The 1,153,433-nt window shown below is 44.0% G+C and overlaps 1 protein-coding gene, 1 long non-coding RNA gene and 1 other non-coding gene across 16 annotated transcripts; 1 reads left to right on the top strand and 2 right to left on the bottom strand.

Moving 5' to 3' along the window:
- The first annotated feature begins 72,208 nt into the window (after window positions 1-72,208).
- On the top strand, window positions 72,209-176,026 carry LOC126059527 (uncharacterized). The gene is made up of 3 exons (XR_007513442.1): window positions 72,209-72,357; window positions 73,165-73,282; window positions 175,919-176,026. It is a non-coding gene; the product is annotated as an uncharacterized LOC126059527 (long non-coding RNA).
- A 51,040-nt stretch (window positions 176,027-227,066) lies between these two features.
- On the bottom strand, window positions 227,067-1,143,408 carry KCNMA1 (potassium calcium-activated channel subfamily M alpha 1). 14 transcript variants are annotated; one of them, XM_049856148.1, is made up of 30 exons: window positions 1,142,818-1,143,402; window positions 875,898-876,059; window positions 707,016-707,077; window positions 622,025-622,118; window positions 621,092-621,203; window positions 560,057-560,132; window positions 550,933-551,008; window positions 548,311-548,481; window positions 546,500-546,591; window positions 526,513-526,623; window positions 523,420-523,525; window positions 521,209-521,291; window positions 516,586-516,655; window positions 509,698-509,853; window positions 468,122-468,231; window positions 451,391-451,459; window positions 437,691-437,777; window positions 429,826-429,902; window positions 419,005-419,175; window positions 381,626-381,719; window positions 365,347-365,470; window positions 360,209-360,433; window positions 356,235-356,427; window positions 289,718-289,831; window positions 284,453-284,583; window positions 247,966-248,160; window positions 245,647-245,765; window positions 237,198-237,422; window positions 234,873-234,901; window positions 227,067-227,457 (listed from the first exon to the last, which is right to left on the bottom strand). In XM_049856148.1, the coding sequence occupies exons 1-30, from the start codon at window positions 1,143,151-1,143,153 to the stop codon at window positions 227,306-227,308; spliced, it is 3,822 nt and encodes a 1,273-aa protein (XP_049712105.1). In that variant the 5' UTR covers window positions 1,143,154-1,143,402; the 3' UTR covers window positions 227,067-227,305. The 14 variants fall into 14 exon arrangements, with proteins under 14 accessions (XP_049712105.1, XP_049712096.1, XP_049712097.1 ...); XM_049856144.1 differs by lacking the exons at window positions 227,067-227,457; window positions 234,873-234,901 and adding exons at window positions 234,566-234,606; window positions 1,017,802-1,017,932 and having other exon boundaries at window positions 1,142,818-1,142,883; XM_049856139.1 differs by lacking the exon at window positions 234,873-234,901 and having other exon boundaries at window positions 227,069-227,460; window positions 1,142,818-1,143,401.
- Window positions 679,317-679,400, bottom strand: LOC126060077 (small nucleolar RNA SNORD86). Its single transcript, XR_007513540.1, has one exon. It is a non-coding gene; the product is annotated as a small nucleolar RNA SNORD86 (small nucleolar RNA).
- Window positions 1,143,409-1,153,433: the final 10,025 nt, after the last annotated feature.

Genomic DNA, 1,153,433 nt, shown 5'->3' with positions numbered 1-1,153,433 from the left:
TCCTCACAACTGGACAAATAAGCAAATATGACAAATGGAGAAAACACTGAAGTTGTCGAGAAATCCAATGATGCATTGCGTCGTGTGAATCTGCTGCAATAGACCTCTTTAGAGTGTTGAAAAGCAAGTGTGTGACTTTGAGAACTAAGGTGCACCTGACCCAAGCCATGACATTTTCAATTGCCTCGTATGCATGCAAAAGCTGGACAATGAATAAGGAAGACCAAAGAAGAATTGATGTGCTTGAACTAGGATGCTGGCAAAGAACACTGAATATACCATGGACTGCCATAAAGACGGACAAGTCTGCCTTGGAAAAAGTTCAGCCAGAATGCTCCTTAGAAGTGAGGATGGTGAGACTTTGCCTCACACACTTTGGACATGTTATCAGGAGGGGCCAGTCCCTGGAGAAGAGCATCATGCTTGGTAAGAGAGGTAGTCAGCAAAAAAGAGGAAGGCCTTTGATGAGATGGACTGACCCAGCGGCTGTAACAATGGGCTCAAGCATAGCAGCGATTGTGAGGATGGTGTAGGACTGGATAGAGTTTCATTCTGTTGTAAAAAGGGTCACTATGAGTCGGAATTGACTGGATGGAACCTAACAACAACAAATACCAGAACATAATAAGAGTTCAATAACGGTTAGTTATTGTTTTTATTATTACTGTGATCCCTATATTAAAAGTATTTCCTTGGCTGTTCCCTTCATTGGTGGGAGATTGTGTGGGGAGGGAAAGGGATAAGGTCTTTGGCACTAGCAGCACTTTTAGCAGGATGTTGGGATTATTATGGAAGCTGTTGAGGGAGATAGTGGAAAGGGCTGTGGGGGTTATGAAATTTAGATATTAAATTCTGTAAGTTATTGATTTGTTGTTTGATTTAGTGATGCTTCATTCATATGTAGTGATAGAATCACAGTGTTACAAGATTTTGAGCTCTTTTTTTTTTTGGCTGATAAAGAAACCAAGGTACAGAGAGGGAAATGTTTCTTTGGGTCACACGGTAGTGAGCAACAGATGTAAGATTAGAACCCAGGTCTTCTGGCTGTTGTTCTGAGCTCTTTTCGTAACTGTTTTGTAAGTTGTGCAGGCCTCAGAGGGCAGGCCCTAGGTGGCGACTTCACTTCAGGGCTCAGCACAGCCCTGAATCACAAACAGGCTAAGCCATAACTTGATTAGATATTTGACTGGGACCTTTGCAATATCATTCTCTCTACTTATTCCCAGGCTGCCCAAGATGCTGTCCCATTTCAATTATATGGCTTCACAATTACAGCAAAATCCTTGCCACCACAGCAGAACTGGTCTGCCTCTTCATGATTTCTTCCTCACAAGCTTTTTCACCCCACCTTCACTTCATTTCTGATTGTTGGACAGAATCGGGTTGTGGCTAAGAGCCTAAACTTTAGAACCAAGCAGACCTGGATTCAGATCCCACTCTCTAGCTCTGAGGCCTCAGGCAAGTTAGTCAACTGCTCTCAGTCTTGGCTTCTTCACTTGCAAAACGTGGATAATAATGACTTTGTGCTTGTTAAACCCAGTGCTGTGGAGTCGATTCCGACTCATAGCGACCCTATAGGACAGAGTAGAACTGCCGCATAGAGTTACCAAAGAGCACCTGGTGGATTCAACAAGTCAATTCCGACTCACAGCGACCCTATAGGACAGAGTAGAACTGCCGCATAGAGTTACCAAAGAGCACCTGGTGGATTCGACAAGTCGATTCCGACTCATAGCGACCCTATAGGACAGAGTAGAACTGCCGCATAGAGTTTCCAAAGAGCGCCTGGTGGATTCGAACTGCTGACCCTTTGGTTAGCAGCCGTAACACTTAACCACTATGCCACCAGGGTTTCCTAGTGCTTGTTAGTGGTGAGGATTAAATTGGATGAAGTATGAGGAATGCCTGGCACAAGGTAAGTGCTCAAAGTCTGACAGCTATTAATTATAATGTGCATCCATACCAGAGCTGGAAGCAGGAGCTAGCAGCTGGCAGGACTCAGTGCCAGAAGATGTCCCACTATTTTTCTAATCCTATTTCCTGACATTTAGTATTCCAGGTTTCCTTTCGTATTCCCTCAAGTTATTATGACCTCAGAGATGAAAATTCAGGACTGTCATTCATTCAATCCACGAGTACTGAGCACCTTCTGTGTCAATCGAGCTGACAGACACATACCCCCTGCCTCCAGCATTGTGTCCTTTACAAAGCTAGGTTCCTTGGATCGATTCTATGACCCAAGGGTTCTGGGGGTAAACTATGGTATTTGTCACTCGTTTGGGAGGTACAGCATTCAAGGATGGAGTATTTCTTGCCCCCTGAGGACTCCTGAAGATCCTTTTGTCTACCTCTGGAGCCAATCTCAGCCCAAACAACAATGTAATTATATCTCCATAAATTTAGAGACCCCCATGCTCATGGCAAGAGTAGAGTGGAGAGGGGAAGTTCACTTGCAAAAAGAGGAAAACACTACTGCTGGTTGACCCTGTGTTGCCGTGGCAACATCCTTATCTCTCCACGGGTCATCTAAGGCTTAAGCTCTTGGTAGTCACTCTCATTTTGTAGTAGGCCCTGGGGCTGGAGGCCGCCATTTGCTGAGGAGCCCAGGTAGTCATGGAAACCCCTAACCCGGATAATAAAGAAACATCAAGTGGAAGACATCTCCAAGCCCAGGAAATGAACCTATTCCAACCAATACTGACATTTGCCCTTTCTGCAATTTAGTATAAGCGCTAGAATAATCTGAGTTTCATGAGATTAGGGATCTGGCCTTAAGTTTGCTATGAGTTGGAATTTATTCGACAGCAATGGGTTTCATGTTGTATTACATCCATGGTACCTGGTATTAATATTGATCAATGAAAGACTCCCCATGTCAGAACTGATCTTCCAAAAATATCAGTCAACATTTGTAAGAAACTGAAGCAGACCCATACCTCACACCACACACAAAAGCTAATTCAAAATGGACAAAAGACCTGAATATAAAACCAAAAACTATAAAGACCACGGAAGACTTTAGGGCCAATACTTGTTTTTAGGCGCCTTCGAGACAGTTCTGACCCACAGCAACCCTAGAGGCCCCAACATATGGCGTAAACAGCATGTTCTTGTTGTTAATAGGTGCAGTCAAGTCAGTTCCAACTCATAGTGGCCCTATGTACAACAGAACAAAACATGGCCCTGTCTAGCATGCAAACCATAATTAACAATACACAAGCACCAGAAGATAAGCTAGAAAAATGGGATCTTTTAAAAATTAAACACTTATGCTCATCAAAAGACTTCACCAAAAAAAGTAAAAAAAGAACCCACGGATTGGGAAAAAAATTTTGGCTATGACTATCTGACAAAGGACTAATCTCTAAAATCTACAGGAAAATCCAACACCTACACAAAAAGACAAGTAATCCAATTATAAAATGGGCAAAGGATATGAACAGACACTTCACCAAAGAAGACATTCATGTAGCTAACAGACACTTGAGGAAATGCTATTGATCACTAGCCATTAAGAGAAATGCAAATCAAAATCACAGTGAGATACCATTTCACCCTGACATTACCACACTAATCAAAAAATTAACAAATGTGGGAGAGGCTGCAGGGACATTGGAACTCTTATGCACTACTAGTGAGAAAGCAAAATGGTGCAACCATTTTTGAAAATGGTAAGGCACCTCCTTAAAAAGTCAAGAATAGATATCATATGATCCAACAATTCCACTCCTAGGAATATATCCTAGAGAAATAAGAGCCTTCTCACGAATAGACATATGCACACCCATGTTCATTGCAGCATTATTAACCATAGCAAAAAGATGGAAACAACCTAAATGTCCACCAACAGATGAATGGATAAACAAACCATGGTACATACACATGATAGAATATTATGCAACAATAAAGAACAATGATGAATCTGTGGAACATCTAACAACATGATGAATCTGGAGGGCATTATGCTGAGTGAAATAAGTCTATCACAAAAGGACAAATACTATATGAGACCACTATTATAAAAACTCAAGAAAAGATTTACACACAGAAAGAAACAATCTTTGATAGGTACAATGGAAAAGGGCTGGGGAGGGAAAAACACCAACTAGATAGTAGTCAAGTGGCAACTTCAGTGAAGGGTAAGAGAGTACACAATACTGGGGAAGTCAGCACAGCTTGACCAGGACTAAGTCATAGAAGCTTCACAGACACATTCAAATGCCCTAACAGACTGAGCTAATTGGCTGAGGCCTGGGGACCATGGTCTTGGGAAACATCTAACTCAAGTGGCATAACATAGTCTATATTGAAAATGTTCTACATCCAGCCATGGAGAGTAGTGACTAGAGCCTTAAAAGCCTTCAAGTGGCCATCTAAGATATATCTACTAGTCCCATCCTGGGTGGGTCAAAGTAGAATGAAGAAGACCAAAGTCCATGTGTTATATAGTAAAACTAAACACCATAGTGTTTTCTTGACTGTAATCTTTACAGAAGCAGATTGCTAGACCTGCTGGTTGGGTTTGAATTGCCAACATTTTGGTTAGTAGTCGAGCACAAACTGTTTGTGCCACCCAGGGACCTTAACAAGGCTATAAACCCATAACCCATTGCCACTGAGTTGATTCCAACTCATAGCGACCCTACAGGACAGAGTAGAACCACCCTATAGGATTTCCAAGGAGCAGCTGGTGGATTTGAATTGCCGACCTTTTGGTTAGCAGCCAAGCTCTTAACTACTGGAGGGCCATCTTAATAATGAAGTGGGTTCAGGGCCAATTCCCCTTCTAGGTGCCCAAGTCTCCCAATACCTACACGGTTTGTGTCCAGATGAAATAAGATTAAAATGACTATTTTGAGAAGCTTAATGGAGAAAAAAAATATGCACCAAATTACAAGCTTTGGGGAAAAAGATGGCGCTCAACTCTGTTCTGTGGCAGCCCTGTGGGCAACTGTATGGACTCGAGGTACTCCAAGGCTCCTTAGTACCTCTTCTCCCAAGTATGCCTTTATTACCCTAACACAGATATAGGGCTGTGCAAGTTGTCAGCTAGACCGTGAGCTCCATGAAGACAGGGACTAAGCCTATTTCATTTATCCCGTAGTTTCACTGTTGAATAAGTGAATGAATAGATACTGTGTGATGGGTGGGGATTTTTAAATAGAAAGAGCACTTGAGTGTAATTGTTCAGGGTACAGGGAGAAAAAGCCAATAGACATAGTTTTCTTTCTCTGGGACTCAAGTTTTGACTCAAAGCCCAGAACTCAGATTCCAGAAGAGATGACAACAATAATTATCTTTAAATTTCACATTGTGTAGTGTGACTTTTCTTTGGAACTTTTCAGTACGTAATATTGAGGATGCCAGTTGGGAGGGAGGATTTTTTTTCTAATAAAACACTGCAGGCCACTTCAATTACCTCTGGGAAAATGATGTTTGCTCTTCTCTCCTCCAGTCTTTCACTGAGACTTGCCTGCCTCCCGACGAGCTATGGGAAAGAAAAGGGTTTGTCTGCTTCTCTGCTTTTCCCTAATAAAGTTTGTCATTTATTGAGAACTAAAATGCTGTCCTCTTCTCTGAATTATTAATGCCCAACCAACCTTTCTAATCTTTGAACCTCTGAGCCACCAGCGAGGAATGGAGACCCACAGCCCTTCTTCCCTCTGGGACCTGCCACACAGCAGATGTGCAGCAAGGCACGCTCTGCACATGTGTGCAAACACGCCCCCTCCCCCACACACACCAATCTGCTCTGTGCTGGTCCAGCTGGGCCAGTTGGGTTAGCTGAGGGGAAGGGTTTTTACTTCTTTGCCTCTTAAAGGGCTTTCAAGGTTGGTTTATTTTTTTCCCATTGCTATCAGCAAAGGGCTACTGCATGCTTTAAAGTCAGGAAAGTTGTGAGTCAGGGTTGAATCCTTTCACCATTCTTATCCAATCTGTACGCTCAGCAAATTATCCAAGAAGATGGACTATATGAAGAAGAATGGGGCACCAGGATTGGAGGAAGACTTATTAACAACCTGCAATATGCAGATGACACAGCCTTGCTTGCTGAAAGTGAAGAAGACTTGAAGCACTTACAGATGAAGATCAAAGACTATAGCCTTCAGTATGAATTACACCTCAACGTAAAACAAAAATCCTCACAACTGGACCAATAAGCAACATCATGATAAATGGAGAAAATATTGAAATTACCAAGGATTTCATTCAACTTGGATTCACAATCAACACCCATGGAAGCAGCAGTCAAAAAAATCAAAAGACGCATTGCATTGGACAAATCGGCTATAAAAGATCTCTTTAAAGTGTTGAAAGCAAAGATGTTACCCTGAGGACCAAGGTGAGCCTGACCCAAGCCATGGTGTTTTCAATCACCTCATATACATGCGAAAGCTGGACAATGAATAAGGAAGATGGAAGAAGAACTGATGCTTTAAAATTGTGGTGTTGGCCAAGAATAATGAATATACAATGGACTGCAAAAAGAACCAACAAATATGTCTTGGAAGAAGTACAACCAAAATGGTCCTTGGAAGCAAGGATGGTGAGACTGCGTCTCCCATACTTTGGACATGTTGTCAGGAGGGATCAGCCCCCAGACAAGGACACCATGCTTGGTGAAGTAGAGGGTCAGCAAAAAAGATGAAGACCCTCAATGAGATGTATTGGCACAGTGGCTGCCACAATGGGCTCAAGAATAGCAACGATTGTGAGGGTGGAGCAGGACTGGGCAGTGTTTCCTTCTGTTGTGCATAGGGTGCTATGAGTAGGATCCGACTTGACGGCACCTAACAACAATAAAAGCCACATCAGCAGGGAGCAATGGCTGAGATCAAAGTTGGCCTTTTTCTTGAAATACGGAAACCATTGGTGCTAGCTGTCCCAGGTGAGGGAGACATCCCAGCCTGCTTGAAAGGACACAAAAAAACAGCTGTTGAAACTTCACAGTGAAGCATGGGCAGCATCCCTTGTGCCATGCCAGCTCGTTGGCTCCCCAAGGGCAGGGATCATAGTCTGTTTGGTTCACTAGGTATCCTAAGTCACTAGAAGTGTGCCTGGCACATAGTAGGTGCTCAATGAATATATTTCAAAAGAGTGAATGAGTCTAGACAGTTTTTTAGAAAAATACCTCATCATACAAAAAAATACAGACTTCCTTGCACATGCTACCTGTACAATCCCTCTCTCTCTTATCCCTTCCCAAGGCAAAAGTGCTGTTTATGCTTTCAGGACCAGCTCAATGTCACTTCCTCCTCAGAGCTTTTTCATAGTCTCCACCCCAGGAGTTGGTAATTACTTCCACTCCCAAGCCCTCAAAGGCCTTTATACACCCAACTTGTCTTAGAGAAATGGGCACACAGAACTGCAAAAGGGCTTTGCTGGTAAAAAAAGGCTTTTCAAAAAGCAGGACCCCCCCTCCCCAATCATGTCCATTTCAGTGTCCCTAAGGGTCCCCGGGTGGTGCAAATGCTTTGTGCTCCATTACTAATCCAAAGGTTGGCAGTTCAAACTCACCCAGAGGCACTGCTGAAGAAAAGTCTGGCAACCTCCTTCCATAAAAATTACAGCCAAAAAAACCCTATGGAACTCAGTCCCCTTCTGTAACACATGGAGTTGCCACGAGTAGAAATTGACTTGGTGGCAATGGGTCCGTTTTTTTTAGTTTCAACACCTACTAAAGTGGATGGAGCAATGACACTAGCACAGTGGCCAAAATTCTGCCTCTGGAGCCAGACAGCCTTGCTTTGAACTCCAGCTCTTCTATCTGCTAGCCATGTGAACTTGGTCAATTTGCCTAAAGTCTGTGTTCATTTCCTTTTCCATAAAATGGAGATGCCAACAGTACCTACCACATAGTGCTTGTGAGAGGCTTAATGAATTCATAAGTGTGAAGCACTTACAGGCCTGCTTTGTGCATATTAAGTACTCAATAAATGTTCAGTTTTATTCTTTATTTACAGTGGGTGCCATAATGACATTTGTTTTTCATTTCTTTTGAAAAAAATTTGCTTGTACCTAGGCTGCTTTGTGTTTAAGGAATCTATTGTTATTGTTGTTAGGTGCCATCAAGTTGGTTCCAACTCACAGAAACGCCATGAAATGTTGCTCGGCCCTATGCCATCCTCACAATAGTAGGTATGTTTGCAGCCACTGTGTCAATCCAATCCATCTCTTTGAGAGTCTTCCTCTTTTTCGCTGACCCTGTACTTTACTAAGCTTGGTGTCCTTTTCTGGGGATTGGTCCTTCCTGATAATATGTCACAAGTAAATGTCCTCACTTCTAAAAAGCATTCTGGCTGTACTTCTTCTAAGAGAGATTTGTTTGTTCTTCTGGCAGTTCGTGGTATTCATTATTTTTCGTCAACACCATAATTCAATGCGTCAATTCTTCTTTGGTCTTTCTTTTTCAGTGTCCAGCTTTTGCATGCATGTTAGGTGATCAAAAAGACCGTGGCTTGGGTCAGCTGCACCTTAGTCCTCAAAGTGATATCTTTGCTTTTTAAGATTTTGAAGCGATCTTTTACAGCAAATTTGCCTGATGCGATATGTTGTTTGACTTCTTGATTGATGCTTCCTTGTGCGTTGATTGTTGATCCAAGTTAAGTGAAATCCTTGACAACTTCCATGTTTTCTCTGTTTATTAAGATGTTGCTTATTTGTCCAGTTGTGAAGATTTTTGTTTTCTTTATGTGAGGTGTAATCCCTACTGTGGTCTTTGATCTTCATCAGTAAGGGCTTCAGGTCCTCTTCACTTTCAGCAAGCAAGGTAGTATCATCTGCATATCACAGGTTGTTAATAAGCCTTCCTCCAATCCTGATGCCATGTTCATCTTCATATAGCCCAACTTCTTGAATTATTTACTTAGCATACAGATTAGATAAGTATGGTGAAAGAACAGAACCCTGGTGTACACCTTTTCCAATTTTAAACCATGCAGTCGCCCCTTGTTCTGTCTGGATAACTGCCTCTTGGTGTATGTACAGTTCCTCATGAGGACAATTAAGTGTTCTCACTTATGGATAGCGAAGAATCTACTATCAACAGTAATCTCTGATATTTGTTTGGAGAGTCACCCGGACTCTCAGTCCTGTGGTTTCCATGGAGCTGTACCACCTCTGATTTTAGAATGGGCTTGTGACTCAAATTTGGCCGTCCAGCACTGTGGCCTCATCACAGTCAGAGAGGCAGAGTGAAGCTTTTGTTGGGATTCCTGGAACAGAGGAGGATGCTCCTTCCTCACTGAGTGGAATCCGGAGTCACTGTGACAGCGGTCTTTCACCTCCAAGAAGTCAGAGCATATCTGGGAAGAGAATCATTATCAACAAAGAGAGCTGATCTCCGATGATATCCTTTGGGCCCTTGATCAAGCTACTCCAGAAATCAGCAATACTCCTGGATTTTTTCTTTTTTTGAGCCCTTTTCCAGTATCTATGGCTACATAACAACTACTCCTAAATTTAGTGGTTAAAAAAAAGGTTAAAACATGGCAAAAATAATTTTTCTTACTTATCTGTAATTTGGGTATGGTTCAGAAGGGATAGCTTGTATCTCTTCCACTAAGTGTCTATGGTGACCTGAGGGCTGGGGGCTGGGGTCATCTGAAGGCACACTCACGCACACAACTAATGGTTTGATGCTGGCAGTTATCTGGGGGCATCAGTTTCTGTCCACACGAGCCTCTTCATGTAGCCTCCCCTCATGGGCTAGCTTGGGCTTCCTCACATCATGGTGGCAGGGTTTTACTTGGTGAGCATCTCACTCTCACCCTCCAAAAAAGAGAGTGTCAGGCAGAGACTGCATCCTTTATATGACCCAGTCTTAAACCTCACGTGGACCTAATTCTGCCATCCTTTATTGGTTAGAATACTCACATGCCAGTTCAGGTTCAAGAGAAATAGAATGGCAATGGCTCCAGAAGAGCACGTAGGACTCAAAATGAACTGGTGGTCATTTTTGGAAAATACAATCTGCTACAAGGCCTTTTTGGTAAAGTCAGCCTGGGGTAGACTTTATCTCACTTGTCACAGAAAGAACCCTAACTATACAAAGTTGATCAAGATTTGTTGAATAGATGAATTAATTGTTGAAAACATGCCTTACCTGCTTTTAAGAGGTAAGCTCATGGACTTCATTACTTTTCCTTCAATCAAACTACCACTTTCATTATCTTTCATTGTATTCTACACTTTGTTCAGGAAAATATCTCACAGTGTAAGAGAGCTAACAAATGATGCCATGTTCTAAATATATTTGTTCAGTTAATTAGCCCTGCCAGCCAGGGCAGGCTCCCTTTTGTTTTTTAAATAACGTTTTATCGTGCTTTAGTTGAATGTTTACATAGAAAATTAATTTTCCATTCAATGATTCTCATACAAATTTTTATAATTTTTGTTGCAAACCCTGCAATGTGTCATCACTCTCCCCGTTCCCTCCCTTGGTCTCCTGTTTCCATTCGCCCAGTTTCCCTGTCCCTCTCTATCTTCTTATCTTTGGTTTTGGGCAAATGTTGCCCTTTTGGTCTTGTATAGTCGATTGTTCTAAGTAGCACATTCTTCAGGATGTTATTGTTTATGTTATAGCTTCATTTATTATTTGGCTGAAATATGCCTCCCAGAGTGTCTATAGTTTCAAGTTAGAAGGTTGTCTTAGGGCAATAGTCTCAGGGGTTAGGGCAGGCTTACTTTTGAGGACATTCAACAGCACGGTACCTGAGGTGTATTTATACAAACATTTTAAATCTTTCAAAACTCTTTCTCACCCAATGACCTTTGCTGGCTCTTTGAATCAGGAAGGGCATGCATTCTTACCTATGGATCATCTGACCCAGTTTAAAGATTGACAGATTTGATACCGAAAGAGGAAACAATTAATATTACTACTTATTAGACTGTAAGAGTTTAATAGCCAATAACCAGTTGCCTTCGAGTCAGTTCCAACTCACGATGACCCCATGTGTCAGAGTAGAACCGTGATCCACATGGTTTTCAACTTCTGACTTTTTGGAATTAGATCACCGGGCCCTTCTACCAAGGCATCTCTAGGTGGGCTCGAAACTCCAACATTTCAGTTAACAGACGAGCAACTAAACTGTTTATACCACCCAGGGACTCCAATGGTTTTACTAGAAGTTTCAAATAAAATGGCAATATGTTAATGTACACTTAGGGAAAGTTGCGATAAACCAAAATGAAGTGGGATAGTTTATTTAACTCTAGAATGTCTCAAAGTCCATAATGTGTCACTCTCACGATCTGTTAAGCACAGACTCTTCTGAGCTAATTAGACTCTAGAGCATTTTCCTCTAAGACTCGCTTGCTCAACTCTGGTATTCCAAGGAATACAGTTTGAGAAATAATGACTTGTTCTAAGACAGATGTTGGAGGCAACCATAAACCTTTTAACCTTTTTCCTACTTGTCTTTTTCTTAGGTTGGTTTTATTTTGCCCCATTTTCTCCAGCCTAAGTTAAATTTCATAGTTTTCACATAGACACTCCACAAATGGTGTCCATATGAGTGTGGCATCCTCTGATTCATTTTGGGGAACAACGGCTGTCTTCCTGGGTGGGATAATATCTTTCATCTGTAGAATGTGAGACTGTATGGTATGTGGTAAAACTGACATGCTATTGAGCAAGATAAGTCTTCCTGCCACAAAGAGAAGTGCCTTTTCCCAGTTCAGAGGGACTCTAATTCCTTCTGACAGTGTGGGTGCACTGTGTCTGGTATATATTTCCTAGCTCTGGAAACTGGATCCAATCCTTCGGTTGGAACTTCTTGGACTTCCTTTTAAAGGCAAACCAATGGGCAGAAACTAAACGACAGATTTTACTTTTCTTTGCTAACAATGTTGCTTTGCTAAGACTCATATCTTTTGTTTCTTTAGTTCTAGTTTGCTCAGAACTTGGCCATTTTGTGATTGGTTCATCTAACCAAAAAGGGGAGTGAAGCAGCTCTAGAAATGCTTATTTCTTCTCAGCTTTCTTCCTTTCCCAATTAACTGTCCTGATACTTGCTGCCCCCTAAGCATTCTCTCCAACCCGCTTCTCTATGATTTCACACAGTTTTCGGTGCCGATTATTGTGGAATATTCACTGGCTCCCAACACTCAATACGTAACACAGAGCAGCTGCACATTGGACTAAGCTTCAGCCTCGCAAATCACAGTTCTTTTGTTGTGGGTTTCTCTGGGAAGAATATCACAAACAGCAGGAGAGTATCTTATCTACCAGAGGGATGACACAAAGGTGTCATTCTGTTCCAGATATTTCTCTCCTCAAGAGAAAATTTAGTCCAATTGTATAAATGCCATTGGAAAAGAGACATTGTGATTATTGTTTATTTAGATCATGTAGCAAAGATAAGAAAAGGACAAGCTGGTAAACTATGGATACAGAAAGGTTTGATCCTTGGGTCAATACATTGCTCAAGGTATTTTTTAATTAATACGTGTTCTGCAGAATATTAATAGTTATTAATTGAAAGAAGATAAATCATCCCGTCAGATTAATTTAGAAAACCTGCAGTTAAACAAAGTTGAACTTTTTCATTAAAGGATTTTTCAGAGCCTTTTTAATGCACTAATGTGTTTTGTGCAACCCTGAAAGGGGATGGAGCGTGCATGGTTTGCTAGATATTTTGGCCAAAGAATGCTCTTTTCAAGGAGCACCTTTTAGGGCTGGTGATCTAAATCTTACATTTTAGAAGAGCATTTCACGAAGTGTCTACTGGGATCATGGCTGTCACCCTGGATATGATTAAATAGAAGGAAGGGCTAGAAGACAGCTTGGCAATGCTCTCAGGTTATAGGCTTATGAGGAAACCATACAATGATACGCATATCTGTTGCAAATGATACTTGGGCAACAGAAAGAGTTCAATGGTGTTTTTAATTCAGGAATATTTATTTTGAAATCACCCAGCCAGTCATGTCTGTCTCATTTTTTCTGTTCTGAAAACTTCTCAAGATTTGATCTACTGGTTACCCCTCATGTCTGTACTCACCATTCACCTTTGCTGCACAAGTCCACCCAACTCCTGAGCCAATTCGGATAAGAGTTAGAATTCGATCACTCCCTAGGCCTCTTGTGCCTGCCACAATTACAAGGTCCTCCACCCTGAATTCCCACTGCAATCAGCTTTAGGGTCTGATGACCTAAGAGTGAGCTCAGGTGGCCATGGAATCACCCAGGGTTCATCTCTCTACTTCCTTCTACAGGGTTGTGTAGCGGCTTCACTGTCCTTCTTCTCTAGGCCCTCTACGCAATCCTAGGCCCCATGGAGGGTTGCTCCCAGCCCTCCAGATACGAGTATCTGGCCTCTTTTTAGAAAATGTGTCCCTCTGATTCCTCTGGCAGAGAAGGATTTTCCCAAATTGAGGAATCATTTTCTTGTATTGGGCTATGATCCATTCCCCCAGGGATAGTTATCCAGCGAGGTCCTCAAATACCTCGCTCTTCTCTTTTTGTGCCTTTCCTGCTCCAATGCAGAATCCCTTCCCCTACTCCTTTATGTATCCAGACTCTTCCTGGGTTTAGCTCCCTCCTGTGTAAATATTGCCCTTCAGAAAGGATTTAAGATTTAAATGATGAAAATAAAAGCTCAGATTATTAAAGCTGTAAGGGGCTTTAGAAAACCCACAAACATAAAACAGAAGGTCAACCTGTAACCAACAAAAGAAAATTGACTTGACCTCATCTCAAAGTGAGAGAGTAGCAAAGTCAGTTCTGAGACCTGTGGTTGCTTCTCTCCTTAGTGAGTGCTTTCCCACGACACTGTGGGTAACCAAGACATGTTTGCATCCCAGGAAGGACGAAAATCTTAGAGAAAAGAACTAGAGCTATAATGGTGGCAATGTAGGCTATTGCTTAGCATCATTAGCTATATTGCTTGATGGAGGATTTTTTTGGAACCCCTGAAATTATGCCACAAAATCCATTACATTTTCCACTGTTAGAGACAAGCAGTATAGAGCTGAAGCTGTTTTGCAAACAGCAGGTTTACCATTTCCCTGAAAGTACCTCTAGTTCACAGCCTGAATGCCTTCAAATGTGCATTGCCTCTGAGCCCTCGTCCAGACCACTATCCCAAAGCTTGCCCTCATCCATTTCTTTTGCAAATGGCACATTTCCTTATCTCTGAGTCCCCAAGCCCACCAAGCCAAGACCTCTCTTTCAAAGCTTATTGAAGGTCTTCAAAAGTACTAAACACATACCTAGCTCCTGCTGGATTTATTAAAGTGAACTGAACAATCAGCGATATTTGCATTAATTTCTTGTGCATCTTAAACTTTTGTTATTTTTCAAGGTACTTGTAAGCTGGACTAACATACATATTCCATTTATTATGCAAATGGTGATGAATTTGTAGCTTCTGTCTGGAATGTTGTCAGGAAATATTCTGAGGCTTCCTCCAGGCTCAGCAAGAAGGACTACCAAGACCAATTAATGATATCTATGATAAAAAAAAAAATGATAAAAAATTTTTTTTTATCATTGTGGGGGTGGGGGAAAAGCAAAGGTACCAGGGTGCCAAATGCTTGACATCCTTGCTCTAAATCCTTTCCCCGCCCCCCCCCTCCAGTGATATCCAAATCATTAAGAATTCTCTATGTCTGGAGTCATTTGGAGGGTAAATCTGGTGAATTAGATTTACAGCCTGTATTGTAAACCTCATAAAACCTCATCTGAACTCATCTACCACTGTTAAACCCTAATAACAGATTGTTCTTAAATCAAGTTTTTTGGTGATTGTTTTAAAAGAGATTTTTTTAAGAAGGGACAGCAGATGAGGATTCACTATTTCACACATTTGAGGGCAAGGAAACCTGTTGCTTTCTTACAGATATCTTATGACCTGAACATTTGTTTTGTTTTGACCTTTTTATGATCATCTTATGACCTGAACTTTCTCAAGAGAGGCCATGTGAAAGCCCTTGGAGGAACTAAAAAGACCCAAAAGTTGACGTCATATCTTTCTCTTTAAGGACCTCCTGAGACCATGCAGGTCAAAGTCAGATGCAAGTGAATGCCTTCATCCTGCCTAAGAAGGGCATGTCCTTCCTGCCTGAGTCTCAGCTGCTATTCACCCATAAAAAAAAAAAAAATCCAAACCCAGTGCCGTTGAGTCGATTCCAACTCATAGCCACCCTACAGGACAGAGTAGAACTGCCCCATTGAGTTTCCAAGGAGAGCCTAGCGGATTTGAACTGCCAACCCTTTGGTTCATACCCGTAGCACTTAACCACTACGCCACCAGGGTTTCCATTCACCCGTAGGGTGACTTTATAAGATTTAAAAAAGTCACCTTTCCCTTAAGAACTTCACATCTGTCAGGCATTATCATAGAATTTTCCAAGAGCACATCACCTACTACCATTTGCAAAAAAAAATGGCGTAATATATGCACACATCTATGATGCTTACACTGTGAATAGAGCCCTCCTAGATGTGCTGTGAGACCTGTAAAACCATACAGGGAGGCCGTGCCTCTAATTGTTTAAAATATTTAAAAGTGATTCTCAGAACCATAAAATAGCAGATTTCTGATACCCTCTTATTAAATTTAAAAGCCAATGACACTTTATTGCTTCAAATTTACTCTTCCTATTTTTTTTTTATGCCCAGTTAGGAGTTCCTGGGTGATGCAAATGATTAACACGCTCGACTGCTAACTGAAAGATTGGAGGTTCGAGTGCACCCAGAGGTGCCTTGGAGGAAAAGCACAGTGATCTTCTTCCAAAAAATTAGCCATTGAAAACCTTACAGAGGACAGTTCTACTCTGACACACATGTGGTCACCATGAGTTGGAATCGACTCAACAACAACTATTTTGCTTTTCTTTTGATTTAGGAAATAGTATTGGAGTCTGTCTTGGTCATCTAGTACTGTTGTACAGAAATACCACAAGTAGATGGCTTTAACAATGAGAAATTAATTTTCTCACAGTAAAGTAGGCTAAAAGTCCAAATTCAGGGCGTCAGCTCCAGGAGAAGGCTTTCTCTCTCTGTTAGCTCTGGACGAAGGTCCTTGTCCTCAATCTTCCCCTGGTCAAGGAGCTTCTCAGGTGCAGGGATCCCGGGTCCAAAGGATGTGTTCTGCTCCCAGTGCTGCTTTCTTGGTGGTATGAGGTCCCCACTCTTGGCTCGCTCCCCTTTCCTTTTATCTCTTGTAAGATAAAAGGTGGTGCAGGCCTCACCCAGGAAACTCTGTTTACATTGGATTAGGGATGTGACCTTAGTAAAAAAAAGAAAAAAACTTATGATTATTTTTTTTTTTTACTAAGGTCCTTACAATTCCACTCTAATCCTCTTTGACATAAAATTACAATCACAAAAGGGAGGATAACCACCCAATACTGGGAATCATGACCGAACCAAGTTGACAGTATTTTGGAGGGACACAATTCAATCCATGAAGGAGTCATTATTCCCTATCCTGAAGCATAGAGGTTGTAACCCAGCTGGAGCTGGGCTCGCACAGACTCACAAGGACACATCAACTGAGCCCTGAGGTATAAAGACAATAGCTAGGATAATCTTGGAAAATGTTATTTAGGGAACCTTTCACATAAGCCAATGAACCAGAACGCAAAAGACTTGCAACTCTTATCTTTTTCTATTAGTAAACAGAAAATTTGTGGGACCAATGAAGAACTTCCTGACTGTTGTTACTGAAACCTGTACCAATGATTGTTAAGAAAGACAATTCAAAATGTAGGATTGCAGTTTCTAGCCAATCCGTGAAAAGGTGAAGCTTTCAACAGTTTTGCCCATTTTGTAATGTTAAGATATACTAGTCATTCTGTAATAGCTCCTTGGACTCAGACATACATGGCTCTTACAGCATGCTTGCCCACTTTCCCATTCTTACCTGTTCTGTAATGTTGCTTGGACTAGGACAGACATGGCTCGAGCAGCATGCTTGTCCATTTTCCCACTTTTGTCTATTCTGTAATATTTCCTTGGATTCGGGCAGACATTAGGTGGCAGCATGCTTGTCCACTTCCCACTTTTGCCTTTTTGAATATATGCCAAATAAAACTTTCTTTCTGCTTTAGTGAACTTTGTGATTTTTTTTCCTGCAACACTTTTATGTTCCATTAAATCTCCTCTCTGGCCACTTAACTCTTACCCATCCTTCAAAACCCAGCTTTCGTCTACTTTCTCCAAGACAATTTCAGTGACTCTTACAACCCTCACTGATCTCCCACATCTCTTAAATTCTGTACAACTGATCTTCTACCTCATGCAGTTCAATATCTATTGTCTTATTCACTGTCATCTCAGATGTGTTAATTTTTTCCAGCTAAGGTGGTTTAGACCTCCTGATGCAGAGACCACCCCTCTTCCTTTTCTTTGCCACCCATTGATCTTATTTGGAGCACTGAATAGTCTTGTTCTAAATACACCCTGGTTGGATGATGGCCCTAGTAGAAGGCAAATGGATTGTAGGTTCTCCTAACTTATATTGTCTTTGCCTTCAGAGAATCTCAGCTATAATCAATTCTCTCCATTTTTACTAATTTTAGACTTGGATAAAGGGCATAAAGCAGTTTAGAACAAAGACCACTAGCCTAGATTGGGAGTGTGAATGAAATTTCCACAAAAATTTAAAGATAAACAAAAAGGTTGTTCATAAACATTTTCAGTGAGTTTTGCTGGTTTTCTTGTCAAAACTGCTTCTCCTATCATCTGCCTTTCTAGACATCTGGAAAGTAGAGAGTCTGTGAAATATGTGCTTTGTGTTAATCAATCAGTTAGAATTATTGAGCACTACTGTACTTGGAAGGAGCCCTGGTGGCGCAGTGGTTAAAACACTCAGCCACTAACTGAAAGCTCAGTGATTCGAACCCATCAGCCACTCAGCCAGAGAAAGATGTGGCAGTCTGTTCCCATAAAGATTACAGCTTTAGAAGCCCTATGGAGCAGTTCTACTCTGTCCTATGGGGTCACTATGAGTCAGAATCAACTGGATGGCAATGAGATGGATTACTCTACTTAGCTGTGAGAGAAGCTATATGCAGGAGGTAGGATTGGGTTCTATGTGGTCTTGGCCCTCTGGGAGGTATACAGATTATGCTCGCTTCTACTGCTGAGAACACTGAGGCTTAGAGAGGTCAATGGAATTTCCAAGCATTTCAAACGTTGCCACTAAGTGAAGTGGCAGGGCTGGTATAAACCCAGGCTTGTCTGCCTCCAGACTCCGAGTTCACCACCTTGCACTGTCGTCGTATTTTCTTTGGCTCTTCGGCAGGGACCCCTCCTTTGCTTCATAAAGATCAGCACCGCCTTGAGCTTGGAAGGCCTGAGACTTGGGACACGGTTAAAATTGAAGGGTTTTGACCCTTTGCCAACAGTATACATGCTGGTTGTTGTTGTTAGGTCCTGTCAAGTTGGTTCCGACTCATAGCAACCCTATGTACAACAGGACAAATCACTGCCTGGTACTCATAATCATTACTGTGTTTGAGCCCATTGTTGCAGCCACTGTGTCAATCCATCTCATTGAGGGTATTCCTCTTTTTCACTGCCCTTCTCCATTACCAAGCATGATGTCCTGTTCCAGGGGCTGGTCCCTTCTGATAACATGTCCAAGGTACATGAGATGAAGTATCGCCATCCTTGCTTCTAATGAGCATTCTCGCCCATTTCTTGTATGCATATATTCATTGAATCATCCTTCTGTCAGCAAACAGCATTGAGAAGCTATTATGTTTTAGGTGCTGAGATATGTTATTGTTGGCTGCCGTTGAGCAGCCCTCCAACTCCTGGAGGCTCCATGGATGGGATTGGACTGTTGTGATCCATAGAGTTTTCATTGGCTGACTTTTGGGAGTAGATTGCCAGGAGGAACCTAGTCTCTCTTAGTCTGGAAGCTCCGCTAAAACCGGTTTAGCATGATAGCAACATGAAAGCCTGCACTGACGGATGGTGGTTCGTTTGAGGTGCGTTAGCCAGGAATCAAACCTGAGTCACCAGTCTCTCCTGCACAGAAACCAAAGAAAATTCTACTGCTGAACCACCGCTGTCCTCTATGGGGATATCGTTACTGTTACTGTTGGTAGGTGCCATTATCTACCTCAGTATTTTTTGTTTTTATCTTTATTATTTTCTTTCTTGTGCTTTCTTTTAGCTTGTTTTGTGTACCTCAGATTTTTGCTAAGATGAATAATTAATTTTCTTACATTCATTATTCATTCTTTCATTTTTATTTTTAAAAGTATATTTATGGCTGTGCAGTTCCCTCTGATCATTGCTTTAAATGTGTCCACAGATTTTGATATGAAGTGTTTTTAATATGAGTTTTTACAAATTCTGTATTTTCAATTTGCATTTTCCTTTTAATATACAGTTGTTTTTCAATTCTAGGTGGAACGAATTTTTAGAATTTTTTTTAATTTTAATGTTACATAGGTGTTTGCTTGTTTTTGCATAGTGATCAGAGAGTGTTGTTTAAAATACTTCTGTTTTATGAAACTTACTGCTGATTTCTTTGTGACCTAATGTAGGATAATTTTTTCGTGACAATCCCATGAGTGTTTGTATGTTTGAGAAGAAGGTATATTCTCAATTATTAGAGTGCAGTGATGGAAAATAAGTGATATCTTACATACATCCTTAAGATAAAAAAAAAAGATACACCATATTTATGTTTTTTAGGTCTTTTATATCCACCATTATTTTTTGTCCACTTGATCCATCTTTTACTGACAGTAACGTGCTAAAGCCTCTGATTATTAATATATTTGGCTTGAAATCTACTGTGATGTCACAGCCACTACTCCTGATTTCCTGTTGTTTCCATTTTCTAGTGTACATTTGTTTACCCTTTTAATCTTGTTGTTGTTATTGTTATGTGCCATCCAGTTGGTTCTGACTCTTAGCAACCCTATGTACAACAGAACGAAACACTGGTTCTGTGCCATCCTCACAATTGTTGTTATGCTTGAGCATAACAACATTGTTGCAGTCACTGTGTCAGTTCTTCTCATTGAAGGTCTTCTTTTTCGCTGAGCCTCTACTCTACCAAGCATGATGTCCTAGTCTTGGTCTCTCCTGATAACATGTCCAAAGCATGTAAGACAAAGTCTCATCATCCTTGCTCCTAACGAGCATTCTGGTTATACTTCTTCCAAGACAGATTTGTTCCTTCTTCTGAAAGTCCGTGGTATATTCAGTATTCTTTGCCAACACCATAATTCAAAGTCATTGATTTTTCTTCAATCTTCCTTATTCATTGTCCAGCTTTCTCTTGTGATTGGAAACATCATGGCTTCGGTCAGGTGCACCTTAGTTCTTAAAGTGACATCTCTGTTTTTCAACACTTTAAAGAGAACTTTTGTAGCAGATTTGCCCAATGCAATGCATTGTTTGATTTCTTCACTGTTGCTTCCGTGGGTATTGGTTGTGGACCCAAGTAAAATGGATCAGAAGTAGACTGCCAGGTCTTTCTTCCTAGTCTGTCTTAATCTGGAAGCTCAGCTGATATCTGCCCACCATGGGTGAACCTGCTGGTATTTGAATACTGGTGGCATATCTTCCAGCATCACAGCAACAGACAAGCTCCCAGAGTACAACAAACTGACAGATACATGGGGTTTTAATTTTAGCCTTTTAAAATCACTTTGTTTTAGTTGTGTCTCTTGTATATAGTTGATTCTTGCTTTGTGAGTCAAACTGAATTTTTTTTTCAAACAATAGGTGAAGTAAACTTTGAACTGATATATTTGGTCTCTTTACCATCATAATATTTTATAATTATGTATATTGTCGTTGTTGCTGTTAGGTGCCATCAAGTCAGTTCCGGCTCATAGCGACCCTACATGCAACAGAACAAAACACTGCCCAGTCCTGTGCCATCCTCACAATCGTTGTTATGCTTAAGCCCATTGTTGCTTCCACTGTGTCAATCCATGTCATTGAGGGTCTTCTACTTTTTCTTGACTCTACCAAGCATGATGTCCTTCTCTAGGGACTGGTTCCTCCTGATAACATGTGCAAAGTATTATATTATGTTATATTCATTATGTTAATTTCTTTACAGGATGTATATTCTTTGCTCTTTAATTTTAAAAAATTTTTTGTATGTAGAAACATTTTTAGTGTTGATCTAATGGTTATCTTTATACTTATATATTTTGTAATGTCTTTAATCCCTAGTTTTTTTTTTTTTACTTAACCTTTAAGCTATCTTTTTTTGGTAAATTTTAATAGTATTCTTCAATGGTATTAGAGCTATGCAAAAATTAATGTTTTATTTCTTCTTTCTCACTTGTCATTCCTTTCTTTAATTATTTATACTTTGTAACAATATGTAACATTTGTATATTCATCTTCTATAATCATTCCTACCCTTGTTGATGTCTTAGATCTACAATCTCTCTCATTTTCTCTCTCTCCCCTTATCTCTCTCTCTCTCTAGTTCTTTCTCTCTCACCATCAATCTTTTTCCACAAGTTTTCCCAGTCTTCTCTTGGTTGTGTGAAGATTATTCTGTAGTAGATTACTAAAAAAGGGTTCATGGTTATAGAATTCACTAAGTTCAGGCATGTTTAAAATTATTTTTCTAGACTATTTTTACTTGAAAGATAGCTTGGCTGGAAAGAAAATATTTGGTTCACAATGTCTTTCACTGAATTATTTGAAAATACTTCTCCATTGTTACACTGTTTTGTTTTGAGAAGCCTAATGCCAGTCTAATAGTTTTACAAGATATGTCTCAGTGCTGGGTAAATTTTACCAAGAACCTGGTGGGAACTTTCAATATAAAGATTCAATTTTTCTTTTATTTCTGGAAGATTGTCTTGAATAAGAATTTTAAACATTAGATATGCTCCATTATTTTGCTTTTCTTTTTCAGGACCTCCAGTTTTATGTACATTATTTCTTCTTTTTCTGTTTCCTTTTTCAATACTTTTTCTTGTTTTAAGCTTCTTTCTTTAACATATTTTCATTCTCTTGTCTTTGTCCTACCTTTATTCAATGACCCTTTTTTTCTTTTTTATTTTTTCTATTTCCCCCGAGCATCTTATAATTTAGTCTTCATTTCTGAGATGATTTTGATTATTATTTTTCATTTCTTTCCTCAGCTCAATCAGATCTCTTTTCATTTCTCCCTGCATTTTGGTTTTGTTTTTTAAATTTTTGATTCAAGGTGATTTTTTTACATCCCAAATACTTGTTTTAGTGTACAGTTAAGTTTGCAATATTGTCTTACAGTTTTGTTTTGGGTTTTTTTTTTTTTTTGCTTAATTTTATTAAAAAAAATTTTTTTTTAATTTTTATTTTTTGAGGGAGAATTTTCATCAGCTGAGACTTTTTAAAAATTTTTAATAAATTTTGAATAGACTTGTTAATTGTCTTTCCTTCAGTTTTTACATTTGTTGGTATCTAGAAGATATCTAATTCAAGACTGTCCTCTTCTGCCAGGGTAGCAAAGTCCAGTTTATTTAGTGGATTTGTGTGTGTGTGTGTGATGTGGGGGGGGGAGGGTGTTTTGTGTACTCTATTTTTTTGTTTGTTGCTTTGGAGGGACCTAATTTTCTTTTCTTTTGGTCCTTTTCCCCTTCAGCACTCAGTTTTCCGGGAACTGCCCCGCCCTTCTTCTTTGCCCTTTTCTCTCCCTGAAGTATCTTTCAAATACTGCCATTTCAAATCATGGGTACTTTTAAACACCTTTTCTGTCACCAGAAATCATAATTATTAATAGACTTTCTATATTATTTTCACACTTGAAGTGTACTGTCTTTTTCTGCCTATGGTTTTAGAAAATGTTGAGTCCATCTTTAGCTCCCATCTTCTCTCTTTGCTACAGTTTTTCTAGAACCACCCTTGCTCATCTTAAAAACTTTTGGTGGGAGCATAAGTGACAGATTACTTGGATTTGGTCATTTTTCTTTCTACATTTATTTCTTCTACTTATTCTGAAAGTGGATTTTGGATAGTTTTATTTGTTCTTGTTCTGTATTGTTTTTACAAGATATATGGAAAGATATAGACTTAGGTAGCTGATATTGTGTTCAGCTAACCAGAAAAAAAAAAAAAAGAAGTCCTCCATATATCATTTTAGAACAACATTTTCCCATTTTATAACCATAGATGAAAATTTTGAAGTTAAATAAGTTAAAGTAGTGTATTCAAAATCATATAGCTAGTCAGTGACAAAAGCTGAGAACAATGCAGTGTAGGGATTAAGAGCCCAAGCTTTAGGATAAGATAAATATGGTCTCATGTACTGGTTTTCTAGCTGTGTGATCATAAATGACTTATTTAACTACTCTATACTCTCAGTATCCTTACCCAACAAGTAAGGATTATAGTACTTAGCTCATGGTGCTTCCATGAAAATTAAATGATATAACCTACAAAACATCTATAGTACATTCTCCAAAATGATATGTTCTCAATAAATATAAATGAAATCCCTTCCTCCCCAAATAAGTCTTCTGACAACTTTTCCAGTGTTCCTCACTTAGTATCTTGCTGCCTATTTAGTCAGAAATAGCTTCGACCAGCCCTACCTTGGCTAACTCCAAAGAAGAGTTACGTTTGTCCTACCACGTAAGTGTTAAACTTAACCCTAATTTAATTAAAAAAAAAAAAAAACCACCACAAGTAATATCTCAGAGTCATAAGAGAAACTTGAAAGTCTAATCTTCCATTGGGTGCTTAATCTCTCCATAAGATCTCCAGTAACTGGTCATTCATCTCAGCTTGTTGGTTTTCCAATTGCAAACAAAAAGAAAATTATTATTTCCCAAGCTGCTTGTTTTTTCTTTGGTATCTGTGGCTGTACAAAATGCCTTTCCTTATGTTGACCTATCATCTCCCTCTCTTCAGCTTTCATCAAACAGATCCATTTCTGCCAGCTAAAAGTTATTACAATAGCTCTGCTTCACAATGCACTAAGGGCCTCAGAAATAGGTCTGGCACATTGATAGTTGTTATTTAAAGCCAACTGCTTCATGAAGTGTTTCTTACCAGACTCTGGAGCTTGATTGTTTTGTAGGTTTTCTACTATTTGCATAAATAACTAGGCTCCGGCTTATTGTCCCTTATATAGGATTTAAGATGTTTTTGCCTGACTGCTAAGTGTACCAAATCCCTCTCAGCAATGCCCCATTTTGGATCTTCTCTGGAATCCTACCCTTCCATACAGCAGAACATTGTGGCAGGGGTTCCTTTTTCTAGATGCTAGGGTACATTTTCCAGTTATAGAATACAGACATGTGCCCAGCAGGGCTCAGGACCAGTAAGGAAAGGTATTATTTCTGATTATCACTCATGCTTTCTCTTATTTAGATTTTTTGTGATGGATTCTCTCACTTTCACTCCCTCCCCTTTACCATTCCTGGAAACTCCTCTGTTCTATTTAATCAAGTAGGTCAGTGATATAAATTGATGGGCTGCATACAAACATGATGCATATATAAAGGCTCTTATCAAATAAGTTTAAGATGTCTCCAAGTTTTAAAAAATAACTATAAATAGATGTTTCATGGGACCCCAATTTAGCAGCAAACTTGACAACAAAATAGTCAAAACTTAGATTACCTGTGTATCTACCACACCCATCATGTCTGCTAGAATGCCCCTGATTTCAAATATAATACTTTTCACCACTTCAGGCCACATGTCATAAATTTTTCACTTAATCAATACAATTACCAAACTCAAAAAAATGATATTCCTGTTTCTTCATGCCAGTGAGCATCATCCATAAAATTGTAGCGTGGTTAGTAATAGTAATAATAATCATGATTGTCATGGATTGAATTGTGTCCACCCAAAATGTCTGTGAACTTAGCTGGGCCACGAGCCCCAGTATCATGTGATTGTCCAACATTTCATGTGATTTCCCTATGAGTTGTAAATCCTATCACTACGATGAAAGGAATTGGATTAGTGGCAGCTACATTGATGAGATATACAAGGCTAGATAGTGTCTTAAGCCAAACTCTTTGAGACATAAAAGAGAGTAGTGAGCAGAGAGACAGGGGGACCTCATACCACCAAGAAAGCAGTGCTGGGACCAGAGAGAGTCCTTTGGACCCGGGGTCCCTGTGCAGAGAAACTACTAGCCCAGGGGAAGATTGATGACAAAAACCTTCCCCCAGAGCCAACAGAGAAAGCCTTCCCCTAGAGCTGACACCCTGAATTGGGACTTCTAGCCTACTAGACTGTGAGAGAATAAATTTCTCTTTGTTAAAGCCATCCACCTGTGGTATTTCTGTTACAGCAGCAAGAGATGACAAAAACAAAGATAAATAACTTTTGTTGAATACTATGTGCCTACTTGGCTAAATGTCTCACAACAATTCTATGTGCCTTCCATAGGAAAAAAAAACTTTTTTTTTTAGGCCACATTTTTTTCCTAAATTTACCATTAAATATCTCTTTCTCTTCACCAAACTTCTTGAAAGAATCTCTGCTTCCTGACCTTCATTTACAGCCCATTGGAATTTGGTTTCTATCCTCACCACACTATTGATACTCATTACCAATAACCACCTTATTGACTAATTCAAGGCTTCTCTTTATTTCTCATCCTGTTAGACTTCTTCTGGAACCTTTGACATTGTGGGATATTCTCTTGTTCACGAAATTTTCTAGTAATCATTACTAACCCCATTTTGCAGAATAAGAAGTTGAATAGCTTGCCCAAGTTTACACAGCTAATAATTGAAAGAGTCAGGTTTGGCAAACTGGTTTCTATAAATACAGAGCTCAAGCTCTTAAACCAATAAGCAATTCTGCATCTCAAAACTCAAACTTCATTGTTCCTTAACTAATTTTATTCCAAAGATATTCACCTCCACTTTACCTTGGCAAGTCATCCCTGTGGCCATATCTTGTAGACTTGACGTTCCAAGATCATAAGCTGGAAATGCCACTTGCTAATCACTACAGACCCCATGTAATCATGCCTCCATCTTAAATGACCTTAGAGCAACTCTATCAAGTTCGTCCAGTTCTCTTCTCCTTGGTTACATTGCTGCATTTCCCCCACCAATCCCTGTACCAGATTCACTTATTTCTGAACAGCTATCTTCAGCTAAAAAAGGGTATTATCTTCAGTGCTCTTAAATCCCATATTCCTAGCTTCTTCTCTTGTCCGTCTCCCCAAGTGCACCACGGCATTTCTGCCTCTTCATTCCCAACAGATGATGGAGGCTTTTACTTCTCCAACATAACAGAGGACATGGAGGCACATAACAATCATATCTTTCCTCTCTTCTTCCTCCAAACTTATTTTCACTTGTCTTCGTCTTCCCACATCTACATCTCAACCTTGACTGCACATTAGAATCCCCTGAGGAAACTGTAAAAATTCTAGTGCCTAGTAAGAACCCAGACCAATTAAATCATTATCTTTGGGGGTGGAATACAGGCATCAATAATTTTTAAAGTTCCCCAGGTGATTCCAATAAGCGGTGGAGTTTGTGACCACTGTTTAAATATCAGATATTCCTAGAGCAACTTCTCAAACCAGCCTGATTACAAGAATCAACTAGGATGCTTATTAAAGTTTGGACTCTCAGGCCCCTCTGATGGAAGCACTAACTTAGCAGGCCTGGATTGGGGCTCAGGAGTATAGTCAACAAGTGTCCACAGGTAATTCTTGTTTTCAGGCTAATTTAGGAAATACTATCCTAGAGTTGGGGCCCTGGTGGCACAGTGCTTAAGAGCTACAGCATGCTACAGGCTGCTAACCAAAAGATTGGCAGTTCAAATCCACCAGCCACTTCTTGGAAACTCTATGGAGCAGTTCTACTCCGTCCTGTAGGGTCACTATGAGTCAGAATCAACTCAATGGCAATGGTCAGTGGGTCATCTTAGACTTAAGGAGCCCTGGTGGTGCAGCGGTTAAAACAATCAACTGCTAACTGAAAGGTCAGCAGTTTGAAACTAGCAGCAGCTCTGCCAGACAAAGATGTGGCAGTCTGCTTCCGTAAAGGTTTACAGCCTTGGAAAACCTATGGGGTTGCTATGAGTCAGAATAGATTTGACAGCAGTGGATAGGGATCCTAGACTTGGAGCCCTAGTGGAGTAGTGGTTAAGGGTTTGGCTGCTCACCAAAAGGTAGGCAGTTAGAATCCACCGGCACTCCTTGGAAACCTTATGGGGGCAGTTCTACTCTGTTTTATAGGGTTGCTATGAGTTGTAATCAATGCAATCACAATGATTTGGATTGGATTTGGTATCCTAGGCTTCTCTATATCTCCTCTCTCTAAAAACTTTACATTCCGTATAGGAATTTTTTTTTCTGATTGCAAATATCTTTAAATATATCTCATTTATAAATCATCTTCCTTTTACTGAATATTTTCTTAAAGTTACCACTATAACTCTCTCTCTTTTTTGTTTTTAATCATCAATTGTCTTCCGTTCAGTCCTCATCCCAGGATAATCTACTCTTCTAGTAGATTAAAGTCCTTTGTGTCCTGCTTGGTTTTTATCTGAATTTGCTTTTCTGTAGCATTTGATGTTAAACATCCCCTTATTCTTGAGATAATACCAAAACCAAACCCAGTGCCGTCGAGTCAATTCCGACTCATAGCGACCCTATAGGACAGAGTAGAACTGCCCCATAGAGTTTCCAAGGAGAGCGTGATGGATTTGAACTGCCGACCCTTTGGTTAGCAGCTGTAGCACTTAACCACTACACCACCAAGGTTTCCATTCTTGAGATAATAAAAAAAATAGTCTCCCTTAGTTTTCCTGCTACTTCTCTGGATAGTCTTTATCTCTTTTAGTGAGTCAGCTCTCTACACCCTCTATGAAGTCTTCTTCACAGGGTTCTATTTTCTCCCTGTTCTTCTCGAACACTTTCTCTTTGGTTGTTCTCATCTATTCTCGTGGCTTCAACCACAGCTACATATTGATTAGTCTCAAAATCGTATTTTCAACTCTAAGCACTACATTTTTACATTTGACAACCCACCTCTTAACCTGTTGGTGCTTCTAATTCATCATGTCCAAAAGCAAACTCCATCTCATCCTGCCTTTGTCATCGTCTGTCTTCACTACCTCTATTAACGTCACCCTCTTTGGAGTGCCTGGCTAGAATTCTTGGAGTACTTCCTAGTGCTATTGATTATATCTGAGTTTATAGGAACCCATATATCAAGATCTCCCTAATCCAGCACGACATAAAAGTGAGGGAACACCTCCTACTCACCTCAGTCCTGAGCAATTCAGCCCAACCATATTCCCAGCTCTGCATTCTGACCTCCACTGTGAGCTTCTTAGTGCCATGATCCATTACCTCACTCTTACCTTTGGATCATCTCCCATACTTGATGCTTAAAGACTGTTTCCATGACAATATTCTTAGATATCCTCTTAGACTACATTTCTCCCTTGGCTGTGCTGCCTTAGTTGGCCCTGAGCAAATTCTTCTCAAGGTTCTACACTCCCCCAAGACCAACTTTCTTTGAACAGATGTCATGATAACCCTAGAGCCATATTTGCTCTATCCCTAAGAGCAGGAGCTTGAGAGTTTCTATTTCTAAAACGTTTCTCACATCTTTATCCTTCTCTTTATTCCCTGACCAATGCTTATCTGGGATTTTATTGTTTTCCCCTGAACTATTATACTTGTCTCTGCCTAGACTCTTCTTGTCTCCAAATAGCAATCTGATCCCATTATTTCCCTGCTTAAACTCATTAATTGCTCTTTATTTCCTATAGACTAATAAATCTGTAATTCTTCAGCATACCATACAAACCCTTTCATCTGGTCCCAACATACCTTTCTAGCCTTTTCTCTAATGACTTTACCCACAGTCTTCTTTCCTACTCCTTGCTCCCATCATTCACTTGAATGTTTTTCTCTCTCTTTCATGCACATGTGTACTTATACATATACACACATACACAAACACACACACACTATAAACTCTGGCCACACTGAATCTGTAATGCTTTTACACACATAGAGATTCTGGAATGTCCAGTCCCAAGGTCTCCCGGTCTCTGTCATTTTCTCTTCTCTGATCTATTTTTCCCTAGGAAAAATGTATTACTTTCATATGTACTGTTTTGACTACAGCACCTAATGAATTATATTACAGTCATGCAGGCAAATAGCTTTCTTCTTCCTTACACTTGAAGCACTTCAAATGCAGGCTGTGTCTGTTTCATCTTTTTTCTAACATCTAGTTCTGTGCCTGGCAGATAGAAAACACTCCATGAATGTTAGTTGGTTAAATGGAATTGTGGTGTTCTTTTTCCTCCGGTGTCTTCAAACTACAGCCAGCTAGCCAAATCTGGTCCACCACCTGCTTTTGTAAATAAAGGTTTTCTAGGAACACAGCCACCCCCATTCATTTATGTATCATCCATAACTCTTTTCATGCTACAATGGCGAACTGACTAGTTTGAACACAGTCCATAAGGGCTATAAAGCCTAAGATATTTACTAACTAGTCCCTTACAGAAAAAATTGGCTTACCCCTATTTTTGGCCACTGAAATGTTCTTAAAACCAAAACCAAACCCATTGCCATTAAGTTGATCCCAATTCATGGCAACCCCACGTGTTTCAGAGTGGAACTGTACTCCTTAGTGTTTTCAATGGACATAACCTTACAGCCTTTCTTCCATTTTGCTGGGTAAATTCAAATCACCAACCTCACTTCCAGTGAACATGGCGCCATTGACAGGAGCACCATGCCGTCCCTCCACAGCAAAGATGTGAAAAACTAAGTAAAACAGAGACAAAAATCATTCCTGGAACCTGAAGTGTCAAATGAAGAGATAAAGAACTCAGCAAAGCACCGAGTGGAATAAGAAACTGACAGAGGACAGGCAGCGAGGAAAGACAGATCTGGAGGGTCCCATCAGCTAATGCAGCACAGATACGCCATCTTGGGTTCCTATCGGGGATCTGCAGACAGGGAGCAAGGGAAAGCATCTTCACGGAACTCCCAGCAGGAGCCAGAGCACCCGGTAAGGAGCGATATACCCTTTCCTAACCCTTCTCTTCTTCCCCTTGCCTCCTCTGCTTCCCGCCAGCTGCAGTCCCTTGGCTGGGAGCCAATTGCTTTGGCCTCAGGCTGCTTGAATTCACCCTGCCCACACTGGCCAGGTCCCTGAGCTGGTGTTGATTCTTTCCTTCTCTTTTGGTTTCTTCTGTATCTTCTACCACCTCCCCCTCCTTTCTCTTTGAACACCTGGCTCCGTGTGCCATCCTTGCTTCTTCTTGAAAGGCTACGAAGCCACAATCTACTGGGGAATCACTTCCCTGGCCTGAAACACCACACTAGTGGGATCCCTGAGGCTTTTTTGTTTTGTTCTCTTTTCTTTTGTTTTTGTTTGTTTTCTTTTTCTTTTCACAGCTTGGTAGCCCCTTCTAGCCAGACTGCAGTGTACAGCTTAGGAGCCACTCCCCCAATCTGCACAGCCATTTAGGTGGGATCCCTAGGGCGTTTCTTTTTTTCCTTCTCTCTCTCTTTTTCCCTTTCCATCTTTCTTCATTTCTCAGTTCTTGTCTCTCTACACTTATATTCCTTTCCCGTATTCCTGAATAACTGGTGCTAAGTGACATCTATGCCCACTGTAGCCAGGCTATACTGCACAGCCTGGGAGCCACTTCCCCAGTCTTAGCAGCCCCACTAGTGGGGTTCCAGGACTCCTGGGGACTTTTCTAGATTTTTATCTAGTTACTTTTTTCTTGCTTTTTCCTTTTTGCTTTTCTCCATTTCTCAGTTTCTCATCTCTCCACTCCAATGGCAAGCTCCCTTAGTACTCTCTTTTTTTTTTTTTCCTTCTTTGTTTGCTTGTTTTGGGCTCCTCTTTCTCTTTCTTCTCTCTGGTCTTTCCCATATCCCTATTAGCTCCACACATCACAACCTCCCCTCTCTTTCCTGCCTACCTTCACCATTCACTGAGCATCACACCCCCGAGCAGCACAGGCATGGCCTACTGAAATCTGCTTGGCACTAATTCCTGGCCCATCGTGTCAACCCTAGTATGTGCCAGAAACAACCCATCCCAGTTACTCCTCTTCAGCTGGACCTGCCCTGCTGCATCATAGCTGAATGACTGGTCCTTCCCATTAGACAAGGAGGTGAAAAGTATTGTGAGTACAGATGAGCAAACAGCAAATGCATGTCCTACCTGCTCAGACATAACCAAATAAAACAACAAATAAGGACAAAACAAACAAATCTACAATCAAGAAACAAAGAAAATAACTAGTGAATGTCCCAAAGACAGCAGAGGATATGAAAACATAAAAAAAAAAAAAAAAGGACATGATGGTTCCAGTAGATGTCCAAAATAAAACACCAGATGACTTTCCAGTAGAAGAAGAGGCACTAGAACTACTTGATGGGGAATTCAAATCTCTAACATTCAGAGCTATCCAAGAGTTGAAGCAAAAAGGAGACAAAAATAAGGAAAAAATAGGCAAATTTATGGAAAAGGCAGACAAATTCATGGAAAATGCAGACAAAAATGGAACAATTCAGGAAAGTAATACAGGAAAAAATGGCAAAAATAAATTCACACCTAAAAATCATACAAAAACAAAAATTAGAAATCCAAAAGATAAACAGGATTTCAGAAATGGACAGTGTCATAGAAGGGCTGAGGAGCAGGTTTGAAATGATGAAGGACGGAATCAACAAAATTGAAGATAAACACTTAGATACAACTCTGTTAGAGGAAAAATCAGAAAAAAGAACAAAGAAAAATGAAGTAACCCTGATAATTATGTGGGATACAATCAAAAGCAAAATTTGCAAGTGATTGGAGCTCCAGAACAGGGAGAGAAAATGGAAAACACAGAGAGGATCATTGAAGAATTGCTGACAGGAAACTTCCCCGGTATCATGAATGATGAAAAGCTGACCATCCAAGAAGCTCAATGAACTCCATATAGGATAGACCCCAAAAGAAAAATACCAAAGCATATCATAATCACACTCACTAAAACCAAAGACAAAGAAAAGATCCTGCGAGCAGCTCCAGAAAAACAAAAGGTCACATACAGAGGAGAAATAATAAGACTAAACTCTGATTATTCGGCAGGAACCATGCAGGCAAGAAGGCAATGGGATGACATATATAAAGCCTGGAAAGAAAAAAATTGCCAACCAAGAATCCTATATCTTGCAAAACTTTTGTTCGAAGATGGTGGTGAAATTAGGACATTTCCAGATAAACTCAAGGAATATGTAAAAAATCAAACCAAACTTTCAAAAATTATTAAAGGGAGCCGTTTGGTCTGAGAACAAACAACACCAGACCACAGCCTAAATGTAGGACACAAGATTGTCCCAGCCAGATACGAACAAAGGAAATGAACTCTAAAGGACTATCCAAAACCAAAACAATTGCAACAGGGAACCAGAGAGATTAATCTGTAAATGACAACAATGTCAGAACAATGAAAGAGGGAATAAATAGTATAGGTATAGGATTTTGTAATGGAGAGGAAGGCAAAGTGATACCAAGCAATAATAGACTGGTTCAAACCTAGGAAGATAAGGGTAAATTTCATGGTAACCACAAAGAAAGTTAACAAATCTCATCAAAATAAAGAACAAAAACATAAAGTCTCAGTAAAAAAAAAAATCTACAGAAACAAAAGAAATGAAAAAGAAATCCACAAACAAAAGGAACTCAGCACAGGATAGTAAGAGAAACAAAAAAAAATGATTTGTTGTTGTTGTTAGGTGTCCTCGAGTCGGTTCTGACTCATAGCGACCCTATGCACAACAGACCGAAACACTGCCCGGTCCTGTGCCATCCTTAAAATCGTTGTTACGCTTCAGCTCATTGTTGCAGCTGCTGTGTCAATCCACCTTGTTGAGGGTCTTCCTCTTTTCTGCTGACCCTGTACTCTGCCAAGCATGATGTCCTTCTCCAGGGACTGATCCCTCCTGACAACATGTCCAAAGTATGTAAGATGCAGTCTTGCCATCCTTGCCTCTAAGGAGCATTCTGGCCGCACTTCTTCCAAGACAGATTTGTTCATTCTTTTGGCAGTCCATGGTATATTCAATATTCTTCGCCAACACCACAATTCAAAAGCATCAATTCTTCTTCAGTCTTCCTTATTGACTGTCCAGCTTTCACACGCGTATGATGTGATTGAAAATACCATGGCTTGGGTGAGGCGCACCTTAGTCTTCAGGGTGATATCTTTGCTCTTCAACACTTTGAAGAGGTCCTTTGCAGCAGATTTGCCCAATGCAATGCGTCTTTTGATTTCTTGACTGCTGCTTCCATGGCTCTTGATTGTGGATCCAAGTAAAATGAAATCCTGGACAACTTGAATCTTTTCTCCATTTATCATGATCTTGCTCATTGGTCCAGTTATGAGGATTTTTGTTTTCTTTATGTTGAGGTGTACTCCATACTGAAGGCTGTGGTCTTTGATCTTCATTAGTAAGTGCTTCAAGTCCTCTTCACTTTCAGCAAGCAAGGTTGTGTCATCTGCATAACACAGGTTGTTAATGAGTCTTCCTCCAATCCTGAGGCCCCGTTCTTCTTCCTGTAGTCCAGCTTCTCGCATTATTTGCTCAGCATACAGATTAAATAGGTATGGTGAAAGAATACAACCCTGATGCACACCTTTCTTGACTTTAAACCGATCAGTATCCCCTTGATCCATCTGAACAACTGCCTCTTGATCTATGTAAAGGTTCCTCATGAGCACAGTTAAGTGTTCTGGAATTCCCATTCTTCACAGTGTTATCCATAGTGTGTTATGATCCACACAGTCAAATGCCTTTGCATAGTCAATAAAACATAGGTAAACATCCTTCCGGTATTTTCTGCTTTCACCCAGGATCCACCTGCCATCAGCAATGATATCCCTGGTTCCATGTCCTCTTCTGAAACCAGCCTGAATTTCTGGCAGTTCCCTGTCGATATACTGCTGCAGCCGTTTTTGAATGATCTTCAGCAAAATTTTGCTTGCGTGTGATATTAATGATATTCTATAATTTCCACATTCGGTTGGATCACCTTTCTTGGGAATAGGCATAAATATGGATCTCTTCCAGTCAGTTAGCCAGGAAGCTGTCTTCCATATTTCTTGGCATAGACGGGTGAGCACGTCCAGCGCTGCATCTGTTTGTTGAAACATCTCAATTGATATTCCATCAATTCCTGGAGCCTTGTTTTTCACCAATGCCTTCAGAGCAGCTTGGACTTCTTCCTTCAGTACCATCGGTTCCTGATCTTATGCCACCTCTTGAAATGGTTGAATATCAACTAATTCTTTTTGGTATAATGACTCTGTGTATTCCTTCCATCTTCTTTTGATGCTTCTTGCGCCATTTAATATTTTCCCCATGGAATCCTTCACTATTGCAACTCGAGGCTTGAATTATTCCTTCAGTTCTTTCAGCTTGAGAAATGCCGAGCGTGTTCTTCCCTTTTGGGTTTCCGTCTCCAGCTCTTTGCACATGTCATTATAACATTTTACTTTGTCTTCTCGAGAGGCCCTTTGAAATCTTCTGTTCAGTTCTTTTACTTCATCAATTCTTCCTTTTGCTTTAGCTGCTCGACGCTCAAGAGCAAGTTTCAGAGGCTCCTCTGATATCCATCTTGGTCTTTTCTTTCTTTCCTGCCTTTTCAATGACCTCTTGCTTTCTTCATGGATGATGTCCTTGGTGTCATTCCACAACTCGTCTGGTCTGCGGTCACTAGTGTTCAATGCATCAAATCTGTTCTTCAGATGGTCTCTAAATTCAGGTGGGATATACTCAAGGTCTTATTTTGGCTCTTGTGGACTTGCTCTGATTTTCTTCAGTTTCAGCTTGAACTTGCATATGAGCAATTGATGGTCTGTTCCACAGTCGGCCCCTGGCCTTGTTCTGACTGATGATATTGAGCTTTCCCGTCGTCTCTTTCCACAAATGCAGTCAATTTGATTTCTGTGCGTTCCATCTGGTGAGGTCCATGTGTATAGCTGCTGTTTATGTTGGTGAAAGAAGGTATTTGCAATGAAGAAGTCATTGGTCTTGCAAAATTCTATCATTCGATCTCCGGCATTGTTTCTATCACCAAGGCCATATTTTCCAACTACTGATCCTTCTTCTTTGTTTCCAACTTTCACGTTCCAATCGCCAGTAATTATCAATGCATCTTGATTGCGTGTTCGATCAATTTCAGACTGTAGCAGCTGATAAAAATCTTCTATTTCTTCATCTTTGGCCCTAGTGGTTGGTGCGTAAGTTTGAATAATAGTCATATTAACTGGTCTTCCTTGTAGGCGTATGGATATTATCCTATCACTGACAGCGTTGTACTTCAGGATAGATCTTGAAATGTTCTTTTTGACGATGAATGCAACGCCATTCCTCTTCAAATTGTCATTCCCAGCATATTAGACTATATGATTGTCCGATTCAAAATAGCCAATGCCAGTCCATTTCAGCTCACTAATGCCTAGGATATCAGTGTTTATGCATTTCATTTCATTTTTGATGATTTCCAATTTTCCTAGATTCATACTTTGTACATTCCAGGTTCTGATTATTAATGGATATTTGCAGTTGTTTCTTCTCATTTTGAGTCATGCCACATCAGCAAATGAAGGTCCCGAAAGCTTTACTCCATCCACGTCATTAAGGTCGACTCACTTTGAGGAGGCAGCTCTTTCTCAGTCATCTTTTGAGTGCCTTCCAACCTGGGGGCTCATCTTCCAGCACTATATCAGCCGATGTTCCACTGCTATTCATAAGGCTTTCACTGGCTAATGCTTTTCAGATGTAGACTTCCGGGTCCTTCTTCCTAGTCTGTCTTAGTCTGGAAGCTCAGCTGAAACCTATCCTCCATGGATGACCCTGCTGGTATCTGAATACCGGTGGCATAGCTTCCAGCATCACAGCAACACACAAGCCCCCACAGTATGACAAACTGACAGACACGTGGGGGAAGAAAATGATAGCGCCACAAAAAAAGCACTACAAAATGACAGCAATAAACTCACACCTATCAATAATTACACTGAATGTAAATGGCCTAAATGAACCCATTAAGAGACAGAAAATGACAGAATAGATTTTAAAAAAAGGATCCATCAATATGCTATTTACAAGAGACACACCTTAGAAACAAAGATGTAAATCTATTAAAAATCAAAGGATGGAAAAAATATATCAAACAACTACCAAAAAAGAGCAGGAGCGGCAATACTAACCTCAGATAAAATAGACTTTAAAACAAAATCCACCATAAAAGACAAAGAAGGGCACTATATAATGATTAAAGGGATGATCCACCATGAAGATTTAATCATAATAAATGTCGACGCATCCAATGACAGGGCTCCAAAATACATAAAACAAACTCTTAACAGCACTGAAAACAGAAATTGACAGTTCCACAATAATAGTAGGAGACTTTAACACACCACTCTCAGTAAAGGAAAGAACATCTAGAAAGAAACTCAACAAGATACAGAAGAGCTGAAGAGCACAATCAGTCAACTTGATCTCATAGACATATATAGAACACGCTACCCAACAGCTGCAAAGTACACATTCTTATCCAATGCACATGGAACATTCTCCGGAACAGAATAGACCATATCTTAGGCCACAGAGCATCCCTCAAGAAAATCAAAAAAATTAAGGTGATACAAAGTATCTTGTCTGACCACAATGCCAGCAAAGTAGAAATTAGTAACAGGAAGAGTAAGGAAAGAAAAAATCAATTATATGGAAACGGAATGACACCCTGCTTAAAAACCACTGGGTAATAGAAATAAAAGATAGGATCAAAAAGTTCCTAGAACAAACGAGAATGAAAACACATCATACCAAAACCTTTGGGACACAGCAAAGGCAGTCCTCAGAGGTCAATTTCTAGCAACAGATACACACATCAAAAAAGAGGAAAGGGACAAAATCAAAACTTTAGTTACACAGCCAAAACAAATAGAAAGAGAACAGCAAAAGAAACCCACAGCCACCAGAAGAAAGGAAATAATAAAGATCAGAGCAGAAATAAATGAAATAGAGAATAAAAAAAACAATAGAAAGAATCCATAACAAAATAGACAAACCACTGGCCAAAATTACAAAAGAAAAACAGGAGAGAATGCAAATAAACCAAATAAGAAATGAAATAGGGGACATTAAAACAGACCCAACTGAAATAAAAAGGATCATAACACAGGACTATGAAAAACTAAGGAAACCCTGGCATGAAAATCTATACACCAACAAATTTGAAAACCTAGAGGAAATGGACAAATTTGTAGAGACACATTACCTACCTGAAGCAACAGAAAATGACATTGAAAATCTGAACAGACCCATAAGAAGAGAAAAGACTGAAAAGGTAATAAAAAAAAAAAAAACTCCCAACCAAAAAAAGTCCTGGCCCAGATGGCTTCACTGGAGAATTCTACCAAACTTTTACAGAAGAGCTTACACCAGTGCTACTCAAACTATTTCAGGACATAGAAAAGGAAGGGATACTTCCAAATTCACTCTATGAAGCCAGCATAAACCTGATAGCAAAACCAGGAAAAGACACCACAAAAAAAGAAAATTACAGGCCAATATCTCTCATGAATATAGGTGCAAAAATTCTCAACAAAATTCTAGCCGATAGAATTCAGCATCATATCAAAAAAATAATACACCACGACCAAGTAAGATTCATACCAGGTATGCAAGGATGGTTCAACATTAGAAAATCAATCAACGTACTCCACCACATAAATAAAAGGAAAGAATCACATGATCATCTCAGTTGATGCAGAAAAGGCATTTGATAAAGTCCAGTGCCCATTCCTGATAGAAACTCTCAATAAAATACATATAGAAGGGAAATTTCTCAACATGATAAATGGCATCTATGCAAAACCAATGGCCAACATTGTTATCAATGCAGAGAAGCTAAAAACATTCCCCTTGAGAAGAGGAACAAGACAAGGATGTCCTTTATCACCACTCCTATTTAACATTGTGTTGGAAGTATTAGCTAGAGCAATAAGGCAAGCAAAAGAAATAAAGGGCATCCAAATTGTAATAAAGAAGTTAAACTCTCCCTATTTGCAGATGATATGATACTATACTTAGAAAATCCATGAGAAAACTACTGGAATTAATAGAAAGATTCAGCAGATTAGCAGGATAGAAGATAAACATACAAAAATCAGTTGGATTCCTATACTCCAATAAAAAGAATGATGAAAAGGAAATCAGGAAAACAATAGCATTTAAGACAGCCCCTAAAAAAATAAAATACTTGGAAATAAATCTAACCAGGGATGTAAAAGACCTATACAAAGAAAACTACAAAACACTACAGCAAGAAACCAAAAGAGATCTGCATAAATGGAAAAACATACCATCCTCATAGATAGGTAGACTTGACATTGTGAAAATAACAATTCTACCCAAAGCGATTTACAAATACAATGCAATGCCCATCCAAATACCACCAACATTCTTTAAAGGGGTGGAAAAACTTATCGTTAACTTTATATGGAAAGAGAAGGAGCCTGGAATAAGTAAAACACTATTGAAGAAGAAGAATAAAGTAGGAGGACTCTCTCTACCTGACCTCAGAGCCTACAGTACAGCTACAGTAGTCAAAACAGACTGGTACGGGTACAACAACAGACACGTTGACCAATGAAACAGAATTGAGAACCCAAATCTAAATCCATCCACCTATGGTCACCCGTTCTTTGACAAGGGCCCAAAGTCCATCAAATGGGTAAAAGACAGTCTTTTTAATAGATGGTGCTGGCACAACTGGCTGTCCATCTGCAAAAAAAAAAAAAATGAAACAGGACCCATGCCTCATGCCATATACAAAAATTAACCCAAACTGGATCAAAGACCTAAGTATAAAGCCAAAAACAATGAAGTTCATAGAAGAAAAAAAAAGGATCAATGCTAGAGGCCCTAATACACGGCATTAACAGGATACAAATCACAACCAACCGCACACAAGCTCCGGAAGATAAGCTAGATAACTGGTATCTTCTAAAAATTAAACACTTATGCTCATGAAAAGACTTCACAAAGAGAGTAAAAAGAGAACCTACAGACTGGGGAAAAAATTTGGCTATTACAAATCAGACAAAGGTCTAAAATGTACAAGAAAATCCAACACCGCTACAACAAAAAGACAATCCAATTAAAAAATGGGCAAAGGAGAGGTGGGGACAAGATGGCGGAATAGTCAGATACTTCCTTTGAACCCTCTTACAACAAAGACCCAAAATAACAGGTGAAACGATTGTATTTATGAAAACCTAGGAGCCCTCAACATCAAAGGCAAAGTTAGAAAACAGGCTGAGCGCGAGGGGGAGGAAAAGATGGTTCAGAAGCAGAGAGGAGTTGATGGACCTGAATCGCTGGGACCCCTCAGGCACCATTCCCAGGAGTGGCTGCGGTGGGCTGGTAGTAGTGTTTGGCCATGTTGCCACAGGAAGAAGCACCCAGCCACACAGCCTACTCACACCTCCAGACCCAGAGAAGAATGGCACTCTTGGCAAAAGCTAAGTACTTGTGTATATTTTACTGCACCTCCCCCCCACCCCCTAGCAAGCTTCAGTGGCTGTTGATTTTTCTGGCCTGAGATAGGCCCTGTTGAATGGCTGGAGCCATCCTCCTGGCCTTGGAGAAGGAATAAATTTGCAACTGGGGGAAAAGATAATTTGCCAGTTCCACTAACTTGGGGAGCTCAGGAGAGAAGTGGCTCCTGTCCAGGCATAAATGGCCCGTGGACTTTGAGTACCTTTCCCCACTGCATGGACCTGTGTGGGCCCATTTCAGGAGAATAAGCCCTTGTTGGCAGGCTACAACTCTTTCAGCTGTGTGGTGGAGAGGTGGGTGTTTGATGTTTGACACCACTTTGCCTATTAAAAAGGGTCCTCACCTACCCACATTAGGTGCCTAAGGACTGGTGGCTCCACTCAGGTCACCCAGCTACCCGCAACAGGGGTCCAAAGGTAACTGGTACCTCCCAGTACTTACAACCAAAAACACTGGGTGCCTGGGGTTCATCTGCAGAACCCACCCACCTGTATGCTCTAGGGAAGAGGGACTCACGTTCCCCAGAGACACTTGGGGGGATGATTCTCAGCCCCCTGTCTTGTTCAGACCATGACCCCCTGCTGCAACCAGATATCAGTACCTACACCAATCACCCCTGCCCTCTAAGACTGTAGGATAGAGCCTATACTACACACTCGATGATCAGCTACCTGGAACCTGAGCTGAATTTATACAAGAAAAGTGAACGGACTCCTAGACTGATATACCTAATAACAGCTCTAGCCATCTGGGGACAGGACATCAGAGCTCCACAGGTGAACATAATCAAGCTAGCTCACTCAAGTAACCCATTTGGGCATATCAAAACAAAACAAAGCAATAACCTAGGATACAGTAAAACCAAAAGCCAAACCCAGTGCCATCGAGTCGATCCCGCCTCACAGCAACCCTATAGGACAGAGTAGAACTGCCCCCATAGAGTTTCCAATGAGTACCTGGCAGATTCAATCTGCTGACCCTTTGGTTAGCAGCCATACTACTTAACCACTGCACCACCAGGGTTTCCAGGATACAGTAAGCAAACATAAAACAAATTAATCCAATAACTTATAGATGGCTCGGAGACAACAGTCAATATCAAGTCACATAAAGAAGCAGACCATGATCACCTCAACAAACTCTCAAAACAAAGAATCAACAAATCTTCTGGTTGAAGGTGCCTTGCTGGAATTACCGGATGCAGAATTCAAATGATTAATATGCAGAACTCTTCAAGACATCAGGAACGAGATTAGGAAGGAGATCAGGCAGTATGCAGAAAAAGCCAAGGAACACACAAATAAAGTAGTTGAAGAAATTAAAAAGGTTATTCAAAAACATAATGAAAAATTTAATAAGCAGCAAGAATCTAAAGAGGCAGCGTTCAGAAATTCAGTAGATTAACAAGAGAATGACAGAATTGGACAACTCAGTAGGGGTCGAAGGAGCAGACTCGCGCAAGTGGAAGACGAAACTGGAGACATCAAAGACAAAGCACTTGGAACCAATATATTTGAAGAAAAATCAGATAAAACAATTTAAAAAATTGAAGAAACCTTAAGAATCTTGTGGGGCCCTATCAAGAGAAATAACTTATGAGTAACTGGAGTGCCAGAACAGGGAGAGATAACAGAAAATACACAGAGAATTGTTAAAGATTTGTTGGTAGAAAACTTCCCTGACATCATGAAAGATGAGAAGATATCTATCCAAGATGGTCATTGATCTCCATATATGGTAGATTTTAAAAGAAAGTCACCAAGACATATTATAATCAAACTTGCAAAAACCAAAGATAGAGAGAATTTTAAGAGCAGGTAGGGATAAACGAAAAGTCACCTACAAAGGAGAGTCAATAAGAATAAGCTCCGACTACTCGGCAGAAACCATGCAGGCAAGAAAGCAATGGGGTGACTTATATAAAAAATTGAAGGAAAAAAGTGCCAGTCAAGAATCATATATCCAGCAAAACTGTCTCCCAAATATGAAGGTGAAATTAGGGCATTTCCAGATAAACAGAAGTTTAGGGAATTTGTAAAAACCAAGCCAAAACTACAATAAATACTAAAGAGAGTTAGTTGGTTAGAAAATCAATAATATCAGGTATCATCCCAAGACTAGAACACTGGGCAGAGCAACCAGAAGTCAACCCAGACAGAGAAATCACAAAAATATATTAAGATAAAAAAATGATCAAAACAGGGAAAGAGCGATGTTATTATGTAAAAAAAGAAAACATTAAAAGAATAAAGAGGGACTAAAGTGTAGTCATAGATCTTTCATATGGAGAGGAAGACAAGGCAATACAAAGAAATAAAAGTTAGGTTTAAATTTAGAAAAACGGGTAAATATTGAGGTAACCACAAAGGGGACAATCTATCCTACACATCAAAATAAAATACAAGAAAAAAATAGAGACTCAGCAGAAAAAAAATCAACAACAACGATTATGAGGAAAAGACAATATATAAAGATAATCTACTCAACACAAAAAATTAACTGGGAAAAAGAAACTGTCAACAACATACAAAAGAAGACATCAAAATGACAGCACTAAACTCATACATATCCATAATTACGCTGAATGTAAATGGACTAAATGCACCAATAAAGAGAGAGAGAGTGGCAGAATGGATTAAAAAACACCATCCATCTATATACTGCCTACAAGAGACGCACCTTAGACTTAGAGACAACAAACTAAAACTCAAAGGATGGAAAAAATATATACCAAGCAAACAACAATCAAAAAAGAGCAGGAGTGGCAGTGTTAATTTCTGACAAAATAGACTTTAAAGTTAAATCCATCAGAAAGGATAAGGAAGGACACTATATAATGATTAAAGGGACAATACACCAAGAAGATATAACCATATTAAATATTTATGCACCCAATGACAGGGCTGCAAGATACATAAAACAAACTCTAACAGCATTGAAAAGTGAGATAGACAGTTCCACAATTATAGTAGCAGACTTCAACACGCCACTTTTGGTGAAGGACAGGACATCCAGAAAGAAGCTCAATAAAGACACGGAAGATCTAAATGCCACAATCAACCAACTTGACCTCATAGACATATACAGAACACTCCACCCAAGAGCAGACAAGTATACTTTCTTTTCTAGTGCACATGGAACATTCTCTAGAATAGACCATATATTAGGTCATAAAGCAAGCCTCAGCAGAATCCAAAATACTGAAATATTACAAAGCATTTTCTCTGAGCCCAGTAAACCCAGCGCTGTCTCTGAGCATAAGGCCATAAAAGTAGAAATCAATAACAGAAAAAGCAGGGAAAAGAAATCAAACACTTGGAAACTGAATAATACCCTGCTCATAGAATCCAATGAGAATGAAAACACTTCCTATCAGAATCTTTGGGACACAGCGAAAGCAGTGCTCAGAGGTCAGTTTATATCAATAAATGCACACATCCAAGAAGAAAGGGCCAAAATCAAAGAATTATCTCTACATCTTGAACAAATAGAGAGTAACAAAAGAAATCCTCAGCCACCAGAAGAAAGCAAATAATAAAAATTAGAGCAGAATTAAATGAAATAGAAAACAGAAAAATAATTGAAAGAATTAACAAGACCAAAAGCTGGTTCTTTGAAAAAAATTAACAAAATTGATAAACCATTGGCCAAAATGACAAAAGAAAAACAGGAGAGGAAGCAAATAACCCGAATAAGAAATGAGATGGGCAAGATTAAAACAGATGCAACTGATATTAAAAGAATCATATCAGATTACTATGAAAAGTTGTACTCTAACAAATTTGAAAATCTAGGAGAAATGGATGAGTTCCTACAAACACATTACCTACCTAAACTAACACAAACAGAGGTAGAACTAAAAGGACCAATTACAAAAGAAGAGATTAAAAAGGTAATCAAAAAACTCCCCCTCCCCCAAAAAAGGGCCCTGGCCTGGACAGCTTCACTGCAGAGTTCTACCAAACTTTCAGAGAAGAGTTAACATCGCTGCTACTAAAGGTATTTCAGAGCATAGAAAAGGATGGAATACTCCCAAACTCATTCTATGAAGCCAGCATATCCCTGATACCAAAACCAGGATAAGACTCCACAAAAAAAGAAAATTACAGACCTATATCCCTCATGAACTTAGATGCAAAAATCCTCAACAAAATTCTAGCCAATAGAATTCAATGACATATCAAAAAAATAATTCACCATGACCAAGTGGGATTCATACCAGGTATGCAGGATATTTCAACATTAGAAAAACTATTAATGTAATCCATCATATGAATAAAACAAAAGACAAGAATCACATGATTTTATCAATTGATGCAGAAAAGGCATTTAACAAAGTTCAACACCTATTCATGATAAAAACTCTCAGCAAAATAGAAATAGAAGGAATATTCCTCAACATAATAAAGGGCATTTATACAAAGCCAATAACCAACATCATCCTAAATGGAGAGAGCCTGAAAGCATTCCCCTTGAGACCGGGAACCAGACAAGGATGCCCTTTATCACCACTCTTATTCAACATCCAGTTTGGCAAGGCAGAAGTAAAAATATCTCTGTTTACAAATGACTTGATCTTATACACAGAAAACCCTAAGAAATCCTCCAGAAAACTACTGAAACTAATAGAAGAGTTCAGCAGAGTATCGGGATACAAGAGAAACATACAAAAATCAGTTGGATTCCTCTACACCAACAAAAAGAACATCGAAGAGGAAACCATCAAATCAATACCATTTACAGTAGCCCCCAAGAAAATAAAATACTTAGTAATAAATCTCACTAGTGATGTAAAAGACTTATACAAAGAAAACTACAATACACTTCTGCAAGAAACCAAAAAAGAGCTACATAAGTGGAAAAACATACCTTGCTCATGGATAGGAAGACTTAACATTGTAAAAATATTCTACCGAAAGCCATCTATAGATGCAATGCAATTCCGATCCAAATTCCAATGACATTTTTTAACAATGGAGAAACAAATCACCAACTTCATATGGAAGGGAAAGAGGCTCCAGATAAGTAAGGCATTCCTGAAAAAGAAGAATGAAATGGGAGGCCTCACTCTACCTGATTTTAGAACCTGATATACTGCCACAGTAGTCAAAACAGCCTGGTACTGGTACAACAACAGGCACATAGACCAGTGGAACAAAATTGAAAATCCAGACATAAATCCATCCACATATGAGCAGTTGATATTTGACAAAGACCCAAAATCAGTTAAATGGGGAAAAGACAGTGTTTTTAACAAATGGTGCTGGCATAACTGGATAGCCGTCTGTAAAAAAAAATGAAACAAGACCCATACCTCACACCACGCACAAAAACTAACTCAAAATGGATCGAAGACCTAAATATAAAATCTAAAATGATGAAGATTAAGGAAGAAAAAATAATGACAGCGTTAGGAGCCCTAATACATGGCATGATCAGTGTATAAAACATTACTAACAATGCAGAAGAGGAACTAGATAGCTGGGAGCTCCTAAAAATCAAACACCTATGCTCATCCAAAGACTTCACCAAAAGAGTAAAAAGATTACCTACAGACTGGGAAAAGGTTTTTAATTATGGTATTTCTGATCAGTGCCTGATCTCTAAAATCTACATGACACTGCAAAAACTCAACTATAAAAAGACAAATAACCCGACTAAAAATTGGGCAAAAGATACGAAGAAGACATTCAGGTAGCTAACAGATACACGAGGAAATGCTCAAGATCATTAGCCATTAGAGAAATGCAGATCAAAACTACAATGAGATTTCATCTCACTCCAACAAGGCTGGTGTTAATCCAAAAAACACATGGTAATAAATGTTGGGGACATTGTGGAGAGACTGGAACATGTATACACTGCTGGTGGGAATGTAAAATGGTACAACCGCTTTGGAAATCGATTTGGCACTTCCCTAAAGAACTAGAAATAGAACTACCATATGATCCAGCAATCCCACTCCTTGGAATATATCCTGGAGAAATAAGAGCCTTTACACAAACAGATATATGCACACCCATGTTCACTGCAGCACTGTTTACAATAGCAAAAAGATGGAAGCAACCAAGGTGCCCATCAAAGGATGAATGGATAAATAAATTATGGTATAGTCACACAATGAAATACTACACATCAATAAAGAATGGTGATGAATCTGTGAAACGTTTCATAACATGGAAGAATCTGGAAGGCATTATGCTGAGTGAAATTAGTCAGTTGCGAAAGGACAAATATTGTATAAGACCACTATTATAAGAACCTGAGAAATAGTTTAAACAGAGGAGAATAAATTCTTTGATAGTTATGAGAGGTGGGAGAGAGAGGGGTATTCACTAATTAGGTAGTAGATAAAAACTACTTTAGGTGAAGGGAAAGACAACACACGATACAGGAGAGGTCAGCACAACTAGACTTAACCAAAAGCAAAGAAGTTTCCAGAATAAGCTGAATGCTTTGAAGGCGAGCATAGCAGGGGTGTGGGTTTGGGGACCATGGTTTCAGGGGGCATCTTACTCAATTGGCATAATAAAATCTATTAAGAAAACATTCCGCATCCCACTTTGGAGAGTTGCGTCTGGGGTCTTAAAAGCTAGCAAGTGGCCATCTAAGATGCATCAATTGTTCTCAACACACCTGGAGCAAAGGAGAATGAAGAATACCAAAGTCACAAGGTAATTATTAGCCCAAGAGACAGAAAGGGCCACGTAAACCAGAGACTACATCAGCCTGAGACCAGAAGAACTAGATGGTGCCTGGCTACAACTGATGACTGCCCTAACAGGGAACACAACAGAGAACCCCCCGGGGGCAGGAGAGCAGTGGGATGCAGAGCCCCAAATTCTTGTGAAAAGACCAGACTTAATGGTCTGACTGAGAATAGAAGGAACCCAGTGGTCATGGTCCCTAGACCTTCTGTTAGCCCAAGACAAGAACCATCCCCAAAGCCAACTCTTCAGACAGGGATTGGATTGGAATATGGGATGGAAAATAATACTAGTGAAGAACAAGCTTCTTGGATCAAGTAGACACATGAGACTGTGTTGGCATCTCCTGTCTGGAGGAGAGATAAGATGGCAGAGGAGGCCAGAAACTACCCAAATGGACATGAGGAGAGAGAGTGGAGGGAAGAACTGTACTGTCTCATTGAGGGGAGAGCAATTAGGAGTGTACATCAAGGTGTATGTAAATTTTTGTATGAGAGACTGACCTGATTTGTAAACTGTCATTTAAAACACAATAAAAATTTTTTTAAAAAAATGGGCAAAGGAAATGAACAGACAGTTCACCAAAGAAGACATTCAAGTGGCCAGCAGACACATGAGGAAATGCTCATGATCTCTCGCCATCAGAGAAATGGAAATCAAAACCACAATGAGATACCATCTCACCCTGGCATTACTGACAGGAATCAATAAAACAGAAAATAACAAATGTTGGAGAGGCTGTGGGGAGTTCGGAACTCATATGCACTGCTGGTGGAAATGCAAAATGATACAACCATTTTGGAAAATGATATGGCACTTCCTTAGAAAGCTAGAAATAAAAATACCATATGATCCAGCAATCCCACTCCTAGGAATATATCCTAGAGGAATAAGAGTCGTCACACAAATAGATATATGTACACCCATGTTAATTGCAGAATTGTTCACAACAGCGAAAAGATGGAAACAACCTAGATGCCCATCAACAGATGAATGCATAAGAAAACTCTGATACATACACACAATGGAGTATTACGCAACGATAAAGAACAACGATGAATCTGTTAAGCATCTCATAACATGGATGCATCTAGAGGACATTACACTGAGTGAAATAAGTCAGTCACAAAAGGACAAATGCTACATAAGACCACTACTGTAAAAACTCATGAAAAAGTTTATATACAAAAAAAAAACCCAACATTTAATGGTTATGGAGTAGGGGGGTGGGGATGGAAAAACACTTAATAGACAAAAGATAAATGGTAACTTTGGTGAAGGGAAAGACAGTATACAATACTGGGGAAGCCAGCAAAATCTGTACAAGGCAAGGCCGTGGTAGCTCTGTAGACACACACAAACTCCCTGAGGGATGGAATTGCTGGGCTGAGAGCTGTGAGGACCTTGGTCTCAGGGAACATCTAGCTCAATTGACATAACAGAGTTTATAAAGAATTTGTTCTACATTCTACTTTGGTGAGTGGCATCTGGGGTCTTAAAAGCCTGTGAGCGGCCATCTAGGATGCTCCACTGGCCTCACTCCTTCAGGAGTAAGGAAGAATGACGAAAACTAAGGCACAAGGGAAAGCTTAGTCCAAAGGACTAATGGACCACATCTATCACGGGCTCCACCTGACTGAGTCCAGTACAACTAGATGGTGCCCAGCTACCACCACTGACTGCTCTGATAGGGATCACAATAGAGGGTCCCGGATAGAGCTGGAGAAAAATGTAGAACAAAATTCTAACTCAAAAAGGAAGAGCAGACTTGCTGGTCTGACGGAGACTGGAGAAACCCTGAAAGCATGGCCCCCAGACACCCTTTCAGCTCAGTAATGAGGCCACTCCTGAGATTCACCCTTCAGCCAAAATTGAACAGGCCCACGGAATATAACAAGACTGAAGGGGTGCCCCAGCCCTGGGGCAGGGACTGGAAACCAGGAGAGAACAGGAAAACTGGTAATAGGGAACCCAGAGTTGAGAAGGGAAAGTATTGACATGCCGTGGGGTTGTTAACCAATGTCACAGAACAATGTGTGTACTAACTGTTTGATGAGAAACTAGTCTGTTCTGTAAACCTTCATCTAAAGTCCAATAAAAAATAAAAATAAAAAAATCACCAACCTTCTGGTTAGCAGCTGAGCTCAAACTATTTGTGCCACCCAGAGGCCTTGAAATGTCTTCAGTGAACGTTAAATGTAATCTTGTATATGGAAGCAAACGTTTCATCCTCGATATCGTTGTTGCAAATTTGTTCTTATAGAAAAGGACATGTTGTACCCTATGCCTCTAATTACATCAAAGATAGAAACGTTCCAGTAAGTGAGAAAAAAATCTTAATTTTCATCCAAGAATATCTCAAACTGCTCGTTTCCTTTCTAGGGAGTTCTGTCTGTTCTCCTGCCATGAGGCACTTCTCTTACTTTGCTGAACCATTGGTTGGTTTGGAAAAAAACAGCTGTGGAATCATGGGTTAGAAGATTTCAGAGAAGGCAAAATATTTCTCCAGGGAAATATATTAAAAACTCTGTGTATTTATGACTTTCCCCAGCCCAGATTCATAAGTCTAAAATAATCAGCCGGCACCCCTGGGAAGAGTAGGCTTCCTGGCTGACGTGGGAAGAGGAATATTCAGTGAATACCTTGCATCTGTACATGATGCTTTGGCGGGGTGTTAATGGGCTTACCCACGCTTCATTTGGAGACGGCTTGGCCCAGCATACAGAGCCGGATGGTACCTGAGGACCAAAAGAAAGCTTCTTACATCATAAACATCATTTAGCTCCTGCATAGAAGTTAAAACCTTGGGTGCCTTTGTTGTGGTCCTTAATTCTGTTAATCGCCCTAGGTAAAGATTAGCTGCTCTTGTCAATTTAATTCGGCTTCAAACAAAGCAACAAGGTCACTATTTTTTCTCTTCTCGCTCTCCCTCTCTCTCTTTGCCAGCAAACAGGATTGAGTTGTCATGTAGCTCTAATAGGCAGCGCGGGGAATCGTTAGTCCACCTCTACGCCCTGACGAATAGGCACTTCACTTCAATCATCTGACTGAGCAGTGGTGGCCCAGTACTATTGACACCGTGTCAGCTGCAAGAGAAGATGCCTTAATCGGCCCCGACACCCTCTGCATTGATTTGACAAGTTGCTGTAATGACCTTCTTGTTTTTCTGAAGGATTACTGTTTACTCCAGAGGTGCTGCTGACTAAATGCACTGCATCGTCATGGAAACAGTGAGGTAGAGGCTGCCTCCTCACCAGGCCTGGGTAGAGGGTGACATTGATAGGGACTCTGAATATTTCAATGAACTGGTCTGTCCCAATAGTGCTAATTACAGCTCATTAATCAAACCTACTCTGCGGAGCCAGCCAGAATTAGGAACTAACCTTGCAGGTCCCCTGTAAAAGGCTGTTTGCTATGAAACTCATTCCTTTTCCAAAATTCATGTTTGGGTTTTCCTTATAGTAAGAAAATGCTGTTCATGTGGCCACCTCCTGAGTGCACCTGGAACTTACTGCCTTTTGGTACTATTTAAGGAGGCTGAGTCTTCCTGTGTATATGTGTCCTAGCATTAAAAGGAGGAATCATAATGGAAGGAAAGAAAACAACACTTGAGCACCTCCCACGTCCTTGGGACTGTGTTAGGAACCATTATATATAGGAATAAGAATGAGAATTGCTATATAAATGTTAGCTACTATTATTGCCCTATTTCATTGATTCTAAAATAAAGAATTTTCTCATCCAAACACCTCTGAAATCAGGTGCATCTTATAAGTGACTCATAGTTTACATTTGTCATCAGCCAGGTGGCAGTTGTAACATAGTGGGGAGAAGATACTCCATGGATACTTCTGGTAAGGGCAAAAAACAACATCAAAGTTTCTGAGATCTAGTACTGCAGATTTTGCAACAAATGCTTTGTAGAGACGACTTCTTTGAATTCTTAAAAAAATCTTTTCTGATTACATATTGCATGTGGCTTCAAGTAACAAGAGACCTAACTACAGTGGATTGAACACACAGAGGCTGATTTTTTTCTCACACAACAGGAAACTCAGAGTTGCCAGCATTGCTTCATCAGCTTGAGGATGGCAGAGCCAAGGTCTCAGTAATTCACTTTTTCTACTCCTCATAGACCCAAGATGGCTGCTGAAGCGCAACACATCACAACGTAATTTCTGATGGGAAAAAGAAAGAAAGACAGAAGAATATGGCTCTTAGCTGCATCAGTCCCACTTTAAAAGCATTTCTGCAAATCACTCTTAACCCTTTCCAGTAACATCTCATTAGTTAGTTGGGTGCCGTTGAGTCAGTTTTGACTCATAGAAACCCTACGTAAAAGAGATGAAACATTGCCTTGTCCTGCGCTATCCTCGCAACTATTGCTATGTTTGAGCCCATTGTAATAGCCAATGTGTCAATCCATCTTGTTGAGAGTCTTCCTCTTTTTCAATGAACCTCTAGCTCACCAAGTATGATGTCCTTCTCTAGGGATTGGTCTCTCCTGGTAACGTGTCAAAAGTATGTGAGATGAAGTCTCACCATCCTCACTTACAAGGAGCACTCTGGCTGTGCTTCTTCCAAGACAGACTTGTTTATTCTTCTGGCAGTACGTGGTATATTCAATATTCTTCACCAACACCATAATTCAGAGGCATCAACTCTTCTTCAGTCTTCCTTATTCATTGTCCAGCTTTTGTATGCTATGAGGCAACTGAAGATGTCATGGCTTGGGTCAGGCATATCTTAGTCCTAGAAGTGACAACTTTGCTTTTCAACACTTTAAAGAGGTCTTTTGCAGGTCATATTACATTTGCCCAATGTAATATGTCATTTGATTTTTGTTGATTCTTTGACTGCTACTTCCATGGCCATTGATTGTGGATCTAAGTAAAATGAAATCCTTGGCAACTTCAATATTTTCTCCATTTATCATGATGTTGCTTATTGGTCCATACTGAAGGTTGTAGTCTTTGATCTTCCTCAAGTAAGTGCATCATGTCCTCTTTACCAGCAAGAAAGGTCGTGTCATCTGTATATTGCAGGTTGTTAATGAGTCTTCCTTCAATCCCGAAGCCGCATTCTTCCTCATATAGTCCAGCTTTTCGGATTATTTACTCAGCATAATAATTGAATAAATATGGTGAAAGGATACAGCCCTGACATACAGCTTTCCTGACTTTAAACCATGTGGTATCCCCTTGTTCTGTTTGAACAACTGACTCTTTGTCTATGTACAGGCTCCTCACAAGGACAAGTGCTCGGGAATTCCCATTCTTCACAATGTTATCCATAATTTGTTATGATTCACACACTCGAGTGCCTTTGCATAGTCAATAAAACACAGGTGAACATTTTTCCGGTATTCTCTGCTTTCAGCCAAGATCCACCTGACATCAGCAATGGTATCCCTCTTTCCACATCCTCTTCTGAATCAGACTTGAATTTCTAGCAGGTCTCTGTTGATGTACTGCTACAACATTTTTTAATTATCTTCAGCAACATTTTACTTGTGTGTGATATTAATAATATTGTTCGATAATTTTTGCATTCTCTTGGATCACTTTCTTTGGAATGGGCACAAATATGAATATTTTCCAGTCAGTTGGTCAGGTAGCTGTCTTCTAAATTTCTTGGCACAGACAATTTAACACCTCCAGTGCCGCATCTTTTGTTGAAACATCTCAATTGGTATTCTGTCAATTCTCCTGGAGCCTTGTTTTTTGCCAATGCCTTCAGCGCAGCTTGGACTTCTTCCTTCAGTACCATTGGTCCTTGATCAGACGCTACCTCCTGAAATGGTTGAACACTGACCAATTCTTTTTGGTACAGTGGCTGTGTGTATTCCTTCCATCTTCTTTTGATGCTCCCTGTGTCATTCAATATTTTGCCCATAGAATCCTTCAAAATTGCAACTTGAGGCTTGAATTTTTTTCTTCGGTTCTTTCAGTTTGAGAAATGCTGAGCATGTTCTTCCCTTTTGGTTGTCTAACTCCCCATCTTTGCACATTTCACTATGATACTTGACTTTGTCTTCTCGAGCTGCACATTAAAATCTTCTGTTCAGCCCTTTTATTTCCTCATTTCTTCCATTCACTTGATCTGCTCTACGTTCAAGAGCAATTTTCAGAGTCTCTTCTGACATCCATTTTGGTCTTTTCTTTCTTTCTTGTCTTTTTAATGACCTTTGGCTTTCTTCATCTACGATGTCCTAGGTGTCACTCCACAAGTCCTCTGGTCTTCGGTCACTAGTGTTTAACTAATTAGTGTCAAATCTATTCTTAAGATGGTCTCTAAATTCAGGTGGGACATACTTAAGGTCATATTTTGGCTCTTGTGGACTTGTTTAAATTTTCTTCAGGTTCAACTTCAACTTGCATATGAACAATTTATCATCTGTTCCACAGTAGGCTCTTGGCCTTGTTTTGACTGATGATGTTGGGATTTTCCATCGTCTCTTTCCACAGATGTAGTCAACTTAATTCCTGTGTTTTACATCCAGTGAGGTCCATGTGTATAGTCACTGTTTATGTTGTTGAAACAGGTATTTGCAATGAAGAAGCTGTTGGTCTTGCAAAATTCTATCATGTGGTCTCTGATATCGTTTTTGTCACCAAGACCCATATTTTCCAACGACCAATCCTTCTTCTTTGTTTCATCCTTATGCATTCCAATCACGAGTGATTATCAATGCACCTAGATTGTCCATTTGATCAATTTCAGACTGAAGAAGTTGGTAAAAATCTTCAACTTTTTCATCTGTGTCCTTAGTGGCTGGTACATAAATTTGAATAATAGTTGTATTAACTGGTCTTCCTTGAAGGCGTATGGATAGTATCCTATCATTGACGTCATTGTACTTCAGGATAGATCTTGAAATGTTCTTTTTGACAATAGTTGTAATGCCATTCCTCTTCAATTTGTCATTCCCAGCATAGTAGACCATATGATTGTCTGATTCAAAATAGCCAATACCACTCCATTTCAGCTCACTAATGCCTAGGATATCCATCTTTATGTGTTCTATTTAATTTTGGGTAACTCCTAATTTTCATAGATTCATACTTCATACATTCCATATTCTGATTATGTATGCATGTTTGCAGCTGTTTTGTCTCATTTTGAGTTGTGACGCATCAGCAAAGAAGGTCCTGAAAGCTTTACTCCATCCATGTCATTAAGGTCTGCTCTACTTTGAGGAGGCAGCTCTTCCCAGTTGTGTTTTTAGTGCCTTCCAACCTGAGGGGTTCATCTTCTGGCACTATACTGGACAATGTTCTCCTACTATTCATAAGGTTTTCACTGAAAGTGATTAAATTATTAAATCCTCAGGTTTCATTGCCCACCCATATTGGCATGGAAGGCTAGAAATTTTTTAAATCTTGGCACATTTTCACCCATACGAAAACAAGGATTATATTCCTAAGGAACAAGAGCAGAATGGATATTGAGTAGACAACCCCAGTTTTTCTCTTACCTTATGAGCAAGACACTACCATATACCCATTGTACAGATCATGGAATCAAAGCTGAAAGTGATTAAATTATTGAATTCTCAAAACTGTTCCATGAAATAAATATTCTTATCCATGTGACAGATAAAGGATAAGCCAAGCTTAAAGAGGTGAAATAGCTTGCCATCATCGTTACAAGTCTATCTTACCCTAGAATTCAAGCACTGTGTAAGTACACTGGACAAGGAAACACCATTGAGGGTGTTTTTTCTTCTTCCAGGGATCCAGCCAGTGGTCATGAGAAGAACTCATCTTCATAGATGTCAGTGATTTGTTTGACGTTTATTAGGCATTTGCAGAATGCTAGGCTGCTTTTCCAAGACTTTTCCATCTTTAACTGCCTATTGTAAGACTTGTTGGCCACCTGTGTGTTTTATGTCTTGGGCCCTTGTTGACTCCTGACTTTCCTGGGAAAGTCCTGAGAAATGTCGTTGCACAATTTAGAGGATACTAGAGAGAAAATAGCTGAGGCCTGGTTTGGCACAGTAAGGGATTGAAAGGTCACATGTGTGGTTAAAAAAAAGTGAGAGATGATTGTCTGACGTGATCTGGGTCAAGGCACCTGGATAGGTATGTGCTAGTACCCCTTTTCTAGGGGAGCTGCTAACTCACCACAGCATACGTGCCATTCCATGTGATCCTGATGGGGCTGTTAATCATGGTGTCCCATTTAACTCCCTGGTAGTAAGCTACTACTCAAGTGACCAGGATGGACTCAAAATGTAAGTAGGACCAGTGATTAGTTCAAGGGGAGTGTGCCACCCAAGTAGAGCCAGTCATAAGCCTCCCTTGAGGTTCTATATATGGGCAGTGAAAGAAAAATGTTTTAAATTATGAGTCACTAGGGTGAAGGCCTGGGGATGCCAGCAGCCATCTTTCCTACCACATTGAAAGAGCTTACTAATAATGACACGACTGTAGACTGGGAAGCAGAATCCAGAGATAGAGAGATAGCCAGAGCCCTCACAACGTACTCTGAACACCTGGATCCAGAACTGCCTATAGTTACATATCTTGAAACTCATTTCTAACCAGGTTAAACATGCAAACACCAACAAAGAAATTCAATGTCTAATATAAGTGGGAAGTTTCTATCACTTTCAATAAAAATGATCCTGATTAATACTCTATGAATAAAACATCATTGATAAATAAAGCCAAGACATAGGCAACCGAAAATTTAAAAGAAACAGAAGCAAAGTTGTTACTTAAGATAGTTTGAAGGCCACGTGTGAAATGGGTTGAGAAGAATGGTTCAGAATTAAGGTTGGGACATGGAGGATGAGAGTAGCTTCTTTCTACGTAGTATCCATCACACACACAGTGTGCATAGATGATCCTGGAGACATACACGTACACACACACACACACATGCACACATATAAATACTATCTGTTTTGTGTATTTATTTCACGTATGTGTGTGTATGTGTGTATTTGCGCTGTTATTTTTCAAATCTAAGTGCTGTTGCAATTGAATCCAGTAGTGCTTTTGGACAAATTTGAGTTTTCTCGAAGGTTCTTTTTGTCATTTTCTCAAGCAGCAAATAAGAAAAAACCCCACCCCCATCACAAAAAGGTCAGTGAAGTTCTTTTTTTTTTTTTTTTGCCATGGTCGGGTGGCTAACTTTAAGCTCTCCTCATCTTTTTCTCCCAGAAAAAGTCTCAGAAACACAGAAGCTAATGCAGTGTCTCTATTGCTTAAAGCTGCTTCTTGAAACTATGTCCTTTAATGTGTTTAAAATGCAATAGTAACTATGCATATTGGAGCAGGATCAGTTGTGTCATCCTCGTTTAATTCTCTGTCTATTAACATCATGTGTTTATAAATATTTTCATGAGAGGACACATGCATATTTCAGATGCTGTAGTAGATGCGCCTTTTACACAGGATGTCAGGAAGCAAAATGCAGGCATTCAGGCAATGATCCACGAGATCATGTGCGACTCAGTTACATAAATACTCAGACGACAGTTTCTAACAGCAAGTCACCGTAAAATTGCTAATAGACTGTACCTTGTCAGTTATGCCCACGTTGTGTTACCACTGAGTCAAATTAAAGGCCAAGGAAAGTTAGATTTGTGTGCCACTTTAAATTGAAACATGCTTCATTGTGCTACTTGAGCGTAATAGAAGAATACCTATGTACTGCAGTGTGTTGGCACAGTCACGTATTAAGCCAAGATAAATGGGGCAGTCAGTTGAAGCAGGAACTAATGATGGCCAAATCAGCAGTTAACAAGCTGGGGACCTGACATATATCAGGTTTTGAGAGCAAAAGAAAATATTAGCAGTCCCTCTGGTCAACATCCGAAGAGGGTAAGAAGAAGTTCATTGGGTCTTGCTAAATCATACCCAAGAACAGTCCCTTTTGTACTAGCAGTGGTTGCAGTGGTCGAAGGCATTAGAACTTCACCCTTCACTCCTTTTTACACCCTCCCCCCAAATATGTCACTCCAGGATAATTGCCAGATGTCTTAAGGTACTAGATGAAAGAGCTCTTTGCAGAAGAAAAGAAAAAGTCAAACTCTAATTCATGTTTCAGAGCTTAAAATATTTTTTGTTTTTGCTTAATAGATTTTCAGCTCCTATTTTGATGAAAGATGTGTGCTCCTACACCATTCTGGAACAGAACGTCATCCCATTTAGGGAACAGGCCAGTAATATCCTGTCTCTGCTGGGCCCACACCAACCTTGCTGATCTGGGTAATTCCGGCTCGCTCTTTTCCAGGCAGAATCTTGAGCCATTGACCTGGTAAAAACAGTTTTGCATTTGGCACCCAATGCTGCTCCATCTATTCTGTTCTCTAACTCTGTCTCCCATTCTATTTTGTGCTTATTCCGCCCTTCTCATTTTGCTCATTCTGAATTTTTACTTATTCCTACTGACCACCCACTTAGATACCTACTCTCACATTCTACCTCTAAGATATGGTTTCTAAAATGTTGTCGTCCATTTGTGACTGGGGCCATAAAAACAACTCTGGAGTGGATATATGTGTTACCTCTATGAGCCCCGGCCAACTACCACATGGTCTGAAATCAACTGATCAATGAATATCAAATCAAATGTGTATATAGATGATTCTGGACACAACACTCTGTGTTAGTCTGTCACGGTCAGGTGAACATAAAGGTGGTGGCCTTTATGCAGGTGGAGACATCCCTTAGGGAATACTCAGATAGACCCCTTTACTCCCCCTAGCCCCAGTTCAGGCCATGAATAACAACTAGCTATGGTTTTTGGTATCCTGATAAACTCTTAAAACTATATTCATGAGGATTATGTTGGAAATAAATTACCTATCCTGTGTACACATTTGCATATTAATAGGCATTATGTGGTGACCCAATAGCTTGACTCAAATGAATGCTACCAATAGTGGGAATTAGGGTCTCTTGGCTAGCTGGTGGAACTTTCCAGTTCCTTTCAAAACCATCTGCAGAATCAGTCACCTATTTAATCTCCATAAAGATCTGTCTTTTATCAGGGGCAAAGCCATACCATCAACTCGGGCATGTTTATTAATCTCATGCAGCAACAGGAGGCCAGGCCAGCCTAGGACAGTTTCTCCAGGAGAAGGTGGGGGAAGGACAGACAAATGATTAGAACTCTAACTTGCCTTTCTTGCCAAAAGTCAACCTCATGTTTTGGAAACAAACTGTGTAGTACCTTAGTGGGATTTTTTTATGGGGAGTAACACTCTCCTGCCTGAGTGAGAGCTCTGCTAACTTTATCTGCCCCCAGTTGCCTCTCCATTGGGTCCCTGGGTAGTGCAAACAGTTAAGTGCTCAACTGCTAGCTGAAAGGTTGGTGATTTGAACCCACCCAGAGGTGCTGCAGAGGACAGGCCTAGCAAGCAATCTTCTTCTGCATGATCACAGCCCTAAAAACCCTACAGAATGCAGCTCTACTGTGACACACATGGGGTCGTTATGAGTTGGAACTGACTTGACGGCAACTAACAACAACAACAGCTTTCTCTCCAGCATTGCCTTCTTTCCCTTGCTAGATTTACACTTTATGTTCCAACCACTCAGAAGTAGCTCCATTCCCCAAAGTGCTGTCTGTCTATTGTCTCCAGACCTGGAGACATTCTCTTCTCCTGCCCCTTCACCTGGAAGGCTCTCAATCATATTTTAGGGCTCAGTTTCAGTTTTTTCTGCTTAGAACAGTATCTCTAAATGAGTGGTTCTCACAGCATGGTCCTCAGACCAGCAACAATAAAACTATGTGGGAACTTGTTAGAAATGCAAATTCTTGGGTCCTTCCCCAGACCAAATCAATCAAAAATTCTGGGGTGAGGCCCAGGAATTACTACTTTAACAACTTCTCTAGGTGATGCTAATCCACACTACAGTTTGCAAACCACACTCTAACTCATTCTTCTCTTTGCTACCACCTATTTATTCTGTCTACCACCTGTCTGTCAGTTTGCCATACTGTGGTGGTGCATGTGTTCCTGTGATGCTGGAAGCTAAGCCACCGGTATTTCAAATACCAGCAGGGTCACCCACGGTGGACAGATTTCAGCAGAGCTTCCAGACTAAGACAATTTAGGAAGAAAGGACTAGCAATCTACTTTTGAAAAGTAGCCAATAAAAACCTCATGGATCCCAACAGGATATTGTCTGACTCACTTGCTTGGACACATCATTGGAGGGATCAAGCACTAGAAAAGGACATCATGTTTGGTGAAGTAGAGGGCCAGGGAGGGTGAGGGAGACCTTAGGTGAGATGGATTGGCACAATATCCCCAATGATGGACTCAACCATGCCGACAGTTGTGAGGATGACGCAGGACCAGACAGTATTTTGTTCTGTTGTACATAAGATCACCATGAGTCAGTATTAATACGACTGTAGCTATCTATCTCTATTATTTATCTTATATATTACCTTCTCCAGGAAGCTTCTCTTGGTCATATACCTCCCACCCCCAAGCCTGAGTTCTCTTATAAGGTTTTAGAGCCATTTGTACCTACCCCTCTCAGAGCACAGAGATAAATAACCAAGCAATTACCATTCATTGTGGGGTTTCATCCATCAAACCAGTTGATCTTGACAGAGAGAATTTGCCTCTCCTTTCTTATATCCCTTGTGCCTAGATAGTGTTATGGGGGAAAGTTTCAAGCCTGACTGACTGAAACAACATAGGGGCTCAGTCAATATCTGTTGAATAAATGAATGATTCCAAACTGAATGAGAGACAGAATCATGAGGTGATCAAGCGCCCAGGCTCTGGAGCCAGACTTTCTGGGATCCAATCTTGGCTCCTATGCTTCTGGTTGTGTGACCCTAGACAGTTACTCAGCCTCTCTGCTTCTTGGTTTCCTCATCTGTAAAACAGGAAAGGTAATGGTCCCTATTTCATAGGTGTGGTGTATGGACTCTCTACATTAATATCTGTAAAGCACTTAGAACAATGTATGTCACCTGGTAAGCACCTAATATTACTAGTATAGAAAAGGACTTTAATTCTGACGTATTTGTGTTGCCAGAGGGATTTCCCCAAAGGATACCTGAAATCAGAATCTGAGATTTTATACACACACACATACATAAGTGTCCTGGTTCTATTTCTTGGCACTTTTCAACACAGTATCTGGAGAAAAGCTTCTTTTGGTGATGTTGTTTCCCACCCAATTAACTGTGCTTGAAGTGTTTAAAGTTTTAAAGTGTTAAAAGGCAAAGACATCACTTTGAGGGCTAAGATGCGCCTGACCTAAGCCATGGTATTGTCAGTCACCTCAAATGCATGCAAAAGTTGGACAATGAATAAGGAAGACTGAAGAAGAATTGATGCCTTTGAATTATAGTGTTGGCAAAGAATATTAAATATACCATGGACTGCTGGAAGAATAAACTAATCTGTCTTGGAAAAAGTACAGCCAGAATGCTCCTTAGAAACAAGGATGGCAAGACTTTATCTCATGTACTTAGGACATGTTATCAGGAAGGACCAGTCCTTGGAGAAGGACATCATGCTTGCTAAAGTAGAGGGTCAGCAAAAAAGAGGAAGACCCTCAACGAGATGGATTAACACAGTGGCTGCAACAATGGGCTCAAACAAAGCAATGACTGTGAGGATGGTGCAGGACCAGGCAGTGTTTTGTTCTGTTGTACATAGGGTCGCTCTGAGTCAGAACTGACTCTATGGCACCTAACAACAACAACATGAATTTGAAGCAGCTGATGAGAGTAGGAATTTGCTGAGCAGTTTCTGTTTGTCTTCCCCTTCTCATCTTCCTTTTCTCCCAGCTGCCCTGTTCTCCTTTTTTCTCTCTCCTTATTCTCGTTTCCCTCTTCTCCCTCTTTCTTTTCCTGTTGCCTCTCTAGCCATCTCTCCCTCACTCCGGCTACCATTCTCTCCATCCCTACCCTGATGATTTTATTCTTTCTCTTCTTCTCTCTCCTCCAGATGTTTCTGGAACCATTACAACTGGTTTCTGCCAAAACTTTCAAATGCCACAAAATAGTCTGAAATATCCAAGATTTATAAATCACTCTTATCCACCCACAGTTTTTAGCCCAAAAGAACATGCTAGGAAAGTGTCAGCAGAAAAGGAAAATTAATTCAAGTGAAGCCCTCACAGTTATTTTGCTCACCAAACCCAAAACTGAGTTTCATTGCTGTACTTTGGGCTAGGGTGGGGCAGGAGGGAGTTGTCATCTTGTTACAAAGCTGCCCACAAAGCAAAGGCAGGAGAAGCCCCCCAGTACCCTCTTCAGTGTTCCTGATGTCCCAACTCAGCTAGCAAATCAAGTATCTCACAAAATAAATTCACTCCTCCCTCAGTGTCCTTGGGGGATTCATTCCAGAGCCCTCGCGGATATGAAAATCTGCAGCGGCCAAGTCCTTTATATAAAATGGAATAGTATTTGCATATAACCTACACACAATTCTTTAAATCATCTCTAGATTACTTTTAATACCTAATACAATGTAAATGCTATGTAAGTAGTTGCTAATGCTTATAGGTAACCTTAATGCTTTCTCAATCTTTGCAAGCTCAGACAATGAGTGCTGGAGAGAGACTGAGGATCTGTGAAATGGGGGAGGCTACAGCAGGGGATGCCGACACATCACTTCATTCACGTGGATTCAGCGTAGCCGTCGTGTGGGCAATTTGAGTTTTGCTTTTTGGAACTTTCTTTCTTCTTCTTCTTTTTTTTTTATTCTCAAATGGTTTCATTCAGTGCTTGGTTGAAGCCACAGTTTCTGCACCCCATGGATGCGGAACCCATGGATATGGAGGGCCTACTATAATGCAGACTGCAGTTGGCTGGGCTGCCTTGTGTCAAATGCTTTCTCACGACCCATGCAGCATGGAAGGAACCAGTAATGGAAAGAGCTCCAGCCCTGGGGCTGGCCCTGCCCCCCACACTCCCATCACAAGTGCCGAAGAGGCGATTCTAATGTTTGGTGGGAGGCTGGGCAACATGACATCAAAGATTTCTTCAAACTAGAAATTCTGTGTTGTGTTCATTATTGACCTCAAACTCTTATTGGAGAGAACTGGGCTTTTGCTGGGCATTAGATCACCCCAATAGCTCCTGCTGCACCCCAATAGCCATGGAGATCGTTCTTAATGGTTAGCATCCTCTCAATCACCTGGTGGACAGATAGGCCTCCTCTGGATTTTACCTTAGCCTTGGCCTCCTTCCAATGTATAGACAATAAGCCAAATACTATCCTTTGGAGTGACAAAGAAGTTGGCGGCGTTGCCCACCAGGGCTGGGTGATGGTGGCTTATAGGCTCAGGTGAGGTGTTGCTTGATAGAAGGGAGTCTTAGTGACAATGGACCATGCCCTTCCTTGCCCCCCACTCAGCAGGGGACCCCCTGTCTCTCCCAGGGATATATCCTTTCTCCTTAAAAGCCAAACCAAGTTTATGACCCCCACCCACCCCCAAACACCTGGCCAAGCAGGTTACTTCTGCCAGGGCAGGGAGGGAAAAAGGGCATTGTCTGCTTCTACTTCTGGCTCCCCTTCATTGCATTGAGCTCACGCTTCCCCTCTTCATGTCACTGCGAATGTTATTTATCGATCCTGCTGACAGCGGCAGTAAATAGAGCCCAGGCTGTTTTACATCGCTGATGAGAAGGCATGCTCCATAACTCATCAGGCCCAATCTGACTTCACATCAGTCCTCATCCCCTTTTTTCTCTTTTGTATCTCATTACAGAAACAGGAATTAATACACATGGACAGAAGAGAAATGAGCTCAGCTGCTCTTCCGGCGTTTGTGGGAAGGCAAGTATCCTCAGTTGCTCCTTAAGAAAAATTGACACGCAGGTCAGCCCAGCTCTCATCTGCAGGCACGCCCACACCCAGGCCCATTAGCTGTGCCCTGATGCTGATAGACTGGAGGTGGGGGTCATCACACACTCAGCATGAGCTGAGATTGGGGATTACCATAGAGAAAGAGAGCCCCAGCCTTTCTAGTCAATCTGGGTGCACAGCTGTGGCCCATCGATAGCCTGAGCCATAGGATAAATGTGGTGTATTTTCTTGGAATGTCTATTTCACTCTAAGATTTAAGGGTGAACATGTATATTAGAATGCACACATATGTACCTGGAATTGAATGTAAAATGCAAGTGAACTTTCATGGAAAACTTCAAATGTTGCCTATGCTTCCAGACCCTCAGCAATGGGCATTTATTTTGCTCAAGATTTGGGGCCTTCTCCAATGAAATACTTTCAGAAATGAACCAATCTATTAATCCTACTCCTTTGAAAGCACCATCCTCTAACAAGGAGAGAAGGGTGCAGCACGGGGTAGATGCTAGGATGGGAAATCTAAGACTGTTTTCCAGAACCAACCCTTCATTGCTTGACTTCAGGCATGTTACGCCATTTCCCTCAAAGCTGAGGCTCCTCCACTATTAAATTTGGATGGTGGTACCTGCCTGCCTGAATCTTTATGAGCATCACCTGAGATGGTGCTTGTCAACTGAGAAGTTACTTGTCAACATTTTTGCAAATGAGACTTTTTTGCTACATTAAAGCGCTGGTTTCTGATGGCAGATATGTCACAATTGATGGGGCATGTGAAAAGGCTGCACATTATAAACTGCTCCACTGTATAAAAAACAATTTATGTCATTATTGAGCACCTATTTTTCAAAATTCCAACTCATAGTGACCCTGTAGGACAGAGTAGAACTGGCCTATACCATTTCCAAGGAGCGCCTGGTAGATTCGAACTGCTGACCTTTTGGTTAGCAGTTGTAGTTCTTAACCACTACACCACTATAAGTTGGAATTGACTTGACGGCAATGGGTTTGGTTTTTTTGGGTTTATTTTTTTAAATTAGGGCCAGGCACTGGAGAATACAAAGTAGGACTAAAAGGTGGCTCTGATCTCAGGAACTCAGTCTCACTGAGGAAAATAGATGTCACCGGTATGCAACAACTAGCAAGCAATAGCAAGAATGTCCCGGTAGGCGGTAGATTTAGACTTTATAATAGAAACCAAGACCATCAGAGTCAACCTCAGTGGAGGTTTTTATGGAGATCTAGCCTATGCCAGGCAGTATTTTAAGCTTTACCTGTAGTTATATCCTTTAAATCTCGTAACAAACATATGAGATTTATCTTCATTTATAATGGAAGAATTGAGGCTTAATGAGGTAAAGGGTTCATCCCCTACCCTATAGTGCTTGTACCCAAGTTTGCTTGACTTCAAAGTATCTGAGTAAGAGATATGACCAGGGAGCTCCGGCTGTGTGTGGGGCAGGGGTAGGGTACACTTAGAAGTTACTGAGAAAGCCCAGTATTCTCTACCACTCATCCCTTGACACACTGGAGATTCCAGATCCCTCCTGGTGGCCTCAGTTTCTTCATTTGCAATATGAAGGGATTAATTTTGATCATCTCAATTCTGAGAATACAGACACACTTGTGGGGAGAAAACCAGGCAGAACTCAACTGCAAGTCTTTAGAAGCTACTGGTAGGCTTTGAAGTCTTTATTCTAAGTAGAATGAAGAAGGGTTAGATACAATCTAAACAACCTCACTTTCTAAGTTCAGAGGCAAGGTCTTTTATTTTGGAAAAATAGCGATAAGAAGAAAAACTCCACAACTCATACAGTGTTTGAAATAATTTTTTAGGAGATTTTACGTATATGTATATATAGAGAGAGAGAGAAAGAACATATGTGTATATATATATGTATCATACATAAGTATATATGTGTAAGTATATTATATGCATACATTTATCGGTATTATCATTGTTATTATTATTAACCTGTTTAAATTCCAGGCTGATTGGGTCCTCTACTGTATTCTCAGTATGGGCACATCTGAAAACTTGGGCTCTTACTCCTTTCTTCGCCCCCTTTAGAAGCTGCTGCTGTTTGTTTCTCAGCTATTTCATAGTTCCTAACTTTGCTTAAAAGCATTTCTAATTCCTCACATTGAAAAGTGTATTGTGAACGAAGTTTAATACAGAATGTTTTGTACCAAGAAAACTAATGCCCCATTTTCCCCCCTAATGAATGCCAAAATCATCACCCACTCAAGGCTTATGAATAATGTATGTGGTCCAATTAAATGAAAATGATGTTCAGTTCTTGGAACTGGGACGTGATAGCCAGCTCTGGCCTTGGGATGGGCAGAGGCTGGGGGTGGGAGAGAGCTTGAGAGGGTTGTGTGGTTGTGTGTATGTGTGTGTGTTTGACAGCTAAACCTCACAACCTGTATTGTAGCATGCTTGTTACGTTCTGAGCAGTGAACTTCTCATGTTCAAGTCCACAGAGAGATGTGAGAATTTTTCCAACCATAAAGAAACTCATCTTAAATTTCTAAATCCCCAAACCTGCTCCTTAATGGCCTAGGGGTTTTTGTATGGTCATGCTGTCCCCTGCTTGCAAAACCATCAACTCTTATTGCCCATCAGAACTCCCTAAGATGGAATGCTGCGGATGGACAGCCTTTCCAAGAAGGCAACAGCAGTGATTCCATGGGCACCTCATTTTATTCTTTTGGCTCCTGATCAAGATGCCCTTCTTAATTAAGAGATCCTGGCAGGCCTCTGGAGGCTACTGAATTGGGGGCAATTTTTGGCAAAAAATCACTAAGCCAGGAAGATCTGATAGCAAGATGAAGCCTGATATCACACTTTCAGCAAAAAACAAAAACCAGTTACTGTCGATTCCAAGTCACAGAAACCCCATGTGTGTCAGAGTAGAACTGTGCTCCATGAAGTTTTCAATGGCTGATTTTTCAGTAGATCACCAAGCCTTTCTTCTGAGGTATTTCTAGTTGGATTTGAACTTCCAGGCTTTCAGTTAGCAGCTAACCGTGTTAACCATTTGCAGCACCTAGGGGATCCACTTCTAGTAACAGTGGTCATTTCACATCTCTGAGCCTCTGTTTCCTTCTTGGAAATAAATTTTTAAAAAAAAAATTTTTTTTTTTTAAATAGCAAGTGGTAAATAACAATTGTTGGACCTCCAGGTGGGTGTCCCTACTAAAAGTGGGGGTTTCTGTAAATCATGAAGCCCCATGCAAATGTTAGTAATTACCATCTCCACTTTCAGTGTACAGGTAGTCCCTGGGTTACAAATGTCTGACTTTACGAACCAACCCCCACGAAGCCGATTATATTAAAAATTTGAGGTACATACAATGGTTCCTAATAACAAGCGGGTGTTACTTTGCCATGCACATCAAAACACTATTATTATTATTACTGTTGTATTATTTTTTTTTTATTATGTTAAAGATGTTTTAGTGTCTCTAGAAGTGTTTCTTTAATACTTTCTATGCATAGAATGGTGCACTATACACTAAGACAAACGTTTGGCTGATATTAGAGACGAACCGTACCTAACTATTCTGACTTATGTACAAATTCAACTTGAAGACAGATTCAGGAATGGCACTTGCTTGTAATCCAGGGACTGCGTGTACACACATCCTCACGTATAGCTTCACGACTGGACATGACGAATCCCCATGGGTTTGGGCTGGCCCGAGCCTGATTAATGTTGTTCATAAAAATATTCATCCATCAAGGTTTCCATTTGTAGCATTTAGTTGTGCCAAATAAAAGAGGGAACCAGTGGTTTCTTAGAATTATACCATCTAATAATGAATGCTAGAGACAGAATTTCTTTCAGCCTGAAATCTCTTCTTATAACTCAGGGCTGATGAGTGCTGCCCTACATTTCTCGATGGATTCAATTTAACACCAGACGAAGCAGTGACTCAGACTAACTTAAATATCTCAAGATGAGTTTCACCTTTTTCTTCTGAGGCCGTATCAGTTCAATTGCATAAGTGCAAATTTATTGAAAGTGGTTTGGTGCTTAGCTTTTCTCTATTGGCAGTAATGGAGTTTAAATTTATAGCAGGCTGATGAATTTCAGATAAGAGAACCATTACCTTACAACAACATTAAGGAAAAATATATAACTCCGATTGCTGAACCTCGAATGGGTATTGTTTGAATGAGGGGAGATGGATGAGGTAGGCTGACATTTGCAAATGCAATTCCTTTCCATCCTCATGGTGCTAGCCTAGGACTTTGAAAGCATGGCATATTCCAGAAAGGATTTGGGGTAGCTATGCATTACGAGTGCATTATAACAAAATGGCAGCAGTAGGATATGGTCTAGAGATGAGGGATTTTCCTCTAGTAATATCACTGGAGGTGTCTTTTGGCAATGTACCAAAGCTATTATAGGGCTTAGGTCATTCATGTGGCAGTTGCAATGTGCCTCCCCAGTATGTTAAAGTCTTTTTACTGCAAGTCTTTGTCTTCCCACCGGGTAGGACTGAGGCATGGTGGAGACTAAAATGAAGGACACACAGTACCACATGCAAGGCCTCAAAGAGATCGGGCATGGCCTGAGCTTCCTCCATTGTTTTGAGGCTCCTACTACATGAAAAAAATGAAGAAATACTGAAACAAAGTTATAAAATCAGCATTATATTTTACATGGTTATTCTGAGCAAATTCACTCTTTAGGTTAAAAAATTAAAATGCAGTATTATTATGCTACACATAAGATAATGACAGAATTGATAAAATAGGGTTTTATGGTCAGAAGTTTTCCACCGTGGAGCACAGGGTCCAGGTCTCTTTCTGCCCCCCAGTGCTGTCAGGCATTTCAGCGATTGTATTAGTAATAACCTCAGAGTCCCTTGATGGTGAAAATAGTTAATGTGCTCAGCTGCTAACTACAATATTAGTGGTTTAAGTCTACCCAGAGGAGCTCAGGAAGAAAAGCCTGATGATCTACTTCTGAAAAACCAGCCATTGAACACCCTGTGGAGCACAGTTTTACTCTGAAACACATGGGGTCATGATGGGTTGATGTCAACTCAGCGGCACCTACTATGAATAACTTCATTTGGAGGTAACGTTGGAATCTAAATGTGACCCCCAGACAACCTGCTAACTCAGAAATGAAGCCACTTCCAATGTCCACCTTTCAGCCAAAGATTAGACAGGCCAATAAAACAAATAGTAACACATGTGAGGAACGTGCTTCTTAGTTCAATCAAGTATACAAGACCAAATGGGCAACACTTGCCCAAGGCAAAGACAAGGCAGAAAGTGACAGGAAAACTGGACATAATGGCACACCAATAACCCTGGATGGAAAAGGAGAAAGTGCTGACACATTGTGGGGATTGCAACCAATGTCACAAAACAACTGGTGAATGAGACACTAATTTGCACTATAAACTTTCACCTAAAGCACAATAAAAAAAAAAAAAAAAATCTAAGTGTGAAGCTCTTTGCAAGCCTGTATTGCAAATAGCCTTTCTGTTTTTCTATTTTTTTTTTTTTTTTCCCTACAGGCTTTGCCTTGATGGATAAGATAACAAAAGCTTTGTTCTTGGCAAGTTACTTCTTTTTTTCTCCAGCCTTGTTCTCCTCATCTATAAAATATTTACGAATGTGTATATAATTTTTTTTTTTTAAATGAGGCAGGCTAGAAGTGGGGAGGATCTCAGTGGTGCAACCGTCCAAGGTGAGACCCCAAACCCAAAGGCCTACAGTCCCTTTTCTCAGATAAGAAGTGTTCTTACTGCTGTCAAAGAAGAGAGAGCAGCTTCCCCAGACCTCTGAGGAAACTGCTGGCAGGATTCTATCTCTGAGGTTCTATTAGCCCAAGGCCCCTTCCTGCTGTTGTGCTCTGCATTAGGGAACCAGCCACAACTCACTCTGAGGATGAGAAGAAATGGAAGGAAAGGACTTTTCATTCCTCTTAACCCCTTTGACCTTCCTGAGAAGGAGCAGCTGAGATGATGAAGCCATGAAAATGGCCTCTGTCATTTTAGACCCTGGCAGATTTCTCTAGGCATTGTGGGGAAGAGAACGCCAGAATTTACAAGGTCCTCTCTGGGACCGTTTCTATGTGGCTTGCACACTCTATAGCGCCAGAGGAAGACCAGCACTTAAAATGCAGTTAGCTTTACAAGAGAAATCTCCATTTACTGTAAACAATAACAGAGGGATTTGCGTTAAATGAGACATTCATTTTGTGGTAATGCACACAGCCAGTTGGGAAGAAAAAGAGCTGAATTCAGTTGGCTAGTCACTTATTTTGAAAAGAACTGGCTATTAACTGAACTCAGCAGAGGTTGCATGAAATTAACTAGGCAAACAACTTGTGTTTTGCCAGCAGTTTTCTCAGCCAAACAAACAGCTTTTGGTGTGGTCCGATCCTGGAACATCTGATGCTGTCATTCTGTGCTGAGGCAATCAACTGTGGTCGCTTGTTATAACAGCACAAAAGAAGAGACCAAGACCCATGCCTTTAATGGAAAACAGTATTTTAAAGACAAATTGCAGAACAGTGGTCAACATAGCTCTGAGAACACTGATTAGGACTTTAATCTGGAGTCTTGGAATCCCTATCAATAACTACTAGCCTTTTCTTTTTTTTAATGTAAATGGCTCACATGAAAAAAATAAAGGTAACAATCACCATCATACACGTTTTGTTTCATGGACTAAGGTAATTTTAAAGCTGAGAAGAAAAGGAGAGATTGCTTAGTTCAGTTCCCTTGTTTTTCAGACCAAGGTGTCCCGCCTAGGTTCATATCTTGGTTTACAGAAGTTGACATCATGGTGTTTCTGAGTTAGAAAGGACAGATTACTTTTTTTGGTCTCATTTTAATTTTTCCCCAAACGCATAAAATATCATTAGAGTGCTTTGAAATTTTTTTCTGAAAAGCAGGAAATCGTAAGATTGATAAATAGTTTAATGCGAACCTGATGGCTTGATTAATTAATCACCACGCTGAGGAACCACTACAATTCATATGTCAATTTAGACTATTTTCGGGAAATGATTTGAATCAATTGCTAATGAAATTGAGAAATTTAGGAGCCGCTTTCTGACTTCCAAATGACAGGGCTCATATTTAACTCAAGAGACTTGACAGTTAATGACAACATAAAAAGTACCATGAATTATTTTCCAGATCATGAGAAAATTACAGCATCTCCCCATTGAAAGAGCTCTCAGCTCATCAGCACGAAAATAAACAGCCTTAATCACATGCTAAGAAATCAACCGTGCTCTTTAAAACCTAGGTTCCTTTTGAAATAAACAAAGAACATAATCTTCAGAAATAATTGTAATATTTCATAACCTTTTCCTTAATACAGAGTGATGGATGAACTTAGCCTGACTAATATTACAGCTGAAATTCCATAGGAAAAAAATTGTGGATCACCATTCTTAGATCTAATTACTTAAACCCTTAAAATTTGCAGAGTTTAATTTTTAACTCTCTGCTTGAATTCACAGACTGAGTTCCCCAGCCCTGATTATGTTTCAAAGGGCTTGCTTTGTGTATCTTCCCATAGCTTTTCATTTCCAGCAAGAATTTAATAAACTTAAAGTTACATCTGGATATAAGAAGTTAGTTATTATGTGTTAATGGAATATCAATAGAAAGTGCACTGATCAATATTTAATCTAATTAAGGTGTACACAAGGCAATATTACTATGTAATTAACTCAAAACAGCATGCATGTTTAAATTTTTATTAATATATCTGTTAAGAATTTTGAGATCATGCTGTTTTACGGGTTTACTTGAGAGGTATAAAATTAAAATGTTTGTCAAGATGCTTCTGGAGCAGCTGTTAAATGTGGTGTTAATCATCTTAACAGTCCTTAAGGCTCCTGTGCAGTTTTAATAGCCTCACTAAGGATGAAAGATGATTTTGCCACAAACAGGAGTCTACCTTTCTGGAACGGTCTATGAATTTTTATTTTAAGTTCCCATGCCATTTCACCAGGATGACATATGACAGGGCTGGTACATGTAAGAAAATTTGAAATATTTTCAATATTTTTAAGAATATTCTTTGAAGAACTACATGTTGCTGAATATAGAAACATTAATCACTAAATGTTGAATTACTCTGCGTGTGTCTCTTGGACTTTCCATGCTGTAGCTTCAAATATTCATGTGGAATTGCAACCTGGGAGGTGAACTTTGCTGGGGCTGCTATTATCACAACCAAGGATCAGAGTCAGTTGGCATGATCTTCAGAGCCCCAAATATACAAAGTTACAATACAGAAAAAACATTTAAACAAAGGTCCTGAATTCAAACCCACAAACAGCCATGGGGTATGAACAATAATACAAATGGTGCTGGGGAATTACTTGTGCTAAGTTAAGCAGAAGAATGAGCCCAAGGTTCCAAAGTCCAAGCTCATTTTTACATACTAATGTCCCTGATGACTCAGTGGTTAAGTGTTTGGCTGCTAACCGAAAGGTCAGTAGTTCGAATCTACCAGCTGCTCCTTGGAAACCCTGTGGGGCAGCTCTACTCTGTCCTATAGGGTTGCTTTGAGTCAGAATTGACTCTATGGGGATAGGTTTTTTTTTTTTTTTAATGTCCCTGGTGGTACAGTGGTTAAGCACTCGGCCGCTAACTGAAAGGTCGGCAGTTTGAACCCACTAGCTGCTCCTCAGGAGAAAGATGTGGCAGTCTGTTTCCGTAAAGTTTACAGCCTTGGAAACCCTAGGGGCAGTTCTACTCTGTCCTATAGGGTCTCTATGAGTCAGAATGGACTCAACGGCAATGGGTTTGTTTTAGTTAATGTCGCTTAATTGTGCACTCAAAAATAGCTAAAATGGCTATATATATATATATATCCACAAAAAAAAAATTTAATTAATTTATAAAGCTCATTTTTAAGGTTGTTGCAGTGTATCACGGCTCCCTAAATAGCTCAGGCAGATCCAGCTCCTGAACCATCAAACCATGTACTTGAATCTGCCATTCCATGGGCAAGGAGACAAGCCTTCCCTTTGGCTCCTGTAGCTGCTGCAACACCCAAAACACCGGGGAACATTTTGTAACCAAACAAATATAAAGATTTAATTTGGTGGAATGGTAATTTTATTCCGCTGGCTTCCCTCCATCAAACCATTTTATGGCGGGAAAGAATATAGGAGGTACTGGGACAATTTATTGTTCTCCACCATTCTTAGTATGTATATCTTGCCTAAATGTTGGGATGACATTTCTATGTTTTTATCTCTGTGAGTGATAACTCATAGCTTATGAGTCCCCATCTCTCCTATGAGTGATGATAACAACAGGGTTCAGTCATCATATATTATACACACAACATATTTTTCTTCCTCTCTCTTGAGAAGGGCTGCAAATGCTTAAGATGACAGTTATGAAAGATGAAAAACCCATAAAAGTTGTGGGATAAAGATGTTCCAAACAGAAGTAAACTTTTAAATACCTCTGTGTGACCGTGTTGGTAATGAAGCCATTGGCATATGCGTGGCCAACTAACAAGAGTTGCCTAAATGATTATCCTCCACTCTGGTTTGTCACCTTGGTGTTATGATATGTAGCAATATTTTGAGTTTACAATTCCTGTTGTGTTTCAAATTCTTTATAGTTGGACAGTTTTTAGAGAAATATTCACGAAGTCCTTCATTTAGTAGGCTCATGTCTGAGGGTGAGAGCCGAGGGTTCTGGAATCATCCTAGGAGCCAACAGATAGCATCCACCTGCACATCTGTGGGTGGGGAGGGACTTCACCAGCTCTACCACAAATTTTCCCATAAAAACGGAGAAATGAGAATACTGGCATTTGTTTACCCTTTTCATATCAAATCTGAAACTTTAAAGGTCTTTAACTAGGTGGCACAAGAGGTTTTCAAGAGGCTACTAAACCAAAGGTGGGTGGTTCAAACGCACCCAGCAGCACTGCAGAAGAAAGGGCTGGCCATCTCCTTCCATAAAGATTACAGCCAAGAAGACCCTACAGAGCAATTCTACTCTGTAGCACATGGGGTCACCATAAATGGGGTCGCCATAAGTCAGGATTAACTCAGTGGCAATAGGCTCCCTTTCCTGTTTCACTTTCTTGCCAGTGTTTCCTGGAATCAACTCACAAATAAACTACTTGTTTACAATCTTGGTTTCAGAATCTGTGACAATGTTGTGACACCTTGAATGTCACAAGTTAACACCAGATATGTCATCAAGAATATTGGATAAAAGAAGACAGTGAAGTAATACCGTGAAAGTGCTGAAGGAAAACACTTGGATTCTAGAATTCTGTACTTATACAAATTGGCAGCTACAGGTGAGTTTGGACTGAGAAAGTATGTAACTTATAGACTATGTCTGAAAATAACTACTTATTAGAGGATGTACTAAATAAAGAAAGAAAATGGATCCAGAAGGAAGTAGGAGGATGTGTAAAAAAATAGCAATGAGAATCGTTGCTAGGTCTAAAGAATTTATTATGAAAAGAAAAGAATTTCCACAATGGTATGAACTAAAATTTCAGGCAGTTCCCACATCAGTATTGGTGGAGGCTAGGGGCAAAGCTGAGGAAATAAAAAGGCAGTAAGATTTTTGCATTGCTTTGAAGGAAATACAGTTACTAATTAACTGACTGCAGACTTTAAGACTAAGAAAAAAACAAAAAACTGTAACTAATTACCAAATTACCTCACAGTGGAACTTCTCAGTTGATAATGTTTTGCCATAACGGCTCTTGAAAAAGCACACATTTTTTTAGACACAACTTTTTTTTTTTTTTTTGGTATAATAGCTTTGTCACCTAAAAATACACTAAGCAAATACATTCTAAAATGTGGTATTTCAATATTCCAGTTTTAAGCAAAAGCACAATTCACAGATTTACTAAAACACCTTCTAGTCAGAGAATATCATATGAAACAAAACTAAACTGCAGTTCATATTTCGATGACTCGAAAACATTTTTATTTGCGAGCGTGTACCAAGTGAGAGAGATAAAAAGGTAACTTCTTCTACAACTCTTTAGCCTACCGAGTGTGTTTGCTTCTTCCATATATTTCAATATACTTTCATATGTTGCCTTTATTTTTTTAATATTTTTTTCTGCTATGATTTTATTTTTAAGAGTTTGGGTGCAAGATAAACTGTGAACTTCAAAATGTTGAATGTACCTCTCATAAAGTGACGTGCTCAGATACCTCCTCCACTAACCAGCGCCCATTCTGAAATCTCTTCATACTTTCGTGAGTATAATAAATCTGATTGTATTATGTACCTATTGGTTTTTAAAGTTTTGTTTCTATCTTATATAAAGTTGTTCAACTTATATATCTTTCTATTCATGCAAATTGTATGGGCCTCTACGATCGAAATAGAGCACATTTAATTTTTTTCCATTCAAATTGATAGATGGGTTTTCCCACCTCAGCTCTGATATAGAAGGAGCTTGGGAGTCATAGTAGTCCTTGGGTGGCACAATTGGTTGAGCGCTTGACTACTAACTGAAAGGTTGGCAGTTCGAACCCACACAAAAGGAACCTGGAAAGAAAGTCTTGGTGGTTTTCTTCCAAAAGCTCACAGCCATGAAAACCGTCTGGAGCACAGTTCTACTCTGCACACATCGGAATTGATTTCATGGTGACTTTGTTTTTTTTTTTAAGTCATCGCTCCTGTCATTAGAACAAGAAAAGCTGGACAAGCTGAACATCAGCAACGTTTCTGGGACCCATCAGAAAACTGAGGTCACAGGGCAAACCTCCAGCCCAAAACCTGGAGACACAGACACACACAGAGAGATATAGAATCTGAGATCTGCTTGCCTGGAGTAGAAGCCATTGGAAGCCATATGCTGTAGGGCTACTAACTTCATTAGTAATTTTGACAAATCACTGGAGGCTGAATGCTGACTCTCTTGAGAGTGAGAAATTCCTGCCTCCACCCACAGTCAAAGGAGGGCCCCCACACCATCTTGCATTTTCCTTCCAGGAATCCCACCTGCTTCTCCAAATGAGGAGCCAAGAAAAATCCCCTGTGGCCCTGACAAGGAGAGGGGAAAAAATGTCATTGTGTAACCCTCCTAGGTTCTTCTCTCTAACAAAGGCCTCGTCTCCAGGGAAAGACTTCTCCACATGGTAATATTAAAACCTTCTCCCACATGGGGGAAGAGATTTCCTCTCTTCTGCTGTCCCTTCTTAACTAATTAAAAAAAAAAAAAACAACAGACAAAACCAACAGGGGGCAGAGCTTCAAGGAAATGGATTGAGAATTCTGTTTCAATAAATGTAGAAAACATTTGACAAAATTCAACACCCATTTAGGATAAAAACTCTCGAAAAACTAGGAATAGAGAGAACTCCCTTAACCTAATAAAGGGAATTTTTTTTTTTTTAAATCTATAGCTAACATCATACTTATGGTGAGAGACAGAGTGCTTTCCCACTAAGACTGGGAACAAGGCAAGGACATCCTTTCTTACCACTTCTATTCAGCATTTTACTGGAAGTACTAGCTGGCGTAATAAGATGGAAAAATAATAATAAAGAAATACAGATTGGAAAGGAAGACGTAATAGTGTTTTTATTCATAAATGACATGATTGTCTCTGTAGAAAGCCCCAAATAATTTATAAAAACAAGCAAAAACACAAACCTCTTGGGACTGAGAAGAGACTATAGCAAGGTTGGAAAACCTGGTGGTGTAGTGGTTAAGAGCTACGGCTGCTAATCAAAAGGTGGGCAGTTTGAATCCACCAGGCGCTCCTTGGAAACCTTATGGAGCAGTTCTACTCTGTCCGATAGGATTGCTATGGGTCGGAATTGATTCAACGGCAATGGGTTAGGTTTGTTTTTTTTAATATAACAAGGTTGATTCCTTCCAAAGAGTACTGTATGAAAAGGAGGGGGACATATCCTTGATATGATGTAATAAGAATCGCACTTTACCCCTGTGATTTTCCTCCCAAGAATCCATAACCCCAGTCTAATCTTGAGTAAAACGTCAGACAAGCCCAAATTAAGAAACGTTCTGTAAAACACCTGACCCACATTCCTCTAACCTTTCAAGGTCATCAAGAACAAAGAATGTCTGAGAAGTTGTCACAGTCTAGAGGACTTTAAGGAGACGTGATGACTCAATGTAACGTGCTATCCCAAAAGGGATCCTGGAACAGAAAAAGGACATGAGGCACAAACTAAAGAAATCTGAATAAAGTTTGGGCTTTAATTAGTGATAATGAATTACTCTTGGTTTATTAGCTTTGGCAAATATACTAATATAAAATGCTAATAATAAGAGAAACTGGGTGCATCTTTCCAAATTTTCTGAAAATCTAAAACTAATCCCCAAATTTTAAATTTATTAAAAGAATAACGATGCCTACAAAACACACACACACAAAACCCTCATAAAACAAACAAAAAAAAAGCCTTTTTTTTTTTTTCCATTTAATGACTTTTAACTTCTTGCAAGATTATCAGGGTGGTTTAAGCAAGAATTAGGTGTATGTGTATGAAAAGTCTATCTTAATCACTAGAAAAATAGAATTTTAAGATATAACTCTCAGTAAAGAAAAAATTAACAATGAAGGGTAAAATAAAAAGAAGAAAGAGAAGAAAAAGTAAATAAAATGTACCAAATGGAAAGAAAATAAAACCAAGATGGCAGGAATAAATTCAAACATATCAGTAGTCATAATCAGTGCTGGGGCTTATGCTTATTAAAAGACCAAGACTTTCACAGTAAATTTTATAAAAATCCTTCCTTATACTGTTTATGAAAAATAAAGGTGACAACGGAAGTTTCAAAATGAATTAATGAATTATAAAAAACATATATGACAATAATAATAAAAAGAAAGCTTTTCAATGTTAACAATGGATGAAATATTAATATCTAAATAACTTACATGAGTTGAAATTGACTTGATGGCAATGGGATTGGTTTTTGGTTTGGTTTAAATAACTTTTGGACCAAAGAAAAATCAGAAAGTAACTGTTTAAAAAAGGAGATACTATATGTCATGGTCTACGAGATGCAGATAAAAATTATATTTAAATTTATAATCTTAAATGAATTGACTGAAAAAATATAAGCTACCAAAAAAAAAAAAAAAAAGAGTATGTCTTCAATTCAACAAACTATAAAATAGAATAAAAAATTAACCCAAACAATGTAAAAGGAAGGAATTACTAAAGACAAGAAGCAGGACCAAATAGGAAAAAAAATCAATGAAATCAAAGTTGAGTCTTTGAAAAGACCGATAAAGTAGGCAAACCCTTGACCAACTTGTCAGGACAAAATAAGAATGATGAGATGAGGGTGTCGTATGCTTGTTAATTCTACCCAAAATGATGTATAAATTCAATGAAATCTAAATCAAAATTACAATGTTCTTATAGAAATTGACAGGCTGATCCCACACTTACAAGCAATAGTAAATGAGCAAGAATAACCAATATTATTTTGAAAAAATCTTAAAAAGATGGATTTCTCTTATTAAATATAAAGATACATTACAATGATTTAGTAATGAAAACAGTGTGATGGCTGAGAGCCACTGATTCGGGAACAGGAGTTTCTTCCTGGTAGTACTGATGTGGAAAAATAAACTAAGCAGTTGTTAGTTGTGGGGACTTCTCTTTGGCAACAAACAGAGGAAAGGGGAATTTACTCATTTCCTTATGATTCATTCATATCATTTATATTACTTATTAAACATCTTACAACATACCAACCTTAGTAGCTATTCAATAATGTTAAAGTAAAATTAAACTGTTTTATGGCCCAACAAAAGAAATGTCAGTGCCGTTGTCACTGGTGACCTAAACCTTGCCAGTGAGTTAGTAATCCCACCCCTCACCATATACCTAATTTTCTACCAACCGAAGAGAACTTAGCTATGTATAACATACATCCTTTATTAAGATCTATAAAAAAGTGATATATTAAATATTGTTGTTGTTAGGTTCCATCGAGTCAGTTCCAACTCATAGTGATGCTATGTACAACAGAACAAAACACTGCCCGGGCCTGTGCCTTCCTCACAATTGTTGTTATGCTTGAGCCCATTGTTGCAGCCATGGTGTCAATCCATCTTGCTGAGGGTCTTCCTGTTTTTCACTGACCCTCTACTCTACCAAGCGTAATGTCCTTCTCTAGGGACTGATCCCTCCTGATAACATGTCCAAAGTAGTTTTGCCATCCTTGCTTCTAAGGAGCATTCTGGTTGTACTTCTTCCAAGACAGATTTATTCATTCTTTTGGCAGTCCATGGTATATTCACTATTCCTTGCCAACACCACAATTTAAAGGCATCAATTCTTCTTCCGTCTTCCTTATTCATTGTCCAGCTTTCCCATGCATATGAGGTGACTGAAAATACTATGGCTTGGGTCAGGCGCCCCTTAGTCTTCAAGGTGACATCTTTGCTTTTCAGCACTTTGAAGAGGACTTTTGCAGCAGATTTGTCCCATGTGATGGGTCTTCTGATTTCTTGATTGCTGCTTCCATGAGTGTTGATTATGGATCCAAGTAAAATGAAATCCTTGACAACTTCAATCTTTTCTCCGTTTATCATGATGTTGCTTATTGGTCCAGTTGTGAGTATTTTTGTTTTCTTTATGTTGAGGTGTAATCCATACTGAAGGCTGTGGTCTTTGATTTTTATCAGTAAGTGCTTCAAGTCCTCTTTACTTTCAGCAAGCAAGGTTGTGTCGTCTGCATAACACAGGTCGTTAATGAGTCTTCCTCCAATCTTGATGCCCACCCCCCCATTCTTCTTCATAGAGTCAAGCTTCTCGGCTTATTTCCTCGGCATACAGATTGAATAGGTATGGTGAAAGAATATAACCCTAATACACACTTTTCTTGACTTTAAACCATGCAGTATCTCCTAGTTCTGTTCGAAAGACTGCCTCTTGATCTACGTACACGTTCCTTGTGAGTGTAATTAAGCTTTCTGGAGTTCCATTCTTCACAGTGTTACCCATAATTTGTTATGATCCACACAGCCTAATGCCTTTGCATAGTCAATAAAACACAGGTAAACATTTTCTGGTATTCTCTGCTTTCAGCCATGATCCATCTGACTATATCAATGTTCTGCTGCTATTCATAAGGTTTTCACTGGCTAACTCTTTTCAGAAGCAAACAGCCGGGTCCTTCTTCCTAGTCTGTCTTAGTCTGGAAGCTCAGCTGAAACCTGTCCACCATGGGTGACCTTGCTTGTATTTGAATACTGGTGGCATAGCTTCTAGCATCACAGCAACACACAAGCCTCCACAGTATGACAAACTGAGAAACACATGGGGGTATTAAGTATAACATCACCATATTTAAGCCCTCTGAAGTTTAATAAATAAGTAAACTATTAAAAATGACCTCTTCCCTCTCTCATAGTACCGTCTCATTTCCTGTGGTCCATTTGTGAAAAACATGTGAACAGGGAGGGAAAATGACTGCAAGCAAAATGTACTTGAAGTTTCTTAAAGACAAACTCCATAAAAAGGGAAAGGAAAGCTCATTTCCAAGAGGCATTTGTATCATACAGTTTTCAACAAATACATTTCAGAAGGTATACAACCAGAATGCTCAATAGAAGTGAGGTTGGCAAGACGACTTTGACTTGCTTACGTTGGACATGCCATCAGGAAAGACCAGTCACTAAAAAAGGACATTATGGTTCTTAAAGCAGAGGGTCGGTGATAAACAAGGGAAACCCTCAATGAGATGGATTGACACAATAGCCAAAGCGATGGGCTCAAACATGGTGACAGTCATGAAGATGACACAGGACCCAGCAGCCTTTTGTTCTGTTATTCGTAGGTCTCTGTGAGTCAGAGCTGACTCAGTGGCACCTAACAACAACAATTTGTATCATAAGAAGGAGTCATAGATTATTGGAGTTGGAAAAAGGCATGGGTAAGATCCTTGGACAAGACGAGGAGATGAAGGCCCAGAGAAATCAAATGACTTGCCCAAGGTCATAGTTATTTAGTATCAGAGAAGAAATAATACATTTTTCTAAAACTGTTTCTCATGTTTTAGTCTTTTTCCTCCTTACCAAATTTAACGTTTTCTATACAGCTGTTGAGATAACCTACTGATCTCACAAGCTAAATCAACACAAGGGACATATCTCGGAAAATGCCCCCAAACTGCCTGCCTTTCATTATTGAAAACCACGGGATGAAAGTCTTTAATAACTCATTGCACAAGAGAACCATTACTGTCACCATATACCACTCAGCCATATATTATAGCTTTTTACTTCTCCACACAAAATTGCTTTGAAATTTACATTTGCTATAAAGGATTCAAGTCCATCACTATTAATTTTCTTCAACAAATTATCTTTAATTATCACCTCTTTCCACCTAGGAAGAAACCTCTCTTGTACTCCTGTCTCCATGTAGCTCTCAAGAGGAGTTTCCCCAACATGAATCTTTGATGGTGGTTTTATATTCCTTTTTGCCCTCCCTTGTCAGGCTCACACAGCCTACTTAGAGGTATGGAAATTCACGGTGTTCTTGGCTCCACATTTCCTACAGACATATGAAATCTGGTCTCTCTAAGCAGAAGAAAAATATGGACACTTTCCAGCTTTAGCCTATGGACAATTATCTAGAAACATTCCATTTTAAGAGATTCAAAGCAGCTTTGAAAGCCCATCCATGATTGATTGCCTAACATCTCCTATACTACATCTAAAGAAACTTCTTGAGATTCAGCTATCTTTCTGATGCATCAAGAATCATCTTTACTCTCTCCCTCATTTCTGGAGTCCTGGTTGGGGGGGAGGAACTAATTTAAAAGAGATAAGGGGAGAAATCCAAATATTGTATTTCATGATTTTTTTCATTTAATTTTTAATGCTTCTTTACTACATGGTCCTTGGAAGAAAGGCCTGGAGATCTACTTCTGAAAAATTAGCCACTGAAAATCCCATGGAGCACAGTTCTACCCTGACACAAATGGGGTCACCATGAGTCAGAATCTACTCAATGGCAAATGGTTTTTATAATAGAAATATCATGGTGTTTGGAGTAAGACATTCAAATCTTAACTCTACCAAAAACTTACACAACTTATTAACTCAACCTTAAATATAAAGCTATTGTAAGCTTAACTAAGTTTAATGGGTATAATATCTGACCTTATTCATGGCATCTTCAAGGAATTACATTTGAATTGGTTTCACCTTCCAGATTCAGTTAGGTAATGTTTTTGTCTGTACAGTAATCATTTGTTTGCAACTAACAAAAGCCCAAATCAAAGTAGCTTAAGCAAAAAAGGGAATTATTGACTTGCATAATTGGGAAGTCCATGCATGTCTCTGGCTTTAGACACAACTGGATTAAGTTTCTTAAACAATGTCATCACAGCTCTTGACTCTATTTATCTCTGCCTGGAATTGTTCTGAACGTAAGCACTGACTAAGTACCTGTCCAGATAGCCAGTGAAAGTTTCAGACCTTCAGCCCTCTCTCTTAATAATCCCTCAGTCAAGGGAACTCTCTCCTACTTTCCATATATCAAGCTCAGAGAAGATTCTAATTGGCTTACTTGAGTCATGTGCCCACCCCTAAGCCAGTAACGGCAATTGGGGGAGGAGCTCCTCAGTTTGGCCTGCCTGAGTCAAGGCCTACCCTTGTGGCAGAAAGCAGAGCACCATAATTTATATTCTAATCACAATCACATGGAGTAAGGGAGGAGTGCTCCCAAAGAAAGCACAAGAAGGGATATTGGAAGTAATAGTGAAGGGGAAAAATAAAACAAAATAAAAACTTTAGCTTCCACTGTATATTACAGTAAATCAACAAATAAGCATTTGGCTTCTTTTTTTCATAACCTGATTCCTCTACCCCCACCTCACCCCTTTGTCTTGTTTAAGGATCTTCAGTCTATGTTAAACTCGCTGCCATTAAGTCTATTCCAACTCATAGCAACCCTACAGAACAGAGTAGAACTGCCCCATAGAGATTCCAAGGAGTGCCTGGTGGATTTGAACTGCTGACCTTTTGGTTAGCAGCCATAGCACTTAACCATTACACCACCAGAGTTTCTATGTTAGGTATTAAAAAATTGCAGCCTGCAGGCCAAATCTGGCCCACTACCTGTTCTGTAAATAAAGTTTCATGGAGCACAGCCAGGCCCATTTGTTTACATATTGTCTATGGCTCTTTTTACACTACATTAGAGTTGAGCAGTTGCAACAGAGACCATATGGCTTGAAACGTCTATAAATTTACTATCTGGCCCTTTTCAGAAAAAGTTTGCCAACCTCTTATCTATGTTCCAAACGTAAAGATAATGAAAGATATAGAAAAAAGGCTTACCGAGAATATTTTCTTAGAATAAATAGAAATATTGATAACAATTTTTTATGTGATTTACATCCACAATTGTTCAGGAATAAAAAGCATTTTAGAAGTTAGAAAAATAATCTTATCAAAATAATGTAGATGGGTCAGTCTATGCATACTTTAATATATTTGTCAAATATGTTATATATATATTTGTCAATGGCACTACCATCCATGAAATTCACTCAAGCCCTTTAATTAGGAGTCATCTTTGATTTCTCCATTTCCCTCCCTCTTCACTTCATCCATTCAAGTCCTGTTAGCATTACCTTCAAAATATATCCTGAATGCCTCTAGTCTTCATCTCCAGCTTCTTCTCTAGGGCAAGCCAACATCATTTCTTCTGTAGACTGGTGCAACAGTTTTCTAATTGGCCTCCCAACTTCCATTCTTACTCATCTGCACTTCATACTTCCCTCAACAGCCAAGAGGAACCCTTTTTAAAATAGATCAGGGAATAGTTTTCGCTTCCCTAAAACCCTCAATGGCTTCTCATTTTGCTTAGACTGAAATTTAAACTCTTGACTTTGGACTACAAGTCCGTACTTGAACTGGCCCTTGCCCACCACCCAACCTCCACTAAATTCACTCTAACCTCTTTGCTCCACTCCAGTTAGCAAGGCTTATTTTGTTCCTAGAATATTCCATACTTATACCCACTTCAGGACTTTTGCCCTGCCTCCCTCTGCCTGAAACTTTCTGCCCCATCCTCACATGGCAGACAAATTTCAACTCTTGATTGAACTCCCCAAAATGAAGTGGCCCCATCCAATCTCTCTTTCATATATCATTCAGTTTTATTTGCTTTATTGAATGTATTGCTGCTCAAAATCCCCTTATTATTTAAGAATTTTATTCTCTACTATATCCCTGTGCCTAGAAGAATCCTTGGATCTTAAGAGAGAATACATAAATATTTCCTGAATGAATAACTATAAAATAATTTTCCCCTCCCCTTTTGTATGCTATATATAATTGTCTATAAAATAATATGAAAAGTAACACTATATTTTTATCTGGTTACCACCTGCATTATGAGATCTATATTATGTGTAAGTACAAAGTAATTCACACCCAAAACCTTATTATTTTTCAGTTATCATCTACTTGCTAAAGCTTGATTTCCTAACATGGCCCAGGTGATTGGAAGGTTATGAATACAAAGATATATACTAGATCAATGACTCATTTAATGAGATGCAGCAATACGATATTTATGTCTTTCTTATTATCATAGAATTTGAATAATCACTTCATAATTAGATCCAGCTCATCTACCTCCTTCAATTACTGAAGAGATTTTTAATCTTGAGTCTTTTTTTTCCATTGGTTGAAGTTAATGATTATCGGCTAAAGTAGATTTGCACAAATGAGTACTCTGAGGAGTAAGAAATGCCAACTCTGTTTATAAATCAAGGAAGCTGTACATTTTGACCCAGGAACTGTTGACTTCAGGCAATCCTAAAAAAAAAAAAAAAAAATTGTCATCATCAATATAATGTTCATCATGATTAAAATCACATGAATTTTGAAAATATTGTGAGACAGAAGACATTTACTGATTCTCTGTTACAGGACATACAGAATTTTAACTGATCCTAGACACAATGAAGGTCCATTAGGGCATCTGCGTTACTCTTGCCGTTAGTTGCTGTCGAGCTGGCTTCAACTCAGGGCAAGCCTTATTTATAACAGAAGGAGACATTGCCTAGTCCTGTGCCATCTTCATGATCTTTGGTGTGTTTGAGTCCATTGTGGTTATCGTGTCAATCCATCTCATTGAGGGTTTCCCTCATTTTTGTTGGCTCTCTATTAAACGTGATGTCCTTTTCTAGCAATTGGTCTTTCCGGGTGATGTGTCCAAAATTAGCCAGTTGAAGTCTACATAATTTAAGCATTTATGCACCATGACTGAGCCTTGCTGGTTCAGAGTTATTCTGAAGATTCATTAAGTAGAAATCGTCACGTAGCTTGAAATTGATGTACTAATCCACACTCTTGAGGGACAACATTTCAGTCAGGTACTAGCCACTTTTCTGAGCTAATATCCCTAGCTCATATTTGTCAACAAAGATATTTTGATTCAAATGCCGCAGTAAAATACAGGTACAATGCCTACCATGTATTTTTGACTTAAAAATAATACCAAAAAGCAAACAAGTTGATTTGTCTTTTTTTTTTTTATGACCTCCAACTTAGATTCTGGTGGGAATGGCTTTTTCCTCAGTACTCATAAATCAGCTTGTATTATTCCACACCATAAATTTTATCCAAAAAAAATCTCAGATTTGTTCATTGTTATCCTTTTCCTTTTACAAAACTAAATACTGCCTTTCCCTTTTGCTCTTATTCTCTGACACTTCTCCTAATCTTAGGGGTCTTATGTGGAAACTGTATTCATACTTTGGGGTATAAGTCTAGTCATTAAGGTGATAGGAACTGAATTAGAACAATGCACTCTCTGACAATCTTGCTAACCATCTTTTCTGTCTGTTCCCACACACTTGGTGCTATAGATTTCAGTACAAATAAAATTACCTTTGACCAAAATGACCAAAACCAATGTGAATTTATTTTGTACATTACATGCATTATTATGCTAAAGAAGAGCCAGAGAGTTCAGAAAGGTTCAGAAAGAATCTTAGCCTTGTCATCACATGGGATTTGTAGCATTTTCCCCACCATGGAGTCTCATCAGGCGACCGTTAGTCTCTTATGAACTAAGATCAACATGTCTACCACTCATTGACTGATTGTAGAATCAGAAGTTTAATCTTAGGCTTTCCTGGGTGTTTCTTAGAAATATGTGGCCAATGTTGCAGAGAGGAGAGGAGAGGAGAAAACTCTAGTAGGTATTGAATATGGTTTCCATAAGTGGATCAAAAGCAAAATTGAGAAATCCTTGGCGATTTTTCTGTCATACTTCTACAAACCTGCTCCTTAATCTGTGTTGTTGTTATTGTTAGATGCCAACCAATCAACTCATAGTGACCCTATAGGACAAAGTAGAAGTGCCCCATAGGGTTTCCAAGGAACAGCTGGTGGGTTTGAGCTACCGACCTTTTGGCTAACAGTCAAGCTCTTAACCACTACATCACCAGGGCTCTAGCCCTTATTTTCTCACAAGGGCTTGGTCGTCTTGCTTATTCATGGTTGACCCAATTTCTAACAGAGCCACTCCTGAACCCTGTACATAAAACTTTGTGCTCCTGATTATTTTCTTATGAGACTTAGTAAGAAATTGCTAGGTAATACTGTAAAAACATTTTTAAGGACCTTAATATATATTGCCAAAATGGTTTCCATTTATTCATCTGAGAACTGACACCCATCTGTCGGTGGAGGCTTGCATGATGCTATGATGCTGAACAGATTTCAGCAGAGCTCGTAAACTAAGATGAACTAGGAAGAAAGGCCTGGAGATCTATTGATATGATGGAGTCACTCCATAGTACAAACAGTTAATATGCTTGCTGCTAAGCTTGGAGGTTCGAGTCTGCCTAGAGGCCCCTTGGAAGAAAGACCTGGTCATCTACCGCTGAAAAATCAGCCATTGAAAACTCTGTGGAGCACAATTCTACTCTGACACACACGGGCTTCCATGATGGCAACTGGAGCTGGAAAAATTGATGTGATGGTAAGAAGGGGGCAGAAGGAAGAATTCCACGATCCTACAATTGTGTCTTTTAGTAAGCTTGTACACTTGGGCTGTGACCTTAACAAGTGCTTCTCACTTTTTCTTTCTTTTTTAATTCCCCTTAGGCGAGACAGGAATGGTAGAGGAGAGAGGGGTCTAAAGTTGGGTAAGATGGTTTCCCTTGAGGGCAAACCATTGTTACGGAGAACACAGTACACTGGAGCTATTGCAAAATGGTTAATTTATTTCTCCCCCTGCCAGACACTGGAGGGGACTTTTTCTCCAATTTTCATAATGAGAACCTGGTGGGGCTCCAGGAGGCTGGACCTCCAGGAGTTATAATCTACAGAGTTTGTCCAAACTTCAAACCCAAAAAATTAAACCCATTGCCGATGAGTCAATTCCAACTCATAGCGACCCTATAAGGCAGAGTAGAATTGCCCCATCAGGTTTCCAGGGCTATAAACCTTTACTGAAGCAGACTGCCACACGACTCTCCTGAAGAGTGGCTGGTGGGTTCAAACCGCAGACCTTTTGGTTAGCAGCTGAGCTCTTACCCACCAGGCCATCGTCTCCAGCAATTAGTCAATTAACTTTTAAGTGTTCCTACCAGATGCTAGCCTTTCTTCCTAGTCTTTGGAAGCTCCACTGAAACCTGTCCACCACAGGTGACCTTGCTGGTATTTGAAATACCTGTGACACAGCTGCCAGCATCATAGCACCAGGCAAGCCCCCACATTACGACAAACTGACACAGAGTAGGAAGATCTGTCAATCTACTTCCAAAAATTAGCCAGTGAAAACCTGGTAGATAACAGAATACTGTCCTAATCTTCGACTCTTACTTTGGATATCATTAAAAAAAAAAAAAAGGAAGGATGAATTGCTGGAGAAGGAAATCATGTTTGGTAAAGCGGAGGGTCAGTAAATGCAAGGGAAACCCTCAATGAGATGGATTGACACAATGGCCACAGCAACGGACTCAAACATACCAAGGATCATGAAGGTGGCACAGGGCCAAGCTACGTTCGATTCTGTTTTACGGGAGGTCGCCTTGAGTCAGAGCGGGCTCCACGGCAACCAGCCACCACCAGGTGCAGGGGTCCGAGGGGCTTTCTGGTCCCGAGGGGCTTTCTGCTCCTGGCAAGTTTGGTAAGTTGTGATTTTCTGGATCTGCCCATATCTCCGGTTTGGGGGCGGGGGTGGTTTGCCCTGTGACCTCAATTTTCTGATGGCTCTAAGAATTGTCAACTTCCAAATTTTCAGCTTTTTTCTTGTCGTGAGGGCGAGAGGGACTCTTTGCAAGCTCTTTACATAGCAGATCAGAAACCTTCCTTATCTGTTTGAATAAGATTTTGTGTATTTAGTGATATTAGCCCTTTGCCATAATTGTTGCAAATATTCTTCCTAGTTTGTTGTTAGTTTTTAATCTTTGTATTGTTTTGTAGATATACAGGACTTTATTTTTACGTGTTAAACTAGTATTTTCATTTGTGATGTTTCCTTTGCTTAGTCTTTCCTAATCCAAACACCTAAATAATCTCCTAAATGTTTTAAAGACTTTTATGTTTTGAATTTTGAAGTTAATGATCTAAATGCACTTTTTCTCCCTTAGTAACTATCCAATTGTTCCGGAGCCATCTGTTGACTAATCTTTCCCATTCCCTCTCTACAAGTTTTGGATGGTTTCTTTTTCATATATTGCTATTTTAAACAGTAGAGTCTGTTACTAACCTACCTATTCCATTTGTCTGTTCGTTTATCCCTGGGGCCGAACTGGTTTAGTTATTGGAGCTTTACACTGCGTTTTAATGTCTGGTTGTGTTGGTTGCAGCCTGTCTCTGCTCATACCTGTTTGTTCCCCCAGAAGCGTTTAGAACGTTATCAAGTTCTGAGGGGCGGGGGGAAACCTTCTGAAGTGTTGGTTTGGAGTGTGTTAACAGGTATGTCTTCAAATGCGGGAACTCTGTTCTGGACAATTCATGTATCACATATATTACTTGGTTTGCTAATTCAGGCTTCCAGGGCTGTAATCCCTGAGTTGGGGCTGATTTGATGACAGCTAGTAAAAAAAAACAGGAGATACTAAAATCTGAACACCTGCTTTTCAGGTCAGATTTCACCACCCCCAGCATCTACCTGAGGGAGCCGTTTAATTTCTGCTTTGTCACGTATGAAAATGCAGGCATTGTGTTGTCTCACTGTGAGCTATTGTGAGAGAACTTTTGTGGTCCAGAATGTATCGGACAAATGCCAGAGGTCCAGGCCTGGTGCCAGACTCTGGAGCTCTCTAAGCCTTCTAATGGCTGCCATACCTACTCCACAGTTGTACCAGCCCCCTCCAACTCTACTTTCATTGCTCTCTACAGGAATGTTTTTGTTGTGTTTTTAGTTGTGTTTTAGGTGAAAGCTTACAGCTCAAATTAGTTTTTCATTCAAGAATTTATACACAAATTGTTTTGTGACATTGGTTGCAATCCTTGCAATGTGTCAGTACTCTCCTCCTTTCCCTTTCCACCCTGCATGTCCATTCTCCAGTTTTCCTACCCCTTCTGCCTTTTCGTCTTTGCTTTTGGGCAACTGTTGCCCGTTTGGTCTCATACACTTGAATGAACTAAGAAGTATGTTCCTCGCATGTGTTACTGTTTGTTTTACAGGCCTGTCTAATCTTTGGCTGGAAACCCTGGTGGCAGTTCCAATCTACCAGGCTCTCCTTGGAAACTCCACGGGGCGGTTCTACTCTGCCTATCGGGTCGCTATGAGTCGGAATTGACTGGACAGCAACAGGTTTGGGTTTTCTTCTTTTTCTTTTTTCTAATCTTTGTTTGGCTGAAAGGTGGACTTTGGGGGAGCTTCAGTTCTGAGTTAGCAGGGTGTCTGGTGGCCCGAGTCTCAGGGGTTCCTCCAGTCTCTGTCAGACCACTCTGGTCTTTTTTTGTGAATTTGAATTTTGTTCTACATTTTCCTCCTGCTCTGTCCCAAACTCTCTATTGTGATCCTTGGTGGTAGCTAGCTACCATTTAGTTCTTCTGGGATCAAGCTTGTGAAGGCTATAGTCCATGTGGTCCATTAGTCCTTTGGACTAATATTTTCCTTGTGCCTTTGGTTTTCTTCATTCTCCTTTGCTCTGAATGTGATGGGACCAATAGATGTATGTTAGATGGCTGCTCTCAATCTCTTAAGACTCACCAAACTAGGATGTAGAGCATTTTTTTATGACCTGTGTTATGCCAATTGACCTAGATGGCCACTGAGACCATGATCCCCAGCTCTCAGCCCCAGTAACTTGGTCCCCCAAGGTGTTTGGATGTGTCTAGGAAGCTTCTATGACTTTGCCTTGGTCAAGATGCACTGACTTCCCCTGTATTGTGTGTAGTCATTCCTTTCTCCAAATTTAAATTGTCTACTATTTAGTGATTTCCCCTCCTCACCCCTCCCCACTTTTGTAATCATCAAAGATTGTTTTTTTCTGTATGTAAGTCTTGAGTTTTTACAGTAGTGGTCTCACACAATATTTGTAGTTTCGAATTTGACTTATTTCACTCAGCATAATGCCCTCCAGATTCATCCGTGTTGTGAGATGTTTCACAGATTCATCATTGTTCTTTATTGTTATGTAGTACTTCATTGTGTCTATGTATCATAATTTGTTTATCCATTCATATGATGGGCATGTAGGTTGTTTCCATCTTTTTGCTATTTCGAATTATGCTGCAATGAACATGAGTGTGCACATGTCTATTTGTGTGATGGTTCTTTCTCTAGGATAAATTTCTAGGAGTGGGATTGCTGGATCGTATGGTAGTTCTATTTCTAGCTTTTTAAAGAGGCACCACATTATTTTCCATAGTGGCTGTACCATTGTTCATTCCCACCAGCAGTGCATAAGAGTTCCAATCTCCCCACAACCTCTCCAACATTTGTTATTTTCTGTTTTTTTGATTTGTGCCAGTAATGTTGGGGTGAGATGGTATCTCATTGTAGTTTTGATTTGCATTTCTCTAATGGCTAATGATCGCAAGCATTTATTTCCTCATGTGTCTGTTAGATGCCCAAATATCTTCTTTGGTGAAGTGTCTTTTCATATCCTCTGCCCATTTTTAAATTGGATTACTCGTCTTTTTGTTTAGAGGTGTTGGATTTTTCTGTAGATTTTAGAGATTAGACCTTTGTCGGATATGTTATAGTCAAAAATCTTTTCCCAGTCTGCAGGTTCTCTTTTTACTCTTTTTGTGAAGTCTTTTGATGAGCCTAAGTGTTTAATTTTTAGGAGCTCCCAGCATTCTAGTTTATCTTCTGATGTTTGTGCGTTGTTAGTTATGGTTTTTATTGGTTTAAAAAAATGTTTTTTTCTTTTTACGGTATTTATGCCATCTATTCGGGCCCCTAGCATTGTCTCTATTTTTAGATCCATGAGCTTTATCGTCTTAGGTTTTGTATTTAGGTCTTTGATCCATTTTGAGTTAGCTTTTGTGTATGGTGTGGGGTATGGGTCTGTTTCATTTTTTTACAGATGGACATCCAGTTTTGCCAGCACCATTTGTTAAAAAAGACTGTCTTTTCCCTGTCTAATGGACTGTGATCCTTTGTCAAAGATCAGCTGACCACAGGTGGATGGATTTACTTCTGGATTCTCTATTCTGTTTCATTGGTCTATGCGTTTGTTGCTGTACAAGTACCAGGCTGTTTTGACTCCCGTGGCTGTATAATATGTTCTGAGATTAGGTAGTGTGAGGCCTCCTACTTTGTTCTTTTTCTTCCGTAATACTGGGCTTCCTCTTTCCTTTCCATATAAAGTTGGTGATTAGTTTTTCCATCTTGTCAAAGAGTGCTGTTGGTATTTGGATCCAGATTGCATTATATCTGTAGATTGCTTTGGGTAGGACTGACATTTTCACAATGTTGAGTATTCCTGTCTGCGAGCATATGTTTTTTCCATTTATGTAGGTCTCTTTTGGTTTGTTGCAGTAGTGTTTTGTGGGTTTTTTTTTTTTTCCGTATAGGTCTTTTATGTCCCTGGTTGGATTTATTCCTAAGTATTTTATTTTTTTAGGGGCTATGATAGATGGCATTGTCTTCCAGATTTCCTTTTTGAAGTTCTTTTTTTTTGATGTATAGGAATCCAACTGATTTTTGTATGGTTGAGCTTGTATCCTGCTAGTCTAATGAATCTATTAGTTCCAGTAGTTTTCTTGTGGAATCTTTGGGATTCTCTATGTATGGGATCATATCATCTGTGAATAGGGATAGTTTTACTTCTGCCTTTCTAATTTGGATGTCCTTTATTTCTTGCCTTATCAGGATCAAGTTTTGTAATTAATATTATAAAAGCAAATACTCCAGTGCTTAGCGGGTATCTCGATTTCATCCTGCTATAAAGTGTAGGGGTTCTCGGGTGGCTCAGATGGTTAAATACTGGACTGCTAGACAAAAGGTTGGCAGTTGGAAACCACCCGAAATGCCGTGGAAGACAGACCTAGTGATCGATCTGCTTCTGAAGGGTCACAGCCTTGAAAACCCCATGGAGCAGTTCTACTCTGCACACATGGGGTCCTCATGAGTTGGAATCGGCTCCATGTCAACTAACAACAACATAAAGTGAGTAGTCTTAAAGCAAAGCAAACAGTGATAACCCCCTTCATGCCAGAAGAGCTTGAATATGGGTATATGGAGTTCTCTGAAAAAGCAGAGGGAAGAGAAGCAGAGGTTGGTTTCCTATGTGTTCATCCTGCGTGAAGAAAGGAAGAGCGATAGGTCTGAGATGGGGTCAGGCAAATAGCTAAGACGAAAAAGAAAAGAGGCACTGAAGTGATCCCTTAACAACCAGCTGGTCCCTCATGTGAGGATGGTGAATTTCGATGAGGTTGAAAATCTCCCAAGCTCCTGGCAGCGCTGGTTCCTTCCTCAAGCCTCAGAGGAAAGGCAGATCCCAGAGAGGCCTCCCAGAAGGCACAGCTCCCTCCCCTCTGAGGCTGGGCCCCGCATTGTCACATACTCCAGCAAACCTGAACAAGCTAATTTGTAATCTTAGGTGGAAAATGATGGTCGCACAGTGTCTGTCATGGGCACTCTCCCTGCCAGTTTAAACAGCTGATTAGTTAGCACCACTGGAATCGATCTGCATCAGTTCCACCTGCTTGCACCCACCAGGAACCACTTTATTGTAAATCAGTCATTCTGAAAACATCTCACAAAGGGGCCAGGCTTTGCTAACAAGCCGTCAAGTCCTGCTGCCTGTTGCAGCACCCAGCAAATGAGGAGTGCAACCAACATTTATTCAGAAATTATCTCTTCAGATTCTTTGGAGCCTGGGCAGTGGGTGGAGATGCAGGGACAAATCGGGGCTTTCTAATGTGTACACGTACGCATGTTGAAGTTTGCCTATCGGTTTCCCTGGATAGGGAGCTAAGGTTTGACTAGGTTCGCCCTTAAAAAGAGAGAGAAAAAGAGGGGAGGAGGTAAAAGATCTGAACAGACACTTCACAAAAGGAGATATTTGGATGGCCATAAGCACATGAAAATGTTCTCAACATCACTAGGCATCTTTGAAAAGTAAATTAGCACCACAGCGAGGTTCCTACACCATCACCAGCAAGACTAAATTGAAAGACTGACAACACCCAATGTTGGTGAGGGTGTAGAGTAAGCTGAACTTTTGAACATGGTTGGAGGGAGTGTACAATACAATTACTTTGGAAAAAAGATCTAGCAATTTATTATAAAAGTAAACATCCACCTTCACGACAGATCGGTGATTCTGGGTAGTATAATCATATAAGAGAATAGTGTTTGGCAGTACAAAGGAATGAAATGCTGATATACACAGCAACATGGGGAAATCTCAAAATCATTTTATGACATTCGAGAGCAAGTAACACTTAATCTGTGATGGGGGAAAAATCAGTGTAGTGGTTCCCTCTGAGGAGGTGGGAGTGAGGATTGACTGGGATGGGGTGGGTGTAAGGGAACTTTCTGGATTGATGGTCATGTTCTCTATCTTGACAGAGGTTTCGATCACACAGGCATGTGCATATGCCAAAATTCTGTGAAAGATCCAACTAAGATTTTTTTTCTTTATGTGCAAATTTTACCTCAAAAGAGAAGTGTAAATAAATACTGAACTTAATGATACATTTGCTGGAGCATTGGAAGTAAAGCCCATCAGTGTTACTTTAAAATGCACTTAAAAATAAGATTGATTAGAAGGAAGGACGGACAGACGAATAGCTAGGGTATAAAGCAAATACAAGACAACCTTAGTGGTGGGAAGTTTACAGGTATTTACTATAAAATGCTTTCAGCTTGTCTGTATGTTGGAAATTTTTCTTAATACAATGTTTGGGGAGAGGTAAATGAGGTGGACGGTCTTCATTATCTGGTCAGCATTAGTTCCCTATCTGAATGTCCCATGGGTCTCTAAATTGATCTTTGTCCTTATGTATTGACTATCAAAAAAAACCAAACCAAACCCAGTGCTGTCGAGTCAACTCTGACTTGTAGTGACCCTACAGGACAGAGTAGAACTGCCGCATAGAGTTTCCAAGGAGCACCTGGAGGATTCAAACTGCCGACCCTTTGGTTAGCAGCCATAGTACTAAACCACTACGCCACTGTGTATTGCCTATAAAAAACCCAGTGCTGTCGAGTCAATTCTGACTCATAGAGACCCTAGAGGACAGAGTAGAACTGCCCCATAGAGTTTCCAAGGAGTGCCTGGCGGATTCGAACTGCCAACCTTTTAGTTAGCAACCGTAGCACTTATACAATGTTAAATTTCCCTCAGGGGAAAGATGTCCAGAGATTGTTTTCCAAAAGCCTTCAACAAAATGTATTCAAATCTTTTTAGTTAAAGAGTTGGGGCAAAGGCATTTTGTCTTGAAATATTTTCCCTCTCCCTTTGTGACTTGTGTCTGAATGTGGGCAGGAAAGCCAGAGACAACTGCGCTCCCATCCTGGGCAATTGAGAGGTCTATTGCTCGTGTTTGATTAGAAGACATGGTGGTAACAACCTGGCTTTGCCGAGTGTGGTCCAGATAGCCCCATGCAGTAGTCGCTAAGCTCATTTGCTGACAAATGATTACATGTCAGCACTGCATGGCTGAGAGGGTAATTGTGTGATTATGACTCTCTGGTAAACCTTGCATCAGAAGGCAAAACTCCGGAAGTAGTTTGAGCAGTGGGAAAGAGTAAAATTGGCCTGCAAGGGAAAGCAGCTGAATGCCTATGGCCCATCAACTTCAGTGGGGGCTCGTGGAAGCACAGATGGGAGAACCAGTTTAAAGTCACCGGGGAGACTGGCAATGAAATATAACGTGGTTAAAAGGAACTTGGACTTATAAGACTTGGCAACAGGATTTAAGGATGCTGTAGGCTGTGTTGAAACCATTGGTACTGATGTGGAAGCTAGGCACCCTCCTGATAAATTTAGCTTTGTCTGAGTGCAAGTCTCAGCTCATGGCTTACTAGCTCTGTGACCATGGGTAAGTTTCTCTGCTCTTCTAGACCTGTGTTGTATCTTATCTGAAAAGTGATTTAAATAATTGCTGTGCTCATATGGTGGTTGTGAGGATTGGGTGAGCTAGGTAAAAAGCCAAGAATAATGTGGGGCATGGGATCAGCATCATGTAAATGTTCAGTATGACTTTGGGCAAATTGCCCTTCCCCTCTGGGCCTTGGGCGGTCTCGGGTTACAGCAATACTGTGTTAGTCTCCAAATATTACTCTCTGTTGCTTGACTACTATCTGCCCTCCATTCAAGTTGAAATTTCTTGTTCTGGGCATAGGCTATAACTTATCACAGTAAGCAGAATGAAAACAAGACTTGAGCAAGCCTGTTTTAAACTGAATACGTACTTCTTGAAGATTCTTTTGGAGAATTAGGACATGGGGTCCCTCCACTTCTGAGTGGCTATCTAGCACCTCTAGGTCTTAGTTTCCTCTTTTGTAGAATGAGGATAATAAGGCCAGCTTTTTCGGGGTTACTGTGAAGATGAGAATAATGTATGTAAAGTGCCCGTCACTGTATCTGGCACATAGTTGATTAATAAATGATATATGCTAGTGTCTGTGTGTATGTGTATATATATATACACACACACACACACGCGTATATATATATACCTATATATGGAAACCCTGGTGGCATAGTGGTAAAGTGCTACAGCTACTAACCAAAATGTCGGCAGTTCAAGTCCACCAAGCACTCCTTGGAAACTCTATGGGGAGGTTCTACCCTGTCCTCTAGGGTTGCTATGAGTCGGAATCAACTCGAAGGCAACAGGTTTGGTTTTTTGGGTTTTTTAATACCCATATACATACATATGTACACATACATATAGTATTAGTAGTAGTATATTAGTGTTAATATTAACTATTATTCCAAAAACTGCAACTAGATGAATGAGAATTGCAGGTGAATATTTATTTAGGCATGTATGAATCCTGTTTTTCAGGTCTAGGCAATTTAGAAAGCAAAAATCCAGCAAATGTTCCATTTACCTGTGTTTTCTTCCTGATTCTATTTTATAAAATTTTATATATAATAACAACAAGTTATAAATTATTTAATACTCCAGATAGAGCAAGGGTTAAAAGATGTCCATGAAGCACTTATTTAGTAGTAATAGAATGGTAGTGGTAGTAGTGACATTTATGGTAACAAACTATACAAAGTGCTTTTCAGTTTAATGATTTCACTCAAATCCTCTTTCTTCTTATCACTGTAAAACCACTGAGTGAAAATAACACGTAATCCTAACTCTACATATCACGGATGAGCAAATTGAGAACACAGAAAACATGTAACTTTTCTCTTTCTTCCATTACACGTTTGATAACCTGCCAAGTGCTCATCATCGTGCTGTATGTTTTATACACAGAGGACTAAGTCCTCATAACTGTGTACAAGGGCTTAAAATCTAGGTAAAATGGTATTTTTCAAGGTCCCACCAGATGTGCCTCCCCAGAAAAGTTTCTGGTTGAAAGTATATGTGAACCTCTACATCCTGCCCATCACCCTGGTGATCTTCACAATCCATGTGGGCACAGGAAACACTCAGAAGTCCGAGGGAAACCTGTGCACTCTATTTCACCCGGCACTTCAAAAATTACTTGGCCACAGAATCTTTTTTTTTTTAATTGTGCTTTATGTGAAAGTTTACAATTCAAGTCAGTTTCTCATACAAAAACTTATACACACATTGACCCTAGTTGTTCTCCCTACAATGTGACAGCACACTCCCTTCTCTCCACCCTGTATTTCCTGTGTCCATTCAACCAGCTCTTGTCCCCCTCTGCCTTCTCATCTTGCCTCAGAACAGGAGCCGCCCACATAGTCTCACGTGTCTACTTGAGCTAAGAAGCACACTCCTCACCAGTATCATTTTATGTCTTACAGTCCAATCTAATCTCTGTCTAAGGTTTGGCTTCAGGAATGGTTTTAGTTTTGAGCTAACAGGGACTCCGGGGCCTACATCTTCTGGGGTCCCTCCAGTCTCAGTCAGACCACTACGTCTGATCTTTTACTAAAGAGTGACCCCACTTTTCTCCTGCTCCACCAGGGGTTCTCTGTTGTGCTCCCTGTCAGGGAAGTCATTGGCAGTAGCCACGCACCGTCTAATTCTTTCAGTCTCAGGCTGATGGAGTCTCTGGTTTATGTGGCCCTTTCTGTCTCTTGGGCTCTTATTTTCCTTGTATCTTTGGTGTTCTTCATTCTCCTTTGCTCCAGGTGGGTTGAGACCAATTGATGCACCTTAGATAGCTGCTTGCTAGCTTTTAAGACCCCAGACACCCCTCGCTGAAGTGGGATACAGAATGTTTTCTTAATAAACTTTGTTATGCCAATTGACTTAGATGTCCCCTGAAACCATTGTCCCCAGACCCCTGCCCCTGCTACTCTGTCTCTCGAACTGTTTGGTTGTATTCAGGAAATTTCTTAGCTTTTGGTTTAGTCCAGTTGTGATGACTTCCCCTCTGTTGTGTGTTGACCTTCCCGTCACCTAAAATAATTCTCGTCTACTATCTAATTAGTAAATACTCCTCCCCCTCCCTCCCCATGCTTGTAACCATCAAAGAATGTTTTCTTCTGTGTTTAAACCTTTTCTTGAGTTCTTATAATAGTGGTCTCATACTGTATTTGTCCTTTTGCAGCTGACTAATTTCACTCAGCATAACGCCTTCCAGATTCATCCATGTTATGTTTCTTGGATTCTTCGTTGTTCATTATTATTGGGTAGTATTCCATTGTGTGAATATACCATAATTTGATTACCCATTGATGGGCAATGGGTAATCAAATTATGGTTGTTTCCATCTTTTTGCATTTGTAAACAGTGCTGCAATGAACATGGGTGTGCATATATCTATTTGTGTGAGGGCTCTTCTCTAGGATATATTTCTAGGAGTGGAATTGCTGGGTCGTATGGTAGTTCTATTTCTAGCTTTTTAAGGAAGTGCCAAATCGATTTCCAAAGTGGTTGTACCATTTTACATTCCCACCAGCAGTGTGTAAGTGTTCTACTCTCTCCACAACCTCTCCAACATTCATTATTTTGTGTTTTTTGAATTAATGCTAGCCTTGTTGGGGTGAGATGGTATCTCATTGTAGTTTTGATTTGCATTTCTCTAATAGCTAAGGATCATGAGCATTTCCTCATGTATCTTTTGGCTGCTTGAATGTCTTCTTTGGTGAAGTGCCTGTTCATATCCTTTGCCCATTTTTAATTGGGGTATTTGTCTTTTTGTTCTTGAGGTTTTGCTGTATCTTGTCAATTTTAGAGATTATATGCTGATTGGATTTGCCATAGCCAAAAATTTTTTCGCAGTCTGTAGGTTGTCTTTTTACTCTTTTGGTGAAGTCTTAAGTTGGAATCAACTCAATGGCAGTAAGTTTGAGCTTTTTTTGGTTTAGTGAAGTCTTTGGATGAGCATAAGTGTTTGCTTTTTAGGAGCTCCCAGTTATCTAGTTTCTCTTCTGGTGTTAGTGCATTTTTAGTAATGTTTTGTTTACTGTTTATACCATGTATCAGGGCTCCTAGCATTGTCCTTAATTTTTCTTCAATGATCTTTATCATTTTAGATTTTATATTTAGGTCTTTGATCCACTTTGAGTTAGTTTTTGTGCATAGTGTGAGGTATGGGTCTTGTTTCATTTTTTTGCAGATGGATATCCAGTTACACTAGCCCCATTTGTTAAAGACACTCTTTTCCCCAATTAACAGACTTTGGGCCTTTGTTGAAGATAAGCTGCTTGTAAGTGATGAAGTTATATTTGGATTCTCAATTCTCTTCCATTGGTCTGTGTATCTATTGTTGTACCAGTACCAGGCTATTTTTACTATCATGGCAGTATAATAGGGTCTAAAGTCAGGTAGTGTGAGTCCTCCCACTTTGTTCTTCTTCTTCAGTAATGCTGTACTTATCCAGGGCCTCTTCCCTTTCCATATGAAGTTGGTGATTTGTTTCTCCATCTCATTAAAAACGCAATTGGAATTTGGATTGGAATTGCATTGTATCTATAGATCACTTTGGGTAGAATAGACATTTCACAATGTTGAGTCTTCTTATCCATGAGCAAGGTATGTTTTTCCACTTACGTAAGTCTCTTTTGGTTTCTTGCAGTAATGTCTTACAGTTTTCTTTGTATAGGTCTTTTATGTCTCTGGTTAGATTTATTCCTAAATATTTTATCTCCTTGGGTGCTATTGTAAATGTTATTGATTTGGTGATTTCCCCTTTGATGTTCTCTTCATTGGTGTAGATGAATCCAGCTGATTTTTGTATGTTTATCTTGTATCTGGATACTTTGCTGAAATCTTCTATTAGTTTTCTTATGGATTCTTTAGGGTTTTCTGTGTATAAGATCATATTGTCTACAAATAGAGATAGTTTTACTTCTTCCTTACCAATTTAGATGCCCTTTATTTCTTTTTCTAGACCAGTTATTGTGGCCAGGACCTCCAGCACAATGTTGAATAAGAGTGGTGATAAAGGGCATCCTTGTCTGGTTCCCATTCTCAAAGGGATTGCTTTCAGACTCTCTCCATTCAAGATGATGTTGGCTGTTGGCTTTGTATAAATGCCCTTTATTAGGCCACAGAATCTCTTTGCCTGTGAGACATTTATTCATATTTTTGGGAAATCCGTAGTGGAAGGGGATTGTCATGGATTTAATTTTGTCCCACCAAAAATATGCCTTACCTTTGGCTAGGCCATGATTCCCAGTAGTATGTAATTATCCTCATTTTTTTGTGATCTATGTAAGTATCCTCCATTTTGTGATATTATGTAACTATTCTACATTTTATGTGTTGTAAATCCTAAAGCCTCCATGAGGTAGGATTAGGGTGGTGTGTATCTTGAGTCTCACTGCCTTACTCAAGACACACCATTACTCAGGTCACATCCTTGCCTGAGTCACACCTTTTCTCTCATAAGACATAAAAGGAGAGAGAAGCAAGCAGAAGGAGAGATATCTCACTACCACCAAGAAAGAATAGCTGGGTGTGGAGTGCCTCCTTTGGACCCAGGGTCCCTGTGCTGGGAACCTCCTAGACCCAAAAACCAAACCCAAACCCACTGCCATGGAGTGGATTCCGACCCATAGCAACCCAGGGGAAGATTAATGCTAAGCCACATGGAGATCTCCAAGTAACCAGGAAGCAGAAGCTGAAGAGACAAGGACCTTCCTCCAAAGCCAACATAGAGAGAAAACCTTCCCCTAGAGCTGGCGCTCTGAATTCAGACTTCTAGCCTCCTAAACTGTGAGAAAATAAATTTCTGTTTGTTAAAGCCGCTCATTTGTGGTATTTCTGTTAGAGTAGCACTAGATAACTAAGACAGGAATGGACATGCAAATATATGCAACTGAGTTGTAAGAAGGGTTGGGATAGCTTTGTGGCCTAAGCAACCTGGGAGCAGAGAGAATGGAGTGGTCAGGTGTGCCTCTGTGTGAGCCAAAGATTCAATAAAGGCTCCCACATTTGAGCCAAGGTCACATAGCTAAGTGATGGCAGTGCTGGGATCACCCCAAAGCTCCTTGAACTAGACCACAGTGCTCCTAACAAGGTAATACAGGCTTTGCATATTTATTCTTCTCACTCAATAGAGATGCTCCAAGCAGCTTGATGTTCTGTTTGGGAAGTTCAGCATTGTTTTCATGACATGTAACACAAGAGGTTGAACTTGGTCATCTCTAATTGCATGCTGCTGTTTCATGTTTCTGTGCTTTAAAATACCAAGTGTGTGGTTCAATTAAGGGCCTGTTACTCGCAGGCCAGTACATAGGGGCATGTCTGTTGTATCCCAACTCCAATCCAGAGCCGAAAGGCAAAGCTCATTACAAAGAGGCTAATCTCATTAACAGTGAAATATATTGATGCGGGCTGGAAAAGATCACAGACTGCGTCATAACAAATGCTATGAGAAAGAAGCTTCCAGGTTAGTTTTGAGTGTAACACGCAATTGGAACTCAGAAAACCTTTGGGTAATTTCTGTGAAACCTCCATTTCTGAGGGACTTTATCATACCAGTGGATATACCCAGATTCTGTCTAACAGAAATACAGAGTTACATGTATGAGAACCTGGTAAGCCCTGCATCTATAAGCAGCCCTCCTATGCAACAACCCTCTCAGGCTGTCTTTTCAGCAAGTATAAGCATATATGTGATACCATGTTACTCAAACTAGGGTCTCTAACCCAGTAGGTCTGAATATATATTCTCAAGAGTCCATATGTTTGGGAGGAGAATTTTAAAACTGTGATTTTATCACACATACAAAAATATATGGAGTCATCGGGAGGCGGAGCCAAGATGGCGGACTAGGCAGACGCTACCTCGGATCCCTCTTACAACAAAGACACGGAAAAACAAGTGAATCGATCACATACATAACAATCTACGAACCCTGAACAACAAACACAGATTTAGAGACGGAGAACGAACTAATACGGGGAAGCAGCGATTGTTTCCAGAGCCTGGAGCCAGCATACCAGTCAGGTACGGCACAAGCACAGAGACCTGCTCCACCCCCCTGAACTAACCCCGGGAGGGGGACTAGCCGGTTCCACGGGCGGCGTGGGACGCAGCCGTTAGGAGAAGTCCTCGGGAGGCAGTGACTGATCTTGGAGCAGAAAGAGCAGCACCCGAGCCGGGGAACCGTCCCACAGGGATTTGGACTGCACGCAGGTACGCCATAAACACGGAGAGTTGCTCCACCCCCTGAACTAACCCCGGGAAGGTGACCATCCGGGTCGCGCGGGCGGCGTGGGACGCAGCCGGTAGGAGAAGTCCCCGGGAGGCAGCGACTGGTATTGGAGCGGGGAGAACAGCGTTCCAGCCGGGACACTCGGTCGCGGCACAAGCACGGGGAGCTACTCCACCCATCTGAACTAACCCCGGGAGGGGGCCCACCTGGTTCACGGGGACGGCACGGCCACGCGGCTGGAGGGACGAGAAGTCCCCGGGAGGCAGCGACTGATTTTGGAGTCGAGAGTGCACCGTCCCAGTAGGGGAGCCTTGACGCTGGGCGTGGGGCTGGAAGCGGAGGATCTGACCGTGACTCCAGCGGGCCAGACCCCCCGGGGGCAATCTCCACACAGACAGCACACATAGGCGACGCGCCCGCGGGAATCTCAGATATAATAGTCTTTCCAAGCAAGACAAGCAACTCTGGCTATATTTTGAAGTGCTACTCTCCTATCTCTCTGTTCCCTCCCCCACCCTCCCCAGGCGGCTTCATTAACATCTGAATAGCCTGAGCCAGAGGGAGAACTCTGATAGGGATCTGACTGCAGTTTTTTTTTTAGCGGATTTTCTGGAAAAACTAGTTTCCCAGTGATGGCTCGGAGACAACAATCCATATCAAACCACTTAAAGAAGCAGACCGTGACAGCTTCTCCAACTCCCCAAACAAAAGAATCAAAATCTTTCCCAAATGAAGATACAATTTTGGAATTATCAGATACAGAATATAAAAAACTAATTTACAGAATGCTTAATGATATCACAAATGAAATTAGGATATCTGCAGAAAAAGCCAAGGAACACACTGATAAAACTGTTGAAGAACTCAAAAAGATTATTCAAGAACATACTGGAAAAATTAATAAGTTGCAAGAATCCATAGAGAGACAACATGTAGAAATCCAAAAGATTAACAATAAAATAACAGAATTAGACAACACACTAGGAAGTCAGAGGAGCAGACTCGAGCAATTAGAATGCAGACTGGGACATCTGGAGGACCAGGGAATCAACACCAACATAGCTGAAAAAAAATCAGATAAAAGAATTAAAAAAAATGAAGAAACCCTAAGAATTATGTGGGACTCTATCAAGAAGGATAACCTGCGGGTGATTGGAGTCCCAGAACAGGGAGGGGGGACAGAAAACACAGAGAAAATAGTTGAAGAACTTCTGACAGAAAACTTCCCTGACATCATGAAAGATGAAAGGATATCTATCCAAGATGCTCATCGAACCCCATTTAAGATTGATCCAAAAAGAAAAACACCAAGACATATTATCATCAAACTCACCAAAACCAAAGATAAACAGAAAATTTTAAAAGCAGCCAGGGAGAAAAGAAAGGTTTCCTTCAAGGGAGAATCAATAAGAATATGTTCTGACTACTCAGCAGAAACCATGCAGGCAAGAAGGGAATGGGACGACATATACAGAACACTGAAGGAGAAGAACTGCCAACCAAGGATCATATATCCAGCAAAACTCTCTCTGAAATATGAAGGCGAAATTAAGATATTTACAGACAAACACAAGTTTAGAGAATTTGCAAAAACCAAACCAAAGCTACAAGAAATACTAAAGGATATTGTTTGGTCAGGGAACCAATAATATCAGATATCAGCACAACACAAGGTCACAAAACAGAACGTCCTGATATCAACTCAAATAGGGAAATCACAAAAACAAACAAATTAAGATTAATTAAAAAAAAATACACATAACAGGGAATCATGGAAGTCAATAGGTAAAAGATCACAATAATCAAAAAGAGGGACTAAATACAGGAGGCATTGAACTGCCATATGGAGAGTGATACAAGGCGATATAGAACAATACAAGTTAGGTTTTTACTTAGAAAAATAGGGGTATATAATGAGGTAACCACAAAAAGGTATAACAACTCTATAACTCAAGACAAAAACCAAGAAAAACGTAACGACTCAACTAACATAAAGTCAAACACTATGAAAGTGAGGATCTCACAATTTACTAAGAAAAACGCCTCAGCACAAAAAAGTATGTGGAAAAATGAAATTGTCAACAACACACATAAAAAGGCATCAAAATGACAGCACTAAAAACTTATTTATCTATAATTACCCTGAATGTAAATGGACTAAATGCACCAATAAAGAGACAGAGAGTCACAGACTGGATAAAGAAACACGATCCATCTATATGCTGCCTACAAGAGACACACCTTAGACTTAGAGACACAAACAAACTAAAACTCAAAGGATGGAAAAAAGTATATCAAGCAAACAATAAGCAAAAAAGAAGAGGAGTAGCAATATTAATTTCTGACAAAATAGACTTTAGACTTAAATCCACCACAAAGGATAAAGAAGGACACTATATAATGATAAAAGGGACAATTGATCAGGAAGACATAACCATATTAAATATTTACGCACCCAATGACAGGGCTGCAAGATATATAAATCAAATTTTAACAGAACTGAAAAGTGAGATAGATACCTCCACAATTATAGTAGGAGACTTCAACACACCCCTTTCGGAGAAGGACAGGACATCCAGTAAGAAGCTCAACAGAGACACGGAAGATCTAATTACAACAATCAACCAACTTGACCTCATTGACTTATACAGAACTCTCCACCCAACTGCTGCAAAATATACTTTTTTTTCTAGCGCACATGGAACATTCTCTAGAATAGACCACATATTAGGTCATAAAACAAACCTTTGCAGAGTCCAAAACATCGAAATATTACAAAGCATCTTCTCAGACCACAAGGCAATAAAACTAGAGATCAATAACAGAAGAACGAGGGAAAAGAAATCAAATACTTGGAAAATGAACAATACCCTCCTGAAAAAAGACTGGGTTATAGAAGACATCAAGGAGGGAATAAGGAAATTCATAGACAGCAACGAGAATGAAAATACTTCCTATCAAAACCTCTGGGACACAGCAAAAGCAGTGCTCAGAGGTCAATTTATATCAATAAATGCACACATACAAAAAGAAGAAAGAGCCAAAATCAGAGAACTGTCCCTACAACTTGAACAAATAGAAAGTGAGCAACAAAAGAATCCATCAGGCACCAGAAGAAAACAAATAATAAAAATTAGAGCTGAACTAAATGAATTAGAGAACAGAAAAACAATTGAAAGAATTAACAAAGCCAAAAGCTGGTTCTTTGAAAAAATTAACAAAATTGATAAACCATTGGCTAGACTGACTAAAGAAATACAGGAAAGGAAACAAATAACCCGAATAAGAAATGAGAAGGACCACATCACAACAGAACCAAATGAAATTAAAAGAATCATTTCAGATTATTATGAAAAATTGTACTCTAACAAATTTGAAAACCTAGAAGAAATGGATGAATTCCTTGAAAAACACTACCTACCTAAACTAACACATTCAGAAGCAGAACAACTAAATAGACCCATAACAAAAAAAGAGATTGAAACGGTAATCAAAAAACTCCCAACAAAAAAAAGTCCTGGCCCGGACGGCTTCACTGCAGAGTTCTACCAAATTTTCAGAGAAGAGTTAACACCACTACTACTAAAGGTATTCCAAAGCATAGAAAATGACGGAATACTACCCAACTCATTCTATGAAGCCACCATCTCCCTGATACCAAAACCAGGTAAAGACATTACAAAAAAAGAAAATTATAGACCTATATCCCTCATGAACATTGATGCAAAAATCCTCAACAAAATTCTAGCCAATAGAATCCAACAACACATCAAAAAAATAATTCACCCTGATCAAGTGGGATTTATACCAGGTATGCAAGGCTGGTTTAATATCAGAAAAACCATTAATGTAATCCATCACATAAATAAAACAAAAGACAAAAACCACATGATCTTATCAATTGATGCAGAAAAGGCATTTGACAAAGTCCAACACCCATTTATGATAAAAACTCTTACCAAAATAGGAATTGAAGGAAAATTCCTCAACATAATAAAGGGCATCTATGCAAAGCCAACAGCCAATATCACTCTAAATGGAGAGAACCTGAAAGCATTTCCCTTGAGAACGGGAACCAGACAAGGATGCCCTTTATCACCGCTCTTATTCAACATCGTGTTGGAAGTCTTAGCCAGGGCAATCAGGCTAGACAAAGAAATAAAAGGTATCCGGATTGGCAAGGAAGAAGTAAAGTTATCACTATTTGCAGATGACATGATTATATACACAGAAAACCCTAAGGAATCCTCCAGAAAACTACTGAAACTAATAGAAGAGTTTGGCAGAGTCTCAGGTTATAAAATAAACATACAAAAATCACTTGGATTCCTCTACATCAACAAAAAGAACACCGAAGAGGAAATAACCAAATCAATACCATTCACGGTAGCCCCCAAGAAGATAAGATACTTAGGAATAAATCTTACCAAGGATGTAAAAGACCTATACAAAGAAAACTACAAAGCTCTACTACAAGAAATTCAAAAGGACATACTTAAGTGGAAAAACATACCTTGCTCATGGATAGGAAGACTTAACATAGTAAAAATGTCTATACTACCAAAAGCCATCTATACATTTAACGCACTTCCGATCCAAATTCCAATGTCATATTTTAAGGGGATAGAGAAACAAATCACCAATTTCATATGGAAGGGAAAAAAGCCCCGGATAAGCAAAGCACTACTGAGAAAGAAGAAGAAAGTGGGAGGCCTCACCTTACCTGACTTCAGAACCTATTATACAGCCACAGTAGTCAAAACAGCCTGGTATTGGTACAACAACAGACACATAGACCAATGGAACAGAATTGAGAACCCAGACATAGATCCATCCACGTATGAGCAGCTGATATTTGACAAAGGACCAGTGTCAATTAACTGGGGAAAAGACAGCCTTTTTAACAAATGGTGCTGGCATAACTGGATATCCATTTGCAAAAAAATGAAACAGGACCCATACCTCACACCATGCACAAAAACTAACTCCAAGTGGATCAAAGACCTAAACATAAAGACTAAAACGATAAAGATCATGGAAGAAAAAATTGGGACAACCCTAGGAGCCCTAATACAAGGTATAAACAGAATACAAAACATTACCAAAAATGATGAAGAGAAACCCGATAACTGGGAGCTCCTAAAAATCAAACACCTATGCTCATCTAAAGACTTCACCAAAAGAGTAAAAAGACCACCTACAGATTGGGAAAGAATTTTCAGCTATGACATCTCCGACCAGCGCCTGATCTCTAAAATCTACATGATTCTGTCAAAACTCAACCACAAAAAGACAAACAACCCAATCAAGAAGTGGGCAAAGGATATGAACACACATTTCTCTAAAGAAGATATTCAGGCAGCCAACAGATACATGAGAAAATGCTCTCGATCATTAGCCATTAGAGAAATGCAAATTAAAACTACGATGAGATTCCATCTCACACCAGCAAGGCTGGCATTAATCCAAAAAACACAAAATAATAAATGTTGGAGAGGCTGCGGAGAGATTGGAACTCTCATACAGTGCTGGTGGGAATGTAAAATGGTACAACCACTTTGGAAATCTATCTGGCGTTATCTTAAACAGTTAGAAATAGAACTACCATACAACCCAGAAATCCCACTCCTCGGAATATACCCTAGAGATACAAGAGCCTTCATACAAACAGATATATGCACACCCATGTTTATTGCAGCTCTGTTTACAATAGCAAAAAGTTGGAAGCAACCAAGGTGTCCATCAACGGATGAATGGGTAAATAAATTGTGGTATATTCACACAATGGAATACTACGCATCGATAAAGAACAGTGACGAATCTCTGAAACATTTCATAACATGGAGGAACCTGGAAGGCATTATGCTGAGCGAAATGAGTCAGAGGCAAAAGGACAAATACTGTATAAGACCACTATTATAAGATCTTGAGAAATAGTAAACCTGAGAAGAACACATACTTTTGTGGTTACGAGGGGGGGAGGGAGGGAGGGTGGGAGAGGGTTTTTTTATTGATTAATCAGTAGATAAGAACTGCTTTAGGTGAAGGGAAAGACAACACTCAATACATGGAAGGTCAGCTCAATTGGACTGGACCAAAAGCAAAGAAGTTTCCGGGATAAAATGAATGCTTCAAAGCTCAGCGGAGCAAGCGCGGGGGTCTGGGGAACATGGTTTGCGGGGACTTCTAAGTCAATTGGCAAAATAATTCTATTATGAAATCATTCTGCATCCCACTTTGAAATGTGGCGTCTGGGGTCTTAAATGCTAACAAGCAGCCATCTAAGATGCAGCAATTGGTCTCAACCCACCTGGAGCAAAGGAAAATGAAGAACACCAAGTCCACATGACAACTAAGAGCCCAAGAGACAGAAAGGGCCACATGAACCAGAGACCTACATCATCCTGAGAGCAGAAGAACTAGTTGGTGCCCGGCCACAATCGATGACTGCCCTGACAGGGAGCTCAGCAGAGGACCCCTGAGGGAGCAGGAGAGCAGTGGGATGCAGACCCCAAATTCTCATAAGAAGACCAAACTTAATGGTCTGACTGAGACTGGAGGAATCCCGGCGGTCATGCTCTCCAGACCTCCTGTTGACACAGGACAGGAACCATCCCTGAAGACAACTCATCAGACATGAAAGGGACTGGTCAGCGGGTGGGAGAGAGACGCTGATGAAGAGTGAGCTAATTATATCAGGTGTACACTTGAGATTGTGTTGGCAACTCTTGTCTGGAGGGGGGATGGGAGGATAGAGAGAGAGGGAAGCCGGCAAAATTGTCAAGAAAGGAGAGACTGAAAGGGCTGACTCAAGACGGGGAGAGTAAGTGGGAGTAGGGAGTGAGATGTATGTAAACTTATATGTGACAGACTGATTGGATTTGTAAACGTTCACTTGAAGCTTAATAAAAGTTATTATAAAAAAAAAAAAAAAAAAAAATATATGGAGTCATCATGAGTCAAATTTGACTTGATGGCAACTGAAGATGTATACATGTTTCTATGTATACATTTATGTGTGTCATGTGGATGACCATCATATATTCAGGATAGCCATTTGCTTTTAGGGCCCATGTTATGCTTTGTGTTTATGATAAATTTCAAGATAATGAAGGATAAATTACATCATAGCATACCTTAGTACGGACGGTTATATAGTAGTTTAAATAGACAATAGTGCTGAGCCAGGTGAGTTCTCCCTGGAACCTGTGAATATTACTTACATGGTGTCTTAGTCATCTAGTGCTGCTGTAACAGAAATATCACAAGTGGATGGCTTTAACAAACAGAAATGTATTCTCTCACAGTCTAGGAGGCTAGAAGTCTGAATTACAGGGCACCAGCTCTCGGAAGGCTTTCTCTTTCTCTGTAGGTTCTGGGGGAAGGCCCTTGCCACCAATCTTCCCCTGGTCAAGGAGCTTCTCAGTGCAAGGACCCTGGGTTCAAAGGATGTGCTGCACTCCTGGCACTTCTTTCTTGGTGGCGTGAGGTCCCTCATCTCTCTGCTCACTTCTCTCTTTTGTCTCCTGTAAAATAAAAGGTGATACAGGCCACACCTCAGGAAGTTCCCCTTATATCTGATCAGAGCTATAACCTGAATATAGGTGTCACATCCCACTCTAATCCTCTTTAACATAACCTAATCTTGTCTCATAACCACAGGCAGAGATTAGATTTACAACACATAGGAAAATTACAACAGATCATAAAAAGGAAGACAACCACACAATACTGGGAATCCTGGCCTAGCCAAGTTGACATACATTTTGGGGAGGCACAATTCCATCCATAACACCTGGCAAATGGACTTTATAGATGTGATTAAAGTTAAAGACTTTGAGATGGGGAGATTATCCTGACGGGCCTAATCTAATCATATGAGTCCTCCGAAGTACAGGAGCTTTTTCAGTGGCGGCCTTTCATCTGAATAAGGGTAAGAAAGATGTAATGTGAGAAGAACTTGACTACCATTGCTGACTTTAAAGATGGAGGAAGGAGTCATGAGCTGAGGAATGCAGGAGGTCTTGAGAAGCTGGGAAGGGCAAGGAAATGGATTCTCCACTAGAGACTTTAGAAAGGAATTCAGCCCTGCCAACATCCTGGTGTTAGCCCAGTAAGACCCATATCATCTTATGACCTACAGGACTGTAGGGGAATAAATTTGTGGTTTTTTAAGCTGCTAAACATATGGACATTTTTGTAACAGCAGCAGTAGGAAACTAATACAGTGTGTCAAATACAAAAGAACTGGCAACATAGCTGCAGGTGCTGTATTCACATTTTCAAGAAAATTCATTACCTAGACTTGTCTTTCACTGGTACTGGTCCAACTCGCAGAAGTACATTTTGGAGTAAGCATAGTCATACGCTGAAGAATATTTTTATTTGAATTTCAGCAATCAATGAACTTTCAAATTTTGATTTAAAGTTTTTTATTTAAAAATGATTTCTTTTAAATGTTTATTTCATCATATGATTAAGTGCCTACTATGTGGTAGAAACCCTGGTGGCATAGTGGTTAAGTGCTACAGCTGCTAACCAAAAGGTCGGCAGTTCGAATCCACCAGGCACTCCTTGGAAACCCTATGGGGCAGTTCTTCTCTGTCCTATACGGTTGCTATGAGTGGGAATTGGCTCAACGGCAACAGTTTCGTTTTTTATTTACAAGGTACTGTGTGTAGGATGTCAGTCAGACCTGATCCCTGTCCTCAAGGAGCTAACAGTCTTGCATAGGAGGTAGAACCTATATAAGAAAAGATAAGTCTATAATTATAAATGTGACAAGCACTATGAAGGAAATGGGCAGTGTGGTGAGAGAGAGAATAATGAGCCTGGTGGGGAAGGGCAGTGCCATTAAGGTGCTTCACGAAGGCTTCTCTGAAGAGAAAACATTTAGGCAGATGTCCGAAGGATGGGAAGGGCCCAGCCTTGTGGAGAGAGAGAAGGAAGAGCAGGTTCAATGGCCCTGAGGCCTCCAAAGTCTTTGGCTTCATGTGTGCAAAAAAGTGAATGTAGGCCAATGTAGTGCAGGAGGCTGGGGGCAGGGAGTAGTATGTGAAGGTGGGATGACTCAAAGAGAGGTGGGAAAGATGAGATGTTTCCAACAATGGGCCTTTTAGGTGGTCAAAGTTGGATTTAGTCAGTGAAGTGACAGGGTTGTATTTTTTGCTGTTGTTGTTGTTTAGAATACACATACCAAAAAAGCATACATCAATTCGACAGTTTCTACATGTACAATTCAGTGACATTGACTACATTCTTCCAGTTGTGCAACCATTCTCACCCACCTTTTCTGAGTTGTTCATCCACCGTTAACATAAACTCACTGCCCCCTAAGATTCCTAACATTTTGAGTTGCTGTTTTCACTTTAATCCCAAATAGATAGTTCTTAAAAGAGCATAATGCTCAAGGCTGACCTTTTTTTACTGGTTACACTAGACTATTGTTTGGTTCTAAGAAGACTTTAGGGAATATTTTTGGTTTAAGGCTTAAAGATTATCTCTTTAATGTTTATTCCAACTTCCGTAAGGAGAAGAGTTGGAAGCAAGGGAGTGCAGGGGGGGAGGATAGTTTGGAGACTAGGCCAAATTTCAGGGGAGAAGAGTTGGTTACACAGCTTTGGGTGGCAATGTAGATAAAAATAAGAAGATACACTCAGGAAATATTTTAGAGGTATACTTGCTAGAACTTGCTCAGTTAAAGGATAAGAACAAAAAGGTATAAGTCACGAATGTCCTGAATTTCTAACTTGAGCAACATTGTGATTTAGAGAATAATTTCATGCTGACTTCACTAATAATGTAATGCTAATATTATCTTTAATTAAAATTGGCATTCTAGGACTGCTCGCTAGTAGAGTGTTGGTAAAGAATGAGGTCTGATTGTCCTGAACTAGCAGTCTTGATAGTGATGGTAGCATTCTGAAACAGTGACTTACACATGCAGATGTCCTCTGCATGAATGTTACTAAAGTCAAAATAGAGAAACAAATACACAGTATAGACCTAGATCTGAAATGACACCTTTCTATATTATTTAGTTTCAGTAAAAACAGCATTATCTTTCACATTAAATTATAAATCTGAATTTTAGTAGTTTTATAGCTTTATTATATCTTCATTTCCAAATTGTTTTGCTTTACATTTGAGTAAATTTCAGATCATTTGTTTTATAGTTTGTCGTTGTTAGGTGCCGTTGAGTCAGTTCCGACTCCTAGAGACCCTATATACCACAGAATGAAACACTGCCTAGTCCTGTGCCATCCTTATAATCATTGTTATGCTTGAGCCCATTATTGCAGCCACTATGTCAATCCATCTCGTTGAGGTTTGAGGGTCTTTCTCTTTTTCACTGACCCTCTACTTTACCAAGTTCCTTCTCTAGGGACTGATCCCTCCCGACAACATGTCCAAAGTATGTAAGATGCAGTCTTCGCCATCCTTGCTTCTAAGAAACATTCTGTTTGTACCTCTTCCAAGACAGGTTTATTCATTCTTTCGGCAGCCTATGGTATATCAATATTCTGCTCCAACACTGCAGTTCAAAGGCGTCATTTCTTCTTTGGTCTTCCTTATTCATTGTCCAGCTTTCACATGCATATGTTGCAACTGAAAATACCATGGCTTGGGTCAGGCGCACCCTAGTCTTCTTAGTTTAGTAAGAGCTATATGCAAAAAAGAGTTCATTCCTAATTTCATGCTTATACATTTTACAAAATTATATTTAATATTGTGTGCCTAATAGCTGCTTTAAGTGCTTTGTAAATATCAACTCTGTTAATTTTCTTTAAAAATTATGAATATTGGTGGTGTTCTTATCCCCATCTTACAGATAAGGAGATTGAGGCACCAGAAAGTTAACATAACTTTTAAGTAGCAGATCTGAGATTCGAATCCAGGAGGTGTGGCTCCTGAGTCTGTGCTCTTAGGTAACATGAATAATTTAAGCTAACACTGGGAAGATCTGTGAATTTTTTTCCTTTGAGAAATCGTCCAGAATTGAGAAATTCAGAGTCTATTTGATTCCTCGAGCAGAACTTAGAAAAGATTCGTTTTAACCTTCTTTTTATCCAGAGGGAAACATAGGCCCAGAAGGGAGGAAAGAGGTCATGATAGCATCTTTTGGACTTATCTGTTTAAATCGACTCAACAGCACTGGGTGGGTTTATTGCTTTGTAGCGTTATTCTAGTTATTTCAACTGCGTTTGATCTTCCTGTCTAGATAGTGAAGAGACAGAGTAACTGGAGTTAGCCAAATTGCAAGGTTTAAAGGCATAGTCCCCAAGACTTCCCTCACTTCTGACACCAACTGCAAGTTCAGGCGGTTCCTAAAACCACCCTGAAGTTCAGTAATTTGCCATGAGGATTCACAAAACTTGCTGGAAGCTATTATACTCACAGTTATGGGTTATTCAGGGAAAGGATAGCGATTAAAATCAGCCAAAGGAAGAGATGCATAGGACGGAGTTTCGGAGGCATCCAAATGAGACACGTCCTTTGTTTTCCCCCATAGACGTGTTACCCTTCTGGCAATCTGTCACAACATGCATGGAGTGTGGCCAACCAGGGAAGCACACCTGAGCCTCCGTGTCCAGAGGTTATTTTGGGGCTTCATTTTTACATAGGCATGTTTGAAGGATTGATTGCCCTCATGGTTTAACTCAGTCTCCAGGTTGACTGGTACTCTGTGACCCTAAGCCCCCATAATAAATCACATGGTTGGTCTTTATTATATGGCCAGCCCCCTCCCTGAGACTACTGGATATGGCTGGCCCCTTCCCTAAGCAACGCACCCAGAAGCCAGGGGGAAAAGACCAGGCCTTCTCTTTGGGCAAGGCTAAATTTTTTACTACTCAGAGGTAGTGTCTTTTCTATCCCCAGGTCTCCTAGGACAACATTCTACACACTACTAAAAAAAAAAACCCATTGCCTTCAAGTCGATTCCAACTCATAGTGACCCTATAAGATAGTAGAACTACACCATAGGGTTTCCAAGGAGTGGCTGGTGAATTTGAACCACCAACCTTTTGGTTAGCAGCCAAATGCTTAACCATTGTGTCACCAGGGCTCCACACACATAGACACACACACACACACACACACACACCAAACCCATTGCCATTGAGCCAATTCTGACTCATAGTGACCCTATAGATTTAGACCAGTTACAGTTAGAATTGGCTGAGGATGGCTGGGCTCTTTCCTCACCTCCCAAGGAGGCCCTTGCTATAAGACATCACTGACCTGTATGGGCCACTGGGTTAACCCTAAATAGCTACCTTTATCAAATGGCATTCTCCTTCCCGACCCTTCCCCCATTGGCATGGAGAACTCCTAGAAGGGCTGCAAGACCCAGCACAAATATTGGCCCCTCTTGATACTTTCTGTAACACTGTGAAGCTAACTTATTGATTTTTCTTCTGTCCCTTCACTCTATTTAGTGACTGCCTTTATTATTAGATTATCACACTATATAGTAATTACCTTTCATTTCTGTCTCAAAGACTGGATCCTTGAGGGGTAGGAACTACGCCCCCATTTGTTTTGTAGCTTTAACACTTAGTACAAAACATTTACATATGGTTGGTGCTAAAGATAGACATATGTTATTGTTGTTCCGTGTGCATGGAGTTGACTCCAATTCATGGTGACTCTACATCTTTAGATTTTAAAATAAAAGTGACTTGTCCAAGTCCACAGAACAAAGTGGTGAGAGACTATGATTAGAAAAATAGCCCTCTACTTATCTAGACCTCAACCCTGCTTTTGATGGCCAACTTTTGTGATTCAATCTTCAGTTTATATGACGTCCCTCTTTGAAGTAGAGTGCGTTGGCTTTGGCATCATAAACCACCTAACCATATTCTTAAACTTTAGTAAACTAGCTGACTGACTGGTTTGATTATATTAGGATCAGTTGAACTAAAGAATAAAACAACAAATTAAAGTGTGTGTGTGTATGCGAGCACACAATCACGCAAAATTATTACGTGTACCAGAATCCTCATGAGCTCTTACTGTGACCGTGATCTCATTCATACTTGACTATTTCCCCAAGTAAACCTCTACGCTTTAAGGAGCAACTGTAGATAGGAGTAGGCTCTGGTGGTGTGGTGGTGAAGAGCTTGGCTGCTAATCAAAAGATCGGCAGTTCAAATCCATCAACCGCTCCTTGGAAACCTTATGGGGCAGTTCTTCTCTGTCCTATAAAGTCTCTATGAGTTGGAACTAACTATACAGCAGCAGGTTTGTTTGTTTGTTTTGGTAGATAGGAGGTGGGGAAGGACAAATGCAGAGTAAACCAAACCAAACCAAAGCCATTGAGTCAATTCCGACTCAGAGCAACCCTATAGGACAGAGTTGAACTGCCCCATAGGGTTTCCAAGGAGCACCCGATGAATTCAAATTGTTGACCTTTTGGTTAGCAGCCATAGCTCTTAACCACTATGCCACCAGGGTTTAAAGGCAGAGTAATAGAAGAAAATTAGGAAAGACAGACATCTGGTTTCCTGGCTGGAGGCTAGGGCTAAGAAAAGCAAATACCAAAGATGGACTCATATGAGGCAGATGTAGAGAGAAATGTGTGAAGAGAGAATTGGTGACATTCGTCGAAATGTGTTAAGGGATCTTTTCTACTAGGTACCTGTCTTAGTCACTCAGTGCTGCTGTAATGGCTTTAACAAGGAGAAATTTATTTCTTCACGGTAATGTAGGCTAAAAGTCCAAATCAGGGCGTCAGCTCCAGGGGAAGACTTTCTCTCTCTGTTGCCCTTCTCATCAATGTTCCCCCGGACTAGGAGCTTCTCCATGCAGCGGCCCTGGGTCCGCTCTGGGCACTGCTTTCTTGGTGGTATGAGATACCCCCTCTCTGCTTGCTTCCCTTTCTGTTTTTATCTCTTGAGAGATAAAAAGTAGTGTAGGCCACATGGCAGAGAAACTCTGTTTACACTGGATCAGGGATGAGACCTGGGTAAGGGTGTTACAACCTCACCCTAATTCTCTTTAACATAAAATTAGAATCACAAAATGGAGGACAGCCACACAATACTGGGAATCTTGCCCTAATCAAGTTGAGACATATTTTGAGGGGTCACAATTCAGTCCACGACAGTGCCCATGGCAAGCGTGGTCCTTTATCTTCCATACTGATATGGTTAAATTCTGCACTGTCCTTTCTCAGAGTTCACATGAATTCTAAGTCCTGTTTTGCTAACAATTGAGGCACATTAAGTATTTGTTGAATGGATGAATGAATCAAAGAAGCTGATTTAACTGGGAACACACTTTAACGTTTATCATAGCTAAAGGAGGTGCATTTCCACATACTGGCCTGCAGTAGTGAAAGCAATTCAATTGCCCACAAACTCAAACTAAAACATGGCAATTTTATGAGACATTGGGCTGCAGCAACTTTGCCTTTCTTTTCTTGGTTTCTCTTCTTCTTTCCCACCCCCCACTTGCCTATTTCTAAGCACCACAGCATGATATCCCAGCTTTTTCAGTTTCTGTCCTAAATCCCCCAGTCACTGTGTGGGCTATGAGAAGCATATGCCGACCCTTTAATCATTTGTTTTTCTTTTGTCTTCCCATACAGTCGAATAACTCATATGAACTTTAAAGGCTGAGGAATTTGGCAGGGCAAACCCTGCACACACAATGAATGGGAACCTTATTTGCTTAGAACTGGGAAATAGAATTGGGGAGTGAGGTGGCTTATCACTCTGAAAGGGATGGAATTTTGTCCTGACTCCCTGGTGGTTGACTCCATCAGAGAATAAATGTGACCTTGAGATATCTAGGTCCCTGCAACAGGGGACAGTCTATTCAGACCAGGGGATTAGCTAGTCCATTCCTTAGCACAGGAAAATGCCTCACAGTTTTCCCTGCTGGAGACTGGATGAGGGGTAGGGAAGGGGGGATTAGCTGGGAGGGAGAAGAACCATGAGGAAAGAAGGGTGATGTCTTTTAAGAGCAAAGAGAGGACAAAGTCAGAGGCGATTGGATCCTGTCTCTTGGATGACTGAGGTTGGATAGAGGGTTGGATAGAGCGTTGATCTATTTTTAGTCCCCACGGCACAGAGCTGCACTGCAACCTTTGTTGATGTCAGAGAGACACTAGAACAAAAAGGGCACCATAAAAGTGGGAGAGAGGAATTACCCAAGAAAGAGGGCACACAGGAAAGGGCTGTGCATGCAGTAGGGAGAAGCGGAGCACTCTCTCTCCCTCCTTTGTGAATATACAGGCAAGTCTATCAAATCCTTGGCAGGCTGCAGTGATGAGAAAGATACATAATATGATAAAGCTTGGTAGCAGGCATGTGTGATTGAACAGACCAATGAAGAGATAACATTTGAAAGCTTTACTGCTTGGAAAGCTGTTAGCAAGCTGGTGTCCCCTTCATCATGTTTAATTTTACTTTTACTACCCTTCATTTGCTTTGACGGGTTGATGTTGCCATGGTGCGGTTGGAATTCTCATAAAAGTGCTGTTACCCTTTCAAGATGGCCATTTTTTTCTAGGGTTTATACCACATTTTATAGTTATGTCAGAAGGTTTACTTGGTTTATGAATTCTCCAAGCTCTGAGATTGCTCTCGAAAAGCTCCAAGTTGCCTTCGGTTCTTGCCACTTAATTTGTGGTCTTTTGACAACAGTCACATTGGTGGGAGATGTCCTGACATAATTAGAAACGCATCTTTCAGTTAATGTGAGTAAATAAAGGACACACAGAGAAACCAAGTCTACTTTTCCTAGGTTATCAGCTCCTGAATGTATGTGAGTGCTACAAGCTTTTTAATATTGCACTTTATGCATAAAACGGTAATAAATAAAGTAACTATGATCAAGTATGAAATCTGATGATTAATATGGAACCGTATAACTGGATGACTCTTTTATTTCCTCTCTAACAACTCAAGGCTGGTACACTCTATAAGAAGTAAACACACTTTATTAAGATTCTGCTGAGACTGCCCAGGCTATAGGTTATGAATAAGCATTTGGGTATCTTGCCAACTTCATCAATTATTATGTTCTATTCATTCATTCAAAGAGCTTTGCTTAAAATCCCTGTCTGTATCTAAGAATGTTTAAGAAACCAAAAAAATTCAAGGTACTACATGTCACCAAATTTGGGAGGTAACCCAAATGGAAACACCCACAAAGGAGCATAGAACTGTAAGATAATGTGCTAAAATCTGCTGTATAATTTCACTGGATTGAAATGTGGTTTTTGCCTTAAGATATGAGGAGAAACATAAGAAAAAATATTTCAAAATCTATCCTTTAGTTTTATTCTGGTCAATAAATATTCAGTCCACCCCTCCACAATGGAAAGTCCTACCAGTTCTGGACATGGTTTTGAAAAGCATGACCTACCCATTCGGATTAGCTTTCTATGGTGCTGTAACCAATTACCACAATCTTAGTAGCTTAAACAATATCTTAATACCTTACGGTCTGTAGGTTAGAAGTTCGACATGGGTCTCACTGGGCTGAAATAAAATTGTCAGTAGAAATGTATTCCGTTCTGGAGGCTCTAGAAGACAATGTTTCCTTGCCTTTTCTAGATTCTAGAGGCCATTTACATGGCTTAGGGACCCCTTCCTCCATCTTCAAAGCCAATAACATTGCATCCCTCTGATCATTTTTGTCACAGTCGCATCTTTTCTGTCCCCTCTTCCACTTTTAAGGACTCCTGTGACTACATTGGGCTCAACCAGATAATCCAGCAAAATCTCCGTATTTTAAGGAGAGCAGATTCACAGCTTTAATTCCATCTGCAAGCATAATTCCCTTTTGCCATGCAACCTGACATATTTCCAGGTTGTGGACGTCTTTGTTGTTGTTGTTGTTAGGTGCTGTCAAGTCAGTTCGGACTCATAGCGACCCTATGTACAACAGAATGAAACACTGCCCAGTCCTGAGCCATCCTCACAATCATTCCTATGCTTGAGCCCATTGTTGCAACCACTCTGTCAGTCCATCTTGTTGAGGGTCTTCCTCTTTTTCCTTCACCCTGTACTTTACCAAGCATGAAGTCCTTCCCCAGGGGACTGATCCCTCCTGATAACATGTCCAAAGTATGTGAGACATAGTGTTCTCATCCTTGCTTCTAAGGAGCATTCTGATTGTACTTCTTCTAAGACAGATTTGTTCATTCTTTTGGCACTACATGGTATATTCAATCTTCTCCAACACCACAATCAAAAAAGTGTCAATTCTTCTTTGGTCTTCCTTATTCATTGTCCAGCTTTCGCATGCATCTGAAGTGATTGAAAACACCATGGCTAGGGTCAGGTGCACCATAAGTCCACAAGGTGACATCTTTGCTTTTTAACTCTTTAAAGAGACCTCTTGCATTTGGTTTGCCCAATGCAATGTGTCTTTTGATTTCTTGACTGCTGCTTCAATGGGTGTTGATTGCGGATCCAAGTAAAATGAAATGAAATCCTTGACACCCTCAATCTCTGGAGGGCCATTGTTCTGCTATCACACCATCGACTGTAGGTAGCAATCATGCTGAATAGTATGGAGCTCGGAATAGTATGGAGAACCACTAAAAATCCACTGCCATCAAGTCAATTCCGACTCACAGTGACCCTATAGAACAGAGTAGAACTGCCCCATAGAGTTTCCGAGGAGCGCCTGGCGGATTCAAACTGCCAACCTCTTGGTTAACAGCCATAGCATTCAACCACTATGCCACCAGTATGGAGAAGACACGTTAAACTAGAGTTGAGCTAAGTGATGAAGGTTAACTTCCTAGCCTGTGGCTATATGACACTTTAACACTGTTCAAGGAATAAAACCTCCCTGACCTTTTTTTTTTTTTTTTTGACCTTAGCTTCCCAACTGGTACAATGGGGGTGGTAACATTTTACCACAAGATTTAAAATGCTACAAAACAGTTAATTACATATGCATAAAGTGCTTACTTAACCTTTCTTCAAATATTTGGCATTTTTATTGCTTTGAATTTTGCTATTGAAAAATAGCACCACAATATACATCCCTGTATAGCTCTAGTTATATTCCTATGATAACTTCCAAAGTGCAGCCATACTGAGTGAACACCATTAACATTTTTAGGGACCTTGATACTTTCCAAAAAGGCTGCTCCCTGGAGTTGCCCTCACTGGCATGAGTACCTGTCCTGTAGGAAGTACAAGATGGGGCAGATGAATCAGTCCATGCTCAGTCCTCAGTTCCTGGGGTATAAATTGTTTAATGATACACATTTTTATACATTGTGGTCACCGAATGCAAAGGAACTACTTTTTATGATACTCAACCAAAGAAGCTGCGGAAGAAAGAATCTTGTTGGAGTTATTATGTAGAAAAATGGTCTTATATATCAAAGTATAGTGTGGCCTACGATTTGCCACTTGATACTTATTGCGTGGTCATTTTTCTGACACATAGTTTTCCCCTACAAATTGACTTCAGAATCTAACCTCTGTGTGAGATAACGGTCCACTTCTGTCAATGTACATTTGTGCCAGCAAAGTATTTTTTCAACCAGTATTTTTTGAGGGCCAACTACATGTCAGATCCTGGCCTACACGCTTCTGACAAATCAACGAAACAAAGATTCCTGCCATCACAGAGCTTATATTCTAGTGGGATATTAAAAAAACAAACAAACAAACCTGTTGCCATCTGGTGGATTCTGACTCACGGCGACCACATGTGTTATAGAGTAGAAGTGAGTCCCAGTAGGGTTTTCTTGGGTATAATCTTTATGGAAGGAGATACCCAAGCTTTTCTTCCACAGTGCTGCTGGCTAGGATCAAACTGCCAACCATTCAGTTAGCAGTTGAATGCAAGTTGTGTGCGCCACCCAGGGACTCATATAAATGTGTAGTATTGAGTACTACTGACTAATGAAGACCTTCCTAGTTAGAAAAAAGCTGATTTGGCTAATCATGGTATTTTTCTGTGACCTGACTTGATCCTTTATAAATAAAGCCTAGAAAATCTGGGTGAATAGATAACTTATTCCTTAATTAACTATCTCAAGTGTCCATTGTCCTAGGCATCCATTTGGCTGAAACTAGTGATATAAATTGTCTTAATCTACTCAGTATCACCCTCTTTAGTGAAATGCTCTGCCCCACCAAGGTGGTTCTGGTGGGGCTGGCAATCATAAGAGTCTTTCCCCTTGACTACTAGGGTAGGTTGATGATCCAGGTGAAGCCAATCCGAATCTCTTTCCCATGAATTTAAATCTTGGTTTAATCAGAGGAGAAGAGGAAACACCCAGAAACATAACATATTTGAAGTTGTGCTATCAATATGACAGGCCCCAGAGAGATGAATCCACTGCTTCAAACCCTGGAGGGGCCTTGGTTCCTATCTTACAATGGCCTAGTTGTTCAGCTCTTCCTTTGAGTTTGGGAGCCCCCAGTATTCTTCCAATAAATCCCTCCTTCCTCAATTTTTTTTTTTTTTTTCCTCAAACCATTATTTGAGCTTGAGCCAGTCAGAGTTAGTTTTCTGTTGCTTGGAACATAGAACTGTAACAGAGACTAGAATATCATCAGCTACATGAACTGTAAGAAATCATCATCTTCCAGCTATAGAAGTCAGGTTTGTTTTTTGTTTTTTTAATAATTTTTATTGTGCTTTAAGTGAAAGTTTACAAATCAAGTCAGTCTCACACAAAAACCCATATACACCTTGCTACACACTCCCAATTACTCTCCGCCTAATGAGACAGCCCACTCCCTCCCTCCACTCTCTCTTTTTGTGTCCATTTCGCCAGCTTCTAACCCCCTACACCCTCTCAACTCCCCTCCAGGCAGGAGATACCAACATAGTCTCAAGTGTCCACCTGATCAAAGAAGCTCACTCCTCACCTGCATCCCTGTCCAACTCATTGTCCAGTCCAATTCATGTCTGAAGAGTTGGCTTTGGGAATGGTTCCTGTCCTGGGCCAACAGAAGGTCTGGGGGCCATGACCACTGGGGTCCTTCTAGTCTCAGTCAGACCATGAAATCTGGTGTTATGGGAATTTGGGGTCTGCATACCACTGCTCTCCTGCTCCCTCAGGGGTTCTCTGTTGTGTTCCCTGTCAGGGCAGTCATCAGTTGTAGCCGGGCATCATCTAGTTCTTCTGGTATCAGGATGATGTAGTCACTGGTTCATGTGGCCCTTTCTGTCTCGTGGGCTTGTAATCGCCTTGTGTCCTTGGTGTTCTTCATTCTCCTTTGCTCCAGGTGGGTTGAGACCAATTGATGCATCTTAGATGGCTGCTTGCTAGTGTTTAAGACCCCAGACACCACTCTTCAAAGTGGGGTGTGGAATGTTTTCTTAATAGATTTTATTATGCCAATTGACTTAGCTGTCCCCTGAAACCATGGTCCCCAGACCCCTGCCCCTGCTACCCTGGCCTTCGAAGCATTCAGTTTATTCAGGAAACTTCTTTGCTTTTGGTTTAGTCCAATTGTGCTGACCTCCCCTGTATTGTGTGCTGTCTTTCCCTTCACCTAAAGTAGTTCTTATCTACTGTCTAATTAGCGAATGCCCCTCTCCCAGCCTGCCTCCCTCCCACCTCTCATAACATCTCATTAAAGAATGTCCTTGGGATTTGGGTCAGAATTGCATTAAATGTATAGATTGCTTTTGGTAGAATAGACATTTTTGTAATGTTAAATCTTCCTATCCACGAGCAAGTTATGTTCTTCCAATTATGTAAGTCTCTTTCAGTTTCTTGCAGTAGTGTCTTGTAGTTTTCTTTGTATAAGTCTTTTACATCTCGGGTAAGATTTATTCCTAAGTATTTTATCTTCTTGGGGGCTGCTGTAAATGGCATTGATTTGGTACTTTCCTCTTTGATGTTTTCTTCTCAGTTTAAACTATTTCTCAAGTTCTTATAATAGTGGTCTTATACAATATTTGTCCTTTTGCAACTGACTATTTCACTCAGCATAATGCCTTCCAGTTTCCTCCATGTTATGAAATGTTTCACAGATTCCTCACTGTTCTCTATCGATGCATAGTATTCCATTGCATGAATATACCATAATTTATTTATCCATTCATCCGTTGATGGGCACCTTGGTTGCTTCCATCTTTTTGCTATTGTAAACAGTGCTGCAGTAAACATGGGTGTGCATATATCTGTTCATGTAAAGGCTCTTATTTCTCTAGGATATATTCCAAGGAGTGGGATTCCTGGATCGTATGGTAGTTCTATTTCCATCTTTTTAAGGAAGCGCCAAAGCAATTTCCAAAGTGGTTGTACCGTTTTACATTCCCACCAGCAGTGTAGAAGCGCTCCAGTCTCTCCACGGCCTCTCCAACATTTATTATTTTGTGTTTTTTGGATTAATGCCAGCCTTGTTGGAGTGAGATGAAATCTCATTGTAGTTTTGATCTGCATTTCTCTAATGGCTAATGATCGTGAACATTTCCTCATATATCTGTTAGCTACCTGAATGTCTTCTTTAGTGAAGTGTCTATTCATATCTTTTGCCCATTTTTTAATTGGGTTATTTGTCTTTTTGCAGTTGAGTCTTTGTAGTATCATGTAGATTTTAGAGATCAGGTGCTGATCAGAAATGTCATAGCTAAGACCTTTTTCCCATTCTGTAGGTAATCTTTTTACTCTTTTGGTGAAGTCTTTGGATGAGCATAGGTGTTTGATTTTTAGGAGCTCCCAGTTATCCAGTTTTTCTACTACATTCTTTATAATGTATTGTATACTGTTTATGCCATGTATTAGGGCTCCTAACGTTGTCCCTTTTTTTCTTCCATGATCTTTTTCGTTTTAGATTTTACATTTAGGTCTTTGATCCATTTTGAGTTAGCTTTTGTGCATGGAGTGAGGTATGGGTCTTGTTTCATTTTTTTGCAGATGGTTATCCAGCTATGCCAGCACCATTTGTTAAAAAAACTGTCTTTTCCCCATTTAACTGTTTTGGGGCCTTTGTCAAGTATCAACTGCTCATATGTGGATGGATTTATGTCTGGATTCTCAATTCTGTTCCATTGGTCCATGTGTCTGTTGTTGTGCCAGTACCAGGCTGTTTTGACTACTGTGGCGGTATAATAGGTTCTAAAATCAGAAAAAGTAAGGCCTCCCACTTTGTTCTTCTTTTTCAGTAATGCCTTGTTTATCGGGGGCCTTTTTTCTTTCCCTTCCACATGAAATTGGTGATTTGTTTCTCCATCTCATTAAAGAATGTCCTTGGGATTTGGGTCGGAATTGCATTAAATGCATAGATCACTTTTGGTAGAATAGACATTTTTATAATGTTAAATCTTCCTATCCACGAGCAAGTTATGTTCTTCCAATTATGTAAGTCTCTTTCAGTTTCTTGCAGAAGTGTACTGTAGTTTTCTCTGTAGAAGTCTTTTACATCTTTGGTAAGATTTATTCCGAAGTATTTTATCTTCTTGGGGGCTGCTGTAAATGGCATTGATTTGGTAATTTCCCCTTCGATGTTCTTTTTGTTGGTGTAGAGGAATCCAACTGATTTTGTATGTTTCTCTTGTGTCCCGATACTCTGCTGAACTCTTCTATTAGTTTCAGTAGTTTTCTTGAGGATTCTTAGGGTTTTCTGTATATAAGATCATGTCATCTGCAAATAGAGATACTTTTACTTCTTCCTTGCCAATGTGGATGACCTTTATTTGTTTATCTAGCCTAATTGCTCTGGCTAGGACTTCCACCACGATGTTGAAAAAGAGCAGTGATAAAGGGCATCCTTGTCTGGTTCCCGTTCTCAATGGGAATGTTTTCAGGCTCTTTCCATTTAGGGTGATGTTGGCTGTTGGCTTTGTATAAATGCCTTTTATTACGTTGAGGAACTTTCCTTCTATTCCTATTTTTCTGAGAGTTTTTTTTTTTATCATGAATGAGTGTTGAACTTTGTCAAATGCCTTTTCTGCATCAATTGATAAAATCATGTGATTCTTGTCTTTTGTTTTATTTATGTGGTGGATTACATTAATTGTTTTTCCAATGTTGAACCATCCCTGCATACCTGGTATGAATCCCACTTGGTCATGGTGAATTATTTTTTTGATATATTGTTGAATTCTATTGGCTAGAATTTTGTTGAGGATTTTTGCATCTACATTCATGAGGGATATAGGTCTATAATTTTCTTTTCCTGTGCTGTCTTTACCTGGTTTTGGTATCAGGGATGTGATGGCTTCATAGAATGAGTTTGGTAGTATTCCATCCTTTTCTATGCTCTGAAATACCTTTAGTAGTAGTGGTGGTAACTCTTCTCTGAATGTTTGGTAGAACTCTGCAGTGAAGCCATCCTGACCAGAGGGTTTTTTTTGTTGGGAGTTTTTTGATTACCTTTTCAATCTCTTCTTTTGTTATGAGTCTATTTAGTTGTTCTACCTCTGTTTGTGTTAGTTCAGGTAGGTAGTGTGTTTCTAGGAATTCATCCATTTCTTCTAGGTTTTCAAATTTGTTTGAGTACAGTTTTTCTTAGTAATCTGATATGATTCTTTTAATTTCAGTTGGGTCTGTTGTAATATCGGCCATCTCATTTCTTATTCGGGTTATTTGCTTCCTCTCCTGTTTTTCTTTGGTCAGTTTGGCCAGTGGTTTATCAATTTTGTTGAGTTTTTCAAAAAACCAGCTTTTGGTCTTGTTAATTCTTTCAATTGTTTTACTGTTTTCTATTTCATTTAGTTCAGCTCTAATTTTTATTATTTGTTTTCTTCTGGTGTTGTGGATTTCTTTTGTTGCTCTCTCTTTGTTCAAGTTGTAGGGATAATTCTTTGATTTTGACCCTTTCTTCTTTTTGGACGTGTGCATTTATTGATATAAATTGGCCTCTAAGCACCGCTTTTGCTGTGTCCCAAAGGTTCTGATAGGAAGTGTTTTCATTCTCATTGGATTCTATGAATTTCTTTATTCCATCCTTAATGTCTTCTCTAATCCAGTCTTTTTTGAGCAGGGTATTGTTCAGTTTCCAAGTGTTTGATTTCTTTTCCCTGCTTTTCCTGTTATTGATTGTCACTTTTTTGGCCTTATGGTCAGAGAAGATGCTTTGTAATATTTCAATGTTTTGGATTCTCCCAAGGCTTGCTTTATAACCTTATATGTGGGCCATTCTAGAGAAAGTTCCATGTGCATTAGAAAAGAAAGTATAGTTGGTTGCTGTTGGGTGGAGTGTTCTGTATATGTCTACGAGGTCGAGTTGGTTGATTGTGGCATTTAGATCTTCTGTGTCTTTATTGATCTTCTTTGTGGATGTCCTGTCCTTCACCGAAAGCAGTGTGTTGAAGTCTCCTACTATTATTGTGGAGCTGTCCATCTCACTTTTCAATGCTGATAGGGTTTATTTTATGTATCTTACGGCCCTGTCATTGGGTGCATAAATATTTAATATGGTTATATCTTCTTAGTGTATTGTGCCTTTAATCATTATATAGTATCCTTCCTTATTCTTTCTGATGGATTTAACATTAAAGTCTATTTTGTCAGAAATTGATATTGCCACTCCTGCCCTTTTTTGAACGTTGTTTGGTTGATATATTTTTTCCATCCTTTGAATTTTAGTTGTTTGTGTCTCTAAGTCCAAGGTGTGTCTCTTGTAGACAGCATATAGACAGATCTTGTTTTTTAATCCATTCTGCCACTCTCTTTCTCTTTATTGTTGCATTTAGTCCATTTACATTCAGGGTGATTATGGACAGGTGTGAATTTAGTGCTATCATTTTGATGCCTTTTTGTGTGTGTTGACAGTTTCTTTTTCCCACTTGATTTTATGTGCTGAATAGATTTTCTTTATATATTGTCCTTTCCTCATATTTGTTGTTGTTGATTTTGTTCCTGCTGCGTCTGTATTTTTCCCTTGTATTTTATTTTGATGAGTAGGATAGTTTGTCTCCTTTGTGGTTACCTTGTTATTTACCCCTGTTTTTCTAAATATAAAACTAACTTTTATGTCTTTGTATCACTGTATCTTCCTCTCCATATGGAGGGTGTATGATTATATTTCTTAGTTCCTCTTTATTATCTTAATGTTGTCTTCTTTTATATAATAACATAGCTGTTATCCTGTGTTGGGCTTTTTTTTTTTTTTTAATCTTTCTTTATTTTTTTGGATTTCCCTGTCTGGATTGACTTCTGGTTGCTCTGCCCAGTGTACTAGTCTTGGGTTGATACCTAATATTATTGATTTTCTAACCAAGGAACTCCCTTTAGTATTTCTTGTAGTTTGGGTTTGGTTTTTATGAATTCCCTCAACTTGTGTTTATATGGAAATGTCTTGAATTTCACCTTCATATTTAAGAGACAGTTTTGATGGATATATGATTCTTGGCAGGCAATTTTTTTCCTTCAGTTTTATAAATATGTTATCCCATTGCCTTCTTGCCCTCATGGTTTCTGCCGAGTAGTCCAAGCTTATTCTTATTGGCTTTCCTTTGTAGGTGACTTTTCGTTTATCCCTCGCTGCTCTTATAATTCTCTCTTTATCTTTGGTTTTGGCAAGCTTGATTATAATATGTCTTGGTGACTTTCTTTTAAGATCTACCTTATGTGGAGTTCGATGAGCATCTTGGATAGATATCTTCTCATCTTTCACAATACCAGAGAAGTTTTCTGCCAACAAATCTTCAACAATTTGCTCTGTATTTTCTGTTATCCTGCCCTGTTCTGGTACTCCAATCACTCGTAGGTTATTTCTCTTGATAGAGTCCCACATGATTCTTAAGGTTTCTTCATTTTTTAAAATTCTTCTATCTGATTTTTCTTCAAATATATTAGTGCCAAGTGATTTATCTTCAAGTTCAAAAATTCTCACTTCTACTTGCTCAATTCTGCTCCTCTGACTTTCTATTGAGTTATCTAATTCCGTAATTTTATTGTTAATCTTCTGGATTTCTGATTTCTGTCTGTCTATGGATTTTTCCAGCTTATTAAACTTTTCATTATGTTCCTGAGTAATCTTTCTAATTTCTTCAATTGCTTTATCTGTGCATTCCTTGGCTTGTTCTGCATATTGCCTCCTTTCCTTCCTGATGTCTTGAAGGGCTCTGTATATTAAACTTTTATATTCTGCATCTGGTAATTCCAGGAATGCACTTTCATCTAGAAGATTCCTGGATTCTTTGTTTTGAGAGCCTGTTGAGGTGATCATGGTCTGTTTCTTTATGTGACTTGATATTAACTGTTGTCTCCGAGCCATTTATAAGTTATTGTATTAGTTTATGCTCACTTACTGTGTTGTAGCTGCTTGCTTTGTTTTGTTTTGGTATACCCCTATGGGTTGCTTGAGTGAGCTAGCTTGATTATTTTCACCTTTAGAGCTCTGGTGTCCTGTCCCCAGCTGGCTAGAGCTGTTATCAGGTATATCAGTCTAGGAGTCCATTCAGTTTTCTTGTATGAATTCAGCTCAGGTTTCCAGGTAGCTGATATCAAGTGTGTGGTACAGGCTCTGTCCTAGAGTCTTAGGGGGCAGGGGTGATTGGCGTATATACCGGTATCTGATTGCAGCAGGGGGTCACACTCTGAACAAGGTGGGGAGCTGAGAACCAGCCCCAAAGTGTCTCTGAGGAAAATGCGTCTCTGTTGCCTAAAGTGTGCTGGTGGGTGGGTTCTGCAGAGGGACCATGGGCACCCAGAGTTTTTGGTTATAAGGACTGGGAGGTGCCAGTTATCTTTGGACCCCTGTCGTGGGTGGCTGAGTGACCTGAGTGGAGCTACCAGTCCTTAAGTCCCTGATGTGGGTAGGTGAGGACCTTGTTTAATAGGCAAAGCAATGTCAAAAGTCAAACACCCACCTCTCCACCACACCGCTGAAATGGTTGGAGTTTGCCAGCAAGGGCCTATTCTCCCAAAATAGGCCCACACAGGTCCATGCAGAAGGGAAGGGTGCTCAAGACCAATGGATGGTTTATGCCTGGACCGGAGCCACTTCTGTCCTGAGCTCCCCCAGTTAGTGGAGCTAGCAAATTATCTTTTCCCCCCAGTTGCAAATTTTTTCCTTCCCCAAGGCCGGGAGGATGGCTCTATGTGCTCACCAAGGTCTATCTCAGGCCCAGGGATTCAGCCACTGAAGCTGGCTTGGGGGTGGGGTGGGGAGTGCAGTAAAATATATACAAGTAATTAGCTTTTGCCGAGAGTAGGTTGTGTGGCTGGCTGCTTCTCCCTGAGGAAACTGTATCGAAATGCTAGTAGCAGCTTGTCACTGCCACCGCTTCAGGAATGGTGCCTGAGGGCTCCCCGCGATTCAGGTACCATAACTCATCTCCGCTTCTAAACGGCCTGCCCCCTGCCCCTCAGTTTGTTGTCTAAGCTTGCCTTTGATGCTTGGGGCTCCCAGCTTGTCACAAATATACTTGTTTCACTTGTTTTTTCAGGTCTTTGTTGTAAAGAGGGCTCGGTGGATGCATCTGCCTATTCTGCCATCTTGGCTCTGCCTAGAAGTCAGGCTTTATTACTACTTCAGATGGACCCAAAATAAAACCATGTAATGGCAAAACTGCAGCGATCTTAGCCACCATCTGATGTAAACTTCTTGTCTTTTCAGAGAAGAAAAATTTGGGCCCAAAGTGGGCAAAGGACTTGCCCAAGCTCCCACAGGGATTTAGTGGTAGATCTGGAATGGTTTTATACACTTGTATCAGATCGGTATCAACAGCAAATAAACTGTAAGAGTTACTATTGTAAATCCTGAGGTCACCATGAGTCAGAATCGACTGGATGGCAACAGGCTTCATTTGGTGTTTTATATCCCACTTGAATGTAAGCTCTGTGACAGCAGGAATTTTTGGTTCATTGATGCATCACAAGCATGTAGACAAGAAGAAAAAATACCACAACAGCCTAATTTTAGCTGCTATAAAGGAAAAGTTTCACTTTTTTTTTTAATAGTAGTTATGATGACTTCACAGGTATAGGTAGTAGTGAAAGTAGGGGGAACCTATAACTGATGATTGTATTCTTCCTAGAATGGTACTTTTGCTGTCAAAATTGAGAAAGAGGCTAATTGATTAGACTCTGGGTTTTTAATCAAGTCTGGGAGAACCATTTAACTTATGGTAAATGATTTCTACGATGACTCTCAATGGTCCCCACCTCCTGATATTCATGCCTTTGTGTAATCCCCTTCCTTTGAGTGTGGACTGACTGAGTGACTTAATTCTAACTGAAAGAATATAGCATAGGTCATGTAATATCAATTCTATGATTAGGTTATAAAAGTGTGACAGTCTGTCTTGCTGGCTTTGATGCCATAAACTACCAAGTTGGAGACGCTTCCTGGGAAAGGACTGAGGTGTCCTCCAGGCAATAGCCAGCCAGGAACTCAAGCAAACAGCCTTAATGCACTGAAGGACAGTAGCAACTGCTGAGTGAGCTCGAAAGCAGATCCTACTTCAGTTGGACTTGGATTGCAGCCTGTGAGAGGCCTTCAAGTACATGACCCAAATAATCATTCTCAGATTCCTAACCCACAGAAACTTTGAGATAATAAATATGTGTTTTTTAAAGATTCTATGGGAAAAATATTAAATGACACAGGAAGAATCAAAAGAAGATGGAAAGAATACACTGTCATTGTACCAAAAAGAATTGGTCGACGTTCAACTATTTCAGGAGGCAGCATATGATCAAGAACCCATGGTACAGAAGGAAGACACTCAAGCTGCACTGAAAGCATTGGTAAAAAACAAGGCTCCAGGAATTGACAGAATACTAACTGAGATGTTTCAACAAATGAATGCAACACCAGAAGTGCTCACTCCTCTATGCCAAGAAATTTGGAAGACAGCTACCTGGCCAACTGACTAAAAGAGATCCGTATTTGTGCCTTTCCAAAGAAACGTGAGCCAATGGAATGTGGAAATTATAGAACAATATCATTAATATCACACACTTGTTGAAGGTAATTAAAAAATGGTTGCAGCAGTATATTCACAGGAAACTGCCAGAAACTCAAGCCAGATTCAGAAAAGGACATGGAATGAGGGATATCATTGATGTCTGATGGATCTTAGCTGAAAGCAGAAAATACCAGAAAGATGTTTACCTGTTTTTTATTGACTATGCAAAAAAAAATTTTTATGCAAAGGCATTCAACTGTGTGGATCATAACAAATTATGGATAACATTGAGAAGAATGGGAATTCCAGAACACTTAATTGTGATCATGCAGAACCTGCGCATAAATGAAGAGGCAGTCATCCAAACAGAACAAAGGGATACTACATGGTTTAAAATCAGAAAAGGTGTGCATCAGGGTTGTATCCTTTCACCATGCTTATCAATCTGTATACTGAGCAAATAATCTGAGAAGCTGGACTATGTAAAGAAGAATGTGGCATCAGGATTGGAGGAAGACTCATTAACAATCTGTGATATGCAGATGACACAACCTTGCTTGCTGATAGTGAAGAGGACTTTAAGCACTTACTGATGAAGATCAAAGATCACAGCCTTCAGTATGGATTATACCTCAACATAAAGAAAACAGAAATCCTCACAACTGGACCAATGAGCATCATCATGATAAATGGAGAAAATATTCTAGTTGTCAAGGATTTCATTTTACTTGGATCCACAATCAGCGTCCATGGAAACAGCAATGAAGAGATCAAATGACATACTGTATTAAGCAAATCTGCTGCAAAAGACCTCTTTCAAGTGTTAGAAACCAAAGATGTCACTTTGAGGACTAAGGTGCACCTGACTCAAACCATGTGTTTTTCAATCACCTCATATGCATGTGAGAGCTGGACAATGAATAAGGAAGATAGAATAAGAATGGATGCCTTTGAATTACAGTGTTGGCAAAGAATATTGAATATACCATGAACTTTCAGAAGAAGGAACAAATTTGTCTTAGAAGTACAGCCAGAATGCTTCTTAGAAGCAAAAATGACGAGACTTTGTCTCACGTACTTTGCACATGTTAAAAGGAAGGACCAATCCCTGGAGAAGCACATTGTGCTTGGAAAAAGTAGAGGATCAGTGAAAAAGAGGAAGTTCTTCAATGAAATGGATTGGCCCAGCGGCTGCAACAATGGGCTTAAACATAGCAACGATTGTGAGGATGGCACAGGACTGGGCAGTGTTTTGTTCTGTTGTACATAGGGTCACTATGAGTTGGAACAAATTAGATGGCACCTAACAACAACAACAAAGTAGCAGCTAATATAGTAATGATCACAAACTTTTCATGATAGCTTGCTAAGAGTTAGGCCCTGTGCTAAGAGTTTTGCATGCAGTATTTGAAGCCATCTTTATCACGACCCTACAGGTTGGTCCTCTTGTTTTTCTGTTTACACATGAGGAAATTGAGAAATTAAGTGCCTTGTTCAAGGTCAGAGCTAGGGAGGGAGCGAGCCAGGCTATGAATCCAAAGGCCTGAAACCATAGTCTGTACATCTTTGACTCCTATTCCCTTTTTTTTCTTTTTTAACTGTACTTTAAGTGAAAGTTTACAGATCAAGTTAGTCTCTCATACAAAAATTTATATACACCTTGCTATATGCTCCTAGTTGCTCTCCCCCAATGAGATCTCACACTCATTCTCTCCACCCTGTATTCCCCGTGTCCATTCAGCAGGTTTCTGTACCCTGTGCCTTCTCATCTCCCCTCCAGACAAAAGCTGTCCACATAGTCTCATGTGTCTACTTGAGCCAAGAAGCTCACTCCTCACCAGTATCATTTTCTATCTTATAGTCCAGTCCAATCCCTATCTGAAGAGTTGGCTTTGGGAATGGTTCCAGTCTTGGGCTAACAGAAGGTCTGGGGACCATGACCTCCAGTGTCCTTCTAGTCTTAGACCATTAAGTCTGGTCTTTTTACGAGAATTTGAGGTCTGTGTTCCACTGCTCACCTGCTGCATCCGGGAGTCTCTGTTGTGTTCCCTGTCAGGGAAGTCATCAGTTATAGCCAGGCACCATCTAGTTCTTTTGGTCTCAAAATGATGTAGTCTCTGGTTTATGTGGCCTTTTCTGTCTCTTGGGCTCATAATTACCTTGTGTCTTTGGTGTTCTTCATTCTTCTTTGCTCCGGGTGGGTTGAGACCAGTTGATACATCTTAGATGATTGCTTGCTAGCATTTAAGACCCTCAATGCCACTCACCAAAGTGGGATGCAGAACGTTTTCTTAATAGATTTTATTATGCCAATTGACCTAGATGTTCCCTGAAACCATTGACCCCTACTCTTGTCCTACCTTCAAATAAGAAGAAAAAATAAGATAAGATGAAGTTCAAATTCCTAACCTACGTGCATGATTTCCCTGCTCTTTGTGAATCCTGTTCTAGCCCCTTTTGGATTGGGGCTCTAGGTATCGTTAAAAGCATCCTTTACAGACAGAATCTTTCAATAAATGGCCTTGGTGCCCTCCCTTGTAAAATGAGAGGGTTGGACCAGATAATCTCAGAGGCCCCTTCTGGTTCTTACAGTCTGTTATTCTATGATTCCAAACAAAGACTGCATCCTCAAAGACTGTAAATTTCAAACCCTTTCACAAACACTAAAGAGGAAGGAGAGGAAAGAAGAATTGATTGCATGCTTGTGCAAATTTAAGTAATAGAGAACAGAGATGCTACCCCTGTGAATTCTTGGGAGATATGCATGACTTGGAAAAAGAAGAAAAGTATTTCATGCAATACCATTGGGCACCCTTAGCTCAGCCTTTCTTCCCGAAATGAAAATACAACCGAGTTTTTCAAGTTAGTGGGTTGATGTATCACCCTGTTCCACCTCATCATTCTCGTATGATTCAACAAACATTACAGAGAAATTTTTCTGCTTAAATTCCTTCCTGCAACAGAAGTAAATATCTTACTTTTATAAAATGCATTTCTTAAAGATAAAATACAGTTCTACAATGCTGTTTCAGATAGATTTGCCATAAGTCAGATACCCTCGTTCAAATAATGGACTATGAACATAATCCATCTTGGGGAGTCAGGAAGTACAGAACTTGGTCTTATTAAGGTGCTCTGTTATGAGGCCCAGTGTCTGATACAATGAATTGTTTTTCAACAGGGCTGTGGCTGCCACCATCAGTCTTCAGCTTGAGTGAAAAGGCAATTAAGAAGGGAACTTAGAACAAGAAACCCAAACTAAATGCTCTTCTTTTTCCAGTTTTAACTTAATTAAAATGGTGTTTAACTGCCACTTGGTTAAAACTAAATAAAAATGTGCAGTTAAGGGACACCAGTAAGACCTACTATATCTCAAAACAAACAAACAAAAAAACCCTCTCTCTCCATCAGGGCCACTTGATTTTTACTTTTCTTTTTTGTTGAACAAGTTTCTTCTAAATTGCAATAAGCTGCAGGAAGGCAATGGAAAGGTCTCATACACCAATATCACTTTTCACAACCCTTGGCTGCTATATAAATTTAAGTGACTGACTCTGAAGGACACAATGTATTTCCTGTTGGTTTGAACAGGGGTCATTAGCCTGAGAGTGCTCAAAACCCATAGCCCAACTTACCTTCTTTTCTAACCGTGATAAGAATGGCCAAGTCTCTTAAGAAGACGAAATACCGTGCTCCCTCAAAGGCTGTGTTAGCAATGTATTGCTGCATGATAAAGCACCACAAAACTTAGAGGCTTTAAAAAACACGTATTTATTATCTCAAAGTTTCTGTGGGTTAGGAATCTGGTTTTAGGGGACATCTAAGTCAACTGGCATAATAAAACCTATCACGAAAACATTCTGCGTCCCACTTTGGAGAGTGGCATCTGGGGTCTTAAACGCTAGCAAGTGACCATCTAAGATGCATCAACTGTCTCGACCCACCTGGAGCAAAGAAGAATGAAGAACGCCAAAGACACAAGGTAATTATGAGCCCAAGAGACAGAAAGGGCCACATTAACCAGAGACCACATCAGCCTGAGACCAGAAGAACTAGATGGTGCCTGGCTATAACTGATGACTTCCCTGACAGGGAATACAACAGAGAACCCCTGAGGGAGCAGCAGAGCAGTGGATGCAGACCCCAAATTCATGTAAAAAGACCAGACTTAATGGTCTGACTGAGACTAGAAGGATCCTGGCGATCATGGTCCCCAGACCTTCTGTTAACCCAAGACTGGAACCATTCCCAAAGCCAACTCTTCAGACAGGGGTTGGACTGGACAAGGGAATAGAAAATGATCCTGGTGAAGAATGAGCTTCTTGGATCAAGTAGACACATGAGACTATGTTGGCATATCCTGTCTGGAGTGAAGATGAGAAGGCAGAGGGGGTCAGAAGCTGGCCGAATGGACACGAAAAGAGAGAGTGGAGGGGAGAAGTGTGCTGTCTTAGGGAGAAAGCAATTAGGGGTATATAGCAAGATGTATATAAATTTTTGTATGAGAGACTGACTTGATTTGTAAACTTTCACTTAAAGCACAATAAAAATAAAAAAATTGGGGATGATCCATAGACAGAACCAAACTTGCTGAGGGACCAAATTGCTGGGCTGAGGGTTGTGGGGACCATGGTCTCAGGGAACATCTAGCTCAATTGGCATGTCATAGCTTACACAGAAAATGTTTTTACATTCTATTTTGTTGAGCAGTATCTGGGGTCTTAAAAGGCTGTAAGTGGCCACTAGGATACTCCACTGGTCTCACCCCTTTGAGAGCAAGTAAGAATGAAAAAAACTAAAGATACAAGGGAAAGATTAGTCCAAAGGACTAATAGACCGCATCTACCATGGCCTCCACCAGACTGAGTCCAGTAAACCTAGATGGTGCCAGACTACCACCATTGACTGCTCTGATAGGGATCACAGTAGAGGGTCCCGGACAGAGTTGGAGAAAAATGTAGAAAATTCTAACTCAAAAAGAAAGACCAGACTTGCTGGCCTGACAGAGACTGGAGAAACCCTGAGAGTATGGCCCCTGGGCACCCTTTCAGCTCAGTAATGAGGTCACTCCTGAGGTTCGCCTTTCAGCCAAAGACTGAACAGGCTGATGGAACAGAACAAAACTAAAGGGGTGCACCAGCCCTGGGGCAGGGACTGGAAGGCAGAGGGGAACAGGAAAGATGGCAATAGGGAACCCAGGGTTGAGAAGGGAGAGTGTTGACATGTTGTGAGGTTGTTAACCAATGTCATAGAACAATGTGTATACTAACTGTTTGATGAGAAACTAGTTTGTTCTGTAAACCTTCATCTAAAGTAGAATTAAAAAAAAAATGTAGCCTTGGAAACTCTATGGGGCAGCTCTATGCTGTCCTAAAGGGTCTCTGTGATTTGGAATTGACTTGATAGCAACAGGTTTGTTTTGGTTTTATGATCCAAATAGCAAATATTTTGAATGAGTAGATTTTTTCCTTATGAATTTCATTTTAACAATTTATTTTGAAACAAAGAAGATAGAAGAAAATTCGTATTTATCCCAAAACTGCTTTAGATGACTATGTTTATGAAAATTTTATGTCTCTGCTTATTCAGGCAACTGTATGTACTTCTTGTTAGTTGCCATTGAGTGGATTCTGATACATACACTAGAAGTAACTTATTCAAGCGAAGTTAGTCAACAGGACCATCTAACAAAGAGCTGAACTGAAAGAAAAAGTTGGGGCTGAGTAGGGAGATCCCTTTTAATGGAGTCGGGAGCCTGTATTCGGAGGCTGGGTCTAGTGGTGGACAGTCACAAATGTTTTTTAGTTACTTTTAGTCACTTATCCCAGGGACAAAAAAATAAATGTTACCTTAACTGATCCTTAAAAAGTACTTGAATTGCAGTTCGAAGCATGAAACCCTTTAATTACCAAGTGCATAACACACTCTGAGTGGCACTTGTGTTATTTTTCACTCTTCTCCTTCACCTTCCACTGAGCTTCCATGACAGGCAAAGACTTTAGAGAAAACAAAATGCCATGCTTCTCTCACTCAAATGGACTGTCCCCTGTTGTCAGATCTTAAGTTCTAAATCATTCTGGTCGCTCAATGTGGAACCCAGCAGACTGATTGGCAGGAAAGGTTAGGCGCAGTTATTAACACGGAATGACAACTGTACTGCGGAAAACAATTGCCCTCCACTGTCCCCACAACCTTCACAGAAGACTTTCCTGACAATCTCTTCATTTTTATATATTGTCAACACGATATTTTAACAGCACCTTGTCGTCCATCTTGGCTCTGTCAGAAGCGTAGGCTTAGAAGTGCGGTATAACTTGGGGAGGAATAAAGGAGAGAAAGAACATTCGATTCCCTGGCCAGGTGAATTCAGTGCCACTTCAGTCGACATTTAACTTTTTTTGTGGCTTTAAAGATGGAGGAAACCTTGAGTCATGACCATGAAGTTTCAGAGCTGGGAAGAATCTTTTTCCCATATTGAGTTTATGGGTTCTTTGGCCCTGTGGCCCATAAGGTCCATTCTCCATCATTCAATCTGAGGCCTCAGCCCCTGAAAGCAGTTCTTGTTTTCTGGGGGCCTTAGTCCAGACCAGCCAATAAGCTTCTGTGATTTCTCAGCACTTAAAAAAAAAAAAAAAAGTTTTTTCTTTTTATTTTTTGTAACTGGGCATTTCTCTATCTTCTCCACCACTATGCCTTGTGTTTACATGGCCTGAGGAGATGAATGAATGTGTTTCCTTAGAAATATGTGTGATAGTGTAACTCTCTGGCAGGACTGAGTTAAAGCGAGCAAAGCTGAGAAGAGATTTGGTTTTACAGATGATTGAAGTGGCAGGGTTAACCTTCACTGAACAATCCAGATGTGGGAGAAAGGCAGGGAGTCAAAACTCTTGAAGCTTTCCATCCTCGTCATCGTTATGTATCCTGATCTACCTAAGCAGGTCAGCGCTTTCTCAAGAGTAGCAAACTACTTGACAACCTTCCTTCTAAATGTGTCCATGTGTGCATGTAAGTGTCCATGGAACACGTGCAAGAATGCACGCTCACACTTCCAAAACCTGTCCTAGTGATGCACGTGGAGGAATGAAGAAGGTGGCAAGCTGTGTGAGGTGGGATGATACGCTATGAGCATCCGGTATTGCTTGACCCAAGTATCCAAGGTAGGCAAAACAAAGTGCAGTGCTTTGCTCATTCAAATAGACTGTTCCCTGTTGTCCAGGCTTAAATTCTAAATCATTGTGACCATTCATTATCGAACCCACCAAAGACTGACTCAGGGTGACACCAAGTGCCTCAGAGAATAACTGTGCTCCATAGGATTTTCAATGGCCGATTATTTGGAAGTAGATCACTAGGCCTTTCTTCCAAGATGCCTCTGGGTGGACTTAAACCTCTAACCTTTTAGTTAGCAGCTGAGCAGATTAGCCATCTGTACCACTCCGTGATGCCTCCAAAGCAGGCAGTCAACACAAATTACCAATTGCTAGTCTAGATGCTGATGTGAGCCAAAGCCACCATCCTCAGTTAGGGCAAGTCTGTCTGTATCTCTCTATCCACCAGGCCAAATCTATCCTAGGTGGATTTGCTAGAGAGTCCTTTCTCCAGAATGGTGATCCTTATGGAGGGAAGGAAAGCTGCTCAGGAGAGCATGTCAAGGTCGAAAGAAGTTATGACGTGATAAAATGATGAGCTCTCCGGAGAAATCTCCATGGGCTCAGAGCTGGCTCTGTGATTAGTCCTTGTTCTCAATGGGCAAAGTGCAGTGCCTTTCCCCCTCTTTGGAAGGAATAATATATGATTTGGATATTATTTTGCTGTTGACATGCTGACAAGCTTGCTTTAACAATTTTTAAAGAAAGAAGTAGGAGTTTCCAGTGCTGAGTATTTAATCTTGGAAGACAGCTGAGGGTGGTTGGGTGAATGCATGTTATGTCTTTTCCCAGCCTTCCTTAGGTCCTTAGACATGTCCTAAGTACTGAGTGTAGGGATTTATACTCCACGCTCAAAAAAAAAAAATTATAAGCGATGTGGATTTTCAATAGGTGAGTTAGAAATTTCAAGTCATTTACCTTCCCCAACCCCATTTCCTCCTGACTTTTTCATTGCTGTAGTGCTGCAGGCAGAGCTCATCTGTTCCACAGTAGCTCAGTGTTGGAGACCATGATTTGGCCTTCATTTTCTCCAGGTACAGTAATAGTACCTGTACAATAAAAACACCTGTACAATAACAAGTCTTGCAACCAATGGGTTCACCTGTTTTATCCATTGGACTGTAGATGTAGACACTGCAGGCCTAGAGGATTTTTTTAAACCACTTTTTGGAGCTGGTGTTGGCCATCACCTCTGAAGTGTTCGTTCAGTAAAATGAGCCTATACCCCTCAGGTCACATGACATGCATTTGCTTTTCATTTCTGCTAGAAGGGAGGGAGTGCTGGAGACAACACTGAGTGAGGTAGAATAGAAAAGTTTGGAGGTAGACACAAAGTATTGTCTTGTTTTGAGAGGTTGTGATAGAATCATTTTCAATTTGACTTTTTTTTTCAAAAGGATGTGTTCATGTTTGTAAAGTTTTTTAAATTTGTACTTGCTGCGCACTCATGATCTTTTTGTTTGTTTTTGTTAGGCAGATATACTGCAGCAAAAATAAAATAAAAACTTATGAGCAGATCCACATAAGATAGAAAATTCGGACTGAACAGCCCATATGATCCACATTGTCTACACGTACATGTGGCATCACTGCTATCGGGGGGGGGGTAAGTCTAAGGTGGTATAAGTCATTGTTTCAAAGGAAGAATTCTGAGATTCCTGGAAGGTACCACCCAAAGGTGCCTCAGAAGAGAGTCCTGGCCATCCACTTCCAAAAAGATTAGCCATTGAAAACCCTATGGAGCACAATTCTATACTGACACACACGGGGTCACCACGAGTTGGAGAGGACTTGACGGCAACTGGCTAACCCGCTTATAGGACAGTGGTGTTTGGGTAATGGGTGGGGAAAGAAACAGGGTGCTCACAGGAGCTGCCCACATGTATATGATCTTAACTTCCTGAGAGAAAGAGATGGGACAAACCTAAGCTGATGATTTGCATCAGAGCTAGGACCCTAAACAGGAGATAGGAAGATAGGAGGAGAGAAGATGGAAAATATTACTCTATACATACACATACCTGCTGTCACATTTTTAACAGACTTTATTTTTTAGAGTAGTTTTACATAAAAATGCACAGAAAGTACATATGTTCCCTCTCCCCTCTGTACACTACCTCCCCTATTACTAACATCTTGCATTTGTGTTGTATGTTTGTTACAATTGACGAACCAACATTGATACACTATTATTAATGAAAGTCCATAGTCTACATGAGGGTTCACTCTGTGTCATACACATCGTGGAGTGGTGTAACGTCATGTCTCTTCCATTACAGTATCATACAATTCATTGCCCTAAAAATGCCCTGTGCTCCACCTTTTCATCCCTAACCCATCACCCTGAATCCTTGCAACCACTGATCTTTTAAATGTCTGTGTAGATTAGCTCTTTCCAGAATGTCATATAGTGGGAATCACACAATATATAGCTTCCTCAGACTGGCTTCTTTCACTTAGCAATATGAATTTAAGTTTCCTCTATGCTTTTTCATAGCTTCATAGCTCCATACGCCATTGCACAGATATACCACAGTTTGTTCATCCTTTCACCTACTGAAGGACATCATGGCTGCTCTCAATTTTTGGCAACTATGAATAAAGCTGCTATAAACTTTCATGTGCAAGTTTTTATATTAACATAGGTTTCCGACTCAGTTAAGTAAATACCTAGGGGCGTGGCTTTTGGGTCTGTCACATATTTTTTTTTTTTTTAATGAAAGTGGATCAGGATATAAAGTTCTATACTTTTCTTTTTCTTTATTTTTATTAAATATTTCAAAACTTCAGAAAAGTTGAAAGAATAATATAGTGAACAAGTATTTACCTAATCTTAACATTTTGCTTATATTTGCTTTAAACCTTTTTTTAAAGGAATAAAACATTACGAGGACAAGCAAAACCCTGTCTGTTCCCACCCTAATCCTAGTCCTTCATTCTTTCTCTGGTAACACTACCAGGAAGCTTGTATGCCTGTCCCGCGTATGTTTTTGAACTTGTACTACATACACACGCATCCATAGAATTCATGCTGTTGTTGGTACTGTCAAGTGGGCTCCGACTCATAGTGACCCTATGTACGACAGGCCAAAACACTGCCCCAGTCCTGGGCTGTCCACACAATTGTTGCTGTATTTGAGCCCACTGTTGCAGCCACTGTGTCAATCCATCTTGTTGAGGGTCTTCCTCATTTTTGCTGAGCCTTAGTTAACTTTGCCAAGCATGATGTCCTTCTCCAGGGACTGGTCCCTCCTAATAACATGTCCAAATACTTAAGATGAAGTCTTGCTATCCTTGCTTCTGAGGAGCATTGTGGCTGTACTTTTTCCAAGACGGATTTGTTCCTTCTTCTAGCAGTCCATAGAATACTCAATACTCTTTGTTAACACCATAATTCAAATGCATGAGTTCTTCTTTGGTCTTCCTTTTTCATTATTCAGCTTTCACATGCATATGAGGAGATTGAAAACACCATGGTTTGGGTCAGGCGGACCTTAGTCCTCAAAGTGGCGTCTTTGCTTTTGAACACTTTAAAGAGGTCTTCGGAGGCAGATTTGCCAAATACATTATGTCATTTGATTTCTTGACTACTCTTTCCATGGGCATTGATTGCGGATCCAAGTAAAATGAAATCCTTCACAGCCTCAATATTTTCTCTGTTTATCATAATGTTGCTTATTGGTCCAATTGTGAGAACTTTTGTTTTATTTATGCTGAGCTGCTGAAGACTGCATTCTTGGATCTTCATCAGTAAGTGCTTCAAGTCCTCTTCACTTTCAGCAAGCAAGGTTGTGTTACCTGCATATCGCAGGTTGTTAATGAGACTTCCTCCAACCCTGATGCCCTGTTCTACTTCATATAGTCCAGCTTTTCAGATTATTTGTTCAGCATACAGATTGAATAAATATGGTGAAAGATACAACCCTGATGCACACTTTTCTTGACTTTAAACCATCCAATGTCCCCTTGTTCTTTTTGAGCAACTTTCTCTTGGTCTATGTTCAGGTTCCTTATGAGCAAAATTAAGGGTTCGGGAATTCCCATTCTTCAAGATGTTATCCATAATTTGTTATGATTCTCACAGTCGAGTGCCTTTGCATATTCAAAAAACACCGGTAAACATCTTCTGGTATTCTCTGCTTTCAGCCAAGGTCCATCTGACATCAATAATGTTATTCCACATTACATGTCCTCTTCAAAATCCAGCTTGAATTTCTGGCAGTTCCCTGTTGATATACTACTGCAACCATTTTTGAATTATCTTCAGCAAAATTTTACTTGCATGTTATATTAATGATATTGTTCAATAATTTCCACAATCCATTGCATCATCTTTCTCTGTAAAAGACACACATATGGACCTCTCCAGGTGTTTCGCCAGGTAGCTGTCTTCCAAATTTCTTGTCATAGATGAGTGAGCACTTCTAGCATTACATCAGTTTGCTGAAACATCTCAGTGGATATTCCATCAATTCCTGGAGCCTTTTTTTTTTTTTTTTTAAATCAATGCTTTCAGTGTAGCTTGGACTTCTTCCTTCAGTACTATTGGTTCTTGATCATATGCTACCTCCTGAAATGGTTGAATGTAGACCAGTTCTTTTTGGTACAGTGACTCTGTGTATCCTTCTATATTGTTCTTCTTTTTTCTTCTTCTTGACTTTACTTATTTTGTCTTTGGTGGTGAGAATATACACAGCAAAACATATACCAATTCAACAGTTTCTACATGTACAAAAAAAAAAAAAAAAAAACCTGTTGCCATTGAGTCGATTCTGACTCATAGTGACCCTATAGGACGGGGTAGAAGTGCCCCATGGGGTTTCCAAGGAGCAACTGGAGGATTGGAACTGGCAACCTCTTGGTTAGCAACTGAACCATTAACCACTGCACCAGTAGGGCTTTAGCCAAACTTCAGAGGACATATATCAGCTTCTAAGTGATTCCCATAAGACCTTAAGTTAGGGGTAGCTCCCTCCTCTCCTTCCTCTTTGGGAAGGACTCATAGCTCAGCTTTTGCTAAATAAATCCTTCTCTCAAAATCTCTTCTTTCAAAATTCACTCTTGACTATTTTACATCTTTAATGTGGTTGAAGTATTTCAAGAGTTGTGAGATCAGCTCTTTAATTTGCTCTGAAAATTTTCATTTTCCTTTGAAATTTGTATCTATGGTATTACAGTAGGCTGAATAATAGCCCTGCAAAGATGGCCTCATAGTAATCCCTGGAACCAGTGAATGTGTGCTCTACATGGTAAGAGGGAATTTGCCAGTGTGTTTACATTAAGGACCTTGAGAAGGGAAGTTTAGATTGGATTATCCAGGTGAGTGCAACGTAATCACAGAGGGCAGCAGGAGGCTCAGAGTCCAGAGTAGGAGATGTGACAATGGAAGCAAGAGGCTAGAGTGAAATGAGGAAGGGACATAAAGCAAGGAATTCAGGCAGCCTCTAGGACCTGAAAAAGGCAAGGAAGCGGGATCTCCCCTGGGACTTCAGAAGGAGCCAACTCTGCCAAAACATTGACTTTATCCCAGTGAGACTGGTTTTGGACCTCTGGCCTCTAGAACTGTAAGGTAAAAAATTCATGTTGTTTTACGCCATTAAATATTTGTTAATTTAATACATCAGTAACAGGATACTAACGCAAATATCTTGGTCTTCCAGCAAAATTTCAAATTTTATATTCTATCGCCCAGGCACAAAATACCTTTGGGTAGCTAGGTTGAGTATCTTTTAACACTACATGTTGCCCCTAAATACAGGACATACTCAGATAAATACTTGAGCTATTTCTCAAATACTCCTAAATACTTGAGATACTTAGAAGGACTTCTAAATTCTAATCCCCCTTGAGTGGTGCAGGTATACACAACATGATTGAGCATCAATTTAGGGTCAAGCCTGACTATGAATATGGGCTCTCCCATTTGTGCTATGTGACTTCGGGGGAAATTGCTGTACCTATTTTTATTTTTTTCATCTGGAAAAAGACGTGTTATTGAACTTTTCAGATTGCTCTGAGAATTAAATTATTAGTTAATAGTACTAAAATTTGTGACATTTTAAATTCATGGTTAAGTTAACCTTAATGTGTTCATTAAGCATTTACTATATGCTCTCACAATGTTAGTTGTTGGGGTAGATTTTAAAAATATTTGCCCTTAAAGAAGTTATAGAGTAGCTTCCCTAAAGCTCCCACAGATAAGTGCCAGGCTGGTCAGTTCCAGCCTGATTCCAGAAGATAGAGAGTATCTTGGTGGAGGGTAGCTGTCTATGAAATGTCAGTTTCCCTGCCAGGTAAAAGTAAGTGCTTGCGTCATCTATAACACATTCAGTATTGATGGATAAATCATGAAAGACGCACACTTGAAATGTTATATCGACACCCTGTAAGACAGGACTTTACATGCAGCACCGCTATTGATCAAAGTGTGGTGATGGGCTGGAAAGTGCGAATCATTTACAGGAGTTGGGAGGCAGGGAAGCAGGCAAGTGCTCAGCAGAGCTCGGGCATTTGTAAAAATGAGGCTGCCTTTGAATACACATCAGAATTTCCCATCCACCTCATGAGCTCACGTTAGTTAGTCCTTTGCAACAACAACAATAACAAACAACAACAACAAAAAAAAAACCTTGCGTCCAAGAAGAAACATTACCAGTTGCCCAGATAAAGGGACCGACAGGAATTTTCCAGGTGCCTGAATATGCTTTTGAAAGGAGAGCATGCTTTCCTTCATCACCTTCAAAATATTAAGAGCATTTTGGTGATATTTTGTTTTTTAAATATGCTTTTGAAATGAAAGCATGCTTTCCTTCATCAACTTCAAAATATTAAGAGCATTTGGGTGATATCTTGAGTCCTTAGTGATTTCTTTCTGGCCAATGAATGAATGACAGTGAGTTTGCTAGTAAAAGAAGACTCTCCAGGAAAGAATATTATTTTATTAATAAGCTTGGGAAAAAACCCAACAGTGACTGGTTTATAATATCCTGGGTAGAAGGTAAAATTAGTAGCTATGAAGTCCAGATTGTACTTTTTATTATTTTTTTCTAACTGGTATTCACCAAGAAAACACTGAAGGAACCGATGACTAGGTCTGGCTGTTTCTTGCATAATTCCATAGTGAAAAAGAAAAAAAATTGCTGTTGTGTAGATCATTTAAACATAGATCACCAAAGAGAAATTAGACTGTGTTTCTTTCACTTTTCATTTTGAAATCATTTCTGACTTACAATATGTTGCAAAATCAGTGCAAAGAATTCCCGTACAGCCTTCACTCAGATCCTACAAGTAACAATATACTTACCCGTATCAGGGAATTAACATAGGTACAATACTATTACCTAAAAAAAAAAAAAAAAAAAGCTATTAAAAAAAAAAAATTGACTTTGAGTTGATTCCGACATACGGCAACCCCATTTGTGTAAGAGTAGAACTGTGCCCCATAAGGTTTTCAATGGCTGTAATCTTATGAAAGTAGATCGCCAGGCCATTCTTTTGTAGGGCTGCTGGGTGGATTCAAACCTCCAATTTTCTGGTAGTAGTTGAGTGAAAACTGGGCCACCCAGGGACCTTATCCAAGCTATATATCTTATTAAAATGTTACCATTTGGCCCACCAATGTACTTTTTCTGGCCTAGGGTCCAATCCAGGATCACGTAGAATTGAATTTAATTGTTGTCTCTTTATTAACCAGTAATCTGAACAATCCCTCACCCTTCAACTTTCATGACTTGATACTTTTAAAGAGCACAAGTACCAGTGGCTGTGAGTTGGCCCCAGCTCATGGCGACCCCATGAGTGTCAGAGTAGAACTCCGTACCATAGGGATTGCAACGGCTTTTTGGGGGGGACGTGGATGGTCAGGGCTTTCTTCTGAGGCACATCTGGGTGAACTAGAACCTCCAAACTTTCGGTTAGTAGACAAGTACATCAACCATCATCTATTTTAAAGAATGTCTCTCCATTTGTGTTTGTCTAATTAAGTCGAGGTTATGCATTTTGTCAAGACTATTACAGAAGTGCCCTTGTGTCCTTGTTAGTGCGTCATTCAGGAGGCGCATGAAGTCAATCTGTCCCAGTTACTGGTGCTGCTAACCTCAGTCGCTCGGCTAAGGTGATGTTGTCAGGTATCTCCACTGTTTTTTCCTTTGTATTTACAAGTAACTTAGCAGAGTTCCTTTGACACCACATGGAAATCCTGTTCCTCACCTCACTTTCGCACCCCCTCCTCCAGCATCACCCACAGATGGTACGTGTCTGCAACGATAATTATTGTGCCTTTCACAAATGGTGCTTTTCTATTTCCATCACTCCTCCGAGGTGTATTACTTGGAATTCAACTGTAAAGAACATTTTCTTTTGCTTCCCTCTCCCTGATTCGTTTACTTATTTATTTAACTAGTTATCTACAAGATTACAGACTCTTGATTTCTTACTTTATCCTCGAAGTTACAAACCAGTTTCTGGTTTGTCGATCCTGTGCTTCCTGTATATTTTGTTACGTTCCTTTTTTTTTTTTTTTTTCCCCATGAAAGGTAATATACTGTAGAAATTCTTTGGATCTAACTAAACTGTTTAAAGTTTATTCTTGTGTATGCCGTGAGGTATTGATCTACTTTTCTCCTTTTTTTAAATAGCTACACATTTGTCCAGCACTATTTATGTAAAAATGTTTATCTTTGCCCAATAATTTGAATTGACATCTTTATCAGCTACTAAATCCCCATACGTTCTTGGGTCTAGTTTGGGGCTTTATATTCTAATCCAATAGGCTGCTTATTCATGAGCCTATCTGGCATTTTATTAATGATACCAAAACCAAAAGCCAAACTTGTTGCTGTCGAGTCAACTCTGACTCATGGCAATCTTATGTGTTTCAGAGCAGAACTGCCCTCTATAGGGTTTTCAATGGCTGTGACCTTTTGGAAATAGATTGCCAGGCCTTTCTTCCAAGGTGCCTGTGGGTAGATTCAAACTGGCAACCTTTTTGTTAGTAGCCAAGTGTTTAAACATTTGTGCCACCGAGGGCTCCTTATTAATTATAGAGGGTGTATAATATGTTTTAAGGTCTGGTAGGGCTAATCTCCACTCCCCAACCCCAAATTTTTCTTTTTCCTTGTTTTCCTGATTGTTTTAGTATGTCTGACTTCCCACATTAATATAAACAAACCTAGCTCCATGCAAAACTTGGGGGCATTGTAATTGGGATTGTGTAAAATTATAAATTAATTTAGGGAATAACTGACATCTATATGAAGTTGAGTCTTTCCATTTGTTCAAGTTTACATTTGTCTTTCAGAAGTTTTTTTTTTTAATTTTTCTGTTAGAGATTTTTGCACATTTCTAAGTTTGTTCCTTAGACTAAATACTTTGCAGTGTTAAGTTTATTCCTAAGCATTTAATTTTCTTTGTTGTTGCTGTAAATGGCATTTTCTCAAATTTTGTGTCTTCTAACTGGTTATTGTTTGTGTATTAGAGCTATTGATTTCTACGTATTAATTTTAAATGCTGCTACCTTACTGAATTATTTTATTTTTCTAAGTTTTACCATTGATTTTCTGGGACTTTCCAAGTATGCTATCATATTATCCACAGATAGTTTTACTTTTTTACCAATTCTTATGCCTCTATTTTCTCTTGTGTCACTGTACTGGCTAATACATTAAATACAATGTTGAAATAGTGGAGATGGTGGGTTCCCGTGCCTCTAGAGTTTTCCAATAAGAAAGATACTAGATGAAGGTATACATAGGTGTTCATTATAAGAAAGTTTCAATTGGTTCCTATTTTCTTGAGGTTTAATCAGGAATGGGGGTTAAATTTTGTCATCAAATTAGTAAACATCTGTGGAGATAATCATGATATTTTTCCTCAGATTTATTAATATTTTGTATTAAATTAATAGATTCCCTAGTATTAAGCCAACCCTGCATTCCTGGAATAAATAACCCTCTTGCTCATGGTGTTTTATTAATGTAGTGTTGCATTCTACTTAGTAACAGTTAGTTCTTTAGTACCGATATTTGTAAGTGGCATTGGCTGTAGTTTTCTTTCTTTGCTCTGTATTTATCATTTTTGATATCAATGTTGCATTCACATCATAAAAATACAAAGTTCTCTTTCATTTTCAATGCTCTGGAACAATTAATTGACCATTGAGACTATATAGTCTTTGCGGGTTTTCTAGAATTTGTATCGTCCGACATCTATAATGTCATCTGGGTCTGCTGCTTTTTTGTGTAGTATTTCCTTGATAACTTTTTCTATTTTCTTATGTGGAAGTTGGTCTGTTTAAGCTTTCCAATCCTAATGGTGCCAAGGAACTTTTCATTTCAATTAGTTTTCCAAATTTGACATTTAGAGGTTGGGGCAGTTCTACTCGGTCCTATAGGGTCGCTATGAGTAGAATCAATTCAATGGCAATGGGTTTGGTTTTTCAGTTTTTTTTTTTTTTTTTTTAATCCTTGATTGAGTTAGCTAGTATTTTATAAACAGGACTTTATTCATTACAGCTACCATTTTTCTATTCTCAATGTCATTATTTTCTCCTTTCATCTTTATTATTTCCCTCATTGTAAATTATTTTTGTTTTTCGAGTTTTTTGAACTTTAATTCATGTCCAGTCTTTTATTTAGTTCTTTCAAACGAGAATTATTTAACTTAAAAAAATATTTATTTTTATCGTGCTTTAGGTGAAGGTTTACAGAGCAAATTAGTTTCTCATAAATCAATTAATACACATATTGTTTTGTGACATTGGTCGCCAAGCCCACAATGTGTCAACACTCTCCCCTTCTCAACTTAGGTTCCCCATTTCCATTCTTCTAGCTTTCCTGTCCCTTCCTGTCTTCTCATCCTTGCCTTTGGGCTAGTGTGTCCATTTAATCTCGTATACGTGCTTGTGCTTCGTGTATTATTATTTGTTTTATGGGCCTGTCTAATCTTTGACTGAAGGATGAACCTCAGGAATGACTTCAGTATTGAGTTAAAAGGGTGTCTGGGGGGTCATACTCTTAGATTTTCTCCAGCCTCCGTCAGACCAGTAAGTCTGGTCTTTTTTGTGAGTTTGAATTTTGTTTTACTTTTTTTCTTCAACTCTGTCCAAGACCCTTTATTGTGATCCCTGTCAGAGCAGTCAGTGGCGGTAGCCAGGCACAATCTAGTTTTGCTGGACTCTGTGTGGTGGAGGCTATGGTAGTTGTGTTCCATTACTCCATTGAACTAACCTTTCCCTTGTGTCTTTGGTTTTCTTCATTCTCCCTTGCTCCAGATTGGGCAGGACCAGTAGATGTATCTTAGATGGCTGCTCATAACCTTTTAAGAATCCAGACACTACTCACCAAAGTAGGATGTAGAATATTTTCCTTATAAACTATGTTATGCCACTTGAGCTAGATGTCCCCAACACAATGGTCCCTAACCCTCAGCCCAGTAAATTGATCTACATGGGAGTTTGGATATGTCTATGAAGCTTCTATGAATTTGACTTAGTCAAGTTGTGCTGGCTTACCCAGTATTGTGTATTGTCTTACCCTTCACCAAAGTTACTACTCATCTATTGTCTGTAGTTGTTGTTGTCAGGTATTGTCGAGTCACTTCCGACTCATAGCAACCATATGTACCACAGAAGAAGACACTGCCTGGTCTTGCACCATACTCACTATTGTTGTTATGCTGGAGCCTGTTGCTGTAGCCACGGTATCAATCCATCTCATTGAGGGTCTTCCTCTTTTTCACTGAACCCCTACTTTAGCAAGCATAAGGTCCTTCTCCGGGGACTGATCCTGACAACGTGTCCAAAGTATGTGAGATGCAGTGTCGCCATCCTGTCTTCTAAAGAGCAGTCTGGCTCTACTTCTTCCGAGACAGATTTGTTCGTCCTTTTGGTAGTCCATGGTATATTCATTATTCTTTGCCAACACCACAATTCAAAGGCATCAGTTCTTCTTCCATCTTCCTTATTCATTGTCCAGCTTTCGCATGCATATGAGGCGATTGAAAATACCATGGCTTGGGGCAGGCGCGTCTTAGTCTTTAAGGTGATATCTTTGCTTTTCAAAGCATTAAAGAGGTCTTTTGCAGCAGATTTGCCCAATGCAATGCATCTTTTGATTTCTTGACTACTGCTTCCATGGATGTTGATTGTGGATCCAAGTAAAATGAAATCCTTGACAATTTCAATTGTTTCCCCCATTTGCAGGATGTTGCTTGTTGGTCCAGTTATGGGAATTTTGTTTTCTTTATGTTGAGGTATATTGCAACCCAAGGCTATGGGCTCTGATCTTCATCTGTAAGCGCTTCAAGTCCTCTTCACTTTCAGCAAGCAAGGTCATGTCATCTGCATAACGCAGGTCGTTAATGAATCTTCCTCCAATCCTGATGCCCTGTTCTTCTTCATATAGTCCAGCTTCTCAGATTATTTGCTCAGAACACAGATTGAACAGATATGGTGAAAGGATATAACTCTGATGCATGCCTTTCCTGACTTTAAACCATGCAGTATCTCCTTATTCTGTCTGAACAACTGCCTTTTGATCTATGTACAGGTTCCTCATGAGCACAATTAAGTGTTTGGGAATTCCCATTCTTCGCAATGTTATCCATAATTTGTTATGATCCACACAGTCAAATGCCTTTGCATAGTCAATAAAGCACAGGTAAACATCTTTCTGGTATTCTCTGTTTTCAGCCAGGATCCATCTGAGAGCAGCAATGATATCCCTGGTTCCACATCCTTTTCTGAATCTGGCCTGAATTTCTGGCAGTTCCCTGATGATGATATACTGCTGCAGCCATTTTTGAATGATCTTCAGCAAAATTTTACTTCAGTGTGGTATTACTGATATTGCTTGATAATTTCCTCATTCGGCTGGATCACCTTTCTTGGGAATAGGCATAAATATGGATCTCTTCCAATCAGTTGGCCAGGTAGCTGTCTTCCAAGTTTCTTGGCATAGACGAATGAGTATTTCCAGCACTACATCCATTTGTTGAAGCATCTCAATTGATATTCCATCAGTTTCTGGAGCCTTGTGGTTTGCCAGTGCCTTCAGTGCAGTTTGGACGTCTTCCTTCAATACCATCAGTTCCTGATCATATGCTACCTCTTCAAAAGGTTGAAGATCGACCAATTCTTTTTGATATAATGACTGTGTACTCCTTCCATCTTCTTTTGATCCTTCCTGTGTCATTTAATATTTTCCCCATAGAATCTTCACTATTGCAAACCAAGGCTTGAATTTTTTCTTTAGTTCTTTCAGCTCGAGAAATGTCGAGCGTGTTCTTCCCTGTTGGTTTTCTATTTCCAACTCTTTGCACATGTCATTATAGAGCTTAACTTTGTCTTCTCTAGCTAATCTTTGAAATCTTCTGTTTAGTTCTTTTACTTCATCATTTCTTCTTTTTGCTTTAGCTGCTCAACATTCAAGAGCAAGTTTCAGAGTCTCTTCTGACATCTGTTTTGGTCTTTTCTTTCTTTCCTGTTTTTTTAATGACCTGTTGCTTTCTTCATGTATGATGTCCTTGATGTCATTTCACAACTCATCTGGTCTTTGGTCATTAGTGTTCAACGTGTCAAATCTATTCTTGAGATGATCTCTAAATTCAGGTGGGATATACTCAAGGTCATACTTTACTCTCAAGGGCTTGTTCTAATTTTCTTCAGCTTCAACTTGAACTTGCATATGAGCAATTGATGGTCTGTCCCACAGTCAGCCCCTGGCTTTGTTCTGACTGATGATATTGAGCTTTTCCATCGTCTCTTTCCACGGATGTAGTCGATTTGCTTCCTGTTTATTCTGTCTGGCAAGGTCCATGTGTATAGTCACCATTTATATTGGTGAAAAAAGGTATTTGCCATAAAGAAGCTGTTGGTCTTGCAAAATTCTATTATGTGATCTCTGGCATCGTTTCTATCACCAAAACCATATTTTCCAACTACCAATCCTTCTTTGTTTCCAACTTTCACATTCCAATCACCAGTAATTATCAGTGCATCCTGATTGCATGTTCGATCAATTTCAGACTGCAGAAGTTGGTAAAAATCTTCAATTTCTTCATCTTTGTCCTTAGTGGTTGCTGCATAAATTTCAATAATAGTCATATTAACTGGTCTTCCTTGTAGGGGTATGAATATTATCCTATCACTGACAGCATTGTACTTCAGGATAGATCTTGAAATGTTCTTTTTGACAACGAATGCAACGCCATTCCTCTTCAGTTATCATTCCTGGCATGGTAGACCATATGATTGTGCAATTCAAAATGGCCCACACCAGCCCATTTTAGCTCGCTAATGCCTAGGATACAGATGTTTATGCACTCCGTTTCATTTTTGAAAATTTCCAATTTTCCTAGATTCATACTTCATACATTCCATGTTCTGATTTATTAATGGATGTTTGTAGCTGCTTCTTCTCATGCCACATCAGCAGATGAAGGTCCTGAGTGCTTGACTTCATCCATGTCATTAAGGTCGACTTTACCTTGAGGAGGCAGCTCTTCCCCGATCATCTTTTGAGTGCCTTCCACCCTGGAGGGCTCATCTTCTGGTACCGTATCAGACAGTGTTCTGCTACTATTCATAAGGTTTTCACTGGCTAATTCTTTTCAGAAGTAGACTGCCGGGTCCTTCTTCCTAGACTATCTAGCCTGGAAGCTCAGCTGAAACCTGTCCGCCATGAGCGACCCTGCTGGTATCTGAATACTGGTGGCATAGCTTCCAGCATCACAGCAACATGTAAGCCCCTACAGTATAACCAAGTGACAGACACGTAGGGGATCTATGGTCTAGTTAGTGTTTTTCCCTCCATACCCTTCCCCTCCTTCATAGCCTTCAAAGGTTGTTTCTTTCTGTGTGTAAACCTTTTTGTGAGTTTTTATAATCATGATCTCATATAGTATTTGTCCTTTTGTGATTGACTTATTTCCCTCAGCATAATGCTCCCAGATTCATCCATGTTGTGAGATGTTTCCCAGATTCATCATTGTTCTTTATTGTTGCATAGTATTCCACCGTATACCATAGTTTATCCATTCATCTGTTGATGGACACTTTAACATTGTGCCATATTTTTGCTATTGTGAATAATGTCGCAGTGAACATGGATGTGCATATGTCCATTCGTGCGATGACTCTTATTTCTCTAGGATATATCCCTAGGTGTGGGATTGCTGGATTGCATAGTATTTCTACTTCTAGTTTTTTAAGGACGCACCATATCGTTTTCCAAAATGGTTGTATCATTTTGCATTCCCACCAGCAGTGCATAAGAGTTCCAATTTCCCCTCAGCCTCTCCAACATTTGTTATTGTCTGTTTCTTTTTGATTAGTGCCTGTAATGTTCAGGTGAAATGGTATCACATTGTAGTTTTGATTAGCATTTCTCTAATGGCTAATGATTGCAAGCATTTCCTCACGTGTCTGTTAGCCACCTGAATGTCTTCTTTAGTGAAGTGTCTGTTTTTAAATTGGATTGTTTGTCTTTTTGTTGTAGAGTTGTCGGGTTTTCTTATAGATTTTAGAGATTAGACCTTTGTCTGATTTATAATAGCCCAAAATTTTTTCCCAGTCTGTAGGTTCTGTTTTTACTCTTTTGGTGAAGTCTTTTGGTGAGCATAAGTGTTTAACTTTTAGGAGCTCCCTGTTATCTAGCTTACCTTCTGGAGTTTGTGAGTTAGTTATGGTTTGTTTACTGTTAATGGCATGTATTAGGGCCGCTAGCATTGACTGTATTTTTTTCTTCCATAATCTTTAGAGCTTTACGTTTTATATTTGGGTCTTTGATCCACTTTGAGTTAGTTTTTGTATATGGTGTGAGATACGGGTCCTGTTTCTTTTTTTTTTTTTACAGATGGACATCCAGTTTTGCCAGCGTTATTTGTTAAAAAGACCGTCTTTTCCCCATTTGATGGACTTTGGGCCTTTGTCGAATATCAGCTGATCATAGGTGGATGGATTTACATCTGAGTTCTTGATTCTGTTCCATTGGTCAAAGCCTATGTCATTGTATCAGTACCAGGCTGTTCTGACTACTGTTGATGTGTAGTAGTTTCTGAGATCAGGTTCTGTGAGGCATCTTTCTTTTTTCTTTTTCTTTAATAATGCTTTACTTATCCAGGGCCCCTTTTCTTTCCATATAAAGTTAATGATTAATTTTTCCATATCATTAAAAAAAAATGCTGTTGGTATTTGGGTCAAGACTGCATTGTATTTGTAGATTGTTTTTGGTAGAATTGATATTTTCACAATTTTGGGTCTACCAATCCATGAGCATAGTATGTTTTTCCATTTACATTTATCTCTTTTGGTTTCTTGCAATAGTGTTTTGTGGTTATCTTTCTGTAGGTCTTTCATGTCCCTGGTTAGATTTAAACCAAAGTATTTTTTAGGGGCTAATGGTATTGCTTTCCTGATTTCTTTTTCATAGTTTTCTTTATTGGTGTATAAGAATCCAACTGATTTTTGTATATTCATCTTGTACCCTGCCACTCCACTGAATCTAATAGTTCCAGGAGTTTTCTTGTGAAGTCTTTTGTGTTCTCTGTATATAGCCTCATATCATCCATGAATAGGGATACCTTTACTTCTTCCTTACTAATTGGATGCCCTTTATTTCTTTTTCTTGTGTTATTGCTCTAGATAGGACTTCCAGCACAATGTTAAATAGGCACGGTTATAAAGAGCATCTTTGTCTTGCTCCCGTTATCAGGTAGAATATTTTCATCTTCTCTCTGTGCAGAATTATGTTGGCTGTTGGTTTTGTATAGATGTCCTTTATTATGTTCAGAAATTTCCCCGCTATATCTATTTGATTGAGAGTTTTTATCAGGAATGGATGTTGGGCTTTATTGAATGCCTTTTCTGTGTCAATTGAGATGATGATGTGATTCTTTTCTTTTGTTGTATTTATGTGGCAGATTACTTTAATTGATTTTCTAATGTTGAACCATCCTTGCATACCTGGTATGAATCCCACTTAGTCATGGTGTATTATTTTTTTGTATATGATGCTGAATTCTATTAGTTAGAATTTTGTTGAGAATTTTTGCATCTGTATTCATTAGAGATATTGGTCTGTAATTTTCTTTTTTTGTGGTATCTTTGACTGTTTTTGACATTAGGGTTATGTTAGATCATAGAATGAATTTAGAAGTATCGCTTCCTTTTCTATGTTCTGAAATAGTTTGAGTAATACTGGTGTGAATTCTTGTCTGAATTTATGGTAGAATTTTCCAGTGAAGCTGTCTGAGCCAGGAATTTTTGTTGTTGTTGGAAATTTTTCTTTTCTTTTTTACCTTTTCAATCTCTTCTCTGGTTATGTATCTCTTCAGATTTTCTACCTTAGTTTTATTAGTTTAGGTAGATAGTATGTTTCTAGAAACTTGTCCATTTCCTCTAGGTTTTCAAATTTGTTGGAGTACATTTTTTCATAGTAGTCTATTATGATCCTTTTTATTTCAGTTAAGTCTGTTGTAATGTTTCCCATTTGATTCCTTATTTGAGTTATTTGCTTCCTCTCCTGTTTTTCTTTTGTCAGTTTGGTCAGTGGTTTGTCAATTTTGTTAATCCTTTCAAAGAACCAACTTTTGGATTTTTTAATTCTTTCTATTGTTTTTCTACTCTATGTTCCATTTGTTTCTGCTCTGATCTTGATTATTTCTTTTCTTCTGGTGGCTGTGGGCTCCTTTTGCTATTCCCTTTCTATTTGTTTGACTTGTACAGCTAATGTTTTGATTTTGTCCTTTTCTTCTTTTTTGATGTGTGCATCTATTGTTATAAATTCACCTCTGAGTACTGCCTTTGCTGTGTCCCAAAGGTTGTGGTACGATGTGTTTTCATTCTCATTTGATTCTATGAATTTTTTTATTCCGTCTTTGATTTATTTTGTTACCCAGTGGTTTTTAAGCAGGGTGTTATTCAGTTTCCATGTATTTGATTTTTGCATTGCTCTTCTTGTTATTAATTTGTATTTTGATGGCATTGTGATCAGAGAAGATGCTATGTATATCTCAATGTTTTGGATTTTGTTGAGGGTTGCTTTGTGGCCTAAGATTTGGCCTATTCTGGAGAATGTTCCATTGGAAAAGAATGTATACTGTGCTGTAGTTGGGTGCAGTGTTCTTTATATGTCTTCGAGGTCAGGTTGTTTGATTATGGGCTTAGATCTTCTGTATCTTTGTTGAGTTTCTTTCTAGATGTTTTGTCCTTTACCGAGAGTGGTGTGTTGAAGTCTCCTACTATTATTGTGGAACTGTTAATTTCTCTTTTCAGTGCTGTTAGAGTTTGTTTAATGTATTTTGGACTGCTGTTGTTGGGTGCATAGATACTTATTAGCCTATATCTTCTTGGTGGATTGTCCTTTAATCATTATATAATATCCTTCCTTGTGTTTTTTGTTTGATTTTGTCTTAAAGTCTATTTTACGTGAGATTAATATTGCCACTCCTCCTTTTTGGTTGCTTTTTGCTCGATATGTTTTTTCCATCCTTTGATTTTTAATAAATTTATCTTTGTTTCTAAGATGTGTCTTTTGTAGACTATATATCGATAGGTCTTTTTTTTTCAATCCATTTGATCACTCTCTGTCTCTTTATGGGTGCATTTAAGCCATTTACATTCAGTGTGATTATCAACAGGTATGTGTTTATTGCTGTCATTTCATTGTACTTTTTGTGTGTGTGTGTGGTGCTGACGTTTTATTTGTTGCTCTTACTCTCCTGTGCTGAGTTCCTTTTGTGTGTGGATTTTCTTTTCATTTCTTTCATTTTTGTAGATGTTGTGTGTATGGAGACATTATATATTTCTTCTTCATTTTGAAGAGTAGGTTTGTTAACTTTCTTTGTGGTTATGTTGAAATTTACCCCATCTTCCTAAGTTTGAACCTGTCTTTTATTTCTTGATATCACCTTGACTTTCTCCGTTTGAAAATTCTATAGCTACACCACTTATTGCCTCTTTTTGTTGTTCTGACATTGTTGTCATTTTCAGATTGAAGCCTGGGGTTTCTTGTTGTAAATCTTTTAGTGTTGTTTTATCATCAAGAGATCATTACCTAGGTTGGTATCTGGCTAATACTGTCCTGTGTCCTAGATTCAGGTTGTTGTCCAACACTGTTTGTTCTCTAACCAAAGGACTCCCTTTAATAATAATTTTTTTTAAATTAAACTTTAGATGAAGGTTTACAGAACAAACTAGTTTCTCATCAAAGAGTTAGTAATGCATTGTTGTATGTTATTGGTTAACAACCCACAACATATCAACACTCTCCCTTCTCAACCTTGAGTTCCCTATTACCAGCTTTCCTGTTCCCTCCTACCTTCTAGTCCCTGCCCCAGGGCTGGTATGCCCCTCTAGTCTTGTTTTGTTCCATCAGCCTGTTCAATCTTTGGCTGAAGGGTGATCGTCAGGAGTGGCCTCATTACTGACCTGAAGGGGTGTCTGGGGGCCATGCTCTCAGGGTTTCTCCAGTCTCTGTCAGGCCAGCAAGTCTGGTGTTTCTTTTTGAGTTAGAATTTTGTTCTACATTTTTGTCCAACTCTGTCCAGGACCCTCTGTTGTGATCCCTGTTTCTCTGACCCTTTTTCTTTCTTTCTTGATCTTGTTTTATTTTGTGATTGTTTTCATGAATCTCTAAATTTCCCTTATTAAGTTTTGATTTGGGACAATTCCTTTGAACATCTTATAATTTAGTCTTCATTTCTGAGATTTTTTTTTCCTTTTTCTTCTACTTTGGTGAATTCAATAAATTCATTTTTTATTTCTTCCTGTTTTTTGTCCATTACTGACCTTAGTTATTAAATTCTGATTCAGTGTGCTTTTTAGTATTCCAAATATTTCTGTAAGTTTATTTATGTACGTTTAGATGTGTTTTGTAATTTTTTCCTGCAGTGTTTGTTTTTAATTTACTATTTTCAGAGGGTGGCGTATGGATGGTTTTATCACCTAATGTGTAAGAATTCTCGTTTTTGTGTTGTTTTTGTATTAACTTCCTACAGACTTTTAAAAATTCTGTCCATTTTTTACATTTAGAAGATTTGCAAGATTCTTACTTCAACATCATCTTCAACTCTTTGTATAGTAAGGTTCAGAGGATATTTTACATGTGTGCAGTAGACTTGTGTGTCTTTTGATTTGTGTGTGTTTTTTTCTGTCCAGCCTTGTAGAGCCCTTTTCTTCTATGCCCCTTTACTACCCAGTTTCTAATGAGCACCTCTGCCTTCCTCTCTCTCTCTCTCTTTTTTCTTCCAGAAGCTGTATCTTTCCCAAAATCAGCCACATTTTTTTTTGTAAAAAAGATACGTAGCACAACATGTTCCAATTTGACATTATCCACATGTACAATTTAATGACATCAATTATATTTATCATGTTGCGCATCCGTCACCAACATCCATTGCAAAACTGGCCACTTTGCATCAAACATACTTCATCCTAGTTAGTGTTCTCATCTAATAAGACACTTTTTTTTTTTTTTTTTTTTAACATACTCACTGTAAGGGTGGACTTTCTCACTTTGGCGGTTATAAAAGGACAATTTTAGGCCTGTTGCTAACTTGCTTCTTCTCTCTTTCCTTCAGTGTTTTGAACTATCCTTGCTCGTTAACAGGTGACATTTAACATTTAATTATTGAGCACAAGGATAAAGCATGTTGAAATTCCAAAAAATCCCAGATACAGGCTGTTGCTGGTAAGGTTTAGACCAGGGGTCAGCAAATTTTTCCCACAAAGGGCAGATAATAAATATTTTTGGCTTTATATTATAACTATTCAGCTCACTGTTGTAGCACACAAGTGATCATAGACGGTACTTTATGAATGAGCTTGGCTGGATTTGGACCACAGCCATAATTTGCCAACCCCTGGTTTAGATAACAGAGTCTCTTTACAAACAAAAATCCTCGGCTTACACCGCCATTTATATATACCTGTATCTATTTTTATCTATATATTTTTATATATGTGGAAACCCTGGTGGTGCAGTGGTTAATAGCTATGGCTGCTAACCAAGAGGTCGTCAGCTCGAATCCACCAGGCAATCCTTGGAAACCCTATGGGGCAGCACTACTCTGTCCTATAGGGTTGCTATGAGCCAGAATCAACTAGACGGCAACGGGTTTTTGGTTTATTTATATCTATCCTATCCACTGAGAGGTAGCATTATCATACTGGTTGAGAGCATGGACTCTAGAGCTAGATAGCCCAGTTCAATCTATGGCAATCTATGGTCACTAGCTTTGTGACCAGAGACAAGTCACTATCCTTTCTGTGCTTCAGTTTTCTCATTCCTAAAATAGGGATAATAACAGTACCTGGGTCATAGGGGTAAAATGAGGATTAAATGAAATAATATTTGTAGAACACTTAGAGCAGAGCCAGACACATGGTAAGTGATAGATGTATTTATTAAATAAATGTTGACTTGGTCCTTGCTAAGCGCTTTACTGTACATTACCTCATTTTATTCTCACGGAAGTCCAGTGAGGTAGGTATTAGTATTATTTTCATTATAAAAATACATGGAAACTGGAACTCAGAAAAACCAGGTAAGTTTTCTATGGTTTCACAGTTAGTAAGTGATAGCATTGTTGTTGTTAGGTGCTGTCGAATCGGTTCTAACTCGTAGCAACCCTATGTACAATAGAATGAAACACTGCCTAGTCCTGTGCCATCCTCACAATCGTTATACCTGAGCGTATCATTGCAGCCACTGTGTCAATCCATCTGGTTGAGGGTCTTCCTCTATTTTACTGACCCTCCAATTTACCAAGCATGATGTCCTTCTCCAGGGACTGGTCCCTCCTGATAACATATCCAAAGTACGTGAGATAAAGTCTTATCATCCTGCCTTCCAAGGAGCATTCTGGCTCCACTTCTTCCAAGACAGATTTGTTCATTCTTCTGGCAGTCCATGGTATATTCAATATTCTTCACAACCATCATAATTCAAAGGCGTCAATTCTTCTTCAGCCTTCCTTATTCATTGTCCAGCTTTCACATGCATATGAGGCAATTGAAAATACCGTAGCTTGGGTCAGCACATGAGTCTTCAAAGTAACATTTTTTGCTTTTTAACACTTTAAAAATGTCTTTTGCAGCAGATTTGCCCAATGCAATACGTCGTTTGATTTCTTGACTGATACTTTCATGGGCATTGTTTGTGGATCCAAGTAAAATGAAGTCCTTGACAACTTCGATACTTTCTACATTTACCATGATGTTGCTTATTGGTCTAGTTGTGAGGATTTTTGTTTTCTTTATGTTGAAGTGTAATCCGTATTGAAATCTGTGGTCTTTGGTCTTCATCAGTGTTTCAAGTTCTCTTCGCTTTCTGCAAACAAGGTAGTAACATCTGCACATCCCAGGTTGTTAACGAGCCTTCCTCCAATCCTGATGCGGCATTCTTCTTCATATAGCCTAGCTTAGTGATTTTTTTTTTTAGTGATAGCATCAGGGCCATATAAATACATTTAGAGGTACAAAGCTCTGGAAAAAAGTGCAGTGCATTCTTCCTACCCCATACCAACTCAAAATGCAGGATATATGTATTGGTTTTTGCACTGGTTTAAAATATGATTACAAATTCTTTGATACCCCTGCATCAAGTGGAGTTCCTCCCGCTTGAAGCTGGGTGAAAGTTACACTGTGGAATTTCTAAGACTAGAATATAAAAGGCCATACAACTTCTGCCTTGCTCACTAGAGCATGCTCTCTAGGAGCCCTGAGGTACCATGTAAAAAGTCAAATTACGCTGAGGTTACAGTATTGTGAGAAAGCCCAAGTCATATGAAAAGACCATGCATAGGTTGCTCAAGTCAATAGCCCCAACTGAGTCAAGCTTTTGGGTCTTCCCAGCCCAGGAACCAGACATGTGAATGAAAAAGCCCCAGCTATACAGTAACTCACAGCCATTTAACTCTTTCTATCTTTGCACCCAGAAATCATGGAGCAGACTAGCCATCCCCACTGTGATTAGTCTGAGTTCCTGAACCACAGAATACATGAGCATACTAAAATAGTTGGCCTTTTTATCCACTACATTTTGGGGTTTATTGCCATAGCATAAATAAACAGGGCTATTTTTTTCCCAGATTTTTCTAAATGAAAATTATAGTTAAGTTATGATTTATCAAGGCTGACCTTCCCTCGTTTTTCAGTGCCATCGCTTTGCTGGTACACTCATGGTATTTGAGTCACTCAGCATTAGAAGGAGCTAAAATTTGAAAACTTAGAAAGTTTTCCTTAAGAGTAGTGTTGCTGACCCCCACACTTTACTAGGGACCCTGAACAAACACTTTCACTTCTTTTGCACAGTTTCCTCTTCTAAAATGGTGAGGAATGCCTGCTTCGCAGAGTTGTCCTGAAAATCATATGATCCCATGGGTGTAAAATTGTTTTAAAGGAGTTTAGACTACAAGCCTTTGGCAGGAGATCCAGGGGAAAGGGTAGTTTTAATCTTCCTGTAGTTCTAGTCCTGCAAAGAAGTATATTTGCCTAAAGAAATCAATGGTGTTGATGCCACAGCCACCAGAAGAACAAGCACACTTCTCACTGTACACTGGGGGCTCCTAAAGGGTCTCTGTGTGTGCACGTGTGTGTAATTCAGTAGCGGGCCAGCCTGGTGATTTGAAAACAACTCAAGTGTCTGACATGAAAGCGAGTGACAATACCTGGAATGAGGGCCATGAAATGCAAGTACGTTGCAAATCACCGGATCGTGCTGTTGGGGGAATCATAGTCACCACATATTTTTTCTTAAATGTAGTTTCCACCAAACCTTTCATAAAATTCATGACTGTGGCTGACCTCTGCTACATGCTTGCTGCCACGGCTCTCCCTCGCCCCTCAACTATAACCCAGGCTTGTAAGCCACTTGGGGCAAACACTGTTGATTGACTGCTGAACAGCCACTTTCACGCCCTTTCTCCCTTGCTGCCTCCTTCTATAGAGTCCAGAAAACCAATACTGGCATCCAGCTTCCCGTTCAATTAGAGGAGGCCAACATCCAGAAGGATAAGCAGAAATCTTCTGGGAGAGGTCTTTTGTAAAATAATTTCTCTTTTCTGATATGAGGACCCATATTGCTGGCACAACCCTTCCCATTTATTCTTCCTACTGCCTTGAATGCATATCAATGGAGCTGCAGCAGGCACGCTGTGACAATGAGGGAGATTCCAAGAATGACATTTACTCTGACATCTTCAAACCAACCACGTGTCTGTGAGAAAAAAAAAAAAAAAAAAAAAGCCTGTATGTGTAAGCCACTGCGATTATACTTTCTGTTACATGCAGATGCAAAAAATTCTAACTGATATAAAACTGCAGGAAAAAAAAAAGTGGTGTGCTGTGGTCTATTGAACCCTTCACCCAAGTGAACTGGTGAATTTTACTTCTCTGTCCCTTATGAGAATGGTACAAACCAAAACCTTTGAGTGCAAAATCCCTTAGAGGCCATGTATTCTCTCTCCCTTTAGTTTACCAGTCCATTACTTCATAGATCCTCCCTGTATGTCTCCTCATAGCATTGCCACTTCACAGATTCAGGGCCCAATCTCCTGCCTGGACCACTGCGACCTCCCTGATTATCTCTGGTCATCACTGTGACCCCCTCTCAGTCGTTCCCCAGGCTGTACCCATAGAGTTCTTTCTAAAAGCAAACTTTCTCCCACATTCCCCTGCTGAAAGTAGCTTTCCAGTGTTCCCTAATGAAAGTCTGAGTAGCTTCCCTCTGCTGAGAAGGCCTTCCATGACTTGGCCTCTGCTTCCCTTTCCAGCTTCTCCTTCAGCCAGTTCTTTTGTCCTACTGCCTTTCTGAAGTGTTCTTATACTCCTAAACTCTGCTTCAGTCACACTGAACTTAAAAATTTTCTCTCTCACTCCTCCAGTCATTCTGCCTGAGTAACTCCGTCTCACCCTGGATTTCTCTGATGGACACACACACACACCACTCTAGCTTTGTCTCTCCTGGCAAGTGCCCCCACAGTGTTCTGCCCCAGTACGTTGAAAAGCAAGCACGCAATGCAAGCAAATCTCTCTCTAACTACGTGGTAAACTACCTGAGTAGTGAGGCCTGAATAGGTCCTGTGCACTGTTGTGATGCCAGTGACTAGAGCAATGCCTAGCATGTAGTATTGATTACTATAGATGATTTGTTTTTAAAAAGTCCCTTTAAGCAAAAAAAGATGAAGGGAGGAAGGAATGAAAGCAGGGAGGTAAGGAGGGAAGAAAGGATATTTCTCTTTATATCCTGGCTTCATTCAACTCAGAGGTTACTGTGGTAGACTCTCTCACCATGGATCAAGCCCAGAAGTTAGACAAGGTAACTTTTCAGTTACCACCTGAGGTAGACATTTTGGTTGAATGACCCAATCTCCTTTCTCAACCACCTTTTCATTATCTACTCTCTAGCCAGGTTGTGGTTATTTGTCACTATTCTGGTCAATGAGATATAAGCAAAATCGTTCTGTGGGGTTTCTGGGAAAGGATTTGTTTTTCTGATTTAAGCAACATCTTTTCCTCCTTTTCATTTACCCTTTCTTTCTGCTAGAATGTAGACTTGGTTGGCAATGTGGAGTATGGTGCAACAGCGGAAGAGCCGGAAGCAAACTTTCATGGCTGTGATTCAGTCAACCGTGTTACCCTGCTCTGTGACAAATTCAGTGGCCATCCCAAAGAGTTTGCATATATAGAGTTCTCAGACAAGGAGTCAGTGAGGACGTCCTTGCCTTAGATGAGTCATTTTTTATAGGAGGACAAATCAAGGTGATCCCAAAATGAACCAAAGACCAGGCATCGGCAAAATAGACTGGGGTTTTCAATGAGTACCCTACCATGCCCTGACCTCCAACTCCAACCGTTCCGGCTCTTGATTCTACAGTGCTTTCAACAGCAGGCCCTGGTGTCACATCTACCGGTGCCAGGCTAAAGTGGCATCATGGTATTCCCCTTACAAAAAAAAAGTGTGTATTAGGAGGAGGGAGAAGAACAAAAGAGGGAAGAATGAAAAAAAAGAATTAGAAAACAAAAGAAATAAAAAAGAAAAACAGAAGATGACCTTCAAGGGACAAAAAAAACTTTTTTAAAGATATACTGTGGTTAGAACTTCAGCAGCCATCTTGTGACCAGGAGAGATAATCAAAAGAACCATAAAGATGACTGTTATTCACCATTTCTTGGGAAACTACTGTATAGTTGCATTCTCCATTTTTTGGGGGGGAGGGGAAGGGGGTAACTTGGATTTAACCATAAATATTTTTCCTGTGGTCAATATTTTTCATAAGTATCATTTGGATTTTCATTTTCCATTACACTGTGAAAATAAGTTTTTCATTTTCTATCTTATTCAGATTTGAGGGGTTGAGAGTTACAGGGAGCTGTACACTGTGATGGGCTGCAATTGTGAGTTGGTGTTAGAATGGACACTGATTTGGATGCCCTCTGGGGTTCAGAGGACAGTAGGAGTGGGTGTGTCATATACAGGGCTTATCTCTGCTGTGGTTGTGGTTTCTAAAAGCATGGCTGATATCCAAGTCTTGCTGAGAGGGCCAAGTGCTCAAGGGAGCCCCATGGAGATTGCAGCTGTGTGAGAAGGGTAAGGGCTGGATTGAATTGAAGAAAGCATTACCTAAGGAGCTCTGAGGCAGCATAGTTGGGGTGGAGAATCAGAATCATTCTTCTGAGCAAATCAGGCCAGGGCCAATTCGCAGTCCTCTTTGGTAAACTGATAAAATCTACCCACTCTTTCTTTAGGCAAAATGTCCATATGCCCAAATTCATAAAACTTCTATCACATTTTTAGAGAGTTAGAAACCCCATTTTATCAGCAGGAGCACTGAGATTCAAGAGCTATAACTCCATCTTTCTTATCCTCCTGGCTACTACCAATAGTCCATTCTTTAGAATTATGTTCTTGGATCCCGATCTTTGGCTGAACAGCCAGATGTGCCAAGGAGATCAAGAAGTACAGTGTCACTATGAGAGACTCTCTGCCCATCAATGAGACTCAAGTTGCTCAAAGCCACTGGGCTAAAGATTATAGAGGAAGAAATAGAGTAAACTTGACTGTTGATATCCCTCGTGACTGTTGATATCCCTCAATCCCAATAGTTGACCCGTAATTCATGTGGGCAACCTCCCGTTTCTTCTTCCAGGTGTTGTTGACCACTATCCTCCACACAACTCTACCCTACTAAATCCCTATACTCTGAGGAGGATTGCATTGTTTTTCCCTCAAAACTTGCTCTTCCTTTGTGAAGATGGGCTTTTTTGCTGCATTGTTCTTTATCTGGACTCAGTCCATGACCTGGATTCCTATGCTATTGAGCTTTCCCATGGGCAAAGTTAAAGGTGGGAATTCATGGAATAAGAGGCAAGGGAAGACTGTCAATTGCATAAAAAACTCAAGAATTACACTTGGTAGAAGAGATAGCAAGTACTAATTGAGCTCTGGGAAAGATAAAATTAACAGACTGTGTAAGCCAGCGTAGGGTTCACAGTGATGCTAGATTTAGCCAGGGCCTTGAGGCTACTGGAACCCTGGTTGCACAGTGGTTAAGCACTTGACTGCTAACCAAAAGGTTGATAGTTGGAATCCACCAACTGCTCCTTGGAAACCCTATGGGACAGTTCTACTCTGTCTTATAGGGTCACTATGAGTTGAAATCGACCTGATGACAATGGGTCGCTTTTGGTTTTTTGAAGGTCTACATTTATGGAGTTAACCACATACTAAGCTCTGTGCTGAATATTTCATCACACAAACTCTTTTAATCCTCACAGAAACCCAAGGAAAATATTATTACTGTGTTTGTTTTCCACATGAGGAAACTGAAGCTTAGAGACATTGAGAATCTCAATGTCACAGAGACAGGCTGATGCCAAATGGCTAATTCATTCAAACTGACAACGTTTTGGTTAGCAACCAAGCTCTTAACCTTTTGGTTAGCAACTAAGCTCTTAACCACAGCACCACCAGGGCTTCTTACCAGTCTCCAATCAAAAATAAAACCTGTTGCCATCTAGTCAATTCCAACTCATTGCAATCCTATGGGACAGAGTAGAACTGCCCCATAAGGTTTCTAAGGCTGTAAATCTTTTTGAAAGTAGACTGGTGTATCTTTCTCCCACAGAAAAGCTGGTGGTTTCAAACCACCAACCTTTCAGTTAGCAACCATGCACTTTAACCACTGCACCATCAAGGCTCCTCTTACCAGACTCCAGATGACTGAAATATGGGATTGATTGCCTAGCACATAGTAATTGCTCAATCAATAATTGTTAAATGATCAAATGAATGAATGAATCAGTAATATGAGGAGAAGGTGATATAGTTTGTAATGTGGATTATACATCTCCGGTGGAGAGGTGAAAGCTTAAATGGAGGCAGTGATTGTGCAGCTGCTGAATTGCTGTTATTTACTGAGTGCTTATTATGTGATAGACGATGTGCTAAGTGCTTTAACACTTCAGGAAAATCCTCTTGAAGTCAACAGAAATATATTGAGCTCTAGACACTTGGGCCGCCCGTGTATTGGGCCCTCAGGATGGCTAGCTATCCTCAAGTATTCACAGTTTGAATGAAAGAGAAAGGTGTGTAATGTACTTCACACCACGGATAGGGCTATCTGGGGGTTTAATTTACCCACTCTTTACTCTCCCCAATAACCATGGACAATTCATCAGGAGTTAGATTTCTTTGGCCCTGGGATTTTGGGAGTGATTGATAGGCTCTGAATATAGTAAGAATTCACAGCCTCTTCCCAGTTCTCATGAACTCCCAGTAATAGACTCCCATATAGTGTGAGCAATTTATGGTATAGTGAATTTGTTTTATTTTGGTTCAGTCTGGGCATCACTGCCCCTGCCTGCCTTCCTGTTGTTTTATTTACTCCTCAGCCATTCTCATTTCTGTAGCTATTCCCATTAGCTTTTCTTTTCTATAAGGTCATTCTAAGGACAGGATGTGGCGATGGCGTAGATGAGTTGTGAACAGGTACACACCAGCTATGTGTTGGTGATTCTCTCACTTCTCTTGGATTCCACGAAATCTGGCCCATGAAGAAAAATTTCACACGCTCAAGATTTAGAGCCCAAATTCCGATTTTGAGGTTGGTGTCATTCAGATGAATGCCCCTGAGCCAGACACAACAGAGCAGTTACTGGGAGAAACAAGGTGATTCAGTGTAATACCTCAGGGAGCTGTAACTCACCAGGGGTGGGGGAGACATTTTTGTAACCACTAAAATGTGTAAGGCCAGCCACAGCCCTATATATTGCTGTTTTCCACAATGGCTGTTTCCTGGAAAATTCATCTTTTTGGGTTCCAGGGGCATTGAAAATTAGTTTGCTATAGTGGCCTTGTTAACGCTTGTGGCAGGACATTAATACAGGATAATAGCAATCACATTGGTGTTAAATATTTGCAGTGTTGGGACTATAGCTTTGAATCTCAACCCACTACGTTTGATTAATGGCAATTCTAATGGTGGTACTAGGGAAGATGGACTCCCTAGTCTTCTTGCTCAGACAGTATAAACACTCCAGTTATAAATGCTTCATTTATATGTGAATACAATCAAGATTAGCTTTTAATTATTTCTGGCACATACTGTTTAATGCTGGAGGCTTCAAGTCACAGTGGTCAAAGGGTAATGCATCATAACCGGTTACAACATCTCCAAGGATTTGTTGATTGACATAAAAAAGCTTTTTTTTTTTTTCCCCCTCAAATTGATTGACACTGTGGCAGGTGTGAAGTGATGGCCAAACCTCTAAATGTCCATTAAAAGACCTTAAATCAAGGATGAAGTGACTTCAATAATTAGGATCTAAATTTGGGCTTTGGGATTAGCTGTAATGTGGAATGTGTTCTTTAGAGACTGTGGTCCCTGTAGGATGGTAAGATAACTTTTCAGTTGAGACCCTGTGTGAAAAGAATTTGGGAAATTGATTTTCAAAATTTCCAGAGTTCCTATTTTTTTCTGGAGAGACATAAATGAAAACGAAAGGTTATAATGAAGCAACAGGGCAAATTTAGCTAAAGCTAGGAAATTGCCAAAGGGGCATGTTTATCTTTGTCTTTGCTAAAAGCCCATACAAACTGGTTGGGAGATATGTTTATCATGAAAAATTGGACCATATATTTCAATAGTCTGTTGGCAAAAGGAATAGGTGTTGTGTCTTAAGATTTACAACACACCATAACCAAAAAGGGTGCTTTTGGAACGGGTTGCAGTATGGCGTTCTGTTCTAAAGCTCTGTGTGGCAGGCACTCTCCTTGCATGTTCATGACTCAATTACTCCTGCTACATCCTCTACTTCACTGCTTTGGTTTGGACACAGGGTCTTCAAATACATGTTTCTTCATTAGAGCGTTAGGAATTTTGTAGTCAGGAAATTCAAGGATTTGCCATCTGTTGTTCCCTGAGGAATTCGTGGGGGTCATTTTCCCTGTGCCTTAGATAAACAAACAGGAGGAAGTATTATTAAAGATAATTCTAACATCCTGAAAAAGTCCAACCATCACGTTCTTGCTTAAAAATAAAACTCAGACATTCTTGTTCCATGTGTGTGGTTGGGTTAACAGCTCTTATTCTTCTTGCCATCAAGTTCTCCACTCAACTAAAGTGAACAGCAATTCAGAGTTCTGGCTATAAATGCCAATGCTGGAATCAAAAGAAGACAGGCTTCTCAAGTAGTTCACTTTGTATTGGAAGAAGAAGATATAGCACGTACCCAAAATAAAGTATCCATAGTGCTAAAATACTCTAAAACTACATTCACTAAGTGATATGAAAGTACAAAGGAAGGAATTATTAGTATTCCTGGGAAGGAAGAAATTAAGACTTTACAGAGGAGTTGACACTTAAGCTGAGATTGAGATGTTTCAACAAAAAGATGCAGTGCTGGAAGTGCTCACTAATCTGTGCCAAGAAATTTGGAAGACAGCTACCTGGCCACCAACTGGAAAAGATCCATATTTTTATCCATTCCATAGAAAGGTGATCCAATATAATACGGAATTTATCGAACAATATCATTAATATCACACTCAAATAAAATTTTGCTGAAGATCATTCAATAGCAGTTGCATTGGTACATCAACCAGGAACTGCCAGAAATTCAAGCTGGATTCAGAAGAGGACATGGAACAAGGAATATCATTGCTGATGTCAGATGGATCATGGCTGAAAGCAGAGAATACCAGAAAGATGTTTACCTGTGTTTTATTGACTATGCAAAGGCATTCAACTGTGTGGATCATAACATATTATGGATAACATTGTGAAGAATGGGAATTCCAGAACACTTAATCGTGCTCATGCGGAACCTAAACATAGATCAAGAGGCAGTTGATGGAACAGAACAAGGGGATACTGCGTGATTTAAAGTCAAGAAGGCGCACAGAGGAGGTGGGGCCAAATTGGCAGAATAGTCAGATGCTTCCGGTGAGCCCTGTTACAACAAAGACGCAAAAAGCAAGTGAAACAATTATATATATGACAAACTAAGGAGCCCTGAACATCAAAGGCAAAGTTAGGAAATTGGACTGAGCTGCAGGGGAGGGAAAGACAGTTCAGAAGCAGCGAGGAGTTAGCGGACCTGACCCGGCAGGAACTGGTGCCCCTCAGGATGATCCCCTGCAGTGACTGCAGAGGGGCTGGTGGTAGCATTCGGGACACGGTTTCCTCAGGGGGAGACAGTGAGCCACACAGTCTACTTACACCTCTGGAACCAGAGAAGAACTGTGCTCTCAGCAAAAGCTAAGTACTTGCATTTATTTTACTGTACCCTCAGAACCCAAGCCGGCTTCAGTGGCTGTCGATTTCCCTCAGCCTGAGTTAGGTCCTGCTGCAAGAACTGAGACATTCTCCCAGCCTTGGAGAAGGAATAAATTAACAATTGGGGGAAAAGATAAGCTGCCAGTTCCACTAAGCTGGGAAGCTCAGGACAGAAGTGGCTCCTGTCTAGGCACAAATGGTCCGTGCACTTTGAATATTTTTCACCCCAGCATGGACCTATGTGGGCCCATTTTAGGAGATTAGGACCTTGTTGGCAGACTGCAACAATGTATGTGCTCAAGATCTGACTGTTTCAGCTGTGCAGTGGAAAGATGGGTTTTTGATGTTTGACATTTGACACCACTTTGCCTGTTAAACAGGGTCCTCACCCACATCAGGGGCATGAGGGCTTGTGGCTCCACCCATGTCACCTAGCCACCCATGACAGGGGTCCAAAGATAAGTGATGCCTCCCAGTCCTTACAACCAAAATCATTGGGTGCCCATGATCTGGCTGCAGAACCACCCACCTGTGCACTCTAGGGAACAGGGATGCCCTTTGCTCACAGACACTCAGGGGATGGTTGTCAGCCCCCTGCCTTGTTCAGAGCAGGATACCCTGCTGCAACCAGATACCTGTGCCTACACCAGTCACCCCTGCCCCTCTAAGACTGTGGGACAGAGCCTGTACCATACACTTGCTGACCAACTACCTGGACACCTGAGCTGAATCCATACAAGAAAATTGAATGGACTCCTAGGCTCATATATCTTGTAACAGCACTAGCCATGTGATGACAGGACGTTAGAGCTTCAAAGGTGCAAATAAGCTAGCTCACTCAAGCAGCCTATTTGGGCATAATTGGGATACAGTAAGCAAACATAAAATAAATTAGTACAATAACTCATAGATGGCTTGAAGACAACAGTCTATACCAAATCAAATAAAGAAGCAGACCATGATCGCTTCAACAAGCTCTCAAAACAAAGAATCAAGGAATATTTCAGATGAAGAGGTATTCGTGGAATTACCAGATGTAGAATACAAAAGATTAATATACAGAATTTTTCAAGAGATCAGGAAAGAGATCAGGCAAAATGCAGAACAAGCCAAGGAACACACAGATAAAGCAGTTGAAGAAATTAAAAAAGTTATTCAAGAACATAATAAAAAATTGAACAGGCTGCGAGAATGCACACAGAGATAGCAATCAGAACTTCAGAAGGTTAACAATAAAATTACAGAATTAGAGAACTCAATAGAAAGTCAGAGGAGCAGAACTGAGGAAATGGAAGGCAGAATTAGTGAGATTGAAGATAAAATACTTGGCACCAATATATTTGAAGAAAAATCAGATAAAAGAATTTAAAACAATGAAGAAATCCTAAGAATCATGTGGGACTCTATCAAGAGAAATAACCTACGAGTGACTGGAGTACCAAAACAGGAAAGGATAACAGAAAATACAGAGAATTGTTGAAAGTTTGTTGGCAGAAAACTTCCCTGATATCGTGAAAGATGAGAAGATACCTATCTAAGATGCTCATCAAACCCCATATAAGGTATATCTCAAAAGAAAGTCACCGAGGCATATTATAATCAAACTTGCCAAAACGAAAGATACACAGAGAATTTTAAGATCAGCCAGGAATAAGAGAAAAGTCACCTACAAAGGAGAATCAATAAGAATAAGTTCGGACCTCTTGGCAGAAACCATGCAGGCAGGAAGGCAATGGGATGACTTATATAAAGCATTGAAGGAAAAAAATTGCCAGCCAAGAATCATATATCCAGCAAAACTGTCTCTCAAATATGAAGGCGAAATTAGGACCTTTCCAGATAAACAGAAGTTTAGGGGATTTGTACAAACCAGACCAAAACTACAAGAAATACTGAAGGGAGTTCACTGGTTAGAAAACCAATGATATCAGCTATCAACCCAAGACTAGAGTGTGGGACAGAGCACCAGATATCAGCCCAGAGGGGAAAATCACAAAAATAAATCAAGATAAAGAAACATTCAAAACAAGGAAACAACAATGTCATTATGTAAATGATTTAAAACAATAAAGAGGGACTAAAAAAATGTAGTTATAGATCTTTCATATGGAGAGGAAGTCAAGGTGATATAAAAAAATAAAAGTTAGGTTTAAACTTAGAAAAATAAGGTAAATATTAAGGTAACCACAAAGCAGGCTAACAAACACATAAAAATGAAATACAAGAAATGAATAGAGACTCAGCAAACACAAAATCAACAACAATAAGAGGAAAAGACAATATACAAACTACTCAGCACACAAAATTAAGTGGAAAAAAGAAACTGTCAACAACACACAAAGAAAGACATCAAAATGACTGCATTAAACTCATACCTATCCATAATTATGCTAAATGGAAATGGACTAAATGCACCAATAAAGAGACAGAGTGGCAGAATGGATTAAAAAAAACATGATCCATCTATATGCTGCCTACACAAATAAACAAACTCAAAGGGTGAAAAAAAATATATTGTGCAAACAACAATCAAAAAAGAGCAGGAGTGGCAATATTAATTTCTGACAAAATAGACTTTAAAGTTAAATCCACCACAAAACATAAGGAAGGACACTATATAATGATTAAAGGGACAATATACCAGAAGGATATAACCATATTAAATACTTATGTACCCAGTGACAGGGCTGCAAGATAAATAAAACAAACTCCGACAGCATTGAGAAGTGAGATAGACAGCTCAACAATAATAGTAGGAGACTTCAACACACCACTTTCAGTGAAGAACAGAACATCCAGAAAGAAGCTCAGTAAAGACATGGAAGATCTCAATGCCACAATCAACCAACTTGACATCATAGACATATACAGAACACTCCACCCAACATGAGCCAAGTATACTTTCTTTTCCAATACACATGGACCATTCTCTGGAATAGACCATATATTAGGTCATAAAGCAAGCCTTAACAGAATCCAAAACATCGAAATATTACAAAGCATCTTCTCTGACCATAAGGCCATAAAAGTGGAAATCAATAACAGAAAAAGCAAGGAAAAGAAATCAAACACTTGGAAACTGAACAACACCCTGCTCAAAAATGACTGGGAAGTCAGGGCCAAGATGGCAAACTACTCAAAAGCTTCCTCTGAACCCTCTTGCAACAAAGACGCAAAAAAACAAGTGAATCAGTTACATATATGACAGTCTAGGAACCCTGAGCATCAAATGCAAAATTAAGGAATCGATCTGAGCCATGGGGGAGGGAAAGAAGGTGCAGAAGAGACAAGTTGCTGAGCCTGTTCAGGCCTCAGCTCCGATTCCTTGTCACTGTTCTTTGGTGTGAATGCGACAGGGCTGATAGTAGTTTCCTGAGACACCGCAGCTTCAGTGAAAGAAGGCAAGCAGAGTGGCGCACCCCTGACCCTGTGGCGTGTCTACAGTGGGGCTGGCCACAGTGTTTAGGAAGCAGCAGCTTCAGTGAAAGAAGGCAAACGAAGTGCTGGCACCCTGACCCCTTGGTGTGACAGCCGCGGGACTGGCTGTGGAGCTTAGGACAAAGCTGCTTTAGCGAAAGAAGGCAAGCGGGGGATGCAGCACTAACCCCCTGGGGCAATCTTGATGGGGACCCAGCCAGTGCACACAAGCTACACATGCCTCTGGAATCTGAGATAAAACAGCTCTCTTGATACAAGATAAGTGATTTTGTCTAATTTACTGCTTGGATCCAATAGCTCCTTCTTTTGAAAGTGCTCTCTCCTATCTATCTGATCCCTCCCCCCTCTGTCCCAGCCGGCTTCATTAACAGTTGATTTCCCTGGGCCTGAGATAGAACCTGCTGTGCTCTTGGAGCCATTCTCCTGGTCTGGGAGAAGGAACAAATTAACAAATGGGGGAAAAATACTTTTCCAGCTCCCCTAATCTGGAAACTCAGAGCAGAAATGGCTCCAGTCTGGGCATAAGCGAACCACAGACTTTGGCTTTCACCCCTATATGGATCCTGGTGGCTATTATATTGCAAGGGCAAGTCCGTTTGAGGTCTGACTTTAAGTGTTTCAGCTGTGAGGTAGAGAGACAGGTTTTGGAGATCTGATACCACTCTGACTATTAAGCAGGGACCTCACCTACCCACAGCAGGGACCTGAGGGCTGGAGGCTCCATCCAATGCCACCTAGCCACCCACAAAAGGGGTCTGAGGATAATGGTGCCTACCAGTCCTTACATGTATAAGCATTGGGTGCCTAAGGTACAGCTGCAGCTCTTACTCACCAAAGCGCTCTAGAGAACAGAGATGATCCTTCCTCACTGACACTTGGGGGAAGGCTATCAGCACCCAGCCTTACTCAGATTGTGACCACCTGCCGCTACCAGAAACCAGTGCATACAACCATCACCACTACTCTTCTAAGATAGTAGGTGAGAGCCTGCACAACACACTAGGTGACTGACTATCAGGACACCTGAGCTGAATCTATACAAGAATACTGAATGGACTCCTAGGCTTATATACCTGGAAACAGCTCTAGCCATCTGGTAACAGGACATTAGTGCTTCAAAGGCTCCAGTAATCAAGTTAGCTCACTCTAGTAGCCTATTTGGGTATATTGAAACAAAACAAAGCAAGAAGCTAGGGCGCAGTGAGCAAACATAAAACAAATTATTACAATAACTTATAGATGGCTTGGAGACAACAGTCAATATCAAATCACATAAAGAAGCCAACCATGATTGCTCCAACAAAATCCCAAAACAGCAAATCAAGGACTCTCCTGGATGAAGATATATTCCTGGAATTGCCAGATGTAGAATACAAAAGATTAACATACAGAACTCTTCAAGACATCAGGAACAGGATCAGGCAACAAACAAAAAAAGCTAAGGAACACACAGATAGAGCAGTTGAAGAAATTAAAAAGATTATTCAAGAACATAATGAAAAATTTAATAAGCTGCATGAATCCATAGACAGCATTTAGAAATTCAGAAGATGAGCAAGAAAATTACAGAATTAGAGAACTCAGTAGAAAGTCAAGGGAGCAGAATTGAGGAACTGGAATGCAGAATTGGGGAGATGGAGGATAAAGCACTTGGCACCGATATATTTGAAGAAAAATCAGATAAAAAAATTTTTTAAAATGAAGAAACCCTAAGAATCTTGCAGGACTCTATCAAGAAGAATAACCTGCAAGTAATTGGAATACCAGAACAGGGAGGGATAACAGAAAATACAGAGAATTGTTGAAGATTTGTTGGCAGAAAACTTCCCTGACATCGTGAAAGATGAAAGGATACCTATCCAAGATGCTCATCGAACCCCACACAAGGTAGATCCCAAAAGAAAGTCACCAAGACATATTATAATCAAACTTGCCAAAACGAAAGATAAAGGGAAAATTTTTAGAGCAACTAGGGATAAGTGAAGTCACCTACAAAGGAGAATCAATAAGAATAAGTTTGGACTACTTGGCAGAAACCATGCAGGCAAGAAGGCAAAGGGATGACATATACAGAGCATTGAAGGATAAAAATTGCCAGCCAAGAATCATATATCCAGCAAAACTGTCTCTCAAATATGAAGGCGAAATCAAGACATTTACAGATAAACAGAAGCTTAGGGAATTTGCAAAACTACAAGAAATTCTAAAGGGATTTATCTGGTTAGAAAATCAGTAATATCAGATATCAACACAACACTAGAACACAGAACAGAGCAACCAAATATCAACTCATACAGGGAAATCACAAAAATAAATTCAGATTAAAAAATGCTCAAAACAGGGAATCAGTGATACCATTATGCAAAAGATGACAATAATCAATAAAGAGGGACTAATTTTTAAATAGAGTAGGCACAGATCTTCCATATGGAGAGGAAATTGAGGCGATATAGGGAGATACAAGTTAGGAATAAATCTAAATAAATCACGAGGGATATAACCAAAACCACTGCCATCAAGTCGATTCCAACTCATAACGACACTATGGGGCAGAGTAGAACTGCCCCACTAGAGTTTCCAAGGAGATCCTGATGGATTCAAACTGCCAATCTTTTGGTTAGCAGCTGTAGTGCTTAACCACTACACCACCAGGGTTTCCAAGAAGGATATAGGTCTGCAATTTTCCTTTTTTTGTGTGTGTGTGGTATCTTTACCTTACTTTGGTGTCAAGGTTATGCTGATTCATAGAATGAGTTTGGGAGTATCCCTTCCTTTTCTATACTCTGAAATACCTTCAGTAGAAAATGAAAAACCATTGTAAATGCTTAAGTTGGAGGGATGACATAATCACATATATATTTTAGGAAGAGAATATTGTCAGTACCTTGGAAGATGGCCAGAAATAGGAAGGTAGGGTACCAGTTAAGAAGATAAGATAAAAGGTAAGATATGTAGAGAGACTTAGCTGTACCTGTGACTGTGAGAATAGATAGAAGGCATCAGATTAGAGAAATGTTAATTAACTGAGAACTGATTAGATGTGGGAGGTGACGGAGTGAGAGAAGGACACAAGATTAATGCTTAGGTTTCTCTCTTAAGCAAAATTGTGATTGTTGTGCCATCACTGATATAAGAAATCCTGAAAGAGGGAGAAATTTGGGGAGATAATCCTGGTGCAATTCTGGACATGATTAGTGTGAGGTGTCCATGCAGGTGTTCAGAAGAGTTATTAAAAGTAAGAAGTATTGAGAGCTTAATACACACCCTTGAGAAACAACTAGATTTTAAAAGAAAGCATAGGAAAATGGTAGGGGAAGAAACACCACTGAGGTAAAAGAAAGTGGTCAGAAAGGTAGGAGAAACTAAGAGAAAGAAACTAATATTTATCTCATGTTTATTATAAATCAGACACTGCTAGGAACTTACCTGTTTTATGGCATTTCATCCTGATAATAGGCCAAAAGAATTTTATCCCACTTTCTGTATGTGTTTAAGATATTTTGAAATAATTACTGAGGTACTCTGCAATTTCTTTGTATCTGTTTGCCTTCTTCCATGTGACATCCACTGATTCATTGAAGAATGAGTGTTACAAGAGAGAATAGGATTAAAGAAACTTTTGATTTGCAAGCATCTAGGCTTTTAATTTTCAAAAAAAAAAAAAAGTAACTTTGGACAATTTATAAGCAAGAGATTTGTGTCTCTGATTGGCAGCTAGAGAACCAAAAAGCAGAGGAAGGACCAGGGTAGAAATGGCACCATGGTGTATCCAGGTTGATGGGCCCCAGAAAGCTCAGAGTTCATCATATCCCATAAAGGACCAAGAACAGTAGAATTATTTAAGTTCACTGTAGTATGAAAGTGGGGAAGGGTCTCAAAGAGGTCAACTGAGTTTTATACAGGCCAACCAGTGAGGCCAGGGAACAGTGGAATGACTTCTGTGCACCCATAAAGGGCAGAGAATTAGTTCAGATAGAGGTGAACCAGTAGAGGAGTTGGAGTCAGAAATAAGGGATTACTCATGAGCAACCTGTATGAACTGACAACAAAAGACCAGATGGGAATGGGCTCCTAAGCAGATGTCAGTGTGGATGGATCCTCAACCCAAATCTTAGAACTGTATCAGTTTCCCAAAAAGAATGAGAAAAAAAGAATGAAGACTGTAAAATGATTGAGATTATTTTCCCACTAGTAGAAACATATTTAAATAAAAAAATAATAAAGGTATATTTCTTGCACTGCTAAGTTTGTGGTCAAATATTTCTACCTGTGCTAATAGGAAAACTGCATCTAAGAGAGGAGGGTCAGCTGATTTCCAAAGGTGGTGTAGTAGCTAGCAAATGATGGCTCCTTAGCCAGTTTAGTATTCCCTGGCTCCTGTAGCAGTATCTCTTGCTGCTGTCCCATTTAGGTTGCATACTCCCATTTTCCAGAAGAGAAAATGGTCCGTTGTGTAAGGCTCTTGAGTTTGGCCAGGAGGCAGTCATTAAGTTTTCTCCTGTTTCCCTGCAGTGCTGAGGGAAAACGGTGGAGTAAGCCAGCTGAAGACCAAACCAAGGACTTTTCTTGGTAAATCTCCCATTGCTCCCATCTACTGTTTCAAGAAGCTAGTAGTGAAGTGACTACTTCTTCTGACACATGAAGGAAAAAGGTAAGGATGGATAAAAACAGAAGTTGAGGGGCCCAATAAGGTAAGTTAAAAGCAGGGCTTTGAACCGGTTCTTCCCGGTTCAGTCATGGCCAAGGAAGTGTCACCAAAGCAGACCTAAATTTTTTTAATCTGGGTGAACTGGAATGGGAAAAATTATGGGTTGAAGGCTTGTGGAAACTTAATCTCCCTATTAGAACACAAGGGCAATGTATGTGTTTCATAGCAACCAAATTTCTTACCCGTCAGATTTTGAGCAGAGTTGAAAACAGCACAAAGATGGTGGTGCCCTGCTCAAGGATGGCACCTGACTACGTTGCTTTGCATGTGTGTCACTCTCCACCCAAAAAAACCCCACTGCTATCGATTTGATTCTGACTCATAGCAGCCCTATAGGACAGAGTAGAACTGCCCCATAGAGTTTCCAAGGAGCGGCTGGTGGATTTGCCGACCTCTTTGTCAGCAGCCATAGCACTTAACCACTATGCCACCAGTGTTTCCTCGCGCTCAACAGTCCAGCCAATAATCCAATCTCACACGTTAGGCTCCTGAAAGGGCTCATTATGCCCCTTCCAAGTCTCCCATTCCAGGACCTTGACCCTTAATTTTTCCTGTTCTTGGCACCATCCTGAATCACCCAAAGTTCCTAGGTTAGAAGTTCTTAAGCTAGAAGACAAAGGATCATAGAATCAGGGGACATCTATGTCAATTGGTACAACATAGTACATAAAGACAATGTTCTGTATCCTACTTCTGTGAGTAGTGTCTAGTGTATTAGAAGCTTACAAGTGGCCATCTAAGATAACAACTATTGGTCTCTTCCCATCTGGATCTAGGGAGATTGAAGGAGACCAAAGACTCCAGGGACCAATTAGTCCAAAAAACTAATGTACCACATAAACCGCAGCCTACATGACCCCGAGAGCAGAACTGGATGGTACCTGGCTACCACTACCAACTGCTCTGAGTGGGATCACAACAGAGGGTCCTGGATAGAGCAGGAGAGGATTGTAGAACAACAACAACAACAAAAAAAAAGCCAAATTCACAAAAAAAGATCAGGCTTGCTGATCTGACAGAAACTGAAGGAACCCCTGAAACTATGGTCCTAAGGGACCCTTCAGACCTGGAAATGAAGCTATTCCCGAAAACCACCTCCCAGCCAAACAACAGACAAGCACATAAGATAAACAGTAACACTCAAGAGGAATGTACTCCTTAGAACAATCAATTATATGAAATCAAAAGGGCATGATCTGCCCAAAATCAAAGATGAGAAGGCAGAAAGAATTAGAAAATCAGGATGAAAGAAAATAGGAAAACCAGGGGAGAAATGGGGAGAGTGCTGACACATTGTGGGGAATGGAACCAAGGTCATGAAACACTTCATTTACAAACTATCAAATGGGAAACTAGTTTGCTTTGTAAACTTTCACCTAAAACAAACAAACAAAAAAAAGCAAATGGTAAAAATTTGGTCTCTTCTGGTTTCGCTTAGTCAGCCATGACAGAACTCGCTTGAACCAGTTCAAAGCCCTGCTTAAAAGAATTAGTATTTTATAGTAATTTTTTTTTTTGCCAAGTAGACGAGGTCTGCTGAGGTGAGAAAAGATTGTAGTCTTTTGAAAACCATTATTTAATAAAAGCCTATTCTACGCTGGGTACTCCAAGGGCTTTACATTAGTGCTATTCAAAGTGTGGTACATAGCAACATCTTTAATATCACCTGGAAGTTTGTTAGAAATGCATATTATTAGGCTCTACCCAAGACCAAATGAATCAGAATTTTTTGAAACAGGGCACGAAATCTCTCTCTGTTTTAATAAGCTCGTCAATTGACTATTATATGTGTTAAACTTCATGGAATGCTGCTACTAAACATGAACGGCAATTGATCAGAGATGAGAAATAGATTATGGAGCAATATGGGTCCAGATGAGGTTGGAAATCATAAACATGTAGCCCATCATCATGGTTATTGGATTCTGAACACATACTCTTGGTTCCAGTTTGGTGTCAGATTCTCAGAGTAAAGGGAAAAGAGGGTGTGTTGATCCAGGAAACACGAAATTTGAAGGGCACATGAGCAAAAGATAAAACCGAGGAGTCTAAGAAAGTGTAGTTGATTTGTTTAAACCAAATTAATCATACAGGTAGGGTGGAAGCGATGCCACGATGGAGCTGATTGATGGGGAGCCTTATTGAAGGGTAAGGGACTTAAGCGTGCTATGACATCTACATGACAGTCTCCTGTAGTGAATGGCAGGTGAGGTAGAAGGAGATAGATAAAGGTGTGGTGCTACAAGTAGGTTGCTGAAGTGGAATGAGGGTAAAAGACATTGGAAGCCTTTTACTTTCTTATGCACAATTGATTTCCATGCTTTTTCTGATGGCACAAAAAGATTTGGTTACCACGATGGGGACAAATTCCTGGGAAAACCAAGGACATAATCCCCATTCTGTAATCTCAAGGCTTTACTCCTCTATGTTCCCTCTCCCTAGCCCACCTCGGATTATAATCTTTCCTGAAGGTGAATAAGTCTGCAAGCAGCTCTGTCTCCCCACCTGTGAATTAAGCAGAGGATTGGGATGTGCACAGCGCCTTGCTTCTTCAGGAGATTTTTCTTTCTTCTTTTTTTTTTTTTTTTTGCTTATCTTGAGAAACCACTTGACTTTTTTGTGTTGCACTAGACCACTGTCATTAATGACAGTGGTGTCATTTTGATGTGATTCATGAGGCACTGGGTGCTTTGAAGTTGAAAGATAGAACAGACGTGGATAACTGGTTCTCTGAGCAGCCTACTATTGCACTATTATTTCCAGCAATTATTTCAGCGAGTGACACATCTGATAAAGAATCAACTACCTTCTTCCAGGAAGCATCTCAGTTCCTACAACCAGGGACTTCTGGCTGATTCCTTTTTTTTTTTTTTTTTAATGGACAGAAGTATGTTAATTCTCTGACTGGAGCCTTCTGTTTTCCCCTCTGTGATTCTGTTTCTGTTTCTGTGACTGGGGGCTGAGGCTTCAGATGTTGTCCTTATGGCTTCATCCACTACTCGCATAAGACTGTTCCCTGGGATAGACTATATAGTGGTCCTTTGGTCCTTTACAGGATTCTATTTTATTCAATTTCTCCTCAGCTTGTCATTATCCTTGACATTTTCCCTTTTCTAGTGTTGAGAATCCAGGTGGGATATCCTCAAAGCTGAACAGAAATGTCTAAAGAAGACTGTCTTAGGACAGGTTCTCTAGAGAAACAAAACCATTAAGTAGCATGTGTGTGTGTGTGTGTGTGTGCATGTGTATATATGTATGTATGTATATATGGCATTGTTGTTAGGTGATGTTGAGTCATTTCTGACTCATAGAGACCCTGTGCAAAACAACAAAACTTTGCCCAGTCCTGTGCCATCCTCACAATCGTTAGGCTTGAGCCCATTGTTGTAGGCTCTGTGTCAGTCCATCCTATTGAAGGCCTATCATTTTTTCGATGACCTTCTACCAAGTATGATGCACTTCTCCAGGAACTGGTCCCCCCGATAACACATCCAAAGTATGTGACACAAAGTCCCACCATCCTTGCTTCCAAGGAGCACTCTGGCTGTATTTTTTCCAAGACAGAGTTGTTCATTCTTCTGGCAGTTCGTGGTACATTCAGTATCCTTCACAAACACCATGTATCAAGGCATCAATTCTTCAGTCTTCCCTATTAATTGTCCAGCTTTTACATGCATATGACGTGATTGAAACACTAGGCTTGGGTCGGGGACACCTTAGTCCTTAAAGTGACATCTTTGACTTTTAACACTTTAAAGAGGTCTTTTGCAGCAGATTTGCCCAATGCAATAGGTCTTTTGATTTCTTGATTGATGATTCCAAGGGCATTGATTGTGGATCTGAGTAAAATTAAATCCTTGACAACTTCAATATTTTGTCTGTTAATCATGGTGTTGCTTATGAGTTCAGTTGTGAGCATTTTTGTTTTCTTTATATTGAGGTGCAATCTGTACCGAAGGCTGTGGTCTTTGGTCTTCATCAGTCAGTACTTCAAGTCCTCATCACTTTCAGTAAGCAAGATTGTGTCATATGCGTAACACAGGTTGTTAATGAGTCTTCTTCCAATCCCAATGCTGCATTCTTCTTCATATAGCCCAGCTTCTTGGATTATTTGCTCAGCATACAGATTGGATAAGTATGGTGAAATGATACAACCCTGATGCCCATCTTTCTTGACTTCAAACCACACACTCTCCCTTTGTTCTGTTGGAACAACTGCCAGTTGGACTAAGTACAGGTTCCTCATGAGTACGATTGAGTGTTCTGGAATTCCTGTTCTTCATGATGTTATCCATAATTTGTTATGATCCACACAGCTGAATGCCTTTGCATAGTCAATAAAACACAGGTAAACATCTTTCTGGCATTCTCTGCTTCCAGCCATGGTCCATTTGACATCAGCAATGATATTCCTTGTTCCATGTCCTCTTCTGAATCCAGCTTGAATTTCTGGCAGTTCCTGGTTGATGTACCAATGCAACTGCTATTGAATGATCTTCAGCAAAATTTTATTTGAGTGTGATATTAATGATATTGTTCGATAAATTCCGTATTATATTGGATCACCTTTCTATGGAATGGGTAAAAATATGGATCTTTTCCAGTTGGTGGCCAGGTAGCTGTCTTCCAAATTTCTTGGCATAGATGAGTGAGCACTTCCAGCACTGTATCTGTTTGTTGAAACATCTCAATTGGTATTCCGACAATTCCTGGAGCCTTGTTTTTCGCCAACATCTTCAGTGCAGCTTGGAGTTCTTCCTTTAGTACCATCGGTTCTTGATCATATGCAACCCCCTGAAATGGTTGAACATTGACCAATTCTTTTTTGTACAGTAACTCTGTGTATTCCTTCCATCTTCTTTTGATGCTTCCTGCGTTGTTTAATATTTCTCACATAGAATCCTTCAATATTGTAACTGGAGTCTTGAATTTTTTCTTCAGTTCTTTCAGCTTGAAAAGTACCAAGTATGTTCTTCCCTTTTGGTTTTCTATCTCCAAGTCTTTGCACATTTCATTATAATACTTTGTCTTCTTGAGCAGCCCTTTGAAATCTTCTGTTCAACCCTTTTACTTCATTATTTCTTCGTTTTGCTTTAGCTACTCTGTTCGAGAGCAACTCAGAGTTCCTTCTGACATCCATTTTGGTCTTTTCTTCCTTTCCTGTCTTTTTAATGCCCTCTTGCTTTCTTCATGTCTGATGTCCTTGATGTCATCCCACAACTCATCTGGTCTTTAGCCATTAGTGTTCAATGCATCAAATCTATTTCTGAGGTGGTCTCTAAATTCAGGTGGGATATACTCAAGGTTGTACTTTGGCTCTTGAGGACTTCAGCTTGAATTTGCATATGAGCAATTGATGGTCTGTTCCGCAGTCAGCCCCCGGCCTTGTTCTGACTGATGGTATTGAGATTTTCCATTGTCTCTTTCCATAGATATAGTCTATTTGATTCCTGTTTCATCTGGCCAGGTCCACATGTATAGTCACTGATTATGTTGTTGAAAAAAAGGTATTTGCAATGAAGAAGTCATTGGTTTTGCAAAATTCTATAATGCAGTCTCCAGCGTTGTTTCTATCACCAAGGCCATATTTTCCAACTACCGATCCTTCTTTTCTTGTTTCCAACTTCCCCGTTCTATTCACCAGTGATTATCAGTGCATCTTGATTGCATGTTTGATCAATTTCAAACTGCAGAAGTTGGTAAAAATCTTCAATTTCTTCATCTTTGGCCTTAGCACTTGGTGGGTAAATTCAAATAATAGTAGTATTAACTGATCTTCATTGTAGGAGTGTGGATATTATCCTATCACTGACAGTTTTGTATTTTAGGATGGATCTTGAAATGTGCTTTTAGATGATGAATGTGACGCCATTTCTCTTCAGCTTGTCCTTCCCAGCATAGTAGGCCATATGATTGTCTGATTCAAAATGGTCAGTACCAGTCCACTTCTGCTCACTAATTCCTGGGATATCAATGTTTATGCATTCCATTTCATTTTGGACGACTTTTAATTTTCCTGGATTCATACTTTGTGCATTCCACGTTCCTATTATTAATTAATATTTTCAGCTGTTTCTTCTCATGCCAAATCAGAAATGAAGGTCACAAAAGCTTGACTCTATCCGCGTCATTAAGTTCAACTCTACTTTTGGGAGGCAGCTCCTCCACAGTCATATTTTGAGTGCCTTCCAACCTGAGGGGCTCATCTTCCAATACTATATCAGGCAGTGTTCCACCACTATTCATAAGGTTTTTACTGGCCAGTTTCTTCAGATGTAGACTGCCAAGTCCTTCTTCCTAGTCTGTCTTATTCTGGAAGCTTAGCTGAAACGTTTCCATCATGGGCAACTAACTCTGCTGGTATTTGAAATACCAGTGGCAAAGTTTTCAGTATCCCAGCAACATGCAAGCCACCACATTATGACAAACTGACAGATCTGTGGTGGATATGTGTATATACATATATGTGTTTGTATATATTTGTGTACTTCAGGAATTGATAGAATATCAATTGAGATGTTTCAACAAATGGATGCAGTGCTGAAAGTGCTCATTCGTCTATGCCAAGAAATTTGGAAGACAGCCACCTGGCCAACCGACTAGAAGAGATCCATATTTATGCCTATTCCCAAGAAAGGTGACCCAACTAAATGCAGAAATTATCAAACAATATCTTTAATAACACACGCAAGCAAAATTTTGCTGAAAATCATTCAAAAGTGGCTGCAGCAGTATATCGACAGGGAACTACCAGAAATTCAAGCTAGATTCAGAAGAGGGCATGGAACCAGGGATATCGTTGCTGATGTCAGATGGATCCTGGCTGGCTGAAAGCAGAGAATACTAGAAGGATGTTTACCTATGTTTTATTGTTGATACAAAGGCATTCGACTGAGTGGACCATAACAAATTATGGATAACATTGCAAAGAATAGGAATTCCAGAATGCTTCATTGTGCTCCTGAGGAAACTGTACATAGATCAAGAGGTGTTGTTCAGACAGAACAAGGGGATACTTAGTGTTTTAAAGTCAAGAAAGGTATGTGTCAGGGTTGTAGGCTTTCACCGTACCTATTCAATCTGTATGCTGAGCAATTAATCTGAGAAGCTGGACTATATGAAGAAGAATGGGGCATCAGGATTGGAGGAAGACTCATTAACGACTTGCTTTATGGAGATGACACAATATTGCTTGCTGAAAGTGAAGAGGACTTGAAGCACTTCCTAATGAAGATCAAAGACCACAGCCTTCAGTATGGATTACACCTCAATATAAAGAAAACAAAAATCCTCACAACTGGACCAATAAGCCACATCACAATAAATGGAGAAAAGATTGAAGTTGTCAAGGATTTCATTTTACTTGGATCCACAATCAATGCCCATGGAAGCAGCAGTCAAGAAATCAAAAGACGCCTTATACCATGCACAAAAAGCAACACAAAATGGATCAAGGAACTAAATTTAAAATAATAAAGATCATGGAAGAAAAAATAGCGACAATGCTAGGAGCCCTAATACATGGCATAAACAGTATACAAAACATTACTAACAGTGTACAAACACCAGAAGAGAAATTAGATAACTGGGAGCTCCTAAAAGTCAAACATCCATGTTCATCCAAAGACTTCTCCAAATGGGTAAAAAGATTACCTACAGATTGGAAAAAAAATTTTAGCTATGACATTTCCAGTCAATGTCTGATCTGTAAAATCTACATGATACTGCAAAAGCTAAATAACAAAAAGACAAATAATTGAATTTAAAAAATGGGCAAAGGATATGAACAGGCACTTTACCAAAGAAGACATTCAGGCTGCTAACAGATACATGAGGAAATACTCACGATCATTAGCTATTAGAGATGTGCAAATAAAAACTACAATGAGATTCCATTTCACTCCAGCAAGGCTGGCATTAATCCCCAAAACAGAAAATAATAAATGTTGGAGAGGTTGTGGAGAGACTGGAACACTTATACACTGCTGGAGGGAATGTCAAATGGTACAACCACTTTGGAAATTGATTTGGCACTTCCTTAAAAAGCTAGAAATAGAACTACCATAAGATCCAGCAATCCTACTCTTTGGAATATATCGTAGAGAAGTAAGAGCCATCACACGGACAGATATATGCACACCTATGTTCATTTCAGCACTGCTTACAATAGCAAAAAGATGAAAGCAACCAAGGTGCCTCTCAATGGATGAATGGATAAATAAATTAGCGTATATTCACACAGTGGAATACTATGCGTCGATAAAGAACAATGACGAATCTGTGAAGCATGGAGGAATCTAGAAGGTATTACGATGAGTGAAATTAGTTAATTGCAAAAGGACAAATATTGAATGATACTACTATTATAAGAACTCTAGATAAAGTTTAAACAGAGAAGAGAATATTCTTTCATAGTTATGAGGGTGGGGAGGGAGAGAAAGGGATATTCACTAACTAGATAGTAGACAAAAAATTTTTTTACATGAAGGGAAGGGCAACACAGAACACAGGGATAAGCAAAAGCAAAGACGTTTCCTGAATACAGCCAAATGCTTCGAAGACCAGAGTAGCAGGGATGGGAGTCTGGGGACCATGGTTTCAAGGTACATCTAGGTCAATTGGCATAACAAAATGTATTAAGAAAATGTTCTGCATTCCTCTTTGATGAGAGGCATCTGGGGTCTTAGACGGTAGCAAGAGGCCATCTAAGGTGCATAAATTGGTTTCAAACCACCTGGAGCAAAGGAAAATGAAGAACACCAAAGACATGAGGTAAGCATGAGCCCAAGAGACAGAAAGGGCCACATAAGCCAGAGACTCTATCAGCCTGAGACCGGAAGAACTAGATGGTGCCCGGCTACTACCACTGATCACTGCCCTGACAGGGAACACAACAAAGAATCCCTGATGGAGCAGGAGAACAGTGGGATGCGGACCTCAAATTCTCATAAAAAGACCAGGCTTAATGGTGTGACTGAGAGTGGAGGGACCTGACAATCATGGTCTCTGGATCCTTTGATAGTCCAAGGTTGGAACCATTCCTGAAACCAACTCTACAGAGACAGGGATTGGTCTGGACTATAAGATAGAAAATGATGCTGGTGAGGAGTGAACTTCGTGGCTCAAGTACACACATGAGACTATGTGAGCAACTCTTGTCTGGTAGCGAGATGAGAAGGAAGAGGGGGAGAGGAGCTGGTTGAATGGACACAGGGTGAAGAGGAGGAATGTGCTGTCTCGTTAAGAGGACAGCAGCTAGAAGTACACAGCAACATGTGTATAACTTTTTGTATGAGAGACTGACTTGATTTGTAAACTTTCACCTAAAGCACAATAAATAAATTTTAAAAAAGAAAAAGAAATCAAAAGACTCATTACATTGGGCAAATCTGCTGCAAAGGACCTCTTTAAATTGTAGAAAAGCAAAGATATCACCTTGAAGACCCAAACCATGATATTTTCAACTGTGTCATATGTGTGTGAAAACTGGACAATGAACAGGAAGACTGAAGAATCGATGCCTTTGAATAGTGGTGTTGGTGAAGAATACTGAATATACCATAGACTTCCAAAAGAACGAACAAATCTATCTTGGAGGAAGTACAACCAGAATGCTCCTTAGAAGCTAGGATGGTGAGACTGCTTCTTACATACACTGGACATGTTGTCAGGAGGGATCAGTCCCTGGAGAAGGACATCATACTTGGTAAAGGACAGGGTCAGCAAAAAAGAGGAAAACCTTCAGTGAGATGGATTGACACAGTAGCTGCAATAATAGGCTCAAACATAACAACGATTGTAAGGATGTTGTAGGACTGGGCACTGTTTCATTCTGTGGTACATTATGAGTCGGAATTGACTTGACGTCACCTAACAACAACGTATTTATGTACATAAAAATATTTACACACACACACGTATATATTTATAGAGAGAGAGGGTGAGAGATTGAGAGATTTATATAAGAAAACGGTGCACATGGTTGTAGTGGCTGGAAAGTTCCAAGTCTGTGGGTCAGGCATTAGGTTGGAGCCTTGTCCCGACTCCCGTATCTGCAGGGGCTGATGAACCCAAGATTGGCACGTCACACAGCAGGTTGCTGGCTCATGGGCTGTCGAGGCTTATGAATCCAAGATCTGCAAATAAGACATCAGGCTGCCGGCTCAAGTCCCAAGAACCAGAGGTCAGATGATGATAAGCCAGATTCAGGATCCAGAGCAAACAAAAAGCCAGAGGAGCTTTGCCAGAAAGTCCATATATAACCTAAAATGTGGTCTATTCTAGAGAATGTTCCATGTGCACTGGAAAAGAAACTATACTTGGTTGCTGTTGGGTAGAGTGTTCCGTACATGTCTATGAGGTGAGGTTGGTTGATTGTGGCATTTAGATCTTCCGTGTCTTTATTGAGCTTCTTTCTGGATGTCCTGGCTTTCACCGAAAGTGGTGTGTTGAAGCCTCCTACTATTATTGTGGAGACGTCTATCTCACTTTTCAATGCTGATAGAGTTTTTTTTAATGTATCTTGCAGCCCTGTCATTGGGTGCATAAATATTCAATACAGTTATATCCTCCTGGTGTATTGTCCCTTTAATCATTATATAGTGTCCTTCCTTACCCTTTATGATGGATTTAACTTTAAAGTCTATTTTGTCAAAAATTAATATTTCTACTTCTCTTTTTTGATTGTTGTTTACTTGATATTATTTTTTTCCATCTTTTGACTTTTAGTTTGTTGTGTCCCTAAGTCTAAGGTGTGTCTCTTGTAGGCAGCATATAGATGGATGGTGTTTTTTAATCCATTCTGCCACTCTCTGTTTCTTTATTGGTGCATTTAGTCCATTTACATTCAGCATAATTACGGATAGGTATGAATTTAGTGCTATCATTTTGATGTCTTTTTTTGTGTGTGTTGTTGACAGTTTCTTTTTCCCACTTAATTTTTTGTGCTGAGTAGTTTATCTTTATATATTGTCTTTTCCTCATATTCATTGTTGTTGATTTTGTTTCTGCTGAGTCTCTACTTTTTTCTTGTATTTTATTTTGATTTGTAGGATAGATTGTCTCCTTTGTGGTTACCTTATTATTTACCCCTATTTTTCTAAATTTAAACCTAACTTTTATTTCTTTGTATCATCTTGTCTTCCTCTCCATATGAAAAATCTATGACTACATTTCTTAGTTCCTCTTTATTGTTTTAATGTTGTCTTCTTTTACATAATAACATTGCTGTTTCCCTGTTTTGAGAGTGTTTTTATCTTGATTTGTTTTTGTGATTTCCTGTCTGGGTTGACATCTGATTGCTCTGCTCAGTGTTCTAGTCTTGGGTTGATACCTGATATTATTGATCTTCTAGCCAAAGATTAGTTTTTTTTTTTTAACCAAAGAACTCCCTTTAGTATTTCTTGTACTTTGGGTTTGGTTTTTATGAATTCCCTAAACTTCCGTTTATCTGGAAATGTCCTAATTTCACCTTCATATTTGAGAGACAGTTGTGCTGGGTATATGATTCTTGGTTGGCAATTTTTTTCCTTCAATTTTTTATATAAGTAATCCCATTGCTTTCTTGGTTGCATGGTTTCTGCCGAGTAGTCCAAGTTTATTCTTATTGACTTTCCTTTGTAGGTGAATTTCCGTTTATCCCTAGCTGCTCTTAAAATTCTCTCTTTATCTTTGGTTTTGGCAAGTTTGATTATAATATGTCTTGGTGATTTTCTTTTAACATCTACCTTATATGGAGTTCGATGAGCATCTTGGATAGATATCGTCTCATCTTTCATCATGTCAGGGAAGTTTTCTGCCAACAAATCTTCAACAATTCTCTCTGTATTTTCTGTTATCACTCCTTGTTCTGGAACTCCAAGCACTTGTAGGTTGTTTCCCTTGATAGAGTCCCACATGATTCATAAGATTTCTTCATTTTTAAAAATTCTTTTATCTGATCTTTCTTCAAATGTATTGGTGCCAAGTGCTTTATCTTCAAGTTCACAAATTCTGCCTTCCACTTTCTCAGTCTTGCTCCTCTGACTTTTTACTGAGTTGTTTAATTCTGTAATTTTGTTGTTAATCTTCTGATTTTCTGATTGCTGTCTGTTTATGGATTTTTCCAGCTTATTAAATTTTTCATTGTGTTCCTGAATAACCTTTTTAATTTTTTCAACTTCTTTATCTGTGTGTTCCTTGGCTTGTTCTGTGTATTGCTTGATTTCCTTCCCGATGTCTTAAAAGGTTCTGTATATTAATCTTTTGTATTCTGCCTCCGGTAATTCCAGGAAGGCACTTTCATCTAGAAGATCCCTTGATTCTTTGTTTTGAGAGCTTCTTGAGGTGATCATGGTCTGTTTCTTTATGTGACTTGATGTTGACTGTTGTCTCTGAGCCATCTTTAAGTTATCATATTAATTTATTTTATGTTTGCTTACTGTGTTGTAACTTCTTGCTTTGTTTTGTTTTGATATGCCCAGATGTGTTACTTGAGTGAGCTAGCTTGATTATTTTCACCTTTGGAGCTCTGATATCCTGTCCCCAGGTGGCTAGAGCTGTTATAAGGTGTATCAGTCTAGGAGTTCCATTCACTTTTCTCTTATGAATTCAGCTCAGATGTCCAGGTAGTTGGCCATCAGTGTGTGGTACAGGCTCTGTCCTCAGTCTTAGAAGGGCAGGGCTAAGTGGTGTAGGTATTGGTATCTGGTTGCAGCAGGGGGTTGTGCTGTGAACAAGACAGGGGGCTGAGAATCATCCCTCAAGTGTCTCTGAGGAAAATATGTCCCCGTTCCCTAGAGCATACAGGTGGGTGGTTTCTGCAGACGGACCATGGGCACCCAATGTTTTTGGTTGTAAGGACTGGGAGGTACCAGTTATCCTTGGACCCCTGTTGTGGGTGGCTGGGTGACCTGAGTGGAGCCACGAGTCCTTAGGCCCCTGACATGAGTAGGTGGGGACCGTGTCTAATAGCCAAAGTGGTGGCAAACATCAAACACCCACCTCTCCACTGTACAGCTGAAACAGTTGTAGTCTGCCAACAAGGGCCTATTTTCCTGAAACAGGCCCACCCAGGTCCATGCAGAGGGGAAAAGTACTCCAAGTCCACAGCCCATTTATGCCTGGACAGGAGCCACTTCTGACCTGAGCTCTCCTGGTTGGTGGAGCTGGCAAATTATCTTTTCCCCCAATTGTGAATTTATTCCTTCTCCAGGGCCTGGAGGCTGGCTCTAGGCACTCAATATGGTCTGTCTCAGGCCGAGGGAAATCAACAGCCTCTGAAGCTGGCTTGGGGATGGGGAGCATGGTAAAATATACGCAAGTACTTAGATTTTGCCTAGAGTGTAGTTCTTCTGTGATTCTAGGGGTGCGAGTAGGCTGTGTGATTGGCTGCTTTTCCCTGAGGCAACTGTGGCCAAATGCTAGTCCCAGCCCGCCGCAGCTGCTTCTGGGAATGGTGCGTGAGGGCTCCTGGCGATTCAGGTCTGGTGACTCCTCTCCACTTCTGAACCATCTCTTCCTCCCCCTGCCCCTTACTTCATTTTCTAACCTTGCTTTTGATGTTCAAGACTCCTAGCTTTTCATAAATATACTTGTTTCACTTGTTTTTTTTGGGTCTTTGTTGTAAGAGGGCTCACCGGAAGCATCTGTCTATTCTGCCATCTCGGTCCCGCCTCCTCCAGAAAGTCCATATATATTGGACGTAGGTCACACCCCCAGGGAAACTCCCCTTCAGTTGATTGGCTGTTCATAGTAAATGTCATCATCAAGGTAATTATGTTATATCAGATCTCATCATGAAGGTGATTATGTCATTACATAACTGCCAAACTATATCATAATTGCCAAACCACTGAAAATCATGGCCCAGCCAAGTTGACACACACCTTGACTATCATAGTCTACCGCTTGTGAAATTGACTCCTGTACACATCTCCTTAAACCATTCATAATTGCTAAAGACAATTATAAAGTTATGCTTGTACCCAGCACAACTAACACAAGTATGACCAAAAACACACTATCCCTGTTTACATCTTATATTTTATAAGTGAAGAAAACAAAAATATTTGATGTAACATACAAGGCAGAAATACTCATAAGAATTACAGCCCCTGTTTCTGCAACTGGTCATGTGGTCATAGCTGGTATTTAGAATTACCTTCTTCCAGCATCCATTCTGTATTCCCTTTATGCTCAGCAAGCACCCCAGCTGGTCATGTTTCATTGCTCTGAATGATCTGGGCCATTAGTAGTCATGTTAAAATTGGGTTGCTGTAGTTTTCCATTGACTTCAATCACAGGACATGGTAGTACTAAGAGACGTCCTAAGGGATCACCTGTATTCCAGGCATAGTCTTCTCTACCTCCTTTATGTAATACCAACCCAATTTCCTTTTGGTAATCAGGATAAATTATACCAACCGATGCAGTAAGTTCCTTCTTTGCCCATTGATCCAGAGGCATAAGGAGCTCAATGTAGCCAGGTGTCATTCTTAACTTCCAGTTCAGTGGAATCAGTGTTGTGTCTCCTGGTGGGAGGATTCCTCCATTTGGAACTAAGACCTCTAGATCTACATAGCATAGGGTCCCAGGGATAGGGAGAAAAGAATTTTTGAGTTGGTCACAAGGGTGATAGGGGTACCACTCCCATTTCCACCCCTTGATTTCTGGGCCCATGAATCCTGGCTATGGGAGAAATGGTACCATATATTTAACGCTTGTTTAGAGTAATGTTGGTCTAGAGCTTCCTGGAGAACATTGCCTCAGCCTTGCAACATATTGCCACCTAGCTAGCACAGCCACAGTTGTGTCTTTAGAAGGCCATCCCATCGTTCTATCAAGCCAGCTGCTTCAGGATGATGGGGAACATGTTAAGACCAGTGAATTCCGTGAGTATGAGCCCACCGTCATACTTTGTTTGCTGTAAAGTGAGTTCCTTGATCCCTGGTGATGCTGTGTATGATATCGTGATGGTAGAAAGGCATTCTGTATATCCACAGAGGGCAGTTTTCAAAGAAAGCTTGCATGCTAGGAAGGTAGATCTGTATCCAGAGTAAGTGCCCTTCCCATGATGAAGAGGTCCAGTATAATCAACCTCCCTCCAGGCTTCTGGCTGATCATCTTGTGGAATGGGTACCACATCTGGAACTTGGTGTTAGTCTCTGCTGCTGGCAGATTGGGCACTCACAAAAGGTCATAACCAAGTTGGCCTTGGTGAGTAGAAGTCCACATTGCTGAGCCCATGCATAACTTCCATCCCTGCCATCACGGCCACTTTATTCATGAGCCCATTGACCACAGTGGCTTGGGAAAGAAGATGACTGGTTTCTACAGAATGTGTCATCCTATCCACTTGATTGTTAAAATCCTTCTCTGCCAAGATCACTGTTGGTGATCATTCACATGAGACACAAATAAATATCTTCACTTCTTTGGCTCATTCATAGAGGTCTATCCACATACAACTTGCCCACATCTCCTTGTATCCAGTTTTCCAATCGTGTTTCTTCCACGTCCCTGACCATCTAGCCAAACCGTTGGCCACAGCCCATATACAATCACACATCTGGCCATTTCACCTTCCAAGCAAAGTGAACAACCAGGGGCACTGCTTTATGTTTTGCCCACGAGTAGCATTTCTCTTCACCACTGTGAAGGTCCCAGAAAAGGATTGCAGTGCTGCTGTTGTCCACTTTTGAGTAGTGCCAGCATATCACACAGAACTCACTCTAAACCAGTCTGAGTTTTCCTCTGTCAACTGATCATAAAGAACTCCCCACGAGGCCATAGGTGCAGACTGGGAGACAGAAGGTAATGTGGCAGGAGTGGAGACCATGGACATTTGGGCCATTTTCTCATGCAACTGACTTGTGCCTTCATGTCCTGCTCAAGACCAATTTTGTAATTACCACTTCTACTTAATGATGGAGTGCTGTTGTGCACCTCTGACTTCATGGCTCTGTGGGTCAGAAAACACTCAGTTCATGATGGGCAGATCAGGCTCCATTGTGATTTGGTGGCTCATGCTTAAGTGTTCAGTCTTTGCTAAGGCCCCATAACAAGCCAAAAGCTGTTTCTCAAAAAGAGAGTAGTTATCTGCAGAGAATGGCAGGACTTTGCTTAAAATCCTAAGGATTTGTGCTGTGATTCACCGATAGGGGCCAGGCAAAGACTCCAAATAGCATCTCTGTCTGCCATTCACACTCGAGCTGGATCATATGGCCCAAGTGGCAGAGCAGCTTGCATGGTAGCCTGAACCTATTGCACAGCCTTCTCTTGGTGTGGGCCCCACTCAAAATCAGCAGCTTTGCAAGTCACTTATTAAATAGGCTGAATTAGCGCACCCAAATGAGGGATATTGTGCATCCAAAATCCAATGAGGCGCACCAGGCATTCTGCCTCCTTTTTAGTTGTGGGAGGGGCCAGATGTAACAACTTATCCTACACTTTAGAAAGAACATCTCGACATGCCCTACACCACTGGACCCCTTGAAATTTCACTGAGGTGGAATGTGCACAAATTTCTGTTGGATTAATTTCCCACCCTCTAGCACTTATTTTACCAATAAGTCCAGAGTCATTGGTACTTCTTCCTTACAAGGTCCAATCAGCACATTGTCATCACTGTATTGGACCAGTGTGATGTCTTGTGGAAGGGGAAGGTGATCAACGCCCCTGTAGACTAAATTATGACATAGGACTGAACAGTTGATATACCTGTGAGGAAGGACAGTAAAGGTGTATTGCTGGCCTTGCCAGCTGAAGGCAAACTGCTTCTGTTGTTCCTTCAAAACTGGAATTGAGAAACAGGCATTGACCAGCTCAGTAGCTGCATACCAGGTACCAGGGGATGTATTAATTTCCTCAAGCAATGAAACAACTTCTGGAAGAGCAGCTGCAATTGGATGCACCACATGGTTTAGTTTTTGATAGTCTACTGTCATTCTCCAAGACCCATCTGTGTTTTGCACAAGCCAAATAGGCAAGTTGAATGGGGAGATGGTGGGAATCACCATGCCTTCATCCTTCAGGTCCTTGATGGTGGCAGTAATCTCTGCAATCCCTCCAGGATTGTGATGTTGCTTTTGGTTTACTATTTTCCTAGGTAGGGGCAGTTCTAATGGCTTCTACTTGGCTTTTCCTTTCATAGTAGGCCTTACTCCACTTGTCAGAGATCCAGTGTGCAAGTTCTGCCAGTTGCTGAGTGTATCTATTCTAATTTATGCATTCTGGAACTGTGGAACTCTCTAGGATGGGTTGGGGGATGCACTGGATCCATTGTGTGTGAAATGAACCTGAAGTAAGCCTCCATTAATAGCCTGACCTCTGTATGCCCTCACTGTAACTGGTGGGCCACAGTAATGTTTTGGGTCTCCTGGAATTAGTGTCAGTTCACAGCCAGTATCCAGTAATTCCCAGAATGTCTGATTATTTCCCCCAATGAATGGTCACTCTTAGAAAAGGCTGTAAATCCCTTTTGGGAAAGGCTGGAAGAAAGATTAACAGTATAAATTTTGGGCAGTGTAGTGGGGTCCTTCCTCAAGTGGGCCTAGCCTCCCTTTTGTTCAAGTGGTTGTGGGTCTGTAAACTGGTTCAAGTCTGGGAATTGATTGAGGGGCCATGATGCTTTTCTTCTGGTGATTCAAGTTAGACTAGCTTTCAGTTGTACAGATCAAGTTAATATTTAGTAGAATTCCCATCTCTTCACTCCTAGGACTAAGTAGCCAATGCTGTAAGTCCATATGAGTCAAATTATTCCGATTACTGTTTTGACTACACTTGCCCATATGGTAACCACAACCACCTTGTCTTTGTCAATTGAGTGCCACCACTTGGCACCTACACCATAGCGTCCAATCAGCCCCATTGTAGTTAGATGTCTTAATTCAGTTAGGGTAGTTTCCACTGTCAAACCTAACTTACATAAAATAGCAATCAAAGCAGTCTTCAAGGATTCTGGGGCTCTCTTCATAAATTTATTACTCATTATGATGAAAGGTGTGTCCTCTGGGCACTCCACGTGTGGGTCTGTGGTCTAACCTGATAAATCCACTCTAACTTGCCAGTTTCCCTAAGCCTTTTGATACCTTCTTCTACAGTATAACAAGGCAGGTCTGGTACTTCACCTTGATTTAGTGTTGGCTACCATGTGATCCATGCTTCAGCAAACCAGCCATATAAACTATTAGATTCTTTCCTAACCTCTCAAGCTGAAGCATTGAATGAAGACTCTGTGCTTAGTGGGCCCATATCAATAAACTCATACTGATCCATCCTTATGATCCTTGCACCTTTATTCTACACCCTTAATAGCCATTCCCACACATATTACCTAGGTTTCTGTTTATACATACTAGAAAAGTGAAGCAGTTCTTTTGGAGTGTAGCATACCTCCTCCTGGGTCACATTTGTCCTTCACCTTTTGAAGTTTTCTGGGACTTACATCTATTTATAGGTCTAGAAGCCAAAATGAGTGGTGGGGATGTGTTCTGAGAATATTCAACAATGTCTTGTAAGGCATCTGCCTCAGGCAATGCCCTAGGCAAGACTCCTATACCACTCCAGGCGATGATTCGGATGCTGCACCTGGTGATATCTCAGACAAAGTATTTTCAGACACAGCTGGGTTAACCTCATCAGGTAGGGGTAGAGGGGCTAATGGTTTTGTTGGCAGGAAAGAGTCAATGGGATATAGGGGCTCAGTGTCCCCAGCTTCCTGATTTATCTGCCCACATGCCGCATCCCAAGTTTCAGGATCTCATTTCTTCCCAATCAATGCCTCACTTTAACTTCAGACATCATTCGAGGTTGGGAATTCAGCTGACATTTTAATCCAGCCACTCTTAAAATAAGACTTTTTTTTATGGCAATATCAGCTCTGTTTCTATAAGAAATAAGGCTTTTGGGGGGCTCAAATGGAAACGTTGAGGTTGTTTATGTGGCGCTCGAGCCTTGACTCTGATGTACTGAGCTCATCTCTTTCTTTCACCACTTTGTCTAGTGAAAGTGGGACCAATCAACCAGCTTTCTTATGCTTCTCATATAACAAAATTGTAGAAATGTATCAAGCATGTGATTGCCCACAGTCTTGCCTTTCACCAATACCTGATGTATTGATATTTTGTGTATTTCTTTTGCCACCTCACATCATGGATTGCTGCTGGATACAGCGTCATCAGGATCTTTAAGATGAACCAGGCTTGAAAACCGATTTAGAAAACTCATCCTTACAATTTCGTTTCTCTAGAATCATTTTTGGTACCAAATGCCTTAGGCTGGGTTCTCTAGAGAAGCAAAACCAGTGATGTATATGTGTGTGTGTGTGGAGAGAGAGAGAGAGGACACCCCAGTGGCGTAGCGGTTACGTGTACGGCTGCTAACCAAAAAGTTGGCAGTTTGAATCCACCAGGCGCTCCTTGGAAACTCTGTGGGACAGTTCTACTCTGTCTTGTAGGGTCACTATGAGTTGGAATTGACTCAAAGGCAACAGGTTCAGGTTTATATATCTATAAAGAGAAAAAGAAAGAAGGGGGATGAGAGAGAAAGAGAAAGGAAGAGATTTATATCAAGGAGATGGCTCACTTGTTTGTAGAGGCTGGAAAGTTCCAAGTTCATGGGTCAGGCACCAGACTGGAGGCTTCTCCTGACTCATGTAGCTTCAGCGGCTCACAAACCCAAGATCACCAGGTCAGATGGCAGGATATTGGTTCAAGTCCCAAGACCCGGAGGTCAGATACTGAGACTGGATGCAGGATCCAGAGTGAGCAAAAAGCCAGCAAGCCTTGCCAAAAAGTCCATATATATTGGATACAGGCCACCCCCCAAGAAAACTCCCCTTCAACTGATTGGCTCCTCATGGTAGATCACATCATGGGGGGAGGGGAATTACATCATTATATAACTGCCAAACTACGTCATAACTGCCAAACCACAGAAAATCATGGCCCAGGCAAGTTGACACACAACCTTGACCATGACAAATACTTAATTTTCGACAACACATATGGAACTTACTGTGTGTCAGGCACTGCGTTAAGCATAGCTGCAAATATTAACTCGTTCAATCTTTAGAACCATTAGTATTGTTATCCCCAAATTCTAAACAGGGAAACTGAGGAACAGAGGTTTCACAGCTAATGATTAGCAGAGCCAGGATTCAAACCCAGGCTGCCTGGCTACAGAGACCATGATCTCACCCCCTCACCCTACACAGTTGCCTTGCTCCTTTTTCTTTGTCATGGGGCAAGATGTGGTAAATCATCAGTATTAGGAGAAAGTGGTGTGGTGCACACAGTGATGAGTTAGAGGGAATGGAGTTGGGCATTCTGAGGTTTTCACTGAGATTTGTCCCTTGGTGCATTTTTTGAAGGATAGTTGCTTCAAGTGGCTAACGTCAGGAACTTAACTGCTTGGAAAAGTCATTTCCAATAGTAAAGAAACCACTGTTTTGGGACCATTACAGCCAGAATTGGGGTACTATCATGGGTTTAGAAAATTACATTTGGTAGGGTCTAGGTGCACCCATGAAGGGGAGATGGTCCCGATGCCAGAGATGGAGGAATGGTCCATCTCTGAATGAGCCTGTGCAACTGAGAGATGCTCAGGGACATGTGTGATGTGGGACAGGGCTTGGGGGTGATTTGGGGACCATGTGAGGTCTGGAAAGAGCTGCTGGCAGGTAGTCTTTGGAGATGACCGGCTATGGTTGGTCCTGGATCCACGACTTTAGTCTGGCTTGGTTCAAAGGGGCAATTTTTCTGAAATCCCTGTGTCTCAGTCTGTAAAACTTGATGTAGTAGAACTTGTTTGGGTAGTCCACGTCTGTGTGCGTTTTCTCTTTTGCTCTCTAAAACTTATTATTTAAGTAGACTTCCTGCTTTAAGCCAGGTGTCAGGGACCAAAATGTTGCACACACTTGATTCCCGGGTTTGACTTTAAGACTGTGATTTAAATGAATGGCACATTGATGACAGTTACTAAGGCTGGAAACTCTACTTTGTTACCTAAAATTGTGGAAGTGTGTTTTTATCCAGCTTTTTATGATAAATGTGGCAGAGTATTCTTTCTTCCTCACCTTCTTCTTTCCTTTACCCATTTCTACTCCTATTTGGAAACTGGGCTTTGGTAAAACTGACTAAAGAGGCAGATTCCAATCTAAGCCATTTTAAGTATGTGGAAAACATGGTAATGAAAAGGTTTATTTGTCTTGTAGGTGTTCCAAATGACAGCTAATTGTCGGTTTTATGCATGTGCCGTGATTCCCTCTAATTTCTAATATGGGTAGAAAAAGAGATCTCTGAATAGAAAAATTTCCAAAAGTGTTATTCAGAAACCAAACTAAACCAAAACAGAACAAAGTCATTAAGATACAAGATGATAAATGTGAATTCAAATCTGTATGCTGTAGTCTAAATACTGATGCTCCCGAAAAGGTGTGCAGACTAAATAGGAAGTATAGCAAAACTGATTATACCCAAGAGTGGAAGAGACTCAGTTTGTCATCAGTTCTGGGATCTCAAGGCAGCAGTGGGAATAGAGGGGAGAGAGCTGTGGTATAAACAAAAAGTGTTCGCCACAGTGTTTATATGGGACATCTGAGGGTTTATGCCTATTCTGTATTCATTCTGTCATCTTTGGCAACAGCCCTGTGATTTCCCTCTAGGGAAACACCATTCCTACGCTTTTGGGCTATGTTTTTCAAAGAGGTGTAATACCCAACACCTGATTCAGGGGTGAGCACTTGATCCAAGCCAGGGTAAGGAATATATATACTGTAATTTTGCCTGGAATGGTTGGAAATTAGATATTGCATTGTTGCTCAGTTATAAACCTTGGGCTGCTTTCTACCACAGTATGAGAGCCTGCCCGAGAATAAATCTAATGCAAAAGGAAGTAGAGCTGAGTGCCACACAGATATCATTGTGTGTCTTATGATATCACTGGAGCACCTGGAAGGATCTGTGCCTAAAGCTATTACCCTGGACTTTTCAGATTCAAGCAAATAACTCACTCTTTTAGTTTAAGGTAGTTTTGGTTACATTTCTTTCCTTGGGGACATATATTTACTCCCTTGAGGACACAGAATGTTTTATGACTAAGAGTATTTTTGTTTCATCAGAAAGCTACACCAAGAATTACTAGAAAACAGACATTTAAATTTTTTATTGTTGTTGTGTGCCATCGAGTTGATTCTGGCTCATAGTGACCCTATGGGACAGAGTAGAACTGTCCCATAGGGCTTCCATAGAGCAGCTGGTGGATTCAAACTGCTGACCTTTTGGTCAGCGGCCAAGCTCTTAACCACTGCACCACCAGGGCTCCATAAAAATAAATACATGCTGTATAATTTATATGAAATTCTAGGGAAAAAAAATGTATTGGGACGGAAAGCAGAAGAAGATACATGGGGACAAGCATAAGAGAAGAAGATTGACTAGGATAAACAGATTGAGGGAAATTTGGAAGTAACAGAGATACTGATTTATAAACCTTTGAAAATGTTTATGATATTAATGAGACAACTGGAAATTGGCCATTAAGAAATTATATTTTAAGGTGGTGTAAAGTTTTGTAGTTTTTTTAAAAGACTTTTTACTATTTTAATATAATACATTGTTTACAGATTAAATGCTGGATGCCTATGCCTAAGGTTCACATAGAAATAATGTATGATACAGGAAGTGAGTAGAAGTACAAATGAAACACGATTGGCTATGAGTTGATAGTTCTTGAAAATGGGTGATGGATACATAGGGATCCATTATATTATTTATATGTTTGAAATTTTTCATAAGAAAGTTTAAATTTTATTATGTGTATGTATTTTTTCCTTATAAAATTCATACACACATAATATATACAGTTTTGAATTATGTAGAAATTGGACTTAAAGACAGACTTAAGAACAGAACTCATTCGTAATCTGTTTGTATATAAGGGACATGAGATACACATGTTGCATGAGGGAAGCTGTTGTGTTCACTATGTCCAGTTACTTCTGCTACATCCCATTCTCCAGTTAGAATTTCTGGACTCCATTATAACCTTTTTTTATCATAACCTTATGGGACCAGATATATACGGTATCCGACATTGCCAGAACAGGCGTTATGCAGCACATGATTATGTATGTCTTCCAGGCTAATGGATAAAAGATCCTTAGAGAGCATCTCCCTTCTTGGAAAAAGAGCTTCTGCCTTCATTTAAAAAAAAAAAAAAGGACTGTGCAAAATGGAATGAGACAGTGACCCAGACTTGTTGCCAATTCGAGGCCCGTGGAAGAATGCAGCCACAAACCTTGGAGCACAGTCTTGCAGTCTCCTCCTTTGGACATGTAAGAGGGTTGGGTTGGTGCTGGGTGTGCAATCACAGGAAGAGAAGAGCTTGTTGAATAAGACACGTGCTTAGTAGCTTAGCGGGTCCAGAGCCTACAGTTGTAGCAAATGCAGTGTGGTAGAGAAGCCAGTACTGTGTCATAGCTGTCAGCTGCACACAGGATGCTGGGAAACAGGCAGCTATGAGATGCAGAGCACTGGGACGGTCTAGGAGTCAGCAGAGCTGCCCTCCCCTCCTGGTGGAGCCACTGACAACCTGTGTAGCCTGGGGCCCTTATTTACTAATTATTCATAAAAAGAAATATCTTTAGCATTATTTCTATGATATAAATTAAGCATGTTTAATCTGCATAAACCTAGACAAAGCATATTTAAATTTACATAAACCTATTCAACACAAAGGAGCCCTGGTGGCACAGTGGTTAAGAGTGCCACTGCTAACCAGGTTTATGGTTCAAACCCACCAGCCATTCCATAGGAAAAAGATGTGGCAGTCTGCTTCCATGAAGATTACAGCCTTGGAAACCCTGTGGGGCAGTTCTACTCTGTCCTATAGGGTGGCTTTGAGTCAGGATAGACTCGATGGCAATGGGTAATCAATACAGAAGGTGTAAAGTGAAAACGTAGAAGTCCCTCATACTACTTTTAATTCTTCTGTTCTGCCTCCTGTCCTGCTGTGATAATCAGTGTTTGTGACTTGACTGTTTTTCCTCCCAAATTTTAATAAATATATATATTACTTAACAGAAATGGAACCCTACCATACAATTTCCCCTGTATGCTTTACTTAAAGTAATTTAAGGACATTTTTCTGTGACATTATAGACCAGGAGTCATCAAACATTTTTCTGTGAAGGGCCAGATAGTGAATATTTTTGAAAATTGTTTTATTGTGATAAGAATATGTATAACAAAACATTTGCCAGTTCAACATTTTTTACACATACAATTCAGTGACGCTGATGAAGTTAATCATGTATAACTGTCACCACTATTCATGTCTAAATTATTCAACATTAACAAAAACTCAGTGTCCCCTAAGCAGAGGCTTCCGTTTTCTCCCTCTATGCCGCCTTTGGTAGCCGCTAATAAACTTTGGTCATGATACATTTCCCATTTCATATCAGCGGGATCATATCACATTTTTCCTTGTGTGACTGACTTATTTCACTCAGAATAATGTTTTCAAGATCCATTCATGCTGTAGCATGTATGAGAACTCCGTTTGTCTTTGTGGCTGAATAGTGTTCAGTCGTAGGTATATACCACATTTTGTTTATCCACTCACCAGCTGATGGACATTTAGGTTGTTTCTACATTTTGGCAATTGTGAATAGTGCTGCAAAACATTGGTGTACAAGTTTGTATTTGCATTCCTACTTTCAATTATTTTTGATGTATAGCTAGGTTTGGGGTTTCTGGGTCATGTGGAAGTTGTTTAACTTTTTTTTTCTAAATTCTATTTATTTTGTTGAGAATATATATAGCAAAACATACAAATTCAACAGTTTTTACGTGTATCATTTAGTGACATTGATTACATTCTTTTGTTTTTTTTAATTTGTTGTGCTTCAGGCGAAATTTTACAGAGCAAATTCAGTCTCTCATTAAATAATACAGATATTGTTCTGTGAAATTGGCTGCCAACCCTGTGAAGTGTCAAAGCTCTTCCCTTCTCAACCGTAGCTTCCCCATTCCCATTCATCCAACTTTGCTGACCCCTCCTGCCTTCTTGTCCTTGCCTCTGGGTGGGTGTGCCCATTTATTTTCCTCTACATGGCTGAACTGCATGTATTATTGCTTGTTTTATGGGCCTGTCTCATCTTTGGCTGAAGGGTAAACCTCAGGAGTGACTTCAGTATCGAGTTAAAAGGGTGTGGGGGGCCATACTCTCAGGGTTTGTCTAGTCTCTGTCAGACCAGTAAGTCTGGTCTTTTTTTGTGAGTTTGAATTTTGTTCTACATTTTTTTCCAACTTTGTCCAGAACCCTCTGTTGTGATCCCTGCCATAGAAGTTGGTGGCGGTGCCCAGACACCATCTAGTTGTGCTGAACTCAGTCTGGTAGAGGCTGTGATAGTTGTGGTCCATTAGTCCTTTGGACATTAATCTTCCCCTTGTGTCTTTGGTTTTCTTCATTCTCCCTTCCTCCAGATAAGGTGGGACCAGTGGAGTGTCTTAGATGGCTGCTCACAAGCTTTTAAGACCCCAGACACTACTTGCAAAAGTAGGATGTAGAACATTTTCTTTATAAGCTATATTGTGACAATTGAGCTAGATGTTCCCTGAGGCCATGGTCTCCATCCCTCAGCAGAGTAACACAGTCCCTTAGGGAGTTTGGAAGTATCTATGAAGCTTCCATGACCTTGCCTTGGTCAAGCTGTGCTGGCTTCCGCAGTATTGTGTGCTGTCTTACCCTTCACCAAAGTTATCATTTATCTATTGTCCAGTTAGTGTTTTTCCTTCTCCACCCCTCCCCTCCCACTTAACCATCAAAATTGTTTCTTTCTGTGTATAAACCTTTTCTTGAGTTTTTCTATTAATGGCCTCATGCAGTATTTGTTCATTTGTGATTGACTTATTTCATTCAGCATAACGCCCTTCAGATACATCCCTATTGTGAGATGTTTCGCAAATTCATCATTATTCTTTATTGCTGTGTAATATTTCATCGTGTATATGTGCTATAGTTTGTTTATCCATTCATCTGTTGATGGGCACTTAGGATGTTTCCATCTTTTTGCTATTGTGAATAATACTGCAATGAACATGGGTGTGCATAAGTCTATTCATGAAATGGCTCTTATTTTTCTAGGATATATTCCTAGGAGTGGGATTGCTGGACAGTATCGTATTTCTGTTTCTAGCTTTTTAAGGAAGCATTATATTTTTTTCCTGAATGGTTGTACCATTTTGCATTCCCACCAGCAGTACCTAGGAGCTCCAATATGGCCGCAGCATCTCCAATATTTGTTACTTTCTGGATTTTTACTTTTTTTTAATTTTTGATTCATGCCAGTAATGTCAGAACGAGATGGTATGTCATAGTAGTTTTGATTTGCTTTTCTCTAATGGCAAAAGGGAGCAATGGCAGCACAGTGGTTAAGTTCTATGGTGAGCTATGGCTGTTAAACAAAAGGTTGGCAATTCAAATCCACCAACCACCCCTTGGAAACTCTATGGTGCAGTTCTACTCTGTCCTGTAGGATCCCTATGAGTCGGAATTAACTCAATGGCAAAGGGTTTTGTTTTTTCTTTTTTTTTTTCAGTAGCTAGAAATCAAGAGAATTTCTTCCTGTGTCTGATAGCCACCTGAATGTCTTTTTTGGTGAAGTGTCTGTTCATTTCCTTTGCCCATTTTTAACTGCATTATTTGTCTTTTTGTTGTAGAGGTGTTAGATTTTCCTATAGATTTTAGAGACTAGTCATTTGTCAGAAATGTCATAGCCAAATTTTTTTCCCCAGTCTATAGGTTCTCTTTTTATTCTTTTGGTGAAGTCTTTTGATGAGCGTGTTTAATTTTTAGAAGATCTCAGTTATCTAGCTTATCTTCTGGTGTTTGTGTATTATTAATTATGGTTTGTATCCCTATTTATGCCATACATTACGCCCCCTAGCGTCAACTTTATTTTTTCTTCCATGATCTTTATAGGTTTTGGTTTTATGTTTAGGTCTTTGATCCATTTTGAATTAGCTTTTGTGTATGGTGTGAGATATGGGTCCTGTTTCATTTTTTTACAGATGGACATCCAGTTTTGCCAGCACCATTTGTTAAAAAGACTGTCTTTCCCCCATTTAATGGACTTTGGGCCTTTCTCAAAGATCAGATGGCCATAGGTGAATGCATTTACATCTGGGTTTCCTATTCTGTTCCATTGGTCAAAATGTCAGTCATTGTACCAGTACCTGGCTGTTTTGACTACTGTAGCTGTATAGGAGGTTCTGAGATCAGGTAGCCTGAGGCCTCCTACTTTGTTATTCCTCTTCAATAATTCTTTATCTGGGGCCTCTTTCCTTTCCATATAAAGCTGGTGATTAGTTTTTCCATCTCTTTAAAGAATGTTGTTGGTCCTTGGATCAGGATTGCATTGTACTCGTAGGTTGCTTTGGGTAGAACTGACATTTTCACAATGTTGAGTCTACTTATTCATGAACATGGTATGTTTTTCCATTTATATAAGTCTCTTTTGGTTTCTTGGAGTAGCGTTTTGTGGTTTTCTTTGTATAAGTCTTTTACATCCTGGTCAGATTTATTCCTAAATATTTTATTTTTTAGGGGATATTATAAATAGCATTGCTTTGCTGGTTTCCTCTTCATAGTTCTCTTTATTGATATGTAGGAGTCCAACTGACTTTTGTAAGTTGATCTTGTATCCTGCTACTCTGCTGAATCTTTCTATTAGTTCCAGTAGTTTTCTTCTGGAGTCTTTTGGGTCCCCTATGTATAGTATCATATCTGCAAATAGAGATGGTTTTACTTCTTCCTTACCAATTTGGGTGCCCTTTATTTTTTTTCTTGCCTTATTGCTCTAGCTAGTACTTTCATCACAAGGTTAAATATAAGTGATGACAAAGGGCACCCATCCAACAACAACAAAAAAAGGCCCTGGCCCAGATGGCTTCATTACAGGGTTCTACCAAACTTTCAGAGAAGAGTTAACACCACTACTAAAGGTATTTCAGAGCAAAGAAAAGGACAGAATACTCCTGAACTCATTCTATGAAGCCACCATATCCCGATACCAAAACCTGGTAAAGACGCCACAAAAAAAGAAAATTACAGGCCAATATCCCTCATGAACTTAGATATAAAAATCCTCAACAAAATTCTAGTCAATTGAATTCAACAGCATATCAAAAAACAATAATTCAGAGGCGGGGCCAAGATGGCGGACTAGGTGGACGCTACCGCGGATCCCTCTTGCAACAAAGACTTGGAAAAACAAGTGAATCGATCACATACATAACAATCTACGAACACTGAACAACACACACAGATTTAGAGATGGAGAACGAACAAATACGGACAGGCAGCGATTGTTTTCAGAGCCTGGAGCCAGCATACCAGTCAGGTGACCTTCGGCGCCCGATTTGGGGCAAAGCCCAGGGGGGCAGATGGCACAAACAAGGGGCCTAGCCCTAGCCCCCGAACTCATTCTGGGAGGGGGCCCAGCCGGTTCGCGGGGGCGGCGTGGCGACGCAGACGGTGGGAGAAGTCCCCGGGAGGCAGTGACTGGTCTTGGAGCGGGGAGAGCAGTGTCCCAGCTAGGGAGCTGTCCCGCCGGGATTTAGGAGGGGAGCAGGCGCGGGGAGCTGCTCCACCCCCCCGAACTAACCCCGGGAGGGGGCCCAGCCAGTTCGTGTGGGTGGCGTGGTGATACGGCTGGTGGGAGAAGTCCCCGGGAGGCAGTGACTGGTCTTGGAGCGAGGAGAGCAGCGTCCCAGCCGGGGAGCCGTCCCGCCGGGATTTTGGCGGGGCGCGAGTGTGGGGAGCAGCTCCACCCCCCTAAACTGACCCTGGGGAGGGCCCAGCCAGTTCGCGTGGGCGGCGTGGCCACACGGCCGGTGGGAGAAGGCCCCGGGAGACAGTGACGGGTCTTGGAGCGGGGAGACTGGCATCCCAGCCGGGACGTGCGGTCATGGCGTAGGCGCGGGGAGCTGCTCCACTCGCCTGAGCTGACCCCGGGGGGGGAGCCCAGCCGGTTCGCGGGGGCGGCACGGCAACGCGGTAGGTGGGATGGGGAGTCCCCGTGAGGCAGCGACTGATTTTGGAGTCGGGAGTGCACCGCCCCAGGCTGGCAGCTGAGGATCTGACTGTGACTCCAGTGGGCCAGACCCCCCGGGGGAAATTGCCACACAGACAGCACACATAGGCGACGTGCCCCGCAGAAATCTCAGATATAATAGTCATTCCAAGGAAGACAAGCAACTCTGGCTATGTTCTGAGGTGCTATTCTCCTATCTCTCTGATCCCTCCCCCACCCTCCCCAGGTGGCTTCATTAACATCTGAATAGCCTGAGCCAGAGGGAGAACTCTGATAGGGATCTGACTGCATTTTTTTTCAGCGGATTTTCTGGAAAAACTAGTTTTCCAGTGATGGCTCGGAGACAGCAGTCCATATCAAACCACATAAAGAAGTAGACCATGACAGCTTCTCCAACCCCCCAAACAAAAGAATCAAAATCTTTCCCAAATGAAGATACAATCCTGGAATTATCAGATACAGAATATAAAAAACTAATTTACAGAATGCTTCAAGACATCACAAATGAAATAAGGCAAACTGCAGAAAAAGCCAAGGAACACACCGATAAAACTGTTGAAGAACTCAAAAAGATTATTCAAGAACATAGTGGAAAAATTAATAAGTTGCAAGAATCCATAGAGAGACAGCACGTAGAAATCCAAAAGATTAACAATAAAATTACAGAATTAGACAACGCAATAGGAAGTCAGAGGAGCAGACTCGAGCAATTAGAATGCAGACTGGGACATCTGGAGGACCAGGGAATCAACACCAACATAGCTGAAAAAAAATCAGATAAAAGAATTTAAAAAAATGAAGAAACCCTAAGAATCATGTGGGAGTCTATCAAGAAGGATAACTTGCGGGTGATTGGAGTCCCAGAACAGGGAGGGGGTACAGAAAACACAGAGAAAATAGTTGAAGAACTCCTGACAGAAAACTTCCCTGACATCATGAAAGACGAAAGGATATCTATCCAAGATGCTCATCGAACCCCATTTAAGATTGATCCAAAAAGAAAAACACCAAGACATATTATCATCAAACTCGCCAAAACCAAAGATAAACAGAAAAATTTTAAAAGCAGCCAGGGAGAAAAGAAAGGTTTCCTTCAAGGGAGAATCAATAAGAATAAGTTCAGACTACTTAACAAATGGTGCTGGCATAACTGGATATCCATTTGCAAAAGAATGAAACAGGACCCATACCTCACACCATGCACAAAAACTAACTCCAAGTGGATCAAAGACCTAAGCATAAAGACTAAAACGATAAAGATCATGGAAGAAAAAATAGGGACAACCCTAGGAGCCCTAATACAAGGAATAAACAGAATACAAAACATTACCAAAAATGATGAAGAGAAACCCGATAACTGGGAGCTTCTAAAAATCGAACATCTATGCTCATCCAAAGACTTCACCAAAAGAGTAAAAAGACCACCTACAGATTGGGAAAGAATTTTCAGCTATGACATCTCAGACCAGCGCCTGATCTCTAAAATCTACATGATTCTGTCAAAACTCAACCACAAAAAGACAAACAACCCAATCAAGAAGTGGGCAAAGGATATGAACACACATTTCACTAAAGAAGATATTCAGGCAGCCAACAGATACATGAGAAAAAGCTCTCGATCATTAGCCATTAGAGAAATGCAAATTAAAACTACGATGAGATTCCATCTCACACCAACAAGGCTGGCATTAATCCAAAAAACACAAAATAATAAATGTTGGAGAGACTGCGAAGAGATTGGAACTCTTACTCACTGCTGGTGGGAATGTAAAATGGTACAACCACTTTGGAAATCTATCTGGCATTATCTTAAACAGTTAGAAATAGAACTACCATACAACCCAGAAATCCCACTCCTCGGAATATACCCTAGAGATACAAGAGCCTTCACACACAAACAGATATATGCGCACCCATGTTTATTGCAGCTCTGTTTACAATAGCAAAAAGCTGGAAGCAACCAAGGTGTCCGTCAACGGATGAATGGGCAAATAAATTGTGGTATATTCACACAATGGAATACTATGCATCGATAAAGAACAGTGACGAATCTCTGAAACATTTCATAACATGGAGGAACCTGGAAGGCATTATGCTGAGCGAAATGAGTCAGAGGCAAAAGGACAAATATTGTATAAGACCACTATTATAAGATCTTGAGAAATAGTAAAAACTGAGAAGAACACATACTTTTGTGCTTACGAAGGGGGGAGGGAGGGAGGGAGGGAGAGGGCTTTTTATTGATTAATCAGTAGATAAGAACTCCTTTGGGTGAAGGGAAGACAACACTCAATACATGGAAAGTCAGCTCAATTGGACTGGACCAAATGCAAAGAAGTTTCCGGAATAAAATGAATGCTTCAAAGGTCAGCGGAGCAGGGGCGGGGGTCTGGGGAAAATGGTTTGAGGGGACTTCTATGTCAATTGGCAAAATAATTCTATTATGAAAACATTCTGCATCCCACTTTGAAATGTGGCATCTGGGGTCTTAAAGGCTAACAAGTGGCCATCTAAGATGCATCAATTGGTCTCAACCCACCTGGATCAAAGGAGAATGAAGAACACCAAGGTCACACAACAACTAAGAGCCCAAGAGACAGAAAGGGCCACATGAACCAGAGACCTACATCACCCTGAGACCAGAAGAACTAGTTGGTGCCCGGTCACAATCGATGACTGCCCTGACAGGGAGCACAACAGAGAACTCCTGAGGGAGCAGGAGATCAGTGGGATGCAGACCCCAAAATCTCATAAAAAGACCAGACTTAATGGTCTGACTGAGACTAGAGGAATCCCGGCGGCCATGCTCCCCAGACCTTCTGTTGGCACGGGACAGGAACCATCCCCGAAGACAACTCATCAGACATGAAAGGGACTGGTCAGTGGGTGGGAGAGAGATGCTGATGAAGAGTGAGCTAATTATATCAGGTGGACACTTGAGAGTGTGTTGGCAGCTCTTGTCTGGAGGGGGGATGGGAGGATAGAGAGAGAGGGAAGCTGGCAAAATTCTCACGAAAGGAGAGACTGAAAGGGCTGACTCAATAGGGGAAGAGCAGGTGGGAGTACGGAGTAAGATGTATGTAAACTTATATGTGACAGACTGATTGGATTTGTAAATGTTCACTTGAAGCTTAATAAAAGTTAATAATAAATAAATATAATTCACCATGACCAAGTGGGATTCATACCAGGTATGTAGGGATGGTTCAACATTAGAAAAATAATAAATGTAATCCATCATATAAATAAAACAAAAGACAAGAATCACATGATTTTATCAATTGATGCAGAAAAGGCATTTGACAAAGTTCAACACTCATTCATGATAAAAACTCTCAGCAAAATAGGAATAGAAGGAAAATTCCTCAACATAATAAAGGGCATTTATACAAAGCCAATAGCCAACATCATCCTCAATGGAGAGAGCCTGAAAGCATTCTGCTTGAGATCGGGAACCAGACAAGGATGCCCTTTATCACTGCTCTTATTCAACATTGTGCTGGGGGTCCTGGCCAGAACAATTAGGCAAGATAAAGAAATAAATGTCATCCAGATTGGCAAGGAAGAAGTAAAAGTATCTCTATTTGCAGATGACATGATCTTTATACAGAGAAAACCCTAAGAAATCCTCAAGAAAACTACTGAAACTAATAGAAGAGTTTAGCATAGGGTCAGGATATAAGATAAACATACAAAAATCAGTTGGATTCCTCTACACCAACAAAAAGAACATCGAAGAGGAAATCACCAAATCAACCCCATTTACAGTAGCCCCCAAGAAGATAAAGTACTTAGGAATAAATCTTACCAGAGATGTAAAAGACTTACACAAAGAAAACTACAAAACACTTCTACAAGAAACCAAAAGAGACCTACATAAGTGGAAAAACATACCTCGCTCATGGATAGGAAGACTTAACATTATAAAAATGTCTGTTCTACCAAAAGCAATCTATACATTTAATGCAATTCTGATCCAAATTCCAATGACATTTTTTATGAGATAGAGAGACAAATCACCAACTTCATATGGAAGGGAAAGAGGCCCCGGATAAGTAAAGCATTGCTGAAAAAGAAGAACAAAGTGAGAGGCCTTACTTTATCTGATTTTAGAACCTGTTATACCGCCACCGCCACAGTAGTCAAAACAGCCTGGTACTGGTACAACAACAGATACGCGGACCAGTGGAACAGAATTGAGAATCCAGACATAAATCCATCCACATATGAGCAGTTGATATTTGACAAAGGCCCCAAAATAGTTAAGTGGGGGAAAAGACAGTCTTTTTAACAAATGGTGCTGGCATAACTGGTATCCATCTGCAAAAAAAAAAAAATGAAACAAGACCCCATACCTCACTCCATGCACACAGACCAACTCAAAATGGATCAAAGATCTAAATATAAAATCTAAAACGATAAAGATAATGGAAGAAAAAATAGGGACAAAGTTAGAAGCCCTAATACATGGCATAAACAGTATAAAAAACATTACTAACAATGCAGAGGAAAAGCTAGATAACTGGGAGCTCCTAAAAATCAAACACCTATGCTCATCCAGAGACTTCACCAAAGGAGTAAAAAGATTACCTACAGACTGGGGAAAAAGTTTTTAGCTATGACATTTCTGATCAGTGCCTGATCTCTAAAATCTACGTGATACTGCAAAAACTCAACTATAAAAAGACCAATAACCCAATTAAAAAATGGGGGAAAGATATGAACAGATACTTCACTAAAAAAGACATTCAGGTAGCTAACAGATACATGAGGAAATGCTCACAGTCATTAGCCATTAGAGAAATGCAAATCAAAACTACAATGAGATTTTATCTCACTCCAACAAGGTTGGCGTTAATCCAAAAACACAAAACAATAAATGTTGGAGAGGCTGTGGAGAGACTGGAACACTTCTACACTGCTGGTGGGAATGTAAAATGGTACAACCACTTTGGAAATCGATTTGGCACTTCCTTAAAAAGCTAGAACTAGAACTACCATATGATCCAGCAATCCTATTCCTTGGAGTATATCCTAGAGAAATAAGAGCCTTTACACGAACAGATATATGCACACCCATGTTCACTGCAGCACTGTTTACAATAGCAAAAACATGGAATCAACCAAGGTGCCCATCAACGGATGAATGGATAAATAAATTATGGTATATTCACACAATGGAATACTACGCATCGGTAAAGAACAGTGAGGAATCTGTGAGACATTTCATAACATAGGGGAATCTGGAAGGCATTATGCTGAGTGAAATTAGTCAGTTGCAAAAGGAGAAATATTTTATAAGACCACTATTATAAGAACTTGAGAAATAGTTTAAACTGAGAAGAAAATATTCTTCGATGATTACTAGATGGGGGAGGGAGGGAAGGTGGGAGAAGGGTATTCACGAATTAGGTAGTAGATAAGAACTACTTTAGGCGAAGGGAAAGACAACTCACAGTACAGGGAAGGTCGGCACAATTGGACTAAACCAAAAGCAAAGAAGTTTACTGAATAAACTGAATGCTTCTAAGGCCAGTGTAGCAGGGGTAGGGGTTTGGGGACCATGGTTTAAGGGGACATCTAAGTCAATTGGCATAATAAAATCTATTAAGAAAACATTTTGCATCCCACTTTGGAGAGTGGTGTCTGGGGTCTTAAATGCTAGCAAGCAGCCATCTAAGATGCATCAATTGTTCTCAACCCACCTGGATCAAAGGAGAATGAAGAACACCAAGGTCACAAGGTAATTACTAACCCAAGAGACAGAAAGGGCCACGAAAACCAGAGACTACATCAGCCTGAGACCAGAAGAACTAGATGGTGCCCAGCTACAACTGGTGACTGCCCTGACAGGGAACACAACGGAGAACCCCTGAGGGAGCAGGAGAGCAGTGGGATGCAGACCCCAAATTCTCGTAAAAAGATCAGACTTAATGTTCTGACTGAGACTACAAAGACCCTGGTGGCCATGGCCCCCAGACCTTCTGTTGTCCCAGGACAGGAACCATTCCCAAAGCCAACTCTTCAGACATGGATTGGACTGGACAATGGGTTGGAGAAGGGTGCTGGCGAGGAGTGAGTTTCTTGGATCAGGTGGACCCTTGAGACTATGTTGGCATCTCTTGTCTGAAGGGGAGATGAGATGGTAGAGGGGGTTAGAAGCTGGAGAAATGGACACAAAAGGAGAGAGTGGAGGGAAGGAGAGGGCTGTCTCATTAGGCGGAGAGCAATTAGGAGTATGTAGCAAGGTGTATATATGTTTTTTTGTGAGAGACTAACTTGATTTGCAAACTTTCACTTAAAGCACAATAAAAATTAAAAAAATAAATAAAAAAAGGGCATCCTTGTCTTGTTTTTGTTCTCAGGGGGAATGTTTTCAGCCTCTCTCCATTGATAATGATGCTGGTTGTTGGTTTTGTATAGATGCTCTTTATCATTTTGAGAAAGTTCCATTGCATTCTATTTCTATATTGTTGAGCATTTTTATCAGGAACGATCGCTGAACTTTATTGAATGCCTCCTCTGTGTTGACTGAGATGATCATGTAATTCTTTTGTTTTATTGGTGTGGTAGATTACATTGTTTGATTTTCGTGTGTTGAACCATCCTTGCATACTTGGTATGAATCCCAGTTGGTTGTGGTGTATTTTTTTTTTTATATGATGCTGAATTCTATTGGCTTGAATTTTTTTGAGAATTTTTACATCTATATTCATGAGAGATATTGGTTTGTAATTTTCTTTTCTTTTTTTTTTGGTGTTGTAATGGATTGAATAGTGTCCCCCGAAACATGTGTCAACTTGGTTAGGCCATGATTCCCAGTATTGTGTGGTTGTTCTCCATGTTTTTATTATAATTTTATGTCAAACAGGATTAGGGTGGGATTGCAACACCCTTACTAAGGTCATATCTCTGATATGGGGTTTTCCTGGGTGTGGCCGGCACCACCTTTTATTTTACGTGAGAATAAAAGGAAAGGGAAGGGAGCGGGGGTGGGGGGCCACATACTACCAAGAAAGAAGCCCCGGGAGCAGAGTTTGTCCTTTGGACCTGGGGTTCCTGTCTGGAGAGGCTCCTAGTAAAGGGGAGGATTGATGAGAAAGACCTTCCTCCAGAGCCAACAGAGGGAGAAACCTTTCCCCCAGAGCTGATGCCCTGAATTTGGACTCTACTAGACTGTGAGAAAATTAATTTCTCTTTGTTAAAGCCATCCATTTCTGTTATAACAGCACTAGATGACTGAGACAGGTATCTGCCTGGTTTTGGTATCAGGGTTATGGTAGCTATATAGAATGATTTCAGAAGTATCTCTTCCCTTTCTATGTTCTGAAATAGTTTGAATACTACTGATCTGAGCTCTTCTCTGAATGTTTGGTAAAATTCTCCAATGAATCCATTTGGGCCAGAACTTATTTTTGTTTGGAGTTTTTTGTTTTTACTATTTTTAATCTCTTCTCTTGTTACGGGTCTATTCAGATTTTATACCTGAGTTTGTGTTAGTTTTGGTAGGTAGTGCGCTTCTAGAAATTCATCCATTTCCTCTTGGTTTTCACATTTGTTGGAATACGGTTTTTCATAGCACTTTTTATGATTCTTTTTATTTCAGTTGGGTTTGTTGTAATGTCACGCATTTCTTTTCTTATTTGGTTTATTTGCTCCTTCTCCTGTTTTTCTTTTGTCAGTTTGGCCAATGGTTTGTCAGTTTTATTGATCCTTTCAAAGAACCAACTTTTGGGTGTTTTGATTCTTTCTATTGTTTTTCTACTCTGTTTATTTCTGCTCTGCTCTTTAATATTTCATCTGGTGGCTGTGGGCTCCTTTTGCCGTTATCTTTCTTTTGGTTTGAGTTGTATAACTAACTTTTTTTTTTTTTATTATTGTGCTTTAAATGAAGGTTTACAGAGCAAATTAGTTTCTCACTAAAGAATACACATATTGTTTTTTGATGTTGGTTGCCAACCCCATGATGTGTCAACACTCTCACGTTCTTGAGCTTGGGTTCCCCATTACCAGCTTTCCTCTCCCCTCCTGCCCTCTCATCCTTGTCCCTGGATTGGAATGCCCATTTTGTTTTATGGGCCTGTCAAAACTTTGGCTGGAGAGTGAACCTCAGGAGTGACTTCAGTACTGAGTTACGAGGGTATCCAGGGGCCATACTCTCAGGAAGGGTCCGGGGGTCTCATGGCCTGTGCTGGTGCTACTTGGGGATGTCGTGGTCAGTGGGGGTGGAGGGGGGGAGGCAATGGCAGTGAAGGGTAGGACTCCAGGGGTCTTCACTGGTGCTGGTCAAGGGAGCAGCACTCAGCAGGGTGTGGCTGCAGGGCAGCACAGGGTACTGCAGAGAGGCAGGAGGGAAGAGAGAGTATGTGCTGTACAAAGCTAAGTGGGAAAGAGAAAGAAGGGAGAGAAACAGAAGCAAAAAAAAAAGCAGAAAAATATAAATGGTGGCACAGTGGGAGCTGGTGGGTGTGGGTGAGGTAGACCAAGGGAGGCTATAAGCTGATGGCTTTCTAGCAGAGCTGTGAGGTGTGGCCTGTCAAGTAGGGGTGGTGGTATCACACAGGGCTAGGTAAGCAGAAGAAAGGAAGGAAGAGAGAGAGAAGAAACAAGCAAACAAAAATAAAAACATAGAGCACTAAGGGAACAAATTTGTCTTAGAAGAAATCAGAATGCTCTTTAGAAGCAAGGATAGCAAGACTATGCCTTACGTACTTTGGACATGTTATCAAGAGGGATCAGTCCCTGGAGAAGGACACCACGCTTGGTAAAGTACAGGGTCAGTGAAAAAGAGGAAGACTCTCAACAAGATGGATTGACATAGTGGCTGCAACAATGGGCTCAAGCATAACAATGATTGTGAACATGGTACAGGACCAGGCAGCATTTTGTTCTGTAGTACATAGGTTCACTATGAGTCAGAACCAACACAATGGCACCCAACAACAACAACAAGGGAACTGGCCATTGGTGGCGGGGAGGAACTCGGGTGGCAGTAAGCTGGTGGTGTTTTGATGGGTGGTGTGGCACGGCCCATCAAGAAGGGCAGAGGCAGTGCAGAGCATAGGTAGGAGGCAGAAGGAAAAAGGAGAAAGGGAAAGATAAAGAAAAACAAAAAATATGGTGGCTGTGCTCCAAGATGACGAGTTTCGTGCCACCTTCTCTGGCAGGGGACCTCTAATCTGTAGCTCTCCTCATTCTCTATTCTTTGTCAGTTTCTTCTTCCATTTGGTGCTTGATCAAGTTCTTTATCCCTTCATTTGATGCTTAGGATTCCAGATTTGATGTTTGTATCTGTTGTACTTAGTTGTTCAGGTTTTTGCTGCAGAGGGATGGCATGGTGCTTCTGTCTATAGTGCCATATTGGCTCTGCCTCCCCTGATTACATTCTTTGAGTTGTACAACCATGTCCATACTCCTTTTATGAGTTGTTCCTTTCCCATTAACATAAACTCACTGCCCCTTATGGTTTCCATCCAATCTTTCGAGTTGCTCTTATCCATCTGATCCCACATAGATAGTTCTTAAACAGCATAATGCTCAAGGCAGACCTTTTTTTTTTTATTAGTTAAGCTGAACTATTGTTTGATTTGAAGAGGACTTCAGAGGATATTTTTGTTTCAAAGTTCAAAGATTATCTCAGGGCAATAGTTTCAGGACTTTATCTACCCTCCATGGCTCCAGAAAGTCTAGAGTCCATGAGAATTTGGAAATTCTGTTTTCCCCTTTTGATCAGGATTCTTCTATGGACTCTTTGATCAAAACGTTCAGTAGTGGTAGCTGGGCACCATCCAGTTCTCCTGGTCTCATGGCAAAGGAGGCAATTAGCCATGCATTCCATATCTTCCTCCTGTTCCTGACTCTCCTTCTTCCTGTTTTTCCAGGTGAGTAGAGACCAGTTGTTGTGCCTTGGATGGCTGCTTGCAAGATTTTAAGACCCCAGGCACAATGCCACAAACTAGGAAGTAAAACAGAAACACTAAATATGTTATTTGGCCAGTTAACTGGGATGTCCCATGAAACATAACCCTAAACCTCCAAACCAAGGAAGCAAATCTCATGAGGTATTTGATTGTACGTAAGCAGCCTCAGCAGCTACTTTCTTTTTCTCTCTTTTTTTTTGGTGTGTTTTTCACACAACTTTTGCCAATTCAACTTTCTAGAGGTATACAACTTATTACAATAATTGGCTGTGCAGGCCTAACCTTATAAATGCAATTTTTATATCACTGTTAACCCCTTTTTCCCCCTCCCTCCTATAACCACTAATAAACTTTATTCTCCATATATTTGCCTTTTCTTATCTTTTTATGTAAGTAAGATTGTATGGTACTAATCTTTTTGTGATTGGCTTATTTTGCTCAGCATAATGTCTTCAAGATCCACCCCTACTATAGTGTGTATCAAGATCTCATTTGTCCTACTGGCTCAGCATTATTCCATTGTATGTGCATACCACATTTTGTGTACCCATTCTGACGATGGACATTTAGCTTGTTTCCACCTTCTGGCTATTGTGAATAGTGCTGCAATGAACATCAGGGTACAATTCTGTTTTTAAGGCTCTGCTTTCAAGTGTTTTGCATATATACCTAGGATTCAAATTGCTGGGTCATATGGTAGTTCTAGTTTTGTTTTTTTGAGGAACCACCACCTGGTTTACACGGCTGTGTTGTATGTACAAATTAGGAGGAAGGCCAAATTTGCCCAAAAGCTGTCACTTACTGACCCATAAAATACGTGAATCTACCTCGGTGCCTAGTCTCCACTGAATGGCAGTTAACTAATCCCCATTGATTGATATCTACGTCATTCACATTAGAAGCTCTCTTAACCAAGCAGGACTTATCAACTAGCTGCTTTAGCTGCTGTTCATTCTCCCTTCCCCTGCCAACATGCTAACTGCTTTCTGGGGTGCACTGAAATCGAAGCCTAGCAAGCTGCTCCTTACCCCGCCTGAGCCCTGCTTTCCCGGTTGAGCTGTGTGCTTGCCAGCAGTAAAGAAGTCTTGGTCCCAAACTTGTTTATACATTCATACTCGTTATTATCGCATGCAATTTAGTTAAGTAGTATGCTCACTAAATATTCTGTTTGCTAAAGAAATAGCAGTACTCGAAAGAGATTGCTGATTTAACAAAAACTAAGCATATTATTTTGGGGAAGACCTGATCATGGTAAATTGCTTTAAAAAATCTGTCAAGTTAGATATGGATAACTACAAAACCCTGAAAAGAGAGGAGAATGGGATGGCTGGGGGGAGTGACCAGTACTAATATCAGTTGCCTTCCAGTTAACTCCGGCTCATGGCAACCCCAAGTATGTCAGTAGAACTGTGTTCCATAGGGTGAGTTTTTTGAAGTAGATCACCGGGCCTTTCTTCCAAGGTGCCTATGGGTGAACTCGAACCTCCAACCTTTTGGTTAGCAGCCAAGCGTGTTAACTATTTGCACCACATCCACATTATATGTCTCGAAAGAGCAGGCCAAACTCTCAGGGTCATCTGGGCTCAGGCACTGCCCTGCCTTCTCTGCATTTCACAGAAGCTGGACTTGGCAGCATAGATGCCCATGCCCAATGCTCCCACTTGCCCCATCTTCTGTTCCCAGTTTTGGGGGATCAAATATGTTTGAATTTTAGCCTATGTTTTCATACTCTCCACCTACGAGAGGTTAGTCAACTTAAGATTCTGTTTCTCCCCTCAAAGACCAGGTCCTTTAACATTTAAAATAGTGCCAAGTCCATATTTACATTTTTGATACCTTTCATGTTTATTTCCTTAGCATACTGTCTATTCTGCTGCCCCCAGTTCTTCTCCCAGGCAGAATCTGTCTTATCGGACATAGCAAAGCAGATAACATTAATTCTGGTGATGGTCTACTTTGATTTTTGCGACAGGGAGATTTGAGTACAAATTCACATATATTGTTTTCTCAACAAATAGAAAACTACGTTCCACATTCCTCGTATGTATGGGGTGCGCCAGGCCTGCTCTTCTGCAGCTCACTGTCGCATCTCTTTTGTTTGCTTTATCTGTCACTGTTGATCTCTTCCTCATACTTCATCCTTTATGCAGATTCCTTCCTTGGAGCTAGCTTTGGCAGTGGAGTTTGCCTAACTAATGGGGACCATATGCCTGCAATTACATTCCCCAACAACATCCAGATTTGTTAGCAAATATTGGAGGAGGCAAGTTGAGAAACTGGAGCGCAAAGGGCTGTCAGGAGTTGGCACATTCTGATAGGTAAACCTGCCTTTGTTGACCCCTGGGAACGAGTTCTGGTTTGGGCTAGGGTAGCAGCTCAGATGAAAGGGGGATTTGTTCTTGAAAGTATCAACCAATTGCTGGATTTTTGTTCAATGGCTAAGTACCCCTCTTGTGTGGTCACCATAGCACACAGTACGTACCTCTGGCCATCAATTTTCAATATATGACTATTACCTGTTTATTTGATGGCCCCCCTCCCTCTCCAGACTGGAGGACGAGTCATGATGTTGCTCACTGTTGTGTTCCCAGCAACCAGTAGAGGAACTTGAATGTAGTAGCTATTTGGTCAATATTTGGCTAATGAATAAATAAGACAATTTCTAGAGTATGGTAGATACAAATATTTATACATTAAATACTATATACAAGTAATGCTAGTTGCCAGTGGGTAGATTCTGAGTCATGACAACCCCACGTGTGTCAGAGTAGAGCTGTGCTTCATAGGGTTTTCAATGGCTTGTTTTTCAGAAGTAGATCACCAGCCCTTTCTTCAGGGGCACCTCTGGGTGGATTAGAACCTCTAAGCTGTTAGCAGCTGTGCGTGTCTACTGTTTATACCTCCCATGGTCGGTCTCCTGTCACTATATAAAAACCTGGGAGGCTCCTTCTTGCTCTCTGGCTCCTTTTCCTCTTACAGGTTAGATGAGCCCTGACCTTAGTGATTAGAATCCAGCCTCCCACAAAAAGAGCTCAAACTGACAAGATGCCGAATATGCCACCTAGTTTTTAAGACTCCTTTTTGCCTTGAGGCATAGCTTCATTCATCATCCTGCTGGAGGTGTGTGTGGGGCAGGATCAGTAAAATCTTTAGCGGGTTGCCCGGGGTTTGATAAGTTAATACAGGGGAAAACAACTTTGCTTCTCTGTGCAGATGGCAAGAAAGGGTAACTAGCTTGGGAGCAGGTGGCTGAGAAGAGAAGTGTACTAGCTTTTCAAGGGCCTGTCTGAACGGTGCTCTTTTCTTCATCGGCCTGCCTAATGGAGCAGGTCATGCCTTCTGCAGGAGCAGGCAGCCCTCTGGGGAATAGAACACACAGTGGCTGTGGCGTGCCCTAGAGGGATTCTTGGGCACCACTAGGGGCAGCAGTTCTTCCTTTCCCCCATCACCCTCTGTACTCTTGGGCTGGTACCTGCTGACCACCTATTCCTGAGGTCCGAGGTGTCTGCACCTGAAGCTGGAAAAGCAAGCCCAAGGCTCCTGTCTGTCCACAACTCTGCCTTCAGCAGAGAGGAGGCAGCTGGCCCCTTCCACACCCCACCTCCACACCCTGACCGCATGGCCACGAGGCTGCTACAAACACACAAGGACCACTCCTTGGTTTAGAACACAAATACATAAATCTTTAATCTGCGAAAAATACAAAATGAAACCATGTACAAGTTATGTACAAACCCTTTTTACAAGACAAGAGAGTATCACTGGTTGTTACAGATGAGAGAGTTGGGAGACCATTGCAGAGCACCGGCATTTATTCTCTTCACCAATTCCTGTTAGGTCATAGTGATGATGGTGATGGTGATGGTGATGACAGTGATAATGTCAACAAGCAGAAGTTTGAAAGACAGATGAATGCGCCACGCTCTTTTTCCTTAACAAACACGTAGGCTGAGCTCTGTGCAGGTATACTCTCCCTCCGCCCTTTGCCCCTGGAAGAAACTTTGAGTGCAGGTTTTGGTGTTGAGTGGAGAAGGTTTCTTTTCAGCATCTGGGTGGTGGGATGAGGGCCAGAAGTTTTAGGCAGGATGTGATGTGCCACCTGGGAATGGACTATTTTTAATTAGGGTCTCCAGGCAGATCTTGGTTTATGTTTGAAACGTTGCAGTTCTGGTCAAATGTGTCTCAAGTGGTCCTCAGCGGAAGGAAGGGGAGGGGAAGGGAGGGAATCTCATTGGGGTGGATGGCGGCTCTGGTTTTAGCGTCAACCTTGTTGGCCAGGCTCCCTTCTTGCTGACGCCCTTCCCACAGTGACCCCCAGTCCCACGTGAGGAAGGCTCTGGGCTGCTGGGGCAGACATATGTCAGGCTGTGTGTACATTCCATCTAATATCCTAAGTAATGGGGCCTGGTAATGCTTCCTAACGAGGCACACTGGGGAGCTTGGGTGTCACGTTCCTCCTTGCTCTGCTGAAGAGCATGGTTGAGGAGAAGAAGAAACACAGAAGTCCTCAAGGAGATGAACACACCAAAGGAAACCTTTTAAAATTCTCAATCTACCCAGAAATAAGATCAGCTTTTGCCTGGACTTATCCTCCTCCCCCCAAAAATCTCTCCTCATGCTCCTGTCCAGAAAAGCCAACGGAGTGAAGAAACTGGTGGCATTCGTTTTAAGAATTCTGAACCCAAAGCTGCCAGTATGTGTCCTGTTCAGGAAGGGGGCAAGCAACTATGGGGTGGCGTCAGCAGGACGGGAAAAGAAGATGCCTCCTTAAGAGCCCATTCTTTTGAGACCTCCAGAAAGGATGCTAGTGATATAGACCTTCTGTCCAACCTCTCATTTGCCACAGAATCCAAGGTAACAAGCAGAGACCGATTCTGTGACAAGCTTTGGAGATAAAGACAAATGAGCAAGGTTCCTAGCCCTTGTCAATGAGTCCTTTACTTCCAAGTCACCATCTACAACGACCTCATAGATGACTCATCCTTTCTCTCCTAAATTTCCTCTCTCTTCTTTTCTACTTTCCTGGCTCTGAAGAATTCTAGATCTCTTACCCTGAGAGTCACCCCTCATGTCTACTTCTTTAAAAAAAAACCACTGCCGTCAAGTCGATTCTTTTAGCCCCTATAAATATGGTTGTATATAATGAGTGAACTCTGATGTAGACTGGGCTTTAGTTAATGATAGTAACATTGGCCCATCAGTTGTGACAAGATGTTAATAATAGGAGAAAGAGTGTACAGAGAGGCAAGGGAGCATGTGGGAACTCCCTATATTTTCTGCATGGTGTTTTTGTAAGCCAACAACTGCTCTAGAAAATAATGGGTACTTACAAAATGGTTGTGCCCCTAAACAGTCTCTACCAGTGGATTTTCTATATTTACAATTTCTTCTTCAGAGAACTCATCCCTGACCCCTCTTTTATAAGTGCCTCTTTGGATCTGACCTCCAAATCCACAAAGCCCACTAGATCCCTTCTCCTCAGCCCCACTTTCCCTTCCTCTTGCCTGTGAGGCCTTCCTTATGGAGAACTCTCAGCTTCTTCCACTCTGGATGAATCCAATATAAAATCTCAGCTTCCCATACTCATTGGCTCCCCTTCCTGTCATTTCTCTTTTTTTTCTTTTCTATTCCTCCTCAAGCTTCTGCCCTCCAGGTCCAGTTTAAGCCTTACATTCACAAAGAACCTTTTCTCGACCTTCCTTCCTACAGCCATCACCCCAACGCCTAGCCGACATACCAGCCCCTGTAACCCCAACCAAGCTTCTACAACAAATACGATCCATAGCACTTATGGTCTACCTAGTACACACACATATTTTTAAAAATTGTTTATTGAACACCTATTTAGTGCAACACGATCTTTTTATGTGTGCAAGTCTTGTGTTCCTACTTAGGCAGCTGTGCTATCTTCCTCTAAATGTCTTACACAGGAACAAGCACACACAAGTTATTTAATAAATGTCCATTAGACATTACTGATTAGCTTTCCCTATCCTGCCCCAAACCATATACTCCCTGCCTTCACACCTGGAATTTTGTCCATCTCTTTATCTAACTCCTGCCTATCTTTCTTGGCCAAACCTAAATCTGCCTTTCTCTAAAAAGCCTGTCTTGCTGAACCACTTCAGATCATAGCATTTCTCCCTTCCGTTAGCTCCTGTCATAATGAAAGATGTTACTATGTCATTAGTGCCTACTCTTTCTCTAACGGCTTGTTGAGGTTGTTCGACTTTTTTTTTTTTTGTACTTTAGATGAAGATTTACAGAACAAAATAGCTTCTCATTAAACAGTTAGTACACATATTATTTTATGATATCGGTTAACAACCCCACGACATGTCAACACTCTCCCTTCTCAACCTTGGATTCCTTATTACCAGCTTTCCTGTCCCGTCCTGTCTTCCAGTTCTTGCCCCTGGCCTGGTGTGCCCCTTTAGTCTTGTTTTATATTATGGGCCTATCTAATCTTTGGCTGAAGGGTGAACTTCAAGAGCGACTTCATTACTGAGCTAAAAGGGCATCCAGGGAGGGTGTTTGACTTTTTAGTTGGAGAATAAACTTATTGATAGCAGGACCATGCTCCCTCTTTGTATTCCCTCCATTCCCTTTACAAACGCTTACTAAATGTTAACTGGTCACTAAGCAATGGCTACCTGATTATCTGACAGAATGTTTTATTGATGGGGATTTATATTAGGAGGTTTTGGACTATTGATTATGTTTTACAATTTGTTCATGGCTTTCCCCTTGTTCTTATTATGCTAATGTCTCAAAAATAGCACACTGTGTAGGTTTTAAAAAAAATCGGAATATCTATTCCTTCCTTTTAAACTGGTTGGTGAGTCTATTGCTGACATTGTAATAATTCAGGAGAATAGGGATGTCCTGTATCTGGAGTGCCCCACGACAGGGAGCACGGTGTATGAAGGAGGTTGGTGCTGTGGGTGCTCAGTTGTTGACTTGGCGTGTGCACCCTTTTAGAACTCCATGTTGCTGAGAGGATGTTCAGCTTTGTGTACCCTCTCACAATGACTTTCAAGAAAAATGGACATCTCATAACTTCCAACCGGAAAAATGCACAGGCAGTGAGTGACACCCACCACTGTTTCCTTAAAACTTACCATAGCTTCCTGTGATTTTCTAAATCAAGTCCCAACTTTGGAGCTTGGCCCTGAAGACTATTTTCTAGCCCCTTCCATAAAGTCTTCATCTTAGTTTTTCTTGGCTCCCCTACACAGACTTGTCCCTATATCCAAAATGGTATATGTGTTGAAATCACATTCGTACCTATTAAGCCCACTCTCCTGGGAATACCCTCATACCTTACATCTCCTCTCTAGTCATCCATTTACTATTGAAATACCTCCAAAGCCCATCAAGTGTAATAGTCCTCTGAATTCTTCCCAACCCTACAGTTCAATACAACCATTTCTCCTTTCCCAAACACTACCTTTTGACCCCACATACATGCCCCTGGGTGATGGTTATAATAATAATAAAATATATATATATATATATATATATATGGTTAAAATGCTGTTTATATCCTTTTGTTTTTATTCTTTCTTGTTTCTTGAAGTCTGTTCTAAATTTGGCCTGTCTCAAGCCCATTTTTATACTAAAAAATGAGGCAAAGAGGAAGGCCCAGTACAGGTAGTCAGACTCAAAATTCCTTCACCAGTCTCACCAAGTGGGGCTGTGATATCAAGGAACCTCAAACTGTTGTAAGGTTTAGGCACACAGGCTTCTTTCTCTCTTTATGTGTTTTGAGCAAGCTTAACATAGAACTAGCAACTTGGGCTCTATAGGTGCTCGGGAAATAAAATTAAAAATTAAGGTATTTTCTGAATTTTATCTTATTTTTATGGCAATATTAAAGCATCAGCAACTGAAATGGCCTAGACTACAACCATTAGGAACAGACTCCATGTACACAACCAACAAGGCCACGCTGGTACAAGCTGTAAATAAATCCAAAGGGCCTCATCTCCTCAAATGACCATGAGATTTAAATGTTAAATCATCTGGATGGGGGAAAAAATGCCCTTTAAATGCATAGTATAAGTGGGGAAGGGACAGAAATGTAATTTACCAGGTAGGTCGTAAGTGAATTCTCAGTCACTTTTGCTTGTTTAGAGGGTGAGTCAAGCCACGATTAATGAAGACCCTTTCAACAGTCAAAGTGATTGGTGATTCTACCACCATTCCAAAAGCAACAAAATAGGAACAGACTAAAAAATGGACAGATTCTGCACTGGAACTCAATATCCACACTGAAAGGGTTTACTTAGACTCCTACGAGTCAAGGTGGCTCATATCCCAGTCAACTGGTTGATATTCTTTCTTTCTCTCCTTCTGAACTTTTTCCTTTCTTTCTCTCTTCCTTTTCCTTTTTCTCCTTCTTTTACTGAAGTTCTTTTTGACCAACAAGAATGATAAATCAAAATTTACAAATATAAGGAACAAAGACATGATTAGAGTATTAATAAAAAAAAAATTAAAATCAAATAGAGGACTGGAAATGAGGTGAGAAGTAAGACTGGTTACTTTTTAAAGCCCAGATTCTTGTGGGGAAACATAAATGAGGAAAACTACAGGAACTTAGAGGTTGTGATCTGCTGACTACATACTGGTAACTAGACATACAGGTCAGAGATGGCAGGATTCACTGAAGCTGGTCCTTTTACCCAGAAAAAGGCCAACCAGGGATGAAATTGAGTAGAAAAATCTAAGAACACACAGACAAAAGAGCCTAAGGAGACTCCAACGTGAAAAGCACAGGAATTAACCTAACTACTATGTGTTGGGAGCATGTACACTACCTTAAGGCCATGGATATTGCTTGGGTGATACAGCAAGAAGAACAGCTATTCCAACACAGGACAAGATTATCTTTAAGGACTTGGACATGGAGAGACAGCTGCTCTCACGCTCCCTCTCCCAATCAAGACCTTGGACTCTGAGATCTGAAAGGGATCTTAGAGTTATCTAAATGAATCATCTCATTTATAAATGAGGTCACTGAGACTCGAAGACCTAAAAAAAATTCAAAGTTCATAGCTAGTTATTTGCAGATGTGGCTTTTGAACCTTCATATTAAACCATAAGTAGGAACCTTAGGCTTTCTCTTTTAACATGAGAATATCCCCAAATTTCTTATGCTTTCTAACTTTGCCTCTTTCCAACCCTAACCAAACTGCTCAACTTCCCTACTCATTTAAAGTCTTCAATTAAATTTTGTACAAAGTATATCATTAGATGCCCGAACTTTTGGAAGGAATGAGCTCCTGAGTGTTCCCCAAGGTGCTATTTGCAAATATAGCTTTGCTTAGACAAAAATAAATGTTTTCTTAATGTAAAAGGTGATGATGGTGGTGATGCATTTATAAGTAGGCGCTTTCTATTTGGTAAACAGCCTGCTGGTAAGTCTTAGAATCATTAGTTTGGAAAATGGCTTTTCTGGAACCCTCATGCTGGATGGGATATCACAGCCTCATAACATGGACTGTATGGGAGAAGACCATCATTTGTCTATGCTGGATTTAGGTAGAAAGATGGGTCTTTGCGAATGTGCACGGGATGAGGAGTCCCTCAGGGCCAGAGAGTTCTACAAATAGAAACAAATCAGGAAACTCTAACATTCCCTCGAGCTCTTCAGCAGTATTACAAATCTTGTTTCCATTTCACTTTCAACTTCCCAGGCACAAGTGTTTGTAAAAGGGGCCACCAACCAGTCATTCTGTAAGCCCCCTAAAAAAAAAAAAATCCTGATTTTATTATCTGGCCCAGAATAATTCATTATTACAAAGATAGAACAATATGAATTTGCTATTCTACCTTAAAAGAAAATAAATGAATTCCTATCAATTTGTTTTTTGGGGGCTTTATGAACCCTTGGTGAGAGGAAACCATATTAGCCAGTATGGTAAAGGGGGGGAAAAATGTGTAGATTGAAAGCTTTAGCCATACTGCCTTGGTATGGAGAGACAGAGGAAAAAAGGGCAGTGGGCATGGGGCACTGGGCTCTGCTTTCCGCAAATGGAAGATCATTTAAGTGGCCACCGTTTCCTGCCAGAGGAAACCAAATAGATATGACAGATTCAGAGAGACGGCTTATCAAGAATGAGAGTGCAGAAGAACCCACCATAGTTCATGAAGGAAAGAAGAGCGTGGACTTACATGGATGTAACAGGTGACTCTAATGCAAAACCATTATGGAAAAGAAGGTCTAGATTTCAGGAAAACTGTAAAAATCTTAGCAACGGATTCACCCTGCAAACCCATTTTGCTTCTATTTGAAAACATGAAATGTTTAAAAGCCTGAATATAGACGGTTGGCGTCATTTTAGTCTGCTGAGTAGCTTAGTGATTATAAGTAGTTGTTCAACAATCCAATTGGACATACATTATATTCACGATACTTTTATAGAACTAATTCTACATGATGTGACGACAAAGTAACCACGGTCCAACGAGTCACTGCAGGACAATGCTCACAAGGTGAAGCACAGCTACACTGGCTCTGCAGGGAGTGGACAGAGGTGGAAGCTCACTTTGCCTGCATTGGTAATTGGAGTACTTAGTGGACGGTGTTTTCATTGCTTTGTGCTGATCGGTTTCACTAATATGACTAGGGCCTTGGGGCCTAAAGAGTTGATGGAACAGATATCATGGGACTGTGCAAGATACTTTAGTTTGTTTGGTTTCTCTAAGTGTGCACCGTGTACATTTTAAGAAAATAAAAATCACTGTCACATTCATGCTTCTCCAGAGACCCTGATGACTGTATCAGACATTGATAATTTTGAAGTTGAAAGACTTACTAATTGTTTGGAATGCAACAGTCGCTGGGTTCACTATACATTGAGCATGCAAGGAACGGCAGAGTTCTGAGACATCGTAATTGCATCTGATGACTAGAAAAATCTTTCGACCCCAGTTTGAAGTGGCCAATTCATTGGATTTCATTGCTGGCGATTTTCAAAGGCCTTTTCTAACGGTCTATATGAAACACATTTGTTACTTTCCTTTCATTATTATTAATTTTTAGATTGTTGTACTGTGTTTTTTCCCAGCAACTGAAGGAAAGCCTGCAAATGGACATCTGGGGAAAAGTTGTCTCCTTAATCTTAGAAATGTTCTGGCTTTTAAACAAAGACTCAGTTACAAGGATGAATGAGTTATTACGCCTATTGTTAAGTAAAACTATTTGTTGGTGTTTACAAACTTTCAGGCTGAAAGCTGGAGTCTTGGGGAGTGGGGAGAAAGTCCACCAGACCCATCCGAAGTGTAAATGACTTGCTTGAGTGGTTTGAAAATATGAAATGAGAAGCATAGCAGCAAGTAGGAGTTCCCGCCTTAGAACAACAAACCGAGAAATGTCTTGTGTGCTTCTTGTCCTCAACCTCCATGTCCCAGGCACGTTCACAACCCTCCTGGTATAGTTAGTTGGCCTGGTAAACCCGATCTGGCCATTGTAGAAAAGCTACCTTTAAATATATGAACAAAGGGATGAGAAATACAGAATGAAAACTAAAACTACAAAAATATGACTTTCAACTGTGAAAATAAATAAGTTTCCATTTATTAAGAGCTGGTGTCAATGCAGATCAAAATACATACCTGTCCTGGACAGGAGCAGGTATTCAATTCACCTGCCTTCCCCCCACCCCCTTTATCTTCTCTTTTGGATTTACCAAAATACATGTATACATTGTTGGACCATTTAAAAATGTTTTTAATAATCCATTCCCTTAATTACAATAAATTGTTATGGTGACCATCATTCTCCTCAAAGAAAAAGAGAGAAAGAAGAGAAATACATATGAAGGAGTCTGGCCACTTCTTCATTTTGATTTTGCATTGTTTGGATAGAGGGAAGATATTTGACAATGAAAAAAAAAAAAAGAAAAATATATTTTCTTTCTAATAAATAAAAATAATTTAAAATGCTAGAGGCTATACATGACTATTTTAGTATGTTCATTTATAAATGAAATCATTTCCTTCTCCAAAATACATGGAAGCAATATTCAAGGCAGACAAAGAGAAAGATCTGTCTACTTTATTTTTCTTGCAATTCTTGCTCATCCTAACATTTCCACCAGTGATTCAGCATGTAAGAGGAAAAAAAGTCACGTCACCATTTATGAAGTTTGTCAGGCTTTAAAAAAATAGTTCTGGTCTCCTGGGAGTCAACATTCATCTTCAACTTCTCTGATTGGTGGAATCAAGCTGCTTGTGGATTTGTATTGGTTGATCTGGTTAGCCATGTGGGTACTCATGGGCTTGATTTGAATGTTTCTGGGATAGGCATTATCCGATTCATCTGTAAACCATTTCTTTTCTGCTAAAGGGCAAAATGGATAGAGAACAAGAAGGAAAATGAGAAGCTTAATTAGTCCTAGGGTAAAGCCATTGGAAAGTTCATTGAAATAATGCAAAAAGGTAATTGATAGAAGCTGCCAGTGAGTAATTGCTAAGAGAGACAGTGCATTTTAGGGAGAACCCCAGTCCCTTAAGCATACCTCTGCTGCCTGTAACAAGTGATAAACCAAGTGTGCCATTGGAATTTGGAGACTCCATGGATGGACCTCAGAGGGGTTGGTTCCTCAACTCTGGAGTTACTTTAATGGCCTGAAAAGCTTGAGTGGGGAGAAGATGCTGAATATATTAGATACAGGGTGTGGCCATCACACCAGATGACTGATTTGAGTGGAACACGTAAAGACAGCATCCCAGCTGCAGAGTGAGTGATCTAGAATCATATACAGGATTGCTTCCTCCCAGCCTTGATTTGGCTTTTCTTGTCACCTTGTCACAAACGTACTTAAAGCTTTCCTCAACTATACCACCATTATGTTTCTTTTGCAGCCAGTTTTGGGGTCTTAAAGTAAGTACACAGAATGTGTTGGCTCACGAGAGTGAAAATCAGAATAGTGACCACTGTTTTAAGAGGATTTTGAGATGGCTTTTCTTTCAAGAAGGAAAACTGTGTTGGTGTAAGGTTTTGGAAAGGATTCCTAGGGACAGTATCTTAACCGACCAACTTGTCAGAAATGGCTTGGAGGGAAAGCTGAGTCAGGGTGTTCGGGGGCTGGGCTGGGCTGAGAATGACCACTGTCCAGCAGCCTCTTAGCAGTGTGGTGCTATTCCATAGGACTCAGCCTTCATCCTCCCCTCTTTCTAAGATGGAAATTTTCTGGGAAATCGGTTGTGTATATAGGTACGGAGAGACAAGATTCTAAAGTCGGACATCCTAAGGTGGAATCATATGCCTCATTTTAGTGGCTGAGGCAAAGCAAAGGGAAAGAAAACAAGGAACAAGCTACCCTCCTCTGCTTTCAAACACACCCACTGCAATAGAGACAATGACCTGTCCATTGTCCTTTTCTGCTGATCAGAACAATTCTTAACTGCCTTGTCGGCGGTCCTGGACCCATTTGTTAATAAAATTTCTCACCTGACTTGTTGGGTATGTGTGTGTGTGTCCTTTTGACTAAATCTAAATTAAACATTTATGATCAGCTCATCGCCCCTCTGCTTCTTCCTCCTTGGTCCATTTTTTTCTCTGTTTCAAGTGCCCTGAGCCCTCCATGAAAATGCTGTCTCTGGAACTAGGGTGTACCTGGGAGAAAGCCTTGCTACCCTTTGTTCGGCAGCTCAGTTTTCCCCCCAGTTAACTTGCTCCCTCCTTCCTGGCTCTTCCTCCTCCTCTCTCCTGCTCCGGCTCGCTCACCTATTATAATTAAGTTCACTTTGATTTGAACAGATTGGACGATAGGAATTCATAATGCTACATCCTCACAGTGAAGCTAACTGATTAAGTGCTTTAAATTATTCCCCCTGACAGAATGATAAAGTTACAATCTGTTCAGAGATGATCTACAGCTTGCCAGGCTCCTACAGCTTCTTTCTACATTCATTTATCTTTTTGTCAAGCAGAGTTTTTTTTTTTCCTCCTAAGCTTCAATTCCATAGATCTTTTAAAGTCATCAGCACATCTGAATTATTAATGAGGCTTTAGAGGCAAGGCTCCTGATGGGCTGGTTAAAAAAGGTTGTATAGAAATCTGGGACTGTGTACACATCAAAATAATTTCAGCTCCATTTAAAAAACCATTTAGTTCAAGTGTGACATAGATGAACCATTATGCATTTGCGGAAACCAATTTTTTGTGATCTACGATTAAACTAACCTTTCAGAGAGGAGTAAAGTGTGATGGTTATCATGTTTTAAAAGCATTGCCAGACCGCTGAAACAATTTCAAAGTATGACTTTTCCAAATGCTTTATGTGTAAAGATGATTTTCAGGGGAGTGGAGCCTCGTGTTTGTGCTCTGTTTGCCTGAGCTGCCCTTGGCTTTGGCCGTGCCATTATGCAGACTGATTGTGCAAAGGGATTTAGTGCCAGGTTGGACCTGCCAGGTTGGAAGGGAGAGTGAACACTGCTGATGGAAACAAGTAGGTCTTTTGGGTGAAAGACCCAAGACAGCTGCAATTTGCTGAAATTTTACAACTGATGCAGAGAATAATTGTTCAGAATTTAGTCTTTCTTTACAGTTCAATTCAAAGTTGGCATTTTGACCTTTCACGGCACAGCAAATATCCATTTCCTTCCACTGTTTGTAAGAAAGAGAACATTATTTCCCCATTTAACCTTCTCTCTTTCCTTTCAAATTTCTGGCAATAAAAAAACCTAAGCGTAGTAGCTTCTGTTTTGGCCATGCAGCTTCAACTCAGGAAAGAGTTGGGCTGAGGCACATCTTAGTGAGAAGCTGGGGTTTTATTATGCCCGAGGAATAGCTGTTTAATTCTGGTGTCTTGTAAGATATAAATGTATGTGTTGCTGAAGCCTTGGTTAAATAGGTTGTTGGGGGAAATGGAAATATATTACTGCTCTCAGCATTTCACTGAAGTGTCTGGTAGCAAAGGTATTTTATGAAAAGGTTCTCACAAATTGTTCCAAAAGAGCACATACTTTAATGATTGCCAGTCACTCTGCTTCCATGGCTAGTGCTCCAAAGATGGCAATGGCAACTTGGTTTATTGAATCTTGCCTTCCAGAGAAGAAACTGAGACAATGGGAGGCTACAAAATTGACCACAAGAAAGAGCTCTCAGAGAAGGAATTCAAATGATTGGCAAAGTGGTTAAGAGTAAATCCAAAAACCAGAATGAATTCCAGGAACTTTATTTTCGCCCCTAATATTAGAAGGCCAATCTGTATGGCTGTGTGTGCCTCCTCACTGCCCGAGAAAAATAGCCCCATTTGTTGATAAGCTTCTAGAGGGTGGGATGCACATGACTTGCTGACAACAATGCATGACCTGCCCGAAGTTTCTGTCACATGGCAGTTACTGGGGCTAGGGAAAGAGTAGCATTTCACAGACTGTGGCAACTGGGCTAATAGTGCAGGATAAAGCTATGGAAAAGAGCTGCTAAGAGATGCTGGTAAAAGAATGACACTGCCATTGGGAGGTGCCATCTACCGGCCATGCCATGAGCTATTCCCCATGGGCAAGCAATGAGGTGTAGGCTAAGGAAATGGTCTGGGATAGGTTTAAAGTCAAACGGACCTGGTTTGCTCACATCCTAGTTGCACAGCCCTTATTTATGTTAGCTTCAGTTTCTCCTGTGAAAAGTGGGGTTAAATTGATAGGACCTTCTTTAGTATTGTTGCTGGGAAAAAGGGAGCTAGTGCACAGGAGGCACTTACCACAGGTCCAGATGCATGCTAAGTCAAGGTGAGCTGTTAGGTCATCAGTAGTATTAGTAATAGTAGCAGACATTGTATCATAGTGGTCAAATTCATAGACTCTACTTTTAAATCCCACTTGGTCACTTCCTGGCTATGGGACTTTGAACATATCCGTACTTTACATTCTTCCTCTTATACAGGGAGATATAACAGCAGCTACCTCTAGTCCTCATGAGGATTAAATGAGTTAATATATGTAAAGTGCATAGAAGAGTGTCTATCTAGCCCATTGTAAGTGCGCAGGTGTTAACTTCTAGTGTTGTTGTTGTTAGTTACCGTTGAGTCAGTCCCTGAGTCGTGGCGACCCTATGCACAATGAAATGATGTCTGGTCAGGGACCATCCCCGTGATCGACAGTGGATCGAGCTTTTGGGATCCATTGGATTTGCACTGGCTGATTCTTGGAAGTAGGTCATCAGACCTTTCTTCCTATCCCATCGTAACCTTTTAGTATACCAAAGAACCAAATCCACTGCTGTCGAGTCGATTCTGATTCATAGCAACCCTGTAGGACAGGGTAGAACTGCCTCACAGGGTTTCCAAGACTGTAATCTTTACAGAAGCCAACCATCACATCTTTCTCTCACAGAGCAGCTGGTGGGTTGGAGCCACTGACCTTTCGGTTAGCAGCTGAGCGCTTTAACCACTAGGCCACCAGGGCTCCATCTAACATTTTAGTATAGGTTAGCATTCATGTGAGCACTATCGACACTGAATGACCTGGTAAGGATGGGCGGTGCTTTTCAGGTATGATTGCAAATGATGCCTTTCAGCAGAGGAGCTGGGGCTGGAGAACCGGAGTATATTAGTTGGAGTATTGGCTTGGGTCGTACAGTAGAGATGACAGAGGAGGATTTGATTGGGTAGTCTTCACTTGGGGGCTAAGGAGAGGAAGAGGTGGCCTGATGTTAGGTCTGGAGAGTTCAGGGGTTCTGGAGAGTTCTCTGAAATATTGGCTGTTCATGTGACAGGCAGCCAACCCCACCTGAGAGGCATGAGCAGTATCCATTGGTAGCTTCATCACTGAGATTGTGGGACTCAGTATACGGGTCAGGGCTTCCTCCAGCCAATGGCCATGGGGCTGCAGGGATCCTGAAGGGGTGGGCTGTGGTGGGGAAGGGCCCAAGCTCTGTAGGGGCTGCCTGAGCTGTCCGGAGTCCCCACAGCAGAGGGAGAAGCAGGCGCTGTGCTGTGAAAATCTGTGCTGGCTCTGTGGGCTGTCAGTGCTGTGGGGTTTAGCCTTTTCACAGAACTACTCCCCGGAGATGAGTGCAGACAAGGGGGCAAAGGCATTTGGAATAATTGGCCCTCTTCTTGCCACACTGCAAGCTGAGGCTCAGAGAGAAAAGGCTTGAAAGAGAAAGACTCCAGTTGGATAGAGATAGCAGTTGAGAACACTGGGGGTGAACAAGGAGCTCAACTTTTCAGAGGTAACGCTGCTGGTGTCCCACTTCCTGTTTCTGGCAGGCAGTCTTATGCTCTTCCTCTGCCCACCAAACCCCAGTGCTCCCACCCACGCACACTGCCTCCTCTTCTCTGCATGGGCAAAATGTGGCTAATTTAGAGAGATGACGATCATTTGTACCTGAGCTGGAGCACTTTCTGTTCATGAAAACTGGCTCACTCCTTCGCAATCTTTCTCCATGCTCTGTCTCTTTTCACTCAAAGTCTAATGCTATGGTTCACTGGGCAGAGAAAAATGCTCCTCCAAATCTTCCTCTGTGGCCCTCAGTCCAGCCAGCCGACAGCCAGAGGGCAGGCTCTTTACTCTTTCCTTCTGTGTGACAGAGGATAAGCAACCTCCAAATGTACAACCAGTTCAGTGACAGGTGCCCACAGCTACTTTTTCATCATGCTGTGACAAAGCAGGGATGGGCTGAATGGAGCTGCTTGAGACATGGATTTGTACCCTGTCTTGACTTCCACAGACTCTGAACTTTCTGTCCTGTCCTATTTCTCCTTCAGGGAGCCTGTTGCTATAGGAACCTGGCGGGCTGATTTAATTGCCTCTATTTTTTATTGGGATGTAGGATGTAGGTACCTTTAGGCTTTTCCCATGCTGAAGAAGAGCCAGCGAAAGGTTTTTCTGGTCATCTGGAATCTTGACAACCAGCAAGAGGCACAGTCAGTCTCTTTGCTTACTGACCTGCTTGGTTGTTCCTTTCTCAGGAGCTGCATACCCAGCTCAAGAAAGTGCCAACACCATGGCAGCATCGTGAAGCACCTAGAGGTGTTCGTTGTTCGTGTTTGATAAGCCAAGGAGGGCAAGGATAATTTATAAAATGATTGTATAAGGTATGGGAATGTTTAAGGTAAATTAATTTATTTCAAATATTCATTGAGAGCTATGGGGAAGAAAGTTCTGGGTCATAATCTTTAATATTCATAGCAGAATTTAAAACCTCTCCCAATTGTGGTAGAAATTTAACTATACAAATCTCCAGTTTCTCTTTATCCACTTGAGCTGGCTTCAGACACAACCCTGTGTAGCACTTGTTAGGCATGCTGATGATTTCATGATCATCTGAGTGCCGAGTAAGTTTCATCGGGCTTTCTGGTCTACCAAAGTACTGACTACTTGCCCGTTTCAAACCTTAATGCAAATTGGACTAAATGGATTAGAAATTGCTTCTCTTCTAGAATGGTGCAGATAACTGAGTTTCTAACTGTATTACTTTTAAAATGCATATACTTTATCTTCAAAATAACTCTTTCACTTTCTACCCCTACCGCTACCCACTTACTTTGTTTATTGGTGGAAAGAGGAGTAAGAGACATAATATGAGAAACTTGTATTCTTCCTCTCTAAGTGATGAGCTCCTGAAAGAGGAATGGGCAGTCTGGGGTCTAAGGAAAGCAATGGAATAGACTCCTCTCTGTTGAGCAAAGCGTAATACACCAGTTTTGGCTAACAAGATAGAAGAAATAATGATACCTTTTCTGTCATTAAATATATCATTACCCAAGTACAGTCAATTCTCATTACCAGTAGGCATTGATTAATTAAATCATTAGGTAAATCCAGGGAAGATCTCAAAACTCCATCTCATGTCATAGTCTGTTCCCACTCCATTCTAGTCAGTTCTCATCAGAGCTACTAAAAATTTGTCTATAAAACACGTTTTGAATTTACTTCTCTCTATCTGCCCAATCTCTGGCTGGGATTTGACAAATATCTGAAAGGCAGGTGGCAGGGGGGACCTGGGTACTACGCACACTAAATCGTCAGCCCCCAGAAAACTGGGCTTGGATTATTTAGTTCATGCCTACAGCTGAATAGTTTTAACTTTGGGGCATACTGATCCAACACAGAGGAGACCCATGCTTTTGCCATTAATAATCCTCCCAGTTTAAAGCAAAAGGAGGATAAGAGATGAACAGAGAAGCAGGCTTGCCAAATGAAATAGCTGCAGATGTCTTCCAGAAAAGTATATCAACTGGCATCATCCCTTGATTTAGTAGGACTTGCTAAGAGAAACACAGAGATGTGGACAGACCAATGGAGGGGCTGGGTTGTGGGGGTGGTAATGAGGGGGAATGAAGGGAGCGTGGTTTCTCGATGGGAAAATGCTTTTGGATTTGGAGCAAGGTACTAAGGTGGGCAGGGAGGCCACGTGCAGATTGAAAGGCAAGCCAGATGGAAAGAAGTTCCCCCCAAATTACCCAAACCCCAAACCCAAGAACACCAAAACAAACTCTAGAGGATCTAGCAATAGCAGCAACACAGCCTCATTGCGCTGAGCAGTTTAGAAAGTGGAGGAAGGAAGAGGAGAGGGGGAAAGGTGTGGGAAAGGGGAGGAAAAAAAAAAAAAAGGCAAAACAAATCAAATAAAACCACAAACAGAACAATCTAAAGAAAAATAAACCAAGAACAGAATAAAATTTATAACTCCTTTTTTTTTTTTTTTTTTTTTTAATTTCACAAAAGTTTTCACAAGGACAACGTTATAGAAGAAAAACCCCCAGCAGTGGCTAGGTCATGCAGAACCATTAATTGTCATACCTTGGCCCATTCTATTCATCCTTGTTGCACTTTAGAGAGAGAAGTAAGCTATGTGAGTTTTACAATGTTTTTAAACTGTCATATTTCCTGTTGAGCACTTTAACTGGCACATTCTTATAGTTATAAATGGTCTCAGGGCATACCTTTCTAACCTCCTTTGCAAAGGATACATGAACAGCTCTTCATGATCCCAAACTAGGGGATATATATATATATATATATATATATATATATATATAAATATATACATATTTATATATAGTTATATATATAGAAATAGTAGTTATAAGTAATCTATAAATCAGTATATAGGGACAAAAATAATTTGAAAAAAAAAATCTACTCATAGGGCTCTTTAATATACATGTATGCAATTACTCACCACCCCATGACTGGTTTGGATACTGCATTGCCGCTGTCTTTGGTGCAGGGGGTGGGTGGAGGTTCCAACTGAGCCTCACCATTTTGTCAGTAAAAGTGCTTGTCCATTCACACAGCAAGCAAATCTCCAAAACTACCATGCTTGGGGGCGGGGACAAGGGAGCCAAAATCTAAACCCAAAACATTCACCATAAAAGCACCTTTGTAGAGAAGGTATCGCTGTGACATCTTTCTCCAACCCTCTACCCCTATTCTATGCAATAAAAATTTTTGAACATTTCAAATATGTATATATAGATTATATATATTCCAGCCCTGGGCTAGCCCATCCATATGACTGCCAGAATTTGGTGATGGAGGAGTTGACCAATTTTTCAAAATTACTGCACTGCCTAAAGCATAATTCCCATGCATGAAACATCTGACAACTGTATATTGAAAAAAAAAAAGGGCATTTTCCCACCTTTCCTTCATGCTTACTAACTTACAAAAAGAAAGAAAAGAAAAAATAATCATTATACCAAAATGCGTTTGGCTCACTATCGCACTGGTCTTCTAGTTCCCCATCTCATGACGAGGAACAGCTCTCTATGGTTTTCGTTCACCTGCCTAGGTGAGTTGGCCTGTGCAGGCAACTGGTAATGAGGAGTTTCTCCCACCAGCTTTCTGCTTTGGGACAGCCAGCCTCAGGCAGCTGGGCCAACAGTTTACTCTGGTAGCTGGCTTTTGTCTTTGTGGAGTCAACTGTGGCTTGATCCTCCTGTGTTCTGATTTACTTAGGATGTCGGCTTTTAGGGAAACGTGATCTGCTGCTGGGTTTATCATCCATCCTCTCTCAGTACCACTGTCCCAGCCCCTGCTTCTAACTGGCGTTGGGGCCCTGGCAAATCAGACAGAGGGGAGTAGAAAGGTCCCCTGAGAATGCGCGCAAAAACGCTTGCTCTTTCCTGAGCGTTATTTATTCCGTACATAAGGTAAGTAATTCACCTTTTAAGAGATGTCAAAGTCCCAGGAAGGCAGTTTTTAATGACTTACATCTGATATTTATGATACATATGGCTTTTCATCCCAAATGTCAAAAGTGAAAGAAAAAAACAATAGCTCTTCATATGGCAGCATAAGGAGACCGAATAACAATTTAATATGCAACCAAACCTCTTTCCACTTAAATTAAATCATGAGAATTTGAGACTTCCATGAATCGAATCCTATTCTTTTCCTCCACACTCAGGTTAGAAATGTTCACATAAATGCCCAAAGGAAGATCACTTTGGGACAAAAGGCCTTGGTGAGTAACTGCAAACTCTGATGGTCTCTTACAAAAAGCAGGCGTTTAACAATCATTTACACTGTCACATTGCGACAGTTCGGCCCAGAGAGTGGAACCAATTGATACGTTTGCATTGCTTTTTGGTTGCTTGCTCCAAATAAAGGTGTGCTAACTTACTGTGTGTGTATAAAAACAACAACAACAATAACAACAAAAAGGAAAACAACAAGAAAATCAAAACCCCAAGCGCCCTAATGATCCTGGTCAATCAGCATGAAGTTTTCTTCCTCTACATTAAATAAACTCGCTTTTCGGAACTGACATCGATCACAAGCGCTCCCTGCTAATCCGCGAACTCCTTCCTGCAGTGAGCTATTCATGTCTGGAGCGTGCCTATGGGTGATTTCTTCCCCTAGAATCATAAATAATTTTTGGTCCGTCTGCTTATTTGCTGTTGTGCTCAAGGGTTTTATGGTGGTGAAATAAAAATGACAACCACATGCACACTATCATACATATGCAAAATGTGTAAAAAAAAAAGGGGGGGTAGAGAAACTACAGGGGGAACAGGGAAAGTTATCGTTGGGACACCAACTGGGGAAATGAGTGGCAGATAGAGTTTCACACATGGTGGCAGTGGGGACACATATCAAAGCCGCTCTTCCTGCACGTACTTCTGTTTGTCCCGGGCCTCCCTGGACTTGGGGCGGTTCGCTCGGTTGGCTGTGGACGGGATGGAGTGAACGGAGGAACTCTTCTTGCTAGAGGACTGGGACGAGTGGGAGGAATGGGACAGGCTGGCTCGGGACTGGCCGGCGTTGTGGTCAAACTGCATCAAGCAGAAGATCAGGTCCGTGGGCACAAGCTCAAATTCGTATGGGGGGTTGGTGATGACATACCTAGACGGAAAAGCAAAGACGTTACAGTGTGACGATAACGGGGGAAGAATTCAGCTCTCCCTGTGAACCAGAAGGAGCTGGCAGAGCCTATCAGAGGGCCTGGAACATGGACTTGTAGCTGGTCCAAGGCCTCAACAGTGATCTTCCAAGTTTAACTACGTCTTAATGGAGGAGCTCAGCCACGGGCTTGCAGAGGTTCTGAATTAGTGCTGGTAACGGGAGGGCCAAACTGTGCTTCCTGTAATCTATGTGCACCTCTCAATGCCACATCAAGTTCACTTCTGAACTTGAGGGGCCCAACACATGCGGTTGCATAGACTGAGCTGCAACTTTCACCCTAGAATTTTGGAGAATCCCAGACACACACAGGGATTTCATCCACCATCGCCCAGTATCTTGTTTCACCTTCCTCACTTTTTATCTTTTAAGAATCAATTTTGGTGAGAGCTTAACTGAGTGAAAGAAGAAAAAATACCTCCTTCTGAGCCCTGCTTTATTGCTCTCTTCAACCTGCTGACCAGACTTTTACACCAGATATGATGGAAAGGAAAAAAAAAAATCATTACGTTCCATCTACAGCAGTCGTTCTCAAAGTGTGGTTCTAAGACCAGATGCATCAGCATCACCTGGGAACTTCTTAAAAATGTCAATTCTCAGGCCCCCTCCCAAACCTACCGAGTCAGAAACTCTGCTGGTGGGGCCCAGCAATCTGTATTTTAACAACCTCGGCAGGTGCTTCTCACGCAAGCTAAATTTTTAGAACCTGCTGATCTACACCAGTTCTTCTCCACTCTGGCTATTCACTGTAATCGCTGGAAAAGAAATAGCTCCATAATACTTAATATATTTCTATATTAAATACAAGCACACATACTCCAGACCACTTAAATCAAGGTATTTTAGACAGCTCCTCAGGTGATTCTTAAATGCAGGGCGCAAGCAGGGCTGAGAAACACTCACCTACAGCATTGTTTCCTGGGGTGTTTTATGCAAACTCACTGATTTCGGTAATTCTGTGAAGTACTTTTAATTATTTCCTGCTATGAATTAATTTTAATGAATATGAGAAAAACACAAATGCCACACTTAAACTATTATTACATAATTTCCGTAAAAACATAGAGTTCTAGGATATGGTCAAGAAACTTATCTTTACACTGTCATTGCCATCAAGTCAGTTCCATTTCATAGCAACCCCATGTACAACAAAACAAAACACTGCCCAGGCCTGCGCCATCCTCAGAATCTTTGCTATGTTTGAGCCCATTGTTGCAACCACTGTGTCATTCCATCTCATTGAGGGTCTTCCTCTTTTTCGCTGACCCTCTACTTTACCAAGCATGATGTCCTTCTCCAGGGACTGATCCCTCCTGACAACGTGTCCAAAGTACATGAGACATACTTCTAAGACAGGTTTGTTCATTCTTCTGGTGGTTCATGGTATATTCAATATTCTTTGCCAAAACCATAATTCAAATACATCAAATCTTCAGTCTTCCTTATTCATTGTCCGGTTTTCATCTGCATATGAGGTGACAGCAAATATCATGGCTTGGGTCAGACCTACCTTAGTCCTCAAAGTGACATCTTTGCTTTTTTAACACTTCAAAGAGGTCTTTTACAGCAAAGCTGCCTAATTGCAATGTGTGTCCTTTGATTTCTTGACTGCTGCTTCCATGGGCTTTGATTGTGGATCCAAGTAATATGAATCCTTGACAACTTCAGTATTTTCTCTGTTTATCATGATGTTTATTGGTCTAGTTGTGAGGATTTTTGTTTTCTTTATGCTGAGGTATAATCCACACTGATCCAGTCTTTGATCTTCCTCAGTAAGTGCTTCAAGTCCTCTTTACTTTCGACAAGCAAGGTTGTGTTGTCTGCATATCACAGATTGTTAGTCTTCCTCCAATCTTGATGCCACGTTCTTCTTCATATAGTCCAGCTTCTCGGATTACTTGCTTAGCATATAGATTCAATAAGTGTGGTGAAAGAATACGACCCTGACATCCACCTTTTCTGGCTTTAAACCACGCAGTATCCCCTTGTTCTGTTTGTATGACTGCCTCCTGGTCTACGTACAGGTTCCTCATGAGCACAATTAAGTGTTCTTGAATTCCCATTCTTCGCAATGTTACCCATATTTTGTTATGATCCATGCAGTTGAATGCCTTTGGATAGTCAACACAACACAGGTAAATACCTTTCTGATATTCTCTGCTTTCAGCCAAGACCCATCTAACATCAGCAACGATAGCCCTCCTTCCACATTGTCTTCTAAACCCAGCTTGAACTTCCAGCAGTTTCCAGTTGATGCATTGCTCCAACTGTTTTTGAATTATCTTAAGCAAAATTTTACTTGCATGTGATAATTAATGATATTGTTCAATAATTTCCATATTCTATTGAATCACCTTTCTTTGGAATGGGCACAAACACAGATTTTTTCCAGTTGGGTGGCCAGGTAGTGCCTGTCTTTCAAATTTCTTGACATAGACGAGTGAACACTTTCAGCACTGCATCCATTTGTTGAAACATGTCAACTAGTATACCTACGATTCTTGATGTCTTGTTTTCCACTAATGCCTTCAGTGCAGCTTGGACTTCTTCCTTCAATACCATTATTTCTTGACCATATGTTACCTCCTGAAATGGTTGAAGGTCGACCAATTTTTTTTGGTACAGTGACTGTATATTCCTTCCATCTTCTTTTGATGCTTCCTGTGTCATTCAATATTTTCTCATAGAATCTTTCACTTTGCAACGTGAAGCTTAAATTTTTTGTTCAGTTCTTTCACCTTGAGAAATGCCGAGCGTGTTCCTCCTTTTTGGTTTTCTAACTCCAGGTTTTTGCACATTTTGGTATAATCATTTACTTTGCCTTCTTGAGCCGCCTTTTGAAATCTTCAGCTAAGCTCTTTTACTTCATCATTTCTTCCATTTGTTTTAGCTACTCTACGTTCAAGAGCAAATTTCAGAGTCTATTCTCACATCCATTTTTGTCCTTTTTTTCCCCATCTTTTTAATCACCTCTTGCTTTCTTCATGTATGATGTCCTTCTACAACTCCAACTTCAATCATTAGTGTTCAATGCATCCAATGTATTTTTGAGATGTTCTGTAAATTCAGGTGGGATGTACTCAAGGTCATACTTTGGCTCACGTGAACATGTTACAATTTGCTTCAACTTGAAGTTGCAAATGAGGAGTAATCTGTGGTCTGTTCTGCAGTCAGCCCCGGCCTTGTTCTGACTGATGATATTGAGCTTCTCCATTGTCTTTTTCTACAGATGTAGTTGATTTGATAGCTGTGTATTTCATCTAGCAATGTCCACGTGTATAGTCACTGTTCATGTTGTTAAACAGTATTTGCGATGAATAAGTTGTCCTGCAAAACTCTATCATGTGTTCTTCAGCATTGTTTCTATCACCAAGGCCATATTTTGCAACCACTGATCCTTCTTCATTGTTTCCAACTTTTGCATTGCAATGACCAGTAATTATCAGTGCATCTGGGTTGTTTGATCAATTTCAGACTGCAGAAGTTGTGTAAAAATCTTTAGTTTCTTCATCTTTGGCCTCAGTGGTTGGCTCCTAAATTTGAATAATAGTCATATTAACTGGTCTTCTTTGTAGGTATATATTATCCTATCACTGATAGCATTGTACTTCAGGATAGATCTTGAAATGTTCTTTTTGACAATGAACGTGATGCCGTTTCTCTTTAACTTGTCATTCCTGGCATAATAGACCATAAGATTGCCCAATTCAAAATGTCCAATACCAGTCCATTTCAGCTCACAAATGCCTAGGATATCAATCTTTATGTGTTCGTTTTTGATGACTTCCAATTTTCCTAGATTCATACTTCATAATTCTACATTTTGATTAATAATGGACGTTTGTAGCTGTTTCTCATTTTGAGCTGTGCCACATCAACAAATGAAGGTCCTGAAAGCTTTACTCTATCCATGTTATTAAGGTCGACTCTACTTTGAGGAGGCAGGTTTCCCCCAGTCCCATTTTGAGTGCTTTCTAAGCCAAGGAGCTCATCTTCTGGCACTGCGTCAGATAGTGCTCCCCTGCTGCTATTCATAAGGTTTTCACTGCCAATTTTTTTCAGAAATTGACCACCAGGTCCTTCTACCTAGTCTTAGTCTGGAAACTCCATTGAAACCTGTCCACCATCGGTGACCCTGATGGTATTTGAAATACTGCTGGCATAGCTTCCAGCATGACAGCAACATGCAAGCCACCATAGTATGACAAACTGACAGATGCATACTTACACGAGTGATGTAAAATATCCTACAGAGGTTGTGTCAGTAGCTGTTGTCTGAGGGAGATGCTTATATTCTGAATTTTGTTATTAGTGATGGCATGACTAGTATAAAAGATGAATTCTTTTCACATTGTATATTCATTTGTTGTTAGGTGCCGTCGAGTTGGTTCTGACTCATAGCGACTCTATGCACAACAGAACGAAACATTGCCCAGTCCTGTGCCATCCTTACAATCGTTGTTATGCTTGTGCTCACTGTTGCAGCCACTGTGTCAATCTACCTCGTTGAGCGTCTTCCTCTTTTCTGCTGACCCTGTACTCTGCCAAGCATGATGTCCTTCTCCAGGGACTGATCCCTCCTGACAACATGTCCAAAGTATGTAAGATGCAGTCTTGCCATCCTTGCTTCTAAGGAGCATTCTGGCTGTTAAGGAGCATTCTGGCTGTACTTATTCTAAGACAGATTTGTTTGTTCTTTTGGCAGTCCATGGTATATTCAATATTCTTCACCAACACCACAATTCAAAGGCATCAACTCTTCTTCGGTCTTCCTTATTCATTGTCTGGCTTTCACATGCATATGATGCGATTGAAAATACCATGGGTCAGGCGCACCTTAGTCTTCAGGGTGACATCTTAGCTCTTCAACACTTTGAAGAGGTCCTTTGCAGCAGATTTGCCCAATGCAATGCGTCTTTTGATTTCTTGACTGCTGGTTCCATGGCTCTTGATTGTGGATCCAAGTAAAATGAAATCCTTGACAACTTGAATATTTTCTCTGTTTATCATGATGTTGCTCATTGGACCAGTCGTGAGGATTTTTGTTTTCTTTATGTTGAGGTGTAATCCATACTGAAGGCTGTGGTCTTTGAACTTCATTAGTAAGTGCTTCAAGTCCTCTTCACTTTCAGCAAGCAAGGTTGTGTCATCTGCATAATGCAGGTTGTTAATGAGTCTTCCTCCAATCTTGATGCCCCGTTCTTCTTCATATAGTCCAGCTTCTCAGATTATTTGTTCAGCATACAGACTAAATAGGTATGGTGAAAGAATACAACCCTGGCACAAACCTTTCCTGACTTCAAACCACACAGTATCCCCTTGTTCTGTCTGAAAGACTGCCTTTTGATCTATGTACAGGTTCCTCATGAGCACAATTAAGTGTTCTGGAATTCCCATTCTTTGCAGTGTTATCCATAGTTTGCTATGATCCACACAGTCAAATGCCTTTGCATAATCCATAAAACACAGGTAAACATCCTTCTGGTATTCTCTGCTTTCAGCCAGGATCCATCTGACATCAGCAATGATATCCCTGGTTCCATGTCCTCTTCTGAAACCGGCCTGAATTTCTGGCAGTTCCCTGTTGATATACTGCTGCAGCCATTTTTGAATGATCTTCAGCAGAATTTTGCTTGCGTGTGATATTAATGATATTGTTCTATAATTTCCACATTCAGTTGGATCACCTTTCTTGGGAATAGGCATAAATATGGATCTCTTCCAGTCAGTTAGCCAGGAAGGTGTCTTCCATATTTCTTGGTATAGACGAGTGAGCACCTCCAGTGCTGCATCTGTTTGTTGAAACATCTCAATTGATATTCCAACAATTCCTGGAGCCTTGTTTTTCACCAATGCCTTCAGAGCAGCTTGGACTTCTTCCTTCAGTACCATTGGTTCCTGATCACGTGCCACCTCTTGAAATGGTTGAACATCAACTAATTCTTTTTGGTATAATGACTCTGTGTATTTCTTCCATCTTCTTTTGATGCTTTCTGCATCATTTAATATTTTCCCCATGGAATCCTTCACTATTGCAACTCGAGGCTTGAATTTTTTCTTCAGTTCCTTCAGCTTGAGAAATGCCGAGCGTGTTCTTCCCTTTTGGTTTTCCATCTCCAGCTCTTTGCACCTGTCATTATAATACTTTATTTTGTCTTCTCGAGAGGCCCTTTGAAATCTGTTCAGTTCTTTTACTTCATCAGTTCTTCCTTTTGCTTTAGCTGCTCGATGCTCAAGAGCAAGTTTCAGAGTCTCCTCTGACATCCACCTTGGTCTTTTCTTTCTTTCTTTCCTGTCTTTTCAGTGACCTCTTGCTTTCTTCATGGATGATGTCCTTGATGTCATTCCACAATTCATCTGGTCTTCGGTCACTAGTTTTCAATGAGTCAAATCTGTTCTTCAGATGGTCTCTAAATTCAGGCGGGATATACTCAAGGTCATATTTTGGCTCTCGTGGACTTGGTCTGATTTTCTTCAGTTTCAGCTTGAACTTGCATATGAGCAATCGATGGTCTGTTCCACAGTCGGCCCCTGGCCTTGTTCTGACTGATGATATTGAGCTTTTCCATCGTCTCTTTCCACAGATGCAGTCAATTTGATTTCTGTGTGTTCCATCTGGCGAGGTCCATGTGTATAGTCACCATTTATGTTGGTGAAAGAAAGTATTTGCCATGAAGAAGTCGTTGGTCTTTCAAAATTCTATCATTCGATCTCTGGCATTGTTTCTATCACCAAGGCCATATTTTCCAACTACTAATCCTTCTTCGTTTCCAACTTTCGCATTCCAATTGCCAGTAATTATCAATGCATCTTGATTGCATGTTCGATCAATTTCCAACTGCAGCAGCTGATAAAAATCTTCTATTTCGTCATCTTTGGCCCGAGTAGTTGGTGCGTAAACTTGAATAATAGTCGTATTAACTGGTCTTCCTTGTAGGCATATGGATATTATCCTATCACTGACAGCGTTGTACTTCAGGATAGATCTTGAAACATTCTTTTTGACAATGAATGCAACAGCATTCCTCTTCAAGTTGTCATTCCCAGCATAGTAGACTATATGATTGTCTGATTCAAAATGGCCAATACCAGTCCATTTCAGCTCACTAATGCCTAGGATATCGATGTTTATGCGTTCCATTTCATTTTTGACGATTTCCAATTTTCCTAGACTCATACTTCGTACATTCTAGGTTCCAATTATTAACGGATGTTTGCAGCTGTTTCTTCTCATTTTGAGTTGTACCACATCAGCAAATGAAGGTCCCGGAAGCTTTACTCCATCCACGTGATTAAGGTTGACTCTACTTTGAGGAGGCAGCTCTTCCCCAGTTATCTTTTGGTGCCTTCCAACCTGGGGGGCTTATCTTCCAGCACTATATCAGACAATGTTCCGCTGCTATTCATAAGGTTTTCACTGGCTAATTCTTTCCAGAAGTAGACTTCCGGGTCCTTCTTCCTAGTCTGTCTTAGTCTGGAAGCTCAGCTGAAACCTGTCCTCCATGGGTGACCCTGCTGGTATCTGAACACCAGTGGCATAGTTTCCAGCATCACAGCAACACACAAGCCCCCACAGTTCGACAAACTGACAGCTATTAGTAATTACACAGCCCTGGTGGTGCTGTGGCTAAGAGCTTGTCTGGTAATCAAAGGACTGGCAGTTTAAATCCACCAGCTGGCTTCTTGGAAACCCTATGGGGAAGGTCTACTCTATCCTATAGGGTCATTATGAGTCGGAATCTATTTGATGGCAACAGGGTTTTTTGTTTTTTTATTAGTAATTACAGAGACGTGCATCCCACAACCTCTGACCTCAGTGCCATATTTAATGCCATAATCTGTATGTTGAGAGCATGTGTACTGACCGTTGCCTTTACAGTAGGGGACCAGGCCTGTTGCTGTCCAGCTGATGCCGACTCATGGCAGCCCCATGTGTTACAGAGTAGAGCTGCTCCACCGGGTTTTTTTGACTGTAATCTTTATGAAAGCATATTACCTGGCCTTTCTTCCATAACACCACTGAGTGGGTTTGAACTGCCAATCTTTAGATCAGAAAGTCAAGTGCAAACCATTTGCGCCACACCGAGGGCCCTTATACTAGGCACTGGAGAGGGCATTTATGTCCCTGAAGTAGAGGTGGGACAGCAGAGTGGCGACAGGCACCCACCTCTTCGTGCACTGGCTGGGGGTGCTGAGGTGTGCATCTCTCAGCCGGTAAATCCCAAAACAAAGCATATTATAGGTTTTCAGAGCTTTGCAGAAGAGATCACCATAACAACCGCCATCCTGGGAAACAACAAAAGAACAAAGAAAGATCATTTTTATTTGCCTGAAAGTAGAGATTCAGTGGGCCAAGGGCTTTTATCGAAAAGCTTATTTTGGAGTCTCCTAAGCTGGAGGGTCTGGGATTGTGGCTGAAAAAGTCAACATGGTTAATGCCTACATCCAATATTGGCAATTTTAGGGGTCAGGTGACAATGGAGTTTTCCTCTGCCATCTCTCCAAGCTTTCTACCTGTAGCATCGAGAGTTCTGGTGAGACTATGCATCTCCCTCACTTCAAATGAGGATGTAAGGCTTGAAGGTCACAGATGTACATTCAGTTGAGAAGAACCAACTCTGCAAATGGTGACTATATTTTGCCCGAGCTCAGCTGTATCCTGACTGTGTTGTCAAAACTGCCTGAGTGATAATTAAAATCACTGCAAGGAGAAAAGACCCCACCAGGTATGATGTTGACAGACTCTCTGAGGCAAGGACTGTGTGAAAAGCACAATTTACAGACCTCAGAGACAGCAAGGGTGGAAGAGAATGTGTTTCCTCAGGAGCTGGAGGTCTGTGGGCTGAATAACTGGGATTCACAGCTCTAATCACTTCACAACCACTTTCCCAGGGCCCGATGCAGAGCGTGAAAGCAAACGCCTTCACTTGGAAACATTGGTTTCACGCTGCCAGGTGGCTTCATGTAGGTATTATTAGAGGAAGGGCACTGCAGAATGACTTCCCTGGCAAAGAAGTGATTGTATTTTTTCTTCCTATACTTGGCATTTCCATACGGGCACCATTAAATGGGGCCAAATCTTGCCATGACTAAAGTACTTTCTTTATCTAAAGTAAGTAAACGATAGATAAGAGCTGCTAGTATAGAAGCTGTCTTTTGAAACAGCTCAGTGTGACCTAGGTCCCTGCCCATAACCAAACTAAAACATGGGGCAAGTCAACATCAGTGTTTCAGAGGAAATGCAGAAGCTGACCTTTGCCTTAAATTCCTTTTTCACTATTTGGACTTTCTGTGTGACACTACTGCTTGTGCATATTCCCTGGCCTGGGAATATGGGTCAAAGCTACATACTTCTGCCAAAGAACCTGGAATCAGGTTTGTGCACAAAGCCCAGACAGAAGCGCTGGTCCGCTTTGTCGCAGGGAGGACCAGGGGTGGGTGCCTGGGACCGGTTTCAGAAATTAGAAGATCTAGGTTTCGAATCAGGGACATGCACGGACCCACCTGAGACCTGGTTTGTTTGACCATTGGTTCTGGAAGTACATGATTACCTGTGGTTTTTTGAAAAACACCACTGCCTAAGTCATGCCCAGATCCCCAAAAAATCTGAATCCTGGGGACTAGGGCTAGGCATCAGTGGGTTTTTAAAAATTCCACACATGCTATTAATATACAGCCAGGATTGAAGACCCCTTAGCAGTTGAGTCAAACCTGATTCATGGTATCCCCGTGGATGTCACGGTAAAACTGTGCTCCATAGGGTTTTCAGTGGCTGATTTTTTTTCAGAAGTAGATTGTTGGCTCTTTCTTCTGAGGTGCCTGTGGGTGGACTCCAACCTTTCAGTTGGAATGCTTTAACGGTTTATACTGTTGAGTACCCTTAAAAAAAACCCCACTGCCGTCGAGTTGATTCCGACTCACAGCGACCCTATAGGACAGGGTAGAACTGCCCCATAGGGTTTCCAAGGAGCGCCTGGAGGATTTGAACTGCTGACCTCTTGGTTAGCAGCTGTAGCACTTAACCACTACACCATCAGGATTTCCTGAGTACCCTTAGCTATGCCAAAACCTGTGGAAATGGTTCTCAACCTTGGCTGTACCTTGGGATCATCTGTTGTGTCCCATTTCATGATGGAAAGCATCAGAGGAGAGCACCAAAGAGTGATTTAAGCACACAGGCTCTGAAGCCAGGGTACAAATTCCAGATAGGGCCAGTTCTTAGTCTCTCTGGGTGTCAGTTTCCTCTGAGTGCCAAGTAATGGGACCTATGTCAAAGGGTTGCCATGAGGATTAAAATGAAAAACTACACATAAAGCATAGTGCCTGATACATAGTAAACAAACCATAAATAACAATTCTTATAACGTTATTTACTGTCTAAGGTAGAAAAAACAGATGCCCAACTTGTCACCATCTGACAGGAAGCTGATTTGGATCAAGCTTTTCCCAGTCAGTGCGTTCAAGTGACCTTGGGCCATGAACTCACCCCTAAGTCAGCAAAGGGACCATCCAGCAGGGCTAACTGGGCCACACGGCAGCGGTCCCTGTTGGCCAGCGTCTGGGGGGTGCTGTAGCCCCCTCGAAGTGCATTCTCCTCAGCAATCAGAGCTTCGAGCTCTGGTGTGGCTCCTCCAGTCACCAGGGTCCGTATCAGGGTAAGGATATTGTCATTGAAATAGGTCTAGGGAGAGAAAGAAAGAAATGGGGCGGGGGGGGGGGTTAAACAAACATCCTCAAAGTCACAACAGTCGACATCCAAATTACAACTTTTCTTGGTTTCTCCTGCTTAAAGTTGTGGCCTGTCTCTTCAAATAATTTTATGTGGGAAGTGAAAAGACAGCAACCTCCAATTATTTCATTCTTTTCTCTCCTGTTTGGCTCTGCCACAAGAGCCTTCCTTTTAAACACCAATTCAGAGGGTTTTTATTAAAGTTTTAAGTCTGAATGATCGGTGTTTACCATAATTATTGTTAGGAAGCAAGGAGGAGAGGCTAAAGGACTTCGGGCATGTAGGATAAGATGCAGTCCACACCGGAGCCTGTCCCAAGCAGAATGTCTGAGGTCCTGTTGCCCGTGTGCTAGGAAGCTGTGTCTCCCCACAATGGCAAAACTTCCTTCTGTGTTGGGATGAGATACCGTCAGAAACTGTGAGGTCACACACCGAACAGTGTATCACGTGCTTAGCTAACAGTCTAATCCAGAAGTCTCTTATTAAACATACTAGAAAAATCTATGATGAGGTGGGTGTCTTGGTGTATTTTTTGTTTCTGAGTTTCAATAGTTTGGGGCACACATAGTCGATTAGTAAGCTTCCCTCTAGGTGTACCTTTGTTTCACATCTGAAACATAGCAGGTTTGTCAGGAACAAAACAGTGGGAGTTACGGATTGAATTGTGTTCCTCAAAAAGATATGTTGATGGTCTAGCCTTCCGCTACCCCCATACCTTTGGACATGATCTTGTTTGGCAAGAGGTTCTTTGAAGATGTTATCAGCAGGTTAAGGAGTCCCTGGGTGGCCTGGCTGATTAAGTGCTTGACTGTTAGCTGAAAGAATAGTGGGCGAATCCACAACCCAGAAGTGCCTGGGAAGACAGCCCTGGTGACCTGCTTCTGAAAGGTCATAGCCTTAAAAATCTTATGGGGCAGTTCTACTCCGTACAGCTGGGGTCAACACAAGTCAGAACTGGCTCCACAGCAACCACTGGCAGTGGCTGAACGTGAGGTCCTGTCAGTAGGGTGGGTCCTCACATGATTGGTGTCCTTAGGAGATGAACAGAGGCAGGGAGAGGAAGGAGGCCAAGGCAGCTCCGAGGAATACCTGGAGCTACCAGGAGCGAGGAGGCAGGTGTGGAGCAGCTTCGCTCTCGGAAGGGATGAACACAGCTGATACACTGATTCGGACTCTCAGCTTCCAGAACTGTGAGACGATAAACCCTGTGGTTTAAAGCCATCCAGTCTGTGGTGTTTTGTTATGGCAGCCCTACGAAGCTAATACGGACGTCAAATGACCAAGCTCAAATAGACATTTTTCACCCAGCCTAATTTGAGAAAATCTCAGTTAAGGTCTGCATTCTATTTTCCAGAGGAAAAAGAAATCAAACAGGCTAAATAAAATCAGACTGACTCTTGCCCTGTGGCTTTTCAGGATGTATGTGTCTTTGGCAGCAGGTTAGGAAAGACAGATGAAATTTTATTTCAGCAGTTCTTTAGTAGGCTTACCTGCAAAAATGTGGTAGGGAACAAACCGGGTAAACGCGAGTTCTCCTTCCTGCTCTGCCATTACTAGTTCTGTGTTCTGGGAGAGGTTGCCTAATCATCCTTGGCTTTGATTTTCTCAGCCGTAAAATGAATACGGTCATTAAGATCAAGTTTATATGCAGAGAATTCCAGGAGGACCTCTGAGTTAAGAGGATAGTTGCTTGGAGGGCCAGACTTACTTTCCTCATTGAAATACTTGCAAAAACACCAACTTGATACACAATTCCAGTGGCAAAGGAAACTAGGAATATTAGTCAGAACCTGCCAGATGCCAAGGAGAATTTACACTGTACTGGAGCTCAATGTGCCCTGGAGCAGAGAAGCAGAACAGGGATAAATAAAGTAGGAAATATCACTGCAGTGGTTAGGTACACAGGCGTCTAGCTGGGGCTACGATGCTGGCTCTGTCACGCAGAAGCTGTGTGACCTCCTTGGGGAGATTCAACATTAATGCGCCTCAGTTTTGTGATCTGTAAAATGTAATAATTAGAGTTGTGAGGATTATATAACTTCATGCATGTGAGGAAGTGCTTAGAAAAGTGCTTGGAGCACAGGAAGCCAAAGAAATGAATACTTTTAGCTCAATATCAGACATATGAGGCCTTTGCTGACGAGAGAAGAGTCAATCTTGTCCCCAACCCTCACTTTTTTTCTCTTTTCATACTCTTTTAGGGGGAAGCAAACCAAGGCCATTTCATCTCACCCTTGAATCTGTACTAAGACTCCACTTAGGCTTGCTCTTGAGTCACTGGGACTGCATCCTGGAATGTGACATCAGCAACTGCAAGGGGCACTGGATGTGCACTCGCCATTGCTCTCTGCCATCCTGGTCTTATTCCTTCACCTACACCCCTGTGACAGACTCAAAACTGGTCTCCTGACTTCTCACTGTACCCTACTCAGAACATCCAGGGGCTCCTGTTGGCCCAGCTTAGCCTTCAGGTAAACCTTTGCCCTGGTATTCCCCAGAGAACACCTCCTCTGGCTCCATCCTCCCCACTTCTTGGTCCTTAGACGTGGCCTGGTAATTCTCTCCTCTACCCTCTTCTACTTAACCAAGGACAGCCCCTCATCTTCCCTGCCTGCCTACCACAAAGGCTGCCCCAGACTTCTCTCAGAGTTTTCTGAAGTAAACCCTTTCCCTATAGTCAGAATCAGCTGGATGACAACAACAGTCAGATAACCCATGGTTAGAGGCAAGATACTCCTCAGCCCCACATACCAGATTAAATGGGTGCTGAACACAGAACTTGGAGAGGTCTGTGTACTACAAACCCTTCTAGATTGAGGCCAAGAGCAGGATTCTAACAGCATGAGAGGTGGACAGCAGAACATTAATGATCATGGATACTGAAAAAAAAAAAAGAATGTCAGTCTTACTTCTCCTTGCTCAAATGTAAATAGAAGGGGGAAAAAAAAGAGCCAACATAAAGAAGAAGCATCCTTTTGACTGGTTAAATAGTTGCTAGAAGTAGTAAATTTTTTTTTTTGGAATCAAAATAAATTTTAAAAAGATAAAGAGTATAATAAGAAGTAGAAGTTGAAACAATAACAAAGCTGATTTCATAATGTAACTAAGTGAATGTGATCAGAAATAGTTAAAAAAATGTAATACTGTTTCATGATAAAAACAGGCAAAAAAACTAAGAATAGAAAGGAACTTACTCAACTTCATAAAGGACATCTATGGAAAACCTGCAGTTGACATCATACTGGTCAAAGACTAGACGCTTTCCCCTAAGATCAGGAACAAGGTAAGGATACCCACTTTCACCACTTCTGTTCAATATTGGCCAGCACTATTAAGCAAAAAATTAAATAAAAAGCATCCAGAGTGGAAAGGAAAAGTAAAACTATCTCTATTAGCAGATGACATGATCTCATATATAGAAAACTCTAAGAAATCCACTAAAAATCTATTGGAACTAATAGACAAATTCATCAGAGTTGCAGGACCCATGATCAATATACAAAAATTAATTGTATTTCTAATTGTATTTCTATACACTTACAATGAACACTCTGAGCATAAAATTAGATTATAAACAATTTCATTTATAATAACATAAAAAAAAAACTTCAGAATATATGTAACCAAGGAGGTAAAAGACTTACATACTAAAAGCTACAAAACATTGCAAAAGAAATTAAAGTAGACTCAAATAAATGGAAAGACATCCCATGTCTCTAGACTGGAATATTTAATACTATTAAGATGGCAATACTCCCCCAAAGCAATCTACAGACTCAGTGCAATCTCTTCTAAATCCCAATGGTCTTTTTTTGCAGAAATAGAAGAGCTGATCCTAAAATTCGTATGAAATTTCAAGGGACTCCAAATAACCAATTCTGAAAAAGAAGAACAAAAGTTGTAGGGCTCACTTTTCTCAATTTCAAAACTAATTATGCAAAGGTACAGTAATCAAAAGAGTGTTGTATTGGCATGAGAATAGACACACCAACCAATGTCACAGAACTGAGAGTCCAGAAATGAACTCTTACATCTGCAAGTTTCAACAAAGGTGCCAACCTCATTCAATGGGGGAAACAACCTCATTCAATGGGGGAAAGAATAGTCTTTGTCACAAATTGTGCTGAGACTACCACTTCATACCCACTAAGATGGCTAGAATCGAAAAGTCATAAAAAACAAATGTTGGCCAAGGATGTGGAGAAATAGGAACCTTCATCTCCTCCTGGTGGAAATGTAAAAGGGTGCAATCGTTTGGGAAAACAGTCACAAACAATTAAACACAGAGTTACCATATGACCCAGCAATTCTTCTTCTGGATATACACCCAAGAAAAATGAAAACATGTTCACACAAAGTCTTAAACATGCGTTCCATAGCAGTATTATCCACAACAGCCAAAAAGTGGAAACAAGCCAATGTCCGTCAACTGGTGAATAGATAACACATCCAAATAATGGAATATTACTCTGCCATAAAAAGAGTGAAGTACTGATAATATGCTACAACCTTGGTCAACCTTGAAAACATTATGCTAAGTGAAAGAAGTCAATCACAAAATACCACATAAGAATTCATTTATATGAAATGTCTAGAATAGGCAAATCTACAGAGACCGAAAGTAGATTAGTGATTTCTGGGGGCAGGGAACACAGAGGGATGGGGCAAGAAAGTTTTCAAAGTGATAAAAATGTTCTAAAATTGACAGTGGTGATGGTTGACCCTATCTGTGAAGATATTAAAAACAACTGAATTATACACTTATAATAAGCCAAGCCAAGCCCTATTAGGTATATTTTATGGTGTATGAATTATGTCTCAAGAAAGCTATTTTTTTTTTTTTTTTTTTAAGAAATAGTTAAAAGATAACTGTGGTGGGCAAATTTATATCTGCTAAGAAGCAGTAAACTGTAGAACTGAAAACATTAAAAAAAAAAATCAGTGATGTGGTAGTTGCTGTTGTTAGGTACTGTTGAGTCAATTCTGACTCATAGTGACCCTATGTACGACAGAACAAAACAATGCCCCGTCCTGTGCCATCCTCACAATTGTTCTGCTTAAGCCGTTGTTGCAGCCACTGTGTCACTCCATCTCATTGAGGGTCGTCTTCTTTTTTCGATGGCCCACTACTCTACCCAAGTATGATGTCCTTCTCCAGGGAATGATCCCTCCTGATAACATGTCCAAAGTAGTAGTCTCACCACCCTTCCTTCTAAGGAGCATTCTGGTTGTACTTCTTCCAAGACAGATTTGTTCATTCTTTTGGCAGTCCATGGTATATTCAACCTTCTCCAACACCACAATCAAAAAGGTGTCAATTCTTCTTTGGTCTTCCTTATTCATTGCCCAGTTGTCACATGCATTATGAGGCAATTGAAAAGACCGTGGCTTGGGGCAGGCACACCTTGGTTTTCGAGGAGACATCTTTGCTTTTCAACACTTCGAAGAGGTCTTTTGCAGCAGATTTGCCCAATGCAGTGTGTCTTTTGATTTCTTGACTGCTGCTTCTGTGGATGTTGATTGTGGATCCACGTAAAATGAAATCCTTGACAACTTGAATATTTTCTCCATTTACCATGATGTTGCTTATTAGTCCAGTTGTGAGGAATTCTGTTTTCTTTATGTTGAGGTGTAATCCATACTGAGGGCTGTGGTCTTTGATCTTCCTCAGTAAGTACTTCAAGTCTTCTTCACTTTCAGCAAGCAAGGTTGTGTGATCTGCATATTGCAGTTTGTTCATGAGTCTTCCTCCAATCCCAATGCTGCATTATTCTTCATATAGTCCAGCTTTTTGGATTATTTTTTCAGCATACAGATTGAATAGGTACAGTGAAAGGATACAACCCTGATGAACACCTTTCCTGACATTAAACCACACAGTGTCCCCTTGTTCTGTCTGAAAGACTGCCTTTTGATCTATGTACAGGTTCCTCATGAGCACAATTAAGTGTTCTGGAATTCCCATTCTTCACAATGTTATCCATAATTTGTTATGATCCACACAGTCAAATGCCTTTGCATCGTCATTAAAACACAGGTAAACATCTTTCTGGTATTCTCTGCTTTCAGACAGGATCCATCTGACATCAGCAATGATAGCCCTGGTTCCATATCCTCTTCTGAGTCCAGCTTGAATTTCTGGCAGTTCCCTGTCGATACACTGCTGCAGCTGCTTTTGAATGATCTTCACTGCTGCAGCTGCTTTTGAATGATCTTCAGCAAAATATTACTTGCATGTGATATTACTGATATTGTTCTATATTTTCCACATCCAGTTGGATTGCCTTTCTTGGGAATAGGCATAAATATGGATCTCTTCCAGTGGATTGGCCAAGTAGCTGTCTTCTAAGTTTCTTGGCATATTCAAGTGAGCGCTTCCAGTGCTGCCTCTGTTTGTTAAAACATCTCAATTGGTATTCCATAGATTCCTAAGGCCTTGTTTTTCACCAACACCTTCGGTGCAACTTGGATTTCTTCTTTCAGTGCCATCAGTTCCTGATCATATGCTACCTCCTGAAATGGCTGAACACTGACTAATTCTTTTTGGTATAGTGACTCTATCTAGTCCTTCCATCTTCTTTTGATGCTTCCTACGTCGTTCAATATTTTCCCCGTAGAATCCTTCAATATTGCAACTCGAAGCTAGAATTTTTTCTTTAGTTCTCGAGAAATGCTGGGCATGTTTTTCCCTTTTGGTTTTCTATCTTCAGGTCTTCGCACATGTCATTATAATACTTTGTCTTCTCAAGCTGCCTTTTGAAATCTTCTCTTCAGCTCTTTTACTTTATCATTCCTTCTTTTGCTTCAGCTACTCGATGTTCAAGAGCAAGTTTCAGAGTCTCTTCTGACATCCATTTTGGTCTTTCTTTTCTGTCTTTTTAATGGCCTCTTGCTTTCTTCACGTGTGATGTCCTTGATGTCATTCCATAACTTGTCTGGTCTTCAGTGATTAGTGTTCAATGGGTCAAATCTATTCTTGAGATGGTCTCTAAATTCATGTGGGATATACTCAATGTCGTACTTTGGCTCTTATGGAATTGTTCTAATTTTCTTCAGTTTCAACTTGAACTTGCATATGAGCAATTGATGGTCTGTTTGGCAGTCAGCCCCTGACCTTGTTATGACTGATGATATTGAGCTTTTCCATTGTCTCTTTCCAAAGATGTAGTCAATTTGATGTGATAGTTAAGTTTAAACAACACAGAAAAAGGTTTAAAGAGTTTCTTTAAAAAAAAAAAAAAATTCTGTGAAGAACACAAGGTAAATATGAGCCCAACAGACAGAAAGGACCACATAAACCAGAAGCTTCATCAGCCTGAGACCGGAAGAACTAGATGGTGCCCAGCTACCACTGATGACTGCCCTGACAGGGAACACAACAGAGAATCCCTGATGGAGCAGGAAAACAGTGGGATGCAGATCTCAAATTCTCATAAAAACACCAGGCTTGATGTTCTGACTGAGACTGGAGGGACCCTGGTGGTCATGGTCCCTGGACCCTTTGATAGCCCAAGATTGGAGCCACTCCCAAAACCAAACTATACGGACAGGGATTGGCCTACTATAAGATAGACAATGACGCTGGTGAAGACTGAACTTCGTGGCTCAAGTAGACACATGAAACTATGTGGGCGAATCCTGTCTGGTGGCAAGATGAGAAGGAAGAGGGGGATAGGAGCTAGATGAATGGACACGGGAATACAGGGTGGAGAGGAGGAATGTGCTGTCTCATTAAGAGGAGAGCAGCTAGGAGTACACAGCAAGTGTGTATAACTTTTTGTATGAGAGACTGACTTGATTTGCAAACTTTCACCTAAAGTAAAATAAAAAAAAAATTATGCTGGTAGATATTAAGGAAACACTACAAAGTTAAAATTGTGAACAAAATTCAAGCAGGTAAAAACAAACAATAACCTGTCATGAGCTGAACACCTGTAATAGGTGCATACTTGAATTTAAAATACTAAATGAAGATGAACAATAATTTAAAACAGTGCCAGAAAGGGAAAAAACAAAGTTCAAAATGAGGCTGGTCTCAGACTTTTCTAGAAGTCATTGACATAAAAGTAAGGCCAACTGATTTTTGAAAAGAAGCATTCCAAAAATTCTACATACAACTAAAATGTCAGTATGAATAACTTTAAGTTTTTAAAAATTAAAAAAATGAACAGTTTTCAAAATACTGGTAGAAAGTGTTGAAACTAGTCAAATATAGTATTTAAGAAATTTATTGTGTATATTATTACAAGATTGAATGCAAAATAAAAAAAAAATTCTTAGTTGAACAAGAATGAAAATACAACCTTCCAAAACCTATGAGATGTAGCCAAGGCAGTGCTCAGAGGGAAATTCACATCAATAAATGCCTATGTTACAAAAGTAGAAAGATCCCAAATCAACAGCTTAACTCTACAACTTGAGGAATTGAAAAGGAAGAACAAACTAAGCCCAAAGCTACCAGGAGAAAAGAAATAATAAAGATCAGAGCAGAAATATATGAAATAGAGAAGAGAAAAACAATGAAGACAATGAAAACCAGAAGTTGGTTTTTTAAAAGATCAACAAAATTGACATGTCTTTAGCTCTTTTTTTTTTTAGTTAGTCTGGCAAAGAAAAAGAGAAGATGCAAATATATAAAATTAAAAATGAAAGTGGGGGCATTACAACTGATCATACAGAAATAAAAAGGATTGTAAGGAAAGACTATGCCAACAAATTCTCAGGCTTGTTAAGAGAACCAAAATCAAAATCAATACCAAACTCTGATAGCTTTAAAAGAGACCAACAGAAAAAAACAAAAACAGGCATAACAAAGTATATTTCAAGGGAAATTTTAAAAATATTACACTACACAAGTAAGCTTTATATTATTAACAGTTCAAACTTACAGTGAAGATATAACTTCTCTGGATAAAATAACTGAATTATTTATTATATATAAAGCAAAAATAATTAGTGGTAACAGTCAAATGACTATAGATTGAGAATGATAGGTGAAAAGTCTCCACTATTACTGTGTTTCTGTCTTTAACGACTCAAATAGACAAAATAAATAATAAAAAGAAAATTGAGGATTGAATAAGATTAACTGTGTAGATTTGTCCTAAACTTGGCAATGTTTTAAGATCGCTTCTAAAGAATCATTACAAAAAATGACCAATGTTCAAAGGATAAAATCTCAATACTTAAAGTATAAGCTGTAAATCTACATTTTAAAAATGAAATACAATGAAGCAGAAGCAAAAGTAAATATAATACAGATGGCCCAAGAGGGCAGCTTAGTCAGACACACCATGCCATCACCCCTTACAGCAAAGACCCTGAGAAACCAAGTGGAACAGATACATATGACAATCTTGGAACCCTGAGCATCAAAAGAAAAGATGAAGAATTAGGTGGAACACCAAGTGGAAGGAAAAAACTGAACAAAAACAGTGAACAAGGAGAGTTACGGGTCAGAGGTGCCCTGCCAGCCAACCCAGCACAGCATGACCATCTTGAGACAAAGCAAGCAGCAACCCCAGGTAAGGAGCACAGGAAGGCAACTTCATGGAAATTCCAATAGGAGACAGAGAAACTGTGTAAACAAACCCAGAGTGAAGCATAGTATGCAGGACGTGAACTGATCTAAGAAGGGAAAGTACACGAAGCTGCGAGAGAGCTCCAGGGATCCTGGCAACCATAGAGCAGGGAGGGATCCAGGAACCAGAGACAGGACAACTCACCAGCAGCGGTCCGTGACCATTAGGGTGGGTGATGCCCACGGAGCAGGAGATCCATAGAGTATCAGCAGGAGGTCCCCAAACCGACTAGACTCCAAGCAGCCTCCCCCCACATTTGGTTGGGGTCAGGTTGCTATTCCCAGCTGCAGCCTATGGGGAATGCCTTGGCACACACACCCAGTGACTAAAGGGGTACAATCTCCCACCCCCGCTGTTCCAGTGATCAGCAGCATATGCCCCCCTCCCTGCGCTCCACCCACTCAGAGACTGTGGTATAAGCCACATCTTTCCTGCTCTGCCTGTGACTGGGGATGCACATCAGCCCTGCTCCCCATACCCCACCACACCACCCACCCAGTAAGCAGCATTGTGCACACCTGTGCTGTCAGGCCGATGGCCAGTGGTGGTGTGCTTTCATCTTGTCTGTCACCCTCCACTGCCCTACCCACCCAGCAAGTGGCAGTGCCCACTCTGCCTGCCCCTCCCTCCAGCTCCTCCACCACCACCCGCCCACCCAGTGGTAGGTGGTGAGCACTCCCCTGCTGCCATACCAATGATCAGTGGAACATGCCTACCCCATCTGCCCTAAAAAATCAAAACAAAACAAAAATATCAGGAAAAAAACAAGTATACAATCAAAAAATATATAAATAAATAAAATAACACCTTAATGCCTCAGAGACAGCAAACAGTAACAAATCATATGAAGAAACAGGATAAGACGGCTCAAACAAGTGAGCAAAATAAAGGGGAAAAAAACCTTCCTGAGGAAGAAATGATAATAGAGGTCCCTGAGGAAGAATTCAAAAGTCTTATATTTAAGATTGTCAAAGAGATCAAGAAAAACACCCTAGAAGAATTCAGGAAAACAATACAAGAACAAAATGACAGACTAAATAGATAATAAGAAAGCATACAGAAACAATAACCAGAAATTCAGAAGATTAAACATAAAATATCAGAAAGGGAAAATACAATGGAAGGGCACAAGTAGAACTGAATCAATGGAAGAAAGCAACAGGGCAACAGGACAAATCAAAATTAGTATCACTAATGTTTTTGAGGAACAATCAGAAAAAAGAATAAAAAATGAAGAAAGCTTAAGAGTTATAGGGAATGCCATCAAGAGGAGTAATTTACATGTAATAGGAATTCCAGAAGAGGAAGGGAAAAAGTACAGAGAGAATTTTTGATGATATATTGGCAGAAAATTTCCCAAATATCATGAAAGACAAGAAGGTTTCCATCCAAGAAGTCCAATGAAACCCATACAGGATAGGTCACAAAAAAAAAAAAAAAATTCATCAAGATGTATCATAATCAAACTTTCCAAAACCAAAGACAAAAAAAAATCTGAAATTGTGAAAAATGAAACATTTACAAAACGGTACCAATAAGACTAAGTGCTGATTTCTTTTCAGAAACCATGTAGGCAAGAAGGCAATGGAAATGACATACATAAAATTCTGGAAGAAAAGAACTGCCAACCAAGAATCATATATCCAGCAAAGTTGTCTTTTGAAACTGATGTCAAAACTAAGACACTGCCAGATAAACAGAAATTAAAGGAATCTGTGAAAACCAGACCAGCCTTACAAGAAATGTTAAATACAGTGCTTTGGATAGAGAATCAAAAACATCAGACAACAATCTCAGATAAAGACACATGACAACATCACCCAGATAAAGATTTCACAAAAGTAAAATAAAGCTACAAAACTGACTATGGGGAACAAGAGATGTTAAGCTGTAAACAGCAATAACTTAAAAACAAAAAGGAGGAATAAAAGGTATAGTTACAGAACTTCCATACGGAGAGGAAGTCAAGGCAATTTCAAGATATAACAGACAGTCTTAATTTTAAGAGGATAAAGGTAAACCTTAAGGTAACCACAAAGAAAATCAATAAATCTACTCATCAAAATAAAAAAGAAAATCAAAAAAGACTTAGCAAACACAAAAATGACAATGATAGGAAAAAAAAAATCCATCTACAAAAAGAACTCAGTACAGAAAATTAAGAGGAACAAAGAAACCATTAACACCACAAACACACCAAAAAGTATAACAAAGCGACAGTAATGAATTTATACCCATCGTTAACCACACTGAATGTGAAAGGATTAAACACACCAGTCAAGAGATATAGAGGCCAGAATGGATTAAAAACTATGACTCATCAATATATTGCCTACAAGACAGACACCTTTAGACACAAAGACATAAATAAGTTAAAAATCATATAACAGAAACCAGTAACCAAAAGAGAGGAGTAGCAGCAATAATGATTTTGGATAAAATAGGCTCTAAGTCAAAATCCATTATAAAAAAACAATGACCAAGAGGACATAATGATAATAAATATTTATACATCCAATGACAGAGCTCCAAATACCTTAAATAAACTCCAACAAAATTAAAAAGAGAAATAGATAGTTTTACAATAGTAAGAGACTTTAACACACCACTTTTGATGATGGATAGGACAACTAGAAGGAAACTCAATAAAGATACAGAAGATCTAAATAACACAATCAACCAACTCAACCTCATAGATATATACAGAACGCACCACCCAACAGCAGCACAGTACGCATTTCTTCTCCAACGCACACGGATCATTCTCCAGAATAGACCATACTCTAGGCCACAAAGCAACCCTCAATTAAAAAATATTGACATAATACAGAGCATCTTCTCTGAGCATAACGTTATAAAACTAGAAATTAGGAACAAAGAGCAAGGAAAAAAATTAAACACATGGAAACTGAATAACACCTTACTTAAACTATTGGGTCATAAAAGAAATTTAAAATGAAATTAAAAAATAGTTAGAATTAAATGAAATAGTTAGAATTAAATGAAAATGAAGACACAACATACCAAAACCTCTAGGACACAGCAAATGCAGTGCTCAGACAAAAATTTATACCAATAAATGCACACATCAAAAAAGAAAGATCCAAAATCAATAACTTGGCCAGACAATTTGAACAAATTGAAAAGTAACAGCAACAGAAGTCCACAGTCACCAGAAGAAAGGAAATAATACACATCAGAGCAGAAATGAATGAAATAGAAAAACAACAGAATCAACAAAACTAGAAGTTGGTTCTTTCTGAGGATCAATAAGATTGACAAACCAATGAATTGACAAAGGAAAACAATGAGACGGCACAAATAACCAAAATAAGACATGAAACGGGTGACACTACAACAGAACTGAGATAAAGAGGATCATAAGGATATTATGAAAAACTGTACTCCAACAAACTGAAAACCTAGGAGAAATGGACAAATTTCTAGAAACACACTACCTCCCCTAAACTAACACAAATAGAGGTAAAAAATCTACATAGACCCATAACAAAAGAAGTTGAACATGTCATTAAAAAAACCTCCCAACAAAAAAATCCCCAGCCCAGAAGGCTTCATTGAAGAATTCTACCAAATATTCAGGAAAGTTGACACCAATTCTACTCAAACAAATTCTCCCTAATTCATTCTATGAAATCAGCATAACCCTGATACTGAAGCCAGGCAAAGATACCACAACAAAAAGAAGAAAAAATTACAGAACAGTATGCCTCATGAATACAGGCATAAAAATCCTCAACAAAATTCTAGCCTAAAAAATACAACAGCATATTAAAATAATAATACATCATAATCAGGTGGGAACCATACCAGGGATGCAAGGGTGGCTCAACATTAGAAAATCAATCAACGTAACACACCACATAAATAAAACAAAGGAAAAGAATCACATGATCATCTCAATGGACACAGAAAGGGCATGTGATAAAATCCAACACCCTTTCCTGATAAAAACTCTCAGCAAAATAGGAATAGATGGAAAATTCCTCAACATAATTATGTGCATATAGGCAACATAAACAGCGAACATTATTCTCAACAGAGAGAGATCGAAAGCATTCCCCTAGAGAACGGGAATGAGACAAGGATGCCCATTATCACACTCTTATTCAGTACGTACTGGAAGTCTTGGCCACAGCAATAAGGTAAGAAAGAGAAATATAAGTAGGTAAATTGGTAAAGAAAAGGTAAAACTATCCCTATGCACAGATGACATGATCCTATACATAGAAAATCTCAGAAATTCCAAAAGAAAGTTACTGGAACTAATAGAAGGGTTCAGCAAAGTGGCAGGGTCCAAGATCGACACACAAAAATCAGTTGGGTTTCTCTACACTAAAAAGGAAATTTCTGAAAAGGAAATCAAGAAAACAATATCATTTACAATAGCCCCCAAAAGGATAAAAGACCTAGGAGTAAATCTAACCAGGGACATAAAAGACTTATACAAGGAAAACTATAAAACATTACTACAAGGAACCAAAAGAGAACTACATAAATGGAAAAGCATCCCATGCTCATGAATTGGAAGACTTAATGTTTTGAAAAATATCAATACTACCTATAGATATAATGCAATCCCAATCCAAATCCCAATAACATTCTTTAACGAAATGGAAAAACTAATCTCCAACTTCATATGGAAAGGGAAGAGACCTGAATAGCTAAAGCAATAGTGAAAAAGAGGAACAAAGTAGGAGATCTCACACTTCCCAATCTCAGAACTTACTATACACTCAGTAATCAAAACAGCCTGGTACTTGTAAAATGACAGACACATAGACTAATGGAACAGAGCTGAGAACCCAGAAGTAAAGCCACACATCTATGGACATCTGATCTTCGACAAAGGGTCGAGGTCCATTCAATGGGGAAGAGAGGGTATCTTTAACAAATGGTGCTGGCAAAACTGGATATATATTTGCAGAAAAATGAAACAATATCCATACCTCAAACCATACACAACAACTAGCTCAAAATGGATCGAAGACCTAAAAGTTAAAGCTGAAACTGTAAAGTTCCTGGAAGATAACATAGGGACAAAGTTAGGGGTCCTAATTTTTGGCATAAATACAATATCAAACACAACTTAAAATGCACAAACAACAGAAGATAAACCAGATAACTGCAAAACTAAACTGCAAACCTCCTAAAAATCAACTACTTCCGCTCATCAAAGGCTACCAAAAGAGTAAAAAGAGAACCTAGAAACAGGGAAAAATTTTTGGTAATAACGTATCTGACAATCTAATCTAATCTCTAAAATATACAGAAAACTACAACTCAACAACAAAAAGAGAAATAATCCAATCAAAAATGGGCAAAGAATATGAACAGACATTTCACCAAAGAGGACATTCAGGTGACTGACAAACACATGAAGAGTTGCTCAAGATCACAAGCCACTGCTGTTGTTAGGTGTCGTCGAGTTGGTTCCGACTCATAGCAACCCTGTGTACAACAGGATGAAACACTGCCCAATCCTGCCCCATCCTCGTAATCGTTGTTATGCTTGAGCCCATTGTTGCAGCCTCTGTGCCAATCCATCTCATTGAGGTTCTTCCTCTTTTTTGCTGACTCTCTACCAAGCATAATGTCCTTTTCCAGGGACTAGTCCCTTCTGAAAACATGTCCAAAGTATGTCAAATGATGAAGTCTAGCTGTCTTTGCCTCTAAGGAGCATTCTGGGTGTACTTCTTTCAAGACAGTTTCGTTCACATTTGCCATTGGTCATTAGAAAGATGCAATCAAAACTATAATGAGATACTGTACTACCTTACCCCTGCAAAAAATGGCACTGATGAAAAAAACAGAAAACAACAAATGCTGGTGAGGTTATCGGGAGATTGGAACTCTTATATACTGCTGGTGGGATTGTAAAATGGTACGACCACTATGGAAAATGGTATGGTGCTTGCTCGAAAAGCTAGAAATAGAAATATGATCTGGCGATCCCACTCCTAAGTACAAATGCTAGAGATATAAGAGCGACATGAGTGGACCTACACACACCCATGTTCATTGCAGCGTTATTCACAATAGCAAAAAGTGGAAACCACCTTAGTGTGCATCAGTGGATGAATGGATAAACTGTGGTGCATACATACAATGGAATACTATGCGACAGTAAAGAATAACATGAGTTTGTGAAACGTCTTATAACATATGTCTTATAACATATACGAATCTGGATGATATTATGCTGAGTGAAATAAGTCAAACACAAAAGGACAAATATTGCACAATACCACTTTTATAAAAAGTCAAGAATAGGCACATACACAGAAAGCAACCTTCTCTGATTGTGAGCAGGGATGGGGGGCAGGCGGAATCACTTACTGGATAGTCCCAGTTGCTGTGGAGTTGATTCTGACTCATAGCAACCCTACAGGACGGAGTAGAACTGCCCCATAGGGTTTCCAAGGAGTGACCTGTGGATTCGAACTACCAACCTTTTGGTTAGCAGCTGAGTTCTTAACCACTATGTCACCAGGGCTCCAAAAAGAAAAAAAAAATTTTTCTACAGGTGTTAATTCTGGTAATGGGAAAAAAAAAAAAAAAAAAGCTATATATATTTTTTTTTTATATGGTGAATGCTATAACACATACAATTTTTCAATGACAGGAATAAAGCAAAAAATTTGTGAGTGGTTACATAGGTAGATATATATGCTATATGGGTGTGGGAAGGCATACAGGAGTACGTGTGTGTACGTCTATAGGTATATTTGTGGGTATATGTATGTATATGTTTGTATATGCTGAATATATATTCATATATACAATAAAGCACATAGGTTGCAGGTTATGGATACTTCCTAGACATATCCAAATATCTCATGGGATTGATTTACTGAGTTTGAAGGCTCAAGACCATAGTCTCATGGGGCAACTATGTCAATTGGCATAACGTAGTTCATAAAGATAATGTTCTCCATCCTAGTTTGGTGAGTAGCGTCTAGGGTTTTAAAAGATTGCAAGCATCCATCTAAGATACAACTATTGGTCACTTTGCATCTGGAGCAAAGGAGAGTGAAGGAAACCAACAACTCAAGGAAGAAATTAGTCCACAGGACTAATGGCTTACGCCAACCACAGCCTCTTCTCACCTGGGACCAGAAGAACTAGATGGTGTCCGGCTACCACTACTGACCATTCTGACCAAGCACACAATAGAAGGTCCCCATTAAAATGAGAGAAAAATACAGAATAAAACTCAGATTCATAAAAAAGACCAGACTTACTGGACTGATAGAGACTAGAGGAGCCCCGGAGACTATCACCCTAAGATACCCTTTTAACCTGGAACTGAAGGCATTCCTGGAGGAAACCTTTCAGCCAAATAATAGACTGGCCTATAAAATAAACAACGCCCCTGAGGAATGTGCTCCTTTAAACAATCAACTATACAAGACCAAATGGTCAATGTTTATCCAAGAGCAAAGATGAGAAGGCAAGGAGGGACACGGAAACTGGATGGATGGAAACAGGGCAGGTGGGGTGGAAACAGCGAGAGTGGTGACACATTGCAGGGACTGTAACCAATGTCATGAACAATTTGTGTATGAATGGTTGAACGGGAATCTAATTTGCTGTGTAAATTTCCACCTAAAACACAATAAAATATTAAAAAAAAGAAAGATACTGACTTGCAAAAAAAAGTAAATATCACAACACTTGGAAGTTTTTAAGAATGCTGTCCCCCCAAAAAATAATAGGTCAAGATGGAAATCAAACTTAGATATGATTTAAAAATAAATGACATTTAAAAACGTCACAGACTTCAAGGACTGAGCCCAAGGCTACAGAGATAAATTCAGAGCCTTAAATACTTTCATTATTAAGAACAAATTATAATAAATAAAGCTAAGTATTAAAAGAATTGCCTTTTATTATCCTTAATTTTTCCTAATAAAAGCAGGATTGAAATAATGGTGTATCAATTAATGATACAGCAAGGCGATATTTAGTGAATTGATAAGTCCAAGAACTGATTCTCTGAAAAAATAAAACAGAACATGTCTATGTCAAATATAAGTAAAAACAAAAACAAACAAAAAAACCCCCACAAAATTAGAAACAAGGACGAGAACTTAGCATCAGATATGTAAAAGAATTAACATTACTATCCTAGAAGCTCTAACACCATAGTCCCTGGATATGAACAAGAATAGCTGGCATTTTTAAGCAGAGAGCTAAGTAATTAATATCTACAGAAAGGGAAGATTATTAGAGAAAAATAAAAGAAATTCCATGTTGCTTAACATGTAGACATTATGTTATTTTTTAAATAAAAATCTTAAGTTTGATACATGCCTAATTATAGGTTCAATTGGGTTTTTTCTATAACTTGATACAATTATGCTAAATTTCCTCTGGAAAGGAGTCTTATGAACCTTGTCCCTCCAAGCATATAATTTTAAAGATTTCATAATTTTAGACATTGTAGATCATTTTTAAAGTTACCAGATCAATCAACCAGAATAGATCACTGAGAAATGTAGTCTAGTAGTTATAGGGCCTTAATACAGGATTTGACAAATACCATCCTTGGGCTAAATTCGCCCTGCCACCTATTTTCTTTTAAATAAAATTTTATTGGGACCCAGCCACACCCATTCATTTAGGTATTATCTATGGCTGTTTTGCTGCTCCAATGGCAGAGTTCAATAGTTGTGAAAGGGACTATACAGCTCTAAGAAGCCTAAAATATTTACTCTCTGGCTCTTTATAGAAAAAGTTTGTCAATCCCTTCCTTAATATGATAAAGAAAGACTCACAAACCATGGGGAAATGGGTGCTTATTCAACAAATGATTTGAGGGAAACTGACTCTATGATCTACAATATGGTAATGATTAAAAAATGACACACTCACATGGCTTACAATGCACAGACATTAATATCATTCTTTCATAGGACATAATGGCATGTTGTTGTTGCCAGTTGCTGTCAAGTTGATTCTGACTCATGGTGACCCCACGTGTGTACAGTAGAATGGCTGTGAACTTTCAGAAGCTGATCTCCAAGCCTGTCCTTCAAGGAGCCTCTGGATAAGTTTAAATCTTTAAACTTTCTTTTGGCTAGTAGTCTAGCACTTCACCATTTGCATCACCCAGGGACTCCATTTAATGGCATAATAATAAATAAATGATGCAATATTAAATTTTTTTTCAAAAGTAGGATACAAAAAACCACCACGATACTAAATCCATGTTAAAAACGTACACTTGAATAGATACATTTGTGTAAAAATCACTGTACACCAAAATTTCATTTGGTGGTTAACCCTTGGTGATAGAATTCTGGCTCATTTTCATTTCTTATAATTTTATATATTTCTATACTTCCTTCTGTGAAAACATATTTATTTTAATGTCCTGATAAAAATAAATGTTACAAAATAGTTAAAGGCAAAATACGAAGCCACAAACTGCTGAATGGAAGCATAGCTAGATATTTAGCTGATCTTGGGATACCTGACAGTTTTCTTCTTTGGCAAACATTTTAAAGCACAAAATCTGTAGAATTCACAAAAGAAAATATGTATTTACATGATTATATGCAAATTAAAAATGTACATACTTCAAAACTATCATAAACACAACGAAAGGGCCTCCTAGGGAAAGTGGTAAGCAAAAATGGCACTCAGTGCAGGCCTCAGTGTGACAAGACAGCGCTCAAACACCAATGATGGGAGCCTCCCCCAAACTGAGACCAGCACAACTAGATGGTGCCCAGCTACCACCACCGGCTGCTCTGACAGGGATCACAATAGAGGGTCCTGGACAGAGCTGGAGAAAAATGTAGAACAAAATTCTAAAGCACAAGAAAAGACCAGACTTACTGACCTGACCTGACAGAGACTGAAGAAACCCTGAAAGTATGGCCCCTGGACGCCCTTTCAGCTCAGTAATGAAGTCACTCCTGAGGTTTACCATTCAACCAAAGATTAGACAGGCCCATAAAACAAAACGACACTAAAGGGGTACACTAGCCCAGGGGTAAGGATGAGAAGGCAGGAGGGGACAGGAAAGCTGGTAATAGGGACAGGAAAGCTGGTAAAAGGGAGAGTGTTGACATGTCATAGGATTGGTAACCAATGTCACAGAACAATATCTGTACTGTTTAATGACAAGATCGTTTGTTCTATAAACCTTCATCTAAAGTACAAGAACAAAAACCGCCAGTGATGGGAGTGTGAATTGCTACAATTTTTTCTGGGGGATAACCTGGTAATTTGCATCAAAGCTTTAAAAAATTCACATTTATTATAAACCCAATAAATTCACCTCAGGGTAACAGGGGCTATTTGTTCAAAGATTTATGTAAAATGATGTTTATCACAGGGTTAATTACTATCATAATAAAAATTTGAAAAAGCTTAATGTCCAACAATAGAAGAATGGTAAAACAGATTATGGTACACCCATAGGATAGAATCTTATGAAGTCCTATAAAGGCTTTGCGAATTACAACATTCAAGAATATAATATGGTAAAATGTCGTGGACAAAATATTAACTGAAAAGGAAAGAAATAACTAAGATATTAAACTATGTAATTTTATATTTATTCATTTGGAAGTACATATACGAAAATATTAACCTGCTTATCTTTGAGTGTTGGGAATATGGAACATTTAATATTTCTTTTTTATATGTTTATGTGCTTTTCACACTTATACAATGAAACTTTCTAATTAAAAAAGAGCCAAACCTTAAAAAAAAAAAAAACAGCAAAACAAGGAACAAGAACCCATTGCAGAAGCCAGCACAACCTGTCCAAGGCAAGGTCATGGAGGCTCCACAGACACATCCAAACCCCCTGAGGGACCGAATTGCTGGGCGGAGGGCTGTGAGGACCATGGTCGGGGGGAACATCTAGCTCAATTGGCACAACATAGTTTATAAAGAAAATGTTCTACATTCTACTTTGGTGAGTAGCGTCTGGGGTCTTAAAAGTCTGTGGGCGGCCATCTAAGATACTCCACTGGTCTCTCCTCTTCAGGAGCAAGGGAGAATGGAGAAAACTAAAAATACAAGGGAAAGATTAGTCCAAAGGACTAATGGACCACAACTACCACAGCCTCCACCAGACTGAGTCTACTACAACTAGATGGTGCCTGGCTACTACCACTGACTGCTCTGACAGGGATCACAATAGAGGGTCCCAGATGGAGCTGGAGAAAAATGTGGAACAAAATTCTAACTCACAAAGACCAGACTTACTAGCCTGACAGAGACTGTAGAAACCCTGAGAATATGGCCCCTGGACACACTTTTAGCACAATAATGAAGTCACTCCTGAGGTTCACCCTTCAACCAAAGATTAGACAGGCCCATAAAACAAAATGAGACTAAAGGGGCACACCAGCCCAGGGGCAAGGACTCAAAGGCAAGAGGGGACAGGAAAGCTGGTAATAGGGAACCCAAGGTCAAGAAGGGAGAGTGTGGACATGTTGTGGGGCTGTTAACCAATGTCATAAAACAATATGTGTACTAACTGTTTAATGAAACACTAGTTTATTAAAAATAAATACATAAATAGACAACATGCAATCATGATGTGAAAGAAAAAGAACCATTGCAGAGATAAATCTAGATGGTCAGCATGGAGGATTCTTTTTCCTAAAGATTCGGCCTTGACCTGTTTCTCTTTCTGTGTTGAAATCAGTTACACTGAAAATGACATAATCTTCCTGACTCCTCGGTCAGTAACATTATTGAGCACCTTCTAAGCCCTGGGCCTTGGTTTGGCTTGAAATGGTATGCTAGTCATTTAAAAAGCATGTTTCACTTTCAAAACTGCCCATGAAGAGGTACAATTTCAGAGTTAATCACAGGGTTTCATAGGTGCCTGAAAAACGCCGGTACTGTTCATGCTCTAAACACCACCCACCCTGCCCCCTGGGCTGGCGCTGCAAGCCCAGATAGCTCTCCTTGACTTCTGCACACAGGCCTCAAGGAGCCTGTGGCCAGATTGGCTATTACAGAGGGTGGTCATGTATTTCTGTCAGCAGAGCAGTCTTGCTCCTGTTTTGACGCCCTCAACTTTCAGTTGCAGAGAGGCACTCTGAACAACATTGCTTATGGTGCGTTCTTTGTGATCTGAACGATCGGGTGGGAGGATGATGCTTTCCCCCCAAAAACGATGCTGAGTTGGTCATACTGGAGGGCACACATTTCTTCCCGCTATGAGGAGCACCACTTCACAGAGATACAAAAACAGAAATGAAACAGCTGCCATTGAGTCTACTCTCATGGAGACCCCCCTTGCGTCAGAGTAGAATTGTGACTCATATTTCAGAAGGAAATCACCAAGAGCCTTTCTTCCAAGGCATATCTGTGTGGACTCGAACCACCAACCTTTCAGTTAGCAGCTGAGCAGGTTAGCCATTTGTACCACCCAGGGACTCCTTCTTAGAACATACAGCAATCTGCAATTAAGCACCAAACCAGGGCTTTCTACATAGAAAGCGGCTGTTTCAACATCATAGGCCAAAACCAGTTGATAGGACTTCAGATGCCAATTATCAAGGTTTTCCTGTGGAGGATATACCAGCTAGGACAAACATCTCCACAACTCACCTGATCTAGAAGGCACAATTCTTTCCTCGGTTAAAGAAACACTAGAATTGAAGAAACAAAATTCTGAAGTGAGACTAGTAATATGTAGGTGTGATCCGTTGCCTCCTAGGCTTTTATATTGCTAGTCTTTTCCATGCCTTCTGATGACCTGTGTACACAATATCTGTGCTCAAAGCCTTGTCAGAGACTCTTGCATAGAACTTCCAAACCTTACAGGACTAGTCTCTAAGGATCTTTTGGGCAGAGGCCTTCCCCAGGGCTATTTCTGGGTCACCTGGGCTTTGGGGCACACAGAGAGCTGAGTGAAGGTCCTATTCATTGCCTAGAATCAAGAGACCTATGTAGTCTAAGGCTTGAAGTCCTCTTCTCAGTACCAAGTTCAGGCTTCCAATCCTGGTCGGGGAACGGTTCTTCTGAGCAGAGCATCATGGTACCCCTGGTTATATGTAGACTTCAGAACCCAGACAGCATGGTTTTAAATCCCTGGTTTGCCATCCAATAGGTAGGGCAATAGGAAAGTTGTCTAACGTTTCTATGCCTCAGAATCCTCATCCATATAATGGGGATTAAAAAAAAAGAACAATTTATAGAATAGGGTTAAATAAAATAACTGTGTAACTTCTGGTGATATACAACTGATACTCAATAATTAGTGTTGTTGTTAATTGCCATGGAGCCCACTCTGACTCATGGTGACCTTACGTGTAACAGAACAAAATGCTGCCTGGTCCTCTATTATCTTCACGATCATACATGAGGCCGTTGTTACAGCTATTGGGTAGGACCTTCCAACATAGGGGGCTCATCTTCCGACGCTGTATTCTCTTGTGATTCACCAGGTTTTCACTGGCTAATTTTTAAAAATATGTCGTTTGATTTCTTGACTGCTATTTCCATGGTCATTGTGGATCCAAGGACATCATACTTGTTAAAGCAGAGGGTCAGCAAAAAAGTGGAAAACCCTCAAAGAGATGGATTGACTTGGTGGCTGCAACAATAGGACTGGGTAGAGTTTTGTTCTCTTGTACAGACATAGGGTCACTGTGAGTCAGAACCAAGGCACCTAACAACAACAGAATAATTTTTGAAAGCAGATCACTAGGCCTTTCTCTCTGGTCTTAGTCTGGAAGCTCCACAGAAACCTGTTCACCATGGATGACCTCACTAGGGGAGTGTGTGGGGGTGCAGACTAGCCTCTGCCACTGTCGGGGGGGTGACACCGGAATGACTCCAGAGTCTGCGGCGGCGGCAGCAGTGGTGGGCAGGCTGGTTCCCCTGTGGGTGGCGCCAACAAGGCAGTGGCGTCACTAGAGTTAGTGTTACCCATCACCCAGTATGGTAGCTTGTCACCCCTCCCCATCACCAGTCACTACGGTTGGTGTCATCCACTGGGGTACCTCTTCACCACTTCCCACCCATGCCCGCCTCTCCCATACCCCTCCCCTCACCAGTCAAGGTGCGGTGGCCAGGCTGTAGCGTCTGCCTTTGGGTACAGAGGAGGGTCTCCACACCTTGGCCAACAGGAGACAGGAGGAGCTGCAGGGAAGCCGTGGGGGAAGAAGGCGGGGCATGGTGCTCAGCCCTGTGTGGGGGCGGGGTGGGGCCAGGCTGCTCCTCCCATGCTGGGGGTTCACCAACCATCCCACCCACCCCAGTGGGTGGGGTGGGGTGGGGTGAGGGGATGACACCATGAAGCCCTGGGTGATACCAACCCTAGTGACGCCATTGGGTGATTCCGCTGATGCTTGCATAGCTTCTACAATCATAGAAACCCACAAGCCACAATAGTGTGACAAATTGACAGCCTAGTGGTTGTAATAAGTGGTAGTTTTCTCAAAAGAACAACTGAACTAGCAACGTAACCCATTCAGAAAAGTCCGTTCTCCTTGTTGCTTTGTGTTACGATCTCTAATATCAGAGAGCTGGCCCAGATCACACTGTGGCCCCCTTGGCCCTGAGGTTTGATGATTCTCAGATTCTGCAAGTAGACCAAGTACTAGACATCTAAGAAGCCATGAAAGTTGGGGAAGGACCAAGTGACTCCAACCAGGAAAGCTGGACCCACAGCACCACCTAGTCCACTTGGCAGCGGCTCCTCTAGCTCGCCTGGGGGCTGCTCTCCAACGTGCTCAAGCATCTTCCTTTTTTATTTTTTTAAAGCATAATTACCAGAGCTTATGTTTCACAGTTAATGCTGTCAAGCCTTTTAAACTAATTGGTCTTTTATAGAAAATTTAACTGAAAATTAACACATCTTTTAATAACATTGCTTTAACTTTAATGGCACTTTGCCTTTCATTTATAATTGCTCTAAAATTGTCATTTTCCATGTCATAGCTGCCATTTTTCATATTTGCTAGTTTTCATGGTGTAGCTTTTTATTTTTAGTATTTTTCTTGCATGAGAGAAGTTTTTTTTTTTTTTTTTTTTCCTATCCAGAGCTGGCCTGGCATGAGGTTGTCAGCGGTGGGGTGCTCTGAGTCCAGCTGACCACACCACCACTGGTCACTCAGACACCAGCGCCGGCTCGTCTGCCTGAGAAGGGCCTGTGGACCGTCCAGCTCCTTGTGAGCAGTAGAAATGGAGGCATGTAAGAGGCAGGGCTGAGAAACAGAAAACCTCTTTGAGGAATAACTTGTTCATGGAGCTGGAATCACACGGTAGGTGTGGGCTGACAAGAAATGAGGGTAACACACTTTAGGGGTTCTTCCCTTCATGGAAGTGTGGTTAAGAGAGTAAAATGTGTGAGTCCTCCTTCCAGGAGGTCCCGTTTCTGGGCTCACTGAGACAAGCTCAGTTGTTTCTGGCACACATGGTTTGGGTCTGGTCTCTGATGCTGGAGAGAGAACACAAACAATTCTGGGTACACTTCCCTCATCTTTCCGCTTAGACCTTATCACTGTAAGATACGTGTGTGTGTGCTAACGTGTGTGTATGCACGCACATACATACTTATGTATACATGCACATAAAGGTGCTGTTGAGTTGATTCTGACTTATGGCGTGACCCCATGTGTGTCATAGCAGAACTGTGCTCCATACAATTTTCAGTGGCTGAGTTTTTGGAAATTGATCGCTGGGCTTTTCTTCTGAGGCCCCTCTGGATGGACTCAAACTGCCAACCTTTTGGTTAGCAGCCGGTACATTAACCTTCAGCACCACTCAAGGACTCATAAATACATATATCTAGTTTTTTGTTGTTGCATATGATCTTAAGAAAGATTTGCCTGCTCCTTGAAAAGATTTTCATGTTTGTTCTTAACTGATTACCTGAAGTGGTATGGGTTGTTAATAGCATTCCTATTTAACAGTTGGAAACCCTGGTGGCATAGTGGTTAAGTGCTACGGCTGCCAACCAAAGGGTTGGCAGTTCGAATCCTCCAGGCACTCCTTGGAAACTCTATGGGGCAGTTCTGCTCTGTCCTATAGGGTCGCTATGAGTCGGAATCAACTCGACGGCACTGGGTTTGGTTTGGTATTTAACAGTGAGATCCACCTGAGTCTCAGACAGTGGAGCGTATATGTGTGGGCTGCTGCTGGGCTGGACCACAAGCTATGCTCGTTAACTAGTGGCCTGGGCTATACTGTTCCTCCTCCATGTCACTGCCTTTGCTATGAAATAACAATTCCTGGGACATGCAGACATCTGCCCTGGGCGTTGTGGTGCAGCGGGCAAAGCAAAGCCAGATCTGGCATAGATTTGTTCATGTTGAAGCTTCTTTTGGGCTCCTGGGGGATTTGGCAGCTGGGGTCTCGCACCAAGATGGCATCTTCTGTTGAGCCTCCGATGCTTCTCGAATGTACTGCGCATTAGCAAAGGTGGCCTCTGGCTTTGTTCTGCTCTTTCTCTTTATATTCGATACTTTTTTTTTTCTTCAATATTAGGTAGGCCCTGCAAACTAGAAACTTCATGAAATCTTATTTTCTAAAAAAGTGATACCACTACCAACTTGTGTACATTGAATCTCACTAGTTCTTACATAGCAGGATAGCCCTTTTCCTTCCCAGAATGCTCCTTTAATTCTTCAATGCTCTTCTAGTACTGATGGTTCAGTGTGGTAGACATCTGTCTGGGAAAGCTCAAGGGGCTTGAGAATGGACAATGTGTGTACAGCCTTCTACCCAGAGGGTGAGTGAATGGCCATGGGCATTCTAATGCAGGCACACAAAGTTTGAAGCAGGAGGCTAGTGAGGCCAGTTCAGTGGGATGGGTTACAGGGAAAGGAAACAAATGAACTAGGGCTGGTGGCATGTAATAGGGAGTGGTGTAGACTGTGGCTAAAGGGAGCAGATGCTCAGCTCTAGCCAAGTGTTGCTTTGTGGGAACCTGAGAATCTCTTTTGTGACTCCACTCAAAAGGAACTGGAAATCCATATTTTATGCAAAGTCTTACAATTTTTAAATATTGGCAAGAAATTTGATTTAAAAATGAAGAACTCTGGGAAATGCAGAAGTTACCTGTGGAGTAGACGCAGCCTGCAGAGTGCCATTTTGGGACTTTTGTGATCGGTCATTCGTTAGAGATGAGATATTAGGCCAGGAACTCATACCAACGTATTGTGCTATTTCTCTTCTTTTCCTTAAATGAGTACATTGGGATGGGGTGTGGGACAGGAAAATAATCAGGGCTTATGCTGGGTGGTGCAAACGGTGACGTACTCAGCTACTAACTGAAAGGCTGGTGGCTGGAGTCCACCCAGAGGTACCTCTGCAGAAAGGGCTGGTGATCTACTTCCCAAAAACCCAGCTACTGAAAACCCTACAGGCACAGTTCTACTCTGGCACACAAGGGTTTGCCGTGATTTGGAATTGACTTAACAGCAACTAGTTTTTACCCTTCAGAAAGGAATTCACTGACAGGTTTGTCCTCCTGACCCACACACATGGAAAACAGTGGCACCATGAGGATACTCGTGGTATCCAGAAGAAGGTGTATCCTCTGCCCAAATCTAAAGTGTCCAACCCCAGACTTGGAGCTTGACTGGACGCTCACAGTGTGCCCGACGGCCTGCATCGTGCACACCCCTCTCCCGTTTCCACTACATTCCAAGCCCAGCGGCCTCCAGGGACTCCCTCAGACCAACCAAACCCAGCTTGTCACCCCTTTTTGGTCTTTGCCCTTGCTGATTCTTCTGCCTAGGAAAGCCGCCCCGACCCACCCTCAGATTTTTATGGGTCTCTCTCCTTCTGATTTCTCAGCTTCAGGTTCAAGGATATCTCCTGAGACAGTCCTTCCCTGAACACTCCGGCTAAGACAGGTCTCCACACCCATTCAAACACTATCCAATCATCCTATTTAATTTTCTTCAAATCAGTCATCCTTACCTGGGGTTCTTCTTATTCACTCATGTATTCGCTTACATAGCCACTATCCCTTAGACCACTAGAACGGACGTTTAAGGAACACGGCGGCAGGATGTTTGTCTCTCTTCTTTACTTCTGAATCTATAGCCTCAAGAACAGTTCCTGGCACATAGTAAGGTCTCTATAAATGATTGAATCATTAATGATAAAGATAATAAATATATACAGAGCTTGTCATGTGCTAAGCATTGCACTGATTATTTTTACAAACCTTAACTCATTTAATGATCTCAACAACCATATGAGGAATATACTACTATTATCCCCATTTTAAAGATGAGGAAACTGAGGCACAGAGAGGTCAGAGTCACACAGACAGTAACTGGATCATTCAAGTAGTCCAGCTGCTGAGTCCATGCCTTCCCTTCCTTTCCAGGGTCCAAACGGAGCTTAAATTGGAGATGGGGGTAGGGGGAGATGGTAAAGGTGGAAAAAAATCTGAATATTCAATGTGCTAGTTTCCGCTCTAAATACAGAGAGTCTTCCTTTCATCTTTTTATAAGCACCAAGCTGGTATCATCCTGAAAAATACATTTCTAAGTTGTGATCTTCTTAGAGGTGTAGCCCATAAGCATAACTGTTCCTTCTTATCATGAGTTTCTGCCGTTGATTTGCAGAGTAAAGCCACGGGGCCATGTCTGTAACGTTCCTATCTGTTTCAGGAATGCCTGTGATGAACCAAACATGATTCTTTTAACAAGTGAAGCAGTAAGCAGCAGGCGTTAGGAAGGACAATATTCAGTGAACGTTCAGGCACGTGATTAAATGGCAGTTTGGGAAGCAGTGCCAGAAAAAGGAGATCGCGGACGTCTGAAGAGGTTTGTGCGCGGATGTCGTGATGCTGCTTGTAAGCGACTGCCCGAGATGGAAGCTCACCTCTGACTCCTGCTGCTTGGAGGAATCTTACTTTCTCCATCTATATTCCTGCCAATCCTTTTAGTTACTCCTAGGTACCTTCTGGGAACCCTGGTGGTGTAGTGGTTAAGAGCTACGGCTGCTAACCAAAAGGTCAGCAGTTCAAAACCACCAGGCGCTCCTTGGAAACCCTATGGGGCAGTTCCACTCTGTCCTTAGGGTCACCATGAGTTGGAATCGACTCGAAGGCAATGAGTTTGGTTTTGGTTAGTTATCTTCTTGCAGTCCTTGGGTGGGTGGTACAAGTGGTTAGTACACTTGGCTGCTAACCAAAAGGTGTGAAGTTCAAGTCTACCCAGATGAACCTCAGAAGAAAGCCCTAGCAATCTATTTCCAAAAAACTATCCATTGAAAATCCTGTGGAGCACAATGGTACTCTACTCTGACACACATGGGGTCTCCATGAGTGGGTGTCGACTTGACAGCAGCGGATTTTGTTTAGTTACCTCCTAAGTACTTGACTAATCTCCAGCTGTTTCATAAATTAGGATTGGGGGTAGGATCTAAAGGAATCACAGCTGACATTTTATGAGACGGTCCAATTGTTTGTTGAGCCAGACCCAATTCAAGACCTCAGTATGGAACTTGTTCATCCTAGACAATGACCACAAAGCCTAGGATAATTTGATGAGCATTTTGATGAATGATTTGAAAAGTCATAATCCATGGGTCAGTTAAATATGCCTTGCCTCAACACTTACTGCAGATATATCCACATTTTCTTCCAAAAGATCAGAAGGTGTAGTTGAAGTGCCTCGCACAGCTCTGGGTCTTCAATAATTAATGCTGGTGGTGATCATTATGATGATGGTTTCCAGATTCCTGACATCCTTTTTCTTCAGGTAAGAACTCAGAAGAAATGCTGCTCTCAGAGCACTGCATCCACCCATGCACGCCTTAGCTACTCTCTCTAAAACATTTCCATTTGCATTTCAAAGGAGATTGGGTATTTTTTTTTTTTTTAATTTCAAACCAATTCACCTTGATTTCTCATCTGAGTTTCCTAGAGCTGGCTCCCCAGTGATGCCATAGATATCAGCCGGGCAACTCTAATTCAGATACGCCTCCACTACCATGCCATGGCCACCACGTGCTCCCTCTGCTGTGTAGATCTGAAGTTCTCTGGTGCTCAACACCAGTTTCGAACCCTGGAACCAGGGTTGGGTGCACGGCAAGCAAACTCTGCAGTCACTAGGGCTCCACATTTAGAAGGTCCCTGTGATGGTTAAGATTGTGTGTCAACTTGGCTGGGCCATGATTCTCAGTGTTTATATGTGATCACTCTCATGATGGAATCTGCTGTGAGTAGCCAATCAGTTGAAAGAGAGTGTGTTTGGGGGTGTGGCCTGCAGCCAAATATAAGCAGACATTCCGGTTTATTGCTCACTCTGGATCCTGCAGCTGCCGCCTGTTAATCTGACCTCCAGTTCCTGGGACTTGAGCTATCAGCTTATCTGCTGCTCTTGGAATTCACTGAACTTCTCAGCCTGTGAGTGGAGTTCTGCTCTCCAACCTGCCGGTCTTGGGTTCGCCAGCCCCTGTGGCTACGTGAATCGGGAGAGGCCTCTATCCTAATCCACAGACTTGGGACGTTCCAGCCTCTACAATCATGTGAGCTATTTCTTTGATATAAATCTCTCTCTATATATATTCATATGCTTTATTGGTTTTGCTTCTCTAGAGAACCCAGCCTAAGACAGTCCCCACACATGGTTCAATGCTTTGTTGTCACCATTTTGCAATTCGTCCTAATTTATGAACGAGAGCCCTTGCAAATTATGTAGCTGGGCCCGCTTGGACTATGCCAAATGTCTGATAAGCAATTTTATAAATTTAGGGTTGCTTTTTTATGAGTCGGAACTGACTCGATGGCACCTAACAACAACAACCAAAAATTTTTAACAGGGTACTTACTGTAAACATTTTAATCATCCCTTAGTGAGAACCGTCTTCTGAAATCTCTCTAATTAGGACCAGAAGTAAAATGGAATTCCTAAAGAGCTGAATTACAAAAGCAGTTTGAAACTAGAGTTGGAGCATATGAGTTCTGTTATGGAGAATGTGGCACTGTAATGAACACATAGCATAGCCTCCGTCATTCATTCTGGCACACTCAAGGAGTCTGCCCACACTGAGCCCAAACGTCACAAGCAGATGGAATGTCTCGATGCTCTGCTGTCGCCATTTGGAATTGTCAGGCCATCAGAGAGGTCATGAGCCCTAGGAAGTGTGCTCTTCTCTAGGGACCATTTTATCTCCTTCTTGGCTTGCAAAGCAATGGCAGGGCATGAAGCCCAGTCAACCTTAATTCAGATAAGTGTTGTATCATAATTATTTTTAAACCCATAATTCTGATTTTTAACTAAGATACACTTGCTGTTGGACCACGTTCAGGAATACAGAATAACCTAAATTAGTCTTAAGCTTTATGTTTTCTTCTTTCCTCAAATAGTGGTCCTTCTGAGATTAGCTTTAATGAATAGATGAGAATAATGCATAATTAGCATAGCAGTTGTTCAACGTGTTTAGGAGAATAACCTCCTTTAAGCATTTCAAGAAACTTGTGTGTATAAAAACTCTCTGAGCTCTGTTTATGGTTTTAATGTGCTCAATAAAACTCTTTCTCATGGATTCTCCAAAGGTCAGTTTTTATCCAGCTTGTGTCTGCATTTTCACAAATTGTTAATGTGAAGACTCCAAAATAAAGAGAGCCTTCTTTTTTTTTTTTTTTTTCTATATAATAAATAAAGACACTCGGAGGAACACTTCATGCCACCCAGGTTATGACCCATTCTGATGTCTCCCGTGCTTTTTGCAGTTAGAGATAGTTCCATTAAGCTGGCGACTATTTTTTAAAATTTTTATTTGTTTTGAGTCTCAAGTGAGAAAACAAATGCCTTGAATGATTGATGCATCTAAAGTTATAACACAACCCAACATGCTGTTGAACATAAAATGATACTCGTGAAGAATGTGCTTCTTAGTTCAAACAGATACATGAGACCAAATGGGTGGTTCCTGTCCGGAGGCAGGATAAGGAGGCTGACAGGGACAGGAACTGGCTGAACAGACACAAGAAACTTGGTGTGGAAAGGGGGAGTTTGCTGTCACATTATAGGAATTGCCACATAACAATATGTGTATAAATTTTTATATGAGAAATTAACTTGAGCTGTAAACTTTCACCTAAAGCACAATACATAAATAAATAAAACAAAAATCCTCACAACTGCACACACAAAAAAAAGATGCTGTCGATCCTTTGTCTACCCCCCAATTCCTCTTTGCCACCACCTGGTGCCTTCTCTGCAGCAGAGAACCAGCCAGGCACTGCCCTCCTACCTGGTCTTTTCCCAGGGTTGTGTGTCTCGGTGAGGGGCCATTTCCACATGCCTGTTTTTGCCAACAGAAACCTCAGATCGCCCTTGACACTTTGTCCTCTTCCCCTTACGCTCAGTCTATTACCAAGTCCCATCAATTTCATCTACAAAATACTACAAAAATTCATCCACCTCTGCCCACTCTATCCTAGTGCAAGCCAAATGGCCTCTTAATCAGAATTCCTGCTGTCACCTTGCCTCTCTGATCCACCTCCACACATCAGCCAAGGTCACAGTTCTAAAACATAGACCTGGTCACATCACTCTCCAGCTGCTATCCTTCAATGCCTCCTCGCTGCTCTTAAAATAAAGGCTAAGGCCATGGGAACAGTTTTCAACATCCTGCAGACTCTACCTTGCCTTGTACTTCTCATTCCCTTTCTCCCTGTGGGCCAGCTACATTGGCTTTCTTTCCATTTCTCGAAAGTGCTGGGTTCCCCCCTGCCATCAGGCTCTTGAGTCTGGATCCTTCTGTGAATAGGTCCATGGGCGGTGCAAGCTGTTTGTGATCAACTGCTAACCTAAAGGCTGGAGGTTTGAACCCCCCAGCAGTACCACAGAAGAAAGACCTGGTGATCTGCTTCCAGAAAGATTACAGCCAGGAAAATCCTATGGGGTTGCCATGAGTCAGAATTGACTCAACTGCAACGGGTTTATCATTCTTCCAACAAAACCCTCCCTTTTTCTCACTCGGGTCTTAGCACATATTTATTATTTCGTTGGGGAATTTTTCCCTGATCCCCGCGATCAGGTCAAGTGCTTACTTAAGCTGTCACAGGCTTCCTTGTCTTCCTTATACTTTTGAAAATTTATAATCAAACGTTTGTGTGATAATTTGATAAATGTCTGTATCCTCTTCTAGACTGCAAGCTTCATGAAGGCAGGGGCCAGGTCATTTTACCTTTGCTTTAATAATGGTGGCCCAGGATGGTATAAACAGTTAACATGCTCAGCTGCTAACCAAAAGGTTGGAGGTTCGAGTTTACCCAGAGGCACCTTCAAGAGAAAGGCTGGACAACTGACTTTCAGAAAATCAGCCGTTGAAAACTCTATGGATAAAACAATCCCTTTTTGCAGATGACGTGATCCTATATATAGGAAATAGTAAATAATCTACAGTAAAGCTATTAGAACTAATAAATAAATTCAGCAAAATGGCAGGGTACAAGGGCAACACCCAAAAATCAGTCAGGTATCTACATATTTTTGGGAAAAGGAAATCAAAGAAATGTTACCATTTACAATCGTATCTAAAAGAATAAAGTACCTAGGAATAAATTTAACCAGGAAGGTGAAAGACTTATACACAGAAAACTATAAAACATAATTAAAAGAAAATAAAGAAGACCTAAATAAAAGGAAGGGCATTCATGTTTATGGACTGCAAGGCTTAATATAGTTAAGATATCAACACTGTACAAAGCAATCTATAAATTCAATGCAAACTCCATCAAAATTACAACAGCCTTCTTTGCAGAAATGGAAAAGCCAAGCCTCAAATTTATATGGAAGGACTAACCAACCCAAAACCAAACCCAGTGCCATTGAGTCGATTCCGACTCATAGCAACCCTATAGCACAGAGTAGAACTGCCCCAGAGAGTTTCCAAGGAGCGCCTGGCGGATTTGAACTGCCGACCCTTTGGTTAGCAGCCGTAGCACAAAACCACTACGCCACCAGGGTTTCCATGGAAGGACAAGGGACCCTAAATAGATAAATCAATCTTGAAGAAGAATAAAGTAGAAGGACTCACACTTCCTGATTTCAAAACATACTATAAAGCAACAGTAATTAAAACAGCATGGTGGTGAAGTGGTTAAACACTCCACTGCTAACCAAAAGGTCAGTGGTTTGAACCCACCAGCTGCTCTGCAGGAGAAAGATGTGGCAATCTGTTTCCATAAAGATTGGTTGTTGTGAGGTACTGTTGAGTCAGTTCTGACGCATAGTGACCCTATGTACAACAGGACGAAACACTTCCTAGTCTTGCACCATCCTCACAATTGTTGCTGTGTTTGAGCCCATTGTTGCAGGCACTGTGTCAATCCATCTGGTGAAGGGTCTTCCTCTTTTTCACTGACCCTCTAACTTTACCAAGCATGATATCCTTCTCTAGGGACTGGTCCCTCCTAATAACATGTCCAAAGTATGTAAGATAAAGTCTCACCATCCTCGTTTCTAAGGAGCACGTAGGCTGTACTTCTTTCAAAACAGATTTGTTTGTTCTTCTGGTAGTCCATGGTGTAGTCACAGACTATTCTTTGCCAGCACCATAATTCAAAGGCGTCAATTCTTCTTTGGTCTTCCTTATTCATTGTCCAGCTTTCCCATGCATATGAAGTGATTGAACATACTGTGGCTTGGTTCAGGTGCACCTTAGTCCTCAAAGCGAAATCTTATTTTAAAGAGGTCTGTTGAAGCAGACTTGCCCAATGCAATATGTTGTTTGATTTCTTGACTGCTGCTTCCATGAGTGTTTATCATAGATCCAAGTAAAATGAAATCCTTGACGACTTTAATAGCAGACAATGTTTCATTGCTATTCATAAGGTTTTCACTGGCCAATTTTTTTTAGAAGTAGATCGCCAGGTCCTTCTTCCTAGTCTGTCTTAGTCTGGAAGCTCGCTGAAACCTGCCTACCATGGGTGACCCTGCTGATATTTGAAATATCATAGCTTCCAGCATAAAGATTTATAGCCTTAGAACCCCTGTGGGGCAGTTCTACTCAGTCCTATAGGGTTGCTGTAAGTCGGCATTGACTCAACTGCAGTGGTTTTCTGTTTCCTTTTTTTTTTTGGTATGGATATAATAATAGACATATAGACCAATAGAATAGAATTGACAGGCCAGGAATAAGTCCATACATCTGCAGTCAACTGTTTTTCCACAAGGGTGCTAAGTCCATTCAATAGGGAAGGAAGAGTCTTTTCAATAAATGCTGCTGGGAAAATCTGATCTTTACACACAGAAAAATGAATTAGGAACCATCCCTTATGCCATACATAAAAAACAATTCAAAATGAATCAAGGACCTAAATGTCGAAACTAAAACCATGAAATTCTTAGAAGAGAACAACCATGTGGCTTTGGGACCCTTAACAATGGATGATCAGATATGACACCAAAAGCATGAGCAACAAAAGGCAAAATAGGTAAGTAGGACATGGTAAAAATTAAAAACTTTTGTTCATCAAAGGACTTTATCAACAAAGTAAAAAGACAATTACAGATTGGGAGAAAATTTTCCATACATCCGTAAAGGGTCAAAATCCAAAATATATTAAAAAATGTCTACAACTTAATAACAAAAAGACAAACAACTCAATAAAAAAAAATAGCCAGAAGGCTTGAACAGACATTTCACCTAAGAGAATATTCAAATAGCCAACATGCACGTGGAAAGATGCTCAATGTCCTTGGCTATTAGGGGAATGCAAATCAAAACCACAACAAGACACCACCTCACTCCCATTAGAATGGCAATTAAAAAACAATGAAACAAAAATGGAAAACAGCAGGTGTTGATGAAGTTGTGGAGACGCCGGAATCCTCATCCACAGCTGGTGAGAATGTAAAATGGTGCAGCTCCTGTGGTAAAGAGTTCGGCAGTTCCTCCAAAAGTTGAACACAGGCTATCATAAAACCCAAGGGCCCAGTCACCCCAATTCTAGGTGTATACCCAGAAGAAGTGAAGGCAGGAACTCAGAAACCTGCACACCGATGTTCACTGTAGCATTTTTCACAATAGCCAAAAGATGGAAACAGTTGAAATGTCTATCAACGGATGAACGGATAAACACAATGTAGGATATACATACAATGGAATATTACTCAGAAATAAAGAGAAATGAAGTCCTGGTGCCACAACATGGATGAACCCTGACGACATTATGCTGAGTGAAATAAGTCAGTTGTAAAAGGACAAATACTATATGATCTCACTTAGATGAAATAAGCAAATACACAGAAGCCAAAGGCTATTAGGAATTACCAGGTGTGGGAAGGAGGGGAGAAGAGGAGGTTTTGCTTAAGGGGTATTGGGTTTATGTTAATGCTGGCAAAATAATTAGAAAAGAATAGCAGTTAACGGCGGTATAGCATAAAGAACGTAACCAGTGCCACTTCATTATACATATAGAAATTGTTCACATAGCAGATGTTTTGTTGTGTGTATTTTCACTACTATAAAAAAGCAAATTAAAATTAATAACCTGCTTAAAAGAAAACCTTATGGAACACAATTCTACTCTGACAAGGGGTCTCCATGAGTCGGTACTGACTCGACACCGTTTTTTTGTTTTTTGTAGCTCAAGCAAGAGTGTAGTGCCTACTGTTGGAGGTACTCCATGCTCTCATTCCCCAAACACTGAGTAGGAAGGGGGGAGTGGGATGACTCACCGCACTCATGAGAGAGTCCAGGACGCTGACTGCAAACGCTGTCCCACATGCAAACGGCTGTGTGAGGTACAGTTCTGTGTCAGGGTCATCGTCATCGTCTTGGTCCAAAAACTGAACATTGGTATCATTCACTAGAAAAAGCATAAAATAAGAATTAGCTCTAAAGACCACATTCAGGCAGCTCTGCCAAAGAGAGACCAGGCTACTGGTTTAGAAACACCGAGGTCACTGAAAAAGAAACAAAAACATGGGAGAAGCTATAGATGGGTCTTGGGGTTAGGTCAGTGGGACTCAACGGACGGCTCCTGTGTGATTCTTTAATTCAGCTTCTGGGGCCTGGAGAGCAATGAGTTCAAACAGGCTCAGTCCGTGGCAGACTGCAGAGGACCAGCAGATGGCGCTGTGGTCAGTCCTCTGGTACGGTTTTGGAATCATGGCTGAAAAACACCCTGGAGCGTTTTTTTTCTTGGTAGCCAAGTCCTTTGAGAGATGAACATATTTCAATGATGAGTAGCCATGCTGGGATGGAAAGTTTAGCCACAAAGAGCAGCAACTTATCCAGAGTCAGGAGCAATGGACTGGGATCACACAAAGGCAAAAAGCAAGGAATTCACAGCCTGCCCTGGTGACTGACCTTAGTAGAGCCTGGGGTCTAACAGGCTCTGCTTAAAACAAAGGAAACCCAGGGTGGGGTGGATCCCTGGCTGTCACTGCCTGCTTGCTTACAAAGATTTGCTCTTCCTTGAGTTGCATGGGGACACCCACATTCTCCCTCTCCCGTGTAAAGGGCTCAATCTTTTATGAGATTCTGCTCAAAAGCAGTTGCACATTTGATACTATATTTCATTTCCATGGGAGGATTCCTCAAGGACTCCTCTGGCATGCACATTCAGACTGATTAGTTGTGTCACTGAGATGTCTTTAACTTATTAAAAATTAAGTGACAAATTTAATTTCTATCCCCATCTTGGCTTCAGAAATGATCAGTTTTGCAGAGCAAGTAACAGTGGTGAGAGGAGTATATGGATGGGCAAGAGATGAGCACTCGTGATTTCTGGAATAATTACTGCGCTTTGAGGAAAAGAACAGATGAGGTGTCCTTTCTCTGATTCCTTTCTAAATGTACTGGCAGCTAATTCTCTTTCCTAGAGTTATTGTTTTAATTTTTTTTTTCCCTGAAAGTAACGTCTCGGGTAACTTTTAAAAACACTTTTTTTTGTTTATTGTATGAGGCAGAATAAATGATAATAGGATAAAGGGCTAGGCATGGAGTTATTTTTAAATGACACCCTCTTGTTTCCCAAGAGAAAGATTCAAATGGGGAAAATCTTTGCTCTGTGCTTCCAGAGTGAATCACATCTGGGTCCCTATTGTCTCTGCAGTACTGAATTATGGGCTACCAGATGGAGTACATGAATAGTGCAAACATTTAATGCGCTCATCTGCTAACCTAAGGTTGGGGATTTGTGTCCACCCATAGAAGCCTTGGAAGAAAGACCTGGGAATCTGCTTCCAAAAAATAAGCCACTGAAAACCCTATAGAGCACAGTTTTACTCTGACACACGTGGGGTCACCATGAGTCATAATGGACCCAATGGCAGCTGGTAACTGAGGAAGAGTACAAAGTCTAGAATCTGACAGCTGGGCTTTGAATCCAGGCTCTGTTCCCGTCTTCCTTGGGCGAAGTACTTAATCATCCTACACCTTAGCTTCTCTATCTGTAAAGTGGGGGGAATAAAATCAGTTCTCTTATGAACTTATCAGGAAGCTTATATGACATAGTGCCCGGTTACTTTGGCCCAGCGTCTGGATCACGCTACGCCTCTGATAAACATCAGCTGCTCTTACCATTGCCCTCTGACGTGAAACGTTCCATCTGCCCACTACCTTGGGAAAATAGCTTCTCCCTTGCCCCTCTCAAGAAGCACTTACAATCTTGCTCAGGGATCCTATCAGGGTCAAGCGTCAGCTTTTCCTCACCTCCCTCCACTTACCCAAAGGCATACACAGTTTAGTCTTTCTGCCTTGTGGGTCAGGAAATGGAGACCTGGGACAGTATCTGGGGGAGGGGTGGTTAATTATTTGCAGTAGTCCTCAGAGTCCTTGAGGAGCGATGCTGTTAACTAGGCTTGTTACCAGACTTGGAGGGGAAGGGGCTCCAAGCAGGGAGAGCTGACTCTATGCTTTCAAGGAGCTAGGGATTTGGGTCATTGGAAACGGACAGCAAGGCACGGGCCAGGCTCAGTGAAAATCCTGTGTATTGTTCTAGGATACTCAGTCTCAGGGCTACAGCAGCCACTGTTTCCCAAAATCCATTTCACAGAACAGCAGTTAAGTGGGATGCTAAACCAAACCCAAACCCATTGCCATCGAGTTGATTCTAGGGCTCATAGCAACCCTAGAGGACAGAATAGAACTGCCCCATAGAGTTTCCAAGGAGCGCCCAGTGGATTCGAACTGCTGACCTTTTGGTTAGCAGCCATAGCTCTTAAGCACTACGCCACCAGGGTTTCCCACACTAGGATTAAGTAACTTGAAACACATTTCTGTCCTTTAATATGCTAAAACTGACTGGGCATATCCAAGTAGATGAAGATTGGAACATACTACACAGCTAAAAAACACAAAAACAAAACTGGTTTCACCTTGATACCCTCTGTGGCTTTTTCTAAAGGCATTTTCACAGCCTGGTATAATGCAGAACACGCTGGTAAATATCTGTAGGGGATGCAGGGAGGTGAAGGGGTCAGAAGACATCAGTGGTCGCCAAAGTGGTAGGACCACTAGAAAAACAGGGCTGAAGGCAGAAGCAAAGGGTGGCACGAACACATGGAAAGAAGGTTCCCTGAGCACAGAGAAGTAATCTGGTGAGGGACAAAGGCTTCGGGAGATTCATTTATACAGGATCTCCTGAACTCAATTATTTAGGAGATTCAAGACTAACTGAATACTTGAATTGTTGCCTTGGATTTGGGGTACACCAGGCTTTTCTTTTTTTCTTTTTAATCATAAAACAAGACACCTTAGTCAGTCGACAGCACAGAGATTCCAAATAGATAGAAAAAGAATCTCCTGGCAGGGATGCCTGTGAAATGCTGCTGTAGGTTGCTGCCACGGAGAAGTCTGGATGAATTTCCAGTCCGAGGTCTAGACCACAGGAGCTTTCTGGGTCTCTCACGGCCGTAAAGTTCTGACAAGAGCATCCCGGAAGCCTAGGCTTTTAGCCAGCTGCTCTAAACATGAAAAAGACACCTCTCCTACTGTGGAAACAGAAAATAGTGTGATACTCCGTGACCTGAGTGAATTCTGTCCTGATAAATAGCTACGCCTACAATAACGCAGTGCTGGATGGTGGACAATTTATTCCTTCGTTCCTAGACACCTCACAGCAAGATTACTGTGTTAAAAGCCTGCTCTCTTATTTTGAAATATATTTTTGGGCCAAGAAAATGGAGTGTTCGTTTCATTTGTGAGTCATTTGAAGGCAGGTGCTCCCCACCTCTCTCCCCACCCCTCCGCTGAGCAGCACTTCCGCTGTCTCTATTTAGAAGATCAATCCCCTGTCCTGAGACCCGCTGCTGATGGGCGCCTTTCATGGAGTCATTAACCAAGTCATGGGGAACTGGGAAAGGGCCTGACAAATGCAGTCATCACCTGAGGCCTTTATCTTCCTGAGGAGCCCACTTGGTATCTCCCAGAGAGGCCTGGAGCCGGAGGGTGGGGGTCAGAGTGCAGGGCTGGCCCTCGGTGGCTGCTAACCTCATTCTCTGAACTAGCCCTGAAACCTGACTTTAGTAAGAAAAAGCCCCCTAGGAGCTGGCTGCCTTTATGGCTTCAGAACCAGAGCTTCTGAGAAAGGGCCTAGTAGGGAAAAAAAAAAAAAAAGGCAAATAAGGTCAGAATAAAGGAAAAATAAACAGCTGGAGGGAAGGCATGGTCTTAGGTTTCTTTATCTTAAAATTTTTATATTTCTCCTTTGACTTCCTCTGAGAGCTGCGAGGATGTGTCCGTCAAACTGACAGTGTGCTGGAAGAGGAACAGAAGGGGAGAAGGCGGGAGAGCAGGGGGACACGGGAAAAAAAAGGCCCAGACCAAGGAAAATGAATTAGAGCAAAGATGCTTTGGAATCAACTGCCAGGTCAGATGGGTGTGATCAAAGGTTTACTGATGTTGTGCGGGGAAAAAAATCATTAAGAGAGGCCAGAACAAGGCAGTCGATTCCGACCAGAGCCACAAATAAAACACATTCAAAGCAGTGCCATGAGGGTAGCCTTTCTACTGCAGCCGGTGAAAAAAAAAAAAAAAAAAGCCGATGGTAGTTGGAAACACCAACAGAACAAAAGGAGATACTGATGCGAAGGAAAACAGCGCTTCTTACCCAGCTCCGTTATCATTAGAATGTGCGTCCCACTGTTTTTTTCCTGATTGACTGATACCAAAGGCAACTTGCCCGGTTTAGCTAATTGGATACAGCATTTAAGGGTGGGGGGAAGGGAGTAGAGGAAAGTACAGAAAAAGAAAAAGAGTGAGGGAATAACAGAGGAAACATACTAAAATAAAGGGACCCGGGGCCATTTGTCTTGGGCGGAAAAGTCCACTCTGAAGATAGGCACATTTACAAACGGTAGCAAGGAATGTCACAGACATGTTCAAAGTTGGGTTCCGCTGACCAAAGATCATGGTCCTCAAAGTCCCATCATTTTTTGTACCAGAGTGGCGTTCTCAAAAATGAGCTCTGTCTGCAAAGCAGTTCAACTAGCATAGATTAAATGTACAGTTACTACACATTATAGTTATCACACATTAACCCAATGCATCTGCCCAGTTCTTGACATGGTTCTGGCTTAGACCTGAGCCTGTGTACATCAGTGGAGGACTTAGATCACAGGAGCTGTCCAGATAGCATGCTCAAAAGATGTGCTTCCAGTGAAAATCCCCAGACACAATCCATGGACAAGGCCTTTCCTCCCTTCCCCCCCCTTCCCTAACTCACGTTCCAATCTTAAATCCATCCTGTTATGCTCCTTTGGCAACAGTGACCAGCATGAAGGAAACTGTCTATTCATTTCAGAGGAAAGATAGATCAGTTTTCCCTTTGGTAATCTGCCATGTTTCTACCCGTACCTTTCTCTCCACTCTCCTAAAACAAACCCCATTAGAGCCTTCTAGGTTGAAAGGGCTAGGAAACAGGCCAGCCTCCACATATCCTGCATGGTCTGGAGGAGAAGACAAAAATCCTCCTCAAGGCCCAGATCTACCCCTACCTAGTTCAGTGATGATGGGGATATTGACCCCAGTTGTGATGGATGGCTGCCGTAACATCCCGTGAACTGGGCTGTTATCTGGAGAGGATCTGTCCATTCCTGGAGGTGTGAACCCTAGGAAGAAGGAAGAGAGGAGGGAAAAAAAATCAGACAGGTGGAATATGTGGAAATAATCAGAGTACAGAGTACATACACAACCCAAGGCATGTAGCTTATGGGTCATTACAGGTCAACAGTCCATACTCCCAGGATAAACTCTGATGAATTGTTTTAGAAAGACAAAATAAGTAGGAGACCATTATAAACAATTCCAACTCACTTCGATAAAAAAAAAAAAAATCGATAGTTCCCCCCAAATCCAGAATTGACGCCAATTATTTACCCTGCTCACAGATTTTGGTTCCCCTCTCCTTCCAGGCCCACAAGAGGATCGTACCTCTGTACCTTCTTGAAGTTATATAGGCCCATGTAATATAGGAAATGCTCTGGCTCATAAAAAGCGAACAGAAGCAGTGGGTACTACTTCTGGTATAAGTATTTAAATGTCGTGTGCTTGACTCGCCACCTCCTTCTTACCAGGCATGACAACTATGGAAACACAGGTTCCTATAGAAATCAAGGCTGGATGGCAGCCCTGGATGGCTGACCAGACCCACCAAGCATTTTGAGAAATAAATATATGTTGCTTTAAGCCACTGAGATTTGGGGGACTTCTGTCACCACCACATTAACTTGGCCTATCCTGACTGTTATCTTAAACCAGTTGATGGTTTATTCTCTTGCCAGTGAGTGGGGGCCTTCAGTAAATGCTTCCTTGCTCTTAAAAAACATATATGAAGAGATTTCCTTTTAATTCACTGGGCATGGTTTTATATGCCTTTAGCACCTGAAATTGTGGCAGCCATTTTGCAACTAGGATGGGTAACAGCTGAGGACAAAGCTAACTTAATGATATTGGCTGATTTGAACCACAGAAAAAACTGTCCTCAAGTTCTTGAAGTAGAGACAGGGCCAGGATGGCAGAATAACCAGATGCTTCCAGCAATCCGTCTTACAACAAAGACCGGAAAAATCATGTGAAATGATTACATTTATAACAAGCTTGGAGCCCTGAACATCAAAGGCAAAGTCAGAAAATGGACTAAGTGGCAGGGGGAGAGTGAGACTGTTTAGACGCGGAGAGGAACTGCTGGACCTGAATTGCTGGGATCCCTCAGGCACCATTCCCAGGAGCAGTGGCAGCGGGCTGGTGGTAGCGTTCGGCCGCAGTTTTCTCAGGGAGAAGCAGCCAGTCACACAGCCTACTCACACCTCTGGAACCAGTGAATAACGGCACTCTCAGCAAAAGCTAAATACTTGAGCATATTTTACCGCACCCCCCCACCCCCAAGCCAGCTTCAGCGACTGTTGATTTCCCTGGGCCTGAGTTAGGTCCTGTTGAGCACCCTTGAGCCATGCTCCCGGACTTGAAGAAGGAATAAATTCACAAGGGGAAAAGACAATTTGCCAGCTCCACGAACCTGGGTAGCTCAAGACAGAAGCGGCTCCTGTCTAGGCATAAATAGTCCATGGACTTTGAATACCTTTCCCCCCTGCATGGGCCTGTGTGGGCTTATTCCAGGAGAATAGGCCCTTGTTGGCAGACTGCGACTGTTTAAGCTGTGTGGTGGAGAGGTGGGTGTTTGATGTTTGACACGGCTATTAAATAGGGTACTCACCTATCCACATCAGGGGCTTAAGGACTGGTGGCTCCTCTCAGGTCACCCAGCCCCTATGACAGGGGTCCAAGGATAACTGGTACCTCCCAGTCCTTACAACCAAAAGCATTGGGTGCCCATGGTCCATCTGCAGAACCCACCCACTGCATGCTCTAGGGAAGAGGGACACGCTTTTCTCACAGACAGCTGGGGGATGGTTCTCAGCCCCCTGCCTTGGTCAGAGCGGGACCCCCTACTGCAATCAGATACCGGTACCTATACCAAACACCCCTGCCCCTCTAAGATGGTAGGACAGAGCCTGTACCACACACTTGATGACCAGCTACCTGGACACCTGAGCTGAATCTGCACAAGAGAAGTGAATGGACTCATAAGCTCGTGTACCTGATAACAGCTCTAGCCATCTGGTAACAGGACGTGAGAGCCCCAACGGCAAAAATAACCAATCTAGCTCACTCAAGCAACCCATCTGGGCATAGCAAAACAAAACAAAGTGAGAAACTAGGAAACAGTAAGCATACATAAAATAAACTAATACAATAACTTATAGATGGCTCGGAGACAACAGTCAATATCAAACCACATAAAGAAACAGATGATGATCGCTTCAACAAGCTCTCAAAACAGAGAATCAAAGTGTCTTCTGGATAAAGGTACCTTCCTGGAATTACCGGATGCAGAATTCAAAAGATTAATATAAAGAACTCTTCAAGACATAAGGAAGGAGATCAGGCAATACGCAGTACAAGCCAAGGAACACACAGATAAAACAGTTGAAGAAATCAAGTTCTTGAAGTAACCATCCCTGGAGCCACCCTACTTGAGGAGATACACATATGTGTTATTGTTAGCTGCCACTGAGTTGGCATTGACTCATGGCAACCCCATGTATCACAGGGTTTTCTTAGCTGTAATCTTTATGGAAGCAGATCACCAGGCCTTTCCTTCCACAGAACCTCTGGGTGGTTTAAACTGCCAGCCACCAACTTTTTGGTTATCAGCCACTTGAGCCAGAAGCGTGTGTGTGTGTGTACTTTTTATTTAAGTCAAATTGAGAAGACGTCTTCTTTATTCCCAGCTGAAGTCATCCTTTCTGATGGTGGACCTCTTGAACCCCCAGGGAGCCCAAAACAGACCTCGTAAGGTAGGTGTGACCACAGGAAAATTGGGAAGCAGCATGCTTTGTTTCTTATTTGGCAGTTTGGGCTTCTTTGGGTCTCAGGCCCACGTGCATATCAGGATGAGCTTGGCCCAACCGCTGCTTTAAGTTTAGTGAGCGTTAAGAGTCATCGCAATGAGGCTGACTACCTCCTTAAGAACGTGCATAGAGGCACAGAATGCCTTAAAAAGTACTGAACTATGTATATCAAAAATCTATTTACCTCTTAAGATTCATTTGGTGAAAGTTAATTTCACCAAGCGAAGCATATGGCAAATGGTGTCATCAGCTCAACGTTGGCTGCAAGGCCCCGGGTGCTGCCCCCGCCCCTGAGGACAGGCGGGCAGATGTCCACATTCACTTTGGTTTCTCTTCTTTATCCTTCGTGGTCTGCTCCATGGGTTTATCAGTGAATCTGGGACTTAGAGGTACAGCCACTTGCCAAGTTCCTAGCATAAAACTCCAAATAGATAATGTGACCAGATTCCTGACTCACTTTCCAGTAATGTGACACGATCGGGTTGAATGTGGCATTTTAGCTATGTGTGAAGCTTTACGGAGCAAGAAGGAAATGACAGGTGCTCAATAATTGCCCGTTGTTTTGGAGGTGCATAATGTATGAAATGCCAGAAAAATCCGAAAGGGTTGTCTTATTTTCTGCTCTCCTGTGTATAAACTTCATACCATTGAGTGCCATACTTTCAGAAAGAAAAAAAGTTTATTTAATAGTCTGGCCCTGATTGCATTACTTTTATTTTTATATTAATATACCGTGAACAGGGTAAGTCAGTGTGAATGACAGCGTAGTGTCCATCTTTCTAAACCTTGGAGCGTGTGTTTTTTCAGCCAACCACCTAACCAAGAGCACGCATTTTCAATGCTAGATGTTTTCTTCCCCTAGAATAGCGAAGGGGAGAACTAAACTGTTTTCATCGGAAGTTTCATTCAAAGGCATGAAAAACTGCAAGTGACAGCTCAGCAGATTCCGTGGATGTGACGTTTTTGAATTTCTTCAACTTGACAAGTAAACACCTTAAATCGGTAATGCTATATGCATAATACATGGCCTGTATTTTGACATCCATCATCAAATGCTGACTTGAGAAAATACGGGTTTGTACGTCAAGGAATAACACCCATAAAGCAGGGAGAAATGCAGGTCACAGGGTATTAGGAAAGCTGTATTTCATTACAGAACCTTCAACAAGCCTTTTATTTTCTCTTATTTAAAGATTCCATTTTCAGCTGTGAAGAGACTCAGTTCCTTTGCATGAAACCTTCATTTAGAAATGACACGCTTGCCTCAGAGTCTTCTTTCATTTTGCTTTCATATTCCATTTTCCCCTTTAGTCACCAAGCCTGGTTCCATTAGCATCTGCAACTGACAAACTACAGTGGGTGTCCCAAGACATCTCTCCAGTACGGCCCTTCTCTCCCTCTGCATGACCCCAAGGAGGGGGTGCTTCTGTTGGCTAGAAAACTTCAGCAGTGATAACGCCTTTATTTATTTCACTACTTTTCTAGTCTCACATTTTTCAAAGAAAACTGCAAAGGCTAAAGAAACAGATTTCATATCTTTCCCCCACATGCAGTTGTGTTAAAGATTAATAAAATTTATTAGCACTGTTTTTTCCATATGGATCCTAACATGGGAAAACTGTAGTCCGAAATGACAGGGTTGACCCAGATTCCCTTCATGACCTTGGAGAGAGTAGAGGCTCAGGCTCCTTCCACCTGATGGGATGGGGCAATCTGGCATTTGGGGCCATTTGATGCTATCCACCCCATTCATCACAGCAGCAACTGATAAAGGGGCAGATCTAAACTGGGTCCTGGTGCCTGACGGTCTTGTCTCCCTCCCTCCCCAAGTATCCAATCCTGCAGCAATGGCTACATCTTTGGTTGAACTCTAACTTCCTTTGTGCATAATAACACTCCAGTTTTTCACGCGACAGTCACTGGCCCATGAAATATACTCCAGGGATCCTAATCTACAGTTAGTGAATAGCGAAACTGGGAAACACTCCTTCCGTTAGCTGAACTAACGCTTGGTGCATTAATCTGAGAAACAACCACTAGTATTGCCAGAAAAGATGACCAAGAATGTCAATGTTAGAGAAACAATGAGTATTTCTCAATCAGAAAAATATTCACGTTTAATAAATAATCTCATCAAGATGGCCTCCTGTTTCTTTAGATGTATCCCCATTCTCTCTGGGGGGAATGGTAGTTCAGTGGTAGAATTCTCACTTTTCATGTATGAGACCTGGGTTCAATTTCCGGCCAGTGCACCTCCTATTCAGCCACCACCTACATGCTGCTATGATGCTGAACAGGTTTCAGCAGAGCTTCCAGGCAAAGATGTACTATGAGGGAAGGACTGGTCATCTACTTCCAAATATCAGGCAGTAAAAACCCCAAGGATCACAATGGTCCAATCCTCAACCAATCATAAGAATGGCACAGGACTAAGCAGCATTTCCTTCCATTGTGTATGGGCTCGCCATGAATCAGGGGCCAACTTGACGGCAGCTAACAACAACAACATTCTCTCTCCTGAGCGTGGACATGCAAGTTTGTGCTAAACCTGACTTCCAAGAACTGCCTTATGTCCTTAAACTGAGGATCCAAACCATTCTAATTCTCAGTGACAGATGTGACTGGGTTTATATTTTATTCATTTGGCAATAGGCATAAATGACTTAAACAACATTGTACCATGTCAAGGATTCTCACTACATTTTCTGTAAAAGAACTAGAGGGCAGATGAGTATTTTATATCTTTGAGATTCCCAGATTGTTAGAAAATATCTACTATAGAGAGAAGAAATAGAGTGGAATGGTTAAGAGTTTGGGTTCTAAAGTCAGATAGCTTGGGCTCAAATGTTGGGTCATCTGCTTATTAGCACATAATTGTGAGGACCATGCAAAATTTTTCAAAGCCTCTGTTTCTTTATCTATAAAATGGAAGTACAGGTAGTGCCTGACTTACGATGGGATTCTGTTCCGATGACACTGTCCTAAGTAGGTTCAGATGTAAGCTGAATATCTCATTTTTTTTTTAGTTTTCATTTCAATAATTATCATTATTATTATTTAATTTTCATTATTAGTATCTTCATAAATCTGATCTTTATTTGACTTTGGGAGTTGGAAATATTATTTTAACACTGTATATAGTTACATATTACTAAAGATAAGAGGTACCCCGAAGTAAAACAAAACAAAACACAGTTGTCAGTGCAGTTCGTCAAAACTCAGGGAATACCTGTACATGCTACATAGGGCAGTAATGAGGATAAAAGGAAATGATGCATTCGAAACATTCAGTACAATTCGTACATTTAGTTCATGACCGGCATGAAGCAAGTAGTCAAAAATGTTGGTTAGTTTAACGCCACTACTACTAAAGGTTATTTCAGAGTATAGAAAAGGACGGAATACTACCAAACTCACTCTATGAAGCCAGCATATCCCTGATACCAAAACCAGGTAAAGACACCACGAAAAAAGAAAATTACAGACTTATATCCTTCATGAACTTAGATGCAAAAATCCTCAACAAAATTCTAGCCAATACAATTCAACAACATATCAAAAAAATAATTCACCATGACCAATTGGGATTCATACCAAGCATGCGGGGATGGTTTAACATTAGAAAAACAACCCGTGTGATCCATCATATAAATAAAACAAAAGACAAGAACCACATGATCTTATCAATTGATGCAGAAAAGGCATTTGACAAAGTCCAACAACCATTTGTGATAAAAGCTCTCAGAAAAATAGGAATAGAAGGAAAATTCCTCAACATAATACAGGGCATTTATACAAAGCCAACAGCCAACATCATCCTAAACGGAGAGAGTCTGAAAGCATTCCCCTTGAGAATGGGAAGCAGACAAGGATGCCCTTTATTACCATTCTTATCCGAAATTGTGCTGGAGGTCCTAGCCAGAGCAATTAGGCTAGATAAAGAAATAAAAGTGCATCCAGATTAGTAAGGAAGAAGTAAAAGTATCTCTATTTGCAGATGACATGATCTTATACACAAATAAACCCTAAAGAATCCTCAAGAAAACTACCAAAACTAATAGAAGAGTTCAGCAGAGTATCAGGATACAAGATAAACATAAAAAAAATCAGTTGGATTCATCTACACCAACAAAGAGAACATCGAAGAGGAAATCACCAAATCAATACCATTTACAGTAGCCCCCAAGAAGATAAAATACTTAGGAATAAATCTAACCAGAGACGTAAAAGACCTATACAGAGAAAGCTGCAAGACACTACTGCAAGAAACCAAAAGAGACCTACATAAGTGGAAAAACATACCTTGCTCATGGATAGGATACTCAACACTGTAAAAATGTCTGTTCTACCAAAAACCATCTACAGAAACAATGCAATTCTGATCCAAATCCCAATGACATTTTTTAATGAGATGGAGAAAAAAATCACCAACTTCACATGGAAGGGAAAGAGGCCCCGGGTAAGTGAAGCATTACTGAACAAGAAGAACAAAGTGGGAGGCCTCACTCTACCTGATTTTAGAACGTATTATACGACCACAGTAGTCAAAACAGCCTGATACTGTTACAACAACAGATACATAGACCAATGGAACAGAATTGAGAATCCAGACATAAATCCATCCACATATGAGCAACTGATATTTGACAAAGGTGCAAAGTCAGTTAATTGGGGCAAAGACAGTCTCTTTAATAAATGGTGCCGGCATAACGGGATATCCGTCTGCAAAAAAATGAAACAAGACCCATACGTCACACTATGCACAAAAACTAACTCAAAATGAATCAAAGACCTAAATATAAAATCTAAAATAATAAAGACCATGGAAGAAAAAATAGGGACAATGCTAAAAGCCCTAATACATGGCATAAACAGTATACAAAACATAACTAACAATGCACAAACACCAGAAGAGAAACTAGATAACTGGGAGCTCCTAAAAATCAAACACCTATGCTCATCCAAAGACTTCACCAAAAGAGTAAAAAGATTACCTATAGACTGGAAAAAAGTTTTTAGCTATGACATTTCCGATCGGCATCTGACCTCTAAAATCTACATGATCCAGCAAAAAGCTCAACAACAAAAGGACAAATAACCCAATTAAAAAATGGGCAAAGGATATGAACAGGCACTTCACCAAAGAGGACATTCAGGCAGCTAACAAACTCATGAGGAAATGCTCACAATCATTAGCCATTAGAGAAATGCAAATCAAAACTACAATGACATTCCATCTCAGCACAACAAAAAAAGGCTGGCATTAATCCAAAAAACACAAAATAATAAATGTTAGGCTGTGGAGAGATTGGAACACTTATACACTGCTGGTGGGAGTGTAAAATGGTACAACCACTTTGGAAATTGATTTGGTGCTTCCTTAAAAAGCTAGAAATAGAACTACTGTACAATCTAGCAATCCCACTCCTTGGAATATATCCTGGAGAAATAAGAGCCTTTACATGAACAGATATATGCACACCCATGTTCACTACAGCACTATTTACAATAGCAAAAACATAGAAGCATCCAAGATGCCCATCAACAGATGAATGGATAAGTAAATTATGGTATATTCACACAATGGAATACTACGCATTGATAAAGAACAATGATGAATCTGTGAAACATTTCATAACATGGAAGAATCTGGAAGGCATTACGCTGAGTGAAATTAGTCAGTTGCAAAAGGACAAATATTGTATGAGATCACTATTATAAGAACTCAAAAAATAGTTTAAACAGAGAAGAAAATATTCCTTGACGTTTTTGAGAGTGGGGAGGGAGGGACAGAGAGGGGTGTTCATTAATTAGATAGTAGTCAAGAACTATTTCAGGTGAAGGGAGAGACAACACACAATATAGGAGAGGTCAGCACAACTGGACTGAACCAAAAGCAAAGAAGTTTCAAAGTCCAGAGTAGCAGGGGCAGGGGTTTGGGGACCATGTTTTCATGGTACATCTAGGTCAATTGGCATAATAACATCCATTAAGAAAACATTCTGCATCCCACTTTGGAGAGTGGTGCCTGGGGTCTTAAACGCTACCAAGTGGCCATCTAAGATGTATCATTTGGTCTCTACCTGCCTGGACAAAGGAGAATTAAGAACACCAAAGACACAAGCTAATTATGAGCCCAGGAGACAGAAAGGCCCACATAAATCAGAGAGTACATCAGCTTGAGACCCAAAGAACTAGATGGTGCCTGGCTACAACCAATGACTGCCCTGACAGGGAACACAACAGAGAACCCCTGAGGGAGCAGGAGAGCAGTGGGATACAGACCTGAAATTCTCGTAAAAAGACCAGACTTAATGGTCTGACTGAGACTGTAAGAACCTGGAGGTCATCGTCCCCAGACCTTCTGTTAGCCCAAGACTGGAACCATTCCCAAAGCCAACTCTTCAGACAGGGATTGGACTGGGCTATAAGATAGAAAATGATACTGGTGAGGAGTGAGTTTCTTGGCCTAAGTAGGCACATGAGACTATGTGGGCAGCTCCTGTCTGGAGGGGAAATAAGAAGGCAAAAGGAGACAGGAGGTGGCTGAATGGTCATGGGGAATACAGGGTGGAGAGAAGGAGTGTGCTGTCTCATTACGGGGAGAGCAACTAGGAGTATATAGCAAGGTGTATATAAATTTTTGTATGGGAGACTGACTTGATTTGTAAACTTTCACTTAAAGCACAATAAAAGTTTTTTAAAAAGTTGGCTAGTGATGGTAATATTTTACTAAGTATACACTAAATGTTTGTGGGTTAGTAGAGCACCCACCAATTTCCATATTGGTAAAGAACTAAGAAAGCTTTTCATAGGTTTTTTTTGTTTGTTTTTTTTTTTAAGAATTTCCACTTAGAGAAAACCCCAATAAATTAACGCAAAGGCAATGAACAGTGTGTATATATCTTGATAGAAATAATCATATCAGTCAGTGATAAAGGCACAGTCCAAAATATCTAAAGAAAGGAGGATTCCGGGTATGCACATGGGTAGATTTTCTCTGTTGTTGTTAGGTGCCGTCAGGTCGGTTCCCACTCCTAGTGACCCTATGCACAACAGAACGAAACACTGCCCAGTCCTGAACCATCCTTACAATCATTCTTATGCTTGAGCCCATTGTTGCTGCCGCTGTGTCGATCCACCTCGTTGAGGGTCTTCCTCTTTTCTGCTGACCCTGTACTCTGCCGAGCACGATGTCCTCCAGGGACTGATCCCTCCTGACAACATGTCCGAAGTATGTAAGATGCAGTCTCGCCATCCTTGCCTCTAAGGAGCATTCTGGCTGTGTTGAAAACTTGTGGCTATAGTTCATCTAAGAAAGGTTCCTTTTCTTGTTATAGCAACTTTGGAGTCTCTGGGGCCTTCTATTTTCTAGACCTAATTTCTCTACTTTCCTCACTTATTTGAGGACACAAACTTTCCTCATTTGTTTCTCGGGTTCCTGAAATGGTTTTCACTACTCTCTGGATTGTTTCCCAGCATTGGTGTTCTTGACCGTACGCACCTCTGTTGGGTTCAGCTAAGCAAAATCAGCAGTGGCCAATAGTCTATTCATGATACTAAGTTTCCCAGGGGCTGGCAGCACTGGGCCTCTGCCCATGAGATGACTAAAAGGTCGAGTGCCCTTTGGTTAAATGTTGAGACAAGGGCAGTTCAGTTAGGATGGGTTGGAATTAAAAAATTTAATGCAAACACTTGGCTTATTCCTGAAAAGTACAAGGAGCAGAGACACAGGAATAACAAAGGGATCGCCAAGGTTTCATGTTTTATTAATTGGTTTGGATATCTACTGCATGATGCATGTATACACAGCACCCAAGAGGCACCAGGTGGTTTGATTACAAGTGAACAAAGGCTGTGGCTTGGACAAGATCTACCAGCGGGGATGGTTATACGAGAAATTTGGTGCAATGTAGACATGACAGCATTAGAAAACAAGAAACAATAAATGTCATGTTCCTTGGAACTCAAAGCAAAGGCAAGAATGTTCTAGATATACAGAGACTGAGGTAATTGAGAATGAAGAAAAGATATTTAAATAGAACCTCAGGGGAAAATTACAATAAGAGCTAACACTGAGTGCTTACTAGACACTAAATTCTGTTCATGTGATGATGTCTTTGGAGTCTGTGGGTGGTGCAAATGGTTAAGTGCTCAGTTACTAACTGAAAAGTTGGTGGTTTGAATCCACCCAGAGGTGCTTTAGAAGAAAGACCTGGCAATCTACTTTTGAAAGATCACAGCCTTGAAAATACTACAGAGCACAGTTCTCTTGAAACACATAGGGTGGCAATGAGTCATAATCATGAGTAGATAATGATTTCTTTAGTCCTCAAAACCATCCTATGTGTTGTTGTTGTTGTTGTTGTTGTTATATGCCATCCAGTCAGTTCCAATTCATAGTGACCCCTATGCACAACAGGTCGAAACACTGCCTAATCCTGTGCCATCCTCACAATCTTTTCTATGTTCGAGCCCATTGTTGCAGCCGCTGTGTCAATCCATCTCGTTCAGGGTCTTCCTCTTTTTTGTTGACCTTCTACTTTACCAAGCATGATGTCCTTCTCCATGGACTGGTCCCTCCTGATAACATGTCCAAAGCACGTGCAATGAAACTGCACCATCCTCACTTCTAAGGAGCATTCTGGCTGTACTTCCTGCAAGTCAGATCTGGTTGATCTTCCGGCAGTCCATAGTATATTCAGTATCCTTTCCCACCATCATAATTCAAAGGCATCAATTCTTCGGTCTTCCTTATTCATTGCTCAGCTTTCGCATGCATATGAGGTGATTAAACATACCATGCCTTGGATCAGACACACTTTAGTCCTCAAAGTGACATCTTTGCTTTTTAACACTTCAAAGGGATCTTTTGCAGCAGATTTGCCCAATGCAATATGCCATTTAATTTCTTGCATGCTGCTTCCATGGGTGTTGATTGTGGGTCCAAGTAAAATGAAATCCTTGACAACTTCAATCTTTTCTTCATTTATCATGATGTTGACTTTGGGTTCAGTTGTGACGATTTCTGTTTTCTTTATATTGAGGTATAATTCACAATGAAGGCAGTAGCATTTGATCTTCATCAGTGTTTCAAGTCCTCCTCACTTTCAGCAAGCAAGGTTATATCACCTGCAAATCGCAGGTTGTTAGTGAGTCTTCCTCCAAACCTGATGCTGCACTCTTCTTCGTATAGTCTAGCTTCTCAGATTATTTGTTCAGAATACAGATTGAATAAGTATGGTGAAAAGACACAACCCTGTCGCATATCATTTGTAATTTTAACCGTGCAGTATCCCCTTATTCTGTTTGGATGGCTGCCTCTTGATCTATGTACAGGCTCTGCATGAGCACAATAAAGAGTTCTGGAATTCCCATTCTTTGCAATGTTATCCAAAATTTGTTATAATCCACACAGCCGAATGCATTTCCACAGGACAACAAAACAAAGGTAAACATCTTTCTGGTATTCTTTGCTTTCAGCCAAGATTCATCTGACATCAGCAGTGATATCCCCCATTCCATGTCCTCTTCTGAATCCGGCTTGAAATTCTGGCAGTTCCCTGCTGATACACTGTTTAACTACTCTTGAACGATCTTCAGCAAAACTTTACCTGCATGTGATACTAATGATATTGTTTGGTAATTTCCAAATTCTGTTGAAACACCTTTCTTTGCAATGGGCACAAATATGTATCTCTTCCAGTTGGTTGGACAGATTTCTTGGCATAGATGAGTGACCACTTCCAGTGCTGCATCTGTTTGTTGAAATACCTCAATTGGTATTCTGTACATTCCTGAAGCCTTGTTTTTCACCAATGCCTTCAATGCTGCTTGGACTTCTTCCTTCAATATCAATAGTTCTTGATCGTATGCTATCTTCTGAAACCGTAGAACTTCGGCCAATTCCTTCTGGCACAGTGACTCTATATTACTACCACCTTCTTTTGCTACTTCCTGCATCGTTCAATATTTTGCCTGTAGAATCCTTCATTATTGCAACTTGAGGCTTAAATTTTTTCTTCTGTTCTTTCACCTTGAGAAATGGTTTTGTAACTCCAGGTCTTTGCAAATTTCATTGTAATATTTTATTTGGCCTTCTTGAGCCGCCTTTTGAAATCCTCTATGCAGCTCTTTTACTTCATTATTTCTTCCATTTACTTTAGCTATTCTATGTTGAAGAGCAAGTTTCAGAGTCTCTTCTGACATTCACTTTGGTCTTTTCTTTCTTTTAATGCCCTTTTGTTTTCTTCATGTATGATGTCCTTGATATCATCCTACAACTAGTCTAGTCTTCGCTCATTAGTGAAAAAATGCATCAAATATATACTTAAGATGGTCTCTAAATTCAGATGGGATATACTCAACGTCGTAATTTCTCTTGTGAACTTGTTTTAATTTTCTTCAGCTTCAACTTGAACTTGCATGTGAACAACTCATGGTCTGTTCCGCAGCCCATCCCTAGCCTTGTTCTGACTGATGATATTGAACTTCTCCACAGTCTCTTTCACAGGTATAGTCAATTTGATTCCTGTGTATTCTCTTCAGTGAGGTCCATGTGTACAGTCATTGTTTATGTTGTTGAAAAAAGGCATTTCCAATGAACAAGTCATTGGTCTTGCATAATTCTATCATTTGATCTCTGATGTCATTTCTTCACCAAGGCCATATTTTCCAGCTACTGATCCTGCTTCATTTCCAATTTTCACATTCCAATCACCAGTATTATCAAGCATCTTGACTCAAAATGAGAAGAAACAGCTGCAAACATCATTAATAATAGGAACATGGAATGTTTGAAGTATGAATCCAGGATATTGGAAGTTGTCAAAAATAAAATGGAACGCTTGAAGATAGATATCCTAGGCATTACTGAGCTGAAATGGGCCACGCGCAACAGGGGATGACAAACTGGAAAGGAACAGCGTCCCACTCAGTGTCAAAAAGAATATTTCAAGATCTATCCTAAAATACAGTGCTGTCAGTGATAGGCTAATACACAAACACCTAAAAGGATATGACTATTATTCAAATTTACACAATAACCACTAATGCCGAAGATGAAAAAATTGAAGATTTTTACCAATTTCTGCAGGCTGAAATTGATCAAACATGCAATCAAGATGTGACGGGTTTTTTGTGTTTTTTTTTTTTTGGTATGTAGATACCACCATTTTACAGATGGGGCAACTGAGGCACAGTGAAGTTAAGCAACTTGTCCAAGGGCATACATCTAGGAATTAACAGATCTCAGATTTGAACTCAAGCAAATTGGCCCCTGAGTTTCGTCTAAACCACTGTACTATGTTGCTTCTTATTATCTACCATACCTGTGCTAACAGTCTCCCTCTGGATCACCTCATTGTTCTTCATAACCACCCTGTGAGTTTCTGTTAGACCAAACCTGTCACTGTTAGGTTGACTCTGACTCATAGTGACCCTGCGGGACAGAGTAAAACTGCCCCATTGGATTTCCAAGGCTGAGATGTTTATGGAAGCATCATTCTCCTGCAGACTGCCTGGTGGGTTTGAACTGCCAACCTTTTAGTTAGCAGCTGAGCTCTTAACCACTGCACCACCAGGGCTCCATTTTCCTGTGAGTTTAGGGACTATTCATATTTCCATTTTATAGATGAGGAAAATAAAGCTCAGAGCAGTCAAGTACTTTGCCCAAGCACGCCCAGTAGACAAGCAGAGGCTACAGCCCGGTGGTCTGATGTCAGAATAACCACACAGCCAGCTGCCTCCCCTACATGTGTGATGGTCTCTCCTTCTCATGCACCATCCCTGGCAGGTGAGTCTGTGGCCTGAGCCAGTCTTACTTTTATTGTTTTCACTTTTAAACAATAGCAGATAACAACTGGGACCCATTGTAGTTATGCTTAACTTGCTTTGGTATGGCAGCATGCACAACTCAGTACATATAATAAATGCTTTATTACAGTGCTTTTCCATGGGGGAAACACAAAGTAGTTTCTAAATCTTCCCCAGCTAAATCCCCAAGCCTTTCCGGGGAGAGAGGGAGATGGAAATCCTTATCCATCACCTCCCCTAGAATAGATGGAGAAATAAAGTAAGTGCCTCCGCCCTCCCCCGCTAGATTTAACATAAAGGAATTGGCTCGAATGGTGAGCCAAATGATCTTTTATTGTGTGCATATAAATGATGGTTAGAAACCCATATGCTGCGTTAAACTAGGAGATAAATTAGGCCGAGTCATCTAGGTTTGCTGAGACAGGTATTCAATATGAAGTTGTAAAAGGGAAAGATCACCGTTAAAAATGATCTATAAAGACGTGTTAAAATCAAGAGAAACATCTCATATTACATCATCTAGAAGATGAATTAAATTTCCTGTTAATGCCAGGAAAAAAAATACCAAAGCCAAATGTCAGATGAAGTGCAGATCAATAAAAATATTTTGATAAGTAAACGCAACAATGCTATTTAACACATGATTGGCAACTGCTGAAACATAAATTATCCAAATTTCCCAGTGCTGCTTATGGGAAAATTATGCAGATTAGAACTTGATTAGGCTTATATCATGAGACTCAATTTGGACTTTTAATCTATTAAGCTCCAATAAATGAGGCATCTGAATAGCTCCCCTGAGCAACTACAGTAATAGCCACAGCAGTCATTTCTGTAGGACGTATTCCAGCAAATTCTTCAACAGCTGGAGTAAAGAAAATTCCATGTATAGAAACATAACTGCTTTTTTAACTTGTAGGGGGAAGAAATCCATGAGCACAGGGTCGATTTGGGAAATAGATTTTTTGGAAAAGACTGCCAGAGAAATCCAGCCAAGGGAAAAACCTCAGTTTAACCTTGTAATATTTTCTTCACAGTGATTTTCAGTAGCTTCCCATGAAGTTGGAGTCCTGGAGTCAGGAAGGGCACGCAGCTGACCGGTGTCTGCTCAATAAAAGAACGATTATTCACCGAGGTGGCAGCTCCTCTTGACACTGCTCAAGGACTATTCTAACTGGCCACTTTCCACTTAGGAACCGAAGGTGGCTGTAGGTCCTTCCCGAGTACTGGAGGTCAGTGTTGGGAGAGGAAGGAGGGAGCAACTCCCTGCCAATTTTGGCTGTGTGGTTATCTGATTTATGCCAAATGACCCCTGTACTTGGTAGAGAAACTGGAGCTGATAACTGTCCCCTTCTCAGAGCCTAGAGAGGGGGTGGACACCTTAGAGACAATTCTGCAAAATCCTAAACCATATCATTGTGTCTCTTTTGCCTCTTTACCAGTCACTGTATTATTATCTTATCAATTCTGGAAATCTTATCAATTCCTCCATTTTAGAGATGAAGAAACTGAGGCTCATAGAGGAGAAGTTATTGTATTTAAGGCCTTGGGGTCAGTTGATGGCAGAGCCAATATAGATATCTTAGTTATCTGTATCCATTCAAATCCTTTTCCAAGTGAGGAACCTATTCCACAGTGCTTGGTGGGGGTGCCAATCGGATCCCAACCCTGACCACAGGAATGACATATGACAGCAGGTAGTCTGACTTCAGAGGGCCAACAAGATTGTCTTCCATCACCTTGATTCAGAGATGGTTCTGTCTCCCAAGCTGGGCCAACCCATAACCTCCAAAGAGCTTTTTCTGAAACATGTTAAAGGCGCTGTGGCTGTGAAGCAAGAAGGATTTAAGTATGGGGCTGTTGTTGTTAGCTGCCATCATGTTGGCCCCCAACTCATGGCAACCCCATGCACAACTGCATGAATTGTCTTGCCCCATCCCCATGACTGGCTTCAGATCAGACTGTTGTGATTCACAGGGTTTTCACTGGCTCATTTTCAGAAGTAGATCACCAGACCTTTCCTCCTTGTTTGCCTTTGCGTGGAAGCTCTGCTGAACGCTGTTCAGCCTAATAGCAACACGCAAGCCTCCAGTGACCGTGAATATTGTCTGGGAGTGCTGTGTGGCCACTGCAACGAATTATCGAACCCAGCAGAGAAGTAGAGAGTGCTATGGGAGGGACAGTTGGTGTCAGAATTGCTAAAAACGTTGGCCAGAGGAGGTATGTCTGACCTCCACCTCATAGGAATCAGCCTTGGGTGCTTGATGCTGTTGATCTTGATTCTCCTCCACCCTGTGAAGTTAGAGTTCAGAAGACGCCTCCGCCACGCCATTTTAACAATTGGTAAAATTGTCTCAGAGAACAGAGGATTATTTCCAAGCCTTGAGAGCTAATGTAAATTACTCTGCTGGGTTTTGAACTTGCTTGGTGTCCATTATTCCTTCTTTTCCTCCAATTTCTCCCATTTGTAATGGAAATGTCTACCTTGTGCCTGTTCCACCATTGTACTTTGTAGGCACATGACTTGTATTCTAGATTTCTCAGGCTCACAGGTAAAGAGAAATTTTGTCCCAGAATGGAATTTGTACTTGGAGTTGATTTAAGACTTTTGGGATGATACGAAGGGGTGAAAGTGTTTTGTATGTGGCACGGACATGAATTTTGGGGGCAAAGGTTGGAATGTCATGGATTGAATTGTATCCCCCCAAAGTATGTATAAATTTGGCTGGGCCATGATTTTCAGTTGTTTGGCAGTTATGTAATGATGTAATCATCCCCCATGATGTGATCTGATGTGATCAGCAAATCAGCAAATCAGTTGTAAGGTGGAAAGGGTTGTGTCCTTATTCAGGTCACAGACCTGATCTGATGTAAGGGAAGTTTCCCTGGGGTGTGGCCTGTATCACCTTTCATTTTACAAGAGATAAAAGGAGAGCGAAGCAGGCTGAAAGAAACGGACCTACTACCACCAAGAAGGAAGAGCTAGGAGCAGAGCACGTCCTATGGACCCAGGGTTCCTGCACTGACAACCTTATAGAACCAGAGGAAGACTGATGCCAAGACACATGGAGATTTTCAAGGAAAACAGGGCCCACAGATGTTGAAAGTAGGCAAGAACCTTTCCCCAGAGTTGACAAAGAAAGCCTTCCCCTAGACCTGACACCTTGAATTCAGACTTCTAGCCTCCTAAACTGAGAGAATAAATTTCAGTTTTTTAAAGCCATCCACTCGTGGTATTTCTGTTACAGTAACCCTAGATAACTAAGACAGAATTTGGTAGTGGCTGCACATGAGGGGAATGAAACCCAGGTCTCCTGTATGGAGGGCAAGAATTCCCTCTTGTGACCATTTAGCCCACCATGAGGTAAGTGAAACAGGGAAAATTAATGCAAGAAGTGAGGAAAATGAGACAAAGTTATGACATCATTCCGATGTTCCTAAAGCCAGAGGTACCCTTGTTATATGAGTCATTAAGTTCCATTTTTATGTAAGCCTTTTTGAATTTCATTTATGTCACTTGCAACTAAAACAGCCTAACCAGTACAGCAACTAAGAAAATTCTGTTTTTTCTGTGGTGAAATACTTCACAATCATCTGATTTTCTGCTATAAAGAGGTACCTGACTACATCTTCATTCAAGGTTTCCTGCTTCCTTCCACTGACCAGGGACCAGACTTGGGTTAATACCTCCCCATGCCTATTTCTCCCTATTTACAATAGGTAACACTGACATTAAATTATACATATATAATATATGTATTAGGTCCTTAGAGGGGGTGCCAACATGGCATTATAGACAGAAGCACCAGGCCGTCTCTCCACAGCAAAGACTTGACAAACTAAGCAAAACAAACATCAATCCTGAAACCCTAAGTGTAAAATGAAGGGATAAAAAACTCAACCAAGCACCAAATGGAATAAGAAACTGATAGAGAACAGAGAGCAAGGAGATACGAGCAGAGGTCCCCAATCAGCTAACGCAGCATGGATTCGCCATTTTGGACTCCTGTCAGAGATTTGCGGACAAGGAGTATGAGAAAGCAGCTTTACGTACCTCCCAACAGGAGACAGCACTGGTACCCAGCGATACACGCTTTCCCACCCCCAACCCTTCATCCTCTTGCTCAGTCTCCGCCGCTTCCCAGCTCAGCCAGGAGGCCCAGGCACTGTGCTGCATGGATTCGCCCTACCCACACCGGCTGGCTCCTTCAGTGCCATTTAATTGTTGCTAGTTTTGCTTTTTTCAGCTTCTTTTGGTTTCTTCCCTACCTCTCACCTCCTCCTCCTCCTTTCTGTCAAACCCCTGGCTCTGTGTGCCATCTTTGCTTCTTCTTGACAGGCTGAGAAGCATCGTTCAGCTGGGGAACTATTCCCTGGTCCTAGCCACCTCGCTGGTGGGATCCCTGGGGCCTTTATTTGTTTTGTTTTGTTTGTTTTCTTTTTCTTTTCACAGCTTGGGTGCCCCTTCTAGCCGGGCTGTACTGCCGTGCCTTGGGAGCCACTTCCCCAGTCTGCGGAGCTGTCCTGGTGGGATCCCTGGGGGCTTTTCATTCTTTTTTTTGTTTGTTTGTTTTTCTTCATTTCTCACTTTCTTCTCTCTCTCTCTACTTTTCCTCTTTTCCTGTCTCCTAAATTCCTGGTGGTGTCTGCCACCTCTGCTGCTTCTAGCCAGGCTGTACTGAGTGGCTTGGGAGCCACTTTCCCGATCTGCACAGCCACATTAGTGGGATCCCTGAGGGCTTTTCTTTGTTTTTTTCTCTTTTCCTTTTTGTTTTTCTTCATTTCTCAGTTTCTCATCTCTTCCTACTTACCTTCTTTTCCTGTCTCCTGAATAACTGGCACTGTGTGCCATCTCTGCCCCTTCTAGCCAGACTGTACTGCATGGCTTGGAAGCCAATTCCTCAGTCTGTGCAGAGGCACTAACGGGATACCTGAGGGCCTTTCTTTTTATTTATTTTTTCTTTTTCCCTTTATACTTTTCTTCAATCCTCAATTTCTCATTTCTCTCTGTTTTCCTTCTTTTCTTGTCTCCTGAATGCCCGGCACTGTGTGCCATCTTTGCCCCTCCTAGATGGGCTGTGCCCTGTGGCCTGAGAGCCACTTCCTTGGTCACCAATAGAATCCCTGGGGGAACATGTCATTTATTTATTTTTCTCTTCTTCTTTTTTCCTTTTTTTCTTCATTTCTCAGTTTCTCATCTCTTCACTCCAATGGCAGGCTTTTTTGGTTTTGTTTTTTTGGCTCCTGTTTCTCTCCTCTTTCTCATATCCATCTTAGCTCCACACATCACAACCTTCCCCTTCCCTCCTACCTACCTGCACCATGTGCTGAACATCATACTTCCGAGCAGCACAGGCACAGCCTACCTGAATCTGTCCTGCAGGCCCAAGTACATGCCACAAACAACCCATCCCAGCCCTGCCCCTTGAGGTGGACCTACCCTGCTGCACCATAGCTGAGTAACTGGCCTAGCTATGGTGCTGGAAAAGAAGGTGAAAAGTATTGTGCCCACAGATGAGCAAACGACAAAGAATGCACAGCCCACCTGCTCAGATATAACCAAATAAAACAAAAAAAAGCAGGATGAAACAAACAAATCTACAATCAATAAACAAAGAAAATAATTACTGAATGTCCTGAAGACAGCAGACATCATCAAAACATATATTAAAAAAAAAAAAGACAGGACGGTTCCAGAAGGCATCCAAAATAAAATACCGGCTGACTTTCCAGCAGAAGAAAAAGCACTAGAACTGCCTGATAGAGAATTCAAATCTCTAATATTCAGACCTATCCAAGAGTTGATGCGAAAAGCAGACAAAAATGAGGAAAAAATGGGCACATTCACGGAAAATACAGACAAAATGGAAGAATTCAGGAAAATAATACAGGAACAAAATGCCAAAATAAATTCACAATGAGAAATTATACAAACAGAACAATTAGAAATCCAAAAGATAAACAACAAGATTTCAGAAAGGGACAGTGTCATAGAAGGTCTGAAGAGCAGGTTTGAAACAATGAAGGCAGGATCAGCAAAATTGAAGACAAATACTTGGATACAACTCTGTTTGAGGAAAACTCAGAAAAAAGAACAAAGAAAAATGAAGAAACCCTGAGAATTATGTGGGATACAATCAAAATAAAAAAAATTTCGAATAGTTGGCATTCCAGAACAGAGAGAGAAAACAGAAAACACAGAGAGGATCATTGAAGAATTGTGAACAGAAAAATTCCCTAATATCATGAAAGATGAAAAGCTGACCATCCAAGCTCAATGAGACCCATATAGAACAGACCTTAAAAGAAAATCACAAAGGCATATCGTAATCATATTCTCTAAAATCGAAGACAAAGAATCCTGAGAGCAGATCGAGAAAAACAAAAAGTCACAGAGGGGAAACAATAAGACTAAGGCAGAAAGGCAATGGGATGACATATATAAAAACTTGAAAGAAAAAAAAACTGCCAACCAAGAATAATACATCCTGCAAAACTCTCATTCAAATATGATGGTGAAATTAGGACATTCCCAGATAAACAGAAAATAAGGGGATATGTAAAAACCAAACCAAACCAAAAAGAATTATTAAAGGTAGTCCTTTGGATTGAGAACAGCATCAGACCACAGCCTGAATTTAGGACACAAGATTGTACCAGCCAGATACCAACCTAGGAAATGAACTCTCAAGGACTATTCAAAACCAAAGCATTTACAACAAGGAACCAGAGAGATTAATCTGTAAATGACAACAACATCAGAACAATAAAAGAGGGAATAAATGGTGTCGGTATAGAACTTTCTAGTGGAGAGGAAGGTAAGGCAACACAAAGTAATAATGGATTGGTTTAAACCTAGTAAGATAAGGGTAAATTTCAAGGTAACCACAAAGAAAGTTAATAAACCTACTCATCAAAATAAAGAAGAAAAAGTAAATTTTCAGTAAAAGAAAATTAACGAAAACAAAAGAAATGAAAAAAAAAATCCACAAACAAAAAGAATTCAGCACAGGAGAGTTAAGAGGAACAAAGAAAATGTCTGCACCACAAAAAAAAAGCACTACAAAATGACAGCAATAAACTCACACCTATCAATAATTACACTGAATGTCAATGGCCTAAATAGACCCAAAAGAGACAGAGGGTGACAGAACGGATAAAACACAATCCATCAATATGCTGTCTACAAGAGACACACCTTAGAAATAAAGATGTAAATTTATTAAATATCAAAGGATGGAAAAAAATATATCAAGCAAACAGCTACCAAAAAAGAGTGGGAACGGAATACTAATCTCAGATAAATTAGGCTTTAAAACAAAATGCACCATATATGACAAAAGAAGGACATTATATAATGATTAAAGGGATGATCCATCATGAAGACATAACCATAACGAATATCTACTCACCCAATGACAGGGCTCCAAAATACATAAAACAAGCTCTAACTGCACTGAAAACAGATACTGACAGGTCCACAATAATAGCAGGAGACTTCAACACACCACTCTCAGTAAAGGACAGAATATCTAGGAAGAAACTCAATAAAGATACAGCAGATCTAAAGGACACAATCAACCAACTTAACCTCATACACATATATAGAACACTCCACTCAACAGCTGCAAAGTACACATTCTTCTCGAACCCACATGGAACATTCTCCAGAATAGACCACTTCTTAGGCCACAAAGCAATCCTCAGCAAAATCCAAAACACTGAGACAATACAAAGTATCTTCTCTGACCACAGCGCCATCAGAGCAGAAATTAACAACAGGAAGAGCAAGGAAAAAAAAAAAAAAAAGATCAAATACATGGAAACTGAATAACATACTTCTTAAAGACCACTTGGTAACAGAAAAAAAACAGAGATGGAATTAAAAAAAGTTCCTAGAATCAAATGAGAATGAAAACACATCATAGAAAAACCTTTGGGACACATCAAAGGCGGTGCTCAGGGTTCAATTCAGAGCAGCAGATGCAGACATCAAAAAAGAAGAAAGGGACAAAATCAAAATGCTGGCTATGCAACTCAAACAAATAGAAACAGAACAGCAAAAGAAGCCCACGGCCACCAAAGAAAGAACATAATAAAGATCATAGCAGAAATGAATGAAATAGAAAATAGAAAAATAGAAATAATCAACTAAAACAAAAATTGGTTCTTTGAAGGGGTCAACAAAATCAACAAACCACTCGCCAAATTCACAGAAAACAGGAGAAGGCACAAATAACCCAAATAAGAAATGAAATGGGGGACATGACAAAAGACCCAACTGAAATAAAAAGGACCATAACAGAGTATTATGAAAAATTATACTCCAACAAATTTGAAAACCTAGAGGAAATGGACAAATTTCTAGAAGCACAATACCTACCCAAACTAACACAAAATGATGTTGAAAATCTGAACAGGCCCATAGTAAGAGAAGAGATTGAAAAGGTAATTAAAAAAAAAACATGCCAACAACAACAAAAAAGCCCTGGTCCAGATAGCTTCACTGGAGAATTCTACTAAACATTCAGAGAGGAGCTTATACCAATACTACTCAAACTATTTCAGAACACAGAAAAGGAAGGTATACTTCTGAATTCATTCTATGAAGCCAGTATAACCCTGATACCAAAACCAAGCAAAGACACCACAAAAAAAGAACAGACCAATATCTCTCATGAAAATAGATGCAAAAATTCTCAACAAAACTCTAGCCAACAGAATTCAGCATCATTAAAAAAAAATAATACACCATGAACAAGTAAGAGTCATACCAGGTATGCAAGGATGGGCCAACATTAGAAAATCAATCAACATAATCCACCATGTAAATAAAAGAATCCCATGATCATCTCAAACGACACAAAAAGGCGTTCAAAAAAGTCCAACAACCATTCCTGATAAAAATTCTTAATAAAATAGGTATAGAAGGGAAATTCCTCAACATGATAAAAGGCATTTATACAAAACCAACAGCCAACATCATTCATAATGGAGAGAGGCTAGAAATATTTCCCTTGAGAACAGGAACAAAATAAGGATGCTCTTTATTATCACTCCAATTTAACATTGTCCTGGAAGTCCTAGCTAGAGCAGTAAGTCAAGAGAAAGAAATAAAAGGCATCTAAATTGGTAAGGAAGAAGTTAAACTGTCCCTATTGGCAGATGATACGATACTATACATAGAAAACCCAAAAGACTCCATGAGAAAACTACCAGAATTAATAGATTTAGCAGAGTGGCAGGTTACAAGATAAACATAAAAAATCAGTTGGATTCCTGTATACCAATAAAGAGAATGATGAAGAGGAACTCAGAAAACAGTACCATTTATCATACCCCATAAAAGAATAAAATACTTAGGAATAAATCTAACCAGGGATGTAAAAGACAGTTACAAAGAAAACTATAAAACACTACTGCAAGAAACCAAAAGAGATCTACATAAATGGAAAAACATACCAAGCTCATGGATAGGTAGACTAAACATAGTGAAAATGTCAGTTCTATCCAGAGCAATCTACAAATACAATGCAATCCTAATCCAAATACCAAAAACAATCCAACTCTTTAATGAGATGTAAAAACTAATCATTAACTTTATATGTTAAGGGAAGAAGCCACAGATAAGTTAAAACACTTATTGAAGAAGAAGAACAAAGTAGGAGGACTCACACTACCTGACCTCAGAGCCTAGTCAAAATAGCCTGGTACTGGTACAATGACAGACACATTGACCAATAGAACAGAACCGAGAACCCAGATGTAAATCCATCCTTCTATGGTTACCTCATCTTCAACAAGGGCCCAAAGTCCATCAAATGGGGAAAAGATAGTCTTTTTAACAAATGGTGCTGGCAAAACTGGATGTCCATCTGCAAAAAAATGAAACAGGACCCATACCTCACACCACACACAAAAACAAATTCAAAATGTATCAAAGATTTAAATATAAAGCCCAAAACTATAAAGATCATAGAAGAAAGAATAGGGTTGACACTAGCGGCCCTAATACATGGCATTAACAGGACACAAACCATAACTAACAACACACAAACTCCAAAAGATAAGCTACATAGCTAGTATCTTCCAAAAATTAAACACTTATGTTCATCAAAAATCTTCACCAAAAGAGTAAAAAGAGAACCTACAGACTGGGAAAAAAAAAAGTTTTGGCTATAACAAATCCGACAAGTTCTAATTTCTAGAATCTACAGGAAAATCCAATACCTCCAGAACAAAAAGACAAATAATCCAATTAAAAAACAGGCAAAGGAAATGAACAGACACGTCACCAAAGAAGACATTCAAGTGGCTAACAGACACATGAGGAAATGCTTGAGATCACCAGCCATTAGAGAAATGTAAATGAAAACCACAGTGAGATGCCATTATAGCCCTGCATTACTGGCACGAATAAAAAAACAGAAAATAAATATTGGAGAGGCTGCGGGGAGACTGGAACTCTTATGCACTTCTAGTGAGAATGCAAAATGATACAGCCATTTTGGAAAATGATATGGTACTTCCTTCGAAAGTTAGAAATGGAAATACTATATGATCCACCAATTACACTCCTAGGAAAATATTCTAGAGAAATAAGAGTCGTCATATGAATAGACATATGCACACCTACGTTCACTGCAGCGTTGTTCACAATAGCAAAAAGACGGAAACAACCTAGATGCCCATCAACAGATGAATGGATAAACAAACTATGGTACATACACACAATGGAGTACTACCCAATGGTAAAGAACAATGATGACGCTGCGAAGCATCTCACAGCATGGGTTAATCTGAGTATTATGCTAAGTGAAATAAGTCAACCACAAAAGGGCAAATATTGTATGAGATCACTACTACAAAAATTCATGAAAAGGTTTACACACAAAATGAAACAATCTTTAATGGTTACAAGAGAGCGGAGGGGTGTGGATGGAAAAACACTAAATAGACTAGATAAGTGGTAACTTTGGTGAAGGAAGGGTTAGACAGTGTACAACACTGCAGAAGGCACCACAGCTTGTAGAAGGGAAGGTCATGGAAGCTCCGGAGACACATCCAAACTCCCTGAGGGACCGAATTGCTGGAATGCGGGATGTGCAGACCATGGTCTCAGGGAACATCCAGCTCAACTGGCATAACATAGTTTACAAAGAAAATGTTCTACATTCTACTTTGGTGAGTAGCATCTGGGGTCTTAAAAGCCTGTGAGCGGTCATCTAGGATACTCCACTGGTCTCACCCTTTTGGAAGCAAGGAAGGATGAAGAAAACTAAAGATACAAAGGAATGATTAGTCCAAAGGACTAATGGATCACATCTACCACTAAGTCCAGTACCAAGTAGATGGTGCCCGGCTACCACCACGGACTGCTCTGACAGGGATCACAATGGAGAGTCCTGGACAGAGCTGGAGAAAAATGTAGAACAAAATTCTAACTCACAAAAAAAGACCAGACTTACTAGCCTGACAGTGACTGGAGAAACCCCGAGAGTATGGCCCCGGACACCCTTTTAGCTCAGTAATGAAGTGACTCCTGAGCTTCATCCTTCAGCGAAAGATTAGATAGGCCCATAAAGCAAAACAAGACTAAAGGGGCACACCAGCCCAGGGGCAAGGGCTAGAATGCAGGAGGGGACAGGAAAGCTGGTAATAGGGAACCCAAGATCGAGAAGGAAGGGAGAGTGTTGACATGTAGTGGGGTTATTAACCAATGTCATAAAACAATATGTGTACTGTTTAATGAGAAGCTAGTTTGTTCTATAAACCTTCGTCTAAAGTACAGTTAAAAAAATTAGTTTCTAAAAGAGCTTTTTATCTAAGGTAGATATAACCTTGAAAACAAAAATAAGGATTACACTGGCAAAAAATATATATATGTACATACATATATATATATAAAATTGTTCTTGAGAATACACACAACAGAACATATACCAATTCAACATTTTCTGCCTGTACAATTTAATGACATTGATCACATTCTTTGAGTTGTGCAATCATTCTCACCCTCTTTTTCTAAGTTGATCCTCCTCCATTAACAAAAATTCAGTGCCCCTTAATTTTATATCTAATATTTTGAGTTGCTGTTGTTGATTTGATCCCATATAAATAGATCTTAAAAGAGTACAATGCTCATGCCAGGCATTCTTTTCTAGTTAAGCTAAATGTTTGTTTGGTTTTAAGAAGGCTTCAGGGGTTATTTTTGGTTTAAGGCTTAAAGATTATCTCAGGGCAATAGTTTCAGGGGTATATCCAGCCTCCATGGCTCCGGAAAGTCTGTATTCAATGAAAATTTGAGTTTCTGTTCTGAATTTTCCCCCTTTTGATCAGTATTCTTCTATAGAATCTTTGGTTAAAATGTTCAGTAATGATAGCCAGACACCATTCAGTTCTTCTGGGCTCATGGCAAAGGAGGCAGATCTTCATGGAAGCAATTAGCCACACATTCCATTTTCGCCTCCTATTCTTGACTCTCCAGGCAAATAAAAAAAAAATAGAGACCAGTTATTGTAGCATGGATGCCCACTTGAAAGCCTTTAAAACCCCAGGCACTACACAATGAACTAGGAGGTAGAACAGAAGCATTAAACACAATACTAGGCCAATTAACTGGGATGTCCCATGAAACCATGACCCGAAACCTCCAAACCAAGGAATCAAATCCCATGAGGTGTTTGGTTGTACATAAGCAGCCTCGGTAGCTACTCTTTTTAATGGTACGTTTTTTCTAGAGACTATATATGATGATTGCCTTGTGGAGCTGGTTCCATCCCTTGCATAAAATGCCTCATCCTTATTAGAATTTGTGTTTTGGATCTGAACCAAATCTAACCAAACAAACAACAGCTCTCTATGGATATTTGCCTATTAAACTTCTTGAGATATATTCACATGAAACAAATATATCTGCAAGAGCTGTCTCTCTAAGCAGAGTCTCTTTCCATAAAGAGCTTACTATCTAATATGTCTCTTAAAGGGGTGGGTATGTATAGATGCTTTAGTTTTAAAAAAAGTCCCTTCAAACAACAAAAAAAAAAAAGGAAGAAAAGAAACTTGTCACTACTGACACACAACCAAAACCACAGATTTGGAAAGAAGTCTAACAGTCATCTGGTCTAATATCTTCATTTCCTCAAGAGCTCATGGTGTCAGAGTGAATTCTCCATGACTTCTCAACTGCTTTTTAAAACTAGTTAAGTCAGTTGCTGTCAGTTAGATTCTGACTCATGGTGACCCCATGTGTGTCACAGTAGAACTGTGTTCCACATAGGGTTTTCAATGGCTGATTTTTTGGATGTAGATCGCCAGGGCCTTTTTTCAGAGGTGCCTCTAGGTAGACTGAAGCCATCAACTTTTTCTGTTGGCTGCTGAACATAACTTGCTTTCTACCTCCTCCTAATTCATCTTATAACTTAAAAATAAGACATACCGACTTTGGCGATACACATCAAATGACTTAAAATTTTACATACCCTTTGGCTTAAGCAAGTTCACTTCTGAAAATAAGTGTACAGCCATAATTTCTTTAGATCACAGATTAGGCTACAAAGTTCTTCATTCATAGTTATTAATAACAATGTTAAATTAATAACATGAATGTCTAATTTTAGGAAATTGATTATGTTAAATATACACCCATTAAAAATAATACAGAAAAATATTTAATAACATGGAAAAATGGCCAATATAAAATATTTGCGGGAAAACAGGTTACGAACTAGTATGTACAATTCATTTTTGAGGGGGAAAATATATCTACACAAACAAGCCTAATATGTCAACTTTCTTATGTCTGAGTGGTAAAATTATAGATGATACATGTTTTCTTTTTGCTAATATGTAGTTGCTAAATTTTCTAAAATGAACGTGTAGTACTTGTGTGATGAATTAAAAAAATTATGCATGATCTCTATGGGCTGAGAGAAATTGGTGGATATTGTGAATGGACACACCTTGTTACAGTTATAAAGATCCTAGAGACTAATTTGAGCACCCTTTCAATTTGGCAAATGAGGAAACAGAGGCTCTGAGACAGGTACTGACCAGTCCACGGTTACAGAGTAAACTGGCTTTAGAAAATAGTACCAAAAGAGAATTTTCATGGTTCCCAGTTCTGTTGTTTTGCCTCACATCATTTTATAAGAGCCACTCATAATCTGAGAGAGAAGGCTGCTAAGTGCTTGTCGTTAGCAGTTGTTGTTAGCCGCCGTAGAATTGGGCCCTGACTCATGGCGATGCCAAGCATGACAGGATTGGAATAATGTCATTCATAGGGTTTTCACTGGCTGATTTTCAGAAGTAGATCGCCAGACCTTTCTTCCTAGTCTGTCTTAGTCTAGAAGCTCTGCTGAAACCTATTCAGCATCATAAGAACACACAAGCCTCCGCTGATAGAAGAGTGGTGGCCAAGCATGAAATGCATTGGGTAGGAATTGAACCTTGGTCTCTCACATGGTAAACAAGAACTCTACCACTGAGCCACCACTGCCCTCGCTGCTAAGTGCTTACATGCTTGTAAAAAGCTCATGAAAACCCACAAGGCTCTGTGCACACAGAGGAGCAGTATCTTAGGCTGGGTTCTCTAGAGAAACAAAACCAGCGAAGTGTATATATAGAGAGAGAGAGACAAAAAGAGAGAGAGAGACAGAGAGAGAGATTTATCTCAAGGAAATGGTTCACATGGTTGTGGAGGCTGGAAAGTCCCAGGTCCATGAGTCAGGCATCAGGCATCAGGCTTCTCCTGATTCACATGGCTGCAGGGGCTGAGGAACCCAAGGCTGGCAGATCAGATGGAAGGCCACTGGCTTACGGGCTGTGGAAGCTGATTAATCCCAAGATCGGCAGGCCATAGAGCAGGCTGCTGGCTCAGGTCCCAAAAAGCAGAGGTCAGATGATGATGAGCCAGATGCAGGATCCACAGCAAGGAAGCGAGCTTTAACAGAACATCTATATATATATAGTAGATGCAGGCTACACCCCCGAGGAAACTCCCCTTACAACTGATTGGCTGATTACATCAGATCACACCATGGAGGATGACCACATCATTACATAACTGCCAAATTACATCATTACGTAACTGCCAAACTACATCATTACACAACTGCGAAACTACATCATTACATAACTGCCAAACTACTGAGAATCATGGCCCAGCCAGCTTGATACACAACCTTAATTATCACAAGTGGTCAGGCCTGGTTTCCAACACAGAAGAATAGTGGTGCTTGCTTCCCATCCCTGCTTCCACCAAGCCTTAAAGTTTCAGAAATGCTGTCCCTTCTTTACTCTCCCAACCCAACTCTTGCACCTCCGTCATCTTCAGGAAGCCTGCCTTCATTAGTGTCTCTCCCCGCATTGAGTTACTTCCTAAAGATACCCTCCCCTGTCAATTTTTCAGTCCCTTTCTTCACTATTTTACCTGTTGCCATTGTGTCAGCACTGACTCATGGTGGCCCCGTGTCTGTCGGCGTAGAACTGTTCTCCAAAAGGTTTTTAGTGGCTGAGTTTTCAGAAGTAGACTTCCAGGCCTTTCTCTGGACGCACCTCGAGGTGGACTCTAACCTCTAAGCTTTTGGTTAGCAGCGGAGCACTTTAACCATGTGCACTGCCCAGGGACTCCATTCATTATTTTACACATTACTAATTATTATCTGGGTTTAAGTGCTTTTTAAGCATCTTTACTTTTCTCTTTTTTATCTTCATACCCACTGTATTCTCCATTTCAATGTAGCAGGTATTATGATAGCTTTTTCTTTATTAATTCTTAATTCCTGCTCTGGAACCCTTCCTCTTTGCTGCCATCGCAAGAGGACAAAGGCTGTTTTGAAATTAATATGGGATCTTCTCTGTCATGGTGGATCACATTTCCAGTAAACTAGAGGCCTACTATGCCAGGGAAAAGGCAGACATATACATTGCGAGACAGCGATATGAAGTGGTTACTAATAACACACAGAAAGCCCCCTCATGCTGCCAAGACTGTATACCATTTTGTTTCCATTACATCAATTTTTTTCTCCCCCTTTTGTGAGCATTAATCAAAGAAACACAAAGAGCTCATTAAAGTGATAGATTGACTGAAAATGTAAGCACCTTTACATTATAAACAGTTTCTTTAAGCTCTCGGGGCTACAGGTTTTGTTTTCCAGCATTTGTCATGTAGTTCAAATGTCTTTTTACATTCAAAACTCCAAATGCCAAGTGGGCCCCAGTTGTTTGGTTTACTATAAACCAATGGCCAGCGTAGCAAAAACCAGAGCTATGAAATCACAAGCGAACTCAAATATCAGTATCTTTAGCACACAGAAAATTAAGTAGCTGTAAAAGATGGATTTGCGAAGCAATTCCAGGCATTGCCAGGCAATTCAGGAAAAGGAGAATTCTACCACCGACAGTATACAGCCAGCTGTCTCTGAAAGGCTATAGAGACAGGACGCCTGGCCTACGTATTGGCTGAGGTTCCAAACATTTGATAGCCTTGTAAAAGAAAGCATTTTAATTTTTTTTTTTTTTTTAAATTTTAAAGGCTTTCCTGCATATACGTTTATGCTGGCAGATGAATACATAACAGGGTCTTGGATCTTGGAGCATTCACACACACACACATACACACCCACAATGCATGCACATGTCTTCTTTAAATGAGGGACTGATTGGTACTAGTTTGATTTTGAGCAACTATGTTTACAGCATGATCAATATCCTTTAGGCCACAACCTGATATGAGCCATAATGTTGTGCTTAAGAACCTGAACTCTGGAGTCAGACTGACTTTGAATCCTGCTACTTTAAGTTTCTAGCTTTGTAATCTGGGGCAATTTATTTAACCTCTGTGCCTCGATTTTCCTGTCTGTAAAATGGGAAAGAGAGTGGAATGTTATGAAGATTAAATTTATAATAATACAGGTAAACTGCTCACAACAGTGCCTGGCACAGAGTCAACACTTTGTATACATTAAATTATTATTATTATTATATGAAAAATAGCCTGGTAGAGCCGAGACAACTGGACAGAGAATCAAAAGATGTGAGTGTCTGCCACAGGTTACCCCTAACTATTGGTAAGAACTTGGAGGGACTCCCAATGGTCTTATACAAACTTGGTTTTCCCATCTGTAAAATGAGACACACAAGGTAATGCCCCAAATCCCTTCTGGTTCTTCAAAATCTATGGTCTTAATTCTGGGCTACATACATAATACTGGAACCATGATAACTCTGGGTTTAATCCCTCAATACCCAGGAATGACTGCAGAGTGCAGAGTTCATGGGGCCACTTTTTTAAGGAAGCAGAAGACACCCACCCTGTCTTCCCACATCCTACCACGTAATTCGTATCAAGAAACACATGATACACACATACAAGAGTAACCCACAAGACATGATACTCTCTCCAGCAGCCCTGCCTCCACTCTACTCCCTAACAGATAATTGGGGTTCACTTCCTGCTGTGTGGTTGTAGTCACGGCAACCACTCTGGTCCTCAGTTTCTTCAACTGTAAAATGAGGATGACTCTAAGGCCCCCTTTAGCTCTGAAGTTTATGTCTCTTTCATGACTACAAGTTTTAAAAGTATACTCACAGAGAATAAACTAGAAAGGGGAAGCAAGAGAGTCTTTTTTCAGAGGACCTCATAAGCTCTCTTGTAGGTTCCTGCCTTTCAATCCAGCTTTATACATTTGTCGGAGAATGAAAATTCAGTGCCCAAGCCAATGAGAAGGATGTACTTTCTCCAAAGTTGTTATAATGGCCTAAAAGGCCATAAATAACCATTTATTAAACAAACAGTATGGGCTAAAGGAAGAAAAACCGCCACAATTAGGCCCCTGAGGCCAGCAGGCACAGTATATAACGGTGGGACTCTCTCATAATCCCAGCAATATATTATCAGTCTTTCCATTTTCTTATAGTTATCTTCATAATCAAGATGCTATCCTAGCCATTGTGGGCTTTAGAACTATTTTTAATTTTATTTTAAAGAGCAATTAAAGAAAGACAATGGATACACAGGATAATAAAGTAAGTGATTAGCAGCATGCAAATGACAGAGGTTTAATGATAATATGGTTCTAATCTCCAAAGGGCTTGTCGAGAGAAAGCCCTTCCTACATGTGGTTGTTCAGCTAATGTGTCTCAACCCACAATTACAACATTGCTGACACCATTAACCAGTGAAACAACATTACTTTGTGAAATCCTTGTTGTCTCATTAAAATAGAAAGGGTCAGGTAATTTACCAGCATTGTATGTCTAGTTTTGTTGTTGGTAATTAGCAAACATTACCCAGCATGGACTCCCGCTGGGAGCTAGAGAAACTTTGTGAAATATTAAAGAGGAAGCTCTTTATGTTTCACTGGAAAATTAAGAAGACGTTCAGTAATATTCTCCCTGTCAACTTTTCCATTTAGGAAAAGAAAAAAGCAACATGGAACTCTTTAATTTAGGCAGAAATATTCAGGATGCATTGGGAAGTTGTTGTCCAAATCAAGACCCCAAATCACAACTGTATATTGGCTAGAGGGGTCTCCATTTGTGTTTACAAAGGCAGCTGGAGTGAGGAGGGCAGGGACATTGAAAACTACATCTTTTGGTTCTTACCCTGGTTTTTAAAATTAATTCCCTTAAAAAAGAGGCAAGGGGCTATAAAAAGTTTTCTCTTTGGAATACTTTTCTGAGTTAAATAAGCACTGAAATTTTTTATTCAAGGCATTATTATGGAGGAGGTGGAGCAGGATGGCATAATGAGTGGATGCTCCCATTTCTCCCCCAGCAACTAACCCACTGAACTACAAATAAAAACAGGCACAAACCAAGATCTCGGAACTCAGGATGGTAGCTGAGGTATTGGAGAGTCAGAGTAAATCCAGAAGCAGGAGAAAGGAGAAGCATGGATGGCACAGAAGCTGGGAGAACCTAACCACTAATGTCACAAGCACTCACTCATTGCAGCCATTTTGGGACAGGGCTGGGCAACACCCCAAACAGGGAACACAGAAAGGGAGCTAATCTGAGGAAGTTGTTGCCCAATTTTTTAAATGTGGTACAGATTTTGGCTGTGGCACTTCGTGGGCAGTGCAATTCGGAGGGGGCAAAGGGAAACCATGACACTTCAAGAAAGTGCTGTTGAATCTCACTGAGGCCCATGATGGACAGGCACTAGGACCGAGAAGAACTTCAAGGGCGGCATGGTAAGGAGAACACTTCAGTCAGTAGTGACACAGAGGAAAATGGCTAGCTCCCTGCTCACAGTGGGACACTGCAGGAGAGCCTGTGAAGGGGCACTCATGAGGGTAAAATATAGGGAGCCCTCCCATCTTCGCCTCGGGGAAGTTGAGCCTCACCACTTATGACAGAGTCTGTGACTAGATAAGCCCCCCTTCCTACACATGTGTACTGAATTTCAGAGATCAACTATCCAGAACTCAATAAGCACTGAAAAAAAAAAAACTAAGGATAAGAGTGTCCTCTAGCGGTTTTCAGGAGAAGAAACCAAAGCCACTGCTGCTGGGTAAATTTTGACTTGTAGCAACCCTGTGGGGCAGAGTGGAGCTGCCCTGTGGGGTTCCAGGCCTGCCACATCTTTCCCCTGGCCCAGCCTTTCATTTGACAGCTGGGCACCTGGCTGCTGCACCACCAGGGTGCCCAATCAGAAAATTTCCCCATAGAAACCAGAATACAAAATCTAAAGTAAAAAAATAAAATGGCCCAAGTTCAAGAAAAAATAGTAAAACACACAAAATCACAAAAGAAGAAGGCCCAATCAAAAGTAAAATATGAAGAGGAAATTTCTCCTAAGAAGGTTAGACTAATGCAAAGAATTGATAATCTTCAGACTGTAGTGCTAAGTATGTTTAAAGAAAGCAAAAAGCACCCAGAAAACAAACTAGCTGACATCAGGTGACACACAGAGGAACAAAATGAGAAAACAAGGAAATTGAAAACATACAAAAAACAAACACAAAAAAACCAGAGAAAACTACTGGAACTGAATAATAAAACAACTGAATTAGAAAAAGCAAGAGAAATACTCAACAATAGAGTTGAACAAATAGAAGATAGAGTAAATGAACTAAAAGACAAAAAAATGAACTTATCAAGTTCCAAGAGAAACAAGAGAAAAGAACAAAGTAAAAAAAAAAAAAGGAAATAAGAGATTCAGTTAAGAAATTTAATATTAGAATTATTGGAATCCCAGAGCACTATGACAATAATAAAGGCATAGAAACGATTTTCCAGGATAGAATTTCCCAGATCTGAACAAAGAACCGAGCCTGCAAATACAGAAGGCTACACAATCCCCAGTTAGAAGAGACACAAAAAGATCAACACTGTACCGTATCTTAATAAAATTCTTGAAAACCTAAGACAAGGAAAGAATTCTGAACACAGCAAGGGAAAAACTCAATATAACATACCAAGGGGCTTTCATAAGAATCAGTGCAAATTTTTCCCCAGAAACTCTAGAGGCCAGAAGACAGTGGAGTGACATATATAAAATGCTGAACAAGAACAATTGCCAGCCAAGATTTCTTTACCCAGCAAAGCTGTCATTCAAAAATGAGGGGGAAATCAAGACATTCCCCCAAAAATAGAAGCTCTAGAAATTTGTCACTACCAGACCAGCTCTGCAAGTATTACTCAAGGGAGTACTCCAAACGGAAAGGCAAGAGCATTAAGTAAACACTCTTATCTACACACAGAAAAAAATAAATAAACAAAAAATAAGAGAGAGATCTCCAAACAATGCAACAACATGGGCAATCATAAGGACCAAGTATATGATATTTTTGAAGAATAAACTCAATAATTAAATTCCACAAAAAGTACAACACCAAGTTTGTAAAAAATAAGTACAAAGTAAACTTATTGCAAATAGGTTGTATATTGATGTTAATGGAGACACACTAATAGAAATGGGGGAGGAAGAAACATAACAGGAATGGACTTACTATGTTAAGGTTATATGTTAACTATTGTTCATATGTTAAATGTTGTTGCAACCATAAATTGTACAATGTATCATATGTGGTAACCACTAAGAAATCACCAAGAAGAAACATCCAGAAGAAAAGAAGGAAGATAGCAAAAAGGCTCATCACAAGGAGGCAGCCAAATACAAACAAAAATAGAAAAATCATAATAGAAACAAAGAAGATATGAAACACTCAAAAACAAATAGCAAAATGAGTGAGGTAAGTAGTTCATTTTCAGTAATAACCTTAAACGTAAATGGTCTAAATGCCCCATGCAAAAGGCAGAGAGCGGCAGAATGGATAAAGAGACATGGTCCATCCTTTTGCTATATATAAGAAAGGCATCTTAGACATAAAGACAAAAACAGACTGAAAACAAAAGGATGGCGAAAAATATTCCATCCAACCAGTAAACAAAAAAGAGTAGGGGTGGCCATACAGATACCAGATAAAATAGACTTTAAATCAAAACTTATTACAAGAAGATAAAGGACATTCCATAACAATAAAAGGGTCAATCCAACAATAAGACATAACAAACATAAATATATATGTACCTAATAACAATGCAGAAAAATACATGAAACAAATGCTGACTAATATGAAAGGAGAAATAGACAACTCAATAATAGTAGGGGACTTTAACACACCACTTTCAATTATAGACAGAAAATCTAAAAAGAAGATCACTAAGGACACTGAGAACTTTAAAAAAAAAACATAAGCCAATTGTATCTAACGGACATATATAGAGCACTCTACCCAGCATCAGAATAATACACATTCTTCCCCAGTGCACATGGATCATTTTCCAGAATAGAACAAATTCGACAAATTTAAAAAGACTGAAGTCATACAGAGGCTCTTCTCTTACCACAATGGTATGAAGCTAGAAATCAACAGGAAAAATAAGGGGGAAAAAAATACATGGAAACTAAATACATCCACTCCTCACTTACTGAGGAGTCCTGGGGGCACAGTAGTTAAGAGCTACGGCTGCTAACCAAAAGGTCAGCAGTTCGAATCACCAGCTGCTCCTTGGAAAACATATGGGGCAGTTCTACTCTTTCCTATAGGGCCACTATGAGTTGGAATCAACTCAGTGATAATGTTTATTTATTTATTTTTTACTTATTGACATAGTTAGGGTCCAAAGACCAGGTTATTATGCCGAAATTGGCATTATGTGACAATGGAGGATGACCACATCAGATCACAAAATGGAGGATAACTACATCATTACATAACTGCCAAACCACTGAGATTCATGGCCCAGCCAATTTGACACATGACACGTAACCTTAACCATCACAGCCAGCTTTACTCTTGTCTCAGTGTTACTGCCAGATGTACATCATTCATGTGTAAAATTTGGAGAGTAGATTTTTTACTATTGTCATAAACGTGAGATGTTGGATAACGAGACAATGCATGAGGAGTAGGTGTAACACACTACTCAAAACCTACTGGAACACAGAAGAAACCAAAAGTGAAATAAAAAAATTCCTAGACTCAAATGAAGACACAACATATCAAACCCTTTAGGACACAGCAAAAGCAGTACTCAGAAATTTATCACAGTCAATACTTACATTAAAAAAGATGAATGATCCAAAAGCATTAATATAAACTGCCAACTTGAACAAACAGGAAAGGAAGACCAAAAGAAGCCAAAAGCTACCAGAAAAAGGAAATAATAAAGATCAGGGCAGAAAAAAAAAAACAGAAAAACAACAGAAAGAATCAACAAAACCAGAAACTGGCTCTTTGAAAGGATCAATAAAACCAACCACTGGCCAGATTGACAAAAGAGAACAAAAAAACAAAAAAACAGAAGAGGTAAATAACCAAATTAAGAAGTGAAATTGCTGACATTACAACCAATCCAATAAAGATCATAACTGACTACTATGAAAAATTGTACTCCAACAATTTAAAAACCTAGATGACATGGACAAATTCCTAGAAACACACTACCAACCTGTCTTGGTTACTCAGTGCTACTAGAAATCCCACAAGTGGATGGCTTCAATATAACAGAAGTTTATTCTCTCACTGTGTAGTAGGCTAGAAGTCCAAATTCAGGGCATCGGCCCCAGGGGAAGGCTTTCCCTCTCTGTTGGCTCTGGAGGAAGGTTCTTGTCATCAATCTTCCCCTGGACTAGGAGCTTCTCAGGCACAGGGACCTTGGGTCCAAAGGACACACTCTATTCCCAGCACTGCTTTCTTGGTGGTATGAGGCCCCCTGTCTCTCTGTTCACTTCTCTCTTTTATATCTCAAAAGAGATTGGCTTTAAACAAAATCTAATCTTGTACATTGATTCTTGCCTCATTAACATAACTGCCACTAATCCCATTTCATTAACAACATAGAGATAGGATTTACAAATCACATCAGATGACAAAATGGTGAACTATCACACAATACTGGGAATCAAGGCCTAGCCAAATTGATACACATATTTTTGGAGGACAAAATTCAATCCATGACACTACCCAAACTAAGACAAACAGGTAGAACATTTAAACAGACGCATTACAAAAGAAGAGATTGAAGATGTCATATTCAAAAAAAAAAAAGTAACAACAACAACAAAAGCCCAGGACAAGATGACTACACTGAAGAATTCTACCAAACATTTAGAGAAGAATTCATACCAATCCTACTCAATCTCTTCAATAACATAGAATGGAGAAGAACCCTACTAAACTCTTTCTAGGAAGCCAGCATAATCCTGATACCTAAATGAGGAAAAGTAATCACACGAAAAAGAAAATTACAGACCAATATCCCTTATGAACACAGATGCAAAAAATTTGAACAAAATTCTAGCCACAGACTTCAGCAACATATATATATATATATACACACACGTATCTGTCATCCACCTCGATATAATGGGATTCATATCATGATTACAAGGGTGGTTCAACATTAGAAATCAATAAATATAATCTAACACATAAATAAAACAAAGAGAAAGAACCATATGATTGTATCAATTGATGTAGAAAAGGCATTGGATAAAATTCAATATACTTTTCTGATAAAAACTCTCAGCACAATAGGAATAAAAGAGAAACTTCTCAACATAATTAAGGGTATATATGCAAAACCAACAGCCAACATTATCTCTTTCGAGACCCAATTATTTTCTGTTTTGAATTTTTTGTTGATTACCATGTGTTTTCAGTAGTGGAGTGCATGTGGGGTCATTGAGGATGTTGAAATTTTTAGATGGTAATATAGGTTTTGAGGAATATTATGTGAAAATGTATGATTTGTGGGAGCCCGCCTGGCTCACAAGTCTTGGGTAGTAGACTTTATTGCAGGTTCCTTTCATTTGGGTATGCAAGGCACCTCTGGTTTTGCCTAATACCCAAGCTATTTTGCTTCAATGAATGTTTCTTTAACCTTTCACCGTTACACAAGTCCACACTGGAAAAAAGCAAATACTTCCAGTGGGAAAAGTATAATCCCAAAGAAATCCAGAGGCATATAAAGTGAGTGGGATGCTGTATGTTCCATGAATCACTAAAGGGTTATACTTGACAGAGAAAGGCTGAAAGCCTTCACTTTGATAACAGGAAGGAGACAGGATGCCTCTTATCATCTCCTTTACTCAACCTTGTACTGGGAGTCCTAGCCAGAGCAATAAGACAAGAAAGAGAAATAAAAGGTATTCAAATTAGAAAGGAAGAAACTAAAACTATCTCTATCTGTAGATGACATGATGCTACACATAGAAGACCCTAAAGATTCCACAAGAAAACTGCTGGAACTAATGCAAGAATTTAGCCACATTGCAGGGTAAATAAAAGCAGGGACACAAAAGACATACACAATGAAAATTATAAAATGCTACTAAAGAGAGTAAAAGAGACCTACAAAAATGGAAAGATATCCCATCTCATGGATTGGAAGACTTAATATGTCAAAATGTCAGTTCTACCTAAAATGATCTACATATATAACACAATTCCAATACAAATCCCAACGACGTTCTTTACTGAAATGGAAAAACTAATGACCAACTTCATATGCAAAGGAAAGAAATCTTGAATAGCCAAAGCAATATTGAAGAAAAAGAACCAAGCAGGAGGCCTCAAACTCCCTGATCTCAAAACATTCTATACAGCCACTATAATCAAAACATCCTGGTATTGGTTCAATGATAGACATATAGACCAGTGGACTAGAACTGAGAACTCAGAATTAAACCTAGCCATCTATGGACAACTGATTTTTGACAAGGAGTCAAGGTCCAATTAGTGGTACAGAAACAGCTGGCAAAACTGAATTTCCACTGGCAGAAAAATGAAACAGACCCCATACCTCACACCACACACAAAAACTAACACAAAATGGATCAAGGACCTAAATGGTAAACCTAACACCATAAAATTCCTGAGAGAAAACATAGAGAGGGAACAATGGGACATAACCTTTTATAAAAATAGGATAACAAACATTACACCAAATTCATTAACAGAAGAAGAAGAAATAGATAAATGAGACCTCATAAAAATTAAAAACATATGTTCATCATACACAAAAGGCTCTATTAAAAGAGTAAATAGCCTTCAGACTGGGTTAAAAAATCTTTGGAAATGACTTACCCAATAAGGGTCTAATCTCTAAAATCTATAGAAAACTGCAACAACTCAGCAACAAAAAGACAACCCAATCACAAAATGGGCAAAGGACATGAACAGGATCTTCAACAAAGAGGACTTCTGTTATGGCTTGAATTGTGTCCCCCCCAAAATGTGTGTCAACTTGGCTAGGCCATGATTCCCAGTATTGTGTGGTTGTCCTTCATTTTGTGATCTGATGTATTTATTCTATGTGTTGTAATCCTAACCTCTATGACGTTAATGAGGCAGGATTAGAGGCAGTTATGTTAATAAGGCAGGACGTAATCTATAAAAAAAAAAAAAAAGGATTAGGTTATATCTTGAGTCAATATATTTTGAGATATAAAAGAGAGAAGTGAGCAGAGACGGGAGGAGCCTTCTACCACCAAGAAAGAAGAGCCAGTAGTGGAGCGTGTCTTTTGGACCCAGGGTCTCTGCACTGAGGAGCTCTTAGACCGGGGGGAAGACTGATGACAAGGACCTTCCCTCAGAGATAACAAAGGGAGAAAGCCTTGAATTCGCCCTGAAATCAGACTTCTGGCCTCCTAAACTGTGTGGAATAAATTTCTCTTTGTTAAACCCATTCACTCGTGGTATTTCTGTTATAGCAGCACTAGATAACTAAGACAACATCCAAGCATCCAACGAACATACGAAAAGATGTTCATGATCGTTAGCCATTAGAGAGATGCAGATCAAAACTACAATGAGATACTACCTTACCCCAGCTAAAATGGAACTGACATAAAAAACAGATAACAAATGTCTACAAGAATGTGGATAGATTGGAATCCTTATCCATTGCTAGTGGGACTGTAAAATGGTACAACTGCTATGGAAAATCATATGACATGAGATTCTCAAAAAACTAGAAACAGAACTACCCTATGATCCAGCAATTCCACTCCTAGGTATACACCCCAGCAATTCCATTCCTAGGCATACCAGACCAGACCCAGTGCCGCTGAGTCAATTCCAACTCATAGTGACCCTATAGGACAGAGTAGAATTGTCTGTCCCACAGTTTCCAAGGAGTGCCTGGCGGATTCGAACTGCTGACTCTTTGGCTAGCAGCCATAGCACTTAACCACTACGCCACCAGGGTTTCCACTTCTAGGCATACACCCCAGCAATTCCACTCCTAGGTAAAAAAAAAAAAAACTTTTTTTTTTTTTTGTACACACCCTTAAAAAAAAAAAACAAAAACCAAACCTGTTGCTGTCAAGTTGATTCATAAAAAAAAAAAAATTTTTTTTTTGACTCACAGAGACCTAAAAATAATGACACGAACAGACATATGCACACCTATGTTCATCGCTAATTTATTCACAACAGCAAATAAATGGAAACAACGGAAGTACCTATCAACTGATGAATGGATAGGCAAACTGTGGTACATACATATAATGGAATATTAAGCAGCCATAAAACAATAATAAGTCCATGAAACACCTTATAACATGGACAGACCTGGAGGGCATAATACTGAGTGAAATAAGTCAAGCATATAAGGACAAATGTTGTACGACTCCTCTTTTATAAGATGCAAAGAATAGATCAAGATAGAGAGACCGATGTTAACTGGCAGTTAGCAGGGAGAGGAAGGGAGAGGAGAAAGTATACTTTAGAACATAAAGACTTCTTATTTTTCACAATGGGAAAAATGGCACCAACTATAAATGTAGTGAGCACAGCACAGCCAAAGTAAAAAAGAGTGTTTAAACACATATGGATGGGTATAGGCAAATTAGTATATGGATAGGCACAGGTACACCCATAGGTGAGAACAGATAGAAGTACCTATATAAAAAAAAAAAAAAAAACCCACTGCCATCTGTCAATTCTGACTCATAGTGACCCTATAGGACAGAGTAGAACTGCCCCCTAGGGTTTCCAAGGCTGTAAATCTTTACAGAAGCAGACTGCCACATCTTTCCCTTGTGGAGCAACTGGTGGATTAGAACCTCTGACTTTTCAGTTAGCAGCTGAACACTTTAACCACTGTACCATCAGGGTTCCTGGAAGTATCTATAAAACCTAAAACCTACTGCCGTCGAGTCAATTCCGACTCATAGCGACCCTATAGGACAGAGTAGAACTGCCCCATAGAGTTTCCAAGGAGCGCCTGATTTGAACTACTGACCTTTTGGTTAGCAGCTGTAGCACTTAACCACTACGCCACCAGGATACATGTAAATACAAATATGTGGGTGCAGGTACGTATACTCACTGAAGATACAAATATGGATACTCGGACATAACCAATTACCTTCCCACAGTGGTTTTCTGGGTTTGAAGACTTAGGACGGTAGTCTCATGGGACAACTCAGTCAAATGGCATAACACAGTCCACAAAAATCATGATCTGTATCCTAGTGAAGTGAGTAGCATCTGGGGACTTAAAAGCTTGCTAGCAGCCATCTAAGATACAAATATGGGTGTCTACTCACCAGGAGCTCAGAGAAGAAACAAGTCTACATGAGCCATAACCTCATCTACCCTGAGACCAGAAGAACCAGATGGTGTCCACCTACCACCACTGACCATTCTGACTGGGATCACAACAGCCGGTCAGGGATAGGATGGGAGAATAATACAGAGCAGAACTTAAATTCTTGTAAAAAAAAAAAAAAAAGAAAGAAGAAGCCAGAAGAACTGGAACAGTAGAGACCAGAGGACTCCCTGAGACTACTGCCCTGAGACAGTCTTTAAACCTCAAACCGAGCCTATCCCAAGGTCACCTTTTAGCAAAATAACAGAGTGACACACAAAATAAAGGATGTTACTTGTACGATCTACCACTCATCTGAGAGTTTGTCATACTGGGGTGACTTGCGTGTTGCTGTGATGCTGGAAGCTATGCCACTGGTATTACAAATATCAGCAGGGTCACCTATGGTGGACAGGTTTCAAGGAGCTTCCAGATTAAGGCACGCTGGGAGGAAGGATCTGGTGATCTACTTCTAAAACACTTGGCCAGTGTTAACTTTATGAACAGCAGTGGATCATTGTCTGATAAAGTCCTGGAAGATGAATTCCTGGGTACTGATCATACCTCAACATGAAAAACAAACAAACAAACAAACAAACCTTCACAATTAGACCAATAAGCAACATCACAATAAACAGAGGAAAAACTGAAGTTGTCTAGAATTTCATTTTACTTGGATCCACAATCAACGTACATGGAAGCAGAAGTCAAAAAATCAAATGACATATTTCATTAGGCAAATCTGCTGCAAAAGACCTCTTTTAAGCGTTAAAAAACAAAGAAGTTGTTTTGAGGGCCAACCAAACCTGTTGCCATACAGTTGATTCTGACTCATAGAGACCCTACAGGACAGAGTAGAACTGCCCCATAGGGTTTCCAAGGAGCACCTGGTGGATATGAACCGCCGACCTTTTGGTTAACAGCCATAGCTGTCCCACCAGAGTCTGTGCCTGACACAAGCCATGAAACTTTCAATTGCCTCACACGTACCTGAAAGCTGGACAATGAATAAAGAAGATGGAAGAAGAGTTCATGCCTTTGAACTGTGGTGATGGCAAAGAATATGCAATACACCAGGGACTGCCAGAAGAACGAAAAAATCTGGCTTTGAAGCAATATAGCCAGAATGATTCTTAGAAGTGAGGACCGCGAGACTTCATTTCACATACTTTGGAAGTGTTATCAGGGGGACCAGTTTCTGGAGAAGGACATTTTGCTTGGTCAGCGAAAAACAGGAAGACTCTGAACAAGATGGTTTGACACAATGGCTGTAACAATGGGCTCAAAAGATTGTGAGGACGGTGCAGGACCAAGAAGTGTTTTGTTCTGTTGTACACAGGGTCGCTATGAGTCGGAACTGACTCTACAGCACCTAACGACAACAATCCTTAAGATCGCTGCCCTACTTAAAAACCATCCCTATGAGGCCAAAAGGTCAACAATTACTCAAAAGCACAAAGAGGGCAGGAAAACTAGAGTACTGGAAAGGGAACAAACAGAACACAATTAAAGTGATTGTTGACACATGGTGATAAATGTAATGTCACTGAACAATTTGTGTGCAAATTGTCAAGTGGGAACCTTGCTTGCTGTGTAAACTCTCACCGAAAACTAATAAAATTTGATTTCAAAAAAGTTATTTATATATTTTTTAAACATAGAGATTGAGGCTATGTATCCCACGGCCCCGACTTCCTGCCTCGCTGCCTCCTAATGGTAGCTTCCACCGACACTGGAACTGAGACCCCATAACGCTGGCCAACGCTTGGTGTGTTGTACGGGAGCAAAATGGTATCTTATTCTTTAAATGGAACTTTTGGAACATAAAACACATTCCAATAAAAGTGAACTAAAAATTATGAATTCATTAAACTACTTTGGTATCTTGTGCTATATATAATATTTATATTCTGACTACTGTAAAATATGCTTTAATATCTTTAGGCAACTATACAGACTTAAATATTTATAAAATGGCTAAAGATAAAGTATGGCCCTCTTATTCCTCCATACAGATGATGTAAGGCATGCAATCAAAGACAATAACACTCTTGGCCCATTTGTCATCTTAAAGGAGCCGATCAACACGCCATCCCTCGTGTGCCATCTACATAAGAGTTGTTGCCGACACGGGCAACTCCAGAGGAGTTTGCTCCTTAAAAACTACCTAGAGTGCTATACGTCACCGAAAACAGGCCTTTCTGAAAATGGAGACAAAACTATAAATTTGCAGGCAAAACAGCTCCAAGAGGGGCTTCAAAATACTGCTGTATTTATCTCTGGGACATCTGGGAACAGGAAGCATTTTGATTTAATATTTCATAACACAGAGGCAACTGCTTCCTTGTATGGTGTATAATTAATGCCCATAAAAAGGCAGGTCCTTTTTTTTTTTTTTAATTCTTCAGTATCCTAAATGTAAATAAATAAACAAATAAATAAGACACACCTCCATAAGAGGAAGGAAGGGTTCCTTCAGGAATGTGGCCTGCAGCAAATAATCCCAATAAAAAGAAAGCCACCGTGAATTTATAATCACCTAGGGGCCTATTAAAAGTGGGTTTATAGATTAAGTATGAAACCTCAACCCTGATGTTCTCATTATTTACCTTCCTTACTTGCCTTTAAACTCATGGTCTGATTGATCTTCAAAATTCTTTCATTTTCTATGCTGCCTTGATGTCTCAAGTGGACACTGCACTGGCTTATCTTCCCTGCTCTCTGGGGATGGTGCAAAACTGGAAACCACCTGGAAGTTTGTGAGCCAAGGTTCATCCCTCAAATATCCTGCATTATGTAATGCCCACTATATGCCTTCCGAACTTCCCAGTAATCACCCTGAGGAGGCTGCCAGTTCTAGAGATTTATGCTCAGTGAATCAGTAGCTCTCATAGGAGGGTCAGAGATCTCTGACAGGTAAAGAAGGGGCTAGGCCTTTGCTTCTCAACTTGGGCTCACGTTGGAATTGCTGATGTCTGTGTCCTACTCCCAGAGATTCTGATTTAATTGGTTTGTGGTGTAGCCTGCGTATTGAGAATTTTAAAAATTCCCTAGGTTATTGCCATGTGCAGCTAAGGTTGAAAACTGTTGGGCTAGGTAAATCTCTTGAATTTGTATCAAAAATTTCTGCATACATCTATGGTGGAGTAGAGAAGAGGAACAGAAAGAAGACCCATTGCTTCTATTAGACATTTAAATGGGTTCAAGACCCCCCAGTCTCCATTAAGAACTAATATGCTACAGGTCTCCAGGCTAAGAGTCAAAATCAGTCTTTTGAGGGGAATGACACAAAGGAGGGAAACCATGTGCCGCCTGCCATCTAGAAGGAGCGGCATGGGCCCGGCTCTACCAGTACCAATTCTGGATTGGTATCATTCCACCCCAAGCACCAGGGCTCCAGCCATAACCAACTGCCATAGAATGGATGTCCATGAGGTTCCCTGTCGGTGAGCTGTCGGACGCCTAGCCTGTTTTTGCTTCATAGTGTAGAGCTATGCTGGCCTGTCTACTGAGGGAAATATCCCAGTGGCCACTGTCAGTCTGCCTCAGTTCCTCCTCAACTCCTCTAACAGTTTTTGTGGAGCTACCTTACCTGGACTGTTCACCTCCCAAAGGTGTACTGGTTTCCACTATCATCTGTGTTCTAGGCATAGCTATGGATAAGCAGAGCCAACAGTAATTCTGGCTGCAGAGTACAAAGATACTATCAATTGTTATTTGTTTGGGCAAATGAGAGAAAATGGTAAAACTGCCAGTAACAACAACAAAAATAGCCAACTTGTCTTCATCTCTAACTATATCCTGGGTGCTCTATACCCATTAACTCAGGGCTGCCATGGGCAATTGTGTAAGTTGGGCACTGCACAATGGCCTAATCTATGTGCGGATTACACATATCAGGGAATTGTAAATTTATTACAACATTTTTCCTAGAAGATGATTGAAAGGTATATTGTTCAAACATAATCAGTATATTATGATAATTTTTCAGCAGATGAAAGTAAAGCATCTTGAGAAAGATGTAACTTTTTCTAACTCACATGAAGGTATTATATGGACTAGGGAAAGCCCTGTATTTTCTTTAATTCTCCCAGAAACTCAGTGAGCCAGATAAAATTATTATTCTCAATCAGAAAACTGAGGCACAGAGAGGTTAAATAGCTTTCCCAGGGTTACACAGCTAGGAAGTGGCAGAGCTGGAGTTCAAACCCAAGCTGTCTGTTCCAGAGTCTAGATGCATCATGATTAAATCTGACTGCACAGTGCTGTTTCTACAGCCCCTGTTGCTATATAAAGCCTATCTGTAGCCATCGTCTCTTTGGATTTATACCCTAGTCCCTCAGGGTCTTTGGGTAGGGCTGCTTTAACAACTTTCAGTTTTCAGATGAAAAAATAAAATCATGGGTGTGTGTATCCAAAGTCAAATGACACACGATTGACAGGCTAGGATCTGAAATCTGGTTTCTTGACCCTCCTCGACTGCATCATCTCTCTGGCAGCCATGTATGTGATCCACCATCATAAACTAGAGCAACGAAACCCATATGCTGATTCCTCCTGACCAGTGTTAGCCCGCCATCTGCTAGTTCGTGCTGAGCGAAGTGTCCATCTCTACTTGGCCAGAGAAGCTCTTGGGAACCATTCAGTTTCCTGGAGCAGAAAGAAGAGATGTTTTCTGCCATTTACTGAACTTTGGAGGTCTCAATCCTACAGCCTCCTCAGGCCTTGGACTAGTACTACATAACTGCCCATCCTATGAGCACAGTAGTAGTAAAGCTTAAAGGAAAGGGGCAATTTACAACAGAGAAGACTTGGGGAGACTGTAAGTTAATCTGGCCATGGCTCCTTCAGACAAGTTCAATGTCTTTCATCTCTAAATCACTTTCCCAGTGTCCAGCTGTCAAATAAATTGAAGGATGGTTAAAGGAGGAAGTATTTAATAAAATATTGAGCTGTTTTAATGTGAGAGTGCTGGGGGTTCAGTGGTAGGACTCTTGCCTTCCGTGTGGGAGACCTGGGTTTGATTCCTGGCCAGTGTACCTCATGTACAGCCACCACCCATCTATCAGTGGAGGCCTGTGTCTTGTTACAATGCTAAACAAGTTTCGGTGCAGCAGCCAAACTTAAAATGGACGAGGAAGAAAGGCCTGGTGATTTACTTCTGAAAATCAGCCAGTGAGAGCCCTATGGATCACAACAGTTCGATCTGAAGCCAATCATGGGGCTGGTGCAGGACCAGGCAGTGCTCCGTTCCATTGTGCATGGGATAGCCACGAGTTGGGGACCAACTGGATGGCAGCTAAGAATGATAACAACAACACTGTGCTGCTTTATTTCATTTGGGCAAAGTAAGAGGAAGCAGGCTGTAAACAGCAGACACCAAGATCAAATAATTCACTCGTTCATTCCACGGTATCTACTGTGTGTTTACTAGGGGTAAAGAACTGATCTAAGCAAGATCGAACATATTTGTGACAGTTGGTGGGTGTGGGAGAGGTCAGTAAGACAACAGACCAGTCCATTCTTTTGAGGGCCTATCTAAGTTAACAGTGACCTTACTTAACAGCCATTTCCTTTGAAGCCTTGAGTTCTTTAAGCCCCTTGGTTAAATCATTAGTAGACACATGGCCAAGCAACTACTGTGAAATACACTTGGCTTTTCCTGCTTATGCACCATCTCAGCCTCAGCCTTGGCCTCTCCCAGGTGCCTCTCAGCCCCTTTACTTACGATAAGCATACCCGTTTTCAAGTTCTAGTCCCACTTACACTGTGGGCCCTCCCCCTGACTATCAGAGCCCAAAGCAACCTCTGCCGTCTCATAACACACTGTGTGGTAATACTTACATGGCACTTAAAATATCTGGCAGAAAATCATTACTGGAAATTTGTAACAACATGTCAGCAACCACTATGGCGATATTCTAGAATTTGGGGAATAACTTCCCCCCAGAACATTGCATGAAAGATAACTGAAGCATTTCAGGACCATTCTTATCCTTGACTATTCTATCGATCTAGAAATAAAGTCATTTATAAATCAGTGGGCTTCTTTGCAGGGCTGCTTTTAAAAAAAAAAGAAATAAAGATTTTAGGACTTCATATGAGTTTTTGCCTATAAAAGGATGGGTAAAGACAAAAATGCATTGGCTGGTTGGCTAGGCTCATTTGTTAGCTTGAGGCATGCATGCTACCTTCACCAACATATGGACTGAATGCATGCCTTCAAAAATGACAAATGACTCATGCCATGTACTTTGCAAGGTATTCTGGGATGTTCCAAAGCCCATAACGTTGGATATGAGTTCAAGTTGGGCTATGCGATTTATTTTCTAGGTCTCTGTCACTTTTGCCTACAGATTCCATTAGCTCCACGACAGAAGGGACCATGGAGAAAGGAGGTACACTAACCTCAGGCATAGGGTATAAACTAAACTGATGTTCAGGAAAAGAACTGTGGGTTGATTCATCCTTATCTAGGATCTCATCAGGGCCTGAAAGAGTCCATGGGGTATCAAGTTTTCCTTTACCTTTCTCTGATTATCCAACTGTACTTTCTTCCCATAGGACAACTTCACTGGAGCATTTTCTGAGTGTAGCTTTCTGCCTGATCATGGACCGTGGAGGGGCTAGAATGTTTTGTTGGTTCTCATCTACTCCCTTCTCCACCTGGAGAGTGGATTGAGTCGATAAACACTGGAAATATTTTGCAAATCTCTTGACAAAAGAAAGCGATGGCTGGGTCTCAAATTTTCCATCTTTTTTTCTGACAGTTCCAAAGTCAAATCTCATATTAATCGGAAAAAACAAACAAACAAAAGCTCACGCAATTACAGTGTTCACACAGGCAGGCTAAGCAGAATACTGCATGCTTGTCTCAACTCTGCTTCTGTCTGTCCAATCGACACAGCAAGAAAGATGTGGGCCAAGAATCCTGTGTCTCTCACTGTTGGTACAGGCAAGGCCAGGGACACAGAAAGGGGAATGCATGGAGATAGGAAACATCCAAAATGAACTCCAACCCCTTGGGCCCAAGGATTAATTTAGGCATGAGGCTGGCATGTCTTGAGTGCTTTCTGATCCCTGAATGTTTGTCTCTGGGAACTTATCCGTGATCCTCAAAAGCAGACCACAGATTAAGGCCTATTCTCATGGGAAGAACACTAGTTCTTTTATTGGACAGATGCATGGGCTGAGACAAGCGTAGGCTTTGGAATCAGTTCAGCAGTCAACTCTTTGTGCTTCTGACGAGCTATGAGGCTTCATGCAAGATGTTTAATCTCTCTGAGCCTTAGTTTTCTCATCTGTAAAATGGAGAGAATAATCTGTGCTTCAGAAGACTGTTAGGGAGATTAAACAAGATAGAGTATATGAATGTGCCTAGCACGTGGCTGGTAGTCCCTGGGCGGTGCAAACAGTTAACAAGCTCAGTTGCTAACCAAAAGGTTGGAGGTTGGAGTCCACCCAGAGGCACCTCAGAAGAAAGGCCTGGCAATCTACTTCTGGAAAGTCAGCCACTGAAAGCCCTACGGAGCACAGCTCTACTCTGACACACACGGGGTCGCTGCGAGTCGGAATCAACTCGATGACAACTTTAAGTGAGTGGCTCACCTGAGAAAAAACTACATGACAACTTTTAACAAGGGGTTTTAACTAGACACACAAGTTTTAAGGAGTGAGCCAACTCCTGAGAAGAGTTGTGCCCTGAGACGACGAGTACAGTCCAGCCCCAGCACCACCGCCCGTCCATTTTCTGTCTGTGAGCTAAGGCTGCTCTTCACTACGGTTGTCCCCAAAGACCAAGCGGAGAAGTGCATTGGATCTGCAGACAGTTGGAAGAAAAAGATTATTTCATCCATTTTTACTTTTTCTTCCTTGCATCCATCCTGCAAGAAACCCAGTAAAAAGCCCTTCATTTATAAAAACCAAAAAAAAAAAAAAAAAAACCAAACCTAGTGCTGTAGAGTCAATTCCGACTCATAGTGATCCCGTAGGACAGGGTAGAATCGCCCCATAGAGTTTCCAAGGAGTGCCTGGTGGGTTCAAACTGCCGACCCTTTGGTTAGCAGCCATAGCACATAACCACTACACCACCAGGGTTTCGAAAACCAACTTCTTTCTTTGGCCCTTATGCAGGATCAAATCCGCAACCTTAGCCTTATTAGCACCACGCTCTAACCAGCTAACTGGCCACCTCTTCATTTACAGGGGATAAAAATTTCAGAAGTGCAGAAAGAAGACTAAGTTTCTCCATCTCCTGTTACAGTTGCTGTTGTTTATTCCTTGTCCCCCTTCTTCATCTAGGAATCTCCCACCCGAAGAGTAGATGGCTCTTAGAAGATCTGACACGTGGTGAATATGCTGTGTAGGGAAATTTCTCCTAAGTATTTAGGAAACAGCGGCAATTGTTGCTTTCCTGCAATACATTTGCAGCATTGTGTTGAGAGGGTCTTCTGGCGATGTCCACAGAAGAAATGTAACAGGGCAGGCCCCTCTCTGTACCCAAGACCTGCTCTCAGCCCTAAGCCAGCTTTTCTTTATTGTTTAGTAAGCTCTTTTAATGAAATGTACTACTCTTATTACAGAGGACTCAAAAGAAGATCTAAATCACAAACCAATAAAAGAAAATTATTGGGCTGGGTATCTAAAGTTACTACCTAGAGGCTACTTTGGTGTGGTATTTATAAATCTCTAAACAGTTAAGTATAATTGTCTTCCTGGTTTTTGGGACGGAAGCCAACCGCAGTTTCAGTTACCACTGAAGAAAAATATTTCAGCATGGAGCTTTGTTCATGCAGTTGGGTATAAAGAGAAATGGCCTCTCCCTCACTGCCATTTCAAAATTGAGAGAGAATACTGTAGTAATGAAATGTTATATGGGAGCAGCTGGAAAAAATGCCTCTCTGATTTCAGGGAGGGAGAATGTGTGAGGATGTGTGTGTGGGTGAGCTTGCAAGAGGGCTGGAGCAGCCTGGGTGTGAGGGAAGAGAGGCCTGGAGGAGCTGCAGCAGGAGAAAACTGGAAAGGGCAGGTGTTGAAGGGTGATGTGGGAGTTGAAGATGGGGGTGGTCCGTCAAACTAACGGAGAAGCCAGATGTGCACGGGCTCATCTCAACGCCACCGCTCTTCATCTTAGACACAAAGACAGCACCATCCAGGAAGGATATGAACACCTCCACTGAAAAAGCCATAACCTCAATCTCGCCAAACGCCACAGCTCTTCCTCTGGAGAAGAATGTGGAGCACATAAAACACAGATCCTACGTAATAAAAATCCAGAAAATACCAGGGACCCTCAGCTATAAAGGCCCACGGAGCTCATCTAACTGACTCTTGCTCCCATCACAAAGAGCATTTTAGTAACTTTCCTTTGGCAAATGGGCACATCGTGATGGGACCCTTGCCGCATTTTTGGAAAGCCTGTTCTATTCTGGAAATGTCTTCCTTACACTGGGCTAAGATCTGGTTGTCTTTAATCATTAGCCGTTGGTCCTGGTTTTGTCCAATGGAGCAAAAGTCAAAATGGCCCTTTGAGTCAGCTAGCTCTGCTCTCTCAACCACTTAGCCACGTTTCCCAGGCATTTCACCATTCTGGCTGTCCTCTTGGCAACATTATTTTGTCTGTCAACTACTTCCTTCAAATCTTCATAGATCTTACCACACTCCTCCTCAGACAGACCAGGATGAAAGAATCACAGCTCAAAACAAACTGCACTTCTATGAACAAGGTTTGAGACCGCATTAATGAATCATCAGCTTATATTAAAGATAGGTCAGCCTGCCTTTAGCAAGTATTTGAACCTTAATGCTCAGTTGTCCTCATTAAATTCCATCCTGTGGGTTTGGTCCCAAAGTTCCAGCTTAGGAAGGTCCTTTTTAATCCTGACTCTGTCATCCAGTAACTTAAAGATCCTTATTCACATTGTCTCAACCCAAGATAAAACAGAAATCACAGTTTTCTTCTCTAGAACAGTAAAAGGTAGCTATCTGAAACTCTAGGATGGGGAAGGTACACACTGTGCCCCCAATTAATGCTATCTCTCCAAAGACTGCTGCCATACTTCCAAAGAATATGTCATTCCCCACTCGAGGCACTTAACCTTTGCTCAACTGCAGATAAAGAATAGCACCTGCTTATATGTGGACATTCATTTAGTCTAACCGTGGCTGAGGGTCACAGAGTGCTGCAGGAGCCGTGTGTGTGCGTGTGTGTGCGCGAGCATGTGATGTGGTGTGTGTGTGATGTGATGTGTATGTGTGGGGAGTGTGGTAAAAGTGTGTGTGACGTGGTGTGTGTGTGTATGTGTGTATATATATATATATATATATATATATATATATATATATACATATATACACATTTAACTTGGTATTTAACTTGGTGGCCTATAAAGAAGCATTGTTGTTGTTGTTAGGTGCCGTCAAGTCGGTTCCAACCCATAGCGACCCTATGCACAACAGAACGAAACACTGCCCAGTCCTGCGCCATCTTCACAATCGTTGCTATGCTTGAGCTCATTGTTGCAGCCACTGTGTCAATCCACCTCGTTGAGGGTCTTCCTCTTTTCCGCTGACCCTGTACTCTGCCAAGCATGATGTCCTTCTCCAGGGACTGATCCCTCCTGACAACATGTCCAAAGTATGTAAGATGCAGTCTCGTCATCCTTGCCTCTAAGAAGCATTCTGGCCACACTTCTTCCAAGACAGATTTGTTCGTTCTTTTGGCAGTCCATGGTATATTCAATATTCTTCACCAACACCACAATTCAAAGGCATCATCTCTTCTTCAGTCTTTCTTATTCATTGTCCAGCTTTCACATGCATATGATGTGATTGAAAATACCATAGCTTGGGTCAGGCGCACCTTAGTCTTCAGGGTGACATCTTTGCTCTTCAACACTTTGAAGAGGTCCTTTGCAGCAGATTTGCCCAATGCAATGTGTCTTTTGATTTCTTGACTGCTGCTTCCATGGCTCTTGATTGTGGATGCAAGTAAAATGAAATCTTTGAAAACTTCAATCTTTTCTCCATTTATCATGATGTTGCTCATTGGTCCAGTTGTGAGGATTTTTGTTTTCTTTATGTTGAGGGGTAATCCATACTAAAGGCTGTGGTCTTTGATCTTCTTTAGGAAGTGCTTCAAGTCCTCTTCACTTTCAGCAACCAAGGTTGTATCATCTGCATAAAGCAGGTTGTTAATGGATCTTCCTCCAATCCTGATGCCCCGTTCTTCTTCATATAGTCCAGCTTATCGGATTATTTGTTCAGCATACAGATTAAATAGGTACGGTGAAAGAATATAACCCTGACACACACCTTTCCTGACTTTAAACTAATCAGTATCCCCTTGTTCTGTCCGAACAACCACCTCTTGATCTATGTAAAGGTTCCTCATGAGCACAATTAAGTATTCTGGAATTCCCATTCTTCGCAGTGTTATCCATAATTTGTTATGATCCACACGGTCGAATGCCTTTGCATAGTCAATAAAACACAGGTAAACATGCTTCTGGTATTCTCTGCTTCCAGCCAGGATCCATCTGACATCAGCAATGATATCCCTGGTTCCACGTCCTCTTCTGAAACTGGCCTGAATTTCTGGCAGTTCCCTGTCCATATACTGCTACAGCCATTTTTGAATGATCTTCAGCAAAATTTTGCTTGCGTATGATATTAATGATATTGTTCTATAATTTCCACATTCGGTTGGATCACCTTTCTTGGGAATAGGCATAAATATGGATCTCTTCCAGTCAGTTGGCCAGGAAGCTGTCTTCCATATTTCTTGGTATAGATGAGTGAGAACCTCCAGCGCAGCATCTGTTTGTTGAAACATCTCAATTGATATTCCATCAATTTCGGAAGCCTTGTTTTTCGCCAATGCCTTCAGAGCAGCTTGGACTTCTTCCTTCAGTACCATTGGTTCCTGATCATATGCCACCTCTTGAAATGGTTGAATATCACTAAATCTTTTTGTTTTAATGACTCTGTGTATTCCTTCCATCTTCTTTTGATGCTTCCTGCGTCATTTAATATTTTCCCCATGGAATCCTTCACTATTGCTACTCGAGGCTTGAATTTTTTCTTCAGTTCTTTCAGCTTGAGAAACGCCGAGCGTGTTCTTCCCTTTTGGTTTTCTGTCTCCAGCTCTTTGCACATGTCATTATAATACTTTATTTTGTCTTCTCGAGAGGCCCTTTGAAATCTTCTGTTCAGTTCTTTTACTTCATCAATTCTTCCTTTTGCTTTAGCTACTCGATCCTCAAGAGCAAGTTTCAGGGCCTCCTCTGACATCCGTCTTGGTCTTTTCTTTCTTTTCTGTTTTTCAGTGACCTCTTGCTTTCTTCATGGATGATATCCTTGATGTCATTCCACAACTCTTCTGGTCTGCAGTCACTAGTGTTCAATGCGTCCAATCTATTCTTGAGATGGTCTCTAAATTCAGGTGGGATATACTTAAGGTCATACTTTGGCTCTCATGGACTTGATCTGATTTTCTTCACTTTCAGCTTGAACTTGCATATGAGCTATTGATGGTCTGTTCCACAGTCAGCCCCTGGCCTTGTTCTGACTGATGATGTTGAGCTTTTCCATCGTCTCTTTCTACAGATGTAGTCAACTTGATTTCTGTGTGTTCCATCTGGCGAGGTCCATGTGTATAGCTGCCGTTTACAATGGTGAAAGAAGGTATTTGCAATTACGAGGTCGTTGGTCTTGAAAAATTCTATCATTCAATCTCTGGCATTGTTTCTATCACCAAGGCCATATTTTCCAACTACTGATCCTTCTTCTTTGTTTCCAACTTTCGCATTCCAATCACCAGTAATTACCAATGCATGTTCAATCAATTTCAGACTGTAGCAGCTGATAAAAATCTTCTACTTCTTCATCTTTGGCTCTAGAGTTTGGTGCGTAAATTTCAATAATAGTCGTATTAACTGGTCTTTCTTGTAGGCATATGGATATTATCCTATCACTGACAGCGTTGTACTTCAGGATAGATCTTGAAACATTCTTTTTGATGATGAATGCAACACCATTGCTGCTGGTATCTGAATATTGGTGGCATAGCTTCCAGCATCACAGCAACACACAAGCCCCCAGAGTACGACAAACTGACAGACACGTGGGAGTAAAGAAGCATAGAATATAGAAAATAGATTTAAAGGAGATGATGAAAACAAGGCAATGGACACGTGTCCTGTGGTTGGTGTCTCTGCTTCTCCCTCTCCTAGGACATTGGCGATGTTGCTTGACTTGTGGTTCCCTGGATCCTACCTATAGCTCCCCTGTCCTCTCTTCTGAAGATGCTCCTCAGACTTCTGCCCTCCAGCCTTCTTTCCTCACACTGTCTTTCTTAAAGCCATTCCTTGCTCCTGGAGCATGAACAGCGTGCCAGGTCTCTAGGTGTGACCTTCTCCTGGATTCAGGACATCACTTCTACCCGTCTGGACTGACCAGAAGGCTGGCAGCTTGAACTCACCCAGCGGTGCTACAGAAGAAATCTCTGGCGATCTGCTTCTGTAAAGATCACCGCCCAGAAAAGCCGAGGTGCAAGTCTACTCTGTAATATGTGGAGTTGCCATGGGTTGTAATCAGCTCAACAGCAGTGGGTTCCGGTTTTTGGTTTTGGATTCATCCCCACCTGAATTTGGTACCAAGTCCACATGGAAATGAACCACGACTAAGACACAGCCCACTACCTTCTCTTGCAAGGCAGTTTCTCTGCTCTACAGGCCTTTTCCTATGAACGACATCACTGCCCTCTGCTCCTGAGAAGGAAGCTCACCTTCATGCAGTCAGTTTACATCTAACAATGCCCTGCATTAGAAGCTTCCATCCTTTCTCCACTTCACGGAGTCCTGGTTTACTACTGGATAACCAGAGTCTAACTAGTGTTTCTTCATCCTCTTCTTTTCCACTTCAATTAATACTTCACAGGGCTGCCAGATCAATCTCCCTAAAGCCCAGGTTCTATCTCATCACTCTTCGCCTCAAAACCTTCCATGGTTCCCCAGTGTCCACCGAATTACTTACAGCCTCCTAACTCTTAAAGGTCATTACTCAGTGCTCCAACCTACATTGCCATCCCATCTCTCCTTGCTGTCTTAGCCATACCCTGTATTCCAGTGGAACTTTACTGCCCATGAACACATCCTCATGTACCTCCACCCCTTGGTTATACTCTTCTGTCTGACTTGAGCCAGCTGTCTTCATCTCCACCTGCCGAAATCCCATCTGTTTTCTCAAAGTCTACCTAAACACATTCTCCTGCTTCTCTGCTCCCAGTTTTAGCCCCCGTAGACTGTGACTCTCTTGCAGTAATTAACCAACATTATGAAGCAGGGTTAACATAGGCGGTTACAAGGCCTGAGAACGTGCTCTATCCACCCTCGTCTCCCCAGCAATGGCCGCCATGCCCAGAATCTGGGCACAAACCAACCATCTGTCATCAAATTGACTCCAACTCATAGCAACCTCATGTGTGTCACAGCAGAACTGTGCTCCGTAGGGTTTTCAATGGGTGGTTTTTGGAAGTAGCTCTCTTGGCCTTTCTTCTGAGGTACTTTTGGTTGGACTTGAACCTGCAACCTTTTGGTTAGCAGCTGAGTGTGTTAACTGTTTGCACCATCTGGAGCTCCTCTGGGCACGAGACAGGTACTTAATAAGTGTTCATGGAATTAGACTGACACCTACACAGTAGCACGAAGAATCAGGTGAATGCAGAATACAAAACAGCAGGGGACAGTGGAAGAAGCTTACCACCAACACCCAAATTTAGCCTAGGCTTTGAAATACACACACTCTTGTTTAAGGAATACAGGTTCTGAGCAAAATGGGCTGTGTTTTGAGGTTGAGTAACAATGCTTTTTAACTCTAGACAGTTCTAGGTCTCAGCTCTGTCACCTTTGAAAAGCTGTGGTCAGGAGGAAGTTACTCAAGTGGCTTCAAGGCCCTGTCCACACGTATCAAGTGGCCCTGAGGCCTGTCCACTGGGAAGCTAATATGCTCTATTTATCACCTTGAGATATATGATAGGGACAAATAACACCAGTTAGGCTGAAAATGGCTAGAGCCTGGTGTCTCCATTGCACCTCCCGCCCAATTTTTTCCCACTTAAGGATTTTCAGTCTTGGGAAGTCTGACAACCATCAAAAATATGATAGGAAAGAGGCAGGCCTGGTACAGCTGAGCCTGTAGAATTTTCTAAAGAAGGAAAATGTTTTGATGGTTAGGAGTCCCAGCTCCTGGGGCTAAGAGACCCCAGTTAAAATCATTACGTAACCTCTCTAAGCCCCAGTTTCCTCATCTTAACAATCAAAGCAGTAACTTTCATACCTACACACCTTTCCAGAGGACCAATAGATGCCACAGTTGTACCCCAGACCAATTAAATAAAAATCACTGTGGTACAACCAGGCACCAATATTTTTTAAAGTTCCTCAGGTAATTACAGTGTGCAGCCATGGTTGAAAACCAGTGATCTAAGAAATGCATATTGTCTCGGTTGACCAAATCCCTACTACAGATAGCAGCAAATGTTCATAAACATTGACAATTATTATTACAGTTGTTGGCAGTAGTGGTGGTATTTAGATGGGCTTTGCTTTGGGCTTGGGCTTCTCATGGAGAACAGTTTTCAGTGTCATTTCACCAAGCTCTGCTCTGGCTTTGGAGGGAATATTTCTTTCCCTGCGGCCCTCACATATTCCCTTCTTTGATCAAACCTCCCACCCTTTGGCCCTCCCATCCCCTTACTCCACACATCTCTTTGACCTCACAGCGGGGATTCCTTGTTTCCTTTTTTCCCCTCAGTCTATAAACCCCACCTCCAGGTTTGACTTCTCCACCTACCAACTTAGACCAGTGGCCACTCATTTTATATTCTCTCATCAGCACCACGGAATCCTATGCTTCCTACTCATCCCAATCCCAAGCTAAAGCCAACTTCTACATTCTCAGCTCTCCCAGCCACTCACTGCAGGGAAAACTGCCTAGCTGTGCTGACTGGCCTCATGCCATGCTTTTGGGTCCAACCTCACCTGGCTCTCACCCATGCTCTCCCATCCTTTCATATAACCCCAGTCATCTACTGTACATGTTCCCCATGATGTCTGCTCTGAATCTTTATCACACTCAGTTCCCTGCCCCTACTGCCCCAGCCACTTAACTCCTCAGTGAAAACTGAACTGGCTACTTCACGAAGAAATGAGAAGCCATTGGGCTGAGCTTCTACCCCATCAACCCCACAATCCCAGATTAATCTTCATCTTCCCTACCCAGCCTTCCTGCCTCTGAGGAACAAGTGCTCATTTCTTCTTTTTAAGGGTGCGTTTTTTTTTTTTTCATCTCCTGCCTTTCTCTGTCCCTCCCTCTATCATTTAACGACCCTCTTTTGTAGCTTCAAACTTTGCCTCTCTAGGCAGCTTCCTTGGCCTACGCTGGCCAACAAATATGCCGTATTTCTCCCCATTCTAAAAACAACGACAAAAAAAATTATTTCTTTGACAATCTCCTCTGAAATATATAATTTCTCGCTCTCCCTGCACTTGAAAGAGTGATATATGGTCTCCAATTCTCACCTCCCATTAATGCCTTGATGAATTGCATTGGGCAAATCTGCTGCAAAAGACCTTTTTAAAGTGTTGAAAAGCAAAGATGTCACCTTGAAGACTAAGGTGCGCCTGACCCAATCCGTGGTGTTTTCAACTGCCTCATATGCATGCGAAAGCTGGACGATGAATAAAGAAGACTGAAGGAGAACTGACACCTTTGAATTGTGGTGTTGGCAAAGAATATTGAATATATCGTGGACTGTCAAAAAAATGAACAAACCTATCTTGGAAGAAGTACAACCAGAATCCTCATTAAAAGCAAGGATGAGAAGTACAACCAGAATCCTCTTTAAAAGCAAGGATGTCAAGACTACATCTCATATACTCTGGACATTTTGTCAGGAGGGATCAGTCCCTGGAGAAGGACATCAGGCTTGGCAAAGGAGAGGATCGGCAACAATGAGGAAGAACCTCGATGAGATGGAATGACACAGTGGCTACAACAATGGGCTCAAGCATAACAATGATTGTGAGGATGGTGCAGAACCAGGCAGTGTTTCGTTCTGTTGTACATAGGGTCTCAATGAGTTGGAATTGACTCAGCAGCACCTAACAACACCCTCAATGCTGGCTTCTCCTGGCAACAGCTACTCAACTTCTTGCGCTAAGGTCAGCAACAGCCTCCTGATGGTTATGTGCACCAATGCCTCTTTTAGCCTCTATCCAGGTTACTTTTCTGCAGTACCTGGCAGTGCTAAACATCCCCCTTCCTTTCAAACCATCTCAGTACAACAAATTCTTACTGTATGTTAATTCTGTGTCAGACTATGCTAGAGAAACCAGGAACACAAAGATAAGTAAGACAAGGAGTAATGCTTGGTCCTCAAAGAGGTCACAGTCTACTCAGGAAAACAAACACATCAACAAATAATTAAGAAGCACACCAGGTTGTTAATCTGGAAATCATTCACCGCTCTTAACATAAGGGTCACCTTGAGTTGGAATTAACAGCAATGGGTTTTATCTTTTTATTTCTTACTCTTTTCTCCTTTACATTCCCTACCACTCACTCCTACTCTCCTGGACATTTACCCTCAGCCGTTTTTACTGGATTTTCTTCCTCTGCTTGTCCATTCCACTTTGGTATTTTCCAAGGGACCAAGTTTGCCCATTTCTCTTTATTGCTCTTCCCTCCAGCCCTTGGAAATATCCACTTTCAAGGCTTATATATTGCCCATCCCCAATGATGCTCAAGTCCATATCTTCAGACCTAAGTTTATCCCTGTAATTGTATGTTTCTGTATCTTGCTAGATATCCCACAACTCAAAGGGACCAAGACAGAATTCCTTATCTTCTGTCCCAAATCTCTTTTCCTCCCATGTCCTGTGTTTACTTAACCTTTTACATCCACCTAGTAGCCAGCTTCAAAACTTATCCACACTTCCTTGCCACTCAACTGGCCTTCGATGGCTATCTTTTCTGTTTCCAACCCATCTCATTTTCTGTCTTGTCCTCCCTGCTACTGAAGTACTACTAAAGCTGAGCTGCCAGCCCTCATCACAGTCCTTCTGGTCCATGGCAATAGTCTTCTAACATAATCCATGTCTCCATTTCTTCCCACCTCTAAATCATATTTTTGCCTGCTTTCTTAAAAGATGGATTTAATCATCCACTTCTTATAAATCTTGATGACTCCCTAAAATCCAAACCATTATCAAGCCATAAAACATATACCAACATGGCAGCCACTAGCCACATGTGGTTATTTAAGTTAAAATTCAATAAAATGAAAAATTCAGTTTCTCAGTCACTAACCATATTTCAAATGCCCGATAGCTCAGGTATTCAACTCATCCACAAACGTCACCTTTTTTTACAAAGACTTATCAACTCAAAATATATAAAATGAGGTGCCCTCTAGATGCCCAGAAGCTTCCCTCCATGTTTCTAGACTCTTCCGTGTCTCACTGTACTGTAATTGTTTACAGGGATGCCTCCTCCACTAACCTGAGCTCCTCAAGAATAGTGAGCAGCTGAATCCAAGTGTCCTTTGCAACCTGTGCCTTTTCTGGTACCTGACACATAATGGATAATTCATTTATTCCTCTTTCTCTCCCTTAAGGATTACTCTTATTAGCAGGTTAAGCAGGAAGAAACCATAAGATGCCATTTCATAAACTTGACATAAAATGGGACAGTCAGTCCCATCCTCCCCTTTCTAAGTACTGACCCAGGCAGCTCTCTGAAAACAAGACTCTTTCTCCCTCTGCTCACCCTCCCTTCCAAGATCAGACTCAGTTCTTGCCTTTTAGAACCACAGGGAAATAGTCTGGCAAGAGCCACTGTTGTACCAGCTGATTTAAATTGAAATGTATTCCCCAGATAAATGTGTGCTAAATAATACACCAGCTTGCCAGCCAAAGGGAAGTGACAGGCACTCTGTAAATAAAGGCACTTAGTTGCTGGTAAAGAGCTGTAAAGTGGTTTTGAGCTGATGTTTGCTGACCAGCAAGAAGCGGCTTCACCTGCTTTATATAATTGTCACTGCAGTCTTGCCTGCTGTATATTAAAACTGCATCTCATAGACCCAACTGTCACATTGGATACACCATCCAGCATGGGGTATGCCACCTCTCACTGTAATTGTTTTTGACAACCAGCCATCACGTCTCAGATCTTTTCAGAAAGTGTCTGGTCCAGAATCCCTAGGCTGGGTCAGTTCTGACACCATGTGGGCTGGAAAAGTGACACAAAGAGGGGGACAGGAGGGAAGAGAGGTTTTGTTCATCTAAAAGGCCTAATAACACACAGTGGCTGTGTCCAGATTCAAATCCCATAAAGACTGCACCATCTTGACGTTAAGACACATTTTTCACGTTGAACTGCGTTATCTTAGAGAAACTCCATGAGGATGCATGGATATTCTGGACTAAGGGCGCACACACTTGTCTGAGTTCACATGCCTGCCCTGCTGAGTTCTTGAGAGATGGTAACAAAGCTCTCCGGAGAGACCTGAGGTTGGGGTTTCAAAAAGGACTACAGAAAGTTGGGGTGGCAATGGTGATAAATATATGTAGTTACCACTCAGGGGAAGCTAGCTTTGTTTCCCAAAAAGAAAATCAAACCCAAACCAGACCCACTGCTGTCAAGTTGATTCCAACTCATGGTGACCCCAGGTGTTACAGAGTAGAACGGCTCCATAGGGTTTTCTGGGCTGTAATCTTTACAAAAGCAGATCACCAGATCACTTGTCCTCCATGGTGCTGCTGGGTGGCTTTGAACCACCAACGTTTAGGTTAGAAGATGAGTGCAAACCATTTGCACCAAACAGAAAAAAAGAAAAAAAAAAAAAAACAACCAAAAACAAAAAATCAAACCCAGTACCGTTGAGTCGATTCTGACTCATAGTGACCCTATAGGAAAGAGTAGAACTGCCCCATAGAGTTTCCAAGGAACACCTGGCAGATTCAAACTGCCAACCCTTTGGTTAGCAGCCGTAGCACTTAACCACTACATCACCAGGGTTTCCTTGTGCCAACCAGAGACGTCAAAATGAAAAGGATATCATGAAATCCATTTTGTGCCTCTATAATTCCAATCCTCCTCAAACTTGGTCACGCCAAATACCCAGATGAAGGGTAACAAAAGTCTCTGAGGGCAAAGGGCATCATGGTTGGTCAAAAGGGCCTCAAGAGAAGGAAAGTGGCAGGATACTAAGCCCGTTCATTCGCTTCCACAGGGGAAGAAGCATTCAAGGAGTTGGGTTAGGATGAGCAGTCAGAGGTGAACACAAAATACTTGCCCACTGCGGGGGAAGTGACTCCCCTGTGTTGATAATTGCTGCCAGACCACTGCCTTTGGAAGACCAGAGGATCACCAGAGCACAGTGTTTGAAACCAGAGACGAGAGGAGCAGAAGGGGTAGGAAATAGAGAATACGGGCTCAGTTAGCCTCTGGCTTCCACATCCTTTCACTGCAAGCAGAAGCAGAGTGTTTGCTGGCTACTGGGAGGAATGAGTTCAACTCTGCTGCTGACCAGGAGTCTAGAAATTCCCTACTGGGCGTGGAAATGCACTTCTGTCTTCTAATGGTGTGTGTGTATGTGTGTGTGTGTGTGTTGTTACAAAAGAAAGAGTGCCTTTCTTTTTTTCTTTGGAGGAAAAATGAGCCCCTTTTCCCCTTCCTCCATATCTTCGACCAAAACCTATTTCTCTTGCTTATTCCTGTCCTACAAAGAGTAGAGAAGGCTTCTGAGTATTGGATGAGTATCTGGGGAGAGAAAGGAAAGAGTTTTTAGCAGCCTGGCCATTATTTAGGATCTGAGAGGCTAGGATAAGGTTTAGGACAGTTGGCAGGAACGCTTACGACAGATGTATTTGTAACTAAATTATAAATTGAGACTCTGATACATGGACGTTGCAGATCCCGATTATTGAAATGGAGGAAGCAGGCGTACCAGGGAGAGGGGGTGTTTTTCTGCCCCTCCTGCTGGGTTCTGTCTCTGCCCAAAGGGAGAACTGCTGCTGCTGCTTCTCCCCATTCCCCTATGAGTTCCTCCCCTGGGGAGGAGGGTATCTAACCCTAATCAGGATGGTCTTGCGTTTACTGGGCCAGGTTTTGTTTGTATGCAACTTTATTGTGCCTCAAAGCAGTGCTTGTGAGTCACCTGGGGATCTTGTGAAAATGTAGATTCTGTCTGGGGTGGGGCCTGAGACTCTGCATTTCTAACAACCTCCCCGGTGATGCCCATGCTGGGCTGGGGGGGGGGGTGGGTATTCACATTGAAAAGCAAGGACTTAAAGGCAACAATCAAGTGCCAGCTTTCCTCTTTCACTTTCTAAAAGGTCAGCTTATGGTCCTCCACGCCCTCACACACCCTGGCTCCCCATGCAGGCTGGGTGTACAGCTGGGTCCATGAGCTGCTTAGGGCTGTTCTCAGGACCTTGCTATGCACTCTCTCCTGCAGGCAAAGCTGAGCATGTGTATCCCAAGATTGAGATTTGGAGGGGGTGGGGTGGGGGGAAGTGGAGTGGAGAGGTCGAAATGAGGTGTCAGGGTTATGTCAGAAGAATAGAAGACACTCTGACTATTCTGGGTCTGAAGAAAATTAGAGCTGACACACCTTTGGAAAGGCGGGAGGAACAAAAGTCCAGGAGGCCACCACTGACCACCTGACCCACAGCACTGGGTGGAGGGTTCTCATGAGCTTGCCCAGAAGCTGCTGGGAATCTCAAATCCTCTGGGAAGCCATCACCCCCTCTCTCAGCCCTCAGCAGTGAAGCAAATGCTTCTCAGAAAGCTCCCCTGACAGTGCTTCAGACCTCACGTCTGCTCAGGGTCTGGCTCCAACTGCCTCTATAGGATCAAGGCCTCTCCTGCACTTCCACTTTAAAATCTCACCCAGTGCCTCCTGCACTGGCAGGCCCTAACCCAGAACCACACAGGGAATAGGCCCGTAGGGACTGTTGTTCCTGGCTCTGCTGCAATGCCGAGGAGACCCTAGAAGGGGGAGGTGGTGACGCGGGATGGACAACAGATAATGCAACACACAGGTCCAAGCTACATGATGGTGCAGAGCTTCCAGAGAAGTCCAGCGGGCGAGACCCCTGCTCAGCTGTCAGGAAAGCAGTGCTTCACATTCTGCCGGAGTCCCTGGGTGATGCTAACGGTTAATGCAGTTGGCTGCTTAGTAAAGTTAGAAGTTCAAATCCACCCAGAGGCACCTTGGAAGAAAGTCTTGGCGGTCTACTTTTGAAAAATCAGCCATTGAAAACCCCACAGAGCGTGGTTCTACTCTGACACACATAGGGTCACCATGAGTCAGAACCGACTTGACAACAACTAGCTTTTTTTGTTTTTTGCTTTCACATCCCATTAGCTAGAGTTCTCATGGGCTACACTGGAAACTATGCCACTGGTATTTTAAATACAAGCAAGGTCACACATCATGGACAGATTTCAGTGGAGCTTCCAGAGTAAAAGAGACTAGAAAGAAAGTCCTGGCAATCTACGTGCAGAAACTAGCCAATGAAAACCTGAAGGATCACAACAGGACATTGTCCAAGTAGACTGCTTTGGGCATATCATCAGGAAGTATCAATCACTGGAGAAGGACATCATATTTGGTGAAGGAGAGAGCCAGCGAGGGTGAGGGAGACCCTCAGTAAGATGGATTGGCACAACAGCTACAACGAGGAACTCGAATATGCTAGCTATCGTGAGGGTGACGCGAGACAATAACGTCGCCACGAGTTGGAGTCAACTTGATGGCAGTTATCTATGCTCCCTCAGCATTGGATCCTGGAATGATGGGATTCAGGAACCCATCTTGCACCCAATGCCACCCACCCAGTAGACCACATATGACAACGTCCCTGCAGTTCACGGCAAGCCTACATAGAGGTGTTACTCAGAGGAAAATCCCTGATAACCACAGCTGTCTGTTACAGGGTTTCTGCTATGCTCCCTCTCTAGGGCTCCTAGGGGACATCTTTGCTGGTAGCTACCCGACCAGGGTCCCAGAGCAAATGACAGGGCAGATGGGGGCAGAACAGAGAAGACTCAAGTGCGTTACTTATTGCTCTTGTGCCTCCTATGGAGAACGCATGGGCCGCCAAGTGCCACCTCTTGCTAAATGACTTTTAGGGCTTGTAGGGTCCCCATTCTCCAGCTATCACCATTCCTTGGCCAACGCCATCTCAGATGCAGCTATAATAAAGGTAAAGCTTAATTCGTCCATCCTAGATGGCAAAAACATATATTGGGAAGAAGCACTGGAACTGTTCAGCCAGCATCTTTTTAGTGCTCCAACATTTAGCTAGTGACCCTGGTCATAAAGTCACCAGGAAGGCGGCGGGGGTGGGGGTGGCAATTTAAAGGTTTGTTTACTCTCCCGGAAGGTAGCCTGTTCTGGCGTGTGGGTGTTCAGGTCTCAAGCCTGCTTCCCGGGATGGCGAGAAGAGGTGGCAGATGCCCCTTTAAAAGTTGTCCCAGCGCCCAGCAGGTTTCACTGCCAGGCAGGCTGATGTGAGCCTCTTTGAATTACCAAGTGAAGGATATCCCTCTTGCCAGCCCCTGTCCCCCGCAGGCACAGTGGAGAAGTATTACAGGCTGTCCTTACCTTGGGAATTAGCCTGCAAGACCCCAATGCTGTCATCAAACTGCATAGATTTGATGTTGAGTGACGCCAAGATGCATTCCTTGTCCTGCAGCGAAGTATCATCAATATTATTCTGATTGGCTGACAGGATAACGCACATGTCACAGAGGTTGATGTTGACGGCCCTTAAATCAGCCCGACTTAATGGTGTACCCTTTGGTGGAGAGGGAAGGAAAAAAAGAAGAAGAAGAAGCAAAAGTGAGACCGAGGGAGAAGAAGGACAGAGGGAAAAAATAAATAAATAAAAACAAATTAAAGACTGAGCCAGAGCTTTGGGAAATTATTTAACAAGCATCTTTTTTATGCCTTGACATTAAGCCGGCCTAACTACATTCAAGGGAATAGGAGCCGTGTGCTAATCTAAAGGGTAGTTGGTGCTGATGGCAGCATTTCAGGCCTGCTCTCAATCCTCAATCAAGCTGTTACTCACAAACGAGGGAGAGGCCTAATGCCAGGGTTCTACATCTTCTTCCTGCCTGGAAATTGTCTTGATTTAAGTAACTGTCCTGTGGCAACCTCTGGCTTTCAGACTGGAACGAGAGGGTGGGTTGCAAATGCCTGTTTATTTAATAGCAGGTCACTTCTGTCTGGGGCGAAAGACAGCCGCTGCAACTAGAATTTCCGAGGCAGCCAAGGGGAAGCAGCCAGCGAGCATGGTGTGATGAGGTAGGGCTGAAATTTAGAGGAGACAGGCGGTGAGAGGGGAGTTGGAATTAATCCGTATCTTGCAAAGGGGAGATGGAAAGGAGTTACACTTCAGGCCATATAATTTCATTGCGTGTTTCCAACAAGGAAAAAAAGGAAAAGGAATCGTCTAATTGTCCAACAACAGAGCAATGGTTAAATACACCATCGGGCCTATGTAAGACTGAAGACAAGGCACCCAGTAGGCAAAGACACGGAGAAAGCTCTCCATGAAGGTATTGACTGGGGAAAAAAAAAGGGTAGAAAAAAAAGTTCTAGAATAATTTGTAAAATATGATTTCATTTACATAAAAAAAATCCCACAAAGCAAAACTCTATATTTATGAATGCATTTAAAAATGTATGTAAATTCATAGGGAAAGCTCAGAAAAAATACACACTGAACTAATAATGGTAATTACCTCTGGGGAGGGAAAATGGGATTGGAAGGTGAAGGGGGAATTTTGCTTTTGACTTCATATACTTCTGTTTTGTTTGAATATTTTATAACGAGAACATATTTGTATATTACTTATGTAATTAAAAATAAATAAGTCAATAAACGTATTTTTTAAATGCTATAACAAACAGAAAGACAGTGGAAAAAAACCCAGGTCAAGTCAGTAATGGTGGGGAGCTGAGGAATGCTGCCATAGGAAAATAGAAGGATTAGTGTTGGAGGAGAGGGACATGACCTCCATGAGCTCTGTGTCCTCAGGAGGGAACACAGAGTAACTTCTCAGGCTACCTGACAAATGAGGTGCCACGTGGTAGCGTCATTTTAGGGTTCACGCCCAGCAACCAGCCTCGTTGGCCCTCCAGCCTGAACTCAGCTCCTGCTCTGCCTACATGGAGACATGAGTTGCCTTCTACTCGCTGACTGTAAGGAGTGGGTTGGCCAACCGCCATATATTCCTGGATGCCTTCTTCTCATTCCCCTTCCTGGAGACGTAGCTTTGGAAAGATGGAACTTGGCCGTAGAGGCCAAGGCCATCAACTCTCTTGTACAACTCAATGGCTGTCATAATCCTATTCTCAGCCCCTAAATATTGCTGGAAAGTGGAATAATGGAAGAAGGGGTATTTAGTGTTGTGGGTGCTGGGAAGCTTCTGGTTCCAGCCTCAGGACCACTGTCTTTAAAGAGAAGAGGGAGAAAGCCTTCTTCTCCTATGATCTTTTGGTATAAAATCAGTCTGACCAACTTCCTGAATCATTCTGCTAGTTTATGAAAATATACTGATGATCGAGGCTAGTCCATAAGCCTCCATTGCCTACATTCATATTCTTTTCATTTTCACCTTGTAGAGAATCCAGCAGTAATTGTGATCTAAAACAATCCCCATGCATTTGTATTTGCGTGATTTTAAAACACCAGAAATACAAATGACGTACACAGCAACACCTTCTGTTTCTCTGGGCTGGCCGGACACATGGGGTGCTGTTTAAACAATGAAATACGTGAAGACATAGGGGAAAGCCATTTTGCACAAATACGCTGTGCCTGAGTATGCTACATTTTGGAGGATTTGACAAGCACCTGCAAATACGAGAGCTCATTCGTGTATATATAGGCAAGTGAGTGGATGTGCAGAAAGGGCATATGGAAGGAAATACACACAGACATCAAACATCACAGACGCACACCCAACAGAAACACATACACACACACCAAACATCACATATACCCAATATGAACGCACACTCACACATACACACAGACTTACGTATTCCAGGAAATAACTGAACATACTCTTTACAAAGATACTTTTAGAGTCCAGTCCAAAATGTGTTCCCAAGTCACCTTGGGAACAGCACAGGTAGAAAGATAATCATGGAGATATATCATGAAATCGACCACATTTCTGAAATTAGCCAGGGATATATCTGTCCCTGCTCTTCTACAGGTGTGATACTTGTGTGTGTGCTGGTGGCTATGTTAGACTGGGGATGTTCACTAAATCAGTGAGTTTGGGGGCCTGCATTCAAAAGAGAGTTGTCTGACGTTTTTCTTGCTTCTTTAAATATCTATTAAATACCTACTGTCCCAGGCATGGAAACCCTGGTGGCATAATAGTTAAGTGCTACGGCTGCTAATCAAAGGGTCCGCAGTTTGAATCTGCCAGGCGCTCCTTGGAAACCCTATGGGGCAGTTCTACTCTGTCCTATAAGGTCGCTATGAGTCGGAATCGACTCAACGGCACTGGGTTTGGTTTTTTGGTTGGTCCCAGGCATTATTATGTGAGGTCAGTGGTGGCTAGGAATGGATATTACATGGACATGTAATGGACATGTTTTTATGTGTTCTTTAATGAATTATATTACTTAACTCTTTTTTTTCTCTCTCTCTCTCACATTTCTTGGGTTCTAGAAGCTGACTGAAAGGAAAGAATTGATTTCAGCTCCATAAGGTGGGAAGAAGACCTCTTGAAATGTACCTCAAATCCATGTGCTTCAGTTTTAGAGATGTGAATTTCCAAGAAAAAATGTTGAAAGGATGAGTACTTAGATGGATTTGTGACATGGAGAAATACATTAAATGCTGACATGCACAATACTCAACGAATTTTGAGAGTTTATGAAAGCACACTGATGATTAAAGCTAGTTAGCTACATGATTCCTACATCATGAATCCCATATCCTCACACTGAATTATGAAGCCACAAACTGCTCCTTTGAGATTGAGATCATAGCGTTTTGTAACCAAGAGCATGATATGCACACACTAACCCATGAAAAAGCTGCTGCTGAGCTGTTAAAGGAATAGGGCTGGACGGCTTTGCCAAGTGTACAGCAGAGGTAAATAAGGAGCTCTGCTGTTTATATTTAGTTAGGAAGAGAAAGCACCACAGATCAAGGCTTCCCCAAACACTGACAATGTCAGGTAAAATGCTGGAAAAAATTTCATAAGTGAATTCTGTAATTAAGCATCACAATTCCACAACATACTAGGTTTGTGTAGGCAAGGGAAGAGGCGTTTAGACAACGATGTGGCTAACACGTTCGATACCAGCTGAACTTCATCCCTGATGAGGGACTGAACTGGGCTGTAAATTCCTTCTAATAAGGTCTCCCAGGGTTTGGCTTTTCCTAGATGGAGCAGAGGGGAAGGGCTGAGTCCTCAGGCCCATAAGCAGGTGAAGAAGCAGAGGGTGATCAAAGCTACACCTATTACACCCATCTGGGATTTTCTTTTGTGAATGAAAAAAAAAGGAAGAAAAAAGCATCACTAACGTGATGACCTTGAACTTACAGGCAATATGGACACTTTGGGGAAGTTGTGAAGCGTCTCCCATTCCCGCTTGAGGTACTCAATGGAGCCCACAAACACAATGTGCTTGAGCTCGTGGTAATGGAAGTTGCTGGCACGGAGCGGCATCACCAGGTTCCGGAGCCCAATCAAGGCTGAACTGACATCGCCGAAGATGCAGACCACAACGTGGCCACTCAGCACGGTCATGGCGGCTTCGCTGCGAGTCTGCAAGGAGAACAAGGCCGTGGGCAGTGCCAAGGAGACCTCACAGGGTGGTGACAAGGAGCAAAGAAATAATTTGAGCAAAGCATCTAATACACATTTGCTGAGTGTTTACTATGTGCTATTATTTCTATTTCATCAATGTTATATACATGACATGTATATCTATAATTTTGAGTATGTGTATATAGATTATGTTTATGAAATAAATATATGTAATCTTACATCCATACATATCCCTACCTGGTGGTGCAACGATTAAGTGTGTGATTTCTAACCGAAAGGTTGACAGTTTGAGCCCACCAGTGGCACTGCGGGAGAAGGACCTGTCGGTCTGCTCCCGTAAAGATCAAAAAGAAAAAAATTTTTTTTTTTTTTTTGCCTAGAAAACCCTATGGGGCAATTCTACTCGTCACTTGGTGTCGCTGTGAGTCAAAAATCGACTTGATGACACCTACCAACAACAATAGGAGGGAATAGAAATAGAAAAGTATTTTCTATTTTGGAGGATTTGAAAAACACCTGCAAATACGAGTGCTCCTGCTCCGCCTACGTGGAGACCCAAGTTGCCTTCTACTTACTGACTGTAGCGAGCAGGTTTGCCAACTGCTGTGAAATTGTCTTAGTTTCCACGAGATTGATGATGAAATGAGCTGCCTTTTCTACCTCTCTTGCTGAGATGATGGTAAATGGTCAGATCCCTATATTGGGCTCAGCTCGAGATATTGAGTATTGAGTTCCAGACCCATCAGAGACGTTCCAGCACTCTTCTCTACCCTCTAACCAGGAAGAAACATGAGCACCCATCCATCCATGCCCCAGAATGATGTCCTAAGAGTAGAGAATGATGTCCTAAGCCAGAGGTTGGCAACTATGACCCATGGGCCAAATCTGGTCCACCACTTGTTTTTGTACAGCCAGCGAGCTGGGAATAGTTTTTAGATTCTAAAATGGTTGGAAAAATCAAAAGAACACTACTTCATAACATGTGAAAATTTTATGAAATTCCAATTCTAATAAAGTTTTATTGGAATACAGCCAAGCTCCTTCATGTAGGTATTGCCTATGACTGCTTTCAGCTGCAATGGCAGAGTTGAGTAGTTGCAACAGTGACAGTATGGTCAGCAAAGCCTAAAATATTTACTCTCTGGCTCTTCACAGAATAAGTTTGCTGATTCCTTTCCTAAACCAGTGCTGCCTTGAGGTTTGCAGGGGCTTGCCTGGAGCGGGACAGGTTGTGTAAGTCATTCAAAGGAAGCCCTCCAAATAATCATTACAAGATCCGGCCAACACACCTCATACGCAGCCACCACTTGTCTGTCAGTGAACACTTGTGTATTGCTATCATGCTGAACGGTTTTCAGTGGAGCTTGCAGATTAAGATAGACTAGGAAGAAAGGCCTGGAGGCCTACCTCCTAAATTCGGCCAATGAAAACCCTATGGATTATAATGGTCAGATTCCCAACCGATCATGGGGATGGTGCAGGACTAGCCAGGGTTTTATTCCACTGTGCACCAGGTTGCCATGAGTCAAGGGCCAACTCGACGACAGCTAACAACAGCAGAGGTAGATCAGCAAGGGCAACAAACCCATATCTTCCCCCTACTCTAGACCTGTACCTACAAAGGAGACAGATAAGAGAATAAAATCGCACCAGGCAGAGGCAGACCACAGCTTCTTAGGAAATGAAATGGTTAGCAGCTGCTGGTCCTATTGCTCACTGCGCTAGCCAAGAGCACAACACAGGGAGGTCAGCCTTTCTCTGCCTCTCCTCTGGCCCAGTGCCTTCCCTCTTCCCTTCCTTCCTCCCCGTCCACTTATTACATGCCTGGATGGCCCCATGAGGCTTATAACGCTGTGGGGAGGCATATTAATGTCCACTGCACATATCAAACTCTGCTTGATTTAATCCCTAGAATTGACCGCTGTATTGATTGTTTAAATGCCAATATTGCAATTCACGACAATGTCAGGGTTATTACAGTAACCCCCAAGGAAATGGGGAAGCTAGCTTTCACTCCCTGATCATTAGACTAAAGCAGAGGCTGTCACCATTATTGGTTTCCCTCTGCAACAGTGCAGGGAAAGCTGAGACACAGGCTTTAAGAAATGCCTTATAAACGGTGACCAAGTGAGGAGCCACTGGGGAGCTCCTATCATATATCACTGCTTCATGGAGAAGAACCTAAGTTAGTTATCTTGGCTTCCTGGAAGTGTGGGTGCTTGTGCTTGGGTACCGCCAGCAGTGGGTCATCCAGTCTGTAACATGCTGCGATGGGTCTCCTAATTATTTCTAATTGACCACGTCATCCAGGAAGCTAGCTTCCATCAACAAGCCAGAAGAATACAAACTGGGTCTAGGGTGAGGGCTGGAAATCTTGACTGGGGAAGTGAGGAAGGGACCAGTTAGCAGAGTGATTGAGGCACAGATGCTGAGACTAGGAGCTTAGATCTAGGGACCAAAACACCAGTCCCCAGACCAGCCACAGCACCATCACCTGGAGAATTTTGCAAATATGCCAATTCCTGGGCGTTAGCCCTGGAGAGTCTCATTCTGCCAAGGTTAAGGCCCATTAGATAATCTATAGTCCATGGGCGGTGCAAACAGTTAATGTGCTCAACTGCTAACTGAAAGGTTGGAGGTTTGAGTCTACCTAGAGGTGCCTCAGAAGAAAGGCCTGGCAATCTACTTCTAAAAAAATCAGCCATTGAACATCCCATGGAGCACAGATCTATACACATGGGGTCGCCATGAGTCAGAAGCAACCGCACGGCAACTGGTATTTTAGAGAAAATGCTTACTCCTGCATCTTGGATACCCTATGCATACTTCAAGGACTAACCTAAGCTAGGTCGCAATGGCCTTAAATATCTTCTAAGTATAGCCTGTCGGTATCCGACAGGACTTCCCTGGACGCTCAAACACATCTAAGTTCATGCCCCCTGGATTTGAATGGCTCTTGGTATCTTGTATCACTTAGCTTTTAATACATTGCTTCGTGGTTACATTTTATATTTTCTCTTTAACTAGGCTGTCATTTCCTGGAGATTGGGGTCATCCATCTATTTTCTAACCCCGCAAGCTGTTAGTGTCCTGCACCCAGCAGGTATACCCTACTCCAAGGTGTCTTCACGTAGCTTGGCCCTTCCTGTCATTCTCATCTCCGCCCAAGGGTACTTTAGAGAGGGCTCCCTGGACCAGAGTGCACCTCCAGCCCTTCGCAGCCCTTCACTCTGCTTTGCTTCCTTCATAGCATTTACTGATACCTGAAATGTTATTACCTACTCGTTTGTCTACCTGGCAGTCCTCTCTTTGTCCCCACTAGAAGACAAGCTCTATGACAGCAGCTGCTGTTTGGTTTTCTCATTGTATCCCTGGCAGCTAGAAGAGTGCCCAGCTCATAGCAGGCCCATATAAACATTTGCTGAATGATGTTATTTCTCAGGTGAGAGAAGTAGTAACTCACTGCACTAAACTCCTGCACAGTCGTAGGGGATGGTGGTAGGGTATCAATTAGCATGGACTCCTCAGGATTGCCTAGGCAAGCCATTAAAACCCTGAGTTCCAGACCTAGCTCCCAGCCTATGAACTGCTACAGGTGGGTGATGCCACGCTGAGCTAAGACCACCAGAGCAGAAGTGTGCTGGCTACGATGTCAGAATACAGACATAGAAAGTAGCCTTGTGGTGAGAACTAGTTGTACTCCCAGTAAGTTGGGCAATGGCTGTTTTGGGGGAATCTGGACTTTCTGTCCTTTGCCCATGACTTTCACACCTCCTAGACAGCATCCAGCACACCGCTGTATTGTCCCTTATGATTGAATTGGGAGAACAAGCACACATTTGGATAAAACACAAGGAAAAACCTAGAGAATTAGAGTAAAGAGCCACTCTGAGTACCTGGAACAGTCCTTGTTTAGGAAAGTGGCCACAACATCAGGAATGATGGGGTTTTTCTGGCTAACAGAAGGAACATGCCACAGCAATCTAGGGGTTGGGAGCATGAGGAAGAAAGCACCCTTCTGTGTGATCTTCCTGATTTGAATCCATTTTTCATGGGTTAACAAGATAATAAAATTCAAGAAAGTCAGTGTGGGCACTAAAACTTAAAGATTTTCATAGGACAAGAGTGAAGAATAGAATGAGATTGTTATGTTGACGTTCCAGGGACAGACTAGAGGAAGCTCACTGCTTCTACTGGATGTTCATAAGCCAACCAAGAAATAGGGCTTTGAACCCTTGGCCTCCCAGGTGGACCCATGATTCATCACTGTCATCATCAGCAAACGGATTTAATTAAATACGCTAAGAAGGGTCACAATTATACAAGGCTTGGTGTCTGCTTCTGTGTTGTTTTAACTATAAGAATACAAGACATTGTCATGAACACATAACAATATGCAATAGCATTCAGCCTCCCTCATAGCATTCAATAATAATAAGAGGCAACTTTATTGAATCATATGTCAGGTTCTGTTCTAAGTCCTTCATAAGCATTATCTTTTAATCTTCACCTCCACCCTAGAGTTTGGGACTATTCTCATCTTCATACAGATAAGAAAACCCAAGCGCAGAGAAGTCTGGTGATTTGTCCACAGTCAGGCAGCTCCTAAGTGGTACAGGCAGGCTCTGACCCCAGAGCTGCATCCACAGGAATCACGGTAAATACCACCTCCCATGATGCCTTCCTTAGCATGTCATCAACCACGACGTAATGAGTGAATATTCAGAGATTGGGAATTCTACTCTCAGTTCATGTCCTGATTACAGGTCTAGCTTATTCAACATGTGTTCCCAATTTCAATTATCAAAAATAATCAGGACCAGTGACTGCATCACCCCACCATCCAGGTAGGAAAGCCTCACTCCTAGCAGATGGAGGTTGGGACAGAAGTGGAAGGCACCAGCTCTCACCAGAATGACCTTCTCTATTTCCTTGGGAGCACACCAGTGAAACATTCCAGTAGAGTCATACTTCTTCACATTGGAGTCCATGTTGTCAATCTGATCATTGCCAGGAATTAACAAAGGGTCATGCCTGGGGAGAGAAGGACAGGAAAACTTAAGTGGAAAATGTGATAAATTATAAATGGAAAGTGTCCCCAGAGTTATTTCTCAGAGGAGACAAAAGATGGAGGAGAAGCGATTTGGTTGCAGAACCCATTCTTTAAAAGACAACTGCCCAAACCACCACCACCCACCGGGAACTACAATCTGAACTTGGTCAGGTGATGATTCTGCCTTTCTCCTCTTCCTCTTTTCCTGAAATGGCCGTCACATCATCTGGTGGACTCAGCTGTCTTTTTAACAGATACCTCACTCCTCCCACTCTCGCTTTACCAGCTATCTAATCTCCCCAGCGTCCATGCACACACGCACGCGCACACACGCGTGCACACACACACACCAAAGGGTTGCTATTAGCATTGGCAATGAAAAGGAAGGAATGGGAATAGAGCCTCATGCTGGCTGACTGGCATGAGGATGGAAAGCCAATTACTTGCTCTTTCTGACTACAACTTCTGACGTGATGCTCTTCGCAGTAAAAGCTTTAACAGGCTGCACTTTAAATATTTTAGCAATTTGCCCAATCAGATTTGGCTCTCCCAGGCTGAAGCCCTTTAAAGATTCAGCAGCATGTCACTTTAGAGCAGATTGACTACCAAATGCCCACATCTGGAATACATGATTTCAATATTAAATAGCAGCCCTCTCTCCTTGCCTTGACAACTGTATTTGTACTCACCATCCAATGACTGTCTCCCCCACCCCCTCCGCCTCCACCTCCCAACTACAGCGCTCCTTGGTTGAGAATGACAAGCTCAGAAGCAGTTTAATAGACTTGTCTTGAATTTTCAGGGCTACATTTCATCTACTCTTGCCTTGTTTTTTTGATGGAAAAGGAAGCTGCTTCTACAGAGTGCCTTAGACCTCCCTTCCTGTGTGTCGGCAGAGTAACCACCAGAATCACAATAGAATTAGGCAGGTCGCGTTCACTGTCCGAGATTCTATCTGTTAGTGATTCTGCATCTCAGCTTGGGGGGAAGTCAATGTTGGTCTCCACGACATTGACCTCATATAATTAGGATACTGTCCCAGGTATACCAGTTATCCCTGCAACTCAGCTAGCTCCCCTAAACAGCAGTACCAATCAAGGATTGAAAATACCAACAGGCTCAAATTTTAGTGTCTGCTGGACTTGAACTGCTGACCTTTTGGTTAGCAGCCGAGCTCTTAACCACTGCGTCACCAGGGCTCCAAATTTTCTATTTTAAGATTCAAAAGGTGGCCTCTTTAGTTTTTAGTATTTTTCCCTCTGAAAGTTCTCTATTCTGACTCTTCGTATTTATATGTCCAGAACACAGAGAATAGGACAGCAGTCTCTCTTATAACGTCTACAGACTCAGAATTAAGCTTCTGGCTTATCTACCATGATGTTCCCAATATGCCCACCCTCAGCTAGGATGAGAAAATTCTCTCATGGCGTTTATTTATTCCTGAGAACTTGCTTTGCAGCTATACCAAATGACAAATATCATCTGAGGCATTCCTGCAAAGTTATCTTCAATGAACATGCTAGAAGATGACAGGAACTGCCATATCTGCTCTTCAAAGAAGCACAATCCAACCATCATAGCCTCTCAATGGCTGGGCTATTGAGAGGTCCTGAGGTGTTGTAAACCCCTAGACCACCTTTCAAGAATTGAACTAGATCAAAAATGTTAAAATCAAATGGTACTTGATGATAAGAAATGGTCACAGATCGGGGCAAGAGAAAATTTCAATTTTTTTTCCTGTCCTTGAAGAATCTTTAATAGTTCCACAGATAATCCACCATCTGGGACAAAAGCAACCATAAAGAAGAGGTTCGGGAAAATGAAGGGAACGAACACACCCCCTAGTCCAGAAGAACATATTTTAGTTACGAAAGGATCTTAAATGAATTTGTCCTGAAGATACAGCAACCAAAATCAAACCAAACCCATTGCCATCAAGTCAGTTCTGACTCATAGCAACCACACGGTTTCCAAGGCTGTAAATCTCTAGGAAGCAGACTGCCACATCATCTTACTTACGAGAAGCCGCAGGTGGTTTTGAACCACCAACCTTTCAGTTAGCAGTTGATCGCTTTAACCACTGCACCACCTTGGCTCCTTAAAGTTCAAATCCTCTTGCTCTGTTTATTGGTTGGAGAGTAAGTGCCATCTCAGGAAGGTCTGAGACCTTCTGCCAATGCATTCAGGATTTAAAAGTTACCCAGGACTATGTTCAGGTAATACTAGCAAGCAAGCAAAGGATACAGCAAGCTGGCTAAAATTCCTTTTAGAAAATATGTGCCTTGGGAGAGATACATTTTGGACCAACGTTGGGCATCAAAAGGCTGGTGGGCACTGAGTAAAGGAAATAAAGTTTTTGGAAGGAAGATGGGAAATAGAAGCACTGAAACCTGATGGCTTTATCATTCCATTAAGGGCCAGCACTATTCCACATTCAGAGGGTCCCACTGTTTGGGAAGAAGCTTGATTCATTCCAGCAACAAGAGAGTCTGAAACCACTTCAGGTACTTTCTCTACCATGGTAATTTCTTCACCACGTCTGCTGCTATAGAAATTTCTCGTGCCTTAGGTTGGCTCAGGAGTCAGTGGGTGGTGCAACCGGTTAACATACTTGGCTGCTAACTGAAAGGTTGGAGGTTCCTGTCCACTCAGAGGTGCCTTGGAAAAAAAGACTGGTGACCTACTTATGAAAAATCAGCCACTGAAAACCCTATGGAGCACGGCTCTACTCTGACACACGGGGTTGCCGCGAGCTGGAGTTAACACAATGGCAACTGATTATCTATCTGTCTAGAGTCTCTGGGTGGTGTAAAATATTAAAGTTCTCAGCTGCTAATACAAAGGTTGGAGGTTAGGGTCCACCCAAAGGTGCCTCAGAAGAAAGGCCCGGCAATCTACTTCTGAAAAGTCAGCCACTGAAAACCCTATGGACATGCACTGCTGGTGGGAATGTAAAATAAAACAACCACTGTGGAAAATAACATAGTGCCTCCTTAAAAAGCTGGGAATAAAAACACCATACGATCCAGCAGTCTTACTCCTAGGAACATATCCTAGAGAAATAATAGCCAATACATGAACAGACACATGCACACCCATGTTCAGTGCAGCATTATTCACAACACCAAAAAGATGGAAACAACCTAAGTGTCCATCAACAGATGAATGGATAAACAAATTAAGGTACATACACAAAATGGAATACTAAGCAACAATAAAGAGCAATGATGAAGCCAAAAAATATCTCATAATATGGATGACTCTGGAGGGCATTATGCTTAGTGAAGTAAGTCAATCACATAAGGACAAATATTGTATGAGACCACTATTATAAAAACCTAAGAAAAGGTTTACACACAGAAAAAAAAAAATCTTTGATGGTTATGAGGGAGGGGAGGGGTGGGGAGGTGAAATAATTAGAATAATTAGAAAGTAGACAAGCATTAATTTTGGTGACGGAAAAGACAACATACAATATAGGGGAAGTTAGCACAACTTGAGTACAGCAAAGTCATTGAAGCTTCCTAGATACATCCAAACACCTTGAGGAAGCGAGTTTCTGGTGCTGAGGCCTTGGGACAACGGTCTTGGCAGACATCTTGGCGGACGATGATCAATTGGCATAACACCACTCCTAAAGAAAATATTCTACATCCTACTTCGGTGAGTAGTGTCTGGGGTCTTAAAAGCTTGCGAGCGGCCATCTAAGATCCATCTATTGGTCCCATCACATTCAGAGCAAAGTAGGATGAAGAAAATCAAAGATACAAGTAAAATATTCGTCTGAAGGACTAATGGACCACCTGAACCACAGCCTCCACCGCCTCAGCCCAGGATTACATGGTACCTGGCTATCACCAAAAACTGCTCAGACAAGGATCGCAATAGAGGGTCCCAGACAGCGCAGGAGAAAAATGCAGAACAAAATTCAAATTCACAAAAAGAGACCGGACTTATTGGTCTGACAGAGATTGGAGGAACCCTTGAGACTATGGCCTCCGGACACCCTGCTAACTCAGAAATGAAGCCACACCCAGAGTCCACCTTTCAGCCAAAGATTAGACGGACCTATGAAACAAACAATAACACAAGTGAGGAATGTGCTTCTTAGTTTGATCAAGTACACGAGACCAAATGGGCAACATCTGCCCCAAAGCAAAGACGAGAAGGCAGGAAGGGACAGGAAAACTGGACAAATGAACATGGAGAATCCAGAGAAGAAAGGGAAATGGGGGGAGACTGTTGACACATTGCAGGAATTGCAACCAATGTCACAAAACAATTTGAGTATACATTTTTGAATGAGAAGGAAAAAAAAAAAAATAAGGAGGGCTGGTGAAAAAAAGGAAACCCTATGGAGCAGAGTTCTACTCTGACACACATGGGATCGCCACGGGTCAGAGTCAACACAATGGTAAGTGGTAGGTTGGCTTATGCTGCTGAGAGATCTCTGACTTAGGTGAAGAGCAGAGTCTGTTCACAGCAACTTCTTCTTCTAAACAGGGGTTTCTCAAATTTATATTAGTAGAAGAAAGTTCAAGCATTTACCAGAGAGCACCCCAATCAATGCTGCTGTGGTGAGGACAGGCCAAGGAGAAGAAGTGGGCAGTTTGTGGTACGTGGAAGGAAGGACCACCAGAAATCTCCTGGAATAAAACCTGCCAACATCACTGCTTACAGATGATGTAGAGAACCACTTCCAAAGGCTCTCAGACCACTCCTCACAGACCACTTAGTAGGAACCAAGGACCGATGTTAGAGACTGCCTTTCATGTCTTAGTTACTTCATGTATTTCCTCGATTCACAAAGTAATCCCCAACTTTCCTAAAATGCACCATAATTAATTCAAGGCTCATTTGTCACTAACAACTTAGCCTTTGCACTTGCCTTACTTGAGGCTAATAAGAGCTCTGCAAAGCATAGTGTATCTGCTGCATAGTTCGCCTTGAAGAAAAGCAGACATAATGTATCAGGGAGGCCCCAGCTCCCTTACTGGGCCCTGTTCATTTAAGGGAGAAAAGGATCCTGACACCAGTTTAGGAACTACATGAAGATATGCCAGAAATACATAACACCTTCTTCAAAGAGTTTGGGCCAATGTCCTCCCCTCCCCAACACACATATATAATTAGATCTGTTCTACCCAAGCGAGAACTTCTCCCTGGTCTTTAACTTATACCCACATTTGAGAATCAATACTTATGGCAGCCCAGCTCAAAGCAAGGAGGAAGCCTGGACATTGGCCAGTTAGTCTGGTGAGTGGAACCAACAGAATTGACTTCCAAAGGGGATGGAGCCAAAATGCCTGGCTTCAAGTACTGGCTCACCTTTACTTGCTCTGTTACGCCTTACCTCAGCTTCTCTATCTGTAAAATGGGAGTGTCAGTCGTCATTACTTAACAAATTACTGTGAGGATTAGGAGTAAATACATGCCATACACTCAGCCCTGAACTTGACACAGCACGTCTTCGGTAAGTGCTATTATTATTATCATTCTTTACACTTTGCATAGGGCCCACTCATGTATTTGTAGCTCTGCTTATGGTAAGTGGAGATAGAAAAGGTAGAGCGGTTCAGTAATAAAGATGTAAAGTTACTACTACAATTTCAGCTATTCCTGTTACTATGGCTGCTACGATAATGACGAGCTACTGTGAGTTGAACCCTTGCTGATGTTGCTGTGCTAAAATATTTACCTAGAGTTAATGATTTAATCATCGCAATAGCAGCTGGAGCTCATTTCTGTTATGTTTAACCTCTCCGTATAGATGGGAACAGAGCGGATAAGAGAAGTGGCTGAGATGGCACAGCGAGTGAAAGGAGCAAGGCTTTGAACCCAGAGGTCTGCTAGACTGAAGTCAATGCTGCTGGCCCCTCTTCCCCGCGTTCCTCCCCGCCCCCACTGCAGGAGCAGCCCTATCTTGTTCTCCACTGGCAGTGCCCCCAAGCACCAAAGCGAGGTAGGCCAGCATCACGTGCATTTCACGGGGCAGCCTGTGTGAGTCCTTGGTAGAAAACTACCACATTGTCAGGACCGTGTGCTAAGGAGAGGCTCAGTAGTCAGTTAAAGCTGAGCAAGCTTTTGTCCTGTCCCAAATACCTGAAGGCACCCTGGTTTTAAGAATGCCCACCTTTTTTTCTGAACAACAGAGATGCCTACAGAGCTGAATTTTTCATATCTATGTTCCCTGCATCTCAGCTCACACCGCCAATGTCCACAGCTAGAAATTAGCACGGCTGACTTCAAATACGGAAGAAAAGATCACTCTTTTGAGGGTTTGCAGAGCATGGAATGCCACTTGCCATCCATTAATCTCAGGAAGTGAACTAAATGCCAGGCTACGGCAGAAACACAAAAAGCTGGCCTAGGAGACAACAGCCTAGAGCAAAACCACAAATCCCCCTCCTAGAAAGCCCGGGGTGAGGAAGCCGCTGCTACATTTTAAACAGCACCGTTCCTCTTAAAGGCAAATCAGCAAATCTCAGTCTGTTCTGTGGCAGTGGGTTCAATACTTGGATTTCGGAAATTTACATTAAAGTACATGTAAGCAGAACAAAACAAAAAGTTATGAGAGGAAAGCTACAAAATGGTTTGAAAACCCCTGCTTGACCCTCACGACCTCATTCCTCCACAGGTGATAAGGGCTTTTTTTTTTTGGCTTTACAAACATCCCATTTCAATCGAGGCAGGCCCGCAGTGGTCTCTCTGGGAAATGGGAGGCTTGATAAAACACAGGCAAGTTTCTCATCCCTCTGCAAGTTCCTCATCCAAGTGGCAAATACTGATTTTATGGGGCATCTATTGGAAACCGAATGGGGCAGTTCCACCCTGTCCTATAGGGCCGCTGTGAGTTGGAATCGACTCAACGGCAACAGGTTTGGTTTTGGTTTATTCTGTCAGGCACAAGGCCGGCGGATATCATCGCATGCTCAGGCCTTGGGGCTTGGCTCACATGTTCCTCCTGAATGCATCCTCGAGGACCACAGAGATAGAAGTTATTTCCTCCTCCTAAACCAAACCGCTGCTGTCACGTCAACTCCAACTCATGGCGATCCCATGTGTGTCAGAGAACTGTGCTCCATAGGGCTTTCCATGGCTTATTTTTCAGCAGTAGGTTGCCAGGCCTTTCTTCCAAGGTGCTGCTGAGTGGACTCAAACTGCCAGCCTTTTAGTTAGCAGCCAAGCACGTTAACAGTTTGCGCCACCACCCAGAGATGCCTTCCCCTTCCAAGAGGTCCTATAGAACTGTGACAGATAATCTTTCAGAAATAATAATTTGCATGCCTTTCTCATTCATTGGGGGCTGAGCTCCATGACAGCAGGCAACTCCTTTTTTCCTCCTTTGTATGTCCAGCACCCAGTAGGGAGTACAAAGTAAATGCTCGGTAAATGACCAACCAGCATAAAAGCTGATGAATGATCTCTACTCTCAAGCACTCTTAATCAAGAGACTCACCATGCCTTTTATGGAGAACCCATTCACCTTTGATATCTTGCGACAGTCTGACGGTATCTGAATTAGGGCACAGAGCATTCACCGTAAGAAAGGGCTTCATGATCTGAAGGGTGACTCCAGACTGAGGTTCTAAGCAGTCAAGGCTGCAGCTGCTGTGACTAGTCAGCAGGGGTACACATGCTGGATGTCTGAAAATGGCCCAGACACACATCCTTAATTAAGCAACTACTTGGCGCTCCGATGCAAAGTCTGAATATTTCTAAGAGGTGGACCCCATCACTTCAAGCTTCTCTCACTGCTCTGATTCTTATCAGCAGCGGTTCTCAAAGTGTGGGCTCAGGCCAGCAGCATCAGCATCACCTGGGAGCTTGTTCAAAATGACAGTGCTTGAGCTGAGACCCACTGAGTCAGACTCTGCGGGAGTGGCACGCAGCCAGCTCTGTGTTGACAAAGTCCTCCGGCTGCTTCTGATGCATGCTAAAGTTTCCGAAGCACTGCTGGCGGGTTTTGTCCAGGTGGAGAAGCAATGCGGCTTAAGTAAATCCCACCAAAGTTGGCACCTTTTAGCAATACCCAGACTTGAAGGCAGTGGTTTTATTGAGCAGGACCAGGACTAGGTAAGGAGGGCAAAGTGCACAATTCAAGGGCCTGCACTTGCAGGATCTGAGAGTGAGCTCCTCCTGCACTGTCGCACCCCAGGCACCCTGCCTCCCTCACTCCAGCTCTGGCCCTGCTATTCAAGCGGAGTGATAGAGGACTGGTGACGAAGACACATTCTGTGGTCGTCCTGGCAGCTGCGACTCTCTGGGTCTGGAGGGCTGATGTCAACACTTAATAGTGATTTTTGACCTGGGTGCTGCACTAATGGCTCACTCTTGCTGACCTTTATTTCCACGAGCTAATCAGCAAATTAACAAACATAAAAGAGCAAATTAGATATTGGTTCCTGTAAAATCGATAACTGATCATCATCATGCAGTTTTCAATCCTACTTTCTCCCTACCTCTTCCTCTGCTCCATAGAAAACAACATGGCATCTAGGAGCTAAGTGCTCATGTTCAACGTTCAACGGGTCTCTGGCTGTGCCCACCTCAGGAGACTGCAGAAGGTCTCGGGTGGCTTTCTCAAAAGGGCTCGTATTTGAATTTTCAGACTGCTAAATGGTTCTAGCTGGATGTACCTCATTCTTGGGTGTGTTTTCCTTCTGGGTGACTGCTGCTTCCTGCTGCTTTGTAAAGGTGCTGACTTTTGGATTCTGGCCCCAACTTGGCCCATTCTTCAATACTACCCAACCCCTCCTCTGTAATGACCATCTCCCTTGAAACACTGCTGCCCACTAGCCCACCCCCCATCTCCCACCAGATGGCCATTCCTGAAGCCAGCTGGACAAAACTTTTGCAGCGGGGCCTGACCACCTTGGCAAAACGAGGGGTCTCGTCAGTTTCCTGGAGTCTATCTACTTGCACTTTCCCCCTTCCTAACAAGTAAACAAACAATCAAGAACTGCTGCCACCCAGTAAGATCTGTCTAGTCAGACAGATGCCAGTTTTAGAGGCGGAAGGAAATCACTGCCTGTAACTTTTTTTTTTAATGTTTGGGAGACAACCCAGGAGAACTGTCATGTTCTTAGCCCCAGACAAGGTTGTACAAGATGCTATTGAAATGAGAGGACAAGATAAGGACCCTCTGCTGAGTATGCTACCTGCTCAGGGACCTGTGTCAAGTTCACCCAAGCCTTGGTATGGTGAGGTCCACTACTTCTTTCTTCTCCAGTCCCACAGGGCCCTGCCACATGCTCTCTGTGTATCACAAGGTGAATTCACTTGGCCAAGCTGCCGCTTCCTCCCCTCTCTTTTCTGCCCAGTGGAAGAATTGTAAGGGTGGCATTCCATCCCCACTTCTGACCTGGCTCAAGGTCATCTTTCCATTTACTATCACCACAACCTTTCACCCTGGCAGACTCTGACCTGGGTGACCCTAACAATAAGATTCCTCATGGAGTCGTGAGTCACAAGACAGGGGATGGGGCTTAACAAACAGGTGAGTTTACTTCACTTAGTGATCAGTCCATGCCCAGAAGGGTCACCTGTCTTCCTCCCATCAAATCCCCTTCCACCCAGGAAGCTAGTGTCATTACAATATTTCCTGGGTCTTGGGATGTGACAGTTCAGCTTTTCCCTTTTTCATGTCTGCAACTTATTCTTGCTAGCCCAGATGGAGGCTATCTCTTTGTGTAAGTTGTCTACCTGTCACGTCCTACATAAATCATTGTCATAGATTGAATTATGTCCCCCCCAAAATGTGCATACCAACTTGGTTAGGCCATGATTCCCAGTATTCTGTGGTTGTCCTCCAATTTGTGATTGTAATTTTATGTTAAGGAGGATTAGGGTGGGATGGTAACACCCTTCCAGGTCACATCCATGATCCAAGGTAAAGGGAGTTTCTCTGGGGTGTGACCTGCATCACCTTTTATCTCTCAAGAGATAAACAGAAAGGGAAGCAACCAGAGAGTTGGAGACCTCATACCACCAAGAAAGTAGTGCTGGGAGCAGAGTGCATCCTTTGGACCTGAGGTTCCTGTGCTGAGATCCTCCCAGTCCAAGGGAAGACTGATGACAAGGACCTTCCTCCAGAGCCGACAGAGACAGAAAGCCTTCCCCTGTAGCTGGTGCCCTGAATTTGGACTTCTAGCCTACTGGGCTGTGAGAGGATAAACTTCTCTTTGTTAAAGCCATCCCCTTGTGGTATTTGTTATAGCAGCAGTAGGTGACTAAGACAATTGCCATGGCTCACGATACTCCACCTGACTCCAAGTCTCCCTGTTGTTGTTAGCTGCCGTCGAGTCGGCCCTTGACGCGTGGTGACCCTATGCACAACGGAACGAAATATTGCCCAGTTCTGTGCCATCCCTATGATCAGATGCAGATCAGACAGTTGTGATCCGTAGGGTTTTCGGAAGTAGATCGCCAGGCTTTCTTCTTAGTCCATCTTAGTCTGGAAGCTGTGCTGAAGCCTGTGTCGGCATCACAACCACACTCAAGCCTCCACTGACAGATGGGTGGTGGCCGTCCATGAGATGCATTGGCTGGGAATCGAACCAAGGTCTCTCACATGGAAGGTGAGAATTTTACCACTGAACCACTAACGGCCCGATCCCTAGTCCTTGGAAAAACAGGTGTAACATGGACTGATACCAGAAATGCCACATGCCCTTCTTGGGAAAAATTTTCAGGCCAATTATTCTACAGCAGACCCTGAGTAAATTTTGGTGCCCAAGAAATTTTGGGAGAGGCTGGTTTGGGGTGGGCCTTTTCTTCTACCCTTCTGTGCTTACACATGTCTCAGGAAGGCCCTGATGGAAGACTCCAGACCTTTCCTTATATTGCCACCAATGATCTCCCCAAAACACAAGCTAAAGCATGATACTGTCTCCTCAGAAACCTGCAAGGGGTCCTCAATGTCTATGAGAGGCAAAGCTCTCCATGATCGAGTGTCAAGATACTGTTACATTTTCAACTCCAGTTATGCCACTCCAAGGACCCCTGGATCCAGCCACATCAAACCACCAGTTGTGGCATCAGCACTCTCCCTATTTACTCCACGGGCAGAACAGTGAACTAGTTAATGTTAAGGGGTCAGAAGCTAAACCACATGGGTTCAAATCTTCCTGGTCAGGTAAGACTTAACTAGACTTTATACCAGACTTTCCATCTCTGTGCCTCAGCTCTCCCATCTGTAAAATGGGGGCAAGAGCAATATTTACTCACGGAGTTGTAGCTAGGATTAAATGAGTTAACAGGCATAGTGCTTTGGGATGATGCCTGGAACCTGGTAAACAACAAGGTAGGTAACACTATTAGTAGAGAATTTCCCCTCATCACTCAGGGGTAGGTTAAACGAGACCTCCTTCACAAACCACGCTCAGCCCTCGAAGTAAATCACAGCTCTTCGGGACTCACAGTCCAAGCTAGTAGAATCTCTAGGTAATCCTTGCACTACTGTGCTGTATATGATTGTCTATCTCCCATGAGCAATTTGAATAGAGGGACCTAGTCTAATGCATCTTTCTTTATATCCCTCAAAGACCTTCCACAACATCTTGAATACAGTTGTTATTGTTGTTAGCAGCTGCTGTTGAGTTGGCCCCAACACATGGCAACCCCACGTACAAAGGGATCAGACCACCATTGTGGGCTATAGAGTTTTCAGTGTCTGATTTTTTGGAAGTATATTGCCAGGCTTTTCTTTCCTAGTCCGTCTTTGACTGGAAGCTCTGCTGAAGCCTGTTCAGCATCCAAGTGACATGCAAGCCTCCACTGACAGATGGATAGTGGCTGTGTGTGAGGTACGTCAGCCAGGAATCAAGCCCAGGTCTCCTGCATGGAAGATAAGAACTCCATCACTGGACCACCACTGCTCCTCTTGTACACTGGAAACTCTCATTAAACATTTTATTGACAGAATTAATCTGAGTAAAGGAACAGAAGCTGGCAGCTGAAATACATAGCCTTCCTGGGTTCCTTTTAAGGACACGGTGTGAGAGCCATGGTGTTTATTCTATACCATATACCCAGTAGGAAATATTCTCATCATCTAAACAGGATTTGGGTGCAATGACTCAAAGGCACCCATGGAACGAACCAAACGTGATTGTAACCCAGGGTCCCTCTATGAACCTGCTGCAGCTCTAGTCAAAATGGTATCCTCTGGACTTTTCCCAGAGACTTTCTAGAGAGCTTTCATTGGATGTTCGAAGTGGTCTATACAGCCCCACAACTAAGAACCATTGGCTTGGTTATTTAGAGAGAAAGTTCTTGCAGTCTAGGGCCTTATAACTGAAGACATACCTATCCTTACAAAGCAAGTTAGAGAGCACTGGGCAATGAGTACCTTGTGGCTTCCGTGGAAACCTAGAAAGGGTTCCTTGAGTAATTCCATTCTGTGTTACGAGACAGGCAAGGAAGGGAAATACCAGGCACGTAGCTGGTAAGGGACCTGAGAACCTCCATGGTCACTACTCCTCGATGGATGTGGCGCCAAAGGTGATTACTACACGTGTTCACACTCGGGGCTCAGACACTTGCTATTTGGCTCCGTCTGGCCGAGAGTTGTTTTCTGTCAGGGAGACTAAAAAGCGTGCTGCATCAGGATCCAGACACACAAAATGAGGCTGTTCACCTAATGATTGTATGGAGAGTTAAGTGACACTTACAAAACAGGGGAAGCCTGATGCCAGAACAAAGGGGCGACCAAGGCCATTAGTGTCAGCGTCCCTGTAGCATTTCACACAGGCAGATGAGTTGGAAGGAGCCCTTGTGCAGGAGCCTCTTTTATTTGCAGAAGCCACAGTGGTAAATTAAAGGCTGTCCTAGCCCAGTCTGGGCGCTCACGTTTGTCTTGGAGCTACTACTGCTATCACTGCCCGTAGGCCACTAAAACCTGCCCGAATTCTGGATGATTGATTCTGCTCCAACAGCAGGCCACATACTCACGTCAACAAACCCACTTCAAATAAGTCATTAGCTTCCTTTATGGATTGTTCAGGTCATAAGAAATCAGACCTGGGAGTCTTATCTTCTGTAGAACAGAAAGGAGGTGTTGGAAGAGATGGGGGAGCTGGCAAAGTCAGAAGGTGCCACATGAGCCCCTCTGTTTTCCTTCAATAAACAAGAAGGATCTAGCAAAAACAGTCCCTGCCAAGCTCATTGCCAATGCCAGCTTCAAATGCAACTGGCCCATGGGTTCTCCATTCCTATGCTGAAAGCGAAGGAAAGCAGAGAGAGGGCTACGTGAGGGCCTACTTATGAAGCATCAGGGATCTAGTGGTGGAATTCTCGCCTTCCATGCAGGAGACCCAGGTTCAATTCCAGGCCAATGTACCTCACGTGCAGCCACCACCCATCTGTCAGGGGAGGCTTGCACGCTGCTATGATGCTGAACAGGTTTCAGTGGAGCCTCGGGCTAAGATGGGCTAGGAAGAAAAGCCTGGTGATCTACTTCCAAAAATCAGCCAATGAAATCCAATGGACCACAACAGTCCAAGCTATAACCTATCATGGTGTTGGCAGAGGACCGGGCAGCATTTTATTCTGTTGTGCGCGGGGCCGCCATGAGTTGGCATAGAAGCTAACGCCACCACCACCAATGTTAGGCAGAGTATGTAGAGAGCCTGGGACATAGAAAGTCATAATAAAGGAGGAGTGTCTAAGACTTTCTGATTTGTCATGGGATGGCCCATCCCAGTTGAACTGGGATAGAAACCTCTGTGGGCTGGTGGGAAGATCACCAAGCAACAGCAGCTGTGGCCATAACATGGCAGCAGCTGCAACAGCCCAAAGGCACCAACATGAGAAGCCCCAGTTCTGTAGCTGGCAGGTTTCGGCTCACCACCCGACCCCCGTTTCGCAATTCTGATGTACTGGGGAACAGACAGCTCCGGCCCGGGATGGCTGCCTCCCTCAGTACCTCTCTGGCAGGCAATGAAAGCAGGATCCACTTTGAAAATTCTCCCCCATCATGCAAACTGACACAGGCATGCTTTTCAAAAACCCACAGCCAATCTGTTGATCATTACTTATTTACAAAGGCCTTCGGGCAGAAAGTCCTGTAAAAACCATGCTTGATACGGTATACACTAGCTTTTTCTGCTTGTGGAAAAAAGTTCCCCCAAGGCTACCTCAAACCATCACTTTCTATTGCACATAAAATGTAGCGTGTAACACTAAAGTATTTAATATATACGGTATAATATATCTACAGGAAGGCATTTGTGTAGAACTATGTTACCCTGGATTTGGTAATTTGATGTTTTGCTGAAGGCTACGACTTAAAAAAGCCTCCACGTACAGAAGACCTGTCATCTTGGTACCCAAGAGCCAACAGAATAAAGAAGTACCCTTAAGCGGCAAAACTTTGACACAGCTTTGAAGCATATGAGAACAGTATAACTCCTCAGAATTATTATTACTCCAGATCAAAGAGACGAGCCATACTTTACATAGCAAACAGGGACAGGGAGTTTGGCTCCAAAGGTTGGAGATTTTTCAGACTTCTCTTTATTTATTTATTTGCTTCTCTAAATTTAGGCAAAGCAGAGCTAGGCTGTGCCTTTCTATAGTTTCAACGGGTAAAATTATTAGCATTAGATAACGTGATTATCTAAAGGTGAGTAAACAGCAAAGGAACAGTGACAATGACAACTGGCGCCATAAAAATGAGAAGGTTGGCAGTTGGTGCATTTTATCCCTCCTCATAAACTGTAAACAAGCATGTAATCAGCAACACCCAAGCAAGGCTGAGGGAAGTGGAGAGCAGAGAACTTTTAAGGAAACACTGAACAAGAACAGTGGGTCATGATGGAAGAAGTGACAGGGCTGGGCAAGTCTTCCATTGAGAGCCAGCATCCTCAACCACAGGGAAGAGGACTGCCCTTGCTTACATCCCAGAAAGGTGGATATGGAGGGGCCAGGAGATATAAATGTGACTGAGAAGGAGAGAGGGAGAAGAAAAGCACCATTATTTCAATTAGCAAAGGAAAGGCAGCAGCCAATACCAATGGAAAGAGGGAAATAACTGCAAAAATAGCAGGTCTCCCCCTGGTCACACCACTGACTGCAAATCTGATGATCACTCCCGTTACAGTGAGGTGCTAGCGAATCAGGCTGTCTAAGGTAATAAGCAGAGTTGTACAAATGCTTTGTGCTGGATTACTAACCTAAAACTGGGCCGTTTGAACCCACCCAGCAGTGGCTTGGAAGAAGGGCCTGGGGAATCTGCTTTCTTAAGGACTACAGCCAAGAAAACCCTATGGAGCGGGTTTGCGACACATGCGATCACCATGAGTCAAAATTGACTCAACAGAAAAGGGTTTGGTTTCTTTTTTTTTTTTTTTTCGGTTTTGGCAGATGAGTAAAAGACAAAAAAAAGGGAGATGGAAGATGCGTCAGCCAAGAATAGGAACCTGTAGAACTCTGAAGAAATTTGATTTCACTTGCCACTTCCTAGAGGAAGCCTTTGAGTTGAAAGGAAAAGAGAGAGAGAGAGAAAGCAAGCTGTATTTCATAATTAATATCGCTTTTAGCCTGCGCAGAACTGGATTACTTTTGAACTTTGCTTTGGCAAGTCCACAGATTATTAGACTTTTTTTTTACTCAGTCAAAATCAATTAACGGAAATTTGATTTCAATCGACAGGATAAAAGGAAGGTAATCTTCAGGTTCATTCTGGATTGTGATGATAAATCTCACATATGGCCTTAAGTACAGAAAACAGTCCTCCCAGGGACTCCAGCAGAAAGAGACCTGCCAGAGGCAAACTAACCACAAGGGTTCCTCTGATTGGTTCCCGCCGTCATTAGTGCCACTGCTGGTTAGGAAGTACACAGAGACAGGACACGGTGACAGCTAAGACTTTAAAGCCTATGTATTTTTCAAACAGCTTTTCAAACTGTTTTTCATGACAGAATTTTTTCAGCTCTATCATTAACTGCTGACAAGCTGACAGAATAAATACTCCAGCCTTTAAGAAGCCGTCTAATGATCTCGCTCCCCTCCCCAGGCCTTGTTCTTGCTGGGGGTGGGGGGTGGGGAGGGACAGGCGCTGGGCAGGGTGGGGAGGAGGCCAGGGAGGGGAAGGAGGTGCTAGAGAGGGAACCCGTCTGCTCCCCTCGGCTTACCTCATCAGCTTGGGCGAGGAGCTGGGTGAGTTCCTCATGCCGCCATTCCGTTGCTTTTTTTTCGGTGACAGCGTGGACGGTTGTTCATCTTCAACTGGAAATACAGGCAGCTCATGAGATTACGAACAGCGTGAGGGCAGACTGTGAAGTACAGGCAAGATTTCAAAGGACACACACTCAAGGCTCAGTCACTCACTACTAATTCATGGCTGTCTGTTTCTGAGGGCCCAGTAACAGAGACCAAAGGTGTTAGTCCAAGAGGCCGGCTTAGAAAAGGTGAAAGCACCCCTTCTTGACGCTGCAGCGTTTTAAACATGCAGACTAAAACAGTGTGTAAACATCCCTGCCATAAGAACAAAAGAAATCATGATTTCTCTTCATATAAAAGATATGGGTGCACTCAGAGTTAACTCTGGTTAAGCTGCTTTGCTGCGTAATTAAATGAGTTTCCTCATGACCAAAATCAGAGGTGAGGTGGTATCTGAAACCGCGGCACCACGGCTGCTCAGCCCGCTGTTTGTTCCAACCACTGGTTCCGAATCCTTGCACGCTGGAGAAAGAGCCTTCACGGGAGGTGGGGATTCAAGGCCTTATCAGCCAATGTTACAGTCCCTCAGGACTGGGAACAGGGGTGTGTGCTGGCTCAAGAATTCCCAGCCCAACTCAGCTCTTATCTCTCCACCTCCCAAGAGGGAGGGGATGTAGGACTGTGCAAATGGGATCCTGTGTGAAATGATGGAGAACTGGGGCTGGCAAGGTCAGGGAGGTCAGCGGGAGAAGAGCACCCAAGTGAAGGAGGAGGTTGCCATTGAATGATGTCTCTGATGATGCAGTGAGGGTGGGGTGGGCAAGGGACAGCGGCATAGGGGCTGGGAACCAGAGGCTGTTTTCCAAATGTCTAAACCACACAGCTCACTAAGCAATGTGAAGCTTCGCTCACAAACAACACAGCGTACTCCACTGTTTTTGCCCAAAGACACCCACTAATAAGCTTTGTGGATGTATTAGCCCACATCATGCTTTTTTAAAAGATAGTGGCTTGATAATTAGTAGATGCATACCCAGCCTGTCACCCAAGGGCATCAGCAGCCAAATTCTAGTCCTCCTCTCCCCACCCCCACCATTCAGGCTAAAGCTGTAATGTCAAGAAGGAAAAATAGGGTCCTCGGATTCTTAGAGTTGACTGCAACACAGACTAGGAGGAAGCACCCCTGAAACTCAGAATGCACGGCAGTTACTTTAAAGCCAAGAAGAGAAATATTAGCAGTGATGACATCGAAAGAAGCTTGATATATGTTAATGGTGTGTAAGCCTTAGTGGGGGAGAATAGGCCATCTCCGCTACTTAATATTAGCCAGGAAAACCCATATCAGGGCATGCATTCTATGCTACTTCCCTAAAAACCCTAAATAAATTTCTTATGCTATGACAAATGGTTTAAAGTGATTATAATAATCCAACGACCCTTTAAACCTGTGCTATATAAAAAAAAAAAAATTTTTTTATGACACTTTGTATACTCCTCTATTCTAGCATCATCCTGGGGTTGTCTAAATCCTGGCTGACACAGGGAGAGGGAACAAGAATGTGGAGCGAGGTGAGAGCCATACCAGAAGCAATGAAGGCAAGAAAGCACCTGCAAAGGCCCCCAGCTCACTTGTTCTCCCACCTGCCCCACCCCCTCCAAAGGCCCATATCAGTCCCTTAGTACTCCAGGCAGGAACTACTTGGCTGGGAGCATATCACATCTTATCAGAAATGAGTATCCACAGCAAATCACACAGAGACTAAACAGCACTTAAAAGATTAAAGGAAATAAATACAAGCCACATAAATGGTATTGAAAAAAAAATCGCAAGATCACTTAGACTTGATATGCATCTCTAGGCAAGCAGACAGGCACTTTCAGCTTGACCTGAATTCATCTTCCTTTCAAAGGACAGGGGATCTTGTATCCGAGGGAACAGCAGAGGGAGAAAAGCAGCCAGTGTGTGTGTGTGTGTGTGTGTGTGTTTGTAGGCAAGTATACTTTTGTGCTTCCCCCATCTTAGGATGGCATAGAAAGTCTTGCACTAACTCCAAGGTCACCTTTTAATATGGACCATTTGTTAACTGTTATATTGTGGTTAGGGTGATCTAGATACATTCAGTAGCTTGCTGGTGTAAATAACATGTATGTGTGTCCAGCGGGGTTGCAAGTTCTGTTCTTTTCTTTCACACAAGGCTTCTTATGGTTAGAATAAAATACACAAAAAGGTCTTTATCTAAACTAGTCTGTGATGGTTAGCTTGATCAAGACCGCAAGATGTGATCATGGTTTTATGCAATCATATAATGAGTCTCTACTAGTTAAAACCTGAGAATAGCTGTCCTCCTCACTGGCAATCCTGTTGGTTTCTCTCGCTTAACTTTTGTGTCTCCACGTACCTTGAGCCTACAATGAATACCCTTCTTTGGTTAGGTGTTCATTATCCTTACACCTCGCCACTACCTGTGTTTACTTAGAGCAATCTTCTTCACATGGGAGCCCTTGCAAGTTAATACCTGTTAGCCAGCTCCAGGGAGATACCTCATTTTGGCGGTAAATTTACGCCTCCTTCTGTGCAAGGAAACTATTTATTTTCATTGCACTCAGAAAGATCGTCCATCATAATCATGTTGCATTTAAACTGGGATTTGTTCTCTTAAATGAAACTCGTGTTCAAAGGTTTCCTCCTGTGCTCACAGCCTGGAAATGCAGGTCTGTTCCCTGAAGAGCTGGGGGAAATGTCTCCAGCTTAAATATATGAACGCTGTGTAATGGAGACCATTACATATGGCTTAGATCCCACAAGAGAAGCAGTGATCGCTTCTTTCTCATAAGTAGGATATAAACCATATTTAATTATTATCCTTTATATGGATTCTATTTCTGCATATTTAAAGAAAGCAGATCTAGGAAAACTTTTAGTTAAGCTATAAAATATAATTTTCATTTCATGGCTTCTAGGACTGCATGAGAAGAATAAAAATTGAATTAAAAGGGCAAAGCAAATTTACTTACTTCCATGAAAGACAAATGTATTGAAGTAACGGGCCACTGCCTCATGACAACTCCCATTTACTGGCCTAAATTTAACTGACTTTTTGACTAATTACAATACAATACACCTCTGTCTCTAGCATTTTCATTTGCCTTCCAGCTGTGGAAGCCCCATGAAGATATGATCCTTGACAGAACCTTGACTTACCAGCTTCTTTAAAACACAAACAAGTTCAGAAACCCAACGTGGAATTTTTATAGGAGCTGAACTCCATCCCGTCTCCAAGTACTCATAAAACTCAAGGGCTTGTTTTTGCACATCCCTAAGTGTAACACTTAATGTGCTGCCGTAACTTCCCAGCGCTTGCTTGTCTAATAGGCACTGAATCTAACAGTTTTACAGTTCGGGAAGACTCAGTGCTAGAAAAATGTCAGGCAAGTCTAATGAGGCTTCAGATCCCCTGGTTTACGCTGGAGTTTAATTTAAAGTTACAATGATGTTTTAACATGTTTGCTTATACTTGACTAAAGAGGATTCATTATTTCAATGACATAACCTCTCGACAATGTTCTGGGAATTGATTTAAGAAGTGGTGGTTAAAAAAAAAAACTTTTTTTTTTTTTTTGGTAATTCCAACAGCCTTAATGCAGAGTCAAACATCTGTGACAACAGTGTACTCGGCTTCTCATCAGCATTCCGTTTGCAAGCAAAAGAAACGCGACATCTTCCAGGAACACTGGCCAGGACTCTGAGCTTATTTCAAGATGATCAGACATTTTACAAGATAATTGTTACAGAAATCTCTTTCTTTCTCTGCCTCAGCCAGGTTGCAAACACTGTGTCGGGGTTCACCAGTGTCTCTTTACGGGCCCTTCGAATTAAATGGGGCAACGATGACAACTTTCAGGCTTTCCATAACATTCCAATGCCAGCATGTGATGGACCCAGCATTCAGCTCCAGCCTGGGGCACATTCCCTATTCCCTGTTTCCTCAACAGAGTTTAGGGCATGATGCCCCTCGGGACTGAAAGGTGAATTTGTTGGCTGGAGTTAAAAAATAGTTCAAAGCAAATAAACTCGGAAACGTCATAAAAGGCCAACAACCCATAAACATGGGTCGCCTGGCTATCTCTATTACGTTATTAATCACCACATCTGGAGAAACTCACATCTGCACACACTTAGCAGGTCATTAGTAATGTCATATTCACACTGGAATCACTCAGAATAACAGTCATGCGAAGTGGTTTGAAGGCAAAGGCATCTAGCTGATGGCTTCCTTTGAAAGTTTGGAGCAAGCTGCTAGTTTGGGGGTGCAGTTCTTCTAATTATTACTTATTGTTTTATATGGCTTTTCAGTTTGGTATTCTGCTGCCCAGAAAGCTAAATACAGGCTGAAAGCCACAGAGGTGCATCACTCTTCTTCAAGTGAGCTTGGCATGTTACAGGAGAACGTGGAGGGGCGCAGACCAGAGCGGACACCCTTCGTAGTTACTAAACATTGGGAAAGGTTACAGTACTCCTTCACCTGGCTCAGTCACAAGCTGAGAATTGGGAGTTGCGTTCTTGAACTCAAATGGGTCTTTGGGATAGCGTGATCTAGCTGCAACCTTGACTGCCAAACAATGAAAAAAGAAAATGGAAATTAATCCTTTGTAAAATTTTTCCTTATAAAAGCTCCAAACCAATCTTAATTTGAATAGGATCTTGGCTTTAAATTAAAACGGAGGTTTTTCTCCCACAGCTGATTCACAGTTTTTTTGTTTGTTTGTTTGTTTGTTTTTACTCTAATGACCCCCGGCATTCTTTTTTGTTGTGTTATTGTCATTGACGTCAGTAACGATACTACCTGTGGAAATTCAGAAGTTGTTCAGTAAGTTCCAAAAACATGAAACTGCCCGCTCCCTCACAACAGTCACAGATACAAAAACTCAGTTTAGCAGCAGTATCAGAGCCATTATCTGCTGGAGCCTGCAAAAATGAATCCTACTGAATAATCGTCGTATTCCAAGTCATCAGCCCTCAATGTTAGGCTATAGTTTTCCATCAGGCGTGGTCAGGCACCTTGGTGGTGATACTGTTGTCTGACTTGCACTAAATACCATGGTTTTGTCATTCCTAAGAAAGGGCGTACCATCAGTGTCATCAATGGGAAGAGGGTGCGTGCTTTCTGTCTTTCGTCTACGAATGTTGCTTTACTAAGATTAACGGGAGAGGGAAAAATTGCTAGAATAGAGATCAAACAGTGTGCCTTCTATTTTTTTTTTTTGGCTGATCAAACTTTTCCCCAAGAAAAATCAACCCCGTGGAAGTCATGGTAATACAGTCATTTGGCAACATTTAACTCAAAATGGACAAAACTCCCAAGCTGAGCTGGCCTCTCTCTAATACAACTGCCTGAGACGTTGACAGAAATTCTGGGTTAATTACCTCTCAAGGTCCTGCAATGTGACCACAAGAGCAAGACCACCGGGTTGGAACACTGAGTGGGGCCCGCCTTACAGAGGGACGTTTCCTGTTCTGTTAATCATAGGCTACCAGAACCCTGGCTACCAGTCACACAAGCAGCACCCATGAGAGGATATAGATGTTTCCTTAACCAACAAAGCAAAAAATAGCAGTAACAATAATACTAAATATTAATAACAAATGCCAAGTAAATAACCCATACTGTGAGTTTGGAAATACAACTGTTTTGAGATGAATCCCACAGTGGGGACAGCCACGTGCCTATCATGAGGTTGAATAGTAAGTACAGCTAAAATAAGACGGACATCAAAGCCAAGCTCTATGCCTACAGGGTCAGTGGGCAGCTTAGTATCAGAACACGAGGGAGTTAAAGCAGGTGCAATACTTGGAATGAGAGTTTGTGGTCTGACAAGCTTGGGATAATATATATCACCCAAGAACCCTGATGAAGATGTATTATTGATAAGATCAATCTACAAAACTATTTTTCGAAAGGTCATGGTGAATATTAAGACATAGATAATAAAAGGATGAAGGATGCTGTCCCTCAAAAGTAACTCCAACAACATCTTAAATACATGTATTAAAAAAAAAACAACAGTTGCACTTGAGTCCATCCTGATTCATGGCAACCCCACGTGTGTCAGGGTAGAACTGTGCTCCATAGGGTTTTCAGTGGCTGATTTTCGCAAGCAGATTTCCAGGCCTTTCTCCTGAGGTGTCTCTGGGTAGCCTTGAACCGCCTACCTTCGGTTAGCAGCCAAGCCCATTAACTGTTTGCACCACCTAGGGAATCCAAATACATATAATACCCTACAATCTAACCATCACTTTATCATACATATTATTAAGAAGGATAATTTGGCAACTCCTAGCTGAGAAATATGAAATGTATATACAGTTGGAAAAGCTAGAGGGTAGAGGTTAAAAACAAATCTGTCATTATGTAAAATAAATACGGAAAAGCCTCTCTGAAGGGCCCGTTCTGCCCTGGCACCAGCGCAGGGAGCACCTGTCCCGTGGGAGGCTGCAGGGAGGAGGCTGAGGGGGCAGGGAAGAGGCGGCGTGTTGGAGCTTTTTCATTTCTAGCTTTTGTGGCGCTAATAGGAGAGCTGGGAGGGAGACTTTAGGGAACAATAGGTTATGCAGAAGTTAATCACAGGGTGTATTTCTGGCTCTATTCACTGCCTAGGAAACCTGAATTGTGTAAGTTTGAGTCCATCAACACAGACTAATGAAAGAATTCAGCTCCTACATGGGAAAGAGGTAAAATACTATATAAATATATTAACAGAAATCCACACAACCTGGAATGCAATGTTCTCTACAGAAAAACTGTGGGCCTAATGGATCCTCCAGGATCAGACTGGGTGGATTAAAGTACCTATCGAGCATACATGCTCCATCTTAAACCACACGCCTCATGTTCTGCACAGATCCTGGTGGAAGTCCAACGTTCATCAAGCCCCTGGTGTCTAGAATCTCAGCTGATACATCTTCACTGAAAACTTGACCTACTCTAATAACTTACTCAATGCTCTGCCCTGCTCAGTATTTGTAGAAAATTCCTTTTGGAGACCTGGTTGCCTTTGGCTCTTTTGTTGTTGTTGTTGTTCTTGAAACAGACTATCTCCATTGCCTCAAGGGCAAAGAAAATCTCAAGTAAAGATCACTAGGATTTAGCTTCTCAGAGACAAGACACAGATGAACAACGGAATTCTAAAAGCAGATATACAACTGAAATGAGAACTGCAAGACTATTCCGGGATTATTGCCATGGAGTTTGGGGAATGGAAAGGTAGCAGATGATGGAAGATCATTTTTTTCCTTTGTTTTAATTAAACTGGGGAAAATATATACACGAGTCCAACAAAAACAACCACTTTCCAACATTTCTTCCTCTCCTCTCTAACCCACTGCCAACTCTCTACACCAACTAGGTAAAGGCTTTATGACCAAAAAGTACACCTGGCTCCCAGCACATGAAGCTGGCCCAGCACGTGAGGAACACGTTTGTGGGGTCAAGTTTCAGAGCAGAAATGAAACCTGCAAGTCCCTGGCATCAACGCCTACCTCTTGTCTCGTCTTTCTCAAATTCAGGGGTCAGCAAACTATGACCTGCCACATGTTCTTACGTAGACCATGTGCTAAGATTGGTTGTTATATTTTTAAGTAGTTGGAAAAAAAAAAATAAAAGAAGAATAATATCTTGTAACATTAAAATTCTATGAAATTCATATTTAAGTAAAGTTTGATTGGAACGCAGCCACAACCATTTGCTTACATATTATCTATGCCTGTTTTGGATCTAAGATGGCAGAGTCCAGTGGTTGCAACAGAAACTAAATGGGTGCAAAGTCGAAGATATTTACTATCTAGCCTTTGACAGAAAGAGTTTGCCAAGTCATACTCTAGTTTATCTTCTCATATTTTCCTAGCTTTCCAGTTGTCAAAAGGGGCAATGTCAAAAGGGGCAACAGAGCCAAACAATAAAAGAAACACACATGGAACCGACTGGAAGCACACAGATTTGGGGAAGGAAGTCAGGCTGGGTGGAGGTAACTTAATGACTCTAATCTCCCTCCCACCCAACTTGCTATAAGCTCTGCTGGTTCCTTTGGGTTTGGGAATACGAGTCAGGTCAGTATCCCATTTTCCAACTCAAGCTAAGTTGGATTCATTCTCCCAGGACTTTGGAATCAAGGCAAAGCACATCTACCACGGGCAGTTCCTCAAAGCTGTCAGTACGTGCTGCAAGTCCACCCTTCGAGAGCTCTGTACAAGACAACAGATTAACCATTAGACTGGATATGTTGAAAATATACAGCTTCAACCTTTCGCCAGCTAGCTCAGAGCGATATATAGATGATTATTTCAACCGTCAGCTGCCGCATAGATTTAAACCCCTGCACAATAACTCCTGGATTCATCTGCCCCTTGTCAAACTTGCAAAGCTTTAGTTGGCGGATACACGGTGTGGCAGTTTCACTGTGAATCCAGAATGATCCAGACGGCTGCTGTCTCTTTGTTAACAGGAAGCCAAACTGATGAGTTTGTAATGCATTTCTTATCAAAGGTAGTTTCAGAAAAGAAAATGTGCCCCATCAGTTTGGCTAGGATTTCACATATACTAGATTATGGGCTTTATCAGGACTTTGCTGTTATTTTCTTGAGGAAATAGATAATTCCCTATCCATCCCATTAAAATCATGTTATGCCAATGAACTATGTATTTATGAATTTGCAATTATCATTGGCTTTTCCCCTCCTGCAGTATACTTAAGAAAACCATCAGTTGGAAACTACAAAGCAATGGTGCTTAATAGATACAAGCATGCTAATATATATATATATATATTAAGTTAATGCTGATCTTTTTGAGCTGTGTGTCTAAAATGATCATTGTGAATAAAGGGATTGTAATTTTCAACCCATGCACTTAACAAAGACAAAATGGACTGTGATGGAGTTTGTGGAGCTTGTAAAGGAGCTGTTTTCTAATACAGTTTATTAGCAAATAGATTTGGACGTGGAAACCCTGGTGGTGCAGTGGTTAAGAGCTACAGCTGCTAACCGAAAGGTTGGCAGTTCGAATCTGCCAAGCACTCCTTGGAAACTCTGGGGCAGTTCCACTCTGTCCTATAGGGTCACTATGAGTTGGGATCGACTCAACAGCAATGGTTTTTTTTGGTAGGTCAAATTGGGCCCCTCTGAAAGATATCAGGAAAAAATATTTGTAAAGTACCAGCACTGTTCCTGGCACATTGAAAGTGCTCACATAAATGGTGGCAGCTGCCAGTTTTCTGTCAACCTTTTTTTTTTTTTACTGTCCTAGCCCCTACTGACTTGTGAAATTCAGAAGTTAAACACCAGCATGAAAAACACTATTGATCTTGTCTTCATTAAAAATTCTGCTATTTTGTTCAACATGGATTTTCTTCTTTGCATTATGATTAAAAAAAATACATTACACTATCATTTATCTTGATAAATGATTATTTTGCTGCCTCCTTAAATTTTGTGCCTAAGTGCCTCACTCTCCTCACCCTAGACACACCCTGCTCATTTCTAGGTGCCGGCTCTGGTACTCTCCTGTCTTTATGAACAAGTAGATTCAGTGTGTGTCTGCCTTGTGGTCTGCTCGCTCTCTCCTTCAGGCCTGGGTAAAAGACATTGCATTTGATCACTTCATGCTGTTGGCATGAGATTGTTAAGGAAGGGCCTCGCAAGCAGTGTTTCCTTGTGGATTTACAAATTGTCAGAAATTCAGAGGAGTGGAGAAGAGACCGTGCTGCCTCGGGAATCTGAGATCTGCTACCTTCCCAGGGTGAGAAACAGAAAAGGGAGAAGGGGTCAGGTCTCTCACACCTCCCCTCAAATTCTCATGTTAGCACATCGGTAATTTACATGTCCACTCGGGGGGTGAGGTTTTTATTTGCTTAGATGCTTTGACTCAAATGCTACCCTGCTCTTCTTTCTCCTCTCCCTAAAAAACAGCTTCAAATAAACCTGACTAGCAGAAGACGTCAATCAGACTTTCGCTTCTTTTTTTCACTTGGCTGTTTACATTTTTGTTAAATGAATGCTTGCCCCAGTGATTCTGCTGTTTGAAGACCAGCCTAGAATCTAATGGCGTATATGTGAAAAACTGTTTGCTAAACCGGGAGATGTTATACAGATAAGAACCATCGTTACTGATAACACCATCATCTTTTTTATTATTATTGGCTTATCCCTAAACACTGTATCTTCCACTGCACTGGTTGTGGCAAGAGCCCCCTAGAATTCTACTAAGCATTCCAGATGGTTGCCCAGATACTTTCTCTGAAACTCAGATAAAGGTAAAAGGCCTGGGCTTTTAGTGCAAGCCAGGTGCGCCGCGTGGTCCGATGAGCAATGCTCTGCCAGAGCACTTCGGAAATACTGTATGCTTTTAACCTTGGGAGGTAAGGACCAGTCCGGATTGTGATTTTACGCTAAACACGGCATTTAGTATATTTCTTAAGGGCACGGTCACTTTTTAAAGACGTTCTTGAGCTATAAAGCCATTATCGGTACGCTACTATAGTTGCCCCTCAGATGCATCCTACACAACACTTTTACAATGCTAGCACTTGCTGAGGCCCCGCTGTGGGCAGCGCAGGTGGAGGAGAAGGTGGCCTTTCCAGGGGCAGGGCCAGGATGGGGCTGAGGCTTCTTCTGGCCTCCCCTCTCTTATGCATGGGCAATAGGCAAGCTGAAGTTTTGGGCTCAAGGCTACACTGATACAGGAACCCAGGACTAGGGTCTAACCCAGGCCACGTGCCACCCAAACTCTGCACGTGAGGACAGCATAAGGGCTTGAGCTTCTCGGGTTGGCCACCTGCTGAAGTCCCAGCCCTGGCCCTCATCAGCGTGCTGTCTCGGCCAAGTTACCCCACACCCAACGCTGCGGGTCTATCGCTATCCCTGCTGGACAAACGTGGACCCCGAGGCTCGGAGATGCTGTGGGATTAAATGCGATACCAGAGGCCACCCCCTGGCAGCCTGAGGACCCCCATGGTCACCAGCATGCTCTGGCCAGCACCACCGTGATGGCCTACAGGGTTTACGTGCCATTGATGGAACAGCGTCTGCATCTGGAGGCCGCACTTACAAATGAGGATTTCCAGCTTCTTTTGAAAAATCTTACAGAAGACTGGTCCTCCGTTCCAGAACGGTAATTGTCTCATGGGGCACGAGCGTGGGGGCTGGTCAAATACTCCACTGCTGCCTACTGTACCCTGAGTCAAATGGCAGGCTCCCCTCATTTACATTTCTGGCCCTGGACACAAACACTTAAGTTTGCCATCCCTGTTACAAGAATTATAAGGCATGAGATAATCGGTTGCCGTCGAGTTGACTCCAACCCATGGCAACCCCAGTAGAACTGTGCGTCATAGGATTTTCAATGACTGACTTTTCAGAAAGAGATCACCAGGCCTTTCTTCCAAGGTGCTTCTAGGTGGATCAGAATCTCTTACCTTCAGGTTAGCCAGCAGCAGAGCACACTAACCCTTTGCACCACCCAGGGACTCCAGGCATGAGATAACCCTCTATAGATGTCAACTTGTATTGAGGGGCAGGAAGGGTAACAGGTAAGCACACAGGCCTCGAAGTTGCACTGCTAGGTTTGAGTCTGGGCTTTTGGCAAGTTACCTAATTTCAGTTTTCTCACCTATAAAATGAGAATAATGGGAGTACCTACTTCATAAACTGGTTGTGAGCAGCAAATAAACTGAAAACAGGAAAACTCTTGGAAGAGTTTCTGGAAAGCTCTTAATAAGTGTTACCCATCATCATCACCTTGGCTTTTATAAATCAAAGTAACTTGATGGAGCCCTTCTCACAATTCCTGTTTTCTCCTGACTGTCCCACAAAAATGGACCCATGCCCCCCTAGGCCCAAAGCAACTGATTTGTACCCACCAACCAAAACCACGTTAAGATGAACCACCGCCATCCTTTGCATCTCGTTTGACTGTCACTCTTGTCCCATATTTAATTTGGCCCCGATGAACTGCTCAGGTCAAAAAATGAAGCTTTGCGAAGTGTCATTAAAAAATAAGAAAAGGCAGAAGTTTAAACAGACCTCATTGGAGAGGCCCGGGGCCATTTAGAACACTAACAAACGAAAGTCAGAAGGAGACTTGGGAAACCCTACTGTTCTCTCTAAATACAGGAAATTCCTGCGGGCTCTTTCCCTGGAATTACGGGTGGAAGGTCACAGGTATGGCGTATGCAAGCAGGAGCAGGTAGGAGGGGCCGGAGGACTATGGGGCTGAGAAGAGCCGCTCTCCCTAGTCCATCCCATCATGTTTTCCTTTCACCTAACTTGACTCTATCCACCCTTCAAGGAACAGCTTAAGTCTGCCTCCTCCAGGAAGCCTCTCCAGATGATTGTTACAAGGTACAATCCCTCCTGTTTTAAACACTCCCTTGGCATTTCTCATGTCACACCCCTCTGAAATCTCCTTATTTTTGTTGCATTACTAATTTGTTTTCCACCACAATGTGGCCTGCTTCCCCAGCCAGACTATAAGCTTCCCCACTATTGTTTACACATCTCTGAATCTCTCATGGTGCTAAGCATCTGGTAAGGCTCCAAATAAATATCACCCTATGATACTGAACAGTTTTCAGTGGAGCTTCCAGACTAAGACAGACTAGGAAGAAAGGCCTGGAGATCTACATTTGAAAATCAGCTAAAGAAAACCCTAAGGCTCACAACAGTCTGATTCACAATCAGTCATGGGGATGGTACAGGACCAAGCAGTGTTTTGCTCCATTGCGCTCCAGGTCGCCATGAGTCAGGGTCTGACTTGACGACAGCTACCAGGAACCCTGGGTTCTAGTCCTGTCTTGTTTGGACCAACCATGTGGCCTTGGCAAGGCACTTCCCCTCCTGGGCCTTTGTTTCTTTCCTGAAAAATGAGGAAATGGCATTAATTACATATAAGGACACATTCAGCTCTGATTTTTAATGAGTTTGGGCTTATTGTTCCCTTTTGTGACAGCTATCGCAGGGGCCAGCCAGGACTGAAGGTCCCCTAAGCATCCAGCCACAAATAATTATTGAGCATTTCCTATGGACTCAACTCAGAAGCACTACAGGGTAGGAAAAGTGTGGTATAAACCCTGGTTCTCAGCCCTGGCTCTCATTTAAATGAATGGGGCAACCTTACAACACACCAATGCCTGGATGGGGCCTGGGCATTGTTTTCTTACTTTCTTTCCTTCCTTCCTTTATTTTTAAAATCTTTTAAAAGATGCACAATAAGAGAGAGAGACACAAGTCTAGTTGCAGACATGAGACAACTGCATTAAAACATACATATACAAATCCTCGTGTTCTATAAACCAACATTACAAAAGATATCATATGGTAATGTCAAGAAAGTAAGATTTGAAACAAGAGTTGGATGGATAACGCTGTCAGCCGGCTTCACCTGTGTATCCCCGGAGCGGAGCGCAGAGCCTAGCACCCTGGAGCCACTCAGGCCATGATGCTGTGTAAGCAAAGGGGGGCCATCAAAGGTGAGAACGGCATGCCAGGTGGGGGCACAGCTTCAACAAAGGCAGAGACATGTGGAAGGACTAATCTCAGGAACTGCAAGAAAATCAGTTTGGCTAGAACAGGAAAATTTACTTGAGGCTGTAGTTGGACGCATGCGAGAAAGAGCAAGGCTTTAAATTCCAAATGACAGAATTTGGATAATATTTGGTGACAATCTAATCCTCTGGAAGTTATTCTTCCACCTATTTAAACACAGTACTCACATTCAAGGAGGAGAACGGGTGCTCCGTATTTTGGAAAAGTCTACCAAAACTGCCTAGTTCGGCCCACTTTCTTTCTGGCTACTTAGAAGTTACAGGGTCCAAGATAAGACACATACGTGTGCACACAGTATTAAAGGTGACAAGGAAGCCCCCGGCAATTGTCCAATTCCGTCGGAGGTCTCATTTTTATTCCAGAGAGTGTATTCGACAGGAAAATAAAGCTATTTAATAATGCTTTGGAAAGGGTTCCTGGGAAACACCCACGGTCGGTTCCTCAGTGCGAGGGCAGGTAAATCTAGCTTTGACTCGGGATGGTTATGCCCTGTCTCCAACTACTGGAGCCAATCCCACCCCACAGGAAAGGAGCACTGCGAAGAAACCCGTTAGGGTTTGACTTTTACGTGAAAACTGATTGTCGTTAAGTATCATTAAAAAATAGTTTCAGCCAAACCAGTGCTTGAAAGTAGATTCACGGGGAAAGAAATGTTTCCCCCAATCTCCCAGTCCTTGGTTTTGCCCAATCAATAACGCTTTAGGATTTTCTCTGTCAAAAGAACACAGGTTAATAAGATAAGAACGTACGTTACGTTACCTGGTCCTTGACCTGTGCTCCCTAACCCAGTATGCCTGAGAAAAGTTAAAAAAACTCAAGAGAAAATTCCTACTAGATTCTCAAAAATAATGGTTTCTAATCTTTAAATTGGATCCCTGGAGGCACAGAGGTTAAGAGCTCAGCTGCTAACCAAAGGTCAGCAGTTCGAATCTACTAGCCGTTTCTCAGAAACCCCATGGGGCAGTTCTACTCTGTCCTACGGGGTTGCTATGAGTTGGAATCAACTCGATGGCAAATTTTTAAGTTACAAAAATAGTAAAATACATTCATTCAAAATTCTTTATGGCTCAAGAGGTAAAATTTAATAATGAAGAAAATGATAAATGTATCATCCTAGTATTTAATTCTCTCCTTCCATAACCTCAATGAATCCACTGTTTCCTGTACAGGCCCATGTTTATACCCGGATGTTCTGTACAAAAGGAATATTGTAGGTAAAAAAAAAAAAAGATGTTGGTCAAAAAACATAGCCGTGTGGTTTAAAAAAATTATTTGAAAAATAAGCTGTACGTGTACAAAAGAATAAAAAAGTTTTGTGTGTATGTTTGTTTTTTTGTTTTGTTGCCACATCGATATCCAAATTGACTAAGCTGACTGTTCTTTGTGTAGACAGCCTTATTAAAAAAAAACAAAAACAAAAACAAAACAAAAAACCTAGTCCTCTTTGCCAGGAATTTAGTTCTGGCCTAGACAGAAAACCAACATTCTTTGGTTAACTTGGATTCTAGATAATCGTTGATGAAAGTGAATCATGTTAAAATGATTTTTTTATAGCACGTAAATCCAGTACAGAAGCCATCTTTAGGAAAATGCACATACCTCATTCTTCCGCTGTGGAATGAAGCCTGGGGAGTTAATTTGAGTAAATAAATAACCCATTGCCGTCGAGTCGATTCCGACTCATAGCAACCCTATTGGACGTAGCAGACTGCCCCACAGGGTTTCCATGGCTGTCATCTTTAGGAAAGCAGACTGGCACATCTTTCTCCTGCAGAGCGGCTAGGGGGTTCTAACCACCCACCTTTTGGTTAGTAGCCGAGTGCTTAACCGCTGCACTACCAGGGCTCCCTTTGAGTAAATAAATAGTAGATGAACACGGGAACTTGCCATGCAACAATAATCAGATGGCAGAGGTAATCCAGCCTTGGTGGTGGGAATCTGGTGGTGTGAACCTCCCTTTGGAAAACACAGTCACATTTATTTAACTCGAACTTGTTCCAAGTCAGCACTAAAATCAAGCAAGTTGGATTGAAAGAAATCTCAGCAATTGAGGTGCTGTCTTAGTGAAAGCATAGCCCCTCAAAAAGAAAGCAATTTGAGACGTTTATTTTGGGGAAATAAAAGAGAAAATCTGGAGAAAAAGCAGAGATGGTGGGAGGGGGCAAGTAGCTAGAATCCTACCCAAGAGTTAGATTTCATTTCTAGAAGAGCAGCGCCACCTGCTGGTAGTATTGAATTTCAAGCCTGTCTGGTTTGCAGGCCATCGATCTTGCAATCTATGCATAAATATACAGCAGTATTTCTCAGCTGCTGTTATACATAAGAATTTTATTACCAGTCGGCAGATTTCTAACACACTGGTTGCAGTTTAATAATCCTCTATTACCTGAAGTATGGGTTATATAAAAAACCTAGAATGTTAATTGTCGACAAACCAATTCTAATATGTAAAGCATTGTAAGCCACCCAGGAAATATCCAAATAAATCAGAAGGGATAGCTCCTTTTGCTCTAATAACGCGTTATTAAACACCATGACTTGATCACTTACATAAAAATAACGTTCATGCAGTTTGATGTACTAAGATATCAGGAAAAATACATTACATAATCTTACTAACTGAGAGCTTTTCCTTCATTTACAATTTAGAGGAAATTATTTTGCAAGGAATATTTCTTTCCTTCTTTAAAAAATACACCTAAACCAAGGTGCCATTTAAGAAATTTATTCATATAACAAAACCTGAGTTATAAATAACTAAGATTACATCTCTAAAATGTTATATATTTTTCAATGGCAAAAGAGAAGTCAGGGGGAATGTAAGTCACTGATCCAGGGAACAGAGAAACACCACCTGTCATTTTTCAGAAAAAGATCACACAAACGCGATACCAAAGGGACACAATAAAAGGAAGAAGCGAGAATGTGACAGCTAACTCTGACTGTATCTGCAAAGGAAACTGTGAAATAAATTAACACCAAAGCACCCACCAAAGGCACACTGTAGCTCCGCTGCAAACGATCGTTACGCAAGACAGAAGGTTGGTGATTTTGTAAGGACAGAAATAAACTGTAGCTTGTGGAATCTGGTGGTGAGAGCTATAACGAGCACACTAATGAGCACACTACTTATAACTGATGTGATCTCTAATGAAATAATAAATAAATAAGTCCTCTAAAGAATAGGTATATGCAACAGAGATCGTATTTTTCACCTGCAATAAATAAGCCCCAAATGGGATCAAAGGGCTCCAGTAAATGAAAAACGACAGTGCCTACGTTGCCTGGATTTGGTTCAAACAAAACTACCACGCTGGTGACATTCCAGTGCTCACGAGAAAGGCAGAGCCGTTCTTGGGAATGCTGTGGAAAAGAGGTGAGTGCCACCATCCATTCAGTTGATGGAAGGCCACTCTGATTTCAAAAAGTTATTGAGATTTTACCGTCTCACAACAACAACAAAATAGCACACGTAGCATCCACAAAGGTACCCCTGATATGAACAACACGATTTTGTTATTTCCAATGGAAACTGTTGACATCCAGTTCTTCCATCTGTCTAAGCTGGCAAAAACACATGTGAAGAGAAACCAATGTCAAAGTGCTCCCTTGGAACCCCAGGTATGTCCGGTTATCTATCGCAGGGGACTTGGCTAGGAAGGCCTCAAGCATAGTACAGCCCCTCTCCCACCTCAACTGGCTACAACTAGCTGCCGAGGCTGGGTTGCCAAGAGTAACTGCAGGCAGGCGTGGAAGACGGGTTTAGGGCTGTCAAGATTTGAGCTGGAGGGCTTACCCTGCCTAGACATAACTCCTAGTATATAAGCCAGTGTATCAGCACAACAAGATAAGGTCCAGGTAACTGGCTGGAACCCAAGTGATTAAAGGTACAGGCCCTGCCTTCAGAGTAGTTGGGATAAACTCATTGAAATCCTAAGCAGCTGAAAAGAGCTTGTTTGAGTTGAAATGTATCTTGGATCTGAAGGGCAGGGTGAGGTCACCCCAGGGGGTGGTGCAACAATGGGTTCTCAGCATACACCTCTCTCCACCCAGCCTCAAACACTCAGTGACAAGTGGAAAGGGAGTACGTGAGCCTCTCCAGACCCACTACAGTGTCCAAATACCATGTGCCTGTCAACAGAAGCAGTGGGAAAATATGCCACCTTCAAAACCAGCAGCAACCCATTCTAGAGCAAGCAATTCAAGACTAGTCCAGCACTCATAGAAGTCGCTGCTAAGAAACAAATGTTTTTTTCAAGATGGCACAATGGAAAAATAAATATTTCTAGCTTTAAGATTTTCTTTTCTCTCAAGATACGTGCCTAATAGAGTATGATGACACATTCCCTATAAGGTTTACAGGTGATTTCAGCAAATATTTGTTGAATTCTCATTGTGTGCTTTGGTTGCTGTATACAAAAAAAAAAAAAATTTTTTTTTACAATATGCTGAGAATTCAAAGACCAGCGAGACTTTCTTTTATACTTCCGAAAAGCTCATCAAGAAAATGACTCTAAATGGGGTTTATATGAAGTGTCAAAGGCTTACAGAAGAGAGATCCATTACTCCTGAATTGAGGTGGGAGGTAGGTCAGCCAAGAAGACTTCAGAGAGATGGGAACATCTGAATTGTACTTTTTAAGCTGGGCTTGGCAAACTTTCTGTAAAGTCAGGTAGTAAATATTTTGAGATTTGTTGGACATTTGCTCTCTGTTTCAACTATTCAATTTTGCTGTTGTACCTTGAAAGCAGCCATAGATAATATGCAAATGAATGGGTGTGACTGTGTGACAATAAAGCTTTATTTACTGAGACAGGCAGTGGGTCACACTAGGCTCACAGGCCATAGTCTGCTGACCTCTTTGTGGAGGGAAAGAATGGCAGGCACATTACTACTAAGTAACGAGAACAATCAATTTTCAGAGAATGGCTGGATGAAGGATACTTATGTTGAGACTAAAATTTGGAAAAGAGGTTGAGGCCATACTATGAAGATCCTTGCATGCCATGTTAAGAAGGCTGGATACTGTACTATTGAAAACAAGGAGCCATTGAATTTTTTTTTCCTTTGTAAAATGAAATAATAACATGATCAGATCTCTGCTTTAAAATAATAAACTTGGTGGATTGGTGGCAAGAGACTAACTGGAAGGAAACCATGGTAGACCAGGTAAGAAAAAATGAGGGACTGAGCTTAGCAGTGCCACTGAAAATGGTGACAGGAAAATGGTTTGAACAACGTAACCCACAGATTAAACCAGAGGACTTGGCCATCAATGAGGTGGATGAAGAAGAGAGACAGACAGCGGAATACTTGGAATTTCAAAATGCTTATTGATATTCACTTGACTCATTTCTGCGCCTGTCCTTACATCAGGTCTGCTCCAAGGAAGGGACAACGACAAAGACTGGATGAGGGACTTGGGTTCCATTCATGGCCCCTACTCCTAGCACTAGTCTCACTAATGAGAAGTACAACAGGGAACAGAACACAACTACTCATAAAGTGATTTAAGGAAGGTGATGATGTGAACTCTCAACACTAACCAGGCCTCAAGATGAGTGGAGCTCAAGACCATAGCCAAGGAGAGAAATTTTGATAGAATTTGAACAGGAAGAAATGTCCTTCCACCATCTGTTCCTGTCGCTTTTACAGATGGAGAACTCAGGTGATAAAGCAAGGTTTCAGTAGGATAAGGAATGATGGGACCCAAAATCATAATTTCCTAATGATCCCAGGACCTAAGAAGACTCTAGCAAAGATTTTGACAGCTGGCTAAGATATAAGAGATTTGTTGTTCATCCACCAAGCTAGGAGACCCCTTTTGCTTGGAGACAAGTGTTCCTGTTTGGTCTTACATAGTCTCACAAGTTACAAACCTGGAGGCCTGACAATAACAAAGATAGCAGAACCAACATAACCAGGAGAGTCTTTGGGGTCATGAATGGCTACCATTCATCATGTGAGGGTTAGGGCCATTTGGAGAAAGACTGCAAATAAACTGGTCCTTGATATCTTCCATAGATGACAAAGTAATGAATACAGATAACCCACAATTAACTAGAACTCAGATAATCCCAGGCCCCATGAAAAAGACACTTTTTCTGTCCCCTCCTTGAGAAAAGAGAGAGAAAGCTTAAAAGAAAATAATCTGATAATAAAGAACAAATCTTCTGGGTTTTCTCTATATATTCCTATGTCTCCAGCTCCTGGCCTTAAAGCAGAGAACTCATGACCAGAAGAGTAACAATGATATACTACAAGATGTTCTAATCTCGAAGAAGAATTTCATTATTTTTTCCTCAGAGGGCTTACTAGAATGTTGGTAACTTCAACATTTTAGAGGATTTACAACAGCAAGGGTTGAAACAAAAAGGACTTTGAGGTTCTGTTTCAATCAGAAAAACCAAGAGAAAGAGCCTATATCCTGAATCAGAGTCTTAGGGTTTAAAGGAACCTGAAAGACACATTTCGTCAGATTCCCTCATTTTACACACAAGTTTTGCAATGCTCTCTGGGCACTTAAGACTGGGAATGGATGTCTCAGGCAGGTATTAGCTGTTACCTGGCATTTTTGTGGTTTTATTTCTCTGTTGAGATTGTTTATTCCCTGATCTAGAAATGATGTAAATTGACTCAATTTTTATTCTACAGACTGTTAAACTAAGTTGTTCGACTCTCAGTTATTATCCATGAATCCCTGTAGTTGATGATCCTCTTATAGGGGTAGCCTGACAAGAGTTAACCACTTGAAAAAACGCATTAACTGTGGTTACAGCGGTTTATCATTATAATTCTCATCAATATTATAACAAAAACCAAACCAAACCCGTTGCCGTTGATTCGGAGTCACAGTGACCCTATAGGACAGAGTACAACTGCCCAATAGGGTTCCCAAGGAAAGACTGACGTATCTGAACTGCTGACCCTTTGATTAGCAGCTGAACTCTTAACCACTGTGGTACCAGGGCTCCACCAATACTATAGAAGATGGCAAATCAAACGGTCTATTCATTCACTAGCTTTGTGATTGTGGTCAAGTTAACGTCTGTTACTTTTTATGTTAATGAAGGGATGATGACAATAATAATAATAATAAATCATGGCATTCAACATGTGCCAGGCAATCTTGTTGGGACTTTAATATACTCATTCATTTAGTCCCTGTAACCACTCTATGAGATAAACCCGTTGCCACTGAGTCAATTCCAACTCATAGCAACCCCAGAGTTTCGAAGTCTGTAAATCTCTATGGAAAAAGACTGCAACACTCTTCTCCCACAGAGCTGCTGGTGTTTCACACCACTGACTTTTTGGTTCACGATAGAGCACTTTAACCACTGCACCACCAAAACTCCTTAAATGTGACTATACCAGGACTTATTTACAAAGTCCCCAGAAAACACAAATCTCTCACCCGTTTTCTTCCTTTCCCGGCTCTACCATTCCCTAGAATTTCAGGCTTGAATCGTCCATGAGCTCATTTATCCCACTCCATAGTGAGGGGAACAGCTTGGGAATCGAATCCCCTGATCTACGGAGGAGGAAAGACAGGAAATGTCTGTCTAACTGACACCCACCGTCACCTATCTTAATAGAAGAAGTCTGTGAAGGGGTGGTGCTTCCAGCAAACGACTCATTGTACATTTCATATTCACGTCCCAAGGCTTCCAGGCTCTGTGGCCTGACCGAGCCCTTTCCTCTCTGCCCGTGATGCTAGCATTTCATCCTGTCATTTCCTCCACACGTCTCTCCTCTCTGCGGGTCACTGTATCTCCTTTTATCAGTAACACCTGTCTAGGGCTTTGGCTTTGAAGCATCCCTGCTGGACATGTTCTCTCAGTTGGATATGTTACAAGCCATATGTGGAAATTTACTCATCTGCACTGAAGAAATGGCCAGATCCCTGACAAAATGCAGAGAGCAGTCCAAAGCCACTCAAAGGTATGAAGAGCATGCTTGATGCAGTCTGAACAAGCTCTGTGAGCAATCGAGGAAGCTCCCTGCCCCTTCCTTGTTTTCAGTAGAATAAACAGAACAATGACACATTGGAAAATACCCAGGAGATGATCACCCTTTAGACTCCTCAAGATGGGAGTAATTGTCACCTGGGCGCTGTTGGATTTAGTCCATCTACGTCGCAGTGGTTAAGAGCTCAGCTGCTAACCAAGAGGTCGGCAGTTCGAGTCCACCAGCCATCCTTTGGAAACCCTGTGGGGCAGCTCTACTCTGTCCTACAGGACTGCTATGAGTCAGAATCAACACGACAGCAATGGGTATGTCAAGTTAGCCAAAGATATTAACAGGTACGAGTGGCCTTCCATGTATCTCCACATTTGGGCACCAATCTACAAACAGGCTCCTTTCCTCATATGGGTCTGAACAAAAGCAGGAATATTTTTGCGCCACTTTGATTCACATGAAAATGATCGAGGTCAATTAAATTAGTAAAACTAAATGTAAACGTTACAAGTCCTTGATTTTCTAAGGCAAATGTTCTACATATCATATACCCTCCTCATTTGAAAACTTGGTAGATTTTTGCCTCCTGAGGATTTTTTCTGTTCTTTGTTTCTAGATCTTCTTTCTCAACAACTTTCCTCCGAAAAGATACCAGTTAGTAGTTTTCAAGATTCTTCAGTTTTTGTGTTTGCACTACATTTTTTCTTCTTAATCTTCTGTATATCCAGTTCTTTATGTTTACATATATAGACTACATAGAAAGCTACTCAGAAAGTTTTAGGAAAATTCGTGTATCCAGGGTGATCCTGCTTCTGGCATACCACCAATTCCTCTAACTCTTGGTTAAGAATCCCTTCATTTATTTGTTTTTACTCATCAAATATTTACTGAGCTGGAATTCTTCAGGCCATTTGCTACTCAATTGTTCTTGCCAACACACAAAGGCCAGCCAAGGATGACCTCGGAGGGAAAGCAGCCCCCAAGTCCTCTCTTGACTGAGTGTCATCCAACAGGCTCCAACCCAGAAAGCTGCCATTAGTAGAAATGGAGATCAGTTTAATCCTAGCAGTCACTCTCCTCCCAGAAGGTGGTCCATGCTCTGTGGTCCACAGATGCCTCTATGCACTGTTGATAAAACTTGCAGCGCCCCCACTCTGGAAGGCAGTTTTTCTCACTTCATTTAAATGTCTCTCAGCACAGATGATCACCATGGATGTAAATTTTCCTCAAAGGTTTCCACTTCGACCTTGCAGCAGGTTTTCTCTGTAGCTCTAGAAACATTTGGTGGTACTCACCTGCCACATTTAAGAAGACAGAAATGGAGATTTTAAGTCTACTAATTGAGTCCAGAAAAGTTTTTCTCTTGTCATTTCCCCTAGATGTGAGAGGATGGCTCCTCCTGAGGATGAGCAAATGAGGTGGTTAGGAATTCCCAGACCCAAAGCCCAGCTCATGTAAACTGGATATCAGAAGACTCTCTCTGCAGGTCAAGAACCTACGGGTATGTCTAGTCATCTTCTAAGCTGGGTACTGTCTCGTGATTGACAACAAGGTCTTCTCAGCAGCCTCTGAGATTTCAAATGCGTATGTCTGATAAGACTGGGCAACTAGATCCATCCATTTGGATTCCCTTTGGGAAGACGGATGGTTGGGGAAGAAGAACCATCTCAGGGTAAGGCTTGTAAACACTGGGATGAAGGGTTCCTTGGTTATCTAGATAATTCAACAGGCTGATGTTGGAGAAAGCCCCAGCGACACGGAGGACAAGGCACAACCCACTGGGTCAATGCATTTTGCCACATTTCATGTCAGATGTGGGCATGTCTGACCACTGTCACAGAGCCCAGAACTCAACTGCTTTTCCATGCTATTTTAATGACCCTTTGGGGTTGAGGGTGTGCACAAATGCAACACTCATGGGTGCCAACATAGAGACACAATGAAAGCAGACAAAAGTCTTGTGCACAGAGAAATAAAGGAAAGAAAACTGTGTCATGCTGCTTAGAAATGCCACATGACTTCCTATGATTTTGTGTGGCAGGACTTCACAGGAAAGGTGTTTTGTATTTCCACTGGAGTAGGAAAGCAGTTGAAAACTACAGTAAATTTTAAATGAATGGGATGTGAAGTACTTTATTATTTTTTCCTCCATTGATGTAAGGAGACACACCGTCTCCCTGGGAATGACAGGAGGAGAGAAGTCTCATTGCCGTACCTATACCTGTTGCCACTGAGTTGATTCCAATTCATAGCGATCCTATAGAACAGAGGAGGACTGCCCCATAGGGTTTCCAAGGCTGTAATCTTTACAGGAACAGACTGCCACAATTAACCACTGAGCCACCAGGGCTCCTTACTGCTGTACTCAGAGATTTAAAAAATAGTTCCCATTAGCTCTGACTGAAGCTACCACATACAGCTTGAGCCAAGATCCTCAGGGTTGGTCACATGTCCCAGATGTTGGTCCCTACTTGCTTCCTTTCAGCTGCTCAGCCTGGGCCAGTATTACTCATGCCAGCAGTTGAGAGCTTCCGTCCTCTTTTACCATCAACATGCCCAAGATGTGAGTCTGATTCAAAATGGGGAGGATAATGAGAGAGGAAGAAATACTGGTTAGAAAAAGGAAATGGAGCAGGTCCCCAGGACCAGAAGCAGTGGTCGCGGACGGTAGGTCTCCACTCCTGGTAGAGACAGATGTAAATCCTCCTCCAGTAAGAAAAAAAGTCTACTGAGCCCAAATAGGAATCACAATGGCTGCCCAGTCAGCTGGGAACGACCAAGCTCATGAAATTTAACTAACGGAATTCAACTGCTTTACAGCCATTAATTAAACTTTCTTTAAAAGGACTTTAACTCTGTGGATTTGTATTTGGATAATGTGCTTCAGTAGTGGAGTCCGCTAGGCTCTAGAGCATGCTTTGTAAGGCTTCTCCCATTAGCTCAGTCCTGTGTCCTTCCTACCACAGCCTCCACTCTGCTGTGTCTTCTCCACTGGCTCATAGGGGGTGGTCTCCCAACTGTCTTCTCATTACCAGTCCCTTCTTCATGGCCGCCATATCAGTCTTCCCCAAAAATGCTTGTGTCCAGTCCAGTATTACAGATGAAGAATAAACTCTCAAGGACAACCCTGCCCCTCCCAATAATGAGGCCCTATTTTACCATTTAGTAGTCAGTTCGAAAACCCCGGTGTCATAGTGGTTAAGTGCTACGGCTGCTAACCAGAAGGTCGGCAGTTCAAATCCACCAGGCACTCCTTGGAAACTCCATGGGGCAGTTCTACTCTGTCCTTTAGGGCCCCTATGAGTCAGAATAGACTCGACGGAAATGGGTATGCTACAGTATGGGGCAGTTCGGGAACCCTGGTGGCGTAGTGGTTAAGTGCTACATCTGCTAACCAAAAGGTTGGCAGTTCGAATCCACCAGAAACTCTATAGGGCAGTTCTAGTCTGTCCTATAGGGTTGCTATGAGTTGGAATTGACTGGACGGCAGTGGGTTTTGTTTTGTTTTGGTTTGATAGATGGCACAGTGGGTAAACTCCCAGCTAGTAACAGGTAGGTCAGTGGTTCAGACCCACCAGGCACTCCACAAGAGAAAGATGTGGCAGTCTGCTTCCATAAAGATCTACAGCCATGGAAACACTATGGGGCAGTTCTACTCTGCCCTATAGCATCTCTATGAGTTGAAATTGACAGCAATGGGTTTAGATAGCACAAACGAATAAGTGCTCAACCACTAACCGAAAGGCTGGTGGCTCAAACCCACTCAAAGGTGCCTTGAAAGAAAGGCCTGGAGATCTGCTTTCAAAAGGTCACAGTCTTGAAAACCCTATGGAGCAGTTTTCATTATGCTATCCTGGGCTTATAGCTTTTAGGCTTAAATGGGAGTCCAAGAGCCCAAATGCCAAGGTCTTTCCAAGGAGTTGACATCAATTTTTTCTTTCTTCTTCTTTTTTTTCATTTTACTATCCAGGGTTCTTCTCCCTGGGCTCCCCTGAACAGGTCTTAAGCTCCAGCCAAAATGGGTGATTAGCTGTTTCTCGGGGAATTCCGTGGCTTCTCACATCCCTGCCTTTACTTATGCTATAACTCAGAACATCCCTCTTCCCCCATTCTCCAAAGCATATCTTAGAGGTCACATCCTATGTGACCAACAGGGGTGACCTCTGTGCCTTTAAATTGCTAAAGCACTTTTCATTTCTCTTACAGCACTCTCCACATGTCCTGACTTTTCATTACTGGAATCCTCATCTTTTTCTCCTTCCTTGAAGAGTGACCAGCCTAATGATCTTACTTAACTGTGTGATCCTTGGCAAGTTATTTAACCACTCCGTGATTTTTGTTGCTTCATCTGTAAATAAGAATAATAAGTTTCTACCTCATGATAAGATTAAATTAGTTAAAATTTAATAAAGGATATACCACAGTGCTTTAACGCAGCAAATTCTGTATAAGTGTTAAATTTAACAATCACCATAGCAAACATATGTGTGTATGTATGTATATGTGTATATATGTGTGTGTATATAAAAAAAATAAATGTATATAAATATATAAACATGAATAAGCAAACAAAAAAAGTTGCTGTAGAGTTGATATCGACTCACAGCGACCCTATAAGGCAAGGTAGAGTGACCCACGGTAAAACTTTCCCTATTTGCAGATAACATGATCCTATACATAGAGAAACCCAACAATTCCATAAGAAAACTACTGGAACTAATAAAAAGTTTCAGCAGAGTGGTAGGATACAAGATCAGCATACAAAAATCAGTTGGATTCCTATACATCAACAAAGAGAACCTCAAACAGGAAATCAGGAAAACAATACCATTTATAATAGCCCCTAAAAAAATAAAATACTTAGGGATAAATTTAACCAGGGACATAAAAGACCTATACAAAGAAAACTACAAAAAACTACTGCAAGAAACTGAAGGAGACCTACATAAATGGAAAAACATACCATGTTCATGGATAGGAAAACTCAACATTATAAAAACGTCAATTCTACCCAAAGCAACCTACAGATATAATGCAATCCCGATCCAGATACCAACAGCATTCTTACCAAGATGGAAAAACTAATCACCAACTTTATATGGAAAGGAAAGAGGCCCTGGATAAGAAAAGCGTTACTGAAGAAAAAGAATAAAGTAGGAGGCCTCGCACTACTTGATCTCAGAACCTATTATACAGCCACAGTAGTCAAAACAGTCTGGTACTGGTATAACAACAGACACATAGATCAATGGAACAGAATTGAGAACCCATACATAAATCCATCCACTTATGGTCAGCTGAGCTTTGACAAAGGCCCAAGTGCATTAAATGGGGAAAAGACAGTCTTTTGTACAAATGGTGCTGGCAAAACTGGATGTCCATTATAAAAAAAGGCAACAGGGCCCATACCTCACACCAAACATGAAAACTAACTCAAAATGGATCAAAGACCTGAAAGTAAAACCTAAAACAATAAAGATCATGGAAGAAAAAACAGACACAATGCTAATACACAGCATAAATAGAATACGAACCATAGCCAACAATGTGCAAACATCAGAAGATAATCTAGATGACCGAGAACTCCTAAAAAATTAAACACTTATGCTCATGAGAAGACTTCACCAAAAGAGTAAAAAGAGAACCTACAGACTGGGGAAAAAATTTTGACTATGATATATAGGACAAGGGTTTAATCTCTAAATCTACAGAATACTTCAACACCTCAACGACAAAAAGACAAATAATCCAATTAAAAAATGGGCAAAGGATATGAACATACATTTCACCAAAGATGACATTCAGGCAGCTAAGGGACTCATGAGGAAATGCTCACAATCATCAGCCATTAAAAGAAAAGAAAAAAAAAATTTTTTTTCAGCCATTAGAGAAATGCAAATCAAAACCAAAATGAGATACCATCTCACCCTGACATTATTGGCACTAGTTACAAAAACAGAAAATAACAAATGTTGGAGAGGCTGTGGGGAGGTTGGAACTCTTATGTATTGCTGGTGGGAATGTAAAATGTTACAACTACTGTGGAAAACGGTATAGCATCTCCTTAAAGAAATAGAAATACCATACAATCCAGCAATCCCACTCCTAGGAATATATCCTAGAGAAATAAGAGCCATCATATGAATGGACATATGCACACCCACGTTCACTGCAATAATATTCACAATAGCAAAAAGAAACAACCTACGTGCTCATCAACAGATGAATGGATAAACAACTTATGGTACATACATACAATGGAATACTATGCAACCATAAAGAAGGATGATGAATCCAAGAAACATCTCACAACATGGATGAATCTGGAGGGCATTATGCAATAAGTCAATCACAAAAGGAAAATTTTGTATGAGACAACTATTATAAAAATCCAAGAAAAAGTTTACAGGCAGAAAGAAACAATCTTTGATGGTTAAAAGCGAAGGGAGGGGAAATTACTAACAAGATAGTAGAAAAGTGTTAACTTTGGTGAAGGGAAGGACAACACACAATACTGGGGAAGTCAGCATAACTTGACCAAGACAAAGGCATAGAAGCTTCCTAGACACATCCAATCACCTTGAGGGACCAAGTTTCTGGGGCTGAGGGCCGTGGACCATGGAATCGAGAACATCTTTGTCAACTGGCATTACACAGCTCAAAAAGAAAATGTTCTAAGTCCTACTTTGGTAAGTAGTGTCTGGGTCTTAAAAGCTTGCCAGCACCCATCTTAGATACATCTATTGGTCCCATTCCATCTGGAGTAAGGGAGAATGAAGAAAACCAAAGACACAAGGAAAATATTAGTCCAATGGGCTAAAGGACCACATGCACCACAGCCTCCACCAGCCTGAGCCCAGAAGAACTAGATGGTACCTGGCCACCACCACCGATGGCTCTGACAGAGATCACAAAAGAAGTCCCCAGAAAGAATGGGAGAAAAATGTAAAACAAAAATTAAAATTCACACACAAAAAAAGACCAGACTTTCTGGTGTGAAAGAGACTGAAGAAACCCCTGAGACTATGGAAACGAGACACCCTGCCAACTCAGAACTGAAACCACTCCAGAAGTTCACCTTTCAGCCAGAGATTACCCACCCACTGCCACTGAGTCGATTCTGACTCATAGCAGCCGCATAGGGTTTCCAAGGCTGTAAATCTCTACAGACGCAGACTGCCAATCCTTTTCCCACAGAGCAGCTAGTGGTTTCGAACCACTGACCTTTCAGTTAGCAGTTGATCACTTTAATCACTGGGCCACCAGGGCTTCTTAGCCAAAGATTAGACAGGCCTATAAAAACAAACAATAACACACATGAGGAACATACTACTTAGTTCAAACAAGTATATGAGACTGAATGGGCAATATCTGCCCAATAAGCCAGGAGGAGAAGGCAGGAAGGGACAGGAAAACTAGATGAATGGACACAGGAAACCTGGGGTGCAAAGGTAAAGGGGGAGAGTGGTGACACATTGCAGGGATTGCAACCAATGTCATAAAACAACTTGCGTATCAATTTTTGAACGAGAAACTAATTTGCACTGTAAACTTTCATTGAAAGCACAATTTAAAAAAAACAACCCACTGCTACCAAGTCCATTCCTACTTGTAACAATCCTATAAGACAGGGTAGAAGTGCCTCATGAGGTTTCCAAGGCTCTAATCTTTACTGAAGCCACACCTTTCTCCCATGGAGCCACCTGTTTTGAACTGCTGACCTTTTGGTGAGTAGCTGAGTGCTTAGCCACTGCACCACCAGGGTCCATAAAATATATATACACACACACAAGCCCCCGCAGATACCTTGTACATACTACCTAGGAAAAGAATCTAGATTAAGGCTAGGTTTAACAAGAATCCGAGTTTACCAGCTAGGCGATTGTGAGTGCTACCATATTAACACGTTTCCTGTTCCTGGGTTCCTGATGATGGAGCAAGAACGTAGTAATAATTATGGATGTGTTTGTATTTTTTTTTTTTTGTATAGTGGGCCAATACGCAGTCATATAGGATAAAACGTTACCCTACCCTCAAGGGGGAAAGCAACCTTTCAGCAAATCTTGGTAGGCCTCAGGGTTCTTCTCTTCTCACTCATTAGCATGACCTGTTTGTAATTTCCACAGACACTCCATTCTGAAAATGGTTTCCATTATGCAGTCCTGGGCTTACAGCTTTCAGGCTTACATGGGAGTCGAAGGTCCCAATGCCAAGGTCTTTCCTAGCAGTTCACTGGCACATGTCCTAAATTTGTTGGGCCAGAGGACAAACATCCTTCTCGGATGAAGGTCGTATCCAACCTAAAAGATGTACACCGTGTGATAAGGGAGAAGCCCAGGCATGACTGAGACCAGAGGTGCTACGGATCAACGGCTCGATTCTGTCTGGATGTGATTTGCAGGCAGGGTGCGAAGACGCCTGAGCGGCCACCCGACAACCTCTCTTGAGCGGCGTTACACCATTACTGGTCTGATACTAATTTGAGACAATGCCCAGTCACATCACAACAAATTAGCCACAGACATGCGATTGCAATCAACTCGGGGGGCTAGCTTGAGTGCGGGCTGGGGGATTCCCGGTCTCCGCATGCTTCAAGCTCCCACAGATGTTTCTAAAAGCCTCTTCCCAGAGGCCCATTTAGAGAGGCATTAAATGCAACTTTGACTTAATTAAGGTTTTAAATGATAATGAATACAATGTAGATTCATAGAAGGCATTTACATTGTGTTGTAAAATTGATAAAAATTTAATAACTCTTTGTTAATAAGTTATGTCTCCCCAGACTCATAAAGCCTAAGGCGCTGCAAACTCCAGACTGCATCTGATCTAGGCTCCTGGTGCAGGTGGAACAGGGGGCAGGAGATGGACTTGACATTTGCTCCCAGTCTGCTCTGATTCAAACCTTGGCTTGTTCATCAGGACTTTATTTCATATAGTAAAGGTCAGGACTTGCGCTCAAGGCAGAGCCTTGACAAGAAAGCTCAAATGGAAGGCAGGCTGGCCCTGGCATCTGTCGCCAGCGATCCTGGCAGAAGGAGGAAACAGAGACCTAACTGGCCTCATCTGCCCTCCATCGTGGAGGTAAGATGGAGAGTCTGCTGCCTGGTGGTCAGGAGCTGTCAGGGTGAGTATTCTGACAATGGGCCACTGTTCTAAAGTAAAAATGCAAACATAATTTCTGTGCTGCCTTGCATAAGGACCTCTGCTCAGCCTACTTGTGACACACCAACAACGTCTTTTCTAGTTTGTCTTTAAAGATCCAAGTCACTTGTCATAGAGTATTGTCCCTGGTATGGGAGGGGGTCCAAATGATGGGGGCATGCACAAAGGACTCCTTCATCCCCCCTCATCCTGACCTTTTTACTTCTTATCTCCCAACCCTGATGCCTCAAAGAATTTCTTTCCAGGAGTTGGCTGCCTTTTCCTACTGTTCCCTTCCTCTTTCATCTACCACGGCGCCTCTTCATAAGCATATTCTCTGAAGGAATTCAGCAACGGTTGTTTCTTTTTTTGGGGGGGGGGGGTGCACAACAAGGTCCCTAAATGCAAACCAATAACTTTATCTAACACTAAACTGAAAAAAAAAAGAAAAAAACAGCTATTTATTCTGGACAAAAACCTGGTTTGGCACCGCTTAACAAAACAGTTGCTGTTGAATTGACTCAAGACTCATGGTGGCCCCGTGTGTAACACAGTTGACTCAGGCTCATGGTGGCCCCATGTGTAACACAGTTGACTCAGGCTCATGGTGGCCCCATGTGTAACACAGTTGACTCAAGACTCATGGTGGCCCCATGTGTAACACAGTTGACTCAGGCTCATGGTGGCCCCATGTGTAACACAGTTGACTCAGACTCATGGTGGCCCCATGTGTAACACAGTTGACTCAGACTCATGGTGGCCCCATGTGTAACACAGTTGACTCAGACTCATGGTGGCCCCATGTGTAACACAGTTGACTCAGGCTCATGGTGGCCCCAAGTGTAACACAGTGGAACTCTGCTCTGCAGGGTTCTCAATGGCTGACTTTTTGGAAGTAGATCACACCCAATCTTTCTTCCAAAGCACCTCTGGGTGGACTCGAACCTCCAGCCTCTTGATTAGCAGCCAAGGGCACTAAGCGTCCGCACCACCCAGGGACTCTCTTGGGTCTGGAAAATGTACTTCAGCAGCAGAGTTGTCTAGGCTGTAGATCTAGGCTTAGAGGTGGACAATGTAAGAGATTCTTTTTAAGAGAAATTCCGACCAAGCATGATTTTTGCCTTACAATACCAGTTTCAGAAGCTGTTGACTCTGTAGGCTGTGACCCACAGTATGTAGGAAGGCGGATTTCTAGTCAACCCATTGCTAAAAGTTGCTACCACAAAATCAAGTGAGAGGCGTCCACTTCTAAAGTCCTGTCTGCTACCAACAAAAAGTACCCCAAGAGGCCCCCTCACAAGTATGTTTTTAGTCTCATGCAATAATCAAATGGCTGCCCATGACGACCTGCTTTCCTGTTCTCACTTCCTGCAATGAAGTGCAAATGGCCAAATTGCATGGCTGCATGGGCCCAAGTTACATGGATATGGACACACAGAAAGAGATGGCGAGAGAGAGGAATCGTACCAGCATGCTTGGGAAAGTGGGAAGACTTACAGACCTAGGATGAATGGGCTTAAAAAAAACAAATAAACATGGAGAACTATGGCTACACTGATTTGGGCTGGGTTTCCCATGCCTCTCCTTTTTCTATTGTTGGTGGTGATGGTGGTATCAGTAGACGACTGGGTCATTAGTTTCAGGGCCCAGAAGTAAAATAAAGCTTAGCACTGGGGAGCTTGAGGAAGTCACCCAAAACCATACATAAAAGGAATAAGATAATCATAGGTTGCTGATTTTAAAATGCTGCTTATTAAATTAAAATCTCACTTTAACAGTCACTGGAGACTGTCAGCATAGGGCGTGTCCTAATACAGACATTTTCTGAGAGCTATTTCCACCCACTGCTCTGCTATCTGATTTTATGTACTTCGAAATACCATTTGTTCCCTCGAGTGACTTCAGTTCTATTGATAATGTTAATTCTCTGCTTGCACAAACCAAAGGCTACTTGTGATAAGCTGATTTTTGTTTATCATCTGACAAGACTCAAGATTACACTAACCTGATTTCCGCATGTCTCCCTTCAAGCTAATCGTATTGGACTTTTCCTCTCAACTTACCCACTGGAGTCAAATGCCTCCTTGTATTATATTTATACCGGAAATAAAAGTCATGCACAATTGAAAATTAGCTACAGTCGTCTGCAAAAGGGTACATGGAACTGTGCAGGTTTAAAGTATTAGTAAATTGAAAGAGTGGTGTGAGTAGTCACACGTGTGAGTAGTCACACATGTACTTTAGCTAAAACTATTTCCAAGTGCAACTCCGAAGACCTGTTTCTCTTCTACCCTGATTAATTTGTCCGTGCCGTAGTTTCTGATGGTTTGTGACCAGCATCATGTCAGGCAGGTCTCAGCAAGTCTGAATCAATATGGTCCTATGTTGTCACTGCATCATAATTTTAATTGTCGTTTTCTATTAGACTTAACAATCAGATATCAGGCAAGGCTGAAATAACAAGAATAAACTTCTAAGCAGAAAGAAAGAAACATTTTACACAATTACATTGAGGGGAAATGGAACCGATTAGCACCTAACCAGTAACGTTGCCGTTGAGTCGATTCCAATTCATGGTGATCCTATGTGTTGCAGAGTAGGACTGTGTCCCATAGGGTTTCCAGCTCTCTAGGCCTTTATTCCAAGATGCCTATGGGTGAGTTTGAAAGGCCAGTGTTTCAGTTAATAGCCGAACACCGCCGGGAGTCTCTGGGATTATCATCTACCTAATATTTACATGTATGTTTATAATTATTGACATATTCTTTACATTTGACATTACTAGAACACAGCTACCTGTGAAAAGGCATCGCCATATCTTTCAATAGAGCTGGTATTCCCACTTAGAACCATGTGAAGTAGCAACAAAATCAGGGTGATCAGAAAACAACGCACCAACTTTGGTGTACCATATTGAACAATTCAATATTGCCAAAAATAAAACAGTCTTAGGACCAATCCTGATTGGTACTATTTGCCTTTCTTTTCTGGCTCTGGTGCTTTAAGCCTTTTGTAAACTAACCCTTCCTCTCTGGACCGAAGATCTTTTTGTCAACACGGTCTGGCCTTACAGTCCCATTGCAAGTTCAACAGAAGGAGACAACTATTACAAAAGTACGTGACTTAACAACTGCCAGGACACGGTAATGGGCCACACCACCAAAGAGTGGTGCACTGAGCTGGCATATCCTGCTGTTAGAAGGCAGGATTTTAAAACTGTGTGAACACTTTTTAATATATTATGACTCCTCTGGGAACAGGCTACTTCTCTTCCCACTTCAGAAAAACACATAATGGGACTTTGTGTTTCCATTTAAAGTCCCTTGAAAACGGAAATCTCTCCCCTTAGGAAAAAAAAAAAAAAAGGTAAAGAGGGAGACGAAAGGGAAGGGAGAAACGAATTACACGTCTCCAAAGCACGGGGACTTAACTGAGGAACTGCGACCAAAGCAAGCGCAGTAATAGTATAATGACCCTTAATGAGTGTCTTGGGAAACAATACAACCCGTGCATAAAAGACAAAGGGCAAAATGCATCATGGCTCTGCTGACACTAATTCAAAATGATTTTCAGAACAACTAAAGAATGTAAGAGAAGTAATCTGATCCGCCCATCTGACCTCCCTTTGATTCAGGGGCCCTTCTCCTGCCATTTCTAATTGTCAGACCCTCTATGTTTCACATCTGCTCATATTTAATGAAAAGCCCACTCTCACCACTGCTCTTTGAGTCAACTGGCTCTGTCAAATGGCACCACCCAACCCCACCACCAGTGAGGGAAGCGCAGGGATTACTACTGAAGCTCTGCCAGTGGAATTCTGCATAGAGATAGACATGTTTTAATTGGAGAAGAAGGGCTTACATGGGTTCATGAAGGGCCTCATGTTGGAATGGATTTTTCTAACTTATTACTGATGGTCAAAGGTGAATGGTCTCACACAGGGACAGATGAAATCTGCTTTTGTTTGATGGAGTGACGACAGCGGGGAAACTGATGAGACAGAGGAGGGAAAACCCCTCTGAGCTGTCAATATTAGTTAAGGCTTCAATGTACAGCCTAGAGTCCTGTGTCTTCCATAGTGGGGCTGACTTGTGAAGGGGCAAGAAGGACAACATTATCAGGCATGGGATGTATCTGGCAGGATAGGGAATCCTACCCCAGGCATTTTCACCTCCTGGTACCCATCTATGCTTTGATGAAATTGGAGAGCTAAGAAATGGCTCAAATTATGGTTTCTCTTGGTTACAACTGAAATCACACACACTGGGTATAACGGGCCCTAAGCAGAGAACAGAGATCTTCTATGATTGGTGTGGGGGGCTAGTGCCAAGACTTGACCATGGACCCTAATTCAGAGCCAAACTGGTTCCTTCCTTTGCTCCACTCAAAATTTGGCAAAGTTTTCAGAGCCCAGTGGTTATCTGAGAACAGAAATTACATCTTGACCAAGAAGTTGTGCCTTTGGCAGAGGGCTCACCCAAGTGGCTGGTGGTTACAGTTGTGACCACCAGTCAAAGAAATGTGGCCACATTGTGCTGTCACAGCTCACTGCTTCACGCACCCCTTACTCTTTCACCCCAGCTCTTGCCTTTGAACCTGGTGTCTTGCCATGCATTGCCAACACGCAACTTCTTTGTGCAGTTGTGACTTAAGTTATTTTGGGAGGGTCAAATGAATCAGAGAGAATCCTTGTGGTGAGAATAAAGAGGTAAGGATTCATACTGAGTCACCCATAAGGAAGATTTTAAAGGAAACTCCCTTTCCAAGATTTTAGGCCAATGTGGTTGAGGCAATCCAAAGTCCCTCTCAATTCAAACTCCATTAGGTACCCATTTTAAAAATGAGTCTTGTCCCTTGGCATTGTTCTGGAGGAAAAATGAATCATGAATCAGAGAATCACATCCTAGACCTAACTTTTCCAAATGTCTCTATTAGAGCTCACTGCACAGACCATGCTTCCCACCAGGGATGGATTACTCAAATAGGCAAAGTACGCATGGGTTTATTTGTGTTTACTTACTAATCTGTAGTACATAATTTCATCTGTTTTTCATCACATCTTTAAAGATGTGGTGAAAATCATGTGAAACTGTGCACCACAGACTAATAAGTGAACACAATTAAGTCCATGCATACCTTGCTTACTGGTTAACCTGCTCCTGCCTCAGACTGAAACTGCAGGTCCAAACATCAGTGCCTAGTGTGGTTCACCACTCCACTACACTTGGTAATGTTAAGGCTCCTGGCCCTAGAAGCCTACATTGACCATTGTTACACAAGTACACTGTGCTGGGACCACTTTCCCCATGGACACAAGTGAGTCAACCACGTCCATTTTTCATAAGACTAAATGCTTAAGAGTTAAGAGCTCTTCTTCCTCTTGTTGTCAGTGTGCGTTACCCCTGCTGGGGAAATTTAGTTCAACCAGCTCTGTGCACTTATAAGGAGAAAGGATGGATGGCAATATGGTCACCAGTAAATGGGTGTGGTGCTTACAAAAGGAAGGGATGAAACACAGAAGAAGAAAATGTCTCCCACCTCCCATGCTACCAAAATGTGAAAATAAGATTAGAACCATACTTTAAGACTTGCAAGTCCTCACACAAATCTACAACCTCTTTTTCCCTTGGACAAGGACAATACCCCAGGGTCTCAAGGTGCAGACTGGAGTTTTCAATAGTATCAGCTATGAACTATGGCAGTAAGACATCAGCAAAGTCTATGGTGAAGCTCAAAGGAAAGGAAGGTCTTAGGAATTTGGTGCAGATCTCAGCTTTGCCAACTACCAGCAGCATGGCCTTGGCAGGTCCTTCAACATCACTGAGCTCGCAGGAAACAAAGACGACTGACCTCAAAGGCCTGTGTTATGGATTCAAGGAAATCATGGAAATTCACGGCTTACATTTTTTGTTTTTAGTCAGAATCACGATTGCTATAAGAAACCTTAGTTTAAAAAGAGGCTATATTTTTGGAAAAATAAAAAGATATTGATAGAAATATCCTTTGAATTAGTCATCTTTCTAAAGGGAAGATCTAAAATCCACCAGCCTATATAGACTGGCAAATTTAGAATACATTTTTTTTCCCCCGGAATATAGGGCAAAATCCAGCATTGGGGGAACAAGATAATAGGTTACAGGAACACAGTCAAATATATGCAAATACGTACCTGTAGCTAAATTCTGCTGTATTTTGGAAACAATCTAAGCTCGCTCTAGGCAATTTGATGTAGAGCTGGCTTGTTCTCTCTATATCCTTCCTCCCTTCAATCCAATCCAATTCATAGCCTTTCCCCAAATATTAAGATATACACTTCTATATATCTCTGTATTGATCTAATATTGGATATGCTGTGACACTAATTTCCATTTCCATTTATTTAAAAGAGAGAGAGAGAGACTATCACCAGACTGTCATATCCCAGTTCTGCACACAATTACAAGGAGCACAGTGAGTTAACAAAATCGGAAGGGGGGCCTTCCTCAGCATGGACACAGAAACACAGGCAGACAGGGCAACAGATCACCATGCAGGAGGTCACACTGGGAACAAACATCAGCCCAACAGACTCATGACACCACAGGCACAACACGAGACGGAGATGATACCGCAGACAGCACAGACACGGAACTGCGTGTGTCGCGTTAAACTTACAGGCACAGAAACTGGTGGAGCAATTAACAGAGACAGAAGAAAGTGGGAAGGCTCTCCCCAGGGCGTCCACGTTACCACGCACACGGCCTGACATGCATGAGCAGTCACGCTCAGAACGTCCGCAATCAAAACAACATGCCCGTCTCATTCTCTTGTAGATGGACATCTTGGCTAGAACCATGGGGTTGGATGGAAGGAGAGGAAGAGTGATTGTTAATGGCAAGGTTACATACAACAAGGCAGCTGAAAGGGAGCTGAAGGGATTTAACGCAGGTCTTAGTTCATGTTAACAGTCTTGACCCAGAAGAAAATGCAGAGTGATTGTTGATAACAGTTTGGTTGTACATCAAAAATGCAGTGAAAATATAAATTGCCTCTATAGTTCCCCAAGGCTGTTGCCTATTATTTTTCTCCCCTCGGTAAAGCAGGTAACTGCAGAAAAAGGGCATAGCTGATTACAATTAGGTTCTGGGAGGAGAAGGAAGAGCAAATTATAGACAGCAAAAAACATTAACAATACTTTTTTTCCCCAGGCATAATTAATACAGGAGGACAAAATAGAAACATGGCTAATCAATTAATTGCTTATTTGATACAATAATTTTTTTTCTTTTTTTTTTGCAAGATGCAAAAATGTCTCGTATGCAGGCATTCTAATTTCCATCCATTTCTGGGCATTAGGCAGAGCCTGGGACAAGCTTTCATCAAATTAGATGTGAAGCGATTACGTGTTAATATAGAATCTGAGGACGCCTCCGCTGAACTTCCCGAGAGTCAGCTTACATGATGCCTACAGGAATTTAAATTTACTCTTGACAGAACAAATACCGAAATGTGTCCATATAAGACATGCAGCTACTCAAGGCTAACGCTTCGTATTTGACATTAAAGGCAGCTCGCAAATAAGAAATCCCCAGAAGCAGATGAGATGTTGGTCTACTGGAATGCATTTAGCTACTCCTGGGTGCATTTTCTGCTTAAAGCTGAGACAATCTGAAAATCACATCTGCCTTTCCCTCCTCACCCACCAAAAATTCAGAAAGCCGTCGGGCTACTGGTGAGTCATAATTTTTTTTTTTCCTCATAATGAAAATCTTGGCCAGAATAGATCAGAAATTATAAAATGTAAAAGAGGAGATGAGATTGATACGAAATACTGAGATTTCCATGTAGTGCTGGTATCTCTTCTAGTGTTGTAGGTTGTGAGGATCCAGCCTGAGGCTAACCAGCGACAACTGTTTGCACATCACTGTGTTGTTTCCAAGGCCTTCGCCTTAACCCGTCAAGCCAATTTATATTTCAGTACAACAGAAGCTTTTGTACGTCATTTTGATGCTACAACCGGCAAACATGTTTGCTTATCACTTAGCATGAACCGACCTGCCTTTTGTTTTTCCACAGGGAGGGAGAAGAATTCATATTTCTTCCAAGCGTCACGGCCCTATAATGAGCCTGAAATGGAGAGGTGTTACTCCCTGGTCCACACCTTCCATTTGGGAAGCCTTTTCCCCTCTCTTTTTCTTTGTGGAGAATGGTTGCACTGTTACGTTAAAATACGGCTGGTGGTTTGGCCCTCTTTGAATGCTACAGTCACCAGGAAGAGGGGCTTAAATCTCTCCAATGGGTCAAGTCCTGTTCTAAGACCTTTACGACTCGTCATACAGTATATCTGTCAAGCAAGGGTAACGTTATGATTGTGAAAAACAGGCACTTGGGGAGATGAATGAGAGGTCTCTTCAGCAGCAACTCCATTCCTGTAACACTTGGCCCGCATCTTTCGCGACGTGTTCTGTTCTTTTCACATCCTAGCTAATCGGTGGTTTGGATCATGCATCCTCAGCCCTGTTCAGTGCGTGGGACACCGTTCCTCCAAGCTGAGCTTTTAACTCCTCCCCTCCCACCCCTACAAAGAGAGTTCTCCTACAGCATTCGAATCAGAGGAATTTAGAAGGCAGGCTGCGGTGTGATGGCACAAACGCCCAGGCAGCCCAAACCCACCGCAGTGGTGGAAGTCAAGAGAGGGGTGAAAAAAAAAAGTCTTCAACTGAAGGTCTGAAAATATTTCTTTTCAATGTACCCATATCTGGTATGCCACATGGAGACTGCTCCATGGCTTCCCTTTCTTAGTTTGACTAGGAACATTGATTTGTTATACACACAAAGCAGGGAAAGGAGGAGGATTTTTTGTTTCACTGCACATAAATTGTTTTGAGAAAAAATTTAATCAAATGCTGTAGCAGAAGAGAAGCCCATCGAACTCTGAAATGCTATGCTTCTTGTTAGCAACAGTCCCTGGTGTTCATTTCCATCCTGCCATTTTGGGTTCATATACAGTAACAGAATCTGACACATTTATGGGGAAAAAGAAAAGCTCTTTTATATATATAATATATATATACACATACATATATATAAAAAATATACATACATATATATACACACGTATATACATATATGTATACACATATATACACACGTAAACATACATATCATCTTTAAGGACAAGGGGAGGGTGATGGGGGCAGAATAACTATTCAACCTGTTTTGTCAGAGGCAAACCCATCATCATGGGCAGCTTAAACCTCCTACTTGCTAAGGGCTCAGGAGGAAACACAACCTCAAAGCAGTGCCTCTCAGGGACTGTTGGCAACTGTGGGCTGCTCTGGAGCCCATGCATTGTTTTAAAATGTCATCTCGTTAGCATGCAGGAGCAGGCTAAAACTGGTCACTGAAGCAGCAGAAAACTATCTGCAATAAGAAGATTCACTGTTAATTATAAGCAGTCACATTCCAAAGCAGCGTATGCATAAAAAGAACAACATGCTATTACTTGTCATTCCTTCCTAGTCGGTTTTACACTCACACCAAATACAATATAGAAATCTCAGAAGACAAACAAGCACCGCCACAGAAAATCAGCAAGAATGATCAATGAGAGGCCCAAAGACAAGACAGAAACAGGTAAAAATGATTGATTGCCCACACATTGACAAACCTGTCTGAATCACAATGGCTAGACCAAGGTGTTACCAAGCAGGGGGTGGCTCCCTTGTTCAACTCCTGGAAATAGTCCATTTTCGTTGACTCCCTGTCCAGGGTCTTGACCTATAATAAAATCTGGGTCCACTCTTTTAAATGTTAAGGCCAACTCTGACCTCAGTTCTGCAGGGTCCGTAGGACTTCAAAGATGTTTGTACCAGTCAGGCAGAACTTTCCTCCCGGGCATTATGACAAGTCTCGGGCAAGCTCTTTAACTGAAAACTGGTGAGAATGTGCCTCCCTGGTGGTAAATGTTCCAGAAGATGTAGGCACTCTGTGTGTAAAATCATACTCTTAAATTGTAAAATAAAATTGTATCAAAATGAGGCCACGGACCTCCCATGGGCACTACCACCCTTCTCTGTCAACTTTCTCTCTAGCTTCCTAATCCATCAGTTTTGTTTTAGTGAATCATGGATATTCTAAACCATTCATATTTTATTTCCTTTTGTCAGTGATTGTTTCCTTTTCTAGAATTGAGGTAGGTCAGAAGGTTAATTTCAGATATCCGCAAGTTAGGTTTCAAAGAGCAGCTTTGAAAGTTTCTGTATTCACTTAAAACAGAAGGAAGATTCTTTATCCCTCGTTCCTTTTGTGTTTCCTGTTTTTCTTTTTTATGTAGTCACCCAATGCTCCCTTCCCAAAGCCCAAGCCTCAGAAAAGGGAGTTTTCCGGGATTTCAATGGTAATAGATGGCAGTGGGTTTTTTTGGATTTAGGCAGTAGATCTATGAGGACATCTAGTGGACTCGTGTGGAAGAGCAGTTAGTAAACAGAGGACCTGAACTAGCAGGCCTCTCTCTCAATGATAGCAGAAGAGGACTTTGCTGTCCCTCAGAAGTGAAATGTGTGCGGAGTCCTTTCCATCTGACTGCGTCTCATGATTCATGGTGGATGTTTAGGGGCACTGGGGAAGAAGAGGGGAAAGGTCCTAGGAGATGGCCCTAGGATGGTCATACCCTTTTACAAGTATGGGCCAGAACAGAGCAGGGCCACTTCATCAATGGATGGCCAGGTCTCACCAAAACCCTGATGCAGCTTCCTCAGACAGGAAACAGACAAGAGTGTATATCGGGCAGGAGTGAATACTGTAGCTACTTGTCATTTTGTCCTAGAGTTCTTGGAAGCCTACGCTCAATTAATTGCACCCATAGGCAGACTTAACTCTAAGAAAGCAGAAATATAAGCCTTTGGGGATGTAGTTTTCTAGTTGGCCCACATCACAAGGTACTTGTTCTTGGACCAGTGCCGCATATTGAAAGAGGTTATGTGATTGCCAAGGATTAGACCTAGGGTCTCACCCCCTTCCAAGGAACTCTGTCCTAGCAGTTTTATAATTTGAGGAAAAGCTTTTTATATTCTTTCCTTCACCACAAGTAAGCGGATATTCATCCAGTAATTCCATTTTGACTTCCTAGTACTATTTATAGAGACAAAATAAACATATTTCTCTAATGGACATCATCAAACTCTGTTTACTCTTGAGTGTTTAAACATGTACTATTTCTCAGCACTACTCTGGGACAACTTTTCCTACATTTTCAAAGGTGGTGATCATGGAAAGAAAACCTGTAGAGAAGTGGCTGCTCCGGACTCAAGTTACTACACTTTCCTTGAATCAAACTGACAGTCAGCTGTCAAACTCAGGTTCTCTGCTGGTTAGCCCTTCCAACACAACCTGGAACGGAGGACAGAGTTGGATTCTATCCTGTCCTTGGCTCCATCTGCTTCCTACATCACCAACCAAATTGTTCAGCCAATTTCTAATTGCAGAATCTTAATCTCCAGGGTAGACTGGAAGGGGCAGGAAAAGCAGAACTTGACGGAGAGGCTCAGGTGGAGTTTTCCAACTGTTGGAGAAAAATATTTTAGGTTTCAAACAGAGCAAACGTGAGGGAAGACTGGTGTGGGAGGAGAAAAATTATGCCATTCTGTCAACAGACACTTTTCAGTTTGGAGCCTCACATTTAAAATCCATCCAATGGAGGAAGGATTATTTCCAAGCATGAATCCTGGAGCTGGTCTTAATACCTAGGCAGCAACTAAAATTATAAATAAAAATATTCATGCAGGAAAAAGTCCACTAAGGTTTAAGGTCAAGGCATTTGTTTGATGTGACACTGGGAATCAGGTAATGTTCTTTCAAGTCCTATAAATTAGGAATGATGTCTTCACTTAGCAAAATTCCTCCCATTAGCTTCTAGAGGGAGAAGAATGGTCTTCCAGGTGGTTTTCCAAGAACAGAAAGAGGGAAAAGGAAAAGCTAGTTAATGTCAGCAGCACAGAGCACACACAGCAAGTAGATTCTGCCTGCAACAACCATATTGTGGCTGAGGAAGGCAGAGGGGTTTGGCACTAGAGATGTTTGCTGATTGACATCACGCTTCCCGTCCAATTTTGAAAGAATCATGAGATATAGTAGGCAGGTCTTCAGGTATGAAAGTGGCTCATGCCCTCAAGGCATCCTTAGAGGTATTCTGTAGATGAAGGGAGCCACAGAGTCCATTTTGGCAGAACTGTATGCTGAACTGAAGGTCACCATTTTATTTTGGTTTTACTCTGAGCTTCCACACCATATGCCCTCCAAACTCTGAAGACTAGCCCAAACCAGATGGCTGACTTGCCTCTTCTGCTGCAAAGGAATATGAGTGGACTGAGTACTGAAACATCTTCTCCAATTCCCCAGCCACAAGACTGGACTGGTCAGCAGGTTGGGTCTTGTTTTCTATGAGTCTCATGTATTTGAATAAAGCCCTTCTGCCTATTGTGGGTGGCAGTGAAATCAGCACTGCTCCAAGTCACCTGCAGAAATACTGGCCATAAATGCTCTTTCTCCTCAATTGTCAATCTTGTTGAGTGAGAGAGGGTTCTACTTTTTTGAGTAACAAAGTCAGGGGCTCAGAGACTTGAATTTACTTGTTCAGACTTCTACATAGTTCATTAATGAGACGGAATGTTCTCCTTGAGCCATCTTTTCAGCTTTGAATAAGTAAACATACCTTCCAAGATGCCTGACTCACACCCATAGAGGAACTGGGTATATCCTAATGGGTATTTATGAAAAGAGATATTTTGTCTTAGAGCAAGGGAACTTCATAGACTGTAGGAAGTAATTACCACTGTGGAAATACTTGTCTCCAGTAAAGCAGTTTAGGTACTTACGTTCCCAAAGTTGGGTATACGATTCATTCTCTACCAAGCACTTTCTTGAATAGAGAGGCATATATTCCATAATAATACATCACCTTCTCTATAAAATGTCTCTATATTTATATATAAAAATGAACATTTTTACATATAAAGTACAGGTACATATCATATATACATACATCACAACATATGAATATATATGTAGCATCTTTCCTTCAAGATACGGATTCAAGCTCAATAGCAGAGGAGATCAAGTATAATTTATCAAAGGCAAGCATGACCATGACCTCCAACTGACCAAGCATCTAGAGCTATAGTGGTAATTACCTCAGCCTAATCAGTGTCCCCTAAAAGCCTGGAGACAAGTCCTTCAAGAGAAACACTGTTGTCAAGGTCTTATTTTCAAAAGGGAAAATAAGACAGAGCCAGAAGCTGGCAAGAGGCTGGGGGAAGGGAGCGGCATAGATGAACAGAGAGAGGTTTCTGTACCACACTCTCTAGCTCCAGGCTACTTCGTGGACGGTGTTGAAGGATGAGGAAGTCAGGGGCATGATGTCACTGCTACATGCAACATAAATACCAAAAGAAAAAGAAACTGAAATTGTATGGAAAATAAAAGGAGTATCTCTTCTAGAGAAAGACAGGGAGAACTGGACTTCGGGCTGCTGGCAACCCATTTTACTCACAATATATCACTACCAGTGTGCAGTTAAAATAGAGTGGGGGCCGTATTCCAAGGCAGCAAAGAGAAAAAATAAATCAAGAATATGTCAATGATTAGAAGTTAAAGAAAATCCCTTCAAACACATTAATTTAGACATGACTTGTCCCCTAGGGGTCTACCCTTTGGCAAACTTATGGAGGCTGGGGGAAAAATATAAATTAGATCAGGTTTGTTACACGGAAAAGAACATGGGCAAGTAGTAGGGTGTAAGAGCTTGCTCCTTGGTCAGACAGCTGAATTTTACTTTCTTCTTTGATGCAGAGCTATGAAGAAATGGAAAGAAACGCAATGTTAAACTCTACCACCACAGAATTTTCAGAAACGTGCACATGGAACGTCCACACTCGATATTTCCCTGGATAATAAGACATGAAACGTTTAAGGTTATTGAATGAAAGTGAACAGGAGGGGGGAGGAAAAAGTTAGAAGCCGGAGAGTTGGGTTGGGGGAGGAGGGTTAGGAAGCCTTGGCTCAAGTCCAGTGACTGGCATTTGCCTGCCCTCATGGAGATGCATCATTCCAGAGTGACTATTCATACCTCACCTACCTAACAGGCTTGGGCCAATGGCCATGTGGATCAGCTCCCCTTTTAGACTTGGAAAGGGCACCAGGCAATGTGTGTTCAAAGGAATGGGAGCCACCAAAGCACTGGCAACACTCCCACCTTTATGTGACCAGACTAGCTGCCAATGACGAAGGACCTTCTACTTCAAGTTTCTCTGCCACCAAAACACATCTTCCCCAGTTTCCTCACTTGCCTGGCCTACATGGGGAGGTTTATTTTCCATAATCTGCTTTATTCTAACTACCACTCCCCACCCACATCTGCATTCTGCCCCCCATAACACATGCTGCCATTGTTTTTAATGAGGAAAAACATTATTTGGACAACTCTGATTGTTATCAAATGTTAATAAAGAGGGACAGCTGAGCCCCTCTTAATGGAAGAGTCCAAGAGGGAGGGTCCAGAGAGAAGGGAGAGAGACCCTTCAAATGGGCTTGGCTTTATCAAGGCAGCTCTTTTGCAGCAATCATGCCTGATGGAATATCAAATGCTTCACTAGTTAAACCAACTTTCAGGGAAATGAAGAGAAGAAAATTATTTCAAACAATTATGTGCCTCTCTCTCTCTGAGGAAGCCAAGGCAGCTGCTGTTTCCTTGCTTGGAACCAAGGTGGGGAAATATGTGAGAGGCCACATCCTTATTTCTAGGAACTTCAAAAATGGTCTTCTGTGCTCTACTGTGTTAAAAAGGGACACTGCAGTATGAGAGCAAGAGTCTAGGAAACCCTCGCTTCATCCTTCTGCTTCCGCTTTTGCCAGATAGAGTCTTTCTCTATCCAGTCACCAGGGAAATTTTTTGAAAATAAGAATCGATGCCATTTCCTTGCTTAAAACCTTCCAGTGGCTTCCTGCACAGGACTAAATCCCAAGCTTCTCACGATGGCTTTGTTAGTGGTGGTGGTTGCCATCAAGTGGATTCTGACTCATGACGATCTCTTGTGTGTCAGAGCAGAACTGCTCTGTCGTAGGGTTTTCAAGGCTGTGACTTTCAGAAGGAGATCGCCAGACCTGTTTTCCAAGGCAACTCTGGGTGGGTCTGCACCACCCAGGAATTCCCACCATGGCCTGCACGACCCTATAGGATGTGGCCCTTACCTTCCTCTTGGATCTCTTCTCCTATTACTCTCTTCCCCGAATCCTGTCAGGCCCACTGGTCTTCCTTCTGTCCCTGGAACACGGAAAACTCATGCCTGCTTCTTGGCCTTTGTCCTTGCTCTTGTCTTTACCTAGATTGGGTCTCAGCTTCAATGTTATCTCCTGTAGAGGCCTCCCTGACCTTCCTAGCTAAAGGAGGATGCCTAAGAGGTTTCCCAAACCCTTGGCTTCTCTCTTCCACTGCCTGTTTCATTTTCTTCCTTGCACTTATCTCTGTCTGGATTTATTTGTTTATATGATTATAGTTTGTCTCCATTCACTAGGGTGAAAACTCCAGGAGGGCAGGGCTTTGTCTTGTTCACTACTCTACCAAGAATAATGCCTTGAACCAAGAAGGCACTCAATCAATGCAGTTGGTTAATCAATAAGTGAATCACAACCTTGCCATTTCATTGATACTCCAGTGGGACCAGGTTCCTAGCAATTGTCCTGTCCTGGATTACTGGCCTCAACACTCTTCTGCATTTTCCACCCTCTTTTCTCACCCTCTCTTGTTTACCTCCGCCCTTCTGATGGAAATGGCCCAGGAGACGACTGGTCAGCAGAGCTGTGCGTGGAGGTACTGTATTCAAAACCCACAGGGCAGAGGATTGGATGGGGAGTGGGATTTGTTCTGTGCCTTATACTCTCCTGGATGCGTTTCCTGGTTGGTTATCAGAGCCAAAGAATTCCTAGGCACAAATAGTTAGAGGCTCTTATTCTAAGACATCGATAAATACTAATCTTGTAAGACAATAGGGTTGAGGAGGGGCATCAGTAGGGAGGAGGTAGCCGAAAGTATGCCTGCGCTGCCCCAAACTTCGGAACCAGCCTGCAGGGATTCCTAGAGAAGCTGCTTTACACCAGGAGCCTCCCCATGGGTGTTTTCCCCAGAGACTGTCTTCTCTGATGCTCCACCAGAGGGACGGTTCTATCCCGCTGTGTTTTCACTCACTGTCCTCCCGTGTGAGTGTGGTGGCAAGGGTCCTTGCCTTCTCAGCATGACCCAGGAATGCTGCTTGCCCTGTCTGGTTCTGCTTGTGAAAAATATTTTAGGGAGTGATCTTTCATAACTGCATTCTTACTCATCAGACCCAAGATGACCTATCCTGCAAAAGATTACCCTTCTGCCACACAAAAAAAAACCCAAAAACCAAAAACCAAAAAACCAAGATTGGGACCCTCAAAGCACAGCATCAAGGGAGGCCTTTGGACTAGCTTGGGTCCCTAGCTGCTGGCTGTATGAACCTTAGCAATCTCATCTGCTCACTAAACCTATAGCCTTAGTTTTCTCTTTTGTAAAATGGGATTAATAACAGCCCCTGCTAATTATACCGGGTTATGGTGAATATCAAAGCAAATAATGATCATAAAGACCATTTAAAACACTAAATCACCATAGGAAGAAAGGTATCATTTTTATTGTTTTCAGTTAAGCAACGTAGCATAGTGACTGCAAAAGGCCTGGCCTTCCCAAGGCAAAGTCCACTGTCACCCGCTGGAACTCACAATCCAATATTCCTCCCTTAGCATATCCTTCTCAAGAATCTCCATTGCATGTTGTTTTGGAAGGGCCTTAACACAGATATGCCAGAATCTACCAAGCACAATCTAGCCTACCTCAAAGAGCAATGGGCCTGAGGTTGGTCACTGGGACAATGACAAGTGAAGTCCATTGTCAATGGAAACTTTCTTTCCTGGGGCCAGTCTAAGGGTATTACAATTGAAAACTCTGGTCTTTGGTACTAAAACCTGTAGGAATCCCAGTAAAAAGAGAGTCAACTCCCATTCGGGAGAATGAGTCCTTAGGCTCAGATTTCCCCTTAGTGTGGACATCTTTAGGTATGGTGGCCCCCCATCCACTGAAAATCGCTCTACAAAAACCACCCCTCCTACATGGCCTTAGCCTTCCTCCTTTTTATACATCATCCTTGACTATATTAGACTGGACACATGTGTGTAGGCTTTGGAGTCAAGGCGTGGGGATCAGGCCTGCGGTTCACTCCCAGGTGTTGGGGTGGTGATTTTTCATCCTAAGTGCTAATAAAGCGAGGACAGGGATTTATTTCATGTCTCCTTAAACTGCTGGTGAAACATAAACATATTCAAGAAAACTCTTGATGTTTAGTGTTTCTCAAATAGGAAAGGGAGAAGGAAAGTGAATTTGGGGACTAGAGAGAGGGAGGAAAGGGGGAAAGAATTACTACTTACGACGTTTGCAGCCGCATTTTTTTATTCTTTTGGGATCTGTGATGTCATCGTGACAGGCCTTGCAGTAAAAAAACGCCCTGGAGAAAGAGAATGGAAAAACTGACACATTTCCTAATCCACCCAAATGAAATGAGTACCACATTTCCTCCACTATGGTGCCAAATTAATGAAACATGCCAGCACTAATTTCCTTTAATCTTTTGAAAGGTTTAGACGTTTACAGACGGAAATGTTTGTTGTGAGACCATTTATTTCAAACACAGGCCTCTGCCATTTGACTTAGTGCTTCTTTTAATAAACTTGCCTTTGAAAAGGAACTGGGGTAAAGTTTGCTGATGTGACACGCGGGGTCTGCTCACATATCTTTCCAAGTTGAGAACACCTTCCAATGCTGCTCGCGGGAACACATGGGGATCAGCCCAGGGCACCTGGGGAGGGGGTATACACCTCCCACCTTGGAAATCCCCAGAGTCTGGTCAAATATGTATTAAAAGGGGTGGGGACTGGCATAAGTATGACATTCCTCAGTCAAATAAAAATATTAGCCGTGCCACTGTGAAAGTGCCTTTTCTTGTCAGCCAGTGTGAGAAATTATTGAGGAGGAAGATGGGGAAGGAAAAGCCAAAGGGATGAGTCAAGTAGTTGCTCTGTCTAACTCCCTCTGGGATTTCACAGCCCAGATGAAATGGCTCCAGTGCTGCTGGCTGGACCAACTCCCACACTATTCAGGCCCGAAAAAATGTAGCCAATGAAGATTTTCTTCACATTATACACCAAATGCTGAGCTGACCACTTAAATGGTGTTGGGCAGGGGTTCTTGAGGTGGGGTGGGTAGAAGAGACCTGGAATAGGCAATTACCACGAAAATCACCTAGTCTGCCTTAGCGCGTCTCATAATGTGATAACCAAGTGTGCTGGCTGTGTTAGAGACAGACTCTGAATGAGACAAACGAAGATCAGAAGAACGGCACTGGACGACTGAGCTGGTCCATGGGAACCACCTTGCAATCTTCTGGATACAAGAACTAACAAATCCCTGGCTTGGCACCTTTACCACTCACAACGTGAACAGGATTGCCAGAAATAAACATGGTCTTTCCTTAACCAGTGACTACAGAAATAAACATAACCCTTGACCATTATATTCCTAGGTGTTCCTTTTTATGTTTTTCATGGGACTTGAATTTATGATTGGCACTGGTTGTAAACCAATATTAAGACTTCTGAATCCCAGCCCAATGTTCTTTCCACCATAGCAACTCCTCCACTTTTTCTTAAAATGGCAGCTGTCCTTCATGTTGCAAAAAAACAAAGGTAGCTGGAGTACTAATGTGGCTAAGAAATAATCCGATGGTAACCTGCCTTGAAAGGGGAAGGACTGGAAGGGAGAAAGCATTAAAGTTCAGGGCAGGAATTTTGCTTCCACTTCCTTTGGTTTTTATGTAATAATAATAATGGTAACATTAATAACAGCTAACACTTGTTTTTTTTAACACTTAAAGAGTACACGTTGCAGGCTCTATAGTTTAGAAGGATTAACTTATTTGATCCTCAAACGACCCTTTGAAAGAGGTATGACTATTACTGGTGCTTTACAGATAAGAAAACTGAAACACAGGTTAAGTGACTTGCCCAAGGTCACACAACTAAGAGCCCACATTCAAATCCATGTATGGTTAAGAGCTCAGCTGTTAAACAAAATGTCAGAGGTTTGGACCCACCAGCCGCTCCAGGGGAGAAAAGACCTGGCAATATGATCCAGTAAATATTAAGCCTAGGAAACACTGTGGGGCAGTTCTACTCTGTCCTATAGGGTTGCTATGAGTCGAAATCGACTTGAAGGTACACAACAACAGTCTGGCACCATAGCCTAAGATCTTAAACACACCTATACTAAACAGATGACGTGTCTGAATTGACTGTTGAAAGTACAATTACAGCATCTATTAAACCTTGATTCTTACAGTGAAACCCTCACAGGGCCCAGACAGGAAGGTTAGTGAGTGAAATAGGCTGAAGAGGCTATGGGGACGTAGAGACGCATCCCCCAGTTGGAGGGGGCTGGATATCTGAGCTCTCATTTTTGCTGAGGGGCACTTCCTTTCTCTCCCACTGCTCTCTGCCCCTGTCACGTGCACCTGACAAAGCCCTACCTTCCTGCACACCTGCATCGGAGCAGTTGAGTTTGCTAGAGAAAGGAAACACACTTTAAATTCATAGCCACAGATTTTGGGGGCCTTTGTCCACCCTCCCCTGACCCTATTCTACTCTCCTAGTGCTTGCTTTCCCACTGTCCAAAGCAACTATTTCCTGCAACCCCCTCCTGCTTCAACCTCCCCTGCCCTAGCTGCTCACCCTACTCCTTCCACAAGCAGCCTCACTTATCAGCAAGAAACCAGAGGCACTTGCACAGGGCCCCCTCACAGTCCTGGCGAAGTCCACTCACTGCCTGCCTCTGCACAGATCCTCCTGTCCACCGCCCATTCCTCTGGATGAAGTGTCCCTGGGCCATTAAGGCCCTCCCTCTACTTGCGCTTTACACCCTCTCCCTCTGGGCCACTCCAGGCTGTGCTTCTGTAGCACCACCCCCTCTGCTGCATCACCCGTGTCTCCTCTCTGACTCACCCACCAGCATGCACACATGCGCTGTTTCCCACCTTGAAAGAAGCTGCTGCCTCTCCTGACTGAACAGCCCCCACATCCTGCAATCACCACTCCTTTTCCTCTTGACATTTCTAGAAAGAGCTCTAGCTATTGTTGCTGCCTCTGTTTCCCCAACTCCCATGTGTCCCCACCCCCAATGGTCAGCTTCAATCTGCATCACTCCTCTTGCTGAGACTCCTCTGGCCAAGGCCACCAAGGACCTCAATATCCTCAAATCCAATATTTATCCTCCATCCCTCCTTGACTTCACCTCTCAATCAGACAGAAGTGGCTTCTTAAAAAATGTTTTTTTTTTTGAGAACTTTATGATATAAGTCTCTCTTGTTTTTTCTCCTATCCCTTCCTACCTGTTCCTTCTCAATTTTCTTTGCTGGCTCTCCGTCTTGATCTCAATAAATGTTGGAATGTCCCACAGCACTGCCCTGGTCTCCCTCTGCCTTCCTTCCACACACTCCTTTCAGGGACCTGATTTAGCCTCACAGCTTTAGATGCCTTGTTCATGCCACTGACCCTGTAACTCAGTCTCTCCTTGACCCTCCAGCTTTGGGTCCTGTAAGGCTGGTCTTTATGGTTCCTGTGTCCTCTGGTTTCCTGTCATGCCTGGCCAATGGAGGAGTCAGCGGGAGATGAAGGGTGGGAATAGATGGATTCCTGGTATTTATTCCTTGGCTCCTTCCTGTCAGGTCATAAAATGGCAGCAGCAATGTTTCTCTACTGAAGGCCCCAACTCCTGCCAGGTGGGCTTTCACTACAATGTCTCTCTCCAGGTTATTCTAAACATTTTGTCCCTCTCCCTTGCAGGTCTAGGGCCGACAGTGGCTCCCCTGTTGCTAGCTCTGGGGGCTTTGCCATCCCTTGCTGATTTTCTTTAACCCTGCCCACAACTTTATGCAATCCCTTCATAAAATTCTTCCCCTTCCCCCGTGTAAGTGTGCCTCTGTTTCTTGCCAGAACCCTCATTGATACCACACTCAAATTTATATCTCCAATCCTCACCTCTTTCCCCCTAACTCCAGACTTTCATATCCAATTGCATTTTTGACATCTCCATGTGTATGTTTGGTACATAGCTCTTACTTAACACAGCCCAAACAGAATTCTTGACTTCCGACCCCCAAAACTTGTTTCTACTCCAGTTTTCCTCATCTCAGTAAGCTGGATCCATCATCTACTCAATGGCTTAAGCCCCAAATCTAGGCTTTAGCCTTGATTCCTCTCCCGCCTGCACCTAACACTTCTTATATCCAGTTCATCAATGGGTCCTGTGGACTCTCCAAAATATATTCTGCATTGGTCCTATTTCTCTCCACCTAGACTTACCAGGCTACCTCAAGTTGCCATCATTTGTCACCTCAACTATGAACAGCCTGCACGTCTCTTGGCCTCCTCACCGACTCCATTACATCCCATTCTCTACAACACAGCTGGAGAAGTGCTTTAATAATAGAAATTGGACCTCATCATCCCCAGCTTAAAACCATCAACAACTACGGTTTTGTAATAAAATTGCAACCTCTTCATAAAGTCCTGCAGAAACTGGCCCTGCCCCTCTCTCCAACTTCATCTCGCTTCCCTCATCGACCCTACCCCAGCCATACTTTCCTTCTTTGGTGTCTTGCCCCACCAAACTTGTTCCCACTGTGAAACACTCTCCCTAGATGTCCCCTCTTCCCTTCTGATCTTTGCATGGTGGATTTTTTTCTCATCATCTCCATCTCTACTTAAATGTCGCCTGCTCAGAGCAGCCTCCATTTACACTCAGTCTAAATCAGTGATATAATTGCATTAATTCTTTGCACCATCCATAAGCAAAACTGTAATTTGATTCTCCCTAGAACATGAGCCCCACAAGAGCAGGGACTTCTGTCCCTTGTTCACCATTGCACTCCCAGACCCTAGAATAGAGCCTCCTAGTGAAAGAGCCCTGGTGGCGCAAATGGATAAGCACTCGGCTGTGAACCAAAATGTTAGTGGTATGAACCTACCTAGCAGTTCCAAGGGAGAAAGACCTGGCAATCTACCTCCATAAACATTACAGTGAAGAAAACTCTATGGGGCAGTTCTACTCTGTCACATGGGGCCTATATGAGTTGAAATTGACTCGATGGCACCTAACAACAACAACCGTGAGTGATGTACAGACATTCACTGAATGAATGAGTATGAGAATGCTACCCAGAATTGCTTGATCTGCCAATTTTTCAGGAGAAACCAGGAATAAGAATTTTTATATAAAAGCTCATGATTTTTATCATCTTGGCAACTAGTTCATTTACTTTTTAATTGTGGGTCAAAAGAATCCTGTCTGCAAGCCCAATTTAGTCTGTGAGCCACCAGTTTGTGGCTCCTATATTAAAGATTATATTCCAAGGCTATTTAAAAAGGGAAACGTTTAGTGGCAGGAGATAAAGGACAAGTGTCTGAAAGTCCACCCCAAAATGGCCTTTTTAAAGCTGGAATTGTGGCTTCAGCCCACTTTTCCTAAAACATTGTATCTGAGAGTCCCTATGAGCTAGAATCCTTTAACTTCTTTTGCTGCTTTCTTTGCAGCGGAGGGTGCAAACTCAATTCTAGATCATCATAAACTACTTTTCCATTTTTACAAAATTGTTTAGTTTCATTCAAATCTCCAATGTCCTTTCTGTGGTTTTCTGCAGTCTTCATCTCTTTGAAATCCCCTAACTGACAGCATTAGCCCTGACACACCACACACCACGGAAAATTACAGGCTGGTGTTGTAGCTGATTGTGTCAGCATGTATTTGTGAATACCATAAAGCACTGAAATGAGACATGCTGCACTCCCTAATACAGGAGGTAATTTGTTTTTTGGACTGCCTGGTATTTGTGACATTCATTAGTGAGAGATGCAATAGGAAATAGAATTACACAAATGGGAGCTTCGTGTTATATTTGCTATCTGGGAGGTACACGTGATATATGGGGCCGCCAAGCTTCCCAGCCTCCCGTGCTTGGTGCTGAGACGCTGCTTCGCTGCTTCTAGCTTTTGTGTGTCTCATGGTTGGGAAGTGAGTACAACCTTCCCTCCCAGAAGATCCGGGGTGGGAGGTCAGCCCTCTCCCCACCACTGCCCTCTCTCAAGTCAACCCAGGTCTCGAGGTAGAAGAGAGAGGTTCCAGGCCTGGACAGGGAGGTGTTCTTCCCCCACAACCAAATAACAGCAGTCTTTTCCCAATTTGCAGAAATAAAAGCTATTAGCTCATTTTTAAGGGTTTTTTTCTCTTCTTCCTCGCCATGTCTCCCCCCGCCCCCCCCCCCCCAAAAAAAACTTTTGTAACTGGAATGGTGAGTTTGCTCGAGTAGGTGAGGAGGGAGAAAATAATCAGCATCAGTTGTCAAACATCATAGTTTTGCGATCAGCTTGTCGGGCTCACCTCCTGGCAAGTCATTACGAGCACAAGCTCTGGAACTGGACTGTGGGATTCAGCTCTGGCCTAACCACTCACGACAGTGTGACTTTGGGCAAGTGAGTTAACTGATCTGTGCCTTGATCTCCTCATATGTAAAATAGGGATACTAACGCTACCTGACTTATAAGGTTATTGTGAGGATTCAATGAGTTAATAAACATGGAGTGCCGAGGACTTAGAACAAAGAGTCCTGGTCAAGCAGTGGTTAAGCTGGAGGCTGCTAACCATGAAAGGTCAGCGACTCTGCAGGAGAAAAGACCTGGAGATCTGCCTCCATAAAGATCACAGCCTAGGAAATGTTACTGGACAGTTCTACTCTGTCACATAGGGTCTCCAGGAGTCAGAATTGACTCGATGGCACACAACAACAGGACGTAGAAGAATACCAGCACATACTAAATGCTGCATAAGAGTTTGGTGCCATTATTAAATTTGGTAGGAAGATTGTGAGTTTTAGAAAAGGAAAGATCAGTTCTGATAAGGCTCTGCCACTGGATTATGCGCTGTGTGGCTTTGGGCAAATTATTCATCTCAATTTTACAAGTAAGGACCCCAAAGCCCTGTTTTAGAAGACTTACCTCACAGGCTTATTTTGAGGAGCAACAACAAAGCACATAGAACACCTAACCCGGTGCCTGACTTTGAGTAGGAACTCATTAAGTGAAGACAATAGGCTTATGTAATTAACCACAGGTAGTAGCTGACTTCCGGTGTATCTGAGTTATGATGAACCGCGCTTATGGCCATCTGGTTTTTTGGGTTTTTTTTGTACGTCTTATCGTTAGCAATATGTATTACATACAATGTTGCAGCGTGTAATTTTCTGATGGTATCATTCTCATGCCAATCCCCAAAGACAAATAAAGATCAGGCTCATAAAGTACTGATGATAAAAGACAATAATTATGAAAACAAAAAAATAAATAAATAAATGAGGTATTCCACTTAAGACAGAGTCGTTGGAACGGAACCCCTTCATAAATTGGGGACTACCTGTATAAACCTTTACAATTAAGAATTTATTTAACACTATTGTTGAGCTAAGTGGCCTATATAACCATTTGAGTAACGTTTTTGCTGATAAGTTTTTCCCCAGGTTCCATGGCGTTCTGCAAGGATTCCTATAGTTTTCTAGGCTGTCTAAACAGGTTTAAGGATACTAACAAAGTATCATAAAACACTGTGGCCAGTGGGATCTTGGGATATATCTATAGAGGCATAACCTGACAACTTCAGCCACTCACCAAGAAGGCCACAAGTAGAAATATAGCCAGTTTAGTACTTTGACTGAAATTAATCCGAGCCTTTTGAAAATCCATTTGGGTTAATCTGGCACTTAAAGTAGAAAACAGGTAATTTTTGAGGAAATTTGCCCAGATAACACTAAATAAAGAGCACTAAGCAAGGAGCCAGTTGACTATGTTATGTTGTTCTGTCTCATCAAGAATCAGGATGGCCACAGGAGCCTCCACGCCTGCTCTCTGGGGCTCAGTTTTTTCACACATAACACAAAGGAGCAGATAACCAGGCCCTCCTAGTTCTAAAATTTTATGATTCCAATTCAGAGATGTGGAATTGATTGTGTGGAAAAAAAAAGTGCATGGAAGCATAATACCTTTTTCCTAAGACTTGGCACCATTTGATGCCCAGAGACATGTTAAGAAGTGTGAGAGTGGGCAGCCTGCACATATGGAAACAAGTCCCCCTCGTTGGGTCAAGATGTTTCTGACTGGACAAGAGAGGAAAGCAGGTGAAAATAAGTAAGTCTTACCTTTTAACTTCTTTGGCATCACTTGCGATGAAAAATCCTAAAGTACCTTCTTGGATCTTAAGGTGGTTTCCAGGATTAATTAATATACTGCTCGGTGAACAAAAACAAACAAGGAAGACACATTTGTGAGATCATATTTTGACTGAAACCGTGAAGGGTATACTTTTTTTTTTTTTTTAATAGGGGGCCCACTAGTCTAATGCTATTCCCAAGGATTTTGTTCAGAGCTTGATGTTCCCCGTCCCACCCATTTAAATAGATAAAGCCATCATTAAGTTCTACTGATTGATTCTCAAGTTAGCATACTCCCAGTTGAGGAAACTGAAGCAAATCTAGGTTTTAGGGCCCAGGTTTGTACAATGGGACAATCTGGCGACCATCAAAGGCATCTGACTTGAAGCAAAGTTCCTAATAATGTATCCCTTTGGAAACTGCCATTGGTGGTCAATGTTGAAGAGTTATTGGTCTAATAAAGCCGTTGCTACACCCATTTTCCTTTAGATGACAGGGCATTAATGGGACCCCTATATGCACACATAAACACACATGTATACACGCCACATATTACCGTGGGCAATGGTACAGGACACCCACAACCAAGGCAGAAGGAAAGAGAACATCTGTGTGACACCGTCAGGACATGGAAGTAGATTCCACGTACAGTCTAGGCAGGAAGAACTGGGTCTACTCTACCAGCAAAGAAGAAAAATGCTAGCAGTTGGAAATACTTAATGATTTCAATCTGGTGTTGACAAAATTATATGGAGATGTTCAAATAAGGTGTCTGCCTAGAACCTCCTGACTGGAGCTAACTGTTGTGAGAAAACAAATTCAAATTACTCCTAAAAAAAACATTTCCCCTGCAGGGAAGTATGAGTCTAAATATACACTGTCCTATTTCCACATGGTATAAAGAGATTAGCTGACCAACTTGTGTTTGGACTGACAAAAGAGATAAATGTATCCTAATCTGATAAATGGATGAAACAAACAAGTTTAATTTTCTGCAGATCAAAAGCAGAACACAGGACTGTCTTACACAGGGACCGAGATGATGCTTTGAGCATAATGGACGCTGACTTTTGGGACTCTAAATGTAGCAACAGATACAACAAAGGCATTCTTTGATCCAAAAAGGTAATAGATGTTTGGAACCAGGCTCAAGGAGCTCAAATTCCTAAAACAATCAAAATGGAGAATGGTAATTAGCATGCCATCTTTTTTCTGCTGAAAAAATCATTCCAGAAAGTGCTGTAGCCAACAAATTGATCAGTCTGTAGTAATTCAGGAAGGACCCAGGTGAATATTTGTTCTGTTTGAAGATCTCAGAGTAGATGGTTATTGCAAAATAATGGCTTGTGGTCACAAGAACATCCACTATTACCCATAATAAGACCTGATAGAAGGAAACTGAACCTGTATCATCGTTGTTATTAACACAAAATAATAGCAAGAGTCCAAGAAGGTTTGACTCTTCTGTCCCAGAACCACAGAGCTATGAGATTCTGCACAAGCCAGAAAGCAGCAGATCACATTAATGCCACAGCTTGCGACCAGCAGCCATGCTGTCCAGACACCTCCTAATTTCCCCTCTACCAGCTTCTCACATTGGAATAATCAGCCCTCTGACTCTGCATAGTCACGAGGGGAGGGGTCAGAGCTTACACAGTTTAGACAAATTCCTTTTTCAAAGTCAATTAGACAGGATGTTTTAGAAAAGCCTAACTTCAGGTTTTGCACACTTTCTTACCCCTTTCCTGCAGGTGGTTCTTACCTGCCCCGGCTCCACAATTAAACATTGGCTCCAATTCCAGCATGGCCATTTTGTAGGTGTCTGACTTGGGGCAAGTTACTAAGCCTCTCCTAGAACTAAATTTCCTCACCTGTAAGATGGGGATGATAATAAAAATCATCTTACTTCCAAGGATTAAACGAGATAATGCAGGGAGGGCTCAATTCATGTGGGTCAATGTTACTTTTATTATTCCTTATTACCAAAAAGCCAAAAACGTATTTCATGCTTAGAGGAATTAGCTGATAGGTTCTTTAACTGGCCCCAGGGAATTGAACACAGGGCTTCTTATCAAAATGATGTTGTTGCTAGTTGCCCTTGAGTTGATTCTGACTTATGGAGACCCTATGTGTGCAGACCAGAACTGCTCCATAGATTTTTTTAAAGGCTGTGGCCTTTCAGATGCAGATTGCTAGGCCTGTCTTCTAAGACATGTCTGGATGAGTTCGAACCACCAACCTTTAGGCTAGTAGTTGAGTGCTTGTTGACTGTTTGTGCCACCCAGGGTACCCTGCCCACAATGAGATGAAGCTCCAAGGTGTATAACTGTCCACTCCAGAATCATGTCCAAGGGCGTACATGAGGAAGTCTGTGTACTTCTGTAGCCTAAATTGGAAAAGTCGGTATTTTGATATGTGTTCATAAAAAAAAAAAAAAGAAAAGAATGCTAAAAAAGCTTCTGAGTGGAAAAAAAAATGATTTGAACAACAGAATTCAAAAGGGGAAATTTGACGTTCATCAACATTTTGGTGACATATATGTGTGCAAAACAAGCCTCCCATGGAAGCTCTGATCCTTTTTTACATAATAGGCTTCATTACTTTGTACTCCAATGACCAAGCCCACTGTGTCATTGTGGGAAATACAGTGATAGCTGGCTTCCTGTCAAGGAAAAGTTTCTTGTCATCTCTTCCGTTCTTTCTCAACAGTGAACAAGAATTGGCCTACAGTGAAAATTTGGGATTACAGAGGCTGCAGGTTGAAATAATTATTACAGCCTTCAAGCTTGTTTTTTGTCAAGTTTCTGTGGTGGATTAGAAAGATTCTAGGTACTGGAGTCAGGTGATTTGTGTTCCAATCTCAGATTGGCACCAATGTCAGCTAAGCAAGCAGGTGCACGTGTCACAGGTCAGACCTCACAAGTTCAGGCCCTGGCCTTGGGCATGTGGATGCAGCTAAGCCTCACTCTCTGCATCTGTAAAATGGGGTGAATGATCGCTACCTTAGGGTATTCCTAAGAGAATTAAAGTAAGTACTATGTGTTGAGTGCCTGGCACACAGTAGTCCTTGTTGTTGTATGTGCCGTTGAGTCACTTCTGACTCATAGCTACCTCACAGAACAGAGTAGAACTGCCCCACAGGGTTTCCAAGAATTGACTGGTGGATTTAAACTGCCAACCTTTTGGTTAGTAGCCAAGCTCACAACCACTGCGCCACCAGGGCTCCAGTAGTCCTTAACACACAGTAGCTATTGCTAGTGGTAAGGGGATTATAAAAACCAGAGTGTTGTTGTGTGCCACTGAGTTGATTCTGACTCCCTAAACCAGAGTGAAACGACTCGACAGCACTGGGTTCTGGGCTTTAATATGACAACTGTCCATTTTGTCCTTGGCACTAATAAATAAGCCAGGAGGTAACCTACTGGTACTAGAAGACTCTCTCCTGGCACCAGTGTCAGAATATTCTACCCTGCACAACATCTGGAGAGCGGCTAATGTGAACTGACTTCTGGCTTACACCAGGGTGTCTCCCTGTCCCTTAAAGGTTGTGGCTGATGATGTAAGGCACCAAGAGCATCTCCAATGACATCACTGCCTGTGTGATTCCCGGATGCCCTCTGGCTCTCTCAGGACAGGGGTGAGAGGGTTTAAGTCATCTCTGTGTGACGACTGAGGCAGCATCATTTACAGATATCCAGATAAGGTTAAGGGAGCCTTCCAGATGGATATCCAAAAAATGAGCCCAGCTCTTGAGAATAATGAAAGACACCTAGATATATAAAGATTGTCATTGTGCTAGATTCAGCTCACATATTCAAGGGTTTGGTAAAGACGCATGTGCCCTTGATTTCAGGGGACCAAAACAAAAAACAAAAAAAAATACGTGTTGATGTCGAGTCAATTCCGACTTATAGTGACCCTATAGGATAGAGTAGAACTGCCCCATAGTGTTTCTAAGGAGCGGCTGTTGGATCCGAACTGCCAACCTTTTGGTTAGCAGCCAAGCTCTTAACCACTACGCCACCAGGGCTCCTCCAGGGGGCCAGGACATATAATACTCCCTGTGTGAGGATCCAAAGCTTCAAAGACTCTTTGAGGAAATATATTACTGTTTACCATATTTTAGACATTAAGTCTTCTATTCATTCCAAATATAGAAGCTTCAGTAAAGTGTTAATCTTCCTCTTCCTGAAAAATATTAAAATATAAGGCTCTTAGACAGAAGTGACTTTTTTTCCCTGCGAAGTGTCTACTGCCCTTATAATTTGTTGCTGACCTCCTAATGTGAATATGTAAATCTTTCCAAAGATCTTTGATCTCTTTAAAAGAATATCCAATGTTAAGTTTGTTTTGTTCGCATGACTGCCAAAATTCCCTCTCCCTTTGGACCACTTTAGATCAGTTCTCTGGCTCCAACTTCGTCTAATTCATGGCTTATCAGAGATAAACTTCAAGATGTGTCATGTGAAGAATCAAGAAAATCTCTAAGAAAAAAGCCCATGTATCAATTAGCAGAATTCCAATAGAGACATTTTTTTGGCAGGAGTGGATTCTCTCTCATTTCAAGCAACATATAAATTATCTTTGTTCTTCAATGACCTTGCTAATTTCAACTGAAAACATTCAGTGGCAGCTGATGGGGCCCCTTCCCCAAGGATACTTGCTCTCTCTTTCTGTTTTGCTCTGAGACTATTTTTATATCTAGATTTATTCCTTGTCTCTTAACTCACCACAGGAAGCAAGTACACACATATTTTCTGTGGGGAACTCATAGTTGAGCTGTTGCTGTTGTTGTTAGCTGCTGTCAAGTCAGTTCAGACTCATAGTGACCCTACGTACAACAGAATGAAACAGACTTGTCTTGTACCAGTCCCACAATCATTGTTATGCTTGAGCCTACTGTAGCAGCCACCGTGTCACTCCATCTTCTTGAGGGCCTTCCTCTTTTTTCGCTGATTGTCCTTCTCCAGGAACTGGCCCCTCCTGATAACGTGTCCAAAGTATGTGAGACAAAGTCTCACTACCCTTGCTTCTAAGGAGCATTCTGGCTGTACTTCTTCCAAACCAGCGTTGTTCATTCTGCTGGTAGTTCATGGTATACTCAATATTCTCCACCAATACCACAATTCAAAGGGATCAATTCTTCTTTGGTCTTCCTTATTCATTGCCCAGATTTCACATGCACATGAGGTGACTTAAAACACCATAGCTTGAATCAGGCACACCTCAGTCCTTAAATGACATCTTTGCTATTTAACATTTTAAAGAGGTCTTTTGTGGTAGATTTTCCCAATGCAATATGTCATTTGATTTCGTGACAGCTGCTTCCATGGGTGTTGATTGTGGATCCAAGTAAAAGAAATCCCTGACAGCTTCAATCTTTTCTCCGTTTATCATGATGTTGCTTATTTGTCCAGTTGTGAGGATTTTTGTTTTCTTTATGTTGAGGTGTAATCCATACTGAAGGCTCTGGTCTTTGATCTTCATTAGTAAGTGCTTCAAGTCCTCTTACTTTCAGCAGGCAAGGTTGTGTCATCTGCATATTACAGGTTGTTAATGAGTCTTCCTCCAGTCCTGATGCCACGTTCTTCTTAAAACAGTCCAGCTTCTCAGATTACTTGCTCAGTACACAGATTGAATTAATATGGTGAACGGATACAATTCTGATGCACACCTTTCCTGACATTAAAACATGCAGCAACCCCTTGTTCTGTCCAAACAACTGCCTCGTGATCTATGTACAAGTTCCTCACGAGCACAATTTAGTGTTCTGGAATTCCCATTCTTCACAATGCTATCCATAATTTGTTATGACCCACACAGTCGAATGCCTTTGCATAGCCAATCTAACACAGGTAAACATCTTCCTGGTATTCCCTGCTTTTAGCCAAGATCCATCTGACATCAGCAATGATATCCCTTGCTCCACAGCCTCTTCTGAATCCAGCTTGAATTTCTGGCAGTTACGCGTTGACGTACTGCTGTAACTACTTTTGAATGATCTTCAGCAAAATTTTACTTGTGTGTGGTATTAATGATATCGTTGGCTAATTTCCACGTTCGGCTGGATCACGTTTCTTTGGAATGGACACAAATATGGATATTTTCCCATCGGTTGGCCAGGTAGATGTCTTCCAAATTTGTTGGTATAGATGAGTGAGCACTTCCAGTGCTGCATCCATTTGTTGAAATATCTCAATCGGTGTTTCATCAATTCTTAGAACCTTGTTTTTCCTCAATGCCTTAGTGCAGCTTGGACTTCTTCCTTCATTAGCATCAGTTGCTACCTCCCGAAATGGCTGAACATCAACCAGTTCTTTTTGGTATAGTGACTCTGTATATTCCTTCCATCTTCTTTTGATGCTCCCCGCGTCATTTACTATTTCCCCATAGAATCCTTCAATATTGCAACTGTCTTCTTGAGCTGCCCTTTGAAATCTGTTCAGTTCTTTTACTTCATCATTTCTTTCTTTGGCTTTAGCTATTCTATGCTCAAGAGAAAGTTCCAGGGTTTCTTCTGACATCCATTTTGGTCTTTTCTTTCTTTCCTGTCCTTTTAATGACCTCTTGCTTTCTTGATATATGATGTCCTTGATGTCATTCTACAACTCGTCTGGTCTTTGATCATTAGTGTTCAATGTGTCAAATCTATTCTTGAGATGGTCTCTAAATTTACGTGGGATATACTCAAGGTCACACATTGGCTCTTGTGAACTTGTTCTAATTTTCTTCAGCTTCAGCTTGAACCTGCATATGAGAAACTGATGGTCTGTTCCACAGTCAGCCCTTGGCCTTGTTCTGGCTGATGATATTGAGCTTTCCCATTGTCTCTTTCCACAGATGTAGTCAAGTTGAATCCTGTGTATTCCACCTGGCAAGGTCCACATATATAGTCACCATTTACGTTCTTGAAAAAGGGTATTTGCAATGAAGAAGTCAACGGTCTTGAAAAACTCTATCATGCAATCTCCAGCATCGTTTCTATCACCAAGGCCATATTTTCCAACTACTGATCTTTCTTCTTTGTTTCCAATCACCAGCAATTATCAGTGCCTGATCGCATGTTTAATCAATTTCAAGACTGCAGATGTTGGTAAAAACCTTCAATTTCTTCATCTTTGGCCTTAGCAGTTGGTGTGTAAATTTGATTAATAGCTGTATTAAGTGGTCATCCTTATAGGCATATCGATATGATACTATCATTCACAGCGCTGTACTTCAGGATAGATCTTGAAATGTTCTTTTTGAAGATGAATGCAAAGCTATTCCTCTTCAATTTGTCATTCCTGGCATAGTAGACCATATGATTGTCTGATTCAAAATGGCCAATTTCTGCTCACTAATGCCTAGGATATTGATGTTTATGTGTTCCATTTCATTTCTGATGATTTCTAATTTCCCTAGATTCATACTCCGTACATTTCACATTCTTATTACTAATGGATGTTTGCAGCTGTTTCTTCTTATTTTGAGTCACGCTGCCTCAGCAAATGAAGGTGATGAAAACTTGACTCCATCTACGTCATTAAGGTGGACTGTATTTTGAGGAGGCAGCTCTTCCCCAGTTGCCTTTTGAGTGCCTTCCAACCTGGGGGGCTCATCTTGTGGCACTATACCAGACAATGTTCCATTGCTATTCATAATGTTTTCACTGGATAATTTTTTTCAGAATTACAATATCAGGCTCTTCTTTCTAGCCTATCTTAGTCTGAAAGCTTAGCTGAAACCTGTCCGCGGTGGGTGATGCTGCTGGTATTTGAAATACCGGTGGCAGATCTTCCAGAATCACAGCAACACACAAGCCACCACAGTATGACAAACTGACAGACGCAAGGGGGCTGAGCAGAGGCGTAAAAAACACGATCACGTTTTATTTACTTCTGAGTTTCTCACAGTAGCAAGCAAAGAGTCCTTCATGCAACAGATACGTTGCAACTATTTGTTGGATGAATGGAAAATGTAAATCATTGGCTTCCATTCTAAAAGTTCTCCTTTTCCTTTCTAATAAGGAGAAAGGTGGTCAAAACTGTTTTTTCAAAGAATAAGCTGCAATTCTTGTCACTCAGGCCTATCACAGATATGACCACACTCCTCTAGGGGGTTGGAAAAATAAGCTAGCAATCTCCCACAGGCATTAAGTATAAATATGTACATATACGAACATATAAACAGACAACCACTTGGGGACCTGTAGCAATTGATTTCAGTATTGAAAATAATATTCACTTAGGAATGAAATATTTGTTTCTAAACACAGAACATGTTCACGTGGAACTAGCTAGCAGGGTCAGTCCAACGAGGAATTGTTTCTAGCAGGTTCCTGTGTGAGAGGAACACCAAGCCTCAAGCTACATTGCATTTTGTTGTGTGTCTCTTGCTGAACTCAGGTCAAATTGGAGAATCAGGGTGTGGTACGGGAAAAATGATTTATCCCTTTCTACTACCACTTGCACATAACAACTGGGAAACATCTAGTGATTCCTTCCTCAATCACTATAAACTTTATATTTTCTTTTTGGAGACAACCAGTGACTGATTGGTAATTCAACTGAAACAGACATTATTTCTTCCAAAAGAAATTTTCAACCATTACGGGTAAATATTATAGGTGTATATTTCTCTTTCCTTCTGCATTTTGGTATGTCTATTATACCACACCCCAGGCAATTAAAAATATATCACCACTCACACAATAATATAGTTTGTAGTTGATAACATGATAATTATATTTGTGTCTAGCAAGCTACCGGGACTTCATTAATTAGAGTAAGCAAGTAAGAACCATCTAAGACTTCAGTTCATGCTCTGCCCAGATGAATCTTGCCACAGTGAAGTGGTCTCTTTGATCAAACAAGTTCATAGGCTATTGCTACTGAGTGGGCCTTTGAACCAAGTGTGTCCCCTCTCAAGGAACACAACCACACTGTAGCTTGTGCGCTGAGAAGTTCCAAATCTCAAATCTTATTGCCTGTCTGGACTTTTCATTTCTTCTGGCCTTCATAATATATGCTACTGGAGTCCCACACAACTAGACACACACACTTTTTCTTATAGGATATAAGTAGGAGACAAAGCCGTGTAGTCCATGCTTCAATATACGATAAGCCCGGTTCACTTACACAGAGACAGTATAATAAAGATTGCTCCCAGTTTGTCAGGTTCAAGCGACCGCCATTGGCAATATTGACAAGGACTTGTTGAGCCTGAATCCATTTCAATAATTCTAGAAATGGCATTTTAAAACATATTTGATATATAAGGAAAATATTAGCCATATGGGGCAGAACCAGGGAGAGAGTTGATCTAGGAAAGTGAACCCTGGATATTTGGTTCTGGGAGCAAGCCATGCCACTTTCTGGTATACGTTCAGACACGTCATGCCTACATCACAACATGCTTTCACCACAAGATAAAGGGACTCAAAGGCCAAAAGTCAACAGCAGAGGTACAACCACTGTGGACCTTTGAAGATACAAAATGTTGCAGTAACTTCTCGCAGTTGGATCATATTGATAATACCAAACTGACAGGAAGCCACCTCTATTTTCACACATCTACTCAAAAAACCCACAAAATCTGACTTTGGAAAAAGTACCAGACAAATATATACACACGTGAACACAAGTATACCACCCCCCGACACACACAATTAGACACAAACACATGACAATGATCACAACCACAGGGAAAATTAACTCTCGGGAAGGATGGACAAGCAGCCATCTCAACAGTACGTTTTCAACAATACTGTCTTAGAGAACACATTACTGAAACACTATGCTGAAAATATTCACCCAAAAACTTTGTTAAAAAATGCCACTGATGAAGGTTTAGTCGTGCTTCATGCAATAGAAAACAGCAGCAAAACAGGGTGGAGTCACATGGTGAAAACTATGATACTTCATATTAAGAAGTATGCCCAAACACATTAGAAAAAAACTAAAACACGAGTGCCTCTCAATAAGTAGTACTCATTCAGTAAATCAAAGGCGATAATCTGGCAATTTATTAACAGTGTTCTAAGCCTTTACTGAGTACTGCCCAGGAAATAAAGTACTCAAGACTTTGCCATCAAACTAGGTATAAGGAAAAAAAAAAAAAGTGTAAGGGCTTGGTCTCCGTTTTGTGGATAAAAGGACACAAATTCTGCTCTACAGACTGGAAACCCAACACAGGGAGGAGGAGGTCACTGGGAATGTGGATGTGGTATGTACACAAAATGGCACCAGGCTCTGGTGGACACCAAGAACAACACATCAGGACAATACAGAAACAGACACAGAGGGCTGGAGAGATGCATCCTCCTTTTCAACTTTAATAGCATTTGTTCCCATCATTGGTGCCGTGACTGAAAAACAGGGCTGTGCCTTTCCCTTTTTTTAGGTTTCCTGCAAAGAAGTTAGTGCGTCATCCAAAAGAATCAACAAATCAAATAACAGCAATATGTTCCTTGCAATTTTTATGTACTCTAGTAGGTGGAGAGGGGTTTATATATATACATATGTATATACATATGTATATACATAAATATATATATGTATATATTCTATAGACAAGGGGGCATGAGATTATATATATATATGTAACACACACACATATATATATATATATATATATATTAAGGAGGTAGGTGTTATCTTCCTGGGTTCTTGGCAAATGGTTAGTCCTGTGGTTAGGAGTTAAGGTAGAAGGGTGAAGGTTGGAGGAAAGTTAACGAAGAGTGCATACCGCTTTCGGCTTCTGCAAAACGACAAGAAAAGAATTGAAAATCAAACAATTTGATAATAAATCAATTGACACCAATAGGAAAGAAGAAATAAAACCTTTGTTTCAAATTACTGGAAGGAGGTATATGAAAACAAGGTTTTTCAGCAAAGCATGAAAACAGTAATATGGGGCGAAACCAACGAGGAAGGCAGTTAAACACAGGTTGAAGGCGAAGGAATTAAAAGGAGAAGCAGAGGTCTCTAAATTATAACACTCAGTCCTTTAGAAAATTTGAGAGGAAAAGAAAGGGGTAATTTTTAACTGAAGGAAAAATTAAAAGTCTCATCTCAGGAAGGATCCGAAATTTGATTACATTTAGCGTGGATATTATGTTTGATACGTCCTTGTGTTTTCTCAGAGGTATAATCCACATTCCCTCAAACACACCTTTTTCCATAAGAACCAATGTGCTTCCACAATGAGACCAAGCCACATTTTAGGATTAAAGCTGGCAACTGCACACAGAAAGCCAAAACAGAGCCAAACAAGTTCTTTTTGTGCTTTTCCAAAAAAAAAAAAATTATATATAAAAACTACCTATATCTATAAATGGGGATTTGTTGAGAACATCTCAGATTGGTGAATCAATTGGAGGGTCTATCACAAAAAAAGACTTTGTCTGCAGGGAACGCTCTGAGTTATCGTTCTTAGAATGATGACTGTAGATTCACACCAAATCATCAAAAGCCTCTCACTCACCCTGCTCGTGACCAAAGGTGACAGGTAGGAGACCAAGGGTCAAGGGTCAGGTTCAGTCTCCTGCCATAAATTATTCCAGAATGTTTGAAAAATACTATTCCGCTTCAGCATCGCCCACATCATGACACTTTGAGAGATGCATCAACGTGATCAAGAGAGAACACCATGTTACACAAAGATCTACTGACTTGGCAACATGAAGAATATCCATTTGCAAAAACCCAGGATACACATTTTCCCCTACACAGGTACAGGTAAGTATTGGCAAAAACACAGGCAAACTGTAATCCCAGAAAATTCCACCTCAGCTATTAAACAGGAAATAACCAGGACTCTCAGTTGTTTTGCAAATAATATTCTTCACATTGCCAACACAGAAAAGAAAAAATGTATATCTATATACATATTTATTAACCGTTACGGCCATGTTGTACAGGTGGCCACCAAATCTACCGTTTTCTTTTTCCTTTTGGTTGATTTGGATTTTCAAAATAGCTTAACGTTTGATCAGATTGTGAGCAATCTGATCGGGAGGGTAAGGGAACAGAAAACATTGGATCGGCTTGCTTATAATCCAGTGTTTTTTTGGTCATAAGAGACACAGACTGTACATTCGGAGATTTGGCTTTACTGGGTCATTCAGCTGGAGGATGAACAATCCTTAAATGGTGATAGCAGGAACCTAACTAATCATGGAAACCTGAGACCTTCTGGTCTTGTCTACATTCTGCTTAAATTGTATGCTGGGGGTATCTGCACAATGCAGACACCTAAAGGAAGGTTTTTTTTTTTTTAATATTTATGTTATTTTCGGTGAAAATATACACAGCAGATCATACACCCATTCAACAATCTCTACATGCACAGTTCAGTGACACTGGTTACGTTCCTCACACTGTGTCACTACTCTCGTTCTCTCCCCAAATGGTTCCCCCCAGTGACTCAGACCCACTGTCCCATAAACCACTCACTGATGCTTTAGAGTTATGTTGCCAATTTTATCTGATACAAATAATTCTTTAAAAGACTGCGATGCTCAAGGCGAACATTCTTCCCTAATTCAGGTGAACTGTTGTTCAGTTTGACAATGACTTGAGGGGATGGTTGTGGTTCAAGGTTCAAAATATTTCTCAGGGCAACAGATTCAGGGGTTCCTCAGCCTCAACAGGTCCCGTAAGTTGAGTCCCATAAGGAATTTTAAATTTTGTTCCACATTTCCCCTCCTTTTAATCAATACTCATTTATTGAATCCTTGATCAAAATATTCAGTCATGATAACTGGACACCATCAAGTTCTTTTGGTCTTATGGCAAAGAAGGCAGTAGTTCATGGAGGCAACTAGACAGGTAGTTCAGTTTCTTCTCAGATTCCTGGGTCTCCTTCTACAGAAGACTTACCTACTATAGCTAGGAACAAACTATGGATGCCTTTCTAGAGGACAAAGACCCAGGAATCTCTCAAGGAGCTCTCTTTCTTCCAAAACAATTGTTCAGAATTAGGATGCAAAAATCATCTCTATTTTATCTGTAATATATACAGTGCCCCATCAACAAAACTCCTTGTTAACGCGATGCGTCCTCGCTGCTTGCGTGAACTCATATATTGACTGGGCTGTTATCTATTTCAACAGACGCAGTCCCTCGTTAGCCTGACTTGCACATAATTGAGTGTAAAAGAAATAAATAAAGAGAGCTCCTGCCTTTGAGCCTGGCTCTCCTGGCTCATTTACATGAAGCTGCTATTCTGCCACCTGGATTCGGGATGCACTGGGAGAAGCACATATGGTACACAATAGGCTGCTTGTAATTTGGCCATCAAGAGAGCTGGTGTCTCCCATCACGCTCTGCCCCGTGTCTGCTGTAAAGGAGGCCAGAGTCCATCTGTTCTTTGCTCACAGCAGTCAAAAGGGTTCTAAGACAGGGTCTGTCCCCAGTTTTAAGCTTAGTAGGTGGCAAGTCCAAGTTGTCATGATCGGGTGGAGATTTGGGGGCTTTATCCTTCTCCCCCAGAGAATCCTTCTCTGAATGCCTAGTGGGGCTTGGGATGCAAGGCTGGTCTGGGAACAGAAGCTGCAGTGTCAGGTTAAGCACGGCTTGAAACGTGTCCTAGGGTCAGAAGGGCAAATAGATATTGCTTAGGAAAGAAGAGGCGGACCCAGCGTTTCCAGAGCGCGCTCTCACCCTCGTAAATGTCAGGCGGCAGCTGGGTTGTGGCAAACTTACCGGCTCTCTCGGTTGGCAGACTTGTACTCAATGGCTATCATTAGGAGCTTGAGCTTCACAAAACACAGCCTGCAACAAGATGGAGAAACCTCCCAGTCAGTGCTTCAGAGTGACCAGAGCCACATAACAAACACTGTTACAGCCTTTCCATCTCCTAACACCGTCATTATCCAAGGGGACCCTCATTCCACAGCCGCTGTGCCAAAGGAAGGGGGTGGGAACGACACCTCGCCATCTTCCCCATTAAACCTGATTTCTCGCAAGTGATAAGGCGCGGAATGTTCAAAGTGCAAATTGCACTAGGGTCTGGATGTCTAGACACAGCCCCCAAGCAGGGATTTGTGCCTGGGGATTTACACAGGGCCAGATCCATTAGTTACTCGGCTGGGTAGTAAAATGTTAACTACAGGGGGAAGGAGCCATTTGGAGCAGCTGGACCGGTTATTTGGAATCCCTTTCGGTCTTTTGTAGAAATGGCTTATATTGTTGCTCCGAGCAGACCCCTGTGCGCTTGGAATGACGGCAATAATACTTAGCCTCCCTGTAAGTGGCCAACACATGACTATGGCACTGTCATTCCTGGCTCCATCTAAGCGGCCTCACCTCGCCTGGCCTGGGCTCTGACCGTAGCCACAGCCCAGGCTGTTTTGAGGCTGGATTTTGCCTGTCTCCAAGCCTTCACTCATGAGGTTGCTCCCACCTCGAGTGCCCTCTCCTCTCCTCTCTACCCATCCTCCCAGGCCCACGTCAAATCTAAGGATTGCATGTGTGTCTTTCCAGCATCTGCCACCCTCTGATCTTCCATTCTCAGAACCCCTTCAGCACTTCGTCTAAACCAAAAAAACCCCAAACTCGTTGTATAAATGACAACTCATAGCGACCCTATAAAACATAGTAGAACTGCCCCCCATGGGGTTTCCAAGGAGCAGCTGGTGGATTCAAACTGCTGCCCTTTTGGTTAGCAGCTGAGCTCTTAACCACTGCACCACTACAGCTCCAACACCTTGTCTACAACAACAAACAACCCATTGCCATAGAGTCAATTCTGACTCATTGCGACAATCAATTTCATGCTGCCTTTGGTTGTACCCTATTGTTTCATGTGACTGAATTTCCTGTCCTCAACCACAGTAACTTCTTTAAGGGTTTTGGGCTTGTTCAGAATTCCCCGTAGTGGAAACAGAGAACCACTGATACCTCCCCAGCTCACGATGAAGGATCTCCACTTACAGCTTTCAATCCTAAAGAAGTAATAGGAGGTGTGGTAAAATATTTACGTACAAAGATGTCCAGGATAGTGTTATTAATAAAGAGAGTAAAAACTGGAAAACAACCTAAATGCCCAATAATAGAAAAAGGGTTAAATAAAATACAATACATTAGGATGATGTACAGCATTCAAAAATGACTTCTTGAAGAATATTTTCAATGTAGGATTGACATACATTATGTAAAAAGATACAAAAATGTAAATAATGTGATGCAATTAGGTGAAAATACATAATTACACACTCAGTAATAAGAGCCCACAAACAAAAAAAATAATTATATGTATTTCATATCATAAGTTTCTATAAAGAGAGTTAGCACTTATGTTTTAAGGGCTTTTTGGATAATAAAATACTGGTTGACTAATAGACTGAGAAACGACTTGATGGCTATTTAGCACCACCATTGTAAGGAGGACTAGGCGGTGGTCACAGGTTCGGGCCTTTTTTGGTAGTCTCCTTGAACCCCCACAATATCCCTAAGAAGGAGATATTATCCCAGTAAGTCAGATTTCTGGTGCTATCTCCATTTTACAGATGATGAAACTAAGGCTCAGAAAGCCTATGTAACTTGCCCGAGGTCTCCACCTAGTACGTATAGCAGGGTATACAACACCTTTGCCCCAGTGAAGCTTATTTTTATGGGGAAAGACAGGCAATATGAAAATATACAAGTGAATAAATAATATATTCCAGTTGATGACAAGGGTTGTGCAGAAAATAAAACAACCTAAGAGAATGAAGAATGACTGGGAAGGGTTAAGCCAACAGAGCTGGTCCAGGATGGCCTTTCTGAGGAACTGAGGCTGGAAGAGAGCACTCGAGCATGATGAGAAGAGGCAGGCAAGGAGAAGATGTGCAGAAAGAGCTTTCTAGAATGTAAAAATAGTAAGTGCAAAGGCCCTGAGGCAGGCATGAGCTAGGGGTATTTGAGGACCAGCAATAAAGCCAGGGAAGCTGGAGCTCAATGGGCAAAGCTGAAAGTGATAGTGATTGGGTGAAAGATATAACTGGGAGTGAGGCCATGAGGGTCTTGCTGGCCCTAGAAGAAGTCTGAAGCTTAGTCTAAGTGGAATGGGAAGCCTTTGGTTGGTTTCAAATAGAGAATTGACATAATCAGATGTGCTGGATATGGGGATGGGTGGGTAATGGGGAAGGTGTCAGAGAAGACCTCATGTTCCCCAGTGGGAAGGAAGTCAATCGCTCTTTCCTCATGAGAGGCTTTGGTCCCTGGCATTGCCGTCATCAGACAATCAGATTCTAAAGGACTTCTTCTATCCAGGCATCATTTGGGCTCTCCTTGTGATTTGCAGGTTTTCTGATTTCTGCCAGCAGACTCTAATGACCTGAGCTTTGTGCTGATTATGCAGTTTGCTGAAACACCAACCCACGTATCCAACTATAGCTGGAAAAATGCCCTTCTTAATTTATGTCCCATAGAGCACCACTAACATGCACCCTCTATGGGGCTTTTACTTTCGGAGCTTAAATTGTTTAAAAAATCAGAAAACTTATGCAATGTTTATTGAACCAAATTACCAGATTAAGTAACTGCTTTCTAATGTAAATAATAGCTAAACGCCAAAAGATCAAGGAAAAGGCTAGTCTTAACTCAGCGTGGAGCACAAAAAGACTAATTTACCGATATTCTCTGAGCAATGGCCAGTCCAATTTGGGACTCTAGTGGTACATAGGATCAAGGATCTTAATTGCTTTAATGGGCCTGATCCCACCGGTGAGAAGGGGAGTAACAGCTCCCAGGTTCCCATGGTAATGGTGAATTGTGTCTTGCTAGCTCCTACAATACCATTTACCAACGGGATAGAAGAAGAGAGGCGCTTGCTAATGCAGGAAAGTCCATCAAATCGCCATGGCCTTGTGCACATTCCTCAACCTCTCTGGGCCTCAGTTTCCTCAGTAAGCGGTGGACCAACAGATCTCTGAGTCCTCTTCCAGCTTTAAATCCATAATCTCATAGCCTTCAAATCCATACCTGTCAAAGGTGATTTTACACTGTCTTACAGAAGCTTCTTTTTAGGAAGCCCTTTGACCCGAAACAGGGCAGGGGCATTGAGGGGACTAAGTGATACAAACAGAGTTAATATATGCAAATGGTATCATAACCATAGATTTTCACACCTAGGCCTGTTAGGATTGGCTGGTCCTGCCTTTCTAACACAGATGATAACCTGAGATCCAAAGAAGGGGAAGAGACTTGCTCACAGTCAACCAGCTTCTTTTATGTAGAAAAACTAAAAGCGGAAATGGAGATTCTAAGATTCTAGAATCAGTGTGCTGCACACACGGTTCTCATAAGAGCAGAGGAAATGGAGCAGTCATCACAAGCCCAACATGTAAGCACATTCTTTGGGGCCAGTCTGGTGTTTTTTTTAAAATTGGAATTAGATACACACAGGTGATTTAATATAAAAACTAGCTTTTTGGATTTCCTTGAAAAACTGGATATGTCCACACAGGACACACATTCCCGTATGGGTAAGAGGACTGCCACTGCAAAGCTGACACCCTCTGGATGGGACGTGTGCATCCCAGTGTGCCACAGTCCCCACCACTCCCTACTGTCTCAGACCTCCTCACCATTCTCTTTTTATTGCTAACTGCCTGCCCTGGACAGACATCTAAGTTTTTAATCCTTGCTCTAATGGGAATCCTCTGGACCAGAACCATGGCTCCCGCTATGAGAATTCAACTCACACTTTTTAGTTAGGTTCTCCAGAGAGAGTGGGCCGATGTCAGGGTCCTGGGCTTAGGACTGCAGCAGAGGTGGCCACCTCTGTTGGGGGTTCAATGGGAAAGAGCAGACCAAGACAAGTGAACGGGAGAGCCGGTGCGGTAGTCACTCATTTATTTGTCCCTCTCTCCTTTCAGACTGAACTTCTGTAACGCAGGAAGCATGCCTTGCCTCTGGAATTTTGCAAAGAGTAAGCTCTCAATCTTGATAGATAAACGTATGAATAAAAGGGAAGCTAAAACTCCTGAGTTGTTGGAATGATGGAAAAGATATAAGGTGGTAAGCTAGGGATGTCTAGGCAGAGAAGGCTTGGAAGTGAACATAAAAAAAAAAAAATCCCATTGCCATTGAGTCAATTCCAACTCATAGCAACCTAATAGGTAGGACAAAGTAGAACTGCCCCATATGGTTTCCAAGGCTGTAACCTTTACGGAAGCCAACTACCACATCTTTCTCCCACAGGGTGGCTGGTGGGTTAGAACTGCTGACCTTCTGGTTAACAGCCAAGTGCTTAACCACTGCACCACCAGGGTTCCTTTTGAAGTGAGCACAGACTCATGAAACAAGATGCTTCCTGACTTGCCTTCTTTGCTAGAACCAGAGAGAATGGAAAAGAGGGGTACAGAAGGGAGTAATGATATGATCTGGGAATCTGATTTTCGTCTTCAACCCGCACTATGCCAAGGTAGACGCCCAATCCTAAGACAGCAATTTAACCTTAAAACCTTCCACAGATCCTGCGACAAGGGGTTCACTCTCAAGAACAGGCCTCCAGATTGATGTTCTGGGGTACACACTTGCATCATTCAATACCACTGTTTTTTGTAAAGCAAAATGGGTTTTATCCATCCGATCCTTACAGTCATTCTGCCTATGGTGTTTTACTGCACACAGGGCTAGGGCGGCATCAGGAAGCAGGGTTAGGGTGAGGAAGAGTATAAGAAGGAAGCAATAAGGACTTCACTGTGGGATAAATAGGATAAAATAGGCCATAAGTTAACAAGAATTTAATTCTTGGTTTCTAAAATAAAACATCTAAATATGTCCAATGCAGGAAGTTGCAAAAATAATTACAGGGCAATAGAAAAGACTTTCCCCCCTCCCTTAGAAAAATGCCACTTGTCACAAAAAGGTCTTAAACCGGCAACCTGCAATAAAACCGTTATAACAACAAGTTAGATTGCTTTCTTGATAATGATTGAGTAGAGGTCTACCAGATTTGGCAACTACATTACAAATTCTTCTTCTTCTTTTTTTTTTTTTTTTTTTTTTTACCGCCAGCATCATCTGTTAACCACGGTAGTTTCCACCCAGATGTTCTCGAACAAAGGCTCTTAAGAATTAGAGCCCAGCTGTTTCTACCTACCCAGAGGGAAATAAATTGTTCTTACTATTAAGTCAGCCCCCTTGACTACCAAGATTACTTGCTGGTGGGGATTAAGCACGGAAACCTTTGGGAGAGTCTGCACCTTGTATTGTGTTCAGGAAGAGTAGGCAAAGATGCGGTTTGGGGCTGACAGACCCAAACACTGTCTGAGAACAGAGAAGCAGCTCTCATCATGCTTTGCAAGCTCATCTCCACCCCACAGTGCCAGCCCTCCTTCCATTATCGTGAGGGACCCTGGGACTATCAGGCCAACCAGCGTAATCAGAGAGATGGTGACGTAAATACTGCCCATTAGCAAACCAGATCTTTAGGATCAAGAGGCTCAAATGAAAAGATACACATTTGTTTTAAAACGATGGGCAATTTACGTGCACACGCACACACAGTATTTATACAAACACACCTAAGACAACGGAATTTAAAAATAAATTAATTACATTCTTTAATATGGACAATTAGCATTCGCCTGAAGTGTGAATGAACGTATTTTTATACAGCTTTGCTATTGTTATTGGTCATCAATGTAAAACAGAATAAAAACTGTGCTTGTCATGTGTACCCAGCATCCAACCCATTTCCAAATGGACTGCCACCCATCCCCTCCCGTACAGAATTCTGGATGTGCCACTGCCACTGGCCCTGTGACTAAGGATTTCAGTGGAGTAACGGCTGCTGGCTTATTCAACAGCAAGTGAAAGATTATTGATCACCTTCTGGAGTGTCTTGGTGGCACAAATTGTTAACGTCTGGCTGGTAACAAAAACGTTAGATGCTTGAGTCCACACAAAGTGCTCAGAAGAAAGGTCTGGTCATCTACTTCCAAAAAATCAGCCATTAGAAATGTGCCTCCTTGGCCATAAGAACAAAAGAATTGGTGAAGCCAGGATTCCACTACCGAACATTTTGATCAAAGATTCTGTAGAAGAATCCTGATCAAAAGGGGGGGATGTAAAACAGAATTTCAGGTTCTCAAGGACTCTAGACTTTCTGGAGCCACGGAGGCTGGATGAACCCCTGAAACTATTGCCCTGAGATACTCTTTAAAACTTAAACCAAAAATATCCCCTGTAGTCTCCTCAAAACCAAACAGCAGTTTAGTTTAACTAGTAAAAAAGTCTGCCTTGAGCATTACGCTCTTTTAAGAACTATCTACATGGGATCAAATTTTGACAACAGCAACTTGATAGATAGGAACCTCAGGGGGCAGTGAGTTTATGTTAATGGGGGAGGAATAACTCAGAAGAGGAGGGTGAGAATGGTTGCACAACTCGAAGAATATAATCAATGTCACTGAATTATACACAAAGAAACTGCTGAACTGGTAATATTTTGCTGTGTATATTCTCGACAGCAACAACAAAAAACCTATGGAGCACAGTTCTACTCTGACACACACAGGGTCACCATGACAACCAACTCAATAGAAACCAGACTTTTGTTTGTTTGTGTGTTTTTCTGGATCTCTGAGGAGCCCTGGTGGCGAAGTAGTTAAGAGCTCAGCTGTTAACCAAAAGGTAGGCAGCTCAAATCTACCAGCTGCTCCTTGGAAACCCTATCAGGCAGTTCTACTCTGTCTTATCAGGTCGCTATGGGTCAGAATCCACTCAACAGCAACGGGTTTTGGGTTTGGGTCGCAATACCAGAAATAAGCAACCCTGGAGATGCAGTGATTAAGTGCTTGGCTGCTAACCAAAAGGTTGGTGGTTCAAACGCACTAGCAGCTCCACAGGAGAAAGATGTGACAATCTGCTTCCGTAAAGATTACAGCCTTGGAAACCCTATGGGGTAGTTCTAGTTCTACCCTGTTCTATAGGGTCTCTATCAGTTAGAATCGATCCAATGGTAACAGCTTTGGTTTAGCTTGGTTTGGACTGACAGCTGAAGTAGGAGGCTTTAGGTAGCACAAATGGCTAAGCACTGGACTACTAACCGAAAAGCTGGCAGTTCAAACCCACTCAGAGGCACCTTGGAACCAAGGCCTGGAGATCTGCTTCTGAGAACCCTATGGAGTACCGTTCTACTCTAAACACTTGCGGTCGCCATGAGTCAGAACTGACCCTATGGCAACTAAGAACAGCAGCAACACAGCAGAGATACTCACAGATCTTTTCTTCTCACCTGCACTCACGTATGTTCTGTCCTAACGACAACACTCCCTGTTATGGACTGAGCTGTGTCCCCAGAAGCATGGGCTGTAAGTCCCAGCCTCTAGGCCCGTGGGCACAATCCCATCTGGGAACGGGCTGTGTTTGTTATGTTAACGGGACAGGATTAGTGTCTGGTATATCTTCAATCTCTTTTGAGATATAAAAGAGATTAAACAAGCAAGTTAGCGAGCAGAGACAGGGGAAGATTGATGCCAAGCCACATGGAGATCTCCAAGGGACCAGGAAACAGAAGCTAAAGAGACAAGGACCTTATCCTAGAGCTGACAGAGAGAGAAAGCCTCCCCCTAGAGCCCGCACCCTGAATTCGGACTTCTAGCCTCCTAAACCAAAAAAAACCAAACCCACTGCCGTCGAGGTGATTCTGACTCATTGCGACCCTACAGGATAGGATAGAACTGCCCCACAGGGCTTCCAAGAGCACCTGGTGGATTCGAATAGCTGACCTTTTGGTTAGCAGCCATAGCACTTAACCACTATGCCACCAGGCTTTCTGGTCTCCTACACTGTGTGAAAATAAATATGTTTGTCACAGTCATCCATTTATGGCATTTCTGTTATAGCAGCACTAGATAACTAAGACACTCCTCAAATAATCCAGTGAATAGGGTCAGTTCTTTGAGGAGAGAGATTTTTTTAAAGATGAGATCTGAGCATCTCCATGAATTCTGCTAAATGCTCGTCTCTGCACCAGACTGAAGAAATCTACTGTGGAACCATCAGGTCTGCCCGGTTCCTTTCTGCCCCATGTTCAGGTTCCGATGACTTTCTCTAAGAACTAATGATTTCGCAGAACTCAGGTAAACTAGCTTTAGTTTTCACTGGACAAGAGGTCTAACTTTCTTGGGGTGGTCTTCAATTTCATTTTTAAGTTTCTTCAAGCAGCTTCATTTTAAAGATCTTTTTATGCACAACAGCACAGCAGGAGAGTGTGGTTTCCAGAATATTTAGGGACTCTGACTGCAGGGGGTTGAGGAGAGGGAGAAGGCCCCGCCCCCCCGTCTTAGACCAGCACAGAAGCACCCCTACTCACACCTGGCCTGGGGGCCAGAAATCCTGCCCTTCAGCACAGCCCGGCAGATCTGACCGGAGTTACCTGAGTACCCAGGTATTAACTACGCCATATCAGCTCTGAATTTTAACTGCTCTATCAGCTGCAGGGAAACCCTGGTGGCGTAGTGGTGAAGTGCTATGGCTGCTAACCAAAGGGTCGGCAGTTTGAATCCGCCAGGCGCTCCTTGGAAACTCTATGGCAGTTCTACCCTGTCCTATAGGGTCGCTGTGAGTCGGAATCGGCTCGACGGCACTGGGTTTGGTTTTTTTTTTTGGTATCAGCTGCAGAGGGACAGAGAGACACACCGTATTTTAAATTCGTCTGTTGTCCTAATCCCCTCTGAGCTGTAAAACCTGACACAATTAAGCTTTTCTATTTTGCAAGTGATGAATACCTAATACGCTCACGGTGAGCTCAGAACCTGGAACTCGGTGTTCTTTGGGCAGCCCAACTGCCGAACTGGTGGTTTCCTCCTTCCGTCCTTCCCCACCTCCCTCCTCTCCCCTCCGCCCTCACTTTCCTACGTATATCCAGGGGACAGCATCCTCACGTTGGCTGTTTCTCATGGCAAATAGACCACCAATGTTTCCCCCTTAAAACATGGCTTGTCAAAATAAATCTGAATTGCCGTTTATTCCCACATAATGGGGAAACCAATTTATTCTCATTGGAAAAACCTCAGAGATCTGGATGTTGGGGGAGTTTTGTGGGATACTTTAACCTCAGATATCTGATTCCATGCCCCTTAGAAGATCCTTTTCTCTCTGTGGCCTCTATCTGAATCCTAGCCTCCTTCCAAGGCACAGCCTAGGTGCCACCTCCTCCAGGAAGCCTTCTCTGTTACCTCCGGCAAACTGGGTGCTCTCCCTGTAACTCTCACCCTCTGTACCTAGCTGTGTGTTTTAACTAGCACTTATCAGCGGATGCTTATCTCCTCCTGAGGATGGCTACTATTTCCCTCAACCAGACTGCAAACTCTCTGAAAGCAGCCACCATATGGAAACGGAGCCCTTTATTTGGCATTTGGAAGTGCTGTTAGTAGTTTCTCCACGTGCGTATATCTGAGGTGGCACTGTGCCTAGCACAAGGGTCAGTCAAATATCCCAAGTTTACAAAACAGCTGGTTGATTGATGGGAGAATGCATGAAAGAGTAAAAGCAAACATAGCTTGGAAGTAGTGCAAAGCATTTTCTTTCTTTCTCTGTGCTAGCATTTATGTTCGATGTGGTAGGTTAAAGGGTGGTGGACAGAGGAAATGTAGAGAGAGAGGAAATAGACATTAATCGGTACTGACAGAAAAGTAGTACTATTCCTATTCTAGAGATGAGGAAACTGAGGGTAGGCGCCAGGTCCAAGGTCAGGCAGCTGGTCACTGTCAAAGGAAGGAAGTCTACAGAAATCAAATAGCTTGCCCCAATGCTATGTCCAGTAAGTGGCCCATCTGGAGGTTTGACCCAGGCCTTTGGGACTCCATAGCTCACACCATGGCATCCCACAGTATCCTATCATGGAGGCTGCTCAAAAACAGGACCCATTAGCAGTGACCATGAACTGATGCCTCTGAATTGTGGTGTTGGCAAAGAATATTGAATATACCATGGTCTTTCAGAAGAACAAACATCTGTCTTAGAACAAGTACAACTAGAATGCTCCTTAGAAGCAAGGATGGCAAGACTACGTCTCACATACTTTGGACATGTTATCAGGAGGGATCAGTCCCTGGAGAAGGAAATCATGCTGGTAGAGGGTCAGCAGAAAAGAGTAAGACCCCTGATGAGATGGATTGACACAGTGGCTGCAACAATGGGCTCTGGCATAGCAACAATTGTGAGGATGGTGCAGAATCGGGCAGTGTTTTGTTTTGTTGTACTTAGGGTCGCTATGAGTCAGAACGGACTCGATGGCACCTAACAACAACAATGGTCTCATGGCCCTGCCTTTATTTCCTTCAAGTTTGACACTCACCACCTACACCTCACAAGGCTGCCGATTCACAAGGGAGAGGGGTGTGAGAGGGAAAACGGCGTTTCCCTAGCAATGGGTAGCACTCTCTTCTTCCTCTTTTGTCTTATTGCCACACAGACAGGATGGAGGAAGGAGCCAGGTACGCAAACCAAGGGGCGATGCTCAGGAGCTGCCGGTCTTTAAAGCAAAGTTCTCTCAGCATCCTGAGAAGGTACAGGCATACCCACCATGATCTCCAGCAAGGCCAAGAGGCACCTTTGAGGGCTGTGTCTTGAACTGTCCTTGCTTTCCTCTACCTCACTGCAATTAATGTTTATTTATTCTCCCCAGCCTGAAAGCACTTCGAAGTCCCCAGTGGAAACCCGACCCAGAGGACTAAAGGACTTCAGTATTCCCACACAGTGATTTGGATTAGGCATGGTGGGGAGGGGCAGTAAGTGGTGTGTCCAGGGTGGCAGAGTGTAGACTCATTCCTACGTCCTTGGAGATTGCCAAATACCGAATGCCAGGAAGGAATGATGAGAAAGAAGCTCACACAAAGGCCTTGCAAGATGTGGCCCACCTATGAGTCTATGATGCGGCTAAAAGCCCGGAGAACCCTTCCAACGACTGGCCCCAGAAAGGGGAACGAGTGTGGTTGGAGGGCTGGGGCCAGGTGGCGATTCCCAGTCACTGCACTTGGAATCAGAATGCTTGCTTTGCTTGTAAAAAAAAAAAAATGCCGATTTTTCAGGCCTTGCCAGCTATGAAAATCTCCTGAGATAGAGCCTAGAAACCTCTCTATGTAATACACGCTCCAGGAGATTTTTACCTAGCCAGCCTTCACCTACTTCACTCACTCCAGTAGCTCTAAAGAGCACAAGGGCCCCAGTGTTTGAATTCTGGTTCTGTAACTTGTAAAGGGCACCTAACTTCTCTGAGCCTCAGCTTCCCCATTTATAAAACAGGAATTAAAAAAAAAAACCCATTGCCGTTGAGTCAATTCTGACTCATATCAACCCCATAGGACAGAGTAGAGCTGCCCCATAGAGTTTCCGAAGAGCTCCTGGTGGATTTTAACTGCCATCCTTTTGGTGAGCAGCTGTAGCTTTCAACCACGACACCATCAGGGATTCCAAAACAGGAATATTGATATTAATACAAACTTCAAAGGACTGCTGTGAACACTAAGTGAGAAAACATATTGGAAAGATTTAGAGATGATATGGATTTTCTCTAAGCCAGTTTTTTGAACAATAGCAAAGCTACCAAAAAAAAAACTGAAAAAGAAATCCATTGATTTCCAACTCATGGAGACCCCATGTATTACCGAGTAGAGCTGCGCCGTGAGTTTACTTGGCCGCAGTCTTTACAGAAGCAGAGGCCAGGCCCTTCTTCTGTGGCACCACTGGGTTGGTTCAACCTGCCAACCTTTAGGTTAGCAGTTGAGTGCAAACCTTTTGCACCACCTGGTAATTCACAAGATGCAGCCAAAAGGCTGATGTAGAGAAGCCAAGGGACGTGCCTGCTGGGAGCCTCATGCTGGACGAGAACAAATTTGTCTGGTTTGAAATTTTTAGATAGCCTACCTTGGGGTGTTTTATGCTCCTCCTGCCTCTCCCTCCCCTCTTCCGTTCTCCCAGGAAACAACCTCAAATTTCAACCATATTTTTCCTGCCCCCTTATCTTTTCATACAATGACGACTCCCAGCTTCTGAGCAAACTCGGAGCTGTCCTGTGAGGAGTTCCCACCCCACGAGGCAGCATCCCACCAGCCCAAGGGAAGAGCAAATGTATCTCTTCTTGCACTTTAAGATGGCATTGCTGCGTATTGTGTGTTACAGCAGTGCATAATTACAGAAACTGCTCCAAAAATCTGTATATGCTATCTGTGCTTTATTATACCTGGAATATTTCCCAATTCTTTGGTCTTCTATGTGAACCAGTTTAAAATATATTTTGGCATCCTTGATGTCATCCTGAAATTGAATAGCCAATTCTTACCATAATGGAAATACATCGGCGCCAGCCCGGCGATATACAACACTAGGCTCTAATTACGGCTGCGCTTTAATTAACCTGAACTGCAGAGTGTTATCATTAAACTGCTGGTAACTTTGAGTTATGGCTTTTCTTTAATTTAAAGTAGAAAACACAGATAATTAAGCCTCCAGATAATCAAATGCTTGAGGAGAGCCTCAATGTTTTGGGATATTCCTAAATCTCATTAAATGTCCTTTCTTCATTGATTATTTCCACCTCTGCTCTATCGTTGTGTTAAACGAATAACAGCACTCGGTCGAACGCATTCTCAGTCACATCAAAAATATCTGCAGGGTCGGGGGGCGGTAGTCCACAGGCTGTACTGAACAAGTGCTAAATTCTCTGACAACAAGGAGGGTCTGAGGGACTTTCACCTCCCCTGGACGTGTTCTACACATGAAAATTCATTAACGAAAATATCTACAGCAGCCACCAGCTCTCAGACATTGAAACAGCTCTGAAGGCCAGGCACATTTCACACCATCCAAGGGGCCAGGCTGGCAAACTCACATGGCTATGGGACCAGGCCTGTGATGTAAAGAGGAATTTGGCCTGACCAAGACAACAGGGAGGAGAGGGTCTACACAACCCCTTCCATACAGAAAACGGGGAAGTATGTGCTTCATCTTTAATTAAAAAATAAAAAAAAACAAACCCAGTGCCGTCAACTCGATTCCGACTCATAGTGACCCTACAGGACAGAGTAGAACTGTCCTATAGAGCTTCCAAGGAGCGCCTGGTGGATTTGAACTGCCGACCCTTTGGTTAGCAGCCATAGCACTTGACCACTATACCACCAGGGTTTCTTCAACTTTAAATAGCCGCTAAAAAAAAAAAAAAAAAGCAGTTCCAGCCAATTAGGGCAATGTGGGTCCAGTGTGGCTGCATCGGGTTTTTGAGAGAGGCCAGAAATCTAGTTTTATGTTGAAGAACCACTGTTTTGAAATATTGGCCACTAATTTTTAAGAAATTAAGCCCTGTGTGGGGTAAATATCAGGCGCCCTGGTGGCGCAGTGGCTAAGCACTCAACTGCTAACCGATAGGCCAACGGTTCTAACTCACCAGCTGCTCTGTGGAGAAGGATGTGGCAGTCTGCGTCCATAAAGATTACAGCCTTGGAAACACTAAGGGGCAGTTCTACTCTGTCCTATAGGGTCGCTATGAGTCGGGATCCACGGCAGTGGGCTTGGTGGGTGGGGTAGATATCTAAGTCAAATGTACCCTGTGGGTGTTCGGTTGCAGCTTCTAGGGGGAGCAGTATCACAGTTGCTGTCCCAACTCCAAATCTCAGAGAGCGCCCCCATGTGTATCATAGTAGAACTGTGCTCCAAAGGGGTTTTCGACGGCTGATTTTTTGGAAGTAGAATACCAGGCCTTTCTTCTGAGATGCCTCTGGGTGGACTTGAACCTCCAACCTTCTGGTTAGCAGGTGAGCACATTAACCGTTTATACGACCCAGAAACCCTTCCAGTTAACACTCAAAATGAACTGACATGGCTTCAAGGAGCAGAATAAGAGAGACAGTGAAAAAGCAAGAAGAGCCTGGGGATTTTTGAGGGAGCGCTCATGTTAGACATAAATGCCAGTCAACTCAGGGAAACTCAACAGCCAAGGAAGGGGACATTGCCCCTACTCTGGCTAATGACCCCACCACGCTGAGACCCCGTCCAGTCATTGGTAGCTTGTTGTGTATGCTCAGACCCCCCCTCATTAGGCAATGGAGGTCTCAATTGCCTTTTTCTAGAACTAGCTTCTGCTCTAAGTCCTGAATTCTCCTGGGGTCTCTTTCCCAGACAAGCCAAGCTCAAAGGCAACCTTGGCGTCCCAGAACCCAGAGCCTCTGAAAGGTTAACTTCCATAGCAGAAAGAGAAAGAGCTCTCAAAGAAAAAATGGAGAGAATTTACAACACAGCATCCATTTTCAGAAAATAACTCTTTCCAAATCCATTACTGATTCACTTTTCTGGTCCATTTAGCATTCAACTTTTGCTTAGAGACAGGGTGAGAGATTTCAGTAAACAGCCAAACCATTTTGGATGGTTTAGGGTTTGGGCCCAGGGACTGATGGGGTACCCCTGCTGTGCTCACTGATAGGCGTCTCCGGGGAAACCGATGCACCAAGCGCTACCGTCCCCTCTGGGCTCCTACAGAACCAGCTATGACAGAGAGAAACCCAAGGGCTGGCAGGACTATCTTCTCCTTTAGCGTAACGGGTGCTCAGTTGTGTTTTAGCACCTTTGGACTTCCCTTTTCAGAAGGTGGGTTTGGCTTGGAAGCGCGCAGGAGCCCAAGAGAACAAATTTTCTTTCTCAGCCCAACAGCTCCCAGATCCCTGTTTTTTCCTAGTGTCTTATCAGTGGGACTGAGTTGACCAAATCTTTTTGCTAAGCTGTTAATTGATCAGGTTTAATGTTTCATCAGTCCCAGGGAATTTGTCTTTTAATTGAAGACAAAGCCCCAGTTTGGCTTAAACCTAACATCTGCGATTCTAAGTAGGGGTGTGAGGTCCTGCCACATCTCATGGTGGAACTTTCTTGGAGTCAGGACAGCTGGGGCTGCTGAGGTCCTACCCCATAGATGACCACTTATCCTACTTCCAGAGGCTCTGGCAGGCTGCGGCTGTCCCTTGTCCTGAACCATCCTGTTCACCCAGCATAAAGAGAAGGGAGCCTATTGACCTTGGTCATGTCAGGGCTAAATTGCTAAGGATTTTCTTCTAGGCTTCCTTCTGCACATTGGTTTAGCATTTCCTCAGAAAATCGTGGAAGCACTTTGTGGGTATTTTTTTTTAATTATTTCTGTTGTTGCTGAGAATATACATGTATAACTCAGTGACACTGACTACATTCTCTGAGGTGTGTAACCATTCTCACCCTCCTTTTCTGAGTTGTTCCTCCCCCATTAACACAAGCTCAATGTCCCCTAAGGTTCCTATGTAATTTTTCAAGTTTCTATTGTCAATGGATCCCAGATAGATTTAAAACAACACAGTGCTCAAGGCAGATATTCTTCACTAGTTAAGGTAAATTATTTTTTAGTTTTAAGATGACTTAAGGGGATATTTTTTGTTTAACATTTAAAGTTTATTTCAGGGCAAGAGTTTTAGGAGTATATCCAGCCTCCATGGCTCCGGAATATTGGGATTCTATGAAAATTTGAAATTCTGTTCTACATTTTCCCGCTTTTGATCAGTATTCTTTCAATAGAATCTTTTAACAAAATGTTCAGTAATGGTAGCCAGGCACCATCCAGTTCTTCTAGTCTCATGACAAAGGAGGCAGTTGTTTACAGAGGCAGTTGGCTGCACATTCCATTTCCTCCTCCTCCTCCTGATTCTCCTTCTTCCTCTGTTGTTCCAGGCAAATACAGACCAATTATTGTACCTTGGATGGCCACTTGCAAGCCTTTAAGACCACGGGCGCTACACACTGAACCAGGAGGTAGAACAGAAGCACTAAACATGTTATTAGGCCAATTAATTGGGACGTTCCATGAAACCATAACCCTAAACCTCCAAACCAAGGGACCAAATCCCATGCGGTGTTTGTACGCGAGCGCTCTCAGCAGCTACTCTTTTTTATTTATCTGTTTGTTTGTTTGCTGTTGTAAGTACATCTATCACATAACTTTAGCTAGTTCAACTTTTTACAGGTGTACTTTGAATGGCTTCATCTCAGTGGCTTTCTGATGTCCCTTTGCGATCTGACTTGATTGGAAGAGAGATTAAAATTCCTTTCATCAAGGGGCTGGCAAGATTTGGTTTTGCCCCAGTAAAATCAGAGAGACGTGGGTTCATGCTTGCCTTCCTAAATGTGTCTGTATCACAGGAACATAATTCAAGATATGTAGGATAGCTGCAGTTAATACATCAGTCCAAATGACAGGTCAAGGTCTGAGATTCTCAGGCCTAGAGGAGGAAGTGGGGCCAGCCGAAATTCCCTAGGCAAGGCCCAAGTCATGACCTGCCTTCTTGCTCACAAATCATGGCTGAGTACAACGGGACACCCTTGGTAACTGTCGAGGGTCTGAACTGTGCCGGGCAGATATGGGTGGTTTCCTGCCAGGGGTGGGTTAAGTATCACCGAGAGGCAAGGAGCACACAGTTAACGGTCACTTACTCACAAACGGTAGGGAAGGACAGACCCACGAAGGCACTGGAGAGATATTCTGTGTACATTTCATTGGAGACTCCTTCCAAGTAATATTTCTGCCACGTGTCTTCCTCAATCTAAGGGAGAAAAGCACAGGAGGAGGGTTTAAAATACGACCGTAGGCTACAAAATGAAACTCGTGTTACACCATCTGGCAAACAAATGAATGACCTGGTTAAGTGATAATGACCTTGTTCAGCAACCAGGAACACAGCCAGGTCGTCACAGGAAGCTTGCTATGACCCCAAACTCATAGGCTGGAATTACATCCCCTCTAAAGGATCTCATTTTTTTTTTTTTTTTAACTCATATGATTTCCAAGTGTGTGGAGACATGGACACACATACAGAATACTGGTGGGCAGGTTCACTGATGCAGCTTTTTGGAGATCGATTTGCAATGGTTATCAAAATTTGTAAAAATACATATTCTTGTACACAGCAATTGCATTTTAAATATTCATAGAAAGGAAACAATTAGACAAGTGCACAAAAATATATGTACAAGAGCATCCTTTCTATTCACTAAAAATTATAAAGTAACCTAATTGCTCACCACAAACGGCACATGTATACAATGGAATACTGAGAAGTAATTAAAAATCATGATGAAAATATGTATCTATTTATATAGAAATTACATAAAAAGGAACATTACAAAATAGCATGTATTGCCTGATCCCATTTAAAAAAAAAAAAAACATGTAATTATCTGAATGTTTATAAAGCCATTGAAAAATCTGAAAAGCTTTATATCAAAACATTAACAGTTATTATCTCTGAGTGGTAGAATGGCACTTTTTTCTATAGACTTCTGTACTGTCTGAAGGCTTTTGCAATGAACATGTCTATATTGAAATGAAACAATAAATCTATTTCTACTTTTGAAAAAAAAAAAACCACCACAAAAAGCAAAATGTAATCTCAGAGAAGTCTTAACTCCAAATTTCATTAAAATGTATATGTATATTTTCTTTTATATTTTCTAATTAACAGGTTCAGCTGGTTTTCCCAGCAACCCTCTTCATGTTAGGGATTTCTAGAAGGATTTTGTATTTGAATCAGTCTTTAAAAATTATAAAGGGAGTAACAACAAGAACTCCGAGCCTGTCTGGGTACTTGGGCATCTCATGGGACTCCCTGAAGGAAGGCAGGCTGTGTGTGTCCTCTGGGTTCATAAGTCCCCAAGCTACTGCCTCCAAAGGTTTACCTCCCAGTGGAGGTTTAGATAAGAAGGAAGATGAGAGGAACCTTCTCAGTCAACAGGAAGTGGCTCTGTGCAATTTCTGGGGCTGATCTTATAGGAAAAGCCATCTCTCCTACAGCCCGTCAGGCCATTAACTGGGGGGGAAGGAAATCCTTGAATTAGAAGGAAATGGGGGAAGAGTGAGAAAGGGCATATCAAACTTGATGACACCCTGGAATACAAAACCCAGGAAAAATTCAGAAATAAACTGAATTTTCACTGCCTGTATGTTATTATTGTCTGTTTTTTGCTCAGTCTTGGTCATTTGAGTATGTGCGCTGTCCTCATCAGTTTGTGCAGCTTCTAACTTACTCCCACACGTTAGACATTAGCTATGCTGTTCTGCTGGGTATGGTCTGTTTATCTATAAATTATTTTCCCCAGAGTGGGGGTCTTTAAAAAAAAAGCTAGTCAACCATTTCTTTTGCTAAACTATGACTTTAAAACTGAACTGCAATTATGTTTAGTTGAACACAAGCTTCCTAATTTCCCAGAATCATAAGATTTTACTTTTTTTTCTAAATGAAAGATATACTTGACTTCATCAGTAAAGGTCACTAATGCTAACATATTCGAAGAAAGTCTAGGCTGCATTAATGAAGAATTTGAAATACAGAGTATTTTGGAACCAATATTAACATAATTTGTTTTACTAGAACATGTAATACTACGTGAAGGGGAGCCCTGGTGGCACAGTGGTTAAGAACTTAGCCGCTAACCAAAAGGCTGGCAGTTCAAATTCACAGGTACTCACTGGAAACCCCATGGGGCAGTTCTATTCTGTTCTATAGGGTTGCTATGAGTTGGAATTGACTGGTTGGCAACAGATTTAATACTATGTGAGGTATTGCCAATTATAAATCCTGACAGTGGGGCTTAATGGGCAAAAGGCATGCTTCAAGTGGAAGAATTCAGCCTACTAAATAGTACAGACATTCCTTTTACAATGCGTTGTTTATCTTATACATCTAAATATTATATCTGATTTTCAGAAATGATGAAAGGATGAGCCTTTATCTCAATTACTATTGATTGCTGGTAATATTCCTCATAACTATGATTTTAATGTGATTATTCTATTCATGCCTCTGAGTCTTCATGAAGCCATTCTTTAGATCGAATTTTATCATTAAACTTTTTGAAGTAACTGGTAACAGGTTCTGTGTAGGATAACATTCTTGTTTGTTTTTAACTTAGCAAAACCTGGTTGTTTCATTGATTCATTCGGCAAATACTTATTGAGCATATTCTGTATTTTAGGATCTGTTCTAGTTGCTGATTAAATCTTATTTTAAACTGGTATTTATCTTTCCATGTTTCCTCTTTGCTGAAAAAACCACCAGAGAGATCTGACTTACACTGACTTTTCCACATCTCTTTCCTTGCAAACTTGCCCTCGCAGTGATCTGAAATGCTGGAGGACTGAAAGTAAAATAACTGGAAAAAATGTACAGAATGTTCCTGGCAAACACAATGTTTCTTCCCCATCCACATGAAAATTCTCAGATGGTATCTATAATGTTAGCTATGGTAGTGTTAGATTGACTATATAAATTCTGAGGAGTTTAAATCCATTGTCATGGCTCTTTGTTGAGGATTTCCAAATCTTTAAGACTATTTCCATATAAATTGTCAAGATGTTTTTGAGATTTCTGATAAAAACAATACACACACACACATACACACTTGCTTATTTAATTATGCCATCATCTTTTCTAACCCACGTGTATAGCATAAAAGAAGAGAGGATTTGCAACAAATACTGAGCCCCCTTCATCTTTAAGGACAAGAATGACAAACCGTGCTATCAGAACAACCATACAAATAGGCCAATCACATCGGGAGAGGCAGGGAGAGGACCCTAGCATTCTGACATCAGAGTGAATTACAAACTCAGGAAAAGAACTTCAGCCTCCATGCCAAGCCAAGGGCTTAGATTATCACCTTCTATCGAGGTTTACCTTCCACAGTCATGAGCATGTCATCTTTGACTTGCTTTGAAAACACAAAATCAGAAACGCACATTCCTTTTACCTTTATAGGCAGTCATGCAATACATCCTTAGGACAGGGAAAATCAGTGTAAAATGTGCTGAGTTAAAAACAAATGTGCTTAGCCCAGGGAATATGGACAAAGAGATCTGGAAAGAATGGAAGGAGTTACTGTTATTAGGATTCCCCCTTTTACAGGTGACCAAACTAAGGCTCAGAGAGTAATCTACTCACGGTCCCAAAGGCAACTGGTGGTATGAAGAGGATTAGAGCCCATGCACTTAACCACCCACCATAATCTGCCTTGCTAGAGATGATAGGGAAGCTCCAATGGCGTACTGGTTAAGTGCTACAGCTGCTAACCAAAATGTCAGCAGTTCAAATCCACCAGGCCCTCCTTGGAAACCCTATGGGGCATTTCTACTCGGTCCTATAGGGTTGCTATGAGTTGGAATTGACTCGACAGCAATGGGGTTTTTTTTTAGTAGAGATGGTAGGGCAGACATCTAGGAAAGCAGCTCTACTAGGGGGCAGGCAGAATTTATAAGTGTATAAATGGTGGTGCAGTGGGTTAAGAGCTCAGCTGCTAAGCAAAAGGTCAGTAGTTTGAATCTACTGGCTGCTCTTTGAAACCCTGTGGGGCAATTCTACTCTGTCCTATATGACTGGCATGAGTAGGAATTGACTCGATGGCAACAAGTTTAATGGCAAGTACCTAAATGAGGAATACCAGAACAGAAGCTTGCCAAGGACTTAAAATCTCAAACCCTGGAGCACATGACTTTGTGTGTGGTCAGTGAGGAGTAATATTAGTTTTGAGTCCAGCTGACAGAATAGTTCAGGTCTCTCCACAGAGTGTAATGGCATCGTTCCTGTTATATAAAATGGAGCCACCCCAGCCTATACCTTCTTTCCCAAAATAGTACATGCTGCTCTCCACATTTGCGTTGTCAATGTAGTTTTAACTGTAACATGAATACACACTTTCCAGCAGAAAAATGAAGGAATGGGACCAAAATGACTTAGGAAAAGGTGCCAAAAATTAATTTTCCAGCCATTCAGCAATCAGTCAAAGGCAAAGCACTTCCTGAGGAGGCAATTCATCCTCTGGCTGTCACATCAAACGCCAACTTTTTTAGAAGAGCACCTAACAACCAAGTAGGCAATGTACTGTGGGTCCTTATTCATCACAGAATCTTAAGTGAGAAAAGGGAATTGAGCCATTGGTTTATCTTGTCTATACCTCTCATGGTCTTATTTGTCTACCCTTCATTATCAAATTTATCAGCCGGTCTAGTTCAACCTCCCCATCAAATGTTTTTACACCAAACCACGGGCAGATGGCTGCACCATCAAATATACCTTCCAAGCGGAAACATCAGCCTTGGCTCCAGGGGATGTGACACCTTCCTGATCCCACATTCTGCATGTGTTACTGAGGGTGGGTCAGTAACGACACCTTTTATTTTTTATGCTTCCCCTGATTAGAGTGAAAGTGTGTTTCTCCAATGTTAACAGCTCAGTGAACGTTCAACTCTCCTGGCTGGGGTATGTCACAGCCACAGTGATTTCTGCTCCAATAAAGAATCTGAATAAATGTGCTGATTACGGCCACATAATTTTGCAAAGGTCCATCCCTACCTCCAGAGACATATAAATAATTTCAAAGATGATCACATACCAATCCTTATTTAATTGAAAATGAGTATACAGTTTTAATCCAAATGCATGCTATATTATGCACATCAAAAATGACAGGAATGAAAAGGAAATCATAGAAACCAATGACCTCTGTGTTAATAGCTGCAATAAGAAGAGATGAGTCGTAACATACACACACTTGCACCTAATTCTGCCCAAAACTGGTAGCTGGGGGTTAGTGTGGAGGCAGGTATTTATTATATTTACTGTTAAAAAATGATTCTTAATTAATATTTTTCTTCCGAAGATCCACAGTTCTAACTCATAAAAGTTCTCAATAGGAATTAACCATATCTGAATATTTGTACATATACATCACGTAAGAAATTGTCACTGTCTTCTATAATGTGACCATCTAAAACAGAGCTTAATGACGTGAGCTGACCGATGCAGCATAGATCCCATAAAAACATATTTATTCCTACAAAAAGAGAGAACACTCATAGAACGTGTCAAGCCCTTGACTACAGGAACAAACGTGGAATCAGCATTTACAGGCTCTACACTGTTGAGTATGTGGACTGGTTACTAAAATGGGTGGGGTCCTTTATACCCATTCCTCAACAGGGTGCTCTCTGACCTGGAAAAATGTGATGTGTCTTCCCATTTGTTAGAAGGAAGAACGGCGTCAAAGACAACTGGGTGTTAGGAAGGCATTAGGCTCCTAGATTGTTCTCTCCTCCTTCATTTCCCTCTGTGCTTCAATGTCAACAAACTTGCCCAAATTTTTATCAGTGGGCAATACGGCTATCTCCTTGACCATCCCTTCCTAGCCTCCACATTCTTCAATATAGTTATAAATCCTAAAAGCAACTCATAAAATCAATAACAAAGCACCTGAATCTTGCTCGCGTAGGTCCCCATGAGTGCCAGAACAGAGAACGTCTCACTACACGGCTTTCTGGGGTGGAGCGAATGGGTGATAATGTTGAAACCAAAGAGGGGTGCAGGGGAGAGAGGGAACGAATGGTGATTTGCACCTTTCTGGAATGTATTTCTTCTTTGTGCCAAACTGCATATCAATGCTGTGCTTCTTGGAAGTGGATGCAGGTCTGCCCTCCTTCCGAGACCAGCATTGGATTTCAGACTCCATAACAATTTGGCATTCCACAGTTATGGCCTATTTCAAATCACATTTTCTGGAATGTACGCATAGGATGAAAAGATCTCAGATTTTTCCAAAAACCTCAGGAAAATATCAATTAAAACAAATTGTTTGGGATTTGACGGAATGCCAGGTAAGTGGTAGTTTTAGCACTGAACGAATAAATAAACAACTCCAAAGATTAATCTGGGGGTGAACTGAAGCCATATCTCTCACTCCCAGACAAGTACACTACAGACTATCAAATGAGATTTCTTCCATTTGGTATTACGGAACAAAAAAAAATCAGCCCACGGGAGGTGTTCAGAGAGGGATTAACAGACCCTCCCACGTGCAGAAATGTTAGAAAACATGGCATTTTCATCATTCCATTCCCCCAGCCCAGGTAATTCCTAAAGAGACAAAGAGGACTGAAGCTAAAGGAAGGGTTAGGGGAAGGAGTGGTATGACAACTCCTAAAAAGTATTATTATTTATAAATTATTTAAGAAACTGTTGCCTACGTGGCAGGAAATTGGTACTTTTCTTCCGAAGTAGAAGGGCTTTCTAGCCTCTCCTCACTCTTCTCTCCAATGCCAACAAGGCGTTTATGCATAAGAGATGTCAGACCTTCTCAAGGACTTGCCTGTTCACTACCTGCCCAAACAGAGTTTGGTTTTACAGTCTTGCAAATAGTTAAGAACATCCTCATTTGTGCTTCAAATGATAAGTTTCTTAAAATATCACTAGAAATAATTCTAACTTGGGTAGAATGAGTAGAAAGTCAATATGTTCAAGTAGATGCCTGCTAAGTGCGCCTCGGGAGGAAGGTTCAGTCCAGCACACAGGTCTTCCAGTTGCCATTGAGTAGATTCCAACTTGTGGTGACTGCATGTTCTAGGGTGGCACAAATAGTTAACAACCTCGGCTGTTAACCAAAAGGTTGGAGGTTTGCATCTACCCAGATATGCCTCAAAAGAAAGGCCTGGCTGTCTACTTCCAAAAAGCCAGCCATTGAGAACCCTATGGAGTACACTTCTACTCTGGCACACATGGGGTCACCGTGAGTTGGAGTCAACTCAATGGCAACTGCTTATTAAGATCTTCCAGGATCGTGATTCTCTGCCTACCTAGGTGAGGGACCAGGCGTTTCATTTTATTTCTAACATTCACTCTCTTATAGAATGACAGCTTGAAAAATGAAATAAAAAAAATAAGATATGCAAAGTACCAGCGCACAATCTTTACCATTAGATGCAACCAACTTAAAATTACCCTGTCGAACCTATCAACATTTCTAAGCATTTACTCTCATTTTCTGTTCTTGCTCGTTGTGGACTAGTAACAAACGGTTCACAGCACCAGTTCCCGGGCCACCTTTTGAGCTGTGCTGGCCTACAACATGGCCCTTAGGAAACTTACTGCCCACCCATTATTTCCCCTAAATTTCAGCAAAGTAGAATTATTCCCAACTAAGATTTCCCAAAGCAAGCTCCATAGGACTTACTAACAGATTTTACCTGGAACAAAGGAGTGTGAGAAGGGGTCCTATGGTGCCCCCCATCTGGAATGTAGGTTATAGGGGAAACAGGAATTTTGCTCAGAATCTCCAGTGCCTGGAATGGTGCTTGGTACACCAGACTACCTCGATAAATATTTGTTGAACAGATGAAATAAATTTGGGAAGCACTGGACTGAACAAAGTTAAAGTGGAATTTTTGAGCACAACAGTCCTTAGAATGTTTAATATGCTAATATGAACTGTAAATCTCTAAGGGGTAGTTAACCACAGAATCCTTTATTTCAAGGAGCTGGGAAATGCTAATCTAAAGAAACTCTCCTTGACTTCTCTACCCTTGTGTCCTTCTTTCCCTTGGCCCTTCTGTCAGAAATAAATCTTTCTTTGGCCATCTCCAGTTGCCAAAATCCAACCCTTCCTGTAAAGTTCAAATCCTATGCCACCTTATCTGGGAGGCCTTTCCTTATCTCCCCAACTCAGTGTGCTCTCGCCTGCCTCAGTGGGAATACCAACCATGCCCATCTATGGGAGGGTTGTGAGGGCTGAATGAGATGGGTGACATAAAATACTATCTAAAAACCAGTGGCTACCATGTCAATTCCTACACATGACCACCCCATATGTGTCAGAGTAGAACTCTACTCTAGTGGCTGATTTTTTGGAAGTAGATTATCAGACCTTTCTTTCAAGATGTCTCTAGGTGGACTCGAACCGCCAACCTTTCGGTGAGCAGCTGAGTGCAGTAGCCATCTGCACCACCTAGGTAGTCCAGAACAGTATGTAAAATACCAAAAACCAAACCTGTTGCTGTTGAGTCAATTCCGACTCATAGCGACCCTATCTAGAGTACAGTAAACCCTCAGTACGTATTAGTCATCATTAGCTACCATCAGAGCTCTTGAGTCTTCCGACCTCTGATGACAGCGACAATGAGGAGAATTTGGTAAATGTGCTCCTCCCCCCTTACCGTGTTGTAAGCTCCTTAAGGGACGAGCTGTGTTCCTAACTTTATATTTCCTAGAACACACTGCACAATAATAATACACAGCAAAAAAAGAGATGCTCAATGAATGTTTCAGGAATTGAACTGAGGAACAAAAAAGCTACAGAGGAACAAGCACAATTTTTCCAGGCATCTAATCATAGGTAGGTATTGATAGCCTCACAGCACTTAGTGTCGGGTCATAATATGGACACATCTTTGCTTCTGAATGCTGAAGAATTTTGCACTCTTGGGAGCTAATGGGGAGTATGGATAACGGAGCCATCTTTAAACTTCCCAGAAAACTGCCTACTATGAGTAACAGTTCTTGAAAATTTTGTCATCACAGAATATCTTGGGCTGCTTAGCAAGTAGCTTATGGCTTTCTAAATTTTAAGCCTAATTAACTCAGAGTCTTGAATTTGAAACAAGGAACTGTAAAGAACTGGAGTATTACCACCAATCTAACTGGAGTCCTTCTTCCTACTAACTGGGAGTTGTACTTCCATCCCTTTGGGAAGAAGCACCCTCTCCCTCCATGTCTCATGCCTACACTGTCTTCCTTGTGTGACTCATCACTGGCATTCTTTGGCTTCTTCTTTCCTTCCCTTCTTGGATCCAATGTCAAGTCAAACACGAATTCAAAAGGAAACTAATTCCAGCAAAGACTCTATTTGGTGATTTCATTACTCCTAGATTCTAAAATCAAAGCCAAGAGTAACTGTCAGTCTTTTTTGTTTGTTTTTGTTTTTAAACTGGGGGAAGAGAAAGAAGTTAGGAAAAAAAAGCATTTCATTCAGCACAGGAACTATGAGCTTGCCTTTGATGAGACATACAACTACAGAATTGCCTATACCTTGAAAAAGAACAATTCTCAAGATTTTAGACAATTATCAAGAATCCCACTGTATCCACCTCTGTTAAGTCACAGGGTAATTTCTCAGCAGTTGATGTGACTGAAGGCGTACTTATCAGAAGTCTTCTGTGGCTGCCCAACAGCTTCCCAAAATTTAATGTGCATATGATTGACCCCGAGATCTTAGTAAGATGTTGTTTCCGATTCTGTAGTTCTTGGATGGGGTCTAAAATTCTCCATTTCTAACACGTGCCCCAGCTAATGTTGCTCATATGGGGACTACACTTTGAGTTACCAGTTGTCATGGCAACCCTGTGGCTGTCAGTGTAGAACTGTGCTCCAAATGGTTTCCAATGGCTGAGGTTTTTGGAAGTAGATTGCCAGACCTTTCTTCCAGTGCACTTCTAGGTGGACTTGAACCTCCCTCCTTTTGCTTAGTAGCCAAGTACATTAACCATTTGTACCAACCTGACACTCCACATTTTGAGTAGCAAGAAGCTATTCCCACAGACAGTGAAGAAAAAGGAGCTAGTATTCTCCATTATGCCTTCGAGAATCAGAGATTAAGAAGAATCAACTGTAACCCAAAGGACATAAATTACAGATGAATGAGTTAGAAGAGAATGCTTTCTATGAAGTACTGCTAAACACTGGAGCCAGCTACAGAGAAAGCTTGTAGATAATTAAGCACAAGATAGATATCCAAGTGTTTGGTTTGGTGCGGCAATTAGTCTAAACAATATTTTAGGGGTCCAGGTTTGTCTACTTGGTCTGTCTCCATTGGTCTAGTGACCCCAATGAGGGCTTAATCTCCATTCAATGTGGGATATATCAGTACAAAAACGATAACACGACTATGCTTAATTCAATTAAAAATAAAGTTTCAGAAAATGGCCTGACTTGCATTCCTGATTTCTACTCAACTTTCCCATTTTAGGGACACAGCATTGAATGTGAGGACAAAAACGCTCGCCAATTCAGCCCCATTTTAGTGACAGCAGATTCTGGATACTTATGTCTCCTATCGCTGTACAATATGGCCTAATAAAGTTGAGCCAAAGAGACTAGATTTCATTTCAGAGCAAAGGGTCCAGCCATAAACTTTTGCTTTCTGGCTGAACAGAGCCATTCCAGCCGTGAGCATAAATTCTGCTAGTTTTAGGTATCAGGGTGATTGGGAAGCCAAATGGGTTATTTGTGAGCCAGGTATCAAAGGCAGAGGCACCACTTTATTGTGTGTTCATTGTTACCCAGACAATCTCTTGCCAGTTAGAGAATATTTTCACAGGAAGTTAGAAATTACTTCAGAAACTCCCCTCTCTGGCTTCCTAGAGTGTATTTTGAGTCTCATCAAAAAGACATTTGGTTCAGAGATTGAAAATGGGCAGTCCTATAAATTCCTGAGGTATTTAGCTGGGCTTAGCAGTTTCCTTTTAAGGTGGGTCCATGATCCTGAGTGCTCACTGAATGCAGCAGCAATACAGCGAAGCACCTAAGCACATGCAGGTTCTGTGTTCAAATCCCAGCCTCACTATGGGTCCCTGGACCACAGTGCATAAATCCTCCAAGCCTCAAACCCCTCACCTGTAAAATGAGAGCAATAACAGTACCCACCTCCTAGAGTCACTGGGCAGATGAAATGAGCGATGTATGTGAAGTGCTTAAGACACAACATGAAAACCACCGACCAACAAGTCAACTCTGGCTCTTGATGACTCCATGTGTCTCAGAGTAGACCTGCTCTTCACAGGGTTCTCAGTGGCTGATTTTTCAGAAGCAGATCACTAGGCCTTAAACCTCCAGCCTTTCAGTTAACAGCTGAGCATGTTAACTGTTTGCACCATCCTGTGACGCCAAGATATGACACCAAAACCAAACCAAACTCGTTGCTGTAGAATCCATCCCGACTCATAGCGACCATATAGGAATAGCTAATGTTTGCTGAGCGCTTCCTTTGAACTTTAATCATTGAGTGTGCACCTTGTAGATATTCCATAAATGTTAGCTACCATTTTGAATAATGGATGATAAGGATGAAGACAAGGATAACGATGAGGGTGATGGTGATGCTGAAGATGTTTCTTGGAGACCAATTAGATGTTGGGCCTGTGATTCAGGGCTTCCCATTGCTTAGCTACTGCTGGAAAAGGCTGCTACGTCACCAACAGATAGCCCTCTGGAATGAGGAGAAACACTAAGCTGCTTGAGCTTCTGTCCAACAAGTCAGCCTGCTCCCTGGAAGCTCCACTCCCAACCTCCATGGCCTTCCCCTGTGGTTGGCAAGTGAGCCTGACCCAGAAAAGAGATGAAGATAAGGGGGAAGTTAGGCGCCTGGAGGAAACAATGGCCTCCTCAGAGCAGGAGAATTGTCACATGTGGGCAGCACCATTAAGGTGATGCAGAGGATGACTCATCCAAGTGTCCCTGGCCTTTGAAAGGAGTCGAGTCAACAAGGCACTGATGGCTAGGATGAATTAGCTCCTCCTGGGTCCTGGACTTGACACTTGCCCACATCCCTCAATTGAGTACTTTCTGAACTGATTCCTATTTCACCCTCCTGTCTAGCAATGGCTTTGCTCCTTTCCTTGTTTCCAGCCTCCTCCCTAGACTGATCTAGAACCAATACCTGGCACATCCTTGGTTCACAGAATAGGCATGCTAATCAAAGGGTGGTTATTCAAACCATTATCCTTGAAATCCCTGTTCAATTTGTATTTGGAGGAGAGGCTGAGCACTAGGTGGGATGATAAGAGAGGAGAATGACCACTGGTCAGAGCCCTAGGCCTCCAGTGACCCAAGCAATTCAATTCTGGCCCCAAATTTGCATACTCCCCAAAACCAAAGCTTTCGCAGTTAAGTAGACCCATCCTCATTTGAGGGTAAGTTAGAAAACACCTGTTTTCATTTGAACATGCCTTTTGAGAGAAGGGGACTCAGCCCTTCTATCCCGAATAACTTACCAAATTATCCCTTTCAAGCACAAACTGTACTCCTTTTGGGAAGAGTTCTGGGAGCATAACCTTCTCCTTCTTGCTGCATTTCTAGGAAGGTTTTAGCTAGCACTCATGATAGATCAGTATAGGAGCCCCTGGGTGGTGCAAATGGTTAACATGCTCAGCTGCTAACCAAAAGGTTGGAAGTTTCAGTTCACACCTAGAGGTGCCTTGGAAGAAAGGCCTGGTGATCTAATTACAAAAAAAAAAATGAGCCATTGAAAACCCTACGGAGCACAGCTCGACTCTAACACCCACGAGGTTGTCATCAGTGGGAAACAAGTGGACAGCAACTGTTCTTTAATGGATCAGTACTCCCAGAAAACTGCCAGGTTGGCCCTGACCCTGCAGTTGGTCTAAGATGGGAAGACAGCAAGGACTTGTGGCGATCCTCTATGGCAGTAGAGGGGTCTCTCAGCCGCCATGCTCACTTGTCCCATGAGTAAGTTCATTTGGATAACACATTTCAATCCCCTGGGCAGGACCCAGGAGATCGCGACACCTTTTGAGTTCTCCGTAGGTAACACATTCCAGTGCATGGCTGTTCCCCTGCCCACCACTCCCACTGCAGGCTCAGTCCTGAGCAAGTCTGTGCCTGCTAGCTGGCCTTTCATTAAAGACTGGGAAAGAAGAGTCAGCAGAACCTCCACTTGCCACGGAGGCCTGGGAAAACCCAGACAGATGCACTCACCTATAAGCACAGATAAAATCATCTAGCCCTGGGGGTTTGGGTTTTTGACAGAAAGGTTGAGGGGGTTGGGGGAACCAGCGTCGTTTAGGCTAATGAACAATGCTGTTGCCCTGGCAAGTATATTCAGACAGAAAATTCTGCTGACTCTGTCTCCCAACAAAGAGTTTCAGAGACCTCCCACAACATCAGTCACTTACTAAGATGTCGGCAACACAGATAGGGATTCCTTTATGCCACCCTAGAGGATGATTTTATATCAGACTCATCCCTCTATCTCCTCCCATCAGGAGATCAAATCCTAGCCCAGTCTTAAGCCTCATCAACAAATAGAAACCCACACAGTGCCACCCCTCTCCTAAGAAGGAGGAAGGGAGAATCTATAGACTAAGGATTAGATGCTTTCACAGGTGGGTAATTCTTCCAACAATCCTGTAAGCATTTGCATTTTTTTAAAGAAGCGAATATGAAGCTCAGAGAGGTTGCTTACAGCGAAACATGTCCTAATCAGTCTTACATCCAGCAGTCCATTGGCCTATCCCAACACCCCGCCCACTGCATAGCCACACAACTCCTTTCAGACTTGACAAGTGAGGGAGGACAGGGGGTAGGGGCTATGGCAGATAATTTGGAGAGCACAGTGGTCCACAATGTATCTGGATATGGTAATACCATTCAATATCTTTAAATGATCAAGCCTAGTACCAGGCATTCCTCTTCCAGTGGATTTTTCCTTGTTTCTCCATTCAAGGTAAAGAAAAAAACACCCAACTACTGACGAGCTAAAATAAACAAAAAAATCAACAGAAGCTTCTTAAAAAAGTGACACCTATTTGGTCACAGTCTGGAGAACGAAGGAGAAAGTGAGTGAGCTCACTGTCATAAAAGCAATGCCATAAATATGGAGACAAGCGATAAACAGACTTCTGTAGACAGACTAACAACAAGGAGCTTTTGCACACCAAGATCAGTGGACAGAGAGTTCTATGTTACTTCCCAGTGGTAGAAGCGCCCTACCCACTGACAGGTATGGGGTCAAGAGAGGAAGTGATCTCTCTCACTCACATATGTCAATTACTATCATCCACGTCCCACCCTACTTCCCACTCCCTAGCGTACAAAGATCACAGCATCCAGGAAGGACACTTGTATTTCTCTGAACTTGAGACCCTAATCAGTAGGGCTGTATCAGTCTTGTTGCTGTGAAACACGTGTGGTAGTTAATGATAAAAATTATACCCAGTTGAAAGGTTTTACTGCATGTCATTTTTCAAGATGGCAGATAGATGCCTAAATTGATCTCAGCACATTTTACCAGTGTCCTTAAGTTTCTCTAAATCAGCCAAATGAGTTTGTAGCTGAAACAGCAGCCTCACATTGTTCTAGCAGGAGGGGCCCAGGATGCCTCTGGAATGCAGCTTGCCGACCCTGCTAGTTATAGGCCCTGACGCGAAGGTAAAACATCTAAAACTCACCCCAAAGGGAATGACTTTCGAAAGTGCTATAAGGACATGATAACGATGACATTGCCTCAGAGGCAATGTTCTCCTTGGTCTGGCTGTATGGACTAAGACAGAACAGGGCTTCTAAAGAGATATTTGGGTTTCTGGTTCTGAATGGAAACCCTGGTGGTGTAGTGGTTAAGAGCTTGGCTGCTAACCAAAAGGTCAGCAGTTCAAAACTACCAGGTGCTCCTTGGAAACCCTCTGGGGTAGTTCTACTCTGTCCTATAGGGTTGCTATGAGTTAGAATCAACTTGATAGCAACAGGTCTGAGTTTTTTTTTGGTTTCGGTTCTGAATAAGATTAAAGATGTGGCGATCTGCTCCCATAAAAATTACAGCCTAGAAAATTCTATGGGGCAGTTCTACTCTGTCACATGGGGTCGCTATGAGTCATAATCAACTCAACGGCACCTAACAACAACAAGCACACTTCATCCTAACTTCTCTGCCAAATGCAGCTCTAAACACTGGACAAAACAATACAAATAATAAACATCGGGATAAATATAAAAGACTGTATTTATCTTGAGTTCTTTAAAACATGTTTGATGGTTGAAAGCAAAACAATGATAACATTGTTTGATGGGGTTTTCAGTGTATGTTGATGCATTACATAACACAAAACACAAAACCAAACCCACTGCTGTCAAGTCGATTCTGACTCTTAGTGACCCTACAGGACAGAGTAGAATTGCCCTATAGGGTTTCCAAGGTGCACCTGGTAGATTGGAACTGCTGACCTTTTGGTTAGTAGCCATAGCTCTTAACCACTATGTCTCCAGGGTTTCCACAAGCACAACATAAAATGGAGAGGGTAAAGACTCTGAAGAAAAGACAGCAGGTAGATTGAGGAAGGAGATGAGAATTGAAGTACCTCTAAGACAACAGTGAGTTTACCATTTTTCCCCCATCTTGTAACCCCAGCCTGACCTCAGTGCAGCCCCAAACCTGTAGGGGAGCACCAGGACACAGACAGAAAGAATTCCAGAAGAATTTAAAGTTTTGGTTCAAGGAACTGAAAGGGGAACTCCTAACACTCAGAGGACCCACTGCCATCAAGTCGATTCTAACTCATAGCAACCCTATAGCACAGAGTAGAACTGCCGCATAGAGTTTCCAAGGAGTGCCTGGTAGATTCAAACTGCCAACCTTTTGGTTAGCAGGCATAGCTCTTAACCACTATCCCACCAGGGTTGCCAACACTCAGAGAAAACATACAGCTCTGTGCCCACTGACCTTGGTGTGCAAAGCTCTCTGCTCTTACTCTTGTGCCCCACCTTCCAAGCATTCCATGGTGGAAGTAGCAGTGGAGGACACAGGAGCCAGAAGGAGACTAACACTCTGAGGGAGGCACATCTTCCTTTCTGGTCAGAGACCCTGACGTTCCATAATGGTGAGGGCAAAGCCCAATTTCTTTTTTTTTTTTTTCCTTTGTCTTTCCACTGTTTGGCTCCAGATACAAACACAGTCCCAGAAGGTATAGAGTGAAGGAAGGTAACCAAAGCCCCAGCTTCCTGACCACAGGATCAAAATGGAGAGCCCTAGTAAACCTGAAAGTACTGGGAAGATCACAGAGAAAGAGGACTTGGGAAAGTAACCCCTTAAATTGTTAATGAACTCATGAGCTTACCCCTGAGCTGTGCATGTATAGAACTGGCCCTACACAGCATACACTGACTTTGAGAACTCAACTACAATATAGACCACTGCCCAAGTGTTAGACTGATATGGGACAGATGCAAATAGTACTACCAAGGCTTTGAAAACTCATCTGACATTGGAATCACAACTACAGAAACCTGTGGCCTAAAATAAAACAGGTCAATTGCATGCTAAAATAAAATTGTCAACATTCTGTGTAAGACTGAAACAAGAACCAGAGTTTCATAATAAAATAATCGAAATTTCCACTATATAGTAAAAAATTACATATGAAGACCCAGGAAAATTTCAACTTATATAGGAAAAGACAATCAGCACATGCCAAGGCCTAGATGACACAGATGTTGAAATTATCTGACAAAGACCTTACTTAAAGCAGCTATTATAAAAATTCTCCAACAACTAAAGGCGAATGCCCTTATAAAGAATTGAAAGATAGAAAGCCTCAGCAAAGAAATGAGATTTTAAAAAAAAGAATCAAATGGAAATTCCAGAATTGAAAAATATAATAACTAAAATAAAACACTCAATAGCAGATGGGCTCAATAGCAGAAAGAAGGTGATAGAAAAGTTCAAAGAATAATGGGTGAAAACTTTCCAAATTCCACATGAGACAAACCTATACAATCAAGAAGCTCATTGAACTCCAGTAGGATAAACCCAAAGCAATGATGCCTACATACATGGTAGTCAGATGACTGAAACTAAAGACAAGGAGAAAAATGTTGAAAGCATCCAGAGAAAAAATTACTATTTATAGGTTAACAATGATTCAAACTATTGTAGACTTCTCATCAGACACCATGGAGGCAAGAAGAAAGTGGAACAACATTTTAAAAGCATGGCAAGGAAAGAAAAGAGCTGTCAATCCGGAGTTCTACAGCCAGAACTGCCCCATAGAGTTTCCAAGGGAGCACCTGGTGGATTCAAACTGCTGACCTTTTGGTTAGCAGACGTAGTTCTTACTCACTATGCCACCAGGGTTCTGTAGGTGGAATATTTAAGACAATTCCAATATAAAATAGGAGGGCAAAGGAGCCTATGTTGGTAAGGTTTTTACATCACACTTAAAGAGGTAAATATTGATTTTAAGTAGACTTGAAGAGTTAAGCGTGTATATTATAATTCCAAGAGCAACCAATTAAAAAAGCTATAAAAAGAAATATGATTTAAAAAAACCCAGTACAGATAAAATCAAATACCAAAAATGTTCAAAGCAACCCAAAAGAAAAAAAGGAAAGTAGAAATAAGAGAACTAAAACAGAGGAAATAAAAACAAACAAATGAAAAAAAAACCCATTGCCAGCAAGTTGATTCCAACTCATAGAGAACCTACAGGACAGGGCAGAACCGCCTCTAGGGTTTCCAAGGAGTGCCTGGTGTATTCAAACTGCCAACCTTTTGGTTAACAGCCATAGATCTTAACCAGTACGCCACCAGGATTTCCAAAAAGAAAACAAAAATGAAAATATTAGACCTAAATCCAAACATATCTATAGTTACATTACACGTAAATGGCCTAATACACCAATTAACAAAGATCATCAGACAGCATTTTTTTTTTTAAATGATCCAACTCTAGGCTGTCTACAAGAAACTCATTTAAAATTTAATGTAGGTTCAAACAAACAAACAAAAAAAAAAAGGGAAAAGATATGCCCAGGGGCCAGAGGATTATGCCTAGATCTTAAAACCTAATGGAGTTTGTCTGGCTGGATTTTGAAATTGCTTGAGGCCAGTGACTCCTTTCTTCCTTAGATTTTCTCCCTTTTGAAACAGGAATGTCTCTGTTATTCTATGACTGTTCCACCATTGTATTTTGGGAGCAGATAACTGTGTATTAGTTTCACAGATTCCCAGAGAAATTTTGCCCCAGGATGGATCATACCCAGAGTCTCAACTTAATTCATTTAAATAACTTAGCTGATGAGATTTGGGACTTTTGAGCTGGTGATACTTAGATGAGCTTGTGGACTTGAATTGATGCTGCAGGGTTGAGACTTCAGGGATGTTGGGATACATTCAGGATGGCCTTGGATCTTTGAGGGCCAGAAGACAGTCTGTGGCAGGCTGAATAATGCCCCCCAAAGATACTAACATCCTAATCCCTAGAGCCTGTGACTCTTACCACATATACCAAAAGGGTATTTGAAGATGTGATTAAGTTAAAGATTTCAAGATTAAAATAAAACTCAGGATAATCTAGAATATTACTTTGGATTATCCAAGTGGGCCCTAAATGAAATCTCAAGTATCACTGTAACAGGGAGGCTGTAGGAATCGACTTAATGGCAACAGGTCAAGAAAATGGAAAACATGCGTTGGCGAGTTTGTGGAGAAACTGGAACTCTCATTCATTGCTGGCAGGAATGTAAAATTGTACAGCCATTGTGGAAAACAGTCTGATGGTTCCTCAAAAAGTTAAACAGACAATTACTATACGGTCCAGCAATCCCAATCCTAGGTATATACCCAGAAGAAGTAAAGGCAGAAATGTAAACAGAAATCTGTACGCCAATGTTCAGTGTAGCAATTTTCACAATAACCAAAAGGTGGAAACAAGCAAAATGTCCATCAACAGATGGATGGATAAACAAAATGTGGTATACACAATTACGCAGCATAAAGAGAGATGAAGCTCTAATGGATGTCACACATGGATGAAACTTGAAAACATTGCTGAGAGAAATAAGTCAGTAGCAAAAGGACAAACACTGTATGATCTTACTTAAATAAGCAAATGTATAGAAACCAAACAATACTAATGATTTACCAGAGGTGGGAAGGAGAGCAAAGGTGAGTTTTTGTTGGGGGGTGGGGCACTGAGTTCATGTTAATGGTGGTGGAACATTTTGGGAAAGGAGAGCAATAATGGTGGTCCAACATGAAAATGTAATAAATGTCAGGAACTGTAAGTGTAGGAGTTGTTGTGCTGGCACATGTTTTGGTGTGTTTATATTTACCACAATTTAAAAAAAAAAAAAGAAAGAAAACGAGGGGAAACAGACAAATTTGACTAAAAAGGAAAAAGTAGGAAATGTGATAATAACAGAAGCAAGAGGTTAAAGGGAGGTGATGAAAGGGGTCATGAGCAAACAAATGTAGGCAGCTCCCAGGAGCTAGAAAATGCAAGAAAACAGACTCTCAGAGAAAGATCCAGTTCTGCCAATACCTTAACTTAAGCGCAATGAAACTCATTTCAGACTTCTGGGCTCCAAAAAAGGAAGACCAAAAAAAAAAAAATGTATTGTTTTAAACCACGAAGTCTGTGGTAATTTATTACAGAAAGAGTCAAAGGAAACTACTTTTTTTTTTTCTCATTTCTTTTGGGTAAATACCTAGGAGTACAATTGCTGGGTCATATAGTAACTCTATGTTTAATATTCTGAAGAAAAAAAAATAACCCAAATTTTTAAAATTAAAAATTTTTGCCCAGGAAAATCAGTATTAAGAAGATGAAAAGATAAGCTACAGAGTGGGAGAAAATATTTGCAAATCCCAAAATTCCATAAACAACAACGTACTTGTATGCGAAATATATAAAGAACTCTCAAACTGAGTAGTTAAAACAACAATAAAATAAATAACCAAATTAAATAATAGGTCAAATACTTCACCAAAACAATACACATTTGGTAAATAAGCATGTGAGAAGTTCAACATCATTAACCTTTAGGGAAATGCATATTAAAACACAATGAGGTATCACTAAAGTAAAAATACTGACAATACCAAGTGTTAGCAAGGATGCAGAGCAACAGCAACTCATACACTGTTGGTGGGAAAGATAAATGGTGCAGCCTCTCTGGGACGTGCTTTAGCCATTTCTAATCAAGTTAAAAATACATTTACCCTATAATCGACCAATACAACTTCTAGGTATTTACTCTGGAGAAATTATACTTTACATCTATGTAAAATTCTACATATTTTCTCAGCTCTATTCATAAAAAAAAAAAAAAAATTTTTTTTTTTTTATTGCCCCCAAAATGGAAGCAATCCAAATGTAGTTCAAGGGATGAATGGATGAACAAACTGCAGTATATCTATAAAATGCCACACTGTTCAGCAATAGAAAGCAGTGAAGAATTAATACAGGCAACAACCTGAATGGATCACAAGGGAATTATGCTGAATGAAAAATCCAATCTCAAAAGGTTACATACCGTATGATTCTACTTACACGATACTGTCAGAAAAATCTACAGTGACAGAGAACGACTCAGTGGTTGCCGGGGTTCAGGGTAAAGGGAGGGTGAACAGCAAAGTGACAGCATTAGAGACTTTATGGGATGATGACACCGTTCTGCATTCCGATTACGGTGGTGGTCACACAACTCTAAATATATGTAAAAATGCAAAGAATGGTACACACAAAAAATTCAATTTTACTGTCTCTTAATTTAAAAAATCAAATTAAATCAAGAGATATCTAGACAGTTACCATCACTTCTGATTTTCGTGAACTACATACCTTAAGCATTTCCTACAGTTTAAAGCAACTGACTTCTAATTGAAAGGTCAGCAGTTTGAGAAAACTAGCAGCTCTGTGGAAGAAAAACATGGCAGTCTGCTTTCCTAGAGATTTACGGCCTTGGGAAACCTACAGGGTCACTATGAGTCAGAATCGACTTGAAGGCAGTGGGTTTTGTTTAGTTTTATTGTGGAGAATGGCCAGAATGCTCAGTAAATTCAATTCATCTACTAGCCTAGAGAACTTATCAGTTAAAAGACCCACCACCTGTTTGAGTTACTTTTTAAAAAAAATTTTATTGTGCTTCAAGTGAAAGTTTACAAATCGAGTCAGTCTCTCATACAAAAATTTATATACACCTTGCTATATGCTCCTAACTGCTCTCCCCCTAACGAGAAAGCACAATACTTCCCTCCACTCTCTACATTCATGTCTATTCGGCCAGCTTCTGACACCCTCTGCCATCTGATCTCCCCTCCAGACAAGAGATGCCAACATAGTCTCATGTGTCTACTTGATCCAAGCAGCTCACTCTTCACCAGTATCATTTTCTATCCATACTCCAGTCCAATCCCTGTCTGGAGAGTTGGCTTTGGGAATGGTTCCTATCTTGGACTAACAGAAGGTCTAGGGACCATGACCTCCAGGGTCCTCCTAGTCTCAGTCAGACCAGTAAGTCTGGTCTTTTTATGAGAATTTGGGGTCTGCATCCCACTGATCTCCTGCTCCCTTAGGGGTTCACTGTTACCTTCCATGTCGGGGCTGTCATCGGTTGTAGCCAGGCACCATCTAGTTCTTCTGGTCTCAGGCTGATGTAGTCGCTGGTTTATTTGGCCCTGTCTCTTGGGCTCATAATTACCTCGTGTCTTTGGCATTCTTCATTCTCCTTTGCTCCAGGTGGGTTGAGACCGATTGATGCATCTTAGACAGCTGCTCGCTACCGTTTAAGATCCCAGAAGCCACTCCCCAAAGTTGGATGCAGAATGTTTTCTTAATAGATTTTATTATGCCAATTGACATAGATGTCCCCTGAAGCCATGGTTCCCAAAGCCCCGCCTCTGCTACACTGACCTTTGAAGCGTTCAGTTTATTCAGGAAACTTCTTTGCTTTTAGTTCAGTCCAGTTGTGCCAGCCTCGCCTGTACTGTATTGTCTTTCAATAATAATTCAAATAATTCTTTTTTTTTTTTTTTTTACTAATTAGTGAAAACCCCTTTCGCTTCCTCCCACCCTCCCCCCCTCTCGTAACCATCAAAGAATATTTTCTTCTCTGTTTAAGTTAAAGGAGTTATTTCTCCAGGTCTTATACAATACTTGTCCTTTTACAACTAACTAATTTCACTCAGCATATCACCTCCCAGATTCCTCTACGTTATGAAATGTTTCACGGATTCATCATTGTTCTTTATCGATGCGTAGTATTCCATTGTGTGAATATACCATAATTTATTTATCCATTCATCAGTTGATGGACACCTTGGATGCTTCCATCTTTTTGCTATTGTAAACAGTGCTGCAACAAATATGGGTGTGCATATATCTGTTCGTGTAAAGGCTCTTATTTCTCTAGGATATATTCCAAGTAGTGGGATTGTTGGATTGTATGGTAATTCTATTTTTAGTTTTTTAAGGAAGCACCAAATTGATTTCCAAAGTGGTTGAACCATTTTACATTCCCACCAGCAGTGTATAAGTGTTTCAGTCTCTCCACAACCTCTCCAACATTTATTAACAGTTTTTTGGATTAATGCCAGCCTCGTTGGAGTGAGATGAAATCTCATTGTAGTTTTGATTTGCATTTCTCTAATACCTAATGATCGTGAGCACTTCCTCATGTATCTGTTAGCTACCTGCATGTCTTCTTGAGTGAAGTGCCTGTTCATATCCTTTGGCAAATTTTTAATTGGGTTGTCTTTCTGTAGTTAAGTTTTTGCAGTATCATGTAGATTTTAGAGGTCAGACACTGATCGGAACTGTCATAACTAAAAACTTTTTCCCAGTCTGTAGGTAATCTTTTTACTCTCTGGTGAAGCCTTTCGACGAGCATAGGTGTTTGATTTTTAGGAGCTCCCAGTTATCTAGTTTCTCTTCTGCATTGTTAGTAGTGTTTTGTATACTGTTTATGCCATGTATTAGGGCTCCTAGTATTGTCCCTATTTTTTCTTCCATGATCTTTATTGTTTTAGATTTTATATTTAGGTCTTTGATCCATTTTGAGTTAGTTTTTGTACATGGTGTGAGGTATGGGTCGTTTCGTTTTTTTGCAGATGGATATCCAGTTATGCCAACATCATTTGTTAAACGGACTATCTTTTCCCCATTTATCTGACTTTGGGCCTTTGTCAAGTATCAGCGGCTCGCATTTTTCATATGTGGATGAATTTATATCTGGATTCTCAATTTTGTTCCATTGGTCTATGTATCTGTTGTTGTACCAGTACCAGGCTGTTTTGACTACTGTGGTGGTATAATATATTCTAAAATCAGGTAGAGTGAGGCCTCCCACTTTGTTTTTCTTTTTCAGTAATGCTTTGCTTATCCGGGGCCTCTTTCCCTTCTATATGAAGTAGGTGATTTGTTTCTCCATCTCATTAAAAAATGTTGTTGGGATTTGAATTGGAATTGCATTGTATCTATAGATGGCTTTTGGTAGAATAGACATTTTTACGATGTTAAGTCTTCCTATCCATGAGCAAGGTATGTTTTTCCACTTATGTAGGTCTCTTTTGGTTTCTTGCAGTAGTGTCTTGTAGTTTTCTTTGTATAAGTCCTTTACATCTCGGGTAAGATTTATTCCTAAGTATTTTATCTTCTTGGGGGCTACTGTAAATGGTATTGATTTGGTGATTTCCTCTTCAATGTTCTTTTTGTTGGTGTAGGAGAATCCAACTGATTTTTGTATGTTTATCTGGTACCCTGACACTCTGCTGAACTCTTCTATTAGTTTCAGTAGTTTTCTGGAGGATTCCTTAGGGTTTTATGTATATAAGATCATGTCATCTGCAAATAGAGATACTTTTACTTGTTCCTTGCCAATCTGGATGCCCTTATTTCTTTGTCTAGCCTAATTGCTCTGGCTAGGACCTCCAGCACAATGTTGAACAAGAGTGGTGATAAAGGGCATCCTTGTCTGGTTCCCGATCTCAAGGGGAATGCTTTCAGACTCTTTCCATCTAGGATGATGCTGGCTGTTGGCTTTGTATAAATGCCCTTTATTATGTTCACGAATTTCCCTTCTATTCCTATTTTGCTGAGAGTTTTTATCATGAATGGGTGTTGAACTTCATCAAATGCCTTTTCTGCATCAATTGGTAAAATCTGGTTATTCTTGTCTTTTGTTTTATTTATGTGACGGATCACATTGTTTTTCTAATGTTGAACCTTCCCTGCATACCTGGTATGAATCCCACTTGGTCATGGTGAATTATTTTTTTGATATGTTGTTGAATTCTATTGGCTAGAATTTTGTTGAGGATTTTTGCATCTACATTCATGAGGCATATAGGTCTATAATTTTCTTTTCTTGTGGTGTCTTTACCTGGTTTTGGTATCAGGGATATGGTAGCTTCATAGAATGAGTTTGGTAGTATTCCTTCTTTTTCTATGTTCTGAAATACCTTTAGTAGTAGTGGTGTTAACTCTTCTCTGAAAGTTTGGTAGAACTCTATAGTGAAGTTGTCCAGGTCCGGGATTTTTTTGTTGTTGTTGTCAGTTTTTTTTGATTACCTTTTCAATCTCTTCTTTTGTTATGGGTCTATTTAGTTGTTCTATCTCTGTTTGTGTTAGTTTAGGTAGGTAGTGTGTTTCTGAGAATTCATCCATTTCTTCTAGGTTTTCAAATTTGTTAGAGTATAACTTTTTGTAGTAATCTGATATGATTCTTTTAATTTTGGTTGGGTCTGTAGTGATATCGCCCATCTCTATTTCTTACTCGGGTTTTTTGCTTCCTCACCTGTTTTTCTTTTGTCAGTTTGGTCAATGGTTTATCAATCTTGTTAATTTTTTCAAAGAACCAGCTTTTGGTCTTGTTAATTGTTTTTCTGTTTTCTATTTTATTTAATTCTGCTCTAGTTTTTATTACTTGCTTCCTTCTGGTGCCTGAGGGTTTCTTTTGTTGCTCTCTATTTGTTCAAGTTGTAGGGATAATTCTTTGATTTTTGCCCCTTCTTATTTTTGGATATGTACATTTACTGATATACATTGACCTCTGAGCACTGCTTTCGCTGTGTCCCAAAGGTTCTGATAGGAAGTGTTTTCATTGTCATTGGATTCTATGAATTTCTTTATTCAATCCTTAATGTCTTCTATGACCCAGTCATTTTTGAGCAAGGCATTGTTCAGTTTCCAAGTGTTTGATTTCTTTTCCCTGCTTTTTCTGTTATTGACTTCTACTTTAATGGTCTTACGCTCAGAGAAGATGCTTTGTAATATTTTGATGTTTGGGATTCTGCTAAGGCTTGCTTTATAACTTAATATGTGGTTTATCGTAGAGAATGTTCCATGTGCACTTGAAAAGAAAGTATACTTGGCTGCTGTTGGGTGGAGTGTTCTGTATATGTGTATGAGGTCAAGTTGGTTGATGGTGGCATTTACATCTTCCATGTCTTTATTGAGCTTCTTTCTAGATGTCCTGTCCTTCACTGACAGTGGTGTGCTGCAGTCTCTTACTATTGCAGAGCTATCTCACTTTTCAATGCAGATAGAATTTCTTCTATGTATCTTGCAGCCCTGTCATTTGGTGCACAAATATTTAATAGTTATATCCTCCTGGTATTCTCCCTTTAATCACTATATAGTGTTCTTCCTTGTCCTTTGCAGTTGATTTAACTTTAAAGTCTATTTTGTCAGAAGTTAATACTGCCACTCCTGGTCTTTTTTGATTGTTGTTTGCTTGATATATTTTTTCCCATCCTTTGAGTTTTAGTTCATTTGTGTCTCTAAGTCTAACGTGTATCTCTTGTAGGCAGCATATAGACTGATCATTTTTTTTTTTAATCCATTCTGCCACTCTCTGTCTCTTTATTGGGGCATTTAGTCCATTCACATTCAGTGTAATTATAGATAGGTATGAGTTTAGCGTTGTCATTTTGATGTTTTTTTTGTGTGTGTTGTTGACAGTTTCTTTTTCCCACTTAATTTTTTCTGCTGAGTAGCTCATCTTTATATACCATCTTTTCCTCTTATTCATTGTAGTTGATTTTGTTTCTACTCAGTCTCTGTTTTTTTGTTGTATTTTATTTTGATGCGTAGAATAGTTAGTCTCCTTCGTGGTTATCTTAATATTTACCCCTATTTTTCTAAGTTTAAACCTAACTTTTATTTCTATATATCACCTTGTGTTCCTCTCCATATGAAAGATCTATGACTACTTTTCTTAGTCCCTCTTTGTTGTTTTGATGTTGTCTGCTTTTACATAACGATGTCACTGTTTCCCTTTTTTGAGCATTTTTTTAATCTTAATTCATTTTTGTGATTTCCCTCTCTGGGTTGACATCTGATTGCTGTTCTAGTCTTGGGTTCGATACCTTATATTACTGATCTTCTAACCAAAGAACTCTCTTCAGTATTTCTTGTAGTTTTGGTTTGGTTTTTATGAATTCCCTAAACTTCCGTTTATCTGGAAATGTCCTAATTTCACCTTCATATCTGAGAGACAGTTTTGCTGGATATATGATTCTTGGCTGGCAATTTGTTTCCTTCAATGCTTTCAATAAGTCATCCCATTGCCTTCTTGCCTGCATGGTTTCTGCTGAGTAGTCCGAGCATATTCTTATTGGCTCTCCTTTGTTGGTGACTTTTCATTTATCCCTAGCTGCTCTTAAAATTGTCTCTTTATCTTTGCTTTTGGCAAGTTTGATTATAATATGTCTTGGTGACTTTCTTTTAGGATCTACCTTATGTGGAGTTCGACGAGCATCTTGGATAGATATCTTCTCATCTTTCACAATATCAGGGAAGTTTTCTGCCAACAAATCTTCAACAATTCTCTCTGTATTTTCTGTTGTCCATCCCTGTTCTGGTACTCTAATCACTTGTAGGTTATTTCTCTTGATAGAGTCCTATATGGTTCTTAAGGTTTCTTCATTTTTTTTTAATTCTTTTATCTGATTTTTCTTCAAATATATTGGTGCCAAGTGCTTTATCTTCAAGCTGACCAGTTCTGCCTTCCACTTGCTCAATTTTGCTTCTCTGATTTTCTACCGAGTTGTCTAATTCTGTAATTTTATTGTTAATCTTCTGAATTTCTGATTGCTGTCTATGGATTCTTGCAGCTTATTAAATTTTTCATTATTTCCTTCAATAACCTTTTTAATTTCTTCAACTACTTTATCTGTGTGTTCCTTGGCTTCTTCTGTGTATTGTCTGATCTCGTTCCTAATTTCATTCCTGATATCTTGAAGAATTCTGTACATTAATCTTTTGAATTCTGCATCCAGTAATTCCAGGAACGCACCTTCATCCAGAAGATCCCTTGATCCTTTGTTTTGAGAGCTTGTTGAGGCAATCATGGTCTGTTTCTTTACGTGACTTGATACTGACTGTTGTCTCTGAGCCATCTATAAATTATTGTATTAGTTTATTTTATGTTTGCCTACTGTATCCTAGCTTCTTGCTTTGTTTTGATATGCCCTCATGGGTTGCTTGAGTGAGCTAGCTTGATTACTTTAGCCTCTGAAGCTCTGAAATCCTGTCACCAGCTGGCTAGAGCTGTTATCAGGTATTTCAGTCTAGGAGTCCATTCACTTTTCTTGTATGAATTCAGCTCAGGTGTTCAGGCAGCTGATCATCAAGTGTGTGGTACAGGCTCTGTCCTACAGTCTTAGCGGGGCAGGGGTGATTGGTGTAGGTACCGGTATCTCGTTGCAGCAGGGGGTCATTCTCTGAACAAGGCAAGGGGCTGAGACTCATCCACCGAATGTCTGTGAAGAAAGTGTGAATGTCTGTGAAGAAAGTGTGTCCCTGTTCCCTAGAGCATATAGGTGGGTGGGTTCTGCAGATGGACCATGGGCACCCAATGCTTTTGTCTGTAAGGACTGGGAGGTACCAGTTATCCTTGGACCCCTATCGTGGGTGGCTGGGTGACCTGAGTGGAGCCACCGGTCCTTAGTCCCCTGATGTGGGTAGGTGAGGACCCTCTTTAATAGGCAAAGTGGTATCAAATATCAAACACCCACCTCTTCACCACACAGCTGAAATGGTTGCAGTCTGCCAACAAGGGCCTATTCTCCTGAAATAGCCCCACACAGGTCCATGCAGGGGGGAAAGGCATTCAAAGTCCACGGACCGTTTATGCATGGACAGGAGCCGCTACTGTCCTGAGCTCCTCTGCTTAGTGGAACTGGCAAATTATCTTTTCCCCCAGTTGAGAATTTATTCCTACTCCAAGGCTGGGAGGATGGCTCTGGGATCTTAACACGGCCTATCTCAAGACTAGGGAAATCAACAGCCACCAAAGGCGGCTTGGGGGCTGGGAGCATGGTAAAATATATAGAAGTATTTAGCTTTGGCCGAGAGGGCCATTATTCTCTGGTTCCGAATGTGTAAGTAGGCTGTGCGGCTGGCTGCTCCTCCCTGAAGAAACTGCAGCTGAACGTTACTACCAGCCCGCCATAGCCGCTCCTAGGAATGGTGCCTGAGGGATCCTGGCGATTCAGGTCCAGTAACTCCTCTCCACTGCTGAGCCGTCTCTCCCTTCCTCTGCTGCTCAGTCCATTTTCTAACTTTGCCTTTGATGTTCAGGGCTCTTAGCTTGTCATAAATAGAATTGTTTCACTTGTGTTTTTTTGGGTCTTTGTTTTAAGAGGGATGGCAGGAAGCGTCTGGCTATTCTGCCATCTTGGTCCCGCCTCCTAAATACTTCTATTGTGATCAGAAAGAGCCTGTGAGAATTAGGATTAGCTATATTTTTTTTCCCAAAGAATTCTCCTTTCTTCCTTTTATTAGCGTTGTTTATCCCTTCTGGGAATCACTCCCTCTTTATTGTTGTCTTCTCTGTGCTGGAAGTTCATCATAAACTCTTTAGTCCACTCATTCCTTCCTCCAGATGGCTGGGCCTAAGCTACTTAGCCTTCTTACATCCCCCCAGCAAATAAGTCATCATCTCCCTTCCTGCTCAGTTGCAGCGCTTGACTTGAGCAACAAGTTCTCCCATGTCCAAGGCATCATGGTCCTGAAGACAGCACCAGAGTCTCATTCAGAGTGATGAGGTACCACAGAGAGGTGAGGCAGCCAGACACATTTCCTACCTTTGAAAAAATATCTTTTTTTTTTATATCACGTAGATTGATATGGTTGAGAGAAACTTTAGATGCTACTTGCACAAATATTGCAAAATGGTTTCTATTCTTCTTTGAAGGTATTGATTTGACTATAAAACCAAGCAGTGTTTATATTTTAGCTATTTTTCTAGATAAAGAACATGCAATAGTTGGAACGGCATGAGGCTAAGAACCTAATGATCTAGTGGTATTCTGGCCAAGGATCTACCATTTCTCAACTGCCTGGGTAACCAGAAATTAAGTTGTCTCGTGATTTCCCTTTCTCAAATGATCTTGTGAAAAAGGTCTTACTTCTTCCTACTTTACAAATGAGGAAAGGTCAGGAAGGCTAGCTACTTTGCATTAGGTATCTTTTCTACACTATATTCCATAAATGCTTGTGTTAACCAATTGAATAAAACATTACAAGGAAAATAAGTATTTTGTATACTGTAAAGTGCAATGCTAGCTTCAGGTACTACTAAAATTTGAAAGTACTTGACAAAATACCTGCTGGATCAAATCAATGGTGGTTCCTTGTTTCATATCTCGGATGCCTAGAATAGTTGCCTCAAAGTTCTAGGTTTCTCATCACTGTTTTGAGCATGGATTCCTTTTGTGTACTGACATTCAGTAGATTTAATAAGAGGTTCTGAGGTTTATAGTTTATTCTTTATGGCTGTGGAATAACATCAAGGACATCATACATGAAGAAAGTAAGAGGTCATTAAAAAGACAGGAAAGAAAGAAAAGACTAATACGGATGTCAGAAGAGACTCTAAAACTCCCTCTTGAGTGTAGAGCAGCTAAAGCGAAAGGAAGAAATGATGAAGTAAAAGAACAGAAGATTTCAAAGGATGAGCTCGAGAAGACAAAGTAAATTATTATAATGAAATGTGCAAAGGCCTAGAGATAAAAAACCAAAAGGGAAAAACACGCTCAGCATTTCTCAATCTGAGAGAACTGAAGAAAAAATTCAAGCCCCAAGTTGCAAAGGTGAACGATTCTATGGCAAAATATCGAACAATGCAGGAAACATCAAAAGAAGATGGAAGGAATATACAGTCACCGTAGCAAAAAGAATTGGTTGATATTTAACCATTACAAAAAAAAAGGAGGTAGCAAATGATCAAGAACTGATGGTACGGAAGGAAGAAGTTCAAGCTGCACTGAAGGCACTGGTGAAAAACAAGGCTCCAGGAATTGAGGGAATACAAACTGAGATGTTAACAAATGGATGCAGAGCAGGGGGCACTCAGTCCTCTACGCCAAGAAACTTGGAAGACAGTTACCTGGCCAACAGACTGGACGAGATCCATATCTGTGTCCATTCCAAACAAAGGTGATCCAACAGAATGTGGAAGTTATCACACAATATTATTAATATCACATTCAAGTAAAATTTTGCTCAAGATAATTCAAAAACAATTGCAGCAGTACATCAACAGGGAACTGCCAGTAATTCAAGTTGGGTTCAGAAGAGGAGAGTGGACGAGGAATATCATTGCTGATGTCAGATGGAACTTGGCTAAAAGCAGAGAATACCAGAAAGACATTTACCTGTATTGTACTGACTATGCAAAGGCTTTTTACTGTCTAGACCACAATAAATTATGGATAACATTGTGAAGAATGGGAATTCCAGAACATTTAATTGTGCGTATGCAGAACCTGAGGCAAAAGGCAGTCATTGGAAGAGAACAAGGGGAGACTGCGTGATATAAAATCACGAAAGGTGCGTATCAGGGTTGTATCCTTTCACCATGCTCATTCAATCTGTATGCTGAGCAAATAATCCGAGAAGCCCGACTATATGAAAAAGAATGCAGCAACGGGATTGGAGGAAAACTCATTAATAATCTGAGTTATGCAGATGACACAACCTTGCTTGCTGAAAGCAAAATGGACTTGAAGCACCTAGTGATGAAGATCAAAGACTACAGACTTCAGTATGGATTACACCTCAACATAAGGAAAACAGAAATCCTCACAACTGGACCAATAAGCATGATAAATGGAGAAAAGACTAAAGTTGTTAAGAATTTCATTTTACATGGATTCACAATTAACACCTATGGAAGAAGCAGTCAAGAAATCAAACAATGTATTGCACTGGGCAAATCTGCCTCAAAAGACCTCTTTAAAGTGTTGAAAGGCAAAGATGTCACTTTGAGGACTAAGGTATATATCATGCATTGAATTATGTCCCCCCAAAATGTCTGTCAACTTGGTTAGGTCATGATTTCCAGTATTGTGTGACTGTCTACCGTTTTGTCATCCGAAGTGATTTCCCTATGTGCTGTAAATCCTATCACTATGATGTTAATGAGATGGATTAGTGGCAGTTGTATTGATGAGATCTACAAGACTAGTGTCTTAAGTCAATCTCTTTTGTGACACAAAAGAGAGACGCGAGCAGAGAGATGGGGGGACCTCATACCACCAAGAAAGCAGTGCGGGGAGTAGAGCGCATCCTTTGGAGCAGAGGTTCCTGCATTAAGAAGCTCCTTGACCAAAGGAAGATTGATGACAATGACCTTCCTCCAGGGCAGACAGAGAGAAAAAGCCTCCCCTAGAGCTGATGCCCTGAATTTGGACTTGTAGCCTACTAGACTGTGAGAGAAAAAATTTCTCTTTGTTAAAGGCATCCACTTGTGGTATTTTTGTTATAGTAGCACAAGATACCTAAGACAGCGTGCCTGACCCAAGCCATGATATTTTCAGTGGCCTCATATGCACGCCAAAGCTAGACAATGAATAAAGAAGACCAAAGAAGAATTGATGCCTTTGAATTATGGTGTTGGCAAAGAATACTGAATATACCATGGACTGCCAGAAGAATAAACAAGTCTGTCTTGGAAGAAGTACAGCCAGAATGCTCGCTGGAAGTGAGGATGGCGAAACTTCGTCTCATGTAGTTTGGACATGTTATGAGGAGGGACCGGTCCCTGGAGAAAGACATCATGCTTGATAAGGTAGAAACCCAGTGATAAAGTAGAAGGTCAGCAAAAGACAGGAAGATCCTCAAAGAGATGGACTGACACAGTAGCAGCAACGATGGGCTCAAATATAGCAATGATTGTGAGGATGGCACAGGACCAGGTTCTGTCATACACAGGGTTGCTATGAGTTGGAACCGACTTGCCAGCAACTAACAACAACAATGGTTTATAGAACATTTTGGGATTTGTACTTGAAAACTTCACTGATTGGGGATAGCACTCATAAAATCTAAATCAAAAAGTTGTGGAAAAGGCGAAGCCAGATGTAATCAGCCTATAGAAGGACAGGTGGACTCAGAAATGAATACAATTCATTAAAGGCTAATAAGCTCTGAAAGAGTTCCTTTTGACGTTTGACCAGAGGCTTGGTCAAGAAGATGACTCTTATTTCACATAGTGACAATCTGCTGTCAGCTGATAAGGGTAAAGTGGCAGCTTCTCGTGTTAAGGCCTGGCCAGTGCAGCCTTTGTGCTCTGTCCTCCCTGAGCACGGGACGCTGCTTCTATGTTATGTAAGCTTTTTTTGCTGCCTTCGCCTTTGTTCAGTCTGTGCCAAGAACCAAATAAAAGAATCCATATGTGATTACAACTATAAGACCAAAAGGAAAATATTAGACAAAAATATAACATTTTGGGGTTTCTAAGTTTGTTTTACCTTTAATGCTAGGCAGACAGTTTACACAAATCATTTTGCTGCAAAGTAAAGAATAATGAGTTAAATGTGTTCCTTGTCACCATCAATCATGTACGTTTGTCTTTGATTGACCAAACATATAAGACACATGAAATGACTTTCTAATCATGTTCGGGGGAAGGGGGAGAAGAGGAGAAAATGGGAAGGGGAAGTTTCAGCTCCTTTTATTTTATTCAGAAGTTCCATTGACATTTTCTGGCAATCTTCTAACATGCTGCATGGACTTCTCTTTGCTAATAATGTTTGCCTTGAGAATTTGTAAAGGTCTGAGAACTCTTTAATTCAATGTTCTAGAAATTACCAGGGCCATAGGGGAATGGAATCCCTGTTAATAGTGCATGGATTACTTCTCTCTTCATTTCAAATAGTTTCCACCAAGCTGCCCTACTTGTAGGGGTACATCAGTGACCTTGGGCAGAGTGAGTGGCATTGGGGGATGTGGCCTCTTACATCATAGCCTCTGACTTCTACAAGAATCACGTAGGAAGAAAAGGGGATGTACAGTGACACTGAGCCAAACGGGATACTGAGGTTGAGCAAATTCATTTCCATTCATGGGTGTTTATTTTGATTTGTGAATTTAAACAACACACTGACTGGATTTTTTGGCAGCAGAGATGGTTTATAACGAAATCTAATCAGCCTCCAAAGAGTCCTCGCTAAAGGATTATAGAGCTTTGCATTTCAAGTTTCTACACGGAGTCAAAGTTTTCTAATTTGGCAACGGGACCACGTACAGTAGCGAAGGAAGATGTTTTCAGCACCGAAATCACGCCAAATTCTAAGCCCCTTCTGGTCTTGGCCCCACCACAGCCGTCTGTGATAAAGGTTAGCCAGCCTGGGCTGAGGGCAATTTCTTCATTCGTCTATTCAGCTGCTATTTATGGAGTGTCTGTCAGAAGTCAGAGGTGTCCTTGGGTGATGCAAACGGTTAATGCGCTCAGGTTGGAGTTTTGAGTCCAGCCAGATGCACCTCGGAAGAAAGGCCTGGTGATGTACTTCTAAAAAATCAGCCACTGAAAACTCTATGAAGCACAATTCTACTCTGACTCAGAACTGGCTTGACAGCAACTGGGAAAATATTTAGGAGTCAGATGCTTTTGTAGGCACTCGGAGTACCTTCACTGTACTTACATTCTCTCAGGGAATAAGGGCAATAAATGATAAATGCCACGGGGAAAATGAAGCAGGGACAGTATATAAAAGATGTGGGTATTTGGGGTGGGGAAGGGAAGGTGATACAATTTTTAAAATGCAATCCTAATGTTTTCAGGAAAGGTCTCACTGAGAAGTTAACATCAAGCCAAGATGTAAAGAATCTGAGGGAGGGAAGCCATTCACCACCTGGGGAAAAGTGGTCCAGTCAGAGGGGGCTTCAAGCGCAAAAACCCTAGGACAACCAAACGGAGTGGGTAGAAGTGCGGAGCAGGAGAGTGCTTAGGAAGTAAGGTCAGTGAGGTCACACCTTGTAGGCCGCAACCAAAAAAAAAAACCCAAACCCAGTGCCGTTGAGTCAATTCCAACTCATAGTGACCCTGTAGGACAGAGTAGAACTGCCCCACAGAGTTTCCAAGGAGCGCCTGGCGGATTCGAACAGCAAAATCTGGCTCATGTATGAGAAGGTCTTTCTGGATGCTTCACTGAGGACAGACTGGAGGGAGGGGTAAGGGAAAGCAGGGAGACCAGTTCAGAGGCTGGGGTAATGCTCTCGGAGGAGATGATGGTAGTATGGACCTGGTGGGAACAGTGGAGGTGGTGAGAAGTGCTCAGGTTCTACACACATTTTGAAGTTTGAACCAAGAGGATGTCTCGATGGATTGATTATGGGGCATGAAAAAAAGGAAGGGGTCATGGATGACTCTAAAGTGGTCAGTCTGCACAACAGGAAAGATGGCATTGTCAATACTGAAATGAGGACAACCACAAGAAGTTTATGGACAAAGAACAGGAGTTAGATTCTGGATATGTTAACCATGAGATGACATGACACATTCAAGCGGAGATGCTGAATAACAGCTGAATAGCTGACACTGGGTTTAGGGGAGAGGATCTGGATGAAGATATAAACTTGGGAGTCATCTATGTACTTAAAAGCTATGAGAATAAATGAGGTTACCAAGGAAGTGAGTAAAACTGTATTGAGAATAGCGCTCCACTGATGAAAGTGATCTGCAGAAGTCCCTTGTCATGATACTATCTGTGATTAGAGTGACATCACCTTTGGGTAGTGGAATAACCCTTTCAAGGCCCAATTATTTTCTTCTTTGCCTTTTTTGTTGATATTATGTGTTTTCACTAATGAAAACATGTTGATTAAAGGTCCAATTCAGAATTTTTCTATGAGTAATGGCTTTTGATACCCAGTATCTGGGTCACTTATGTCCCAGCAGACTGTGGATGACATAAATCCTGCTGATACGAATCAGTGATAAAATTGTTTTTATTATTTTTTTTTCTGAAAATTTGCAAAACATGAGATAAAACATAAAGGCAGCTGGTAATGACTGCACGTACATTTTATTCTAGTCTCCTTCTTAGCCTTTTTATTATTTTTCATGAAACTTCTCAAAACATGGTACAATGCATTCTTCCTCACTGCAAAAGCAGTACTTACAGCCCAAATAAATAAAGCCAAGGGATTTTTTATCTCAGGAAAACTACCACTACAATGCGTTCTTCATTACTGCAAAAACAGTACTTACAGGCCAAATAAATAAAACTTAAGGGATCTGAATCTCAGGAAAATTACTACTACTATGTGTTCTTCATTACAACAAAAGCAATACTAACAGCTAAGAAGCAGCAACAGCTCCCCTGGAATATTATGGAACTGCTCACAGTGGTGCATTCACCTGCTACATGTGGAAGCAATGATTGGGCCCTAAGTTGAACGGAGGGTAAGAATAACTTATAAGAGTTCCAATCTCTTGAAAAGTACCACTACAATGCATTATTCCGTATTAGAAAGGCACTATTTATTGTTCAGAAGCTAGAAAAGAAGGGAGCTAGTAACACCTGGAAACAAGAAATGGCACAAAGGAGAAAATGTCCACTATAACTGAAGACTGGCAACAGCTTATTGTCACAATAAGTACATTCTCATGAGAACACAGTAATTGGGAAACATAATGAGGATGCTTATCTTACAGAAATAAAGGCAAACCTGTCAAAAGTTTAGAAAATTCACACATCGGGGAAGTATTACCTAAGCCAATGCTCAACTTACACAAAAATGAGGTTCCCACTCAGGATTTTCGAGTTTCACACCATTTCAAAAGGCTCCCACCTTGAGGCTAACTGCATTAAAATCAGCCTACCCCCTATCTAAAGAACTCCAAAGGCAGAAAAAGTGGGTGGGATACCGTATGTCCCACAGGTCTTAAAAGGAATAAGTAACAGCTTACATCTCACTATGTAACTTACACCATGTGAGTTTACTTTGCCAGACAAACCCTCTACCCTGGCACCATTACAGCTCCCTGAAAGTAGAGAACCGCCTGAATTCCAACCTTATCAGATAGAGATCCTGCCTACTTTCTCTTGTCCCACAGAGGTTAGGGTCCTACTTCTAGTACGCCTCCCTCAACCTGGATGAACACCTCTCGGCTGCAGACCATGCACCCACCAGACAGTAAGAATTGCATGCTGTCTCCAAGAAACACCTACCTAAGCCACTTTCTCCTTCAGCTCCACTTAGCTTCATTCGCCTGAATGCAGAGGTGTGGGATGTCAATCTCTTCTTAGAAGCCTAGTTCATTCCCCACCCTGACTCAGCCCAGCCTAGGCTAACCCTCACTAATCTTGATGCAGTGACCTTTGCCCTTGCAGACATAGCCAGAGGGAAGGGCTAACAAGACCCACAGGATGGGGCTGTACAAACGTGTGCCCACACACCGTAGTCAGGACAGAAGCTTCCTGAAGCTGATCAGTGCCTCCTAAGGCAGGAGGAGGCCAGTGTGATGAGCACAGCCCCTGGAATACGGTAGGTGTCCAGGGAATCTCTACTGAATCAATCCTTTCCGTCAAATGAAGTATACAAAGCTAAGATAACGGCACTAGCTCAGGTTGCCTATTATCATTTATCATATTTCCTCCGGCTCTATCTAAGCACAAACCTGGTGCTAGCTTCCTGGGTTTGGACACTGAGTTTGCTAGTTCCAAGCTGTATATCCTTATGCAGGTTGCTGAACTTCTCTTAACCCACCGTATTTGCCCCTTTAATGGGAGAGAAGAATAGAGCAAGCTTGAATAGAGTCATTGTGAGAATTAAATGCATGTAAAGCGTTTGGCACAGTATATTTTAGCTATTATTCAAGGTTCTAGATTTATATTTCCAGCTCCTATACCATAATGCTTATAAATGTTGTATATATGTGTGTGTGCACATGACACGCCTAAGTACATACAATACACAAACACGCACGAATATAACCCAATGGGAGGTATTAAAATTGTTCCCTTGGCTACTAGGACTCTGTATTGCTGAAAGTTTATCTCAATCCAGTAACAGCAATAACGAACAAATGGTTCGAATGTCCGGCAAAGTGCACCTCAGCCAAGAGCCAATGTGAATAACATGGTCTGATTTCCCCAGCGTTTCCGCATTCAGAAACAGAAAATGTGATGCAGGAGACTGTGGTGAGATTGATATTAACATTTTGCCCATAAATTCCAAATCTTGTGGAAGAGGGAAAAAAATGCATCACATATTTTCTCATTCTGGTAAGAGTTTTATTCAACTAAGAAATAATCATGGGGTGCATACCATGTTCCAGGCTAGACGTGTGTGTGTGTGTGTGTGTGTGTGTGTGTGTGTGTGTGTGTGTGTGTGTGTGTGTACGTATGTGTAAAATAGACGGATAGAGTGGCAGAGTTAAAATAGTCAGCAATCTGGAGAACTATTTAAATGTGCTAAACTGGAAGACTCAATAAGATTGAAAAGAAATTTTTAAATGTTATTCACCTCCTAAACACACACAAACATTCATAATTAATCATGCCCATGGAAAGCGAATCCTAGTAAGAAAAAGAACACAACTTATAAAGACGGCAGGTCAAGCCCCAACTTGAAACCAGATATGCTGAAACGAAAGTTAAGCATTACATGCTGAAACGCTAAAACAAAAAACAAAACAAAACAAAAAAATCAATGGATTTTAAATTTCATCCAAGTGAGGAAGCCAAGTAAAGAATAAGTGCAGTCACTTACTCAGAGATCAGGCAAAGGCTGAGAGACTAAATGAGTTCATTGTCTTGGTCTTTTCAGAAGACATTAAGATTCTCACTTGAACCTGACAAGCTGGTGGTAGATCAGATTGCGGTAAACGAACAGGATGTTCTGGGCCTGACTGATAACGTAGATATGGATAAGGCCCAGGGCCCAGGGCAGTAACCTACAATCCTCAAAGGAACTCAAGGGGGAAATCAAGGCGCTGCTGGACAAAAGAGAAACAGCTGCTGGGCCAGAGGGCCCCTGGGTGCCGATGTGAGCTTCTTTCATAAAGGTACTGGATACAAGGTTAACATGGATTTGTTAAATAAATCCCAGCACGCCCGAAAGTGTAGAGGGTATGCCTTGAAGTTATGGTGGAGTAAATTAAGGACAAAGAGCCAGAAAAAGTGTCTAACAGTAGGTAGAAAACATAAGGAATTCATTACCTCTCAAAAATCTGCACTACAAATATAAATAGATTCCCAAAGGGTTCAGAGAAATTCAGAGATGATAGACTGCAAATGAGCTAGACTTCCAGGGGCAAAGACTTAGGTCACTAGAGTCAGGGTCATGAGAGTCCTTAGGGTTGAGATCTTTGACAGTGACTTTGTTCAGGGGATAAACAAGTATCCCCCCATATTTCTTGGTACCTTTGGGCTGGTCTCTATCATAATTCCCATTTGCCCAAAGTCCCTGTCTCCCGTGTTGAGTTTTACGACTCACACTTCAGTCTTGACTTTTTGATCTCATGTGTAATAAAAGCCCAGTGGAGAGTCACTGTGCCTCTGCTTGTGATACCATCCCTGTCTTGTCCCTCTCCCTCTTCTTTGAGCACTGGCAGAGTACAATGGATCCTACAGAACCAAGAACCAGGCCGGGAGAGGGTAAGCTCACTCTCCTCCTTTGGCTTCCACAAATGCTAGGTGTTCTCAAAGCCTCAAGCGCCACCAGAGCCTCGACCCTTCTCCCTCCAGCCTAACAGGCCTGCCTGTCCCCATGGATGTGCTGACAGGTTCTCCACCATAGGCCATGGGAGTCTAGGTGAAGGAAGCAATTTCTGTAATAGTAATCCATTTATAGGTTTCCTTCCCCGTCTGCAACACCCACCCCCTGCCAAATAAACGTAAGTGAGGGCTTTGTAGTCCCTGGAATGGGAGATAATTTATAATACATGCCAAGAAGAGCAACATTGTGAATTAAAGGAGACGAGGAGCTGGAATTTGGAGGGTAACCACACAAAGACAATATAGAACGGGGAGCAAGTGGATAAAGTTGTCCCTATTTTTAATTTTAAATAAAAATATATACACATATGTGAAGAGAAGTCTTGCTATTTCCAGGTCACTGGATATGTGCCTTAGAGATTTCCACCCCAAAGACACCTCAGTGCCAAAAGGCCATGTTCAGAGCTACCTCCTAACACGGGAAAGTTGGCCCTGGACAGAAATAACATGGAAATATAACCCCAGGAGGGAAATGTGTTTTCAGTTACACCAGGGCCCAGCCTTGGCCTTTTCCGCAGGCTCTTCCTCAATAGGAACTTGGCAGTGGGATTAGCTCGGCTGGAGGGGAAGTCGTTGGCTGTGGAGGTGAGGCCCTGTAGGGTCCTGAGAAAAGCCGGGCAGAAGTTCTCCCTGCTGGTAACAACATGGAGGAACCGGCGTCACAGCTGTTTCATTAATTTTCTTGACAGGCAGCTCTAGTTACCATGCAGGCACCACAAAATCAAAACATACACATGGTAAGTGCCCCCATCGGTGGTGGGACCCGCCAAGGTTCATGTCACATCAGCACAAGGAAGCAGAGCTCAGCTCCACGGACCACATGCTTGGCCCTGTGGGCAAGCTCCTGCTGGAGGAAACCACCAGAGCTCGACTGACAGAGCTGGTTTTGGTGACAATCCTTCATCCTGCAACTGGGCTCCTTGCATTGAATGTAAGACACACGGCTACTTGCTGCTTTTGGGGGCTTGTCAGGAAGCACAAAACATAGCCTCACAGACTGCCCTGCTGCCTCCATTTTGCTTTCAGCTTCGTTCACGCAGGGGAACAGCAGCCGGCATGAAGCCATTTAAAGGGATGCAATGTACTCATCTGTAAACTGGGTCTGAGTTGGGAGTTCTGTTGAGTCGAGGTCTCTGGGCAGACAGGAAGCACGAGAGCAGGATTTTTTAATCAAGGTGTCACCTGCTATGAGCATAACGAAAGTGACTGAAGGTGCTTCAAAACAATTTGTTCTAGTACATAGAGCAATGTTAACTGTCTACTGGCTAAATAATTTAAATGAGGTGAGTAAAGAGGGTAAGGTCCTAGAAAACATCCTGCTATGACCAACACAATTTGTGGATCCCCAGGGTGAGCACTTACATAGAGTGAGTCAATCATGTGCACCCCATCCTTTCATCCATCCATCCCTCTCTACTCCAACCGGGGCCATCTCCTCAGCTCCACAAAATAACTTGCTGTGGGTAGTGGAGACAGTAGCAATGACAGCAAAGGCCAGTGGTCTCATGCCTTTGATGGCAGAGCTTCTCAGCCCGTGTGGGACCTTGTGTTGACTAATTCCCCAGTGCCGAATGTTGCTAATTTGACTGGCTATATGGTAACAGAAGAGAAATATAAGCCCAGCTTCTGAGCTAAACCAGAAAACCCTTTGCCGTTGAGCCAATTCCAACTCTTGGAAAAGGTAGAACTGCCCCATAGCGTTTCCAAGGAGTGGTTGTTGGATTCAAACTGCTGACCTTTTGGTTAGCAGCCGAATGCCTAACCACTTTGCCACCAGGAATAATTGCCACCAAATAAGAAAGGCCCAAATAAGTCAGTTTTACCACATTGGTTTGCCACATTAACTGCCTAGACTAAGATTAATCCAAGGATAAAGACTGGTGTTACTGTTACCCTGCTCTCCAGAAGCTCTCTTTGCAGGGGTGTGGACCCCCAGTCAATGCCTGGAAACGTACGCCTGGCCTGGCCTGACCTGTGAGGACATAGGGGCCCTCCTCTCCTTGCCAGAGTTGGTCCAGCAGGCAGTGGACACTCTGGGGGCTTTGCAGTGGCTGCTCTGTCAGCTGTCGGGGGGAGCATAGTGGACAGGGGGATGAACATATCCAGACCGCCTGTCTCCTGGTGTCAAGGGCGCTGCTGCCGAGGAGTCAGTTCATCGTTTCACTCTCTAGTCACATAACCATGGCATGTCAGCCCCGCTGGCCTCCTTGATTGTGCAGAAATAAATAAATGAATTATGTTGTTGGGGTTGGGGCTTCAGCACAAACACATGGTCTGCATTTATGCTCACAGTAAGAGGTCCACCAGCCACTTGATGTAAAAGAGCAAAATGATAATTCTTTTCTTTAGGCGCTCCGGTGCCATATGGAATGTATATAAATCATATTTTTGTTTTAACAGCGGAGGCTTTGTTGATAGATAAACATGTGGTTTATCTAAAAAAAGAGAGGGTTGCGCTTTGAACAATCATTTAATGGCCATGGATGTGCCAAATAAAAATAAAAACATAATTTTGAAAGAAGCTGGCCGTGTGCCCAAATCTGTAACGAGGAATTTCTCTTTAACCACTGCGGTTAAAGCACGTCGATCTGTTTTGAGTTTAAGCTGTGCTCTCTACTCAACCCCACGACAAATTGAATCCCGGGCTAATGTGCTCTAATAAGACAAGACGTTACCTTTATGAATGACCTCATGGAGAAGAGGTTGGCCAGCATCGTGGAGAGGCCTTGAGCCAGGCAGCTCTGGGCTATGAAACCCAGCTTCAGCTCTGCAAGGCAGATCGCATCATCCCCCTCTTTCCAATTCCAGCTCGGGATATTCAGCAGATGGGCCTGTGGAAACAAAACCAGGTACGAGGCCTGCATCTTTAAGTTGTTCAATTGTTTAAAATCTCCTCTGGGAAATTCAGCACCACCCAATGGCTCGGGGTCACTCTATCTCATCCTTTCTTTGCCTAGCCTGGTGTTTGACTCAACTCCTCTATTGCTCAGACTTCAGTCTTTCTGGAAGGCTGCTTCTGCACCTGTCAAGACCAAGTCATTCTCTCAGGTTTGTCATTTAGCCAACTAGGGCCCAGAGGGAATTTCCTCTTGTGACAGATAGATCAGCCCATGTTACTAGGATGTCCACCTAGGTTGTTCATAGACTTGCTCCTCAGACTGTGAGACTGTCAGATTCCTATGTACTTGGTGTTTCTTCTTTACCTGCCTTTCCAGTACCCTAGATCAGTGGCTCTCAAGCTTGAGTGGGCATCAGAATCACCTGCAGGGCTCGTAAAACCACTGATTGCCAGTCCCCCCACCCCCAGGTGTGGGGGAAGACTGGCGAGTTTACATTGCTAACAAGGTCTAGGCAATGCCGATGCTACTGGTCTGGGGACCACACTTTGAAAACCACTGCCCTAGGCTGCTTATCAGAAACACTGTATATGTTTTACAGTCTCTTGCACATGGGCCAGTCCTAGTCAGCAGTTAGGCCAAACCCTGAGACAAAGATACAGAAAGCCTGTTCCTTCAATTATTTTTAAGCGGCATGATGTGGAAAATCAGAGATGATAGAATAAGATAATCAAGACTCAAAAAGTTCTCCAGAGTTGGGAAAATGGGCAAAAAATCAACGAGAAAAGATTTTAAAGTCCTTACTGTCAAGTACAGCATTTAGGTTCCAAAAAATCAATTATATAAATTCAAAATGAAAAGACCTAACTTGGCAGCAGACATGAAAAACAAAAAAGAAAAAGAAAAACCTAATAAAATGTTGTTAAAAACAAACAAACAAACAAAAAAAACAGCAATAGAAGAAAACCATGGGGGTGAGAGAGAAAAACCTAAGTGTATGGGTAACTAAAACCCCAAACAGAGGCCAACCGTGTGACACATCTCAAAGAAAGCCAATGTTTTCTTGTTAGAAATGGTCTTCAGATCAAGGATATAAACTAGTCAGCCTATATTAGTTCCAGAGTACTTAATCCAGTTTTAACAGTCAAATTTAAAGAGGAAAAATGATAAATAGAATAATTTCCAGAGAAAAATGACAAGCAGAGGTGAGGGTTCTGGAAAATTTTTTTTGAGGACCAGCTGAGCGAACCAGCAACGTTTAGAGTGAAGAAGGGATGCCTGCATGGAGACATGATGGTGCTGCCATGTCAAAGAGGGCTTAGACTCGTCCTGCCTTGTTCCAGAGACCAAAATTAGGACTGACTGATACATATTATAAGAAAGCAGTGTTTTGGCTTGCTGTATAAAGTAACTTTCTAGGAATGTAATTTGTCTAATAAATGGAAATGGCTGCCTCCAAAAGTATAAGATCACTGTCCCTAAAACTCAGTATTCCTCCAAGTCTCTGTAGAAAGAAACCTTGCTTTGCATGGGAGGTTGAATCAGATGGCCCTTCTGGTTCCCTGCTAATTCCAAGATTCTACTGCTCTGAAATTATTATTTTTATCCAAGTATCAGTAGAGCACCAAAGGGCCTTTCTCCTCACTTTTGGGACAATATATAGTAGTTGTACTAGAAGGAGATGGAAAACTCCATTGTGGGATCAAAGACCAAGTCCAATGGCTTAATGCTCTGCTCTCAGAAATACCATTCTTGTCAAATTTCTTCTTGCAAAATCCATGTCTGTGAAAATCTTGTGAGTTCTGACCCAGCAGTGTTTACTCTTGGGAAAAATAACTGTATCCTACCTATGGTAGCAGAGTTAACGCAGTCCCATGTGTGGGCCACAGCAGATGGTAATTTCTGTCAAGCTGAGTATTACAGAGTCTTTCCATCATATACTCAATTCCAAAAATCCCTACCTTTTATCCCATTTCTCTCCCTACTCTTCACTGGCTTAAGAAAGCTACTTTTCCCTTTTCCAGCCCTGGAAGTCAAGGGAATATGTCAATGTAAGTGGAAAAATTGTCATTTGCATTAACATCACCTGAGAAAAAAAGAGGAGAAATTAAATCTAAGTAATGAACAAGTAAATCCTCTAGTGTGAAAGATTTTGGTGGTTAAAACCCCAGACAGACACCGCATAACCTTCATGGTACCTTAAAACCAATCAACCAACACACAAAACTTTGAAGAGGGTCTTGCATATCTAGACAGGCCATTGGGGTATGAAGTCTAGGCTTTTAGGCCTTGGGTCTCTCATGTCTCCATTTAGTTCGAATTCATATATATTTTACAGGTTATTATACATGTAATAGTCAAGTAAAGTTGGTTTCATTTCTCCAGCTTCCACGGCCTCCTTTTTGGCCATCATATTTTCTCCAATCACAGGATAGGGAGCAGGGGGCGAATGTGCCCAAACCTTGGAGGGAAGTCTATGTGCCTGAAACAAAGAGAGGAGATTGATCCAGGAACTTGAGTTCTTTGTTTCTGGCAACTTTGTCCTTTGTCATTCGAGGAAAATATGGGTCTAATGGAAAACTCCAGACTCTGGAGACAAATCATTTCTAATTTGAAGAATATAAAGCATAGGTCTGGCAGGACTAGGGCCTCCCCACTTTTCTGCTACCTCACTGAGAAGGAACGTGAAAACAGGCTGTCCTGGGAAACCAGGGGAGATGGATTCCAGTCCCAGCTCCACCTTTCACTATACACACGACTTTCAGGAAGCCACCACGAGGATCAAAGGTCACATAAGAGAAGACACTTTTACACTATTATCCAAGTGTAAAGGTCCCCGGGTGGCACAAATGGTTCGTGCTAGACTACTAACCTAAAGGTTGGCGGTTCGAACCCACCCAGCAGCACAGGAGAAGAAAGACCTAGTGACCTGCTTCCATAAAGGTTACAGCCAAGAAAACCCTATGGAGCAGTTCAACTTTGTCACATGTGGGGTCCCCATGAGTCAAAATTGACTTGATGACAGTGGGTTTGGTTTGGTTTTATTCGGGTTTAGAGTAAGAAAGCTCCAAGAACTTGCATCTCCACTGGGGCACTGGGACTCGACTTCAAGGTCAGAGACACAGGCCTCTCCCATTAGATTCTGGTGGGAAACTGAAAAACCCATTAATAGCTAAAACATCAGGAGTGATACTTCTCCAAGACATCATAAGCCATTCTTTTCTTGAAGAGCTTCAAGTCACTGACACTCAAATCACAAGATGCCTGTACCATCTTTCTTCCATGCTCAGAGATGGTCAGGGCAAGAATGTCCCTCCTCACGAAGTCTGTTGTCACCTTTGGGTACCATCGAGTCAATTCCGACTCATAGCGACCTCATGTCACAGAGGAAAAGTGCCCCCTAGGGTTTTCTTGGCTGTAATCTTTATGGAAGCAGATTGCCAGGTCTTTCTCCTGCAGAGCTGCTGGGGGGGTTTGAACCACCACCCTGTCAGTTAGCAGCCAAGTGCCTAACCATTGTGCAACCAGGGCTTCTTTCATGAAGTCTACTGATATCAAAAAAAAAAAAGAAAAAAGATTCACTTCGGAAAGCACCAGTCCTTCTGTAAGGGTTGGCTCTGAAAAAGCAGTTTGTTTCGAAGTGCTGTGGCTCTATTTACAGAGAAGGTGGCAGTTGGCATTTTTCTCTTAGTTCGCCGGCTGCCGAGTGACCGCGATTTGCGCCCACCAGGGTTCCTCTGTCTGTGACAGAGCTTAGATCCCGTGGTCTGAAGTCACACTGGGATGCTAAAATGCACAGATGGTCAAATGAGGACTAAATAAGATAATGGAGGTCAAAACTCTTTAAAGACCATAAAATATGACACAAATGTCTACGGTTATTATGATGACAAACTCAGAGCCAGTTTTACATGGAGGGAAAGTAGGCAGCTTCCCTATGTCCCTCTAGGCCCTAGAACACATCATTGTTAGAACACGGGGGATTGAAATTCTTTTTGTTTTAAGACTGGTATACAATCATGGAATGAACTTTTTCTTGGAATATATTTGCAGTGCCTTAACCTTACACACACACACAGCAGCTTCTCTCTTGAGAGCAAGTTTTAATGGATGTTGGTCTCCGGGCATCTAGTCATAGATGAAGAGAAAGTACCAAGAGAGGAAGAAAAAATATTGAAAGGGTAAAGGAGAAAAAAATGTCGAAAAGGTAGATGGGAGCATCTTCGAAAACAGTGCAAAACCATGAAGCAGAATTAAGAGTATCCATCTGGATTTCTATTAGGAAGGAGATGTCAAATAATGGCCTATGTACTTTCTGTTTTTTCTCCGAAGATGGTCTTTTCTTCCACCCGATGGAACAACACAGAAAAATCCCCCTTGTTGCTGTTGTCAGATGCCGTCAAGTCAGCTCTGACTTACAGAGACTTTGTGCGTAACGGAACAAAACACTGCCTGGTCCCGCGCCATCTTCATGATCGTTGGCATGTCCGCGTCCATTATTGTGGCTACTGAGTCAGTCCATCTCATTGACGGTTTCCCTCATTTTCGCTGACTCTCCACTTTACCAAACGTGAAGTCCTTTTCTAGTGATTGGTCTTTCCTAATGACGTGTCCAAAGTAAGCAAGTCAACGTCTTGCCATCCTCACTTCTAAGGAGCACTTTGGTTGTATTTCCTCTAAGACTGATTCGTTTGTTCCACGGTATATGCAATATTGTTCACCAGCGTCACAGGTCAAATGCATCAATTCTTCTGCCTGCCTTTTTCACTGTCCAGCTTTTTCACACATATGAGGCAATTGAAAAGACTATGGCTTGAGCCAGGTACACCTTGGTCATCTCACCCCCTTATCAATCTCATAGAGGCAAGGTTTCCGTAAGTGATTTTACCTAACCCTGAAACCCAAATAGATGGAGGTGCTTCTGAATAAATGTCTTTTAAGCAAGTCATCATCGACAGGCGGATGCCTTCATCATTGTTTATAAAAAATGACAACGCAGAGTTCTGTGAAAGACATTCAAGTTGATAGAACCACAGTAACACTAACCAAGCACTGCCTGGGTCCTAGGTTGGGTTGAGCTGCTTGGAGTCTGACAAGAATCACAGAGCTAAAGTCCTCCTAAATTTCTTGAAGATGCAGCATTAGCATTCATTGGAAGGAGAAAAAAAGGAACTGACATCCCTTTCTAAACATTACAACATTAATTTTCCTATTCAATCTAAAGTCAGCGAAAAATCTAAACAAGAGCTTAAAACACTCCATATCAAACGAAATTTCCAATCACAAATGAAAGGAGGACTTGTTGCCTCAGAGCCGTGAATCACCAGGCACAGCTTTGCTACTAAAATTCACTTCCACACACAGGAGCTGCCATCAAAAAAAACTTCTCTGGGTTGAAGCTTGTGAGTTAAACAGTATTCTTGCTTTACCTCTTTAGCATCCTTGGGTTTTCCAGAGGTAAACAGGAGAAGGTGACCTTGGGTGCCCACTACCAAGCCCACTGGCTGGAGAGCACCCTGCTGTGCAAGGAGGCCACCTGCTGAGGGTGGGGTAATGGTGGCAGTGGGCAGCCATTCTGAGTGGTGGGCCAGTTATCGACAGCAGGCGCCACTCAACGATGGCCTCTAGTGGGCTCCACACAGCAAAACGGGCCAGCATTTGCCAGCAATTAAGAAATAATGGCATGAGGCTGGTGCATTTGGCAGAATGGGCGCGGGGGGGGGGGTCTCCTCTAGGTCACCTGACTGCCTGTTTTGTAGGGAATATGGCCTATAAGCTGGGGCATACTCTGGCTCATAAGCCAGCAGGGAGTTATTTTGTTCATGCAGGACACCTGGCTCCAGGTACTGGGCAGCCTCCAGTTTCTAAGCCTCATTAAGGAGATAGCAGGCTCCATATCAGAAAGAAAAAGGTGCCACCTTCCCTCCCCCAAAGCTGTTAGCCTGGGAGTGTACCGACTGGCTGAGAGAAGGGGCACTGCCTTTATATGAGAGGCTGAGTTCTAGTTTACTAAGAAGTCAATCACAAAGGTAACAACATGGACTCTGAAACTGATTATCTTTCCAATCCCCCAATTGTAAGCTGTAAAACTTGGAAAATTCCTTCATATTTAATCTCTGGATCAACAACTATTTTCCTAAATCCAACCGTGCAAATCCTCACTTGAACTTGAGAACAATCGTGTTTCATGTTCTCTACCTAGTGTACATTACCTGCCTTCAAGTTCACCTGGTCTCAGACACAGAAGTCACCTCACTCACCTGGGGCACTTTCTATAAGTGTGAAATTCCTGCAGGCACAAAAGGGGGCCTCTCCTTCACTTATATCCACCGTGGCATCAGCTAGAGGGAGACCCACATAGTAGGTATTCAACCAATGTTGATGGAAGAGATGACTGAGCACATAAAAATGGATGTTGTTAGCATTTCAGTCTGGATGGGACCTAAGAGTACATCAATGCTTCTGCACCTAGGGATCCAACAAGTGCTTCCTGAATGGAGGGATCAGGGGTTTCCTTCCAGTGGCCAAGTCCAAGGGAACTTTCTACCCACTGTACCTCTGCGTCTGAGCTTTTGAGTTGCGTTGGTGTTATGTGTACATGCATGTGTGTATGTGTGCGTTTGTGTGTGTGCATGTATGTGTGTGTGTGCGTGTCTCCGTGGTGAGGGAGAAGAGGTACGCCCACGTCTGCATCTCTAGGCCTGGGACAGGCTGTCACTGTCTTACCTTGTTGTGATACTGCAGCATCTGGGTGATGATTCTGATCTTCGGATGGTAGTTCTTTATGGAGATGACTCTGGAAACAGAGAGAACCAGAGCTGAGGCAGGGCCAGCCTTACCCACGGGCTCTCTGATGGGAAGGTTAATCTGATGACCTCCAAGTGGGGCGAAGGTGGGGCCAGCCATCAGGGCCATCCAGAGGAGCTGCAGGCACGAGGCCAAGTTGAGCTGTGTTTCCACCATCCCACTCCATACTTAGTTAAAAAGAAGTCACTTAACAGCCCCAGACTCTGTCCTGGTCCTAAAAGAAAGCAGAGTCTCTGTAATGCTTTGGTGATACACGTGTATACAGGTGTACGTGCATGTGTATGTGTGTACTGGGACGGGGTCCTGGGCTTATTGCTTACGTAGGCATCTAAAAAACAACCAAACCCGTTGCCATCTAGTCCATTCTGACTCATAGCAACCCTCTAGAACAGAGTAGAACTGCCCCATAGGGTTTCCAAAGAGTGGCTAGTGGATTTGAACTGCCAACCTTAGAGTTAGTAGCCAAGCTCTTAACGACTGTGCCACCAGGGCTCCTAGGCAACTAAAGCCAGCTGAAATCCTGGGGCTTCTGAGCTTTCCAATCTCTCATACCCTAGGGATGAGCCTAGAAACAACCTGCTCTGGAGACAAATTCTCCAAGTTAACTACTTGCGACAGCAATGACGAATCAAACAAGCAGCATGACAAACTATCCTCGTTGTCACATACATTTGGCTACTCTCACAACATGCCCTTCGGATGAGACCAACTATTCTGCCTTCAACAGCTAAGAATGTCTGAATGATGACTTCACACTGGTCAGAGGTAAGGACCAAGGCCTTGCAGAAGTTGAGAGCTAGTAGAAATCCCCCTCCCCACAAACGGCCCTAAATCTGTACTCGGAGTTAACCACTGTCTGCACCCACCCTCACTTCTACTCTCAAGCCCATTGCTGTGGGAAGGGGCAGGGGACAGACAGAACGGCCACCCCTGGGTCCTAGTCGCAGGTATTCTACCAATGAACTGGGTGACCTCCAGGAAACGCCTGGCCTCTCTGTGCCTGTTTGCTCATCTGGTGTTGGGGACAGCAGTACCTGCTTTATTACTTCACAGGCTTGGTATGAGCGGCTAATGGGAGACCAGATGTGAAAACGCTTTGAAATCATTAAAACCTCTCTCACATGTAAGTGATGGTTTTTCTCATTACCGACCCTGTCAGAGGTGACACTGTGCACTTCCTTCTGTGACAAGAAAGGCTAAAGAATGGAATGCCACAGAAAGGTCCACCCTCTGAGCCTGATCTGAAATACAAGAGCATTTATTACGACCACCACCCCCCTAAATTACCACCCAGGCGTGCTCTACTCCTCATCCTCATCGCTCTTTGTACAAAGATGAAGGGGAGGCGGCCAGGGAGCAGCTTGGTCAGAAGAACTGTAACTTGTGAAATTGGGAATGGATGGCTCTGAGGCCTCTGCCTGCACGTATTCACCCTGGGCTTTTGTACCTGAAGAAGTTCATTTTATTTTTGAAGAAGTGCTGTGTTGGCCCGTGCCTATAACTCTAGGGTTGTGGGCCCTATTACCCTTAGAATTCAGTAAATGACAACAGCCAAGTCTCTGTATTCCCTCAGTTCAAATTGACCTTTGACATTTTCGTTGGAAAAGGGGCTGATTGGTCTCATCAAACTCAGGAGAAAGGAGGGTTATACAAATATGGGGAAGATGAAACCGACCTTTAGCCTGAGTTTCCCATTTCTTTTGCTCCCTAGGCTTTAGTTCTGGCTCTGGTTAATGACGACTGGCTTAATTACATGTTGGATACTACCTTTGTTCAGTAATTTTTATGCCTTGGTGTCACACCAATCATCCTGGTACCTCTATATGTCTTCACATTAACATTTCACAGTCAAGGCTTAAATAAAATATTCTGATTAAAAGAAACGTCCATTTCAAAACTATCCCTCATTTCTCTTATTCACTTTGGGAAAAAGCAGTGCTAGGCCCAAACTTCTTTGTGGGTCCAAAACCTTAAGATTCATCTTCTTTTATTTCTTTTTTTATTTGAAAATCTGAAGATAAAGGAGTCTGGTTTCTTAAAGGCTACATTCTTATCACTTCAACTGGCTCTGGGGGTAGCAACACTTTCAGGGTTGAAGGATGGAAATCCTAGTTCAAGGAAAAGGGCAGATGACACACTCCACATTTGGGCGGTTGTAGTCACTTTCCAGCTGTGACTACTCAGGGACCGGGCAGCTGCAAAGGGCCAGGTGTGAAGCCAGATGCCATTCTAACAGCTCTCTGCAGGCTGGCAAGCCCAGTACTTAGGAGAGCTCATGTATCAACCTCCTTCAAATGACTGCATGCAGCATATTGCTAAGGAGAAGGGAGTGGAGAGAACATGGTGCCAGATGTTGCCTGCCAGACTCAAGAACCAGAAGAACCAGATGCTGTTGGGAGCGTGTGCTCCCAGGAAACACTGAAGGAATCCCTCAACCTCCCTGATGGGAAAGGAAGCTCTTGTCACTTGGGGCCACTGATTAAAAGCAAAGACAAAGGAGATGCCAGAACTGTAATGATTCAAAGGCACCTTCCCAACCCTCAGCCTCAGGTGAAACCCCAGGACACAGTAACCAAGCGGTGGGGATCAGGAATCTCTGTCTAGACCAAAAGGATAGCTGCTGACAATTAGGCAGGGATTCCCAGGAATACGATGGGACTGATATGTTTTCTTGTAGCTCATCTCCCTTTTAGAGCATTCTCTTTATGAGGCCCTTGCAGTTCTCTTAACTATACTGCAACCATGCTAGAGAAGAAAAGAATTCCAGAGGGACTTAAACTGGGGCAAAATGTCTGAACTTTCTGATCATTTCACAGTCACAGGATATCTGAAATACGGGTCCAGGGACAGAACAAAAACTCAACAATTTTCTTTGGAAAAGAGAAAAGAAAAAGATGTTAGAGCTGGAGTAGAGACTGTACTGGTTAAGAGCTTGGCTGCTAACCAAAAAGTCGGCAGTTTGAGTCTACCAGCAGCTCCTTGGAAACCCTGTGGAGCAGTTCTTTCCTGCCCAATAGGATCGCTAGGAGTCAGAATTGACTCAGTAGCAACGGGTTTGGTTTGGTTTTTAACCCACTTACAGTAAAGGCACAGGACAGTGTTTTCCAAAGAAGGTCCCCACAGAAGATGGTGTGTCAAAAAAAGGGAGTGGGGGTAGAGCTTGTAGTCCAAAGAGGTTTGAGAAATTCTCTGTAGAATTCTCTAAGATTCATAATAGCACTGAGGAAAAAAATAGCATAGCACTGAGAGGGCTTTCAGTGATGAAAACAATTTAATTTTGGGAAACTGGTTGAAACAAGCTTATTGGTCAGTAAGCTGCTTTTTGGGGGGTGGGGTTACTAATCAACAGGCTGTAGACACACCTGGGAAAGCCCTAACACGGGGTTTCTCCATTTAGCCATTATCAACATTTTGGGCCAGATATTTCTCTGTTGTGGGGGGGGCTATTCTGTACATTATAGGCTGTGGGGGTACATCCTGTGCGCTGTAGGTTATGGGGGGCCATCCTTGCACTGTAGGTTGTGGGGGCCATCTGTGCACTGTAGATTGTGGGGGCCATCCTGTGTACTGTAGGTTATGGGGGGCCGTCTTGTGCACTGTAGGTTGTGGGGGCCATTCTATGCACTGTAGGTTGTGGGGGCCATCCTGCGTACTGTAGGTTATGGGGGGCCATCCTTGCACTGTAGGTTGTGGGGGCCATCCTGTGCACTGTAGGTTGTGGGGGCGATCTGTGCACTGTAGGTTGTGGGGGCCATCCTGTGCACTGTAGGTTGTGGGGGCCATCCTGTGTACTGTAGGTTATGGGGGGCCATCCTGTGCACTGTAGGTTGTGGGGGCCAACCTGTACGCTGTAGGTTGTGGGGGCCATCCTGTGCGCTGTAGGTTATGGGGGGCGGTCCTGTGCACTGTAGGTTGTGGGGGCCATCCTGTGCACTGTAGGTTGTGGGGGCCATCCTGTGCACTGTAGGTTATGGGGGGCCACCCTGTGCACTGTAGGTTGTGGGGGCCATCCTGTGCACTGTAGGTTGTGGGGGGCCATCCTGTGTATTATACCATGATTAGCAGCATCCCTGGCCTCTTCTCACTAATTTGCTAGGAGCATCCCCCCAGTTGTGATAACCAGAAACGTCCCCAGATATTGTCAAATGTCCGAGGGGGACAGTATCACTCCCAGATGTAATCTCTCAGGTCCACTCCCTCTTAACGAACATGGTAACTTAATTCAGGTCTGGACTCATTAAATCTGTCTTTCCTTTTCTGCTTCTGTCTCAAGGTACCGCAAACCCCATACTACCTGTGAGCCCAGAGTTCCCATCTGTTAAAGGTAAGCTTCCTGCTGACGGTGCCCTATGTCAATGCCTTTATCACCCATCACCAACCGCCTCGGCTCCCCTGGGCCTACGCAGGTGGCCAGTTGTGCGGTGGCTCATGGGGGAAAGAAGGTGCAGCAGGGACGGTCCTCTACAGGGGGCCCCAACAAAGGACACTGAGTGGACGGCAGAGTGCCACGCCTGAGACCCTCCCCGGCCTCCCCAAGGTCACCTCATGATGTTGGAAGCATCTTCAGCATCCGGGTCAGCGCAGTACTTATTGGCAAGGATCAGGCATGCATCTGCTGACTCTATCTAAGACACCAAAAGGAAAATCACAAAAGACAAACATAAGTAGCGGCCCATGGTTGCAGTCTCTCTCTGCTGACAGCTCGTGGAGAACCTGGTGCTTTGCAATAGGAAGAAAAATAATAATAGTAATAATCCTGAGAGATTCTAGTTTTTGCCAAAAGTACAGGCTGAAAATTCTTGTTATGGTATCAACGTTTCATCTTGTAGATGCGGGAGGATACAACACGCACCTTGATAATTATACTTCACATTTGGCATAGTCACTTGCTAGATTTCTCAGTTTCTTTAAATAACAATTAATTAAGCATTTCCGTTCAGAATTCCCCTCCTCATTTCCCAACAGCCTGCACCACCATCCTAATTGTCCCAGTGGAGAAATGGAGGTGGGTAGGCTAAAGCCCTCCCGTCAGGTTAACAAGGTAACAGTTCTTGGGGACTCAGAAATTTAGACTTTGAAGTTCTCCATCTAACCTTTTTTCATATCTTCATTCTCTGTGGAATAAAAGGAGATCAGATAGCAGCTCCATATTGTTTAGTATTCAATTATTATTCAGATATTCAGAAGACAATAAATTCAGGTGTATGAAATATGTTACAGATGATTACAAAATATAATCTGCTGACTCAATCTAAACTTGAGCCAAACCCCAAAAACCTGCGACTCCATATCACAGAGCAGAACCGCTCCATGGAGCTTTCTTGACTGTCATCTTTACGGAAGCAGTTCACCAGGCCTTTCTTCCGCAGAGCAGCTGGGTAGGTTCCAACTGCCAGCTTTTAGGTTAGCAGACGAACCCAGACCACTTATGTCACCTACCCATAAACCCACTGCTCTCTTAAACATGAGCCAAAAGATCCTCGGGGGGGGTCATGAACTTGATAATGCTAACAATTGTTTCCATTTAAATTAGGTCCATAAGTTTATGTTCTCCTAAGACTTCACATTAGCCCCAACTTGGATAATGTTTGGATGATATTAAGATTACCTGGACTAAATAAGGAGAAGAATTCTCATGCTGGCTCAGGTCAGTAATCTGTCCTACTTGGCATTTTGTGGCTAATAGACCATTCTTCCTGCATTGGTGGGAGGGCACAGTTTCCCCCATACTGTATCAAAAATTGTTTCTAGTTTTCCTTAATAATCCAAAGACTTTACCCAAACTCTCTGGCTTATTCATAGTTGCCCGCTATATTATTTACTGATTCACTTGGCATTTTAACTCCAGTGGATTTATAATATTAACGTATACCCACTGCCTTGCAAATATTGAGCGTGCTTCCAAAATCCATACAATATGAGTAAATTAGCACGTCTTTCCCTTTTAAGCCTCAGGTACGCTTTATGAGAAATTCTAACTTAGCAAATTCTGGAAAGGCAGATTTGCCTGTTACCAAATACTATCAGATACCTGCATGTTAAATTTTTGCACTTTGAATCTTTGGTGGGGGAAAAAGGAAGCTCAAAAATTTTTATAGCTTATGAAAAATTTATTTTATCCTCTATCCTTAATGTTCCTTACAGGTGTAAATAATAAGTGTCTGAGCTTTGTTGAGCCCAACTTAACATTCAAGATAGGACTCACTTGATTATGTTGTGTTCGAGACTCCCGAGCGCATAGACTGGCCCACTTCCTTTAGGAGTGGTGGATATTGAGGGAACCAGCAAAATAAGTTCATGCTATGACTAGTCCAGGGAGTCTCTGGGTGGTAGAAACAATTAATGTGCTTGGCTGCTAACTGAAAGGTTGGAGGTTCAAGTCCACCCAAAGGTTTCTCAGAAAAAAGGCCTGGGGATCTACTTCCAAAAAATGAGTCCTTGAAAACCCTACAGAGCACATTTCTACTCTTACACACCTGGGGTCACCATGAGTTGGGGTTGACTCGACAGCAGCTGGTTAGCTGGTTATGACTAGTTAAGTGTGGGATGCTTAGAGGAGGCCTAGCACGGGCCAGCAGAACAAAGCCTTGGGATCCATGGAAGGGTGATGTCAACATTGGTAGCACCTGAGGTATCTCGTTAGAGATGCAGGAGTGCCTTTTGGCCATCCTAGGAGGCATGTCCCCTCACCACTGTGTCAGACCTCCCTGCCCCCAGGTGGAGTAAAAGCAGAAGTCACCTGCTCTTCCTTACCTTGACTCTCGCAAGATCATGTGGATTGAGGACTGAGCCCTGATAAAATTCCACCTGAGTAAAATGCCGTTTGAACAGAGCTTCAAGCTCCAGGTTAGGGGAAATGCTGTGCAGGGAGAGAAGAAAGATCCATTAACATAACAAACAGGGGTATTCCGCCTCCACCGCCTCCTGTCTCTAATGTCCACAGAGGCAGTCCTGGAAGGAGCTTTCGCCCTCCAAACAGCCCCTTTCCTTGCCATAAATACAGGGTTCACACTCAAGAGACAGAAAACCCAGGCCAAATGAACACCAAAAACCTATACCCAGGTAAAAGAAGGCGCTCACGATCTCTACAAATTCTATAGCCTGGGGCCAAATGCCTTTGATTTTGTTACGGATGGAAATGCTACATTTGGAATAGAGAAACCAAGGCCATGACATCAGTGACTGGTCAAAGGTTCCCCTAAGACAGCTGTCCTTCTGTTCCCTTCACCAGAAGTGGCCTTCCCCTGCTTCTCCACTTCACAGACTTCTCATCCCGCAAGGCCTGGCTCAAAAATGTCACCCTAAGAAGCCACAGACAGGATGACCTTCCTCGGTGCTGCTCTTACAGACTCACTCCACGCACCTGGTACACTGTGCATGCGAGTTGTAGGACTTCACATGTTTCCCCCTGGAGAACACATGTTAAAAAACACTAACCTATTCATTCATTTACAACATCTGCAGAGATGAAAAATGCCTATTCTCTATACATTATTGTGCTAGGCACTGGGAATCTATATTTAATTAAAACCTAAAACCCAAACCCATTGCCTTCAAGTTGATTCCGACTCATAGTGACCCTACAGGACAGAGTAGAACTGCCCCATAGGGTTTCCAAGGAATGGCTAGTGGATTCAAACGGCCGACCTTTTGGTTAGCAGCTGAATGCTTAACCACTGCACCACCAGGGCTCCAATTAGAACCTACTAAGTGCCAAGTAGGAGCGCTGGTGGTGCAGTGGCTAAAGTGCTCGGCTGCTAACCTAAAGGTTAGTGGTTCGAATCTACCAGCCACTCCATAGGAGAAAGATGCGGCAGTCTGCTTCTGTAAAGATTACAGCCTTGGAAACCCTATGGGGCAGTTCTGCTCTGCTGTCCTATAGAGTCTCTATGAGTCAGGATCAACTTGATGACAATTTCTTTTTTTATTGTGCCAAGTGGTAAGTCAGCACTTGCCTAACATTTATTACGTATTTAGTATTGATATGTTAACATTTCGAGCATTTAATACATGACAGACACGGCTCTAAGCACCTGGCAAGTATTCACTCATTTAAACCTCAAAAGAACACTAGAGCAAGGTATGTTATTAACCCAAAGCTTTGAAAGATTAACTAATGGGGACATCTACCATGAGTCTGACACTGATAGATAATGGGGACGAGAAGGTGAGTCCCAGCAACCAAACCATGAGCAGCCAGCTTGTTTATTCAGATGAAAGCAGTTGGGGAGAGAAAAGCAGCTGCCCATACAAATCCAGCCAGTCTCCCAGGGTCCATTTCACAGGTCTGCCCTGGTAACTAAGCAGCACCTATCTCTCCCTGACACTGATGCCCCAATACTAATTAACCCGACCTCAGCATCCATTGGCTAACTCAGGATCTTATGTTGTCCTCTAATTGTTACCAAAGTGCTCATCTTGAATTCCCCAACCCGTGTGAGGGCAGAACCTATATACTACGTTTCTCTTGAACTTCCCAAAATGTTCTGGAAGAGAACGGTCCCACGGCTGATAGTCAGTGGCCAAGCACTGAACTGGGCCCATGGGCACCTGCTCCATAGCCTGGCCTATCTTTCCAGAGTCTGGAGAAGTCAGTACCGAGAAGGAAAATGCTAGTTCTTAAAGATGGTGGCAAGTCAGAAATTTGGGCAGCACCAGAACGCAGGGCATTCTGTGAACAAATGCCAGAAAAGGGGATGTACAGAACAAAAGCCTGTACTGAAGTCACCTCCAGGATTCTAACATCTCAGTGCACCCCTGGGCAGGGTGGAGCCCTGGGCAGTGAACACTGGGTCCAGCCAACACCACCACCACCACAGACCTTTGTCCTTGCCCTTCGCAACGCGGCGCCATGGTATTGCCATCTCCTTAAAAGAAGATAGTGTTGCCCAGGCCAAGACGGCTAAGTCCCCAAATTCTCTCCATTCCTGCGGCAAACTACCTTTTACCTATAAAGGGATCGGGCAAAACTAAAAACCTCAAGAAACTCAGGTGAAGGGGTGACATCTTGCTTTCCTCATCTGTTAAATGAAGATAAGACTTACCTCCTAAACTGGTCGTGCAGCCCAGTATGTTTTACCTTTGATGATAACAGCTAGCATTTATTGAACACTTGCTGTGTGCCTGACTGCACCCTTTACATGGATTGTTTCACTTCATTCTCACACAGCCTGATGAGGTAGCAACCATTAGCATCTCCCCATTTTATGGATGTGGAAGTTGAGGGAGGTTACGTACCCTGTTCAGTCGAGACAGGGTTCAGATCAAGAGATCTGAGTCTGGAGCATGTACTTTTACTCCTTTTGCTGATGAAATGAAAGATAGCATGTACAGTGTCAGGCAGAGCACCCCACACTGGAGGCTTCTAGAAATGGCAGTTGTTGCTGCTGTTATAACTCTATACCCTGCTCTCTCTTCTGTGTGTCTGGCTTGGTCAACAGCTCACTCCTGCATCCCCAAACTGTCCACACCACACAGATAATCATCTCACACCCAGATGCTGCGGATACACCTGGATCACACAGACCCGGGTTGCTGAGGGAACAGTAATGACGTGTGTGACCAACAATGAACCCTACTGTTATTTCTTCCAGAGAGGAATGCAGACTCGGGCTCAGAATTGCCTCCCCAGAGGCAGGCTCTGCTCTCCTGTTTAGCTAGTGATTGCTTTCCTTTCCATTGCTTCTGGATTTTCTTCTCCAATGACGCCGGCAGAGAGGATGGCTTAATCAACTCTGCCCTGCCCCCAATGCTGACACCATCACCCCCCGCCCCATGGGCATTTAGGGAGTCTCCTGCAGGGCGTGTGGTTGGGTCAAGGGCTTGCAAACACCAGGGGCCTCTTACTTGTGAAGAAAGACAATCTCCACGTTGACATCGTCCCGGTCCTTGTGCAGAAAGTCCTTCAGGAAGTTGGAAACACTCTCCAGAGTGATGTGTCCACAGACCACAATGTGCCTGCATGGGAAAAGCCAGTTAGATCTGCGGGGCCCAGAGACGCCCCAGCACCTCACTCCCTGGCAAGACAGAGGACACACAGCAGCTGCAGGGGAAGCATCCATCACCTCCCGTGGCCACCATAAAACCCAGCTCCCATCCCTGGAGGGCTGTGAGGCAAAGCAGCGGGGCTAGCAGGTGCTTAGAGACACCTAGGCAGGAAAAGCATATGGCTCCTCACCTGATGCTGCACAAAATCCTATTAACAGCTCAACGTTTGGCCAAGTGGTTTTATGCATTTAACAATAAGTGACATTATGCTTGCGTTTAAATGCTGCATTATCAAGCCCCCTGCAGATTCATATCTCTCCCTGTCTGCCCACAAAGCGTCCTCCCAGGAGATTTACTGTATGAGTCTTGGTTTATGACATAGAGCTTATCAGGTAATGAGATAACAAATCTTGCTGAAATGATGATTTTGTGTATAAGAAAGCGGACTTTTATCAGGGTGGCTAATGTGCAGCTTGACACGTTATAGGCTGTGCTGGCCATAAGCAGTAAAAAGGGAATTTTGCATTTTTCCGCCATAACTCCTCTGACAATGGGGGCATGGAACACTTTACAGTAAGTGAGCATTACTCAGGGCGAAACGAGGATGGGACGCCTGTGGAATCGGGGATCGTGCTGGCAGGCTGCGCATCCCCAAGGGGCGACTCTCTCAGGGGGCCTGGGATTTCCAAGAGAGCCAAAGGGATTTACCCCAAGCCGGGGAGAAGCCAGGAAGGCATGAGGCCGGATTGATGGTCTTGTTCAACAGTGGTTTGGACTTCTTTTTCTGGAGATGGTGGCTGCCCCTGAGGACACGAGACCCTCTTCCAGAACTGCAGCTGCCCCTCCAACTTTTGGGGGCTCCTGGCTTTTTCCCTGGGCTGCTACTGTGCCAGCTTACATTAGCCACATGATTCCCAGTAACAATTTTGGTACAAGAATTAGCCCCAAGCCCAAAGTGGGGACTGAACGTGGAGGTGAAACTCGCTGGCTTCTTATAAAGAGACTACGGCAAGGGGCTCAGCCCAGGTCTCCAGCCCACTTAGGCTGACAGTGACTGGGGCAGAATTCCTGGCCAGGCTTTGAGGCTTGGGCAGGTGGCAAACATGAAGCACGGTAATTTGCTGGGCAAAAATTTAGAGTGGCCAGGTCTCCTGCACTTCCTAATTGCTCTGTGCACGTTCCAACCAGGCAGAGCGCTCACTGGCTGGAGGTACTCGTAGTAAGAGGCAGTGATGATGGCTTATGCGATGTCCCATTAGGCGCCATTACAAGAGCCTGCCCTTTCGCTGTAATTTGGTGCTTGAGTAAGTGTGTGCGAATAATGCAGTAAACTCACGGTGAAAGGAAAATGATGCAGAACAAAGAGTAAATCAATAATATGCATCGTGCAGTTAATAATATCACCATTATGGACTGTTATTGTTCCGGCGATGCAGTCAGAGATTGGGCAAGCAGCGGCCATCACTGGGAGGGAGGAATGTCAGGGGACTACTTCAGGAGAGACGTCTCAGCATGATCACTTTGCTCTTTAGCCTGAACCTTCAGGGAAGGTGCTCTGGCCACCTATCCAAATTTTATGCCTGAAACCCACGTGACTGACTCCCTCCTCACTGCACAGCCGTGAACACGCTGTATGTTAGAATATACAGTGCAAATTAAACACACAGATTATATACATTTTCATCATGTCATATATTAAAATGTTTCTTGGGATGCATGTGCGTTTTTGTGGACAAAATGGAGTGCAAGTGAATTTCCATGTTCTGAGTAAGATTTCTGATTCTGAATTTGCTTGGTGTGCTCAGAAGCGATGGAGAAATAGGACCCTCCTCCTGACCCGACTGCCCCACACATGGCAACGGAGCTGCTCAGCACAGCTCTAATGCTTCCTGCCCACAAACATGCAAGATTAAGAACAAGGTCAATATGAATCCAGCTAATGGGTTCTGCCACAGGACACATTCATGATCGGGGTTCTTCCATTACCTGGATGTGACAAGTAGCCAGATCTGATCTCCTGCTCTGCCACCAAGGATGTGTGTGATCCTGGGGAAGTTACTTAGCCCCACATTCAATAAGGGTTAAGGCCACCCAGCCAGTGTCTTGGTATTGCTCCAGGCATTGCAAAGTTCAAAGTTCTGTACCAGAGTAAGCCCGGTTATTATTCAAAGCTGGATTCAAATCAATGAGAGGTCCGGGGAAATGCCTGAACATTCATCCTTTCTATCCAGTACACAAAGAAGCAAATGAAAGTCTGCCAGCATGCCCTCCTCTTCTGAAATCCTTCATCCCTGGGAAAGATGAGTGTGAGGTGGAAGGAGAGGAGATGAGCCCCCTCCCACCCTGAATCAAAGGCTCAGCCAGCTGATTTATTCCGCCTCAGAAAGAGTCAGGGTTCTCTTAGCTGAAGATGTGCCGGGTATATAAAATATATTCCAATGCAATCAATATTATCCCTTAAGCCTTTAATTAGCTTTCACTTCTCTTAAGAAGAAGACAAATGCTGGCAAAAAAGGAGAGAAAGAAGAAAAAAAAAAAAAAGGATTGCCTTTTCTCATTTGGTGCTAGCTGTCCAATACTATTCTAGACAATGGAAAATACATCTTTTAGCTACAGCATGATCTTGGGGGTAGAGAGCAGTCTTTATCAAAAAGGAAGAAAAAAAAAATCTTCCTTCAACATAATTGGTATTTTTGCTCAGAAAAAGCGAGATTGATTGAAAGCAGATTGCCTTTTTGCCCAAGGAGAGTTATTAGGGGCATTATTACGGCAACCTTGGAGGACTCATATTGTTCCAATCTGTCCTGTATCTGATTTGAAGATTTACGGCTTCCCCCTTTCGTGCCAATAATCATCTCCCTCCATTTTGTTTTCCGTAGAGTGAAAGTGACCGAAGAGCCCACATACTGAAAATGTTGGAATGCAGTTAGAATTGATGGCTGGGGAGAAGCCACCTCTTTGACTCAGCATCTGATGAGGAGATCTGCTTCTACCAGCCAGTGTCTGGGGACAGTGGCCCCACAGGAGCACCAGGGGTGGAAGGGGAGAGGGGAAAAGTTACTTCCCTCAAATATTTTCAGGACTTTTGAAAATTCCAGTGGAAGTGGTTTGGGGAGAGATGTTATTGCAGAGAGAAAAGAAGTGGAATTTAATGTATCTTTATTTATTGAAAATATGCTAAGATTGAGAGGAGGCTGTGCCATCCTTAGAAAGAAAATGATGACTGTTAATACCACATGATCAGGGGAACTCCAAAAAGATCCCCACCCAAGGTATCTCTGCTGGGTTCCATGACACCCACAGATCTACCATTTGAGATTCATATTTTGATAGTCCTGTGTTAAGGATTCAAACTCAACTCTAATGCTAAATAACTGAATAGTCTGGGGCAAGGTCTCAAATTCTACCTCTTATAACTAAAATGTCAGAGCTTTGGAAGGGCTAGGGAAGTATCTGATTCACGAGACTTGCTGAGGGTTTCTTTCAGTAGATTTATTTAAGTAGTAAATAGCTATCTCTTTGTTTAAACAGATGTGAGAAAAGGCTTTGGCCCATTGGAAGCATTATTAACTGCTGGAATCAATGAGACATCTGTGAATCACTACCTAAAAGATATAAAGTGCTGTGGCCTATATAATCTCACCGAATTTCCAAACAACCCTGCCTTCTTAGCCGCATCTTTTCAGATAACCTCTCTGAAGCTCAATTTCCGTGAGTCACATGCCCAGCTTCCTCAGCCAAGTAAAAGTGGCATGTCCAGGATGCTATCCAGGTCTCTGACCCTAATACTAAGATGATGGTGGTGGAAAGGAAAGAACATCCAAAAAAAAAAAAAGAAAAAGGCACCATTGAGTCGATTCCGACTCATGGGGGCCCCGCGTGTGTCAGAGCAGAACTGTCTCCACAGGGTTTTTTCAACGGCTGATTTTTTAGAAGTATATCATCAGGCCTTTCTTTTGAGGTGCTGCTGGGTGGATTCAAACCACCAAGCTTTTGGTTAGCAGCCGAGTGTCTGCACTATCCAGGGACTCGGAAAGTACACAGGCTGGAGGGCTTCAGCTTCTGCGTCTTCAAAACAGGGCAGGGCTGGGCCAACAGAAGGTCCTTCGGACACAGGGTAGAGGGGATGTTGAAGGGGCCCTCAGTGGGCCAGGAAAGAGGCTTAGCTTGGGGACTGGGGTGGATGATGGTGAACCTGACCTACAGCATCACCTGTTGCAGTATCACTAGATTCTGGTCAGTCGGGTTAGAGGGCTCAAGACAGCAACGAGTGAGTGATGGGCAGAAATCAGGAGTCCCACTGGTGAGGAACTCTAATCAAAGTTTTAACTTATGCCACATAATTTGTGGTAAGCCCAGGGATTGTGAAGTTCTGCCAATGATCATTTTAGACACCACAGCATGCCACGCCCAGCACAGGACTTCCCCACCAGCCTCAGAAATCCAGGGGTTAACAAAGATCCAAACCATCCGTTAACAATGGAGACTATTTAGGGTAACTATGAAGGGAGCTAAACTGGTACCATCTATGGCTCTGGATTTTAACTTTTAGACCACTGGCTATCTTAACTGATTTCTATAGGGCCTGGCCACATGGTTGGTGTAGATGGCCAACACATTTAAATTAATAACCACTTCTGATCTGACAGACTTTGTCTTTTAAAGCTTTTGCTTAGCTCTGTGAACAAAATCTTGGGCAAAGGTAACGCAAGTTAATGTTAATGGCTCAGATTAAAGGATACATCTCAGGGGTCCCTGTGCTGTGAAACCCCTGAGCAGAAAAGACTGATGACAAGGACCTTCCCCCAGAGCCGACAGAGAGAAAGCCTTCCCCTGGAGCTGGTACCCTGAATTTGAACTTCTCAGCTCCTAGTCCGTGGGAATAAATTTATCTTTGTTAAAGCCATCCACTTGTGGTATTTCTGTTACAGGAGCACTAGATGGCTAAGACACATAGGTAGATAGGTACGTTTATATACGCATAGATAGCGATATATGAACGTATGGGTGTGAATGTATAAGTGTTTCTGTAGACAAATGTATATACATTTGTGTGTTTGCTGCATACATATTCATATATAAAATAAAGTACATAGGGGCACAGTTGTGGATACTTCCTAGACATACCCAAATACCTCATAGGATTGGGTTTTAAAAAAAAAGACACATCTCACATGAATGAGAAAACATCTTAAATGTCAAAAGAGTAGCAGATGGCATTTTCCGGAAAGAAGTTAAAGCCAGGAATGACTTACTCATCAAGTTTAAGCTGGCGGTGTCTTGTGCTGGGCCAGGGGTCCATAAACATGAACTAGGCTGAATGGGTGCTGCAGGCAGTTAACGTGCTTGGCTGCTAACTGAAAAGTTGGAGGCTGGAGTCCACCCAGAGGTGCCTCAGAAAAAAGGCCAGGTGATCTATTTCTGAAAAATTAGCCTTTGAAAACCCTACGGAGCACAGCTCTACTCTGACACACATAGGGGCTCCACAAGTCAGTGTCAACTTGACAGCAGCTGGAACTGGTAACACGGGAGGGTGGTGGAGCAAACAGGACATCACGCGGCTAACCAGAAGAAAAATAACGTCGTCTATTAGGAACTCTAAGGAGCCCTGGTAGCACAGTGACTAAGCACTCAGCTGCTAACCAAAAAAAAGGTCGGTGGTTCAAACCCACCAGCTGCTCTGTGCAGGAAGGATGTGGCGGTCTGCTTCCATAAAGACTACAGCTTTTGAAATCCAGTGGGGCAGTTCTACTCTGTCCTGTAGGGTCACTAGGAGGCAGAATTGACTCAACGGCAATGGGTTTGTTTTCTTTGGTATCATGAACTCTACCAGGATTCCCCAGAAAAGCTCCAGCTGCGTATTTCCTGGGCACATCCTCACTAAATGCATTGGTGTGCTTCTCCCGTAATTTATCATCCCCACCTCCAGCAACAAATCCAGCACAGTTTTCTCAGTCTCCCTACCCTGCTCTCGGTGATGCCCAAGCAGAGTTGGAACAGCAGTTTCAGAGCTCAACACCACTGGTGCCATTCAGAACGAACAATGTAGCATAACTGACTCATGGCAGGAAGCACGAGAGAGGGAAGCAGAAAGGGTGCAGGAAGGACAGCAGCCAGACAAAACTTGTGACTTTTGCATAAGTGACATTTCACTTGAACAGACATCCAGAGACCCACTGAGGTTGAGTTTAGTTCAGGGCTTCAAACTGGTTCAAACCAGTTCCATCATGGCCAATGAAGCGCAACTGGAACAGATGTGAATTTTTACAGTTTGGGTGAACCAGAACAACAACTGGAACAGGAAAAATTACAGGTCAAAGGCCTGAAACGGGAGATTCGGAAGAGGTGAGCCCTTTCAGGAGCCTGACCCATGAGACTGGGTTATTGGCTGGACTGTGGAGAGCGACACACATTCACAGGGGCACTGTCGGCCGTGAATCTGAAGGGCAAGAGATTCGGTTGCTATGCAGTGCATATGCTGCCCTTGTTTTCTAAGAGGGAGATTAGGTTTCTAGCAGGGCTCCTATCTGTAATTTTTCCCATTCCAGTTACTGTTCTGGTTGACCCAAATTATAAAAATCCAGGTCTATTCCGGTTTTGCTTCCAAGGCCATGACTGAACCAGGAAGAACTGGTTCAAAGCCCTGGTTTACGTTCAATAAAAACTATAATCTACATACCATAGAAAGGATTCAGGTAGTGATTCTTAGACCCAGTGGCCTTTGAAAATAGGAGCTGTGACAATGATGGGCTCCCCTCCACATTCTCACATTTACCGTTGCATCAGATCAGCATGTGGAGATACTTAGTCTAGTATCTGGGTTATTTTAATGCAGAAACTGAGGACCAGTGATTCAGTGCGAGACAAGTGCCGGAGCAAAGGCAGAGATACCCCTCTGTTTGATGCCTTCCAAATAGAGGGAGCAGCTAGCGCCATGGAGAGGATCTTGGCTGGGAATTGGGAGGCGGAGGTTCCAGTCCTATGTGGCCTGGGGACGGTCACTATAAAATGAAGGGGCCCATACTGATTGGACTGTGGTGACTGACCAAGTTCCCAGCTGACATTAATGAATCCTTCCAGGGTGCTCCAGCTCTCTGCCACCATCCAAGTTCAAGGCATCATCGCATCTTGTCTAGACAACTGTAGTAGCTCCTTGTTTACCTTCTTCACTACCCCCACTCCTCTAAAAAAGCTAAAGAGCAAGAACTGAAGTCAGTCTGACTGCAACCAGGTCCCCCAAGGGCGGGGAGGTCTTAGATCTCTCTTGAGCAGTGCCTTACTCCAGGAAGACAATGTAAAATGCACAGCTCTGGGCTGTTTATTTTTAAAGATACTATATCCATTTTTACTGGAACAAGTATAAAGAACTTAAAAAACCCATAGCTCTCCTGTCACAATAAATCATACAGAGTAAATTGAAAATCCTATACAGCTTTCCCCGAATACGTTGTGCTCACTTTGTCAAGAAGGTAGATGAAATGTGGCATATATTGATCTAGATGTCTCTGTAAAACTATAATATTTATATCAAATACATATGCTAGAATCTCTTCTGTCTCTTTGCTGAGCCTTCTAATCATGCTTTCCTCGTCCAACCTCCCCGCAAAGCCTCCCGCCTATTGGTAGCTGCTGACAAGATGGGAATGAATTTTAAGGAGTACTTGTCAAGGGAATTCAGCAGCATTTTATCATAAAGAAAGCAAGTGGGGGTGGTTAGAGACCCAACAACCACAACCACATAGCGGTCAATACTCAAAGTTCATGGTTTTCCTCCTACGTTGAACTTGAACCATTCAGTATCTGCATAACTCCTACTCCAAGACTCTCGTGCAAGCTGAAATTTAGGAAGTTTCTGGTCTTTACGTTCTATCTCACCTAGTCATGCTTTTTTGGGCTGCTTCATCTTAAGGCAGCTTTCCCCGATTTGGGTCAGGTCCTTAGGGTCACTATTACCCAGCTTTTCCCTTGAGCCTCATGATCCCACAGCTGAAAGGGAAGAAAGCTAATCCAATTCCTACCTTCCCGCTTCCTCTGTTATACCCCTTCTTTACTGAGAGCCTGTCCCAAGGGAACTGGCTTCTACATGGGGGAGGTCATTGAGGGTTAACAAAGGCTAAACCCGGTCTGTGTTGGCTTATCTTTCCACCTAAAAACTCGTGGGGCTTTAATTTGTTGACCAATGTACTGGTTGGAGAAGCTTTGCTTGGACACCCTATGCCATGGTAAATGGAGTAGTTTAACAGTTAGGTAACAGCAAACCTGTTAGCTCACTGGCTGATGTGGCTACCTCCAATCTACTAGGATGTTTCAAGTTCTCAAGAGAACTGTACATGTAACGAGGACAAAAATGAAAACAATACAGCTGAGAGTGTGTATTACATCCTCAATCCCAAACCCTTGTGTTAACCATTTCCTGTTAAGCGAAAAAAATCAAGGAGGGCGGGGTGATAAGATAATTTCATACCCATTGCCACATCTAGTACTTTGCTAATCACAAAGGAAAGAAAAGCATTCTCCCTCCTAGTGAGAAAGAAAATAATCATTTTACCCAGTTGTCAATAGAGCTAGTCTGGAGGAGGCAGGCTGTTTCTCTAAATGGGGGCAGAAGGCTGAGGAAATTGATCCCAACAGTGCAGCAAAGAAGACTCTGTTTAACACAGCCCCAAGGTCAGAGGACAGACAACTGGCAGCCACAACAGAGAATGCTGGGATGTCCTGACCAGACTACAACTCAGCTTGCTTTGATTACTGGTCAATGTATCTCACGTGCAGCCGCTACCCAGTGGAGGCTTGCATGTTGCTGACCAGGTTTCAGCAGAGCTTCCAGCCTAAGATGGACTAGGAAGAAAGGCCTGGCAATCTACTTCCAAAAATGAGCCAATAAAAACCCAGGGATCACAATGATCCATTATGCATCGGGTCACCACGAGTCAGGGGCTTACTCCACGGCAGCTAACAACAGCAAGCCTACATGCAGCCTCTGCTCAAGTCTTAGGAGAAAAAAAAAATTATTATTATTTTTTTTTGAGAGCCTCAATGCGGGAGATATTCGTTGTTTTTGCTCTTCAGAATGCACCCTCCTTCTAACAACCATCACTCCCGAATCAGATATAGTCTTGGGACCTATAATCAAGGTTCCCTGCCCAAACTAGGCCAGTCAGTGCTTTCTCTTCTGAATTCAAGTCTTGAATGATTCATTCCGATAGCAAAGCCCTATAAAGACTTCTCCTGAGGTTCTACTTCCTAAAATCCCAGAGGCTCTGCGTCGCTGGTTCTTATCTGTCCTTTCTGGGATCTTTCAGCTTTCCCTTAGAGTCTGTAAGATGCTCTGTGACCTTAATAAAAATGCTTTTCTCCTTAAGTTAGCAAAAACCCGTTTTTGCTGCCTGCAACCGAAGAACCCTAACTGGTATACTTGTTTACCTTTAGTTTCTCGTTTAATTTTCATGATAACCCAGGATGTAGGTATTATCATCACCACTTTTTTTTTCCTTCTTTCTCCTCCTCCTTTCCTTTCTTCCTTCCTAGGGTCGCAATTATACAGTTTCCTTAAGCAAGCAATCCCACAGCGGCTCAACTCACAAATTGCATTGGTCATTCCTATGTCTCTCCCCAACGCCCTCACCCCTCTGCATGCTACTTCAGACTAGGAGCCCTTTGGCCATTTTTAAACAAGCTAGTATCCTCTTGGCCTGACTCTCCCAATCTTAGTTGGGTCTCTGCTCTTGCAGAGAGGTTGGGACCCTGGATGGTGCTTTCCTCTATTCAGACCAAAGCAGACTTGTCTGTCTCCGCTTGATAATGCCGCCTCTGACCAAGCAGAGACTGAAAACACAGATGATCAAGGTACGCAAAGGTCAGTCTCACCCTTTGAGAATGAAGGTGAAACAGAGGAAGAATGAGCCAGAGCAAAGAGCTGGCTCTTAATTTTGCCATGGAGAGGGTGAGGCATGCTAGCTTTGCCTAGCAAAGGAAGCCCCTTCTCCATCTCTAACACTCTAGTAAGTCATGTATCATGTTTTACAGCACATGCTGTTGGGAGTGACCCTCCCATACAATTAAAAAAAAATAATAAGAAAACCTATTGCTGTCAAGTCAATTCCAACTCATATAGGTCAGAGTAAAACTGCCCCACAGAGTTTCCAAGGAGCGCCTGGTGGATGCGAACTGCCAACCTTTTTGGTTAGCAAAGGTAGCTCTTAACCACTATGTTACCAGGGTTTCCTCCATGACAATAGAGTTGGCATATCCTTGCCTTGTCCCTCAGCCACACCCAAGGTGTTGGCCCAGCTCACACATACTGCTAGCCATTTACCGTGAGTAGACGCAACACACTTGCATATGCTTCATCGGGCCTTCAGCACCTGTTACACACAGAACAGGGGGAATCCAGGGCTTGCTAAGGCATATGCCCCACAGAGGACGGAGAGGCACAGAAATGGAGCAGCCCGCAGAGTAGCGTCAGCACCTCCCTACCCTTCCAAACCTTTCTGCACCCCTCTTGTACTGGGGGCACTGTTAGATCCACAGGTTTTTAGGTACGCTAGGCACCTTTCTGTTACCTCTGCCCAAAACTCTGCCAGTGGGTACTTTGGAAGATATGAATTATGAAATGCTTTTAGCAGCAATCTCTCTAAAATGCTTGTCACCTTCATGATTGTTTTACACCTTCATGATTTTATTGAACAAAATTCCTGCCAAAAGAGCATTTCACTGGGACAGGGCTCCTATATAATTTTTTGCTTGGGTGCCACTGGTTCCTTGGGTGGTCCTGATGGGTCTAAAGACTCAGATAAGTTCTGAGACACCAAGAATCACATCTTCTTCATCCTTTTAACCACAGCGCCCACCATGGTGCTTGGCAAATGGTAGGAGTTCGAGTAATTGTTGGTTGAGCAAACATGTTGGGATGGGTGCTTACCTAAAGCTGTTCTGCACAGTGACTGGCATTTGCCTTTTGCGGCTGTTGGCTAACGTCATAAAGCTTCTCTCAGAGATGGGATACATCTATCTCCGAGCAGCTTCTATGTCCCCTTATTGAAGAAGCTACCAGAAAGAGGGGATAAAGATCCCCTGGGTTCTGGGGGTGGGAGCAGGCCATTGTCAGGCAACACCAGGAAAGGACAAGTGATGTCATTACTAAAAACCCAAGTATGGAGACACAGCCCCTCTAGCAACAGATTCTGATCTCTGTGATTTTCACCCTGCATTAGCTACTATAGTATTTTAACAAAAAGAGACAGTGGACTTGGTCAGTTAGAAAGTTTCTTGGTTTATGTTCAATGTATGATGGCAGCAGCAATGGAACGAACCCACAGTCTACCAGAAACAGCTTTGCACAGCTTTGGAGAAACTTCTGTCAGAATGAGTTGCATAGAAGGAAGACAGGAAACACGGTGGGACTTCATCTCTGGAGTTTGCATTTCTTCTTTTGATCCTGAATCTACCAGTAAGGGTTTACCCATCAAATGTGAGGTTGAGCAGAAATAATAATCAGGGATTATAATTACAAAAAATCATATTCAGAATTCTTTTTTGTGTGTGGAAGTATAAATATATGAGAGCAAAGTTTTAAGCTTAAACATGACTTTTTTTTTTTTTTTTTTTTAGGTACTAAATAGATCTCCCACCTCCATTTCTATTCTTGTTTTCAGAACAATAGCTGGAACATTTTGGTAAGTGTGTGGAAGGGAGAGAGACAGCAGGCAAGGGGAGCGGAGGGGGGCAAGGCTTCATTCCATTAGTGTATCAGGAAATTCACTTAATATGCATCCAAGTCTCCTTAAATAGTTTGAAAGGGACTGAAGATGTGGCTTAGACGAATCCGAAACAGATGCAAAGAAAGAAGAGCTCAGGTCCACACCCGCCAAGACCCCTCCTGTCAGACAGGAATACCTGGCATATTACATTATACGATACAGCATCTAATGACACTTGCTTTTGGTATCTGCCCCTCTGTACTGAATTTCAGAAGCAGTCAAAGGGTCATTTTTCCAAGGTATTAGGGCAATCGCATTTCTTTTCCTTCCCAAAATGTTTAATGCTAATCAAAGCAGAATGCTTAATCAGTCCAAGATGGTCTGTCAACTTGAATTATCTGTTTGTCTTCCTATTTACTGTACCTGTCTGTCTACAGTTCTTCATATCTTTGTGAAGATCGCTTATTGAGGCCTGTGTTTCCTTCTGACTAGAATCGCTACCAGATGATCCTTCCTGGTGATATGTTGATGATTTGCTAATTTATGGCTTTTAAAATGTAGGCATCTGAAGAAATTGCTGGGGAGTTGGGGCTGGGGAGTCACATGGGCCATGCAATGAGATAGCTTAATGGCTTATTTGACCAAGAAGCTAAGTTTGTGTAAAATGCAAAGCTTCAGTCACATTTCAACCAGAGAGATGTCTTCAGAGGATTAAAGGAATGTCTGTGATAGAGAAGTCATAAATGACATCTTATAGAAAACCTCCCTCATGAGAGCAGTCTGTCCCTTGCAGCCTGCAGAGAAGTGAGAGTGAGCGGCGTTCAGGAGACACATAAACAAGAAAGGAAAGGGGGCCCTCAGTACTCAGCCCCAGTCAACACCCCATGAATTAACCCTGAACCCTATTCCTGAGTGCGAGAGGCTGGGCTTTCTCAGACAGAGTAGAGATGAAAATGTTATTTTAGGAAGACCATCACCTCCTGGAACCAGGCCGGGAGGTTTAAATAAGCTCCGAGTGTGAATTTCCCAACCAACCCAGAAGTAATACAATGTGTAGCTAAAGAGTGACGTGGCATATTTGCAGATTTTTATGGGTGTGTAGAAGTACATCTGTCCCCATGCCTGGCAGGTAGCAAGCCCTCAGTAAACACCTGTGGAACAATGAAGGACAAAGCTCCTGTGAGTTCTTTGGTGAGGGCAGAATATGGGAGAACGGGGAATGGCTTATCGTATTTTTATGCAAATATTGTGCACCTTCTACGTTTGTTTGCCAAAAGCTCCTTCCCCTCATGAGGTATTTTCATACACAGGCTATGGTAATTTTTCTTTTTTTATATAGCAACATGTAAAATAAAATTGGCATAGCGTGTTTATGAAAACACCTCAGGGGGAGAGGGAACGTTTGGCAAACAAAAGTGGAAGGCACACACTATTTGCATAAAAATTTGGTAAATGAGTCTTTGAGAGAGAAAGAATTCATGTTCCGACTTAGCAGACTGTTTCAAATTCCAATTCCTTTAAAAAATGGTCTAGAACCAAGGCAGACAAAATCTCTCAAGGGTGGTGGAGAAAACGGAGTCAGATTTCATGTTGATACAAGAAAGCCAAGAAAATAAAAGGTCCCAGAAAGGAACAAAGGATTATGAGGGAGATGAGAGGCCTGTCTATTTCTGATAAGAAGAAAGACAGAGATAAATACGGATCCAACAATAAGGAACTTGCAAAGGCAAGCGGGATGCCCTCTCCGGATAAGTCACAGGAGAGTGCAATTCAGGCAAGTTAGAGCCTGAGAGACAAATTAGCTTACCCCTTTGGAGTTAGAACTAAAGACTAATAATTGCAAGAGGGGTTCATGTACCTGCACTTGAAAACCTAGGGTATTAGCTCACCTCAGTTTAGGAGATAACACAAGCTGGGTTAAGTGGTCATTGAACAAGCTTTAACATCATTTCCTCTGAGGTGTCACCTCCTTGGACTATTTAATGTAGCTTGAATAACCTCTGTTTTTCTCTCTCAGAGAATCTCAGTCCGTTTTTGTTTGTCCAGCACGTATTAAAATTTGTAATTGGTATATTTCTTTAGTTATATTCCTTTTCACTGTCAGCAGCCTCGAGACTATGAACTTCATGAGGACAGATTGCACAGGTGGTTCACCACGGAATCTACCATCCAACACAGCCCAGCGTTGTGCCTGGTACACAGTAAGCACTCAGTGAATGCCCTCGGATGGAGTGAAAGAACCAGTGGAGATGGACAACAGGAACGGCCGCTGAGGCAGGTCGATGCACCTAGCTGTTTTTAGTTCTTGAAATTGTGTCCTAAACCATTGGACGCTCTTTAAAATAGAAGCATTTAAAGCACATAATAAAGCATCTAGTTTCATTTTTACATGGAAAAGCATGATAAACCCTCCCCACCCGTGTGGTTTTGAGGCCCCTTACAATAATGAGGCCACATCTGAGATTGAAGCCGTATGTCCCCAACTCCCTCCAAGGGGATACAGTGAGGTTACATTCACAGACAGCTGTGAGACCACCACCACCAGACAACTGCGCTGAGCTGGGCTGCAGACCCAGCAGAGAATTAAAGAGCACAGATAGATGAAACTGCCAGGACAAGGAGGGTTCTTAAGATAGCATGCATGTTGTACCTCCCTGGTACGTGTGTTGAATCTTTGCAGAAGAGAGCCCAAGTTCTAGAAGACTAGTATAATTCACCACAGCCAGTAACCCAGGAAATGAACTACTCAGAAAGGAGGGAGGCACAGAAGGGGTTGAAAGTGTTGAAATTCATAAATAAGCCACAAATCTCACTTGGGACAACCATCTGTCTATCTTTGAAAGCTTCTCACTGTGGCAAGTGTACAAGTAATTACATTTCTTCTTTAGCCAAATGAAAACAATCAAGGAAGAAATTCTTTTATTTCCCCTCCCCCATTCGTTTCCTTGATCTTTGGGCCAGGACTGTTAGAGGCAGTGGGTGGGCAGGAAGAGGAGACAGACCCAAAGTGAAACTCACACCATTCTAATCCCCTCCCTGGTGGACACAGGTTTCTGGCCATGCTTATAAGTACAGGTAGGGGAGACATACAACAATAGGATCACTGAGTTTAGACCTGACAGGGGCCTCGAGAGATGATCTGGGGAGGCAGTACGGCTCAGTGGATTAGACTGCCCCAGGTTCAAATCCCAGTTCCACCTCTACCAGCTGTATGACGTCAGGTAAGTTACTTAACCACTCTGTTCCTCAGTATCCTCATCCATCCCAAAGGGAAATGATGACAGTACCTGCCTCACAGGGTCGGTGTGAAGATTAAGAAAGAGCAACTATTTGTAGTTGTTGTTGTTGTTAGGTGTCATCAAGTCAGTTCCAACTAACAGCGACCCTACGTACAACAGAACAAAACACCGCCCAGTCCTGCGCCATCCTCACAATTGTTGCCACGCTTGAGCCCACTGTTTCAGCCACTGTGTCAATCCACCTCGTTGAGGGTCTTCCTCTTTTCCACTGACCCTCTACTTTACCAAGCATTGATATCCTTCTCCAGGGACTGATCCCTCCTGATAACATGTCCAAAGTATGTGAGATGTAGTCTCGCCATCCTTGCTTCTAAGGAGTATCCTGGTTGTCATCATTTCTGTCATGTAAGGCAGGCTAGAGTGCTGGGCTTTCTTGACCGGCATCCTCATGTCCAGAAGTATGCAGCACCCCTTTCTGCCTCTATAAGGAAGCGTTCCAAGAGAAGCACCAGCACTCACGTTTGACAGACGGTCTTCGTGGAGTGAGCGCCAGGTTAGCCTGTGGTAATTATTGCCACAGCCAGAACAGGGGCTCCGCTTCCTCATTAAGCCAGAGGACCCTTCCTAAGTTAATCATATTCCCTGTCCTGCCATCCCTTTGCCTACTCCTTGTCTTTTATAAAGGAGCCCTGGTGGCACAGTGATTAATTGCTAGTCTGCTAACCTAAATGTTGGTGGTTCAAACCCACCAGCTGCTCTGCAGGAGAAAGGTGGCTGTCTGCTTCTGTAAAGATTCCAGCCTTGGAAACCCTGTGGGTCCGTTCTACTCTATAGGGTCACCAGGAGTTGGAATGGATCCGACAGCAACAGGTTTGTCTTTCATTCTTCACTCCTCTCTTCTATGTGCCCCCTCAGCATGTGCCTACCAGGAATCAGCAGGATAATGGAAACTCATCCCACTCTGACTGTCACAACTATGTGGCCTATGAGTGAGTGAATTTCGGGCCACAAAAGCCCAGTCACGGTAAATACAAGTTCTGGATGAAACCCCAGCCTCACTGCTTCTGACAAAGGAGTTAAGGGCAGACGGATTTTTCCCTGTGGCCAATTATTTTCTATGGCCCTTGGCCATGTGACCTCAGACCACGATCTTGTCAGTTCCCATAAACTATCCAGGAGTGGGCAGAGTCACACCCAGAGAGGATGCCTCTGGGGAATGCTGCAAGGGGTTATGGGAAGAGGCAGCATGAGTGGGGAGCCTGAAGGCCATAGCAACAGCTGAGGGGGGCCAGGCTGTGGAAGGGGCTATCCTTTTGAATAAAACTCAGGGTCTAGCCCAATAGGCTAATTGTCCTCAGTACCTCCAATATGGAGAGATCCACTGCCTCGGTCTTACAATGACCCCTTGGTTTTTTTACACTCCAACCAAACCAGTTGCCACCGAGTCAACATCAACTCAGGGTGAGCCCATGTGGTAGATTCGAACTGCCAACCTCTTGGTTAGCAGCCGAGCTCTTAACCACTACGCTGCTGGGCTCTTCTTCCTAGGTGCCCTAATGCATCATAATGATAAATAATAGCTGGTGCACACACAAGCACCCGCAGCAACCACTGGCTTGGGATGTCCAGTGGGAGGTCAGTCAGGTGAGGAATATTGATGAACATAACGCCGGGAACCACTCTAGGTCCTTGATAACATGTTGAGGGTGAAGACATTTCTGCAAATTGTTTACATCATGCCACACACGTAAATTAAAACTGAAAATCAGGTGCCAATGAAATCTTTATAATCTCCAATAGCCTGAAATTGGGTCTTGAATAAACAAAACCCTGAGCTTCCCTGACTAAATTTGTTTTTACTCCAAATAACCTTTGAATTTCAAAGTTTTGTGTCTCTGTAGCTTTGGGTTACCAGTTACCTTGAGTTCTCTGACAAGTTAATGCATTGTCAGAGGGGTTATTTCTGAATAAAATATGCACACATAGACAAATCCCTTTATATGTATATGTTCCAATTACTCCCTGGGCATTCATTTGATTTGATTCTGGGGAGAAGAGTATACGTGCGTGTGTCTGTGAGTACAGCACACATATTTATGCACACACAAAAACGCGGAGCACAGCATGCTATTTTAAGAGTCTGAACTTCATCTTTCAACAAAGTTTAGCTGCTTTCATTTTGCAAATGCGTTTAATTTTATCTGGAAACTTTTTGACGTTAGAAATAGAACGACTGTAGTTTCTCATTATGTTTGCTGCCAGAATCCATGCTTGGTTGCTCAACTAAAGACCTTATATTGCTAATTACTACCACATGCCCATATCCCAAGCGAAAGAAAACTTATTGATTCTGACAGCCCATTCTCTCAACACTGAATTCCAAATGAAAACTCAAATTTTGGCCAAACATAACATTTCATCAATCTTGTTCTACTGACTGGAAAAACAACATCAAACAAAGGGTGCTAATGGCCCTTTATTATTGTTCCCTTCCCAAGCTGATATTTTCTGATGAAAGATTTAAGTGACCAAAGGGCTTCTTTAAACTACTTAGTAATTAGCTTTTGAACCAGGAAACAATATGCAAAGTAAAGCGAACAGTCCCAGTGCTGAAGACACAAACTGATCCTGTCTGAGGGGTCAGGGGCATTGGAGACCCCAAAGAGAACATTAAAAGCAAAGTGTGCATTTTCATAAAGGGAGGAAAAAAAGAGAGAGAGAACCAGGCCTAAAGCGGTGATAAAAGATTATGAAGCAAGAACAAAAGCTGCGGGAAGACTGTGATCTGAAGTCCCCAGCATGTGGAGGTTGAAGTAACAAGGCAGAAAAGATGACTGGACCAGACCACAGGCTGGTGAGTGAACGCTGGTCCGAGGGCCTCATCTGGTCATTCGTCAACAAAAGCTGCTAGCCACCAGGCCCACCCACACTGGACTAGAGAAACGACTTTGGAAAAAAAATGACCTGGAGTGATAGTCAAGAAATATTTTCAACATAGACCTCAGGGCTATTGATTTTATTGACTTCTTCAGAGGCAGGGATAAGGAAATGTTGGCTTAGACAGTGGGCTGGAGGCCACAAAGAGAGCCCAGGCCCTCAAATGCCTTCTGCCTTATGGCGACCTGTCCTCACCTTAATGCCTGAACCAAGAGACGCTGTTTTCCTCTTGGCATATGACAGATTATCAAGGGCAGTCTCTGAACTTATTTGGCCTTTTGGATCCAACCAATGGCCCAGAAATGGGAACAGCTTGGTCCTCGCCTCATCCAGGGCAGTTAAGATAATAGGAAGAGGAGGACTCTATTAGAGGGAAGGTGGAGGAGTGTGCTGCCTCCACAGAGAAGACGCCAACTGGCTTCCTCCCCCACACTGTCCTCTGTTCCTTTGAAAGGAAACTGGTGTCCTGTGGGTAGTTGAAGAAAATGAGCCTCTTTTTCCACCTACTCATTTGCTAAACAGTGGCCTGGACACCTGAGCTCGGCATGCAGTGGGATCCCTGATCAGCAAGCAGGGTTGGCTCCAGGCAACAGGGCCTCCTGTCACAGTGAAGAGCAGGCAGCTGAGGAAAACATAAGGCTACTGGCTTTCTTTTATTTTTACTTGAAAAACAAAACAAAACAGGCTATTCTAGAGTTCATTTTAAAATAAATGGGGGTGGGGGAACAGTTCCGCTCTAGAAACTTCCATGACTGGGAAGAGGTATGAATGAACTTTCTGGGGTGATGAAAATACTCTATATCCGGACCTGGGTGGCACGTATGGGGTGTGCAGGCAGGTAAAAACTCCTCAGGCTCTACACTAGAGATGCAAACACTTCATGTGAATTATTCCTCAAGAACAAAAACAAACCAACCTGACTGTCCGAGAAAAAGCTTTAAGAAAACAAAGAATAGTTGCTGTCGCCCTGCCTCCCACTTAACATCTTCTCTCAGGACAGTGCTCTAACAGAGAGCAGGGATGGTGACATTCTGCCACTTTCTTCAGAGAGAAGCTCTGGTCAGTGTTAGACCCACACACTGATACTGCTATTAAAGACATCTGAGAACAAAACGAAAGTCTCCAGGAGAAAAGCATTCATGTATGGGAAGGCAAACAAAAGATCCATCAGGAACACTATGTAGTGCCCAGACATACCACAAATGTAGTATTTCTTGCCCAGAAGCAATTTCAATACAGCAATGAGTCCCTCTGAGGATGAGATCGGTGCCTCCTGGCTAAAGAGGAGAACTGGTTGTCTGGTGGCCACAATGCCTTCACAGTAAGAAGACCTCGATCTTGCCTTCTCTAGAATGTCCCTATTAGAGTATCATCCCATGTTATCACCACACAAATGTCACATTACTTTGGAAGACCAGAAGTGAGTCACTAAGCCGTTGATGCGAAGAACAAATGAGTGTGGTCTACTTATTAGGAGTCAGGACAGAAAATATGGGCCTAGTTATATATGAACCCCTTCCAGGACAAATCTATCATTCCTCTGGGAAATGATGAGTGGGAAAGAAAACGGTGAGTGTGAACAAGGCCTAGGGAGGTGGCCCAAGTGTGACAGCTTGTTGAGGTAACCCCTGGTAACACAGCCCATGTCTCAGAGTGTAACCCTTCCCTCATAGAAGCCCCCTGGGGGAGCAGGACAGGGGCCAAATTCAGGTGTCAGCACCAGAAAGACTCTTGAAAGTCACTCAACCACATCTTCTCTGATGCAACTGACTTACTTTCTGCCTCCATGTTTGTTAAAAGTCCCGCCGAATTTATTCCGATTCAGGATGAGAGCAGCAATTTCGGGCACGTAGCGGGCAAACATTGCCTACATGCATGAAACAAAGAAACAAGAGCCAAAAAAAAAAAAAAAAAATGGCATGCAGAGAGGACTCTCACAGTGGAGGCAGCAAAACCTCTTGGCATACTTACTTTCTTCCACTAACCGCACTATAGGAGCCCCCGTATTTCTTGCGGTTTCCTATTAACTCTATGATTTCAGGGACGTAGCTGGCAAACATGGCCTGAGGAGAAGATAGGAGACAGAATAGAGACTAAAAAGACAGGCCAAAGAAAGGGGGTGACCTTTTTCAGAAGGGGGGTGGGTGCTAAGATCTGAAAACACAAAAGGAATAGGACTGTGAAGGTAAATATTAATATATTTGATTATATTAAAAAAATAAATAAAAGCACAAAAAAGTGTAAGATCCTGAAAACACACAGGACAAAATAAATTAAAAAAATAAATAAAAGCACAAAAAAGTGTAAGATCCTGAAAACACACAGGACAAAATAAAGTATTAGCTAACCTAAATAACTAAAAAGAGCAAAATACAAAAATCAAACAAACAAAAACCACAGTTGAGAAAAGTACCAAGGAGACAGGAATAAATGAGTTGGGATTTAACTCTTCTTTCTGAAGAGAAATAATTTAAAGGGGTGCATGCTAGCGAAATTACACACACACACACACACACTGCTGTGAGAGAAGGCCTTTCTAATTAAAACTCAAAGGAGAACCAATGCCTTTATGAGTTATTAAAGACAGTAAATGTCAAAAGAAAATTTGTAAAAACAGTAAACCTTTCCATTAAAAAAAAAAAAAATGACTAAAAAGCACAGAAGGTAAATTTCGGGATCACATGGGAGGAAAGGAGAGCAGGGAGGAAAACGAAGCTGCCATGTTTTGTCCAACAAACATCTTGCTTGTGGCGGGATATTCCTAGGCCCTGCTTTTTGATAACTGGGTCTCATCATCTACAGGGACGTCCCGGACGCTGGAGAAACGCTTGCGTTAATGCATACACACACGTACATTTACATACATTTTTAACGTATATGTCATGCATACAAAATAGACAGATACGTATGCATAAAGAAATATAAATGTGCGTGTGGTGTACGAAAATGAAAGCCGAGTGTGAATTAGGATTTGAATCACCTACCTCACGTACAGCAAAAAAAAAAAATTCTAAAACTTAAAATGAGTGGCTTTGAAAGACAAAATGCAGCAACCGCCAGCGTGTTGCCAGAAATCGCCTTTGGATGGTCCATCCTAAGCGACATGTGAGTGCTACACAGAGATCTGCACAGAAGGAACTGCAAACAGGGAGAACTTCTGGCTTACAAAGGCGGTGGGAAAATACCCCATGTGTCGCTGCATGGTGGAGCTGGCTGTTCGCAAAACTGCGTTCTGCTCATGGGTGACGTCCACCTGTACCAGTAGGTACCTCTGCTGTGGGTACTGACTCTCTAGGGCAGACCCCAGCCACAGCGTTTGTTGGAATTTTAGGGAGGAGCCTGAAGGGGGAAGGTGGGGTCTTGAAACTGTCAACTGTCTACAAAGTACCAACAGCATCTACCAAGGGTCAGGTGACAGCAACCGTCCTGGCAGAATATCAGATCTTGAGTTCCATTACTAAGGGATGAGCACTCTCTCACTTATTAACACTGTCACTCTCTTAAGACACTTAGGTTTGCTCCTGGCTATATTGCTGTCCCTGACAAGGGCACTGTACCTGGGTGGTATCGTTCCCTGTCTACAGGAAACAAACTTAATACACCAAAGAGCCTGTAGAAAAGTCACCAACCTGCTTGTATGTACTTAGCTGGATCGTAACACTAAGACAAGCACCTGTTTCTAACACAGAAACACGATATAATACTACAATGCTTTAAGGAAGCAGATAATAGAGAACATCGATGACCACACAAGTCAGCATCATAATATAAAGAGTTTTTACCAGTCCCCCGAGGATGAAGAAGACCATGAACAGGCGGCCAAGTGTGGTTTTTGCATAAACATCGCCATAGCCGACGGTGGACATGGTCACCATCAGTAAATAGACACACTCCCAGTATGTAAGAGCCTGGTTGTTTTGGAAGTTTTCCCATGGGTCCCCTGAATTCTCCACCTAATGCAAAGAGACAGGAGAGAAAAAGAAAACAAAACTATGTATATAATAAACCAGGACGCATAAGAGCCCCAGGAGGCCGTGTCCTGACCCACATGGCCCTCCACGTAAGGCGCCTGGCACCCTGGGTGCAGCTCTCTAGATGATGGCTGAGCAGGTGATGGGGAAATGGGGTTGTATTAGAAGAAGACCCTCCGAGCTGATTAGGGCGCAGAGTGGAAGGAAGGGGAGGAAATATCCCAGCTCAGGCCAGCTGAATTTGGGGGCATCGTCTCTGGACAGATTTTATAGCATTCTCTTCAAGGAACAAAGCCCGAGAGCCCTTCCCTGACCTTCCTGTGTGAGTTCCTGCTAAATCTCAGAGGCCTGGTCACTCACACTGTCCCCCCCCACTGAGGGCCTCCTCCTGTCATAGTTTTGACCAACAAGATGCCTGGTGAGCTTGCTCCTTCGGATGTGATGCCCCTATCCCAAACAGACTTCCAAGTGTCTCTCAGAGATGAACCACCCTGCTCAACTCCTCCGTAGAATGTCTACAATGGGCTCTGCCCTTCGGGGTGAAGAGTTTCCCTGGGAATAGGAAGTGTGAGCTCATGAGAACAATGTGCATTTGATCAACGCTTTAGACCAAGGGCCTGCAAACTTTTTCCCTAAAAGGTCAGAGGGTAAATATTTTCAGCTTGGCTCTCTGTTGCAACCACGGGGCTGTGCCATTGTAGTGTGAAAGCAGCCATAAGCCAGTTGCCATTGAGTCGATTACAACTCATGGCAACCCTACCTGTTGTGTCAGGGTAGAACTGGTCCATAGGGTTTTCAAGGCTGCAACCTTTCAGAAGCAAGGGGACTCTGAGTGGGTTCAAACCTCCAATCTTTTACTTAGTAGTCAAGTGCTTAACAGGGACTCTGAAATCAGCCAAAGGCAATATTTACAAGAATGGGCACGGTCAGATCTGGCCAGAAGGCTGTGGTTTTCCCACCCCTGCTTCAGACTTTGCAAAACACTTCCTTGTTGCCGCATCATATTTGATCTGCCAACAACATCACGAGGCAGACAGGAAAGATACTGTATCTCTGACTGCCAGCAAGTGGCTGGGCTGGATCCCATCTACTACCCCAGACCCCAGGCCTATTGGCCACTGGACAGTGAACTCCTGTGACCGTCAACCTCTGCAGACCCTTTCCAGGACCTGGGCTCTTTCACTCACATCAAAGCTTGTCCTCAACATGCCATGTTCATGGTGGTTTCCAGGTGACCCAGAAAGTATTTCACGTAACAGCTCTGTAAGGTGGGCTCACCTGCCACCTGAAGACCACTATCTCTCCTACATGTATGCTTTTAGAGCTTGGCACCAGGTTGCAACAAGAACTGGGGTGATTCATGTAAACGTGATTTGAGCCAAGAATCCTATCGGCATAAAGGGTTGAGTGGGGAACCACCAGAGCCTCCCAACTTCCAGCCCAGGTCTGTCTTCCTGAGGACGATAACTACATAAATCCCACACGGTGGGGAACTAGATGCTCACTTATAGCCCTTACACGGGGGTCCCCTGGGTGGCACAAAAGGTCAAGTGTTTCACTACTAGCTGAAAGGTTCGGGATTCTGACCCACCCAGAGGTGCCTCGGGAGACAGGCCTGGCAAGCTACTGGAGATCTACTTCAGAAAGGTTGTAGCCTTGAAAATGCTACGGAACGCAGTTACACTCTGCACGCATGGGGCTGCGTTGAGTCATCAACAGCAACTAACAACAATAACAAACTCTTCACACAAACAGAGGCTCAGCGAGGGAAGGGCACCTTTATTCAAAGCTTCCTAGTTAGATGGGACTCCTTCCAGTCTAACAATTTGTGTTGATAGGAAATGTGTTTCCAACAATAGCTGTGGTCTCTAAAGGCAGGGAAAAATATGTGCTCTGGGAAGGTGAGAACAGCTTGACTTAATAATATGAGGCTTTCAGAGAGTCACATTAATTTGAATTAACATTTTTGAGGTACAAAATGACAGGCAATCAGGCAAAAGAATCTAAGGTGGCTTTTTGTGAAGGGAAAGTGGAGAGAAATTGAGAGATGCGAATTTGTCCTTTACTAAAAGGTGTGTGCGTCAAACGTAACCTCCTCCCCAGGCCTCTACCAGGTGTTTCCTGAGGAAGCACTGCCATCTTGTGGCTCAGTTGGGTTATTGCACACAGGATGAAAAATCAACCAAAGCCCACTGCAGTCCTGGTGAACCGGAACACGCAGGTTAATAGCACCAACATCACTCACCATTTGGAACTAGTTTGGGGTAAAAGGGTTGAAAACCCAGACAACTGTGCAGTTGCTTCCCCTTTTCCTGAATTCTACAGCTGGGCTGAAGTTTCTCTCCAGCGTGAGAAATTTCAGGTAATGAAGTGGCTCACAGAAGGGCTGGTTGCAAGAAAGCCAGAGCTGAGAGGGTCTTCCAGGATACTTACCAAATGGATGAACCCGGCTGCTGTTAGCCACGTGCTGATAAATATGGACAGCAGATTCACCAGCTTGATGGAATTACTGTACAAAAGAGACAACAAGCAAAATCCCCAGGTTACAAAGACAAGACCGTGTTGGGGCTGCCTTAGAGTAACAGCGCCTCCTTTAGGCGAGAGGTAAGTCAACTCCATCGTAAGGGATGGGCAGGAAGGTGGTTGGCGTTCAGTAGGGCAGGCGTGAAGGGCAGGCCAGAGCCTACGGGAATGTTTCATCTGGGCTACTGCGCGTGGCCTCTAACTTAAGGCACTCCAATACTGTTAAAATTAAAATGAAAAAATTTCACAAGTTTTATTTTCAAAATCTTCAAGCCTATAGAAAAAATACTACAATGAATGTTCGCACACCCTTCACCTAGACTGACCAATTATTAATATTTTGTCACACTGGCTTTATCTCTGTATATTATTTTCTATTCCTTTTTTTTTTTTTGACTGAACCATTTGTAAGACAGTTGTAGACATCATGACATAGCCACCAAATACTTCCAGACTCAGCTCCCAAGAAGAAGGACATTTTGTAACATAATCACAATGCCATTATCATGCATAAAAAAATTAATGTGAACTAAGCACCATCATCTAATTTGCGGTCTTTATTTAAACTTCTCCATTTGTTCCTAAAGTTGTTTATACATACATTTTTCTTCCTGATCCAGGAACTAATCAAGGTTTATATACTGCATTTGGTTATTATATCATTTTGACCCAGGGGTCAGGAAACTTTTTCTGTCAAGGGCTAGATAGAAAATATTTTAGGCTCTGTGGGCCATATGGTGTCTTTGTAACTACCCAACTCTGCCACTATGGCATGAAACCAACTTCAGGCAACATCTAAAGGAATGGGTGTGGCTGTATTCCAAATAAAACTTCATTTTCAAAAACAAGCAGGGGCTAGATTTGGACCATGGGCTATAATTTGCCAATCTCTGCTTTAGTTCTTTTATTCGATACACAATACCTCCCCTTGCCCTCCTTTGTTTGTTTTTAATGACATTTGACTTTTATACGAACCCAGGCTAACCTGTCTTGTAGAATGCCTCACAGTCTTGATTTGTCTGACCCTTTCCTCATGATTAGGTTCTGGTTTAATACTCTGCCAAAATGGCATCATATCAGGATGTCCCAACTCCGCGACACCAGGTCTGGTCACCTGGTTAAGAGGGGCATGCCAGATCTCTCCACTGGAAGGCACCCACATACCTCTGTAATTAATAAGCTGTCTGTGGGGCGAGACTTGCCCTGGACTACACCAGGCTAAAGGCTGCCCAGCAGTGCCATGGAAGCAAGGCTATGGAGCACCTCTGCTCTGTAACTTGATAGCAAAGGGTTTGGGCTTTGGTTTGGTTGAGGTGAGACTTTGAGACAATACTAATATCCTGTCCTCCAACAGCCTGATACTTAATGGTTGTAACATTCACTGGTGTTCCTTGAGTGGGTTAACTGGAACCTACTAAATTTTAAGCTCCATGATAGCAGGGCCCTTGTCAGTCTTATTCTCCTCTGGGTCCCAGAGCAGTGAGTCCCTGGTGTGCAGTAGGGCCTCTGTGGATATGTACTGAATGAACTGGTCTCTTTGTCCATACTTTCCCCACCGAACTTCATCCTGTTCACTCCCACTGGGCTAAGTCTCCTGGAATGCTGCTGACAGCAGGTGACTTTCCTGCCCAAAGTCTTTCCATTGACTAAAATGTTACATCCAAACTCTTTCCTTCCATCTTCAATACCCTGTGAAGTTCCAGACTCTTCTACCACTACTCTTTTCCATAAACTCTTTAAACTTTCATCACAGTCAAGCCTATTTACTGTATCTTTGCTTATGCTATTACTGAACTGGAAAGCCCTGTCCATCTGTGCAAATATACCCCATTCTTTAAGGACTGGGTCAACGCCAACCTCTGTAACGTCCTTCCACCCACCCTGCAATCCAAAGCAACTTTTCCTGCTCCCAGCTCTTACCTCCAGTCACTCACTGATAATTAACCCCATTGTCTTAGGACATCTTTCGTAACGTTGCTTCAGATTGCCACTTGACTCTGGCGCTCTCACTGTACCTCGTAGAAGAGACCTCCATCTGCTATCTCTGTCAGCCCCCAACAGTGGGGCTCCGTACACCTCACACGGCGCCTTAACATTCTTCACTGGTTTATCTGTTACTTCTGTCCTCTCCCACCTCTTTCTTGGAGAGCCAAGGATTTAAATTCCAAGAGTCCAGGATCACGGTAATAGTAACAGCTAACACTTTGACAATTCCTGTGCAGTGCTTACCACGTGCACCGTTGTTTTAAATGCTTTACGTATATCAACGCGTTTCAGCCCTATGAAGGCATCGGAGGTTAAGGAACAAGTTCACGCAGTAAGCACTGGAGCTGGGATTTGAACCCAGGCAGTTTGGCTCCAGAGTCTTCACCCTTCGTCACTACACTGTAATAGTCACAAGCTGGTATTCCCTACAAAATCTTGCTTTGACTGCTAAAGAAAAGCTGTGCCTCACTCCACATTCTGTGCATGGGATGTTAAAAGGATCTAAAACTGCTGCCCTAAGGAAAAGAGAGATCTTCTAGAGATATTGATTAACGTCTTGAACCGCCGCAGAAGAGAATGGACGAGGAGAAATTCTGATGACTGTGTCTATTCTGGGGCCGCCATGTGCGAAGAATGTAGGACAGGGCTGAGGCCCATCAGGAAGCAAGTGGGTTTGAAGACAGAGCTCTGGGTGGAGGTCTGTCAGTGGTTCCAGGACAAGAATGATGCCAAAGCCCAGTTTTCCTTTTTCTCCAATTCTTTCCTTTCACATAGCTGAGCAGAGCCATTTGTGGTCTTAGTTTTCCAGAGTTGACTCTGACAAGAGTTCAGGGAAAGAATAAGAAGACATTTGCATTTCGTAAGGCTGATCTTTTGAAACGTGTGGAAAGGCTTCCTTCTGGTTCAAAAACTTAGGCTAGAAAAACAACAAAAATGTCCATGCCATCTTCCTAGGTTTGCCAGATTATAATACTTGCCCTTCAAACGGGCAATTCCAATGGGTGCTTGGTCAATGCAAAATAGAGCAAAAAATCCTCTCCCTCTACTTCGTAAGCCCTCTGAGATGTACTCTAAGATTCAGAGACTGAGAAGTAGATGACGGATGGGTAGCCAGTGGCAAAGGGAGAAATCTCTGGGAAGTCTGTTGTTCATTTTCTCGGAGGATAATTAAGTACCAAGTTGATTCACTTACATACCCTTGGATCCTTGGGGCTGAGCAAATCAGTGGTCAACAACAACCATTTGGAGCCCTCTTGAGACATTAAACCTACTGGAGTCTCTAAGCCTCTTGGGGCTTTGGAAAAACAGCCTAAATATGGTGATTATTAATCCCTAAATGATTGTCACAGTGATATTAATAGTGCTTAAGGGAGCTCTTGCTGTGTGTAGTACATTTAATCACTCTTGCTGAAACAGCCCGTGTTCAGCACTCAAATCTGATTATTTTGATGACATCAGCATCATTACAGATTCCTAGTATTAGGAATTCGCCTTCCAAATTAAATTCTACGGCCAGGCAATCATCTGACAGCTATGGGCAAAAGATGTGAGATTAACCCTTTTTGGACTTTCTCCATACTCTGAGATTCAAACCTTGCCAGGCTCAGTAGGGCTCCTTGGAAAGGCAGAAGCAGGTGGCAGGGCAGGGTTGTGTGCTCTGCTGGCAAAAAGGAGCCACTGGAGATATGCATGATTTCATGGCCAAGCCCAGAGGTTTGGACCAAACACGAAGTTTCCAATGATCAGAATGATTAGAACTATTCTAATATTTCACCCTCAGTCTCATGCGTTGTTGCCTCATCACGAAAACCTGACCCACTGAGAGGAAATCTTTCTTGTGCTTCCATTCCATGAGTTCTCGTTGGCCATTAGAGTCACTCATGTCAGCGAACACAGTCAACCACCAAAGGGTGGACACAAGGTCCTTTTAGGTCCATCAGAGACCTTCTCCAGGACTCCACAGATACTAGGAGAAAGTCTGTCTCCTTCTGAGATTCCAGCCGTAAGCCCAGAGCTGTTGGAGTCAGTATTGCTCTCTCAGTGTATTTCACAATACATGTTTTGGTTAACACTGAAATGTCATCCACTTTCCACAAAGAAGCACAAATTTGTCCCTGTTCTGCTTCTCTCCTCTTTTCACCTTTGTTTCTGGTTGACAGTATAGTCAGATGCCAATGGCCTTATTTTGTTTTATTGGTACTACTGCTAGACAGGTGTAAAATATCACCTTCTCCCCTCTAAAAGTCAAGTGGACTGTCTCACACTCAGGTGAACGGTCTGAACAATAGGACACGGGGTGACATGATGTCAAGTCCTGTCAACTCTATGCCTTAAACGTCTCTACATCCCACCTCCTCACCTCTGTCCTGACTTCCACTGCCTAAGGCTATATTCTCTGATACTCTTGCCTGGACTGTTTCCTCCATAAGCCCCTCTCCTCCACACTGGTCTCTGGTTTGTAGTCTTAGACACATCAAACCCACTCTCTACACAATTGGTGGAACAGTGGATCTTTCTAAAATGTAAATCTGACCATGTCTCCCTTCTGCTCAACATCCTTCAATGATTCTCTCTTGTCCTTGGAGTAAAATCCATAACATCTAAGAACCTTCAGGATTTGGCCTCTACCCACAACCCTCCTTCCAAATCTTCTTTTTTAAGTATTTTATATTGGAACCCTTTCTGAGGTCATATATGTAACACAGTGATTACAGTTCTTAAAATGTGCAATAAAAATGTATTTAGTAAACGATGGATGATGGTGCATACATATAATGGCATGCTCTGTGGTAGAAAAAGCAACATGGTAGGATATTAGTAATGATTCTTACAAAGCAAGGTGCTCTGGGGGCAATTTTACTGTATACTTTATGCTTTTCTATATTATTGAAATTTTTACAATAAGTACATTTTATTTAATAATTAGAGAAACAACAAGGCCATTTGCATTTTGAAAACAAATAGTAGGTAATCTATGTGTAATCACTAATATCTGCAGCACTAAAGGAGATGTAGAATCACAGTCTTCTAACACAGCTGCTTACTTTGTTCTGAGCCTAGAACATGCGTCCTGTCACCTACAAGTCGGCTTGCCAAAAAACTGCCAACAGCTCTGACAATTACACGGAGTCCCCCAGTCTCCCTTCGACACGTCAGTTTCAGGACAGAATCTGCTAGACCCTTCTGGAGTTCCTGGCTGGTGCATACGGTTAATGCGCTCAACGGCTAACCAGAAGGTTGGAGTTTGAGTCCACCCAGAGATGACTTAGGAGAAAGGCCTGGTGATCTACTTCTGACAAAAGAGCCACTGAAGACTCTGTGGAGCACGGTTCTGCTCTGACACTCACGGGGTTATCATGACTCAATGGCAGCTCGTTTGTGGTTGGCTTGCTGTTGGGAACGGCCCTGATGCTGGCCACACACGTGTGATTCTCTCGTTGGGAACGGCCCTGATGCTGGCCACACACGTGTGATCCTCCTCTCGTTGGGAATGGCCCTGATGCTGGCCACACACGTGTGATTCTCCTCTCGTTGGGAATGGCCCTGATGCTGGCCACACACGTGTGATTCTCCTCTTGTTGGGAATGGCCCTGATGCTGGCCACATACGTGTGATTCTCCTCTCGTTGGGAATGGCCCTGATGCTGGCCACATATGTCTGATTCTCCTCTCGTTGGGAATGGCCCTGATGCTGGCCACATACGTGTGATTCTCCTCTCGTTGGGAATGGCCCTGATGCTGGCCACATACGTGTGGTTCTCCTCTCGTTGGGAATGGCCCTGATGCTGGCCACATACGTGTGATTCTCCTCTCGTTGGGAACGGCCCTGATGCTGGCCACATACGTCTGATTCTTCTCTCGTTGGGAATGGCCCTGATGCTGGCCACATACGTGTGATTCTCCTCTCGTTGGGAATGGCCCTGATGCTGGCCACATATGTGTGATTCTCCTCCCATTAGGAATAGCCCTGATGCTGGCCACATATGTGTGATTCTCCTCTTGCCTCTACGTTTCCTCCCTCTTCTGTCCTCTTAATTCTTTACGCTCTCCCTCTCATCCCGTATGCTTCTCTGCCCTGCTTCTTCCAGCTCTTGGCCAAGCAAGGCAGCACAAGAAACGATATTTCAAATCCTATTTTCAAGGCCTCCATCCCTACCTAATGCCACAGATTGGCAGAGATCTGCCACCAGAGAAAGCCAGACAAAATCTCCCTCATGATGGTTACAGGGCTGCACCCACCCCCCTCCAAGGTCACCATGACAACAGCACAGCACGGAGCAGCCAGGAAAGAAGTGTGGAAAGCCCAACACCCTGCAAAAACCAAGGCTTCCATCTCTCAGATCCGTGCTTGGGGCTGCACAGAAGGCTGGGCCGAGGTGAGCCAGGCCCCTGGAAGGAGAATGGGCTCAGAGAGCTGCTTTAACACCTGTGGAGCTCTTAAAGTTAAATGAAGTTTTAATTCACGCCTGGAGATCTGGCCTTTGTCTCTACCGCCCTAACCTCGTCTCCCTTCATTCCACCCCAGAGCCCCAACCTCCAGAAGCACAATGACTCACAGTTCCCCCAGGTGCCAGGTGCTTTCGCTATGTGCCTTCTGCCCACCTCCCACCCCTCACATCCTCCATCCTCAGCCCTACCAGGAAAACCCATTTTCTACAGACTTACCTAAAACACCCCCTTCTTCCATGAGAAAATCCTTGACTCAGGGTTACTCTTTCCTGCACCATGTAACCGCTGGGTGGGCTTAGTTAGCACCAACCACACTGCCTGCTGGTCAGTCTGAGCTCCCCCCTCACCCCGCCTGACACTGAGAACTGATAGCCGGCCCCATTCTAGTACCCGCCTCAGTGCTCACCTCAGGCTTGTTGAATTAACTTTATCACCTGGTTGTGAGCATAAGCAAGAGGAACTCGGAAAGTCCAAGTTGTAGGGTTGTGACAAAAAACACCCTCAGACGATAGAAGGAGTTTGATTTAATGAGAAATGGGTACTGGAGGAAACGCTGCTTGGGTGTGGACAGCTGACTCCCAAGAGCCTGCAACTCCACGATGCCTCCCTAGGGGTCGCTCTCACCCGGATTTATAGTTACCTCTTTCCCTAGTGGGTGCTTCAGCTTTCTCCTCTCCACCCATAAATGTAGTTAGTTATCAGGCAGACTGTTCACCAGGGATACCAGCAATATGCCCTGTATCCAAAGGAAAGGAATCTTTTCCAAGGAATAGGATATTGGTGGCGCTCCTTGACAACGGCCAAAAAATGGTATTTTATTCAGGTGCCCCAACATTCTCCAAAGTCCGATAAGAACCCCCAGGTATACAAGCAGGGCAAGAATATAGGCCTCTCCATACCATTCCTCAGAGTAACAGCACCTTCTTAAAATGCTGGTGTCAGAGAATAAAAATCCCTCTAATTTATGAGGTAAACACGAAATAGGGAGAGGCATGATACCATATAGAAATAAATAAGTGTCTCTTAAGAACAAGGCTCTGGGCTTGGCACTGAGTCCTGACCAATTCTACATTAAAAAATACGGTTTAGTGGAGCGAATATAAGACAATAATATGTTATTGCTGGCTTTGTTGGTATTTTAAATTTTAAGAGTAATATGAGTCCAGTGCATAGAACACAATATATACTAATAATATTAAAAAATCAAAAAAAACCATTGCCATCGAGTTGATTCCAACTCAGAGTGACCCTATAGGATAGAGTAGAACTGCCCCATAGAATATCCAAGGAGCGGCTGGTAGATCTGAACTGCCGGCCTTTTGGTTAGCAGCCATAGCTCACTGTAGCTCTCAACCACTGCGCCAATATTACTGACTATTAAAAAGAGGACCAATCAATTCTGCCCTTGGGTTAATGAAATGGGAAGGGTGGTTGGACACAAAATAAAAGGCTTAGATGGCATCAGATGCTCTTTTTAACTTGGCTAATAGGAAGTGAATTTACTTCATATTCACATAGACGCAGAGCTGGGGAGGGGAAACCAATTTGGAATTAAACAAAACAAAAAATACACAGACAACACCCAAGAGGAAAGCCAACAGTTGGTTGCATTGGCTGGATGTGTCGGATTCCGGCTCCCGTTACTGGGAAAAGAGCGCTGAATCCAAGTCCTCAGAAACACAGGTATGTTAATTGTAAATAATAAAATACAGAGGTGTTTTATCTTTAGGCATTCATCGACCACGTTAAAGCCAACACGAGAGGAAAGGGAACATTAGAAGTGAGCTTCTCAAGTGTAATTTCCTAGAAATTTATGAGCTGTACTTATTCTCCATTAGAGTACATCTAAGGTCTTTATTAGTTTATTCATCACAACCGTCCTGGTTTCAGGCCAGCCCTGTGAGCCAGCAGGTCATCAGGAAAGGGACCCTCTGGGGGATTTTGCCTCCTGGAACACTTGTGTTTTCCAAGTCATAACGCAGTTAACAGAAGCCATCATGGTGTCTGCGGTGGGAGGTTTTTAGGTTTTCCCCAAAAGGCAATTCGCAGAGCAAGCCCCAGGGACTACACTGGATATAAAATGAACATCTGAAATGTACTTTGAAATGAAATGATTTTCTGTTTGCCGTATGAGGTTTGTGATTGCCTGGCAAAGAGCATGCTTCTATTGCTTTTATGGCCAGGTTCAATTTCTCATTTAGTGATGTAATAAAGGCGCGATTTAGAATCTGGCAGCAAGGACTTCCCAATGAATGAGCAAATCTATCCCTCAACCGCTATGTAGTGGCCATGTGCATGCCACGGCTGAACGCTGAGCAACCTGCATGGTACGCAGATGACAGCCAGGCTTCCCCCCAAAACTGGCCCTACCTCCCACATGCACAGCTGGTTCTCTCTCTTTGCCCCGCAGTTCCCATGGCCCTGCAGACGACAGCAGCCCCAAACCCAACTCTGCCATTTCCTAACCTCTATCTCTAATGACTATTTCTGCAAACAGCAAAACTCTTAATTTTATCGTGATGAAAGCAAACACACCTGGTATTTAACACCTGGCACTGGGGACTGGAATGAGGGAACATAACGAGAAAGGGCAATCTTACCTTGTTTTCAGGATATTCAGAAACTGCAAGATTTCTGAAAACTGTATCAGTCTGAGAGCTCTTAAAAATCTCAAACCTGGAAAGAAAACGAAACAGAGACACATCACTTTCAATGCAAGGCGTTAATGTTTGCACCTCGCTGGTGGATTCATAGCAGCGGGGTGGAAGGGCCGTGGAAGTTTTTGTAGAAGACAGCCCATCCATCCGGTCATTTGGGTGTGTTCTCTCATTCTGATTCTGGGCTGGTTTCATCTCAAGTTGGTAAACTGAGCCTCTAATTAAAGGTGGCCTGTTTTTGTTGGGGCCGTTTTAGGGGAAGGTCTGGTGAGGACAGCCCAGCTTATTGAGGGCTCTCGCTTATCAGTCTCTGATTTAAAGACTTCTTTCTAAGTTACCTAGTTGTCTGGGTGGATTTTGTCTCTGAAAAATGCCAGGAGTTGTGGTGGCTCAGAGCAGCCCGTGAGCTACGAGTAGGTTAAGCAAAGAAAATGCAGAGCTGAGAAGGGGATGCCGGTGAAATGAAAAGGCTCAGGAGCTAAAAACAGTCCTACCCACACTGATGGAAGGCTGGCTTAACACTGCTGAAAACTGTGATGTGACACAGTGCACAAAATTGAGAAGTAATCTCAGAAAGCAAACAAGGAAAAGGGAGAAAAAAGATGGAACTGAAGAAGCTAGAAATCGAATGGAGATCACAGAGCTCCAACTTGTGAATAAAACGTGTTCCAAAGAGAAGTAAAAAGAGCACGTGGATCGTAGGCAATGGCCAGAGCATAATAGAACTTTCTAGATATGAAAAGATGACTTGAGATTAAAAGGTAAAATTAATGACCAACTCTTAAAGATCAATACCAATAAGTATCAGCTTTTTTTTTTTTTCTTTTCAAATTTCAAGTATTAAATCTATTGACATCATAAAAGCAGTGGTGGTGGGGCAGGAAGGTAGTTGTGGATAATGCAACTAACATCACCTTGCTCTCTATTACAATATGTTGAACAATAATTGCACAACTCTCAGAATTTCGAGACCCAAGATTTTTATACCCAGCTAAGTGGTTATTCAACAGTAAAGATAACAAAAATCTCCGGTCTTAAAATTCTGAGTGCTGCTCAATTAAAATGTAAAGAGCCTTGGTGGTGCAGAGGTTAAAGCTCGGCTGCTAACTGAAAGGTTGGCGGTTCGAGCCCCCTAGCCACTCGACAGAAGAAAGACGTGGTGCTGTTGTAAAGATTACAACCTTGGAAACCCTGTGGAGCAGTTCTACACCACTGTCCTACAGGGTCGATGGCAACAGGTTGGGGAGAGAGAGAGAGAGAGCGACGTATGTATATATACAGAGAGAGAGGTGTGTATATATATAGATACAGATATACAGATAGAGATATGTATATATAGATATGTCCCTGAAAGCACCAGTGGTTAAGTGGTCGGCAGTTTGAATCTACCAGCCACTTCTCGCAAACAGTATGGGACAGTTCTACTCTGTCCTATAGGGTCACTATGAGTTGGAATCGACTTGACGGCAACAGGTTTGGACTTGGTTTGATTTTATGTGTTTATACGTATAAACCAAAAAATATATATGCATATATGTTTATATATATAAACCAAAAAACCAAACCCTTTGCCGTCGAGTCAATTCTGACTCATAGCAACCCTACAGAACAGAGTAGAACTGCCCCATAGAGTTTCCAAGGAGCGCTGGTGGATAGGAACTGCCGACCTTTCGTCTAGAAGCTAAACTTTTAACCACTGAGCCACCAGGCCTCCATATATATATATATGTAATATTCAAATATCTGAGGTCTCAGAAAATATGTCACTTGCTCAATCTGTGCAAAAAAATTTCAAAGATGTTCTCTAGACCTGCTAAATCATAACCCAGGGGAGAGGAAAGGGCGGTGGATTGGGAAGTATATTTTTAACACACTCTGCCACTAGTCCTAAGCATCCAGCCCAACCTAGACTGCTGAGCTCACGTGGGCACCATGTTGCATACGCCTATGAGCATAACTCACAGATTTACACTGAATTGAGAAATGGGAGTTGGAAAAAGACTGGCAGTTAGCACTGAAACCACTCAAGGGTATAAAGATACACTAGTAACGTATTAGTCACCAGGTGGTTTAATCCTGACGATCCCATGTGTGCAGAGATATTTTTCTCATTCAGGGAAACAAAAAGAGGATGCAAATGATCAAAACTTAGAACTGGATTTCTTTATTTTTAAATGATGCCTCCTGTAGGATTATTTATTTATAGCTTGCTACATTTTCAAGCGACTCACAAAAATATAACAGATTAAAATCTTTTCTAAAAGATAAAAATCGAGGTGTATGAAAATAAGGGTAGGAAAAAATAAAGATAGCAAACCACTGCAGATATATACCTCTGAGCCCCTTCTCCACAAAAGCCAGCAGGGAAACACCATAAGATTAACTGTGTATAAAATAGAAGCTGGTTCTCAAGATGGCCGTTTTCCCCAGCATGGAGGTCAAAGAGGGATTACTCCCCACAAAGGTAACCCAGGATGATGTAGGAACACCATTCTGCGGGGTGAACAACGATGGGGTTTATGATTGTCTTGTACTGGCCATCTTCATGGCACTGGATTTTATTAACAAAAAACCCAAAAAACCAAATCCATTGCCATTGAGTCCATTCCAACTCATAGAGACAGAGTAGAACTGCCCTATAGGGTTTCCAAAGAGTAGCTGGTGGATTTGAACTGCCAAACTTTTGGTTAGCAGCCGAGCTCTAAACCACTGCACCACCATTAACACAAGCAAGTAGAAGAAGTTCTCGATGGATTAAAAACATCACCCTCAATGTTAACCTTAGGTCAAGCCAGGCTGTCTGGAGAAATGTCTGAGTTCACAACAACAGCTTCCTAATGGCTTTCTGCCCTTGACCCCTAAGGGTCTATTCTCAACACGGTAGCCAGAATGAGCCTGTTAAGAGGTAAAACGGATCAGGATGCTCCCCTTCTCATGAAGGTCCAAGTCCTTCAAAGACCTAAAGCAACTCCATACCACCTGCTCATGAAGGTCCAAGTCCTTCAAAGACCTAAAGCAACTCTATACCACCTGCTCATAAAGGTCAAAGTCCTTCATAGACCTAAAGCAACTCCATACCACCTGCTCATGAAGGTCCAAGTCCTTTAAAGACCTAAAGCAACTCTATACCACCTGCTCATAAAGGTCAAAGTCCTTCATAGACCTAAAGCAACTCTATACCACCTGCTCATAAAGGTCAAAGTCCTTCATAGACCTAAAGCAACTCCATACCACCTGCTCATGAAGGTCCAAGTCCTTCAAAGACCTAAAGCAACTCCATACCACCTGCCCTCCCACCCTCCCCCCATTTCCTTTTGGATCTTAGTTCCACCTCCTTCCCCTTCTCCTACTTTCCCCCCATCTCACTGTCCTCTTCAGGTCTCCTGGAATATGCAGGCATGCCCCTGCCTCAGGGCCTTTGCACACACTATTCCCTCTGCCTGGGCCACTCTTCCCCAAGACATCTTCATGGTTCGCTCCCTCATCTCCATCAGGTATTCATTCAAATGTCATTTTCCCAGCGAGGCCTTCCCTGGCCACCCTATCTAAAACTGCAACTCCCCTATACCACCTCTGGATCTCTGTATTCCCTTGACCTGGCTTTCCTCTTTAACATAAAGCACTAGTACTGTACTTGTTTATGTTATTTAATTTTTGTCTCCTTAGCTACAATTTTTTTTTTTTTTTTTTTTTTTATCTACAATGTTGGAAACACTGTTGGCATAGTGGTTAAGAGCTATGGCAGTTCAAATCCACCAGGCGCTCCTTGGAAACCCTATGGGGCAGTTCTACTCTGTCCTGTAGGGTCGCTATGAGTCAGAATCAACTCGACAGCAACAGGTTATCTACAATGTCAGCTGCATGAGGGGAGGAGGTACTGATGTCTGTTTTGTTCCTGGTTGTATTTCTAGTACCTGCTGGTTAAGAGCTCGGCTGCTAACCAAAAGGCTAACAATTCGAATCCACCAGCTGCTCCTTGGAAACCCTAAGGGGCAGTTCTACTCTGACCTATAAGGTCACTGTGAGTCAGAATCAACTCGACAGCAAAATTTTTTTTTTTTTTTAAACATGCCTGACATAAGGTTGTGTACTCAGGAAACACCATCAAATTGAACAAGTGAATCAGGCCCTTGAGATGGAGGAAGACAGTTAAAGGCTAGATCGTCAGCATTCAGAATTCTGAGAAAAGCCACGAGCTCTAAGAACTCTCCTGGCTGAGGGCAAAGCTGGCACTTTTAGGAAATGTAACATAGCCTCACCAGGACTCAGCCTTAGCCAGTGGTCACTCCTGCTACACGCAGGCAGGGCCCAGAGGAGAACAGACAGCAACCTCGGGTTACACACAGGAGGCCAAGAAAAGGGAGCGGTGGGAAGGGAAATGCCTAAGAGACAGCGTTTGTCGTCTCTGCCTTATAATACTATATTATTTATTCTAATATAATTTAAACTTTCTGAAATAAAATGATTTTGCTTGGGAAATACAAAATGTCTAGAACAGAGCCGAGAATAAGAAACCCTGAATGTATCCAAAATATGAATAACACCCCCCCCCCAAAAAAAAGAAATTCCAGGTACAGATGGTTTTACGAGTGAGTTTCTTTAAACTATCAAGAAATAGAGAACTTCTCAATTCTCAAGTAATAAAAACTGACTTCTCTTTTTCTGTGTTCTGAATTAGTTTAAAAAGCTGGCATGACCTCACATACACACACACACAAAAAGACAGGCTCATTCCAATAATGAATTAACTACAATAATCCTAAATAAACCAGTAGCATTATCAAACCTGGGACTACATTAAAAGAATAATTCACATGACAGGTAGCGGATACAGCAGGATGCCGCCCAGATCCTGTCTGCAGGCTGCCCCATTCTGCTTTGCTGAGGGCTCACAGCTGTTCCATTACGGGAATTGCCTTCTTCTCCAGGAAGCTGCCTCAAGGAGGACTGCACCCGCTCCCTGAAGCAGCCCTCAGAAGACTGGCTGATGTGGCACCCAAAGGCCTGCTGAGTTTGAGACAACTCTGAAGCACCATGCTAGTGGAAGAGCTGCCCTGGGGGCCAGCTGCACCATGGCCTGAGCTCACACTCTGCTTAGTCCTGATGCTTTTATTCCCTCACAGGTGCTGTTCCCGAGAGCACTCTCCAACAAACTTCCTACGTGCAAATCTCAGCCTCTGGTTTTAGAGTTACCAGTCACTGTTGAGTTGATACTGACTCATGACAACCCTATCTGTGTAAGAGGAGAGCCGTGCTCCACAGGATTTTCAATGGCTGATTTTTTAGGAAGTAGATTGCCAGGCCTTTCCTCCAAGATACTTCCGGGTGGACTCGAGTGGCCAATCTTTTGGGTTACCAGCCAGGCACGTGAACCATTTGCACCACCCAGGGCTCCCTATTTTTAGAGCACCCAGCCTGAAATATGAGAAAACAAAATTCATTGCAGAAACACAAGAATGGCTAAATATCAGGAAATAAATCTACCACCTAATTGTGCCAAAAGATATATCAAATGAGAAAATCCTTAAGATCAAGTTAGCTAAATGCCAACATTCTTTCCTCTTAAAATAATCTTAGTACCTCGTATATTATAAAGCTATATCCTTAATATGATTTTTAAAAACCTATTTCAAACCAAGAGATGGCAATATATTTAACTGAATCATTAGAGGCATGCTAATTAACGTTGGGTCAGAAAACAATATCCACGCCCACAGTGTTTGTTCTCATCAGTGTAATGACACAAGGAAATGAGGTAGGACTAGGGAGATGGAGCAGACAAATAAGGATAAGGGCTTCTGATGGGGGGAGCAGGGGAGATGGGGGAGCGAAATGGTAGAATTTCCAGTTGATAGGAAGGTACAGCAAGTTGTTCAATTATAAAATAAATATTAAAAAATCAATACCTTCCCTATATGTCAGCAACAGATGGTGAAAAATTACAACGAAGAACGCTACTTGTAAGGCAAAGAAAAAACGTAAAATCTTTGATGAAGTCTAAGAAGAAAGGTACAGAATGGAGATGAAAGAAAACTACAAACTCTGCATTATCAAGACGGCAAAAATTTTAGGTCTTCCCACCTAGGAAGACAGTAGGTCTCATTTGATCACTATTCCACCATCCCCACATATGTGTATTCAATCATGCCCCATGTAATTCCTTTGTATTTTACAAAAAGTACATACAGACGTAATTTTTAAAAATCAGAAAACTGAAGTTTACAGTGTGTGGAGAAGAAAGAGTAGAGACATTGTTGTCAAGCAGACTTTGCTTCCAATTTGGGGTGATTTGAGGCAAAATGCTTAACTTCCCTACGACTTAGTTTTCTTTGCTTTACAATGAGTGTGAAAACCTATCTTGAAGGTTTCTGTAGTGCAGCGGTTAAGAGCTACGTATGGTGTGCTACAGCTGCTAACCAAAAAAGTCAGCAGTTCGAATTTGCCAGCCACTCCTTGGAAACCCCATGGGGCAGTTCTACTCTATACTATTGAGTCACTATGAGTCAAAATCAACTCGATGGCAATGGGTTTTTGTTTTTGTTTTTTTGAGTATTTTGAATCATAACGATTTTATTTCATTCTTTCATTCATTTAGTAATTTCAGTGTTTACTTTAGGCTTGGCACTGTGTTAAAACCAAACCAAACCAACCTCTTTGCTGTCAAGTTGATTTCATCTCACAACCCCATGTGTTATACAGTAAAATTGCTCTATGGGATTTTCTTAACTGTAATCTTAATGGAAGCAGATCACCATGCCTTCAGTGGGTTCAAGCTGCCAACCTTTAAGTTAGAAGTCACGGGTAAGCCGTTTGCGCCCAGCTAGGGATCTTTGACACTATGGCACCTTTTTTTTTTTTTTTTTTTATCGTGCTTTAAGTGAAGGTTTACAAATCAAGTCAGTCTCTCACATATAAACTTATATACACCTTACTCCATACTCCCATTTACTCTCCCCCTAATGAATCAGCCTGCTCCCTCTTTCCAGTCTCTCCTTTCGTGACCGTTTTGCCAGTTTCTAACCCCCTCTACCTTCCCATCTCCCCTCCAGACAGGAGTTGCCAACATAGTCTCAAGTGTCCACCTGATACAAGTAGCTCACTCCTCATCAGCATCTCTCTCCAACCCATTGTCCTGGGCTTTTTTTTTTTTTGAAGGTTTGTATACCACAAGATTAAATATTCTGACAATAAATGTCGACACATGGGAGGTACTCAGTAAATAACACTTTCATCATAAGAAACTATCATAATTAAAGTAGCATAGGATTGGTACATGACCACAGAAAAGCGAGCAAGATGGAACAGAAAGCCCAGAAAGACAAAGATACATACACACACGCATGTATTTTGTATATAGTGTTATTTAAAATTATTGGTGTCATTTAAAATTATTGACAATGGTGTAAATCTATTATTACCGATTATCTAATATTTTTAAGCACCAAGTGTCTGTTGGTTTGTCATACCGCAGTGTCTTGAGTATTGTTGTGATCCGGAAGCTTTGCCACTGGTATTTCAAACATCACCAGGGTTACCCATGGTGGACAGGTTTCAGAGGAGCTTCCAGACTAAGACAGACTAGGAAGAAGGACCTGGTGGTCTTCTTCGGAAAAAACTGGCCAGTAAAAACCTAATGAATAACAGCAGAATATTGCCTGATATAGTACGGGAAGATGAGCCCCTCAGGTTGGAAGGCATTCAAAAGATGAGTGGGGAAGAGCTGCCTCCTCAAATTAGAGTCGACCTTAATGATGTGGTTGGAGTGAACCTTTTGAGACCTTCATTTGCTGCTGTTGCACAACTCAGAATGAGAAGAAATAGCTGAAAACATCCATTAAAAATGGAATGTAATAAGGGTGAATCTAAGAAAATTAGAAGTCATCAAAAATGAAATGGAATGCATTGTTAATGTTGAGATTCTGACTCAGTTGGGTCTGAAAGTCTACATTTCAAACAAACTCTCAGATGTTGACCAAGCTATTGGTCAGAAGGCCTCACAGAGAAAGGCTGTAGGCCCCGGTACCCAGACTTTGCTGCCACTGCAATCACTGGGGGTTTTTAAACAGCACTGGTGCCTGCTTCCCATGGCCAGGGATTCTGATGTAGTTGGTCAAGGAAACAGACTGGACACGTGGATTTTTATAAGTTCCCCAGATGGTTTTTAATGCACTGCCTATCTATTTAGCATTAATTTTTAAAAACATCCTAGCTAACTAGACATTAGAAGAAATCCAGAAATCAATAACATTATAAGAGACTATTTATAAAATAGCGCATTCAGCTTAAGATTTCACGGAAAAAGTAGTCTTAACAAAACCAGGAGAAAGATGGCTTCCAGTATTGTGTTTATAACTGAGGAAATTAATGAGATAACCAATTACAAGTAATCTTAAAACAGATTAAAACTAATTTTAAAAACTCACATCATTTTATGAGGCAACTATAACAATAATAAAACAAACAAGTATACAAAGTAAAATAAAGTCCTAGCTCATCCAACAAAAAAATACCAAAAACTCATGCAAAATTATATACTAATATAAACTGTGAATACCTCAGTGAAAAGGATGATTTTCTGAAACATATAAACTTTGAAAGTTGAAACAAACAAAAAAGAAAACCATTATAGAACAAAAGTTGAGACATAAATTGAAACATTTATTTAATAGCTTCCCCTCAAAAGTTCTGCACCCATATAATTTGTTGCTAAATTCTTTAAAAACTTTACGTTTTATTAAAGTTCTAAACTATCCCGTGATACAAAAAAGATGGAAAGCTACTAAATTTACTTTATAAAATAAACAAAAACCTGGCACCAAAAACGGACTCTCAGAGCACAAAATTAAAACACTCTAATTGTAAGGAGCCCTGGTGGTGCAACAGTTAAGTGCTTGGCTGCTACCCACAAGGTTGGTGGTTTGAATCTACCCAGTGGCTCAACAGGAGAAAACCCTGGCAATCCGCTTCTGTAAAGACTGCAGCCTAGAAAACCCTATGGAGCAATTCTACCCTGTCACATGGGTTTACTATAAGTCAAAAATCAGCTTGACAGCACCTAACAACAACAAACTAATATCTAAGATCAGAAATGCCAAAATTCTACATAAAATACTAATATATATGTATATATAGTTCATCAACAGATTAAAATAATAATCCAGAGCATTAATGGTTAAACACAGCATATTGAACACAATGGTGTATCTCTGCCTCCTCTCAAAATCCAACCGAAGTATATATGAGCCAATGCCCAGAGTCCAGACGATGGGGCCATTGCCAAGATGTGCCTGGAGAACAGAGGATTCTTTTCAAGCCACGAGAGCTACTGGGATTTGCCCTGCTGAATTTTGAATTCAAAATCCCATTTGGAATGGGATTGTTTATCTTGTGCCTGTTCCATCACTGTACTTTGGAAGCAGACAAGTTGTATTCTTGGTTTCGCCTTTCCACAGGTGGAGAGAAATTTTGCCCCAGGATGAAACATACTTAGAGTCTCACCCACAATTGACTGAAATGATTTGATGATGAGACTCTGTACCTAAAGTTGATGCTGGAATGGGTAGTGGAAGAAGGTAGTTATAAATACCGACGACAACCATGTGACCAGTTGCAGAAACTATAACTGTTACAAGTATTTCTTCCTTGTTTTGTTATGAATATGCCGGTGGGGTATGTGTGTGTGTCTTACAAATATCTTTGTTTTCTTCCTTCTCTTATCCCATTACTTATCATAATACATAAGATTATTTACTTCCTATCCTCTCTGGAAAGAAGAGTGGGTTTTGGGTTGTACCCATGTTAGCTGAATCATGTATGACTTTGTTATTGTCCTTATTTGGAGATTATGTATGGCTTAAGGAGACGTGTATGGGTGCCAAGTTGACAAGGTGTATACTGTGATGGTTAATTTTATGTGTCAGCTTGGCTAGGCTAGGGTTCTCAATGGTTTGGCTAAACATTAGTCTAGTTGCTGTCACAGAGTAGTTGCATGTGATTAAATAAGCTGACCTTGGGTACAGGTTACTTTCTGGAATGGAATGGAATAGAATGGGATCACCATCCATAAAGTAATGTAATAACCTTCCAATCTGCAATCTGATGTAATGTAACCAATTAATTGAGGTCATACCAGTGTAGAGTGGTACCTAAACCTAATTACCTCTGAGTTATAAGGAGAGCAGAATAGACACGAAGACACAGGCACAGGGGAAGACAGAGGACGTGTGTGGACTGTCTACAAGCAAGGAACTCCATGGATTATCAGAAGACACCAGAGACTAGGAGAGAGACTCATGGGAGGAACCAATGCAGCTGAGACCCTGATTTGGACTTTTAGTCTCCAGAACTATGAGAAACTCATTTCTGTTCATTAAAGCCACCCACTGCTGGTATTTCTGTTTTGGCACCACTGGTTAACTAAGATACTATATTATTTAGCCAAAAAACAAGCACAAATATGGGATATTTGCATAGCATTTAATTCACTGGGGATGTTTGTATCTATATTTGTCTGAATGGATGGAGAGATAGACACACAAACATATTACTCAGTAAGCTAAGGACATACTCTTTAATAATCACCACTGAATAGTCACAGAAAACAACCACACATTAGGCCACAATGCAGAAATCATATAAGCTGTATTTACCACAAAACGTTAGAATAAGAAAATAGAAAAGGATCGCCAAAATGAATAGTAGAGAAACATACTCTATTATATAAAGAAGATTTTAATATATAATAAGTCATCACAAATCAAGAATGAAACAAACTTAATCCAATAGTGAGGGAATAACTGGTTAACAATGGGGGACTGCTTTAAGAAGTCACCTCATACCATAATCAAAATAAATTTGAGATGAAGGTTAGATATTTAAAAAAATTAAGTCATACATAGAAAAAATAAAGTACAATTATATGCTTGCTAGCCCTCTGACCAGTAAGAATTTCAAAACTCAGATGTGAAAGGAATCATAAACTTTAAAAAATATTAGATCAGACACTATAACATATCAAAATTCTACATGTTAAAAAATAATAATGAAGAAAACCCCACTAAAAATAACTGAATCAAATACAAAAAGGATAAATTATTTGTAATGTCAACTGTATCTAAAATACATCACTGGTTGATAAGTAGGCAAAAGTCATGAACAGGCACATCCTGAAATAGGAAATATAACTTAGTAACCAACCATTAGAAATGACTGCACTTGGTTGAAATGAAAAAAAATGCAAATTAAACAAAAATACACTAAGCACTCTATACTGCTGTAAAGGAGAAGTTCATGAAGGCTTTTTTGGCCAAGACTAAATGAATTAAACTCAGTTTTTGCTGAACTAAACTGGTCTTTTTTTTTTTTTTTTTTTTTTTTTCCTTTTCACATGCCTGCCCAGGTCTCTATTTGCCCAGCTGCCTTCAGCAGGGTTAATTTTCACAGGCACCTGATATCTGGCTCCTCAACTGCTAGTGGCCATGGGAACTGAAGGAGTGTTTCTCTCTAGGGTCAAGCCAGGATGTAAAACAAATGCACTTTAAGGAAGGGAATCTTGACACTAGTGTCTTTTTGCGTAAAGTGGGCCGAGGAATATATATGCCAAAGATGTAATTAAAAAGGTCCTGGAGCTGGCCTTACCATAAGTTTCCCAACTTAAAAGGGTTTTATTTTAACAAGCTCTTTCTGGGAAATGAGGTACTGGTAGTGAATGGTTATCACAAATCTCTGAGACATCTGGTTAGAGCTGCTTAACATCAACCACTGATGTTTTTATGACCCTGTCTGAAGGACATGTGGTTATGATTGAAAACCTCTGTAATGAGTCCTTGAAATCAATCACTGTAAGCCTCTGTACCCAATTATGCAATAGAGACCCATTTCCCACCTCATAACCCATTGTTCTTGTGACTGCAACCAAAGACTAAACCAATCAAATGATTGTATTATAATTTGTTCCTTGCACTGTATCTGTTCGTATTAGAAGTATTCCTGCTGGAGTCATCAGTTTCTCACTTAAGTGAACTGGTGTCTCTCTACATTCGAATGTTATTTTATTTTTTATTTTTACTGAATAAATCCTCCTAAGCTTATTTCAGGGACTGAGTGGTTTTGTTCACTACAGCACTACTTAACCAGCAATGTATCTGAATTTCACTCGGTAGAGATGGTGCTACAATGAATCATAATTTCACAGTGGAATTATACACTGATACAACTTTTTCAGAAAATAATTCAGCATTACGAATCACACTAATTCCATTTCTGGGGAATATAGCCTAAGAAAATAAAACAAAACACAGAAGACTGCTATAGGAACAAAGGTGTTCACTGAAAAATTATTCATTAAACAAGAAAAAAGTGTAGTCTAATATCTAAAAATATGTCTTCTTACTATAGTCCAACTTCTTCATGGGATATTACAGAAGCTCAAAAAATCATGTAACAGCAAGGAAAGTACTTATATTACGTTCTTTATGATAAAACTATAAAAATTATATGAAAAATAGAAACTAGAAGAAAAAGCATAAAATTATGACAGTGGTTATATTAGGTAAGTGAGATTTTGGATTTATTTCATTTTCTCTGGTTTTTTCCAAATGTTCTATAGCATTTTCCAAGTGTTCTATAATACTTATATTGAAATTTCTATTTTTATTCCTAATTTCATAATTTTTGTTGTTATTATACAGTGGCAAGTCAGGCCATCTGGCTCTGAGTCCTGGGCTTATGTCAAGACTTAGTATCTTGAGGCAAAGGGCGAGGGGTGAAGAGGGACAGCCACTGCGGTCCCTTCAGAAGGCCAAACTTGGTGCCCAGGATATGAACAACCAGGTTAGGGTCTCCTAAGAACAACTGCATGGATTTTCAGCCATATTCAGCTAGACAGGTTCGGGAATTTCATATGCCTTTCCCGGATGAAAGAAAAATTGCTGCATGGATAGAAATTGAGGCGTAAACAAGGTGTGCCATTTACCATTATCCCCAGAGAGGTCTCTTGAGATACATACAAGCAAGTTCCCAGCAGAACACCAGATTGAGAAAATGCAAAAGCAAACCCGTCACAGACAGTGGTGGAAAGCCAGCCAGGGTAACCCGATTTGCTGCTTTCCATCCCTTTAAATCCTTAATCTTTAAATCCCAAAAGCTGAAAGTTTCCAATAAGCCTCTGCAATGTCCAATCCCTCCACCCCTATGTAAACCCTAAAAAGCAGTTATTTTTTTTGTGGTGTCTGACAAGACAATCGTCACCGGGCTGTAGCTCAGGAGACCAGAGCAAGGACAAGAGTTATCAGGGAAAGGGGGAGCACACAGCATGTGGCAGCTCCTTCAGGGTGTCCTCCTGCACCCTGCTGCCATCACTGGGCTCCACCTCCGTCACAGCCGGGACCACATGCGTCTCACCCTGTGGCAGTGCCCTGAGCCTCTCTTCCCTGACTAGAGGGAGAGAACTGTCTTTCTTGTTCTCAAATACCCCTGGGCTTTGATTCCTCCAGTTGGAACTTCTGTTTTATAAACAGTTCTGGGCTTGCTTGACCTTTAGCCATCTTTTCCCTTGGTAACTGTTCAGGCTGTTTGTTTCTTCACCTTATCCCAGTCCTGCTTCCTATTCTGACAGACAGTAAACATCAGTTTATAGTCAAACCAGGATTGTAGCCTATTCATTCACTCACTCATTCATTCATTCATAAATTCTGTACATGTGCACTGAGTGCCTCCTCTGCACCAGTCACTTACTGTTCTAGACTCTTGAGTCAAGAACAATGATAAACCTACTGCCTCAAGGGACTTCTATTTGATAGGGGAGCCAGATGGAAGAGAAATATTTTCCTTTAAACAATCAAGTATTACTGATTTTATCTCTTAAATATATGTAAAATAACTCATCCTTTCTCTCTCCATTGCCAGAACCATGGTGCAAGGCATCACTGCCTCTAGCTTGAACAAGAACCCCCAAACTGTTCTTCCTGTTTCCACTTTTAGCCTCCGGACCCACCAGGCCCCAGTGCCCATTTTCCAAAAAGCAGCCAGAATAATCTTTTAAAACATCAAACAGATCACATGGATCCAAAAGGTTCTATCTCACTAAAGATAAAATTCAAGTTCCTTTGTTCCGGAAACCCTGATGGCATAGTGGTTAAGAGCTATGGCTGCTAACTAAAAGGTCAGGAATTTGAATCGACCAGGTGCTCCTTAGAAATGCTATGGGGCAGTTTTACAATGGCAAAGGGTTTTTTTTAACCTCGCTCTGGAAGGCTTTACAATGTTCTGGTCTCTGTTCATTCCATACCATTGTCCCTATCCTCATGCCCCCCACACTTGCATCCCTGCTCCTCGAACATTCCCCGATTCATTCTCTACTCAGGCCCTTCCCTTCTGTTCCTTCTTCTTGGAACGTTCTTCCCCCAGATCACTGCATGGTTGGCTCCTTCTCATCATTCTGCTTTCAGCTCAGTTAACATTGCCTCACAGAGGTCTTCTCTGGCCAACTGACCTGAAGTAGTCTCCCCAGTCATGACCTTGTTCCTTCTTTATAGTATTTATCACTATCTAAAGTTATCTTCCACCACCCATCTATCAGTTTGTCCTACTGTGGTGGCTTGTGTGTTGCTATGATGTTAGAAGCTATGCCGTCAGTATTCCAAACACAAGTAGGGTCACCCATGGTGGGCAGGTATCAGTGGCACTTCCAGAGTAATACAGACTAGGATGAAAGGCCTGACGATCTACTTCCAAAAATCGGCCAATGGAAACCTTACAGATAGCAAAAGAATGCTGTCTGATATAGTGCTGGAAGACGAGCCCAGTAGGTTGAAAGGCACTCCAAATACACAATATCCACAACAATGGACTCGAGCATACTAACAATTGCGGCGATGGTGCAGGACCTGGCAACATTTTGTTCTGCTGCACATGGGGTCACCACGAGCTGGAATCAACTCGAAACCAACTAACAGCAGCAGCAACAACAACAAAGGTATCTTACTTGCTTGTTTAGGTGTTGTGTTTCTTGCCTGTCTTCCTCAGCAGAATAGCGGCTCCATGGGAGCAGGTACCTCACTCATCTACTCACCAAGATCCATCGTCTTCTAGGACAGTGATGACCGGTGCACAGTAAGCACTCATATATTTGAAAATGAATAAACAAACTTATGACAAATTGCTCCAGAGGAAAATGAGAAAGATATTAGACATTATATTAAACCTGTGATTTTATTCACTTACTAAACTCTTACTGAGGCAACAGTCCATCTTCTCTTAGCTTAATAGCCCCATCTTCCATGCTCCTTCCTCTAACTGCTTAACACTGGCCCTCGCTTCCGTGGGATGTTGGGAGGCACAAAGAAGCTCTGTCTGGGGTGAAGGGGAGGGACTGCGGCGATCTGGCCAGCAGACTCTAGGTCACATTCACAATGGCGTGAATACTTAGGTTCCAAATAGAGTCCGTGCAGATGTCTCCGCCTAAAGAAGCCTTTTATCGCCAGCTCCAGTGAAAAGGACTGACTACGATTCACCCTTAACTTGTTTACTAACTGGAATCTTGCGACACATGATTTTAAAATAAGGAGTCCTGGTGATACAATGGCTAAGCACTTGGCTGCTAACCAAATGCAGGTGGTTCAAACCTACCAGCAGCTCTGTAGGAGAAAGATGTGACAGTCCACGTCTGCAAAGATTATGGCCTTGGAAACCCTATGGGGCAGTTCTACTCTGTCCTATAGGGTTGCTATGAGCTGGAATTGACTTGACGGCAATGTGTTTGGTGTGGTTTTAATTACATAACGCAGAGGTACTTCTGGTTGTATCCTATTCATGTCAGAATTCCATGCTGGGCTTCAAAGGGATACTTCATTCTAAAGAGGCTCCGGGTACGGCTGACCTTTCCGGGACTAAAAGATATCTCTCCGTAAGATGGGGGGGTTTTAGGTTCAGAAATGTAAATTTAAGCCATTTATTTGAAACTCCAATGCATTATGGATGTCCCAATAAAACCAAATTCCTTTCAGAAAGTGGCTGGGACAAAAAAACCTGCCCAGAGGACTTTCCTGACCATCATGACGTACCACCCAAGGTAAGCAATTCCCATGCCAGATGGAAGGATGGGAGAAAGCAAATTGAAATGGCATGGTTGCCCCGGGGGGTGAAAAATACTGGCCACAGCTCCAGTGCCTCTTCTGAAAACGCTGACTCATTGGAAATGATTGCCACTTCATAAATAGGAGGCTATTCCAGTCATTCGCCAGGCTTTCCCCAGCATTTCTGAAATATCTTCTGTAACAGCGCAATAACATTTAGGAGCTCTAGAGCCCAGTTAAATTCATCTCAAAAGGAAGGACAAAACTTTGGCCTCGCTTATCACATCTAGTTTGGGGGGTATGCCAGGGAAGGGAGAATAGAAGGATATCCCCACTCCAGTGGACAGGTCTCTAAATCCAGTCTGTAGGGACGACATTTCTTTCCTGGGTAGCCTCCAAGAATACAGAATACTTTTGGGTTAAGAAAAGCTGTGGTTGAGAAGGACCTTACCCCAAGAGGCGCAAACTCTGCCACAAGACACCAATGACTGCCAGAAGCTCTGTGGTTCTTCCTTCTCGGGGGCGTGGGGCCCCGACTTCACACGGTAGCCATTGTGGAACAAATCTCCCAGGGACTTTTTGCGGCGCCAGGTGGATCTGTACACCTCTGTGCCAGTGCTGCTGGGTGGGTGGTAGTATGCCAGAATCTTACTGGGGATCATGGTGGAGGCAGAGAGATGGGCTGGGCTTTATGCTCCCTTCAGCTCACTCCCTGTACAAGCTTGCACTCTGGAAGGACCTGGAGAAGTCCGTGTTCCTCTGACCCGTGCTGTAAACAGGTCCTCGTGTCCAGCACAGTGCGGCATCTATGTCTCCTCTTCACGTGCCAGCCCCACTTGCAAGAAGCCCCCGCACACTCCGGGCATCAGATGCTTATAACCACGTCAGAAAGGCGGGTGGGAGGGGAGGGGGAACCACTCTGATCCGTTATGTCCTACAAGCTTATCTATCGGCTTCATTCTGGAAATGACCATGTAAGCTTCTTTGTACATGGTTTAGGGGGATGCAAGCAGAGAAGATTATGGCCCCTCAAATCAAAGGGTACAGAAAATGGCGTGGGGGGGCTGCAGTTTGGGGGCCCACTGAGCCATTTCCTTTGTTTCAGTGATCCTGCCTGATGACCGAGGACTCCTAGGGAGCCCTCCCTTATAGGATGTGAGGACCCACCAAAGAAAAAACCAAACAATCCCACTCTTCCTGTCCTACCTCCCACCGCCAACATAACCCAAATAGACAAATCTTCTGCTAATCCTACATGTAGGATGAGGTAGAGGCGGGACTGTGGGCTTTCTGGAGGACATGCTCTTGTTAGCGTTCCCTCCCCATACGCGCCCCTGTCCTGTAGTTCTCAGGTGGTGAGCATCTCCTTAGGTTCCCAGCCCCAAGCCCCTCTTTGGTCTCCATCCCCAGGGCACTGAGCATAAATAAAAATATAGCAGGGACAAGACAAAGAAAATATAAATTATACAAACAGAGAAATAACTAAATTCCTTAAGCTGTTAGTCAAGGCTCCCCATAATCTGGCTTTCACCTCTTTTTCCAGCCCTCATGTGGCCTTCTAACAAAGCTAGGATTACTAGATGGTATTTTCAGAGAAAAGAGCTTCTGTCTTCTCTATGCAGATTAGTTCAGTCACCAAACCATCGTGTATCAAGCATCTCTCATGTGCCAAGCATTGTGCTGGGTACTGGGTATTATAGTGATGAACAGAAATAACACTAAGTCTGGCCTTCATGGAGTTTACAGTCTAGTAGGAAAGTGAAGCAATACAAAGGTTCCATCATAACTGCAATTAATTAATAATGTGGGTAAAATGCTACAAAGGAAAAGCTTAAGAAGCTATCTGTATATGTATGGAACTGTGCATGTATATGGCTGGGAGATACGTATCTGAAGCAGAAGGTGGTGTGATGTGTACACGGAAAAGGCTTCACTGTGGAATTGACGTTAATGCTGAATTCTAATGGTTGAGTAGCAGAGAACCAGGTGAAAGCAGAGAAGGGTTGGGATGAGGGGAATTGTTTTAGGTTTAGGAAATAACATGACAAATATCTGGAAGAGAGGAAAATAGCCTGTTCCTTACCTGAAAAAAACTAAGTGTCTATAAGAGACAACTGATGAGAGACTAACTTTTTAACACTTATAGTGTCTGGAATTAATGGACATACCACAGGTCCTACAAACATTAGGAGAATAAAGAGGGAATATTATGAATAATATTTCATCTACAAATTTGACAACTTAATGAAATGGACAAATTCCTTGAAAAATACAATGTCCTCAAGCTGATACAAGAAGAAATAGACCATCTAAACAGCCATATATCTGTTAAAGAAATTGAAGCTTCAATTAAAAGTAATCCTGTAAAGAAAATTTCAGGTCCAGATGGTTTCCACAGGAGGATTCCACAAACATTAAAGAAGAAAATAATACCAATCTTACACAAACTCAGAGAATACAGAAAGAAGAAACACTTGCTAGCTTGTTTTTTGATGCCCTCATAACTACCACATGCAAACCTAAGGAAAAAAAAAAGATATTATTAAAAAGAAAAAAAAAATCACAAAGCAATATACCTCATCAACATAGACACAGCAAATCTTAAAAAAAAAAAAAAAAAAACTAGCAAAATGAGTAAGTAGGATATAAAAAGGTTAATACCTCATGACCAAGTGGAATTTATTCTGGGAACACAAGATTGGTTGGTTTAACAAACAGAAATTAATTAATGTCATTCATCACATTACAAATTAAAGGAGAAAAATTATATGACCATTTTAATAGGTGTGAAAAATTGATGAAATATAACTTCTACCTTACCATAAAAACTATAAGGTTACAGTTTGTTAAAACAGTGTGTTCTGGCCTACATAAAAACAAGTTGATTAATGAGACAAAATGGAGTCCAGAAAAAAAATACACACATACATACACACACACACAGGCATGCACACATACATACACGCATACACCCACACACACACACATACACACATAGTCAATCGATTTACAACCAAAGCCCCAGTGAAATTCCATGAGAAAAGGAAACTGTTCTCAACACAGGGTACTGGAAAAAAACGGATATCTTTAAAGGGAAAGAAATGAATCCTGACTCTTACCTTACAAAATTGGTTTGGAACCAAAGGCTTAAATATAAAAGCTAAACCTAAAATTGCTAAAAAAAAACTTAAGAGTATTTTTAGGATGTTGGGGTAGACACGTATTTCCAACACAGGACATAAAAGGTACTATTTAAAAAAAGACTGATAAATATCATTAAGATTTTAAAAGTCTCGTAAAGGACAAGTAAAAAAATTAAAAGATAAGCCACGGATTGAGAGAAAATATTTACAATACATGTATCTGACAAAGGATTTGAATCCAGAATATATAAAGAACTCTTACAACTCAATAATAAAAAATGCAAGCAACCAACTAAAAATTAACAAAAGACTTGACAAGGCCTACACATAAGAATACATAAACCCAGTGCCATTAAGTCGATTCCGACTCATAGCGACCCTATAGAACAGAGTAGAACTGCCCCATAGAGTTTCCAAGGAGCGCCTGCAGGATTTGAACTGCTGACCCTTTGGTCAGCAGCCGTAGCACTTAACCACTACGCCACCAGGGTTTCCAGAAGAATATATATGAATGGTCAATAAACACATGAAAAGATATTTAACATCATTAAAAACCTAAAAACCAAACCTGTTGCCATCAGGTCGATTCCGACTCATAGTGAACCTATAGGAGAGAGTAGAACTCAGAGAGGTTTCCAAGAAGCAGCTGGTAGATTTGAACTGCCGACCTTTTGGTTAGCAGCCAAGCTCTTAAGCACTGTGCTACCGGGGCTCCTAACATCACTAGTCATCAGATAAATGCACGCGAACTAAAAGCTCAATGAGATGCCATCACGGATTCGTTACCCACTGTGGAGATGGTTCAGACTCATGGCAACCACGCGTGTTGCAGAGTAGAACTGTGCTCCATAGGGTTTTCAATGGCTGTAATCTTAAGTAGATTGCCAGGACTTTCTCCTGTGGTACCCCTGGCTGAATTTGAATCATCAACTTTCCCGTTAGCCACAGAGTACAAACTGTGTGCACCACTCAGCGGCCTTGTGCATACAAATACATAAACTTAAATAGATTTGGGCTCAATACTCTGGACAAGAGTTTATTGCAAAAAAGGTGTCCTAATCATACCCACGATTTGCAACCCCCCATGTATGTGTGACAGTTGCTGCTGTAAATCGTCTGTCCTAAGGAATGCAATGAGGGGTTTCATTCCCCCTGAATGTACAGCATTGTCAACATGGGGTATTGGCCTTCATCCCCAATCACTGTGTGACAACCCCCTGCCCCTTCTCCTCGCATCAGGCTTGCTTCTCCAGGAAGGGGGTGCTCAGGAAAGAAGAACATGAGATATTAACTTATTCATTCAAAAATACTGACCAAGCAGTTAATGTCACACATAACTGACCTCTTCAGTAAAATCAACAGATACCTAATTCTTTAGGCCTTATACAAACAGACAATGTATTTATTCAACCACAAGTTTTAATTCAGCATCTATTTAGAACAGAGTCAGGACTCTAGGCCCAGAATAATGGGATTCAAATCCCAGCTCTGCCATTACTTGGGAGTGAATATTGGCAAGTTACTTCACCTCAAAGTATGTCAGTCTCCCCAACTACAAAATGGGAACAGTCATAGGAATCTACCTCATAGTGTTACTGTAAGGAATAAACGAATGTACATGTAATATAGTTAAAATAGTGCCTGGCACGTAATAAGCGATCAGTGAGTGTTTGGTATTATTACTACTATAAGCCAGAAACTTCAGATACAAAGTGATTAGCTATAAACCCATTCTCAAGGAATTTACAGTTTTATGGAGCAGCTTACAATCTACGATTGCATTTAGCTAGATAGGAAAGGCGACTACGTACATAATTTTATTTTAGGGGAAACAACCAGTTGCCATCAAGGCGATTATGACGCATGGCGACCCCACGTGTGCCAGAGTAGAACCGTGCTCCATAAGATTTTCAATAGCTGATTTTTCAGGAGTAGATCACAAGGCTTTTCTTCCAAGGTACCTCTCAGTGGACTCAAAACTCCAACCCTTCACTTAACAGCTGTTATGTATTGGACTGTGTCCCCCCAAAATGTGTGTCAACTTCGCTAGGCCATGATTCCCAGGACTGTGCAGTTGTCCTCCATTTTGTGATCTGATGTGATTATCCCATGTGTTGTAAATCCTAACCTTTACGATGTTAACAAGGCAGCATTAGAGGTAGTTATGTCAATGAGGCAGGACTCAATCTATAGGATTAGGTGGTATCTTGAATCAATCTCTTTTGACATATAAAAGAGAGAAGCAAGCAGAGAGGAGAGAGATCTCATACCACCAAGAAAGAAGCACCGGGAGACAAGTGGGTCCTTTGGACCCTAGGCCCCTGTTCTGAGAAGCTCCTAGACCAGGGAAGACTGATGACAAGGCCCTTCCCCCAGAGCCAACAGAGAGAGAAAGCATTCCCCTGGAGCTGGTGCCCGGAATTTGGACTTCTAGCCTCCTAGACTGTGAGAGAATAAACTTCTGTTTGTTCAAGCCATCCACTGGTGGTATTTCTGTTACAGCAGCACTAGATAACTAAGACAACGGCCAAGCACATTAACTGTCTGCACTGCCCAGGGACTCCTAGTTTAGGGGAACAGATCCAAAATGAACCCTGTCCCCTTATGTGTCTACTGATGCACGAAATCCTAGTAGTATCATTATGTATAAGACAGGTCTATGCTTTTGGAGTCAAAGAGACGTAAGTTTGAATCCTGGCTCTATTCCTTACGCTCTGTGAGAACCTGGGCTGGTTAGAGGAAATCTGAAAGCTTACTACCTTATGCATAAAGTAAAGGCCATAATTATGCCTCTAAGGGGCTGTGAAAACAAACTGATTTAACAGGTGTTTAAAACCACCTACCTCTCAGAATGTGCTACATAAACACTGGTTCCTGGTCTCTTCCAAGCTGCCTGCATTCCCTCTTCCTTTCCTCTAATGGTTTGGTCCCTACTGAAATGCACATCTCTCTGAGAGCCATTTACCCCTGGAAGGTCTGATAGGGATGGGAGGGAAAGTTAGGGGGTCACGTGGGCATGGGGAGCTGGGCAGACACAAGGGAAGGAGTAGGAAGTGGCAAAGTGCAAACTAGAACCAAAATCTGCTTGCTGCCGGGGATGGTCGTATCTTTAGCTGTCGATTTGAAATACAGAACAGAAATGTCAAGGCTGAATCTATGACCAGTCACTTATTATTTGTAGCATAATTTATTTCCCAAATCCCAAAACCAAAAAAACCCACTGCCATCGAGTCAATTCCAACAGCAACCCTATAGGACAGAGTAGAGCTGCTCTACAAGGTTTCCAAGGCTGTAAATCTTCATGGGAGCAGGTTGCCACACCTTTCAAACCGCTGGCCTTTTGGTGAGCAGCCAAGGGCTTAATCGCTGCACCACCGGGTCTTCCCCCAAATCCACCCCCCAAATAACAAAGAAATCCATTGCCGTCGAGTTGATTCCAACTCATAGTGACCCTATATATATAACAGCGTAGAACTGCCCAATAGGGTTTCCGAGGAGCGACTGGTGGATTCGAACTGCTGACCTCCTGGTTAACAGCCAAGCTCTTAACCACTGTGCCACCAGGGCTTCCTCCATATCCCAGAACATTTGAATTCACTACACCCAGTTCATCTCCTCATACTCTTATTCTCATTAAAATTGGGGACCAGAAGCCTATGGTGTTTGCACAGGCCTCAATTTACAAAGAAAAGAGATGCTTGGCTTCGGTTCCTGGTTGACTAAGAGAAATCTCATTGTCATGGATTGAATTGTATCCCCCCCCAAAATATGTGTCAACTTGGTTATGCCATGATTCCCAGTATTGTGTGACTGTCCACCATTTTGTCACTTGATGAGATTTTCCTATGTGCTGTAAATCCTATCACTGCAATGTTAATAAGACGGATCAGCGGCAGTTATACTGATGAGATCTACAAGATCAGACAGTGTCTTAAGTCAAAGCCAATCCCTTCTGAGGTATAAACGAGAGAACTGAGAGGAGAGACATGGGGACCTCACACCACCTCAAAGCAGCACCAGGAACAGAGCATGTCCTTTGGAACTGAGGTTCCTGCACTGAGATGCTCCCAGACAAAGGGAAGACTGATAACAAGGACCTTCCTCCAGAGCCGACAGAGAGAGTCTTCGCCTGGAGCCGGCGCCCTGAATTCGGACTTCTAGCCTACTGCACTGTGAGAAAATAAACTTCTCTTTGTTAAACGCCATCTACTGCTGGTATTTCTGTTACTGCAGCGCTAGATGACTAAGACACTCACTTAATTTCCAATTAATCTGTCTTTCTCCTTCTCTCTCTCCCTTTCCCTTTCTCCTGGGAACTAACCATATGAGGGGTAGTGCAGTCCCCAGTTCAGCCCGCTCTCCTCTCTCCCTCACGCCCAGCTAGCGATGACCTTCACCAGCGTCCTGGTACCTTTGTTGTCGTTCCTTGCTGTGAGTCAATTCTGATCCCATGTGTGCACAGCAGAACTGTGCTCCATAGGGTTTTCAGGGCTGTGACCTTTTGGAAGTAGACCGCCAGGCCTATCTTCCAAGGTGCCTCTGGGTGGGTTTGAACAGCTAACCTTTCAGCTAGTAGTTGAGCACTTAACTGTTTGAGCCAAGCAGGGCCTTTTTGCTCCCTTTAATTTCCTCTCATTTCCAAGTAACAGCCTCTAGGCACTGTCTGTCCTGGTACCCTTTGTACACAGCCTGTTGGAGCCAAATAAATCCAGCTACCTCCAAGCTCCTTTCCTCTTCCCCAAGATGAAAAGCTGAGCTCAAAGGAAGAGAACGGGAATAATCCTCCCTAATCCCACTGCCCATGCTGACCCCAGCTGGGAGCTGACACCTGGCCCCACGCTTCCCTCCTGCCTGACATTTGGGCCCACGGGGGACAGATGGCAGTGCCGGGTCACTGAAATACCCACAAGTTTGATTTTTGAGATCTGAACCTCCATCTATTGCAGAGAGGACCTCAAGCAGTTTGCATGGTTAAAAAATAAAAAGCAAAAACCACGTATAAGGATTGACCAGAACCCCACTCTCTGGCCTCACCCCAGTCCCAGCCCTGGTACCCTCTCTGAGACTACTATTAAGCTCATCTCTGAAATTGGCTCTGGATTTTCTGTCACCTGTGGCAAGACAGAAACATATAAGTTACGATTGTTGTGAACTGGAAAAGCCTCTAAAGTCAATTCAGGGATCAGCTTTATCCTAAAATTAAATTCGAGCAAAATTTTCATGTCAGAGGCTTTGAATAAAGACTGAGGGACAGAGTGAATTATATCTTCAATTACAGCTTATAAAGAACGGAGGCATTTCTTCCAAATGGGCACTCTTGATTTAACTCTCTATAAAGGCAGCAAGCATAGCACTGAATCTCAGGTCAGTGGGAAGATTTTCAAAAGGTCCTCAGATACACAGCATCTACTATATTTAGTTCTGAGGCTCGAAATGAATTTAAGGTAAGCTTGGAGAAGGAAGTGTTTGTTCGGAGGCTATTAATTTGCCAGCAGGGGCGCCTCAGCTATGTTTTGTTCTGATGCTGTCAATTAATACCAGGATAAACTGAGATAATACAAATCAGGGGTCAGAGAACTTTCTGTAAAGGGCCGAGAATGAACACTTCAGGCTTTGCAAGCCATATGAGCTCTGTTGCATGTATTCAACTCTGTCATTGTAGCACAGAAACCAGCCACAAACAATGTGTAAACAGATGAGCTTGGCTACATTCCAATAAAACTTTATTTCCAAAAATTGAAGTAGTGGACCAGATTTAATCCACGGGCCACAGTTTGCCAACCCCTGATCTAGAAGATATTCTGGAGGAAGGAGGGAAGAGTTAATTTGACAAGATGTCATCAACAATAAAGTTAGATGCAACCAACTTCTGCAAAGTAAACTCAAACCCACTGCTGTCGAGTCGATTCTGACTCATGGCGACCCACAGGACAGAGGAGAATTGCCCCATAGGGTTTCCAAGGAGCGGCTGGTGGATTTGAACTGCTGACCTTTAGATTAGCAGAACTCTTAACCACTGTGCCACCAGGGCTCCAGTTTTGACATGAAAGAACCTAATTAACCTAAGAGGAAGAAGAGTTTCTTCCAAAGGATAGATTGTCACCCACCTCCCCACATGGAACGTGCTTTTCGTTGGTTCTGAATAAAGTCATGTTAGAGGCAAAAACTAACTTGTTTCAACCCAAAACAACTTAGCAAGTGCCACTTGGCAATTCCCAAGTCCTTGGCTCATGTGCTTATTTCAGCATTTTTTCCTGTAAATAACTGGCTTCTGTCTCATTATCCGTGTTCATATCCCCAATGTCCAGTGTATGCTAGCTGCCAGTAACAACAGGTGGGAGGAATGAGGAAATAGATGTAAGTTAGGCTTAGCTGGTAAAACCTTTGTTATGCTAACGGCCTTTGCCAACTGGTTCAGGCACTTACAATATTCTGGGAGGTAAGACCTTGTGCCGTCACCCTGCCTAATTCAAACCTACAGTTACACTGCCTAGTGAAACAATCCATCTGCAATCTCGGCCTGCATCCTCACCCCAAATCGCTCCCTAGTGTAAGGAGGTCACTGGTCTGAGTCTGAATGGCAGACTTCATTAACCCACCAATTCTGTTACCAGTAAACTAGTTGTGGTAGGGTTGATTCTGAATCACGGTGACCCTATGTGTGTCGGAGTAGAACTGTGCCCCAGAAGGTTTTCAATGACTGAATTTTTCGGCAGTAGATTGCCAGGCCTTTCTTCCTAGGTGCCTCTGGCTGGACATGAACCTCCAACCTTTTGGTTAGCAGCCAAGCACGTTTACCTTTTGTGCCACTGTGTACTGACCCAGTGAGTGACAGAGATGCAGACTGAAATCTCTATCCTTTCACAGAACCAGGGCAGGAGGCACTGAACCATCTGTAGAATGGTCACCTAGCAACAGATGACGCCTCAAACAACCTACAGAGTATCACCCCACTGATGAAGACAGTTGACACTTAAATGGTGATTCTCGATCTCTGTGAAACAGCTTACACACAGTAGGAACAATCTCATAGATAAGAAAAACTCTAGCAAATCCATCTTGGGCTATGAAAATACCTGTCAAGACGTGGTTTATGTAAACATATAGTACTTTATCATTATTAGTAAGTACATTTATTTTCTTCCTGCCAAAGATGAGCTGAGGATGTAAGTTCACATTGCTTCTACTTTTCTTTACCAACTGCCTGAGGTGTGGGTTTGCAAATAAACCAAACCCCATCATTCTAGGCTCATTATCCAATTACGGGGTAAAGCAGGCCATCCCTTTCCTCTTCTTCCATCAAATACCTTCCTTGTGGCCATTTCCCTGACCACAGGAGTGGCCAACGGACGAAATAAGTGGACATAAACTTCAAACCCAGTAAGTAAAGGGGAAGAGTGTAGACGTATGAAATGAATTCATCAGCGGTAAGTCACTAAGTCCCTGTACTAGGCTTTGTTCTTTTCCGGGAGCTGTTACAGCCAGAAACACTCTAAGACATGGTCCCACTCTAAAGAAGCACAAACAATAACAACAAAACATGAAAGCAAAAGTGAGAAACGGTAAATAAACGATCATTTACTGGGAACACACTACGAATATTTTAAGGGTGTCGCGAGCATAATCCACAAAGGCAGAAATCCACAGACAATGCAAAGCCTTGCAAAGATGACAATTTAAACTTCCGTTTATGATAGTTCTATGGCAGAACTGCTGAGAGGCACAGGAGACAATAAAAACAAACAACAACAACAACGAAGTGGTTTCTCACGACTGTGGAATGAACATTCACCGACCGTGTGAAGAACAAAGCGGGTGCTAGATTCAGGAGTATTCCAGCATACTACGTTACCTTAGACAAGTCATTTACCAGCTGCATGATTTAGGTTCTTATTAGAAGTAAGGAAAGGAGGGTGGAGGGAGGGAGGAAGAAAGGAAATAGGAGTGTTGGCAATAGACAACCTCTAATGTCCCTTTCAGATCTAATTTTTATACAGGTAGTTCCCAGCTTTTAATGGTTTCTACTCCGATGACCACTCCGTCCTAAATCGGTTGTGATATAAGTCGAATACCTCATTGTTGTTTTTTTTTTAGTTTTCATTATTATTGCCTTTTATTATTCAGTATCTTTCTAAATCTGATCTTTATTTGTCTTTGGGAGTTGGAAACATTACATCTGACAATGACAACATCAGCAAATTACGAGCTGCGTAAATTGTATGTAACACACATTACTAATGATAAGATGTAAACAAACAAGGGAAGGTCGTAAGTGTGGCTCGTCGTAACTCGAATACATCATAAGTCGAGAGCTACCTGTACATACATGACTCTCTGCTTCTGGAGGCCATTGTGAACAAGGAAATAACAATTTAAAAATATCCAAAGGAGAAAAAAATAAAAATCTCATCCAACAGCAATCTCTAGAGCTCGTCTGTAACTATGACCAAGCTCCACCGTATTTGGGGCCCTAGCCAACCTGTGAACCATCTTACACCTGCCACAGACCCTGGTCTCCCAGCTGGACCAGATGCACTTAAAATACTGAAGCACCAGGCTTATTAAGAGGCCTCATTTCTGAATGGTCCTGCTCACACCAGGACAGCATTTAGAACAAGGTGTTACATCTCAGTGGACTCACCTTGTGGAATGATTTCTTTTTATAAATGCTAATTGCGACTCACTAATTAAGAAAGATGTTATACTGGATGGAAAAATCATTGAGTCAGCAAATCCTGCGACTTTCTCCCAGGATTTACCACATAGCAAAAGCCTTGGTCTGGCGCCTTCTTTCCTGTGGCCGAGAGGGCAGTACGGGAGCTGAGTGCCAGAGCTTCTGATTCCGGGGTCACCATGGATGTGCTACAGAAAAGGACTCTCGGTTAGAAAGGGGGCGATTGTCCACTCTCAGGGAATTAGTGGAATACGGTGGTTAAGAGCAGAGGCTTCGAAGCCCAAAACCAAAAAACAAAAACAGTCGCTGTGGAGTCGATTCCGACTCACGGTGACCCCATCCGTGTGTGCAGGGTAGACCTGCCCCAGAGGGTTTCCAAGGCTCTGGCCTTTCAGAAGCAGGTTTGTCAGCCCTTTCTCTGGGTTGGTTCAAACCACCAAGCTTTCGCTTAGTGGTCGATGCTTAACCATTTGTATCACCCAGGGGCAGGCCTGGACTAATCTATAGCTCTTCTGAGTCTCACGTGTACAGCTCATAGCTCCAAAAAAAAAGGGCTTATTGTGATCTGCCTGAAATTGGTTACCATGTCAGACAGCATTAATGAGCGGCATTACCTGATGGACAGAAATCTTCAATTCCAGTAATGCCGCTTTGCGAGACAGGGAAGGCTGAACAATGACCCCCGAAATACCGACATCCCAATCCCTGGAACTTGTAAATGTTATATGACAGAAGTCCCTAGGTGACGCAGAAGGATAAACGCTCAGCTACTAGCCAAAAGGTTAGTGCTTCAAATCCACCCAGAAGTACCTCGAAAGAAGGGCCTGGCAATCTACTTTCAAAATATCAGAGCCGCTGAAAGCCCTATGGAGCCCAGTCTGCTCTGCCACACGTGGGGTTGGCATGAGTAGCAGTCAACTCGATAGCTGCTGGTTTGGTTTTTTATTGGCAAAGAGAGTTCTGCAGATGTGATTAAGTTAAAAGTCTTGAGTTGGGAAGATGATCCTGGATTTTCCAGGTGGGCCCTAAATGCAACCACAAGTGTCCTAGTAACAGGTAGGCAGAGGGAGATTTGACAGCAGAAGAGTTAGAAAGCAACATGACAGTGACGCCCAATGGCTTGGGAGACGGAGGAAGGGGCGGGGAGCCAGGGAATGCAAGAAATGGATCTCTAGAAGCTGGGAAAGGCAAGGAAGCCAGTCCTCCTGGGGCTTCCAGAGGGAGCGTGGCCCTGCCCACACCTAATTCTGCCCCAGTGATGCTGACTCTGACTTCCGACCTTCAGAACTGTAAGAAGGGAAACGTATGCTATGGTAAGCCGCCAAATTTGTTATGATTTCTTACAGCAGCCACAGGAGACCAATGCGAGAGATTAAATAACTTTCCCAAAGTCATTCGTGAAAAGGCAGCAAGGGCTCCCAGTTCACAGGCTGCTCTGAAGATGAAGTAAAATACAACGCAAGGCTTCCAGGGTGGTGAGACACTCAAAGGACACTCAGTGAGCGCCAACCGTCTTTCAGTTCTCCTCTAATCACCCCCCAGAGCCCTCATTCACACTCTGACTGACTGAGATGACTGTCATGTGAAGAGCAAAATGTGAGAGGGTAGCAATGTAGACTGATTACTTCTGCCACTAATATAAATATAAGCAAATATATATATACACACACACACACGTATGAAAAAACCAAACCAAACCCATTGCTATCAAGTCGATACCAACTCATAGTGCCCCATAGGGTTTCCAAGGAGCGCCTGGTGAATTCAAACTGCCAAATATGGCACTGAACAGGACAGACATGACCCCAGCCCACAAGGACAGAGGAAGGTACAGTCTAGCAGAGTAACTGACCACACAAACAAGTAATCAAACAAAAACAGCAAACACAGAACTACAAATTGCTACTAGGCTCAGGAAGTAAACAAGCTTCCTGCGGGGAGGCACTGTTATTTAGACTGTGTGGTCAGACAAGACCAATCTAACACGGTGACAGATGAGCTGAATGGAAGCTTAAGAAAGTGAGAACATGGGAGAAGCAGGACACAGGCCCACAGGAACAGAAGGGGGAGCAGTGTCTGTGGAGGTACAAGCCAGGAAGGAGGCAGCAAGAGGCCTGAGGGAGGCTGGAGGAGACAGGGCAGCAGCTGAGCACGCCTAGCTCGTGGTCACAGGTTGGTGGGACTGGGTTCAGTCGAAGAGTGAGTAAGGCATACCACAAAGGAGTTTTAAGCAGGTGAATGACATGATCAGATTGAAAAGGATTTGACACTTTCAAAGATCCCTGCCAACAATTGGAGAAGGAAGGTGAGTGTGTGATATGCAGGGCACGTCTTCTCAATGCTGCTCATCTCATATCAGTGTGAGTCTCGAAGAAGATCAAACAGATAACTTCCTAAGCAGTCTTTAAATAACTCACCTCAACCTCACAAAAGCTCCTATGAGGTGGCCATGGCTGCCCCCATTTTACAGATGTGGCAATTGAGGCACAGAGAGGTTAAACAGCTTGTCTAAGCTCACCCAGCAAGCAGGTGGTAGAGCAGGGTTCAAGTCTGGGCAGTTCAGCTCCAGAAGCTGTGTGCTAACCCCTGTACTGTACTGCCTCCCCAGAGCACAGGCTCAGCCAGGACCCCTCTCTCTGCCTCCAGAGGCTTCATCCTTCCTAAATCTGAGCCTCAACCCAAATGTTTTCCTTCCCAGCTGCATGGGAACTATTTCTGCACTGTTGGGATCTGAACTGAAACACTAAGAAGCAGCCATAGAAGAAAAGGACATGGCTGAGTACTCAACACCTTAGAATATTTAAACGACTCATGGCGACCCCATGTGCTTCAGAGAATTGCGCTCCACAGGGTTTTCGATGGCTGATTTTTCAGACAGAGGTCACCAGCCCTTTCTTCTGAGGTGCCTCTTGGTGGAGTTAAACCACCAACTTCTCAGGTAGTGGCCAAGCACATTAACTGTTTATACACCACCCAGGAGTTTTAAAATATTTTTCTAAGGCTTGATAAAAATGGGAACAACGGTTTCAGAAGAAAATGGAAGTGTTGTAAAACCACGACGAAGTGAAAATAATAACATAACTAAGAAATGATGGCGAGGGCTTGGGAGGAAGTAGAAATGCAGTGGTGTTTTCTTCTGCCAAAGCAGAAAGCCCCCTCGCCCCAGATTACCTAAAATAAAACCTACAGTTAAAAGAAAAAAACAACTCCACCTGCATGACTTTTCCTAATTGTTTTTCTATAATCATATCAGGATGTCTTAGGAAGTTATGAAAAATTAGCCATTCCTTTCATCTTTTATCAGAATTTTTTCCTATATTCAAATACACCTAAATTTAACATTTTTATTTTTAAAAAAGCATGTAGACTATGAACTCATTGTATGTAAATTCTGTTTATTTATCTAAGTGGATATCTAAAATGTTCACTTAATGTTAAGCAGTTTTTAATGCTGTGTTGTTTTTGTTTAATGTTTTCTTGGTATTTTCTGGCTTGCTTCCATTTCTCTTTTTTTAATCCTTTTATTGTTGTTGTTGGGAATATACACAGCAAAACATACACCAATTCAACAGTTTCTACGTGTACAATTCAGTGACATTGATAACGTTCTTCAAAGTGTACAACCATTCTCACCTCCTTTTCTGAATTATTCCTTCACCGTTAACGCAAACTCACCGCCCCGTAAGCTTCCTCTCTAACCGTTTAAGTTCCTGTTGTTAAATGGATCGTGTATAGATACTTCTTACAAAGAACACAATGTTCAAGGCATTCTTTACTAATGTGTAGTTTTTATAAAAAGAATAAAGGGATTATTTTGAGAATACATAATTAAGATGTATTCTTTTGTTCGATCTCATAAAATCAAATCCTCCTTGTATTGGAATAAAACAAGGTCATCTTGGAGAGACTGGCAGCATTTTTATAGTTCCTGGGATGCACTGTACCAACCAAACGTCCTGCCTTGAGCTAGCAAAATTCCACAGTGAGGGTCACAGTCTGGGACGTCCTGAGCAGGGGGCTGCAGTGTCCTCCAAGCTCCACTGCCTTTAATGGGAACAGTGTCTCAGGAACCACTGCAGTGAGCTGGGGCCGTCGGTCACCAGCATTATAAATGCCCTTGCAAGATCTCTTCTTGCCTGGCAGTGAGCTAGCCCCCTTCTGGTTGCTTCCCATGTCCCCCGGGTGGGGGACAGGCAAGGAGTGAGGGAGGAGAATCAACAGTCTGCTCTAGAGGAACCTGTGGTCCTTCAAAAAGTGTGAAAAGGTCTATACGAGGAAGTCATCAGGTTTCTAACCAGCTCAGAGAGAACAATCAGGAATAAGTGAAAAGACAGAAATGAGACCAAACCAAACTCATTTGGGGAGAAGGAAATCTGAGTCCAATCAAAGTCCTCAAGAATCTTCTTTGAGGTAAAATGAAACAGGCAGAGCAAGAGAAAAACAATGAGGATGACACAGGACTGGACAGTGGTTTGTTCTGTTGTACACAGGGTCCCTGTTAGAACCGACTCCATGGCACCTAACATCAACAAGTCATTGTCTTAGGGTAAAAATATGTATTATCTTTGATCTTTACAACTCCCTTAGGTAGCAAGGCAAGCACTCATCTCTCTCACAGGTGATGTTTACAGCAGCCAAAGACCCTACATTGCTGCCCCAAGTCAACCCAATAGACGGGGCAGAGCCTCTACGACAGCCGCCACCCACATCCAGGATGTTATTTTCCTGAACACGGCTGTGGTGTCTCCTCACTCTCCCCCTACCCCTTCGCTCAGGAAATGGAAGTTGTACAAATCTGCTGTGTTCCACAGTCCCTCCTCCACAGGTCCTAGACTACACCTAGCTCCTCCCCTCTCTGGCTGCACACACACACACAAACAGTTGTCATCAAGTCAACCCCAACTAGTGGCAACCTCATGTGTGTCTGAGTCGAACTGTGCTCCAGTTCTAGGGTTTTCAATGTCTGATTTTTTGTAATTAGATCACCAGACCTTTCTTCCAAGGTGCCTCTGGGTGGACTCAAATCTCCAACCTTGGTTAGCAGCCAAGTGCATTGTTTACATCACCCAGGGACTCCTCGTAACTCCAAGACTGGGGGTTCAAAGCTGTACTGACTTGAGAAGCTTGTTGGAAATCCCGTAAGTGGTTCTGCACAGCCCCATCCTTCCCTATGAAAGAAGGTTTCCCAGGGGAGTTAAGTTTCTTATTAGGTTTAAGCATGAGTCAAGGTCAATCTTTGGAAGTTCCCCAGGTTTTATTTCAAGAGGGGAAGAGATTCAAGATGGCAGCTCTCCGTGGGAGAGGGAGAGAGGATTCTATACTCTGGATACTGCAGCCTAGGGCAGCTAATATGAATGTGTAGTAAGTAATCCTCACACCCCCACCCCACCCTGCAAGAACTATGGCAATAATCCTGACCAACAGCACACCGTTCCCCCTAACAACACATGTTGAGGCTAAAAACATTATACGTTAAAAATAACAACTCTTTGTAAACTTTCTGTTGTATGAGTTTCTTCCCCACTCTTTTTCAAAGCAACTGGCTTGGTGTATCAATGACAGTGCGTGCCAGAGAATACATGACAGAGCTGTGAATTACAAGGTCATAATTTTACCCACGATTTCAGATGCTGACATAACCCATCCAAGGTTTGAGGAAAGCTCTAGTACGTTCTGACTTTCTTCTAAGCCCCCGGAATGGCATTCTAGGCCGGCTATCAAAAGATACTTCATCTCTTGCTTTTGTTTTAGGAAAGAATTTGCTCAATATTACCACCCCTCCCTCTTTTTTGTTTCTTCTTCCACACTATACTGTTGAATTTTCTCTTTCTTCTTAGATTACTGGCATCTAGCCTTAGCTAAATGTCCCCCCACCCTCTTAGGAGAAATATGGACTCACTGCTGGGCTCTGAATTTGAAAACTTCTAGACTCAGAGCAGAACCATTTCTGCCCAGGACTTGGATATAAAATACGACCTTGAACCTTGGTCTTGTCTGGTCTGACACAGAAACACATTTGCTGCATCTCCCGGCATTACCTCCCTTCCACCTCTGCTTGAGTTACACCTACAATCCTGCTCCCCAAGTCTTCAGGCCTTTGTTCATTTACGAACACAAAACCTGTTTGATCTGCCTATTCTCCCCTTCTCTACGTAACAAATTCCTACTTCATACTCTAAGAACCAGCCAAAATAGCACCTCTTTTGGGAAGCTTTCCCTGGTGACCACAGGCTATCTCTTCTCTGTGTTCCCAAAGCACTAGTGTCACATGTCCACTAGCCTTCTTAGCCCACTGCACTGGAATTCTGTATTTAGATCTCCCTCCTTCATAAATTAACTCATCAGCCCATGCCCCATTTCTTTTGTCCATTCATTCATGCATTAGTTCACCAAACATTAATTGAGGGTTCCTTTAATAACTTCCTTAAGATTTAACACCAAACCAAAACCAAATCTAATGCCGCTGAGTCACTTCCAACACATAGCAACCCTACAGGACAGAGTAGAACTGCCCCATAGGGCTTCCAAGGCTGTAATCTTTACAGAAGCAGACTGCCACATCTTTCTCGTATGGAGTGGCTGGTGGGTTCGAACCACCAACCTTTTGGTTAGCAGCTGAGTGCTTAACTACCATGCCACTAGAGCTGCTTAGAGTTACCACAGTGCCTGGAAAATAGTACGCACAATAAATGTCTATTCAATTGAAAAAAAGAGATGAAATGAAGGAATGGGTAGACGAGACAGGTGGATGAGTTCCAACCACTGTGTCTCTGCAGGAGGTGATCAAGGAGAAAGACCATAATAGGGAAGGCTCACCTTCCTCCAGTTGTCCCAACCTTCCCCAAGGACTTTGATGAGCTCACCTGGCCCCATGTAAATCCACACCAGTCACTGTCACCCCCCACTGCAGCTCCATCAGCTACCCTCTACGTGAACACTAAAACATCCAAACTAGTCAAGCAACGTGCAAATTGCTCTCTCTGCTGACCCCTTTCTCGTGTCTGGAATGCCCTTTCCCTCTCCTCCATTTATTCAAACCCTACCCTGGGCAGTGCAAATAGTTAATGTGCTTGACTGCTAACCTAAAGGTTGGAAGTTTGAGTCCGCCCAGAACTGCCTTGGAAGAAAGACCCGGCGATCTAGTTCTGAAAAATCAGCCACTGAAAACCCTATGGAGCACAGTTTTACTCTGATACACACGGGGAGGCCATGAGTCAGGGTTGACTTCATGGCAACTGATGGTGGCGGCCACGCCGTAAGGCACAACACAAGTCCCATTCCCCCAGCAAGTCCCACGCACAGCAGTGTGTGTGCCATACGTGTAACTCCCAATCCGACAAAAATTCATCCCCTCAGACACACACACACACACTGGTAAAGACTGAAGGGAGAGCAGGGGCATGCCACCTCTTAAATCACAGCGGGAACGTCACTGGCTCAAAGGCCCCTGGTGCTGGCCTGGCCGTGTCACTACCACCTGCATGACATTGGACCAATTACAGACCTCTTCAAACATCCTTGTCCATATCTGCCAAACTGGGGGTAACAACACCAACTCACAGTTTTGATCAAATACGGTCACATCTGCCAAAGGTTTTCACAGAGCTGTAGAAATGTCATGTCATGTAAACACCTGTAAATAAACTCAAGCCCCAATTTCTGTTGGTCACTGAGGCCACTCCTTTCCCAGGCTATTGTGCCTTGGCACTGGGTTTCCTTTCAAATTAGCAATTGAACAGATTCAAGCAGTTGACTCAACAACTCATAAATCATGTCGGCTTTCTCCCTCACTGTGAAATATGCACAGGGAGCTGACAGCCTGCCCGTGACTTATGAGACTATTAGTCTCGAAGGCCCCAGTCCCTCCAAGGCCCTTTCATCCACACCATAAAGTGCAGCCACAGGCTTGGTTTTTACTGCCCGTTGATGGAAACATTGTCTGACCGCCCCATGGTCCTTGCCCACGTGATGGCCTTCCAGAACAGGTGAGGGATAAGGAAATAAATAATGGCTGTTTTGCTGATGCCTGCATTAGTTCATTCAGTGCAAGGTGAGCTGGACAGGGAGAATTTTCCATTTGGATTCACAGCACTCATTTCAATATTAGTTACTGCCATGTGCCAACCCAACACCTGATATAAGAAAGTCAGGCACACTGGATTCCAACATTCCATTACTATTTTACTAAGTCAAATTCAATTTTGCATGTGTGTATAGACATGAATGTGTTTCATGCAATCCACACATGGATAACATGTGTATTATATCCAAAGCACAAAGCATGTTTGCACGCGTTCATTGAATATCAGTTCATGTTTACTTGTCAGTGTCATTGTTTAACTGTTTCTCATTCTTCCATTATATTTACTCACCAAAGACTTTAAATGCCTGCTTTAGACAAGATATTTTTGAATTTTCACGCCCATAGTTAGATTAAGCTACTCCAGGCAGAAATTGTATCTTACATTCCTGAGTACACCCTACGTGACAAGCAGTCACGATGAATACATATGTGTTGAATGAATCATTTATTGATCTGAAATTGCACTTCCAAGTCTTCCTCTTTCCCCCCTCCACCTTTTCTTCCAGAGCTCCAGAGGCACGCTGATTTTACTAAGTCGTTGTTACTTTGAGCCCAGCTATGGGCACCCAAAACTGGCACTCTGGGTGGCCCTGTTCCAAGCATCCTTTTATGGAAAAAGAGCTGTAATCCTATGAGCACTTTCCACAGCTAAGGGAATTACTCTCCCTTGCAGATAATGCTGGGGACCAAGCAGTTCTAATAAGCAAATAAAATCTCTCAGACAATTAAGTTCCTGCTTAATGCCATTTGCCCCAGAATCCCCACTAGGATTCTGGAAGATTGTAAAGTTGTTTGTGATGGAGAAAGAATCTTCTAGCTAGAAGTAGAATGGATTATTGAATGAAGACAGACCAGAAACAAACAAGTATTATACAAAACCTTTTAAGGTTCTAATCTCACCCTACTTCTATTTTTACTGATATTTTCCTAAAGCATGTTCCATCTTCAAGAAATAAAATACACAGGGAGTCTTCTTGTTTTCTGACCATAGTCTAGAAATAACATCTTTGCATCAGGTTTAGATCAAAATGGAGACTTGGAAGTTTGACGCCAAATGAGAGGAGTTGGGAATTCTTTTTCCCTAAATCTTTCTCTCTGATCTCTAAGAAAGTTATCTGAGCATCCACAGGCACTCTTCAATGGGCAAAGAATGAGAGAGAACAAGTGGAAAGTTTCTGAGCACGAGACAGGCAAACTGACTTAGAGATAGAGCGAAAATAACTCCATCGGCATTGATTTTCCAACCTGTAAATAGGTGATGCTGGAACGTGTTGCTTGTAATGTTTAGAAGGTGTAATCTAGAAATCCCCAATTAATTTTAGAGTGCTTTGAGTACATTAATTAAATAGACTTCAGAGCTCTTACTTACTAGACAGTCGTGACGCATCCTTTGAGGATGTGACCTGCCCAGGGTAATGATCTTATCTTTATATTGGTTACTAATCATTTTGACTGTCTTCCCCCAAGAGAGGCTATAGCTGGGGGTTGTAAATATGGCCCGTGGGCCAAACCCGGCCTGTCATCTGTTTCTGTACAGTCCACAACCTAGGGATTTTTTTCTGTTGTTCCATTTTTAAACAGTTCAAAAAAAGAATACTATTTCATGACATATGAAAAATGTATAAAAACTCAAATTTCAGTGTCCACGAATAAAGTTTCATTGGGACACAGCTATGCCCATCTTTCATGTATTATTTACGGCTGCTTTCAAGCTATGATGGCAGAGCTGATCAGTAGCGACAGAGACCCTATGTCCCACAAAGCCTAAAACGTCTATTATCTGGCCCTGCACAGAAAATGTTTGCTTACCCCTGGCCTATAGAATAGAGCTTGGGTACTTTATCAATTTTTCATTCATTCAATCATGCACTCAATGGATATTTATTGGGTGTCTACCGTATGTCAGGAGGAGCCCCGGTGGCATGGTGGTTAAAGCGCTCAACTGCTAATTGAAAGGTCGGCAATTCGAATCCACCAGCTGCTCTTCAGGAGAAAGATGTGGCAGTCTGCTTCCGTAAGATTTACACCGTGGAAACCCAGTGGGGCAGTTCTGCTCTGTCCTATAGGGTCACTACAGGTCAGCAAGGGGTTTGGTTTTTTAACCATATGTCAGGAATCCCCGAGTGGTGCAAACATGCTTGGCTGTTAACATGCTTGGCTGTTAACTGAAAGATTACAGGTTCAAGTCCACCCAGAGATGCTGCAAAAGAAAGGCCTGGCAATCAACTTCAAAAAATCAGTCACTGAAAACCCTGTGGAGCACGGTTCTACTCTGACACACATAGGATCACCCTGAGTCACCGTCAGCTCGACGGCCACCAGTTTGTTTTCGTTCTGGTCCCATGAGTCAAATGCTCTGCCAGGTTCTGGGGATAAAACAGAGAACCAAAAAAGCTGCCTGCCTCGATGGAACTCACAGGCTGCAGAAGAGAAAGACATTAATCAAATAATCTTTTAAGTACCTTCCCAATTACAACTAGGACAAATGCTAAGAAATGGCCTGTGGAGTTACCTTCCATTACATTCCGATAGTTACTGTAATCGTTAAAGGCTGCTGCATCAGTATCCAAACTGTATAGTGCGAAGCTGAATTTCTTTGCTCCTTTCTCTGTATTCAGACTTTTCCATTGTTTCTCTTTTAGATTGTCTTGTGACAAGCTCTGCTCCCTGTGTGACACTCTTTCTCTAAAACCCAGCACCTAGAACACAGCCTGACACATGGCTGATATCCACGTACCAATGTTAATTAAATAAATGAAACAATTAATTGAAAAAATTTGGACAAATTCCTTCACACCCCTGGGCTTCTATTTTCTCATTAGTAATATAAAGGGGGGCACAATGTTCCCAAGCCCTTCCAGTCTAACACTCCATAATGCCTCCTGTCTGTAGGGCTAGCCCCCGTCTGGCTGTCCGATTCACTCATCTCCACAGAGAGAAGGCAGCCTCCTTGACTCAGCAGCCTGATGCATCTTCTCCTGAATGACACATGAACTCTGCCCAAGGCAACGCAGTCCACACCAATCAACGTTACAGATCACTGCTGAGAAGGAGCAGGGAGTACTCCTTGGGGTTTGAGCCAAGGTCTGCTCAAGGTCTTTGGCATAAAGGGTGGCCAGGCTGAACACACAGCAGCGGAGCAGAGAGATGACATTGATTTCATAAATTGGCTGTTCAAATTAAGAATCATAAAGATTTTCTTTCCGCACGGGATTTTAAATTGCTTTTTAAAGATGGGTGACTACTTAAGCACACACACACAGATAACACACAAATCCCTTCTCCTTCCCCCCTCCCCATGCTACCGATATTTTTTTCCAATATTCTGGAACATAAGGAATCCTGAAAACCTGATTCCACAATTATTTCATGGGTCTTTCCTCTCCGGAATCAGTAATTCTCCTTTGGTCTCTGCAGCCCACTAACGGAGGCGGCTTTGACAAAAGCATCTGGGCACCCTTTGGCTGTTTCTTCTTCCCCCGTTACCTGCCCGTTCGAAGGCAGCTGTGGCCAGATCATCAAAATGCGCCACCCACAACCCCTTCCACCGTTCCTGTTAGTCTTGGTGTAACGGGACCAGCTACCTGAACGCGTTTCCTGGTTAAAAACCCTAAGCTTTCCATAGGGCATCACGATTTCTGTTTCTCATTGCGTAGTGGCTCTTACCCCTCTTCCGGTATCTTCCCACCTTTTTTCCCAGCAGAAATATTTTTTCTCAACTTTGTGGAGTTAAAGACCAGCCTGACAGTTAAAGGAAATGACAGAAATGCCATTAATAAAAATAATAAAAAAAAAAAGCCAGGCTTTCTTGTCCCAAAAAATGAGTTGACACAAGAAATGACAATGCAGGATAAAAATATTCACTACTTTTTTTTGCTTCTTTTCGTATTATGCTGCACCTGCTAGGAGCCGGAAGGCGCATCCCATGAAAAGCTCTGTTGTCTTCCACAGAAACGACCTCTGGGACCCACCCAACGGTAGTCAACGGTAATATTACGTTAACTTGCTTCTCAGGAGGAAAGAAGGAAATAATAACACAGTGCAGAGCTCGTTTAAATACTGCCGTTCGGATTGATAGGAAGCCCTGGTGGTACAGTGGTTAAGGGCTTGGCTGCTAGCCGTAAGGTTGGCAGTTAGAACCCACTAGCTGCTCCGCAGGAGGAAGGTGTGGCACTCTGCTTCCGTAAAGACTACGGCCTGGGAAACCCTACGGGGCAGTTCTACTCTGTCTTATAAGGAAGGCTGCTGTGAGTTGCAATCGGCACAAGGGCAGTGGGTTTTTTGGTTGGTTCTGTCTCATATTCAATTCTGCTTTATTCGGGGTACATTATTTTAGTAGATTCAAGTTCATTAATAAAGTTCATATTTCTGTTTGGGTCTAATAAACATAGCTATTCAGAATCTGCATATTACTTCATTTTTTGAAGCTGATGGCTTGACATGCAAGAAAGAAAGCGACAGATGACTTCAATATTTCTTGCAAGTTCAAAACCAATGTAGCCCAAAGGCAGAAGGAAAAGATCCCATTGGGCTTAAGAAGACTACACGAGTCATTGAAGGCAGTCCTTCATTTTAGTGAAAGAGGTAACTCTGTTTCTCAGGCTAGAATTTCTCTCCTTAACCTGCCCTGAAAGACCATTTAGATTTGCTTTTGCACAGGGAGTTGGTTTCAGTTCATGCCTATTTTGAACACACAGGCCAATGCTTCAAAAATCCTAGCTATTTGCCTGACATTTGTCATTTTCAGTCTTCTCCATTTTTCCACATAGTCTGGGGGCCCTCCGAGGGATCTGTTATCTTCTAAGATTTAAAAAGTTAGCCCCTGCTTCAGCTGAGGTTAGTTACCAGGGTTCTCAGAGACACAGGGAATGCTGAGGACACGAGTTACTATGGTTTTTGTTCCTCCTTTCTTGCACTAGGTGGCAGCACTGCATAACAAATCTTCTCAGAACCCACTGCAGTAGTCAATTCAGACTTACAGGACCCTACAGAACAGTGTAGAGCTGCCCCATAGGATTTCCAAGGAGCTGCTGGTGGATTCCAACAGCCAGCCTATTGGTGAGCAGACATAGCTCTTTACCACTGCACTACCAGGGCTCCCTTTTCAGAAAAGAGGCATGGAAAATGCAGATGTGCTGAAGGGGTCTTTGGGGAGAAGACCTCAGGGCTAAGGGGAGAGGACACTCTTGGGGCAGACGGATGCATGAAAAGCTGTGACGTTCAAGTTTTCCCTAGGTTCCTTGTGCCTGCAATGAAGCCTGGGTCCTCGGTCTCAACCAGACCAGAAACAATTTTAATAACGGCTAGAAAGCAAAGGTTACTGCCTAAAATTAATTAAAAAAAAACAGGGAATAAGAAGTCCTCAGGCAATGTGCAGTTTTCTCCAGACACTTGAAAAAATATTTCTGACTCAGTTTTCAAGTTCTAGCTTTAGTGTTTTAAGTCTCCTAAGACATTCACTACCATAGTGAGAAGTTTTTAAGTTTATCTGATTTAATCTGTCTGATGTTATCAGCTGTTAGCGTTTGCAAGCAGATGCCAAGTTACAGGTTTTCTAATGGGGACTGGCCAACAGATGTGGTAAGAAGGGAAAGTGTCTAAGATCACTATTTCCTACAGAGAAGACCAGAATTTCCTATATCTCAAGCAAAGAAATAACAATGCTGCAAACTACCAGTTTCCAAGGGGCCAGTAACTTGGCCCCAAAAAATATTGACCCAGAGAAGGAGAAGGAGCTATTTCACACTGAGAAGGTATCAATATGGCAGGAGTCAGCCAAAGGCAATGAACAGCTACCCTTTTAAAAGGAATCTGAGGGTGGTGAAAACGGTAGATGCTAATTGAAAGGTTGGCAGTTCAAGTCCACCCAGGGCAACTCGGAAGAAAGTTCGAGCAATCTACTTACAAAAAATCAGCTACTGAAAACCCAATGCAGCACAATGCTACCATAACACACGGGGTCAGCAGGGGTCATAACTGACTTGACAACAGGTGGTTTTCATTCACTCTGCTGCCGGAAGGAGCCTCCACCTGTCACACGTGGCTAGCTTATTACCTTCCTGCATCTATAAATAAACATTTGTGTTTGCAACTTGGGGTTTATAGATACATCTTTCCCACATTAAAGATAGCTATTCACAGTTGAAATTCCAAGGTCAGCCCAGTAACTAACACGTCACACCTGTTTTAAGGTGTTGTATGCACCACCAAGAAAGCAGAGCCAGGAGCAGAGCATGTTCTTTAGACCTGAGGTGCCTGCACTGATATGCTCCCAGACCAAGGGAAGACTGGCGAGAAGGACCTTGCTCCAGAGCCCATAGAGAGAGAAAACCTTCCCCTGGAGGACTTCTAACCCACGTGTCTCTCAGTTTGTCGTACTGTGGGGGCTTGCGTGTTGCTGTGATGCTGGAAGCTATGCCACCGGTATTTAGATACCAGCAGGGTCACCCATGGAGGACAGGTTTCAGCTGAGCTTCCAGACTAAGACAGACTAGGAAGAAGGACCCGGCAGTCTACTTCTGAAAAGCATTAGCCAGTGAAAACCTTATGAATAGCAGCGGAACATTGTCTGATATAGTGCTGGAAGATAAGCCCCCTAGATTGGAAGGCACTCAAAAGATGACTGGGTGCTGCATCCTCAAAGTAGAAGTTGACCTTAATGACATGGATGGAGTAAAGCTTTCGGGACCTTCATTTGCTGATGTGGCATGACTCAAAATGAGAAGAAACAGCTGCAAACATCCATTAATAATCGGAACCTGGAATGTAGGAAGTATGAATCTAGGAAAATTAGAAATCATCAAAAATGAAATGGCACACATAAACATCGATATCCATGGCATTAGTGAGCTGAAATGGACTGGTATTGGCCATTTTGAATCAGACAATCATATAGTCTACTATGCTGGGAATGACAACTTGAAGAGGAATGGTGTTGCATTCATCATCAAAAAGAACGTTTCAAGATCTATCCTGAAGTACGACGCTGTCAGTGATAGGATAATATCCATCCGCCTACAAGTAAGACCAGTTAATACGACTATTACTCAAATTTACACACTAACCACTAGGGCCAAAGATAAAGAAATAGAAGATTTTTATCAGCTGTTTTAGTCTGAAATTGATTGAACATGCAATCAAGATGCATTGATAATTATTGCTGATTGGAATCCAAAAATTGGAAACAAAGAAGGATCAATAGTTGGAAAATATGGCCTTGGTGATACAAACAATGCTGGACATCGAATGATAGAATTTTGCAAGACCAGTGACTTCTTCATTGCAAATAACCTTCTTTCACCAACATAAACAGTGACTATACACATGGACCGTGCCAGATGGAACACACAGAAATCAAATTGACTACATCTGTGGAAAGAGACAATGGAAAAGCTCAATATCATCAGTCAGAACAAGGCCAGGGGCTGACTGTGGAACAGACCATCAATTGCTTGTATGCAAGTTCAAGCTGAAACTGAAGAAAATCAGAGCAAGTCCATAAGAGCCAAATATGACGTTGAGTATATCCCACCTGAATTTAGAGACCATCTGAAGAACATATTTGACGTATCAAACACTGGTGACGCAAGACCGGACCAGTTGTGGAATGACATCAAGGACATCATATATGAAGAAAGCAAGAGGTCATTGAAAAGACAGGAAAGAAAGAAAAGACCAAGATGGATATCAGAGGAGGCTCTGAAACTTGCTCTCAAACATCAAGCAGCTAAAGCAAAAGGAAGGATTGATGAAGTAAAAGAACTGAACAGAAGATTTCAAAGGGCAGCTTGAGAAGACAAAGTATTATAATGACACGTGCAAAGAGCTGGAGATGGAAAACCAAAAGGGAAGAACACGCTCAGTGTTTCTCAAGCTGAAAGAACCGAAGAAAAAATTCAAGCCTCGAGTTGCAATAGTGAAGGATTCCATGGGGAAAATATTAAATGATGCAGGAAGCATCAAAAGAAGACGGGAGGAATACACAGAGTCATTATACCAAAAAGAATTAGTTGATGTTCAACCACCTCAAGAGGTGGCATATGATCAGGAACCAATGGTACTGAAGGAAGAAGTCCAAGCTGTCCTGAAGGCACTGGCAAAAAAACAAGGCTCCAGGAACTGATGGAATATCAATCGAGATATTTCAACAAACAGATCCAGTGCTGGAGGTGCTCACTCGTCTATGCCAAGAAATATGGAAGACAGCTTCCTGGCCAACTGACTGGAAGAGATCCATATTTATGCCTATTCCCAAGAAAGGTGATCCAACTGAATGTGGAAATTATAGAACAATATCACTAATATCACACGCAAGCAAAATTTTGCTAAAGATCATTCAAAAACAGCTGCAGCAATACATTGACAGGGAACTGCCAGAAATTCAGGCTGGTTTCAGAAGAGGACATGGAACCAGGGATAACATTGCTGATGTCAGATGGATCCTGGCTGAAAGCAGAGAATACCAGAAGGATGCTTACCTGTGTTTTATTGACTATGCAAAGGTATTTGACTGTGTAGATCATAACAAATTATGGACAACATTGCAAAGAATGGGAATTCCAGAACACTTAATTGTGCTCATGAGGAACCTTTACATAGATCAAGAGGCAGTTGTTCAGATAGAACAAGGGGATACCGATTGGTTTAAAGTCAGCAAAGGTGTGTGTCAGGGTTGTATCCTTTCACCATACCTATTCAATCTGTATGCTGAGCAAATAATCCGAGAAGCTGGACTATATGAAGAAGAACGGGGCATCAGGATTGGAGGAAGACTCATTAACAACCTGCTTTATGCAGATGACACAACCTTGCTTGCTGAAAATGAAGAGGACTTGAAGCACTTACTAATGAAGATCAAAGACCACAGCCTTCAGTATGGATTGCACCTCAACAAAAAGAAAACAAACATCCTCACAACTGGACCAATGAGCAACATAATGATAAACAAAGAAAAGACTGAAGTTGTCAAGGATTTCATTTTACTTGGATCCACGATCAACAGCCATGGAAGCAGCAGTCAAGAAATCAAAAGACTCATTGCATTGGGCAAATCTGCTGCAAAGGACCTCTTTTAAAGTGTTGAAGAGCAAAGATGTCACCTTGAAGACTAAGGTGCGCCTGACCCAAGCCATGGTATTTTCAATCGCATCATATGCATGTGAAAGCTGGACAATGAATAAGGAAGACCGAAGAAGAATTGACGCCTTTGAATTGTGGTGTTGGCGAAGAATATTGAATATACCGTGGACTGCCAGAAGAACGAATAAATCTGTCTTGGAAGAAGTGCAGCCAGAATGCTCCTTAGAAGCAAGGGTGGCGAGACTGCATCTTACATACTTTGAACATGTTGTCAGGAGGGATCAGTCCCTGGAGAAGGACATCATGCGTGGCAGAGTACAGGGTCAGCGGAAAAGAGGAAGGCCCTCAACGAGGTGGACTGACACAGTGGCTGCAACAATGAGCTCAAGCATAACAACGACTGTAACGATGGTGCAGGACCGGGCAGTGTTTCATTCTGTTGTGCACAGGGTCGCTAGGACTTAGAACTGACTCGACGGCACCTAACAACGACAATGAAAGGATACATGAAGATGATAATGACAATAACAACATTGACAGAGAGTGTCAGAACCAGGGCCGAGACTAGGGTGAAGCCAGTGAGGTGCCCAGGGAACTAATTTAAGGAGGCACTCACTGTCGGGGCCCCTCTCCTCAGCCTCGTCCCAGCCCATTTATAACATATGCCAGTTGTTTCTGGTCTTATCTCACTGGTGAGGCCACTGAAGATTTCTGTCCCTCATCACATGTAAGGGTTCGTACTAGACAGTGGGTTCTGTAATAAAAGCTCAGGCTATGGGATCACAAAGACCTCAGCTGAAATTCTTGCCACATCATTTGCTGAAATCACACAGCTAATAAGACAGCTCACCCCTCTAAGTCCTGGGTTCTTCGTCTGTAAAAAGGATACAGTATTAGTACTGACATTACAGGGTTAAGTGGGTTAAATGAGAAATGCGTATAAAGAGCTCAGTCCAGTGCCTCAGTCCCCTTCCGGGATCTATTGAGTCAGACCCCTTGGTCATGACAAGGGACAGCCGCAGTATGTTCAGGGTCTCTGGTTGGTGCAGTTAAGTGTTCAACGGCTAACTGAAAAGTCGGAAGTTCAGTTCACCCAGAGGCACCTTGGAAGACAGCGTATATAAACACAGGGGAGCTGTAAGAATAACGCAGTCCCCGAGTGGTGCAAATGGTTACAATGCTGCTCTGTGAACTGCGAGTTTAGAGGTCTGAGTCAGATTGGAGGTTCAAGTCTACCCCGAGGTGCCTCAAAAGAAAGCCTGGTGGTCTACTTTCAAAAAATCAGCCACTGAAACCCCTGTAGAGTGCAGTTCCGCTCTGACACTCAAGGGGTCATCGTGAGTCAGAACTGACTGGATGACAACTGGTAGTGGGGGCGGTAGGAGGAGATATCAACCCAAACAGGCTCTGGAGGAAATATTAGTAACTAATAACCACAGCAAAGGTTCTCACTCTCACTGGTAACCCAGGAAATGGGATACTTCGGAAGGCAGACGAGAAGAACATACGAGAGCTGAGAAGGCTTGACGAAGAGGGCTGCTCTGTTCGCACTGTAATTATAATGTGGAATCTAAAGCACTGAGTGTCACGGATTGAATCACGTCCCCCGGCCCCCATGTGTGTATCAGTTCAGCTGGGCCATAATTCCCGGTACTGTGTGATTTTCCTATACGCGGTAAAATCTTGCCTCTGTGATGTTAATGAGGGAGGATGGGCAGCAGTTTTGTTAGTGAGGCAGGACTCAACCTACAAGACTGGATTGCGTCTTCAGGCAATCTCTTTAGATCTGAAGAAAGAAGCAAGCAGAGGGACAGGCGGACCTCACAGCACCAAGAAAGCAGCACCAGGAGCAGAGCGTGTCCTTTGGACATGGGGTCCCTGCGCCTGAGAAGTTCCTCAACCAGGGGAAGATTGAGGACAAGGACATTCCTCCAGAGCCGACAAAGAGAGAAAGCCCTCCCCTGGAGCTCATGCCCTGAATTTGGACTTGCAACCTACTAGACTGTGAGAGAATAAATTTCTCTTTGTTAAAGCTGTCCACTTGTGGTATTTCTGTTACAGCAGTACTAGATGGCTAAGATACTGAGCGTATCTCAAATGTAAATTATTCCAATTTTAGATTTAAAAAAATACTGAAGAAGGAATTACACCAAGGAAAATACTGTTATTTTGGAAGGTAAAAATAACAAGTTCTACTGGAATACCAGAATCCTGAAAACTGGCATGCAGCCACTACTGGAACTCATGGTCAGCCTCATTCTAGGCTAGACCCTTGGCTCTCAAAGCGCGGCCCCCAGACCAGCAGCACCAGCATCACTTAGGAACGTGTTAGCAATGCAAGTCCTCAGGTCCCACCCCAGATGGGCTGAATCAGAAACTCCGGGGATAGGGCCCAGGAATCTGTGTGCTAACCAGTCCCCATGATGATTCTCACGCAAGTGTGAGAACCACTGGCCTATCTAGAACATAGATAACCGACTCAGGGAGACCCCATGTGTGTCAGGCAGAACTGTGCTCCATAGAATTTTCAATGGCAAATTTTTCTCAGGTAGATCACCAGGCCTTTCTTCCAAGGCCCTTCTGGGTGGACTCGAACCTCCAACATTTCGGCTAGCAGAACAGCAGTTTAATCATTTGCACTATCCAGACACTCAGAACGTATAGCAGCTGCCCCCAATCACGACCAGAGGCTGACTCAGTAGATCTGGGAAGGGGCTCTAATGGGTTGATTTGTCTTCAGTTCCTCAGACACCCAGGTGTGTTCCTCTGGTCTGAGACCTACCACTGGGCAGGACTTCTCTGGCGTGTTGGAATTACTTGGGGAACTTTAAAACACCCTGATGTACTTGGTCTGAAGTACAGTCTGGACAGGAGGAGATGTCAAAGCTCCCCAGGTGATTCTAGTCCACTGCCAAGGCTACTTCAGCTTGTGCAAGAATCGTCCAGAGGAGGGCCTGTTAAACCAGAGATTCCTCAGCCTCACCCCAGAGAGTCTGATTCCATAGGTCCGGGCCGTGGACTTCCATTTGTAACGAGCTCCCAGGTGATTCAGCTGGCTGCAGACCACACCTGGAGGAGCAGTAGTCTAGGAGGAATGTGTTTGCTTGTTAGATACCTGAAATTGACTTTGGCTGGGTTGGCCAATGTCTCTCCATCTGTTCCTCCTTTGAATTCCTATAATGTTTATTGTTCTTCCTTCTAACATACCCACCTCATTAAATTAGCAACACTTTAAGGGCAGGATCAGTGTTTTCTCATCTTAGGAGTCACAGGAGTCAATGAATTGCATCCAGTAGGAGTTCACTTATTCAAGCGCAGTACCATCTGAGAGCTGCGCTGGGTGTTTGTTCTCTTCCTACCTGATCTGCTAGCCAGCTCAATCCTTCAGGGCCCTGGATTTATAAAAATAAAAAAAATAAAAAACCAAGGCATCTATTTTTTTAAGACGATGCTAAGGTAAACATACATCCAGTCCTAGAGATGTAGGCTGCTCACAGCAGCTGCTCCAATAATAACCCTGAGGAAGTACAGCCATCTGGAGAGGTGTGGGCGCCTACGGAAACCTGCTGCTTCATTCGTTCCTTGAAGACATTCATTTTAGAATGTCATGTCCAGTCTGGAGTCTAACAGACCCTTGCAAGGCAATGCAGATTCAATCTCTGCTGCCTTCGGAGGGCATCTGATTGGAAGCATCTCCCTGACAAAGCAGTATCGAAGGAACACGATGGGAAATCTCTCAGAGGGAAATAATTTCTCTACAAGCAGTTTCAGCTACTGGAAGCTATGGGAACAGCAACTGATTCCCTGAAATATACTCAAACTTTTAGCATTCCACTTCGCAGGGACTGCCTTCTTCGGGGCCCAATCTCAAGGGCTGAATTTCTCTTGCCACATTCAGCAATTCCATCTTAATGCTATTCCCAAGATATATGGTGCTATTGACTTTTCTTTCCCCCCAAAATAAGTTCAGGTGAAGATTAGAGCCCATAATCTCTAAAATGATACCATTTCAAGATGGACTGAGAGTTAACAGCATGGATTATTTTTATTTGCCCACTTGTACAAAAGAGATCAAGAAGCTCAGAAGAGTGGACTAGGTGAAAAAGAATTTTTAAAAAAGTAGTTTGGAGGCTAGTAAGTTATAGGAATTCTATTAACTCAGTGCAAAAATAATTACAAAGAAAAGGATAAGATACTGTTCTCCTTAATTTCCTTTCTTGCCTGGGAGTGCCCATGAAATTTCTGTTAGGGAGTCTCTCTGGCTTTTGTCAGGGGGCTGAAGTAAGAGGAAGCTGCGTTTTGTATTTGATCTGATTACACAAGACTACTAGACCTTTTTTGAGTGTAATTATAATCACTAGATAAGTTTTCTAGTGGGGCAGTTCTACTCTGACCTATAGGGTCGCTAAGAGTCGGAATTGACTCGACGGCAGTGGGTTTTTTGGTTTTGGTAGATAAGTTTTAGCATGAGAAGTGGCATAGCACAGTATTTAAGAGCATGGTCCTTGGTGGTAGACTGCTGGGCTCTGACCTGGCTCTGCTACTGAGCCACTATGCGACTCTTCAAGTTACTCAACCCCTTGAAGCCTTAGTTTTCTCATCTTAAGATGTAGCTAGTAATGACACTTACTTCCTAGTATCGCTTAGAGAATTAAGTGAGATAATTTACACATACACATATAACGTGAACACACCCAACTTCATCCTGGAGACAGAGCACTTTTTCTTAGAGCTCAGGCTTGCTGGCTCGTGGTTGCTCTCACTCTCGCTTCTAAAGGCACCTGGCCCCAGAAGGGAAGCCCCACTTTTTTTCTGGATTTTATTTTTTTAAATAAAACCACTGACTGTAGGGAGAAGTTTACTTAGAAGGCTTTGGGCCTCAGAGAATCTGAAAGTCAACATGTGGGATGGGCCCCTCACGGAGCAGGTAACCCCTGGGGCTCTCAAAGGCCCTTCCTGCAGACCTGGGCACCGTGAATGGGAACCGACTGAGCGTCTCCCAAGGGGAGGGGGAGGGGGAGTTCATGTTTATAGTGCTTGAGTCAAGTCAAGGTCTCGGGTGCTAAATACCTTATGGGGGTGCAAGGTAACCGCCCACTTGTGGATGAGCCAACATGCTTCCTACTTCACTTCAAACTAATCTGCAAACTCAGGAACCTTCCTGTAGGGGGCAGCAGAGACCGTTCCCTTCAGAGCCCAAAGGCCGTTTGAACAGCATTTTGGGAGTAAGGAGACCTGGGGAAGGAGTCTGGGCTGGACCCAGGCCCAGCACCTCTTTTGTGCCTTTTGGTCTGTGGAGGCCTTAAATAAATACGTTTAAATTTAATTTGGGGGTAGGGTAAGGGGGTGGGTTTCATTTTGACAGTATACTGTTGATTTCCCCAGCATCTGTTCAAGCAAGTATTCTTTTAGATAGAGAATTTGTACCATTTGGTCCTTTCACTAAACATCACTTCCACAAACATGCGTTAAGCATCTACTGTGTGCAAGAGTGTCCTGGACACACAAAAAGCAGAGTCATGGTGCTTAGTATCACAAGATAATCTAGAGCAGGGGAGTCCGAGAGAAGGTTCTGCAGAGATGAAGATATTCTACATCTGAGCCGTCCAATATGGCAGCCACCAGTCACAGGTGGGTAGGAGACTTGAAATGTGGTCAGTGCGACCGAGGAACTGAGTTTTTCATTTTCACCAATTTACATTTAAATAGCCAAACGTGGTTAGAACAATCCAGACCAGCAGCATCACCTGGGAGACTGTGGAAATGCAGTATCTCCGCCCCCACCCCAGAGCTCGTGAACCAGAAAATGCACTCTTCTAAGATCTTTCGGTGCTTCACAGGACCAAACCCAAACCCAAACCCAGTGCCGTCGAGTCAATTCCGACTTATAGGGACCCTATAAGGGCAGAGTAGAACTGCCCCATAGAGTTTCCAAGGAGCGCCTGGCGGATTCGGATCGCCAGCCCTTTGGCTAGCAGCCACAACACTTAACTGCTATGCCACCAGGGTTTCCCTTCACAGGACACTGATGTTTAAAAAGCACTCTTCTAGGGAGCAGTGCACTGAGTATCGCTAGAGATGTATACGAGTGCTGTCCTACTGCACACTGGAGGCACCTAGGGAGTGATCAAAAACGCTAAGCCTGGGTCCTACCCTTAGACATTCAGATTTAATTGGCTGGAGCTTCGATTCAGCCTGGACATCTCGAGTTCTAAAAGCTTTCCAGGGGATTCTAGTGCACACAGCTTAGGACAGTGGTTCTCAAAACTGCGCTGGCGTCAGAATCAAACGGGGAGTTGTTAAAACACAGACTGCTGGGCCCCACTGGCAGACTTGCTGGTTCAGTGGGTCTGGGGTAGGGCCCAAGAACCTGCATTTCTAACAAGTTCCCAGGTGATACTGATGCGTTGGTCCAGGGACCCCACTGTGAGAACCACTGGCCTAGTAGTTCAAAAGCATGGCTCCAGAACCTGACTGAGTCCTAGGATCTACCCTGTACCACCTCTCAGAAAGTTATCTAAGCCCTAAACCCATTTCCTGAATTATACAATCAGACGAAAAGCACATTTCCTCACTGGGTTGCTGTGAACATCAACTGAGATAATGCCTGAGTGCTGAGCACAGCATCTGGCTCTTAATAAGCAAACAACAGCTATTATTATCATCATTATAAGACGATTCACTCATTCATTCAAAGAGCAGAGATTATGTGTCTGACACTATTCTAGGCTCTGGAGAAAAAAAAGAGATGCAGCAGAAAAACAGGTGGTCAAGGTCCCTGCCACCTTGTCATCACAGAAGTCTGTGGCTGTCCGACTGGCTCCGACTCGCGGCAACCCCATCTGTGTCAGAGCAGAGCTGCTCTGCAGGATTTTCAACGGCTGATTTTTTAGAAGTAGGTCACAGGGCTTTCTTCCGAGGCAACCTCTGGGTAGACCTGAACCGCCAACCTTTCTGTTAGCAGTTGATCATGTTAACCGTTTGTAACACCCAGGGACTCCTTGCTGTCACAGAGCACGTGCTCTACACTGGTAGCACAAAGCAGGCTGTTAAACGCACTGTTCACGTGTCATAAAGAGCAAAGGAAACAAAGGTCAGTGAGAAATTCATTCCTCCTGGGGGAACGGGGAAACCCTGGTAGCATAGTGGTTAAGTGCTACGGCTGCTAACCAAAGAGTTGGCAGTTCGAATCCGCCAGGCACTCCTTGGAAACTCTGTGGGGCAGTTCTACTCTGTCCTATAGGGTCTCTATGAGTCAGAATCGACTTGATGGCACTGGGTTTGGTTTTTGGTTTTGGGGGGAATGGGAAGGCTTCTAACACAAATTTCCTTAATGACAAGTGGTCTCTCAGGCAGCAGAGGCAGGGGGAAACTTCTTCAAGACACAGGCTCAAGGAAAGGCAACAGGGCAGATGCTCTAGGGAGGGACCCAACAGCCTGGCAGAACAGGGCATAAAGTATACGGGGACGGGGGTCTGGGGGTCAGGGCTGGGTGCTGAGGGCTTCCCACAACGGGCTACCTCCACTCTCTGGTTTTGTCACCACAATACACTGAAAATGACTGATACCAGGACACTGAGACCAGCCAAAGGCTGTCACTCTTGAGCATTCTCACCAGCTGCAGAGGTTTGTCACTATAAGGTCTGGATATCCAACCCACAGTCCTGACCTCAATCTGAAGGGTTTGTCACTATAAGGTCTGGATATCCACCCCACAGTCCTGACCTCGGTCTGAAGGGTTTGTCACTATAAGGTCTGGATATCCACCCCACAGTCCTGACCTCAGTCTGAAGGGTTTGTCACTATAAGGTCTGGATATCCACCCAACAGTCCTGACCTCAGTCTGAAGGGTTTGTCACTATAAGGTCTGGATATCCACCCCACAGTCCTGACCTCGGTCTGAAGGGGGGTTCTTCAACCCAAGGAGTAACCCTGGGCCAGGTGCTATGTTGAAAAGGCCAGACAGCAAAGGGACTTCAGCCAACCCCCTAATAGGGTGACCTGAAAAGGGCCAAATGGTGTTCTGACCCCACACAGGGCTTTCCTTAGGACAAAGGGGATCGCCACAACTCTTTGACCTCATTTGGCACCCTTAAACTCCATCTTCTTCTTACTCTTTTACGTAAACTCCAAAAATTAAGAAAGCATGATTTCTAAGGAAAGGGGGCATTTATGCAGCGGATATGCAGACCTAACGTGTTCCCTGAGCTGCAGCTCCACGAGTGGGGTGCAGGAACCTTGCTAAGGACAATGGGTGACAGGCAAGTCTGTCTAGTATTTCACTTCATAGAAGTGAGGGGATGGGAAGGGTCTCAGGCCCCCAAGGGGATCTTCGCAAAGGTCTCCTCCCATGCAGGTTGGAAAGGCACGATGGAGGAAGGTTGAATGGTGGCTGACGCTTCTGGGCTTTTTGTCATAGGCTTTGTGGAGCCACTGTAGGTCTGAACACGGCAGGGATCTCAGCTCTAACTCTTCCTGGCAAGCTACTCAATCCCTCTGAGCCTCAAGTTTCTTCTTTGGCAAATGGAAATAATAATGCCCATTGTGGTAGTCAAAATAATGACCCCCCAAAGATGCCCAAGTTCTAATCCCTGGAACCTGTGACTATGTTACCTTAGATGGTAACGGGCAATGAAGGGAGCATACAGGATGAAGACTGCTCCTCAGCCAACCCTGAGATGGGAGATGTCCTTACCAGTGGCAGATGAAGGCAGAGAGGAGAGACAGAGGAGACAGAGATGAGGACAGAAGCAAGATCAAAGTGACGTGATGTGAGAAGGACTAGAACCAGGACTGCTGGCTTTGAAGATGGAGGAAGAGGTCATGAGCCAAGGAATGCAGACAGCCTTTAGAAACGTGCAAAAGGCAAGGAAATGGATTCTTCCCTAGAGCCTCCAGAAGGGACTGCAGACCTGCAGACACCCTGATTTCAGTCCAATGAGACCCATGTTGAACCTTCTGATCTACAAAAAAACCCAAAACCAAACCCACTGCCATCAAGGTGATTCCGACTCATAGTAACCCTACAGGACAGAGTAGAACTGCCCCATAGGGTTTCCAAAGAGCACCTGGTGGATTCGAACTGCCAACCTTTTGGTTGGCAGCCAAACTCTTAACCACTAAGGCACCAGGGTTTCCTCTGATCTATAGAGCTGTAATATAACGCATTTGTGTTGTTAAACGAAAAACAATTACTGTGGAGTCCAACTCATGGAGACCTCCTGTGTGTCAGAGCAGAAGTCTGTCCCAGAGGGTTTTCAAAGGCTGAGTTTTCAGAAGCAGATCCCCAGGCCTTTCTGCCAAGGTGCCTCTGGGTGGACTTGAACCTCCAACCCTTCAGTTGGCAGCTGAGTGTGTTAACCATTTACATACCCAGAGGTTGTTTTAAGCCACTATGTTTGCAGTAGGTTGTTACAGCAGCTGAAGGAAACTAACAGACCCACCTCACAGGGTTGTGAGGTGATGCCTGGCACCAAGGAAGGAGGCCTTCCTCTCTGGGAGGGCATCATCATCCACGGGCACCTGCCACCCTCTATGTGGTACGGCTCTGTCCCCTAGAAAGGCTCACCTCTTACCACTCTGTGTGTCTGACCATCCTCGGCACGCCTCCCCATCCTCAGCACGCCGCCCCGCCTGCCACCCGCTCATCCTCCCACATTCTTCTGCCCAGGTGAGCTCTCTCCCCTGAGCTCCCATGGCCCTTACAGCCTGGTCCCCGCAACTTCAGACTTAATTTACACCGGATGGTGTTACCTGCTGTTGTTCCTGCATGTCTGTTTATTTTGGTTCCAAAACTAGATTGAAACCTTCATCTAGAACAGGAACTGGTTTTATCCTTTTTTCGTTGTTGTTTTTAAGGACCTGTACTTTTTTTTTGTTTTTTCCCAATCCTGTTTTTATCACCTTTTGACACATAAAGGGACTGGCCAGGCATGTATTTATAAGCTGGTGCCCTGAATCATTTTAATTGCCCCGTGACTGGTCCCTGATTTACTCATTTTTCTATTTTCTAGCAGAGGTTAATGGAGGTTGATATGCCAGGGAATTACAGGTCTAAGAAAAGGCAGAGACTGAGTTTAGAGTTTTCCAACCACGATGCCAATGGCTGCAGCCCTTCATGCCGATTTCATCAGCAGGGGCGATCTTGGGAATCACAGTAAAAGCAGACATGCAGTTCCTCTTGTGAGGTGTCACCAAGTCAAGTCTGGCTCATGGCGACCCCATGTGTGGAGAACAGAACTGCTCCATAGGGTTTTCAAAGCTGTGACCTTTTTAGTAAGTAGATCCCAGGCCTGCCTTCTGAGGCTCCCCTGGGTGGGTTCAAACCACCAATCTTTCGGCTAGTAGTCGAGCACTTAACCATTCACGCCAACCAGGGACTCCAAAACTAGGCATATGTTTTTCTTATCCATACTGAGCAGACAGTAGGTGCTCAATAAAAACCAGTTAGACGACTGGCTGGTGAGTGCTTGGTCATGTTTCCCTTGCTCTCTCCGGTGGCACAGTGGTTAAGAGCTTGGCTACTAACCAAAAGGTCTGAAGTTTAAATCCACCAGCTGCTCCTTGGAAACCCTACAGGCCAGTTCTATTCTGTCCTATAGGGCTGCTACAAGTCAGAATCGGCTCGACGGCAAAGGGTTTGGCTTTGGTCTGGTTAAGATGATCTTGAACAAAAACACATACACACGAAAGAGTCACAGCCCACTCCCCTACCTTGGGGATATGGTTCCCAAAGAATAAGACAGACAAAAGAGCTCTCCCCAGTAGCATGTTATTCAGGTCTAAAATAAAGATACATCTCTCATTTCAAGGTACATTTATTTTAGGGAGGTAGGATAAGAATTTTGTGAAACAAAAATGAGTAAGTTGGTGTGTGGGAACAGGAATTAAAATAAGCAGTGGCTTGCTGTCTGCCGAGGTGGATGTCCTCGCCTCCTACTGGCTTATTTTGGGTTCCATTCCGGCTTGTTTTTTCCTTTGGTACTTTAAACTATTATAGGTAGATGAGGCAGGGAGGCTTGGATAACAATGGTTTCTGTTCATGAAGCTCTTACTACATACATGGTACTTTACTCATATCACCTTAGTTCACCCCCATTGCAGCCCTAGGAGGTGGGTGCTATCGTTATCCCCATTGTACAGATGAGAAAACTGAGCCTGAGACAGGTAAAATTACCTTGCTCAAAATGACCCACTAGCCAGTGGCTGGGCAAAGATTTGAATTGAGGTGGTCAAGCCCAGAGTCTGGCTTACATCTTCTTTGCTCTTCTGTCGAAGGTTGTGCTAAAGCTACCAAGTTTCTCTCTCCTGGGTGGAGCAAATCAGATCTCCCAGCTGCTCTGGCACACTGGGACTCAGGCATTACCATGCATTTCCCTGAGTGTAGCAGCAATTCTAGAAAGCAGATTGGGTAAGAAGGAGTGGGAAAGAAGAGACATGAGTGAGAATGTGTGGTCTTAAATAAGATCTCTCCCTCTCTTTTCCTGCCTGAGTTCACGTGAAGCCCTTTATGAGAAAGAGGAAATGGATGGGTGCCAACAGCCAGAAGCAAAATCAGCTCAGAAATTCCCAACTCGGTCCGCAAAGCCCACAGTCCTGCGAGGATAGGATAGGGGCAAGAGAGAAGCATCAGAGTACGGACATGAAGTCAGACTAAACTTGGAAAACCTTTCCTTCCACAGCTCGAGATGTGTGGCCTTGGAAAAGAGACTTAACCTCTCTGAGCCTCAGTTTGCTCATCTATAAAATGGGGAAAATAACAATTCCTACCTCATAGGTTTGTTCTAAGGATTAAGGGAGTTTATGGATGCAAGGGGGTTAGCAGAGTGCCTCACATGCAGTAGCACCTGAATAAACATTAGCTATTTATTACCATTAATATATATTGTTAAATGTACTGAGATGATACATGCAATCAAGTAAATATATACTGTACTATATAATATGCAGGAGTCCCTGGGCGGTGCGAATGGTCATCCAGCTTGGGTGCTAACCGAAAGGTTGGGAGTTCAAGTCCACCCAGAGGTATCTCAAAAGGAAGGCCTGGTGATCTGCTTTCAGAAAACCAGCCATTGGTTACATACTATATAACCAATTCGCGGCAACCCCACGCAGGTCACAGTTCTACTCTGACCTGCGTGGGGTTGCCGCGAATTGGTTATATAATATGTAGTCAGACAGTAGCAACAAGAAATCAAACTCGGTGCCCCAGGTTGTATTGGAATGTGCTCTGGAAAGGGAAGGGTGGGGCCCTAGAGTCCATTATGTTTTTTTCTTTATCCCCCACAGTTCCGCGTGGGGTTCCCAGGTTTGTGCTCAACTGCTAACCTAAAGGCTGGTGGTTCGAGCCCACTCAGCAGTACCAGGGAGGACAGGCCTGGTGTTCTGCTTCCATAAAGGTTGTTGTTGCTGGATGCCGTTGATCAACTTTTGATTCACAGTGACCTCTTGTGACAGAGTAGAACTGCCTCATAAGGCTTTCTAGGCTGTAATCCTTACTGGAACAGATTGCCAGGTCTTTCTCCCTCAGAGCTGCTGGGTGGGTTCGATCTGCCAGCCTTTCAGTTAGCAGCCAAGAGCTTAACCATTGTACCACCAGGGCTCCATAAAGATTACAGCCAAGAAATCTCTACAGAGCAGTTCCACTCTATAACATGAGTTGGAACAGAATTGATGGCAACTAGCAAACACAACAGCCCAGAAACACAACAGCACAGTTGTGGGTACGGCCCAGCCCTCAACCTTCAGCAAAACTCAGGAAGAGGGTACAGGAGAAGTGAGATAGATTTTGGCTTCCCGTATCTTATCCCAAAGCTCATACCTTTCCTGAGAAGCAAGCAGCATTGTCTGGAATGCTCCATTTAATGGGGTTATGCCTTCTACTTTACAAGCCACACCCATGGGAATGTGCATTTTTCCTCTGGCAGTTCATCGGTAAGGTAATTGTTGCATGGTGTAATATCCCATGTATTAAACCAGATACGGGCACCTCCCTGAAATATATTTTTATACTGAACTCTCTTCCGTAACAGGCAGATCAGTTTGGGATCTCACCCAAGGGTTAAATTACCAAAGGACCAAAAGTATTCCATTAATATGAGATGAGAAAGGTTATTTACAATTATTATTTTTATGGTCCAGAAGGTTATTGGTCTATGTTTTCTGTTTCAACAGCATTTATGCCATCTTATTTATTAATTTCATTTTTTTCTAGTTCCTCTCCACCCAGCCCCACTGTACTGTAAGAGGGCAGGACTCTTGGTCTATTTTAGTCACTGTTTTTTCTCAATCATCTGGAATAGTGTCTGATACATAGTAGCTGCTCAACAAATACTGTTGAATTAATGAATAAATTGAAGCAAAATTTCAGAGCTTCTTTCTTTTGCAGAGAAACCACAGTTGATGCAAAGATGTATCTCATTAAAACCTCAATTCAGCCTCTTCAGCCTCATCTAGTCCCTTCTCTCTCTCTCTTTTTTTTTTTTTTTTTTGGTTTAGTCCCTTTTCTCTCTTTCCCTTTTTCTGTTTGTACCTATAAATTTTTACTAGATCAGAACATACTTCTAAAACTCAAGATCAAATCACCAGCAGAAAGGCACGGATTTAAAAGCACCCCCATGCTCCTGACACTAAGACATTTGAGGAAACACGCCCCTAGCTTTGGGGGGGGATGCACCCACCACAGCCAGCCAGGGGCCACCACAATCACGCTTGACCGCAGGGGACAGAGAGAAAATGGATACTGGCATAAAATTCACACTCACGAAGTGAGGATTTAAGCCAAACCGCTCATTTTTCAGATTGGAAAACTGAGATCAGAAAAGCAAAGTAGTTCCCCAGGTGCACAGGGCAATTATAGTGAAGCCAGGACAAGGAAGAGCTGCCTGGCTGCCTGCCTGCCTTCCTGCCTTCGCTTGTCTCACTGATCTATTTATTTGTTGGGGGGTGTGTGTGTACGCATGTGCATGATTATATATTTGAACTCTCAGCCCCAGGATGTTTTGGAAAGAGCTCTAGTTAACAACGTATCCATAATTTTACCTCAGGGATACTGGTAACAATTTCACCAACTTCCCAGTCCTCCCCAACAACCTAGACCCCAAATTTCCTGTTAACAACACAAGAGTCTTAGAGAATTTCTGAGATCTTCTAGTCCAGCCTTCACTTTACAACAAGCCAAGTAGAGAGAAGTGAGCTCCCCAGGGTCACAAAGCCAGCGAACAACTAAGCGGAGAACGCTGGGACCCTGACACCCAGGTACTGCGCGTCCTCCAGAACCATGTGCCTGGGGCCCCCTGAGAGTACAGTTGGGTGACACTTGTGACACTTATCAGGTTTGTGTGCTACTGTAATGGTCTCATCACACTGACTAGAAAACCTAATCAAGCAGGTCTCAGACCAAGGATGAAACATTTCCACCGAGCAAGTGAATGCAATTCTAATGAGAAAAAAAAAAAAAAGACCAGTAGAAAATAGACTTCTTATAGGGTATGGATGGATCGTACATTATATAGAAAAGAGGATTATTTAACTCTCTACACTAGGCATATAGTAAATTCACAGTGCTATATGTGAATTTATATGTTTTTTAGAGAACACTGAGATGTATTACTAAAAGTATACTTGGTGCAGTATTTTTAGAAATTTATCCATCAATATCTGTACAAACTACAATACATATACTCTTTGATCTCGCAATTCCTAGAAGGTGTTTATAACCCATTGCTTATAGTAACAAAAAAGGAAAAAGAAAACAACTGGGTGGCTGAAAAAACTGTATTGCGAACAAAGTATGGAATTTTGTGCAACTACAAAATAAATTATTATGGAGCTGGAGGGATATTCACAATCTACTATTAAGATGAAAACAAACTGCAGTGTCAAGTATATTATTTGAGACAATTCTGGTACAAAACTCAGCTAAGACACCATTATATGTGCACAGCCATGCTTGTCTGGGGTAGAAGGGGCATTAAAGAAAGACATAGAGCACTGCTAACACTGGTCCTCTTGGGGAGGAGGCGGTGACGGATGCAACAGGGAGAAATGATTCATGTTTTCTTATACATCTTTGAATATTTTCACTGATAACAATACATATATATGACTTGGAAAAAAATTTAAAAATTCCAAAAGTAATCATGCAGAGAATCCAGAAATAGTCCTCCAAGGCTTGTGTTAGCCTCCCTTCATCCCCAGTAGGCCCGCCAGCAACAGAAATACTCTTACTTCAGGGAGAAAATTAATCAGGGAAATAGAACCTCAAAACTATCTCTTGAAGCTGGTAGCTGCCATGACCATCTTCTGAGAGTTACTTTTCCCGCCAAATTGGCGTAGTCCTGACAAAGGAAGTAATGCGTGAGCACAGCTCCAGAGAAAGCTTTCCCCTTAACACAGGAAGGAGCTCAGCTTCCTATAAGCTGAGGGGTGACTCCAGAAGCTTCTCTTCGCCCTTCTCCACAAAGGAACACATAACTATAAATAAACAATGCAAGACCCATTCATCATAAAACAAAGCAGCAGGTAGAAACCATCTTTGGCAGGCAGACCTCCCAGGCACCTGAACCAACCACTTGGAATGTCCATCTTGTCCCCATGGGCTTCTTTGTCCAGCCCTGACTCCAAGTTCCTGCATGAAAACTGACAAAACCATGAATGCGAAGGTCCTGGTCATGACAGTGATGACACCTGGACTTTGACAGTGATAACACTGCATTACCTGCAGCACTACCTGTGCAAATCCCTGCAGGCAGGTGCGCCAAAGAGAACTGTCACCACCAACTTCCAAAACATCAGGAGAGTTGTTCACGTCGGTGCACAAAAACTTTCTTTCTATGGGGACAGCCAAGCCCCCAGATCCACCCTAGATTCCATATTTCAGCCATGGCCCAGGACCCAGTAAGGAGAAGGGAAAAAAGGTGGACTTACCAAGCCAGCTTCTGTTTAAGTACACAGACACAAACACCGGGGGCACCGTGAAGAAATCCACTACAGAGTTCACTTCCAACCAGAACCACAGCTTATCGTTGGCTGCAATAAACTGGGTAAAGACAAACGAAGAGAGAAAGATCAGATGCATGGTGCCGACATTAAATCTAGACTCTTTTGCCAAAGGGTGTGTTTTGGTTTTTCACGGGAGTCTGGAGGAAGACGTTCCAGTTCTCCTAATACCTATGCCAATCACATGCTACTTTTACCTTAGAGCTGTTTTCTGCCATGTTAGCCTTAGATACAGATCTGGCAGTACATTTTGCTGTGGTGTCCCACAGCATCATAGGGATGGTTGAGGATCTTACTCTCATTAGACTCTGTAACGTAACTATAATTGTAAATAAGGCACGTGTGCATGCATTCACACACACACAAACTTGTGTAATTTACATTCTGCACAGCTCCCTTCTTAAAGAGGTTTCATATAATTCTAAACCCCAAATTCTACCAATCTACCCCCACCCCCGATCTTATTCTCAGGTCTCCTCCTTCAGCTCTTGACTAGTGAGCACTGCTAAACATAATTTTAAGAGTAGAAGTCTTTTGGGTCTTTTCCCCATTTTTTAATTTTTAAAGGAACATTGCATTTATGATTGAATAGAGGGCTGCGAAACAGTCTGCTAGAGGGCATTAATAGTTATTTTGATCTCTACGTCACATCCTTAAAACAAAATTAACAGGTATTCCAGAAAACGTGTAGCCAAGGAAAGCGTTCCCCTGCAGACTGAAAATCAGAATGCAGGTACATTTCCTTTCCTAGGAAACATGGACTTCATCTTGCCTAGAGAGCAGATACTAATGGGGGATGACCCCTGGGTACCAGAGTCCCACACCCCCACTGGACCACTGAGCAACACTGCTCAAACTTACCCGCAAGCCAAAGTAGAGAAGGAAGAACACGTTGAAAGCCATGTCGATCTGTAATGTGAAATCTTTGTAGAAATTCTGGCAGGATTCTATTGGGCTATTAGACAGGAAGAAGAAAAAACAAGAGGTAAATGAAAAGCACCACACCAAGGTTTCCACAATACTGTGACGTGGTGGTGCCTGGGGTAGACGACAAAATGAATGCTCATAAAATAAAACATTTGGTCTTTCTACCCCCTGTAATAATCAAGCAAGCATTGCCAATGGGGTCTTTCCATTCAACCATTCAGTCTTTCGTTCTTTTGTCTTTTTTAAAATAATTTTACATATACATATTATTTTTATCATCATTCAACGGTTGGGCTAGGAATCTAAAGAGGATCATGCAGACACCTGGGAGGAAGGACAAGCAGGAGAGACCACCAAACTCCTTCATTTCACATTAACCCTTAAAGAACTGACTTCGCTCTTTTAGGGGATGCGTACCAAAGCTGAACACACCCCGTCACCCCCTCTAGCCCACTGGAAGCGGAGCCCATTTCCAATTAAGCACCATGGCTATGTTTTGGACCTTCATAAAGCCATTAGTTGATTCATAAATAAAGGACCCTGGAGCATCTCAAGGCAGCTGTGTAGGAGAGGATCCTGGTTGATGTTTCCGCTAAACTAAGTATGGACTTTACATACAGCACTTTGATCCGGGGAAAGAAGCATAGCCCAACTGGTAAAATTCTAGACCATCAAACCCAAATGTTGAGGAATCTGAAGCAGTACTCTAAGGGTTAATTTTCTGTTGCTGTTTTGTTGGCATGCAGGTTAACTGGCTTTGTGTGTGTCAAGCAGCCAATGCGAACCCTCAGCACACTACGTTGTTCAAGAGAAGGCAGTTCAAAGGGTACGCTATACAAACTGGTACATGGCCTCCGTGTGCTTTCTCGGTTCAGTATTGATCAGAGGATCAGTGTGTGAAAAGTCCCAAGGTTTGGGCTGGGTGCGAAGTAGAAAAGCCTTATAAGCTTCTCAAAGCCGTGAATGAAAATCCATAACATACTGTTATATGTAAGCAAATGCTAACACGCAGGCCAGGAACATAAAGGTGAGTGGGGGGAAAGGGTAGGGGGTGTGGGGAGAACAAAAAACTTTCCCCAAACAGGAAGCAAGGCAGACCTCCAAAGCCAGGAGGTAGCTAGCTCGGTAGTGCGGGATGGAGGATTTCCCAGTGTTGCCACTTTGGAAATCGCCAACCGCAACACCAGTTAGTATAGTCGTACTTCTGTAAGGACAGCGCTGGGGTGTGCAACAGGCAGCAGTCTGCGGTTCGGGAGGCGAGACCCTTTTCGAGACATGATAAGTCAGTCTGTGGGACCCTCCAATCATGTGACATGCACTGAATCGAATCCATTCTTCATCTCTAATACAAGTCATACATGCCCTCTGTCACTCGGCCAAATCACAAATACTCAGAAAAACCTCCAGACAAGCAGGACGAGTAACCTACGTGTGCATTTGCAGACTAAGCGGACTGGACAAAAAACAAACACTGAAAAATAGTTCTTCTATCAAGGCAATGCCCATCGCCAGGTTTCCACCAAGGCAGGGAAATGAGAGGAAAGACACCATGGAATCTGGTTAGTTGGGCCTGAACGATGAAAGGAGGCAGGAGGAGAGAAGCTAAACAACGTGGCCTCCCACTGCGACTCGCCTACTCTTCTGCACAGACACTAATTAGGTGAAAAAAGGAAAATCCAGGCCTGAGTGAATAAGTGACACTTCTGGGATTACCAGGTCATTGTCGTGTTTAGTCTGGTTTTAAGAATGAGATCCACGAGGTCCACATGGTGTCAATTCCTAGACACTCTATTTGTGGTAAAAGGAACTGCATGACTAGGTTGACCAGAAATCCAATACAGAGTCCAGGGTGTGAGGAGATGAAGCATCTCTGTGTTTTAGAAGTTACTGGGCCAATGTGCTACTGGAAAATAAATGAGGTGTGTGTACGTGTGCATGTGTGTGTGCTTATGTGTGTGCGCAGAGAGAGAGAACAAGTGAGGGTGGGGACACTGTAGGTTAGTAACATACTCATGTGTTCACATATGCCAACAAGGACTTAGCAGTGCATTATAGACTGGTCTTCATCAAGACCGATGTGTACCAGTCAAGGAACAGAGAGAAGCCTTAGTTCCAAGTCTATCATGGAAAACCCACTATCATTGCACCAACGCCAGACAATAACTTCACTGTTGTCCTCAAAACAGTTGTTGGTGGAGCTATTATTGGTGGCATATTTGAGGGTCCTACAAATTCCCCAGCTCCAGCAGCATAATTTACTTCCTCTATTATTATATTTATATATTATTATTAACTTCTTGGCCTTTGGAGTTAATTTGTTCATAACCTTGAAATACATTTAGCAGGGAAAGTGTGTGCTAGGCTGTAGAAGCGAATGAAATAGGTGGGGAGAGAGACGTTGTTAACTCAATGTCCTTCAGAATGTCTTGGTTCAACATATATGGAAGCAGATGTTCAAAACAGCGTAAGAAATGATGTTATAGGAACTTATTTCCATTGTTCCTTGCATCTCAGCCATTCTACTGCCCCCTCCTCTACTGCTCATACCCAAAGACAGCAATGAGAGGGGCAGTCAGCTAGAGGACACTGTGTTGAAAATACACCTCAACAACGCCCCTGTTTTTCAGAGTAGAATGCTGAAACCGTAACGGTCTTTTTCTCTAGTCCTTCTTTCAAAAATTTAGAACTGATTTAATCATCAGTTCACATCAGTCCTTGAGTCCTAAACTTTCAGCTGAAATAATAAAGGAAGTAATTTATGCTGCTGGTGTGGGGAGTGGTAACTTTTCCTCTGGCTGCGGCTCACCAATAATAGAAGCTTACAACTAATATGAAGAAATCGGGAGGAAAGCAATACATTCTGGTACAAAACAAGTGCAAGGTTCCAGGGCCCAGGTAGGGCCAGAGTGATCAGGAAGGCTATTTTCTATCCCTTTTAGTTTTTCCTGCTTGTCCTGAGAGTCCCAGGAGAAATGCCCTGCCTGTTTTTCTCAAGCAGGAACAGAACCATTTATCTAGAGCCCCTACTGAGATAAGTCCTACAAGTGCCTAAAGTCTGTGGACTCGCACAATCAGAGACCACAGGGCATAGATTCCAAAGCCCCATCATTTCATTCCCCCAATGGAGAGGACCCATGGAGAAGTTCATTCATCTTATAAAAACAGAAGATATAATTCAACAACTAAAGGATTGGCCACATCAATGAGGATTTATTTCCCCCCCAAAGGGGTTTTATTTTAATGATTAATTCTCATTGTAGGATGGAGAATGAAATAGAAATTCCTGTTCCTTCTTCTTTAAAACAAGAGCATTTCAAAAGTCTAGATACAGAAGGTTCCATAGCTAGAAAAGAAAGTACTTTTTTTTTTTTTAAACTACAAAGGAAATTGGCCCTAAATTATACACTTAAATGGAAATTACCTTTCTCCCTGCCTCATCAGAAGAATAGGCTTTATACGGGCATATATAGTCAATCCCCCATGCATCTGTTGTACTGTGGGGGGTTGCATTTTGCTGTTATGCTGAAAGCTAGACCACCAGTATTCGAATACCAACAAGGTTATCCATGTTGGACAGGTTTCAGCTGAGCTTCCAGACTAAGACAGACTAGGAAGAAGGACCCAGCAGTCTACTTCTGAAAAGAATTAGCTAGTGAAATCCTTATGAATAGCAGCAGAACGTTGTTTGATACAGTGTCAGAAGATGAGCCCCCCAGGTTGGAAGGCACTCAAAATGCGACTGGGGAAGAGCTGCCTTCTCAAAGTAGAACCCAGGAAAAACCCAGTGCCATCGAGTCGAGGTAGAGTCGACCTTAATGACATGGATAGAGTCAAGCTTTCGAGACATTCATCTGCTGTTGTGGCACGATGGAAAATGAGAAGAAACACTGCAAACATCCATTAATAATGGGAATGTGGGATGTGTGAAGCATAAATATGGGAAAACAGGAAATCATCAAAAAATGAAATGGAACACATAAACATTGATATCCTAGGCATTAGTGAGCTGAAGTGGACTGGTATTGGCCAATTTGAATTGGACAATCATATGGTCTATTATGCTGGGAATGACAACTTGTAGAGGAATGGTGTTGCATTCATCGTCAAAAAGAACATTTCAAGATCTATTCCGAACTACAGAGCTGTCAGTGATAGGATAATATCCATAAGCCTATAAGGGAGACCAGTTAACATGACTATTATTCAAATTTATGCACCTACCACTAAGGTCAAAGATGAAGAAATTGAAGATTTTTACCAACTTCTGCAGTCTGAAATTAAACAAACATGCAATCGGGATGCATTGATAATTACTGGTGATTAGAATGCGAAAGTTGGAAACGAAGAAGGATCACTAGTTGGAAAACATGGTCTTGGTACAGAAACAACGCCAGATTTCGCCTGATAGAATTTTGCAAGACCAACAACTTCATTGCAAATACCTTTTTTCAACAACATAGATGGAGACTATACACGTGGCCCTTGCCAGATGGAATACACAGGAATCAAATCAAGTACATCTGTGGAAAAAGATGATGGAAAAGCTCAATATCATCAGTCAGAACAAGGCCAGGGGCCGACTGTGGAACGGACCATTAATTACTCATATGCAAGTTCCAGTTGAAACTGAAGAAAGTTAGAACGAGAGTCCATGAGTGTCAAAGTACAACCTTGAGTACACCCCACCTGAATTTAAGAGACCATTTCAAGAATAGATTTGATGCATTGAACACTAATGACTGAAGACCAGGTGAGTAGTGAAATGACATCAAGGCCATCATACATGAAGAAAGCAAGAGGTAATAAAAAGGCAGAAAAGAAAGAAAAGACCAAAATGGATGTCAGAAGAGACTCTGAAACTTGCTCTTGAATGTAGAGTACCTAAAGCGAACAGAAGAAATGATGAAGTAAAAGAGCTAAACAGAGGATTTCAAAGGGTGGCTCGAGAAGACAAAATGAAGTAGTATAATGTGCAAAGAGCTGGAGACAGAAAACCAAAAGGGAAGAACACACTCAGCATTTTTCAAGCTCAAAGAACTGAAGAAAAAATTCAAGCCTGGAGTAACAATAGTGAAGGATTCTATGGGGAAAATATTAAACGATGCACGAAGCATCAAAAGAAGATGGAAGGAATACACACTGTCACTATACCAAAAAGAATTCGTCCATGTTCAACCATTTCAGGAGGCAGCATGTGATCAGGAACTGATGATTCTGAAGGAAGAAGTCCAAGCTGCACTGAAAGGCATTGGCAAAAAACAAGGCTCCAGGAATCGACGGGATATCAATCGAGATGTTTCAGCAAATGGATACAGCGTTGGAAGCGCTCACTCGTCTATGCCAACAAATTTGAAAGACAGCTACTTGGCCAACTGACTAGAAGAGATCCATATTTATGCCTATTCCCAAGAAAGGTGATTCTACTGAATGCAGAAATTATTAAACAATATCATTAATGTCAGACTCAAGTAAAATTTTGCTGAAGATCATTCAAAAGTGGCTACATAAGTGTATCGACAGGAAACTGCCAGAAATTCAAGCCATATTTAGAACAGGATGTGGAAACAGGGATATCATCGCTGATGTCAGATGGACCCTGGCTGAAAGCAGAGAATACCAGAAAAATGTTTACCTGTGCTTTATTGACTATACAAAGGCATTTGACTGTGTGGATCATAACAAATTATGGATAACACTGCAAAGAATGCGAATTCCAGAGCACTTAAATGTGCTCATGAGGAGCCTGTACATAGTTCAAACAGAACAAGGGGATACTGAGTGGTTTAAAGTCAGGAAAGGTGTGCGTCAGGGTTGTATCCTTTCACCATACCTATTCAATCTCTACGCTGAGCAAGTAATCCAAGAAACTGGACTCTATGAAGAAGAATGGGGCATCAAAATTGGAGGAAGACTTATTAACAACCTGCATTATGCTGATGACACAACCTTCCTTGCTAAAAGTGAAGAAGACTTGAAGCACTTACTAATGAAGATCAAAGACCACATCCTTCAGTATGAATTATATATCAACATAAAGAAAACAAAAATCCTCACAACGGACCAATAAGCAAAATCATGATAAACAGGGAGAAGACTGAAGTCGTCAAGGATTTCATTTTACTTGGATCCACAATCAACACCCATGGAAGCAGCAGTCAAGAAATCAAAAGATGTATTACACTGAGCAAATCTGCTGCGAAAGGAAAGACCTCTTTAAAGTGTTGAAAAGCAAAGATGTCCCCTTGAAGACTAAGGTGTGCCTGACCCAAGCCATGGTGTTTTCAATCAGCTCATACACATGGGAAAGCTGGGCCATGAATAAGGAAGACTGAAGAAGGACTGATGCCTTTGAGCTGTGGTGTTGGTGAAGAATATTGTCCATACCATGGACTGCTAAAAGAAGGAACAAATCTCTCTTGGAAGAAATACAACCAGAAAGCTCCTTAGAAGTAAGGATGGCAAGACTACGTCTCACATACTTTTAGACAGGTTTTCAGGAGGGATCGGTCTCTGAAGAAGGATATTATGCTTGGTAAAGTAGGGGTTCAGTGATAAAGAGGAAAACCCTCAACGAGATGGACTGACCCAGTGGCTGCAACAATGGGCTCAAGCATAACAACAATTTTGAGGACGGCACAGGACTGGGCAGTGTTTCGTTCTGTTGTACACAGGGCTGCTATGAGTCAGAACCAACTCAGCATCACCTAACAACAACAACAATGTAGTCAATGTTGTCAGTTGCCACTGAGTAACCTAACTCATGGCAACCCAGGCACAACAGAATCAAGCTGTTGTGATCCATAGGGTTTTCACTGGCTGATTTTTGGAAGGATATTGGTAGGCCTTTCTTCCCAGTCCATCTAGTCTGGAATCTCCGTTGAAACCTGTTCAGCGTCATAGGAACATGCAAGCCTCCGTTAATAGGTGAGTCATGACTGTGCTTGAGATGCACTGGCCCCAGAATCAAACCCAGGTCTCCACTATGGAAGGTGGGAATTCTACCACTGAACCACCACGGCCCCCATATTGTCAATAGAACTTTAAAAAAAAAAAAAAAGGTTGAGTTTTAAGAACTGAAAATAAGGACACTATTTCCGACTTTGGTAGTAGGAAATTGACTTTCACTAAATTGATCTTGGTTAACTAATGACTTAGGAATTAAAGAACACAAGACACTTGGTAGCTGACCAACTGTTCATTTCTAGGCTCTCACAGTCATGGAACCAAGAGTTATACCGAAATCTTAGGCAAATTTAGTGTTTTAGCCAGGACTCTATGATTGGGGCACCTTCAAAAGAACCTCAATAAAGAGCTTCTTCTGATGGGGTAAATGGTAAATGTTCATTATAGGACAGACGGTGAAATACAAACTATTTTCTCTTGACTGTCAAGGAAGCACATCTGCAGTATTTAGATACCTATACAGAGGAAAACAGGACTCATCCAAAGAGGGAAATAAATCTTGCCTCATCTATTTAATACTATAATATCCAGTGAAGACTCTTGAGCAGAAAGATTCAACAGTCCTTACGAAAGACTGACTTTAAGAGTTGTCTTCCCAAAGCACAAACCAAGCAAGGGCTACTCAGGTTTCTTTTCAAAGGGCAGGGGGCAAAGAACAAAATCTCACTTCGAGCAATAATTCCTCTGGCTGTCTGCATCATCTCCAAGAGAGAAGTTAACTGACTCCTCTTCTTAGTCCCAAACTTCCCTGGCATTTCCTGAAGCCTGTGTTCCCACCTCCCTGACTCTAGCTGTCCAACCCTCAGAAGATGTTGTCCCAAGACGGAGCTCCTCAAACGTTAGCATGCACCTGGAGGGCTCGATAACATGCAGGTTGCTAGGTCCTACCCCCAGCATTTCTGATGTAGTAAGTCTGGGGTGGGGGGCCTGAGAATATGCATCTCTAGGAAATTTCCAGGGAATGTTGCTACTGTCGCTCATCCAGGGACACTCAGAACCACTGGTCCAGAAGAACTTTCTTGCAACGACTCATTAACTGCAGGTGTTGGTGCTCAGGAAGATTCCCGTTCAGGCCTGAGCAGAGATGATTAAGTGTTTGAGCCCACCCCCAGATAACCAGCTGCATACCACTTAACTAGTTGCCAAGATCAAGGGTTTGAACAGATATTTTCAGTTTCAGATGCAAATGAGGGGAAAAAAACTTAAGAAGATACAGGGAAGTAATTACAATGCCACTGCGCAGGCTGCACCAGTGACGTTCCAATTACCAATCAAAGAGTGCCCACTGAGCACATTTTTTGTCTAAGAGTAAAAGGAAAAATAATGATGTATAGATGGGGAGAGGTTACGGAGACCACCATTTACAAGTGATAAAAAAAATGTTAGCTTAAAAACAACAAAAATTCAAGATGATTTAGTAAATAACCAAATGAGAGGGAAGGGACTGGCTGAGGAATGAAAGAGCGTTTTGTGAAATGATTCCCGACAACATTCAAATTCTCCTCGTTCTTGGGGCAACTCCCTTTTGAAATTGAATGGAGCCGTCTCAATTCCCACCAGGATTATGGACCACTGGAGTTCAGACTGATAGCACTGCAGACATGGATCAATACAATAAAAGCTTAATGGGTCCAGGCCCTTCTCCTGGTCTCACCTCTGCCATGTTGCCGGTTAATTCAATTCAAAGGTGCCATTCATTCATCCTCATGGCTCCCTCCTGCTTCATACATCAAAGCTAAGCCTGGTTGTGAAGAACCACCAAAACCTAGCCTCACCCTAGAGCTCCAAATTTATTTTCTACTGTTCTGCAGTCCAAATCCTTTCCTACCACGAAGCTGGTGCCTTCATTATTTTTTGAACGTGACTCTCATATTCCCAATTCTAACTCTTTGCTTTTGGCTCTTCAAATGTTCTCCCCTCTGTGTGCTCAAACCTTCCACAGCCTTCAAGGGCCACCTAAAGGCTTGGCTAAGCAAATTACTTATGGCCTCACTCACCTCTCCCTCCTCTGAATTCCTATAATATTGGGAATAAGGAATTCTAATCACCTTGTAACATCGATTCTTATTCAATTCAATGTAATCATATCTGGCAATTGCATAGGCCTTCAGAGTTTACGTCTACTATCTCATTCGATCCTCACAATATGAATGTAAAGTAGATATTCTGTTATCTCCATTTTATAGACAGATAAGTCAAGGCTTAGAAACCTACCCTAGATCATCTACCTGAGTGAAGCTGGGACAGAGACCCAATTTCGTTTCTGCTATCCCCTTTTTTTTCTTTTTTGTTTTTTTTTATCCCACCTTACCTCCCAGGTAGACTGTAACCTCCTTGGAGAGGAGGAACCATAAAACACAGCATCTGCTATCCACCAAGCCTCTCATAAAGCTTATGCAAAAACAACGAGGGGTGACTGATTTGTGGTGGACGTCAAACTGCCCTAGAAATTCTCCACATGTCTGCCAAACGGTCTGGGAAAATTCACAGGATGCTGACCTGCCCAACCTGTATTTAATCCTGCTCTCTAAAGATTGTCAAGTGGCACATTACTAATGCCCAATAGTCATTCCTGGGACCCTGGATGGTGGTGGCAGGGTCATGCAGACTGGTCCAGTCAACTGGGGGGAAGTGACCCATTGCTTAATGACTAATAACCCTTAAGAAGACAATTTTCTCACCCTTGCTTATTCTAAAAGAACAAGAATGAACATAATGATGGCTGATAATATTTAGATACTTTGAATACTCCTAATTATAAACTAGACAATAAGCTCTGTATCCCATTTCATCCAATCAAAACAAAGGAAAAAGATGACATCATATAGATGTGAACTGTGGAACATGTTTACCTCCAACAGCAGGTAGAGCTAAGTGATTTAACATTTTCCTGGTAATGTCTGGATATACTGGATAATTCTTCTGCATATAAAATAGGAATAAAGGCATCTAGCTAAGCAGAATGTTAGACCAATTAATTTTTAAAGGGAGGTAAGTCTTGGCCATGTAACTCCAAATTAGAGATCAATGTTATTCATATCATTTTAGGTGTCAGGAAAATATCTTTCAAATAACAATAACAAATTTAGTGCCAATGACAGTATACTAATTAATCACTGAGAAAGCAATAACCTGAAAGCTATAGAACATTGTCTTCTAAACTGGACATCACACCAGGACTGCAGAGGTCGTGAATAGCACCAAGACGCCAAGTTGAAAGCTTTTTCTTTTTTTTTGGAGCCCAGATTTTAATTACTACCTGGCTAGAGCTATGTACTTAAGAGTTTATCTTTCCAATATTGGTGCTTTCAGTGTTTATACAAGGTGAGGCATCTGTTCAAAAAGTTCTGTAGCTTTTGTAAGTTTTACAAAATAGAAGCAAGCCTCTTCTGTTAAGCAGTCTAATGGCTTTACCCCAGAATTTCTTGGGGCAGTTATCTTCTAAGGTACTATTATCCTTGCTGGGTAGGGTTGTGTTCAGTTATCGACAACAATGATAACAGGATCAAAACAGGAATCTTACTTCAAAACACAAACCTAGACTTTGTAATGGTACTTTTTATTACTATGCAGTATTGATCTCCCATGATCCCAAGCCAGTTAGTTAAATGGCTTTGTTGGGAAGTCCTCAGTTATGGGTTTGTATCAATAGATCTGTTAATCTTTCTGACAACAGCAGGCTTTTAATTATGTCTCTACTCAATGGCGAAGATGTGATCCAATAGCCACAAACATATGCTTCATTAAGGTCATGTTGAAATGAATTAGAACATATGGGTGGGATGGTATACAAACCCTAGCTACTATTTGGAGTCGTTATGGGCTCTGTATTCTTGAGTTTTGAGTAATAAGGAAAGCCCTAGAACAATGATAATTGTAGACTTCTGAGCAGTTGTATGGCTCAGGGAGTCTACCTGAAAAATGAGTCCTAAGAATGAAGCATTCTTCCAGAAGACAAAGAAAATTACATAGATTGCTACTAGAACAGAATATGCCAGTTCCTTAAGCACTGGGTTTCTCAAGGAAACACTCAGGTAATCAATCTGTTTTCACAAAACTTAGAAGGTGGGATTTCTGTCACTGTCTTATGGAGCTCTTCCAATTTTCTCTTAAGATTTCAGTACCCTCCCTGAGCTTAGATTCTCCTTCTCCTCTTGATTCCACATCTTTTCATCCATTAATCGATCTACTCATACAAGCAAATCAAAAGCAAGATATGGCCATTATGAGTTGACTTCAAGACTGGTTAGCAGTTAGGTGGGTTGGGAGTCATATGGAAGAGTTAAAATCCCAACTCTATAGCTTCCTGATTGCATAGTGGTTAAGAGCTATGGCTGTTAACCAACAGGTAGGCAGCTCGAACCCACCAGGTACTCCTTGGAAACCCTGTGGGGCAGTTCTACTCTGTCCTATAGGCTAACTATGAGTCGGAATCAACTCAACGGCAATGGGTTTGGCTTCTTTTTTTATTTTTGGTTATCACCTTCTAGCTGTATGATCGGGGCACATTATTTGACTTCCCTAAGCCCTGGTTTTCACGTGCAAACTGGGGACAGGGACACAAACTTCAAATGATGCTGTGAAGATTAAATCAGAAAATGGAAGCAGCATGTTTAGTACAGTGCCTGGTAAAGACTAAAGACTTAAAAAGTGGTAGTTTTTTTTAAACTAAGGTAATAACACTAAGGACAGTAATACAAGCTCTTTCTAGAAAAACGCCAACAAAAAAGAGAATCATCCAATTGAACAAGAACTGATAGAATCAATTATTTCTCCACTTTATTTCTTCCATGTGTATCTGCTTTATTGCCACCTTATCAGGTGTCGCAGTTTAAATCGAATGCTCACTCAGATGTGCAGTGCGTTATCGGGAAAAGATTTCACTGATATCTTGTCAGATTCTGTATCTCAAAGCATTAACTTTGGATGATACTAGAGGAGAAACACTGGAAAATCATATTTCCGTGAAGGTAGCTGCACAGTCTCATAAATACTAAATAATTAACCACGATTTTGTGATGGAGAGAGCCATGAGTCACTCTAACGAGGGGCCACAGGAGGCTGTGTATTCTCCTTTTCCGGGGTCTTTTAGCAAAAAAAAAAAAAAATTTTTTTTTTTTTTTTTTTAGCAGAGGAGGGTGTCTCATTTGCCTGCTTGGCTTAGATGGGATCTGGAGGAGAGGCCGGGGGATGAACCAGTCATACGTCTTCTAAATATCTTCCTCAGTTCTACTTCCATGAGATTATGTCTTTCTACCCGCTAATGCTTGTTTTCTCAAGCTTGTCTGTAGTCTCCAGTGATTTCAATCACAGTTGTTATCGGAGTAGAATTACTGTACATATTTGCCACCAACTTCTATGTAATAAATCAGACTTAAGCTACTACATGGAACAGAGTCCTGCCAAACAAGTGCTGCTTGCTCTGGTTTTCAGTAAGCTGTCTGAGGCGTCATTGCTGACCTGTTCTTACTCTCTCATTTCCCCACCTCCATTGATCTACCATCCCTTTTTTAGTAAACTCTCACTTATCTAGAAGAGGGAAGTGATGAAGTAGATGATTCAAATACTCCTGAATACATACACACTCACACATACCACAAAACAGATGCAGAGTTCTTCAAGGACAAGGCCAATGAGCCACATAAGGAGTAGGGTAGCACCGGTGGGCACACACACAGACACACATCCACAGCCCTCCAGCACAGATGTACGCTCTCTCCCCAGCTGCAACCCCAGCCTGGGACCACCCATAGAATAGGACTGTCTAGGGGAGGGGAAACAACAATCTACCCTTAGCCACTCCTCTCAGGGTTTTGCCCTGACTCTGTTTAGTGTCTGCCGGTCTGTCAGCAGTGGGCTAGAAGGAAATGTTTCCTTCTCCACCAGAGAAGATGCCAAAGGAACATTTCAGGAGGTAAGTGACTCAGCCTGTGTCTGAGGTGATTAGAGATGGGGAGAAGAAGGGAGAGGAGTTGCAGGCCTGACTGTAGAACAGGAAACCCAGACAAAAGGCTGACACCTGGGTGGCACTTCTGGCTGCTGGAGCCACAGTCCTCTCCAGGCCTGTGGAAATGAGAGGCCTGTGGAAATGAGAGGCCTGTGGAAATGAGATCTGGGTATGCAAGAAGAGAAGAAGGTTCATTCAGCCACCACGTTCTGCCTCTGATGCCTTTTTTCTGGATATTAAATATTGTCAGACATATGTTAAGAGGTTCTTTAACAATCACCTCCAATCAGTAAAAACCAACAGTCAGCTCCTAGACATTCTGGAGCAGCTGCCTGGTGTCCCCATTACTGAGGAAGGAAACAACCATGAGGAAGAAGCCTGGGGCACTACAGCATCAAGGCTTCTCCTCTGATCACAATAAGCAGCTTCACTAATAACTGACAGAAAGGCAGGGGCAGGAGCCACTGTATGTGAAAGGTGGCCCATCAGGGCTAGGTGGCGCAGGTGGGTTGGGACTCCCACAGCATAACAGGCTTTCAAATAATTGTGGGAACTCTTTGGGCTTTTATGGGGTTCAGACTTCAAAATTTTTCTGTTTGAGCCTCCTTCTCCAGATTCCCCGGTCTCCTCATCACTTCCCTACTTAGATTATACGCCATGCTTCTTTCCGTTGTCTCTCTCTCCAGCCTTGATCAAATCCTGGCAGACCTGGACGGCCTGACCTTGGCAATGCCTCCTTGCTATGGGTCTACTGCAAGGACTTATAGTGGGGAGCCAAAATTGCCAACCCCGCACCCAACCCAGGTGATTCTGGGTCCCAGATTGGGAGTCTATTTGGGGCAGGGTTATGAGGATGCTTGAGACATATCCTTTTCCTATTCTCTTCCATGAACGCCAACATTCTCCAAAAAGACCTACTACAGGTTCAAATCTCACATGTCCCAGCCCAGGAGAATGGTACACAACCCTGTTGGTGGCCCCATTCAAAAGGCTACTCTACCAAAGAGGACCAACACTGAGGACCTGCCTGGTATTGTTTTTAGAAGGCCTGAGAGCATCTCAGAAAAAAAAAAAAAGGAATTATGAACAGACAAAACAGTTGTTCCATTTATCTGCTGCTTCGCTTTGAACCATAGCAAACATCGTCATGTAATACATACACGTGCCACCAGTGTTTGCTAAGTTACACATGAATTTATGGTGCTAAAGGATAATTATGATTGCTTCATTTCTGACATCCTGAAGTTGTTTTGTTGTTGTTGTTGTTGCTGAGGATTTTTTTTTTTTTTTTAAGATGACACGGTGAAAGACCTGGCACAAGTCTTTCTGACATCTGGCATGGAAAGCAATTATACCTTTATTGCACAAGGAAATAAATGAGCTGCATGTCTTAGCTCTGTCTTTGGCTGACATCTGAGGCGTGCAAGTTTGGTAAGTATTCCTATTTAGGAGTTTTGCTGAGAGCCCAGCAGCCTCACAGCCAAAATGGAAAGTCTGAGATGCTGCTGATTAGAAGTCATGAGTCTGCGGAGTACAAGGCAGAAGTCACTCCCTAGGAATGTCAAAAATCAACCTGGGCAGGGGAGAGGAACTCTGCCACCCACAACCAGTTACCTTTAGAAACAGATTGTCTTCATTAAGGGGGAAGGCAGTGATGATTTGTTAAACCCTATGACTATACAATAAGGAGCCCTGGTGATGCAATGGTTAAGCACTTGGCTGATAACTCAAAGGTGTGTGGTTCGAAACCCACCACTGACTCCAAGGGAAAAAAGGGCCATCTGTTCCCATAAAGATTACTGCCCATGGGTTTGACAACCCCATGTGCTTCAGAGTAAAACTGCTCCCTACGGTTTTCTTGATTGTGATCTTCACAGGAGCAGAAGGCCAGGTCTTTTCTCCCACCAAGCTGCTGTATGGGTTCAAACCACCAACTTTTAGGTTAGTAGTTAAGTGCAAACTGCATGTGTCACCCCGGGACATCTATAGCTTCAAGTACATGCTCTGTTTAATTTCCTTTTTAATACTTCTTGAGATTAACTTACCTCCTAGAACATTTCTTTTCATTTTTTTCTTTCCTGCTTGCTTGTGGTTACTACTGAAAATCACTTATTTATCAGAATTAATTTTGTCCTGCTCATGCCTCAGAAATAATATTTCTTTGCACCATATCAATGGTGTCCATTTGACTTTTGAATCCAAATTGAGAAAGGTATATCATAGTCCTTGCTCACTGGGGTGAAGTTTCATTACCTGGGCTTCCTCCTGCAGTTCCCCTTTTTAATTCTATTGCTAAAGATATGTTGCCGTATCTTTCTCTCAACTTGTTTTCCCCATTACCTCAAAAGCACCCCTGTTAGGAACCTAGGTGCCCCTAGGAAGCTGATTTCTTATGGTTTTCTCCTTTGTTTCTGTGAATGAATCCACTTATTCCACACTCTCTGTTGGGTTTCAGAAATTCTCTCACTTTATTGGGAAGGGCCTCTCCGCTGAAGAACCATCCAAAGGGGAATCAGATGCTTCCTTTCCCAAACACCCAGGTGAAAACTCTGGTGAAGGGACAGCATTTCAACAGGCCGATCAAGATCACCTGCCCTGTGAGGTCTGCACTCTAATTCCACCTGAGCTGATTTCCATAACGGAAAGGCTCCCATTCAAAAGACCTTTCCACTGGTAACCGAAAGAACATGTTATGAAATTCTAAGCAAAGTTTATTTCTATAGGGTGAATATCAAACCAGAAACCAAACCTGTTAGCATCAGATCGATTCCAACTCATAGAGACCCTATAGGGCAGAGCAGAACTGCCCCACAGGGTTTCCAAGAAGCTGCTGGTAGATTTGAACTGCCGACCTTTTAGTTAGCAGCCAAACTCTTAACCACCTCACCACTAGGGCTCCATAGGGTGAAGAGGATATGTTTAATAGAACAGGGAAGAAAAGAAGTGTGGGAAGAGGTTCAACCTACTAAACGCTCCAGGTATGGGGGAATCACCATTTATGAGGGAGGATTAGAAGCCATCAACTTTGGTCTCATTCTGACAACACCGTCCCTAATTTTAATCTAAGCAGTTCTAGAATTGTTAAGCAATTACCACCAGGAGTTCTCTAGGAACTCTTACTCCTACCCTAGGGCATCAGAGCTTGGTAATGCCCACCTTTCACCTCTCTCAATTTATAGCCAAGGCAGGTCTAAAATATAAAGTATCTGTATACATGAAACAACAAGATCTTGACAATTATTACATAAAAAGTCATCCTGAGAGTAAAACAGAGGAAGAAAAGGGCAGAGTACACATGTTCAAAATAAAAAAAAAGGAAAATCACCTTTAGAGAAAGTCATTAGACAGTCAGGCCTAAGCAAAAAAATATATTTCAACAAAGAGAGAAAATGATCACAACTATTAATAATGCTGAATGCAATGTCAACATGCTTCCACCACATTCCTTATAGTACCGCCATTTTATATCTTTTAAAGTTGAGTTAATGGCATTCCTAAACACAATGAACTACGAGAAAGGTCAATGATTATATTTCCCAAAGCAGTTAGCTTAAGAGGGTTGTGTTTTTAAGTACATACATTTAGATATTTATTACATTTATGCAAAACCAAACTAGGTAATATTATTCAGAAGGATATGAACAGGGAGCTATAATATTGGTCACTTTGGGCACCTCCATGTGGAGTTGGGAATGGGTAGGTCTGATCACCATGTAAGTGGAAAACTGACCGTAGTAAAGTCTCAGCATATGCCTAAAAACAGGAGACTTCTATCTCTTTCCCAACATTCTAGTCTTCGATTTTCAAGGGGCAGAGTGGTCTTTAGAGTATTGCAGCGAATTGGGGGCCCACAAGGATGTCCAGAGAGAACCCTAAATCAAATCCCCAGTGCTTCAGTGTGTTGGAATGCTCGCTGCTTCGGTTCCATGCATGCGTCCAGTGCACGCTACGTTCAGGGCCATTGCAGAAAGCTCACCACATGCAGGGGCAGTGCAGGGGAGAATCTGGTTAACCTGGAGGTGACAACGGAAGGGTGAGGTTGCATCATGCAATGAAAACCACAGCTTGGCCTTGGCTGCCATGCAGAAAAGACCTACATCAAAGAGTCTGCAGTGCGGCTCCTGGGTAAGAGTCGATATGAGAGAGGTGAGTTACTTCAGCAACGAAAGACATGGGCAGAAAAAATGTTCAAACCACTCTAAACAGAACACTGTACAGAGCACTGGCATTACACACGAGGAGAGGCAGCTTTGGGACAAGGGGGGAGAGATGGGAAGGGGAGGGGAGGATGGAACGGGTCGTTACTCCAATGACATGGTTTCCCTGACCATCCATCCTCTCGTATGTATCTTTATCATGTATTTTGTGTAAACAAATAGCCTTGTTAGAGTTTTTAACATGAACCGTAATTTTTAAGAGGTTTTTGAAAATTCAGGAGAAGCAAAGGCACCAGTTACATAAGGATACACACCATGATTTCCTGTGGTTACAGTTCATTATAGAAGCAGAGCTGAGGCTGGTCAAGAAATAAGAGGCAGTTAAATACCAACATCCTTAACACTGGGTTACAGACTCACGATGACTCTCAAGGTGTCACATGGTGTTGAAGTAACTGAACAGTCACGAAGGCTCAGGGTGGTGCAAGGGTGGGTAAAGGGCCCACAGAAAGTGAACTGCAATACTTCTTTGCAAACTATACCCCAGGGCCCCCTACGCCCCTGAATTTTACCACATTCCACGTGGAACCATCTTTTCTTCACCTTAACGTGCACGGCAGGTCCAACCATGAGTTCACCACATACACACTGACCATGAAACAGAACTTTCGTTAGAGGTGCAATTCCCCAAGGTGTTGGTATCAAAATCGACTGATGAGTGAAAAAAGAGATATTAAAATTTAAAGCCCTTCTTAAGGGTATTAAAATACTACTCGTTCATCAGGGGTGCACCCAGCTCACCTCTGATGCGAAGGCCACATCAGGTATCTGAAAACGGCTTTCTGTGACTGGCCTGCTGAACAGAGCACTTTTTTTTCCCTCCCCTTCTGCCTGTTGTGATCCCTGACACATTGAACACAACTCAAAGCATGGTGTGGCCTAGTTCTAACTTGCAAGCCCTGCCTCATGGTTCTAATTGTAAATAGTGGGGGAAAGCAGCCCTCGCACTTATAAATTACTCCTTAAAATGTTCTCCCAGAGGTCAGCCTTCTTACATATGTCTGGGTGATTGCAGCGTGGAAGAGGAGCTCGGGCCCAGGGTGAATGAACAGTGCGCTGGCTCAATCTTCCACGCCCAGTGAGGGCAGAACATTCACAGGAAGTGAGCCCACCTGATCGCGAGAGTGAAACCAAACACGAGGCTCCTCCCAGCACCCCCTCCCCCATTCCTCAAGATCAGCTGCGTCCGTTTGATCCAGGTTTATTCCCTCTTGAAGATTAAAAACATGAAGGGTTATATCAAATGACCTGTTTTCAAAAGGATTATATTTTGGAATGAAAATATAATAGTCCGCACATTCAACAAATACCTCCCAGGGTGTCCTTCTGAGACAGGCACTACACTAGGTTTGGGGACATAAAGATCAACAAAACATGGTTCTCGCTCTTGAATACTTTGCCATTTAGCTGTGGAGTCTACGCAGATTTTAATTTCTAGCAGTGTATGTGAAGCAAGAGTTCCTTACTGACTAACCTGTGTGATTTTGGGCAAGTTAGTCGATCTCTCTGTGCCTCAGTCTCCTCCTCTATAAAATGTAAAAAATACCTACCTCCTAGGGCTGTTGAGAGGAATGAATGAGTTAGTAAACGTCATCTGTTCAGTTAGCGACTGGCACTTGGTAAAGGCTATGTTAGTGTTCATTACTCAAACACAGGCAAGAAACAGATGGCTCTGGAAGCAGAGGATAGCCTCTGCTAACTTTTAAGGTAGGTCTTGAGTGATGAGTGTAAATTAATCTGAGAGAAGTAGGCCAAGGCACTGAAGCAGAGGGCCAGGCATGGGCACAACATGGCGGCATAAGAGAACATAGTGCATTCTGGGAATGGAGGCATTCTTCAATGACTGAGCATAAACAGGCTGTGGGATTGGCAAGAAATGAGGCCAGGCAGGAGATTATAAAGCATCTGTGTGCTTCGCCAGCATGTCTCACCCTCATCCTATAGGAAACAGGGAGCTGACAGAAGTTTAAATGAAGGAGAACAGTGTCATTATCTTTGATTCATAGAAAGCGAATGCTGCTGACAATACGGGGGCGGGGGGGCGGTAATTTGAAACAGGAGAATGCAGAGGCAAAGGTCAACTAGTCAGATTAAATCTCCAAGGAAAAAACACGATCTATGTGAATAAAAACATGAAAATAGTTGTTGCAGTACAATGAAAATATCCTAATACCCTGGAAAATGCTTCATTTTCAGGGCCTAATGTTGTCAGGGAGGCCACGTGGTGCAGTGGTTAAGAGTTTGACTACTAACCAAAATATCGGCAGTTTGAATCTACCAGCTTCTCCTTGGAAACTCTATGGGGCAGTTCTACTCTATCCTATAGGGTTACTTTGAGTTGGAATCAACTTGACGGCATTGAGTTTGGAATGCCACCAGGAATTCTTTAGGGTGAAGGAGTTCAGCCCACAGCATTACTGAAGCAGTTACATAAACCATATATGGTTCTTTCTCCTGAGGCAGCTAGTCTTCCATGTCTAATGCAGGAGTCTGTGTCACAAAGAAATCAAAGTACAGTCTCTTTATTTTTTGAAAGGATCCACCCTATTAAGACACTCTTATTTAGAAAGCAGTCTCTAAATTAGAGTTAGAATCTATACGCAACAGACATATGCCAGTACAGTGAATGTGGGGCACCTGTACACACCTGACACATGCCAACCACTGTAGACAAATTACAGGTGAACACACATAGGCACATAGGGGAGTTACAGCAAACACCTCTTTGGCCTCTACTACCCATTTTCTAAAGATCTTGGTTAAAGATACCACCAGGACCATCACACTCAAGACAGAACCAGTTACCGTGCAGTTGACTCCAATTCATGGCGACCCCATGTTGTCAGAGTAGAATGTGCTTATAGGGTTTTCAATGGCTGATTTTTTGGAAGTTGATCACAAGGCCTTTCCGTCAAGGCACCTCAGGGTGGACCCAAACTACCAACATTTTGGTGAGCAGCTGAGCGTGTTACTGCCTTCTAAATGCTCATCCAAACCTACATACAGTTAGGCTTTTGTGTGCACGACGTACTGATTGCCCATCCTGGAATCCTGTCCATCAGTGCCTGGAGGGCTATCGGGGAGCATGAGTCTGGCGGTGAGGCTTTCTTTTGCGTGGAGTCAAAAGAGCAAAAGGGAAAATGCCATTTTCTGACCATGTGCTTTCTCTTTAAAAATTTACCAAGTGTGTTTGATACTCACTTAGCTCAGCTTTCAATTATAAGTGTAGTGGGAACTCTGGACCCTTAGCTGATGAAACAGCAATGGGAAATCTGTCTATATACTGCTGTGGCCAAGCGGCCATGCTCAGCCAGTGCACTGTCGTCTGTTCCAAGTCCACTCTAATTTGCAGTTTCCAGGAAGCCAGGACAAGAGGACAAACGCTGACGTGGGGGGACATAAGCCCACGCCACACAGACTTACAGAGAAGAAAATACCATGGACTGAACTCAGAACAGAAACCCAGATTGGTATTCTCTAAAGTGACAGCTACCTTACTGCTGAGCAGACACTCAAGGAAAGGGTTACTGCAGCAATGGCCCAGCGGAAGGCGTCTTTGGGGTGGCCACTGGTGGGTGGCCTCATCTAGAGGGAGAGGGCAAGAGATTTTAAATGAAGGTGAAAAGAAAAGCATCAATCCAGATGGCCGTTACCTCTGAAGAACACAGAAGGAAGTAAATCTGTCTTGGTCTGGGAAAAGGGCTAATTATTCTCAGCTACCTGACAGACCTTCCTCTTTCTCTCACAACTGGGTAAAAACCAATAAACCAGTAACTGTGGAGTTGATTCTGACTCATGCCGACTCCATGTGTGTCAGAGCAGATCTACGCTCCATAAGGTTTTCAGTGGCTGATTTTTCAGAAGGAGATTGACAGGCCTTTCTTCCAAGGCACCTCTGGGTAGACTTGAACCACCAACCTTTTCGTTACCAGCCAATTACATTACCCATTTGCACCAACCAGAGATTTCTTGAAAAATACTGTTGATGTTATTATAATTACCCCACTACTTAATGTAAGGCAAAGAATATTGACTACACTGTGGCCTGTCAGAAGAACAAACAAAACCGTCTTGACAGAACTACTAGAATACTCCTTAGAAGTGAGGATGACAAGACTTTGTCTCATTTACTTTGGACACGTTAAAGGACCAGTCTCTGAAGAAGTGGAGATAGATTCACACAGTGATTGCAATAATGGGCTCAAACATACCTACTACTGTGAGGATGGCACAGAACTGGGCAATGTTTTGTTCCGTTACACATGAGGTCGCTAAGAGTTGGCACTGGACTAAGCTATCCTTTTGCTTGTTTTTTTTCAGCCTCTCTCTTTCCCTTCCCAGAGCTCAGTGCTCTCCATGCTAAGCAGCCAGTAACTGATATCTGCTTAAGGTGCAAGATGATACCTCCTGCTAGAACTACTTAAATTTTAAGAAGTAACCAAAAAGACTTCAAGAATGAACTCCTAATTATGGAATTTCAAGCGAATTGCAGATTAGAAGGGGAAATTATTTTAGCGTATGGGGGTCTTTGCAGAACTCCTAAAATCACCCTAGGCTGGACACCCACTCTACCTACTAACATAATACTTGTCCTGGGCAATTGTATTGGCGTTAACACTAGGTCCTTAGAATGCCAAAGACTTTACACGGAACATGTCAACAGTTTGTATCAGTCTGAGAAGCATCCTCTAATAGGAACAAAAGACAGCTGGACAAAGGTACAAAGAATAAAATCTTCAGTCACAGTGATGCCTGAGCAAATGAATGTGAGGGAAAAGCAACTTCAACCTGTCCTGACACAGAAGACGTGTCGCTGCTGCTAACTGGCCTCTGTTATTCCCGGCTGGTGCCTTGGGATTACAAGCCGTCTGGAACTTCCACCTTTCTCTCACTGCTAAAAGGATAGACCACCAGGAGAGCTCAGAGAGGGAACAAATGAAGTTATTCAAAGCATCTCCTGGAGAGACTGGGAGACTCTTACTATGAAGAAAGGTACAAGATAGAATAGTTTTTTTTTATTGTGCTTCAAGTGGAAGTTTACAAATCAAGACAGTCTCTCATATGAAAATTAGTATATGCACACCTTGCTGTGTACTCCTAGCTGCTCTCCCCCAATGAGATGGCACACTCCTTCTCTCCACCCCGTATTCCCCGTATTCCCCGTATCCATTCAGCCAGCTCCTGTCCCGCTCTGCCTTCTCATCTCCCGTCCAGACAGGAGCTGCCCACAGAGTCTCACCTGTCTACTTGAGCCAAAAAACTCACCCCTCATCAATATTGTTTTCTATCTTACCCACCCACTGCCGTCGAGTCGATTCCGAGTGCTGTCCAATTCCTGTCTGAAGAATTTGCTTTGGGAATAGTTTCAGTCCTGGGCTAACAGAAGGTCTGGGGACCATGACCTCCAGGGTCCTTCTAGTCTCAGTCAGACCATTAAGTCTGGTCTTTTTATAAGAATTTGAGGTCTGCATCCCACTGCTCTCCTGCTCCATCAGGGATTCTCTATTGTGTCCCCTGTCAGGGCACTCATCAGTTGTAGCCAGGTACCGTCTAGTTCTTCTCGTCTCAGGCTGATGTTGTCTCTGATTTATGAGGCCCTTTCTGTCTCTTGGGCTCATAATTACCTTCTGTCTTTGGTGTTCTTCGTTCTCCTTTGTTCCAGGTACGTTCAGACCAATTGATGCATCTTAGATGGCCACTTACTAGCGTTTAAGACCCCATAATGGTCACCAAAGTGGGATGAAGCAAGCATGTTATCTTAATAGAGTTTATTATGCCAATTGACCTAGACGTTCCCTGAAATTACGGCCCCCAGACCCCTGCCCCTGCTATCCTGGCCTTTGAAGCTTTCAGTTTATTCAGGAAAATTCTTTGCTTTTGGTTAGTCCAGTTGTGCTTACCTCTCCTGTATTGTGTGCTGTCTTGCCCTTCACCTAAAATAGTTCTTATCTACTATCTAATTAGTGAATACCCCCTCCCTCATAAGCATCAAAGAATATTTTTTTCTGTGTTTAAACTATTTCTTGCGTTCTTATAATAGTGGTCTCACCAATATTTGTCCTTTTGTAACTGACTAATTTCACTCAGCATAATGCCATCCAGGTTACCCCATGTTATGAAATGTTTCACGGATTCATCATTGTTCTTTATCGATGCATAGTATTCCACTGTGTGAATATACCATAATTTATTTATCCATTCATCCACTGATGCGCACTTTGGTTGCTTCCATCCCTTTGCTATTGTAAACAGTGCTGCAGTGAACATGGGTGTGCATATATCTGTTTGTGTAAAGGCTCTTATTTCTCCAGGATATATTCCAAGGAGTGGGATTGCTGGATCATATGGTAATTCTATTTCTAGCTTTTTACGGAGGCGCCAAATCGATTTCCAAAGTGGTTCTACCATTTTACATTTCCACATGCTGTGTATAAGTGTTCCAGTCTCTCCACAGCCTCCCCAACATTTATTATTTTGTGTTTTTTGGATTAATGCCAGCCTTGTTGGAGTGAAATGAAATCTCACTGTAGTTTTGATTTGCATTTCTCTAATGGCTAACGATCGTGACCATTTCCTCTCGTATCTGTTAGGACCTGAATGTCTTCTTTAGTGAAGTGTCTGTTCATATCTTTTGCCCATTTTTAATTGGGTTATTTGTCTTTTTGTAGTTGAGTTTTTGCAGTATCATGAGATTTTAGAGATCAGGCACTGATCGGAAATGTCATAGCTAAAAACTTTTTCCCAGTCTGTAGATAGTCTTTTTACTCTTTTGTTGAAGTCTTTGGATGAGCATAGGTGTTTGATTTTGAGGAGCTCCCAGTTATCTAGTTTTTCTTCTGCATTGTTAGTAATGTTTTGTATACTGTTTATGTCATTTATTTTTCCTCCATGATCTTTATCATTTTAGATTTTATATTTAGGTCTTTGATCCATTTTGAGTTAGTTTTTGTGCGTGGTGTGAGGTATGGGTCTTGTTTCATTTTTTTGCAGATGGATATCCAGTTATGCCAGCACCATTTGTTAAAGAGACTGTCTTTTCCCCATTTAACTGACTTTGCGCCTTTGTCAAATATCAGCTGCTCATATGTGGATGGATTTATGTCTGGATTCTCAATTCTGTTCCATTGGTCTATGTATCTGTTGTTGTACCAGTACCAGGCTGTTTCGACTACTGCGGCGGTATATAATGTTCTCAAATCAGGTACTGTGAGGCCTCCCACTTTGTTCTTCTTTTTCAGTAATGCTTTACTTATCCGGGGCCTCTTTCCCTTCCATATGAAGTTGGTGATTTGCTTCTCCATCTCATTAAAAAATGTTGTTGGAATTTTGATCTGAATTGCATTGTATCTATAGATCGCTTTTTGTAGAATAGATATTTTTACATTGTTGAGTCTTCCTATCCATGATCAAGGTATGTTTTTCCACTTACATAGGTCTCTTTTGGTTTCCTGCAGAAACCCTGGTGGTGTAGTGGTTAAGTGCTATGGCTGCTAACCAAAGGGCTGGCAGTTCGAATCCGCCAGGCGCTCCTTGGAAACTCTATGGGGCAGTTCTACTCTATCCTATAGGGTCATTATGAGTCGGAATCGACTTGACGGCACTGGGTTTGCTTCTTTTGATTTTGGTTTCCTGCAGTGGTGTCTTGTAGTTTTCTTTGTATAGGTCTTTTATGTCTCTGGTAAGATTTATCCCTAAGTATTTTATTTTCTTGGGGGCTACTGTAAATGGTATTGATTTGGTGATTTCCTCTTCAATATTCTCTTTGTTGGTGTAGAGGAATCCAACTTATTTCTGTATGTTTGTCTTGTATCCTGATCCTCTTCTGAACTCTTCTATTAGTTTTAGTAGTTTTCTTGAGGATTCTATATGGTTTTCTGTGTATAAAATCATGTCATCTGCAAATAGGGACACTTTTACTTCTTCCTTACCCATCTGGATGTCCTTTATTTATCTAGCCTAACTGCTCTGGCTAGGGCCTCCAGCACAACATTGAGTAAGAGTGGTGATAGAGGGCATCCTTGTCTGGTTCCCGATCTCAATGGGAATGCTTTCAGGCTCTCTCCATTTAGGATTATGTGGGCTGTTGGCTTTGTATAAATGCTCTTTATTATACTGAGAAATTTTCCTTCTATTCCTATTTTGCTGAGAGTTTTTATCATAAATGGGTGTTGAACTTTGTCAAATGCCTTTTCTGCATCAATTGATAAGATCATGTAGTTCTTGTCTTTTTTTTAATTTATATGATGAATTACATTGATGGTTTTTCTCATGTTGAACCATCCCTGCACACCTGGTAGGAATCCCATTTGGTCACGGTGACTTATTTTTTTGATATGTAGTTGAATTGCATTGGCTAGGATTTTGTTGAGGATTTTTGCATCTAAGTTTATGAGGGATATAGGTCTGTTTTCCTTTTTTTGTGGTGTCATTACCTGGTTTTTGTATCAGGGATATGCTGGCTTTGTAGAATGAGTTTAGGAGTATTCCATCCTTTTCTATGCTCTGAGATACCTTTAGTAGTAGTGGTGTTAAATCTTCTCTGAAAGTTTGGTAGAGCTCCTCAGTGAAGCTGTCAGGGCCAGGGCTTTTTTGGGGGGGTGGGGAGTTTTTTAATTACTTTTTCAATCTCTTCTTTAGTTATGGGTGTATTTAGTTGTTCTACCTCTGTTTGTGTTAGTTTAAGTAGGTAGTGTGCTTCTAGAAATTCACCCATTTCTTCTAGGTTTTCAAATTTGTTGGAGTACAATTTTTCATAGTAATCTGATATGATTCTTTTAATTTCAGTTGGGTCTATTGTGATATCGCCCATCTCATTTCTTATTCGGGTTATTTGCTTCCTCTCCTGTTTTTCTTTGGTCAGTTTGGCCAATAGTTTATCAATTCTGTTAATTTTTTCAAAGAACCAGCTTTTGGTCTTGTTAACTCTTTAAATTGTTTTTCTGTTCCCTATTTCATTTAATTCTGCCCTAATTTTTATTATTTGCTTTCTTCTGGTGCCTGAGGGTTTCTTTTGTTGCTCTCTTTCTATTTGTTCAAGTTGTAGGGATAATTCTTTGATTTTGGCCCTTTCTTCTTTTTGGATGTATGCTTTTATTGATATAAATTGACCTCTGAACACTGCTCTAGCTGTCCCAAAGGTTCTGATAGGAAGTGTTTTCATTCTCATTGGATTCTATGAACTTCTTTATTCCATCCTTAATGTCTTCTATAATCCAGTCATTTCTGAGCAGGGTATTGTTCAGTTTCCAAGTGTTTGATTTCTTTTCCCTGCTTTTCCTCTTTTTGATTTCTATTTTTATGGCCTTATGGTCAGAGAAGATGCTTTGTCATATTTTGATGTTTTGGATTCTGTTAAGGCTTGCTTTATTACCTAATATGTGGTCTATTCTAGAGAATGTTCCATGTGTGTGGGAAAAGAAAGTATACTCAGCTGCTGTTGGGTGGAGTATTCTGTATATGTCTATGAGGTCAAGTTGGTTGACTGTGACATTTAGATCTTCCGTGTCTTTATTGAGCTTCTTTCTGGATGTTCTGTCCTTCACTGAAAGTGCTGTGTTGAAGTCTCCTACTATTATTGTGGAGCTGTCTATCTCACTTTTCAATGTCGTTAGAGTTTATGTATCTTGAAGCCCTGTCATTGGGTTCATAAATATTTAATATGGTTATATCCTTCCTTATCCTTTGTGGTGCATTTAACTTTAAAGCCTATTTTGTCAGAAATTAATATTGCCACTCCTGCTCTTTTTTGATTGTTTGCTTGATATATATTTTTTCCATCCTTTGAGTTTTAGTTTGTTTATGTCTCTAAGGTGTGCCTCTTGTAGGCAGCATATAGACAGATTATGTTTTTTTTTAATCCATTCTGCCACTCTCTGTCTCTTTATTGGTGCATTTAATCCATTTACATTCAGCATAATTATGGATAGGTATGAGTTTAGTGCTGTCATTTTGATGTCTTTTTTTGTGCATTGTTCACAGTTACTTTTTCCCACTTAATTTTTTGTGCTGAAGGATACAATAATTTTTTAAGGAATTTTTTGACCAGCTGAAGCCAGAACATGCACAGAAATATCTGGCATCTGTGAGAGCAAACATCAGCTGAGAATGAATGAGTTGCTGAATTCAACCCCCTGTTTCACACCTATGAGACTCCCTCACAAACTCTTACTCAGTGGTCATCTCCAGGAAGCCTTCTCTGATGACCCTCTCCCTTTCTTCATGGGAGTTGCTACTGTAGCCAGTACTCCTGAAATAGAAGTCATTTATCTGTTTGCATATCTGTCTCCCTTCCTTGCTAGACTGTGAACTCCCTGAGAGCCTGGGCTCTGTTTTTTGTGTCTGTTCCCACTAGCATGGTGCCTGCACAGCTGCTGTTGTTAGCTGCCCTTGAGTTGCCCCAACTCATAATGGCCCCATGTACAACAGAACAAAATGCCACCCAGTCCTGCACCATCCTCATGATTGGTTGTGAATCAGGCCGTTGTGATCCATAGGGTTTTCACTGGTTGATATTTAGAAGTAGATCTCTAGAACTTTCTTCCTAGTCTGTCTTAGTCTAGAAGCTCCGCTGAAATCTTTCCAGCATCATAGCAACATGCAAAACTTCACTGACAGACGGGTGGTGGCTATAATGAGGTGCATTGGCTGGGAATTAGTCCAGGTCTCCTGCATGGAAGGCAAAAATTCTATCACTGACACAATGTTGTTGTTGTTGTTGTGAGGTGCCATAGAGTCGGTTCTGACTCACAGCGACCCTATGTACCATAGAACGAAACACTGCCTGGTCCTGCATCATGCTCACAATCATTGTTATGCTTGAGCCCGCTGTTGTAGCCACTGTGTCAATCCATCTCACTAAGGGTCTTCCTCTTTTTTGATGACTCTGTACTTTACCAAGCATGATGTCCTTCTCCAGGGACTGATCCCTCTTGATAATCTGTCCAAAGTATGTAAGATGTAGTCTTGCCATACTTGCTTCTAAGGAGCATTCTGGCTATATGACCAGAATAACTGACACCACAGGCCCTCAAAAAATCTTTAAGGAAAGAAGAAAAATATAAGAATGGAGGGAGGAAATGGAGGGACTTGAGAAAATGGATTTTAATTCAACAGCACCAAGGTGCAGTGATAAGCCTACCAGAGAAAGTCCATCTTCTAGTGTGGCTTTAAATGGCCCCAGAATACATAAAGATCAATAACTTAGATTGCATGACAATTACATCAGTCACATATTACTGCAATCCGAAGTGGCATCCTCCAAGGACTGATTTATGGAATCCTCCTATATTCTAGGAGAGTTACAGGGTATCTCACTTAGCACATCCACGACAAAGACTCTAAGCCTGAGAACGGGGATGACCTTTAAGATAGCAAGATTCAGATTCACCACTCAGGGAAGCCAACTGACCTTACTAGCCATGAGAGGCCAAAGCCCTGGGAGGGTTATAAGACATTTGGGGTTCTCAAGGAGTGTCTGCTCAGGGCATTTGATTTCTTTCTGTTACTAGGCATCACAAAACTAAATGCCTAAAACTATATTAAAACTAATTTTTCTTAAATTAATGCATAAATGTTTTCATATAAGGGCTATCTCCTATAATAAGCCAGGATGTAAAGAATGCATAGAGATGATTGACGTTCCAATTCGTTTTTCCCCTCTTTTCTTCAAATGATGTATTTTTTCGTGCTCTAGATTAGAAAGCTCGATCCAGCCTTGATATTAAGCGTATTAGCAGCATAAACTGAAAAACCTAGAGATGTGTACAGATCAGATGTTAGGAAGTTGGGTTAGGTCTTTCTCACTGATTAACTTTGCAATGAATCCAATCCAAAGAATCAAGTATTTAATCAGCAATGGAAAAAAAGCAAATTAAACTGTCCACATTAAAAACAGGAAACAGGAGTTTGACTGAGGACTTGAGCCTAGTGATTCTCCTTAGAGAAGAGACTAACCTTACTGGGTGTGAACCCAAATGTTCTGATTCTTCAAGAAATGCCAGATATACTGTATTCTAATGTCTACAACCCTTCAAAGATAGTAAGTAGTTTTTAATGCGATCTTACATAGATGAAAGTGGATCCTATCATAGCTTTTACTCCATGCCACACATATGATGAAGGTTCTATTTAGTAAGTCTATCTGAACCAACCTTTCAAGTCATTTGACCTTGGCTCTTTAGGTTGTCCTGTCAAATTAGGATATGTTTCAAATCAATAGATTTAGAAAAATGCAGATGATTTTCTAAAATTGCATAAAATGGTAAAAATATTTTAAGGTTGCAACTAGCTTCGGAAACTCCACGCTCTGTGAAAGCGCTTCCAAAAAGACGAGTTGTAACTCGGTGTGAGCTAACCGAGCAGTAGAGGAGCGAAGAGGCAGTAATGCTCATCATGAGAAATACAACAAATGGTCTGAGTCAATACCGCTCTTGCTCAGATGAAACTATGAACAACATACCACGGCAGGAAAAAACAAAATAAAGCCATTCAGTGGACCCGTTTGCTTTTGTCAGCATAAGGAGAGAGAATACTAGTTTACTAGTTTAATTTAAAGTTTAAAAACAAAATAGGCTTTCCTCAGGTTAAAAAAAGGTATTTTAGTGTTAAGGCAATTATATTAGCATAGATAGCATCATCACTGTTTAAAAACGAAAAATAATTAAGTCAATGTCATTGTGTCCTAACTCACTGTTAAGTCAATAAAAGAGTTATAAAATTATCAACCTGACATTGAATTCATTGTTTTTCAACTTAGTAGAGATGTTTTAAGATTCACCAAGTGGAGTTGTGAAGTTTAAATGAGTTAAAATATAACAAGTGCTTAGACACTCACGGGCTACTAGGAAAGGCTCATTAACTGTTGTTATTGGTGCTGTGAAGTTTAAAGCCATGAACCAAGCCCACCTCTGCTCTTAGGTAGGTTGTCTGTAAACAGGACCTCTTTTGCCTCTATGCCAGTTTCCTGTAGCTCACATCACTCTTCCCCTTGCCCAGAAAGCTCCAGCCATATTCACCTATTTCTGCCCTCCACAACACCACATTTTTGCTTACTCCCACCAGAATGCAAGCTCTAGGAAAAAGAGTTTGTCTTGTTCACTGTTTCACCAAAGCCTAGAGTACTGCCTGGCTCAGGGTTGGTAGTCAATTGTTAGTTGTTGTGCAGTTGATTCTGACTTACAGCAACCCTATGTGTACAGAGTAGAACTGCTCCATAGGTTTTTTTCTTTTTTTTTTTTTTAATATAATTTTTTTATAACTTTTATTGTGCTTTAAGTGAAAGTTTACAAATTAAGTCAGTCTCTCACGCAAAAACCCATATACACCTTGCTACACACTCCCTATTACTCTCCCCCTAATGAGACAGCCCGCTCTCTCCCTCCACTCTCTCGTTTTGTGTCCTTTTTGCCAGCTTCTAACCCACTCCACCCTCTCATCTCCCCTCCAGGCAGGAGATGCCAACACAGTCTCATGTGTTCACCTGATCCAAGAAGCTCACTCCTCACCAGCATCCCTCTCCAACGCACTGTCCAGTCCAATCCATGTCTGAAGAGTTGGCTTCGGAAATGGTTCCTGTCCTGGGCCAATAGAAGGTCTGGGGGCCATGACCACCAAGGTCCTTCCAGTCTCAGTCAGAGCATTAAGTCTGGTCTTTTTATGAGAATTTGGGGTCTGCATCCCACTGCTCTTCTGCTCCTTCAGGGGTTCTCTGTTGTGTTCCCTGTCAGGGCAGTCATTGGTTGTAGCCAGGCACCATTTAGTTCTTCTGGTCTCAGGATGATGTAGTCGCTGGTTCATGTGGCCCTTTCAGTCTCTTGGGCTCATAATCGCCTTGTGTCCTTGGTGTTCTTCATTCTCCTTTGATCCAGGTGGGTTAGGACCAATTGATGCATCTTAGATGGCTGCTTGCTAGCGTTTAAGACCCCAGACGCCACTCTTCAAAGCAGGATGCAGAATGTTTTCTTAATAGATTTTATTATGCCAATTGACTTAGATGTCCCCTGAAACCATGGTCCCCAGACCCCTGTCCCTGCTACCCTGGCCTTCAAAGCATTCAGTTTATTCAGGAAACTTCTTTGCTTTTGGTTTAGTCCAATTGTGCTGACCTCCCCTGTGAGTCGGAATCGATTCGACGGCACTGGGTTTTCCCCTGTATTGTGTGCTGTCTTTCCGTTCACCTAAAGTAGTTCTTACCTACTACCTAATTAGTGAATGCCCCTCTCCCACCCTCCCTCCCTCCCCCGTCTCGTAACCACAAAAGAATGTTTTCTTCTCAGTTTAAACTATTTCTCAGGTTCTTATAATAGTGGTCTTGTACATTTGTCCTTTTGCAACTGACTAATTTCACTTAGCATAATGCCTTCCAGGTTCCTCCATGTTATGAAATGTTTCACAGATTCCTCACTGTTCTTTATCGATGCATAGTATTCCATTGTGTGAATATACCATAATTTATTTATCCATGCATCCATTGATGGGCACCTTGGTTGCTTCCATCTTTTTGCTATTGTAAACAGTGCTTCAATAACCATGGGTGTGCATATATCTGTTTGTCTAAAGGCTCTTATTTCTCTAGGATATATTCCAAGGAGTGGGATTGCTGGCTCGTATGGTTGCTTCCATCTTTTTGCTATTGTAAACAGTACTGCAATAACCATGGGTGTGCATATATCTGTTTGTGTAAAGGCTCTTATTTCTCTAGGATATATTCCAAGGAGTGGGATTGCTGGCTCGTATGGTAGTTCTATTTCTAGCTTTTTACAGAAGTGCCAAATCGATTTCCAAAGTGGTTGTACCGTTTTACATTCCCACCAGCAGTGTATAAGTGTTCCAGTCTCTCCACAGCCTCTCCAACATTTATTATTTTGTGTTTTTTGGATTAATGCCAGCCTTGTTGGAGTGAGATGAAATCTCATTGTAGTTTTGATCTGCATTTCTCTAATGGCTAATGATAGTGAACATTTCCTCATATATCTGTTAGCTACCTGAATGTCTTCTTTAGTGAAGTGCCTATTCATGTATTTTGCCCATTTTTTAATTGGGTTATTTGTCTTTTTACAGTTGAGTTTTTGCAGTATCATGCAGATTTTAGACATCAGGCACTGATCAGAAATGTCATAGCTAAAAACTTTTTCCCAGCCTCTGGGTAGTCTTTTTACTCTTTTGGTAAAGTCTTTGGATGAGCATAGGTGTTTGATTTTTAGGAGCTCCCAGTTATCTAGTATTTCTTCTGCATTCTTTATAATGTTTTGTATACTGTTTATGCCAGGTATTAGGGCCCCTAACGTTGTCCCTATTTTTTCTTCCATGATCTTTATCGTTTTAGATTTTATATTTAGGTTTTTGATCCATTTTGAGTTAGTTTTTGTGCATTCCACAGGGTTTTCAAGGCTGTGACCTTTAGGAGGCAGATCACCAGGCCTGTTTTCCGAGGCACCTCTGGGTACGTGGAAACCAACCTCTCAGCTAGTAGTCATGCGCTTACTGTTTGTGCCACCCAGGGACTTCAGTAGTCAATAAATGCTGTTAAATGAATAAACAAATAAATGGAGGACAGAAGAAAGGATGGATGGAAGGAAAGAAGAAAAGTGTGAGGGAAGGAGGAAAAGGAATTAAAAAGGAAGGGATACTCTTAGGCATATACCCAAGAGTCGTGAAAGCTGGGTCTCAAACAGATACTTGTACACCAATGTTCACAGCAGCATTATTCACAATAGTCAAAAGGTGGGACAACCCAAATGTGCATCAGCAGATGAACGAATCAACAAGATGGGTGTATCTATACAATGGGACATTATTCCGCCATAAAGAAAAATGAAGGTCTGATACATGCTATGACAGTGATGAACCTCGAAAGCATGCTGAGTGAAATAAGTCAGATACAAAGTGACAAATATTGTATGATCCCACTTATATAAAATATCTAGAAGAGGCAAAAAGAATGGAGGAACAGAAACAATAGAGACCAAAGCTTATGACACAGTTTGCACATAAGGTTGGAGGTTCGAAACCACCTAGTAGTGCTACAGGAGTAAGGATTACAATCGAGAAAATCCTATGGAGCGGTTCTACTCTGTAATACATGGGATCGCCATGAGTCAGCATCGACTCCATAGCAACAGTTTCATTTGTTTTGTTTTAATAGGGGCTGGAGGAGGAGGGAAGGGTAGTTATCGATGAAAGGGTACTGAGTTTCTGTTTGGGGTACTGTAAAACTTTTGGAAATGGATACTGGTGACAGTAGTATAACAGGGTGAAAGTAATGTCACTGAAGTATACACTTAAAAATGGTTAGAATAGCAAACTTTTTATTACATATATTTTACCTCAATAAAATTAAAATTTAAAAATAAGTAAAGGAAGAAGGGATGGAGGAAGGAAGGGGGGAAAGCTGGTTAAAGTTCTAGCTCAACTTTGTTAAGATTAAATCTATGGTCAATAATAGGTTCTTAGTGTTTCCCTGGAAGCCCTGGTGGCATAGTCGTTAAGTGCTACGGCTGCTAACCAAAGGGACAGCAGTTCAAATCCACCAGGCGCTCCTTGGAAACTCTATGGGGCAGTTCTACTCTGTCCTATAGGGTCGCTATGAATCGGAATCGACTCAACAGCACTGGGTTCAGTGTTTCCCTTGTCAAACCATGCTTATTATTGGCATAAGGTTGCTCCCACCTCAGTTCCTACATATATGAGAGTAAGTCAAAAAGCATTGCTACAAAATCACAGAAACCTTCATTAAACAAAAATATCAAAATGTGAAGCTACTGTTTCTCAACATATCCTCCATCTAGGTCTATATGCTTCTGAAGGTGGCTTTTCCATCTCTCTAACCCTCCCCCCCCCCAAAAAAAAGAATTCTGCACTCTTCGATTTACAGCACATCAAAATGGCAGTTTTGGCATCCTCAAGGGACACAAATTGTGTTCCTTTTACATGTTCTTTGAGTTCTGGGAATGAAAAAGAAGTCTGAAGGAGCAAGATCAGGGCAGTAGGGTAGATGAGGGTAAGGTTTCCCAACAAAATTCTCATAGGATAGCTCTTGCTGCCCTTGAAAAAGAGCAGGTACACTGTCGTGATGGAAAAAAAAATTCTCAGAGCAACTTTCCTGGCCTTTTTCCCACCAATGCAGTTTTGAATTTTCTTAAAATTTCTTCATAATAAGCTCTGTGATCGTTCTGTGTTCTTCAAGAAAATCTATCAAGATTATCCCTTTGGGATCCCAAAACACAATTTCCTTAACTTCTGAGCAGTCTTTCCTCTCTTGGCTCATCTTTGAGGTCTTCCCGACCTTCCCTAAAACACTTGATCCATTTAAAAACTGATGTTTTATGTGGGGCAGTGTCATGGATTGAATTGTGTCCCCCCAAAATATCTGCCAGCTTGGTTAGGTCATGATTCCCGGTATTGTATGACTGTCTACCATTTGTCATCTGATGTGATTTCCCTGTGTGTAAATCCTATCTCTATGATGTAATGAGATGGATTAGTGGCAGTTATATTGATGAGATCTATAAGATTAGATAGTGTCTTGAGTTAATCTCTTTTAAGATATAAAAGAGAACAGCAAGCAGAGAGACATGGGGACCTCATACCACCGAGAAAGCAGTGCCAGGAGCAGATCATGTCCTTTGGACCTGGGGTTCGTGCGCCGAGATGCTCCCAGACCAAGGGAAGACTGATGACAAGGACCTTCCTCCAGAACCAACAGAGAGAGAAAGCCTTCCCCCGGAGCTGTCACCACAAATTCGAACTTCTAGCCTACTGGACTATGAGAGAATAAACTTCTCTTTGCTAAAGCCATCTGCTTGTGGTATTTCTGTTACAGCAGCACTAGATGATCAAGACAGGCAGCATTCCCATGAACTTGCTGCAAAGCTTCAATGATTTGGGAAGATGTCCCTTTGAGTTTTGTTAAAAATTTTCCATTAGCCCTGACCTCAAAATCATTTTCCCCACGGCAAAAAGTATCCCTTTTTTTTTTTTGAAGGCATCCTAACGAGACTAAGACAAGTGTACTGCCAAGAGGACTTGTCTGTAGACATCCACTGATTGCAGAGACATGTTTAAACACGTTTTGTTTATATTATTATATTTAATTATAAACCTGTGCATGTATGAACCGAAACCCTAGCATCAATGCTTTTTGACTTACCCTCCCTCGTACATGACTTTTGTACTCACATCAAAGGGTTTTCATCCCTCTTTTTCCAACAGGAGGCGTCCCTTGATAATTTAAATATTCTATATGAATTCTGGAAAGATATCTGACTTCTAATTTTTTACTTTTACTTAACTGTCTACTTCCAGTCTCACTTAGAAGCACAGCGGAACATCTTCTTGTCAACTGCTTTTCTAAATTATGTGAAGAAACTGACAACTTGTCCCACGTTAATCCAAAACTCTGCCTCTTTCTATAAACTTCAGGGTGTGCCTAAATAAATTTTTGCCCAACTAGTTAATCCTCCCACACTTCAAGTGTGCTTATGATGACATAACTGTCCTGGGTTCTGTAGATATTGATATATAACAGGCTGTTGCCCATTTGGTCTCCTAATACTTGATTGGACTAAGAAGAAGCCCGTTCCTCACATGTGCTGTTTGTTTTACAGGCTGTCTAATCTTTGGCTGAAAGGTAGACAAACTGCCAACCTTTTAATTAGCAGCTAAGTGTGGTAACTTAAGTTGCAATACTCAGGGACTTCTGCACACAGTAAGTTCTCAATAAATACAGAAATTGCTTGTAAGCCTAGAGAGCAAGTTCAAACTAAGGCCAGAATCCCCCAGAGAAGGCTTGTTAAGCCACTGCCTGACTCAGTGAATATCTGATAAATATTAGCTGGATGAATGGCTGCTTCCTAGTGGCTGCCACGTGGTGGCCTCCACTCCCTTATTCACTGATGTCTGTTAGGTTGTATGGTCCTCCCTACACCTAGACCGTGCATTTCGTACAATCTCCTCCTTTACGCCCCTTATAACCAGGATTGCACGTATAACATAAATGCTTACATAGGCAAGTGCCTCAGTGAGACAGTGATGCTAGCTCCTGCTCAGGTCTTTATCCATCAGGAACATCCCACTTTAACCTTCCCATTGGTATTTCCATTGCGAAGGGCAAACCAGGAACGACTAGGATGTAGATCACAACAGTCCAGCGACTTGACCTGCTTTGTGTAAACTGCTTATGCTTCTTCTGCTCTCACCGAAAAAACAGCACCGGCTGCTTCCTATCACAGCATCTTCTGTCTCATGCTTTCTTAATTTCGGACCAGAAGAGTGGACAGTAGAAGGCCATGCTGTTGCAAACCGGCCAATCCTCAATTCAGAACTATTGGAACCTTAGTCCTTATGTAAATCGCTCTGGTATTTCTGGCTTTTCCCTTCCTTCATCCTTGGTTTAGTTCCCCAAGCCCCTTCTGAAGCTAGAACTTTAGGGTCGGTAGCCTGTCATTGTCTTTTCAAGTCTTGTAAGACAAAAAATAATTGATAGGAGAGAACCCAGTATTTGGAACATGGAATAAATGCCATACATGAAATGGAGATGAGGAATGAAGTGTTTGGGCTGCAAAGCTCCAGTCCAATTCTTCTCTCTTACGTCCAGTCACACAGGATTCTCTTGCTCAAATTTCTTAACATAAACATTCTACCCCACCCTAGTTGCCAGTCTTCTCTAGCCAAGAGTTGATTTAAGTGGTCACTTCTCATATACCTCCAAACCAAAAAATCCATTGCCGTTGCATCCATTCTGACTCATACAGACCCTACAGGACAGAGTAGAACTGCCCCACAGGGTGTCCAAGGAGTGACTAGTGAATTCGAACTGCTGACTTTTTGGTTAGCAGCTGAGCTCTTAACCACTACACCACTTACCTCAGTAGGCATTAAAACTCCATGCAAGAATGAAAGCCCATCATAGCAGAGCAAAGAATGAAATGGGGAGCTACGTAGAAACCAAAGGACAGGTGAATACATCTAGATTAAGGCCCCTTAGCCTCCACTGCCCATTTTAAGGACTTCCATAGACAAATATAAGAGGCCACTGGGTAGCACGAAGGGTCTGCACTTAGCTACTAACAGAAAGGTTGGAGGTTCAAACCCACCCAGCAGTATAGCAGAACAAAACCCTGGTAGTCTGCTTCCATAAATATTACAGCCAAGAAAACCCTATGGGGCTCAGTTCTACTCTGTAACACATGGGGTCGCCATGGGTCAGAACTGACTCCACGGCAACAGGTTTTTCTAGACAAATACACAGTGGGAGAGAATGCACTAAAATGCCTTTTTTTTTTTAACACAATGTTTTTTTCTCATTTGTGTTATTGTAGCTACACAGCTTATTACTTTTTAATATACAGACAAGAGCTAACCAAGCCCACTGAGCTCTCAGTCTGACCCTCAACAGCACCGAGGCTTATTTTTAGAGCAGTGTTAAGTACAGGCAAGGGCCATTCCATTTCCTTTTGAAGTTGTCCTCATCCTGTCAACCACGGCAAGATCCCAGGGCAGAAGTTGAGTAATCCTAGGGTTTAGTGGTTATGCAGGCAATTTTCCGTAAGTATATACGTGCTTAAACGGCACCTACCAATTATATCTCTTTGTAATGGCACAAAGGCTGCATGCCCACCCTCCAGGCTGCGCGCACATCCCTCCTCCACAGAGCCCCCCCTTTCCTCTCCAGAAACGCTAGGGCAGCCTTTGCTCCAGGCCCAGAACCTGAGAGAACTGTGTGACTAGTATAGTTGCCATTTCTCTCGCTCTCACTTCTCGTTCCAGCGATGAGCCGGAGAAGACCTGCTCCCCAGGCAAGACCACTCCTCTGGGATGTCTCCACAGAAAGAAAGACGGACACCATGATAGAGCCCTATGTTTATCAGCACCCCAATTCAAAACTACCCACCAACCAGAGAAAGGAAAAACGATAGGAATCCATCAGAAAAACAAGAGAGAAACCACAATGCGTACAACGTTTATTCTGTGTTCCAAATACTGGCTTAAGCTCCTATTAATTTTTTGCCTTATGAGTCTTGAAAAGATCAAGACAGGCTACAGGCCCTGAAATTCTAGCTTCAGATAACCATCTCTAGAGGAGTTTTGGGAACTCAAGCAAGGATGAAGGGAAAGTCAGAAATACCAGGGAGAGCTAGGCAGGGCTAAGGTTCAAATAATAATAAGTCTGAATTGTTTTAGCACTGATCTTGTGCTCTACATTAAAACACACTGCACTGTTTTTAATTATTAAGTATCAGATTTGTTATATTCTCTTCTTTCCTTTGCCTCTTGCCCCTCCCCTGCCCTCGCTCCCTCTCCTCTCTTCTCTCTCTCTCTCCCTCCCCCTGTGTATTTTTTTCTTATACTTTCTTCCCTGCCTCCCATCTTTCTCGTTAAACTACACAGTTAAAAACGTAGGAGCGATCTGTTACTCAAGGCATGGCTAGGGAGGATCAGGACTCTTGACTCTAGCATCCTCAATCCTCACCACCACCATTTCTTGAAAGAAAAAAACAATGACAGGAAACTTCTAGACCCAGTGAGTCCCTGCCATTACCGTAAAGATCTATCCAGATCACATAATTCCTTTCATTTGCTAATTGGCTTCATAAGCCTTCCTTTTCTTGTTTTCTATTCTTGCTTTCAGGACAATTGCCGATGTATGCAGAGTTCTGGATTTTATTTTAAGTAATCTGTAGTTGACTATCATTTATTTGTGCAATTGGTGTAATTAAATCTAATTACATAATTGGTGAAAGACTGAGTAATCACATAATTAGAATGTGCAATAATAACTGCTGAAATCCCATTGTTATGACGTGTATTGATACAATTATGATGCATAACAATGCAGAATAAGTCACAGGGTACCCTGCAACGGGCAGGAACAGCTCTAGGCCTCTATACACGGAACGTAGCTAAGGCTGGGGACCTGGCAAATGGCGTTCAGCATCTAAACCTGGACTGCTTACTCATTTTTAGCCTATCAGTTAACCCTTGAGGTTTATGCTTTGTGTTAATTGGAGCCAGCCATGAGGTCTGAAAGGCGCCTCATGAAGGGAGAAATACCTACAACTCCAAGGACCACGTATTGGTTTCCTAGAGTTGCCATAACAAAGTACCACAAACTTGGTGTCTTAAAACAGCAGAAATTTATTGTCTTATAGTTCTGAGAGACTGGAAGTCTGAAATCAGGGAGTTGGCAGGGCCATGTTCTCTCTGAAGCTGCTAGGGGAAGATCCTCTCTTGCCTTTTCTTAGCTTCTGGTGGTTCCTGACAATCCTTGATGTTCCTTGGCTTGTAAATGCATTGCTCCAACCTCTGCCCCCATCATCATGTGACCGTGTCCCCCTGTAGCTGTTGTCTCTTCTCCTCTTTTTATAAGGACACCAGTCATATGGGATTACAGCCCACCCTATATTAATCCGTATGACCTCCTGTTCACCTAACTGGCAGCATTTGAAAATTTCCAAACAAGGTCACTTTCATAGGTACCCATAACAAACCAAATCACCAAAACATCCATCCCTAAAACGTAAAGCGTGAACTGCAAGGGATAGACTTGAATTTCTGAAACTTTCATTCCTGTACATCAACTTTCAATTTGATTGTAATCAGGACCCAAGAAACAGGTTTGGAAAATGTCTCATAATCACACACACAATGACCGAATGATTATGACTGGGAACTTGACTCCTGCCTCGGTCTTCCCCGCCCCTCCATATCCTGCCATCTTCTTGATGATTGCAACATAGATGAACCCCGTGAAATGCTGGCTACTTGGGTCTTTGCTCTGCTAATTGTCAGTGACCTTCATTCCATGTTAACCCGCCCACCTCCATGATCATGGTCTAGGCCTGGTCATCAGCAGCAGTCGCAACATATCTGACCTCTTGACATCAAACGCCTCACTCTTTTTCTTCTTTTTTTGGCAAAAATCCAACACTTGCCAACTCAACATCTTTCACAGGTATAATTCAGTGGCATTAATTATATCAATCATATAGTACAACCATCACCAATATTCATTGCCATATTTTCCATAAACAGAAATTCAGTGTTTCCTAAACACTGACTCCCCCTTTCCCCCTCCCTCGCACCCTGGTAAACAGCGTTACACTTTGATCTCTACACATTTGCCTATTCTAGGTATTTCTTGTAAGTGAAATCATACAATATTTGTCCTTTCATGACTGAGTGACTTCACTCAACATAATGTTTTCAAGGTCCATCCATAACTAAAATGTGAAAACAACTCAAACGTCCACGGGTAGACAAACACAGTGTGGTATATCCATACAATAAAATATTACTTAGCCATAAAGAGAAATGACGTCCTGATACATGCTGCGAACACCTCACTCTTCAACCACAACCTCTTACCCACTGAGCTGACATGCTTCAGTGCTCCCCATAAACGCAATCCTTCAACCTAAAGGAAACCTCCACCCCCAACCTCCACCAGCCTTCTGCTCCCTCCTCACCTCACACCCTTCCTTGTCCAGCCTAATCTCCACAATTGAGCATTATCATCACCCGTCTGCAGCTATCCCCAATCCCTAACAAAATCCATGCCCACAACAAACTCAAAGATCTCCTTGCTCCACACCTGCCCCCGAGTAGCTGGAAGTTCCTGGATAAAATCACACAACAGAAGTTTTCACTTTAAGTTCACAAGCTCAAACTGCAAATTAACAATACTGACCAGCAAATGACTATTTTTTTCTCAAATTGGTTTGCTTTCCAATTTCCCAAGGCCACTACTTCACATTTTATCTTCTCTAGTCTACCTTCCCATGTCCTTTTCTTTGCCAGTACGATCAGCTGATGGCCTCACCTCATAACGTCATTAAAAATACCAAAGGGGGGGGGAACATTTGAGCGAAATTTCATTCTTTTTCCTACCACCAGACCTCCAACCCAGGACCCACATGCACCAGTCTGTCCTCTTTGCCTTCTCATTAAGTAGAGAAAGTACTTCTCCTCATATAGCCATCCAGGCCCTATAAATGCTCCAGAACCTTCTCCAATAGGACTTTCAACTTTTTCAGCTCTTCTCTTCCTAAGCTCTTCTAGCAATCTCTCCCTCGCTACTGGATCACTGCTGTCAAAATACAAACATGCTCAACTACGTTCCATTTCATAAAGCAAAACCCTTCCTTGGTCCCACATCCCCCTCAGCTATCCAAGTGTCTTACCGTCTTATTAACTGGCCAAATTTCCAAAAGACTGCCATCTCCATTCCTCACCTGTTCAGCCCTGTGCCCACCTCACTCTGGCCTCTCTCCCTACTGCTCACTAAACAGGCACTCGTCAAGGACACCAAAGACCTCCATGTTGCAAAGTCTTCGTATTATTCTGAGTCCTTATCTTCCAGCAGAGTTTGGACAGTGACACTCCCTCCTTCCTGAAACACTCTCTTCTCCTGGTTTCTGTCATACACTCTCCTTGATAATTTTTTTTTTCCTCATTTATCCGTCCAGGCTCCTCCTCCTTTAGCCAGTCTTTAAATGTTGGCATTCAATATGCCCTCACCCTGGCCCTTCTTGTCTTCTTGCTCTACACTCTTTCCCCTACACAATTCCATCAATTCCCAGGGATTCAAAAATCACCTTTGTGATTCCTAAATTTCTATCTCCAGCCTACACTTCTCCTCTGACTTCTGACTTCTGAATATTTAAATTTCTACCTGACATCTCTTTTCTGTCTCACAGACTTCCCTAGTATATCCAAGACAGAAATCCTGACCTTCCCCAAACACCTTATCCCCCAGTACAGTCCTTTCCTTCTCAGCAAATGGTACCACCATTACCTGTTATTCAAGCCAAACACCTTGAAGGACCCTCTACTTCTACTTTTCTTTCACTCCATATCCAATCCATCAGTGAGTCCTGCCCAAAATGTCTCTCTTCTCTTTATCTTCCCCACCCTACCACTTTACTAGGCCAAGCCACCCTCACCTCTTGTTTTACTCTTTTAATTCAGAGAATGATTACAGATTGCAACTGGTTTTTATAACTATTCGTTTATTTTGCCTTTTTTTTTTTTTTTTTGCTCATCCCCCCTACAATTATTACATTATTTTTTTGCTCATCTCCCCATTTGCTGGTATTTCCCACCATCCAGAACAGATGGGATGATTATGCTTCGGCTGAATGAATAAATGAATGACCACAGTGATAGCATCTACAAGATGCAAAGTATAAGCCTCAAGGTAAACTGATAAGAAAACCAAAAAACAAGTAAAATAAAATAAACCCGTTGCTGTCAAGTCTATTTCAACTCATAGCAACCCTATAGGACAGAACAGAACCTCCCCATAGGGTTTCTAAAGAGTGCCTGGTGGATCTGAACAGCTGACCTTTTGGTTAGCAGCTGAGTTCTTAACCACTGCACCACTGGGACTCTAAACTAAGAAGAATCACCATGAAAGTTCACACTGGCATAGAGCAAATTATTTAAAAAGCTAAAGGAGCCCTGGTGGCACAGTAGTTAAGAGACTGGCTGCTAACCAAAAGGTCACCAGTTTGAATCCACCAGCCACTCCTTAGAAACATTATGGGGCAGTTCTACTCTGTCCTATAGGGTCTTTATGAATCAAAATCGACTCGGCGGCAAAGGGTTACGGTTCAGGTTGAAGGTTCCTCATAAAGTTAAACATAGAAATACCATGTGACCAGGCAATTGCACTCCTAGGAATATACTCAAGAAAAATGAAAATATATGCTTATACAAATACTGATACACAAATATTCATAACAACATTATTCAAGATAGCCAAAAATAGAATCAACCTAAATACCCATCATCTGATGAATGGGTAAGTAAAATGTGATATATCCATACAATAGAATATTATCTGGTAATAAAAAGGAATGAAGACTGATACATGCTACACCATTAACAAACCTTGGAAACATCAAGCCAGTCACAGGGACTAGTGGTTATGTTTGGATAAGGGAAACCAAGAGACAGGGATGAAGGTAGGCAAAAGGTTTCCATTTTCATTGTACATACTTTTCACTATATGGGGGAACGCAGCTGTAAGAGTGATGAGTATTAAATTTAGGTCTCACTAAAATTTTCATGAAAACACCCTCCCCCCCCAAAAAAAGAAGCCAGTTACAAAAAGTCACATATTATACAATTCCATTTATGTGAAGTCACATATTATACAATTCCATTTATGTGAAAGGTCCAGAATAAGCAAACCCAAGAGACAGAAAGTAGTGTAGTGGTTGCCTAGGTTGGGGCAGGGGGTGGGGCTGGGGCACTGGGAAGAAATGGGGAGTGACTGTTCGTGAGTATGGGGTTTCTTTTTGGGGTGATAAAATGCTCTGGAATTAGACTGTGGTGATGTTACACAATATTTTAAAGTGGTTATCCAAACCAAACCCATTGCCACTGAGTTGATTTCAACTCACAGCAACCCCACAGAACAGAGTAGAACTGCCCCATAAGGTTTCCAAGGCTGTAACCTCTACAGGAACAGACTGCTACATCTTTCTCCCAAGGAGCGGCTGGTGGGTTCGAACAACCGACTTTTCAGTTTGAAGCCAAGTGCTTAACCACTGCACCACCAGGGCTCCTTTTAAAAGGATTATACCCATTTTAAATGGGTGAACTTTATAGTATATGAAATACATCTTAATGAAGCTGTAGAAGAAGAGGGGGGAGGAAAGAGGAGGAAGACAAGGGAGAGGATGGGGGGAAGGTATTAAAGGCACCTGCCAGGCTGAGTCAATTTATGGAACCACTCACTATCTTTCAGCACTCCAATTTATGACAAGAATGCTGAGTGGCCTGCCTAGGTAAACAAAGGAAACGAAGGAGACTTGGTAAATAGGTAACGAAGATTAGAGTGTAGAATCAAAATGCCCAACCAAACAATCTTCAAAGCACTCTCTCTATATATTACAACAACCCTATCAGTAGCTACTATTAAAACTCATCGCCGTCAAGTCAATTCCAACTCAAACTGACCGTATAGGACAGCGTAGAACTGCCCCACGGGGTTTCCCAGGAGGGGCTGGTGGATTCAAACTGCTGATCTTTTGGTTAGCAACCAAGTTCTTAACCACTGTGTAACCAGGGCTCCTAGCAACTATTACCAGCCAAATATTATACCCGTGAAAACAGAGGTTTCCTACAGAGCAGTTCAGTGACAATGTCACACAGCTAGAAAGAATAAAACCTGATCTCTTATGACTCAGATCAAGTAAGACGGCTTGAGGTCAAGTGTTTTGAGATGCATAAAGAATCATACATATGAAATATATGACTATAGGCTCACCTTTAAAATTTTAAATACTCAAGTTCATTGAACATAAGTTTTCAATGAAAAGATGGACCACTTCTTTATGTACCTTCAAGAAATAAAAAAAAAAAAATTCGGTCAAGTATAACAATAAGAAGTCATCAATTACAAGATGCTTCCTGGTTTTGGAGACGTTAAAGTACAAAAAAAAAGTCTGCATCTTAGAATTAATGAAACAAGATAGCTGCCTTCAGATCTAGGCACTGGCTCCTAAAGCCTTCTAAATAGAAATGACTTTTTTAGAGGGAATTCATTCACCACACACTCAGTCATAAGAAGAAAGAAGGAGCCTTCATCAGATGAGTATACTATAACTTGGACACCGGCTCGATATGTTGCACACCTTGATCATTTTAAACCTAACAACTACCCTTCAAGGTAGGCGTTATGCCTCCCACTTTAGAGAGGAGGAAACAGCTACAGAAAGGTCCCACAGATAGCAGAAGCCCAGCCAGGGTTCGAAGACACAGCTGTGTGTCTCCACTCTGCCACCACACTGTGAATGCACACCACAAAGGAGAAAACCTTGTGAGCAGATGCCTCCATTACGGGTTTTATATAAACTCTGTTTTTTTCCTGTGTGGGCCACAAAGATGTAGGTGCTGAATCCATTCCTTTCAGGTTAGATTCCACCTTTTGCTTGGTCACCTCCTCCCAAAAACAGCTGACATTTATTAAAGGAATGCAAATTAGGATCCAGTTTGTGGGGAGTGCTTTGGGATACCCAAGAGCTCCCTACCTTTCAGTACGTGGGTTTGCTGTGAAGTCTCCCAGAGCTGCAGGAATGAAAACCTGGGGATACTTAAAGGTGAAACCCTGGTGGCATAGAGCTTAAATACTACGGCTGCTAACCAAAAGGTCAGCAGTTCAAATCCGCCAGGTGCTCCTTGGAAACTCTATGGCGCAGTTCTACTCTGTCCTACAGGGTCGCTATGAGTTGGAACCGACTCGATGGCACTGGGTTTCTGGGTTGTTACTTAAAGGTGACACTGAGAAAACAAAGTGGGAAATAAACAACAAGCTGGGAAAAGAGGGTACGAAGCACGGGCCACCTCAATTTGTTCTGCAGATGTTTACCTATTACGTACAGATCAAATTGATTTATAAACTAAACCCTGCTGTAAATCAACAAGAACATTGCGACAGAACCTTGTGATAGAAACTTCTGCAATGAGAAAAATTCTTCTGCACTGAGAATATCAATTCCCAAACTCTATCTTTAATTTAGTTTTCTTTTCAAATGAGGTCCACCTCTGCGTAGGCATTTCACAGTCCCCTGGCCCACTTGGTGAACAGGATGCCGTGAGATCAAGAAATTTTAAAGAGGCTTTTAAAAACTGCCTATTGCTCATAGGAACGCAAAATGGTATAGCCACAGTGGGAAACAGTTGGGTGGTTTATCAAATAGTCAAACATGGAATTATCGTATGACCCAGCAATTCCACTCCTAGGTATATAGCCAAGAGACTGGAAAGCAGAGACCCAAACAGATACTTGTACACCAATGCTCATTGCAGCATCATTCACAGTAGCCAAACAGCAGAAACAACCCAAGTGCCCATCAACAGCTGCATGGATAAACAGACTGTAGTATATCCATACAATGGAACATTACTCAGCCGTAAAGAGAAACGAAGTCCTGGTACACGTTATGACGCGGATGAACCTTGAAAACATTACGCGGAGTGAACTAAGTCAGACACAAAAGGACAAATACTGTATGATCCACTTGTATGAAATACCAAATGCACAGAAACTGAGGCTTATTGGTGGTTACCAGAGGTGGCTAAGAGGGAAAAATGCAGGAGTTATTGCTTAAGGGGTCCAGAGTTTTGGTTAAAGGTGATTAAAAAAAAAAAAAAAATTGGAAACAAATAACGGTGCTTCTTGCACAACACAGTAAATGTAATTGAGGTCAATGAATTGTACCCTCTAAAGTGGTTAAAATGCACGCTGCTTGTTACATACCTATCTGAACACAATAAAATATTCTTTTTAAATTTGCCTGTTTACCCTATTTATAACAGTCATTTCCTCAATGCTTTAACTGTATCTATATAGGTATTTTTACATACCTACACGTATCAGTGCAACGGGAGGGCAGAGGGAAAGCTTCCCGCATGAGGATAAGGAGGCACGAGCCCCAGGATGAAATTTTAGGACCCTCAGATGGGATTACTTTTTGGTTGTGGGGCTGAGAGGAAGAGAATATCTCCCTTGTATCCCCCCACCCCCGCCATCCCTGAGCCCCTCTCTTATGACAGCTGATGGAGGTGGCAGAAGGTGAAGGAGTCCAGCACCCATGCCCAGACGACTCCTATGGTTTCCTTGCAAATACAAGGTGATTTAGCTCCCTCATCTTCTTCTACAGCCAAAGTTGACACTCATACACCCAGAACCATAGTTCTTAAAAATCAGAAGTTTTATATGAAAAAACAAAAGACACTAGTCTTCTAGAATCACTTGAATAAAAAGAAGATCTGAAACACTTGCTCCTTGTTCTGACTGGGGAATAATGCAGTAGGGCTGAGTGGGTGCCCTGCAGACAGGTCTCCGCCGTCCCCACCACTTCCTGCTGCACGACACCCAGCCTTGCTGCTCTAGGCTTCTCAGCTTCAAACCCAGAGGCCCTTCAGAGCTAGCTGCACCGTCAGGCGGCTCAAGGCCTTCAGCCAAGGGGGAGCTTAGCTTCACCCAACCCACCCCTGTTCTCAGGAAGGTTCTTTTTCTAATGTGGGTCAGATTCCGATGTTTATGAGATTCTCGCCTTTTCCTTTCTTTTTAAAATTTATTAAAATTGCTTTAGATCTATCCCAAATTCTTTCAGATCCTCTGCTCTTGAAGTATCTGCCTGGTTCCCTCTGTCCAGCAGCAATCATTACTCCACATCACTACTTTCCTAGAGAATCAGCACTGGAGTCATGCCTGCAGAGCTTTCACGTCACAGGCTTGCTTATTAATTTTACCCTTTTAGACCACAGGGCCTAGAGAGGAGCATTGGTTTTTTTTTTTTTTTTTCCTACTTTTCAGCAATATAATATAATCCTGAAGTCATTTTCCTAAGAATAACCCTAATACATTAATTTATTCAAAACACTCTTTCCAGTGAGCTGATAACAGAAACTTAATAGGTGCAAGGAGGCAGTTGGGTTCATTGTGCTAAAATTGGGTGGGGAGAACAAAATTGAAAATTCCCTGCCCAGGATGGACTGGGGTCTTGGATTCAAAGAAGTGTCCTGCCTTTGGCCTGAGCCCATAAGCCTGGCAGTTTCCACCAATGCCAAACTACACAAAGATAGAAGATGTAAAGATCAGGGTTTCAAAAGTTCTCACCCACTACAAGGTTTCTCAGCAACCTCAACTCTCAACCCGTATGGGAACTGTCAAGGTTTCTCCCAGCCCACTTCTCATCACTGGAGTTAGCACTGGCTTTGGCCAAATGTTGACTGAGCGTGCATGCTCCACCCAGCACTGGTCTAAACACTTCAGGTGCATTAGCTCATTATCCTTCTCACGACCCCATTACCATCAGCCCCATTTTACAAGTGAAGAACCTGAAACTCCCAGAGTCCAAAGAAGAATAACTAAAATTCACTAAGGGCACTGTTCTAACCCTCTAAGCATGTCCAACATTGCTCTAAATACTTTCATATATTGATTCAAGTTATAACAACCATATTCATGAGGTTGGTGTTATTATTTTTGTATTGCAGATGAGGAAACTGAGGCACAGAGAGGCCAGTCAGTAACCTTCTCAAGTTCATGCTATCCAAGGTCATTCAGCTAGTGAGTGAGCAGGCCAGACTAACGTACACCACAGGCCGTGATATAATCTCCTGAGTAACTTGTTTGAAGCCGCACCACTGGCAGAGCTAGAGCTGGGAGTCTCACCCACGTGGTCAGACTACAGACTACAGAGCTACAGTCAAGTGCTCTGCTCTGCAGCCTCCCTAGGTGGCTGTTGTTGGGTCTCCTCTGACAGAGCTTCTGAAGGTTGGCCAACAGAGCCTTGGGTAGATGGACCATACTTCTCAGAGCTAAGCTAGGAAAATTTTTCCCAGTTTTATTGATCTCTGAAATATGAGATTAAAAAGGCAACTCCTGGCAGAGGAGAAATGAGTTGGGAAGGAAATCTGCACCATTTTTGTATGTAGAAAGAGGCTACTCCAACAATAAGACCCAGCTGTCTTTTCTAACACAAGGTTATATCAGCACCCCTCTCTTCCCTTTCTGGTGGGTTTAGAACTCTATCTGGTTTTGAAATCGAAAAATCCCCAAGCTTGTGGATCTGACCCTCCTTATCCACTTAGCCATATATTCCAGTTTCTGCTAATAAGTCCATCTCAAGACATAAATGGCACTCAAACTCATGAGGCCAACTGTTTTTTCACAGAAACTAGTGATTCTGGGGCTTCATGAAGTCTCTCTCAAGTGGTCAATGACCCGGCCACTAGCAGCTGGGCTCTACAAAGAATGGCCCTGGGGAACTTAATAAATTCATCAATCACATAGCCTCACCGATTTTAATAGAGAATGGATAGGCAGAAGGTTTATAAATCAGGATAAGTCATCCAGCTCACCAAGGGAAAAGCTAAATAAACCAACACTCCAATTAATTTTAACCTGAAAAGAAAGTGCTCGCAAATGGTGCTTCAGCCAAGTCAGCAGGGTCTGAACAACCTTAATTATTCACAAGCAAATTGCTTTTCTTGCCCACTGGATAACTCCTTCAGGCCCTACATCCTGCTTCCTCTCCCATTCCCTTATCCCCTCTCCATCACCCTCTCTCTTCACCCCTGCTCTGTATTCGTGAAGAGCCAAGAAGAAATTTCTGGAAATGGCCTTCCATTCACCTAATCTTTTTCTTTAAAAATCGTTAATGAATCTTTTATTTTTAAGGACTCTTCCCAAGACCCTAAATCACTTAACCTCAGATCTGGGGAGACCCCTAGACCTAAACAGTCCATAGATGGGACCCATGAAGTCCTTGAAATTGCATGCCAACTTGTGGGGTGGGGGTATTTCCTGATTCTCCCCCCACCCAAAGGTCACAGTTTCCATCAAATTCTCAAGAAGGTCTATGTCCTCAAAAGGAAAAAAGCACGAAGCATTGAAGGACTAAATCCTGATTTAAACCCTGCATCACAAGGAACATTAAGGATGCAGAGTTGGAGAGCCTGGGCTTTGGGGCCAGACAGAACCAGGTTCAAATCTCAGCTCTGTTACTTACAAGCTGTATGGACTTAGACAAGGGTCTTCACTTCCTTAAGGTCCCTGGTTGGTACAAATCGTTTGAGCTAGACTCAAAATGTTGGTGGTTTGAACCCACTCAGTGATACTGCAGAACAAAGTCCTGGCAATCTGATGCCATAAAGATCACAGCCAAGAAAGCTCTACGGAGCAGCTCTACTCTGTAACCCACAGAGTCACCATGAGTTGAAACCAACTTCACGGCAACTTTTTTTTTTTTTTAACTTCCTTGAGCCTCAGTTTCCTCAACTATAAAATGATAATGATGATTAAGTACTTCATCAAAGGATTACTGGGTGATCACACAAAATAAGGAAGCACCTAGCTCTATACCTGGTGAATAGCACAGAAAATATTAAACTTTGGAAATGGGGAAATGTATAGCACTCATATACAGAAGGAGCCAAGTAAAAATCCTCCCTACAGGAGAAAGAAAAAGCTAGATCTTGGCTCATCAGCAGTGAAGCCACGCTCCAGTCTTTGGGAGATGCAGCTTAGGCTTTGTTAAAGATGAAGATCATTGTTCTGCAAAGACAGCCAGCCACTGGGGAATCTGGTAAGAATCAGACAGGAAGAACACTCTGTTTTGAGCATCCTATCAGATTATCATCCTTTTCCTGGATCTCAAAGTGAAATGGCCAATCTGAATGAAAATAAGCCTCCACCCCTCCACTCTCCACTCCCTGCCCACACCTGTCATATGTGATAAGCGAGAAATAAACATTTCAATCAGTGAAACGTGGAGCTGCATTACTGTACGGATAATTAGACGACCTGCCTGAGCCAGCACAGTCAGCTCCCAGGGGTCCCCTACAAGACCCAAATCTTCCCCATCCCAGCTGTCACCTGGTACTACCTGTGGCAGGTGGCTGCACTAGAGTAAATATCAATGGGTGATTCTAGACCCTTTGACTGCTGGGGTAATCCAGGATGGCGACAGTGATTTCAGGAACATTCTGGCTAGTTGGTTCCTGTCTGATTGGCCAGGTTCCAGGGAGACTGGGCCAGAACACTGGAGACAATAGGACCCAACCGTTTGCATCTTTGCATCCCAAGGCAAGGTTGCCCCCATTCTGGATAAAAAGAAATGTAGCCTTATTAGCTGAAACTGGGCAGGGGATGGGGTAAGGTAGATGTTCTCAATACACGGTGAAACTGTGAGAACCCTTCGGACTGCCTTGATCTTCCAGGTTTCACAAGTTTACTGCTTTTGACAGGGTGCAGTCTTACCACTTTTCTATCACTCATTTTAGCGGAAAATAATTGAGCTTTCCTTCTCTGATAGGTTTCTGCCTTTCGCAGGTTTTATTGTATCTGATTTTACATTACGATTTAGACTGTGGGGTATGCTATTGTAGGATTTTTCTTTAAAAAGTTGCTGTCAGATTGATTCAATCCATGTGTGTCAGAGTCAAACTATGTTCCATAGGGTTTTCAGTGGCTGCTTTTTTTTGGAAGTGGATTGCCAGGCCTTTCTTCCCAGTTGCCTCTGGGTGGGCTTGAGCCTCTAATCTTTCGGTTAGCGGCCAAGCGTGTTAACTATTTGCACCACCCAGGGTCTTCACTGCAGGGTTTACCTGTATCTAAATAATTACATCATTTCTCTTTGACTATAAAAACGAAAACCAAAACCAAACCGGCTGCCAATTCCGACTTATAGCAAGCCTATAGGACAGAGTAGAACTGCTGCATAGAATTCCCGAGGAGCAGCTGGTGGATTCAAACTGCCGACCTTTTGGTTAGGAGCCTGAGCTCTTAACCACTGTGCCAGCTGAACTCCATAATTTGGAAGCTGTTACAGTGGTCATTATTTTTCTCATAGGACCATGTTGTGCCACAGAATTTGTTGATTATTCATATGACACTGACCCTGCTACCTGCTCACCTTTGAGCTACTCATCTGTATTCTCCCCTTTAAAGTGTTTATTACTCTCAGCCTGACTCTGCAGTGCTGGGGCATGGTGGGTGGAGGCTTATTTTAATTCAGAATGGGCATTTCACTGAGACCCAAGAAAAGGTTTATAATCGAATGCACTTTTTATTGTTTTAAGAACAGAGATAAGACAACATCTGCCAATCCAACATTTTCCACGTGTACAGTTCAGTCTTTTCTTTTTTTCACAATTCAGTCAGATCAATTACATCAGTCTTGCTGTGCAACCCTCGCCAACAGCCTTTGCCAAATTTCCCATCCTTATACACAAAACCTCAGCGCTTCCTAAACAAGAATTCCCCCAGCCCCCTTCCCTCCTAACCACTATTAAACTCTGCATTTTTTTTTTTCTTTTAAAAGAAGCTGCAGAAGAGCCAATATAGGTCTAGAACAAACGAAAAGTGAGAATCACACAACAACGGTGGCCTCCTGAGACATCTTCTTGATTGGAAGTGTGGACGTGGTGGTGGGAAACAGAGATGGAGGGGGTGTCGGCTAAAGGCTGTAAGAAGCCACTGCGGGCTAACAGTGCTCACAGGGCCACAAGCCTATTCCATCAAGCACCAGGGTTTTGCCCTCTTTCCTGGCTCTGATAGGTGTTGACCCTCCTATACTTCTGCAGTGGCAGGGGGCAGCCCTGTAGCGAGGATGGCTTCCCCAGGGAGCACATCTTCTGTCAGGTAGCTAGTTGTCATAGTCATCTAGTGCTGCTATAACAGAAATACCACAAGTGGATCGCTTTAACAAAGAGAAGTTTATTTTCTCACAGTAAAGTAAGCTAAAAGTCCACATTTAGGGTGTCAGCTCCAGGGGAAGGCCTCCTCTCTGCCGGCCTTCTCATCAACCTTCCCCCAGACTAGGAGCTTCTCTGTGCAGGGACCCCAGTACAAAGGACGCACTCTGCTACCCGCACCGCTTTCTTGGTGGTCTGAGGTCCTCCAGTCTCTCTGCTTGCTTCTTTTATATCTCAAGAGATTGCCTCAAAATACAATCCAATCTTGTAGATTGAGCCCTGCCTCACTAACAGAACTGTCACCCATTCTCCCTCATTAACATCAATCATAGAGGCAGGATTTACAACATATAGGAAAATCACACAATACCAGGAATCATGGCCCAGCCAAACTGATACACACATTTTTGGGGGGAATATAATTGAATCCACGATACTAGTCGAGCAAGGTGCCCTTATGCTGCAAATGGGATCACCTGGCAGAGGTCGTGGTCAAAGTGAAGAAGGTGGGGAAAATCTCTGGGGCTTGCAGAACCAAGCAGCCCAACAAGCCAGAGACCTGGGGCAGGAAGTGTGTGGGAGTCTTCATTACTTGGAGTATTCGCCTGACATCAGAGAAGTCCCAGAACAGAGGAGTCCTAGAGCAAGCCAGCTGCGCCCCTCCCAGCACACAGCATACAAAACTCGAATGTGGGCCCAGCCATGTCTCCTGAAATCCATGCACAACGACGGGCTGCTTTGAATGAGTTAATCAGCCTGCATCTCTGTCCGTCTCTGTCTCTCTCTTGTTTTGCCATATTTACCATATATCTGAGATGTTCCGGTTCCACGGGCACAGACACACCTGGGGCTTAGCTGATCTAATTAGCCCTAGATGTATCTGCTCCTAAAATAGAATCAATTATTCCAAGTTCTGCTCTGACCAGCAAGGCATGGCCTAGGCCCATGGCTCATAGCCCAGATTCGGGGAGGAGCTGCATGCCTTCTGCATGGTTCCCAAAAGGCTTTTTTTCAATGTTTACTTTTCTATCTCCAGACCTCTTTATAGCATTAAAAAGCAAAGATGTCACCTTGAAGACTAAGATACACCTGACCCAAGCTATGGTGTTTTTAACTGCCTCATCTGCATTCAAAACCTGGACAATGAATAAGGAAGATTGAAGAATTGACACCTTTGAATTGTAGTGTTGGATAAGAATATTGAATATACATTCCATGGAGTGCCAAGCGGACGAACAAATCTGTCTCGGAACAAGTACAGCCAGAATGTTCCTTAGAAGTGAGGATGGTGAGTCTACATCTTACATACTTTGGACATGCTATCAGGAGGGATCAGTCCCTGGAGAAGGACATCGTGCTTGGTAAAGTAGAGGGTCAGCGAAAGAGAGGAAGACCCACAATGAGATGGATTGACACAGTGGCTGCAACAATGGGCTCAAGCATAGAAACGACTGTGAGGATGGCGCAGGAGCGAGTAGTGTTTAGTTCTGTTGTGCGTAGGGTCGCTATGAGTGGGAACCAACTCGACAGCACCTAGCAACAGCAACATTAATATGTTTTTTTAATTTTTAGGATGGTGAAATATACGTAACAAAACATTTCAACCATGTTTATGTGTACAATTCAGTGACAGTAACTACGTTCACCATGTTGTACAAACATCATCACCATTCATTTCGTATTTTTCATCACCTTTCACAAAACCTTGGGACTATTTCAGCCCACAGGACTGTGGCTTTAGCAGTGGAGTCGCATCACTATAGATGTTCTGAAGACGGAGCTAAGCACATGGATTTCTACACCTTCTCCTCTTTGGAGTCAGCTCCCATGTCCCTGTATTGGGAAGGAGGGAGGGGCACAGGGGAACTCGCCTCTTTTGTGAAGTCCCCACACTACAAGAAAGGAGCTGTGGGGTAAGAAAGAGCACCAGAGGATCAGGAAAGCAAGGCTGGCTACTTAGCACTGAAAACCAGGACGCCTCTGACGTCTCAGGACTCAGCTCAAGCATCCTCTCCCTTGAGTGGCCCTTCCTTATGTGCTGAGGCACTGACCACTCCCACCCCTGACATCCACCTGCCAAGACTCACTTCCACTGCAGCACCAATTTAGAGCATCTATCCCTGGAGCTGCAGTTCCTGAGATGCTGAACATGGTGGTATCACCCACTAGCTATGGGACTCTGGGCAAGCTACATAGTTTCTCTGAACCTCCGATTCCTCATCTATAAAGTGAGAATGATGATAGCACCTACTTCATAGGCTTATTGCTTAAGAATCAGACGAGTTAACAAGAATAAAATGTTTACAACATGGACAAAAACATGTTGTTGTTGTTAGGTGCTATCAAGTTGATTTTCAACTCATACCAAACCCATGTGACAGAGTAGAACTGCTCCATAGGGTTTCCTAGGTTGTAATCTTTATGGAAGCAGATCACAGAGCCTTTCTCCTGAGGAGCCTCTGGGTGGGTTTGAACCACCAACCTTTTGGTTAGCAGCTGAGCGTTTACCATTGTACCACTAGAGCTCCTTAAGAACAGAGTAAGCACTCAATACACTTTAGTTGCTGTTATTGTTGTTACCATTACTTCTACTTGTAGGATCCCATGTGTGACTGTGAGCCCCTTAAGGCAGGTAACTTTTTCTATTCCCTTCCTGCTCCCCTCAGATCTGGAATATTCCAGAATAATCTGGAATATTCAGTGGCACCAGCACCCAGCGCAGAACCTGGTGCGTAACAAGGGGCAATAAATGGGTGAGTAAATGAAGGCAGTACTAGCTAGACCTCTTACACTCAGCTTTACAGTGGTCAAGAGCTTGGCTGCTAACCAAAAGGTTGGTAGTCTGAACCCACCAACCACTCCTTGGAAACTCTATGGGGCAGTTCTACTCTGTCCTATAGGGTCTCTATGAGTTGGAATCAACTTGACAGCAGTGGGTTTGGGTTTTATCTTTTTTTGACTAGGTGATGGTTGCTCTACACCCTCCCCTGCAGCGTCCCGAGAGAAGGGAGAATGTCACTGGGCACACCAGGCAGCAGGGAACTGAGCAAAGACAAAGGGGGATGGTCCTGAAGTTGAGTACTCTTGGGCACTTACATTTCTTCTCAGCCCTGTGTGTCTGAACAAAAGCTGTAACTCTTAGGAAGATGGTGTCCTTTCAGAAAAACAAGGTGAGGAGGGGGAGCATGGCCTCTCTTTCTCCATCTGCCCTAGGAGACTGGACCAGAGCTGAAAAAAGGCAGTGAGCCCTCAACAGACCCTGCCCCTGAAGGCACAACACAGCCAATTCCGGTTTCCCCAGTCATCTTTTGGGGTGTGTGATACCCCACCCCCTCCACTCGCCTGGGAGCCACTCCCTCACCAGCACAGGCCTGTGGGGTGTAGCATCGCATCCTGCCTCTCTCTGAACTCAGGCAGCAGAAGTCTTGTGAGCACTTGCCCTGCAGCCAGCCACAGGCAGTTCACAGGCGTGGCCGGCTGCTGACCACTGTGCTACCACCAGTAGAGAAGCATGTATGGCCTGCTTCCTGTGGCTTCAGGAGGAGGTCGGGATGGGGACATGACAGACAGCCAAGGAGCCCTGGAGGCCACATGCTAAATGGAGGAAAAAAACAACTCTCTTTGCAGCTAGAGCTGCCAATGTCCCATCTGCAGTTCAAACAACACAAGTTTGTATTGCAGGACTGTTGTCTTCCTGAGACTTGATGAAACAACTCCATGACACTGCAAATGGAGGCCCAAGATTCTAGTTATTGAGGCAGCCTCCTGTCAATGCCCTGGGGGACTCCATTACCAAGAGATACGAGTTGCTGTCCAGTTGACTCCAACTCGTGGCGTACCCCATGTATGTCAGAAAACTGTGCTCCATAGGTTTTGTGTGTGTGAATTTTTGCTTTTATTAGGAGATGGGTTGCAAAGAGTCATCTTGGGATGGGTTGGGAAATGTCACCCCCCACCCCACTCCCCAAGTAATGTCCATTCTAATCTTCTTAGGATGGTTTTTTGAATTTTTTCTTTTTCTTTGAACTACTGCTCTTGCTGCTAGCAGTCTCTTCAGGTCCACCACTGACTGGCTCCTCCTTGGAAGAGAATTTCTTGTTCTTCTTTGGGATATTCCTGCTGTTAGATGTCTCTTCAGGATTATTCGCTGGTTCCTCTTTGGGGAAAGATTTCTTCCTCTTGGAGAAACTTGTGCTGACAGCCGTCTCTTTGAGGTCACTGCTAACCAACTCCTCTTTGGGTAAAAGATCTCTTTTTCCTGGATTTGAGGAGAGCAGAGCTAGGTGGATCTGCCATTCCATTCTCCTGTGGCGCCTCCTGGGGCCCCTTGCTTTTTTTTAGGGGGGGGTCTTTCACCCATCTATCCCTGGTTGAGGACCCTGGGAACGGGTGTGTAATATAACCAGCTGTCTGGGTTCTTCAACGAGATCTCTCAGCACCGACCTCCTTCCTCACACCCCTCACGAGTATTACTGCCTTGTTCTGAAGATGTGAGCGCAATCACAGCCAGCGGTTTCTTTTCCTTCTTCAAGCATTTCCTCTCCTGTTTCTCCAGCTTCCGAGCAATCTCAACAGCTGCATCCTCTACCTGAACCACTGCGTCCTTCATGACACCCAGATTCTTTCGTGGAACCTCTCCAGTCTCACAGAAGAACAGCGCTCCTCGACTTGCTCTGGTAGCTTTTCTCGACATACAGTTGTGGGTACCTCAGAGAAACATCAATCCATGAGGCAATACTGCATGCGTTTGCCACGTATCGGGAGATGCAGCCTTTGTTCTTGGCAGCTGCTTGGCCGATGAAGGTGAAGTGGAAATGAGTCCATATTTGAGGGTGATTCCCCTTGTCTTCAGGGCGTTGGAAGCTCGGTCCTTTTTGCTGGGCTCTGAAATCACTCAGACACCAGGACTGGCCATCATCCCCAGAGCAGAGGCCTATGTAGGACAGGGGCCTGGCCAGCCATCACTGCGATCTATAGAGTTCTCCATAGCTGATTTTTCAGAAGTAGGCTGCCAGGCCTTTCTTTCAAGGTACCTCTCGGTGGACTTGAACCCCCAACCTTTTGGTGAGCAGCTGAAGATGTTAACCATTTGCAACACCCAGGGACCAAGAGATAGGTGACCCTTATGCAGAAGGCCCCTACTCTTCCAAAATCTAGGGGCACGGGGGGCTCTGTAAAGCTCAAAAAGGAGCACTCTAAAATTCCTTTGTGATTTTAGACATAGTATTTAGTCTCTTTTGAAATGCCAAATAATATTAAAGGAAGGCATGCTATTTTTGTGATTTTTCAGAAAGGGTCATGGACTAATAAAAGGTTGAGAACAGCGCCCAGACAGTTCCTGCCCATGCAGTGTGTACACGTCGCTGTTATATTTATAACTGCCTCACTCCTAAGAGTTTTACATAGAAATAACATAATAATCCAGAACTAAGGGAACAATACACCTACCACCTCCCCATAAGCCTTGCCGGTCTTCTTCCCTCAGATGTGGAATATCTGAACCAATCTGGAGTACCTTGGTCCTCGTCTGTTGGTGTTTAGCAACAGCTGAAAGGAACTGACCAAATGGACATTCTAGAAACAAAACTCCCCATTCCTTTTGTGTCTTCATTCAGGAGACACTCTGACCCATCCTAGCATGAGATCCCAGCTGCCCACTCTCCCAAGCATGAGACAGCACTAGGAAGGTCCCCTGCAGCCAAAAACATTTGTCAGGGTGATTTGGTGAGGTTCACTACAGAAAGCAATTTCTTACTGGGAAAATCATTTATCATGGATGGTCTGTCGAAAACAATCTCATTTCAAACCCTTCCTGGGGAGAAAAGAGCTGACAACTGGCACGAAGTAATCTACGACATGGCTGCCGGGAGTCATTTATCTTTCCCAAATACTCACGCCCGGCCCAGGATTCGACGCTTCAGGAGAGGAGAGAAATAAATCATAGCGGCCCTGACGGAACCTGTGCAGCAGAGGGGGCGAGGGGTGCTTCTGGTGAAGGGTGGGGGGAGGCTATGCTGGGAAGGCCACACTCTCCCCAGGACGCAGCTGGAGATTTTTCCTGGTCTCAGTTTTACTAATAGCCAACACCCAGACGGATAATTGCAGTATTCTTTGGGAGGGGTTTTTGGCTCTTTCTTTGAGAGGGGTGTACCTCCCTCATGACAAAATACGCTCTTTTTGGGCTTTTAGTTCATCTTAAAAGCCAAAATTCTCCTTTTAAGGGAGTAATTAAGGAAAGGTTTACTGTCTCTTTATATAATCTGACCTCTTCGTCTCTTGGGGCACTATTTCCTTTGCCAGGCCATAGCAAGGAGTTTTATGGTATATTAGATCATATTCTGTGCGTGCCATTTCCATGGACATCAACGCCCTGGAAGCAGCTAGAATATCAAGCAATTTGATGTCCCCAGAGAAAAGCAGAAGATGGAAAATTTTCCCCATTAAGTTCCTAAATTTTTACAATTAGGTATGGATAGGAAAAGCAATCTGTCACTCTCCGAAGCATCTGATTTAAACCCAAGTTCTGGTTTTGAGGTTTACCGGGCCCCAAAAGATGCTCACAGACTTCAAGGCACCATCACTTGAAAGCTTTGCTATCAGCTAGTGACTTGGAGGGTACCGCCAAGTGCACTTTATGCCATAAATGCTAAACTCAGAATAATCTCAGGCACCTGTAGGGATCTTAGGTGTACTTCCTGGGAACCAAATTAAAACAAGCAACTTTACAGATGGGTGGGTCCCACCAGTTCTCAAAAGGATTTACATTACAGATACAATCTTGATTTAGAAATAAATCACTAGAGTTGATACAGAAGTTTTAGGATCAAATTTTCCCCAAATTGCTTTCCTTTTGCTGTCATCATCAGGGGTCTGAAACCCTAACTTTAAAAGCAACATTATATGATTGTGTCCAAGCCAAATGTAGGTCTGGTTTCAAATCCTATTTCTGCCACTTCCCAGTTGTCATTTTAGGCAAGCCACTTTAACCACTCTGTGCCTCAGTTTCCTCATTTGTGACATGGATATAATAACAGACATTGTTGTTAACTGCCATCAAGTCAGATCTGACTCATGGCCATCCTGTGTACAACAGAACAAAACACTGCGTGGTCCTGCACAATCTTCATGGTCACTGGTATGCTCAAGTCCATTGTTGCGGCCACTGTGTATCCTCAGTGTCTTCCAACCTAGAGGGCTCATCTTCCAGGACCATATCAGACAATATGTTGTTGTGATCCATAAGGTTTCACTGGCTAATTATTGGAATTAGATTGCCAGGTCTTTCTTCCTTGACCATCTTACCCTGGAAGCTGATATTTGAAATACCAGTGGCACAGCTTCCAGCATCATAGCAACGCGCGAGCCACCACAGTAGGACAATCTGACAGACGGGTGGTGGGATAATACCAGTCTTACATTACAGGTTGTTGTGAGGGTTACATGAGGTGATGCTTACAAACTCTTTAGGAGATGCCTATATAGGCTAAGCACAGTGCCTGCCACGAAGTATTTAATTTTATAAAATCCTTTAGAAAACTCTCGGCCAGAGATGAACGAAGGGGTGGGTGTGCTGGTCAGTTGCCTGGGAACCAATCTATAAAAAGATCACTGCAAAAGTTATGAGATGGGAAAATGCGATTTTCAGGGAAGGCATTTACTACAATATGTGGCCAGAAAGAATGCTTGGCAGAGGAGTTAGTGAGGAGGCGGGAGGGCCATGAGGACAGAGGAAGGACGACAGAGGGCCTCTGAAGGGTTAGAGGGCACCAGGCCCTCTCAGGTACCTTTGTTAACAATTTTCTTCCTCCTCCTTCTATCTTTCCCCAGTATCACCCCAAACCAAACCCATTGCCATCAAGTCGATTCTGACTCAGAGAGACCCTGCAAGGACACAGTAGAACTGCCCCTTAAGGTTTCCAAGGTCATAATTCCTTATGGAAGCAGATTTCCACATCTTTCTCCCACGGAGTGGCTGGTGGGTTTGAACTGCTGACCTTTCAGTTATCAGCCGACCACTTTAACCACTGTGCCATCAAGTCTCCTCCAAACAAATACGTAAAGAATATCAATTTGAAGGCATATAAAAGTATTAGCCTGCTCAAGCGTCTCCTTGGTCTACCAGCTCTGGGATAACTCTGCATTGGCTCTAGGCATTCTCGCTGCTTTTCCCATTCTCTCCCAGTATTCGCCACTTTCATTGATCAGAAAATTCCACTTGAGCCATCTGTAGTCAACAGGCAACCTCCCTCCTCCCAGTCCAAAATCCTCATTACCTTAGAGACTGTGATGCATTGAACGGTGTCCCCCATAAATTATGTTGAAGTCCTAACCTCCGTACCTGTAAATATGACTCTGTTTGGAAATAGGGGTTTTCTTTTTTTATGTTAATAAGGCCATATTGGTGTTCTGTATTGCTGTTAGTTGCCACTGAGTCGATTCTGACTAACAGCTACCCCATGTGTGCAGAGTAGAACTGCTCCATAGGGTTTTCAAGGCTGTGAACTTTCATAAGTAGGTTGTCAGGCCTGTCTTCCAAGGTGCCCCTGGTTGGGTTCAAACTGTCAACCTTTCAGCTAGTAATCAAGGGCTTAACTATTCGTGCCACTCAGGGAATTCTCATACCAGAGTAGTGTGGGTCCTAAACCTAATCCCTTCTGAGTGAAACCAAAAAAACAAACCCATTGCCATTGAGTTGATTTCAACTCAGCGACTGTATAAACAGAGCAGGATAGCAACAGACACACAGGAGGAGGGCAAGCCGAGGAATGTTAAAGAACGCCTGGGCCATTTGTAAGGAAGGACCTAGGGCTAATGTTCTGATTTGAACTTCTGACCTCTAAAACTGTGAAACAAAAAATTCCTGTTCTTCAATTAAAGCCACCTTCTTGTTACAGAGGGTGTAGTTTTCGTTACAGCTGTATTAGGTAACTAAGCCCTAGGGTAGGAGGGCCTTCAGCACACACAGTCTAAGGACCAAGAAAAGAACAGTTCATGATAAAAACTACACTGGGACTTAGCAGGTGTTATTTGGGAAATGTGTATGTCATTTTTATGCAGGTGTGCATGTTTGTATTGTAAAGAATATAAATCATTTTTGACTCTCTGAAAGTTAATAAGAAGTTTGTGGTCAGCATTTTTCATTTTTTTAAGATGAGTGAGAAGGCCATGATTTTGAAGGAACACGAGGAACGATAACCACTCCGAGTCAGTGTTACAACATTGACCCAACGGAAAGTAAACCAGCATGGATCATCTGCCTGAAGCGTCCCAAGAGCAAGGCTTAATCCAGTTTATCCTTCCAATCTTGTCATGCAGATTCATCTCACTTCCCCCCATCAACTGACATAGGGTATAAAAATATTAACATTTTAATATTAATTTAATCAAAGCATGATTTGGCAGGGAAACCAGGTCCAAAGAGAACATTCTATGATAATGTCCAATGCCAAAAATAGTCATGAGAGTCATTTAAAAGCAGGTTGCTTAAGCTCCATCTCATTCCCTCCATTGGTATTGGTAATTGAGAAGAAAGGGCATTTACTCAGCCTCCTATATGCCTGGCGTGTGTTAGGAAGTTTACTCGTCCTCACCACAGTGCTGGAGGTAGGCAGTACCACTGCACTGTACGGATGGAGAAACCAAGGCTTGTGGAGACTGTAACTTATCTAAGGTCACACTCCTAGAGAGAGGGGCAGACTTGGATTTGAATCCCAGCCCTGTCTGAGTGCACAAGACTGTTCTGCCATGCTGGCCCATTCCCAAAGCTGCCACGGTAGGTAGAGCAAGCCCCTGGATGAGGCAGAGTGGGACTCAAGTGCCGACCCTGAGCTGATATCACACTAGAAATCAAAAACGAAGAGTGCGGCTGTAATTTCTTTTCAACAAGGAAAATACCCAAGGGTTGGGGTCAGGAGGGGGGAGAATTGGAACTGTTACACATTACAGTGTGACTGTAAAATGGTGCAGCTGCTACAAAAAAAAGTTTGATGGTTCCTCAAAAAGTTAATCATAGAGTTACCATTGTTGTTGTTGTCAGTCGCAGTAGAGTTGATTTCAACTCATGGCGACCCCATGCGTGCAGAGTAGAACTGCTCCACAGAGGTTTCAAGGCTGTGACCTTCCAGAAGCAGATCATCAAGTCTGTCTTCCAAAATGCCTCTGGGTGGACTTGAACCACCAACCTCTCAGCTAGTAGCCAAGTGCAATTCCACTCCTAGGTATATACCCAAAACAACTGAAAAAGGGACTAAAACAGATACCTGTACGTGGATATCCACAGCAGCATTATTCACAATAGCCTAAAGGCGAAAACAACCCAAGCGTCCACTAAGGGATGAATGAACAAAATGTGATATGTACACACAGCAGAATGTTAGGCGCAAAAAGGAAGAAAGTACTGACAATGCTACGATGTGGACGAACCTTGAGAACATCATGGAAGTGAAAGAAGCCAGATACAAAATACCACGTATTGTATGATGCCCTTTATATGACATATTCAGGATAGACAAATCTATAGAGACAGGAAGCAGATTGGTAGTGGCTAGGGACTGGGAGAAACAGGAATGGAAGGGAGGTAACTACATAATGGGCATGGAGTTTCCTTTTGGGGTGATGAAAATATTTTGGAACCAGACAGAGGTAATTGGGTGCATAACACTATAATTAACTAAATGCCCCTGAACAGTACACCTTAAAATAATAGCGAAGGGGAAGTTAGATAACGATCCCTAAAAGAACTACCCCCCTCAAACAATCTCCCAAACCTGTTCAGTGCCACAGCTCAACTCAACCCCACACAACAAATGAAAACCAAATCTTTCTCAGCCAACAGAAATGCCTGATCCCAACACGAAGATACATCCCATTAGATCAACAATGAGGACACGGATTCCAGGGATCTGGCTTTGCAAAGAACTGCCACTTCCATTAACTCTTTTCATCCAAAAACCATCTGGGAATTGGTGAAGGCAAGTATTCCTATTTCTACCTTACGGATGAGGAAATGGAGCCATCAAAGTTTTTCCTGGAATTATAGAGCTAAAGTTATATTGGCACAGTCAGGGTCAGAAATCAACCCTCTATAAATTAATTTAACAGAGCAAGGCACCTGGGCTCCCAAGGGACACTGGAGGAGAAACAGATAAATATTGAGGAAAATAAACCTTCCTCAAGGAAATTGAGGGTGTGAGGTTCCTGGTACATCTTCCTTTACCCTCCATCTGAGCAAAGATGTCTTCTATTTCTGTGTGAAAACCGGACATGGAGAATTCAGCATCCTGAGACACAGATGACTCCCCTCAACACGGCATTTTCCGTCTTCAGGAGGGGTCAGTTTGATTTGCTTCTGCTTGAGGTGAAGCGGATAACCTCAGTTAACAATCTGATTACTTCTTTAATTTCCAGAGCTCATTCATCATTGAAGTCACAGCGTCTCTAGAGAAAGGTCCTAAGTAAGTTGGATTTTAACACACCTGGACTGATGAGTGACTTAGCCTGGGCTTCGGATGAGTCTAAGAGACTGGAGAAATCATGGTTATTTTATCCATTAAGTTGCTGACATTAACAAAACTGTCTAATACTCAAGTCCTTGAAATGACATTTTTCTCTCCTTTCCTATTTGTACTTATGATTGGAAGATAATTAGCTTGATTTAAAAAAAAAAACATTGCCATTGAGTAAATTCCAACTCATAGCGACCCTATAGGACAGATTAGAACTGCCCCATAGTTTCTAAGGAGCGCCTGGTAGATGTGAACTGCCAACCTTTTAGTTAGCAGCCGTAGCACTTAATCGCTACACCACCAGAGTTTCCAATTATGCTTAACGGACACGTTTATGTTTAAGATACGTAAATTCTTGGAGACATTCTTTCCTACTTGCTTTAATCACTGATACATTTCCACTGAACAAATTTAACATCAGCATGAAAAAGAGGCATGAGAAGCCACGAGGTTGGGAGTTCACTCCTCCTCTCCTGGCTTGGCTTTCTGATAAGTGTGGCTTTCATGTTGCTTTGTATGCACGGGAACGTGTGTGTATGCACGCATATGATAAATTCTGCCCTTGTTAAAAGGTGCAGTGAAATCGATGATGGCTTACAACCCAAGTCTGCAAAGAGTTTGCAGTGTTTAGCTCTGCTGCTAATCCTCGCAGCATCTCTACAGATTGCAACTGAAATTCAGGTCTTCTAGGAGGAAAATACCAGTTACCCAGGCCAACAACTGGGAGGCCCTCGATTCCTCTCAAGTTCCAACTAAACAGCACATTCTGTGATACCTTCAACATGCGCCCACATCCAACCACTGATCATCACCTCCTCTGCCTCCATCCTAGCCCGAGGCATCATCCTCTTTGCTGGTACTGAGGAAAAAAACAAAAAAACCAAACCAGTTGCTGTGGGGTTGCTTCCGACTCATGGCGACCTCACGGGTGCAGAATAGGGCTGTGCTCCATAGGGTTTTCAAGGCTGTGACCTTTCAGAAGCAGATCACAAGGGCTTTCTTCCAAAGGACCTCTGGGGGGTTTGAACTGCCAACCTTTCAGTTAGTAATCAAGTGATTAACTGTTTGCACCACTCAGGGACTCTTGATACTAATGTAACAGGCTCTTCAATATTCTGCTTGCTTTTATCTTGCACCCTACACTCTATACTTCACATCATTCAGAATGACTTTTTTTGATAACCACTTTATGAGTTATGAGCCCTGGCGGTGCAATGGTTAAGAACCTGGCTGCTAACCAAAAGATCAGCGGTTTGAATCCAGCAGCTACTCCCTGGAAACCCTATGGGGCAGTTCTACTCTGTCCTATAGGGTCGCTATGAGTCAGAACCAACTTGACACCAATGGGTTTTTTATGAGTTGTAATTCACATACCATGCAACTCGCCCATTTAAAGTGTACAAAAATTATATTCACAGAGTTATGCAACTATCACCGCAATCAATTTCAGAACATTTTCATCACCTCAAAAAGAAACCTGTACCCTTTAGCTATCAATCTCCAATATCCCTATTTCCCTCAGCCCTTTGGAAACCCTGGTGGTGTAGTGGTTAAGTACTACAGCTGCTAACCAAAAGGTCGGCAGTTCAAATCTGCCAGGCGCTCCTTCGAAACTCTACAGGGCAGTTCTACTCTGCCTTATAGGGTCGCTATGAGTCGGAATCGACTCAACGGCACTGGGTTTGGTTTTTGGTTCTCAGCCCTTCAGGCAGCCATGAACCTACTTTCTGTCTGTATTTGGCTCTTCTGGGCATTTCACACAAATGGAATCATGCAGTATGTAGTAGTTCTTTGTGCCTGGCTTCTTCCACTTAGCGTAATGTTTTCAAGGTTCATCCATACGGTAGCGTGTATCAGCCCTTCATGCCTTGTCACGGTTAAATAATATTCCATCACACGTGTGTACCACATTTTGTTTACCCATTCTTCAGTTGGTGAGCCCTTGGCTTATTTCTGCCCTTTGGCTACTGTAAGTGATGCTGATGTGAACATTTATGTAAAAGTTTCTGTGTGAACATAGGTTTTCATTTCTCTTGGGTAGATATCTAGGAGTGGAATTGCTGGGTCACACAGTAACTCTATGTGTAACTTTTTAAACAACTGTCAGACTGTTTTCCAAAGCAGCTGTACCACTTTACATTCCCACTGGCAATGTATGAGGGTTCCAACTTCCCCACAACCTCGCTGACACTCGTTATCATCCGTCCTCTTGATTACAGCCACCTTGTAGGTGTGAAGTGGTATCTCATTGTAGTTTTAATTAGTCCTTTCTTAATGACTAATGATGCTGAGCATCTTTCCATGAACTTTTTGTCCATTTGTACAGCTTCTTTGTAGAAATGTCTATTCATATGTATAGGTACATTATTTCTGGACGCTCGGTTGATGGTCTATTGCATTGACAATCCATTGCATTGACGATCTATTCCACTGATCAATACGTCCGGAATGATTTTTAAAGCAGAAATCACATTATTCATCTTTATGAAGTAACAGCTCAACCGCGGTACACACACAAAAAAAAACACCAAACCCGTTGCCTTCGAGTTGATTCCAACTCATAGCAACCCTATAGGACAGAGTAGAACTGCCCCATAGAGTTCCTAAGGAGCGCCTGGCGGATTCAAACTGCTGGCATTTTGGTTAGCAGCCGTAGCACTTAACCACTACACCACCAGGGTTTCCCCAGCACAAGTCATTCTCTATTTAATCTGAAATCCATAGACTCCCAAGAGGTCCTCAGATGGTATTCAAAGAGTCTATGAATTTGGATTTTAAAAATTACACCTTTATTTTTACCAAGTTCTAACTCAAATCTGGCATGTCCTTTAATTACTAGAACAATATCAACGATATCCACAACTTAAGCCACAGAAATCTCACTTATGTAACACGTTATAGTTGTTGCTGATACCTCGAATTACCATTTACATTCGTCCTACTTTGAAACTGCGGTGGTTTATTAGAGCTGTTGCTACACCTTGATTGCTGTTGCTGTTAGTTGTCATTGAGTCAATACCAACTCATGGTGACTCCATGTGTGCAAAGTAGAATTGCTCCATAAGGATTTTCAAGGCCGAGACCTTTCTGAAGCAGGTTGCCAGGCCTGTCTTCCAAAGCACCCTTGGGTGTGTTCGAACTCCCAACCTTTCAGCTAGTAGTTGAATGCTTAACCATTTGCACCATCCAGGGACTCCTGGATCTTGAAACTAATACACTAATCAAGAGGCACACATACTCTATCATGAATTTGTTTTTTATATTCTGATAATAACTGTGTTTCAATATAATTGGTTTCCCTGTAGCCAAAGTTTTTATGTTATGCATTTACAAATTTTATTCTGAGGTCACAAGGCTGCCAAAGAAGCCCTAAGCATAAAAAAAGTTACGATACCCTGCTTCTCCCATCCCCAGTTTTATTTTCTTCCTAGCATTTTTCATCAGCTGAAATTATCTTATTTGCCTACTTGTTTATTTTCTGTCTCGCTCTGATACTAGAATGTAAGTGTCTACTGATTAAAATAGTGTCTGGCACACAATAGCCATTCAATAAATATTTATCAAGTTAATGACTGAATCATCAGTAATTTTCTAAACCAGAGCTAAGTCATCAGCTTAATGAAAATAAAAACTACTGATACCAAGTAATAATGTATAATTCAGACTGAAAAGAACTTCACATTTATATCATCACCATAATTAGTATTTAACAAATGTCAACATGTCCTAGGTCGTCTATTAAGCGCTTTACGTGCAGTATCTCATTTAATGCTTTCAATACTAAGGAGCAGGAACTATTATTATTCATATTTATAGCTGAGGAAACCAAGGATCAGAAAGGTTAATTTCTTGCCCAAGGTCACACAGCTAGTAAGTGGCAGAGTTAGGCTTTGTACCAAGGGACAAGTTGGGATTGGCCTCCAGTGTGTCAATTTTTAACTACAACAAAACACATTTATGGGGGCGGGGGAGGAGAGAATTCTGGAGAAAGAGGTAAGAATTTATCTTATTATTGAATTGAGAATGCTGAGATTCTGTGAAGTTAAGAAATGTGCCCCAGGACACAGAGTTCAGCACGATTTCCAGTAAAATGTTCTTTCCACTCTCCTATTTATGAGCCACAGCAGGAAACCCCCTTAGCAAAAACACAGCAGAACTGGGCATCTCATACCAGAGGACAAATTTCTGGTACCAAGAGGCATTGACCAGAGTCCATTCTCGCCTTTCTGGGGTCCAGCCTGCCTCTCTCAATATTAGGACTCGCCTTACTCAGGTCATTAAGCGCCTCATTAAGCTGAAATCCAAGCTAATTTGATTGCACAATTATAAAGTGCCCCTGCCTGGAGATTGTCTTTTTTGCCAGGTTGCAAAGAGGCAGGGCAGCATGGCCTAAAGATCTGCTCTAACTCCAGCCTGAGGTCTCCGTGTTGCCTGGCTTTGACTTCCTAAGCCTTACAGTGTGAAAGCCAAACTGGTGCAGGGAGACACATGTTCTCCGTCCCAGAGCTGCTGAGGGCACCTGGCAGCCCGTTCATCAGAACCAGGCACAGGAAGAGTTCTGGTCACCCAGAGATAGTAGCAAAGGGGGTCAAAGCTAGGCCCATTATGCCCAGGGGAACTCACCAACATTGCTGCTAACTGGAAGGGTGGCAGGTGGAGTCCACCAGGAGACTCCTCTGAAGAAAGGCCTAGCAATCTACTTCCAAAGAATCAGCCACCGAAAACGCTACGGAGCACAGTTCTGCTCTGGCACACATGGGGTTGGTTGGCATCAGTTGGAATCGACTCGACAACAACCGGTAACTGGTAAAAACTCACCAACGCGGAGGCCTCGCGCCCAAGCTGGCCTCTTTCCTCTCTCCTGTGCTCAGTCTGACTTTAACAGCTGCAGGCTCATCTTTTCCAAGTTATTCAGCTTGGGTGTGCACAGAGGCCAGGGGATAACAGATCAATCACATTGTTTACAACATGATTTTGGGCCTCAGAAGCACCAAAGCTCATGAAATTGCATTTCCCTCTCCTGAGCTGTTCATGAATGTGGATCAAGAGGCCCACTCCTATACTGCCCATTAGAGCCTCCCCTGCAGTCAGCCAGCCAGCCAGGCCCCTCACTGGCTCTTGGACCCATGTGGGATTTCCTGGTATATGCCCGATTACCCTGTCCCTTCCTCTACGTGACCCAAATTCTACCCAGGTCTTGGGGCTCAGCTCTTATCTCCCTTCCTCCCTGATCCAAAACCCAAACCCACTGCCTTCAAGTCAATTTCAACTTACGATGACCCCATGTGTTGCAGAATAGAGCTGTAATCCATAGCGTTTTCTCAGCTATAATCTTCATGGCAGCAGATCGCCAGGCCTTTCCTTTGCGATGCCACTGCATAGGTTCAAACCTTCAACCTTCAGGTTAGCAGTCGAGCACAAACACTTTGCACCACCCAGGGGCCTCTTCCTCCCTAAAAGCTCCCTAAACTACTGCAGCCCTAGAGACTCCTCCCTCTTCTGGGCTTATAGCACTCATTGTCTACATTACTGCTTCTCAAGCTACTTTTTAGTATAACCCAGAGTAATCAATACATTTTTCATCACACTCCAGTAAACACATAAGTTTATGCGGTAACTACAGGTATACGTATGTAACTGTATGGATTGAATTGTGTCCACCCTCCCCCCCCCACCCCGTACCAAAATATGTGTGGGAATCTTAACCTTTACTCCTGTGGATATAATCCTATTTGGAGAAGGAGTTTCTTTGTTATATGTAGGGCGTGTCTTAAACCTCATCACTTCCTATTTATAAAAAGGGCAGATTAAACCCAGAGTCGTGCATATAGTGGGAAAAACGGATACCATGTTAAGATTGTCTACAAGCCAAGAACCAAGGGACACCTGGGGCCACTGACAAGGAAGGAATCAACAGGGCTCAGACCCTGATTTGGCCTTTTAGCCTCCAAAACTGTGGAAAATAAATTTCTGTTCTTTGAAGCCACCCATTTGCGGTATTTCTGTTACAGCAGCACTAGCTAACTACTGTAAGACAATAACTGAAAGTTTTCTAAAATTACACTTAACTTCCCCAGCTATCTTTTTATCTTCGGTTGTTCAATTTCGTGATTTTAAAATGCTTGCTGTGACCCACCGTATTGTTTTCATAAAGCCTTAATGAGTTGGGGTTTGCAGTTTTAAAAGCACTGGTCCCGTCCACTACCTTGGTAGCTGGCACACTGCTGCCTTGCAATACATCATTTTTGGTTTAGCTTTGCTCTGTTCACATCTTTCCTCTCTAAAGACTTGATAAAAGCTTCAAAATAAACCTCAAAAGGACAATAACAATAATACATCTAAACTTTTTTTTTTTTTTACCACTTTCGTGCTGTGCACCGTGCTAAAAGCTTTTCTGTGATCTTAGCATTGAAAGTTTCACATGCTTCTATAAAGTGGATATTATCAATGTCCCTCCTCACCACCATCACCCCATTTTACAGGGAAAGACATTAAGGTTTGGAAAAGTTAATCAGCTGGTTCGAGGACACACAGTTATAACATGGTTGCGTGGGATTGTTGTTCCTTGTTGTCGAGTTGGCTCCAGCTCACGGCGATCTGATGTGTAACAGAACAAAACGTTGCCCAGTCTGCACCGTCTTCTTAATTGTTGGTAAGTTTGAGTCCATTGCTGTGGCTATTGTGTCAATCCATCTCATTGAGGGTTCCCCTTATTTTCGATGACCCTCTACTATAACAAACATGATGTCCTTTTCTAGCAATTGATCTTTCCTGCTGATGTATCCAAAGTTAGCCAAGTCAAAGTCTCGCCATCGCTTCTAAGGAGCTGGACTAGACCATGGAAAGTCTGATTTCAACCTCTGCTACGAACCACTAGACAGCTGCCTGTCCTTCCCACACATTCTCATTCCTGGCCAGGGCCTCCCCAGCAGACCGTTCACCCCTCAGTGGAGGGACCACCAATGAAAACCACACATGTGGATTCTGGTCCAAGCTACTCCAGGAAGAGGACACTGACAAACGTGTCCCCTGTGGCCAGCACTCCACTCAAGCTGGGCCCAGCTGACCTTCCACCTGTCAGCACGCAGGGCTCTCAGGCCTGTCTGTCACAGTTCCCCTTACACATCTCAGGGGAGTCTCCCTCTTCCAGAACGCCAGTCGCCAGTCTGCCTGTTTCCCATGGCCCTGGCTTCCCCACACCAATTAAACTGTCACACTTGGCTGGCTTGAAGACAAGTGAGGGCAGGAAGAAGTCTGAAGGAAGCGGAGAATTCAGGGCAGATGAGGCCTCTCTCTGAAGCTGCTCTTCTGTTTTCTGTCAAATTGGTCTGAAGGCTGGTCGGATGAGCCCACAGAGCTCCCCTGGGACTCTCCATGCCCACGTCTTCCTTCCCAGCTGTGGGCAAGAGACAGCCACAGAATAGGCAGCTTCTTGTATGTCTGGGCACCCAACAGTGCCTACATCCTGGTACTCCACAACGGGTTTGTAGGGAATGATTTCTTCTGCAGATCATGGGCATCTCTGAGTCCCAGCCATAGGGGGAACTTGTCCTCTAAAAACGGGTGCTACCTTGCAATGTATCAGAGAAGCAGAAAACAAAAAAGCTCTCATGCTCTGCCAGACAGACCCATAAAGATATGTGGAAGTCCTAACCCCTGGGCTGGTAAATGGGACCTAGTTTGAGGAAATAGGGTTTTTCTTTGCAGATGTTATCAGTTAAAACAATGAAGTCGTATCAAACTAGGGTGGGCCCTAATCTGAATGCTTTCTGGTGACATCTTATCAAAGAGTAAGACAGACTCAGACTCGGAAACAGAGTCACACATGGGGGGATGACAGTGTGTGAGGATCCATCTACGAGTCAAGAAACACCAAGTAACATCTGGGGCTGCCAGAAGCTGAGAGAGGCAAGAAAGGATCTTCCACAAGAGCCAACACAGAGAGGGGATGGTCCTAAAGACACTCTGAAGTCAGACTCCTTGCCTCCAGAACTGTAAGAAAATAAATTTCTGTTTGTTAAAGCCACCCACTCGGTGGTATTTTGTTATGGCAGTTTTAGGAAACCTAGACACCCATTTTGCCTTACCTACTGCTTTCAGTGTGGGTTGCCATTGAAGTAACAGCTAGGAAGCCTACCGCCTCTCTTCCCCAGTATCATTAGCATCCTCACTTCATTTTCGAGGTTTCAAATGCAGTGGGGGATGGGTGGTGGAATCCATGCTCAAGACGTGTGAAAACATACTGCAGACAGAAACGTCCTTAGCCATGTGTATGTACCAGTAGCAGGAGGGTTCCCAGTCAATCTCTACTTGACCTTCAGGTATGAAGACTGCCACGATTTTCACGGCAGAAGAAACTGGGGTGAGTGAGCAGATGGCCCAATCTTATATGGTAGGAATTTTAGGCTACAGTCCATGGGCCAACTTTAGGGTCCCTAGAAAGCAACATTTCTGTAGCTTTTATCCAAGTCCCAAAGGGTTTCTGGACCCACGAAAGAACCACCACCACTCAGCATGGTAACTGACACACACCGTCATTTATAATTTTACTTGCATTCGGCTACCAACCCTGGCTCATCCATGCCTCCTCCGAGCACCTGTGCACATGTGTCTACAGACACACAGCCACCAAATGTGCCCTCCTTGCCTAGTCACCAGCCCTACTGCACACTTGATAACAGATTGTGCTCGAAGGCATCGACGGGCTGCTTGGATGCCTGGAGCACATTTCAATTATTAATGCTGCAAGTTTACAGACCTTGCCTTATAATTCCTGTTCACGCTATTAGGAAGAAGGCAAATCTCCAACGCAGTCCTTACCCACTGCCTCCTGCTAGTAGAAGAAAAGCACGTGCCAGGTAGCGTCGTCTAACAGCATACCTGTTCTGTTCACCTTTCTCCACATACCATCTCTGCAGGTCCCTCTAGGGCATCAAGGTCAACTTTACCTCAGACGTGGCCATGGGCTCAGTTTCTGCATTTATTGGCACTGGTAGGGTGAAAACACAGGCTCTTGAGGAACAGATGGGCGGCTCTCTGCCTGGGCATTGATAGGAATATGGGGCAGAGAACCTTTGTTAAGAAGGAGGGCTGCCTTCAAGCAGGTTCCAACACCAGGGGCCCTGGACTCCTACCTACAGCTTTTCCTGAGGAGTATCATAGAGGTGAAAGGTCTCGTGAGTATTTTCCATCTGGAAAACCGAATGATGAAGATCTCTACTGGAGCTGGGGTTGCCATTGTGGAGTAGCCTTCTTTTTCCTAGCTTCTGAAAATATTCAAGTCTACTGCTACCAAAACGTTAACTGCCAAGTTGCCGTGTGAAAAGCAAAAGGTCAGGCGATAGAGATATAGCTCAGACCTGGAACCATATCTGGGGAGGAAGGTCCAAATATGCTTCTAACTTTGTTGTTTAAAGGGCCACAGCATAAGAATTTCATCAGTAAATGTTGAAGATCATGCTCAGCAAACTGCAAACTCAAATGTTGATGAAAACTACAGCAAGGTTTATCTATGTCAACCAACTTTATAACCACGTATGGTAGAAACAAAGCCAAGTTTCCTATAATGTGCCTATTTAGCTAAGTAAGTCAGAAGACAACCTCTAGCAATTCTCAACACTACATGCTTAGTATAATCAACTCTGTTTTGGTTGTTACTACACTGGCAGGGCAGCCAGGTTTGCAACTCTTTTCTTATAAAGAATTTGACAATTTAAAAGGGATACGTTCGCTTCCATTTATGTCCTGGAAAATATGCCCTTGTGACTTAGCAACCATGTTTAAAAATCTCTTGGAGTTCTTATTAAACAAACAGAGTTTATGTTTATGAGGTTCTGATGATGTTATTTTCAGAGATGACGTAGTTAGTGATATGCAGCTTTGGGGATTTACAGTAAGTTGTGAGTGATTTATTTCTCTAACATATAGTATTTGCCGAGAGAAAAGTGGAAATTTAATTAACCAGTGTTTGAAATGTGTTAGATGGGAAAAAACCCAGAGTACTCAGTGACCAAGGACTCCCCAAAGCTTTGAGAGAGAAGGGGCCCTTTTTGGGAGATGGAGGACCAACAGTTAAGAACATTTCCTGGCACTGGGGGAGTAGAGCTAATCCAAGACCAGAAAGAAAGATAGATTAGAATAAAGACTGCAAATGGAAGGCCCAAATCAGGCCTGCAGAGGTGTTTTGTTTGGCCGGCAGAGTGCTTTAAAAGTTTCAGACTAGTGGCCAATATTTTTAAATTGGAAATTCAAAACAACAGCCCAATTTTCTCTCTTCTCTTGAAACAGTGAAAGAGCTGGCCCTGGGAGTCTGAGTTCCAACTTGGTGACAGTTGGCGTCAGCGGGAGCTGGGGAGCCACCTGAGGTCAGCCCTGAGCTGTCTACCACCCACGCTCACCACCAGGCAGGCCTCACTCAACCCTGACGTTGCCCTCCCTGGCCTATTTGAGTTGGCAAACCTCTGATTCAGGAAATGGCATTTTTTGCATTTAAAAAATATCCTAAGCAAATCTTAATTTCTTACTGTTGCTGTAACAGAAATACAACAAGTGGGTGACTTTAATGGACACAAATTTATTTTGTTTACAGTTATGAGGCTAGAAGTCCAAATTGAGGGCACCGGCTCTAGGGGAAGGCTTTCTCACTCTGCTGACACTGAAGGAAAGTCCTTGTCCTTGTCTCTTTTCAGCTCCTGCTTCTTGGTTCCTTGGTGACCTTCACGTGGCGTGACATCTACCCCCATCTGTGCTTCCTGGCATCTTCCTGTGCCTGGTCTGCTCTTTTTAGATCTCAAAAGTGATTGGGTGAAGACAAGCTCTACACTGATATGGTCTCACAAACATAACAAAGAAAACCCTTTTCCCAAATTGGATTACATCCACTGGTATAACGGAAACCAAACCAAACCCATTGCTGTCAAGTTGATCCTGACTCAGAGCCACCCTATAGCACAGAACAGAACTGCTGACCTTTTGATTAGCAATCGCGCTCTTAACCACTGCACCATCAGGGCTCCTCCACAAGGTATAGGGGTTAGGATTTACAGCACATATTTTGGGGGGACACAATTCAATCCACAACAACTGGCAAGACTCATTTTTAAATATAAAAGAAAAAAAAAGGATAGAAAAAGCATGTCTTTTTCCAAAACTCAGCCGAAAAGTTAGACTATTAGGCTCTCTGAAAGTGTTTGCAGCATCCGCAGGTGCCATTTTTATTTTTAATACCATTTCCTGAAGTTAATATTGCAAAGCCAAACCTTAAAACGGGGCTTAAAATGGAATGTTTATTTTTATTTTCTGATGTGAAACAATTATGTGATGCATGATCTGACACTGGAAGGGCCGTGCCATAAAGCACTTGTCTCTGAGCATGTTTTTTATCTGTGAAAGTTTCCAGGAGGATGGGGCTGATGGGATGGAGCGAACAGGGCCGACCGCTGTCAGGCACAACAGGAGCAGTGCCCAAGGCCCACAAGACTTTTAGGGGCTCATGGAAATGTTTTAATTTTAATTTAAAATCAGAAGGAAAAATAAATATAATAAACATGAATATATAATAATAAATCCCACCTAAATTATAATCATTTTTAGACCAATGCAGTCATAAAATATAACATTTCATATTTTTCATGAAGGAAGGAACTCAAGAAGACGAAAAGTACCCAGGGCCCACAAAGACCCTAACGCAGCCCTGGGGTAAATGCTGGTTTCCAGACAAACACCTCAGATCCATGCCGTGGCTGTTCGTTGGGGGCTTGCTCTCACTCTGTCTCTGACCTCCCGTCTCTACACATCCCCACGATGCTCTGCACGTGGTCAGTTAATACACAAGGCCCTGTCGTGGCACACTGCACGCTGACCTTGGTTTTGAAAACATGAAGTGGTTGCCTTTCAGTGAGCCACTTCTGGAAATGGCTCATGAGAACTTTCCAAAGGTTTTAATCACATGCAATTGCAGAAAGGGTGTTCCCGCCACCACATGCAGTTTGCTTTTCTGATCCTGCTATGCTACCCTTGAAGCAGGAGCCCTGGTGGCACAGTGGTTAACTCCTTGGTTGGTAACCAAAATGTCAGTGGTTTAAATCTACCAGCCTCTCCACGGAAGAAAGATGTGGCAGTCTACTTTCGTAAAGATGTACAGCCTTGGAAACACTATGGGGAAGTCCTACTCTGTCCTATAGGGTCGCTATGCGTTAGAGTCGACTTGATGGCAATGTGACCCCCAAGGCATTCTCAATCTCAAATCTTAGTAGCTGATTCTAATACAGGGCTTCACTTGAGCCAGTATAGACTGGAAAAAAAAAAAAACAAGAGGCCAAAGAGCAGACCATGCTGAGAGCCCCCTCTGCAGTTACCTAGAGTTGAGAGAGACTAAGTTTCCCGACTCCCCAAACCCAAAACACCCCACTGCAGCCAGCCATCTTTTCTGCATCTCAGCCTTCAGCATTATCACTGGCAATGCTCACTTTAGCAATTAATAATATACTGCCCAGTGATTTCATTCCTGTTACTTTGTTTTGTTATCTCAGTTTTTCTGTATTTATGGTAACATCTTAATGAAAAAGATCCAGGCTTAGGAGTATTTGAAGTCCCTCAAAATCTAACAAAATGCCTTACACACAGTCCATACTTGATAGAGCTTTATCACCTGATTGACATCTTTAAGGCCACAGGTACACAGCTCTCAGCCTCATCTCTTACTGTGATGAGGCTGGTAGCCAGTCCTCACCGTGCTCTTCTTTGTCACTTGATTTACAGGTGACATGACTGTCCCCTACATACACACATACACATACCCTCCCTACCCCCAAATTCTGTGCATAATGTTATATGCACCACAAAGTGCCAAGGGCATCCGTGCTGCAAATAATTCTACTTTTAAACCACAAATGACTCATCGCTGCGCAGGGTCTCCCCAAAGCTACAATTTGTCAGGCTGTCAGGAAGAAGGACAAAGGGAATAAAGGAAAAGAAAGAGGTCACATCTCCATTCCCAGCTCCAGGCTATAAACCCCACGATGACACCGTAATAGCCGGCACCACACCTTAGCAACGTCCCCGGATGTGCGAAGCCTAAGCTCCATCCTTGTGTCTGGATGAAACTGTTCTGAGCTGCAGTGTTTCCCTGCAGCCGGCTCCTACCCAGGTCTCTGGGCAGTTTCCAAACGCAGGTCTGACTGTGATATTAGGTGGAGGAGCAGTGCTTGTACTGGGGCCGGGGGGAGATCCCAATGTCTCATGCAAACTGCAGGGGGCATCAAAGTAACAACTAGGCCTAAAGGGAATGAATTTCCCTCATTTGCCCTGAGACAATTATTCTTGTAAAAGAAGCAAGAGGGCTGAGAGAGCATCATATAATCCAAAGCATCCATTTTAAATTCTGGAAAGGGATGGGGGGGGGGGGAAACAATTCATTTTAATTTTGGAGGGTGAAATGGATGTGAATTTATAGATAGAGTTATCAGATAGTGTTTTCGTAAGAGAAACAAATGAGCAACTGGGCAAAAAGTCCTCAAAAGTTATGCAGAGCAAATTCCAAACAGGCCAAGGCAATGTGGTCAGTCTTGCTAATCTTCCACACTGAGCTTAACTCTCACCTCCTCCTCTAAAATAGGAAAAAAAAAAAAAAAAAAATACAGTAGAAGAACCATAAAATCAAGGAATCCAGGCGTCTGGTCATGAGATAAACTAATGCCCATAACCATCTAGCTGGGTTTGATCTTTTCCACTTGGGCTTATCTTCGTTCTTTTCCCAGGACCCTAAAGCTGGCCCCATGAAGGTGGCCTGGATGTCGAGATATTCAATGGGCAGGCTATCACATCTTCGTTCATTTTTATTTAGTAGAAAGAACAAGAGATCAAGTAGAAAAGAGCCTGGACTGGGAAGGAAGGTGCACCAGCATCTGGCTCTAGATCTGCCCCCGGCTGGTGGGGTGACCTTGAGGATGCTGAGGCACAGGGAACAGATGCAGCCGATGGACGCCGAAGTCTCAAGTTCTAGCTTTATATTCTAACATTGCCTTTTGTAGTAAACATGGAAGTTCTACCCTAGTTCTCCTTCCTACTCTTAACATTCACCACCAACAGCTGCAGTTGAGCCAACTATGACTCATGGCAACTCCATATGTATCAGAGTAGAACTGTGCTCCACAGGGCTTTCAAGGCTTAATCTTGGAAGCAGATTGCTAGGCCTGTCTTCTGAGGCACTCCCTGGGTGGAATCGAAACTCCAACCTTTCAGCTCACAGCCAAATGCATTAACGATTTGCACCAGCCAGGGACTCCACTCCTAACGTAGTCCCTGGTTTTTTTTTCCCCAATGAAATGCCAAAGATAAGTAGTTCCCTTGGTGCTTCTAGACGCTGCTGTAGACAGGATCTACGTATCTCCTGCATGACAAGAAATAAGCAAGGAAGCCAAAATGAGACAGGAAGTGAAGACCACCTCACCAAGGTAGAAGGTAGAAGGATGTGGAGCAATTATGCTCTGAATTTCAAAGTGAATAAAGCTATCTGTTTAACAACCAAAGAAGAGATCCTGTCCCCAAGAAGCTAGCTACATGGAGACAAAGACACACACAGAAGTTGACTCTGTAAGTTAGTTATATTCTCCACCTGTCTTCTTTACCAGGCTTATACCCAATTGCTGAAAAAAATGTCAACTTGGAAAACGAGATGAGGTAGAAAGGCTGAGGTAGGGTTGCTACCATGTCAGACAGCTGAGTGTTGTCATTAAAGATTAAATTCTGAAAAGGGACAAGGGCTGTGTTTCCCATCTTGGAGTTATTTACAGCCTCTTTGACCCGAGAGCGCCTTTTCTATCCCCATCCCTCAGTGGGCTTCGCTCCTCCACCATCTGACATTCCATTCTTGCAACAGCTGCTGGCTCTCCTGTTCTGTTCCCTGCACAGATGTGCGGCGCTGTTCTAAACATCCTGCCCTTGAACTTTCCCTACCCATAATTTTCCAAACCAAAGCCTGGCAATAAAAATGTCAGCGAGGGATGGAGAAAAATGGGGGGTGTATTTAAAAAGAAAAAAAAAAAAAAGAATGCAGAGCTGCTTTACGCTCTGATTTGTGTTGACTTCTTCAGCAAAGGTTAAATGCATGCCGTGACTTCTCAAAGAGGGTATAAGGATGAGAGCTGCAGCTAATTTTTCCGAACACAACTTAGAAAGGCTAAATTCCACAAAGGAACTGGGCAGAGCATAACCTGGTGACCTTCCTTCTCTATGTTTGGCTGCCAGCTGTTCCTACTGGGGTGGGAGGGTGTGTGTGTAAATGAGGACACTGAAAGCTGGCATTTGCTGTACTTTACAGTGTGTAATGCACTGTGATTGACAAGATCTAGTCTGTCCATGCAGCTTTGCCAGGTGCCTGCCACCATGCTGGGCACATGGGAGGTGCTCAGTCAATACCAATGTACTGTCAGTGAGAACAAGGCTGGAGGAGGAAGCCAAACAGCTTCCATGGTTTCAAAGACTTCCCCCACAGAAACCTCTTTTGGACCAAATTTTCCTCAAGTCAATTGGTTGGATACTATTAACTTTCTAGGCACATAAACGTTGTGCAAAGCAATGCAAAATATAACAGATTAACTAAATTCTGCAACTCTCTAAAGAGATCAAGTTTATCTACCAGGAAAACAGGTCCCCTTTCATGATCCACGTGTGCCAAATAACAGGCCCAGAGAACCGTGTAAAGATGGCTGGAGCAAAGGGTCTTTCTACTTGTAAAGAAGCCAGTAGATGGGAGGGGGCACCTGAGAGACAATCAACTTTCCTTTTCTTCGCTCACTTCACCCTCTGCCATCACTATATGCTGCCATCTCCACCGAGATAAAAGAGAAAAGGGTCTCATTAAGTCACAAGTAGGAAAGAATGAATCAAGGACCAGATAGACATCAGACAGTACACATCCCACGGCAGCATCCAAGGCGAAAAGCCTGTGATAGGACCCTCGTAAGCATGGCCAATACCCAGATGTGGTCTCCAGATGAGAAATGGGGAGATGGAGAACAAAAAAGAAAAGAAGGCAGAGGAGTTGGCAGGATGAAGCTAAGTGAGCTCTTGTTCTTGCCATATCTCCCTAATTCCATTTAGTCACTTTAACAATATAGGATTTCACATCTCAATGGGACATGCTGGCTTCCAATCCTGGCTCCACCACCTATAAGCTCTGTGGTTTTGGCAAATTTTGCAGCCTCAGCCTCCTCATCTGTAAAATGGGTACAGTAACAATCACCCTATGAAGTTGTTAGGAGAATTAAATGAGATTGCACATGTTATTTATTTTAAAGTGCTTAACACTACCCAGCACACAGCATGTGATCAATAAATGTTAGTTCCCGCCAGCTGCCTGCCATGTCTTCCTCCTCGAAGAACTTCTTCCAGGATGAGGGATGAGAGGCCAGGCTGTCCGAAGATTGCGGTGGGTGAGAACTGTTGGGCGACTGGTCACTTCTACTAACGCTTTGGGTATCCCATTACATCAACAACGACAGTTCTATTTTCAGAGACTATTTAAACAATTTGGTCACTTTTCTATTACAACATGAGGTAGTTTTCCTAGCTACCCTACCCAGCCTGTAAGTTATTCAGCATTATGACAATGAAGATATTTCAAATGAATACAAAATGAAGGAATAAATGAATGAGTGAACACAGAAGTAAAATTCCTGAAGACCGGGGAAGGCCATTTTCAAATGGTAACACCACTGTTGCCCTGGCAGTCCAGCCCTCGCAGGAGACAATGAGACTCTCCAGATTTTGTATGTTATTTCCTCCTTCCTAATGTCCATATTCCCAAAACGGCACTGCTGTTACCAGAAGCCAAGAGCAAAGACTGACAAAGTCAGCAGGCATACTTACCGTGTATCAGCCATTTTGGAGTAGATAAAGTCATTAAGGAAAATTTTAACAATGTCTAACCTTTCAGGTTTACTCTGCTAACAGCAGGTAGCTTGCCTTTCAGAGACATGAGCCTGCATTGAAGCCAACAGTGATCAGGACTTGACCTTCATTTTGTATATGCAGCATTAAATATTCATAATCCAAGGCATAAGAAGTAGCGGGGTTTAACCATGAATCAAAAGAAGAACGATCTTCCCACACGTGAGTCATCCTTTCCCAGAATGCCTCTGGAAAAAAATGCAAATACCCAGGGCCCTAAGCCTCTTTCCCCTCCAGCTTTCTCTTGAAATTCTGGGAGCACCTGGGAATACTGCATAATGCAACCCATGAATCCTGCCCTTTCGCTGACACTGTTGGTTCTTTCTTTTTCTTATCTATTAGAGAGGAATTACTGCTCCTGTGTCAAAGGGAGGAAACAAACAGAGATGGAACCACCAACGGTGACGTCATCACCCACAGGGCATCTAGGGGCATTTCTGACTTGGTTGTACAATTTTTTTTTTCTTAATTCTTCTTCACCATGTATCAGAGTGTGAAAGGAAAGGGTTAGAGGAGACATCAGGAGATAAAAGAATTAGGAGCTAGAGTGATGTGTGCCTCAAACTGGCTGCAGACCTTTAAAAAATAATGAATGTGAGAAAAAGTTTCTTTGGACAATATCCGTGCTGTGTTGCTAACTGGAGATCATTGTGGGGAGGGGATGAGTGTGTGAAATACTTCTCTGTATTTGCTAGGATACTGACATTTATATCCATCCAAAGGCTTGGTAGAACATCTCCTTCTGCTTGGGTGTTTCTAAAGAGTCTACCACTGGGACGATGAAACATAATTTTAACACAGCTTAATGTATTCTCTTCAGCTTTCAACTCCAGGAGCTCAAGGACAATCTGTCTTTGCTAGAGAACAATCTCTCGTGGCTACATGAGTGATTCTTTCACAGTGATCACTCACGGGAAATGATGACCCAGAGAAGGGTGTCTTAACCCCTGGAGTGAAAAGGAACTACCCAGGGATCTACTGTGGCCTAACAACTGAAAAGGAAAGACGTGCTGGGGAACACTTCAGAAATGACTCAGCCACCACCCATTTATAGTAAAATAAGCTTTGAAAGATTTTTTTAAAAATTCGTAAAGGCGCCAAATATGACATTTATGTGACCTGCCTTCACCCCCTGCTGATGACCAGGAAGTAAAATACACACCCAGCCTCTCTCTCCACTTGCACAACCTGAACTGGACCTGAGATAAACCATCCAGATGGATCATCAGAACCTGTCTTATATATTCATCTGCATACCTTGCCCTTTTCAAAGGGTAGGCACAGAGAGCCTTGCATCCCGAACCTCTGCCATTGGGCAATTCCCAGCTCTTCTGGGGAGGCCGGCTCTGGTTAAAGTTCACAGACACAAACTATTTCATGGGCAATGTCTTCCCAGTTAGGTTCACTCTTGGAAAAGCCTAAAAACTGTCTTCTGACTTATTTAAAGGTTTTAAATACTGGGTTTTTTTTTTTTTCAGGGTGATAAATTAATATAATCTTCAATCAAATTTTAAAGCTAGCTTTCCAAGATGCCCAGGTAGCCAGCCAAACCGTGAGTGTGTAAAATTGGTGACGGTTTTGAATGAAAAAGATGGATTTTTAAGAATTTACATTTTGCTTTCTTAACCTCTTTCCATTTGCATTTTATGTGTGGATAGAACTTCATTTTATCTTGGTCACTAAGCTTGATTATAATTTATTCAATTAAAAAAAAAAAAAAGTGCTGTCGAGTCGATTCCATCAATAGGCTCTTCCCCCCCGCTCCCCCACTCCCGGAATCTATGAACTTATCATAAAAGTTACTTCATAGATTCTAGTGAATTCTTCTACTCACTTAAACTGAGCATGCTTACTGGTTTTCTCCAGTGAAATGGAAGACTTCTTTGTGGTAATTGTGCTTATTGGAGCCTCTGTTAAACAGAATCTCAGGATATGGTCTCAGGACCAAATAAAGTAATGCAAATCAAAAGTGGAAAGGGCTTCGTCAGGATAAGACATTGTTATAAACGATGTTTGGCTATGCCAAATCACATAGCTTAGTGATGAGGGAGAGAGAATGACTGAGGCTAGGACGGTGCCCAGGGAGAGCGGGTAGAGTCTGGGATCTAAAACCTTTGACATTTTTGCTGGGAAAAGCTGAGAACAGCATTGAAAGTCCATCCTTGGGGCAGACTCTTTGCAAATCCACTCAGGAAAACAGAACCAAAGAGGACTTGCAATGCTGGGTTCTCCAAGACTTTTAGGAGAATTGAAATTAAACCCAAAGGGCACTGAGGTGAGCAGCGCATTAAGGAAAGAGGATTCTGCTTTGGGGGAATCCCATCCCTTTCCATCCTCTGAAATGGAGATGACAACACCAGGATCTACAGAGCAAAAGGCTGCCTCATGGCAGACAACGTAAAAAGGGACACCACCCAGATCCATCTGACAAGAACATTTTATTTCTGAGAAATACAAAGGGGCAAAAAAGGCAGGCAAAGGAAGGATGGCAAGGAGACACGGGTCCTTCTAACCAATCACCACACTTACCTCCACAAAAAGGTCTCCCTCTCGGGGGCACACAGACACATGCCCAAAGCTATTGCCCGGGCCCTGGCATGGAAGCTGGCCCTGTGCTGTGGAAGTTGACAGGGTTGTGCACCCCATGATGTGTGAGAACACTCCTGGAGAGAGACAACAGAGAAATAAGACCGGTCTTTAGCAGGTCTTTGGTTCAATACAAATATGGTCCAGAATTATTAAGTGTAAATATTTAAAAGGTGCTTACTTATGATTGAAATCTTCCAAATTAGAAAGCTCTTCTTGTTCTTGGCCAAGCAGGGCTGAGGGAGGGAGCATGTGGAATCTTGTCTCCTGGAGAACATTTAAAGGTCTGTCCATCTGATATGGGCAAGAAGAGCCCAGCCTTGTGTGTGGGGATGCACTGCAGGACCCCTGATATTCTTGGACTTGGCTGATTCCCAGAGACAGGTTATTAGAGGAGATGTTTTCTTTATTTTCCCTAACATGACATTTTGGGCTCTGCACCCAAGTGTACAAATTCCTTTGGCTGGTGACCAATCGGATCTAAGAAATTCAGGGTTTAGGTACTCATAAAATTACCACCATCCTGAGCCACAGAAAAATAGGAATAAACTCAGAATTCACGCACACTGAGGTCTAAGTCAACAGAGACACAAAGTCGGTGTTCCTAGGACCAAAGTCTAGTATGCACCGTATTAGACACAGAGTTAAAAATGGCGGACATTGAGGGCAGAGTTGTCAAGTTCATGTCACAACAGACAGGCAGTCAAACTCCAGCTCCACTGCAGATTCCCAGATGGTGTCACCTTCAAGTTTGCAATGACAACAGTTGGAACAAAAATGTAGCCGGGGTGACAGCTGCAGGAACCAGGGCAGAACTGGCCACCATCTTGCAGCCCTGGTCAGCTCCTCTTCTGCCTCCCGCAAGGTCTTTACCACCCATTGCATAGCTCCCACCCCAGGCTACCTTAGGCCACCATTTCCCTCTGCTGGTGGCCAAAGAGTCTGCTCAATGTCTACTTTAGGAATTTTCAGATGGCCATGGGCCTCCATCTCTACGAGTCATCATGAGCTCCATCTCATCTCCTTACCTTGGAAAGTCAAGAAGCACCGCGTGCGATGCTTCCCTGAACACTCAGTTAGGAAAGTCCAAATAGTGCCATACTTTCTGATCTGACCTCCAATAAGGTTGAATCTTTGGAAACCCTAAATGAGAAAAGGATTCTACAACCATAAGAATGGCTTAGACTCTCATCTGTTGAACACTGTAACCCTTCCAGAGGTTGAAAATTTACATCAAAGCCCTCTTCCCTCTTGGCATCTTTGGTGCAAACACGTTGTCAGGAAACGGCTATTTAAAAATAAGTAACATCCAGCAAGAAGGCATGACCTCAGATACCTCTCCGTCCTGTGCCAGCAGAATCAAAGTAGCCTTCTTCCCGAGAGTTTCCCCATTCAGAAAATCAGCACAGAACAGCCCTGCCTTCTCCCAAAAGTCGTTTGCACCCAGGAGGCTCTTACAGAGGTTGGTTAAAGCAAACTTATTGATCAAGGTAAAGGCGCATGGCTGTTTTCTGAAAGAGGGCAAAAAAAGGTATTTAAATACTCACTTTGACGAATCTATGAAGTATATTACAAGTGCACCAATGCTGAGGGCAAAAACTAAGACAACCTGCAAAAGAAGAGAAAAAGGCCATCACTTAGGAGCTGGACACCAAGATGTTTAGTTTCTGACACAGCAGAGCCAGCTGTGAAACACAGTGCTGATTGCTTTCTTAGGATGCCACTCCCAAGTCCCACATGCCGGCTGGCTCCTTACAGCACAGTGGTCAGCAACCTCACTCCTTGCCAACAGGGGTCAGGGCAGACTTGTGCATCCTACAGCACTGGGTTTTTATAGGGCTCTGTGAGCCCAAGGCCCAGCTTCTCTGCCGTGGAAGGCAATAACCTTCAGTGGGGAAAGGGCTGCTAAAAATTGGGGTGATGCCATTTTTCAAATTATATGTAGGACCCAAAGGAACTCAAATACAGGAGTATCATTTTTTCACAGCTTTGCTGAGGTGTAATGTAAATACCAAAAAATTTACCCGTTTTAAAAAAATTTTGGGAAAATTGACTGAGTTGTGCAAACATCACCGTAATCCAGTTTTATGGTATTTGCATCCTTCCAATAAGATCCCTCATGCCTGTTAACAGTTAATCCCCATTTCCACTCCCTGGCCCCAGACAACCAGTAACCCACTTTCTGTCTCTATAGAAGAAATATCAACCTGAAAAGTACAAATTTCCTTGTGCATAAATACATATGAGCATTTATGTATATTCACTGCATATACACTATATATACACATACCCATACATATATAATATTTAAGTATGTGTGTGTCCACCACTGCTGCCAGCTGCTGTCAAGCCAACACTGATTCACGGCAACTATATATAAATATGGAGTCCCTGGGTGGTGCCAGTGGTTAACACTCTCAGCTGCTAAGGTTAGAAGTTTGAGTCTACCCAGAGGCACTTGGGAAGAAAGGCCTGGAGATCTATTTCCAAAAAACTGGTCATTGAAAATTTTATGGAACACAGTTCTACTCTGACACCCTTGGGGTCACCATGAGTTGGAATTGACCCCATGGCAACTGGGGGCCGTAGTGGAGACATACACACACACACAAGTATTTAGGAAAACAGCATGGGTTCAGGAAGCCAAATCAGGTAACACATTGGACCAGTTACATGACAATCCTCATTCTTCTTCACACTCTTCAGTCAAGATTAATCACCGCTGATATAAGAGCCAGTTTTGGCATTTCCTTCAACAGATACCTGTCTCAGTGAAGTACATCAAATAAACATGGGACAGATGAGGCTGGCACTGACACGTCTGTCCTCACTCAAAATTCTAATTTGTCTATCTAATCTTTCACTACACAGACTATTAGTACAACTAAAAAGTGTTCAATAATAATAATAAAGAAGTGAACAGCCAATAATTGAGCTTGAGAACAAAAAGTAAACACACCTGGGGCACACAAGGCCAGGTCAACAAATACCTTTTACAGAGTAATCTCCTAAAGAGACCGCAGGCTGAAAGGTGTTAGGAAGTGCCAACTTCCTCAAATAGACATGAACCCCAATTTATGGAAAGACTATCCACCAAAGAGCAAGCTGTGTGTGTGTGTGTGTGTGTGTGTGTGTGTGTATGGCAGACATCCATCTCCACATTGTGCATGTTAGTAACACCCATCTACCCAGTACCCATCCCAATGGGCTGGCTGGCCTCAGTCTCTCCCCACACATGTACTCATTCATACACTCCCTGAGAATTCAGAAACAAAAACATAAGCAGGCCTCTGCTCTTTCCTCTCTTATCTGAATGAGGCAGCAAATAGCTTAAGATTAATTTTGATATGGGCTGCTATTTCTGAGACATAAGCAGTTAGATCCTGGCCCTGACCTCATTCTCAGAATGCTGCAAAGAGAAGGAGTGTGGCCGAAGCAGAGGGGAAGGGCCTCTTTTTCATTCATAAACAGATCATCCGAGACTAACGCAAAAAACCAAACCCATTGCCATTGAGTTGATTCCAATTCATAGCGACCCCATAGTACAGAGTACAACTGCCTGCACATGGGATATCCAAGGAGCAGCTCTGGTGGATTCACACTGCCAGGCTTTTGGTTAGCAGCCAAGATCTTAACCACTGCACAACCAAGATTCGTCCCTGTTTGGTTCCATGTGCACAGATCTGTGAATCCCACGTCTCTGTCGAAAGTGGCTATGCCGTTTAGATCCACAGGTGCAGGAAAGCGAAGAAGTCCTCGCAGAGGGCATCTATATGATTCTTCAGTGAACTCAAAATTTAAGCTCCCCGTCAGTGGAGACACCTCCCAGCACTGGGGTGGCCAGAGAAGAGGCGGACACTGGTTTGTCCCAGCTGCCTCCTCTTAGCTTCTTAATGGGGGACAACGTGCTGCTTATTTAAGCAAATCAGCCAGTGACGGGGGAGAAAGGAAGCCTGCTTCCTGCTGTCCTCTTAAAAGGAACACTCAAATACCAGGGGCTCTCCGAGAGGGTAAGAGAGAGAAGAAACCAGGGCTTTGAATCTGTCACTTCAGGTTTTAAGCCCTCCTGAGAATTTGCATTTCTAACAAGTTCTCAGGGGATGCTAATGCTGCTGGTGAGGGACCAGTTCTGAGAAGCACTAGTAGAGCACTGGTTCTCAAAATTTATTACACATAAGAACCACCTGGGGATCTGGTTAAAAAGTAGATTCTGATTCAGTATATCTGCAGTAGAAATGAAAACTCTCAGTGGGGGTTCAAACCAGAATGAGCCAGTTCAAAGCCCTGGATGAAGCCCAGGAGGAAATGACCTCCAAAGGCCCAGGGAACTGAGGGTTCTGATAAGTGACCTATCCCTGCTGGGGTCCACGTGTGCAGCTGAAAGGCTTTGCCTGAATGTGGTACAGGGCGTTTCCAGACGAGTACCCACCCATCACTACCCACCACCATGCGCCATCAGCCTCCTCCAGATAGGGCACCATCAATGGGGAGAGGATCTGCCCCTCAGCATGGAGGGAAGTGTGTGTGTGCTGTTTAAACTTGCCAAATGCCTCTCTGTCTTGACAGGCTTGATTACACTGTCAACCTGGATCCAGGTGCTTCGGAAATTGAATGAACCCTTTGGCTTTGGACATGAAAGTAGGAACCTATTTCTATTCTAAATATAAAAGAATTTAGTCTGACATCACAAAATGATTGTATTTTAGCCTTAAAAGCTAGTCAGTTCTGGCTCATGGCCATCCCAAAAGTGTTAAGAGTAGAAGTGAGCTCCATAGGGTTTTCAATGACTTATTTTTCAGAAGTAGATTGCCAGGCCTTTCTTCCAGTGCATGTCTGGATAGATTGGAACCTTCAATCTTCGGCAGTTGGCAGACAAGTGTGTAACTCTATGCACCACCCAGGGGCTCCATATTTTAGCCTTAATAATTCGGCAGTTGGCAGACAAGTGTGTAACTCTATGCACCACCCAGGGGCTCCAGATTTTAGCCTTAATAATTATGTTATAAAAAAAAAAAATTTTTTTTTTTTTATAAAGTACCCCCTAAATAATGATCTAAGTATTTAGGTTCTACTCTGTCCTATAGGATCGCTATGAGTCGGAATTGACTCAACAGCAGTGGGTTTGGTTTTTGGTTTATCCACACAACCCTAGGAAAAACAAAAAAAGCAAATGCACTTGGAGTCATGAATTATACCGCTTTATAAGGAAACCCTCACGTCGATTAATCCTATCCTATTATGCAACAGAGCTATAACTGTGTAAGTATAGGCGATAGGTATGTGGGACGAAGAACTGGGTTTGCCTCTTTGTCTCTGGCTTCTGAAAATAGCCCTGGGAATTCGTCAGCAACCAAGGGGCCAAGGAACACCTAAACATGATGCACAGGTTCCGTCCCGGCGACAGACCTCAGGAGGGGAGGGAGCAAGATACAGCCAATCATGCATATTCACTGACTCCTTCCTATGTATTAAGGCCCCCGGTCACGAGTGTTCACTGAGGTCCCAGTGACTATGGAACCCTGGACCTCGTTGGAGCTTCCTGGATCGGTGAGAACATCCATGTATGTGAAAGAGCGTAGTGTGTCCTTGGGGCAATGGAAGCCTCCTGCAAGGAACTCTCCCAGGCACAGCCTGACGTGTCTCTTCACTTGGCATCCTTTCTGGTTATAATAAATGGGTAACTGGCAGTACAGGTAGTCTCTGTGAGTTCTGTGAATCATTCTAGCAAATTAGTGAACCCACAGGGGCAGAAAGAGAGAAAACACCACGTGGGTGGCTGGTGTTAGAGACGGAGGAGTGTGAAAGCGGGGATATGCGTTATCTTCACATTTTGGGGACCAGCTTTGTGTCAGCTATTATTAACACAATGCGACAAGCTAATATGATATTTCTAAGTGGAATTATTAATAAATGGAAAAGGAGTTAGAGAAGGGGGGGAACCACAGGGGCTCTTGCCTTAACATCCTCTTCATCCTCAAGGTCCTTTCTTCCTACGCTCTATATCTACTCTGTTATCCCTTCAGGAAGGGAGAAGCCTACTGAAATCCTTCTCCGTGCTTCCACAGTGCACAGGGTAAGGAGAACTGAAGCCCGAGGGACAAGGTGAGGCCAAGAAAAGCACAACGCTCAAGGCAGTGGAAATACATTTGACCTTCAGCAGCTGAATCACAGAACAATCTTGACAATGACCAAGCACTTTACAAAGCATTGTCCTGTACATGAGCCTATGACCAGCGGTCCAGTATAATCTGCACATTCCCTCTCAGGACTCAACTTCAGCTGGCTTCCACCACAGCCTGCCCAGCTTTCCTAAACTCCCGCAGTCTGGGTTAACCAAATCACCCTGGCTACCTTGGAAGGTGCTAATTGCCATATTCTTAGACTTACTGGAAATACCCATATGTTGTGTGGTGAAGCAGATTACCGAGTGATATTTACAGAGCGCCGAGTGATATTTACAGAGTGCCAGATTCCTAAAAACAAAAGCAAATTGATAAATGTCATTGGAACAATGGTGTTTGTGAGTCATCTATGTTCAATACCCCAAGATCAAACATGACATGTATTTGCACAGAAGAACACCAGGAGCACACACACAGAGTTGTATAAAAAAACCTCATCTTCCTCAACACCTGACGTGGGGAGCCTGGTGATAAATGGATAGTGGGAAAAATCACAGCCGTCTTCATAGACTGAAATCCCAGCAGGCCCTCAAGTTCTTCTGAAGGTCCCAGGAAGTTTACAGAAATGGAAGAGAGTGTGGTGAAGCATAGAATATTCCCCCTCAGGTAACTGCAGCTCTTTAAGGAAAAGACAGATGCAGCGATGTGAATATGGTGGTGAGAATCAGGAAAACGGCTCTTCAGGGATCTTGCCTGTTCTAGAACCTGGACTCAAATGCCCAGGGTTAGGTCCAAACCCACTGAATTGGCACACCCGGCCACACGGGCCAGAGGATGGGTTTGGAGCGACCACCACCAGAATCCTATCACCTGAGGACCTTTCCTTAAAAAACAGAGATGCCCTTGTCCCACCCTGAGACCACTGAATCCTAAGCTGGGGTGGAAAGAGGGGGAAGGAAGGAGGATGAAGGGAGCTCAAAGTGGGGCAAAGGAGCATCTCTCTTTAACAAGCTCCTTCAGTGAGTCTGACATGTGGCCAAGGCAGGAGTAACTGAATTAAAACCATTGGGGGATCCACTTAGCTCAAGTCAGAGATTAATTTACAAATGTCTCAACCATTAGCCGACTAGAACATATATGTAAGAGGCCTGCAGGCTTTGGGTATCGTGCTAGGAGTATTCTACAAAGTACGGAAGGAGACCAGGGTGAATTCATTCTCTCCTGAGCAGACTTCACACATTCTGCTCAGCTCCCAGCAGAACAAACAACCCTAATTAATGACCCTACATGTCTGATTGGGAGGCGCCGTAGCTGGCTACTGGCAGCAGTAACACCTCTCAGAAAGCGGACTTTCTGTGTACGATCGCAAAGGCAAGTGACTTTTTTACTGAGGTAATAAATTTATATACGATAAAATTTAGAAGGGAAAACTATCTTCAAAAAATACAGATATGAGAACTCCCAAGGCAAAACAAGCTGGGGACATTTGGTTTACAGGAGACAGCATCGCCCAGCCTCTAAATTATAATGCCCGGTACGGTGAATTTAACAACTCCAACAAACCTTTATCAAACTCCTAAGCACAAGGCCCAGAGAGAGAGATAGGGGAATACAAACCTAAAATAGTTAAATCAGGCCTGGTCTTTGCCCTAAACAAACATGGACTCCACAAGTCAAGTTTACCAAGGAGTCCTCTGTGCATTTAATAAAGACCCCAACAGACACTCGTGGGACAGCAGAGGAAGGAGAGGGGATAGAAGCCACGCCGTCCACACTGCAAGCTCCTGTGGAGAAGAAGGGGAGATGGGCAAACCATGGCAGAGGAAGAGAAGTCCTGTGCTGTGCTATGGAGCTGCAGACACCGGGCGCACAGTGTGACTGACGTGTGCTGAGCAGCTCAAGACAGCCAGGAGACCTGGATTTGAGTGCAACTTTTCCCCAGTGCACCCCACACTCTTCAACAGGACACTGAAACTTTCTGGGACTCAGTTTCCCAGTCCCTGAAATGGCGAGAGTAGAACAGACGATTACGAGGTGGGGACCTTAGGTTACTGAATACAGTGAAAAACAAAAACTCTTCTGACCTAAAAAGGCAACAGTCAACTGTATGCCATCATTATACTTCAGCATGACGACAATCACATGTGTCACTGTGTATTGGAAATGCTTGTTTGTTTTATAGAATCACAAGGGCAAACTCCGGGGACAGCTGGATTCATGGGTTATGTTTCCAGCAGCAGAAGCAATCACTCATGTGGCAGGCTGTCCCACACAACTCAAAGAGCAGGCTGAGCTGGGCCGCTGCACAGCTCTCCCCTGGGCTGGTGCTCCAGGCTCTGACGTGACTGCAGGGACTAAGCAGTGGGCTCACCCAGCCCCTTTCCCTCCTCCTGCCTCCGGCTCTGCGTGAAAAGCTCAGGTTTCTGCAGGTTTACTCCCTGAAGCTCACGCTCTGAGTTCCTGTGTTTTCTTATGGGAAAGATGGAAGATTTTTTATTTTTTTCACAATCTGGCAAGTATAGTAATATATTTTTCTCATCCCTTAACCATCATGGGCTCTCAACAGAAGCAGATATAATCTTGTTACCAAAAAAGGTATCTTTGCTATCATAAATAGCAAAAGGCTTATTGTAAAGTATAAAACCAATATTTTGACAGTGCCATTAAAATATCCAAAGGTCCCCTAGGTTTCCTACCTAATACCGTGGCACATTATGTTTGACTTATGAAATTGCTTACATGAAAATGCTGTAAATTGATCTACTGGAATTCAAAGCTCCAAACAACAGCTTAAGTATAGATGTATTCAGGATGAAAGAAAGGAAAAAGAAAGAAGTGCTTTCAGCAGACTGCGTTTGGAATTACAGCATAAAAATAAAATGTACGGGACTTCTAGATAAAGCTGTTTTATTCATATTGAGAGAGCCTAGTAAAAATGCCTATGATTTCACAGACATTGGATTCTGGTTCTTCCAAAATGCAGTGCTATGAAGTCGTACTCAGTGTACAATGGACTGGACTCTTAGGACACCCAGAAGAAACTGGAGAGGGTCCCTGCTTAAATCCCTTCGATGTCTTCCCCAGCTTTTGGTACGAAGAAAAGAACCCCCAACACAGCCCACGAGGCCCTGAAAAGTCTGGTCCAATCCCTCCTCTCTGGCTTTATCTCACACTCACTCCCTTCCTCTCAAGTTCCAGTAACACTGAAATGTCCCATTCATCATGTGCCCACTTCCCCTGTGACCACAGGGCCTTTGCACTAGCACATACGCCTCCTCCACAGGGGCTGTGAGGGACGCAGAGATGAACTGACGTTCTACTAACCACAAATGCTAGATCTCCATCACTATTTACTAACCAACTACGTGCCCAGCAACATCACTGTCCATTTTCCAATTAGGCAATTTCTAAATGACTATAGATAAAAACAAAGCCCTGGAAGACAGTAGGGCTCCTTCTTATTTCAGGCTACGAAGAATAAGTTTATTATAAATCACATGCTAGCTGGCATGTAGGCAAATTAAGTGTGACAATGGGCTTTTTTTGAGGGGGAGGGCGAACTTGGCCAATACAAATAGATACGGAGGGTCAAGTCTTCTTGGCTTTTTATGTTCCTCAAAGAAGGATCTGGAACATAAATTATAAGTCAATTGCCTTATCTCTTTCCCTCTAAGAGTCCATTTTGACCTAACTTTAGGGCCAGAGTGCTGTGAGCCTCAGCAGGGTAATGTCCCCATAGTTGCAGGGTGCCATCTTACATTCTCATTTTGTTGACTGTGGCCATCTCACTTTGCACATCAAAAACACAGAAAATTTAAATGTGGTCTCCTTAGGTCCTAACTTATTATAACTAAAAATAAAAGACTGAAATAAAAGAAAGCAATTGTAACATTAAGTCAGGGAATTTCTCCTAAAACCTCTGTCCTTCATGAGAGTCAAGGTCTAATGACACTGAAATCTTACATCACTGCATTGGGCAACTCCAAAGGTTGCTTTTGACATAATTTTACCAATGGCATTAAAATTGATGATTGGCAAGCAAGATGGAATCTTCCATTTGATGTTTACAGTTTACAAGAACTTCTCTGCCTAATTATTGAAAAATCCAGGGGAAAAAGTTCCATCTGCTAGTAGTATTCCCAAGTTTGCAGCTAATGAGCTTTTTTGAGAAATTGTCTGGCTTAACTGCATGTGGGTTTGGCCAACTGGATTCTTCATTTAATTAGGTTCACAAGATGAGAAAACTTCTGTGGCACTATCAGGTCACCAGCTGTCACTCACTGTTATCAGGGGCTACATTTATGACCATCTTTGCCCCACTCCTCAAACCTTGCCAGTTCTTACACTATAAAATATATATATATATATATATATATTAAACATAAAAACAGAAGAAACATTCTGAGAACCCGCAAGTAGAATCCAACCATAAATTTACATTTATAAACTCAAACATAATCACCCTCAGTAGTGGGTATCTGTGCTAGTATTACACACAGGGGCAGATTAACCAGTAAGCAAGGTCTGTATGGGCTTCATCATGTTTACTTTCTAATCTGTCGTGTACAACTGCACATGGGTTTCATGACATCAGGTGAAACTGTGCACTACAGATTAGTAGTAAGCACATGTAAGCCCGTGCAAACCTTGCTTATTGGGTAATCCATCCCTGATGACAAGCGACTCTTGCCTCTCTGGAATGTTTGATTTTATTCCTTGATAAAAAGAATTTCTCCTTCAGTTTCCAGAATCTATCTATTCCCATTTATCCACAGCGATCTTACATGGGGGGGGGGGGGGGGGGCACTGCCATCCCACCTGTACCTAATCTAATACTGATGCACACAGCTGGCTATAAACTTTCTAGGGATCAGGGACTCTGACTACAGCCAGAAACTATTTTCTTTTTTATTCACTGCAGTTAAAAACCCAGAAGTGGTTGGGAGTTTTAATGAGTGTGGCCTTGGTCCTATAATCACTTTATGAACCCGTAATTTCTTCTACAACATAATGAAATAGACAAAAGGTGTGTGGTGTCAAAGTATGAACCTCAAGGCCAAGTTATAGTAATGCCTTGATAGCAGCCCCTCAGTGGGTTAGTGGGAGTCTCTGTGTGGGACAAACAGTTATCACACTCCGCTGCTAAGTAGAAGGCTGGCGGTTCAAGTCCACCCAGAGGCACCTTGGAAGAAAGGCCTGGTGATCTATTTCTGAAAACTAAGCCACTGAAAACCTTATGGAGCATGGTTCTACTGTGACATAGATGGGATTGCCATGAGTCGGCATCAACTTGATGGCAACCGATTGATTAGAAACAACCTAAAATTTCCATCTTCTACTGTAATGATTTTCTACCAAAAGCCTGATCAATACACCCTAGGAAAAAAAATGCCACCAAAACCTCCCAGCCTCAAGGGAGTTAGCCAAATACAAAGAACAACCATTCAACTGACAAACGTCATTGACACCAAGATCGACTAGGCTTCAAAATCAGTCACCTGCCCCATGCTGGGCTAGGAACACCATCCACATGCTTGTCACTGAAAGCATTCCACCCCATTTTCTCTGTAGACCCAACAGCTGACTTTAACAAATGGGTTAGCTTTGTCAAATACCATCAGGAATGAGAATGAAACTACCGTATACCTGTTGCCATCCAGTCAATTCCAACTTGTAGCAACCTTATAGGACAGGGTAGAACTGCCCCCGTGGCGTTTCCAAGGCAGTAGTCCTTGTAGAAGCAGACTGCCACATCTTCTTCCCACAAGCAGCGGGCGGGTTCAAATCACCGACCTTTCAGTTAGTAGCTAAGCACTTAACCACTGTACCATCAGGGCGCCTTGAGGATGAAACTAGCAACCCCTTTTGTTGAGCTTTGCAGTTCTCCAAAGACAAGGTAGAATTCTCGCCTTCCACGCCGGAGACCCATGGATTCCCAATCAGTGCACCTCATGCATGCATAGCCACCACCCATCTGCCAGCGGGATCTTGCATGGTTCTGTGATGCTGAACAGGTTTCAGAGAAGCTTCCAGACTAACACAGACCAGGGAAAAAGGAACAGCTATCTACTTGTGGGAATCAGCCAATGAAAATCTTATGTATCACAAAGGTCGGATCTGAAACTGATCATGGACGATGCAGGACCAGGCAGCATTTTGTTCCGTTGTACATGGAGTCACCGTGAGTCAGGGGTCATCTCCATGGCAGCTAAAAACAACAAAGGCCCCAACTTCGTCTCCCTCCAACACCTCTCCCTCCCTCAGAGAAAGGGGCTTTTGTATACAAACGAATTCTTACAGAGGAGCTCCCCAGCCCAAAGGAAGAAGACGCCTCTGGAGCTGGCGCCTCTCCTGTTCACGATGCTCCGCTCCGCAGCCTGGAAAGTCAGAAGGCAGCCCCATCGGCACAGATCTCAGCACACTGGATAGTGGGTGCCTGAGTGAGGGCCAGACACCCTGCTAAACACAGCAGGGCTGCTAATTTAGAAAGGATGAAATGCGGCCCCAGCTGCCGCCTCTCTGACTGCACCGTCTCACCCATGTCCCTGCACCCAGGAAGGACCAGGTGCTAGTTACACAGGGTAACGTCACACAGGGTAACTGAAGCCCCAGGGGACTGCAGCCAAACACTCCAACTGTGGTGGGGAGCTTTCCCGCCTCAGCATCACACTTACTTTGTAAACAAACAAGAAGAGAGGACTGTCTGGAAAGTCACGTGTTGCTTTTTCAAGGTCATTAAAAACAAGAAAGAGCACGTATATGATGTTCAAGTCAGCGTCATACTTGGGCAGCAGCGAAGCAGGGAGACGAGAAAACTCAGACCGAATTTTGTGTTTCATATTTTAAAAGCCTCCACACAGTGATCAGAGATAAAGGAGAACTGAGTTGGACTTCCTTAAGGTTACTGCATGGTTTTTCCCTGTTTTATATTAACACTTTGGGGGGAGCCATTGTCTTTTCAAGGCTAAAAAACAAGCTTGTTGCTGTCCAGTAGACTCCAACTCAGAGCGACCTTACAGGTAGAACCGCCCCACAGGGTTTTCTAGGCTGTCATCTTTATATGAGTAGATCGCCAGGTCTTTGCAGAGCCACTGGGTGAGTTCGAACTGTCAACTTCTCAGCAGCGAAGTGCTTAACTGTTACACCACCAGGGCTCCTTCTGCAATGGTATACTACTCAGCGATAAAAAGGGATGGCCTACAGATACACGCAGCAACATAGATGAATCTAAAAGCAGTGTGCTGCATAGAGGAATCCAGGCACAGAACATACGGTATGGACATATGACGGGTCCAAACCCAATGCACTGCCATCAAGTCAATTCTGATCCATAGCAATGCTATAAGACAGGGTTGAACAACCACAAAGGGTTTCCAAGGCTGTATCGTTATGGAAGCAGACTGTCACATCTTTCTCCTGTGGAGCGGCTAGGGGGTTTGAACTGCCCACCTTTCAGTTAGCAGTTGAGCCCTTAATCACTGTACCACCAAACCAAAAATCAACCAAAACCATTGCTGTCGAGCTGATTCCAACTCATAGTGACCCTATAGGACGGAACAGAACTGCTCCATAGGGTTTCCAAGGAGCAGCTGGTGGATTCGAACTGCTGACCTTTTGGTTAGCAGCCCAGCTCTTAACTACCGCGCCGCCAGGGCTCCTTATTTTCAGGGTTGAGGGTCTCTTACCGTTACAATCCACTCATGCATTTCAGCACAGCCTCAGTCCGTTCACTGATCTCCCTCCCAATCCGCTCTACTAAAATGCCTTTGCGCACAGGCATTAATTGCTAGGAACTCCCCACACCCCTCAACAGTCATTCATTCACTGCACAAAGCTGCCAATGTCAACTACAAGCTCAGGGTCAAGCTGTCAGGGGACTGATACAGCGCTGAACAAGAAGGCCCTTGCTTTACAGAACTTGAAATCTAGTTCTAATTCTCCTCGTGCAAAGCAGGATGGAGGATACCTAAGTGGGTTTCCCAGCATCAAAGACGCTAACCACAGTGGTTCTCAAACTTGAGCACGCATCAGAATCACCCAGAGACCCTGCTAAAACCCCAACTGCTGAAGCCCAGCCCAGGGTTTCTGTGTCAGTAGGTCTGGGGCCCGGCCCAAGAATTTGCATTTCTAACAAGTTCCAGGTGATGCTGATGTTGCTGGTTCAGGAAACATACAGAGAAGCATCGCCTTAAATGATCATAAAAAAAAAAAAAAAAAGAGCTTACTCTTTTAAGATATTCTTTCTTTGAATATTTTTGTGAAAACATCTTAAGTAAGTTAGTTTTGAGTATGTGCTACTTGGACAAAAATCCCTTAAAATATTATCTATAAAAAGACACTTCAAAGGCTTCCAGAAGGGAGACAATCAGCTGAAACTCTTTCTCTTAAAATATTCAAAATTATTTTCATAGTTTAGTTACATGAGCTAAACAATGTCATTAAGGTATTTATGGGTTTTTTTTTTAAGTGAGATATCTTCTCCATAAAAAGGTTCCTTATTAATTTAGAGATGATGTCACTGCTGCTAATAAAACTATCAGAACCCCCACTTTAGGCATGTCGAAGACAGAGCGGGGACAGCCCAACTCCCTCTGTTCAGGCTCCACACTTGCAAAGAACTTTCTGGGGTAATGTGGCTTCCCTCGTGTGCTCGGTGCTGACCGGGCTGCAGGACAATGCTGGTCTGCGTGGCATACTCTCCCCCGGAGCACCCATATTTAACATTTTCAGTTGCCATGTTTTAAATGGCACTGCCAGTGCAAGGAGTGGGATTTCTTTTCTTAAGCCTTGCTTGTTTTTTTTTTGTTTTGTTTTTTGTTTCTCCTATTAATCAATCAATTCAGACCCAGATGAGGTGACACCTCATGGTGAAAGCCTCAACAAGCCTCCATTCCCTCCTCCAATGAGGGAGCTTCCCAAAAGACCCTGAGTATACTTCAATGGGAGCCCTGATGGTGTAGTGGTTAAGGGCTCGGCTGCTAACCAAAAAGTCAGGAGTTCAAAGCCACCAACCGCTCCTTGGAAACCCTATGGGCCAGTCCTACTCTGTCCTATAGGGTTGCTACGAGTCAGGACTGACTCGACAGCACCTAACAACAACAATTTAATCGAAGCACTCTTTATGTTCTATAGTGTAGTCACTAGTTTTCTTCTCAGTATCTTGTCTGTGGCTTCCTTGAGGGTAGAAAGTGTATCATTCATTACTGTGCTCCTGCCATTCACTCATTCATTCAACAAACCTTTCTCGAGTGACTACTATATACCAAGTACTGTGCTAGGCTTGGAGATACAGCAGAGGTCCCTGCCCTGGTGAACCTCATGGTCTGGAGGAGAGGCATTCAACAAACGACTGTACCAGGAGTGAATAATCACACACAGACGGCACAACTCTTGGCAGACTGCAAGGTCAGCACAGGCTTCACCCAGGGAAGAAGGGTGAGAAGAAGGAGTTAACAAGATAAAGATGGGCATTTCTCACAAAAAACCAGCATGTCCAAAGCTCCTAATGACTGACCCATCCATATTTGTTGAACAAATGCAGTGACCAAAATGGTGTCCTGTATTCAAGGTGGCAGGGTGGGGTGAGGAGCTCTATACGGAGGAGGCTCAGAAACACAGGAACTAAATTTAATTGAATGAGGACCCAATGTCTTCAAGAAGCAAGTATGTTCTCCGTTCTGAAGGTGGAGAAACTGAGGCACACAGAGGTTAAGCATGCAACAGGCAGAGCTGGGCCTCCACTCCAGGTCTGACACCCTGCCTTGTTCTTTTTATCCACGATACCAAACTACTCCCTGAGTTGGGGGTTATGAAGTCCCATGTGCTAGACAAACACTATCACACTTCCTCTGTTAGAACTCTCTGGCATTTCACCAGCTTTTTCTGAGTCCCTGGGGTGAAGATGCATCAAGGCTAGAAGGTTTTCTTGGATGGCCATGACAGCCAACCCCAAAACACAGGGACAAATGGTAGGCACCGGTCCCACTTCTCCCCCAAACCATAAGCAACCCTCTCTCTCAGCTCCAAGAAAATTATTTGTTTACTGCTTTATGGACACATTATAAACATGTTTTCCAGTCTCCTACCCCATAACAGAAAATTCTTCTGTTAAATCCCAGTCTAACAGTGAGCATCATTTAGCACTGGAATAAGCTGCTACCTGTGGCGCTGAGCTTTCTGTCCCTAGGGCTGTTCACATAGACACAGGAGATCATCTGCCAGGTATACTGAGGAAGGAGTTCCCTTATTATATAAGAGTGCTGACTTCAGATGCCATTTCAATAACCCAAGATTAGAAGTTTCTTTTTTATATTCATTTTGGTGGTGTTGAGAATATATACAACAAAACACACATCAATTCAACAGTTTCTACATGTACCATTTAGTGACACGATTACATTCTACCAAGTTGTGCAACCACTCTCAACCTCCATTTCTGAGTTGTCCCCCTCCTCATTAACATAAACTCACTGCCCCATAAGGTTCCTATCTCATCTTTCAAGTTGCTGTTGTCAATTTGATCCCATATAAATAGTTCATGAAAGAATGTAATGCTCAAGGCAGACATTTTTTACTAGTTAAGCTAAACTATTGTTCCGTTTTAAGAAGGCTTCGTGGGTTATTTTTGGTTTAAAGCTTAAAGATTATCTCAGGGCAATAATTTCAGGGGTTCACCCAAACTTCATGGCTCCAGGAAGTCTGGAATCCATAAGAATTTGAAATTCTGTTCTGCATTTTTCCTTTTTTTGATCAGGATTCTTTGATAGAATCTTTGATCAAAACGATCAGCGATGGTGTTGGGTACCATCCAGTTTTTCCAGTCTCATGACAAAGGAGACAGTAGTTCATGAATTAGCTGCGCATTCCATACCCTCCTCCTATTCCTGACTCTCTTTCTTCCTCTGTTGCTCCAGATGAATAGAGACCAATCGTGCCTTTGTACTTGCAAGCTTTGAAGACCACTCCAACTGAGTCATGGGATGTTGACCAGGAGGAAAATGGACTGAGATTTCAGACAGAAGACATCCATTGAACCGGGCCCTCAAGGACATGGGAAGTGGCACCTGCAGGCTTGGAGAAGCAATCTCATACAACTTGCTCTCAAATTCAGTTCTGGGTGAAAACAGGAATGTAGCCTCTGATCCCACACTCTGAACTCTAACTCATGTGGGTTTGAGCCTGTGTCATATGCTGTCTGTACCTAAAATAATGCAGAGGGAGTGGTAAGCATGAAGCGTCAGTGGCTACTATTTCTAAGGGCAATGTTAGACTCTGCAGGATGGGCTGGATCACAACACTGTGATGGCTGGCTCGATTCTGGCAGAGGGCAGCTCAGCACTGCTGCCTGTGTGAGCACCGGGACTCACTGAACACAGCTCCAGCAATAACTGAACACAGTGCATTCCCCAGGAGACACTGCACCAATGCAGAGAAACACACACCACGCATCTCATGGCAGAAGCTCCCACCAGTCCTCAGTCTGGGAGGAAGGAAGTGACCTGAGGAGGCTTGGCCAAGTCTCAACCCAAGATGCTTTCCCATGACACTGCTTCGATTACTTCCTTTGACTTTAACAGCTCTCTCTCTCGCTCTCTCTCTCTCGGCCCTCTTACAAAAGGAGAAGGCATAACAAATTCATACTAAGTTGATAATCATTTAATGCACACATCCAGTGCCGTACAGTCAATTCCGACTCATAGGAACCCTATAGGACACAGTAGAACTGCTCCACAGAGTTTCCAAGGAGCGCCTGGCAGATTCGAACTGCCGACCCTTTGGTTAGCAGCCGTAGCACTTAAGCACTATGCCATTTAATGCCGTGATTCTCAAATCACAGTATGTAAGAGATCCACTCAAGCTGTTTGTTAAAAACGCATTTCCAAATATTCTGATTCAAAAAACCACTGAACTCAGAAACCTGCGTTTTCAATTAGCACCCCACCTCTGTCCCCCCTAGTTCTGACATATTGTGAGAAAGATCAACTTAATGCATCAGATCTCCCCTGGGATGGAGAACTTAAGAGTCTGTAAAACCAGGTGCCCAGGTGACACCCCAGACCAAATTACCTCAGCATCTCAGGGAAATAGGACTGACGTTTCAGTATTTTTCTGATTTGTTAGAAAAATCAAGCTGCCCAGGTAATCCCAACGTGCACCCAGGGCTGAGAACCATTGATCAGCTGCACCTGAAGGCTGTGGTCACCTGAGCAATGGTTCGACATCCACCAGCAGCACGACATGTATTTCTTCTTTGTTCAAGGACCCTTTCCAGTGGCATGAGGGTGAATTCCAGGCCAGCTCTATCCAGTAGGAACTGAATTCGAGCCACATTTATGACTTGAAATTTTCCAGTAGCCACATTACAAAAGTAAAAAGAAACAGGTAAAATTAATTTTCGTAAGTTTTTGCTCATCTGAAATATCCAGGTGATTATTATTTCAATATCAGTCAATCTAAATAATTACCAAAGAATTCTCAGGGAGAAAGTACAAATAACATCCGTGCCCAGCATGTGCGTGACACAGCATCTTAGGTAATGAACAGTTTACTAAAACAACACAATCATATTTAACAAAAAAATATTCCATATTGCTTCAGTTGTAAAATTTATATTTAAATTAATTAAAATTAAAAAAAATAAAAAATTCAGTTTCTCAGTAGCACTAGCCACATTTCCAATACTTGACAGGCACACGTTGCTAGGGGCTATCGCCTGGTGGCACAGTGGTTAAGTGCTATGGCTGCTAACCAAAAATTTGGCAGTTCAAATCCACCAGCCGCTCCTTGGAAACCCTATGGGGCAGTTCTACTCTGTCCTATAGGGTCTCATGAGTCGGAATCGACTCAACAGCAATGGGTTTGGTTTTATTGCTTTATTGTATTAGAAAGAGTCCCTGGGTGGCACAATGGTTAAGCACTCGACTACTAACCGAAAGGTTGTCGGTTTGAATCCACCGTGGCGCCTTGGAAGAAAGGCCTGGTAATCTACTTCCAAAAGATGACTGGCATTGAAAACCCCTATACAGTACAGTTTTACTGTGAAACACAGGGCATTGCCATGAGTTGGAATCAGCCTGACAGCACATGGTTTGGTTTTTCGGTTACTGTATTGGACGGCACGGGTATAAAATGTTTCCATCGCTGCAGAAAGTCCTATTGAAACAGTGCAGCTGTAGACTTCTCGACCAACTCAGAAAGGTCCCTATTCTTTCCGGACTCGTCCAGGATGCTCAGAATGTCCTGGGTGGCCTGGATGCTCCCTCCATCCCCTCACGGAGAGGTGGCACAGTGTTTAAAGGCAAGGACTCTGTTCCCAGACCAACTACTAGCATGTGACCTTGGGCAGGTCACTCTCTATGCCGTCCTTGGTTTTCTCATCTGTTAAGTAAGAAGAGTATCTAACTCAAAGAGTTATAAGGATTAAATAAGTTAATATTGGTAAAGCACCCAAAACAGTTATCCGGAATGTAGCAAGTGTTCTCTGAGTAAATGTTAAAGAAATCCCCAAGCATCTGGCTCCTGACTGGGTTATGAACATGCTGATATCTTTGAATCCAGAATGACCTAAACTGAAAGATGCAAAAAAAATAAAAAATCCCTCATCTGTAAACAGTTACCAACCTTCTGGGTGCTCATATCACTCACTCACTGACTCACCCAAGGAAATACCTTCTGCAAAGCACTGCCACTCCATGCCTTAGGGGAAAAAGAGCTCAGATAGTCTGAAATGTTTTAGAGTGTCAGTCCTTTTCCCACATTCCAAACCATATCCTTCTGGTCCTCCATGGCACTCCTTTTTCAGGTTCCTTCTCAGGTCTCAGCTCCAGGTATCTCCTCTGAGGAGCCTTTCCCGACCGTCCTTTCTAAAGCTTTGCGTGCAAGTAGGAATACACACACGCACACAGGTGCACACCATACTAGTCCACGCCCTCACTGCTTCATTCCCTTCATTGCCTGATCATTACCTGGCATCGCCTTGTCTATTTGCTTCTTTACTAGTTCATTGCTTTCATAACCCCAAGAGAGTACAAGCTCTACAAGGGCAGCGATCTGGTTTGTTTCTATCCTTCCTGTATCCCTAGCACCCAGAGCAGTGTCTGGTATACACAGTAGGTGCTTTTCATAGTACTGTTGAATGAATGAGTTGATGAACGCCCTCCTTGACTTATGGATTTCCCTGCCTCCCTTTGCTTGATATTCCAAAGCATATTTCATCTTTCACATTTTGAGGGTAACTTAATTACATACTTCCTGATATATGTTAACCACTTTTGCATATCTACCACCCATCTGTCAGCTCGTCATACTGTGGTGGCTTGCATGTTGCTGTGCTGATGCAAGCTATGCCACCAATATTTCAAATTCCATGAGGGTCATCCATGGTGGACAGGTTTCAGCAGAGCTTCCAGACTAAGACAGAATAGGAAGAAAGGCCTGGCAATCTACTTCTGAAAATCAACCAGTAAAAACCCTGTGGATCACAACAGCATTTTGCCTGATATACTGCTGGAAGATAAGCCCCCTAGGTTGAACCAAAAGACCAAACCCACTGCTGTTGAGTCTATCCTGGCTCATAATGACCCTACAGGAAAGAGCAGAAATGCCTCACAGAGTTTCCAAGGCTGTAAATCTTTACGGAAGCCACCTCTTTCTCCCATGGAACGGTTGGTGGGTTTAAACCTCTGATCTTTCAGTTAGCAGCCCAGTGCTTTAACCACTGTTCCGCTAGGGCTCATTCTAAGTTGGAAGGCACTCAAAATAGATAGTTGCTGCCATAACAGACCCAAGAAGAGCAACGAAAATGAAGATGGCACAGAACCAGGCAATGCTTCATTCTGTTGTATATGAGACAGCCATGAGCCGGAGCCAACTCAACAACAACTAACAACAACTTTTTTGTGTACATGTCTTGTCTCCCCAACTAAACTATAAGCTCCTTGAAGTCATGCCCTGAATGTTTTGTTCCTCTTGTGCCCCTTAATGCCCAGCGTAAGGCACATTCTCGATAAAGATTTGTTGGTGAATGGATGGGAAGGATAAAGCACGGTTTCTAAATTAATTTTCTTGGTCACACATAGTGGACTGTTCCTACAAATAATAATTTTTTTTATGAAGTAAATATATATGTACCTACATCCATATGTATGTGTTATGTTTCTCCTTTTAATTAAATGGAACTATTTTTGCAACTATTTTCCAGTCCAAGAGTAAAACTGTAAAGAATAATGCTAAATGTTAGATCATTAAGTTGGTTTTCTTTCACTACATGGCCGTGTTTCAAAAAAGCTTTGAGTCATCTATGAGGTTCCTTGCCAGGGGTACAGCACATTACATTTAAAATGGCACTTATCTTAGTAAACACATTTCTATTGCAAATGATTTATTCCAATAAAGCAAATCCTTGGCAAAGAGATGTCCATTCTTCTAAACCCCCTACCAAGAATAAATGCGTGGAAATATTACAAGCACTAGAGATGAGAAAGCCTGAAAAGTTCCCTTTATCAGAAGTCACCAGAACACTTCTCCTAAAGCACAAGAAGCAGCTGCCCTCTTCCCTGCTTGCAAACCCTGTAGCGCTTACTTCTTGTACATATTTTCGCTAAGACAGCTACAAATAAGTCCTCAAAACTTATAATAAAGTAAGCTATGGACATGGATATACATTTAATTTTCTTTCTCTCTACTTACTCTCTTCCCTTTAGCCTCTCGATCATTCTTTCTCCATTTCTTTTTAAAACAAAACCAAAAGCGTTGGTCACATGCAAATATAAACTCAATTTCCAACAGAAAGCTAAATTTCTGAGGGATTAAGCTTACAGACCAATCATCTGAAATGAAAAACAAAAAAATCCAGTAAAGCTGAAATTATTTTCTGAAGCACTTATTACATGAAGGGTCTATTATGAGAAGCTATTACACTTGCAAGGTGAATTAAATTCACAGCCATGAGATTCCTCTTTTCCTGGAGAAACAGATAAAAATGTTAAAGCAGCCTGAAAAGGTTTGTGAAATGGGTGTAGAAAAGATCAATACCATAAGGTTTTAATGTCAAGTTGAGACTGCAGAAAAGATGACCCAAAGCAAAGCCTCCATCTCCAGTGCAAAAAAAAAAAAAAAAATCTAGTCAGTCAGGTGGGCAGAGGAGCGCAGGGTCACTTCAGGTGAGAGTAATGAGGAAAGTGCTCGTAGAAGTGTTCTTAAGCTGTAAAGGAATAAAGAGTAGAATTTCGAGGGTGAAAAACAGTCTGCTTATAACTCAGTTTATTCCACACACATTTATTTATCTCTTACTACATGCTGGGCACCATTCCCAGCCCAAGGGACAATGCAGAGAACAAGAAACAAAGACCCCTTTTGCAGCTGATATTCTACTGCAGAGAAGACCATTTCTAAAAAGTAATTTTGACAAGATATTAAAATAAAAACAAAAAACCATTGCCATCGAGTTGATTCCAACTCATAGTGACCCTCTATGACAGAGCAGAACTGCCTCATAGGGTTTCTAAAGAGAGGCTGATGCATTCAAACTACTGACCTCTTGGTTGAGCAGCTAGACAACCACTGCACCATCAGGGCTCCAGGACAAGACATAGACAATTTTATGTTTAAATGTATATGTAAGAGAAAGGGCATCCCTGTGTGGTATAAACATTCACGTGCTTAGCTGCTAACCAAAAGGTTGGAGGTGCAAGTCCGCCCAGAGGCACCCTGGAAGAAAGGCCTGGGAATCTACTTATTAAAAATCAGCCGCTGAAAACCCTGTGGAGCACAGTTTTACTCGGACACAGGTGGGGTTGGGCGCCATGAGCTGGAATTGACTCGAAGGCAACTTGTTTGGTGTTTTTGGTTTGGTAGGGAGACAGTGATTTTTTTTTTTTTCTTTCTTTTCTATTGTCTTTCTCTTGAGTCTGGAGGTTTTCTTTTGTGAATTTCAGCTGGTTTTCTGAGACTCTTGTTGCAAACAAGGAGCTTCCTCTCCACACAATGGATCTTTCAGTGTCTCCTTCCCTCTCTCCATTCTTAACCACACAGATGCAGTTAAGGAGCAGGAGGTATCACAAACGATTTCTCCCAGCGCCTTCCAGTGTGACTACCTTGATTGTGTCCCACAGGAGCAGCCGTGGTGTCACTAGGGGGGATATGGGAGGCGTGGACCCCATTGGGTGACACTGTGGCGGGGGGGACACCAAAATGACTGTCTATAAAATTTTTGCACGGTGCTTCAGCAGAAATTTATTTTTTATAAAAATATCCCTGTAGTTTTATAAAACTTTATTATTTTTTATTTTAAAAAATTGTGTAAGCCCAGCTTTTAAGTATCAATATACCTACAAGGCTAAAACTCTATGCGAATTTACTCTTGGAACCTTCTAACGCGCTCCAGTCACAGCTGTCATGACGATCCAGTTAACGATGGCACGTCGAGTCACGTGGTTTCTTCTGCACCACCTACAAGCACACACTGTTGCTTTCGTTGCTACCAGTGTTTCTATTGTCACTGATTTTGCCAAATTTTCTGGTGTTTTAGGTACAATATTGTGGTTATTACCATGGGGAGGTGACACCATGAGTTACCACACTGGGTGATGCCAACCCTAGTGGCGCCATAGAGGTACGGCCAGCCATGAACCATGTGCTATTTATAGGCTTAAACTCTGGCAGAATTTGTAGAACACATAACTAAAATAAAACCTTCTTCCAGGACTGTTACGGATTAAATTCTGTCCCCCCAAAATATGTGCTATAAATCTTAATCCCTATGCAGGTAGATATGATCCCATCTGGGAATAGGGTTTTCTTTGCTATGTTAATGGGACATTATTAGTGTAGTGTGTGTTTTAAGCCAATTACCTTGGAAATATGAAAAGAGCAGATTAGGCCCAGAGAAGGAAGCACAAACAGAGAAAGATAGATGCCACTTGGCAGTCAGCAAGGAAGAGAAGTTGAAAGAGGCAAGGATTTTCCCCCAGAGTAGACAGAGAGCCTTCCCCTAGAGCTGGTGCCCTGAGTTCAGAGTGCTAACCTCCTAAACTGTGAGAAAATAAATTTCTGTTCCTTGTAGCCACCCACTTGTGGTATTTCTGTTATAGCAGCATTAAGAAACTAAGACAAGGACCCAGGATCCTTCTAAACAAATTCTCTCCTCTTCTCTAAATCCCTCGAGGCAGTGAGGATACCCACACTGTTCCTCCCCACTATGTGTTTTAATCAAGATCCCCTCCCCACCCCAATCAAGGAACCCACACAATAACTGAGCTAACCATATAAATGATGCTTCTAAGAAACAAAGCCATTCTCCTTGTGAAAAAATATGCCTGCTGTCTTATCTACTTATCAGTTTCCTTGGCAGTGCTCTGTATTAATTTATTGCCCAATAAATCACAGGCACTAGCAGACTTGCTGAGCCATGCCGAGTGGGAGGCCCACCATTTCATCTGAGCAAAAGCAGCTGATGAGCCAAAAGCACAAACACAAACAAGTTAGTAAGACATCACAAAGCCCAGCCTGCTAATCCCAAGTGCATGTGCTGTCTCAGAGATACAAAAGGGAGGCATGGCTTACAGGCTTAGGCAGAATGGAGGTGATAAATAACTACCAGTTATCAGAGGAAATGGAGTAAGTTTGGTCAGTAGGCCAACTGCTGTTGGGTTCCCTTTCTATTGGATGGTAAACCTCACTGCCACAGAAGCTATCTCATGGTGAGCTTTGGAAGGAGAGGAGCAGAGAGGGGAAGAGATAAAGACCGAGATGGGGTAGGACTCAGCTTGTCATGGTGACCATCCTTCCAGGAGACTGCCTCCCTCTAGATGGGAGGGTGATTTTCGTTGCACAGCAAGTAATCCGAAAGTCCCTATTCAGATTTGTGCTTCGGCACAAACCCTTGGCAATGATTGTCTTATGTGTGGCAGGCCTTTCATCTGAGAATCTCATCGGCCGTCACTGGATCAACCACATAGAAGGCGGGTCCTTCCCATCTGGAAGGCTTTGACCTCAGAGAACACTTTACCAACCAAAAGCTCATGATTTTGAGTTTCTGAAAGAATGGTCCCTGGCTTCAGGATACCATTTTTGTCTTCCCTTAAGTCACACATAGCCCCAGTGTAGCAGGAGCTTCAAAGGAGAATGAAACCCAGGCATTCTTACACCAGTATCTATCTCGTAGCAAAGGTGGAAATTTTCTCAAAGCCAAAGGCACTGATCAGTAAGGCTAGGTCCAATGATGCAGAAACATGCTCAAGTCACAGAACGTTACTTTGGTCAGGAGTCTTTAAGATCATCTAGTCCTGGGTGTGCATTTTGGGAGAGAAAACTGGGACCCAGTAAGATGAATTGACTTGCCCAAGGCCCTACCATGAGGCAAAGGTAGATGAGGACGGATGAAGAAGAATGAAGGGAGTCCCTGACAGTTGCTCCCACAGGGAAGACACACCTGGCCAAGCCACTCACAAGCAAAAGTCTTCTGAAACCACGATGAAACACACCAAACAGTTAGACAACACCCACCTCTGTGGTAAGTTCTCAGCAGGCTGCCCCAGTCCACCACTGTCACTTGAAAGACGAGAATGAGGGGGAGAAGATCAGGTAACATTGTCACCAGGAATGAAAAAAAAAATGGCAAGAGAGGGCCAGCATTCACCAACGTGCTAGGCTCCAACCCATTTATCCAATCTTCCAGTGGGGAGGTGACTCTCAACTTGCTTCCACTCCACTTACTAAATGGCCAGGTTATGCTACGTCCCATCTCTCCTGCAAGGGTCTGTTGGTGAAGGCAGAAGGCAGCAATGTGAAAACTCCATTGATTTTTAAGAAGTGGTCTTCAGTTCACTAGGAAAACTGGGAGAATGTGCCAGTGGGCGTCCTCACCGTCTGTGATGGTTAAGATTATGTGTCAACTTGGCTGGGCCATGATTCTCAGTGTTTTGGCACTTATGTGATGCTGTGTTCACTTCCCTGTTGAGATTTGATATGTGATCACCCTCATGATGGGATCTGCTGTGAGTAGCCAATTGGTAGAAGGGGAGTTTCCTTGGGCCTGTGGCCTGCATCGCGTGTGGGCGAACATTTTAACAGAGCTCAGGGGCTTTTGCTAATTCTGGATCCTGTGGCTGGCTCCTATTCATCTGACCTCCAGTTCTTAGGACTTAAGCTAGCAGCTTACCTGTGGTCTTGCCTGCCGATCTTGGGATTCCTCGATTCTCACAGCCTGTGAGCAAGAGCCCTGCTCTCCAACCTGCTGATCCTGGGTTCACCTGCCCCTGCAGCCACATGAAGCAGGAGAAGCCTCTATCCTGACCAATGGACTTGGGACGGTACAGCCTCTACAACCACATGAGCTATTTCCTTGATGTAAATCTCTTGCTGTGTATATAATCACAGGCTTCACTGGTTTTGCTTCTCTTGAGAAGCGAGCCTAAGACACCATTTCTGCCTCACATGACATTCTTCTACCTTTGAACCTTTCCTCAAATTGTGTACTCCTCACACTGCCCTCATCTCCCTCCTCTACTTACAGAAGTCCAACCAGCCTGTGGTGCTCTCTGGTCCTTGAAGTTTTTCCTAACCACTGTTGTCCCCCATGACACCCTACTTCTCTGACCATGGACAACATAACAACAAGCTCCTTGCCAGCTAACTGGGCTCCTTCTCAGAGTTAGCCTAGTAGATTTGCATAGAATCAGTGTTCACTATGCATTTTTATTTGATTTGATGAGGATTATCCCCTAATAAGACACTGTTATGAATTGAATTGTGTCCCTATAAAAAATGGCATGGTGGAGGCGTCTGACCTCCTTGTCTAACTTCACAGGGGGCAGAAGAGAAAATCATTATGGCATCGACAATCCAAGGCTGAGTCCTATGAGGTGGAGGTCAGACATGCTTCCTCTCTCCAATCTTTTTACCAATTCTGACACCACTTGTCCCTCCCACGGCACCCTACTCTCTCTCCTGAGTTCGATAATTCATTGCAATGGCCACAGAGAGCTCACAAACCATACTGACAGCTGTGGGGCTTATTAGGGAAGTAACAGGTTACAATTCCAGACACAGTTCTTCGATCAGGACAGCATCTTCTCAGCCGTGCCCACGGGCAGGCCTCTCTCTGGCCCTCAGCCGATCAACCCAGCCTCTGCCCTGCTCAGGCGAGTGCTACAAAGCTCTTTAGCTCTGTCAACAGTGCCCAGAGGCACCCCACTCTGCCAGTAAGCCTTGGCCCGAAGACGCTCAGTGCTCTTGCTCCTTGAGTCAGCATGTCCACTGTAGCCACCTTGCTCCACAGACCAGGAAGCCCCCTGTGCCATCTCATGCAGGTCTCCTGGTTCTGCTGCCAACATTTCTCCGCTGCCATTTCGCAGGGTTGGCAAGCGCCACTGCAGACAGATCCTGCCGGTCTCCTGGTCCTGCCGTCTCACTCCGCTATCAACCTTGCTACCACTGCGCCACCGTCTCTCACTGTCTTCCATATTACAGCTCCTCTCTCTCTGTCTCCTAGGTCTAGGAGGTTTCTTAGCACAGGGACCCCGGACCCAAAGGACACACTCCACTTCCATCTCTTCTTCTTGGTGGTAGTGAGGTCCCCTTGCCCCCATCCACCTCTGGGATGGCTCATTTTAAGCCTAATGGGATGGCAAAACTGACCAGTCCCCTCATTAACATCCCCTATACCTTATTTGCATGGTTCCACCCCACAAGGGTGCCATCCACCTTACTTGTATTATTAGCAAGCTGTCTAATCCCCTTGGTGGGTTACAAGCACCTTATATGCATAGTCCCACCCAATCATTTGGTGGGAGTTACAAGACCATGGTGAGAAAGGCAATCCATCACACCACAATCCCCAAAACAGATACGATGAACTCCTAACCACTGTACCTAGGAACATGACCTTGTTTGTAAATAGGGTCTTTGAAGCTGTTATCAGTTAACATGAGGTCATTCAGAAGTAGGGTGGATCTTAATACAAATGAGTGGTGACCTGTAAAAGAGGAGAAAAGAGACACAGACAGAAAGGTGGCCACGAGAAGACAGAGGCAAAATCAGGTGATGCATCCACAGGACAAGAAACGCCAAGGATCGCTGGCCATCACCAGAAGCTAAGACAGAGCCACGGGTCAGATTTTGCCTCAGAGCCCTCAGAAAAAAATCAACACAGCTGACAACTTGATTTCAGACTTCTAGCTTCCAGAACTGTGAGACAAGAAATGTCTGTTGTTTTAAGCTCCTCAGTTGGTGGTACTTTGTAACGGCCACTCTAGGAAACTAATGCAGACCCCTTGGCAGCTGAAGCCACCCTTTGTATACTTTCCACGGATGTGTCTCGGCATAAACACCTCTGAGGCCCACCTGAGTTGGAAGCTGCTGGATGTCTGCTAACATGCAGAGGCCCCAGACTTGCAAACTCAGAATCTTGGTCCAGGTTGAGAAGAACTGCCTCAAAGTACCTTGCACAGCAACGGACATACAGTGGACACTCAGGACACACTCATGGACTTGACACTGTAAACATTGATAGTGGGGAGGGGACTAGGTTTAGAGTCAGGGGATCTGATATTAAACCCTAGCTGCGTGGCCCTGCAGAAGTTACTTAACCCTCTGGGCTCCAGTTGCCTTACCTCTGAAACAGAAGCCATCTGTCTATGGGCCATGAGTGTGAAGTTTCCAACACAGATCCAGGCCTAGTAAATGCCCAATTAAAGGTGTTTATATTACAAGTGATGTCTGCCCAAGATTCACACAGATTGACCCAATAACTACCATGAACCAGGCCACAGGGGTTGGGTATCAAAAGACTAATGGCTAGGCCTGGTTTGAGAAAATACTCAATAACATAATAAATAAATTAAGTATATGAAGAGGATGTGGAACGAGGGATATCATTGCTGGTGTCAGATGGCTCTTGGCTGAAAGCAGAGAATACCAGAAAGATATTTACCTGTGTTTTATTGACTATGTAAAGGCATTCGACTCTGTGAATCATAACAAATTACAGACAACATTGCAAAGAATGGGAATGCCCGAAAACTTAATTATGCTCATGTGGAACCTGTACATAGACCAAGAGGCAGTTGTTTGAATAGAACACGGGGATACTGTGTGGTTTAAAATCAGAAATGGTGTTCGTCAGAGTTGTATCCCTTCACCATACTTATTTAATCTGTATACTGAGCAAATAATCTGAGAAGCTGGACTATATGAAGAAGACGACAGCACCAGGATTAGACTCATTAACAACCCGCGTTATGCAGATGACACAACCTTGCTTACTGAAAGTGAAGAGGACTTGAAGTACTTACTGAGGAAGATCAAAGACTACAGCCTGCAATAGGGATTACATTTCAACATAAAGAAAACAAAACCCCTCACAACTGAACCAATGAGCAACATCACGATAAATGGAGAAAAGACTGAAGTTGTCAACAATTTCATTATACTTGGATCCACAATTAATGCCCATGGAAGCAGCAGTCAAGAAATCAAATGGCATATTTATTCCATTGGGCAAATCTGCTGGAAAAGATCTCTTTAAAGTGATAAAAAGCAAGGATGCCACTTTGAGGACTAAGATGTGCCTGACCCAAGCCATTGTATTTTCGATCGGCTCACAATAATATGAAAGCTGGATAATGAATAAAGAAGACTGAAGAAGAATCAATGCCTTTGAATTGTGGTGTTGGCAAAGAATACTGAATATACCATGGACTGCCAGAAGAACAAACAAATCTGTCTTGGAAGTACAGTCAGAATGCTCCTCAGACGCGAGGATCGGGAGAGTTCATCTCACTGACTTTGGACATGTTGTCAGGAGAGACCGGTCCTTGGCGAAGGGCATCATGGTTGGTAAAATAAAGATTCAGTGAAAAAAGAGGAAGACCCTCAACGATATGGACTGGCACAGTGGCCACAATAACGGGCTCAAACGTACCAATGATTCTGAGGGTGGCATGGGACCAGGCAGTGTTTCCTTCTATCGTACATGGGGTTGCTCTGAGTCAAAACCAACTCAGCTGCACCTAACAACAACATGCATTGTATAATCAATACACTATATCAATAGCAACAAATATGTATATGATAAATATTTTATGCCAGAAATTATTGTCAACACATTATCTATGTTAACTCGTTTAACCCACACAAAAATTCTAGAAGATAGGTATTATCATTATCATCCCCACTTTAGAGCTGAGAAAACTGAGGCTCAGGGCTGTCGGGTAAATTGCCCAACGTCCCGCAGCTATTAAATGGAACACAACTGTGGTTCTCATGACCGCACTCCTTCCTGAGATACATGGTTCACCTATCCTCTTTGTTGTCTCTGTCCTGGATTCTGCTGAGACACCCTCAGCAAATGGTCCATATCCTACAGAGAGCGTTGCCTTCCCCAGGGAAAGGCCCTCCCTCCCTAGGTGAGGAGGTGGAATGCTATTAACGTTTGCAGAGCTATTCTCCAGGCCAAACCCAGAGAGTAAACAAGCGGGAAGAAAAAAGTCTTGTTTTCCTAACCAGTAACACAAAGGTGAATCCCCTGGACCTCTGCTGGATGGGACTCAGATTCTTGGTCCCTCACAGTAAGGAGGCCAACTCATGCAAAATGCAGAGGCTGCGTGATGACAGCTCTTCCATGATGTGGCCGTGCCCGGGATCGGGGGACTGTCCAGCAAGCTGACACATTTTTAAAACTTCTGAATAATTGATGTCGCCTGTCCCAGGGAGAGGACTTAGCTGAGAGAACCTTGGCAGTTTCTCCCACATACTGTCCACATTCCAACCTGTCAGAGTAGCTAGGCTGACCACACGGAGACATCAGCACCCAAGGTCTGCCCCAGACAACCTACCACTAGGGACAGAAAGCTTCTCCAAATGGAGAGTGGTATTCCTCCTGGGACTCATTCTCTGCACTTCTAGAATCCCTAAAAGGGCTGGCCGTTTATCCATGCAACTGGCTTTACCTCCAGATGGGATCCAGCAGACCACATTTCTTACCACTTCACTGCACCCAGCCCAGGCTGCACCCAGCCCAGGCAAGCTGCCATCATCTTTCATGGGATTATTGCAGTATCCTAACTGGTCTCCAGGCAACATTCTCCTAACTTGACCCCAAGCACCACGTGGAAAGTTATTTTCAAAGCTGCCTGAGAAGTCTACAGTTATCCCTGTGAACTTGGACTGTGGAGACCTTTCAGTTTGTAAAAGCCCAGGCCAAAAAAAAAAACAAAAACAAACAAAAAAAAGCCCATGCAAGGAAGAGAAGGGATAGGGAAGGCATTTCCCTTCCATCCAAACAATGAAAGGTTTATATCCTCTCTTTAATCACTGGCAAGAGCTAACCTCACACTGTGCCCATCCTCATTCAAAAATGAGCATGGTGTGTTTCTCAAGTACGTCCTGCAAATACATGTGTACATAATCCGTGTGCTCCCTTGTACGCCTCTGCGACAATCCATGTGACTTAGCAAGAGACTAGCCAATGCCATGTGGACTTAGGTAATTGGAAAAGAATTTGCTCAGCACCTGCTATGATTCTAGCCACCTCCTTAGTTGCTATAGAGGACAAAAGATAAATGTAAGATTCTTTTTTAAGGAATGTATGTTTCTAACAGGGAGATGAGATTTATACACAGCAAATAGACTGACAACGATATCAGCCTGTATGAGGCCAAATGCAAATATCAGCAGTAGAGATCATAAATGCCTTCGGAACTGAGCAGATGATCAGTGTGGCTAAAATGGCTGGTGAAACAATCTAACAAGAGTACCCTAAGCGAATGTCTATTTATAGGCAAATTTCCTCAAGCCATCCGGTTCTAACTGTTGTAATTATATCTAAATGAGTACATTTCCATAAAATCCATATTTTTGTAGCTAGTTTCCGAAAGATCGAAATAACTGTGGGATTATTAAAAATGCATTGCATTTGTGTAGTGAATTAAAAAAAAGCAAGTAAGGTGACAAATGTTTGAAGTATATATGAATCCACAGAGCCCTGGTGGCACAGTGGCTAAGTGCTCAGGCTGCTAACCAAAAAAGTCAGAAGTTCGAATGCACGAGGCACTTCTTGGAAACGCTACGGGGCAGTTCTACTCTGTCCTCTAGGGTCGCTATGAGTCGGAATCAACTTGATGGCAACATGTTTAGTTTTTTCAATGTACAAGTCCTAGCACTGAGTCAGGACAGGCAACAACTATTTAGTGCACTGGCTTGCAACGCTGCCACTGCTCACGCCTGCGTTGTCGGGAGGAAGAAAAGCCATCCCAAAACCCAGCTTCATGCCAGAAACTTGTAACGACAGTGAAAACAAAAATTATTTCCTCTGCCATATTGAGTCACCCAGTACAATTCAGCAATTGAAGTGAGGACTGTAGGGTTTAATGTGGTGAATTTAGGCATTACATGACATCATCTGTAAAAGAATATGATCTGGGCCCAAGGGGGAAACTGAGGGATAGTAAAGTCATTTAGGCGTCACAGCTAAGAGGAAAACTAAGTCTTGCAGCTACTATTATCCATCCCTCTGCTAGTCAGTTTTCTGAAGTGAAGCTAAGTAGACACATGGGGTAACACTGCAAATCTGTTACAGAAATTTCTATAAAAATGGCCTTTTCACATTGAGTGAAAACATACCAGAAGACCCCCCCTCCCCGTCATGATTAATGGGAGCGCAGTCAATTCAACACACAAGTAGACCTCAGAAATGTTCTATACTTTGTGTGTGTGTGTGTGTGTATGTGGTGCGCGTGTGTGTGTGTGTGTGTGTGTGTGTGTGTGTGTGTGTAAGCTCCGGCTTTTTCCTTTCCACCACCTGCAGCTCTGGGCCAGCAGAGCTGCGGATGGCAGAACTAAATAATTACATTTAGCTTTGACAAGACTAATTTCAAATTTATAGCAAATCTTTTCAAGACAACATGATACTCTACAACATTTAGAATAATTATTCCATTGACTATTAACTTAAACATTTTAAAGGAAAGGAAAGAAATAAGATGAATGTTCTAGATTTTTTATAACTCAGATTTCTGGAGAGTCAACAGAAAAATCCCAATGCAGCCACTGAAAATACTTAATCCATGGTGGGGTCACCACCTGCTTCAGTGGAAATTAATGGTGGGAAGAAGAGAAGAGAGGGAAGATTTGGAAGACAAATATACCCACGGTGTCAACATCCCAGCAAGAATACAAAGGGCAAGGCTGAGCAAATTAATAATAACACTTTGCAGTTAACTGGTACCTTTCATCAAGGAACCTCAACGCACTTTACAAATGATACTTATTTTCCTGTCTCAAAGAGGCAGAGAGACAAATGGCAAGCTCAAAGGTCACACAGGAAATGTGTGACAGTCTTAAGAATAAAATCGAGACCTTGTTCTCCAGTCTCTGGTCTAACAAGTTCCTCCCTCCAGGCCCCACACTGCATTTTCCCTTGTTCTTCCAAACAGCCACAGAAAACATGGAGATTCTTGTTCCTCCACCAGAGAACATCACATACTAAAGACCACATTGAATCCAAAGGAAATCTTGTCCCTATCCTGAAATCTCAACCCAAAAAACAAAAGCTTATCTACCCTCACCAGTGTGCTTGTTATTACTAGTTGCTGTTACTTGGATCCGACTCATGGTGACTCCATGTACAACAGAACAAGATGTTGCCCAGTCCTGCACCATCTTCACGATTGTTGGTATGCTCGTATCCATTGTTGCGGCTGCTGGGTATTCTGGGTGCCTTCCAACCTAGGGGGCTCATCTTCCAGTACTCTATCGGACAATATTCTGTTGTGATCACGGGGTTTTCATTGGTTAATTTTCAGAAGTAGATTGCCAGGCCTTTCTTCTTAGTCTGGAAGTTCCACTGAAACTTGTCCACCATGGGTGACCCTTCTGGTATTTGCAATACCGGTAGCATGGCTTCCAGCATCATAGCAACATGCAAACTGACAGACGGGTGGTGGACCAATATGCTAGAGACACCACAAATCACCAGTGTAGGGGAAAATGTGTGCTTCAGTAGAAAACTATTAAGATGATAACTTCATGGATGAGGATAAGCATAAAGCTGATGCCTGTAAGACAGGGGTCAAGTATATCACAACTTTCCCATTTCTCCATCACTTCTAGCATCAACCACCCAGCAGCACTCTCTCTCAGCCCTTAGCTGCCCGGAGTAATCAGAGCTCACAAACTAAAAGGACACCGTGTTTGGGTTCATTAATTTTTTGGAACGACTCACAAAAGTCACAGAAGTCACAACTACCGGTTTTATTATTGTAAAAAGATACAAATCAGGTTCATCGCAAAGAAGAAAGAGATGACTGGTGAAGAAGGTTCCCATGCGGAGCTACCGTGTCACCTCCCTTCACTAACCAGGAAGCTCTCTGCACCTTAGTGCTTCAGGCTTTTATTGGCCAGTCCTGCATGTCAGGCCAAATGGCGTCTCCTAAGACTAGTTGATCTTGGCCTCCCGGGTGAGTCTTTTCTGGTCTAGCCAGCCCCCTCTCATCAGCACAAATCCTCTGATATGGTCTAGACATCCCAAACCAAGGCACCCAACTACTCCAAGGGTTATTTCACATAAACCAAGGACACAGGCCGCTGTCCTTTGGTAAAGCTAGGTCCTTTACCCCACAACTCTGTAGTGTCAGACTCTTGAGGACACCCCTCTGTGTGAGCTGATTGTACGGAAGGTATTTTTACAATGCTGTAAATTACAGATAAATAACAATACAGAATACTTCTTGTCTATATACATGGAAATTCTGTCCTGTCCAAACTGTTCAACTGACTCCGACACCCCCCCGCCCATGGAATAAACAGTTTTGCCTCCATTTGCACATTCATTGCAATATCCCTAATCTATAAATAGCTATTCTTTGAACCAGTTATAATATCCGCCTGGTTCCCTCATTGATTAATGAGCAGGATAAAATCTTTAACATGTATTCATTTTTTTATCTGAGAGTCATGATTTTACCCTTTCGTGGAAATTCTCTTTTAACACCAATTTAACTTCAGAACTGTTCTTCTTCAATGTTAGAAAAACAGATGGGATCAGCAAGAGATGTTAAAACTCAGAATAGGAAAACTGATGGAGAAAAAAGAGAGGCTGAAAATTCCCCTTGCTCCCTATAGGGCTGTAGATCCCTGGACACGAAGTAGAGGAAGCTTTTCTTATGAAGCAAATCCATAAATTAGAAAATATCCACAATGTTGCCCTCCATCTTGCCATCACCTCAATTTTGTTAAATCAAATATAAGACATGTTAACTTGGCCCAGGACCTTAGCTCTGACAAGTGTCAAAGGCACATAGCATGTCATCCCAAGAACTGCCAGAAGTCCTTACAAAGCCTTGTGTAAATTAGAAAAAAGCACCTCCCCTACCCCTTTGGATGAACACAGCCCCTTTCAGGGGCCCCAGCTTTGGCAAGTGCAGTGCAGATTAGATTTGACCCCTTTCATGAGCCTTCACTTGGGTACCCTTGTGCAGTGCCCAACCTACACAACTGTACATGGTAGCCCTGCATAGAAAAACACCTTAACCCAGGACCTAGAACCTACAAGATCTATAGAGAATGGCTACTACTCAGCAGGACAAGAGAGAAACTGAGAGGTCTATGTTCAGGCTGACCTGACCTAGACCACTGGGTCCAATGGGATTAAAGTCAATCACTAACTCTGTAGCATCCTGCTCACACCCCACATGGAACTGGTGACTGCCCATGACTAGACACTTCTAGAAGGAGAGGAAGAAGTACTTGAGCAGGAAAACAAAGGAATGAAGTTCTGATGCATGCTACAACATGGATGGATCTTGAAAACATTATACGAAGTCAAAGAAGCCAGACATAAAAGAAGACATATTATATGATTCCATTTCTATGAAATGACCAGACTACACAAATCCATAGAGACAGAAAGTAGATTAGTGGTTGCCTAGGGCTGGGGAGGTTTAAGGGAAATGGGAAGTGACTGCTAATAGGCACAGAGTTTCACTTTGCAGTTGATAAAATGTTCTAGAATTAGATTGTGGTGATGGTTGCACAACTTTGTGAATATACTAAAACACAACTTTGTGAATATACTAAAACATAACTTTGTGAATCTACTAAAACACAATTCTGAATATACTAAAATACAACTTTGTGAATATACTAACACACAACTGTCTCAATATACTAAAAACCACTGAATTGTACACTTTAAGTAGGTAAACTGCATAGTGTTAGGATGGTATCTCAATAAAACTGTTATAAAAATATCACAACATATTAATAAAAGGAAACAAACCAAAAACTATGGTCCAGGTCAATAGGAATGTGATGACATCACCAGGTGAGATCACGACACAAGCAAAGGTGAGGGTCTCTTAGACATTGCCTCACTGGAAAGACAGTCCCGGTAAGGAGATCCTCTCCAAGAAAGTAATCAGGAATCTACAAGTCGGCTTCCCTGCTTGCTGTGTCCTAGGGGGACTCTAACTAAACCAAACTAAACCCGTTGCCACCATCAAGTCAATTCTAACTCTTAGAGACTCTGTAGGACAGAGTAGAACTGCCCCATAGGGTTGCCAATGAGTGGCTGGTGGATTCAAACTGTCAACCTTTTGGTTAGCAGCAGGGACTTAATCACTGCACCACCAGCGCCCCTGGAATTCTCACACAACATTTCTTTTTTTTTCTTTCTTTCTTTTTATTGTGCTTTAAGTGAAAGTTTACAGTTCAAGTTCTCATACAAAACCTTACACGTACGTTGTTATGTGACCCTAGTTGCTCTCCCTATAATGTGACAGCATTCTCCTCCTTTCCATGCTGTATTTCCTCGGTCCATTCAACCAGCTCCTGTTCCCCTCTGCCTTCTCATCTCGCCTCCGGACAGGAGCTGCCCACATAGTCTCTTGTGTCTACTTGAGCTAAGACACACACTCCTCAACAATATCATCTTATGTCTTGCAGCCCAGTGTAATCTTGGTCTGAAGAGTTGGCTTCAGGAATAGTTTTAGTTTTGGGCTAACAGAGAGTCCAGGGGCCATGTCTTCTGGGGTCCTTCCAGTCTCAGTCAGACCATTAAGTCTGTTTTTTTTTTTTATTAGAATTTGAGTTCTACACCCCACTTTTCTCCTGCTTCCTCGGGGACTCTCAGAGAGCATTTCTTGTAGCAACGCAATATTCTGCAACATTTTTAGCTAGTGTGCGTGTCTATGTGTCTGTGTGCACATGTGATGTGTGTGCATGCATGAACACGGGCCCCAGATCCCCAGACACCTGGGCTTCCCTCCAATTCTCCTTTGTGGTTGAAACCTAGTGAGTTGGGGCCCTCAGCCCTTCCCAGCTCTCCTCTGCCCCCACTAACCCCCACCGCCCCACCCCCCCCACCCCCCCGCTTTGGCAGACCCTGCTCTGGTGCCCCTGGTTTTGCCGAGCCTGGTCGTCCGGGGCCAGGGCTCAGGCTGGCCTCTGGTCTGGAGAACTACGCTTTATCTCCTACAGTAGCTGTTCACCAACCCAGCTGGGCATCAGATCACAGGGAAGCTCTTTTAAAATGCAGCTTCCCCGACCCGAGCTCCTGGAATTGGCTCTGGCCTGGGTCAGACTCCATGTCTTCTTTGGGTTCAGCACTTGGAACCGCAGACCCATCCGAACGGAAAGCAGCTCTTCTTTTCCGATGCTAGTTACCGCTGATTGCTCCCCTGGGCTGACTGCAATCTCCTCCCTCCTCCCAGGCAAGGAGTCCTAGCATGGTTCTTGTCTCATTACTGTGATCCTGATGACAATACAGGGACCAGGAGTTCAGGGAAGGGAGACGTCAGTAAAAGCTAACAGGAAGCTGAACCTGATGGCTATACTTTATTCGCTGTTTTTGTTAGGTGCTGTCGAGTCAAAGTCACCTCATAACCACCCCACGTGTCAGAGGAGAACTGCCCCATAAGGTTTTCCAGGCCATAGCCTTTATGGGAGCTGATCACCAGTTCCTTCTGCCGTGGAGCAGCTGGGTGGGTTCAAACTACTGACCTTTTGCTCAGCAGCTGAGCATTTAACCAGATGCACTACCAGGGCTCCGCATTTTCCTCTAGAGATACCTAAACACTGAGGATATGCTTACTTGGTAGGCAAGAGAAAATACTTTATTTAGCCAACGCTTATCACTGGCTAGTTCTGGCCTCATACCCTTCACTCGCCTCCTAACAGCAGGGCAAGAGAGCAAACATCTGGACGCAGATCTGGTCCTGGTCCTTGCCCTGGCATCCTGCACCAGGCTCCCTTCCCCTCGGCAAGCTCCAGCTACACGGGCCTTTTCTCAGTGATCTAAGTGTGTGTTCAGCTGTCCCAGCACGGGGCCTTTGCAAGTGCTGTCCCCTCCATCTGGAACATTCCCTCTGACCTTCCTCCAGCTGCCCCTCTTTCAACTGGATGGCCCTTATCTGTCCTTCAGATCTCAAGCCAAGGGTTCCTCTGGAAAGCTTCTCCTTGCCTCTGCTACCTTGGCACTCGTGATAACACCTCGTGTGTGTGGGGAGGGGGGAGGGGGGAGGTAGATTTGAACCACTCTAGTTAAATCCACAAATCGTGGGGCTCTTTACAGAATAATTTTGTACCCATTCTGCCCATATAGTGGCCACGACAATGAGCCCAGATGACTCAGTAGTTAAGCTCTCGGCTGCTAACCTAAAAGTAGGTGGTTCAAACCCACCAGCCACTCTGCACCAGTCTGCTTCTGTGAAAGATTACAGCCTTGGAAACCCTACGGGGCAGTTCTATTCTGTCCTCTAGGGTCGCTATGAGTTGGAATCGACCTGGTGGCAACGGGTTTAGCAGCCATGACTATCTCATTTCCAGACAGGCCAGTCTACTGCGTCCTGGCTGCTGTGCTGTCCAGAAGAAAACCTCCTGGCCCTACAGCTATGCAGGTCAGTGCCTGTCAGCACAGTGGCACACAGTGTACAGGCTGGCAGCATGACAGAGGTGACTGCTCTCACTGTCAGGTTCTTGATACATTCCAGCAAATGCCAGGAATTCTCTGGTCCCTTCAAATACCTGTTGTGCTGACACACCCCCATGGCTCAAAATCAGAGGCCTTTCCAAAGAGAACTCAAGGGGGGTTGTAGGGAGCCGAATCCCATGACACTAGAGCAGACTGGCAGAACATGGAAGTTGGCAAACACTTCTATCAGACATTCACCATACACACTCCTTAATTCTTTAATTGAGTGCGATTATGTGCTGGGCACCGAGCTCAGCACTCGTGATATAACTGCAGATGGCGGCTGGGTTCATGGAACTTACATTTTAATGAGAGAGGCAGACGTTCGCCTACTCATCACCCTCAGTGAGCACAGGAACCCAAGCTGAGATAAGAGCATGGAAGAACTGGGCACAGCTCTGGGAGAGCTGCTAACGCAGGAGCAGGGTTAAGGGAGGGTTTCCCTAAAAGTAGCACTTGGGCCTGAATAAGAAATGAGATGGGCAATATCACAACAGACCAACTGAAATTAAAAGGATTATATCAGAGTACTACGAAAAATTGTAACATATTTAAAACCTAGAATGGATGAATTTCTAGAAACATACTACCTACCTAAACTAACACAAACAGAGGTAGGACCACTAAATAAACTCATAACAAAAGAAGATATTAAAAAGGTAATTAAAAACTCCCAACAACAACAACAACAAAAAAGCCCTGGCCTGGACGGCTTCACTGGAGAATTCTACCAAACTTTGAGAGAAGAGTTAACACCACTGTTACTGGAGGTATTTCAGACCATAGAAAAGGACAGAATACTACCAAACTCATTCTATGAAGCCAGAATATTCCTGATGCCAAAATCAGGTAAAGACACTACAAAAAAGAAAATTACAGACCTATATCCCTCACGAACTTAGATGCAAAAATCCTCAAGAAAATTCTAGCCAACAGAATTCAACAACATATCAAAAAAATAATTCACCATGACCAAGTGGGATTCATACCAGGTATGCAGGGATGGTTCAACATTGGAAAAACAATTAATGTAATCCATCACATAAATAAAACAAGTCAAGAACCACATGATCTTATCAATTGATGCAGAAAAGGCATGTGACAAAGTCCAACACCCATTCATGAAAAAAAATCTCAGCAAAAAAAAAAAAAGTAGCATTTGGGTTGACATCTGTAAGATAAGTAGGTGCTAACAGTTAAGCATTCAACCACTAGCCAAAAGGTTGGTGGTTTGAATCCACCCAAAGGTACCTCAGGAGACAGGCCTGACAATCTGTTTCCGAAAGGTCACAGCCTTGAAAACCCTGTGGAGCTGCACCCATGGGGTTAACCCTCCATGAGCCAGAATCGACTCAACAGCACCTAACAACATCCAGGTGAGAGACGTGTGTTGTGAAGGAGGAGGGAAAGGGAGAAAAGAAGAAAAGGTTCCCTAGAGGGAACAGTATGCACAAGGCCCAGTGGCAGGAAAGATTGGTGCATTGGAAAACTGGGCAATAACCAACATGACCGGAGCTCAGACACTGAAGGGGAGAGGGGAATGCAGCACTGGAAAGCAGGAGGAAGACTCCTAACGGTTCAGGAAGGCAACCAGCGTATAGGGCACGATTAGAAGATGGGAAGTACGCTGCAACACCCTGCTCCGGAAGTAAAACCCCCACAATAAGCCACTAACACTACGAGTTGGAAACAAATCCCCCAGGCCTCTTGGAGTAGAGTGAAATGCAATTTAACAGAGGTTGAGAATGACCCTTGATATACAGATATTTTTTTAATTTCTTAAAATAGGCTAGATTGTTGCTGTCAAGTTTACTCCAATGCATGGTGATCCCATGAGTGTCAGGTTAGAAGTAGATCCCGAGGCCTTTCTTCCAAGGCACCCCTGGTGCATTTGAACCTCCAACCTCTGATTAGTAACCAAGCACTTAACCATTTGCATCACACAGGTTGTGATACAGGAATATTCAAATCTTAAACTTCAGGCTGAACCAATAACAAACTCAGACGTAATAGTATCTTCAACTGGCGTGCCTCGATTTTGTAACCTTCTTTCAGGGGAGACTCTGCTAAGAACCTTGAACTAAATGCAGCATTATTCCTCTGTAAATGTATGTAATTACCTCTTAAAGAATTCTCAAATGAAGGTAATAGGAGCTAATGATAACCTTCCTTTATTTCTCACAATATCAGAGAATGGAGCCAGTGTTAACAAACTGCCTTTTCCTGTTTTGCCATGAAACAGTCTTAAGTGGTCTCACTTATCACGAGTTTCTGCAAGCATTAACGATTCGTAAAACGAGTCTATCATGTTCCTGGAGATCTAACAAAATCTAGCATTTTCCCAGGAAACCTACCCCCAAAAAAGGAGCAAAGGTATTCGGCCGAGTTGAACATCGTGTATATTTATAGAAGGCATATACAGTCGTAACTCGATATTCACAGGGAATTCGTTCCAGGACCCCCCATAGAGATCAAAATCTGAAGAGGCTCAAGTCCCTTGTATAAAATGGGGTAGTATTTGCATATAACCTCCGCACATCCTCCCACATACTTTAAATCATCTCTAGATTATTTACGATACATAATGCAATGTGAAACCCTGGTGGTGTAGTGGTTAAGTGCCACAGCCGCTAACCAAAAGGTTGGCAGTTCGAATCCACCAGGCGCTCCTTGGAAACTCTATGGGGCGGTTCTACTCTGTCCTATAGGGTCACTATGAGTCGGAATCGACTCAATGGAAGTGGGTTTTTTTTTTTTTTTAATGCAATGTAAATGCTATGTAAACAGTTGTTAGACTGTATTGTTTAGGGAATAATGACAAGAAAAACAAGTCTACGAGTTCACTACAGAGGCAATCATCCTAGGCCTAACTACATAGCCCACATCGGCAACAATGTAACATTTTTTCAAATATTTCAATCCACGGTTGGTTGAATGTGTGGATGCGGAACCCAGGGATACAGAGGGCCGACTTTGTTATCCTACAATACTTGTGCTAAATATCTAAGAATACTGTTGATGGGCCCTAAGGCAAGTTGCGCTGCAAAAGAATCCCACCTTTAAAGTTTAAAAAAAAAAAAAGACTCCGTCTCAATGTATACATATTGGCATATTATCAAACCAAGTATTCCAAACCTAAAGGCTTTGATGATACAGACTTTGAGAGACTAGGTAATAACATCTAATCTTTAATGAGCACACCAAGGGATTCCAAAGAACATCAAACGGAGCGAATCTAGGTCTCAGCTGCCTAAGTTTAGTTTGGCATTTGCTGTTATTTATTTATTTTTTTTAATATGTTTTTTCTTTCTCTTCACTGTAAAGTCAATTTGCCAACAGGTAGTAAACTGTAATAACTAGAGTTTTCTCTTACTACCTTTCACTGTTCGTTTCCCCGGAGGCGGTATTAGGGGCTAAGATGCAATGTGGGCCAGTGGTGGCCTGCCACGCTCTGGAATCAAACCGCCTGTTCTCAAAGGCTGGCTCTGCTGTTATGGACTGAACAGTGTCCCCTAAAATATGTGCTGGAATCCTAACCCCGTGCCTGTGGATGCAATCCCGTTTGAAAATAGGGTTTTATTAGGTTCATGAGGCCATATCAGTGTAGGGTGTGCCCTAAACCGAATCACTTCTGAATTATAAGGCGCAGCACAGACAGAGACAGGCCAGCACAAACAACAAGAGAGATGGCATGTAGATTGCCAAAGAACCCAGGAACGCAGGGGCAACACAAGCTGAAGCAAAGATCTTCCCCTGGGGCTGACACAGAGACAACCTGCCCCTACAGCTGGTCCCTTAAAATCGGATGAAGCCTCCCAAACTGTGAGAAAATTAATTTCTGTTCTTTAAAGCCACTGACTTGTGGTATTTCTGTCACAGCAGTACTAGGAGACTAAGGCAGCCACTTACCAGCTACGTGTCCTTGGAAAAGTCAGCTACCATTTCTAATCCTCTACATCCTCGCCTTTAGAATAAAGTGGTTGTAATAATACATATCTCATAGGGTTTTAGGATGATGGACTAGGATGTATGCAAAGAACTTACTTAGCACTGTACTTCTCTCCTCACCCCGGTCACTCATGTCCTGTCACGTCCCGACAACATGTTTATAACCGGGTTCCACTTGTACAATTAACTATACTTAACATTTCATCTTTAAACTGCACCCTGTTAAATTTAACTTTTCAAAAAGGAATTCATGTTACTACCAGGAATGGGGAATTCATCTCATTTGTCACAGAAAGTAACCTTAAATATACTACCGCAATGACAGAAAACCTGTATTACTGAAGTTCTACCTTGATACTACTACCCCAGCAAAGACTGGAACCCTGAGGCCTGAGGTTAACTAGCAAGGTCTGTTATTACTGTGTAACACTGAGACAATTCTGACTCCTAACAACCCTACAGGACAGAGCAGAACTGCCCGTAGGGTTTCCTGGGCTGTAATCTTTATGTGAGAAGATCACCAGGTCTTTTCTGAGTCACTGGTGGGTGTACAGAGGTATTAAAGATGTGGCAGAACCAAGTTGAGACTTCCTCCTTGTGACAAAGGGAACGTAAAAGGAAGAATAGCTCACCACATGTGTCAATGTCACCTGATGTCGGGTTAGTATACCACCTAAAATCAAGCCACTTGACCCTGGTAACACCTGTCCTTCCTAGTGTCATCTAGAGTAACTTCCCTTGCAATGTGTGGGATTTTATGTATAAACAAACTATGCTCCATGGCATCTAAGAATAATTCCAATATTCCGTTGGAAGGAAGGCTCACAATTAACTCTAGGCCATTCATTTCTAAAACTGCAGCGTGAGACATGAAAATTTATGATATTTACAGATCCATGAAGTCCCCTGGCAAGGTGCAATGTTATTATCTTATCAGTTAGTCTTTGTAAATCTGGTTAGGGGTGGCGAGTTTGTGTGTAGGCGCTACTAAAACTTGCACCCTCAGTCAGGTCCCCATCCCTCCCGCGGTTAGGTTTCTAAGCTGATGCTTCATACCTTCCAATATCTGACCCAAATATTGTGTGAGTACGACAGTACACATGTCCTTTAAAACATTCTAAGTGGAGAGCATCGCCTGTTGAGGATTAGACGTGTAATCATGTTTCATACCTGGCGACGACCTTCATCCAATACAAATGCCACATTCACTCGGGAATGGTGTCTGTCCGCGATAAGCAGCAGAGGAGTTGGGGATGGTTTCCTGCATTGGCCTGCTCAGCAAATCTGAGCTCATTCGGCCACAGCCCTACGTAATTCACGCATCAGAGTTTGCTCTGCTCTGCAAAGACGAATGGAAAGGCACAGGCTCTATGTGTGGGGAGTCCGCCGCCTGCTCCCTGACCCTTTGCAGTGTGTGCACCAGCTTTTGTGTTATCCACACACAAAGAGGCAGTCACATGGCACAGGTAATCCAAAAGCATCGCAGAGCCACACCACGAACAATCCTCAGGTTAACGGAGACTGCATCGCAAACGCTGACTGTGTACCTGCATAGACAGGTGCTAGGCTGATGGTAATTCCTTCTCTCCTTCCTGCCACTTTCCCTTCAGCAATGCTGTATGATGTCACCTAGCCCAGGAACTTCATCAATGACTGGGAGAAGTCAACATAGAATCCTAAATTTGACTACAGATAACCCATCTGGACAATTGGGAGTTATCTGGTTTGCAGGCCAAGCCAAAACTCTAGATATCTTACGTGTATCTAATAAAATATTCTCCCAAACCTAAAGCATTCATTCGTTCATTTTAGATGGGAGTCGGCCTGAGATTCGTCTGCAAAGAGAGAGAGGTGTCCTGGAAGGGGTGGGGGAGAACTAGGAGCCTAAGTGCTGAGGGCTGGGCACATGCGCACACCGTAAACACACCAAGTGCTCCTCCTTACCCCAAGTGACTCACACTCGTCACCTCCAAGGGCTGACAAGTCCCTGGATCACTCAACAGACACGCAGCAAGCTCTTGGGCAGAGGGAGTTCACGATGCTTTATCTTGAGCTCCACTATCAACAAACTTGTCATCACTACAGCAGGTTGTTAGTCATTGGACCAATTTGATGGAAAGGGCGAACACCATAGAGAAATGAGTGACCCAGATGGGCTGGCCAAAGGGATCAAGTGACAACAAACTCTGCTGTGGCAAATGGAGGGCCCTTGCTAAGCAAACAGGCTGGCTTACTGAACTCCCTCATATATCGCATATGGGTGGTCACTATGTAGATATATGAGCCCAGCAAAAGTGTGTTGAACTCTATGACTCTACTGAACTGAGCAACATCTTTCTCCAAGGACTTGGGGTTATTAATCTGAAAATTAATTACGATCGTCTTAAAAAGGCACGGGAATCCAAGTTACCAGAGATTTCCAGTTAACAAAGCGCCCAATAACAAATATTTTCTAAAGATAACCAGCTTCCTGTATTGCAGTGTAAAGAAAGGGATTCAGAGTCAAGGGGCGCGGATTTCAGTCCTGGTTCTGCCACTGGACACATCGCAGGTCTCAGCTTTCTTCTCTGTAAAATGAAACTGTCGGCAGTTCTAAACCTGCATGTCGCAACACAGTAGTGAAGGCAACCAGATATGGAGTCCTCAAAACTAACTGAAATGCCGGTATTTGTTAGTTGCTTTACATGTATTGACTAATACAGTCTTCACAACAAACTTATGAAGGACGTTCTATTATCATCCCTACTTTACACATGGGGAAACCAAGGGTCAGAAAAGTTGAGCAACTTGACCAAGAGTCACCCAGCTAGCAAGAAGTTGAGGTGGGACTTGGAATTCACGTGGCTCCAGAACCCCTGCTCTTAACCACTAGACTATCATGCCTCTCAGTAACAGTTAAGCTAAAAGTTGTAGCCAATCGATTAGCAGATGGGCTGGTCAGAGGAGATTTGAAACTGAAAATAAATGGCTACCCCCATTTGCGTTCCAACATGCTTTTCTGAGAAAGGCAAAGAGATGGAGTCACACAGCAGAACCTGGAGCTTGTGTCTCAAAAGCGAACGCTGCCCACCAGTTAGACCAGAAGAAAGGCTGATATCCGTTGACCAGAGGACATGATTGGCTTCATCAGCATAGCTATGGATGATTCCTTGGCATTCTGAGAAGGAATGCTGCAACTTGCTCATTCCTAGGAGGCCCAAAGCCCTGCTTTCCAGCAGTGACAGTCCCTGGGGCGTAAATCAGCCGGGAGGATCCTGACAGGCTTATCTCTTCCAGCTCCCTGGGAAGTCTTCTGCTCCCTGTCAGACCTAAACTGCCAGACCGATACCCCCAATTACCTCCTTGGCTGGCAAATCACATTCAAGCAGTTTCTTTCCCACCTTGAACCTCACAGTCACTTGCCCCTGATGCAGACACCTCCATTCCCCTGGCAGCAGCCAGTCCCAGAGGCATGGGGCTCCCGGGGACACTAATATGACTCCTGCTGCCACCACGGCATGGTTGGTGTTTGCGAGGCCCCAGCACACTGCATCTGAGCCGATAATATTGTGATCATCAGCAGGTATCTGGAGCACGAACAGGCCGCCCTTCTCAAACACAACTTATACCTTCACTTAACGTAAGGCAAACCGAGGGCAGCCAAAAGTTATCAAGGGCCCAGGAGGTGTCAGCGGCTGGGCAGAAGCGAAGGTCTCAAAACCACCCTTTGGTCTGTACCACCAATTTCCTGAGCAAGTCTCTTTTAAGGAACCACTGGAACTCTTTCAAGCTTGTACAAAAGGAGCAGGTACTGAAATTCTGCAGATGACCCAAAGATGTATATTTGCTTCAGTCGAAAAAGGCCCATAAGAGATGCCAGTCTCGAAAGGTTACATACTGCTCATTGCATTCATTTGTCATTCTCATAACGACAAAGCCATAGTGATAGAAAACAGACCAGGGGTGCCTGGGGTTATGGGTGGAAGGGGGGAGGGTGTGAAGGGGCAGTGGAGCGGTTCTGTATCCTGACTATGGCTGTGGTTACATGCATCTACGCATGTGTTGAAAGTCAGAGAATTGAACACACACACACACACAAAAAGCAATTTTACATGTTATTTTTCTAAATACAAAGTTTTAAAGGCCCACGAGTAGATTTTTCTCCAGAAGATTGCCTTTCCCCATATTTATTTTTCCCTAAATTTGTATTATGGACTGAGTTCTGTCCCCCAAAGAGATATGTTGAAATTCTAAACCCTGGTATCCTCAAATGTGTGTGACACTGCTTGGACATAGGGTCTTTGAGGACGTCATCAGTTAACATAAACTTTGCACTGGAGTAGGGTGCGTCCTTATCCAATCTGAGTGGTGTCCTTATAAAAGAGAAGAGTCACAGAGACAGACAGGAAAGACAGCCACATGAAGATTCATCTACAATACACGCCAAAGAACACCTGGGCTACCAGAAGGTGAGAGAGACAAGGAGCAGTCTTTCTTTCCCTAGAGACTTTGCAGAAAGCATGGCCTGGCCAACGCATTGATTTTAACTTCTAGCCTCCCAGTTCATGGTATTTTGTTATGGCAGCTCCAGAAAACTACTACAATTGAGTCATATTTAGAATACTATTAAGTGTCTAACAAGAATTTAAAATATAGTTACAGTGGAGTTTTTAAAACAAAGGACACAGAACATGTAATAGGATTGGTAGTGCTTGGAGAAAGATGTTAGCCTAGGCTTTACGATCTCCTGCTGTGTGAGGGTCTGCCCAGCTCCTGTTCACGTCCCACTGTGACTTCTGAGGGAGCCACTGTCCCTCTGGACTCACTTCCCTCCTGTGTGTTTCTTCCCGCACAATTACTGAAGTGCCCAGACCCATAATTAGGAGTTAACGGTTTTCCTTCAGCACTCAAGAAAGGGCATGTTTGTCTTCTAAACGCCAAAGTACTAAAAGAAGGCTGATGGGGTCTGGTGGGGAATTCCACTTTCTGACAGTCCTGCCGGTGCCTCTGAAAAAAGAAAAACACAATGACTCTGCTTTTGAAGGGCAGGGGACAAAAATACTTAACCGGTACTTTTCAAAGCAAGGAAAATTCTGTGTCATCCTAAGCTTGGCTAAGCCCAGTTCGGTGAATTAATCGGGGAGAGGTTACCTGTTCTGAAAGCTGAGGCATATGTTTCATCGCTGTCTCATGGGGCTGACCAGCAGTGACAGTGGGAAAAAGACCTGCACATTCAGTATACAGTTCACCAGACACACCATGCTCTCTGAAAGGCACCCTTCACCTATCGCCATACAAGCAATTCAGATAGAAATCCAGGGAGCACCCACACCACACTCCTCCCACACCACGCCTGCCCACACACCTCTTTCCCATGAACTCAGCACCAGACCCTATGGGTTGTTACCTTCCTTTCTGCAACTCAATTGAAGTCACTTCCAGAAATGCCTTAATTACAGGCCGGCATCATTGTGACATCAGAGGTTTAAATAAAAGTTCCTGGATTCTAACCTGCTGAGATTTCCTATAATAAAAGGTCCTTACAGGGCTTTGATAAAGCACCAGTGAACCCTAACATTTAAATGGGAAAACTGCAAAGCTCATGACTCAACCCTCACATAAACTCCAGGGACGATGCAGCAAAAGTACCACCTCAGCATAAAGAAAGGGGAAAAGAAGAAGAAACGTGTATTCTATAAATTACCCACATAAATCAGTTTAGGCAGACAACGGTTTTTTTTTTTTTTTTAACCCAGAAAACACTTGAAGAATAATGGATGGAAAACCCACAATTAGCCCTTTAACAGGGCAAACCGTCACAACAAGATGGAGATGTATTAGTGGCCAACTACCATCACTGTTCCACCCACATTTTTCCATGGAGGATAATTACTAGAAGAACCTGAAAATCAGAGGAGAGGCTGGAATGAGCCCCTGCCGGTGGGACTTGGGACAGGGGACACCTGAGCCATGTCTCAGTGTTTGGGGGCAAAGACTCAATTTCATTCTTTCCTGTTCCCTCCAAGGTGTTCTTAACTGCACCTTGTGGTTGGTTACTGTTGAGCTGGCTCTGAGTCATGGCAACCTTACGTATAACGGGACGGAACATTGCCATCTTCACAATCATTGGTATGTTTGAGTCCACTGTCGCGACTATTCTGTCATTCCATCCCATTGAGGGCTTCCCTTGTTTCCACCATTCTTCTATCAGTTTCTTGTACTTTGGTGACATGTGTGCTGCTATGAGGCTGGAAGCTATGCCACTGGTATTTCAAATACACACAAAGCTCTCCCATGGGGAACGGGTTTCGGTGGAGCTTCCAGACTAAGACAGCCTAGTAAAAAAGGCCTTGTGATCTAATTCCAAAAATCAGCCAATGAAAACCCTTGGACTCGCTTACTTTGGACACATTACCTGGAAGGACCCCACCTTACAGATGAGAAAACAGAGGCTGCAGTACATTAAATAAACTCTCAAGGGCCGCCAGAATAACAGTCTCCAGGAGTGCAGGATTCAGCTCCACAGCCCTGCTCTTCCCGTAGTACCCTGATGCCATGAATAATCAGGGCTCTCGGAAGGGTCCCCAAATCGACAAATTTTAAAAATGAAAAAGAAACGCAAGTTTAAAAGTGTCTTCAAAGAATTTCTCAAGTAACGGACTCTGCACATATAAAACCTGCAGCAGGCTCAGATTAAAGAGCTCATGAAAGAGCGTTATTTCTAGAAATAAGAGCCCTTCTTCCTCCCCTGGGCAAGGGCAGCAGACAGGAGACACGCCAGACTCAGAACCTGTCACAGCCAAAGAGAATGACTGTCATTCCCCAGGCCTAGGAATGTCTCCTGGGGCCCAAGGCTCTGGCATTTCAATTTCGTGATCTGTCCTATTAGAATTGGCATTAGAATTGACTCATACAACGAACGGTGTGTTCCATTCGTTCATCCACTCAGCAGCGACTTATAGAGGACCTATTAGGTGCCAAGGGCTGCCAGAGGTGCTGGGAATAGGAGAAGGTGTATATTTGATTGTTCTCAGATCCACTCCCTGACTTTCCTCTGCTCTGTTCTTGATCGCTGGGGCTAAACCCTACCGACTGTTTCTCGGGGTCTCTTCTCAATTGGCTTACCACTGAGTTCAGCCAATGGGAGCGCTGGCAGAGGCCTGGAGGGTAGTGGGAGGAGGGGAGGAGTCAGGGATTGCTCCTCCTTCCCTTCCTCCTGTCTCCTTCCTTCCTTCCTTCCTTCCCTCTCTCTGTTTCAGGCAGTGCCTCCGTCACCAGCTGGGTCTTCTTTTAGCACCTGCCCTCCCTTTGTCCTTCCAGGCCCAGGGCTTGTCCCAATTCCCCTCTTTTGCTAACCTCTGGGTTTCCCTACTGTGTTTTATTCGGCCTTTCTGCTCTTCCGACACCTGAGTAACTGGTTTCCCATATTAAATCCCCTCTCTTGGAAAAAAAAAAAAATTTTTTTTTTTTTTTTTTCTTGAACCACCCTTTTTTCCTGACTGAACTCTAACTGATACAGGTACTGAATTTGACCAGATTCCTGTCCTCTTAGGACTCACATTCTAGGGGGGAGAGAAATAAAAAAAAATTTAAAGAAATGAACACACGATAGCTCTAGGTTAAGGACTGTGAAGGAAATAAATACCATGGTGGAAGGTGGGGGAGGGTAGGCCATATCAGACAACAACCAGGGGACGACTCAGCTGAGATCTGAAGAACGAACTGGAATCACCTGTGAAAGGCCAGGGAAAGAGCATTCCAGGCAGAGGGAACAGCAGGGCAAAGATCCGAAGGCAAAGGGAGCTTGGTGTGTTTAAAGACTCACGACAAGGCCAGCCTGGCTGAAGTATGTGAGCAAGGGGGTGAGAGGCATGTGATAAAATCAGAGATGAAGTCAGGGGCCAGGTCACATCTGCCCTGGGAGGCTATGGGAAGGGGTTTGGAGGTTATTTCAGGTGCAATGAGAAGCCCCTGGCAGGTTTTAGCTGGGTTTGATTTATACTTTAAAGGACCACTTTGGCCAATGCATGCAGTCCCCAAGTAGTGTAAATGGTTAGTGCCCTGGCTGCTAACCAGAAGGTTTATGGTTCAAATCCACCCAGAGGTGCCTTGAAGAAAGGCTTGGTGATCTGCTGCCAAAAAAATCAGCCACTGAAAATTCTGTGCACCACCATGCATTTTTGCTTCTAGGTCTGTAACTAAACAAGCCCCAAGAGATGAAGTGCAAAGTGTAACCCATAAGGAGGCAAGTGACATTCCAAAAGAATAACTTGATTTTTCCAATATACACAAACAGAAACCTGGGGAACATGTGTGGGAATGGCTATTAAGGGTGTGGGGTAGTGGTGCAAGGAACGTACTTTTGCATCAGTCTGAGTTTACTGATATGGACCCACTAAGATAGCAGAGATTCTTAATTCAATGCCTCAGCTCGGGAGGTTACAAAAAAATCTAATAATTCATGTGGTTGGTTGGCTGAAACATGGACCAAGAGGTGTTCTACACTAAATGAAGCTGAAAGACCAGAACTGCCTTGGTATACTGCAGAAAAAGGTATCCAGAGGCTTAGGGAAACTGGTGTGTTAGGGTACATTTATCATGTTGGACCCACAGACCCACCCAGGCGTGCCCAGAGGACACACCTTTCACCGCAACTATGAGGAATAATTTTGTGAAGGGAGAGGAAAAAAGCAAACCCTATGAAGCACAGTTCTACTCTGACACACAGGAGTCGCCATATGTTGGAACTGACTTGACAGCAGCTGGTTTGGTTTTTTGGTTTTGGACAATGTGTAGGGAATTTTTCTTATTGCCCATAGTGAGGGAGATTCTTAACTCCCTCCCCCAATTGCTCCCCCATCCAGAATATCACCTGATCTCGAAGAGCTCAGGGGTAAAAGAGCTACCCCTTAACCTGCTTGCACAAGGAGGGAGGGAGTGGACAATCACAGCTTCCTGAAGCATGGCTTTGGGGAAACGCCTCAGCTTCCATGATAAAGGAATGCTCTGAGGCCAAAGGAGAGAAGAGGTGAGCACTCCTGTGCACAGCGGCCCTGCCACTCGGGGTTCCTGGTGCCCGCCTGCCCTACCAGCCCCTCTGGATAGCTCCTGGTAGAAAGACCAACACATGCCAGCACAGCCTTCCATTCTGAGGTCGTCCGTGGGGCCCGCAGACTCTTACTTCAGGACTCTGGGAGTTGGACACACATTATCAGAATTCCAACCTGCCCCCTCACAGCGTCAGAGTGCTGCAAGTCCCCACACTTCCTTTGCCTTCCAGCATTTTCTCTGCTATACCAGCTGGCCCCTTTCTCGTCTCCTCAAAGGGACAAATGCATGCTGCCCAACAAGGCCCAGGGAAATGGGACAAGAGAATGCAGTCCACATCGTCCACCTTCCCCGAAACGCTACTCATCTGCCATTTAGCTTGTTTGCTCCTTTAATCAGAAGACCATTAAGAAATCTCTGCCGGGTTTCTGTACACAGTTTTTCTCTAATGAAGCATCAAATCTCTTTCACAAACAGGAGCTGTGTCACATCCAAGCACCCTGGCCCCAGCCAGCAAGTCTGCAATCTACAGCAAATGCACAGCTGCTTTCAAGTTATTCCTCCCAGAATAGCCCTCCACCACCATCCTCAAAGGACAGTCTACAGACTGTCTAGGTCCAGAGACTTGGAGACAAGAAAGAAACCACCGGATTTTGCAAATAGCCCTCAGCATTTGACACAGGGTCTTGGAAGAAGACGCCTAACGAATATTTTTTTGAGTGAATATGTCCATCCTGGTTGCAACTCTGGGTCCAAGTCTGCAGTGGTCACCAAGTGGGGGTACTTATAATCCTTGTCTTAACCCCCACGTAGTGTACCCCTCCCCAGAGGGTGGGCATGGTCAAAGACAGGGCCATGGTGAGATGACACAGGAGTTTTCAGGGAGTGACAGGGCAGAGCCCTGCTGTCGTGCACACCTCCAAGTGTATGTGGATACAAACCTCCCTGGCAGGCAATGCAGCAAAAACTATCACAATGTAAAGTGCATATAACTTGGGGCCCAACAATGCCACTCTTAGGCACTTACCCCATAGATACACGTGCACAGGTGTGAAAAGACAGATGTCAGATGGCCTTTGCTGCCACACCGTTTGCTACAGCAGGAGATTAGAAACAACCTTGAGGTCTAGCCATCAGGAGCTAGAGCTGTATCTTCTGGTCCGTCACTGCAATGGAAAACTAGGCAGCTGTTTAAAGAGCCAAGTATATCAGTCCTGATATGAACGGATCACTAAGTTATTTAGTTCAGTGAAAATGACCTATCATTGGTCTTCCCAAAGAGAAGTTAGATACACATACACGTATGTATATGTGCATATTTGCTCCTCCCTAGTTTTTTTTTTAGATGGGTACACAAGAAACCAGTAATGAACGTAGCATTTTCACCTCTGGGAAGGGGAAATGGGACACTAGAAACCAGAACTGAAGAGACATTCTTAATTCTATGCTCTTTTGTATATTTCAAATATTTTTTGGTAAGTACATATTTTAAAAATTCAAGTCTTTAAGTGCAAATGAAATGCTCCCTGAGAATGTGGTGAAGAAAACAGACATCACAGATTGGAAGTTGTGGTAGACAGAATAATAGCTCCTCAAGGATGTCCACATCCTGATCCCCAGACTGTGTGAATATGTTATGTTACAGGGCAAAAGAGACTGTGCTCATGTGATTAAATTAAGAATCTGGAGATGGGGCGATTACCCTGGATTATCTGGGTGGGTCCAGTGTAATCACAGGGCCCTTATAAGAAAGAGGCAGGAGGGTCAGGGTCAGAGATGGAGATGTGATGATGGAAGCAGAGGTTGGAGTTGTGAAGATGGGGCCATAAGCCAAGGAGTGTGGGCAGCCTCTAGAAGCTAGAAAAGTCAAGGAAAACAAATTCTCCCCTCCCTGGACTCTCCAAAAGGAATCGGCCCTGCCAACATCTTGACTTTAGCCCAGTGAGACTGATATTGGACTTCTGACATCCAGAAATTTGTGTTGTTTGAAGCCACTGGTTTGTTACAGTTGTTTGTTATAGCAGCAATAGGAAACTAATACAGAACCACAGCTTTTAGAACAGTCTAATTCATGCACCAGAAGGGAACAATTAGCCAGTCTTATCCAAAATGGTAGCTCATCAGCCCTGATCGCCCTGATCATTCAGCTAGAGACACAACAGGTTTTCTGTAACACTATCAGTTACGATAAAGTCTGATGAAAGATGGACATCTCTTTAGTCTGTCTGATTGATAGTGGCAGGCTCCTCGATAGAGCTGCCATTCACAGCCCCACACTGGGGCAAACTCAGCATCCACATGGCCTAATCATTAGTCTGTTAACAGAGCAGCATCTCTACCCTAGAATGCATCATCCCATCTGTCAAGCTGGTAACAGGATAACACGAAGGAAAGAGACATGAGGCTCTACCAGCCAATCTGCTTAACAGGGATGATAAAACGTAAGAGGAATGTGTGGAGGACTAACATGGAGAGGAAGGAGGGAAGGAAGCTCCTTCTGGGGCTTTGGGAAAGCCCACAATGAGCCTGAACTTTCCTCTGCCTTTGAACCACTGACCAGGTTGCACTCAAGACATCCAATGAGGATGTTGGCTTGTTTTATTGCTCTAGAAGCTAAGACACTGGAAGTACTGAGAACATAGCCCCCACGAAGAAGGTTTTGCTGAGATACAGAGGGATGAGGTTTACAATCACAGTCCTGTTCTGGCTTACCAAGAACTTCAAAACCAGGACAGATTTCCACTGCCTCTTCCTCCAAGAATATTGCCAAAATGGAGGCCCTATCACACCCAACATGGTGTAGGTTGGAACCCAATGCTTTATCTCAATCCACATTTTACCTGCAGAACGTTGTTGCTAAAATCCTTAGGTATCTTACACATAAGATTATTAAAGAGCTCAAGATATAATAGCAAGAGCCTTCGTGGAAACTTTACAGCTATTTACTTTTTCTGATTGGGACACACAAGCCTTTGCCAGTCTCTTTCATTCAAATGACAGCTTCACCCTAGCTCTGTGGTTGTCACGCGTGGTGTCCGTGGTTGTCACGCATGGTATGTGGTGCTGTTTTAGTGATTAGTAACCAGCTGAATCATCATCTCATTATATCAAAGGAGATTAGTATATGAACCCATTTCATAAACTGGAAGGCGCTACACACGTCTGGTAGCAAGGCTAGTAAAGCTCTAAATACACAAATAATTAATTTGGCTGGGCTCTAAGACAGATGGCATATAAAGGAGATAGCCTCTACATAGGAGAGGAAAGGGAGGCAAAAAAAAAAACACTGTTATCTTCAGCCAGGTTACGTCTGCCTTCCCATTCCCCAGCCTCTTGATTTGAACATCCCTGGTTTGGAGAAAAGAAGATTCATTTCACTCCCTGATTAATTTCCCCTGCCTGGATTCCAAGACAGAAACCCAACTGAAGAGATCTGGATATGAACTGACCCTCAGGGGAGTGCCCAGCAATCCCAGTAGAGATACCAAATGGTGTTCACGAAATCTCAGGACAACAATCAGCACCCATCCCAAAGGCCTCTTCCTCCCAAGTTAGGCCCTTGAGGTTGCCAAAAAGCTGACAGCCTACACTCTTATATCCAAACCAGATTCATGAACTTCATCATAAGAATTCAACAATAATCGCAACCCAGTATGCTCCGCTACATTAAAGAAAGCTTGTCAACAAAGAGAAGCACGTGACCCTGAGTGTCCCTCCCAGTCAGGGTGCTGGTCAAAAGGGGGTTCCAAACCATCTGAGATCACTGAAGGGTTTATTAAAAATAGGTGCTTGGACTCCACTGCAGAATTGGGGGGCGGGGCACCTAACTGAAAAATGTCCCCTCATTTGAGGGTTCCCTGCCACTCCCTGCTTGTGAGTCATGCAGCCTAGAGGGGAATGGCCATCCGTATGTACGATACTCTTCCCAGTGCCCACCCCAGGGAATTATGGCCATCAAACCACAGCCAGTTGAGCTCCTATCATGTGCAGGGCTGGGAGGAGAGTCTAGAGAGATCCTAACTGTGTGTGGCTGGAGCTGAGCGGCCTGAATAGAAAGTATGCACTGTCTGGAAACCCACACTACAAGCCCCCAAGGAATACCTGCACCCTAGAATGTCAGAAGAGCCTCCCTGTTTAACATATAATAAATAAGTCTTTGGAGCAACTGATTCCATTGCTGTTGTTGTTTTCCCACATATATTTTCACCAGAGCTGGCTCATAGCAGCGGCTGTCTTTGCACAGGGGAGCTAGAGGGCTCTCTTAAGATGTATTTCAGAGCCAGCAGACCATTTCATTAACACCGCATGCTTAGATGGAGTAACTTTTGGAACGAGATGGAGAGAGGTAAAGACCACACCCTCCAAGGAGTCTCCTATGACTTACTGGTGCAAGGATTCTCCCTCTTTGAAAATTCATCATTCTGATGACAGCTAAATTGATTGAACATCCTCTCCCATCTGAAATTCTGCCCATGGAATGGCAATTTTGAGGGTCTTATGACTGAGCAAGCCCTGGTGGCATAGTGGTTAAGAGCTAAGGCTGTTGACTAAAAGGTCGGCAGTTCAAATTCACCAGGTGCTCCTTGGAAACCCTATGGGTCAGTTCTACTCTGTCCTATAGGGTCACTATGAGTCAGAATTGACTCGATGGCAACAGCGTTTTCTTTTTTTAAGAAGACTGCTACCTCGACAGCCCAAATAAGCAGCAAAAAGGATCTTGCTCATCAGGCCTGCGTCTGGATTTCCCATTTGGCCCACGCCCTGAGCTGCTTAACCCCCTGGCTGTCCTCCAGTGAGTCTCAAAATGTTATTTCACATTCTGGGCCCAAAAAGGCACTTTCTGAGAAGTCAACGTAACCCATCAAGCTTTGGAAACAAGTTAAAGTTGTTTTTGTACTTTCCATTACCCAGGGTATTCTGGAATGCTGCTCCTAAGAGGTCCGGCTTGCCTTCACATCAAGGAGCTTCAGAAAGGGGAAAAACAAAGAAGGAAAACCTGAGCCAAAAGGATTGGGTTCAGGAATTCCAGAAGCTGTTAAGTTTCAGCAGTTCTTGGTCAACTTGCCTTCCTCTCGTCCGTGTCCACCATGATTGCTGGAGCAAACTGCCATGGAAAGCAAGGGACTTTTGCTCTGCAGACAGGGAGCCATGGCTCCAAAGTCAAAGGCCCCAGAATGAGAATGACCTCAAATTCATTCTCCCTAGTCCCCTGACTGGAAACCCTGGTGGCATAGTGGTAAAGTGCTACGGCTGCTAACCAAAAGGTCGGCAGTTCAAATCCACCACGTGCTCCTTGGAAACTCTGTGAGGCAGTTCTACTCTGTCCTGTAGGGTCGCTATGAGTCAGAACTGACTCGGCGGCAATGGGTTAGTCCCCTGACTAAATCCGGATTTGGGTGACAGCTGCACAACTTGGTAATTTACTAAAAATCATTTAATTGTACTCTTAACCAATTGCCTTTGAGTCAATCCTGACTCACTGCAACCCCATGTATGCACAGTAGAACTGTGCTCCTTAGGGTTTTCAAGGCTGTGACCTTTCAGGACCAGACTACCAGGCGCCTCTGGGTGGGTTCAACCACCAGCCTTTCTGTTAATAGTCAAGAGCATAAACAAATGAATTTTATGGTATGTAAATTATACCTTCATAAAGTTGTTGAAAGAATGAGCAGCAGCAACATCGCCACCACCCAGCCCTAGAAAGGGGAACGAGACAACAGAAAGTGGTGACAGGGCCCCTGCTTACTGCCCAGTGCTCTTTCCCCAGCTCGGTCAAATGGGGCTCTTCTGTCCTGCGCAGGGCTCCACAAGCTCACTCTGAGCCTTTGTAGAACTAGGAAGAACCATCCTCCGGAAAGACACAGCCCCTTGGGTGCAGGGCTTGGTGAGGAAGCCCCAAGCTGAATTTCATCCCCACTCACTCCCTCCGTCAAGTTCCCTTGTGCAGTGTACAACAGAAACAATGATACATGACATCCCTGCCCTTGAGGGCTGGGACTCAGGGGCCCATTTAAGGGAAAGCCACCTCCCTGGGCCCTGGGGAATGGAAGAAACAAGAGAAAATTCTATCTTGAATTGCACTACATTTTCTGGGTTACCCCTGGAAAACAAACTTCAAATTTCAATTGCATTACTATCTCACTCTGTGACTTTGGGCAGGTTATTGTACCCCAGCTCCTGCTTCTATAAAATAGGGATGGTGATGGTACCTGTTCCATAGGATAGTTGTGAGAATTACATGAGCCAGTTTATGTCAGGCACTGGGTTATTATGTTGCTAGCCAACTCCAGTAAGCACATTTCCCAATGGTTCACGACGATGATTCTGAAATCCAGATATATCTTACAATCAATGCATACTTTAACACATATTTAACAGAGTATTCCCCCACCTCTATCTGACAAGAAAGCAGTTATTAAGTCCACAGCCCATCTTACTTATCGATTTATTTTAGAATCAAGGAAATACGATCTTTCAATTACTATTTCATGCATAAGAACAGAGGTAATGTTAAAGACTCCGTTCATCTTGGGGAATTTTGTAGCTTAGTCTCCACTAACACCCCTGGGGATGTAGATGCCATCCAAGCCAGTGTATCCTTTCTTCCCCAGCCCCTGTGGACCTCTCTTGGCCCCTCTGTGCTGTCAAACAAGAACGCCTAAGATCCTTGCTGGAGGGCCTTAGGGAGCACTCAGTAGAATGGTTTGCAGCCCTGGATGCTCACTAGCATCACAAGGGGACTCTGTCACCAAAGAGATTCCAATTTAATTAGTAGCAGTGGGCCCTGGGCATTGGCATTTTTTTAAATCTCCCCAGATAATTCTAATGTACAGCCTGGATGGAGAACTATGGCTCCAGCCAGTCCCATCTCCATCTGATGTCTCAATTCCCTCTCCTACAGCCATGAAGGAGCTGTCCAGGTGCTTCTTGAAAAACAAGGACCAAGTAACTTAGGTCACAGAGCACCATGAAAAAGGAGAAGTTCTCCTGCAGGTGTGCCTTTGTTGTTCTCAGAGGTGGACAAGACCTTGAAGGCAATTTTTTTAAGCTGGGAGATAGGGACACGTGCCTTAAACTGAGCCCTTCTTCCTGGCCAGCTAAGCTCAGATACCTGGAAATTAACCTATTTTGCATTTGGCTGAAATCTTTAGATTTACAAATGATCTAATTTACTAAACCAACCATGCAGAAAATATTAGACAACTTTTATGCCAGAGTGAGTTCATAAAAAATGGTAAATGGTACAGCTAGTCACCAGAAGCAAATTTCTTCTAATAAATTAGGTGAACTCGATTCTAGGTAAGCTAGATCCACTTCTGAGGGATTTTTTTTTTCCTTCGTTTTCCTCTTGCATCCACACCAACCTTTTCTTTTTAATGCCGAACTTTTTTGCTGCTCCATCTCTGACTTTTGTAGGCACACTTCAGCAAATTATAACCATTACTCATTCCCCCACCCACAAAGATGCTACCCTGGACTGGGGAATTAGTGCAAGTTGGCTTCAACTGCACTTTAATTGACCCCCTAGAGGGGGTGAGCATACATTTCCACGTGGATTCAGCACAGGAAAATATCTGATTGGGCACTAAATGTTTAATTCTCTGAGAAATTGGCTATCCAGTGAGAAAGCTACATTAGGCATCCAACATGCTTTTAAATCACGGTAATGTGAGCATCTCGCGACAATTTAATGTTTTCAACCCATCAGAAAGCAGAATCCCAGAGAGCCTGGGGAGCAGCAGCAAGACAAAATCAATTACAGCCAGGCAGAGTGACCTCTTATCCCAGACGCCAGGGCTGGGGAGCAGAGTAGCAATGGGCCAAGGGGAGAAGGGCTGCCAAATACTAAGAGCCCACCCTGTACCAGGTGTCGGGTTCGGCTCTTTACAGGCACTATCTCATTTAACTTCCTTCTCACACTAACTTGGGGAGCAGGGATACTCACGCCCATTTCAGGGTCTTTTCAGTCACCCACAATGGGAGCATAATGAGTAATAGGCCTGGAATTCAGCCCTGGTCCCTGTGATTTCCAAGCCTCTTTCTACCAAAGAATAAAACAACTTGTTCACAGCCAATGGATGCAGCGACCAGGATGGAGAGGAGCATGGGACAGATTGTCCCTCAGAGCCTCCAGAAGGCATGGACCTTACCAACACCTAGGTTTTAGGCTTCTATCCTCCCGAACTGTGAGAGAAACAAATGTCTGTTGTTTTAAGCCACCAACTTTGTGGGATTTTGTTACGCAAACCCCAGGAAGCTAATACAGAGAGATACTTCCCATGACTGTTGAGAAAAGAGACGGGGAGCCCTCTAGCTAGACGATACAGCAGTTGGTCAAACTATGTCAGGAAGCAGGTACATCTACCACAGGCACCTGGTGCTGTCCATACAAGGCCCTCCTCCTCTCTCAAAGGGGTGCTTTTCTGAATTCAAGAAGCTCTTGGTTGAGAAATCTCTTTTCTGCATCCCGGTGTTGTTCCCCACCCCATGCCCCATCTCCCGGACTGCACCTTAAGTACTTCACTAATGCTGACCGCATACATATACATATATATATGTTTGTGTGTGTATATATATATGGAAACTCTGGTGACATACTGCTTAAGAGCTACATCTGCTAACCAAAAGGTTGCCAGTTCAAATCCACCAGGTGCTCCTTGAAAACCCTATGGGGCAGTTCTACTCTGTCCTTCAGGGTCGCTATGAGTTGGAATTGACTTGACAGCAACGGGTTTTAAAGACAGAGAGAGAGAGAGATTGATTTATCTCAAGGAAATGGCTCATGTGGTTGCAGAGGCTGGCAAGTCCCAAATCTGTGGGTCAAGCGTCAGGCTGGATGCGTCTCCTGACTCACAAAGCTACAGGTCAGATGGCAGACCACTGGCTCACAACTACAGAGGCCAACAAATCCCACGATCAGCAAGTAAGTTGGTAGGCTGCTGGCTCAAAGGCTGCGGAGGTTGACGAATCCCAAGATCAGCAGGTAAGCTGCTAGCTCACGTCCCAGGAACTGCAGGTCAGATGATGACGAGCCAGACGTAGAACCCAGAGCAAGGGCCATCTTATGCTATGATGCTAAAATGATTCCAGGGCGATTTTGCGGTGAATGGTCATAGAAGTATTTGCTTTTCTCTAAGTCTACCCAGAGTGGCCTTATTTGGAAAAAAGGTCTTTGCAGAGGCAATTAAGTTAAGAACCTCAAGCTGAGATCATCCTGGATTTAGGGTGGGCCAATAAAGGCAGAGGGAGATGTGAGACATGGAGACACAGAGGGGAGAAGCCAATATGAAGATTAATGCAGAGACTGGAGTGATATGTCTACAAGCCAAGAAATGCCAAAGATTGCCAGCAGCCACCAGGATGGAGAGAAGCATGGGACAGATTGTCCCTCAGAGCCTCCAGAAGGCATGGACCTTACCAACACCTAGGTTTTAGGCTTCCATCCTCCCGAACTGTGAGAGAAACAAATGTCTGTTGTTTTAAGCCACCAACTTTGTGGGATTTTGTTACGCAAACCCCAGGAAGCTAATACAGAGAGATACTTCCCATGACTGTTGAGAAAAGAGACGGGGAGCCCTCTAGCTAGACGATACAGCAGTTGGTCAAACTATGTCAGGAAGCAGGTATATCTACCACAGGCAGCTGGTGCTGTTCATACAAGGCCCTCCTCCTCTCTCAGATGGATCCACCAGGGCCTGACTGCTGGGCACAAATCCCCAAAACACTCAGCACTAGATGCCCACTGCTGTTTAACTCCTAAGCATCTCCGAGTCTGTGTCAGTACTGCAGTGTTGACAAACCACCATATAGGTTTGCTCATACAAGATCTCACACAATTCTGCAGGAACCGCAGGGCACAGGGAAGGCAGGGATGGTGTCTGCCTTGTTCATGCAGTATTCTCAGGGCCTGGCAAAGGATTCGGCACTTCACGGGCACTCAATAAACACCAGTGGAAAGAAGAAATGTTCCCATTTTGAAAATGAGAAAACTTCATGTCTCTGATCTTAAATGACTTACCCAAGCTCACAGTGCAAGGTAAGAACACAGTTCTAGTCCCTTATTTTCCATTTTATTCACAGTCCCATAGAGCTATATTCTTACAGCCATGTTGATCATGACGATAGTGGGGATGCTGAAGATGATGAGGACGAGGATGACAATGCTGACAATAGCACACATACCACCAACGGATGTGCAGGCCCTAGAGGCACTTTCTCATGTAATTCGTGTAACCTTCCACCCTAGGAGACAGCTACGCTTATGGATTGAATTGTGTCCCCCCAAAAGAGACGCTGAAGTCCTAACTCCTGGTACCCATGAATGTGACCTTCTTTGGAAATACGGTCTTTGAGATGTTATCAGTTAGGTCAATGTGAGGTCATACTGGAGTAGGTAGGTCCTAACGCTATCTGTGCAGTGCTTATAAAAGACGGCAGCAAACACAGAGACAGCCACAAGGGACGGTGCCATGTGAAGATGCATCTACAGGCCAAAGAACACCAAGGGTTGTTGGCACTGGCCAAAATCAGGAGAGAGGCATGGGACAGGTCCTGTCTCAGAGTATCCAGAAGGAGTCGACATGGCTGATGCCCTGGTTTGGACTTCTAGCCTCCAAAGCTGTGAGACGATACGTTTCTGGTCAGTCTTTAAATCCACCCACTTTGTGATCTTTTGTTGCAGCAGCCTTAGGAAAAGACATTAAGATAGGTACTACATCCTCCCTGTATTAGAGATGAGGGAAATGAGGCCTGATGAGTTTGACTAACCTGGCCAAGGTCATCCAGCTAGTAGGAGGCAGAGATAGTACCACTGAGGGGTAATAAAGTTGTAGTTATGCATACAGAGTCTGACAGCAGGTGGCCTGGGTTCCAATCCCAGCTGGGCCTTGATTTACCGTCCAGTGCTCGTTCTCCTACTCCACTCTGCCCCACTCTTGCCAAAAGCCGCTGTGGACCAAGTCGCCAAGGAGGAAGGCTCCAGAGGTTGACTGCTGCTTGGAAGCCTGTATCAAACCCAAGTGGTAGAGCTGCAAGGTTCCAGAGACTAATGCTTCTCACGCTCTGTTATGCCTACCAATCACCCGGAGAAATTGTTAAAACATAGACAGCTAGGCCCCAGCTCCAGAGTTTCTGAGCCAGGAGGTCTGGGGAGGGGCCTAAGAATCTGCATTTCTAGCAAGTTCCCAGATAATGCTGATCCAGAGACCACACTGAGTCACGGTGCCTTAGAGACCATCTGAGCCAAAGCTCTCATTTCACTAAAGCACAACAGGGGGACCAGAGAGGCTAACCAACTTGCCCAGCATCACTGTATTCATTTTCTGTAGCCACAGTAACAAAGTACCATAAACTAGGTGGCTTAGACGATAAAAAATTTTATTCTCTCAGCATTCTGGTGGCTCAAAGTCTGAAATCAAGGTGTTGGTGGGACCATGCTCTTTCTGAACACTGTAAGGAAAGATCTAAGGGAAGATCCTTCCTCGCCTCACCAGGTTATGGTGGCCCTTGGCAATTCTTGGCATTCTTTGGCTTGTAAACACATCACTCCAATCTCTGCCTCCATCTTCATATTGCCTTCTCTGTGCCTGTGTTCTCTTCTTAAAAGGACAGTAGTCATTGGATCTAGGACTCACCCAAATCCAGTATGATCATATCTCAATCCTTAACTAATTACATCTGCGAAGACCCTATTGCCAAGTAAAGTACCATTCCAAGGTTTTGGGTAGATATGAATTTTGGGAGGCAATATCTAACCCAGTGGTGGCTCAGTGGTACAATTTTCATCTTCCCTGTGGGAGCCCCAGGAGGGACTCCTAGCCAATACACCTTGTATAAAGCCACTACCTGTCTGTCGGTGGTGGCTTGCATGTTGTTGTGATGCTGAACAGGTTAGAGCAGAGCTTCCAGGGTAAGATGAACTAGGAAAAAAGGCCTGGTGATCTACTTCTAAAAATCAGCCAATGAAAAACCTTGTAGATCAAAATATTCTGATCCCCAACCAACCATGGGGATAACACAGACTTGGGTAACGTTTTGTTCTGTTGTGCATGGGGTTGCTATGAGAACGGGGGCTGATTTCACAGCACCTAAAAACAACAACATCATCCAGCTCAGTACAGAGCCCCAGCATGTCCATGACAGAGTTGGAACCAGGTCTTGGCACTCTTATTTCTCACTCTGTTCCCACTATACCAGGCTTAGTTTAGAAATGCAGTCATCATAATCATTGTATTATCTACAAAGCTTTGGGAATACCAAGTATTTTTCATGTTTCAACTCATTTATTTTGCCATCACCCGTTGAGATTAGGGTCACTGGTCCCAATTTACAGAGGAAGAAATGTAGCTTCAAAAATTAACAAAATAAAAATTGGCTGAAGTTTACAAGCTAAGTGGTAGAGCTGGGATTCCATACAGTTCTATCTGACCCAGTGCTGCTCTTCCACAGGTTCCCTAAAGTTCTCAGAAGGGAGCTCTCCCTACAGAGTGTTAAATGCAAAATTCCACTTAGCCATTTAACTTAAGGAAGGGAAAAGGTAAAATTTAGATAATAAGACCAAAAACCCAGTTGCCATCCAGTCAATTCTAACTCATGGCGACCCCATGTGTGTCAGAATAGAACTGTGCCCCATCGGGTTTTCAGTGGCTGATTTTTCAAAAGTAGATAACTAAGCCTTTCTTCCAAGGTGCCTCTGGGTGGACTTGAGCCACCAACCTTTTGTTTAATGGGCATGTTAACCGTTTGCACCACCAGGGACTCCTGGAAGAGAATAAGATAATAAGACAACGAACAAATATTTGTTAAATAATATCCAGGAGGAAAGCTAAGGGAAAGGCCCCCCCACCAGCCTCTGACCACCTCGAAGGCTGCTAATCCTTCTTTCTCCAAATACCTTCAGAGATTCAAGGCCCAGATCCACGTGCCTGACATCACAGTCCTATAAATTCTGTCCCCAAGCGTCCTGGCTCTCCACAAACAAGATTAATAGCCTACAAACTCTAAATGGGTGATTACAATCTATAAAGAGCCCATAAAATTACATCATGGGGGTTCACATTTATTCCCTCTCACTGGTTTCCACTATAAATTTGCTCAGTTTACAAGTCAAAATAGTTTCTTCTGCTACACGCCTGGAAACATCTAAAGATGGAAACATCTGGCTGAGTTGTCTGGAGCACACTTCACCCTCAGCAGTTCCCCAGTCAGTGGGACACACAGCAGAAACCTGTAGAGGATGCCCTGGAAGCCCAGAGCCAAATGGAAACCAAAGGGCTCCACCAATTCTGCAAACATGCGCTCAGCTCCTACTGGGCTGCGTTCTCTGTGCGAAGTCTGGCGCAGTAGCACACAAGATGGGTTCGGTCCCTGCCCTGACAGGCCTGTGGTTGGAGAAAGGAGAGGAGAGAGGGACACTGAAATGTATACAAATGAAACAATGGTAATTCATTATGCTACCATCCATCTGTCAGTTTGTCATACTAGAGTGGCTTGTATGCTGCTATGATGCTGGAAGCTATGCCACCTGTATTTCAAATACCAGCAGGGTCACTCACAGTAGACAAGTAGACAGTTGAGCTTCCAGACTATGACAGACTAGGAAGAATGGCCGAGTGATCTACTTCCGAAAATCAGCCAATGAAAATCCTACGGATTACAACAGAACAGTGTCTGATACCGTGCTGGAAGATGAGCCCCCTAGGTTGCAAGGCACTCAACATACACAGTTGCCACAACAATGAGCTCGAGCATACTGAAGGTCATAAAGTGGAATAGGACCAGGTAATATTTCATTCTGTTGCACGTGGGTGCACCGTGACTCGGAGCTGACTTGATAGTGACTAACAACAACAATTCATTAGATGCCACAAAGGAAAAGTACAGCAAGCTAGGAGGTATGGAACCAAAGTAGCCATCTGATTGTCACTGATAAGTGACAGTGCTCATGAAGGAAGGATAGGAGGTAGCTCAACAAAACGCTGGGGAAAGGGATGGAGAGGGAAGACATTCCAAGTAGAAGGATCCACATAGGTAGAGGCCCTAAGAAAGGAACAAAGAATTATCCTGTTGTTTTCTTAAAGTCACATTATACTATCACATAGAGATGAGCCAAGGGAGCAGACAGTCCATGTAGGAGATAATAAAAAGTTCAGATTTTCTTCTAAGATTAGAAAACCATTTTAGAAAGGTCTCGCTGGCCATTGCTAGAAGAATGGTTTTCAGCAAGAATGGAACATGACTGCTGTTGGCTAGGCAAGAAGCGATGGTGGCCTGCACCAGGTGAGAAGTGAAGGGACCACAGGAATACCCAGAAGGTGGGAATGACTAGTGCAGCCTCCTTGGCTTATGCCTCTTCGGTGCTCAGCACAACACACAGAGCAGGGCGCTTAGGAGGTGCCCAATAGGTAAATGGCTACCTGTTGACTAACTTGGCATATGCAAGGTATTTGGGGTCCAACTTCATTAGCCAGAGTCATAATCAGAAGTCATTCAGAAACCAGTGTTGGTTTCAAGGCAAGTGATCACTTATCTAGGCCATCATGACACATACGGCCCTAAGTGGTCCCCAGGCCAGACGGAACTCTTAGTTTGCAAGAGGAAAGGGCAGATGAGGTAGAACTTCCTTCCTTCTATTTAACCTAAATCTTCTATTGCCTCGGGTTCAAAGTGCATCAGATGTAGCTCAGCAGAAGGAGCACAGCTCCCTGAACCTTCTGCATTTCCCAAATAAGACTGTGAAGAGTTGTAGTTTTATGTGGCTCCTCCAAAGTCAAATCCTTCCAGGAAGTCTTCCTGGATAAACCCATCCTTCAGAATTTTCTCCTTCCAAACTGCAAGGGAATTTCTGTCGGGTCTATACACACCTGGAAACCCTGGTGGCATAGTGGTTAAGTGCTAGGGCTGCTAACCAAGAGGTCCGCAATTCAAATCCATCAGGCGGTCCTTGGAAACTCTACGGGGCAGCTTGGAATTGACTCAACGGCAATGGGTTTGTTTTCCTATAAATATCTACCTTGCTTAGATTTGACTTATAACCATAGCTCACACTATGCTTATTGTTGTCAAATATTGTACACTCATTAATCATATTTCTCAAGAAGACTTTAAATCACTGGAAGACAGGCACAGTACCCCGGCACTGTGGTGGTCACAAGGTGAGCACCTACTAAGTACTCAGGATATGAAACTGGGTGATTTGAGAGAAGACTAAATGGGCTCGGAAGAGAGGGAGATACTTCATGGGACCCGTGTGATGACAGATAAACATAGAAGACCGAGAATGGGAAAGGCTCAGAGCACAGCGCAGCCCAGAGTGGCAAGCTGTCACTTGCCAGGTGCCCAGAGATGGTGGCTTCCTAGAGCATTTTATCTGAAAATAGATCCCGGAGCCAGATACACTCATTTTCATACACTACCCAGGCCCAAGCCCTACACTGCCCAGAACCCATATGAAATTACTGCCCACACTCAAAGCCTGATCAGAGCCCAGTTCTTTTTGTGCCTCACCCATTATGGAAGGAACGACGCTGCTCTCTTGCCCTCAAACATCAGCTCGGCTTACACAAATGCATCCCCCTTCCTTAATGCCTGCTGTGATTCCAGGTAATTCCTCTAAGTGCGCTATTAAATCCCAGCAGCTGCTCCAGATAACAGCAAAGAAGGCTCCAGCTGCTGCCTTGTCACCGCACAGGAAATGAAACAAGCCAGCTGGCAGCTTCCGGACGCTGAGATGTGATCAGAGTGGCAGCCCAGGGGTGGCTGGATGTGTAGGTCCCTCCATCACCTCTCGTACCTTTTCCTGCCCCACGCCCACTCTGATGGCTAAGGCTGGAGGGCTCATAACTGTGGGCTAGGTTCCTGAGATACCCAGCTGAAGTTCCCCTGGAAAGCCCTAGGAGAAAGAAGCCTGAATTAACAGCGAACTCCACTCACAAGGCAGGTACGAAGTGTTAGAGATTCATCCAAGGCCACACAGCAACAAGGCAGCAAAGTCAGGATCTGAACTCCAATCCTGGAACTCCAGACACCATCCTTCCATATTCTCCACTGCCCCTTCTGGTCTAGAAGCCACTATACCACCCTTACCCAAAGGAGCCTGTCCATCTCCAGTGTCTTCCCCATCTGGGCCAAGCACATGCCAACCCACTGCTCAAATACCATTTTTGTGGCCAACACCATGTTTCTTCAATGGCTACAATACTGACAACTTTGTATCTGCTACTTTCCTTAAAATTTAGGAAGGGTTTTTTTCCACAATGCAATGACAGAATTCACAGCCAGCAAAAGAGATCACACACACACACACACACACACACACACACACACAGCCTTCTAGCCTGACTGTCACCCTCTAGATGTTTCTATAATCCTGGGGCTTCAGAGGCTGGCTGGCACCTCCCTGACTGCAGAAATCTGTATAAAGAATTTCCATTTAAAAAACCAAATTCTATAAAGGCTAAGTCAAGCAAGGTATGGGACCAACAATAAAACTGCCACCATCTCAGCACGTGACTTAGAGTTAGCCCCACCAGGTGGGTAAGAAAGACACTAATACGCTTCCATTTGGCCCAGCACCCCTGAAGTGGGAAACCACTGACACTGCGCAGCTTCGGTGTTCCAGTCTGGAACGTTCTCCAGACAAACGTGCACCCATCTCCGGGTGGCTCAGCAACCACGTGCAGGGTAAGAGGTGGGCCGTGCAAGGTAGGGGTGATATATTTCTAACTCCAGCCTCAAAGAACAGCCTCAGTCACAGGGACGGGACAAGAAGCCCTCAGCAAAGGGCTAGCTGACCTTTCACTGATGATGGGGTGGCTTCAGGCGAGTCCTCATCCCTCTCTGGGTGTCAGTTCCCTCATCTGTGATTTGTGGACTGAAAGGTCTGAAGCTCTGTGATGGTCTGACTTGGCCAATCACACAAGCAGCCGTGCAGGGATAACCTTGCCTCGTCTTTCTTCCCTCCTGGATAAGACCGAGGCATGAGGTTTATGGCTGGAGCTTCGGTGGCATAGTGGTTAAGAGCTCGTCTGCTAATCAAAAGGTCAGCAGTTCAAGTCCACCAGCAGCTCCCAGGAAACCCTATGAGGTAGTTCTACTCTGTCTTATAGGGTTGCTATAAATCAGAATAGACTCAACGGCAATGGGTTTGGAGCCAAATCATATCCATATAAGAGGCTGAACTGGAGCTAGGCCTTCACTGATGGGTGAGATTCAAAATGGCAGTGAAGGCAGGGGGACGCGAGGGGCACCAACAAAGGCAGGGGGGAGGAATTTGCTTGACATCCTTGAAGGAACTACCAGGCTGATAATTCACACAGTATGTACTGGTATCTAAAATACTGAGACGTTTTATATTGCCTGGTAAACAGCCTCTGCCCGGGCCCACTGTGTGCCCCTAAGCTGCCCTTCCTGCTCCGGTGGCCCCTCCCCATGATCCAGCAAAGGATTCATATGCCTGCAGTCTTGTTCCAGAAGGTGCTCCTGCCACAACACCCCCAAGCCAAGCCACTGCGTGTCAGGCGCTGTGCTAAGCACATTCACTTACATTCTGTCCTCGAACCTTCACACTAACCCTGCCTTCACACTAAGAAACCGAAGCTGGGAGCAGTTAAGTAACTTGTCTACATACACAATGGGAATGGCAGAATTTGAACACAGATGACTAGATCTCAATCCGGTGTTCATCTCACACAATCCTAGCTGCACTGAGCAGCCCTGGCCCACGGACAAACTTTGGAGCCTGCAGGAGGAATTTGGCTCTGCTACAAGGAAGATGGTTTTGAGATCAAGGACTGTTAGAGAGTGGAACAAATTACTGTGGGAGCTGATGAAGTCACCTTCTCCAGAGAGTTTTATAAACAGGAGGAATTAGAGTAGGTCCAGAGGCAGAGGGATGGATGAGATGACCTAATAAGGCCCTTCCCAACTCCTGAACTTTTCCTGCACATGAACAGGAAAACCTATTTATTTTTAAAGCCCCAATTTTAACTTCTGGAGGACTTAGGAGACTTAGATATGTCTGAGAGTGAAATAAATGTCCTCTTTTTCCCCAACTCCAACTCTTCGTTTGAGATTTTCTTCTGGCAGGTCTTACGAGCAGACCGTTTTCAGCCAGCACTGTTGTCAGTTCAAAAGGCTGGCTCTGGCCTCTGAAGACCCAAGTCTGGTTAAGGCTGCTCTCCTAAAAAGATTCTTAAATCCTGTCAGGAATCTCTGGCAGGGGAGAAAATGGTATAAGCAAGCCATAAAGAATTAGCACAATGCACACCCCGGCCCACTTTGCTAAGCCTGTGCAATTCATGTTAGAAGACTCCTGTTGCTCCCCCGCCGTTCTCCCCTGTCCAGAGCCCCCAAGGAAGCCCTGCAGTGAAACCAGCAGTCCCACCAGAGGAGCTGCTATCAGACGGGAGAGCAGCTTGCTTGCATTGTGGGCTGGTTTCTATGGCAACGATGCTCCTTCCTCCCTGTCAGCTGGATCCAGGGAAAGACAACGACACCCAAGAGAAGATGGTGGCAACCAGGGGGTGAGAAAGTAGCAGCAGGCCCCTTTCCTTGCAGGCCAGGCAGCTGGCATCCCACATGAGGGTGCTTATAGCTCTTGTTAGGTTTGCTCTGTCACTAATTCTGAGTGACCTCAGGCAAGTCATGCTCCAGCTTAGACCTCAGTCTGTACACCTGTAAAAGGAAAGAGTGGGACTGGAAATGATCCAGTCTTTCCAATTCTGATGTCCCAGGATCCAGTGACTTGTCTAGCCAGGGCAATCACCAGGAATGGCTTCCCTCACTTCCCAGCCTCCAGTGTAAAAGATAGAAACGAGCATGACATTCCATCAACCTCACCTAGATCCCAAGCCTTCTTCACTCCCCAAGGTTTGCTGCCGCTGCCCTCCACCCCCCGCTCCCCGTCCCGGCAACTGTCTCTTCCCCAGGAGGTCATCTCAGGGGTTTACCATACACACTGCTGAGGGTGCATGAATCTATTGGGGTCAAACAAGTCGTGACATGGCAGGTGAGCAGGAATATCACCACACTCCACCCAGGCAAATGCCTCCCACCTCACTGAAGATAATCACTGAATTCAACGTCCAAATTCAAGCATTCGTGGCCTACCAGGTGCTAGGCCACGCACGCTATGATCACTCAAGTGAAGGAACTCAAGGAGAACGACAAAAGAGGTTATTCTATTTGCATTGATGTGCTAGACTTCAGGACAGAGAGGGAAGGAGTTGGAGCAAGGGACACGGATTGTGAGGGCATATTAACTTCCTAGGGCTGCTGTAACAAAGTTCCACCAGCTAGGTAGCTGAAAACAACAGAATTTTATTTTCTCATAGTTCTAAAGGTCAGAAGTTTGAAATCAAGGTGTCAGCTGGGCCATATTTACTCTTAAGCTCTAGGAGAGGAATCCCTCCTTGCCTCTTCTAGCTTCTGGTCATCACAGGCATCCCTTGGCTTGGAGCATCATCACTCCAATCCCTGCCTCTGTCTTCACATGCCTGTCTTTCCTCTGTGTCTGCCTGGCTCTGTGTCTTTTCTCCTGTTCTTATAGAAACAACTCTCAGATTGGATTAGGGCCCTACTCCAGATGACCTCATGTAAACTAATTACATCCATAAAGACCCTATTTCCAAACAAGGTCACATTCACAGGTACCAAGGGTTAGGACTTGAAGGTATCTTTTGGGAGGAACACAACTCAACTTATAACACCAGCCGAAGGCTAAAGCACTAGCAAAAACAGGGTGATGTGAGCTTGCAGCGATGGATCACTTTCGTGTGGCCTCTCTCGCCATGGTCTTGTACACAAGTGATTGGGTGGGACTTTGGGACAGGGTAGTTGTAGACCACAAAAGGGACTGGCCACCTTTCCCATCCCCCTAGGCTTGAACTGAGCCACCCCAGAGGCAAGACAGATAGAATCCACCACCACCAAGGAAGAAAAGCCAGGAGCAGAGCACGCATCCTTTGGACCTGGGATCCCTGCCCTGAGAAGCTTTTGGAACCAGGAGACCGAATGAGAGAGACAGAGCTGTATCCCTGTAGACAGTGAGAAATGGTGGCAAGAAAGATCGGCAGGAGATTGCACAGTGGGCCTCCCAGCCTATGGAGAGAGAAAGCTGAGTACCTTTGGGCAGAGGCTGAGGGCCAGAGAGGGGCGTGCCTGCAAACATGGCTGGGAAGAGGCTGTCCTGATGGAAGAACTGTATCCTGAGTGTTCCTTAACCTGAACTGTAACCTGTTACTTCCTTAATAAACCCCATAATCGTGAACATGGTCTGTGAGTTCTGGGTGGCCATTGCAATGAACTACCAAACTCAGCAGAGAAGTAGAGAGTGCTGTGGGAGGGGCGGTTAGTGTCAGAATTGGCAAAGATGGTGGCGAGAAGGAGGCATGTCTGACCTCTGCCTCATAGGAATCAGCCTTGGGCTGCTGATCCTGATTCTCCTTCCCACTTGTGAAGTTAGAGGAGGTCAGATGCCACCTACACACTGTTTTTACAGAACTACAATAGCCTCTTGTATTTGGAGAAGTAATTCTGGCTGACTGGCTGAAAATGGAATGAGGAGTGTGATGTCAGATTAGAGTCAAATGGAAGTACAGAAAAGTGGGTGAAGAAAGATAGGGCCAGGGCTGGTAAAAAAAGAAGGGGGTTCTCAGATTGGAAGCACAAATGATGTTCCCAGTGCTGGTTTTTATGGGAGGGGCAAGTGGGCTGGAGGGAGAAGGAGGGATCAGCCACAAGGGTCAGGTTTGTCATTTAGGACTCCAGTCCCAACAAATTTGCTGAGTGGTATGCTTGTTCCCATTTTGTGCATAAAGCAACAGCCACTCAGCATGATGGAGTGACCTGTCCTAGGCAGAGAGCGCCTCCTTCCCTGGTATACATAATCTAGCTGGGGAAGCGAGGTACCAATCACGCAAAAATTGGCCCATGATTCTACAACTGGCACGTGGCACCCTTACCATGTCCCTCCAAACTCCAGAAGCTCAGAGAAGGATTGGTATTGAACGGAGCACCTGAGGAGGGCTTCCCGTTGTGGGTGAGCCTTCTGGGACTTGCAGCCTCCTGGGCCCAGTGTACCTCTGACCCATCTGACTTCTGGCTGGCGTTGCGATGGCTTTTCTCTGGCTGAGAAATGGTAGATGGAACATTCTGGACTTGAGTCAAGAACATCCTTAGTCCTGGCCCAAAGCTAGTCTAAACATAAAAAATCTGATTAGTTCCAAACACTGAGCCATCTCATTTTATTAGTCCCTACAAGTCAGTCCAAGGGACTGGTGGTCTCTACAGGAAGCTAATCAACACACAACAAGTAACTGGGGCTTGTGATCCCTCAGAGGGAAGCATTTCTTTTCCCATTAGCCATTTCAACAGGATCCAAGAAAGGACAGGGCTCCACAGCTCTCGTTGGCCTTTGTTCTCTAGCATATGGTAATGCTGAGTTTAGGTTTTTATTAACTGTAGGATGTGAAATTCTCTGCCATTGGACCAAGACCTCAGGGTCAAACATTTCATCCAAGAATAGTGAGGAGGATATGCTAGAGATAAAGTTCAAGGTGCCTCCCTTCCAAGGAGAAGCCAGGGTAAACAGAGGCTGGGACCCTCACAAGCCCAGAAAACCGAATCATTTTCTCTGTTACTATGAACTCTTTGAGGGCAGAGAACATGCTAATTTACTTGACATCGCCATGGTCTAGAGAGACCCTCCATGGTACCAAGAGTTAATGTACTCGGCTGCCAAGCAAAAGGTTGGTGGCTCGAGTCCATTCAAAGGAATCTCAGAAGAAAGGCCTAGCGATCTCCTTCCAAAAATACCAACAACTGAAAACCCTGAGGAGCACAGTTCTACACTGACACACAGGGAGGCGCCACGAGTTGGAATCAACCAGACAGCAACCGGTTTTTATCACAGCCCAGCTCAGTAATGAACAGAATGAATGAGCTAATCAGTGTTTGAGTGTATTAATAACAGATGGTCTTCAGTCAGTCAAAGACTATCTGGCAGCCTACTGCTCACAGAATTTTATACCCTAATATTATAGTGGTTATTTACATTGGATGCACAGAATATTAGGATTGAAGGGGAATTTAAATATAACCTAATCAGGTGTTTTCTAAATTGCAGGTTGTAAGCCATTAGTGTGTCATGACATCAATTTGGTGAGTCCTGACCATCATCCTGTGAAGGGAAGGGGAGGGCGGGAGGGAGGAAGGGAAAGAGAGAGAGAAGGAAAAGTGAGGGGAGGGGAGGGGAGAGGAGGAGAGAGATCAGAATACATCACAAGTAGTAAGGGTAAGCACTTACTGATGAAGATCAAAGATCACAGCCTTCATTATGGAGTACACCTTAACATAAAGAAAACAAAAATCCTCACAACTGGACCAATAAGCAACGTCATGATAAACAGAGATTGAAGTTGTCAAGAATTTAATTTTACTTGGATCCACAATCAATGCCCATGGAAGCAGAAGTCAAGAAATCAAAAGACTCATCGCATTGGGCAAATCTGTTGCAGAAGACCTCCTTAAAGTGTTAAAAAGCAAAGATGTCACCTTGAACACTAAGGTGTGCCTGACCCAAGCCATGGTGTCTTCAATCACCTCATATGCATGTGAAAGCTGGACAATGAATAAGCAAGACTGAAGAAGAACTGGTGCCTTTGAATTATGGTGTTGGAGAAGAATATTGAATATACCATGGACTGCCAGAAGAACAAACAAATCTGTCTTGGAAGAAGTACAACCAGAGTGCTCCTGAAAAGCAAAAATGATGAGGCTACGTCTCACATACTTTGGACATGTTATCATGAGGGATCACGCTTGGTAAAGTGCAGGGTCAGCGAAAAAGAGGAAGACCCTCAACGAGATGGATTGACACAGTGGTTGCGACAATGGGCTCAAGCATAACAATGATTGTGAGGATGGCGTGGGATCCAGCAGTGTCTCATTCTGTTGTACGCAGGGTCACTAGGAGTCAGAACCGACTCAATGTCACCTAACGACAAGGGTAAGTATAGATTAGCCGGACTTGTCTTTGTTTGGAAGGGGCATGTGTGTACTAGGTGCACTGTGACTTAACAAGTCTGAAAGTCACTGCTGAATCCAACACTCATCCAGTGATGTCACTGCATCTAGAAGCCACATCCAGGACAAGTGTATTTCCAGCCTTAAGGGCCCCTCTTGTTACAAAAGACTAATTTCATCTGGAAGCAGCCTGTTCCACACAGAGACCTATGGCTGTGGAAATTAGGTCCAGTCGGAGATGCTATGAAAAGCAAAAGCTCTCTCCTATATTGAAACAAACATCTACGTGCAGGGACCACAGAGATGAAATCTAGCCCCTTCTCCATGTGACAGACACTCAGATTTAAAAAACAGCAGTTGTGTTTCTGGAGAAGAGCAAGGACACACCCAGGTTTTTCCATAACTCTTCTTAAGAGATGGCTTTGCATCTCCTCTTTCTCCTACTTGGTTGTCTTTACATAAGTTCCAGTTTGTCATATGGCGCCCCTAAGTGACATATCAAGAACTCTGGAAACAACCTTCTGACTCTGATCTGACTGAACCTGAAGCTGGTCTGGGTGACTGCCTTGGTGAACCCATGCTGAACTATGTGTTCAACAGCCTGCAGCTAAATACTTGTTGCCTCTGCATTCCTGTCCATGAAACAAACGGTTCAAACTAACAGTATTTTTTTAAACATTTCTGACCACAACTCTCACAAAAAGAAATATATTTTGTACCAAGCTTCAAAGCACACCGTATCACACACACACACACGAAGTAATATTTCATGAAGTAATACTTACCCTTACTATGTATAACGAGACGTATATGATATTTCTAGTCTATTTTATCTTTTTATAATGTTGATGGTGACCCATTAAACAGATTTCACAAGCTACTAATACACCATGATCCACTGTTTGAAAAACATTGGACAAAAGAGTGGCTAATACGCTGAAAATGGTGGGGACTGAGTTCTGGAAAGAATTTTACATCAATTCCTTTTCTTCTCATTAGGTTCAGCTGCATGCCTACATTTTGCTGTGGGTAAAAGAAGACAACTGCCTGGTGAGCCGGGGCTCGGCTGTTTTGGGGCTCACAAAGGAGGGGTCATAGTTTCCTGCCAGTCTCTTATCGCCCCCCTGGACAAGCTCTTTGACAAAAGACACTGTGAGTCCTGTGAAGAAAATGCTAATAGCTATTACAGATACATGACTACTCTTGGTTCTCTTACTGTTATCAACATAGCAGCCATTGTGTGTTTCCTCTTAAGATTTGAAAGCAAAAGCAATTCGAAGATTAAAAGTTAGCAGCAAAGTTTGAATGGTGGTTTTCGTCAAACCCAACTTGGATGAATTTGTCTTTGGAGAACCAACCTAATCAAATAAAGTAGAATGAATTTACTGGAGACATAATCAACTTGCATAATTGTCCTGGCTGGTTTACACCACAGCTGTTCACAACGACATGGTTCATTAAATAATGAAGTCTTCATCAGAAGCTCCTTCACTGGGCTGCAATTCTTCACCCCACACCACCAAGGAAGCGCTGCCTTCATTAGTACACACTGACACTCATCGCCAATGGGGTAATCGGGGGATTTATTTTTATGAGACACCCTATTAACCAGACATCATAAACTGCATCAATTAAAAGCCACCGTTTGTTCCCCAAGTGAGAATTCCATCGCCAGATAATCACATTATACTGTGGGTTCCTCATGGGCAGGGACAGCATCTATTTGTCTTTATCTTCCCAGTGCTAAGCAAAGGGCCTGGCATTTGGTGGGTGCAAGATAAGTATCTGTTGAATCAAGAAGCAAACATCTCCAGTGTGGGATCCCTTATGGTTTCATGACCGTGCTTAGAAGTCCGGCAGCACCCTGGCTGCAACGAACATTTGGTCTCAAATCATGTCCCCTCCCTTTCTGCTTTGTTAATTTTCCACTTGACTGGACCAAATTGTCCAAGTTCATATGAAAGCAGACAGGACTCTCAAAATCCCCTCTGGCCACCAGAAGGTTCTGAAACGCCAATTTTGCTGTCTTCAAACTCAGAGGCACATTTGACCGCTCCAGGTGGTGGAGAACCTATGCCAATCTCAGGCTTCCTGAAGAATCCCACCATGAAAAGAGGCCACTGGAAATGGGGCTGCTGAGAGGTACCGATGACCTTGGAAATTTCCTCAGGTGGGAGAAGTCAGTATCTTGGTTTACAAAGCCTGGGAAGTAATAGTCACTATAAAACTGGCAGATCTGTTGGCTTGAGCAGTTGGAGTTGAAACTTGAGCTCGCGTCGGGGTCACCTGGAGGGCTTATTCACACACAGACAGCTGGCCCCACCTCCAGAGTTTGATTCAAGAACGTGCATCTCTAACACGTTTCCAGGGGATGCTGCTCCTCCAGGCACCCCACTTTGAGAAGCACTGGCTTAGAATCCTAATTATAATCGAGGCTCTAGAGCGGCTAAGAACGAACCCTGCACCCGCCACTTACTAGTCCATAACTTTGGACAAGTCATTTCATCTATCCCAGAGCCATGTCACCAAGTGTCAAATGGAGCCATCAACGGCATCTTTCTCAAGAAGTTGTTGTGAAGGTCAGACGAGGACGGCTATTGCTTAGCACAGTGACCGGCAGGTAGAAAGGGCTCAGTGAAAGTTAACCACGCACAGAAGAAAGGTAGGAGTGTGGTCTGGTGGAAAGACTGCTAGACAGGGAAGCCAGAGACCCATTTTATTTTGAGCCCTGCCAACAATGAGTTGCTGTGTGACCATGGGCAAGTCGTTTCCCCTCTCTGGGCCTTATATTGTCATTCGTAAAATAAAGATGCTGGGCAGTTTATAATGGAATGTTATGGATTATGTCCCCCCAAGATTTATGTTGAAGTCCTAATTCCTGGTACCTGGAACCATAACCTTGTTAGAAAATGGGGTCTTTGAAGATGTTATCAGTTAACATGAGGCCATTCTGAAGTAGGGTGGCTCCTAATCCAATCTGAGTGGTGTCCTATAAAAGAGGAAAAGAGACACAGAGACACACAAGGAAAGAAAGATAGACAGAGTTATGCTGCAGCTGCCAACTACGAACACCTGGGACTACCAGGAGCTGGAAGAGACAAGAAAGGGTCTTCCCCTAGAGCCTGTGGCGAGATCATGGCCCTGCCAACACCCTGAGTTCAGGCGTCTAGCCTCCAGAGTCCCTGGACAGTGCAAGTGGTTAAGTGCTGGACTGCTGACCAAACGGTTGGTGGTTCAAACCCCCCAGTGGCACCTTGGAAGAAAGGCCAGGCCATCTGCTTCCAAGAGGCCACAGCCTTGAATTGTAAACCCTATGAAGTACAGTTCTACTCTGCATGTCATGTGTCAGGATCAAATCGACATTAACTGACAACAACAAAACCTCCAGAACTGTGAGAGAATAAATTTCTGTTCCTATAAGCCACCTCGTTTGCAGTATTTATTAAGCAGCACTAAGAAGCTAAGATACGGACAGAGGGTATACAGTCTGAGGGTCCACTTGAGCTAGAAACTCCCAATATTCTTTGCTGTGCTGCACTGCCACTCAAAACCATGCATCAGTACCGCCTCCCTCAAGCACCCCACTGACGCTTCCCATGGCCAAGTCTCCAGCAGGACAACTCAAGACGACCTTGGCAGCATGGCCTGATTCCTCCGCCTGAAGGCTCCTCCTGCTCAGCTGCAGGAGCCCCCCGCCCCTCCCCACCCCCTGAGCTAAGGGAGTCTAAGGAACCTACTTTGTAGGGGCTCTGCCTGGGATTATGCTTGCTGAAACTCCAATGCACTCCACCAAAATTGGTTTCGCCTGTCATTTGCAGCCAGGCCCTCTCAAGCTTCTTACTGATATTCTTTTGTGGTTGTACCTAGACGAGACGATAAACAGGATTCGTGGAAGTGTTTAGAGGGGACAAGTGTGGTTTCATTGGGAGCAATGTCTTTAGAAGGATATTAGAGGAGATGGGGTAGGGGGAGAAAAGCCACACTCTCAGACGGCGATGCGGCTCTGAAATCTATTTTCAAAGCCAAGTTTGGAGAATGGGGTTCTCAAGAGGAGGTTTGAAGCCCAAACTCCGCACTGAAACCAAACCCATTTTCGCCAGCATTTTCATTACCCCCGTTGCAGCGGGCCGCACTAGCTTGTTGCTAACAGCTGATGATGACAGAGAGACGACTCTTGCTGGCACAAGGCCGGTGTGCATTTTGTTTTTATCAGATGCTGGCGAAATTTCCGCATCAAGGAAGATAAATTCAAGGTGATATTAATAACCCTCTGAATGTGGAGGCAGGATCTGGCTAACACTCTTAATGATCCCATCAGCAGTGAGCCATTCCCAGCCTACGGGGCCCACAAGTTCACATCACACTGCTGCGGAAGGCAACCAGAAGGCTGGAAGCTCCTTGTTCAGCTCCCTGGGGAATCCTGAGCCCAGATTCCCAACTGAGGCTCACCCAGGTCCTCCAGGTGAGGCAGGAGGTGCAGGAGGGGCATCTACACAAAAAGCCACGTCACTCATGAGGCAGCGGTGCTTCCTGGAAGGATTCTTGCCCTCCATTCAGGAGACCTGGGTTCAATCCCTGGCCAACACGCCTCAGGGCACAGCGACCACCCGTCTGTCAGTGGAGGCTTGCGTGTTGCTATGACGCTGAACAGGTTTCAGTCGGCGTCCAGATCAAGAAGCTAGATCTGGTGGTCTTATCTACTTCTGAAAATCAGCCAAATGAAAACACTATGGATCACAACGGTCTAATCCACAACGAATCATGGGATGGCACAGAACCAGGCAGCATTTTGTTCTGTTGTGCATGGGGTCCCCAGGACTTGGGGCTGACTCAACAGCTGCTAAGAACAACAACAAACGTCACTCTTAATGTTTTGTGCCCAGAAAGTGCTGTTTTATACCTGTCATCTCATTTAATTCTCATAAGCTCAATAAGGGACGTGCTGTTTTTACCCACAATTTACAGACGAAGGCATTCCAACTTAGGTTACGTTATCAGCAATGTAGCAGCATCATTTTAATTGCTGACTCTTAGCAAGACAAGAGCTGAAGGGCTGGGCTTAGGATTTTTCCTGCATTTTCACAACAATCCTATCATTTAAGCACTATTATTATCCCCATTTTACAGAATTGGAAACTGGGGCTAAAAAAAAAGAGAGGTTAAATGTGTTGCTTCAGGTCACACAGCAACATGCTTAACTAGTATTGGAATCTTAACTAGTATTTGAACCTGTGTCCGTTGAATTCCGAAGCCCATGTCGCCACAGGCTGCCCTGGTTATGGGGGTGTTGTAAAAGACACACCAGAGAGGAACCAAACCTCCCTCTGGCCCTCGCTGGAAGAGACGGTTTAGCTGCCATTCTGCCTTCCCATATGAGAGCCACTTGCACTCGTGGGCCAAGTCTTACTAGAGGGTTGCAGCCTCCACTCTTGACACTGGGCCCAGCACCAAGTAAGCGCTCTTAAAATGTTTGTTAAATAAATGAATTTATGGGCAGCCTCTACCTCAAGGCCTAAAAGACTTTACAAAGGTGCCTCACTCCACTCTTCCTCTGGGAGCAGTGAAGTCAGGCTCAGGAAAAAGTGAGCTGCAAAGCTGTCTAAGAGAACAAGCAGCAAGGCCGCAGGGACACCAAAGAAAACAGAACTTAGTAAACTCTATGGGGACAGGACAGGGCGCTGAGGTGTCCGTCCACACAGGATATGTAATAACAGTGCCAGCAGACACTTCCGCAACAGAGCAGACACTTCTAAGTCCTTTACAGACACTAACCTATTTCACTTTCACAATAACCCTAGGAAGTAAGCGCTATTATTATCTCCGCTTTACAGATAGAAAAGTGAGGCACAGAGAGCTAAACTACTTACTCAAGGCCCCCAACCCAAGCCATCTAGCATCAGAGTCCTGCTCTTGATGACTTGATTAATGGCCTCCCAAGAGTCTACAGGACACTCAGCATGCAGCAAGCAGCCTGGAATGCTGAGGGAGGGTGCCTCTCCCTGGCCAGAGAGAGCTCCCCCAGGGCCTCCACGCCAGGGCCTCCAGGTCGGGCTGAGAGGAGAACTCGCAGCGAAGGCAGCAGCTGGAAGTTAAATCCTGAGTAACATGTTTATCCATCACAGCACTGTGCCTTGAATTCAGGAACGTTTTTACCGTGTCCTGCCAACAAATACTGAGGAGACTGGTGGCTCGGTGAGTAAGCACTCAGCTGCTAACCTAAAGGTTACCAGTTCCAACCCAACAGCCACTTCACAGAAAAAAGATGTGGCAGTCTGCTCCCGGAAACATTTACAACCTTGGAAACCCTGTGGGGCGGTTCTACTCTATTCTATAGAGTCACTATGAGTTGGAATCGACTCGACAGCAGTGGATTTTGGTTTAACCAACAAATCCTAAGGGGGAAGGGGCTGGCAGTCACTTGACAAAAAAGAAGCACACGGAGCTTCTGCCTAGACCAGCAGAATTTTCTTGCTGGTATTTTTCCCAAGGATACCCAGCGAAGAATGTGTGGGCAATTCGGTCTGCTTTTGGGGCCCCAAACAAGCCTTCAAGCAAACAGCCTGGAGCCCCTGACTTAAAAATCATGGTCAGAGGCCGAGGAGGGACTTCACGGTGGTTAGGGACCCAGGCTGATTCAGTCCTGGACATACCGCTCACCATCAAGTCACCTTGACAAGTGACTTCTAATGTATCCACAAAATGAGGATTATTATATTAGTCCTTGCCTGAGCTCCCCCTTAAAGGAGACGCAAAAGCAAGGACCTGGGTGTAAGTATTTGATCTGGGAGATGATTCCAGGAAACACAGTGAACGAGTGGAGAAGTGAGGCAGGGCAAGAAGGAAAGCAGTACTTGGTACGTGAATGAGTGGATTGTTTCCACTGGGGTCCTCCAAGAGATGGTATGGATCTCACCCAGTGAGGGGTGAGGAAGTTGGGTTTTCTATCCCACCAACCTATCCATCATCAGTGGAGGGTCACTGCTGGGGGTTAACTCCCTAGCACTTCAGGCCTGCCCCTCACAGAGACAGAGAACACCCCCAGGCAGGAGATACAGGAAGCCATCTGTGTGGACATGGACAGGATCTATCCTCAGGTGACCTCTAGATTTAGCCATGGGCAAGACATTGAGAATGTCAGCTTCAGCACAAGCAAAGTACTCAGAACAGTGCCTGGTAACTAGGAAATAATACCTTAAGTGCTAGTTAGTATGATAATGACAATGATGTTGATGATGACAGTGATGATAATGGCGGTCACTACTATTACTATCATTCCTACTGCCCTCAGGAAGACAAGACAGAGAACGGGAACCTCCCAAGGGCAGTGAAGGCCACAGCTGAGCCCCACCTCCCACCCCACTGCTTGACTCTAGGGAAGTCCTGCTGAGAACAGGCCTGCCTCCCCTCTGTGCCCTGAGGGAGGATCATAGAAAGACCAGTGGCTGAAGGTCAGTGATGGCATTACACTCAGTAGATAGGTGAGTCAGGGAGTGCAAGGATTTCTAGGCCTCATCAAGCCCTGATATGACGGTTTGGTGACATGGAAGGGAGGGGTCAGCTCTCCAATCAAACTGAGTAAAATCCAATGATATTTGATTTTAAAATATCCATCCATTTGTTTAACAATATTTTCATACCATCTGTCTTCTGGCACTGTGCTTGGCACTGGGGGTGCACAGGTAAGCCAGACACTGTATGTAGCTTGGGAGGAAGTGAACCAAGAGGGATGAGAAGAACAATAATGAATAAAGGACACCGAATGTCTCCTTGAGAAAAGGGCACTTGAGAGGGCTCTTGTCCACCCATAATTTTTCTTTGTTATTTGGGGCTCTCTCTACCTGGTCAACCACACCTTCCAATATGGATCCTCCAAGCCCCTCCTCTTCTATTCAGGTACTGATCTAACGAACTCGTATATAGTGGTTAGGTCCCTGGGTGGCACAAATGTTTTATGCTCAACTATGTAGCACGACTGGTTAAGTGCTGGACTATTAGACGGAAGATCGGTGGTTCGAACCCACCCACAGGTGCCTCTGAAGACAGATCTGGTGATTGGCTTCCAAAAAGTCATAGCCTTGAAAACCTATGGAGTAGTTCTGCTCTGCACACATGGGGTCTCTGTGAGGTGGGACTGACTTGACAGCAACTAACAACACCACCACCACCACTAACCAAAAGGTTGGCTGTTCAAACCCACCAGTGGCACCGTCGGAGAAAGGCCTGGTGACCTACCTCCGCAAGATTTATAGCCAAGAAAACCCTATGGAGCACAATTCTACCCTGAAACACGTGGGGTCTCCATGAGTCAGAATCAACTCAATGGCAACAGGTTTGGGGGTTTTTTTGGTATATATAGTGGTTATTTTACGCAGTAATGAGTTTCATAAAATACTAAGTCATACCAGTCTTCTGAGGTTTGACAGATGAGAAGGGAGCAAAAGGAGGGTAAGTGACTCGCCCAGTCACAGCTCGAGGGATAGAGTGGGCTGCACCATGATCCATCCCCTCCACCCTTCCCCCACATCTTACCCTCCACGAACACCCCCCCACCCCACCCCACGGCCCTGCTAGAGCCAGGAAGCCTGGGAGAGTTCCTTCACTTCGAGTGAGCCAGTCCCGACCCCAAGGCTCCTGGGCCTCTGCACAGCCACCTCACCATGTCCTACATTCCAAGTAGGTGCTTTGTCTCCTACTAGTTTTCATCACCCGGGGGAGTGAGCCTATACTGTACATTTCTATGGATTCCCAAGGCATCGTAGTTACTTCTAAGTAATAATAACGACTCCCGTTCCTCCACCTGAATGGAAGCTTCGTGAGAGCAGGGATTTTGCTGGTTTGTTCTCTGATATGTTCCCAGCATCTGGAATGGTGCCTGGTACAAAACAGGTGCTCAAATGCTGTTGTTGATGAATGCGCGAGCAAACACATGTGTTTGGAACACATTAAATGCCATGTGCTCTGTATACACTGTCTTATCTTATCTCTGATACACTGGCTGCAACGATGGGCTCAAGCACAGCAACGACTGTGAGGATGGCACAGGACCAGGTAGTGCTTTGTTCAGTTGTACGTAGGGTCGCTATGAGTCAGAACCAACTCAACAGCACGTAACAATAACGACAGTGAATGAATGAATGAGTGGGCAAGTAATGGACAATATCCCAAGGTTGGCGTCTAGTCCATTACTCAAAACGCTTTCCCCTCACTCCTAACAGGTGCTACGCTCCCCTGCCTAGCCCACCCTCCCTGCTCCTCACCATCTCCTAGTCTACCGCCTGCCTCTCGGGACACTGAGGGAGCCATTCTCCAAGGGTCAAATGTTCACCAGCACAGGCAAAAACAGGCACGGGAGCTTTCTGCACCCCACTCTGGTAGCAGCTGGAGCCTTCATTCCTTTATTAGGCTGAGAGGTCAAGGTTGGGTGCGGAGCCAGGAGAGGTGCCTTTCTGAGTGAAGAGAGCGCTGGCCTATCCTATGTTTTCCCAAGTGCTGGCCCACAGCCAAGCCTCAGAGCACAAGGAAACAGGCAGAAATAATGCATTCCCCCATTTCTTCATTCACCCAAAAACATGCCTCAAGCAGCTGAACACCTACTGCGTCCATCGGAGCAGATCTGAATTCCTCAGGGGACATAAACATAAATAAGAAACAGTCCTTGACCTTGAGGAATTTATGATCTAGGAAGAAAATAACAGGTACATTAACCCAGCACCTCAGCCCACATGTGCAGCCTCTGGTTTTGCCCTGAACAATCTGCTCCCCTAATGTGGCACTTCTTTGAGACCCTCCCTCCTGCCTTCCCCTGCCCCAACCCCCACTCCACCCCATGCTCCCTGACACAGGCATTAAGGAATGACACAGACCGTTGGAAAATTTCACAGGCAAGGCAGAGAAAAGGATGGAAATCACACTCACAGCAAACAGGTCTAACGAGAGATTCTGAGTTCTCGGTTCATCCAGGAATTTCTCTCCTGACCCCTCCCCACACAATGCCTCAGGTAGAAACACAGCCCAGAGAAGCCTGAGTTCCTTGCTCTACCTCCAATGGTCTCCTAACCCCCACTCCTGCACCAGGGCAGGCATCCCCTCTTGCAAAGTCATTAAGGATAGTCACAAATACTCTAATTCTCTCCTTTTTCTGGTCAATTGGTAAGGTTGTATTTTCCAGTTTCCCTTGAAGTTAAATGTGGCCAAGTGATTTGCTCTGGCCAATGAAATATGAGCAAAGCGATACACACCACTTCTGGATGGTAGCTTTAAGCCAGTGAGTGGTGCCCACTGCTTCCTGCCATGATGGCATTGGAAGCCTGTGCTGAGATGGAGCTTCCATCTGTCCAGTTCCCTGAGTGACTGTAATGAGGAGCCTCTACCCCTTCCCTCCTCATCCCCCATGGCCCAGTCTATACATCTACTTGTGCAAGAAAAAAACCTTTCTGATGTTAAACAACTATTGGGGTTGTTTGTTACTGTAGCATAGCATAGCCTAACCTGACTGACACAGCCCTCTTCCATGCAGAACAATTCACCTCTGCCCTGATCTACCGGCAAACTTTCAAACTCAACTCATTTTGGTGCTCACCAAACAAAAGATCCTCTAGATAACAGAAACCACACACGTTGCAAAAAGGCAGTCTATGACATGTTTTGATTGTGAGCATTTGCCATGAGGTCTCACCCCACACCCCAAGAGACTCAGCAACATATTTTTTTTCTAAGTACAATGATGAGATCCTGTCTTAGTTACCTAGTGCTTCCATAACAAAAATACTACAAGTGGCTGGATTTAAAATTCATTTTTCACAGTTCGGGAAGTCAGAAGTCCAAATTCAGGGCAACAGCTCGAAGGGAAGACCCTTGTTGGTAGCCCAGGTGTTCCCTGGTGGCATCCGTCTTCTCCAGCATGTGCCTGGTTCTGGGGCTAATCTGCTCTTTAACTCACAAGTGATTAGGTTTAGGACACACTCTACACTGATGTGGTCCCATTAATAGAAAAAAGGAAACTCTATCCCCAAGAGGGAACATATTTCCTAATATAGGGATTAGGATTCCAACACATATTTAGGGAGGACACAATTCAATCCATAAAAGATCCCAACAGGAATTCTGGAGAAGAGGCCTCTGACTGATGTAAAAAGCAATGTGTCTGCCCTGCTAAGTGCCATAAGAAAGGTAGGTGTTAACACCTTGGGGACACAGGTGATGGTAGGATTTAGACTAAAGAAGGCTTCGAGAGGGAGGTGATGGTGTCATACTCAACCGGCAGTTATCCTCAACATCTTGTTGGAGGTTTGGGCTTTATACTGAAAGCTAGAGAAAGCCATGGAAGGATTCTGTGCAGGAAAGTCACCTGGCCAGATCATCCATTTGGAGAGACACTGCTGACACTGTGGCCGATGACCCGAAGATAAGGAGACCTCTTGGGGCAGTCTGGACAAACATCAGGAGGCTTCAGCTAAGGCAGTGGCAGTATCAATGAAGAGATGAGGCCGAATGGATGACAATGAGAAGTCAGAATGAATGGCGACCTGGTGATGGATCCAGTGGAGGTGGGCCCCAAAGGGGACTTACAGGTGATACATTTGGAACCAGCTGGTAACTGGCCTTGAAGTTGGTCCTCCCTCCTAGTCTGCCCGCCCTCAGCTTGGGAGCAAGTACAGGGAGAATTTCTGCTAAGAGTGACATTCCCTGGCTTGATCAGCTGCCAGAGCTGCACCCCAAAGCCCAGAGCTCCCCAAGCCAGTCTTGGGGCTGTCAGGGGAGACAGCGCCACACAAAAGCTGGTTCCAACATGTGGCTGGAGTGCTCTGGCTTGCATTTGCTGCTCCAGCCACTCCTGTCTCCTAATTCCCAGCGTTGAGGTTGGGCAGCTGCTGGAGGGTGGGCTTCCGGGAGCCTGGGCTTACAGTGGCCAGGAAGGAGGGGAGAAGCACAGCTGGTTCCAAGAGCAATATTAACTTGACATTTAGCAAAAGGGTGAATCCATTTATTGCACTACAAGGGTGAGGCGTCTGCATCCTGAGTCGCCTTCTGTTTTCCTATTGTCTTTCCTCCTCAGTGGTCTGGAGAGGCTGCAGTCTTCAGTTTAAATCAGCATGGTAATGGAGGGAAGGCTACTATTACATTCAAAGTCAGCCTCAATCTCTCTCTCTCTCTCTCTCACACACACACACACACAGTCCCTAGAGCTATACTGATTGTTCAGAAGTCTGTCCCTCCCTGGCTTATTTGATACCCCTAACGTTGTAGCCCCAGCTCAACTTGGGTGTTTTTTGTAATGCCTACTTTAATGAACTTCCAGAAAAATGAACAAATCTGTCTTGGAAGAAGTACAGCCAGAGTGCTTTTTAGAAGTGAGGATGGCAAGACTTCATCTCACGTACTTTGGACATGTTATCAGCAGGGTCCAGTCCCTAGAGAAGGACATCACACTTGGTAGAGTAGAGGGTCAGCAAAAAAGAGAAAGACCCTCAACGAGATGGACTGATACAGTGGCTACAACAATGAGCTCAAGCATAACAATGATTGTAGGGATAGCGCAGGGCCGGGCAGTGCTTCGTTCTGTTGTAGTGACATAGGGTCATTATGAGTAGGAATCGACTCGACGGCTCCTAACAACAACAACAACTTTAATGGGACCCCTTGCGTTTGCTCTGTTGCCTCTACCCTGGCCTGGCTTTCCAGCTACTAAGAAAATCCACTTCTTCCAGGCAGGAAGGAACATGGGTTGAACAACCGCTCTGTACAGCCAGGGATGCTGAGGACATGCCAAAATCACCTACGCAGTCACAAAAGGATTTCAGCATTTTCAGGGCTTTTGCCCTTTTAGCACCTGTCAGTGAGATGGGTCACTCCAGGTGAGGAAACAGAGACTTAGGCACTGGGATGTTGCTAACACGCCACACTCTGTACTAAGCACTTCAATTGCATTACATCATTTAATTCTCACCAGGACACAACGGGGCGGGTATAGTTGTCTTAGAACAATGGTATGTTTCGTAGGAGTGAGGATGATGAGACTTCGTCTTGCTTACTATGGACACGTCATCAGGAAAGACCAATCGCTAGAAGAAGGCATCCTGCCTGGTAAAGTAGAGGGTCAGTGAAAATGCGGGAGCCCCCTAATTAGTGCGGACACAACAATGGACGCAAACGTACCGACAATCAGGGAGACAGTACAAAACTGGGCAAGGTTTTGCTTTGTTTTGTGTCTATAAGGTCACCGCGAGTCAGAGCTGACTCAGTGGCAACTAACAGCAACGTATCTGCCTCATCTTATTGGTGAGGAAACCGGAAGGCCGTGAGAACGCTTCTCAGCTGGGAAGTGGCAGAGCCCGAGAGGAAGCCGTAGCTACCTGACTGAAGCCGCCACACTGCTGCGGGAGCGCGGGTCAGCTGAGAGCGTGGCGCAGTGGCCGACCCACACGGCTGCGGGAGCGCGGGTCAGCTGAGAGCGTGGCGCAGTGGCCGACCCACGCTGCTGCGGGAGCGCGGAGCAGCTGAGAGCGTGGCGCAGTGGCCGACCCACGCTGCTGCGGGAGCGCGGAGCAGCTGAGAGCGTGGCGCAGTGGCCGACCCACACGGCTGCGGGAGCGCGGGTCAGCTGAGAGCGTGGCGCAGTGGCCGACCCACACGGCTGCGGGAGCGCGGAGCAGCTGAGAGCGTGGCGCAGTGGCCGACCCACGCTGCTGCGGGAGCGCGGAGCAGCTGAGAGCGTGGCGCAGTGGCCGACCCACACGGCTGCGGGAGCGCGGGTCAGCTGAGAGCGTGGCGCAGTGGCCGACCCACACGGCTGCGGGAGCGCGGAGCAGCTGAGAGCGTGGCGCAGTGGCCGACCCACACGGCTGCGGGAGCGCGGAGCAGCTGAGAGCGTGGCGCAGTGGCCGACCAACAGGCACCACGCTCTCTGGCCTCCACCTACTAAAGCAGCCCGAACTGGGTTCACGATGGAGCAGGGGGTGTTCCGGAGAAGGATAGGACACTCCTTTTGCTTCAAAATCCACCCCCACCCCCAGGTGCCCAGAGAAGACATTGCTTCTTACCATCCTTATCTTGCCTAGGAAACCCTGGTGCCACAGTGGTTAAGTGCTACGGCTGCTCACCAAAGGGTTGGCAGTTCGAATTCACCAGGCGCTCCTTGGAAACTCTATGGGGCAGTTCTACTCTGTCCTATAGGGTAGCTGTGAGTCAGAATTGACTCCACGGCACTGGGTTTTATCTTGCCTAAATTGGATCTGGTAGTTTAGCATCTGAATATCTATCTCTGGACCACTCAGGGAGTTCATAGGATGTTCTTTCAAGAAACTGCCTTTGGGCTTCACCAATGAAGCCCTTGGCCAGTAGGTGGCTCTACTGCTTTGAGCCCAGTACAAAGTCATGAACGCCCCTAGCCACTGAACCCCTTACCCCAGGCTCCCCTAAGTCTACACTGGGAGGAAGCTCAGACAAGCCTGATATGATACTTGACCTCTAAGGTTTACAGTGAAATGTGAGGCAGGAGAGAGAAGTGGAAAGCACAAATATATCCGCTATGTATTAACGTACTTTCTTCAATTGGAGGTACTCCAATTCTCCCAAGCTATCTATACATTGATATCACTACTCCCACAGCTTAGGGGGTACATGGTAAATCTCTTGCCACTAAACTATGCTTTTGTAAAGTGATGGGCCTGACCACAGTCGAGGTGGGGACAAGATGAAAACCCGTGGATCTGGGGCCAAATTCTGTCCCTTTATGCCCGACCATGCACATCTCTGTGTCCCATGTGGATTCCCAAGCTAGCACGGAATGGAGAGGCTGATGCTTACCACCGGCACAGGCTTTGTTCATGAGAATTGATCCCTACCTCAAACCCAGTCTTCCATGCCTTTAGACGTTCTTCTGAGGAGTTCCACTTGTCATTAAAGGAAAACTTAAACTCCTTGGAGTCTTGGTTTCCAAGTGAGAGGACCAGTTGCTTCTTTTTTTATACTAGTCTGCTCTCAATATGAAGACCAGCATCCGCCCATTTTGCCTTCATAAGATACTGATGGCAGCCCAATGGTATGCTGAGCTAATGGAATAGGCCAAACAAAGCAAGTGTGCACCAAACAATTTATGAGGGTGTCAGGCCATATCCCCTTTTTAAAAGGGGGAGCAGCTGTGTGTTGGAATAGAGTGGACGTGAGGATAAGATCTGGAGTTATAAATTCTAACCTTGGTTTGGTTCAAATGCATTACTTGGTCCTGGCTCTAGTTTCAGTATTGAGTAAGTCAGTCCTCAGGGGTACACTTTTCCAAGGTGCCTTAAATTATGAAATCCTAGTGCTGGTGGGGACCTTGGATTTTACTCCAGTGCAAAAGCTACCAAACATCTTTGTGCATCAGGGTTACACGAGGTGCTTGTTAATATGCAGATTCCTGGGCTTTCCCCTAGAATGACTGAATTAGAATTCCTAGAACCTTTTTTTTTTTTTAATAGTCAGTCTTTGTTCCAGTGATCTCCCAGGCAGAGGAAAATCTGCAATGAATCTCCCAGTGCGGATGCTCTTGGCTGGTTCTCCTTCCCTGCATCACATTGATAACTTTCATTCTGCTTCTAAGGAGCGGGGCTCCCACCACAAGCTCAAGATCACCTTCCTCTGGGTAGTTCTCTTTCCAAAGCACAGGAAGTAATCTCATCTGGCACTCCTGGATATTCACTGGGCAAAGAGAAGAAAGGAAACCACTGGGTTCTGATAGCACATCTGTGTCACACGTTTGGTGAGGGGCTTGATGTTCTATATCCTCGTCACCTCTGGTGATGATTTGATGATGAACTTGGGACAAAAACTTTAAGGGCCAGAACTAAAGAGTTGCTAAGAAGAATGACAATATAATAAAGTATCTCAGCTGCAAAGTGATAACCAATGTGGAGAGATATTTAATGGCGACCAAATAACCAGGTCCTCTCCCACACTTCCAAACACCATGCAGTTGGGTGTATTATGAGCAGAAGAGATGAGTGTCACTTCTAGACCAAGTCAGCAAAAAGCCCCCATGCCTTCTCCATGCACTCTCTTCCCCTCTCATGGTGATCGTGGTAGTCGGGTGCTGAGATGGTAGAACCATAAAATACAACCAGCCCAGACCTCTGAATCATCTCCTTGATGACGCTACCTTGGAGAGTCACCGGGCCCAAAATGACTGTGTATGAATGGGAAATAAACTATTAAGCGTTGAGCCTCTGGAGTTTTAGGATTTGTTACTGCAGCCTACCTACCCTATCCCGATTAATGCATTACTATCCTCCCGACACAGACTTCTTTGTGAATGAGGCTTCAGGTCTTGGCATTTGTAGGCTGCTTTTCCTCCCAAAGACTGAATGGAACTAGAATTTTCTAGGAACTCTTTCAAGCTGCAGTAATGATTTACTGAAGCAGAAAGAACATGATTATTTTGAGCCACAGAAGAAAAAAAAAAACAACGAACTTTGGCCTATTTTCTTCCTCCCAGAAAGGAATTAAAAATAGAGGCATAAGGACAGGTGGGGGGTGGGGTGGGGGGACAACACTCCTTGGTACCTGGTGCGGTTGTGTTCTTTGAAAGTATTAATTATACACTCATGCCATTTTAAAATATCAATTTAAATGCACATAGCTCATAAATGAAAAATCTTATTCCATCCACTGGATGACTTGGGACAAAACTAGGTGCAAAATAATTGGTTAGTAACAAGCTGCGGCTCCTGTACCTTTTCACTGACAACATCCAAAGGACTTGGGCTTCTTGGAGCCGTGTCTCTCTGTGTGCGAGAAGTGGTTTCCTCTTTTCCTGGCTGTGGAGTCGATTCTGACTCACAGAGACTCTAAAGAACAGGGTAGAACCACCCCCATAGGGTTTGCAAGGCCATAAATCTTCATGGAAACAGACTGCCACGTCATTCTCCCGTGGCGCAGCTGATGGGTTCGAACTACCAACCCTTCAGCTAGCAGAGTTTCCTCTTTAGGGGACTTTAACTACTCAACAGAATTGCCTAATCTGATCACTTCTCCTTTGGCAATGGCAAAATTCATCTATTTGTGAATGGGTCCTTACTTGACATTTTTAAAGCTGTGTGTATGAGGTTTATCTGGCATATGCAGTATGCAGAATGACGTGTAAGTTGAGAGGTCTCCAGAATGAAGTCTCTTGCCCATCATCGTCTATCAAGGTACCTCAAAATTCCAGTGAGTAATGCATGTCTTCACATTAACAACCCACCCTCTCTAGAAGTGGTTTGATTAAATATCAACACCTTGCCTGGGGAGAGCAAAACGTTAAGCCCTTTAAACAGCATAAATTTGAAATTTCCTTAGAAAGTCCCTGGGAGAATGTGATACAAGTCTGCTAAGTTTTGAGGAGGATCACAAACAGGGAGATGAGCTGTTTGTGATACAATCCAGCAAAATGGGCCTGAGCAGGACATTGCGCAGTGGAAGACCCTGGTGGCCTAGGAGCCTGGTACCTACAGGGGAGCAATGAAGTAGGGTTTCAGAAATGACAAGTGCAGTGTTGTTCAGAGGAGGATGTGAGTGAGTGCCTGCCTTAAGTGTGTCATAAAGATCCTATAGAGTCGATAACTTTCATATTAAACAAGAGGTTCCTAAATATTCTGGAACTGTGCTTGGGTTTTTCCTATAACTGTGTGGCTGGGGTATGTCATATCATATATAGGTCAAGTGATGCGTCTGCTATCCTCAAACATGATAATGCCACAGGTGAAGGGGAGAGAAGTGAGTCAGGCTCAGAGTCAGGAAATACGAACCTCAGTGCATCCTGGCCTTGGGCATGGGGCCGGAGGACAGCAGGGTGGCCAGACCTGCCAAGTCTTCACCTCTTGGGTGGTGAGAAAGGTTTAGCCAAGAGATGTGGAGAGTCAAGTTTACGTGACCTTGTCTGCCCTCACCAACATCTGATCACAGTGGCCCCAAGGCTGGGGCTCTTCTTCCTTTCTTCAAGTTCACCTTAGGCTCTAACCTCAGCTTCAGGGTCCAGACCCACATCAAATTAAGTTCTTATGGAATTATTCCCTTCCCTCCTTGCAGATAACGGTTAACGATAGATTTACAATATAAGTATGGCATGTAGCACAGTACCTGGCACGTAGAAAATGCTCAGCAGAGGTTTGTTTGTTATTGATGATGATGATGATGATGATAACAATTATGATGATGAGGATGATGGTGCTTGTCATGGGTGAACTGTGTCTTCAAAATATCTGCCAACTTGGCTAGATCATGATTCCCAGAATTGTATAACTGTCCGCCATTTTGTCATCTGATGTGATTTCCCTATGTGTTGTAAATCCTATCTCTATGATGTTGATGAGATGGGATTAGTGGCAGTTATGTAGACTCAATCTACAAGATTAATCTACAATTTAAGCTGATCTTTTTTGAGATTTAAAAGAGAGAAGCGAGAAGAGAGACAGGGGGATTCATACCACCAAGAAAGAAGCACCAGGAGCACAGCACGTCCTTCGGAGCTGGGGTTCCTGCACCGAGAAGCTCCTAGTCCAGGGGAAGATTGACGACAGGGACCTTCTCCCAGAGCCGACAGAGAGAAACAGCCTTCCCCTGGAGCTGGTACCTGAATTTGACTTCTAGCCTACTAGACTGTGAGAGAATAAATTTCTCTTTGTTAAAGCCATCCTCTTGTGGTACTTCTGTTATAGCAGCACTACATGACTAAGACAAGGGTGGTATCTTTTAAGCCTCAAACCACAGATTGCCAATCAGGGACTCTTTGAGGGAAAGTACCATTGATTACTTCGTCTTGACAAATTTCAAACCATGTATCCCAGTACTTGGTGGAAGCTTCATTGATAATATTCTCATGGTACTGATATTGATCATGTTTGTGGGTGTGACAGCACGAGTGATGGGAAGAATGTTGGTTTTGGGATCTAACAATGACTTTTACTCCTGCTTTTCTACTCTAAGCCTGAGCTTTAAATAAATGAGTTTTCTAGAAGGATCTGAGGTCCCCGCTAGTGGTGACACTGTAATTCTATAGTTTATCAGTGAGACTGGTCCACACCAAAATGAGTCCTGCCCTCCAACCATAGGTGTCCTGGGCACAAAAATGCAAGCCCACCAGTTTGGTAGTGGTAGAAATTGGGATGTAAGTCAGCCAATCAACAGAACATCAGTCCTCACTGCACCACACAAATGTTTTCTGTATTAAAGGTTACTCCAGGCAGCATCATGGTTGACACTCCCTCTCCCAGCAGTGGCTTAGCAGCAGATGTTACAGCAGAATAATCCAGACTGGAGGTGCTTATTAAGCCCTTCGTCACAGCACACCAATTTTTGCTCCCGAGCCCATGCTTTATGACGCCTAAGTTAACTTCACCTTCCATCTCCAGCTTCTAAAATACCAGCACCCTCTCATCTGGACACACTTGGGTCATAAGAAGAACCGGGGATTGAGCATCAAATTCAATCAAGTGCCAACCACATCTCTCTATAAAGTGTGAAAGCAGACTTCGCTGTGAAGTTAGACTGTCTACATCAGAGTCAAGAGCCATGGGGAGCAGCGGAGTCTACTGCAAAAAGGTTTCAAGACAGACAAGCCTGCAATCTTAAACAGGTCACTTAAATGCTCTCGCAGTTTCTTCTACTGTAAAGTGGGGACTGTAAACTCAACACAGCCCCAGGAGGCAGGTCCCAGCATGATGATATTCAGGAAGTACTCAATACAGTCAGGTACTCAGAAACCGTTTCCCACACCGCCTTTCCACCAAGGACTATGTGGGAGCAGACACAGAATGACCTTGATGTTCAGAATGCGGACTCTGTTCTACTGCTTATGGCCTAACTGGCTCCCCTTGTACAAACGACTTAGTCTTCCCGGCTCTCATTTCTTCAGCTATAAAACTACAGTGGTTATACACATCGCCTAGGATTGTTTGGATTAAATAACATAATTCATACAAAGGACCCAGGGCAGTGCCTGGCTCCATGAAGCACTCAATAAGTGTGTGCCGTCACTGTCAGCATCATCATCATTTTTAAAATAATATCTTATTGTGTTTTTAGTGAAAGTTTACACAGCAAACTACATTCCCATCTGACAGTTTCTACATAGATTGTTCAGTGACATCAGTCACATTTTTCACATTCTCTTTCATTGCATTCTGGTCATCCCATTTCCAGTGCTCTAGTGTCCCTGCCTCCTTATCTTGTCATCTTTGCTTCAGTTGTTGATCTTTTGGTCTCATGTAGACCGTTTTTTAATGGAGCACCGTACTCACAAATAATATTCTTTCTTTTCTGTGCTAACCTGTTATTTTGCTAAAAGATGACCTCAGGGGATAGTTTCAGTTCAAGGTTTAAAGAGTACCTCAGGACAACAGTCTCAGAGAGTCCTCTAATCTCAACTGGTCCAGTATATCTGAACTTTTTAGGAATTTGAGTTTGGTTCTGCATTTTCCTCTTGTTCTATCAGGGTCCATCTATTGTGGCCCTGATCAAAATAGTTGGTAGTAGTAGCCAGGCACCATCTCATTCTTCTGCTCTCAGGCTAGATGAGGCCATGGCTCATATAGCTATTAGCTCTATAGACTAGCTTCTTCTCTGAGACTTTGGTTTCCTTCTTTTTCTTTTGCTCCTGATGGGTAGAGACCAATAGTTACAATAATCGTCATCATTTAATGATACTGCAGGACAGATAAAAGCTTATTCCTTTCTTTGATTTTGGCGACAACAATAGTGAAGGACCGAAGACTCAAGCAGGCAGGCCACACTGCAAGGCAAGGAGTCATGCCTTTCAAGTCCCGTTTCAAGGCCACAGAAAACAGGAGAGTCAGTTACCCACTAGGCAGATTATCCTTGGAAAGTACTTAAAGCATTATCCACTCTAATGTCAGTGGGTATGTACTCAGAATGCCAGTGTCACTTCCCAGAAATCTTAGAAAAATGTTCTAAGGAAGATAAACTGAGCTGCCACCCCCCCCCCCCCCCAAAAAAAACCCATTGCCATCAGGTCGATTCCAACTCATAGCGACCCTATAGGACAGGGTAGAACTGCCCCATACACCTTCCAAGCAGCACCCAGTGGATTCAAACTGCCAACCTTTTGGTTAGCAGCCATAGCATTTCACTGCTATGCCACCAGGGTTTCTGTTTTTGAGCCAACACAAAAAAACAAGCACAGTTTAATTAAAATGTTTGCAACTCAAACTTCCAGGACCCCTATCCATGGTCCTGAAAGAGACAAGTAGATGAAGGCTGAGGGAGAATTATGGCTTCTGAGAGATGGCTGAGGAGGAGAGAAAGAGGCTCTTTGGTATCGTTTTCAAATAGACACAATTACTAGGAATGTGTTTTGGCTTAGTAGTTGGGCTTCCCCACCACCTGTGCTCCTGATTCTAAATGGATCGTCAAAAATAACCTTACAAGGCATACCAGAGCTCAGAAGAGTCACTTTTGGAATCACTGGCTCCCCTCTGCTGACCTGGAAGAACCTGAACAATATGGATCTTCTGTCCTGAAATGAGTTCATTCTTCTACCCCCTAACTCACCTGCTGCAGAGGTGGCAGAGAAGATTCACCAAGAGCCGAGTTCCGGAATCAAACTGGCTGGGTTCCAATCCTAACTCTATCACTGACTAGGACGTGACCTTGGACAAGTTTCTTCAGCTCTTTGTGCTTCGGTTCATTCATTCATAAAATAGTACTTACATAATAAGGTTGTTACAAGGAAGTAAACAGGTAATGTCCCTGGGTGGTTCAGAAAAGTGCCTGCCACGCAGTGAGAGCTCAGAAAGTGTTATTACTATCATCATCATCATCCTTTTTGTTGTCATAATTACTGTTCCAAATCAGACTTAAAAGAAACCTGATTCCCCCATACACGCATTTTGGTTTGCATGGATGCCTGTCCTCTGACCTACCCCCTCACAGCTCCCTCCCGAGCAAACTGTGGAGACAGATCAAGTAAGAGATGGAGAAAGTTTGTTTCTTCGCCCACCCACTGAGTTCAACATTAAAAAAAAAAAAAAAACCTCAGAAGTTTCTTAAAATGGGAGAGGGGAAAATCACAAAGGCCATGACTGTCCTAAAAGCTGTGGAGAGCTTAAGCACCTTCAGTCCACATAACAGAGCCACTTGTCACCTCTCACTCAGCCATGCTTGGGGTCAGCCGCCCACTTGCTTCCCCATCACTGTCAGCCTCCAGAGGAAGCCAGCAGGTTCACAGAGCTGACACCAGCGTGCAGATGACCAAAGCCAAGGCCTCGAACATGTGGCTTGTTTGAAGAAGGCAAGAGCTCAATGTTCCCAATCCACAGTAGTCAGGATGGAAGACAAGCAATGGTAATGGCCCCACCTTATCCTGAACACACCACACTTTCCTGAACACCAGTCTCCTTAGCATCCCTCCAAAGCAGACAGTATCATCCCCATTATACAGAAAAGGTAGCCAAGGCCAGAGATTGGTGTGGCTTGCTGAAATCACACAGCTTTCACTGAATGGCAATTTCAGAACAGCCTAGGCTGGCTCTTACAGGCAGCAAGGTAGGTTTAGGGGAGAAAGCATAAAAAAGTATCCAGAGAAAATTGTTGGAATCCCAGTTCTACCACTTACCAGCTCTGTGGCTTAGAAAAGCGACTTAACCGCGGGGACTCAGTTTCCTCCTATGTGAAATGGGAATGATGTCTTCCATTCAGGATGCTGGAGGGTGAACAATGTGGGCAAAGCACCAAGCCCACTGTGCGACACCGAAATGAGGCTCAACGGGAGGATGTTGTTATTATTTTACATTCTGCTTCCTGCCTGGAGCTCTGAGGTGGCCTTCTCCGGTCAGGGTGGGTCTCCATTGGGCCAGCCAGTTCCAGAAGCTAAAACAGCAATGGCACAGACTGTACAGGGCAGGATATGAGTTTATCTTGGCCTACCCCGGACAGAGAAGCCCTGGTGGTGTAGTGGTTAAGAGCTTGGCTGGTAACCATAAGGTTGCAGTTCAAATCCATCAGCCACTCCTTGGAAACCCTATGGGGCAGTCCTGCTCTGTCCTACAGGGTCGCTATGAGTCGGAACTGACTCAATGGCACTTAACAACAACAACAACCCTGAAGAGAGGGCCTGTTGGTTTCTCTCTTTACGAGCTAAATGGGTGATAAGAAGCTTGGCTCACAGTACCCGCAAACTACATCACGGTAAACCAGTTACACTCAAAATCTGAAAACAACCTTTGTTCCTAAATTCAAACTACCACACTGCGATGAAATCGCATTACTTCTGGGCTTCAGCTCATTCTGGACTCAAAGTGACAACCAGAGCCTCAGAGCTTTTGCTCGCAGGACCCAGGCTCCTCGAGAACGTCTCTCCAGGCGACAGCTCCAGTGCATCCTACGTTAGAGCTATTCCAGGGGAGATGCACTCACGTTACTTTAGAACACCATCAAACTACTCTGCAGCTGCTGAAGTGTTGCCTAATTGAGGATCTACTTCAAAGAGGATGTGAGCTTGATGTATAATTGGTGTGTGTTTTATGCTTCAGAGACTAAGCTGTGAGCTCCTTGGGGCTGGAACTCACTTCCGTGTCTCCCCATTGCCCGAAGTACATAATGGGCTTTCAACACGTGTATCTGTTGAATGAATAAATAAATGAAAGAAATATGATGTTAGGTGAATTGCTGAAACAACGAGATAATGTGAACCCAAAGAGATTTTTCTCATCTTCTTCAGACATTTAGTTAATTGTTACATGCTCCTCACGTGCAGGCACCATCCATCTGTCAGCGGAGGCTTGCAGGAAGCAATGATGCTAAACAGGTACCAATTGAGCTAGTCAGGCTAGAAAGAAAGGCCTGGCGACCTACTTCTGAAAATCAGCCAATGAATCACTGGGAGTTGGGGACCGACTCAACAGCAGCTAAAAACAACTCGACGACTCCCCTCCGGAAGATTTGCAACTCACCCATGACCTGCACCCCCACTCTTGGTCCTTTGCCTTGCTTTTCTCCAGACTGCTACTTACACCATTTGACAGATAAACATTTTACTGAGAAATGTTTACTTTCACGTGGTCTGTAAGGTTGACAAGGGCAGGGATTTTTCTCTCTTTCACTCACTGCCGTATCCCTATCACCTGGCACAGTGGCTGGCCCACAGCAGGAGTTCACTGAATATTTTAGGAGAGTTTTCATTTCAAGACTTTTAAAAAATTGCTCCAACTCTAAATAGAAGTGATTTAAGACACTTCCAACCCATGGATCAAGGATCTTGTATATGAAAATAAATCCAGCAACTAGGATGTATTTCAGGACTGTTATTCTGAGCAATGTAGCCAATCCACCTTGCATGGTTTTTCAAAAAAAGCCCTTTATATTTTGGCCCCAATATCCCATTTGAGCTTTATTACATCATTGTTATCATTATCTTCATCACCACAACCATCACCACCATAACCAACAATTACAGAAAGCATTTACCACCTGCCTGCTGAGAACAATGCATTTTGATGATGGCTGTTTGGGGGACATAAAATGAATGAAGTGCTGTGGTTCCTGCCCTCAAACTGCCAGTCTGAGGGCAGCATTAGACACGCTAAGAAAAAACTTATGCTGAGTGTCAGAGGACACATAAAATCAGTGCCGTCTGACAGAAATTTCATGAGAGCCACATAATTTAAAATTTTCTAGTATCCATATTAAAAAATAAACAGGTGAAATTAATTTTAATAATATTTTACCTAACCCAACATATCAAAATATTATTCCAACTTCTACCAAATAGTTCTAAAATTTTGTTAATGAGGTATTTTCCATTCTTTTTTTCATGGTGGGGGAGGTATATAGTCTTTGAAATCTGAGGAGTATTTGACACAGCAGCACCTCTCAGCTCACAGTAACCACTTGTGGCCAGTGGCTGCCATATTGGACAGCTTAGGTTAGATAAAGGAGTTTTCAGTGTACCAGTACCAGCTGTCATTGACTCAGTCCCGATTCATGGCAACCCCAGGTATGTCAGAGTAGAACTGTGTTCCACAGGGTTTTTGATGACTGGTTTTTCAGAACTAGATTGCCAAGCCTTTCTTCCAAGGTGCCTCTGGGGGTATTCAAACCCCTGGTCTTTTAGTAAGAAGCCAAGTGTGTTTACCATTGAGAGAAATACCTCAGTGGGCGTGAGGGGCCTGTGGAAGACTCCATGAGGGCAGCCCATCCCTCTCCTTCTTTCTTTTCGCCCCTTCTTCCTCCCTTTACCCCCTGGAAGCAAGTATGACGCAGGGATACACAGGTATCCCAGGAAGAAAACAAAGGGAGTGTCCAGTCCCCACCCACTGAATGCCATGTTTTGCCCCTACCTCTCTCTCTATTCTCTTCAGTCCAGTCAGGAAAGGTAGAATCCCATTTCAGTGCTAATGAGAGATCCGGGTCTTTGCCCACAAGCACTAAAGTAAGACTTCTCTGATCTCAAGAGAAAAAATATATTCCACCTCCAAGTAACCCTAGGGACTTAGGAGTTCCTCTCAAGCCCTGCACACATCACACTCACTGGAGAGAATTCTAAAAAGAAAAATGCCACAGCATACAACCCCAGATTCCGATTCCATTGGTCTAGAGTTTCTGCCACTTTTCAAAGGCCCTTGAGTGATTCCAATGTGCATTGGGCTGAGAACTGCTGGACTAGGGTTTAAAAAAAAAAAGGGGGGGGTTTAGGGACTACAGAAAAGAAAGGTCTGTCGCTTACAGAAAGGTCTGTCGCTTACAGATGCCATTAACCAGAATGCCAGGTACTAAGCTCAATGTACGTTTTCTTATTCAAGGCACACTGTGAGATAAGAACCACTAACCCCATTTTCCAGGTGAGGAAACTGAGGCTCTGAGAGGTTAAGTGACTTCCAGGGTCTCACAGTTAGCAACCGACAAAGCAAGAAGTTCAAACCATGTCTGAAACCAAAACCCACATTCTTCCCTCCTTATCACCTTATCACTGTCGCTCCTTGTTACCAATCCTGCTCCACGCATCCCCTGCCCCAAGCTTGGCTCAAGGTGAGAAACATGGGTAGGAATGAGAAGATGAAGAAGGCCAGGCAGGCAGGGCTTCAGGAAGGAGTTGGGTTGGAAAACAGTAAGTGGATGTGGTAGGGAGGGATCTCATCAATGCACAGTCTGGAAATGCTAGAGAATAGAAGAGGTGGCGCAGTGGTTAAGTGCTCAGCTGCTAACCAAGAGATCAGCAGTTTGAACCCACCAGCTGCTCCACAGGAGAAAGGTGTGGCAGCCTGCTTCTGTAAAGATTTACAGCCTTGGAAACCCTATGGGGCAGTTCTACACTATCCTATAGGATCACGAGAGCAAGAATGGACTTGACAGCAACGGGTTTGGTTTTTTTGCTAAGCAAAGATCTGCACTGTTCCTTAGATTTCTCATCTTGTAAAATCCCAAAGTGTTAAAAAATTAACTCAATACCTTTAAAAAAAAAAGAAGAAGAAGAAAAGGAAGAAACAAAGAAAAAAAATCTGGCAATGCTGGGAGAGAAATCAGTCTTGCCTGACAGCACTTAAATTGAATGTCTATGAGTATGGCCCATAATTTTTAGTGAAAGTAGAAGCTATTAAAAAGTCGATGCTCAAGATTAAAATTTAGAATGCTATTTTAATAATACTGAATTCCACTCAATTTCAAATGGCTGTCATTTTTAAGCTCCACCAGTTTGAGAGCATTTGATGGATGGTGTTGGGAGCTGAATGATGGGGGAGCTGGAACTTGACAGGTCCAGCTCAGCTGGCACAGGCAGAGAGCTGATAAACTCTCATCCTCGAGGAACTAAGAGATCAGGGTGGCGGGCCAGTTCTGAGACTCTGTTTTCCCACTCTGTTAAATGGGACTAATAACATTTTCTGTACCTAAAAGAACAAATGCCACAGAAGATAAATGAACCAAAAGCAAACCACTATGAAGGTCCAGAGTCCCTGGGTGGCGCACAGTTAACACGCTTGGCTGCTAATTAAAGTTTGGACGTTCAAGTCCACCCACCAAAAAACAACCCAAACTCTGCCGTCGAGTTAATTCCAACTCATAGCGACCCTACAGGACAGAGTGGAACTGCCCCCACAGAGTTTCCAAGGAGTGGTTGGTGGATTTGGATTACCAACCTTCTGGTTAGCAGCCATAGATCTTAGCCACTGTGCCACCAGGGCTCCAGGCCACCCACAGGCATTTCCAAAGAAAGGCCTGGAGATCAACTCAGTGGGAAAAAAAATCAGCCACTAAAAATCCTACGGGGCACAACTGTACCCTAACAGACACGGGGTTGCCACGAGTTGAGGTCAACTTGATCGCAGCTGGTTTCGGTTATGAAGGTCAAGCTTGCATCTCACCTGCTTTGTGTGTAGCCTGTGCTAGGTCACTGGCTCACAGGCCATCTCCTTCTGGAAGCTTTCCCTGCTCCCACATCCCATTTTTAACTCAGAGTCAATCAACGAGCAGATGGATTGTGGTTGGTGGTAGGATAGAGGCATGCCCAGGGTGCTCCAGAACTCAGAGGCAACTCATTTGTCACCTTCACCAGACCTACCACCCTGAGAGACTGGGATTTTGCTCTACGTGACTAGCATAGTGCCTGGTATATAGTGAGGGGGTCCTCAATAACTCTTTGTAGTTCTCTCTCATTTAACATACTCTGTGCCCTTCAGGGAGCCCTGGCGGCACAGTGGTTAAGAGCTATGGCAATCTACGGCTGCTAACCAAGAGATCAGCAGTTCTAAGCCAGTAGTCACTCCTAGAAAACTCTATGGGGCAGTTCTACCCTTTCCTATAGGGTCGCTATGCGTCAGAATCAACCCAATGGCAACAGGTTTGCTTTTGGGTATGCCCTTCAGGAGTTTTTACCTTAGCTGGGGCAAGGGATACGTGTTTACCATATGGCATAACACAAGTGCTTCAGAGAAAGGGTGTAGAGAAAAAACAACCATTTCAACTTGATCCTGAGAACCCAATTTAATATTCACCTCAGCCTCATTATCATTGTGCTTTAGTGCTATTCACAAATATTCCTTGCTCTTCCCATTTTGGGCATGTGTCAGGATTACTTTCTCCCCCTCCCTTTGAAGTTAGGCCTGGCCACGTGACCTGCACTGGCCAATGAAATGTCAACAGAAGTGGCTTGCATCACATGTTGGCGCAAACTCTAAGCCAGCAGAGTTCTCACGTTCTCTTCCTCCACCACAGTGATAGTGAAGGCTCTGGAATGACCTGTGCACACAGCACGAGTGAGAAGTACACCTTTGCTACATTAATCACTGAGCTTTGGGGGTCGTCTGTTACTGCTGCTTACGTTGACTGATTCAATCCTACTAGCAAAAGATCTGGCCAAGTACTTGTGAGAAAAGGGGTGAGTGAGCCAGGGAGGTCGGATGTGGGAAGGAGAGCAAGATTCTAGTCTATCTTCAGTCACTACTTTTTACCAGAGATTTCCTCCACTGGGGCACTCTGAAAACACCATTTAATTTCCAAAAGTGCTGGAATTAGGAACCTCAGATTCCTGACTCTTCTGTCTCCATCTCTTGCCCTAACCTGGAAAGAAAATGCCTTTTTCCCTTAAGGGAACATTGCTAAGTCCACTGGGCTGGATCCCTGGCTCGATACCACATCATAAGAGCCCGAAGAACAAACAGGCCCAGGCGTGGGTTTCTTCTCTTTGCACTGGACGGCCCCACCTTAGTCTCCCAGAGTCTCCTGTGAGCAGCATCCCTTTCACCAGCCTGATGCCCTTGCTGCTGCCGCTCATACTGCCTGGACTGCCCGCCCCCACCCCTTCTCCTGAGTGTATTCAAAGCCCGTCCACCCTTGAAGGTCCAGTTCACACCCCACCTCCTCAGCAGGTGACACTAAGGACTGCAGCTCCTTCTGCTCTCATCCTACCAGCTCTGAACCCATTTTGACCTGTAGCCATGCCCTGTCATAGGTCTATTGTTAGCCTCTTCATCTGGGCAAGTTTTGTCTCTTCAAAGGTGTGAACCTCTCAGTCTTGATGGCCTCGTTTGTGAAATGGGGTCACAGCCCTGGCTAATCAGCACTGACATGAGTATTGGGTGAGATGATGTAACTAACGTACCTGTCTTGGTGCCTGGCACATAGCTGGTGCCCAAGAAATGTGGCTTTTCCCTGCTTCCCTTCTGTATAAGAAGGTACAATCCCGAGTACAAGCCCCTTTTTCCCGCTCCCTGAGATAACCTGGAAGTGTCCCCAGAGATATGCCAAATGCATGCGTTCTCAATGGGGTACTGTCTCACCCCAGGGGTGAAATTTGGTTCTTAAGAGGGATATGAAAAAAAAAAAAATCGTACTCCTTGTATATATAAAGCACAGATATACAATAGATCTGTGGTATTAAAATTTCAAGGGAGTGGTGACGATTAGGGAACAAAATGTCTGGAAAGACTCCTTGTTAGGTGCTGCCAAGTCGATTCTGATGCATAGCGATCCCGTGTAATACGGTAGAGCTGCCTCACAGGGTTTTCTATCTGACGCATAGCGATCCCGTGTAATACGGTAGAGCTGCCTCACAGGGTTTTCTACCTGACGCATAGCGATCCCGTGTAATACGGTAGAGCTGCCTCACAGGGTTTTCTATCTGATGCATAGCGATCCCGTGTAATACGGTAGAGCTGCCTCACAGGGTTTTCTATCTGATGCATAGCGATCCCGTGTAATACGGTAGAGCTGCCTCACAGGGTTTTCTATCTGATGCATAGCGATCCCGTGTAATACGGCAGAGCTGCCTCACAGGGTTTTCCAGGCTGCCTTCTTTACAGGAACAGATCACTAGGTCTTTCTTCAGAGGAGCCCCTGGGCAGGTTCAAACCGCCAACCTTTCAGTTAGCAGGCAGGCGCTTAACTGTTGTGCCACCAGGACTCGTTGAAAGGCTCCTTAAAGGATGAGAAACACTGATCTAATGTTATCTCCCACCAAAATCAGGCTGACTCTCTCCTGCTCATCTCGGTTAAGCCTCTTACTGCCTGTCTCTTACATTTCCTCTCATGTCTCTTCCAAATCAATAATATATTTTAGAAATTCTGTCAAATCCACATTCCTCCTTCATCCCTTCCTGGCCTCCCAGCTCCCCACTGATCTAATCCACTGCCTCTCCTGGGATGTGAGCTGTGCAATTGGCTACAGAGAAAGCCAGCACTAGATAGCTGAGAAACACCAGGCTTCACTTCCTAGACACCACAGACGTGACCACGTTCATATCCACCCCCAGCAACACTAAGAGATGGAGGAGCTGAGCACCCTGCCTCCACCTCCCTAGCTCATCTCAGAATGGTGCCTAAAGCCAAAGACTTGCCTGCAACTTCCGAGAGAACTGAATGTTCCCCTCCTCGAGGTGAGGGTTACTGGGTAGGCCTGAGCTTTGGCTCGTTGGTTACAATGTGGCAGACACTATAGGTCAACTCATCCAAGGTTAATTTCCATCCTACCTTTCCTAGAGGCTAGGAAATTGACGAATCACCAGTTCCTGGCTGGTATAATGATTAAGAATTCAGCTATTAATCAAAAGGTTGGCAGTTCAAGTCCACCCACAGGTGTCTTGGAAGAAAGGCCTGGCGATCTGCTCCTAAAAAATCAGCCACTGAAAACCCTGTGGGAATGTTTCAATCTAAAGGCAGAGAGTGGCAGAATGGGTAAAAAAAAATGGTCCAACTGTATGCTATCCACAAGAGACACAAATTAAGCTCAAGGGCACAAACAGGTTGAAAGTGACAGGAAGGAAAAAATATTCCAAGCAAATAATAACCAAAGTAGAGCTGGGGTGGCAATGTTGATATCAGACAAAGTAGACTTCAAGACAAGATCTGTCAGAAGAGGTAAAGATGAACATTATAAAGTAATAAAAAGGTCAATAAATCAACAAGATTTAACAATCATAAATATAAATGTAACCAGCATCAGGACACCTAAATACATAAAGCAAACTCCGACAGAACTGAAGGGAGAAATGGATAGTGCAGTCATCCCTCGGTATTCACAGGGCCTTGGGTCCAGGACCTCTCCGAGTACCAAAGTCCACGATGCTCAAGTCCCTTAGATAAAATGGTGCAACATTTGCATATAAAGCTGGAGCTCCGGGAGGGGACTGCAAGGTACTCACTGCACACCCGCACCTGCTGGCAGGTTCTGGTTCCCACCAGGTGGAGAGAGGAGAGGCCACCGCCTTCCTGTGTGAGGAAGTGGCAGGACCATGCAGACACCTGGGCAGGTGCAGCGTTCACTGAGGGATACCCGGGCCCAAAGGGCAGGGGCTGAGCTTCAGAGAGGAGTTGGCATTTCCAGATTGGGGATCTGGCCGCCCTTCCCCTAGAACACTTCCTTTGGGACCCCAGCGGGCACCATGGGCACTTGGGCTGGCTCTCCTGGTGCGAAAAGGTGAACGTGTCCAAATTTTAAGGGTAGGTGATTTATAACAGCTTTGAAGGATCTAAAACTTTTCACCTGCAGACATCAATAAATATGAATAATTTGTAAAAGAGCTCAATAGTTGAAAAACTTTTGCTAATTGGAAAAATTTTTTTCCTGAATGTTTTCGATCTGTGGATACGTTCAGGAACCCACGGATACAAAGGGCTGGCTGTACTACAGTAACAGTTGAAGACTTCAATATTGGACAGAACATCTAGAAAGAAGAGCAACAAAGAAACAAAGGACCCGAGTGATACTATAAACCAGCTAGACTCAGTAGACACATATAGCCCACTTCACCCTAAAACAGCACAATAGCCATTCTATTCCAGTGCACAGAGACCATTCTCCAGGAAAGACCACGTTGTAGGTCACAAAGTGAGTCTTGATAAATTTTAAAAGGTTGAAATCATACAAAGTATTTTCCCTGACCACAACCAAGTGAAGCTAGAAATCAGTAACAGAAAAAAACCTGGAAAATACACAGACATATGGAAATTAAATAATACACTATTAAACTACCAGTGGGAAAAAAAAATTCCATTGGTAGTTTAATAGTGTATTATTTAATTTCCATATGTCTGTGTATTTTCAAGGAAGAATTCAAAAGAGAAATCACAGATTTCTTAGAGTCAAATGAAAATGAAAGCACAACATACCAAAGCTTATGGGATGTAGCGAAGGCACTACTCAGAGGGAAGCTTACAGCAAATGCCTACATAAAAAGAGAAGAAAGATGGCAAACTAACAGCCGAACTCAACAACTCCAGGAACTAGAAATAGAAGAGCAAACTAAGCCTAAACCTACCGGAAGAAAGGAAAGAAAATATCAGAGCAGAAATACAACAGAAAAACAACAGTGAGAATCAATAAAACCAGAAGTTGGTTCTTTGAAAACATCAATAAAATTGACAAACCTTTAGTTACACTGACAAAGAAAAGATGTAAATAACTAAAATTAAAAATGAAAGAGGAGACATTACAACTGACCTGTTAAAAATAAGGTGAATTATGACAAAATATTATGAACAACTGTATGGCAACAAACTGGATAGCCTAGATGAAATGGGCAAATTCTTAGAAGCGCAAAATCTACCAAGCTGACTCGAGAAGAAACACAAAGTCTCAACAGACCAATTTTATTGTGAAGAGATGGAATCAGTGATCAAAAACCTCCTGACAAAAAAAGTCCTGGACCAGATGGCTTCACTGGGGGACTCCTGGAACCATGAACCCCTGAAACTATTGCCCTGAGATAATCTTTAAACCTAAACCAACCCCTGCAGTCTTCTTAAAACCAAACAATAGTTTGGCTTAATTAGTAAAAACAAGTCTGCCTTGAGCATTGTTTTAGGCTAGGTCAGAAGCAAAATCAGTGAAGCGTTTATACGTGTGTGTGTGTGTGTGTGTGTGTATATACAGAGAGAGATTTATACCAAGGAAGTGGTTCACACAGTTGTAGAGGCTGGAAAGTCCCAAGTCCGTGGTTTGGGTATCAGGCTGGAGGCTTCTCCTGACTCACGTAGCTGCAGAGGCTGACAAACCCAAGGTCAGCAGGTAAAACGGCAGGCTGCTGGCTCAAATCCCAAGAACCAGAGGTCAGATGATAAGCTGAATGAAGGATTCAGAGCAGAGCAAAAGTTGCTTTGCCAGAAAGTCTATATATACTGGATGCAGGCCACACTCCCAAGGAAACTTCCTTGCAACTGACTGGCTGCTCACTGCAGATCTCGTCATGGAGATGATGACATTATGTCATATCTCATCATGGAGGTGACTACATCATTACACAACTGCCAGACTACATCAAAACCTCCAAACCACTGAGGATCATGGCCCACCCAACTTGACACACAACCTTAACAACCACAAGCATTACGCTCCCATAAGAACTCTCTATATGGGATCAGATTGATAGCAGCAGCTCCAAAGGTTAGACAGAAACCTCAGGGGGCAGTGAATTTGTGTTAATGGGGAAAGAACAACTCTGAAAAGGAAGGTAAGAATGGCTGCACAACTCAAAGAATGTAATCAATGCCACTAAAGGGTACACGTAGAAACTCTTTAACTGGTGTATGCTTTACTGTGTATACCCTCGATAACCACAACAATATAAATAAAATTGAAAAAAAGAAAACCTTATGGAGCACAGTTCTACTCTGACACTGACGTGGTTACCATAGTCAGAATCAACTTGATGGCAATTGGTTTGGTTTACTGATTTATCTCGCTTGCAGTTATGGTTGGCCATGTCACATACTCTCCAGGGAGGGAAGTCTTATAAGAAGAAGAAGGGAACAGTGTTCCTTTCCCTTTTCTTCCCACCTTAAAACAGAGAAGTCTGAAGCTGCCTACCTGTCTTGCAAGCATGAGAGAAGAGTCAAAGGAATCTTGACATCATAAAGACGTCAACTTTAACATGATGTAACGGCTGAATCAGCAGCAGCAACCACCTAAATCTAGACTTCTTCTTAGGTGAGAAAATGTTTTCCTCTGTTACTTGCAGCCGAAAGCATTCTAACGACCTAAGCCATCAAGAAGGTACATAATACTCAGCCATCTGCCTTCCCTGAAGGCTCCATACAAACACAGCTCTGCAACAAGAGAATGCTCATGTCTCCCAATGTCCAGGGTGTGGGGACACAGAAATGTCCTGTCACACCGCAAGTCCCGGGGGTCACAGTCTCTCCACAAGGGGTTAAGCTCATGGGCTTTGTGTCAAGTGGATCTGGATTCTAGTCCTGACTCCTCCCCAACAGCTGTGTGACCTTAGATGTGACTCTTGGACTCTGTGAATGTCCACCATGTTTCCTATAAAATAAAGTTAGTAGGACCACTTAGTTCACAGATCTTGGTAGGTATGTGTCATTCTGTGAGTTTGCTGTCTCCCTTCTCAACTCTTTTCTAGGATTTCTCTCATTTTCCAGTCTTGCTCCATCTCTCCCCTTCTCCCTTTCAGTTTCTCCAGCTCCCTGAGTGTGTTTCTGTCTCTGTTGGCTTTTCCTCTCTTCTCCCTTGCTCCCATTCGGTTTCATTCAGGGATATAGCAGTTTACCTAGTTTGCCCACGTTTCAGAAGAATTCCATGCCTTCAAGATATAGCACAAGTTCCCACACACAGGAGACCCAGCAACCTCTGGAAACAGGAGCTCTTGCCTTAGCTGCTGGGTTCGGCTGAGGATGTAGGCTCAGGTGGCCGAGTGGGGACCATGGATCTTGGGTCCCAAACCTCAACAAGGCCACAGTAGCCTCTATGCAGAGTAGAGCTTCCCAGAGTAGCCTCATGTCCCAAAAGGCCCAGCAAGAGCAGCCCCAGAGGGCAGAAAAGGGCCCAAAAGTTTGTGCCCTGCTCAGCTTCCAAATCTCTGATCAGATCAAAACACCAGTGTTCTCTAGGGACCTCACTGCCCCATCTATAAAAAAGGGCAAGCCAGCATTGTCACTGGGAATTAATTGGGGCAGGGAGGCAGAGAATGCGTCAACTTTAAGAATCGAACAGCAAATTACTTCAAGGTAACGGCTGAGGAAAGGTTGGTTTATTTTTCATTAGAGGTCCTCACTGTATCCTGTCCTCCCTAGAACCTTTTCTCTTCCAGGCCAGAGCTTGTTCAGGCTCTCAGTCACAGTTCTTTGGACACGAGTCCCCCAGAGCCCCTCCTGTTTCTAAGTGACTGTGAGGGGTACACAGGAGAGACGTGGCTTCCCACAGAGAAAGACTGCTGTAGGATCAGGGGCTGGAGTGGAGGAGGACTGGGTCGTACGTGAGGCTGCTGCCCTCACCTGGAATCATGCTCTCTTCGGACTGGATTTCTCAGCCAAGCTTTCTGAAGGAGTCACAGGATCCACCCACCGCAGCATTCCCACCTCCCTTCCGGAGTGCCTCCAGGCTTCCTTAGTAGAACTGGGGGCTCCACGTGGTTGGAGACAATTCCTTCACTCAAGAAGCTTACTGTTTCAAAATGAAAGCAAGACCTCTGTGCCTGATAATAGTCCACCATGGAGAGACTCTCCCCTTCCCCTTCCCTTCTAGGTCTCCACATCACCCCAACTTCCCTGGAGGGAGGCAACTCACCAATAAGAGTAGTGGTGGCACAGTGGTTAAGCACTCTGCTGCTAACCAAAAGGTCAAAGGTTCAAATCCACCAGCTGCTCCTTGGGAAAAAGGTGTGGCAGTCAGCTTCCATAAAGATTAGATCCTTGGAAACCCTATGGGGCAATTCTACTCTGTCCTAGAGGGTCGCTATGAATCACAATCAACTCAAAGGCAATGGGTTTGGGTTTCAAGTTAACATCAACTAGACAGCACATAACGGCAACATTTACTGAGTTACTTGGTGCCCCACGCTGTTCTAAACCCTTCCCATGTGCTAGCTCACTGAAATCCTCACAGCAGCACTGAGGAACAGGCCACTCTTTTATCATTTTACAAATGGGGAAACTGAGGCCCATAGGGCTGAAATATGCCCAGGGTTACCCAGCTACTAAGTGGAAGAGGCATGTCTGAACTCTAAGGTCTGCCCTTTCATAACAATGGAAAACCAGCTGCCTTCAAGTCAGTTCTGACTCATGGCAACCCCATGTGTGTCAGAGTAGAACTGTGCTCATGGGGTTTTCAGTGGCTGATTTTTAGGAAGTAGATCACAGGCCTTTCTTTGAGGCACTTCTGGATGGACTCAAACCTTCAACCTTTTAGTTAGCAGCTGAGCACATTAACCTTTGCAGTACCCAGGGACTGCGTAACAATACTACCACTAATAATTACAATAGCAAAAATATATTTTTTTAATAATAACATTCAAATTAAAACAAAGAAAACACAAAGATAGCATTTACTATAGGCCAAGCACTGTTCTAGATGCTTTACATACACTAGTTCATTTTATCGCACACCAACTCCAGGAGATAACTACTATTCTGACCCCCATTTCACAAGTGGAGGTGAACAACCAGGGAGATTCTGTAATCTGCCCACAGTCTTAGTGATTCAAGGCCCTTAGAGTGTGAATTCAGGGCTCTGTTGCTGCAGCCAGTGGCCTAGCCTCCCACCCTCTACAGGGGTGCCAAGCTCATGGGCCCCTCCATGCAGTTACCCTGGAGACCCAGTGACAATCATGGATATGAGTTGGCTCAAGCCCACCTCTCCAGGCTTGAACCCACTGGCCACTAAGGACTGAACACCAAACTGATGTTGCCCCCTTGGTCTTACACAATGTGAAAGAGGCTATTATCACAGAGGCCAAGGCTGTTTGCAAACTTCAGAGGTGACATGAGGTAAATTCATTTCCTTCCTGTCAAGAGAAACTCAACAAGGGTATAATCAGGAGCTAATGTGTACTCCTGAGATCAGGCCCATTGCAGGGGCAGTACATAATTGAACAAGCTCTCCTGCCCAGGAGGAGCCAAGCAAAGCCCCATCACTAGGAAATGTCACTCATCTGGCCAGCATACATCAGTTTTTAATAAAATTATGGAAATATCACTGAAGAACTGAGGAAAGGACAGAGCCTGGTGGGGCAGGGGCCTCACCGGGGCTTTGGAGAGCTTCAACCTTGAGAAAAGGACTCCCTGTTCCCATCCAAGTCAGCCATTTTCCTCAAGGATACCTCCTCCAGGCTTGGTTGGTCTACAGCTCCTGGGATTAAAGATTTGGGCTTCATGTCACTGTACCTTCCTGCTGGAGGGACCCCAGGGGACTCCAGTTGAGCAGTCTGGCCATGTTCCCAGAGTGCTGAAGAGGGGAGGTAGGGACCCAGATAGGAGACCCTTTCCTCCCCGCAATGACTGGTAATAACAGTGATACTTACATGGCCCTTACTAGGAAACCCTGGTGGCGTAGTGGTTAAGTGCTAAGGCTGCTAGCCAAAGGGTCAGCAGTTCAAATCCACCAGGTGCTCTCTGGAAACCCTATGGGGCAGTTCTACTCTGTCCTGTAGGGTCACTATGAGACGGAATCAACTCAATGGCAACAGGTTTGGATTTTTTTTTTACTAGGAACCAGGGACTTTTCTGAGTGCTTTACATATATCAACTCATGCAATCTGCAAAACAACCCTATACATTAGGTACTGCCACTATGATGATTTTATAGATGAGGAAACTGAGATACAAAGAGGTCACACAGGCAGTAAGTTACAGAGCTAGCATTTGAGTCCAGGCAGTGTAGTTCCAAAGTCCAGCATCCTAACCATCTACTCTACTGCCTCGATGAGTTAACACCACCCAGCCCTGAAGAAGGGGAGGAGGGGGTAGGAGTGAGGGGCTTCGGGAGCATCTCCCTGGCATCTCATACTTATTCATTCACATTCTTATCAGGCACCTTCTTTGCTCCAGATACCCTTCTAGACATTGAAGATACAGTGGAGTATAAATAGACAAGAGATGATATTCTAGTGAGGAGGCACAGGCAATGTATAAACATACAAATAAGACAATTTCAGAGACTAGAAAATACAATGGAGAAAATTAAACGGCAGAGGAAAATAAGTGACCAGGACAAGGAGAGGTGCAGATGTTATTTTAAAAGAGGAAAAGTTAACTTTACGAGCCAGAGAAAACTCAAAGTGAGCTCCTTCAAGGCTGAAAAATTCATCTATCATAATTGCCTACATATAAAATACAAGTAGGAACTAGTCCTTGAGGCCCTCGAGAAGCCAAGAAGCTAGAGACTCACAGAGACAAAGGGACCAGGGGTTCCTCTCCACCCACCATCTCCGGGGCCCAGGCTGAGGGAAGTGCTGCCATCTTGTATTACACCATCGGGAGCACCACAGCCTTCTCTTCAAAGGGAAAGGGAGCAGCTGGAGCCCAGCACATGAGGATCCCCTGCCTCGGCTCAGAAGTGACACATGTGTCTCAGGCCCCCATGTCCTGCCTACCTGTAAAGAACTGGGAAACGCACAGAAGCAAGTGGAACAACCTATGCGACTCGCTGCCTTGGCCACAGGCTCAAAGGGGACACTAATAGAGACAGCAGAGACACATGAGGGATACCGTCCTAAAAGCTGGGAACCCCAACCTGGCTGAGTAGAAAATAAGCCATCTACAAGCAGGGAGTTAATAGGTTTTTTCCAAATGAATGGCCCTTAATTTCAGTTCAGGGAGAGGTGAGGGAATCTGGTGAAGGAAGTTTGGTGCAGAGGAGGATTAATCCATCTCTCAAGGACCTTTGGGATGGAAAATGTGAAAAGATGAACCCATTTGCAAGCCACAATGATTCACTACCAAGAGAAATCGTTATCTTGAAGCTTGTTTGGCCCCAGAATCAATCTTTACTCAACTGTATTTATTTTTGGCTGCTCATCCTGCTTGCCTGTTTTGGAAACTCAAGGAGTGCTTTCTCTTTCTTCAGTAAATTCCCAAACCTTGATTGCTTCACATTTTCTAACAGAATGATCTTGGTGTGGAGTGCCTGCTTTCCTTCTTCCCTCTTTCTCGCCCCCAATCACTTGCTTCCCATTCCTCCACAGCACTTTTCACTAATCGAAATATATTATTTATTGATGTATTTACTTGTATTATAATCCAGCCCTTCCACTAGAATATATGATCTGTGAAAGCAGAGACCTTGCCTGTCTTCACTGGCTATATCCCCAACACCAGATCAACGTGACTCAACAGACTAAGGACACAATTGAATACCCGTTGCACCAATGAACAAGAAGATGCTCATAACTAACACATATAGCTCCTAGTCTCTTTTTAGTCCTCATAACAACTCCCCAGTTATTAACAACTCCCCAGTTATTATTACTGATTACTCCTATTTTACAAATGAGGAAACTGAGTCACAGAGAATAATTAAGTTGCCCAAGGTTATAAAGATAGTAAATACAAGAGCCAGGATTTAAATGCAGGCAGTCTGGCTCTAGAATCCACGTTCTTTTGACTTAGGTATTTCAAGAAATGCTTGTTGGATGAATTAATTAATTGCTGCCTTGAGTTTCCTTATTTGTTTTTAACTTCTACTGAGCCCTTAAATTCTTTTTGCATATCATTCGGCTGAACCCTCCCATCTAACCTGCCTTCTCTGGCAACTAACCAGGGTAGTTAGAACCACACCTCGTTGTCCAGCTCAGGTCTCCTAGTTCCTCTTTTGCCAAGTGATGCCACTGTGATCTGCAACGACAGACTCAGTACCTTCAGAAAGAAACACCAAAGATTCAGGAGGAGGTCCTTCCCCAAAGAAGCACATCACTGACCTCGGAGCATTCAGAAGACCCTGGCCTCAAAGTCAAGGTTTTGAGTGGCAGCATCATTATTTCCATTTTAGAGGTCAGGAAGCCCAAGGTTAAATGACTTGTAGTGGTGATCACACAGTACATGACAAAGCCTAAATGCAAGCCCAAGTGGGTCTCACTCTTAAAGCAGCACTCCACTTTGTGGCCGCCCCATAGACGCCTGGTCTGATTTCCACTGTGTGGCTGCTCAGTTTAACCTAGCTCTGCCATGAAACCTGGCTCCAGGCCCTAACTCCAGTTAGGTCACTAGTACCAATGTCACACTCATGCTGTGTCATTTTAATACATTAAAGTATAGGCACATCTGTGTATTACCACCCTAGCTTCTCATATTGCACAAAGACGAGCAGAGTTTATGACTCTCTTCTCTCTCTCAGCCTAAGCCCAGAGAGATGACGTTGTGAGTTTCACACCAATGTCCATCCTTTAGCCCAAAGAACAAAAGCAAGACAAATAACCTGGACTACCAATTTCTAGATGCGAGGATGGAAAGGAGGTAGTGAGGGAGGGAATGAGGAAGGTATCTTATCAGTTAAATTGGCTTTGAGAGTAGAGAAGAAGAACCAAAGCGATTCTGAAGGAAGGGTTGGTCACCCAACACAGGCAGATCCACAACACAGGTCTCTGACTGCCCATCGAACACTCCCTCCTCTCCACCTTGCTGGCCCCACGGTTTACTCTTTGCCTGTGACACAACTGTGCTCATTTCCTATTTGACCCCACTGATCATGGCTCTACGCCCATGCCTTGAACAATGCCCAGCACATAGTCAGCGCTCAGTATGTGCTAGATAGCTGAATGGATGAGGAAATCTCCATTCCCCTACCTGCTGTGGCCCTGCCTTCATTCCCCACCTCCATAACTTCCAGGTCTGCACCTGGCTTCACCTCCTGACCCTTGGACCATCCCAGTCTTGGGCACATTCATGTCCTAAGTGACTTTGGATGTGTACTCCCATCTTCCCCAGGGATGCTTCCTGGGGCCCTGAGCCAATGAAGGTAAAATAGGGGTAACCTGGGAAAATGTGCTTGAATTGAACAGTGGAAACTTCTATTCCCGTGACACACCCTAAAATGGGAGAGTGCTGCAACAATCGTCCCTTCTCAATTGCAGAAGTTCACAGACGAGGGCAGCATCAAGTGATACTCCACTGAACAATTTAAAACCCAATCATGCAAAGCCGAGTACGCTTTTGTGTCAAGGAAACAAAAACATTCCAACTGCTCAGCACATTCAAATCAATACCGCCTTCATAAACCACCTTAGTGTTTCCCCTTTACTCTGAAAGCCAATTTAGTAGGAAAATTCTGTTAGTAATCTTGAGCTCTTTCTTCCCTTCCCTCCTTTCTATTCTAGTGTCTTGTATCTGGTATCTTGGATCATTTGTTTTGCTCTTGTCCCTCGGGCTGAAGGGCACGTACAGTTATGAAATTGTTAACTACAGTTTATCTCGAGAATTCTGAGTAGGAACAATTCAAATGCTCTCTCACTGTCCTGCAGTGCACTGGGTCTCTTCCCCCAATCAGCAGGAAGACTGGCTCGGTACTTCCTTATTGCGCCTTGCAGAAAAGTCTCTCTTCTGGTCAGCTTGATTGTTAAATAGGTAAACCAACTCGATCGGGCTGTGGGCACAGATGCTAGTCCCAGCCAAGCATGTGCACACGAATGAGCCGCCATCTGTGATGGAACTGCCGGACCCAAGACTGCACTTGTTGCATCCCTCCTGGGGAAAGAGCACTAAAGTGACACTCTCCTGGGTGAGGATCATTGTCCTCAAGCCCAAATGACAGCACTGTCCACCACAGACATGCCCAGCTGACCAAGGAAACTGGCCTCGCACAAACTCTCCATGCACCCTGAAGAGGAAGGGAAGAGTGTTTCCAGGGGAGTACAGTTGCTGGGCTCTGAATCTCAACTTCACAACCTGGGGAAGCTGGGGTTCGGTTTTCCCACTTGAACAACGAGGCACACCAATTTCACAGTGGTGTTGGGAGGATTACATGAGATCATGGAGACAACATTCTCTAGCACAACGTCTGATGCAGAATATCATTACGAGCTCAGATGTACTGAGCACCATACCCTACCCTCACTTACGGAGATGGTGAGGTTCCAAAGACGAGGTCATTACACGAAATCCGTGTTATGCAAAAATGGAGGACGACTACATCCGATCACAAAATGGAGGATGACTACATCATTACATAACTGCCAAACTGCATCATTACATAACTGCCAAACCACTGAGAATCATGGCCCAGCCAAGTTGACACATAACCTTAACCACCAAAGCCAGAGTTACTCTCATCTCACAGCTTGGTGTTTGTTACTGCCAGACATGCATCGTTAATGCCCAAAACAAATAGTAGATTTTTTACTATTGTCTTAAATGTGAAATGTCAGATAATGAGATAGTCGATTAAGTGAGGAAAAGGTATAATTGTATCCCAAGCCCTGTGCTTGACCCCTTACATACACAATGCCAGTAAACCTCATTGCACCCATAAGAAATGGATATGACTATGCCTATTTATAGCACAGAGGCCTGAAGATCAGAGAAGTTAAGTAACCTGCCCAAAGATAAGGAGCTAGGGAGGGGTGGAATTAGGATTTGAACCCAGGCCTCCCTTAACTACATGAGGAGGAGCCATGTGGAGTTTGCCTCCGACCAGAGCTGAGACCAGGCCCATGTGTGTGGGCCTCTGTCCAGGACTGGTTGAAGGGCATACTTGGAGATGCTTGGAGATGCTTGGAGATAGTGGGCTTGTAGTCAGGAGGCCTTGGTTTGAGTCTAGGATGTACTGTGTGACTTAGGGCTGGTCTCTTTATCTAACAAGTATGCCTCACCTTCCTCCTTCACGATACAGGGACAACTGCATCTAAGACTGTTGTGAGGATTCAATAAAACAACACTGTGATGGTGCTTTGCAATCTTTCACCCAAGGTAGGATGCTTACATCATCCCATGCTGCAAAACATGAAGAGGAGGCATTAACAACACTACTTGTTGCTGTTGTTAGGTGCTGTCGAGTCGGTTCTGACTCATAGCTACTCTATACACAACTTAACTGATAGCTAACAACACTTAGCACAGTTTTAAAAGCTATGAGCAAATAATAATGGGTGACATTAACAATAACAGCTAATACAAAGAGAACATATTAGATTCCAGAAACTGTGCTAAGAGCTTAATTAGAGTACTTAATCCTCACAACAACACAATGAAGTAGGCACTTTTACTAACCCCCTTTACAGATGAGAAAACTGAAGCATATAAGGGCTAGACAACTTGCTCAAGGCCACAAAACTAGGTGCAAAAGCTTAGAGGCTTGCTATTCACCCAGCTGCATCTAAACATTATTCAAAGGGTGGATCCACCCAGGTGAGCCACACAGCTACACTGTGCCCTGCACACTGCCTCCTAGTTTCACTGGGCAACACTGGGTTAAATAGAGGCAAGCAGGCTGCTTTACTACTAGACTTCCAGGGTCTTTAATATATAAATGTGCATGGAAATTATCAAAAGGGAAACGAAGTATACAGCCTTCCCGACGCCTTCAGGGGCACCAGTAGGGCTCACCAGGAGTCAGAGCTGAGTCAGAAGCAACTGGTTAGTAGCCCTGAAACATAATTTGAGAAACACAGCAGCTGAGTCATTTCCTCTAGACAGATCTACTTGCCTCCCATTGGCTGCTGCAAACACTAAGTGTAATTACGGCCAAAGGAGAGAGGAGTGAACGTGAACAGCCCAATGTTCTTCCAGGTCTGTAGAAGCATGTCTGCCTGCAGACCTGGGCACACACAAGCCACAGGTAGAACAGAAGGCCCTCAGAGGCCCCAGCAGGGCCAGGGAAAGGAGGTCAGGCTGGCCCGGGGCAGAGCCTATGGGCATCAATAGCCCTTTTAACACAGGTGTGACATTCACTTGGGCTGTTGGGATCCATTTGGTGAGAAAGGATGAGGTTTTTACATTCCCTGTCTTATCCCCAGCGGCCTCCAGAAACATATTTCTGTAATTCCCTTAGCTGATAAGCATAAAAAAGAGTATATTGAGTATTCCAATAGGGAACCTACAGAACAGGGGCACTTTCATTAGCTGCTGAATTTCCCAATGACTTGTAGAAACTGCCATAATTAGACAAAATTAAGTGCTTCCGTGCCACTGTTCTAAAGACATCTGTGCATTGCCGGCCTTGCGAAGGAAGGTGCTGGAATTCCAGGCAAAACCAGCATCTCCCTCCTTCTCTCTGAGAAAATCTAAAATTGGGTGCCTAATTCTCGGAGCTAATTCTAAAAGTGGGAAAGCTTTGAGTAAGATTACTAAGATGGTATTGGCCTTTGAGAATGAGGTCACTAGCTCTGAGACTCACTTCTTAATGCAATCTTTGGAATTTTCACCCATCCTCCCATTGGCTGGGCAAGAGGATAACACCTCCCTGGTTTCTACAGTGGATGAGTAGGCTGGGCCCCAGAAAGTGGCTCCCAACCCACTGGGTGAGTCAGCAGGGAAAATGAACTCAGTTCTTTCCTCCCCACCATCTACTTCCCCTTTAAGAAACTGATCAGCAGTTCTTTTGCACTAAGAGTCAATCAGAAAAACACCAGCAAAGGTCAGACAAGAACCCAGGGCTTTGGTTTCAGATTCTGAATAAGAGCTGCAAGGACACTGTAGGAAGGAGCGTGGCTGCATCTGTGTACGAGACAGAAGGCCAGCCATCCCAACTCTGGCAACTAAGATCAACATTTATTTGGGAAAAGTTGTTGTTACTCAAGTCTTTTAAATTCTTCAATCCTTCAGTGAGTCTTAAAAAAAAAACCCACTGCCATCGCGTCGATTCCGACTCATAGTGACCCTATAGGACAGAGTAGAACTGCCCCATAGAGTTTCCAAGGAGCGCCTGGCTTACATAGACTTATTATATGCCTATTCCATTGACAAGAATACCGAGGCACTGGGTACATGACATGTTGCAGAAACAGGAAGGAATGAGTCTCCGGAGCACAACTGCATCCTTGTCCAACAACCAAATACACCTGCTGACATTATGCGTGCATCGTTTTATTTCTGGTGACAGGTGAGAGGCTGAATGAGCAGGACGGCTCTCTCACACCTAGGGTGGAGACCACAGCAGGGAATCAGGTGCTCATGCTTGATTTCGCAAAACAAGAGGAAGTGGGCACCCTGGGTTTCAGGCTAGGCTGAGAAACCTCCTGAGGGTCTTCACAGCAGAATCCCAGAGTGGAGGGAGCACACAGGTTAGGGAACCATGGGCCAGGTTCTATATAAAAGTGTGCTCTGCTGTAGAAAAGAGTCTACCGAGATTCCAGCAGTCCCTGTCCCACCAGTGACTGGCTGTGTGACCTTGGACTGGTCCCTTCCCCTGCATGCCAATCACTACAGACACTCCTTGAATTGTGCCAAAGCACTGTGGGGCCACTCCCTCCTCTCCAGCTGCCTCCCTAACTTCAGGGGTACACCAAGTCACTGCTGTGATCTAAGGGCCCGGTACCACACTTGGTATTGTGAGCATTTAATGGTGGTGCAAAGGGTTAACAGGCTTGGCTGCTAACCAAAAGGTTGGAGGTTCAAGTCCACCCAGGGTCACCTTGGAGGAAAGGCCTGGCAATCTATTTCCAAAAAATTAGCCCCTGAAAACCTTACGGAGCACAGTTCTACTCTGATACACACACGGGGTTGCCATGAGTCGGAGTCAACTCGACAGCAACGGTGGTGGCGGTGGTGGTGGGATGGTGCTCCAGCAACGGCGGGGATTGCTCATTGTTGACTCAGGGCTGACTCAAAGGCTTGGGGAGGTTTGTGGGGGAGAGGTTCGGTACACCAGGCTCTACCCTCTCTCTCCTTCACCGAAAACTCCACTTCTATTTATTCTGTATCTTGGGTTCAAAGCAAAAGATTCTGAACAATTTTAAACAAAGACCTTGAACCCAAAAAAAAAAAAAAAAAATCACCCTTCAGCCAAAGATTAGACAAGCCTGTGAAACAACAATACACGTAGTTCAACCATATACACAAGACTGAATGGGTACAACAGCCCAGGGGAAAGGACGAGAAGGCAGGAGGGGACAGGAAAGCTGGACAAATGGAAACGGGGAACCCAAGGTCGGGAAGGGAAGAGTGTTGACACATTGTGAGGTTGGCAACCATGTCAAAAAACAATATGTGTATTAATTGTTTAATGAGAAACAAATTTACTCTAAACCTTCACCTAAAGCACAATAAATTTAACAAAATGAGTTTGAAAATCAGCAGGCTAAAGCTTCTGGGGGGCTTTATTCGAAAGGCTCCAGAAATATGAAGACATTACATTTACTACTGGGACATGCTTAGGGTGTTATACACCTTGTAAAAGCTGATGCACAATTAGCAGGACAGCAGTCAAGAAATCACCATCTTTAGGTTACCAGCCAACGCCAAAGGGACAGAAGGTCAAAGGATGCCAAAAAGATGGCCTCTATCACGGAGCTGAAGTTCCCAGGATCCATAATTAATGCAAGACTCTGAGGACGTCTAGGGAAGATCATCCTTATATCCCGAGACTTCTGGCCACTGGAACGTCCTACAGATATTCTCAGCCAGGCTCTGGGCCTGTCTGGTCAGCAGGCCACAGGATACTGGGAACACAGTGACGCTGGTTCCCACCAGAGGCTCTGGGCATCTGTGGGTCAGCTCATCTCAGGCAGGCACAGCCAGCCTTCCCTCACCAGGCCCTGTCACTCAGCTCTCACGCCTTGGGGGCGGTCACAGTTTCCCATGCTTCTCAGCCATCCCTCTGTTTCCTTCTTCCCAAGGACAAAAGTTGTGTGTGAATTAAACTCCGGAAACTGAATACATCAGTCATATTCAAAACTAGGTCTGGGGGTTCCCAAGAGGCCCACGGGATTCTTGCAGTATCCATGCCACGGTGTTCATCTTTCTGATTCTAGTACCACTGAATAATCTATAGATATTTAACCACAAAACAACAACAGACATCATTCTGATATTATCAAAAGCAAGTCTATTCTTCCAGTCATTTCTGTGGCATGCTTTTGGAGGAAGGAATAGTAGATTGAGTTGTCCACAAGTATTTTTGCCCACCAGGGTGGTCCATACCCAGACATTTTCAGATTAAATAGGAATATTTCAAAGTGTTTGGCCAGCTCTAAAGTTGTAGCATAACGTGCCTGAAGACATCTCCTGAATCCCTCTCTCTACCATAAACACCTTCTGGTACAGCCCATGCCAATCCCCAATGGGATGAAACACATGTAATATGCTGTCAAAATGCAGTGCTCAAATTACAGAACACAATATACCTTCATATTTTTTATCCCTTTTTTTTAAATCCTATTCTCATTTAATGTTTTTGTTAGATCAAGGAACAGTGGTCTCTCATTTCTATTGGTGTAAAGGTCCATGGAAAACACAGGGGAAATACTATGCAGAGAGTTAGGAGAGAGGGAGAGACAGAATAGTTAATATTTGTAGGTCTGGGATATTACCTAGCCAAACGCTAACAGTCCTGTGCCAGCTCCACCTCCCTTTATTCCTGATGCTAAACACTGCATGGTACAAGTTCCTGCATTGATGGAAATGTTGTCTATTTCCACCATCCAATACGGTAGCCCCTAGCCCCATGTGGCTATCGAGTGCTTGAAACATGGTTAGGGGGAGTGAGAAACTGAATTTGTAATTTCAATAAAATTTAAATAGTATTAAACGAACAAAAAAAAAAAAACTCAAACCCATTGCCATCAAGTCAATCCTGACTCATAGCGACAATTCCAAGTAACAGTAATTCCAAGTCTAGAATTCAGGACCTTGGCGGGGGGGAGGGTGTGAGTGACATCCAAACAAACACTGCTCTTTCTGTAGTGCTCCGGGTCTGATGAGTCTGCACAAGGAAGTGACTGGAAGTTCTAGGCTTCTTGCTGTTCTAAGGTGTCATCAAAAGGGATGTCCTTAGCACTCCCTCTGGGCAGGACAGCTCACCATCCATTCAGAAGAAGAGCGTATGCCGACAGAGAAGCAGCTGAAGGGGCAGACGTATTAGAGGCAAAATACAGATGCAACCTTGTAAACTGGTTGATAATTCGGAAAGCTACAGCTCTCTGCAATGAAGTTAAAAAGCCGAATGCCAAATGGGAAGCATCAGTCTCTCCCCGTCCGTGGAAAACAATCCCCTGAATGCAAAATTAGACTGTGCTGGCTATTTCCTGATCCAGCCCTTTGTATTTTTCATGAAGCTTAAAGGAGATTAATGGGACAATCAGGGTATTATAGATGAGAACCACATGTATTTCAAACAAGGCTGTGACAAATGGCGGGAAGCAAGCTGGGAGTCCTCTGGGATGTGGAACGGGGGCTGTGCAACGAGCCCTGGACTGGGAAGCTCCATGCCAGGGATCAGGTCCTGGTCCTGATAATGGCCACCCAGCCAGGAGACCCTGGGAAAGGCATTCAACCGTTCCATGAGATCCCCCTGGAACAGAGATGTACCCCCCAACACTGAGCAACTGTGAGGCTCAGTGGGGCCAATGCTGGCAGAAAGCACTCTAGAAACTATAAAGTTCTATTCAGATGATCACATTATTAAGAAGCTCAATCAACATAATTATCATTAATAGTGGCTAACATTTATCAAGAGTCTACCATATACCAGGCAATACATATGCAATGTCTCTAATGCTTAGAGCAACCCTACAAGATATATCTAATTATCCACACTGACAATGTGTACAAGATGTGGTTCCAAGTGTCTTCCATATATTAACTCATTTAATCCTGCAACAACCCTGTGACGTGGATATTACTGTTACCCACACGTTACTGAGGACAGCAGGGAAGAGAGACTACCAAGAAAAATGGCAGTTCAGTGGCTGGATTACCTAGAGTTTGAGGTACCACAGATTGGGCGTCAAAGACTAGTTGTGATAGGTACATGCCATCTTTGTCACCATCTTCGCCAAGCTTGAATGCAACAGTGGACATTTCTTTGATGCTTTCCCAACATCGATTGCCCACGTTCTCCTTCAATCAGTCTTCAGAATTTCATTTAGGGATTCACGTGGCTCCAGGGAAACTGATTCCGTCAGTTTGTCTCCCTTGGCAATAAGGATTAGCTCGAGAACAGGCATATGATCTAAACCAGTCCAATCAGGGTAACTCACAGGTATTTTGCTGGGAATGCCAGAGTAAACACACTGTCTCCTTCAATAGGCATGACAAGGGAAGGATATACCCCTGAGAACTCTGCCAGCCATCTTGGGAAGCTAACCTTAAATGAAGACTCCATCGCATAAGACAGAACAGAGAGAAAGAAACCAGGCCTTTGGGGTATTGTTGAGCCAAAGTACCAAACCTCACTCTAAGGCAATCCTAATTCTGTGCTTTTCAATTAAATGAGCCAATAAATAGCCTTGACTGTTTAAGCCAATTTGTGTTGGGGGTCCTGTTCTTTGCAAATAAAAGCATTTGAGTAATACAAATGTACATCTACTTTAGACATCAAGTAAAGTGGGAAGGCAAAACCAACGGTGATATCATGGCCCCAGAGACTGGCAGCTCTACCTCACTTTTGCGTTACTCAGTTGAAGAACGAATTCCCTCTGCACTGTATCCACGTGGGAAACTCCTACTCACTTATCAAAGCCCAGCTCAAATGTCCCTTCCTGTCTCCTTGACTGCACTTAGACAAAATCAATCACTTCCTTCTGCTTTATTCCCACAGAAGCGTATTACTCATTCTTTTATGTAACTACAGACACACAGCAATAACACACCAGGCTAATGGCTTTGTCTCTACTTTCCAATCCCCAGACTCTGAACTGCTCAAGGGTAAGGAACATGTCTTATTCATCACTATATGCCTCAAACCCAGCACAAGTACATCGAGGCTAGATGCCCCAGGCCTATGGACTTTGACAAGTCACTTAACACTCTGACCCTGGTTCCTCGCCTGTAAAATAGGACTAATTGTATATCTCATAGGGTTGTTATGAAGACCTGATTTGACTTTTGAAAGGCATGCAAGTGCCTAGCACATACGTAGTAAGTACACAGGAAAAGGCAGCTAATGATATTCCATAAAAGCTTGCTCATCAAAAGTAAAAGTTAGTTAATTCGTTAATAAACCTAATTAAAAATTTTAAAATCTGCAATAACCGTCAGCTCTCAACTGATCACCATAAATTGCCGATAAGTATTAATTAAGCACAGAGGGTGGAAGTGAGTTCTTGATTCTAGTTGGGGAAGAAGCATGGGCATGGAGTTTGCCCATGTCAGTAACTTAGGCTCTGGATGCCCTTCCAAGGTTTAGCAAGATGGCAGGAGGACCATGCCAAAAACTGAGGTGCTTTGCAGGAAACCAAACAGGAAGACATCACCTAGCAGACTTGGCTGGCACATATGGGTCCCTGAAATGCACCTGACCAGACCACATCATAGTGGATAGCTACTATCTTGATGTTCCAGCACCCATTGCCCCTTTCGGTAACAAAAAGTGGGCCTATCCTCTACTCTCAATCCTCGTGGTTCAGGAACAGCCCCACTTTTGCCCTCCAGCTCCAGGAGTGGACATTCACCCAGGCTGGGCCAGTATGAGCACCTGACCTGGCTTCCTGGCCCTGGTGATTCGTTCAGGTACAAGCATGTTCCAATGACAGTCAGTTCTGAGACTTCTGCTGGAACTAGTGTATGTAAAAAAGTTCTCTTAACACAAAGTGCTAAGGGTGAAAAGCTCTAATATGGTATTTTTCTTAAAATGCTTTTCTGACACAGTTTTGAGGCCCTGGCTGGAGGCTGGTCAGTTCCCCTTCCTGAGCAGCTGATGAAGTCCACTCTCCAACCACTCCCCTCACTGGGTTCTCACACTCCTGGGCCACTACACAAAAAAAAAAAAAAAAATTCCTGCCTCACGGCAACCCCATGTGTGTTATGCAGAACTGTGCTCCATAGGGCTTTCAGTGGCTGAGTTTTGGAAAACAAATCATCACGCCTTTCTTTGGAGGCACCTCTGGGTAGATGCCAACCACCAACCTCTTAGTTTTGCATCCACCCCAAATGCCAGGTATCCAACACCTAGTATAGCTCCTGTGCCCTGGAGCCTGAAGAATTACTCAAGATGCCCAATTCCCAAGAAGCCCAGAAACCTAGCTAACCCCACCTTGCTGACCACACATAAGCCGTATCCTCCAACTGCAGCTTGCTGTCACCTCATCCCCAGGTGCAAATCCCTAAGCGGCCCCGCACTGTGGCATGCTACATTTTCCCCCGCGAACTGTGACTATAATAAAACCTATAAAGCTTCCAGGGTCTCTCTGCTGATCTGTCTCCGGCCTTACCATACCTCATTAAAGGTAACATGCTTAAAACAAAGGTGAATGTGATATGCATTTGATTCTGTTACAGGACCCCAAATGTGCAACCAACACAGGCTGGGTCTGCTTGGTGAGATGGAAAGAGAAATGGAGTGAACCAGTGAAAGCAAGAGACTGAAGGATGTCATCTGAGTACCTGGAGTCGGCTAATTCGGAAGCCAAATGGGACCTCCCTGGCCTTTTCAGTTACCAGAGCCAACAAACTCCCTGTTCCTTGGCTCACTGTCATTAGTTGCTGTCAAGTCTGCGCCGACTCCTGGCAACCCCACGTACCACAGCAGAAGGAAATGTTGCCCCGTCCTGCGCCATCTTCACCATCATTGGCTTCCTTCAGTCCACTGTTGCGGCCACCGTGTATGTTGAGTACCTTCCAACAGAGGAAGCTCATTTTCTAGCACTATACCTATTGGACAATATTCTGTTGTGATCCATAGGGTCTTCGCTGGCTACTTTTCTGAAATAAATCACCAAGCCTTTCTTCCTAGTCTGTCTTAGTCTGGAAGCTGTGCTGAAACCAGGTCCACTGTGCGTGACCAAGTTGGTGTTTGGGATCCCGGTGGCACAGTCTCCATCCTCTTAGCAACACCCAAGCCACCAGGTATGAGTGGTGGTTTCTTGGTTTAAGCAGTCTGAACTAGATCTCTCTCGCGTGCACAGGAAAAGTCCCAAATGATACATGCATTCTACTACAGAGGCTTCCTGGCAGTGAGCACATCCTGGGGCTCTACCCTGACCTCCACTGGCTTTGGGATAGTCATTCTGGTAGTTTTTTCTGGTGGTGCTGAGACAGGATAGGGAGGGTCAGAAGAGGGTCTGCTTGGCTCTGCTTAGATGGGGACCTGCTGAAAACGACAGATGATAGATTTGATTTCAAAACCTCGTCCTATGTGTATATTCCATTCATCACTTCTTATCTATCTTCCTCTATTCCCCTGGTTCCTCTCTAGCTGAAAAAAAGCATCATTTTTTAAGCAAACATCTTCATTGTTTATCCAGCAGAGCTTCCCACTTTATTGGAAGAAGTGATTTATTTTAAAAATTAAATTTCCCATGAGGTGCAGTCATTTGAATTAAGGGAAAAGCTAGTCTTTCTTAACTTCAGTTTTCTGTACACAACCTAATGTTTTCTAGATCCCAGAAAGTTTCAGTTACGAAGAAGGCTCTCAGTTTCACTGCTGGGTTCAGATTCTCTTCCTCACTTGAAGAGGATGAGTCACAAATATAATCTGGGGACATTCAGGAAGAACAGCCTAGCAAATGGCAGAACGATGTCAGCTTAAGAAAGAATGAGTAGCTTTTTAATAAAAAGCAAGATGAGAGGAAGTGGGCTGGGATCTGAGGAACGCCAGGTCACAAGATGGACTTGTTTGAGTCAGACAGAGCTTGCAGGTTGTCTGATGTAGCACAGAAAGCAGTAACTTAGGTCCCGAAAGCTTTTTCCAAATACAATACTTAGACAGAAACAATAGAAAAAGTGGATGGGCTTTTTGAAGTGTGTGGGAGTAGGGCTGGAGTAAGGAAGACCAGTGAAGACCAGCCGAAAAGCCCCGGGACTCTCTGGAAAGCACAGAACTGGTCCTTCCTCTATGCCGTTCAACAGCATCCCAGACCTGACAACTCTAGTTTAGGGGCAGCTATACTAAGTAGACTTACAATGACCCTATAGGACACAGCAGAACTGCCCCATAGGGTTTCCAAGGCTGTAGTCTTCAGAGGGTTGCTGTAGGGCAGAATCAACTTGACGGCAATGGTTGTGGTTTGGTTTTTGGTACACTAAGCAGAATGAGGCATCGGTGGTTCGGTGGTAGAATCCTCCTCTTCCATGTGGGAGAACAGGGTTTGATTCCCAGCCGGTGGGCACATGGGCAACCACCACCCATCTGTCAGCGGAGGCTTTGGTGTTGCTATGATGCTGAACAGGTTTCAGCAGAGCTCCCTGCTGGGTCTGGGTTTTTTCCTGACTAAGGGGACCTACTTTTAAAAATCAGCCAATGAGAGCCCTAGGGATCACAACAGAACATTGTCTGATCCACAACTGATCACGGGGGATGGCACGGGACCGGGCGGCATTTCATCCTGTTGTGCGTGGGGTTGCCGTGAGTCAGGGGTGACTCAGTAGCTGCTAACAACATACTAAGCAGAAGTCCTTTCTAGAACCTTTCACGGTTAAACCAGTGTTTTTCAACTAATGGTCTTTTATAATCATAAAAGGTAAAGAGTAGGACTTATCTTACTGGTTGGTGTTATGGACTGAATTGTATCCTCAAAAAAGTTATGCTGAAGTCCTAACCTGTGTACCTGTAAACATGTCCCGTTTGGAAGTAAGGGTTTTCTTTTTTTATGCTAATGAGGACATACCAGAGTAAAGTAGGTCTTAAACCTAATCCTTTCTGAGTGACGCCTTATAAAAAGAACAAAAAAGATACAGGGGCACACAAGGGGAAATGCCTGGGACTGCAGCAGTCACCAGAAACTAGGAAAGAGGCCCAAAGGGGTAATCAACACTGCTGAGACACTGATTTGGGCTTCCAGCCTCCAGAACTGCGAAAATGAACGTCTGTTCTTTAAAGCCACCCACCTGTATTTTTTGTTACAGCAGCACTAGGTAACTAAGACAGATTGTCTATAGTAGATCTCAAATACATTTAAATCTTCTCCACAGTTATACAGCCAACGACCAGAGCTGGGTGGTATCTATGGGCAAATATCACCCCACCTCCCACGTAGGCCACAGAACCAAGACACTGACTGACCCTTTCTCCCCCAGGACACCTCTAGACACACCTCTTCCTTTCTCTCCTAGACCCCAGAGATCTGGCCCTCCACCATCTTTCCCCAGATTAGCCTCTTACTCTAGGAGCACGCAAAGCAGAATGATACACCCTACCACCCTCTACCCTCAACCCAGCCTTATCTAAAACAAGTCCTTCCTGGATTGTTACTGCTAAGAGCACAAGGAGAGGGTGATAGAATAGCAAAAACTAAGACAATTTTACAAAGTAGCAAAAATGTCCTACATCATAATAAAATATCTCCAAGGACTTCCTACGATGTAAACAGATCTGGGCTTGGTTTTTCATGGTCTTCTGACCACCCGCCACCCCAATTCTTATCTTTATCTCTCTAAGTTTTGCTTTACGAGTCATCCCTACTCAAGCCTTCTCTAATATTATGGGCTGGGCTTCCCCCTTAATACTAAAAGTAAGCCCCCCCCCCTTTTTGTGTCCACACCATTTCCCCAAGCTGAAGATGCCAGGTGCCAAGTGAGGCACTTCCCACAGCAAAGGGAGGCTGGTTCTTGCCCCAGAGGGCATGCCCTGTCTGTTTGCCCCACTGTGCTCAGGGTCAACCATCAAGCCCTGTTCCTACCCAGGAGAGCTAAGATTTGCTCACTCCCCAGGCAGGTGCTTAAGGCCTGAAATTCCACTGTTAAGAGTATCCTTAGCATGTTATAGGCTTCAACCCTATTGCTCAATATAAAAAAGTCTGCTGGGTGTCATATAACACAGCACAGGTGTTGTTGACACGCTCCAGTGGGCATACCTGCCAGGTGCACCGTGGGCTAAGGGAGTGCAGGTATGCCCCCAGGAGGAAGCAAAGGCCATAGAGGAGGACGTGAGGGTGCCAGTGTCTGAGAAAATGGCACAATGGCAGAGCGGGTGTGTGTGTGTGGGTGTGTGTATGTGTGTACGTGACTGTATGTGTGCACGTGTATCTTCAGGTGTATATCTGTGCACAGGTGCGTACGTGAGGGTGCGGGGTATGTGTTACTTTAGTGGTGTGTGTATGTATGTGTGAGCATGAATGCATGTGTGTGTGTGTGTCTGTGTATGTGTGTGAGTGTATATATGTGAGTGTGTGCATTTGTGTGTGGTTGTGTGCATGTGTGTGTGCACGTGAGTGTGCCTGTGTGTGTGTTTAAACTGGTGCTGCTTCTTTGAATGTGGCATCTGTCAGGCTCAGCAAGGATGACAGATGTCTCTCTGCTCCAGAAACAAATAACTCAGCCCTGTGGGGGTGACAGTAACAGCCTCGGCTAAACCAGAGCAGCGGTGCAGGTCTCTGGGAACAATCGGAGGGAGCAGCGTAGGAGGCCCTAGTCTACCACACACCTGCTTCCCTAAAAAAAGCGTGTGCTCATTACGAAACCCTCAGAAGATGGCTCCGACTCCAGGAACAAGTGTGTGTGTGTAAGCCTGGGTGGCCTCATTCATTACTGGATGAACCGCTCATTCAAGAAAGACTTGGGGTATGTCCAGGAAAAAAAAAAACAGTATCCATGGAGTCGATTCTGACTCATAGCGACCCTATAGGATAGAGCAGAACTCCCCCGATGGGGTTTCCAAGGAGCGACTCGTGAATCTGAACTGCCTACCTTTTGGTTGTTACCCATAGCTCTTAACCACTGTGCCACCAGGGTTCCAGAGCCCCCCAAATACTCAATTAACTTATACAGTGAACTTCCATGAGAATGCCAGCTCCCCAAAGGCAAGGATTTGGCTTTTTGCTCACTTCTGTATCCCCAGCATCTAGAACAGTGCCTGGCACCTGATAGGTGCCCAAGGGATATTTGTTGAATGAACAAATGAACACTAAGGTAGGGAAAGCAGCTGGGAAGGAATGCTATAAAAAAAAAATGAAGCAAAATGATAATAAAGATAACTAAGAATATCAACTACAGAAAAAAAATAATCAGCTCTAAATACACAAGAGTATAAAGTCATGATGCATGCATAGGTATTAGACCAATGACATTTCCAGTCTTTCTTGGGACTATGCACAGAGTAAGATCCCATGTCAGACTGAAGGGAGTTCACAGTCTTAGAGAAAGGAAGGAAAATACATAAGCCAGTCATTGCAATACAATGTCATACATGTTCTAGAATGAAGCTCTGCAGCTGCAGCTCTGGGACAGCTGGGGAAGGCTTCCTGGAGGAGTTGGCAATAAACTGGACCTTTAAGGCAGGAGCGGAGCCTGGTGGAGAGGAGGGACAGTCATTGCAGACAGAGAGGGCAGCTGCCAAAAACTGTCTCCTCCATGGGCCCAGTGGCTATAGCACTGCTAGGCTTCCTAACCCTCCTGGGGTGGGCAGTACCTGCCTCTGGCTGAGCACCAGGTTAAGGTCAACCTGGTGCAGCCTTCCGTATTTACTCTCTGATTCTCTCAGAGAACTGCAGACAAGTCTAGAAGAGTCTCGAGCTATCTGACCTCTGCAGTACCAGGGAGGACTCTCCATCCTCAGGATCACTCTTAGAATAAACCCACTCCTGAGCACCTGGGCAAACAGGCACCCTCCACATATCCAAGGTCTTCTGTCTCCATATTCTAATTTTGCTTACTTCTTCTCATCTTCCCATTTGCTTCCCAGGTGTATTTCTCAGGCTTCCAGAGGGAAACTCAGGGGAGGGGCCGGGTCAAGCAATTTGAGTTTCCTTCACTGCCTGGCACTTTCCAGAGCACCCAACCCAGCTAAAGCACTCAGAGGTGAAGCAAAGCAGCACCCTGGCATCTCTGCAGGCTACAAGGAGGGAGGAGGGGTGGGACGAAGGAGTCACAGGCCACCAGCCTCCTCCCTGTCAGACTGAGGGGTCTGGAACCAACGGGGGCCCCTCCAGCTCTGCAAGTCCCTGAACGAACGTCCTCAGGGCTCTCTGGAGTCATACTATCAGGGTGCTCCGGTGGACAGGGCTGGGCTTTGGAGTCATGGAGATGTGCTGCAAATCTCATCTCAGTGACTTTCCGGCTGTTTGCCTCTGAGCAAGTTACTTAACCTCTCTGAGCACTAGTTTCATCTTCCATAAAGTGATTATAATGCCTATCTTACAGAGAGGTCATCAAGATTAAATGTGAGGAGGTCTAAATTACTTCTGGCATAAAGTAAGAATTGGCATATGAGAGCTATTTTAACTATTATTAGTATTACTCTCATCGTCATCATCACTGCCACCATCATCATCATGAAGCTTAGTATATCTCAGACCAGGCCCCAGGCTTCCTGACAGTGAATTCAGAGCCCTGTGCTTTGCAGACGAGAATGAGAAGGGAGACCCTAATGTAGAAGAGGCTTGGAGGAGTACCCAAACAGTGTTCTGCTCCCAAATAGGAGACCTTCCCCCCAGGGAGGACACTATGCCACCTGCCTGGAGTCTCATCTTCCCCTCAAGCAAAACAAGGTGACTAGGTGGCCCCTAGGTTTGCTGCTAGCACAGAACAGGAAGGCAGAGCAGGGGAACACGGAACTAATGAGATTCAGACAGCTCAACGATGTAAAGACAAGGCGAAGGGTGTTTCCGCCTAATTGCTCCAACACCTCCCACTCCAAGTACAGAATAATTCAAGGTGGAGGCGAGCAGAGAGCAGGCGCAGGAGGAGAGATGGAAGGGCTGGTGGTCCAGGTCACCTGCTCTCACGTTCGAAAGGTGTGCTGACTCCAGCTGGAAGTGGCCCAAGGGGCTTCTGTGGCCAGGGCTGTCCATGGCTATACCACATGGTCTATCTCAGGAACCAAGAGCTGCCCCCTGCATGAGGCTGGACCCTGAGAGCCAGACAAGAGGGCCTGCATATACAGCCAGAGCCAGGCAGGGAGCAGTCTCCCCAAGTACGTCCCCACCCGGTGCAAATGGGAACAGGTGACGTCGGCTCAGGACAGGTCATTGCTGACCCAGCCCTGGCAGACTGCAGCCTGATTCTGAGCTCCCTTGGAGCTGAGCCCACTTGCAGCTGAGCCAGGCGCATGGTCTTCCCCACAGGTGCTGGCAGTCTTGGTTGTCCATTAACACTTCAACCACCTCTCCTGCCCTCTTTTCTCCCTCAAGACCTTTCACATCCATTACCTCACACCAGACTCCCAGTGGATGGCAGAGGGCAGGCCAGCGAGGCCGGCACGCTGATCCTGCTTCAGAGAGGAGAAAATGACAGCCCCACTGGCAGGTCAGAGGCCACACTAGGACCTCCCACCCAGTGCCCTTCCATAGCACCCCAGTTAACGACTTAGCACCAGGACACATACTCAGGAATAGGGCATCGCTGACCGCTCCCAACCCACATACATACACACAAGAAGCTGGGCTAGGCTGTGAGACACGTGGTCAGAGCCAGAAGACTCGCCTTCAAATCCAGCTCCTACCACTTCTCGTCTGTGTGCCTTTGAGCACAGGAAGTAACCACTCGCAGCCTCAATTTCTCCGTTGATAAAATGGAGTTTTACTGAAAAGGATAAATGCGGTGGCATGAGAAAAGCAGTCCAGTGCAGTGCCAGGGCATAGCAGACCATCAATAAATGGGAGCTACTCTCAGGATGGAGGCAGTGGTGGGTCGGTGGTAGAATGCTCGCTTTCCCTGAGGGAGGCCTGGGTTCAACGTCTGGCCAGGGCACCTCATGCACACAGCCACCACCTATCTGACGTTAGAGGTCTGTGTATGGCTACAATGCTGAACAGGTTTCAACAAAGCTTCCAGACTAAGAAAGACTAGGAAGAAAGGCCTGGTGATCTAGTTCCAAAAATCAGACAATGAAAACCCTATGGATCTCAACAGTCCAATCCACAACTAATCATGGGGATGGGGCAGGACCGGGCTGTGTTTCATTCCACTGTGCATGGGGGTCACCATGAGTCAGGGGCAGACTCGAGGGCAGCTAACAACTCTCTGGGTGGGCCTTGCTGGAAAGCCTGGCTCTGATCTGGTCACCTAGCTCTCCAGGGCTAGTGGCAGCCTTGTTAGGATGCAAGACCTGCTGTGGGCCCGCCTTGAGTGCCCCTTACTGTTCTCTCCATGACCTTCTTCCTGGTTAGGAGGGACTCTCCCCTGGATGGTTAGCTTTTATGATAAAAAGGCATGAGTCGAATGGGCCTCTGATAAGTCTCTCCATGAACCACTCACTTCTATAAAGAGAGGGGAGCCATGAGAAAAGGGACCATCCCTATACTTTCGATATCAAGCCATTCCACAAATTCAGGCTGAAGTGGAGACAGTGGTGGGGAGATATGGCCCATTTGAAACCGTTTATGAGGACTGGAGAGATCCATCGCTGGCTTGGCTTGAATGGTCTCCCGAGGGTAAGCACCCAGGAATGCCAAGACCATGAACCTGGGAGCAAACCTAATCCTGGGGCTGTAGGTGACTCGGTATGGGGAGTAGTTCAAGTTTCTATAAAAAACTGTTTTCTGAACAATACACGGTGAGCTTCCTGTTGCCCAGAAAAGTGAGATGCCAGAGTCGCTGGCACAGAAGAGTCAACCAAACCTGTTTATTCCAGCTGACACCATGGCTTCACTGTTCCTCTTCCCATCCACAGTGTAATTAAATCATCAAGCTGGACTTCCAGTGCATTTTGACATCGCTGACATTTTCTGAGTTCTCACTCTTGGGGATTCTCAGACCCAAAAGCATAATGGGCCCTGGTCACGGGACAGTGTCGGTGGCTGCAGGAGGGCAGAAGCCCCTGCCTGGACCCAGAAGCTGTGGCATCTCTGAGCCTGGCTCCAGCTCCACAGTGGGGACCAGAGCCAGGGAGAGCCGAGGAGAATCATCGACGGCCCCGCTTGTCTTAAGCCTGCCCTCAGGACTGAGTGTACAAGCTCGTCCCATAAAAATAGCATTTGTACTCTTAAACAAAACTGTCGCCATCGAGTCGACTCTGACTCATAGTGACCCTACAGGATGGAGTAGAACTGCCCCATAGGGTTTCCAAGTAGCACCAGGTAGATTCGAACTGCCAACCTTTTGGTTAGCAGCCATAGCTCTTAACCACTACACAACCAGGGTTTCCATTTGTACTCTTAGTGACCTTTTATTCAATTCAACTTCATCTGGTCCTAATAAATAGAACTACATTACCTTCTTGCTTAAAACTCTTCTACAACTTTCCATGGCGCCCAAGATAAAATACAAAACATTTCCTATGGCCCGCAAGGCCCATGTGCCCCCTTGCCTGTTGCTCCACCTCCTTCCGACCAGGCTCCACCCCCCGGACTGACTGATTCCCTGACTACACACACAGCGCTGTCTTGCCTCAGTGTTAGACACACGTTCTTCCTCCTCTTTGCTCAGGTCATTCCTGCTCCCATTTCTGGTCTCAGCTCAGATGTTACCTCCCCAAAGGCCACTCCCTTGGACCACTTCCAATGCAAGTTATTCTTCCCTCCTTGGTTTTCTCTTATAGTTTCCTGATGTTTTCTTAATAGACTTACCAAATTCATGATCATACATTTTTGCATTGATTGCCCCCACCACCACATAAGCTCCATAAGGCCAGAGACAATGTCTTATTTTCTCCATCAGCCTGTACAACACCTAACACCGAGTAGGCACTCAACAAACACTTGAGTAAATGTGTTCACTTATTCATTCAATTCTCCAGTGTCTGGCTTCATTTATTCAGTCATTTATAATTACAAAGACACTTTTTACAGCTTCCATGAACCACGAATTAGGAACCACTGTGTGCCACGCATTACACTACAGGCTTACATTAGCTCATTTAGTCCTCCCCACAGTCCTGTCTGTAGTTAGCAACACCCCCATTTTACAAACGAGTGCATCGAGACTCCGAGAAGCTAAGGAACTTTCACAAGTCACAGAGTCAGAGAGTGGCAAAGTCTGATGTGGAACCTCCAGTTCATAACTTCTTGCCTTTTCCACCAAATGATGTAAGTGAAAACAACCTGGGTGCCCAGGCCCGAACGGTAAGCAAGTCTTTGGAACTGTGTTGGTTCCCAGACCCAGGGTGGCATCATTTCCCCATCACGGCAGAGAGGGCTGCTCAGGAAATGAAACCAAGCTGACATGTTGACCTGCCTCCAATTAAACAGAGTTTTTACTTGACAGCACTTGCTGCTATAACGTGGGCTATAAATAAATAGGAGTTGGGCTAGAATCTGAACCTGCTTTCAAAGCGGACTCCTTTTCCAGTGGGGTTGCACCAAACCCCTCAGCTCAGGAGAAAAAGAGAAGGGAAAAGAGCCTTTGGGTTTCCTTGGCATTTTCATGAAGGATTAACTGAGGTTGTATGCGGCAAGGAGGATGCTACTGAGGAGTAACTGCCAAGAAAATCGAGACGTGAGAGCCATCTGCACAGAAGGATCAACCAACGTTATGAACCAAAGCACAGCTGAGGGTGCTGGTACCTGGGTCAAACGACAGCAGCATCACAACTCCACACCCCAACATCCACCCTAGAGAGCATGTGCACCTGGCCCTGAAGGTCTCCTTGGGGGCCTCCATCAAAGGCACCACAGCCCACCTCGAGGCAGGCAACGGTAATGCATGGACATACATCCTATACCCCGAGCAACCCTGACACTGTCCTAGGGACCTTCCAAAGACGAGGTTTAAATGACTTGTTCAACACCATTCAACAAGACAGCAGTCAGATGACACAGGACTGAAATCCAGACGTTGTGATTCTAAAGCACCTCTCATTCAACAGGAGAAATTTCATATACAACCTCCAATATTTGGGAATGGAGGGAAGGTAATTTGGGGTAGGTGATAATATGGCTGGGTGATGCAAACAGTTAACGTGCTTGGCTGGAGGTGCAAATCTATCCAGCGACACCTCAAAAGAAAGGCCTGGCAATCTACTTCCCAAAAGTCAGGCATTGAAAACCCCACAGGGCACAATTCTACTCTGACACACATGGGGTCGCTATGAATCACGGTCAACTAGACGGCAACTGGAGGAGCTTTGAAAAAACATCCACACCAGGGCTCCATCCCAGACTCATAAAGTCAGGCCTCTCCAGGGGATTCTAACTCGCCTCCATGGTTGAAAAATCTGCATATCCCCCTCAGAAAGAGGTTAATTACCTCACTGAGGACCTGCAAGGAGCAATGCTGGTTGACAGATTTTCCAAGCTCCCCCTGATGCTCCAACACACCTCCTATACTTGCGGATTACCTTTCTCAGCCCAACCCCAGGGACTGGAGCAACGCTCCAGAAGTCCTTCTCCTGACAGCCTCCCGTCTTTTCAGCAGTCCCTGGGGAAGTTACTGAGGCAAGCAGGAAACAGAGGAAGGATGTGTGCACAAGAGAAATGCCCAATTACCTAAGTCTGAGCCATAAGATCTATGACCCAAAACACCTGCTTCATGGCAAGGTGGTATCTCCTGCTTTCCTATCTACCTCCCTCTCCTGCTGAATCAGGGAAACGGTTCCAAATTTAAGAGAAAAATCCTCCCCTAATCTCTGTGGGCAATCGGAACTTTTCCCGTGTCCTTTTCTGTGGCTCTTTGGAAATGTTAAATGAAGTCTCAGCTACGGCAAGATGGGACACGACATATTGGCCCCCAAAATATGAACCATTTGAATGCTGTCTAAAGACAGCTCTCTTTCTGTTATCTTTTAATGGATTTGGTGGAAAGAGAAGCTGATGGAGATAAAGTGGCTGTAAAACTTAGTGCTTCAGCTTTGGAGGCGCAACAGCCCCAGCTGGCTAAAAATAGACTCAGCTGCATGAATAATATTTCTCTTTGAAGCTGCAGGTCTTCTCGGTGTTTGAGAACATTTGGAGAGGTCAGAAGGACGGAAAGATACGGCCACAGCCAAAGCTGCATTCTAAGACCCCAGGGTGGGGCCTTGGCGACAGCCATGTTGGATGCGGATGATTTTAGACATCTGTGTACCTATTTCCTGCAAAACACATCCTTTCTGGCAGGGATGTCCAGCTCATGCTCAACACTGCTGCCACGGCCTATCTGAGGCTGACACATTTCCAAATCCTAGCTCTCTGTTTGAAGCTAAACATTCAAAGACCTTCAGAATCCCAAACTCCCGAAATGCAAATGCCTCACTGCAGAGCCACAGCACGTCAGGCAAGCACTAAAGTTTCCTCTCACTTTTCTGTGGGAAAGGAGGGGGAGACCTAGCCAAGGTTACAGGGTGCGTTAGACCCGGAGCATGGGGAGGGGCCCAGCACGGGCCAGACCAGTAGTGGGGTCTATGGGAATAGGCTTGGCTGTTGGAATCTGACTGATCTAGGTTCCAATTCCAGCCTTGTCATTGACCAGCTGTGTTTTAGTTATCTAGTGCTGCTATAACAGAAATATCACAAGTGGATAGCTTTAACAAAGAAAAATTTATTATCTCACAGTTTAGGAGGCTAGAAACATGAATTCGGAGGGGCAGCTCCAGGTGAAGGCTTTTTCTGTCAGCTCTGGGGGAAGGTCCTTGTCATCATTCTTCCCCTGGTCTAGGAGCTACTCAGAGCAGCGACCCCAGGTCCAAAGGACACGCTCTGCTTCCCACACTTCTTTCTTAGTGGTATGAGGTCCCTCTCCTCTCTGCAAGATTCTCTCTCAAAAGAGACTGACTCAAGATACAACCTACTCCTGCAGACTGAGCCCTGCCTCAGTAACTAACTGCCTCTAATCTTGCCTCGTTAACATCATAGAGGTTAGGATTCACAACATATAGGATAAATACATCAAATCACAAAATGAAAGACAACCGCACAATACTGGGAATCATGGCCCAGCCAAGATGACACACATTTTGGGAGGACACAATTCAATCCATAACCTTGACTTTAACCAAGTACTGTCACAGTGTTCTCTACTTCACAGGGCAGTTTGGAGAATTACTGAAAATGTGAACAAAGTGCCTGACACACAGTAGGTACTCGGCAAACAGAAGTGCCTTCTACAGCCCAGATCTCCTGACTCCCAGCCCAGCGGCACCATATGAAGAACCTGGGCATTCCAATAAGCCCACTTGGGTTAAGGGTTGCCCTCCCTCTGATCTCCTCACAAATACAGGCCAGAACCATCCAGCGTTCTTTAAAGACAGCGATGACAGTGAGGAAGGGATGCTGCATTCGCTTTGTTCACCCAACTCTGAACCAGACATCTGAGCTCCCGTCCCTTTATGTCCCCTTCTGTTCTGGCTTTGTGGTTCTTGGCCAGGATGAGCTCTGCTCTCTATTAAACGTGAGCTCCGGCTACAATCGCACATGGCCCTACCCCTGTGGCTGCCCACTCCTGGCTTAGTTCTCAGGTCAGCACCTCCATCTGCCTTCTGCTCCTGTGGTACCCGAGTCTGTAAGGACCTCAGTGATAGCACTGCCCGCAGGCAGGTCACAGGCTGGAAACCCACGGGTCAGGTTCAACCCACAGACATCCATTTCTTGACCATGGAGTGATTTTAATCTTTTAAATTAGTTGACATGTTAAAAAAAAAAAAGGAGATTTCACAAAAAATAAAGATTTCTGGCTGCCCTTAAAGAATCACAAACTGGCTAAATGGACACAGTCAGCCAGAGCTCCGTGGCAGCTGGGGAGACTCTTGCCCTGCTTGCCAAGGCCACCACCAGGCCCCATTTCATCCACTGCGGGACGCTCCTAGGCCCGTTGGCATCTGAGTTTTCAGCCCTGGTACTACAAACTTCTCCTTCCTCAGTAGAACACTCAAGATGCTCTGGACCTATTCAAACACTTCTCCCTAAAAACCTTCCAAACTCTCCCTGCCTCTAGGCTTTAAAAAAAGAAACCATTGTCGTTGAGTCTCATAGCAACTGTATAGGTCAGAGTAGAACTGCCCCGTAGAGTTGCCAAGGACCTCTTGGTGGATTCGAACCATGGATCTCTTGGTTGTAGCAGTAACTCTTAACTACTGTGCCACCAAAGCTGGGTGCTATTCCCCTACCAACCTACCTGCTCTTTTCTTTACCCCAACTCAAATAAACAGTGTCCCCTCTTCCTGACCATCTAAGCCACAAAAATCTCTCCTTCCCCCAAAGCCTTGAGCAAACAGTTGTTTCCTAACCCACTGGCTCACACTGTTAGCTTTCCTGTAACTGTCCTATTTCCCCAGCTAAACTGTAAAGTTCTCGAGGCGTTTACACGGGCTCACGGTTGTTTGCCTTTTCCAGAGGGCAGCCACACGCTTTGCATGAGGAAGGCTGTAGACAAAGATGAATTGTTTGGCCAAGGGTCACTTACCATCCACATCATCACTCAACTAAATGCCGGGGGCTCCTACCTCTCCAGCATCATTTGTCTCCACTCTACCTCCCTACCTTGCCCCCCTTCCCAAAAGCACCCTGCACCCCAGTCTCCTGGAACCACTCAAGAGGACTACCAGTTTAACCAGGTGTCTTTCAAGTCGGTTCCAACTCATGGCAACCCCATGTGTGTGAGAGCAGAAGTGCCCTTCATAGGGTTTTTCAACGGCTGATTTTTCAGAAGTAGATTGCCAGGCCTTTCTTCCACGGTGCCTCTGGGTGGACTCAAACCTCCAACCTTTTAGTTAGTGGCTGAGCATGTTAACCAATTGTACTACACAGGGACTCCCTGAAGAGGACTGGGACCTTGTTTCTACTTCTCTGATGAATGTCCCCATTCTCCTGTGACCCCTACATACCACCGAGGTCAAATGCAGAACCTGGTACATGATAGTAGCTCAACACATACACATTGAATGACAAACACCTTACGTTTTATTCTCCACACTTCTGCTCGTGCTGTTTACGCCACCAAGCGTGTTCTTCTCCCTTTTACCAACCACCTAGATCTAGGGTCTTTGAAATTCCAGTACTAACGTCCCTGTCTCAGTCCTCTTCTCTTACCTTAGTCCACCAAGTCACCCCTCTCTAGGCTCCTGCAGCACTTTTCTCTTGTCTCTTTCATAGCCATTGCCAAATAGTGACGCAATTATCCACCTGAGGCTACCTTTTCCTTGGATGTCAGGTGTGGGTACTGTGTGAACTTCTGCCCTATGCCTGCTCAGGGTCAACTTATAAATAAGCAGAACAGCCTATGAGGGAAAAATTATGATCCTCATTTTGCCAGTAAGGAAACGGAAGCAAGGACCCAGGCTCCCTCCATGTACAGGAAGGACAGAAAGATGAAGACAGAGGCATCGGGTAACGTGAGAAGACGTGGTTCTATTCTCAGGATTCAGACAATGGAAGGGCAGCAAGTCCTTTCAATGACATTGGAGCACTGCTTAACACCCCCGCCCAAGGAATATTTAATTATCTCAAAGAAAATACCTTTGTTTGACTTGTTATTTACTATCAATTAAAGGCCTAGGTTCTGTGAAGTTACATGATAATGTATAGATTTTTTGCCCAATAGAAATACAATTTCTGTTCAATTGAAAAGGTAATCTCAAAGTTTATGATGTTATTGTTCTGCAAAACATTAACCAACCTTGTATCTAATCTAGCAACCTCATCCCATTAGTCTCTCTCCAGTGCCGGTATCACTCCACTCTGTCATGCCTCAGAGTCCCCGGGTGATGGCAATGGTTAACGCGCTTAGCTCTTACCTAAAGGTTGGAGGTTTGAGTCCACACACTGGGGCCTTGGAAGAAATGTCTGGCAATTTACTTCCTGAAAATCAGGCACTAAAAACCCTATGGAGCACAGTTCTACTCCGACACACAGGGGTCAGTCACCATGTGTCAGGGTGAAGCCATTTTACTGGCTTCCCTGGGGTCCCTGTCCTTTGCTATCAAGTTGATTCCGACTCATAGTGATACAAACGGTTTGTGCTCAGCTACTAACCAAAAGGCTGGCAATTCCAACCCACTCAGCCATACCACAGAGGAAAGGCCTAGCAATATGCTTCCATAAAAATTACAGCCAAGAAAACCCTAAGGAGCAGTCCTAATCTGTAACACATTGTGTCGCCGTGATTCAGAACCAACTTTTTTCCCCCTTCCTGGTTCCCTCATTAATGAGTTAAATGTATTTTTCACATGGGCACATTCTATATTTGCACCAACTCTTTTGACTCAGTTTCTTCATCAGCAAATGAAGGTATTTCTCTATATGGAGAACTACCAGACCGAAAAATACATGATTTTAAGACATCTTAAAAACAATAATTTCTTCACTGGGTTACACAACTTAGGGAGTTATCTTCCATAACAACAATAATGACAGCTAACATTCATCCAGCCACTTACTCATCCAAGCACTACCTCAGGTAACTCTCACGCAGTGAGTCGGCACTATTGTTATTAGCTCCATTTACAGAAGAAGTTAAGAAAGTAGAAACACGGTGTTCTTTAAGCAGGAGACACTACCCTCATCCTTCCCTTTGGCTTTCCTTCCATTCATCAATTCACCTCTCCACTCATCCATCCATCCACTCATCTATTCAACTAAACAATCATGGTGCTCACATTCACTTTGGATCTATTGAACTAATATGGCATTTAGAAGAGGCAGAGATTGAGTCTAGCTGGTGGGTCCAGGAAGACTTTGTGGAAGGGACGTCAAACCAACCAAACAAACCAACCCATTGCCATTGAGTAGATTCCGGCTCATAGCAACCCTATAGGCCAGAGTACAACTGCCCCATAGAGTTTCCAAGGAGTGTCTAGTGGATTTGAACGGCCAACCTTTTGGGTAGCAGCCGTAGCACTTAACCACTACACCATCAGGGTTTCTACTGAAGGCTTGAGCAGCAACTATTTAGATACAGGTGGAATGAAGTCCTCTGCTAAAAGAACCATGGGAAGAAAGGTCCACAGCAGGCAGGAGTGAGGCAGGCACAGGGCCAAGCGAGTGGGGGAGGCAGGCTGCTGATAAGGGTAGTTGGCAAGAGATGGAGATGGAAAGAGGGATCGATTTGTCCTGGTCTACGTCAATGGCTGGTGAGAACCATGATGAGATTCCCTTGACCTGATGGCTTCTCCACATCACCCTGACCTTGAGTACCATGAGTATTGGTAAATTAGCAGAGACACGTCTTTCCCCAGAAGCCCAGATCTGGCCAAGCCTGGGCACTCCAAAGACCAGAGTCCTGAACCCTTGGAAAGCAGAGTTGGAAATATCCATAAGGGATCTACTTCAACCTCTAGTCTCTTTTTCTGAACTTGTAGCCCCGAGCTAATTTAAAATATTCTGACCTCACTTTGCAAGCAGTTGTCACAAGGTGCTATATCAAAAGACTCCTGGGGCCAGAATATTTGAACATCCAGAGCACTCTCTCCCTTCATCAGCTTGGTAATTCTATCCCTCTAACCCCTACAAACCTTCCAAAAAAAAAAAGAAGTGTGGTTTCTTTTCTGGTCTTCTCATTTCTTGTAAACATTTACAACTCACAACCCAAAGCTCTCTAAATATTTATACATTTCTCCCTCTTAATGGGTCCTTGGTTATTTGATTAAGTGGTAGGTCAGAGTGGCTGGATGGCAAGGCCATGGCACCTTTGGGTTTTTTCCAAGCCTGCCTTCACATGGCTTCAATGCCAGCCTCCTCCTTTGGTAAACACTGGGATCACTGGACTCCTAGGGGTTCAGACTTGCTGAAGCCTTGGTCTGCCCTATACCAACTCTTGTAAGTACATGATGTCAGGGAAATACAGACCCACCAAGAAGGCACAGACATGAAGCCATTTTACCAGTGGGAAAGCTGGTGAGTTTTCCCATGATCCCTACAGCTACATGATCCCAGCATTTCGCAATGGCCTAATTTCCAGAAAGGGGCTTAGAGAAGTGTCTCTGTTAGAGAGAAGGAAGCTTCCCAGACAAAACTTCCTGGACTATGAGCATAGGAATTCCACACAAGGCGTAACTCGGCGTGCACAGAACACCCCTGCCCTTGGTGAGCATCCAGTCTCAAAGGACTGGTAGGGCTTATCCAATGCAGGAATTAGAGAACACAATTATGGCCCACACGTAAGTATTGAGATAAATCAAGAATATGAGGAAGCCACATGGGCTGGGGAATCTGGGAAGGCTTCCAGGAGGAAACGTGGAGTTAAGGTACAGCAGGTGGGCAGAGAGCACGAGCAAAGGCCTACAGGTAGGACGGGGCACAGGTAGAGGGGAGGCTACTGAACTACCACAGTAGCATCAGTCATGTCGGCTTGCCTCCAATCTCAGAGGCAGTTTGTATAAAGGAAAGCACATTGCCTTCCGAGTCGGACCTGAGTTTGAATCCCCGCACCTACCCCTGCTGGCTGCATAACACAATCTGCTCTACATCTGTGAGCCCTGCTTTCCTCTTCAGTAAGATATGCTACTAGCATATATCACACAGGGGTGCCAAGTGGATTAATGAGGCTGGTGAGGACCCAGTACATGCCTGGCGTCACCAAGCAGCCACCAAGTCCGTCCCTCCAGGACAGCATCCATCACATTGGAGGCCAAGAGTCAGTGAGTACAAGCTCTTTAAATAAGAGCAGACCAAGCCTTTTAAACTGTATCTGCAGTGCACTAACACGATGCCACAGCCAGTCCCTGAAGGAACCCAGGGTGCACCACCCAGACACCACTTCAAGGAAGGACATACTGCCCACAGCTGCTGAGAACGTGTCAGCAGCCCCTTCAGGCCTTACCTCAGTTGCTAAGAGTGACCTGGCCCAAGGTCATGCCCTTCGGAGGCAGCCCACCTCCAAGGACCTGCCTCCCTTGTGGCAAAGGAATAAGGACCCAGCCATGTCAGCCCATCCAGGGACACCCTGGTAGGCCACTTTCAATGCAAACACTGGGTACCATAGCCCAAAGTGCCCCTGGAGCCCACGGGCTATGAGAATAAAATGGCTTGACTCACTCTATCAAATGGGATCATTCCACTGAGGGCCCAGGTGACGTGGTGAGTGATGCCCTTTTCTACGTATACCTGTGTCTGTGCCTCCTCATCACCCCACTCCCCATCTCACAAGGGCCTGAGGATTGGGGCAAAGGCTTAGGCAGGAAAAGTTTAAGACATTTGCTTTTGTCTTAACTCGTAGGGAGGATTTGTTTCTTCCTAGCATGAGGGCTAGGAGCCCTGGTGATGCATTGGTTAAGAGCTTGGCTGCTAACCAAAAGGTCAGCAGTTCGAATCCACCAACTGCTCCTTAGAAACCCTATGGAGCAGTTCTACTCTGTCCTGTAGGATTTCTGTGAGTCGGAATCAACTTGACAGCAATGTGTTTGGTTTGGTTTAGGGTGAGGGCCAAAGAGCTGATGAGATGACCTGGCTAAGCTCTCTGTTTTCCGTCTTTAGCTCAAGGGAAAACATGATGTCTCTCTCCTGCCATATGCATTCAGAAAAACAACCCTGGCTCTGGAGTCTGGGAACCTGGGTTAGATATACTGTCATATTGACTTGTACGTCATAACACAAATGACATGACCCCTCTGATTCTTAGCTTCCACATGGTAAAGGGAGATCTTAATTCCAGGTCTCATTACTTTCAGGGTATCTGAAACGTTCAAATGCCCAGTAAGACAGTGTATAAGAGAGCACCTTGAAATGAGTATAAAGCCATGGCAGAAAGACAATATATAAATATTGTATACAATATGCAAATATATAGCACTATAATACACAAACATAAGGCAGTACTATCATCGCCATAAGCCAACTAATCTATGGCCATCACTTGGCAGGAATGGCCTAAGTAATTTCATGACAGAATCATTATTCACTGTAGGAATGTGTATATAATGTTCTAAATGACAGCTCTTTGCCCCCATCTTCTGATTCCAGTTAAAAGCCTCATTCCATCACCCCCACACGTCCATTTGTCTTCAGTGTTCAATTACAAACATCAAGATGCTGATGACACCCTTGGTAATTGTCTGGTTTCTATTCAGAAGCTCTTGGTTCACAGGCACAAGCACGTTCCATTCGATGTTTGGAGAATAACAAGGCCTTCCCTTGACGCTGTAGGAAACGGTGTCTGTTTAACAATTTCTGTGTTAAACAGGCTAATAAATAACCAGGACAGACAAAAGACCAAGTAAGACCTTCTCCACGCAACTGGTTAAAAGGCAGTTGGAAGCCTTCCCCTCACTCCCACCAAGGACCACTATCCAGTAGGGACAATACTATTAGAATATTCTTCTAATACTAATAAAGCTTAAAAAGCAACTTAATGTTATTACATTTTATAGAGAGAAAGATTAAAGCATTGGTAATTTAAAAATTAGAGCATAAAACTCTTCTCCCCAACGGACAATAAGAACACCCTTGAATTATTTTTTCATGGGCATTTAAGGGCAGCTAAGTAGGGTTGCTACAGGACAGAGTAGAACTGCCCCATAGAGTTTCCAAGGAGCAACTGGTATATTCGAACTGCCGACTTTTTGGTTAACAGCCATGGCCCTTACCCACTATGCTACATACGGATGGATATATAGGGGGAGAAAACAGAAATGACAGGAAAAAAAACATAGAGAAGGGATTGAGAAGGCTATCAGGATACACGGTATCAGAGGGATATCATAAAGGGACTATCAGAGACATATGCTGACAGGAAAGAAAATAAAAAAAGTAAGGAAGCAAACAAACAACAACACAAGACATAAAGAGAAACTTGCACCAAGGAACATCTCATTTGGGGAGATTATCACTAAAAGCTTTTAAGGCAATGTTGCATTATTTACAGCTACAGGTGTGAAAGGGTACGTTGCCTCTCGGCATCTGCCTCCTTAATCAGATAAAATCACGTCAACACTTCATTCAGCTCGTGAGTCAGAAATCCCTCCTGCCTGTCCCAGAACACCATGATATGTTATTTTTAAACGTAAAACATCTGGTGTCTAGATGGACCAGCATTTCCACCAGGGTTCCACTTACTAAGGCAAGTTATCTAACCTTCCCATGTCACAGTTTCCTCATCTATAGTCTCCATAGAATGCCCAGCTTCCTCATCTATACGTCATAGTAGGGCTGTGAGGATTAAAGAGGTAACCGAGGGAAGCACCTGGTACTATATGTGTGGCACTTCCTGTAAAACCTCATTGCCATCGAGTCAATTCCTGCTCACAGAGACCCCATACCCCACTGCCATCGAGTCAATTCTGACACATAGCAACCCACGGGACAATGCAGAACTGCACTTAACGTCTATGCCACCAGGGTTTCCTAGAGACCCCATAATAAGTCTTTTTAATAAGTATTAACATTTCTTAACTGGAGTTACAACAGTTAATCTTAGAGGGAGAGAGAGAATGAATGAATTCGCATGTGCATAAATAAGACAAAAATCTTACATTGTCATTTGATTATAAAATTTCTCATCTGAAAGTTTTTTCTTTATTAGGATAAAGGCATCATACTCAGCTCCACCCTCTTCTCATACCCATGGTGAGGAACTCTCTTCAGTTTCTACAGTGCATCTTGTTGCTAAACTAAAAAGTTTCTGTACTGAGCCCTCTGGCTCCATGGGCCCCCCAACCCAGGAGTCTTTCTCAGGAAGCCCAGCCTAGACTCTCATTTCGAAAAGTATTTCCCTTTTTTTTTAGGTCTTCATTCAGCCCCTGGCTCAACCACCAAATCACTTCTGTTTTCTTCTCCTTTTCCCACTCAGAAGAATGCTTTCATTTAGAGCCTCTAGTAGGACGCCTTTGAAGACAATCTTTCTTCTTGCATGACTCTCTTGCTCAGCTTTTCTTCTCAAGGAATTAAGGCACATTTCTCTCAGGAACCCGGCAGAAGATGTCAATCCTTCTCTCCCCTTGGGTCCTACTCAGGAAGTATTCCCTCAAATGCACCCATAAATAAACCAGAGACACAGCCGGGTCAGAGACTAGCACGTGGTAGGTGCTCAAATGAATGTTGGATGAAAGAAGGGTCCCGTCTGCCTTGGTTTCTTTGATTTTGGCAGTCCTTCGTTTGGAATGTCTGCTCCTCCCCTCTCAGCCTAGTAGAACCCTGCTTGGACTCTATATTAAAGATGCCTTCAGCTCCAGAGGCACCATGTCCTGAGCATCCACCCTGTCCACTGCTTACTCCAAGCCATCTAGTGGACATGGTGATAGGAAATGACTTTTCCATTCCAAAAGAGAAGGCACAAAGTCTCACAACTTAGAAAGCTCAGCTTAGTCCTGGGCAACTCTATGCCCTTCTGACCTTATAGAGTCCTATTTAGGATGGAAATGGCTTTACTAGATCTTAATTAGATGACCACAGAGGAACTTATTTGCACCAAGATGGATCTATGAAACCCATTCAGGCTGTCGTTCATCCACGTGACAAATATTTATTGAGCACTTGCTATATTCCAGAGGACCCTGGGTGAAGCAAATGGTTTGCACTTGAGTACTAATCAAAAAGTTGGCAGTTCGAACCCACCCAGCGGCACCATGGAAAAAAGGCCTGGCAATCTGCTTCCATAGAGATCACAGCCAAGAAAACCTTATGGAGCAGTTCTACTGTGTAACACACCAGGCCACCAGAAGTCAGAATCAATTTGACGGCAATGGAAGAAAACCATGTTCCAGACACTAGGTGCTAAGGACGTAGCAGTGACTCCAACAACAATCCTGCTTTAATGGAGCTAGTATGGATTCTAATGGGGACGAGGGAAGACAGATGACAAATAAGCAAAGTATGTAATACATTAAAAAATAATAAGTGCTATGGGGAAAAAAGAAACGTTATGGGGAAAAGGGAATGGATGAATTTTAATAGGAGAAAAATTGTAAAACTAATCAAAAGTTACAGAAAACGTCTTCAGAAGAAATGTGATTCTATACATTAACGTTCTCTGTAAACATGGGCACATCACCTGCTCCCTCCAAGCCTCAGTTTCCTTCTCTGCAATATTAGTCAGAACCACAAAATTTCTCTATGCAACCTTCTAGCACTGAAATTCCATTTCCCTAAGCAATACATAGCAATTTGAATTGAGACTAAAGTTTGTTGAGACCCAATGACTGAGGTTTAAGTTTCAAGAATAAAAAACATCCTCACATCCCTGGAGATCCTAATAAATCCCCCCTGTGTGGTCTTAGTCCACAATGATTATAAGGGCAATCACGAATCCATTTGTTATTGTGTTCCCTGCAATCATTGACTTGCACGGGAAAGCTGGACAATGGATAAGGAAGACCGAAGAAGAACTGACGCCTCTGTTGGTGAAGAATATTGAATATACCATGGACTGCCAGAAGAACAAACAAATCTGCCTTGGAAGAAGTACAGCTAGAATACTCCTTGGAAACAAGGATGGCGAGACTTGGTCTTACATACTTTGGACATGTTATAAGGAGGGACCAGTCCCTGGAGAAGGTCATCATGCTTGGTAAAGTAAAGGGTCATCGAAAAAGAGGAAGACCCTCAACAAGATGGACTGACACAATGGCTGCAACAATGAGCTCAAGCATAACAATGATTGTAAGGATGGCACAGGACTGGGCGGTATTCTGTTACACACAGGGTTACTATGAGTTGAAAACAACTCAACGACACCTAACAACAACAACAATCCTTGACTAAAAACAAGTTTAAACCCAGGTCATTCTTCCCCTGAGATGCCCTCAAGATGCCCTCCTGATCAGCACTGACTTCTAAAAAGGGCCATAAAGTGCGAGTCTGAGAACAAGGGTTCTGAGCACCCCAGCTTCACACACCCTTGTGTACATGAGTGAGCAGGAGCAGCCTGGAGTTAAATTAACACACACCTACCCTGATAAGGGGCACCACACCAAGGGTTTCCTCCTTGTGTATCTTTTTTTCCCTCCTTATTTATTTCTCACTAAGACAGGCTCCGAGGAGGCCCTTCATGGAGGAAAAGTCATCTTGGGACCATCCAGAGAAGGAAAGGTACCCATCAAGCACTCATTAGCCACATCTGATTTAAAGCTCCCTTTGGGGTGATCCCTCTGCATCACGGACTCAGCGCTCTGCCTGCCAGAGATGCTCCTGTGCGCCGGTTAGGGAGGCTCTGGAGGCTCTCCACAAACAGCCACTGGTTCACGTTCAACCCCTGATCTTCGTTAGGTTTTTCATAAGGTTCATGTTATGTGCCAGACACTGTTCTAAGTATGTATGTGTGTTAACTAATAACCTGATGAAGTAGGTACTCTTGTTATTCCCATTTTACAGATAAAGAAACTGAGACACAGGGAAAGTAACTAGTCCGAGGTCACAGAGTTTGTGAATGGGGGAGAACTGCCCCAACTGTGTTTAACCACTATGCTACAGAGCAGCACTGTCCAAATATATATATATATATACATAATGCAAGCCACATAAATAATTTTCAATTTTATAGGAGCCACATTTAGAAAATTAAAAAGAAACGCTATTGTTGCTGTTGTGTGCTGTCAAGTTAAATTCCAACTCACAGCCGCCCTAGATGACAGAGGAGAACTGCGCCATCAGGTTTCTTAAGCCGTAATCACTGTAAGTGGGAATCAACTCAACAGCAATGGGTTTGGTTTTTTAGGGTTTCATCTTTACAGGAGCACATTGCCAGGTCTTTTCTCGCACGGAGCCGATGGTGGGTTCAAACCACTGACTTTTCAGTTAGCAGCCAAGCACTTAACCATTGCACCACCAGATGAAATTAATTTTAACAATATAGTCTCTCTAACCTAATATAGCAGACAGTGGTGGTTCAATGCTGGAATTCTCACCTTCTACAGGGGAGACCTGGGTCTGACTTCAAGCCAATGCACCTCAGGTGCACCCATCACCCATCTGTCAGTGGAGGCTTGCATGTGCCAATGACACTGAACAGGTTTTGGCGGAGCTTCCAGACTAAGACAGACCAGGAAGAAAGGTCTGGCAATCTACTTCTGAAAATCAGCCAGTGAAAACCCTATGAATCACAAGGAAAACACTGTCCGATCCACAGCCAATCATGGGGAAGGCACAGGGCTGGGCAGTGCTCTGTTCTATTGTACGTAGGGTCCAGTGAGTCAGGGCCAACTCAATGGCAGCTAACAACAACGAAATACAGCCAAAATATTATTTCAAGGTGTAATCAATACAAAAACTATCAGGAAGGTATTTTATATTCTTTTTGTACTAAGATTTTGAGGTCCAGTGCATGTTTTAGACTTACGGCACATCCCAGTCCAGACCAGCCACATTTCAGGTGCTCAACAGCCACATGGGGCTAGTGGCTATCACAGTTGACAGTTCTGGAGCTTCTCAGGCTGTGTATGCTCAGCCAGCTCACAGGGACAGTCACAGACTGTATATTTATGAAAGGTACATGCGTCAGCATCAGCTCTCTGGGGCTGTCTGTGACTCACCGCAGGACCCTAAATGGTGTCCAACTCTAGGGGTTCCAGGTCAGCATCTCTAGTCCCTGTGGATCTCCGGCGTCACAGACAACACAAGGTGTGGCGCATACAGGCAAGCTTTTCCTGATGGGGCAAATCTTGTGCCTCCGGCCACCCAGCTGTGGATCCCTCTGCAAACTGAGAGAGTGACCTCAGCAGTGGAGGCGGCCACAGCACCAGCGCAGTCACTCCTGGGTGGTGCCAATAATAAATAAACACAGGCCTGTATAGAAAGAGGGACGCATGTGTGCAGGGTTTGAGGCAAGCACTGGTTGCCATGGAAACCAGCCAGCCTCACTCCAGACTTATCCCTGGCGCCTTGATCGTTTGGCGGCTGATGAGGCCCAGTGGAGCGGCACTGTGCCTGTACCTATGGAAACCTTCAAAACGGGCCCATTATGATAAAAGGAGATCAAAGAGGGAATCGTTGCATACCTTCTCCATCCATCATCATATCCACCTTTTGTCCTGGTATTACCCAAAAGAGAAGAAAATAAAGCCAACCTGGGCGCAGACAGAAGTGGCTCCAGGGCACACAAGCATGATTTAAGGATGAGGTGGCCCCCCAAAACTCAACAATGAAACTGCCCCACCTGTCCAGCACAGTAAGTGTTTCACTGGACAAATAGTTATGGTTTCAGGGTTTTGCTACTTATCCAACCTGATTTAGACTCCTTCCTCTACGGCATTGACATTCTGGGTTTGATATTCTCTTCTGGAAACCATCTATCTTCGGAATCTCCCAGCACACTCTTTGACACAGTCATTCATTCCTTCACTCGTTTTTTTTTTTTTTTTTTTTTTAATTGTGCTTTAGGTGAAAGTTTACAAATCAAGTCAGTCCCTCATACAAAAAGTTATACACACCTTGCTGGGTACTCCTAGCTGCTCTCCTTTTAGTAAGACAGTGCATTCTTCCTCTCTACCCTGTATTCCCTGTGTCCAGTCAACAAGCTCCTGTCCTCCTCTGCATCTCCCCTCCAGACAGGAGCTGCCCACATAGTCTCACGTGTCTAGTTCAGCAAAGAGGATCACTCCTCAACAGTATCATTGTCTATCTTATAGTCCAGGCCAATCCCTGTCTGTAGAGTTGGTTTCGGGAATGGTTCCAATCTTGGGCTATCAAAGGGTCTGGGGACCATGACTGTCAGGGTCCCTCTGGTCTCAGGCCATTACGCCTGGTCTTTTTATAAGAATTTGAGATCTGCATCCCATGGTTCTCCTGCTCCCTCAGGGAGATTCTCTGTTGTGTTCCCTGTCAGGGCAGTGATCACTGGTAGTGGGACACCATCTAGTTCTTCTGGTCTCAGGCAGATGGAGTCTCTGGTTTATGTGGCCTTTTATATCTCTTGGGCTCATCTCCACTATATGTCTTTGGTGTTCTTCATTCTCCTTTGCTCCAGGTGGGTTGAGACCAATTTATGCATCGTAGATGGCTGCTTGATAGCGTTTACCTTCACTCACTTTTGAATGAAGAACACTATGGTACAATGAAAGGGCCTGGGCCACTCAGTCAGATGAACCTAGGTTTAAACCCCTGCGCTGATATTTACCAGATGGATGATCTTAGACAAACTGTTTAGAACTCTGGGTGCTTTGGTTTCCTCACATGTAACATGGCGAAAACGTTTAACATGTGTCTTCCACAGTCATAATCAATATGGTTATTGACTTACATCTTTGGTCTTTCCCCCTAGCCTGTCAGCCCCGTGAGTGTAGAGACTGAATCTCATTCCGTTTCACCGTGGACAACCACCAAGCAGAGTCTCGTACTTCCGAATGCCCAGTAACGATCCATGACAAAGTAAGAAAGTGCTTTCACATATATTCTCTCTCCCTTTTTTTTTTTTGTCTTTTTTAAAATTTCATTCTCACAGCAATCCTGCCCAGGATTAGCTCAACCCAGTATAAGACAAAGGGGATTATAAAAGTAAAATCGGTTTCCTATTCCCAAGGAATTTACAGTTTACTGTGTGTGTTTAACACAAAATGTATACAACGCTTAGCCTGCACCAGCTACTGTTCTAAGTACTTTATAAATATTAGCTCATTTAATCCTCATAATAACCCTATGAGGTAGGTTCTATTATTGTCCCTTGTCACTGGCCCAAGGTCACACTACTAGATGGTAGAGCAAAAGTCGAACTCAGCCAGACTGACTCCACAGTCTGGCCACTTAATCATAGGGAGCATTGCTGTCTTTAAAGGGCGGGGAACACAGTCACATGTACAATTGTACATGGAGGGTGTACAAAGAGCGGTGGGCTGTGAAGACCCTGTGCTGCCTATTAAAGATGATGGACACACAGATCTGGACACACAGAGTGTATGAAGGAGAAGAGAAGGAAGTCTGCCTAGAAAGAGAGTGGGGGCCTCAGGAGGTTGCGTTGAGGTCACCGGAAGCAACTGAAAATCTCTGAGCCATGAGGGAACATAAGCAAAGCTGGGTTTGGGGGACGATTCTTCTGGCAACGGTGTGCTAGATGGGCTGAAGGGAGAAGGTGGGGCAAGTGGGGAGAGTGACACGCAGCTGTTGTAATGGGTGAAGGAAGAGGTCACAGGGCCTAACCCAGGACAGTGGAGAGAGGCACACAGAGGGAAAATCTACAGGCCAGGATGCAAGATGTCTATACCAGCTTCCCACCAAATCACTCGAACAAGAAACAAGTTCCAGGGAGCACTCAGTGGGCACCTCTTGGCCAACCAGGCTGGCACAGTGCCTTCCTGCAGCACTGGTTCCCAGGGAGGTGAAACATGGCACCCTCCTGAGCAGTGCATGGAAGTGCAGGTAGCGCTTTGCCCAGCTGCACGTGGCTGGTTACTGAAGGGAAAATGGCAACTTCAATCCTGATAACGAATCTTGGCTACCACGAACATGGAAAACAGCCTAGTAAATCAAACTACAGTCCCGTCCATTATAATGTGCTATAAATCACAACCCCAGAATCTAAACCCAGCCTGAGTCTTCCAGCTAATAGGGCTTTCTATTCCAATTCCCATTACATCGGAAGGGGAGGACCAAGAATTGAGGAACGGATAAAGAGTTTGGGAGTGGGTGATGGCCCAACAATATAATTTGCCAGCCTTCTTCCAAGCTCTTCCAACTGCCCAGCAGCCTCTATCCAGGGCCACTTTTGCATAAAGCCCTGGGGAAGGTTATGTCTTACATCAGAATGAAATCGATGCCGGGGTGCAGGCACAACAGGTAGACTCATAAAACTGGTAAAGACAATTTTGCTTTGACAAAAGCTGGAGTTTTCCTTATTATTTATCTTTTATATCTGAAGCCCTGGAATCCCATTTTCATTTTGATGGCAGCTATAAAATCTTAGCAAACTTTTATGGCTCTCGGGACAAAGCTGAGGACTCTGCCCCTACTCCCACCCTGGAATTGTGGCAGAATTTTAAATTCAGGTCAGGGCAGACACTGCTTTCGGTCAGAGGCAAAATGTGTTTATAAGCACAGCCACTAAGATGTGAGTATGAATAGCTGAAAAGGTAAAACATTAAGGAAAAAGCAGGAAGAACTAGGAGGTGAGGCTGCCAAAGCAAGGTGGAGATGATGACGCACCAACCCCACCAAAAGCTTTTTACGGCGCCACCCAGGGAGTGGGGCGCGTGGTAAGTCATCTGCAGACCCTGGGAGGCTGGAACCCAGGGAGTGGGGCGCGTGGTAAGTCATCTGCAGACCCTGGGAGGCTGGAACCCCGGGAGTGGGCCGCGGAGAAAGCACTGTGGTAGGAGGGTTGTGATTAGTGTGTGCTCTGTGCCGAGAGAATTTTGAGAGTGGACATAATGAATGAGAAAATCGGGCTTACATTTCTGTCTTTCTGGACAATCAGTGTGCCTCTGAAATCCACCCCCTTCACTTCTCCACTCACTAAAGAAAATCTCCAGACGGAAAAATTTAAAGTCAGGCTGCAGTATGAAAAGAGAAAAAGGAGGCTCCCACAGGAAGCTGACATTTTGCTGCTCCTCTGAGATCTAGCTTAGGGTGCTAGGATATCGAATACTAGATAGATTGACAAGGGACGTGGGTTCTACTCCATATGCTGACTGTGTGATCTTGGGCAAGTCATTTCACCATTCCAGGCCTCACACATAAAGTAAACATTAAGGTCAAAGATCTGCAACAGAGATAGCTAAGGCATAAATAGCAGTGGTACGGCCATTCCCTAAGCCATCACTCACGGCAGACATCACTAATCAATCTTAAAGGCAGGGCCCTGATTACTGTTTGTTGTGAGCCATGAATCTTCAGCAGAATAGTCTCTGTAGCCACCGTCAATCAATCAGAATAGACCAGGAGATAAACTTCTTCACCGTCACTGAACTAGATCTCTTCTAATCCCCGGACACTAGAGCTCTGAGATTCTACACGTCACGTCTCATCTGATTACAGCACCCTGACCTAAGTTCTAGAGGGCAGTGGCAGTTCAGTGGTAGAGTCCTTGCCTTCCATACTGCAGCCCCAGGTTTGATCCCTGGCCAACGTCCCTTATGCACAGCCACCACCATCTGTCACTGTTGGCTTGTGTGTTGTTATGATGCTGAACAGGTTCCAGCGGGGCCTCCAGACTAAGATGGACCAGGAAGAAAAGCCTGGTGATCTACTTGCAAAAATCAGTCAGTGAAAACCCTCTGAATCACCACAGTCCGATCCAAGAGTGCACGCGTCACCAGGAGCCAGACATCGACTCAATGGCATCTAACAACAAAAGCTAAATTCGGCCTCTGTTCTGTCTTCTCTTTGCCCTTCTTTCTAAGTCTTAGCAGTCAAGGACAGGCCGCAAAGAAAAAACTGGTATGAAGGCTCGTCATTCAACTTCACATCCAAAGCTCCGAAAGTGACCTTGTGCAATTTCCCTGAGCCCTTTTACCTTGGGTTCCCCCTTCGGCTAAAAATCTCCTCCTGGGGCCCACGTCCGCTCTGCTCTCCTAAGAATTTCATCAAAGTGAAGAATTCTATTCCTTTTCAAATGCTTTGAGATCATGGGATAGAAGACAGCCTGGGGAAGTTCAAAGGCATTTAACAATTACCTTTGGTTCTTCTGAAAATTATTAAAGAGCCTAGAATTAGAAATTCAGATTTCCTCCAGATCCCAGAGAACAAACAGCTCTCTTGTAAATGGCTTAAAGTGTCTGTTTCATGTACACAAAATTATCTTTCAGGACAGCATGGTTTTCCATGCCATTTTGCATCTCTAAAATACACCACCTATGGCGGCCAAAGGACTTGGATCCAAGGTCTGACAAAATCTGCAGCAGAAATAATTAGCACCAGAGGCTGTTTCTGAAAGAGAGTTAAATGAAAGAAAACCTGGTTACTTATTTATTTCTGCCCTATCTAGATCTCTCCATCTCAGCCCAGGGAAGGGGAACTTTATCTTTCGATGCTGGAAGGCACCCTGCTGAATTGCCTCTCTGAGGTGCGTTCAGTAGAAGCGACCCTTAGCCCCCAACACAGTGGCTCGGCTCCCCGCCAGCTTGCTAGACACCTGCTTCAGCACTGAATCTTCCTGGTGAAACGAACCAGATAAACTCACTGGTTTGCAAACTGAGCACAAGGGTAGAGGAGCAGTGATATCTGTGTAACTTAACATCTAGGAAAGAGTTTTGCTCTTCCTCCCAAGGATAGGAACCACCTCTGCTTCAATCATGTTCATTAAATTGAAAACACTTGAGGGTTTCTTGTGGCAGCTGTTTTTTAAGCATCTAAAAGATTAACCTAAAATTAAGCCTCATTTCGGGAATTTCTGTGACGCCCAATTCACAAATCACCTACAGCATTCTGTGCCACGCTGTAAACGTGGGGGCTAGCCTGGTCACTCTCCAGCCGGGGCCACTACCTCGCCCCAGAAATAAAAAACGACTTTTGCCACAGTTGTATCTCCTCATGCCTCAGTCTCTCCCAGGTGCCTCTGCTGGTTATTAGTTTAAATAAATGCACCGCTTCTGCATCGTTGAGCCGCTTCGGCCTCCAGACCAGGAATGGGCTTTCAGAAATGAGACGGACTTGCTTTGGCGGCAGTTGCATCAAAGCAGTGCAAATAGCAAAAAAAGAGAGGTCAACTGTCAGTTCTGGCGCTAACGGAGCTACCGTGTTAATGCCAAATCTGAATGTGATCCCCTCAGAGGTTTCCAACTGCGTGAGGATGGCTCAAGGAGAGGAATCAGAGCCGGAGATGGCTGAAGAGAAATCAGCTCCTGCGGGGGCAGCACCCTCCTCCCAGGGAATCCCACTTCCACCACCTGCGCAGCCATAGGTCGGCTCCCTCTGCCCAGATGCCTCCCTTCTCCTCTGCACCTTGAGATCCACACAGAACGAGGTCAGGAAGGAAAAGAAGGGCAGGAGATGAGTCAGAGGCAGGGGTCACATCACACAGCGCTTTGGAGGCCACGATAAGAGTCTTACATCCTATTCTACAAAGAGTGCAAAGCCAGTGGAGGGCTGAGCAGGGACGCCCTTGATCGTACTTTCCTTCTCCCTATTTGGTCTGACAGCGAAGGAAAGAGCTATTCTTCTTTCTCCCTTTGCAGCTGTCCTAGTGTCTAGCACAGCGCTAAGCACACAGTGTTTTTGTTGTTGTTGTTAGGTGCCATCGAGTCGGTTCCAACTCATAGCAACTCTATGCACAACAGAACGAAACACTGCTCGGTCTTCAGCCATCCTAAAATCGTTGTTATGCTTGAGCTCATTGTTGCAGCCACTGTGTCAATCCACCTCGTTGAGGGTCTTCCTCTTTTCTGCTGACCCTGTACTCTGCCAAGCACGATGTCCTTCTCCAGAGACTGATCCCTCCTGACAACATGTCCAAAGTATGTAAGACGCAGTCTCGCCATCCTTGCTTCTAAGGAGCATTCTGGTTGTACTTCTTCCAAGACAGATTTGTTCGTTCTCCTGGCAGTCCATGGTATATTCAATTATTCTTCGCCAGCACCACAATTGAAAGGTGTCAACTCTTCTTCCGTCTTCCTTATTCATTGTCCAGCTTTCACATGCATATGATGCGATTGAAAATACTATGGCTGGGTCAGGCGCACCTTAGTCTTCGAGGTGACATCTTTGCTCTTCAGCGCACAGTAGGTGTGCAGTAAACCCTCGCTGCCTTTGCTGACTTAAGAGCAGTAAAGAACAAACACACAAACCAGTTGCTGTCGAGTGGATGCCAACTCTTGGCAATGCCACGTGTGCAGAGTAGAGCTGCCCAGAGGATTTTCAATGGCTGTGACCTTTCGGAAATAGATCGCTAGGCTTTTCTTCTGAGGCACCTCTGGGTGGATTCAAACAGCCAGCCTTTCAAGAAGTAGCTGAATGCTTACCCATTTGCCCTAGCCAGGGATTCCAAGAACGGTAAAGGGAATGAGAAAACATAGAGACGTTTTGAGCAGCAAGGGAGCTTAGAGGCAAATTTCTGCTAACCTTTCACATTATCCATGGAGACACTAAGCCCTTGAAGAGGACATGAACTTGTCCAAGGTCATTCAGAAAGGTCACGGCAGAGCCAGAATTAGACCCCACTGGCCGCAGTGCCTCAGATAACAGTGTTTCTCATCTCTATCCTCATCTCCCAAGTTGATCTCAAACACCATCACCCATCCCCAAGGCCCAGAGAGACACATGCTATGAAACAAGGAAGTCAACTGCTTCTCTCTGGTGGTCTGAGCTTTCCTCCTGGGGAGATCTAAGGCGGTTGAGGAACCAAGCCGCCCGCCCCACGGCTCAGAGGGAGACGATAACGCCGGCGCGGCTTCCCCAGGAGGCTACCCAGGTGGCTGTGGGATTAAGCAGCTCCTGAAAACACCAGCTTCCCTTTGCAGGAAGTTATGTTCCATCCCTGGGGTTTAAGCTCAGGCAGACATCTCTGGGAGAGCCTGGCTGATAGAATTAGCTCAGAATAGACTCTCCAACCAATGCGGTCACCACCAGGCCTGCTGCAGACACACAAGGAGAATGGTCTGGATCCCTCCCCTGTGATTCCAAATCCTCCTGTGCCAGTTGGGACTCAGAGGCTAGCAAACCCCGCAGGAGTGTGCAGCACCCAGGAAGTCAGGCTTCTCCTATGAAGTGCTGCCGTTTGTCATTCAGCCTGTTTCAAGCTATTTTTAGTGCTCAGTGAAGACTGGATTTGAGGGAGAGAAGCCTGTGGAAGGGGGTCTTCTTTTCCGCTCTCTTTGGCACTAAATGATTCCCCATTACCTTTAGGGTCACTATGAGTTGGGATCAACGCAACAGCAACCGGTTTGGTTTTTCAGTTTACCACCAACACCCACCCCCCAAAATCAGTGAATAAATGAATAGAAAAAAAGACTGAAAAGGAAAACTGAAAAAATGTCAAAATTCAGCCTCTTTACTAAAACATAACCAAAACCACATAGTCTGGGAATAATTCTAGAAAGGTGATGGTTTCTCCCCTCAGGCTAATCTGCTGGATCCTGGGTTTCTCTTGCCCGTGGGGAAGCCAGTGTGCTCCAGTCCGCTTCCTCTCTGGATTAAGCTAAATCCAGCAAACGGGAAGGCCTGAGGTCTGCTTGCTCAGGGAGGAGGCACAAAGAAGGTTTAAAGGTGACCTTCAATGCCCCAGGGAAGGTCCCTGTCCTTGCAGTCTTGTGACCTGGAAGCCAGGCTTCCCTTCAGAGAGGCCCCTGACTGCCTGCCTGCATGCTTTCTACTTCAACACAAGGCCGATTTTATGAACTAAAATTAACTGGATAAGCCAAAATATAGCCCTGGTGCTTCAGAGGCTTGGGGGCATTTAATTGAGTTTTTGAGTGCCCTAATTCCTTAGGAAAAGAAAGAAGCAACTGGTATGTCCCAGTTCCCTCATTACTCAAACAGGAGGGAACATTTTTACAATAAAATATTTGGGGCAAATGGTAGATCTCTGTTGTTGTTCTTCCCTCAAAGTAGCTGGTTTTTCTGGGAAAAAAAAAACTCATTTTGGTCCCAGACCCTAAAAACAGGGCTTCTAGTGCACCAAATTGGGATGTTTGGGGCCTGTAGGCACGAGTCAGTCTGCCTCCTCCTAAACATAGCCTCGTAAACTAAACTTGGAAGCACCAGCCTGCGTGTGCTCCTGAGTGTGACTTGCTGAGCACGTGCTCACCGGCTCCAACAAAGGCTGATGGCTTTGTCATCCTTGTCTCTATTTTTGAGTCTCCCTGCTAAGCAAGCTTTCTGGAAGCTGGAATGGAGGTTCTAAGGAGAGTCTCCATCCACCACGATATTTTTCTGACAAATAACCAGTTGCTGTCGAGTTGACCCCAACTCATAGTGACCCCAACTCATAGTGACCCCCATGTTTACCAGAGAATTAGGTTCCACAGGGTTTTCAGTGGCTGGTTTTTCTTAAGTAGATTTCCAGGCCTCTCTTCCAAGGCACTTCTGTGTGGACTCGAATCACCAATATTTTGGTTGGCAGCTGAGCTCATTAACCGTTCGCAGCACCCAGGGGCTCCTGACAAATAAAGTCCCTAAACCAGCGGCATCCTCTGAAGACTCTGGGGATAAGCTTTGTAGGAAAACTCTTCTCCCAGGTGAGAGGCTGAGGTGTCAGGCTCCAAACACGGATCCCATTTCCTACAAAGCCTCCAGGGGCCGCCAGCTTTTACTGGGAGGTAACGAAGGAGGGAGTTAACATTAGCCATACAATCACATTTGCTCAGGACTTTTGGGTCCAGCTGCAAGAAATGTACAGGAATAAGGGATGATGTGGGATCAGGATTAGAAGAGCTGAGCTCCCAGGCCTGCCCAAGGCCCAACAGGTCACAGCTCTGATTATCATCAAAATGTATTTCAAAAACCTCGTCACCCAAAGGCATCCGAGCAAAACGCAAGCATAACATTCTCACATTCAACACTTGAGGTGATTTCGCTTTGTGGGTTTCCTTGGAAAAACCAACACATGTCCAATGCCTTGAGCAGTGTCTGACACCTAGTAGGTGCTCGAGGAATATGAGCTGAAGAAAGCAGTGACCAGCTCAGAGGAGCTGCCTCACACGGACGGTAGGCTCTGTGTCCTTATCTTCGGATAACTTAGCACACTTTCTGGCATCCTTTCAATGAACTTGTAGTCTCTGGCCGCCAACACAGACGTTAAGCCCTTCTCCCCACATACTGGTCCTGGTGCCTCCTGGAAACCAGCCCTGTCTCTGCCCTGTCAGCCTCGCCCCACATCCAGGGAGGACCAGACACTGAGACCACAGTGAGTGCACCTGATCCTCTGTCCACAGGACTCAACTGTCATCCTGCCAAGGGGTTTCCTGTGACACACGAGGCCAGCAATGTACCACTCAGCCCCCAGCCTGTTCACAGAGGCTATGGGAAGTAAGAATTTCCTGGCCAGACTGACAATGGTGAGTCAGGCTGGCATGAGCCAGCTTCAGTGAGGACAGAGCCTGGACGCGCCTGAGTTAGCGAGTGTGTGGGGCAAGCACCATCACCGGGCTGGACCCACACTAGGGCCTGTCTGGGACACCCAGGCCCCTTACAAATGGCCATGCCCAGAGACAGTCCACACTGTCAGAGGACGTCTGGGTCTCGTGAGGTCTGGGGGCTGCTCTCATCTCTGCCCCATGGGAGGATTTATCCTCCACTCTCTGCCCATTCCTTCCAGGGCACGGCAACCGAGCTCACAGGGCCAATAACAAAAATAACATTAACAGCTAATGAATGCTCACGAAGCAATAACCAGGTAACGGCGTCCTTCTAAACATGTGACACGTCCTACCTCACCAAATCCTTACAACTACTCTAAGAGGCAGGGATTATTATAAACCCCATTTTAAGGATGAAAAAGCTGAGGCACCGAAAGGTGAAGTAACTCGTCCAGGGTAAAATATCTAGAGAGTGGTGGAATTGGCACTTGGCAACCCGACCTTAGAGGCTAGGTTCCTAACAGACAGTGGCCCTACGAGTCCTAAGGGGCACCAATATCTCCTCCTTCCCAAGGATGCATGTCCCAGGGAGAGAAGAAAAACAGGAACTGGAAGCTTTGCAGCCGAGCTCTTAACCACTACACCACCAGGGCGCCAATGCTCACCTATCCTCCTCGTTAGTTCCAATCAATTGAGAAACACACACACAAAATCCAGACAGAGGTCAAAAGAGAGGAGGAACTCTAGTTCAGATAATGCTAGAATGACAAAGGGGAAGGGCTCCTACGTCCCAGCCCCCAACACAGAAGCTGAGATAGAACCAAGGCAAGGGTGGACCTGCAGAGGAAGGCCGGCTTGGTTGTCTCTCTGCCCAGACACTGGAAGCACTCTTTTATGTATTAGGCACCTGCTGACTGTGTGCTAAGTTTAGTTCTGTGTGCCGAGAAATACCAATAAATGGATGCTGGGTGGATAGATGGATACATGGACACAGATGAGTGGACAGGGTTACCAGTTGATTGTGTCCCCCATAAAGACATGTTCAAGTCCTAATCCCCTGTACCTGCACATGTGACCTTCTTTGCAAACAGCATCTTTACAGATGTAATTAGTTAGCATGAGGACTATACTGGGGTAGCGTGGGCCCAATCCAATGTGACCAGGGTCCTTACAAGAAGAGAAAACGAGAGACGGGGAAGACGGCCATGTGGAGAGGGAGGCAGAGACTGGGGTGATGCTGCCACAAGCCCAGGAACACCTGGGACCACTAGAAGATGGAAGAGGTAAGAAAGCGTCCTCCCCGAGAGCCTCCAGAGAGAGCGTGGCCCTGTTTACCCCTTGATTTTGGACGTCCTGCCTCCAGAACTGTGAGAGAATGTTGTTTTCAGGCACCCAGTTGTGGCACTTTACATAGCAGCCCTGGGAAACCAATACAGAAGGACAGATGGATGTGACAGAAGGAGAAAGAGGCATCCAGAGGAGAGGGCAACAGCGACAGAGGCACTTGCCCTCAGAGCCCAGATGGCCAGGATGAGCAGGCTGCTCCTGGGCCGGGAGGCTCTTTCTCTCCATAGAGTCCCGAGGAATGATTCCTGCAACTCTCCTTCGTTTCTGCAGCAGCTCTGGCGAGGCCTGAGGAGCCAACACACCAGCTAATAAAATTAACAGCTGCTCTTTACAGAATGCACTGAAGAAACCCAGCACCCAGCACGCAGGGCCTGCAGACCAGCAGCCAGTACGGCTGGGGCTCCTGGCACAGGCTCAGACCAGGAATCTCCTCCAGGGTAAGGACTAGACTCTGCATTGCCTGCTGGGCTTTGGGATGCACTGACTGCAGGAGACGAGAGACTTCCTGAAGCAGGTGCAGGTCGTGGGGAAGTCTAGGGAGTGAGCTTGCTACACATTCCCAGATGCCTTCCCACTGGCCTTGGGAAATGGAGATCCGTATGCTGAGCCCGGCTGGAAACCTGCTGTGGAACTTGGGGCCCCCCTGCCCCTGACCTCCGTGCCCCTCTCTCCACAGTCAGATTTAATTGAGCTTCTGGAAATAAATTTAGGCATGTCTCTGCAATAAGAAGAGTCTCCGAGTGGTGTAAATGGTTAACACTCTCAGCTGCTAACCAAAAGGTTGGAGGTTCAAGTCTACCCACAGGTACCTTGGAAGAAAGACCTGGCGATCTGCTTCTGAAAAATCCACCACTGGAAACCCTACAGAGCACAGGGCTACCCTGCCACACATGCAGTGTCCACGAGCTGGAGTCGACCAGATGGCAACTGTCGCCTGTGGCAGCAATGACAGGAAGACAGATTCTGTGTCATGGAGAGCTGCTGGCCTGCCACCCACAGAGGAATACGGACAGGGTCATCGGGCTGAGGGAGGCCTCCACCGTCTGGTTCAGGGGTCAGCAAACTTCCTCCATACGCGACCAGCCAAGAACCAAACCAGTGGCCACCACGTTGGCTCCGACTCACAGCAGCCCCTCCGGTTCTACAGACCACCTGGGCCACTGTAGTACAACAGCGGCCACAGCCAAACGCGAATGAATGAGCCATGTTTCAATAAAACTGTGTTTATGGACACTGAAATCTGAATCGCACAGTGTTCACATGTCACAAAATATTACTCTTTTGATTTCTTAAAAACCAAATGTAAAACACATTCTTAGCTGGCTGGCCGGGCAAAACAGGCAGCGGGCTGGATCCGGCCAGTGGGCCATAGTGCACCGATCCCCTCTGCTGGTTTAACATTTCCCAAAGTGTGTTCCATTCTTCGAAACATCCATAGATGTTTCATGGGGAAAGAGTTCCCTGGTAAAATAAGAACGGAAAATGCTAGGCAAATTCTCCCTGGTTTAGCACTCAGGACTCCTCTGAGCCTTTGTGTGCTGATAGCATTGGCAAAAGCTTGAGGAAGGGATGAGAAATGAGGTCTGTTCAAGTTACCAGGGAACCATTTTTATCCTGGAACATCTCCTGGATTTAATGTTCTGTGGAACCCAATTAAAGAAACACAGGTAAAGTCTAGCCATCTGACAGCAACGGCATCACTGAGGGTGATCCTGCTTCTCTTTGAATATCTCCAGGACGAGCAGCTCACTACCTCAATCAGCCTGCTGCTCAACTGAGGACTTTCCTGACTGCTGTCCTCCCACCCAACGATCCCGGGTCACAAATAAATTTAGCGCAATCTAGTGCATCTTCCATCAGATAAAGGCACACTATCATGTTTAATATTGTGAAGAATATATACCTTCTTTGACTTTTTGATTCATACCCAAAATATGAACTCTGTGTCTATGCACAGGATAAAACAATAGCCATGATGATGCTCTGGAGGGAAACCACCATGTGGTTCCTTTAAACAGAAGCCTACCTTACAGGGGCTAAAACGAGCCAAATAAAATCTCAATTCATGCACACCAGCGCAGAGAGCAGCATATACCTGCCCCATGTGAGGGTACTTTTAAGCGGAAAAAACAAAAACACAGTTCTTGTGAGATTTCTGGTCTCCCTGCTACACAGGGCATTTACTGATGATCTAAGAATTTTATAGGATTTGTCTAAAATATACCAGAGTGGTGAGGACAGTGCAAATGAGAGGAGGAGAAGGTGGGATGGAAATGCGAGCTGTGTGTGAATCTGCCACCAGGCACCCACTGGCTCATGAGAAATGTCAGCAGCGCCACGAGCCACCTAAAGGGAAGATGAACACAATGCACGTCACATACATGAGTATGTGCAGGGCCCCTGTGCACCCCACGTTATCCAAGTGGTTCCATTTCCCATACACACAGCACAGCAGTCCACGCACAACTACTTCACTCTGTTAAACCAAAGGGATTATTGCTATTTGAAGCGTACTGGATACAAATCTTCTATTGGGCCCTATGAGACAAGGATAGAATGGCCCAGGCTCTGTATATATTGTTGATGTAAAATGCCACACATATGATCTATCTAGGAAGATAAAGGGAAGACTGGAGTTTTCCTTCCTAACACGGATAAATCATCCCCAAGACATTAAAGCCAGCAGTATGTGTTTTCACTTTGTAGAATTCGGTACCTATGTTCCCTGGAGCCACGTTTACATGGGCATGTGGGGAAATAACTAAAAGGAGCAATTCGAAGGGCCCCATCTTTGTTCTAGGGGCTGGAAGGTGCATGGTGAGGCCAGTCTTTGAAGACAGACACAAAGAACCGAACCCATAAAGGGGATGGCAGTACAGTCCAGGCAGTATACACACTGCTTACACCTTGGGATAAGGCTCTGACAGGCCATGAGACATAGTCAGTTTTCCTAAGGAGATGTCACTGCTGTTGTTAGCTGCCATCAAGTTGGCCCCAGCTCCTGGTGACCCCATAGTCAAAGGAAGGAAACGCTGCCCAGTCCTGTGCCATCTCCATGGCTGGTTATGGGTCAGACCACTGTGATCCATGGGGTTTTCAATGGATTATTTTTCAGAAATAGGTTGCCAGGACTTTCTTTGTAGCCCATATTAGCCTGGAGGCTCCACTGAAACCTATCTAACATCATAGCAACACACAAGCACCTACCGACAGATGGGTGTTGGCTGCATGTAAGGTGCATTGGCTGGGAATGGAACCTGCATGGAAGGCAAAAATTCTATAGATAGTCACTCTGATATCAACATGGAAATGAACTAGAACATTCAGAAACAAGGTGGTGATATATATGGGGTGAGTGGGTATGTGTGTTCCTATATTTGTCCCTGTGTATATCTGTGTCTGTAACTTTCCCCATTAGGAACTATGGTTCTCTGGTCCTGTCACTCTTGTGTTACATGATACCTTCCTTCCTCTGCCTTTCCGTTTCTTTATCTGTAAAACAAGGGGGTGAACTAGAGCAGGCATCAGCAAACCACAGCCCCTGGAACAAACCCAGCCCACCTCCTGTTCCTGTACATCAGTTTTATCGGGACCCAGTCACATCCATTCATTTACATATTGTCCCTGACTGCTTTTGAACTACAAAGGCAGAGTTGAGTAGTCACAACAGGGGCTTATGGCCCACAAAGCCTAAAATATTTACTATCTGGCCCTTTATGGAAAAAAACTGCCAATCCCTGAACTGGACTATCTCTAATTTTGATTTTGGCTTTCGATTTTGTAAAGTACAGCCAAATTATAAAAAAAGTCTACTTTCCTTATTTCTGCCCTCTTTATTTATATACTGCCTGATTCTTAAAAGGATTTAATTTGGCTTACAAAAACGTATGGCACACCTAACTGCAGACATGTCCATAATAGGAGCGGAAGGAAATCAGGGCAGATGGGGCACAAGAGGAGATGAGACGTAGCAGGTAGACAATGAATACACAGAATGTAAACCCTGAGGCCCTGAGTATTTTCAATGGGCCACCAACTCGACTCCAAGCAGCCACTATAAAAAGAGACATGATCCAGTTCCCAATTTAAGAGTGTTCACTGGATGTTCACCAGGAGGAACACAAACAACTATGTACCCCATGAGTCTGTGCATAAAGCAGGGAACAACGTGAAACGTAGTGAACAAAGCCCTCAACAACAACACCCAGTTGGGAAAGACCGATGACACTGACTGCTATATTGAAACGTCCCTTGGTGTGGGCCAACGCTAAATCCCAAAGTCAAATTTATCTCTTGGTATTTTGCAAATCGTCAAAATAAGTATGCATTATTTTTAATATCAGAATTTTTTTTTAATTAAAAAAAAAAAGGAAGTAGTACCCCTGGACAGCCTGGTGTTCACACTGATACTGAGGCCCTCAGCCATATGCTCCAAGAGAAGGTGCCGTCCTGCTGTTTTTGTGCAGCTGAGCCTAAGTGCCAGCGTGAGGGGCAAGGCAAAGGCAGACTATGCTGAGACCTGAAGCTGTGGGGTCAAGGAATTTTTATCACGTTGAGGATGAGGCTCTAGGTGTTAACCATAAAAGAGCATGGGTGACCCATCATCAGCATTCATCATTGTTAACTGAGTTCTACAACTGTATATCTAGCTATGAACAAGAATAATTCACATCCTTGGGTCTCGGTTGCTCCCTGCTTTGTTCCCGATGCAAACGACAGTGCATGGTGCATGGCAGGTGAGAAATAAACACTGAATGAATGAATGATGTCTCACCTGAGAGGTCCTGAGGATCCAGACCAAAGGTGAATCTACAGTCTGAGGTTGTCCTGGAGAATCTGTCCCCAGCTGGGCCTTACCAGCTTTGTGATTCTCACCTGTGTCAATGACGCAGGTGAGAAAGGGGCCAGATGCGGAGGCCAAGCGCCTGAGCCATGCATTAGGGGAAACAAATTAAAAATTGAAAAGGGAAACTGAGCAGCTGGCTGTCTAGCCTTGCTTCGGTCCCATCGTTGCAGGGCTAAACATGAGGACGGCTCAAAACAAACACGGCTTTGGTTCCGAACAGGCAGCCCGTTCCTCTTCCTACCATCTCTGTCTGTAAAAGAACCAATCACGTTCCGCTGTCCTCAAAATCTCCTTTTCCTGCAAAATTCTTCAGCGGGCATTTAAAGACCGCACAAGTCATCTCCAGCCTACCTCCCAGTCTGACTGCCCGTCAGATGCCTTTGTGTCTGCAGCCCCGGCACCTCACCAGCTGGCTCTCCACACCCTTCCCTGCTCAGGCTGTTCCCCCACCTTGAAATAAATGATCTCCTCAACTTGGACTTTCAAGATCCCATCTTACATTTCAAAGCTTGGCTCAGACGCTTTCCGTTTCAGTAGGTATTTTTCACAGCTTCTGGCCCACTAAGAGGCCCCTTTCTTGTTTTCAAGCTTGTGTATATATTTATTTTTTATACCTTCTCTACCATACTTAAGGATTTCATAAAGAACGGGGGCTACAGCATATGTCCATTTTAGCTTGAAAGTTTCTGCTCAAGGACCTTCCTTGCTACGAGGGCTTTGTCAATCCCCTGCTCCTTACATACATACACACACACAGACAGACAGACACACACACATACACAGTCACACACAGACACACACACGCTGCTTGTACTCAGTGCAATTAGTCTCCAGTCACTCCTGCTACAACTTCCATACACAGTGGAATGGAATCAGGATGGTCTCTTGTTTTCCACAGGGCTGAAAGAAATGCCTGGCCCAGGGTCCATGCTCAGCAACTGTTCCCTGATACTGATGGAGGTTAAGTAGAATTGTCTACACTGGCCCACGTTTGTGTGTCCGATCTGTCAGCTGGCCCTCATCAGCCATCACCACTGTCCATATAGAATGTGCAGCCTCATTTTGTCCCACGTGAATTCCAGACACAGAATTCAATAGCTCCTTAAGTTCCCCTCGCAGAACCCACTCATATACAAGCATAAAAGAGCAGTGGGAGCTTTACTAAAGAGTCAGGAAGGGGGACAGATGAGGGGGGTTCCACAGCAAGTAGACATCCCCTCATCAGACACTCCAGAGCTGCCAAGTCTCTCCTGGGCCGGCCGGGCCTGGGGTTTCCCCGCTCAGTCTTCCCACCATTTTCTCCCTCCTCCTCCAAGATCCCAGCTTTAAATTTCTCCCCGTTCTATCTGCCACCCATTTACATCAGCCTCAGCTTCATATTCAGACCCACCAGAAGATTCAGCAAACGAGTCCTTCAGTGATCAGAAGCCTGCCCCCTTGAAGGCTGGCTGGGACCAAGTTTGGCATTCAGCATCTTACTCCTCTCCGCAAGCAGTTTGTGAGAGCTATCCCAAATGTAACAAAGAGCTTTTCCCGAGAAGGGTTCCGAAGAATGAAATTTTCAAACCTCAACATTCGCTTCTTCGCTGACCTTTTGCCACAAATGTCGCAGGTAAGGACATGCACTGTCCAGTGCCCCTGCCTGGTCTTTGGTCCACACAGTTGTCAGGACATCCCTGGTCCTTCTGTCCCTCTGTCTATGAGATAAGTAACTCCTGACAGAGCCCCAGCTTCAGGCCCAGCAAGGGCGGCCCACATAAAACAGCTTCCAGAATCACCAAAAAACAAGGAGAAATCACCCAGAATGCAACATTGTTCTCAGGGAAACTCCTCACCGAGAACAGATTCAAGAAAGTTGGTTGGCAAGGTGACCCCCTGAGGAAGGAACCCACCTATTGCAGGACCACAGGCCTGGCTAGCGTGCACAACTCATCCTCATTGGCCCAGGAGTCCCCAGTTTTAGCACTGGCAGTTCCATGCCCCAGGAACTCCTCAGTGCCAGGCAAGCTGAGATGGCTGGTCACTATTGGCTTGTCCCACCCACGATCCTTGCAGAAACCAGGGCTCACAAGGCCAGCCAGTGATGCCAAGAAGATCCCAGAGAAGACAAGAAACGCAGAGAAGGGGTAGCATGAGCCCTGGCTGCAGACGGGCCTCAGAGACAACTAGTCAAGTACAAGGGCACATGAGCAATGCTCCAAGCACGGCCCAGGCAGCCTCAGGTGGGCTGCCCATGAGTTTCCGCATTGGGATAACTGAGGAAGCCACTGTAAGCAGGACCCAGTTCACACAGTCCAGGACATCAGGAAACTGTCCAAGAGGGGCTCTCTCCCTGGTGGCCACAGGACAACAGAACATTCCCATAAGGCACCAAACACACACACGCACACATTAGCTCTCAGAAGTCCCTGGATGATTTCTGGCATTTATGGGTGGACACTTCCTTGTCCCCATTCTCCCCTCCATGATGGCATAGCATGTGCACATCTGTTCTCCAGGTAGAGGAAGTATCCTATCCCCAACAGACCCCTCTGCCCATGACTGGTCCACTCTCTCTGCCAACCTCTCCACAGAGCACAATGCCACACAAAGCACTGGCTTAGGTGTGCACTGTGAACACAGCCTCTCCCCTGTGACAACACAGAGGCACTCACTGTCCCTCACCCCCAACAGCCCAAGTCCTGGAGAAGGTATAGAGAAGGCCCAGTGAAGACATCACATCTTTATAAACAAAGCAATCAGAGAACAGACACCAAGGCTCATTGAGAGGGCAGGGCACTGGGAACTCACCAGGACTCTGCCAGTCAGCGTCTGGGCTGATATCATCACCCCCGCCCAGTCTTTCACGGAGGTCATCCAGCCGACCTCGGCCGCCACCGTCTCCTCTTTTTCATCCACGGGCTTGAGAGTGCCATCAGCCTGGCTTGAGCCATTGTTAATCTTCTGGGCCTCCTGGCAACAGACAGAACAAAGGTTAAGACATAAGGACTAACTAGATTTTAAAAACATAACATTCCCCTTAAAGAATCAAAGCCCAACGGGATCCCTAGCCCACTATGTCTGCCCAGTGGCCCTAATGTGTGGCCAGCAAGCACCAGGGTGTCAATGCAGAGTGAAGGGCTGGGTGTGTGTGAACGAGTACACAAGGGCCAGCAAGCACTGAGCATTGCACACAAGAAAGTGCGCGTGTACCAGGATCCACGTGCAGTTTGGGCACGTGGAGCACGTGACACCCGTGTGGAGACGCAGGGATGCCCCTGACACACGTTTAAGTGAGAAAGCGTGTGCACGCACATGGGAGTGTAATGATGTCTGTATAGATTGGGGGGGTGGTGTCCAAAGCTATGCAGGAATGTGCTCTGAACAGTGGACCATATCAACTCTGGATAGAGGGAGGAGGGAGGAGTATGGTTTTATTGTTTTATTTTTTAAAAAGCTTTTCCGTTTTAATATTTTCTTTACTTCCTCTTTCAATATTTTTATGAGAGAAAGAAGGATGAGATTATTCTTGTCCTCTTTTCAGGAAAATAATCCCAAAGCCTCAGAGAGAAAGCAACCAGGCCAGACACAGAGCAGCTGAGAGGGAGGTTTGGCGGGCATGCCTTCGCCTGCCTATACTCATGCGCCATCTCACACCTAGGTTTCCTATAAGGAAACCCCTATCTCAGTTTACGTGTGTCAAAAGCACTTATGGCCACATTAGCACCAGGACTGGGGACTGGCCAATCAGACCATTCTAGCCCCTGGCAACAACAATTTGGCCAGGAGTGGTCACATGACCCACAGCAGTCTCATGAGACACAAGCCAGGTGGTTTTGCTAGAAGAGTGGGAAAGGCAAACCTGAACTGAGAATGGAGCAACACAGAGGAAAGTAGAAGTGATAGAGTACTGGTGTCACCATCTGAACACCTGGACCCAGCTGTGCCTGAAATCCACACCAGACCTTTTCAGTTACAGAACACAAGAAATGCCTCCTTAATTGCTTAAACTGTGCTAAGGAAACAAAGCCAACTTCATCAGGTAACAGAGTCCCACAACAGCCCTAAATTGTATGTCTTTGCTCTCTGCCCAGAACATTCTTCCCTCATAGAGAGTCATGGCTTGCTCCCTCACCTCTTTCAAGCCTTAGTTCAAATATCACCTTCTCCATGAAGCTTTTCCTGACTACCCTTCTATAACTGCAACTCTGCCCTCCAACAGCATTGCCTTTCCTGCTTTATTTTTCTCCACAGCATTTAAAGCCTTTGCTATACTCTATAACTCACTGACTTCACTTACCGCCCCGACTAGACAAGAGCAAGCTCTGTGGGGACAGAGATTTCTGTCTGTCTTGTTCACTGCTGTATCCCCAGGGCCTCAAAGAGTACCTAGCAGAGAGTTGGCTGAATAAATATAAATGAATGAAATAAAAAAAATGAGTATCAGCCCCTCACTGGCTACAGAGCCCAGACTTAGGGTTGCCCAGTTAAATCTGAATTTCAAATAAGCAACAAATAATTTTTTTAGTATAACTAGGTGGCAGATATTGGGTTGTGGTGTTGTTGGGTGCTATCAAGTCAATTTTCAGCTCATAGTGACCACATATGCCACAGCAGAACTGCCCCGTAGAATTTTCTGGGTTGTAATCTTTACGGGAGCAGATTGCCAGGTCTTTCTCCCATGTAGCCGCTGGGTGGATCTGAACCGCCATATTACATGGGACCTACTTATACTAAAAACATGTTATTTTTTATTTATTTAAATTTCACCGGGCCCCCCATTCAAATATCCACTGAGGCTATTACAACAGATGCAGACGTTTAAAAAGATGCTAGCAAATTCTGCTCATCATTTAAAACTCTAGAATTAATTTCCAAAGCAAACCAACACTAGGGATTATGGGGACTTGGGGTGATGGGAGGCAGGCAGAAGCCAAGACAAGGGTGAAAATCTTTCTCTGCAGTGAGGAGGGGGAGAAGGAGGGAGGGTGGGATGCAGGCGGTCGGGGCACACAGAATGAGTCATCCTGCCCGGGACTTGGTCACCGCAGGCAGGAAGCTGCTTCTGGCTCCTGGCTCTCTCCCTCTGGTCTCCCCGGCCTCAGGGGAAGCTGGGAAGAGAGAAGGAGGACCAGCCAGACGCTTCTATTTTATTTCCAGTGTGTTAGGCCTCAGGGAGCTAGAATAGCCCAAGAGGTGAGCTGGGAGGGCGAGGCCGCACGTGGGCGTAGTTGAGGGATACCTCCCATATCTGCGGAAACTGCTGCCCAGGTCTCCTAGGCCAGGCTCAGGCTCAGTGGCCTGTTAGGACTTGTTCTGGTCCCTCAGTATCCGCCACGTGGAGATTCTGTACAAGCAGCTGTCCAGGAGGAAGCAGAAACCCTGATCCGGGAGCTGCCTCAGATCAAAATCCAGGTCTGCTCCTCCCAGGGAATTTACAATCTGCGGGACCACCCTGCCTCACCTGCCCCCCGGGCACTGTCTGTGGGCCATGTAATACACGTTAGTTAATTAGTCCCACCACCTCTCACTTCTCTTCACGCCACCCTGCCACTGGAAATCCACCCTGACACTGTAAATCAGTGCTTCCCAAATGCTAACGCGCACCAGAATCACCTAGATGGCTTGTTACAACACAAATGGCTGGGCCCCACCCCCAGTTTCTGATTCAGTAAGTCTGGCATGGGGCCCAAGAATCTGTATTTCTAACAAGTTCCCAGGCGATGCTGCTGCTGCTGGTCTGGGGACCCCACTTTGAGAACCACCGTTCCTCACCATCCTGGTATGGCTTGTTGATTCCTGCCCTGATTCGAAACGGGCCATGGATCTTAACCCCCAGCTCCTTCCTGGTCACTTCCTTCACCCAGGAACAGAACTACCTGCTTCCTTCAGGACTGGAGAATGGCGGGGAGGACTGCTGAAATGGCAACAGGGAGAAGGCCTCCCATCAAAGGCTCCTGTGTTTCCTTTCTAGCAATGCCTCCTAGAGATGCTTCTGAACTGGTCAGGGCCACTCCTGGGGGGCCTGGGGGGCTAAGCTCTCTGCTTCCCAACCATGGAGGCTCAGGCTCCATCCACCTGGTAGACCCGGAGGGAGGAGGAAAATCAGCTCAGAAAGGCGGGGAGGCAGGGAGTCCGGGCCAGTCCCAGCGGTTTTAATGCATCAGTAATTCACAGCACAAGAGGTATATGGCAGATAATGCTGTCTTGCCAGCCCTCTTACCTATTGTTTTACAAGGCATTCATTATTTTAATTACTTTACGATAGGAAAGAAAAGCACAGACTAAAGGGAGATAATGCCCTTGTTATTATTTGCTTACACTGGCCGCCGTAAGCTTAATTACCACGTGCGGGAGCAGACTGGAGGTGTGGGAGCTCCATGCAGCCTGAAGCCGGCCACACTACTGATTCTGTCTGGAGGGACAGGACCCCCCTCTCCCCACTGACCTCCCTCTGGCCAAAGCATGTCTCTTGCTGGTGCGGGTATCACAATCTCCTGTTCCAGAGAAAGGGAAGCAGAGGCCCAGAGGGGACAAGTGGCCTTGCTGGGGACACAGGAGGAGAGGGAGGTAAAGGGCAGAGCCCATTATAACAGTTACAGCCATCTTTTATCAAGACAGAACCGGGTGCCGGCAATAAAGTAAGTGCTTTCTCTGCATTATCTTGCACGAACCTTATACTAAACCCAACAGGCAGTGGAATATCCCCATTTTACAGATAGGGCAACTGAGGGCTGACACCTCTCAGGGGGAGGCACAGAGCCTTAGAGCTTGGGCTGGAGTCAAAGTCTACCTGTTCTTAGGGCAGCTCCACCACTTACAAGCTGGTGACTGTGGGCACGTTAACTCCGTCAGCCTCCCCAAAATGGGGATAAGTGTGCCTACCCCCGTAAGGTGGTGCCAAGGTTAAATGAGATAAGTGATGTACAGCACTTGGCACAGTGCTTGGCACACAGCACTTACAGTAGCCAATTACATAGCCCCCAATGATGGGCACCTTGCCTCGCAGGGTGCTCAGTTACAGCTGTACATGTCATAGGCTAGTGGCCCAGAGGGACGCTGGCCCAGAGAAAAGCCTCAATAGGTACAGGCAGGATGAAGGTTAAATGAGTGTAGGTTCTAACGGCTGTTACCTTCCAACTAGGTAATGGGCCCCTGGAAAGTAAGATGTCCCAGGTTCTGAAGGGTTTTAGCAGGGTCTGAGTGATCACCTCTCCGGACAACTAGGGCAGGGATTGCAAGATGGGGTGCCACACTGGAACAAGTGACCTCTTAGATCCCTTCTGACTCTGAACCCATTAGATCAACCTCCTCTTTCTGATATAAGGAGACTAAGGACAAGACAGAGGCTGGCCCTGGGCTCCAGCACACCATTCTTTCGGCTATGCTCCACAGGACACGGCCTCAAAGGGGGACAGTGCTTCACTGAGCATGGCAAAGCAGACGGCCATCCATCCCCTGCCACCTCGCATCGCAGACAAGGACCCAGAAACCACACAGGGAGGAGCCCCAAGCAGGCCAGACAGGCATCCCCTGGTGCCAGCAGAGCCCTGGCCCTGATCCCGATGCTTCCTCCAGGAAATGGCTCTGTGCTGAGCATGTGTGTGAGTCAGGGAGAGAAACCCTGCTGACTGCTACCCCAGTCCAGGAGTACAGATGACCAGAGCTTCTGGAATTGAGAAGAGATGTCTTGGGTGCGGGAGGGGAACACAGAGGAGGGAGGAATAGAACAAAAATGAGACTGGGGTGGGAAATGGGGGAGGGTTGTTCCAGAATGTATAGACCCTGTGGCTCCCTGAAAAGGGGTCTTGGCCTTACTTTTGAGGGCTCTGTAACCCTCTGCCCTTGCCCAGCTGTTCTCCCCTAGGACCACACAGGGCAACCTCTAACCTCAGGGCCCAGACAGAAGGTGGAGAGGGCTACAGCGCGAGGACACACGTGCAGGAGGTTGGGGACCCGAGTCGGGCGGCCTTTCACAGGGCTGGGCACGGGCCCCCGACCTCAACCCTTTTGCCTTCTCCCCATTCCTTTTAGCAGTAAGCCCTGCAGTAACTTCTTATTGACTGGACCCCAGAAGGCCTCATCTCCTGTGTCATCTGTGGCCGAGGGCCTGACTGAAGCAGTCCCTCAGCACACAAGGTAAAAGGCCACCCACCTGCTGGAAGTCTGAGCACTTGCCTTGAATCACAGGGTCAAAGCCTGAGACGTGACACCAGCAATCCCTTAAGATTCCAAAGCCCCTCCTCACCCCATCACCTCACACATGATCAAACCGAGGGCCTAATGGGGAAGCAATATGCCCAGTGTTCCCCCACCCAGCCAGGGACCCACCAAGCCCAGACATGACCCCCATTTGATCTACTTCTCTTATCTTTTGTTGCTTCCGCAACCTGGCAATTCCTCCAAATCGAGCCAAGTTCATCGGTCACTCCCAAGAAGTTTCCTCTGCTATCCCAGCCCAGCCCAGGGTCTTCTAGGACTGGCAGAAACCTCTGCCTGGGCCTGACACTCAGCTGAGATGTGGGCGTTACTCGGAGGACGGTGCCACATGACCCATGCTCCTTTGTTGGGCCAGCAGCAGCCCTTCTTGTCATCAGAGAGCCCTGGCCTTCCCCAAAGTGACAGCTGCCTTGGCCCCATGCTGGAAAGCTCATCCCAATCCCAAGACCCCACAGCCTCAGGCCCTCTGCTGATCCTTCTGGAACTGGAGCCAGTGCACTGGGAATTTCTGGTCTGTGGTACGGTAGGAAGGGCTCTGAGAGTGAAAAGACTCCCAAGTCCAAGTCCAGCTTTTCTGGGTGACCAGCATCTCAGTGTCTCTTTGTAAAGACGGATGCGTCTTGCCTTCTCTACCACACTTGATTCTTGCAAGAGCCCTAGAGGACAGCACTTCCTAAAAGCACCAACTGCTTTACAAAGGAGAGGCGGGGGTGACGTTATTGACCTTAGGTTCTGAATGGGAGGCGGTGCTGCCCTAGAGAAAGAAGTCCTGTACCCCAATGCCAGAGCCCTCACAGACCCCACCCAGGCGCACCCTTTAGGGCAGGCCAAGTTACCTCCCCACACCCCAAACAGGACGTCTGGATTGCCAAGTCGTGCCAGGTGGCTGCCACGCAGGGCATCCCCTTCCTGTGACCTGTCACCACACTTCCTCTCACTTGACTGGGCCTGTCACCCACAGGCACACCCCACAGACACCTGTCAGGCTGAACCGGGCACCAAGGTCACCACGGGCTCCACACCTGCGGGGTGACTGCATCAGGGTAGAGGGAGCCTGCCAGGGCCAGCAGCAATGGGGACACCAGTGTCCTCTCTCCACCTCCCAGCAGACTGGGCAGCAGCTAAGTTAAGCCTCCCCTCCCCAGAGCTCCATGTCTGTCTTCAGGTTAATGACCCTCCATTCCTTTGGACACTGGCTCCTCATCCTAGACCTGGGAAGTAGTTTATACAATGGCCATCTGGGAGGAAAAAATACTCTTTAAAAAACTGAAAGTCAGACCACGCACTCCTGTGCCTGATACCCTCCTGGTGGTTTTCTGTCTCAGTCAGAGGACAAGCCAGGTCTTCATACCGTGGCCCCATCCTATGGCCTTCCCACTCACTCACCCCACCCCAGCTTCGTTGACCTTCAGGTATTGCCAGAACATTCCAGGCCCACTCCACCTCAGAGCTGTCTGCACAGGCTGTTCCCTCTCCCTCAGACACCCACAAGGCTGCTCCCAAGAGTTCGTTCAGGTTTTTGTTCAGCTCCTCATCTGACCAGTAAGGCCTTCCCTGGCCACCCTATTGAAAATTCTACCTCATCCCATTCCAACCACCTCCTATCCATGCTGTATTCTTCCTCAGAGCACTTATACCACCAGCTGGTAGTCTACATGGCTTACTTATTTAGTTTCTTATTGCAAGTTCTCTGAGGGAAAGAATTTTGTCTGCTTTCTCCACTGTTGTATCGTCAGCACTGAAACACTGTGAGCTCATCAGGAGCAGGTGAGACCAGTTGGTGGGCAGTAGGAAGGAGGGTGGGAAAGAGGGAGGGAGGGAGGCTGCAGCAAACAGAAAGTCAATTCTTGACTCGCAGAACACCCAGAATACTAACAACAATGGCAGGAGTTTTGCTACCATTTTTGAGCACCAGCAACTCCATGAGGCAGGTATTAACGCACTCACGTGACAGATGAGGGGTTCAGTAGCTGGCCCAGGAAGACACAGTAGGAATTTCAACCTAGCTGTCTGACGCCAAAGAGGGATGAGTCCCTGTCCTGACGTCTTCCCAGGGACAGCATGAGGAGCAAACGGGATAACACAGGGAAGGATTACAGGCTGTTGCAAAGTGCCCGTGAAAGGTTTATTATCACTATAAGCACTCAATTCACCCCACTTCTGGGTACGATGTGTACCACACAGCCCCTTCTCCAAGGTCCCTGTGCCTTGAGAGGGCGATTAAATCATCTTTCAGGGAATGGAGCATTGAATTGGAAATGAACGTAGCCAGGCTGACAGGCTGTGAGGCCTCTTGCTAAGAACCAAGGCTCTCTATGCAGATGCCACTGAAGGAGCAGCTGCAGCCCTGGCCCTCACCGTCCACATCCTCACAGGCCCTCCACACCTGGCCCCAACTGCCTGGCGGTCCAAGCAATCTGGTGCTACTGGAGGCAGTCGTGTCGAGGAGGCAGTCAAGGCCATGGCAGGGGCTGAGTCCTGCAGGGCCTGACACACCTGGGATGGGGATGAGGGGCTGACAGGGAACAGGAGAGGCTTCCCCTAATCCCTCAGGGAGGAGGCAATGGTGGGTCAGGGGTAGAATTCTCCCCTTCCACACAGGAGACCCGGGTTTGATTCCTGGCCAGTGTACCTCATGCACAGCCCAGCCACAACCCGTCTGTCAGTGGAGGCCTGTGTGTTGCTGTGATACTTAAAAGGTTTCCAGCGGAGCTTCCAGCCTAACACAGACTAGGGAGAAAGGTCTGGTGATGGACTTCCAAAAATCAGCCAATCAAAAATCTACAGATGACAGTGGTCCGAGTTGCCACTGATCACGGGGATGGTGCAAGATGAGGCACCATTTCATTCCACTGTACGGGGAGGTTGCCCTGAGTTGGGGGCCAACTTAGCAGCAGCTAACAACAAATCCCTCCAGGATCCAAGTAGCAGGCCAGGGAGTACCTCCCATCCTGGAAGTCTCCTGCCTGGGCCCTCTGACCAGTGTTCTGCTACCACGGGGTATTTCTCAGAATGCCCAACTCCCAAAAGGCTGGCAACGTCCATTTGTCTTATTCTCTGGTCTCACAGTCCTCCTTTGCCTTCAGATTGTCCTGGGCTACATCAGAAAGCTGTTTCCCCTGAACCTGCATTGGCGGCCTCTACTCTGAGTTATTCATTCGATCATCCTGGAACCCCCACCCCTCTCCACCCCTGCCCCACAGCTCCCCTGCCTTCCCCAGCCTTCTTTCATCTGTCGAAACTAACCCGGTAGAGGGGAAATCACTAACTAGACAGTAGATAAGTGTTAACTTTAGGAAGGGAAAGACAACACACAGTATAGGGGAAGTCAGCACAACTGGACAAAGGCAAATTCATTGAAGCTTCATAGACACAGCCAAACTCCCTTCGCTGGGGCTGGGGACCATGGTCTCAGGGGACATCTATCTAGGTCAATTGGCATAACTAGTTTATTAAGAAAATGTTCTACATCTGACTTTGGTGAGTAGTGTCTGGGGTCTTAAAAGCCTGAGAGTAGCCATCTAAGATACATCTACTGGTTCCATCCTGTTCAGAGCAAAGGAGAGTGAAGAAAACCAGAGACACAAGGGAAATATTAGTCTGAAAGACTAACGGACCACATGAACCACAGCCTCCACCAGCCTGTGCCCAGAAGAACTTGGCTACCACCACCAACCACTCTGACAAGGATCAAATAGAAATCCCAGACAGAGAGGGAGAAAAATGTAGAACAAAATTCAGATTCACAAAAAAAAGACCAGACCTACTGGTATGACAGAGACTGGAGGAACCCCACGAATATGGCCCCTGGACACCCTTTTAACTCAGAACCGAAGTCACTCTCGAAGTTCACCCTTAAGCCAAAGATTAGACAGGTATATAAAACAGTAACACACGTGAGGAACGTGCTTCAACCATGTATGTGAGACTAAATGGGCAACGCCTGTCCCAAAGCAAAGACAAGACGGCAGGAAGGGGCAGGAAAACGGGACAAATGGAAACGGGGAACCTGGAATGGAGAAGGAGAGAATGTTGACGCATCGTGGGGATTGCAACCAATGTCACAAAACAATTTATGTATTAATTGTTGAATGAGAAACTAATTTGCTCTGTAAACTTTCACCTAAAGTACACACACACACACACACAAAAAAAAAAAAAAACCCTAGCCCAGCAGTCCTGCACGCAGCTGCCCTCAGCTAAGCACAAAGCAGAAGGAGTCTCTCTCCCGACACAGAGCTGACGGCAGGGTGAGTGGGGTCCAGGCTGGGAGCTGGGAAGCACACCTTCCAGCCCTGGCTCTGCCGGGAAAAGGCAATCCTGAACCCCTCTGAACGGAGCCCCCACCTGGGAAGCGAGAGGAGTGGAATTTAAACTCTTACTTTTCTGTTCCTCAGAGCCTGGCATTCTGTAAAGCACTGTGGGGCCTACCAAGGGAAGGCAGAGGAGAAGCCCCCCAAAATCCAAGCACTTCTTCACTGGACATGTCCACCTATTAAAGTCCTGTGCTAGACTTTGTCTGAGTGAAGGAGTTTTCTAGGGGGAAAGAGTCTGAAATCTACTAACATCCATAGGTCTTTTAGCCTTCAGTGACTGTCATGGATTGAACTGTGTCCCCCCAGGATGTCTGTCAACTTGGCTAGGTTGTGATTCCCTTGTATGATTGTGTGGTTGTCCACCATTTTATCTTCTGAAGTGATTTCTCTATGTGTTGTAAATCCTATCACTACGATGTAATAAAATGGATTAGTGGCAGCTCTATTGGTGAGGTCTACAAGATTAGGTAGTGTCTTAAGCCAATCTCTTTTGAGATACAAAAGAGAGAAGCAAGCAGAGAGACAGGGGGACCTCATACCATCAATAAAGCAGTGTGGGGAGTGAAGCACGTCCTGTGGACCTGAGGTTCCTATGCTGAGATGCTCCCAGACCAAAGGAAGACTGATGTATCACAAGGACCTTCCTCCAGAGCTGACAGAGAGAGAAAGTCTTCTCCTGGAGCTCGCGCCCTGAATTCGGACCTCCAGCCTACTGGACTGTAAGAGAATCAACTTCTCTTTGTTAAAGCCATCCACTTGTGGTACTTCCATTATAGCAGCACTAGATGACTAAGACAGTGACTATGACATTCCCTGACACAGTCTGGCCTCAGACCCAGAAATACGTGAACTTCGATACCCTACAAGTACCTGGGGCTTCCAGTATCTCCATGCAGGCAGTTCTGCTTGTGCTCAGGTTTTCATCAGCCTGAATGCTGGGGAAGGGTCCTCCAGCCACCTTCCACCCCAGCCTACAGCCCAAGAGAAACGGGCCCAGCCTCTTCCATGTCCTGGGCGGGCGGCCTGGCCATGGGGCCATGCGTCCATGGGGCCATGGGCACTTTCCCAGGTATCAGTAATCCTGCATATTAGGGGATTAGGCTGATTACCCAAAGCAGCTCAAGCAAATGAAGCATAATGTGGGCACCAGAGCTGGGATTTTCATGGCGAAAGCCCTGCAAGGGGAAGGAGGGTGTGGTCACGCAGAGCCTCAGAGCTGAGGGAAATAGGGCAGGAGTGGATGCAGGCACCACCCAGAGCTGGTGTGAGAGGTTGGCAGGTTTGTTACTGCCCTTGGAGCCAGTGCCCTTGGAATGTTCCAGTTACCCAATGTCTCCCCGGCTGGCCAGAGCCTTCCCTGCACCTTCCAGGCTCCAGTAGACACCTCTCCCCGCCCACCCTTCAGGCCACTGCAGGAACAGTGGCAATACTGTTCATGCCAGCAGAACTTCCCAACAGCTACTGTGTTTGCTAGCTATGTTTGCCCAGGAAGGGGCGTATTGTCCGTGGATTCAGGCCATAGGAGCTTAACAAACAGCTTAGACAAAACCATCTGCACCGGGAAGAGAAAACCATCTGAGTTTACTGGGTCTCTGCAATTCAGAAGACGTTTCATCATCACAGGCATTTTTAGCAACTGCTTTCCAGCTTCACTGCCCACATTCTTACTGCGAGCAGCACTCCTGACTGTGTGACAACTGCTCTTCATAAGTCCGTGGTCAAAAAAAGGGACAGCAGAGAAAGGCCAGGTGACCTTTAACAATTCGCTAGCTGCCCTGGAGCCTCAAGTTTCCTTGTCTCAAATTCGGAGGGGCTACATAAATGGTCTCCAAGGCCCTGTCTAGCTGGGAAGCTGCCTAACCTGGAGATTGGGATTCTAAGTCCTCACCTTGCATACAGCTCGTAGCTGTGTGACTCTGAGCAAGTCACTCAGCCATCGTTTTCCTCACCTGTAAAATGCTGAGGCAGGACATGAACCCTCCTGGCTCTTCTCAAGGCCAGATTCTAAGTCTCCCTTCAATCTCCCAAGGACCAAGGGGGTCAGCTGGCTCTTGGGAAATTTTTATTTACTTCTTGCATCTATGGACCATTTTCTTAACTGGGCAACTTGAGATCACCTTATGTAATCCTAACAAGCCTGCAAAGTTATGAGGCTCAGAGAGGTCAGGCAATTTTTTCAAGATCACACAGCTCTTAAGTGGCCAAACGGAAATTTAAATCACGTCTTCTCTTTTTGTTAGCTGCAATCAGGTTGGCCCTGGATTCATGGCAACCCCATGCATGATAAGATCAAATCATTGTGATCCACAGGGTTTTCACTGGCTGATTTTTTGAAAGTAGATCTCCATGCCTTTCTTCCTAGTCTGTCTTAGTCCAGAAGCTCTGCTGAAGCCTGTTCAGCATCTTAACAACACAGAAACCTCCGCTCACTGATGAGTGGTTAACTGTGCTTGAGGTGCACTGGCTGGGAATCGAACCTGGGTCTCCCTGTGGAAGGCAAGAACTCTACCACTGAAACAAAGGCCATGTTTTTTCTAGGATACCATGCCGCCAGTATATAGGCTCAACATACAAAGATACAGGATCTCCTTATAATAATGCTATTTATTATTACTACTACTAAGACAATTACACCCTATGGCTTCTGAATAACAAAATTCTGTAGTACAGACATTTAACTGGGTTCTAACCAGCCATGTATAGACAGGGATTTGGAGAAACAGCCTGGGGCAGGAGGGGGTTGCCAACCTGGGAATATAATGACCCACAGACACGATGCCCTGTGGTGAGAAGTATTCTCAAATGGCCACATTTGAGTTTAAAACTAAGTCAACCCTCAAACTTCTAGGGCTAATGCATACATCTCTGCCAATACACACCACACCTGCAAAATAAGGAGCTCTTTCTCCTTCAACTAGTTTAACAAGATGAGAAAATATAAGTGACAGCCCAGAGCTCACTATTTGGGCCCCAGAGACCTCGGACTGGATAAGCGAGAACCTCAGCTCTGACTCCATGCCAGGGTGACCGGGCCAGTCACCTGCAGAGACACAAGGCTGAGCTGCCATGTCTGAGAACAGCTCAAGAACCGCCCAGACAAGACAACCATCACAAGGGCCCTGTTGGAAGACAAAATTCACATGTGTTTTCCAGTTGACGACTAACTTGTAGTCACGCCAGGCAGGTCTGAGGCAGGGCAGCAGTTCAGAAAGATTAATAATGGGTATCGTTTTCTGAATACCTCATGTTATCTTAGATAATCCCGCTAATCATACCGCAAGCAAGGCACTATCATCCCCACTTTAAATATGGGTGACCAGGCACTGAGCACTCCATGTGTCTGGGGTTAGCACCAAAAAAAACCCAAACCCACTGCCACCGAATCAATTCCAACTCATAGCGACCCTATAGGACAGAGTAGAACTGCCCCCATAGGGTTTCCAAGGAGCAGCTGGCGGATTTGAACTGCCGACCTTTTGGTGAGCAGCTGAACGCTTAATCACTGCACCACCAGGGGCCCAGGGTTAGCACAGTGCCCTTAAAAAGCAGTCTGGAGATCAAACCTACTGACGCCCAGTGGGCTCAAAACACATCCCTTTTCCCTGTAGGAAGAATCTTGCATTTTATGGGAAGGCAGGATAGCATGGCTCCCTGTTTCAAGAAGAGCACTCAAACTCCTTCAAAAACTGTTTGAAAAAATGAAATTAATCTCAGAATCACCGAGCTGTAGCGATCAGAGCTGCAAAGGGCCTTGAACTTGTACAGTCTGATTCCCTCTTGTTAGAAAGGTGGAACCTTGGGGTGGTTTTCCAATGAAACAGCTTGTTCATAAAAGAGACTACAGAAAACTCGGCATGGGTGAGAGCCTCATAAAGAAGTGTCCCAAGCATGGGCACTGTTATCTGAGAGTCCTGAGTGAATCCTGGCCTCCGCTCTCACTAGGTGCACAATCTTCATCCTGGCCTCAGTTTCCTGATTGGCAAAATAAGCTGAAAACACTGTCCTCATTGAACGGCCACAAGGATTTACCACGGTGAATGCAAAGCACACTTTGAGGGCTCAGCAAACAGCAGATTATCAGCTAAGCGCCAGACAATGTAGTTGTATGACCTTGGAAAACGACTTGCCCAAGGTCACACAGTTAACAAAGAGTTGATGAGGATTTAAATCCATATTTCCCAGACAGCAAACCTAATCTCCATCCACTTCACCAAAATAAGAGACAAAATTTGGTTTCAAGACCAGAAGGAAATCCAAAGTCCTCATTTTCATAAAAGCTTAACTTTATGACTCAAATTCACTTTGATGACTCAAAACAGTGGAGAAAAAGATAAATCGAGTAAAAACAAGAACGTGAATGTGGCTGAGGAACAACTGAATGCCATCCCAAGGTAAGGAGTTCAGCAGACGCTTCAGAGACCAGTTCTTTGAATCCCTCTCTTCATCTGATCACTGTTTCTTCTTTCCCCACCTTCTCCCCGAGCTCTTGAAAAGCAGCTGCAGGACAATGGGAATGTTACTGCCTCCAGGCAATACAGGGCGGACAGAAGAAGGAGCCAAGCCCATCACCACAGTGGGTCAGGAGGAGAGTCTGGTGGCTCATGTAGGCCTCACTCTCCAGAGCAAAGGATCCTGGGAGGTTGGCTCACAGATCCTCTGGTCTCATGGTTCCCAGATGTTAGGCCCCAGGGCAGTGCCCAGACAAGACAAAGTGAGGAAGTGACAAGCAGCAACATACGTATGATGCATGGCAGGCCCTCTCTGGGGAAGAACCGTCCTTTTCTTTAGCATTATGTCATCATTCCTTTGCTGAGTATTCCTCATGCCCTTTTAACGAGATGACAGTGATGGCAGAGCTGGCATTCAACAGTTTCATTGGTTTTGTTTTTTTTAATGTCCTTGTCATGATAAAAGCCGGCAACCCTCTGATGTCTTTTATGGTTTTTAAAGTTCAAGTGACTATTCCATGATGTGTCTAGGAACTACTCACCTAGTCCAAGTGCCTCATTTCTACAGATGGGGAAATTAAGGCCCTGCCAGGCCATACTAATAAGGTCAGGTCTCCTACCTGGAACCAAGGGTGTGTCTACCACACCAGGCAGGGATGCCCTCAGGGCCAGGACAGGTAGGGCCTGAGGGGTGGAGGCATGGTGTCTCAGGGTTCCAACACCTCTGCTGTGGCCAGGAGAGCAGGAAAGAAGGAAATGCATTGGTTTTTAGGGCTCAGGGCCACACCCAGCCTCAGGGTTCCCATGTCCTCACTGCTACTATAGCAGGAAACCCACGGAACCCAGGCAACCTCCCTATAACCTCCCTATAAAATAGACACCATAATTGTTGCCATGGCCCTAAACCACCATTAGGAAGCAAGGGTGGAAACACAGTTTACCATCAGGCAGCAGGTGGGTGAATTGCTGGTGGTTGCAATACCACCCCTAAGTCAACATACATAGCAGCTTGGAGTGAAAAAATGAGTCAAGTGTGGACAATCAAAGTAACATCCCAGTACCCTAAATGAAACAGACTATTTCCGTCCCCCAGGTTGCTGTACTTTACTTCATAACACTTCCTTAACGTTACGCAAGGGGGTGCTTATTCTGTCATAGAGTGTGAGCTCCACGAGGGCAGGGCCTCCACCTGATCTGTTCACTGCACATCCTCAGAGCCTACACAGCACCTAGCAAATCGCTGCCCTGGTTGTCGTTGCTGGCTGCTGTCGAGGTGGCCCCTAACTCACGACACCCCATGTACAACGGAAAGAGCCACTGCCCAGTGCTGCGCCATCCCCGCTGTCGGCTGTGGATCTGACCGTCGTGTTCCGCAGGGTTTTCACTGACTGATTTTCAGAAGTGGATTGCCAAAACTTTCCTCCTAGTCCATCTTAATCCGGGAGCTCCACTGAAACACGTTCAGCATCCCAGCAACACCCAAGCCGCCCCTGACAGGCCAGCGTGGCTGTGCATGGGGTACACTGGCTGGGAATTGAACCTGAGACTCCTGCACAGAAGGCTAGAATTCTACCACTGGACCACCCCTGCCCCCTTTATATATCGTAAGCGCTTAATGGGTTGAAAGAAAGATTGAGTGAATCCTGTTTTTGCTTTGTTTTCACTCTTTGTTCATGTTTTCTGAAATCTCTAAATCCTCCCAGAACACACAACCCAAACTCCTCACAGCCTGGCCCTCAAGACCACTACCCACTGGTCTCCTCACTTGTCACCAACCCTGCTCCCCCAGCAGACCCATCTACTCACTCTTCCATGATAGGACTTGGCCCCGTCACCTCCACCAGTTCATGTGAGCCATTCCCTCTCCTGAAATGTCCTCTCCATTGCTTTCTACCCAATCAAATTCCCAATCAAATCTCAGGAGCCCAGGGCAGTCCTCTCCCTTGGTCACAGTCCACCCACCTCTCCCTGTTCCAACTCCAGTGTCTACCTGGCTCCTCTCACCCAACACCTGGCAGGCCCTGGCGGGAAGCCTCTGTCATCTTTTCATCACACATGTCTTATCTCCCCAGTTAGGCAACAAGCTCCTTGAAGGCAAGGCCCATATTCTTTTATACCCAGAGTGTTTGGCATAGAGCAAGTGATTAATGGATGTGAACTGGTTGAGTAAATTAAAGCTTGGCTCAACAGGCATTAGAAGAGCCAGCTCTTTCCCGGGCATCAATGACATCCTGGCCATATCAGGCAAGTTTCCACAACTAGGAGCTCAAACCAAGTGCTGCCGGTTCCTTAACTGCTCTTCCTCAGTGCAGCTACATTTTCAAATACAAACACCAAGCCCCAAAGGAGATTCGATGTCACGGGGCTTCTGAGAGATACATGCTTCACCAGACACATCAGTCAAAAAAAAAAAAAAAAAGATGAATGTTCTTGTTTACAAAAGGATTTGTCCCATTCCAGGAAAATTTCCACTGTGATTTAGGACCTCATCGGATATGCGCCTACAGACCTCACCGACTGAAAATGTTTTTCCTCTGCCGTTCGCTGAACTTGGATGGTGCTTAGCTTCAGGTCCAAAGACCTGTTACAATTAGGTCGTCAGATTGCCTTTTCCAAGGTGTAACATGACCCTCAGTCAAGAAAACAAGGCCTAGCAAGAGAGAGGCCTCAGGAGACTGAAAGATGGCCCTGTGACCAGGCAAACATGTAGTCAGGCTCCAGAAATGCCAACAGCGGCCAAGTGTGAGGGCCCAGGCTCCACTCTCGCTGGCTCCCCAGGGCCTGCCGTGCATCCTGGGAACCCTGGCTCTGCTTCTACCCCCTTGGAGGCTTGGCTGTGCTCTGACAACTCAACCTCTTGAGCTCCCAGCTTCCCACACACCCTAGTTTGGATCCGGGTTTCCAACACACCAGCCAAACACAAGAGTCTGGACTAACTGCTAATATGAACTAACAACAATAATTCACCAGCCCGGGGAGGGGCAAGGGGACTGCTATTTCTACTGAGTTTCAGATGACTGCACCTTCTTTTCCTTTTGGATCCCCAATTGGCACGCGAATAGCAAGCACCACAGCCCTACAAAGCTTCAGCTTTCTACATGGCACCCTGGGTGCCTCAATCTCCTTGTAGCCGGAAACCCCTCCAGCCCTGGAAGTCAGAGGGGTAGGGGGAAAGGGAGGTATTATTAGATTGTTGCCAACTCAGCAACTGTCTAAGAACCTTCTTTCTCAAGGAAGGTTTTTCCAAAATTATGTCAGGTTTCCTTCTACCACAAGCTGTCGGCAGGGAGCCATTTTGCCTAACATGGATGAAGGATGCATTAGAAACTGGTGCAATTCAGCGTGATGGTTAATGTTATGTGTCAACCTGGCTAGGCTGTGATTCCCAGCATAGTGTAGTTTCTCACTATAGCTGTTAGATGGTTATAATAAGAAACTTCTGAGATTTAAAAGCTCCCCTTCTCATATTGCCCACGTCCCCATTTTGTGATCTGATGTAACTATGCTCCATTTTGTGGAATTGTGTAATTAGTCTCCATTTTATATGAGTAAATCCTAAAACTCTATATTTTAATAAGGCAGAAATAGTGTGGAGCGTATCTTGAGTCACACCCTTACTAAACAGCATGACTCAAGTCACCACCTCCTTGTGGGTGTGGCCCTACATCCAATGTACATGAACACTCTGGCAAAGCTCACTCTTGCTCTGGATCCTCCATCTGGCTTGTCAACATCTGGCCTCTGATCCTTGGGACGTGAGCCAGCAGCCTGCCATTTGACCTACCGATTCTGGGATTCACTAACTTCCACCAGCCTCCACAGCTCTGTGAGCTAGGAGCCTGCCATCTGACCGCTGATTCTGGGGTTCACCAGCCTCCTCAGCCCTGTGGGCCAGCAGCCTGTCATCTGACTGTCAATTTAGGATTTGTCAGCCCCTGAAGCATCCCACCCAAGGCCTGACCCATGGATTTGGGATTTGCTGACCTCCACAACTGCAAATATATACATACACACACACACACACACACACACACACACAAACATACATACATACATACACACACATGCTTCACTGGTGTTGATTCTCTAGAGAACTCAGCATAAGACATTCAGTCTGGCGTCGGGTAAGGTTTTCTACCCAGACAAAGGACACTGAGTGTCATCTGGGGGCTCCCAAGCCCTTCCCTGATGAAGTGGCAGGTCCAGCCCCATATTGAAGTCAGTATAGAAACCAGCCAATGGGAAGTGCAAGGGCGGGGCCCGCACATTCGCATGCACAGGGGCCTCCTTTCCTACAGCATCTCCTACTCCCCGCCCCACCCCAATTTTCTGACTTTGTGAATGTAGGGACATTGGCGGTTCACTGGTAGAATTCTCGCCCTCCATGCAGGAGACCCAGGTTCAACCCCGGCCAATGCACCTCATGTACGGCCACCACCCGTCTGTGAGTAAAGGCTTGTGTGTTATGATGCTGAACGGGTTTCCAGTGGCGCTTCCAGACTGAGACACACTTAGGAAGAAAGGCTGGCAATATACATCCAAAAGTCAGCCAATGGATCACACCGGTCCAATCTGCAACTGCTCATGGAACTGGCACAGGACCTGGCAACGTTTTGTTCCATTGTGCATTGGGTTTCTGGGAGTGCAGGGGGGCGGCTACTCACAGCAGCTAACAATCATAGTTGCAACGCACCCAGTGTAAATAATTGAAGAGCTACTTGTGGACGTAATTAAATAATCGAGATCTCTAAGGACAGACACTTTCCCCCAGAAGGGAGGGCAAAGCTTTTCCCATTTCTCCTCCACTGGAGATTGTTTTTCCCCTCATTCCTGCTCAGACCAGCCTCCTCCTGCAAATACAGACTCAAACCAGAGAGCGGCTCAAGATAACCATTAGGAAGCGCAGTTTGCAAAACTGCCTGTAACCTGAATGTCAAGTTGACTAATGAATTATTGCTGAACTGTTGTTACTTCTGCCACATTCTTGCCTGTAGACCCGCAATCTCCCCTGGACAATTGGAAGCCTGCTCTCCTTCATTAGTGCTCAGTTTAGAGCACTGAGGAAGGGCTGTGGCCGGTGGGCACGGGGACGTGGGCAATATGAGAAGGGAGCTTTTAAATCTCAGAAGTTTCTTATTTTAACCATCTAACAACCATAATAAGAAAGCACCCTGCAGGACGGGTCCCCTGTCTAAGCGCTGTGGTCACAGCCTGAGCTGGCATCTTGTGAACACCTTATTTCCATGACAACTGTCAGCCCCAGCCCCTAGCATGGATGGAAAGGGGGATCTTCGTATGGAAAGTTCTGGAGGAAAGGTCAGATTGTTGCCTGAATCCCAAGTCTCCATCGTTCTTCTCATTCCGGGACTGCCTTTCTGACTGGAAGCTAGGCAGAGACAGTAGGAGCAAAATTTTCTTTGCACTGATACATAGGAGCCCCTGGGTGGTCAGATGGTTAATGTGCTCGGCTGCTAACAGAAAGGTTGGAGGTCTGAGTCTATCCAGAGGTGCCTCAGAAGAGAGGCCTGGCGATCTACTTCCAAAAAATCAGTGACAGGAAAGCCTGTGGAGCACAGTTCTACCCCGACACACATGGGGTTGCCGTGAGTTGGAGACGACCCCACAGCAACGTGTCTGGGTTTTTTGTCTTTGTTTTGTTTTTAGAAAACAGCCAAGGTGAAGAGACCCATGAGAAAGCCCCTGGGTCCTGGCAATATTCTATTTCCTGGTGGTTACAGGGATTTTCTCATAATTATTCACTGTATTGTACTTTCATGTTTTAGATACTTTTTTATATGTGTTTCTTTTTTTTTTTTTTTGAGACTTAAAAAATAAATCACACAAACTGCTCTTAAGAGACCCATCACCACCAGCAGCACTTATTAAGCATCTCCTGGCACAGGACAAAAGACTCAGACTGCAAATAACCTGTGTCACAACCCTGGGCCGAGGCCTTCCCACAGGAAACACGGACAGCACAAGAGCCAGGAAACCTCACTGAAAGTCACTGGTCCCAGGACACCAGCCAGAGGAGAAAGCACAGGCAGAGGTCAAAGGTAATTAGTAACAGTCATAGGTCCAATGGGCTAGAAACCCCGGAGGACTGGATACAATTTGCTGCTGGCATGTCAAGGCCTGTGCCATAAACAAGGTCATCGGTGGACGGTGATGTGCTCCACGGTCAGTACCTGCCTTAGGAGGTCATGAAATGAGGCAGAAGAGGCAAGGGGGCCATGTCCGTCAGAGGAGGGCTGAGCCTTTGAGCTGGCCTGCTGACCTACCTGAGGGCTACTCGGGGTCTCAGCACAGCCTGGATTAAGGTGTCAGGGGCATTTAGCAATCAGGAATCCGGGTTGAGCTCCCAAACTTCCTCTCCTCCTATGAATCTCCATCTACTGGTGACTCCAGCTGCATGCCCCCACCCCCGACCCTCCCCTGCACACACCACACACTTTCAGGAGCCCATCATTTTGCTCAGGTTGCATTCATTACCACTCCCCTCCTTTGCAAATCCTACACATTCCTCAAGACCCAGTGTGAAAGCTGCCTCCTCCGGGAAGCCTCTCCTGGTCTCTTACTTGGAATTAACATCTCCTAGTGGCGCCCCTCCATGCCTCCTCTCTGTTCTCTCAGAGGATTACTTGTTTTCTCCATGCCTCCTCTCTGTTCTCTCAGAGGATTACTTGTTCCTCTGGTTATTAGTTCTCATTACATTTGATCTCATTATATATGCACAGTGGATACATCCATCATGCCCCATCTAAGAACCTTGAGATCAAAACCAGGTTTCATTCATTTGCATATTTTATAGCATCTAGCACTGTTTTTTTAGCACTGTGACCAGTGGATATGTAATAGGTATGCAACAAGCAATCAATATTTTTATCAATAAACCGGGGTCCAAGAGGAGGCAGGCCTGGCAAATAAGAAAAAGGGTTCGAGCTCAGGAGGTTTTTTAGGTTCTTAAGTATCAAGAAAGGCCAGGCACCCGAGACCAGGAGAGCCAGATGGTGCCCGGCTACAACCGATGACTGCTCTGACACGGAGCGCAACGGACAGCCCCTGGGAGAGCAGGAAAGCAGTGGGATGCAGACCCCAAATTCTCATAAATAGTCCAGACTTAATGGTCTGACTGAGGCTAGAACGACCCCAGAGGTTATGGTCCCCAGACCTTCTGTTAGCCCAATACAGGAGCCATTTCCAAAGCCAGCACTTCAGACAGGGATTGGACTGGACTATGGGATAGAAAATGATACTGGTGAAGAATGAGCTTCTTGGATCAAGTAGACACATGAGACTATGTTGGCATCTCCTGTCTGGAGAGGAGATGAGAGAGCAGAGGGGGCTCAGAAGCTGGCCAAATGGACACGAAAAGAGAGAGTCGAGGGAAGGAGTGTGCTGTCTCATTAGGGGGAGAACAGTTAGGAGTACATAGCAAGGTGTGTACAAATTTTTATATGAGAGACTGACTTGATTTGTAAACTTTCATTTAAAGCACAATAAAAATTAAAAAAAAAAAAAAAAAGGCCAGGCAGGAGGGATGGTAAGCATTACAGAGACTTAACATCGCAAATCTATCCACTTCTCTCCATGCCCAACTTTTTTCCTCTGGTTTATTACAAAGCCTCGTAATTATCTGCACCATGTCCACGCTTTTTCCCCTCCCCATTACCCATATTGAATCCATATAGACTTATACATTTTACAGTAATCATATCGTTCCTGTGCTTAGACTCTTCAACAACACCCCACTGCTCTTAGGATCAAGTTCAAAATTCTTAGCGTGGCCCACAGAGCCAATCCTATACGTCTGGCCACAATTTAGACCAGTGGTGCTCAAGCTTTAGTGTACATCAGAACCACCTGGGGGGGTTCCTTAAGAGACAGGTTGTTTCTGACTCAGTGGGTCTGGGGTGGAGCCCCAAAACTTGCATTTTTCACAAGTTCCCAGGTGATACAGATGCTGTTGGTCTAGGGATTCTACTTTGAGGACCACTGATCTGGAAAAAAGGGCCTTCAGGGCTTACGTCCTCCACCTGGGGGTTTCTCCTCCTTTCCAGGAACTGATTTCCAGGTGAACCTCAGCTTGTTCACTTCCTCACACTAGAAGAAGAAACCCTGAGTCATATCTCTAGCATTAGGTTAAAGTCCCCTTCCCTCTAGACAGGACGTTTCCCACCATCCCAGATACCAGAGTTATACACACAGAGAGAGACAGAGACAGAAAGAGAGAAAGCCCTAAAGTGGTCTCCTTGGAGGACAGCTGAAGCTCTGGCCAAGGCCTTATCCTTGGTGGGTGTCCCCTGGGACTTCAAAGGAGCAACACGCATCACCTATCTGATCCTTCTGTTATCCCCACATCACTGCTAGCTGTTGGCGTTTGAACTAGGGTCTCTCTTTGGAAATTAGATTATCTAATTAATGTGTTTTGTTGTATTCATGCCCCGGGGCTGGTTTTGGCAAATAGCATGTGATTATTTTTTAGTCTTTAAAAAAAAAAAAAGTCAATGAAAAAATTAGGGAGACTTGGCTTTCCCCCATCTTGGGCTCCACAGGTTCCTGTTTCTCACTGGGAGACGCTTGCAACGGGCTTCTCAGGGACAAAGAAATGGTTTCTTCTCCTCTGGGTCTGAGCTATAAATGCCTCCTCTAATCGACATGGAAATGGCTAAGCGGTAGATATTTTCACAGTCTGAGCAGCCTGGTTTTAGTCATAAATTATACCCCTCTCCTTTTGGAAAAAATAAGGGGTATAATTTTTATTCTCAAAAGAGACTCAAGCAGACATAGTTACGTGCCCGATACCATAGGAAGGAGCCAAGAAGAGAATGTGGACGCAGCTTGTCATTGTTGATGGAGAGGAAGGGGACACCGGGGGGTGGGGACTGTATCCTCAAGCCTGGAGGCTCAAATTAAAAAAATGAAATCAACCAAATGTCTTCCTTGCCACTCCAATCCACGCCAACCCTGGCCTGTGTGAACCTGAAAACCTTCACAGGTCTTATAGGTGGGCCAAAGCCACGTTTTCTGCCACAGCAAGCCATGAGACTTTCAGGATGCCATCACCCACCCCCAAGGCCCTTGAAATATAAGAGAAGGGGCCAATTCTTAGAGAAGGATGGAGCAGAAACCCTCCTGGAAGTCGAGTATCATCTCCTTCATTCTTTCCAAGGTCAGCATGTAAGTTCAAATCTAGCATCCAATCGATCCATGAACAGCATGCGAGTCTTTGGCCAAGAAAGGGGACTTCTGGAACACCAACATTTCCCTGTGAGAAGCCTGCGACTACAGAGCTGAGAGTTAAGTTCGCCAGAGAAATCGCACTTCAGCACAAACTTCAAGGGCAAAAGGGCTGATTCAGAGAAGACAAGCCTTTGGAATCAGACAGTTCAGGGGTCACAGGTCTACCTCATTTGTTTGTTTATTTGGTTTTATTTTAAAACCTAATTTGCTGTGCCAACCAGCACAAGTTAGTGATCCCTTTGAAGCCTCAGGTTTCTGAGCTATAAGATAGGAATAATTATAGTTTGCAGGGGGTTGGGAGGATTTTGTTTGGCTGTTGGATGTAACGCGTCTCGCACATTACTTCTAACACATAAAGCACTCACTATGTGCCAGGTACGAATGCAAGTAATGCACGCACACTAATCCTTTTCAGAGCCCATGCAGGTGGGCTTTGGGGCTCTGCTCTTACCACAGGGATCTACTGCATCCCCCTCAGGGGTCTCTGGACTTAGGAACACAGAACTACATTCACTCATTCATTCATTCAACACAATTTACCTGTGAATCTCTTACAGAGCGGGTGCCCACAGTAGGTCTTCAGATAATAAAACACAGCCTCTCTACCTCCAGGAGCTGAAGATCTACCAGGATAAATAAGACAAGTGCTCGAAACTAAATCAGGGTAGAATGTGGCACAAGGGAAGAGAACCGAGCCTGTCGAAGGGGCTCTTAAATGGCAGGAGGCAGCCTGTAGAAGGGGCTGATTTAATGAAGGAGGTGGCATTTCTACCCAGCCTTGCAGGATGGGCAGAATTTTGACAGATGGACATGGAACAGCTCAGTCTAAATTAGGGTCCCTTTTTCTTCTTTCTCACAGCAGCCCATTCACGTCCTTTGCAGGATGGATCGCAGTTTTCATTTCATAGCTGTTTGCAGATTTATTTGTTTAATGATGGTCTCCCTCACGAGACCCTGAGCCGAGGAGGATAGGAAGCATGTCTGCTTTGCTCAGCACTATATACGCAGGGCCTAGCAGAGGGCCCGGGTCATAGCAGCCACAGGGCAGGCATTTGTTGAATGAACAGATGGATAAATGAATGAATGATGTAAATGTTGGAGGGTTGGGGGTCACTTCCAGAAGGAGGCATGTTATGTGTAAAAACACTGCCTTGATCTCCCATTTCTAGGAATTCCAGGTCCTCGGTTACGCTGACCTGAGTTTTCTCTCCTACAGGAAGCTTTTCATAACTACCCTAGTTCTTCTGAATATTCCCCTCTGGAGTCAGACAGCACTCGGTGTAGGCTGGGGAGCATAGGTGTATTGGGCCAGTCTTGTCTCCTCAACTAGACCAGACTCTCTATGAAGGCAGTAGTCATTCCTCCTTCTTTACATCTGTCCTCGGTTCTTTGGTAAGACCTGGACATTCATTCAGTGCTCAAAGCACGCTTTCTCACTCCTGCTGTCCACACTCACCCAGCAAGTCTCTATGCTAGGGTCTCCATGGTGTGGCAGCATGGACTATCTCCCTAGCCTTCCCCAGGAGGAAAACTCATTCTGAGAACAGGGCCCTGATCCTTAGTTCCCAGGTGACGGGTTGGATGGCTAAGAGCTCTAATGATTCTAGCATTTTCCAAGACCCTTCCACCAAAGGCAGAAGGGTATTTAAAAATGCACAGGTCTCTGTGGGGCCACACACCCTGCTTGAAAATCTGCTGGTCCCTGGGCCGGGACCTCTTTGATCCAGTGATTCAGTTGTTGCTTTTGTTGTTGTTAGGTACCATTGAGTCAGTTCTGACTCATAGCGACCCCACGCAAAACAGAACAAAACGTTGCCCAGTCCTGTGCCATCCTTACAATTGTTGCTATGTTTGAGCTCATTGCTGCAGCCACTCTGTCAATTCATCTCATTGAGGGTCTTCTTTTTCGCTAACCCTCTACTTTACCAAGCATGGTGTCTTTCTCCAGCGACTGGTCCCTCTTGATAACATGCCCAAAGTGCATGGCTATAGCCTTCAGAATAGACTATACCTCAACATAAAGAAAACAAAAATCGTCACAACTGGACCGATAAGCAACATCATGATAAACGGAGAATATATCAAAGTTGTCAAGGATTTCATTTTATTTGGATTCACAATCTACACCCATGGAAGCAGCAGTCAAGAAATCAAATGACATACTGCAGTGGGCAAATCTGCTACCAAAGATCTCTTTAAAGTATTAAAAAGAAAAATTGTCACTTTGAGGACTAAAGTGAGCCTAACCCAAGACATGGTATTTTCAATCGCCTCATACGCATGCAAAAACTGAACAATGAATAAGGAACACCAAAGAAAAATTGTTGGCGAAGAATATTGAATATACCCTGGACTGCCAGAAAAACAAACAAATCTGTCTTGGAAGAAGTATAGCCAGAGTGATCCTCAGAAGTGAGAATGGCAATTCCAGCAGGGGCCTACATTTGTCACGGTGCTCTCCTCACAGGTGGAGCCTGGTTTCAGGGGCTGAGAGAGAATGAACAAGGCACAGGGCAGCGCAGTCTCTTGACACGTCTCCAGACCTCAGCACGCCCCAGACAAGGCTGTCTGGGGGGCCCAGCATCTGGGATGGCCATCAGGAAACCAGGTCTCCATCGTGGGTTTCTGAGTCACCCCTCACAGCAGGGCCCGGACCTTGCAAAGCCAGTGCTTCAAAACCCTCCCTCAGCCAGTGGAAAGGACACTACCCTTTCTCATCCAGACCAGAAAAGAACCACAGCAGCCACAACTTCAAAGGAAACCATGGCAACAGGCCAGGGACATAATGCGTTGTCTAGTTCAGGACCACAGGCTTCACAGCCAGACCATGCTGCATCTGAGCCCTGCCTCAGGCCCTCTAAACATTCATTTCCTCATCTGTGAAATGGGCTTAATGACCCCAACTTCACTGGAATGGAAGAGTCTGCACAGTGTCTGCAACATACATATGGTTCATAGAGCAGTAGTTCACAATGACGAAAATATGAGAAGAATGTTAAACGGGATCATCTTCAAGGCCTGCTTCAAAAATAGCCTCAGTACATTTGTTAGGCACTGATACATATAAAGCTCATATAACTTATTTTCATATAACAAACACATATCTTGGTTTTGTGTAAGGCATTGTTCTGGGTGTCCCACAGATATTAACTCACTCAATACCCATAACAACTGTACGCAGTGTTTGGTGACATTATGCACATTTTACAGGGGAAGAAACTGAGGCCCAGAAAGCTTAGGTAACCTGCTCAAGGTCATAGAACTATGGGAGGCTGAGCTAGGATTTAAACCATGGCTTCAAAACCAGTTCATTTGGGTTCGAACCCCTGCTGAGAATTTACATTTCTAACAAGTTCCCAGAGATGCTAATGATGCTGGCTAGGGATCAGTTCTGAGAACCACTAGTAGAGCAGTGGTTCTCAAAACTTATTATATATAAGAATCATCTGGGTATCTTGTTAAAATGTAGATTCTGATTCAGTATATCTGGGATGAAAATGCAAATTCTCAGCAGGGGTTCCAGCCAGAATAAATCAGTTCCAAGCCCTGAATTTAAACCCAAGCAGGTTGTGCTCTTAGCCACAACCACGTTGCATTGTCCTGTTATTATTCTTGTAGATAGTGCCTTCTCCGGCATTGATATTGTTAAGGTTGTGTGTCAGCTTGGCTGGGCCATGATTCTCCTGGTTTGGCAGTTACGATGTAGTCTAGCAGTCATATAATGATGTGATCACCTCCATGATGAGATCTGCTGTGAGTGGCCAATCAGCTGAAGGGGACCTCCTATCACCAACAGTGAAGAACCAGGAGGGCAGTGTGTCCTTTGGACTCAAGGTCCCTGTGCTGAGAAGCTCCTAGACCAGGGGAAGATTGATGACAAGGACCTTCCCTCAGAGCCGACAGAGAAAGAAAGCCTTCCCCTGGAGCAGGCACCCTGAATTTGGACTTCTAGCCTCCTAGACTGTAAGAGAATAAATTTCTCTTTGTCAAAACCATCCACCTGTGGTATTTCTGTTACAGCAGCTCTAGATAACTAAGATATGCATCTCGTCTTGTTAGTCTCTCTGAAAAAGAAGGACCTTGGGGGCCAGCAGGAGCCCCTCTAACATCTGCAAACACAGTACTTAACAGAACCCAGCTCAGAGCAGGCTCCCAGTAAACACTTGCTGGCTGACCAGCCTGAGATCTGCTGAGCCCTTTGCCTTCTTCGAGGCATCCCCCGCGGAGATGCAAAGAGCAGGCACCTCACACCTCTCTCGAGAGTGTTCACTGCATGCTCAACTACCCTTCAAGGTCGCAGATTCAAACTCGTGCCCGAGACCCAAAGTAAGAAATATGTTTAACATCATGACCCATACAGCCCTCATACGTAAGTAGCTGAAACACAGGGTTTATGAGACAGTACTTAACCTTATCACAAAAGATGTATTTTCATGCCTTTTTTAAAATTATTATTGGTTGTGACCCACCGAATTGATTTCATAATCCACTTACAAGTTGCTGCCACAGCCTGAAAAATTCTTCTTGAAGGAGTTCAGTTCTAACATGCGGCCCACGCAACCTCTGAGCCCATCACACAGGCCCTGTGCACGGCAGTTCTGAGCTACGTGTGGGCATCCAGGTGCCTTCATGGCCCAGGACACTGAGTCTGGCTGGGCGCCTGTGGCGGTGGAGGCCGGTGCAGGCTGGGACTTAGGGAGCCCAGGTTCAAGTCTGCTCTCACAGGAGACACAAAGTTAAGAGCATGACCTTAGAGGACCTGAGTTCAAATCCCCGCTCTGCTACGTATTACCTCGTGGCTCCCCAGGTGGGTTCTTAACCTCCTCGGAGTCTCAGTCTCCTCCCATGGAAAGGGAGCCACCATTAACATCCACCACAGAAGGTGGCTGTAGAATTCAGTGAGATGCATACAGAAAGCACCCAGAGCCAGGCACGTAATACAGAATCAATGCTGGCCTCTCTTGCACCTAACCCAAAGCTCCCCAAGGCCCTCCCCGTCCCCTTCCGCCTCCACATTTGCAGATGCAGCATCAATCAGGAGAAATACCAGCACTCCCTAGCACACAGTTAACACTCCATAAACGTCTGATCCAACTAAGCAAGGGCCTGCGGCTTCCCCCAGTAAGTCATCACTGACTGTCCTTTCGAACAAAGGTGTTTCCTACGGTCCCTTCCAGGCCAAGAGGCCAATGAGGTTTGTTGAATGAATTTCACTTATTCGATCTCATCTGGTATCTCTGGACCGAGGATAGTGCTCCTTCCCCTACAGAGGAAAAGACAGAGACGGACATGGCTTCCCCAAACCCCCCTAAGTCATTGTCAGTAACAAGGCTAGGGTGACCCGGCTTGCTGGTGCCCGTCTGCACTGCATTTGGAGGGAGAATCAAGTTCCTCAGTAAGTAGCTCACGCCCCAAGGTCACACAGCGAGGCCCCCTCTGATGAGAATAAGCACAGGATTGATGGAAGGGCAGCCAGCAAGCATCTGTGTATGGGCAAAGGGCAGGTAGCAGTCCCCGGGTACTGCAAGAGGTAAGCTTTCAGCTGCTGACCTTAACGCTGACAGTTGGAACCCACCCAGTGGCACAGCACTGCAGGAGAAAGGCTGGGCAATCTGCTTTAGTAAAGATTACAGCCAAGAAAAGCCTATGGGGCAGTTCGACTCTGTACCACACAGGGTCTCCATAAGTCAGAATCGACTCAACGGCAGGGGGCTTGGTTTTCGAATTTTGTTCGAGGGCAGGCAGGAAGGGCGCTTCCATGTAGGGATAGGCTGTTCACATAGCCCAGCGGTGGGAGAGGATCCTTCAAGAAAGCGTAACTCCTGAGCCCAGAGAAGCAAGCTACCTCGAGACCTTGCAGGCCGATTTCCCTGAAGCTGTCCAGAGGAAAATTCATTTCTGTGAGAGGCTAATCAGTCATGACACCACCTTGCTTCAGACTTAATTGCTCCGGTTCCATCCAGGCCAGTGTGTGACAGAATTTCCATTACCTATTGTGTTTCGGTTACCGGAGAAAAATGTGTATTTGGGGAAAGGGGGGCTCAGGAGGAGTCATGGAAAGCTGGAATACCTTGAGTATCCATAAAAACCATCTGTGATTTAGAAACTTAATAAAGATGATGGATCTCTGAGAGCTGCTGATTGTTTCTGGAATCACAGCTCTGTCTGTGAGAGCTGATCCTGGCAGGCAGAAGGCTTTGAAATCCAAGTTTCTGAAGGCCACAGAGCAAAGCGAGCTCTCCCAGCTTGGCCACTGTGCGTGGTAACTAAACCCGAGAGAGGGAGACTTCGCATTCTTCTCACCTAGCCCTCAGCCCTGGAGCTTCCAGAAATGCTAGGCCAGGGTTACTGGGCACGGATGGAGGGCTCTTGAACCAGGAATGTTCGAATACCTGCAAGAATGAGGCAGAATGTCCTCAGGTCTCCTGCCTCCTAGGGAGCAATGGGGCTGAAGAGCCAGAACTCTCTCAGGGAGAGCGGGACACCAAGTTGGGTATCACCAAACTACCCAATAACCCAAGGGGGAGGGCTTTAGGGACCAGCTAGTCCAGGATTTCTCAGCCTTGGCACTAGTGACATTTTGGCCAGGTAATTCTCTGTTGTAGGCAGCTGTCCTGTGCTTTGTAGGGTGTTGAGTAGCATCCTTGGCTGTATTTACTAGATGCCAGTAGCACCCCCACCCCTGAGTTGTGACAAACAAAAATGTCTCCAGACATTGCCAAATGCTTCACGAGGGGGGCAAAACTGCTATTGGTTGAGAACCACTGATCTCGTCTAGCTCTTCCCAAAGTAGATTCCCAGGGACATTAGCTTAGTAACCTTCCCTATAACACAAGTATTCCATAGCAAATAGGCTGGGAAATTGCTGCATAGTGCACCCCCTTTTGGAGATTCCCTATAATTAGTATAATTAAAGATCCCAAAAAGTTCTGCAGTGAGAACACATCTATCTGTTTAACCTAGTATTATGCAAACTTTCTCAAACAAAACCTTTTATTCCTATTATCTATTTACATCTTCCAGAGCTAATGTTCTAAAGAATGTATCATAAGGATTATCCATCAACCCAACCTCCCGCTACACAGAAAAATGGAAGCAACGAGCAAGTCATTTTTCTAAACCCTGTTAATAGATGAGTAGCAGAGCCGTGTCTAGAAGCCTGGAGTCCTGATGCACAGTCCACCTCCTCTTCCTCCAACAAACGATCTGGATGGTATTCCCAAGACACAAAAATCCACTTCCACAGCCATGTCACAATCTGGTTTCACCAACATCACCTAGAACGCCCACCTAAACTAAAACTGGTGAAAAATCACCATGACCTTTCCCCAGGAGAATAAGCACAGCAGCCACCTGTCACAGGCAGTTGAGGAGGTCCTCGCAAGGGTGAACGCAAGGATGGGCCATCTATTCAACATCACGTCCGTGTCCGTGTACCAGCCAATCCAAGCGCAATCCCCACGAGAGTCACTAAGCCATAGTCATCCTGTATGTTACACTCCCATTATGTCCGACGCAGTTGTTGTGGTTGTTAGCTGCCATCAAGTTGGCCCCTAACTTGTGGCGATGCCCTGTACAATAAAAGAAACGCTGCCCGGTCCTGAGTCATCCCTGTGATCGGTTGCAGATTGGACTGTTACAATCCATAGGATTTTCACTGGCTGATTTTCAGAAGTAGATCATCAGGTCTTCCTTCCTAGTCTGTCTTAGTCTAGAAGCTCCAGTGAAACCTATTCAGCATCGTAAGAACACACGAGCCTCCGGTGACAGACATGTGGCAGCTGTGCATCAGACGACACCGCCGGGTACTTAAGCTGGGTGTTCTGCGTGGAAGGCAAGAATTCTACCACTGAGTCACCAATGCCCCTTGCCTGGCACACAATTAAGGTTGACAGGAGGAATAAACTGTCAGCCAATGTCATGGATTGAACTGTGTCCCCCCAAAAATACGAGTCAATTTGGTTAGGCCATGATTCCCAGTATTGTGTGGTTGTCCTCCATTTTGTGATTGTAATTTTATGCTAAAAGAGGATTAGGGTGGGATTGTAACACCACCCTTACTCAGGTCACCTCCCTGATCCAAGGCAAAGGGAGTTTACTTGGGGTGGGGCCTGCACCACCTTTTTTCTCTCAAGAGATAAAAGGGAAGCAAGCAGAGAGTTTGGGGACCTCATACCATCAAGAAGGAAGCACTGGGAGCAGAACACATCCTTTGGATATGGGGTCCCTGCGCCTGAGAAGCTCCTCGACCAGGGAAGATTGAGGACAAGGACCTTCCTCCAGAGCCAACGGAGAGAGAAAGCCTTTCCCTGGAGTCGAGGCCCTGAATTTGGACTTGTAACCTACTAGACTGTGAGAAAATAAATTTCTCTTTGTTAAAGCCATCCACTTGTGGCATTTCTGTTATGGCAGCACTAGAAGGCTAAGACACTGGGTCTCCGGCATAGAAGACAAGAATTCTACCACTGAACCACCAATGCCCCTTGCCTGGCACAGTGTAGGCCTCAATTACGGTTGATGAAAGGAATGAACTGTGAACCAACAAAGACCAAGGCCTTTTACATCAACCTGCCTTGACTGGAATTCACACATCATCAATAATGATAAAGCTTCTCCGCTCCCCTCAGTCTTCATGATTTTCTTGGGTCTTACTCTATGCTGGCTTCTCCAGGCAGCAGGGACCTTCTCATTTTAGGACAGCAATTCCCCTGCCCCTGACATGTCCACTGTCCACTGTCCCCTGTCCATCTCAGCACTCACACCAGTTCCAAGAGATAAGAGATCAATCTCCAGCTCAGATCAGCTGGCCCAGCGTTCTCCCTGAAGGCAGCGCATCAAGATTCCGGTTTCCTGTTACCCTGGGCCAGACAACATGCAGTGGCAGATAATTCGCTGTCTTGATGGTCTCAGCTGCCAAAACCAGGCACTGGAAGGACCATAGGCTCGCTCCCCTTCTCAGACTACGAACAACTGTTAGTGATGCAGCAGCCTACAATCTGACAGGAAGACTGAAATATGATTCTATCTAGGGGCCTCTGGTGCCCAGGGACCCTTCCTCAGCTCTGGGGAGCAGAACAGGGTCCCGGGAATTCCTCCAAGTCCTTTGTGACTTCCTCAGCAGAAAGACGAAGGGAGACAGACATGGTGAAGGGTCTAAGCCAGGGCAGGCCTAGGCCTGGCTTGCAGTGTACCTCAGCTCCAGCCAGTTTGAAGAATACAAAGGTGAGCAGGGAGCCACTGAGGGAGACTGGGGGCTCAGCCTCAGGGCAGCTGCACACAGGGGTCCTGACAGCTACAGCTTGAGTGCAGCACCAGTGGGGTTTCTGCCGCTTCGCAGGAGTCTATGCTGCTAGAAAACTGAGAGCAAAGAGCTTGGAGGCTGGGATGCTAAGCCGAGGCTCGGAAAAGCACGCCACAGGCCTCTCATACTTGCAGGAACCCACACCCAGGGAGTCCCGACCTCACTCTTCTTTCCTCCATTCCTTTCCCCTCTGGGCACCTTCAGGTTACTGAGGTAGGTCAAGGTTAAGGGGAGACCAAAGTTTGTCTCCTTATGGCCTGTTTATTGCTTTGCAAGATAGTCACACAATGACCTTAAGTTCTTTCACTCAACCAGTCAATTTTTATTGGCCCTATTCTAGGCGCTGGGCATACAGTAGAGCCCTGGTGGGGCAGGGGTTAAGAGCTTGGCTGCTAACCACAAGGCTGGCAGTTCAAATCTACCAGCTGCTGCTTGGAAACCCTATGAGGGCAGTTCTACTCTGTCCTATAGGGTCACTATGAGTTGGAATCGACTTGACAGCAACGAGTTTGTTTTTGGGGGGCATACAGTGGTGAACAAGACAGAGGAGAAGCCCTGCTCACCTGTTGATCTTACTCCATTATAACGCCGCCTCATAAAATCCATCTAAAATGAGCAAGCTGAGCTGATTTTATTTCCACACTTCATAAGTGTGGGTCTGCAGGCCAGCCGTCCAGGGCCAGCCTCGTAAAACTTTAGAACTAGAAGTGGCCTTGCCGACCAGTTCTGGAGTCACTGCCACATGAGTGAGCAAAGTGAAATCCAGCCATGAGGACATCTGCTCACCAGCCCAGACCCTTTCTGCAGCTCGCGAGAAAGCAGGGTCCCAGGAAAGGAAGAGGCCTGATATCTGGCCACATGGGGGTCGGGGGGGGCGGGGATGCAGAGCAGACCCAGAAAGAGGAGAACTCAGAGGTCTTCACTTTCAACCCAGCGTTTCCACACCACTACTCAACACTGTCTTTTTAAGGCGGGGACATTCTGGTACAACTTAAAGAAAAAAAAAATCATTAAACGTTCAACTTTTTTTATCATCAAGTAAGACGCAAAACAGAACTTCCTACCCTATTCCTGGGTAGGAAAGACTTATAGAGTGGTAAGGGACAGTGGTGGAGGGTAGGGGGGTTAAGAACAGAGTGAGATAAGGGACTGAGTGAAGGTTATAAATGGGATCAAGGTCAGAGATGGACACAGACAGGGTGCATGAGCTTTAGGGCCAGGGGTGAGAAAAGATCAGAGAGTCCGTTCACAGTTGGAAAGAAGCAGTGATTTCATATTTCAAAGCTGAGGAGGGTCAGAGGAACCGGAGTGCGGCTCAGGAATGAGGCATGGTCATGATGTCTGCATTAACGTTTCAAACACAGGGCTTTCATCTTTTGACAGATCAGTCCGACATCAGCGATCCAAACAGCAGCATCAAACAGAGCGCAGCACAATGTCCAGATAAGGTAACCCTCCCTCCCTCCCTCGCCCAACACACAGGACCTTTTATCTCCACGATCACCAGCTAGCTTCCAAGCTTCCCTCTGTTTTCCCGGCCCTAGCAACTGCCTCTCTGAAGTAATCCCCTGAGGCCAGCTCATTAGCAAACAGCCCTGGGAACCCCGCCCACACAGAGAGCACTTTCCCTGATGTGGGCAGCAGGGCCTGTCTCCACCCTCCGGGCCATTCTCCGCTCCCCGCTCCCCCCCAAGGAAGAACGGATTGCCAAGAACTCAGACTCAACAAGAACAGGTGACCACACCCCTTCTGCTGCTTTGGGGAGAATGGTGGACTCCTGCAGCAAAGATGTGGCTCTAGACAGTGTGGGGCAGGATGGGTAGCAATCACAACCAGGAGACGTCATACCCTGGAGAACTAGTCACCACTGAGAGCCCCTGTCCCCACTCACATCTCCAGGCCAAGTTGTACCAGCTCAACGCTCTCCTCCAATGTCAGAGGATGGCCTATTTGTCTGGGGTCAAGAGTTCCTGGGTGTTGCAAACGGTCAACCTGCTCAGCTGCTAACCAAAAGGATGGAGGTTCAAGTCCACCCAGAGGTGCCTTGATAGAAAGGCCTGGCGATCAACTTCTGAAAATTTAGCCACTGAAAACCCTCTGAAGCACAGTTCTACTCTTGAGGCACAGGGTTGCCATGAATTGGAACTGACTCCATAGCGACTGATTTTGGGTTCTGGTGAACCTAGTATAAATTCTCTGACGTTAGGACGTTCACATTCAACAACAGCGCCTACTGAGTGGCCTCCATCCCTAAGAGCCCAGAGCACATTGACTCGCTCCCTACTGAACCCCAAGTGTGAGCACGGGCTGCTGAGGGGCAGGCACCCCATGGGGATGTGTTAAGTAAGTGAAAGGGACATGCCAAGGTCCCGGTGCCGGGCACTGGGAAGACAAGCATGAGAAAGGCCCTATCCCTGCCTTCAAGGAACCTGTTGGCTAGGGGGAGTTGGCCCTTTTATCTGTCATTGTGCAATCTGAGATGAATTCGGGGTCAGCAGTTCTTGGAATAACCTCAGTTATTCACATACCCCCATCATTATTTCTGTATCCCACCCACACTATCAACTACTTAATGTTTCTCTTTTAATCAACTCACATCTTCTGCTTAAATGAATGTATTTTGAGAGAACTTTGTGATACAGACATATGTGAAAAACCAACAGCACTGGTGAAAAAATGGATCACTTTCCAAATAAACATACCACAAACCAAAGCCAGGCTATAGAGTTGCAACTAGACACCACTGCCCAGTAAAGGCTCTTTGTGCCCTTGTTCAAAAGGGAGAGTGCCCCAAACCCCAAACTGAGACTGTCTCCCTATGAAAAGCAGAAGGGCTGGAAGAGAACTGACAAGGCTCTAACTTCCTCAGGGGTGATTCCATGGCTTGTTCACGTATCACTAGCTGGTATCCGGCATACCTCCCACTCCCAGTGGTGAACTTCCCTCGCTTGGGGAAGCCCTAAAGCCTAAACAAACTCTACCACTTCTTTCAACATGCAAATTCTATAATACCCTAAGTAGATTACTTAATGTGAGGGAATCCAAGCACAGGGAAGAGACGATGCTAATACCGACAACGCCGAATCTATTTGGATTATGGTCTGTGGGCTGAATTTGGTTTTAAAAGTTTTCAGCCCCTTCAAGATCAAATATATCTTATGGTCTTCAGGTTGCAGGCGAGGACACCAAAGTGGGGAGAAGCAAGGGAACATGCCTGATCCACCCAGCCAGCAGGTGGCAGAGCTCAGAAGTCTCAATGATCGATCATACTGTGGAACCTAGAATCCTAAAGAAGGGGAGGGCTTTCAAAATGATTTCATTCTGATCTCAGATCTCCAAAGGGCTTCAGCCAAATGGTTCCCAAGAAATGGAAGCCGTGACCCAGTAGAGACCCAGCAGGTACACAGCACATCTGAATTGTGAAGGCAAGGCTGAACCAGTTCCACGATGTCCCTAAAACCTGCTTGTTGTTGTCAGCTGCCGTCAAGTCAGCCCCCGACTCATGGCTACCCCATGCATGACGGGATTGGACCATTGTGATCGACAGGATTTTCATTGGCTGATTTTTGGAACTAGGTCATAAGACTTTTCTTCTTGGTCTGTCTTAGTCTGGAAGCTCTGCTGAAACCTGTTCGGCATCACGGCAACATGCAAGCCTCCACGGACAGACAGGTGGAGGCTGCAAAGAGGTACACTGGCTGGGAATCAAACTCGAGTCTCCTACAGAGAAGCAAGAATTCTACCAATGAACGACCACTGCATCCCAAGGCCTGTCTGGGGACGCTTTCACAACAAGCCTGGTTCAAAGCCCATTTCTAATGAAACCAAGGAAGACTGCAGCAAAGCTGATCTCCACAGCCACATACTCAGGCCTTGCTGCTCAATCAACACCCAACTTCAACACATTTTCCTAGAATCCCAGGTAAAGCTGCGCGAGGTAAATGTTAACAGGTTTAACTAGAGATTACCATACTTAAAACTGGAGCTGACAAAAAGAAAGATCAGACTCGCTGGCCTGACAGAGGCTGGAGAAACCCTGAAAGTATGGCCCCTGGACACCCTTTTAGCTCAGTAATGAAATCACTCCTGAGGTTCACCCTTCAGCCAAAGCCTGGACAGGCCCATAAAACAAAATGAGAATAAAGGGGCACACCAGCCCTGGGGCAAGGACTAGAAGCCAGGAAGGGACAAGAAAGCTGGTAATCAGGAACCCGAGGTCAAGAAGGGAGGGTGTTGACATGTCATGGGGTTGTTAACCAATGTCATAGAACAATATGTGTACTAACTATTTAATGAGAAACTAGCTTGTTCTGTAAATCTTCACCTAAAGTACAATAAAAAAAAAAATTGGCGTTGACTGTTTATATTACAAGACATTTCTTTACTCTCAAAAAGCAATCCTTTGTCGTCTGAACTACCCTGGAACACTTAAGTGTTTGTTAACAGATAATTAACAACTTGGCAGGTTCTCAAACTCTAAAGAAAACTTGGTAGGGAACCGGAGGGGAAGGGAACTGGTATTGCTGCTTGGTTTGTTTGCCAGGCTTTGAGTAAAGTGCTTCATGTACAGTATGTGTTTAATCCCCCAGTGGGATTAAGAATTATCATCTCCATTCTGCACAGTAAGAAACTGAGCAGCACAGAGAAGTCAAGCAGTTTACCCAAGGTCACGCAGCTAGCACAGCACTAAAAGCACAGGCTGGTGCCGGCAGCACAAGGCACGGCCTTCCCTGGGAAATGTCATTTGCATTTTGTTATCACTGTACAAAAATATGCACCAATGGCACACAGCTCAATGGTTGTTTCATTGAAATGAACATACATAAATGCTAAGAAGGCAATACGCAATAAAGATTACTGTATAGAGCTTTAAAATTATTACCGTCAGAGACATCGGAAGAAAGTTTTCTGAACGTAGCAGGCTAGAGAAGGAAGGAAAACCCAATCATTCTAGCCTTACTGCTTTACACGTATGCACACACACACACAAGTATGCATGTGCTTTTTCAGCCAAAATACTCCACTTGCGTAAGTAGAAAAGAAAGGCCCAGGAAGGCATTCTCAGGTTATCCAGACACCTGACTGACCCTCTCTGCCTCCTAGGATCTGGGAGTTAGCTGGCAGCCCAGACAGCCAAGCAGAGGGCTCTGTTACCAAGGCTGGACCTGGGCTGCTTTCTGAGTGGGATTTCATGACTGTATCCTTGTCTAGGAGATAAACCTTGGAGGAGGGTAGCAGTACTGTGATTCCAGCAGAGAACAGGTGGGGAAGGATGGAAGCTAAGGGAAAGAAAAAGGTGGGGAGAGGGCAGGAAGAGGGGGAGGCAGGAAGGTTGGTTAAAATACATGGCCAGTGGCACGGGATAAAAAGCATTGTTTTTTCTGATGTTTAAAACATTTTTAAAAATCAAAGATTTTTTATCTTTAAATATAATTATGAGGGAAATTATGAATAGTTTTCAGGTGTCTTCCAAAGTTCTTACTATATAGTTTTTAAAAGGGGTAATACTTTAGAGTGAAAATGTATAGGAATGTTCATGGGTGGGGAGCTTGATGTGCGCTGATTCTACAAAACATTGTCCCATATAGTCCCTACCCCATCCCCCAGGGGCTCTCCAGGGTGCAACCAAGGCCCACTGGACCAGGAAGCAAAGCGTCCCTGACTTCAGAGAGCTTGAGCAGGGCTTCCAGTACAGGCCCTAGGTACCCACAGAGAGAAGGGCCATGGGGGATAGAGGAACAGGACTGGCTCCACGAGCTAGGACAGCACTCTGTAGACAAACCAGATGACCTTGGGCAAGTCACGGAGCCTGGCTGGCTTGTGTCCTCATCCTCAGACAGGAGGCTGCATTGACCAAAGGCTACAAACTCAAATGCACTGACTGATCAGGCTGGGGACATGTAACTGAGTGTGACATCAGGTGACCTGGAGATGGTGTGCCCAGGCAAGGGGGTAGCTGCCACTCAGACCCAGCCCCACACTGCCACATCAGGTGATTTTTTTTTTTTCAGGAGATGCTAGAAATCTATACCTTCAATAGAATGTCTTAATTTCTCTGTTCGCATCTAATTTTATGAAATGTAAACCCTCTAAAGGCAATGGTCATAGTCTCTGGGCTAAACGGACCAGAAATCCCGAAGGGTGTAGATGTCCAGTCAGCCTGCTGTCTGCCCTGCTTGATTACTGCATAGCGCGTGTATCACTGACGCAATGGCTCCTCTAAGACTTCACTTTGGCAGAGGAGATTCTAGGGTGAGTCCTTACAGAAGGGAGAAAAAAAAGAAAAGGCAACAGAAAGCTGGGTAGAACAACCCAGATTAGCTGTTAGAGTAAAGATAGCTTCTGCAAAGGTCCAGGTGGGGCCCCGTCTGAGATTCCTTGGCCCCAGGGAAAGATGACGAGGTGTCCAGTCTGGACCATTTGGTTCTGCGCCTTCTGACTCAGGACGTCTGGCTGAGCATCTGACCTTGTCTCTGGAGCCAGCGAAGTCCTCCAGGCGTGCAGTTAGACTTCATCCTCTAGCATGCTTCTCAAACTTAACATGCACTTGCGTTCTAGCAAGCTCCCGGGTGATGTGGCTGCTGCTAGGCCTTGGGCCACACTTTCAGCAGCAAGGCAGCACATCTAGAACTTTCCATCCCTCCCTCCCTCTCTCCTCTGGCCCACAGACAAGTTCCCCAAATTCTCTTCCCCCTCAAGCTGTCATTCCATGTCTCTCTTCCCACTGCTAACCAACCTTCTGAAAGTGCACGCTACGCTGCCTTCGCTGTTTGAACCCCATCATCTGGCTTCCACTCCCTACCCCACCACTCCCAGAATTACTCCTTCACATTACCAATCATCCCCTACTTGCCTAATTTGATGACATCTTCTACGGTCTTACGCTAACGGACTCTCCATGGGATACTAATAATGCTGCCCAACATTTACCAATTGTGTATTAAGCTCCAGACACTGCCCAAGCCCTTGCCTAAGAAGTACTTCAAATGCAACAGCTTACCACCGTACAGTATGTTCTTTCATTAGCACATTTTTTTTTTTTTTTAACGAATGAGAAAAAAGACTCAGACAGGCTGTTACTTGTCCAAGGTCGCACAGCCGGAAAGGGGCAGAGGCAGAACTGGCCACCGAGGCAGTCAACCACAAAGTCCTCACTCCTCCCCCTCCCAACACTTTACTGCGAAAATTTTCAAACACATACCAATGTGGGGAGACGTGCACTGTGAGCATCTATACACCTACCACCTAGAACCTACCGTGAACTTTTGATTGTACCTGCTTTATTGCAAATCTACCCAAAGGTTGTCTCCTTTGGTTCCACGTAAAAAGCAGCCTTTCCAGGCTTAGCTCAGATGCTGCCATTTCTGAGACAGAGATAATCTGGTATCTTCTGTAACTTGCTGCGCCATCCTCCGTGTGGCTAGGGGTGGGGTGGGGAGCAGGCAGAAAGGGGAGTATTGCTCCTGAAACCTGTCCACATTACAACACACACCCTCCCAGCCTCTCTGATTTCTCCCCTGGCACGAAGCAAGGAGGGATGGTATTTAGGAATAACTCACTACCTTGAAATACCTCCGGAGCCCTGAGGGCAGAGTCGGCTCAGTGATCTTTTGGGCAGTGGCCAGAGGACGGGAAAGGGCGGCCGTGCCTGCCGTCAGAGGCCCTCAGCTCTGTTCAACTGAGATTTTTTCTTCCTAAATTTTATTCGTTTTGTTGCTGTTGTTGAGACTATACACAACAAAACATACACCAATTCAACAGTTTCTGTATGTCATTCAGTGACATTGATTATATTCGTCAGGTTGTGCAATCATTCTCACCCTCCTCTTCTGAGTTGTTCCTCCCTCATTAACTCACTGCTCCCTAAGGTTCCTGTCTAATCTTTCAAGCTGCTGTTGTCAATTTGATCCTATACAGATAGTTCTTAAAGAGCACAATGCTCAAGGCAGGCTTTTTTTTACTAGGTAAGCTAAACTATTGTTCGGTTTTAAGGTGACTTCAGGGGCTATTTTTGGTTTAAGGTTTAAAGATTATCTCAGTTTAAGGTTTAAAGGTGTAAACTAAAAATTAGTTTCAAGGGCTCATCCACCCTTCATGGCTCCAGAAAGTCTATAGTCCATGAAAATCTGAAATTATTCTGTTCTGCATTTTCCCCCTTTCGACTGAGATCAAATGGAATTTAAATAGTAGCTGGAAAGCCCCTTGGCTCTGACCCTTCACACATTTGTCAGCTGCAGGTGGCAGGCCAGTGTCTGAAATGGGAAGGCTGTCAGGGAAACTCCACCCCAGGGCCTCTTTGCACACATCAAGGGGGTGCCTTCCCCATAGACTACAATGTGAAGGGTGCCCCTGGGGTCCTGCAGGGCAGTGGCATCCCCGCCCTCCCCCAGTTTACCTGCTCCATGAAAAGGTGTTCAACCACAGAAAACAGCTTTCTCTGAGTGTCCTTTCAAATAAAGATCCTGTAGCAGGGCAGCAGATAAAAAGAAGGACCGTGAGCCTGGTTCCTGGGAGCACTGGTCCTACTCTCCATCCTGCCACCTTAGTCTTTCCACCACGACCTGCTGTGTGACCTTAAGGAAGCCTCCTACCATCTCTGGGTCAGAACTCTCTCTTGTGTACAAGCAACACACCAAATGGAAAGGACCACCAAATCTGGGCCCATCCATATGTCCAGGGTAGCAGGCCAGGTGCTGGAGAGGGGAAGGGAGGGATACTGAGAACCTCAGCGGTGCCAGGAGGCCCTGAGCTAAACCCTTTTGCACGTATTAACTCACTTAATCCTTACAACAATGATATCAAGTAGGAGCAATTTTTATCCACATTATAGTAGCAGATACTGAGGCCCAGAGAGGTTCAAACCTTCCCAAGGTCATGCGGTTAGGAGTCCTTGAGTGATGCAAATGATTAACTACTCACCTACCAACCAAAACGTGGGCAGCTCAAACCCACCAAGGAGCACCTCGAAAGAAAGGCCTGGCAATGTACTCCCAAAAGATCACAGCCTTTAAAACCCTATGGAGCTCGGTTTACTCTGCCACACATGAGGTCACCAAGAGTTGGAATCAACTTGATGGTGACCGGTTTGCTTTTTGGTTTTAAGGTCATATATTAGCAACAGTCAAAGTGAGGGTTACACCCAGGCAGTGGGCTCTGGAGTCTGCAGGGGACCACTACACAATACTGCCCATTAGAGAAGCCCAAAGACCCTCTCTGCCTTCCAAGAAGATGCAGGCCAGTGGAGGCAGCAGGACAAAGATGAAGATTTAAATGCTGATGAAATATTTAAATCACTCTTTGAGATAACAGTGGGAAGGATATAGCCAGGCAGAACGTGATTAATTGCCAAATGAAACCATTCAGACAGAATTGCTCTAAAGGCCTGGAAAAAATAACTATGAGATCATTTCGAGACTGGAGGCCGCCTGAGAGGTTGAATGTGAACTGTATTTTGGCAGGGCGAGCCGAATTTGAACAGGCAGAGAGGAGGAGAGCGAGCATTTCAGCAAGAGTCAAAATTCAAAGATGCAGTGGGGAGCCAAAAGATGGCAGAGAATTAGGGGAGCAGAACACAGAGCTGGAAAGGCGCTTGAGACCAGGCCCAGGATACCTTAGATGTCAACCTAAGGGGTCTAAACTTGACCTTCCAAGTAATAGGGAGCTATGGAGAAACTGGACTGAAGGAGAAGAATCATGACCAAAATGTCTGGTGGGGATGTATCGAATGGATTAAGGGGGGAACCATATAGATTATAACAGGTGTTTGCCAAGGAACTCTTGGGTCTCAACAAAGGAAAGCAAGAAGTTAGGTTCACGATACACCTCAGAGACCAAACAGGGAGAGGGACATCTGAAGTCTTTGGTTGTGCTTCTTCCTAAGACTGTTAAGAATGTGGCACACCAGACCAGAAGAACTAGATGGTGCCCGGCTACAACCGAAGACTGCCCTGACAGGGAACACAACAGAAAACCCCTCGGGGAGCAGGTGAGCAGTGGGATGCAGACCTCATATTCTCATAAAAAGACCAGACTTAATGGTCTGACTGAGACCAGAAGGACCTCAGGAGACATGGTCCCTAGACCTTCTCTTAGCCCAAGACAGGAGCCATTCCCAAAGCCAACTCTTCAGACAAGAATTGGACTGTACAATGGGAATTCCAAAACACTTAATTGTGCTCATGAGGAACCTTTACATAGATCAAGAAGCAGTTGTTCAGACAGAACAAGTGGATACTGATCGGTTTAAAGTCAGGAAAGGTGTGCGTCAGGGTTGTATTCTTTCACCGTACCTATTCAATCTGTATGCTGAGCAAATAATGCAAGAAGCTGGGCTATATGAAGAAGAGCAGGGCATCAGGATTGGAGGAAGACTCATTAACAACCTGCGTTATGCACATGACACAACCTTGCTTGCTGAAAGTGAAGAGGACTTGAAGCACTTACTAATGAAGATCAAAGACCACAGCCTTCAGCATGGATTGCACCTCAACATAAAGAAAACAAAAATCCTCACAACTGGACCAATGAGCAACATCATGATAAACGGAGAAATGATTGAAGTTGTCAAGGATTTCATTTTACTTGGATCCACAATCAACAGCCATGGAAGCAGCAGTCAAGAAATCAAAAGACACATCACATTGGGCAAATCTGCTGCAAAGGACCTCTTCAAGGTGTTGAAGAGCAAAGATGTCACCTTGAAGACTAAGGTGCGCCTGACCCAAGCCATGGTATTTTCAATCGCATCATATGCATGCGAAAGCTGGACAATGAATAAGGAAGACCGAAGAAGAGTTGATGCCTTTGAGCTGTGGTGTTGGCGAAGAATATTGAATATACCATGGACTGCCGAAAGAACGAACAAATCTGTCTTAGAAGAAGTACAACCAGAATGCTCCTTAGAAGCAAGGATGGTGCGACTGTGTCTTACATACTTTGGACCTGTTGTCAGGAGGGATCAGTCCCTGGGGAAGGACATCATGCTTGGCAGAGTACAGGGTCAGCAGAAAAGAAGACCCTCAACGAGGTGGATTGACACAGTGGCTGCAACAATGAGCTCAAGCATAACAACGATTGTGAGGATGGCTTGGGACAGGGCAGTGTTTCGTTCTGTTGTGCATAGGGTCGCCATGAGTCGGAAGCAACTCGACAGCACCTAACAACAACAGAACAATGGGATGGAAAATGATACTGGTGAAGAGTGAGCTCCTTGGATCAAGTAGATACATGAGGCTATGTGGGCATCTCCTGTCTGGAGGGGAGATGAGAGGGCAGGGAGGGTCAGGGGCTGGCCGAATGGACACGAAAATAGAGGGTGGGGTGGAGAGAGGGAGCGTGCTGCCTCATTAGGGGGAGAGCAGCTAGGAGCATATAGCGAGGTGTATATAAATTTTTGTATGAGAGACTGATTTGATTTGTAGACTTTGACTTAAAGTACAATAAAAATTAAAAAAGAAAAGAATGTGCCACCCTATGTCATCAGGGAAGCATGCAAATATGATTCAAAGACCACCCCCTGCTGTATCCCTGAACAAAAGGGGAAAAAGCTATTTTTAATCCTTCTGCTGACCAAAAACATACTGCAAAGAAATGAAGCGTGAACATCAACTAGAGACTCACGGAGGCTCCAAGCTTGCCCTGCTCTTCCCTCTTATTAACCACACGGCCACCTTGCAGACTCACCATATGGCCCACCAGCTAGGCAACCCTTCTGATCTTGGGCAGTTTGATCTGCTCAATTATTTGGTGGCTATAAATAGAGGTGGAACTAGTTTTTTTTTTTTTTTTTTATAAATAGAGGTGTTGGACAATAGCCTTGCAGTTTTTTCTGTCTTGCAAACAAAGACACGGCCCCTAGGTGGCAGAAGTAGGAAAGGGGGGTTTTACTCCCTGGATGGGGCCATTTTCCTTCTACTCATGCCATGACAGCCAGGGGCTACTCGCTGCAACGGAGCAGAAATGACCTGGGTTTGTTGGGGACTTCCCTGCTCCCAGCTGAGCCATCACTCAGATGGGCTGGGGCAACCCACAGTTCCTAAAGTGGGGGTGAGGGCTCATGAGAGGCGGTCACCCAGTGACACTCAAAAGGCCCATTGCTTTGAAGCGTCTCCTTGCCTGTGGGATCAACACCCAGCGCCGGTCATCCAAGGCCTTTGCTACCTTACACCTGCATCACGCAGGCTTGTTTCCGGCCCCCACCTCACTGTGAGGCTGTAGCAGCCCTCCAGGGAGTGGGTCCCTTCAGACACAGAATCAGGAGGTGAGCTAAGTGAACGTTCCAGGATAGGTGCCCTGTGCCCAGATAGAGCCCCCAGTCCTCTGTCTGGCATCCAAGGCTCCGGCTCCCTTGCCCTCACCACCTCTCCGGCTGGCCGTCACGCCTGCCCCACTGGTCTCCTCACCATCTCAGATCGTGCAGCTATGCCTTCTGCACGTTTGCCCTCTCTCACCCCAGTTCCCCGGATGCTCCCCTTGCTGCCCCTAGGTTTGAAGGTCGATGAGCCTGGGTTTTCCTCCTGGCTGTGCTACTTTATTAGCTGTGAGACCTTGGGCAAGTGGCTTCATCGCTCCATGCCTCAGTTTCCTCAGCTGCACAACGGGGACAGAAACAGTACCAGCCTCCTTGTGAAGACCAATCTAGAACAAGCAGGTCCAGGGGATTCACCTAGTGCCCACTAATGAGCGTCAGCAGCAGGTTTCGCCCACGTCCTACCCCCACCCGGATGCACTGGGCTCAGCACACAGGTGCTGACCACTGGCTTCTGGCTCTCCCCTCTTGCCCCTTCAAACTCCAGAGGAACAGCCAGGTGGCGACAGGAGTCTGCACAGTCAATGTGGTATCTGAGGTTCTGAGCCCATCCAGTGCTTACGTGTCTGACACCTGCTCCTTAGCTCCACGGCCCTCCTACTCCCATCCTCACTCAGGTGCCTCATCCCACACAGGTGGCCAAGGTGCCGCAGCACTTTCCTCCTGAGCGTGTTTGCTTTTCAGCTAATGTGTTTGCCCAGCAGCACCAATACCATGGTGACGAGGCTGGAATCCGGGGGTGGATGGGTGCACACACATACAGGATAACCAGGCGAGAAAAAGCCTCTGAGGACCCCTTCTCCCACTAAGGGGCCAGACCACCCCCACAGAAGGGGGCCAGGCTGTCTCCAGGCTGGGGCCCCATGCGTGTTTTCCTGATACCTGCACACTGAGAACTAAAATGCTGCTGAAAGAACTTAAAAACCACCTAAATAAATGGAAAAACATTTCAGGTTTAAGGATTGGAAGACTCAGTATTGTTAGGATGTCAGTATTACCCAAAGCAACTTCTAGATTCAATGCAATCCCTACAAAATTCTAACAGCCTTCTTCACAGAGGTAATGGAAAGCCCACTCCTCAAGTGTACATGGAATTGCAAGGGCCTCCAATAGTCAAAGCCATCTTAAACATGAAAAACCAAGCAGGAGGATGCACACATCCTGATTTCAAAACATACTAAGATGCTACAGCAATCAAAACAGACTGGTACCAGTATAATGATAAAGACACAAAGACCAGTGGAATAGAATTGAGAGTCCAGAAACAAATTCATACATCTACAGCCAAATGACGTTCAACAAGGTGCTCAGTCTATCCAGTGAGGAAAGAAGAGCCGCAGCAGGCCCCTGGGACGCTCCTGCAGGCCCAGCGCTCTGTTCGCTTTGTCTTGACATGCCTGTGTTCATGGGGTGTGACACAGTCACTTGTCTCCTCCAGACCCCCATGGATCCCCACTCATGTGCATGTATGGCATCACCGGTGTGCCCAGTGCTGGGCTAAGCTTCAGGAAGGCCACAGAGGGCAGGAAGAGAAGTCTGCTGGCCTGAGAAAATGGCAGCCCCTCATGAAGAACAGACCTCTCAGCACACAGGGACTCAGCACCACACCACCGGGCCCTGCACTGGCTCAGACACGAGGGGTCAAATCTCAGCTGTGCCACTTCCTAGCTAGGTGAACTCTGCTGATGGTATTCCATCTCTCCGAGCCCCATTTCCCACCTGAAAACTGTCTCTGCTAGGGGCTGTTTTGAGAATTAAAGAACAGAATTTAGGACGATGGTCGGCTTATAGTAGGAGCTTTTTTAATAGTCCTGGGGCTTGCCAGCATGCAGAATTATTAAGATAAATTGTTCAGGTTCATTCCGCCCCAGGGAAAGGTTTCATCCTGAGGCTCACCCAATACTTCTCAGAAGTAAACTCCCCAAGGATGAGCAGCAGGGAAGAAAGGAGGGGGAAGACAAAGAGATCTTTCTCCCTCTCCTTGGAAAGCTGCATGCATCCAAATGAAGTACGGTGTAGGTGGCCAAGCAGCTAGGGCCTTAAATAGCAACTAATGTCTTTGATTGGAATTAATAATGAAATGGCACTTGTTAGCTAACTTGGAGCCACCTTAATTTGCCACATGGCAATTATGTTCGTTCTCTGTCCACTGGTTCATAAGATGGTAAATGCCATGCAGAATGCCTCGGTTGCTGCCCATGCTAAGAGGCCAGAGACTGTACTCACCAGCTGTCAATGCTCTGGATGGTGCCTCGATGGGCCTCCAGAAACTTCCCTGGCATTCCCAAAGGTCCCACCGAACCTGGTGAGCCTGGGGAACAGCTGCGCATCCTCTCTGACTGTGAAGGCTCTCCCCGAGTGAAGGACAAACCACTCAGCCCAATGCAGAGTGATCAACTCCCCGCCATGGCCCAGCCTTGGCAAAGCCTTGCTGCTTGGCAGAAGGAATTCCCCACTCAGGGGATGAGCAAAGGTGTAGCCGTCACCGCCCCCTCCCAGGACCGGAGCAGGGCAGGGCAGAGCAGGGCACGGAGAACTAACCCTGCCTCCGCCACCACTGTGAAATTTGGTTCTATGGCAACCAACCCATGGTTGCACTGAGCATCCATTAGACATCAGAGGCTTTTCTCCACAAGGTCGGCATTCTAGAATCCCCAGCAAGGATGACCCAGCGGTATGTGGAGATAGAAAAGCAAGCTTGTTCAGGTACGACAAAGTCCAGGGATGCCACAGAGGGAAAAACGTGGCTAGCATCTCAGCTTTCTATCAAGGCAAGCTCCAAAAATATCTGGTAGCCCCAAAACTGGCATGCTGAGCAGATGCTGGTACCCTGGGTTAGCAGACCTGTGCTCACGGGTTTAAAGGGAAACAGCCCATCTTTGGGACTTCCACATCCTGTCTGTCTCTCTCTCTCACACACACATACAAAAACATAAAGGTCTTGTCATTGTTCAAAGGAGCCTATGGCTGATTTGTAGAGCAGAAAAACATCAATGAATGACCAATTTCAACAAGGTCCCTTAGTGAAAGTTTTCAACTTAACTCCGCCTTCAAACACGTTATTATACTAGTAGGGTCATTGTTATTTTAGCTGTATAGTATTTCCTAATAACTCAGCACTGAGAGGCAAGGACGGAGGAAGGCAGCCATAGAGGGAGAGAGAGACCTGAAACCCCAACTCGGCCCCAGATATAAGCTAGCACAATTAACAGCCAGAAATCTGGCTTCCTAAATGCTGATATGGAGTAACTCAGGACCCTGTACCAGGGACCTGCTTACCGTCCATGAACGTCACCAGGGTCATCAGTCAAGGCTGAGGGAGGCTAGCCACAAACAGGCTAGGGAGCCACTCTATCTCTCTTCCTTTGTCAAATCCCAAAATGCCAGGATGACACCCAAGCCAGGTCCTCCGAGGATAGAGAAAGGAAATCCAAGGTGTGGCCCTGTCAGCCAAGGGGTAGCAGTAGCTGGAGAGCAGCAGAAACCAGGAGGCAGGACAATGAATGAGGGGGCGTCTCAAAGAGGGGAGCACTTTCTAAGAGGGTACGGCTGGTGTCAGAAGGGAACAGGTGGGCCCTGGGTGACCTGCCTTCATATGATGGCGCTTCTGTGTTCCTCCTTTGTTGCTGTTAGCTGCCATCGAGTCGGCCCCCAACTCGTGGCAACCCCATGTACAACACAATGAAATGCCGCCCGGTCTTGCACCATCTCCATGATTGGTCATGGATTGGACCATTGCGATCCATAGGGTTTTTACTGGCTGATTTTCAGAAGCAGATCACCAGACCTTTCTTCCTAGTCCATCTTAGGCTAGAAGCCCCACTGAAACTTGTTCATGTCAGAGCAACATGCAGGCCTCCACTGACAGACAGGTGGTGGCTGTACACAGGGTGCACTGGCCAGGAACTGAACCCGGGTCTCCCACAGGGAAGGTGAGAATTCTACCACTGAACTACCACTGCTCCCACATTCCTCTCTTAGAGCTCCTGAATCCTTGAGCGCCTGGCTAAGAAGACTCCCCAGAACACCAGTGAAGCTGAACAGAGCACTGTCTGTTGTCTAGATTCAGATCTGGACTGTCTTAGGAATCAAAACAGACAAGCTTTCCAAGCCAAGGACCAGGCCTTTCCTGATCTGTAGGGCTACCAGGTGCCCAGGAAATCCATGCTGGCTGGCTGCTTCTTGGCCGGCCACTGGGCAGAGGGCGAGGGTGGCTCCTCCACATTTGGGAGTTACATGTGTTCTATCTAGACCACTGCCCCCACTTCAGAAGAGCCTGAGAATGGAAACAGGTGTGAGGTTCTGGGAGCTTCTCAAGGCCCTAGTCACCTGTTCTGGAAGTTACCTCAACCTTCATCAAGGATGAGGCTTGGAAATCCAGGCTCTAGGCAGGAATGGGCAGTTAATCTCCCTAGTCACCCAAAGCGAGCTGGAAAGAGGACAAGAGCAAAGGTCATTCTAGGTCACTTGGGAAGACACATCACCAGGTTATCTTGGTGTCCTTCAAGGTGGCAGGAACAACAGGCTTCAGAGGCACCAGGAAAGTGAGAAAGCAAATGGAGCTAGAAGGTCACACAGTAGGAAGTGGTGCCCTGGGCCATTTCTCAATAGCAACAACCAGGGTGTCCACACCGGATGCTTTCAGTATTGGCTCTCGGTCACAAGGTGCCATTTCCCACTCCATACCTTCACTCACACTGTTCTGCTCGCCTGGCAGGTTTGTCTGCTTCCTCTCTGCCTATTAAAGCCCTACTTGTCCTTCAGGGTCAGGTCAAAGGCAAGCTCCTTCATCAAGTGGTACCTGCCTGTACAAATACACTGCCCAGATCCCCCTCCAAGGAAGGACCTGGTGCTCAGCTTCAGGGATGGGGCTAGCAAAGAGCCTCTGGCTGATTGTTCCCTCAAGGTTAGCCTCAGTTGCAGGGAGTGGCTTCACCCAAGGTCATGCCCTTCCTGGGGCAGCCAGCATCTGGGGATTACTAGGGTCGCTATGAGTCAGAATTGACTTGATGGCACTGGGTTTGTCTTTTTGGGTTTTGAGGGTATAAAGGCCCAGCCATCTCAGCCCAAAGGGATCAACTCAGTTGGACAATATTTGTTCCAGAGCTCCCTGCTGAGTTGCTGAGCCTTGTGGGGCCTGCATTACCACTCAACTTGTCCCTCTGGCCAGCTCTACTTCTGCCTCTTCTTTCACAGGAGCTGATCCGTAATAAACACCTTACACTCAAACTCAGCATCTGTGTCTGGAGAATCCAGTCTGGACCAGTACCCATACCATACTTAACAGTTGGCCACTATAATCAGAATGTGTGTTTTGCACACCAAAGGTGCTCAATGCATGTTTAATAAACAGATAGATAATTTAATGTATACCATGGACTGCCAAAGGAATGAACAAATCTGTCTTGGAGGTAGAACAGAATGCTCCTTAGAAGCAAGCATGGCGAGACTTCATCTCGCTCACTTTGGACACATCATCAGGAGAGATCAATCACTGGAGAAGGGCATTATGCTGGTAAAGTAAAGGGTTGGCGAAAAAGAGGGAGACCCTCGATGAGATGGACTGACACAATGGCTCCAATAATGCGATCAAATATACCAGTGATTGTGAGGATGGTGCAGAGCCGGGCAACATTTCATTCTATTATATACAAGGTCACAGAGTCAGAGCTGACTTGACAGCAACTAACAACTCAGTGACGGGGCCTCCACAGAGCCTACCTGACTTCTAAGCACACTCCTAGTAGCTGCTCATCAGGCCAACTGAATGACGCTAAGATCAATGAAACGGAAACCAGCCCCGTTACAAGGAAAAGACTTCCTGTGTCTCCCCCAGGAGTCATACAGCTGACCCGCTCTATCCTCTCAGAAGTCCACCCGAAGGCGACGTGGGAAATGCTTCACCTGGGATGTTTTGGATCCTGGGGCCCAGAAGAGTGGCTTGTCGGGACCTCAGTGGTTCCTAAGTGATGGTTCAGCCATTTTTTTCCTGGAAGGTCAGCTTTAGTGGCACCTTCTCCTTAGTAATACTGGGACTAGGTAACCAGCCCTACATGCCATGACACTTTAATCAGGATGGCGTGAGAGCACAGTAAACGTTAAAAAAAGTTATAATTAGAGATGCTGTTAAAACAACCCAGGGCTTCGTGTTACTAAAGATGTTTGCAGTGTTTAGTGCAATATAAAAATAGCAGGGTTTTATGGCATCGTGCCTAAATGTTGACCAGGCTGACGTTACAAGGGGACACTCCCTGAGTGCCCATCTGAGCTAGAACTCCTCCTGCCTGTCTCTTCTCTCCCCAGTGTCTTCAGAGTTCTCAGGAATAGTTACATGGGGTATCTCCATCTAATAAAGGGGTGACGATATCTTGCTATTGAAGGGGCCTGGACAGCCACACCAGGACACACAGCTAAGTTCATCGGAGCAGCCACTGGTACCTAAGCTGCTAGGTACATTGTCACCTACTTGGGGAGCTCACAGCAGCGCGATCCTATCAGCCTGATTTAAAAGCAGCCTTGGAGAGAAGGGCCAGCATTCATCAGCCTGAAGTGATGTTTTCTAATACCATCTCAGCCCAGGTCTGTAGGTTACAGTACCACACAGGAAATAGGGGATCAGTCATTCAGTTTGGGGCTTCCTCCAAAAAGCTCCACATAAAGTTACCATGTGACCCAGCAATTCCACTGCTAGGATATACCCAAAAGAACTTAAAGCAGGAATGCAAACAGAAACAGGTACCCCAATGTTCAGTGTAGCCCTGTTCACAATAGCCAGAAGGTGGAAACAACCCATGCCTGTCAGCAGATGAATAGATAAACAAAATGTGGAACACACATACAACAGAATATGACTCAGCCATGAAGACAAATGAAGTTCTGATACATGCTACAACACAGATGAGCCTTGAAAACATTGTTGAGTGAAGTCAGTCGGTCACATATTGTATGATCCCACTTACATGAAACACCTAGAATAGGAAAGTGTATAGATACCAAGGTTTATTAGTGGTTACCAGGGTAGGTGGGTAGGTGGGAGGGGAAAAGAGGATTCAATGCTTAGGGGACACTGAGCTTAAGTGAAGAGTGATAGAAAAATTTGGCAACGGATAAGGATAATGGTTGAACAACACGATGAATGAATTAATGTCACTGAATTATACATGTAAAGACTGTTGAAATGTCAAACGTTTTGTTACATATATATTTACCACAATAAAAAAAATAAAAAACAATGGTGATCATTATAATGGTGCCTATATTGGCCAGGCACACTGCACACACTTCCCTTACCCTTAAAAGAATCCTACAACGTGATGGTTGACTCATCTACTTTACAGATGAGGAAATCAACACACTAACACATAACTAATCCAACACCACGTCACTAATCAGCAGTAACATCCAAATTTGAATTTGGGGCTGTCCAATTCCTAGCTGGGCTGTGACAGTGGCTATTTCTGAGCGAGCACGGGGCAGGGAAAAGTGTCTCTACTTTTCACTCCGTGAACTTCCATACCGTTAGAATTATTCTCAAGAGCAGGTGTTCATGTATTACTTTTTTAACCTTCTGAACATCAAGGAGACCTTATTGGCAAGGGAAATGGTCCCATTTCTATAAAAAAATATATCACAATTTGATAATATGTTATCAGTAGCCATAATAAATGTTTCTGTCCTTTGACATCATAATCCCATCTCTGGAAATCTGCCCTGGAAAAATAAGCAGAAGTGGATAAAATTATATGTAAAAGGTGGGTTTTTGAAGCGTTGCTTTTAATAACAAATAAATTGGAAAGTTACTAAATGCCCAGTGAAAATCAAGACTGGACATCTCATGAAGAACTGGTTGGCGTCATTGAACATATTTTTTGAAAATCTGTAACAACATGGAGAAAATGCTCATTACATTATTTCTAGGTTTAGAAAGTAACCACTAAGGCTAATTATTTGTGATATAAATACTGGTATAGATTTTTTCCCCCAGAAGGATACAAAAGAATGCAGGAAGAGCACATTTTCAGAGAAAGGTTTCAGGGATTAGGGTGGGTGGGAATAGGCGAAAATGTTTACTTTTCATTTTACACCTTGATGAATTATTTGAATGTTTACTCTACATGTTGCTTTTATTTTGAAAATAAATTTTTTAAAGCTTTACATATATTGTGATTTGATGTTTCAGAAAAGCATTTCATTAGAATAGTAAAATACACCAAAATATTCCCGTTGTGATGCACAATTACAGATGGCATTGTTTTTTCTCTATTTCCCAAGTTTTCTTCCATAAACATAATTTATTATCATCAAGTTTCTCTTTTAAGCTTTAAGGCACCCTATTAATAAGATGATGTACAACCCTAGAGAGTTCAAGAATCCATCAGTCATGCCCTGCCTTAGGCCCACCCAAAGGGTCATTCTGTCCAGGGGAGGACAGAAGTTTCCTGAGACCCATCACAAGGGGTCAGCTGAAGGAGCAGACCAAACCTTTACTGACTTAGCCTAGAATCCCAGGTGAAACCGTACTCCCTCAGCCCTGGTCCCCTGGGATACAAGAAAAGCTGAGCCCTGAGGCACTCAGCATCATCCCACCCAGAATGAAGCAGGGGACGAACCTTCCTCTAGGTTCACCCTGAGCAATACACTGGCTGGAGGACATCAGGCTAGATAAGAAAAGGACCTTCACGACTCTGAAGGTGATCAGTCCATGGATAGGAGGCCACCTCTGCTGTGTGCAAAGCACAAAACTGACTTAGACCTGGATCTTGTCCCCAAAGGAGGGTGCGGTCCAGGTGAGGAGGTCAGAAGGTCTATAAATAATTCAAATGCAAGCAGAACAAGACCAGAGACCTGACAGCAGACATATGGATACAGGGGTACAAGAAAAGCTTCTGAAGAGTTGGCACGTGAACTGAGTTTAAAGTCTGGGTGTATTCAAACACAGGACAGGTGTGCACCTGGCCAGGCGGAGGCAGTTCGTACAGCATGGGGACTACGTGCTCTACCAACTGCCCCTCCTGCTTTATGGGCAATGCTGTCAGCCAACAGCCACATTCGGGCACCTGTGTGCCTGCCTATTTTTCTCCCCAGGGCATACGCCTCAATTACAACCCCAAAGTAAACAAAATTTTGTGGATATTCACAAGGTATATTTGAGATTCATTTTCTTTTCACCACAGGAACTAGGCCTAACAAGTATTAGCCTGTGGAATACTCTGGCTCTGTTTAAACTCTCCACTCAGTGTCTTCTTCCCCCAAAACTTTGCTAATTGCAGTGAAAACAAAGGCACGACCCTACATCTGCTTAACAATCTTTGCTGTAGACACGAGTTGGCATCCCACGACAGCAACGTGCTTTTTAACAAAATTCACCAGGAGCCTTTCCTTTCACCGGAACTCAACCACCGCTGGCAGGAAGCACAGACTTACCAGGATATGGCCCCACCACCACTAGCTAAGCTCAGTCCAAGTGCCCCATACAACTGGAGCCTGACTGCTTCTACAACACACAGTCCCTAGATCAGGTGGGGTAACTACATAAACCAAAAAAAACCAAACCAGTTGCCATCAAGTCGATTCCGACTCATAGCAACCCTACAGGACAGAGTAGAACTGCCTCATAGAGTTTCCAAGGAAAGCCTGGTGGGTTCGAACTGCCAACCCTTTGGTTAGCAGACATAGCACTTAACCACTACACCACCATGGTTTCCAGGCAATTACACGGAGGGAGACAAGCTTGAGGGAGAATATCAGGCGAGGAGCTAGGACAGCAAAGAATGGCTGAGATCTAACCAGGGAGACTAGAGTTCTTTTCTAAGATGGCGGCAAAGGGTTAATTTTTGGAAAAGTTTATTAGAGAATGAAGTAAGTGAGTTAATTTAATTGGAGTGTGAAAGGCATTTTGATGGTGATGAGGAGGCGAGGTGATGATGTATTTATAATTGACATGGTTGTATCCAGCTACTGGGATAACTATACACTTTGGAAATTCACAAAGTCCCGTCCTACAATGTCAAAATGGAGACTGGGGCCATGAAGGGGAAATCCCACCAGGAAAGCTTCGCACCTACCCGTGAGTGTGCTGCGGCCACCAGCATTATTGGCCAGAAGGCTTCAGCGAGCCCCAGCTGTTAACTGGGGAGACTGCACTGGGTGATCTCTAAATGCCCCTCTGGAATAAACATTTACCTCCATCTGGTTTGGGTGATATTACTCATGTCTGTGATGGAGAAGGATTCTTCATCATGCATCTGATCCATTGTTTTTCGTTTTTTTTTTTTTTTCTTTACTGATTCATGTTCAAGTTCAAGCTCTTCAATTCTCCCTAGCCACAATGCTGAGAAAGATGTTGGACAATGTAGACTCTCAGTCAAGAGTGGACAGATCTGGACAGCATCAGACAGATCCAAGTTCAAATCCTAGACTCAGGGAAGTTCCTTAATTCTCTCCAGTTTCCTCATCTGGAAGATGGGCCGACAATACCTATCTGATAGAGCTGATGTAAGGACAAAGCCTGGCACCAACGAAAGCCTGGCACCTAGTAAAAACTCATTATTATACATTAAGTTCTGGTAAAAAGCAAGGATGTCACTTTGATGACTAAGGTGTGTCTGACCCAAACCATGGTCTTTTCAATTGCCTTATATGCATGGAAAAGTTCGACGATGAAAAAGGAAGACAGGAGGAGAACTGATGTATTTCAACTGCAGTGTTGGCGAAGGATACTGAATATACCATGGACTGTCAGAAGAATGAACAATTCAGTCTTAGAAGAAATACAACCAGGATGTTCCTTAGAAGAGAAGATGGCAGGATTTTGGCTTGCTTAATTTGAACACGTCATCAGGAAAGACCAATCACTAGAAAAGGACATCATAGTTGATAAAGTGGCAGGTCACTGAAAACGAGGGGAACCCTCAATGAGATGGGTTGACACGATAGCTGCAACCATGGACTCAAACATACCAATGATCATGAAATGATGCAGGACAGGGCAACGTTTAAGTCTGTTATACACAAGGTCACTACGAGCCGGAGACAACTCGATGGCAGCTGACAACAATAACAACAAAAGGAAAGCCTACAGGTTGATGTTGTTCCCTTAATAAGTACAGTGATTCCATCTTGATCTGTTTCTCCTGAGTCCACGTTGGCTCCTGTTACCACCACCTGCATCTCTAAGGACTAACAAGCACCAAACTTAATAATTCAATCAAAAAAATTTCCAGGCCAAGGCACCATTGGTCTCTATTTGCCTGGAACAACAGAGGAAGAAGGAGAGTCAGGAATAGGAGGAGGAAATGAAATGTGTGGGTAATTATCTCCATGAATAACTGCTCCTTTTTTTTTTTTTTTTGCCACAAGATCAGAAGAACTGGATGGTGCCCAGCTACCAGTACTGAACATTTTGATCAAGGATTCTATAAAAGAATCCTTATCAAAAGGGAAAAAATGCAGAACAGAATCCAAACTTTCTGGAGCCATGGAGGCTGGCTGAACCCTTGAAACTACTGCCATGAGATAATCTTTAAACCATAAACCAAAAATATCCCTTGAAGTCTCCTTAACACCAAATAACAGTTTAGCTTAATTAGTAAAGGTTGTCTTCCTTGAGCATTATGCCCTCTTAAGATCCATCTACATGGGCTCAAATTGACAACAGCAACTTGAAAGACTGGACAGAAACCTTAGGGGGCAGTGAGTTTATGTAACAGGGGAGGAACAATTCAGAAAAGGAGCGTGGGAATGGATGCACAACTTGAAGAATGTAATCAATGTCACTCAATCATACATGCAGAAACTCTTGAATTGGTGTATGTTCCACTGAGAATATTCTCAGCAACAAAATAGAAAAAAATTATTTTGAGAAATAAGCAACAACATCCTTATAGTGAAGATTCCAGAATTCACCTTCCAATACCAACTGAGAAATAATAATAAGAAGTTCCAGAATAGTGGAAGTTAAAAGTAAAAAATCTTATCTCATTATTGGGATTCCTCAAAGGAAGTAACAGAGACTAGATTTACCTTTCCACCTGAAACAACTGAAAAATCTGACAACATATTTGCAACAATGGCTTTCAGACACTGGGCATCGAGCAGGGCAAGACAGTGATCCCCACAAGAATAGGGAACACACGAGGTAAGCCCATCAATTGCCCAGCTTCCTGCCTGGAGAAAGTATCCAGGCTGCAACACTCAGAAGAGAAACCCAGGCAGAGCCCAGGGGTCTCACTGAGTTCAGGAGGCAGAGCTGGAAGCCTGGGGAGGCTAAAGTGGCCAGCATTCACAGGGTAGGGTTCCAAAAATGGAAAAGCTGTCCAGAGAGAACTCCAGAGATCTGCAGAGGGTCCCTCTTGGGTCTTCAGTTGAATATTGATCAGCACAGATATGTGAGGAAAACCACCCAAGGCAGAGGAAGAAAATACCCCAAGAGAACACAGAGAACCATCCCCAGAGCTCACACAGGGCTGGGAATAATTCATGATCCCCCCCAGCCAGAGCGGGTACCTTCAAAATTCAAGGGGCACCAAGGAGAGTACTCAGAATGGTATTGCCTTTGTTGTTTGTTACCACCGAGTCAATTCCAACTCATGATGAGCCCGTATGTGCAGAATAGAACTGCTTCTTTTCAATGCTGCGACCATTCAGAAGTAGACCACCAGGCCTATCTTCTGAGGCACCTCTGGGTGGGTTTGAACCAACCTTTAGGCTAGTAACTGAGCATTTCTGTAAAGAATAGTGGAGAAAAATTAGCCTTAGATTAAGACAGCTCTGGTCCCCCCAATAAAGCTTAAAAGCAAGAACAAGTGAATTGTGTCCCAGAACAAAGCCCAAGAACATTTATTGGAATACGAAAATACACAGCACCCAACAACATACAATTCACAATGTCTACCATCTAATCAAAAATTACCAGACATTTAAAGAAGCAGGAAAAGACAACCCATAATGAAGAGGAAACAACCGAAACACTTGTTGAAGCAACACTGCATTCACATCCACAGTGTATTTCAAGATCCGAAAAAAAAAAAAAAAAAAATTTTTTTTTTTTTTTGCCATGGAACCCACCTAAGCCTAGAAATGCATATTAAAGTGCCTCTCCTACACCACCTACCCCGTCTGGGTATCCAGTTGCCTGAAAAAAGGCTTGCTCTATCCTTTTCCTTCTAAAGAAGGCCATCCACGGTGGAGACAGAGAAGAAATCAGAAATGCTCACTTTCCATTTTGTCTCTCTTTCTGCTAACAGTGCCACCTTTCCAGAGCACTGATACTACTGCTCATTCATCTTCCAACTCTGTGCCTATTATTTTAAAAAGTCTGTGGCTATCTTTAGCAGTTTTCGCTCATTCTGTGTTTCAGCCTCCCTGAACCTCTTTTGAGCTTCCCTAAATTAGGTAACTTTTCATTTCCTATTTGTAGGGTTCTATTAAAACCAGAGTTTGTCAGTGATCACTGCATATAGACAGGTTCCCTTCTTTTGCTGCCTTCGCCTTTTCTTTGTTCATTTGGTAATAAATTATTAATGGAGAACACTCAAAATGCCATGGTTAGAGCCTCCCACTACTCTTGAGTTATATCCTGTTTTAAGGTCCTCATATTAACAGCTGTTGGAATCAACTCGATGGCAATGGGATTTTTTTTTTTTTTTTTTTTTTTTTTGGTTAATTTAGAGGAGTAAGAAATCCATAAACAAGCCCAAGGCTCCCAGGGTTGTACTGCACAGTTATCCACCATATCTGAGCAGGAGAATCTGCAACTTGTCCAAGCATTGATCTTTGGGTCCCTGAGTGAAAGAGCTGGGCTAGCCAGTGGAATGGTGGATTCCCATAGGTGCCTCACGGCAGCCTGCCTTAATGTCCTGCCTGTCGCTGTTCCTCTTTATAACTTCTGCAGTAGTAATCATCCTCATCCCTTAGAGTTGGAAAGCTCTAGAATAAGACACCAGCTTTGGTCTCTTTCTGTTATTCATGCATTCATTCATTTAAGCAAACAAATATTTATCAAGTACCTACTATGTGCCATGGAGTCCTTAACCAAACCATAACCTGTTGCCGTCAAGTCAATTCTGACTCATAGCAACCCTACAGGACAGAGCAGAACTATACCATAAGGTTTCCAAGGAGCGGTTGGTGGATTTGAACTGCTGACCTTCTGGTCAGCAGCCAAGCTTTTAACCACTTCGCCACCAGGGCTCTTGGGTGGTGTTAATGGTTAATGCGCTTGGTTGCTCACCGAAAGGTTAGAGGTTGAGTCCACCCAGAGGCATCTCGAAAGAAAGGCCTGGCTATCTACTTCAGAAAAATCAGCCATGGAAAACCCTGTGTTCTACTGTGACACATATGAGGTGGAGTCGGAGTCAACTCAGTGGCAAACGGCTTACTAAGTGCCTGGCAACACTTTCAAACTCCATATTCAGGTCCTCATACCAACCCTGAGTGGTAGGACAGGCAGGCATCATTACCCCTATTTCAGAGGTGAGGAAATGGAGGCCTCTATAACAGACTAGGTGATTTGCCCAAGGTCACTCAGCTAACAAAACATGGAGCTGGGAACTTGAACCTAGGACTTTCATAGCCAAGCCTCTCACGGATGCTCATGACAGCCTCTCATGATTGCTCACTATAATCACAACACTACATGGGCACAGCTGAGGTGCGGGAATGTCCCCTGCTCCCCAGAATTCCCCATCTGAATGCTCCTTCACAGTCCTGAGGCACAGTGACTCTTCCTCCCAGTTCATTCACATTTGATGGGGCTCTAAAAAAATTACCATGGGCTTTCCCTAAATCTACACCTTCGCACATTGCTAAGATGATGGGGTAAAGTCAGGCAGGCCTGGGGGACCTGAGGATGAACTCAGGCAGGGGATGAGGCTCGCACTGCACCCTGGCCCCCTCCACCTCTCCTCGTAACCAACCTTCAAGGACACATCTCTCCAGCCTGACTCGAGCAGAAGGCCTGTCCCCATGAAAGGACAGGCTGGAACAGCGGCCAGCCCCTGGGCCAGACCACAGAGAGCTGGAGTACAATTCCCTCCCCTATCACTGCTGCGCTGGGTGGAAACTGGGTCAGTGCTGGCCAGCCCATTCATTTAATCCAAACTCCCCCCTCTCCATTCAGCTTTTAGTCTTCGATGCTTTCAGTCCGAGGAGATGCTATTTCCCCTACAAAACAAACAAAATAAATTAAGCCCGTGCTCTTTGATCTCAGGGCTTTTGTGCAACCGATGGACTGAACAAAAACAATCTGCTGCCCTCCCAGCACCATGGAGACAACGCAAAAATTCAGTCGCAGCTTCAGAGGCAGAAAGCCAGCTTCCAGCCACCGATCAGACACCCTGCTGAGAACAAAGTATGGCTAAAGAAGAGGTGCTTTGCCCCCCATTCACCCACCAAAACAAGAAGAGTTTCCGTGAGGCACAGCAGGAATGGTTGGAAGAGTCAGAGCCTACGATGCAGGAGCACGCATTTGGCTTTAGCTACACAGGCCTGTTTTTTATTCTTATTCCAACCCCAGGGCCTTTGCACTGGCAGTTGTCCCCATTGAATATGCTTTCCTTCCAGATCTTAAAAGCTGGCTCCTTTTCATCCCTCCCATCTCAGCTTCAATGTGACCTCCTTGCACAGGCCTTCCCTATCAAAAGTAACCTCCATGCCCCACTGTCACTCTCCTCTATCCCATCACCTTGCCCTATTATCTTTTTAGCACTTATCACAATCAGAACTTATATCCTTCCTGCATTTGTTCTCTCGCTTATTCTCTGAATCTCCCCCCTCACTGTCCATCTTCATCAGCATTGTAGGCACAGCACTTAGCAAAATGCCTGGTCCAGGGTAGGTTCAAGGCCAGTATCTATTGAAGGCAGGAGACTGAATGAAGGAGACACAGGTTTTCTTTCTAGTGTCAGCTCCACCTACCTCTAGCACCATGTGGTATATCTACAACAGGCTTCTGATCGATGGGAAGGTTACCCCAGGCTGCAGGAGGGTGCCTGAGGGAGCAGGTCTGTGCGCTTGAGATCCAAGGTAGCTGCCTGGTAGGGGGAGGCTCACAGCAGGTTCTGGAGAGGCAGAGAGGGGTCTTTCCTAACAGGCCTTGCTCAGCCAGGGCAGTTGAAGGACAATTACCCGTTAGCAGAAAAAAAAACCTGGGCCAAGAGTGTAGTCATCTATGGGTGTTCCTCTGCACCCCCAGGTCTCCCATCTGTAAGATGAGGCGACTGGATTCACAAGCGCACTAATCTTTTGGTGGGACAGACATCTCTGAGAATTTCAAGAAAGATGCTGATTCCCTTTCCAAAGAAATGCACGCACACACAGAGAGACAAGACAGTGTCCGCATGCCCTAGAAGGCCACGGACCCCTGACACGCACCCAAGGCCCCAGGCTGGGAGCTTCTCATCTACAGGCTCTCTCACTTGCTGTTTGCCCTCAGACCCAGTCCTTGCCTTCTCTACAAAACACACTTCTCCGGCTCCCCTGCCCTCTGCCTTCTTGGTAGGTCTGGCCACAGTAACACAGGCAGAAGACTAGAGGCGGGAGGTGGGGAGAAGCCAGGGTATTTCTCCTCTCTCTTTCTGCTTTGGGTGGCATCTCTACGGTGGTCCCACTGCCTCTGGGTCTCTAGCTCTCGCTGGAGAGTTCTTCCATCTGTGGTCTCACTCTGCCAAGTAAGCGTTCCAAAGTTTCCACATCCACCAGATACTACTGGAACCTGGGCTTTCGGAAAACCAGCTCCTCCCTCTGTCCCTTCTGCCTTAAGGACCGTAGCAACTTACAGCTATTGTTCTTCTCTGGGCCGCGTCTCCTTTTCCTGCTTGGCTTTGCTCTGTTCTAACACTTTTACAACTAGTGCCCCATATAAATGCTTCTATTGGACTACTGGACATGAGCACCATCTTCCTGCCTGGTCCCTGACCGATCAGACTCCTTCCAGCTCTGGCATTCTGGGAGTATATGAGCTCCTGGGAAAGGCCAAGCTGAGCTGAAGGAACAAGCCCTAAGAAGCTCCAGAAGATGGAGGCGACGAGGCCAGCATAAGCTGCCTACGAGTACAGCACCCCATCCTTTCCAATTCCATTCTTGGAAGAAGCTAGAACTGAAAAGCCTCATAATCACCACCTAGTTAAACTGTTTACTGCCTTTTTGTGGACGAGGGAAACAGACGCAGGGCCCTGAGCAGCCATTCGTTAAGTCACACGCTAGTTCTGATCAGACAGCAGCCTGGGCAAGCTTTCCCAAAGTTCCTGTTTCAGGATCTCCTGCTAGCTGTGAAGTGCTCCCTGCCAGAAAGACCTGATTGTGCAAAGACAGCTTCAGGGCACTCTCTTCAGGGGCCTGGGGCAACCAGGAAAACCAGACCAGGGCATCAAAGACACACACCGTCTGGACGTCAGGTGTGAGCGAGCGACCCTCACCCAGGGAGACTGCAGTCTGGGCATTCCAGCCCCTGAGTGGCCCCACACGGGAGCACATCCACGTTCTCTCTGCTCACTATGTTTAAAGAGCATCCTGCCTTGATCCTTCCAACCATTCTGCCAGGCAGTCAGGGCAGTCACCAGGCCAGGGCACAGGTAGGGTTATCCTCCCTGAGGACTGAGATACAGACAGGTTTAGTGGCTTGCCTGAGGCCACGCAGCCACTTTTATACAGAGCCAGGGTTAGAACCCACCCTGATCCGGGGCTAACTTCAGTCCCACAGTTTGCACAACAACCTCAACACACTGTGAGGTTGGTATCCCCCAGAAGCAGACCCCAGGCAGGGATTTCAGTACAAACTGAATCATACAAAAGCATCAATACACAACTTCTCTTTTTCCTTACTTTTTTTTTAAAAGTGGTGCTTTCACATAGCTTAATACAGAGTCTGTTCAGACACGATCCCAGGGAAGAACCAGTAGGAGAGTGGGGAAATAAGATGAGAAGGTGAGGAATTCAACAAAGGGTTTCTTAACGGTCAAGACACTGCTAAGGACACATGAGTCTCAATCCCAGTGAGGACCTCTGGGAAACAGGGCCCATTAAAAAAAAAAAAAACCCACTGCCATTAAGACGATTCCGACTCATAGTGTCCCTAAAGGACAGAGCAGGACTGTCCCACAGGGTTTCCAAGGCTGTAATCTTTACAGGAACAGACTGCTACAATCTCTCTCACGGAGCGGCTGGTGGGTTCAAACCACCAACCTTTCAGTTACCAGCCAAGCACTTAACCACTGCACCACCAGGGTTCTTTGTGGGAGACAGGGTAGAACTGCCCTATTCAACACGGCGGGCTCTAGCTGCATCTGGCAATTTTCATTTAAATTACTTAAAATTAAAAACTCAGTTTCTCAGCTGCACTAGCCACATTTCAAGTGCTCGACAGCCACATATAGCTCAGAAAGAAAAACCAAGCTCACTATCATCAAGTCAGTTCAGACTCATGGCGACACCATTAGTTACACAGTAGAACTGAGCTCCATAGGCTTGTCTTGGCTGTAATCTTTACATAAACCAATCTCTAGGCCTTTCTTCCACAGCACTGCTGGTTAGGTTTGAAATGCCAACCTTTCAAAAAAAAAAAAAAAATTTTTTTTTTTTTTTTTTGGTAATTATCATATTAGACAGGTAGATACAGAGCTTCCTTTCCCAGGAAGATTCCTAAGGTCCCTGAGAAAGGGAGTGTGTCCTGTTACCCCGAGCCCTTGAACACTGCTGACATTCACCTATAGCAGGTGGAAGAATTAATGAACTTGGTGTCTTCTGGGGCCTCTGGCCCACGGGAAGAGCTTGGTGAAGATGGGCAATGCCAACCATCGCCCACTGCTCTCTCCTCCCAGCCCAGCCAGGGAGTCAATCTGCCTCTTGGCAAAGTGTTGCTCATTAACACCTCTCGCAAAAAAAAAAAAAAAAAAACAGACAAGTTGCCAAATAACTTGGTTTGAGTTTTACCATGATTTTGCCCACCCCTGGGAGAGGTGTTCTCTCTGGGGCTGGAGTTCAAGGTCTCCCGTGGAGTAGAGGGCATGGCGGAAATCTCTCGCTGTGGTGGCCTGGCTCTTTCTCCCGGCACGGGGATTGTCTGGCTGAACTTTATAACAGAAACCAGGGCCAGGAGCTCCATTCGTATCTGAGGGTGATGTGGGTCATGGCCCCCAACCAACTTCCCTTTAGATCTCGGTTCTTTAAAAAGCGGTTCCCAGAGAGCCCCTGGCCCTGCTCTCCTTCAGAAGAAGGCCCTTCCTCCTGCCCTCTTCTCTCCTGCAGAGAGCTCAAGAGCTTAGGAAACCTGGCTTCTTGGCACCCCCTCTGGGTCTCAGTGTTTGCTCCACATCCACAAAACGATGCAGCACCAGGGAAAAACAACTCTGACCCCATGAGAGATAGCAATGAGGAGAGGGAAACACGCAAAACCCTGAGGAAGAACATTCTTTCCGGCACCTCCTAGGTGAGTGGAGGGAATGGCTCTGCCAGTTAAGTAATTGATAAAGTACACTCTAAAAATACAAACTAGGTTAGCACGCATGGGGGTTAGTGCTCCAAAAGGGAGCTAATGCCGCCATTGGAATCTCCGTGGGACTGGACTGTGAGCCTAGGGGCAGCAGGCCGGTGAGCCCGGGGGCTAGCAGAAACCAGCTGATGTGTGCTGTTGACTTTAACTCTGAGCAAGAGGAAATCAGAGAAAACGAGCCGGGCGCTATCAGGGCAGCCCAGGCCTTTGTGGCATGAGGGAAAAAGAAGTCGGAAAAGGTGACCGTGGCACGAAAAGCAGTAACAGGAAGTTGGAGAGACTGCCCTCTTATACTAGGCCGCCCAGCCTCCTAGCTCTGCCAAGGCCCTTGCTAGTCCAAGCAAGGTCCCTGGACCAGCAGCTTCAGCACCACCAGAGCCCTTGGCAGAAATGCAGACTTTCCGGCCCTGCCCCAGGACCTTCTGAATCAGAATCTGCATTTTCACAAGATCCCCAGGATATTCGTGTGCACACGGAAGTCTGAGAAGCACTGGATCAGGAGCAAAAAGCCCCTGGGTTCAGCCCGTTATTGCCATCAAATTGCTGTGTGGTTTCTATGAGCATCACTCGGCCTCCATGAATGCTGGAGGGTCCCCATCTGGGCAGTGGGGCAAGTGAGCCTTGGTACTCTCTCTTGGGTTCCAGGAGGCTCGAGTCAGACACTTCCTCTGCAGGACCCTGGAGGAGCAGGGCTTTGACAAACAGGGGATGCCACTATCTCCCAGGCTGTCCCTCCTTCTCCTGGGGTCATTAATGCGCAGAGAAGCAGATAGGGAGATGACCCTTGAAGGATGCACAGCTGCCAGGAGATGGCTTCCTAATTTCATTTTGAGCCTAATGTCTCTCTATTAAAAAAAAAAAAATAGATACAGCCTCTTGCTAATGGGGAAGCTGCAGGTCTGACTCTGCTAAGTAAAGTTGAGCATTCTATCTAGAAATCTCAAGTCTGGCACTGACAGGAACTGGCTAGAGCAGTCCCTTGCCTTCAGGCAATTCAGATATCACTACTGAATTCCCATCTGAGAAATGAGGCATCCAAGGTTCCGAGAGATTAAGTGAGTGGGCCAAAGTCTCAGGGCAGGGAGAGACAGAGCCAGGCAAGGCACCCTGCCTTCTACAGCACACTCTCTACAGGACCTCAAGATACCTGTGTCCTTGGCGGCCGACCGAACTGATGTGCAGACAGGGAGGGAAAAGCCATTCTTCTAGCAGTCTGGGTGGAACAGAATTAAGAAAATAAATCTGCCAAAGGAGGAAATTACATCACAGAGTTTAGACAGAAAGTTTCTAAATTATTAGTTATCCTGGTTCACCAAAATCATTGCTTCCTTCCTTTAGCTCAAGTGGCGAGACAGCCGAGCCCACACAGGACTTTGCAAGCAAGTCTACTTGAGGTAGGGAACAAGGGAGAGGGCACAAATTGAAGACCAAAAGCGGACAAGAGACTTAAGTAGACTCTAAAACGGAACACATGCACACATTAATAATTCAGACGGTAAGCTCTGAGCAGCCAGGCCCAGGTCCATCTGGGGCGTAACACGGTCTCTGGAGATGCTGAGCGTAACAGACACCTCAACATCAGATGGACTCCTTGCCTACAACTGACTTCTGAGAGAAATGACAGCAGGCTGCTAGGTCTTCCCTGGGCTTTAGGGAGGGCTCTTAGGGCTGGAGATGCAGCTCAAGGGAAAAGCTGGTAGTCCTTGATCCAGGGGCACCAGTCAGTCTGCACCTATGAGGGTGTTTTCATCAAAAGGGAAAGGTCTCCTCCCTGGGCCCTCCCTTTGGGATTCAGGATCACTTCTCCCTTGTCTGGAACTTCCTGGCCTTGCCAGTTCTTATAAGGCCGTGTCGTATCATGTAAATACGTGGGGCTTCAAGTTGAAGGCGTCTGAGTTTGAATCTGGATGCTGCTGCTTACTAGTTTGCCTTGGGTGAGCCATTGAAACTCACTGATCCTCAGCTTCCTCATCTGTAAAATGGGGATAATAACAGTGTCAACTGTGGGGAGGATTAAATACAAAGCACCTCACTGGTGCCTGAAAAAGGGTGGTCATCTAATGAGCGCTGGCTCCCTCACCCAAAGTAAAACAAACCAAAACTCTTTAGGGTTGGGCCCTTCCTGGGAATATTCTCTTTCTTCATACAACGTATTCAAAGGGTGGGTCCACCCCTGCCAGGTAACCAGCTCCATCCCCCACCCAAGGCTGCTACACTGCACAGGTACAGGGGGGCGCCACACACATCACGGTCTAGATACTTGGCACCTTCAGGGCCTGGGCAGTGCACGCCTGCCCTCATCCTACAGAGCTGTCCATGGGGTGCTGGGAGGGAAAAACTAGACTCAAATCTGCCATGACAGGGAACAGGACCTCCCAAGAAAGTGCTCCTGGCAGGGGCTCAGCTGGCAGGAGGCTGGGATCCCAGCAAGGCAGGCCTTAGGCAAGATCCTCAGGAACTGACAAAGGGCTGCTGAAAGTGGAGGCGAATATAGCCGTGGAGCCCAGGTGGCAGCTGGGGCCTAAGGATACCCCCTCCCTTTCCTGGCGTCAACCTCTCTGCCTCCTCTCAACTTTGGCTGCCCATGCCTGCCCTTCACAGGCCCCCCAGCACGGTTCTTCTCTTCCTCACCTTGTCTCCCCAACTGGACAGTAAGCCCTGCACAGGCAGGGGGAATGACTGGTGTGCTATGGTCTCCAACACACTGTGCTAGGGAAGAGCCCAGGGCTGTGCCCTCCGCTGGCTAGCGGTGATGCTCTAGGCAAGTGATCTAAACTCTATGAATCTACTCCTTCAGCTCAAAAGGAAGACTGATTTACCCACCCACCTACCTAACAAGGTCAGAAAGTACCAAATGAGCCCACTCACTTACTCAGTCATTCATCAAACGTGCGTTGAGAAGATACTGTATAGGAGGTGCTGTGCTAAGCTCTGGGAGTTCAGTAATTAACAAAAGGCAGACAGTGTCCCTGCCCTCAAAGAGCTCACGCTCTAGTAAGAGACAAAGAAGAATCAAATACCCAAATATTAAACACACACGCAATCTATAACTATACCCATATCCATATCTACATCAGTGTGACAGCTGCCAAGAAAAGAGGTCACTACATTTTATCATTAACCACTGAAGACTTCGAGAGCCACAGAAGCCTTGATGCAAGAGACAGGCTGAATCTAACTGTAGTAGAATAGTAAGGACCCAGATAGGTAAGACAGAGGAGAATATAAGCTAAGAAGACATCTAGGCAAGAGATTTCTGTACATGTTGACCCTCATTCACAGAAGTAAGGACTTGCATGCTCTTCACTTGCATAACATATATCCCATGGAATGCTGATGCCCACAAGGAAGGGAAGCCAGTGCCTTTGATTTAAAAGCCCTGGAGAAAGTGAAGCCTAAATCACACACACAGCATTTAAAAGAAAGAAGAAACGAAGGGAGGGAGGAGGGAGGATAGGGAAGGAAAGGGAAGAGGAAAGATCAGAGAAAAGAAAAATGACAGACACCTGTGCTGAGGAAAACCCAGTGAGGAGAAGAACGCAGGGCCTCTCCCATAGTCTCAAGGTGAACTCTGGACTCGACTATCAAGGACACCATGTTATAAAGCCATTGCCACCTTCATTTGAACACATCATCACCTCGCATAGCTCTTGGACTTACATATTAATCTGTTAAAAAAAACTTCTATTCCAAGGCTTCTCAGGCGCTTAAACTCAGTGCGTGTGTCAGTTTTCACGTTACTCTGTAGCTGTATTGCTAGGTTGTTGGCAGCGCAGACTTCACACTGAATAACTACACTTTAATCAACCTCTTCATTGACTATATTTTTTTCATGATGGGAAGTCCATGTCTGATGCAGTCACCTGTAGTAATGTTGGCTGAGGGTTGTTCAGTGGATGTAATGTGGGCAATCAGAAGGCACCCCCAATTCTCAATCACAGCCATCACAGATGTGCAGACATCTGGAACTGACAGAGCCCATAAAGGCTAACCACTCCAACTCCTTCAACTCCAGATAGCGGAACTGAGCTCGAGGACTTGCCCAAGGTCACCGTCACCTCCTGACAAAGTCAGGACCAGAACCAAAGAATCTATCTTTGGTAGGTAGTATAGCTAAGTGGTCAGAGACACTAGAGAGTGGAAGGTCCAGAAGATTCAGGAAGGCTGTCCCAAGGGGGTGGGGAAGCACAGGAGGCCATTGGCCAGAGTTCCACACTGACAGGGAACCTCAAGTGTAGACTTCAAAGCTATCCCTGATGAGGTTCTATATACAACCAGAGACGAGCTGGTGGAAGGGTGAAAAGACACTGATCCTCAAGCTCACACTCTCAGCCCTCATGGTGGACTATATTAATTAGTTCATTAATAATTAATTCATTAAGATTACACATTAAATAATTTTCCTCTGAATAGGAAACAGCACAATCATATATTCGATTTTTTTTTCTTTTTTAAAAGAGCTCACTTATTTAATTAACGTAAACACTTTAAACAGACCACAATTCTCATAACCCTGCTTTGGCGTTGCCTCTTTTTTTTTTTTCCAGTATGTGTAGAATTAGAGGATTCTGGAGTCAAGCTGCCTGGTTTCCAATCCTGTAGCTGTGTGTTCTCAGGCAAGTTTCTTAGCCTCTCTGTGTCTCACTTTCCTTATCGTGAAAATGGAGATAATAACAGTCCTTTCCTCACAAGAGTTGTGCTCAGCATCAAGTGTGATAACACGTATAAAGCTGAGAACAGTTCACGGCCCTTAATAAGTACCCCAAAAGTGTTTCCTACACTTCTTATGGAAACCCTGGTGGCGTAGCGGTTAAGTGCTATAGCTGCTAACCAAAGGGTCGGCAGTTCGAATTTGCCAGGTGCTCCTTGGAAACTCTATGGGGCAGTTCTAAACACTTCTTATTACTCATAAGGGGACATAATCCAAGCTGGTCTTGGCACACTGGTTTATCTGCGTGAGGAAAGAGGTTCACAATTAAAGCAGAAAGCAGTCTGTTCTGCAGGCAAGCCCAAACACTTCCTAGCTCTCCCCGCTCCTCTGTAACCACCACTAACCCCAAGTATTCAGAAGCAAATGGGTTTGAATTCCCAGGTCTGCACTTATAGAACCGCCTTTCCTTTTGCTCCTTGCACTCATCTGGTTCACAGATTTAGAAAATGCCAGCCGATCCCCACCCAACACCTTCTAGGGCCCAAATAAGAACCCTGATTCTCCTCCAGTTTATCAAAGTTAGACAACTTAGGATGCAGCTCCAGAAAACAGAGCTGACAGAAAAAGATCCACAGGCCATACAAACCCCAAAATTATGCACATTATGAGTTTCCCGTTTCTGAACGATTAATCCAGAGGACTAATGGACCACAACTACCACGGCCTCCACCAGTGTGAGTCCAGTACAACTAGATGATGCCTGGCTACCACCACCGACTGCTCTGACAGGGATCACAATAGAGGGTCCCAGACAGAGCTGGAGAAAAATGTAGAACAAAATTCAAACTCACCAAAAAAGATCAGACTTACTGGTCTACCAGAGACTGGAGAAACCTCAAGAGTATGGCCCCTGGACACCCTTCTAACTCAGTACTGAAGTCACTCCTGGGGTTCATCCTTCAGCCAAAGATTAGACAGGCCCATAAAACAAACAATAATACATGTAGCTCGACCATGTATACAAGACTGAAGTGGCACACCAGCCCAGGGACAAGTACGAGAAGGCAGGAGGGGCCAAGAAAGCTGGATGAATGGAAATGGGGAACCCAAGGTTGAGAAGGGGAGAGTGTTGACACGTCGTGGGGTTGGCAACCAATGTCACAAAACAGTATGTATATTAATTGTTTAATGAAAAACTAATTTGCTTTGTAAACCTTCATCTAAAGCACAATTAAAAAAAAAAATCTTTCCCCTTTTTGTTTATTGGAAAGGGAGGATTTCTGGTCTAGGTGTTCTTGGAATGCGCTGAAGAGCTGATGAAGCTCTGAATAAGTCTCCAGGTCAAGCAAGGATAATACAGCCTGTTTGTGGCAGCTTGAGAATTGTATCTTGCCAAGAAACTTGTCTTGCAAAGAGCCCCTGAATATAACTATCACCAGGGGCGGGTCTCCTCAGGGTCTAGAACAAGTTACCTGGAGGCTTGGTTCTCGTGAGTTTGAGAATTGCCAAAAGCTCATCGGGAAACTGCTTGGGACAGGCCAAGAAGGAAGACCCACAAAGACCTTTAGAAAGCCAACAAAGCTTTCAGAGATATTGCCCATGAACCCAGAAGCTTGGCCAGACTATGAAAACCCCAGCGCTCTGCTGCCTCAGCAAGAAGGAGGAGATTCGGGGTCTGTGGCTTCTTCCAAACCTGAATGGCATTGGCGATTAAAATTAAGGTAATTTGGAAATGCAGAAACTAAACCATTCTACTCTGGAGGAAACTTTAATTTGTTAATGGGTTTTCCCACTGATAGCTGAGGAAGAAGACAGGAATTCACAATGCGTTGGAGGCCAAAAATAGGGCCACAAAAGGCAGGAAGTAGCTGAGAGCACCTAAGTCTCGTTGCAGCAAGGAACAGACTGTCCAGGGATGGAGTTTTATTTTTTGTTTTTTGGTTTTTTATAATTCTAATCAGCTAATAGCAGATGAAGACCTACAGATGCTGCCAAGATCCTGTTAATACCGTCAGCCATGAGGAGCCAAGGAAGCAACGTCAAACGCCTACTGGTACATCTGGCTCTCTGAACCTCTTTGGAAAGATGGAGGAATTTGGAGCTGGAGCAGACAACTCCAGGGTCATCTTTTCTACTGGTGCCTGACTGTCTGGAGGGATCTAGGAGTCTCTGGGGGTGGGGGGGAGTGCAAACAGTTAGTGTGCTCGGCTGCTAACCAAAAGGTTAGAGGTTGGAGTCCACCCAGAGGTCCCTTGGAAGAAAGGCCTGCTGATCTACTTCCAAAAAATCAGCCATCGACAATGCTATGGAGCACAGTTATGTTCTGACAGACATGTGGTCACCACGAGTCCAAATGGACTTGACAGCAACTGGTCTATTTGTGCTTTAGGAGAGAGAAGGAGACAAAATTTTCTTCCCTGTGCCAGTTCTGGAGAGGATTTCAGAAATGGAGATATATCCACGTATCCCACTAGTAATTACTGACTGCCTACTCTATGCCATGGATACAATGAAGGTAAACTGACCCACTCCCTGCCCTCATGGAGCTTATGGTCCAGCAATGCCTCTAGTCATGGAAACCAAGGAGGCAAGGTCACACAATCATGTCAGTAAAGTCGTTTATTGGGTGGTACCAAGAGGAGAGTTGAGGTGGCACCCCAAATGGATTCTCCACTTCAGAGAAGGCAGGGCATGTTGGTGAAGAGCTTTACCCCACAAACAAACCAAAGGCCACCCTCCTTACACATTGCCAAAAGACTGCACCCCACATGAGGTCTCTGAGTAAGGAATCTCATCTTGAGTATCAGCCCTCATAGAGGTTGCTCTTTGGTGGAAAAGAAAAAGAAAAACCTAAATCTTAAATCTTATTTTTAGCTGCAAGCAGAAGAATGGAAATAAGCCACTTGGCTATAATCCTGATCATACTGAACTACTAACTCGACCAGTTTTAAAAGCTGTCGTCAGGAGCTGCCATCTTGCTGGTGTCTAACGTGGGAAGCTCTCGTCTTATCCCGGAGTTTCCGCAGAAGAACCACCAAAAGCTATTTCCTGAGAAGTGAAATTTGTAGGCATTTGTTTTGTCTTTAAACTTAGATTCTCCTACTTTGTTGTAAGCTCACCTATGCTGAGTGAGGAAGTGAGAAGGCAGAAAGCAGGGTGAAGGCATAAGGATGGGAAAGAGAGCTCTCCTGCCCACAGAAAAGCCCCTGTTTTACCCCCAAAATAAACACACACAGAAAACTTAGAACTTTAAAAATCAAGGAAGATGAGACAATTAGTCCAATCCTACTATAACAGCTCCTGTGAATTATCTTCTAAAGTCTAATATTCCTGCATCTGAAAACTCATTTCTTTTCATTCTGCTCTTGCTGTTAGGTATGTAAATATAAATATCTGTGCACACAGGGGCAGCTTCCCGTCCTCCATCTGTAACGCCGGGGAGAACTCCGGAGCTTCTGTTCATTCACAGGCATCACCCCGTCTCATCCTTAGAACAACAGAGGCAGCAGGTAGGAACTGGGCTTCAGTGAAGTGAAGACACTGACTAAAGTCTCACAGTGGGTCGTTCAGCCACAGGGCTGGGGGCCAAGTGCACTGAATCCAGTCAGTGTAGCAGGGATGCCGTGCCCGCTGTGAACCCGGGACACAGCCTTGCAGGAGATGCACCCTGGGCTCCCCCCATCAGCACCACCTGTAGACAGGGCTGAAGGGGCACCCCCATACTCGAGCTGGCCAGGGTGGGGTGTGCACAGCCAAGCAGCCCCAAATGCTCTTCTCTTGCAAGGCCACCCACTGGGTGCTCTGGTTTATCCTTCCCTTGACATGGCCTGAACAGGGCCCATTCAAGGGCATGGTGCTGCCCCTCACATGGGGCAAACCCCCTCTACCAATAGTCAGCCTCTGTCTTTCTCCTCCCTGATTCTAGAGCATAGCAGCCTGCAAAGGGATTGCTTTCTAGAAGCAGTCTGTTTTTTCTAAAGGCTCTTGTTATGGATTGAATTCTGTCCCCCAAAGTGTATGCTAGAACCCTAACACCTATACCTGTGGATGTGGTCCTGTTTGCAAAAAAGGGCGTTCTTTGTTATGTTAATTAGATCATACCCCAAGTAGGGTGGGTTCTAAATCTAATCACTTCTGAGGCATAAAAACAGCAGAACAGGCACATAGGCACACATATGATGGAAGAAGATGCCACCTGAGGAACACCAAGGAAAAAAGGAATGTCCGGGGCTACTGGCAAGGAAGGAACTGCCAAGGCTCAGGCCCTGATTTGAACTTTCCACCTCACAACTGTGAGAAAATAAATGCCTGTTCTTTAAAGCCACCTCCACCACCCATCTGTCAGTTTGCCATACCGTGGTGGCTTCATGTTGACCGGCAGGTCACTTACAGTAGACACATTTCAGTGGAGCTTCCAGACTAAGATAGACTAGGAAGAAAGGCCTGTTGATCTACTTCCAAAAATTAGCCAAAGGTCACAACAGATTATCTGACACAGTACTGGAAGATGAGCTTCGTGGATTGGAAGGCACTCAAAATACACCAAACCCAAAGCCGTCAAGTCGATTCCAACTCATAGCAACCCTATAGGTCAGAGGAGAACTGCTCCATAGTTTCCAAGGAGCGCCTGGCAGACAGTGGCCACAATAATGGACTCTAGCATGCCAATGATCATGAAGATGGCGCCGGACTGGGAGGCAATGTTTTGTTCTTCTGTGAATGCGGTCACCATGAGTCAGAGCCAACGAGACAGCAGCTAACAACAACAAAAGCCACCTACTTATGGCAGTACTTATTATGGCAATACTAGGTAATTAAGACAGTTCTCGACAAAGGTCAGGCACTGGAGAAGTACAGGCCCAAGAAGAGTGCTACACTGTCTACAAAATCGCTGAAGAGCTGCCAAGTAGTTAAACATATTGTCATCCCGAGGGTGGACCTAGATCCAGCAGATGGGAGATTGAGAAAGAAGAAAGTTGTTTCTTACATTTCACTACAACCTGACTTTCATAAAACAGGCTGGGCCTCCTTGCACGGAAACGAGCTCCCCGGCAGTGGAGGCATTTAGGGGAGGTGGTATGACCCCTTGGTGGGCATACTGCAGCTGTGATACCAGCATCAGGGGAAGGATGGCTCTACATGACCTTTCCGACTTCTTCCAACCTTGTGCGTCTCCAGTTCTCCAGAACGGATGGTCACCTGCCTGCAGGGCTCTCCTTCTCTGGGCCTAAAAATAAATTCCCAGAGTCCTGATCCAAATTAGGTCCTTAATAACGTGTCGCAAAGCCTATAAATATGTCTCTTGCAGGGCTAGTTAATATAATCATTTTCATCAGCTACCCTCCCCTTGGCCCTGACTGGGCTCTGACACTCACTCCTTCCTGTCCTCAGGGCAAGTCCTTACAGCAGTCCCTGCAGGTTGAAGGTGGACAGTGGACCCGGGAAGCCACTTCTGCTTTCCTCTCTCTGGTGTCCAGGGGACATTCATTCCATTCTGAGGTCTTACCTTCTCCCAGTTGTTCATCAAGGCTTTCGACGGAGACCAATATTACCAGCTGCCATTGAGTCAGTTCCAACTCGTGGCAACCCCACATGTGTCAGAGTGGAACTCTGTTCCGTGGGGTTTTCAGTGACTGATTTTTCGCAAGTAGACTGCCTAATCTTTCTTCCAAGGAGCCTCTGGGTGGAATTGAACCACCAACCTTTCAGTTAGCAGCCAAGCACATTAACTATCTGCACCACCCAGAGATGACCAATAGACAACCAGCTTGAAAACTCAAATGCCTACAGGGGACAAAATAGCAAAAACGTGAAAAATCAGGCAGCTCAGCATTATTCAATAGAGAGCGTGGGGTGTGTCCCATCTGGAGGCTTTCAAATCCTTTCTCTAAGGCGGACCAGTCAAACAAACCAGAGCCCTGACATAGCCCCTGATAGAACTGAAAGGAAAGAAGGGCAGTAGGGTGCAGGAGAAAGGACACTGGGCCATCTGCTGGGAGAGCTGGTGGGTTAGTCACAGGGGACTTTTACAAGCTATGTGGTCTCGGAACTACTCCACCAATCTTAGCCCCATTTCATCATAAGTTAAATGAAACAGGTGGACTAATGGACATCTAAGGGTCTTCCAGCACTAACATTCTCTCCTTCTCAGTTCAAAGGCTTGAGGACCTCAGCAGGGTCCAGCTTTGGGCATAAGCCCAAATGGAGCCGCTCCGGTGGCGACAGTGGGATGACTGTAGGGGAAGAGCACAGGGTGGGATGGGGCTGGCTATCTGTTTCTTGGAGCTAGAAGCTCCTCTCCTCACTTGCTGCATGGCCTTGGGCCCGCCCCTGCATCAGCATCTGAGAGATGGACGCAATGAGATGACAGGAGTGTATGCCCCACGATGTCAACACTCTCATCATCACTGGAGCGGATAAGAGAGCAGGGTGGATGCCTCATGGCTTCTTAGGACTGACGCAGGATCTGTCCAGGTTCTCGCAATGCAGCTCCCCAGGGAAGCAGGGCGAGTCCTCAGTCAGTCAGGCTCTGCCACGGCTTGGAGCTGGGGTCCCCTTCTCTCCCCACCACACACCTAGGCTCCACGCTGCTGCCAGGTCCTGAAGATGCCTGTGCTGAACGCGGCCGTGGAAGAAATGTAACGTGTCTCTTACTAAATATCGGTAGGAAGCTAGAGCAAAAGTAAGGAGCCCTGGTGGTGCAGTGGTTAAGCGCTCAGCTGCTAACCGAAAGGTCAGCGATTTGAACACAGCAGCAGCTCCATGGGAGAAAAATGTGGCAGCGTGCTTCTGTAAAGACGACAGCCTTGGAAACCCTGTGGGGCAGTTCTGCTCTGTCCTACAGGGTGGCTATGAGTCAGAATCGACTCATCAGCAATGGGTTTGGGTTTGGATAGAGTGAAAGTAGAAAGATGCCTTATGCATGCCTAGTGCTTTGCACTTTACAGATGCCACCTCCTCGATGTTCTCACTCCCATGTTACAGATGCAGAAACCAATGCTGGGGAGGTTAAGAGAGACAGTGTAGTCGGGTGGAAAAGCACAGGACCTGGGCTCTAACCTTGACCTTTAACTAAGTTATTCAATAGCTTGTTATCAAATGACTTGCGAACAAAGTCATGTAGCTAGTGCCAGCAGAGTCAGGACATGATCTGAGGGCTTCTGACCCAGAACATACCACTGCTACACTTCATATATTCAAATATATTCAAATGGAAGGGCCCTTACCAATCACAGATCTGATTCCCTCAGTTTATAGGAAAGGAAACTGAGGTCCAGAGAGTCCATTGCCCAGGTTCGTACCACAGGCTCTGGCAGGCTTAGGACCAGGGCCCAGGGTTCTATCCCTTAGACTGTTCTGCCTTGTTGGTTTGACTTGAAAATCTTCCTCTTTGAAAAAGAACAAACCCCAAAGAAAACAGTCTTCCAGGAGATTTGTATTAGGTTGTGGGGAGACATTTCTACTCCCATCCCCCAAATCCGGATCCTTCCATTAGGCCTAGCATTGACAGCCCCCTGCAGTGACCTTAAACAGGAGAGCGGAGCAAATGCATCAAGCACTCCTCCACATGGGATGAGGCTGCTGGGAACCGCTCAGAGAACTTGAATTAGAAATTCTAATTATTAGGACGCTGGGAATGCACCAAAGGACAATTTATAATTAGCATGTCAAAAGGCCATCCCCAGAGGGGGCGCATTATAAATCAGAAAACAAAGATGGCCTCAGACAGGGATTGAGGAACTCAGCTGTTTGGCCTCCCACCCCTCCCCACAGCCCTATATCCAATCTACCTTCTGCCCCTCAGCTCCCCCCACTCCTGGTGCTGGCCTCTTTCCCACTGCCTTGCCCTGAGTTGGCCCAGCATGAGGTCCCCTGTCCCCCAAGCCCTCTGACCTTTGCAGCTGGGATACACCACTGCTTTCCTGGAAGGTCTTCTGTACAGCCAAGCCTCTATTCAGACCCCAGGGGCTACAACCCCAGTCGTGAGCTGGTTAGCGGCTTTTGGCTCCCACTGTCATCGGCTGCAAATAAGGATTTAATGACTAGCCTCTTTGTGGGGAAGAAAATGCCTCCAGTGGACTGATAATGCCATTATCTGGTGCTCAAGGATGTGTGCCCAGGATGGCCTCACAGCCAGAGCCCTGCTCTTGTGATTAAAGCTCTGGGCAGCCCCCCAGAGGGGGCTGGGAAACGCCAGCGTGGACAGGAGAGGGCATCTTCCCTGTTCCTTACGTGAATAAACAAATAAATCTTCTACCGACCTATATTCCACACGTATTTTTGTGAGCACTTCCTGTGTGTCAGTCACAGTACTTGAGATGGGGAAGGAAAAGTAGTCAAAGATACAGAAATAAGACACAATCCTGCCCTAGAGTAACTCACATTAGAGCAAAGTCAACAGGTACAAAAGGCCAGGAGAAATGGCACCTGGAGGCATGGACACCTGGTCTCCAGGACCAGCTCCTAGCTGGGCGACTGCGGCATGCTAGTCATTTCTCTTCCTTGCACCTCCTTCACCTGTGCCATGGAGGTAACACCAACCTTGCTTATCCCACAGGTGTTGCTATGGAGAACACATGATAAAACACAGCTACGAGCCCTTCGTGAAGTGCCTGCAACATAACTCGTTATTATAACATCAACCAATGGAGATTCTGATGGCTGATAATAAAAAAAAATCTGTGTTTTCCAACACTCACCGGTCTTACTCAAGGTGACACCAAGCTCTTGGGACAAACATCCTAACATGGAAGAAGGTAATTTATCAAGCCACCATATGTCTATGCTTACCAAGGAAGCTTCTAGATAGTTATTTCCCTAATGGTGTTGCCCACAGGAGAAAGAATACATTATGCTAGGGGGTAACGTGAAAGTTTTACTCCATTTGTTTGGTAGTGGCGGCTTGGAGCACCGTGTTAAGGAGGGTCCTGAGCTCACATCCTGGTTTAGCAGGCAAGTGTCCTGAAGGATTAACAGTGTCTGCTATGAGTAATGGGTGGGAGAGTGTCACTTTGTCATTTGTGACTTCTGCAGGTGACACACCCATGCACACTCCTCTTTGTATGCCTTTATAATTATATCCCCCTCCCTCAGCCATTCAAGAGTTAGCTGACTGTTGGTCAATCCCCTGTGCCTGATTCCTCCATGAGGGTGAACTGTTAAAATGAAGTTCTTTGAGCCAGCAGAACTAAAGGCCAGACCAGTCATGACCCAGCAAGAAACCATTACCTCAGGAAATTAGTTGGTCTCTGTTTAAATGTGGTAGCTTGTCTCAATCATGTTATCTGTAAACTGAGAACAATCTCGTAAATTTGGATGCCATTATCTGGGGTCTTTGGAACTTGGACACTGTCATATAAAATCACCAGCTAATATATTCTGCAGGTACCAGATACTCCCTGGCCTTTAATTCTACCCAAGCCCATTGCCATCGAGTCAATTCCAACTCATAGGACCCTACAGGACAGAGTAGAGCTGCTCCATAGGGTTTCCAAGGAGCAGCTTGTAGATTCGAACTGCTGACCTTGGGGTTAGCAGTTGAGCTCTTAACCACTCTGCCAAGACCTTTTAAAAGTCTTTTCTATGTTATGCCTTCAATACGTCTTAGGACAACACCTTCTCTGCATTTAGTATGGCCTTTGCAGCAGGAATCTCTCCCATTTGTCCAAGATTTACTTCGCGCGAGTTTTAAAGGGCAAAGTTTAATCCTGAGCTGGCATGTCAGGATTCGGCGGAGTCTGTACTTCCTTGGCTGCTCTACTCACAATTTTATATACTTCTATCATATCAATACTAATTCCAAACAGAGCCTGGCTACAGTCAACCTCTGAACTACTTATGGAAAAGGACAGCTGAGCAAATGAACCCCGTGATCATGACTGAAAGGGGAAGAGAACAGGCTGTGTCCAAGTCCATCACAACAGCATCTGTGCACCATGCAAGCTCCGAACACACAGTCTCAGTGAGTCATTAGCATAGATGGAGGCTTGGGTTATGGAACATCTGCAGTTAGGACCACAGACTGGCGGAGACAGGAGGCAGCTCAGAAACCATCTAGTGACTACAGACGTAGAAACAGAGGCCCAGAACAATTAACCTGCCCAAGGTCCTGCAAGCCAGGGACAGTTACTGTAGGTAACAGCATCACAGAATTGTGCATCTGTTTAGGTATTTCACAGATGTATGTGCCTTTTTGCTATTTCAGTTGGTTCACTCCTAACAGTAAGTTTTCCCACACACCGTCAATGCTGACTTTGTGTCTATAAGCCTTCTCTCTCAGAGTTAAAAGCACACTGTCTAGCACATTGTCTTGCACATTGCAGATATTCAATGTTTGGTGAATAAACGAAGCCAGAGAAATAATTATGCACCAAGATTTCCAGTGCAGTGTTATTTGTAACAGTACCAAAGGGGGGGGGCACTAAATGGCCAATACAAGGGAAAGGGATGAGGAGCTACACACCAAAAAAAAAAAATCAGTTGCCACCAAGTCACTTCCGACTCACGGCAACCTCGTGTGCGTCAGAGTAGAACTGCACTCCAAAGAGCTTCAATGGCTGTCATCTTCCGGAAGCTCATTATCAGGTCTTTCTCCCGAGGGACCTCTGGGTAGACTAAAACTGTCAACTTTTCAGCTAGTAGCTTTTTTTTTTGGCACCACCCAGGACCCCAAGTATCCATACAACGAGATACTAAAAGTCATTTAAAAATGCGTTTTTAGAGAGTTCCAATGACACTTGAAGATGCTGACGACATTAAAAAAACAAGCAGAACACCCTAAATTTCACGTTCTTCATGATCTCAACATCAGAAGGGAAAAAATGCACGGTGATATTGTGGGCAGAAAACAAAGCAAAGCACGAATAGCAATGTTTCTGTTGAGACTACGGGCGATTTTATTCCTGCTACTCTACGCCCTTCTGTACTTCGCAGATATCTCACAACGTGCCCAGAAGGCTTCTTCATTGGTGGGAGCGCTACGAATGAGAAAATGACAACTAAAGGTTTTAGTCATCCTTTCTGGTATTGGAAAAGAAACAGAAATCTTCTCATTTTGAGTAGAGAAAATGACGAAATAAAGAGCAGCAAGTGTCAAGCAAGGTTTGTCTGAAAGGAGGCAGCTGTTTGGTGCCCAGGGCCGGTCCAGTGCTAGGTACATAGCAGGTGTGATTGGAGGAAGACTCATTAACAACCTGCAATATGCAGGTGATACAACCTTGCTTGCTAAAAATGAAGACAACTTGAAGGTCAAAGACTACTGCCTTCAGCATGGATTACTCCTGAAAGTGAAGAAAATAAAAATGCTCACAACTAGACCAATAAACATCATGATAAATGGAGAAAAAACTGAAATCGTCAACAATTTCGTTCTACTTGGATCAACGATCAAGGCCCATGAAGCAGCAGTTAAGAAATCAAACGACATATCACATTAGGCAAATCTGCAAAAGAGCCCTTTAAAGTTTTCAAAAGCAGAGATGCCACTTTGACGACCCAGGTCATGGTCATTGCTTCATATAGGTATGAAAGGTGCACAATGAAAAAAGAAGACAGAAGAAGAATTGATGCATTCAAATTAAGGTTTGGCAAAGAATACTGAAGATACTGTTCACTGCCAAAAGAACAAACAAATCAGACTTAGAAGAAATACAACCAGGATGCTCCTTAGAAGTGAGGACGGCAAGACTTTGGCTCACTTACTTTGGACATGTCAACAGGAAAGACCAATAGCTAGAAAAGAACATCGTATTTGGTAAAGTAAAGGGTCAGCAAAAAGGAGGGAAACTCTCAGTGAGATAGACTGTCATAACAGCTGCAAGAACAGACTCAAACATGCCAATGGCTATAAATAGGGCACGAGACCGTGCAACTTTTCATTCTGTTACACAAAAGGTCACAATGAGTCAGAACTGACTTAACTACAACTAACTACAGCAGTCACCCCATCCATGCAAACCACAGGGGCATCGAGCCTTCTTCACGAAGACCCATATCTAATCCAAACACTGGCAAGGCCGGGTTCAGCTTTTAGATCCAGGGTCTCCCCCAAAGACTTCCCTGAGCCCTGCAGCCAACAATAATTATCATGGCTGAGCGTTTACCCTTTGTAACCCTTGCTGTGTCCTTTATATACATTATCCCACTGAATCCTCACCACGTCTATGTGAGGAAAGTATAACTGTCCTCATTTGCCAAATATGGAAACTAAAACAAATCCGTTGCCACTGAGTCAATTCTGACTGACAGTGACCCTACAGGACAGAGTAGAACTGCCCCATAGGGTTTCCAAGGAGTGGCTGGTGGATTCAAACCTCTGACCTTTTGGTTAGCAGCCATATCTCGCTGTGGCTCTTAACCACTACACCACCAGGGCTCCTATGGATATGCAGACTATGACTCAGAAATGCCAAGGTTCCACATTCCTAACTGAACTCCCAAAGCCTGCGCCCTTATCTCCATGCCCCAGGCGGCTGTCCCCACCCCCGAAAATCTGTAACACTGAGCAGATACTGCCCATGACAGCTCCTGACTTGGTCCCCATGGGTCTTGTCTGTTAGGCCAGTACAAGGTATTTAACCTTTCACATATACTTGTCTGTCTTGCTTCCTTCAACTATACTGTCGGCTCCTTGGGGGGTCTCTGCCTTACAATTCCTCGTGCTCCCTACAGAGCCAAGCTTACAGATTTTTTTTTTTTTTTTTTTAATACTTGATACCTCGGGTCTCAGTAATACTTGCTCATCGACTGAATGAATAGGCTAAAGAGGAGAATGGCCCCATGGGGCACCCTGGCCTTTAACCAAGACAGAGCCGGATACACCTCCCCCAGGACCTGCTGACTTGGCCAAAAAGGATGCCAATGTATGTCACCTGTGGTGCTGGCATTTGTCCCCTGCAGGACTGAGCCAGAGGCCAATAAATTATGGGGCACTCAGACATTAGGATGTACCCCTAACTTCCCACACGACCTGGACTGGCTACAGGCCAGTGACAGGGAAGGGCTAGCCCTGCCCGCCTCTCATCTGGCCTCAGGAATCCAATTCCAGTTTCTGATCTGTGGCTGGGTCTGGCCCAGGGCCCCAGCATTCCAGAAGGCAAATCCTCCTAGTCATAAAAACCTGGTCTTACCCATGTGCTGGACCCCCACCACGCTTTCCACATTGCCTACACTGCAACAGAGCAGTCTCTTTCTTCTTCCAGCTAAGCCAAAGGTGGTCAAGGGGGCATGTTTACTTTTACCACACAATGAAAGCACCCTGAGCAAATAAGGAAACAGTCCCCCTCCCCTGGAGCAGGAAGTTCAGCAAGTGCAGCCCTGGGGAAGAAGGCTTTTCATTTACAACTGTATCCCTGTGTCTAAGCTTGCCTAGAAGGTCTACACATTTGGAGGCTGGGGGCTACCACCCCGCTCTCTGAATTCTTTGGCAACCACATGGCCTGCTGCAGGCTTTCCCAAAGTGCTAGATCCATGCCCTGGCCTACACAGGCTTCACCTCCCTATAAAGCCCACCCCAACAGCCCGACCCCTGGCGAGCCGATGTGTCTGAACCTTTTGTTCCCCATGTGATGAACATACTTACACACGCACAATACAGCATGTAATTGTTATTTCTTCAATGAAAACATATTTCCTTAAGGGCAGGCACCAATCGCTCATACTTCCTGAAGCCCATTCCTCAAGAATGGACCCAAAAGTCTTGACTTAATGAGTAAGTGACTGAGTGAACCTGTTAATGGACCAGTCAGTAGATAACTCTGAGGAAATGCAGGCAGCATCCTTCATAGGTCCATTGTCCTCCAAAAACTTGCCTTTCCAAATCCTAAGACATGCTCAACTCAAGTGTGGTATTTTAGAGCTAAAGTGACAATGATATTCACAATCACTGAGAACCTACTAGTTGCCAGCTACTAGACACTTGACATATCTCGTTTAACTCTGTGAATAATCCTATAAGGTATTATTATGATTCCCATTTTACAGGTAAGAGAACTGAAGCTCACAGAGTTGTCCCAAGTTGAGAACACCAGAGTTGGTATCTGCTGAGATAATACTTTGTAGACTGTAAGGGCTGTTGGTATTAGAACTGTTCTTCTTGGTCAACCTGGGCAACACCCAAAACTCTCAGGCGCAGGGGGTCAGTAACGACAGAAGACGGGTTGTGTGGGACGCAAGCTAGAACCAGGGACCAGATCCGCGGCGGAATGTAACTGCCCTGAGTCTCCTTTTGCTAAAGTGCTGGGAAGACAATTCCAATCCTTCAATTTTATTTAATCAAAGCAAAGAATTCATAAGTATCTGCAGATTAAATATTTGATAACCCTGCAGCTTAATATTTTATGGCTCGGTGAGTGGCGGAACGTTCACAGCAAGGACACCAAATCCAGTGCACCACCCTCGCGGGAACGGAGCAGAAGCGGGCAGAGAAGCTGGAAGCAGGGGCTTGGTGGGGCTCAGCTAATGCCCTGACTACAGTAAGACACTCATTACAAACTCCAGGTAAAGGGTCACAGCTTCTGCTCTCTGAGTTCTTGAAGAGAGTCTACGGAAAGGAAATAGAGGTTGTGGGAAAGGCGGGCTGAGGACATCCCAGAGGCAGGGGAGGTACCAGGTGATCCAATACCTCTGGCCCCAGCAAGGGGAGGCAGTCTCCTCCTTCCTGCCTCTTTCCCAGGTCACCTGACCACACAAGTAAGCAAGGCTTCCAGGTTAACATATGTACACAGCATAGGGGCATGGTCTCGTGACCTCCTGCCAGCTAAGAGCGCATGGGGACATCCAGACTTCAACGTGCCCTTTCCAGCAACACACCTCCCTCACAGTAGCAAAGGTCTTCCTTACAGCTAAGGTGATCTCGTGTGAGGCTTGGGGGTCTACAGAGAAAAAGAATTTGGGGCAAAAGTCATTTACAGACCTCAAACTGTTTTCTTCCAGGCTACAGAAGGTCTCTTTCCAATCCTTTTATCTTCAAAATGGAATCCCAGCAGAGTCTGTCTCCTGTACCCCAAAAGGCTCAAATGCCAGGCAGTTTGCTTTCCCTCCCTCACCTGTCCCCAATCGGTGCACCTCTGCTCCCTCCCCACACACAGAAAGCCCAAATGGTGTCTGTGGATTTGCCTGGTGCCCAGTCAACAGCCATCCAATTAATTTGTTCACGGGTTCAGAGGGGCCAGGAGAGAAGACTTTTTCATTCCAGCAGCCAGCAGAGATTTCGGTTTTAATTTCTTTTTAATTGGCTGCACCACTAATAGCGTATCAGAAGTCTCTCCACTCCAACCCTTTCTCCTCTCTTCCGTTTCCTTCAACCCTTGCAGGGGAAGGACATTCCAGCAGTTTGCTGGAAAAGTCGAGAAATGGCACTGCAGAGCCCCAGTCATTTTTCCTGCTGCCCTTATTCATCGTCAGCCTAATGAGGAGACGTGGTCGTGACATAAGCTCTCACTTTATCAACGTGTGGCTCATAGAGGCAGGTGACAATGAGGACGATGAGTCTCTCCTCCCAGAGGGAAGAGCTATCACCTCCCAATGGTAAATGCTGGGGTAGAAGAGCTCTCTCCCCCGGGCTCTCTCTCTGCTCTGCAGATGCCCTCAGTGGGCCCACAGCACACTCACAGAAAAATGGGAACCTGGCCTCTCTGGTGATAGATGTGTTGTCACTGGTCACTGTCATGGAAAAAGTGGAAGTGTGTGGAGATGGGAAAGCTGTCTGCCCGTTCTCCTCATTTAAGAATCTGGTGAAATTATGAGCAAAGCTTATCTCTGTACCGGGACAATTCATGTTGCAAAAACAGCACTGAGCCATTTCAGGGAGGATGCAATTTATCTGATGTCTTGGCAGTGCCAACCAGGCAATTATTGTAATGACAGAAAGACACGCTGGGCAGTCACCCCCACTCTTCCCTCTTCCAGGAAACCAGACAGAGTTTTCATAACCTGCACTTGACATTTTAATAAGAGACCATCAGCGGACCACAGGCAAAGTAAGTTGAGGCCAGTATCTGGCCTAAGAGGACCAGAGAGAGGGAATGGAAATGACAGAGAGAGATAGAATAAAGTGATTCCTGGAACAAAAAATATCCCTATGAGACCCAAGCCTGCAGGAACAGCTCTTCTTGGTGTGATTTCTGAATTTCTTTTCTCTCTTTTATCTTTTATTATTGGGGGTGAGGAGATTATTTTCCAGACAGGAGAATTTAGGAGCCACCTCAGTAAATGCTGTTGTTAGGTGCAGTCAAGTTGGTTCTGACTCACAGTGACCATAAGTACAACAGAACGAAACACTGCCTCGTCCTGGGCCATCCTCACAATCATTGCTATGCTTGAGCTCATTGTTGCAGCCGCTGTGTCAATCCATCTCCTTGAAGGTCTTGTTCTTTTCCACTTACCCTCTACTTTACCGCATGCTGTCCTTCTCCAAGGACTGATCTCTCCTGACAAAGTACGTAAGACGTAGTCTCACCATCCTTGCTTCTAAGGAGCATTCTGGTTGTACTTCTTCCAAGACAACCTCAGGAAATAGCTATCTAGAAAGTTCTCATTTGGCTCATATTTTACAAATTTCACTGAACTTTAGGCACTGTATCTCATTTAATCCTTATACAGCTGGTTGTTGTTGCGTGCCCTGGAGTCGATAGATAAGTGTTATTGTCTACATTTTATGGACAAGGAAACTGACCAGTCCAAGGTCAAAGAAGTAGTGAGTAGAGGAGCTGGGAATCAGAGGTGTCTCCTTCTCATAGAAGTCACCATCACCCCATTGCAACCCAGTTAATGACAAGAATAATAACTGATGTTATATACTGAGCACCTCCCACACACTCCACACTCGCCATCGAGATCTCCTAGAATCCTCATGTTAAATTCGGGAGGCCGGTTGCCGTCGAGTGAATTCTGACTCGTGGTGATACAATGTGTGCCAGACAACTGTGCTCCACAGGGTTTTCCGTGGCTACTTTTTCATAAGTAGATCACCAAGCCTTTCTCCCAAGGTGCCTCTGAGTGGACTTGAGCCTCCACCCCTTCTGTTAGCAGCTGAGCACATTACCTGTTGTACCACCCAGGGACTCCGAAGCTGGTGAGAAGTGTTGTAACCTTCCTTTGTCAGCTGGGGAAACCAAAGCTCAAAGTGGTTATTAACTTGCCCGAGGCCACAGAACCACCAGCGGCAGCTGTCTCAGATTCTCAGTCTTGCCTGTGTATCAGAATCTCCTGCAGGGCTAGTTAAATCCCACTTCCAGAGTCTCTGATTTGGTAGGTCTGGGGCAGGGCCTGAGAATTTGCATTTCCAACAGGTTCTCAGGTGATGCTCTTGCTGCCGGTTTGGTGGAAGGATCCCACTTTGAGAAGCACTGATCTGTCTAACCTACCTCCTAACACCCATTAGACATCAGAGACAAGGGAACAAGGTGTACAAAACGCGACTGCCAGAAACGACCTCTTTGGGGCACAGAACCACTCCCTTGAGACCTGCTGCCATAAAATAGGGTACAGGTTATCCAGACAGCCACTCAGGCACCATGTGCATTGGTTAAACATCATCTCAGGGAGGTTCTCAGCCCACGGACACTAAAACCTGCTCTCTCCTTCATCTGGACCTCCGCTGGCTGGAAGAGATTCTAACATCCATCCTCCAAGCCAGGCAATCTCGTCCTAATACCCTCTCAGAAATCTGCAGAGCCTCTGAGTGTGCCGCCCTCATCTGTACATACCCACACGAGTATGTGTATTTTTATCGGCTGGCATACTGTGCTAATATTACATACATTATAAGATTACACAGAGATGGTCACTAAAAAAGATGATAAAAGTCGACAGAAATAGACATTTTCATATATTCTTCCTCTATTCAGCCCACTTGGGAGACTGCTGGTCTAGTATTCAGGGTCCTCACTTCCAGGAGCTGACCAGGAATACTCGTTGATTGCCCCCTTGTCCCTGTGGGCCACACTACCCGCCCAGAGAATCACTGAGTACGGAAATTCAGGAAAGTGATTTCCTTTGCTTTAACTACAGGTCCGTACAGGGCACATACTCCCTCAAAGAGCTGCCCTAAGAAGCACCCAGCGCGAGCACTCTGTGAAGAGCTTTCAGCCAGTTTCTCCATCGTGGGGTACTGCGATGATAGCTTTGTGGACGAGAATCAGCACAAAGCCAATTCCCAAAGACAAAGATCAGTCAGATTCCCGCTTTCCTACTTCTCCAGAATTTCTGACACCAGCTGCCCACATAGCACTCTGTCTCTCTGTCCCTATCACCCAGGTCTAGGTCAGACCTTACAAGTTAAGAGGACACCATTCTTGGGTTTGTTAATCCACGCCAACGACTCACAGAGGATATTACGTTACAACTACCAGTTTTATTACAGTAAACAACAAAATCAAACCCATTGCCCTCCAGTCAATTCTGACTCTAGAATCTGAGCGGAACTGCCCCCACAGAGTTTCCAAGGAGCAGCTAGTAGATTTGAACTGCCAACGTTTTGGTTAGCAGCCAAGCTCTTAACCACTTCACCACCCGGCCTTTTGGTTAGCAGCCAAGCTCTTAACCACTTCCCCACCAGGGCTCCTTTATTACAGTAAAAGGATAAAAATTAAGAGGCTCACAAGGAAGGGATAGAGTAGCAGAGTCTGGGAAGATTCCCACTGCAGGACTGGGCCTCTGAGAGAGGGAACGTCACCCTCCCTTCACCAACCGGACAGCTCTCTGAGCCTCAGTATTCAGGGCTTTACTGACCAGTCCTGCGTGATAAGCTAAATCATGCCTCCTGAGGTCAGCTGAGGAGCTCTGGTGGTGCAGTGGCTAAGCACTCGGCTGTGAATCAAAAGGTCAGCAGTTCGAACCTTCCAACCACTCTGCAGGAGAAAGATGTTTGGGAGTCTGCTTCCATGAAGATTTACAGCCTAGGAAACCCTATGGGGCAGTTCTACTCTGTCCTATAGGGTTGCTATAGTTGATATTAGCTTCCCAGGTGAGTCTTTTCTGGTATGGCCAGCCCCCACTCACCAGCACAAATTCTCAGGTGTGGCCTGGAAGTCCAAGGCACCCCAATTACTCCAAGGGTTATTTCTCCAGAGCCAAGGACAAAGGCCACTTTACCTAAGGTAAAGCCAGGTCCTTTACCCTACAGGGTCATTCCCCAAAAGAGGATAAGGAGCATGGTGGAGCCCAGGGAGAAGACAGTGGCAGCCTGGAAACCCTGTGCCCTAAATGGAGAGAGCACTCACTTCTAACATAGTAGGAGGAGAGAGCCCTGGCTCCTCAGAGCCAGAAAGCAGGGCCTGGACTCGGCCTACCACCATGGCTGGACTTGGAGCAAGCCTGTCTAATGAGCCACAGGCTGACCAACCGTTATGGCTTTGCCCAGGACTGAGAGGTTTTCTGGGACACCAGACTCTCAATGATAAAAAGGGGTCAGTCCAGGCAAACCTGGATGGCTGGTCCTCCAGAGTGTGGACCAGAGGACCTGGCCAGGGTGAGTATGAAATTTATCAGCCCTGCCCTGACCTCTACTGTAGTCAGACCTAGAGGAGCTAGGGAGAGCCTGAGGCCATTCCTGTTCTCTAAACCAAAACCAAACCAAATCCATTGCTGCCCAGTGGATTCTGACTCGTACCCTTAAGGACAGAGTAGAACTGCCCCACAGGGTTTCCGAGGAGCAGCTGTTGGATTCGAACTACCAACCTTCTGGTTAGCAGCTGAGCTCTTAACCACTGTGCCACCAGGGCCTCCCCCTGCGTTGTAATTCTACCAAGGGAGTTAAAAATAAAAATTAAAAAAAAGCTAAACCAGAGAGGTCAGAAAGAGGGAATAACATAGGCTGGAGGAGGCCAGGGTCCAGGATGAGAAAGTCGGAGTACAAGTAAGAATATGCCCTTGCCGCTTTCCTCATCCTCCCCTCTCCTCCCTTCCAGCCCCCACCTCTCACCCTCACCAATTAGAGCAGGAGGACAGAGCAATTAAGAACCCAGGCTCTGGAGTCTTACTGTGCAAATCCAAACATGATGCTGCCCTTTTACCTAGGAGTAATTTTCAGACAGTTACTCAAACCTCCCAGGGCCTCAGCGTTCCTTTCTTTAAAATGGGGCTGATTCCGCCCCGCTTCCCAGGGTTGTTCCGAAGGCTAAATGAAGTCACGCGTGCAAAGTGCTTCAGAACTGTGTCCAAGAGTGTGTTCCCCATTAATATGGACCACTTTTAACCTCCTGTGACCCTTTTCAACGTGTTCATGAATCTGTTTTTCAAGAACCCGTAATCTACCTGTATTGAGCGCTCCACTAGCAGGAGTTATTATGAATATTTTTGTTACTAGTATCACTACAGCAGCCTTACTTCTGCTTGCTCCTGTGCCTGCCAATCCGGAAGCCAGGAGGAGAAGAGTCAGGATGTGTGGAGGAAGTCGCAGGGAAGACAGCCCTGGCCACAGGCAAAGCCCATGGGTTTCTCCTGCCCATGTTCTGAACAGAGAACACACTTTTCCTTTCTAGATTTCTAGTTGGAGCATATAGCTCCCAGAAGTCACAGAGGGCCTCCCTCCCTCTCTAGCCCCCAAAGTTCCGAAGAAAAGCAAGGTGACCACCTCCCACTGCTATGAGGGTGCATCCCCTCAGGTCAAGACAAGTCCTCAACTAAGCAGCAGCTCGGGCCCACTTACAGCTCCAGAAATAAGCTTTCAGGACATGGCAGGGTTCCCGAATCCCTGCAGGTAAACTGCCACAGTTCTCATAAACGCTGGCAGCGAGCTGATGCAGGGGACCAGGGAAACGTTTCCATCCAGGTCAGCCCTAGAACCAGGCAGACATAATACAGTTCAGATCTGAAAGCCTACCCACACATGCGCCTGGGCCTCAAATTCCACCATTAGGCATCCACATTTCTTTGATGTTGCATCTTTTCTTAGGGCCATACATTTTGGGGGCAACATTTTGTTCTGTTATACATAAGGTCACCATGAGTCAGAGCCAACTCAGCAGCAATAACTATGTCCCTAGAACTGGGACAGACTTAAAGGAGGCGATTCTGCTCACCAGTCTCTGCCCCTAAGGGTCCCACAGGTTAACTGGGGAGACAAGGCACACCCAGAAGCGCAAGACACAGAGAGAAAGAGACACCATCACGCTCACCTTCTGAGGAACCCCACCCCACTGCTCCTTCCCCTCCACTCCCACCACAACTCTACACAAGTAAAGCATTTAGATCACTTAGTGATTGCCCCGAATGTGCAGCTCCTCACTGAAGTGTGAGCTCCTCGAGGCCATTCTTTTATCCCAAAAAGTTAGTGCATAGGATGTTGTAGGTAGTATCCAATAAAGATCTGTTTATTTCGTTCATTAATGAATATGTTAATAAAAGTTAAATTGAAATGCAAAAAGTTTTGAGAAGGGCAATAACTTGACCTGGTGGTTCCTGAAGTACGGGTCTCTACTGGCAGCATCACCTGGGAGCTTCGCAAGCTGCCCCAAACCAAAAACCAAGCCAAGTCCATTGCCATCCAGTCGATTCCGACTCAGCGACCCTCTAGGGCAGAACAGAACTGCCCCACAGAGTTCCCAAGGAGCGCCTGGTGGATTTGAACTGCTGACCTCTTGATCAGCACCCGTAGTACTTTACCGCCACACCGCCAGCATTTCCTGCTGCCCCAGGCCTACTGAACCTGCAAGCCTGTGCTCAGGGTTGTACTCCGTGTTCTAGCAAGGTCCCAGGGATGCTGCTGCTCGCCGAAGCTTGAGAACCACTGACTTAAGTCTCTCCCACCAGACACGTGTGCTCAACTCGCTCGCGTCTTCACTATATACATTTATTAAGCGTTGTGCTGAAACGGGAGCCCTGGTGGCACAGTGGTTAAGAGCTCAGGCTGCTAATCAAAAGGTCAGCAGTTTGAATCCACCAGCCGCTCCTTGGAAACCCTATGGGGCAGTTCTACTTTGTCCTATAGGGTCACTACGAGTGGTAATGAACTCAATGGCCAGGTTTTTGTGTGTGTGTGTGTGGCGCTACAACAAGTTTCTTTATGTGGCCTTTGCCTGAGCTCTTTGGAAAAACAGCTTGATAGATTTTTCCTCTAGGCCCGGAGGAGTTACCTTTGCCCTAGTTATCTACCCCAGTGTGTTGCTTTTGTCCGGGTTGATTAACATTTCTTGGGCCAGCTGTAAACAATCTGGCTTGATGCTTTTTGTCTGGGCATAAGCTGCAACCTGTTTGGTGACTGGTATGCACCTTGCAAGGACTGGTCAATGCAAATGAAGTGACTACAGACTATGCAACTTAAGTGTCTGTGGCCTACCAAGAGGGGATTGGTCAATATACCATGCAAATGAAGTGACTATGCCCCATTGCCCATTGTCTCTGAGTCGATTCCAACTTGTAACGACCCTGTAGAACACAGCAGAACTGACCCATAGGGTTTCCACAGAGCAGGTGGTGGTTCTGAACTGCTGACCTTTTGATTAGCAGCTGAGCTCTTAAGCAGTGTGCTGCTATAGCCTACTATGTAAACGAAGTGTCTCTGGCCTACCAGGAGGGGACTGGTCAGTTTGTGGTCCTGGTGGGAAAGCCATGCCCTGAAATTGATGAGGAGTTTTTGTATCTATGCAGCCAAGCCCACAGAGGTTTTTCAAACAGGAAGCAGACAGAAGCAGAAGAGAAGCTGGGAGAAAGGAGGCAAGGAACCTCCTAAAGGAGTTGTAACACAGGTTGAGGGCTATAACACTGACGACAGCAACAGGCCCAGAAGGGAACCTATGGCAGAGTGCATGGTGACCGCAGGGAGGCCGACGTCAGTCAGAGAGGCCTGTCCTGAGGGGCCGAGAGGAGGCCTGCAAGGCCAAGAGGGAGAGTGCGTGGCAGAAAAAGGAGCTGAGAGAGCTGTCCTGTGCTAAAGGGAGGAACTGCTCTCTTCTTCAGGGAGCCTTCCAGACTCCACCCACATGCCTCCTGACCCTGGTGCTGAGCTGTAGCCTATTAATCCTGATCCCAAGTTGTATCCTGCTGCTTCCTTAATAAACCACTTACGTACGGTCTGTGAGTTCTGTGTGGCCACTGTAATGAATTAGCAAACCCAGCAGAGAAGAAGAGAGTGCCGTGGGAGGGGCAGCTAGTGTTAAAGTTGGTAACAAGGCTGGAGAGTGGAGGTATGTTGGCCTCCACCTTGTAGGGATCAGCCTTGGGCTGACCTTAATTCTCATTATTCCCTCTTAAGTTAGGTTCTGATGCTACTACTCCCACCATTTCACAAACACCAACACAGCACTGGTAACTGCTGGGAATACAATGGGGAACAAGCCAGGGGTGGTTGCCTTCGTGAGACTCACTTTTGCACAAGGAGCCAATGAACAAGTGAAACCATCAATAATTGAATAATTGCGAATGGTGGCAATCACTAGGAAGGAAAGCAGCACGGAGCTGTGACTAGGCTAGGATGACAGAGGGGACCATTTTGAGGAAGTCCCTGAACCAAGACTTACGGGATCAGAATGAGCCAGCTCTGAAGAGCGTGTGTGTGTGTGTGTGTGTGGACATGTGTTGTGCACTGTTTTGTGGGGGCACACGTGTATGCTGTGTGCATGTGTATAGTGTGTGTTCATGTGTGAGGTGTGTCTGCATGCATCCACGTGTGCTCTGTGTGTGCTATGAGGGCATGTGTGTGCCGTGTGCACACCCAGTGCAGGGGAAGAGCTTTCCGGACAAGGAAGGCACATGTGCAGAGGCTCTGTGCCAGGGCAGAACCTGGCTATCGGAGTAAGAGAAGGAAAGGAGGATAAGGTGGACAGAGCACAGCAGAAGACTGGTACAAGATGGGGTTGGAGAGGCAGGCAGGGGCTAGGTCATATATGCCTCGTGTTGTATTCTAAGACCAATGACAAGCAATGGAAATATTTTAATGGGGGGACGGGTGGCAGTGGAGGGAAATTAAGTCTATATATTAGGTAAAACTGTATGAAAACTGACATTTTTTAGATAAAAATGGTCAAATATCAGTAAGTTCACAGGGTCCAACTTAATACATTTTCGTAAGATCCCTGTGGCTGCTGTGTAGACAATGGATAATAGGGGCAAGAGGAAAGCAGGGCAACCAGGAGGAGACAGCTGCCTGGCAAGGGCCCAGGGTCTAGCAAAGCAGCAGGGCCACGGCCGGAGGCAGGTGGGGCAGAGAGGCCAGGCCAACATCACCTCCGCCTGGGCCTGTTGACAGCCTAAGCTTCAAAGCCTCTTCTGAACAAAGGGCTGGTGCCCGATGAGCTGGCTGGGATGGGGCAGGCCAGCTCAGGGGCAGCTGTGTAGGTCCATCTACTTGGCCCATCTTCTCCCTCTGGGCTGGCTACCAATGCCCAGATCCAGCCCCAACCCCACACCCCCGCCCCCCGCCAGGGGTGGCCCAGTGCCAGGCCCCACAAGGAGGACAGCTCTTCAGTCCTGGAAGGTGTTGCAGCCCTGCTGAGCACCTGGGGCCAGCTGCCCTGGCACTCCCCGAGTCCAGGCGGCCGTATTCTCTGGAAGCAGCAGAGTGAAAGGACACTGTGCTCCCAGTTCAGGAGCAAAGTCCTCACTACTTCCCCCCAATCTGGTGTTCCAGGGACACAGCCCACTTGCTGACACTTCTTTTGAACTATCTTCCAGTTATAAAAAGGGACAGCTTGGCTGTCCTCTCAGCTTACAGGCCATTTCCCTTTAGCCCAGTGTGGACAGCCAGCCCCTACCAGGTACCTCCAGCCAGGAGCTGGAGATGCCTGCTTAACTCGCAGGGCCCACCTACCACACCCACCCACCCCCCCACCCATCCCTTCCCATCTTCCCCCCCCCAGGCAGAGGGGCCTGTGAGAACACCAGGAGGCTTCATGCAGGGGCAGAGGGACCTCACTGCCGGCGTCTTCGTGGGCAGTGATCTCAAGGCAGTGGGTAGGGATCAGTGTTGCCAGATAGGCAGGACCTCCCCATCCCCCAGTTAAATTTTAATTTCAGATATTTCAGCAAGAAATAGCTTTTTAGTGGCAGTCGCTGTAAGTCGGAATCGACTCATGGCAGGAGGTTTGGTTTTTCGTTCTGGTATCCCAAATACTGTGTAGGATATTGTTGTTAGGTTCTGTTGAGTCATTTTCAACTCAATGACCCATGTGACAGAGTAAAACTGGCCCATGGGGTTTTCTTGGCTGTAGTCTTTACAGAAGCAGATTGCTGGGTCTTTCCCCCAAGGAGCGACTGGGAGCATTTGAAAAGTCAATGTTTCAGTTAGCGCTTAACCATTTGCACCGTCGGGCCCCTACGTATGATGTACTTTCAGTAAAAAAGTGTTTCTTCCTTATCTGAAATTCACATTTAGCAGGGCATCCTGCATATTGATTTACCAAATCTAGCCTCCTGCTCGATCAGCAAGCTGAGAATAGGGAAACGTGGGTTTCCCAAAGATAACTTAAGATATCCTAAGAGAAAGTGACTTGAAAATGATAGAAGTGTAGAATAAGGCCTCATTAAGGTTATTAAAGTTGATTATTAAAGTTTCACCATGAGATGACGGCACCAGGGTGCATTAGAAAAAGACCCGGTCTCATGGTTAACGGACTTCAGTTTTGGGTCCCAGCTCCAGCTTGAATGTGCTTCGTGACCATGGGCGAGTCACTTCTCTCCAACGGGATCAGCTCTCTCATCTTCAGGTTACAGCAGGGTTTCTCCGCCTCACAGTAGTGACATCTCGAGCCAGATAACTCTGTGCAGGCTGTCCTGTGCATTGCAGCGTCCCTGGCTTCTCCACACTCTAGATACCAGCAGCAGCCCCTGCCCAGTTGGGCCAAATGTCCGATTGGGAACCACTAGGTCAGAGCGCCATACATCCTAATGTCTAAGGTCCCTGTCAGCTTTTAACAGACAACAAATTTTGGCTTTACACATGGGTTTATGGGAAAGATTCCTCTTTAATATCCACATCTCGTATGAGATCCAATATCCAATATAGGATGTGACCTACCAAGGCTTGGTTACACGTAAACTTTTAAATATATACCTTTGGCAGACAAAGAGGGGCTCCTCTGCCTTCTGCCACTCCTCACCTCAGCTTCACCCTCGCTCCGGCATTCAGAAATTGGCCCAACAGTTTCCCATAAGAGACTCTAGCTCCTTGATGGCCTTTTAGGGAGCAATTAAATATGAAATTATCATCCCCCTGACTGAAGATGATGATTTAAGGTAACTCCTTAGGCAAGGCAAACAAAGTAGTTAATAGTTTAATACTAATATTACAACCGTGGTTGTTAACTGCCAGTGGTTCATGGCAAACCCACGCACCATAGAGTGAAACGCTGCCTGGTCCTGCGCCATGCTCTGGGTTGGTTGTGGGTGTGACTGTCATGATCCACAGGGTTTTCATAGGCTGGTTTTCAGAAGCGGATCACCAGGCCTTTCTTCCTTGTCTTAGTCTATAATCTCCGCTAAAACCTGTTTCTCATGATACCAACACAAATGCTTTCAAGGACAGATGGGTAGTAGCTGCGCTTGAGGTGCACTGGCCAGGACCTGAACCAAGGTCTCTGGCATGGAAGACAAGCATCCTACCACTGAACCACCAATTCCCTCGTACTACCATCAGCTATAATGTGTGGAGGGCCAGCTACATACCAGGACCAGCCCTTAGATCTCTTGTATCATTTAATCCTCACAAGAGCCCTCAAAGGCTGGTCAGTGCAATGATTCATTCACATTTAGCAACTGGAAAAACAGGTTCAGAGACACTAAGCAATCTGCCTAAGGTCACAGAATCCCCTTCACCCCAGAGCCTGTGCGCTTTCTGCTACAGAAACATCTCATCTAAATACAGCTTCACAGCCCCCACCCATTGCCCTGAAGTCAATTCCAACTCATAACGACCCTACAGGACAAAGTAGAGCTGCCCCATAGGGCTTCCAAGGAGCGGCCAGTGGATTCGAACTGCTGACCTTTCAGTTAGCAGCCGAGTTCTTTATCACTGCGTCACCAGAGCTCCACGGGGAAAGTGGGGATTCACTTCTACCTGAGCCTTCATCCCCAGTGAAACACACACAGGCTTCATCTCAAGAACAAAATTCTCTAGGGACCATGCAAGGCCAGCAAGGGCAGCCCTCCAGCCAGCGTATTGAGGATGCATTTCTTACACTGAACCCCACACAGAATCCCAGGCCCTATGGAACTGCCACAGACAAACGTCTCACTGGCTTGTGTTTCTTCACCTTGCTTTCACCTTGAACTACTCCTTGTAACTCCAGATCCTACTACAGGGCCAGACCCACAGCAGGCGTTCAATAAATGCTTACTACATGAATAATTGAATGTCCCCCATTTTAAAGATGGGAACACTGAGGCCCATCTCTTCGAAAGCAAGTCATCATCCAGGAGAAAGCCTGCCTCTCACCCTCAGATTCTATTTGCCTTGCATCCAAAATCCCCCACAAGGCTGATTCACTCTATTAACTTGCTCTTAGGATTCCCACATTCCTTTTTGTATTAATGAATTGAGAATTGATTGGAATTGAGGTACTGATTGCTTGGTGGCCCAGAGGACTGGCCCGGGGAGACCATGAAGGATTCCGAAGGCTCGGCCTGGAACGAGGGCTGGAAAATCATGTGGTCATGCCCTCAGTTACTAGGTTACCTTGAGTGGGGCTGTGCGCTGCTCTGTGGCCCAGTTCCCCCTTTGGGCAGTGAGCTGAGCAAGACGCCCCCACAGTGTGCTATTATTACCTGGCACACCAAAGAACAAGGCCACTGCCACAATGAGGCCACTCCTACCCCCAGGATTCTTCAAAATTCTGCTCCTCGAGGCAGGACAACTGGGCAATGTAGGGCAGAGGTTCCCATGTGCAGAGGGCTGACGGGGGATGGAGAAGGGCATGGCGTGGGCAAGTTGGCAAACGTGGCTCTGGGACACCCAGAGACAGCAGCGGGGATGGCAAAACAAAGGGTTTAAACTGTGGGCCTCAGCCGGGGGGCGGGGCGGGGGGGTGTCACACACACGTACACACCAGGGAGTCTAATTTTAGTAGCCATTCACCCCAGCAAATCACTTTGCAGGCAGTTATTTTGAGAAATGCTATTAGCCACTGGGTTATTTTTAAGGCCCCTTGTGTGACTGGCATCTGTGACACAAACAGCAGCTGAAAGGCCCTAAACCTGTAGCCCTGGGCCTAGGGGCCAGCCCCGGGGTATGCCAAGCTGGGTTCCGACGGAGGGAATGGGCGAAACCCTTGTGTGCCCCGCTGGTCTCCCTGTTTGTGACAGCTGCTCTGGTCACCAGGGAAACGGGTAGGAGTCCACAGCAGGAGCAGCCCCTCCCCCCGTGACAGCCAACCTGCTTATGTGCCAGGGGACTCTCAGACATAACCTTCAGCGCCTCCCCGCGACTCTGCACGTCGTCATCTCCCCCCAGCCTAACTTCCCAAACCAAGCGCTGCAGCGGAGACGTGCCGGCCCCCTCGCTCTGTGGTTCCTCACCCGTTGCCTGCAGCAGCCTTTCCCCATCTCGTCACCCGGCCCACACTGAGCCCCCACACTCTGGACACCCGCGGCATGACAGCCACATCACATCGCTGGCATTCTGCAGCTAGTAGCTTCTGTGCTGGGTCACCCGCGCACAGGTGAGGTCCTTGGGGACACCAACAGTTTGCACTCAACTAACTGAAAGGTTGGTAGTTCAAACCCACCCAGCAGCGCTGCAGAAAGGCCTAGCCATCTGTGTCCAAAAGATTACACTCATGAAAATCCTGTGGAACGCACTTCTACTCCGTAACACGTGGAGTCACCGTGAGTCGGAACTGACTGTCTGATGACTGGTTTGGTTTAGGTTTTGGTTCACGTGTGCTCCTTTTAACAAAACAATTCCTGCCATTTATCGAGTACTTATGATGCACTAAGCATTACACTAAGCCCTTTCCAGAGCTCAAAGAACTCCAACAGTCCTAGTTGGTACCCTCATTATGGCAATTTTAAAGACGAGAAAGCTGAGGTATAGGGAAGCTACCCCAGGCCTTAGAGACGGGTCTCCGAGCAAAGCCATCCGGTGAGGTAATTAAAAGCACAGACTCGGAGCTAGAACACCTGGGTCAGATCCCAGGTCCACGTCTCAGGTCTTCAGGCAAGTTCTTAGTAGCCCATCTGTGCCTCAGTTCTTTCACTGGGTTCCTATGACGATTAAATGAGCTAATATTTAAAAAGCCCATTAAAGGTGCCTGACACCTAATGGTCAGCTCTTACTGTTACCGTGTGGGTGGGTGGGGGGGGCCAATGTTTTAAGCTAACACTTATTGGGTACCTACAGTGGGCTGAGATCCCCGGGTGGCACAAAGCGTTTGCACTTCACTGCTAACCTAAAGGTTGGCGGTTCAAACCTACTCAGTGGCACCACAAAGAAAGGCCTGGAGATCTGCTTCTACAAAGGCTACTGGCAAGGAAACCTTATGGGGCAGTTCTACTCTGTCACACATGGGGTCGCCATGAGTCAGAATCCGACTTAAAGGCAGCAGGTTTTTGTTTTGTTTTGTTTACAGTGTGCTGGGCGCTGCGTGAAGCACTCTGCCTGTGTTATCTTATTTGAAAGCAATCAGACTCAGAGAAGTGAAATAATTTACCAAGGTCAGAGCCAGTAAATGGGGATTTTGAACCAGATAGTGGAAACTAAGTCTGAGATTTAAGCAGAATCATCTGCTGTCAGTCTTGTCTTTCTGGGACACCAACTGTTTTCAGATCCCCCGCGGTTCCTGGCACCGAGCTGGGTCCTTTAAACAGATGGAATAACAGCTCCAGGTCTCCGGCCAGGCTTTCTAAATGTGGGGTCCTAACTGCAGATCTGGACCCCCACCCGCTCCCAGGGCACCCCTGGCTAGCATCCCCTTCTGCACACCACCCCTGCAAGGCAGAACCAGGCACTGTGCTTAGAAAGCAGAGGACAGGCAGGAAGGACACTTGGAGAAGCTCACCAAGGGTCAGGGCCTGGTGTCCGGATGGTGACAAGCTGCCCATGGGGACCTGAGGCCCAAAGGTCAGGAATTTCGTCCTCAGTGGCCAGGGCAGCCATCACTGTGTGCTAGAGAAGTCTAGAATTCTCAGACGTTAAACGTGAGTTGGAGACAGGAAGGCAGAGAGAACGCAAGCACGACTGAGTACGTGTAAGGGAATTACGTATGCGGCTCAGTTTTAGGCGCCGGTCATATTTGTAAAGCTTATTGCCCTCCTAGAGTTGCCTGCAAAAGGCCACACGTTTAATACCATACCAGGCAGTCAGTGGGGTGCAGCGGGAGGGGGCGTGTGTCCAGCCCAGAGCTGGGAGCCCAGGCACCCAGGCAGGAGAGTTATCCCTGTCCCCAAGGCTCGTGGTCTTAGCTGAGGGCACAAGACAGGTACCTACGGTACATTTAAGACAAAAATCCAAACCAGCTGCCATTGAGTCGATTCATGGCAACCCCATGTGTGTCAGTACAACTGTGCTCCACAGGATTCTCAAAAGCTGATTTTTCAGAAGTAGATTGCCAGGCCTTTCTTCCAAGGCACTTCTGGATGAACCCGAACCACGGACCTTTTGGTTAGCAGCAAACACACTAACCACCTGCACTATCCAGAGGCTTCCCCTGTGTGAGGTTGTCCTCTGGGGGCTTATAAATAAAAGGGATGGGATCAAACATTCAAATGATGACAGCCCAGGGCTAGGGAGATAAACATGCAACTGACCATGCCACTCAGCAGAATGGGATCACTGCAGCAGAGGACGGTGATTGCCAAGGAAACATACCAGGTTGCACCTGCACTTGACAAGGGGACCCTGTTCAGTCTGGGTGTCCTCCCAACCAGGCCATGGTCTCCCAAGAACAGGGCCCCAATCATCATTCCCCAGCTTCTCCTCAGTGCTTAGAAAATCCCTAAGGAGGGCTGTGCAGGAACAGGAAGGCCCGGCAGCCTGGCCGGGGCAGCACGCAGCATTGTCTGGCAGGGGCCACCAGGCTCCACCAGGCGTTCCACAGGGGCTGGTCGGGTGCGTGGAAGGGCAGCCCATGAGCTGACAGCCTCTGCCCACAGGAGACACCTGGACTCCATGAGGCTCAGAAACCAGCTTCTGTCACTGAGAGGGGGAGGGCCTGTCATCAGTGAAACCTCCGGGTCAGGGGTCATACACATAATCCTTTGACGTCAGTGCAGGGAATAGAAAAATGGAATCTGGGAAGCTTGGGTTCTCCAAAGGAGAAAGTTTTAAAAAAAAGTCAAGTTGGATCTAGGTCAATTGGCATAACAAAATGCATTAAGAAAACGGTCTAAATTCCACATTGGTGAGAGGCGTCTGGGGTCTTAAACGCTAACAAGCGGCCATCTAAGACACATCAATTGGTCTCAACCCACCTGGAGCAAAGGAGAATGAAGAACACCAAAGATACAAGGTAATTATAAGCCCAAGAGACAGAAAGGGCCACATAAACCACAGACCATCAGCCTGAGACCAGAAGAACTAGATGGTGCCCCGCTACCACCCATCACTGCCCTGACAGGGAACGCAACAGAGAATCCCTGATGGATCAGGAGAACAGTGGGATGCAGACCTCAAATTCTCGTAAAAAGACCAGGCACAATGGTCTGACTGAGACCGGAGGGACCCTGATGGTCGTGGTCCCCAGACCCTTTCATAGCCCAAGATTGGAACCATCCCAAAACCAACTCTACAGACAGAGATTGGCCTGGACTATAAGACAGGCAACAATGCTGGTGAGGCGTGAACTTCGTGGCTCAAGTAGACACATGAGACTATATAAGCAACTCCTGTCTCGTGGTGAGATGAGAAGAAAGAGGGGGACAGGAGCTGGTTGAATGGACACGGCGAATACAGGGTGGAGAGGAGGAATGTGCTGTCTCATTAAGCGGAGAGCAGCTGGGAGTACACAGAGGGGTGTGTATGGCTTTTTGTATGAGAGACTGACTTGATTTGTAAACTTTCACATAAATCGCAATTTAAAAAAAAAAAGTTGGGATCCTAATATTACTAATATACTGGGGCATTGTCCAGAGAAGCAGGATAGACGTCTGGAAGAACTTCCTGATTCTGGCTTTGGCCACTACCCTAGCCTAAGCCTTTTGGCTTCCTTTCTGTGTATCTCTGAAATGGACTTCTTGCTGGATGCCCTGACTTCTGCCCAGCATCTTGCTGCCAAACCTGGTATCTTACCATCAAGCCCCACCTCCATCATACCCCCATCCTGCTCTATAACCCCCGCCGGCTCCTCAGTGCCTAGAAGACAGAGGGGCCTACTCCTCTTGACTTTCTGCACCCTTATTAGCCAACAAGTGCAGTTTACTTCTCAGCCCATTGTCTCATCTGTGAAAGGGAGAAAAAGCAAACTGTCCACGGGTCCAGTCCCTGGGAAGCATCCTAAGACCGGCCAGGAAGTCCACTGCTCTGGAAGCCAAAGTCAAGGCTGCTGCCTTAGAGGCTGGTGCACACAGAAACGAGCATAGCATGGTCCGACCTGCCCAGCTGCCATGCTGTGTCTGTGCATGGCCTTAGCCAACGGGTGGGCAAGGAGGGAAAACCAGCCCCACGCTGAGTAGACGGGACCAAGAGACTCCTCAGACCACAGACAGACCTCCCCTTCCCCCTGAGGAGAAAGCACTGTGAGCCTTTCTGAGCCACTGATACCTTGTGCCTGGCGCTCCTCACAGAAGGTTCCAGGCTCTGGAAGTCTTCCTGCCTGGGAAGCTCGCCGACACTGAGGCTGGCTGAGGCCAACTGCCAAAGATCCTCAGTGAGCACCAGTGTGATAAAGACCCAGAGTCCCTCCCTGGAGGCCTAAAGGCCCCAACCTCAGGAGGAGGCAGAGGCTCACCTGGGTGTGGAAGATCTTGAATGATATTTAAAACCAAAGAAACCGAACTCGTCACCACCCAGTCAGTTCTGACTCACAGCCACCCCATGTGTTACCAGAGTAGAAGTCCTCCACAGGGTTTTCTTGGCTGTAATCGTTATGGAAGCAGATCACCAGTGCTTTTTTCGGCAATACCACTGGACGGGCTTGAACCGTCAACCTTTTAGGTTAGCAGTTGAGCTCAAGATGCTTGCGCCACCCAGGGACCTCTGGATGGCACTTTTTTTTTTTTTTAATTGTGCTTCCAGTGAAAGTTTACAAATCAAGTCAGCCTCTCCCATAAAAACTTACATACACGTTCCTATACACTCCTAGTTGCTCTCCAACCTAATGAGACAGCACACTCCTTCTCTCCACCCTCTACTTCTGTGTCCATTCAACTAGCTTCTGGCCCCCTCTGCCTTCTCATCTCCCCACCAAACAGGAGATGCCCACATAGTCTCATGTGTCTACTTGAGCCAAGAAGCTCACTCTTCACCGGTATCATGATCTATCTTATAGTCCAGTACAACCCCTGTCTGAAGAGCTGGCTTTGGGAATGGTTCCTGCCTTGGGCTAAAAGAAGGTCTGGGGACCATGACCTCTGGGGTCCTTCTGGTCTCAGTCAGACCATTAAGTCTGATCTTTTTATGAGAATTTGAGGTCTGCATCCCACTGCTCTCCTGCTCCCTCTGGGGCTCTCTGCTGTGTTCCCTGTCAGGGCAGTCATTGGTTGTAGCCAGACACCGTCTAGTTCTTCTGGTCTCAGGCTGATGTAGTATCTGATTTACGTGGCCCTTTCTGTCTCTTGGGCTCATAATTACCTTGTGTTTTTCGTGTTCATCATTCTCCTTTGCTCCAGGTGGGTTGAGACAAATTGATGCATCTTAGATGGCCGCTTGCTAGCGTTTAAGACCCCAGACGCCACTCTCCAAAGTGGGATGCAGAATGTTTTCTTAATAGATTTTATTATGCCAGTTGACCTAGATGTCCCCTGAAACCATGGTCCACAAACCCCTGCTCCTGCTACTCTGGCTTTTGAAGTGTTCTGAAACCACGGTCCCTAAACCCCCACCCCTGCTACTCTGGTCTTCAAAGCATTTGGTTTATTCAGGAAACTTCTTTGCTTTTGGATGGCACTTAGTCTCAACAAAAGTTGCCTTGAGGACTCTCCTCCACCTCTCCTTCCCTGGCCTCATTCCTCAGAACCTAGAGCCCTTGATTACCCTTGGTGTGGCTGAACCCAGCTGACCACATAGCCCAACCAGCCTTCAGTGCCACCATGGACTTCAGGCCTGTTCCTACCACCTCTGTGACAACCAGGGCCTACCTATCTGTTACCCTCTAGTTAAGATCCTCCTCACTGAGGCAAAGGCCTTCCAGAGAAGAGGGCACCTCCTGGCAGTCACCAAAACCACTCCAGAAAGAACACCCTTCAAGAAAGAGAGGGTATTCCGAGCACCTTGTCAGACCACTGGGCACCCAGAATAATGTCGTGTGTATTTACCTATTTGATTTCACAGTTAACACTGTGAGGGAACGGTGAACATCTGCATGTTCTAGGTGAAGTAACAAGTTCAAAACAGTTAACTGAGTTCCCTCAAGACACTGAGCTACTAAGAGCCTGTGCCCATCCTCGGCACTCCTGTCCCTGTCTACCTGGTGTCTGCCTGGCTGTCCACCTGGTGTCCCAGGGGCACCTCAAACTCCACCTCTCCCAAGTTCAACACCTTATCTTTCCCTGCTCAAGTCTCTGCTCCTCTTTCTCCTGCCCCACCCCAGCCTTGTTCTCCCTGTATTCCTTTTCCTCACTAGAGAATCACCATCTACTCTGCTGGCAAGGCCCACCGATGGACCAGCGTTCCCTGAGGTCTTTGCCGAGGCCAATACATGGGCACAAACTTGGCTGGGGGCTGAATCACGGGCTCTCCTGTGCTCTCCTGATAGTTTTCTCTCCTAACTCTCAGTGGAAAATCCCTGTCATCTTGCTTAATGGATTTTCTGAAGCAGTCGGTGCTTTATTTCCAACTGCCAGTTATGAATAATCAAAGTCCAATGGGGACAAGTCATCCCTTCTTAGCCTAGAAGTGAAGGCCGTTTGCAGAACACGTTTGATCCCTCTGGAGTCTCAGGTACCTTGGTAGAAATGCCTATCCATCAACCAAACCTCAAGGACATGACCACACCTAGTGCCAGACACGAGTTGGCTTTGGCATGATACACCAACCAATGCCCGTTGAGGGTGAGTGAGCCTGCAGACTGAGTCTGTAAGACTGAGCCTATAGGGCTGCTCACCTTCTGTCAACAAAGCAAGGCCATATCATCGCTTCCACCGCTGAGTTCTAGAATCCCCCAGCGAGGCTGCCAAAAACCTAGTTCCCAAGCCAAGAACACGTGATGTACAGGCTGGCAAGGACTCGCTTTTCATCACAACGTCTCCTAACGCCTGGAAACAGGACTTAGTTTAACCTGCCACCAGGACAAATGCTGACCCAGAGCCATAGAACCTGAGCTGCAGTGGCTCCATTCAACTCAATGCCCAGTTCAAGGGCCCCAATCTTTTCCTCCTAAGACTAGAGATCTGAGGTGTGGATACCAGGAGCCAGTGGGAGACACAACCAGTAGGTGAAGAAAGGAGAGGTCAGGATGAAGTGTGCCACTCCTGACCCCTACACCTATGACCCACGGCATGCACAGTGGCAGGAAGGAGGTCCTGCCACTGGTTTCAGAGGGTCCTCAATTCATGGGCACCATGGCAACAGAGAACAGGTACACACGCCTTCCTTCCCAGATTCCTGCTGACATAACCGGAGGGACACGGAAAGCCTGGAAAACCTGTAACAACTGAGGAAGCTAAAAGCAGGTTCCATTCATGTGGCAGAAATGTAAAAGAATCTCTACAAAGAAAAACAAAAAGGGTGATTCAGAAAGAGAGAAGACAGTGAGGCTTCTGGGCCACCTCGCCCCCTGAGCAATAGCAGAATGGTTGTGAGACAAGGAGTGGCTGCCCTTGAAGAACCTCATACCAGACCTACCAAATTGGTAAGGCTGAAAATGGAGGAGAGCCAAGTTTGGGGCAGAGAAGCTGCACCACCCGGGACTTCCTCCTGTTACTGCAGACCCAGAGCAGCATTTGCCAGCGGCAGCTCTGGGAAGCCCCAGGAGTCACATGGAAGGTACACCAAGAAGAAAGTTGGCTGGTAGCAGGGGCTTGTCCCTGACATGGCAGGTGGCAGCTCCAGGAAGAAGAACAAGTCCAAGCACAGTTTGTACCTGGTATGGTGGCCAGGTCAAACAGCAAGCCAGATGTAAACAGTTGGAGCACGGTACAGCGGGCTCATCAAATGCAGAGAAAGAATAACACGGGGATTAAGTCCCCTTCTGGAACTGGTCGTGGCTGTAGCTCACTCACCCGGCCTCAGAGGGCACTAGATCCTGTACAACGTCACCAACAAGTGTAAGGTTCCAGAGGAATATTCTACTCACAATGAGGTAGACAGTGAGGGGACCCAGCAGAATGGATCCCTCCTCTCTATGGACAAACGCTGGCCGTGCTCATGGACGGAAAACCTCCCATCTGACCTGTGGAAACATTCTCTGCATAAAAGGCAGCGAATACAGCACTTAAAATGAAAAAAGTAACCTGAAAAAGAATTACTGGTTAGAAAGGCATTACATTATCACGGCCAAGGCACATGCTCGCCTGTTAAACTGGCTGGACTTGAACTCTGGCCACACCTCTCACTACCCAGGTGATGCTGAATAGGGTTTACCTTTGTGAGCATCAGTTTTCCCAATCTATACAGTGAGAGTAATCAAGGACATACGTCTCAGTGCTGTTCTGAGAATTATATGAAGTAATGCACGTAAAATGCTCAGCACAGCGCCTAGAGCATAGGAAAAAAAATTTTTTTTTTTTTATAGGAAGTGCTCAGTAAATAACTCTTGTGATAACTGTAGCATTTGGAAACAATCTATTTTATGTCTGCAATAAAAGTCAAGAAAACATAGCTCTGAAAGATGCGATGTGAAGGACAAATTTAAAAAGCACTCCCAAAATAAAGAGGGGGGAAAAAAAAATACACAGGAATATAGTGAGGTCTAAAACTTTTTTTTTTTTTTAAACAGCAGATCATACAAAAAGATGACAGATATGGATTTGTGACAGGCAGGCAATTCAAATAAATTGAGAAAATAACGAAAATATTTAAAAAAGCTTTCCAACACTGAAGACAGACCTAAGTCAAAAGACTAAAAGGCTCACTCGATATTAAGCATGTATCTATTTTTATTTCATAATGAAGAATTAACCTTCTAAGCATCCAAGCAGGAAATGGCAGATCACCTCTGAAAAGGAAGAAAAATCAGGCTGGTATCTAACTTCTCCTCTACATAACTCAATGACAGCAAAGTTGCCCTTCATATTGGAAGAAACAATGTATTTAATAAATCAGAGTCAGTTTTTCAGGAAGGTTATATAGGTATACCTTCTCATGTTTAAGGCCAAGACATTAATCAAAACAATTCAATAACAGGGAGTGTCTATGATATAAAAGATCTGGCAGTGAATCCTAAGATCCACTAGGCCTAAATAACTGTTAAAACCCTGATTACAAATCAAAATGCAAATTAAAAACAAAGCTTCTTTAAAGACAGAAATGTGAAAAAATGAGACATGAAAAAACAAAATGAACGATATAGTAGAGGTTTAAAATATTGGATTATACAATAAAAGCACAGACGTAATATTAAAGTGGTGGGAGGACAGTAAGAAGGAAAAAGTATTACTTATTTTACATGGTAGGGAGTGAAGAGATGCGGTTTCATTCCGTGCATTAAACATCAGTAAAAGATGGTTGAAGTATATTTTTTAGTACCTGAGAAGCAACACAGGTAGAGGTGATATTTTAATTTCCTACAGAAAATTATAAAATAAAAATTTTAAATGGTCCAGCATACAACAATAGTGACTGCAAAGAAACATAAAAAACAGCAATCAGAAGAAAGGTCAAACATATTTGTTCTTAGAATAAAAATATATATTATACGTGTGTGTGTGTAGTATAAAATATATGGTATAATAGGCTGTTGTTACCTGCCTTCGAGCTGGCCCTGACTACTGGTGACCCCGTGCACAATGACACAAAACACTGCCCAGTCCTGTGCCATTCCAGGACCAGTTGCAGATTGGATCATTGTGGTCCACTGGGTTTTCACTGCTTGTTTTTTTTTTTTTTTTTTGAAAATAAATCTCCAGGCCTTTCTTCCTAGTTCATCTTAGTCTGGAAGCTGAAACCCGTTCAGCTTCGTAGCAACATGCAAGCCTCCACTGACAGACGGGTGGTAGCTGTACGAGGGGTATCTGCAGGAATCAAACAAGGGAAGGCAAGAATTCTGCCACTGAGCCAACAATGCCCCCTATGGTATAAACCCAGTATAATATATAATATTTAAATATACACAACTTTATTCTTTTTATAAGAAATATACCCTAAGCAAATTGATACTCTGGTTAAAAGACAATACACAATATAGGGAAAGTCAGCACAACTTGTCCAAGGCAAAGCACAGAGGCTTCCTAGATATATCCAAACACCTTGAGGGACCAAGTTACAGGGGCTGAGGGCTGGGGATCATGGTCTCGAGGACATCTAGGTCAACTGGCATAACACAGTTCATAAAGAAAATGTGCTACATTCTATTTTAGTGAGTAGAGTCTAGGGCTTTAAAAGCTTTAGAGCTGCCATCCCAAATACATCTATCGGTCCCATCACATTTAGAGCAAGGAAGAATGAAGAAAACCAAACACTCAAGGAAAATATCAGTTCAAAGGACTTATGGACCATATGAACCATGGACTCCACCAGCCCGAGCCCAGAAGAACTAGGTGGTACCCAGGTACCACCATAGACCTTTCTGATAGGGATCACAACAGAGGGTCCCAGACAGAGTGGGAGAAAAATGTATCAGAAAACTCAAATTAACAAAAAAAAAAAAAAAGGACCAGACTTACTGGTCTGACAGACTAGAGAGACCCCCGAAACTATGGCCCCAGACACCCTGCTAACTCAGAAATGAAGCCACTCCCAAAGTTCACCTTTCAGCCAACGATTAAAAAAACGATTAGACAGGCCTATAAAAGAAACAATAACACACATGAGGGACATGCTTCTTAGTATAGGAGACCTAATGGGCAACACTCACCCAAAAGCAAAGATGAGACGGCAGGAAGGGGCAGGAAACCTGAACAAATGGACATGCGGAACCTGGGGGAGAAGAAAAGGAGGGAGTGCTGACACACTGCGGGGATCGCAACCAATATCACAGAACAATTTGTGTGTAAGTTTTTGCACTGATTTGCACTGTAAAATTTCACCTGTAACACAATAAAATAAATATAGTAAAAGTGTGGGACAAACATATCAGACAAAAATCAAGTGAAAGGAGAGAGGTCAGGTTGGAGGCACTGGGGTCCCATCAAGTGAAATCAAAGGCAGAAGACATGGAATAGATAGCAGTAACAGAGTAACAAAGCATCAAAGCATGTAACGGCAAACTGTCAAAAATAAACGGTGACAAGTGACGGAAACACAGGAGCATTAGGAGAGCTTTCAAACTTCTCTTGGTCTTTCACAAACCAAGTTGCCCAGTCAAACCCCCTGCCGTTGAGTGGATTCTTACTCACAGTGATAGTGGCCCTATTAGACAGAGTAGAACTGCCGCGTAGAGTTTCCAAGCCTGTAAACAGCAGCAGGCTGCCACATCTTTCTCCTGAGGAGCAGCTGGTGGGTTCAAACTGATGACCTTTTGGTTTGCAGCCAAGCATTTTAATTGCTGAGCCACCAGGGTTCTTTAAGTTGGCCGAAACCACACATAATTACGAATGGTTAGAAAGACAGCATACATGGGTAACTAACTGGTCGAATGGAGAGAACTAGGAGACTCCAACCTTCTCATTTTACAGGTGAGGAACTGGGACCAGGGAAAGACGAGTACAGCGCAGAGCCGTGGTTCTCAAACCAGGGTCCCTGGAACAGCAGCAGCATCACCTGGGAACTTACTAGCTATGCAAATTCTCGGGCCCACTCCAGATGCTCTGAATCAGAAATTGTGGGGTGCAACCCAGCAAGCGGTGTTGTAAGGAGCTCCAGGTGTGTTGCTGCACGTTCAAGGCTGAGAACCCCTAAATTCATAGGTTCTGGGGTGCCAGGTGCAAGCCCTGCCCCCTTTCATCATTGCTGGGTGGCTTCAGACAAGCGGCTGAACCTCTCTGAGCCTGAGGTTGGTCATGAGGGGCTCCCTCTTGGTATGATGATGAGGGCGGGATGAGATCCCATCTGTAAAGCACCCCTGGTTCCTGCTCTTTGTGAGCACCCTGATGGCCATTGCTCAGACTCAAGAAGGCAGAGCGGAGCTGCATCTCAAACCTCACTCTTCTGCCTCCCCATTCAGCGACCCTTCCTCCGCACCCACTGGTCCGCGCCTGTGCCCAGGGAGGACGTGCTGCCCCTGACAATGGATCAATGCCATCTCTTGGCTGACTCCTCGCCTGCTGTATGAGGCAGCGCACAAACCGCTCCCTGGGCTCTGGAGCCACAGCAGACGGCCGAGTGACTCACTGAGCCTGTCACTGCGGGGCCTCCTTCCCCACCTACACTGCCTTCCACCTTCCTCCCATTCTAAGTCCTCCCGACCTGCTAGTCCCGGGCCCCAGTCTCTGCAAAGGAGAGACAGCGGCATAGAGGGGGAGCCCCAAGCACGCCCCAGAGCCCTGCCTTCAAGGACCACCTCGCCTAGCTCCCATGATGGGGTGGCCTCGGGCCACACAACAAATACTCTGTACCTGCTGTACCTGTAAGCAGAGTAGGGTCAGGTGTGTCCTAGTTAAATCAAAATGCCCACTGGGGCAAGAGATAGTTTTCCACTCATAAAGATGCAATTCAAATTTGGGATGTGGCAGTGATGTCACTGCCGCTATGTGTCATCACAATCCGATCGTACATGCGGGCATTTTAGAGTGACAAGTGCCCAGAGAAATGAGCCAGTGCCTCCCCATCATCTGACAGGTGAAACCGAGGAAGCACAGAGAGGCTCTGGGCAGCCCAAGGTCACACAGCAGAAAAATCTAATAGCAAGGACTAAAATACACACATGAAGACTCCAAAAGAAACCTTGTGCAGCCAGTATCTCAGGTTACCGTGAAACACAACAGCTGAGGCTTCTGAAAAAGTCATGAAGAGAGGAATTTCTACCACTTTTCTCGCACGCCACTCGTGTCGTTTCATTCATAGTTAAATGTGCCTAGGGGGATGGGGAAACTGAGGCCAGAAGACTTGAGTGATCTGCCTCTGCATCCTTTCTGGGTTACTTCCTCCATCTGAAATGCCTGGCCCTCCTCCCACCTGCCCAAAGCTCCTGTGTTTCAGGTTCCCCAAGTGCCTTCTCCTCCACAAAGGCTGCCTTGTAAACTTCCTCTTTCCCTGCTCTGTCCCCGGGCCCCGGAGCCTGGGGTTTAGGCCACGCTGCCTGGCTGGTTGGCAGAATACCTCAGCTGTGTCTGACCTGGACCAAGGGACCACGGCCACTACTTCTCTGACATTCCCAGGGACACCAAGAGAAGGCTTCAGGTCTGTTTGATGGCCAAGCCTGAACTCTGACCTCACCAAACTCAAACTTCACGGCTATCACTTACCAGCCCTGTGTACATAAACAAGTCACTTAAACTCTCTGACCCTCAGTTTTCCCACCTGGAAAATGGCAATAATAAGACCTTCCTCAGAGGTTATTATGAGGATCAAAGGTGATGACATGTGTAAAGCTCGAAGTAACCCCAATAGAAGTAGCTATAATAGAAATGACAATGTTAACAATGACGATGAATAGCACTGGGTGTAATACATACCTCTAATCTGCTATGATCTGCCCAAGACCATTTGACAACTCTATCGAAGAAACAGGAACACAGCCGAGTAACGCTCTGTTTGGTTAAAAAATGCTGCAGACACAACAGCGACACACACTTCCTGGCCAGGGAAGAAGAGCTGGGAAGCGAGGGGGCAGTCACAGAACTTCTTGGTTAAAAAATATAACAATATAATCCATTTTTCAAACAAAAACCAACCTAGCCACCACAAGAATCTTGGATGTACACAAAAAATAGTTCAAAGGGTAAAACCGCCACCCCTTCATCTTAGGAGTCGGTAAGTCCTTTTTGGAGTAATGAATATATAAGCCAGAGCTCTGCTGGCCCAGTGGTGAAGAGTCTGGCTGCTAACCAAAAGGCTGCCAGTTCAAATCCACCAGCCGCTTCTTGGAAACCCTATGGGACAGTTCTACTCTGTCCTATAGAGTTGCTATGGGTGGAAATCGACTCGACAGTAACGGGTTTTAATACGTAAACCAGTTGCCATTGAGTCCATTCCAGTTCATGGAGACCCCATGTGTGTCACAGTAGAACTGTGCTCCATAGGATTTTCAATGGCTGATTTTTCAGAAGTAGATCATCAGGCCTTTCCTCTAAGGCACCTCTGGGTAGACTCGAACAGCTAACCTTTCAGCCAGTGGACAAGCCTGTTAACCGTTTCCACCACCCAGAGACTCCAATTTATAGGATACACAAAGACATATAAGACACATAATTTCAGAGGCTTTAAGTCTGTTGGAGGAAGTACGCCCTATCACATGAAGGAATACACACTGGGCAATCGATAATCGAGTGAGCAATGATTCACTACTAAATAGTTGATAACCTCATAATTACGAATAAATACTGACTCAACCAAAGCAATCTAACCCAAGAAGAATTATGGAAACCTTCCCAAAGACTGATGTCTTAACCCCCACAAACATTGTTTCAATAACATATTGAATTTTTCTTTCTTTATTCCAAGGCTCAGAGAGTTAACTCAATCCCTTAAAGAGAGGTCATGCTCACCCTTCCCCCTAGAACTAATGGCTTATAAGAGAATGGTCACTTCACTTCTTAGATTCCATGTATGGGAACCTCTCCCCAGTTGGAGGCACTCCATGAGGCCAGGAGTTTGATTCTAGGCTCCTAAAAAAACTCCTGAAAAACCTGGGGATTTGGTTTCATATGGGAGAGGTCATTAAATCCACAGCATTTTAGCAATAATGGGCTCAGAGATTCTAAGCAGGTCCTACGGTGCCTGGGTGTCCTGGTGTATAAAATGGATCCAATCCCTTCCTCAGTCATCCATTACTGGCCCGGCACCTGCTATGCACCAGGCACTGTTCAGGCAGGTAGAACACAGGGGCGAGTCAGGCCAGTCTGACCTCCAGGAGTCTGCGTTCTCCAAACTGTTTCTCCAGAAACCCAGGAGAGCAGAGGGCTGGTCCGTCCCCATGGTTGAACTTGTCAGCTATGATAGGTGCTGGTGGATTCTCCTGTGTGCGGACAGTCCCCACCCTTTTGACTACAAGGTATCAAGTGTCAGGCAAGAGCCAGAAATCGTGTTCTTGGCTTGTATAAGTTGTCTTACCTAATGTCTTTATAATAACCTTCTGTGTTCATTTAACAGGTCGGGCACTGAGGGAGCGAACAAGTGACTTACCTAGCCAGACAATGATTACCAACCAGTCACCATCGAGTCAATTCCAACTCATGACAACCCTGTGTGTGTCGGAGTAGAACTGTACTCCATAGGTTTTCAGTGACTGATTTTTCAGGTTGCCACGTCTTTCTTCTGAGGTGCCTCCGGGTGGACTAGAACCCTCGACCCTTCAGCTACATTAACCGTTAGCACCACCCACCCATGGACTCCAGGCAATGAGTAAAATGTGGCGAAGGGAGGTCCGGGAGGTGCAGGAACACAGGTCACCTGGGCGTGACACCGGAAGGGCCCTCCACACGGTGGTCCAACTGTGTACCTTCACCTACTGAGTTAAGCTGAAGTGCCCCCAGTGGTCAGCTGGTTGTTATTTTTTTTGCCTTAGAAGAGTGTTTCTTACACTGATCGCTGTGGGGGCTTACGTTTCACTAGATGTGTAATTTATTCCACGCACTTTTCTTAGTCCTATCATGTTTCCAACATTCGTTTCCCTCCTCTAGAACGCAGAGTCTGTGCCCCTTTCTCCGTCTTCCTCCTGACAAGGCGTCTAGACAGCTGAAGGGATTCAAATCCGTCTACTCTACAAGCCATATCCTCTGCTGAAGAATGGCCATGTGGTGGAGAGCCGGTGATGGGGAATCTAGAAAGGAGGAGGGCAGCTGAATGAGTCCAGATTCTTGCAAACTCTTCCACCATCACATGTCCAAGGCAGAGCAGAATAAATACCTGCCTCAGGGAGCCTGGATTGTAACTGAAGCAAGACATCCACAGGCGAGAGCTTCTTCAAAGCGTCAGTTTTCATCTTTTAAAATGAAGCATATTTGCCTTTCTCCCATAATAAATGCAACTGAATATCAAAGAATGTTTATTCCCAAACCTTCCAGGATAACTGGTTCTCCAGAAAAATGTGCCATGTTTATACTACAGCTTCTAGCAATTCCCCGTGAGGCCCTGGGCTGTGTACCTCTAAGCTGGGAGGTACGAATCCAGGAGACCGAGTCCCCTGAGATTCAGTGACCATCTGTTCATTCATGCCACCTGCTTACTCATTCATAGCCCAGAGAAGCCCCAGGTTAGCGGCTGGCAGCTGAGTCAGCAGCTCTCCAGGCGATCACTGTCTCCACCTACTCATGAATCACTAACCTGCTGCCCCTCACTACGTGCCTGGAAATATATGAGCTGCCTAAGTGGTACGTGGGCAGTTGTGCACCAGCAGGGACCAAGCCAAGTGAGTGCAGGGCAAAGACTAAAAAAAAGCAGGGTGGAAATAAAGGTTGGCCTCCATTGCACACCCTCAGCATCCATTCATTCATTTATCAAATACAGTGGCATGTTTGCCATGTGCATGGGGCGGTACCCTGGAAAGGCGGTACATTCAAAGGTGAACAGAAGCCTCACAGGCTGGAGTAGTATTGGGCACAAAAGATCAGTGTCATAAAAGAAGAACCCTAGAGGAGGTAGAGGAAGAAGATATTACTTCTAGCTTGGAGCTTCACAAACAAAAGCTTCCAGGAAGATCTTCCTTTGGCCCAGCGATGAAGAATTAGTGGGATTTGGGGGCACACAGGAATTCCTGGGTGGTACAAACAGTGCACTCGGCTTCTAACTGAAAGTTGGAGGTTCTAGTCCACCCAGAGGTGCCTCAAAAGACAGACCTGATTTTCTTCCAAAAAATCAGCCATTGAAAACCCTATGGAGCACAGCTCTACTGTGACACACACGGGATTGCCATGAGTCAGTATGGACTCGATGGCACTTTTTCTTGGGGGGGGGGATAACAAAGCCAAGGAAGCATGGTGGACAGAATGAACAAGCACATGAGGCAGGAAATAAAGACACAGAAAGGAAGCAGAGAGTAGCGATGTGGGCTGGAGCAGAGTGGTGTACCGGAAAGGGGAGGGGAGGTCTTTGAACACCCAGAAAAGAAGTTTGGACTTGCTGCTTCCCACTGGTTAATGAGGAGCTATGGGAGAATATTTGATCAGGAATGTGAAATAATCAGCTAACAACATTTGGAAAGTTTAATTGGAAAGTGAGATGTATGACTAATCAGTAACAAGAGAGCCAGGAGACCAGCTGGAAGGCTACTGCAATTATCCAAGCAAACAGCAACGGAGGCCCGCGCTAGAGACCAGGCAGCAGCAGGGGAGAGGAGAAACGTGTGCCCGGGAACTACTGAGGTAGAACAGTTAGGGTTTGGCAACTGACTGGAAAAGGTACCAGGGAAGATGGTTCCAAAAAGTCATGCTACTTGGGAGAGATCAATCTTGTTTCCGTTTCCTCCTAGAGGATTGTCAGGTAACTCTCCACCGCTCATGGATGAATTTAACCTCCTGGCTCACTTGTAGAGCTAATTAGACTTTCTTCTGAAGATTCTGACCCTCAGGGTCCTGATCATCGAACTCAGAATTCAGGCTGTTTTCTCCCATCATCTATCTCCTCACGGATTGTACCACATCCAGGGAATGAAACTCAAGGGAACCCCAATCCTCCGGGTATAGTCAGCCAGGAAATACGCCTGGCTTCCAGCCAAAACCAGAGGCCTTTCAAGAACATTCCAAAATTCACAGAAGGGATCTTCAAGGAGACTTGCCAGGGCTTCCTACATCCAAAGAGAAACTAAGGATATAGGCAGAGCTGATGTTCCCAAGTATCAAACGTGTGTGAAAGAATGAGCAAGAGAGTGAGGGAAGAGGCGTGCTGGAGGCGGAAGGGAGATACTCCTTTAAAACCTTCAGCTTCCAGCCCTCGCCCAGGCTTAGCATAGACAGCCCCTCACACCTCCCATCACACAGCCGAGTCCCAGAGGAATAGGCCATCCCAGACCTAAGTTTACGTGGTCCGCTCAGAATACAAGCAGCACACTATTTCTCAAATGGGCTAGGGCCAGAAATCCACACACACACAAAAAAAATCTTGCAGCCTCTAAATTAATTCTTTCATTCAAAATACAAATGTTATCTGGAATACCATGGGAAACGCAACTTAGCCCAGCTCCCTTTTGAATAGAAGAATGTCCAGGAGAAGGCAGGCACCATTTTCTCAGTCCTTAAAATGCTCTATCGGGTAAACTGGATAAAGGCAACAAGGACACAGGTTTCTGGTTTTTCCTCTGAACGGAAACCTGAGGGCCTGAATCTGGAGGCTCCATGAGCCTCACCCTGCAGCTCTGCAGACTGCCCAGCCCCGAGCAGGACTTGCAATCAGCCCTGATAAAAATCTCTAGGCCGGAAGCACAGCGCCAATATCAAGGGATTATCCCTGAACTGGCTGTTCCTTCCCACAGGCGGCTCTGCCAGAGCGCTAATCAGCCCTGTCTCAGCTCAATAACAAGATAGGCACTCAGTGCCCCCTCGCTGCCCCAAGACAAGCTCCACAGGCCACCCAGCTCCTGACATCTGTCTCTTCCTGTCTCTGCATCCTCTGGGCTCCCTTTGGGAAGGAGTGAAAAGCTAATAAAATAAAAAAAAAAAAAAATACTTTCTCCCACACTTTTTGGGGGATTGAGTGGAAGCTGCGTGACCTTTCTGGAAAGCACCTTGGCAATGTTTATAGAGAATCTTAAAGACGTGCACATCCTTTGGTCCAGTAAATTCTCTTCTAGGAATCCGTCCTAGGAAATGATCTGTGATAGGAATAAAAATGGTTATCTACAGATCTGACTGCTGCAGAACCTGAACAGAGAAAAAACTGAAAATAACCCCAAGGACCAACAACAGGGAAATGGTGAAATAAATCACACTGTATCACTGAGAAAAGCCACTATGCATCGTTAAAAAAAAGCTTATTTTCAAAAAATTGTTGATGAAATGGGAGAAGATGCACACATGCACCCAAATGCATAAAGAAAAGGCTGATATGAAACACATCGAATATATCCAAATATTAACAGCCATCATCTCTGGAATGGAACGGTTGCTTTCAATTATATATTTTTATGTATTTTCAGAGCCTTGTGCAAGGGGCATTGCTATGTTTATAATCAAAATTATAATTAATTTTTTTTTAAGATGTGCTGAGGGGTCATCAGAGGCTGTCCACCTCCTCCATCAATGCTGCTGGACTAACTCGAGTCTCCGCTCCCCCTCCCCACTGAGAGCCGCACAGCATTGCCCCCAGCCACTCCTTGAGGGGTCTGGCCCCCTGATCTGTAAGTGATGCTCCTGTTTCCCCAAGCTCTACGGGGTGACAGAGTGTAAAAGGAGATTTGGAGGTCACACAGTCCTGGGGTTCAATACCAGCCCCATCACTTACTAGCTGTGAGACAGGCCATTTCACCTTCCTGCGCCTCAGTTTTCTCAACTCCTAATTAGGAGTAAGGATAACAACCCTTTAAGGTGGTGAGGTGCCCTGCACTCCACCTGCCACAGAGAAGGTGTTCTTGACAAACAATGATCCCTATTCATTTCTGGCATAGCCCATGGCCTCCACCACAGGAAGGGACATACTACACCCACCAGTGAATTCTGCTTGATTGGTTGAAACTCATCAGCATGAAGACCCAAATTCAATAATTTATATCTCTACTATATGTGTCTATGAAGTACAGTGTTTCTCAAACATTTGTCTTTCTAGTTGCTCCTCAAAAAAGAGATTCCGTGGCCAAGTAACTCTGGGGAAGACAAACATTGGTATCTCCAAAGGGTATACCATAATAAGCATTAAAGGTCTGTATTCAAGAACCCTTTGCTTCTCAAACATACTGACTACAGAACGCCTTTGTGGCATAAGACCTATTAATGTCACACGAGACTGACCTCGAGCAGTGCTGCTGTAGTCCTCATCCCCCGGGAGGCCTTGAAATCTGGCTCCACCGGTGTACCTAGCCTAGGAGATTCCCAAAGTGCAAACCCATGAGGGAGAGAGAGAGTGTGTATGTCTGTGTCTGTGTCTGTGTCTGTGTCTGTGTCTGTGTCTGTGTCTGTGTCTGTGTCTGTGTCTGTGTGTGTGTGTGGGCTCCACCAGTGTACCTAGCCTAGGAGATTTCCAAAGTGCAAACCCATGAGGGAGAGAGTGTGTGTGTCTGTGTCTGTGTCTGTGTCTGTGTCTGTGTCTGTGTCTGTGTGTGTGTCTGTGTGTGTGTGTGGGCTCCACCAGTGTATCTAGCCTAGGAGATTTCCAAAGTGCAAACCCATGAGAGAGAGACAGAGACAGAGAGACAGAGAGAGGGAGAGAGAGAGAGAGAGTGTGTGTGTGTGTGTGTGTGTGTGTGTGTGTGTGTGTGTGTGTGTGTGTGTGTAGACCAGCAGCCTCAAAATTGGTGGGCATTAGAATCCCCTGGAAGGCTTGTGAGAATGAAGACCGCTGGGCCCCACTCCCAGAGTTTCTGATTCAGTAGGTCTGAGGTGGAGCCCACAGAATTTACATTTCTAACAAGTTCCCAGGTGATGCTGATACTGCTGGCCCAGGGACCCCGCTTTGAGAACTAGTGATGCAGCCAGTAAAAAATACTTCACACACAAGTTTACCACAGGACCATGGAGGAAATCTATCTACCTTCTGCAGCACCAACGAAGTCGAGCCTAATTCGGAACTTGAAACATCCGTGCTCCTCTCGGACATGTTCTTCATAGTAGTTAGACAAATGGACTTAGGAGTCAGAAAGAGACCACGATGGCAAATTCCAGCCCTACCAACCTCCTAGCTGAATGAGCACAAATAAGTTATTAAAACTTTCCAAGCCGCAGTTTCCTCTCTACAGTGAGGATAAAATCTAACCCTATGATGTTAAAATAAAGCATGCGGAACCTTAGGGAGAGTGCCTGGCACGTAGTGAGTGTTCAATAAATACTGGTTTTTGTTTTTGTTTTTTAATGATTTTGTCAATAAACCACCTGATCTGGAAAGCAATTCATCCTCTGAATGCTGTCAGATGATTTTTTTTTAATGTCCGTGGCTATGACAGATGACACCCACCACCTCCCACAAACACCACCTGCATCTGTTTTCTCTGCTGACCCGATCTGCCCTCCCACACCCTTGCACGCACCACGTACAGACATATGTTAGCACCAACCAACCATCACCTTGGGAAAAAACCTCTGCCAAGTGTGCAACAGAGAGCAGCCCCCATGTGTAAGCAAGCTCCCTGTCAACTTGGCTTTGGGAGACAAGGGGCTCCCGGGGGTCACCCCATCACTAACGACTCACACCACGCTGCACAAGACAGAAAACAGGATGGCCCCCTGACATCACAGCTGAGGCAGGAAAAGGTGAGGAAGTCCTTAAATTGGGCTCTAATTGCAATTTTTATCTCCGCCGCTTACTAGCCACAGGACAATCTTTGGGACTCTGTCTTCACTTAGTTTGTCTCTCAAATGGGGCTGCTTTCAGGACTGTGCCTTGAAGTCCAGGACACCACACCACCATTAACTCTCACCTGGACACATGCAGGAGCTTCCTAAGTGGTCTCTCTGCTTTCAGTCCCACTCACACAGCTGCAAAAGCCATCTTTTAAAAATGTTAATCATAGCACACGGCTACTTAAACCCTTTCAATGATGTCCCATCAGATTCCTCACCACTGCCTACAAAGCCCTATAAGAAATCACCCCTTTCTTGCCCCTCAAGACCTAACTTCGGTTCAGGGTGGCTTTCTTACTGTTTCCAAAACAAGCCAGCTTATTCCCACCCACCCCAGGGCCTTTGCATTACTGTTCCTGTTGCCTGAGACGCTCTTGCCCCAAATCCCCACCGGGCTGAGTGTCTCTCAGGTCAAACATTTCCTTCTCAGAGAGCCCTTTCCTACCATCATAAAGAAATACTCCATATCATTTCACGCTGTTTCTTCCCAGTTGTTAGCAGTAGCTTATGAGCACCTCCCCCCGCGACAACCCAAACCAAACCTATTGCCGTCGAGTAGACTTCGAGTCATAGTGACCTTACAGGACAGAGTAGAACTGCCTTATAGGGTTTCCAAGGAGCGGCTGGTGGATTCGAACCGCTGACCTTTTTTAACAGTCAAGCTCTTAATCACAGCACCACCAGGGCACCCCCCTCAGAGCAGGCACCATGCATACTTCACCACTGCTACCCAGCACCTATCTGTGTTGTCTAGATAATGTATACGAAAGTGCTTTGCAAGATGTTAAGTGCTGCACACATGGAACACAGTGCCGCTGTAGCCAAAACGGCCAGCCAAGTAATCAAAAAAGGAAAAAAGTGGAGGGACAGGGTGAGAATTCAGGGTAAACATGGAGGAACTTCAAATGGTGATTCAAAAAATAAACATGCCACCCATTTTCTTAAACACATGAGGCTTGTGGTCCAGAGAAGCACAAGTCGTACCGAGGATTTATTTATTCTATCCGGGCTGTCTGCTCCACCAAGCTAGTCAACCCCATAAATGACAGGGACTGCAACCTCCAGGAGCCGGGCTGCGGCAGCACACCCTCCTTGGGGGTGGCCGGGGAGGGGGGATCCTGGCCCCACAAGCAGGGCTGACTCACCCTCACTGCATTAGACCTGCCCACCAGCATCTGGGCCCTCCTAACTGCAGAGCCGCCTGCCTGGGGCCTGCACGCCCGCAGCGGGCAGGGGGCCTGTGATTCTCTATGGCCTACCCCTTCCTGCACCAGCAGAGCGCAACCCAAGCCTCTCAGAAGTTCCACAGGCTGAAAACTCAATTTACCTAGCTGGCACCTGGGCCCAGAGCCTCCCAGCTAACATCTGTGTGGCTTTCTCTACCTGCTGCAGCCAGAGGTGTGCTGGTCTGCCCTGCAGAGCTAGGCCAGGCCTCCGTGCAGAGGAGCTGCCGGCAAACTCGAGCCCCTGAAGCCACAGCCAAGGGGAAGCGAACCGGCAGGTTCTCCAGATGGTCACCTGGTCCCCAGTCCAGATGCCACCTGTGGATGCCGCAGCGGCTCCGCTAGGTCCTGTGAACTCACGCTTCTCCTCGGAGCGTGAGCCGCAGAAGGGAGAACCCACACAATTCCTTGTTGCGGTAAAAAGGCTCAGAAGGCATATTCCCCGGCTAGCCTCCAGGCCTCCCAACTTACTGGTGATGACTCTGTGTCTCCCAGAAAGCAAAGGGAGCCCTGGCTCAGCGGTCTGGGGGAGGGCTTAGCACCTCATTAGACCCTGACTTATTTACCCTATTGATGGTCTCTCTCCACCATTACACGTAAACCCCATGAGAGCAGGGCCTGTGTCTGCTTTGTTCTCTGCCATATCCTAGTCCCTAGAACAGTGCCCGACACACAGTAGGTACACAATAAATGTTTGCTAAATGAATGAATTTAAGACTGAGAAAGCAAGAGCCTCCCAAGAGGCGCCACATGAAGCACAGGCCTCTACGGCCAGACGTGCCCAGGAAGCGGCAGGGGCTCCTCACCTCCTCCTCCTACATCAGTGAGCAGGACGCCCGCAGAACTTTCCGCTTCTCATGTCTCGTTGTTTGAGGCTCAGGTGCCACAAAGCAGGTCAAGATCCCATCTGTGTGTCAGTGGCCACAGTAGGCGGAGGTACTCAGGTGAGGCAGGCAGGTGTGGCAGTGAGCCTCTGAGGGTGCACAGGTGGATGGGGGGATGGGAGAGGGTATGCCTCATTGGGGGAGCTGCAGACATGGGGGCTGATGTGCCTGGTAGGGTGTGCATGTGTGTGAACAGAAGTGAGGGAATGAGGGAACGTGTGTAAAAAAAAGGTGAGGGGGAGCAGGTATGCATGTGAGTACACCAGCAGGTGAAGAGAAGGAAGGCTCTGCAGATGGGAGAAGTGATGGAACTTTCTCACCCTAGTACAAACTCAGGATGAAAGGATGGTGACCAGGAGGCACTAGAGTTGGGTCTTCATCAAGAATCCCTCCCTCTGTTTCCTGCTGTCCGACCTGTACCAAGCTGTATGGGAGGGAAATAAAGTAACTGGAGCCCAGGCCTCCTCCATTAAAGGACCAGAAGCAATTACACAGCAGCCACCAGGCAACCACAACCGTCCCTGGAAAACACGTGCCAGCTCCAGGCCTGGGTGCCTTGGGCTCCCTGGGAGTTGGGGGGGAATGTCACTGGCGTCTTTCAGAAGCAGCCCAGGCCCCTAGTGATTTTGCACCTGAGCTGACACCTACATGGACACTGCATTACTAGCTATACATCTAATGAACCTGGAGCCACTGGAACTGCAAGGCCCAGAGAGGCAGGACTTGACCTGCTGGGTCTTTCTGCTAAGCTGGTACTCACTGGGCAAGAAGGCCTACCCCTGCCAGCCCCTCCCAGCAGCCAGTGAGTCAAGGACACAAACACCTAAGTCCTGCCTATCTCACCAGTCACATCTCCCACAGTCCGGCTCACACACTCCATCCAAACCCTTTCACATTCGTTCATTTCCTCACTTAACAAGTAGGTATGGGGCTTCAGAATCTCCCAGGTACGCTTCTAGGCACCAGGGTGCGGAGCTGAACAGAACAGACAAAAATAATCCTCTCATGTGCTTCCTCAAAAAGTGAAACAGGGTTAACGTATGACCCAGCAATTCTACGCCCAGCTATACACCCCAAAGACCTGAAAGCCAGAACTCAAATATACACATTCACACCAATGTTCACAGCCGCACTATTCACAGTAGCCAAAAGGTGGAAACAACCCAAGTAACCATCCACAGCTGAATGGATAGATAAAATCGGGTCTGTCCATCCACACAACAGAATATTATTCAGCCATAAAAAGAAATGAAGTTCTGATACATGCTGTGTGTGACAAGGATGGACCCTGAAAACATTACGCTGCATGAAAGAAGTCAGACACAAAGGGATAAAGATGGAAGATCCCACTCACATGAAATATCTCGAATACACAAATGCATAGAAGCAAAAGTAGATTAATGGTTTGTCCAGCCTCTATGACTCCAGAAAGTCTGGATTCCATGAGAATTTGAAAACCTGCTCTGCACTTTCTCCCTTCTGATCAGGAGATAATCTTTAAACCCCAAAATACCCCCTGAACTTTTCTTAAAACCAAACAATACTTTGTTTGGCTTAACCAGTAAAGAGTATCTGCCTTGAGCACTATGCTCTTTTAAGAACTATCTATACGGGATCAGACTAAAAACAGCAACTCAAAAGATGAGATAGGAAACTTAGAGGGCACTGAGTTTATGTTAATGGGGGAAGAACAATTCGGAAAAAGAGGGTGAGAATGATTGTACAACTTGAAGAATGCAGTCAACATCACTGAATTGTACAGGTAGAAATTGTTGAGTTGGTATGTTTTGCTGTATATACCCTCAACAACAGCAACCAAAAAATAAATTATTTTTAAAAGGTAGATTAGTGGTTACCAGAGCTGCGGAGGAAAAGGGGATGGAGAGTTCTCGCTTAATGGGTAGAGTTTCTGTTTGGGGTTAAAGAAAAGGTTTTAAAAATAATGGCGATGGCTGCACAACCCAGTAAATGTAATTAATGCCACTGAATTAGACATGAAAATGATTAAGATGGAACATTTCATGTTATTTTTATATATTTATTTTTTTAATATAAATATATATTTATATTATACAATATATATTTATATATTTTATTATAAATATATATTTATATTATACAAATATATATTTATATTTTTTATTATAAATATATATTTGTATTATATAAATATACATATTTATGTATTTTTTGTGGTAAAATTTTACCACAAAAAAAACATATTGCCCTCGTGGAACAGACATTTGAGTTGGGGAAAACAGGCAACAAACAACGTCAATAACACAAAGTGTGTTCGAGGGGAAAAGTATCATGGAGAAAAAGCAGGGAAGGGAGGACAGTGGAACAGAGTACCAGAAATTTTCTCCAGAACCAAGCTCAGCGTCTGCTCAGAGACTTAACACCTGCTGTTCCACATGCCTGAAATGCCATCCCCAGGGTTTCCTTTTTCAAGTAGGTCGTTGTCATTCCACCCAGTGGTCACTTCCTTAGCGAAGTCCTCCCTGAGTTCCTTGGGGAAACAGAAGCCCCCTCATACTCACATCACTACCCCCGTAGCCTGTTTCATATTTTAAACCACTTAACCACAATCTGAAATTATTATTCACTTACTTTTCTTCTGCCTCCCCCACTGGAATATACACTCCAACGGGACAGGAGATTTGCCTGTCTTGTTCCCGACTGTGTTCCCAGCACCCAGAACAGGGCAACATGCTGCCTGGAATTTCACAATCAACCTTTCATTCCTCTCGGTTAAGCAGTGCCCTCCCCAGCCGTCTTTTTGATAACACTCTCAGGCCAGCAACACAAGAAGTCGTTAACAGTTTAGTGCGATTTCATCTCTCTAGGCGCGGCTTAAAAACCTAAGGAAACACACTGATTACCAGGGCAGGGGGAAGAGGAAGAGAAAAAAAGCCTGCAGTGTGCTGGAAAGAGTCCCAGGATGGGAGGGAGGAGACTTGGGGCTGGTCCCTGCTAGGTCCTGGATTTCCGTGGGAGTTCTCTAAGCATCAGTTTCTTCACGACTTAGAGCTGAGAGGGAGCTCTGTAGTCATGGGGACTCCAGGGGAGAAGAATGGATCAATTAGGAGAGGTAATAAATTTAGCTGCCTACCCATTCTGCAGTCAAGGACAAGAGATTTGTGGTCTGATCCCTGCCTCTCCAATGGCTCCGCGATGGGACAGTGATAGAAATAAAATGAGAAACACCCAGTGGCGGTGGGAAGCCGCATGCGCGATATTACCGCACACCCAGTCAGCGTCTCCCGTTGCCAAGCTCCCCCTGTACACACACAGTCACTATTAGAAAGTTAATCATGGAAAATGCTGAGGTCTCTTTTCCCAGCCCTGCATCTCTTGGCTCCACGCTACAATTTCATCTTCCATCTAATGTTACCGGACAGTGCCATTGGCTCCACTCACTCCCTTGTCCCAGGCCTTGGTGACCTTTCCGTTCCCTTCAGGCTGCACGCCACGTCAGCCCCGCAGAGCTGTAAGACGTGCTGGCTGCAGCCTGGGCCTGGCCGGGGTGAACACGTTGACATTTTCCATTCGGCCACACCAGCCAGCAAAATGCTCAGGCGGGATTAAGACAACTTGCTACATCACCCTTCATGGCTTTAGGAAAGAGAGAAGCAGCCATAGTCCACACCTGGGCTGCTGAAAATATCTGCACACCACCTCAACCCAGGGACGGATGGCTGGAGTGAAAGCTGCTTCTTCAACCTTGACTGCGAATCATGGACCATCTCCTACCCTGAACTTGGTACAAAATCACCGGAGAAGGAGTCCTGTTGGAAGGCCAGCCTCATAAAAAGCTTAGAACCTACTTGTCAGCCTACACTCCCTTGAGCAGAAGAGAGTTAATTTTTTTTTGTTTTATGATTATTTGTGGGCACTCATTCCCTTTCCATTGGCCTGGATAACTGAGAGGAGACTGTAAACGAGTGTTAACATCACACATCCAAGGTCACTCAGCTCCCTCCTGGCTGCCTCTCTAACCTAAATACTGTAGTATATATACAGCTCTTACGAAGAATAGCAAAAACAATAAATAGCATGAACATTTATAAGGCAAATGAATTCTCCTACGATATCAATAGTTAAGGCCCTCCTTGGGGAAGCACGTAACAGTACCAACAACTCTAAGGGGAATGCTAGGAACCTTCTAGCAATGTAAGTGCTTCTGCTTCATGGCACTGAAAATAAGAAAAGGGGTGTGTGGTGTGAGGTCTGGGGTCAACTTGCATTTGGTTCCCAGCTCCACCATTTAACAGCCCTGTGACCTTGGGCAAGTCACTTCACCTCAGTAGGTTCCCACATGGCAGAGAGTCCTGGTGAAGACTCGGTGACATAATGCACTTAAATGGCTCAACGCAGTGCCCAGCACAGAGCAGCACTCTAGGAGCTGCTGCTGTAATCATTATTATTGATGATAACATCTCCAATGCAATGATGTTGTCTCAGCTGGTTCCCATGCCAACCCAGGAATGGAGATGAGAATGGCACGTCACCTGCTACCCCTCATCCTACCCCTCTGCCCAGCAGTCACCTCAGGGGGGCTGCTGGGCATCACATACTGTCCTCTGCTCCCCAAAGCTAGGCTCACCCCAAGCCTGCTCCCTTACCCTCATGCTCATCCTCCAGTGAGAGGAAAGGGGACCCTGTCCCCATGTTAAAGAGGCAGTCTATGAGTTACCCAAGAGCCTTTCTCAAGGACTGCCCTCAGGGAAAAGTATGGACAGGAGTTCAGGCTGGAACTTGGCAAATGAAATCCCCTTGATGGTATGGGCACCACTTCCCCCAACAACCTTGGCCCATGGAAGACACTGAAATCTCAAAACGCTCCACTACAAAAGAACTTCCAATTTTCTCTTCATAGTCATCCCCCAAAGTCCAAGGTTTTACTCCTCCTTCGCTCACTCACAAAACGTTTATTGACCATCTACTAAGTGCCAGGCTCTGGGCTGGGACTTGGGATACAGTGGAGACCAAGTCAGCCAAGGTCCCTGTCCTCTTGGGGCTCACTGCTAGAGCTAAGTGATGATCAAGTAAACAAAGAAAATAATTACAAATCTTGAGAAGTGATTTGAAGGAAACAAACAGGGTGCTGAGACAGAATAACAAAAGTACACAGGAGACATTCTGTTATTTATTATCTTTCTTCCCCTACTAGAATTCAAGCTCCTCAAGGGTCCTCAAATACCTGTGTTTCTTTTGTTCACTGGCGTATGCCACATACCTAGGATAATGTCTGTAAGTGCACAATAAACATCTGTTGGATGAGTATTTGCGGGTGGCTTCCCTAAGGCCTCCCTAAGACCTGGCAGATGAGAAGGAGCCAGGCACACAGAGATAGGGGGAACAGTGATTCTACAAAGAGAAGAGCACTTGCAAAGGCCCTGAGGTGTACAAGGGGAGCTTGGTATGCTCTCTGTGACAGGATCCTAGGGGCAGAGACTGTCAAAGATGAGATGGCACCTTTGTCAGCCCTCTAGCTTTTCACCCTCACCCAAACACACCCTTTAAAAAGGCACAGGAGGCAACCTCTTCAACTCAGGAGAACTCTCTCCACTCCACATTCTTGCTCTCATCTGGTTTCCTCGGTTTCCATCCTGGTCCCTAATTCCTGATGGCAGTAAAGTATAAGGTTAGAGGCATGCGCTCTAGTACCAGGAAGCCTGGGTTTCAACCCAGCTCTGCCACTTACGGCTCCTGTGATTAGGCAGTAGGTTACTTAACCTCTCTGTGGCTCAGTTTCCTCATCTGTAAACTGAAGGTAACTGAGAACCACCTCAGAGAGCTGCTGTGAGGATGAGAAGAGTTAAAAGATTTGAGGCTCTCAGCTCAGTCCCTGGCATATATAAAACAAACAAAAAAAACCAAACCAGTTGCCATCAAGTTGATTCCAATTCATAGCAACACTATAGGACAGAGTAGAACTGCACCACAGAGTTTCCATGTCTGTCTTAGTCATCTAGTGCTGCCATAACAGAAATACTACAAGTGGATGTCTTTAACAAGGAGAAATTTACTTTCTCACAGTCTAGTAGGCTAAAAGTCCAACTTCGGGGTGTCAGCTCCAAGGGAAGTCTTTCTCTCTCTGTTGGCTCTGAAGGAAGGTCTGTCTCATCAATCTTCCCCTGGACGAGGAATTTCTCCACGCAGGAACCCCGGGCCCAAAGAACACACTCCACTCCCAGAGCTGCTTTCTCGGTGGTATGAGGTCCCCCGTCTCTCACTCACTTCTCTTTTTTATATCTCAAAATAGATTGGCTCAAGACACAATCCAATCCTGTAGACTGAGTCTTGCTTTATTAACATGACTGCTACCTATCCCACCTCATTAATATGATAGACACAGGATTTACAACACATAGGAAAATCACATCAGACGGCAAAATGGTAGACAATCACACAATACTGGGAATCATGGTCTAGTCAAATTGATACACATATTTTGGGGGGACACAATTCAATCCATGAGAAAGGTTGTAATCTTTATGGAAGCGGACTGCCACATCCTGCTCCTATGGAGCGGATGGTGGCTTTGAACCACCAACTTTTCAGTTTGTAGCTGAGTGCTTAATCACTGTACCACCGGGGCTCCTGGCACATTTAAGGTGCCCCCAAAAATGAAAGTATTACTGTGAACTAATTTTTCTTTTATCTTTGTCATTTCACAGTGGTAATGTCTACATAATAAAAAAAACTTGCCATTTTAATCATTTTTAAGTGTACAAATCAGTGACATTAATTCCGTTGGCCATGTTGTGTAACTCTCACCACTACCCATTTCCAAAAGCTTTTCATCACTCCAGACAGACACTCAGGACCCCTTAAGCAATAACTCCCCATCCTCCCCTCCCCGCAACCCCGGTGACCACTGATCTACTTTTTTCTCAATGTATTTGCTTGTTCTAGATATTAGCATCGTATAATACCTGTCCTTTTGTGGCTGACTTCCTTCACTTGGTGTGATGTTTTCAAGGTGCATCCACGTTGAAGCACGTATCTGAACTTCCTTTCTCTTTATGCCTGAATCATGATCTATTTTTAATCATTATTATTATTATTGAGATGCCCCCTCTCCGATCAGCCCCTTGATGACCGAGTTGGACGAATGACACCCATCACACAGATTCCCAAACGCCCGAACCCAGTGTGGGCTGAGCACCCTGAGACCACCTCTTTTCTCTTGGTGGTGGTTTCTAGTCAGACAAGACCATCCCAGATCCTCACTCACTACATTGATTTCTTCTGGGGACCCTAAGAGGACTCAGGAGTTCCATATGTTCCCATAAGCCACCAGCAACTTGGGGTGTCACGGGCAAAGATTCTGCAGTTCCACAGGGGGGTTCTGCAACGTGCCCGAGACATGTTTTCCCCCTAGCTGACACGCTTTCCCTCATTTAACTTTTTAAAAAACACCCCCACAGCGTTTGGGGACTATGGCTTAAGGGGACTTCTAAGTCAATTGGCAAAATAAATTCTTTTAAGAAAACATTCTGCATCCCACTTTGAAGTGTGGCATCTGGGGTCTTAAATGCTAACAAGCGGCCATCTAAGATACATCAATTGGTCTCAACCCACCCAGATCAAAGGAGAATGAAGAACACCAAGGTCACATGATAACTATGAGCCCAAGAGACAGAAAGGGCCACCTGAACTAGAGACCTACATCATCCTGAGACCAGAAGAACTAGATGGTGCCCAGCCACAACCGATGACTGCCCTGACAGGGAGCACAACAGAGAACCCCTGAGGGAGAAGGAGAACAGTGGGATGTAGACCCCAAATTCTCATAAAAAGACTAGACTTAATGGTCTGACTGAGACTAGGAGAATCCCAGCGGTCATGGTCCCCAAACCTTCTGTTGGCCCAGGACAGAAACCATTCCCGAAGACAACTCATCAGACATGGAAGGGACTGGACAATTGGTTGGAGAGAGATGCTGATGGAGCTACTTGTATCAGGTGGACACTTGAGACTGTGTTGGCATCTCCTGTCTGGAAAGGGGATGGGAGGGTAGAGAGGGTTAGAAACTGGCAAAACAGTCATGAAAGGAGAGACTGGAAGGAGGGAGCAGGCTGACTCATTAGGGGGAGAGTAAATGGGAGTATGTAGTAAGGTGTATATAAGCTTATATGTGACAGACTGACTTGATTTGTAAACTTTCACTTAGCACAATAAAAATTATTAAAAAAAAAAAAAACACCCCCAAATGTTTTGCCTTTTCAACTCGCCTCTCCTCTCCCTCAACACCCTCCACCTTCTCCCAAGTCCTCCATAGTTTCAAAATTGAAGAACTTGGGGGAGTGCATTTAAAGATGCTCATTTAAACACATGCGTCAGAAAATGCCAGCTAGAACGGTTTTCCTAGCAACAGCCCCTCACCCACAGCGCACAGCGCACAGCACACAGCGCACAGCACACAGCCATCGCTGCCCAGGAGCGGGGCTCGGGGCCCGGAGCAAGCTGGCAGGGGAGGGAGGTACGTGGACAGCAGGGTTTGGGGGGCCTACAGGAGGGTCTGAGGCCAGCCTTTGACCTCGGAGGACCAGTCCCCAAGATTCCAAACTCCGCCAAGCTGCCATTTCCACAAGAAATGAGTCTCGGTGATGCCAACTGTTCAAGTAAACCCATTTTATCACACGTTGAACTCCCAGAGCTGCTAACACAGGGCTCTAAATTCTTTTAATAAACTCAAAGTTTTCCATTTGAATAAGCTTCGCACATTAAACAGCAGCACCTGCTATCAAAGCATGATAATTTGCCTGTGTTTTACATCATAGATGTCAGCACAGGTCCCATCCTGGAGCAGCTTCCTTTCTCCCAATTGCAATGTAAAACACCCCCTCCTCCTTGAAGTCCTCCCGAATTCTCCACCCCACTCACAGGTGGGAGTGACTTCTTCTCTGAACTCTCTCTCAGCCCTTCCCCAGTGTCTGTCTTACGTGGTAAGATCACGGTCAAGCTTGCACATGCCTTACCTCCCCTGCTAAACTTGACATCCTGGAGAACAGAAACCACATGTTACCCAACCTTGGGTCTTGCCCCACTGCACTCCCACCACATATAAACACATACACAGCCCCTACTGAAATGCCTGACACTTAGTAGGTACTTAATAGTCATGGACTGTGAAGGTAAATGACATTATAAATGCGAGAAGAGCTAACCAATTTGAAGGAACACTTTAAAAAAAAAAAAAAAGCAACACTGGTGTTGCAAATGATTACACATTTGCTGCTAACAGAAAGGCTGGAGGGTGGAGTCCACTCAGGGTGCCTCGGAAGAAAGGCCTGGTGATTTTCTGAAACATCAGTCATTGAAAACTCTACGGAGCACAGTTCTACTCTGACACACGTGGAGTTGCCATGAGTCGGAGTCAACTCAAGGGCACCTTGAAGGTTTGGGTTTTTTGATGTTAAATACTTTGACCCCAGTGGGTCCACTGGTCAATATGGCTTTTCAAATACTGAGTTTGTTTAAAACAGCAATATATGAATACTCACAAAAAAAAGATAAAGAGGGAAGCTAAAACAGAGGAAATACCAGCCAGGTAAGCCCCCATGTGGGAGGGAAATTCCAACACTTCAGTGGTGTGTAGGAGAGGATGACATCAGAGGGGAAGTGACTGGAGAAATGCGACCCAAAGAACACACAGGTGCCCTGACACCTTTCCTCTGGGTAAGGTTTAACTCCAAAAATAAAGATGTCCTGTTTCTGGATTTGGGTGTTGGGCATATGGGCATGTTTAGTTTAGAACACGTACTGACCTTATGAAATGTGCTCTTCACGGTATTATTTTATAATTCAAAGAGTAAAAAATAAAGATTAGGGCTTTCTGACCAGTGAAAGATACCGAAATGCAGAGGAGGGTAGCACACCCCTTTTTGGGACACGGACGCTCCGTGTTGGGGACCCTCCCACACTTGTCCTACACACCTCTTCGTTTGACTCCTTTTTGCTGTAATAAAACTATGATTATGGGATAGCTACATCTTCAGCAGACATCTTGCAGCCACGAGACAATAAGCCTGGAAATGAAAACCAACATTCAAACATGGTAAAACAGAAAAGAAGAAAGACTTTGGGTCCCTAATTGCATCTTTGAGCAAATAAACCAACACTACTAATAACAACCAAAAATGTTTTTAAATATAAATGATTAAACAATACTTCCCCCGTGGGAACATACCTTCAATTTCCCACTGGGAGTCAATGTAGGAATACGGTTTGTGTTAGAAAACTTGGCTCTACAGAGAACTGAGCTATTGCCACGTGTAAAATAAGTCTCCCCTGCAAACAAGCGGCAGCAGGAGTGTGTTAGATGTTGAGAGGGGACGTGGAATGCTTGAGTAATAAAACAGATGCAGAAAACTTTCCACCAGTATAGCGAGAGGGGAAGCTTGGATGAGGCTTGCGCCTCATCCCTCAGACCAGGCTTCAAGAATCCAAACGTTGAGAAAGCCAAGAATGTGCAAACCACCTCTGCTGTGCTCTTGAGAAGTAACAAGAAGTCTACTCCTTTCTCCTCTGGGAGCCTTCAGATGTTTACAAGTTTCTGACACTCGAAAGCAGACAGGAACCAGAACCTGGTTTTAGAAATCCTAGGTGTGGTGGTGCATTCGTAGTGTTCTGAGTTTCAAATTATTTACAGCCTTGGAGACTTGGCCCTAGAGAAGAAAATGAAAATACTGCCCACGCTGATACACCGGAGGATTGTATTGTTGCTTTCTGTAGGATTGTGTGTAGGGACTCAGGGACCTGGGTTTAGTGATACATACACAAGCTACACCCCCACCCCAACATTTTCTGCCAATGGCATCAGGTCATAATGAACCAAAGCTACCTCGACAGTGAAGAGCAGGGCTGAGGAGTGACCTGAGGTTGTGCAGGAGGGAAGAGGAGGGCGCAATGTGAGCCAACCGACTTCCTAGACACTGGGTCAACGGCAGTCATCAATTATCTGCACGGACAGGAGCTGTAGACTCCCTCGGCCCCAGCAGGCTGAGCCGCCATCTTTGCCTGACTCCCTAATCGAATGAATACCCAACCATCAAGGTTCCAGTCCCCAAATCAGGCCTTCAGGAAGGTGGACGCTTTAACATTATTCTTTGGATAATCTTGTCTACAGAATAGCTATAGTGGCTTAATTTTGTGACTAACTTGTACGTGTAAAAATAAGACGAAATCACCCTTGTGCAATTTCATTGCCGCAATTTGACATGCATTTTTGGCATGCCTGTAGTGTTCCAGACATTGTTTTCAGTCCTTGGAATCAGGCAATGAGAATATCAAAATGAAAACTCTCTCCTGAAGAGAAGACATACCCATCCTTCGAATGCCCTCATGGGTCTCAACTTGTTCCCTCATGGTTTCTGGGCTTCTCTCAGAGGATTCCCTCAACTTCACTTTTCCTCACAGCACCCAGAGAGTACAGGGTTAGAGACTCAGTGATCGATCAATAAATGCTTATTAAAGGAAAATGGCAGGCCCTGCAAGTAGTTTCTAGAAGCCCTGCCAACATTCCTCCACTCTGGGTACTGGTATTGCCCCCCAAGCTGTGTGACATCAGCCAGAATACCCCAACCACCTGCTCGCCCCACACAGCTGGAGCCTGAGGTTCCAGTGTGGGCTCAGTTTCATCATCTGTGAAATGAAAGGGTTGAAGTACATTGTCTCTAATTTCCCTTCCACGCTCTAGCTTTCTGTGATGCCACTGTGCATTCCAGTTTGAGAGCTGCCTTTTGCTCTTCATGGATGCAAGTGAAAGACATCACCCCCCTCCTCTTTCCAAGCCTGGCCCCATTTTGTTCGGATGCCTTGTGCCTAAGGTAAGCTGACCCCACTCCCACACCAGCTGGTGGGTCTTGTCTGGTCTGCATCAATCAGGACATTCCTATTCCACGTGCCACTGACTGAGTTAGGGACAAGCAAGTGACCTACTTCTGGTCAGTGAGACAAATGGAGAACTGCTGAGGACCTCCAGAAAAGCTTTCCTCTTCTTTTAAAGCCCTCACCAGAAGAGATGGTCCTCGCCCTGCCTCTGGATATTTCCATATCTGGATGTGATGCCCAGAACTGCCGCAGCCACCTTGCAGCCATGAGAGGAAGCAGTCTTAGGATGAAGCTGTCACTAAGGAGAGGAGAGAAAGAAGGAGCCAGGGCAATGGGTATGGGGACTGTTTAAGCCAATTTGAGACAGTATTTTCTGTTACTTGGAGCCAAACACATCCTAGCTGATACAGTGCACCACCAATTTAAAAAGAACTAAAGTATTTTGAAACATTCAACACTAACACTATACAGTACCCAGGGGAATCCTCCTTTTATGTCTAGGATAATACTCTCAGACACGATCTGGATGAAGGTTAGCCTTTCAAAGAAATTCCTGGCATCCCTTCTGTTTCTTTCTTATAAGCCAATAGCATCCAGATATTTACAGTTTTCAGATGCTTGGTTTCTAGAGAAGCACGAGTGGCTGGAACATTCTAACAAGAAACAGCACTGACTTGTTCTTCTCCATGGAGACAATGGGCAGAGTCGTGAACCCAATGACAATAACTAAGAGTCAAAATTGGCACCCTGAAGGAAGAATTCCACGTTGTGTTGGTGGTTCTGCGCTTCCAAAGTGCTAGTCATTTTGTTTACCTGTGAACGAGTCCCGGATTTCTCAATTTGCATCCTAGCTGAGATATATTTCAGCAGACTATCGGGAGATGTAGGTTTCTCTCTCCCCCTCTCGCCAAGGTAACAAAAGAAACAGTAATTCAGTCGATCAGCATTAAACGGTCCCATCATGTGCAATAAAAAACACCTTCCTTTTACTACATGGCCATTTCCTTTTTAAATCCTTCAGGGGCATTGTGCGCAAATATAGCAAGCAGCATTAGGGGGAAATAATGTTGGCACATACTTCTGGGCACACGTCATGTCCCTTTAAGACAAGGCCCACTGTTCAGTTCCATTCTAGGCTGCAGCTAGGGTTTCAAGCCTGAGGTCCTGTTACCACTCATGCAGTATGAATATGGCCCTGGCACACTCCCAAATTTGCATTGTGAACCATCATCTGGGCCAGCTCCCACAGGACAAACAGGTTCAGGGCTCCCTCTTCACTTCCCCAGAGGCCCTTCCTCCTTCTCCTCCTCCGTGGCCAGGCTACCCCTTCCTCAGGATCCCCCACCTTCAGTCTCAGCCAGGGAAACAGGCAGAGACTCTTCACCAACCAACCAACACCCCAGTGTGGTGCGTCCTCTGTGGGTGCAGCTAACACAGTAGATGAAGCTCACTGTCCTGTTGGGGGGGTCCCAAGATGGAGTGAGCGAAGACGTCACCCTAAGACACTAGAGTTGGAACCCAACTCAGGCCCCTGAGGCTTGGCTCATCTCTGCAGCAGGCCTGGAAATGCCATGAAAAATCCCTGAGTGGTGGTCTCATGGCCTCCCACGAGAGCTGGTGAAGGGGGTCTTTCTCTCTCGTTGCTGAGATGACAAGGTCTTTCTATGGTACTATTTCTAGGAGGTCCATGAATCGTCAAATGATTAATGAGCTTGGCTGCCGACTGAAAGGTTAGAGGTTCGAGTCCACCCAGAAGCTCCACAAAAGAAAGGCCTCACGATCTACTTCTCAAAAATCAGCCACTGAAAACTTCATGAAGCAGAGTTCTACTCTGATACGCACAGGGTCGCCATGAGTCGGAACCGACTTGACGGCAACTGGTACCGGAAAATTCTCGAGAGAGCCCATCAGCTATTTTCATTTATCAAAAGAAAGGCAGAAGAGGGAGCAGAGGGGAGAGGAGGAGAGAGGAAGGCATGGAGAGAAGAGGCAAGGTGAAAAAAGAACGCAAGTGTAGGGGTACAGCCAGGGAGCAGATACACCACAAACCCAGGGCTCCACAGTGCACACACAGCCTTCCCACTGCAAGTCAGGGGTCTCCCAGGCTCAGCCCATGATGATGTCTATGAACAGGCCTGTCTCTGGGGCTCCACGGCGTGTAGAGAGCACAGCACGCTCTGGGGCAGTCTGCCTGGGTTGAAATCACAGATCCACTGTTCACAAGCTGGGTGACCTTGGGCATAATGTTTGGCCACTCCATGTCTCAGTCTCCTCATCTGATAAATGGGACAATAGTATGAACCTCCTGGGGTTGTTTATGAGGATGCAAAACAGTAACTAGGACAGGATGAGTGTTCAGTCAATGCCTCAGAGCTTGCCCCTAACAGATCAAGTGGGAAGGGTGAGGATTCTCAGCAGAGGGTGGAACCTGAAATGTACCCTCAAGAATCCAGCAATTTCTTCAATAAGTTAAACAGTTACCATATGATTCGTGCTTCTAGGTATATACCTAAAAGAACTGAAAGCAGGTATACAAACAAAAACTTATACACAAGTGTTCATTCCAGCTTTACCCACAATAGCGAAATGGTGGAAACAATCCAAGTGCCCAACAACTGATGACTGGGTAAACAAACTGTGGTACATACATACAATGGAATACTATGCAACAATAAAGAACAATGATGAGTCCTAGAAACAGAATATGAATGAATCTGGAGGACATTATGCTGAGTGAAATAAGTCAATCACAAAAGGCCAAATATTGCATGATACCACATTTACAAAAAGTCAGTAATAGGGATATGCGCAGAAAGCAATGTTCTTTGATGTTTACCAAGGATTGGGGGGTGGGGAGGGATCACCTACTAGGCAGCAAACACAAGTTACATCTGGCAATGGGAAAGGCAATACACAACATGGGGGAAGTCAGCGCAACTTGACCAAGATAAATGAAGACACTGAGAGGTACACAAGAATAAAGGGCAACTACGGTCAACGTAATAACACACACAATTTTGCAACAAGAGTAATAACAAGCAAAAAACATGTGAATGGTTATATAAGTAGATACATATGCTTACATAGGTGTGCGAAGGTGTATGGGAGTACATGCACGTGCGTATATAGATATATTTGTGGGCAGAAACCCTGGCGGTGTAATGGTTAAGTGCTCCGGCTGCTATCCAAGAGGTCGGCAGTTCTAATCCACCAGGCACTCCTTCGAAACTCTACGGGGCAGTTCTACTCAATGGTAACGGGTTTTTTTTTTAAATATATATACATATTTGTATATGTCTGTATATATTCATATATACAATAAAGCACATAAGGGACACAGTTACGGATACTTTCTATATATATCCAAACACCTCATGGGATTGATATGCTGGGTTTGAAGGCTCAGGGCCACAGTATCGTGGGACAATTAGGTCAATTGGCATAACTTACCTCACAAAGATAATGTTCTCCATCCTAGTTTGGCGAGTAGCGTCTGGGGCCCTAAAAGCTTGCAAGTGGTCATCTAAGATACAACTATTGTTCTCTTCCCATCTGCAGAAAGGAGAGTGAAAGAAGCCAAAGACTCAAGGAAGAAATTAGTCCACAGGACTAATGGCCCACATCAGCCACAACCTCTCCTAGCCTAAGACCAGAACTAGATGGTGCCCAGCTACCACTACTGACTATTCTGACCAGGGACACAATAGAAGGTCCCTGTTACAGTCGGGGGGAGGCGGGGGGGACCTTGAACAAGACTCAAATTCATGAAATAGACCAGACTTACAGAACTGATAGAGACCAGAGGAACCCCCGAGACTATCATCCTAAGATACCCTTTTAACCTAGAACTAAAGTCACTTCCTGAGGTCACCTTTTAGCCAAATAATAGATTGGTCTATAAAATAACAGTAACACCTATGAAGAATGTGTTCCTTTAAACAATCAACTGAATGTAACCAGAAGGTCAACATTTTACCCAAAAGCAAAGCCGAAAAGGCAAGGAAAGGCAGGGAAACTGGATGGATGGAAATGGGGCAGGCGGGGTAGAAATGATGAGAGCGCTGACATGCTGTGGGGACTGTAACCAATGTCACAGAACAACCTGTGTAGGAATTGTTGAATGGGATCTAACTTGCTGTGTAAACTTTCACCTAAAACACAATAAAATATTCAAAAAAAAAAAAAGAACAAGCAAATCTATAGAGAGAAAGCAGATTAGTGGTTACCTGTGGCTGGGGGGAGGGGAGCATGGGGAATGACTTCCTAAAGGACACAGGGTTTCCTGGGCTGGGGAACTGTGAGGTCCTGACCCCAGGGCGAAGCACACAGTCTCACTCTTAGATTCTATCTCAGCTACATTTATTGAGGGAACCAAACAGTAGGCATTTCCCACCGCTTACCTCATTCAAACCTACAAACATTAAATCCATCTTACAGAGGAAGAAACTCAGGTCCTGGGAGGTCAGCAATGTACCCAGGTTACACAGCTAATATGCAACACAGCAGACATGTGAATCCAAAACTCATGATTTTCAAATTCATTCGCTCTGCTGGTAGCAAAGTGTCGAAACAGTCAGCCTCCATCCTCTCACCAACATGAGATGTCCGGAGAATAGATCCTCAAAATATTGGACAACACACGTCTGAATCCAGGTGAGTTCTAAAAACTCACCTCACACAATGCAGTTATTGACCATGATGGGAAGCAGGATAGAAAGAAGAAAGAGCCTGAGGTAAAGATACCTTAAGATTCGTCCCAGCTATTTCACTATTTTTGTATGTCTCAGAGTTTTACAGCTCTCTGAATCTTTTTTTTCTTTTCCATCTGTAAAATAATTTTTTAAAAAGTCATCCAACTCTAACATTAAATGAAGTGGATTCTCTTCAAGGTCTCTTCTAGCTCTAGGGCTCTAAAGCTGTAATGGTGAACACCTGCCCTCGAAGGATCTAGAGAAACAGCCATCTTGTCTGCAGTAGGAAACCCTGGTGGCGCAGTGGTTAAGTGCTACAGCTGTTAACCAAAAGGTCGGCAGTTCGAATCTACCAGGCGCTCCTTGGAAACTCTATAGGGCAGTTCTACTCTGTCCTATAGGGTCACTATGAGTTGGAATCCACTCATTGGCAACAGGTTTCTGTCTATAATCACTTAGCAAACCTCATGGCTGGGAGAGGGCAGCCGCACCTCTCAGGCTGATGCAATGTGCAGAGCTGATGAGCGACAGCAACTTCTTTCCCTGAGCTTCCTAGACGGGAGGCCTACAGCTTCCCAGCGACAGCAGAGGACAAGGCAGGAGAGGCACATGGATTCTGCTCGTACCATGTATTCCATATGGGACGTAGCTCAGGAGTGTCCCAAACTCTGCCACTCTTTCCCACCTTCCTGATTTTTACCACGTCTGCATGTTGCATGTTATTTTTTAACACAACTTTAAATTATCTCACGTTTTTTAATTAGCATTGTCCTGAGCAATAATATCTGTGAAATCATGAGCTCTGATGTGCTACTTCTATTTTTTCACAAGCACATTAAAATACACAACTATAATAAGAAATGCGTCTGCATTCTACCTAAAAGCATCTTGTGTACCACCGGTGCCACGATGCTGCAAGACACAGCGTTAGCCCATTTGGTCCTCACCAGCAAATCTCTCAGGCCAATGCTGTTACCATTTTAGAAAAGGTAAACTGAGGCACTAGGTAGTGCAAATGGTTAACGTGCTTCAGCCGCTAACTGAAAGGTTGGAGGTCCATCCAGAGGCACCTCAGAAGAAAGGACTGGCAACCTACTTCTGAAAAATCAGCCATTGTAAATTCTATGGAGCAGAACTCCACACTGACACACACGGGGTCGCCGTGAGTCAGAGTCGACTCAAGAGCAAGTTGGGACATGCCCGAGGATGCTCACTGCTAAAGTGAGGTGCAGGGAGGTTGGTGTTCAAGGTGTCACAGCCAAAAGGAGTACCACTTCTGGGCTTCCAACTCAGGCGTGCCTGACTCCAAATCCCAAGTCTCTGCCACCGTAGCTTGTCATCATCTAGCTTGTCTGCAGACTACAGGGGAGAATAAAAATCAAGATTGTTAAGTAATGCTGGCGACCTTTATCACCTATTCTACTTAATCCAGGCCTAAGAACTTGACAGCAAGATTTTCCATGATAATCTGAAATGAGAGTAAGTCACCTCTGCATAAACAAAGCTGACAGCACGCAGAAGGAAAGCACTGCATGAGACCAGGAATGGGCAGCTCGGTGAGCCGGCGCCCCCTCACCACACGCCGCCAAGGTCACGGTTTACTCCCCACCCTGGCAATGCTGGGTTCAGGCTGTCCCACTGGCCCTACCAGCCCTCCTGAAAACACACAGCTTTAGTCACAAGGAACTCTGGCTGTGCATGTGTGTGACTCAGCTCACATCCATTAGGACTCCTGGGAAACAACGCGGGAGCATGTGGGGTCAGCGGTGTCACTGTGAACACACGACTGCCCAGGCCTTCACACACAGTCACCAAAGAGAAGGCTGCTGTCCTAGCCTGGGAAATGTGAGAACAGGAAGGGCCGCTGCTCAATGTCATCTAATCCCACCCCTAAGACAGCGAGGGAAAACTAGAGCCAGGAAAGAGGCAGCGAGGGACTTGCCCAAGGTCATGCAGCTGTGTAAGGTCAGGGCTGGAAGGAAGCATCTCCTGTCCCAGGAAGAGTTCCTGGAATGGCAGGGCTTCAGGCAGAGTCAGCAAGCACAGGTGAGCTAGTTCTCTCTGCCCACATGGCACAGAGAAAATTGTCAATTACAGGACCAGCCCCTAAATTCAGGAATCAATAGCTTAAGTGGAGAGTCCAGTTACCCATATGAATTCAAGAGCAACAACAACAAAAAATGAAGATGCAAACTACCTAGCTCGTTACCCCACTGAAATGTTTGCCAGTAACAAGTCAATACCCATCGGAAATAATCTCCTACAAAAAGCAGGAACCGCAGGGAAATGCACTTAACCGGTGCTCGGAGAGAGAAGAGGCTTGCCACGCATCTCCGGCGAAGAGAAACCCCCACTCGTCAGGCAGTACCGCAGCTGCAGGAGGATCCCCACGCACGCGTGTGAACATGTCCCGTAAAACACCCACTGCCATCAAGCCGATTCCAACTCATAGCGGCCCTGAAGGACACAGCAGAACTGCCCCGAGAGGGCTTCCAAAGAGCACCTGGTGGATATGAACTGCTGACATTTTGGTTAGCAGCTGTAGCTCTTAACGACTGCGCCACCATATGACCCCAAATGTCTCTGTGCGAAAGGGGCAGGGTAGTAGGCTCTATGGCAGAGGATGAGGGCCTGGCCAGCAAATGAAAAGAGAGAAACGCCTGAGGCAAAGGAGGTCCTCGCTGGGTGGGAAGGAGTTGTGTTGTTGGGTGCCATCAAGTCAATTCCAACTCACAACAACCCCCGTGACAGAGCAGTACTGTCCCATAGGGTTTTCTCAGCTGTCATCTTTACAGCAGCAGATTGCCAGGTCTTTCTCCCACAGAGCCACTGGGTAGGTTCGAGCCATCGACCTTTTGGTTAGCAACCAAGCACCTAACCGTTGCGCCACCAGGGTTTCTCTTGGGTCAGTTTATTTCTTCCCAAATTCTCTTACTCATATAAGCTGGGAAAACACCTTCCTCCAAGTTTCACCTCCCAGGAACCACCAATGGCCAAACCCCACTGAAATGAGAAAAGACTAAAGCATCCCACCTAACCGAATATCAGAACAGGGTTAGGATTTCCACGGTTCGCACCGCTGGTGGTGGAGGCGATACCAGTCGCCATCCAGTCAGTTCCGACTCCTGGCAACCCCGTGTGCTTCCGCGTAGACTCGTGCTGCGCAGGGTTTTCAAGGCTGTGGCTTTTTGGAGGCAGATCACTAGGACTTTGTTCTGAAGCACCTCCGGACGGGTATGAACCAACGATCTTTTGGTTAACAGCCACGTGCTTCACCATTTGTATCATCCACAGACTCCTGGTGGAGGTGATGGGAGTAGTTAAATGATTTACAGCAGGCTTTTACAGTCTCTTCATTTTAAAGAAAACACAAATAAGACTTAAAAGAGTAAATGACTTTTTGAAAGTAAGCCAGCCAGTCAATAAATGGCAGAGCTAAATGAGAGTCCAGGTGGAAACATCCAGATGTTTTGCCGAAACTTCACCCCTGGCACTGTGAGACTGACATCCAAGCCGAGGGCACCTCCGTGATCCTGAAAAATGTTCCCCAGACTCTGCAGTGCCCCTCTGTGGGGGTTCTCTTGGCAGCCTGAAATCCCCGTATTCCTTGGCACTTCTCCCAACAGCAATTAATTAATCGTGTAACTCTGCTGAAGACTTTCTTCCCTGCGGGAACATAAGCTCTATTATTACGCCCAGGACCATGTATGTGCTTAAAAATATTTGTAGAATGAACGCACGTGTGTTTCTGATGGGTGACCATTCATGCATCCAACGAACACAGCTGACCATCCACACCGGGTACCTTCTTCACGCCAGGAAACCGCTAGTATTGCTGACGTGTCCATGAGGTCCCAGCAACGTTGCGCCAGGCACATGGGGGTGAACGTTCCACAAGACACAACCCTGACCCCTGAGGAGCGCAGTCTCCTGGGAGGACAAGTCAACCTATGTAAGAAGCTGCGTGACATAGCCGGGGGAGACAGAGGCAAGAGCACTGGGGAAGCGGGAGCTTCCGGTCAGGTTCCATCCCATTCAGTGGTTCACATGGCTTTGGAAAAATCACTTAACTTCTCGGGAATTTGGCTGCTTCATGTGCAAAAAAAGAGGAGAAAAGGCCTCCCAGGAGGGGAACAGCCAAGGCTGGGGGCAGGAATCCTAGGGATCGTAACCTCCTTGCATGCAGGGGTCAGTTTCTCTTGCCATATCCTACCTGCCACTGAACTCCGTGCTAGGCTTTCTCCTCCCCCATCACCTCACCACCCCACTGCAAGATCTGCAGAGCCCGACCCAGGGAGGGGTTGATCCTCCAGCCACGGACCTTCAACTGCCCCTCTGATGAGGGCCCACTAGGGTTTCCTTGACAGGGGGCATTGGTGGATCAGTGATAGAGTTCTCACCTTCGTGAGGGAGACTTGGCTTCCATTCCCAGCCACTGCATCTCCCGCACAACCACCGCCCATCTTGGTGGAAGGTTGTGTGTTGCTCTGACGCCGAACAGGTTTCAGCAGAGCTTCCAGGCTGAGGTGGACTAGGAAAAAAGGCCTGGTGTTCTCCTTCTGAAAATCACCCAGTGAAAACCCTTTGGACCACACAGTCTAATCCCCAGGACTGGGCAGCAGAGCCCCATTCGGTTGTGCATGGGGCTGGGGGGAGGCCACCACAAGTCAGGGGCCGACTCAAGTGCAGCTAAGAACAACAAAAACTCTGAAAGAGGAGGACAGACTGTCCCTGCCGAGGCTTTGCTTGTAGGAGAGACTCGCCAGTTGCTCACTGACAACTCAGGGCCGAAATGTCAGGAGGAAGAAATGCAAGGGGATTAGAAACATGTGCCTGCTCCTTCCTACCCAGTGGCTACCTACAGGGATTTTACAAACACAAACCTCTGAAATACATCCATTTGCCTTAGCTCACACCCAAATACCCCACTCTCATCTTCAGGAGCAAGAGCCCTTCTCACTGTGGCTCCACCTGCCTCGAGGCTGGCCCACTCTGCTGCCCACCACTGGCCTCTGGGTCCGCAGCCCCTCCCAAGGGCACAACTGAGCCAGCGGCTATGTAACCCCAGGCCCGGCCCCACTAGGGAGTTACCAGGCCTTTCCCCAGCCTCTCCTGGCATGGTAAACACTTGGCCCCACGTCTCCTGGAAATCTAAAGATATCATCACTAAGAAAACTTGTAGCTCAAAAATGTTTGCTGTCTGTATATGGATTTTTGTGTGAGAGACTGACTTGATTTGTAAACTTTCACTTGAAGCACAAAAAAAAATTATATAAAAAAAAAAATGTTGTCATTCTATTTACAATGGCCAAAAAATATAAACAGACAATACCCCACACTAGAGAAAGACTAAGGAATGACAGTACAGCCATATCGAATAGTATGCAGTCATAAAAAAATGTTTCCACACATTTATTTATACCAGCACACGAAATGTTTGTTAGAGTAATTGAAAAAAAGGGTAACATACAAAATTGGATAAAAGGGACAATCACAGCTGAGAAATTTGAAATGTTAAAAAATCTATGCAAAGTAAGCAAGCTTTTATGATAATAAAGAAAGGTAATCAATTGGTGTCTCTGGGTAGAGAGACTAGAGACAATGTTTTGCCACCATCCACTTTTATGTATATTTATCATAGCAAAACAAATAAGCTTTGGCTTTGAAAACGAGATGAGCTGGCACCAGGTCACTATGAGTCGGAACCAACTCAATGTTGTACACCAGGTCACTATGAGTCGGAACCAACTCAATGACACCTAACGACAACAAGCTTTGAAAAACATCTCACTTCTCACGGAGGCAGCCTAATATACGCAGAAAGATCAGGGATCTTGGCATCAAAAGATGTGGGTTGGAGGCCCAGGTCTGCCGTTACTAAAGGCATGTGACCTCGGGAAGTTAAAAGTCCTTTGTCTCTACTTCTTGCCTATAACCTACGGGGCTGCTACAAGGGTTGTGGGAATCACCAAAGTGACGGTCTTTACATGAAGGTGTTGTATGAAGGTGAAGCATGAAATTATGATGATTCTTTGAGATCTACACACACGTTCAGGGCCAGTGAGGGTTCAGTGTAGACGTCTCTCCTTTCATGTGGGAGACCAGATTTGATTCCTGAGCAATACAGCTTTCAGAGGAGCTTCTAGACTAAGATGGAGTAGGAAGAAAAGCCTGGTGATCTACTTCCCAAAAATCAGCTAATGAAAACTCCATGGTTCACAGGGATCCCAACCTGTTGTGCACGGGGTCACCATGCGTCAGGGACTGAATCAATGGCAGCCAACAAAACGCCACACCCATACACACTCAGATGTCAAGAACATATCAATTTACTGAGCAGATCTTGATTCCAGAAGGCAGAGCTAACATCCCAGAAAACTCTTACGGAGGCTCAAAAGTCCACATGCCCATCATGAGTCCTGTCCATCTACCCAGCCCCTCTCAGAATGTATCGGGTTGTCCCAAGGACCTTCTTTACACCCACCTTTAGAAACACATAGAAGAAGAAGTATTAACTGAAGCATGTTTGAAAAAAATTATACAAGAAAAGGAAGACACAGTGGCAGGTGTACTTTGGGTAACTACTCTTTGTCTAGACGTAATGGTTTAGAATTTTCCCTGGAGCAAGGGCACCTCACCTGGCATCCAGGAGAGGGACAAAGCACATCCTTTGTTAAAATCGCCAAGTGCTCTCAACCTGCAGTGGTCTTTTCCTCCCAGTGTGATTCAGGATGCACTGAAGACAGCCACAGAGACTCAGAGAGGATCCTAAGACAAGAGCCTCCCCTCTCTCTCCAGAAGGATGCCACCTCGAAAGCCAAGATCCCTTCTCTCCCTCCCCCATCTGGCTTGTAAAAGCAGGAAGTGGTTCAGGCCAAGGCTGGGGGAGTGACCCCACAGGCACCAGCTTGCCCTGCCCACAGGTACTGGTAAGTGACCTAGGGAGTTACCCCGCCTCCCTGAGCTTCAATTTCCTCACTGGTAATAGTAATATCAATATTTATTAGCTCTTAGAATGTGTTAGATACAAAACTCAGGGCTTTACATCTATAAAAAAAATTAATTCCTCACAAAGGCCTGTCGTTATCATAGCAGTAATACTAGTATGATCACCTCCATTTTAGAGATGAGGAAATGGAGGCACAGAGAGGCAAGTTCAAGGTCGTAGGCCACAGGGTGGGACTGAAATCAGGCCGCCTGACTCCCACGCTCGCACCGGTTACACTTAATACCTCTGTTGTTGTTGTTGTTGTTGTTGTTGCTAGGCGCCGAGTCGGTTCTGACTCATAGCGACCCTATGTACAACAGAACGAAACACTGCCCGGTCCTGTGCCATCCTTACAATCCTTGTTACACTTGAGTCCACTGAATACTTCTGTTAGTGGAAGTAAAATGCCCATTTCACTGGACTGTCATTGAATTTCAAAGCCGACTACCTAAAACACCATAGTAGGTCCTCAATAAATAGTACTGCTGTTACTGCTGCTGTGTGCTGTCTGGTCACCTCCAACTCATTGTGACCCTCTAGGACAGTACAGAACTGCCCCTTAGGACTTCCTAGGCTGTAAGCTTTTGTGTGTGTGTGCTTTAAGTCAAAGTTTCTAAACCAACTCAGCTCTTATATAAAAATTTATATATGCCTTGCTATGTACTCCTAGTTGCTCTCCCCCTAGTGAGACAGCACACTCCTCCTCCCCACTCTGTATTCACCTTGTCCATTTAGCCAGCTTCTGTCTCCCTCTGCCTTATCTCCCCTCCAGACAGGAGCTGCCCACGTAGTCTCTTGTGTCCACCTGAGCCAAGAAGCTCACTCCTCACCAGTATCATTTTCTATCTTATAGTCCAGTCCAATCCCTATCTGAAGAGCTGGCTTTGGGAACGGTTCCAGTCTTGGGCTAACAGAAGGTCTGGGGACATGACCTCCAGGGTCCTTTTAGTCTCAGTGTGATCTTTTTACGATAATTTGGGGTCTGCATCCCACTGCTTTCCTGCTCCATCAGGGGGAGGCTGTAACGTGTATGGCAGTACACTGCCAGGTGTCTTAGTCATCTAGTGCTGCCATAACAGAAACTCCACAAGTGGATGGCTTTAACAAAGAAGAATTTATTTTCCTACAGTCTAGTAGGTTACAAGTCCAAATTCAGGGTGTCGGCTCCAAGGGAAGGCCCTTGTCTTCAATCCTTCCATGGTTAAGGAGCTTCTCAGGTGCAGGGACCCCGGGGCCCAAAGGACACTTTCTGCTCCTGGTGCTGCTTTCTTGGTGGTATGAGGTCCCCAACTTTCTGCTTGCTTTCCTTTCCTTTTATCTCTTGAGAGATGAAAAGGTGGTGCAGGCCACACCCCTTTACCTTGGATCAGGGAGGGGACCTGAGTAATCCTTGTAACCACAGTCAGAGATTATTATTTATAACACACAGGAAAATCACAAAATGGAAGACAACTACACACGGCCTAACCAAGTTGATACACAGATTTTTGGGGGGACATAATTCAATCCATGATGCCAGGTCTTTTCTCATGAGGAGCCACTAGTCAGTTCAACTGCTGACCTTTCGGTTAGCAGCTGAGCGCTTAACCATTGTGCCACCAGGGCCCCTTCAATACATAGTAGTTGGTATTATTATTAGTATCCTCCCCAGCAGAGCCAAAGTCTGCACCTTTCTCTCAACAGCCATCTTGGCAATGCTTCCTGTCGTACTCAGGAGGGACACACGATTGAACATAAACAAAGACTGAGGGAGAAAACCTCAAAGTTTACTCCATAGGGTGTGAGGTCTTCAGGGACAGATGCTGTGTCTTACTCATTTTTGAGTAATCTGCAGGGCGCTCGACTGCTAACCGATATGTCGGCAGTTCTAACCCACCAGCCGTGGGAGAAAGATACGGCAGTCTGCCTCTGTGAAGATTACAGTCTCGGAAATCCTATGGGGCAGGTCCATTCTGTCCTATAAGGTCTCTATGAGTCAGAATCAGCTTGACTGCAATGGGCTTGGGTCTGGTTTAGTCATACTGTGATGGTTTCTGTGTTACTCTGATGCTGGAAGGAGCCCTTGTGGTGCAGTGGTTAAGTGCTCATCTGCTAACTGAAAGGTCAATGGACGATTCAAATCCATCATTCACTCTGCGGGAGAAAGATGCAGCAGTCTGCTTCTGTGAAGATTTATAGCCTTGGAAACCCTATGCGGCAGTTCTACTCTGTCCTATAGGGTCGCTACGAGTCGGGATTAGCTCAAAGAGAGTAGGTTTGTTTGGTTTTGGTTTTACAATGCTAGTATTTCAAATACCGGCAGGATCACTCAGGTTTCAGCAAAGCTTCCAAACTAAGACACACTAGGAAGAAAGGCCTGGCAATTTACTTCTGAAAATTAGCTAATGAAAGCCCTATGCATCACAAAAGAATACTGTCCAATAGAGTACGGGAAGATATGCCCCCTAGGTTGGAAAAACAAAAACAAAACAAAACCCGTTGCCACCTAGTCGACTCCAACTCATAGCGACCCTATGGGACAGAGTAGAACTGCCCCATAGGGTTTCTAAGGAGTGCCTGGTGGATTCAAGCTGCCGACCTTTTGGTTAGCAGCTGAGCTCTTAACCACTGCAGCACCAGGATGTCCTCTAGGCTGGAAGGCACTCAAAATACACAGTGGCCACAACAATGGACTCAAACATATCAACGATTATGAAGACAGTACAGTCCTAGGCAGTGTTTTGTTATGTTGTACATGGGGTCACCATGAGTAGAAGTTGACTTGACGGCAGAGCTTTGAACTGGTTCAGTCATGGCTGACAAAGCGAAACCAGAATGTTTACAATTTGGGTGATCCGGAACAATAACCGGAACAGGAAAAGTTACAGGTTGAAGTCCTGGAATGTGAGACTTGGAAGAGGGGTAGGGCAGTCAGCTCTTTCAGGAGCCTGATTGTTGGCAGGACCGTGGAGAGCAAAACATATTCAAAGCAGCAAGGTCGACCACCCTCTCTGAGCATGGCACCACTATTTCTCACTCTTCAAAATCCTCCGGGCAAGAGATGACGGGGCTATGCAATACACACGCTGCCTTTGTTTTCGAAGAGGGATATTAGGTTTCTAGCAGGGCTTCAACCCATGCTTTTTCCCATTGCAGTTATCATTACAGTTCACCCAAATTTTAAAAATTTGAGCCTATTCCAGTTTTGCCTCCTTGGCCATGACTGAACAGGGAAGAACTGATTCAAAGCCCTGTTCAACAGCAGCTAAAAACAATATAGTGTCTGGCCCAGAGCAGATAATCAAAGCAAGTTGATTGACTCTTATTTGTTTCCTTCAAAGGTGCAGTCTCTTTTTATATTCATCTCTGTTTTCCAGAAACAGCCCTAAACATTAAGTATTGTGGATTCTAAAATCTCCAGATACACAGAACCCCCGAGTTGGAAAGAACCAGGTCAGCGAATCCCACAGCTCACCAGATCTCTGAACCCTGACTGAAACCAAGCTGCTCTTGTCCTCCATTATCTTCCCCCTTGACCTTTAATTTCAATGACAAGAAATGCCTTCCATCTGACACAGCCTGTGCCACACCTCAGCAGATGACCAGTCACTCAGCAGGACAGCGCTGGGGCTGCAGTACACAGCCTTGCTGTGGGAGAATGCTCTTCCTCACCATCTCCCCTCGGCCTGCCCTCTCCAAGTCAGGGACAAATGCCAGGGACAGGCCCTGAGAAGGGGTCGCCCACAGCCCAAGACATGAGCCTTCTTAAGAAAGTGTCTCCCATACTGAGATCCTCCATGACTGCAAAAAATAATAAAACCACACAGAATTCTCTCTCTTCTGATTTAAAAAAACAAACAACAACAACAAAAAAAAATCTGGGTGCCGTCGACTCGATTCCGACTCAGCAACCCTATTGGGCAGGGTAGAGCTGCCCCACAGGGCTTCTGAGGAGTGGCCGGCGGGTTTGAACTGCCGACCTTTTGGTTAGCAGCCGAGCTGTTAACCACTGCCTCACCAGACCTTCAGAATTTACTCAGTGATACCTAAAATCTCTCACTCTCTCGCACCCTGTCTCCCCTTCCCTCTTTCTTCTTCTCATCTGCCTTTAAAAGAAGAAATAAATTTAAAAAAAAAACAAAAACAAAACCTACCTAGCACTGAGAAACCTAGGAACAATCTCTTATTAAGAACATAAAGGCTTCCGAGAAGCCATCAGAATCTCGGTGACAACGCTGGCCCGACTGTCACCCAAATCATCACAATGGGCCATTCAGACCGTAAAGGCGGCTTCTCCTCCGTGGGCCGGCACGTTCTTTGTGGCTGTCCCTCACTCTCATTTTCTGGCAGGGCTCAGCGGGAATGGAACGGACTCCTGTGCCTGCTACCGTGATGGACGAGCAGGCTGCTGCTGAGCGGGGCCTCTGGGAAGGCCCTGGACACCCACCCACCTACCACACACACACAGTACTCTACACACATTCTACACCCTACACACACCCTCAGTCACACGCGTTCACACAGACTCTACACATACAAACCCACAGAGTCACACTATACCTACTGTACACACCACCTGCACACTCACCCCTACACACACTTACAGTCTATACCACACACACGCGTAGCCACATATATTTGCCATACTCTACACACACACACTACACATTTTATACCCTACACGCACATTCTACACCCTGCACACACATTCACACATACTCCGCACACATTCTACACCCTACACACAACACATGCACTCAATTTATACCACACACACAATCACAGTCACGCACACAATCACACACATTCACACACTCTGCACACACACACACGCACACGTACTGCACACACATTCTACACCCTATACACAACACACGCACTCAGAATTTATACTACATACACACAATCAGTCACACACACACAGTCACACACATTCACACATACTCTGCACACACACACATGCACACTTACTCCACACACATTCTACACCCTACACACAACACACACAATCACAGTCACACACACACAGTCACACACATTCACACATACTCTGAACACATGCACACTAACACACTACACACATTCTATACCCTACACACAACACACGCACTCAGAATTTATACCGCATACATACAATCACAGTCTCACGCACACACACTCGACTCTCACCCTCGGACACCAGTACCCAGGCACCTCCACTATGGGCCTGTGGGCCAGGTTTCCCTGACTAGCTCTTTGGCCACTGAAGCCATCCTGTGTCCCTTTTGCTCTGGTCTCAGGGCCCCTGGGTCTCCCCACAACCCCAAAACTGAAGGGTTCAGCCCGCCCAAAAGGAGGCCTCTAGGAGCCTGATCCAGCACCACAAAAAGCATCTAGTCCGATTGGCCCAGGTCTGTGCAGAGCTGGATGCTGAGATCTGATAGGAGGGGAGAATGCAGGGAACTGGTTAGCACAGTCCCTGGCACTGGAGTCCACGCTTCATACAAGGTACCTGCAAGGCTGGCAGCTCTGTGGGCAGGCCCTCCTCCAGCCGAGCAGCAGCCTGTCTCCCTCAAGCTGTCGCTCATGATCCTGCACCCACCCGTGGGCTTAACGGATTCTAATCAGGCCAGTCAGGAGTACCCCTGTAAGGAGGCTGGTTACTGAGACTACACCGGCCACAAAGCAGTCTCCCTCTCCCACCCCCTGTTAAGAAGCCCATGTCCCCTAACAGCCTTCGTCTCTTTAAGAGTCTGCATGGCCATGCTCCCCTTCGCCCTGCCCAGCTTCCCCAGCGAGGGCTGGCGTTCTTATTCTGCATCTAACAGTACTCGTCCAAGATCACACAGTTCTGGAGATGGAATTAAAGCCTAGGTCTCATCTCCTGAATCCTAATCCACAAACATATCTGCGATTCTAATTTTATGGGTAAGGGACTGGACACACAGGCCTAGGACCGCCCAGATAACAGACTGCAGAGATGAGGAGATGCCTGGGGACAGGAACTGTATCCTCTTGAAGGACAGATCTGGAAGACACCTTTAAGGAAGGGATTCAGCTCTGGCAGGGCCCTTGGTCCCCTAATGTCCAGGCTCACCATACCCATAGATTAGGTAGATCGATTAGTTACACCAATTAGTTAGACCAATTAGATAGGCCGATTAGACAGACTGATTTGATAGACCAATTAGATAGACAGACAGATGCATCAAGTCGACTCTGATTCATGGTGACCTTACGTAAAAAGAACAAAATGTTGCCTGGTCCTGCACCATCCTCACAACTGCCAGTACACTCAAGTCCATCATTGCAACTGCTGTGCCAATCCACCTCACCAAGGGTCCCCCTTGCCCTCATTGGCCCTCTATTTCACCAACATGATGTCCTCCTCTAGTTATTGATCCATTCTGATGATGTGCCCAAAGTAAGCGAGCTACACAATGTTCTGTTGTGATCCATAGGGTTTTCCATGACAAGTTTTCAGGCGTAGATCTCCAGGCCTTTCTTCCTAGTCTCTTTTAGTCTGGAAGTCCACTGAAATCTGTCCACTATCGGTAACCCTGCTGGTATCTGAAATACTGGTAGCATAACTCCCAATATCACAGCAACACACAAGCCACCACAGTCCAACAAAGTGACAGATGGGTGGTAGACGCTACTACTAGCCCAGCTATTTCCAGGGTCTGGGAGAGGCACTTGGGAGCCATGAATTAAATTCTTAGTCATCCTTCTCTATGCTGTGCTCAGTCCGTGGGCACCAAGCATGGGTATCGCCCCATCCCCACAGAAAAACTGCACCCACCCACCTCCAGAGTGCTGTGGCCGCCAAGGGAAAGCCAGGAGAAGCTCGCTGTCAACCCAGTCCTGCTTAGTAATCTGCCCTTTGTGCTACCGGGGGAGCAGTGGAAATGCAGCCGCAGTACCTGATGGCACATCTAAAAACAGCCAGCCGAGGGGGCCCAGACTCCCACCTGTCCTCTCCCACCCGCCACTCCTGGAAAGCGGCGTGGAGCCGCTATTTCTTTTCTCTCCCGCCCCAAGGAGATCAATATGTTGTGCAAAAACGGCCCCATCCAACACAGGCCTACTTTACACCCACCCCCATCTGCACCGTCCCTCTGGGTGCTCCGCTCATTCACCAATAGCTCCTCCCAGGATCAACACGATTGATTTCACAGCCCTGGGTTGTCTCCTCCCCACCTGTGTCCCAGACAGGTGGAGCTGTGCAGGTCACAAAAGCTCTAGGTCAGGGGCCAGAGTCAGGGGGACGCAAGCCAAGAACTTGCTTTCAGAGGAGCAAGGCAAGGTAAGGAGTTCAGCTTGGTCTCTACATAACAGCTACCATTTACTGGGCACCTACTACGTGCTAGGCCCTGGGTAGCGCAAACGATTAACATGCTTGGCTGCTAACCACGAAGTTAAAGGTTTGAATCCGCAGGTGCCTCAGAAGAAAAGCCTGGCAATCTATATCTGAAAAATCAGCCACTGAAAACCCTATACAGCACAGTTGTACTCTAACACAAACGGGGTCGCCATGAGATGGAGCCAACGACTCTTGTGCGTGCTAAGAGCTCTGCAAGATTTAGCTCACTGAATCCTCAAAGCAACACTTTACAAATGAGAAAACGTGTGTGAAAGGATGTTGTGATGAGCCCAGGGGAAAAATTCACCCAGACGTGGTACTGTCTCTCCTAACAGCCCTTCTCCGGGAAAAAACTGGCACTATTCAGACTAGAATTTCTTCTAGATAATCTTCCTATGTTCAGCTTCTCGATAATATACTCATGAACAAAAATGATGCTTAGCAGCTCTTTGGGTAAAACAGTAATGATATTCCTATTAATTATAACATTGGCAGTAACGCTGTTCTTTGTTGCTAGGTGCTGTCGTGGCGATTTTGACTCGTAATGACCCCCTCTGACCAAGCAGAACTACCCCACAGGGTTTTCTAAGCTGTAATCTTTACGGGAGCAGATCACCAGGTCTTCCTCCCATGGAGCTGCTGGGCGGGTTTGAACCATCAAACTTGCAGTTAGCAGCCTAGCGTTTTACCAGTGCATGGCAATAATAAGAGTAGGCATTGGTAACTAGAATTTATTATGCATTTTAATGAATTCCAGGCACTGTGCTAGACATTTAGCATGTATTATTTTAGTAATAATATTGTATCGGTTTCAAAATTCCTTACAAAATTTATGGTTAAGTCCCCCCTGCAATTGAGTTGATTCCGACTCATAGCAACCCCATAGGATTTCCGAGGCTGTAAATCCCTATTGAAGCAGACTGTCGCATCTTTCTCCCGCGAAGCTACTGGTGATTTCAAACTGCCAACCTTTCGGGTAGCTGTCGATTGCTTTAACCACTGTGCCACCAGGGCTCCTTTATGGTTAAATATGTATGTTAAAAATGAAGGGTAATCACTAAGAGAATAGGATATGCTTTACAGCTTCTGAGCCAGTAAAGGGAAAAGGGAGGGAATGTCAAACACTCAAAATAAGACAGGAAAGGAAATAAAAGGAGCAAAGAAAAAGAATGGTAAACAGAAACTCAAAATAAAATGGCAAGAAAGTTTTCACATAATATATTAGTGGTTACAATAAATATAAATGGATTAAACTTACCATTAAAAGATATTATCAGATTAAAAAGTTAAATAAAATTAAATCGTTTGATAATACAAGAGATTTATCTAAAACAAAACCTTATTAAAAGGTCGACAATAAAGAAATAGAAAAGAATATACCAGGCAAACACTAATCAAAAGAAAACTGGTACAACATTTGACTAATACCATTAGAAACTAATTTTGGCCCTCAAAACAGCACAAGGTAGATTTGCATAAGACGACTCCTATTTTGCGTAAGACTGAGGAACAGAGAAGTTAGGTTACTTGCCCACTTACACACAGGCAGCAAGGATAGAAACAGGATGGTTCCGACTACTCCAAAGTTTGTGCTCTGAACCACAATACCCTATTGTTCTAAGTAAACAATATATGGAGGGAGATTCAGTGGGTGGAAAATACATGCTCGACAAGCAAGGCTTAGAATATAAGTGAGGAAAATGCAGAATGGGTCATAAGCCACTGAAGGAAAACTGAAGACCAGTCTACTGGTTTGCAACCCTGGAAGCACATTAGCTAGAACACTTAGGTGGCTTTTTAAAAAAAGGCAATGGTTGGGCCCTACCCCAGACCAATTAACTCAGCATCTCTGGGGGTGAGGCTCAGGCATTGGTATTTTTTAAACAGCTCCTGTCATGGTTAAGATTGTGGGTCAACTTGGCTGGGCCATGATTCTCACTGGTTTGGCAGTTATGATGTAGTCTGACAGCTATGCAATGATGTAATGAAATCACATAATGTAATCACCTCCAAGATGAGATCTGCTCTGAGCAGCCAATCAGCTGAAAGGGCATTTTCTTGAGCAGGTAGCCTGCATCCAATATATGTGGACTTCCTGACAAGACTCAAGGGCTTTCGCTTGCCCTGGACCCTTCAGCTGGCTCCTGTACATCTGACCTACGGTTCCTGGGACTTGAGCTAGCAGCTTATCTGCCGATCTTGAGATTCATCAGCCTCTGCAGCCTGTGAGCTGGAGCCCTGCTGTCTGACCTGCTGATCTTGGGTTCGCCAGTCCCTGCAACTACGTGAGTCAGGAGAAGCCTCCAGCCTGACCCAAGGACTTGAGACTTTCAGTCTTTACAACCGCATGACCCATTTCCTGATCTCTCTCTCTCTCTCTCTGTGTATGTATGTATGTACACACACACTTTACTCATCTTACCTCTCTAGAGAACCCAGCCTAGGATCGTCCCCAAGTGATTCTAATATGCAGACAGGCTTGAAAATGCCTTATCTAAACAGAAATTCAAGGGCACGTTTGTCAAAAGATGCTGAGTATTTTAGGTCACTGTGGAAGGCAAAAACTTAAATGTCCCTCTAACCTCATCCCTCCTACCTACAATTCAAAACAGAAATAATTACCATAAGGAGGGATGTGTGACCCCTTCCTCCACACGGTGAAGGCAAACCACAACTGGGACAATCTGGGAATATGGCTGATAGAATTCCTGTGCTAAAGCCCCCTCCCTGCTTCTTAAACAGAACAAAATGAATCATGGAATCTGAGGATTTGGAAAGAGTCTTATAGGAAACTTAAAATGGATCCCAAACTTGGCTGATGGTTAGAATTGCCTTGGAAACTTTGTAAAAAATATAAATGTATGCACTGCACCCCTAGAGGAGTCTGATTTCATACGTCCAGGCTGAGCCTGAGAAAGCACATTTTAAAAAGATACTCAGGGAGGCTCCTGGAGAACAATGGTAGCGTGGAGCCAGGTCACAGCTACTCCTTCACCTAGTACACAGTTAAACACAGCAAAGTAAACGAGGAAAGCCAGCAGGAAGCAAACACGGAACGGGGTGCAACCGCATGTCATCAATATTCCAAAGTGGAGACGTGGTGGCAGCGGGTGAAGAGGAATTGCCATGACCTGGTAATGCCAACCCACCTCCCAGAGACATACAGGTAAGGCCAAAATCCTGAGGCTTCTCTCTAATTACTAGAGATGTGGAAAGAAGCAGACATGGTTATATCGTTACCTTTTACCTGACTTGGTGAGGGGAGCACTGGGTGACAAATTAGAAACTACTAGGAAGAAAACAGTCTTAACAGTGGTGTGAACAATTAGGGGCCCCTCTCTCTTTCCCTCTAACAGAAGCATAGGCTCTGAGGCTCAATGCTTAATTGAGGGGATCATCTAAGTCAAAGGTATCCCCTTATGGAAGATGGTATGATTCCCCATGAGTGGAATGAACCTTGGAACAGGACGTTTAACAAAATCCTAGGAAAGCTCCTACCCAAAGATGCACAAAGCTCTAACTGGACTTTTATTCTCCCTCATCCTGCATGTTGTCCTACAATGCTCTTAGGCATCAGAATGATCTCAAACCATAGCTCAGACACAAAGGCAGAGGTAGTAGATGAGTTATAAAAGGAGTCAGAGTATTTGCCCCCAGTTGCAGAGCAAATACAGAGACTAGAGAGAGAGATCCAAGTTAAGCATAAGCAAGATAAAACATGTCATAGCACTTATGTACACATATTACGAGGGGAGAAACACATGGAATATAGCTTACAGGTGATGAAGAACCCAGTCTAGAAGAAAACAGAAGCAAAGAAACAGAGGAAATTCTCTACAAGTGCTTACTGACACGGAAGAAATAAATAAAATATGCTCAAGAAAACAAGAAAAATACATTGCAGATCAAAGAAAACAAACTAAAGACAAAAATAAGATCATTTCAGGATTTGTGAATAAATCAGAAAGAATAGAACTGATAACTGAATTCCTGCATAAGGGGAAGACTTGAAACTAAACAACCCTGGGACTCGTTAAATATTATCAACCTTAGCAATGTAAAAACAATGCTATTACCAGGCCTTTGAACTGGTTACTTTCAGTTTGAGCCCCTGTGGAGAATTTGTATTTCGACCCCAGACATACTGAATCAGAATCTACTTTTTAACAAGATAGATTCTGATTCAGTATATCTAGGGTCAAATTCTCAGTAGGGGGTCAAGCCAAAAATAACCAGCTTGAAGCCCTGGCTATTACTTACTAAAATAAGGACGTGGGGGCAGAAAGTGGAAGGAAGTACGTGAGTGTTAATTTTGTTGTCTTTTATAGGAAGAACTCTAAAGTCTAAAATTGAAATCACTTGTTAACAGAAAGTAAGGACTCCAATCTGTTAATATTTTTCAAAACCTTAGTGAGATATTTTAAAGAATAATATCTGTTGCAATGAAGAAACATTTTTTCCAATGCTCAGCAATTCCTTCAGATTTACTTATTTCCTTCTAGAAAACAAGCACATTAAGTAAATTAATACTCTTTGTCAAAATTAAGATGTGGCGTACGATTCCATTATTCTAAAACCATTCCTATCAATCCATCGACTCTCTACGTATCCATACATCCACAGAATGATTCTTCAATGATTTTCTCCTCATGTTCAGAATGGTGATTTCTAGGTGGTAGGAAATTTTCATTTTTTAATTTAAAATTTTTAAATTTCTCTTCTGAACTTTGCTGTTGCTTGAATTATTTCTAAGTGAGTATTTTCAAAAGCTAGTGTTATTATTTTTAAGGTGAAATAACTCCCAGGTTGTTGAGATGACCACAGCCAAGTTTGAGAACCACGAATCTTCACCAGGAATCTCCAGGCAGCACTCCCAGGCTCTCTGCTGACAATGAGGTGCTCAGTACTGCCCCCATGTCCCATCCCACTACGGGGCATCTTCAGCTTTAGAGCACCAGGAATTTTCTACTACTGCTACCCTTGCAAGAAGCCCTGGTGGCACAGTGGTTAAAACACTCGGCTGCTAACCAAAAGGTCAGCGGTTCAAACGTACTAGCCGCTCTGCTGGAGAAAAATGTGGCGGTCTTCTCCCATAAAGATTACAGGCTTGGAAACCCTATGGGGAAGTTCTACCCTGTCCTACAGCCTCGCTAGGACTCAGAACTGACTCGATGGCGATGGGTGTTCTGGGCTACCCTTGCTATCACATTTTCTACCTTTTACTGAAATGCATACTTTGAACTAGGCATGTTCTCTGAGATTCTCCTTTAATCCTCAGAGCAAACCTATGAGTTTATGTGGTATCATTACGGTTATGTTCATTTTACTGCTAAAAAGACTGAGACCCAGGAAAGTGAACTTCCCAAGGTCCCTCAGCTAGTAGGTAGGTGGCAGATTTGGACTTCAACCCACACTCTGGTTGACTCCAAAGCCCATGATTTTAACAAAACTGTTTTGCTGAAAATATGATCCCTTGCATTGACCCCAAATCCACCTTTCTAACCAATGGCACTTACTCTGATCTCTGGGGACACACCAAAAAAGTCTAAACACCCCCCCACCGCCACCATATGACATTACAATATAGGAAGATAAAAATCATATTACCCTCACCTGCCCAGGCTTCTTCCTACCCAGGTGATCCTACACCAGGTGTAAAAAGAGGCTGCATGTTTTCTGACTCTTAATGAAGTTGATTAAATGGAACCATAAAGTTTCCAATATGCTCTAATCTATACGTTATCCTCTGAGAATTCCTGATAGTTGGGCTCCCTGGGAAAACCTAAGACAGCTCTATGCCACAGACAACTCCCAAGTCTTCAGGTTAAGGGAAGGGAGCAGCAGTGTAGATAAAGTAATTTATATCTGGCATGGAGGCGTATTACGTGCATATTTCTATTTATCTTCCTAATTCTATCTTTTTCTTAGACTCATATTTAAGTGAGTTTCCACTCCCCCACCACAGGGAGTGACAGTGAGGGGAGGGAGAGCCATGTGATAATGCCAAGTGGCTTTTCCACAAAGTGTGAACCCTCCATCCACAAACCACCAAGGGCTCTCTGGCTGGGCGGGGGCGGCAGGGGGCTCTCCTTGGTGTACAGTCTGCCCACACAGGGATGCACAGGCGGTTTTGCGGCAGTGTATACTGGCATCCCAGGCCCGGAGCCAAAGGGCAGCTGGGCCCAGGGTCCCCACGGCTTGCCTCAAGTCCAGTTCCCCAGAACCAAAGCTTCCCTGCAGGGTCTTGTTCCAGAAACCCCGATTCCAGGGCAAGAGCACACGGTCCTGGTTGCGCACAAAGGTCAGCAGGCCCCCACAGAAATGCTCACCTGTGTTGGCACCAGAATCATGGAGCAGGGCCTGAGAAACACAGCTTCCCACCTGGGAGCAGGGACCTCTGCGTAGGAACAGAGCCGGATATAGCTCGGCCCAGAGTGAGTCAGGCTATTGACCCCACTATCAGTCTGTCCCTAAATCTTCCTGGCAGTGTCCCTGATATCACCTCCATGTCCCAAAATCTAAGCCTCACTCCCCATGGTGGCTTCCTCTCCAGGCTGTTCCCCCGGCAACATCTGAACCCACTTATCCTGGGCCCATCTGTCCTCTGGAGGGGAGGGGAGTCACCTGTCACCACAGCCCAGAAGGAACCTCCGCAGGGAATCAGTCAAAACCCAGACGCTAAAATTACATTTTCTCACTCCCTTCTCATTTGGAACCTTCTGCAGTTCCTTGTGGGGGAAAGTCTGTGGGGCTGGCTGTGATCACACTCTCTGCCGACAAGTGAGAGTGCCTCCTTGTCCTCATCCGCCCCCTCCGCCCCCTCCTCCTCCTCCTCCTCCTCCTCCTCCTCCTCCTCCTCCTCCTCCTCCTCCTCCTCCTCCTCTTTCTGGCCCCTCTCCCTGTGTTCTCCTCTAGGGGCACCCAGCTCCACTGAGACCCTGCAGAAAGCTCCATCCAGCCTGCCAGGAGGACAGCATCACCACTGCCAACACAGGTGCCGGGACCCAGGTCACAGGGGAGGCAGCCCCTCTTTGGACCAAAGGTGCCTCCTGTAAAGGGAGCAATAAAAGAACATCTCGGCCTCCGAGAATGTACTAAACCACCAGCACAAGGATGGGGCAAGCACTTCAAAGCAGGAAGCACAAGGAACCTGGAGTTCCAGGCTACCGCAGTCCCCTTCCCCTGGAAAGTTCACAAAAGGTTATTTCCTCAGGAACCTCAAACATGTGCTCCTTCCCTCTGGCTCTGCCTGGACCCCATGCCAGCTGAGGGTTTTCAAATTGGAACAGCAGGCACATGCCAGCTCTCAGAAAGGCCTGTTTACCATACAATGGCCCGTCCTTTTAGGGCTCCTTTCACAAGTCTAAAACGTTGGTGCTGGTCGATTCCTTGTCATGCAAGCTGACAGACAGCCCACAAGATGGCAAACCAGACTTGAATTTTAACATCTGCATTTCTTGTTTTCCTTTATAGGACACCTACTATGGCACAGGAGTCCCTGGGTGGTACAAACCATCAATGCGATTAGCTGCTAACCAAAAGGTTGGAGGTTTGAGTGCCCCAGAGGTGCCTCAGAAGAGAGGCCTGGCAAACTACTCCTGAAAAACCAGTCAGTGAAAACCCTATGCAGCATAGTTCTACTCTGACACACACAGAGTCACCAAAAGTCAGGGTCAATAATAACCGTTTCATTGTTGCTGTTGTTTTAATACGTGGCAGGCCCCGAGCTCGATGCTTTGCGCAGAAACTCTCATTCAATCCTCACAGCAGTGATGATGATCCTATCATCACCTTTGTGCGGGTGGGTCCTGAAGCTCAGAGAGGTTGAGAACTTACCCAAGGACCATTACAAGTGATGGCACATGACCAAGACCTAAACCTTGTCCCAGGAACCACGATCTTTCTACCACACCAAAATATTTCCCCTAAAGAAAGCTCAGAACTCCTCACAGACACCCAGCCCAACCTGGATAATCCATCAGACCAGAGGCAGAAAACGCCTCAGTCAAAATGAAGATGCTAACAGCAAGGGTGGATAGCTGGGAGTTTTCAAATTTCCATAAAAATCTCCCTGTGCAAGGATGGGCTGAAAAATCCGTCCTGAGTTTTCCTCTCAGAAGCCAGGCCCTCCTGGAATTCAGACGTCCCTGCTTCACCACGGACATGTGATCCTCACCGTGAATTATTTAGGAGTCACATGGGCTTGGCTGAATGAACTGAAGTGGTCAATCATATTTCATTCTCCCCACTAAACCTTAAATATTATGCCCAAGTTTAGACAGCCCTTGCCTTTCATTTTTCTTGGCTAAGGAAGGCAAGGAGGGGGTATGGAGCCAAGAACCCAAGCATCTGAACATTTACAGTAATTCAACCTCACCCAAAACAGGGCCCCCCACCCAGACACACCTCCACGGGTCCTTTCCAGACCAACTGGAATTTAGGGTAAAAGCCAACCTTTCCACATGCAGTAGGCCTTCTGCACTGAAGGGGCATGTTTCCAGAACGTTCCAGGCCTTCTCCTGAGCAGGTATTCTCTGAGAAGGGTTGTGAAGCGAAGATCAGCGAAATAAGTCAACAAGGAAATGCCTCCCCTTGGATTATCTAGGAGCTCTGGTGGCACAGTGGTTAGACACTTGGCTGCTAACCAAAAGGTCAGTGGTTCAAACCACTAGCTACTACAAGGGAAAAACATGTGGCCGTCTGCTTCCATAAAGATTTACAGCCTTGGAAACCTTATGGGGCAGTTCTACTCTATCCTACAGGGTCGCTATGATTTGGAATAGAGTCGATGGCAATGGGTTTGTTTTTTGTTTTTTTATCTAACTGAAGGAGCATCTAGGACTAGCAAGACCAAAGGAAACTGACTGGCCCCGAAGACGATAATTTAGAACATGGGATGGTAAACTAACAGCCCATAGGCAAAATCCAGCACGGTATCTGGTTTTGTAAATAAACTTTTATTGGAATACAGCCAGGGTCCTCCTTTTATGCACTGAGTCTGCCTGCTTTCACACTTACCATGGTAGTCAAGGGGCTGCAACAGAGGCTCTTGAGCCCACACAGCCTAAAAGACTTACTATCTGGTCCTTTACAGGAAAAAATGGCCGATCATTGATTTAGAAAAACTTTCAGAAGTGGTTGGGCCTATTTTGTGTGCCTTTTTAAAAGCAAATAATCTCTCTAGAATACACTTGGCACAGCCTTGCACGGAGGGAAAAGGATGGAAAAAATGGTCCCTCGAGGTCTCTTTCAGCTCCACAGGATGCCCAAAAAGGGCCCAGCACCCGGTGCTTCAAATGATGCATGTCCTATTTACAGACTGGTGGTCTGTGTCCCACCCCGGAAAGGCCAAACCAGCCACGCTAGCAGATGGGGCAGCCTCACCCCTACCCCCACACCAGCACCTGGAAGCCCGAAGTGGGCAGTGCCTGCTTTCGGGGGTCAAGAAGTCATCCTCCCACCACCACTTGCCACCTTGACAGAAGGAAGCCTTCCACAAAGCTGTGCCTTGGCTGGACTTTTCCACACAGAGAGCTCTATGGCCTACGGGCTCTCGAGCCTCCAACCAGCAGCGTGTGTACCTATAAGTGCTCACAGAGGGCCCAGGGTGGCGGGGTAGGTGGCGACTGGCGAGGCTGGCCTGAAGGTAACCCACCTTGTAGCCCCTGCTCCAGCCCCTCTGTGGACAGAGGCAGCAGCTCATAGGGCAGAGCACTGGACCAGGACTCGTGAGACCTGGGGTCTTGGCCAATTCTGCTGTGACTCCTTGTATAATCTCAGGAGAGCCATTTCAGTTTTCTTCTTCCATCAAATGGGTTAATACCACCTACCACATTTAACTCACGGAGTTCAGTCATTCAGTAAGTAATTACTGAGCACCTATTATGAGCCAGACATGGTTCTAGGCACCTGGGATATACTACTGGCAAAGGAGATAAGCAAAACCCCTGCCTCACGGAGCTTGCATTCTAGGGCTGGAATGGGACCTAATAAGGAATGCAGGTGTGAAAACTCTGAAATATTATATAATGTGCTACGCTTGGATCACGGATGGTGATACTATCCTCCCGCTCTGGGGCATTTATGGACCAAGCTCGCACAGAGCAGACCTGCTGTGACTAAATCCCTGTAATGATCATCAGAGGAACTGTTCTAAACACCTTGCATATAAAAAAAAAAAATTTTTTTTTTTTTTGCATATATTTACCCAAAAAATCACAAATACCCCTCAACACCGTACAGTAAGGAAATTGAGGCACAGAGAATTTCCCCAGGATCATTCAACCAGTAGGAGGCAGAGACAGGATTAGAACCTAGGTAGTCTGTGACAGTACAGCACACATATCTAACCACTGTATTATCCTGTCTCTAACCCGCTGCCAGTTGAGTCACTCCAACTCACGGAGACCCATGTGCGCCAGCTTAGACCTGCACTCCACAAGGCAGTTTCGATGGCTAATTTTTCAGATGTAGACCACCGGGCCTTTCTTCCAAGGCACCTCTAGGTAAACTCAAACCTCCAGCCTTTTGGTTAGCAGCCAAGCTTAACCATTTACACCATCCTAGGACTCCCGTATCCTGCCTCCACTGAGAGGGAAATATAAGTGCCCTGCCCCTTTGGGTATCTCCTATACTGGCTAGAGGCACTGAATTTACTGTATAAATTCACAGTAAGTGGGCTGTCTTCCTGAGCGTGGGAAGGAAGCCCTCATTCCCTACACCCATCAATGGCCAGGTTCTAGCAGGAAAACAGTACTCAAAAGACAACTCTGACCCTGACAAGGAGATGGCCCTCACGTCTCCCTCACTGGGCCTCATTCTCCTGGCTCTGGATCTCAGGGGGAGGCAGATTATCTTGTTGTGGACTTCAGAGACAGGGGTGGCCCTGTCCCGTGGAGGCAGGCCAAAAACCGGCATGCTGGCAGAGGGCTTGTGAGCTATGAGAGATGAGCCCTGTAAGGCAGTTCTTTTGCTCCAAGTCTTCAGTAAAACCCTGTTTCAATGTCCCAGGCCAGACTCCCAACACAATAGAGGGGTAAAGGAAAGGTTAGCAAGTAACGCATCCAAGCTTGGCCCACCAGGGTGAGGGAAGTCCCTGAGGCACCCCCTTAAAACCAGTGTCTTGGTGGTAGCACTAGTAAGTGAGAAATTCCCCATTCAGATACCATTTGCCCACGTGGGGCATTCTTCTCCATTGCCAACCCTGGAGGATTGAAGTGCTAGTGTATTCAGGGAGATAGCAGCTTCCTTTTCAGGAGAGGAGACTGCTAAGAGGAGAGAGAGAAGGTGCGTGGAGGAAAGGTGCAGAATTCAGGGCCTGTGCAGGTACCCCCAGCCCAGCCACACAAGAGCCTCTCTCCAGCAGGCAATGACACTGATCACTGGTCTGCCCACCACCAGGACCAGGGCAGAGCAACAGAGAAAGGGAAAGAAGGAAGTGTCAGAACATGCCTCTTGAGGGGTCCTGGTGCATCTGGCCGGGAGGGTAGAGAGTAGGACACGGAGGCCCAGCCCTGCTCCCAGGCCAGATCCCCTCACCTCTCCCAGTGACTCCCTTGGAATGTTGGCTCTGGCAGGGGCTGCCTGGCTCCCCGGGGCTGCCTGGCTCCCCTGCCTGCAGTGTAGACTTCCCTGTGCTGGGTCCCAGGAGGTGCCTTGGCAGCAGAACTGCCTTCGATCTGCTGCTAGAAGCAATGGGAAGTCCCTGGGGCCCTCACACACCCTCGGAGTTTTCAGACTGTTCTCTCCTGCCTCGCTTTCTCTTTAATCTTATGGTTAACACAATGCGGTGCCATCTCCACCATAGTCGTCAACATGCTTGTCTTAGCACTGTAACCTCACGGAAACCCACGGAATGTAAGAGCTGAAAGGGGCCTTGGAAAACATTCCTGAGCAAGCATCTCAGACTCTGGCATGCCTCTCCCCGGGGAACCTTGCTGGGTCTGGGCAGAAGCAGGCCTGAGGGTGTGGTGGGGGCTGTGTTTACTCCCCGTGAGTACATTTTCAAAAGTGGAGCTTTTTAAAGGTAAGCTGTTGACATAATCATTAAGTCCATAAGGAAAAGATGCTAGAAGCTGTGTGAAGATACGACCTTGAGATGTGCAGAAAAGGCAATCAAAGTGGGGCTACTAGCTTTATATACTGCCCCCAACTAAAGCAGTGGCACAGACCTGGCCCCCAAGCTTTGCCTCCCAGATGTTAGGCCCCAACCAAGACTTTGCTGTCAGGAGCACACAAAGTTACTCAGGGGAAACACAGTATAAAATAGATCCAAAGACGCAGGGTAAACAGAACACATATCTATCATGGTGCAAATAAAAAACCTGCACATTTGTTAAATTAATGTTGGGCTTAGATGACTTCGGATCTTGATCCTATATCTTGGGGGAAGGAATACAGGAAGGGCTCATTCCCCTTTATTCTTTTCTCCCCTCAAAGAATCTCAATCATAAATTCTGCAGAGCACCAAGATTCTAGCTCAATGGCCTCGTTTTACAAATGAGGAAACTGAGGCCAGAGAAAGAGAACAGCAGGAGTATTCTGGATCCGAGACTAATAATCAATGTTCTTTCCACTAACGGATGCCCACATCCACCACTGGGCCCTCAGCCCAAGAAGCCGGGAACATTCTCAACTTGACTTGTCCCCTCCAGTGCCCAGGACAGCACGCTAAGATGCATCGTTAATTATTATGTATTTCTGATGAGCACAATGATGTTTTGAGATTCCTCCAGGGTTCAGCCACTCCTGCAGACTTGCCTTCAGGGAGGATTCCCTTTCCACTGGGCACAACATGGGTGGGGCACCAAGGGAGCACCAGGGCCCCACTGTCCGTCCTCATCAGCACCATCTACTCCAGGCATCATGAAGACCACAGGTGTGTACCCACAAGTCCCCCTCTCCTTCTGGGGATACTGCTGGGAAGGTGATTTCCTGAAGAAAGGTGCTGCTGTCAAAAGCTTATAAACACCTGCAGAGTCCAGCCCCAGGGAAAGAGCAGAGGTGACAAGGAGGAAGACAAATGGCAGCAACACAGGCGCAGACATGCCCCCTCCCCCAGCCAAGGTAGAAAAATACTCCCTGGACAAATCTGTAATTTTCAGGTGTTTCTAGAACCTGGAGAAATAAGTAAAAGTTTGATACAGAAGGAGAGCAAACTAGGTTGTATGCAAGGAGATGGGGAAAGCTGTACAAGCGGAAACCAAAAAACCAAACCCACTGCCATGGAGTCGATTCTGACTCGTGGCAACCCTCTGTGTTACACAGCAGCTGCACAGGTCAAGCACCGAGCACAATGTCCAGCACACAGAAACACTAAGTAGGTTGGAGCTATCAAAAAGGCCCAGTGCAGGATCTGTTTACCAGGTGGTTAGGCAACCGGTACATGTGTGCGCTGCTATCTCAATGTTGGCAGTTTCAAGTACTGGCATTTAACACCCAGAAGGTGGAATTATGTTCTTTCTGCCTTTGCCGTGATATGTATGCTTTCCTCCTGTTGTGGACACACCACAGCTGGGGACCACTATGGCCCAGGGATCATCCACGGCCCTGCTTGCTGCTATGGCCCATGATCTCATTTAAGAATGAAATAAGGGGGGAAGCTGCCCCTGTGTTGCTCTTTCCAAACCACACAGGCATTAACATTTTAGTAACAAAAAGGCAAAGCTATTTTTCTCAATATCATTCTTCTACTCAGTAAAATAGAAAATCAGCTTATTTTCATATTTTGCTCCCTTGGGACTCCACAAAACTAATTTTGTTTTGAATATTTAAAAATGTGGCTCATGAATATTTTAACGGTCCTGAGTTGGCCCTCAGAGATATGGCTCTTCACCATCACCAAGCTGTCCTCTCCTTTACAGTGAACTTGGTACCTGAGAGATGCAGAGGACGGGGACAGCAGAGGTGTTGGCATTGCTCAGGTGAGAGGAAAGCTCCCTCACTGCTGGGCCCAGAGTGAGTGCTGGTCCAAGAAGGCAAACGTTTGTTCCACTGGGCAGTTACCGGGCAACCCTTCTCGAGTGTGAACCAAGCTGCTCATCCATAATGCATGTGGGGCGCAGCCTGGGTGCCCCGTGGGCCCAAAGGCGCCGCTGAATTATTCAGCAGTGAGCTCACCTGCAATGCCAGGTCTCTGCAGCATCCCACCCCCAGAAAGCGGCTTCTATCTCAGCATTGTTCCCAGGGAAACACCCCCACCAGGGACTAGACTGTCCTGTTGAGCCCACCAGGGCTCAATGTCAACAGAATATTTCCAGAACATGAGGGCATGTGGCCAGGAGCTGAGCTCAAAGTGACCAAAAGGACAGAAGGCACCACCCACATGTCCTCCTGCCCCTCTCCTCCTGCCTTCTCCCTGCTGCCTTGTAGGTGAGTGAGAGGCCAGCAGCTCTCAAGCCTGGAAGGGCCTCAGAATCTCTTGGAGAGCTGGTTTAAAAAGTACAGACTTCATAGTCCACCCCTGGATGTTCACATTCAATAGGTCATGAGTGAGGATTGATTTTTTTTTTTTTTTCTTTTAAGGTTCCAATGGGTGATTTGTGGCCATGATTGGGACCCAGTGACCTAAGCTACTTGTAAAAAACTAACTGAAGGAAACGCCCACAGGGTCCCTCAGCAGGGTACTACAAACTCTTCAAAGCTGAACAGAGTCCCTTGGTGATAGGTCAAAGCCAGGTTTTGCAGGGCCAGTGGCATGCCTGCTGCTTCTTTAATCCTCTAAAAGCCCAGGTTATGTCACAGAGCACAGGAGGGAAACTGTTAAAGACTCCCCGAAGAAGTTTCCCTGAGAACAAAGTCCTCTCAGATGAGGCGAGCAAGATTCCACAGAAATTGCTTTTGCAAGTTGGAGATGAAGACTGAGGGGGAGTCCAGGACACTCTTTGCCTCTGGCTAATCAGCCCACATACTTTCCAAGGCCTTCCTGTTTGTAGAAATAGTTCCATCTCCAAAGATCCTTTGTACCTGACAGAACCTGACTTCACAGGTCACCGCATGAAGCTCGCGGACTCCACCATCACTCCAAATGCTCTGTGGATCAGGCAACTCCTAGGAGCCTTACAGAAGGTGGAAAGCATTAAGCAAAGGAAGTGCCAATCATAACAGAGCATGAGCTGTGTTGGTGTTGATATCTTACTAACTTCTCCCATCATATAAAAATGATTTTCTATTCACCAATGAGAACTCTGTTATCTCTCTTGCCTTATCTCTCCACTCTGACACACACATTTCCACACATACACACCCAATGCATACATGTGTACACACCATAGACACATGTATCAGATGAAGAATTCCCCTGGTTGTGTCAGATTTAAGAAAGAGGAGGGTCTGTATAGTAGGAGAAGTGGCCTGGGTGGCTACAGGGAAAGAGAAGTGTTGAGAAGAGGCCAATCTACATTAGGGTCATCAGGAGCCTTCTTCAAAGGCCAGGGCAACTGCTCAAAGACACAGGCCTGTGGTGATTCTCGGGACTTGACTTCAGCCAAACAAAACTCAAAGGCTCAAGGGTCACTTCTGGCTATAATAAGAACTTCAACTTGCTCCCTTTGGACACATGGTTAGGAAATGCAAGAAAATGGCATCATGATTCGTTGAGGGTCAGCGAAAGTGAGGGAAACCCTTAATGACATGGATTAACACAAAAGCCACAAGAAGGGGCTCAAACATATCAACAATCATGAAGATGGCGCAGGGCTGAGCAACATTTTGTTCTGCATAATAAGGTCGCCACGAATAGGAACCAGCTCGACGGCAACTATCAACAACAATCCGCCCCATGGGGTAGGAGAAAACAAAACAAAACAAAAAGATGGAGAAATACCTCAAAATCAGTATCCAAGAAGGGCCAACCTCCCTTCTAAGAAAAAAATATATAATTTCCAAAAATGACACCATGGTGTCTCCGGTGCTTCAAGCTTGTCTTTCTGAACGGAACTTAAAACAACTGTAAATCTTTACAGAGTTCTGCTAGTTCGGCCAACTTTTTGAAAAAATCCAAGAGCTTCTCATAGCTTTAAGCAGAGGCTTGTGCTGAGAGCCTTACAGCATTCCAACACCCAGCCCCACACTGTGTTAAGGATGATTTATGAAGCAATGTAAAAACATCATTTGTCATTTGGCATAGAGAATGCGCTACAATACTTTGGAGGTTAAACTAAACAGATGAGGAGGGAACAGTACAGAAACCCAAACTTAGCTCTCAGGGGCAGGCGCCGTCCCCGTGCCCTGTGTGCACACATGCCTCATGGGAGTGGCACCTAGAGATGTGATCTAGTGGCACAGAGGTCAGGAGCCTGGGTTGTGTTTTGAGACCTCTGGTTATGCTCTTGATCATCACTATCTGAAAATTAACTCAGGCAAACACTGATATTCCACAAACGAGCAAGAGTAAAATGCAGGTTTCTGTAAGCTTTCTGAGCTCCTCTCAAGGAGGACGGGCCAAGAATGCACAGCACTCATACACAACATAGCCTGAGAGAAAGAGCTCGGGCTTCAGCCTCAGATCGGGGTTCTAAGCCCTGCCTGCCACTTACCATCTAGGGGACTTTGAGAAAGTCAGTTGGACCTCTCTGGACCTCAGACTCTTCATCTTTAAAGATGGAATCATAATTCCCTAAGTGATTGGGAAGAAGGAAAAGTCATAATGCATGTGGCAGAATTCAATAACCTCTAAAGTACTCTGTATGGAAATATCAGGGTAGATGATAATGAAGACAGTGATACAATTGGGCAGGGCCTCCTCGTTCATCTCAAAGCCATGTTCACGCTACACGCAAAGGATCCCAGGACCCTGGAGATATGGACCAAACGTCACCTAGCAGGGGGTCAAGATGAACGTGGATCACTGGATCACGAACACACCCAACCAAGTGCTTCACACTACCAACTGGTAACCATCCTCCATCCACACCCAGTGATCACACTGTGCAGATGTACATCAATGAGCCCAAAACACCCAAATAAAATACAATCGCTGGGGCGTTTCCCCAGCCCCAGCCTTTGGCCCATCAATCACAGCCACGATCACACCCCAGTGCCTCAAACCCATCTCCTATAGGTACTTCAAGGGCTAGGGCTGAAAGTCACTGAGGCAATCAAACTTGTGTTATATCCGATGGTCTTCTAGCTGCAACAGCTGGTTGGTTTTAGACTAACATAAATAACTCCCGCAGGTAATGCTGGCTAGTAATTCTGGCAAGGGAGCAGGAGATAGATATGATATCCTGAGCACAGAGCGGTAGGAGAGGCAGGTTTCTGAAAGGGAGGGAGAGCGATGGAGGGAAATTAACTCAAGGGGGACTCCAGGCTCATTACCTCAATCTTGACAGCTGTCAATCACTGTCAAAAGGCAGTTTAATCTTGCCCTAAAGCTTTCAGGAACACTGTGAATTAAGGCCCACCATTAGCCCTTCAATCTTGAGCCTATGAGTTATAGGCACTCTCCAGCTGGGAGGACCAAGCTTCTCCTACACAGAGGGTGCGGGGCAGAAAGGATGGGTGGACAAATACAAATACCAAGCCAGCCCAAGGTGACAGAAACCAGGTGTATAATCCAAGTCCAACTGGGTTTATGAGAAACTAGTGTGGAGCTCAATACTGTTTATATGGTCATGGGGAACTCCTGGCAGTGACAGGGAATATAATCCTCATCCTCTTTCGAGTTTCAGAGGTGAACAGTGGATGTAAACAGTCAGTATTAAGTGCTACGAGAGGGCATTGGTGGTTCAGTGGTGGAATTCTCACCTTCCATGCAGGAGACCCAGGTCTGACTCCCAGCCAATGCCACCACCCACCTGTCACTGGAGACTTGTGTGTTGCTCTAATGCTCAACAGGTTTCAGCGGACCTTCTAGACGAAGACAAACTAGAAGGAAAAGCTTGGTGATCTACTTCCCCAAATGAGCCAACGAAAACACTATAGATCACAATGGTCCAAGCTGCAATCGATTATGGGAATGGCATAGGACCAGGAAGTGTTTTGTTCCACTGTACATGGGGTCACCGGGAGTCAGGGGCCGACTTGATGGCAGCTAACAACAACAACAATAAGCTGCCAGAGGAGAAGCTACGTGACTATGGGTCTCACTACCCCATTTGAAAAAAAAAAAAAAATTAACATCTAGCCAAATTAAGAAATTCAGACTGTGCCTGGAATGTGATTTTTCTCTTTACATCATCCTCTAACCAAGTAACCAACATCCCAGACTGAAACTGTAGAAAGACTGCTCCAGTCAAATGAGGCATTTGGGTATTCAAATTCTAAGAACAGCTAAATAGTAACAAGATTCATTTATAATAATAAATTCTCTTCTTTCATCTTGAGCCGAATAACTTGTAGAGCTTCCTGAAGCTCTCTCTCTCATCTGATCTTCACAACAAATCTTACCCTCCTTGTATGGATGAGAGGCTCAGAAAGTGAGCCCTTGCTTCTCCAGCTGATTTCTGGAATGGTCTTAAAATAAGAACACAGATAGAAGGGCAGCCTCATGAGTCAGGTGACACCCAGGAGGCATCTCCTTGGGACTGCAGACTTGCAGAGCCAGGGATGTACTGGGCACCACTCCTCACCAGGCCATGAGTAGATATGTATTTTGTCAGAGCACTTCATCACAATGATGCTGGGAGGGGGAATGAAACAATCTAGGTCCTGAAGAGAACAAGTAAAAACTCTGACCCGCAGTTCACCAGCTTGAATGCGGGCTGAAAAGTCACGTGAGGGCCCATCAGCCGACAGCATCCTGAGTAAGAAAAGGCCATGGCTTCTGACCAGTTCCAGGGACATTTGTCGTTGTTGTTGTGTGCCATAAAGTCAGTTCCAACTCACAGCAACCCAATATGACAGAGCAGAACTGCCCCATAGGGTCTCCTAGACTGTCATCTTTACAGAAACAGATCACCAGGTCTTTTCTCTCGTGGAGCCATGGGCGGGTTCGAGCTGCCAAACTTTCAGTTAGCAGCTGAGGCATTAACCATTGTGCCACCAGGGCTCCTCTAAGCACATAGGCACCCACATTAAAACTGGTACCCACTAAGCCCCCGTCCATAGAGCTCCACAGGGGTGACCAAGGAGGAAGACACAGACACCCCAGCCCCTACCCCTGGGTAGGCTGCTCAGCCAGTCAGGAGCACTGCTGCCTCTCAGGAGAGGCCTGGACACGGTCCTAAACCTGCTGCCCTGGAGTCAATTCTAACTCACAGCAACTCTATAAAAAACACGGAGTAAAACTGCCCCATAGGGTTTCCAAGGAGCAGCTGGTGGATTCAAACTGCTGACCTTTTGGTTAGCAGCCGTAGCTCTCAACCACTGTGCCACTAGACACAGCCCAAGAATCTCAAAATCCCAGCCCCACTTGCCCTCCAGATGCAAGAGGACAGAAGGAACAAAATGAACCCAAAAAAGCAGAGAACCTGAAGTACACATCAAACCAGGTGTCTTGGCACGGAACCCCGAGAACATCTGCTGGGCCTCAGGGCCTCCCCAGGCAATACCACTTTCTAATGAGACTTTCTTTCTTTAAAGTGGTCACAGCATAGAAGCCTTAGGTGGGGAGCCGGCCCGCACGACCTAATCATAACACGGCAGTGTACCTTTAGACCCCAACGCTTCTGCAGCAATGTGAGTGACAGACTTTGCTGCCAAAACGCTTGAAGAGAACTGATGGCTTATTTTGGCCTCGGGGCTTCAGTCCCAGAAGGCTGGTCACTCCCTATACCCCTGGTCGGCCCAGCCCTTTCTCCTGGCAATAGTCAGAAGGAGTTAGGTCCACCTCCAACTGGTCCATAGCGGGGAAGTCTAGTGGTCTCTGGGACAACCTAAGGCAACAGGCATACACCCCAGGCTGAGACTGGGATGTATGCATTGGTACAGCCAAACAGCTGTTAAAATACTGAAATACTTTTTGCCTGCTAGGAAGCTGCTGCTTCCCTGAACTATCACGTGCCCGCCATCACCCTGGCCCCTCCTCAAGGACCCCAGACCTCCCCATGCCTGGCAACTCAAGGGTTGGCACCTGGCTCAGGGGGTTGGACACTGTTCCAAGACATGTGGATGGTTAAATGGTGTGAATACCCTCCCTGCACGTGCCCCGTGGATGGCGCCGCAGCGTGACGCAGTGACCCTCTGATGGAAGGCCTGAGGCCCCAGCTTTGCGGAGAAGCTGTGAGACTCACCATGTATTGCTCTCCCACAGGCAAGTAAGTGTCACCCCTAGTTCTCCTCTTCAGCCAAGCCTCATCCCTCTGCCCTGTGTCTGGGGCATACTAGAGGAGAATCGGAGCCTACATGTATCCTACCCTCACGTTTGAGCCTATGTGTCTATATAAATGCCCACTTGTTTTTGAGGGGAAAAAAAAAAAAAACGCCTTCTGGCTCCACCTCTGGAACTAAAACTCTAGTTGGTATAATACATTAGACATTTTAAGGCAGTCTCCGGCCCAAAGCAGAGCAAACCACCGTGCCCTCCATTCCTGTCCCAGTCAGAATCACGACATAACACTGCTCAAAAAAATAAACACCATTGCCATACAGTTGATTCCGACTCATAGTGACCCCATGCATTACACGATAGACTGGAGCCCCATAGGGTATTCTTGGCTGTAATCTTTACAGAAGCAGGTCACCAGGCCTTTCTTCCATGGTGCTGCGGGGTGGGTCTGAACAGCCAACCTTTAGGTTAGTAATCAAGTGCAAACCACATGCGTACCCCAAGGTCCTTAGGTGACAGTGCTCAGGGATCTCAAATATCATTTAGCCTGGCCCATCGGCAGGCCACAGAGTCAATTTAGCAGTTCACAATCGGGATTTTCTACATGAAAACAGAAAGTAACAGAGCGTAGAAAACAGAGTACATTGCATATAGAAATGACACTGCTTTGAGAAACTTGTATTTGGTTATACACACAAATGCTGGGCTGAGAAGTAAAACGCATCACTTATTGTGGTCTTGGGCAAAAGATTAAAGTCTGCCAGCCTCTGCTCCAGCTACCCTCTTGCTCATGGGTGAGGAAACTGAGGCTCGCAGAAGCAGCGTGGCCACGCAAGGCTACCCAGAGAGTGTGCCAGGTATGCAGGACCACAACCCTTGCGTGCTCAAACCCCTGCGGCCCCCACTTGTCTTCTGAGTGGCTCTGGCCCTGGACTCAGGCAAAGAATTTTCTGGATGCTAAGTAGCCAGCTCTTCAGCCCAAAAGAGCTGCACTCAAGTGGTCTCTAGTGCCTTTGTGACATTTACCAACAAAGACTAAGCCATAGCGCCTGACCTCCTTGAACCGGGCCAGCAGGCCCTGGAAGAGACGCACCTGTCCAGGCTGAGGGCTGCTCCAGCCCAGCCTCCACCTCCCCCCCCATGCCCTTCTCTGTGACCTCTAAGGGCTAAAGTCACAGTAAACTGTCGGGCTGAGGAGAGGCCTCTTTAAGCTGAGGCGCAAGCAAGCAACTACACAGAGTTCTTCTCAAAAGATGCCTCTGCTCTTTCACAAGCCTTCCTCGGCCCAGTGGAAAAATGAGGGAGGGAATGTGTGCACATGACAGGGAGAGAGAGATGGGCAAAAGCCTCCTCCTGATAATTTATCTGAACCCAACCTTTTTTTTTTTTTTTTCAATTAGAATAGCATAGATCCTGGGGGAACCTACTGAAACTACCTCAAATAGAACTGTTTTTTTTCCAGTAGGATCTGGTTAGATAAGAGCTAAAACCGACCGAGCATTAACTGTTTGTCAAGCGTTGTATCTGGGGCTCTCCGTGTGTATTCTCAGTATATAATAAAGTTCTACGATACTGGTGTATATATTAACAACACACACACAGCTATCACTTTCACAGCGTGTGTACTCTCTTGTATTTCACAAGTGTTAACTCACTGAATCTCACATCAGCTCTATGAAGTAGGTCTACCGTAATCCCCAACAGCGGTCTGTCAGGTTGTCAGACTGTGGTGGCTGCCTGTTTCTATGATGCTGGAAGCTATGCCACCGGTATTTCAAACACCAGCAGAGTCACCATGGTGGACAGGTTTCAGCAGAGCTTCTAGACTAAGACTAGGAAGAAAGGCCTGGTGATCTTCCAAAAATCAGCCAATAAAAACCCAATGGATCACAACAAAATATTACCTGATACAGTGCTGCGACATGAGTCCCCTAGGCTGGAAGGCACTCAGAACACACAGTGGCCACAACAGTGGACTCGAGCACACCAACAAACCCAAAGATGGCGCAGGGCTGGGCAACATTTTGTTCTACTGTACATGGGGGGGCGCCATGAGTCAGTGCTGACTCAACACAACTAACAAGCTTATAATTCTTATTTCACAGGTAATGAATTGAGGGAAGAAAGGCCATACAACTTGTCTCCTACCACAGAGCATGGACTGGAACCTAGGCGGTTAGGTTTCAGAGCCCACCCCTGGGACCACTCCACTATACCGCTTCTGATTAGCTCCATTTTCAGGATGTGGAAACAGAGGCCAAGGAAAGTTAAATCCCTGGCACTGTGGGGTCAAGATTTTAACCCAGTCAGTTCTACTCTACCTGGAGGCTGTGCTCGCCGGCTAGGGTGATGGTCAACATACTTAACAACTGGCATAGCAAGGTTGCCATTCTCAATCTCAGCCCAAAGGTGACTTTTTTTTATTTTTAAACTTCAGCCAAAAAAAAAGGTCAACTATTTTTGGTGGTGCAGTGGTTAAGAGCTCAGCTGCTAACCAAAAAGTCAGCACATCAAATCTACCAGCTGCTCCTTGGAAACCCTATAAGGCTGTTCTACTCTATCCTATAGGGTCACTAAGAGTAGGAATGGACTCAACGGCAAAGGCTTTGGGTTTTTTGGTTTACAGCAGGGTATGACCATCAGAATAGACCCTGCCTAGGCTACAGACCCCGTGCTGTGCCGGGCTCCGTACCCTTAGTAGCAGCCTCACAGGACCTGAATCACAGGTCCACAATGATTCAGGGAAAGGGCCAGGGTGGTGGGGCACTCACAGAGCTTAGGGCAATGGCTATTTTTTCACTGGTAGAAAAGTTTTTCAGTATTTTATCAACTCTGACCTCTACGAACAGCCCATATAATAGAGAGCTAAGGCTCTTACTTGAATCTGAATTTTTGCTTGTTCATTACAAGGTGTAGGGTCTGGAAAGGACTCTGGAGCAAGGCAATGTTCCCATTTTACCAATGAGGAAACCATCTACAACATGAAACACTATGCCCAAGGTCACACAGCCAGTAAGTGGCAGAGTCAAGGCAGAAATCCAGGACACATGGACTGGAGCTCTGGGGACTTGGTAGCAGTAGTTTGTCTTATCTCCATCCACGCCAATTCTTCTCAATAAATGTTTGTTGACGTGCACGTTGAGAGCCAGCCCATAGCTGGTAGGCCACACCCCAACAACCCTGGCAGGCTAAGAGTCTCAGCTGCCCAAATTTCCACAACAAGTGACTATGCCAACATCATGGGTATTCAGGTTTTTGAGTAAACACCTGAATTTTGTGTGACTGATTTCAGCACCCACTGGAGGCAGCTTCTAAATTTAAAATGAACATCTGAGGCAGTCTGTTGCACAGATGTATACCTCCCTGGAAGATGTTTTCAGAAACAGCAAACTGACATACAAAAAACAGTTTCTTCATCCCTTAATAATACCGAACTGCAAGAACAGTGTGCCAAGCACACAAAGCCTTAGCTACAATACCCTTCAAATTAACTACGGGAGTTACGGACGGTCTGAATCTTTCTTTTAATGAAAATGCAAAACTGTCCCCATCTTTATGTTCACTTGTCAATGCAATGCCCTAGTCCCGGAAGTTACTCCTGGACGTTTGTCACTACCCAATCTAGAGCTTCGGTAATTGATCATTTGGGTACTAACCTGCTCCTTATGTAATAAACCACCTTTGTAGAAGCTGCAGCCTCTATTGATTTTAATTACCTCCTCCTTGACCTATCCCGGGAGTCCCTGAGCCATGCAAACTGTTAATGTGCTCTGCTACCAACCAAAAGGTGGGTGGTTCAAGTCCACGCAGATGTGCCTTGGAAGAAAGGCCTGGCAATCTGCTTTAAAAAAAAAAAAGCAACCATGGAAAACCCTTTGGAGCACAGTTCTACTCTGACAAACATGAGGTCATCATGAGTTGAACTGACTCTACAACGACTGATTTTTGGCCTGTTCCACTTGGCTGCTTGTCTTCAATTACACAAGTCTCTCCTATACTACGCACATTCAGTTGTGCCAGGATCGGGGGAAGGGCACATTTTAATAAGGACGTCATCTTAATGAAGACAGCACTGCAAAGCGACACTGTCGTGAGCCTGATGGTTGAGGTTTATACACAATCTTCGACCAAAACATCTTAGCATCCCTTGCCCAGAAGAGATGGGGGGAAAAAATTACTCTTATGCTCTGAAATTTTCCATTCTCAATCTCAGCCCAAAGGTACTTTATTTATTTTAAAACTTCAGCCAAAAAAAAAAAAAAGTTCGACTATTTTTGATTCGTGCTAGGACTAAAGAAACACACTTTGTTCTTGTTAAGAGCAAGGTAGGATTTTTTTTTTTTTTAACACATAGATGCTTCAAACTGCTGAGCTTCAGAAGTCCAAGCTTCGCAACCAGCTAGCGTTCAGAGGAAGCACCTCCGCAGTGATCACACGGCTGAAAATCCACAGGGCGAGGAGGAGCTGGAATTCCACTCTCTGTACACACTGTCCCTAGTGCCACCAAACACTTTATCATTCTGAACTTTTCACACAGAGTGGTGGGGCCTGAAGCTTCTCCTCCTCCCTGAGTGATAAGGAAGCCCATGTCTTTGATCCACTTCTATCCTCCCGAGAGGCCACTTTAGCACAGGGAGAGTGACAGGTCACCTGATTGCCTTCCGTGCCCAGACCCTGGTCAGCCTTCTCTCATCTACACTTTCCAACCCCAGCCCAACCCCACTCCTTCATTCCTTCTACCCTCCCAGCATCCACCTATTCCCAGTCTCCACAAAGGCAGAGAATGAATGAATGGATGGGTCTGGAAGGAAGAATCTGGGGTCCCCAGTGGTCCCATGTGCCTCCCTGGTCCACAGCAAACCTCCCCCACCTCAGTCTCAAGATTCTCCCCTCCGCTGCTGCCTAACACCCTCATGTCCTGCTGTAACACACACCCTCAGGCACACTGCTGGTCCCACAGGAGGGTCCACGGTGACAGAACACCAACCACCCACTCTTCCCTGGGCTGTGTGCCATATACAGGGTAAGACCCAGGCCCCAGTTCTGGTTCAGCCACTGTGTGCCTGTGAGCAAGTCATTGACCACTCAGTCCAATGGGGCTCATCACACCTGTCCTGCCTGCTACTTAGGGTCATGATGGGAACCCAGGGGAATCACAGACATGAAAGAACTTTGTAATCACAGCACAATGTAAACGCATGTTCCCCTATTCGGCACCCAGTACAGTGCTAGGCAGGATGGTGTGCTACTAGAGGATAAAGTCCAAGAGATCCCGGCAATAAAAGAAAGAGAATACCAGGCAGAAAAGAACAAAAAGAGAGGAAGAATTTTGCCCGTTATGAGATGACCACTTACGTCCACACAAAAACCTCCACGCAAATGTTTACAGCAGTTTTATCCACAACCGCTGAAAATCGGAAACAACCGAGATGTCCTTCGATAGAAGAATGGATAAACCATGGTGCATCCATACAGCGGAGTATTACTCAGTGCTAAAAAGAAATGAGCTATCACGCTACGAAAAGACACAGAGGAATCTTAAATGAATACCGCTAAGTGAAAGAAGCCAGTCTAAAAAACCTCCAGGCTACATGATTCCAACTATATGACATTCTAGGAAAGGCAAAAGTATCGAGACAGAGAGGATCAGGGATTGCGAAGGGTCTAGGGAGACAGAGAGGGATAGACAGATGGAGGACAGGGCTTACGGGCACTAGAGCTATTCTGCATGACACTGTAATGGTGGATACAAGACATGCACTTCGCAAAACCCGTAGGACCGTACAACACGAAGAGGGAACTCGAATGCCAAGCACGGACTTTGGTGGTGTTGTTACGTGCTATCTTAGTTATTTACTATTTAGTGCTGCAACAGAAATACCACCAGCAGATGGCTTTAACCAAGAGAAATTTATTCTTTCACAGTTTAGGAAGCTAGAAGTCTCAATTCAGGGAGCCAGCTCCAGGAGAAGGCTTTCACTCTCTCTCAACTCTGGAGGAAGGTCCTTGTCATCAATCTTCCCCTGGTCTAGGGCATTCTCAGCACAAGGACTCTGGGTCCAAAGGACACGTTCCCCTCCTGGTTCTTCATTCTTGGTGGCATGATGTCCTTCTCCAGGGGCTGATCCCTCGTGACAACATGTCAAAGTATGTAGGACGCAGTCTCGCCATCCTTGCTTCTAAGGAGCATTCTGGTTGTACTTCTTCCAAGACAAGTTTGTTCATTCTTTTGGCAGTCCATGATATATTCAATATTCTTCGCCAACACCACAATTCAAAGGCGTCAACTCTTCTTCATTCTTCTTTATTCACTGTCCAGCTTTCACGTGCATATGATGCAGTTGAAAATACCATGGCTTGGGTCAGGCACACCTTTAGTCTTCAAGGTGCCATCTTTGCTCTTCAACACTTTAAAGAGGTCTTTTGCAGCAGATTTGCGCAATGCAAAGGGTCTTTTGATTTCCTGACTGCTGCTTCCAGGGGTGTTGATTGTGGATCCAAGTAAAATGTTTATCATGATGTTGCTTGTTGGTCCACTTGTGAGGGTTTTTGTTTTATGTTGAGGTGTAATCCATACTGAAGGCTGTGGTCTTTGATCTTCATCAGTAAGTGCTTCAAGTCCTTTTCACTTTCAGCAGGCAAGGTTGTGCTATCAGCGTAACGCTGGTTGTTAATGAGTCTTTCTCCAATCCTGATACCCTGTTCTTCTTCATATAGTTCAGTTTCTCAGATTATTTGCTCAGCATACAGACTGAATAGGTATGGTGAAAGAATACAACCCTGATGCACACCCTTCCTGACTTTAAACCAATCAGTATCCCCTTGTTCTGTCCGAATGGCTGCCTAATGATCTATGTACAAGTTCCTCATGAGCACGATTACATGTTCTGAAATTCCCGTTCTTTGCAATGTTATCCATAATTTGCTATAATCCACACAGTTGAATGCCTTCGCATAGTCAATAAAACACAGGTAAACATCCTTCTGGTATTCTCTGCTTTCAGCCAGGATCCATCTGACACGGACAATGATATCCTTGGTTCCACGTCTTCTTCTGAATCAGGCCTGAATTTCTGGCAGCTCTCTGCTAATACACTGCTGCAACCACTTCGGAATGATCTTCAGCAAAATTTTGCTTGCATGTGATATTAATGGTATTGTTCGATAATTTCTGCATTCGGTTGGATCACCTTTATTGAGAATAGGCATAAATATGGATCTCTTCCAGTCAGTCGGCCAGGTAGCTATCTTCCAAATCTCTTGCCGAAGAAGAGTGAACACTTCCAGCGCTATATCTGTTTGTTGAAACATCTCAATTGATATTCCATCAATTCCTGAAGCCTTGTTTTTCACCAATGCCTTCAGTGCAGCTTGGACTTCTTCCTTCAGTACCATCAGTTCCTGATCATATGCTACCTCCTGAAATGGCTGAATGTCGACCAATTCTTTTTGGTACACTGATTCTGTGTATTTCTTCCAACTTCTTTTGATGCTTCCTGCGTTGTTTAATATTTTCCCCATAGAATCCTTCACTATTGCAACTCAAGGCTTGAATTTTTTCTTAAGTTCTTTCAGCTTGAGAAATGCCAAGTGTATTCTTCCTTTCTGGTTTTCTATCTCCAGGTCTTTGCAAATGTCATCATAATACTTTACTTTGTCTTCTTAAGCTGCCCTTTGAAATCTTCTGTTCAGTTCTTTTACTTCATCATTTCTTTCTTTTGCTTTAGCTGCACAATGTTCAAGAACAAGTTTCAGAGTTTCTTCTGACATCCATTTTGGTCTTTTCTTTCTCTCCTGTCTTTTTAATGACCTCTTGCTTTCTTCGCGTATGATATTCTTGATGCCATTCCACAAGTCGTCTAGTCTTCGGTCATTAGTGTTCAATGCGTCAAACCTATTCTTGAGAGGTCTTCTAAATTCAGGTGGGACATGCTCAAGGTCGTACTTTGGCTCTCACGGGCTTGTTCTAATTTTCTTCAGTTTCAGTTTGAACTTGTATATGAGCAACTAATCATCTGTTCCGCAGCTGGCCTCTGGCCTTGTTCTGACTGATGATATTGAGCTTTTCCATCATCGCTTTCCACAGATGTAGTCTATTTGATTCCTGTGTATTCCATCTGGTGAGGTCCATGCATATAGTGACTAAGTTGGTGAAAAAAAAAGTATTTGCAATGAAGAAGTCGTTGGTCTTGCAAAATTCTATCATGTGATCTCAGGCATCATTTCTATCACCAAAGCCAAATTTTCCAACTACCAACTCTTCTTTGTTTCCAACTTTCGCATTCCAATCACCAGTAATTATCAATGAATGCTGATTGCATGTTCAATCAATTTCAGACTGCAGAAGCTGCTAAAAATCTTCAATTTCTTCATCTTTGGCCTTGGTGGTTGGTGCATAAATTTGAATAATAGTCGTATTAACTGGTCTTCCTTGTAGGCATATGGATATTATCCCATCACTGACAGCGTTATACTTCAGGATAGATCTGGAAATGTTGTTTGATGAACGAATGCAACACCCTTCCCCTTCAAGTTGTCATCCCCAGCGTAGTAGACCATACGTCCAACTCAAAATGACCAATACCAGTCCATTTTGGCTCCCTAATGCCTTTTTTTTTTTTTTTTTAATGCCTAGGATATCGATGTTTATGCATTCCATTTCATTTTTGATGATTTCCAATTTTCCTAGATTCATACTTCGTACATTCCATGTTCTGATTATTAATGGATGTCTGCAGCTGTTTTTGCTCATTTTGAGTCGTGCCACATCAGCAAATGAAGGTCCAGAAAGCTTGACTCCATCCACATCATTAAGGCTGACTCTACCCTGAGGAGGCTACTCTTCCCCAATTGTCTTTTGAGTGCCTTCCAACCTGGGGGGCTCATCTTCCAGGACTCTATCAGACAATGTTCCACTGCTATTCATAAGGTTTTCACTGGCTAATGCTTTTCAGAAGTAGACTTCCGGGTCCTTCTTCCTAGTCTGTCTTAGTCTGGAAGCTCAGCTGAAACCTGTCTGCCATGGGTGACCCTGCTGGTATCTAAATACCGGTGGCATAGCTTCCAGCATCACAGCAACACGCAAGCCCCCACAGTACGACAAACTGACGGACATGGGGGGATTAACATCACAGAGGTTAGGGTTTAAAACACATAAGATAAATACATCAGATCACAAAATGGTGGACAATCACACAGTACTGGGAATCGTGGCCTCGCCAAGTTGACACACATTTTGGGGGGACACAATTCAATCTATAACAGGTGCTGTCAAGTCAATTCCAAGTCATAGTGACCCTATATACAACTGAGCAAAACACTGCACAGTCTTGCACTATCCTCACAATCATTATGCTTGATCCCATTGTTGCAGCCACTGTGTCAATTCATCTTGTTGAGGGTCTTCCTCTTTTTTGCCGATTGGTTCATCTATTGTAACAAATGTGCCACACCAATGGAAAATTTATGCAAGAGGGTGAAACTAAACCCGCTGCCGTCGACTCCGACTCATAGGGGCATATACATACACTTTTTTTTTTTTTGAAGTCTTTGTAATTTCTGCTCAATTTCTGTAAAGCCAAGTCTGCTCTAAAAAAAATGAAGTCTGTTGAAAAAGAGAGAGGAGAACAGAGACTAAAACCTACAGGTCTTCAGAAAAGGGTAAGCTCACTATAACAGTAGCTATCAGTGAAGGCTTCCTGGAAGAAGGGACTCCACGTGCTGTGTGCACTGCCCTTGAGTGGCACTCAGTGTGCTGATTAAGTATTTTTATACACTCCACCTCTCTAGACCAAGAGTTCTACGAGGGCAAGGGACTGGTCTAGTGTGTCTTGGTTTCCCTAGCCTTCTCCTGGCATGAAGTTGGCTCGTGACAGCTGAGTATTGAGTGACGGATGACTGAACAGAGCCTTGAATGAACACTGGGGGCAGAGGCAGAGGCAGAACTGAGGTATTGCAGGTAGCTCGCATGCCCTGGGCACCACTCGAGGAGGGGCACTAACGAGCAGTTTCTACTGGCCATGACAGTTTCCACTGTCAGCTGTGAGAGGTCATTCAGCAATTTAAAACTAACTCCCATAGGCGCTATTTTCCATAGACAGGCCCCTGGGCGGAGGAGAGAACCCCAGATAAGATAAAGCGTGTCAGGAAGGCATGCTCAGGGCACTCTGGGTAGGCCAGTCAGGGAAAAGTGGGGGTTTGTGGAGGGCAGATGAGGAAGGGAAGGTTGGAAAGGAAAGCTGGGGTCAGAGGCCTTGACTTCGGGGTTGAGGAGTCTGGCTTCTGAGCATGCAAGGAAGTTCACTCAGAGGAGTGACATCATGAAATCAGTATTTCTGGGAGCTTAATCTGGCAGCTGCGTGCAGGCCGCCTGGAGAAGGGAGTGAAGCAAGGCTGACAGAGCAGTCAGGGGCAGCTGTGATCACTCAGGCAGGTGACAAGCAGGGACAGGATGCCGCTGCCTTCCCAGCGAAGCATGCTCTGGTAGTATCCGTCTCCACCCGAGTGGGAGCTCCATCAAAGGCCACATTCCCCTCCTGTCCTTGTTAGACAGGACTCCATACGTCCTCTGTGCCTCCCGCCCAACACCCAGTACCCACTTCCTGCAAGTGGCCGCCTTCCCTTCCTGAATCCCTCCAGAGCCGTGCTATTCCATTTTTAGATGTCAACTCTCATAGTACAGGCTCCCTTAAAGGAGATAAACAGCAGTGGGGGACGGGCAAGGAGAGAGCTTTCACTATTGAGCTCATTTTCCCAAGGTGGGATCTTTTCAACAATTTTATAACCTAGCATGTTAACATGACAGTTAAAGACTATGACAGAAAGAAGCCAGTGGTAAAAGTGTGAAAGAACAGGGCTCAGTGGGTTCAACCCACAATCAAAACATCGATGAAAAGTGAATCCTGATGGTTAAGAGCTGGGAGTGGGGGAGGCCCTGCCACTTACGAGCTGCGGGGCCTGGGACAACTGGGCTCTTTGTGCGCCAATTTCCCCCATCATAAGATGATGTTAATGACAGTTCCCACCCAGTAGGGGAATTGTGAGAATTAAATGAGTTGTTCCGTGAACAGCGCTTAGTACCTGGCACATTATATGTGGTCGGTGTTGTTAGCTGCTGTCAAGTCAGTCCTCGACTCATGGTGATCCCATACACAACAAAACAAAATGTTGCCCTGTCCTGCACAATCCCCATGATCAGTTGCAGGTCAGACCATTGTGATCCATAGGGTTTTCTTTGGCTGGTTTTCGGAAGTAGACTGCCAGGCCTCTCTTCCTACTCTGTCTTGGTCCGGAAGCTCCGCTGAAATCTGTTCAGCATCAAAGCAACACAAAACCCTTCAATAACAGGCTGGTCATGGCTGTGCATGAGGTACATTGGCTGGGAATCAAACCTGGGTCTCCCCCATAGAAGATAAGGAGTTCTACCACTGAACCACCACTACCCCCTAAGTGGTCAGTAACTGGCAGCTATCATGGGTGCTGTGCTAGAGGTTATCCCCCAAAGCATAAACTGGCTGTCCCGTCTGGGGGGAGCAAGCACCCATGGCTGTCCCATAGTCAAGGCATAAATGCAAGCAACTTACCCCTCCCCAACCTCACCCCAACTCACACTGGAATTATGAGATGACGTGTGCCCTACCCCCAGCCCTAATTCTCTATTAGAGACACAGAGAACAAGCTAACGCCTCTGTCGTGCCTCCACAGGACATTCTCTTCCCTGCAATTTCTGTGTTCCTCTCTCCCCTCGTTTCTCTTATGTTCACCTGCTGCACGGAGATCAGCCATCAGTGGTAGGTAAATAACAAGAAAATATTTTTTAAAAAAACAGAATAGCAAAAAAAGGTCCTAAAAACTATTGCCCAGGAATTGACCCCATGGTCATGTACCCCGCTGACATGAAGCTGCAGCCCCCTGGGGAGTGTCTCCCATCCCAACCTCCAGGCATGATGAAGGTTGGCTTCGGGTCTCCCTGTCTTCCAGGAGCCATCTGAAAAGCCCCACAGCAAAGCACTTCCCGTCATGCGTTCACACTGTGGGAAGTTTTTGAAAATAAAGTTTCTGGTTACCACTGGCATTTCTGGAGTGTCCTGCTGCTGGCTGCAGCTGTCCCACTGAAGGCCAATGGCGTCATCAGCAGGCCTGACTGTGCCGAGTCCCAAGGCTGGGCTGGGCAGGAAGGTTCCCGCAGGCTGAGCCATGCCACTGGAGAAGTGGGTGCCCTCCAATCCCTACTCAAGGTTGCTGCTGCCCTTCCAGGTAAAATTCCACTGTCATTACTTGGAATCACACCAGGAAGGGTCAGAAGCTCTTCCCCATGTCCAGGACAATTCCATTTGACATCTTCTAAAAACTTGCTAGGTGTCAAGCATTGTCGTGGATCCAGGCAAACCCAGGTGAGATCTAATCTCCAAATTCTCATTGTACTCATTTCACGGAATGAAAAAAAAAAAAAAAGTGGTCCTATATTTCTCTGCTATGGAGAGAGAAGATAAAAGGGAAAAGAGAATAAAAGGAGACAAAGGGGGAACAGGAGGGAAGGAGATCAGGACTGTGGCTGCTTTTGCTGTTGACCACCCCTAGCCAGGTAGCTCCCACTTCCTCTGTCCTCCTCCCTCTCTGCTCAGGAAGCTGAGGTCCTGGGACAGCCCTGGCATGTCCTGTCATCTGGTAGAGCTGACCAAGAGGAAAGGGCCAAGCTGTGTAACAGATTGGGCCCCAAGCCCTAAAGTAGAATTCAAACTCAATGCAAAACTTAAGTTTCCCAAGGGTTGGGATTAGATTAATTGGGGATAGGATTTACATGCCGTGTCCAACTGAGATCTCTATCTGTCACCATATTAACCCCATCCAAGCCCCGTCATCTATCAGCACCCTGGGACAGCAGGTCAGAGCCACGCTGACCAGGACTACATCCTCTGCCAGGCAGCATGACTTCCAGCCATCCTGGTCCTCACCTCACAGAGCAGCCAGGCTTTCCCCCTGGCTTCCAAGAAATGTGTGTAACTCTTGAGCAAATGATAGTCCTTGGAAGAACTATTGGCAATTATGAACACAACTGCCCTGTTCATCTGAGGAGCTAATTTGATTAAATCAGAAATTGTAGGACCCTTGCCAAAGGAGAAGAGGGTAGGGGAGACTACCTGGTCTCCGGAATTAAGCAAAGTGAAGGGAAAAGAGAAAGAAAGATCCGTACAGATACTACCTAATTTAACAACCCTCAGATAAAACCTGGGGGTCAGATTCATACCCTTGCATTACACAAGAAATGGAGAATCCAAGAGGTTAGGAAGCAACGCAAGGTCACAGAGTTATTAAGTGAAAGCAGGCTTGAACCAGGCTGCCAGAGCCCCACATCTGTTTTCTATTACAACACACTCAATCCAGCAAAACTGAGTAAATTACCTTTTTTTTTTTTAAACCTTGTCTTTGATGCATCATTCAGATTTTCTGTGTTGAAGTTTCTGATAAAAACTTGTTAACGTACGTGCCTAAAGCTGAAGGTCATATTTCAATTACAATAATTCTCATTTCTGGAAGTTCTATTTATTTTCCTCAAATATCTGTGGATGTCTTAAAATTAGTACTATTGTTTCTTGCTCATTTTTTCAACTGCTTCTTTTATTTCTTTCAACATTTCAACTATATTATATATCCTATTTGTCTTATATCTGAAGCCCTTGGGGGTCTGATTCTGTTATTTGTTGTTTCTGCTGACTTTTACTCATGGTGACTTATTTCCTCATCTGTTTTGTAATTTTAGGGTGTAAGCTCATGTTGGAACGGCTGGGCTTTACCTACAGGAATCTACAGGTACTTCCCTCCAGAGAGAATCTGCATTTGATTCTACCAGACACTCTGGGGTGTTACCAACCCAAGACTAGGTCGGGGTAAATTTCACAGCTTAGGGTTTCCTGAGTTAGGCAGGTAGTATAAAATCAAACCCTAAACCTGCACGGAGGCACATCTGTGATCACAAATTCTCTCAGAATTCCACCCCGCCCTTCCCTCACCTTCTCCCTTTGCCCTCTACCAGATGTTTGCTGGACCACCTGTTCCCTAAGGATGTGGCATTCCAGGGGCCAGCTTTACACAGGACTTTCACTTCCAACTCCCCACCTAGCAAAGATCTAGTTTCTCGTACCCTGGAGCTTGTGTGAAGACCACACTTCAATCCTGGTTCAAAGCCTGACTGCTTTTAGATATATCAAAATCTCTCTCAGAACCACGCTCTGTGCCCTTTCCTTCCACTGATTTAAAGTTGGTTAAGTCTTCCATAGTACTTACCCACTACGCTACCAGGGTTTCCTTTTTTAGGGGGGTAAGTCTTTCTCTAGCTCACAGTCCAGGGTTTCCAGAACCCTCTAAGGCAGAAGCCTTATAAACTTTGAAATTTTGAAGCATTTATAAGAAAAAAAAAGAAGATGCAGCACGGCTTTAATGCTCTGCAAGACTAATACAGTAAAAGAAAAAACTATATACCATTTTGTAGTCAACAGTTCCTATTAAGCGGGATCTGAAATGTTGTGAAGAAGAAAGAACAAAGCAGAACATACAAGAATAGAGCAGAGTAGATGGGGAAAGAATCTACAAAGACTGCAGAGACCTTTCTCTCTTCTTCTTTTCCTTGATTACGCCTCATGTGTGGCACAGCAAATTAACAGAGATGGCTTCTCATCCTATAAACATAAGACACTTTGTTAAAGTTGGAAATGAGGGTCTGATTTGAGAATACAATTCAGAGTTTCTAAAGAAACCATATAACATCCAACACCTTATACAGGTGCAGAGCTTCCTCATTTACAAAGTGCCTTCATAGCCATGACTCACTTCATCCTCACACAAACCCTCAGAGGTTCATTCTACAGCTTCTAACAGTCAACTTTCTGAAAACGGGTCCTTTGCACTTTCTGCCATCTGTCACTCTGTTGTCAAAAAAAAAAAAAATGCATTGATTAATCAATAACACATTACAGGTCCATAGTCTCTTACCCAAAACTCTTGGGGCCATGTATATTTTAGAATTCTGTTTCTGATTTTAGAAAATTAATAAGGTGAATCTATGGGTTTAGGCTGCATGCCACAAACAAATTAATATTTCTACAGTGAAATTGTATGAATATTCACACCACATTGGATGAATAAAGACCAAAAACCACTTCATATCAATTCAGGTCAGGTTTGTCCCCAAATAAATTATGAAAAATCCCTCAGTTTGGGGGATTTGGGAATTGTGAGCAAGGGACCTGGCTAAATCAGTCATGTCTCAAAATAAAATACATACTAACACTTAAATCCACCAGCTCGATCCCTGACACTTAGTCTCAAAATCCATGCTCTGGTTCTCGGAAAGGGCGGAAGGCAACGATGACTGGGAGAAGAGAGAAGCATTGGATGGGAGACAGTCAGAGAGCCCGGCAGGGCCTGGGAGGGCCATGTTTGCAGTGTGTTTGTGGAAGGAGGGAAAGCGTAGCACGAAACAACAGAATGTGTCAGCAAATGTCCTAAAAATGTTCTCAGTAAAGTCTCAGGTAGGGGCAGGATAGGGAACGGCAACAGCACTGGCTTCTGGTCTCAGATTTGTGACTAAAAGACACGTCATGTGAGGCAAGGCCTGCTTCCTCATCTATAATGTAGATAGCTAGATGAGATCAGTATTTTGTAGACTCAGTCCATCAGCTGATGATGAAATTTACTTAATGGGTCATAAGCCATGTTTTTTAATAAAATGGAACAGAATAGAGTAGTATAGGGCAGAATAGAAGCTGCGTGTCATGCAGCTGGTTCCTGTTAGGTACCATTGAGTTAGTTCTGACTCACAGTGACCCAATGTACAACACAACAAAACACTGCCCAGTCCCGTGCCATCCTCACAACCGTTGTTAATGCTTAAGCCCACTGTAGCAGCCACTGTGTCAATCCATCTCATTGAGGATCTTCCTCTTTTTCACTGACCCTCCACTTTACCAAGTATGATGTCCTTCTCTAGGGACTGATCCCTCCTGGCAGCATGTCCAAAGTGTGAGAAGCAGTCTCACCGCTCTTGCTTCTAAGGAGCATTCTGGTTGTACATCTTCCAAGACAGATTTGTTCATTCTTCTGGCAGTTCACGGTATGTTCAATATTCTTCTCCAGCATCACAATTCAAGGCGTCAATTCTTCTTCGCTCTTCGTTATTCATTGTCCAGCTTTCACACGCATAGGAGGCGACTGAAAATGCCATGGCTTGGGTCAGGTGCACCTTAGTCTTCAAGGTGACATCTTTGCTTTTCAACACTCTAAAGGGGTCTTCTGCAGCAGATTTGCCCAATGCAGTGCATCTTTTGATTTCCTGACTGCAGCTTCCATGGGTGTTAATTGTGGATCCAAGTAAAATGAAATCCTTCGCAATGTCAATCATTTCCCCATTCATCATAATGTTGCTTATTGGCCCAGTTATAAGAATTTATGTTTTCTTTATGTTGAGGTGTAATCCATATTGAAGGCTGTGGTCTTAGATCTTCATCAGTGATTCAAGTCCTCTTCACTTTCAGCAAGCAAGGTTGTGTCATCTGCATAACACAGGTTGTTAATGAGTCTTCCTCCAATCCTGATGCCCCGTTCTTCTTCATATAGTCCAGCTTCTTGGATTATTTTCTCAGCACACAGACTGAATAGGAATGGTGAAAGGATACAACCCTGATGCACACCTTTCCTCACTTTAAACCATGTAGTATCCTTCTGTTCAAACAACTGCCTCTTGATCTATGTACAGGTTCCTCACAAGCACAATTAAGTGTTCTGGAATTCCCATTCTTCCCAATGTCATTCAGAATTTGTTATGATTGACAAAGGTGAATGTCTCTGCATGGTCAATAAAACACAGGTAAACATCTTTCTGGCATTCTCTGCTTTCACCCAGGATCCCTCTGACATCAGCAATGATATCCCTGGTTCCGTGTCCTCTTCTGAATCTGGCTTGAATTTCTGGCAGTTCCCTGTCAATATACTGCGGCAGCTGCTTTTGAAGGATCTTCAGCAAAATTTTACTTGCGTGTGATATTAATGATATTGTTCAATAACTTCCATATTCAGCGAGATCACCTTTCTTAGGAATAGGCATAAACACGGATCTCTTCCAGTCGGTTGGCCAGGTAGCTGTCTTCCAAACTTCTTGGCACAGACGAGCGAGCACTTCCAGCGCTGCATCCGTTTGATGTCACGCAGTACGCTAAGCCATCGTTTCATGAATTTCTGGTTTTGCAGCGTGCGCACAAGTGCGAGTGCGTGCATGCACACACACATACGCACAAGCGTAAACTTATATTTGAATGGCTGAGTTTCACTTACAGGAATCCTTCAAGGCTTGGGCTAGAAGTATGTCCCTCCAGAGATTGTGCCAGGCACTCTGGGTACTACCAACCCCAAACTACATCAGGTTAATTTCACATCCTGGGGTCTCCTGTGTTATCCAGGTAAAATAAATTCAAAGATATACATACATACACACACACATATTTATATAATCTAGCTATATACATATATATGTACATACACACATGCACAAACACATATACATGGTGTGCAATGTTTCCTCCTGTGGAGCACGATTTAAAAACGTTCAGATTTACTGGGCTAGGTAATTTCTTCTGAACCTTTTCAGCCCAAATATCCTGTGAGTTATTTTTTCCGGTGTGGGATAATCCAGGTACTCTGAAAGTCAAGAACCAAACGCATTGCCATCGAGTCGATTCCAACTCATAGCGACCCATGTTTTTCAAGACATGCCTTAATGACTGAGACCTGACTTCTACTTTTGTCTCTGCCACTCACTCACTGTAACTCCTTGGGCACGTCCCCAACACCTGGGCCTTGGTTTCCCCACTTGTGAAATGCAGAGTTGACCATCACAGACACACAAGAGCCACTGTGCATGTAAAGTGGAGGAAACAATGACACCGATCTCAGGGCTGTTGTGAGGGCTGTTGTGAAGACGACATGAAGTAATTCTTCAAGTGGTACCTCCTGGCACAGGGTAAGGGCCATATAACATAGCTTTTAAGATAAGATTATGATTACTTTGCACACCTGGTGTCTCATGACACTTTGAATCCAGCATTCATGATGTACACGCAGTTTGCCCCTTGGGAGTTGGAGCTCATGGCTACTTTCAGGAGCCCCCAAACCCTGCTACTGCAGGGGCTGGGACTGGACAGCATGTTCACCCCACTTGCCATTTCCTGCCTCACCCTAGCCTCGAAAGGCTCGGCTCATCCCCTCAATTAATTATGACCAGAACTCTGTTTGTTACCCTGGCTTCTAGGAAACAGGCAGTGGCACAGAAGAGGGATTTCTTTGGGTAAATATTTCTCTAAATCTCATTCTTGCCACCACCAGTGCTCAGAGCCAGGGGGCCCAGCTCCCCAACAGCCCCTGCTCTAACCCAAAGGAGCCTGGGATTGTGCAGACTGCATCAGCTCCCAAGCACCAAGCAAAGGACCCCACTAAAAGTAAACCCCAGAATTAGACATCTTTAGAATTACGTATCAGCCCAATCAAAACTCATGGAAGAAGCAGTCAAGAAATCAAACGACATATTGCACTGGACAAATCTGCTACAAAAGACCTCGTTAAAGTGTTCAAAAGCAAAGATATCATTTTGAGGACGAAGGTTCACCTGAACCAAGCCATGGTATTTTCAATCACCTCATATGCATGCGAAAGTTGGATAATGAATAAGAAGAACCGATGTCCTTGAATTACAGTGCTGGCAAAGAATATTGAATATACCACGGACTGCCAGAACAACGAACAAATCTGTCAGAAGTACAGCCAGGATGCTCCTTAGGAAAAGAGGATGGCGAGACTTCATCTCACTTACTTTGGAAATATTATCAGGAGGGACCAGTCCTTGGAGAAGGACAACATGCTTGGTAAAGTAGAGGGTCAGCAAAAAAGAGGAAGACCCTCAACAAGATGGACTGACATAGTGGCTGTAACAATGGGCTCAAACATAACAATGATTGTGAGGATGGCACAGGACTGGGTAGAGTTTTGCCCTGTTGTACACAGGGTCACTAAGAGTTGGAATCAACTCAATGGCACATAACAACAACAGAATTAGGTGGGAGAGGTTGGCAAGCATAAAAGTTTGAGAACACATGAATTGAGCTCTCAAAGCACTCACAAGTTCCTTTTCAGGCACAGTGCTATTGCATTATAGCACTTAGTACATGGATCAGGAAGTAACCACATTACAGTTCTATCCCTGAGACAATGGGGGTTATCCAATCCAGCATCCCCCAGAGCAGGAACCCCAACCCTACCTTTCCTGGCAGATAGAAGCCCACCTCCCTGTGCAGTTGTCCAGGGCCCAGGGAGCAAAACTGGGAGCTGACATTCCCCAGGGACCATTCACTTCACCTGGCAGGCAAAGGGGTTAGTCTACCTGATCCACAGCCGAGAATACTGAAGTTTATTTCAAGGGCCTCAAGCAATGGTTCTCAATCCTGGCTGCATATTAACACCACCGGGGGAGCTTTTAAGGCTCCCAATGGCCATGCCATAACAGACCTCTTTGGATGAGACCCAGGCATTGTCTTTGTTCATCTCCCCAGGTGATTCCAATGTGCAGCCAGAGTCTAGCTCTGGGTTATCAGTCTCCCTCGTGCTACAGAGGCACCTGAGAGGCTGGATAAAACAGAGTCTTGGCTCTGGGAAGTGGACTAAGAATTTGCATTTCTAATAAGCTCCCAGGTGAGGCCGGTGCTGCTGGTCAGGGGAGCACTTTGAGAACTGTTTTCTTAGTTGTAGATTGGGGATAAATATTCCTAGCTTGAGAAGCAACGGGCTAGTGTAGCACTTCTCAAGCTTTCATGCCCATGCCAATCTCCTGGGGATCTTGTTAAAATGCAAGCTAGGGTTCAGTAGGTTTGGGGTGGGGCCCATGCTGCTGGTCCTCTAACCACACTTTGAGTAGCAAGGCCTTGGGCTAGCATGCCTACCTCCCAGGTCAACGTCCTTAGTGTACCTAAGGCCATGCAACTTGCCCTTTCCCTGAACAGAGATCTACTGCCTTGAAACTTCCACTCTTGCATCCTTGCTCTGAGACAGGATATAACACATCCTTTCTTCCCAGGACAGCTCTTCTGGAATCGGAATATAATTATCTTGTCCTTGTCTCCATCTCTTGGCCACCTTCTCCATACTACGCACCTGTCCCTTAACTCTTCTTCAAATGTCACAACAAACAAAACTCAAGTGGAGAAGTGCTTCCTCAATGTCTACCACGTGCTGTGTGCACTGCTAGACACTCAGGGCCCAGCTGGACACAATGACAGAGACACAGGAAGCAAACAGCATGGTAAGAGAGGGTGCCATTGGGCCCTAGGAGGAGTAACTACAGAGGAGGTACGAGAGTACTACAAAGGAAGAAAACCCAGCCCCCATGTTTGCACACAACTACCCCCATGAAATAATCATGATTACGTTGTCCCACGTCACAAAGGATGGAGATTTATGATATGAAATAGTTTGCCAAACAGAAAGTAATAGAGCTGAAATTTAACCCCAGGTCAAAGAACCTGCCCTCTTAACCAAAATGGCGCATGGCCTCATCAAGGGCAATACTTTATGTATTAGAAGGCAGACTGAGGTTTCCAGGCAAGGTGATGTACTCCTAGACAGATTGCTTATGAAGCTGTCCTCATGTTGTTTTTAGGTGATAATAACAATTTTATTACACTAGGTGTAACAGGCTATTACAAATGATACACACACACATTCATTTTACAGCTATATACCCATTTAATCCTAACAACATCCTTATTCATTGTTCATTGCTGTCAATTATGACTCATGGCAACCCCATGTGTTACAGAGTACAACTGTTCCATAGGGTTTTCTTGGCTATAATCTTAATGGGGAGCCCTGGTGGCACAGTGGTTAAGAGCTCTAACCAAAAGGCCAGTAGTTCAAATCTATCAGCCACTCCCTGGAAACCCTATGGGGCAGTTCTACTCTATCCTATTGGGTCATTATGAGTGGGAATCCACTTGACAGCAATGGGTTTGGTTTTTTTGGTTTAATCTTAATGGAAGCAGATCACCAATAGGTAGATCTTATTAAGACATTCATTTTACAGCTGAGAAAACTAAAGAACAGAGAGGCTGAATAACTTTCCCTGGGTCTCACGGCTAGTTAGTGATGAAGCCAGGATTTAAACTCAAACAGCTTCCCAAGTTCATGGTCTTGACCATCCCACTTTGCTGTTCACACTGGCTTCCTGTGATCAAACGTTGTGTGTCAACTTGGCTGGGCTATGATTCCTATTGGTTTGGCAGTTATGATGTACTTTGGCAGTGGTATGATGTAATCACCTCCAAGATGAGGCCTGATATAATGTGATCTCCTCCATGATGGGATCAGCTGTGAGTAGCCAATCAGTTGAAAGGGAGCTTCCTTAGGGGTGTGGCCTGCATTCAATCTAGGTGGACTTTCTGGCAAGGCTTACTGGCTTTTGCTCACTCTGGATCCTGCTGCTGGCTTCTGTTGATCTGACCTCTGGTTCTTGGGACTTGAGCCAGCAGTTTACCTGTTGTCTTATCTGCCGTTCTTGGGATTCATTGGCCTCCACAGTCTGTGAGCCAGAGGCCTCCTATCTGACCTTCTGATCTTGGATTCACCAGCACCTGCAGTTACATGAGTCAGCAGAAGTCTCCAGCCTGACCCATGAACTTGGGACTTTCCAGACTATACAACTGTGTGAGCTATTTGCTTTATATAAATAGCTCTCTCTATTCTTTTATATATATATATATATATATATATATATATATATATATATATATAGTTTTGCTACTCTAGAGAATCCAGCCTAAGATACTTGCCCTGACTAAACTGTAAATTAAGAGCACAGCTCAAGTCTTCTAGGTGCTTCCTGTCCCTTGCACAGTGCCCGGCCCAGCTCTGTATCCTTTGTAGGTACCTTGATAAATGCCTGCTAAGGACCAAACAGGTGCCTCTCACCCTATTTATAGTTCCCAACATGGCCAACTGGCTATAATTAGCACAGCCTCCATCAGGACTGGAGCTAAATTAAACAGGTGAGATTAGAGGCCAGCAGCTTCAGACAGTGCCTCTAGACACCTCCAGCAAAGAAGGACTGGTTATACACAGGAGGAGCCTCTTCAAGGAAACAGCCCGGCCTCAGCCAGTGAGCCTTTCTCATGGGTGGTTTGTTGGTTGAAGGGGTTTCCCAATTGCCTTTAATGGTCTTATCTCAATCCTGGAACTGAGTTCTCTTGGCATCCCCAAAGAAAACCAACAGATGAGTGATCCTTTTCTCTGAGGGTCAGGAAAGACCAGGATTCTGGTCCTGGCTCTGCCTCCGATTAGCCCAGTGAGCAAGGGACTCAATTTCTCTGGGTTTCAGTGTCTACCTCTTGAAATGAAACAGTCAGATGGGTCCCTCACTGAAGCTCCTCTCAGCTCCTAAATCCTAGCCATTTCGGGGATCTCAGAAAGGGGCTCCTGGTTGAGTCTGTGGTCGGGATAGAATGGCAGCAGGGTCTCAAGCAGAGACAAGGGACACATGCAGCCCACCCATGGGGCAGAGACCTTAAGGGCTGACTCCAAGGGAAGACCGTGACTTGAGAAGTAACCACACAGGCTTAGGAGAGAAGACAGATGCAGGCTTAAAAGAGATCTCATCCTTCACTCTCACTCTAGAGTTTCTGGACATCGTTGTTGTTAGTTACCATTAAGTTGGCCCCCAACTCATGGTGGCCCCCTGCACAGCGGGTGAAATGCCACCTGCTCCTGTACCATCCGTATGATCGTTTGCAGATGGAATCATTGTGATCCATACTGTTTTCATTGGCTGATTTTCAAAAGTAGATCACCAGGCTTTTCTTCCTAGTCTTAGTCTGGAAGCTCCTCTGAAACCTGTTCAGCATCCTGGCAACACACAACCGTCCAATGACAGAAAAGTGGTGGTTACACATGGGAAACATTAACACGTGTAAATGGTCCAGTGCTCTGCCTCATCCAGGACTCTGATGTCACCTGCCAGGGACCTTCCTGCCCGCCTGATCTAGAACAACCCACCCCCACTACTTCCTACTCCCTTTCCAGAGCACTTAACGATGACTGGAAATCGATTCCCCACAGATTTATTACTCTACGCACAAATCACCACTGTACCATGAAAGCAGCCAAAGAATCATAAATGAATGAGCATGACTGTGTTCCAATAAAACTTTATTTATGGACACTGAGGGCTGAATTTCTCGTAATTTTTACATTGCACAAAATATTATTCTTCTGTTGTTTTTTTCCAACATTTAAAAAGGTAAAAGCCATTTATAGCTCGTGGGCCATACAGAAAAAGGTGGTAGGCTGGATCTGACCACAGGGCAACCCTTGCTATAGCCAATAGGGCAGCTTTGAAGGGTTTTAAGTAAGGAAATGACAAGGTCCATGTTACATTTTGAAAAGCCCTCTCTACTGGTTGATGGAGACAGTCTCAGTGAGGGTTTTATTCCAGAGGTTGGGAGGCCCCCAGGAGGCCCTCAGATAGTTTAGGTGACAGAGAGAAGAGACCCCAGCAAAGGAAATGAGACGGAGAAACTCCTTGCTGTGAAAAGGTGTTTACTCTGGCCCACTGGGGAAAATGAGGCAGGAGTGCTGGGATCTTTCTTAACCAAATCGTGAGCCACTGCCTTGTACGAATGGCAAGTAAATTAAATGTAAACAAGCAGGCCAATTTTAAATTTGGGTAACAGCCCTTCATCTTAGCAAAGCAAGTCAACACTAATCACTTTACCTCCCCACATACACCTAGCTAAGCTGCCCATGAAATGTTTCATTAAAAAAAAAAAAAAAAATCTCGATTTCACAAAAGTAGAAATTTGAAAAGAATGATATAATGAAGAAATAACACTTTAAAAATAACTTTTATTTTATGCATAGAGGTACCAAAACATCTCTGCTTTTCCTAAAAATAAATAATGTTAGTGAGAAAAAAAAAAAAACCTCAATTTCTACAATAATGTTATTCTGCACCATAAGAAAATGTCCTTATTTTTCCGAGAAGCATACCAAAATCTCTACAGGTGAAATGTTGTGAGGCCAGTAATTGACTTTAATATACTTCAGCAAATTAAAACTAAGTGCAGCAAAACCAGCATCCATCTCTGCTGGCCCTCCTCCTGGTCCCCAGGCCCCGAGAAGGAACGCAGGGCTAGTCTGTCCTGGGAGCCCGCAAGCTCTGCTGAGAGGCAGATGTCCCAGGATCACACCACCTGTGCTCAGGGCTGGGCGCCCCTTACTCCGGCTCTCTGCTTTGCACCTTGCTATGCCAAGGAAGCAAAAGTCACAAGCCACAAGCAGGCGGGGCAGAGCACGAAGCCCGGAACTAATCCTTAAGCTGAGCCACTGCTGTTGGTCCCTGCTCCTCCACAGTACTTTCCACAGGTCCAAAAGCCTGGGATTTTCTGACTTTGAACTTAGCAATTCAAGGTAACATTTATCCAGCCCTTGCTATGTGTCCTAACCCTTTGAGGGCATCATTATCTTTTGAAACCTCACAAAGAGCCTGTCAGGAATCTACTGCTATTATGTCCATTTTGCAGATGAGGAAACTAAGGCTTAAAGTCATGAACATGAGACCTGTTTAGTCACAACAGTTCCCGAAGTGGCTCAGTGCTCACCGTCACCATCTTAAAATTCTTAATAATTTCTGAACACAGACCTGTGTTTTCATTTTGCACCGGACCCTGCAAATTATGTAGTTGGTCCTGCTTAGAGTGAAGGGATTCAGGTCACATAACTAGTGGTGCGATCAGAGTTAACCTAGGTGTTGTGGGTTGCACTGTGTCCCCAGAAAGGTGTTTTGAAGTCCTAACCCTGGTACCTGTGAACATGGCCTTGTTTGGAAACCGGGTATTTGAAGATGTGCTCAGGCTCGTTAACATTAGGTCCTACTGGAGTAAAAAAAAGGAGGGTCCTAATCCAAAATAAGTGGAGCCCTGGTGGTTAAGAGCTACGGCTTCTAACCAAAAAGGTCGGCATTTTGAATCTACCAGCCACTCCTTGGAAACCCCGTGGGGCAGTTCTACTCTGTCCTATAGGGTCACTATGAGTCAGAATCGACCCGACGGCAACAGATGGGTTTACATAAGAGGTGAGAGACACAGAGAGAGACACAAAGGGAAGATGGTCATATGAAGATGCAAGTAGAGATTGGAGAAATCTACAAGCCAAGGAACGCCAAGGATCGCTGGCTGTAACCAGAAGCTAGGAGAAGAGCATGGAGAAGATTCTCCCTCAGAGCCCTCAGGAGGAATCAACATGGTGACATCCTTATTTCAAACTTCAGCCTCCAGACCTGTGAGATAATAAATTTTTGTTCTTATTAGCCACCTAGTTTGTGGTTCTGTGTTACGGCAGCCCTAGAAACTCATAACCCAGGCAATCAGACTCCAGCACCTGCCCGTCCAACCAGGACACAATTAGCAATTACATTTGCTACAGCCTACTTGATTCTAGGCTTCTGAAAGGCAAAGATAGGACAGACACCAGACTCTGACACCCAAGTCTGGGTGTTTAATCCAGACAGGACAAAGACTTGGTGGTCTGGGCCAACCCAACCCACATGGCCAACCCCCCACGTCCCACACCTCTCTTCCTCATGGGCCACCAGGCCTCCCCGTTACTCAGCCCAGTTACACAGCCTAGGGATGGTGATGGGACATGCTGCAGGGTGGCCTTTGAAGGATAGCATGGGCCAGCCCAGCTTCCTGGCTCCAACTGCAACCATGCACACTCCCTAACAGATGAAGAGAGCAGTTCAAAGAGCATCCAAGTTTTAGGAGGGGTGGAAGGGAGCTGGAACAGGGGCCAATGCTGTGGGCCATCCTCAGTCTCTGATATCCTGACAAGAAAGCCCACCATAGAGCCAAACCTCTTTTTAAAAATTCAACAAATCCAGGAGAAATGTCCTCAGGATATAGCTGATGTTCTACTTCTCATACTTTCCAAAGTTTTAGAAGACTGGAAATTTCTCCAGCATGATCAAAGGCATCTTAACTCAGACCCTCCAAGGCAAAAGCTGAGTCCAACCCCAAGGTCATCAACTTCACTGACACTGAGGCCAGTGCGCAGGCTCTGGAGCTAGCCGGCCTGGCACTGAATCCTGGCTCTGACACTTCCTAGCTGATTGACCCTGGCAAATGACATAACACTCCTGTGCCTCAGTTTTCGCCTCTGTAAAACAAATAATAAGGCCGACGTCATAGGGTTACTATGAGGAGTAAACGAGTCAATGTATGCAGAATACGAGCTTAATAACCGCTACCAGTATCAGTTGCTATCAAGTCAATTCCAACTCATGGTGACCCCATGTGTGTCAGAGTAGAACTGAACTCCACAGGGTTTTCAGCTGCTGGTTTTCTGGAAGTATAGTGCCAGGGCTTTCTTTCTAGGCACCTCTGGGTAAACTCGAACTGCCAACGTTTCAGTTAGCACCAAGCACGTTTACCATTTGCATCACCCAGGGACTCCAATAACTGCTAGCGATTAGGATTAATATCATCGTCTCCAAGCTCTAACCTAGAAACCTGGAGAAATGCTCACCCATCAGGAAGCAGCCTGTGCCTTTCCACGCACCAAATCTCTCCCCTCTGGAGCGAGCATTATCAGCCTTTCTTGACCAAGAGCAGGGAAGCACCTGCCCCCACCAGGATGCCCAGATCTCTGCCAAAGCCCTCCCATGAGGGTAGCTCCCAGGACCAGGGTTCTCAGGGGGCCTTCTTGACTTGGGTGGTTGAGGCCTTGGTATAGATACCCAGGTGTTTGGTTCCATATTAGCTTCCAGAAGAGGCTTCCAACCAGCCAATGTTAATAGCCATATGACTGCTTAGCTATGGGCACAGCTCCAAAGCCAGGGGCAGGCAGCCTGCCAGGGAGGCCCCACTTCCTCTGTGATCTGTCTGTGTCCATGACCAGCCACCAGCCTCACCTTCCAACATGCAGGGCAAAGTTGGCTGTGACAAGGTGAGATGATTCCAATACCTCTTCTCCTCCAGCTTCAATCAGCAGCACTGTGGGCCTCCAATCTTCTTTTGGCTACGAATATCATTCATGGGTCCAGGACTGCCATGTCTGCAGGGCACCCCTATGCCAGGCCCATGAACAGGCTGCTCTTTCAGTAGGACCCTCCGAGCTTGGGGTTGGCCCTTGATCCAGCTGCCTGGACTCCAAGGCGGGGCCTCTGCCTGGTCAGCCCCATCCTGGCCTGACCACAGTTTATCCTACTCTGAGCAGTGGAAGCTCACAAGAAACCAGGTCAATGTATCACTGGCCCAGTTTCACCAGAAGATGGATGGAGGCACACATGGCTGCTGGAATTCAGGTCCTGGTCCAGAGATCTGATAGCCTAGCCGGGTATCACTGCTTACAGAGATACAGGGACACAGGTCAGAAGGCGGTGTATCTCTGGGAAGAGGTCGTAACACCAGTGATTCTACCCCCAAGCAGAGATTCTGATAATCTGTTTGGCTTTTGGAGCCCATATTGTTACAATTTTCTAAGATCTGAAATCTGAGTAATGCAACAACAATCGCCTTCATGAAAAAGAGCCCCTCACTGAGGGAAAGTGATTCCCCTTTCCCCGTTGACTGGCTTTCCACCCAAACAGAACAGGATCTAGGTTACTTCTAGCTCTCAGGGTAACTTCCTTGGCTTTGCAGCAGAGGAGATGGTGAGGAAATGGGGTGTTGACTGTCTGTGGCTTTGGGGCTCTCCCAGAGACAGTTCACCCTCGTCATCCTCCTTCCAAGTCCAGCCTCAACGCTGACTCAACAGGAAAGGCCAACATGTCCAACCCCACTTCCTAAAAGCCTTAGTCTCCAGTTCTAAATCCTGACCACACCCTATAAAGATTTAAGAGGAAAATTTCTGAAAAGTAAAGTCTCATTCACAAAGGACAGATTGCAGGGGGTGCTGAATTTCTGGGGTAGGATGATTAACCTAGGTTTCCTCTTTCATAGGTCATGCTTTACCATTCGTTGACAATTAGTTGATTTTTCCAACTGCGGAGCTCAGTTACAAAACTCTAAGAGTGGGACCTGGGAACACAGGATCACAGAAATACTGCCAGTCCACGATGCTACCAGGCCCCGGTCCTCACCCCCCAGCCAGTCTTTCCCCAGTAATGGCACCAACAACGCAACGTACAGATAAGAGCATTCACCTATGACTGACTCTTACTTGTCTTTGGAAACCCTCGTTGCGTAGCAGTTAACAGTTCGGTTGCTAACCAAAAGGTCGGGAGTTCAAATCTAGCAGGCATTCCTTGGAAACCCTGTGGTTGCCGTCAAGTCAATTCCAACTCATAGAGACCTTATAGGACAGAGTAGAACTGTCCCATAGGGTTTCCAGGTAGCAACTCATGGATTCGAACTGCCGACCTTTTGGTTATCAGCCAAGTTCTTAACCACTGTACCACCAGGGCTCCAATACAATTAACGGCAACACTTATTGTACTCAGTAATTACTGTAAGTAGAGTGAAAACATATACAAGGTACATTACTTGGTTCTGGGCCCAGCTCTCATTTTTACCCATTTATCTCATCCCTTTCACTAGACTGGAGCTTCACCCACACAGTGGGCGCTTGACAAATATTTGCTTACTTGCTGTTATGGATTGAATTGTGTACCCCAAAAATGTGTGTCAACTTGGCTAGGCCATGATTCCCTGTATTGTGTGATTGTCCACCATTTTGTCATCTGATGTGATTTTCCTATGTGTTATAAATCCTACCTCTATGATGTTAATGAGCCAGGGTTCGAGGCAGTCATGTTAATGAGGTAGGACTCGGTCTACAAGATTAGGTTGTATCTTAAGTCAATCTCTTTTGAGATATAAACGAAAAGTGAGCAGAGAGACAAAGGGACCTCCCACCACCAAGAAAGTAGCACCGTGAGCAAAGCATGTCCTTTGGACTCGAGGTCCCTGTGCTGAGAAGCTCCTAGACCAGGAGAATATTGATGACAAGGACCTTCCCCCAGAAACAACAGACAGAAAACTTTCCCCTGGGGCTGGCACCCTGAATTCAGACTTCTAGCCTCCTAAACTGCGAGAGAATAGATTTCTCCTTGTTAAAGCCATCCATTTGTGGCACTTCTATTACAGCAGCATTAGGTGACTAAGACACTTGCCTTGAACATACACAGCATTTTACCACCTTCTTCTGTTCCCATCATCTCTTCCATCTCCATCTGTTTAAAAACACATATTCTTCCAGGATGCACTCAAATATAAATTAAGTAGGTTTACGAAGCCCTGGTGGCACAGTGGTTAAGAGCTTGGCTGCTAACCAAAAGTTCAGCAGTTCAAATCTACTAGCCACTCCTTGGAAATCCTATAGGGCAGTCCTATTCTGTCCTATAGGGTCGCTATGAGTCAGAATAGACTTGACCACAAGGAGTTTTTTAAGGAGGTTTGCATGCTTCCTGACTCCCCAGATGAATATCTTTCCTGCTCTGAATCCCTTTCGCATCCAAAACACAGCTCCTCACCACTTTGAATCACACCCTTCCGTGTAGGTGTACTACATGCCCCCATTGGACTGTAAGCTCACTGAGGGCAAAGAAGGGGCCATACCCATGTTTTTATTCTTCAGCACTGAGTCTCTAGTGATAGCATGATTACTAGTAAGCAGTGCTGTTTCTGTGCGGAAATGCACCAAAACTCCTTTCTAAAGCCTCCTTCTCATAAGCACATAAGCCAAGTGGGCTCCCAGAGCCTCATTCTTATCCAAAGTAGAAGCCAGTCTGACCCAGCACACTTTACATCATAATGAAATTGAAGGCCAAAAGCAAACAACATGGTTATTTATACACACTGTCAGTGCCCTCTATATAATAAAAGGTGCCAATGTTCATTTGACATTTTTCTGAAATTAGTGTGTAACTCTACTTCTACATATGATGGGAGACCAGCCATTCTCGTGGTCACCAGAGACGAGTGGCAAAAAGGGGCCTGAGGTGGCAGATTTTGTCCTATTTGTGACACAAGAATACTTGGTAATTCTACTGAGCTTTTCCCACAAATGCTTTTGGTTCTGGGGGCAATAAGAAATACCGGATCTAGCACTTAAATGCAGGCTGTTCCATGTATGAACATGTCCCAGGCCCTACAAGGGTCCGCATTTGTTATGTGTCCACATTCATAGTAAGGACAGAAAGAGGGCTGCGGGTTATCTCGAGCATAGTCAACCTGTCTAGTTCCTTACACATAATAGTTTTTCTTCTACTTCATGAACAAAATAGAGAGGCAGAAATAAGTTAAATTATTTGAGCCTTCATCAGTAGATATAAAACTTTATTGTTTATTTAAAAGATAATAACCTGAGAATTCTGGGGAGATGGCGACATATGAAATCATCATTCCAACCCTCCCCCACAAATACAAGAAGAAATACAACAAAGAAATGGTCGTCGGCTTTGAGGGACTCTGAACTGGGGAAGAGGGAAGTAGCAGGAAACTGCTGACAAGCAAGAATCAACAAATCAACAACAAGTCACATAATTGCTTCTCCCTCAGTCCCATCCCCTCCACCAGCCAAGTGAGGGGCTGGCTGCTTTGAACTGGGGTAGTGGCCCCAGAAAAAGAGCCTGATTCCCTAACCACCACAGCCCCTGCCTGTACATAGAGACAGGGCCACCGGCCCTAAATCAATAAGGCAGACCTCCCCAGGAGTCCACTTGGAGTGTGCAAGCACCTCCCCCACCCAGACACTGTCAGTTGCAAGCCTACTGTGAATTGCTACGGAAGGCCTGTGCAGTGGAGTCTGCACACATAGAAAACACTCTACCGGCCTCCTTGCAAACTCCATAGTTCAGTCAGTTCACGTCTGTCTGCTCCCCCCATCAGTCAGTGTTGCGAACTTTTGACAGGCTGCTGGGTGCTAAAAAGCAGGCATCTTTAGTGGAGACTACACGCACAGCCAACATACTACAGGGAGGGCTCTGAAAGCAACAAGGCAGACCTCTCTGGAGGTCCATTTGGAGCATGACAGCCCCTTCCGCACCTGGACACTATAACCTGCAAGCCTGCTATGAGTTACTACAGAAGGGCCCTGCAGTGGAGTCTGCTCCCATAGTCTACCTGCCTCCCTGCATACCCCATAACTCTGGCTTCTGAAACCAACAGAACAAACCTCCGTAGTGGTCAATTACAGTTAGTCTGCCTTCCTTTCCAACTGGAGCTGAGGACTGGTAACTTGTTGCTGTGTGTTGGAAGTGGTTGGAAGTGGGAATGCTTTTAGTTTTGGGCTAACAGAGAGTCTGGGGGCCTTGTCCTCCAGTCTCAGTCAGACCATTAAGTCTGGTCTCTTTACGAGAATTTGAGTTCTGCACCCCGATTTTCTGCTGCTCCATCAGGGATCTCTGTTGTGTTCCTTATCGGGGTGGTCGTTGCTGGTAGCCAGGTACCATCTAGTTTTTCTGGTCTCAGGCTGATACAGTCTCTGGTTTATGTGGCTCTTTTTCTGTCTCTTGGGCTCATATTTTCCTTGTGTCTTTGGTGTTCTTCATTCTCCTTTGCTCCAGGTGGGTTGCACCAACTGATGCATCTTAGATGGCCACTAGCCAGCTTTTAAGACCCCAGAGGCCACTTACCAAAGTGGGATGCAGAATGTTTTCTGAATATACTCTGTTATGCCAATTAACCTAGATGTCCCCTGAAACTATGGTCCTCAGACCCCCGTCCCTGCTACTCTACGCCTTGAAGTATTTGGTTGAATTCAGGAAAATTCTTAGCTTTTGGTTTACTCCGGTTGTGCTGGCTTCGCCTGTACTGCGTGTTGTCCTTCCCTTTACCTAAAATAATTCTTGTCTACTATCTAGTTAGTGAATATCCCTCTCTCTCCCTTCCCACCCTCATAACCATCAAAGAATGCTTTCTTCTGTGTTTAAACCTTTTCTTGAGTTCTTATAATAGTGGTCTCATACAATATTTGTTCTTTTGCAACTGACTAATTTCACTCAGCATAATGCCTTCCAGATTCATCCATTTTATGACATGTTTCACAGATTCATCCTTGTTCTTTATCATTGCATAGCATTCCATTGTGTGAATATACCATAATTTGTTTACCCATTCATCTGTTGATGGACACCTTGGTTGCTTCCATATTTTTGCTATTGTAAACAGTGCTGCAATGAACATGGTGTGCATATATCTGTTCGTGTGAGGGCTCTTATTTCTCTAGGATATATTCCAAGGAGTAGGACTGCTGGATTGTATGGTACTTCTATTTCTAGCTTTCTAAGTTTTTTTTTTTTTTTAAGGAAGTGCCAAATCGATTTCCAAAGTGGTTGTACCATTTTACATTCCCACCAGCAGTGTAGAAGTGTTCCAGTCTCTCCACAACCTCTTCAACATTTATTATTTTGTGGTTTTTTTTGGATTAATGCTAGCCTTGTTGAGGTGAGATGGTATCTCATTGTAGTTTTGATTTGCATTTCTCTAATGGCTAACGATCATGGGCATTTCCTCATGTATCTGGTAGCCACCTAAACAACTTCTTTGGTGAAGCACCTGTTCATATCCTTTGCCCATTTTTTAATTGGATTATGTATCTTTTTGTTGTTGAGGTTTTGCAGTATCTTGTAGATTTTAGATGCTGATTGGATTTGCCGTAGCCAAAATTTTTTTCCCGCTCTGTAGGTTCTCTTTCTACTCTTTTGTTGAAGTCTTTGGATGAGCATAAGCGTTTGATATTTAGCAGCTCCCAGTTATCTGGTTTCTCTTCTGGTGTTTGTGCATTGTTAGTAATGTTTTGTATACTGTTTATACCATGTATTAGGGCTCCTAAATTGTCCCAATTTTTTCTTCCGTGATCTTTATCATTTCAGGTTTTATATTTAGGTCTTCAATCCATTTTGAGTTAGTTTTTGTGCATGGTGTGAGGTATGGTCTTGTTTCATTTTTTTGCAGATGGATATCCAGTTACGCCAGCACCCTTTGTTAAAGAGACTGTCTTTTCCCCAATTAACAGACTTTCTCAAATAACAGCTGCTCATATGTGGATGAATTTACATCTGGATTCTAACTTCTGTTCCATTGGTCTATGTATGTGTTGTTGTACCAGTACCAGGCTGTTGTGACTAATGTGGTGGTATAATAGGTTCTAAAATCAGGTACAGTGAGGCTTCCTACTTTGTTGCTCTTCTGCAGTAATGTTTTACTTATCCGGGGCCTCTTCCCTATCCATACGAAGTTGGTGATTTGTTTCTCCATCTTATTAAAAAATGCTATTGGAATTTGGATTGGGATTGCATTGTATCTATAGATCACTTTGGGCAGAACAGACATTTTCACAATGTTGAGTCTTCCTATCCGTGAGCAAGGTATGTTTTTCCACTTATGTAGGTCTCTTTTGGTTTCTTGCAGTTGTGTCTTGCAGTTTTCTTTGTATAGGTTTTTATGTGTCTGGTTAGATTTATTCCCAAGTATTTTATCTTTTGGGGGGCTACTGTAAATGGTATTGATTTGGTGATTTCCTCTTTGATGTTCTCTTTGTTGGTGTAGAGGAATCCAACTGATTTTTGTAGGTTTATCTTATATCTTAATACTTTGCTGAACTCACCTATTAGTTCCAGTAGTTTTCTTGTGGATTCTTTGGGGTTTTCTGTGTATAAGATCTTATCATCTGCAAATAGATACTTTTACTTCTTCCTTACCAATTTGGATGCCCTTTATTTCTTTTTCTAGCCTAGCTGCTCTGGTTAGGACCTCCGACATCACACTTTCTGATTTTAAAACATACTATACAACTAAATAATCAAAACAGCCTGGTAGTGGCGTTAACAACAGACACACAGATCAATAAGATAGAATTCAGAGTCTCGAAATACACCCACACATCTGTGGTCAACTGATATTTGACAAAGGTGTAAGCCTATTTGATGGGGAAAGAAGAATCTCTCCAATAAATGGGCCTGAAGAATTGGATTTCCACACGCAGAAAAATTTAAACAGGATCCATCCCTCACACCATACACAAACAAATTCAAACTGGATTAAGGACCTAAATATGCAAACTGAAAACATAAAATTCTTAGAAGAACAAGCAGGGGCAATGCTGTTAGACCTAGCTTTCAACAAAAGCACAAACAGGAAAGGATAAAATAAGTAAATGGGACCTCATAAAAATTAAAAACTTTTGTTCTTCAAAAGCGTGTGGCAAAAAAGTGAAAAGACAAGCTACAGACTGAGAGGATATCTTTGGAAACCATATATCCAACAAGAATCTAATAACCAAAATAGGTATAAAATTCTGACAACAATTAGAAGTCACATAGCCCAATCATAAAATCAGCAAAGGACCTGAAGAGACATTTCACCAAAAAGGACATTCAAATGGCCACCAAAATATGAAAAAATGCTCAGTGTTATTAGCCATCAGAAAGATACAGATTGAAACCACAGTGAGATACCATTTCACTCCCAGTAGAATGGCTAAGATTAAAAAAAAAAAACAGAAAGAAAATAACTAACTTTGGCAAGGATGTGGGAAAATTGGAACCCTTTATCCATTGCTGGTGGGAATGCAAAACGATACAGCCATTGTGGAAAGCAGTGTGGCGGTGCCTCAAAAAACTAAATATAGAACTACCATATGACCCAGCAATTCCACTCCTAAGTATATACCCAAAAGATTTGAAAGCAGAGACTCAAAATGAGACTTGTACATCAATGTTCACTGTAGCACTATGCACAATAGCCAAAAGGTAGACACAACCTAAATGCCCATCAACAGATGAATGGATAAACAATGGAATACTACTCAGCCAGTTGGAGAAATGAAGTCTTGATACATGCTACAGTATGGATGGAGCTTGAAGACATTATGCTGAGCAAAGAAACCAATCACAAAAACAAAAATATTGAATGACCTCATTTATGTAAAAAGATAAGAAAAGGCAATGCATAGAGACCAAAGTTTGTTAGTGGTTACCAAAAGGAGGCGGAAAGGGGAAAGAGGGTTAACAGAGTTGGAAAAATTACGTTGATTAAGGGTAGAGTTGCATAGCTAGTAATTGCAATTGCTGTCAGTAAGTTGTACATCTGTAAAAAGCTGAAAGGCAAAAATTGTGTGATTGATATATTTACAGTAACAAAAAGAATAGCTGCAAAGATTGCTTATGTACAATCAAACACCTCATGGGATTTAGTTCCTTGGTTTGGAGGTTCACAGTCATGATTTCATGGGACATGCCAGTTAATTGGTCTAATAACATGTCTAATTTTTCTGTTCTACCTCTTAATTTACTATGTATTGTCTGGGGGCCTTAAAAGCGTACAAGCAGCCATCCAAGGCACAATTTGTCTCTATTCACCTGAGGAAGAAGGAGAGTCAGGAACAGGAAGAGGATATGATGTGAGGCTAACTGCCTCCATGAACAACTGCCCCCTTTCCCATGAGTCCAGAAGAACTGGATGGTGCCTGGCTACCATTACTCAACATTTTGATCAAAGATTCCATAGAAGAATCCTGATCAAAAGGGGGAAAATGCAGAACAAAATTTTAAATTCTCATGGCCTCTAGACTTTCTGGAGCCATGGAGGTTGGACAAACCCCTGAAACTACTACCTTGAGATAATCTTTAAACCTTAAAACAAAAATATCCTCTGAAGTCATATTAGAGCCAAGCAACAGCTTAGTTTAACCAATAAAAAAGGTCTGCCTTGAGCATTATGCTCTTTTAAGAACTATCTATGTGGGATCAAATTGACAACAGCAACTTGAAAAAGTAGATAGGAACCTTAGGGGGCAGTAAGTTTATGTTAACGAGGGAAGAACAATTCAGGAAAGGAGGGTGAGAACGATTGCACAACTCAGAAATGTAACCGACGTCACTAAACTATACATGAAGAAACTGTTGGATTGGTGTATGTTTTGCTGTGTATATTCTCAAGAAAATAAATAAAATTTAGGGGAAAAAACAAACAACCCATCCAATTATTTAAATTAAGCAATAAACCTCTAATAAAATAAGTTGGAATAATTAAGCCTGATATTAACGGAGTGAATCATGGGGAAGAGGAGAGTAAGTTCTAGAACCTATCTTTTTCCCCCACATAAAATGTGCTGATACTGGAACAAGTTCTTACTGGCGTGCCACCTGAGCATTTATTTGCCAAAGCTAGTGTTCCCAAATATACTTAGAGGTTTGTAAATTTCTGAGAAAGTACAGAGAATTCTCCTAAATCTGCCCTCACTGCTGACTCCTAGCTCTGTTTTTCTTTTATCTGTTTTTACTGTTTCTCTCCATTACAGCCAATGAAAAACACTAACTCCAGTTTCTTTCCATTAGAGAGTAACAATGTTCTATACCAGCTAGAAGACATTGGTAGTTCAGTGGTAGAATTCTCTTTCCATGAGAGAGGCCTGGGTTTGATTCCAGGCCAACGTAACTCTCGCACAGCCACCACCCACCTGTCAGTCGAGGTTTACGTGTTGCTATGATGCTGAACAGGTTTCAGCAGAACTTTCAGACCAAGACGAACTAGGAAGAAAGGTCAGGTGATCAACTTCTGAAAATCAGTCGATGAAAACCCTATGGATCACAACAGTGCAACCTGCAATCAATTATGGGGATAGCGCAGGACCAGGCAGTTCCACCGTGTGTGCAGTCTCCATGAGTTGGGGAGACTGAAGGATAACTGGCAGCAACAACAAGTCCAGCTAGAGGAGAACCCTGACAGGGACCCAGGTTCCCAGCCAGGATGAGTAATCCGGACGCTGCTCTCTCCTCCCTGTTCAATAAGTGACAGCATCCCCGGGTTCTAAGGAGGCCTGCACCATGACTCTAAACACAGCCCTGTATGAACTTATTTCTTCTCAAATACAGCTTCCTGCCAAATAACTGGGGAAAAAAAGACATGAGACGCAAACACTATCTCTGCTTGGAGACTCGACACCACAGTTGTACCTTTGCAGGCCAGGCAGCCTTTTCCAAGGCCATGGAGTACGGGCTTGTATAAACAGCCAGTAAAACTTGCAAGGCAGAAATGAAACGTGTATGCTCTTCTCTGAGCATTCTAAGGGGGAAAGCAAAACCCATTAAACAAGTTAAGCCACCTTCACATTCTTTTTTTTTTTTTTCTTTTATAGTTTTTATTGTGCTTTAAGTGCAAGTTTACAAATCAAGTCAGTCTCTCACATAAAAACCCATATACACCTTACTTACTCCCATTTACTCTCCCCCTAATGAGACAGCCCGCTCTCTCCCTCCACTCTCTCTTTTCGTGTCCATTTCACCAACTTCTAACCCCCTCCACCCTCTCATCTCCCCTCCAGGCAGGAGATGCCAACATAGTCTCAAGGGTCCACCTGATCCAAGAAGCTCACTCCTCACCAGCATCCCTCTCGAACCCATCGTCCAGTCCAATCCATGTGTGAAGAGTTGGCTTCGGGAATGGTTCCTGTCCTGGGACAACAGAAGGTCTGGGGGCCATGACCACTGGGGTCCTTCATCTTCACATTCTTAAGTGACCAAACAAACTTTCTCAGCAGCAGCCAGTCTGAACGTCTATGGCTTTGACCTATTGGGATGAGCCAAAGGCGGGGAAAGAGGAGCCTTTTCTCACAGACAAAGGGAATCAAAGTAAAGCTAACAGAGCTGGAGAAGCGCAAGGGGTTGTGCTTGGTGAGCATTTCTCAGTGGGGCAGGACTTCTGCGTGGGCCACACACTGCTGCGTATCCTGCGCTCTGAGGACATCTTCGCAAAATCAGCAGAAGGTTCATGTCATGCCTGCTCTTGATAATAGTAATCCCCTAACCCTGCTCCTTGGAAACTCTATGGGGCAGTCCTACTCTGTCCCATAGGGTCGCTATGAGTCGGCATCAACTTGATGGCACTGGGTTTGGTTTTAGTTTTGGTAACCCTGCAGAGGTGTCTGTTCACTCAAGCACTTCTGCTTCTCGTATGGATCAACAAGCAAACATTCACTGAGAGCCTGGCAGACACCAGGCCTGATAAGCGAGATTATCTTGCCTGCCTCATTTCATAGCCCTTGTCTTCATATCCTGTGCGCCTCTGAAGAGTAAGACCCAGGTCTGCCCTCTGGATGTGGACAGTTTATTGGAAAAGAGTTCCACAAAAAGGTAAGTAACACTGCAAAGCATTCTATTTTAAATTGGTGATCCTCTTTTTGGTCAGATTCATAACTACATTGTTGTCGTTGCTAGGTGCCTTTGAGTCGATCTGACTCACAGTGACCCCATGTGACCAAGCAGAACTGCCAATAGGGTTTTCTTGGCTGTAATCTTTACGGGAGCAGATCTTGAGGTATTTCTCCCACAGAACTGCTAGCTGGGCTCGAACCACCGGCCTTTAGTTAGCGGCCGAGTGCTTTACCATCTGTACCACCAGGGCTCCCTATATAACCACATTAGGAGCTTATTAAACAAACAAAGTGGCCCGAGCCCCTCCCTTGAGATTCTAATTCCATGGGTCTGGGATCTGGGCCCCTGTATTTTTAACAGGAATTCACAAAAGGTTTTTTGGTTTTTTATTTTTTTGTTTTTTTTTTTAAATAAATAAAAGACTCTACCAAAACCAAAAACCAAATCTGTTGTCATCAAATTGATTCCAACTCACAGCGACCCTAGAGGAAAGAGCAGAACTGCCCCACTGGATTTCCAAGGCGCAGCTGGGGGATTCAAATGGGCAGCTTTTTGGTTAACAGCCAAGTTCTTAACCACTGTGCCACCAGGGCTCCAAAGATAAGTGACAAGTGAGACTGTTACTCATGTTCACCAAGATCAAAGAACTCAAAAAGGTCAGACACAAGGAAGGCCTGCAATGCATATGCAGGGAGGATGTGTAGAACATTCTGGATGGAGCAGAAGAGTGCCATGGAGGAGTGTGAGATGATGAACACAGACAAGCCAGGGTCAAAGCAAGGAGGCTCAGGAATGACAGACAGCGTGTGAGGACTTTGGCCTGTGGGCAAAAAGGTACCACTGAAAGTGTGTGGGCTGGGAGTGAGACCGGCTCAGGGAAAGAGAAGTCCAGTGCGAAGGCCAGGACAGAACTGTGAGGATGACTGGAAGCTAGGCCTTGTAAGACATTTCAAAATCCTGTGCTATCCTCGCCACAGTTGGATGAACTCAGCAAGGCAGACAATATTGTCTTCCTTCCACAGAGACAAAACTGAAATACAAAGTGGTCAAACAGTGTGACTAAGACTGGGGAAGTCAGAGGCCCGGGGATGGCTCCAGACCCACAAACACAACCACTGACAAATCAATTCCGTGCACTTCAAGTCTAGTTAATGTGCTTATTACGCACCTCCTATGGCGCCCTGGTGGCACAGTGGTTAAGAGCTTGCTGCTAACCAAAAGGTCGGCTGTTCAAATCCACCAGCCGCTCCTTGGAAACCCAATAGGGCAGTTCGACTCTGTCCTATAGAGTCACTGTAAGTCGGGATAGACTCAACCGCAGCAACTTTGGATTTGTCTTTTTTTTTTTAATGAGCAAAGAATGAAAGATGCAAAGATAAATGAAACATCATTCCTGCCCTCAAAGAACTCACCATCTAGTGCAGGGGTCAGCAAACTCTTTCTGCGAAAGGCCAGACAGTCAATATTTTAAGGCTTTGCAGGCAATTACCCATTTTTTTTATTGTCATAGCGTAAAAGCAGCCATAGACAATACATCCTAAAGTGGTGCGGCTGTCTTCCAATAAATCCTTTATTTACAAAAACAAGCGGTAGGCTCGACTTGAGCTGCAGGCTGCAGTCTGCTGACCTGTGATCCAGCGAGTAAAACACACCAGCACGTGACTACTGGGGGCAGTGACAGTTCAGTGGTGGAACACACACCTTCCATGCAAGAGAGCCAGGTTCAGTCCCCGGGCAATGCACCTCACGTACAGCCACCACCCATCTGTCAGTGAGGTCTTGCTTGTTGCCATGATTCTGAACAGATGTCAGCAAAGCTTCCAGTCTAAGATGGACCAGGAAGAAAGGCTTGAAAATCTACTTCAAAAAAAAAAAAAAAAAATTCAGCCAATGAAAACCCTATGAGTCACAGAGGTGCGATCCACAATCTTTCAGGGCACAGGCCGGGCAGCATTTCATTCCATGGTTCGTGGGGTTGCCGTGAGTCAGGGCCGACTCAAGGCAACTAGCGGTAACAACAACATGACTGCTTATAAAACAAGGGAGGTATGCTATAAATAAAATAACTCTGGAACACAGAGGAAAGGGAGAACAACTTGGTCTGGCCAGGAATGGTCAGGGAAGTGACCTTTGAGCAGGACAAGTCACTTAGCTCCTCTAGGTCTCAGCTCAAATGATGGGGTTGAACCAGACGCATGCGGACGGTCCCTCTTGTTTCAACCTTCCGTGATTTGTATGACCTGCTGCATCCAGGCCACAGTCCTTCAACTGCATAAACAACATGGCCTCTCCCAGGCTTCCAGAGGCTTCCCCTCATCTCTCACATCAATTTCTGAATGTCACTTCAAGGAACAAAAACTCCTAAATGATTCTGGAAGTTTAAACACACACACATGAGTAAACATTCCTATCATGGCTGGAGGTTAAACTTAATTCTTTCCCTTCCTAAAGGCTTTCTCCCTCCTCCAAGGACTCTATCTGCTTCCACACCAAACAACTCTAAATCAAAAAACCAAACCCATTGCTGTCAAGTTGATTCCAACTCATTCTAGTGGGACTCCAACGTTCTCCTTGACCAAGTGCCGGACTGATGAATAACATGGAGCCAGAAGAAAGCAAGAGTGGCCACACACCTCATCTGCCCCCACTGTGCTGGTGCCAGACGGGAAAACAGAAATAGAGCCACGGAACCCAACAGCAACACCTCAAACGGTGCCAACAGGCAGGAGAACAGCCCAGGCAAATAAACACATTAAGACAGCCTGTGCAGTAGGGACGCATCCAGGCCTCGGAGTGACTTCATCCAAGCCGGCCAAGGTCAACTCCAGCCACAGACTTAGTCAGCCTCCTCTTCTAGTGGTTTAGCCTCTCCTGGCCAAGACTGCTCATGGTATCAAGAGGACTGGACAAAGCCACAAGTGAGGCCAGATGCCAACAGGGTAAAGGCAGACAAAAAGCACCCTCTGGTTTCATGTGGTGGTAGCAAGACAGCTGTGCGTGGATTCAAACCCCAGGCGCTCCTGCTTAAAGCCTACCCTACTCAAGCTTCAACACTTCCGTGAAGCCATCCTGGATTCTGCTAATTCACAGTGACCTGTTTCTCCCCTGAACGTCTCTAACAGTGGTTCTCACACCAAGGTCTCCAGACCAGCAGCATTAGCATCACCTGGGAATTTTTTGGAAAAGGAAATTCTTAGTTCCACCCCAGCCCTAGTGAGTCAGAAACTCTGAAGGTGGGGCCCAGTAATCTGTGTTTTAACCAAGGCCTCCTGTGACTCTGATGCATGCGGAAGATTCTAGACCACTAGCTGTCTGTAGGAAACCTTGGTGGCGTAGCTACAGCTGCTAACCAAAGGGCCGGCAGTTCAAATCCGCCAGGCACTCCTTGGAAACTCTGTGGGGCGGTTCTACTCTGTCCTATAGGGTTGCTGAGTGGGAATCGACTCGACGGCACTGGGTTTGGTTTTTTTTTTTGGGGAACTGTCTGTAACAAGACACCAGCGTTTCCCACGAATGTCCCTACACTCTTAACAACATCATTAACACGGACATTCCATAAAAAAAAAAAAAATAGGGAAGGTCAATTCATTTCAGGACCTGAATCACAGGGGTCCATCTCATCAGTCCCCCCACTACGTCCCACACAGGGTTCCACAGCAAGTCCGTGTTCAGTTAACACCTCTTGGGCTTTTAATGAGCTTGTACTCCCCTATACCAGGATTGGGTATTAAATCACAGAATCTGCTCGTCGGAAGATGCTTCAGAGCCATCAGCCCAGCCGCCATCAATGCTCTGCCAGTAACTAGCTGCTGCTCTGTGTTATTTTTACCTCAGGTCCGACGCTCCTCTGAAGCTGGGGAGTACACTGCCTCGTCCAACCACCCAGCAAATATTTATGGAGCCTGTGTGCCAGGCACTCTTGTAGGTGCTGGGAGTACACCATCGAGCCACACAGAAAAAGATCCTCACGTCGAGGGAGCCAACATTCCAAATGAAAGAGACATCCAATGAACAATAAATGGAATAAATACACAGTAATTTTATGAAAACATCAAACAAACCCAAACTGAGGAACATTCTACAAAAATAACTCAACAGTGTTCTTCTCAAATGGCAAGGTCATGAGAGTCAAGGAAAGACAGAGGCACTGTCACAGACTGGAGGGAACTAAGGAGACAGGGTCGCTATGAGTCACAAGGAAATCAACTCAATGACCATGAGTTTTTTTGTTTTTGAAGGAGAGACGTAACAACTAAATGAAATGTGGGATCCTATATTATACCTGGAAAAGAAAAAGGACATGAGTGCAAAATCTGGTGACATCTGAATAAGGCCTGTAGCTCAGTTAACAGTATTATACCAATGTTAAATTACTGGGTTTAGGCATAGAACTCTACGGTTACATAAGATGTGAACATTAGGGAAAGCTAGGTAAAGGGTATACAAGAACTCTCTGTACTCATTTGTAACTTTTGTGTAAGTCCAAAATTATTTCAAAAAAAGAAAATAAACCACAATCAATAAATAACTGTATAAGGTGTTGGAAGTTGCTACATGCTGTAGAAAAAGAAATAGCTGGGAAAGAGGGGCTCAAGTGGGAGGGGCAAGTTGCAAGCTTAAACAGACGGCTTCCTGCAGGGCTCATCTAGAAGGTGACATGGGAGCAAGACCTGAGGCAGTAAAGGGGTTACCAGAAAGAGCTGGGAATGTCAGGCCAAGTCAGCTTCACCAGGACTCCTACCCAAAGGTCCTAGCTCTATCTAGACTACAAGCCTGGTGGCACTTTGAAAATTTAATGCTAGGTGCCCCTCGGTCTTCTCTTCAGAGAGAGCCTCACAGTCCTAGAGCCACCCCTCCTGAGTGTGACCTGGTGGCCTATGACCCCTGGGGAGGGCAGTCAGAGAGCGTGCACAAGGCGGGGGAAAAGGGGACATTCTCCCATGTCCACCATGCATAGAGGTAGGCCCAGTCTTGCCCAGAGTGGACGACCACTCTTGTGCCATGTTAGAAAAGTGTCGGCCAGGGTAAGAGCTTTGTTCTAGAGTCCACTCTCCACACACCCTGGGTCCATAACTAGGCACCAAGATCAGGAGCAGGGGCACCTCTTCTGTCTCTGTTGTGGAATACCCCTGGTCTCCTTCTCTTGCTGGCAAACAATTTCAGCTCCTACTTCCTGTCCTCTTAGACCCTCTGCCCAACCCTTTCAGCCTCTAAGCTCCTCCTCCAAGCACTGTCCAAATATGTCAAGAGCCTCCAGCAACACAGCTCTGAGTGGGGTCAGCATGAGTAAGGAGACATGAGTCAGAGCTGCAATTCCACCCAATGACTAAGGATAAACTTCCCACCCAAAGCCCTGGGTTTCCAACCTTTTCAGAAAGGATAAGACACCATAACCAAAAAGCAAAGCAAAACAACCCACTCTCTACAACAGAGAGTCTAAAGTCCCAGATTCCAGGGACCTCAGGCAGGTCTCTCCTCTCTAGGTATCAGTGTCATCATCTATAAAACAATGAGATTGGCTTAGCTCATCTCCAAGATTCTTCCCAATTTGAATAATCCATGATCAGAGATTTATCATATGAGATTACACACAGTAATTGCAGCTTTAAAGTACAATGGTAGCAGTGAGAAGATCTATGGTCTCCTACCCCACATGAAACACCAGGACTGCAAATGATAATTGTTACTACTAATATACTAATACCTTAGATAAAAAAAAAACATTGTCATCTAGTCAATTCCAACTCATAGCGACCCTATAGGACAGGGTAGAACTGCCCCAAAGCGTTTCCAAGGAGGAGCTGGCGAATTTGAACTTCTGAGCAGCCAAGCTCTTAACCACTATGCCACCAGTGCTCCATATAAACCAAACCCACTGCGGTCAAGTAGATTCCAACTCATAGTGACCCCGTAGGACAGAGTATAACTGCCCCACAGGATTTCCAAGGAGCAGCTGGTGGATTCGAACTGCCAACTGTTTAGTTAGCAGCCAAACTCTTAACCACTGCATCACCAAGGCACCAATACCTTAGACAGCATTGTGCTTTTCCACTTACAAAGCTCTTTTATGTACATTGTCTCATGTGAGCCTCAGAAGAATCATGAGGGGAGTCAGAAAGATAGTATTTCTTTTGCCCAGATGAGAAGTTCAATGGTCATTTAACAAAGAGTGATAGTTTTAAGCCCTAACTTAGGTCTTTCAATTCTTCATCTTTTTTCTGTTGCTTGGTGCTATCTTTGTTCCCCCAACAACCCATAAACCACCAAGCATCTGCACGTTAAGGAAACCTAGGTGTCCCCCCTGGAGGGGAAAGCATCCAGTGTGTGCCCAGAGCTGCCTTGCCTCGGTCCATCCAATGGGCTCTTGGGAGCCTAGTCCTCTCCCAGAGGGCAGGCAACAACACCCCACTTTTGCTTCCCCAAAACTCAAAACAGAACAGATGAGAGATCCTACTTCATGTGTAGCATCAGATGTTTTAAAACATTTAAGTAAAGCAAAATGGGAGTGTGGGGGAAAAAAGCCCAAATTTCACAGCTAGGCTCCAGTGCAGATGCAAAGAAAGGAATGAAGGCCAAAGTCAAAGTGAGGGGATCATTCCCCTGAAGGCTCAGGTTCACAGTAGCCTATGAAGCTCTGTCCCACGTGGGCCACCTTGGCCAAGTATTTGTACCTGTTGCTACACACCAGAGTGAAGTATGTCCTCCAGCCGACTCTGAATTTCCCCTGACTGAGCATCCTGCTCTCCCACGCCCACATGCACAGAGGTAGACCCAGTCTTGCCCAGAGTGGATGACTGCTCTTGTGCCATGTTAGAAAGGGCCAGCTAGGGTGACAGCTTTGATCTCAAGCCCACTCTCCACACATCCTAACTGCCTCACCCTGAGTAGGACACTTAGCTCTCTGGACCTCAGTCTCTTCATCTGTAAACGAGGGTTAAAAAGTTGGATAAATAAAATGTGGTACGTACATACAGTGGACAGTACTCACCACGAAGAGAAACCAAGTCCTGATACATGCTATGCCACAGACGAACCCTGAAAACATTAATGCTGAGCAAAAGAAGTCAGTCACAAAAGGACAAATATTTATGATCTCACTTTTCAAAACAGGCAAATGCACAGCTCATTAGCGGTTACCAGCGACTGGCAGGAGGGCAAGATGGGGGGTATTACTTAAGGGGCATTGAGTTTCTGGTGGTGGTGGTGGTGGTGGTCATAGAGTCGATTCCGACTCACATCAACCCCATGTGGGTGATGAAAAAACATAGAAATGAATAGAGTTGACGGCTACCCAACACGGCAGACATAATTAATGTCACTGAATTATACGTGTAAAATGGTTGAAACGGCAAATGTTTTGTTACATGTATTTCACCACGTGATCCGCCATGAGGATGAAATGAGATCACACTTGAGAGGACACTTTGAACACTTACAAGCCTATGTGGTGCTTAGAGGCTTCAGCACACCAAGCACCTGGGGCCAGGACTGATGCCTGTGGCTCACAGCAGGCCTGGTAACCCCTCTCTCCCATGGGGAGACGGGCAGAAGGCTGCACTGGGCCAATGAAGTATGGGCAGAGCATCTGGCCCAGAAAACCCCATTTGCGCAACCCTCCTCTCTCTTTCCTCTCTGCCAGCTGAGGACTCAGAGGAGGACTCTGGGGCACAGCCACAGACAGGAGCCTGGACCCTTCCTGGATGCTTGGGGAGCACCGTCCAGGACAGCTACCCCATCAGGAACACCCACGTTGTATGGGTGTTGTGTAGTGAGAGATACCCTTACCTTATGGCAAGTTGCTTAACCTGCGGGCTGTTTCTTTTGTTATTGCAGTTAAGCCACCTGGTCGACAAAGTGGAGTTGTTAGCTGCCATCAAGTTGGCCCCCAACTCATAGCTACCCTATGCACAAGAGAATGAAACGCTGCCCAGTTCCGCGCCATCCCCATGATTGGCTGTGGATCAGACCACTGCGATCATTGGCTGATTTTCAGAAGTAGATTACCAGGCCTTTCTTTTTAGTTCATCTTAAGTCTGCAAGCTCTGCTGAAACCTGTTCAGCATCATAGCAACATGCAAGCCTCCAATGACAGACAGATCATGGCTACACATGAGGTACACTGTACCGGGCATCGACCTCCCACATGGAAGGTGAGAATTCTACCACCGAACCACCACTCCCAATGCAGTAGTCACTCGGAAACTCTCACAATAGGGTGGTAAACTCAAGCAAAAGGAGAAAAAAGTTTTAGTAGCAAACAGCCAAGATTCTTTATATTTCCTCAAGCCAATGAGGGGTTAAAAAGACTATGTAAAAGACATACACAGGGTGATGGACTCCAGAGCTCCACGGTTCTCTGTTGTGTCTGCTTTTAACCTGTTTGAGGAACAGTCAGTACCACACACTTGTCCAAACGCAATAATGATCTACAGCGTGTTGCTGAGGTGTAGTCCCTTCTCTTGAACACCTAGATTTCATTCCTAATAATAAGATGGTACAGACCAACTTCCAACTAGTCAGACAGGTCAGGTTATCTGATCAGAGTGTCAAACGTCCTCATCATGTGCACAGAACATGCTCAAAGGAGCCAGATTTTAAATAAGTAAGTAAGATTTATAATCCACCAGGAAAAAAAAAGCTGGGGGGCTGGGGAGGCCAAAGGATTTGAAAGACAGTTCACAACCATAAACAGAAACAGCTCTTGAACATCTGAAGAGATGTTTGCTCTTACTCTTGAAAAACAAATGCCAAATGAATTGACGACGAGATACAACATCTTACCAATCAGACTGGAAAAATCAGAAAGTGTGACAAGATCCTGTGTGAGAGAGGGTGTGGGTGGAGAGGTGTGGACATCCTGATTGGCTCCTCTCTGGAGGTCATTTTGACAATTTCTAGCAACCTTTAAAGGGCAAATCCCTCTGAGTGAGCAATTCTACTTCTATAAATCTACCCAATGGATACACATGTGTGAAGAGACCCATGTACAAGATTACTGACTGTTTGCACTGCAGCAGATGGGAAATAGCCTAAATGTCCAACAGCACAAATCACACAAATACACACGGCCATTAAACTGATGAAAAGTCAACTTCAAAGTCTACCAGACCCCGGTCCCCAGCGCCATGGGGGGATGACCAGAAATGGGGGACTACCACACCTCCTTCACTGTGATCCTTCCAAGCAACCACACGCCCACCGCCACTTTATCCGGATTTACACGTTCACCAGACAGTATGCTGTGTTGCAGCCTTATCCTTAACAAGGTACAAGAACACGATTCAGTATCTGACAAGGTGTGAATCTGTTTCTGTTCAGCTCTTAGGTATTGTGCTTACTTTAGCATATGGAAAATTAGCTGTAACTGCAAACAACACAGCAACAGCTGTGTTTTCATCTTCTTGGATATCCTGACGTCACAACCTTCAAATACAAGCTCTAAAAAAGAGCAGCAAATGATACTGTTCTCAGCAGTGCACTCAGGAAGGGCACACACTTCCCCACCAGATGAAGGATTCCAGGGTCATCCCTTTCTATAGGTGTGAATTCCCTCTTTGCAGAGTAGCTATTTAGCTCCTTGGTGACAAAGTTAGGCATCAGAGTCTCTGGAACAGAATTCTATCAGATAAAGCAGGTGCAACCTTTCTGGAGAGAACTCTAACAATATCAGTTAAAATTAAAAAAACACATACTCGTTGACCTAGAAACCCCACTCTCTAACATATGGAATAAAAGCACCAGAACGGAAGGCAACATCTACAAGGATGTTTATTACAGTGCTGTCGCAGTGGAGAAAGAACAACCTGGAAACAACCTGAATGTCCAGCAAAAAGAGGAATGTACTGAAGAAACGACAGTACATCTACATCATAAATAGTTTGCAATTGTTAAAAAAAAAAAAAAATGAGCTCCATATTTATGAACCTGAAGGGGTGTCCACAATGTATTACTAAATAAAAAAAGTAAGTTGTAAGGGAAAAGAAAATACAATCTCATTTTTATTAAACAAACAAAAAAACCTATATAAAGCCAATAAGGCCCTATAGAATCTGCCCTCCTCCATCTTCTTCCCCCTGCCTCAGCGATTTCATTTCCTGCCTCTCTTCCTATGAGAGGGTATGTTACCAAGCATGGTGCTGCCTCAGGGCCTTTGCACTTATTCTCACCCTCAGTGCTCCTCCACAGAGATCTGCATGGCTTTCTCCCATGAGTTCTGTAGGTCTCTATATAAAATTAATCTTCTAAGTGAATTCTACCCTGATTTCTAAAGAAAGGTGGGTGGGCTTTTTCACCTTTATTTTTCTCTAGAGCACTTACCATTGGTTGGTACATTAGACATATAACTATTACATATTTTTACCCTCTGGACTGGAAGTTCCACAAGGGCAGGGATTTCTGTCTCTGTTGTTCACTGTGGTGTCCCCAGCACCCACCACCGTGTATACGTTCAGTACATATTCACTGAATGAATGTTTGTGTGTCTAGACATGAGCCTGGAGAAACAAGTGGAAGTGCATACACTGGGCTCACACCCTAGTCCGTGAAGCTGTGGGAGCAGAGAGTGGTCAAAGAAGAAATGAAGAAGGCAACTACCTTTTTTTTTCTAAAGAAAGGTGATCCACAAAAACTAACTCAAAATGGATCAAAGACCTAAATATAAAAACTAAAATGATAAAGATCATGGAAGAAAAAATAGGGACAACACTAGGAGCCCTAATTCATGGCATAAACAGTATACAAAACATTACTTACAATGCACAATCATCAGAAGAGAAACTAGGTAACTGAGAGCTCCTAAAAATCAAACTCTTTTGCTTATCCAAAGACTTCACCAAAAGAGTAAAAAGATTACCTACAGACTGGGAAAAAGTTGTTAGCTATGACATTTCCAATCAGTGTCTGATCTCTAAAATCTATACGATACTGCAAAAACTCAACTACAAAAAGACAAATAATCCAATTTAAAAAATGGGCAAAGCACATGAACAGGCACTTCACTAAAGAAGGCTTTCAGGTAGCTAACAGATACGTGAGAAAATGCTCAAGATCATTAGCTATTAGAGAAATGCAAATCAAAACTACAATAAGATTCTATCTCACCCCAACAAGGCTGGCATTAATCCAAAAAACACAAAATCATAAATGTTGGAGAGGTTGTGGAGAGACTGGAACACTTACACACCGCTGGTGGGAATGTAAAATGGTACAACCACTTTGGAAATCGATTTGACACCTCCTTAAAAACCTAGAAATACAACTACCATATGATCCAGCAATCCCACTCCTAGGAATATATCCTAGAGAAATAAGAGCCTTTACATGAACAGATATATGCACACCCATGTTCACTGCAGCACTGTTTACAATAGCAAAAAGATGGCAGCAACCAAGGTGCCCATCAACAGATGAATGGATAAATACATTATGGTATATTCACACAATGGAATACTATGCATTGATAAAGAACCATGATGAATCCGTGAAACATTTCATAATACGGAGGAATACGGAAGGCATTATGCTGAGTGAAATTAGTCAATTGCAAGAGGACAAATATTGTATGAGACCACTATTATAAGAACTCAAGAAATAATTGAAACAGAGAAGAAAACATTCTTTGATGGTTACGAGAATGGGGAGGGAAGGAAGGAGAGGGGTATTCACTAATTAGATAGTAGACAAGACATATTTTAGGTGAAGGGATAGACAACACACAATACAGGAGGGGTCAGCACAGCTGGGCTAAACCAAAAGCAAAGAAGTTTCCTGAATAAACTGAATGCTTCGAAGGCCAGAGTAGCAGGGGCGGAGGTTTGGGGGCCATAGTTTCAGAGGCCATCTAGGTCAATTGGCATAATAAAATCTATTAAGAAAACAATCTGCATCCCACTTTGGTGAGTGGAGTCTGGGGTCTTAAATGCTAGCAAGCGGCAACCCACTTGGAGCAAAGGAGAATGAAGAACACCAAAGATACAAGGTAATTATGAGCCCAAGAGACAGAAAGGGCCACATAAACCAGAGACTACAACAGCCTCAGACCAGAAGAGCTAGATGGTGCATGGCTATAACCGATGACTGCCCTGACAGGGAACACAACAGAGAACCCCTGAGGGACCAGGAGAGCAGTGGGATGCACACCTCAAATTCATGTAAAAAGACCAGACTTAATGGTCTGACTGAGACTAGAAGGACCCTGGAGGTCATGGTCCCCAGAACTTCTGTTAGCCCAAGATAGAAACCATTCTCAAAGCCAACTCTTCACACAGGGATTGGACTGGACTATGGGATAGAAAATGATACTGGTGAGGAGTGAGCTTCTTGGATCAAGCGGACACATGAGACTATGTGGGCAGCTCCTGTCTGAAGGAGAGATGAGATGGCAGAGGGAGACAGAAGCCGGCTGAGTGGACACAGAAATAAAGAGTGGAGAGAAGTGTGCTGCCTCATTAGGGGGAGAGCACCTAGGAGTACATAGCAAGGTGTATATAAATTTTTGTATGAGAGACTGACTTGATTTGTAAACTTTCATTTAAAGCACAATAAAAAAAAATTTTTTTTAAAGGTGATCCAAAAGAATGTGGAAATTATCAAACAATATTAATATCACACACAAGTAAAATTTTGCTGAAGATGACTCAGAAATGGTTACAGCAGTACATTGACAGAGAACTGCCAGAAATTCAAGCTGGATTCAGAAAATAACATGGAATGACATATATCACTGCTGATATCAGATGGATCCTGGCTGAAAGCAGAGAATACCAGAAAGATGTCTACCTGTGTTTCACTGACTATGCAAAGGCATTCTGTATGGATCACAACAAATTATAAATAACATTGAGAAGAATGGAAATTCCAGAATATTTCATTGTGCTCATGAGGAACCCGTACATAGACTAAGAGGCAGCCGTTCAAACAGAACAAGGGGATACTGCGTGGTTTAAAATCAGGAAAGGTGGGCATTAGGATTGTATCTTTTTACCATAGATATTCAGCCTGGATACCGAGCAAATAATTCAAGATGCTGGACTATGTGAGGAAGAAAGCAGCATCAGGACTGGAGGAAGACTCATTAACAACCTGCGATATGCAGATGACACACCCTTGCTTGCTAAAAGTGAAGAGGGCTTGGAGCACTTACTGATGAAGATCAAAGAATACAGTCTTCAGTGTGGATTATAACTCAACATACAGAAAACAAAAATACTTACAACTGGATCAATAAGCAACATCGTGATAAACAGAAAAAAGATCGATGTCATCAAGGATTTCATTCTACTGGAATCTACAATCAATGCCAATGGAAGCAGCAGTCAAGAAATCAAACAACATATTGCATTGAGAAAATCTGCTGCAAAAGACCTCTTTGAAGTGTTAAAAACCAAAGATGTCACTTCAAGGACTAAGGTACACCTGACCAAAGCCATGGTATTTTCAATCACCTCATATGTATGTGAAAGCTGGACAATGAATAAGGAAGACTTTGCCTTACATACTCTGGACATGTTATCAGGAGGAACCAGTCCCTGGAGAATGACTTCATCCTTGGTAAAGCAGGGGATCAGTGAAAAAGAGGAAGACCCTCAATGAGAGGGGCTGACAGTGGTTACAGCGATGGGTTCAAACATAGCAACGATTGTAAGGATGGCACAGGACCAGACAGTGTTTCTTTCTGTTATACATAAGGCTGCTATGTGTCAGAACTGACTCAACGGCACCTAAAACAACCTTTTTTCCTAGGTTATTATTCCACCTGCTGCGGTGAACACATGTTATCTTTGTAATTTTCTGAAGACACGTTGTATGAAAAAGCAAAAATGTAAACAGGACAAAGAGGAGGCATGTGGAGAGTAATGAGCCAGAATGAAGACAGAGGGAACCCAGACCATGCCCAACAACCGCCTGACCCATCTTCCACTCTTCCCTCCATTCCCTCAGAAGAAAACCAGCCCCTCCTGGCATCAGACACAACAGGCATATTAGGAGGATTAAGCTGTTACTCATAAATTGAATCACAGAATACTTCCTAACCCAAATATAAATGTTTCTGGACTCTTCCTTCTACCGTGGAGATGGATAATAGAGAATTGACAAGAAAGACAAATTGCTGAGATGTTCAGGTCTGAGGCAGGTGGATTGAAAGCAGCCAAGAGGAAGGACAACCTCGGACATGGTCACTTCAACCTCTCCAAGCCCCAATGCACCTGCTGTATGGGACACTGCAAATGCTGTACAAACAGAATTCAGGAAGAAATCACTGCCATGGATGCCATCCTTGGTAAGTGCCAAAACCTTGTACTACAGAGAATCTTGATTTCCTCAACTTCATTTTCTAATCCATTGCTGTTAGTATATTTTTGTATTTGAACTTTGCCCACCTCATTGAGCTCTGTTGCTTCTAATAATTTATAAATTCAGAGTCCAGGATTTCTTGTAGCTAGATGATCAGATTACCAATAAATAATGACATTCTTACCTCTTCCCTTCCAAGGCTATGCCTCTTGTCTTATTGTAGTGGCTCAAATCTATTATAGTTCAATATTGCATAATAGAGGTAACAGTAAGCATTCTTGTCCTATTCTTAACTTCAAAGGCAATGTGTCATGGTTTATCTACTAAGAATAATATTTGCTATAGATTTCAGTAGACAGCATCGTCAAATTAAGAAAGTTCCTTCCGTATCTAGTTTGTTTTGTTTCATCATGAAATACCATTGAATTATATTGAATACTTTTTGGCAAATACCAAGATCTTCCCATGGCTTTTCTTCCTTAACCTGTTCTGATACAGAACTTGGATGCCTTTAGCCAAATAGCGATGCTCAAGGTCACGTAGAACAAGGCCTGTGATCCTGTACATAATGATGTCACTCCTACCTGCTGCCAGAGCTCCGCTGGTGGCACCTTCCTCCTACCTGAAGCCCCTCCTCCCTTCAACCCTACTCTCCTTTATTCCCATCCCAAACTCCAGCTAGTCCCTAAAAATGCCACAAGCCTTCACCTATATGAAGGGGACCATCAAGACAAGAGAAAGTTCAACTAATGGATCACATCTACCACAGCCTCCACAAGACCGAATCCAGTAAAACTAGGTGGTGCCCTGCTTCCACCACCGACTGCTCTGAAAGAGATCACAATAGAGGGTCCCAGACAGAGCTGGAGAAAAGTATAGAACAAATTCTAACTCCAAAAGAAAGAGCAGACTTGCTGGCCTGACAAAGACTGGAGAAATCCTGACAGTATGGCCCCTGGACATGCTTTCAGCTCAGTAATGAGGCCGCTCCTGAGGTTCACCCTTCAGCCAAAGATTGAACAGGCCCGTGGAACAAAACAAGACTAAAGGGGCACACCAGCCCTGGGACAGGGACTGGACGGCGGGAGGGAACAGGAAGCTGGTAACAGGGAACCCAAGGCTGAGAAGGAGTGTTGACATGTCGTGGGGTTGTTAACCAACGTCATAGAACAATGTGTGCACTTACTGTTTGATGAGAAAATAGTTTGTTCTGTAAACCTTCACCTAAAATAAAAAAAATTAAAAAAAAAAAAAAGAGAAGAGAAAGTTCACTGGAAACCCATCTCCGTATCATGAAGAATAACCCCAAGTGCATATTATGGGAAGTGGGCTGATCGTAGTATTTTCTCAAGAGGAACAGCCCATTATTTTGATATAAACACTGCACCATCCACCTTGGCGTATTATAATGTTCACTTGAAGTTGTCCCAAAATAGAAAGGGACACCTCAGCAGCAGGTAAATTCCCCACTCTCAAGGATATTTAAACAAGTGGAATTTCCATCACAATATTTGTTTTAAAGGTTATTTCCACAAGAGATGAAGAGTGAACCAAAGTTTCTCCACCTGTGAAATGAGGGTAATGAGACCAATCGAAGGGAACAGAAGGAGAAGGAAGCGTGGCCAAGAGGAAAGAGCAGGAGGTGAGATTTACTTTTGCATTCCCAAGAGCTTACATACATTTCCCCATCTAGACCTCTCAATAGTCCTTTTAGATATTAGGATACATAAAGAAAGTACTAAAAAAAAATACACACACACACACATCCCTTGTCCAAGGTCAAACGGGTAGAAGGTGATGCAGCCCAGATTTACATTGAGAGTCAGTCCTCTTCGTGCCACCACGCCTCTCTGCCTATCACTAAAGGTCATGAACTGCTTGTTAAACTGCCTAACACAGTGACAGCCACATAATGGACACTTAATGATTCTCCCCAGACTGAGATGGCCAAAGGTTCCCCCTGCTGAGCAAAGGCAATTTTCTCATCTCAGAAGCAAAGGAGAGACTTCATCCTGGCCGTTCATACACTGCCAAGGTCAGACTGCACGGCATTCACAGCCAGCCCTTTATATTTTTTCAAAATCATTTCAAACACTTGATCCATTTGAGCTTCACACCTATGAGAAGCAGGAACTGAACAGAGAAGGCAACCAAGGCTCACTCATGAAAGTTCTAAGGTCCTACAGCCAGACCGGCACGCTCACGTACATGAACACCAGACAGCATCATTAGTTCCCGCCCAGCCAAAGCCTCATGGGTAAAAACAAAGGACACTCTCAAAATGGTCATTAAAAAGAAGAACTATAATTAAGCATATCTTCAATGGAAGCCTCAAAACTGTGATGTTCATTTCTGTGTGATCACCAGTAACCAGTTGCCCTTGAGTCGATGTGTGTCAGGGTAGAACTGTGCTCCAAAGCGTCTTCAATGGCTGATTTTTTCAGAACTAGGTCACCAGGTCTGTCTTCTGAGACAGCTCTAGGTAGCCTTGAACTTCCAGCCTTTCAGTTAGCAGTCCAGCCTGTTAGCCATTTGCACCACCCAAGCACAAATGTTTGGTGAAGTGAATTAGGAAGCAGTAAGCATACAACTCAGCTAATCAAGCACAAATAAGGTCATCACCTTAGCCTTGGACCCTCGGACCTTTATACGTTGGGATTATACATCTGGTCTCCTTTTACAGTCTAAGACCCAAAATATCTACTGGCAGCTTGTCTCCCTCAGCCCCAGAATGAAGTAGCTTCTGCATTGGGTTCCAACACAGGAGTTAACAGAACTTTGGAGGTCACAGTCTAATCCCAATGGTCTGTTTATCATCAGAGGTCATCACCATGGTGATGGTCATCACCACCTCCCTTCTCCATGGGCCCAGGAAAGCACCAAGACCACTTTATTTGTCAGTGACTTAACCAAGAATCATGCAGACCTTAAGGGAACCGCTCAGCCCTGAAGGACACGGTCAAGGTCAAGCTGGCCAAGGAGATACAGTTAATTACTTGGACCAAGAGCCAAAGAGGTGCCTATCTAGGTCCAGGCAATGTTGAGCTCTGAACGAGGTACACAGTAGGAGCCCAGCACTTGCTCCCTTTCTCACAAGAAGATACCATGCCACCTAAGGAACTAAAGTTGCTTCTCATTCAATACTACACAGTACTAAAGGGCAGGGAAAACGAGGCAGGTCCTGAAGCTTTCCTTATACATCTCACTATCCTAGGTGGTGAGAGGCATCTTCTAAATGTATTCCAATGTGTGAGGCACACAAAGTTCACCAATACTTGGTGGCGAAACTTGATGGTGTCTATCCTAGGTCTCTGATCTAAAGCCTGGGCTGCGGGAGAGAGAGAAACCCTCACGATACCACCTTTTCAGGTTCTGATTATTCCAGGCACATCCTTAACCCCGTCATGATGGCCTAAGTGGTCTCTTCTTCTGGGTCTGTCGCCAATACATGATGTAGACAAAAGTGCTGAGAGAAAAGGACAGAGGCCACTACTGTAGCATGTCGTGGAAATCAGAGAGGCCACATATTTATTACATTCCATGTATATGAAATGTCCAGAACAGGCAAAGCCGTGGAGACAGAAGTAGATTCATGGTTCTGGGAGCCTACGCAAGAAGGTGATGGGGTGTGCCTGCTGACCGCTGGGGTACGGGGTTGCTTTTTGAAGTGATAAAAATGCTGTGAAGTCAGACAGTGGGGACGGTTGCACTGGGTGAACTAGTGGCTCGGTGGTTAAGTGCTCAGCTGCTAACCAAAAGGTCAGTGGTTCAAACCCACCAGCTGCTCCATGGGAAAAAGATGCGGCAGTCTCCTTCCTTAAAGATTACAGCCCTGGAAACCCTATGGGGCAGCTCTACTTTGTTCTATAGTGTTGCTATGAGTCGGAATCGGCTCGACGGCAATAGGTTTGATTTTTGGTTTGGGTGGTCACACAACTCTGTAAACATACTAAAGACTACTTTAAAGGGGTGAACTTTATGGGATATGAACAATATCTCAATAAAGCTGTTATTTTAAAATATTTGATGGTGGAGAGGAAGAATATGAGGGTACCAAGGTAGGAGGTGTTTCCTTGTCCCACATCTTACCACTCATTGTCCCTGAACTGGGTCCTCATATCCTCGGTAGACCTAGAATGGTGGGACCAGCACCCCTGCATCCTACGTTTGTCTGGCCCTTAGCAGACCCCTCCTGCCAAGCAACCACCGTCATCCCTCCCATGGACTAGCCCGGGGAACACGAAGGTTCTAAGCAACCAAAGCAGGCATGGGAATGCTCTCCAAACAATCCCAGGAAACACCTCTGGGAATATTCATTCATCTGGGAGGGGAGCCGGCTGCTTCTCTGGCAACCACAACTGACTGAGCCCAGGATGGGGAAGGGTAGCAAACCAGAGAGACTGCCACCCTCCCTCTTCCTTGGAGAAGCTGGGGCTGCCAGGGAGGGAGCCTGCGAGCCCAACAACAACAGCCTCACACCATTGTCCGTGCTCCTCTCAGCTCTGCGGAAGGAAAGGTACAGTTGGGGCTACAGGCATAACGGACTTCAGAGGAAAACAAATCAGGCACAAAAACCACCAGAGGTTCCATTAGCAAGACGGAGCAAAAAATAGGATTCCCACATCACCCTGTTGCCCTCAGGGCCCCTCATTCTGCTAAAAATAAAGCAACAGGCAATGGTATTTCTAAAGCCAGACTTCTCAGGATTCCCAGCAGAGCCAGACTCCCTCCATTTTCCTCACCTCCCCCTCCTCATCCACCTCAGCCATGGATTTCTGCGGCACAAGGAGCCCAGGACTGAACGGAATGTTTCCACGGATAGTGAGGCTGGGATATATTTCCTTCCAATGCCCTGTTCCAAGGATGTGGTCCTGACCTGGAGTACCCAACGCACAGATGAGCGCTGTGTCCCCTGAGGACAGGCTGGCGCACTGAGGCAGAGCATCTGGGTCAGTGTGTGTGTGTGTTGTGTGTGTGGCAGGAGTAGGGGAAGGATACAGATCCACTCCTATGTCAGACATCCTGCACCCCACCCTCCAGGTCCCTGGAAACATCTAGGGGAAGCAGCCAGAAAGGGAAGCAGCTGGGACAGTAACTCAGCCTGAGTTCATACCCACCCACCCACCACCCATTTCCCACCCCATCACACAGCAGGCAGAGCCAGCACTTACTCCTTCCACAGCCACCCGCTCCCCAGGCGGCTCAACATCCTTTCTTGACAGAGAACTGCAATATCTTAGAGTGAGAACAGCCTTAGGAAGTCTTGGTGATTAGAGTGTGGACTCAGAGTTGGGCTACTTGGGTTGAAATTCCAGCTCTACCACTTTCTAGCTGTGTGACCTTGGACAAGTCACTTAACCTCAGTCCCCTTATCTGTAAAATGAAGACAATGTTTCCTAACTCACAGGGTTAATGTGAAGTTTTTACAATAATGCCTGACGTATAAAGGTGCTTTAGTTTGCTAGGACTGCCATAACAAAAGACCACAAAATAGGTGGCTTCAAAGAGCAGAAACTTATTAGCTCACAGGGTTATCGGCAGAGCTAAGCTTGCTGTCTCTCTCTCTCTCTCTCTCTCTCTGAGGTCGAGGGGAAGGTGTCTGTCTCTATTTCTATAGCTTGATGTTTCTTGGCTGCTTAGAGATGTATCTTCAACATGGCATCTGTTATGGATTGAATGGTGCCCCAAAAATGTGTTGGAATCTTAACTGCTATACCAGTGGATGGAACCCTGGTGGTGCAGTGGTTAAGAGCCTGGCTGCCAACAAAAATGTCGGCAGTTAGAATCCACCAGCCACTCCTTAGAAACCCTAGGCAGCAGTTCTGCTCTGTCCTATAGGGTCGCTGTGAGTTGGAATTGATTAGATAGCAATTGGTTTCATACCGGTGGATATAACCCCATTTGGAAATAGGGTTTTCTTTGTTATGTTAGGAAACCCTGGTAGTGTAGTGGTTAAGTGCTACAGCTGCTTACCATAAGGTTGGCAGTTCAAATCCACCAGGTGCTCCCTGGAAACTCTACAGAGCAGTTCTACTCTGTCCTGTAGGGTCACTATGAGTCGAAACAGACTCCAGGGCAATGGGTTGTAATGTTAATAAGGCCCTATCAGTGTAGGGTGTGTCTTAAACTAATCACTTTTGAGATATAAAAATAGGAGATTAGGCACAGAAACAAGGAATCACAGACGGCAGGAGACAGATGCCAGGTCACATGAAGATCTCCAAGGAGCCAAGGAACAAAAGCTTAAGAGAGACAAGGACCTACCTGCCAGAGCCAACAAAGAAAGAAAGCCTTCCCACAGGTCCGAGGCCCTGAATTAAGACTTCTAGCCTCCTAAACTGTGAGAAAAAAGTTTCTGTTTGTTAAAGCCACCCGTTTGCGGTCTTCCTCCTACAGCAGCGTTAGACAACTAAGACAGCGTCTGTCTTTCTGGCATCTGTCTTTCCCTGTGTCTGTCTGTGCCTGTTCTGCCCTTTTTACAAGACACGCACTCAGATGGGATTAGGTTTTTATTTCCAAACAGGGTCACATTCACAGGTACAAGGGTTAGGACTTCAGCATAACTTTGGGGGACTCAATTCAGTATATAACAAAAGACACGCAGTAAATGTCATATATAATTTGTGACCTTTTAAGGGTCTCTCCAGGGAAGTTATTGGCATTCAGGGCCAAGCAACCCTTTTCATACAGGGTGCCCCATGCAGGAGAGATATTTACTCTTCCTGGTCCCGGAAAAGTAAACGCTAGGAGTTCTCCTCCAGTCTCAAAGACAACTGAGTGTTCAGGGCAGGATTCAAACCAAGATTTGTCTCACACTAAACCCACGCCTTTAACTGCCACCCTACACTGAACTACCTCCTGCAACACCTTAAGGAGTTTATTGTCCAATTGGAGAACATCACTAAATGTTTGAGAACACTTCACAGTGTACACAAGAAGCCTTACTCATCAAGGACAGTGAAGAACAGGGAAACACGAAAGAACTGGGAAAAAAGGAAAAGCAAAAAAGACAGGCTCTTCGAAAAAACAACAATCGGCAGGTATGGTATTTAATTATTAGATTTTAAAGTCACAAATTCTCCTCATGCATTTAGAGGTAAATTTATGTTGAGGCATGGAAACTGGGCTGTCATTCCTTCCTAAAAGTGAGCAGAGAGTTCCCGTCAGGAGTGGGCAACCAGAAACACCAGCAAATGCTTTTCTCTGAGGGCTCAGGTGAACCTAGACACCCTTGGTCCTGGCCTCATGGCCTGTCCCCAAGCTCATTCCTCTCACAGACAGCTCAGGGCACCCGCCATCTGCCACTGTGGGGCCATAAAGCTCAGGGGATGTCATAGGCCTGGGCCCAGTCTGAGGTGTGGCTCTAAGAACAACAACAAAAAAAAAGAACAGGGATCCATAAAACAGCCTCAAGGCTGAGCACAAGGTAACAGCCATAAAAACCCGCTGTCTGGCAGCAGACACCCAGGGGCCGGGGCAAAGTGGCCAGTTGCTGGGCTCACCGTGAACACAGAGGGATGTTCCCTTCCCTGGGACCTGCCCAATGGCAGCATAACACTTCTCAGGTCCCTCAGAGACCACCTGGCAAGGAGCAGCCTCTTCGCTGAGTGCTTACTACCTGCCAGAAACTGCCCAATGCCCTCCTTGAGGGGGTCAAGGCAATAACATGGGAAAGAGCTGGCCCCTTGCCTGCAGCCAGGAAGGATGCGTCGAAGGGCACCCATCGACTTTCCTATGCCTAAGAGCGCCCTGGCAAGTGATGCACTATTCCCATCTTTCAGATGGGGAAACTGAGGCTCTGACAAGTCACACAACTAGGAAGTGACTGCACTGGGTTCCAAACCAGATCTGTTCAACTCCAAACGCCAGGCTCTGCCCATCTTTCTCAATTGCTCCTGCAAGAATGCTAGAGGAGGGGCTGGCAGACCCCCAGCCCTCTGCTAAGCTCCCTCCTGACACAGAACACCAACGCCTCCAGGGCAGCCTTCCTCAGTTAGCAGTGACAATCCCCCTGGGCCTGGGGAACTAATCCTTGGCATTTCATTTCTGCAGAGAAGCACCCCCTGGCCCCCACTCCGGATGAGAACGATCCCTGTCACATCCCATAGTCTCTCATCATATCCTAAAAGTGTACATGTGTGTTTAAGAAGGCCAGTATATGTTCCACCCAGTCCCTAGATGGACTGTCATTACGGTCCCCAGAGGGACTGGTCGGCCTTCTAGGGGCATGGACGCCACTCTGCCCAGAGCTCCTTTATTTCGCAGCTGTCTCAGAATAAGCCACGCTATTGCTGGTACCTGTGGGCTGCACGGTGTGTGCTAAGTCCTTGCCTCTGCTGTATCACACCTTGACAGCAAGAACCTCACCTTCCTACAGGTCCACACTTCCAGAGCCCTCACTGAGCACCTGCCAACATCACTACCACAGCGAGGGCACCCGGCGGCTTGCATCTCGGTGAGGCTGTTCTCCCTGAGATTTGGCAGCACATTTAAAGAGAAAGAGCATAAAGATTTCAGAATAATCAAATTTTCCTTTAAAAAAATAAAGCATAGTTGACGGGCACCCTTAGGCCTGTGTCAGTAACATGAGGAAGTCGGGGATCAAGCTTCAAAAACACAGATGGAGATAAAGCCCAAACCAGACTCCAAGCCTACAGAGTGGCCAAACCTCAAAGCCCAGAGGCTGCCAGGAAAGCACTGACAAGACGCGGCGTCACCCACCATCTCTACAAGACCGAGTGCCACCCTCTTGCCCAAGCACTACCCCTGCCTGGGACACGGCTGCTCCTTTCTCCTCAGCTCAGCAGCCATCTCCCCAGAGGCCTGCCCTGACTACCCTCCAAAGTCACACCTCAAACACCCGCCATCCCATTACCTCTGTAGTTTCCTTCATTGTCCCACCTGAAACCATCTCGTTCATTTACTGACTGATGCGTTTGCGTCCTGCCCTTCTGTGCCGCCCACAACCCAGCTCCAACTGTAAGCTTCGGGAGAACAGAGACCCTTTGCATCACTGTTTTCCAAGGATGTCACACAGCACCTGGCGTATAGGAGGTGCTGAGAACGCAGAACGAACCCTCACTGCGCATATACTATGTACCAGTGCCTTGCATACACCGTACTGTGTACTAGGCCCTCTGTAAGGCAGGGGCACAGAGAAAAAGACCACCCTGCCTTCAGAGCCCCCGTTTGGTGGTTACACCCAAAAGTCAACAGGGTATACATGCAGAGTCTCTCTCTTTCTGCCTCTCTCTCTCTCTCCTTCTAGCACAGAAACTCCGCCCTCTCCCGTGGTCAGCCAGCAGCAGTCTCTATTTCATGATGGGAAAGGAAGGAACTAAGGAATCTTTGATGCCAGGCATAGTAGCTCCTAATCAAAAGAGACCCATTGGCTGTATGAAAGAAACCAGACCCAAAAGGCCACATGTTGTATGGCTGCGTTTATATGAAATGTCCAGAAGAGGCAACTCCATAGAGACAGAAGGTAGACAGTGGTTGTCACAGCCTGGAGAAAAGACGGGACACTGGGGAGTGGCTGCTGAGAGGTACAGGGTTCCAGTTTGGGGTGATGAAATGTTCTACACTCAGACAGTAGGATGGTTGCACAACCTTGTGAATACACCAAAACCACTGAGCTGTATACTTAAAAAGGGTAATCTTTTTTCAATTTTTATTGTGCTTTAAGTGAAAGTTTACAAATCAAGTCAGTCTCTCATATAAAAATTTATACACACCTTGCTATACACTCCTAATTGCTCTCCCCCTAATGAGACAGTACACTCCACCCATCGACTTTCTCTTTTTGTGTCTATTCAGTCAGCTTCTGACCCCCTCTGCCCTCCCACCTCCCCTCCAGACAGGAAATGCCAACATAGTCTCATGTGTCTACTTGATCCAAGAAGCTCATTCTTCACCAGCATCTTTTTCTATCCCATTGTCCAGTCCAATCCCTGGCTGAAGAGTTGGCTTTGGGAATGGTTCCTGTATTGGCCTAACAGAAGGTTTGGGGACCAGGAGCACTTGGTCCTTCTAATCTCAGTCAGACCATTAAGTCTGGTCTTTTTACGAGAATTTGGGATCTGCATCCCACTGCTCTCCTGCTCCTTCAGGAGTTCTCTGTTTTGTTCCTAAAAAGGGTAAATTTTATCTCAATTAAAAAAATTATTGAAAAATCCCCTGCAGTGGTTAGAAGAACACGCACTGGAGTCAGGATTACCCAGATGCAATTCCTGGCTCAAATTTTCACTAGCTATGTTAACTGAGGCAAATTATTTGGTCCCTCTTCACCTCAGTTTCCCTGCCTGTCAAGGGGGGTGATAACAGTGCCAACCTCACAGGGTGCCGTGGGGAACACAGGAGACCATCTATGTGCAGGGAACGTTGGCTGACCTCTTTCCAAACCGCCATCTTCCCCCTTCCCTGCAGAGTGTTTTCCATTTGGAGGCTCTAAGGATACTGACCATAGCCCCTGGCCTCAGCCAGCTGAATTAGAGTCACCATCAGGACTTGTGCTAGGAATGTGGGAACGAGGAGGCTTTATTTCCCTCTAGAGCTGCCAGCAGCCATCTTGGAACCAGGAGGCCAAGCAGCTTCAGGATGGGACCAAATGCAAGAAAAGCAGATTGGAGAGACAGGAGGAAGCTGGGCCTGGCGACATCACTGAGCCACTGGATCAAGCCTCACCTGAAGTCATCTGTCTTTTCAATTATGTGAGCCAATGAAGTCCCTTGAATGTTTATGCCAATATAGGTCAGAGTTTCTGCTAGCTGCAACTGAAAGTGCCCTAATTGAATCAACTTCAAAAAGCCCTTTGCACAGGGCCTGCCACATAGCAAGTTCTCAATAAATACAAGTTATTGTGATTTTCCCAACTTTTCTTCTGCTGTTCACCCAGGTCAAAGCTCAGAATTTAGACGTCTGTCCTGAAGTAATTCCATGCTCCTGCAATGATAAACCACAAAAAAAAAAAAAAAACACAAAGTAACTCTAAAATACTAAAACAGACAAAATGATCCAAAGTCAGTGGACACATCAAACATTTCTAGGACAGTTTACTGTGTGTTCAGACAAGCCCAGGTGGGCAGGTGGAACAAGAACAAGGCCCTGTCCCCATCCTCCGAGGAGTTTACAGTCTAATCAGGAAGGCAAGACCAAGGCCCAGGAGGCAGTAAAGCATCCATTTGCCTGGTGACGTTATTTAAGCAATCGACAGTGAAAGCTAAAAAAGGCTCAAGGAAGCAAGAGGTGGGAGTCCCAGTGGCTTTCTGGTTTCCCCTGGCTCCCTCTGCTTCCATACCTGGGCCTACCCAGGTCCAAACACATTCCCTCCAAGAACGCACGGGGGGGCCTAGCACGTCAGAGCCCAGCGCCAGGTTTGCAGGTACAAACCCCAAAAACTCAGCCACGTTAATTAATAATGTATATATTTCACGTTCATGGCCAGAGGACCAAACGCACTCCCCGCCATGGGCACAAAGCCGCTCAGCTATTCGCCCAGTACAATCATCTTTTCTTTCCCCAGTTTGTTTTCTTCTCCCCTCTTCTCCCCCCAGCGCAGTCAGGATGTGATGCATGGGTGATGACTCGTCAGAACCCAGGGCAGACGGGGAGCCTCAAACCCAGGGAAAGCAAAATGTAACTGATGCAAAAAGAGACGAAGACACGTGAATATTCATCTTGCTTTCCGTTCTGACAGAAACCAGATTTAAGGAGGGCTCACTGAGCTCCATCTCCCCTGAGCTCCATCTCCTCTGAACTCCTGGGAGCATCCCTGGTCGGCATCTCGTCATCCTGCCGGATCACAGAGTGGTTCCCGTGCACACGCAGGTGTATTAAAAAAAACCAGCTGCCGTCTAGTCGGTTCCGACTCATGGCAGCCCCGTGTGTATCAGAGTAGAACTGTGCTCCACACGGTTTTCAAGGCTGTGACATTTCAGAAGCAGATCACCAGGCCTTTGTGCCGAGTCACCTCAGGGTGGACTTAAACCACCAACCTTCCAGTTAGCAGGCAAACGTGTTAACCACCTGCACCACCCAGGGTCTCCACACAGGTGTGTGTGTATATGTGGAACAATTCACCAGGCTGTACATTAAGACCTGTACGCATGTCAGATCTCAGTTTAAAAAACTGAATTCAAACACTGGCTGACCCTCCTTATCCTTCAAGGCATGCTTTGCCCATGACATTCTCAGGAAAACCTGCCCCTCTTTACCACCAAGATCAATCTCTCCCTCCTCATCTGGCCCTTGCGCACATCCCTGACACAGCTCTGGGACCCAAAACAAAACAACAGAAGAGTCCCCACTAGGCTATCTGCTTCCTGGAAGACAAAGCTGGGCTGATTCACTTCTGATCTCCCAGCACTGTGCAGAGGCAGGCACACCTTAAAAAACCGAAACCAAACCCACGGCCGTCAAGTCAATTCCAACTCATGGTGACCCTACAGGACAGTTGAGAACTGCCCCATGGAATTTCCAAGGAGCACCTGGTGGATTCGAACTGCCGACCTTTTGGTTAGCAGCTGCAGCACTTAACCACTGTGTCACCAGGGTTTCCAAGCATACCTTAAGCACTCAATAATCGCTTATTAAGGGGATAAGTTACAAACAATCCATAACTCTTGCCCACACATTTCTGTAAGTTCCTCAAGATCTGCGACTGTCTTCTACCTCCTGGGATGCCTGTGTGGCCCTGGGCAATTACTTACCCTCTCTGAGCCTCAATTCCTGAGCGGTATGGACTCTTTTGGGTTGCTGTGAGAATGTTACCAGCTAAGGTGCAAAGTAGCTAGCTGAGAATATGGCATAGTGTCAGCCCTTAATAAACGGCTGCTCCCAGCCCCATTCTTCCCCCAGGCAAAGCACATGGTTTAAAACTTCCCAGGGGCCAAATACACCCTGGAGGACTGGGTTCGACCAGCCTCACCTTTGGGTGCTCTATAAACCACCTGCTGTTGAGTCGATTCTGACCCATGGTGGCCCCATGTGGGTCAGAGTAGATCTGGGCTCCACGGGGTTTTCAGTGGCTGATTTTTCAGAAGGAGATCATCAGGCCTTTCTTCTGAGGTGCCTCTGGGTGGACTCGAACCTCCACCCTTTTGGTTAGCAGCTGAGACAGTTAACTGTTTGCACCACCCAGGGATTCCTGGATGCTCTCTATCTCTCTCCAACACATTCAGTGCTCGGCAAAGAACTCAGAGTTAGCCTGGTTCCAAAGCAATGTTTTTTTCTAAAAGCAGAGCCGATGGAAGCGTAAACTAAAGCAGGAAGCCCATTAAGGCATAGGGGCCACCAAGGGGCACTCATGCAGCAGCGCAAGCGTACGCGGCGGGGTTACTTAGCAGTACAGAGGTGCCGCGTTCATCTTTTTGCTGGTATTTCCCCACGTGCAGCAAAAACTACAACCACTCTGCTCTACGGCAGGATATTTGTGTTTGAGCTAAAACTGTCTCCACCGTCCAATTTGCAGCAATTCGACTCAGCCCAGCACGATGAGGAACTTGGCTCCCCTCAGGATGGCTGGTGGCTGGCCTAACAGAGGCCTCTTCACATGGCAAAGGAACAAGGAGATGGGGTGGGACGGGGAAGCAGGGAACGAATTTGTCATTTTATCAAACACAGTCAAAGGCTCTCTAGTGGGAAGCTGCCATCCAGCACTCACTCAGAGCTTACAAAATCCCCTTTATTCTGCAGAAGTCGGGCATGAGATGCTTCAGGAGCCCTGTGCCAAGCCACTGGCAAACAGGGATAGGCTGACTTTGCAAGCCCACCACCAGGGCCTCCACACCCTGGGCAGGCATCTCTTCTACCCAGGCCCTGGGACCTGATGAAGGACGCTGAAAGGCTCAACTTTGGCTTCCAGAAATAATGAAATACCTTTGGGGCTCAAGAAGCCACAGACAAGAAAGAGGTTCAGTGCCCAAAATATAAATTTAACCAGTGTGGAATTTTAGTCAATTTGTTAACAAGAGTCTGTTCAATGCCACATTTGTTCATTCATTTTGCCCAATGTTTACCAAGGGCCTACCTTGTACCACTGGAGTCACCAGATGGTACAAACGGTTAACACACTCAGCTGCTTATCAGGAGGTTGGAGGTTTGAGCCCACCCAGAGCCTCCTTGGAGAAAAGGCCTGGTGATCTACTTCTGAAAAACCAGCCATTGAAAAACCTGTGGAGGAGCACAGTTCTACTCTGATACACGTGGGGTCATCATGAGTCTGAAACGACTCAACGGCAAATAGAACTGGACCATGTACCATCCAATGTACTTGGTGCTAGGGATACAGAGATAAATGAAGGCGGCCCACTCCAGCCTCCAGGAGCTCACACCCCAACTGTGCTGAATCCGGAAGGGTCCAGGTTTAGGAGCTGACAATCTAGCTGGCAAGTTGGGCCAGTGAAGCAATACCGACTATTCAGGGGGTCATCTCCATCCCCCACCTAACGCAGAGCCTTGCATAAGGTGAATTCAAAGAGTATTTACTGAGGGGCTTAGATATACCTAATTTTGCTAAATGATGTTATTCCACCTGGAAGCATAATAAAAATGGCAACCAGTATCTACTGAGTGCTTCTTATGTGCTAAATGGAACTATCTCTTTGGTTTCCATCCTACAGGTAAGGGAAACTGAGGCTTAGGGTGGATTGACAATGTGCCCAAAACCACGCAGCTCATTGATGGTGGAGGCAAGAGTTGAACCTAGGCCCTTGTGCTCAAAGCTCAACCCTTCCCAACAAACTACACAAGCAGAGGGAGGACACTTCATGTCCAGTCCCCTCCCCCACCCAGCTGGAACTCAACTGTGAGGTCTTCCAGCAAAGTGCCACCCATGACCGATGCTCTTTGTAGCCTCTCCACAGGCTGGCCCAGTGTGGGACAAGCTGCCAACCAGCAAAATATTTGTTTAACTGTGCAGCTGTGGCAGAATAAATATGAGATTAGAGGGGATGGGAGGTGGGAAAGAAAGGCAATCCAGGAAGTCTTCCTGGAAGACTTCAGTGGGCAGAAAAATGTTTTCGATGCCTCAGTACACACAATCCCCAACAGGGGAAAAAGTCTGAGATGTTATGTAAACCTTAAAACAGAAGCCAGGCCTGTCTCAGTGTGTCAAAGTAGCCAAACCAGTTGAAAAACCATTTGCCATCAAGTTGATTCTGACACATGCAAACCCACATGTATCAGAATAGAACTGTGCTACACGTGTTTGAAACAGCCAATTTTTTGGAAGTAGACTGCCAAGTCTTTCTTCCAAGGAGCCTCTGGGTGGATTCAAACCATCGATCTTTTGGTTAGCAGTTGAGCTTGTCAACCATTTGTACCACCAAGGGACTCCAACCTCATCATACCAGATGCCATTTACTGAGCACTTACATGGTGCTAAGTACGTACCCATGGTGGTCATCTCACTGAACCCTCACAAAACCTCTATGTGATGAAAATTTTCAGTATTCATATTTTACCAATGAAAAAAGTAAGCTTGGCAAGGTTAATTTTCCAAAGACACTGACCTGGGTAGAGATGGAATTCAAAACCATCTTTGTCTAACTCCAAGGCTAGGCTATGAACTTCATGAATCTGAACTAAGAGTTCAAAGTCAACATTCAAAATGAGTGCTGTCACTCTGCAGTAGGAATTGGGTTGAGGAGGAGGGAGTTACTGCATTTTATGCAAATAATGTGTGCCTTCTATGTTTGTTTTCCAACTGCTCCCTTCCCTAACAAGGTATTTTCATACGTGGCTATGCTAATTTTTTACAGCAACATATAAAGCTGTATAACAGCACTTATGAGATACTTTGCGGGGGGAGGGAGCAGTTGGCAGACATAGAGGGTGCCCATTATTTTCATAAAAATACAGTAACATTTATTCCAAGGCTGCCAAAACTCAAAGCATTTCTGGAACTTTCCTTTGGAAATTGCCTATAGAGCTAATTTACAAGCCACCTAGAACCCTGAGATTCAATACTTCATATCAACACATTTGAGGAGCCAGAAGTACCTTACCCATTTTGGCTTCCTCTCTCATATATTATACCTGTCCAAAAACTACTTGGGACCTTTTCCTAAAATCAAATCGACTTTCAGACGCTGAGAGATGTTACCACAGACAACATTCAAAAGAATGCACCAATGTTATCAAGCCTGTTCACAAGAAGAGTCCCTCACTTTTTCAAGTAGGGATGAAATTATTCATTCTTCCAATCCTACATTTATTCAAACAGTATTTTACAATGCTAGACACCGCAATAGGTTGCTAAGGAAACAGAGATGAACATAATAAAGTCCCTGTCCTCAAGAAGGATGATCCAAACACTTAAAGATTTGGCTGCTGACCAAAAAGCTGGAGGTTCAGGTCGACCCTAGAAAGAAAGGCCTGGGAATCTACTTGTGAAAAATCGGTCTTTAGAAACCGGATGGAGCACAGTTCTACTCTGACGTACAGGAGTTCGCCATATGTCAGGATCAACTCAATGAGTGGTTTTGGTCCTCAAGGAACACTTGGTCATGAGGATGCCCAGGCAGTTGGCCATAATACGACATGGAGATAATATTTCAGGCAACCTTTTCAGAGGACCTCGACCACCCCACCACCACCACGTGCTACACCAGGCACTGCCCCATATACCATGGTACAAAGAAGGAAAGGACACAGTCCCAGACTTCAGGGCTGCTACATTACGGGCAGGAAGACAGGCCTGTGATCACACCTGGGTTTTGGGGGAATCTCTCTGGAAGCTGAGTGGACTGGAGTGGGTAATTTGGAAGTCAGACTGAGCAGCTAGCAGGTTACTGCCATGTTCCATGTTAGGAAAGAAAGTGTGCAGTCTCCCAAAGGCAACCAGATTGCAATAACCACAGCTAACCCTTCCATCGCATTTGTTGTGTGTCAGGTACAACTCTAAGCACTTGACTCATACTGTCCTCAGAGGTGTGAAGAGGATCAGGTACCATCACAGATCCAACCATAAACAACACCACTGACGATGCAACAGTGTTATTCCTGTGACCTGCGGGACAGCTTCTGAGAAACCAAAGTATTTGGATTCAAGGGGCAGCAGGGGGAGGGGGGTGGAGTGCACTTGCAACCACCACCCATTTGTCACTTCCTTGTACTATGGTGGCTTGCATGGTGCTATGATGCTGGAAACTATGCCACTGGTATCTAAAATACCAGCAGGGTGACCACGGTAGACAGGTTTCAGCAATTTCCAGATGAGGGAGACTAGGAAGAGGGCCTTGCGATCTACTTCTGAAAATTAGCCAATGAAAACTTTATGAATCACAACAGCATACTGTCAGATAGAGTGGTGGGAAATGAGCCCCGTAGGTGGAAGGCACCCAAAATACAGTGGCTGCAACAATGGACTCAAGCATACCAACCATCATGAAGATGGTGCGGGACTGGGCAACGTTTCATTCTACCGTACATCGAGTCGCCATTGGTGGGAGCCGACCCGACAGCCACAAACAACCCTTACATTGCATATGTTACGTGTCAGGTACTAGTGTAAGTCCTTGACTCACATGACCCTTCCAACAACCCCATGAAGTGGTTACTTTTATTAGTCCCACTTGTCAGGTGAGTAAATAGAGGCATGAATCAGTTAAGCAATTTGCACAAGGACTAAAGGTCAGCAAGTAACAGAACTGTGATCTGAACTCAGTCTGTCTCCAGAAGGCATGCTCTTGACGACTACACTGAACTCGCCAGAGATGATATGCACATGGACAGATACATCCTGCTCCACTGATTCTAGGAAACCAGCAGGTTACTGACTTTATCACTCAGGCTCAATCCCTTGTTTTCGCAGTGGTGAACTCCTGAACTCACTTTGCATAAACATGAAATGGGAACCGAATAGGACAGGCTAACGTCAAGTGGCATTTCCAAAGAAGGAGCATCTCGCCTTGAGGAAAAAGACAAGGGGTCCAGCAAGCAGCCTGTCATCACCCCACTTATGCTCTTAATGTTCCCATGAAAAGCCACTCAAGGTAAGATTCAAAGCAGAAAGAGCTGAGTGGTCGATGACGCTCCAAAAGGTAAGGATGAACGCGGACATGCTGTCAACTCACGCCCCCTTATCACAGTGGAGGATCAGAGGCACCGTCACTGGTGACGGATAAGACGCCTGTGTTCCCTTGCTCCCTTTGTTCCTGGATGTGTTTAAGAGGCAGAGTGGCTCACAAGCTGAAGGCTGGGACAAGAAGGGGGAAAGCTGAGGGAACCCCAGGGGTGCACAGGAGTGGCTAAGAATTAGCACTGTGGAGTCAGGAAACTCTAGGGTCACGTGTGTACAAATGTTCACTGCAGCACTATTCACGATAGCCAAAAGGTGTAAACAATCCAAGTGTCCATAGGCGGATGAATGGATATACAGTAAAACCTGCAAAAGCTGGAACCCATGTAAGGCAGAAAGCTGTCAGAGAAGGAAACTCCAATATTTTCCACTAAGCAGTGATAGGAAAGTGATGGCTGCGTCCTGTCAAAAGCAGACAACTTGCGAGACCCGGAAAAACAAGGCAGCCCCGTCGAGTTCCAGCTCCTGCAGGTTTCACTATACAAAATGTGGTATATGTGTATCCATGCAAGGGAACATCACTCAGCTGTAAAAAGGAATGCAGTTCTGATGCAGGCTACAACATGAGTAAACCTTCAAAATATTATCCTAAGTGACATAAGCCAGACACAGAGGACAACTATTACATGATTCCACCTATATAAAACACCCAGAAAGGCAAATTCATAAAGATACAAAGTATATTTATTACAGGTTACCAGGGGCTGGGAATGGGGAGTTACTGCTTGTACAAATTTCTTTCTGGGGTGATGAAAAGATCTGGAAATAGATAATGGCGACAGTCGCCTAACGTTGTAAATGCAATGAAATGCCCTGAATGGCACATTTAAAAAGGATAGATTTTTATATTACATATATTGTATCATAATAATTTTTTTAATTATGCTCTCAAGAAAAAAACAAAACCCTGGGTTCAAATGTCAGCCCTGTCGCTTATTAACTGATGCACCTTGGGCAAGTGGCATATCCACTGTAAGCCTCGTTTCTCGCTCACCTGTAAAACAAACAGGGGCAATAGGAATAGCGGTCACCCCTCAGGCTCACTGAGAGGATTAAGTGAGACAAAGTATGCAATGTGCTTAACATCATGTCTGGTGCCTAGGAGATATGAACATGAGGAAAAGCCAGTGGGAATTCAAGAGAAGCAATGGGAGGACCACTGACCAAGAAGAAATTGAACAGCCCAGCAGTGACGCTGGCTGTGCTCACCATCAGCTACAGCTTCTTCGGGAGGACTGTGTGGGGCAGAGGAAAGAGCATGGCCTTTGAGGTCATGAAGATCCAAGTCCATATCTGCCAGCGAACAAGATAAGAGAGTGACTGAGCCTCTCTGAGCCTCCGTGCCCCAGCTGTGAACTGTGGGTTACAATGCCTGCCTCCATGTTCAGTGATGTTATGTTGGGAGCTTGAAGTCAGCCATGGTGGGCGTATTTACACCACAACCTGTTGCTGTCACATTCATCCCGACTCATAGCAACCCTACAGGACAGAGTAGAACTGCCTGATGGGGTTTCCAAGGAGTGGCTAGTGAATTCGAACTGCTGGCCTTTTCATTCGCAGCTGTAGCTCTTAACCACCAGCCACCAAGGCTCCATTTACACCACAGACATCGACAAGCACAACAAATCAGGGCTTTGTTTCTTAGAGAGCCAGCTGTTAAACATTTACCAACACACTGGATAGGAGTCATCTAAGTGGAAGGGTGGAGGGAGGACAGAGAAAGAGAATTCCACCCAGAGTGGGTAGCACGGTGAAGGTCCAAAGGATTAATGAAATGAAAGAAGTCCCATGTGGCTGGCTAAGTGCAGAGAGCTTGGGAAGATAGGCTAGGGGGATGGCAAAGGCCAGATCATGTGGACGGAGCTGGCTAAAATAATAGCTATTTGTTCCAGTTATCTATTGCTATGTAACATTTCACCCCAAAACATAGTGACTTAAGATAATCATTTTATTTCCTTCATGATTCTAAGTCAGGAATTTGGGAAGAGATCAGCCTGTCAGTTCATCTCTGATCCATGTGGGTGACAACAAGGATTGGAGGATCCATTTCCAAGATGGCGTCATTACTCACATTTGGTGCCTCTGTGTTCTTTGGACTCTCGTTCTCTCTCTATGTGGCACCTTGTCCTCCAGGGCCTCTCCATGTTGCCTCGACTTCCCACAGCCTGGTGGTCTCAGGGGATCTAGACTTCTGATACAGTAGCTGGTTTCTCCAAGAGCAAGCATTCCAAACGACCGAGGGGAAGCTGAAAGGCTTCTTCCAACCTAGCCTGAGAAGTCACACACATGACTTTCACCACTTCGTATTAGTTACAAGCCTGCCCAAGGGCATGAATGCCGACAGCCAGAGTTCACTGATAGGATCTTTGGAAACCAGCAACCACACTGGTATTGATCAATCAACGCTCACTGGCCACCCCCGAGGACCACGCTGCCCGGTGCAGCAGGAGATCAAAAGAGAAAAAATACCAGGCCTGTCCACCAGGAGCACTGAGCAGCGGAGGCAAGATATCTGCACAGAAAACAGCAGCGCAGCATCAGATGGGTGGTCACACACACCTCGAAAAGGAACAGAGTGGGGCGTCTCCGAGGCAAAAGTAAGGGCGATGGACTAGGGCAGGCGGAGGAGGCTTCCCAGGAAGGCGGCATCGGCGCTGAACCCTGACAGATGAGTGAGGCAAAGTGGGGGTTTGGAAAGGGGCAGAGTGGACCACTCCTGGGGTCACCTCAGACTTCCACTGCATCTGGACTTCGTGTGAGCCAGGCCAGGCCATCTTCACATCTCCCAGTAACTGGATGTCGCTGCTGCCTGGGACCCTCCGCACTGATGAGCAGGCAGGTTCAGAGCAAAACAGGTCTTCCGAGGCTGCCCGATGCGCCCGCACTTGGAGCAGGATGCGGGCTTCAGACCTGTTACTCTGGCTCGACCTCCTCACCCGGACCAACAGGCCCAAGACCAGCAGAAAGGCCAGTTACACAACCACCCTTGCAACTGTCTGCCAGCCCCCAAGGCCCAGCTGCAGGCCCGGCAAGGGGACGGCTGTGGCCAGCACAGGCAGGCCTGGGCTCCAACTGCCATTGTCCATGTGCGCGCAGGATGCTCCCCTGACAAACACCTGGGGACAGCCAGGGTCATGGGAGAGAGCTAAAAATAGCACCACTGGCAACACAACAGCCTTTTCTAAATCCTTGGGGTCCTGTTATTGCTGGTCGGTGGCCCTGAGGGACACACACGGGCTGGCGGGCAAGCATTTACTCTTCTCAACGGCTCGTGCTGCGAGCAAGCGCAGGGAAGCCTGCACAGTGGTCCACAGTCAGGAGTCTAGGAGACAGCCTGCCATGGGGGCTGGGTGTGGAGATGGGTAGGACAGGGCTGCCTGCACACCCCCACCCTCCCAGGCTTCTCTCTGGCTACACCCTCTCCTACTAATTCTCCATGCCCTCTGTCTTTTCTGAAACCCAAATTCTTGATATGTCTCTTACTTGTTTGGCCATTAAAAAGGATGGGTCTTGCACTGTGTTTTCAATTTCTTGTGTGAGTGCATCTATTATACTAGACCAGTGAGAGGCCTAGAGCAGTTAGGTGTACGGAGGGGCAGGATGTGCACTGCACCGGTCACAACTGCGATGATGTGAATGGCGCCCCTGGAATCATGAAATGTGACTATGCACGTCACCAAGGAAGGCATGAAGACTTGCACAGCCCTGTAGGTGGTTAAGAGCTCCGGCTGCTAACCAAAAGGTCAGCGGTTTGAATCCACCAGCCGCTCCTTAGAAACTCTATGGGGCAGCTCTACTCTGTCCTATGGGACTGCTGAGTCAGCACTGACTTGATGGCAACCGTACCCAAGAAGAGGGCAGCTATGCTAAATACATGCGATTTCCAGACTGATTTCGTCCCCTGCTTCCAACACTCCATGCACAGGAATGGGAAGACACAAGGCCACAACGAAAGAGATCCATATGGAGCTACAATATTGTATTTCCAGGCCTTGGAAGGGGAGAGGGGCAAGGCATGGATCTTCCTAAGGCAAGCGAGGATTCAGAACCACGGAATGAGTTACCACCACCGTCTTATTGAGTGTTCGGATTAAATTCTCTGTCCCACCAAAATCCAAAATGCATTTTATTTATCACAGACCAGGGAATTCAGATATATCTGCCTTTCATAGAATCCCCATTCTTTTAATAACACTGTTTTGGGATTTGAAGTATGAGCAGCTAGCACGTGGGAACACGAAGGCATCATTCCACGTCAGGACGCTTAGGTCTGCGCTCTCAGGGCGATACCTGGCTGGTGTATCTCAAGCTTTTCCTTCAAAGGGCCCTTCTCAGCAGAGAATAAACACAAAACGCCCCGGGTGGAAACTGACCCAGGTCTCCCCCACCCCCATGCACTCCTGCACTCACACAAACACACCCACTCACAGGCACCTCTCTCAAGTTTTCAGAAATGCGCTGGAACTCTGCATCCCAATCCTAATAAAGATTTATGTTCACACTGAAAATAGCCTTCTTCTCCAAATCTTCAAGGAAGGCTGATGCTCAGAAAAATGCTGCAATGTTTATTCTGTGCCCTCCAGAGGCCCGAGCACAGGGGTGTGGTATGTAAAGAATCAGTATGTACGATTTGATGTGAATCTCACAGCAGCCCAGAGTGGTGCAGTGAGCAACCTGCACAACTGCATGGAGCACGCCTGCTTGTCAGGTAGAGAAAAGTAATCACCCCATTTTACAGCAGGGAAAACTAAGACTCAGAGAGGTTAAAAAGACCAGGTAACCTTTAAGGCTCTTTTCTAACCTGACAGCCTAGGAGTCTCCGAACTTGTCCACGGGACCTTGCATCCTATGTACGGATAACCTGTTGCCATTGAGTTGATTACAACTCACAGCGACCCTACAGGACAGAGGAGAACTGCCCCATGGGGTTTCCAAGGAGTGGCTGGTGGATTCAAACTGTCAACCTTTTGGTTAGCAGCCAAACACTTAACCACTGTACCACATGGGTCTAAACACACAGACTCTACTTTTCAGTCCTTTCTACGTCATCACAGTCTCCCTCCCACTGTGGGCAGGATGAGCTGAGCAGGGCTGGCCTGCCACTAGAGAGGAATCACTGTGAGGTGTACACTGTGTGTCAGGAGTGTGGGCTCCACTGCCCACCCGCCTGGATTTAAATCTGACTCCGTCCCTCACAGTGTGTGAACCTGGGCAAGTAACACAACCACTCTGTGCCTCTGTGCCCTGATCTGTAAAATGAGGACAATAATAGTACCTACCTCATAGGGTCACTGTGAAGATTAAATAGTATGTACAAAGAGCTTAGAAATTGCTAACACACAGCAAGCACTTGAAGTTTGTTATCCAAAACAATTTTTTTTATTCTCTATACCTCAGTTTTCTAACCTGCAAGATGGAAATTATAAAAGTGCCTAGCTCACAGAATTGTTTTGAGGATTAAATAACATAATAAATACACGGAGCTTAAAAAAAATGCTTGATGCACAGTAATCACTCAGAAAAGTTTATGAAAATTTTATTCGTAAGAAGCCGTTAACTTTAATTCACGCAGAGAGACATTCCAAAACAAAAGCACCAAAAAGTCTGGAAATAAATGTAACCCTTGAGAAAGCAGAGATAAAGGCCGAGAGAGGATGTCTGCAAATCAATTGCTGTTTTCCAATGCAGGGGACAGGCTATATTAGAAATTGGAGAATTTTGTTTCAAATGAATTCTTTGAGGTCAGGAGCAAAGAGGAGCACAGAACAGACACCAGGAAGGTGGGGAAGAAAGAACGGGAGCGGCTCACTTGCTGGTTTCTCTTCACCGTTAAAATCGTTTTAAAGCCCTGCCTAGCATTTAAATAGCATCATCCCTGGAGATAGCAGTTTCGCTTTCTATTACAGTCTGTGTTCATAGAGTACAAATAGAAACCTTCGTGATTTGATTAGTTTCCATACAGCTCAGGAGAGATTTGCATGGTAACATTTCAGCTCCTGACTTAAAGAAGGGACCAATTAAAAATATACTACCCGCACTGCCTGTCACCGGCGAATGAAAGGTTCCCAGAGTTTTAAAAATCTCTGTTATCTCTGGTTCATGGCCGTAAGTCAAGTCATCCGTACTGCAGTTAAACTGACTACATGAAAATTTCTAGTCGATTTTCTAAGAAAGACTTGGAAGATGTCTGCATGCCCAATAAGGGTTAAACTACAATATAGAAGAATCTAAATATACAAATAAGTATTTTTGTCTGGGCTCCGCCACTTCACTGAATAGTACCCAAAAGCTACCTGGTACTTTGCGGATCTGTGAAGTGTTAATGTATCTCTGACAGGTTAGAATGTAACACATGGCCCTGCTAGGAAAATCAAATTGATATTACGTAACCTAGCTGGGAGCACTCTTCCAGTAGGTTCTGCTGTGCTGCCTGCTGACCGTTCTAGGGGAATTTTACTTCAGAGGTTAGTGAGTGTTGGGGGATCATTCCTTCAGACACTGGCTCCTTTGCCTCAGAAGCCGAGGTAATCTTTTCCCTGCTTTCAGCAGCTGCAGCGCTCCATGGAACAGGGCAAGAGATGAACATTCTGGCTCCAAGGCTGCCTTCTGGGGAGAGTTAAGGAAAAGCATCAGAGAAAGTTGATTTGCCTGACCTCTCTTTAATCAGATGTTTCTCTCCATGCCCAACCTCAACAAAGCCAGCTTATCATAGCACACTATTTATAGGCTGTAATCTCTGGCGTCTTCAACATTTCCCCCCACACCAAAAACTAAACCTCAATAGTGGTGTGGCTATGTCATTAGAAGTAATAGTACAGTCACGAAAACCTATTTTGAGACTTTTTTTTTAATGACAGGTTGGCTGGTGTTTCCAATGGAGCCTGTGTCCACAGACTGTAAATCATAAATATGCAACCTCATCAGAGTCAAGATTCAAGTTTTGGGGACACATTGATCAAATTTCACTCTTGTGACTGTTAGTGGAACCAGACTTCTCCCTGGGTCCATCACCAAGTAAAAATGATAGTCTTGAAATGTGATTGAAGAAATGGCTCTACTAGAATCAGTGAATGAGAGAACGTGCTTGATGTTGTTCACTGCCACCCAGTCAGTTCCGGCTCGTGACGACCCCATGTGTGCAGAACAGAATTGCTCCACAGAGTTTTCATGGCCGTGACCTTTCAGAAGCAGACTGCCAGGCCTGTCTTCCAAGGCACCTGTGGGTAAGTTCAAACCACCAAGCTTTCAGCCAGTAGTTGAGCGCTTAACTGTTTGCGCCACCTAGCCACCTAGAGAGTATGTTACAAATGAGAAAATGAAGCCCAGAGTCATTGGTTGCCTAAAACACCACAGCTACTCTTATGTTGAAACTGAAAAGCCTGATTTAATGCAGTCTTTGGCTTTCACTCTGAGAACAGACTTTGCGGGCAGAAAGAGTGGTCAGGGTTACTCTGTCCACTCCTTTGTTCTCAGCCGGAACACATCTAACTCAAAAAAGGCCAGCCTGGACACTTTTCAAGGGGGTGCCATCTACTAGCCCTTGGACAAAGAATATCAGATGTCCCGTCAACAAGACATGAACACCACAGTGAAGGAGGCGGGGAAGGAAGTGTGCCCACAGACAATGGTGGTCGTCTCCAGGTGGGGTTTGAAGGAATTTTTTCTCTTTCTTTTTAATGCCTTCCTGCCCTGCCCACAAGGTCCCTGCTGGCACAAATGGTTTACGCTCAACTACTAACCTACAGGTCAGCAGTTGCAATTCATGCAGCAGTGCTGCGAAAGAAAGGCCTGGCAATCTGTTCCCATAAAGATTACAGCCAAGAAAACCCTATAAACCAGTTCTATTCTGTAACACTTGGGATTGCCACGAGTTGGGACAAACTCAATGGCATCACATTTGTTTTGTTTTTTTCCTATACTTCCTACAATGAACATATAGTACACTTAGAATTAGTGCCAAAATGTAAAACACTGAAACTGAAAAAGAAATCCCATGGGCAAAATAGAAACTAATTTCTTTTTTAAGACTGAAGCAAACAGTTGACTTCTCCTGCTGCTTCAGCTGGAGACACCATGCCTCCACCCTTCAAGAATCTTATTACCTGCTCGGCCACGGCCGCCTCAGCACAGCCCACAGGAGAAGGGGCCATAATTCGTGGACAGCTGAAACAGCTCCTCTAAAAACTACTAGGAAAAAAGAGCTCCCAGAGGCACAAAGGAACAAAACAATGTACAAAGCTCTTGCCAGCTAATGTTAGTCATAAAAATCCCCAGCCCTTGGATAAGCCCTTTCATCTTGCAAATCTTTCCTCCACGCCTTAGAACTCTATCTCTGAGTTCTCCATTTCATTCTCAGTGGACGCCCACTTTTTTCCCCCTGCCAGAGCCACAAAGGTCCACTTTCCAAAGCCACGTAAAGGGAAAAAAAGATTAATGCAGCAACTTCTTTCAAAGAGGGGCAGAATTCTCCTGCTCTCATGTAGTAAGTATGCAAAGACCCCCACAAACCTTTAGAACACTTAGCGTCTGGGCCCCAGGGCCACACATGGGCACCATGCTCTCAGTTCATTAGACACAACTTCTCATTTAAAAAAGCTAAATTTTTGAAAAAGTGAAATCACTCTGCCCACTGGTCTTTATGTAATACTTCACTCCTTGAAAGTGAGGTCATTTTATATGATTTATTCATTAAGACAAAGGTGAAGGGAATAAAAACAAAATCCATCTAATTATATATTTCTCTAACCTCTAACTCCCAGGACAGAAATTCTGTTTTTCTTCCTGTGAACACCTCCCTTCTACCCCGACCTCCCTTACCTTCTCCTGTATGTTTTTTTCTCTTGTTTTGGTTTCTTTCTGTTCAGCGGGACAGGGTCAAGGAGAAGGTCGTAAATCGAAGCTCAGGAAAACAAACAGTTAAGGCACTCAGCTGCTAAATGAAAGGATGAAGTTCAAGTCCAACCAGAGTGTCTCAGAAAAATCAGCCAACTGAAAACCTTCTGGAGCCCAGTTCTACTCTGATGCTCACTGGGTTGCCCTGAGTCAAATCAACTCTACAGTAATCGATTGTACTCTAAATAGAAGCCCAAGAGGAGAAGAAATAAGACGAACAGTTGGGGAACCACCTTCAATTCGAAGGAACAGCTATATTTAAAAGACATAAAAAGAGGCTCAAGCCTCTGGTGTGTTCTCTCTCCTGAAGACTCAAAAGGGCCAACGACTAGAAAGCAGAGTCCAACTCGGGCTTCGGAACAAAGGACCCACACTCCACATGTGATTCCTGGCACGGTCCAAAAATTACATCGTCTCTTGGCCAAGCCCTGTGCTAAACTGTAAAGGAGGCTAAAAGCCATGGAAATTCAGGGCATGTGTCACTGAGACGACCTTATACAGATCACAGGGGCCACCATAAGTCAGTGTTTACTCTGCAGCCACTAACAACAGCAACAACCAGGGGCAAGCAGGAGAGAGGGGGCAAGGTGGACACACTGCTTAGGGGACATGAGCTTCTGTTAAGGGTGATGGGAAATTTGGGAACAGATAACGATGACGGCTGCACAGCAAGATGACCACATTTAAGGTCACTGACTTGTACATGCGAAGAATGCTGACACGGCAAAGGTTACAGTACATATATATTTACCACAATAAAAAGAGAAAGACAAAAAGGGATGACTGGGGCCCAGGGTCAGCCAGAAACCTCCACCCACAGCTCTGACAGGACCAGACAGATCCCAGAGGGCAAACTATCAGACCCAACAATCAGAGTGGGCCGTTTTCCAAACTTGGGAAAAGGTAGAAGGGGAAACCTCACTGCCTCAGAGAAAGGAAGAAATCAGGGAAGCCTTTAGAGAAGAAAACAAGGTGGCTGCATGGGAGCACCCCAAGTGAAGGTCATTGTGCATTTCAAACACTGCTGACATCTAGATATCATCTGGCCCCAGGCCTAACTGGACTGAATCTTGAATTTGAAATATTTCATCAACCAAGACTTATTCTGAGCGTCCCAGAGACAGGACAGAACAAAGGAGAAAGATTTTTCCATTCATTCTGAGTTTCTCCCCAGTCTAATGGTGGCCTCAGGAGATCCTGAAGGCTCCCATCTCTGGATCCATGCAGAAGGGTTCCCTTCCACAGCTACCAACCTACCATTCCATGTGCCTCTGAACCTTCAAATCAAGCCCTAATTCTTGCCCATAAACCTGCAAACTTCGGTCCCTCTGCTCCTCCCCTGGGCTTGGGAGGAGTCGCAAACCTACAGAGGTCACGCCACCTCTCCCAAGTTCACTCTTGAAAATGAGGAGAGAGGACTGCCCAGGACCAACTGCTCCTTGGAAACCCTAAGGGGCAGTTCTACTGTGTCCTATAGGGTCACTACGAGTTGGAATTTTCTCAAAGGCAGCGGATTTTGTTAAGGGGTGTGGAGAATAAGAAAGAGACAAGGAACAGGAAAGTAAGATAAATACTAATCTTGAACATTCAGCTTGAAATCTGTGTATACAATCTGCCTTCTAATGATAGGTAAAAATGAGACCCATCACTGGGCGGTTTCATTCCATTAGAAGTGGCCCTGGGAAGAACATTCCTGAAAATTCCTGCCTTAAAACCCCTTTGCAAAAGAAATCAGGAGCCCAAGACTTCAGCAGCTAAAAGAAACTAATTTCATTCCAAATCACAAATCTAAAATTCTGTTTTTCTTTAATAAAAAAATTTTTTTTTCGCCAAGTAAAATTAAACCCTGACAATGGAGAGATTAATGCTGTCTTTCCCTGAATTACGTCTTCCCCATTCACTTCTCAAAGTCTCTCTCCATATTGTGCTGCTGTTGTTGTTGTTAGGTGCCGTCAAGTTGATCTCGACTCACAGAGAGCGCGTGTGACAGAGCTGCCCCATAAGGTTTTCTTGGATGTGATCTTCACAGAAGCACATCTCCAGGTCTTTCTCCAGTAGAGCCACTGGGTGGATTCAAACCAACAACCTTGCCGTTAGCAGATGAGCACTTCATCATTTTCACCATGAAGGATCCTTCCATATTGTGCTAGAAACCAAAATTAAACCACACCGAGTTTCCACAAAAGCCCTGAAGAATGAGAACCACTAAGGAAGAAGGGAAGTAAAGGAAAGGATGGAGAGACGGAAGGAAGAAGAAAACATCACAGGCTGTCCTGCTAATTACCTCTGAAATGCCCAGAGTCAACAGGCTCCGGGTCCCCAAGAAAATCTGGGAGGAAGAGCAAAAGAAATCACACGGAAAATAGACAGTAAATGACATGTTTGGAATCATTTCAGTTCTGGCTACGTAAAGAAGCATTAGTCACTCAGGTAATGAGATCTTATAGAGACATGATTCTGAGGCTCACCTGACAACGTGAAGTGTTTCAATCTGGGCCTGGAGTGCCAACTGCATTTCCAAATAGGCAATTAGGCATAATGTCCCAAAGACAATCACCAAATAATGCAGAGAGCAAAGATGGCTCCATCCTAAAGCAGCCATTCTTTGGGGCTGCCCTTCTGTCCTTTGCGTGACTCATCTACCTCAGAAACAGCCACCCGTCATGAGCTAAAGCCTTGTTACCCACTGGCTCTGGGGGGTGGCACGAATAATTCACAGCCAGGAATGACTCAAACATCATTTTCTTACCACATCAAGCCCACCCCTTTCACCCAGAATGTCTCTGTAACTTCTATCAAACTACCCAAGAGAGCAGTGAAATTTATTGGCACATACTGTAGTCCCACGTTGGAAACCCTGGTGGCACAGTGGTTAAGAGCTACGGCTGCTAACCAAAAGGCTGGCAGCTCGAAACCACCAGGCGCTCCTTGGAACCTCTATGGGGCAGTTCTACTCTGTCCTATAGGGTCACTACGAGTCGGAATCCACTCAACGGCAACAGTTTGTTTTTTGTTTTGCTGTAGTCCCACATAACCCCAGCTGACCACCATGTGAAGTACTCTCCCAACATATGTGTGTGTTTACAGTTACACGGTACAGTTGCTGTACTCACAGCGTTTGCAGTCAACTCAGAGATGAGACATACCCAGGTCACACAGAAGGATAACTGTGTTTTCCCTGCCCACCCTGTCAAGTAAAAGTCCTAACAATCGGGTGGTCAGACTGAGCCTTAATTATTTTTCCCCTAACACCTAGCAGTGGCACAAACCATTTATGCTCTGCTACTAACCACAAGGTTAGTGCTTCAAATCCACCTAGTGATGGCGTGGGAGAAGGGCCTGGTGATCTGCTTCCGTAAGATTACAGCCACTGAAAACCTTACGGAGCGCGTTTCTAACTCTGAAATGTGTGGGGTCGCCATGAGTCAGAACCAGGTCAGCGGCAACTGGTTTGGTTTTTGCTTTCGGTTTTAACATCTAGCAGGGTTTCCGGCCCATGTCGTGGTAGCCATTGCTGCTGTCGCCGTTAGCCGCCCAGCTCATGGCAACCCCGTGCACAATGGAAGGAAATGCTGCCCAGACCTGCATCATCCACAGTGTTGCCAGGAGCAGATTGCCAGGCCTTTCTTCCCAGTCTGCCCTAGTCTGGAAGCGCCACTGAAACCTGCTCAGCATCATAGCAACACGCAAGCCTCCACTGACAGACAGGTGGTGGCTGCGCTCGAGGTGCTCTGGCCAGGAATCAAACTCGGGTGTCCGGCGCGGAAGGTGGGAATCTACCACTGAAGCAGCAATTCCGGCACACAGTATGGCCTTGATATGCAAAATAAAAGAAACAACAATAACCATAACTTTTATTTGAGAATCTATCATGTGCTAGGAACTAAACGAAGCTCTTCTTCATGTTGACTGCTGAATAAACCCACTATTAAGGTTCATTTCTTACGGACATTACTCCAAAGGTTCCTCCCTCTGATGGTGCACAGCATAAAAAGTACATCTCAAGGAAAGAGGCCCCGACAGCAAGAGCTGCGAAAACCCTTGCTATGGCCAGGGCGGACTTTCAAATTCTTCTGCTGGATTTCTCGAGAAGTGCAACTGGAGGGTGGCATAAAACAGCACCACACACCTCTCCCCACTGGATGGCCAGATCTTAAGCCCAATTCTTTGAAGTTGAATCCTCAACTACAGGGAGGCCCACCCAGGTCCCTGTGGAAAATCAGCCGGGCAGTTTTGCCACCTGCCAACTTCATATGTTCTAGAGGGAGTGGCGACCAGTTGTCTTCCTCGAGCATCGCCACAGTGCAGGCCTGGTTACACCACTGGGCTTTCATTCTGCAAGAAGCTGGTTTGCTGAGTTGCTGTCTTGGATTTCTGAAAGCCTCACCCCTTGCAGTGTGACCTACCGGCGCCAGCGGGAGCCTACACAGTGATGGATACCACACAGGCCGCACCCTGGGCCTCTGCAGAATGCCGCTGTGCCCGCCACAAGCCGACCCCAAACCAGCAGTGCTGCGGGCTCCTTGGCAGCAGGCAGTGGGCAGCCCTGGGCCTCTGCAGAATGCCGCTGTGCCCGCCACAAGCCGACCCCAAACCAGCAGTGCTGCGGGCTCCTTGGCAGCAGGCAGTGGGCAGCAGCTTTAGCGACAGGTGTCCGTCCAAGGCTCAGCTCCTTGGTGGGTCCTGAGCAGGGTTCTCACAACCTGGCTGTCCTTCCTCCTTCCTCTCCTCTTACCCCTTCCCACTGCTGGCGCGTTAGAATCTCCGTACTTAAAAACGGCCCAGGAGCTGAGGGACGGACCAGATCCTCGCCACTCCAGGTGTGGCCTGCAAAGCAGCAGCGCCTGGGTCTTTTCAAAAACCAGCGGCCGCTGAGGCAGCTCCAACTCACGGCGCCCCACGCGCGTCAGAGTACATCTGTGCTCACGGGGTCTTCAATGGCTAATTTTTGGGGTGTAGATTACCAGGCCTTTCCTCCTAGGCACCTCTGGGTAGACCTGAACAGCCAATCTTTCGGTTAGCACCAAGCACATTAACCGTCAGCATCATCCAGGGAGGGGTTCCTGGGTGTTGTCAGAAATCCCGAATCTCGGACCCCGCTCTAGGTCTCTAGCATCAGAATCTGCATGTCAACACCTCCCAGGTAGTCTGTGTGCATATTAAGGCTTAAGAAGCACAGGACTAGATGCTCTCTCAGGCCTCAGGAGGCTGAGATCCGACATTCCCAAGTGAGTGTTCCTCGGGCCTTCTGTCCACAGTGTCCTCCTGCCTCTGAGGGTGGCCCCCGCGCTTTCCTCTCCGTGGGCCTAGAGCCCAGGGTCTACCAATTCAAGGTGCACTTCAAAACAGGAGGCGCTCTTGAGCTGCTCCCTACTGCACCGGGCAATCTGTGGCGTTCCAGAGGTCCTCCGGGGAGATCTGGCCTTGTCTGGCCCCCTGACACATCCTCATGAGGACAAGCGCTCTCCAAAGGGCCCACAGACTGTGTCCGTACAGCACAAACCCGGCCCTGTTCACCAGAATCACAGAGGCGTCCCTCCAGGCGCTCCATGGCTCTGAAGTCCCGGGAAGGTGGTGCTGGCTGCTGTGATTCACAGACTAGCGGGGCCACCCCAGCTGCCCACTTTGGGAAGGAGGCCCTGGCAGTGCAACAGTGACAACCTGACAGTGTCGGCACCAGGCCTCTCTCATCCTCTAATAACTTTTTTTTTTAAAGACCCCCAAGCAGGCACTCATTCCCTGCTACCAGGCACCCAGTGACTGTCCCCAGTGGGGGAAGACAGCAGCGAGGCAAAGATGAGGCCCAGGTGACCTTAGCCTTGAAATCCTTTCTCCAGACCAAACAACAATCTGGCTCTTCCTGCCTTCCTGGTACACATCTGGGCAAGGCCCCCTGGCATCTGGAAGCAGAGCCAGCCCAAGGCCTGCAATGGATGCCATGGGCCACCAGGGTCCTCCTAGGAAATGCTGCAGAATTGGGTCAAGGGACTACCTATCTCATAGGGCTGTGCTCTGTTACGGTCCCTAACTAACGATCACGAAGAAGGCCAAAATAGAGCAACATTCTGTTCTGTTATACATAAGGTCACCATGAGTCAGAGCCGGCTCAACTAACAACAACTTACAGGTGAGGAAGTTGAGGCACAAAGCAGTCAAGTCCATGCCAAGGTCACAAGGCAGCCTCTTGGTCACTGTCCAGCAGGCCAGGTCGACTCCTAGAAATGGCTGCTCCAAGTGAGCCCATTCAAGGATGGTTTAACCAATTTCTCTACTGCAGGGCTTCTCCAAGCCTGCAATGTCAATCCAAGAGGGAAGCTGGGGTACCTTATGACTCCCAATTTTTTCTCACAGAGTACCTTCAAGGACAAGTGCTCCACATAACACACTTCGGGAAATGCTGCTCTAGGGGGCTGTCAAGGAAAAGCTGGTCCAGGCAGGACAACAGAAGCCCACTGTGTGGACAGGGGAGCAGGTCCATGGGCTCTGGACTTGGGGTATCAGGGATAGATACCCCTCCCCAGGAGTACGACGAGAGGCAGCCATGCCCATCCACCAAACACCACGGGCTTTCACTCCTGCTGGGCCTAGTGCTTACTGCACCCCCCTCCCCACCATCAGTGTGCACCCACTAACTTCCCCACCATCAAAACACTAACCATCCCACCAGGGCCTCAGCCATGGAGCCATCGTTGGCTGTCTCTGCTCCGTCTTCCAGCCTTGCAACAGCCAGCAGCCATGAGCCCAAATCTCAGTCTGACCCTACACGGTTGTCTGACCCAGGACAGTGGACTGCAGGATCTAGAGGTTCCTTCTGGCTCCAAAATTCTATGTATTATCATCTGTGTCCTTCAGTGGCCACAAGTTCAGTGAATCAAAGAGGAAATAAACCCAACACTTTGTGAAGCTGGGGTAGCTCTCCTCTTTTTTGCTGACCCTCTACTCTCCAGGGACTGGTATGGTGGTAAAGAGCTTGGTTGCTAACCCCAAAAGGCTGGCAGTTCTAATCTACCACCTGCTCCTTGGAAACCCTATGGGGCAGTTCTACTCTGTCCTACAGGGTTGCTGTGAGTCAGAATCAACTCAGTAGTGACTTTTTTTTTTTTTTTTTGATACATACCTTAAGGAACCCTGGTGGAGCATCAGTTAGGCGCTCAGCTACTAACCAAAAGGTGGGCGGATCGAACCCACCAGCCAATCTGCAAAAGATGTGGCAGTCTGCTTCTGTAAAGATCAGCCTTGGAAGCCCTATAGGGCAGGTCTACGCTGTCCTATAAGGTCACTATGCGTCGGAATCGACTCAACAGCAATGGGCTTTTTTTTTTTTTGGTTATATGTACGGTGTGCGGGCAGTGTGCTTCAGTAGTAGAATTCTTGCCTTCCACGTAGGAGAACTGGATTTAATTCCCGGTCAATGCACCACACACACCGTCAACACACGTCTGTCACTGGCGGCTTGCATGTTGCTATGATGCTGACCAGGTTTCAGCAGAACTTCCAGACTAAGATGAACTAGGAAGAAAGGCCTGGTGATCTCTTCTGAGTATCAGCTGAAGGAAACCCTGCGGATCACAACAGTCCCATCCACAGCCCACACTGGAGACGGCCCAGGGGGCAGCACTTCATTCCACTGTGCATGGGGACGGCCCAGGGGGCAGCACTTCGTTCCACTGTGCATGGGGATGGCCCAGGGGGCAGCACTTCGTTCCACTGTGCACGGGGACGGCCCAGGGGGCAGCCCTTCGTTCCACTGTGCATGGGAACGGCCCAGGGGGCAGCACTTCGTTCCACTGTGCATGGGGCTGCCACGAGTTGGTGAAACTCAACGGCAGATACCAACAACAACATCATACATCACCAACACTCCTTGTAAGAATCCTGCGAAGTAAGCACCATTATGGTCTTTCTATAGATGTGGAAATTGGGGCTCAGAATGGCTGCCCACCAAAGATGCATCACCATTAAGTGTAAGACCCACAACTTGAGCTCGGGTCTGTCTGACTGCAGAGTCTCTTCTAAAGTACGTATTTCTGTAATAACAGCCAGAAGTGAGAAGCAAAAACTCTCTGGACAAGGGAAGGTTGACTGGAGCTCACCAGTGGCTAGGACCTCAGGACTTTTCCAAGGACACCCCAAGAAAGCTGATCAAAAAGGAATATCTGAAGTCATCCCAGTGCCAGCCGATCCTCGAGTCCCTGAGACAAGACAAGGTAGCAGGGAAAATCTAGAATCCAGAGTTCTGAGATCTGAATCTGCAGCACTGACTGAATGTGTCAGGCCAGCCCATAACAGGACCTGACCACCACTCGGATGTCAGTTTGCTGTACTGTGGCGGCTTACATATTGCCATGACACTGGAAGCTATGCCACTGGTATTACAAATACCAGCGGGGTCACCCATGGTGGACAGGTTTCAGCAGAGATTCCAGACTAAGCCAGACTAGGAAGAAGGACCTGGAAGTCTACTTCTGAAAAACTGGCCAGCAAAAACCTTACGCATAGCAGTGGAATGCTGTCTGATATAGTGCTAGAAGATGAGTCCCTCATGTTGGAAGGCACTCAAAATACGGCTGAGGAAGAGCTGCCTCCTCAAAGTGGAGTCGACCTTAATGACGTGGATGGAGTCAAGCTTTTTGGACCTTTTGCTGATGTGGCATGACTCAAAATGAGAAGAAACAACTGCAAACAGTCATTAGTAATCAGAACATGGAATGTATGGAGTATGAATCTACAAAAATTGGAAGCTGTCAAAAATGAAATACAATGCTTGAAGATCAATATCCTAGGCATCAGTGAGCTGAAATGGACTGGTACTGGCCATTTTGAATCGCACAATCGTATGGTCTACTATGCCGGGAATGACAAATTGAAAAGGAATGGAATCACATTCATTGTCAAAAAGAGTATTTCAAGATCTATCTGGAAGTACAATGCTGTCAATGATAGGATAATATCCATACCCCTACAAGGAAAACCAGTTAATACAACTACCATTAAAATTTATGGACCAACTACTAATGTCAAGGATGAAGAGATTAAACATTTTTACCAACTTCTGCAGTCTGAAATTGATCAAGCATGCAATCAAGGTACACTGATAATTACCAGTGATTGGAATGTGAAAGTCAGAAACAAAGAAGGATTGGTAGTTGGAAAATACAGCCTTGGTGACAGAAACGATGCTGGAGATTGCATGGTAAGAGTTTTGCAAGACCAACTTCTTCACTGCAAGCAAGTATTTTCTACAACATAAATGGTGACTGTACACGTGGACTTACCCGGACAGAATACACAGGAATCAAATCGACTACACTGGTGGAAAGAGATGAGGCAGAAGCTCAGTATCACCAGTCAGAACAAGGCCAAGGACTGGCTGCACAGACCATTAATTGCTCACCTGCAAATTCAAGTTGAAGCTGAAGAAATTTAAAACAAGTCCACATGAGCAAAAGTACAGCCTTGAGTATATCCCACCCGAATTTAGAGATCATCTCAAGAATAGGTTTGACGCATTGAACTGTAATGACCGAACACCAGACGAATTGTGGGATGACAAGAAGAACATCATACATGAAGAAAGCAAAACATCATTAAAAAGACAAAAAAGAAAGGAAAGACCAAAATGGATGTCAGAAGAGACTCTGAAACTTGCTCCTGAAGGTAGAGTACCTAAAATGAAAGGAAGAAATGAATAAGTAAAAGCTGAACAGAAGATTTCCAAAGGCAGCTCAAGAAGACAAAGTATTATAATGAAACATGTAACGACCTGGAGTAAGAAAACCAAAAGGCAAGAACACATTCGGCATTTCTCAAGCTGAAAGAAATGAAGACCAAATTCAAGCCTTGAGCTGCAACACTGAAGGATCCCATGGGCAAAATACTGAACAACACAGGAAGCAACAAAAGACGATGGAAGGAATACAGAGTCACTCTACCAAAAAGAATTGGTTGACGTTCAACCCTTTCAGGAAGCAGCATATGATCAGGAACCGATGGTACTGAAGGAAGAACTCCAAGCTGCACTGAAGGCACTGGCAAAAACCAAGACTCCAGGAATTGACAAAATACCAACTGAGATGTTTCAATGAATGGATGCAATGTTGGAAGCTCTCGCTTGTTCATTCCAAGAAATTTGGAAGGCAGTTACCTGGCCAACTAACTAACTGAGATTTGTATGTGTGCCCATTCCAAAGAAAGGTGATGCAACAGAATGCAGAAATTATCGAACAGTATCATTAATATCACATGCAAGTAAAACTCTGCTGAAGATAATTTTAAAACGGTTGCAGCAGTACATCAATAGGGAGCTGCCAGAAATTCAAGCGGGATTGAGAAGGGGATGTAGAATGAGGGATGTCATTGCTGATGTCAGATGGATCCTGGCCGAAAGCAGAGAATACCACAAAGATGTTTACTTGTGTTTTACTGACTATGCAAAGGCATTTGACTGTGTGGACCATTAACGAATTGTGGATAACACTGCAAAGAATGGGAATTTCAGAGCACTTAATTGTGCCCATGCAGAACCTGTATATAGACCAAGAGGCAGTCATTTGAACAGAACAAGGAGAGAGAGCGTGATATAAAGTCCGGAAAGGTGTGCATCAGGGTTGGATCCTTTCAGCATACTTATTCAATCTGTATACCAAACCAAACCTGTTGCTGTAGAGTCGATTCCAACTCATAGCGACCCTATAGGACAGAGTAGAACTGACCCATAGGGTTTCCAAGGAGCACCTGGTAGGTTCAAACTGCCAACCTTTTGGTTAGCAGCCATAGCTCTTAACCACTATGCCACCAGGGTTTCCATTCAATCTGTATGCTGAGCAAATAATCTGAGACGCTGGACTATATGAAGAACATAGCATCAGAATCAGAGGAAGACATATTAGCAACTTGCTATGTGCAGATGACACAACCTTGCTTGCTGAAAGCAAGAGGACTTGAAGCACTTCCTGAAGAAGGTGAAAGACTACAGCCTTCAGTACAGATTATAACTCAATGTAAAGTAAACAAAAATACTCACAACTGGACAAATAAGCAACATCATGATAAATGGAGAAACGATTAAAGTTGTCAGGGGTTTCATTTTACTTGGATCCACAATCAATGCCCATGGAAGCAGCAGTCAAGAAATCAATGTATTGCATTGCACAAATCTGCTGCAAAAGACTTCTTTAAAGTGTTCAAAAGCAAACATGTCACTTTGAGGATTAGGGTGCGCCTGAACCAAGCCATGGTATTTTCAATCACCTCGTATGCACGCAAAAACTGGACAATAAACAAGGAAGACTGAAGAAGAATTGATGCCTGTGAATTACGGTGCTGGTGAAGAATACCGAGTATCTCATGGACCAGTGCTTAAGAGCTCAGCTCCTAACCAAAAAGGTCAGCAGTTCAAATCCACCAGCCACTCCTTGGAAACCATATGTGGCAGTTCTACTCTGTCCTACAGGGTCACTATGAGTCAGAGTTGACTCAACGACAACGGGTGTAGGTCACCAGAACAATGAATAAGTCTGTCTTGGAAGAAATACAGCCAGAAGGCTCCTTTGAAATGAGGATGGCAAGACTTCATCTCACATACTTCGGGCATGTTATCAGGACGGATCAGTCCCTGAAGAAGGACACTGTACTTGGTAGAGGGTCAGTGAAAAAGAGGTAGACCCTTAGGGAGAGGGACCAACACAGCGGCTGCCAACAATGGGCTCCAACACGGCAACGACTCTGAGGCTGGGGCAGGGCCATGCAGTGTTTTGTTCTGTTGTACAAAGGGTCGCTGTGAGTCGGAACTGATGCGACAGCACCTAACAACAACGATGGGATCCGCTACTTATATTAGTCATGAGCCCGCCAGAAAAAAGTGTTGTCTCAGACACAGCCACGGAGACACCTCAATAATTCATTACACGGAGTCCATCCACAATCATGCGCAAGCTTGTACAGGGAAGGCAGCTCACACCAAGAGCCGGAGTGAGTCTACATCTAAACCCCAAGCCCTATCAGGACATCTGGCCCTGAGCCTCAGTTTCCCCAGACATTTAAAGAGAAGCAGGCTGCATGCTAGAAGAAGCATGGAAGACGGAAATAAAGCCATGTAAGCACCCCAAGGCTGAATTCCTTAAGGGATTGCTGGAGAATTGCTAAAACACATTTAGAGCTAGAAATTTTACCCACACATAGTTCCTCCAACTCTTTCCACTCTGCCGCAGAGAAGCACAGAGCAGGAAGGGGTATCAGAAGTTGGAGAATTCAAACCTCACGTTTTATGGCCAAGGAAAAAGAGACCAGAGGGGTGATATGACTCATTCAAGGTCATAGCCATGTTCAGGCTACCAACCCAGTTCCCTTTTCACAACAGTGGACCACTAGACTGGGCCTCAAAGCATAAAGGCCAAGTGAATACAGACCTCTGAAAGAGTCCAACAGAGAAAAAAACACTAACGTGAAAAAGTACAGCAAAAAAACAGTACTGGAATGACTATGCTCAAGCTCCCACCGAGGGGAAAAGGTTATTCCATTTCTTCTTTATTTACTACAAAAATCCATTCCATTTTCAAAATCGTAAAGTCACCCATCATTTGAGATTTGGTGACCAAAGGCACTAATGGTGAGATGGCCCACAACTGCCACCCACAGTCTCAAGTTCCTTTCACCAAAAAGGACGGAAGTCCCAGAGACTGGGCTCCTCATGATTCCAGAGCTCCCTTCTGAAACTCGTCACCCACAGAAGATGAAATGTTGATAAGACCTGTCTTCCCGGGACCCCGCTCCTGGTCCAACCACCCTGGGGCTAATGAGGGTGAGAGAGAACACAGATGAGGGCTGGTGGGCTTCCATGGAAAAGCAGCCTGGGTTTGCTTGGGAAATCCAGCAGTAAAATACTTGACACCAAACTTTAGCCAAACGCATTCTTTTCAACAGTCTCGAACCCAAGTCCCAAACACTTGGAAAGCAAGAAGAATGAAGAACAAAAAAATATAACTACAGTAAAAATACAGGCCTCAAAGGTGGAAAGAAAAACTCATAAAAGGCCTTATTAAGTTACTGGCTAAAATGAGCTGGCTATACGCAGTTTAATTGACCAAATCAAAGGGCCAGGTATTGAGACACCCTGGGCATATTTTAAAACAGACTCTAATGGCATCAAAAGTGGCCTGACCTCACTCTACAACTGCCTCACAGCTTTCCAGCCAACACCACGACCATGTCTCCTACAGGTTGGTTCCTTGCAGCAGCCTCCAGGTATGTCCCACTCAGCAGGTCCTGGAACCACAAAATACAGCTAAATATTTAGGGACTACATATTTTTGAATTTTTTTTTTTTTTCCTCTACTGGTGATTGCCAAAACCTATTTTCTTGAGAAAACGGACAGAAGTGCTACTTGGTCATTATGTAGAAAAGAGATTCTTCAGGCGAACTATCTGATGAGCCTTTCACTCCAGGCACCGCACTGCACATCCGTGTGCCCAGAGAGTAAAAAGACATTTCAGAAGCTGCGTTTAAAACCCCAGGAGCACAAACACACAACTTAATTTTACTCATTGAAAAAAAGCATGCATTCTGGTCAAAATCGCCCGGTTCCTGAGAGAGAGGAGGCTATTAAAAAGTGCATCAAAGTCACTCAGTCTAGAGAACATTTTAGATTCGTGCAACCCTGAGCTAGCTTCCCCTCAAGGGCAGTCAGTGGATCTCAGTAAAGGAAAAATAGCTGGGAGGCCGGGGATGGCTGGGGAGATGGACAGAGGGAACGTGTTAAAGGCTCTGAGTAAGCGTGCAGCTGGGGGGTGGCTAGGCAGGGGCCACTGGTCTCACCATGAAAATCTAGCTTAATCTGCGGACTTCTGCAGAAGCTGAGAGATTCTCCTCCTTGCCAAGTAAGAAGGGGAACCTCTGCCTCTGAGAAGGTAACTCCAGTGAAAGCTGACTGGCCAGCATCTGGAGATCTTCAGAGACGCAGGAGGAGGACGAAAATGATGGCTTTTATTTTTCCCCTTTATCTCCAACACACCAGTATTTTCCAAAACACAAACGCACGGCCACAAAACACAGCTGAACGCCACCACCCAGCACGATGTATAATTAATGATCAGGAGAGAGGGCTTCGGCTCACCCATGTGTTTTTAGAGCCCTGGCTTCCCCACTTCTTTCCTTAGCAACCACGGTCACTGCTACAAGTTGCTGTGCCCTGTGGAAGTCTGGGGGTAGGGGTGCCCTTGAATTCACTTAACTAGAAAAGATGTGATCACTGGAGACGGACGTCGGTTTCCACCCAGCACTATTCCTTCATATCCCTCCCTCCAAAAGTACTGGTGCTGCAAGGTCCCTAGGATGGGAAGTACACACAAAAAAGCAGCTCCATCAACTTTTTTTTCTCAGCTTTTCTTCTGATTATGCAGTTTTCTATCAAAAACTGAGCCCCCCACCCTTTCCAGCCAGCGAGGGAAAGAAGAGGACGTATCTAGAGACAGGGCGACAGACTGGGCAGCCAGTCTAGCAACCATACATCCAAGGGGTGGTGAGCCTCAGTGCTGGTGGGCGTCTCTGCGTGCTGGTGGGCGTCTCTGCTCCAGGAATAGCTGAAGCCAGCGTCTAACCACCTTCAAAGCACCGAGGAACAGGCTTGGCGTGAAACCGCGGCCTCGGCCAACTACCGAAGAGACCTCCTGCTCCAGCTCCACGCCGCTGCCGGCATTTCCGGGGACCCAAAGTGGGTGGCCTGGGGGCGCGAGCGCTGAGGCTGAAGGACCTGGGACGGGGAGTGTGTTCCAGGAGAATATCCAAGGATGCAGGCGGTGACATGAGATGGGTGACCTCGCAACACTCCTAAAGTGGCAGCCCCATGGGATGCCTCCCAAACTGGGGTTGGTCTCCCCAACAATCCCTCGCCCCCCAACCCCCCCCCCACAGCCTCTGGCTGGTTCCTCCGCCAGAATCCCCTAATCTAAAAGATTTTCTCCCTCGCCCAAAGGATTTTCCCTTCCTTGTGACCCCACGAACTTATCTCCACAACAGGTCCCTAAAGTGCGGGCTGATGGACTCCCCTTCGCCCACCGAGCCAGGGCAGGTGAGACGCACGGAACACGCACCCTAAGGCCCCCACCTTCCTCCATCCCTGCGGGGTTGGCTCTCCCTACCCCGCACCACAGCACCCAAGAGGCGCGCGTCCCACAACGCGGTTCCAGCCGCTGCCACGAACAACCCCACAATAAACAAGGGGACGCGATTGGGCGTCCGCGTCCCGGAGCGCGCCGGTTGGGGGCAACTCTTCAACCCCGGCGCGCCGACCGCTGCCCCCATCCGAGGGCGCAGGCAGAGCGGAGGGAAGGGAGAGCAGCGAGGGTAGGGGAGACAAGGATGCAGGGATGCAGGGACTGTGAGCAGGGAGAGGTGGTGGGCTGCAGGGGACGCCGAGAAGCGGCGGGGCTGGCGCAGGGGCGGGCGGCCGGGGCGCGTGTTACCTTCGTCTTGCCCCCGCAGTGGCAGCAAACGGTCCACAGGTACTTGAGCGTCCGCCAGAGCAAGATGATGAAGAGGCCCCCGAAAAAAGTCACCATGGAGGAGGCCAGGAAAGCCCACCACATGCGCTGGCCCCGGCTGTCGCACGGCACCTCCATGGTCACCGGGATGATGAGCGCATCCATCTTGGGCTCGTGGACCGAGGACGAGGAGGAAGAGGAGGAGGAAGAAGAAGAGGAGGAGGACGCGTCTAGGCTTAGATGGTTCGCGTGGATATTGCTACTCATTCTAAGACTGCTGCCTCCGCCGCCGCCGCCGCCGTCGCCACCATTTGCCATAGCTAGCAACGGGCAGCCGGCGCAGGGGCTCGGGGGAGCTCCTCCCGCCGCCAGCGCCACCCCGAACACCCATCAACAGCCATATTGCTGCTACTGCTGCCGCCGCCGCGGAGCGCGGGGAGGGGGCGGGAAGGCGCCTGGGCTCGGGGCGCTGTGCGCGACCTGGCGGGGTGCGCCGAGATATATACAGCGAGCCGCCGCCGCCGCCTGCCCTCCCCCCGGCCGCCGGCCCGCCCGCCCGTCCGGGGGGGAGGGGGGACGAGCGCGGCAGCTCCCCCTCCCCGGCCCGCGCCCCGCTCGCCCCGGGCTGCGCTGGCTCCGAGCGCCCGCGAGCCGCCCGCGCCCAGGGTCTGCGCCGCCCCCAGGCCCGCCCCGGCTCTGCGCGTCTGCCCCGCGCCCTCCGCGCCGCCCGCCGGGGGTGCGCCACTCGTGTGCGCTGCGCTCCGGCCGGGACCCCGAGCGCCTCCCGCGCCGCTAGCGAGCCGCACTTGTGCTGCTGAGCCGCGAACTCGTTAATAATGTACAATCGCCCCCCTCCTCCGCGGACGCCCTCGGGCCCCTGCTGCCGCCTCCTGGGGCGGCGCTCAGCTCCCGCTCGCCGCCCCTAAGCGCGCCGGGCCGCGGCAGGTTCACCGCGGCCGGTTGTCGGGCCGCAGCCGCCTACTAGCCCATCCTCCCGGGATCCCCGAGCCGCGTCGCCACGCCGCTGAGCTTCCTCGGCCTCCGCTCGGCCTGCCTCCTCGCCTCCTCCGGCTCCTCCTCGGCCCAGTCCTCGCCACCCGAGCCTCTTCGGCGCGCGCCCTGCGCTCCCCGCAGCCGCCAGCAGCAGCAGCTGCAGCAACTGGAGCGGGCGCGGGCTCAAGCCGCCCGAGGCGGGCGGGGAGGAGACTCGCAACGCTGGCTTGCCTAGGCTCGGGGGCTGAGCAGGGGGCAAGGAGACCCCTCGGCGGCGGCCCCCTACGTGCCCCTGGCCCGTCGCGCGCAAGCTAGAGCGCCCCAAGCCGCGGCGCGGAACGCGGCGCCTTTCTCCAAGGTGCTGCGCTGCAGCCGAGCGCCCTGGGGAACCCGGGGGGACGACGGGTTGCCCGGAGCAGGCCCTTGTTCCCACGTGAGCCCCCATCGGGGAGGGGAAGGGAGGAGTGGCCAGCGGTTGACTGGATTTCACAGACTGAGCACCCCAAGAACCTCTAGCTTCGCGAGTGAGGAGGACCCTTCTCCAAGATATACACACACCTACCAATCCCTGGGTCGCTTTTCCCCCTTTTCGTAGGTGTCCCAGTGTCTGTGCCCGGCCTCTGGCAGCAGCAGGTGGTTTTTCTGCCTTTTCCTTATTAAGCGATACAGACTGCCCAAGGGAGTGTGCGAGAGACTTAGGGGAGACGTGACCTCAAGGATGGTTCAGGCCCCATTAGGCTATGGAGTCCTCCAAAGTGTTCTGCCCATTTATCCGGCCTTGAACTCCATCATCTGAGTAGGGCAGCTGGGGAGGGGGCTCTCCAGGCTCCATTCCGGGTCCTTCCCATTATAGGGTCTCCTTTCCTCCGCCCTTAAAGGTGAAGAAGCCTGGGTTTGCTAGGCAGCCTCTAGCCCTACCAGCCAGGGCAATCCCTCTTCTGACCCTCTCAGAAGCCTGGCCCCCTCTGGACACTGCCCTTCCTTATGCCACCATCTGGACCACAAGTTTTCCCAGTGCTAATTAAAGCGAAGATGGTCACAGTCATCCCTCCTTACCCACAGTGCTTTCCCCCAAAGTTTCCAGCTCATTAGTTTAAACCTAATTGGAATTCTCAGATTCCTCTCAGCCCTGCCTGAAGTGAGGACCCAAGTAGAAGTTTTTCACAGTATCGGCTGCTGCTGTTTCTGCCTGAATCAGCCTCTCTGTGTGCCCTTGGAGGCCATGGGATGCAGGAGAGGAGAGGGGCCAAGGGAGGCAGAGCTAGGCAGAGAGGCTGAAGGGGATGCCCAAAGCTTCTCTTGCTTTATGCAGAATACACTCATAGGATTCAGGGTACTCAGTCATTTGAGACGAGTCAAGGGCAAGGTCAAAAGGGGAAGTGGAATACAGTAAGAGTTCTCGAGTATTTGGGACTCAACAGGCAGTGTGAAAAAGGAAGCTAAAGATAATATTTTCCAAAAAGCGAAATTGCCTAGACTCCTTTATATGTCATCCAGATGGTGTCGCCAGCCTCGTCGTCTGGGTTCAGCACCCATTCTGATCGCATCCCTGCCACAACAGTCTTACTCCTGAGAAGATTCCAGGCCCTTCCCAGCACTGTCTTGGGGGAATTGGCCCCAGAAGTGCTGTGGGGATGTGCAAGAAGGTGAGTGTGGCCTTGAGGCTCCTTTATTTATTAGCCTTCTAAATGGCCAGACTTGGGGCTTTTGTGCCTCAGCTTACGCCAAGGAAGTTAAGGACTTCGCTTAAATCAAGTCCAAGATTTGCAATTTAAAAATAAAACTTCCATAACATAAAAAGAACAGCAAAGGATGGGACTGTTTTCCCAATGGGATATGGAGCCTCCGGAATGGATTCCCTCCCGCACAAAATTGAGCTTCCACAAACCAACCACTCGCCTCCAGCCCACCTGGACACCCTTTGCAGCCTGGATCCCCTTGAAACACCAGCCTGGAGCTATTAGCAAGAGGCCACTGGTTGCGGTGAATTTTATCACCCCGACGGCAGAATCACCAGCTGTGTTTCTCCTCCATCATCACCTTTGTCATCTCAGCATCCTTCCAGAGGGTGCCAGAAGGCCACTCCGACACCATCTCCTGCTCTCTTCATCACTCCTGCCTTTGCTGGGTGAAGCTTTTGGCAACTTCTGTGTTATCCAAAACCTAGCTTTAGTAGGGATTCATTAGAGACTCCCCAAGTCCCCAGTTCCTCACCAACTCCCCAGTGGCCTGGCTGGTATGTTCTGAATGAGAAAGTGCCACCATCCAGCAGAAATAGACGGAATCAGGCCTCTGCCTGGCTCTCTCCGGCCCTTTCCTTATTGTCCATAAACTTCTGCGCCAGGTCCAGAAAACCTGGCACCTGGCCTTCCAATTTGAGAAGAGGCTCTACACAGACATGATGAAACCCTAAACTTAAAAAGAACCTTGAAAACTGGAATAAAAACAAGGAACTGCCCTGCCTACCTAGAGAGCAGAAATAAAACGTTATACAGATCTTGGTGGCAATACTATGACCCCCCCCCCAAAAAAGACAAACTCAGACCAGATCTTCTGACCCCCAACCTGCCATTCGTGTGTGCACGCACGCACGTATCACACCTTACTAGATATGAGTAGAGGGAGGGTTGTTGCTCTCCCTGTCCCCACTTTGCTATTCTGTGCCCCAAAAAGGTCCCTCAGCTGGGCTGAGAACTGAGGCAAGGTAATTCAGTTGTCCCTGCTCTCTGTTTCAGCCATGATGGAGCCCAAGGGCAGAATAGACAGCCAGGCTGTGGACGGGCTCGTGTGCTCAGCAGCGCCCCCTCCAGCCGGAAGAGTCTGTGACCCACTAACACTCAAACCCACTTACTACCTTCCTCCCCACATCAGCTGGGAAGTCCCATTCTGGGAGGGCCTCAGGAATGTGAATAGTATGCAGAGGCACGTCCCAATAGTCCCAGGGCATTTTCATTTAATGTAGGTGTGTCTGCAGCCTGGGAATTGAGGGTCACTGTCTTTTTGTACAAGAACTAAAAGAGTGAACAAGAGTCTAAATGGTAACTTAGCTCTAAAAATAGCAAACCAAACCCACTGCCCCGGAGTCAACTCTGACTCATAGTGACCATATAGGACAGAGTAGAACTGCCCCATAGAGTCTCCAAGGCTGTAAATCTTTTTGGAAGCAGACTGCCGTATCTTTCTCCCATGGTGCAGCTTTCAGTTCGCAGCCAAAGGCTTAAGCTCTGTGCACCAGGGCTCCTTCTAAAAACAATACGAGCCTCTTATTTATTTCTAAATACACTTAAGAGCTCCTTGGAGTGAAGGGCAGCCTCTTTACCATGTGTGCACGTATGCAAAGTAAATCAGACGTTTCAAGCTGCTGAAGTGTTCTAGTCTGAATAATCCCAACTGATTTAAAATAAAGTAAGTGCATAAACCTATAAACTAAAAAAGTGCAGTCGGTCAAGTAAAAGCCAAGGAGAACAAGAAAGGCTATTTACTTAAATGTTGGCCTACCATCGTAATTAATCTAAGCTGGATTCTATTTTTCCGGTGACGTGAATCTGTGCGGTTTTGCTAAGTGATCTATCGCCCTCTGGTGGCTATGGTAGGCATATGACATTATTTTGGGGACATTCAAAAAGGGGGCTCAGTAAAGCAGTCGGAAATTTGAGGTATGAAAATCCCAAAGATGAAAATCTTGCTGTAAAAAACTGCAAGCACGATTACATTACTTATCCAGCTGTCAGTCCTATCGGCATGTTAACGTAGTGATAAGGGCCGCTAACAGAGCTCACGGTGTAACCTTGATTTGATGTCAGGTCTTTTAAGTTTTCACTGCCTTTGGTAACCTGACGGCTCCTTAAATTTCCATAGTGGCTTCCTCCATTCGGCTAACAGTAGTCTCCCGTTTCTCACCTCCTTTAAGGTTCGTAATTCTTTGTGGCATAAGAAAGGGCGGTAGCTCTTCTCCCCACCTTACAGGTAAGGAAACTGAGGCTTAGATCTATGGAGTTACTTGTCATGACAACAGAGTCTGTTATCTCTGGAGGAAATTATCTCTTTGTTATTTGTAAAAAGGAGGAAAACCATGCTTAATGGCCTTCGAATACCAGAAGGCAGTGCTATTTGTTTCCAGGACGGAGAAAGGGACTCAGAAAAGTTTTGAAGGGGTTGTTTTTTATAAATATTTATCTTATATGTATTTTCCATTATAAGAATAATTCAGACTCACTGGAAGAATGTAGAAGATAAAAGTTCCATAAAATAATACTGAAAGTCACCTAGAATCCCACCACCCACACAAAAACACTATTAATATTTTTGTCTATTTCTTTCACACCTTTTTCCTGGGCGTGAATTTTTACAAAGTTAAGATTATACATGTACATCTCATTTTTCTCTTCTCCATGTCAGTAAATGTCTTGGAAAATGCCAATGTTAAATGACGGAATAACATTCCACTACAGGGCATAATGCTAACACTTAGGTTATTCCAAAGCTTAGAATCTTCTTAACAAGGTCCTAAGACAATGTGCAAATAATCCGTAGTCAAAAAAAATATCCTAAGAAGGTTTCCACTGATATTATTACGTTCAAGACCTAAGCACCTGTCTTCTAAGGAGAGCGGGTACGTGAGAGAGGTGGTAAGTGAGCCAGTCCGGCGGTGGGATATTTCCCCAGGCTTGTCCCGCATCAAAACCAAACCAGTTGCCATCTATTGACTACAACTCCCGGAAACCCCATGTGTGTCACAGTACAACTGCTCCACAGAGTCTTCTCCAGGCCCTTCTTCCCAGGCACCTCAGGGTGGACTCTAACCTCCAACCTTTTGGTTAGCAGCCAAGCGCTTAACCGTTAGCACCACTGGCCTCTTATCAGTCAACTCCAAGTGAAGAAGTTTTGATCCTGGACCTTGGCACCTGTGGAATAATTCTCCCCTTGTCGAACACGTCAAAGCCAGTGTTCTTGAGGAAAATAGTCCCTCCATAGCCTTGCAAGCCATTGTCCCCGATGCTAGCCCAGACACAGACTTGAAGAAACACATAGTCTTCGTTCTCCCAAACTATACCCATTGCTGGGTCAAAGTAGACCCAGCTCACAGACCATGCCCTAGTTAGAATCCACCTTTCACTTTCGCTCTGCAGAATGTTCCAGAATGACAGCTCTACAAATTCCCATCTCCCTTTCACCTATGTAATCATTGTCTCCCCACCAGTACTGTGTGCTTGGCCTCTGGGAGGTAGGAAGGGCAAAAATTAGTCCACCTAGTTTGACTGATAGGAAAAGAAGGCAAGACCAAAGGGAAGGGATTCTTCTCAGTACCATACAACTTGTTCTTCTGACTTTCAGACCAACAGACTGTCTAATTCTTTCCTCAGAGGATCCCTGATTTAATCTTCACAGATTCTCTGGTTCAAGATCTGGGCAGTTGAGGACTGAACATTTTATCTAGTGCTCCAACTAAACCAAACCCGTTGCTGTCGTGTCAATTCCAACTCATAGTGACCCTGTAGGACACTTGAACTGCCCCATGGGGTTTCCAAGGAGCGACTGGTAGATTTGAACTGCCGACCTTTTGGTTAGCAGCCAAGCACTTAAGCACTGTACCACCAGGGCTCCCCTAGGGCTCCAAGATAATCTGAATACCACATCCTAAAGAGCACTGTGAAGATGAGTCAAGGGGCTTAAGCCTGCCTCTGCCTAGTAGATGTTAGCACATTTGCAAATAAGAACAACGCAGAGACCGTGCTGCCCACTGATGAACCCTCTGGAGCATAAGAAGAGCAGAGTCAAGGGGTCAGACATCCGGGGGGAGGGGGGTCCCTTACTTCCAACTCTGACTTGCTCTCTTCGTGTCTGCTTTTGGCATTACCCCATTACCCACTGCGGTCAAGTCGATTCCAACTTACAGCAGCCCCGTGTTTTACAGAGTAGAGCTGAGCTCCATAGGGTTTTCTTGGCTGTAATCTTTTTGGAAGCAGATCGCTATAGGCCTTTCTTCTGAGGTGCTGCTGGACGGGTTCTAATTGCCAACCTTTAGGTTCATTGTCAAGCGCAAACTGTGCCACCCACGGACTTGCTCTTGGCATGACATTGTTAAAAGCAGGCTCCCTTAGTTTCACACTGACAAGTGACCTTCGCTGAAGTCTCATCCCTTCTTCAGCTCTGGTATCCCACAGTTGCCAATCTTCCTGCTGTCCAAAAGTGAGGGAATAATTTAATGGCTTAGAAATTATAAACCATTCTATTTTTTGTGAGATGTACAGCTATTCAGGAGAAACCAAGTTTTTATTGATTGAATTGCGCCCCCCGCCCCCCACTGCCCCCATATGTGTCGTAATCCCATTTGGGAATAGCGTTTTCTCTGTTATGTTAATGGGGCCCTATCAATAGGGTGGAAACCCTGGTGGTGTAGTGTTTAAGTGCTACTGCTGCTAACCGAAGGGTCAGCAGTTCGAATCCGCCAGGCGTTCCTTAGAAACTCTATGGGGCAGTTCTACTCTGTCCTATAGGGCCGCTATGAGTCAGAATTGACTCGACGGCAATGGGTTTGGTTTGATTTTGGTATCAATAGGGTGTTCTTCAACCAATCACTTTTGAGATATAAAAGAGCAGATTAGACACAGAGGCAAGGAAGCACAGATGTCACATGACGAGCACCAAGGAATGGAGGAAGAGAAGCTAGAAATAGACAAGGACCTTGAACAGCCATCTGAGATACAACTGTTGGCCTCTACTCATCAGGAGCAAAAGTGGAAGCAGGAAACCGAAGTCTCAGAGAAGAAACTAGACTACAGGGCTAATAGCCTACACGAGCCATGGCTTCATCTACCCCAAGACCAGAAGAACTAGATTGTGCCCGGCTACCACTATTTACCATTCTCATACAGAGCCACAATAGACAACCCTGACAGAAAGGGAGAAAAGTGCAGAACAGAGCAAAAGTCCAGACTTACTGGACCAGTTGAGACTAGAAGACTCCCTGAGACTGTTGCCCTGAAATACTGTTTACTAGAACTGAAACTACCCCCTGAGGTCACCTTTTAGCAAAATAACAGATTGGCACACAAAATAAAGGATATTACCAGTGGGTATGGTGCTCCAATAAAAACCATCTATACGGGACCAAAAGTTCAACAATTACTTTAAAGCAAAGACAAGAAGATAAGGGGGCAGGGAAACTAGAGTACTGGAAAGGGAACAACCAGAACACAATTAAAGAGTGTTGACACGTGAAAAATGTAACTAATGTCAATGAACAATTTGTGTAAATGGGAACCTAATTTGCTGTGTAAACTTTCACTGAAAACACAATATCACTTAAAAAAAAATAAAAAAGAGAGAGAGAGACAAGGACCTTCCCTCAGAGCAGACAATAAGAGAAAGCCTTTGCCTAGAGCTGGTGCCCTGAATTCTAGACTCCGAAACTGTGAGAAAATACATTTCTGTTAGTTGGTCACCCATTTGTGGTATTTCTTTTATAGCATTACTAAGACACTAAGGGGTCCTGCTTTCGCTATTTTTTTTGTTTCAAAAGCAAACAAAACAAAAACCCAATCTAGCAATGCCCTGGGAGTTGCAGAACAAGCCATTAAAGAAACACAGACCAATACACTGGCCCCAAGTTCACGAGGAAAGTTTATTCAAAGTCTTTACATGTTTCAGCAGAACACTGTAAAATTCCCAGAAAACATGCAACATTCTCAGAATGCTGCCTGAGGACAGGAGGGAGAGAGAGAATCTCACTCTTGGCCAAGACCTGAGTCCTTGACTCAGCCACCAGGGGCATTTTCCCCTTGGCCTTTGCATGGCTGCCCAGTCCACCTTCAGGGAGAACTGAAGTGGTGGGAATGCCTACCCATCGCCTGGCCATCCTGACATGTCCAACACAGCAGGAGTGAACTCTGGTTTCTCTAGGGCTGAAGCCTCTGCTGTGTGGGGGCATCCACCGAGTGCCTGACCAGCTCTGCCTCCCTGGGGACCTCTGGTAAAGGCTTATTCGAGCACAAAGTTTTAGGTAATTCCGGAAAGATGCCTGCCTTTAGCACCACGCACAGGGACAGAGTGGGCGCTGACATGGCTGAGCCCTCGCTTTAGGAGAGCCTCCAGAAGCTCCTGGACCCTGTGCAAAATGCATTTCCTGCAAGGTCTACACTGAGTTGGAAGCTTGCAAAAACTTCCATTTGGCTATCTGTAAATCTTGTTCCCGCTCTCTCCTTATAACAAAATTGAAAGCTCTAAGTATAGCAGAGTAACCCACAAGGTGTCCTGGCAGCCCCCGGAACTCCCTGGGTGATACATGGGCGTGGGCTTAAAGCTTCTGTTTGACTCGTTCTTGGCTCTTCTATCAAGTTCTGTGTTGGTGACATTAGACTGAGACAGATTGGCTGGTATGCATAAGTGGCTCTTATTTCAGAAGGTAATACATTGTGTTATTTAAAGTACAATGGCTCAGATGGGAATTCCAGCCCCTTTATCATTAGCGTATACACTGTTGACCCATTGAAATGACTTTCCTTTAAATTCACTGGGGGAGACCATTTGAGTCAGAACCAATCTAGAGGCTGAACAGAATTTATCCCCAGTGTGCACTGCCGCGAGGGCCCACTCTGCTCTCTCATCCATGGATCTTCCGGGGAGACTGGCACCCTCAGCACTACCCGAGAGCTAAATAGATAGGCAGAGTAACTGAATTATTTCTCCGAGAACCCACAGCAAGCCAAAGGAAGAAATGGCATTTGGGCTCCACTTAAATCAACAGATAGCCTTCCTTCCAGGGCAGTAATAGTAATGATTATCCCTTCAGGGACCATAGTGGACACTTCACATGTCTTCAAATTTAATGCAGACATTTCCCCAAATCTTAGATCACCTTTAAAATTTTGGCCACAATGTCATGGTGACTTTCCTATTATTTGTCTTCAAGTTGACTCACTTTATTTACCTAAATTTATTTCAAAAGGAAATTTTAGCACTACCTTAATGGAAAGTCAGCACCACCTGCCATAAATAGAGGCAGGTGCAAAAATAAACACAATGAATAAATACAACGTTATTAAATCCATGCTCGGTGTTGTCAGCTAAAGCTTCCTAACCTGAGGACAGGACCGTCTTTGCTAAAGGGGAAACTGCAGAGGGTCACAGGGGTGTTAAAGACATGCTGAGCGTGTCCTTGGCAATCAGGTTCAAGAGAGAATTGAAAAGGGGACGACTTTCTCATTTAGTGCCAGGATTAAGTATGGCATTTTGTCCTGCTTGGGAAACACTGTGCTTCCTGACTGGCTTTAATTCTTACATGGTTCCATAAATATTACCTCACTTTATAGATGTGGAAGCTGAGGCGGAAAGAGGTTAAGTACCTTGTCCAAAGCCACACAAAGAGCTGGTGCTTGGTCCGAGTCCTTCCGACAAGGCCAGACAACAACAGCACACTCAGCAGTTAGCCTTCTGCCCCTCCGCCCTGGTAACCATCACAACCCTGGACGGCACTTTGCTGCTGTTAGGTGCCATTGACGTGGTTTCCACTCATAGCGACCCTATGTACAACAGAATGAAACACCGCCTGGTCCTGTGCCACCCTCACAATCGTTATGCTTGAGCCCATTGTTGCAGCCACTGTG

The sequence above is a fragment of the Elephas maximus genome, chromosome 16 (assembly GCF_024166365.1).
Source record: "Elephas maximus indicus isolate mEleMax1 chromosome 16, mEleMax1 primary haplotype, whole genome shotgun sequence".
Taxonomy (NCBI): domain Eukaryota; kingdom Metazoa; phylum Chordata; class Mammalia; order Proboscidea; family Elephantidae; genus Elephas; species Elephas maximus.
This window is presented reverse-complemented; position numbering and strand designations above follow the sequence as displayed.

Coding starts and splice junctions, on each gene's coding strand:
- KCNMA1 (XM_049856148.1), bottom strand. CDS start 1,143,153: ATGGCAAATGGTGGCGACGGCGGCGGCGGCGGCGGAGGCAGCAGTCTT. Junction 622,119..707,015: donor TACTTCATAGATTCGTCAAA/GTGAGTATTTAA, acceptor CCTGTCTAATAG/CCCAATAGAATCCTGCCAGA. Junction 245,766..247,965: donor GTCCCTTTGCTGACTTAGGG/GTGAGTTCATGG, acceptor GTTGTTTCCCAG/GATGGCGGTTGTTATGGTGA.